The 1,153,433-nt window shown below is 42.4% G+C and overlaps 11 protein-coding genes across 48 annotated transcripts; 6 read left to right on the top strand and 5 right to left on the bottom strand.

Moving 5' to 3' along the window:
* Positions 1–58,299: 58,299 nt before the first annotated feature.
* Positions 58,300–72,452, top strand: LOC140909051 (myb/SANT-like DNA-binding domain-containing protein 7). Of its 5 annotated transcripts, XM_078852197.1 has the most exons (5): positions 58,300–58,727; positions 58,797–59,469; positions 62,865–62,951; positions 70,575–71,150; positions 71,813–72,452. In XM_078852197.1, the coding sequence occupies exons 3-5, from the start codon at positions 62,949–62,951 to the stop codon at positions 71,861–71,863; spliced, it is 630 nt and encodes a 209-aa protein (XP_078708323.1). In that variant the 5' UTR covers positions 58,300–58,727; positions 58,797–59,469; positions 62,865–62,948; the 3' UTR covers positions 71,864–72,452. The 5 variants fall into 5 exon arrangements, with proteins under 5 accessions (XP_078708323.1, XP_078708324.1, XP_078708325.1 ...); XM_078852198.1 differs by lacking the exon at positions 58,797–59,469; XM_078852199.1 differs by having other exon boundaries at positions 58,300–59,469; positions 70,581–71,150.
* Positions 72,453–109,804: 37,352 nt separating this feature from the next.
* On the top strand, positions 109,805–146,502 carry IL20RA (interleukin 20 receptor subunit alpha). 2 transcript variants are annotated; one of them, XM_073335214.2, is made up of 7 exons: positions 109,805–110,123; positions 131,357–131,483; positions 137,035–137,213; positions 137,998–138,173; positions 141,057–141,201; positions 142,069–142,208; positions 145,395–146,502. In XM_073335214.2, the coding sequence occupies exons 1-7, from the start codon at positions 110,039–110,041 to the stop codon at positions 146,331–146,333; spliced, it is 1,791 nt and encodes a 596-aa protein (XP_073191315.1). In that variant the 5' UTR covers positions 109,805–110,038; the 3' UTR covers positions 146,334–146,502. The 2 variants fall into 2 exon arrangements, with proteins under 2 accessions (XP_073191315.1, XP_073191314.1); XM_073335213.2 differs by having other exon boundaries at positions 131,354–131,483.
* A 59,796-nt stretch (positions 146,503–206,298) lies between these two features.
* On the bottom strand, positions 206,299–209,556 carry SLC35D3 (solute carrier family 35 member D3). The gene is made up of 2 exons (XM_073336671.2): positions 209,121–209,556; positions 206,299–207,125 (listed from the first exon to the last, which is right to left on the bottom strand). The coding sequence occupies exons 1-2, from the start codon at positions 209,554–209,556 to the stop codon at positions 206,299–206,301; spliced, it is 1,263 nt and encodes a 420-aa protein (XP_073192772.1).
* Positions 209,557–226,224: 16,668 nt separating this feature from the next.
* PEX7 (peroxisomal biogenesis factor 7) lies at positions 226,225–308,486 on the bottom strand. 3 transcript variants are annotated; one of them, XM_073337424.2, is made up of 10 exons: positions 308,243–308,485; positions 302,832–302,889; positions 300,953–301,103; positions 293,225–293,302; positions 292,385–292,493; positions 280,892–280,998; positions 280,404–280,517; positions 277,739–277,794; positions 248,319–248,418; positions 226,225–228,525 (listed from the first exon to the last, which is right to left on the bottom strand). In XM_073337424.2, the coding sequence occupies exons 1-10, from the start codon at positions 308,376–308,378 to the stop codon at positions 228,457–228,459; spliced, it is 978 nt and encodes a 325-aa protein (XP_073193525.1). In that variant the 5' UTR covers positions 308,379–308,485; the 3' UTR covers positions 226,225–228,456. The 3 variants fall into 3 exon arrangements, with proteins under 3 accessions (XP_073193525.1, XP_073193527.1, XP_073193526.1); XM_073337425.1 differs by lacking the exon at positions 226,225–228,525 and adding an exon at positions 241,286–242,565 and having other exon boundaries at positions 308,243–308,486; XM_073337426.2 differs by lacking the exon at positions 293,225–293,302 and having other exon boundaries at positions 308,243–308,486.
* Positions 308,487–329,718: 21,232 nt separating this feature from the next.
* On the top strand, positions 329,719–486,250 carry MAP3K5 (mitogen-activated protein kinase kinase kinase 5). Of its 4 annotated transcripts, XM_073337410.2 has the most exons (30): positions 329,719–330,863; positions 379,864–380,003; positions 388,592–388,615; positions 405,267–405,460; positions 405,866–406,034; positions 406,895–407,001; positions 412,289–412,459; positions 416,949–417,061; positions 425,066–425,225; positions 427,036–427,189; positions 431,767–431,874; positions 439,318–439,367; positions 450,543–450,638; positions 451,952–452,033; positions 453,822–453,955; positions 457,526–457,653; positions 461,338–461,474; positions 462,415–462,520; positions 463,458–463,615; positions 464,113–464,290; positions 465,203–465,223; positions 467,417–467,594; positions 467,686–467,854; positions 469,997–470,182; positions 473,780–473,885; positions 477,492–477,735; positions 480,455–480,567; positions 482,550–482,662; positions 484,210–484,286; positions 485,519–486,250. In XM_073337410.2, exons 1-30 carry the CDS (start codon positions 330,446–330,448, stop codon positions 485,577–485,579), a joined length of 4,095 nt encoding a protein of 1,364 aa, XP_073193511.1. In that variant the 5' UTR covers positions 329,719–330,445; the 3' UTR covers positions 485,580–486,250. The 4 variants fall into 4 exon arrangements, with proteins under 4 accessions (XP_073193511.1, XP_073193512.1, XP_073193514.1 ...); XM_073337411.2 differs by lacking the exon at positions 388,592–388,615; XM_073337413.2 differs by lacking the exon at positions 412,289–412,459.
* LOC140909050 (uncharacterized) lies at positions 427,040–445,932 on the bottom strand. Of its 2 annotated transcripts, none has more exons than XR_012158060.2 (3): positions 444,874–445,932; positions 443,377–443,566; positions 427,040–428,766 (listed from the first exon to the last, which is right to left on the bottom strand). XR_012158060.2 is itself a non-coding variant. In XM_078852194.1 (3 exons), exons 1-3 carry the CDS (start codon positions 445,388–445,390, stop codon positions 428,723–428,725), a joined length of 690 nt encoding a protein of 229 aa, XP_078708320.1. In that variant the 5' UTR covers positions 445,391–445,932; the 3' UTR covers positions 427,040–428,722. The 2 variants fall into 2 exon arrangements, 1 of the variants encoding a protein (XP_078708320.1); XM_078852194.1 differs by having other exon boundaries at positions 443,438–443,566.
* A 4,893-nt stretch (positions 486,251–491,143) lies between the features above and the next one.
* Positions 491,144–692,283, top strand: MAP7 (microtubule associated protein 7). 8 transcript variants are annotated; one of them, XM_073337417.2, is made up of 18 exons: positions 491,144–491,251; positions 597,864–597,965; positions 604,162–604,239; positions 646,559–646,722; positions 647,925–648,042; positions 652,694–652,804; positions 661,386–661,499; positions 666,127–666,269; positions 668,705–668,799; positions 670,103–670,383; positions 676,324–676,507; positions 677,643–677,838; positions 679,673–679,774; positions 680,086–680,136; positions 680,233–680,290; positions 682,313–682,448; positions 689,219–689,451; positions 691,408–692,282. In XM_073337417.2, exons 1-18 carry the CDS (start codon positions 491,188–491,190, stop codon positions 691,416–691,418), a joined length of 2,241 nt encoding a protein of 746 aa, XP_073193518.1. In that variant the 5' UTR covers positions 491,144–491,187; the 3' UTR covers positions 691,419–692,282. The 8 variants fall into 8 exon arrangements, with proteins under 8 accessions (XP_073193518.1, XP_073193519.1, XP_073193522.1 ...); XM_073337418.2 differs by lacking the exon at positions 491,144–491,251 and adding an exon at positions 493,048–493,086; XM_073337421.2 differs by lacking the exons at positions 491,144–491,251; positions 691,408–692,282 and adding exons at positions 508,523–508,970; positions 685,084–685,215 and having other exon boundaries at positions 689,219–689,301.
* A 5,681-nt stretch (positions 692,284–697,964) lies between these two features.
* Positions 697,965–744,282, bottom strand: LOC140909046 (uncharacterized). Its single transcript, XM_073337409.2, has 14 exons — positions 743,639–744,282; positions 732,725–732,844; positions 731,519–731,638; positions 730,510–730,629; positions 724,868–724,987; positions 723,581–723,663; positions 719,481–719,606; positions 718,173–718,218; positions 712,999–713,129; positions 708,387–708,515; positions 702,959–703,073; positions 701,729–701,863; positions 700,096–700,221; positions 697,965–698,471 (listed from the first exon to the last, which is right to left on the bottom strand). The coding sequence occupies exons 1-14, from the start codon at positions 743,862–743,864 to the stop codon at positions 698,350–698,352; spliced, it is 1,719 nt and encodes a 572-aa protein (XP_073193510.1). The 5' UTR covers positions 743,865–744,282; the 3' UTR covers positions 697,965–698,349.
* Positions 744,283–751,697: 7,415 nt separating this feature from the next.
* Positions 751,698–786,351, top strand: BCLAF1 (BCL2 associated transcription factor 1). 10 transcript variants are annotated; one of them, XR_012158058.2, is made up of 14 exons: positions 752,207–752,312; positions 756,738–756,809; positions 760,623–760,745; positions 761,331–762,236; positions 765,142–765,813; positions 765,938–766,107; positions 768,933–769,038; positions 769,982–770,066; positions 770,694–770,869; positions 772,018–772,198; positions 775,446–775,592; positions 777,631–777,840; positions 778,005–778,092; positions 785,412–786,351. XR_012158058.2 is itself a non-coding variant. In XM_073337408.2 (13 exons), exons 3-13 carry the CDS (start codon positions 760,642–760,644, stop codon positions 778,008–778,010), a joined length of 2,238 nt encoding a protein of 745 aa, XP_073193509.1. In that variant the 5' UTR covers positions 752,203–752,312; positions 756,738–756,809; positions 760,623–760,641; the 3' UTR covers positions 778,011–778,379. The 10 variants fall into 10 exon arrangements, 7 of the variants coding, with proteins under 7 accessions (XP_073193504.1, XP_073193508.1, XP_073193509.1 ...); XR_012158059.2 differs by lacking the exon at positions 785,412–786,351 and adding an exon at positions 778,804–785,405 and having other exon boundaries at positions 777,631–777,730; XR_012158057.2 differs by lacking the exon at positions 785,412–786,351 and adding an exon at positions 778,804–785,405.
* An 8,346-nt stretch (positions 786,352–794,697) lies between these two features.
* MTFR2 (mitochondrial fission regulator 2) lies at positions 794,698–813,282 on the top strand. Of its 5 annotated transcripts, XM_073337396.1 has the most exons (9): positions 794,952–795,039; positions 795,495–795,644; positions 796,421–796,555; positions 796,975–797,079; positions 797,318–797,442; positions 803,101–803,321; positions 804,415–804,721; positions 809,063–809,243; positions 812,394–813,282. In XM_073337396.1, exons 2-9 carry the CDS (start codon positions 795,582–795,584, stop codon positions 812,490–812,492), a joined length of 1,236 nt encoding a protein of 411 aa, XP_073193497.1. In that variant the 5' UTR covers positions 794,952–795,039; positions 795,495–795,581; the 3' UTR covers positions 812,493–813,282. The 5 variants fall into 5 exon arrangements, with proteins under 5 accessions (XP_073193502.1, XP_073193497.1, XP_073193499.1 ...); XM_073337401.1 differs by lacking the exon at positions 795,495–795,644 and having other exon boundaries at positions 794,698–795,039; XM_073337398.2 differs by lacking the exon at positions 794,952–795,039 and having other exon boundaries at positions 795,090–795,644; positions 796,421–796,522.
* A 57,163-nt stretch (positions 813,283–870,445) lies between these two features.
* On the bottom strand, positions 870,446–1,148,871 carry PDE7B (phosphodiesterase 7B). Of its 7 annotated transcripts, none has more exons than XM_073337392.2 (14): positions 1,148,498–1,148,871; positions 1,064,292–1,064,352; positions 1,035,642–1,035,765; positions 928,415–928,498; positions 904,773–904,924; positions 902,928–902,991; positions 900,266–900,361; positions 898,131–898,231; positions 895,928–896,059; positions 884,370–884,461; positions 883,083–883,227; positions 880,843–880,939; positions 879,440–879,520; positions 870,446–876,124 (listed from the first exon to the last, which is right to left on the bottom strand). In XM_073337392.2, the coding sequence occupies exons 3-14, from the start codon at positions 1,035,655–1,035,657 to the stop codon at positions 875,907–875,909; spliced, it is 1,278 nt and encodes a 425-aa protein (XP_073193493.1). In that variant the 5' UTR covers positions 1,035,658–1,035,765; positions 1,064,292–1,064,352; positions 1,148,498–1,148,871; the 3' UTR covers positions 870,446–875,906. The 7 variants fall into 7 exon arrangements, with proteins under 7 accessions (XP_073193493.1, XP_073193494.1, XP_073193491.1 ...); XM_073337393.1 differs by lacking the exon at positions 1,148,498–1,148,871 and adding an exon at positions 1,095,369–1,095,726; XM_073337390.1 differs by lacking the exon at positions 1,035,642–1,035,765.
* Positions 1,148,872–1,153,433: the final 4,562 nt, after the last annotated feature.

Genomic DNA, 1,153,433 nt, shown 5'->3' with positions numbered 1-1,153,433 from the left:
TTTTCCACAGGGGAAGCCCGGTGCTACCTCTGCCAGGCATCGGGACATGTCCGGAGGGACTGCCTCTTAGCCCGGCAAGGAGGGGCACCTGGGATCCCCAAGACCTGGCAGGACGTCGGCCCCGTCATTGCCGATGCCCCTGGCCGCCCAGTACCCGAACCCGCCCCCCCCCCTTCGGACCACCGCTACTCCCGCTCAGGACCAAGGATGCCCAGACGAGCGGGAGAGCCCCGCCCTCGCTGCTGACAATCTAGCGGGGCCTATGGAGGAGGGTGTGGCAGAGATACCACCAGGCATGGGAGAGAGCCTGCCCCAGGGAGAATCCTCCCTCCCTTATGCTGCCCCACCATTCCCCCCCCTCCAAGTCCCTGAGCCATCGCCTTTACCCCCTGACATGACCCCTGCTAACCAGCCCCCAGATGATGCCATGGAGGGCTGGGCCCTAGTCCAGGGGAAGCGAGGCAAGCGGAAGGCTCAAGCTCCGCCTCATCTACCCGAGGTGGAGGCCCCCCGGAAGACCAGGAAGGGGGGCACCGATGCTGAACCTTCTGCTTTGCCCACGAGTGCATCCCATCCACTGGTGTCAGCTGGAAAAGACGTGGCAGCACCGGAGGGTAGTGTCTCCCCTCCACGGGAGACCCTCCCCTCCGAGACCCTCAAGGAAACCCCTTCTGTCCTGACGTTACCCGAAGCCCCCATGAACCCCGAGGCAACCGTTGTGGTGGGTGCCGGTGGGGAGAACCCCAGGGTGGCGGAAAGTGTCCTCTCCTCCATGTTTGAGGAGATCGAGGCCTTAGATCTGACCCCGGTCACCCGGGGGAGGACGACCTTTTGCCAGCAAATCTCGATCTGGGCGACCTCACTCCACCCCTCTTTTCCCCATGCTCCCTCCCCTTAACTGCTGCTTCCGCTCCCACCTCCGAGGAGCCCCTGGACTCCTCCACTGACCCAGCCGCTGATGGCACACCACTGACAACCACCGAACCTGCTCAGGTGACAGCTGGCGCCCCACGGCTGGGACACAAGTCGCCAGGGGCACCCCCTGTTGGTGCGGAGCAATCGACTTCCTTCCCGGGCGGGTGCCCTACAGAAGATAATCCACCTCCTGATGCTGTGGCCGCTAAATCCACCACAGAGCGCGCGCCCAGTGTCACTGAGAGCTCCCTTCCCACCCCCTTAATCCTTGAGCCTGTTCGGGAGGCGCCACCATCCAGCTGCTTGCCTCCCGAAACCCAGAACCTCTCCCCTGCCCCTGCCCCTATCCAATTTACCTCCTGCAATGTCATTGCCACCCCCGGGGCTGTCTCCTTCCCTTTCCCAACTGATGACCCCCAGGGAGCGGCCTTTGTGTTCTCCTGCCCTGACCCATTAGGAGCTGCTATTTTCCCTCCACCGCCCCCTATCGTCCCAGAGCTTAAGGCAGGCCTAGAAGCTCCAGCCCATCAGGCACCCCGTCAGGGGTCTGCACCCTGCTTGTCCGTTTTAGTGGACCACAGGGCTGCACCAAGGGCCCCGCCGGGGAACAACCGGGAATCTGTAACCCCCCCTCCCCCATGAGCTGCAAGGAGAGCTGCGGAAGTTTTTAGAGGATGTCCGTGGCTCCCACAACAAGGTACAACTTGCTCTCCAGCGATAGGGGGACTTTTCTCAAATCCTCCGGGCCACAAGGGCCCTCATGGGGGAAGGTAAAGGGAAGGGGAAGCAGGATGCCGCGGCCTACTGGTGGGTCCGCATCTTCCATGAACAATTACTTACCTACGGGATGGGTCATGGACTGCTGCGTGGACTGCTGCGCAGCCCGCTGGGAGATGCAAGCATCCCTGCCAGTGAGGACTCCCCCGACCCTCCCCAGGACACCTCTCACCAACGCAACGTTGAACACCCGGGGTTGTAGGATGACTCTCCGCAGGTCCCAGGTGCTCTCCTTCCTTCAGGAGGGAGGGTACTCTGTGGTTTTCCTGCAGGAGACCCATATGGACCCGACCGCCAAAGACAGTTGACGGCTGGAGTGGAGGGACATGATCTACTTTAGCCATGCCACAGTTCAACAGTCTGGAGTGGCGGCCCTGTTCTCCCCCGACCTATGGCCCGAGGTGCTAGGGGTTGCCGAGGCCGTGCCGGGTCGCCTGCTGCATCTCCAGGACCGTATGGAGGGGCTCGTGGTTAACCTCGTTAATGTCTATGCCCCGACGTCGGGCCCGGAGCGGCTGCAATTCTACCAGCAAGCGTCCGCCTTCCTCGGCACCTTAGATTCTCACGAGTGCCTGGTCCTGGGAGGGGACTTTAATACCACTCTCAAGGAACAGGACCGCTCGGGGACCGAGCAGAGCCCAGCCGCCGCGGACACCCTCTGGGAGATAGTCGAACTTCACTCCCTAGTGGACATCTGGCGCGACCACCACCCGGATGACACTTCCACATTCACCTTTGTCTGGGTGGAAGCCTATCGGTCGAGCCACTCCCGGTTGGACCGCATTTGTTTATCATGCTTCCATCTCTCACGAGCCCACTCCTCCAGCATTCAGCTGGCCCCATTTTCTGACTATCATCTAGCCATCATGACAGCCTCCCTCTGTGCGGAGAGGCCGGGGCCGGCCTACTGGCATTTTAACAATGACCTGTTGGAGGATGAGGGCTTCGTGACGTCCTTCCGGGAATTCTGGCTGGCCTGGCGAGGGCAGCGGCGTGCCTTTCCCTCGGCGCGGCGATGGTGGGACCTGGGGAAGGTGCGCGCCAGGCTTTTCTGCCGTGACTACACTGGGGCACCAGCCGACGGAGAAATGCGACGATAGAGCAGTTGGAACGGGAGGTCTTAGAGCTAGAGAGGCATCTGGCCGCCAGCCCCGAGGACCCGCTCCTCTGTGGAGCATGCCGGAAGAAGCGGGAGGAGCTCCGGGCCCTCGAGGACCATCGGGCCCGGGCCACCTTTGTTCGATCCCGCATCCGCCTCCTTCAGGAGATGGATTGCGGCTCCCGCTTCTTCTATGCCCTGGAGAAAATGAGGGGGGCCAAGAAACACATCACCTGTCTCCTGGCAGAAGACAGCACCCCCCTCACGGAACCGGTGGGGATGTGCGGGAGGGCCCAAGCCTTCTACACAAGTCTTTTCTCCCCGGATCCGACCGACCCTGGCGCTTGCAGAGTGCTCTGGGAGGAGCTCCCTACGGTCAGCGCGAGCAACCGAGACCAGCTAGTGTTGCCTCTCACTCTGGCCGAGTTCTCGGAAGCCCTCTGTCGTATGCCCATTAATAAGTCTCCAGGCATGGACGGGCTGACCGTGGAGTTCTACCACATGTTTTGGGATGTCCTCGGCCCAGACCTAGTCACCATCTGGGCCGAGTCTCTGCAGAGGGGGGTCCTCCCTCTTTCGTGCAGGTGAGCTGTGCTCACCTTACTGCTGAAGACAGGGGACCTCTGCGATTTACAAAATTGGCGTCCCGTCTCACTCCTTAGCATGGACTACAAAATCGTAGCGAAAGCAATCTCGCTGCGGCTAGGGTCCGTGCTGACGGATGTGATCCACCCAGACCAGACCTACAGCGTCCCAGACCGCAGTATCTTTGATAACCTATTTCTGGTTCAGGACCTTCTGGAACTCGAGCGTAGAGATGGTCTATCGTTCGCCCTCCTGTCCCTAGATCAGGAGAAGGCTTTTGATAGGGTGGACCACGGGAAGTTCCTGAGCACTCTGTGGGCTTCGGACCCCAGTTTGTGGGTTTTCTCCGGGTGCTGTACACTTCCACAGAGTGTCTGGTTAAGCTCAACTGGACCCTGACCGAACCAGTCAACTTTGGGTGAGGAGTACGGCAGGGGTGCCCCCTCTCAGGCCAGCTGTATGCTCTGGCGATTGAGCCCTTCCTCTGTCTCCTCCGCAGGAGGTTGAAAGGGTTGGTACTGCAGGAGCTGGAGCTGCGGTTGGTCCTGTCGGCGTACGCTGATGACGTGCTCCTTGTGGTTCAGGACCCGGGCGACTTGGCGCAGGTGGAGGCTTGCCAGGCCATCTATTCGGCAGCCTCGTCCGCCCGGGTCAACTGGGTCAAGATCTCTGGCTTGGCGGTAGGAGACTGGCGGCAGGCAAGCTCCCTCCCACCCGCGCTTCAGATCGTCTGGTGGAGCGAGGGTCCGCTGCTCTACCTCGGCGTTTACCTTTCTGCCATGCATCCCTCTCCGCCGGAGAACTGGGAAAACTTAGAGGGCGGGGTGATAGAGCAGCTCTGGAAATGGACAGGATTACTCCGATGTCTCTCCCTCTGAGGGAGAGCACTGGTGCTTAATCAACTAGTCCTGTCCATGCTCTGGTACCGGCTCAACACCCTGGTCTCGGCCCCGGGTTTCCTGACCAACCTCCAGACATCGATTCTGGGGTTCTTTTGGTCAGGAATGCACTTTTGGTCAGGGCCCCTGTAGGGGTTCTTCATCTACCCCTGAAGGAAGGAGGACAGGGCCTGAAGTGTCTGCACACTCAGATCCGCGTCTTCCACCTCCAGGCCCTACAGAGGCTCCTTTATGTTGCTGGCAGTTCGGAGTGGAGCATACTGGCGCACGCCATCCTGCACTGCATCCGAGGGCTCCGATATGACCGGCAGCTCTTTTATCTCTGTCCAGGAGGTCTTCCACGAGACCTCTCCAGGCTGCCGGTCTTCTACCAGGACCTCCTCTGGACTTGGAAACTGTTTTTAACAACCAGGTCCATGGCGGCCACTGAGGGGGCAGATCTCCTCGCGGAGCCCCTGCTACACAACCCCCAGCTCCATGTGCAGGTGGCGGAGTCCCGCTTGGTGTACCAGAGCTTGATCCTGGCAGAAGTCACGAGAGTCGGAGACCTCCTGGACTACGACTGGGGAGACTGGCTGGATCCCCTGATGCTCGCTCGGCGCATGGGGCTCTCCAGACCTCATACCTCCCAGCGCGTACTTCAGGAGGTGAAGGCCGCTTTGCCGCCCGCTGCTAGAGCTTACCTCGATCAGGTCCTGCTTGAGGGCACGCCCCGCCCACCCTCTACCCCAGGCCTGCTGGACCTTTTAATTGGATTCCTCCCCCATAGACCCAATCGACCCCCTCACCCCTTTACGGTGAGCCGGCTGCATGAACTGCAGCTGGTATGCTTCCAAACCGCGCCAAGGAAACATCTATACATGCTCGTGCTTCACACCCTTCACACCCTCACCCTAGTGTCCCGCCCCGACAAAAAGTGGCGAGACCTTCTGCCACCTTTGGAGGGTGAGCAGTCCCAGTGGGCCAGCCTATATTCCACCTTGGTTCCGAGGCCCATCGGGGACATCAGTTGGTGGCTCCTTCACGGAGCTGTGAGCACGGGCACGTACTTGGTGTGGTACAACCCCATCCCAGACACTTGTCCCTTTTGCAGTGTGAGGGAAACCCTGGCACACGTATATTTGGAGTGCGCCAGGCTGCAGCCCCTGTTCCGGCTCCTCACAAATCTTTTATTACGTTTTTGGTTGCATTTTTCCCCTCACCTTTTTATTTATGCTCTCCCCATCCATGGCCTCACAAAGTCGCGGGATCTCCTAGTTAACCTCCTCCTGGCCCTGGCTAAAACGGCCGTCTATAAAACCAGAGAGAGGAGGTTGGCCGATGGAGTTTCCTGTGACTGTGGGGCCGTTTTCTGATCCTCGGTCCATTCACGTATCTGGGCGGAGTTCCTCTGGGTGGCGTCCACCAACTCCCTTGATGCTTTTGAGGAGCGGTGGGCACTGTCTGAGGCTCTCTGCTCGGTGTCCCCATCCGGCTCCCTTTGTTTTGACCCTTTGATTGGGGGAGAGAGTAAGGGATCCCAGCCCCAGCCATTGCTGCTGCAGACACCACCACCTTAGAGGGGTCCTTTCACATGTGGGTGCACGTGCCCCTCCCCCGGGTTGTCCATCCCACAGCCTGCCCCTTTTGTTGGGTTTTTTCAGAGGAGGGAATTGTTGGTGACACTCGGACATGGAGCCAGGTAACTCGAGGGGGTGGCAGACCTTGAGAGTCGATGAAGCCCCTTCGCTCTGGACCACCAGGTAACTCAGAAGGGTGGAAGACCACGAGAGTCGAGGAAGCCCCCCGCTCTGGGCCCAGGCAAGCTTGAACACTTCTCTCCCCTGAAGCTAATGAGAAAACAATTGTGATTGGTTGCTGTGTTACACATTGCATATGTTGTTGTTTTGTTTTGTAAGTGTGTTATGCAAATAAAAAAATACCTTTTTTGCTTCAAAAAAAAATTACTCTCCTCTAGCCATCTGGCCCGAACCTGTCACAATATATATCAAACACAGGATCCTTTCTCCAAAGAGCATCCAGTCTTAAAAATTACACTAATAGCTAAAGTGTTCAGGCCTGAGTAGAAATGGAGTAAGGATTTTGGATATGACCCTAATAAGAAGTTGGAAATATCAGGTTCAACAAAATTTACATTTTTCCCTAACATTAAAATCGCATTAGCAGATTTTAGAAATGAAGAGGTTTGGCCAGTAATACTTACACTGTAACCAAGAGTCACTTCCTTAACTATAAAGCAGGTTTATTGAAAGCTGGAACAGTATTTGCAAGGACTTCTTCCAGTCTGAGAATGCCATTATTTATGGTCCCCAGCCCTGTAATGCCCTGTAAAAGGTAAAATTCTCCTTCTATTTGTAATATAAATTTCCTTCCATCTCCACTCTAAAAAGCACTTTTGCTGGGACAGTGTTTGGTAAAATTGCTGGCGGCATATCTCCAACCCCTCCCAAACAATGATAATGATGCAGTCGCATGACGCCCTCTGTGGCAGATGCAGTGAGTCAGGCTCATGCAGGGATATGCACTATGCAGTTCCTGGAACAAACTGAGTGAATCTTGCACACTGCTTTAAGATGTCCCCCGGAAAGTTTTGGTAAAATGCTCATTTACTTAGGGCTTGTCTACACTACAAAATTAATTTGACCTCGAGCTGCTGAATTAATTAAGTTGATTGTGCATGGCCACACCATGCTCATTGTCTCGATGGCATGGTTCCTCACTAACAGCACCTGCATCGATGCACAAAGCAGTGCATTGTGGGTAGCAATCCCAAAGTGCAACTTGACACAGTGTGTTTTGGGAAGTTTGTGCACAGCCTCGTGGGACCAAAACATTGCTGCAGGGGAGAATGGGAACATTGCGTCGGCATCCCATGATGCACTGTGCTCCCTCCCTCACATCAACAACAAACAACCCAGTGGATTTCGCACCTTAAAACCGCCGCGTGTACGCCATAACCCCAGAAGCATGGAGCCTGCTCAGTTGTGCACTCATGCCTTCTCCTGCAGTATTTCCAGCACTGAAGTAGGGTCTGCTGTGTGGAACATCGCAATGTCCTGCAAGCAGCCCTGCTGCAAGCCATTGAAAAAAACAATTCACAGTTGCTGCTGGCAGTCACAGAGCAGCTGCACTCTGAGGGAGGGAGCGCTGTTTCTGGTCCCATGAAACAAGCAGTGACTGGTGGGACTGCATCGTTTTGCGGGTATGGGATGACGAGCAGTGGCTGCAGAACTTTCAAATGTGGAAGGCCACCTTACAGGAACTTTGTGCAGAGCTTTCCCCTGCTCTCTAGTTCCGCAACACAAAAATGAGAGCTGCTCTGACAGTGGAGAAGCGAGTGGCGATCACTATTTGGAAGCTTGCAACGCCAGACAGTTACTGGTCAGTGGGGAATCAACTGTGGGAGCTGCTGTGCTCCAAGTGTGGAAGGCCATTAATCGACTTCTGCTACGAAGGGTAGTGAGTCTAGGACATGTGCAGGACATAGTGGATGGTTTTGGCACGATCGGGTTCCCTAATTGCGGTGGGGTGATAAATGGCACGCATATCCCCAGCTTGGCACCAGACCACCTTTCCAAAGAGTACATAAACCGAAAGGGATACTTTTCAATGATGCTGCAAGTACTGGTGGATCACGGGGCGTTTCACCGACATCAATGTAGGATGGTCGGGAAAGGTTCATGACACACCCATCTTTAGGAACTCGGGTCTGTTCAAAAAGCTGCAATCCAGGACTTTCTTTCCAGACCACAAAATGAACATTGACGACGTTGAAATGTCTACAGTTATCCTGGGGGACCCAGCCTACCCCTTGCTCCCATGGCTCATGAAGCCATACACCGGCCATCTGGACAGCAGTAAGGAGCAGTTCAACTATAGGCTTAACAAGTGCCTTTGGTCTTTTGAAAGGGTGCTGGAGAAGTCTACTAACGAGGTTGGACCTTAGTGAGGAGAACATCCCCATGGTTATAGCTGCCTGCTGTGTGCTCCACAATATCTGTGGAAAAAAAGGGGGGAAATTTTCCACAGGGGTGGGCAGTTGAGACAGATCACATGGCAGCCATTTTTGAGCAGCCAGACACCAGGACAATAAGAAGAGCACAGCAAGGGGCACTGCATATCCGCGAGGCTTTGAAAAGCCGTTTCAGTAATGAGTCACAGTAATGTGACCTGCTTGTCTACATTCTGCTTTCCCAAACCTTCACCTGGCTTGTATCATAGAATCATAGAATATCAGGGTTGGACGGGACCTCAGGAGGCCATCTAGTCCAACACCTTGCTCAAAGCAGGACCAATCCCCAACTAAATCATCCCAGCCAGGGCTTTGTCAAGCCTGACCTTAAAAATATCTAAGGAAGGAGATTCCACCACCTCCCTAGGTAACGCATTCCAGTGTTTCACCATCCTCCTAGTGAAAAAGTTTTTCCTAATATCCAACCTAAACCTCCCCCACTGCAACTTGAGACCATTACTCCTTGTTCTGTCATCAGCTACCACTGAGAACCGTCTAGATCCATGCTCTTTGGAACCCCCTTTCAGGTAGTTGAAAGCAGCTATCAAATCCCTCCTCATTCTTCTTTTCTGCAGACTAAACAATTCCAGTTCCCTCAGCCTCTCCTCATAAGTCATGTCTTCCAGTCCCCTAATCATTTTTGTTGCCCTCCGCTGGACGTTTTCCAATTTTTCCACATCCTTCTTGTAGTGTGGGGCCCAAAACTGGACACAGTACTCCAGATGAGGCCTCACCAATGTCGAATAGAGGGGGACGATCACGTACCTCGATCTGCTGGCAATGCCCCTAAGTATACATCCCAAAATACCATTGGCCTTCTTGGCAACAAGGGCACACTGTTGACTCATATCCAGCTTCTCGTCCTCTGTAACCCCTGGGTCCTTTTCTGCAGAACTGCTGCCGAGCCATTTGGTATCACTGTCCCTGTAAAGCCAACCCCCGACCCAAGCCCACTGCTTCTACTCAATAAAGAACATTTATTTCTCAAATCCATTTACTTTATTTAACAAACATCAGTAAAGAGGGAAAACAGGGGGAAAAAAAGTAACCTTGGGGAAAAGGGCATGTAAAGTTGGAATGGGAGAAACATTTTCAGCTGTGTAACATAACACCCCATTCCAGACCATCAAAGGTCTGTGAATGGCCTCCTTCTGTTCCTTGTACCCTCCCCCTGAACTAAGCGAAAGGGATAATGGACTTTTTGCCCACGCCTCATGGAACGCTTGCGGAAGGGTGATTCTGCACCAGGTGATGCTGGCTGGCTGTCCACCAGGATCTGCAGAGGGACTCTACCCTTCTGCTTCTGTTCCTGCAGTTCAACCAGATGCCTCAACATGTCTGATTGGTCCCTCATAAATCCGAAGCATCTCATCCTGCACCACATGCTCTTGCTCATTGGAAGCTTTCCTGCTGTCCATGTCTAACTTCTCGGACAGTGAAATCCTCCATGCTTTCATCTCTATGTCAGCTGTTACAGAGGCATTCATTATCTCAGTGAACATGTCCTCCCGCGTTCTTTGTCTTCCTTCTATTCAGCAAAAGTCTGCTTTCAGGTGTTGATGACACGCCAAAGAACACATTTCCAGCTGTTAGTCATGGAAAAAAAATAAAGGAGCCATTGTACAGGAATAAAATGTTTTCATAGCAAGGCAGCTTTCATTAAAAAAAAACAAAAAACAAATAAACGTATTACACTAGGTGCAAGCCATAACATAATCAGAATCTGCAACCATTCACTGTGCCATTTTGCTACTTCAGCCATGGTGAGTAGGCCCCCCGGGTCATGGGTGCCCGCACTTTTAATGAAATTTATAGCAGGCTCATGTCAGGAGCAGAGGTAGCTAGTCGAACAATGGCCCTTCCCCATAGCACCATGGGAAGCTGTTTACGAATGGGGTTGGGGGGGAACGTTTTCATTACCAAATTGCAGAATCTCTCATGTGGGCCCCTGTCCCCTATCAGTCAGTTTAAACTACTTGCCAACCCATGCCAAGCACAATAAAGGCATATTAGTGGCCGTGTGGTTTGGTGATCCTGAATGTGTGTGGGTGGAGTGGGTCTACATGCCCTTTTTTTTTCTTGTAAGAGCACTTTTAATGAGAACTTCCCCCATTTCTCCTAGGCGACCCTATGTAATATCAGTCTCCTAAGGGTAACAGAGGCGGAAAGGAAGGAGATGCTGCAAGCAGCTGGGTATAGACATGGTCCTTATGCTGCTATGCTGTGTACCGCAAGGATGCCAGCAGAATTAATTCAGGAGTTGTGTGGGAAAGTGTCCTACCGTGGTGGAAGAAATAAAATGGCCCTGCCCAGAAACCTTCTGCAAAGGATTGCAGAGTACCTCCATGAAAGTTTCCTATAGATATCCATGGAGGATTCCTGGGCTATCCCAGTCCACATAAACAGTCTTTTCCAGGGGCCACCCTCTGTGTAGCTGGAGTGGCCTCTTGTAAGCAGAGAACCACAGCACCTAGCTTTTTCTTCACAGTAAACATGCAATACCATCGAATATGTGTGTGCCTGCTAAAGTTTAACTGGACTTTGATTGTAACTGTATACTCACCAGAGGTAGCTTTCCCAGCATCACGGTAGGCCACCGTGATGTTCTGCTACCCACAGGGCTCCAGGGTTACAAATATTTCCTCAGGGAGAATGGATCCACTGCTTCCCTGTCTCCCATTCTCCTCCTCTCCTTCTCTTCCTCATCCACTTTGTTGTCCCTAGACTCATGCACCTGTGAGGTGTCCATGTTGCTTGTGGGGGTGCTGGTAGGGTCACCCCCAAGAATTTCATGCAGCTCGTTGTGGAACCAGCATGTGTGGGGTTCAGCACCAGAACAACTGTTTGCCTCCCTTGCCTTCTGGTACGCTTGGTGAAGTTCTTTTATTTTCACATGGCACTGCTGTGTGTCCCTCGTGTAGCCCTTCTCCCCCATTCCACGAGCGATCTTTGCACAGATGTCAGTGTTTCTTCTGCTGGATCGTAGCTCTGCCTGCACAGACTCTTCTCCCCGCACAGCGATGAGATCCACCACCTCCTGTGCAGATCAGGCTGGAGCGTGTTTAGGAAGTGTAGTCTCCATGATCAGCTGTGCTCAAGCTGGCATGCTCCCAGTGCTGATCAAACAGGAAATGGGAAATCAAAAATTCCCGGGCTTTAGCAGGGGAGGGGTTGTTTCCTGTGTACCTGGCTGCAGTGCAGCAGAGTTGAGTATGATCTCCAGAGCGGTCACAGATGAGCATTGTGGGACACAACCTGGAGGCTAATTAAGTCAAATTACACAATACTGTGTCTGTACTACCTCACAATCAACCCATGAAAATCAAACTAAGCGCTACATCTCCCACAGAGGAGGATTACAGAAATTGACATTAGAGGCAACTTAGGTGAGTGTAAAGGACCCAGTAGTGTCGACACATACATTAACAGGTCAACTTAAGGCAGCTTCCGTCGGCCTAACTTTTTAGTTTAGGCCAGGCCTCAGTGCCTTATGCCCCTGCATCAAGTCCTTCTGCTTTTGCTCTTCAGGATGATTACCCCAGACTATGGACTGGAAGTACAACTCTTCGTCTTCTTGGCCAGAATTGCAAATTCACTGCAGGGTTAACTGGCTTGTGTGCTGTGGCTGCCCTTTCCTATATGTGGGTGCAGGAAGAATGCCTGCAACGTCAGTGTTTGTGTGGATCCATCTACCGCTATTATGTCTGCACCTGATCTGCTTGCTGCATGGACCCCCTGATTTTGCAATCTTACGTATTTCTACAGCATGAATTACTTCAGTTTCTACCAATTGTTAAAATCTCTACCTCAAAATAATTCTGGGAAAATTTACAAACATCCTCTGTTTCAGAGAACATCAGTGAAATGGCTCCTCATCTCGAGGCATCTAAATGAGGTGTGTGGATGGGATGAGGTAGCATTACAAAAAACTGTTAGCATTGTACCCCCAAGCTACAAGCCTTTTTGGCATAGCTCTTTGCATTTTATGGAATATTCACAGTGTTAGGCATGTCCTGTTTCAAACGTCTTGCCTGACTATTTGTCCAAACCCTTTTAACTCAGCAATGCAACTGAGCATCTTGGTGATGCGAAATAAATATTTTGGCTTTTAGGATTTTATACAAATTGATCTTCATAAGCACTCCTCTAATGTTAAGGACAAAGTCAGGAAAGGAACAATAAAGGATGTGTTACCCTAAGCCCTGGTCTACACTAGGACTTTAGGTCGAATTTAGCAGCATTAAATCGATTTAAACCTGCACCCGTCCACACAATGAAGCCCTTTATTTTGACTTAAAGGGCTCTTAAAATCGATTTCCTTACTCCACCCCTGACAAGTGGATTAGCGCTTAAATCGACGTTGCCGGCTCAAATTTGGGGTACTGTGGACACAATTCGATGGTATTGGCCTCCGGGAGCTATCCCAGAGTGCTCCATTCTGACCGCTCTGGACAGCACTCTCAACTCAGATGCACTGGCCAGGTAGACAGGAAAAGAACCGCGAACTTTTGAATCTCATTTCCTGTTTGGCCAGCGTGGCAAGCTGCAGGTGACCATGCAGAGCTCATCAGCACAGGTGACCATGATGGAGTCCCAGAATCGCAAAAGAGCTCCAGCATGGACCGAACGGGAGGTACGGGATCTGATCGCTGTATGGGGAGAGGAATCCGTGCTATCAGAACTCCATTCCAGTTTTCGAAATGCCAAAACCTTTGTGAAAATCTCCCAGGGCATGAAGGACAGAGGCCATAACAGGGACCCGAAGCAGTGCCGCGTGAAACTGAAGGAGCTGAGGCAAGCCTACCAGAAAACCAGAGAGGCGAACAGCCGCTCTGGGTCAGAGCCCCAAACATGCCGCTTCTATGATGAGCTGCATGCCATTTTAGGGGGTTCAGCCACCACTACCCCAGCCGTGTTGTTTGACTCCTTCAATGGAGATGGAGGCAATACGGAAGTAGGTTTTGGGGACAAAGAAGATGAGGAGGAGGAGGAGGTTGTAGATAGCTCACAGCAAGCAAGCGGAGAAACCGGTTTTCCCGACAGCCAGGAACTGTTTCTCACCCTAGACCTGGAGCCAGTACCCCCCGAACCCACCCAAGGCTGCCTCCTGGACCCAGCAGGCGGAGAAGGGACCTCTGGTGAGTGTACCTTTTAAAATGCTATACATGGTTTAAAAGCAAGCATGTGAAAGGATTACTTTGCCCTGGCATTTGCGGTTCTCCTAGATGTAGTCCTAAAGCCTTTGCAAAAGGTTTCTGGGGAGGGCAGCCTTATTTCGTCCTTCATGGTAGGACACTTTACCACTCCAGGCCAGTAACACGTACTCGGGAATCACTGTAGGACAAAGCATTGCAGTGTATGTTTGCTGGCATTCAACCAAAATCCGTTCTTTATCTCTCTGTGTTATCCTCAGGAGAGTGAGATCTAATTCATGGTCACCTGGTTGAAATAGAGTGCTTTTCTTCAGGGGACACTCAGAGGAGCCCATTCCTGCTGGACTGTTTGCCTGTGGCTAAACAGAAATGTTCCCCGCTGTTAGCCACAGGGAGGGGGGAAGGTTGAGGGGGTAGTCACGCGGTGGGAGGAGGCAAAATGCGACCTTGTAACGAAAGCACATGTGCTATGTATGTAATGTTAACAGCAAGGTTTACCCTGAAAGAGTGTAGCGACTGTTTTATAAAATGTGTCTTTTTAAATACCGCTGTCCCTTTTTTTTTCTCCACCAGCTGCATGTGTTTCAATGATCACAGGATCTTCTCCTTCCCAGAGGCTAGTGAAGCTTAGAAAGAAAAAAAAACGCACTCGCGATGAAATGTTCTCCGAGCTCATGCTGTCCTCCCACACTGACAGAGCACAGACGAATGCGTGGAGGCAAATAATGTCAGAGTGCAGGAAAGCACAAAATGACTGGGAGGAGAGGTGGAGGGCTGAAGAGAGTAAGTGGCGGGCTGAAGAGAGTAAGTGGCGGGCTGAAGACAGGGCTGAAGCTCAAATGTGGTGGCAGCGTGATGAGAGGAGGCAGGATTCAATGCTGAGGCTGCTGCAGGACCAAACCAGTATGCTCCAAACCAGTATGGTTGAGCTGGAGCACAGACTGCCACTGCTGTCCCTCTGTAACCAACCGCCCTCCTCCCCAAGTTCCATAGCCTCCACACCCAGACGCCCAAGAACGCGGTGGGGGGGCCTCCGGCCAACCAGCCACTCCACCACAGAGGATTGCCCAAAAAAAGAAGGCTGTCATTCAATAAATTTTAAAGTTGTAAACTTTTAAAGTGCTGTGCTTAAAGTGCTGTGTGGCATTTTCCTTCCCTCCTCCACCACCCCTCCTGGGCTACCTTGGTAGTCATCTCCCTATTTGTGTGATGAATGAATAACGAATGCATGACTGTGAAGCAGCAATGACTTTATTGCCTCTGCAAGCAATGATTAAAGGGAGGAGGGGAGGGTGGTTAGCTTACAGGGAAGTAGAGTGAACCAAGGGGCGGGGGGTTTCATCAAGGAGAAACAAACAGAACTTTCACACCGTAGCCTGGCCAGTCATGAAACTGGTTTTCAAAGCTTCTCTGATGCGTACCGCGCCCTCCTGTGCTCTTCTAACCGCCCTGGTGTCTGGCTGCGCGTAACCAGCAGCTAGGCGATTTGCCTCAACCTCCCACCCCGCCATAAACGTCTCCCCCTTACTCTCACAGATATTGTGGAGCACACAGCAAGCAGTAATAACATGGGAATATTGGTTTCGCTGAGGTCTAAGCGAGTCAGTAAACTGCGCCAGCGCGCCTTTAAACGTCCAAATGCACATTCTACCACCATTCTGCACTTGCTCAGCCTGTAGTTGAACAGCTCCTGACTACTGTTCAGGCTGCCTGTGTACGGCTTCATGAGCCATGGCATTAAGGGGTAGGCTGGGTCCCCAAGGATACATATAGGCATTTCAACATCCCCAACAGTTATTTTCTGGTCTGGGAATAAAGTCCCTTCCTGCAGCTTTTGAAACAGACCAGAGTTCCTGAAGATGCGAGCGTCATGTACCTTTCCCGGCCATCCCACGTTGATGTTGGTGAAACGTCCCTTGTGATCCACCAGAGCTTGCAGCACTATTGAAAAGTACCCCTTGCGGTTTATGTACTCTCCGGCTTGGTGCTCCGGTGCCAAGATAGGGATATGGGTTCCGTCTATAGCTCCACCACAGTTAGGGAATCCCATTGCAGCAAAGCCATCCACTATGACCTGCACATTTCCCAGGGTCACTACCCTTGATATCAGCAGACCTTTGATTGCGTGAGCTACTTGCATCACAGCAGCCCCCACAGTAGATTTGCCCACTCCAAATTGATTCCCAACTGACCGGTAGCTGTCTGGCATTGCAAGCTTCCACAGGGCTATCGCCACTCGCTTCTCAACTGTGAGGGCTGCTCTCATCTTGGTATTCATGCGCTTCAGGGCAGGGGAAAGCAAGTCACAAAGTTCCATGAAAGTGCCCCTACGCATGCGAAAGTTTCGCAGCCACTGGGAATCGTCCCAGACCTGCAACACTATGCGGTCCCACCAGTCTGTGCTTGTTTCCCGAGCCCAGAATCGGCGTTCCACAGCATGAACCTGCCCCATTAGCACCATGATGCATGCATTGGCAGGGCCCATGCTTTCAGAGAAATCTGTGTCCATGTCCTGATCACTCACGTGACCGCGCTGATGTCGCCTCCTCGCCCGGTATCGCGTTGCCATGTTCTGGTGCTGCATATACTGCTGGATAATGCGTGTGGTGGTTAATGTGCTCCTAATTGCCAAAGTGAGCTGAGCGGCCTCCGTGCTTGCCTTGGTATGGCGTCCGCACAGAAAAAAGGCACGGAACGATTGTCTGCCGTTGCTCTGATGGCGGGAGGGGCGACTGACGACACGGCTTACAGGGTTGGCTTCAGGGAGCTAAAATCAACAAAGGGGGTGTCTTTACATCAAGGAGTATTTCAGGCAGGACTTCACGGAGGGTTCCAATAAGAAATTGTGCACCTAAGTTATCGTTCTTATTGGAACAAGGAGGTTAGCCTGGCCTCTGATTGATACATGGCTAGATTTACCTCGCTGCACCTTCTCTGTGAGTGACTGCAGTGTGACCTAGAGGAATGAGTCCCCTAGACAGGGGAGGAGGCAAATGAGTACAAAACAAATCTGGTCTATTTCTTGTTTTGACCCACTCCATCTATCTTTTACATCTTTGGCTGGCAGCAGACGGTGCAGAAGGACTGCATGCCATCCACATCTCATGGCTGCTCGGCAGAAGATGGTACAGTACGACTGCCAGCAGTCCGTATCGCCTGCCCGCTCACCATAAGACGGTTCAATAGGACTGACTGCAGGACTAAAGAGAATGACCTGGTCAAGTCACTCCAAATTTAGTCCCTGCGCCCATGTCTGCCCAGGCGCTCCCAGCCGACGTGGCCAGGAGCACCTCGGACATGACAATGACGGCTACCAGTCGTACTGTACCGTCTGCTGCCACAAGGCAAGGGGTTGCTGCTACTGTGTAGCAATGCCGTACCGCGTCTGCCAGCACCCAGGAGACATAGGGTGACGGTTACCTGAGCGGGCTCCATGCTTGCCGTGGTATGGCGTCTGCACAGGTAACTCAGGAAAAAAGGCGTGAAACGATTGTCTGCCCTTGCTTTCACGGAGGGAGGGAGGGAACGGGGACCTGACGATATGTACCCAGAACCACCCGCGACAATGTTTTAGCCCCATCAGGCATTGGGATCTCAACCCAGAATTCCAATGGGCAGCGGAGACTGCGGGAACTGTGGGATAGCTACCCACAGTGCAATGCTCCGGAAGTCGACTCTAGCCTCGGTACTGTGGAAGCGCTCCGCCGAGTTAATGCACTTAATGCACTTAGAGCATTTTCTGTGGGGACACACACACTCGAATATATAAAACCGATTTCTAAAAAACCGACTTCTATAAATTCGACCTAATTTCGTAGTGTAGACATACCCTAATACTCATATAGAGTTCAGCAACAGTGCATCTCATCTAATTGTATAAGACAACAACAACTCCTTGTTTTCACGGTCAGCCAGTGCTGTATTATTTAAACAGGGGACTTAAGAATAAGATTCTGAAAAATCTGATAGAGTGACAGCAACAGACCAGATGCTCCAGCTTTATAAATTAAGAGATTATGCAAAGCCAGCTGTACCATATAAATGCTCTGTTTTTATACTCTGCCATGATCCTTAGTATTTATCATATGGTCTAGCATTTGGTCAGTCCTGTCCACACCTCCCATATATCTATTCTTATGAGGTGTGGACTTGGGGTTTATTTACATGCACGACTTTATCTCAGCTGGGAACTGTTTCTATGGTCTCATCTTATGTTGTGAGGTGATACTGTGTTCCATTGCACCACAGCTATCAGTTCATAGAATCATAGAATCATAGAATATCAGGGTTGGAAGGGACCCCAGAAGGTCATCTAGTCCAATCCCCTGCTCAAAGCAGGACCAATTCCCAGTTAAATCATCCCAGCCAGGGCTTTGTCAAGCCTGACCTTAAAAACCTCTAAGGAAGGAGATTCTACCACCTCCCTAGGTAACGCATTCCAGTGTTTCACCACCCTCTTAGTGAAAAAGTTTTTCCTAATATCCAATCTAAACCTTCCCCATTGCAACTTGAGACCATTACTCCTCGTTCTGTCATCTGCTACCATTGAGAACAGTCTAGAGCCATCCTCTTTGGAACCCCCTTTCAGGTAGTTGAAAGCAGCTATCAAATCCCCCCTCATTCTTCTCTTCTGCAGGCTAAACAATCCCAGCTCCCTCAGCCTCTCCTCATAACTCATGTGTTCCAGTCCCCTAATCATTTTTGTTGCCCTACGCTGGACTCTCTCCAATTTATCCACATCCTTCTTGAAGTGTGGGGCCCAAAACTGGACACAGTACTCCAGATGAGGCCTCACCAATGTCGAATAGAGGGGAACGATCACGTCCCTCGATCTGCTCGCTATGCCCCTACTTATACATCCCAAAATGCCATTGGCCTTCTTGGCAACAAGGGCACACTGCTGACTCATATCCAGCTTCTCGTCCACTGTCACCCCTAGGTCCTTTTCCGCAGAACTGCTGCCTAGCCATTCGGTCCCTAGTCTGTAGCTGTGCATTGGGTTCTTCCGTCCTAAGTGCAGGACCCTGCACTTATCCTTATTGAACCTCATCAGATTTCTTTTGGCCCAATCCTCCAATTTGTCTAGGTCTTTCTGTATCCTATCCCTTCCCTCCAGCGTATCTACCACTCCTCCCAGTTTAGTATCATCCGCAAATAAGCTGAGAGTGCAATCTACACCATCCTCCAGATCATTTATGAAGATATTGAACAAAACCGGCCCCAGGACCGACCCTTGGGGTACTCCACTTGATACCGGCTGCCAACTAGATATGGAGCCATTGATCACTACCCGTTGAGCCCGACAATCTAGCCAGCTTTCTACCCACCTTGTAGTGCATTCATCCAGCCCATACTTCCTTAACTTGCTGACAAGAATACTGTGAGAGACTGTGTCAAAAGCTTTGCTAAAGTCAAGAAACAATACATCCACTGCTTTCCCTTCATCCACAGAACCAGTAATCTCATCATAAAAGGCAATTAGATTAGTCAGGCATGACCTTCCCTTGGTGAATCCATGCTGGCTGTTCCTGATCACTTTCCTCTCATGCAAGTGCTTCAGGATTGATTCTTTGAGGACCTGCTCCATGATTTTTCCAGGGACTGAAATGAGGCTGACTGGCCTGTAGTTCCCAGGATCCTCCTTCTTCCTTTTTTTAAAGATTGGCACTACATTAGCCTTTTTCCAATCATCCGGGACTTCCCCGGTTCGCCACGAGTTTTCAAAGATAATGGCCAACGGCTCTGCAATCACAGCCGCCAATTCCTTCAGCACTCTCGGATGCAACTCGTCCGGCCCCATGGACTTGTGCACGTCCAGCTTTTCTAAATAGTCCCTAACCACCTCTATCTCCACAGAGGGCTGGCCATCTCTTCCCCATTTTGTGATGCCCAGCGCAGCAGTCTGGGAGCTGACCTTGTTAGTGAAAACAGAGGCAAAAAAAGCATTGAGTACATTAGCTTTTTCCACATCCTCTGTCACTAGGTTGCCTCCGTCATTCAGTAAGGGGCCCACACATTCCTTGGCTTTCTTCTTGTTGCCAACATACCTGAAGAAACCCTTCTTGTTACTCTTGACATCTCTTGCTAGCTGCAGCTCCAGGTGCGATTTGGCCCTCCTGATATCATTCCTACATGCCCGAGCAATATTTTTATACTCTTCTCTGGTCATGTGTCCAACCTTCCACTTCTTGTAAGCTTCTTTTTTATGTTTAAGATCCACTAGGATTTCACCATTAAGCCAAGCTGGTCGCCTGCCATATTTACTATTCTTTCGACTCATCAGGATGGTTTGTCCCTGTAACCTCAACAGGGATTCCTTGAAATACAGCCAGCTCTCCTGGACTCCTTTCCCCTTCAAGTTAGTCCCCCAGGGGATCCTGGCCATCCGTTCCCTGAGGCAGTCGAAGTCTGCTTTCCTGAAGTCCAGGGTCCGTATCCTGCTGCTTACCTTTCTTCCCTGCGTCAGGATCCTGAACTCAACCAACTCATGGTCACTGCCTCCCAGATTCCCATCCACTTTTGCTTCCCCCACTAATTCTACCTGGTTTGTGAGCAGCAGGTCAAGAAAAGCGCCCCCCCTAGTTGGCTCCTCTAGCACTTGCGCCAGGAAATTGTCCCCTACGCTTTCCAAAAACTTCCTGGATTGTCTATGCGCCGCTGTATTGCTCTCCCAGCAGATATCAGGAAAATTAAAGTCACCCATGAGAATCAGGGCATGCGATCTAGTAGCTTCCGTGAGCTGCCGGAAGAAAGCCTCATCTACCTCATCCCCCTGGTCCGGTGGTCTATAGCAGACTCCCACCACTACATCACTCTTGTTGCACACACTTCTAAACTTAATCCAGAGACACTCAGGTTTTTCTGCAGTTTCGTACCGGAGCTCTGAGCAGTCATATTGCTCCCTTACATACAGGGCTACTCCCCCACCTTTTCTGCCCTGCCTGTCCTTCCTGAACAGTTTATAACCATCCATGACAGTACTCCAGTCATGTGAGTTATCCCACCAAGTCTCTGTTATTCCGATCACGTCATAGTTCTTTGACATCACCAGGACCTCCAGTTCTCCCTGCTTGTTTCCAAGGCTTTGTGCATTTGTATATTAGCACTTGAGATAACCTGTTGATCGCTCCTCATTCCCAGTATGAGGCAGGAGCCCTCCCCTCACAGACATTCCTGCCAGTTCTTTAAAGTTGCACGCAGTCGTTCCATGGAGCAGGAGTTCCATATAGCGGGGCTATTCATTGCAAATAGATGTTTTTCAGTGGGGCTTATTGTTGTCTCATACTATGCTTTGAATAAAGAAATGCAGCTGTCAAAATTGCTTTAAAAAAATGAGAGCCCGAGTTTGCCACAAAGAAAGCAGGATACAAACCAATAATGTTTGTGCACAGATGTCGAGAGACGGGAGTGGAACCTGTATTCATCTTTCAGAAAATTTACAGCATCGGGTGGAATTCATGTTCAGAGATTTTTTGTCATTTGATTCCCCACAGAAGCAGCGTGATAACTTAATTCCACATAGAATTGCAATGTGATGGTACTGATGCTCTGACAGCACAAAGGGGATGTGAATGGGACAGCCCTTTGATGTCTCTTGCTCCACTCAGTCTAGTAGTATTAATAAATATCTACCCCTCCACACCTCTGTTATAACCAGAGACCCAAAAAGGTAATTGGAGCTAGGAGGATCCTCCACAAATCCCCCTTTTAATTCTGCATTGTAAAACTGCACCAGTTCTGCTTCATCTGGAAATGTTTGTAACAAAATATGCCTCAAATTTAACAGGGATGCATTACAATTGGTCAAAATGGGGCTCAGTTACCTCACTTCAAGTTAGGGCCCTGTATCTCCCAAGTAATGGAACTACAGCACCAGGAATCACTTTGAAAGAGACCGAAAACCTTAACCCCAAATGCATTTACATTGTGCCTAGCCCTGAAAGCTTAACATTCTCAGATAGAACATTTAGTATTCTAATGATGGCATCACCAGGTGGCGCTATCATACAGTCCTCCAAGTTCATTTTCTTAGTGTAAGAGCAAGTTCTTAGTCTGGAAGATATGACTGTATAACCGAATACCGTACATCGATCTGGGTATCGTATGAGGGGGCTGCATGTGCACCAGAAGAGTGCTCTCTTACTTAGTCTCTCATTAGAGTCCATTCTTGAGGCAGAGTTGGTCCCTGGGAACTAGGCTGAGTTAGGCTGGTGTTGGGCTGAGATTCCTGCAAGAAGGGATTGCTGGTATCTCTGCTCCAGGACTTGATGTATGTGTATAAATAAAGCAAGTTACACTTAGAACGTACCTAAACATTGTGTCTCCGATTTCTTCTCCACTGGGAAGCCAACGTGTAAGGCCCCCACATGAGTTCAGTGGACTGGCGATGGTGTCAGGAGAAGAAGCAACAATATACTTTATAAAAATCTATTGTATGTGTACACACACACACACACACACACACACCCCTACACCTATTTTCAACTGTGTTTTTTTCTAGAAGCAGAATTTGATTATCCACCAGTTCAACAATAGGTGAAACTGGAAAATTTACCAAATAAGATCCTTATATTACACTGGGGTAAATATGAAGTCTGTAGTAGTTCCTGCACTAAATGGAGAAGTTGACATAAATTCTATTCTAATCACCGAAACATTAACAAAAAGTCAATTTAAACCTGCTATGGACACTCTCAACTATCAGGCAGTTTCATTATGAAACAATGACACCAGGACATCAGTCAAAATGCCCTGTTTTTTACTGCTCACAGTTTGGAACCTGAGAGAGAAGCAAATGTGATTCTCTCACCTTAAATTTTTTGTCATTTTTAAAAATATTATTTTCTTTAAGATGACAAAATAAAAACGTAGAAGTCAATGTATAGTAACCAAACCAAAACAACATAATATGCGGGGCCATATTTAACCTGATGTGGCTTTACTGACTTCAGTAATCCTACAGCAGAGGACTATTTACCGAAAACTGATCTTGCATACTCCATTGTAAATTCAGAATAACGCCAATAAAATCAGCATGAGATCAGAATCAGGTCCTATGTATTGTACCAATAAAGCATGTGATCCTAAATGATCCGCTAATTGATCCTAAATTATCTGTTTATGATCAGCTAAATATACCAAAATGATTTACAAAATAATTTCTCTGCAGGCTTCTCTGTCCATTACATTCTTGGAATCATTTTACAACTTCTGTTGTCTCTGAAATTGCTGATTAAGTTGAATAGCAGCGTGAGCTAGGAAAGTGAAATACTAACATGATGATGCATTATCAGTTGGTATAGTCACCCCATTTTAGGACCTGATCCAAAACCCACTGAAATCAATGCAAAGACTCCCATTAACTTCAGTGGATTTTGATCTAATCTCGTAATACCTAAAGAAAAAAAACAGTTTGCTTAGATTCTAGTATAGTTATTCTTAGGTCTCTACACCTTGATTATATGAATCAGATTTTTTCAGAGTCCTGTCCCAAGGTATCTATCCCTAGGTCACTGAAAAGGAGCTTTAGTACAAAATAATCTGTATTTGTTTTACTTTAAGAAAATATACTATATAATGACAACGGTCCAGATCCTGACCACTGACTTCAGTGGTCCTAATCTAAATTTACACCTGTAGAAGAGAACAGCATCAGGCCCATTCTGGTTAAAGCATGAGTGTGGGAGTAGGAGTTCAGGACTCTGTTCTCAGTACTCTCCCAGCTTGCTGGGTGAGCTTGGACAATCCCACTTAAACACTCTGTACCTCAGTTTCCCTATCTGTAATATGGGGATACTAAATGTACTTTCCTCATCCACAGAGGTGTCTGAGGTTTAATTCATTTATGTTTGTAAACAGCATTGAGCTCCTTGAGCTTAGGTACTATAGAAATGCACAGTACTTCTCATATTACTGTAGCTACTGGTAGTTCTACATAGTGTTTTAACCCTTTGTTAAGACACTATTTTGTAGAATGTTATCCTGGATTTTTTAAGCATCCTTTCATAGATTTCATCTCTCTCTCACTGCCTATCTAGTCTACTATTTAGCAACTGATCCATTCTCCACTGAAGTCAATCAGAATCTTTCAGTTAACTTTAACAGGAGACAAAAAGAAAAGGAGTACTTGTGGCACCTTAGAGACTAACCAATTTATTTGAGCATGAGCTTTCGTGAGCTACAGCTCACTTCATCAGATGTTTACCGTGGAAACTGCAGCAGACTTTATATACACACAGAAATCATGAAACAATACCTCCTCCCACCCCACTGTCCTGCTGGTAATAGCTTATCTAAAGTGATCAACAGGTGGGCCATTTCCAGCACAAATCCAGGTTTTCTCACCCTCCACCCCCCCACACAAATTCACTCTCCTGCTGGTGCTAGCCCATCCAAAGTGACAACTCTTTACATAATCAAGTCGGGCTATTTCCTGCATAGATCAAGGTTTTCTCACATCCCCCCCACCCCCATACACACACAAACAGGAGAGGGATCAGACCCTTAGTCGTAGGAGATTGTATATCATGAAGTTAGCTGCCAGAGGTTAAACACTCTTGAAATTATATCAAATATCAGGGAATAATTTAAAAAAAAAAAACACTTGAAACTCATCAAGAATCCTGGGTTTCCTAGACAAAGGGGGAAGTTTCAACCTATTTTTCCGTTTACAGGTACATCAGAAGTGGTGACGCTGTCTATAAATATTCCAAATGTGAAATTCTACTCCAGGACTCTGCAGACTGTCCTGCGATGGGGTCCTCTAAACCAGTGTTTTTCAAATAGTGGGTCGCGACCCACTACTGGGTCATGGCATGTAAGGCGCTGGGTCGCCTTCCTCTGGTCAGCACCGCCGACCGGGACGTTTAAAGTCCCGTTGGCGGTGCTGCCCAGTGAAGGCAAGCTAGTGCCTACGTTTTCCAATGTCACAGTGCACCTGGGAAATGGGTCTGGCTTCTAGGCAGGGGGCCATGGGGCTCTGCGCGCTGCCCCCACCCCGAGCACTGGCTCCACACTCCCATTGGCCAGGAACCAGCAAATGGGGACTGGAGGTGGTGGAGCCTGTAGACGAGAGTCGCACGCCTCCGCCTAGGAGCCAGACCTGCTGCTGGTCACTTCCGGGGTGCAGCACGGTCTGCAGTGCACCACGGCTGCTCTGCTAACTGGGAGCCACTGGAGGTAAGTCCACGCCTGCACCCCAATCCCCTGTCCCAGCCCCAAACCCCTCCAAACTGGAACCCACCCCTGTACCCCCAACCCCTCATCCCCAGCCCCACCTCAGAGCCTGCACCCCAGCCCAGAGCCCTAACCCCCTCCCTCACCCCAACCCCCTGCCCCAGCCCTGAACCGCCCCAACCCAGAGCCCCTCCTGCATGGACCCCAAACCCCTCATCCCAGCCCAGAGCCTTGACCCCCTCCCGCACCCCAACCACCTGCCCTGAGCCCCCACAAACCCAGAACACCTCATTCCCGGCCCCACCCTGCAGCCCTCACCCCTGCACCTCAACCCTCTGCCCCAGCCTTGAGCCCCTTCCACACTCCAAACCCCTCATCCCCAGCTCCATTGGGTCTCGAGCATCAACAATTTTCTTCAGCTGGGTCCCCAGAAAAAAAAAGTTTGAAAATCACTGCTCTAGACGGCACCTTAGTGGTTTACTTAGTGCAATACAAAGTGTATGTATCCTAAGCAGGTCTGTCAATTTAGCTCGAAATGCCGTTGATGAAAGTAACAAACGCTCTTCCTCCTTGGTGCTTGTTTTTAAAATAAAAGTAAAGGGCGAGATTAAGTGTGAAAGTCCCGAATTCGAATTTCATTGAAAAAAATCACATCTCTTCCTGCATGCACTGGCCTTGTGAGCAGTGAAAATCAGTTTGTGCAACTAAACTAGTGGCTAAAATATAGTTACAATTACAGCAAACCGCTTCAAGCTAAGCTATACAAAGTACTAAGATGTGGGATACCGTAGGGCAGAAGGTGGGTGTCTGCAACTTTTGTGAATGTTTGTGCAGGATGCAGACTGCACCTACAGGGTCTCACTGCTGTTAAAATTTGTGGAAGACACGAAGATTGGCAGAATGGTAAACAATGATAAGGATAGGACAAGATCAGTGAGGTAATGTCTTTTATTGGACCAACTTCTGTTGGTGAAAGAGAGAAGCTTTTGAGCTTACACAGAGCTCTTCTTCAAATCAGGAAAAGGTACTCCCCCAGACCTGAACAGCTCTGCGTAGCTTGAAAGCTTGTTTCTGTCACCAGCAGAAGTTGGTCCAATAAAAGACATCACCTCACCCACCTTATCTCCTGAACATCATGGGACCGACATGGCTACAACAACATTGCAGATAACAAGGGTATGACAGTCATATAGAACAATCTGGAGCGCTTGGTAAACTGGGCCCATTCAAAGCAAATGTGTTTTAATACATTCAAATGCAGTTATACATCTAGGAACAACAACTGCAGGCCAGCTCTATAGAAAGCGCGGGATGTAGCCTGGAAAGCAGTGACTGATTTAGTAGTCATAGTGGATCCCTAAACTCAACATGAGCTCCTACTCCAATGTTGAGGCAAAAAGGACTAAAGCGATCCTTGGATATGTAAACAGGGGAGAAGTGAGTAGGGGTGTGAGTGACATTTTACCTCTAGATATGGCATTGGTGAGACTGATACGAGAATCATGCATCCAGTTTGGTGTCCACATTTTAAAAAGGATGTTGAAAAATTGGCAAGGGAGCAGAAGAGGGACACAAAAATGATTTGAGGGCTGGAGAAAATGGCTTACAGTGAGATCCTTGAAGAGCTCAATCTGTTGAGTTTATCAAGAAGATTTAGAGCGAATTTGATTACAGTGCCTAAGTACCTTCACCAGGAGAAAATACGGGGGGCTAAAGGGCTCTATTAATTGAGCAGAGAAAGGAAAAACAAGAAGCAATGGCTGGAAGATGAAGACAGGCAAATTCTAATTAGAAATTAGGCACAATTTTTAACAGTGAGGGTGGTGAACCATTGGAACAAACTATCAAAGGAAGGAGTGGATCCTCCATCTCTTGATATCTTCAAATCAAGACCAGATGTCTTTCTAGGAGATACACTTTAGCCAAAACACAAGTTATTGGGTTCACTACAATCATATCTGGATGAAATTTAAGGGCCTCTGATATACAGGAGGCCATACTAGATGATCTAATAGTTCCTTCTAGATTTAACCTATTATGAACCTATGAATTATTCCCAAAAGCCAAATTCTGCCATCAGGTAAGAGGTGTGCTGCATAGTAGAATTTGCCTTTAAATTCTCTGCTCCCTACTGAGCACGCTGTGCAAGTCACAAAATGTGTTTCAAATACCACAGGAAACTTAACTCTACTGAAATAGGTTGGATGGAGTAGGGCTTTGACAAAGGGTGGAATGGGAAAAGTGATTAATATTTTGTTAAAAGCAGGGATCATTCTCAGTGAGGATATGCTGCAAAGACATTTATATGAAATTCTAAAGACTCATTTATTGGAACAGTGATCTACTTTTATACTTCCACTCCCCAAAGCTGGGAAACACTCAAGATTGCTAGAAAACCAAACCCCATAAACAATACTTGCAAATCCATGACAAAGTTCAAATGAACATGCAAAGTGCATCTTACATCTGTTTACATCAAGTCATGTGTCCTTCTGGAGGCTCTAAACTCCTGTTGCCTTACTGTGCAGACGGATACAGGCTATGCCCAGGAAGTCCACAAGAAGGAGTTTGGTGATGTGCTAGAGGCAGAGCATAAGATTGGCTGGTAGGTCCATCAAAGATCAAGCTCTCAGGTCAACAGTGCCCACAGGAGCCCCAGCTGCTCACAAATCTATATATAATCTGTAATAGCCTGTAACACCAACAATGGATTGGTTACACAGTCACTCCAGAGCAAGCCACTGTGTTGAAGGAGTTGAGGACTCTTTTTCCCCAGCCCCTTTTATAGTCTCTGTGCCAAACCCATGTACTTAGGCCTGGTCTACACTAGAAAATTAGATGGGTACACCAAAAAAAAATCCACATCCCTAAGTGAAGTAGTTAAGTTGACCTAAGTCCCCCTGTTGATTGTACTAGGTCGACAGAAGAATTACCTACACCAAGGGGAGAATCCCTCCCATCAGCAAGGGTAGTATCTATGCTGAAGAGCTATAGCGGGGCAGCTGTGCAGCTATAAGATCTCCTGTGTAGCCGCTCTCCTGCCAGCAAAATAAAATCACCCCCAACAAGCGGCAGTGGCCTTGTCAACAGGACAGCATCTCCCGGCGACAAAATGCTGTTCACACCGGCGATTTTTGTCGGTAAAACTTCTGTCAGTTGGGGTGTGGTTTTTTCACACCCCTGACTGACAAAAGTTTTACCAACAAAAGTGCAGTATAGAGATAGCCTAAGCTATGTTTGAAACAGAAGATTTCTAGGCACATAGCAAAGGGTATAAAAGACTCCTGGGGTGACTCCATTTCACCTCTTTTCAGCCTGAGACCGTGGGACCCTTGTGCCCCCCTAACTCTGTCCAGCCTGGGCTGTCTCTCAAAATGCCTGGCTAGTGACCAGCAGCAAACCCCTCCAGGCGCTGTGATCACTTAGCATAACCTCATGTGGAGCCCCACACCCAGTTAGATTGCATGAATGCTCCCAGAGCCACTCATGAATCACGCAGAGAAAGGCACCAGCCAAATCCCCCCAGCTCCCAGCACTGTACTTCAGGAATATACCATCTTGCACTGCTCAAGACGAGCAATGCAGACTTATTAATTGGTTCACCACTTCATCAGTGAAAAGTGGATATACACCAGCCTTTGCAAAACCTGAGCAGATTTGCCACACACTTCATACAAACTCACTGGTAAAGATACAGTTAAATTATTGACTACAAAAGATAGATTTTAAGTGATATTAAGTGATAGGCAAAAAGTCAGAGTTAGTTACCAAAAGAAATAAAACATAAGCACACAGTCTAAACTCTCAACCCTATTAGGCTTGACAACACCCAGACTAAGCAGTTTTTCTCACCCCATTGAACATTGCAGTTCATAGTACACAGATTTCACCCTTGAAAACTGGGCCAGTTCCCTCAGCTTAAGTCTTCTCAGTATCCTTGTTGCTTGCAGCATGGGTGGGTGAAAGAGAAAGGCCAAGCATGGGCCCCCTGTGTTCAGTTTTATACCCTCAGTCCACGTGTTTGAACACCAGTCCAGGCATGTCTGGGGGTATTGCTGAGTTGTTGGATCATATTAAAGAAGTTCTGTATTAAAATCACAAATGAGTTTGATTCCCCAGAGTTTAAATTCCAGGGTATTACTAATTAAGAGGTCTCTTGGTTTTTGGTACTGTTTCTCTCCCTCTATGTGTGAAACTTGCAAGCTGCTAACTGTGTTAGTACATTCTAAGACAGAGTCTGTTCTCAAAGCAATTCACAAGAGAGAGAGACTCAAAGCAATACTCTAACAACAGAAACAGCACCCAGAGACTCCCCACCCTTTTGTTGTATTAACCATTGTGATTAAAATAGAGATAGAGGATGTATGTGGATGGATGCTTGGTGTGGATAATAACTGAATGATCAGGGAGGTGCCAGCCTAAGAATCCAGTGTCCATCGGCTGAAGAAGGTGTCAAGTGGAAATAACCAGAGGACCCCACCCGGAGGGCAGACTGGAATCCACCCAACAGCCTCAAGAATGGGAGAACCAAAGAACAAGATAACATCTTGGAGCCGTCAGGAATGTGCTATCTGCTGATTGATTCAGCAACAGCATGATGAAGCAATTCCCATAGACTGGCATAGGAAGAAATTCCTATAAAAATAGACTCTAAAAAGTGAGAACTTTGGGGTCTGATTCTGCAAACCAACTTCCAGGAGCATCAGATGAGCATCTGACAAGGCCCTGCTCCCTCCTCATGTCCAGGCCACCTGGCCAGTGACTTGGCATGAGCAACTCTAAGGCTGGTAACTATGATAACAACCTTGCAGAACCTGTGTGTGTGTGTGTGTGTTTGTATGAATGAATGTGAGAATAAATATGAGATTGAATGGAATGTTATAGCTATAACTAACTGCTTACTATGATTCTTTCTGTATTCACAATAAATGTGGTATTTTGCCTTTTTCCCTTTAATAAGATCCTGCTGGTTTTTATTTTATTGGTACAACATTTTGGTGGAGAATTGCGAAAGGGGGAATATTGGTAAAAAACCTCAGTTATTGTAAATATTGGTGTGCACACCGCCAGCTCTAGTGAGCTAGGCATTTCTATTAGGTTAACCAGACCTGCTGGCCTCTGAGAAGGTAGCAGGGGACCTGCTGGCCTCCGAGAAGGTAGCAGGAAAAACAGATTAAACCAGACCTGCTGGCCTCCGAGAAGGTAGCAGGGGACCTGCTGGCCTCCGAGAAGGTAGTAGGGAAAACAGATTAAACCAGACCTGCTGGCCTCCGAGAAGGTAGCAGGGGACCTGCTGGCCTCCGAGAAGGTAGCAGGAAAAACAGATTAAACCAGACCTGCTGGCCTCCGAGAAGGTAGCAGGGGACCTGCTGGCCTCCGAGAAGGTAGTAGGGAAAACAGATTAAACCAGACCTGCTGGCCTCCGAGAAGGTAGCAGGGGACCTGCTGGCCTCCGAGAAGGTAGCAGGAAAAACAGATTAAACCAGACCTGCTGGCCTCCGAGAAGGTAGCAGGGGACCTGCTGGCCTCCGAGAAGGTAGTAGGGAAAACAGATTAAACTAGACCTGCTGGCCTCCGAGAAGGTAGCAGGGGACCTGCTGGCCTCCGAGAAGGTAGCAGGGAAAACAGATTAAACTAGACCTGCTGGCCTCCGAGAAGGTAGCAGGGAGAAACAGGTTAACCAGACCTGCTGGCCTCCGAGAAGGTAGCAGGGAGAAATAGGTTAACTGGACCTGCTGGCCTCTGGGAAGGTAGCAGGGGACCTGCTGGCCTCCGGGAAGGTAGCAGGGGAAAAACGCATAGATTAAGCTATGATTTCAGAATCTAGGCTGTGTCACTTGCTAAGTAATACCAGCAGTGACAAAGAGATTGAAATATCCATGTTAAGATGTTTAAAAGAAAACAGGGTAAGCCAGTACTAGAGGGAGGAATGGAGTCAGAAGGAACTCCAACCTCACCTTTTGTTAAAGAAATTACACCTTTTAAACAAATCCTTCAAAAATTTGGGCACAGTCCTTGGACTAAACAAGGCCTAGCTGATGTCTGCACTATTTCGGACCTAGAGGATAGATTGGCTCAGTATATCCTCATATACAAACCTTCTAGTGCTGCCAAAAGAGATGCAGCAGCAATTTGGTTGTTGTGGGAGGCATGTAAGGATTCTTCCCTCCGCTTGTCTTCATGTAAAGAGGAAAAGGCACAAATGGAAAAGGGAGCAGACAATTGGAAGGTGCTGGCTACAAATATCCAAAGCCAGCTGAAAATAGTGAAAGAGGCACTCCAGGAATACAAAAAGAGTGAAAAAGTTAACTCTGCAGAGGCTGGAGGGAGGCAGGTAAAGGGGGAGAAGGTCCTATGTACGGCACCCCCAGGCATAATTACAAAGAGAAAAGAGAGTAAAAAAAAAAAAAAAAAAAAAGTTAACTCTGCAGAGGCTGGAGGGAATTAAGCAGTTAAACTTTGTATTTCACCCAAACAACTTTTAACCGAAAATGTTAAAAAGGAAAAGTGTTAGAGCATTCTTGGTTTCTTTGCAGCCATTCTGAAAGAAAAATGGGCCCTTTTCCAAAGGAATGTCCGTAAATTAGCCAGGCAAAAATAAACTATCTGATTAAAACCATTTGACTGGACAATTTAGTCAAATTTGCTAAAAGAACATAAGAGGGTTCTATTGGAACTTAACTGCCTCAAATGTATAAAGGGAATGTAAGATGTAAAAAACAGAGCAGTGTGGAAGGGATGTTAAGGAAAAGAAAATGTGTATGTATCTGTCTGTGTGTGTGTAAATATGTAAAGTTCTAAGGACCAGTTAGTTTTGTTTTTGTTAATGCCACTAAAAATCCATTTGACTCTTTAATTCAAAGTTGCAAAACTGACAGACCTTTTTGCTAGACACAGGTAATTAGTGTTGTTTGGCTTTGGGATTTGGCATTTAACCCTTAAAAGGTAACTCAATGCTTTACAAAATTTAAAATGTTTTTAAGTTGTGGCTGCAGCAGGGCAGTCAAAATCAGGAGAATATAAAAAAAAAAAAATTTGGGATTCTTTTTGTTTGTTTGTTTTTTGTTTGTTTGTTTTTGTAACAAAACAGCAGATGAGAGTTGTAGTAAAAAAAAAAATTAAAAAAAGACAGTGCCTCTCTGAAGCAACAGCAGGGGTGAGGTGCACAAAACAAAAAGAAGCAATGTTAGAAACACTGAGTCTTAAAATGGCTCTGAGTAATCAGACTGTCACTTTGATAAAGGTACATGAAAACTCTGTAAGCAAAAAAAGAAATAGTGACACCTTATGTAAAAATGGATCTGGACAATGTTATAGAAATTAAACTATGGAAGGAATGTGCATTTGCCCCAGAACATGTGCAGGGTATATTGTAGAAGGGGCAAAAGAAATGCAAACATACCATGCTACTTAATTAAAATGCTATTAGGGCTCCAAAGGGAGCCACAATAGGTTGGGTTTTCTTTTTCAGATTGCTGTGTGTTTTGGAAGCAGAAGTTAAAAGTAATCAAAACTCTGGTGAAAGTTGATTGTGTCCCTTTTAAGATAGAGTCTCTGAGCTGCTGATGGCTTTAAATCCAAAAGCAGGAAGTTTCTGTGAAAATGCAAATGACCTAAATGATAAAGGAAGGAAAGAACTAGCAGCACAAAGGAGCTGCAGATAAAGGACATACCTGGTCAGCAAACAAATTGTCTAAATAAAAGGCATGGGATAATAATGATAATAAGTATCCCTGTAACAAAAAATCCTTTAAGGTCGTATGGTAATGATGCTTCTCAGTTATTACCTGTAAATAAAACTTAAAGCTTAACACAGCAGGAAAAACATTATAAACTTGGTCTGCTGTATAAGAAGGAAAACTCAGGGATTTAATGACTAAACAGTGGGATAATTTCCCCATAACCCTTAAAAGATAAAAGCCTTTGAAACCTGGCCTGCCTATAGAACAAAAACAGGAAAATATGGGGGCAATTTCTCTGTTTTGCCTGCAATCAGCAAGGGTATTTGTAAAAGAAATATTTTAAGCAATAATCTGCCACCCCAAAAGGGGTAGAAACATGTTCTTTTTGTCTTTCAGAAAATCAGGAAACGCTGATGCCAGCTGAAAAGCAACCCAATACCATGAATCTACTGTCACAATAGAAATTGTGTTCTGTGTTCTGTGTTCTATGTTTTGTCTTGTGTTTTGTGTTGTTGCTAGCACTGTTGTGTGTTTAAAAAAAAAAAATACTGAAGACCTGCAGGAACTTAAAAATAAATTAAGCTTTCTGTCCCAGCTACAGGACAGCCTGATACAAAAACAAGTACATGCCAATGTAGACTTGGTCCAAATTGGTCTGGGTAACCTAAACGGCCAATGGAATCTTTAGTAATGGCTTAATACTACCACATGGCTTATCCATAAGAAAAAAAAAATATTAGAAATAGGAAACTACACAGCCATAGCTATGGGATGCACTGAAATGCAGATACTTGCACTAGCTACTTTGGAACACAAAATGTTCTGGGTCATATTGGGAAATATTAAGGGTTTGATGCATTTGTTAAAAAAGAAAGAGATCATTGTTTGACACTTATCAATATGAATGGATGCAATATGTTTCCACTATTGTAAACCAGACTTGTTAATGGGAGAAATTGTTGTCAAAATTGCACACCAACAGTCCCTGGAGGCAAAGGTATTGAAGGTTAACCCACTCCCCATATTACACATGGGATCCTTTTGGCTACCCTGGACCTTGAGCCAGTGGGCTGGGGAGGAAGGGAAGCTATTGGACACTAGAGGTTGTACTGAATGGACTCCTCAAAAGTGGGTGTGCCTCACCTTGCCTGTTGCCCCAGAACCTTGTAGTAAAGATACATCACTAGGATCATGTATGTGGCATGAATTGGAATCACAAACTCAAATTGCCTCACAGTACTTTCTCTTGAATAGGCTACATAGAAAGTGACACTGACGATTATAAATCTTAGTGTCAAAAGGGGGATTATGTTGGATCATATTAAAGAAGTTCTGTATTAAAATCACAAATGAGTTTGATTCCCCAGAGTTTAAATTCCAGGGTATTACTAATTAAGAGGTCTCTTGGTTTTTGGTACTGTTTCTCTCCCTCTATGTGTGAAACTTGCAAGCTGCTAACTGTGTTAGTACATTCTAAGACAGAGTCTGTTCTCAAAGCAATTCACAAGAGAGAGAGACTCAAAGCAATACTCTAACAACAGAAACAGCACCCAGAGACTCCCCACCCTTTTGTTGTATTAACCATTGTGATTAAAATAGAGATAGAGGATGTATGTGGATGGATGCTTGGTGTGGATAATAACTGAATGATCAGGGAGGTGCCAGCCTAAGAATCCAGTGTCCATCGGCTGAAGAAGGTGTCAAGTGGAAATAACCAGAGGACCCCACCCGGAGGGCAGACTGGAATCCACCCAACAGCCTCAAGAATGGGAGAACCAAAGAACAAGATAACATCTTGGAGCCGTCAGGAATGTGCTATCTGCTGATTGATTCAGCAACAGCATGATGAAGCAATTCCCATAGACTGGCATAGGAAGAAATTCCTATAAAAATAGACTCTAAAAAGTGAGAACTTTGGGGTCTGATTCTGCAAACCAACTTCCAGGAGCATCAGATGAGCATCTGACAAGGCCCTGCTCCCTCCTCATGTCCAGGCCACCTGGCCAGTGACTTGGCATGAGCAACTCTAAGGCTGGTAACTATGATAACAACCTTGCAGAACCTGTGTGTGTGTGTGTGTGTGTGTGTGTTTGTATGAATGAATGTGAGAATAAATATGAGATTGAATGGAATGTTATAGCTATAACTAACTGCTTACTATGATTCTTTCTGTATTCACAATAAATGTGGTATTTTGCCTTTTTCCCTTTAATAAGATCCTGCTGGTTTTTATTTTATTGGTACAACAGAGTCTCCAGGCAAGGTTGAGCAATTCCCCAGGTGAGACATTGAATTGTAGCTCCCTTGCTGAACAGTGGCTGGTGATGGGTTGTTAGACACCCCACCCAGGTGTTGGTTATTTTCCTTGCTGTTGCCTCTGGGGAGCCAATATCTGGCTGATTTAGCATGTTTTAGTGACAACCATACTGCACAATTCTCATAATGTCATATGCATTAATGATATACATATATGGGTAGAAAAATGACTTTCAGTAAATCATAACCTTTCCCCTGATACCTCAGATGGCCTGCTTTATATGCAAGATCACAATCATATATAGATGAGGAATATGGGGGTTACAGGGTGCTCCCCCAAGGTACAGAATGTCACACTCTGGACTTTAGATTTACAACTAAAAGGAGCGTATAGACTGAGGACCTTCCAATCTTTTGGAAGCTACCAGAGAGACTTTACAAGACAGCAGTATAACCAGTGATGAGCGGTCAAAATCTTAACAATCGGTTCCCTCCTTACCCCACAAGGGGGTCGTGGCCTCCCGCCGCCCCCTAGGACTCCTGCTCCATCCAACCCCCCGCATTGCTTGATGCCCCCCCCGGGACCCCTGCCCCATCCACCCCCCTCCCCTGTCCCCTGACTGCCCCCAGAACCAGGCAGGAGGGTTGTGGGCCACGGTAGTGGGTGCCCACCCCACCCCACCCCTAAGAGCCAGAGGGACCTGCCAGGGGGCGAGGAGGGGAGTCCTGGCGGTGCTTAGCTGGGGCAGCTCCCAGGAAGCATCCGGCAGGTCCCTCTGGCTCTTAGGGGCAGGGTAGCATAGCTAGGGGCAGAGCAGGGCGAGCGGCTGCTCCCCCCACTGATCACATCAAAAATGGCACCTTAGGCACTGACTCTGTGGGTACTCCGGGGCTGGAGCCCCCACGGGGAGAATTTGGTGGGTGCAGAGCCCCCACCGGCAGCTCCCCACCCGGCATCAGCTCACCTCCACTCCGCCTCCTCCCCTGAACGCACTGCCCTGCTCTGCTTCTCCGCCACCCCCCCAGCTTCCTGCGAATCAGCTGTTCACGTGGGAAGCCAGGAGGGCTGAGAAGCAAGCAGCAGCTTTGTGCTCAGGCCCAGGGAGGCAGAGCAGAGGTGAGCTGGGGCGGGGGGGAGGGTGCGAGGAGGGCCACTCGTGCCACAGCAGACAACCCAGGGCGTGCAGGGGAACCACTCCCTGCCCCAGCTCACCTCTGCCTGCCTGGGCCTGAGCACAAAACTACCGCCTGCTTCTACCCCCCTTTCCGCACAAACAGCTGATTTGCGGGAAGCTGGGGGTGCGGAGAAGCAAAGAAGGGCGGTGCGTTCAGGGGAAGAGGAGGAGGTGGAGCAGAAGGGAGCTGGGGCCGGGTGGGGAGCTGCCACCAAATTTTCCCTGTGGGTGCTCCAGCCCCCACGGCATTGGCGTCTAAGGCGCCACTTTTGGCCGGTTGTTAAATTTAAATGTAAAAGCCCTCATGGGACAACCGGTTCTAAAAGGGCTCCTAAATTTAACAACTGGTTCCAGCAAACCGGTACGAACCGGCTCCAGCTCACCACTGAGTATAGCACACCACTTACACCTAATGTAAGAACATTGCAATTATTGTATGTATATGATCTATTAACCATTTTAACTCTTCTTTTCTTTTATTAATAAGCCTTTAGATTTTAGTTACTCAAGGATTGGCAGCACCGTGATTATTGGGTAAGATCCAAGTTATATATTGACCTGACTAAGTGGCTGATCTCTTGAGATTAGAAGGACCCTATATTTTATTAAATTGGTTTCAATAACCACTCATCATTAAATCTGTGTGGGTGGTGAGATAAGGGCTGGAATGCCTCAGGAGACTGCATTGCTGACTTCCTGTTAATCAGTGTAGTGAGTCAGAAGTTTACTTTTGTTATTGGCATGGTATAATCCAATGATAGAATAACCACCAGTGTGGGGTGAGTCTGTCCTATTCCTCAGAAAGTTTGTCCTGAATCTGGCATACTCAGCTGTGACCCTCTGAGGCACGGTGGCAACCATGGATGAGTTATAGGGACATGCTATAACCACCATCACTTGGGAACTACACATCAGTAGCAGGATCTAACGATCAAAGCAGTGCATGTTTTCTGAGGAGGCATCTTTCAAGGGAAACTTAAAATAATACTATTTTGCACCTATATTGTGCATTATATCTTCAAAGTACTGTACAAACATCAATGAAATTCATCTTTACAAGAGCCCTGTGAGGCAGCTAAGTATTAGTTTCATTTTAGAAAGAAAATAACTGGGACCTAGAGAGATTAGGGGCCTACCTATACATTCATAGAGTTGAAGGCCAGAAGGGACTATTGTGATCATCTAGTCTGAATTCCTGCATAACATAGGCCATGGAACCTCACCTAAACTATACCCCATGCTATGATAAAAGTTGTATTTTTAAAAGTGTATTAGCTAACATGTAACTAACATTAAAAATAAAATCTAGTGCAGAAAGAGCAAGTTGTATTTTAACATGTATTCACTGGTTGTGTTGTAGGCCAGGCTCCCCACTAGCGTTCACCTCGACCACCTAATACATGTTACAACACACCTTGCCCTGTCTACACTAGGGTGCTAAAACATGGTAGCTAACACAGTGTAGATGGGTCCTAGGTGACTTGTTCAGGGCCACAGTGTGACTCAGTGGTAGAGCTGGAATTAGAGCTCAAGATGCCGTATCACTTGCACTGGGTCTACACAGCAGCTGGGAATGTGCTTCATAGACTGGGTAAACAGACTCAAACTAGTGCTCTAAAAATAGTGTGGCCACAGCAACATGGGCAGCCACTCGGGCTAGCCACCCAAGTATGTACCCAGGGGTTGGGCAGGTTAGTACTCAGATGGCTAGACCAAGCCATTGCTCATGCTGCTGCGGCCATGCTAATGTTTTTAGCACGCTAGCTCAAGCAGAACAAGCTCATGTATATATCCACACTCGGAAGCATGTTCTCTGACATACTCTCAGTCATGCTCTCTCTCTTATCAGATAGCAAGAAGTAAAAAAACAAAAACAAAGCAGTAGATTTAATTGTATAATCATTTTCAAAGCTCCAGAAGCTTATAAATAACTTGATGGAGGAGGAAAACCAATAAAAATGTTCCTTTCCATTCATTAATACTCTTATGCTCGTGAGAAACACAGGGGCAGAAGCAGAACAAAACTTTCAGTGGTTTATCTCTATTATGAACATGTACCACTTTCAGTCAGGAAAGCCCTTTTAATAGAAAATGAAGGTACTCAAACAAAAACAAATGCCATTGTAGTAAGCTTCCTCTTCTTCCCCCTCAGCTCTCTGCAGAAACAACTTCCTCTTGTATTTAATGTGGATCATGCAGAGTATAACAAACGTACATCTCTCATATATACATCACCATTAATAGTCTCTGTACTCCAGGGGGAACACAGTCAGTTGATGCTTATCAGTTAAACTATACATCATAGATAGATAGATAGATAGATAGATAGATAGATAGATAGATAGATTAACTGATAAGCATCATCTGACTGTGTCCCCCCTGGAGTACAGAGACTATTAATGGTGATGTTGTCCAAAGTATACTAAGTATGCTAAGGGAAACAAGCTGATGACTGTGAACATGGAGAACTCTATGAGATTGTCCATTAAATCTTTACTTTGTAGGCCCTGAGGACCTATATTACAGACAAACTATAATGAAACATGTCCAATTTAATTCCTGGAACAAAGTACTGCATCTCCATTAAAGTAAACATTTTAGACCTAGCCAAACAAAGTGAACCAAGTAAGGAGCAGGTTTCAGAGTAACAGCCGTGTTAGCAGTGTATCACAGGGGACACACCAGGTGAGCAATATCCAAGATGGCCCTCTCAAACAATCAGATGCTGATCAGAATGTGATAAAAGGGAAGGTAGGAAGGGGAAGCACACAATTCTCTGCTTCTAATCTTTGTGTGATAATTTCCATTAGCCTTCATAATAACTAGAGAGGTTAGTATATGGAGTGCAGTTGGTCAAAAAAATTGTGTCAAATCTTTTGTCAAATTGGCTTTTGGATAAAATGAAAATTTTTAAAGAAAATGTTTGCTTCCTTGAAAGTTTTTGATTTTCATCAAAACCCCAAAACCATTATGATTTTCAGATCAACTCCCCAAAAAGGCTACAATCTATGCCTGAAAAACCAAAACGTTTGATTTTTCTAGTATTCAGGTTTTCAGTGAAAAGTCAAAAATTTCTAGAAAAGGAGGAAGTTTTCTTACCATCTCTAAAACAGAATAAGAAAGAAAAATAAAAAAATATCAGAACTCATACTCCAAGCAGCAGATGTGTCTCAGTGTTTGTAATTGAGTGCTCTCTCTTTAAGAGCAAAGAAATCTGGAAACCCTCTCTAGGATACTTCGTATGTCTCCACTGCAGTTGGGAGGTGTGAATGCAGTATGTGCAGCCATTCCCACGCTAGAGCTCACTAAAAATAGCAGTGTAGCGGTGGTGGCATGGACTAGCCGCCAAAGTGACTCTGGGTACCTACTTGGGTGGCTGGCTGGCCCATGCTGCCATGGTTACGCTGTTATTTTTAACAAACTAGCTTGATCAAAGCTAGATCACGTATGTCTTCTTCATGTGCTGCAGTTGCACCTCCTGATTAGAGTGTAAACATACCCACAGAATAAGTAAATGGCCTAAAGTGTACTCCTGAGCGAATTCTGCATCAAAAAAGTACAAATTCTGTGCACAATACTTTAAAATTCTGCATATTTTATTTGTCAAAATAACAATATAATCATGCCAGTTTCAATTATTTGGTAATTTATTTCAAAATATCTGTCAACAAGTATGTCTGTAACAATACAGCCAACAACAAAAAAGATTCAGAAAATGTTTTTTGACTGCTGTGGGCTGCTGTGGCGCCACAGAGACCTCTGGTGTGTGAAAGGCAGAACTGCAGCACTTCTCAGGCAGAATATAGAATCACAGAACATAATCATAGAATATTAGGGTTGGAAGAGACCTCAGGAGGTCATCTAGTCCAATCCCCTCCTCAAAGCAGGACCAACACTGACTAAATCCCAGCCAAGGCTTTGTCAAGCTGGGCCTTAACAACCTCTAAGGATGGTGATTCCACCCTCTCCCTAGGTAACCTATTCCAGTGCTTTACCACCCTCCTCGTGAAATAGTGTTTCCTAATATCCAACCTAGACCTCCTCCACTGCAACTTGAGACCATTGCTTCTTGTTCTGTCATCTGCCACCACTTAGAGCTGCCTAGCTCCATCCTCTTTGGAACCCCCCTTCAGGTAACTGAAGGCTGCTATCAAATCCCCCCTCACTTTTCTCTTCTGCAGACTAAATAATCACAGTTCCCTCAGCCTCTTCTAGTAAGTCATGTGCCCCAGACTCCTAATCATTTTTGTTGCCCTCTGCTGGACTCTCTCCAATTTGTCCACATCCCTTCTGTAGTGGGGGGACCAAAACTGGAAGCAATACTCCAGGTGTGGCCTCACCAGTGCCGAATAGAGGGGAATAATCACTTTCCTCGATCTGCTGGCATTGCTCCTACTAATACAGCCCAATATCCATTAGTCTTCTTGGCAACAGGGGCACACTGTTGACTCATAGCCAGCTTCTCGTCCACTGTAATCCCCAGATCCTTTTCTGCAGAACTGCTACTTAGCCAGTCGGTCCCCAGCCTGTAGCAGTGCATGGGATTCTTCCTTCCTAAGTGCAGAACTCTGCATTTGTCCTTGTTGAACCTCATCAGATTTCTTTTGGCCTAATCCTCCAATTTGTCTAGGTCACTCTAGATCTTAAACCTACCCTCCATCGTATCTACCTCTCCCCCCAGTTTAGTGTCATCCGCCAACTTGCTGAGGGTGCAATTAATCCCATCATCCAGATCATTAATAAAGATGTTGAACAAAACCAGCCCCAGGACCGACCCCTGGGGCACTGGCTGCCAACTAGACATCGAGCTGTTGATCACTACCCATTGAGCCCGACAAACTAGCCAGCTTTCTATCCACCTTATAGTCCATTCATCCAATCCATACTTTAACTTGCTGGCAAGAATACTGTGGGAGACCGTACCAAAAGCTTTGCTAACATCAAGATAGATCACATGTACCACTTTCCCCATATCCACAGAGTCAGTTATCTCATTATAGAAGGCAATCAGGTTGGTCAGGCATGACTTGCCCTTGGTGAATCCATGTTGACTGTTCCTGATCACCTTCCTCTCCTCCAAGTGCTTCAAAATGGATTCCTTGAGGACTTGTTCCATGATTTTGCTGGGGACTGAAGTGAGGCTGACTGCTCTGTAGTTCCCTGGGTTCTCTTTTTTCCCTTTCTTAAATATGGGCACTATACTTGCCTTTTTCCAATCATCCGGGATCCCCCGATCGCCACGAATTTTAAAAGATAATGGCCAATGGCTCTGCAATCACATCAGCCAACTCCCTCAGCACCCTTGGACACATTAGATCTGGACCCATGGACTTGTCCAGCTTTTCTAAATAGTCCTTAACCTGTTCTTTCACCACTGAGGGCTGCTCACCTACTCCCCACACTGTGTTGCCCAGTGCAGCAGTCTGGGAGCTGCCCTTGTCTGTGAAGACCCAGGCAAAAAAAGCATTGAATACTTCAGCTTTTTCCACATCATCTGTTACTATGTTGCCTCCCCCATTCAGTAAGGGTCCCACACTTTCCCTGACCTTCTTCTTGTTGCTAACATACCTGTAGAAACCCTTTTTGTATATATATATTTTCTGTGGGGAATAAAATCTGTGCCGGACATGAATTCTGCATGTGCACAGTAGCACAGAATTCCCGCAGGAGTAAAAGTAAGAGACTTGTAAACACCATAGTAAACAGATCTCAGGCCTAGTAAGGATACCCAGTTTGAAGATACAAGTTGTACCTGATTTTTGGCTCTCTTATGTTATTTTTTTTTTATTTCAATAAACTTGAACTTTTCTTTTGTATCCCTTTACTCAGATTGGCATATTGGGGTTTTGTAGGTGTGAAACGAGAGATTATAGTGGGGTCAGTTGTGCCTGCTGCTGGAATTCTGCTCGTAATCTGGCTTTTCAGAATTTCTTGTAAACATTACATACTTCAGACCCCAAAGCACCAATTCCCGCTACATTGGTTAGTACAAAGCTTTTGTGATATAATCACTAGGGTCCAGTCAAGTTCCATCTTGCCACGAGTGCTAAATTAAATGTTATCTTCAGTCCAAAGTGTGAAATTATCAAACACAATTGACCTCTAAACAGCAGCAAGTGAAAATGTGTTTTATGCTTACAATCCAGTCCAAATGCCATTGCCAAGAAAAAGCCATATCTTTTTGTAAGTTAACACCTGGGTCAAGCAGAAGTAAAGGAGAGTAAAGGAAGAGACTAGAATTCAGATCTGGATTCTATTTCTGGCTCTGCCACTAACTTACAAAATGATGTTGGGTTCATCACTTAATCTCTGCTTAGTTTTCCCCAGCTGTAAAGTGAGTCTCTCAGCAATTATTTAAATGGTAGGTGCTGTATGCAACAATAGCCCAGCTTTCTGAATCACTAAAAAACACAAAATAATGGAAAGGTAGAAGAACAGGCAGACACGCTGGCCAAACAGTAGTAGTAACAGTTAGTGTTACAAACTGTTGGGTATAATACCCAATGCCTTAGGTGATTGAACAACTGCTACATCCTTACAAGAATTCATGATTGTGAGATAGGTGGAGAATTTTTTTCTCTCTCTCTATAGATATAGATACCTCTGTATCTGAGATCCAGTGAGGGAAAGCCCCATTACTGTCGTATGGAAAACATAGTAGATCCAGTAGATTCTACCTATTTGTTAGGGGAAGAGGCTTCATCCCTGCCCTTGGACTGACTATACAAGCGTTAAGGGGGCTACAAACTAGGTACATGATCCCCCAGGTAATTTCCCTCAGGGTGCGGGCATCCTAAGCAGGGACTGAGCAGGCAACAGTCTCTGATGCAGGGGGCATGCTCAGAGTGGTAAAGAGTGAGCCTGAGCCTATGCCTCATCTATACATGAGACAAGGTGGGTGAGGTAATATCTTTTCTTGGACCAACTTCTGTTGGTGGAAGACAAACTTTTGAGATTACACAGTGCTCTTCTTCAAGTCTCTGTAGCTCAAAAGCTTCTCTCTCTCACCAACAGAAGTTGGCCCAATAAAAGATATTACTTCACTGTGAAATACCAGGCTGCTATCAAGGAGCAGTGGGGGGCTGTGTCACCCATGCCCTGCAATCTTTGGTGTCTTACAATGCCTTGCTGCTATAATCTCCAACCTGGACTACTCACAAACAGCTTCCAGCATGCAGGTCACTCCCAGATGTATTTGTGTGTAACTGCCACCTACCAGTCATACCCTTGCTCTCACCAACCTTCATTATGCTTCAGGGGGACCTTCATTATGCTTCAGGAAGATCACGCTGAGTACAGGGGTTCTCCCCTCAATATTTCACACATCCAAACTGAATCTGAACCCAAACATAATGACATGCGCAAGCTCTGATTCCTCGCCCCCCCGCCCAATTAATTTTTCCCAATCTTTTGCAAGGTCCACACGCTGAGGAATTCTTCATTACAGTTGAATGATGAGTTTGTTACAATAATATTTCTAGACTCTGAACCTGTCACAGGATGTGCATGGATACATCACATTCCAAGACTGGAGCCTTAATGAATTTTTTGTTAACCCCATTCTTTATTTCTTTGAAGGAAAAACAATCACAAGAATTTGTTTCAGTGAAAAATTTTCTGTTAGATATTTTTTCCTGATCAGAAATTATTACACTATGTTTCTTTAGAGATGTATGTTTTCACTCAATAGATATGGATATTCCTCCATACATGAGAAAACAAGGCTGCAGACTCTAGTCTGATCCAAACCAATACATCTTGAGGCTTCTGAACAAGTAAATTTAACTACCAAGAGAACAGCCCAGCTAAGCAATATGCAGAATAAGAGTGACACTCTGTGGCAAAACAGTAGTAGTCCAACTTCTTAATCCGTTCTGTTGTACAGCAATGGTATGGTAGTATATTATTTGCGACTTTAATTATTTATTATTATTCATGTGTTAAACACAAATCCAGGGACAAGATTTCAGATCTGTAGTTTAGACTCACTAAGTTGGCCCATATGAGATATTTGGGGGAGAGGGGTATTTTGACTTTAGAATCTCTCTGGGTTGAGGACAGAGGAGGAGAATCCAAGAGCCACAAAGAGAAAGAGCTTGTCTTTTTGTTCCTTCCCGTTTTGAAAAAACTGAAAGTGTTCATAGTCTCCTTGAAGCAAAAAAATATAACTGTGATGATGGCATTTGGAACAACAGATACACTTCAACAGCCCAGAACAACAAAAAAGTCTACATCAATTCCAGCCACAGAAACGCAGAACAGAATATTCTTCTGGCTCTGAGTCAGAAGCTGTAAAACCACAGATGCCATTGTGGAAGAAAACAGTCTTCGCACTGAGTCTGTCAGCAACAAGTCAGAGACAATTTATTCATGCAATTGCAGGGAAGACAACAATTGGACAGAGTGTCTGTCCTTAGGCAAATCTTCAAAGTACAAACAATATAAAGCAATATTTATACCCTTTCGTTACATATAGCTGTGTTCTGTTTATACATTTTTCTTCCCATTATCTTAGTCAACATCGCATTCCATTCTTATCTTAAAAGAAGGTCCTTTGTAGTTTTCCCATCCACCTTGCACAAACCCCGCTTCTACAAATCTCACATTATTAGGGTTAAGGTTGACCTGTTTCTTGCTCTGTCTCTTAACCAAACTAAAAAAAACTACACACAAATCCTCTTTTCCCTTTCACATTTCCACAATCCTTCCAGCACAACTATCCTTTTTAAACTTCCATTTTCATTAAACCTTATATTTCTGACTCCAAATTAAATGGATTAGCCCCATAAGCTTTGGTTGGATGTAATGATAATGCATGGTTAGTATCGACATGGAAGGTATTTTTGTTATTACATTTTTTACAGCAACAACATAATTCTAAACTACACAAAAGCAATAAAAGCATTAACATTCCCATTGTAACAATATGATGAGGTTGTTTTGTGATCTTAATTACATAACACAATACATTATAATTAGTACATAAAGTAGACACTCTATAGGCTGTATGGAAAGCATATTTTTTTAATTTGATATATATTTTGAAGCACATGGATTTGAACTTGCAATTCAGAGATTTTCTGAACCTCTGGTAGAAGGGAGAGTAGGTTTTGGAATTGGTCGGGTATTAAGGTGGTTCAATTAAAAGGTACTTGAAACCTAAGGTCTAATTGTAGGACTCTATCTGTAGGCCAATAAATATGATTTCCCCCCAGCAGTGGTAAGATTAAAATGTATGTCCTGCAAGGTGGTGGTCTTAACATTTACACAGCTATCATTTGCTTGGAAAAGCAGGTGTCCTGTCAGGGTAGTTTCTTCTCCCAACCTTCCCAACAGACGTTGTCAAACAGTGACAACTTCTTCGAGCTTCAACTTTTATACCCACTGAAGCTGTGGGGGCTTTAAAGGCCAAAATGTCCATTGGCTTCCTATTCAAACATCAGGTGTTATTCCAGGAGCACTGACTATGAATTGGCCTAGGCATACCAGGTGGTTTAATTTCCCAAATATCACAGTGAATTATCCAATCCCACATGCATCCTCCCCACGGACCTAGCAGGATTTGGTATGTGGAAGCCCACACCCCTCCAACCGGCCCGTATGCTTGGAAAGAGCACTGTGAGCATCTGCACTTCCACCCTGAAAATCTCCAAGTATGTCTCCATGGCCACAGATCAGATGGCATTCCTGAAGCACTAGTAAGGGCACTGGGCCAAGCCTGATGCTCAAGATCACTCCGAATGGCCATGAGCTGGTCATTCAGAAAAATCCTGAATTTTTGAACATGCCAGATCCCACTGCAATTTCTTTCCTGCCTCAGTGATATTTAATAGGTTTCAGAGTAGCAGCCGTGTTAGTCTGTTTCCACAAAAAGAACAGGAGTACTTGTGGAACCTTAGAGACTAAAAAATTCCTGGGTTAACTGTGCTCTAATAATAAGACCAGTGGCCTTTTCCAGCTGCCCTAACTTATCATGTTGTTGGCCTTTGTAAATGTTCCAAATTGCTGCTGCACTATTGGCACCATCCCACGGGGATCACTAAGGTGTAACGGCTTTGGCCATTGGGTTTCATCAGAGTATATGGTATTGTCTGTATTTGGATGTGTTACAGGGGTGGTAGCGGTAGTGAGGATAATGACAGGGGCAGTGGTCGTGGCAGCAAGGTGCCTTTGGTATTTGTTATCTGAAAGCCAGTTAGGGAGGGCTATACATGCTGAAGGTGCTTGTTCGAAAGCACAGAGCCCAGTTCCTGGAATAAACCCAAACCACCACTTAATACCACAGTCCCAAGCGCGGTCCCCACAAGTTCCTTCCTGCCAGGTTACGATATTCCATCTGTTCCACCAGGGCCAATTCTTAATGTCTTCTGTAGTTAAGAATCCCTGAACTATGTTCCAGTTTCAGTGGAACGAACATACCTTCTTTTTCTTCTTTCCTGGAACAGTCGTGGTTTAGCATCATACAGGGGAGAGATTACCAGTACGTCACCCTGTAATAACTGGGTTCCTTCAGCAGACGGTGAATGTATGGTGGTTCTGTTAGTGGACAAGGGAGAGGTTACTAACACTTCACCTTGTCCTTTTTTCCTGCTGTCCAGAAGGAGGAAAAGAAGTACCATAAGGAGGGACAGGCTGATCAGCAGTCAGAGAGTCATCTCGAGGTGGAGGGGCCTTTTTGCAGTGAGACGCATGGGTCCAGGCAGTTAGTCCTTGGCACCTCACAGTGATATTGGTAGTTTGCAGAATTTGGTAAGTGCCTTTTCAGCACAGAGCCAGAGCAGTCTTCCGCTGATGGACCTTTATGTAGGCCTAGTCTCCTGGTTCTAACGAGTGACAGGGTTGCTCAGGATCCTTGGGTACTGCGTCTTTCACCTGTGAATAAAGAGACCTAACACATTTCATTAGTGCCTGGCAGTACTTGAGCATTGTGTCATTCATCAGATGAATGTCCATCGGGGCTAGGGCCAGCGGAGGCGCTGCCGGAAGTCACACTGAGCGCCCTCTCAGGATCTCATGTGGGCTAAGTTCAGTTTTTCAGTTGGGGGTGGCCCTTATGCTCATTAATGCTAATGGCAGGGCATCTGGCCATTTCAAGTTTGTTTTTGCGCAAATCTTAGCCAGTTTGTTTTTCAGGATCCTATTTTGATGTTCCACTATCCCAGCAGACTGCAGGTGCTGGGGACAGTGGAGGTTGTGTTGGATCTGCAAGGCTGCACATAACTCCTTTACAAGCTCTCCAGTAAAATGAGTACCACGATTACTGTTGATACTCACAGATATGCCAAACCTTGGAATGAAATCCTTAAGCAAAATTTTCACAACTGACTTGGCTTCTGCCCTTCTGCAGGGGAAGGCTTCAACCCAGCTTGAAAAAAATCAACTAATACTAAGACATACACATAGTTACAACATTTAGACATTTGAATAAAATCAGTCTGAATATTTACAAAAGGTCCTCAAGGGGTGCTGCTTTTTTTAGCTTTAACTGCTTTTCCAATATTATGTTGCTGGCAGTATTATTCCAACATTATATTACTGACCCTCCTTCCTCAGTGAGTCTCCAGGGAAGGGAGCTCACTACTGTATGTGGCCAACACTGTTGCAAGCATTGCAAAGCATTTTGGAGAGGGTCAAAGGTGTGTGAGTGGAAAGCGGATGTTTCCTTTACAGGTACAAGAGGCCGGGGGGGGGGGGGGGGGAGGAGGAAGGGGAGGGGAAGAGAAGAAGAAAGGAGCAGAGAACGAATGAATTCAACACTGCAGCTAGCAAGCTCAGTCCGAAGATAAGACGCTGGCTCCCGCCCAAGGACACTACTCAGAGCTAAGATTTGGCTGACAGCCGAGAAAGACTGGGGCTTGAATGTACCCAAAAGAAATCCAGCTGCACAGACCTGCAAAATAGCAAGGCCAGCAGGATGGAGAACAGCAGATCTAAGACTACAAAGATGGAAAACACCAACTACCAAGCAAATGAAAATTAGGTGCATACCAGTCTCGTACCAATCCCCACTTTGCTCACGTGTGCCATTCAGTGGTGCACGTGAGCAAATAGGGCAAGAGCACCTGAGGCACAACCAGGCGGCCATCCGGGGAGCGCCAAAGGTGATCAGGGTGTAAAGTGCACCCAGCAGCACTCCAGGAACATTCTCAGCTTTTGGCGCAGCCTCTGTCATGTATATTAAAACCTTAGTATTTCCTGATAATATCCAAAACACTTTGTATTCCAAGTTGGATAAAGCAAGTATTTGCATTTAGCGCTAACCCTTCCATTTGGTTTTGAGCTAGGCTGTCCTGTAGAAAATTAAACAATTCTGGCCACAAGACAAAACACCACAAGGGCATAGAACACAGAACACAATTTCTATTGTGCCAGTAAATGCATGGTATGTTGGATTGCTCTTTAGCTGGCATTAGCTTTCTCTAATTTTCTGAAAGAAAAATGTTTTTTTTTTACTCTTTCTGGGGCAATCACTTGTTTAAAATATTTCTTTTTTATCGAAATACCCTTGCTGATTGCAGGCAAAACAGAGGAATTACCCCCAAATTACCCTACCAGTGGGCATGCTTGAGAGCTGCCAAACCCTGGTGCCTTGGTCTGCATCAGACACGAGCCAGAGGAGGGTATGCTGCTTTCGGAAGAAATAGCTGAATACACTGCAATGTACGCCAACCTGAATGATCCAGATGATGTATCTTTCCTGGATCTCCCACAGTTCTAGTGTGAAAGCCACATGTGTCACCCATGCCAAAACAGAAGGTCCTTTACAGAAGGATTCAGGAGAACACATACCTGGCTTCTTTTTAATATTTTGACCATTAGGACCAAAGTTCAAATTCCAGTTAAGGTTTTTTATTTTCTGAACTTTCTTACTTCTCAGGCTGATAGCTAGAAAACAAATTATCAATATGATCATTATATTTCTCCAGTATGAATCTGATCAATGGTTGCAGACAAGACTGATCTAAAGCCTCTCTACCTTCAAAGCAAATTACCTTTAAGGCAAATGATAAAACATTCACACTCGTCCATAGATTTATACTACTGATTTTCCCTGTGGCACAAGTTTAGAGAGTCTTTTAATTCCCTTCCCCAGTCACATCCAAACTTACTGGCAGAGACAAGTGATTCACCCCAGCCAGAAGAAACAGTTGACCTATTAATTACATCTTTCTTTTCAAGCACAATTTTTTCCACCAGATTCATCACACAAACTTGAAGAGGACATTATTGCACAATGACTTGTGGCATTACAGATATAACGACCTCCCTCGTGTAGGTCAACAGAAGGGTTTGAACCCAAGACCTTCAGTGTTTGACCACAAATCTTTATCACTTAAGCTAAAGGAATAATTTAAGTACTGCTAGCAGGAATAGTAGACTGTTATCTTCCATGTAGACCGATAACTAGAGGGGGATATGACACGTCTTGTCACTGTGTTACACAAGATCAACCAAACCACCACCTTGTAAAGTAAAACCCCATAAACCCTTTTTATATACTGTTTAAGGCAAAAAGAAAGTAGCCCCATAATACAAAACCGCCACTAATTTCAGTGGGAAGTTCACACATGGAGTAACTGCAGAACTAGGAAGATCCAATCAACCAAAATTTACAATCCAGATGAAATAATCAGATAATTAGACAGATCATAGAGCAGGAAAATGCATAGACTTGGCATACTGATGTTATCTTGTTCCTCTAAATCAGAGGAGGGCAAACTACAGCCCACAGGCCGCATCTGGCCCACGGGACCATCCTGCCTGGCCCCTGAGCTCTCAACTGGGGAGGCTAGACCCCAGCCCCCCCCCCCCGCTGCTCCCCCTCCTCTGCAGTGACGCCACTGATCAGGCAGTGCAGCTTGCACCCCCCACCTCCCAGGCTTTCCAATAAGCCTGTTCTGCTGCTCTGAGTGGCATGGTAAGGGGGCGGTTTGGATGAGGGGCAGGAGGTCCCGGGGGGCATTCAGGGGACAGGGACCAGTTGGATGGGCAGAGGTTTGGGGGCGGGGGGTGGTCAGGAGACAGGGAGCGGGGGGGTTGGATAGGGGGTGGGGTCCTGGTGGGTGCAGTTAGGGAGGGGGTTCCCGGGAGGGGGCGGTCAAGGGACAAGAAGTCGGGGGGGTTGGATGGGTCGGGAGTCCCGGGGGGCCTGTCAGGGGGCAGAGGCGTGGATAGGAGTTGAGTCAGTCAGGGGACGGGGGGGGGAGTTGGATGGAGTGGGGGGTCCTAGGAAGGGGCAGTCAGGGGACAAGGAGTCGGGGGGGGGTTGGATGGGTCAGAGATTCTGAGGGGGGCAGCCATGGGGCGGAAAGTGGGAGGGGGCGGATAGGGGGTGGGGGCCAGGCTGTTTGGGGAGGCACAGCCTTCCCTACCCGGCCCTCCCTACAGTTTCACAACCCCGATGTGGCCCTTGGGCCAAAATGTTTGCCCACCCCTGCTCTAAATATCCTCTGTCTGTTACTAGAACCAGTCCAAATGAGTTACTTGTTATTGTTTTCCTTTCTGAATACATAAATCCTGAAGAGTGAGTAAACAGGAGCAGTTCACTTCCAGTAATTATGCAGGGTCAAATTCCACCCTCATTTTCACCCATGGACCCACACTGGACAAATTTAGCTCTGGTGTAAGTGGGTGTAACTGCTAAAGCCAATTAACCTCATTATACCATGGGCTCTATTTGTCCTACTGATTTTAACACTGTTGCATTTTCTCAGGTACTTCACTATCTTCTCATCCCTAGAAATGACTCCTCCAGCTCAGGTTTAAGCCCTCACTGGTAAGGAAGGTTGCACTGCTGCTGTTTATGCTATGCCTCTTCTGTGGTTAAATGAAAAATGAATGACACTATCCTGGCTGCCGGATCAGTACCTTTCACAAGAACTAAATTCTTTCTCATGCACGTAAAAGCCCGCAACAGCAGCAGCAAAAGCTATCCCTTCCAGTTAAGAAAATACTAACATTTATATCATAGTTGGTAGGCTTCATAGGCGAAATGTTACCTCAAGGGAAATAAGGCAACGCTTCAGCAAGGAAAACGTTAGAAATGGTAAAGGGGTGATAAAAGGAAAGCCCCTTTTCTCAGAAGGTGCAGACTCGACTCCCTCCTGTATCTGTCACCAGTGGATTTAGCTTACAATAAGGGTGTCCCTCCCTCCTTGTGTAATGTAAATAAAATAAAGAGAAGACAAGGTGATATGGTGCAAACAAAGGTAAGTGTATTCAGGGTAAAGGTACAGAAAATTGGGAGCAAGGGGTGAGGGGGAGAAGAAACACAAACCTAACCAAGACAATGAAACAGTGACTGACTTTAGGAGCTTGAAGCTCAAACCCACAAAACCTCCCTTGGTGTTCAGAAAAAAAATAAAATAAATGAAACCCCAATACAGAAACCTCTCCTATCATATTCAGGCACAGTGGATGCTATGCACAGACGCGAGGCCCAGGACCTTCAACTCTCTGGCTGACTGGGCGCCTTCGAGGAGAACCACTGGGGAGTCCTGACAACTGGTGGACTTTGTCGCAGGCGGGGAGACCCTCTGGGATGCTGGACACCAGGAAAGCTACAGGATTCCCTCATAGGTAAGATGGTTTTGCTGTGGCGGGAATGATGATGACAGGCCTCCCCTTCCTCTGTCTCGCTTCGGGATAGACGATGTTCTTCTCTCTAGCTTTGGCGAGTTGGGCAGACCCGACCGTGCACACGCTGCCGCTGGAATGGGCAGCCCCGCGCAGGTGCTGAGCAAGATCTTATATAATCTTTAAGGCGGGGAAAGTTCTGATAGAATAGAGTGTTGGGGGTTGGTTTTGGTGGGAAAAACTGGTTCTGTCCGGTTTGAGCCAGGGGACTCCAGTGTCTAAGCTGTAAACAAATTCGCTTACAAAGATGGAGTCCAGGGGCCACAGATGATATACTCCATATTGGATTTCATTACAGCCAGCGATTTACATAACCTTTATTTTATATACATTATTAAAACAACTAATTAAAACACATTTAAACTATATCAATACAACATTTTTTCTAACAAAGGGCTGATGCTTTCAAAATCAAATGGAAGGAATAATAGCCGAGGTCTGTTGGACCAGCTGAGCTGGACCTAGTGCAAGTCTAGGGGACAGGGCAAAATATTGTATTGGTTTAGTTTAAATCCCTTCCAAAGTGACGTAGTCTAAACCAAAAAAAGTCCTCTTGCACCAGAATAAGTATGTCCATGTGGGAGTTGTACTTGTGTAATTGTATCAGTTTAAGTTCACACAGTAGCTGATGCATCTTTTTGTAACTCCCTAATCCTGGGGGCAGCAGGCACTAGCCCCTAGGCAAGTTAGAGCAGCCTTTCTGTGCCTTGGTTTCCCCATCTGTAAAATGGAGATAATAATTCTAGCCCTGTTTGTGGAGAGCATTGACAAAAAGTGGTGTGGAAGAGCTAAGTACAGTTGTGAACTCACTTGAAACACAAAATTCCCTGGATGGAATGGACAAAACATATAGCTATGTGTTAAAATTGTTGTGCACTGTATAAAAAGGAAAAAGTTTATATATTATATTACAAAAGAGGATGTGAAGCAAGCTTGTGAAAGTCTCAGTCTCCTTCAGAACATAGGTCTGGAGGCTGAGCTACCTTTATGAATTAGGAATAAAACCTATGAACTAGCCACTCCTCCACACAAGGAGGTGACACATGCTACGATAGATGTTACATGAACACACTCTATTTCCCTGATCACAACTGCATCCACCCAAATAGCAAGTACTTGACCGTCAGATTTCATCATTCAGAAAAGCTGAACGAGGCTAAGTCAGGAGGAAGTATCTGTGTCTCCCGCATGTTGTGTTTTGACAGAAGCAGAGAGACTTGCACAAGCCTGCATCTCAGCAACGTCTACAACACATTGCTGTTGTCGCTCTTTATACTCTGCACGCTCATTTAATGATACCCTATGGCCTGTATAATTTTTCTACTGTCTCGGGGAAATATTTAATCCGGGGTGCTGGAACAATTTGTATAGTGGGGGTGCTGAGAGCCACTGAACCAAATTATAAACCCTGTATATGATGGAAACCACTTCAAGGCAGGGGATGCGGCTGCATCCCCACCAACCCTATTCCAGCACCTATGTATTTAATCGTAGGAAAATAAGTTTTCATTTAAAAAAAAAAACCTGCTTTTTGCTGAGATAGAAAATATCAATTTGTTTACACTTCAGAAGGCCAGCAAAAATGGAGTTTTACCAGCAGCATCAATTTTTCACAAAACTGCACTTTTAACCAGTTAATACATGGAGATTCAGACCAGGCTTGCCATACTAGCTTCTGAAAAAAAGAAGTTTACAGGATTTTGTTTAGTTATATTTTTGATATAAACTTTATCCAGAGCTAGACTTTTCCCATGCCACTATGTTCACAGAAAGTGCCTTGAGGAAGCAACATTTTGGCTACTTCTGAACTCCATAATCAAGCTTATCTGGTTTTCTTTTTCACTCTCTTATGGTACAGTATTAATTTCCCCTACATACTGTACAGTTATGACTCTGCTTCTCTCAGTTCTATGCTGTCTACAGAAAAAAGTAATGTGTTCCTTAGTGCAGAATGTTACACAGAAGATACACAATGTGCTCTCTCCTGAAGATTTTACTTTGTTTTCCTGTTCAGTTTTCTTAATCCAATATAAAATACATTGAGACTGGAATTGTTTGTTCCGTCTATATGGAGGAATGTAATATTTTACCAAGGAGGACGTTTATATTATTAAGACTTTGGGCCCAATTTTCAAGGGTATTTAGGCACTTAAAGATGTGCCTATGTACATGGTGAGGTTTTCTAAAGCACCTAAGTAAGTTAGGCTCTTTTGAAAATCCCAGTAGGTGCCTAATTACATCTTTAGGTGCCTAAAAAACCTTGCCCCTCATCACTTTAGCCCGGATCCAAATGTCTAAAACTCTGAATATTATGTGACTTTTTTTGTTGTGCTCTCTTATGTGAGTTCCTTGGAACAATCATCAGCTGGGAGTGATAAAGTTGTTTGTTTAGTTTTATTACAATTGTATCATTTAATAAAATATAGACACCAAAATAATGAAATGATGTACTTAGACAAATGATCCTTGCCCAAAAGCAGCAGCTATCAGGAAACATTTTGAGGATGAGACCCACCAGACTATGGGTACACTTTGCCTACTAGGGAAGTGGCAGAAGTCCTATTGCTTGACAGTGACAAAGCCCTGGAGACTGTTAGGTAGGGGATCAATAATGAAATGGCAGGATGATGGGTTGGAAGGGAATGGGCCAATTTTTCAAAGAGAAAACTCAGGCCCACAAAATACTTCACACATTTTTGTGTACAATTATTGTGATTGCACATGCAAGTCAGGTGACTGTGTATCCAACTATTGACTAGATACCTAACAAGTCCAGGGAGCATGCAGTCACCTGATTTGCACACACAATCATGGTGGCAACACATGCAAATATAGCACAGTTCTGAAACGCATTTTTCCACGTGGATCTTGGGTGTCAGGCCTTGAAAACTGGGCCCAATAGCTCTAGCCTTTTCAATCTCTAATTTCCATGGTTCCATAAAATCTGCACGGTGCCATATGGTTGGCAGGAAGTGGAGATGACAATACTGAAAATGAGTGATTAACTATACTTGGGGCCTGCTCCTGCTTCCATTGAAGACAGCAGGAGAACTCCTATCATTCCTATCTGCTTGGCAACTGCTATTTGTTGGTAGCGTACAACGAGAGGGGAAAGTATGGAAGGCATTGCAACTGTGAGGAGGCTTGAGCTAAGGCAGCTCAGATTGATGTATTAGTTTTGGCTGCTGTTTGAAAAACCATGACAGAATCAACCAACCAAGTATTCTCATATTTCTTAGCATGGCTCGGGATGCTGGCAGTAGAATTCAATACGATTGTAATTTCTGTAGGTAGGCAGATGGTAAGACAACACAGAAAGAATTATAATAATCAGTGTACCATGTTGCTAAGACATGAATTAATGCTTCCAAAGGCATAAAGTCTAGGATTTTATAGAGATTAACTATTTTATGGACCCACACTGCAAACACGTGCTCATCAAAGTTACCAGAACTGCGTCAAGCACTTCGCTGATTTGTATCACCTGACCTTCTGGGCCTGACCTGATAAAGTCACCAACTCAGCTCCCTCTAACAGATTTATTTCAGTATGAAATCCCTCAGAACTAGTGCTTACTAGTCCATGTTTTAAGGGGACCAAAAGTCTTCCAAAAATAGTTAATCATATGGGGTGGGAATTCTGTTTCTTGTGCTGCCCCTTTAAGACTAGATGCAGTGCGGAGGAAAGAAGAGTAATAATTCAGTTCCTTCCAACCTGTCAGCTCACCACAGTTTAGGATGTGAAACAATGCTACAATGGAGCAGGAAAAATGGAGATAGGAAGTAGGCAGCAAGTAGCATCAAGATTATTATTTATTAAGCTCCAACAATAAGTGTCACTGTGTACAAGACCAGAAGAAGAGCTCTGTATAATCTTGAAAGCTTGTCTCTCTCACCAACCAAAGTTGGTCAAATGAAAGATATTACCTCACCCACCATGTCTCTCTACAAGATGTAGACATTCCTTGTCCAAAAGGCTTTACAATCTACACAAACCAGACACAGAACGAGCAAGCACTAGGAAGTCTAGAGGAGGGAATGAGTAAGTTAATTTTATTAGAATTATTATGAGAATTCACATTATCAATAACATTGTATTAGAAGGGCAATGTTAATACCCTGCTGCTTTGGCCTGGCCTTGAAGCATAGTAAAATAGCCTGAAAAGCTGGGAGATAGTGCAGACAACGGCTGTAACATGGATTAACATGGAGTGAAAAACATAGGATGGATAAGAAGACTGGCAGTGGGACACGGACCTTTTTATTTCTGAGATGCTGGTTCAAATTCAGCCCAGGTCCATAATAAACAAAAGTGGTCATGAAATTTGATGACAGTTTGGCCTATGTGAAGAAACAGGGTCTCAAATCCAGCTCCAAAACAAAGAGTGGTCCACAGCACAAAGCCACTTCCGGAGGGGCACCCTTGGTAACCTTATCAGCAATTTCAGCCAGTGGGCTCCACGGCTTCACTCTGTCCTCATCACCTAGAGGTGGTCCCCTCTGGGTAGAACCAAGAGCCAGTGGTGGAAGAGAGTTGGGAAGCTTATGCTCTCACTGCCTGGGGTTCTGTGTACCTTCTCTGTGAATAAATGGAGCACTTTAGTCTCAATCCAGCAACCTTCAAAAGGTGCTGAGCACCCATAAGCATGATTGTCCTCTAAATAGTAGGCTAGTTATTTAGGCATCCAAATAGGGATTTTAGGCACCCATGTTTGACTACGTTGCCTTTAACCTCTGTGTCCAATCCCCATTTTAAAATGTGGTTAAATAAAACACATACATACGTGAAGTTCTTTGAGATTGTGGCATGGAAAGTATCAGTGTTTATTATTTGTATTTAATAATGCAATGTCAGTGTGGTAGTAGTATCAGCGAGGGATTAGGCATCATATATACACAGAACAGCAAGACAATTTCTGTCCCAGAGAGTTTGCATATAAATGTAAAATATTGTGGTTTTCAAGTATTTCTTTTCTAAAAGAAGCCAGTCAGGATGAAATAAAAACCTTAAAGTATCCATGATTAAATCTCTTTAATGATACTAAAAAGAGGTACAAAACCAAGAGCTCATGGAGTTCTAAAGAAGTGACAGCCCATGCCTCACAAGAAAGACTTTCAGAATCATAGATCCCATGAAAAGTCATAGTGAGCTATGGGAGAATTGGAGGAAGCCAGATCTGACAACGGGAGAAAATGAGGAGACACACAGCTGGAATACAATAGAGGAGGAGTTCAGCAAGCCCTGACACTAAATTCATAGACTTTAAGGTGAGAAGGGACTACCGTGATCTAGTCTGCCCTCCTGCATGTTGCAGGCCACAGAACCTCGCCCACTCACTCCTGTAATAGACCCATAACCTCTGGCTGAGTTACTGAGGTCTAAAACTTCAAGTTACAGAGAATCTGCCATTTACACTGATTTAAAGCGGCAAGTGACCCATTCCCCATGCTACAGAGGAAAGCAAAAAAAATCCAGGGTCTCAGCCAACCTGACTCAGGGGAAAATTCCTTCCTGACCCTAAATACGGTGATCAGTTAGACCCTGAGCAGGTGGGCAGCCAGACACCTAGGAAAGAATTATCTGGAGTAACTCAGAGCCCTCCCCATCTAGTGTCCCATTACAGTCCCTGACTCCTAAAGTACATTACAAACTCTAACTGGCAGCGTATGTCCATGACCCTAAAGAGCATCAGAAACATTGTATTAGAATGTAGTGAGAGACTCAAACTGTCTATATGCATACATTTACAGAACATGTGCTGTATTGTAAAGAGAAAATATAAACTGAAAAGCTTGTGAGCTTTTTTCCCCATCCTATGCTGATTTCATGATGCAGGATGTCTCCTCAGAGGCAGGTATAATTCACTTATCTCCAGCCTGCATAACTGTTTGCAGGCAGTCTTGGAAAATATGGCAAGGCCTGATTCCCAAGGCAGTGAGATCATTCATCATCTCCTTTCATTTCTATGTTAGGGTTTAACGCTGCCTTCCACAGTCATTTGTGGTAACTTATTAAGCTCCTGATTTTTGTGTGCACAAAAAACACAAGTTATCTTGGCATTTTCAGTCCTGTACGGTGGCTACTGTAGTTTCCACACATAAGTCCTTGGCTCAGAGACAGGGAAGTATGCTTCAAGATCTGATGACTGTCAAAACTTAAGGTTTTAGTACTTTTTTGTACAAGAAAATTAATGGTAAGCAAATTTCATGCTTCAGGGCATTAAACTGATCAAAAGTAAGTTCAGGAAAGAATTCCCCCTCCCACTATGCACTAGTATTGCACAACTGTCCAAGTCATTTATGGGGACTATTTTGCTTTCCTCTGAAGCATCACATATAGGGTAATGCAGAAGGCAGGCTCCTGGATTTGAACAGCTAATGGCCTAATCTATTATGATAAATCCAACGGAGTAACACTATTAGTTCAGATTAAATAATTCTTTTCTCAAGAGCTCAGGACAATAACCAGAGAAGTGCAAAACTGGTCGATTTACTGGTTTCATGTAAAAGGTCAAACTAAGGAGACAAATCATTGGAGTCTTTTGCCCTAAACATTTAAGGTCTGAGGTAATTTTAAGGCTCAAAAGAAAAGATAGTAACAGATTATTCTTCAGGTAGTTTGTTTTTAAAGTGTGCTTTGACATTGAAAAAATCACTCTGAAAATGGCATAGAGGGGTACAAAGTGCCTTGTTCTTCAATGATTTACTCTGTTTAAGAACAGAAAAACAGGAGTTTGCCTGGAACTGGTAAGTATCCGAGTGTGTGTGTGTTTGCTTGCTGAGGAAGTATCCGAGCGTGTGTTTGCTGGGAGGGCAGTGTGAGAGCCTGAGTGAGTGTCTGATTGGCTGCTAGCCTGCAGGGGGCGGGCATTAGGGTGTCCCTTTGTTTGTGTCAGGGAAGCCTGGCTGTTTAAAAATAGCCAGAGCTTCGCGAACCAGCTGAGTGGCGGGGGACAGCAGAGCAGCTCACAGCAGGAGTTTGCCTGGGAGTTCGCCTGGAGTGAGCCCAGTGAGGCTTACGTCTTGCAAACTGCTCTGAGGAAGCTCATAGTAGGAAGGTGATATGGAAGGGGGGGGTTCAGCTATTGTGACCTGCACTGGATGTGCCATGTTTGTCTTTCTTCCACAGGACAGAAGCGACTTTGTCTGTACAAAGTGCAAGCTGGTCTCCATATTGGAAGAGAAGATTGAAGGTCTGGAGCAACAGATAACAACCCTGCGTTGCATACGAGAAACTGAGGATTTTCTGGACAAAACTCAGGATATGCTTCTAGGGGCACAAAGCTCTAAAGATATAGAGCAGGTTGCACAGAGGAGCCAAGAGGCCAGTGAAGAAGCGTGGCAACATGTGACCTCCAGAAGAGGTAAGCGGAATGTCCGGGTTCCAGTAACACAGACACAGGTAACTAACCGCTTTCATGTTCTCTCCACAGGTACCGTTGCGGAGAGTGGACTAGATGATATGTCTGGGGCGAGAAAGCAGAAGGAGACTCCGCTGGTTGGAAGGCATGAGATGCGATGTCCTGAGGTTGGGGGTTCCACGACCACCACTCCCAAGAGGAGAAGGCGGGTGGTGGTGGTCGGGGACTCTCTCCTCCGGGGGACTGAGTCATCTATCTCCCGTCCTGACTGGGAAAACTGAGAAGTCTGCTGCTTGCCAGGGGCTAGGATTCGCGATGTGACGGAGAGACTGCCGAGACTCATCAAGCCCTCGGATCGCTACCCCTTCCTGCTTCTCCACGTGGGCACCAATGATACTGCCAAGAATGACCTTGAGCAGATCACTGCGGACTACGTGGCTCTGGGAAGAAGGATAAAGGAGTTGGAGACGCAAGTGGTGTTCTCGTCCATCCTTCCCGTGGAAGGAAAAGGCCTGGGTAGGGACCGTCAAATCGTCGAAGTCAACGAATGGCTACGCAGGTGGTGTCGGAGAGAAGGCTTTGGATTCTTTGACCATGGGATGGTGTTCCATGAAGGAGGAGTGCTGGGCAGAGACGGGCTCCATCTTACGAAGAGAGGGAAGAGCATCTTTGCCAGCAGGCTGGCTAACCTAGTGAGGAGGGCTTTAAACTAGGTTCACCGGGGGAAGGAGACCAAAGCCCTGAGGTAAGTGGGAAAGCGGGATACCGGGAGGAAGCACAGGCAGGAATGTCTGTGAGGGGAGGGCTCCTGCCTCATACTGGGAATGAGGGGCGATCAGCAGGTTATCTCAAGTGCTTATATACAAATGCACAAAGCCTTGGAAACAAGCAGGGAGAACTGGAGGTCCTGGTGATGTCAAGGAACTATGACGTGATTGGAATAACAGAGACTTGGTGGGATAACTCACATGACTGGAGTACTGTCATGGATGGTTATAAACTGTTCAGGAAGGACAGGCAGGGCAGAAAAGGTGGGGGAGTAGCACTGTATGTAAGGGAGCAGTATGACTGCTCAGAGCTCTGGTACGAAACTGTAGAAAAACCTGAGTGTCTCTGGATTAAGTTTAGAAGTGTGTGCAACAAGAGTGATGTAGTGGTGCGAGTCTGCTATAGACCACCGGACCAGGGGGATGAGGTAGATGAGGCTTTCTTCCGGCAGCTCACGGAAGCTACTAGATCGCATGCCCTGATTCTCATGGGTGACTTTAATTTTCCTGATATCTGCTGGGAGAGCAATACAGCAGTGCATAGACAATCCAGGAAGTTTTTGGAAAGCGTAGGGGACAATTTCCTGGCGCAAGTGCTAGAGGAGCCAACTAGGGGGGGCGCTTTTCTTGACCTGCTGCTCACAAACCGGGTAGAATTAGTGGGGGAAGCAAAAGTGGATGGGAATCTGGGAGGCAGTGACCATGAGTTGGTTGAGTTCAGGATCCTGACGCAGGGAAGAAAGGTAAGCAGCAGGATACAGACCCTGGACTTCAGGAAAGCAGACTTCGACTCCCTCAGGGAACGGATGGCCAGGATCCCCTGGGGGGACTAACATGAAGGGGAAAGGAGTCCAGGAGAGCTGGCTGTATTTCAAGGAATCCCTGTTGAGGTTACAGGGACAAACCATCACGATGAGTCAAAAGAATAGTAAATATGGCAGGCAACCAGCTTGGCTTAATGGTGAAATCCTAGCGGATCTTAAACATAAAAAAGAAGCTTACAAGAAGTGGAAGGTTGGACATATGACCAGGGAAGAGTATAAAAATATTGCTCGGGCATGTAGGAATGATATCAGGAGGGCCAAATCGCACCTGGAGCTGCAGCTAGCAAGAGATGTCAAGAGTAACAAGAAGGGTTTCTTCAGGTATGTTGGCAACAAGAAGAAAGCCAAGGAAAGTGTGGGCCCCTTACTGAATGAGGGAGGCAACCTAGTGACAGAGGATGTGGAAAAAGCTAATGTACTCAATGCTTTTTTTGCCTCTGTCTTCACTAACAAGGTCAGCTCCCAGACTGCTGCGCTGGGCATCACAAAATGGGGAAGAGATGGCCAGCCCTCTGTGGAGATAGAGGTGGTTAGGGACTATTTAGAAAAGCTGGACGTGCACAAGTCCATGGGGCCGGACGAGTTGCATCCGAGAGTGCTGAAGGAATTGGCGGCTGTGATTGCAGAGCCATTGGCCATTATCTTTGAAAACTCGTGGCGAACGGGGGAAGTCCCGGATGACTGGAAAAAGGCTAATGTAGTGCCAATCTTTAAAAAAGGGGAAGAAGGAGGATCCTGGAAACTACAGGCCAGTCAGCCTCACCTCAGTCCCTGGAAAAATCATGGAGCAGGTCCTCAAAGAATCAATCCTGAAGCACTTGCATGAGAGGAAAGTGATCAGGAACAGCCAGCATAGATTCACCAAGGTCATGCCTGACTAATCTAATCGCCTTCTATGATGAGATTACTGGTTCTGTGGATGAAGGGAAAGCAGTGGATGTATTGTTTCTTGACTTTAGCAAAGCTTTTGACACGGTCTCTCACAGTATTCTTGTCAGCAAGTTAAGGAAGTATGGGCTGGATGAATGCACTATAAGGTGGGTAGAAAGCTGGCTAGATTGTCGGGCTCAACGGGTAGTGATCAATGGCTCCATGTCTAGTTGGCAGCCGGTGTCAAGCGGAGTGCCCCAAGGGTCGGTCCTGGGGCCGGTTTTGTTCAATATCTTCATAAATGATCTGGAGGATGGTGTAGATTGCACTCTCAGCAAATTTGCGGATGATACTAAACTGGGAGGAGTGGTAGATACGCTGGAGGGGAGGGATAGGATACAGAAGGACCTAGACAAATTGGAGGATTGGGCCAAAAGAAATCTGATGAGGTTCAATAAGGATAAGTGCAGGACGGAAGAATCCAATGCACCGCTACAGACTAGGGACCGAATGGCTAGGCAGCAGTTCTGCGGAAAAGGACCTAGGGGTGACAGTGGATGAGAAGCTGGATATGAGTCAGCAGTGTGCCCTTGTTGCCAAGAAGGCCAATGGCATTTTGGGATGTATAAGTAGGGGCATAGCGAGCAGATTGAGGGACGTGATCGTTCCCCTCTATTCGACATTGGTGAGGCCTCATCTGGAGTACTGTGTCCAATTTTGGGCCCCACACTACAAGAAGGATGTGGATAAATTGGAGAGAGTCCAGCGAAGGGCAACAAAAATGATTAGGGGTCTGGAACACATGACTTATGAGGAGAGGCTGAGGGAGCTGGGATTGTTTAGTCTGCAGAAGAGAAGAATGAGGGGGGATTTGATAGCTGCTTTCAACTACCTGAAAGGGGGTTCCAAAGAGGATGGCTCTAGACTGTTCTCAATGGTAGCAGATGACAGAACGAGGAATAATGGTCTCAAGTTGCAGTGGGGGAGGTTTAGATTGGATATTAGGAAAAACTGTTTCACTAAGAGGGTGGTGAAACACTGGAATGCGTTACCTAGGGAGGTGGTAGAATCTCCTTCCTTAGAGGTTTTTAAGGTCAGGCTTGACAAAGCCCTGGCTGGGATGATTTAACTGGGAATTGGTCCTGCTTCGAGCAGGGAGTTGGACTAGATGACCTTCTGGGGTCCCTTCCAACCCTGATATTCTATGATTCTATGATTCTATAAAAATGGGTTTTACTAACTGCCAGCTCCAACATCACATATTCAATCTGAACTGAAGATCAAACTGTGCACTTTCTATCTTACCACATCACCATGAGATACATCTTGTCCTCTGTTGGATTGCACAGGTGAACTTAGGGCAGAATGCAGGCCTGTAATTTGAATGTAGCTAAGAATTCTGTTAAGTGCGTCAGAATACAATCTAATGTACTCATTCAGAAGTAAAAAGTAGTAAACACTTTTGTCCCTTACATAGGCAAGCACGATTCTCAGTGCACATAAGGTACTGATCTGTTGAGCAGGAAGGTGACACTTTTACAGAAATTTTTCAGCACAGAACTGCACTTTAAGGTCTAGGTGATTTTAGTATCATATATACACACACAAGTATTGTCTGCAAACTGAAACACAGACACACAAAAGAGGCCAAACCACCACATCTGAGTTCCTCTCCGCAGGAGAATCTTCTTCTGACAACAAGATAAATGGCCTGGCAGCTGTGTACATTCTCCAGAGCTCCTGCTTGTTTAGTCTCATGATTAATGGTGAGTGCTATACTTAGTCTAATTTATCTCTTGTAAGCCTTTTCATGTTGTTCAGAACCTGAAGTAAAGATTATGTGCAGATGCACCCAGACAATAAAATGATGCCATATTGAACAGGACTATAGTTTACTTTCAAAGTGAGTCCCTAAGAGACTCATTCCTTAGGGATGCAGCATCTCAGTTTACCATGGCTTTAAGTTCCCATTGCACATTCACTGGCAGCCCACAAACAAGTTATAACAGTGCCGTAAAACAGCCACAGTAGAAATGTGAGAGAACAGTGACATGCAGTTGTTAGGTGAATTTGACTACCTTAGAGAGACATAATAAAGGGCAGACAGATGGGACACTGATAGAGAGGAGGGAATTTGGGGCCCAAAATGTTCCTATCCCCTATGAAGACATTTATGAGCAAGGTAAGAGACAGTGCCCTTGACCATGTGGTCACCCTAAATCTTCATAGTGAGCACCTCTCTGTTTCCCCCTGACACACCAGGAAAGCAAAGCTAACTCAACTGGAAATGTGCATGCAGGGGAAGGTCAGAGCATCACAAGACAGGGCTTCTGCCCAGCTTGCTAAGGATTTGCTGCCACTCCCACAGACTCTTTTAGGCAGGTGTATTGTCCAAACCACAAACAAACAAAACAGTTCCTCCACTCACCCATCACAATTTAGGCTCTCACTACCTCCCCTCTCAGGGGACTCTAGCAGCTCTGCTACTCCTTCAGCTTCCTTACAAAACTTACCAACCCACACACAACCAATCCTCCCTCACAGGTGCTCACGCTCTCTGACCTTTTATAGAACCAGGCGCTCTCTTTAAAACCAAATTTGGGTCAGCTGACCAACCACAGGGTGCACTGACCGTACACTCTCTTAAAGGGCTAGTGCCACACAGTGCCACAGAGCATTGGCTAACTTCCTCAAAGATGACAAAGCGGATGGGGCAACTGATGAGCAGGGTCCATGGGGCACTTGGGGAGGTAGAGGGTGGGTGTTCTCTTGGAGGCTTGGGCTCCACACACCTGCAGGGATTGATCTAACACAAACCCTTTTATGGAGACACTGCGGAACCCAGTATGTGTAGAGTCCACATGAACTGAACAACCAAGAGTTTCCTACACTTTCCAAAACAGAATTGGAAGCTTTTCCTGCTTACCCTATGGATCCTCCTTGGATGTCAAAATGCATGACAGCCATCCGATATTTCATTATTGAACAAAATGAAGATTGGTCTGTGAAGAGTGGACACATTTGATGTTAATCCCACACCATATAATGCTCCAGTAAGTTTGACCAGAATTAGGAAAAGGTCCCAAATCAGTTGGTCACCCCCTCAGACCAGCTGGTTTATTAGTCACAAATTAAAGTTAAAAGGGATTCCCAAAAATATAACTCTCAAAATAAAAATAAGTTATTCTTCAGTTAGTCAACCAGTAGATACTGGAAATTACAATTGCCTGCCCATGGCTTCTCGTCAGAGTATTAGAAGAAGCCAATTTGGATCACAAGTTAGTGGTCTACATTCAGGCAATTCCTTGTTTATCATACTACAAACATCATCCCCTAACTGGCTAAGTTAGAACTAAGGCCTGTTATGAGACCTTACCACCAACATACCACCTTACCACCAACATACCACCAACTCACTAGCCAGCCATTAGTTTTGAGACTGACTTCCCTTAAGGATGGACTTTCAATTTCAGCTATGGATGTCCCATTTGTTTGATATTTTATTTTAAATGTAAGCCAGTCTCAAAATGTTATTTCAACACAGTTCTTTGAGTGTGTGATATCTTTTAATGCTACTTTAAGTAGGGAAAATGTTACATACTCTTCTGTTTGTGAAAATTAAGATATTGAATTATAGGCATACACAAAGAATCAAATTTACCTTTGGACTATCTTGAGATTTTGCTTAGCAAATATAAATCAAGGATTTATTTTTTACAGCTAAGATGTAAAACCTTATAAACAAAGCTAAGGCTGATAAATGTAAGCTCTTAACTACAACGCAAGTTATAGTTACCTATAAAGGAAAGCACAGTAAAAGTTATTGCACTGACTGAATTGTTCACACTATAAAGTGTTCACGTTATAGAATAATATCAAGAGTGTCATACAGACATGTAATTTTCATTAATGTACAGAACTGTGGTATTTTTAACACTTGTTTTCCTCAGAAAAGTTAAAAATTTAGGAGTCTGAGTAATAACACTTGTACAATACCAATGTGCTGAGAGGTAGTATCTAGCTTGATATGCTATTATTTTTCAAGAACTACAACTAGTTCTCCATTAGCACAAAATGGCTGGTAAAGACTTGAGTTCAAGAATAAACGATCGTATTGGACTTAAGCAAAGAGGATATAATGTTAGGGCATTTGTTCAGCCAAAAGCTGAGAGGTTTGTTCCCTCATGGACAACCAAAATAGATTAGAAATTTCTCTTTAGTTATTTTTTTAATTATAAATGCAAACTCATCCTTTACTCCTGGGGGAATTCTGCATCACTGTGCATGCCCAGAATTCATGTCCTCCGCAGATTTCTTTGCTTTCCCACAGAAAAATTACTTTCTTACAGGGGAAGCAAAGGGAAGCCACAAGAGCGGTTATGCGCCACTCCCCAGCAGTGCTGGCATGTTGTTTTGGGCGTCTGCATCAGCTGGTAGAGAGGTAAATCACTCTAGAGAGAGGGAGGAAGGCTGGGGACGTCCTGGCCACCATCCTGGAGGCGGGGAGATAGGACTTCCTCTTCCCCTGCAAGGAGCAGCCTGGGCCAGGGCCATGTCAGACCCACCCCAGAAACCTCCACCAGCAGCAAGAAGCTCTGCCCCTATCCACCTCCCCCTCATTTCCTGCCCCCATCACTCCTCAGCCATGTGGGGAGGGATCCCTGTACAGGGAGCTGCTCCCCCATCTGCCCAACCCCCATTCATCTTGACACCCCATACCCATAACCCCCTGCTGAGCCACACACCCCTGCAACCAGAACCCCCCACCAAACCCCCTGCACCCTAACCCCCACCTCACCGACCCTCACCCACTGCATCTGGAGCCCCCTGCACCTAGACCCCCTGCTGAACCCCATCTCCCCTTGCATCTAGACACCCATCCCTGCACCCAGACCATCCCCGCTCAGCCCCCTACATTTGAACCCCCATCCCACGCATTTGGAGTCCCCCTGCACCCAGACCCCACTGCCAAGTCCCACTCCCCTGCATCTGAACCCCCACTGCTGCACCCAGACCACGCCATACTGAGCCGCCTGCACTCAAATCCTCACCCTGATGAGCCCCAGGTCCCCGCACCAGCCTGCTGATCCCCACCACACCCAGACCCCCCTGCCAAGCCCCATCCCCCGACACCCAGCTCTCCCTGCTGAGCCCAACCACCTTCATCGGGACCCCCCTGCAGAGTCCAATTGCCCCTGCACCCGGAGCCCCCTGCATCCAGATCCCCCCTGCATCCAGACCCCACTGAGCCACCCGCACCCAGATTGCCCCACACAGAACCCTCTCACCCCATAGCTGGATCCCCCGCACACTAAGTCCCTCCATACTTGGATCCTGATGGGCTGAGCCTGCCTGCCCACACCAGTGCACCTGGCGCAAAGGGGCAGGGCCCTGGGGTTTTTCTGAGGCAGACCCAGCACTTGCACCATGTCAGGGTCGGGTGCAGCCTCACCTCCAAGGCCCTGTCCCGGGGGGGACTGCAGGGTGATCTCCCACCTCTGTGCAGCCAGTGGCCTGTGCTCCTCCCTGCCATGCTGGCGCCTCCACATTTACTTATTGATAAAAAACATTTGCAGAATCTTTAAATATATTTTAAATATGTATGCCCAATTTTGGTTTTGGTGCAAACCTTTTTGTGTATGCAGAATTCCCTCAGGAGTAGGAATCCTTTAGCCTCTGAAATAAAAGGCTCTGATTCTGCAAACATTTATGCACATGCTTAACTTTACTACCAGAGTAGTCCGATTCAAATCTGCTTGTTGGACTCCCTGGCTTGGCAGGCTGAACCCTTTGTGTGCCTGTTCCCCACCAGGCAGCAAAGAAAAGAAAAGAAAGAAAAAAAACTCCCTGGCTTTGCAGGGCTGCCAAAAGGAAAAATGTGTCCTTTTAAAATCCTGAGGTCTGTGCCTCTGGTTCAAAATGATCCCACCACTCTGTCACCAGGTCAAGTCTCATTCCCCACTCTGGCACTTTGAGTGCAGAAGGTGGGGGCCCGCAAGGACTATAAAAATTAATACAGGCCATTCCAGGCTTGTATTAAACTCCCAAGGTTACAGCTTCTCTCTGACCTTGGATGGGTAGATGCTGCCACCAGTCAAATGCAGAACCCCTTTGAGAGCCCAGGAAGGCGCACTTGGGAATTCCTTCCTGTGGAAGCCCTTTCACCCCTCCTCCAGGGAAGAGCTGAGAAAGAAAAAAAAGGAAAATCAGCTGTTGCCACCAGCTAATTAAACAACATCTGCACAAACCTCTTAAGACACAAAAATCCAATTCTGTTATTTAAAAAAGTAAATTTTATTAATTGAAAAAAAGAAGAAAATATATCTGGGAATTTAGGCTTTTGCTAGATTTAAAAAAAAAAAACCCTACAAGGATTAAGCATCAAGAATAGCTCTCTTGAGGTCCAGCTTAAAGGTTACAAGCAAAACAAAAGCGCTTGGGGTTAGCACAGAGGAATCCACAAGCCATAAAGAAATAAAACGGATAAACCTAATTGCATCTTCCTAGACATTTCCTGATTTACTTACATTTCTGGGGTTTTAGATGAGTCGTTTCTAGGTATGATACCGATGATTTTTCATACCTGACCCAAGCTTCTCACAGCATAATTTTGCCCTGTCCCCGAGAACAGACAGACAGACAGACAAAAGGGGAGTCTTGTTTCAATTTTAAAAAGTTCTAGTCTGGATTTGTGCTGGAAATGGCCCAACTTGATTAACATACACATTGTAAGGAGAGTGATCACTTTAGATAAGCTATTACCAGCAGGAGAGTGGGGTGGGAGGAGGTATTGTTTCATGGTCTCTGTGTATATAATGTCTTCTGCAGTTTCCACAGTATGCATCCGATGAAGTGAGCTGTAGCTCACGAAAGCTTATGCTCAAATAAATTGGTTAGTCTCTAAGGTGCCACAAGTACTCCTTTTCTTTTTGCGAATACAGACTAACACGGCTGTTACTCTGAAACTAGTCTTCCCATTGGCTCTTTTGGCCAGGTGCCCACTCACTTCCCTTTACCTATGCATAGCAGTGAGACTTTTTAACCCTTTACAGGTAGAGCAATTAGAAAACAGCTACCAAGAGGGATTTTATAGCTACTGGATGGCTGGATGTCCATAAAAGGGAGCTCCCTCCCCACTTCTTTTATCACACTCCATCATCAATTTCTCCTCCTAACAGAGACAACACACATAAATCTGAAAACTGGCTAACTCCTCAGGCCAAAAAGGGCAACATTATTTTCAGCTTTCTGGTTACATGCTAAATACACCCATCATGACCCAGGGATAAAGGCTGGTGAGAAGGGGGTAAAAGAAGGTGTATTAATGATTTTTTAATTCAATATCAATATGGTGTATGTGGTCTGTGCAATTTATTCCTAAACTATAGGTTAAGGGAAGGTGGAGAGGAAAGCTTTCTGGGTTGATCAGAATATGGGCATATATAAAGACTATTTTTGCAACAAGGATATGCTCCTGCCTGGAACCTGAGTAATTATGCTTCTCTACTTAATGAAATTTTTAAGTGTTTTTTTTTTCTTTCAAATATTGTAAGACCAAAGCTATTAATTTTAGGGAAATGATTTATTTAAATAAATGCTAAACCGATAATGCTAATAAATTTAAAGTATGTATTACTTGGTGAGTTTAACCACATGCATGTTCTCCCTAGCACAAGTGTTTCTAAAGCACAGAGTCACTGCAGTTGTGTATACTATAATTCTATTATTCCATAAAGCAGACAGAAGAGGGCACTCTGACAGAGGGATAAGCAGCTGCTTTTGTTGAGAGACAAAGCACACCAACACTGCAATCCTTTCCTCCCAAAAGGTGTGAGGGTGGGAAATTTACTTTCACACATGAAAGTAGTCCTGCTAATTACCATGTCTGAGAGTCTGTCTATACTTAAAATAATGCAGTGGTGCAGCTGCAGGGCTTCAGTGAAGACACTATCTATACTAACAGAAGCATAGGTACTACACTTCTTCATGAGGCAGTAGCTAGGTCAACAGGAGAATTCTCCTATCTACCCTGGCGGGGTCAGGTTGGGTTCAAAGCATCACTCAGAGGTGTGGATTTTTCACACCTCTAAGTTACGTAGCTATACCAACCTAATTTCCTAGTCCTCGCTTACAGACAGCCCCCCAACCTAAAGCAACTCACCAGCAACCACACACCACACAACAAAAACACTAAGCCTGGAACCTATCCTTGCAACAAAGCCCGATGCCAACTCTGTCCACATATTTATTCAAGTGACACCATCATAGGACCTAATCACATTAGCCACGCCATCAGGGGCTTATTCACCTGCACATCTACCAATGTGATATATGCCATCATGTGCCACCAATGCCCCTCTGCCATATACATTGGCCAAACCGGACAGTCTCTACGCAAAAGAAAAATGCACACAAATCTGACCTCAGGAATCACAACATTCAAAAACAGGTAGGAGAACACTTCAATCTCTGTGGCCACTCAGTAAAAGATTTAAGGGTGGCAATTTTGCAACAGAAAATCTTCAAACACAGACTCCAACGAGGAACTGCTGAGCTTGAATTAATATGCAAACTAGATACCATTAACTTGGGTTTGAATAGAGACTGGGAGTGGCTGGGTCTTACACATATTGAATCTATTTCCTTAAGTTAAGTATCCTCACACCTTCTTGTCAACTGTCTAAATGGTCCATCTTGATTATCACTACAAAAGTTCTTTTTCTCCTGCTGAGAATAGCTCATCTTAACTACAGGTTTCAGAGGAACAGCCGTGTTAGTCTGTATTCGCAAAAAGAAAAGGAGTACTTGTGGCACCTTAGAGACTAACCAATTTATTTGAGCATGAGCTGTAGCTCACGAAAGCTCATGCTCAAATAAATTGGTTAGTCTCTAAGGTGCCACAAGTACTCCTTTTCATCTTAACTAATTAGCCTCTCACAGTTTGTATGGTAACCTCCAACTTATTTCTATGTATATCTTACTATATGTTCTATTCTATGCATCCAATGAAGTGAACTGTAGCTCACGAAAGCTTATGCTCTAATAAATTTGTTAGCCCTGATCTACACTAGGAGTTGAGGTCTAATTTAGCAGCGTTAAATTGATTTAACCCTGCACCCATCCACACGATGAAACCCTTTTTTCCAATTTAAAGGGCTCTTAAAATCGATTTCTTTACTCCATCCCCGACAAGGGGATTAGCGCTGAAATCAGCCTTGCCAGGTCGAATTTGGGGTACTGTGGATGCAATTAGATGGTATTGGCCTCTGGGAGCTATCCCAGAATGATCCATTGTGACTGCTCTGGACAGCACTCTCAACTCAGATGCATTGGCCAGGTAGACAGGAAAAGGCCTGCGAACTTTTGAATTTCATTTCCTGTTTGGCCAGCTGCAGGTGACCATGCAGAGCTCATCAGCAGAGGTGACCATGGTGGAGTCCCAGAATCGCAAAAGAGCTCCAGCATGGACCGAACGGGAGGTACGGGATCTGATCACTGTATGTGGAGAGGAATCCGTGCTATCAGAACTCCATTCCAGTTTTCGAAATGCCAAAACATTTGTCGAAATCTCCCAGGGCATGAAGGACAGAGGCCATAACAGGGATCCGAAGCAGTGCCGTGTGAAACTTAAGGAGCTGAGGCAAGCCTACCAGAAAACCAGAGAGGCGAACGGCCGCTCCGGGTCAGAGCCCCAAACATGCCGCTTCTATGATGAGCTGCATGCCATTTTAGGGGATTCAGCCACCACTACCCCAACGGTGTTGTTTGACTCCTTCAATGGCGATGGAGGCAACACGGAAGCAGGTTTTGAGGACAAGGAAGCTAGCTCACAGCAAGCAAGCGGAGAAACCGGTTTTCCCGACAGCCAAGAACTGTTTCTCACCCTGGACCTGGAGTCACCCAAGGCTGCCTCCCACCCACCCAAGGCTGCCTCCCGGACCCACCAGGCGGAGAAGGGACCTCTGGTGAGTATACCTTTTAAAATAGTATACATGATTTAAAAGCAAGTGTGTTTAATGATTAATTTGCCCTGGCATTCACAGCCAGTACAGCTACTGGAAAAGTCTGTTAACGTGCCTGGGGATGGAGCAGAAATCCTCCAGGGACATCTCCATCAAGCTCTCCTGGATGCACTCTCAAAGCCTTTGCAAAAGGTTTCTGGGAAGGGCAGCCTTATCCCGTCCACCATGGTAGGACACTTTACCACTCCAGGCCAGTAGCACGTACTCGGGAATCATTGCAGAACAAAGCATTGCAGTGTATGTTTGCTGGTGTTCAAACAACATCCGTTCTTTATCTCTCTGTGTTATCCTCAGGAGAGTGATATCATTCATAGTCACCTGGTTGAAATATGGTGCTTTTCTTAAGGGGACATTCAGAGGTGCCCGTTCCTGCTGGGCTGTTTGCCTGTGCCTGAACAGAAATGTTCCCCACTGTTAGCCACGGGGAGGGGGAAGGGAGGAGGGGTTAGCCACGTGGTGGGGGAAGGCAAAATGTGACCTTGGAACGAAAGCACATGTGCTATGTATGTAATGTTAATAGCAAGGTTTACAGTGAAAGAATGTACCCATTGTTCTATAAAATGTGACTTTTTCAATACCACTGTCCCTTTTTTTTTCTCCACCAGCTGCATGTGTTTCACAGGATCTTCTCCTTCCCAGAGGCTAGCGAGGATTAGAAGGTGAAAAAAACGCACTTGCGATGAAATGTTCTCTGAGCTCATGCTGTCCTCCCACACTGACAGAGCACAGAGGAATGCATGGAGGCAGACAATGTCAGAGTGCAGGAAAGCACAAAATGACCGGGAGGAGAGGTGGCGGGCTGAAGAGAGGGCTGAAGCTGAAAGGTGGCGGCAGCGTGATGAGAGGAGGCAGGATTCAATGCTGAGGCTGCTAGAGGATCGAACTAATATGCTCCAGCATATGGTTGAGCAGCAGGAAAGCCAGCAGGAGCACAGACTGCTACCACAGCCCCTGTGTAACCAACTGCCCTCCTCCCCAAGTTCCATAGCCTCCCCATAGCCTCCCTGACGCCCAAGAATGTGGTGGGGGGCCTCCGGCCACCCGGCCACTCCACCCCAGAGGATTGTCCAAGCAACAGAAGGCTGGCATTAAATAAGTTTTAAACTTTTAAACTTTTAAAGTGCTGTGTGGCCTTGTCCTTCCCTCCTCCACCACCCCTCCCAGTGCTTCCCTCCTCCACCACCCATCCCGGCTACCCTGGCAGTTATCCCCCTATTTCTGTGATGAATTAATAAAGCATTTATGAATGTGAAGCAACAATGACTTTATTGCCTCTGCAAGCGGTGATCGAAGGGAGGAGGGGAGGGTGGTTAGCTTACAGGGAAGTAGAGTGAACCAAGGGGTGGGGGGTTTCATGAAGGAGAAACAAACAGAACTATCACACCGTAGCCTGGCCAGTCATGAAACTGGTTTTCAAAGCTTCTCTGATGCGTACCGCGCCCTCCTGTGCTCTTCTAACCGCCCTGGTGTCTGGCTGTGCGTAACCAGCAGCCAGGCGATTTGCCTCAACCTCCCACCCTGCCATAAACGTCTCCCCCTTACTCTCACAGATATTATGGAGCCACAGCAAGCAGTAATAACAGTGGGAATATTGGTTTCGCTGAGGTCTAAGCGAGTCAGTAAACTGCGCCAGCGCGCCTTTAAACGTCCAAATGCACATTCTACCACCATTCTGCACTTGCTCAGCCTATAGTTGAACAGCTCCTGACTACTGTCCAGGCTGCCTGTGTACGGCTTCATGAGCCATGGCATAAAGGGGTAGGCTGGGTCCCCAAGGATAACTATAGGCATTTCAACATCCCCAATGGTTATTTTCTTATCTGGGAACAAAGTCCCTTCCTGCAGCTTTTGAAAGAGACCAGAGTTCCTGAAGATGCAAGCGTCATGTACCTTTCCCAGCCATCCCACGTTGATGTTGGTGAAATGTCCCTTGTGATCCACCAGTGCTTGCAGCACTATTGAAAAGTACCCCTTGCGGTTTATGTACTCTCTGGCTTGGTGCTCTGGTGCCAAGATAGGGATATGGGATCCGTCTATGGCCCCACCACAGTTAGGGAATCCCATTGCAGCAAAGCCATCCACTATGACCTGCACATTTCCCAGGGTCACTACCCTTGATATTAGCAGATCTTTGATTGTGTTGGCTACTTGCATCACAGCAGCCCCCACAGTAGATTTGCCCACTCCAAATTGATTCCCAACTGACCAGTAGCTGTCTGGCGTTGCAAGCTTCCATAGGGCTGTTGCCACTTGCTTGTGAACTGTGAGGGCTGCTCTCATCTTGGTATTCTTGCACCTCAGGGCAAGGGAAAGCAAGTCACAAAGTTCCATGAAAGTGCCCTTACGCATGCGAAAGTTTCGCAGCCACTAGGAATTGTCCCAGACCTGCAACACTATGCGGTCCCACCAGTCTGTTCTTGTTTCCCAGACCCAGAGTCAGCATTCCACCGCATGAACCTGCCCCATTAGCACCATGATGCCCACATTGCCAGGGCCCGTGCTCTGAGAGAAGTCCATGTCCATGTCCTCATCACTCTTGTCACTGCGCTGACGTCGCCTACTCACCCGGTTTCGCTTTGCCAGGTTCTGGTGCTGCACATACTTTTGGATAATGTGTACGGTGTTTAATGTGCTCCTAATTGCCAAAGTGATCTGAGCGGGCTCCATGCTTGCCGTGGTATGGCGTCTGCACAGAAAAAAGGCACGGAATGATTGTCTGACGTTGCTCTGACGGAGGGAGGGGTGACTGACGACATGGCTTACAGGGTTGGCTTACAGGGAATTAAAATCAACAAAGGGGGTGGCTTTACATCAAGGAGAAATAAAAACAACTGTCACACAGAATGGCCCCCCTCAAGGACTGAACTCAAATCCCTGGGTTTAGCAGGCCAATGCTCAACCCACTGTGCTATCCCTCCCCCCAGTATTTCAGGCAGGACTGAATTGCCATTAAACTTTTCAAGGTGCCCCTGACTGACCTCACCGAAATGATTGTCAGCCATTGATTTCACAGGGGGAGGGAGGGGGGAGCAAATGAATACAAACCAAATCTGGTATATTTCTTGTTTTGATCCACTCCATCTATCTTTTACATCTTTGGCTGGCACCAGATGGTGCAGTAGGACTGCCAGCCACCCTCATCTCCTGCCTGCTCGCCAGAAGACAGTGCAATAGGACTGCTGGCAGGACTAAAGAGAATGACCTGGTCAAGTCACTCCTATTTTAGACCCTGCGCCCATATCTGCCCAGGCGCTCCTGACCGACCTTACCGAGGCGGCCAGGAGCACCTCGTACATGATGACAATGATTATCAGGCCTATTGCACCGTCTGCTGCCACCAGGCAATGGGCTGCTGCTGTGTAGCAATGCAGTACCACGTCTGCCAGCACCCAGGAGACATACGGTGACAGTGAGCTGAGCGGGCTCCATGCTTGCCATGGTATGGTGTCTGCACAGGTAACTCAGGAAAAAAGGCGCAAAACGATTGTCTGCTGTTGCTTTCATGGAGGAAGGGAGGGAGGGCCTGACGACATGTACCCAGAACCACCCGCGACAATGTTTTTGCCCCATTAGGCACTGGGGATCTCAACCCAGAATTCCAATGGGCGGCGGAGACTGCGGGAACTGTGGGATAGCTACCCACAGTGCAATGCTCCGGAAGTCGACTCTAGCCTCGGTACTGTGGAAGCGCTCCGCCGAGTTAATGCACTTAATGCACTTAGAGCATTTTGTGTGGGGGGACACACAATCGACCACATAAAAATGATTTCTAAAAAACCGACTTCTATAAATTCGACCTAATTTCATAGTGTAGACATACCCTAAGTTTCTAAGGTGCCACAAGTACTCCTGTTCTAATTTCCTAGTGTAGTCCAGGCCTGACTTTCATCAAAATCTAATGCAAACACCAGATCATCAATGCTTGTTTCACTGGTGTATTTTTTGGTGCAAGATCATTTTACATTTACAAGATTTATCCCTTTTCCGCCAACTAGTACAAGTAGTTGAGTGATCTTAATGATTTGGGAGCCTAAGTCCCCTTTTCAAAAAGTGATTTAGACACTTAGGAGCCTACATTTCTTTGAAAGTCAATGGGAGTTAGGCACCTAAATACCTTTGCGGTTCTGGGCTTAAGTTACTTTTTAGAATGGTATTTTGGCTTCTAAATACTTACGCCCTTCTGAAAATCTTACCCCTCATCAGCAAACTGCTATAACAGTCTTCATACAGTTTCAGTTATATTCTTTTTGTTACTAAACTGCTGTATAAAGATACTATTCTCTCTTAAATAGATGCCACATATGCCACTCAGAGGTTAAATAGGAGAAAAGCAATTCATTATTTATATGGTGCTAAACTATTTCCATTCTTTTTAATGGATGTTTCAAATGTCTGAAAGGGTTTTTTAGCAGTTTTCAAGATTTTCCTCTGGCCACTATTAAGTATTGTAGCTTAATACTATCTTGGACTGAAAATCAATGTTATTTTTCATTGCGTTCTCAAGGAAAATAATTGATCAAGTGAATATCAACATTTATTTTATAGCTTTCATCCTAAAGGATCCTAAAGAGTTGTACAAACTATGAGTTCTGACAGGCTCTGTGAGAAATCACACAGAAATAGGTGTACATTATGGGGCAACATTTTAAATGGCTGGCCTCTTCCTTTCAGGCACAGTTTGCAGCATGCCAATATTTATGCACACAAAATGGAATGATGAGTGCTTATTTGAGTAGTTACATATCAGTAGCTAATTGCCTTTTCAAAGCTAATTAACTTTTCATTTTTGTAGTTCAACATGGTAGTTCTACATGGCCAAGACTTTCAGAAGTGACTAGTAATTTTGGGTGCCTCCATTTTTGGATAGCTAACTTGAGACACCCAAAAAGGGCCTGATTTTCATAATTTTGGACTCAGCATAACTGAAAATCAGGTTCCTTTAAGGTGTCTCCAGTCGGACCCAAAAATGGAAGCATCCAAAATCATTAGTCACTTTTGAAAATATTGGCCGCAACTGATAAGATCTGTATCTGCAGTTCATTTGCGAGTGCAGACTGTGGCCACAAATAGGGAGACCAGGCCTAAACCCCAATTTAAAATGTACCAATCTGTTACTATTAAAACTAGGAATAACTTGTATAGGGAGTTGTCCATAGGGGCCCTACCTAGGCCTAAGGTCATAGGGTATGTCTACACAGGGGTAAAAACCCCACAGCATGGCCACAGCTGAACCGGATCAGCTGACTCGGGCTAACAGGGCTCAGGATGTGGGGCTAAAATTTGCCGTATAGGTGTTCGGGCCTGGAGTCCAAGCTCTGGGACCCTCCACCCTCACAGAGTTCTAGAGCTCGGGATCCAGCCCAATCCCGAACATCTACCTAGCAATTTTTCAGCCCTGGAGCATGAGCTCCACCAGCTCGACAACTGACCTGCGCCAGCCGTGGGTTTTTTAATCTCTGCATTGACGAAGTCTAAGGCACATAAAATACATGTAACTTCTAGGTCAGTCTGTTGAGTTTGAAAGGCAGCTTCTACACTGTGCTTCTGCTGGTCAGACCTGTTTAAGCTATTTACTATATTCAAATTTATTTTACAAAGTGCTTATCCCATGGCTCTAAGTGCATGTATAGTAACTAAGTATACAATAAGGACAAAAAAATCCACAGAGTCATGGGCTGCTCAGCTGACCTAGCCTCTTTTCATAAAATCGCCCAAGCAAAAATAATTGCTTCACCCAATCCCTCTATCCCTCCAACCACACACAACCCAGCCCCCGGCCACAGCCAGCAAAAAGAAATGCAACTTTCAGTGCATCCTGGAGATCAAAAAATTCAGGCTCTTCCAGACCAAGAGCGGTGATGGGATGGTGGTTGGAGAGATGTTCTGCTGCTGGTAGTGGTGGTTGTTTCTTGTTGGGGATGCGTGTTTTGTTTTGGTTTATTGTTCGTTTGTTTGTTTGGAGGGTTTGTTGTTGGTCTGGTTTCTGAGGACTGGGCAAATCAAATCTCATCAGGGATTGGCAGGTTTGCTCTCCTGAAAGAGGCGCTGAACAGTTCCATCAGTAGTGGGTCTTTATGGGCTTCAACCGTATCACAGGGGGTGACTTGAAGATTTCCCAGGGCTTTCTGCGCTTCACTGAGCATAATGGGCCCAAGCTTAGTCACGGGTGGTGGCATGATGAATCTTTTTCTGTCTGGTTCAAGATTTTCTGTCTCAGTGAATTCACCTTGCATCTGGTGTGGTCAGTGCTTGTTTCAGATATTAGTTTATGCAGTCTACACTGATTAGCCACTAGACTATTCAATATAGCTCTGCAGCTGTGATTTTGCAGCTGGGGAGGATGAAGATGTCATTTTCATTTCCTTTACTGTAGTGGTGTAGTCCTATGAGTGATGCTGGCAGAGAGATTCAAATGAAGTTTCACCACATCTGAAGTTTCACCACATCTGCAGTCCATCAGCGAATCATGATGGTCTGTAAGGGTGAGTGACGGGGGAGAGGGAGAGAAGAGGAGCGAGCAGAGGGCGGGACATTGGGGGAAAGGGGCTCGACAAGGTCGGGGCCTGAGGGGAAGGGGTGGTGCGAGGGCAGGGCCACTGTTCAGGCACTGGTGCTATCCCCCCCCACATACACTTTTAGGGAGCTTCCATCACTCCTGATCCGCTTAGTCAATGTACAGAGAGGGGGCAACTTTGGGCGAAGGCATTAACAGCTCTGATCACCACAGGCTTATAATTCTCCTCCAGCTCATCAGTACAATCCTTAAATTGGGCAGCTCGTTTTTCTAGGGATTACTGAAAGCTTGGTGGATTCACGGCCCAGATCTTCACCTAGATGAGGTGATAATCAGAAGAGGAGAATGTGCTGACCGCAATCTTCATGTGAGGGGGTCTTTGTCCAGCCAGCTGGAAGAAAAGGGGCATTGCCTTTTTAAGAGCTTCTTACAGTAGGTGAGGAGAAGGGGAACATTTACCAGGACAAACAGCAAGGGCAGGAAGTAGTTGGGACCAGGGCAACAGAAGGTCACTGCATTGCCCTTTCTGCTGACTGGAAGACTGCAGGGGTATTTATATCGCATACAGCCTGGAGAAGCCCTCCTTTTCCAGGATTGGGTGGCACCCCCACACCCATGAACTGGGCCAGGTTCCCTTTTGACTCCCTTTGGGCATTAAGTTGCCCTTTTCTTTCGGGGGCTGGGAGGAATTTTTCACTCACTGCTAGATTGGCCAAAGCAGAGTGGGGTTTTCACCTTCCCCACAAGAGGTCTGGGACCCAGCATGGTGGAGTAGGGGGGTTAGCTTATATAATGTTGTAATTTAGTGGGTAGCACTTGTGGCAGATGTCCAGAGCAGGTACACGGTATGGAAGGGATCCAGTTATGGTAAAATGGATTGGAAAAGGATTTAAAAAAAAACATCCCTTATGGGAGTGGAGAAAGGGGGGAGACGAGGCTCCTACATCTCATACAACAGGGAGCTGACCCCCCTCCTTCTCCTAGCCCCCTCTAAAAGAGCTCAGGAAGGTGGTTTTGGGGGTTCTGGTAAAGCAGGAGCTTATCCCTCTCCTTTATTCACCTCTTGCAAAGGAAAGGCAGTAGGGTCCCAATACATTATGTGGAACTGATTAAAGAAGTGATGCTGTACAATTTGTTGTCAGGTACTCCGAGGTATTTTAAGTGAATAAAATTGCAGCCTAATTAAACCACATCCATTGCCTCCTGTCTTTCTTCCAATGTGGACAGACAATGATATGTTGGTATGGCTCCAATGTCCACTTACTGGCTGAACATCAGTGCTGTTAGTGTATCCAGTTACATCTGTGTTGGCCTGAAGAGAGCCTGTGGGCTGCTACACCAGCAAAGTGTCTGTACAAAATCAGATCATGAATGATATTCAGGTGGGGGCCAACCATGCAGTTGTTAGCAAAAGCTTGAAGCTGCTGGGAGTAGAGCATTTTTAGGGAACGCCCATGGCGCAAGGCCCAGCTGTTTACTCAGGCGATAGCTTGATGGCATATTGGTGAAGGTTTATTTTTGTTTATAGCTGAATATGAGGAAGAGATTTTCGTTTGTGTTGATATTGGTCTAATAAATTTATTATTGTTAGAGTTATTTGTTCATTGTATTTATAAAAATATGTACACATGCCACAAGAAAATGCAGGGGACACATTTTAAAATATCTTAGAATAATTCAGCTCTCCTTTTCTTGGGAATACAATGAAAAATAATCTTGGTTCAGTCCATGGTAAGCAATGGCATGGCAGGCTCCTTAGTACCAAAGAGGGGAAAGAAACCATGTACATTCTGTGAAGTAAACTTTCTTAGAAGAGATCTGTTAGTGTGTTTTCTACATTCTAGTCTGAGTTCATATATATAGAAAAATTTTAACATCTGATCCACTTATTCTGCTGTAACTGAAAGTGAAAACAGGACTATGTTTATACCAAATAGCTGGAATTTTATTATTTTAAAGGTTTCAGAGTAGCAGCTGTGTTAGTCTGTATTCGCATCGCTGATGCATCCGATGAAGTGAGCTCTAGCTCACGAAAGCTTATGCTCAAATAAATTGGTTAGTCTCTAAGGTGCCACAAGTACTCCTTTTCTTTTTATGATTTTTAAGATATGTTTCCAACAGATGATAAAAGTGCTTTGGATAAACAAGATGACGACAAAGGGGTTATTGTTAAACTAAATCTAACAGCATTTGAAGAACAACCTTTAAACTCATGACTAGAGAAATCTGAATCATCAATTACATTTCTTGGCCAAGACCAAGAACAATTTTGGTTGGCCCTCTTCAGCTTTCTTTCTGAAATCTCTGAAGGATTCATACTTCGGGAGTGGGTGGAGAAGCTTAATTAAACTTACTGGCATCTGAAATCATATTTTTTCCAGTGTGAAGACCATTGCTGGTCAGAGTCATGTCAGAATGCATCACCTAAAGGAACACTCAAAGTAATATTTTTCCTTTGAATTTTCCTTAGCATATTTTCTTCTTTCCTCAGTGTGGTACTATTGAACTAATCTCATGTTAGCATAAACACTAATGGCAGCAAGGCCAACATGTTCAAGCCATCTCTCTCTCTGTAGGGGACAGCACTAAACGAGGTGACAAACGTCAGTGCTTGTCTGGAAATAAATTCACATTCAACTAATATTCTGCTGCAGTGAGCACTAAGGCCATTTATCCCTTGTCCACTCCAGCAAGATCCAGTAACCTGTGCTTGAAGTTTTTACCTGGTTGGCAAGATAGAGATTTAGTGCCAGAGAACTGGCAAGTTTGCAAAGTACATGAACAAGTAAGCAGTTATCACTGTTATAATAATCTAAAACAAGCCAGTGTGAGAATAAAAGCATTAAGGCCTAACTCTGAATTTGTTCCTTAGGGGTTAAAGGAGAAGGGTGGGCCAACGGGTTTGGGAGCAATATGACATCTGGTTCCAGGACCATCAAAGGCTGGATATCAGAGATGCTGAAGCAGAGGGCAGTCTGTATTGCTCCCACTATGGTTGGTCAGCAAAAAGGTGGTGATGCCATCATTAGATGATGCCAGACAGTCTTATACAAGTCTTGTTCTTCCTAGAAAGGCAGCCAGCCAGTCAGGCAGCGGCACAAACAGCTGCAGCGGCACAGGAGCCAGCAAACAGAGCTGTAAACAGGGGAGTTTGAAAGGGGAGTTTGTATTGCGGCGCTTGTTTGGGGTTTGATTTTGCTGTGGGTGCTGGTGTTTTGGTGTGGTTTGGGTTTCCCAGATGAACAGGATTTAGGTGGGAAGGCTACGACGGATACAGAGGCAGCAGTGGGAGTGACCCATGTAGGGGAAGACACAATGAAGATGACTGGATGTGGAAGCTGTGGTATGTACATGATCCTGGAGGGGGTACCTGGTAAGAGTTTTGTCTGCATGAAGTGCTGTCTGCTAGAGCTGATGGAAGAGAAGATCCGAGGATTGGAGATGGAAAGTCTGGTTGAGTTTAGAAGGGGGTTCGAGCGGATTATGGAGCAAAGACATGAGGTGGCTGAAGGGAATAGCTCAGACTTGCAGAAGAAAGCAGGACTGAAGAACTCTGAGGGGAGACTGCTGGGTGAAGAAAATGGACAGTGGAAGCATGTGACTAAGAGAACCAAGCAGAGGAAAAGACAGGCTAGTGAAGGAGAAATAGAGCTCAAGAACAGGTTTGCAGAGTTGGAAAATGAAGAAGCGGCTCAGCAGGTGGTCACTGAAGGTGGAAGGGCAAGGAAGAAGAGAAGAGTGGCTAGTCCTATAGGAAACAGGGAAGAGTCAATGGACACTACACCAAATATGAACCCCAGGAGGATACAGGATGGGTTGAAGAGGACTACAAGGGAGAACAGGAATGGAAAGAACTTACAGCCAGAGGGAACAGGGGATAGACCGGAGAATCACACCATCACCAGGAAAAGGCAAGTCTACGTGATGGGGGACTCCTTACTGAGAAGAACAGACAGGCCTGAAACCAGAGCTGATCCAGAGAATAGAAGGGTGTGCTGTCTTCCAGGTGCTAAGATATAGGACGTGGACCTGAGGTTGAAGAGGATCCTAAAGGGAGCGGGAAAGACTCCACTGATCATCCTTCATGTGGGAACAAATGATACCGGTGGATTCTCACTGGAACTTATCAAGGGAGACTATGCCAGGCTGGGGAAGACACTTAAGGAAATCGAGGCTCAGGTGATCTTCAGTGCGATTCTGCCTGTTCCTAGAGAAGGGCAACAAAGTTGTGACAAGATTATGACTATCAACAGATGGCTCAAGCAGTGGGTGCTATAAGGAGGGCTTTGGGATGTATGGCCACTGGGAGGCATTCATGCACAGAGGACAGTTCTCTTGGGATGGACTTAATCTGAGTAGGGAAGGAAATAGACTTCTAGGATGGAGGCTGGCACAACTGATTAAGAGAGCTTTAAACTAGGAATTTGGGGGAGATGGTTGGGAGGTGTCCAGGTGATCTCCATGCCAGACTTTAGCATTGAGAGGAAAGAAAACAAAGTAAGAAAGGATACAGCCGTGGGTAGGAGAATGGACATAAGGAGGAAGGGCAGTGTGGATACCAGTCTAATAGGTCATACTGACTGTAGAATGTCCAGGCCTAATCGGGTAAAGAAAGTGAGCGAGGCCAAACAGCAAAAATTAAGATGTTTGTACACCAGTGCGAGAAGCCTAGGTAACAAAATGGAGGAACTAGAGCTACTGGTGCAGGAAGTGAAACCTGGTGTTACAGGGATAACAGAAACATGGTGGAATAGTCGTCATGACTGGACTACAGGTATTGAAGGGTATGTGCTGTTTAGGAAAGACAGAAATAAAGGCAAAGGTGGTGGAGTAGCACTGTATATCAATGAGGAGGTAGAATGTAAAGAAATAAGAAGCGATGGAATGGATAAGACAGAGTCTGTCTGGGCAAAAATCACATTGTGGGAAGAAAACTACTAGAGTCTCCCCTGTGATAGTGCTTGGGGTGTGCTATAGACCGCCGGGGTCTGATATGGATAGAGCCCTCTTTAATATTTTTAATGAGGTAAATACTAATGGAAACTGCGTGATCACGGGAGACTAACTTCCCAGATATAGACTGGAGGACAAGTGCTAGTAATAATAATAGGGCTCAGATTTTCCTAGATGTGATAGCTGATGGATTCCTTCACCAAGTAGTTGCTGAACTGACAGGAGGGGATGCCATTTTAGATTTGGTTTTGGTGAATAGTGAGGACCTCATAGAAGAAATGGTTGTAGGGGACACCCTTGGTTCAAGTGATCATGAGCTAATTCAGTTCAAACTGAACGGAAGGATAAACAAAAATAAATCTGCAACTAGAGTTTTTGATTTCAAAAGGGCTAACTTTCAAAAATTAAGGAAATTAGTTAGGGAAGTGGATTGGACTGAAGAATTTATGGATCTAAAGGCAGAGGAGGCCTGGGATTACTTCAAGTCAAAGCTGCAGAAGCTATCAGAAGCCTGCATCTCAAGAAAGGGGAAAAAATTCATAGGCAGGAGTTGTAGACCAAGCTGGATGAACAAGCATCTCAGAGAGGTGATTAAGAAAAAGCAGAAAGCATACAGAGAGTGGAAGATGGGAGGGATCAGCAAGGAAAGCTACCTTATTGAGGTCAGAACATGTAGGGATAAAGTGAGAGAGGCTAAAAATCAAGTAGAGTTGGACCCTGCAATGGGAATTAAAACCAATAGTAAAAGGTTCTATAGCCATATGAATAAGAAGAAAACAAAGAAAGAAGAAGTGCGACCGCTAAACACTGAGGATGGAGTGGAGGTTAAGGATAATCTAGGCATGGCCCAATATCTAAACAAATACTTTGCCTCAGTCTTTAATGAGGCTAATGAGGATCTTCGGGAAAATGGTAGCATGACAAATGGAAATGAGGATATGGAGGTAGATATTACCATATCTGAGGTAGATCGAAACTCGAACAGCTGAATGGGACTAAATCAGGGGGCCCAGATAATCTTCATCCAAGAATATCAAAGGAATTGGCACATGAAATTGCAAGCCCATTAGCAAGAATTTTTAATGAATCTGTAAACTCAGGGGTTGTACCGTATGACTGGAGAATTGCTAACATAGTTCCTATTTTTAAGAAAGGAAAAAAAAGTGATCCGGGTAACTACAGGCCTGTTAGTTTGACATCTGTAGTATGCAAGGTCTTGGAAAAAATTTTGAAGGAGAAAGTCGTTAAGGACATTGAGGTCAATGGTAAATGGGAGAAAATACCACATGGTTTTACAAAAGGTAGATCGTGCCAAACCAACGTGATCTCCTTCTTTGAGAAAGTAACAGGTTTTTTAGACAAAAGAAACGCAGTGGATCTAATTTACCTAGATTTCAGTAAGGCATTTGATACGGTGCCACATAGGGAATTATTAGTTAAATTGGAAAAGATGGGGATCAATATGAAAATTGAAAGGTGAATAAGGAATTGGTTAAAGGGGAGACTACAGCAGGTCATACTGAAAGGTGAACTGTCAGGCTGGAGAGAGTTTACCAGTGGAGTTCCTCAGGGATCGGTTTTGGGACCAATCTTATTTAATCTTTTTATTACTGATCTCGGCACAAAAAGTGGGAGTGTGCTAATAAAGTTTGCAGATTATACAAAGCTGGGAGGTATTGCCAATTTACAGAAGGACCAGGATATCATAGAAGGATCTGGATGACCTTGTAAACTGGAGTAATAGTAATAGGATGAAATTTAATAGTGAGAAGTGTAAGGTCATGCATTTAGGGATTAATAACAAGAATTTTAGTTATAAGCTGGGGACGCATCAATTAGAAGTAACGGAGGAGGAGAAGGACCTTGGAGTATTGGTTGACCATGGGATGACTATGAGCCGCCAATGTGATATGGCCTTGAAAAAAGCTAATGCGGTCTTAGGATGCATCAGGCGAGGTATTTCCAGTAGAGATAAGGAAGTGTTAGTACTGTTATACAAGGCATTGGTGAGACCTCACCTGGAATACTGTGTGCACTTCTGGTCTCCCATGTTTAAGAAGGATGAATTCAAACTGAAACAGGTACAGAGAAGGGCTACTAGGATGATCCGAGGAATGGAAAACCTGTCTTATGAAAGAGCTTGGCTTGTTTAGCCTAAGCAAAAGAATGTTGAGGGGAGATATGATTGCTCTCTATAAATATATCAGAAGGATAAATACCAGAGAGGGAGAGGAATTATTTAAGCTCAGTACCAATGTGGACACAAGAACAAATGGATATAAACTGGCCATCGGGAATTTTAGACTTGAAATTAGACGAAGGTTTCTAACCATCAGAGGAGTGAAGTTCTGGAATAGCCTTCCAAGGGAAGCAGTGGGGGCAAAAGACCTATCTGGCTTCAAGATTAAACTTGATAAGTTTATGGAGGAGATGGTATGATGGGATAACATGATTTTGGCAATTAATTGATCTCTAACTATTCATGGTAAATAGGCCCAATGGCCTGTGATGGGATGTTAGATGGGGTGGGATCTGAGTTACTACAGAGAATTCTTTCCTGGGTATCTGGCTGGTGAATCTTGCCCACATGCTCAGGGTTCAGCTGATCGCCATATGTGGGGTCGGGAAGGAATTTTCCTCCAGGGCAGATTGGAAGAAGCCCTGGCGGTTTTTCGCCTTCCTCTGTAGCTTGGGGCATCGGTCACTTGCTGGAGGATTATCTGCACCTTGAAGTCTTTAAACCATGATCTGAGGACTTCAGTAGCTCAGACATAGGTGAGAGGTTTATTGCAGGAGTGGGTGGGTGAGATTCTGTGGCCTGCGTTGTGCAGGAGGTCAGACTAGATGATCATAATGGTCCCTTCTGACCTTAATATTTATGAGTCTATGAGTGAGTTTGGGATATGTAGGATATGCAGGATTTTTCCCAGTACGTGCAAAAAAAGAAAGAAAGAAAAAAAGCCCTCTCCACAGTTCTATTTCACAACCAGAAATCTGACATATTGTCAAATTGATTTTCTTTAAGCTCAAAAGAATAATATTAAATAGGTGTTGTCCTATTTGGTTACTTTAAAAAGGTCCAGATTTTGCAGCTGCTTTTTTCTGATTTACAGTATAATACTGCCATTCCTGTGTATATTTTTTTTTAACATTAGGCACTCGATTGCTTCCATGTACTTTTAATTACATTTTTTAAACATTTGCCTAAGAGATGAGTTTTGCAAAGTTGGCTTAGATTTTTGGCATCTCTGAGTTCTCCATTTGCTTCCAAATTCCTGCATTGTGCTAACTTAAACCATCTGGCTGCGTTTGATGCGATTTGGATTGAATCTGAGCATTCCATTTACATTTCTAATATAAAGTGTTTCCAGCAGCATGCATAGGTTTTCATCTTCTGAATGAATCTTTCCATTTATTGAATTTTATCTGGAAGAGAAAAGAGTTATCAACTCTCTTGTAAATTTTTATCTTAATTGCCTGGCATACAAATTTACAGGGAACATGAGGGAAGAGTGAAGTAAAAATAATAAAATTATATCATGCTTTATTCCCTTGGTTATTTTGTCTTCATAATCATTATCTATAATAATATCTGTTCAGTCTTTATAGCTCATGCTTTTTGTTCTTTTTTTTCTTAAGCACATTCCCATAAATAGTGACAAAAATACATTTTCACAATTCTAGTACAAACAGAAGACCAGATCCTGCATACCTTACTCAGGCAGAATTTCCAGTAGTAGTTTTGCCCAAGTCAGAAGTACAGAATTAGAGCATATACACTCTCCCTATATATATACATACTGTACACACGCTGTTCAGTATGAGACAGACAGTTGTAATTCAGTGGCAAAAAACTACTTAAACACTGAGTTATGGTTGTTTGGTGGTATGCTGTCCCCTTGCAGAATTTTTAGCTGAGTAAAACTCAAACTTCTGAAAACCAGGAAATGCAAATTTAACTCTGCCTCTTTCAGCAATACCCCAATACACCCTATTAACACATATACCTTTACCCAGCCAGCCCCACAGTGGCTGAAATGAACAAGCTCTTCACCTCCTTCTACAACCCATTCACTCTCACTCACAAGATTCCAGCTAACACTCTTAAAGGACAAAAAGAAACCCCCCCCAGCAATTAGCATACAGACCCAACTGACATTCCCCCCTATATGAACTGCATCCCACCAGCCCTGCTTCAGCACACCTCTCCAGACCACAGCCATGCCCCTGACTGCACTCCCTCCTCCAACCTAGCCCCCAATTCTATGACTGTATCTAGGCCCCCTCACCGCAAGCAGGAAATGCTGTTACTCCCCCTCTCCTATAACCCGACTCACATGCAGTGCCAATGCCTGTTGCGAAAGACAACTAGGGTTACAGTGGAATAGCATTGGGGTGCAGGAAGGCTGAGGTGCAGGGTGATTGCCAGGGCTGGGAATGCAGGAGGCTGAGGTGCAAAGTGGGAGGGGTGAACTGGCAGAGCAGGGGGGTTGGGGTGAACAGGGGTTGGGATGCAGGATTGGGTGCACTGACAGAGTTGTGGTGTGTAGGTAAGTTGGGGTGCATGGTGGTTGGGGTGCCCTGGCAGACCTGTGGAAGGCAGAAGGGTTGGGGTGCACTGGTGGAGCTGGGGGTGCAGGAAGGTTAGAAAGGCTGGGGTGCAGGGTGGTTTGGGTGCACTGGCAGCAGGGCTTTGGAGCAGAGCCCGGAGCTGGAGTGCAGAGCAGTGGAGCTGCAGGTTTTTGCCTGGAGCTGGAGCGGAGTCAGAGCACAGAAAATCTTGACTGCTCCACTGCTCCAGTTTTTTTTTCATTTTCAATCCAAAATGAATTATATTTAGCAAGCAAGTCCTAAAGGTGCCAAAAAGTTTCAGATTGTATAACAACTGATATTAACATCTACTTTACCACTGTACATAATATGTCACAGTTTTTCTCACTTCAGCCAAAATCACGATTTAATGTACAGATATAAAATTACAAAGTGTTTTGGAGATACGTTTTATTAAAGAATCAGATAATTATCAAAAAGAAAAGGAGTACTTGTGGCACCTTAGAGACTAACAAATTTATTTGAGCATAAGCTTTAATGAGCTACAGCTCACTTCATCGGATGCATTCAGTGGAAAATACAGTGAGGAGATTTATATACACAGAAAACATGAAACAATGGGTGTTACCATACACACTGTAACCAGAATGATCAGGTAAGGTGAGCTATTACCAGCAGGAGAGTCGGGGGGGACCTTCTGTAGTGATAATCAAGGTGGGCCATTTCCAGCAGTTGACAAGAACATCTGAGGAACAGTTGGGGGGGGAGGAAATAAACATGAGGAAGCCCTCTACACCAACATTCCACACAAAGATGGACTACAAGCCATCAGAAAAAGTATCCCCGATAATGTCGTGGCAAACCTGGTGGCTGAACTTTGTGACTTTGTCCTCACCCATAACTATTTCACATTTGGGGACAATGTATACCTTCAAATCAGCAGCACTCTATGGGTACCCGCATGGCCCCACAGTATGCCAACATTTTTATGGCTGACTTAGAACAATGCTTCCTCAGCTCTTGTCCCCTAATGCCCCTACTCTACTTGCGCTACATTGATGGCATCTTCATCATCTGGACCCATGGAAAAGAAGCCCTTGAGGAATTCCACCATGATTTCAACAATTGCCATCCCACCATCAACCTCAGTCTGGACCAATCCACACAAGAGATCCACTTCCTGGACACTACGGTGCTAATAAGCGATGGTCACATAAACACCACCCTATACCGGAAACCTACTGACCGCTATGCCTACTTACATGCCTCCAGCTTTCATCCAGACCACACCACACGATCCATTCTCTACAGCCAAGCTCTACGATACAACTGCTATTGCTCCAACCCCTCAGACAGAGACAAACACCTACAAGATCTCTATCAAGAGTTCTTACAACTACAATACCCATCTGCTGACGTGAAGAAACAGATTGACAGACCCAGAAGTTACCTACTACAGGACAGGCCCAACAAAGAAAATAACAGAAAGCCACTAGTCATCATCTTCAGCCCCCAACTAAAACCTCTCCAACGCATCATCAAGGATCTGCAACCTATCCTGAAGGACGACCCATCATTCTCACAGATCTTGGGAGACAGGCCACTCCTTGCTTACAGACAGCCCCCCAACCTGAAGCAAATACTCACCAGCAACCACACAACAGAACCACTAACCCAGGAACCTATCCTTGCGACAAAGCCCGTTGCTAACTGTGTCCACATATCTATTCAGGGGACACCATCATAGGGCCTAATCACATCGGCCACATTATCAGAGGCTCGTTCACCTGCACATCTACCAATGTGATATATGCCATCATGTGCCAGCAATGCCCCTCTGCCACGTACATTGGTCAAACTGGACAGTCTCTACGTAAAAGAATAAATGGACACAAATCAGACGTCCAGAACTATAACATTCAAAAACCAGTCAGAGAACACTTCAATCTCTTTGGTCACTCGATTACAGACCTAAAAGTGGCAATTCTTCAACAAAAAAAACTTCAAAAACAGACTCCAACAAGAGACTGCTGAATTGGAAATAATTTGCAAACTGGATACAATTAACTTAGGCTTGAATAGAGACTGGGAGTGGATGGGTCATTACACAAAGTAAAACTATTTCCCTTTGTTTATTCACCCCACCCCACCCCACCCCCACTGTTCCTCAGACGTTTTTGTCAACTGCTGGAAATGGCCCACCTTAATTATCACTACAAAAGGTCCTGTCCCCCCATCCCCCTCCCCCCGCTCTCCTGCTGGTAACAGCTCACCTTACCTGATCACTCTGGTTACAGTGTGTATGGTAATACCCATTGTTTCATGTTCTCTGTGTATATAAATCTCCCCACTGTATTTTCCACTGCATGCATCTGATGAAGTGAGCTGTAGCTCACGAAAGCTTATGCTCAAATAAATTTGTTAGTCTCTAAGGTGCCACAAGTACCCCTTTTCTTTTTGTGGATACAGACTAACACAGCTGCTACTCTGAAACCAGATAATTATCAGACATCCGGCAACACTGCAGACTGCTCCCACCCTTGTGTCAAGGTTAGGCAGGTACGTACTCGCGTAGATTAGTTAGATAAGTATGTGTTGATACTTGTTTTGTAAGGGTTCATCAACAAGACGCGCTGAGCACTGCGATTAAGGAAAAGTATGATGAAAGATGCAACATTTAAGATATCACAAACAGGTATATTGCAAAAAAAATAATGTTTTTGTTTATTGATATATTAAGATATCACAAGAAATATTAACCACTTAAGCTCATTTCTCTCATGGGCTCCCGTTACCGGTACATTTGTTCATTTTTACATGCTCCCGTATCACTCTGGCGGACTTATTTTATATGTCATCTGTTCAACGGTCTTTTGGTAGCGTTGTTTGTAATTTTAAATTTACTGAAAAAGTTGTGTGCAGCAGGCATATAAATATACAGTAAACATTTTTGCATAAATTAGAAGTGATTTTTGTGATATATCCAGAGTGATTGGAAAATGTCCAACACAACTTTGGGGGTGAATCCTTGGGTCATTTTAAGAAAAAACATTTCTGTGAACACGTGTCCTAAAAGTCTTCCTAAGGGAGCTACAGTCCCTTCAAGCAGATGATGAAAAGTTAATTTCTGATTAATATCTCAAAAAAGCTTTAATATAAAGTAGTGAAATTATGTCTGTGTCTTAGCGTTAGTATGTGCTACCATCTTACATTATGCAAAATTATTTAAACCATAGGCCTCCCAAACTGGCAGTTGGTCATTTTTATTTCATATTTCAAGAAAGGCTTGTCGTTGACTGCCCCTGGCTACAAGCGGTAATATTATGTTCCATAATAAGTTAATAATTTTTGGTTATTATTTATTATTACGTTTAAAATTTATGGTTCCAAATTTGAAAAATAAGTAAGAAGTAAAATTGTTTATATCATTCTAAGCATCTAAGCAGATTAAAATTTTTAAATAGAATTACTGGAAATGGTAAATTATACAAAATAAATTAAGAGTACTATTTTAATACATGTTTTAGCATTAAATCATATTCCAGGGTCATATCTGTTAAAAAGTCGAAGATTTAAAAAATATTAAATAAAATTGGCCTAGTCCCCCCAGTTCACGACGCCTGTAGTTTAAATAATTTTATTTGAATGATGTTGTATGATAGAACGTTGCAAATAAACTTTAACAGGAAAGCGGATTCAAATTGCAAGCACAGTCCTTTCAGTAAAGAGAGCAAATTTTCGGAAATACATTTTTCCTTCATCAGGCTGGAACCATTATACAAGATAGAACCTGTTATTTGCTCTATCTTGTATAATCTATTCAGGCTGATGAAGCAAAAATATATTTCAGAAAATTTGCTCTCTTTACTAAAAGAACTGTGTTTGCAATTTGAATCCGCTTTCCCATTAAAGTTTATTTTCAACCTTGTAACATGTAGCCTCGTTACTGCCCAACAGTTAATGTTGCAGAACAGCGATACTAACACTACGGCACATACCAAATTTCACTGATATATCTATAATAAAGTGTTTTTGAGATATTAATTAAAAACTTGGAAAATATTTCAAATATTTTTACCACAAAATTTCATAAGAAAAACTAACTTGCAATTTATAAATAAAAATGTATATTAATTATGTATATTAAAAATACTTCTTACTTCATTAAAACTGCAAGAAACATGTTAAAATATTAAAATATACTTTAATAATAATTTTGTGTAAAAAGAAAATGCAATCATTTTTGTCCAGAAAATCCAAAATAAATTCGGAGTACCTTAAGTGGTTAAGTTATCACAAGCAGGTACATTATAAAAAAATGTAATGCTTTTGTTCATTGCTTTTCGAAGATCATAACAAATAACATTTGGATGCGATAGTGGCGCAAGAAGATTTGGCCATGGCTTCAGCAAAAAAATCAAATCTGACCCCCATGATTGATAGCCGATTTATGGAAAAGGATCTCAACGATGTCTTTACTTTTGAATTTGAAAAGCCCAAATTTGGACTTTTGGGAAAAGCAAAGAAGAAATCGGCAACGTGCAAGGTGGAAAAGGAAATGAATGGCGAGCTCAAACCATGTAGCTTCAAGACAAGTGAAGCAAGTGCCGTGAAAAGTTTCAACCTTTGGTGGCATGTAAAAAGTAACCATCCTGAAAACTATGCGGCTCTGGTTACAAAAAAGGACCAGGAAGATGAGGCAAAACAGAAAGCTGACGCTGCTAAATGACGTTCATCTGGCTCTTTGAAAACACCTGGAGAAAAGATTTTTGCAGAGCTTCATCTGAAAAGAAACCCAAAATTGAGCAAACAAAACTTGGCTCATATTTGAAGTCCTCAAAGGTTACAGTCACCATGGATGCCAACACTTTCCGTGAAGGTCTGATGGAAATGGTTTGCTTGAGTTCAACACCGCTCACTACCTTCAGGCTAAAGAACAAAGGATTCCAAAAAATTGCAGGTGAAAAGGGTCTGTAGCTTGGCATTTTGACGGGGCACGATGCGGTTCGTTATTTAGTTGTCAGCACAGCTGAGTCTGGTCGCGAAGAGCTCAAGGAAGCTTTGGAGCAAAAATTGTGCTACCTGAAAATGGATGCGGCAACCCATGGAAACAGAAATTTCCTTGCAATCAATGCTCAGTACTATGATGAAAAAAAGATAAAGCTGTGGTAAAAACCTTGGACAGAATCGACACTGAAGGGCGTCACAATTCTTCATACGTGAAAAGTCAAGTAAAAGCTATTTTAGAAAAATTTGGGATCAGTGAAATGCAAGTGCTGAGCATCTGCATTGACAATGCAGCAAACGTGACATGTGCCGTCAAAAATTTCAGCGAGGATAATTAAACCATTTCTACCTCTGAGAACAGGGATGCGGACAGAACTGAAGCTATTTTGCCTGATGAAGGAACTAAAGGAATGGATGAAATCGAACTCAACTTGGAGGCTGCTGCGCAATGGGTTAATGACCCTAGCCTCATACTTCCAACATGGCTTCATGAGGACAACTCAAAAGTCCAACTGATGAAGCATGGTATTCACACTCTTCAGTTGGCAATCTGGGATGGACTGAACAAAGAGCATGCAAAGAAATTTCTGGCAAAAATTCGACAAGTCGTTGTCAAACTACGAACCCATAGTATTCGAAGTGTTCTGCTTGATCTACATGAGGTAACTCAATCATTGGATACTGTGACTCACTGGGATTCAACATTTGCAATGATTGATTGGCTTCTCGTTTTTCAATCTTACTGTGAACAAGTGGCTGCTGCTGGAACAAGAGAACTCAAGTTAACAAAAGCTGAATGGGACAAACTGAAGAACCTGTGAGACCTCTTGGCAAAGCCAAACCAAACAACCATGAATCTTCAAGCTGTCGATGTAACCCCGGGAGTTTTAATGAAGGAACAGCGAAAACTGTCAAAATTCTTGCAAGAAAATGGTGGACAAATTGCAGAAGGAATTCTATCCTCCATCCAGAAACGTGAAGGGAAGCTTTTTGACAATATTCATTTCCTTGCTGGAGTTTATGTTGACCCACGGTATCGGATTCTTCTTACCTCAAGGGAAATACCAAAGGCAATGGAAGGGCTCCTTGATACTGCTCGACGACTCGAAAAACAAAATCTGTTGCTACATTTGAACTCGGTAAAAGAAGTTGAAGAAAACGAAACACAACAAAAGGAGTCATCAACAATCAAATCGGCGGTTTCAGAAAGTTCACATCCTTCAGAAATAGCAGGCTGTTCTCAAACTTCCATCTCCACTCTGAACTTGTTCGAGCATCCATCCCTGAGACGTCTTCAGCCATCACAGGGAAATGGAGATAATTCAAGCACCAATTCTTCAGGAGATGATGCCTTCGAAAGGAACTGGATAAACAAGAAAGATGCCGGCGAGCTTCTGCGATTCAAAATTGTAATGAAGCATTATTCAAGAGAAACTTTCGGGAAGGCTGTGAGGCAATGGAGTATATTGGTAGGCTAAAAGTTAAGTCTGTATTTGAGGCCATTCACAGCTACCCACACCGCATTCAGGCTGCCTGTAGAATTGCTTCGAGCATGCCAACAACTCAAGCTAGTGTAGAGCAACTGTTTTTGGCTTTAAAGTTAATTTTAAATGATTTGCGGCAGGCTATGAAAGAGGACTTGATTGCTGCAATAATTTTTTACAGAATGAATTATGAATGATTCTAGTTTGTATCATTGTTGATGACATTTAAATTGTTTTAAAAGTCTGAATAAAAATAATGTTTTTTCAAAATTACAGGATGCACTTTTTTATTTAGTTAAAAATTAATTTGAGTCGGAGCGCGGAGTGGAGTCGGAGTGGAGCTGGACCAGTCACTATTAGTGCCGGAGCAGAGCTGGAGCGGAGCAATTCAAAAATTTAATTGCTTTAAACTAGGTTCACCGGGGGAAGGAGACCAAAGCCCTGAGGTAAGTGGGAAAGCGGGATACTGGGAGGAAGCACAGGCAGGAATGTCTGTGAGGGGAGGGCTCCTGCCTCATACTGGGAATGAGGGGCGATCAACAGGTTATCTCAAGTGCTTATATACAAATGCACAAAGCCTTGGAAACAAGCAGGGAGAACTGGAGGTCCTGGTGATGTCAAGGAACTATGACGTGATTCGAATAACAGAGACTTGGTGGGATAACTCACATGACTGGAGTACTGTCATGGATGGTTATAAACTGTTCAGGAAGGACAGGCAGGGCAGAAAAGGTGGGGGAGTAGCACTGTATGTAAGGGAGCAGTATGACTGCTCAGAGCTCCGGAACGAAACTGCAGAAAAACCTGAGTGTCTCTGGATTAAGTTTAGAAGTGTGTGCAACAAGAGTGATGTAGTGGTGGGAGTCTGCTATAGACCACCGGACCAGGGGGATGAGGTAGATGAGGCTTTCTTCCGGCAGCTGACGGAAGCTACTATATCGCATGCCCTGATTCTCATGGGTGACTTTAATTTTCCTGATATCTGCTGGGAGAGCAATACAGCGGTGCATAGACAATCCAGGAAGTTTTTGGAAAGCGTAGGGGACAATTTCCTGGCGCAAGTGCTAGAGGAGCCAACTAGGGGGGGTGCTTTTCTTGACCTGCTGCTCACAAACCGGGTAGAATTAGTGGGGGAAGCAAAAGTGGATGGGAATCTGGGAGGCAGTGACCATGAGTTGGTTGAGTTCAGGATCCTGACGCAGGGAAGAAAGGTAAGCAGCAGGATACGGACCCTGGACTTCAGAAAAGCAGACTTCGACTGCCTCAGGGAACGGATGGCCAGGATCCCCTGGGGGACTAACTTGAAGGGGAAAGGAGTCCAGGAGAGCTGGCTGTATTTCAAGGAATCCCTGTTGAGGTTACAGGGACAAACCATCCCGATGAGTCGAAAGAATAGTAAATATGGCAGGCGACCAGCTTGGCTTAATGGTGAAATCCTAGCGGATCTTAAACATAAAAAAGAAGCTTACAAGAAGTGGAAGGTTGGACATATGGCCAGGGAAGAGTATAAAAATATTGCTTGGGCATGTAGGAATGATATCAGGAGGGCCAAATCGCACCTGGAGCTGCAGCTAGCCAGAGATGTTAAGAGTAACATGAAGGGTTTCTTCAGGTATGTTGGCAACAAGAAGAAAGCCAAGGAAAGTGTGGACCCCTTACTGAATGAGGGAGGCAACCTAGTGACAGAGGATGTGGAAAAAGCTAATGTACTCAATGCTTTTTTTGCCTCTGTTTTCACTAACAAGGTCAGCTCCCAGACTGCTGCGCTGGGCATCACAAAATGGGGAAGAGATGGCCAGCCCTCTGTGGAGATAGAGGTGGTTACGGACTATTTAGAAAAGCTGGACGTGCACAAGTCCATGGGGCCGGACGAGTTGCATCCGAGAGTGCTGAAGGAATTGGCGGCTGTGATTGCAGAGCCATTGGCCATTATCTTTGAAAACTCGTGGCGAACCGGGGAAGTCCCGGATGACTGGAAAAAGGCTAATGTAGTGCCAATCTTTAAAAAAGGGAAGAAGGAGGATCCTGGGAACTACAGGCCAGTCAGCCTCACCTCAGTCCCTGGAAAAACCATGAAGCAGGTCCTCAAAGAATCAATCCTGAAGCACTTGCATGAGAGGAAAGTGATCAGGAACAGCCAGCATGGATTCACCAAGGGAAGGTCATGCCTGACTAATCTAATTGCCTTTTATGATGAGATTACTGGTTCTGTGGATGAAGGGAAAGCAGTGGATGTATTGTTTCTTGACTTTAGCAAAGCTTTTGACACTGTCTCCCACAGTATTCTTGTCAGCAAGTTAAGGAAGTATGGGCTGGATGAATGCACTATAAGGTGGGTAGAAAGCTGGCTAGATTGTCGGGCTCAACGGGTAGTGATCAATGGCTCCATGTCTAGTTGGCAGCCGGTATCAACTGGAGTGCCCCAAGGGTCGGTCCTGGGGCCGGTTTTGTTCAATATCTTCATAAATGATCTGGAGGATGGTGTAGATTGCACTCTCAGCAAATTTGCGGATGATACTAAACTGGGAGGAGTGGTAAATACGCTGGAGGGCAGGGATAGGATACAGAAGGACCTAGACAAATTGGAGGATTGGGCCAAAAGAAATCTGATGAGGTTCAATAAGGATAAGTGCAGGGTCGTGCACTTAGGACGAAAGAACCCAATGCACAGCTACAGACTAGGGACCGAATGGCTAGGCAGCAGTTCTGCGGAAAAGGACCTAGGGCTAACAGTGGACGAGAAGCTGGATATGAGTCAGCAGTGTGCCCTTGTTGCCAAGAAGGCCAATGGCATTTTGGGATGTATAAGTAGGGGCATAGCGAGCAGATCGAGGGACGTGATCGTTCCCCTCTATTCGACATTGGTGAGGCCTCATCTGGAGTACTGTGTCCAGTTTTGGGCCCCACACTACAAGAAGGATGTGGATAAATTGGAGAGAGTCCAGCGAAGGGCAACAAAAATGATTAGGGGTCTAGAACACATTAGTTATGAGGAGAGGCTGAGGGAGCTGGGATTGTTTAGCCTGCAGAAGAGAAGAATGAGGGGGGATTTGATAGCTGCTTTCAACTACCTGAAAGGGGGTTCCAAAGAGGATGGCTCTAGACTGTTCTCAATGGTAGCAGATGACAGAACGAGGAGTAATGGTCTCAAGTTGCAGTGGGGGAGGTTTAGATTGGATATTAGGAAAAACTTTTTCACTAAGAGGGTGGTGAAACACTGGAATGTGTTACCTAGGGAGGTGGTAGAATCTCCTTCCTTAGAGGTTTTTAAGGTCAGGCTTGACAAAGCCCTGGCTGGGATGATTTAACTGGGAATTGGTCCTGCTTCGAGCAGGGGGTTGGACTAGATGACCTTCAGGGGTCCCTTCCAACCCTGATATTCTATGATTCTATGCTCCAAATCCCTGACTGGCAGAGTTGGGGTGCACTGGCAGAGTTGGGGGGGCATGCCTCCCTCACATGAGCCCCCAACGTCTCTTGAATCCCCATACTTCCCTATTTATCCCCCCTCTCCACAACTCCATCCTCTAGCTGTAGCCCCAAGCCCCTCTACGCCTATTCCTTTGCTCTTCCATTTCCTAATACCCTTCCCAGGAAGCATTCCATGCCTAATTTTTTCCCCAGAAAGATTTTGATTACATTTGATTACAGGTTCGTGATATATCTTGACTTTAGCAAAGCTTTTGATGTGGTCTCCCACAGTATTCTTGCAAGAAAGTTAAAGTATGGATTCGATGAATGGACTATAAGGTGGATAGAAAGCTGGCTAGATCATCCGGCTCAACGGGTAGTGATCAATGACTCCATGTCTAGTTGGCAGCCGGTATCAAGCGGAGTGCCCCAGGGGTGGGTCCTGGGTCCAGTTTTGTTCAACATCTTCATTAATGATCTGGATGATAGGATGGATTAGATCCTCAGCAAGTTGGTAGATGACACTAAACTGGTAGATATGCCGGAGGGTAGGGATAGGGTCCAGAGTGACCTAGACAAATTGGAGGATTGGGCCAAAAGAAATCTGATGAGGTTCAACAAGGACAAGTGCAGAGTCCTGCACTTAGGACAGAAGAATCCCATGCACCGCTACAGGCTGGGGACTAACTGGCTAAGCAGCAGTTCTGCACAAAAGGACCTGGGGATTACAGTGGACGAGAAGATGGATATGAGACAGCAGTGTGCCCTTGTTGCCAAGAAGGCTAACGGCATATTGGGCTGAATTAGTAGGAGCATTGCCAGCAGATCGAGGGAAGTGATTACTCCCCTCGATTCGGCAATGATGAGGCCACAACAGGAGTACTGCATACATTTTCTTAAATTCCATTCTCAGTTGGAGCCCCCAAATATTTAGTGGATGCCATGCACTGTTTTGGGTAAAACTCAACAGGTGAGACCATTTTGACGTACATCGCATCAATAGCATGACCTCTAGCTCTGTGCTAGCAAAAAAAAAAAAACAACAAAACCTAGAAACGTTTTGAAAAACAGCATTTTTTTTCAGGGATTATATCTCTAGAACCCTTGGCTCAAATGACTAAAACAGAGCCAATAACTTTCCCCAGCACCCTCCTGAGGCACCAAATTTCAAAGAACGCTAAGTGTGTTGATTTTAGAGGACTTAGGGAACTTAAAACACTGCATTGGCACAGCTGCGCTGCTGTAGCGCTTTAGTGAAGATGCTCCTACACCGATGGGAGAGAGCTCTCCTGTCAGCGTAGTTAATCCACCTCCCCGATAAGCGGTAGCTACATCGACAGGTAAAGCTCTCGACAGGTGAGACCATTTTGACCCACATCACCCCTGAGCAAATTTTCACACCCCCGAGCGACATAGTTATACCAGCATAGGTCTGTAGTGTAGACCTGGCCTTAGAAAGGTCGACCTTGAAATAGATGTTGTGATGCAACCTTAACCACACTATAATATGAAACATGACCTGATTTTGATTGGCTCTTGCACAAGTGGAGGAAGGGTATGAGAAGCTTGCTGCTCTTCCACATTCCTGTGGTCCCAATGCCAGGCCACTCGTTAGCACAATCCTCTGCTCAGAGTGGTAAAGCCCTGGAAGTCACACGCTCCTTAACACCTACCAACAGAACAGACTCACTGGGGAGCAGGCTGTACCATCTGTGGCAGTCCGGCTCTCCACACCCCTTTAGTTAAAGATCCAGTCTAGCCCTTTGTGAATAGGCAGAGAATTAATCTTTCACTTCTTCAGCCACCAATACCAACTGCATGTTATTGGGAAAGATTGAAAACTCTTTCCCACATCTGTTTAATGAAGGCAAAAGAGCACTTGCTAGATACATCTTACAAACACAACAGCAAGAATGGAATGTTAAGCAACAAATCTAGGGCTGGGAGCTACTGAAAAATGACGTATATAATCCTAAACTGTGATTTAATTTCTTCCAGTGTATGAATAACTCCTTCATATTTGTAGCCACTCCCTTGAGAGAACAGGAGAGTTATTCAGCAAATTTAGTGTAAATCATCTTTTAACAGCAACAACTACAGTTATTGGCCAGGTTATGATCTCAGCTCTTTGCTGCTCAATAAATCTGGAGTAAGGCTACAGAAGTCAGTGGAATTACTTCAGGTTTACACTGATGTAAATGAGAAAGGAATCTGGCCCACAATACTTCAATGGGTTCTTCTGTTAGATATCTGTTAATTCCTCTTGCATCATCTCTGAGGTATGTGTGTGTATATATATATTACATTTAATATTACATTTAGTCTCAAGAAAAGAAGATTGAGGGGGGACCTGATAACAGCCTTCAAATATGTTAAGGGCTGTTATAAAGAGGACGGTGATCAATTGATCTCCATGTCCACTGAAAGTAGGACACGAAGTGATAGCTAAATCTGCAGCAAGGCAGATTTAGGTTAGAAAAAATTCAGGGGTTCTCAAACTTCATTGCACCGTGCCCCCATTCTGACAACAAAAATTTCTACACAACCCCAAGACAGGGGACCGAAGCCTGAGCCCACCGAAGCCCCATGTTGGGGGCCAAAGTTTGAGTCCTACCACTCCAGGCGGAGGGTCAAAGCTGAAGCCCAAGGATTTCAGGCCCAGGCAAGGGGGCCTGTAACATGAGCCCCGCCGCCAAGGGGTGAAGCCCTTGAATTTCAGCTTTGGCCCTAGGTGGTGGGGCTCATGCTTCAGTGCCAGGCCCCAGCAAGTCTCAGCCAGCCCTGGCAACCCCATTAAAATGGGGTCCCGACTCAATTTGGGGTCCTGACCCACAGTTTGAGAACCGCTGGGTTAGATATTAGGAAAACTTTCTAACTATAAGGGTAGTCAAGATCTGGAATAGGCTTCGAAGGGAGGTTGTGGAGGTTTTAACAACAGGTTGGATGGTCTAGATTTATTTGGTTCTGCCTCAGCTTAGGTGACTGGACTAGATGACCTCTTGAGGTCCCTTCCAGCCCCACATTTTTATGATTCTATGATTGCAGGCAGGTCAAAGTGTCAATATTTAGTTGAGAGAGGAATTTCCAGAAGCAGGTAAGCAGAACTAAAACACCCCTGGTGAAATCCTGACTCAACGGAAGTAAATGGGCATTTTGCCATTGACTTAAATGGGACCAGAATTTCACCCCTCGTTCCTACAGACTTACCAGCAACTCTGTTTCTCCTGTATACAAAGCTTACACACATTCCACTGATATCCCTGCCAGCTTTAGGAAGTCATAACTGTGAAAATATTTTTCAGCATTTCTTTGTCCATTGCAAGTTTTATCATTATATTCATTTAACCCAAAGTACAAATAAACATATAACCAACAAGTCTATGCTCCCTATAATCTTTCATTCAAATCTCTGGAGAAGATAGTGGTTCTTGCAGCCAGAGTCAATCTTTTCTTTTGTTAGTAAATAAAAATGTCAGCTGAAACTACTGTATTTAAAGAAGTCTGTTTTATGGCGCTTATATTGTCCCCGCAATTATTAAAACAATTCCATTTTATTGTGGTTGTTATTCTTGATGGTGCAGTAGTGCCCAAAATGAGTTTATTAATAAATAACTGCTCAAGAGCTATAAGCCCCTATGTTCCTGTTCTTAACATCACATGAAAAACCTGCTGAGAATGCTAGACTGTAATAGATTTATTTGTAAATATTTACTATTTTAAGCCATCTTCCAAAAATAATGATTTTTTTCCCAGCCCAGGCATTTTAAACATTTCATCTCTCAGTTTGAATGACAATTGTAACACTGGACACAGTGCATACTGACCCGTTATGTCACAGGGGTACAGCGTAAAATTTTCATATGCACCTACGCCTCATTTTAAAAAATGACACAGAATCCTAAGACTCACTGGAAGTCAATGGGACATAGGGGCCTAAGTCACTTTTGAAAATGGGATTTAGGGTCCTAAGACACTTCGGCACTTTTGAAAGTTTTACCCATAGTCTTTTGTAGCCCTGGCCATGTCAGGTGACTGGGGCCAGGAAAAAAAGATTAATCTATTAGTACTACTCCTGTGTGTCTCACCCTTATTACAAAACTAACGTATCAAATCATAGCTGGGTAGGTTATAGGAAATTACTGTTTTATTTGTGACTGCACAGTCTCTGATGAATCTGTCTCCCAATCTAAAAATTTAGCTGAGTTCCTTAATATTTAAAAATGTGGAGATGGACAGACTTTCCCTTTCTTCTGCTGCTCTAATAATTTATATGTGTATTTTACTTTAGGGATGAGCCAAACCAACACACAAACCCCAAATATTGGCAGGGTTTAGATTTCCAGCTCATAACCAACTTTTTGCAGCTTGGGATCATCTCCATTTTATTCCAATTCCCCCTTCCCCAAACTCCAAATTAGTCTAAAATGGGGATTTGTATAATTAACTCCCTTGCAAGAGTAAAACCTGTAGGAGACGACTCAGGGGGAAGAAACTCGTTGAGATTATCCTTCTGGCATTCCCTCAATTCAAAAAGCCTCCAGCATCACTTGTCAGCCACCAGCCACTTGTCAGCCTGGAACCCTCTCAGCCAGAGTGCAGTCTACAGCATGTTGCTCAGTTGGAGGACCTTCTCCTATCCATAAGCAAGGGAGCTACATCATTTCTACAGTTTGCAGGACCTCTTTGTGGCATTTGATACCACTGATCACCAAATACTCCTGTCCTGAAATGGCTCAAGTCCTTCCTCTCAGACTGTACCCAGAGAGTCACAATGAGCAGTTATTCTGCTACAAATCCAACAAGGCTCCCTACCACGTACAGCAAGGTTCATTCCTGTGCTTCATCTCATTCAACGTCTGTGTGAAGGCATGGTGAGGAGCTGGTTAGAAAACATGGTTTTATATGCCAGCAACACACGGATTATCCCCAACTCAACATCTCTTTTAACACAGATAAATACCACTCTCTCCCACCTTCCCCAGTGCCAAGGACAGATCAGCACCTAGATGACAAGCAACTGGCTCAGGCTGAACCCAGGGAGAATGGGGTGATGCTGGTAGGAAAAGGGGAACATTTCAGAGAACTCACCACCTCTGAAACATCCTCCACTACTGAAGGCAATTGCCCATGGAATGTAAAGTCTGTTTGCAGCCTCAATGTCCTTTTGGACTCCTTAGTGCTTTTGGTCCCCAAATAACTATAGCTGCTGAAAATGCCCACTTGCAGCTGGCCTGAAAGCTAAGCCCTCATCCTAACCAGCACTGATTTAGTCACAGCACTCCATGCTTTTGTGACCTGCCTCCTCCAGGCTTAGTTACTGTGATTCATTATACCTAAAAATGAAGCTGCATACTTCCAACTAGAATAAAACACAGCAGCCCATCTACTTAGTAAAAGGAGTGCCTCTGAACACACCACCCAAGTGTTCGTCTCTCTACATTGCCTCCCTCTTTAATACAGAGCCTAATCTTTTAAACATTCAAAGCCCTCCAGGAGATCAGCTCAAGTTACTCAATGGACCAGCTCGCCTGCTATGACTATGACCTCCTTCGACAGCTACATTTCACTAGAACAAAAACTGCTGTCCAATGGGGAGGCATGTGAGAGCTGGAGACTGAACTTTAATGGGTACTGGACCCAGACTATGGAACTCAGACCCACAAGACATGAGACTGATCACATATCTCTAGACAATCAGAACCAAATGCAAAACCCATTTCTTCAGCTTAGTTTTCCCTCAACAGCTCTGCCAGCATGCACACACACAGTCAACCTCACCCCTTTTAACTACCACTTTTTTTAAAAAGAGGAAAAGAAATCAGCTACCTATTCAATTTTTCCCTCCAAGTGGTGAAAGGAGAGTGAGTGAGCTTTTTTTAAACAAATAATTGTTATTGTTACTTTTAATTATGTGGGAATTACTTTTAATTACAGCATTGATGAAGGTGATCTAATTCCTATATAGATAGATAAATAACCTAAACAGCAACCTGGACTCACTTCTTGCACTGAGACATATATAACAGCCACTCCAAAGGCGGGAAAAAACAGATTATGAATACAACATAGCATTCATCATGATACACAAAATAAAACTGAATTACTAAGCAATTTAAATTTAACATAGCATAACTGCACAACCTTTCAACTTGACTGCATTTACTTGCAATCCAAATCAAACAGTTTTTTATCACAATCTGGTGAGGAAGAAAAGAAGCATCTAACTCAGCAGGAATAATGTGACGGTCAGCACAGAGTGATTTGAGAAATAAAGACGTGCTTATCGTGCGAATATAGGAAGGACTATAATGGCGCGGGCCGAGGGACGTACTGGCCGCTGCTTCCAGCAGCTCCCATTGGCCTGGAGCAGCAAACCGCGGCCAGTGGGAGCCGCAATCGGCCGAACCTGCGGACACGGCAGGCAAACAAACCGGCCTGGCCCAGGAGGGGCTTTCCCTGCACAAGTGGCGGAACAAGTTTGGGAACCACTGATCTAGTCTATACTGGTCCATGCAGTTAGATGCATCCACAAATAGCCAATGCTGGACAATTCAGAGGCAGCTATTCAGACATCAGACTATGCCACATTGGGATATACTGGGGTCTAGAGGGGCTAGGCATCCCTCTTAATTAATACGCCAACTAGCATAACTGTAGATGTTTCTGTTTATATATAAATGCCTCATCTTTTTCCAAAGACAACAGTTCTATGTGTTGAGGGCTTCATCTCACTCGATTTTGGTTTTCTGGGCTTCTCTCCACCTCTGCAAGGCAATTGCTTGAATGACTCACTACTCTCCCCTCTCCTCCGCTAAACCATTGGTAGGGTCCTACCAAATTCGCGGCCATGAAAAAGGCATCACAGACTGTGAAATCTGGTCTTTTGTGTGCTTTTACCGTATGCTACATAGATTTCACCAAGGAGACCAGTGTTTCTCAAACTGGGGGTCCTCACCCAAAAGGGAGTTGCAGAGGGTTACAAGGTTATTTTAAGGTGGTTGTGGTATTGCCACCCTTCCTTCTGCACTATCTTCAGAGCTGGGCGGCCAGAGAGCAGCAGCTGTTGGCTGGGCCTCCAGCTCTGAAGCCAGTGCCCCGCCACCCACAGTGCAAAAGTAAGGGTAGAAGTACCGCAACCTCCCGCTACAATAACCTTGCGACTCCTGCCCCCCCCCACGCCTTTTTGGGTCAGGACCCCTACAATTACACCACCACAAAATTTCAGATTAAAATAGCTAAAATCATGAAATTTACGAATTTTAAAACCCTATGACCATAAAATTGACCTTGAATTTGGTAGTGCCCTAGCCATTGGGGTTCCTGCTCGTCACTCACCTGACTCTTGTTCGGAGCGCTACTGTCTGTTTCTGGGATGCGAGGCATTATGCTTCTTTGATCCTAATACAATTAAAAGTGGCGGCACTGCAATTTTTCCATGGTGCATGGAAGCAGCCAAAGCTGTCCACACATCCTAGGATCAATGCAAGCACTCATGGTCTTTATCCTTGGCATTCCTTTCCCAGACAAAGTGCTAGGGCTGGAAGTACAGGTATAAAATAGTTGTTTTTCTTAAGTAGGAAGAAAACGGACCCCTTGTAGTGAGAGGTTGTTGGTTAGTGGCTGGAGCTTCCCAGTGAATGAACCGGAGGAGGAAGATTGGAAAAAATAAAACATTGCTGTCTAGGCAGTTCTTTTATATATATAAGATTAGCACTGATATCAACTCCTCTTGCTGGCTAAATCCTCTCTAGTCTGGACTCCATTTGACTTCCACTGTAGTTCAAATTAACTAACAGAGATTCCCGTAGTGCTTTTTTTTAATGTTGCTACTATCAAGTTCCTGGATTTCAAAATTTGCATAACAGCCATTCTGAGTGGCACTGGCACTTGATTTCATGATAAGGATGAGGAAGGACGAAGGGATTACTTGGAAAAAAAAACATAGCTGAAACATAACATAAAAATCGCCATACTGAGTCAGACCAATGGTCCATCAAGTCCAATATCCTGTCTTCTGATAAAAACAATGAGGAGTCCTTGTGGCACTTTAGAGACTAACAAATGTATTTGGGTATAAGCTTTCGTGGACTAAAACCCACTTCATCAGATGCATCCCCCTTAGTCGTCTCTTTTCCCAGATGAAAAGTCCTCAACTTGTTAATCTCTCCTCATATGGAAGTGGTTCCATACCCCTAATCATTTTTGTGGCCCTTTTCTGAACCTTTTCAGGGTTTTAGAGATGGCACAACCACATCTGCACACAGTATTTAAGATGTGGGCATTCAAGGGATTTATACAGAGGCAATATGATATCTTCTTTCTTATTATCTATCCCTTTCTTAATGGTTCCCAACGTTCTGTTCGCTTTTTTCACTGCCATTGCACATTGAGTGGATGTTTTCAGAGAACTATCCACAATGACTCCAAGATCTCTCTCTTGAGCGCTAACAGCTAATTTAGACCCCATCATTGATCCGACCCTCTTGGCTAATAGCCACTGATGGACCTATCCTCCATATAAAACAGCAGCCAACATAACTGAAGAAAAAGGAAAGGAAAGTCAAATGCAACAGGGAAATCTGCTTTAATGTTCTAAAAAGCTACCTTAATTTCTTTTGCCTCCTGGGAGTAATTGCAAAATGTATAATGTCTCAAGGGGCAATTCTAATAGGGCAGATTGTGTTTTCCCCCTTTCTCTAAGGTAGGGGTGAACAACCTACAGCCCGCGGGCCACATCCGGCCCGCTGCTTCATTTCATCCGGCCTGTGGCAAAAGCGCCAATTCTCCCCTCTGCAGGGGGAAGCTGGGGTTACCAGGCCATTAAAAGTCCAGTTGGCGCCACACAGCTCCCGGAAGTGACCGGCATGTCCCTGCAGCCCCTAGGAGCAGGGGCAGTCAGGGAAGCTCCACGTGCTTCCCCTGTCCCCTGCACCAGCTCCACAGCTCCCATTGTCCAGGAACCGCGGCCCATGGGAGCTGCAGAGGCAGTGCCTGTGGGCACAGGCAGCGTGCACAGTGCAGAGCCCCCCGGCCCCTCCACCTAGGAGCCGGACATGGTGGCTGCTTCTTGGAGCAGCGCAGAGCCAGGGCAGGCAGGGAGCCTGCCTTAGCTCCACTGCGCCGCTGACCAAGAGCTGCCTGAGGTAAGCACGGCCCAGCGGGAGACCACACCCCAAACCCCCTGCCCAGGTCAGAACCCCCTCCCACACCCTAAATCCCTCCCAGACCCCGCACCCTTGCCTGCACCCCAATCTCCTGCCCCAGGTCAGCACCCCCTCCTGCACCCTGAATCCCTCATTTCTGGCCCCACCCTGGAGCCTAGGGAAAGCCCTGGGGCTGTGTGTGGCCCACAACTGATTTTTTCTGTGCATCAGTGGCCCCTGAAAGAATAAAGGTTCCCCACCTCTGCCCTAAAGCATCTGGCATTGACCGTTGTCAGAAGCAGAGACCATTTTTCTATTCTGGTAGGGCAGCTCCTATGTTCTTATGCTAAACTGGTAGTCAGAGTGCGCAAAGTTTGACAGATCACCATTTGATTGTGTGCATATGCACCACACTGTATAGAAAGGAGAGAATAAATGAAAGAAAAATCACAAATGAAATTGCTTTTTATTGGTGTTTTCATCACAATTGTCCTCTCATTTGGGGCTGTGCAGTCAGATAAGTAATTTGACAACAATGAAATTGTCAGCCTTTGAGAAGGGACACATAGTAAGAATACCCAGAGCAAGAAAGGAGACTGTTCATTTTGCATTCAGACAAATGACTAGCTGTGTGATTTGTAGGGGCACCAAGATGCAGACTCCTGGATGAGGGATTCTCAAATGGCAGGGAGTTTCCTCACAGTCCAAACTTTCTGCTCGAGGCAAGATTACAGAGTTTGGCCCTTAAAAGGTGTGAGACCCCAATGTGCGTGCTTGTGTCACTTGTGCCTAAGGCAAGATCTAGATTAACCTTATTATAAGCAGCACAGCCTACTATTAAAGTTGGCTGAAACTTCCCATTAAAAGATTCTGTTTTCAGTTCTTTATATCCTAGCCAAATATTAACTGTTTGGGCTGAAATTTTCCTTGTTGGGTGTCTGCCGGAAGCTGAACTTTTTTGGATTTTAGCCAAAATGACTCAGGCACTTCCAAGAAGAAAGCCAGGGGAAAATATGTTGCTTTTGCTAGAATTTTTTTTAAAAAGGGCTATCTTTTCTTTGACTAGTGCTAGTGCAGGGGTTCTCAAACTGGGGGTCGAGACCACACCGGGGGTCATGAGGTTATTATATTGGGGATCGCAAGCTGTCAGCCTCCACCGCAAACCCCGCTTTTTTAGGTGTTTTTAATTTATAGGGGGGAGGGTCGCACTCAGAGTCTTGCTATGTGAAAGGGGTCACCAGTACAAAAGTCTGAGAACCACTGCTCTAGTGCCCTCATGATTTGGAGATTGGATTTAAATTGTGGCAAGGAAATATCCTTTTGCCATCCATATGAACATCTGCTCAAATCTGGCCATGTTCTAAGTCTTGAAAAACTGCAGTTTGCATGTGCTCAGTACAGGCTTCTTAGATTTTAACAACTAAACTCCCTGAAGACTCCGTCCACTCTGGCCATGCTCCAGCCTGGGGCTCAGCAGGATTTTCCCTGCAATTACAGCTGTGGGCTGCTGTGAGCCATGCCCACTCCAGGTCCAGGAACCTGAATTGTGAGCAGGAAGCGTGTCTCCCATGCTTTCAGTGACACCGCCCCCCTCCCGCCCCCCACACACATATATCCTGGGCCCAGAAAGTATGGAGGAAGAATCTGTCTGATTTAAATGCAAAGAAGACAAGAACCAGATTTGCAAGGGGGTGAAATACCGATTGAGACATGTAAAAGCCTGGGGGTGAAGGAGAAGGAACTGAGACTGGGAGCTGGAGTGAGACTCTGGGACTGGCTGGGCAAGGAGACTAGAAGAAGACAACAGCAGTGCAAAAATCAGATTCAACAGGGAGTTTAGGTAGAGAGATTGGGACTGAGAGCCCACGGGGAATGTGGGTGGGAGAGCAATTGGAGGTTCAATTTGGGGAAAGAGGTAGATTGGTAGAGCCCTGCATGGATACAAATATGTGAATCCGCATCCGAGCCGCAAAAATTGTTTGTGGATATCCACATCCGCGGATGCAGATAGCAGCAGATATTCGTGGATTTGCAGGGCTCTACTTACCATGGCCGGGCTGAGGCTCCCGCTGCTGGAGCCTGGTCGGGGAGAATCACCCGTGGAGAGTTGCGGATCCTCCACCTGCCCTCAGCCGGGCGGGGAGCCTGCAGGCCGGGACACGGCCGGGGGCGGCTTTCTGCTGCCCCCCCCCTACCCCCCCCCCGGCCACACACCACAGGCAGGTGGAGAGACCCAGGCTCCCCACAGCTGCCAATGGCGCTCCCCGACCTGGCTCCGGATATCAGCAGATATAAAGCGGATACCCACTGATTTGCAGCGCTCTATAGGTTGGATGGCACACTGGCAGTGGGGAACTGGGTATGGCTGGGCCAGGAGACTGGGACTGGAAGTGGGGGAGACTGGGATGGGAAGTCTAGCATGGCCAAGAAAGGAGACTGGGATTGTGATGAAAAACCTAAGGAGTGGAGACTGGGACTGGCTAAGTGAGGAAAACGTGCCTAGAATGAATAGCAAGGGATGGGGAAGAGAGAGGACTGAGACAAGGACAGGTTGGAGGGAATGGGCAAAAGAGTGCCCACTAGAGCACACTCCCCTCCAGAACCTGCAACAGAACCAACATTCCCGGCTCTCACCACCCCTCACTGTCAGCAAATAGCTAGAAAACCAACTGGCAAAGTGTCCCATCCCCCTGTAATGCTGGTACACATGGAGGATGACAACACACTGCTTTCAGTTACTCCATTAGCTCAAGTGGCAGTCGTCTGTGCAGTGGATCTAAGGTATGTAACCCTTCTGATGACCCATGTGGGGGGTCAATATGGTGCCATATGATGAATTTTTTTTTCAGATTGCTTTAAAAAAAAACCTAGGAAATTACACTCACAAAAAACTATGTTAAAAGAACATTATTCAGGTTGCATAGGTGGTGGAACTAGGGGTGTACCACACCCCCCTGTCTTGAAGTGGATTCCATTATCTACAGGGTTTACACTTTGGTTCAATGTCTCTGAGCACCCCCACTATAAACATTGTTCCAGGGCCCTGTAAGGTTGAAAAGTCAAACACTCAGAAGTTAGGAAAGGCCAGAATTAAGGTTGCCTGTGGCAAAAAAAATAAAGTAAATAAACGATGAGCGTATAAATATAGGCTACTGTAATGGATACATGTCTCATGTATACACATAGGCTATGATAATGGATAGGCATAATGGATTGAACTGAGATTGCACACGGTTAGGGCTTGATTTTACGACCTTACTATAAGACTCTTTCAAAGTAGCTGGTGTGTGTGTCATTAAACAGTTTGCCCTGTTTGGTCTTCTTAAACAGCACCACCGATTATTGTGAGACCCCCCTCCCCGGCCTCTGATGCCATTTCCTTAACAGCCCCATGGGGTCATCCTGAATTGCGCTTCATCGAGCAGCCCCACCTGGCCAGCCTCATTCAGATCCAAATTCCACCGAGTTTGGCAGCGTCTTTACCGGCCGCGCGCGCTTGCCCCCGCTCGTCTCTCCCGCGGCCCGGCGGGGCAGCCAGCCCCCTTGCTTGCCTGCCCCGCTCCAGCTCTGCGGGGGGCCGGGGCTGCGCGGGGGAGCGAGCAGGAGGCTGGCGCACGGCGGCTCCGCCCCTGCCGCCGAGTGTTGACGGCTCTCCACCTGCACCGAGCAGCAGCGGCGGCGCGCCCGGAGCGGGAGGGACCCAAGGGTTGCCGGGGGAGCTGCAGCCTGGGCTCGCTGCTGAGGCGGCCAGACCTTCCCGCCCGCCCCATGTGCGCCCCCAGGTCCTGGAGGCGGGCGGGAGCACCCTGGCTCCTCATGCTGCAGCTGCTCCTGCCTTCTCCCGGGGCGCAAGGTAGGCTGGAGCCGCTCTTTCCCCCTTCGCTCTCTGCCCCGTTCCCTGGGCACGTGCAGGCTGGGGCCCGGGTGTGCGCGTCTCCCCCTCTCTCCAGGGCTGGGGACCTGAACTCGCTCCTTTTAGGTTTCCGCTCTTGGAGGGTTTTGTCCCGTGGGATCCAATTGCAGCTAAGCACGTTTTAGTGGAGTGGCTCTCCAGATCCCATCTAATTAGTGGCTCCATGAGACCGCCCATATTATCATTATTAGATGAAATCCCCAGATCCAAGAGCTTGATCGTGTAAATGTTTAGGGGTCTGAGTAGCTTTGCTCATGGAAAGCACTTGAGCCAAATGGGCCAGCTCACAAAAGTGAACTTACTGGTTAGGTGTTCACAGGAGTAGCCCCTGTGGTTTCAATCCTGCAGCTGGAACTGTGCAGCAGCAGCAGAGGTCTGTCCATTTGGATTCAGCAGCAGCATCTGGACCCGTGTTTTGCAAGTTGCAGCTTGCTTTCTGTAATGGACATCAATGAATCCAAACACCCTGAACTTTGGGTAGGCTTGGGGACTCAGCCCTGGGTGTTTGAGAGTGTTTGGAATGATGGTTTTGATGCTGTCCATTATACCTATGAGCTTCCTATTTGAAGTTCGTATCCAGGCTTTTATTTCAAACCCTTGTCTGACAATAATGAAGGGGGGGGGGGGAAAGATAGATCACTCACCTAAGCCTCTATTATCTAAAAATAATCATTGGCATAAAGTATAACTTGTTTTTTGGGGGTTTTTTTAGTTTTACAAAAAATTGGAAGTGCCACTAAACCAACAAATAAAGGGACACTTACAGTTTAAATATCATATGTAAACAAATTTCCTTACTAGTGTTACTAATAACACTGTAGACTAAATGTAAAGATTTTTAAACTATAGTACCCTAAGCACTTCTCTGGCTCTTTGTTTACTTTTAGCATACCTTTCATATGAGACAATAAAATAATTTTCTCTTTTGTTTATAGTTAGTTTCACTTTCAGGTTCTCTAGCCTGCAGGATTTCAAATGCTACAGAGGATAGTAGTATTTTAAAAGAACTGTTTTTATTGGATTTTTTTTTAATTTATTGGTTTCAGGTTTGATTAAAAGTGTATGTTTACCAAATGTAAATTTTGAGTCAAAGGTAAGTTCATGGAGCCCCTTTGAAATATTATTTAGAGGGTTTGTGCCCAAAATATTCCAGGTACTTGCCAATCATAGAAGAAGACAGTCGCAAAGAGTATTCACGCTGAATACACAAGAGAGAGATAAAGGGAACGGAGACAACATATAGACAAACTGGTCAGGTCAGTGATAGTTACACACATTAGTTCCCTGTTTTGTTTTAAACTATCCCCAACCCCTTCTTCCCCAAACCATTATTGGTTCCTGACTCAGCTCTCATCTACATTGTGGTGTTATAGAAAACAAACAAACGGTAAAACCCTGGCTAACCTATGCCAGTATTCTCCTGGATCCTCCCTCAACACAGCAACCCCAACCTCTCACCCTGAACCGTTCCCATATCTCCCTGCTGAGAATCACCCTTCTTTTGCCCAAGTCAAGACAGTGAAGGAAGCAATAAGAACCACTTAGATAGAAAATACCTACACGCAGAATTCTTTCTAAGAGTACTGGTGACTTTAGCTTTTTTATTTGCAGGTGATGTTACCTAGGGCATGCCTTGGAGGTGTGATTCCTAGCATGGATTGACAGAGTTGAGCTAGCGTGCTAAAAAAGCAGTGTAGAAGTTGCTGCACTGGTGGCGGCTTGGGCTGGCCACCAGAGCCTGGACTCAGCAGGGGTCAGGCCGGCTTGGACTCAGGCAGTTAGTCCAAGCCGCCACTAATGTAGCAATATCCACACTGCTATGTTTAGCATCCTAGCTCAATCAGAACTAGTGTGAGTCTGTCTGCCCATGATGGGAATCACACCTCTCAGCTGTTGTGCAGACATACCCTGAGTGCCAAGGCCTGTAGTGCATGCTCAGTCCTTACTCAGACTGAGGTCAGTGGGAGCCTTGCCTGTGTAAGGATAGCAGGATTGGGCCCTTAGACTGCACAGTGCTGAGGACCTATGAGAGCCTGATCCTCATCTCGCACTGGTGTACATCTAGAGTAATTCCCGTGAAGTCAGTGAGCTAAATGCTGTGAGAGGGAAATTGGGCCCATGCTACTTAGCATTTTACAGGAATCTTTTTGCACCTCTAAGCTAAAATAGCTCAAAGAATTCTAGATGTTAGGACTGGAAGTGACCCTTTGGAAACCTAGTTCATTTTGCTCCATTTCACTACTGCCAGTCTCCACAACACTAAGGCCCAGATGCTCCAAGGTATTTAGATACCTAATTCCCATTGATTTCCTTGGAAGTTAAGCACCTTTGAGGATCTGGGCCTAAACCCATAAGGGCTTGATTCTGCTCCCATTTCAATCCATAGCCAAACTCCTGTTGGTTCCAAGAGAAACAGAATTGCCCATAAGTATGTTTATCCTGGATGCTTTTGGATATCTGTAGTGATGGTGTCTGTTACCTCTGTTTACAACCTATTTTGTTATAGAATCATAGAACTGGAAGGGACCTCGAGAGGTCATCTAGTCCAGTCCCCTGCATCTATGGTTTTGAAATTCTTTTTTAATAAGAGTTCAGAGTGTGCACTCTATTTGACACAGCTCATTTCCTTTTGGGCAATTAATTGTCTGTACTTCATCAACTTTAATCCATTAACCCTGACATTTCAGTAAATGGAATGCAGGGTCCTCACCCATTTAAATGCATCCATAGGATCTACTTGTCTTCTAGAGACAAGCAGAGAGAGCCCTGGTTTGATTTGGCTCTTCTTAATTGTGGCCTTAATTACCATGCATTGTTTTGATGGCATTATGGCAGCAGGTCTAACTTCCAGTTATTCATGAAATTAGGGCAGTGATGCTGTCAATATAAATCAGTGAGAAATCCCCGGGTATTCAGGAAGATAGTGAATATTGCTCCTGGTCAAAAGCTAGCACAAAAGTCCTGGAACAATTCTTTTATAAAATTGGCATAGAATTGCTTTTTTGATTAATAGAAAATTATTTTTGCTTTTTATTGTTTGAGGAAGGTTTTTTTTAAAAAAAAGTGAAGAGTTTTGTTGGTTGCGGGAAATGGCTCCTCAGTGTTCTCCTCCAGCAGAACACGAGATGAGAACAGCCACTGGCTGAGAGCATGTTGCCCCAAAATTTCATCTTCATTTGCTTTAAGCATGCCCTCAAATGTCCCGTGTGCAGTCAACCACACGAAGGAATAACGGAGAAGCTGTGCATTTAGCTTCAGGGGTAGAGCCATAGCCTCAGTCCTTCCCTACACTCTGGCAGCACAAGACAACTGGAAAGCTATTTTAATTGGCCTCTCTCAACATTACGCTTCTGTAAAGGAATCTCCATGTGGTGTAGAGCCAGCTGAGCTATTCCATCCTCCTCTTAACTCTCAGCAGAGGGGTTGTGCCCACAGCACCTTTCTTGCTGTAGAGAGCCCCTGCTGTCAGACCTGGACAGATGGGCATAATATAGTCCTAAAACTACTTGAGTTGTCCTGAGGGCCTAGTCTGGAACTAGAATAGGCTGGGATTGTTGTTAGAGGCATAAATGTGGTTGAAAGAAAACTTTGCAACTGAGCTGCACAAACTCAGTTCTGGCATGATCCAAGAGCTGTCCCATAATCCCTCTACTTTGGATTTTCTGTTGTTTAACAACCTTCTGTACAACAGAGGAGCAGCAGCATTCAACCTTAATCTGGATTTTAAACTTTCAAATTCACTGATCACCTAGTGTTTTGAGGTAGCGGGGGGTGTTTTTGTGTTTTTGTGGGTTTGGTCTGGGTTTTTAGTGCATGGTTCATATAGTAGTTGGACTGTGCTGTGATATTTTAGACATGTCTGAAATTTTAGACATCCCAGTTCTGAAGTCCCATTATCTGATGATCTGGGCGTGATCTCACAATTATCTGGGTGTGTGTTAAAGGGAGAAATCGCATATGTAATACATTTTAATGCTATGTTAATGAAGGCTTTTTGGCGGAGGGTGAGAAGAGAGATTTGTAAATCCATCTTTAATCTCCTCTTAAAAATCTGTCCTCTGGAAAGAGGAGAATTTAGGACCTTTTCTCCCACTCACTGATTTCATTGTTGTATAGGCAAAAAAAGTCAGGAGAATTTAATAAGTTCTTCTTGACCATGTGAGAGCACTCAGCTCTTTTCATGAACAGCTCTGTAAATCCTCCTACCAACATCTTCCCCACCCCACCCCCCTCCAGAAAAAACCCCAACCCATATTTTTTTCATTATAGGAAACAAAAATTAGAAGGGTTGTATCTTCAAAGTGCAAATTCTTTGATGTATTTATTTATTAGTGCTTAAATAGCACTGTAATTGTGGTTTGGGAATACCAGATGAGACCTTCAAAGGTGCCTTCTCAAAATTCCTTCTGATATTTTGTTTGTAATTAAGGCTCCCAAAGGTGTATGGGCTGCCAAATCTGATTTTATTTTCTTTGTGGTTAATCTGCTGCTTTGTTGCTATCAAGACATGTTCTTCATGATTTGGAAAGTAACCAGAATCTGTTAGCACCAAGAAGCAACCCTAGCCATCTCATTAAGTAAACTTGAGGATATGTTTTCCTTTTACAGTCACGGGAGCATTGAAATACACAAAATAGCACTTTGTAATTGTTGTCTGAGAAATAGAGAAGAGCAAGAGGATAAAGGAGCAGAATATTTATTAGCTAACCTAATACAGTGTCAAATAGAGAATCTCCAATTTAATGCATGCAACATTCATCTAAAAAACAGGCCATTGTGTAGACATACAGTGTATGTGCACAAGTCTTTGCAATCCATTGATAAAAATGGAGTTAACCTCAAAATAGGTGTAAGTCACCTGGGGGCATGGATCAGTGGGTCTTAATGGGTTGAGAGAAGACATGGGTTACCGTAAATTGTGAAAGAATGATTTGTTTGATTTAGGTTTATCATTCAAGGTGGAAAAATTATGTTGATGACTTAAGTGAGATTTTCAGTGGGGAAAACTCAGTAAATTCTAGATTACAGCTTTCACAGCATCAGAAATTTGACCCCTTTCTGGACATATAATATTTTGTATTACTCTTAAGTGTACATAGTTATGTTTGTTTTTATGATTGTGACTTGTGTGGAACTTCATTTTTATTGTTCCTCTACAAGAGACTATTGAAAACTTACAAACTATGTCATTGCTGTTGGAGATTTTGTGACTTTTGGGGAACTCCTCCTAATAATATGTGACCAATGATTAAGAGAGAGAGAAACACCTGTTTTAAGTAAAGATGGGAATCCAAAACAAAGCTCCAGATCCAGACCAAACTGAAGAAGCTCAGATTTGTATCTGGATTTTACACTTCAGTGTATATATTTCTAGATTTAAATAAGCCTTTGTTTGAAGATTCTTGTTTAGAAGATATATAGGTCAGATTCTGTGTTGAACTAGCTGCTCCAGCAATGTAAAGGGGCTTTACCCAATCTGCCTGGCCTGCACAAAGCACTTCCCAACTGATAGAACGGCTCTACCCCAACGCTTCTCCCAGCCCTTAGCGTAGGGGGCATGACCAGAGCACACTGGACTCCTGTTCTTCTCTGCTACCCACAGCTCCTGAGGCTACTCTGACCAGGGGCCACAGGCAAGCCCTTGGATGAACTTGGACTATAAGAAGCACAGAGATGACATAAAGCCCTATTTGCCCCCTCCGTTTTCCACCTCTGTTCCCAGGCTGAGCATAGGAATGGCATAAGAGAGATCAGACTGGTAGAGTGTTACTTTGCTGGGTGTATAGAACCTTGAATCTGCTTATAGCGATCTCTATATTTCAGCTTGAGTACACCGTGAAAATATAGACATCAAGGAATGGGGATCTGAGCATTTAGATAAAAGGAGATCATTTTTCTATTAGATTCTCAGGGGATTCCAAGAACTGTCAGACACTGTGAAGGTAGTAAGTGTTCTTGCCTGTGGTTTGCATAAGACTTAACTGTTCTTATCGTTCACTGTCTCATCTGAAAGTGCAGCAGTATCCTGTTTTTGCAGTGTATAATGTTTGAACTGATGATGTACAGGATGTAGATCAGAAATGTTTAAAAGCGGCTATGCTCTAGGAAGGCGGAGGCACGTGTGGTTGCTCATGGAGGTTTGGACATAAACAGGGGCAGTGAGTTATATGGGCCCGTGGTGCCCATGCTCCAGCAATATTCAGGGCCCGGGGGCCCGGCTCCAGCAATGTTCAGGGCCGGGTCTCTCCCCTCGCCTTGCCTGCCACCCCCGCGCACCTGCCCCGAGCGTCCCTGCCTGCACCCTGGGCATTGGGCAACTACCCCCTGCAGCTCTGCACTGTGCTCCACTCTGCCGGCTCCTGGCATCAACTGCCGCTGCAGGGTCCTAGTGCCCCCCATCCACTAGTGCCAGGGCAGGCTGACCCTACCCCTGCCCTTCTACCTTGGACGGATGGACCCTTCCCTTTTCTGGCAGGACCCTCCACCAGCACAAGGGTCCCCCTGCCCACAGTCACCAGTCCTGCCCCACTCTGGGCAAGGGGCAGCCCCATCCCCAGTGAGGCTACAGTGAGGGGCAGCAGCAGGAGAGGAGGCACACATGTGATGGCAACCCCCCCCCGGCACCCACCACAGGTGGGGCAAGGGGGCTTCCTGGACCTGAGAGGGGCCCTGGGAGCACACGCAGTGACAGTGGTGTGAGGTGAGTGTGCTTCCGGGGGGGGAGAGGGGGTCCCTCCCCCGGACCTCGCTGCTGCCAGCGGGAAGAGGGCTGGGGGGAGTCCTCTGCACCCCAAACTCCTCATCCCTGGCCCCACCCCAGAGCCCACACCCCCAGCCAGAGCCCTCATCCCCCCACACCCCAACCCTCTGCCCCAGCCCTGAGCCCCCTCCTGTACCATGAACCCTTCATCCCCAGCCCCACCTGCAGTCCTCACCCCTGCACCCCAACCCTCTGCCTGAGTCCCTCCTGTGTCCTGAAACCTTCATCACCAGCCCCACCCCAGAGCCCACACATTTTTACATTATTTAAAAAAAATATATTGGCTTACAAGGCAGGTCTGGGGGGGGGGGGGACGTGGATCTATTCTGGGCACCACCAAAAATTATACAAACCTGCCATCCCTGGATAAAAAGGTGGCAGACCAAAGTGGGGATGAAGCTGTTCAACTCTCCAAATTTAATTCAACCTTGGATAGCTTTATAGACAAGACTTGGAAGTATTTCAGGTTTCACCATCCAAGAATCGTAGCCTTTTACTGATCATAGCAAGTGCAGTAGTTAAGGTTTTGTCTGGAAAGTAACTGAAATATGTGTACCCTGCCCTCAGACCACCCCTGGTCAGTGTAAAACATTCTCTCTGGTCCTACTGTATAGATTTATTTTATTAAAGGTATTTTTTTGCTGCTGTTACTCTAGTATCTATATGTAACAGAAGCAGATGGCTAGGCTAAATACCTCCCCGTTTATGATTCCATGTTCAGCAACAGTCACTTAAAACTGTGGCCTAATTAAAAACAGCAGCAGATTATAAAAATAATCATAAAGCACTTTTAATATACAGGAAGACTGCTAAAAACAATGATAGATGTTTAGCTCGTATATGTTCCCTGCAGATGCTGAATTGAGAGTGCTCTGCTCTGCTGGGCTGGATCAGAGGGGGGGAGTTGCTGTCTCCCAGAATAGTATCCTGCCATTTGCAAGCCTAGCTAGAGGCTGGAGATAGATGTTCAAGGAGATTGTTTTGCTGTCTTTCAAGCTGGCATATCAGACTGACCTGATAGTTTTGCTGCCTGCAATAGGTCAGGAGATGGAGAAGCCTTAATTAGGCTTATGGGCCATTTTTGTCTCTTTGGGATTCTAAGCTAGAGAGGAGTATTGAACTGACACCTTGGAGGAGCAGTGAGCCTGGAGAATTGTGTGGGGTGGGGAGCAAGGTCTCACGCACCATCCAGAAGCTTGATCCTAGATCGAGGAACAGGTGGAGATTCAGGCATAGGAGTTTAACTGGATAAATTAACTCTAATTTCACAGGAGCAAAAACTCTAGTCCAGAGAAAGCTTTGTTAATAGGTCACATAATAAGATCAGAAACACCCTTCAGGCAATAAATACAAAGTTATCAATTTTAACTGGACCATTGTTGCTAAATGGATAATAGTGCTCTGCAGTGTGAGCATCATAACCATTCTTTGCTGAGCACATGTGCAAAGAGAGGCTCATTCTAGTGCCCCATATGTATAATTTAGGAGGTGGTCCAGCAGATCCATGTTCAAAAATCAGATTATAACTTTCATGAAGACTCGAACTCTTTGCTCACTAAAAGTGCAAAACACAGGCTAATTCCTGAAGCACACCTTCGTTCCAGCCTTGAGAATTTTGAAAAATATTATTCCAAGTTCAGACATCCTCACACAAAACCTGTTTCCTGGCTGAATCTGTGTTTTTGGTAGCAGATGGTGGTGTCCTGTCCTGGGGCACTGGAAGCTCATGTTTTTGGATGTTGTTAGTGGTGATAAAGGGGCAATGCTAAGTGTAGTTGAGAGAGGTATGAAAAATATTCATAAATGGTTACTTACATGAGGTTGTTTTTTTTCACATTTTGTTATAAATTCAAAATAAACCTTTTTCTGAAAAACTGCTGGTGTATAAAAGACTTTTTTTTTTTTTTTTAGGAATGAGCCATTTTTATTTATCTTTAGGCAAAACTAGTTTTGCCTTTAAAACATACAGAAATTCAGTTTTAGCTCTTTCCATTGCAAAAATAGTCATTTTTGCCAACATTGAATGTGAAACTGCTCAAATCTGAAAAGAGCGTTGTATTTAATATCACACAAACACCCTTTACATTTTACAACAACTAGTCTGAAGCCAGCACTGACTTTCCATCACTTGAATTCAAAATAAAGCAATAGAGACTGACCATAACAACTTTCCCCTTAATTACCGAGTGTGCCTCAAGCAAATGACTTTGCAGGCAGCCTAAGGTTTGGTTGAATCAACCCTGCCGGTGAGTTGGAGCAAACATGACAAGTGCAGTGACAAACAATCAGCTTGTTTCACCCTGTCAGCAAAGTTAGCCAAAAAGAATAGTCATGCCTGGGTTCCAAGATGTCTGCCTCCACCACCGCCTGCCCAGGAGCCAGTCCCAGCAACCCTTCCAGAGGGCTGGATGCATTGGCTTCTTCTCTCCTCTGGCCTGTGGATGACCCCACACTGCCCTGGAGTCTCTCAGCGGCCCCTCAACTAATGCTGCCTTTCCCCAGCATGTCTCTCCATATCTTGGAGCCCTGCTGAAGCAAAGAACTTTGAGCCCTCCTCTGCCTTCTTCCACTTTCTCATCACAAATCCTGTGCTTGTCTTCCCCCTTCTAGGCCTTCTGCCCCATCACACCTTTCCACTCTCTCTCTGATTTCCAACATCTCCTCTCTCCCTTTACACCAACTCTTTTCCTGCTATTGCTTCAGTGCCTCCTCCCGCTGCTCAGTCTTGTCTTCACGTACAGTGCTACAGTAACGGTGCCGCTGCAGCGCTTGGGGGAAGATGCTACTATGCTGATGAGAGAGCTTCTCCCATCTGTAAAAAGAAAAGGAGTACTTGTGGCACCTTAGAGACTAACCAATTTATTTGAGCATCAGCTTTCGTGAGCTACAGCTCACTTCATCGGATGTATGCCGTGGAAACTGCAGCAGACTTTATATATACACAGAGAATATGAAAAAAAAAGTCTGCTGCAGTTTCCACGGCATACATCTGATGAAGTGAGCTGTAGCTCACGAAAGCTCATGCTCAAATAAATTGGTTAGTCTCTAAGGTGCCACAAGTCCTCCTTTTCTTTTTGTGAATACAGACTAACACGCCTGTTACTCTGAAATCTCCCATCTGTGTAGTTAATCCACCTGCCTAAGAGGCAGTAGCTGTGTCGACGGGGAGAAGCTCTCCATTTAACAAAGCGCTGTCTATGCGGGGGAGTTAAGTCAGAATAACTGAATTGCTCAGGGAGATGCGTTTTTCACACCCCTGAGCGACATAGTTATACCAGTATAGGTCTGTAGTGTAGACCTGGCCTCGGTCTTTGGCCTTATAACTCTGCTTTGCTCCCTGCCTTCTCATTTACCAGCCACAGAACTGTAGCAGCACATGAGAGAAGATATAGCTGGGCTACAACCTACATATCATTCTCTTCCTCCCATCCTGTACTGGATTCTTTTGAGAGTGCTGCTTGTAATGCTCCCAATGGTGACGCAAAAGCATGAGAACCAATCTCAGGGCAGACTGATTAAAAAAACAGGGCATAAACCCCTAATTGGTTGTGAGTTGTAAGCTGAGATTTCACCAACCACCTGCAAGCTCTGCAGGCTCTTTAACAGTTTTAACAAGGAGTCACAGGCAGTCCCCTTGGATATTCCGGTCTGTCTCGCCATCCACATGAGCGTATCTCTGTGATAGGATTGCTCCATACAGCAATATTCAGTTTACTCCTGATTCCAAAGGACTAGTCACTTAGCCCAGGTCAATTGCACTTTAGGTCTCATACCAAAGACCACGCTTGTAGCCAATCCTATAATAAGCTATATGAAGATGTATTAAATAGGAAAAGGAAATTAGAGACTGAACCTAGACACACAAATGAGTTACAGTCCTAGGTTTCAAAAGCTACTATATATAGGCTTCTATAATCAGCAAGTGCTGTTTGACCTTTAGGGCTAAGACAGGCTAAGCAGCTGGGTATCTCTTGCTTATGCCTAGAAACACCTTGCCTTCCACCCAGAGTCCAAGCGGTATATAGATCCCTAGTTACTTTTGTATGGGGTTTTATATCCCCCTCCTTCCATGTGCTCTGAGATGTAAACTCAGCTGAGGGAAGGAGTCCACTAGCATGACTCATCTTCACAGGGAGGTGAGCAGAACAATAAGAGTCTGAGTTCTTTTTTTGATGATTCCGCTATCCAGATGTGGAGAGTTTCCAGTTGTAAGATCCAGCCATCACCTGCCTGTTATTGATTGGCCTCCTCTACAATTTATGTAGAAAAGCAGCTCTTCACACTAATTAATGTCCCTCTCCTGTATGGCGATGGATACAGAGGCTCACAATACAATCGCTTAAGTATTACATAACAATATAGAACACAAATATTATGAGTAAGATTAAAGCACGCAATAGAGTCTAAATACTGAACACATCCTTATTCTAATGCCTGTTTTTCTATATTAACCTACAAGTGAGCCAGCCAGATTCCAACTGTGTAGCTGTCACTGTCCAGTTGAGACATGGGAACCTTGGCATGAGCTGGTGCCTGGTCTGGCAGTGCCACATTAGTACATAGAGGAGACCAACTCCACTCCATTGGAAATCGGGTCACTTTTTTAAATGCCTAAACATAGTTTTAGGTGCCATAGCTCAGGGGTTAGCGAATTGGCCTAGTAAACCAAGGATCACAAGTTCAAATCTGCCTGGGTAGCAGTTTCTGTTGTGGTCTGTTGCGCCCCCTGTCAAGTCGTTCATTGGCTACTCTCTCTACTCAGTGGGAGGAGGGGAACAATAACAGAAAATGTGGAAATGGCAGAAGTGCTAAATTAGTTTTGGTTTTCACCAAAAAGGTTAGTAGTGATTGGATGTCTAACAGAGTGAACGCCAGTGAAAATGAGTTAGGATAAGAGGCTAAAATAGGGAGAGAACAAGTTAAAAATTACTTAGACAAGTTAGATGTCTTCAAATCACCAGGGCCTGATGAAATACATCCTCCTAGAATATTTGAGGAGCTGACTGAAGACTTAGCTGACGCATTAGCAATTAATCTTTGAAAAGTTATGGAAGACGGAAGAGATTCCATTGGCCTGGAAAAGAGCAAATATAGTGCCAATCTATAAAAAGGGAAATAAGGACAACCCGGGGAATTAGACTGCTCAGCTTAACTTCAGTACCCAGAAAGATAATGGAGCAAATAATTAAGCAATCAATTTGTAAACACCTAGAAGATAATGAGGTGATAAGTAACAGCATGGATTTGTCAAGAACAAAGTGTGTCAAACCAACCTAATAGCTTTCTTTCATAGGGTAACAAGCCTTGTGGATAGAGGGGGAGCAATAGATGTGGTATATCTTGAATTTACCAAGGATTTTGATACTGTCTCGCATGACCTTCTCATAAACAAACTAGGGGACTGTAACTTCTATGGAGCTACTATAAGGCAGGTGCATAACTGTTTGGAAAACCATTCCCAGAGAGTAGTTATCAGTGGCTCACAGTCAAGCTGGAAGAGCATATGGAGAAGGGTCCTACAAGGATCAATTGCGGGTCCAGTTCTGTTCAATATCTTCATCACTGATTTAGATAATGGCATAGAGAGTACACTCATAAAGTTTGCGGATGATACCAAGCTGGGAGGAGTTGCAAGTACTTTGGAGGAAAGGATTAAAACTCAGAATGATCTGGACAAACTGGAGAAATAGTTTGAAGTAAATAGGATGAAATTCAATAAGGACAAATGCAAAGTACTCCACTTAGGAAGGAACAATCATTTGCCCACATACAAAATGGGAAATGACTGCCTAGGAAGGAGTACTGTAGAGAGGGATCTGAGGGTCCTAGTGAACCACAAGCTAAATATGAGTCAACAGTGAAACACTTGCTAAAAAAAATCATCATTCTGGGATGTATTAGTTAGCAGGTGTGTTGTAAGCAAGACACAAGAAGTAATCCGCTCTACTCTGTGCTGATTAGGCTTCAACTGAAGTATTGAGTCTAGTGCTGGTTGCCACATTTCAGGTAAGATGTGGACAAACTGGAGAAAGTCCAGAGAAGAACAATTATTTAAAGAACTAGAAAACATGACCTGAGGGAAGATTGAAAAAGTTGGGTTTGTTTAGTCTGGAGAAGACTGAGAGGGTACGTGATTACAGTTTTCAAATACATAAAATGTGTCGAGGAGGATGGAGAAAAATTGTTCTTCTTAACCTCTGAGGATAGGACAAGAAGCTTAAATTGCAGCAAGGGCGGTTTACATTGGACATTAGGGAAAACTTCCTAACTGTCAGGGTGGTTAAGCACTGGAATAAATTGCTCAGAGAGGTTGTGGAATCTCAGTCATTGGAGATTTTTAAGAGCAGGTTAGACAAACATCTGTCAAGGCTGGTCTAGATAATACTTAGTCCTGGTATGAGTGCAGGGGACTGGTCTAGATGATCTCTCAAGGTCCCTTCCAGTCCTATGATTCTCTAATACAAACAATAAATTATTTTGTTTTGAAGGCAGAGAAATCTGTAATGGTTCTTAGCTCTTTCAGAAGGCAACTTTCTGACTCCAGACCAGCTTTCAAGAAGGCTTTGGTTCTTGCTGCCATTGGTTGTCACAGGTAATTCAATTTTTGGGGTAGCTTTCAGTGGTGTCCAGGTCAAATTTTCTTTGCTCACATGGAAACAAATGTCTTCTAAATGCCAGTTCTTCAACCTCAGCTTAAAATCTGAATGTCAAACTGATTTTCTCCTGGCTCACACATCAGCAATAATAAATCTGTAATAGGAACTTTATCAATCCTCTTGATGAGGCGCATGCCCAGATAAAATCCCAGAGTCTCTCGTAGCTGTCTTGGCTTTGCAGCACTAATAGGAACAAAAGACACTAAACACTTGCTATTTTTCACTAAAATAAAGACGTGACTCTAACTATGCACGAGGATCTGATCTATTGAACAAGTAACATTTTACCTGATCCCTGTTCTAACCATAACTGCACTATAAAAAGATATGATTCTAGCACAGTGCAGAAATGGTGGTGACCTGTAATTAAAGCTAACCAGCTTTCTAGACCAAACAAAATCTTATATAAAGAAAGGCAACTTCAAATTTATATGCCTGCTCTGCAAACCCTTGCTCATGGGAGTAGTCTCCTAGACTTCAGTGGGTTTGTTTAAGGACTGCACACCTGAGAAAGGGCGGTTTCTGGCTTAGTATCTATATTTTAAATAATTCTGCAGTAGTTTACTCTAAGGTCATTGTTTGACTGTTATTTGATGTGGTTAAATTTATTGGTATTTGTTCTTCCCTTCTAATTCAGTTATGCCTTAGATCAGGGATGGCCAGCCTGTTCAGAAGTTGATATGCAGCTCCTTGTATAGAGACTGACTCCGGGGCTGGAGCTAAAGGCACTTACTGCTCAACCCCTGGCTCTGCCACAGGCCCTGCCCTCACTCGACCCCTTCCCGCCCCCTCCCCTGAGCCTGCTGTGCCCTTGCTCCTCCTGCTTCCCCACCAGAGCCTCCTGCATGCCATGAAACAGCTGATCAGGAAGTGTAGGGAGGGAGCGGGAGGCACTGATTGGTGAGGCTGCCAGTGGGAGGGAGGCGCTGGGAGCAGGGTGGGGGAGCTGATGCGGGGGGCTGCTGACATATTACTCTGGCTGTTTGGCAATATACATTGTAAATTCTGGCTCCTCAGGCTCAGGTTGGCCACCCTGGCCATAGAGTCCTGAAATGTAAGGTATTATTATGATTTAATATTTATATTAGCATTATCCAGAGCTCACCGTCAGGATCAGGGACTGTTGTACTGTACAAACACGGAGACACAGTCTCTACTGCACTGTAGTAGTGGCTGCAAATTTCTTCGTAAGAGAAATACAGAAAGTGGCTTCATTATGATGGGGAGTGATAAAGGTCATTGCAAACATTTCCTATGAAATAGAACATTTTTATGTATGTATTGAATCTTGCCAAGTTGAGTATATGGCTAACTTCTGATCTCGGTTATGCAGGCAACCCCATTGAAATCTGTGGATTTACTCCCGATTCTCACTGGTGTAAATGAGCTCAATGTGTGTGTGTGTGTGTGTGAAGACGGGAACTGAAATAAGCAGCTAGTGAATGAGTTATATATGCTAATTAACTTCAATAGAAATCTTGGAATATAATTGTAAATTAGATTACCATAGGCTTTCCAATAGCACTGTTGTATTAATTTAGATGGCAAATATAGACAGAGCCAAGAACAGGAATAGAAACCAGATCTCCTGAATCCCAATTCAGTTGCATTACCTTAGTGTGTAAGTTAAAGTTACTCTTTCCATCTTACAAGTCAATGGTATAATTCTCATTGACTTCAAGGGGAGAAGGAGTGTGACTTTCTTTAAAGAAAAGCCTTTCTCTTGCAAATTCTGGGGGTTTTGCTCACGGAGATCGCCTGTAGGAGATGAGGTGATGGCTCTGTCTTGAGTACTCCTCACTTCACAGAAACCACATCGGAGGGAAGCAAAACATGAAATGAAACCCCCACCTTGACACTTCATATATTTAAGATATTTTAGTGTAGTAAACAAATACGTGACTCAGATCTGCTGTATAAATATGCTGTGAAAATGTACATACTTTCATGTAGTGATGAACTTTCGAAAGGTTCAGGTAGGCAAATAAAATTCAGATGCTCTACTTCCATAGGTTTTGGTATCACCTGTGTCTGCAACAAGAGCAGATTCTCTCTATCTGGTGCAATTCAATGAGACTTTATTGGCCTGACAAGTATACAAGTGTTGCCAAAATATGCTATTTAAAAGACTAGTTGACCCCTTGGGATATGTCAAAACTTGTTTACAACCCACCTAGAATAGGTCTTAACACCGTGTTTGGAGTTTGATCCCCGGGGTCTGTTTGTCAGTGGCATCCATTCATGATCTGGTGACAGGTTGATTCGCAGTCTGATGCCATGTCTACCGTCTTTCTCCAGGAGTCAGGCAGTTTTTCCTCGTAGCTTTTTAGTGAGAAGTCTCTTCTGACTCCGGGTAATTTGAGAAAATCCCTTTCTTGCTCTTCCTCGTATTTTGAGCATTGGCATGAAAAGTGCCTCTGTCTCTCAATCTGTCCTTTGTTACATAGATTGCACAATCGCTATTTTGTAAGATTGCTCCCAATTTTCAGCTCTTGTTTGTGGTCACTGGTTCTGTTTTTGCTGAGAGTTTGCCTTCGCTTTATACATTTCACTGCAGTGAGGTAGCCTGCTTGTGATGGTTGTGGGCATACGTCTTTAGCAGACTAGTTTATTGCTGGCTTTGTTTTTTCTTTGCAGTGATATGTATATTGGTGTTTTAGATGCAGCTCTCGCATATTAATCATTCTTTCCAGCTTTGTGCAGCTTAGTTGGTTCCCCTGGTCAGGAAGTTTCACCTTTTCATCTGGATATAATTACTGATCCTCTGTAGGGATGTAAAATGTTAAACTGTTAACTAGTAAGCATTAGGCTTAGCGTTAACCAACCTTAACCCCCTAAGCGCAGGGTGTGCGCCACCCCAGCCCCTTCCCCCCACCCTCTGCACTGGGCGACACAGCCCCAGCACCCAGGGGCCCCCCCAACGCTGGGCAGCCCCAGCCCCTCAAGTCCTGGCCGCCCTAGCCCCAGCCACACCAGCACTGAAGAGGAGCAGCCTGCCTGGGCTGGGGCCAAGGGGGAAAGGGCAAGCAGGAAGGGGTTTTGGGGGAGCGTGGGCAGGACCACGCAGGGCTGCTTGGGGAGGCACAGCCTTCCTCAGCCTATTGGACGTGCCACCCATGCCAGCGTGCATTTTGTGCCTCTGACAAGGTGACCTAGGGCAAGTAGCATTTGATCGTTGGAATCTTGTGTGCTGTGGAGCTTCGACATCAGACACCTAACAAGAATGCATCAGAGTGCTGGGAAATGTGAAAGACACAGTAGCACAGCACAGCTAGGGGCAGGTCTACACTTAAAACACTGCAGCGCCACTGTAACATTTCAGTGAAGACACTACTCTGCTAAAGGGAAAGCTTCTCCTGTTGGCATAGTTCATCTGTCTCCATGGGAGGCAGTAGCTATGTTGAGGTGAGAAGCCCTCCCATAGACATAGGGCTGTCTACACCAAAGGCTGGGTCAGTAGAACTGCGTTGCTGAAGGGGTGTAGATTTTTCACACCTTTGAGCGATGTAGTTCTACCCATGTACATTTATAGTGTAGACCTGGCCTATGATGTTATCATGCCTGATGGGCTCCACTATGATCTTCAAAGATAGAGAGAAGCTGGGGACTTTGGGGTTTGAGCACCAGACAGACAATGGAGGGAAGGTGGAGGGTGGAAATGGGCATTTTCAATAAGAGGGTCAGGGCCAATTGTGACTGAGAGCACAGTCACAGAGCAGCAATGCCCCTCTGCCATGTACATTGGCCAAACCGGTCAGTCTCTACGCAAAAGAATAAATGGATACAAATCTGACATCAGGAATCATAACATTCAAAAACCAGTAGGAGAACACTTCAATCTCTCTGGCCACTCAATAACAGACCTCAAAGTGGCAATTCTACAACAAAAAAACTTCAAAAACAAACTCCGACATGAAGCTGCAGAACTGGAATTAATTTGCAAACTAGATACCATCAGATTAGGCCTGAATAAAGACTGGGAGTGGTTGGGTCATTACAAAACCTAAATTTAATTTCCCCAATACTAATTTCTCCCTACTGTTACTCACACCTTTTTGTCAACTGCCTGTAATGGGCCACTCTCTTACCACTTCAAAAGCTATTTCTCCTCCCTTGGTATCCTGCTGTTAATTGATTTATCTCATTAGACTGACCTAACACTTGGTAAAGCAACCCCCATCCTTTCATGTATTTATACCTGCTCCTGTATCTTCTACTTCTGATGAAGTGGGTTCTAGCCCACAAAAGCTTATGCCCAGATAAATTTGTTAGTCTCTAAAGTGCCACAAGGACTCCTCAGTTTTTTTGCTGATACAGACTAACACGGCTACCACTGAGACCTGCGACTGAGAGGTAGATTTTCAATGAGAGTAAGGCACCTAAGTATCTTCGGAAATCTACCTGATGATGATGATTATTTTGTCCAAACCAGGTCATCCCTGATTGTTCTTATTATGCTGGAAGGTGTTAATGGCAACCATCAAGCAGGTCTTTAATCTATAAAATCACAGAGCTGCTTAATACAAGTGGGTATCCTAAGCACCTTTCTTTCAGGCTAAATGGAAGGAGCAATTAATTGCCTCTTTATGTTGTGAGATCACTGGAAACATTAGAAGCAACCACACAAGGCAGTGGGCCACCTGGCAAGGTCTGAGCAAAAGGTAACCCTAGAAGATTAAGAGGGGTTTCTATGGGAGTGGTTGCCTAATAATCCTATAGCTCATGTATCTGTAAGATGTGTGTGAGAGACAAAAAAGCAAGAAGAAGCCAGCAGAAAGCAAGCTAAGCAGTCAGGAGTGTAATACAGGGTTGGCAGCTTTCTAATTGATGACAACAACCATGCCCTGCCCCGCATCTTCCCCTTGAAGCCCTGTTCCTGCCCTGCCTCTTCACCTGAGACCCCGCCCGTGCTCGACCTCTTCCGTCAAGGCCTCGCACCAGCTCACTCCCTCCCTTCCCCCTGTCACTTGCTGCTCTCCCGCTTCCCCATAGCTGGATCCTCTTCACCTCCCTCTCCCCACCCTGCCAGGCTCCCTCTGCTCCAGAGCTGCAACCTGATGCAGAGCCCGCCTGCCTGCCCATGAGATGCAGGTAGGAGGCAGCTCCAGCTGAGCATGGGCTGGTGCAGGTCAGTGACTCGGCACCTCCCACCCTCAATAACCAGACTTTAGGTGTCCAGTCAGTACATCTAACCAGATGCTGCCAGGTCCCCTTTTCGACTAGACTTTCTGGTGAAAATCTGGGCACCTGGCAACCCTAATGTGGCCCTGAGAGGGAGCAGAGAGGCACTGCTTCTTGAGCACAGAAATCACTAGGAAGGCAGACTTGGAAAGAGAGCAAGGAAACTGCCTGCTGTTGGTTTGTCTCTACTGCATTAAGGGTACTTGGCTTTTGTGTACGTTCTTTGTAAATATACAGGATTGCACCAAAGAAATACATAACTCATATCATTAATTTCTCTGCCTAACTGCGACAGTCTTGCAAGGCCCCAAATATTGGCTTACCGCTCAGGCCAAAAAGGGCAACATTAATCAGGAGATTTGTGGAGTGTATTTATAAGCTGAAGTTAAGCACGTAGGTACATACCAGTGTTTTGACTGTATATTACCTTCCAAAAATGTTTATATATATTTTGAAGAATGGAAAATTCAGAGTTAAGATTATATTTCCACCCTAAACCAGAAAGTCTCTTTCAAATAAAAGCAGTAACCTTAACTCTGCTCCAGCAGAATTGCAACAATATAATACTTTCTAAAAATCAATCTGAGAATATTTCCTTCTTTTCATTTTTACAGTTTGGCCTTAGGATATCCTAAGGTGAGAGAAGTCTGTTAAGGGAGCAGTGGTGACATTGATTTGATTTATAGACCAGTGTCACAAGTGTAATTAATGGTTTCAGAGTTACACATCTGGAGAATAAATATTTAAATGATACTGAAATAAACTTCAAATAATTCTTTAAGGCCATTTAAGGCAGTAACAAGATCAGGTTTCACCACAAGGACTAACCCTTCTGTTAGGTTCCTGTTGTTCATTACATTATAATGTTTTACTTCCTCATTCCTCTGGTTCTTTGTTCAGCTAAAGAAGAACTACAACTATATTGCTAGAGGATGAGTTTAGGGGGGCCTTGAAAAGTCCAGAGTGGCCACAGATTCCCTTTTTTTAATTTCCTCTTATGTTCTCATAGCCTCATACTTATGACAAGAGATAATGCAAACAGTTGTGCTGTTGTTCAACTTCAGAAATTTCAGGCCTGATCCTAAGTGTTGCTGAGTGCCCTCAGCTTCCAGTGATGTCAAACAATACTCCTGGCAGGAGGCACATGGGATTGAGTTGTAAGTAAAGGGTGCACGGTTTGGCCCCTGGTTATGATAGCCTTATTAAGGCCCCAATTCAGCAAGGAATGTAAGCATTTGAGCTTTCCCATTGACATGGAAATATGACATAAGTTAGGCACTTAAGTACTTTGCTGAACTGAGGCCCATATTAGACCAAAACTAAATTCCATGTTTAATCCTTTATTTCAAGAACTGGCTCAATGAGTAGTAATTTAGCAGAGTAACACTCCGTAGCTAACATAGGGTTGGGTTCTGATCTCATTTATGTCTGGGTGAATACAGACAGTGACGTCAATGGAGGTATACAGATATACACCTGTGTAAGTAAGATCAGAATCTTGACTGTAACCTCAGGCTGTGTCTACACTACGCAGCTTTTAGCGACACGGCTGTTTAGCTGCTGTTTGTCGGCAGGAGAGCAAAACTTTTGTCATTCGGCTGAGGGGGGGCGGTAAAAACACCTGAAGTTTTGCCACTGAAGTTCCAGTGTAGACAAAGTGTCAGCGAGTAACGTTAAAGGTAATGTCCCATTTTAAACAGTAACGTAACAAAATTATTACTATCACAGCAACTGTACAGAGAAGCCTACTATTCTGGATCACGGCTGTCTCAGTAATAATAATAAGAGATCGTAGTCTACAGCAGTATTATAATAAGGGTATGCAGCAGCATCACTCAACACAATGCTTTTAACCAAGAAAGGCTGCTGTTGCATAGGAATTCTCCACACATGCTTCATGCATAGTTTTGTTTCACAAAAGCAAACAATTAGAGAGAGAAGGTGGGTGAGATAATATATTGTATTGGACCAGCCTCTGTTGAAGAGAGAGATGAGCTTTGGGGTTACACAGAGCTCTTAAAAACACACACACAATATTTTGGGAAATAGCTGACTGCAGATTAAAAAAAGCCTCTCTAACCTGAATTTTTCAATGAGCCAGAATGAGTTGTAACCCATATTTTTAAAAAGGATCCAGGGGGTTTAAAATGGCTCCAGAGGATTACAGAACAGTAAGCCTTCCTGGCAAATAGATTGAAATAATTGCTTCAGGGTTTAAGCCATCTTTTAACTATTAAAGATTAGAGTGAGACCTAATAGGAGAGGCAGGTTATCCCACATGTGCATACTGTGTGGTTCTTACACTTTCCTTTGAATGTCTGGTGCTGTCCACTATCAGAGACAGGATACTGGACTAGGTGGACCTCTTGTGTGATCCAGTAGGGCAATTCCTATGAGACAATGTCAGAAAATAATCCAGGTTTCATGACCAATACAGCTCTGCTTTTTGGCAAGAAAAAAAAAAAGTGTTTCACATTTTAGGGTTTCTTTAAAAAATAAATAAATTTTGCTTTGAAGCAAATGTCTTTTGGGATTCTTAGTGTATATTGTTCCTTTTTAATTTTCTTTTCCAGCAGATCTGTACTGTTCTTTGCCCAGTCCTAGAAATGTCCATTTTGAATCTAAAAACCTGAAGAATATCCTGCACTGGTCACCACCAGAAGAACTAGGAGAGGGAGTACTCTATAAGGTGAAGTATTTGATGTAAGTTTGCTCATTGTCTCTTTCCCCATTCTAGTAGTTTAAGTAAAGGCACCTTTATGCAAAGGCAGGGATGGAAAACTAATTTTGAGAATGAATCAGGGCTTGGAGATGTAAATAAAAATAAATGGTTGAAACTTTTTTTTGTTATTACTTAGTTTAGATGCAGTTAAAGGAAGCGTGAGGACGGAATATGTGAAGGATATAAAATAAGAGCTTATGGGGGCATTGCGGAGATATGAGACGAAGAGAGATTGTGCCATAGAGAGGCTGGCTCCAAATCATAGAAGAACTGTGTAAATTCTTAACACTTGTGCATAGGATGTGATAGTTGATGGAAGGTAGAATATGCCTGTTCTTCAAAATTTTCTAAGGGTCCAAATTTGATCTATACACTTGGAAATTAAAGGTAACTCTATTGAAATTAATGGAATTATGCTGGTGTAAAATCAATATATGTGAGATCAGAATCAGGCTTTTATCTGTGAAGGATTATATCTGACCCAGAAGGAATAAGAATGTTGCTTAGGGCCACAGTCTGGTTACCCTTACCCACCTTAAGAAGCACCGTTACCACTTGTGTATTGAGATACTATTCAATGTGAATGATGGTGGAAGAATTTGGCCCTTGAATAGTATTGATGATGGTCACAGTACTTCTGTCTTAGCCCCTGCTACTAGGTGACTTTACCTGTTCCTTACTGTAATAACTTTGTCATAACATGAAGCCAAATTCAGACCACCTGCAAGTTGCTGTACTTAAGCCTTTTGCTAAAGGCCTCCAGGAGTTGTTCTGGCAACCAGGCATAGGAGAATCCATGCCATGCCCCTTTTCCCTTGGCCTGACTTTCTGTGCTAGCAGGAGGGATAGCATAGGCTCCTTGTCCTAGAGTCACTAAGCCCTGGTCTACACTAGGAGTTGAGGTCGAATTTAGCAGCATTAAATCGATTTAACCGTGCACCTGTCCACACAACGAAGCCCTTTTTTTTAACTTAAAGGGCTCTTAAATCAATTTTCTGACTCCACCCCCGACAAGGGGATTAGCGCTGAAATCAGCTTTGCTGGGTCGAATTTGGGGTACTGTGGATGCAATTAGACGGTATTGGCCTCCGGGAGCTACCCCAGAGTGCTCCATTGTGACCGATCTGGATAGCACTTTCAACTCAGATGCACTGGCCAGGTAGACAGGAAAAGGCCCACGAACTTTTGAATTTCAATTTCCTGTTTGGCCAGCGTGGCAAGCTGCAGGTGAGTGCAGAGCTCATCAGCAGAGGTGACCATGATGGCGTCCCAGAATCACAAAAGAGCTCCAGCATGGACAGAACGGGAGGTACGGGATCTGATCGCTGTATGGGGAGAGGAATCCGTGCTATCAGAACTCCGTTCCAGTTTTCGAAATGCCAAAACATTTGTCAAAATCTCCCAGGGCATGAAGGACAGAGGCCATAACAGGGATCCGAAGCAGTGCCGCGTGAAACTGAAGGAGCTGAGGCAAGCCTATCAGAAAACCAGAGAGGCAAACGGCTGCTCCGGGACAAAGCCCCAAACATGTCACTTCTATGATGAGCTGCATGTCATTTTAGGGGGTTCAGCCACCACTACCCCAGCCGTGTTGTTTGACTCCTTCAATGGAGATGGAGACAACACGGAAGCAGGTTTTGGGGACAAGGAAGATAGCTCACAGCAAGCAAGCGGAGAAACCGGTTTTCCTGACAGCCAGGAACTGTTTCTCGCCCTGGACCTGGAGCCAGTACCCCCCAAACCCACCCAAGGCTCCCTCCCAGACCTGCCAGGTGGAGAAGGGACCTCTGGTGAGTGTACCTTTTTAAAATAGTGTACATGGTTTAAAAGCAAGCATGTTTAATGATTAATTTGCCCTGGCATTTGCGGCTCTCCTGGATGTACTCCCAAAGCCTTTGCAAAAGGTTTCTGGGGACGGCAGCCTTATGCCATCCACCATGGTAGGACACTTTACCACTCCAGGCCAGTAGCACGTACTCGGGAATCATTGTGGAACAAAGCATTGCAGTGTATGTTTGCTGGCATTCAAACAACATCCGTTCTTTATCTCTCTGTGTTATCCTCAGGAGAGTGATATCATTCGTGGTCACCTGGTTGAAATACGGTGCTTTTCGTAAGGGGACATTCAGAGGTGCCCGTTCCTGCTGGGCTGTTTGCCTGTGGCTGAACAGAAATGCTCCCCGCTGTTAGCCACGGGGAGGAAGGAGGGACTAGCCACGTGGTTGGGGGAGGCAAAATGCGACCTTGGAACGAAAGCACATGTGCTGTGTATGTAACGTTAATAGCAAGGTTTACAGTGAAAGAATGTACCCATTGTTCTATAAAATGTGACTTTTTAAATACCACTGTCCCTTTTTTTCCTCCACCAGCTGCATGTGTTTCAAGGATCACAGGATCTTCTCCTTCCCAGAGACTAGCGAAGATTAGAAGGCGAAAAAAAACGCACTCGCGATGAAATGTTCTCTGAGCTCATGGTGTCCTCCCACACTGACCGACCACAGAGGAATGCGTGGAGGCAGACAATGTCAGAGTGCAGGAAAGCACAAAATGACCAGGAGGAGAGGTGGCGGGCTGAAGCTGAAAGGTGGCGGCAGCGTGATGAGAGGAGGCAGGATTCAATGCTGAGGCTGCTGGAGGATCAAACCAATATGCTCCAGCATATGGTTGAGCTGCAGGAAAGGCAGCAGGAACACAGACAGCCGCAACAGCCCGTGTAACCAACCGCCCTCCTCCCCAAGTTCCATAGCCTCCTCACCCAGACGCCAGAGAATTGCCGAAGCAACAGAAGGCTGGCATTCAATAAGTTTTAAACTTTTAAAGTGCTGTGTGACCTTGTCCTTCCCTCCTCCACCACCCCTCCCAGTGCTTCCCTCCTCCACCACCCCTCCTGGGGTGCCTTGGCATTTATCCCCCTATTTGTGTGATGAATGAATAAAGAATGCATGAATATGAAGCAACAATGACTTTATTGCCTCTGCAAGCGATGATCGAAGGGAGGAGGGGAGGGTGGTTAGCTTACAGGGAAGTAGAGTGAACCAAGGGGCGGGGGGGGGGGGTTGCATGAAGGAGAAACAAAGAACTTTCACACTGTAGCCTGGCCAGTCATGAAATTGGTTTTCAAAGCTTCTCTGATGCGCATCGCGCCCTCCTGTGCTCTTCTAATCGCCCTGGTGTCTGGCTGCGCGTAACTAGCAGCCAGGCGATTTGCCTCAACCTCCCACGCCGCCATAAACATCTCCCCCTTACTCTCACGGTTTCGCTTTGCCAGGTTCTGGTGCTGCATATACTTCTGGATAATGTGTGTGGTGTTTAATGTGCTCCTAATTGCTGAAGTGATCTGAGCGGACTCCATGCTTGCTGTGGTATGGCATCTGCCCAGAAAAAAGGCGAGGAACGATTGTCTGCTGTTGCTCTGAAGGAGGGAGGGGCGACTGACAACATGGCTTACAGGGTTGGCTTACAGGGAATTAAAATCAGGAAAGGGGGTGGCTTTAGATCAAGGAGAAATAAAAACAACTGTCACACAGAATGGCCCCCTCAAGGATTGAACTCAAAACCCTGGGTTTAGCAGACCAATGCTCAACACACTAAGCTATCCCTCCCTCTGGTTTTTCAGGCAGGACTGAATCGCCATTAAAGTTTTCAAGGTGCCCCTAACAGACCTCACCGAAATGATTATTGGCCGTTAATTTCATGGAGGGAGGGAGGAACAAATGAATACAAAACAAATCTGGTGTATTTCTTGTTTTGATCCACTCCATCTATCTTTTACATCTTTGGCTGGCAGCAGACAGTGCAGTAGGACTGCTAGCCATCCTCATCTCCTGCCTGCTCACCATAAGATGGTACAATAGGATTGCCTGCAGGACTAAAGAGAATGATCTGGTCGAATCACTCCTAATTTAGTCCCTGCGCCCATGTCTGCCCAGGCGCTCCTGGCCGACCTTACCGAGGCGGCCAGGAGCACCTTGGACACAGTGAGGATGGTTTTCAGGCCTATTGCACCGTCTGCTGCCACAAGGCAATGGGTTGCTGCTGCTTTGTAGCAATGCAGTACCGCGTCTGCCAGTGCCCAGGAGACATACGGTGACAGTGAGCTGAGCGGGCTCCATGCTTGCCATAGTATGACGTCTGCACAGGTAACTCAGGAAAAAAGGCATGAAACGATTGTCTGCCGTTGCTTTCACAGAAGGAGGGAGGGAGGGCCTGACGACATACCCAGAACCACCCGCGATAATGTTTTTTGCCCCATCAGGCATTGGGATCTCAACCCAGAATTCCAGTGGGCAGCAGAGACTGCGGGATAGCTACCCACAGTGCAACACTCCGGAAGTCGACGCTAGCCTCGGTACTGTGGAAGCACTCCACCGAGTTAATGCACTTAGAGCATTTTGTGTGGGGACACACAATCGACTATATAAAAACAATTTCTAAAAACCGACTTCTATAAATTTTGTAGTGTAGACACACCCTTCCGTATTTAGGTGTTGTGATACTCACCAGACTACAGTCATTCTCTCTGTCTCTCTCTCTCTCCGGCCCAATGGCTCTTTAAATACGATTCCAAAGAGGAAGAGCTTCAACAGGAGAGACTTACAGAGATCCCTGTCAGAATATGCCAGAGCTCAGTGGTTAGAGAGATGGGAGACCCAAATTCAAATCCTTTCTCCCCCTCTGCCTGAGGTGGGGAATTGAACCTTACCTGGGTCTCCCACATCCCAGCTGTGTGTACTAACCACTGGGCTAAAAGTTGCAAGGCGGGCACCATAAACTCCTCCAGCAGCCAGATTTTTGAATGGGACCCAATCTGGTAGGCAGCCTCTCAAATGGGCATCTAGATGCCTAGAGGAATGTGATAGTGTGTGTGCTTAAAGGCAAAAACTTAGGTACCCAGGGAACTTTTACCCTGAAAATTGAGGCACTGAGTCAGTTTAGGCACCTACAGGGTTTGGTGGGAGTTTTGTGAATCTTAGCCTAAAACAGACTTTGGCACCTAAATCTGGCATTTAGACACCTAAGTACCTTTTTGAGTCTGGGCCTTTGTAGCTTCAGGATTCCCTCAGTGTAGTGAGATCCTCAAGTGGTTGGCTAAGCCGGGTTTCGGGAACAAAATGGCCCAACCAGACTGACAAACAGGACCCAAGGAGCAGAACTTTGTAGTCCTGTAAACAGATCTCTTTTCTGTGTTTTGCATCCAAACGATAACCCCTTAAAATAGGGATTTTGTCAGGGGAGCAATGACATACCCTTAATTACATCTCTGGAGTATAGTTCATAAGCTAGTGTGTATGTTCACTACTGCTCTCTGTTGGATGCTGGGTAAGCAATTATATTGCACTGATTTATTAAGATGTAAACCCTTAGTAATTACAACCAGCTACTGGGAAATCTCCATACAAGTGGTAGCTGCTGCCTGAGGTTTGGGAGCAGAAGGTTCCGCGTTCTGTTCTTCATGTGTGCAGTTTACCAAGTGACTACTATGTTTCTGGCCATGGTTCTTGTTCAGCTCTCTCTTTTCTCTCTCTCACGCAGATATGGCATAGGTAAATGGATTAAAAAGTCAGAATGCAAGAACATCAGTAGAACATGGTGTGATCTCTCCAATGAAACGTATAACCACGAGGACCAATACTACGCAAGTGTAAAAGCCTTTTTCAATGGCAACTGTTCCAGATGGACAGAAACTGCACGGTTCAATCCTCTCACTGATAGTAAGGAAAGACAATAAAGTCAGGGGTTCATAGCTGTGATTATATCGTGAAACATTTATTAACATTGCGTGCTCGCCGTCAAGCGCAAACGAAGGAAATTTCATAGCATGTCAAAATTGTTTTTGCTATTGGCAGAACTAGTTGGAGTGTATCTGATAAGAATTTGAGTTTCTATGCCAATTGCATATTGAGTATGTTTGGAAATATCTCTGTGTGCTGAATAATAGATGGCCAGTGTTTTCAAGTAGAGTGAAATATTACCATACCTTCAAAGCTTGCAGCAGTGCATGTACGGTTTGGAGAACACCTATTAAGAAGCAGAAATGTTCTGCATCCATAATAATACTTTTCCATTATAGCTCCTACTAACCAGGCAGCAGCCAGAATAATAACGTATAGTGCCATGTTTCTCATCTGTGCCAGACAGCCAATCTGCGTGCTCTCCAGAAATTCCCAGTTATCTAGCTCATTTTAGTAAGCTGAAATCTTATGCACATTGACATAAGTCAAGTCATGTAAATATCAAGGCTTTTTAGTCTGCTAGGCACAAGGATTCCTAACCCAAACTCCCCATCCAGTAGTATCCACACTGTTGATATTAAGGCTTAGTTACTTATCCAGATAACTGTAACTTAGAATAATTCCTTTTATATTAAGTCCCAAAAAATCTATAATGAAACTTATCATCCACTGTTTGGAAAATTTTAATATCATAATAGTCATATCAAATGTATCTTTGCTGTCTGAAATTGCTTTATGTAAGTGTATAAACATATCTTTCCAGCTAAAATTGATCCACCAGCAGTTACTGTGTCTTCCACTGAAAAATCTATATCAATAGTTTTGACTGCTCCTGAGAAATGGAAAAGAACCCCTGAAGAGGAATCTATATCTTTGTATCAAGTCTACTCTGGCCTGCAATATAATGTGTCTGTACTCAACAAAAAAACAAAGAAAAAGGTAAGCTTGAAAAGGCCGTAGAAGAGTACATGTTAAATCTTTTCACATGTTTATGGAACTTGCACTGTAAGTAATAGCATAGCCGGTTTACTTCATTTTGTTACAGGGCTTTTCATTCATCCTCTGTCCTGGTTCTTGTCACACAGCCAGAAAGCGGAAGTCCGAAGTGCAGGCAATGCACTGTTTATGGGGTTAGTTCCAAGCAAACATATCCATAGCTCGACACACCAGCAGAGTCTGTTTCCCAATGGTCTGTTCTCAGCTGTGACGCCGCAGAGCATTTGCCCCATGTCCCCCTTCCCAGCTCTGATGCCTCAGAGTCTTGCTTATGTTCCAGTTCCCCATTCCCACCTCCACCTCCTCCGGAGGCCCAAATATACCTGCAAGGCTAGCCCACAGTCCCACCCCTTTCGTACCCCATGGGAGGGGTAAGGAGTGAGGTTGTGCTTCGGTCAGGGACAGGCATTTCTTTGGTCTTTTAGTATTTTATACCTTCTCTCCCCAAGCCCCCCTTGCCCCTCCCAACTGGTTGCTTGACCTTGCCTTGAGAGAAGAGCCAGGCAGCCTTCCAGTGTATGCTCATGTATTACACTCCCACCATAACACTTTAACTGCTCTATCCCTTATTTCTTCTCATTGTACTAAAAGTCCCATCTGGTTGTGGGAAATACAACACACGGTGTCTTTGTTCTTCACAAATAGTAGTATAAGATATAAGAATATCAAAAAGTCAAACCCAAAATTCTATTTATTTAAATATAATTTTGTACATGCCTGTAAAGGCATGGCACCCACCTCTCATTAGCACCCCTTTCTGGCTAGGTGCATCTGCATTCTTTTAAACCAGTCCCAGTCCTGGTATCGGGCCATACCCCCAGTGCTTCCTCCTCAGAGAGGATTGCTTTTCCCTCTTAATCTGTTCTGGCCCTAGCTTTCCAGATGGGCCTCCTGACAGTTGAGTTCCTTCTGGGGACTTACTGCTGTCCAGTTGTAGGCCTTTCCCCAGAGGCCTATGGGGTGGGGGGACCAGGGCCCACCCACTACTCCAGGTCCCAGCCCAAGGACCCTAAGAATAGCAGCTGTGCACTACCATGTCCCTTTAGCAAAACTGCCTTCAGTTCCTTGGGCCACTTCCCTGCAGTCCCACCCTTCACCAGTGCCTTACCCTTACTCTTCTAAGCTCAGGCCCAGCAGCCAGCCAGCTCTTCCTTGCTCCTCCAGTCCATGCTACCACTGAGCTGTCTGTTGTCCTGCAGTTTCCTTTGACCAGCCAGGAGCACGGTCTACACTCCTCTAACTCCAGCCAGGAACTGTCTTGTCTCTGCCGCTGCAGCTCCTTTTTATAGGGCCCTCCTGAGCCATGATTGGCTGCTTTCCCTGCAGCCACTCTAGCCTGCTTGAAGGACCTCTCCACTGTTCTTTTCCTGGGACGAGTGTGGCGGGACCCTGAGGCCTCCCTCTGGGCCTAGTTTACCCCATCACAATGCCACACATCTGGCTGTAAAACTTATGTGATAAACAACATCCTTTGACCACCACATCTGAACATTGCCCACCAATCCATCTCACCTGATTCAATCTAACATTCCATTTCATGGAGCAGCTTCAATCAGACACATGAGAAAAGAAAAAACAATGACTTGCTATAAAAATATTTCTACCACTCCCCCACCCCCAACATGTACACACACACATACCTCTTCCAAATTACAATGCCATGAAGTGCAGGATAAGCAAATGTAGTCACTGGCAAGGTCCAATTTCTCACAGTTTTGCAGGGCTAGAAACAGGTGCATTATATCATTGGAGAGGAGAGATGCCCAACTTTCAAAGGGGATATATCTAGCTGCAAGCTCTGCAAAGTACCAAAATATTGGCCAATGATGCTATAACAATTTTATATATAGGAAAGTTATTTTTAGATCTCTTTGCCCCTGTTTTAAATGTAATCGCTATTTTTAATTTGCCTCCAAGATCAGGCACCTAGTTTAACAAGCAGAGTTTAACAAACTCTTATTCTAATTTTAAAAAAAGTATTGTAAAACTTGAATACGTGTCTTAAGCAGTCTTCCTGTAACATGTGGCACGTAGAGAATAAAGGGTGTAGTGTGAAGGTTCGATTAATACTCATTTGAGCTGTCCTGCATAATTCACCATACTACTATTACCAATCTACACTCTTTATACTACCCTATCATGACTCTTTATACTACCCTATCAGCTGCGCCGTATTAATATTATGCTGTTTCTTTAAAATGCCTGAAAGCTACAATTATTCCACAGATGAACTATGGAGAGACATTCTTAGCAGCCTTTTTTCCTCTGATGTCAGTTTGCTTTTTTAAAGCAGTGGGACTCCACCAGTGCTGTTCAATAATGGTCTGGCTTTCCAAGCCAATAGAGAAGTGAGAGGGCTTAATTCTGTTCCTATAGGTCAAAGTTAAAACTCTCATTAACTCTGGTAGAAGAAGGGTTGGCCTCAATGAGTTTACCTAACATGAAAACTAAATGTAACTTTATTGGACCTTGTTAGGATGCCCTACAGAAAGATCAATGAGATGTTTCTGGTATATCACGCTATCCATCTGAGTATATGCTAGTAGCGTTCCATTTTCTCTCCTTTCTGTAAAGGGGGAATTGGTCAGTAATGTTACAGAATATTACGTTAAATAGAAGGTAACATGCTCAGATGAGGTAATGTAAAACTAATTCTGTTTTCATTAGTGTTCAGAAAAATGGAATAATTTAAGATTCATGCTCTCGCTCACGGTAATGGTTAGAATAGTGCTCTTTCCAAGTTGTTTTTGTTTGTTTTTAATAAAATCCATCATCTGTGTTTTAGGGTAGGTGCTAAATAAAAGTTACCATGTTCTTTTTTTCTAGTGGGTCTTCTCCATTAAAAACAATACACTGCTTGTGCCCCGGTTGGAATCCAATACAGTTTACTGTGTCAGTGTACAGACATATGTTACAACACCACTTTTGCTCAGTGGATTTTCCAAAGAACATTGCATTGCTACTCTGAAAGGTATGTACAAATCTGCAACATGTGCAGAGAATGAAACTTAGATCAGAGTTTGAAACTATCACAGTTATATGTCTTGTTAAAAAAGGGACAATTCTAAGAATAGGTGCAGGTAAGAACTGCCTAGGGTGCCAAATGAAAGGGGCAGTTCTGATTTTGGAAAGTTTCCCCTTCTCTCTTCCCCCACCAGATTTTGATCTATTGTACTGATGAAGAATCTCCCAAAATGTTTTTCTCTGGCTGCAAAATACACGTGGTCCTACTCACTGGGGCTCACATGAAATAATTTCATCTGTGAACAGGCTGTTCCTCAGGGCATAAAGCTCATCACCTTCTATTCTCTTTTCCCCCGGTAGCCCTATGGTCTTTGTTGCAGTCTAATGGATTCTGGAATACGTTTGTGTGCGTGCACGTTCTCTCTTCCTCCCTCCTTACCCACCCACCTAGTCTTCAAATCCAGAGCATACAGGAATATGCCTAAACCAGTAGCAGCAGGAAACACAGCAAACTGTTCAGCTCTGCTATGTGAAGCTGGGGTCTTTGGGTAAAAAAATGCTTTATCGGAAGAAAAGGGGATCTGTATCTGAGAGAAATCAGAATTAAAACTGTTCTTTCAGTAGGCATTTTTCTCACAGTGAGGGTGAGCTAGTTCCACCAGGTTAACTAGTTCCACCTGCAAAGACAAGTGGAATTATCAAAATTTGGGCTCCGGATCAAATGTCACCATTTTCATCCCCTAGAGATGCCAAAAATCCCTGAATGCATCACACTCACATCATCCATCCAGACAGCAGCTTGACAGGTGCCTGTGACAGCTCATAATATTAAGAAGTAAATTACATAATGCAATAACTTCTGTTTTATTAACAGACCCGACAGTAGAGCAGACTATAACAATCGTATATGGATGTATTCTACCCATCATTTTAACAGGCGTCATTATCTCTATGGCAGGCTATTATGTGCACAGGTATATTCATGTCAGCAAGCAAAAGCATCCGGCTAACCTGGTAAGTGCTCCTCATTACTCACTAAGGCCCCATTCCTGCCATTTACACTGCACCTGTGCAGAGCCCCATTGAATTCACTAAGACTCCATGTGGGCGCTACAGCCTGCCTGCATGCCATATATTGCAGGATCAGTGCCTTAAGTCCCACTCATCTCAAGAAAAGAGCATAAGAACATAAGAATGGCCATACTGGGTCAGACCAAAGGTCCATTCAGCCCAGTATCCTGTCTACCGACAGTGGCCAATGCCAGGTGCCCCGGAGGGAGTGAACTTAATAGGTAATGATCTAGTGATCTCTCTCCTGCCATCCATCTCCACCCTCTGACAAACAGAGGCTAGGGACACCATTCCTTACTCATCCTGGCTAATAGCCAGTAATGGTCTTAACCTCCATGAATTTATCCAGTTCTCTTTTAAACCCTGGTATAGTCCTAGTCGTCACAACCTCCTCAGGCAAGGAGTTCCACAGGTTGACTGTGCGCTGAGTGAAGAAGAACTTCCTTTTATTTGTTTTAAACCTGCTACCCATTCATTTCATTTGGTGGCCCCTAGTTCTTATATTATGGGAACAAGTAAATAATTTTTCCTTATTCATTTTCTCCACACCACTCACGATTTTATATACCTCTATCATATCCCCCCTTAGTCACCTCTTTTCCAAGCTGAAAAGTCCTAGCCTCTTTAATCTCTCCTCATATGGGACCCATTCCAAACCCCTAATCATTTTAGTTGCCCTTTTCTGAACCTTTTCTAATGCCAGTATATCTTTTTTGAGATGAGGAGACCACATTTGTACGCAGTATTCATGTGCTGGTTGTTAATTTTTGTAAATTGTTGTAAATAATTTTTGTAAATAGTTGTAAATTCTTCTGTTTTTCTTATATTAACAGCTGTGCCTGTGTTAGGCATGACTGCCTGGCAGTCTTTCCTAAAAAGGTGCCCAAAGTTACTGAACATCAAAATGGAACTATTCTCTTAGTCTTGGAAAGGGTCATTGCTATAAGCAAGGACTAAGGTGCACTGAGGCAAATGCCATTAGTAAGCTGGCACGATTTCTATATTTACCCAGGGAGCCCTATGGAGAGGATTCAATTAGCAAAAAATTATTAATTGGATTAATTCATCACCAAATAGAGGAGAGAATTAAAAATGGAAAAAGTCAAGACCAAATTAAATAGTGATGCTCTCTTGGACTATTACTAGATATTACTCCAGTTCACTGTTTAATTATGTTTCTGGAGGATTTAGCATGTCTGCACTGGGCAGATTACTTAACTTTCAATTTTAGTGTATTTTAAAAACAGTACAGTCTCAGGTCTGTTTTTGTATGTTATTCTACTAGCATCCAACTGTACTACTAATTAGATAGCCCAAAGATGTATGTAAAAGCATTTACAAGTTTTTCCTCTTTCTTTTTATTATGTTAACAATTTTTTAAAGAAAATATCTTTAAAAGAATAGGGTGGGATGGGAGAGGTTTCATTTTTAATCCCTAAAAGAGTAACTTTGTCTTCTAGATATTGCACAGCAAGTTGCACAAACACTGATGCCCCATCATAAAGAAAATACCTTACTCAGAGTATGTCTACCCTAGAAATGCTATGGCAGCCCAGCTGCAGTAGCACTGTAGTGTAGACACGTACTACAGCGACAGGCGGGTTCTTCCATTGCTCTTCGAGAGATGGTAACTAGGTCAACAGCAGAATTCTTCCATCGACTAGCAGTGTCTACACAGGACTGAGATTGTCTTAACTACACCTCGCAGGGTGGGAAATTTTTCACAGGCCTGAGCCATATAGTTAAGCCAACCTACTTTTGTAGGTTCTCATTTGTGATGTTAATTCGCTCTCTGTGACAGAGGATGGCATGGAGGGTTTGAAGAAGGTAGAGAGAATGATGGGATTAAAGCTGAAAGAAGCCAGCCCATAGCAGGGTTAGTACTGTAGGTGCAGCATTTTACAAGAGTTCTTGCAGTGATTGTGCCTCAGGAGGGTGCAATACTTTCAAAAACCATGGGGCAGTGCAACCATTGTGCTATTTTTGGACCACCACTGTGCCACTCCTTCCGTCTTATATGGAGCCAGCTTCATCTGGGGAGACTGGACCTGGCAGTGTCACTAGCATAGGGCAGCCGTTGCACTCAGGGGAGTTCAGGGTTGCTGCTGTGGCCAGACCGCATGGAGGTACATCTTCTGCATCCTCCCGCTTTTGACATCTGGGTTAAAATCATGACGTAAGTAACAAGTGAAAATTAGTCCATATCCCAACCACCATTTGGCCACATCTGCAAACCTCCTCCCCAGGTTGAGAGTCTCCAGCCATGGGGAGGTGGAATACCCAAGATGTTTCAAGTCAGAACTGAAGAGCATTAGGAGAACTTTCTGAAATAGCTTTCGTGCTACACTACACCTTTCTCAGATTAGTGGTATTAGTCTCTCATTTTACTGAGCATTAAAGCACTACACTTACAATAAAAAAGACAGCTTCATGGTTTCTGGTTTTGGGGTGTTTTTCCCCCGGGTATATTTTATTTACAGTGGCTGCACTTAATGCATTTGAAAGGGTCTGCTGATTGGAGAGAGGCTCTTTGTACTTAAATGAGGATTGCTGGTAGACACCAGTAATCTCTCTCAAACTGGAAGAAACCTAAGTACAGCTATAATTTAACTAGTACTTTGCAATCCTGTAACATTTTCCATTGGAAGATCTTGGATCACCTTGCAAATGCTAATGAGCAAGTTATGACACACACAACTTCTGTGAGGAGTAGGTAACTAGTGATATCCCCATTTTACAAATGGAGAGATGGAGTGCATAGAAGGTGAAGTAACTTGCCCCAGGGTCACAAATGCACTCTGTGGCATAACTGAAAGTAGAACACAAATCTCTGGTCTCTCAGTCCTGTGTTTGAACCCACAACTTCCAATGTGAAGTTAAAACTGATTACTGAATGCACGGTGAACTTTTGCCTTAAGGTAGAAGCTTTCTGAATGATCCTACCAATGGACTTACAGCTCCTCTTGTCACTGCTTAAAGAGAGTGGGCCATTTTACACTTCTCCCTTCCTCTCCTCCTGAACTCTGACCAGATGGGACCTAATTGTACATTTTAAAAGTAGATGCCAAATAAGTTGCAGTTAGATGGTGTCTTTTTTTTTTTTTAAATCAAAATGTCTTTCCGTTACAGGTATTGCACTACACGGATAAACATGATGAAAGGATTTTAATCCCTTCTGAAAAAATAATGGTTAACTGCATCACTATTAATATGATGGGTGAGTACAAGACTTCCCAGGAAACCATTAATTTAATAGGCAGGACCAGCCACAGTTGCAATTCCATTCATGACGAAAGCAGAGTTGATGATAAGCCTCTGAAAAGAGCATTGGAAGTGAAAGACTCGGTTGATACTTCTGAAGATGTGAACATTTTACCTGTCTTGGAGCAATATAGTATATGCCAACATGGATTCCACTATGCTTTGGGTCAAAGGAATGAAGGGGTTGTAGAGTATGAACTTGATGTGAGGCCTGCAGACCTTTTTCCTGTGCAAAACCTAACAGAACGTGGTTTGACAGAGAAGTCTGCACCAAGAGAACTGCTAGATGAGCCACAGATCACTTTGAGGGATTTCACTGACAATAAAATGGGACAGCCATACTGTCCCCAGCTTGATGTGCAGGTTACAGACATGTGTTCGGTGCAGAAACTAAAAGAACTTAATTGGAAGGAGGAGGCTGCTGCATCAGAGGAACTACTAGATGATCCACAGACGGATTTGGGTACTGAAAAAATAGGACAGTCTTACTGTCCCCAGTTAAAAACCATAACACAGAGCCTCCAAGACCAAACTAGGACAACAGAGGTAGAAGAGGAGGATGAACAGACCATATTAGTAGATTGGGATCCTCATATTGGAAGACTTTATATACCTACTTTGTCCAGTTTTGAGAGTGATACACATGAAGAAGTATTTGAGCATGAAGTGTGTGATCAGCCTGCTAAAGAGGGGCTTTTGTCCAAACTCTATGAGAGCCAGGCGTCTGATGAGCCATCAGAAAACCAAGAACCGTATCTCCTGCAATTCAAGGAGCAATGGGGATTGCATGTAAAAATGGAAGACTGAACGGTCTTCCTTCAAGATCTTAAAATGTTAAATGTAAATTGTTGTTTATACCTTCAAAAGGTATTTATTTCATCCAAGTCATGGCTTGATTTAGCCTCAAGGCTGGATTTGTACTGGAATTATCTAATCTCTGCTATGTTGTCATATTTTTGAAGACTTGTATTGTAAAGTGGATGCTCTATAAGGATTATTCTGGTGTCTTCTTTGTGCTATACGCATTTAAAACAAATTATCTGTGCTTGAAAACATTTATTTTTAGAGAATGTTAGGAAGCTTTTCTCACTATGCACTGAATTAAATCATTAAAAAATAGGAAGGAAGCAGAGGAAGAACCTGAGGCATCTTCTGCCACAAGAATTCTAAGGGCCATGTCAGATTTACAGGGTAAAGTTCTTTCACATATTTTGGTAAAATAAGTAGACTTATTTAAAGGCCTAGTCCAGCCCCCATTGAAATCGCTTGAGAGACTGCTGTAGGCTTCCTTGGGAATTGGATCAAGCTTTAATAAACTCATTACAGCCTCTACTGTAAAATCTTACTGAGAGGTGGGGAGAAAAGGCCAATTTTTTGTGGGAATTAACAACTTCCACTGTATATTGTTTTTGAAGAAACGTTATCTACAGTAGTCATTAAATATTATAGAAGCTCTTAGAGGCCCCAAATGAGATTTGGGCCCCATTGCATTAGTGTTGTACTGATACTTAGTAAAAGAGGGTCCGTACACCAAAATGTTTACAATCTAAACCAAGGTGGAAAAACAGAAATATTGTTGCCTGACCACCCACGCCCAATCGCTACACCAATCTCTGTCAATGCAGTAGCAGTAAATTATTGGTGACACTTTTAACATCTTCAAGGAAAGTGCATATATTACCCTTAAACATTCTAATTACCCTAAATCAATCTTATTAAAATAGGCTAGGTGCTTTTATCAAGCCAAAATAATCAGCAACAAAATAAAGACTTTCACGTGAAAGCCTAGTTCCAGCTACAGGGAGTCACTGGAGTTAACTAACTGAATAGGAGCGCCAAGTGAAATGTTGTAAATTAAAAAAATCAGTGCATTCCTCAGACAGATAAGCGGGGAACATTAAATAGGAGTAAGCAGGTGCTGTTGCTTCTGCATTCAGCGTTGGTGAAACCATTTATGGGAATAGTGTCCACTTTTGGCATCCACATTTCAAACTGGATATTGAAAAGTTAGAAAGGGTTAAAAAAGAGGTACAAGAATGATTTCAAGGTCTGGAAAACACACCTTACAATAAAAGACCACATCACCTAACTGGGAATGCATATGCTTAAGTTCATCCCTATTCAGGACAGCACTAAAGCGCATACTGAAGTCCTACTGAATTCAAGGTAAATCTTAAAAGTTAAGCCTGTGCTTATGTACTGTATTGAATAGGGATGTCCTGAATAAGGCCTTGGGCCTTACTGAAGAGAAGGCTAAGGGGTGACTTGATCCTTAAGTACCAACATCTGGAGACGATACCATTATAATAGAGGAGTAGATGAAAGCATAACAAGACCTAGGGCATGTCTCCGCTACAGGTACTTCAGTGGCACAGAGATGGTACTGCAATTATGCCACTGTAATGCCGTAGCGTATACACTTCCAACACTGATGAAAGGGGTTTTTCCGTCTCTGTAGGTAATCCACATTCCCGAGCACCTGTAGCTAGGTTGATGGAAGAATTCTTCTGTTGGCCTAGCTGTGTCTACACTGGGGGTTAGCTCAGCTGAACTACAACTCTCAGGGGAGGGGGAGGGGGAATTTTTCACATTCCCGAGTGACCTAGCTAGGTTGATCTAAATTATAAGTATAGACCAGAGTCCAGTGGCTGGAAGTTGAAGCTAGAAATATTAAAACTGGAATTAGAGTACAATTTTTTTTAACAGCAAGTGTAATTAACAATTGGAACTGCTTACCAATAGCTGTGTAAGATCCTCCATCCCTCAAAGACTAGAAGTTCTAGTAGCATAAATCTGACTTGGGGCAGGCTGTTAATTATTCCCTTGTGAAAGTTACAACCACTCATTCATCAAGGTCAAAGATAGTAGCGACTCTGCCGTCCAATGGCAGCTTGAGAAAGGAATAGTTCACCAGCATGACTCACACAGTGACTTTCACAGTGCCAGAATCAATTCTCATTTACCTTAGTGATTTGTGCAGGTGCCGTCCTTATCAGCGGCAGCACCTGACATAAACAGGCATTATCAGGATTGATTTATAACAAATGCCTCAAAGGGCATTAAGAAATGTTGTGTGCCAGTTGATCAAAAGCAGGTCAGCATGGTGGCAATAGCCTGGCATAATAGCAATGCTGAAAATTACTTGTGGTTTCTTATTTCCCACCTGGCCGCACCTCCATCTAGGAGCCAGAAAAAGGACATGCTGCTGCTTCCAGGAACCACTTGAAGTAAGCGCTGCCCCGGACCCTGCACCCCTGAACCTCTCCCTGTGCCCCAATCCCCTGCCCCAGCCCTGATCCCCCTCCTGCCCTCTGAACCCCTCGATCCCAGCCTGAAGCACCCTCCTGCACCCCAAACCCCTCCCAACCCCAATTTTGTGAGCAATCCTGGGAGATCCTATCAAGATCTTTCACTTCCTGCCTCAGACCCAATTTCTATTCCCAGATGTGGCCCTCAGGCCAAAAAGTTTGTCCACCCCAATATTCCAGACAGGAAAGTGGAGGGCAGGGGAAGGTTGACTGAAGACACATAGGAAATATGGTAAGCGGTGGAGCCAGAATCAACCCCAGATAGTCTGATCCCCAGACCATTGTTATCTTTCTCCTTGCCATTATATTTTATAAAGTTTAAAATTATTTTTAACATATAGAAGGTAATGTTTCTCTTTAATGTATGATAAACTGGGGAATCACTTCTCTTGCTAATAGTGTTTTATTTACCTTTACATTGCAAACACAGTAACCTGAACTTCCATTTGTAATCTTACATATATAGTGTCCCTAAAGCAGTTTTTTTATAATTAAAAGTGAAATTAAAGGCAACGTATTGCAAGCTGATGCAATCTGCTGGCAAGCTGTTCCAGCCCAAACAGCAGAGGGAAATCCCAGATACTTTGCATATTGAAACAGTTGGAGTTTTACCTGTTACAGCCTGGCTTTTCTTTTCCATTATTTTTTTAGAGGCTGATCCAGATTTCTCTTTCACCCTTGGGTGGAGTGTGGGGTTTTTGGATCCAGGTTTTTGACTGAGGCCTATTTCTGTTGGAAAAAATCCTCACTTTTTAAGATGAGGGACGTACCACAGGACTAAAAGCCCAATCATTGTCTCTAAGACCCCGATCCTGCAAAGGGAGCCATGCAGATACACCCTTCTGGCCAATTCTTCGAATGCTGATATTTTCTTATTGCAACAGATGTTTTAACCCTACTGCTTAAGACATCACCCCCAAGTCCAGCTGTGTGGCTTAAGCACTGAATAGTAAAGTTCGCTTCCTTTTGTTGCTGTTTAATTTCAAGGGAGATCCTATCAAGATCTTTCACTTCCTGCCTCAGACCCCAGGCATTGTATCCATGGCCTGTCAGGGAACAGTGGAGTAGAACATGCCTCACCCTGAACTTTCACCAAAAAGGGGTCATGCTCTGTAGTCTCCCTTCGCAGTAGAGAGTGTGAAAAGTGGTCAGAAGCAAAGACCACATCTGCCTCCCCCTGGTTTGTGTGGATGACCATTACAGCACTAGTGTTAGGCAGATGGGTGGGGTATTTCTATGTAGAACAAAGATCTACCTCAAAATGTAGTGAAGGAAAGGGGGACGCCAAAAATTTCAAGAATATGAACAGAATGGTTTCCTAGGGCTTCTATGAAGCTTCATAATGAAATATCAGCTGGGATGTTACTTAGTGGTATCCTCCAATACCTGCTACCCCTTCCAATTGCATATGTGACAAAAAGTTATCCTATCTACCAGGCACAGATTGAGAGGCGATGGGGCAATGTTACTACTAGTTATTTAGGAAGATTGGCATCTTAAGTGCCAGAGATGATGTTAAAATGCCCATCTCGGGAGTGGACAATGAAGGCTCTTTTCTGATGCGACAGTGACATTTCTGATCAAAAGCCAAATATTCCAGGAAATGGAAAACCACAGTAATCACAATCAATTAACTGGATGGTACAGTGTTTTTACTTGCTTTTTACTGCTTATGGTTTTCATCAATAAGATGACAGACCTGTTTCTCATAATTCAGTTAACATTTATCTCCAGGCTTTCTGCTGCAGCACTGACATCAGCGTTCCTGAGAAATTTATTTAAAGAACCAAACATGCAACCTCAGTGACACTTGTTTTGTAAATATAGTGTATTCTCTAACTTCTGATCCCTGAGATACACAGCAGATGGCTCTGTTTCATCCAATTGGATTTGATTACTACTTATTTCTGCATGCTTTTCAGTGGAGTACGTGAAAACCTGCAGAGAGGTAGGAGACAGCTCAACTGTAGCCTAGCCTAACCATAGACTCACCAATACGTACCAAGCATCTCTTGCAGGGACTGGTGCTACAGTAAAATCAAAAGCCACTGAATCTGGGCTAAGCCACTTTTATATGAAAAGTGAGATCAGTTCAACTTGAATTTTCTAAAGGATTTGTTTATTTTATTTTATAAAGTAGCTGTACTTGAGTGGGCTTGCTCCTCAAGTGATCAAATAATTAACCTACTGGCTTAATGGCTGCTAAGCTGCAGAAGATTTATAGCCTTGCATCTCTGAAAGCTAATCCAAATTGACTTGGACAAATGTATCTTCCCTGTTTGATGACCATAGAATGCCCACTGTGCTTTCCAAACCACTTTCCTTTCCATCAGCATCCTACCTGCACCCAGCAAATCCTTACCCATCTGATGGCTGCTCAGTGGATTATGTGAAATGATTTTGTGGCATCAGGCAGGTATTCACATGTACAGGAGTCCATATCCCCAAAATGGTTGGATTCCTTCATCATACCTGGAAAACATGGTTGAGACACATTCATTTTTACAGACCAAAGTAATGAGTGTGGTATAAATGTCAAGGCAAATGGGTGGATTAGGTTCGAGAAGTATGGCTTTGTGTTTGCAGCACAGGACTCGGACTTAAGAGGTCTAGGTTCAGCTCCTGACACAGATTTCCTGTGCTACCTGAAGCAAGTTGCTTAACCTCTCTGTGCCTCCGTTTCCGTTAAGTATTGGGTCTTTCTAAAAATATAGTGCCCAACAGCCCCAGCCAGAATTGGTCTGCATTGTCATAGGTGCTGTGCAAAAACTGAGTTCCTGTCTTGTGCAGGTTACCTTACTATTTATGATATGGTAATGTCTAGAAGCCTGAAGATTATGACCCCATTGTACTAAGCCTCATACAAACATAGTGAGAGATGCTCCTTGTCCCACAACAGCACCTAAACAGGAAGACAAATGAAGGGTGGAAAGGTTTGACAGGCAGAGAGAGGTGATCCGACTTGCCTTAAGTCAGAAAGCAGATAAGTGGGAGAATCCAGGTCTCCGGACTCCCAAATGAGGGCCCTATGTAATAGACAAAACTGTTTCAGTTATTTTAAAAGGGAGGAGGAGGGATAACAGCTTGAAGATTGAAAATACCATGATAGAGGCCAGTGACAGCATAAAGAATTTTGACAGATGGTGGGAATCTTTCCACATAGGGAAAACGGATACCTAAACAAAATGTCACATTTGAAGACAGGCTGTTGACCCTATCCTTGTATTTGTGGTTGTAGCTATAGACCTAGATGGTTGCACCATAGGCTTTTGATGTTTTTAGTGGATGGGAGAAAGAGTGAGTTGAAAACTATGGAATCAAGTGAAGCCAGGTGTTGATGAGAAGAGAGAAATCTTTTTTTGCCCACGCTTGCCACCTTCCCATTTTCTTCATGACTTTCTGGAGCTTGGCATTGCATCTAGTGACTTTATTTGGGTCATTAATTAAAAATTGAATGGGCTCTTGAATGCTGTTGCTGAATCAGCTGGAGAAAATTGTCCTTATTTCTGGAGCCTTCCACAGCACAGCCACTGCTCCTCCTGAGTAGCAAAATCCCATGTGGTTACATCCTGACAACATTAATTATCAGATTAAACTCAAGTACTGTTTAAAATCATTTTAGAACCTTTTTTCTTTACCAGGGAAAGTGTTAGGACTTATTTCAGACATGATATATGTCTCTATCCCCTCCCAAACTACTTTTACCTTAACAAGCATTTATATTTAATGATCTGTGGATTGTTGGCAGACCCACAAGTGATTGATGGCTGTAACTGTTACATCACATTAGTATTTAAGCTATGAATACACAAATGGGCAAGTTAAATGGCCCTTTTTCCCTGTGCCAGCCAGATTACTGCCTGCCTGCGGTTCTAGTCCTTTACAATTAGATACTGACTGTAAAGCTGAGTCATTAACATCAGGGAAGGTCTACCCTTGACTTAGCAGTCCAATGTAGGATGCAGCTTTAACTCCTGGCTTGCCTGTAGGAAAAACACCTATTAGGCTTCTCATTATATCAGGTGCAGGCTAACATTGCAGTCCTTTCATTGTAATGTCCGTGCACTGTAGCAGCCCAGCAGGGGCTGTAGTGTACTAGCACCAAAGCCACTATTTAAGCCAGGGAGACAGTGGAGGCTTCTGCTGCCAAGATACAGGATAACTTCTTCCAAATAACACAAGCAGCCATGGGGACTCCCTTTAATTAATTCTCTGAGCCAAGCCATGGTTGTTCGGCTGCAGGGAGGTGAGCTGCCAAGGACAGCTGAGTTAAACAAGAGTTGGCAAAGTATAAGAATACATGCGTCTTTTACAGAAGCTCAGTGGATGATTGCGTTGGGGAAATGGGACTGTCCCTCACCCTTTTCAGTCCCTTGAAAGGAGTTCAGTTACTGTGTAGTTACTGCATCAGCAAGGGGTCACAAAGGACCCCTGAGAGGGGTGACCAGAGGGCAAGTGTGAAAAATCAGGACAGGGGGTAGAGGGTAATAGGTGCCTATATAAGAAAAAGCCCCCAAAATCGGGACTGTCCCTATAAAATTGGGAGGTCTGGTCACCCTACCCCTGAGCCATGGTGCCAAGCAGTCACTTTCCTATACATGAAACGGAGGATGGTCTGCTGATGGAAACCACAGAAGGCTGACAGTTCACACTGACACCCTATAGATGCAACTGAAACCCACACAGCACAACAAATGATTTTAGTTATATCTAATGCACCTCTTTGGAATTTGAGGGCTGTTACCCAAACAGTGCTGTGTTCCTAGGAGGCAAGAGCAGGTTAAGAGGCAGCTGGCCCGGGCTGGAAATTCCATCTTGGGAAATTTATGACATGCATAAATTGTAAGGCCAGAAGGAATCATTGTCACAATCTGCTCTTGCATAGCACACGCAATAGAATTTCATCCAGTCATTCCTACATCAAATCCAGTCTCTATGGGCCAGAGGACTATCTGCTTCCAAAGCTCAGAAAAATTCCCAGGCCTTCCCGGCAAAATCTAAGCTTTGACAATTGTGATATGCTGGAAAACTCCAGCTCAGCCTTGAGAGAGGGGCCTTGGTTACTCTCATGCCTAGGACTGTGAACTTTGTTCTTACAGACTGTTGTGTGTCTCCTGGAACCAGTGGAATCCATTATTATTTGTGTTGTTTTCATACCATGTTAGATACCTGCCCCAGCAAAGGGGTGACCAAGAATAACAGGGGAACAGGCAAGGATGGGGTACAGTAATAACTTGCTCATATGATGCATTACTGCTTCCCTCCAGCTGGTTCACACTCCTCTGCGTAGCTTAGTTTCCTTCATGCAGCAAGGGGGAGATGCGCACTCAAATCCCATTGTCACCAGAAGCTAAGGGGGAGATTTTCAAAGGCACAGCTGGTCATTAGCCCCCCAAACGCCCACTGACTTCCAATATCATGCTTATTCAGCACCCAGTGCTCCCTCTGTTATGAAGCCTGGAAAGGAGCAAATAGGTGAGAATTTAAGCTAAATTGCTGGGCAGCCTTATGCACTCTTTTTGTTACAGCCAAGCCTCCAGCCTCCGTTGCTGCATTGTCTGTTTGGTTTCAGATTTTCTGCCCCACTCCATCCCCCTGTCACTGCAAATTCTGGTGGGATTTCTCATCTGAGGATTCCCCAAGTGTATAGGAAGCCCCACTGGGTGTAGAGCTGGTGTGGTCTGGGTGGGCAAATATGTCACCCCTCTGTATCCCACAGTATTGGGGCAGAGTGGGATTGCACTTCAGCAAGCCCCAGTTTGGGGGCCATATCCAGTCAATGTAGATTAGAGCAGCACTCAGGCTGACCACGGCTGGGACTCATATAGAACCAGCCTCAGGATCAAGGAGCCTCAACTTTGTGGTTCATTCCCCGTCCCACTGCCCACAATTGCACCAGTGGAACTGGATACATCAGAGAATCCAGACTTTAGTCTCCTACATGAGTTTAAACCTCCGTGACATCATATCAGTAATACAATGGGTCTTCATGGCTAACAGCAGCAGTGGCTTCTTCAGTGTCCCCATCGTGGCGTCTTCTGTGCAAGCGTGGAAGGAGTATCCACTTGCAACATGTTGCTCAAGGGGTGGGAGCTGGCCTTAGAGGTAAACCTTCATAGGGAAACCTTGCAGTCCTTCCTCAGGCAAACTGCCCATTGAATTCAATGAAAATTTTGCCTGCATAAGAGAGCTAGGGGCCCATCTGCCTTCCTGTAGACGAGTATGACCATCAGCGACAAGGTTTCCAAGGGTTGTGTAAGCTGTTCTGCTGCTTATTACAGGGGTCACATAACTAAAGCCTTGTGCAATGCTCTGAAAATGTACCCTTAAGGAAGATATGAGCATAGGGAATCCATTTGCTATTAAAGATGGGAAAACTTATACAACCAGAAGCATGAACCTTCACCCATCCCTCAAACCAAACGCTTCTATAAGTCCAGGACTCCTTTGGTTGCCTACTTCTTCTTCCACCTAGTTCTTCTTTCTCCCCTGTTTTTCAGCTGAGCGCCCACAGCTGTTGTCACTCCATGGGGCTTCCCTAGTAGTGACACCCTACAATTCATAGTGGCTCTGGGAAGTCTCACACTTTGCCAGGCACACGGTGCCTCATGGTCCCCACTCTTTTGAGCATACCAAAGAACAAAGAACATGCTTACAGGATGGGGGAGTCTATCTTGGGAAGCAGTGACTCTGAAAAAGATTTGGGAGTCACGGTGGATAATCAGCTGAACATGAGCTCCTAGTGTGATACTGTGGCCAAAAGAGGCAATGTGATTCTGGGATGCATAAATAGGAATACGAAATAGGAGTAGAAAAGTTATTTTATCTCTGTACTTGGCACTGGTGCAGCCATTGCTGGAATACTGTTCTGGTGTCCACAATTCAAAAAGGGTGTTGATCAATTGGAGAGGGTTCAGAGACGAGCCATGAGAATGATTAAAGGATTAGAAAACATGCATTGTAGTGATTGACTCAAAGACATCAATCTATTTAGCTTAACTAAGGGTATGTCTACACTAAAAACCTATATTAGGTCGACTTACACCCACTGCAGTAATTACTGTGATGGTGCATGTCCACGCTACCCTCCTTGAGTCGGTGATGTGTCCTCACCAGGAGCACTTCCTCCAACCAAAGATGGCAGTGTGGGGAGCTGAGAGCCCGGTCTCTCAACTCCACTGGCAGCTCCCTTCCGGGAGCCTGGCTGCCCCAAAGGCTCCTGGGCTCCCGGAGGGCTGCCCCCCACCTCTGCTCCCTGTTCCCCACAGGGAGTGGGAGAAGCTGTCCAGGGCTTCTTGCCCCTCCTGTTTCCTGCTGGGAGCGGGGGGGAAGTTTCCCGGGGCTTCTCAGCCCCTCACATCCCACCAAGAGCTGGGGGAAGCTGCCTGGGGTGTCTCACCACCAGAGAGCAGGGTCCAGCTGCCCTGGCTGCTAGGCCCCCACTGCCCACTCCCTGCCTGGAGTTGAGCAGCCTTGTCAATTCATGGCCAAACTGTGAAATTGAGAAGGCTGCCCGGCTCCCAGCAGGGAGTGGGCAGGGGGCTGCTGTGGCTTCTCACCTTGGCTCCGAGCTGGAGCGGGGTCCGAAACTGCCCAGGATTCAGCTCCAAGCTGGGAGCAGAGTCTGAAGACCTCCTGGGAGGTGGGGGAAGCTCATGAAGGCTTTCAAGAGAAAACACTTTCCAAAGGATGACTCCTACACATGTTAGGACTCTTTACTCTATTTTCCACCTGGGTTTTGGGCTTGTCAGTTTCCCAGTTTGTTTTCTAACAGGGTGGATTGTTAAATAGAGGGTATGTCACTGAGGGTGAATTCTACCTAGTCTTCTCACTATATTAAGAAAATAATCCTTAACATGGATCTAGCCCTTCTGTAGAATATAGAAAAATATGTGATCATAATAATAGGAGACTACACCTAAGAAGTTTTTGTTAAGAAATACATCTAGTTTATTTAATTGGAGGTGTTGCAGCTACCTGAAGCATTCTTGGCATAGATGCTAAGAATGACTCAAAACCAGAAAACAAATCAACACATGCTACCAATGTGTGCACTAAGTCATTCTGACCATTCTTTAAATAATACTTTATACCTTTCAACAGAGAACCTCATAGCTTTTTGCAAAGGTTAATTAGTCTCACGAACCCCAATGGAGTAGGCAAGTATCTTATTTACTTCTGATCTGTGTGTAAACCTATGTCTGATCTCAAATTATAATTGCTGTCTCTCAGCTAAGTAATGGCTCTGGTATTATTTGTTCAACTAGCTGTTTACTTTAGCTGTGAGCTATTCAACATTGCTAGGTACCCTGGAGCACTGCCCAATGAACTCAACTGAGGGAAGCCTTTGAGAACATGGCAGATGAGAATCCCTAAGAGCAGCTGGACTGACATTAAAATGTAGCAGCATAGAAAGAAAGACGAAAGAGCTGAAGCTGGTATTCAGAAAGGAATGAGGTTGGGGAATGATGTAATAGCACAATGGTAATTTAGCTATAATGCTTATTCATGCAACCACACCTGGGCTGTAAAGAAAGGGCATTCTGGTTACACTTGCACATGCATAGCAAGGGCATGTAACATGGACAGAGAGAGGGTAGATAGCTAAGGAGCTGGAGACGAGACAAAGATTTTTTCTCAGATGTTTTACATTTCAATACTCTGTAACCCAAACTTAGTGCTAGACTACAGATGCTTTCTCTAGTGTTTTGCCTCAAGTGTATTTATCTCTGGGTATCTTTTATCTTATTATTTTCTTTTTAACTGTACCATTGTCCATAAAATATTTCTTTTGTCTTATTAACAATACCCTGACTTGAGGCTCAGGACTGTTGGGACTGTTAGTTGGAGCCTAGTCTTCACTGCACACTTAACTCGGGTTCAATCACCAGTTTTCCTTTCACACGCTCTGCGTTCACACAGCCACATGCTTTTATCTGTGCTGCCCCGTGAGGATCCGCCGTGCCCGGAGGCATGAGGTCAATCCCGAGGTTAGCCTGCCCAGCATGTTTCTGACCTAAGGTAAGTGTCGTGAAAACGAGCAGCAATAGTCAATCACCTGAATTAATATGATGGTCCACCAGTCCTTTCCCACAAGCCCCTTTGCACCCACTCCTGTGTACCACCTTCCCATCTCTCTGTGCTCTGACCCTTCAGTGGAAGTCACTCACCTGCACATGCCTCTGCATAGGGTCCTTAGTTCCACCCTGCTGGTGGTTTCTCCTGCTTCAGTTATCTCCAGTGTTTGCTACAGCAGAAGAATACGTACAGCAGTAATAAGCCCATGTATCAGAGTGCAACCACCAGCTGAAGGATCACACCAGAGTCTTGGTGAAGCTTTGTACAAAACCAGTGACTTTGATTCCTCAAAGAGGAATTTCCAACTACATGATGGTACCTTTCAGCAGCTGCTGGCCGACCACGGGATCAAGCGGACCAGGCAGTGGTACAGGGAGAAGATAAAGGGGCTCAAGGTGAGGTACCAAAAGGCCAAAGATAACCATAAGAAATCTTGCTGGCCTGGCTACCTGTCTGTTTTGTGATGAAATGGAGTGTTTTTTGAGCAATGCTCCAAACACAGAGCCCCGTTCCAGCATGGACTCACCTTTGGAGCCAGGACAGGTGTAAATTCAGAACTTGGATGTCTGTGAAGACACCCACACACACACACCAGACAGACAGCTCAGGCATGGGGGAAGACACCATCCTCAAAAAGGACATCAGCTCCTAGTCATGTCAGGAACTCTTCTTTAATCTGGAACAGCGAGAGCACAGTGGGATTGAGGGGCCCCAAACAGAAGCATTGGGGAGGACACAGCATCTCAGCCAGGTAATGTGGGCACAGCCATCTTTGATATTATTATAAAGCATACCGTGACCTATTTGGATGGGTTTTACATTATAATTCTCAGTGGCACTTAAGTTGAGGGCATATGCTGTGCCGTTACACTGATCCAATTCCCCATACCCTGACCATGCTGCTTTAAATGGCAGACAAGTAGAGGAAAAAAACCCCCTGCAAACTGGCTGCTTACAGTGGCTGAATGCAGTAAAAGAGTTTAAAATGGAAAAGCATTAATCCAAAAGTAAAAACCTTTTTGGTCATAGCCCAGACAAAATGTAACTTGCCATAACATAGTCCTTAGAGGCACTATCCAGCCAAATACCCCTGCTAAGCCCCCCTCCCACTAGTGCAGATGGCAGTTTATTGCTGAGCTTATTTTTGGCCATTCCTGTAAAGTAATAAAATATAGTTTTCACTCGGTAAACGTTCCAGGCAGTCTCTGAGAGTCCTTGGTAAGGCAAGCCTCCCTCTGCCACTGTTGTAACTTGCAGTCCCTCTTCAGTCACTTATCAGTTCTTCTGCCACAAGACACAGTACGATTTCTCTTATATACATGGAAAAGCTCCTTCTGAGGCCTGGAATAACTGGTCCCTCTTCCATTCTGGAATTTGACTATGTAATAGGGTTACAGCAGCCTGGGTTGGGTTCAACATAATCATGATTGCAGCTGTGTCTCCCAGGGCTTGCCCCTACCACATGCCCACAAGCCTTTCCCAAAAAGACATTTTCTGGACAGCTAAAAATAAAATCATCTCACCATTTCTTTTCCTGAGAAAACGCCACAGGCCAAAGTTTGCTGGGCAAAGGAGTCAGCCAAGAGAATGGCATTCTTATGAGACAGTTGCTACTTAATTAGTTGCAGCTGCCAGCAATGAGTATGAAATTATAGGAAGTCATGGGCATTCACCAATGTCTTTTTCCTCTATCTGTCAGGACCAAGTGAGGATGTGTTAGACTGCTCCAGGGATGGGAGGCCAACTAGGAGAGCACTCAATATCATTGGAAGGTCTCCGAATTTGAGGTCAGAATGACAGAGGATAGCAAATGACTTAATCATTGAGGTGCCTATGGACTACTCCATCAGACTAGAAAAGCACATAGAGTGTGAGGAGAAGCAAAGGTAGGAGGAGGAAGAATGTGAGGAGAAACCACTAGCAGAGTATCTATGCTATGATCATGAGACAGGGACGTGATAAACTGTGTTTCACAGGGATATCTTTCAGAAACTTATTCAGGCTCAAGAACCAGAGGGACAAATCGAGGGGGCACATCTGTGCAAACTCTGCAGTAATTTTGGGAATACTTCCAATTTTTACAACAGTGGGGGTCTGCACAGCATTAATTGCCTTGCAAACTTCTATGGCCACTGTGCCAACCATGGATTTGCCTACTCTGAATTGATTACCAACAGATTTGTAAAAGTCTGTTATTGCCAGCTTCCACATGGTGATAGCAATGCGCTTCTGGACCATTGTTGCACCTCATCTGGGTGTTCTGTGCCAAGGGACAGGGTGAGCTCCTCACACAGCTCCAGGAATGTGGCTTTTCTCATTCAAAAGTTCTGGGTCTACTGCTAGTCACCCAATTTCCATCAGGACGTGATCCTACCACTCTGTGCTTGTGGTCCTGGTCCAGAAGCAGCCATCCGTCTGGGTGAGGTCTGCTATGAAAAACAGTGTCAGCTCTGTCATTTGGTTGTTAGACTTCTCTGAAACACCCACCACTGTCTCTTGGTAGCAGCTTCGGCAGAAGTGTGAAAAAGAAACACTTGCTCCATAAAAAGCAGCAGCTGTCGGTCTCGGATATTAGGGTAAGCGGGATCCAGACCTCTGGCACAGAACACCACACCACCACATCCACTTTGGGTCCTGCCAGAAAAAAAAATTCCCAGGGGTAGGCCACATCCATAATCCAGCCACAATCCCCACCATGGCTGTGAGTCACCTTGTTACCACCTGCCTCCAGCACAAGGGAGTTTTGCCTCTACTAGCAGGGTGCTAGCTCCCGAACGCAACCAGCCTGTCAGCCACTCAAGCATTCTCCTCAGGGTTACTATAGCAACCCTGGCCTTCCCTTGCAGGTTGACAACAGATGCACCCAGCCCTGAGTCCCTTGAACATGTCCCACTGTGGTATCCAGCCCCAGCTCACTGCATACTCCAAGAAATCCCAGATCCTCTGTTCCCCAACGAACAGCATACAACAGTTCACCAGTATTACCTTAGTCCACTCCTCCTGTATCACACACAGCACTTGAATTCAAGTATAAAAGAGAATTAATTTAAGGAACAATAGAGATGCAAGTAAAAACCAGTGTGGGAGATGGACACAAATGGTGACACACACCACCACCATAATATGCATTCAAAGCTTAAATTTAACTAACCAGTTGTCCTCCTGTCTGAAGATGTTTATCTGACCCAAAGTTCTCTCCAGTGTTTTCATCCAAGCCTGACTGAGGTCCCTTTTTCACAGATTCAACTGACTTCCTAGGTGAAGGATCTCACCCCCCAAATATACCAGAAAAGCCCTTTGTTGTTCACATCAAGATAATTTTCCTCCCCTGCATCTTACCGCTTCCTGTTACTTTCCTTCTCAAGTCCAGTGCTTAGAATCATAGAATCATAGAATATCAGGGTTGGAAGGGACCCCTGAAGGTCATCTAGTCCAACCCCCTGCTCGAAGCAGGACCAATTCCCAGTTAAATCATCCCAGCCAGGGCTTTGTCAAGCCTGACCTTAAAAACCTCTAAGGAAGGAGATTCTACCACCTCCCTAGGTAACGCATTCCAGTGTTTCACCACCCTCTTAGTGAAAAAGTTTTTCCTAATATCCAATCTAAACCTCCCCCACTGCAACTTGAGACCATTACTCCTCGTTCTGTCATCTGCTACCATTGAGAACAGTCTAGAGCCATCCTCTTTGGAACCCCCTTTCAGGTAGTTGAAAGCAGCTATCAAATCCCCCCTCATTCTTCTCTTCTGCAGACTAAACAATCCCAGCTCCCTCAGCCTCTCCTCATAAGTCATGTGTTCTAGACCCCTAATCATTTTTGTTGCCCTTCGCTGGACTCTCTCCAATTTATCCACATCCTTCTTGTAGTGTGGGGCCCAAAACTGGACACAGTACTCCAGATGAGGCCTCACCAATGTCGAATAGAGGGGAACGATCACGTCCCTCGATCTGCTCGCTATGCCCCTACTTATACATCCCAAAATGCCATTGGCCTTCTTGGCAACAAGGGCACACTGCTGACTCATAGCCAGCTTCTCGTCCACTGTCACCCCTAGGTCCTTTTCCGCAGAACTGCTGCCTAGCCATTCGGTCCCTAGTCTGTAGCGGTGCATTGGATTCTTCCATCCTAAGTGCACGACCCTGCACTTATCCTTATTGAACCTCATCAGATTTCTTTTGGCCCAATCCTCCAATTTGTCTAGGTCCTTCTGTATCCTATCCCTCCCCTCCAGCGTATCTACCACTCCTCCCAGTTTAGTATCATCCGCAAATTTGCTGAGAGTGCAATCCACACCATCCTCCAGATCATTTATGAAGATATTGAACAAAACCGGCCCCAGGACCGACCCTTGGGGCACTCCAGTTGATACCGGCTGCCAACTAGACATGGAGCCATTGATCACTACCCGTTGAGCCCGACAATCTAGCCAGCTTTCTACCCACCTTATAGTGCATTCATCCAGCCCATACTTCCTTAACTTGCTGACAAGAATACTATGGGAGACCGTGTCAAAAGCTTTGCTAAAGTCAAGAAACAATACATCCACTGCTTTCCCTTCATCCACAGAACCAGTAATCTCATCATAAAAGGCAATTAGATTAGTCAGGCATTACCTTCCCTTGGTGAATCCATGCTGGCTGTTCCTGATCACTTTCCTCTCATGCAAGTGCTTCAGGATTGATTCTTTGAGGACCTGCTCCATGATTTTTCCAGGGACTGAGGTGAGGCTGACTGGCCTGTAGTTCCCAGGATCCTCCTTCTTCCTTTTTTAAAGATTGGCACTACATTAGCCTTTTTCCAGTCATCCGGGACTTCCCCCGTTCGCCATGAGTTTTCAAAGATAATGGCCAATGGCTCTGCAATCACAGCCGCCAATTCCTTCAGCACTCTCGGATGCAACTTGTCCGGCCCCATGGACTTGTGCACGTCCAGCTTTTCTAAATAGTCCGTAACCACCTCTATCTCCACAGAGGGCTGGCCATCTCTTCCCCATTTTGTGATGCCCAGCGCAGCAGTCTGGGAGCTGACCTTGTTAGTGAAAACAGAGGCAAAAAAAGCATTGAGTACATTAGCTTTTTCCACATCCTCTGTCACTAGGTTGCCTCCCTCATTCAGTAAGGGGCCCACACTTTCCTTGGCTTTCTTCTTGTTGCCAACATACCTGAAGAAACCCTTCTTGTTACTCTTGACATCTCTTGCTAGCTGCAGCTCCAGGTGCGATTTGGCCCTCCTGATATCATTCCTACATGCCCGAGCAATATTTTTATACTCTTCCCTGGTCATATGTCCAACCTTACACTTCTTGTAAGCTTCTTTTTTATGTTTAAGATCCGCTAGGATTTCACCATTAAGCCAAGCTGGTCGCCTGCCATATTTACTATTCTTTCGACTCATCGGGATGGTTTGTCCCTGTAACCTCAACAGGGATTCCTTGAAATACAGCCAGCTCTCCTGGACTCCTTTCCCCTTCAAGTTAGTCCCCCAGGGGATCCTGGCCATCCGTTCCCTGAGGGAGTCGAAGTCTGCTTTCCTGAAGTCCAGGGTCCGTATCCTGCTGCTTACCTTTCTTCCCTGCGTCAGGATCCTGAACTCAACCAACTCATGGTCACTGCCTCCCAGATTCCCATCCACTTTTGCTTCCCCCACTAATTCTACCCGGTTTGTGAGCAGCAGGTCAAGAAAAGCGCCCCCCCTAGTTGGCTCCTCTAGCACTTGCGCCAGGAAATTGTCCCCTACGCTTTCCAAAAACTTCCTGGATTGTCTATGCACCGCTGTATTGCTCTCCCAGCAGATATCAGGAAAATTAAAGTCACCCATGAGAATCAGGGCATGCGATCTAGTAGCTTCCGTGAGCTGCCAGAAGAAAGCCTCATCTACCTCATCCCCCTGGTCTGGTGGTCTATAGCAGACTCCCACTTCATTAGCATTTGATGCAGAATGCCAATAGATTCCTATTGTATGACATACAATACACAATGGTCCACCCTGGAGCTAAGGGTCTCCAATCTCGCTGCCAAGAGGAGTTGTCTCAAGATACGCTATCTTTGAATGACCTGCCTTTAACCACAGCCCTAGAGAACAATTTTTTTAAGTATATATACATAAGTTTGCACATATTCACCATACATACTGGTTATGACCAGTGTGACACAGACTTTTAGTAGAGACCCTACATGACATTCTTTTGATGAACCCAGGGGACTCCTGTACCACTATACATCCTCGTGCCCTCTTCCCATGGGCATCCAGAGGTTCTTGGGTCACACTGAGCAGACAAGCTGCTCCACAACACCCTATGAACATGAGCACAGAGCGACGCAGAGGGAGTAGTACAATGAATCTCAGGATATATTCCCCATTAGCCGTAGTACCTGTAAGGGACAGATAAGAAGCCAGGGCATGACTGACTTTGTGCTTACTTTGACAATATGGAGGTTGGGCTGCCACACATTGACTAACCTGCAACTGCATCACCTGTGATTAGCATGCAGTGGACACAGAGCCCACAGGCTCATTGGGAAGAGCCTCATGTCTGACTTCAGGGAAAGCAGCATCAAGCTATTAAGTAATAGCTTGAGTGCAAAGCACAAGACATGCAGGAGGCTGTCATTTGCCTCCCTACACGGGATGCTGATTGCTGAAGAAAGGTTGCCAAGGTGATGGGACACTAGATGGGGAGGGCCTGAGTTACTACAGAGAATTCTTTCCCAGATGTCTGGCTGGTGGGTCTCTCTTACATACTCAGGTTGTAACTGATCACCATATTTGGGGTTGGGAAGGAATTTTCCATCACGTCAGATTGGCAGAGATCCTGGGTTTGGGTTTTTGTTTTGTTTTTTTTGCCTTCCTCTGCAGCACAGGGTATGGATCACTTGTAGGTTTGAACTAATGTAAATGACAGATTCTCTGTAATTTGAAGTCTTTAAATCATGATTTGAGGACTTCAGGAACTCAGCCAGAAGTTATGGATCTATTACAGGAGTGAGCAGGCAAGATTCTGTGGCCTGCAACATGCAGGAGCTCAGACTAGATCAGGTTTGGCCAATTGCAGCTCCCACTGGCCACAGTTCACCGTTCCAGGTCAATGGGGGCTGCAGGAAGCAGCGGACAGCACATCCCTCGACCCACGCCGCTTCCTGCAGCCCCCATTGGCCTGGAATGGTGAACCGCGACCAGTGGTAGCTGCAATGGGCTGAACCTGCAGACACTGCAGGTAAACAAACCGTCCCAGCCTGCCAGCAGCTTTCCCTGACCGGCCACGCACCAAAGGTTGCCTGTCCCTGGACTAAATGATCATGATGGTACCGTCTAACCTTAACAACTTTGGTCACAGGCAGAGGTGAGGTCCAAGTGTTCTGAAAAGTTTCAGTCTCGGTCATTGCCATTACTAGCAGTTTGACACTAAGTGACCACATCAGCCTATCGAGACTGGCTTTGGAACCTTGACTTCTTTCTTCTTTGTTGTTGCTCTCTGTGGAAGAGGCCTGGATTTGCTGTCCCTTTCCCTCAGAACTCAAGGGACATTTTAAAACCAATGTAACTGGCAAATGTATTGTTCAGACAGTGTAGTTGTCAGTCTGAGGCCCATAAACAAATGATTTCCCCATGAAGCAAGGAGATTCTTTTCCTCAAGAATCAGGCAGGCACAGACAATACTGAAGAGGTTTATTCACAGCACCGAGAAGACTGATAAACAGCTTCAAAAGTATGGTGGTACAGTGACCAATTATATACCTTTTCTTATCAATCCATTTGCATTTATCTTGTACTTACAGAGACAAACATTGTTTCAGAAAGAGAGAGAACACTTAACATGATAATGACAGGAGCAGAACATACACATAGAAACTATTCTGATTACATTGGTTATCTATGACTACCCTTAAGGCCAAGCGGTGGGTTGGGGGTGAGTGTTCACAGATATCTGGAGAGCTGTGGAGGGTTTGTACTGTTCTTTCTTACTTAGAGGCCGAGTTACTGGGCGGACATCTGACCAGGTAAGTTATCAAGTGTTTACAGCTGCCATTGTCCTTGGGCCTCTGGTATTCCTGCTTGTTAGTTACTGGGTTTCTGCCTCAGCTGCTAACTGAATTTTTAACTCTTGCCTAACACCCCTTTAACAGCATTAGCCACTCCTTTGCAAGGAAGAAGGCTACAAAAAGGGGAAAAGCAGGTATGTGTGATACTTGTTCTTTCATTGCAGTATTATGTGTGTATTTTTTATAACAGGGCCTATCCACTGAGCTTCCAACAGTCCTAAAATTGTGTGTGTGTGTCCCCCTCTCATTCTCACTCATTTCTGTCCTGATACACATGTTCAGAGCTCACAGCTGCAGTGCTCCTACTACAGTGTAACCTCTTCCTTCTGCGGCATCCCCCCAGGGGGAAGAAAAACGTATCTGGAGTTTGGCGAGTCGGTTTTAAAACAATATCCTAATCCCACAGTTTCAGTCTAATTAGCAATATGCTCTCTGCTTGATAAACATTTGAAGAAATGTTGTCACTGGTGAGCTTGGGTGTGTCAATTTTTAGAAGCCTCGTGTTGAGACTCCATAAAGGGGTTGGATTTTCAGAAAGTGCTGAGCACCTGCCCTCAGATGATCAGACTCCTCTAAATTGCCTCTAGTTGGGCATCCAAAAAGTGAGGCACCATCTCCTGCTTTGCATTCTGGCACACAGCAAGTGGGGGAAGGGAGGGCTCTCGGGCAGCAGTGCTATAAACCCCGTAGGGTTAAAGAATGCTACCACCCCATCACTAGCCAAGGAACATGCAACACAGGCAGGGCTTGCAGTGTCACTGGGAGCTGCTGTGGATGTGTAAACCCTCCTCACACACCCACCAGCGTGGTGTGCGGCTTAACGCCACAGTTTTACCCTCTGGGACCTCACATGCTCATTTTTATCATGTGCCTTTTCGCTACTTAAGGAGATACTCTTCCCTTGCTATCTAATTTCTTGTACTCCAGCACAACCACGGCTGTTGATGGTGCGTGTGAATGACCCGGGGACTAATCATGCGCAAGTGAGCCTTTCCTCTCTAGGTGACTTGTTCTAGGCCAACACACATCAGCAATGACTGAAAATGTTTTCCAGCAATGACTTAATTTTAACAAAAAGGGAACTTGTGATTCTTTTCAGTTCCCTTTTAATTTTTCCGGTCAGTGCTTTTTGCTGCGTAAAACCTGCCGACACAAGTAGAAGTGTCTTCAGGAGCTGGGCTGTGCTGCTAGGGAGATGGGAGGGGGCAGGCGTGAGGAAAGATGCCCATGACCCTGAGCTTCTGGTCAGTTCCAGAGTTCCCGTCTTCGAAAATCCAGGGGGGAGTCCATCGATTATAAGGCTAAAAAGAACCATTGTGGCCATCTAGTCCTGATGGCACAGCCACAGAAACTCACCCAGTAACTCTTGCAACAGGCTCCCGATCTTGCTACTGACCTAGAGCTTTTCGAGAATTTTGGGTGCTGGCCCGAGTGTTTGCTCCTCAAGGAAGCAAACCCGACTCCCCCAATGGAAGAATACAGACAACATGCCATGGGCGAGGGGGGCGTGACCTTATTTTTCTCCCTAATTCATTGGCATTCCTGTGGAAGTGGGGGACTGATCTGAGCCAGAGATGGAAAAAACCTTTCTTGCTCCAGTATCTGACTTAATCATGTGAAGAGCTCTCCTGTCTCCCCTTCTCCCTAAGCAGATGAATACCAAGCTTTCTTCCTTTTCTGTGTTGTTGAAGAAAAATATTTGATTCATGTAAAGTCAGAGACAAGTGAAGAAATGTGATATCCACCACTATTCAGAAGACAAAAAGACTGATTCACCACCTGCTGTACGAAGTGAGATGTAACATGCCATCATTCTGTCATCAGGGTAACGTTTCATGCTCACTTTGTGAGCAGTGAAGCCAGGCTGTAGGGGTACAAAATCTATGCCGGGAACTTTCTGAGTCAAGAAGATGATGCTGCCCCCTTGTGGATGTAGCTACTGTGGTGAAGGAAGGGAGAGGGAAAACAGAAGTGAGGGAAGCTTCAGAACAGATATCTCATGACGTGCTTAGGAATATTATGCTTATACAAAGAAATCATTTTGTAACGGTAGCACTTTAATCATGGAGTGAATTGATTGAAGTCAGCCAAGGGATCTCGACATTATGACAGCCTAAAAGAAGAGGTGTTCAGCAGCCTTTAGATAGCCTAACTCTTCTGATAACCGATAGCCAAAACCAGAAAGAAGCAGGAAGATAACCATCCTCGCTGAGCTTTTATTGCTTAGGCCCAAATTTTACTTGATTAGAAATAAATCTGAAAAGTTATTAATATTTATAGTTGTGACACAGCTATGGATTGTAGGTTTGGGGAGATTAATATATAACATCAAATGACAGCTGCAGACGGGAACTTTCATTTAAAAAAAGAAAAGCAGTAGCTCTGTTTCTCACAGAGATAAATCTCAAGTCTAAACTGACCACTACCAACGTCTCTCATTGGGAAGAATCTAGCCTGCAGGTAATCATACAGGCTCTTTGTAATTCCTGATACACTAAAAGTGTTGAGCACCACCACTAGAAACGTCATCAAACGCTTTTATTCCGGACCCTGGAGACCCAGTAGTAGAATATGATGATAAACATTAAGTGTATTAGATTGACTTACTCCAGGGAGCTGCACGGTGGAAGATGGGTTCCTGTTCTGTCCTGCTGCCCACTAGCCCCAGCAGTCCCTCCTGCACACCTCCTAAGGCCTGCCCTGCCTATGGAAGGTCCGAGGGGTGCAGAGTAGGTGTGTTGAGAGGGCGGATTGGAGACAACACTGAACTTGGGACTGGCCTGGGAAAAGGGGAATGGAGGGTGCCAGTTGGGAAGAAGGGAGGAAAGGGGAAGCAGCGAAGGGGTAGAGCATGAGGAAGGGGACTATGAAAGGCAGTAGAAAGGGAAATATTTCGCCCCCTCCTACACACCTTCTGAGGCTCATTATCTTCCCACCTCCCCCATACAGTAATAGGCTCATGACAGCCCAAACCCACCACAATCCTTACTATGCTTGTTGGGAGCTTACCTCCACATCCGCACCTCTCCTCCCCACACACACAGACACCCTACTCAGGCTCTCCCCTCCCTGGTGCATAGTCCTTTATAGCCTTGTTGGAGTGCATTAAAACCATTTCCTATGCACTTGGGAACCTTATTGGGCTTGGCAGAGTCTGAGGGGCCTCAATGAGGAGGGCAGAAGTAGGTACCTTGGCTACCTTATCTGGGAATGTCCTTAGGTTTACAATTTTGGTTTCTTGTACCTTTCTTCTTCATTCCCTGGATTTCTTCTGTTTATTTATTGTGTGTGTTTTAATGGTAACATTCCTGAAAGATAATATACTCCCAGATCACTCACTGTGATGTACCTGCAGCCTTAATGGTGTGTGTGTGTGTGTGTGTGTGTGAGAGAGAGAGAGAGAGCAACAATACATTTCTCTAGTACTGTCCATCCAACAATCACAAATTGCTTTGCAGTCATCAAAGCTTCCAAGGGCTCATTTAATACACCACTGAAATGCAGCCACCTTGGGGATGAAATACTGCAGCTATTGACATACGGTAACACTTAAGGTCAGCAAAGGGAGAAGAAGACTGTATCTAGTTGAAACTACAAAGGAATTTCAGCAGACAGATTCTCAGAATCATCTGATTTGGGATTGGGTGAGGACACCAAGATTAACACTCCTACTCTTGCCAAAAGGCCCAGGGAAGTCTGTAAAGACCATGAGCCCTTAGGACTTCAGTATTACATCTTATTCCAAAAAAACTCACACATCCAGCCACACCCACTCCCCCTCTCCAATTTCTTCACTGTTGACTCAGAGGGAAGAACGTGATCGATTTAACTGAGCATGCAGAAAAGTCTGAGATAGAATCATAGAATATCAGGGTTGGAAGGGACCTCAGGAGGTCATCTAGTCCAACCCCCTCTCAAAGCAGGACCAATCCCCAACTAAATCATCCCAGCCAGGGCTTTGTCAAGCCTGACCTTAAAAATATCTAAGGAAGGAGATTCCACCACCTCCCTAGGTAACACATTCCAGTGTTTCACCACCCTCCTAGTGAAAAAGTTTTTCCTAATATCCAACCTAAACCTCCCCCACTGCAACTTGAGACCATTACTCCTTGTTCTGTCATCAGCTACCACTGAGAACAGTCTAGATCCATCCTCTTTGGAACCCCCTTTCAGGTAGTTGAAAGCAGCTATCAAATCCCCCCTCATTCTTCTCTTCCGCAGACTAAACAATCCCAGTTCCCTCAGCCTCTCCTCATAAGTCATGTGTTCCAGTCCCCTAATCATTTTTGTTGCCCTCCGCTGGACTCTTTCCAATTTTTCCACATCCTTCTTGTAGTGTGGGGCCCAAAACTGGACACAGTACTCCAGATGAGGCCTCACCAATGTCAAATAGAGGGGAACGATCATGTCCTTCGATCTGCTGGCAATGCCCCTACTTATACATCCCAAAATGCCATCGGCCTTCTTGGCAACAAGGGCACACTGTTGACTCATAGCCAGCTTCTCGTCCACTGTAACCCCTAGGTCCTTTTCTGCAGAAGTGCTGCCGAGCCATTCGGTCCCTAGTCTGTAGCGGTGCATGGGGTTCTTCCGTCCTAAGTGCAGGACTCTGCACTTGTCCTTGTTTAACCTCATCAGATTTCTTTTGGCCCAATCCTCTAATTTGTCTAGGTCCCTCTGTATCCTATCGCTACCTTCCAGCGTATCTACCTCTCCTCCCAGTTTAGTGTCATCTGCAAACTTCCTGAGGGTGCAATACACACCATCCTCCAGATCATTTATGAAGATATTGAACAAAACCAGCCCGAGGACCGACTCTTGGGGCACTCCACTTGATACCGGCTGCCAACTAGACATGGAGCCATTGATCACTACCCGTTGAGCCCGACAATCTAGCCAGCTTTCTACCCACTTTATAGTGCATTCATCCAGCCCATACTTCTTTAACTTGCTGGCAAGAATACTGTGGGAGACTGTGTCAAAAGCTTTGCTAAAGTCAAGGAACAACACGTCCACTGCTTTCCCCTCATCCACAGAGCCAGTTGTCTCGTCATAGAAGGCAATTAGATTAGTCAGGCATGAATTGCCCATGGTGAATCCATGCTGACTGTTCCTGATCACTTTCCTCTCCTCTAAGTGCTTCAGAATTGATTCCTTGAGGACCTGCTCCATCATTTTTCCAGGGACTGAGGTGAGGCTGATTGGCCTGTAGTTCCCAGGATCCTCCTTCTTCCCTTTTTTAAAGATGGGCACTACATTAGCCTTTTTCCAGTCATCCAGGACTTCCCTAGATCGCCATGAGTTTTCAAAGATAATGGCCAATGGCTCTGCAATCACATCCGTCAACTCCTTTAGCACTCTCGGATGCAGTGCATCTGGCCCCATGGACTTGTGCTCGTCCAGCTTTTCTAAATAGTCCCGAACCACTTCTTTCTCCACAGAGGGCTGGTCACCTCCTCCCCATGCTGTGCTGCCCAGTGCAGTAGTCTGGGAACTGACCTTGTTCGTGAAGACAGAGGCAAAAAATTGAGTACATTAGCTTTTTCCACATCCTCTGTCACTAGGTTGCCTCCATCATTCAGCAAGGGGCCCACACTTGCCTTGACTTTCTTCTTGTTGCTAACATACCTGAAGAAACCCTTCTTGTTAGTCTTCACATCTCTTGCTAGCTGCAACTCCAGATGTGATTTGGCCTTCCTGATTTCACTCCTGCATCCCCGAGCAATATTTCTATACTCTTCCCTGGTCATTTGTCCAATCTTCCACTTCTTGTAAGCTTCTTTTTTGTGTTCAAGATCAGCAAGGATTTTACTGTTAAGCCAAGCTGGTCGTCTGCCATATTTACTATTCTTTCTACACATCGGGATGGTTTGTCCCTGTAACCGCAATAAGGATTCTTTAAAATACAGCCAGCTCTCCTGGACTCCTTTCCCGCTCATGTTATTCTCCCAGGGGATCCTGCCCATCAGTTCCCTGAGGGAGTCAAAGTCTGCTTTTCTGAAGTCCAGGGTCCGTATTCTGCTGCTCTCCTTTCTTCCCTGCGTCAGGATCCTGAACTCAACCATCTCATGGTCACTGCCTCCCAGGTTCCCATCCACTTTAGCTTCCCCTAATAATTCTTCCCGGTTTGTGAGCAGCAAGTGAAAAAGAGCTGCCCCTAGTTGGTTCCTCCAGCACTTGCACTAGGAAATTGTCCCCTACCCTTTCCAAAAACTTCTTGGATTGTTTGTGCACCGCTGTAGTGCTCTCCCAGCAGATATCAGGGTGATTGAAGTCTCCCATGAGAACCAGGGCCTTCGATCTAGTAACTTCCGTGAGTTGCTGGAAGAAAGCCTCATCCACTTCATCCCCCTGGTCTGGTGGTCTATAGCAGACTCCCACCACGACATCACCCTTGTTACTCACACTGCTAAACTTAATCCAGAGACACTCAGGTTTTTCTGCAGTTTCATACTTGAGCTCTGAGCAGTCATACTGCTCCCTTACATACAGTGCAACTGCCCCACCTTTTCTGCCCTGCCTGTCCTTCCTGAACAGTTTATAACCATCCATGACAGTACTCCAGTCATGTGAGTTATCCCACCAAGTCTCTGTTATTCCAATCACGTCATAATTCCTTGACTGTGCCAGGACTTCCAGTTCTCCCTGCTTGTTTCCCAGGCTTCTTGCATTTGTGTATAGGCACTTGAGATAACCTGCTGTTTGTCCTGCTTTCTCAGTATGAGGCAGGAGCCCTGCCTTCTCGCGCGCTCTGCTCTGCTGTGTGTCACCCAAATGACATATAAGTTGTGCTACAGCTGGCAGCTATTCCAGTAGCTAATCAAATGGGCTTGAGTTGAAATTGCTTCCTGTAATGATTTTTGCTCCTTCGTTCCTCTTGGAAAGGATTCAGGCTACATCTTTGTCTGTGGTAAAGGCCCTCACATCATTTGCTATGAAAGCAGGGAGTGGGAGCTGATTAAATGCCATCCATTTAATGATCACTGTCCCCAACCTAACTCACAAACACCAATTACAGTAACTCCTCGCTTAACGTTGTAGTTATGTTCCTGAAAAATGCGACTTTAAGTGAAACAATGTTAAGCGAATCCAATTTCCCCATAAGAATTAATGTAAATGGGGGGGTTAGGTTCTAGGGAAATTTTTTTCACCAGACAAAAAAACTAGATTTTATATATATATATATATACACACACACACAGAGTATAAGTTTTAACAAACAATTTAATACTGTACACAGCAATGATGGTTGTGAAGCTTGGTTCAAGTGGTGAAGTTAGAGGGTGGAAAAGGGTGGGATATTTCCCAGGGAATGCCTTATTGCTAAATGATGAACTATTATAGGGATAACAGAAAGATGGTGGAATAGTAGTCATGACTGGACTACAGGTATTGAAGGGTAGGTGCTGTTTAGGAAAGACAGAAATAAAGGCAAAGGTGGTGGAGTAGCATTGTATCTCAATGAGGAGGTAGAATGTAAAGAAATAAGAAGCGATGGAATGGATAAGACAGAGTCTGTCTGGGCAAAAATCACATTGTGGGAAGAAAACTGCTAGAGCCTCCCCTGTGATAGTGCTTGGGGTGTGCTATAGACCGCCGGGATCTAGTCTGGATATGGATAGAGCCCTCTTTAGTGTTTTTAATGAAGTAAATACTAATGGAAATCACATGATCATGGGAGACTTTAATTTCCCAGATATAGACTGGAGGACACATGCTAGTAATAATAATAGGGCTCAGATTCTCCAAGATGTGATAGCTGATGGATTCTTTCATCAAGTAGTTGCTGAACTAACAAGAGGGGATGCCATTTTAGATTTGGTTTTGGTGAGTAGTGAGGACCTCCTTGGTTCAAGTGATCATGAGCTAATTCAGTTCAAACTGAACAGAAGGATAATCAAAAATAAATCTGCAACTAGGGTTTTTGATTTCAAAAGGGCTAACTTTCAAAAATTAAGGAAATTAGTCAGGGAAGTGGATTGGACTGAAGAATTTATGGATCTAAAGGCAGAGGAAGCCTGGGATTACTTCAAGTCAAAGCTGCAGAAGCTATCAGAAGCCTGCATCCCTAGAAAGGGGAAAAAATTCATAGGCAGGAGTTGTAGACCAAGCTGGATGAGCAAGCATCTCAGAGAGTGGAAGATGGGAGGGATCAGCAAGGAAAGCTACCTTATTGAGGTCAGAACATGTAGGGATAGAGTGAGAAAGTCTAAAAGTCAAGTAGAGTTGGACCCTGCAAAGGGAATTAAAACCAATAGTAAAAGGTTCTATAGCCATATAAATAAGAAGAAAACAAAGAAACTCGAACAGCTTAATGGGACTAAATCGGGGGCCCCAGATAATCTTCATCCAAGAATATTAAAGGAACTGGCACATGAAATTGCAAGCCCATTAGCAAGAATTTTTAATGAATCTGTAAACTCAGGGGTTGTACTGTATGACCAGAGAATTGCTAACACAGTTCCTATTTTTAAGAAAGGGGAAAAAAGTGATCCGGGTAACTACAGGCTTGTTAGTTTGACATCTGTAGTATGCAAGGTCTTGGAAAAAATTTTGAAGGAGAAAGTCGTTAAGAACATTGAGGTCAATGGTAAATGGGAGAAAATGCCACATGGTTTTACAAAAGGTAGATTGTGCCAAACCAACCTGATCTCCTTCTTTGAGAAAGTAACAGATTTTTTAGACAAAGGAAATGCAGTGGATCTAATTTACCTAGATTTCAGTAAGGCGTTTGAGATGGTGCCGCCTGGGGAATTATTAGTTAAATTGGAAAAGATGGGGATCAATATGAAAATTGAAAGGTGGATAAGAGATTGGGTAAAGGGGAGACTACAGCGGGTCATACTGAAAGGTGAACTGTCAGGCTGGAGGGAGGTTACCAGTGGAATCCCTCAGGGATCGGTTTTGGGACCAATCTTATTTAATCTTTCTATAACTGACCTCAGCACAAAAAGTGGGAGTGTGCTAATAAAGTTTGCAGATGACACAAAGCTGGGAGGTAATGCCAATTTAGAGAAGGAACGGGATATCATACAGGAGGATCTGGATGACCTTGTAAACTGGAGTAATAGTAATAGGATGAAATTTAATAGTGAGAAGTGTAAGGTCATGCATTTAGGGATTAATAACAAGAATTTTAGTTATAAGCTGGGGACGCATCAATTAGAAGTAACGGAGGAGGAGAAGGCCCTCGGAGTATTGGTTGACCATAGGATGACTATGAGCCGCCAATGTGATATGGCTGTGAAAAATGCTAATACGGCCTTGGGATGCATCAGGTGACCCTCCTTCCTTCCCTCCCTCTGTGAAAGCAGCGGCAGACAATCATTTCTTGCCTTTTTTCCTGGGTTACCAGTGCAGATGCCATAGCACGGCAAGCATGGAGCCCACTCAGCCCATCGCTGCTGTTGTGAGCATTGTAAACACCTTGAGCATTATCCTGGAGTATGTGCAGAACCTGGCTAAGAGATGGCAGGACAAGGATGATTGTGAGGAGGACATGGACACAGACGTTCCTGAAAGCATGGGCTGTGGCAATTGGGACATCCTGGTGGCAGTGGGGCTGGTTGATACAGTGGAACGCCGATTCTGGGCCTGGCAAACAAGCACAGACTGGTGGGACCGCATTGTGTTGCAGGTCTGGGATGATTCCCAGTGGCTGCGAAACTTTCGCATGCGTAAGGCCACTTTTCTGAAACTCTGTGAGTTGCTTCCCCCACGCTGAAGTGCAGGAATACCAAGATGAGAGCTGCCCTGACAGTTGAGAAGCGAGTGGTGATAGCTCTGTGAAAGCTTGCAACGCCTGACTACTACCAGTCAGTCAGGAATCAATTTGGAGTGGGCAAATCTACTGTGGGGACTGCTGTGATTCAAGTAGCCAACGCAATCACTGACGTTCTGCTATCAAGGGTAAAAAGAAAAGGAGTACTTGTGGCACCTTAGAGACTAACCAATTTATTTGAGCATAAGCTTTCATGAGCTACAGCTCACTTCATCGGATGTAGCTCACGAAAGCTTATGCTCAGATAAATTGGTTAGTTTCTAAGGTGCCACAAGTACGCCTTTTCTTTTTGTGAATACAGACTAACACGGCTGCTACTCTGAAACCTATCAAGGGTAGTGACTCTGGGAAATGTGCAGGTCATACCGGATGGCTTTGCTGCAATAGGTTTCCTTAACTGTGGTGGGGCGATAGACGGAACACATATCCCTATCTTGGCACCGGACCACCTTGCCAACCAGTACATAAACTACAAGGGGTACTTCTCAATGGTGCTGCAAGCACTGCTGCATCACAAGGGACGTTTCACCGACATTAACGTGGTATGGCCGGGAAAGGTGCATGATGCTCACATCTTTAGGAACTCTGGGCTGTTTGAGCAGCTGCAAGAAGGGACTTACTTCCCAGACCAGAAAATTACCATTGGGGATCTTGAAATGCCAATAGTTATCCTAGGAGACCCCGCCTACCCCTTGCTCCCATGGCTCATGAAGCCATACACAGGCAGCCTGGACAGTAGTAAGGAGCAGTTCAACTGTAGGCTGAGCAAGTGCAGAATGGTGGTAGAATGTGCCTTTGGATGTTTAAAAGCTCGCTGGTGCTGTTTGCTGACTAGGTTAGACCTCAGCGCAACCAACATTCCCATTGGTATTGCTGTGTGCTCCCTAATATCTGTGAGAGTAAGGGGGAGACATTTATGGAGGGAGGTTGCAGCAAATCACCTGGCTGCCAGTTTTGAACAGCCAGACACCAGGGCGATTAGGAGAGCACAGGTAGGCACGCTACTCATAAGAGAGGCTTTAAAAAACAGTTTCATGACTGGGCAGGCTACAGTGTGACAGTTGTGTGTGTTTCTCCTTGCTGCAAACCCGCCCCCTTTGTTGATTTTAATTCCCTGTAAGCCAACCACCCTCCCCTGCTTCGATCACAGCTGGCAAAGGAAATAAAGTCACTAGTGTTTTGAAACCATGAATTCTTTCTTTATTAATTAAAAAAAAAGGGAGATAACTGATAAGGTAGCCCGGGTGGGGTGGGGAAGGGGAGAGGAGGGAAGGACAAGGGCACATTATTTATTGTAGCCACACTACAAATCAAAACTGTCTGAATGACAGCCTTCTATTGCTTGGGCCATCCTCTGGAGTGGAGTGGCTGGGTGCCCGGAGCCTCCGCCTCCCCTTCCCGCGTTCTTGGGCATCTGGGTGAGGAGGATATGGAACTCGGGGATGAGGGCAGGCGGTTGTACAGTGGATGCAGCGGCGGTCTGTGCTCTTGTTGGCTTTCCTGGAGCTCCACCAGATGCCTGAGCATGTCTGTTTGCTCCCCCATTAGCCTCAGTATCGCCTCCTGCCTCTGCTCATCATGGTCACTTAATGCTTTCCTGGCCTCTGCCACTGAATGCCTCCATGCATTCAGCTGTGCCCTATCAGTGTGGGAGGACTGCATGAGCTCATAAAACATGTCATTGCGAGTGCGGGGTTTTTTTGCCTTCTAATCTGCTATAACCTCAGGGATGAAGATGATAGGGGAAGCATAGAAACATTTGCACCTGCGGGGGGATAAAAAGGGAGAATAAAATTTAAGATGATACATTTCTGAGAACAAAAGGGAGTGATTCACAGTGAATCAAGCAATTCACAGCAAACAGCACAGGTGCTTTAGGTACAAGGTTACATTTTGCCTTTTATACTGAGCTCCTGCCAGTATGGTGACACATCACACACGGCTGGGCAACAGAATTTGGTTTCCAGGCAGCCATGGTAAGCCAAAGGGTATGCGGGTTTGGCTTCTAATGCCTTCATAACGTGGGAATGTTTTCAAACAGCAGGGCCCTCCTTTCCCATAGCAAGCAATGCCAGTTGGGTTTGCCATTTAAAAGGAGGGGCTGCAGTTTTCGGGTGGATGGCTAGCACACATCTCCCCCCACCCCTCCGCATGGCTATTTCAGATGATCCCTTCACCCCTCCCACCACCGCGTGGCTATTCTGAGGGATGATCCCTTTTACCCAAGTGCAAACACCCCAGCATGAACGGGATCCTTTTACTGTTCCCTTACAAAAATTCCCCTATTTCAACCAGGTGACCATGAATGATATCACTCTCCTGAGGCTAACACAGAAAGATATAGCACGAATATTGCTTGAATGCGACCAAAACTCAGGACCATTCACTGCCATGCTTTGTGATGCAATGATTCCAGACTACTTGCTACTGGCTTGGCATGGTAAAGTGTCCTATCATGGAGGACGAAATAAGGCAGCACTCCCCAGAAACCTTCTGCAAAGCTTTCAGAGTACCTCCAGGAAAGCTTCATGGAGATGTCCCTGGAGGATTCCCGCTCCATCCCCAGACACATTAACAGACTTTTCCAGTAGCTGTACTGGCTACCAACGCATTCCAAGTCTTCAGGGCAAATCAAACATTAAACACTATTGCTTTTAAACCCTATATTGTAGTAACAACTGTGCACCCACCAGAGGTGCCTTCTCCGGCTTCAGGGTCGGGGATCCCGCCTTGGGAGGGTGTTGGCTCCAGGGTGATGAGAAGGTCCTGGCTGCCAGAGAAAACGGATTCACCGCTTGCCTACTGCGCATTCTCCTCCTCCTCCTCCTCTTCCTCATCCACAAAATCCTCCTCCATGTTGCATGAGACTCCTCGCTTGCAGGTGTCCATGGACAATGGTGGGGTAGTGTAGGGTCCCCCCCTAGAATGCCATGCAGCTGATCATAGAAGCGGCATGTATGGGGCTCTGACCCAGAGTGACCGTTTGCCTCCTTTGTCTTTTGGTAGGCTTGCCTGAGCTCCTTGACTTCCATGAGGCACTGCTGTGTGTCCCTGTTGTAGCCTCTCTCCACCATGGCCTGTGCAATGTTGGCATATATATCAGCATTTCTTCTTTTTGATCAGCATTCTGCCTGCACAGATTCCTCTTTGCATACAACAATCAGATCTAGTGTCTCCCGTTCGCTCCATCCTGGAGCTCGTTTGCGATTCTGGGACTGCATGGTCACCTGTGCTGCTGAGCTCACCACGCTGACCAAACAGGAAATGAAATTCAGAAGTTCCTGGGGCTTTTCCTGTGTACCTGGCTAGTGCATCGGAGTTCAAAATGCTGTCCAAAGTGGTCACATTGGAGTACTCTGGGATAGCTCCCGGAGGCCAATAACATCCGCACTACCCCAAATTCGACCCAGCAAGGTCAATTTTAGCGCTACTTTTGGGGAGAAATACAGAAGTCGATTTTAAGAGCCCTTTAGGTCCACGGAACAGGGTTGCTTGTGTAGACGCATTCATTATAAAATTGACCTAATGCGGCTAAATTTGACCTAACCCTGTAGTGTAGACCAGGTCTGAGTGTGCCTTTCCCTAGATCCCGGCCCCTAGCCCACCACCCTCTCCAATTTCTTCCCTTTTGAGAGAACAATCCTCTGGCCTCCTCTATTCTGATTCTCCATGGTTTGGTGGAGGGGGGTGGAATTTGGCCCATGACTCTTAACCTGACCATGATCATTCAAATACAGCTTAAGTGACTGACTCTAGATCAGTGTTTCTCAATGGCCAATCCGTGGACCAGCGCCGGTCCCTAAGGTCTCCCAGACACAGTTTAGGAAGGCAGCAAGCTTGTCCCTGGTATCAAAAAGGTCAAGAAACACTGCTCTAGACTATCAAAGCCTTTGTCTAATTTTTTTGAATATTTCTATTGGGTTTCTCAACCGTAAAAGATCCCAGTGTTCCCCCTCATTTATTTCATCTCATCAGCTGATGATGTGACTTTTTACATTCAAAGGGGAAAACAAATGACAAGGGGACAGAAGCAGCAGGAGGCATTTGTTCTGTGGCAAAGGGAATAATAAAGGTGCTGTTGCTGCCTAAAAAAAAAATATCACTAGGGAGGTTATAGGACAGCAGGATCCTTGTGAGCTATGTGGGAATGGCCCCTTAAAGATCCAGAGACAGTAGACGTAGGCTACAGACCCACAGGCTGGAATGGATACAGTTATATATATATATAATTACAGAATGTTAAGGAGAAGGAAGATAAGTAAATCTGTTTGCTAACTGCATGACGGTTTTGAACCTTTGCTGTGGTCGTTTTATTCCTTTTCCCCGAGGACCACAAGCCCTTTTCAAAATAAGTGGTTTTTACAGTAACCCAGAAGCTTTGTGTTGAGATAATTCCTTATCCAGCATTTTTCAGGTTTTCCTATGAAACAGACATTCATTCACCTTTTATCAACAGAGATAAATCTTGGACGCTCATTTTGGCTGGTCCTTCCCAGGAAGCACTTGGGAGAAAGATTATTTTTGTTCTCCTGTAGGACCTGAAAATGGTACTAGGATGACATGGTTTCATTTCAGAGTTAGATGGCACAAGATCTAAATACTGCAGACCAAATTCTTCCTCCAGTTATACCTGAGTATGTCCATTGTCTCCAGGATGTAGCTATGGCGATGGAAGTCATATTCCCAGCTCAGACTACTCAGCTAACAGTTTTCACACAAGCACTGTGTCAGCTCATTATTTTCTTCATGATCAGGACTTAGTTCCTGCAGGGCCCCATGAGCTGGCACATCGAATTGCCATTGCATGGAGAAATGCACACCTGCTACAGGTCCACACTGCCTGTCCCTGTGGCTCTCCAGCAGAAGGACACACAGTCCAGTAACAAATCTCTCAAACTGACGGCATAGGGGCTGGCCAATGAAGTAGCATGATGATAAATGCAACCTACACTATTGTGCAAGTGCAAAGGGTTCCTCTTCTGCGCCAAATAACTCTTTGTCATTTCTGCTACTGCTGTGCCACAAAAAAACCACACCAGAGCACTCAAGGGAAAGAAGAGGCAGCAGCAGTCACAATGCATTGACATTTAGCGGTAAGCCAGTCCTCATGGCAATTTTGCCAATGGACCAGGTAAACCAATCTATGGTGTTTGCACCTGTCTGTATTCAATGGGAATGATAGAAAAGGAAGGTTCTGATGACTAGAAGGACCAGCTACAGACAAAGTCATTCAAGATCATGAAATTTTTTTCAGTTTCACTGGGAAAATTTCATGAAGCTATAAGGAGCCTGCTCTTACCCACTTCTAGTCTAATCAGCAGCCCTAGGATCATATGGCACTGACTGCTGGCCTGATCGTCAGACACTCTGACCACACATAATCCTACTGAAACCATTGGGAGCAGCGAGGGCTCAGTACCTTTCGAATCAGGCCATGGGTTTCCAGGGGTAGGGCCACCACACCAGTGCCACAGAACTACAGAAATGTAGGGTCGGAGGGGACCTCAAGGGGTCAACTAGTCCAACCCCCTCATGCTGAGGCAGGATTAAATAGCCTATGGCTTCTCCCAAACCCATTACACCAGAAGCAATGTTAAGGGACACATAGGCCACAGAGACAGTGTGTCTTTACCTACCTGCAGGCACCCTCTGTTGCAGAGGAACCCAGTTATTCAGGATACAGCCAAGAACTTCTCTATCCATTATTTTTTCTTATTAAAAGTCCTAGTGTGCTTTTATGTCCATGCATGTAGCTTCAGCCTAGCAAAGGCAGCAATTTGACTAAAAACAACTAGATGCCTTCCAAAGGAGCAGGAAATCAACTTCAATCATATGTTGCTAATGCAATGCCAAGAGTACAGTCTTGAGAAAATAATTGCACGTGGAAGGGACCATAAATCAAAAGTGCGTCACCACTTACAATTACCTTTATTCAAAGGGAAAAAATGCTTTGGTAAAAAAAATACTAAATAATTATGCTGCTCTAGATATGCCATATTGCTGTACCGTAAGCAGCATTCACCTCAGAACTGTATTGTCAGCTTTATAATTTGCATTAGTGCTCAGAAAGAAGCAAGAGTTTTAGACAATTTGCCTATTGATCGCTCTTTCAAGTATAACATCAAAATGCAATCAGTGTATCAGTCCTTTATATCCTCTTTTTAATGTAATTTTACTTTATTTTATTTTTAGAGCACCGTGCCTCTTGATTCATCGGTAGCTATTATTTCTGGCATGGCCACATTGTTCCAGAAGGCAGAAGAGCCCTGTGGGCTCCCATAAACACCAAGGACATTTCAGCAAGAAGCAGAACGTGAAAGAGCCAAGGCTATAGAAAAGCAAAGATTTGGAGCACAGTGCTGTATGCTTGCCACAATGAAATACATTACAGCAAGTGTCAGGCACATTGAAAAAGCTACTGGCTGTATTACATTTTTCTGAGCCTTTGCTATGCTCATTGCTTTGGAGTGGGAGGGGTGGTTTCACGATAACAAGACAGTGGTGAAATGATGAGTGTAGGTAGCTGGAAAGGAATTTGCTTTCTCAGTTTACTCATTAGTGCGTATGACAGTGCCATTCTGCTGCTGAAACTCTGAGATCTGTGAGGTGAAGCATCTCCTTCCCTCCATTAAACATGGGTCCTATCCGAAACCATGGCTCCAAACACCCTGGACCTCTAAGATAAAGTTCAGATTCAAACTTCGCCACTCAAGCTTAGTTCTTGTTCTCTCGCTGCAGGTACAGGGGAGCTGGAACAATTTTTATAAAGGGGGTGCTGATGATGGAAACCACTTATTTGGTGTTTGGTATTACTACTTCAAGCCAGGGGGTCTGGCAGCACCCACTGTCACTCCTAGTTCCAGCACCACTGTGTGGGCAGCCTCAAATAGAAGGCCAGTTGAGATGAATATGGAGGAGATAGGCTTCTTCTCCATTCTACAGCCACCACTTTATATCCTCGAGTGTCACATTCAGTCAGAGAAAATGAAGACTATGGTGTATGCAGCTCATATCTGTTTTAACTTACTTTCTGGGTACTGCATCTCTGAATGGAGAGACATCCCTTTTCCTGCTGCAGAGGCCATTTTGTGTTTTCAGATACAACCTGTGACAGAAGACACACACACTGTGCTCTCTCATGGAGATCGAGCTAAAGTACTTATATGGCTCCCTTTACTATAGTATTTGAGTATCTCATGACCTTTCATGTATTTATCCATACAACACACCTATGAGGTAAGGCAGTGCTGTTATCTTCATTTCACTGATGGGGCAGTGAGGCCCAGAGAGACTAAGTGACTTGCCCAAGGTCACACAGGAAGTCTGTGGCAGAGCAGAGAGTTGAGCCCAGCTCTCCCAGAACCCAGGCTAGTGTCGGAACCACTGGACCTTCCTGCTTCTCTTTTATTGTTTATTATATCTTGTTTCTTCTTAATAATAAAAGACCTACAGATTGAAAGTATATGGAAGTTAGAGTAGATTACTGTAACACACATTGTTTTGTGTATATTGCCACAGAGCAAAAAGATCCACATGACAATCTGGAGACCAGGAATAACGTGACAGTCCTTCAATCCAAATTAGCACTGTAACCCAGTGATGGCCATCTTCTTGACTGACACTGTGTAAAGGCACAGTTGCCAGGATGTATCGATAACAAAAGAAAACGAGTAAAATAAAACTCGCAAACCACAAAAACAAGTCCTCCCATAGTCATTTCAAATGGTGTTTCTTCAATAAGTTCACAGTCTCAAATCAATAGAACAAATACCGAAAGGGGAAGAAAATTAGTCCTTTCACTGGGAGCATATTGACTAACATAGCATTGGCTCCTACCTGCTTGGTAATTCACCTTGCAATGCCCTCTTCCAGACTTTTCTTACACACATAGATTACCACCACCAATAGAAAAACTCTGATTATTCCCTTGCTCTAGCCAATAGCAGATTTTGGGCCTGACCCTTCCCCCACTTACATGGGTGTAAATCAGGAATAACTCAGTTGAAACCAATAATGGCATTGGTGTAAGTAGGGAAAAAAAATCAGACCCTAAAAACACGGGCATGTATTTCTCATCAGATGTATGCAATACATGCAAGTCAACTTCCAACTTTTTAGTCAGAGCTCATTAATGATTGGGCTACCATGGTTTCAGAGACAAATGCTCAGTTAATATACACTAGTTTACAATGAAGGTACCCAGAAAGGTAATGCCTAAATCTATGTTATACCAAATTGTTACAATGTCCTCTTTCTATATTACATTACCACTGAAATGTCAACCATAATGTCAAAGACAAAAGTACGGAGGCAGAAGCTGCACAGGAGCTGAAGAAAATCAAATGTGCAGACGTACCCAGACACTTTTCAGAAAAATGCTACCTGGGGCTAAGATCATGCATATGAAATTACCCATCGATTGTTTTGGTCAGGCAAAGTTGTGCAGGAATGAAAGTCAAGCTTAACTATGTTACAGACTAATATTTTTCAATGATAATTTGTACTATGCCCACCTTATAACATAAATGAGCTCCCCACTTTTGTCTGTTACAAAAGCAAAACCTGTCAGCATTGGTCTAACTCTGCTCCCACGGAAACTAACTGTAAAATTTTCATTGACTTCAACAGGAGCACTTAGGCCAATGCTGATCACTTCTGAAAATCTCTCCCCAACCCCTACTTTAGAAGAGAAAAGAAAGAGCACATCATGCCCAGCCCAATATGAGCCAGGCTTGCAACAAAGGTGAATGTGAAACAAGAGACCACAGAAAAATTGTAAATTTGATATTTTTCTCCTGACTGTGAAGTCACTTAAAGGCACATGATTTTTTTCCCAAGGGAAGAGTGTTCTTGAAGTGACTAAGATGGTCTCCCCTCCGACACAAACCTATTCGCCTTGTGGTTCGTGGTTCCCAAGTGATTGCTAACGTGAGCATTCCGCTGAAAACAATGGAAGAGCATTTGCTTAAAGATGTAAAGACCTTCCAAGCAGTTATATTGTGGGGGATGTTTCCATAGCTTCTTTATCTCAGTTCTACAGCTGTTAACTTTTGCCATTAGCTCACCTCTGTATAATCAGATATGAAATTGTTAATTTAATGAATGATGCGTAATGTATTTAATGAGAGAGACATTAGTAATGCTCAATAAAACCACATATTAGATGAAGCAATGCAATCTTCTCTTACAGGTTTCTGTACTTCAATTATTTTTATTATGCAATTGGCTTCAGTTTTATTTTCAAGTAGCATTTACAACCTCTCTCATCTCCATGCCAGAACTAAAGTAATATTGGCAACAATAATTGAACAGGTGATTGTGCTGTAGTTGCACACTCAGAGGAGGATCTACAAACAGCCCTTAATTGCTTTTCTGAAGCTTACAAAAGTTTAGGGCTAACTTTGAACATTGGCAAAACAAAAGTTCTCCACCAGCCAGCTCCTGGTCAATCATCAGACCCAGCAAAGAAGATCTACGCTGACAGAGAAGAACTGGCAAATGTAGAATACTTTGCCTATCTTGGCAGCCATCTCACAGAGGGCAGACATAGACGTCGAGATTCAGCACAGAATTCACTGTGTCAGCCTTGCCTTTGGCAGACTGTCTCATGGGGTGTTCAACAATCACAACATCAGAACACACACTAGACTTTTAGTTTACAAAGCGGTGATAATCCCAGCTCTCCTCTATGTCTGTGAGACTTGGGTGACCTATAGAAAACACCTGAAAAACCTGGAACACCTGCACTTTCTTCAGAAGATCCTCAACATAAAGTGGGAGGATCTCATAGTAATGCCAGTGTACTCACAGAACCCAACATCTTCGGTGTCGAGGCCCTGATTATCCAGCACCAGCTGAGGTGGAGTGGGCACTGTGTGCGCATGCCTGATGTACGCTTACCAGAACAACTGCTGTATGTCCAGCTCACCAATGGAGAAAGGAAATGTGGAGGCTGAAAGAAATGCTTTAAAGACACCCCCAGGACAGGGATAACGGGCAAAGTCTCGTCAGAGAGGGAATGTCCCCTTTTGAGGAAAATCACCTTGCCCTGGTTGCAGAAAAACGCCAGAACAGAAAGGAAAGACAACAGTCACGCAGCAATCGTAGCCCAGTGCTGACTTCCAACACCCCCTGCAACATCTGCCAATGAGCCTGTGCCTCAAGGATTGGGCTCCTCAGTCACCAAAGGAGCCATAAAAAATAAAATGTGATGGAACTTAAGGGCCTAACAGCCAGATCCTCAAAGATATTTAGGTACATAACTGCCTTTGAAATGAATGGGGGTTAAGCACCTTTGAGGATCTGAACTATGGCACTTTTGAAAATTGGATTAAGGCCCCATAGTCACTTAGGGGCTTTTGAAAATGTTATATTCTTGTAGTTGGAAGAGAAGCAGAATCCAGATAAAGAGAACCATTCCTTATCTATAGACATGGATCCTTTACATGTACAGCAATGTATTGCAAAATGTTATTGAACCAGGTATTTAAATTCAGATTGTGTTTTATTCTTCACATTAAAACACTAAATATTTAGACATAATTTTAAAATGAACGACTACACTTCAATACTGCACTCTTTAGAGATCAGTTCAACAAAATCTACTTGTGCTTGACTGCTGTCATACAGCTTAGACAGCTGTCATCACTACAACCCCCAGGAGTATCCCGGAATCTGAAGTCACACCTCCCTTTAACCTCTGCACACATACAGAAGTTTACCGGCTATGATGACATATGAACATGCAGTGAAAGGGAGAGCACAATGACATCCCCACACCAGGAAGGACTCTCCCCTCTGCAGCCCGTGGCCCATAAAATAGCACATACAGCATAGCTGTTCATTGCTGTCAGGGCTCAGCTAATGGCCATTTCCAGATTTGGAATGATGATGGTAAGTGGAAGCAGTGGCATATTAGCCATTGGGCCAAAAGGCCTGTGTCCAGGCGCCCTGGCCAACTGCGGGGGTGTGCAGAAAAAATCCGCCAGCTGTGGTGAAAGCCCAGAGCCCCAGCCACAAGGCGGGTGGGGCGGGGAAAGCCCCCACTCCCCAACCCCACTCCTCAGCAGCACCCAACCTGCTCTCTGGTAGAAGTGCCGGGCAGGCGGGGTGGTCCCCCACACAAATGTGGGGAGTGGCAGAGGAAGCCCTGGGACTGGAGGGGCTCTCACTCCCCGCTGTGGCCCCAGGGCCGTGGTGCAAGGACAGAGCTTCGCCAGTCTTGGGGCCGTGGGGGGAGGGACAGAAAGGAATAAAAAGAATTGAGGGACTGCAGTGGGGGTGGGCAGAATGGGGAGGCCCTGGGTGGAACAGGGGTAGGCCCCAGGGAAGGGGCAGAAAGGGGTCAGGCTGTGGGCAGAGCCGCAGGCAGAAGGGGTGGAATGGGAATGGGTCCACAAGCGGAAAGGTTGGGAAGGTGCCCCCCACTTGCTCTGGCCCATGGCCCCAGGAAACCTTAATCCACCTCTGAGTGGAAGTCTTAGGGTAGGTCTACACTGCTACTGCAGATGGGAGCAAGTCTGAGAGCCCAGGTAGACCGACTTGCATTAGCACAGCTCGAGCTAGTATGCTAAAAATAACTGTGTGGACTTTGTGGCTCCGGCAAAGACTTGGGCTAGCCACCTGAGCTCAAACCAAGCGGTCAGGTGGGCTTCGGGTCAGGTGTCTAGCCAAAGTGTCCACCAGACCTGCAACATCCACACTGCTATTTTTACCAGGCTAGCACAAATCTGTTTACACCAATGAATGGCCTGAGCAAGGTCCATTGTTTCTCTGCACGCTTACCTTGGGCGTCTCTCTCGCAGTCAGACATACCAGCAAAGGTAAGGCACAGGGCCTTGTTTGCCTTTGTCTCTGTGAAAAGATTTGAAACATTGGTCATGTTATCAATCAACAAATATCTTGGGCTTGATTCTGCCACCTTTACTCAACAAGTGGTCACACTGAAATCAGTGGGCCTGCTGTCAGAGGGAGGTACTACTCACCATGAAAATTGAGCCCTTTGTAAATAAATGGCTCTTCCTGTGCCACAGAGCGATATCTGGCATTGCAAATAATCATAAGGCTTTGCACTCCGAGGTCTTTTCATGCAATTTTACAAAGGTGAGTAAGACTGGGAAACTGAGGTATAGAGCGGCTAAGTAGCTTGCCCAAGGTCACCCAGTGGGTCAACGGCAGACCCAAGCTGAAAATGAGGTCACCTGAGTCTCAGCCCTATGCTCTATCCACAGGATCATGCATTCAGTAATAGGGCCATTAATTATATGGCCAAATAAGAAAAAAATTTATTCATAGAACCAATGCAGCGTTTGGAATACAACACCTGCCTCAGCACAGATTTCAGCCAAGATGCCTCTACAGACTAAAGCTTGCTGCTCTTATGTGCAGCTGTTGCATGAATGGCTGGGGAGAGGCTAAGGCCTAGTCTACACTACCACTTTACAGCGCTGCAATTTTCTCGCGCAGGGGTGTGAAAAAACACACCCCTGAGCGCAGCAAGTTTCAGCGCCGTAAAGTGGCAGTGTAGACAGTGCACCAGCGCTGGGAGCCGCGCTCTCAGTGCTGGTAGCTACGCCCCTTTTTTACAGCGCTGGTGCCGCGACTACACAACCATGTTAAAGCCCTGCCCCGGCAGCCCTTTGACATTGCTAGTGAAGACATACCCTTAGTTATATGTTACAACAATAACAGTCAGGTTTTGGGTGTTCCCTGGTGGCTGCAGGGTGGAGTTTGGGGTGTCCCACTGAAGGTTAGAGCACCCTTGCTTCATCAAGGGTAGGGGGATTTATTAGAGGGGGGGCAGGGAATGGTGTTATGGACCCAGGATATAAGCGGCCTGGCCTACTAGTCAGGCTAGGGGATGAAGGCAAAGGTCAGCACCAGAGTCAATTGCCAGGGATCAAGCCAGAATCAGAATCAGGAATCGAAGCTGAAGGTCAGAGCCAAGGCTCAAAAGCCAGGGTTGGAGGCAGGACAGGTAACTGATGAATGGAGGTGAGGTAAATATCAAGCGTGGAGTGGAAACATGGTGGAAACAGGAGCAAAGGCAGGAGCAGAGCAGGAATCAGGAACAGGGTTAGGTGCATGAGGCAGGTACATGCAACCATAACAGGAAATCACCTTGCTGCTCAGACAAACTTCTTATGCATCCTTCTGGCTTAAATAGAATGATTGGACCAATCAGTGGAGCCTGGAGATCCTCCAATCAGGGGTCCTGTGGGTGGTGCCTTGGCTGAGGCTATAATCCTATGAACTAGCTCCTGGGCCCCTCACTGGAGGCCAGGCTGTAGCAGCTGTCTGGGGCCTCCTAGACCTGGGTTCAAAACCTAGGATGTCAGAGGTAGAAGGCAATAAAGTAGGTGGTGTGTTCCAGACTCTGCACAGTGTATGTAACCATACTGTAAAGCTCACTGGTGTATATGGTTCTCTAGGGATGTTTTAGTGGAGTATTTTGCTACTTTAAGGATCTATTCTGCCACCACACACATGGCATGGATATATTGATTTTGAGTAGCTACTTATTATTAATATTTATTTTATTTATTATTACTTGTATGACAGTAGTGCCTTGACGCTCCAGCCCTAATGCAAAACACATAACAAAAAGATGGTCACTGCCCTGAAGAGCTTACAGTCGAAGTATGAGGGGCAACAGGGGATACAACAAACACAAGGGAGGAGCACAAGGGAACGGTGAGATGATTAAGATCCATATGATAAGCAGTGGTCACAGCAAACCAGCTGCCTAACCACTGTCAAGTGTTCTGTAGGTATCACAGCAGATGAGGGTCTTAAAGAGGGATTTGAAAGCGCACCATGTGGTGGCTTTGAGGCTTTGCCCTTTTCGATACTATTGAGAGTAATGTTTGTAAACATTTGCTCCTCTATAAGAAGATGGGAATTGTCTATATCAGGTCAATTCCATGCCTGATCTGGTTGGAGCATACTAGTCATTCCCTTAATGAATAATAACTTTTATGCTCCTCTGAGATTCAAGATTAAGCTAACAAAGATCTATGATTTTTCTTTAGGTATATTGCTACTTGGAATTCAAATGAGTGACATTATTAATAAAAGGAGTCTTTCCCTCCCTCAATCTTTTAATTTTCATATGCATGTTTCACTTGTAATAAACAAAACAATCAAATTAATGTTAAACTAATTTATTCAGTTCTTATACTGTTGGACTTTTTCATTAGGGATCATATAGATAGAAAAAAAAGCACATAAAGACATTCTGTGCACCACACCATCTTGAGTTGTAATTCTTCACTATTTTATGTAGTAGATTTCACCTTTAGTGACCCCCATGTGTATCAAGGGATCGTTTGGAAACATGGAACAAATGTTATTTTCCAAAAACCATATGCTCTGATTTTTTTGGAACTTGTTTGCAATGAATAATTGGGCTTTCGGCTGTAAGGATCAGATTGGAAACAATTGCACGGATTTACTTTCATAGAATTATTGAAAGTATAATTCCTCTCCCTTCCGATGTGTATTTGCAAGTGATTTTGTCCTTTCTAGCTTTAAATATCAAAAGCAATTCTTATCATTTTATATGTGTACAGTGCCTAGCACAGTGGGGTCCTGATTCTTGGTTTCTAGGCACAACCTCAATACAAACAAATAATTATCCTAACAGAAGAATATTCAACAGCATAAGATATCTTACTATCAAGTTCTCCCTCGCAGCATACATTTTTTCTTTGTTAATTGCACCCCACTAACCCTACAGTAGTCAGACTGAATTACTGTACTCTCCCATGCTGACATTTAAACTCTTCTTTGATGTTGCCAAAGGACAAGAAAGAATTGAATAACTCCACTATAGGTAAAGAATGTGACAGCTTGCGGGCCAGTTAGTCTGGACCAACTTCTTCCTCTCCATTGACCTTACTGGATTAACATTGGTGTGGCAGCAGAATTTGGCACCTTATTTTTATTTTTCATATTTATTAGAAAGCCCTGATCTCAACAACTTTAGACTCTTATACAATTAATTCAAAGGTATAAATCAATGGATGCAAATCCAAACTATTATTGCCCCTCCTTTTGATTACAACCTAACATCAGCCCTCTGTCACATTATAGCAGAAATTCAGGGCTTCGGCTGGTCATGTTCTAGTGGAAAAGAAAAACAACAACATGGAGACTAGGTATATTCTAGGTGTAACTTTCTTTATTTATACATAAACACCAGTCCAGGAACAGAGATACACACAATCCCTTCTTCAGGAATCTCAGCCCAACACTAATGCCTAGTTCCTAGGAAGCAACTATGCCTGAAGAGTGGATTCTAATCAGAGCCCAAAGCAGAGAACAGACAGTCCTGCCGCTCATACAGCTACCCAGGACCACTTCCTCTGCACAGAACCTTCCATAACAAAAACACAGCATGTATTCCCAAGAGTGACCATTTGCTTGCAAGCTAAAGTGGGGGGAGGAGGGGAGAAAACTGGAAAGACTATGTAGCAGAGCCACCGGGTGAAACCTGCCATAACAATACAATGACTTATTCAACTGAACTAACACGTCTCCCAAAATATAAACTAACAAATAATAACCTCCATCAAGTAAACACGCTAAGGCCCTCAATATACCCAGTCAGAAAAGGCTAGGAAAATAGATTAGCCTCTAAACTGTTGCCCTAAATGTCAGCAATTCCAGAGCCTGTCAGACCAAGGGGAGACCTGAGTTCCAGAGTCAAAGAATCCTCACAGACAACAGCCTGCCGCCAGCTTCAGAACTTGAAGTCAGGGGGCTGTCAGCTCTCACGTTACCACTGGCCGTAACTGCAATGGTGTCACTCAGGGAAACAGGCATTTCTTAGGGCTTGTCTACACCGGCACTTCACAGCGCTGCACCTTTCTCGCTCAGGGGGGTGAAAAAACACCCCCCCAGAAGGCAGCAAGTTTCAGCGCTGTAAAGTGCCGGTGTAGACAGTGCCCCGGCTCTGGGAGCTATGCCCCTCACGGAGGTGATTTTTTTACAGCTCTCTCCCAGCGCTGCACCGCGACCACACGAGACATATTAAAGCGCTTTAGCGTTGCCAGCGTAGACTAGCCCTTAGCTATGCAAGTCTCAGACCACTGGGAACTTTATAAGTCAAATCAATACCTTTAACTCCGCCCAGAAACTTAGCAGCAGCTACTATTTAGATCATTAATAATGTGAATTGCCTACTTTGATCTTAAGGTACTTGGTACAACTGAATCTGTGTCTACACTGCCACTTTCAGTGCTACAATTTTAGTCGGTCAGGGGTGTGAAAAAACACCCCCCTGAGCGACAAAAGTTTTAGTGCTGAAACGCTCCTGGTTATAAAGCTACCACCCCTCATTCGGGGTGGTTATTTTTTATTGCGGGAGAGCTCTTCCCCGACAACAAAGCATGACTACACTGCCCATGTCACAGCGCTGCCGCGGCCGTGTAGGCATATCCTTTCTCTCTCCTGGCAAGATCGAAATGTTGCTTCTCTACATGCAGGGGTGCCATTTAGGGAACTTCTGCCCCTCCAACCCCCCCCCCCCCCCCCGCAGTTTCTGCACACAGCATATCCCCGGGTGGAGCTCTTAGCTGCAGCACATCCTGAATGTGGAATGTTTCAGAGGGGTAGCCGTGTTAGTCTGTATCAGCAAAAACAACAAGGAGTCCTTGTGGCACCTTAGACACATTTATTTGGGCATAGGGCTCGTTCACCTGCACGTCTACCAATGTGATAGATGCCATCATGTGCCAGCAATGCCCCTCTGCCATGTACATTGGCCAAACCGGACAGTCTCTCTACACAAAAGAATAAATGGACACAAATCAGACATCAAGAATTGCAACATTAAAAAACCAATAGGAGAGCACTTCAATCTCCCTGGACACTCAATAAGCCCTGGTCTACAATAGGAGTTCAGGTCGAATTTAGCAGCATTAAATCGATGTAAACCTGCACCCGTCCACACGAAGAAGCCTTTTTTTTTTTTTTTTGACTTAAAGGGCTCTTAAAATCGATTTCCTTAATCCACCTCTGACAAGTGGATTTGCCGGGTCAAATTTGAGGTACTATGGACGCAATTCGACGGTATTGGCCTCCGGGAGCTATCCCAGAGTGCTCTATTGTGACCGCTGTGGACAGCACGCTCAACTCAGATGCACTGGCCAGGTAGACAGGAAAAGGCCAGCGAACTTTTGAATTTCAATTTCCTGTTTGCATGGTCACCTGCAGCTTGCCACGCTGGCCAGAGCTCATCAGCAGAGGTGACCATGCAGAGCTCATCAGCAGAGGTGACCATGATGGAGTCCCAGAATCGTAAAAGAGCTCCAGCATGGACCAAATGGGAGGTACGGGATCTGATCGCTGTATGGGGAGAGGAATCCGTGCAATCAGAACTCCGTTCCAGTTTTCGAAATGCCAAAACATTTGTCAAAATCTCCCAGGACATGAAGGACAGAGGCCATAACAGGGACCTGAAGCAATGCCGCATGAAACCTAAGGAGCTGAGTCAAGCCTACCAGAAAACCAGAGAGGCGAACTGCCGCTCCGGGTCAGAGCCCCAAACATGCCGCTTCTATGATGAGCTGCATGCCATTTTAGGGGGTTCAGCCACCACTACCCCAACCGTGTTGTTTGACTCCTTCAATGGAGATGGAGGCAACACAGAGGCAGGTTTGGGGGACGAGGAAGATGATGATGATGAAGTTGTAGATAGCTCACAGCAAGCAAGTGAAATCGGTTTTCCCAACAGCCAGTAACTGTTTCTCACCCTGTACCTGGAGGCAGTCCCCCCTGGACCCACCCAAGGCTGCCTCCCGGACCCATCAGGCGGAGAAGGGACCTCTGGTGACTGTACCTTTTAAAATACTATCCATGGTTTAAAAGCAAGCATGTTTAATGATTAATTTGCCCTGGCATTTGCAGCTCTCCAGGATGTACTCCCAAAGCCTTTGCAAAAGGTTTCTGGAGAGCGCAGCCTTATTCCACCCACCATGGTAGAACACTTTACCACTCCAGGCCAGTAGCACATTTGGAATCATGATTACCACTCGGGAATCATGGTGGGATAGCCACCCACAGTGCAACGCTCCGGAAGTCGATGGTTGCCTCGGTACTGTGGACACACTCCACCGACTACATGCACTTAGAGCATTTGTGTGGGGACACACACAATCAACTGTATAAAACCGCTTTCTACAAAACCGACTTCTATAAATTCCACCTAATTTCGTAGTGTAGACATACCCTTAGCTAAGTGAGCAGTAGAGACTAAGACTGATAAATGAATGCAGATTCCCATATGTCAATGCAGAACGGTAACTGCTACATCTTCTACCAAGGCATGATTCAGCAGTCTTTCCCTCGTCAGCAAAGCACTTAAGCATATGCTTAACTTTAGCTTGTGCTTAAGCTTCATGTATATCAGTGGGATTTAAGATCAAGCTTAAGTGCCCTGTTGAATGGTGGGGCCGTAGGGAGCGGTTTGCTCGCGAGTATGTGTCTCATGGCCCTCAACTGAATGGAATGTCAGGTGTAGTGATGGGAATGGCTTTTTTAGCACACCAGGCAAAGGTTTGTGTTTTTGCAGCTGAAGGTCAAAAGTCTTACTAACAACGCTGCGTGTATGTAGTTAGCTGATGACTGTGGTATCGCGCTCTCTCTCTCTCTCTCTCTCTGTGTGACTACAATTATTGCAGCTTGTCCACAACACAGAACTACGACAGAATCTGGCATATTTCGGCTTGTTTAAAAGTCTGTCTGCTCAGGGGAATCCAGGGAGTATAGGAACAGATCAGCACTGGCTCTGGTGCTTGAGGGACACGTGCACAGATTTTACCTCATCAATGCTATTGTGTTCTTAAGGAAACTAAGTAGTCATGGGACAAGAGGGAAGGTCCTCTCATAGAGGGTTAAAAGATAGGAAACAAAGGGTAAGAATAAATGGTCAGTTTTCACAATGGAGAGAGAGAAACAGCTGGGGACCCCCAAGGATCTGTACTTGTACAGGTGCTGTTCAGCATATTCACTAATGACCTGGAAAAGGGGGTGAACAGAAAGCTGACAAAGTTTGCAGTTGATTAAAAATTATTCAATATAATTAAATGCAAAGCTGACTGCAAAGCGTTATTGGGATCTCAGAAAACTAGGTGACTGGGCAACAAAATGACAGATGAAATTCAACATTGTTAAGTGCAAAGTAATACACATTAGAAAAAAATAATCTCAACAACAGATATATACTGATGGGGTCTAAATTAGCTGTTACCATTCAAGAAAGAGATCTTGGAGTCACTATGGATAGTTCTCTGAAAACTTCAGCTCAATGTGCAACAGTGGTCAAAATGGCTAACAGAATGTTAGGAAATAGACATATTAGGAAAGGGGTAGAAACTGAGACAGAAAATATATATTATATATAAGACATCATATAAATCCACAGTATGTCCTTGAATACTGAATGCAGTTTTGGTTATCTCAAAAATATATAGTGGAACTGGAAAAGGTTCAGAGAAGGGCAACAAAGATGATCAGGGGTATGGAATGGCTTCCATATGAGGAGAGACTAAACAGCTTAGGGATGTTCATCTTAGAAAAGAGATCATAGAATCATAGAATACCAGGGTTGGAAGGGACCTCAGGAGGTCATCTAGTCCAACCCCCTGCTCAAAGCAGGACCAGTCCCCAACTAAATCATCCCAGCCAGGGCTTTGTCAAGCCCTGACCTTAAAAACCTTTAAGGATGGAGATTCCACCACCTCCCTAGGTAACCCATTCCAGTGCTTCACCACCCTCCTAGTGAAAAAAGTTTTTCCTAATATCCAACCTAAACCTCCCCAATGATTAAGTGTGGGGGGGGGGCATAAGAGAAGTGTTATTTATTCTTTCCCACAATATAAAAAACAGGGGTCACCCAATGAAGTTAATAGGTAGTCCACTGAAGACAAACAAGAGCAAGTACTTTTTCACACAATGCACAGTCACCTGTGGAACTCATTGCCATAGGATATTGTGATGGCTAAAGGTATAATTGAACTCAAAAAGGAACTAGATAAATTGATGGAGGACAGGTCCATCAATGGCTATTAGCTAAGTTAGTCAGGGATACATACAATCCCATGCTTGTGTAACCCTAAACCTTTGCCTGGCAGAAGCTGAAAGGAGAAAACGGGGGGCGGAGCACTCCAATTGCCCTGTTTTTTACACTCCCCCTGAAGTGCTGGTATTGGCCACTGCTGGAGATAGGATACTGAGCTTAATGGACCACTGGTCTGACTCTATAAGAGGCATGTTATGAAAAGAGGCTTTTTTTTTTTTTTAAATCACAGCTCCCTCTCCATTCTTGGGAAAAAAAATCTATTCCATTAATATTTTTTAGAATAAGAGATTTCTTTAAGAAGTAAAATTAAAATCCAATTCCCACAAATGGTATAGTGTTAGCTGAGCTTGCAAAAGAATTTGATGTATGGTATGGATTAGGTTGGTTGCCTCTTTATTTCCAGTGCTTCTGAAGTGGTTGGGGAGCTTGAGATTTAAAGCTAAAGAACATAAAGAATAAGCTCTGTGAAGTTGCTTTACTACTGTTAACCTTAAAACCCCTTTGGATCTCCAGAAATGTAGCCTCACTTTTGAGCTGACTTGACAAATGAATCTGACATTCTTACAGTGCAGCCCTGGAATATTATAAAATGCCAAAAGTTTAATCTCCAGCTAGATAAGGAATAACTAGCTCCGTCCCAGTACATGGAAGACAGTGATGTGCATGCCATATGAATACAGTCTGTTGTGAGAGAGAATTGTACAGCAGCCATTTCTCTACAACCCAGCATGAGGCAGAACCTGCCACCCCTTGTTAAGTGATCTCCTCTCATTCTCTCTTTCTTCATCCTTCCTGACCTCTGTGGTGGTTTTTATGCTGTCAACTATGACATCCTTCCCAATCACCTGGGACAAATTGCTGGAGTCTCAGAGAACTGGCCTTCTTGGTTTTGCTCCCATCTATCAGACTCCTCTTTTTTTTTTTTTTTTTTCCCGCATGCAGCAGAGAGATAGGCTGGTCCAGTGGATAGGGAGCTAGCCCTCAGAGACCTAGGTTGGACTTCCTGTATGACCTCAGGCCAGTGCTTTAGGGATGGAGTTTCAAAGGTTTTTAGGCATCCAAAGATGCAGCTAGGCATCTAGTGGGGGTTACAAAGCTCCTAACCTTCTAGACACGTTTGAAAATCCTACTAGGTGCCTAAAAACCTTTGAAAATCTGGCCTTTAGCCTCTCTGTGCCTCAGTGCCCCATCTGTACAATGGGGATAACATCACTGCTCTATCTCACAGAGGGACTGTGAGGAGAAATAGGTTAAACATTGTGAGGCACTCAGATATTACGGTGATGGGGCCACATGCTAACCCTTCCCTTGGCTTTGGCCTTCTTTTCTTTTCACCTATCCCTTTCAGATCTCCCTGTTTTCTGAACGTAACCTTGACTGTATTTCTTCTGAGTTCCCTATGTTCTGTCTTCAAACCCTCCCACCTCCCAGGATTCCTGTTTTACAGGCTCATTTAATGATTTCCAGATCCTTAAGTTAATTCCCAGCCCTTTCTTACCTTAATCACCCCACCTGTGTTTGTAAGCAAAATACTGACTCCTTGCCCTAGGGGCCGAAACTGGGAGCAGCACCTCTCTTCTGCAGAACTCACATTCCACATTCAGCAAAAACAATGAGGAGTCCTTGTGGCACCTTAGAGACTAACAAATGTATCTGGGCATAAGCTTTCATGGGCTAAAACCCACTTCATCAGATGCATGGAGTGAAAAATACAGTAAGCAGATATATATGGGATAAAAAAATGGGAATTGCCTTACCAAGTGGGGGGTCAGTGCTAACAAGGCCAGTTCAATTAAAGTGGAAGTGGCCTATTCTCAACAGTTTGACAAAAAGGGGTAAATATCAAGAGAGGGAAAATACTTTTGTAGTGTTAACGATGCCAATGCAATCAAGGTGGACATGGCCCATTTCCAACAGTTGAAAAGTAGGTGTGAGTATCAGCAGAGGGAAAATTACTTTTTGTAGTGACCCAGCCACTCCCAGTCTTTATTCAGGCCTAGGTTGATGGTGTCCAGTTTGCAAATTAATTCCAGTTCATTCAGTTAATTCAGTTAATTGCAGTTTCTCACTGAAGTGCTTTTGAAGTTTTTGTTGTTGAAGAACTGCCACTTTTACGTCTGTTAGGGTATGTCTACACTACGAAATTAGGTGGAATTTATAGAAGTCGGTTTTGTAGAAAGCGGTTTTATACAGTTGATTGTGTGTGTCCCCACACAAGTGCTCTGAGTGCATGTAGTCGGCGGAGTGTGTCCACAGTACCGAGGCAACCGTCGACTTCCGGAGTGTTGCACTGTGGGTGGCTATCCCACAGTTCCCGCAATCTCCGCCGCCCATCTGATTTCTGGGTAGAAATCCCAGTGCCTGATGGGACTAAAACATTGTTGCGGGTGGTTCTGGGTACATATCGTCAGGCCCCCGTTCCCTCCCTCCCTCCTTGAAAGCGAGGGCAGACAATCGTTTTGCGCCTTTTTTCTTGAGTTACCTGTGCAGATGCCATACCATGGCAAGCGTGGAGCCCGCTCAGCAAACCGTCACCCTATGTCTCCTGGATGCTGGCAGACATGGTATTGCATTGCTACACAGCAGCAGTTAATTGCCTTTTGGCAGCAGACAGTGAAGTATGACTGGTAACCGTCATCGACGTAGTCCTGGGTGCTCTTCTAATCGGGCTCCTGGGCAAACATGGGAGTGACTCAGCCAGGTCATTTCCCTTTTAAGTTTCATCTCGTGGTGATTAGGTCCTACTAGCAGTGCACTGTCTTTTAACCTCCAGCCAGCAGAAGGTGATGGCCAGCAGTCATACTGAACCATCTTCTGCCGAGCACCCAGGAGATGATGATGGCTAGCGGTCGTACTGCACAGTCTGCTGCCAGCAAGATATATAAAGACAGATGAAGTGGCTCAAAACAAGAAATAGACCAGATTTGTTTTGTATTCATTTTCTCCTCCCTCCCTCCTTCCCTCTGTGAAATCAACGGCCTGCCAAACCTAGTTTTGAGTTCTATCCTTGAGGTTTTGAGTTCTATCCTTGAGGGGGCCATTCAGTTTCTTGCAAAGCCACCCCCTTTGTTGATTTTAATTCCCTGTAAGCCAACCCTGTAAGCCATGTCGTCAGTCGCCCCTCCCTCCGTCAGGGAAACGGCAGACAATCGTTTCGCGCCTTTTTTCTGTGCAGACGCCATACCACAGCAAGCATGGAGCCCGCTCAGATCACTTTGGCAATTAGGAGCACATTAAACACCACACGCATTATCCAGCAGTATATGCAGCACCAGAACCTGGCAAAGCGATACCGGGCGAGTAGATGACGTCAGCACGGTAACATGAGTGATGAGGACATGGACACAGACTTCTCTCAAAGCACGGGCCCTGGCAATGTGAGCATCATGGTGCTAATGGGCCAGGTTCATGCGGTGGAACACCGATTCTGGGCTCGGGAAACAAGCACAGACTGGTGGGACCGCATAGTGTTGCAGGTCTGGGACGATTCCCAGTGGCTGCGAAACTTTCGCATGCGTAAGGGCACTTTTATGGAACTTTGTGACTTGCTTTCCCCTGCCCTGAAGCGCATGAATACCAAGATGAGAGCAGCCCTCACAGTTGAGAAGTGAGTGGCAATAGCCCTGTGGAAGCTTGCAATGCCAGACAGCTATTGGTCAGTCGGGAATCAATTTGGAGTGGGCAAATCTACTGTGGGGGCTGCTGTGACGCAAGTAGCCAACGCAATCAAAGATCTGGTGATCTCAAGGGTAGTGACCCTGGAAATGTGCAGGTCATAGTGGATGGCTTTGCTGCAATGGGCTACTTTTCAATAGTGCTGCAAGCACTGGTGGATCACAAGGGACGTTTCACCAACATCAATGTGGGATGGCCGGGAAAGGTACATGACGCTCGCATCTTCAGGAACTCTGGTCCGTTTCAAAACCTGCAAGAAGGGACTTTATTCCCAGACCAGAAAATAACCACTGGGGATGTTGAAATGCCTATATCTATCCTTGGGGACCCAGCCTACCCCTTAATGCCATGGCTCATGAAGCCGTACACAGGCAGCCTGGACAGTAGTCAGGAGCTGTTCAACTACAGGCTGAGCAAGTACAGAATGGTGGTAGAATGTGCATTTGGACGTTTAAAAGCACACTGGCGCAGTTTACTGACTCGGTTAGACCTCAGCGAAACCAATATTCCCACTGTTATTACTGCTTGCTGTGCGCTCCATAATATCTGTGAGAGTAAGGGGGAGATGTTTATGGAGGGGTGGGAGGTTGAGGCAAATCGTCTGGCTGCTGGTTTCGCACAGCCAAACACCAGGGCGGTTAGAAGAGCATAGGAGGGCGCGGTGCGCATCAGAGAAGCTTTGAAAACCAGTTTCATGACTGGACAGGCTATGGTGTGATAGTTCTGTTTGTTTCTCCATGATGAAACCCACAGCCCCTTGGTTCACTCTAATTCCCTGTAAGCTAACCACCCTTCCCTCCTCCCTTCGATCACCACTTGCAGAAGCAATAAAGTCATTGTTGCTTCTCATTCATGCATTCTTCATTCATTCATCACACAAATAGGGGGATAACTACCAAGGTAGCCTAGGAGGGGTGGTGGAGGAGAGAAGTACCAGGAGGGGTGGTGGAGGAGGGAAGGACAAGGCCACACAGCACTTTAAAAGTTTAAAAGTTTAAAACTTATTGAATGCCAGCCTTCTGTTGCTTGGGCTATCCTCTGGGGTGGAGTGGCCGGGTGGCCAGAGGCCCCCCCCCCCATCACATTCTTGGGCATCTGGGTGAGGAGGGTATGGAACTTGGGGAGGAGGGTGGTTGGTTGCACAGGGGCTGTAGCGGCAGTCTGTGCTCCTGCTGCCTTTCCTGCAGCTCAACCACACGAAGGAGCATATTGGTTTGATCCTCCAGCAGCCTCAGCATTGAATCCTGCCTCCTCTCATCACGCTGCCACCACATTTGAGCTTCAGCCCTCTCTTCAGCCCGCCACTTACTCTCTTTAGCCCACCACCTCTCCTCCAGGTCATATTGAGCTTTCCTGCACTCTGACATTGTCTGCCTCCACGCAGTCGTCTGTGGTATGTCAGTGTGGGAGGACACCATGAGCTCAGAGAACATTTCATCGTGAGTGCGGTTTTTTCGCCTTCTAATCTTCACTAGCCTCTGGAAGGCGAAGATCCTGTGATCATTGAAACACATGCAGCTGGTGGAGAAAAAAAAAGAGGCAGTGGTATTTAAAAAGACACATTTTCTAGAACAATGGTTACACTCTTCCACAGTAAACCTTGCTGTTAACATTACATACACAGCACATGTGCTTTTGTTCCAAGGTCGCATTTTGCCTCCCGCCACCACGTGGCTAGCCCCTCACCCCTCCCACCCCGGCTAACAGCGGGGAACATTTCTGTTCAGCCACAGGCAAACAGCCCAGCAGGAACGGGCACCTCTGCATGTCCCCTTAAGAAAAGCACCCTATTTCAACCAGGTGACCATGAATGATATCACTCTCCTGAGGATAACACAGAGAGATAAAGATGTTGTTTGAATGCCAGCAAACATACACTGCAATGCTTTGTTCTACAATGATTCCCGAGTACGTGCTACTGGCCTGGTGTGGTAAAGTGTCCTACCATGGTGGGTGGAATAAGGCTGCCCTCCCCAGAAACCTTTTGCAAAGGCTTTGGGCGTACATCCTGGAAAGCTGCAAATGCCAGGGCAAATTAATCATTAAACATGCTTGCTTTTAAACCATGGATAGTATTTTAAAAGGTACAGTCACCAGAGGTCCCTTCTCCACCTGATGAGTCCGGGAGGCAGCCTTGGGTGGGTCCGGGGGGGACTGCCTCCAGGTACAGGGTGAGAAACAGTTCCTGGCTGTCGGGAAAACCGGTTTCTCCGCTTGCTTGCTGTGAGCTATCTACAACTTCATCATCTTCCTCATCCCCAAAACCTGCCTCTGTGTTGCCTCCATCTCCATTGAAGGAGTCAAACAACACGGTTGGGGTAGTGGTGGCTGAACCCCCTAAAATGGCATGCAGCTCATCATAGAAGCGGCATGTTTGGGGCTCTGACCCGGAGCGGCCGTTTGCCTCTCTGGTTTTCTGGTAGGCTTGCCTCAGCTCCTTAAATTTCACGCGGCATTGCTTTGGGTCCCTGTTATGGCCTCTGTCCTTCATGTCCTGGGAGATTTTGACAAATGTTTTGGCATTTCGAAAACTGGAACGGAGTTCTGATAGCACGGATTCCTCTCCCCATACAGCGATCAGATCCCGTACCTCCCATTTGGTCCATGCTGGAGCTCTTTTGTGATTCTGGGACTCCATCATGGTCACCTCTGCTGATGAGCTCTGCATGGTCACCTCTGCTGATGAGCTCTGGCCAGCGTGGCAAGCTGCAGGTGACCATGCAAACAGGAAATTGAAATTCAAAAGTTCACGGGCCTTTTCCTGTCTACCTGGCCAGTGCATCTAAGTTGAGAGTGCTGTCCAGAGCGGCCACAATAGAGCACTCTGGGATAGCTCCCGGAGGCCAATACCATCTAATTGCGTCCACAGTACCTCAAATTTGACCCGGCAAGGCCGATTTAAGCGCTAATCCACTTGTCAGAGGTGGATTAAGGAAATCGATTTTAAGACCCCTTTAAGTCGAAAAAAAGGGCTTCATCGTGTGGATGCGTGCAGGTTTACATCAATTAATGCTGCTAAATTTGACCTAAACTCCTAGTGTAGACCAGGGCTAAGAGCCATTGGCATGTGAGCCAGAGGTTGAAGTTGATGGGAGTCCTAAAATTTTAACCTAAAGCTGAATTTCTGCTTTTCTGATCAATTGTGTTCATTTGGTTATGACCTCATGCTCCCAAACCACCACCCCCTGTTTTGTGCACCTGTTGCATGCTCTCTGGCACCTAGAGTGTAAGCTTTCTGGAGCAGAGAGAGCCATCTTTGTTACTTGTCTGTGTAGTGCCAAGCACAATGGGACTCTGCCCTCGACTGGGGTTCCAAGGTACTACCACAATAACAAGTATAATGTCTTATCAAGCCAATTCTTGAATAACTACAGTGCTGGTTTTCAACCACCTTCCTTTTCGTTTACAGCTTCACTGGCACATTGCTCTTACTACAAAGAATTTCCCCCCAAATTGTGTAACTATGGTATATATCTATACAATACAAAATCCTACCCGCGTCTCCACAAGTGGGGAGCAACTACTGCAGAGGAAACAAGAAGTTCTGCTGCTGACAACCTGGCAGAGATCGATCTCTCTTGTATAGGTCTTTTTTTTTTTTTTTTTTTTGCCAATAGCCCAACTCCATGGGGAATCAGTACATTGCCACATGCAGAAGGGTGGGAACAGAGGATCTGCTGTTAAAAGGTTCCTTTAGTCCTTCCTCCCAGCATAGTAGGGGTGAAGTCCTTTTCAGACCTATGTCCTATGTAGTGCCACAAAGATGTCAATGGGGTAGGTCCACTCTGCCATTCCACTAACTTGGGGAGAGGATGATTTCTCCCTTAGGATCTCCCCAGCACTCAGAAGAGATACTTAGACTGGGCACTGGCAACTGGATTTGCCCCAGCATGAAATAGAAGAGCGGGGGAGTAGGAAGAGAAGAAAAACGACAACAACATGCTCATCAATTACAGAAACAAGCGTGCAGTAAGTGAACAGCTTTCCAATGACCTCCAGCAAACTATTGAAGCATGAACATTGCAGCTAACTGATGGGCAAAGTTGATTGCCTGCTCTGCGGTTGCTGAGGCTTCAGATTAAAAACCAGGCAATATGGGGAAACATCAAAGCAATATGGGAAAATATATCTGATGGGGGAGAGAAAGTAAGGAGAATGGAATCTGTGGCTTTGGATTTTTATCATTAAAACTTTAAATTGCCAACAGTTAATTTAAAAGTAAGAGCTGAAAAAAGCTGTGTCTTTCTAGGTACTTAACCCTTTGCCTGCAGCAAACAGAGGTAACTAAATATTTGGTTAGTGGAGGCTATTAAACAATAGCAATAAACAGACCATGAAAGTCGATAGTAGTTTATAAATAAGTGAATACATGTTTAAAGTAGATCTTCTTTCATCCTCATCTGTTTATTTAAAGGCAGTGGTACTTTCCTTCTGGCAATAAAGGCAAAGCCAAGATCAGGTTTCCTATAGTAAAATAAGTTAAAAATATATATCTCAATAAAACAATATTGTCATTTCCACATTTATCTGACATCATTTTTATTTCTTTTTTGAAACAAATAAAATAAAGATGCCAGTCTGGCTTTCCTTGCCTGGTTTCTATTAATTCCTTGCTTTGTAATGCTACAGCAACAATAGTGTTGCTCGTTGGCATATTGACATTAAAATTAATGTTTATTTTGAAAGAAGTCATTATGCACCATTATCACAACTGTGATAACACAAGGAGAATTTATATCTTTTCAGCTTTCTGAATGCACATTTCTGTGCACATTGAAGATGACCAATCAACACCCTAATATAATCAGCACACCAAGTGTACTGCACAAGTCTGATATTCACATCTTTACCACACTAAACCATTTGTTACTTTGGCCTAATGTTAAAGGGTGGAAATAATAGTTAATTCTTCTCACAGGGATGTCATGAGAAAGAAATAATATTTATTAAACATTTTAAAATGAAAATATTCAGGGCTATTATCATGTAACTAACTATTAAATTAATAATAAATAGGATCTAGTCTCATCAATTTTTAATTCTAAATTGATAGCAGATTAACAGTTGTGCTACCAAATCGACCTAGAGATTTGGTCAGGAAAATCACTGGCTAGTGCACCAGATGCTTAAAACTCCAGTTTAGCAGCCACTTGGGAATTCTTGTATTCCTCTGCATACTGCTAATTCTTGTACCAGTGATGTCTGACAGTGCTTACAGTGGTGGTGTAACATGTTGAAGGAAATTTAGAAGTGATACAGGTGCAGGAATTATGAACGTGAACTAAAAACGAGCACCCTGGAACAGCTGCAATAAGAAAACCAGGAGGCTTCTGTAGAGCAGTGCATTTTATTTCCACGTGTCATTCTCCAGATTAATTGAAGTCTTCCGTTAATGCAATTTAACATGCCTCAGCATGAGGCAATATTTTTATTTTATTTTGCAACAGTCTCCTTCATTGGAAAACTCAGTTTTATTTACCAAATCCCCATTTTTAATGCAGGAAATTCTTAAACTTTCAAGATTAGTTATGTACAAGCTACAGTATAACCACATTTTACCGTACAGGCAAATGTACAAAATTGTAACAGCAGCTTTTAACAGTTAAATACGGTTAGAATTCCCATATGTTTCTACTATCGTACTTTAACAATAAGCAGCAAACCATTACATTTCCACCAGGCATGTAGAAAAGGTGGTATTATATGACTGCATAGCTTTCTACAGCATGTTTTCAAATGTGCCAAACAGGTAACAGCGTTATATGCCAGGAAATCTTGGCTGTGATGCAGTCAGTATTTGACCTCACCGGTAGACACAAAATACTGAACACAGAGAGAACAAATTGGCAATAAATGTGGTGTTCAGTGGCCTGCATGGATTACAAAGAAATTTACTATTCTCATGATTTTAATATTAGACCAGCGACCAGTAAGAAAAGCGGATTACATTATTCTAGAATGCATTTTTTAAATTTAATTTACTTTATAACCAATAAATAGAGCGTTTATTTAAAAATACATTAAGAAGGTTGAACAGAAGGTAAACATAATATTTCAGATCACAGTAAATGACTCTCATTACTTCAGTGCAGTTGTACACTAAGTGCAGCATACAGCTCTGTGTGCCACTTCTTCAACAGCTCAGCAATTTTAGGCTCTGTCATACACATCTTTAGCCCCGAACACCATCTTTTCCAAAAATATATTTTAAATGTTATGTTTCCGGATGCTACATTAAAAATGTTATTGCATACTGATCTGTATTTATAAACACACACACACATATATATGGACATAATCTAAAACAAATGAACTGCTCTAGAAACTGATTCTAAAAATATTTACTACTGGTCTTAAGTAGTTCCAATGACGTCACTGAAGGATGCTCCATGGGTCTAATCCAAAATCAAACTTCAATGAGGGGTGATTACAAAGTAGTAAACATTTGTAGGATGATATCCTTATTTTGCTGATCAGAGCTTCTCAGCAGTTCAGGTCTGATCTCACACTGTTGTAAATCAGGAGTAACTCCACTGAAGACAGTGGAATTACATTTAGTGTAAACCAACTTTAAGGCCCGCTCTACACATAGATGGTGTACCAAATTAACTGTTTTGGTTAGGGTTCTGATTTTATACTAGTATAATTAGTGTGGTACAGCTCTTAGCATGGATGCTGTTACACTGTAACAACAGAATAAAGTATAACCACATAAAGATGCTTAAAATATACATCCCATCTCCCTCCTTACACAAGGAACCAAGTAGATCTGTCCTCAACCAGTAATATATTTTAAAAATTCTGCTTTTCAGGGATTTGGTAACTCCTCGTTTTCTATTAAATAATCTTTTTTTATATAATTAGTCCCCCTAACCAACCTCCATACTCCAAGGTAGGCTTCTTTTAATGAGCTCTTGTTAACTTCTTCAGTCCTAGCTTCTTTGTGGACAACGGGCACCTCTGCTGTCTCCACAGTGCTGTCCTTCTGTTCCTCTATACACTGACTGTTCCCAGTTGCTGACTCCTTTACAGCTGTCTCTTCGGTCCCTTTCTCCTTGGACGTCTCCTCCATTACAAATGGTGGTTGGCCTCCAGCATGTCCCTTCTCCTCTTCCTCTCTAGCTTCTTTCTCCAGGTCTTCATAGTTGCTCTGCCGTCTGGTCTCAATGTACTTGACCACACAGTAAATGACAGAGCCCAAGGTGTTGACCACTACACCTGCTATAAATAGCTTTGTGGGTGCCACATCATTGAATGCCACCATCCCCACTGTGATGGTTGCTATGCTCTTCACCACCCCAATGAAGCTCGTGGTCACAGCTGAGTTAATGTAGGTGCAGTGAAGGGTAGTAAAGTTCATGGCACAGCCAAAGAAGACGCAAGCAATAAAGGTGCATGTCATGACAGGGTCCTTCCAGCCTGGGAAAGACCAGACATTGATGGAATCCATGCTGGCAAAGGAGCAGATAATGAGAAAAGGAGTAGCCGAAACAGCAATGACATATTGGGCTGTCAGGGGTCCATAGTCACTATCTGCACTTGTCTTTTGAATGAGCACTAAATATGTAGCATGTACCAACACAGCCAGTGCTCCTGTCACATACCCTACGGGGTCACCAGTCAGGTCACCAGCTCCTGCCAGAAGAGACAGAAAGAAAAATGCATTTACAAGAGAGAGAGAAAGAGAAGAGAAGGAGGGGGGACCATGTTCTTATTTGTGACATTATTTAAGACCAAACAGAGAGACAACATCTGTTTAAACAAATGTTACTGAGTCCTATGATTTCTGATTACTATCCTAAATTACACTATCTTCTGACAAATAGGTAGATAAAAAGACACCATCACATACAAAATCTCTTTCTCTCCCCCTTACTTCAAAGTCATCCCTTTAACTTCTCATTCTCCAGATCCTACCCAGCCAGAGAGTTTTACCTCAGAGCCCGAATTAGTTTGCATCCTCTCTTTTTTTCTGGGGGGGGGGGGGGGGAAGAGGAGGGAGAAGGAAAGGAAAGAAGGAAGAGAAAGGAAACACACAGTTGATATATAATCATAGCAGGAAAATATTTTTGTATTGCTGTCTCTGCCTCAAACTATCCCCAGAGCTCAGTACCAGCCGGGACGTGCCATTTAGCTTTCAGTGTTCAGTCTCCTGATCCTGCCCTTCCCACCTCCCCCCAATAAAGCAGGCAGCTTCTGGCGCTGGAGAAAAGAGCCCAAGGTTTGGTTTCAGTGCAAAATGAACAGTATGTTTTTCATTCCGGTTCCATGAACAATTCATAAATCCGTGTGGTGCCTTGTCCCTAGCAGAGCCAGATTCTGCCTTCAGAACCCACACATGGATGTCACCGTTGCAGTCAATGGGAGTAAAGCGTGAGGATCCGAGGGCAGAGTTTGGCTTTTCCTCTTGATGCCCGGTTACAGCTTCCACCTGCCGCCTCCTTTCCAGATCCCCGGCTTCCCAGCTGGAGCCTCCGAGCTACCCCGGCCTCTCAAGGGGAAGCCAGGCAGCTCCCAAGGGCGCGGAACTCAGTGGGTGGGAGAAGGGACAAGGGTGATCGCCTTCTCAACTCCTATTTCTAGCCCACCAGAATAACCGTGGCACTCCTCGCTGATCCCTGTAGCCCCAGGAAAAGGGAAGAGCTGGAAACCACCCCCTGTTCACAAGACCTGCCCTGCACAAAGGGATCGCTGCTCCCAAGCCACAGAGAGTTGGGAACAATTTAAATAACCTTCTTGCCCCCCAGAATAACAGTCCCGCGTACTGACCTATTCCAAGCCGAGGGAAGGAAGCTCAAAGGGACCGGGAGGAAAGAGGCTGCGAAGGGAAAGGGAGGGATAAGAGGGGCCGATGTGCTGGGGAAGCAGGGATGAGAGATCAGCGCGGAGCCAGTGAGATAAGGGGGTAGGAAGGAGGGGTGGGAACTGAGGGGTGACAAGTCTGAGAGGGGCTAAGGAGCGGCAGGCAGGCAGGGAGGGGGTGAGAGGAGTGGTAGGGTGGGAGTGTGTTGGGGAGGAGGGTCTGCAAGAGGAAGATGAGGATGGGGGATTGGAGAGGTTGGAACAGGGATGGGAGAGAAGATGATGGGGGTTAAGGGATGGGGTGCGGGGTGGCCGCAATGGCAGACGGGAATGGGGTGAAGGTTTGGTGGGGACGGGAGGAGAGGTGAGGAGGGCATGGGGATGAGGTATGAGGGGACAGCAGCGCTGGTGACGGGGCGATGGGCTGAGGGTGGGGGGCGGAGGGAAGGTGGTGGGGGGATGCGGTGGGGGTGGATGGGGTGAGAGGTGAGAGAAGGTGATGGGGTGAGGATGCGAGGGGAGGGATGGGGACAGCAGTGCAGGGCGATGGGCTGAGGGTGGGGGGCGGGAGGGCAGGGGGTGGGGGACGGGGTGGGTGTGGATGGGGTGTTGGGGACAGCTGTACAGGGCGATGGGCTGCGGGTGGGGTGTGGGATGGGGATGGGGGACGGGGGCACGGGGACAGCTGTACAGGGCGATGGGCTGCGGGTGGGGTGTGGGATGGGGATGGGGGACGGGGGCACGGGGACAGCCGCGCAGGGCGATGGGCTGAGGGTGGGGGGCGCAGGAGAGGGACGGTCCGAGGGAGCGGGACGGGGCCGGGCTCACCTGCCAGCGCCGCCCCGCAGGTGGTGATGAGCACGGCGCCCAGCACCCCGGCCGAGGGGCCGCCGTTCTTGAGCACCAGGACGCCCAGCAGCAGGGTGGCCAGGGGCAGGCAGCGCTTGAAGACCACGTACATGGGCAGGCTGAGCCCGCGCAGCGCCCACAGGGTGAGGCTGGACTGCAGCGTGGAGAGCGCGGCCACGGCCGCGAAGGGGCGCGCCAGGCTGAGCCCGAAGGCAGGCAGGGCCACCAGCCCCAGGCGCCGCAGCAGCGCCAGGCTGAGGGCGGCCAGCGCGCTGCTCAGGCACTGCAGCAGCGTGAGGAAGGCGAAGTGGTGGCGGCTGAGGAGGAACTTGAGCAGGATGTTCAGCGAGCCCGAGATCAGCCCGTGGGCCACCGCCACCCCGATGCCCAGCGCGCGGCCCTGGCACAGCCGCATGGCGGCCCGCTCTGCCCCCGCGGCGCCGGGGCTCCGGCAGCAGCCGCCCGCGGGGAGGAGGCTGCGATCCCCGTTACGCCTGGGCGCCGCCGGGTTCCCCGCCGCCGCCGCCGCCGCTCCGCTGCGTGGGTCCCCCGCCTGGGCAAGTGACACTGATCCCAGCGCCGCTCGCTCGCCGCAAAGGGGCAGGAGGGCGGGGGAGGGGCTGACCCGGGGGGGCGGCGGGGGCGGGAGGGGGGGATCCCGTGGAGAATCTCTCCGCGGCCCTTGGAAACCCCCTGGTGCGGAGGAGCCCGAGTCCCTGCTGCCGCGGGCGGGGCGGCGTGGCCGCGCTGCACTCCCCATGACTCTAATTACAGCGGGGTCCTGTCCTTGCCTTTGCTGGTTTTCCTTCCCGGCCGCTTCCTTGGCCCCGGGGATGAGTCAGGGCTGGCCGGGTGGTTTAAAGAAAAGAGCCAGCGCCTCGGAAGGTAAGGGGCTAGCACTCGGCCAGGGGCATGCACCAGCGCTTGCCCCCTCCTCCTTACACTCTCCCACCCAGAGGGGGGCAAGCGAGTGCGGCTCTGACACCTCCTCCCTTTCAACGGGGGCGTGGGATCTAGGGGAACAACGAAATCGCCCAATTTCCTCACCCGCAAACATTCTTTGCCCCCCCCCCAAAGCCCGACCCGCAGGAGGGGCCGCCTGGAATGAATGCAGACCCAACCGCGTCTCCCCTCCCTCTTCAGCAAGGGGCACGGGAAAGGGTGTGTGGGGGGGGGCGCCGGGGGGCGCGGGGCGGCTCCGAAGGAAATGCCAGTCTCGCTCCTGCCTCGACTCAAGCGCCTCCAATTTATATTCCCGCGTAATCGGCACGCAGCCAGCCGGGGGGGACCCGTCGGCAATCAAAGCGCTTCCCGAAGCAGTGATGGTTGTTGACACAAAGTTTCACGTACCCAATAAAACACCGTGAAACGCCACCTCGGGTTTATTTGTTTGTTTTTTCTTTTCTTTTTTTACCCCGCGGCGGTCCGACACGGATCGGAGAGATCCTGCTTCTCTACCAGACCTGAGGGGAAAGTCCTGGCGGGAGGTTTTCGGGCACAGTGCCCGAGCAGACACTGGAAACTGGAAAGAGCAACTGCAGACTGCACAGGGTGGGGATCATCCCCCCGAGCTGTCCGGGAACCGCTACACCCTGTGCAGAGATAACACCCCGCCCCAGCCCCGCGTGGCCGCTTGGTCGCCTCGTTAACTTTATAGTCAAACCATCCCGACCCAAGTGTTAGGGACGCGCAGGAGAAACGGGCGACCTGCCCTCTGTAAAAGCCAAGCAAGCGGAATGAAGGCTTGTTTGTTTTTTTCCTTTTAAAGGCACAGAGGTATTCTAAAATTAGCCAGATCCCAAGCAAACTTTATTAATTTGTCTTGTAAAGGTCGTTGAGTGCTTTTAAAAATCGCGGGAGCGGGTATTCTCTGAAGGAACACGCCACAGGCTAACCTGACAGTCGGACCTTTTAAATCAAACAAAAGGTCAATAAAAGACGCGCAGAATATGTGCACCACATCAACAGGAAGGCACAGACCCGGCAGTAACTTAAGTTTAGTTTCTGTAACTTTCACATATTAAAGATTTAATACAAGGGCATTTCCAACAGTGCATTTTAACCCGCGGACGGTTGAAAATCAGCAGCTGGTTACAACAGAGCATCCGATGAAGTGAGCTGTAGCTCACGAAAGCTCATGCTCAAATAAATTGGTTAGTCTCTAAGGTGCCACAAGTCCTCCTTTTCTTTTTGCGAATACAGACTAACACCGCTGCTACTCTTGAAACAGAGCAGGCGTTTTCTCAGATGATGTTAAATCTAATCCGCTATTGCAATATCACACTGACAATCTAGTTCGGACTGCCCACGGCCTCCATACACTTCAGTACTAAATCAGATTTTTTTTTATGTCACCATCAGCCAAACCATTAACTCAAGCCCCGCAAAAGCAGGCTCGCCGTGCTGCAGGTACGGGCTGGAAGCTGGTTTTTAGAATTCAGGGCATCAACACAGGTTCACCTGCTAGAATGAAAACAGACTACATCGGTGGGAATTAAACGCCTGCCCTTCGACTGTCCAATGGAGCCCAAAGAAAAAGTTCACGCTTAATGATTCTGCTCCAGAGCCCGCTGAAAACAAAGGACCCCCCCATTAACTTCAATGGACTTGGGATCAAACGCATTACGCTCACTCTGTTGATAATCCCCCTCTTCTCTTGACTAGCAGTTTTACATTCCCTAGGAAGAGTCAGCACATCAGATAATCATACCCCTCAAGCTACAATTCCTCCCCCGATTTCCTGCTTCCTGTTCTCTGTTAATTACATTTCTATTGGAAAGATTTATGGTTCAAAAATGGGCAATAAAGGGTTGCCATATGGAGTCCCCTCTAGTATAGCTAGTATACGTGCTGCGAAACTCTATCTCCTGGAAATCATGAAGATAATCTAGTAAGTGACATCTATTGTACAGGGATTTAATCCTTTGGCCACCATCGGTTCTCTGGGATGGATACAGAATATTACAATAAATCATTTTCACGAGACAAGTGATGGATAGTCTCGCTTCAAAAAGAGGGTACTCTCAGAGGTATTTATTGGGAACATTGATGGTTACACAAATTATCCAAAGCCAAGTTTTACAATTTGATGAAAATTCTGGTAGGAGTAAATTAGCCCATCCTTTCTCTTGAATGATTGGAGGGAGTCAAGAAGATTTTCCACAAGGTTTTAAATGTTAATTGAAGTAGAAATAGATCACCTTGAATATGTGGAAAGGTCTAACCTTTTGCCCTTCCCAGCACCCACTTTTTCAATAGTCAGTGGCCTCAGGAAAAGTGATGGAACTTTATAACTTTCAATCTTCAGCATTTGAAAACTATACATGCCCAGGTCTCATTCACTAACAGTAAGAATACACTCTCGCTAGCGGTGTATGGTAAATAAACTTTTATTTTGTATTTTAAACACAGTAATGAGTTTATATTTCCTTTTTGTTTACAAAAAAAGTATGAGAAAGGACAGAATTTGGACAAATAGGGAATGGTGAACTCAGGGCTCTAAGTTTGTCTTCAATTTCATTGTAATGGCTCACTTATTTGTTATATAGCGTGGGCCTGTTCCTGAATTCTTATTGCTTTCGATAGAGGTTGTGTGTGCATAAGAAACACCTCCTAAAGACTTACCATAGCACTTAACAGAAGCTGGGAAATATTGTAGCCACCCTTAAACTCGTTTCAGAGTAGCAGCCGTGTTAGTCTGTATTCGCAAAAAGAACAGGAGGACTTGTGGCACCTTAGAGACTAACACATTTATTTGAGCATGAGCTTTCGTGAGCTACAGCTCACTTCATCGGATGCATTCAATGAAGTGGGCTGTAGCTCAGGAAAGCTTATGCTCAGATAAATGTGTTAGTCTCTAAGGTGCCACAAGTACTTGTCAGGGGGCTTATTCCTTCACCCACTTACTTTCCTGGTCCTTCTCACATGAACAGAGAGCAACAATACCTGAAGTCCAAAGGTGCAAACAATTCGATGTTTATTGGGGTGAGCTTCCAGCAAGCATGATTCTAGTTTCCTTCCTTAGTATCTCCCTTCCCAGCTCTGACACCACACAGCCTTATACCTGAGTCCTTGTTCCCATTCCTGCCCTTAGCCAAACATGATTCCAATTTCCTTATCCCCATTCCCTGTTCCCATTTCCCCCTTTAGCAAAACATGGTTCCTATTTCCCCTACCCACACCCCACCCACTTCCTGATTGACTGCAGACTATATAGTAAAACTTGAATTCTGCTTAGCTGTACCTTAACCAATCATTTTCCTGAAATTTAACTAATCAATCCTAACATATTGTAACATGATTATGTAACCAATTATATCCCACTACCTTAATTAGTTTACACCCAGCAAAATTAATTATACAGCCAACAGGAAAAATCACAGAACCAGACAGAGATTATACAGACAAACAGTTGCAAAGTGGGAATTATAATGACAAAACAATACAGAAGTGAGGATTTCACATCCCAGCTATTGATAAGTGAGTTCTTGCCAGACAGGATGCTATCAAACTAAGTTTCCTTTTACATCTCCTAGGCACTTCCCTTTCTCTGGAGGCAATAGGCATTATCAGGACAGGATTGTATTCCTTACAGCCCAATAGCACTTTCTTTCAATGTGACTAGTTTGGAATGTGAGGATGTGACCGTTCGCTTTCCAGCTTATGGCTGCCTCTGCTGCTTAGCCAAAGGCCTTAGCCTAAGAACAGGGCCTCAGACTGTCACAGTAAGAGAAGGACCTTACACTGGCAGGCAGTGATTTTGATTCTTTCTTTTATACCTCTAGAACTAGCCAAGTGATAAGAATAAACCTACAGACAGGCCTGAATATCTATATCCTAACACTCCACCCCTATTTTTTCTTTTGGGATCCTCCTGCCCAGGTATCCCTGGAAAAGCATAGGACATATGGCGACACATTTCCTGATAGGGCCAGGCATCAAGGTGGAAGGTGTCGATATTCCATTTGTCCCACTGCCCCTTGTGTAGTATAGTGCCCTGCACCTTCTCTTGTATGGGCATACCACACCTATTCCAATTAGTGTTCCAGACTTTCCATTATAGCGGACCCGAGAAGGTTGAGTCCGGGTTGTCTAGTACACTGTAGGGTTTGGAGGGCTTACTACATTACTTATAGGTTATCTCCCTATGCAACGTAATACAAGTACAGTTAATAATACAAAATCCACAGCAACACCTAGTCCTGACCACTGCACTATGGTCCAACATCCGAGACACCCCCAAAACACTGCCTCTCCTCCTTCGACAGGGTCACGATCTTATGTGTCCAGTTGCTGGCAGTTGCAACAAGCTGCCCCTGCAAGTTTTGCTTGCTTTTGTCCATATCATAAGTCCATTGAATGTTCACAGAGAAATGGGATATTGTCCAAGCCAGCTTGACCACTTGGTATGGAATCAGGAAGCATGCCCTGGCTTATTCACAGCAATAAGATTCACAGATCCATTTGTGCACCAAAGTCCAGATAGCAGCATGTAGATGTGTGTAGTTTTGTTATGGGCTGGTGTAATTGTGCCCCCAGTAATATGTACATTCCCAGCAAAACACCTTATACACAGTACACCCAATTGTCTACCCGCTGCATAGGCCATTGATCCTGCTCCTCCATAGTCACAGGAGAGGGGCACATCCAAACATCTTCTATAGATTTACATATTTTACACACCCCTCCATTGATTCCCAGTGAGCTCCTCCCCTTCTCATTATTTCCAAAGGGCTTGTGGGGACCACCTTAGTTGCCATTCCATTTCCAGGTACCACGGTAGCTATTACACAGGTGCTGGCCTCTTAGTTGAGCATTTTGCATTCCCATACACATCTTCCTCCCCAGGGTCAGCCTTTTGAAGCCATCCCCCACGCATGTCATGAGATTTTCTGTTCATTAAAACACAACAATGCTAGCAACAAGACAAACAACACAAAACACAGATCCAGTTATTCTTCCGCTGGTGCCAGCTTGCTTGTAGAGTGTCTGAAAAACAAAAGAAACAATTTCCACCCCCCTGGTGGGGACAGATTATTGCTTAATAATAATACCACTTTCTTTTACAAATTTCCTTGCTAATTGCAGGAAAAACAGAAGAATTACCACTAGCCTTGCAACAAGCTGCCCTTATTTTGTTCTATAGTCAGGCTAGTGAATTATCCCACTTACTGGTCAGTTATGAAATTCATGAGGTGGTGTACCTCAGTTTCCCCTCTTGTGCAACAGACCATGTTTGCAATAGTTTCTCTGCTGTACCGAGCTCTAAGTTTATTCTCAGGTAATAGCGGAGACACAGCTTCAGATTTTAGCACTGTACACACACACACACCCCTTAAGGTTAACCTGTCCCCCTTATTTTCAGGCTTGACTTGTTTTTTCACCTCCCTTTCCTGGAGGGCCATAATCTGAGTCTTCTACTGGCTTGTTTGCTGATCAGATGTATTCATTATTTGCAGCTCCTTTGTGCCCATCAGCTAGGTAATTTGCATTTACACAGAGGCTTACTAGCTTGCTTCTGGATCCAAAGCTGTTAGCAGCTCAGACACTGTCTTAAAAGGGAAACATTTTACTTCCACCAGAGTTCTGATTACTTTCCACTTTCATCTCCTGCTCCAAAACACACACAGATCTGAAAAAGAAAGCACAACCTATTGTGGCCCCTTTTGGAGCCCTAATATGATTTTAATTAAGTACCATGTTTTATTTGCATTTCTTTTACCCCTTCTCCAATATACACTGCACACGTCCTGGGAAAATGCACATTCCTTCCATATAGTTTAACCTCCATAACATTATATTAGCCATATTAATTTTACACAAGGTGTAACTGCCTCCCCCATGCCCACAGAGTTTTCATGCACACCCACCAAAGCAACAATCTGATCCCCCAGAGCCAGCCCAAGGCTCAGTGTTCCCATCATTCCTCCCCTTTTCCTTTTCTTTTACCACACAAAATTCTCTTTTGTCTAACATTTCTTGCACTGTGATTACTCTTTTTTACACAACTGTACCCCAATTACACTTCCATCTTGTACAACTAGACACAACCAGGGGCAGCCAAGTTAAGTTCCAATAGAAACCTCTTACATCCTTTATTGATTTTGATTACATTACCCAAAAGTCAAATAATTTTGATCGGATTCTCTCTCTGCCTGCTGCCTGCAGCAGTCCCTTATAGACCATTTCTGTGGGAAAAGGGCCCATTTCCCCTCAGAAAACTGTAAAGGCTTCTGGGGATAGAAGCCTAGTGGTGGTAGTAGCCACTCCACCTGACCCCCTCGGATAATTTAATTACCAAGCTTCCATCTAATGTGACTGCACAGAGTTGCACATACAGTTACATGTATATAACTGGGTTTTATCATTAAACAAAAACTTCTTTCTTGACATCTCACATAAGTATCCAAAGTACCCTCCATTAAAACTTCAGAAAAAAAAGAGTGTGGAAAGGCAGGTTGCACTTTGAAACTTTTTTTTTCCTTCCCCTTCTTTCTCTCCACTCCCCCAGGACCAAGTCCCAGCTCCAGTCTCTAGTCTGTTAACTCTGCTTTTGACTTTAAACCCTGTTGTGCCAAATCATCTTTAACTACTCCTAAGTTACATCCCTTCAGCAGCCCTTGCTGAAGCAGCACCAAACTTGAAAGATTACTGGCAGCTTCCCATAATGCTGCCCTTACTTCAAACCTCTCACAAGCAGACTGAAGTGCCTCCTTTCCCTGGAAGACATTCAGTCCCCATGGGCAGGGACCTTCTTCCATTACCCACATACCAAGGAGGGTGGGCTCCTCAGCCACCCCCCATCCCTCTGGGTCCCCTAACACTTTCTCCATTTCCTTTTTAATCTCATCCCAGGTTGACCCTTGCACCTGTATGGGCCTTGGTTCTTCCTTATCCATTTATCCAAAAAATCCTTTACCCTGGCTTGCCAGAACCCACAACTACCATCACGAGAGTTCGCGATACCCCCTCCACGCAGCTGCGTGGACTGTTGGGGAGGGGGACTTACAGGCTGCCACTCACCTATCCAATACGATGCATCCGAGTCAGTCACTGGCACCAAGATGTTAGGGGGCTTATTCCTTCACCCACTTACTTCCCTGGTCCTTCTCGCATGAACAGAGAGCAACAATACCCGAAGTCCAAAGGTGCAAACAATTCGATGTTTATTGGGGTGAACTTCCAGCAAGCATGATTCCAGTTTCCTTCCTTAGTATCCTCCTTCCCAGCTCTGACACCACAAAGCCTTACACCTGTGTCCCTGTTCCCATTCCTGCCCTTAGCCAAACATGATTCCAACTTCCTTACTCCCATTCCCTGTTCCTATTTCCTCCTTTAGCAAAACATGATTCCAATTTTCTTACCCCCATTCCCTGTTCCCATCTCCCCCTTTAGCAAAACATGATTCCAATTTTCTTACCCCCATTCCCTGTTCCCATCTCACACACCCACATGCCCACCCCCACCCCCCATTGACTACAGATTATATAGTAAAACTTGAGTTCTGCTTAGCTATACCTTAACCAATCATTTTCCTGAAATTTAACTAACCAATCCTAACATATTGTAACATGATTATGTAACCAATTATATCCCACCACCTCAATTAGTTTACACCTAGCAAAATTAATTATACAGCAGACAGGAACAATCACAGAACCAGACAGAGATTATACAGACAAACAACAGCAAAGTGGGAACTATAATGACAAAACAATACAGAAGTGAGGATTTCACATCCCAGCTATTGATAAGTGAGTTCTTGCCAGACAGGATGCTATCAAACTAAGTTTCCTTTTACATTTTCTAGGCACTTCCCTTTCTCTGGAGGTGATAGGAATACAATCCTGTCCTGATAGTGCCTAACAGCCCAATAGCACCTTATTTCAATGTGACTAGTTTGGAATGTGAGGATGTGACCATTCACTTCCCAGCTTATGGCTGCCTCTGCTGCTTAGCCAAAGGCCTTAGCCTGAGAACAGGGCCTCAGACTGTCACAGTAAGAGAAGGCCCTTACACCAGCAGACAGTGATTTTGATTCTTTCTTTTATACCTCTATCACTAGCCAAGTGATAAGAATACACCTAATTCTTAGAGTATAGGCCTTTACAGACAGGCCTGAATATCTATATCCTAACACTCCACCCCTTTTTTTTTCTTTTGGGATCCTCCTGCCCAGGTATCCCTGGAAAAGCATAGGACATATGGCGACACATTTCCTGATAGGGCCAGGCATCAAGGTGGAAGGTGTCGATATTCCATTTGTCCCACTGCCCCTTGTGTAGTATTGTGCCCTGCACCTTCTCTCATACGGGCATACCACACCTATTCCAATTAGTGTTCCAGACTTCCCATTAGAGTGGGCCTGAGAAGGTTGGGTCCGGGTTGTCTAGTACACTGCAGGGTTTGGAGGGCTTATTACATTCCTAATAGGTTATCTCCCTATGCAACGTAACACAAGTACAGTTAACAATACAAAATCCACAGCAACACCAAGTCCTGACCACTGCAGTATGGTCCAACATCCGAGACACCCCCAAAATACTGCCTCTCCTCCTTCGACAGGGTCACGATCTTGTGTCCAGTTGCTGGCAGTTGCAACAAGCTGCTCCTTCAAGTTTTGTATGCTTTTGTCCATATCACAAGTCCATTGAATGTTCACAGAGAAATGGGATATTGTCCAAACCAGCTTGACCACTTGGTATGGAATCAGGCAGTAAGCCCTGGCTTATTCACAGCAATAAGATTCACAGATCCATTTGTGCACCAAAGTCCATATAGCAGCATGTAGATGGGTATAGTTTGGTTATGGGCTGGTGTAATTGTGCCCCCAGTAATATGTACATTCCCAGCAAAACACCTTATACACAGTACACCCAATTGTCCACCCCTTGCATAGGCCATTGATCCCGCTCCTCTATAGTCGTAGGAGAGGGGCACATCCAAACATCATCTATTAATTTACACTATTTTACACACACCCCCATTGATTTCCAGTGAGCTCCTCCCCTTCTCATTATTTCCATAGGGCTTGTGGGGGCCACCTTAGTTGCCATTCCATTTCCAGGTATCACGGTAGCTATTACACAGGTGCTGGCCTCCTAGTTGAGAATTTGCATTCCCATACACATCTTCCCCCCCAAGGCCAGCCTTTGGAAGCCATCCCCCACCCACATCATGAGGTTTTCTGTTCATTAAAACACAACAATGCTAGCAACAAGACAAACACCACAGACAAACAACACAAAACATAGATCCATGGTATTCTGGGTTATTTTTCCCGCTGGCGCCAGCTTGCTTGTAGAGTGTCTGAAAAACAAAAGAAACAATTTCCTTCCCCATGGTGGGGACAGATTATTGCTTAATAATAATACCACTTTCTTTTACAAATGTCCTTGCTACTTGCAGGAAAAACAGAAGAATTACCTCCAGACTGTCCTTATTTTGTTCTATAGTCAGGCTAGTGAATTACCTCACTCACTGGTCATTTATGAAATTTATGAGATGGTGTACCTCAGTTTCCCCTCAGTTTCCCCTCAGTTTCCCCTCAAACAGACCAAGTTTGCAATAGTTTCTCTGCTGTACCAAGCTTTAAGTTTATTCTCAGGTAATAGCTGAGACACAGCTTCAGATTTTAGCACTGTACACACACACACACACACACACACACACACACACCCCTTAAGGTTAACCTGTCCCCCTTATTTTCAGGCTTGACTTGTTTTTTTCACCTCCCTTTCCTGAAGGGCCATAATCTGAGTCTTCTAGTAGCTTGTTTGCTGACTGGATGTATTCATTATTTGCAGCTCCTTTGTGCCCATCAGCTAGGTAATTTGCATTTACACACAGAGGCTTACTAGCTTGCTTTTGGATCCAAAGCTGTTAGCAGCTCAGACACTGTCTTAAAAGGGAAGCATTTTACTTCCACCAGAGTTCTGATTACTTTCCACTTTCATCTCCTGCTCCAAAACACAGCGATCTGAAAAAGAAAGCACAACCTATTGTGGCTCCTTTTGGAGCCCTATTAGGATTTTAATGAAGTACCATGTTTTATTTGCATTTCTTTTACTCCTTTTCCAATATACACTGCACACGTCCTGGGAAAATGCAAATTCCTTCCATATAGTTTAACCTCCATAACATCATATTAGCCAAATTAATTTTACACAAGGTATAACTGCCTCCCCCATGCCTACAGAGTTTTCATGCAGAACCCACCAAAGCAACAATCTGATCCCCCAGAGCCATCCCAAGGTTCAGTGTTCCCATCATTCCTCCCCTTTTCCTTTTCTTTTACCTGTGCACACATACACACAAAATTCTGTTTTGCCTAACATCCCTTGCACTGTAATTACTCTTTTTACATAACTGTACCCCGATTACACTTCCATCTTGTACAACTAGACACAACCAGGGGCAGCCAAGTTAAGTTCCAAAAGAAACCTCTTCCATCCTTTAGTGATTTTGATTACATTACCCAATAGTCAAATAATTTTGCTCAGATTCTCTCTCTACCTGCTGCCTGCAGCAGTCCCTTATAGACCATTTCTGTGGGAAAAGGGCCCATTTTCCCTCAGAATAGCTATAAAGGCTTCTGGGGACAGAAGCGTAGTGGTGGTAGTAGCCACTCTACCTGACCCCCTTGGATAATTTAATTACCAAGCTTCCATCCAATGTAACTGCACAGAGTTGCACATACAGTTACATGTATATAACTGGGTTTTATCATTAAACAAAAACTTCCTTCTTGACATCTCACATAAGTATCCAAAGTACCCTCCATTAAAACTTCAGAAAAACAAAAGAGTGTGGAAAGGCAGGTTGCACTTTGAAACTTTTATTTTTTTTTTTCCTCCACTCCCCTAGGACCAAGTCTCAGATCCAGTCTCTAAAGGTGGTCTGTTAACTCTGCTTTTGACCTTAAACCCTTTTGTGCCAAATCATCTTTCACTATCCCTAACTAATTTACAACCCTTCAGCAGCCCTTGCTGAAGCAGCACCAAACTTGAAAGATTACTGGCAGCTTCCCATAATGCTGCCCTTACTTCAAACCTCTCAAGCAGACTGAAGTGCCTCTTTTCCCTGGGAGACATTCAGTCCCCATGGGCAGGGACCTTCTTCCCCTACCCATATACCAAGGAGGGTGGGCTCCTCAGCCACCCCCCATACCTCTGGGTCTCCTAACACTTCCTCCATTTCCTTTTTAATCTTATCCCAGGTTGACCCCTGTACCTGGTATGGGCCCTGGTCCTCCCTTATCCATTTATCCAAAAAATCCTTTACCCTGGCTTGCCAGAACCCACAACTACCATCACGAGAGTTCGCGATACCCCCTCCAAGCAGCTGCGCGGACTGTTGGGGAGGGGGACTTACAGGCTGCCACTCACCTATCCAATGCGATGCATCCGAGTCACCGGCACCAAGATGTTAGGGGGCTTATTCCTTCACCCACTTACTTCCCTGGTCCTTCTCGCATGAACAGAGAGCAACAATACCCGAAGTCCAAAGGTGCAAACAATTCGATGTTTATTGGGGTGAACTTCCAGCAAGCATGATTCCAGTTTCCTTCCTTAGTATCCTCCTTCCCAGCTCTGACACCGCAAAGCCTTACACCTGTGTCCCTGTTCCCATTCCTGCCCTTAGCAAAACATGATTCCAATTTTCTTACCCCCATACCCTGTTCCCATCTCACACACCCACATGCCCACCCCCACCCCCCATTGACTACAGATTATATAGTAAAACTTGAGTTCTGCTTAGCTATACCTTAACCAATCATTTTCCTGAAATTTAACTAACCAATCCTAACATATTGTAACATGATTATGTAACCAATTATATCCCACCACCTCAATTAGTTTACACCTAGCAAAATTAATTATACAGCAGACAGGAACAATCACAGAACCAGACAGAGATTATACAGACAAACAACAGCAAAGTGGGAACTATAATGACAAAACAATACAGAAGTGAGGATTTCACATCCCAGCTATTGATAAGTGAGTTCTTGCCAGACAGGATGCTATCAAACTAAGTTTCCTTTTACATTTTCTAGGCACTTCCCTTTCTCTGGAGGTGATAGGAATACAATCCTGTCCTGATAGTGCCTAACAGCCCAATAGCACCTTATTTCAATGTGACTAGTTTGGAATGTGAGGATGTGACCGTTCGCTTCCCAGCTTATGGCTGCCTCTGCTGCTTAGCCAAAGGCCTTAGCCTAAGAACAGGGCCTCAGACTGTCACAGTAAGAGAAGGCCCTTACACCAGCAGACAGTGATTTTGATTCTTTCTTTTATACCTCTATCACTAGCCAAGTGATAAGAATACACCTAATTCTTAGAGTATAGGCCTTTACAGACAGGCCTGAATAGCTATATCCTAACACCATTCCTGCCCTTAGCCAAACATGATTCCAATTTCCTTACCCCCATTCCCTGATTAATATTTCAGAATTAAAATAGGTAACTAGTTAGAATAAAGAAAAGAGAAAACAAGCATAATCATCAAAACCCAATGATGGAGAGAAATTGCAGGAGGGGGAAAACAGGTTACTCTTGCCTTTGAAATAAAGGGTAAAGATGTTTCTTTTCCAACAGGTGTATGTGAACATAAGGAGCAAAAAATGAATTACAACAGCTTTCAAGTGGTTTATTTTTTACAACATACATTTCTGGAAGCTTCAAGTTGAATGCATGTCAAGTGGTCTTCATTCCTGGAAGCTTTGCTTCCACTAGCTCCATCAACCAAGCAATTCTGATATTGGCTCAGTTCCTGATATATGTTAGTGTTTTCTATTCTCTCGTTGCCCCCACCCATGTTGATCTGTCTCTTGTAACTTGCCTCCCCTTCTGTCCCATTTTTATCTATTTTCATTTTTGCCCTTACCCCTTACTTGACTCTGCCAGTTCAGTGGGTGAAATCCTGGCCCCATCCAGGACAAAACTCCCACGGACTTCAACAGGACCAGGTTTTCACCAGTTGAACTCAGCATTGTGTCTTTTCTAGATTATTGCCTTCCTCCATCTCCTTATATTTCTCTTTCCCTGTCTCACCCATCCAGTCCCCTCCAACACCATTTTCTCATGTCTACTGTTTTTCAAATTCTCTCCTTCCCTTCCCTTCCAATTTTACCTCATCTCCCTTCCCCCACTTCTTTCTCCCATCTTTTATCTTCCACCTTGGCCTCTTTCCTCCTCTCTGAATGCTGGTGCTCTGTACATTTTCAACTTTGGTTTGTCCTGTACTCCAAATGATTGTCTGCCATTCTTACCCCTTTAATATCAATATTTGTATTTATAAGAGGCCCCACGGGCATTCATCCTGTTTACTAGATGCAGATTCTGAATATTAAAATACACAACACAATAAAGGACTGCTCATCCACCTTGAGAGACAGAGAGATCCACTTGGCAAAGTGGGGATAATATTACTCTGAATCACCCTTTTCCTGTCCAAAAAGCCTCTGGGAAAAGATGGTTTTGTAGTGTACTTAGAAGATTCAGGCTCTCATGGACCAAGACTAGGGAAGAGTGAGTGTCAAAACCGAAGAGCTTTCAGACAAAATGTTCTGTCGTCAGCAGCTCCTTCCCTTTTATAGCAAAGGTGCTCCAGCTCAAATGTCTTCACTGCTCAATGTCAGCAGCCCAGTATAAAGAGTGGCACAAACTCACAGTTAAACAGGCCAAGATGGGAAAGGATCTCTATATGGGTTAACATGCTGGATTTCATTCAGAAACTTACTAGAAGCCACTGCAGATCTCAGAGCCCTGGTTTATGTGTTCTTGGAATGAAAACCCCATTAAATAAGTAGGCCATGGAATATTGCACCACCTTCAGTTTCCAATGGTCTTATGATGTAGACCCACGTAGAGCACTTTGCAACAATCTAATCCTGAGGTGGCAAACGTGTGGATAATTGTGACAAAGTCTGCATTGGTCCCACTCTTCTCACCAGGTGCAGATGAAAAAAGCACTTTTGTCACAGCCACTTCTAGGGCATACGGGAGTAACCCAGGATTTAAATTGCTGGGGTGTGTCAAAAATGGCTTAGCCAGGGGCGTCAATATCAGATGAGGATGCTTGGTGCCTCAGACAAACAAACTGCAAGTCGGTGGGTAGAGTGGCTTGCTCAAGGCCTCAGAACAAAGAAACTCTCAGTCCCATGCTTAGTCCACAATAGCATGTGCTGCCTCTCAGGGCTTGTCTTCACTGTAAAGTTAACTTTAAGTTATAACTCAGGTGTTGTCCCCAACTCTATCCACATCCACACATAAAATACCCTGAGTGCAGTGTTTTTAACACAGGTTGGCTGGCCAGCTACAGCTCAAGAGAGCACAACTTGTCAGCTAACATGGCCACTCTGCAATGTGGACACAGGGCTAGTGCCATTACAGTGCTGCTAGTCCTCCAGTGCTTCCCAGTAATTCCACCCATATGCCCAGGGGAACACAAATAACTCACTGGAAAAAAATCAGTGTGGCTCAGGTTGCTGCAGTATTAAGTATCATGGGATGTGCCCCCAAAAGTTTTAGTACCACACACAAATAAGTGCAGCGTGTGTGTGGACACAGCAATCTGAGTGTTATTTCTGCAATGAAAATGGTAGAAACCTTTCCCAAAAAGAAAAAAATGTAAAACTGGAAATTAGCCTTGAGAGTGGTAGAGTTCAAGAACCTCCTTACTACCACAGAAGGAAACCTCATTTTATCCCTCACTGTGAAGGGAACGTGTAGGGGAACACCAGAACTGAAGGCCAGCCTATAGTAGTGAACAGTGAGGACACTTGCACTCTTGGCACACGATCGCACAAGCAGAACAGATTGAAAGAGCACTATTTTATCAAAACTAAGTTACATACTGTGACACTGCACCTCATATTCTTCAGAGTGATATTATATGATTAGGGCATAATTATGATACATATTATACAAGATGACTCGTAGGATTGGAAAAGTTATGATCTGCTGAACCTGATTGTCCTATTGGTATGCATGTATTATTTTTGTATCTCAAGTTATGAATATTGACTAGGGAGCTATATTTCAAATGAGCCCATTAGCAAAGACAATGGATTGTGCAATAGCTTAACCTTCCTGTAGGCGTTTTGGCCAGCCTGTAAATAATGGCTGCTATAACACTGCAAGGATGTGCGACCCGGCCACATGATTCTGGACTCCATTTTGGGATGTCAGTATTTTTCCACAAACCAGTCTGGTCAAGTTTTGAAACAAAGGATTCCCATCTATGTATGAAACACCTGGGCATTCCAAGCTGTAAAGCAAGATCCCCTTAAGGATCTGCAGACTGCTCGTATCATTTATCAGAGTGAGAATCTGCTAATTCATATCCAATCTATTTAGTATATTAATCTTAGTGTGTGTTTTTTGTTTATTTGCTAAGTAATCTGCTTTGATCTGTTTGCTATTACTTATCACTTAAAATCTCTCTCTCTTGTAGTTAATAAACTTGTTTTTATTTTAATTTAAACCAGTGAGCTTTGACTGGAGTGCTGGGGAAAAATCTCTGCTTGGTTACCAGAAGTGTGCATTGTTTTCTTCACATTGAGGGAGAGGCAGACTGGGTATTAAACCCATATACTGGACAGATTTCACCAGGGCAGGAAGATTCTGCTCTGGGGTCCCAGCCTCTGAAGCTGGTGGTTAAGAGAGCCTGTGTGTATCTGTGGCTGGTGCATCCCTACCTGTGTGAATGCTGGTGAAAGTGCAGCCTGGAAGGCGCTGCAGCTTGTCACAACAGCACAGTGTGAGAGGGAGCCCAGGCTGGTGGGTCGGGGGGCTCAGTGGTACCCCAGTTCCAGGTGGCACCCTGGGGGGAACCCATCACACAAACAAATAGAAAAAGTTACATAAAAGGTAACAGGGTTTGCAACAATATTGAGGAAAATATGATCTCTACCATTCACCAAAAAGACACTACTCATTATGAGTATGACAAGGTCTTCGTAAGCACACTTTTACTGTATTTGCCTTTCTGATCACTGCTGCTAGAACGTTATTGGTAAAATAAGTACAACAGTCTTTCCAACAATAAACTTACTATTTACCACAGTGTGCCATTGATATTAGAACAATAAATACACTTTTATTTTTAAATTGACAATATTGATGTTGACTCAAGAAAAAGCCTGTGCACCAACAACTAAAAACTGTCCTTAAAAATAGAAAGAATGGATTAAATGTTCAAGACATTTGTACTTAAAGGTCTATTTTGAATATGACTAGTGAAAAATTAGAAGATAGAGCTGTCATCCTTAACAGCAATTTATTTTCCTAAAGTGAACACGTCTAGCAAGGATACCCTGAGAATTACAAATTAGTTAGCACTGCAAAAATGTTTATAACAGCACATTCTTCCCATTTAGAGATTATACGGTAAGGCTAAAAGCCACACTGAGCTTTTGAGTTCACTCATTTTTCAAGAGTAAAATCTTGACTCAGCAGCTCTTAAATGAAAGTTAGACAGTGCACCGGGGGGGCGGAAGGGGGGATAGGGAGGTAGCTAAGGAGAAAGTTTAATTCATTTGTGGGATGTACAGGTGACACACTGAAAGCATCTTTTCATCCTGCTAATGACAACTCAGATGAAAGGCTGAGATTGTTTGTAGCCTCATACTTGGCTTTTCCATGTTTAGCTTTCAAATGCATGTACTATAACAGTATATCTTATCTAATTAAAAATATCCTCCATACTTACACATAATATATACAGATATTCCATGACCTCCACCCACTTGGACACGTTACTTGCATATTAAGCAGAAAAGGGAGATGAAAGGAAAGGACTGTTAAGGTTAAAAATAATCAATTTTAATGCATAGGCGTGGGTTTTATGGCCCATGGTACTAGTAAATGCTATAAGCAGCATAGCTTTATGGTTGTGTCATTTCTTAGCACCTAAAATGAAAAAGCATCATAATGATTTTAAAATCTGTGTCATATTTTATAATACCACACAATCAAAACTTTTGTTTCTAATTCAGCTACAGGGCTTGGTATGCAGGAACAGATCACCTGATTAAAAAAAAGAAAAGAACCATGCAGAATCCAAACATCTCAGAAGTGGAAAAGAATTTAATATTTCACTTTGCCTCCTAATCTAGGCACAGCTCTCTGTGCATGGCTGTCCAGTAGCCCCTGGTTCCTATCTCTAAAATAGGACACATTCCTCCTTTACCTGGAACTCTTAAATAAGATCCAGTTCCTAATCTCTGAATGCTCTCTCCCCACCCCGTATCTTCCAATGCTCCAGCAGATTCAGCACCCTCTGACATTTGGCCATGGCTTAATGCAAATCTCACCAACTCTGGGATACACTACCCAGGAGCATACAACATTTGAGTTCAATAGTAGTTAAGGCCCTGCAAAGATGCTGCCGAAAGTGGGGGGCCCTGTGAAGGAGTCTCTGAAGGTAAAGGGATGTGACAGAGGCAAGGATTATTACAATGTCTGTGCGAGAGCCTCAAAGAAGTTTGGATAAGCATTAAAAAAAAGAATGCTTAATTCTTTTGAGGATTTCCCATCACAATCTGTCTCTATTTTGTGATTTCTGAGCATAATCTAAAACAGAATTTCTTTTGATATGACCCTCCATCAAACATTTTATCTGAAAACACATGGGGAAAAAAAAGACTTAATGGAAATAATCTTTTCTGCCATCATGAAACAGTGAACAAAAAGGTCAAAGGAAGCAGCTTGTTATAATGTATGACATTAACGGTCTATCAACAGCATTCATCATATTACACAAGAAAATAATGTGACACGAATTTGGAGCAAAACGTATCAGTATCAAATCAACTGAGTGACACAAGCCTCAAGTTGATGCTGCATTATTTTACAGTAAACATGCCTCCCCTCTTTTTTTTTAAATCGCGCCAGTATCTCAAAATAAATTGCGATTTGTCTTTATTCTTTATCAGGATTAGGAAATTTGATTCACATCTCCCACTGTTAAGACGTTTACCCATGTAACTCCCCAAAGACAAATCTGCCTGGCTCTGCCCCCAGCAAAATGTCTGCCCCTGCCAGCCTTTGATAACCCAGGCATTATTTTGCTGCCTTAAGCACTGGGTGTACAGTTGAACCATCCTTAATAGGGCTCCCCATATACTTCACTGAAAATGTATCCTCAAATGCATAACATCTTCAGTTAAAACTACAAATTGTATTTAAAAAAGAGACATGAGGATTAAAGCCACATTATTGACACATCTAGTATGAGTTGAGTTTCCTGGGAGCAGAGAAAGCTTCCCGCCAAGTCAGCTCTCTTTCTTCACTGGACAAAGCAGTTATCTCTACACAGGAGCTGCCAGACATGATGGCGTATAGCTCTTCACTAATTCATCCCAAGCGCAGTCTGCCACCTACAAAGCAAACACAGGCCATGTTAGGGTTACTGGGAAAGTCGTTTTGATCACAACAATCAAAAGGATCGCAGCGCTGTGAACAAAAAGAAAACTATGTTTGGGGTTCGGGTTCAGATAATGCCTTCATTTCGGATATGAGTTGTAAAATGCAGTGTGGCTGTCGTCATGTCAGCCCCAGGATATTACGTTCTCAAGGCCATGAAGTTAAGGCAGGTAAAACAGGAGGCAACGTGCTTCAGACTGGTTCCTTCCAGGCAAGGGGGTAATAGGCACTTGTCTCCCTGGCTAGGCATTGTGTGTTGTCCCCTTCACAATATAGGTCTATTTGCATACTGAACCAAAATGCTAATCAAGAGACTGAAATCTTGGAGAGGAAATTTACAGGAAATAAAAAAAGACCAGGAGGGGAGTACCATTTACAAGTAAAGACAATAGATTATTGGCATACATGTGGGGTGGCGGGCAGAGGTATCCTCCTACATCTTTCCACTGAACAGGAAAAAGGACAGCATGGCTCATGAATGGAAGATAACAGCCAAGCCTGGCTGTTCTATGCTGGCAGGACTGTGTGTGAGTTTTTGCTCTAAAAGACATGATAATAACTAGCTAAGTACATCTAGATTCTAGAATGCATGCTAGGTTTTTATTTTGTGTGTAATGTAATCTAATATTTTATATATGTTTCCAATACTTCCACTTGCTTTCACTAGAATTTGTACTCTTTGTCAAAATCAACTTTTGCTTGTTTGCACTATAAGCCAATATGAGTGATGCGCAAAAAGAGAAGTGGTGATTGGGGTATAACTGGTCAGCAGGGTGCACTGTTCCTTTGAGAGTAGTGATCCTGCAAATAATGCACGTGTGTAAAGGACCATGGCCTGGACACTCCAGGGAGATGCTTGGAGGAACTGGGGACTGGAGAATACCTATTGCTAACCTACAGAGGGACAGAAGAGTCTGCGTAGGCCTAAAGAAATCTATTTGTGTTGCCCATGTTCTGGAAAGTCAGGGAGCTGACATATAACAGGCTCAGACAAGGCTTCCCCATGCTAAGGGCAGGTGATAGCGAGGTGCTTCACAACCCTGGGTACCCCGGAAAGTGTCATACTAATTCTGGTTTCATTGCTGTTGGATGAAATGCATGGATATGGGCAGGAGCTTGCAAGGTCATATTTTTCCTATATACCACTTACAGTCCATGGAGTGGGCAGAGATACTTTAGCATAAATAGCCTGGTTCTGAGGGGTGGTAGGGGATGACCCAGGAGATCCATGAAGGCTTGGATTCAGGGCCACTTCCCCTCCCCACAAGGAGCTGGTGTCTCTCTGTCTCTGTCTCTCTCTCTCTCTCTCTCAGGTATGGCCTATATTACTGTGCTATCTCAATACCTCAAAATCTTAAATGTATTTATCCTCACACCACTGTAAGATAGGGAAGTGCTATTACTCCATTTTACAGATGGGGAACAGAGGCAGAAAGACTAAAGCAATTTGCATGAGTTCACGCACAAGTCTGTGGCAGAATGGCAAACAGAAGGTCTCTAGTCTCCCACGGACCAGGGCTAGAGCCCTGACCATTCAATCATCCATCCTTTCCAAGGAGAGCTCCACGTTAACCTGATGGGACTAAGATGTCATCGACACTGACCGCACCTAAACAATAGAGCAGCAGAATCTAAGCTGGTCTGAATTTTTCTAAACAACAAATCCCTAAAATCCCTTTTTGGTGCAGATTTCAGTATCACAATATGAAGGCTGGTATGATTCTACAGCACTGGATAAAATCAGTATTAACAGACAGGAAAAAAAACCTTTCATAAAACCAGATTACAAAATGCTTTAGATCTGATAATGCAGTTAAAGCTTCTCTAACAATGTAACAATACCAGATAATAGATCAACTACTATGTAACAGAATGATATATAATAGGTAGATTGTTACAGAGCAGTGGAGGGACAAAGAAATTAAGGCAAAAGTAAGAGATAAAATGAGATCCGAAGAGGAATAAAATTGACACGGCTGGCCTATGAATACAAGCCACTAAACGAGGGTGAAAGCAACTTTTGAAAAGTATCTTCAAAGGGTCGTGTTCTCTCAGGGATGTCAATGGGAGACACATCAGGACCTATAGAACAGGTACCATTTTGCTATAAATCTAATTCACATTCTTTAATATTAAACTAGAATGAACAGGTGCATACTAGAAATTTAGAAATCAAACTTCATTTTGTATGATATACACTGTAGTGGTCCCATTTTATGGTTACTGCTCATTTGTGGTATTTCCTTAATTGGTTGTAACTGCTTAGTTATTTGAGGTACTTTACACCCTAAAACAGAATGGAACAAAATCTCATGACATTATGTCTGTTCACAATTGTATAAAACGCACAGTATGGCAACTGTATAAAACACACAGTAAGTATTTTTTATCTTTCCCATAGGTATGGGTTGATACTACTACATCGACAATCCTTTCTTTCAAGAGGAAACAAGACATGGAATAGCACCTGAAAAATCCCTGGGAAATCCCCACCTATGATCAACCGAATTAATATCTCACAGCAAGCTCTGAATAAACAGAGTTACAGAATCATTGACTCTAGTGAGAATAAGAATAAACAGAGCCTATACAAAAGGCAGTTTGACAAGGGCCACTTGGGTTAATTCCGCCCGACCGCTAATTTTCTCTGATCATATGTACATGTCGCTAGTTCGGAGAAGGAAAATAAACCTTTAGCAAATCACTCTGGGTCATATCTTCCTGTGCAGTGTGACGTCCATACTTAAAACTCATGTTGGAAATGGTGATGAATAAATTCTATGCAAAGAGCAGGGGTGACTGATTTAAATCAAAGAGACTTAAAATCACTGATTTAAATCAGCTAGCAGAAACCCTTGATTAAAATCCCTAATTTGAATTTTGGTGTGCATTTGTACTTTTCAGTTATTTTCCTCAAAAAAGGTTGATTCTCACTCATTGGTAAGGATTGAAATGCTGATTAAGAATTAAATATAGCCTTTACACTAACTTTGGCGCTTCTTTTTGCTAACTATGAGGACACACTAAATTTATACAGTCAAGCAATTTTAGCTTCACCCATTTATTCAGAGTCAATTTTTACATTTTAATTATGTTAGAAAATGTGGACTAATGCATTTCTTATTTACTAGATGATTATTAAAATTTTTACTCACAATGTGTGTCATAGTATGATGAGTACAGTATGAATATGTACATAGAAATGCAAAAAGAACAAATTTTCAACAAAGGAAAGGTTTATTAAAGTTACACGTCTCAGAGGTCTAAAGCTAATTCAAGAGAGGTCACTGTCCTGCAGAAATTTTTGAATCTTACTTTTGAATCATCATCTTAGGGTTCAAAAAAGAACTTAGGGTTCAAAAAAGAACTAGGTAAGTTCATGGAGGACAGGTCCCTCAACGGATATTAGCTAGGATGGGCAGAAAGGGTGTTCCTAATTTCTGTTTGCCAGAAACTGGGAATGGGCGACAGGGGATGGATCACTTGATGATTACCTGTTCGTTCATTCCCTCTGGGGCACCTGGCAGTGGCCACTGTCAGAACACAGGATACTGGGCTAGATGGACCTTTGGTCTGACCCAGTTTGGATGTTCTTACGTAGAATTTCAATCTGCTAACTCCTAAAATATAACTAGTTTAATAAAAGTCTCAATTCAGTCCAAGAGTGTTTATCTGCCATCAGTAACATACGGGCGAACCTTCTGAGCAAGATTCAAAATGGTAAGTTTTGAGTTAACAACCCAGAACATATGCTTGAGAAAATGCCATTCTGTCCTCTCAAATTAAATATGATAAAGTGCTACAGTCGAAAGTAGATGATGGAAAGTAAGACCTCGGCACAGAAACAAATGATTTCTATATTGTGTAGGTGGAGATGACTATGGAGATTAATTTCAAGAGTGGTGTGGTTTTACTGGATTATTCAATACAAATATGCCAACTAAATGGGTTTCTGTGTTTTTGTAACAACCCGCATTTTATGTAAAGTTTTCCAAGGCTCCACCTTTTAATGAATGAAGAGAGGAAGAACCTTATGAAGTCGAAGTTGTAATTATCCTTTGCTTTGGTAAATTCCAGTCAGAAAAATCAAGAGACAGTTAAACTAAGACATTCTTATTTAATATTTCGGTAGGTTTACAATGAACAACAATGTATAGATGGCATCCCAATCATCCAAGGAATTCTATGTTCGATGGGATTACCTATGTTCCAAAACAGCTGGGTGACTTTCATTAGGATTTTGGTACACAAACTACACCCTTAAAATGTATGCCATAAAAACTACTACAGTTTGAGAGAGTATGTGGTGGCTCTTGTAATCCCAATTCAGCAAGGTACTTAAGCATCTGAATACTTTAAGCACATGAACAGTCTCACTGAAGGCCCTAGTGAGTAACTGTGTGAAGTGTTTTTCTTTATTAATGGTACTAGAATATCTAGTGAGGATGTGAATATACAATGAATTTATTTGTATAAAGCCAATGGCTTTATAACTTAAGTGGGAGGGAAAGCCAACACAATGTAAAATATTTTGTCACAATTGATTTAACAATAATTTTGATCAAGCTTTTAATGCAACATTAACCACAGCTTATGTGTTTGTGCTAACTGAACAGGAATAATTTGGAATATGAGCTCTATCAGATTTGGTGACTGTGTAAGTACCTAGTACACCAGCTAGAGATATCCCAACAATTTTGGAAGTGCTCCAAGTTTTTCTTTCAGTATTTAATTAAAAAAAAAAAAAACCCCGAACCACCGACTTCCTGATATTTTTTATACAAGTTTATCTAATTCTTACTTAGAACAGTATTCAATAGGGTATTCCATAGAACATAATCTTATTGTATACGAAGAGATTATTTGAGCCACTGTTCATAACTGAAAACCCTTCACAAGAAGTTTAAATATAAAGTATTATTCATTTTCATTCCAAAGCTACTGTACAATGTTGCTGAAACAGCTTTGCCTTCAATTCAACAGACCTGGATCAAGTCTGCATATCAGTAGGTAGAGTCTGCAGAATACTCTGATCTTTGGGTGAAAGCTACTATATAAAAGGCAGGGTTTTTTATACTTCCGACCGTTTAAAAAAACCAAATAATTAGCTTTGGGTAGCTATTTTCACTACACTTTCATTAACGTTGTACAGATATGCTGCAGAACACCTGACAAATACACCAATGTTGCTTATGTGCTGGAATATACAGTTCTATTGTATCAATTTTTTTGCCATCACAAATTGTTGAGAGAAATGGAATAATTAAAGGTTAATTGTAAAATAACGATATTCCATGAATACTGATTGCTCAGGGAAGGATGCAGCTGAAAAAGACGCCCCTTCCCCCCCCCCCCCCAAAAGTGCCAATGCTCCCATCTGTTAGCTTACTGTTACAACTACATGACGCAAACACAATCTAACAAAATGGATGCATTTGTTAATGTCTGTGGCACTCTGTACCTCAGAGGAGCATCCTGGAACCCCCATATTCACCACTGTCATATAATTATGACATGTTTTGTACAAAATATAACTTGTGAGGTGTCATTTTAAAAGTCTTGATCCGGTGAACATGAATACCCTGTTGGATTGCATGTGCTATCAGTGTACGTGAAGTTATGAAGTATTGCTATATGTGCTACTGAAATATGCTGTGAGATTGGGAGATGCCCACAGCCAGCCTCTGCAACAAAGGAGGGTCAGACAGTCAGTGCATAAGTGAGTGTACTTTTATTATTGCTGCAGTATAAATATCATGCCAGGTAATTTTCTGGAATAGGCAAATATATTTGCAGCAGATAAATCAAACTGGACATTGCTTTATTCCCCTTCATGTAAAGCCAAAAATATGAATTGTACAGATACAGTCTCAGAAAACTAATTCTTCACTGGAAATTCATAGTTTGACTCATAAAACATGGGATGACTGTTTCACTTTAAAGTGTTTATCCTAGTGTCTGATAGTAATGCTGTTTTCCACCAACTCATTTAATTCCAATATTCTTTTATTTATCACAGCCATTTCAGTTATCCCACTAGCTGATTTATTTCAGGACCTCTGTCTTCTATTCATCACTACAGCCTTGCTTTGCAATAGACGGAGACCTTTTCCAGAACCCTAGGGCAATCCATTCAGCCTAGTGTAATTACCTAGATGACATACTGTCTCTTTACTGTTTAGGATCAAGAAAAGAGGAAAAATCCTTCAAGATAGTGGTTGATTTTTGCGGTACTCTAAGGTGGCACTAAACCCCCAAACCCAATAACCAAGTACTATTTTTCAGAAAATAACTAAAAATTGCAAAAACATAAAGCTCTTACTGAAACTCAGCAAGATATGCATGTATCTAAATAATGACACTGTATTTTCATTAGGCTCCAGAAATTACTTTCTTTACCCTGGCAAAGAAATGTCAATGCCACAGTTGAATAAGTTTCTGAACAACAGTCAGGACGGCAGAAGTGATTTCACTAGATATCCTTCCAGGGTTTCCAGTCAAATCTTAGGTTGACAGGCAATTGTCTCTTATGTGGTGACCACTCACGGGTGGAAATAGCTCCACATTTGTCTCTGCCCTGCTGAGTTTCAATAAGACATAACACAATTCTTCTTTTACAACAGGTTTTAAAAAAAGTTATTGTAGCTTGTCATAAATATAAAGGGAAGGGTAACCACCTTTCTGTATACCGTGCGATGAAATCCCTCCTGGCCAGAGGCAACATCCTGTTACCTGTAAAAGGTTAAGAAGCGCAGCTAACCTGGCTGGCACCTGACCCAAAGGACCAATAAGGGGACAAGATACTTTCAAAATGGGGGGGGGGCGCGCGCGGCGGGAGAGAAGGCTTTTGTTTGTGCTCTTTGTTTAAGTGGTTGTTCTCTCTTGGGACTGAGAGAGGCCAGACAGAAATCCATTTTCTCCAACCCATCCTAATCCAAGTCTCCAATACTGCAACCAGTATACGTAAGCCAGGCAAGGCGGATTAGTTTATCTTTTGTTTTATGTGAATTTTCCCTGTCTTAAGAGGGAGGTTTATTCCTGTTTTCTGTAACTTTAAGGTTTTGCCCAGAGGGGGATCCTCTGTGTTTTGAATCTGAATACCCTGTAAAGTATTTTCCATCCTGATTTTACAGAGGTGATTCTTTTACCTTTTCTTTAATTAAAATTCTTCTTTTAAGAACCTGATTGATTTTTCATTGTTCTTCAGATCCAAGGGTTTGGGTCTGTGTTCACCTGTACAAATTGGTGAGGATTATTATCAAGCCTTCCCCAGGAAAGGGGGTGTAGGGCTTGGGGGGATATTTTGGGAGAAGTAGTCTCCAAGGGGCTCTTTCACTGTTCTTTGTTTAAAACACTTGGTGGTGGCAGCATACTGTTCAAGGACAAGGCAAAGTTTGTACCCTGGGGAAGTTTTTAACCTAAGTTGGTAAGAATAAGCTTAGGAGGTCTTTCATGCGGGTCCCCACAGCAGTCACTTCAACCCTAGAGTTCCGAGTTGGGAAGGAACCCTGACACTCTACACATTTGTCTCTGCCATGCTGAGTTTCAATAAGACATATAACAGTTCTTCTTTTACAATAGGTTTTAAAAAAAGTTATTGTAGCTACATTTTTACTCCTATTTGCAATTCTTTCCCTTCCTCCTCTTCTCAAGGAAACATTTCTTCTTTTTGTGCTTAATTCTATGGGCTACTTATATTATGATGAAACATCTGTAAAGGGTCCTGAGCACTCTTGCGTACACAGGGGATGGAAGTTTGGTGAAGCTAACAAACATGGCTATTAGGCCTGCTACTTATTTTGACAGGTGGCCATTTCTTCTAGCCCATAATCGGACAAGAATGGAAAGGAAATTTTGCCCTCAATTCCTCCCTCCCCCATTCCATTTCTTCAACAATGTGAATCAAGGGGTAGGTAACACTTCTGCCTTCACTCCCATTCCTCTTGACCTTTGGTAAGTCATGGCAGGAAGATCCACTAACATTTTGGGGTGCAACCCAGACCAGTGAAAGGTCATCTCACAACCTGCCCTGTAAGCTTGGGTGCCTTAAATGCTCTGGTGCCCTGGCTCAGAGCCTGGACACCAACAGCCAGCAGACAGGAATGGAGGTTCCTGAATCTGTGTGTGGTGCAGTCCTGGTTCAACACTCTGCCCCTAGCAGCCTGCCTACAACACAACAGCCCCACGCTGGTCTCCACCAGCCTTGGTTACTACTTACAGGGTGACTCCCAACACACTCTTAAGTCCCAAATTTCCCCCAACTGTCTGCCCTGAAGTGTTCAGCCCTCTCCTGGAACACTCAAAGTAGTAATAAGGTTCATTGCTTCTTTAAAGAGACAAAAGCACAGCTTATTACTTTAACTGGAGCTAGCAGTCACTTCAACAGCACTAGGCAGGTTTAGATTAAAAGTAAAACAAACAAAAAGGGGGTTTAAGTGAATTTAAGAACAAGGGATAAAGGCAAATGGTTGTAAGCGAAGTCCCTTGCCATGTGGCACTAACCCCCTCCCCCATGCACTTAACCTGCTGGGTTTGAGGTATGCATCTATTGGTTTAAAATAATAAGGGGTTCCATCTTGGATTAGAAAAGCCCAAGTATTACTGTGACTCTATGTTTGGTCAAGAGGCATCAGAGATGAACTGTAACTGAACCCTACCCTCATGCATAAATTGAGAGGTGCATATTGTAATTTCGTAAAAGAAAAAAATTCATTTGCAAGCATTTTAGTTTGTGTGTCATATTTTTCAAATTACACATTGTTTCTAATTTGTATAATCATTTGTGATGAATACAGAAAAAAAAACTGGCCAGAAGTTCTTACATAGACCTGGATTCAAATTATATACACTGCCCAGAAATAGTAATGTCCCAAACATTGCTAAAGAAATGTATTACTCTCCCAAGAAGGGAAGAGATTTGGAGGGGGCATTGCTCCTGTTTTTCAGACAATTAAAAAGTGTCACAAAGCATGGAGCTGAAAACAGGAACTGACTAGCTTCATGATCAAGCCTCTAGAATGTTATACAAACTGGCTAGGATCTATTTCAAAAGATAGAAGACAGTTGTTTTCTTGATCTGATATGGAATATGTAAAGGGGAGCTGATTCTGTAGACTTGAAACAATCTTCTAAACACAACAGTTAATACACCTTAACGGTGAAGGAAGGATGTGCTGTCTAAATTTGTCTGAGTTGCAGGTCTGAAAGACAAGTCTGGCAGTGAAGTGCAGAGGGCTTTCAAAACTATTTGCAACAATGGATGCACTCTTGCACAGTTAGATAGTTTAAAGAAAAGAATCTTTAAAGAGCTATTTTAAAGAACCCAGGTCCATCCTTTAGTTACGGATAAAATCAATGCAGTGTTGTAGAAAGGTTTAATCCAAACTTTAATTTGCCATTCTATGCTGACATATGACACTCTAAAAGTGGCATTGTGAGGGGTCCGTGTTTATTGTTTCTCAGTGACTCCATATCAAATATATTCAGTTTACAAGCAAAACAACATGCTTCCTAACCCCCAGCCTTGCAATCTCCATCTTTGTATCTAAGAGTCAAGTAAGGTTTCATTTTTTTTTAAATAATCACCAGTAATTAACAGTTGTACAGGTCAAATGTTCTCTTCATGAAACCCTGTTTGTCTTCCATCAAGTTGCACTGATATAACTCATTGGCACTAAGCAAACAGTTTTATTAAAGAATCAGAATCCAGCTCACACTCTGCTGTGTTGGCTCAGCATGGTAAACCAAATTAAAAAGCAGTCAAAGCTTTATAGTCACTAGATCCGATGAGTTTGAACACACAATCAAGGTGAAAAATCTGTTGAATAAGATGGTGATCCGTGCACTTTTCATAACACTTTAAAATCAAAGAGATGGAAATATTTGACTGCTGATATGACAACCCCTTCCAGTATAGTGACATTATAGCTTCCACGGAACTTTATGATGGCTGTAGCAACTATAGCTTTCACAAAACTGAGGTCTAATGTGCTGATATTAACCCTTCCACTTCACAGGTGAAAGACTACCTATACTGGGACAGTTTAAAAATACCAAATGACAAAGGGTGAAATTTAGGCCAGCTCTAGGCCTATGTACCACTTAAGTCTCATTTTAGCAGCCTGGTGTTTGTGTGTGGGGGCAAGTTGCACATAAGGTCTTGTCTTGCAGTGGTTCCTTATGCACAAGGATGAATTTTACCCAAACAAAAGGGATGTTTGTAAAGGCCTACAAAGGGATTCCCCAATAACATTCATAATGACTAAGAAAGCCAGCCAAGAAATCCATACACAAATTGAACAAAAAATGGGATCTTTTTCTCTCAAAAAGAAAAGGAGTACTTGTGGCACCTTAGAGACTAACAAATATATTTGAGCATAAGCTTTCGTGAGCTACAGCTCACTTCATTGGATGCATTCACTGGAAAATACAGTGGGGAGATTTATATACATAGAGAACATGAAACAATGGGTGTTACCATACACACTGTAAGGAGAGTGTGATCACTTAAGGTGAGCTATTACCAGCAGGAGAATGTGTGTGGGGGGCCTTTTGTAGTGATAATCAAGGCGGGCCATTTCCAGCAGTTGACAAGAATGTCTGAGGAATGGGGGGGGGGGGGCGGAGAGGAGTTTTACTTTGTGTAATGACCCATCCACTCCCAGTCTCTATTCAAGCCTAAGTTAATTGTATCCAGTTTGCAAATTAATTCCAATTCAGCAGTCTCTCGTTGGAGTCTGTTTTTGAAGTTTTTTTGTTGAAGAATTGCCACTTTTAGGTCTCTAATTGAGTGACCAGAGAGATTGAATGTTCTCCAACTGGTTTTTGAATGTTATAATTCTTGACGTCTGATTTTTGTCCATTTATTCTTTTACATAGAGACTGCCCAGTTTGGCCAATGTACATGGCAGAGGGGCACTGCTGGCACATGATGGCATATTACACATTGGTGGATGTGCAGGTGAATGAGCCTCTGACAGCGTGGCTGATGTGATTAGGCCCTATGATGGTGTCCCCTGAATAGATATGTGGACACAGTTGGCAATGGGCTTTGTTGCAAGGATAGGTTCCTGGGTTAGTGGTTCTGTTGTGTGGTTGCTGGTATTTGCTTCAGGTTGGGGGGCTGTCTGTAAGCAAGGACTGGCCTGTCTCCCGAGATCTGTGAGAGTGATGGGTTGTTCTTCAGGATAGGTTGTAGATCCTTGATGATGCGTTGGAGAGGTTTTAGTTGGTGGCTGAAGGTGATGGCTAGTGGCGTTCTGTTATTTTCTTTGTTGGGCCTGTCCTGTAGTAGGTGACTTCTGGGTACTCTTCTGGCTCTGTCAATCTGTTTCTTCACTTCAGCAGGTGGGTATTGTAGTTGTAAGAATGCTTGATCAACTTCATGAAAAAACTCGTATAGATACAGAGAGACATCAGTCTCTTGTTCATCTTATTCCCCCCCGCACTCCGTTCCTCAGACATTCTTGTCAACTGCTGGAAATGGCCCACCTTGATTATCACTACAAAAGGTTCCCCCCCAGCTCTCCTGCTGTTAATAGCTCACCTTAAGTGATCACTCTCCTACAGTGTGTATGGTAACACCCATTGTTTCATGTTCTCTATGTATATAAATCTCCCCACTGTATTTTCCACTGAATTCATCTGATGAAGTGAGCTGTAGCTCATGAAAGCTTATGCTCAAATAAATTTGTTAGTCTCTAAGGTGCCACAAGTCCTCCTTTTCTTTTTTCGAATACAGACTAACACGGCTGCTACTCTGAAACTTTTCTCTCAAGGAGTTTCAAACAGTAAAACTTTACCTGGAATGCCTTGAGAGGTTTAAAGAAGTGGCTGAGAAAGGCCATAAGAGGGGGGGAAGATATAATTAGTGAAATGTTTCTAGGGCAGGGGTGGGCACACTACAACCCGGGGGCTACATCCGGCCCTTCAGATGTTTTAATCCGGCCCTCGAGCTTCTGCCGGGGAGCAGGGTCTAGGGGTTTCCCCACCCCGCATGGCTCTCAGAAGCAGCAGTATGTCCGCCTCCAGCTCCTACGTGTAGTGGCAGCCAGGGGGCTCCGCACGCTGCCCCAAGCGCTGCCTCCACAGCTCCGATTGGCCAAGAACAAAGGCTGATGAGAGCTGCAGGATGGCGCCTGCGGATGGGGCACTGCATAGAGGCGCCTGGCCGCACCACTGCGTAGGAGCCGGAGGGGGGAAATGCCGCTGCTTCCGTGAGCTACCTGAGGTAAGCACCGTCCGGAGCCTGTGCCCCTTCCCCCCTCCAGTGCCCCACCCCTTGCCCCAGCCCTGATCCCCCTCCCACACTCCGAACCGCTCAGTCCCATCCTCCTGCACCCCAGAGCCCGCCCTGCCAGCTGCAGCCCTCCCCCCTCCCCCCCCACCTGCAGCCCAACCTCCTGCCCCAGCCCGGAGCCCCCTCCCGTACCCTGAACTCATTTCTGGCCCCACCCCCAAGCCCACACCCCCAGCCAGAGCCCTCACCTCCTCCCGCACCCCAACTCCCAATTTTGTGAGCATTCATGGCCTGCCATACAACTTTCATACCCAGATGTGGCCCTCGGGCCAAAAAGTTCACCCACCCCTGTTCTAGGGGCACGAAAGCTTCAACAGTCATGTGGAACTTCTAAATTCCACAACTTGTATGTGTGCAAAGAAAGAACAAACAAGACACAAAAATACCCCAAACAACAAAAAAAGGAGCAAAGGAAGTTTATGCATCTTCCAGTAAAGTTTCCACAAAATACAATTCCAGCTTTACAACAGTTAGTTACAACAGACTGGGGTGTAAATACAAACAGAACACCTAGTACACCATCTCCACTGAAGACACCGTTTGAATTCATATTTGGTCCTAAAAAACTGAACTTCTTTCTGCAAAGAGCCATTATTCACCCATTCCACAAGTACTGAAACACGTGAATGTGGCTGTTAGCAACCATTCTGAGTGGCTGGTAGGGAGGCCACTTGCAAACAATCCCACTGAAATATCCTTTGGATGGAGGGAGTAACCCATTCAGACAACTTGTACCTACACACGGTCTGGGGGATGGAGGAACGGAAATGCACACCAGGGGAAACCTCTACTCTATGTCATCTATGACACAGTGAGCAAAAAGGTTAGGCTTACAGCGTCCAATGGCCTTTATTTGTTGCCAATGGTGGATACTGACCTAGATTTTGGGGTTGTTCCTCAGTGAAGGTATCAATAAAACTGCATTAATGGTGGAATTTACAGGGACATTGAAATCCTGATAACTATACAGATATGAGGCAATGTTGGAGGGAAACTATTATATGCTCTAATTGCAGACTGTCAGTGCCATCTACGAGAGCAAAGAACTGTATCACCATCACAAACTGCATTACACCCCCGAGAGTAAGCATCATTCAAATATCGTTGCCACTGAAAGACAGACCAAAATAAGCAGGTCTCATTTCATTGTGAAGAGTTGACCATCAAGCTGCATGTGCATCCACAAAAAGTTGCAGGAGTTTAAAAACAAAACAGAGTGGCAATCCTAACAAGCTAAATGGACCCAACCCTCTACAGAAACTGTTTACAGGGACCTTGAAATCCTGATAACTATACAGATATGAGACAATGTTGGAGGGAAACTATTATGTGCTCCTATTGCAGAGGGTCAGTGCCCATTCCTCTTACCGTGCTGCTCCCTTTGCACCCTGCTGTCACATGTCTTTTCCCCTTCATGACTTGGGCCTGCTTGTTTTAACCTGACAATATCACTTCCACGAATGTTCTAATTTGTTCTCTTGATTTTTTTTTAAATTAAATATTGTACCAAAAGTCCCACAAATTAGAAGACATTTACAGAACAATGCAAAATATTATTTGTATAGCACCCTTTATGCAAGAGCCCAGAGCACTTCACAATTTATATGAAAACAATCCCACTGAAATGCAATCCCTTCTCTGGAGAGGAGGGCGGCACCTATGCAACCAGCTGGTGTGTAGTATAGTGCACAACAGCCTGAGGGATGAAGGAAAGAAAATTAACACCAAGAAAAATCGCTACTCTGTGTCACGTGATCAACAGTGTCCGCATTCATCTGAAAGGTCTTCAGACCCAAGCCCAGATTCTTCGCCAGACTTCTGGGCATAATCTACATAGGCTAGCTATGGCTTTTAAGAAGCCACATTCTACCTGGAGCACAGCAGCACTCTGACCATGTATCTCTCAATCTTGATACACTCCCTGTGTCAGGTTTCAGAGTAGCAGCTGTATTAGTCTGTATTCGCAAAAAGAAAAGGAAGACTTGTGGCACCTTAGAGGCTAACAAATTTATTTGAGCATAAGCTTTCGTGAGCTACAGCTCACTTCATCGGATGCATTCATTGGGAAAAAAATAGTGAATGTCAGGTACTGAGTGGGTGGAAGGGAAACCAGATCTATGCCACCTGACATGTGTCGGGGAAATCCACAACTCTGGAAATGCAGCAGCAGCACAAAAGGTCTAGAGAAAATAAGAGAATCTAACTCCCACACCTCTTAGAATTGCACAAATGCATAATTGTCAGTACAAATGGCCACTTGACATTTATCCTTTTGTATATAGAATTACAATAATTATGCAAGCAACCATAATAAACAAGCATGCAAATCAAGTATGCACACTTTGTGCCCTGTTGCATGCAAGCTATTTTAAATTCCAAGCCTGATCATGCATTTAAATAACAAATCAAACTGGAGTATTGTGTTTTTATTCTTCTTCATATTCCTCTTTGTATTCATTTTTAATCCCCAGCTTGTACTTTTCAGCACTGTACATTGTAAACGTCCTGTTCTGATTTGATATGTTGCTGTCACTTATGTTTAATACATTCTTCCTTTAATCAGTGCTTGAAAATGGTTACCACCATTGTTCTTTTAAAAATCACACAGGACTGCAATTTTGAAAACTCAATTGCCGCTTACAGTTCACAGATCCGGTAAAGAGAAGCTGAAGGGATTCCCCACCCTTTTGAAATCCTCATCCTGTTCTCAGACAGCCGCCAAAGAAAGAACCTGCTTTATAGAAAGCATTCATTTACACACTGCACTGGGTGCTCTCTGAGGTGTACAGAGCAGACCTGATAAGTAGGCACAGAAATGAAGAAAGGCTTTCAAACAAAATCCAGGGCTCTCATTTTTCTCATGTTTGCCTTGAGCATTAGGGAACATTAGGCAGCTTTAGAACAACAAAAGTCCACAATTTCATGCAATTTATGATATGCAAAGTAATATTCCTTATTTCTTCATACTCTTGTAGAAATAAGTTCAGTGTCATGACAAGATGAATTGGATGTTCAATGTAGCTGTACTTTTAAACTTTGCTATTTGTGGCTTGTCAAGGTTCCTTCCACACTCTGAACTCTAGGGTACAGATGTGGGGACCCGCATGAAAACGCCCTAAGCTTATTTTTACCAGCTTAGGTTAAAACTTCCCCAAGGTACAAACTATTTTACCTTTTGCCCTTGAACTTTATTGCTGCCACCACCAAGCATCTAACAAATATATAACAGTGAAAGAGCCCGCTTGGAAACATCTTCCCCCCTCAATATCCTCCCCAAACCCTACACCCCCTTTCCTGCGGAAGGCTTGATAAAAATCCTCACCAATTTGCATAGGTGAACACAGACCCAAACCCTTGGATCTTAAGAACAATGAAAAAGCAATCAGGTTCTTAAAAGAAGAATTTTAATTGACGAGAAAGTAAAAAGAATCACCTCTGTAAAATCAGGATGGTAAATACCTTACAGGGTAATCAGATTCAAAACATAGAGAATCCCTCTAGGCAAAACCTTAAGTTACAAAAAGACACAAAAACAGGAATATACATTCCATTCAGCACAGCTTATTTTATCAGCCATTTAAACAAAACAGAAACTAATGCATATCTAGCTAGATTACTTACTAAGTTCTAAGACTCCATTCCTTTTCTGTTCCCAGCAAAAGCATCACACAGACAGAGAGAGCCTTTGTTTCTCCCCCCCTCCAGCTTTGAAAGTATCTTGTCTCCTCATTGGTCATTTTGGTCAGGTGCCAGCAAGGTTATCCTAGCTTCTTAACCCTTTACAGGTGAAAGGGTTTTTCCTCTGGCCAGGAGGGGTTTTAAAGGTGTTTACCCTTCTCTTTATATTTATGACATGGCTATTGTCTAAGTCACACAAATAAGAGCTGATTAAACACTAATTCATGATTGCAACGTCCTGCTCAAATTGCAAAACACGAACTTCTGTTGATTTTCAATCAAGTTGCCCCCTAACAAGTTTTAAGATTACTTCCCTGCTAGCAACAACTACTTCTTTGAAAGGCTTACATAGTGTGAACCTCCTCTGTTAGTTGATATAACCTACCCCAAGCTCAACTGTTCAACTGCCTTGGCACAATCTGCCCCAACAAAATGACATTTGGCACATCCCTTAGCTAGTTCAGATGGGCTCACCACTGTCTTTTTCTTCTGTTTTTGTATAGCACCTTGCACAATGGGATCATGGTTCATCACAAGAGCTCCTAAGAGCTATTACAATACAAAAACCAACCAAAGAAGAAGAGAGGGACCGTATGATATGAGTTGGAACATGATATGGTTGTAGGATGTGCCTTATTTCCATTATGTATAGTACTACTGTTCATTATAGGTGAAATTAACCCCGTGAATGAAGTTCCACTCTAGAAGAGAATGTGCCAGAAGGCCTCCTCTGAAGCCAGACCCATTGAACACTGTATAGACAAACTACACAGCCACTCAATTTGCAACTATGTTTTCTCTGAGCTTTGGAACAGCCGTAGGTGATTCCATGGTGTAGTCTGAATTCAAGTCTAAAGCACGCTTTCCTTTAAGTGGTGTCTAAATACATACCCAGGTGAGCCTCAAAAGAGCCCTAGGCCTATGAGCAGAAAAACTAGGGAAGGGCAGTATTGTATAGGGAAAAGGCCCTATGATAAAAGTCTCTACCCAATCTTTTCGTGGGTTTTTAAACATTTAAAACCATTTGGCCTCAGTGAGGCCAGGTCTACACTACAAACGCACATAGATACATCACTGTCCATGGAAGGGCTTCACCCATCAATACAGCTTCCGCCTCTCGCAGAGGTGGATTAACCATGCTGCCAGAAAACGCTACAGCGGCACAGCTTCTTAATTACAGACCTGCCCTGACACTAGCTGCCCACGCCATGTCACAAGCTGTTCTAGTTGGACAAATGTTTGAACACAGTTTGTAAACAAAAAATAAAAACCGAGTGTAGTCTGAGCCTAATTTGGAATTCTGTTTGTTCATCTTGCATAGTTCTCTCAATTACCCAGGAGCCTCCCCCTACTATGATCTAAAAAAGTTTTTTTGAAGTTAGATGATGTAGGCATCTGTACAGGGTAATAACAGCCCACTGTTTGGTCTAGGATATTTCGGATATTGGGAGAAATGATGTTTATTATATACCAGAATACCATTTCCATTTGATTTGTGCACGGTAGGCAACATGCTGTACCTGCCTCAGCTGTACAGTAAACAGAATCAAGTTTCAATTATTTCAGTATTGAGAGATATCTAAATACAACCTGGGGGCAAAAAATCCAGTCATGTCTGGTTAAATAAACCCTGTATCCTTAATTTTCTGACAAAGCAAACTGATTCATACAATTTGCACTACAGCTCACCCACCCTCTTGGCTTAAACAACTACAACTGTACTAATAGTATTGCTCTTAGATACACATTCCAAATCTTTAAACTATCAAGAAAAGGTTCAAAGTGGAAGTTAGAGAGAGGCAACAGATATTCAAACTGGAAGCCACTGAGATGCTATATGTGTTCATTTCAAAGATTTATTTCAATTACTTCTTAATTATATTTTGACTTCATTATACATATTTCTTTATTTCAGCATTTTTACAGCACTCATTGCTATGATAGCTGGATGTCACACAACAGATTAAAACCAAATACATACAAAGCGTATGAGTCACCTATAAGCCATCACTTCCCTTTTTCTGTTGCACAAACTCAGGAGCAGTTAAATGTAATACCATCTGTATGTATATATTATCCACTGCCAAAGGGTGAGTTTACTCGGCTTTACTCCAGTTCCTAAACTATTACACAGATGTAGACTATCACGTAACCCCAGGACAATCAATACTCAAATGATTAGCCTTGATTTACCAAATCTCATCCCCCAGGACATTAATGTTTCGGATTTCTACAATTAAAATAATGTATTTCGTCTCCTCTAGAGGTGGGCTTAAAGCAAAAGGCAACATCCAAGCATTCTTGAACTTTGGAGAAGTTCATTCCTAGTACTGGATCCATATTTAATGACTGGCCCATCTCTAACCAGGTCTGAACACCCACCTGCTGAAGTGAAGAAACAGATTGACAGAGCCAGAAGAGTACCCAGAAGTTACCTACTACAGGACAGGCCCAACAAAGAAAATAACAGAACGCCACTAGCCATCACCTTCAGCCCCCAACTAAAACCTCTCCAATGCATCATCAAGGATCTACAACCTATCCTGAAGGACGACCCATCACTCTCACAGACCTTGGGAGACAGGCCAGTCCTTGCTTACAGACAGCTCCCCAACCTGAAGCAAATATTCACTAGCAACCACACACCACACAACAGAACCACTAACCCAGGAACCTATCCTTGCAACAAAGCCTGTTGCCAACTGTGTCCACATATCTATTTTGGGGACACCATCATAGGGCCTAATAACATCAGCCACACAATCAGAGGCTCGTTCACCTGCGCATCTACCAATGTGATATATGCCATCATGTGCCAGCAGTGCCCCTCTGCCGTGTACACTGGCCAAACTGGACAGTCTCTACGTAAAAGAATAAATGGACACAAATCAGACGTCAAGAATTATAACATTCAAAAACCAGTCGGAGAACACTTCAATCTCTTTGGTCACTTGATTACAGACCTAAAAGTGGCAATTCTTCAACAAAAAAACTTCAAAAACAGACTCCAACGAGAGACTGCTGAATTGGAATTAATTTGCAAACTGGATACAATTAACTTAGGCTTGAATAGAGACTGGGTGTGGATGGGTCATTACACAAAGTAAAACTATTTCCCCATGTTTATCCCCTCTCCCACCGCTGTTCCTCAGATATTCTTGTCAACTGCTGGAAATGGCCCACCTTGATTACCACTACAAAAGGTTCCCCTGCCCCTGCCCCCTCCCCCCCACTCTCCTGCTGGTAATAGCTCACCTTACCTAATCACTCTCCTTACAGTGTGTATGGTAACACCCATTGTTTCATGTTCTCCTTGTATATAAATCTCCCTACTGTATTTTCCACTGAATGCATCCAATGAAGTGAGCTGTCGCTCACGAAAGCTTATGCTCAAATAAATTTGTTAGTCTCTAAGGTGCCACAAGTCCTCCTTTTCTTTTTGCAGGTCTGAACACTAGATCTGAACTTGGCACCTTCTCTAGTACTCTCGCTCCCAAATCAAAGTAATTTTTGCTTCCACCTGCAATCAATATGGATTTCAACTCTGCCTGCTTTTGCAGCTTCTTCCCAGGCCACCATCTACAGACAAGTAATCATTTCTCAAATAAAAATGGCACTACATGTGTTTTATTTTAACCTGCATTCAGCCAGACCCTTTGCCTGAGGCATTCTACAAACCGATGGCTGCTGCTCATGATGGAGTCTGCAATTCAGCTGTGATTATATTGGCTGTAATAGACAAGTGAAACATAAAATCATCTTATCTGTTACCTGACCATGGTTGTGAAGGCTTAAATCTAGTCCACATGTAAACTCTGTATGATGCTCCACAGTCTCCAGTAAGGGGTTAGGCTTGGAAAAGTCCCAGAATCTACAGAAACAAAAAAACAAACAATGATGGTAACTGAAAGGGCATTTAAAAAATATAATGCAGGATACTGATATGCCTGATGCTGCCAGAACCTTTTAAAAACCAAACCCACCCACTTAAGGAATACAATTAATCCCATTTCTGCAAAACCCTTTGCTGATCTAAGGACTTCATTAAGGAAAACCATCTCCTTTATCCCATTACGGAAACTGAGATAACAGAGCTGGCACCAATGATCTGCACTACAGATAATCTGTAAAAAAGTGGTAGGCTGGCCTTCTTTATTAAGATCCAATTCCTCTTAATATCTGCCAAGTTATATCTATGACACACATTTCAGGGCAACTCAAAAATTTTTTTTTCTGCATTGTCTGATGTGGGGCTGTTTACTGAAAATTACAAATGGCTTATAAATATTGATTGCTCCTGACCTCAGATTTATTTGGGAGCAGACTTCTATAAAACACAATATGCCGTTGCATTTTTCTAATTGATTTATACACTAAAGGGAATGATTTGACTTAATTTTAATTTCACTGATAATTCACTCATCTAAGACTTTTGGGAAAAAATGTAATTCTAAACTCTTCTATTTCTACAGTTTTAACCCCCAGTCACTCCCCAAAACATGGTATGAACCATAATGGATATAATATAAGCATTAAAAATTAGTAATAATAGGCAAAATACAGGAAGCGGGGGTAGGAGGGGAAGTAGTGTCTAATGGGTTACCATAAAGATTGCTACCTGAGATCTGGAAAAATGCATTCAGCATGTTAATGAAATTTTCAGATGACTAAATTGAGAGGAACTCTAAATTATAATGAGGACAGAGAAATAATAAAGCGTCAAACTTCTTTGATTCTGCGGTATTGTCCACAGGAGAAAAATGTGCACCAAAACCCAAGGGCTGCAGGGTTTACTGGGCTATTGTGGTTGGCAGCTAGTGCCAGTCTCTGTACACATTACAGTTTCCCATAGCAGTTTGAGATATTCTTTTGTTTTTCTATAATATGCATGCCACACCCCTGTTCTTTTTTCCAGGTGGACCTGATAATAATGAATGAGAGAAATAATCATCAATGCTAGTTACACAGAAAGGACTGTAGGTTCAGCAGATCAGTTCTGGTAAACAGCAAACAGTGGAGCTAACAGAATTAGTTTGTTTAACCTGCCGGTGTTATTTTCTTAATAAATGAGCAGAGTGGTATCGACACAATGGCTAAGCCATAGCAACAACCCTCTTTACATCTTCCTAGTACAACAGAGGTAATATAAACAGCTCATTTTACAGGGAAATGGAAGCAGAAGAACATATAAGCACAGAATGAACAATTTCACTGTTAAATTTGTCTGTTCAAACAGATAAGGAAGCAAGTCTTGTAGCTTCTAAGAATTAGTGGGGGCCTTCCTTATTGTGTTCATTTTGCATTCTCTTTAAATTTAGTTCAAATTTAAGATTCAGAGGGAGCTGTAGATTTTGTGTGGAAAGAAACTACAAGAAAAACTGACCTGAAAGCCGTTTAAAGTATAATAGGACAGTCTCGTTACTATTACACAAAATTATGTCAGCAAAAGTTCACATATGACATACAATTTCAGAGCCTTATAGTCCAGTGAAAGTTTCATAGAAATTTTTAAGGAAGATATTCTGAACAGACCTACTTGAATATAAATGTATCCTAAACACAAGATTACAGAGAGGATATGAACTTTAGGTGCCTGAGTACTGGACTGAGAGCCATGAACTCCTGAGTTAACCTTGGCTGATAGCAATTTACTGGAGGATAAATGGCAAATAACTCTTCAGCTCCTGTCCTCTGCTGTCCGTGCCTTGTTGTGGCAGGACAGCTTGCATGCTCTAACGATCCCCAGAATCTGTGTCGACGGGGGCTTTTTGCTCCTAGGAGGTTCAACCATGCAGGATTGGTCTGTGCAGGAAGGGCCAGACAAAACAGACATCCTGGTCCTTCAGGTTGGGGGTTAGGCACAGAGCTAACAACCCTGTCCTGTAAAAAACAAAATATATTTTACGGAAACCGCGATGGAGAAATCAACCGTTACTGTGTGTGACGGCCTTCAGGAGCCAATGACCCGTATGACTGCCAGTGGTGAAAGCTGAAAGGAAGCCACTGGCATGAAGACTGAAGTGCTCAACACCAAGACAAAAACCAAACTTGGTTTTTGGAAAGTACGGACAATGTTCAAAACAGGGAAGCTAGCTCAGGTCGCAGCAGAGATGAAATGCTACAGCTTATACATCCTGGGTGTCAATAAGAGCAGATGGACGGGATCAGGAAGATTAACAGCAGCCTCGGGAGAAATTTTGCTATTTTCTGGACGGGATGATGGACAACACCATGAGAGTGTTGCCATCCTTTTGAAGAAGGGAGTGGAGCATTCCCTGCTTGAATGGAAATTCATCATCATCAGACTTATGAGAGCCAGACTGAAAGGGAAACATAATAATATCACCCTGATTCAGTGCTACGCTCCGATAAATGACAGTGATGAAGTAGTAAAGGATAAATTCTACCCTACACTCCAGGTGGAGTTAGAGAGAGTACCACACCACGACTTAACTATTGTCATGGGAGACTTGAATGCCAAGGTCAGTAAGGACAACACAAACAACAACAGACCAATGGGAAGACACGGGTGTGGGACCATGAATGAAAACAGAGAAAGGCTTGTTGACTTCTGCAATATGAATGACCTAGTCAATGGTGGAACCCTATTTGAACATCGTGAAATTCACAAGCTGACATGGTGTTCTCCAAATGGCACAGAGAAGAACCAGATGACCATATCATGATCAATGGCAAATGGTGACGCTCACTGACAGATGTGAAAGTGAGGAGGGGTGCAGATGTTGGCAGTTACCACCACCTTGTGACAGACTCCATCAAGCTAAAACTGAGAAGTGTGGGACCACCAAACAAGGGACATAGACGCTATGATATTGATAAGCTAAAGTCCCTTGAAATACAGAAAGCCTTCATTCTGCAGTTAAAGAACAGGTTTCAAGCACTTGCAGACCTTGATGAAGAGGAGGGAAATGCAGATGAGGAGATCAACAAGAAGTGGGACAAAGGAACAGCAATTTATAAACAGAGCAGTTGTCAGGGTTCCCTCCCCACTCTGAACTCTAGGGTACAGATGTGGGAACCCGCATGAAAGACCCCCTAAGCTTATTTCTACCAGCTTAGGGTAAAACTTCCTGAAGGTACAAATGCTTTGCCCTTGGAGGGTACGCTGCCACCACCAAATGATTTTAACAAAGAATCAGGGAAAGGACCACTTGGAGTTCCTATTCCCCCAAAATATCCCCCCAAGCCCTTACACCCTCTTTCCTGGGGAGGCTTGAGAATAATATCCTAACCAATTGGTTACAAAGTGATCACAGATCCAAACCCCCGGGTCTTAGGACAATAGAGAAATCCGTCAAGCTCTTAAAAGAAACAGAACTTTATTAGAAAGAAAAAAGGTAAAAGAAGCACCTCTGTAAAATTAGAAGGGAAGCTAATCTCACAGGGCATCAGATTTAAAACACAGAGGATTTCCCTCTGGACAAAACCTTTAAAGTTACAAAAAGAAAACAAGGAATACACCTTCCTCTCAGCACAGAGAAAATCACAAGCCAAAACAAAAGTAAACTAACACATTTCCTTGCAAGTACTTACTAATTCTAATGGAACTGGGTTTCTTGATCTCTCTCCAGCAAGCACACAGAACAGACAGACAAAAGCCTTTCCCCACCCCAGATCTGAAAGTATCTTGTTCCCTTATTAGTCCTTTGGGTCAGATGCCAGCCAGGTTACCTGAGCTTCTTAACCCTTTACAGGTAAAAGGATATTGTGCCTCTGGCCAGGAGGGATTTTATAGTACTGTATACAGGAAGATTGTTACTCTTCCCTTTATATTTATGACAGCAGTGAAGCCTGTCTAGGCTACGGGCAGAAGAGAAGGAAGGAGTGGATCACACCCAGAACATGGAACGCCATAGAAACCAGACGAGCCCTGAAGAAAAAAGTTCTAGACACAAAATCCCAGAAGCTAAAGGATGAATACCATAAGCAGTATAGCAAGGCATACCGGGAGGTCAAACACCTTGTGAGAGTGGACAAACAGCATTATACTGATAATCTGGCAACACAAGCAGAGGCTGCAGCTGCTCGTGGTGAACAAGGAACCGTCTACAAAATGACACAGCTTATCAGTGGTAAACGACAGACACCAACAAACTCTCTCATCAGGAACAAACAAGGACACCTACTAACAACCGAAAAAGAACAAAAAATGCACCGGACAGAGCATTTCAAAGAATTGCTGAACAAGGAGTCACCTAAAAAGGAAGTAAACATCCAAGAGGCAGAAGATGATTTTAATATCAACACAGACACCCCAACTAAGGAAGAGATCATTCAAGCCATCAAATCCTTAAAAAATGGGAAAGCTCCTGGCAAGGATAACTTGAATGCAGAATTGTTTAAGGTAAATCATAAATTAGCAGCATCTATCCTGGCCCCTCTATTTCCATCAGTTTGGGAAAGGGAAAAAGTGCCAGATGAGTGGACCAGTGGGGTTATAGTGAAGATACCAAAGAAAGGAACTCTCAGTGATTGTAATAACTGGTGTGGTATCACACTCTTATCTGTGCCAAGCAAAGTGTTGTGTAAGATCATGGTCCAGCATATATCACAGACAGTTGATACTGTTCTCAGAAAAGAACAAGCTGGTTTTTGGAAATGGCATGAATGCACAGACCAGATCTTCACTCTACGAAACATAATAGAACAGTGCTTAGAATGGCAATGGCAACTTTACATAAATTTCATAGACTTTGAGAAGGCTTTTGATAGCATTCACAGGACCAGCCCATGGAGCATTCTGCGGGCATATGGAATTCCTTTCCATATAATCAACGTCATCAAAAGATTCTATTTCAACTTTACATGCAGTGTTGATCACAGCGAACTCAGTTTCGAAGTCAAAATCAGAGTACGTCAGGGTGTGTCATGTCTGCAATCCTCTTCAACATTGCCATCAACTGGGTAATGTGGTGTACAACAGAAGACATGTCAAGAGGCATTAAATGGACACTTTTCTCATCCCTTGAAGATCTGGACTTCGCAAATGATGTCACTCTCCTATCACATATCCAACACCATATACAAGAAAAAACAACTCGACTCAACGCATTCAGCCAGCAAATCGGACTGAAAATCAATCGCAAGAAGACAGATATCATGACCTTTAATATTGCCTCACCATCACCAGTACGGATAGAGGATTATGTTCTCACCAATGTAGAAACATTCACATTCTTGGGCAGCACCATCAGCCAGGACGGTGCAACAAGCCAGGACATCCAGAACAAAATCAGTAAAGCCAGGAACACCTTCAGGAGCGTAAATACAGTCTGGAAATTGTCAAAATACAACACCAAAACCAAACAAGATTTATCAAAGCTGCGCACTTTCAACACTACTTTATAGTGCAGAATGATGGGGAATGAGAAAGTATGACATGTCCAAACTGTTTTCATTCCATACAACCTGCCTCAGAAAAATCCTCCATATCTTTTAGACCAGAACAATCTCAAACCAAGATCTGCTGACACAGTGCAGCCAAGAGGATATGAGCACCATAATTGCCAGGAGGCGCTGGAGATGGATCTGTCATGTGCTTTGGATGGAAACTGATTCCATCACCAGAGTAGCAATAAGATGGACACCTGAAGACAAGTGAAAATGAAGCCGCCTGAAAACAACCAAAGAGCTGTGGAAACCGAGCTGAAAAACCTGGGGCATAGCTGGGGAACCACTGAAAGACTTGCCAGAAACAGACAGGAGTGGAGAAGTTCATCACTGCCCTAAATGCCAGAGGCATAATAGGAACATGATGATGATGAACTCTGCAGCTCAGCTTCCCTCAATTGTAAAAATGGTGGTGATAATAATCATAATACTAATAATACCTACCTCACAGAATTAATTAATGCTTTGAAGGTTTAAAGCATGTTGTGCTATCTATTTTTATTGAGATAACATTTAACTAAGTCACATTCTGACCTTGAATATCTGAGAAAAGACGAAGCCTCAACAATATTTAAAAGCTAAATAAAGTTAAAGTTGTTACATTTTCTTACACAGTAGTGACAGCACCTACAATGATTAAAATTGAAAGAATTTTAAGACCTTGTTTACTTTTCAGTATTTGTGCAGTTGGATTACTTTCTGCACCTCCCTATTCTTAGACAATACATATATTCCAGTCACTGTTACTTTTTCTAATAGTTTCTTATCAGTTACATCTGCGTCTCATGCATTAGCACAATGCTTCAGTATATAGGTTGCAAACACTGCAAGCAGACTATTTTTAAAGGGTTTTTATGAGTATTCATACACAATTAGTAATGAAAAGTTTTCTCCTGCTCTTACCGTTTGTTAAACTTGTCTCTTAACACACCACAATTTCAGGGGTGCTGCAGACATCTCAACACATGAAACATTCCACAAACACACATTCATTTTTCAAGCACCATCACCAGCACAAACTTGCAGCTGCTGGAGCAGCATGCAGGCACCACAGCTAGGGCAGAGGTGGGGGAAGGGTTACAGTACATCCCTCACTGTCCCAGAAAAAGAAAAGTCATTTACCATACATATAGTGACAGGAGTTCCTTGAGATGCATGGTCACCATGGGTATTCACCATGGGTGTGCATGTGCTCTGTGTGCATGGCACGGGAAATTCTTCAATAGCAGTGTCTGCTGGTCCATGCCTATACCCTTCACCTCCTCATGCTCCAAACTGAGGGCATAAGGGGCAGCGTTGACCACCTGCCTCTCCAGTTCCTACTCTACCATGAATCAAATAAATATCCAAAACAGTGGGGAAGGATGGCAGGTCATGAATACCTACAGGGACCACACATGCCAAAGAATTACAGTTACTCTAAAGCAAGTAGCCTGCCTTTCTTCTTGGAGGGCCTGTCCCTCTGTGGGTAATTCCCAAGAAACGGTCATCAAGGAGGTGGGTGTGAGGAAGATCTCTGTACCACAGTTTGCAGGATCTCTGAGCTAAAGGAAGTATCCTTCTCTGAGACTTGAATAAGGGAATATTGCCTGGTAAACATGTGAGCGGAGCCCTAAACTGCAGTTCTACAAATCTACAGAAGTCGGATTCCTTGCAAGGCACTGAGGCAGCCTGAGCCCTGGTAGAGTGAACCCTGATGGACTGAGGAGGAGGCTTCTGCTATCACATAGCAGAGGAGCATGCAACTGGAAAGCCATTTTGAGAGTCCTTGGGAAGACCTAGCTTTTCCTTTCATCCTCTCTGCTATGGAGACAAATAACCTTGGAGACCTTCTAAAGGGCCTTGCCCTGCCTAGGGAAAAATCTAACGCTCTGCATACATCCAGCAGTGGGGTTTCTTGATTTCCCTACTCTTGTGAGGTTTAAGGTAAAAGACAAGCAGGGATACTTTGTTCCTGTAAAAGATTGAATAAGGCAGGTCCACCATAAGAGACCCAAGCTCACATACTCTCCTGGCAGAGGTGATAGCCATGAGGAAGGCTACCTTCATCGATAACTGCAGATGGAGTAGGAGGTCAAGGGCTCAAATAGTGGGTCCATGAGTGTGAACGGCACCAGGTTTAGGTCCCAAGCTCTTGTAGATTTTGATACTGGCAGAAACATTCTGATGATGCCTTTTAAAACTATGCCTATTGTGGTACTGGTGAAAACCGAGCAGTTCTCCACCAGACGAGGGAAGGCATTAATTGTTGCTAAATGTACTCTGCCAACTGATGGACAGTCTGTGATACAAAGAATCCCAGCCTCCTGCAGAAGCAAACAATGCTTCTGGCAACACAGTGAGAAATGCTTTCGGCAACACAGTGAGAAATGCTTTCATTTGGCAGAACAACACTTTCCTGTAGAGGGCTTCCTGCTATTACTACTGAGGGAATTCTGTGTCCCAAAAAAAAAAATTCTGTGCACAGTATTTTAAAAACCTGAAAATTTTATTTGTCATTAAATATACATGGAGGCTCCAGCATGGCAGTGGGGAGCACATGCCAGTGGTTGCATGAGGTGGGAGATCAGCCTGAAGGCCACTCTCCCCATTCCCGGACAGGGACTTAGTGGTGAGGCTGCACCTGACCCTGACACAGCGCAAGGGCTGGGCCTGTCACTCTGCGCCAGGTGTACCAGGTGTGGGACAAACAGGCTCAGCCCGGCAGGATCCAAGCGTGGAGGGATCCAGATGTGGGGTGAGTGTGTTCTCTGTGGGGCAATCTGGGTACAGGTGATTCAGTAGGGGAGCTAGACGCACAGGGGCTTGTTGGAGGGTTCCGGGTGCAGGGGAAATGGGGTCCAGGTGAAGATGATTGAGGCTCAGCAGGGGTGGGTGGTTTATGCCCCAGGCTTTACTCAAAAAAATGAGCAATGTGTTCAGCTGAATTAAGTCAGGTAAAACAGAAATACAGAGCAAGGTCTCTCTGGCCTACAGAAAAAACTGTAGCCTATGCCTGTTAACACTCCTAATTTCTTTATATACACATTACGGAAAGCCTGCTCTACCCTTAATTGAAACAAAATCATTTTCCAAATGCAGACAGGGCCTAAGTGAAAGGTTTAAATTTATCCGTATCACAAATAGATGTAACAGCTACAAAGACAAAAACCCCTAATTTTTTGTTTGTACAAGCAAGTTTGATACACTTTCCACCAGAAAGTGTTATTTCAGATGTTGGTATAGTTCAAAAATAACCTCACTTATAAAATCTTCTCCACTTGTCAGTTTTTAGCTGGCTATTAATAATTAAAATATTTAAGGAAACAGAAGAATATAGAAAATACAAGCAATCTGGATTGTATTTTTCGATAATATTATAGTGGCCATTCACTGAAATTTCATTTTCACAGATGGCTGATGACCCCCTATCTACTTATGAGGTTGAATTACTGAACTATATTATGAGGACTGTCTACAGCCAACATTTTCCAAATTTTAAAGAGATTCCACCTCAGTCACTGTAACAAACTTTATCTCAAAGAATAGCATCATGTGTAGGCAGGAAGCTGTCCATGGAATTTACATCAATTAAGTAAATGTTACATGCGAGTTTGTGTTTTCAAATGTTTACTTCCATACTAAAATATTTGTTTCAAGTCCATGTAGACACAAATGAAAGAACTAAAATATTGTGCACAGATGTGCGCTAACTTTTTAGTAAGTCTAGTGTTTGCAGCATCATCACTTGCAAATATCACCAAAATGACTGTGCATACGCATAACATAGATAAACGATTAGAAAAGAACAGTGAACACGCGTATTATGAATCAACAGAGAGACAGCCATCCACCACCCCATTGCTCATCTAGACAGACAACAATAGGAGGTGGTAAGTGTACTAGTAATTTAAGATTTCTCATGACACCTGCATGTACTTGGCAGCACAGTGTGTCCGTATGTATTTGTGTGTGCACACAATATTCTGCTAAATACATGTAGGTGACACAAGACATCAAAATATAAACTATAACTACTACTGTTACTGTACTTACCACCTCCTATTTTTGTGTGTAAATCATACACAACACTAAATTTAAGCCACAAAATTCAGATTTGGATCAAGGCTTCAGATTAAGCTGTTAGATAAACAAAGGTCAGCTGCAAAGTTCAGATTGAGATCTGAGCTTCATCAGTGTTCTTAGTATTTGGCTGTAAGGGTGTGATTCTTGCCCATCTCTAACACATTCTACATCAAAATTCAACTTTCTTTTCTGGTCCCATAGCTTCTTTCTGATAGATGTCAGAAAAATTCGGCATTAATTAAAGAGGAGTTTCATCACATTTTGAGTCTTTAAACTGCCAGAAACCACACACTGCCCTATATGAAATTTTCCAGGACTCATTGAGATGAACCCATTTATAAACTGTTGTTTCATCAAAATTATCTTTAAAATGTCAGTTGTAGCATTAACCGGAATCAGTATTTTATGTTTTTTTGGCATTATTTTACAATAGCTGCTCCAGCTCCCCAACACATTAGGCACAGACACTGCACACCAGCACCTAACCGGAGGCTTGATAAATTAAAAAAAAAAAGGTATTAAGATGGTATCAGGCCAGCTTTAAGAGTGTATTTATGGATGTATGCCTCTGCTGCAAAGGATTAAATATATCCTACTGAAAGCCCTTTTATTGTGAACATCATCTCTGCAAAGTGTTCCAAGGTAAGCCAATACTACTACAAATTCAGTGGCTTTGAGCACATTAGAAATTTTAACTCAAGAAGTACTGAGAACTTCTGCACTGATTGACTTTAAGAGAAGATCATTAACAGGTTTCATTTCATATATTTAAATGTATTGCATGACTATCTTGAAGTGCTTTACATTCTGGAACAGTCTTCAAAGGGAAGCAGTGGGGGCAAAAAAACTAACTGGCTTCAAGATTGAGCTTGATAAATTTATGGAAGCGATGGTCTGATGAGATTGCCTATAATGGTATATAGCTGATCTGCGACTGCTAGTAGCTAATATCCCCGAAGTCCAGTAACAAGACACTAGATAGGGAGGGCTCTGAGTTACAACAGAGAATTCTTTACTGGTGTCTGGCTACTGGGTCTTGCTGAAATGCTCAGGGTTCAACTGACTGTCATATTTAGGGTTGGGAAGGAATTTCCCCCAGGTCAGATTGGCAGAGATCCTGGGAGGGGGTGGGGTTGCCTTTCTCTGCAGCGCAGGGCACAAGTCACTTGTAGGTTTAAACTAGTGTAAATGGTGGATTCTCTGTAACTTGAAATCTTTCATTCGTGATTTGAGGATCTCAGTAACTCAGCCAGAGGTGACCTATGGATCTATTACAGGAGTGGGTAGGCGAGGTTCTGTGGCCTGCAATGTGCAAGAAGTCAGACCAGATGATCATGATGGTCCCTTCTGGCCTTAAAGTCTATGAATATATGAGTCTAAAATTAATTCCTCCCTCCCCCGCTTTTTTTTCCCCAAGAGAAACTCCTAATCCACTAAAAAGTTTCTCCATTGACCCATGTATCATCCCCTTCGGAAGCCAAAGTGAAAAGGAAGCCCCTGAAGAATGCAGTCTTGATGTCTCGGTTGACCACAACTATTGCAGTATCACAAGGGAGAATCAATTGCCTACCATATGTCTACGCTGCAATTAAAAACCCACAGCTGGCCCAAGCCAGCTGACTCGAGCTGGTGGGGCTCAGGCTAATAGGCTGTATAATTGCAGTGTAGATGTTCAGGCTCGGGTATCTGAGCTCAAACATCTATGTTGCAATTATACAATCCCTTACCCCAAGCGCCACGAGCCTGAGTCAGCTCGCAGGGGCCTGCCACAGGTTTCTAATTGCAGTGTAGACATAATTACGACCTGGCTATTTTAGGATAACTAGAGGATCTAAAAATTACAATCAACAGTTTCATCTGCACCTAGAAATATAAAGGAAGCCAATGTGGATTAGAAAGCCTTCTCTACCTCACAAACTTTGGGTCATCAATAGAGTACAAATTCAGTTGAAAGAAACGTTAGCAACAGTGTATGTAGTAGATTTTAGGGGTTTGCCCACATATAGTAAAACATAAAAATGATGTGTGAACCTTCCTGATTTGAAATATTCGGATTGTTTCAAACCTTCAGATCAAAATTAGTTTGAAAAGATTTTAAAATGGCTCAAAGAGCTAAACTGAAAGATGTGTTCAAATGTAAAAATAAAGTGATTAATGTTTAAACTATTTTTAGAACTTGCAGCACACAGTGACAGGCACACAAAGAAATAAGTCCTAATTATAAGCAATTATTCCCAGTCTACTGCAGTCATCCTGCTCAGATTTCCATTTGTGCTCCCCACCTCTTTTGGCTCCAAGCAGATCAGAATTTTTTTTTGGTAAGAATTGTCCTCTATGAAGCATATTTAAGGAAAACTGTGTTAATAGGTGCAGGGTGCCTTAAGGAAACAGCAGACAGCCTATATGGGGGATGGTAAATCCCTAGGTTCTCCTATGGGGCACAGCTCCCGAAAGTTTTATCAAACTTATTTAATATCCCTTAGGGTGTAAAAGATTTAGAACGTAGAAAGATGTAGAATATTAGAGAAAATACAGACTTGCTTTCCCATGTATGCTTCCTTTAATGATGAGGGTGACATGACTAGCAGACTGGCTGATGGGCTCTCATAACATGTTGGGAGTGAGTAAATTATCGCAAGTTATTAATGATGTTGTTAAATATCACTCTCACTCTGTTCTTTTGGGCAGTCAGAATATAATACTCAAGTTATGCTATTTGACAGGTCACTTTTAAAACAAACAATGAACAGTGTTGTGTTAACTTTATATCTAGCACACTAACACCTGAAGACAATTCTGTGCTCTGTGTTATAGTGCTTAATAATGAATAAAAAGCCACCACCATAACTAGGCACTTATTTGTTAGGGTGACCACACATCCCATTTTGGCCGGAGCAGTCCCCTTTTTAAGCTCTGTCCCAGAATCCTGACTTTTTTGGCAAAACTAGACATTTGTGCAGTGCCAGTGGGTAAATCAGTGGGTGGAGGGGTAGCAGGAGGCTATAGGGCAGTGCCAGTACAGGGCTAGAGGGGAGGGTGCACGGAGCGTCCTCTCTCTGCCCCGTGCAGACGGCATCCAGCCCCGTTCCCATGGAGTGAGCGGGTCCTCCAGCCCCAAAGGGCCCGGCAGCTGTGTTGGGATTAGCTCCCTCTGCAGCTCATGATCTGGAATGCGAGTCTGGCGTGACTGGGAGTTGAGCGGGTGTGGCTGTGGCGAGGTGCGGGCAGGCAGCAAGGAGCCTTGCCAGAGATGCTGCACTGCTCTGCCACGCTCCTGGCGAGGGGTGTCATTTGGAGAAGCCGCCAGCAGAAGCAGCAGCCCATATGTGCAGTGAGGCAGCCGGGCAGGTAAGGTATGGATCTGCCTCTTCTTGGGCATTGGTTGGAACAGACACTGAGTGTGGTGCAGCTCTATCCCCCCACCCCCAGCATCGTAGAGCCGAGCTCACTGGCTGCTCAGGGAAGTGTCTCCTTTTCAGTTTACAGAAATATGATCACCCTATTAGTACAACAGAGTTCGCCAGGAGTATCTTTTTTCACAATGAGCATTTTCCCAATTGTTATAAGAGATATTGTCTGTTAAATGAGGAGGCTTATAAATTCTGAGTGGTGACTGGACTCAGCCAAACTCAAGAATGTAATTAGGAAAAATTACTGCTCTGAAATCACAACCTCTCTTGTCCATTTATGTATATAAAAATACTGTATATATTTTAAGGTAAGTACAAAGTTATTATGAAAATTAGTACTAAACGATATCTGAACCATTAACCTTAAATTAGAACAGCACAAGACAGCTTTACCCCAACTCGTTAGAGGATTATTCATCCTTAATTTGTACTCTCTCCCCCTTCTACAGAAGATATTTTGAAAGACATATGAAAACTCCAAGTCATGACAGATTTAGTTTTACTACACTCTTTATAATGACTAACTTCTCAATACAAAATGTTAGTTTTGCTGAAGTTGACAATTCTTCACATACAAAGATTGAGAATTGTGTTGGGACAGAAACATTTAATGATGAAAAACTCTTGCTTGACACGATTATAAATTCAGAAATATAAGGTAGGCAGGTAGATACATTCCCCTTCCCTCAAAAAATATTAAATAAAAACCTCACACCAGACCAGCGAGTTAGGTACATGTATCATCACTACCTGATGAGCAGTGGAATTAATCACTATAGTAAAGCTCTGTTTGGATCCATATTTCCAATATAATATTCAGACAAACTCAAACAATTAATTTTGCTAAGGGCGCTATCTCCGTATCCGAAGCCTTGGCAACTCTCAAGGACAAATTTTTATCTGATGTACAGAAACACAATTCCATTCCATTTAAATGGACTTGAATCCCCCCATACCAGGTGTCAATGTGGCCTCCAGTTTTTATATTTTAAAAAATACATGCAATGTATTTATTAATATATAACAGACATGCGGCAATTCTCCAAAAAATGCCATATTTTTGGAGTTTAATGTACCCAACCTACATACACCCACATCCTATATTATTTGAAAGCTTATTTACGTATGTTTAGATGAGGTATGATGTGGAGTTGTTAAGTGGTGCCATAAGCTTATAGGCAACATGAAACAATGGCACCCAAAATGAGAAAGTGTCACTTTTTGCACAGTTCCAGAAACACTGCAACATGACTACGACTACAGTTGTTATAGTTTAAGTTAATTTCAACGCCTTAATGCAGTGTTTATTGGTCAAAGCTACTAAACAGCAATGTATTAAAAGATTTTTATTGGTTTTGCATGGGCAAGTTTCTCCCTCCCCAGAAATGAAGTTATTTAGTATGTGGCAAAAATGATGACTATCAATATTTGGCAATATACTAACATGAAATGTTTCGACATTGTATATCTTAATTGTCAAAAGTATCTGACAAACGATAATCGTTTTATATATTTTCAACTGAAATTTGCTGACCAGATCAGTCTTACACTTAAGGTTATGCACCCATAGCAGTAGATTGCATGTCTATAGTTTGTACTGCAGGGTGGATAGATATAAATATATATGAATTTGTAATGTAATTCTTCTCAATTTGTAAGCTTTTGTACATACAGTGTAGCATCTAGTCTGCCTGACAGAAGGTTTTAATTTGTAATTGCCTGTGCATGTAGTACTAGCCTTTGAAATATTCTAGAAACTCGCTTTTTAATTCAGTGACACTTTCGCATAGGTCAGTATTAGTGTTAGAGATGACAGTATGCAGCTTCATATGGTCAATATGCAAAAGCCACGAGAGAAAGAAGTGGCTTAACAATATGTAGTGAAGATAAAGTCCACAAACTAGTCCTTGCCTCTGCACTGAAGATGGATGAACACCACGTTACAGTTCTTACCAACCAATCAATTATATGACAAACCAGTTTGACCCTGAATCACATCCAGAGGTTTTATCAACATATCTACCAGACTGTGTGTAACATCAGTTGTACAAGAGTCTCTACTGAAAACAGCAGATATTGGTGAAGACCAAATGGAGAGATTTGTGAGAGATTTGCTTGCTGATAGGACACATAGCTTCTTCAGCCCAGTTAAGAAATCTGGCATCAGAACACTTGCTGACATGGCCACGAAGATCAAAACTCATTTTGCTAAGAGATCCACAATCACAGCACCTATCAGTCCAGAAATTGTTTTCTACAGAGCCTTATCCTTATCAAGATGTAAAGATGTTTCAGTGGCAACTGTTCTTAGTCACCCAGTAGGATCTGTGCTTATGTCCCTCTTCCATGCTGATGGAATAATAAGAAGAACAGTCAAAACTGAATTAGGGCATCAGCTGGAAGCTCAAGATGAAAGAATCCATGAGCTAAGAGCATGCAACAAAGAAATGACACTGTACATCAGAGATATCATGGCTGTCATACACACAATGCCTGAAGGCAAATTCCACACATTCAGTGAATTGGCTGCTGAGTTCTTGAGGTAGGTCCTAAAGAGATTTGTGAAAGCTAGTTCTGTAATTCAAGTCTTTAACAGATATGGCAAGAGTAATGTAAAAACTTCAGAAATTGTGACCACCAACTCATCCATTTCATACTCACTCATAAGAATTTTACACTCAACGACAAACACTTGGTCTAAAACATGGGAACAGCCAGGGACGCTAGCATGGCTCTACAATATGCCAACCGCTTCTTGAAGAAAATTTTTTGGACAAATGCACCATGAAACCAATTATGTGCCTCAATAATATTTTCATCCTCTGGACAGACGGCTTAAACTCCCTCACAGATTTTCATCTAACTTCAACAACCACCACCTGCCCCATTAAACTTTCTCTCTGGAACACTCGCACATCATCATCAGCTTCCTGAACACCACAATCAACTTCAACAATGAAACCCTACAGACAACCAAATACAAGAAACGCAAGAATCACCACACCTACCTTCATAGATCCAATAATCACTCCAAACACACAATCCAGGAAGTTTTTGGAGAGTGTTGGGGACAACTTCCTGGTGCAAGTGTTGGAGGAACCAACTAGGGGCTGTGCTCCTCTTGACTTGCTACTCACAAAGAGGGAAGAATTGGTACGGGAAGTAGAAATGGGTGGCAACCTGGGCAGCAATGACCAGGAGATGGTTGAGTTCAGGATCCTGACACAAGGAAGAAAGGAGAGCAGCAGAATATGGACCTTGGACTTCAGAAAAGCAGACTTTGACTCCTTCAGGGAACTTATGGGCAGGATCCCCTGGGAGGCTAATATGAGGGGAAAAGTAGTCCAGAAGAGCTGGCTGTATTTCAAAGAAGCCTTATTGAGGGCACAGGAACAAACCATCCAGATGTGCAGAAAGAATAGCAAATATGGCAGGCAACCAGCTTGGCTTAACAGAGAAATCTTCAGTGAGCTTAAACACAAAAAGGAAGCTTACAAGAAGTGGAGACTTGGACAGATGACTAGGGAGGACTATAAAAATATTGCTAGAGCATGCAGGGGTATTATCATGAAGACCAAAACACAATTGGAGTTGCAGCTAGCAAGGGATGTGAAAGGTAACAAGAAGGGTTTCTACAGATATGTTAGCAACAAGAAGGTAGTCAGGGAAAGCGTGGACCCTTACTGAATGGGGGAGGCAACCTAGTGACAGATGATGTGGAAAAAGCTGAAATACTCAATGCTTTTTTTGCCTCAATTGTCACAGACAAGGTCAGCTCCCAGACTGCTGCACTGGGCGGCACAGTATAGGGAGGAGGTGAGCAGCCCTCAGTGGTGAAAGAACAGGTTAAGGACTACTTAGAAAAGCTGGACATGCACAAGTCCATGGGGCCGGATCTAATGCATCCAAGGGTGCTGAGGGAGTTGGCTGATGTGATTGCAGAGCCACTGGCCATTATCTTTGAAAACTCGTTGCGATCAGGGGAGGACCCGGACGACTGGAAAAAGGCAAATATAGTGCCTATCTTTAAAAAAGGGAAGAAAGAGAATCCGGGGAACTACACACAGGTCAGCCTCACCTCTGTCCCTGGAAAAATCACTGAGCAGGTCCTCAAAGAATCCATTTTGAAGCACTTGGAGGAGAGGAAGGTGATCAGGAACAATCAACATGGATTCATCAAGGGCAAGTCATGCCTGACCAACCTGATTGCCCTCTATGATGAGATAACTGGCTCTGTGGATATGGGGAAGTGGTGGACGTAATGTATCTTCACTTTAGCAAAGCTTTTGATACGGTCTCCCACAGTATTCTTGCCAGCAAGTTAAAAAAGTATGGATTGGATGAATGGACTATAAGATGGAAAGAAAGCTGGCTAGATTGTCGGGCTCCACGGGTAGTGATCAACAGCTCAATGTCTAGTTGGCAGCTGGTATCAAGCGGAGTACTCCAGGGGTCAGTCCTGGGGCTGGTTTTGTTCAACATCTTCATTAATGATCTGGATGATGGGATGGACAGCACCCTCAACAAGTTCATAGATGACACTAAGTTAGGGGGAAAGGTAGATATGCTGGAGGGGAGGGATAGGGTCCAGAGTGACCGAGACAAATTGGAGGATTGGTCCAAAAGAAATCTGATGAGGTTCAACAAGGACAAGTGCAGAGTCCTACACTTAGGATGGAAGAATCCCATGTACTACTACAGGATGAGGACCGACTGGCGAAGCAGCAGTTCTGCAGAAAAGGATCTGGGGATTACAGTGGATGAGAAGCTGGATATAAGTCAACAGTGTGCCCTTGTTGCCAAGAAGGCTAACGGCATATTGGGCTGCATTAGTAGGAGCATTGCCAGCAGATCAAGGGAAATGATTATTCCCCTCTATTTGGCACTGGTGAGGCCACATCTGGAGTACTGCATCCAGTTTTGGGCCTCCCACTACAGAAAGCATGTGGACAAATTGGAGAGAGTTCAGCGGAGGGCAATGAAAATGATTAGGGGGCTGGGACACATGACTTACGAGGAGAGGCTGAGGGAACAGGGGTTATTTAGTCTGCAGAAGAGAAGAGTGAGGGGGGATTTGATAGCAGCCTTCAACTACCTGAAGATAGGCTCTAAAGAGGATGGATGTAGGCTATGCTCAGTGGTGGCAGATGACAGAACAAGGAACAATGGTCTCAAGCTGCAATGGGGGAGGTCTAGGATGGATATTAGGAAACACTATTTCACTAGGAGGGTGGTGAAGCACTGGAATGGGTTATCTAGGTAGGTGATGGAATCTCTATCCTTAGAGGTTTTTAAGGCCTGGCTTGACAAAGCCCTGACTGGGATGATTTAGTTGGGGCTGGTCCTGATTGGAACAGGGGGTTGGATCAGATGACCTCGTGAGGTCTCTTCCAGCCCTAATCTTCTATGATTCTATGAAATCTGTTATCTACAGCCAGGCACTCAGATATCATAGAATATGCTCCAACGAGAAAGTCTGGGGTATACAGCTTAACTCATTTAAAAGCCACCTTTGCCAAATAAGGACACTATACCAGAGAAGTAGATTGCATCTATGGGCTACCCAAACACCCCAAGAGAACCTGCTTCAGTACAGAACTCATATGGGGTATCCTCAAACAACTATAATTCACATTCAACGGGGACCTGATATTCATAGAATCATAGAATATCAGGGTTGGAAGGGACCTCAGGAGGTCATCTAGTCCAACCCCCTGCTCAAAGCAGGACCAATCCCCAATTTTTGCCCCAGATCCCTAAATGGTCCCCTCAAGGATTGAACTCACAACCCTGGGTTTAGCAAGGCAATGCTCAAACCACTGAGCTATCCCTCCCCCCAAAGAAAGTTGAAAGAAATCTTTCCTGAACCCCCATTTCTGGCATTCAAACACCCCCCCAACCTCATTATCAGAATCAAGCTCCCCACAGACCAGAACACACCAACTCAAAGCAGCATCAGACCCTGCCAGAACAACAGATGTAAAACCTGCAGACATATCTCCACTGTTACGATTAACACCCTTTATAATACACCTTTCAAGATCCACGGTTCTGCACATGCCTATCACAATATGTGGTGTACTTCATCCAGTGCACTAAATGCTCCAAGAACAACTATGTGGGTGAAACGAGGCAGTCACTAAACTCCCGAATGAACTCACTCAGGAAAATGATAAACAACAAAAACACCCTATCTCCTGTGGGTGAGCACTTTTCACAGAGCGATCACTCTATATCTGACCTATCAGCCCTCATCATCAAAGGAAACCTGCACAACACTTTCAAAAGATGTGCCTGGGAGCTTAAATTTATTACTCTACTAGACACCAAAAAATCACGGAGTGAATAGAGAAACTGGATTTATGGCTTATTACAACAATCTGTAATCCACTAACTCTCTCCTTTTGTTCTATGACTGCAGATGTGTTAACAAGCCACTCTATTTTGAATGGTCCCTTACAATACGTGCTAACTACTAACTCTAAACAATCTGTTCCACCTTGCATTTTGCCAGGATACTGGTAGTTCCTTTACCAGACCTGAAGAGGAGCTCTGTGAGGCTCTAAAGCTTGTCTCTCTCTTACCAACAGTAGTCCAATAAAAGATAAGGAGTACTTGTGGCACCTTAGAGACTAACCAATTTATTTGAGCATGAGCTTTCGTGAGCTACAGCTCACTTCATCAGATGTTTACCGTGGAAACTGCAGCAGACTTTATATACACACAGAAATCATGAAACAATACCTCCTCCCACCCCACTGTCCTGCTGGTAATAGCTTATCTAAAGTGATCAACAGGTGGGCCATTTCCAGCACAAATCCAGGTTTTCTCACCCTCCACCCCCCCACACAAATTCACTCTCCTGCTGGTGCTAGCCCATCCAAAGTGACAACTCTTTACATAATCAAGTCGGGCTATTTCCTGCATAGATCAAGGTTTTCTCACATCCCCCCCACCCCCATACACACACAAACTCACTCTCCTGCTGGTAATAGCTCATCTAAACTGACCATTCTCCAGGTTTAAATCCAAGTTAAACCAGAACATCTGGGGGGGGGGGGGTAGGAAAAAACAAGAGGAAACAGGCTACCTTGCATAATGACTTAGCCACTCCCAGTCTCTATTTAAGCCTAAATTAATAGTATCCAATTTGCAAATGAATTCCAATTCAGCAGTTTCTCGCTGGAGTCTGGATTTGAAGTTTTTTTGTTTTAAGATAGCGACCTTCATGTCTGTGATTGCGTGACCAGAGAGATTGAAGTGTTCTCCGACTGGTTTATGAATGTTATAATTCTTGACATCTGATTTGTGTCCATTTATTCTTTTACGTAGAGACTGTCCAGTTTGACCAATGTACATGGCAGAGGGGCATTGCTGGCACATGATGGCATAGATCACATTGGTGGATGTGCAGGTGAACGAGCCTCTGATAGTGTGGCTGATGTTATTAGGCCCTGTGATGGTGTCCCCTGAATAGATATGTGGGCACAATTGGCAACGGGCTTTGTTGCAAGGATAAGTTCCTGGGTTAGTGGTTCTGTTGTGTGGTATGTGGTTGTTGGTGAGTATTTGCTTCAGGTTGCGGGGCTGTCTGTAGGCAAGGACTGGCCTGTCTCCCAAGACTTGTGAGAGTGTTGGGTCATCCTTTAGGATAGGTTGTAGATCCTTAATAATGCGTTGGAGGGGTTTTAGTTGGGGGCTGAAGGTGACGGCTAGTGGCGTTCTGTTATTTTCTTTGTTAGGCCTGTCCTGTAGTAGGTAACTTCTGGGAACTCTTCTGGCTCTATCAATCTGTTTCTTTACTTCTGCAGGTGGGTATTGTAGTTGTAAGAAAGCTTGACAGAGATCTTGTAGGTGTTTGTCTCTGTCTGAGGGGTTGGAGCAAATGCGGTTGTATCGCAGAGCTTGGCTGTAGACGATGGATCGTGTGGTGTGGTCAGGGTGAAAGCTGGAGGCATGCAGGTAGGAATAGCGGTCAGTAGGTTTACGGTATAGGGTGGTGTTTATGTGGCCATTGTTTATTAGCACTGTAGTGTCCAGGAAGTGGATCTCTTGTGTGGACTGGACCAGGCTGAGGTTGGTGGTGGGATGGAAATTGTTGAAATCATGGTGGAATTCCTCAAGGGCTTCTTTTCCATGGGTCCAGATGATGAAGATGTCATCAATATAGCGCAAGTAGAGTAGGGGCTTTAGGGGACGAGAGCTGAGGGTGAGAAAACCTGGATTTGTGCTGGAAATGGCCCACCTGTTGATCACTTTAGATAAGCTATTACCAGCAGGACAGTGGGGTGGGAGGAGGTATTGTTTCATGATTTCTGTGTGTATATAAAGTCTGCTGCAGTTTCCACGGTAAACATCTGATGAAGTGAGCTGTAGCTCACGAAAGCTCATGCTCAAATAAATTGGTTAGTCTCTAAGGTGCCACAAGTACTCCTTTTCTTTTTGCGAATACAGACTAACACGGCTGTTCCTCTGAAACCTGTCAATAAAAGATAGCACCTTATCCACCTTGTCTTTCTAAAACTGCAGAAAGACAGTGCCCAATAGGATCTAAGGTTGGATATGAGAAATACCAGGTGATTGATGGATCCCATGTGCCTCTACGGAAAGAGTTTGTAAATGAGGCATCTAACAAACAGTCACTTATAAAATTCCTCTGAATATACAGTTCAAAAATGCACCCAAAAGAGTAGGAGTACACCTAATGCAAACATGCCTTGCTGGAGGCTTTCCCAATGGTGAAGTAGCAAAGTTCAACACCAGCAGAGGTGTTGAAGAAGCCCAAAACTCGTACAGTGCTCAAGAGGAAGGAGACACAAGGACTATTCTCCATGCTGTATGTGCCAATATGCCTTTCAGGTCTCTTGGTGTCAATGGAACCATAGTAATTAAGTCACCCGATACAGATGTTTTGGTGCTTCCTGTGCACTATTTTCCACAAATGAAACATGTAGATAACTCATGTGGATTGAAACAAACACCATAACCAGCACAACTGACAAGCGTCGCTTTAGACCTGAGCATGTAATTTGTTACACACACACTCCTGACTTCTGCAACATACTTCCTGCTGAACATGAATCAATAGGATGTGTGTCTGTCACCTCTACTTGGTAGTGGACAAAACAATATATTTAATATTGTCAAAACTAATGGGGCTTGCCACTTCAGAGATCTTGCCAAATTGGGAGAGAATGATGGGCAAGCTGCAATTTCTGCCACAAGGAAGTTGGTAGCAGATGGTGTATGATCAGAGTGAGAAAGAAAAAGGAGACCCACAGAGACCTGAATTGCTTACACCTCAATCTAGCCATCAATGGCATCTGAGCTTCTATAAGATCTTATTTGTACCTGTGCCAGTAGGAAATGCTGTATAATAAACTGTGTCTGTTGTCAGAACAGTCTTCCCTGCACAGAACTATGTACATGCCAAGGCAATAAAGTCTGTGGTAACTCACATTCTCTTGACAGAGATCATAATGATGAACAAGAGGATGATGATGAGGATGATAATGCTGACTAAAAATGTCACCAATGCTATTACATTTCAATGATACTGTACAAATTTATGAGATTTTGTTTTACCCTTTAAATTGTTGTTGTGATTCTTTGAGGTCACAAAGAAATCCAACTTTATGTCCTGAAATAATACACAGTCATTAAACTAACAGAAACAAATGCAAATATTTTCAAGTGAGCATTTTTACATTTTGGCGGTGTCATTGTTTAGCTCTGTTTCTATGGTAATGGCACCACATCATACCTCATTTTAAAGTAGAAATAATAAACTTTCAAATGATATACAATGTACATTAAGTAGAGAGCATACATTAAGTCAACCAAATCGGTGGTAGCTGCTGGTCGCCAACAACAGTTTGGCAAATCATAAATCCATTTTCCCTTGTCTACACCAAAACCACTCTCCCTTACATTTACGGACTAACATAAGAGAGAGGAATACTTTGATGAAGGATAATATCTGCACGTTCTGGCAAATAAAATGACTCCAAGTTTGGGGAGCTTAGTTAATCAGGGATAAGTACAAAGTGTAAAGTAGAAAGAGGGGCAAAAGTCTAGAGGCTGCAAAGATTAAAGTCTTTGGGATTGTGATGGGGTGGACTAGGCCCAGAGGCCCCCTTCCTCGAGGCTGCAGCATCCTACCACACCCATCTCAGGAAAGGAGCAGTAATAGTCCTCCAAGCAGCCTAGAGTGGCTGCAGGGAGCAGCCAATCAGGGGCCAGGAGGGCCATATAAAAGGAGCTGCAGAGCCAGACAGTCAGTTCTTGCTGGAACTAGAGGAGTGCAGCTGGTGCTCCTGGCTGGCCAAAGGGAACTGCATCACCAATGACAATTCAGTGCTGCCAGGGACTGGGGACTCAGATGAGCCCTGAAGTAAGGGTGAAGCTCTGGCCAAGACTGGGGCTGCAGGGAAGTGGCCCAGGGCACTGAAAGCAGTGTAGTTAAAGGGACATGGTGGCATATGGCTACTATTCTTAGGATGGCTGGTACCTAGAGTAGTGGGTTGGCCCAGGTCCCCACAGAGGCCACTGGGGAACTGGCCTACAAAAGGACAGTCATAAACCCCTAGAAGGGGAACTGAACTACTTAGTGGCCCAGCTGGGGCCAGAACAGACCAAGAGGGTGAAACCATTGCCTACAGGGAGAAAACCCTGGGGGTATGGCCTGATACCAGGGCCAGGACTATTTAAAGATCGCAGGCACACCTGACCAGAAGGGGTGTTCATGAGAGGTGGGTCCCACGCTGTTGCAGAGATAAAAAAAAGTAGTTTGGTAAAGTTGGGTCTTTAGAAGCAACAACAGTTAATTCAGGCATCAAGTATAATCTCTAAACTGCAATCACGTAAACAATAAATTTCACATATGTAAAACCAAAACATCAGCAATGTTTCACCCTTAATTATTAGTGCTGGCCAAAAGACAGAATTTCTGTCCCTTTGGAAATCCTATGTTTTTAAAATTTGGTTATGTCCTGCATTGTGATGAAAATTTAGTCTCAGAATTTTTCCACCAAAGGAAATATTCTGAAAATACTTTGTTTCAATCATATCAAAACATCTCATTTAGACTATTATATAATATAAAAGTCTAAGTGGTTTGAAATACAATGTAGTAAAAATGATAAAGTCAAAAGGAAATACTTTGATCTTATCCAAACAAGACGTTTTGATAATTTCCTGTGAAGCTTTTGACTAAATCAATACATTCCCTCAAAGTTCTGATTACATCAAATCAGATTAAACTGATTTTTAAGACCAATTTTGTCCCCTCGTGGTGTCACTAGAGTAAGTCAAAATTGTTTGGGTGCCCTAAAAGTGTATTTTCATATCTTAATGTGTTAGGCTTCTCAAGTTTAACCTTAACTCTGAATTTCCTGGTTTGTAATTCTTACTTTGGGGATAATTATAATATTGCTGTAATATTCTAAATTCCTGATATGTACTCTCTCATCCATCAATCTATCTTAAAATTTTTGTCTTGGGATTTCTGTCTTTTAATTAAAAATGTCATACATAAACACTAAACAAAGGGACTGTTATCATGTGATATTTCTAATTATTTAAATATGTAGCTTTGGCCATAATCACTTATTTTAATTTTTAGGAACAGCTTCACAAGTATGCTCTGGTTATTTTATTCCACCAATGAAGTAGTGCAGGGCAGCCAGAACATAAGACATGTGTTTCCAGTTGCTTTGCATACCACAGAAATACGAAGGAATACACACCCCATTTCCCCCTCCCTCCCCATTGAGAAGCTCTGGGGTTGTTGTTTTTAAGTAAATATTTAGGTTTAATTTCCACTTTTGGTTGTTGTTTTTTGTAACTGAAGGTTTATCTGTCAGTAGAAGCCAGTGCATAAAATCTTTTCCTTCAAAAGAAACTCAAAGAACAACTGCCTTTGACAAGGGCCACCGTCTCCCATTGTTCTCAACAGGCCTGAGGCCATAGGCTGTCCTCACAGTTAAGATGACCACTGCCTCCTATCAGTTCCCAATGGGAGTGCAGCCAGATGCCCTGAGGGAAAATGATAGCCCTCTGTGCTGTCAGGAGGCCCAGAGTGCACTGGGAGAAGCAGGTGAATAGAGGCAATGGCTGATATTACTAAGGGAAGCCCATGGCCTCAGTTCCATCTTGAGCAATAAGACATAGCAAAGTTTTTGAAAGAGGGTAATTCATGTAATTCTCTGAAGATATGTTTCTTCATCAATAGAAGCTGAATTATGAGGGTAACATGAAAAACTTACTGTTAATCCTAAAAATAATTTCTTCAACCATAACCTATTCATAAGATTTGTGATTTTAGCTCAAGGGGAAGTTGGGAGAGTCTGCATGATTCTCTTCAAAATCATTTAGAGGCAAAAGAGGTCATAGGGTGCTGGATTTCTTAATTTTAAAATGGTCTTAACTCCATCAGATTTACTTGTAATGTCTCAAAGTTTATTCTATACTGAACTGGACAAACAGTGGGGTTTTTGATTTGCTGGCAATTTTAAAAAAAACTGAAAAATATATGTTTGGAGGCAAACTGAAAATGATTTTTTTTCAAATTTTTCGGAAAAAATAAATTGAAAAGCATTGCAAATCAGGTCAAATGAAATGCTTAGTTTTACTCTACTCTACATTTTGCACCTGGGGCATTTAAACAAAAAAAAGGAGGACTAGATTCATAAAATTGCTAGAGGAGAAACTGGTGGTGCCGCCACTCTCCTTCTTATAAGCTTTAACCCAGTGGTTAGGATTCTCACCTGGGATGTGGGAGACACAGGTTCAATTCTTCCCTCTGCCTGACAGGGAGAAGGGATTTGAACTTATCTCCCACATTGCAAGAGCTTGCACTGGGCTATGCAATATTCTAGGGCAAGTCTCTCTCTCACTCTCTCCATTTGAAGCTGTTCTGCTTTTTATAGTCATTGGACCAGGGACTCAGATTTGGGTCTCCCACATCCTACGTGATTGCCTTAAACACCAGTCCAGAGAATCATTTTCACTCTTTCTCTGGGCCAAAGACTATCCATAGTAATTCATAATGACAATGGATAGTCATTGGGCCAAGGAAAGAGCGTGAATAACTGTCTAGATTTCCCAGACTAATCCATAGCTCAGTGATTAGGGCACGTTCCTGCAATGCAGGTAGACCCCAAATTCAAATCCTTTCTCCTCATCAGGCATAGGGGAGCAATAAACCCAGGATACCCACGTCGCAATGAGTGCCCTAATAATTGGGCTAGAAGTTATAAGGAAAGCACCACCACCTCCCGCTCCTCCCATTTTGTGACTTCACCCTAAAACATTGAAGTGTTTCAGTAATGTCAAAACCAACCATTTCATATTGACATTACCAAAACATTTCCATTTTTCAGTTCTGTCAAAACTGTTCTGCAAACTGATCGACCAAAACTACTTACTTTGGTCAATAAGCCATTCACCAAAAACAAACTTCACCTAATTCTATACTCAGAGTAAATGCTGTAAGTTTGGAAAGGATGTACTGTATTTTTCTTACATAACATAGAAATCAAATCCCTGCTTTAAGTACAAAACTCATTTCAACTTTAACAATGGAGACAACTAGCACATCCTTAACAAAAGGTCTAAGTTTGGCTACACTGTATTGCTTACTGTTCTTTGTAACAATGGTTCTTTTTAATATGAACTGATATCAGCGTTTTGCACTAACACATTTTTCTATAGAAATGTTTTTAGTTTCTGAACAATGTTGTGGTTTTGGTGTCTATAGTTCTAGTACTTTTTGATTATATGAGTGAGTTCAGTCTAAATCTGTCTCCTGAAGGCAAGCACACTTTCAGATTTTTATTTCAAAATTATAGCATTTGCTACTGTGAGTGCTAGAGTCTAGTTAGAAGAGTTCTCCCCTCCCCAATTATTACATAATTTCAAGGGTTATCAAATTTTCAGCCTTCTGTCCCAGGTGCATTTAGATTGCTGTTAGTGCAAAACAAATACAGAATAAAACACTGAAGCTTTTAGATGACCATTTTCATACATAAAGAAAAATGTGGAAATGATTTTCCATACAAGTTCACAGATACTCTTTTACTCTGCCATTGTGATGGTGAAGTTTTTTGCTCAAATTGAAATTTGGAACTGGTGAAAAAATTCTTATTGACAATACAAGTGTGTAGAATCCTAACTAGAGAACAGATACAGCACTGGCACCAGAAGTTTAAGCTTCCTTACACTAATTGCTAGTATCCCTCAACTTTTTAAGGGGCCACCTTTCCCTTCTGCTGATATTTCCAACAAGCAAGCCTATTAGTTCCAATGAGCATCTGTCCATTAAGAACTGGATAGAAACTGTCAATTGCTTCAGCTGTCAGACAGTAAATATACCTTTCATGAATGCCAACATGACTGGATTCAAACCAGCCACCTAAGAAGTAAAGAACCCTGTGCCTCAGTCTTTTCTCCTAGTTCAGAAATGCTTGCCAGGCAAGTAGAAGTGTTTTATTAATTTGGTCTGAAAGCCTGTTCCTCCAGTGAAGTCTGCTGTTAGCCTAGTTAAAAAGACCTTAACTCATAGAACACCTTATTAATTTTCTAGGTCAAAGCATGCAGTTTTCATCCAATTTGGCATCATATCTTCAAGTCTGTTTCTTTTTCAAGCTCATATATCCCACTCTTTCTGTATTGAATCTTGGTTTTCTCTTGTGTGAGGGATGATTAAATGAATCTATATATTAAGTGATGTTGGTTTTTACTTTGAGTATTTTAAGACAACTTCACCCTACACTTTTCTTTATCCTCTCTTCTCTCTCCTCTCCATACCTTGTGACTATTTTGATATAGGTGTACACTGTAGCTAAGAGGCTTACTGTATTACACTGCCCTACTATTCTGGACCATATATATTTTCCTCCCTTCTCCCATCCTCCTTAACTTCTTCTGTCCTGTCAAAATGATTTAGTAAATGATTATATATTTTGATTTCACAAACCACATATTTTTAATAAAAAATATTATAAAGAAATAAGATAACAGCTTAAAGACCTAAAGAGTATTAAAAATATAAGAAGTCTACATGAAACTGCAGCATTTCCAGTACAGCAGAATGGTCTTGCCATGAAGTTGTTTTGATATTTAATGGATTCTTATGGTACCTGGAAAGCTTCAGCCTCATGATGCAACTTTTCACGATATGTGTCAATGCTGTATCAATACCATTATAGCTAAGAATGGTTGTTGCGAAACAGAGTTGAGTGAGCTGACTATGGCTAATCCTATTATTTAGGAAAACACCACCAGAATGTATAGCACATATAATTTTTTATTTTATTCTGGTTGTTTTTGGGAGGTCTCATATCAGTAACTGGGAGCCCTCGTTCTAGACTACAATGAAAATAGATAACCCAAAGAGCCTGCAACCTAAATTAAAGCATCACTTAATTTTTTAATGATTTTGGAAAATTAGGAATTTGGAAAATTAGAAGTTTTCTACCATGTCATTTTGGGGAGAAGGGGGTTGTGCAGGAGGAGGGGAAGAGATTTAGCTCTAGTAATTAAACATAACATCTTCAATCCGCTTCACATCATAAAAATTAATTACACCTCAAAACACACCCTTGAGAGGTAAATTTAAGTATTTAGTGGGGTATTCCATACTGTAGTATCATAAATTAATATATGTTGTAAAGAGTGAAATCTTAATAGGACACCTCTACAGTCCTCTTATAAAATCAGTTTTATTGATTTAGCCAAGTTATAGTTACTGAAGTTCTACTGTACTGTACAATTCAATAGGTTGAAACCTAAAAATATCATGAAAGTCCAAGGGCCTGTGATGTATCAAAGTTCTTCAGGCATGTACCAAAAAAGAGCATGCAAGAGTGAGCTTCCTCAAATAAAAAAAAAAAGGAGGTGGAGTTTTTCTTCACAACAGGTTTAAATACAAAAAAGTCACAAAAAGATAAGATAAGTTACCCAAATATATTCAATGAAGCGATTGCTGCTACCTTCTTAATAAAAAAGAACACATTACAACTAGACAAAATCCTGTTCAGAATAATGGTAGGAAAACATTCACAAGCAGCATCTGTTAGGGCAGATATTCATAAAGGGCCACTGAAATAATCTTTAAATAGAGAAGAATCCATGCATTTGTAGCCAGTTCATGAAAACAGAAAGCATGAATAATAATCCCAACAGCGAACACTTAAGTGTGCCCAGTTTAGAACATTTTTCTATTGGCATAACAAACACACCCCATACATGAGACAACCAAAAACAGATTCTCTTCCTACTCGTGTGTAATAAAAGACACTGTACCTCACAGTAAAATCATAGGAGCAGGAGGCCAACAAAGTTGCATGAAATGGTGAAAACTGCAAGAAAGGGAAAAAAAGTACTTAAAGCAAAAACCTTAGGTACACATTTACCAACTTTCCAGAAATAATGAAGATAACTTAACTATTAAGACTGCTTAGGAAAGTACCACAACGCACTGTAACAAAGCAGTGTGCTTACTTTAACCACTGAGCTTTAGCAATTATGCTTTAAACAATATGTAATCAGCTACACTCTACTGGTAGGAATCCATTTCATTATAGTGGTTCCCAGCTGCACTACTATGAATTAAGGACCTGACAAGGTTTCCATTAGGTATTTCCTTTGAGATAGTCATATAGCAGGCTGTTAAACTTTACTTTGGGCTGACACTTTGAATGTGCTCTCATGCTATAAAGAATGTTTTAGTAAAGCTGTGTGACCATTTTGGTTTTTCCAGCTCAGTTACAGCGAGACATCCCCAAATTTGTATCATACTTCAGAGGACATACAAGATAGATTTTGCTGGCACCAAAGCCATACTTTGTCCTGAAATTCCTTTATTAAGAAGATTGGAGTGAAGTTTGAAAACTGGCAGTTACACAAAATAGCCTAATAAATTTCCCCACAATGCAGGGCATATTATAGATTAAATTCTGGCACGGACTATGGAGATGAGCACGTCCAAAAAACTGCAACAAAGAGGTAAGAGAAACAGGATAAAAATTGCCCATCGCAGCTCTGGCATCTTAACAGGGAATTTCCTAGGTTTCTAACAAAAATCTCAAATCCTTGAAAGGTAGTACACATACTAATCACTGATGTGCCTGGTAATTTACTTTACCTTTAAAGATTTGTATGTGCGGAATTTCCTTTTCTAAATGGTCCCAAGATCTGCCAAAGAGGAGACCTGGTCCCGCAGGCCTCAGATGCACTACTGAGGGGTGTGGGGATGGAAGAGGGGAAAATGAGTGGAGGTGTAGTCATGGTGTTGGAAGAGGAGACAAAAGCATTCCCTTGATCTGCTAACCACATTTCCTTCTCATCCACCATGGAGGGGTAATCCTGATGCCGTAGATCTCCCTTAATTCTCAAAGGAAAACCTAGAGAGGGAATCCAAGCTCAAGGCTCCCTTCCTGCAGTGGCTAGGAGATGAATGCGGGTGGGACTCCCCATCAACCTCTTCATGTCCACAGGACTGGAGCTCTCCTCTTACCAGCCACAAGAAGGGCTGGAATGTGCAGCTGGCAGGAGACTTAAGGTCAGCAAAGAGGTTGGTCTCTCTCTGCTTTCTGCTGTACCGCAGCCCCAGACAGGGGTGTCCAGCTAATGAAGACTCCCTCCCCATGAGCGTCTCTCCCCCCATCTCCTCCACTGTGAGACTTAGAGTCAAATCAGGGGGAGGCAGAGGGACACTTCAAACCCCAATTCCTACAAGCCAAAATAAGCTAACCAGCCTCCTGACAAGCCCAAACAGGGCTCATCAAGGACAAACACATACTGAAGTTCACGGAGACCTAGAGGTGGCTCCCGAGGAACCTCCTATGACCTGTGAGGTGGGTTAACAAACTCTTAAGGCTCACTGGGGAGTCTTCCCTCATGGAGATCTCAGTTGGGTCACAGAAAACGCAAGGACACCTCCTGCACTCCACCCCCACACCACCCTACAGATTTCCTATAGTCTGCCGGAGTGTTCCTTTCCCATGGGCCTCAGGGAATAGTAAGAGCAGGAGACTTGAAGGCAACAAAAGAGGGGGCTCATTGTCCCCATGATCTCACACATTGTTCCATGTGTGGAGGTGTAGTCATGGTGCTGGAAGCTCTTGAAGAATCAAGAATAACTCAAAGCTGATGAGCCATAGGGCTATTACTATTTAATATCTTAAGAACCTGTCAAAAATCTTGAGAGCTGTGCCCTAGATATCACAAAGCGGGAAGGAAAACAGACTTGAAAATTCTGAACCCCTCTACTTTTAGGGTGCCACAGTTCAGAGCTAATTCACTTCAAACTGGGAGATAGGGGAAGGTTCTACCTCTGCTACAGTTCTAACCCACCAATTTTGAGGCCAATGCCAAGAAAGAGAGGAAAAACTGGGCTTATAATGGAAGCTCGTTTGCAAGCTTAATTTTGTGGTGGCTTTGTTGCCCCTTATTAGTGCCTTTCATCCCTATGGCTCCTCCAGCCCTTTCATATACATGCAAATGCACACTTAGCAAGCTCTAAGCCTTATTCTGCATAAATGCTGCTACCTCTAGAGTGGAAAGAAGCCGCTGTTAAACAGCAAACAGCAATAATATAACACAATTTAAGAAAGGAATGAGGGAGTCTATTGTTTTCAGCTGAAACTACATGAAGAATAAGTTGACCAGGCTTTCTTTAAGTTTTTCATTCTGTGGAGCCCTTTACAATGAAAGATCATCTCTTGAAGCTACACTCATTCACAACACCCCAAAAACTTGTTCTAAATGTCAGAGTGTTGAATGTGTGGACCATTAGGAAGGACTCTGAGAATAACTAGTCTGTGAACTATTAAACAAGCAAAAATCTTGGGTACCTGCTTACTTGCTTCTTTATTTCTAGTTCTTAGTTACATATATACTGTGTGCCTCACTGACACTTTAATAGAAATTGGAGACCACTGACAGGGTAAGAAAGAACTAAACTTACTTTTACTCTCCTTACAGCATAGGTATGGCCAACGAGGTTGAATACCGGCTGCCGTACATTCCTCAAATCCCAACCTTTCAAACTACAGTCAACTGCACCAGTTACCAGCACATTCTGATTAAAAAACAAAAACAAAAAAAAAAACACATGCAGACATATTAGAACAGGGTTACTATTAAACTGCAATGATAAATATACAGCCTATGAGGTTCCCAGTGTACAGTCTAAAAAGACAATGGTAGGTTTCAGAGTAGCAGCCGTGTTAGTCTGTATTCGCAAAAAGAAAAGGAGGACTTGTGGCACCTTAGAGACTAACCAATTTATTTGAGCATAAGCTTTCGTGAGCTACAGCTCACTTCATCGGATGATTGTTACTCGCACATCAGTACAGCTGAAAAGACATTGATGTGGCAGTAAAAGACCTTTACTCTTTAAGAAAAGTAGTTCACTTAGGCATGTTTACTGTAGTTTAGCACAACACATTATACCTCATCATATTTGCACCAGTCACAGCTCAAGATCTCAGCCTGGTGGCCTGGAATCACTACTTTGACTCCTGGTGTCTTCACATCCCAAATTCTTAAAGTCTGATCGCCTGAAACAAAGGCATCATTGATGAGCCAAAGGTAATTGCAGGGAGTTTTCCCATTATAACTCTGAAATACTTCAAAATTACCAGTACAAAAAGTGACATAATTTGCTCGGCCTTCTACAAAAAATCCTGGCATGAATCAGTTACAGTCTAAACAAGAATGACTAATTATACACAAGATTCATTGAGACACACACAAGAAATTATTAGGGTTTTATCATTTAATTAACAAGATAATCAAACCTAACACCTAGCTTTGTTTTTATCACTAGCACCCTCCGTTGCTTTCTCAATTTGAGTAGATTTTGTAAAAAGGGTATGGGGTAAAATTTTCAAAAGGGCCTAAGAGTATGTCTACAGAGATCATGTAACACACGGGGTTCTCACTACATAAGGCAGGATTCACTGAAGATTATGTGATCAAATAGCTCTCGCCCTACTAATTTTACTTGCTGTAGTGGGACACATTTCATTTGGGTTTTAAATATCTCAGTGATACAATAATGGGCTTTCCGCCCCAGAAAAAGCTATTTTATCTTTGAAAGATGTTTTCCATCAGATAATACAGATTTTAAGAGGTAGCTTACATTTTGCAACCCACACTACTTAACAGGACACTTCCCATTTTTGTAAGAGAATCAATCCACAAATACACGTTTTGTTTGGTCCATTACTTTTGTAGTTAATCAAAGAAGCATTTTTAGGACCAAAGACATTTGGAAAACCAGCCCATTGAGCCAACAATAATTTTGACAGAATATAAGCAATGTTCCTGGTGGTAAAAAAAATTATGCCTGACCATATGAAATAGCCATTATTTTTGACCTAGTAATCTGGAGATAACACAGTGCAGCATATACAGCTTTGGTGCCAGCCAGAAACAGTATTATCAATGGATGGCACTACTTCAGAGAGGAAAAATCATACATTATAAAGTGACCTTACTACTGAGCCCTTTGCCCAATGGAAGAGTCAGCACTAAAGCCAAAACTGGCTCCCCGTTTCCCCAGCTCAGTTGCAGGGAGAAGGACTCACAAATAAAACATTACCCTTTAAAAAAAAAACAAAAAAAAACCAACTTGGGCTGATAAACATTTGTAAGATGGACAGAACAGAACAAGGTTAAAGACTGTTTGAAGCATACCAAGTACAATCATATTCATTAAAAGTCATCACTAACTAGCATTCCAATATTAAGCAAACCCAAAGATCCCCAAAAGTTTCCAATAAAAATGCATGCATTCATTCATTCATTCTACTTTTAGTAACAAGTCACCGCTATTAGACAACAGATTTTTGCTGGTCTATTGGGTGGTTATTGAACACAGACTTGTCTGTGTATTCTACTTGATTCACCTTAAACTTTATAAACGTGTTAAAATAAAAAATGAAGATAATTAAACATCCATGCACTCACCCAAAGTTTCCTAAAAAGAGATCCTAAACACAAGTGTAAAATTCATCCCCGTTCATAGAGCTGGCCAATGCCTATATATCACATAAGTCCCACTAAGGGACTAAAGTTTACGTTAGACATAAATGATGCGCTGGCTTTATGCTGGCTTTTTGTCAAAGGCTGGTTTCCACCCAAACCTATAACCCACAGTACATAAAGTTCAGCAAGACAAGAACCAGTTAGTGCACTCAATGCCAGACTGTGCCGAGACAGAATGGTCACAATTCAGCAAGGCTAGATACTTAAGAGATTAAAGAAAATAACTGTCCTGAAGGCAATACAGCTTCAAATTAGTTTTCAAAGAACCAAATACTTCTAGCTGAAAGGTTTTTACTTAAATAATGAAACTGGCTTGGTAAATACTACTGTCAGGAATCTGACCTTACTATAACTGGTCGCTACATAGGAACAAACTGGATAAAAGTGGTTTTAATCCACTGAAGGAAGAAGTTACCAGTAAAAAGCCATAAACACAAATATCCATGTACAGTATCTCAGCAAAACCCAAATAGAATTTAGCATTTACGATGGTGTTGTCCATCCAAAGAACACTACTTAACATGAATTCAGTCTCACAAAACTGCTTAAGGGAGGTAAGTATTATTCTTCTCTTTACAAATGAGGAAACTGAGGCAGAGAGAGGTTAAGATACTTGCTCAAAATCACACAGGAAGCCTAAGGTAGAGCAAAGAGCAGAACCCAAGTGTTCTGACTTTCAAAACAATCCTCCTAGGGATTTTTAAAATGATCATTCAATCAGTTTTATTCAGTCATAATAAATAAATTTAAACAGATGATCCAGCAAAGTATTAATGAAAAATATTAGGATATATATAGCTTTCATTAAGGTTACTCAATAGGGCTATAATATATGCATGAAGCCCATTTTCTATTTGTTTAATTACATTCTAGCAAAGGCTACAATGTAATTAAACAAAACTGACTGCAAGAAATCCATAGTCTCCAATTTAAATTTTTCAGTCTGAGATAAAATGCTTTTCAGGTATGCCAAGAATCTAAGTTAAGCACAAATATAAACACAAATACTGCCACAAAACACGTTGACTGTTTGTATGTTTTTACAAATGGCAGTTACTAGCCAGAAAGAATGGTAAGTATTTGGAGATTGAAAACTTTTAAGAGGGGGGAAAAATAATGTGCATTAATTAGCATGTGTATTTTCTGTACATAGCATGCCTTTAAAAAGAAAAATATGTAATTTGGCATATCAGAGTAGTTTTGATCTTTCTCAAATCTCTTACTGTACACTGTTCCTCTGTGAAAAAAAGTTAATGTATTTTTCTGCTCTACTTTTAAACACCCTTTTAGCTGTTGACAATCTCTACCACAGAATACTTTACTTGAGAATACTTTATAGCCACTAAGTACTGTAGATAATTCTTTATCCTGGTTGGCACACACTATAAATAACGGGCCACATGTTTTTGGTATGGTATTTCCCTGCAGTTTGCAAAATTAGAAGTTCATTTAATCAACCGTACTTAGCACAAGACACAGGAATTGACATGTAGTTAGATAATATTTCATATGAAGATGCCCACCTCGCTTTAACATGTATTTGATTTGACACAAACAAGCAAGCAAAGTATGTATTTTTAATAGCTTGTAGTGCAAGTGGCAATGAGTATTGCACTGAGCATATGCCAAATTATATATTTTTCTTTTTAAAGGCATGCTATGTACAGAAAATACACATGCTAATTAATGCACCTTATTTTTCCCCCTCTTAAAAGTTTTCAATCTCTAAATACTTACCATTCTTTCTGGCTAGTAACTGCCATTTGTAAAAACATACAAACATTCAAGGTGCTTTCTGGCAGCATGTGTGTTTATATTTAGCACATAAAATGCCTATAAATAAGCACAAGTAAAGAAAAAGAGCACTAATTTTATGAGTAGAAGGCAGCCTTTGCAATATAAGCGTATCAAAATATATCTTTTCAGGAACTTATGTCTGCCTCACCTCCCATCACCATGAAAACTTGAGTCACACTTTGGTTTTGTTGGAAACTGGGTAAACCCAAATAGCCTGGAATTTAAATTTGATTGTCCAAGGGTTGTTTTGCCTTGGGGAGCCACTTCTGGGGTGGAAATAAAGCAAAATCTGATTGTTATTACATCTCCTTTCTTGACAGAAACATCTGAAGACTGGAGAATGTGATGGCTTAGCAAGCCAAAATTGGGTCCAGAAACATTCACAGTGTAAACCACGTTAACAGAGAAATTATCTTGCAGATCACTCCCCTCTCATTTATGACCACTTGGGACTTTATCCTCCCCTTTTTGCAACCATAAGATACAACAATTATTTGCATGGAAGTGTCTTTACATATTTTAACTTTTATTGTTAGCTTAGATCGTGGTGGGCAAACTATGGCCCGTGGGCCACATCTGGCCCTCAAGCTCCCATGGGCCATGCGGCTCCCAGAACCAGCAGCTTGTCCCCCCTCTGGCTCCTACACATAGGGGCAGCTGTGGGGCTCCGCATGCTGTCCCCGCACCTCCCATTGGCTGGGAACAGTGGTTAATGGGAGCTGCAGGGGCAGTGCCTGCGTACAGGGCAGCACGCAGCATAGCCGCCTGGCTGCACCTCCGCATAGTAGCCAGAGGGGGTACATGCTGCTGCTTCCGGGAGCCGCTTGATGTAAGCGCTGCCCAAAGCCTGCACCCCTGAACCTCTCAGTCCCAGCCTGGAGCACCCTCCTGTACCCCAAACCCCTCAACCCCAGCCCCACCCTAAAGCCCACACCCCCAGCTGGAGCTCTCATCCCCCGGAATCCCCTCCTGCACCCTGAACTCCTCATATCTGGCCCCACCCTGGAGCCCGCACTCCCAGCCAGAGCCCTCACCCCCTGCCACACCCCAACTCCAATTTCATGAGCATTCATGGCCCGTCATACAATTTCTATACCCTGATGTGGCTCTCGGGCCAAAACGTTTCCCCACCCTGGCTTAGATTCTGAAAAGAAGAAGAGCCCACACCATGTAAAAGTTTGGGAACCTCTGGGTTACACAATCTGGTTAGTAAAAAAATATATTCAAAGACTCTAGGAAGAGATATTAACATTTTCAGAAAAGTAAATCTCAAACACAGACACCCCACCCCTTACTCCTTGGTGACAAGAACAACGCAGTCAGAGATGGCATACAAGGGTAATAGTGCTGTCAATCTCTCATACATAAGTGTGCTGAATACAGGAGTTTACAAAGTATACAGACTGAATTTGTTTGTTCACTTGTAAACCAGAAAAGCTGCAGTTCCAAACCTTCTCTCTCAATGTATGCAAATTTCACAGTAAAGACCACACCCTTCCCATAGCACCAGACCACTTTCCATCCTGCGTTTGCAAAATGACTCCTTGAGGAAAGACTACAATGAATGGAGCTAAAACCCTGATGAATGAGGGAGAATCTTGCAGAGCATACATACTACATGAGACAATCTTTTATTTTCCTTACACTCATGACCTGTTAAAGCTGTAATGAAAACAGTCTGTACTTACCCTACTCATTAAATGTAATGACTGCATTAATTATATATACATGAATGCAGCATTAAAATTGAAGTGGTCGAAGATAAAGGCTAGCTATTATGCTAAGCCCCACTGGGCTTTGTCCAGTACAGCACAGACTCTTCATTTCCAAGTTACCAATGCTGTGCGGTATTGGACACCATCACTGTTATGTAATTAGAAAAAAAAGATACTTGTTAGTTCCTCTTGCTGGCAAATTTAAAGGACAATAAGAATTTGTTGACTCTATAAACGATGATTCTATAGTGAATTAAAAGAACCAGGCACAATCTATTGCTCTGCAGTGGTTGAGGGTCATTGAGCTGAACTGATTTACATTTGGCTATACGCTAATGATGCGTGCATTTGGCACCTTCTTTATGTGCTAGTCATCACTTTGTTCTCCAGGTAGAGAGAGAGAGAGAGACCTTCTGGACAAACGATATAATGAGTCATTAAACCCTTTTAGCCATCAGGCTGTTATTTATGTCATGTCTTTAATCACATTTTCCACATGATTGGTCTTTCGATGTCAGCCAGACATTTATTGGGCCCCTGAGCTGATGCAGCATGTCCACCTGATCTCCCAGCTTATTTTATCAGCTCAAACTGCTATTGACATCAGAATAGAATTTATTTACATACACAGAATTAACAGCTCCTTTTTGTTAATATTTTCAAACAACAACAGGTAAGGGGCAATCAAATAACTAGCTAGAGTAGAAACCATTGCACACGATAATAGCAACACTGTGAAATGCCTCACACATCTTTCAAAATGTGAAATGCAAGTGTATTAGCTACTAAATAAAAGTTAATGTAATTGAAATACCAGTCAGACATACTCCATTCTCCTGTCCACTCCACACCAGTTGAATCTTGCTGCACACGGATATGACTTATTTAATTTGAGGACTTTTAATCAAACTAAATATTTCTCAGGTAGCATTCATTCCTTTTTTCATTTGGCTTACATTTCAGCATGGCAAGGGACCCCCCCTTCTTTCCTTCTGCTCCCCCATTTTCTTAAAAGAAAAATAATACATTGAAAATGAATTTATCATCCCTAGAACCAAGGAACTAACAATATCAGCTTGAGCCAAATATAGAATAATTCAAGCTTTCTCAGGTAGCTGGCAGTGCCTCTCAATATAGACCTGGAACAAAACTCACTGGTCCAGCCTAGGGCCTTTTTTGAGGAGTGAACCTTCCTCCCCACCCCAACAGCAGTCACAAAAAGAAACTAGATAAGAACAAACTTATTTTCACTTTTCCCCCCAAGAGGACTGAAACCAAGAGGAAAAGAAGTGTACAATAGTTGTTCTTCATCTATTTCAATAGGAGTGCCAAATGCTTAACAAAACACTTCAAAGTTAATTAAGTTTGTATCAGGACTAAACTTTTGTCTAAATTGTGGAGTAAGTAAATTGTTAACCACAGAGATCACCATTTTCCTAACAGATAAAAATCAACAGGTGTTGGGACATGAAACAACTAATTTCTGGCTTTAAACTCTGAGACTTCATGGTGTGTGTGACTGCGCATCACTCAAACGATTCATCTAAAGCATTTCAGCACTCTTCTGGTTGAAGCTGAAGAGGGAGGTAGGAGGGGTCCAGAAAATGGGCAGAGGAAGAAGTTCAAGTATTCCCTTCCATCCCAATTCTAGTCAAAATTTCTGTGCGACAAGTTTTCAGGCCAGCACTAGTTCCTAGTGAAAAAGTTTATTGACCTTTTATTTTCTGTTATTAAGTGTAAGGATCCTGAAAATCTAAAATGAGGATCCCCGTCTCCTATTCTCCTCCACCACCACAACTGGAGAAAACCTCATGCCACAGTAGGTGTCAGTTGGCTCCAACAACATCCTCTATCCTGAGTGTAAGGGCAAAATGCCTTTAACCACCCAAAAAGTGAAGTGATCACCTCTCAGTGGTTTGAGCTTTGGCCTGCTAAACCCAGAGTTGTGAGTTCAATCCTTGAGGGGGCCATTTAGGGATATGGGGCAAAAATCGGGGATTGGTCCTGCTTTGAGCAGGGGGTTGGACCAGATGACCTCCTGAGGTCCCTTCCAACCCTGATATTCTATGATTCTATGAAAATGCACTGTCTGAGATGCTTTAGGAAATGCCATTTGGACCTAAGAACAAGAAACCATCAGAGTTGTTCATTTGCTGGACAGAATAGCGATAGATGTGTCATTGCTAACGGCATGAAAAGCTCCATTATATATCTACCATTGTAAAGCCATTTTGTAAAGATTTAAAATAATAAAAAAACTGAAGGATACTTCTCCATATAAAACCCTCTGCTTTTTATTCAAGTTCCTTGATTACGTTAATTTATTCAGTAGAACATATACTTTATTTGGCTATAAAGAGGGAGATATAACAGTATTCTGAGTGCATCAGTTTCTTTCATATGACGACTCTGGGTATGTCTACACTGCAGTTAAAAACCCACAGTTGGCCTGAAACAGACAAGAAATGGACTTTTTTGATTGTCAGAATTTTCAGTCACATTTCAGACTCAGTTGGACCTAAACCAGGTTATTTTTTCCTCAATTTTTCAGAACTGCCAATACAAAAAATCAGTTATTCACCCAGCTCTCGTCCTGACAGCTTTTATGGAAATTACAAAAAGCACCCCACACTTTTTAAGATTAGGAGTTTTCCCAGCCGGCTTTGGCCAAAATTTCACCAATCCCTACGCTACCGTTGAGAGTGTTTTGTGCCAAACGGCTGCATTTCAGTGGTGGTGTGCACAGCGTACAGAGAGCCCAATCCTGTAAAGAGATGCACTGTTGGAAGAGACACAGACAGGTGCTTCCAAGATACGACAGAAGTGGCTCTGCAAACCACCTGGAACCACTCTGCAGGTCATTGCTTAATTATTCAGGGCTGTCAATTAATCGCAGTTAACTCACACGATTAACTGAAAAAATTAATCGCAATTAATCACAGTTTTAATTTCACTGTTAAACAACAGAATACCAATTTAAATGTATTAAATATTTTGGGTGTTTTTCTACATTTTCAAATATAATGATTTCAGTTATAGCACAGAATACAAACTGTACAGTACTCACATTATTTTTATTACAAATATATGCATTGTAAAAATGATAAACAAAAGAAACAGTATTTTTCAGTTCACCTCATACAAGTACCACAGTGCAATCTCTTTATTGTGAAAGAGTAATTTACAAATGTAGATTTTTTTTTTACATAACTGCACTCAAAAATAAAACAATGCAAAACTTTAGAGCCTACAAGTCCACTGAGTCCTACTTTTTGTTTGGACAATCGCTAAGAGAAATAAGATTGTTTACATTTACAGGAGATAATGCTGCCTGCTTCTTATTTACAATGTCAGCTGAAAGTGAGAACAGATGTTTGCATGGCACTTTTGTAGCCAGTGCTGCAAGGTATTTATGTGCCGGATATGCTAAACATTTGCATGGCCCTTCATGCTTTGGCCACCATTACAGAGGACATGCTTCCATGCTGATGATGCTCGTTAAAAAAATGCGTAAATTAAATTTGTGACTGAACTTGTCAGGGGAGAATTGTATGTCTCCTGCTTTAAGCTTTACCCACATTCTGCCATATATTTCATGTTATAGCAGTCTCAGATGATGACCCAGCATGTTGTTTGTTGTCACAGAATCACAGAATATCAGAGTTGGAAGGGACCTCAGGAGGTCATCTAGTCCAACCCCCGGCTCAAAGCAGGACCAATCCCCAATTTTTGCCCCAGATCCCTCAATGGCCCCCTCAAGGATTGAACTCACAACCCTGGATTTAGCAGGCCTATGCTCAAACCACTAAGCTATCCCTGCCCCCCACTTTAAGAATACTTTCACTATAGATTTGACAAAATGCAAAGAAGGTACCAATGTGAGATTTCCCAATGATAGATACAGCACTCGAACCAAGATTTAAGAATCTGAAGTGCCTTCCAAAATCTGAACAGGACAGGGTGTGGAGCATGCTTTCAGAAGTCTTAAGAGAGCAACACCCCGATGCGGAAACTACAGAATCTGAATTGCCAAAAAAGAAAGTCAACCTTCTGCTGGTGGCATCTGACTCAGATGATGAAAATGAACACACGTTGGTCTGCATTGCTTTGGACCATTATCGAGCAGAACCCATCATCACATGGACGCATGTCCTCTAGAATGGTGGTTGAAGCATGAAGGGGCATATTAATCTTTAGCACGTCTGGCACAAATATCTTGCAACACCGGCTACAACAGTGCCATGCGAATGTCTGTTCTCACTTTCAGGGATCACTGTAAACAAGAAGCGGGCAGCATTATCTCCTGCAAATGTAAACAAACTTGTTTGTCTGAGTGATTGGCTGAACAAGAAGTAGGATTAAGTGGACTTATAGGCTGTAAAGTTTTACATGGTTTATTTTAGAATGCAGTTATTTTTTCTACATTTGTAAGTTCAACTTTCATGATAAAGAGATTGCACTACAGTACTTGTATTAAGTGAATTGAAAACTACTATTTCTTTTATTTTTACAGTGCAAATATTTGTAATAAAAAAATAAATATAAAGTGAGCACTGTACACTTTGTATTCTGTGTTGTAACTGAAATCAATATATTTGAAAATGTGGAAAACATCCAAAGATATTTAAATAAACAGTATTCTATTATATTTTAATTGTGCGATTAATCACTATTAATTTTTTTAATCACTTGACAGCCCTCATTATTATGTGCATTAGAACAAATAAGAAACTCACTATCAACAGACAATTCTACTTCCACTGTCCAAGCTGAGTCAAATGGAAATGGCCAGCATGAATGATGAAAAGTAAATCAGATTTTTAGAAAACATTAAAATTTTTATAGTCTGAACTGTTATAAGAAAGATTGTGCATGCATGTGTGTTTTGACTGCATCTCTTGAATTTAAATAATAGAACTGAAGTGACTCATGTTTCGGTCAAAACCAAAACACACTCAGGGCTTGGCTACACTTGTGAGTTACAGCACAATAAAGGAGTCCCGGGTGCACTAGCTCACTACCCGTCCACACTGGTAAGGCACGTAGAGCGCTCTGACTCCACGGCTACAGCCCTGCTGGTACTTCACCTCAGCAAGTGGAATAACGTTTGCTGCGCCCCCGCTGGAGCACCGCGGCGCCAGTGTGAACGAGGTGTTGCATTACTGCGCTCTGATCAGCCTCCGAAAACGTCCCATAATCCCCTGAAGTCAAGTGGCCACTCTTGTCATTGTTTTTGAATCGCTGCAGGAATGCGGATATGCCCTTTGAAAACTCCATTTCTGACAGCTGGCTGCTTATCTGCTCCAAGACAAAGCAAGCCATTAGTGTGGAATGCTATGTGTGAGAGAGAGAGGTGGGTGGGGGGAGGGAGGGAGGGGGTCTGCTGCTGTCTGAATTTACAAGACAACATGCTGACATGCTCTCAGCCCCCCCAAAACCCACTCTCTCTCCCCCCATGTGCACACAACACACTCCCTGTCACACACACACCCCCATTTGAAAACCACATTGCAGTCACTTGCATGCTGGGATAGGTGCCCACAATGCACCACTCCCATTGCTGCTGCAAGTGCCGCAAATGTGGCCACACCAGTGCACTTGAAGCTGCCAGTGTGGACACACTGCAGCGCTTTCCATACTGCGCTCTCCGAAGGCTGGTTTAACTCAAAGTGCTCTACATTTGCAAGCGTAGCCATGCCCTCAGACTTCAACGGGGCAAGACCGTGCCTTTTGAATGGTTCTATCAATGGTCCCACTATGTTTTCCAAGTATTTAGTTGCAGTGAACATATACACTGTAGTCCCAAATCCCTATTCAAATCACTTTGCAGTCCTTCATTTGATCCCAAAGAGACTCAACTCTTTTTTTTTTTTTTTTTAACGTTAGCAGGATCTACAAAACTGGCAGGAGGCAGCAAAGGTAAAGTTGCTGATCTTCTTTCCTGAGGACAGGGCACAGCTATACATATCAGTATATTATACTTTAGGACAAATGGTCTACTGCTACCATGGTTTTGGAGGCAGTCTTTTAAAGATATGTTAGAATACACAAGAAAACATGAAGCACATTTTAGCAGCCAAAAACAAAAAATTATGAATGGGAAGGGGAGTTGTATAAATGCAATAGTGTGAAAAACTGCCTCAGGATCACTGAAGTGAAGTAAGTGCTAGATAAATGCTGATTCCAGTTGAGAAACCAAGAGAAGCAATTTAAGGATCACAACAGAACCTGCAAATCCATTCCATGGCTATGAATTTCTCTCTTCTTCTTCCATTTTAAAAAATATGATACACACCACCATCCGCTGGATGGACAAAGTGAGAAATAATTCAATACAATGCAGGCTCTTTTGATTTGAATGCCATTTTACTATAATATTTACCTGAAGCAGATGCAAAACAGCCTGGGATGTGTGGAGACCATATAGTGCTGTAAATGATGCCTTCATGGCCTTTAAAAGTGCATAATGACCGCCCCACAGTTGGGTCCCACTAAATAAAATGAAAAACAAAAGTCTGCAGGTGGAACATAGCAATACTTAAATCCAATTATTTATTTTGGCCTAAACACAACTTTCCAAGAAGGCTAATTAAAATGTACACTTTTATTCTACTGTGATTTATGTACAATAAAAAGAAGAGGTTTTCATATACGCATTCACAGAGAAACTAAAAAAAATTATGCAAAGAGACCAGAATATCTCAATATTTTTATATTATATAGCTGTCGACATAAATATAATATTTTTTATTGTGTCCATCAAACAGTAACTGGGCACACAACAAAACTGAAAATATTTCAATTACCCTTTGAAATGTGTCTGGTCTTTCTGCCATTTAGATATTTTGGGACTAACGGGCATGCACACTTCTATATTAATTAGAAACAAAAGTATCTAAAACCCCATCTTACAATTAGTTTAGCCCAAAATCTCCCAGGGATTTCTTTGGGAATTATATGTCATGGTGGACTGCAGGATCTTCCCTTTAACATACATCATTGAAAGAACTCGTGTGTTTTGAAAGTATGCAGCTATGAAGGGCAATGCAGCAATCCAAATTAAAAATAAATAAATAAAAAATGATAGCATCAGTTTAAATAAAGAGGAAAGCAGAAGGAACAGAAAACTGCATAAGAGAGGACACTGTTTCTCAACACAAATTAAGAACTGCAAGTTCCAAAACAAATCACAGTGCTGACCTTCTGTAAAAAACAGACGTACCAATTTGGCAGTTTGATCCCATGAACCAGACACCACTAGCTGTTCTCCTCTAGTTTGGCTCCAGTCAACACTGTAAACCTATAAATATTACAACAACTTAGTTTAGAACAGCATAAATCTCCAATTTTGATACTCTGCCGAGCCAGAGTTTCATAAAGTGTACCTGGATTTTTAGTTTGTAACACAATCAGCTGGAAATGTGCACATCTGGCACTAAAGAGCAGTCATGAAGCCACTTAACTGTGCAGAAAATTAAATTTAACATTTCAAACAGTTTTTCTTTAGGAGTTCTGCTTTTTGTCGTATATAGATACCAAACAACTATTCCTTTTAAAACTAGGACTAATGAGGAAACAAGTTTGAGATGTGTTATTTATTTGTTGTGGAAAGATTCATTAGTCACTTCTTAGCATATCTCTACACTGCAATTAAAAACCCACACCTAGCCCATGCCAGCTGACTCAGGCTCGGGCTAAGGGGCTATTTAATTGCAGGAGAGATGTTCCAGCTTGGACTCCAGCCTGGTCTCTGGGACCCTCCTGTGACGCACTCTATATATAAAAAGAAAAGGAGTACTTGTGGCACCTTAAAGACTAACAAATCTATCTGAGCATAAGCTTTCCTGAGCTACAGCTGCATCCGATGAAGTGAGCTGTAGCTCATGAAAGCTTATGCTCAAATAAATTTGTTAGTCTCTAAGAAAAGGAGTACTTGTGGCACCTTAGAGACTAACCAACAAGTATTCCTTTTCTTTTTGCGAATACAGACTAACACGGCTGTTACTCTGAAATTAGTCTCTAAGGTGCCACAAGTACTCCTTTTCTTTTCACGGATACAGACTAACATGGCTGCTACTCTGAACTCTATATATAGAGTGTGAATATAATGTAACTAAAATATGCTTCATGCAAAAGGTCTCTTGTAAAGTATCATTACAGAGCTTATAATCTACTGAGTGTGGTCATCCTATTTGTATAAATGTATCACTCTTGTATCTGAAACTAGAAATATGAAATATAATTCTGAGGGCCTATTGTAGTTATGCAACGTGTGGGCCATTAATGGTGGTTTGGAATCTTGATGGCTCCCATCAACCAGGACAATTGACTGTGGATGGCTCTGTTTGCAGGCAGGTCTTCCTGTGAGTCAGGCTGGGAGGAATGAAGGCTTGGGGTCTCACAGGACATGTGACCATGTCACCTGAACTGGAATCCATCTTTAACCTGGTGCTTTTCCACTGAGAAGGAGGGATGGGAACCCAGAGGGACAAAGGATTCCCGCCTTATGCCAAAGATATATAAGTGGGTGGAACAGAACAAGGGAAGCAGCCATCATGAGGAATCCTCTAGCTACCACCTGAGCTGGAACAAGGGCTGTACCAGGGGAAAGGATGGTGCCCAGACTAGGAAGGTGTCCAGCTCAAGTCTGTGAAAGAAACTTATTGAAACATCTCTAAAGGTGAGATTTTATCTGTATTCAGTTTTTTTACTGTACTAGACTTAGACTGGCGTGTTTTATTTTATTTTGCTTGGTAATTCACTTTGTTCTGTCCGTTACTACTTGGAACCACTTAAATCCTACTTTCGGTATTTAATAAAATCATTTTTTACTTATTAATTAACCCAGAGTATGTATTAATAGTTGGGGGGGGGCAAACAGTTGTGCATATCTCTCTATCAGTGTTATAGAGGGCGAACAATTTATGAGCTTACCCTGTATAAGCTTTATACAGGGTAAAACAGATTTGTTTAGGGTTTAGACCCCATTGGGAGTTGGGCATCTGAGCGTTAAAGACAGGAACACTTCTGTAAGCTGCTTTCAGTTAAGCCTACAGCTGTTAGGGGACATGGTTCGGACTTGGGTCTGGGTTTCCAGCAGGCTAGCGGGTCTGGCTCAAACCAGGCAGGGCACTGAAGTCCTAAGATGTCTGGGAAGGAAAGCAGGGGCAGAAGTAGTCATGGCATATCAGGTGGCACCTCCCAGGGTGGTTCCGTGATCCAACCCGTCACACCTCCCACCTCACAGGGTCCCAGTGCCCGAGCTGGAGCCCAAACTAGAACGTGTACCGCACAATTAAAAGCCCCTTAGCCTGAGCCCAGTCAGCTGGCACAGGCCAGCAATGAGTTTTTAATTGCAGTGTAGACGTACCCTGAAAGAATTCAAAATCTCATTTTTTATTTACACAAAGTGAAACAGAACTTTATAGTTGGCCTGTTTGGACACTTATTGGTATGTTTAATAGAGAAATTTAAAAGCTGAACTCATTACATAGAATTTTATACCTTTGAAACTCTTCTCTCTCATGTTATATAAAACAAACCTACATTAGATGAAAGTTCAAGTTGCAAAGTCGAGCACCCTAAAACCTAGGAAATGCTGCAATTAAGGTTGAACACACAATCTTATAAGGCATGTGCACAAGGCAGGCAAATTAACAGTCTCCTTGCCTAGGCAGTCCCAGTCTTTCCCATCCCTCTGTTCAAGAAAGTCCTGCTCAGCCCCATGCATCCCGCATGGCTTTCCTGTGCCAAGTACAACCCACCTGAAATCAGTGGGTTTGTACTCAGCACAGCTAAGCCATAGTACTGCAGACACAACTAAAAGCAAGAAAATCCCAAATTATAGCCCACTTCTCAACTGTACTCTAATGCCCACACAGCATGTTTCCACAGACAATGGACTCCTCATCACATGGAACTCCTTTCTGCCTCCAACAGATATGGGAATACAGTACACACAACACGTTAATTCCCCTCACATTACTACACAAAACCTTAGTTATGAACTCACAAACACTTAAATGTGCTCATCAACCAGGAGCACTTACTAATGTTGCTGAGACTGTTAAGGTTATAGACTGTGATGATACTACAGATCCCTGTGCCCTTCCACCACAACTCACCCCAATTTGCCAGAGTACTGATGGAAAAGAGAAGGAGGCAGGGATGGGAAAATAAAACAGACCTATGGGGACAGCACTGATACTTTAATTCTCCATTTTGTGAACAAATACCGTACACTAAAGTCATATATAGATAGCTTCCTATCTCCACATTTCTCATCATCATATTTTATACAGAATATTGCCTCCAGTGATGAGATCTGCAGATAGCCCACTACAAGGACACCATTCAAAGCCCAAGTCGCCTCTTCCTTGGCTAAATAAGGATACTTGTTTCCACATCTGATAGCTGAATCTCATAATATCCCACTTTAACCTATACTGAAGTATTAGTATGTGATACTAGCCAAGTTTCATACCAGAAAGAGACAAACTTATCTAAAGTTCATATCCAGGTTCTTAGAGGATAGGTCCATCAATGGCTATTACCTAGGATGGTCAGCGATGCAACCCCACACTCTGGGTGTCCCTAAACCTCTAACTGCCAGAAGCTGGGACTGAACAACAAGGGATAGATCACTTAATAATTGCCCCATTTTGTTCATTCCCTCTGAAGCATCCGGCACCATCAGACGACAAGATATTGGGATAGATGGATCATTAGTCTGACCCAGTATGGCTGTTCATACGTAAAACTACATCCCTAGTCAGCAAACAGTTGACATTTCTTTGGTCATTAGTACCACAACTAATTCCCTTTCACGCTCATTATACATCCACCCACAATATACACATCCAGTTCCTCAATCACACATGCATGCATGTGCGCTAACCCTATGGGTGCTCCAATACCCACCTGCAGCCCCCCCACCCCCGATCAGCTCCTCCCCCTCCCCACAGTGCTTCTCACCTGCCGGCAGGCCCCGCTGATCAGCGCCTCCCCCTCCCTCCCAGTGCCTCCCGCCTACCGCAATCAGCTGTTCCACAGGGTGCGGGAGGCATTGAAGGGGAGGGGGCCAGTATGGGGCAGGAAGAGGTGGGGTGGGGGCGGTGCCTGGGCTGGGTGGGGAACACTCCCTGGCACACAGAATCATGGAACTGGACGTGACTTTGAAAGGTCATCTAGTCCAGTCCCCTGCACTTGTGGCAGGACTAATTATCTAGACCATTCCTGACAGGTGTTTGTCTACTGCTCTTAAAAATCCCCAATGATGGACGTTAGAAAGTCGGCACCTCTGCTCACATGTACAATCATAACTCCATCCTCAGATGAGTTAAAGCAGAAAACATATGGGTAATATATATTTAATCTTGGTGTTAAAGTTGTTCATTTTATGTTGAGTAACTGAATATGCATATTGTAGGGGGCTGTATGCTCGAAGTGAAAGTGAGTTCATTGTCAAGCTAAGAATCGGAGTGCATTTGAATGGTAAGGCATGTGCATAGTGGCTGGTGTGGATGTTAATGTTGCTTAACTGAAGATTTCCTCAATTTTTAGAAATGGTGCTGAAAGGTAACACACTTAGTCAATTACTTTTTTTAATACAGAGATGGACATACGTCAACATTCTGGATTTCCCAGAAGCGAGACAACAGAGTTCCACGCTTAATTCATAGTAGTGCCATTCAAATCATTATTTAAAACTGTGTTATTTAAGAGACTTGACACATTGCTCCCTCTTGTAGCTTTTTCAGCCTGACCCTGCCATTGCAACTAATATTGCTATGTTACCTAGGGAGTCATTCCAGGCTGACAGTTCGAAACACTGTCTTGTCTCCTGCTCTAACCCTCTCTTTTCTACTTCAGTTTGTACTGGACATACTCTGTCAAGCTTAAAACATACATCAACAGGAAATGTACATTGGTATTTCCTGGATGTAAAAACATGTTAGCTCTCCTTGCCATGAAGTGAAATGCAACACTGCTACTGGCTGCTCAATACTGCCCATCATTCATGTCAGTCACATCTTAAACCTGATCTGCAAGCTGATCAAGAGCAGTCAGTGCCAAATGTTTCTTTCATTTTCATCTGAAGTGGCAGATGGTACAATTATGAAATAATCTGCCTATAGTGGAAAATTTCTTCCTAATTCTGGCCACTAATGACTAGTTTATGCTTTTTACACTGTATAGGAAAATTACAATGATCAATACTATTCTTTGCAGAAGACAGCTGCAATGCAATTGGCTATAATTCTTGACAGATAGTTTTTAAGAAGTCACTGGTCAGCAAAATCACTTCAAGTCAATGCCTTTCTTTGAACATCATATTTCTTCAGGTCTGTAAGAAAATAATTCCTCAACTTTATGAGAGCTAACAGGCAATCATTCATTCGTAGGAGTTTCAGCCTTGCAAAAAGAGGTGAACCATACAAGCTAATGATTTCTGCACCTCAGAAAGATTACTCCCAGTTTAGATATATCAGGTATAAATATTTATAAATATATATCAATTTATGTTACTAAATATGAAATAAATTCTGATATTGTAGTATTTTATCTTTAAAAAATTCAATCCAGTCTTAATTTTGTCAATAGATGTAATGTAAGGCTAGTCAGACCAATAAAAAGATCCATGTTAGTCACAATTTTTTCCATTTAAACAGTGGGCCTGAAATCTTGTGCAATTTGGGCCTGTTGTATTAATTCAGCTGGAATATATGGACCCAAAGAGATAAAGGTGTAACATAACCCAGTCACTGCCCAACATTAAACTGTTTTAAACAAGGTTTGGAGTTTCACATGCAGAGACCTCAGCCTGCTTAATCCCCTGGCAAACACATCATTAAAAATCCTTTTAACCTTTTATCAGAGATACAGAAAAGAAGGAAAAAGTTAAAGCATTTGAAATGGAAAGTATTAAATAAGGCTTTCATTTTAACAACATCCACTGTTCCCTTTACTCTATCTGGAGAGAGTTTTTCAAAGGAATACACCCCTTGATTGACAGAATTTTAGATGGTATCAAAGATGGTAACTGTTTTTGGGGAAAAGAGAAGAAGTTACTTGAGATGGCTGGAGCTGTTAAAGTCTGATCCCATTTCATAAGATAACAAAACACACATACACAAAGGGGAAAGACAAAGACAGAAAATGCAGCTTCTGTCTCTGATGTTTTCACTTACAACCTCATTACTGGAAAAAACACAGGTACAGTGTGTTACAGCTACTTCAAGACCTGGCAAACTTGAACAAGTGTTGGGCTGTTTAGGTGATTGCTTTAAATTGCCTCTTTCTGGTCACAGGCTTACAGCAGTGTTGCAAAATATGCTGTCCTGGCTGGCTAAGCAAGACTGTTATTAGAGAGAAGTAAAAAAGCAGAGAGATAGGAAAGAGAAGAAATAAGGTAGGGAAGGAAAAGGACACGAAGTCGCACATCCTAAGTGGTGTTTGGGATTCAGCTGGAGCCAGTAGAGGTGGCAGTGTCATCTGGGCCCCGCTCTTGGCCCAGTCCTATTAGGACTTCTTTCAGGATGAGAATAAAGGTTTGGGGTCCCAGGAAACAGTGGGGTGGCTGCCATGATGGTGAAGTTTGCCCCATCCCCATCTTTCAGTCAGGCAGCACTGCAGTCCATTAGCTCCCCCTACCCCCAAAGTCCCTTTTTCACAAACCTGAAAGGGAGTGATGGTGGAATAGCCCATCCCTTCATTATTTTGTCCATCAATCAGGCCTAATTTCCAATACAGCAATTTTGGTTCACTGATTTCCAGTTCCACACTTTTCTTGTTTACCAAGCATGATCTTAATACAATCCTTGAGTTATATCAGCAGGCCTTTTGTTAGACTGAATTAGTGCACTGTGTCCCGCTTTTGCGCTTTTCCCCATCAACATTTGTTATAGGTCTTATGAATTTTCAGTCACTTTTCAAATATGAGCTTGCAATTAGGGTACATTTGTAGGCCCAGTTAACACAACAGGACTAATTGTGGATCACCTCTTTTGAAGAAGGTCCTTTAGAAAGATTTTCAATTATCTGCCTTTCCCACCCAAGTATGTTATATCACTTTGAACAGGTTCCCTTTAGAAGTCTAGCACTCCTTTCTGCAGGCTGAGTTCACAATGTTACATGACTTTTCCTTCTGACATGCCTCTGCTTCAGGGTTCTGACATGCCGAAGATATACAGGTTACAGTTATTCCACCTATTCCCCATTTTGAGAACCAAATAATTAAAAGAGTAACAGTCAGTCTAAAAACGCAGTGAGGTAAAATATTGTTGAAGGAGATATTTCCATTTTAATAGTTTGTAAAAACAACAGGAATAATTTATATTCACTCTCTGTGGTAAGTAGAGAGGGAGAAAGCGTCCAACTTTAAATAGATGCTACTTCCTCCTTCTTTATAACCTTGAGATGTGTACACACACAAACAAATTCAGGTTAGGCATATTATATGAATAGGTTTAGGATTTCTTTTTATGCTTAAAGGGCACAAATAACTATTCTGAGACTAGGGCCCCACAGATATTTGAAGGCTCTTGCCTTTTCCCACCTTGAATATGAAGAGTCCTGAGAATCTGCATATTGTCTCACTTTACACCCTTCATGGGTATCATTGCTGCAGACACCATCCTTCTAGTTGAGACTTGTCCTGTTCAATACCACATTCTACTGAATGAGTACCCCAACCTAATCTTGGAGCAATCAAGAATAAAGTCTTTGAAGTATTTCTAAAAATATATTAATTTTAGGTGCCCAAATGTCATCTACTATAAACACAATATGTAATTTACCTCATGTTCAACAGTCTTAAAGATGTAAGTTCATGCTATAGCCCCAAGCAAAGAAAAAACATTTTCCAATTGTGATTCTGCAAGTGAGCCCTTTAATAATCCAAGCAGTAAAAAAAGTAGGCCATTAACATTTTTAATTTTGCCTCTTTTACCTCCTGAGTGTGCTCTTTATAGACTTGCAGTGGACCTGTGGGTTTAGCAGTGTCCCAGATCTGCAGAGATCCATCCCCACTAGAAGTGACCAGCACGTGTTCATTGTTCTCACTCCATGTCACATCAAACAGGCCATCATTCCAGTCAAAACTAAACCAGGGCAATCAAGATATTCATCCATGAGAAATGACTGTATAGCTGGTTGGGTTATATTCAAAGATTGATCAATAAGATTTTTAATTTACCACATTCTGAACATACTAATTTTTTGTATGTTTGACTTTCCAAAGAATCTTCTTAGAAGAAATTCTGATGATACCTTGAAAGCTTTAAAAAAATTTATGTTCGAACAGGTCAGCACAAGACAGCCAAAGACCATCACCTTTCCTATAGAGCAGCGGTGGGCAAACTACAGCCTACGGGCCAGATAAGCAGCATGGTAAGGGGGCGGGTGGAAGGGGGGGTTGGATAAGGGGCAGGAGGTCCTCGGGGGCAGTCAGGGGACGGGGGCAGAGGTTGGGGGGGGGGCGAGGGGCGGTCAGGAGACAGGGAGCAGAGGGGGTTGGATAGAGGGTGGGGTCCCGGAGAGGGCGGTTAGGGGACAAGGAGCAGGGGGAGTTGGATACGGAGTGGGGCAGTCAGGGGGCGGGAAGTGGGAGGGAGTGGATAGGGGGTGGGGGCCGGGCTGTTTTGGGAGGCACAGACTTCCCTACCGGGCCCTCCATACCATTTCACAACCCCGATGTGGCCCGAGGGCCAAAAAGTTTGCCCACCCTGATATAGGGACTGAGGTCTGATTTCCATCTCAACCTTCCTGAGCAAATGGGAGCACTATAGAGGTAGTGCCAGCTTGGATATATCATAGAGCTATTATTTATCACTAACTGAGATACCAAAATATCCAAGTCAATCTCTACTTCTATTGCACTGAAGGAAGGGCATGCCACTCATTGATCTACAGTGACCACTCTGGTTGACAGCAAAACATCATTAAGTGATTAGAAGTGTCCCATCCAGTCCTTCTTATCCATAAGGATGCTGATCGTAATTCAGAGCCTCCAGGGTGGGAGTGGTAAACATGGAGCAGACCTCCAAGGTTCTAGCAAAGAAACATAGGGCCTCCCACTACAAACAATGAGGGGATAAAAAGTACTTTCATTACTGAACCACTAATATTCATTTATTACTATAATACTATACCCAGCAGTAGCAGTACAATATTTAACTGCTATAAGTAGCCTGCCATCTAATTAACCAACTGAAAAAATATCTGCTGGTATCTAAGAGTAAGGTAATTTATTATATTTCTATTTAAACTCTCATCTCAGATAAGCTTTATGTTTCAAGTTGTGTCAACACTTCTCTTACGATCAGAACACCACATGTTTTTAGGCGGGGCATTGTTGAGCTGTGAAAGGAGACAGCCCAAAAAGAACTACGAGAGGATTCACCATTCCCCAGAAAAGATCAATAGGGAAATACCTACAAAGTTTAGTTTCCACAGGTCCCGCTTCATTCATTCATTCGAACAAACCCATTCAGTGAAAAGTTTTGGGTCCAAGGAGCAATGCAAGGGCAGCAAGACTCAACATGCAACAATAAGCTAGGGCAGAGACACTGCTTTTAACTTGCACCACTCTGCTGCCCCTAAATGGCTTACTTTAAGGATGGTGTCAACTTTAACTTTAAAAATACCATTTAATATTTTAAGCCAGATAATATAACCAGATCTTTGTACCTAAGTAATGGAAGTGTATATTCAATATATCATACAGCCAATATTTATCACTAACAGAAATACCAAAATATCCAAATCGGTCTCTTTCACTAAAGTTTCTATAACAAATACTTCTTATTAAAAAGTTATAAAGTTGTTACCTTCTGAAAAGACAAATCCCAGCTTCATTTTGTTCCAGCACTGCCAGAGTTCCACAACCTGAAAAAACAAGAACAGCACAATGCAACAGAGCCAATTTTTTTAATCCACTGGAAACTATGATGCACTGTGATAGTTTATACTACAGTGCAAATATGGAAGGCACCTGAATCTGATAGAGGGACCTGCGCAATTAGCTGTGCTTATAAATAGCTTCTTTGGCTATATTTATGCCCTTTTGCTACTTCATCTGTGTCAGTTTTTGATGCTTCTGACAGCAAAATGGAAAAAAGGGACAACTCAGTGCAAATAAAGCATTTTTATATTTTCTTTTGAATAACCTTATGTTGCAAACACACATCAGTATGGGATTATATAGATCCTTTTATAATATACAAGGGATAATACTACAGAAAAATGTGATAAGAATGAAGCTTATTATGGGTGAAATGAGAAATGTAGGAAATTTGATTCTAAGGAAATGGAATTCAGATAAAACCCTCCTATATCAAAGTGAAAAAAAAGTATCATGTTTCTATCTGAATATTATTAAACATGCTGTTCTTACAAGAAAGATGTAAGGCTACAATCCTGTAATAAGCGCAGCACAGGGATCCAACAGAGCTCAACCGTGGGTGCTAGAATGTACCTATGAAGGCAGCTGCTAAGAGTACTATAATGTTTTCATCCAGTTTATTTTGTATATTGTACTACTATTTAATTCTAGTCAGACTCACTCTTGCCTCTGTACAGTCAGTTTTCCTCTGTTTGAGAGGATCTTTCCCACAGCGAGAGAGAAAATATTATGTAAATATAGGACAATCAGATTGGGAAGGAGACTCGGGAAAAATTGGCAGGGAGTCTGGGGTAGATGTAGAATCTGCAATTCACTATCTCATTAAAAAGTAGCAAGTAGCAATATAGATGGCCTTTATGGGAAACAGGAGCAAAAAATAGAGGAAATCAGTAAATGTTTTGGGATATGTTGACAATATGTAAGCAACTTATGAATCCAACAATATATTTGGATTGAACAAAAACTTAACAGTACAGCCTTTGAAGATATAAAAATATATGAGCTAATTTGCTTTAATAAGGTTTACAATAAGACCACCTAACACTCACTTTGCATATCATTTTTCCCTTTATTATATGTGTTATAAACAATAAAACAAAGATAAGCTAAAATCTAATACAACTGTGCTATATCCATAAATTGGAAAAAAATTAGTGGCTTACATTAAGAAAAAAAAAATTGAATACAAAGTCTGGAGGTATTGCACTTACAGGCCAAAAAAGTATTCTGAATACCATGCATTACATACTGTGAAGATTAGACATTATGGGTGGGATCCACAAAGGTACTTAAACACTTAAGTCTCAGGTTAAGATGCCTAAGTCCCAGTTGTGGTTCCACTGCAATGCACAAAACTCCCACTGAGCCCTGTAGGCTCCTAAACTAAGTTGTCTCCTATGTTTTCAAGGTAAAAAAGTTCCCATGTGCCTAAGTTTCTGCCTCTGAGCACGTGCATTGCTGCCTCTCTCCAGGCATCTGGACACTTATCACCTGCCTAAGCTTCACAGTGAATCACAAACCGACGGAAGACATGCATTTGGCCTCCTGTATCATGTATGGGGCCTGATCTGACAAGTGGCCTCTGAGCATGCCTACAAGATTGGAGCCCATTCAAAATATGGCTAGAAGGAGATGGTGCTGGTGCTCACCTTATAACTAGGACCCTACCAAATTCAAGGTCCATTTTTGTCAATTTCAGTCATAGGATTTAAAAAATCACAAATGTCATGATTTCAGCTATTTAAATCTGAAATTTCAGTGTTGTAATTGTAGGGGTCCTGACCCAAAAGGAGTTGGGGAAGTCCACAAGGTTATTGTAGGGGGGGTTGCGGTACTGCTACCCTTACTTCTACGCTGCTGCTAATGGCGGCGCTGCCTTCAGTGCTGGGCAGCTGGAGAGCGGTGGCTGCTGTCTGGAAGCCCAGCTCTGAAGGCAGAGCCACTGCCTGCAGCAGCACAGAAATAAGGATGGCATGGTATGGTATGGCCACCTTTACTTCTGCTCTGCTGCCTGCAGAGCTAGGCCCTCAGCCAGCAGCCACCACTCTCCAGCTGCCCAGCTCTGAAGGCAGCAGCGCAGAAGTAAGGGTGGCATGGTAAGAAAACCTGTGGCACCTTAGAGACTAAATGTTTTGGGGGCATAAGCTTTCTTGTGCTAAAACCCACTTCATCGGATGCATGCAGTGGAAAATACAGTAGGAAGATATATATATAGACAGACAACATGAAAAAATGGGTGTTGCCATACCAACTGTAATGCAACTAATCAGTTAAGGTGGGCTATTATCATAAGGAGAAAAAAAACTTTTCTAGTGATAATCAGGATGGCCCATTTCAAACAGTTGACAAGAAGGTGTGAGTAACAGTAGGGGAATAAAATTAGCGTGGGGAAATAGTTTATACTTTGTGTAATGTCCCACCCACTCCCAGTCTTTATTCAAGCCTAATTTAATGGTGTCCAGTTTGCAAATTAATTCCAATTCTGCAGTTTCTCACTGGAGTCTGCTTTTGAAGTTTTTTTGTTGGAGAACTGCAACTTTTAGGTCTGACATTGAGTGACCAGGGAGGTTGAAGTGTTCTCCGACTGGTTTTTGAATGTTATAATTCTTGATGTCTGATTTGTATCCACCTTTTTTTTTTAAAAAAAAACAAGGTGTCCCTAAGCTGTCTGACTCCATGTGGCAGGTGCCTGTTGATGGATGATATGCAGAAGTAGGCACCTATCACCATGAAAGGAGTGGGACATAGTACACACACCTCTCCTTGGCATTTTCCATTAGCTATTTTAGGCACTTCCCTGCCTAGCATGCTGGCATTGTGGATCATTCTTAGGAGTGTATCTCTCCCCATTCATACACCTAGGCTCCCTATAGAATAATTCTGCTTTACCGATCACAGTGTTGTTCCTATGATTTTCTAAGTGCCTAGAAGTTAGGTGCCATATGCTAAGTGTTACAATGCCTAATGCCCACCATGGATCCATACACACAAAATGATTGCCTAAGAACTGTTCTTCAATCAGCCAGCTAAGGCCAAGTTTTCAAAGTACTTAAACATCTAAACGCCTAGTTAGCAACATAATGTCCAATTTGGATGTACAAATGCCTTAACTGGAGATATGTGAATGTGCAAGAAGGCTTCTGTCACCTTTTTTCACACCAAATCAACTAAAAATAAATTTTACACAACGCTGACATCAAGGCCTCCCCTTTACTACTTTAATAAGTTATTTTCTATTCAAAAGCAGTTCCTCTGATTTGCTAAACATTAGTTGCCACAACATACTTTATTTTAAATATGTATTTTTCTGAGTTTTGTGCATGTTTATTGGAAGCGTTAACGGGCCACCTATCTCCACCCAGCAATGCAGTGTGTATACTTTTTTCCAGTAGTCCATGGTGTTATGCTTGGTTAAATCGAAAAGATCTGCTTTTCTTTTCTCTTAAGCACACTATTTCTCTCCCAGAAGAGAAATTTAATTCCAGCAAGGAAGTTTAGAATTAAAGAGTTAGAGTTTAAGACCAGATCACGAGGTCTGACCTCCTGACCATCTAGCACCCAAACACTAAACACAGCAACTAAAATTAGACCAAACTATTACAGACCATGCGAGACTAAGCTATTATATAGTCTTCCCTTCATTGCTATGCAGTAGTTACATCTCTGTAGCTTCAGCTAATAGTCTTTCTTTCTGCAAGCAAAATATTCCCAGTTATGCTAATTCCATTTAAGTGAAATGGCAAAACATCAAATGACTTCAGGATAGTAGGACTGTGCCCATCAGTCCCTATCCCGTGAAAGAATACCTGCATAACTACCCCATGCATAAGTTGGCCCAGTTATGTGACTAAAGTTATGTGTATCCTTAAGTATTTACAGGCTAGGACTGCAGGCTGGCTTACTGTAGATACAGTACTACAGTACTTTCCTTCTGTATCTAATGGAGGTTATAGGTTAGGTTAATGAAAACAGACAGTTTTATTTTTCTTGTATTTTAACAGTGACATTTTTCTGTACTATATTTGCTGTACAGGAAAACACTAAATGTTGTTTTAAAACTATTTACAAAGTACCCAATTTTATTAGACATTGCAAGTTATCATTTGTAGGACCTTCTTCCCATAAACACCATAACATTTTTAAGGTAGATGAACAGTTAAAGTAATTTAACCGCTAAAAAGGACTGAAAAGCTCAAAAAGGTAATGCCAGCAGATACTTTTGCATGTGTGTGACACGACTTGTACAAGTAGCCCACTGACCTTAATAGGTGTATTCATATAAGCAAGTATAAGCAGGATTAGGACGAAAGTGAAACTATAATTTTTCTTAACATCCTTTCAAAAATCGTAAGTAATAAATTGGTTTTTAAACACTCACTCACTTTCAATAACCTAATGTCTTATTAGCTGAATAAATATTTGTTTGCAATACACAAGTTTAAAGATGACAGTATCCCTTTAACTAGAATTAGAAAACCCCCAAATCAGTAGCAGTCTACATTTTATATGCATTTATAAAATATTTGTAGTCTATATAACCACAGGATTTTCGTTCCTCCAAACACAGCAAAACTGAAAAGTCAGATAGAACACCGAGTGAGAATGGGTGGTAACTCTTCAGCTCAGCACCTTACAGGTCAAAAGGTCCTAGTGCATATTTCATACGCTACCTAGTCTCTCTCATTCCCCCCTCCCGCTCCCCACTGGGGCAAGAGAGAACCCCCCCCCCCCCCCCCACACACACACACAAAGCACAATAATTGACTGGTCTAATCAGTAGCTGCACTCCACAGGCAGCAGCAGCACCGAGGAAGGGGAAAGAAACTTAAAATTCCTTGGGAGTCAAAGTTGCCAAAAGTCTCAAAGCAAGGGGCGGAGACAAACAACACTGTACAGTAACACAGGCCCCAAGTCCAAACACACTTATGCGCATGGAAGTTATCCAGGTGTAGGAAGTATGGTTGCAAAGCCCAGCGCCAGCGCACGCAAGGCATAACGCGGAGCAGATCGTAAAGGGGAGGCAGAGCAGGGGGGAGGAAGAGGCATTCTCACGCTACAGAGCTCGGCAGGGACTGACATTTCCCCAGACCGAGCTCAGGCACCGGGGCCCCACGGGGCTACAGCGGGTGCCAACGCAGGCTCAGGGGGAGGGGGCGCAAGGGTGTCGCAGCTTCCTGGCCGGGGAGCGCGCCGGGGCTGCAGCCCCGCCCCGCAATAAGCGTGGGGGCGGGAGAGGCAGTGAGCCCGGGGGGCGGGGGTGGAGGACAAGGCCCCCAGCAGCTCCCCTCCAAGGAGGGTAACACGTGGCGGGGGGGGGGGACGCGGCCCCTCCCTCACCGGCGATCCCGTAGTACTGCGCGGCGGCGCAGGCCAGGCGCCCGGGCAGGTAGGGCGAGAACTCCACCGCGTAGCCGTGTCGCCCCGGCAGCCGGAAGGCCTGGGCGCGCCGAGCGCCCGCACCGGCCCCGCTCATGGCCGCGGCGCCGGGTGGCCCGGCTGGGAGAAACGGGCCCCCCTCGCTCTAGCCCCACAGCGCGCGCGCGGGCACACACACGTGGGGCCGCTCCGGAAGCGCCCGGCAAAGGGGCGGGGCTCCGCGCGCGGCGCCGCCATCTTGGGTTTGGGCAAGACGCTGCGCAGCTCCTCCAGGGGCAGTGGAGGGACTGTTGTCAGGGGCAACAGGCAGGGCTAAGCCCCGCCCTCGGCCCTCTCTGGGCCCGCGGCCTGGGCTTGGCTTGCCATCCCCTCCCGCGCCTTTTCTGCTCTCGCAACAACATTTGGTAGGGTTGCCAAATCTCCAGGATTGTCCTGGGGTCTCCAGGAATCAAAGATTAATCTTTAATTAAAGATTATGTCATACGATGAAACCTCCGGGAATACTTCCAACCAAAGTTGGCAATCCTGCCATCATCCACCACCTTCACCCACGTTGGCCTCCTGCCTGATGTACAACCGGCTCCCTCACCACCTGCGGTCACAGCCAGGCGGAGGAGTGTGAAGCACAGGCTCACAGGGCGCTCACGGGGTTGCTCTGGTTTTAGGGCCAGTCCTGCAAATACTTAATGCAGCACCACGCTTAACTTATTCATGTGAACAGTCCCACTGACTTCAGTGAGCGCCCCAACCTATTTAGGGGAAGCTCTGTGACCTGTGTTACCCAGGCGGTCACACTAGATGATTTGGCCTTGGAATCTAATATGAATCTACTTCTCCATAAAGTTATGTCAGCTGGTGAAATCAGCCTTGCTTTGTTAACTTCCCTAGGGCTGTGCCAGCATATACCAGCTGAGGAGCTATCTTGTATACAGGCTCTGAGCCTGATAGACATCGTTGAGAGTATGCAGGGTAGTAGTAAATGTTTTCAGAGTCAGGTTCTTTATGTCCCCTGTGGCTGTACACTGTAACATTTTCAGCCCAAGCTGCTGCCAGTGCCACAAGGTCCATGCTGCTATATTTAGCATGCTAGTTTGAGTGGCGCTATTGCGTGAACCTGTCTGCCCACGCGGGGAATCACACCTTTCAGGTGCAGAGCAGATACACCCTCAGAGACTGTTTTGTAACCTCTGAAGTTTGGGAGCTCTGAACCAGGCTCCTGAGGTGAGGACTTTATGAACTCTTTATTGTAGTTGCTCCTGTCCTGAAACCCTATTAAAAGGGGACATGCCACTTAACCATAGTAAGTCAATAGGTTTATCTAACGTGTAAATCAAAACAGAACTTGGTGGGTGTTTTGTCAGGTAGCACCTCCAATGACTGAGAAATACTTACTGAAATTAAAAAAGCATGTGCAGGTTGCGACATTGAGCTTGGAACCAGAACAAAACCATACAAAGGCCCAAGTCAACATTCATTTATTATGCTATAGCAATTTTCACATTACTCTATGGACAGGTTACCACTAGTACATCAAAGAGTTGGAGAAGCTTCATCAACTGATTCTGCATATCCGGTAGAAAGATAAATATAATAAAGATCTGCAAAGAGCTTGCACAACCAGGAAGCAATCATAAAAGGCATATCTTTGCTGCACTAGACATGTCCTCTACCTGGTATGACAATCAGGATTCAGACTCCAAAGGGAGAACAGGGGGTTTGAACCCTAAAGAATACACAGTTGAATCAAATAATTATATACAATGCTATTGTAGTATAAATGTATACAAAGTAAGGTCTTTTATGAAAGCTTTTCATGTTCTGAAGTTTATGATAATGACAAATGTATACATACTGTGGTTATGAATTTATGTATTTGTGTATATATAAAACTGGTCATAATTTATGCTGCAATATTTTCTCAATATGGAGGGAAAGCAATAACAGAAAACGCTGCAATGGCCAAAGTGTTAAATGCCTTTTTTGTTTCACTTTTCACCAAAAAGTTTAGCAGCCATTGCATGACTAACATAGCAAACAGAGTAAATGGGGTAGGTTTTGAGGCTAAAATAGTGAGAATTAAGAATTGGGGTCTGTCCTGGGACTGGTTCTATTCAATATTTTCATAAATGATTTGGATAATGGCATAGAGAATACACTTATAAAGTTTGTTGATGATATCAAACTGGGAGAGTCGCAAGTGCATTGGAGAACAGGATTCAAATTCAAAATCATCTTAACAAATGGGGAAAACGGTCTGAAATACATAGGATGAAATTCAATAAGCACAAATGCAAAACACTACACTTAGGAAGGAGCTGCACAAATACAAAATGGGAAATGATTGTCTAGGAAGGAGTACTGCAGAAAAAGATCTTGGGGATCCCAAACTAAATATGAGTCACCAATATAATACTATTGCAAGAAAAGCAAACATAATTCTGGGATGTATTAAAAGGAGTATTGTAAGCAAGACATGAGAAGTGATTCTTCCACCCTGCTCAGAACTGATATGATCTCATTTGGAGTATTGTGTTCAGTTCTGGGCACCCACACATTGAGAAGGAAACAGACAAACCAGAGAAAGTCCAGAGGAGAGTAACAAAAATGATTAAAGGTCTAGAAAACATGACCTGTGAGGAAAGATTGAAAAAACTGGGTTTGTTTAGTCTGGAGAAGAGAAGATTGAGGGGGGACATGATAACAGTCTTCAAATATATACAAAGTTGGTATAAAGAGGAAAGTGATAAATTGTTGTTCTTATCCACTGATGACAAGAAGTAATGGGCTTAAATTGCAGTAAGGGAGATTTAGGTTAGACATTAGAAAAATCTTCCTAATGTTGCCGGCACCCAGTGCCCAGAGGCTGAACAACAGCTGGAGTGGTTCGTTACCCGGTGTGCTACACCCAATAATCACAACGGGGTGGAGAAGCAGAAAAGTTTATTTGCAGCTGCAAAAAGGTACAGGGAGAATAAAATCTCAAATCCTGCACAACAGAGCAGGAAGTTACACAGGCTTTTATACATCCTTTTTCCCAGCATACTTATCCAATAGCAAGCTGCCCCAAGTATCCATATAGCCAGCCAATCCAGTTCCCAGCTAGTTCCCTGATTCTCTGTATCATTTGTTAAACTATACATAAAGCTGCTTTATTCAGCATTGTTCTTCCATATCTCCCCTGTTTGGCCTTGCTTAGTTTCAGGCAGTCTGACTCTGCAACATACTGTTGCAGATTCTCAGCATAACTGCTGTGTGTGCCTCCAGGCGGGGGGGCCAAGGACACTTGGGCCTAGCACACAGAGCTGCTGCGAGTGCCTCCAGGCAGGAGGGGGGGGGGGCCAAGGACACCGGGGCCTAGTGCGAGGGGGCTTCATCGACACTTATGGTCTTCCATCCCCTCGAGTTACCTAGTGGCCATGCCCCAGTGTTCCCAACACTAACTGTCAGGGTAGTTAAGCACTGGAACAAATTACCTAGGGAGGTTGCAGAATCTCCATCACTGGAGGTTTTTAAGGGGGTAGTATAGATAATACTTAGTCCTCCCTCAATGCAGGGGATTGGACTAGATGACCTATCAAGGACTCTTCTAGTCCTACTTTCTATGAATCTATCATTTAGCTCAGGGGTTCTCAAACTGGGGGTCAGAACCCCTCAGGGGGTCGTGAGCAATGTTCCCTCTAATTTTTGACCGGCCGTGTGTGCAAAAAATTTCTTCTATGCAAAGTTTTGTGCTTCTGTGCAAATTTTTGTGTGCACGTTGTTTCGCCGTGTTTTTAATTTATAAAGAGGGGTCGCACTCAGAGGCTTGCTATGTGAAAGGGGTCACCAGTACAAAACTTTGAGAACCACTGATTTAGCTCCATCTCTCAGCAGGGTGGTGGACAGTCAGGCAGGGAGGGGCTTCTTCCTCAACCAAACAAGATTAGCTCCAAGAACCTAGCATTGTACAACCTAGGAAAAGACAAATGATGGACCATTACAGAATGAGAAGACAAGACATTGAGATATACTGGCTATCTAGTCAAGAGGGAATTTCCCCTGTTCTGAATAACTATGAAACATCATAGTCTGAGAGAAAGAAAAAAAATGACAAATTTTTTAAAAAGAGATGGTGTTTGAAGTGAAATCTATTCAGAAACTGAGGGACAGTATCTAGGCAGGAAGCTCTCTATGAAATGCTCGATTCCCTGCTACAGTTAAGGGGTAGTCTGGGAAACTGTTCAAAGGCAATAGGTAACTTGTGTTAGAAAAGGGATTTTTATCTAATTTGAAAGTTTAAAGCCTGAGATTGTGTCTTATGTTTAGTTTCTGTGTAACTTGTATGTGTTTGCATTCCCTTACTATTTCATCTTTGAATCAGTGTTTGTCTATTAAATAAACTTTTAGTTTATTTTTACCCCAAGTAGGTCTCTGTAGTGCACACTGTGTGGAGCATGAGTAGCAAAGCAGGTTGATGTTTGCAGGACTAGTTTTATGCCTTTGAGGGTGACAAACCAGAGGAGGAAAATCCGAGTATCTAGTAGTTAAGAACTCGGGGTGGATGGATTTGGGGAGACTTGAGACCAGAAGAGATGTTGGTGTCACCCTTCAAAGTGTAACTAGGCTGGTGGAAGCTAGGATGAGAGCTTGTGCTTGTGGGCAGGCTACTGGTGTCAGGGCTCTGAGCCATAGCAGCTCAGCATTAAGGCACCCCAGGTTACAGGCAGACAGCAACAGAACTGTTTATTGGTCTGAGTGATCCCCAAAACATCACACCTAGAGAACGGCCAAAATTTCAAGGAAAATCTTGCAAAGAGAACATTTAATAGGCACGAGATCAAGAGGTAGATAGAGGGGTACAAGAAAATCCTGAAAAAGAACCTCACTTACTGTAACATAGGCTCAAATGTTTTTCTCCCACAGAAAAACCTATGAGAGGAGATTCTGAAGATCCTTGCTGAGATCACCCACATCATCCCATGGGTTCCGCCCATGCATACACAAAAGGTTAAGAGACTTGCCTCCAAACCGGACAGATCCCAGGATCATGTAGGAGGCCAAAGTTATCTCGTGCAAAGCCCCTGTGCCTTCATATTGGCTCTGACTCTCAATGACCCTGGTTCCCTAGTAGTATGGCTAGCAGGGTGTTCCTTTGGTCACAGTAACCACTGAACACAGAGGAAAAAGGCCCTGTGAAAAGATAACGAAGTCTGGGACGATATTATCATTTGTTCTTAATTTTTCTGGGTCTGGAGGGAAAACAATAGGCTTGATGTAAAGCTAATTGAAGTCTATGGAAAGATTCATTGACTTCAATAGGTTTTGGATCAGGCCACTGTTCAGACTCCCCTCGCCTGCCCATGTCTCTCCCTGTCTCCATCCTGACCATAGTTTAAGCCCCAGATCATGCAAAATGGTTTCCACAAAGTCTGCTTGGTGTCACAGGAGTACCCGAGTCCCATTTTCCTGTGAAATGGAAAAGACCAGTGTGCAGATCTAGGTAGCATGATCCAATGGCTGTAGTACAGCAACAAGCAAAATAACTTGGCAAGCCAAAGCAGCTGATGCAGAAAGTTTTAAAGAGACACATATTACTCAACATCAACAACTAAAGCAAAAGGTATTCTTAAACAGAAAGAGGAGATACAAACAAAACTAGTAAACAAACACTACTGCTTTTCCCTCCCCAATCTCTGAAAAGATATGTAAATCAAGAACTGGTTCTTTAGCTATGTAAAAGTCAACAAAAATGTGTGCTTAATTGATCATTTTCAACATGAAGCATAACCATTGACAATTGCATTTTATGTAGAAATATCTAAGACAGATTCAGCAGTGTTTCAACAGTAAAAACAAGCAAAACAACCAACCAACCAAAAAAAATGTTCTCAGAAATGATCAGTAGGTGGCAGACAAGTTCTATCTAAAAATTAAGATTCTACTTTTCCAGGAAAAACTCCTAAGCAACATTGAAAGATTTCCTCATGCTCACAAACACTAAAATGTGTAAATAGCTTGATGATGCCCCATGCTACTTAACACAACCCCACTTCTATAGGTTTATTGCCCAACTATAAAGCATTTAATCCTTAGAAAACTGAATAGCTGCCAGGTTGAGTGCAAGAATGGCAAGTAGGGATCTCTAGTCCAAGGAGTGAATTTGCACCAGCAGGGGATGTGGGGCACTTTGGATTCATCTTCTTTGAACTAGAGCCCCTGCTGTGACCTGCTAGCATTTTTTAATCCAACAGTTGGCTCAGAACTGATGTGGGTTGGCTGGCAGCATATGTCAAGCGAGATCAGAGAGGAAGGTGGGGTTAGGCTGCTGGGTTCAGTTCCCTGTTCCACCACAGACTTCCTGTGTGAGCCTGGACAAGTCACTTAATCTCTCTGGATTTAGGTTCTCCATCTGTTAAATGGGGATAATAGTACTTCCCTACCTCTCAGACGCATTGTGAGGCTAAGTATGTTAAAGATTGTGAGGCGCTCAGCTACTATGATGATCTTTTATTTGCCTTCTAGTTTTTAAGCCTTTAGGATTCACATTGTCCAGCTTTTCTCTGTTTCCTTTACTAGTAGAAACTTAGAAACTTCCGTTTTGTAATTAAAGATGAGGTTCTCATGTAATCGTAAGACTCTGAACAAAGCACCACATATTTTACAGCTTACGATAAAATCACAAGAATTTGCAACACTGGGTCTGGAAGTAACCAGTAGAGAGTGGGAGTGGATAAACAGCTAGCTGGAACTAGGAAGGCAGCAGCAAAAAGTCCTGGGAGAAAGCAAGATAACTACCAGATTAAAAGTGTGAGGGATTAGGATAGAGACTTTTCTGGGGGATTAAAGGTGCATAAAGATGTGAGAAGATGACACGGTTCCTTGTGAGTAGGAAAAAAAGAGGGAGGAATCTGGGAAGGGGTGTGAGACTTACTGTATAAAAGAGGAACAGATGAATAGTGGAGGGCAAGTATATACAATTTAGTGCATACTCCTTAATTCAATTTCCGCTGTCTAATGTAGTGTGCTGGTTAATGATTAATACAACATTAACAGTAGAGCCATTGGTGCCAGGCCAGTTATGGATAAATGACAAGGAATTTTAGATCACTTTCTTTTTTGGTCATGTATATTTAATTTAAATGGTATTATTTCCTGATCTGTTGCACGAATTGCTGATGTTTTCATATGGATATTATTATTTAAAGATTTCAAAGGCTCCATCATGTGTTTATAAATTATTTGGGTAGAAAAGTGATCTTGTTTAAATCTCTCTGAAGAGATTTAAACTCCCTACTGAAGTCTGATGAGCTAGTTTTCCAAATGCCATAACATCACAGTACCCATAGTTGTCATGTTGCTGATTGGCTACATAATCTGAAATGGTTTAGCTGCATCCCTATAGAACACAAAATGACTGGCAGTCTTTCTTTGACCTTTGTTCTGTACTTAAATACTGTTTTGAGTATTTGGCCTAACCCTTTGTTTGGTGTCAAGGCTTGGGAGTTGATGTGATGGGGTGTACTAACCCCACCCTGGGCCAACAGGCCTGACAAATCACTGTGGGCCTGGGAAGCCACGCTCCCCTCTCCCCTGCTGTGCATGCTCCAGGTGGAAGGGATATGGGCATGGGCTGCAGGCTCTTGCAGGTGTGTGTGTGAGAGAGAGAGAGAGAGACAGACTCTGACTCTGACTGACTGACATGCTGTGCTGCTTCTAGTTGGGGAGATGCCTGAGATGAGCGTTGTGTTAGGAAGTGACCCAGGGAATGTATGGGAAGCCAATACCTGAACCTTTAACTGGGAATTTCCTGGCTTCATAGGGCCATGGGTTGGAACCCAGTGGAGAAGAGTAGGCCTTGGTTTCCCTATTTCTTCCTGCTCCCACCTCTGTGTGGCTACTGGGGGCTACAGCCACAGATGGGTTGTTTGCTTTGCCCTGCCCAGAGGGTTAGAGCCCCAACTGCTATTGTTTGCCCCAGCCAAGAGGCTTAGGAGGCATAAACTGAGTATTTGCTGTGCCTTGCCAGGGGTTCTGAGTCCCCCTCATTGAAATTGCCTGATCCAGCAGGGAGTCCTGATGATTGTGTGGTGTACCAACCCTGCATTGGGGTAGTCCCACTTAACACACAATTCTGTTGGCACATTGGATCAATTCTATTGGCACATTCTCATAAAATAATTCCTTCTCCTTTATTGATTATAAGTAGGGTTGGAAGGATTAGATTATTCAATGAATGATGGTAAACATTAATTTCACCACACTCTCATTAACCCATGAAAAAATATTGCCATCAATAATAGAAATTTACAGATAAGCAAAGTAAGAAAAATGATGCTTGAGAATTTATTTGATTTAAAGATATTTACTTTGTATATTTTGACATGTGATGACAACTTTTGTTTTTTTCAGTCATAAAGCTTTATCTCTTTGAATCTCAATATCTACTATCATTAAACAATTATTGTTTGATCCCTGATAGTGTCCTGAAACTGAAAATTTAAACTGATCAAAAATAAAGTTATATTATTGATCTGATTATCTGTCAAAATTATAAATCAATAAAAATCAAATTCTGCCAAGCCCAATTACAAAGGGTATTCCAAGTTTTCCACTGGGAGCTACTGATTGTAGATTTTAGTCTAGAACAATATGACTATATTTTATTTTTATGACCTAAGTGACTATTCTTGTTTAGTTAATTGCCTTTGCTTGTTTGAGACCTGATCCAAAATTCCTTGAGGTAAGACTAGATAAGTCCCTGGGTATATCTTTCAAAACCACCCAGTCTTCCTGATTTCCATATTTGTAAATTCCTGGTTTTTTGTTTAGTTGGACCAGACTGGACTCCACTTTTGCATGCTCCTTTTTGCTGCTTTATGAGAGAAGACTTCGTAATAAAATCTCTAATCCCAAATTTATACAAAATCTTATGTCATCTCATGTTCTAAGACCTTATTTACACTAGAAAGGGTTTGCTAGTATAGCTACACCAGCAAACCCTTCTAGTGGAGATGCAGTTCATACTGGCAAGAGTGTTTTTGCTGGTATGTTCTATAGCAGTTCCCTGAACAAAATAAACTATGATGACTGGCAAAATGACTTTTTTTTTTTTTTTGGCTGATATAAATGTATCTATACTAATGCTTTTGCTGGCATAGCTATGTTGGTTAGGGGTGTGAAACACTGTTTATTTGACTCCTAGCTGATTACCACTGGCTTTGATGGATAAGTCATCTCTGTGGTTTCTGTCATAAGCTTTGTTTGTCATACATCAAATTACATTTCTTTACTGAACTGATAAAATCTGCCTTGACATATGACTTTTTAGATTTTAACGTTATAGAGGTTTAGACATAATTATCATTCTTCATTGGATCAATTCTCAGTTGAAATGCAGGAAGTTTAGGACTCATTATAGAATTTTTACTGAAAAAACATTTTTTAACAATTCTATTATACCAATATTTTAGATTCTAGTTCTTTCAGGGTTATTTTTTTAAAGAAATAACTTGCTATTTTATAATTGTAGTGTTGGGTTTTATAAGTAAAGAAAATTTATATTAATGTGTGCTCTTAAAGGGCTGGTCGAGATACTGTGCTTATTTTGAAAATATCATTCACAAGAAAAATACAGAGAATAATTTGGAAATGTTATTTATTTGCATTACAGTTGCTCCCAAAGGCCACAATCAAGATTAAGGGCCCCACTGTGCCAGGCATTGTACAAACAACAGAACAAAGGCATGGAATCCCTGCCCTGAACATCTTTATCTAACCACTCAATCCTGCTCCCATTAGAGTCAAGATTTTTGCTATTGACTTCAATCAGAGTCGGAGGATTCCCATACTTGGCCAGTGTGAACATATGCAAATTGTCTGGTCCAGATTATATTATTGTTAAGGTATTTAGGGAGCTAACTAACAAGCTTATTGTCCTACTGACAATTATTTTTGAAAAATCAAATAGGTGAAAGACTAGAAAAAAGTAAATAGAGTATCATTTTTTTAAAGTAAAGAAGAATAATTTTGACAAATACCATTCCCTAATCTAGGCCCTGATCAGAAAAGCACATAAACATATGGTTAACTTTAAACACATGATTAGGACCAGTGAAGTCACCTCAAGAAATTCTAACAGATTGAAAATCATGAAAATATAGCTGATTTGTCCTTATTAAATGATATTAATCTAAGTGTTTTAATTACTGTTTCAGTCAATTTAGGATCTGATCCCACTCCAATCAAAGTGAATAGAAATTTTCCCATTGATTCAGTGGGATCTGGATTGGGATCTTGGTATTAATACTAAAATAGTGGGCACAGGTCTATAAAATAGACCAATGAAATAAACATGTATTTTCCTCCTTTCAGTAAATGATTTCCCTTTATATTTGACAAATATGTTTTCACTTGTGATTTTGCATGACAACTCAGTATTTTGTAGAAAAATTGCATTGTTCTTTTTACAGAACTTATTTTTGACTATCACCCAAATCATTAAAATTTTATACTGTAGATTAACTGATATTAACTTTTTTGCTTTATTTGCTCTCCACTTTGTTTTCTTCCCATTTCTTTTACCCTTGTTCTAATGACTGAAGTATCTGCCACGTAAATCTTTGCCAAAAAGGGGTTGACCCACAAAGAGCAAACAGGGTTACCAAAGTATCTTAACTTTCTGGGCTGTTTCTATGTCTCAGTGTTATGTTTTAGAAGTTAACCATTATTTTTCTGCACACACTGCAATATGAAAACTAATTCTATTTCCAAACCATCAAAACCGTGCCTATTGTACTAAGAATCTGCTGCTAGCAGTCATTTCAAGACTAGTTTGCCAACGCCGAGTGCTCAGAAATGTCAGACTGTAAAAAATAAGGTTTCTAATCAATATTATTTTTAAACCCACTATAAACCAGTATAAATTATCTAGTCAGTATGTGCACAAATAGCATAGATAGACCCTATGCTGCAAATGTTAACTTTACTCACACAAATAGTCAGAGGCCTGATCCTGTGCCCACAGAAGTCAATAGTAAGGCACCAATTGACTTTAGTGTACAGTATTAGGTCCCAAATGGGTACAGGTAAGCTCATTCTTAAGTGTTTGCAGGACCGGGGCTATAACTGGCTGAACTTGTGAAGGCCTTACTCTCAACTCTGTGGCATTTCTTTGTCTGTCTAGCTCTGCTTTGATCTGTAGACAATTTCAGAGGTGGTGCTGGAGGCTGTATGGCTGTGCTTAACAGCTGGCAAGGTCTCCCGCAGAATCAATAGGGTTCATCCCTGGAATTGATCAGATGCGGTGTTTGGAAGTTATTGCATTACACACACTGAAATGCCATCAAACTGAGTGCAAGGCTTTTGCATGTTTGGCCAATAACCCAAGATATCTAAATGGAAAATTTATTTTTACTTGCATACACTTGTTTTGTATCAACAATGAAAAACTGCTATAAGTGAAAAGTATAATTACTGGTACTGTTCATGTTTACATTTCGAATCCCATGCACCGCTACAGGCTGGGGACCGACTGACTAAGCAGCAGTTCTGTAGAAAAGGACCGGGGATTACAGTGGATGAGAAGCTGGCTATGAGTCAGCAGTGTGCCCTTGTTGCCAAGAAGGCCAACCGCATATTGGGCTGTATTAGTAGGAGCATTGCCAGCAGATTGAGGGAAGTGATTATTCCCCTCTCTTCGGCACTAATGAGGCCACACCTGGAGTATTGTGTCCAGTTTTGATCCCCCCACTACAGAAGGGATGTGGACAAATTGGAGAGAGTCTAGCGGAAGGTAATGAAAATGATTAGGGGGCTGGGACACATGACTTACTAGGAGAGGCTGAGGGAACTGGGGTTATTTATTCTGCAGAAGAGAAGAGTGAGGGGGGATTTGATAGCAGCCTTCAACTACCTGAAGGGGGGTTCCAAAGAGGATGGAGCTCAGCTGTTCTCAATGGTGGCAGATGACAGAACAAGAAGCAATGGTCTCAAGTTGCAGTGGGGGAGGTCTAGGTTGGATATCAGGAAACACTATTTCACAAGGAGGGTGGTGAAGCACTGGAATGGGTTACCTAGGGAGGTGGTTGCATCTCCATCCTTAGAGGTTTTTAAGGCCCGGCTTGACAAAGCCTTGGCTGGGATGATTTAGTTGGTGTTGGTCCTGCTTTGAGCAGGGGATTGGACTAGATGACCTCCTGAGGTCTCTTCCAACCCTTATATTCTATGTTGTGCATTCAGTGAGAGCAATGAAAGCAGATTAGTTAGTTTCACTTTTTGTTATAGTCAGGTTCAGTGCCTGGTTCTCTTGCACTAGACTCTCTATGCTTCAATGTTTAGAGGTTGTAAACACAGCAGGGAAATGCATATCTCCAAATAAACATGCATTTCTCAAAGAGTTTTTCTTTTATTGAAGCTGTATTTCTATTACCTTCTTGTAGAATGTTTTTTAACCACCAAACCTGTGAGGCCTATATCTATCTGCCTCTTTAAGCAAGTCTTTTAAAAGATTAATATATTTTAAAGCTTGTTTTCATAATTAAAGGAGTACTAGTGGCACCTTAGAGACTAACCAATTTATTTGAGCATAAGCTTTCATGAGCTACAGCTCACTTCATCGGATGCATTCAGTGGAAAATACAGTGAGGAGATTTATATACACACAGAACATGAAAAATGCATGTTATCATACACATTGTAAGGAGAGTGATCACTTAAGATGAGCTATTACCAGCAGGAGAGCGGGGGGTGGGGGTGAAGAAAACCTTTTGTAGTGATAATCAAGGTGGGCCATTGTCAGCAGTTAACAGGAATGTCTGAGGAGCAGTGGGCGGGGGGTGGGGAAATAAACATGGGGAAATAGTTTTACTTTGTGTAATGACACATCCACTCCCAGTTTCTATTCAAGCCTAAGTTAATTGTATCCAGTCTGCAAATTAATTCCAATTCAGCAGTCTCTCGTTGGAGACTTCAAAAACAGACTGGGTGCCGGCAACAGCTTTTGGCGTCCCTGGGTGGGCAACGAGGCTGCTATTTAGCCTTTCCTGGACCCCTCCTGGAGGTCGAGGATTGCGGCGAGAACCGACGCCCAGCGCGCACTGGTGAGTTCATTGGGGGCCTCGGAGGAGACGCAATTTGATCGACCCTGAAGGGCACAACGGTGCAGCGCACTCATAGAGTGGAGAAGCAGCTGCGGGCGACGGTGAGGAACTGGTCCCTTGGATAAGGTAGGAACCTTTTGAAATCCGGATTGTATGCTCTGTTGAAACCTGGGGACGCCCAGAGTTGCCCTGTAGGTATGGGACAGGGACAGAGCTCGGGGGTTAGGGCACAGTGTACGCCCCTAGAATGCATTCTAGCAAACTGGAAGGTATTTGGTGCGGATCTGATGACTGAGAGCCAATTAAAACGATTCTGTACAGTTGACTGGCCTCAATATCAACTAGAGGACCAGGAGTGGTGGCCATCAGAAGGGTCAATTAATTACAACACGATCCTCCAGTTACTCCTGTTCTGTCAGAGAGCAAGGAAATGGAATGAACATATGTATGTGCATTTGTTTCTGGCTTTATGTACTCGTCCAGATATTTTACAGCACTGTAATCTGACTCCGACTGGTTCGGTAGCAGCTAATGTTAGTCCCCAGACCCCCACCCCCACTGTAATGGCAGAGCCGGTGTCCCCTTCGGCCCCTACACCCACACCTTGTAAGTCCCTAATGGTTGGCCTATACCCCTTAATCACCGAAACTAAAGTCGCCCGGTCTGGATCAGACAGGTGTCCGGCCACGACTATGCAGGTTTATACTCATGTGCCCTTTAACCCTGTGGATTTGGCTGCTTTCAAAGCACAGACAGGAGAGTTTTCCACCAACCCAAGCAGGTTTATTTCAGTCTTTGAGGGGTTCCTCAGTAGTCACAAGCCGGACTGGGATGACTGTAACATCCTCCTGCGAACCCTATTGCTGAGGTTGAAAGACAACAGGTTGTGTCCAAAGCAAGGGAGAAGGCGCAGAAACGGTATGACCGGGATCGTATTAATGTCCCTGACCCGGATGCACAAGTCCCCCGAGCAGACCCCAGGTGGGATCCAAATAATCCTGGGGAAATGACCCGCCGTACCTCCTATAAGGAGTTGCTTTTGCATGGACTCCATCACTCGGCTGTCCGACATAATAATTGGGCAAAGCCATATGAAGTAATGCAGGATTTAAAAGAAAGCCCAGGGGCCTTTCTACAGCGTATTCGGGACACAATTCGACAGAACACTAATGCAGACCTCGATGATCAGGCAACTGAGTCAATTATTAAGGGAATTTTTATGAGCAGAGCAGCCCCTGATATTAAAAGGTTACAAAAAAAAGGAGGATTTAATGGGCATGACCATGGCACAAATCTTAGAGACTGCAAACCGAGCTTATAGTCTGAAAGAGACAGAGAAGGAGAGAAAGCAAGTGAGACTGATGGTAACAGCGGTACAGGCCGGCACTAAGAAAAGTGGCCGGGGAGGAAGGGGCCATGGACACGAACGTCCGGGCCCGCAGGAGAGATGACTGGGTCGCAACCAGTGTGCCTTGTGTCGACAAGAGGGACACTGGAAGAATGAGTGCCCAAAGAGGAAAGAAAAGGGGGGTGCCTCTATGATGGTGATGGTGGAGCAGGAATAGGGGTGTCAGGGGAGATGGACCACCCTACCCCCAGAACCCCGAGTAAAGATGCAGGTGGGAAGCTCAGAAATAGATTTTTTAGTGGACTCTGGAGCGGCACGAACTGCCGTAAATCGACCCCTTCAGTTGCCAGTAGCAGATTCCCTTACTGTGGTGGGAGCCACAGGCAGAGACACCAAGTGCCCAGTGTATGCCCCAGCGGAATGCGCTTTGGGAAACAGGACTATATCCCACAAGCTGGTATACCTCCCTGAGTGTCCAACACCTCTGCTGGGATGGGATCTGCTTTGTTGCCTCAGTGCCACCCTGCATTTTACTGAGGATGAAATAACCCTTACCTTACCCCCTGAGAATGCATGGATCATGACCCTTGCAGTTGAGCCCTCAGCTATGCAAGCCCCAGAATGAAGCCCGTGGGAAGACCAGGTGTACCCCCTCGTGTGGGCATCAGGGATCCCAAGAAAGGCCACCCACCAGACCCCCATTACTATTCAGCTCATATCAGGGAAAGGCCCAGTGCAAGTAAAACAGTATCCAATCAAGAGGGAAGCCAGAGAAGGTTTACAGGAAACTATAGATCGATTCCTAATGTATGGTATTCTCCAGGAATGTCAGTCAGCCTGGAACACTCCCGTTCTACCCGTACAGAAGCCTCATGGCACGTATCGGCTGGTACAGGACCTAAGGGCAGTCAATGAACGGGTTAAGACTCTGCACCCTCTTGTCCCTAACCCCTATACCTTATTGGTTTCTATAGGGGGACAGTATACCCATTTTTCAGTTCTCAATCTGAAAGATGCTTTCTTTACCATCCCAGTTGCCACCCCATCACAGGAGATCTTCTTCTTCGAGTGGGAGGACCGAAATAGGGTTAAAAAGCAACTTTAGTGGACAGTGTTGGCCCAGGGATTTAAAAACTCCCCCACCCTCTTTGGCCAGGCTCTGGCCAGGGACCTAGAGGAGTGGGATAATGAGGAGGCCCTCCTTCTGCAGTGTGTAGATGATTTGTTAATTGCCGCTGTGGGCCAAACCCCCTGCCTTAAAGCCAGCGTGAGCCTCCTGAATTTTATTGGACTCCGGGGATATCGGGTAGCACGGAGTAAGGCTCAAATCGCGCTCCCAGAGGTACGGTATCTCGGGTTTCACGTACAGCAAGAGGAGCATCAGCTTTCAAGCAAAAGAAAGGAAGCTATCTGTCAAGTTCCTACCCCAAGTAATCGTAAGCGGCTCAGGGCATTTCTGGGTATGGCAGGCTTTTGCAGGATATGGATCCCAGAGTTTGGACTATGGGCTAAACCCCTGTATGACTGTGTAAAAGGAACAGATCATGACCCCTTCTGTTGGACCCCAGAGGCTGACAGGGCATTTAAAATATTGAAAAGGAAGTTGATGGAAGCCCCAGCTCTGGGCCTGTTGGATCTCTCTAAGCCGTTTCAGTTGTATGTACATGAACGAAGGGGGGTGGCCCTAGGAGTGCTCACACAGCTGTTAGGAGCATGGAGATGTCCCGTGGCTTATTTTTCTAAGCAACTGGATCAGGTTGCAAAGTGTTGGCCGGCATGTTTACGGGCGGTCGCAGCTACTGCCCTAGTGCTTGAGGAAGCTGAGAAGCTAACATTGGGAGGGGTTATGCAAATCTATACTCCCCATATGATCTGAGCCTTATTGGATGCAAAGGGAGGGCTTTGGCTCACCCAGGCTTGGATTGCTCGGTACCAGGCTAAGCTGTTAGAGAACTCTGAAGTCACCTTACAGCCTTGCCCCTCCCTTAACCCAGCCACCCTCTTGCCAGAAACAGAGGAACAGGAACATGACTGTTTAGAGATCATAGATACCCAGTACTCCAGCCGTCTGGATTTAAAGGATGTACCTCTCCCAAATGCAGATTATGAGTGGTACACTGATGGTAGCAGTACTGTAATAGATGGGCAAAGGAGGGCGGGTTATGCTGTTGTGACCCTCCATGACACTGTGGAAGCTAAAGGTTTCCTGCTGGGACCTCTGCCCAGCTTGCCGAACTAATAGCCCTGACCCGTGCACTTGAACTGTCAAAAGGAAAGCGGGTCAACATTTTTACTGATTCAAAGTATGCTTTTGGTGTGCTGCATGCTCATGCTGGCCTATGGAAGCAAAGGGGAATGCTGATAGCCCAAGGCTCCCCAGTCAAGTACGGGCCCCAAATCCTCCGGCTCCTAGATGCCGTACAACTTCCCTTGGAAGTGGCGGTGATACACTGTAAAGCCCATCAAAGGGAAGATCAAGATGTGGCCAGAGGTAACGCCCAGGCAGATAGAGAGGCTAAGCATGCTGCCACCCTGCCATCCCCTCCGACTGAGAATGCCCATATGCATGTCCTTATCCCATCAGTAGGGGAGCTTCCAACGCTCAGTACTCTGGGGAGGAGAGACAGCTAACTGACAAACTCGGTCTCCGGGAAAAGGAGGGATGGCTCCATTCCCCGGAAGGGAAGGTCCTCTTACCAAAGGGCCTGATCCGGCCGGTGCTGCAGAATCTACATCAAACCACTCATGCTGGCAGGGAAGCACTTATCCAGCTAATGGGAAAATACTTTATCACTTCCGGACTCTGACCCCTGGCTGCCCAGGTACAAGCGGACTGCTTAGTCTGCCAAAAGAATAACCCCCGACCGGGACATCCTGTGCCATCAGTTGCCCTAGAACCCACTCCGGGCCCCGGATGAGTGTGGCAAATAGACTTTACTGAGTTTCCCCGGACCCAAGGGTTCAAATATCTCCTCGTCTTAGTGGATCGGTTCAGCGGATGGCCAAAAGCCTTCCCATGCCGTAACTGCACTGCCAGAACAGTGGCCCTTAAGTTTGTTAAGGAGATCGTTCCTCGCTTTGGACTCCCCCTGTGAATGGAATCTGACAACGGGACACACTTCACGTCAAAAATCATCCAAAGCATCTCACATGCCTTACAGATCCCCCGGAAACTCCATACGCCCTGGAGACCGCAAGCCAGTGGGGTAGTGGAGCGTACCAATCAGACCCTTAAACGGCATCTCTCAAAAGTGTGCCAAGAAGCCTCACTGCGATGGCCTGATGCTTTGCCCCTCGTCCTACTCCGTATCCGCGTTCTCCCAAAGGGTAGATTAGGGCTTAGTCCCTTTGAAATTATGTTTGGAAGGGCATGGCCTATGAATGGCACCCCAGTTCTGTCAGGGGAATGGGAGTTGGGTAATGTTTTTTTGTCACAGTATATGTATTCCCTGTCTGCTGTTCTCTTGTCTCTTCACAGGTATACCAAGGATTCCCAGCCTCTCCCCTTGGACTCTCCCGTCCACTCCTTACAGCCCGGTGACTCCGTGCTTGTTCGTACCTGGAAAGAGGAGCCTCTCCAGGAAAAGTGGAAAGGACCCTATACCGTCCTGCTGATCTCCCATACAGCGGCAAAGATCGAGGGACACAAGAACTGGATCCATCACTCTCATCTGAAGGCAGTACCCGCTCCCTCGTCAGCAGAACAGTGGACCGTCCAACCTGCTGACTCCTCATCTAGTGATGATCTCGGGCTAAAGCTACTGTTTAAAAGACACAAATAGCGGGCACCTTAATGCTAAAATGGGCCCACCCAGGTACTAAAAACCCTGGGTTGGGAAGACTCCGGTGATAAATAATTGGGTAACGTTGTTCTCTGTATTGGTATTTCCAAACTGTGCATATCGGGAGCATAACTCCTTTGTTTCGCTTGCGCACCACGTTGCTACTTTAACAAACCAGACTGATTGCTGGGCATGTGCCCCAACTCCACTGTCCCCCAAAACGGGAATGCCCCTTGACATGCTGCCCCTGACCCTAGCAGAATTAGCCGCCACCAAAGAGCAGGAAAGAACGGACTCACCGTTCTGGAACAAGACCTCTTTACAGCAAGCCACCTATCAGGACCAGGAGTATTCAGTTGCAGTACTCACTAAGGGAGTATTATGTTTTACCCAAAACCAATCTGATCACTATGGGCGTCCTGTGGGAAAAAGCTCCTGTGTTATTAGACAGTGGGCTGATGGGTATTGGATAAAGACCAAAAGGGGAGGCCAGCAGTGTGGGTGTAATGGTTCCTCCCCTTTTAGGAAAACTCTTACAAATAATCTTACTACAAAAGAAAGGTTTGGAAATATAACTTGGCGTCCAGTTAATATCTCCAATGTAGCAAGCCAATGGTGGGTTTGTAGTGGTCCCTATGGCGAGTGTAATTTAAATGGCACAATTAGAAACGCTCCCACTTGTACCCAATCAGGAGGATGGGATGCCCCCTTAGGAGCATATGAATTGTTTGAAAAAGCAGCCAAAGCAGCTTTAAATATCCCAGGAATCCCCTTAAGAAACAGTCCTTACTGGGCCCTACAGGGTCACTATTTTGTATGTGGCCGAAAGGCTTACAAGGTGCTGCTAGCCAACTGGACAGGTAGCTGTTTTATATCTCATGGAGTTCCTCATTTGTCGATAACTGCCACACTGCCCAACGGGAAGATTAGAAATGCCTGAGATACCTCTGTTGAGTCATGAGAAAAGTCCCTGCGGCGACTGACTATGGCATTGGAGGGCAATATAAAGAATTCCCTCACAACCTAGAAGCTTTTAGGGTGCTCTGTACTGGGAATAGCGCCACTGTTTACCGGGCCAGCCATGGCATGCATAGGCCGCTATACTGTAAGGCTGCAAATGGTACTTGAGAAAGTGGCCTTAGAGTTAGAGGACTCGGTTAGTGATTTAGGGTCAGCAGTAAAAACATTAAATAAAGAGGTACAGAAGCTCAGGACCTTTTCCCTCCAAAACAGGCTGGCTTTGGACTATCTCTTGGCATCCCAGGGAGGGGTTTGTGCCCTCATCGGGCCCCGATGTTGTGTATATGTAAATGATAGCAATTATGAGATCTATGAAAAGGTGGTACAGGCTGAGGCCCATGCCCGATCCGGAGCACAGGTTGCCTATACTGCCCCAGACAGCGACTGGTTGCAAACCTTGTTTTCAGGCTGGGGTTTGTCGTTTTGGCTTGGTGGTTTATTTAGGCTATTATTGAAACTTCTCTTTCCTGTATTGCTTGTATTAATGGTATTATGCTGTGCAGTGTCATGTGTCAGGGCTCTTTTGCAAAAGTTAATAAGTCATTCTCTTCAGGGCTATCACAAAGTGCTTATGCAAAGTCCTATTGTAAAGAAATAAGTAGCCCAAGTGAGAAAACTCGGAGCCAAGGCTGTTGAGTGTTCTCAAAGGAGAGAGTTGTTGGGGACACTGGGGCACGGCCACTAGGTAACTCGAGGGGATGGAAGACCACGAGTATCGATGAAGCCCCATCGCACTAGGCCCAAGTGTCCTTGGCCCCCCCAGCCTGGAGGCACTCACAGCAGTTATGCTGAGGATCTGCAACAATATGTTGCAGAGTCAGACTGCCTGAAACTAAACAAGGCCAAACAGGGCAGATATGGTTGAACAATGCTGAATAAAGCAGCTTTATGTATGATTTAACAGCTGGTACAGAGAACAAGGGAACTATCTGGTAACTGGATTGGCTGGCTAGATGGATACTTAGGGCAGCTTGCTATTGGATAAGTATGTTGAAGAAAGGATGTATAAAAGCCTGTGTAACTTCCTGCTCTGTGTGCAGGATTTGAGATTCTAATCTCCCTGTACCTTCTTTGAAGCTTCAAATAAACTTTTCTGCTTCTCCACCCCGTTGTGATCATTGGGTGAAGCACACCGGGTAGCCAACCCTCCCCCCCCGCAGCTCTTGCTCGCCTCTGGGACTGGGTGCCGGCAACAGTCCTACCAAATTCACATCTACTTTGGTCAATTTCATGGTCATAGGATTTTAAAAATTGTAAATGTCATGATTTCAGCTCTTTAAATCTGAAATTTCAAGGTGTTTGTAATTATAGGGATCCTGACCCAAAAAGGAGTTCTGGGGGGGGGGGGGTAGTCGCAAGGTTATTGTGTGTGTGGCAGGGGAAGGTGGTGGTGGTGGTCGCGGTACTGCTATCCTTACTTCTGCGCTGCTGCTGGCAGGGGCGCTACCTTTAGAGTTGGGCAGCTGGAGAACGGCGGCTGCTGGCAGGGAGACCAGTTCTGAAGGCAGAGCCAGCAGCAGCGCAGACGTAAGGATGGCGTGGTACGGTATTGCCACCTCTACTTCTGTGCTGCTGTAGAGCTCAGTCAGCAGCTGCCATTTTACGGCCGCCCAGCTCTGACGGCAGCAGTAAGGGCGGCATGGTATGGTATAACCACTGTTACATCTGTGCTGCTGGTGGCAGGGCACTGCCTTTGGAGCTTGGTGTCTGGTCAATAGTTGCCACTCTCCAGCAGCCCAGCTCTGACGGTAGCACAGAAGTAAGGGTGGCAATACCACAACCCCCTCTCAAATAACCTTGCGATCCACCTGCAACTCCCTTTTGAGTCAGGACCCCCAGTTTGAGAAATGCTGGTCTCCACCATGAAATCTGTACAGTATAGGGTAAAAGCACACAAAAGATCAAATTTCACAGAGGCAGACCAGCTTTCACAGTCTGTGATGCGTTTTTCTTGGCTGTGAAGTTGGTAGGTCCCGAGTTACAACCTTTTACTTTTTGAATTTCACCATATACTATTGTTGAATAATTATTGGCTGACACCTACAACTTACATTGATACATATAAAATACACATAGCTAGTATCCACTGAAAGTATTAAAAAAAAAAAAAACCTCAAAGGCAGCCCAGCCAAGATCTGTTGAGGAGCACTGCCCACCGACACCGCCAAACGACCAAGCACAGCATGGAGCAGCAGAGGGCGCTGTGCAGAGAAGAAAGCGAATCGAGCGCTGGTACGAGCCCAAGAAGGAGCCTGCGACGTTACGCAGCGAACCCTGCCTAAAGTTTGGCGCGGCTCTGAGCGCTCAGCGCAGGAATGCGGCTCTTTATAGTCCTGGGCAAGGGGAGGGAATAAGGGAGGAGCCGGGCAGCTCTGGGCTGGCTCCGGTGCGGTTGCTGCTGGCTTTACGGTTCCAGCCATAGCTGGCTCAAGCAGCGATACCAGAAGTGGCTTGTGCGCTGCCGCTGCAGGACGAGCTGATCGGAGCGCCCGGCCCAGCGGCAGGGCAGCCAGTCCGCCGGAGGGAGCCGCGCCGGCGGTGCGAGGCGAAGGAGGAGCGTCTGCCCGGGGAGGAGTGGGCGAAGAAGTGCAGTGACTGCGGGGAGAGGCTGTGCCCCGTGCCCGGCTGCCAGCAGAGCCGCTCGCCAGGTGGTCGCTTCCCTGCAGGTGAAGCCAGCCCAGCCCAGCGCGCGGGGGAAGGGGCGCGCAATGGTGCCCTTGGCAGGCACCGGGCGGGACTGCGCTGCCCTCCCCGCTCAGCGAGACCTCGGCAGCTGCTAAGCGGGGACCGTCTCTGCTTTCCCCGCCCAGCGGCGGGCTGCAGGAGCCTCTGGCGGCGAGGGGCAGGGCGAGCCCGGCGGGCGGCGAAGCATGGCATCTGCTTAGCTCCGGCGAGCGGCACCAGCAGAGCCGGGGACGCGGCGCGGGGCTCCGCAGGGATGAGCGACAGCAGCGAGGGGATCAGCTTCTCGGTGCCCAGCCCGCCGAGCGGCGGCTGCCTGCACCAGGAAGGGCTCGGCGGGGTCAGCCGGAGAGCGCCGGGGGCCGACGGGGGCGCCCGGAGCCTCCTCCCCGCCCCGGCCTCGCCGCCAGCCGGCACCTACTGGAACGAGGACAGCAGCGCTGCCTGCCCCGCGGCGGGGACTGGAGCCCGGGCTAAGGGCGGCGGCACCAGGAGGACCACGGTGACCTACGTGATCAACGAGGAGAGCCAGGGGCTCCTGGTGGCGGCGGAGAGCGGGGCCCTGCAGAGCCTGCGGGAGGCGTGCGAGGCGGTCGGGGCCTCCCTGGAGACCTTGCACTTCGCCAAGCTGGACTTCGGGGAGACCACGGTGCTGGACCGCTTCTACAACGCAGGTGAGCGGCGGCAGCGCCGGCCTCTGCCCCATCGCCTCTCGCTCTTCTTCCTGCCCCTGCCTCGCTCGCTCGCTTCCCCCTTCTCTCTCTGTTGTTCCCCTGGGCAGCAGCCCGCTCGGGGAGCCGCAGCTCTCGCCCCTCAGCCAGAGCGTGGCCCTAGTTCTCTGCCTCCTGTGGGAGCCCAGCCACAGCGTACAGCTCCTCAGGGGAGCCACCGCTCTTTCAAAGAGCTAGGCAGTGGTGGGGTGTTTTTGTCACCTACCTGATTCCCTGTGTTCCTGGGTGTGACGTTGTGGGGTGCAATCCAGACCAGCGAGGGGCTGTGTCACCCCTGCGCTGGGTCTGACCGGAGTTATTAGCTAACACACCACGTGCGGTCCATAGTTTGATCCAACTGGTGTAATGTGTCACTTACTACCTCTAGCACTCATTTCACGTTTTCTTCAGTGGAGTCAACTCACTTCAATGGCATTTGATTGGGATGACCTGCTATACAAACCTTACCACAGAGTAGGCAAAAGACAGACTCCCCACATGTGATTGATAGGGGTAGATGCAGCCCCTTCAGATTGGGGTTACACACTGTGTTTGAGGTTCTATTTCCTGGACCATCCCTCATCCCTGGCCACTGCTGATCTGGTGGCAGGTTGCTATGTAGCACAATGCCATCTCTTCCCCTTCCTCACAGGATCAGGCCCAGTTTTTCCTATCAGATGTTTTCTGTGATTCTTGACAGTTTGAGGAAATACCTTTCTCACACTTCCTGGTCGTTGGGACACTGGAGTGGAAAGTGTGTCACTGTCTCACTCTCTGCCACATTAGCTGGTTAGTGGCTCCTCTCCTTTCAGTCAGTGACCCCCAATTTTCTCCTTTAGTAATTGATTCTGTATTAGGTGAGAGCCTGCCTGAGTTTTGCATACTCCGCTGGGGTGAAGTCAATAGGGCTCTGGATGGGAATAAGGGTCCACTTGATGTAACTATATGATCAGGGCCTTAAGTAGTTTTTTAAATTTTACAAAGCTTTTCTTTCTTGGTGTTTTTATTCTTTTTTTGAGCTATCATGTGGCAGTGTAGTTTAAAACAGATTCCTGGACACGTTTGTGGTTTGTTCCATGTCTTGACAGAGAGATTATCTCTTGGACCACCATCTCTTCCATTGGTGCTTAAATAATATCCCACAGGCAACTACATTGTTTACATGGAAAAAAAATTAGCTAAAATACAATAGTTTCCTTTAATGTGATTTGGGGGAAAAGAAGGAGGAACTAATAATATTAAACTCTCCACAAACCACCAAGTAGTGCTCTTTGCAGCACTGGTTGTTTACAGAGCACATTTTGGGAACCACCAATTTAAAATGTCCATATAGTGTGTTCTGACTGTTTTCCCCGCTACTGTACCAGGTCATACTGGGCCTGATTTTCAAAGATGTGAGCTCTTGCAGTTCCCATTTTCTAAAGCTGGAGCTCAGAACTTTTGAAAATTAGGTCCAGTGTGAATATTTCAACAATTCCTTTGTGTTGACCCAAAATTTGGGATAGTCTTTATATTTGTATGCTTGGAAGTGTATACATTATTTATCAATTGCATAAAATATTCATGACAGATGGGATTAAACAGAACTACGTATGTAGAGTAAAACAGTTGCCAAGAAAGTCTGTGAACTCTGTGCTCTACCATGATTTACATATAGTCACAGTAGCAAATTTGAAACTATTTGACTTGCTGGCAATGTGTACAGTAAACTATCTGCTACAGTCAGTCCGGCTCCACTGGCAAAAAAGATTTGCATATACAAGGCCATCAAGAGCTTCTTGTGGTCAAATAGGTAAGGTAAATAAGGGGGGAATAGCAATGGCTATCAGAGTCCTAAAGACTTTATAGAACCAGAATGATCATATTAAATATTCTTTTCCTCTTATTTTACAAAAGGAGGGAGCAGTCTGACTGCGAGAGAATTTGGAACTAAGTTATGACAACGTCTGTATGTGTTTGGAACACATTAGCTAAAACGTTTACAATAACTTTTTTTTTCTTCTTCTGTTTTTTTTTTTTTTTTTTTTAACCAATGCAGTAACAGCAGGTATCAGTAATCCCCTCTGCTTCTGCAAGTAGAGGTAAGATGATACCTGCATATCCTGGCTGGATGGTGTGCCACTTCCACTGCATGCTCCTTACACATATATGCACATGCACATACATCGGTTCTTTGCAAGCCCCGCCACACAGGTTTTGGTGGGTTGAGGCAGGGCCTGCAGTAACTCGTGTGGCCTCCACTCCATCCTGTGGAACCTGGTCTTGATGGGAGCTCCGAGACCGTGGCAGTTGGCTGCCAGAGGAGTTGTGGTGTCAAATGGCAGCTGGGAGGCAAAAAGGTCCCAAAACCTGTAGTGCCATAGTCTATGTGGAGACCAAAACACCCTGCTACACTGGAGTGGGTAAAACCTTGGAGCTGCCACTCAGTTTCTCAGCATATTCCCTTGTAGGACTATCAATAGATTCCCATATTTATGATTATAGAATGATAAATTCACTTTCCCTTCAGCCTCATGTGCCTGCATCAGGTTTTCAAATTCAGATTGTATTAGGTTTGGCATCAGAATTTCAGGATAGAAACTCTTGTGATGGGAGATCAGACTTGAAAGTGAGCTCCTTTAGTTCTGGCAGTTGGAACTCTGGCATATAATAGCATAATTGCACACTTAGGTAATGCATTTTTTGCTTACTTATTTCAATGGCTTTTGAACAAAGCTGTGTAAATGTAAAAACCTTGCTTTTCTTTCATTGCCATACTTTATATTAATCAAAGTACTGTGAAATGTACCATGTCATTCTGCCTCTGTATGGCAGCAAAAGCCAAATACTGTATTGTCCATAGTGCATGCATCTCTCACCTAATTTATTTTTAGAATATAGCTTAAAAAAAATCTTAGGTTTGCTAACTAATTCAGTTAGTAGATGTCTGCTATCTAGACATAGTTATGAAAGATAGGAATGGGAAACCCCATAAGTGAGGCCCTAGGTAATGCTCTGCTCAGATGCCCATCCTCCCAACCCCATGGAATGATGTGTCTGAACTTTTCTGGAGTACACCATCTTATGTATCAGCCTCGGGATGCAAGGTGTCTGATAATTTGAAGCTGCAACAATCACTAGCTTTTGGGAAGGCTCTTGGGGCTTTTACTTTTCTCACTGAAAATCTCCTAGCTTCTGCCAAGGGAAGGAAATATTTCTGTCATTGTATGCCTCCTTCAGGGCCTCTGGGTTACTGCCAAGGGAGGTGTCTTTACCTTTCTTGACCTTATCTAGCCCTATTACTATGAGACTTCCTTTCTTCCTGAAGAATTCCAGCTGCAGCTTGCTGCTCTTATAGCTTTTCCAATTAGCATGAAATTGACATGATTATTGACAATTTCATTGACTTTTGCATGGTATAGAATAGCAGCCAGGAAACTGACTGGCTTTATTAATTTCACTCTGCTACCCTTTGGCAAAACCAGCAAGGGCACAGGAGCATTCTGTCTGGGGACAGGAAGAGAAGATGTCAACTATTTGACTTGAAAGATTACCTTTGCAACGATAACGGGTAGCAATGTGTTTGCCTTGTACACCGTTGACATTATCTAACTAGTCAACAATTAATGAAGCTTAATTCATTGCAATTACTGAATAGGCCTAAAATTCTGTCAGAATTAAAATGAAAAAGTAACAAAAGGAAGCTGTTGAATAATTCAGGCATGAAATTTAGGTTTAGTGTAAAAGATTTTTTATTAATTCTAGTTGGTCAAATCCTGATTTCACTGAAGTCAACAGGAGTTTTGTTATTGACTTCAGTGGGGCTAGGATTTGGCCCTATACAAATACAAATGTTTTCTTCATTTTTCTCCAGCTTCCAATTTAAATTATATATTTTGGAGAATTAAACATTTCACTGTGTTAAACCTAGTGACAGCAGCATTGAGCTGGTGTGCATGAGAACATAATCAGACTATCTTCATTGTCTGAAAGAAGGGAATAAACATGGAAGGAAGCAATGTAAATAAGGGGAATGAAAGGCAGGAGGACTCAGGACAAAAATGAATTAGACTTAAAATTATGTGATGTTCGTATGGGACTGTGTTCTTTGTATTTAAAGGGATACTATCAACTTCAATTTGGCCTAAAATATAGTAGTGCTTGAAACCTACACCTTGCACCACTATGAATTTGAAAATGAAACCGTTTTAATTGATTTTTTTCATTGTTCAAGCTGAGAAAGGGGCAAAGAGCATACCCACATAGTGACAAGTAAGATGTTTTCAATTCACCCCCTCCCACACTTTTTCATAATCTAAGGTGCTATTGTAATCATAGAATTGTAAGACTGGAAGGGACCTCGAGAGGTCGTCTAGTCCAATCCCCTGTACTCATGGCAGGACTAAGTATTATCTAGACCATCCCTGATAGGGGTTTGTCTAACCTGCTCTTAAAAATCTCCAATGATGGAGATTCCACAACCTTCCTAGGCAATTTATTCCAGTGCTTAACCACCCTGATAGTTAGAAAATTTTTCCTAATGTCCAACCTAAACCACCCTTGCTGCAATTTAAGGCCATTGCTTCTTGTCCTATCCTTAGAGGTTAAGGAGAACAATTTTTCTCCCTCCTCCTTGTAACAATTTTATATATACTTGAAAACTGTTATCATGTCCCCTCTCAGTCTTCTCTTCTCCAGACTAAACAAACCCAATATTTTCAATCTTCCCTCAGAGGTCATTTTTTCTGGACCTTTAATCATTTTTGTTGCTCTTCTCTGGACTTCCTCCAATTTGTCCACATCTTTCCTGAAATGTGGTTCCCAGAACTGGACACAATACTCCTGTTGAAGCCTAATCAGTGTGGAGTAGAGGGAAGAATTACTTCTCACTTCTTGCTTATATACTTCTGCTGATACATCCCAGAATGATGTTTGCTTTTCTTGCAACGGTGTTACACTGGTGACTCAGATTTAGCTTGGGATCCACTATGACCCCAGATCCCTTTCCGTAGTACTCCTTCCTAGGCAGTCATTTTCCATTTTGTATGTGTGCAACTGATTGTTCCTTCCTAAGTGGAGTACTTTGCATTTGTCCTTATTGAATTTCACTCTGTTTACTTCAGACCATTTCTCCAGTTTGTGCAGATAGTTTTGAATTTTAATCCTATCATCCAAAGCACTTGCATCCCCTCCCACTTTGGTATCGTCTGCAAACTTTGAGTGTACTCTCTATGCCATTATCTAAATCATTGATGAAGATATTGAACAGAACCAGGCTCGCTACTGATCCCTGCAGAACCCCATTTGATATGCCCATCCAGCTTGACTGTGAACCACTGATATAAGTGCTCCCAGGGAAGTGTTTTCCAACCATTTATGCACCCACCTTATAGTAGCTCCATCTAGGTTGTGTTTCCTTAGTTTGGTTATATAATGTAGGTTAAGAAACTTGTATGTAATATATGTAAAGAAACTTGCTTACATCATGGTTTTTAATTTTGAGAGAGTCCCTTTAAAATATATAACGTATGAAAATGGTGCAATCTGACAGAGAGGACTGCACAGAAAACAACCTATTGGAGTCAACGGGCCAGTTATGTGAATAAGGAAGAAGTCACCTGTGTCAGTAAGGACTAAGAGCCAGATCCTCAAAGGTATTTAGGTTCCTAACTCCCAATGAAAGTTAATAACTGAATACCTTTGAGGATTTTTGCCTGATTGTCTGAGTAGAGATTTGGAAGATAAGGCCTCTATTCGTTTTGGGGAGTAATACTCCTCACAGATAATGTGCTACATAAAAATCAACTGTAATTTCAAGCAGGAGATTTTATTTAGGGTAACACTGTTTCTTTTTCTTAATGCTTTATCTCGGCCTTTTAGAATAGTTTGAATTTTAAGTGATCTCTGATGTAGTTTCACTTCTGCACTTTCGCTTATCACCCCCCCCTTTGAGAACCTGGAGGAATGTTAAGTAGCATCCAGTGTCAGAAGTAAACACCAGTCATCAGCACTACATGTACAATAGCCCTTTTACTCAGTCTTGTTCTGCCATCTTTGCCTAGCATTCCGCTGAAGTTGGTAAGTGCTGGGACGCTAGCATTGTCTACACCCAACAAGTGAGTTTTAATTGCATATACCTGGAGCACTCAAGCAGTAGTTAACTGGTCTGCTTCAGCATTCCTCCCTACTCAGGCTAAGTTCCTTTTTATTTTAACAGAAGCTGAGTAATGAGTGCCAAATCAGCCTGTAAAATGAGTATTTGGGAACAGTAAGTAGTATTGAGGTTACCATTTTCCTCATATTCCCCCCCCCCCATCAGATTTTAAAGTCAGAAGGGACATTATTATAATCTAGTCTGACCTCCTGCAAAACACAGACATACTGTGATGTGTATTTGAACTAATACCTGGGAGTGAGTAGTTGAAATTATGGATTCAGTTTGTCAAGAAAAACCACAGTCAAACTAGATTAAAGCGGTGTTGCATTACTGTAGTTGAGTTACAGCAAGTTCTCTTCATGCAGCTTAATTGCCAAGCAGTGCAGAAGTACTTCATGAATTAAAAGATGAAGGCATATACAAATAGGAGTAAAATCAACAAACAATAAGATGGAGAAATATCAATATATAAACCAAAAATGCAGTATACCAGCATAAGGTATTCCAAATGTTCCTTTTTAAACTAAAAAGGAAATTTGTAGAAAATGAAATAATTTGTGCATTATATTATAATGGCTAGATCTCAGCACCTGGAGATCCTGTTGACTTTAATGGGATATATGAGTGCTCAGCACATGTCTGAAAATCAGGCCATAAGCAAGTAGACTAGCCTCGGCGTATATCTAGCAGAAGCTCATGTAAATGACTCATTTAGTTTTGCTTTCCTATTTATTTTAGAAGACTAAAAGTTAGGATAGATTGTTTGCTGTGGATTGTTTGTGTGTTTTCTTCATACAGTCGCTTATTATTACACACACTGCATAAGAACAAATGCCTCACAGTCTAGCCGAATGAAGAGCAAAATGTAAACAAAGAGCATACAAAGAAAAACAGATAAAATTCAATAATCTAAGGTATCAGGCCTGCTCCTGTATGCCCTCCATTCATGAAAGTTCCTCAAAGTTGAGGTGAGTTCTGAGTGCAGAGTGCTTGCACAATCAGGCCCATTATTAGTAGCCCAGGTGAGGAAATGTGCGTTGCCTAATGCAGTTTCCTTTACATTGATGGGACAATTCCCTATATTTGTGTTTTAAAATCACTGCAGAGTAGGGCTAAATGTTTACTTGATTAGCAAAATAAGTTGGGTAGATGTGCTAAAAGCAATTCTGTTTTGTTATTACTGGGGCAGAGGAAGGTCTTTCAAAAATGCTTTTATAAAAATACTTTATACTCTAAAGAAAAGTACTATGTACTGTCCTTGGACTGAGATGATGAGAAATCTTAGAGGCCCTTACGCTTCAGGGCACAAGCCAAAAACAAACTGAAGGGGGTTAGGAAGCAACTTCCCTGAGGGACAGGTTTTCCCATTATGGTCCATGATGGGGGTTTCTTCAAATGGGGTTTCTCTAATGACCTGCAATGTAGATGTGGTCCACTTTAGACTATGTTACATATTCTTGACAAGTGCCCGCTGACTTACTTCAACAGTGGGCTACTGGCTCTTCACCTGGCTGATGATGATGCTATCATATGGCTGGGCACACTGCACATACACTTAGAGATGGGGTTTCTTGTACCTTCCTCTGAAAGAATTGGTACTGGCTGCTTTCAGAGTCAGGCTACCTGGACCACTGGCCTAATGCAGTAAGGCAAATGCCTGTGTTCCTATTTCTTCTCTGCCTTGCAAGGTTTTCTGACTACGTTTAACTTATATTAACTTTTTTTGGTGGATGGTAATGTTATTTACATAGGAAATGTAATATCTAGACATCTTCTTTATACCCAATGTTGCAGAAAAATTGATGGAAAATGTGGAGATAAATTATACAGTGACTAGCGCGGGGATTCAATCTGTACACCGTCATTTACTTTAAAAAAAGTCCCCAGACTAAACAATGTGACTGATGTGTATTTTGCACCATGCAAGTATCTCATTGTAACCTTGTGAGTGTATTGCTCTGGAATTTTTTCCTGGCTTCAGCTGCTTATTTTTGAAACTTTTAATGTAATTGCAAATACTATTCTTGTTCTTGGGTCTCTAGTCCTCCTTTTAACCCGAGTAGATTGTATGGCTCAATAATATTCTGCAATAGTGAGTTTAACATGTTAATTAAATAATGATACTTCCAGTGCAAGCTAATCTAATCAGACATACCAATGCTGAGTGAGGGTCAGGGAAGGAATTTCCCATAATGGCAACTAATGAATAAAGCAATTTGAGTTCACTAGCAGCTAGAAAAGTAAAACTGAGTTGGTCTAGTAGCAGTGGTCTTGTAGCTTTTACAGATTTTGGCTGGAAACTTGGTGTCAACTCTGTGGCTTAAAAGCAGTACTGGAATATACTTTACTTGGGGAAATTTGGCATAAAGGAGCAAATCTTCAGAAACTCAGTATAGTCATGTGGTAAAGCTGAATTTGCTTAGAAGATATATAACATCTGTGCAACATTTCCTCTATACCTTGCATAGCTTTCTATGATTGCACAGTGCAAGTCTTTACAAGGACATCAGAGTGAAGAAAATCAGCGCTGATCTAAATTCCTGGGCCGCTTTTCTGGTAGTATTTTGTTTACCTTAGGAGACGCTGAATTCCAGTGATTCCTTCTTTGGCATACTACCGACACTAGAGCTTATCCAGAAAGTTGGCCAATAAAGTGATTTATATCTGAGTTTAAGCTTTCCTGGAATTCTGACACTTAATGACACATGAGCTCTTGCTTTCTGTCCTTGAAATCCAAAGAACTGATGTTCTTAAGAGCTAAATCTAATATTCTTAATTCCTAGCAGTTGACTTAATGTTTTTCTCAGAATAAAAATACATGCTTCCCACAATATTGGCTATTTATAGTAGCAGTAAAACAGCTGAGTTGTAATTACTACCAGTTCTCAAAGTGAGGCAGCATGGCATGGAAGTGAACAATACCCTGCTCACCGTTTAATTCTCTCTACTTCATGATTTTATTTTACTGATGCAAAGTTTCAGACATTTGAAATGCCGCACTCTCCACCTGTGATTATGTAGCATTTGTTGACATTGCTATATTTTAGTATTTGAACATGGTCTTTTCTGCAGCAGATGGAAAAAGGGGGCAGGGGCTGAATCACTACCAATGCTCTGTGGAGTCATGCCAAGACAGGCTATGATAAAATAACAGATCTAGTTACAGGGTCTGTGGTAGAAAGAGCTATCCTGAAGTATTATTATTTTTGCTCATTTTCAGGACTGAGAAGGGCTACCATAAACCACCCCCATCTAGGGTTGCTAATTTTGGTTGGATGTATTCCTGGAGATTTGATCACATAATCTTTAATTCCTGGAGACTTCAGGCCAATCCTGGAGGGTTGGCAACCCTGCCCCCAACCCTTTCCCACTCCTCAGTATCAATGGGACTCATGTTGAGACAGGTTATGCTCAAATAAATTTGTTAGTCTCTAAGGTGCCACAAGTACTCCTGTTCTTTTTGCAGATACAGACTAACACGGCTGCTACTCTGAAACCTGTGCTTCTATAGGGGGTTAGGACCAAGAGATGCTGAGTGACTGAAAGAACTAATAACACTGTTGCTCTGGAGAGTAGAGCTGATGACTTGGGTCATATCCCCACAAAACATTACTGTTGCTGCTGCTAGGTGTCATGGGTACAGGCCAATTACTTGCCTAACTAAGTGGGCTGGTGAAGGTGGGATGGAGCCCAGAGAAGAGAAATGGAGGTCTGAAGAATCACTTCTGGGAGAGATCAGCTCCCAGTTGTAAAAGCCTCTGAACCTCTATGTGTTGAAATGTGAGTCTGAGAGATGAAGACGGACAACGTTTTAGACTGGGATTTCCAGAGAGGGTTAAGGCAATTGGGTGCCCAACTCCAGACTCCATTAGGCCCCTTTAGTTTTAAGATTTAGGCTGGGATTTGCAATCTGTGGACAGTTTAGGATACATCCTAAAGCATAAAATATAGATATTGTCCAAGTGCTTCAGAACAGAATGCCCCATACTTCTGAAAAAGGGGTACTTGTCTGGGTTTAGCTCAGTGTGTTTCAAAGATGGATCTAAAAATACTGTAGGCCCACAGTTTAATTTGCCTGCTCACTGAGAGAGCTGGTCAGGTAACTTGTGAAGAATATTACAAAATGTGGGATTTTCAGAAATTAACTAGTTATTCACAGATAAATCTGCCATTGTTTGACCAGCTCTAATTGTTATAATCAGATGAAGAATGTCCCCCAGGTTCCAAGTGTCCTTTTGCTATATATGCATAACTTACATTAAGGCTACTGGGACTTGCCGGTATGTGTTCTGAAGAGAATATACCCATCTACTTCTGCCACTGCTCTCTGCATGAGCTGGGAAGATGATGGAAGTATGAGGACAGTATAATGTGCAGTGGAGACCTAGGTTCTATTCCTACTTTGCCACTAGCCTGTTGTGTGATCTTGGGCAAGTCGCTTGCCTCCTTTATGCCTCTGTTTCCCTCACCCCATCCCTTTGTTTAGATTGTAAACTTTTAGCACAAAGGGACCTTGATCTTGGTTGGGGTCTCCAAGCACTGCTCTAATAATCATAAAGATGAGTCAGTAAAAGCCTGTTCATGCAATCCTTAGTCAATCAAATCTCCTGTGGATACAACTGAGATCCTTGAGTAAAGTGTATAGATTCAGACTCTAATTGGACCATAGAAGTTGGAGATAGAAAAGGCCAAATCTCGGCGAGTGTGTAAAGTGCAATAGCATAATAGAGTTGACATTTGAGCATGGTGTATGAAATATTTCCCTCCCCTTTATTAATACATTGTTACATACTAAAATGCCAGGAGAAGTGCTGCTCCATGGAACTATTGCTGCCTCTTAAAGTACAGTATAGCCATAAAATTATCAGCATGAGTCTCTAAAGTGTACTTCCCAGAAAACTGGGCAAAGCTAGATGCAACAGTAATTTTTATTTTCAAGAGTAACATAAAATGAACACACTCCCTTCACCCACCCCGCCCCCAACGATTTTGACATTCTACTGTTGCCACTTCTCTAGATGTGACTGGCAAGGGTGTGTGGCAGAGGGAAATGACTCCTGACCTTACTACAGTCATACTGAGACGTTTACTTCATTTTTTAATTTTAAGTTTAAATATGCTTATGAAATATAAAAGCACAATACAAAAGGAGCCTGAATAACTGTAACAAATGATAATAAGACAACAGAATAAAAAAAATTCTATTATAAGAGGAGGGCAGTGTATTCCTATATAGATCTAAAAGGAGCAAATAAGAGACTGAAAAGACCTAATAGATCTTTTAGAATCCTTATCACAGCCAATGCATGACTGTTCTCTGCAATGAGTTCTCCAGTGCACTGTTCTGTTTCAAAGAGTAAAGCTATGGCATACTTTCATGGAATATTATCCTACAGTGTGAGCTCACTGTTAAGAGAACATGTCTTGGCATTGTTAACATTTTATGTGCTTAGTTTCGTTTAATTTCTCTTGGTGCTACCTTCTTCAACCACTCTGAACAATTCCTTTGTTTTTAGAAGTACTTGTTCTTTTTGACAGGTTTCAGAGTAACAGCCGTGTTAGTCTGTATTCACAAAAAGAAAAGGAGTACTTGTGGCACCTTAGAGACTAACCAATTTATTTGAGCATCTGCTTTCGTGAAAGCTCATGCTCAAATAAATTGGTTAGTCTCTAAGGTGCCACAAGTACTCCTTTTCTTCTTGTTCTTTTTATCTACACCATTGAAACAACAGTGTGAAGTGTCCTCTTACTGTAAAGAATCAGAGGACCATCCAGGTGTTTTTTCAGATGACAATAAAGGAGTTCAGTTACATGGCTGGGAATGCTTCCGTGAGCCAACAGATCAGTAAGCACCTGTCACAAGTCCAAAATAATTTGTGTTGAACTGCAGACCAAGTTTGACTAGAGATAAACATTGGTCATTTTACATCACAGTATCTTCATTCGTTCTTCTGTAGACATTAAGGGCATAAAGAACAGGTACTTCTAAAAACAAGTTTATCCCTTGATACAAGCAAGTGTAGCTCTTGTTTAAGTCAGTAAGAGCTGATTATTATTAGCAGATGCAGAGCTATATGCCAGGGTTGTATTCCTGCCCTCCCCACCCTTCAAATCATCCCTTTAAAAAGCAATGGCCAAATTTTTAAAAGATATTTAGGCACCAAAATATATGGCTAGGCACTTAGTGAGATTTTATAAGTATCTTTTGGTGCCTAAATATCTTTTTAAAAAAATCTGGTCCCAAACCCATTCTGGGAGTCACCCTGGAACCTTATTAGGACTGAATTAGCTGATGGCTCTTGAAGATGATGTGTTCTGGCTGAGTGAGCAGTTGGATATTTCTTCACCGCAGAGTTAACCAGGATGCTTATTGGGGCATTGCCCATAACCTGGATCCTAGCCACACACACAAAGCTCATTCACACAAGTTTAGCGGTGCTTTCATCATTGGCTTTCTGGCTTGTCTCGGGCTTAGGCTAAAGCCTGAGTGAGATGTTCACTTGGGCTGGTAATCTGCCCATTTTGCAGTGAAGGCTCAGGATAAATTATATGAGCATTGATAATTCCCCTTGTGTGCCCAGAAGGACAGACAAATCCCCCACAATTCACTGGAATGGAATCATGCAGCAGCTCAGCTTACTTCAGCATGCAGAGCTATGGGCTATGCCCCCAAAAGTCCTAGCAACACATAGAGGTGAGGGCAGCACCAGTGAAGACCCAGTAACTCGAGTGTGGCTTTAAAGTATGGCTTCTCATACTTGAGTGAGGCTAACCCAGGCGCTGATCACTGACATTTAGTCTGCAGTGAAGACAGACCTTTTGCTTACAACTCTCTTTCTCTCCCAAATTCTCACCTCCTTGAATTGATTTTTATGAACAAGTAAAAAATCCTACCCACAGTCATGCTCTTCCTTTGGAAGAGCAGAGAGCAAACAATCTTCTGGATTTTTGTGCTGCGCTATTTTGTGCATCTCTTGGGTTTTCTATAATGCTCACTAGAGTGGTATCTGAGTTCTCCAAACTTCCTGCAGGAACTGTGCAAATGTATTTAATGTTGGATTAGTTTTAACCAAGACACATGTAGACTGATAGTAAACGGCATTCAGGAGTGGGCCCAATGACTTGGCATTTTATGTGTTGAAACCTGGATCTCCATTACCAACAGCAGCCTTTGGTCTCTTGCTCCTTGGAGCTCATGCAGTTTGTGGAGGTGGCGTGCTTGACATGCTTGGCATCCAGGGAGAAGACCAGAAGCTGCTTGTTGCATGGACACTTCTTTGCTAGCCAATCCACAGTTGGAACTAGTAAGTGTTTGCCAGATACCTGGAACGAAGGGCTGGGAAACTTTCCAGGCCTCCCTAGGAATAGCCTTTGGTCAGGTTCAAGCATCATAAGAAAGACCTTTGAATCCCTTTGTGAAGTGCAGTCAAAAGAATTAATGAGGTTTTATTGATCACACTGGGTAAAAATAAATGGCTATCATTGTAAATAATCCAGATAAATGTAACTTCTTTAAAGTTTACATATCTGTGTTCATGAGATCCATTGTATTTTTTGCTTCAGAATCAAACGCTTTGGTGCTTCAGTACTACTACTATTTAATTTGGTATTTGGATAGCTAATCCTGTAACATCCATCTTATTTAAAGCCTTTACAGTAGCCTTGCAAAAATCATAATGAAAATTACTACTCCCAGAACAAAACCTACTTTTCTAGCCTGGGATGATGATGAAGAAAGTACTAAAGGCAAACCAGACCTGTGTGTTTTTTTGGTTTTTTTTTTAAAGTACTTGTGTGATGAGTAGACTATTACAAGGCTGCATTAATGTTTTGCAATGGGAGGACAACATCTCTGTAAGGGGTTGACATGATTGTAAAAGGCTTTCACTTCAACAGCTGCCTGTCACAAGAATACTTTCAGGAATGCAGGAACAGAAAGTGGTGGTGGTGTTTTTTGTTTTTTTTTAAGACGAGGTAGCCTGAAAGGTGAGTGGTTTGGTTGCTTCCATTTCATCATTGCTGTCTGAACTTGTTTTCACTTTGAAAAAGGCAGCATTAAAGTTGAAGAATTTCTGATCACAAATCAGAGAGGGGAGATGGACATATATACACTATAAATATTACTCCTGAGGGAATTCTGTGCCAAAAAGTATAAAATTCTATGCACACAATATTTAAAGTTCTGCATATTTTATTTGTCAATAAATAAATGTGGAGGTTCCAGAATGGCAGGGAGAACACAGGCCACTGGCTGCATGGAGGTGGGAGATCACCCTGCAGCCCTCCCCTGGGACATGGACTTGGTGGTGAGGTTGCACCAGACCCTTACGCAGCGCAAAGGCTAGGTCTGCTCCTTAGAGGTAAATTTTGTTCTTCTTTCCCCTTCCAAGAGTTGAGAGCCCTGGATCCTTAGAGTGTGGGCTTTCTGGCACAGGGACTGCTCCTTCTTATGCATCTGGGAACCATCACAAACAAATGGTAGATGATTATAATTAGGGACCTACAAAATTCATGTCCATGAAAAACGTGTCACGAGCTGTGAAATCTGGTCTCCCTCCATGAAATCTGGTCTTTTATGTGCCTAAATGTAAGGGACTGTTGCCCCCTTACTAACGTTCAGTGGGGGTGTTTTAGTTGCTAGCTCCCAGTACCAAAAAGGGGGAAGGGTCAATGGGGAATCAGGACCCTGAGACTGACAGCCCCCGGGAACAATGGGGAGAGGCCAATGCTCCAGGTCAGCCTGAATGACAGGGCGGGCAGGCTAATCAGGGAGTCAGGAGGCCGAGTTGGAATTGCCTGGGTCAGACAGAGTGGGGCCGAGCTAAGGAGAAAGCAGGGGCCTAAGCTGAGCTGGGGAGCAGAGCTGTGCCAGATCCAGAGAGAGCAGCCCCTGTCCTGGGAGCAGAGCTGCAGCCCCAAAGCCAGGGGCACAGCACAGAGAGAGCAGACCTGTCCTGGGAGCAGAGCTGCAGCAACCAGAGCCAGAGGGGCCAAAGAAGCAGCCCAGGGAGCTGGAGGCAGAGCAGCAGCAGCAGTGCAGACACAGAGTGGTACAGCTGGGGCTGGAGCAGTCCGGAGCTGGGTGTGGTGAGCAGCTGGGGAGAGCGAGGGGGACCCTGGGCAGCAGGCCCAGCACAGGGAGACGCCTCAGCCAAGAGGCTCTGCAGGCCAGGCTTGGATCGTAACCCCGACAGGGTGGGGGTGACACTGGGAAGAAGGGTCCTACCACTTAGAGTCTGAGAGTGTGGGGCCACCACCAGAGCAAGTGTCCAGCCCACAGCATCCCTACAGCACAGCCAGGGCCTGAGAAGAAGGCCTGGGACTTACAAGGAACAGACTGTGAATTGCCCTGACATTCCAGAGACACTGTTTGTGATGTTCCCTGCCACATAGCGGGTTGATGTGTTTCCTTTAACCTTTTCCATTTTTCCTTATTCTTTTTAAAATTAATTGTTGATTAAATAACTTGTATTTGCTTTAACTTGTATGTAATGGGTCAGTGGGTCAGAGGAGTGCCCAGTGCACAGAGAGTACCCCGGAGTGGGGACACCCTAGCCCCTGTCCTAGGTGACCACAGCAGGGTTGGGGGTCGAGCCCCCCAGGAATCCTGGGCCCAGCCTTGTTGGGGTTACGAGGACTCTGCCAGACAGGAGTGTGGAAGGGGAGTCCTCAAGGGCAGGGGGGCCACTGGGTAAAGGAAGTGGGAGCGAGGACTCGGATCCTTTCGCTAGCCCACTTCACCGGGGTAGTGCAGAAGCCAGGGAAGTTCCCCACAATAGCGGGACTATTCCCCCGCTTACATATACTATACAGGTTTCTCAAATTGCGGGTCCCGACCCAAAAGGGAGTTGCAGAGGAGGTTATTTTAGGGGGGGTTATGGTATTGCCACCCTTCTGTGCTGCCTTCAGAGCTGGGCGGCCGCAGAGTGGCAGCTGCTGACTGAGGGCAGCAGTGCAGCAGCGCAGAAGTAGGAGTGGCAACACCATACCATGCCATCCTTACTTCTGTGCTGCTGCTGGCAGTGGCTCTGCCTTCAGAGCTGGGCTCCCAGTCAGCAGTTGCCGCTTTCCGGCCGTCCAGCTTTGAAGGCACCTTCACCACCAGCAGCAGTGCAGAAGTAAGGGTAGCAGTACTGCCACCTCCCCTACAATAATTGTGACCCCCCCCCCCATTTTAATACCTGAAATCGTGAAATTTGCGATTTTTAAAATTCTATGACCGTGAAATTGACCAAAATGGACTCTGAATTTGATAGGGCCCTAATTATAATGCATTGAAACTAGTGTGTGTTGCATTAGTATTGGAGGTAGAATTCAGGGAGCTTGGATGCAGGGATGAAGGAGGGCCACATAGCACAGTTCAATAGGGGTTACTTGTTGGCTGCCATGGATGTGGAACTTGGGGATACAGATAGTGAATCTGTGAATACATGGCTCAGATGGTCGTGTATGTCTGTCTAGGTGGTTATTTTGGCACCCATCACTGTTATGTCTGAGCATAGTGAACACAGTGTTAGTAGAGGCAACTGCAGATCTAAGGCCTTGGTGGTCGCCACAAAACGATCTGCTGCTGCTTTGCAGGAGGAATCTTTCCCCCATAATCTCCCCATTGCAGAGTTCAGTTAGTTGGACTGCATGGCAATGTACAGGATTTGTCCATTAATTTGTAATGTCTGTTATAGACTGTACATTCTCCTTGAGTCTTCACTTTGCGTGGGGAAATGCTGACTCCCTAAATGTAGAATTATTATTAGTTTAAGTTTTCAGTATCTTGCAAAAATGATCTTAAAAACAAATCATCCTTGACTTGCACTCCACTAGACACAACTTAAGTATACATCTGTCCATTCCAATACTCAGAAAGGATTTAGTATTTTTTAGCAGCTATTTAATTTCAGTCTTAGACCATAATGTGGAATATGAAGGAAGGAAGTGGGTGTGTTCTAAAAGAACTGAACAACATTTTAGAGGCTTAATTTGGGCTCAAGTTATTGTCAATAAAACGTTAAATAGCAGAAAAAGAACCTGGGTTCTGTGGTTTCAAGTGTGGGTTTATATATGTTTATTTTGGACAAATCTCATTGCTTATAAAAATGAAAAGCTGCCCAGAATGGGAGACACTGTGGGCAGGTGGTGGTGAAGTGTCTCTGCATAGTCTTTGTGTGATATCTCATAACCCTAAACTGTTCCCCCCCTCTTTCCTACACTTTCACATTTACAGTTCTGAATGGAGACTGGCGCATAATCTTGAAGCACAGTGGTTTATGCATGAATTGTTTTGCACATCAAAATGAATATATATTATGCTCAGTTGTCTGACTTGTGTCAAGCCAAGGTTATATTTCATAATGTAATTACTGAAAAAGATACAGACTTATGTCTGTTCTTTGCTATTAACACCAGAAACCAGGGTATTAATTGTTCTAGTAAAATAACATGTAGAGAATGTCTTTTTCTTAGGACAGTCATGTTCGTTTATCTCTCTTGCTTTGATCAACCCTAAAGCCTAGAAGGTCTTAGAGCCAGATCCTTCTCTCACACAAATTCTAGTTAATAAATTGCAGCCAATGTACCATATGAACTAGCTCACTGAAACTGTTTTGAATGTAAAAATGTTTTTAATGTGCACATATAATAGGGAGGAATGAAAATGTGAGACTGTTAAACCACTGCACTACAGCTAAAGAATCAGCTTGCAGTCTAGACCCTAACAGACTATAATAATGTAAAATCTACCGTTGTTCTAGCTCTAATGAAGTGCTTACCTAAACTACCCATTTGGGCTTGAGTCTTATTGAACAAATACGAAGTCATACAAGGAGGATAAAATAGCACAACCTAATTCATAGGCAATGTTACTCTGACTGTTACCCCTGTAGCAGAGATTTTTACCTGGACAGTTAAATTATTCTGAAAGCTTAGTTTGCCAGATTGGGGAATAAATTGTCTGTGGATTAAAGCTACAGAGCAATATTCAGCATTGATACAATTGGTTGCAACTCTCCTTCAAGACAAAGGAGTTGCCCTTGATTCCACTGACACTGAATTTGGCTCTATTTTACTTAAGAGGAAGATGCACAAATGAGGGATAATTCATAGATTCCAAGGCCAGAAGGGACCACTGTGATCATCTAGTCTGATCTTTTGTAGAACACAGACCATAGAACTTCCCCGAAGTAATTCCTTGAGAATACCTTTTAGAAAAACATCCAGTCTTGATTAAAAATGGTCAGTGATGGAGACACCGCCACAACTCTTTGGTACATTGTTCCAATTGTTAAGTACTCTCACTGTTAAAAATTTTACACCTTATTTGCAGTCTCAATTTGTCTAGCTTCAACTTCCAACCATTGGATCACATTATACTTTTCCCTGTTAGATAGAAGAGCCCATTGTTATATATTTTGTTCCCCATATAGATACTTACAGACTGTAATCAAGTCACCCATAACCTTCTCTTTGTTAAATGAAATAGATTGTGCTCTTTGAGTCTGTTCCCATAAGGTATGTTTTCTAATCCTTTAATCATTTCCTTGGCTCTTCTCTAAACCCTCTCCAATTTATCAATATCTTTCTTGAACTGCAAGCCCCAGAACTGAACATGGTATTCCAGCAGTGGTTGCATCAGTTCCAAATGTAGAGGTGAAATAACCTATAATAATGCCTAGTGTCACCCAGGTTTTTCAGAACCCAAAGCAGTGCTAACTTAACTCTTTCTTTCCAGGGGGTATCAGGAATAAATCAATGGGGACACAGCTAAATAAATGATTGGTACAAACAACAGTTCTTTTACCTAAAATTACTCTTTTTTATTAGGTCTCAAGTGTGCACACGCACACATACTGTAGCAGTAGATTCAGAGCACCCCAAACATTATAGTTACCCAAAGTCTGAGATGGTTTCAAGTAATCAACAACCAGGCTTCTGGGGGCCCTCCTTCCATCCAGCTGCTGGGGAGTGCAGCTGTCATCTCCTTGCCCAAAGGACAGCTCCTTGTCAGCTCCTTCCTCAGACTGCTCCAAAGTGTATACTTTTGCTTAATTTTTTATAGCTAACTTAGGCCTGGTCTACACTTGGCGGGGAGGGGGGAATCGATCTAAGTTATGCAACTTCAGCTACGTGAATAACATACCTGAAGTCGACGTACTTAGATCTACTTACTATGGTGTCTTCACTGTGGTAAGTCGACGGCCGACACTCTCCTGTCGATTCTGCCTGCGCCTCTTGCCCTGGTGGTGTACCGGAGTCGACGGGAGAGCGCTCGGCGGTCGATTTATGGGGTCTAGACTAGACATGATAAATCGACCCCCGCTGAATTGATCGCTGCCCGTCAATCCAGTGGGTAATGTAGACAAGCCCTAAAACAACGCACATAACTCATAGTGACTCCTGGTGGGTCACCATAGTAACCCCAATGGGTCACCATTCTCCTAATTTCAGCAAATTACTCATTATTTCTTATCATCAAAGCATTTCTAGTATTTCTTGTCATAACAACAATAAAACTTATATGTCGGGCACTGAACCAAGGTCGGCTGTCCAAACTTTCCTTCCATTCTCATGGTACATTAACTCTCTGTCCCATCCTCCCATTCTGATTAGCAAAACTGCAGTCCTGCAGCTATTTGGCCTTGTCTCTCAGAGCCTAAGATTATTCCAAGCTATATGGTATTTGGTTTTCAGCTAGCAGTGGCTGGACACACAAAATGGCTGACTGCAGTACTGTCAAATTCTGGGGATAAACTAGCTCTGACACTTTTCATCAATAGATTTCAGAGCCATTTGTAAATTAGGCAAGTATCAGGATCCCTAGATAGGGAAACTGAGGCACAAAGGTTTAAAGTGATTCTCTCATGTTAGCTAATAGTATAGCTGGGAATAGAACCCATGTCTCCTGAATCTCAGTCCAGTGATCTGTCCACTGGGTCACACTTGATCATGGATGTGGGTAGGATATGGTTTATCATCTGCACTATTAAGGTAAATGTGAATGGACATGGTCCTTACTGTTAAACAGGTACAGAAACAATGCACAAAAGCAATAATATCCTATAGAATGGTTAGGCATTAGACTATTGTAAACACTACTAAAATTATTCTAAATTAATTAATATGATAGATTTTGGTTGTCATTTCTGCATACTATACTGCCACTCGTCTCTGAAGATTTGATATGAATGTTTGTGTTGATTGCTATGTAAATAACGAGTAAATACTTTCCTATTTTTTTTTCCTATAGCTTTTGGCCATACAACTGACATTAATGAAAACTAAACCTTCGCTGTCAATGACTACTTGGCAATACCACGGGAAAAGCAAATACATACCTGTTTATCAGGCCTGCTTAAGCTAGTCTTGCCGAGATTAACAGCCTTTACGCCAAGTGTTAACAATTTAGTTCAAATGAGTCATATCCGCTTTCTGTTTTGGGATGCACTAGTGCAATTACCTTTAAGGCTCGGCAGTCAATGTTAGCTTAGTGACACATTGCAGGATACTGACAGCAGTAGCAATTTCAAGCATGTGTTGATCTGGTGTGAGATTTAACCTTGCTTCACTAATTGACAAACATTTCTCAGAAAGCTAATGTTTAAAAAAATAATAAACAAAATCCAGAAAGCTGATGTGGCAACTGAATATCCAGATCTATTTTGTAGAAAACCTAGAGCAAGCAAACTGTTACCAAATTGACTAACAAATTTATTTGAGCAAAAAGAAAAGGAGGACTTGTGGCACCTTAGAGACTAACACATTTATTTGAGCATAAGCATCTGATGAAATGAGCTGTAGCTCACGAAAGCTCATGCGCAAATAAATTGGTTAGTCTCTAAGGTGCCACAAGTACTCCTTTTCTTTTTGCGAATACAGACTAACACGGCTGTTACTCTGAAATTTATTTGAGCATAAGTTTTCGTGAGCTACAGCTCATTTCATCAGATGCTTATGCTCAAATAAATGTGTTAGTCTCTATGGTGCCACAAGTCCTCCTTTTCTTTTTGCAAATACAGACTAACACGGCTGCTACTCTGAAACCTGTTACCAAATTGTTCATATTAATAAGAAAGAGGCAAAAATCCCCCCCCCCCTTTTCTGGCTGTTCCGTAGGCCCTTTGTATGACAGACAAAGCTGTCAGTAAAAGGTGCTGTCTTGTCAGCTGTGCTCCACTTAAGCAAAGTGAGGAGATATGTGTCAGGTTAATGGCCTCTGAAATCTATGGTTTCAGAGTAGCAGCCATGTTAGTCTGTATTCGCAAAAAGAAAAGGAGTACTTGTGGCAACTTAGAGACTAACAAATTTATGAAGTGAGCTGTAGCTCACGAAAGCTTATGCTCATATAAATTTGTTAGTCTCTAAGGTGCCACTAGTACTCCTTTTCTTTTTTCTGAAATCTGTGTGTGTGTCAAGACTTGTAGATAGCCCATAATCATTGATGTAGAGAAATTTGATGAAAATTGCATTTGCTGTGTAAAGGAAAAACAAAAAAGCAACAAAGATGCACTAGCCATTTTTTAAGATGATAGGAGCCGGGAAAGATTTAGCTGTGCTACTTCCATTAAAGCTGCAGTGTTGCCAGCTTTCAAAAACCATTAGTCAGACTGCAACAATGATGAGATTTAAACAAAATTATAAATTTTGCGTTCTTATTTGCCTTCTGGGTTTTTTTTCCCCTTCCCTTTTCTTTGAGTCTTTAGGCATTACATTGCCATGAGTTCATGTTTTCAAGCTTTTCTACAAATGAGGTTAAAGATATACTTCTTTTAAATAGAAGCTGAGATTCTCATGTAATATCCAGGAATTGGGGATTTAAGAAAAATACCAAACATCACGAGAGCTGGCAACACTGAAATCTGAGTTTTGTGTAAAACTTCATGCACCACTCTGACCACAGTGAGGGTTTACCTCTTTTTGTTAAGTTCCTTCTTTTTACAGTAATTTAGTTTTGGCCATTTGAATTTGAAAGAGCTTTTGTCTTTTAACTTGTATGTCATTAGGCAATGTTACTCTTGTCTGTACAGTCTGGTGTCTTGTAGCATGGGGTCCTGAGGCTGACTAGATCCTTTGGGCATTACCACAACAGAAATAAATATTAAGACACAAATAGACCCAAGGATTCTTTCCCCACTCTCTCCCTCACATCATGTGTTTGGCTTAATACTGGTGCTAAGTGATAGGAACAACTTGCTGTATTCTTCTGTCTTCTCTTTATTATTGCTGTTTTTTCCCTTTGAAATAAGGAAATGAATAAGTGAGAGGAGATTACTGCTGTGGATTGTTTTCTGTTTCAGGGTTTGCAGGCAATTAATCATAGTTTGGCTTTTTCTTTTCTAAAGGAACAAAGTACATCTGGGACTAACAATGGGAAATGAGATTTTGAATATAAAGTAAGACCTTTTCAGCAAATAAACTGTGAAATCACCTTGATCACAATTCTGAATTTTTAATATTGTAAAAATATTTGTGTATTCTCCTGGTATATGTTAGTACATATGTACCTTTATTTAGATTAGTACTATATATCTCTGGTACTCCATTTATACTTCATGCAATGTAGCCTGAGTAAAAGGTAAAGTGAGTAAAGAGCAATGTGCACCTCTGGCATTACATATAGATACTCATTTATAATAAGGAATCCACATTCTAGAGACGGTGGATTTATTGCTGTAGTGATAGGGAAAATTCATGCATTATTACTTGGAAACCTGAGAGAATCAAAAGACTTTGTTTTTTCCTTACGGGCTGATTTAGTAAATATCTATCCAAAAGCTACTCTGGCCAAACTTAAAATACAGTGGGAACAAATGCTGCAGGAAGAAACTGAGGAAGATCAGTGAGAAAGCATATCAATTCGTCTCATCAATTTGCCAGAGAAGCAAGATGAAAAGTCTTATAGTGAAGAATTTTATACAAATGTGCATGGGTCTCAGGCCAGACTTTCAACAAAGGATTTCTATGCAATGCCAATTGTTGTAGATGCAGGCAGCAGATCCTCAGCTGGTATAAATTTATTTCAGTAGAGCTACACATGGGCTGAAGATCTGGCACGCTGCCTAGAGGGCGGAAATGCTGTCCATATCTTACAATCAGATAATAAATATAAGGCCAAGTTGTCCTTGATAGAAGTTTTCTCTGTGCCTCTGCCCTGCCACCTGGTCTGCCCCTTCATTTCTTTGACAGTAAAGCTTCAGGAACCATGCTGTCAAGGTGGTCATCCATTGGCAGAAGCCCCGTTTATTTTCATTTGCAGGTCATCTTTAAGACTCAACCGAGGAATGTTGTATTTGAGCTCATCTGAAGATTTTGAAGTAGCTAGAGTTGCGTTTAAGTCCTGCTGTTTGGGAGCTCGTGATCTGTAGAGGAGAAGGAAGACTGAAGACTCCGCAGTCCATAAATCCTAAATAACCAACCAGAGCCAAGAGCTTTAGGAAAGAACTTGCTGAGATGACATGGCAACCTGAAGTCCAGTGAAAACAAGCTCATCCTGACCTCTAGGGGTTATTTAGTTCCATAATCCTAAATACCCCACTAGGAATGCTGTTCCCCAAGCTCCTGGAAGTTTCACTTAGGTTTCCGTCAACTGCTGCATGCTTGTTGAGTAGAGCTGTCTGTGCGTGGGTTGAAGATGGTACAAATCCTGTTGATGCAGCTATTGCCGTCAAAGAACATACACTGAGTGGTTATAACTCCCTAAGAAATTTTATATCTAGCAGTATAGCTAACCTAATAATATATTACCTCTACTCATAGCCTTCTAGCTCCTCTTAATCTTCCAAGTAACAAAAAAATATATTCTGCCTATTTATAGAAGGCATTGTCCTGAATTCATTTTTTTATATGGCAGGTGACATGTGTAACTCAGTTCCCTTTGACACCTTTCTAAATATTGTGGCATTTCTCAGTAGAAAATTATAATTTGACAGCTAAGGCTAGGAAAAACGTGCATGATTCTGTGTGAGAACACCTCAAATAAGTGGACTGATTGAAGCCTAGATTTTTCCAACACAGAGCAAAATAAATCTCTTTATGAGACGATTTGTTTTGAGTGATTTGCCTCCTGCCCTGGAGATAATGTTTCACTGGAACATGCTCCAAGCAGGTTTTGTATATTGATTTGTGTTTCCGAATAATAATAAAAAAGTCTGTTTACATGTTTTAAGGTTAGCTTTCCAACTAAATGCTCTGTTTTCTTGGCATTTTAAATAAAAAAGGTCTTGAGTGTGAAAAGCTTGTTTGCTTTACTTAAAAGCAGTGTCGTGAAATGAATTACTCTAATTCATGAAAGTTCTTCTGATGTATACACATTCTCTTATCCCCAGCACAGATAAGAGTTTTTGGTCTAGTGAAATTGATTCTATTCTAATAGAGGATATTTACTTACACAAAGGGCAGAAGTGGAAAGGAAACTAATTCTTGACAAATGGTTAAGATGAAGGAGTGCTTCCCCATCCATTGTTTCTTTCAAGATTTTGTTTCAACTCCTTATGTATACTTTTCTCTCTAGTTATAAACACGTTCAGGGTGGGACTTTCAAAGGTGCTCTGCATTGGCCTAACTGGTCTTTCTCTGAATAAAATGGGAGTTTTATCATTGACTTCAGTGGGAGCAGTGTTAGGCCAATAGTGAATGCTTTTGAAAATCACACCCTTGAACTATGCAAGTCCTACTGGTATCTTGAAGTCTGCCGTTATACCTTGTTATGTACGTTAGGGAAGTTCTGCAGGTGGTTGTCTCACACCTGGACAAGAATACCTCTAGCATCTTCTTTTAGTCCTTCTGGGTCTTATATTGCAATCCTTTTTCTGACAAAGCCTCCATGAACTTCAGTGGGAGGTTTATATGATTAAGAAGAACTGCAGGTTCAGACTCTGTCACTCTTCTTTCAAAATCATTTAAAATCTTCTGGGTCTTTCAACGTTTAAAACAATTAATTGTCTTCTGGCTAGGGCTAGGTCATCCTCTCCGATTTTTGCTTCCGGACCAACTGTTGTGCCCATAGGCGCTGACTTCTTCTGGTGCCGGTGAGTGCTCGACCCCTCCCGCTGCCCTTCCAACCCCTTCCCCAAAGTCTCTGTCCCCTCCCTGCCCCTATTCGACGCCTTCCCCAAATCCCTGCCCCGGCCCCGCCTCTTCCCCGCCTCCTCCCCTGAGCATGCCATGTTCTCTCTCCTCCCCGCTCCTTCCCAAAGCTTGCTACAGCTGTTTGGCAGTGGTAAGCGCTGGGAGGGAGGAGTGGAGATGTGGTGTGCTGGGAGGAGGCGGAGGAGGTGGTGGAGCGGGGAGCTTGGCTGCTGGTGGGTGCAGAGCACCCACTAATTTTTCCCTGTGGGTGCTCCCACAGAGTCGTCGCCTATGGATGTACCTTATGCAACCATTTTCCTCTTTGTTGGGCTCTGTGGCTGGACTACTTCTCCCATGATACACTGCAGCAGCTCAGAAGGAAGACCATAGTGCATCATAGGAGATGTAGTCCTTCTACACAGCACAACCCATAGAGGGGAATGAAGGCATGATACTATGGTGGTGCAGTTCCACTTGACTCGAAATAAAATATTTTTTTCCTGATAGAAAATTGAATAATTTGAACAAAACTGAAATTTTCTCCTGGCAGATTTTCTTCCTGTTCTGTATAAAAAAATGTGATGGGAGAAATTAGCTTTAATATGTGTGTAGTAATGACAGTGTACCAGTTGCATGATAGAAACACATTGATTTTCAAGATACAGTGTAGCTGATGTAAGTTAATAGCCTGTGAATATCCTGCAATAGGGATCCTGTTCCCAGCTGTAATCATAAATAGGTTCCTGCTGTTCTTGGTTAAAAATAACATTGTTTTCAAAGTTTTTGTACCTGGGGAAAAATATCAGATGTTGGCATAGATTGCATCTTAATACTGTGAAGTCCAAAAATCCACAATATGTTGTTTATTTAAATTTGTTGAAGTAGCTTGATTCAAACTCTCAAAACACTTTACATACAAAATAGAAATATTAAAAGGACAATATCAGATATTATATTACTTAAAAGCTCAATTCAATTTCAATGTTGATAAATGCAAAGTAATGCACATTGCAAAACATAATCCCAACTATACATATAAAATACATATACATATAAAATGATGGGGTCTAAATTACCCGGTACCACTCAAGAAAGAGATCTTGATAGTTCTCTGAAAACATCCACCCAATGTGCAGCGGCAGTCAAAAACGCTAACAGAAGGTTGGGAATCATTAAGAAAGGGATAGATAATAAGACAGAAAATATCATATTGCCTCTATAAATCCGTGGTATGCCCACATCTTGAATACTGCGTGCAGATGTGGTCGCCCCATCTCAAAAAAGATGTATTGAAATTGGAAAAGGTTCAGAAAAGGGCAACAAAAATTATTAGGGATATCGAACAACTTCCATATGAGGAGAGATTAATAAGACTGGGACTTTTCAGATTGGAAAAGAGATGACTAAGAGGGGATATGATTGAGGTCTATAAATCATGGCTGGTGTGGAGAAAGTAAACAGGAAAGTGTTATTTACTCCTCATAACACAAGAACTAGGGGTCACCAAATGAAATTAATAGGCAGCAGGTTTAAAGCAAACAAAAGGAAACTCTTCTTCACACAACACACATTCAACTTGTGGAAATCTTTGCCAGAGGATGTTGTGAATACCAAGACTATAACAGAGTTCAAAAAAGAACTAGATATATTTGTGCAGGATAGGTCCATCGATGGCTGTTAGCCAGGATGGGCAGGGGGATTTGGAGGAATGGGTGGGTGGGAGCATGCAACAAGGCCATAGGGGGCAGGGAGAGAGCACCACCCAGCCCAGCTCTGGCCCCAGTTTCAGCTCCACTCTGCCCCCTGCACCACCTCCAGTTCAGTTCTGCCCTCATTCCCGCTCCACCTGCAGGCCATCTCCCCCTCTAGCCCCAACCCCTTCCCCATACCAAGCTCCTCTGCTGAGCCAAGTGTGCAGTAATGGAGTGCAGTCACAGACAGATTCCATTACTAGTAAGTGGGGGGCGCGGCAGGAAAAGTTTGGGCACGACTGCCCAATAGGAAAAACAAAATTAGGGGTGGACTTTCTCCTGACATCCTTCTTTAAGAAGGCCTGATGGTCTAATGGTCCGTACAGTAATTCAACATTTCATTGTCCAGGATGGGTTTTGGAGTGGATAGTACGTTTTCTTCCATGCCTCTGTCTGCACTCCATGTGCTAAGGTCTATCTATTTGGCCTTAATAGTATGTACGTTCTTAGTAGTCGGGCAGACATTTTATCTGGATTATTTAAAGTTGCATTTGAAACAAAATCCAAAATGGTCACCTGCCACGCACAAAAGCCTGGATGAAAGCTGCTGGCTTGTGACATACAGCAACTCTGGGTTCTAGGATGATGACGTTAATATAAAAAGAAAAGGAGGACTTGTGGCACCTTAGAGACTAACAAATTTATTTGAGTATAAGCTTTCGTGAGCTACAGCTCACTTCATCATGCATCTGATGAAGTGAGCCGTAGTTCACGAAAGCTTATGCTCAAATAAATTTGTTTGTCTCTAAGGTGCCACAAGTCCTCCTTTCTTTTTGCGGACACAGACTAACACGGCTGCTACTCTGAAACCTGTCATTATACTTTAATATATATATATTTTTGATACTCTTGGGAACAGGAAGCCTGTTTCACTAGGATAAGTCCAGGCGCAGTGGGCCTTAATGCACATAGACTGCTTATAAATAAGTTACTTTTTTGAATACCAGAGGGCACTGGGACTGAGGCAGATGAAAGTTACTTGAGCTCTGAAGCAACCCACAGGGAATCCCTAAACATTGTCCCCTAAAATTCACCATCCAACTTCTAGAAACATTGCACCTGACTACTGAAATCCCCAAGATGCTCTCTAGCTTTGTGTCTTCCTCTCTGAATCTGAAAGCCCTGAAAAATCTGAGATCTGCCTCCACACCTTTTAGAAACAAAATGGTTCCTAAGCCTGATGGAATGCAGCAGATGGCTCTGCTACAACAGGTTGCTGCAAATACTTTTGAAATTAAATCTGCAGTTTCCATCCTAAAGACCACCATGACTGAGATTCAGAACACGCTACAAGCTCTACCCAGCCAGAGGAGTGAAGCAGAACACAGAATTTCTGAAGTGAAAGATGATTTCAAAGAGAACAAATTACAGGTTAAGAAGAACTGTAATGATATCAAGACTATTAAGTCCAAGCTAATTGATCTAGAAAGCCACTCAAGACAATGTAACATCAGAACTGTGGGTGTCCCTGAGGGAACAGAGAAAGGTAAATCCTCTAAATTTGTCCCTAAACTGAGAACAAAGTTGTTGCATATGCCAATAGATTTTTGTTTTGATATAGAACAGGTACACTGGGCCCTTGACCCCATGCTAGCTCTGGGAGATTGGACTAGAGTATGGATTGTGAAGTTACTGAAGTTTACCACTAAGGAGTTAGATTTGGTTTTGGTGAGTAGTGAGGACCTCATAGAAGAAATGGTTGTAGGGGACAACCTTGGTTCGAGCGATCATGAGCTAATTCAGTTCAAACTAAATTGAAGGATAAACAAAAATAGATCGGTGACTAGGGTTTTTGATTTCAAAAGGGCTAACTTTAAAAAATTAAGGAAATTAGTTAGGGAAGTGGATTGGACTGAAGAACTTGTGGATCTAAAGGTGGAGGAGACCTGGAATTACTTCAAGTCAAGGTTGCAGAAACTATCAGAAGCCTGCATCCCTAGAAAGGGGAAAAAACTCATAGGCAGGAGTTGTATACCAAACTAGATGAACAAGCATCTCAGAGAGGTGTTTTAAGAAAAAGCAGAAAGCCTACAAGGGGTGGAAGATGGGAGGGATCAGCAGGGAAAGCTACCTTTTTGAGGTCAGGACATGTAGGGATAAAGTGAAAAAGACCAAAAGCCATGTAGAGTTGGACCTTGCAAAGGGAATTAAAACCAATAGTAAAAGGTTCTATAGCCATATAAATAAGAAGAAAACAAAGAAAGAAGAAGTGGGACCGCTAAACACTGAGGATGGAGGGAGTGGAGGTTAAGGATAATTTAGGCATGTCCCAATATCTAAACAAATATTTTGCCTCAGTCTTTAATGAGGCTAATGAGGAGCTTGGGGATAACGGTAGGATGACAAATGGGAATGAGGATATGGAGGTAGATAGTACCACATCCGAGGTAGAAGCCAAACTCAAACAGCTTAATGGGACTAAATGGGACTAAATCAGGGGGCCCAGATAATCTTCATCCAAGAATATTAAAGGAACTGGCACATGAAATTGCAAGTCCGTTAGCAAGAATTTTTAATGAATCTGTAAACTCAGGGGTTGTACCGTATGACTGGAGAATTGCTAACATAGTTCCTATTTTTAAGAAAGGAAAAAAATGTGATCCGGGTAACTACAGGCCTGTTAGTTTGACATCTGTAGTATGCAAGGTCTTGGAAAATTTTTGAAGGAGTAAGTAGTTAAGGACATTGAGGTTGATGGTAATTGGGACAAAATAGAACATGATTTTACAAAAGGTAGATCATGCCAAACCAATCTGATCTCCTTCTTTGAGAAAATAACAGATTTTTTAGACAAAGGAAATGTAGTGGATCCTAATTTACCTTGGTTTCAGTAAGGCATTTGATATGGTTCCACATGGGGAATTATTAGCTAAATTGGAAAAGATGGGGATCGATATGAAAATTGAAAGGCAGATAAGGAACTGGTTAAAGGGGAGACTAGAACGGGTCATACTGAAAGCTGAACTGTCAGGCTGGAAGGAGGTTACTAGTGGAGTTCCTCAGGGATGGGTTTTGGGACCAGTGTTATTTAATCTTTTTATTACTGACCTTGGCACAAAAAGTGGGAGTGTGCTAATAAAGTTTGCAGATGACACGAAGCTGGGAGGTATTGCCAATACAGAGAGGGACCGGGATATCATACAGGAAGATCTGGATGACTTTGTAAACTGGAGTAATAGTAATAGGATGAAATGTAATAATGAAAAGTGCAAGGTTATGCATTTAGGGATTAATAACAAGAATTTTTGTTATAAACTGGGGGCGCATCACTTGGAAGTAACAGAGGAGGAGAAGGACCTCGGGGTATTGGTTGATCACAGGATGACTATGAGCCGCCAATGTGATATGGCTGTGAAAAAAGCTAATGTGGTCTTGGGATGCATCAGGTGAGGTATTTCCAGTAGAGATAAGGAGGTGTTAGTACCATTATACAAGGCACTGGTGAGACCTCATCTGGAATATTGTATGCAGTTCTGGTCTCCCATGTTTAAGAAGGATGAATTCAAACTGGAACAGGTACAGAGAAGGGCTACTAGATGATCCGAGGAATGGAAAACCTATGTTTCTCTTTCTCAGGTTATTCCAGCCTGGAGGAGGAGTTGATGATGGAGTCAAGTATTTCTTTAGCACAGTTCTGTTTGTTTACAAAGAATGTAGGAAGTCCTGTTTCCCTGAACACAGCAGGAATCACATTGCTCCAGGCCACTTAACTGGCTAACCTGCAAGGAACTGATCTGCACAGATGTTTCTAAGGAGCATCCTGATACCTGCTGGGAAAGACTGGCATGCAAGTCTGTTAATTGTTTGCATATGATCTTGTGTTGAGACAGCACTGCAGGCACCATACAGGATATACTGAGTGTTTAATCACTGTTATTGATTTCCGCTTCAGGTGTGGCTGTTTAAACTGTAGTCAGCACTGGAATTGATAAACCACTGCCAGGTTTGTTTGTTTGTTTTTTTAACATATTAAAGAAAAAAAGATAGTGTGGAGCATATTAGACTAAGCAGCAGATTCACCTGACTATGATATAGCCGTGGTAGTGTGTAGAATGGGCTTCCATCTTGAATGGCCCCTTGCAAGTCATCTTCCTTTGGGAAGAGTCAGTATGGGAGGATTTAGAGTTATTTTTGGTCACACTTACTTGTTGCATCTTCTTAAAATGACTGTAAACTCTTCAGGTGAGGGACTGTGTCTTATTCTATGTTTGTACAGTGCCTAGGACAGTGAAGCCCTGATCCCAATTGGGGACCCTGTGCAATATCAGAATGTAAATAACAATAGGTTATGGAATGTTTGTGCCAACTCTTGCTATGATCATCAACATACTGTTAGCTAATACATATAAGTTTAACAATGTACTGTGCTTTCCCCACAATTCTGTTCAGTCATACTATGTGTACTGCAAAACTGAAGTCAGCTTTGGCACTAGCTAATGGAGAACTTGTCAAAGGCAAGATACATTCGTTCTATGTCCTAGTAGCAGTACAGGTGCCTTCATGGGCAACTGTTTTAGAATGTTCTATCCAAAAGAGAGATAAGAAAAGTACAGAACAAAATAACGACTAAGGAACTGTTGTGAGCTGGCAGGTTGGATTTTAGTGACAGAGAGAGAGTTTTGTAACATGTAAAACCATACTAGAAATATAGATGGTTTAAATGCATATTTGCAAAGCATACATTCTGTGTAAGAGATATGCTGATAAGAGTTGCTTCCCAGAAGGAGGGTATGTGTGTCTCCTTTTTGTATTGTACTGCTTTGTCTTTGAACAATAAATTTGGCTACTTTCAGTTATTTGGTCTCTTGTACGTTTTAAAGAACAAACTGCAAGTGCAGTCTAACGACTGGCTACACTTTTTTGTCTGTAATACCAATGTATCTCAATATGCTTGGAAACATGAAACCGGACTTTTTCAAGTAATTGTGCATATCAAGGAAGTAGGGGGTATGTTTGTTTTTTAGGATGTTTTAACAATGTAATGCCCACTATGGTGGCTAAAATAATCAGAAACATTGGAAGTTTGATTTTTTTTTTCTTTTGTCGCACCATAAATTTGTATTTTTCACACAAATAGAAGACTATGGCCAAAATTTTTAAAATTCAAAGCTTAAGTCTATATTCAGGCACCTACATAAGTGGTCTGATTTTCAATGTGCTGAGCACTGAACAGCTCAGGTGGAGTCAAAATCAAGTAACTTATTTAGGTACCTAAATATGGATTTAAGCACTTAACTTTAGACACCTGATTTTGGGGAGGGGGGGTTTGGTTTTGTTTTTTTAAATCTTGGCCTATTCCCTTGCCCTAAAGAGCTCATCCACTAAACTAAGATCTGACATCCACAGGATATGAACAAGCACTGGCAGGTTAGGAGGAGAGTTTATATCCAGAGATGAATGCATTTCTGTGCTGGGTGAAATGATTTATTTATATATTGGGCAGGGGCGAAAGTAACTTAAAGGACCTACCGGTACTCCGGAGTCCTGAGCGGGGGCGTGGCCTCGACCAGGAGAGGCGTGGCCTCAACCGGAAGAGGCGGGGCCTTTAAATACCCAGGCCCTTTAAATCAAGTTTTAAAGGCCCCAGCGCTCTGGCTGTGGCTGGGAGCCTCCGGGCCTTTAAATCACCCCTGGAGCTACCGGGGGCTCTGGCTGCTGCGGGGAGCCCCGGGGGTGCTTTAAAGGGCCCGGGGCTCCCCGCACCAGATGGATCCCCTGGTCCTTTAAATCACCACTGGAGCCCTGCTGCTGCTACCCCAGGGGCTCCGGCAGCGGGGCTTGGGTGGTGCTTTACAGGGCCCGGGGCTCCCCGCAGTGGCTGGAGCCCAGGGCCCTTTAAAGCGCCAGGCTGGGGAAGCTGGTCCGGTCCAGCACGGCGTACTGGCTCTTGCCGGTATGCCGTACCAGACCGTACCAGCTTACTTTCACCTCTGATATTGGGTCAACATGTGGTCTTCAGCCACTACCAGAGTTAGAAGCAAGCAGAGTCACACGACTCGAGCTCCTGGAGAAGTGGTGCTGTTCAGAATCAGTCCCTGACTGAGCTCATGGACAGCTATTATGCTTACACTCTGCATTTGTGTAGAAGATTCCTTGCAACTTCTCTCCCACTACTGTGCACATGCACGAGTCTGAAAGAAATATTGCTCATGGTTTTGTAAAGCATTTGGAAAGCCTTTGGGGTTAAAGGCAGGGATGCAGATGTAAAACGATACTGGTAGGTATAATAAATATTTTGCAAGCAACTTTTCAAGTTTCCATGTTGCATATCTTCTGGATACTGTAAACTAATTTGTTGCTCTCTCCACTTTGTGCTTGCCAATTTTCATTATATTTATAGCTCATTGAGTTTCTTCAACTATAATCTTCAGGGCATTTTTGTATAGGTTGATTATTGCCTGGGGTGAAAGTAAGGCAGTACGGGCCGGTATGGTGTACTGCTAAAAAATGGCTGCCAGTACCAGCCCGTACAGCTGACTTTAAAGCGCTACCATGGCAAATTTGGGCACCCAAGCAAATATTGTCACATGTTGCTCTTCTTTATATGTAGATCTCTTTATATCTAATGAGCTTGATGTCATCCTATTTAATCCCTGAACAAAAACGGCTACATAAGCAAAAAAGAAAAAAACCCACCCTTACTCTGTATAAAAGCAAATTATTGTTCTGGTTTTCCATTAGTTTCCACTGCTGACGTTTATCTTGTCCTAGCTGAGAAATTAGAGCGTGGTGAATGAAAGACAACAGTCATATGTTTAGCACAAGATATATTCAGATGTGTTCATTGCAGATTTATTTTTAATTGCACTTCTGAAGTACACTGATCATAGCCAAAAGATGTGTGTATGTATAATAGAATATAACATGTTACCATGCAGCATTTGTTTAGTAACTTGGACGGGTTCTTCCTTGTACTACTGTATTTAAAAGAAGGAGTGGGAGATGAACTTTGGTCACTTTACATCTCATTAATCACTTTCTCAGCATTTAAAGGCACTGATTATAGCCAAAAGCAAACAGCTCTACACACACCCTTCCTAGTGAACTATTTTATCATATATAAAAAATTTGCAAAGCTCTAAAAGTTTAGATATGTAATTCAGTTGTACACCTCATTAGGGTCCCAACCTTTGTACACTTTTATAGACAGAACTTCACTGATTTTAATAGGACTTTTACCCAAAAAGGCTATGCGGGATTAGTACCTAAACCCTTTAATATTATGGGATCAAATATCCTCACCCTTCAGAAATTGCTGAAATGTGCATTTGCAGAGAATACAGCTAAAGGCCTCCCTTGAACCGTGCCAGTAAATCTTAAGGGTATGTTAAAGGGAGCAGGAATAAACATAATTGCCTTTCTCTTGTCCTCAGTGAAAGAAGTTACTGGAGTGGGAATGAAGCTGACTGCTTCATGCTCTGTAACAGGCACTCTGCAGTCTCCTCTAAGTAGCGCTCCTTGTTCTGATTGACCTTCTATAACATTTAGGAATCAGCAGAATACGGGAGGCAATAGCCCTTTTTCCATCCTCTAATCCCAAGTGAATGGGTCCCTTCCTCAGGCTCTGTTCAAAGATAGCAGAGAACAGTCTGCAAAACTTTACTGACTTCTTGGATTTGAGCCAGTTGAAGACCAGATGTCACAGTCCTTGGCTAATCTCCTAGAATACCTGGGGTTGTAGGCTCCACTTCCCTGGAAGTAGGGGAGTCCCACTGAGCCAATATGCCATGATTTTCTCCTGATCCTAAGGTAGGCCATTCTGAGGCAGGCAAGGTGAGACTCTGACTAAGAATTGGGCAGAGGGCTTCTGCAGGAGCTCAGGGCTGCCAGTGCCCCTGCTCATGGTATACCACTGCATCCCGTTTGTCTCACTGATCTGACACAGTACACTGATCTTGCAGCATTTCCTAGGCAAGAAGGGCCAAGCAGATTGCCTGTAATTCCAGCACATTGATGCTAGTTTCCCAGGGCAACTGGAGCCAGGTGCCCTGCACTGACTGCATAAATAGCAACATTCTGTACTTGCTCTTTGAGTGCTGGTCCCTATGTGTATTCCACTGTGGGTGTGCATGTGCTCCATGTGCCCGGAGTCAGAGAATTCTTACAAGCAATGGCCATTGGTTCACACATGCACCCTTGCTCTCTTTGTGCTTCCAACCGAAGGCATAAAGGGCAGAGTGGACTGACTGCCTTTCTAGTTTTTAAAGCTGCATGGCCTGGGTTAGAACTTCCAATGTCCGGAGCTGCTACTGAGAGCTGCTACTGCTTCATTATTTTTTTATATGTAAATGTTTCAAAGATTGCCTGTAGTGTATCTTGTAAATAGTTTTAATGGCTTTTAGTAAGTTTTTTTTTTTTTTTTTTTAGTAAAGTTTTTGTGGTTAAATAGATTCCCTGCTCCAAGGGAACTGCCTCACCCCAGTGCTCAGTGACAGATATTGGACTATGCCCAGAACTGGGCTTCAAAAACTGTTTCCTCTCCATGCTCCTCAGTCAGTGACGACCATCAGTGCTGCCTGTACTGTCTCACGGAAGTGCATCTTGTGGCTGGGTGCAATATCTGCCGCTTTCACGCTGCTGGAGCTCTGGATCAAAGAGCACCTCATGGAGAAGGTCATGAGGCCGCAGTTAGATCCACGCTAAGGGACCCCCCCTATACACTGGTTTGAATTGACATGGAGTGCACCTCCCACCATTAGGTTTTACTCTGATACAAGGGAATCCATATCCACTGACCCTCTGTTGGGATCTCCCTAGAGGAGATCTAGGATCCAGGACCCAAAACACAAACTCTTGAATATCCTGCAACCTACCAGATCCAGTTGAATAGCACTTTTACTATTGTGGAACCTACTAGAGCAGTCTGGCATACACCCAGCCACATGCACCCCACCCTCAGTTCCGATCTTACTAGTTGTTCAAGCTGACGCAGAGCGTTCTAGACAGCAACATCCCAAATCCACTCATTCTGCCAAGAAGGCTAGATCCCAAATCCACTCATTCTGCCAAGGAGGCTAGACATCTAAACTTGATGTGAAGACCTTTCTTCCCAACTACTAGTCTTCAGTTTAGAACTGTCAAGTGCTGTTAGCTAAGTATGACTACCTGAACTATTCCAAGTTCACAAACTTTATAGACAAACTACCACAGCAAGACAGAGCACAATCCCAGGCTCTTATTGAAAAAGGTAAGCTGGTGGCCAGAACCAAACTTCAATCAGCGGTTGATGTGGTGGACACATCATCAAGATCAATGGCAATAGCCATTGTGATACACTGTGAGTCATGGATACATGCTTCAGGATTTCCCAGGGAGGTCCAGAACACCGTGGAGGACTTGCCCTTCGATGAAACTCATCTTTTCAATGAAAAGACAGATGAGTCCTTACATACTCTAAAGGACTCTAGGGCCACCCCACACTCCTTGGGACTATATATACCTGCTCTGAAGAGGAAATCTCACAGGCAGCCCTACAAACCTAGTCTGGTGACTCATAGTTTTATCATCAGCAGACTTATGGTCCACCTCATAAGAAACAAAGGATGCAAAATTCTCATTTCCCTTCAACTCCTGTGTCAACAAGAGCATCTCAACTGCATTCCCTAGCTAAAAGATATTTTTGACAGGAGTTCAAGAGCTGAAAACCACCAATGATGTCACCACTGTTTGATTCCCACATATTCTTTGAGGGTCATCTAGCAGTCTTTTTTGGCAACTGGAGTGTAATAACAAAGGACAAGTAGGTATTTGACATTCTCCATTTCGGCTCTGCAGTTGAGTTTACTTCCCTACCGTCTCCAAAACCACAATCTCTGTCCCTCTTCAGGACCTTTTCATGAGGGGATTCTCTGACAGGAAGTGGAATCCCTCCTGCAGCAGGGAGCAATAGAACTGGTACCTCTTCAACACCAGAGGCTTTTACTCAATACCCAAAAAGAAAGGTGTTTGGAGACCCATTCTCAAGCTCTGCAATCTCAACCATCCCTGGAAAAGGACGTTTGGTTTACAGCTCTTGATATCCAGAATGGGTATTTTCATTTGGACATTCACTGTGCCGTCAGGTGGCTTCTCAGATTCATAGTGGGCCCCTACCACTTTCAATACAGGGTGCTCCCATTTGACCTTACCACTGACCTCAGGTTCTTTACCAAAGTCATCCAGATAGTAGCAGCTCATTTCAGATGAAGCAGCTTCACCATTTTCACTTATCTCAATGACTTCACTTATCTCAACTTCTCATTGCCAGGACACATCAACAAGTCTACGTGTTGCCCTCATTAATGCTTCAGCTCCTATCCTCTCCAGGAGTCAGTGTGAACTTGGAAGTCTACCCTCAGTCAGACACAAACTATAGTCTTCACAGGAGCGACCTTGGCCTCAGTCACAGCAAGAGCTTATCTATCAGGGGACAGGTTTCGCTCCAAAAACAACCTGATAGACCAGGTTATGTGCAACTCTGCTGCACCAGTCATGACTTGTGTTTTTCTCCAGGGGTTCATGACTTCATGCCCTTATGTAATCCCCTTCGCCAGATGCCACCTTCATTGCCTCCGGTCGTGGCTCCAAATAGTGCATTCACCAAACAAACACAGCTTGAATCCCGCCAGGGTATTGTCATCACTAATGTGGTAGAAAGATCCCCATTGACTATGTGAGGGTGTTCCCTTCCTATCCTCAGCAGACAAGATGATGATTACAGATGCCTTCTTCTTAGGCTGTGGGCCCACATGGACAGCCATATGGCACAGAGCACTTGAATGCCTTGAGAGACCAGGATGCGCATGAATCTTCTGGAACTTTGGGCAGTCCGAGAGGCTTGCAGAGCCTTTCTGTCATTCATCCAGTTTCACCATGTCCTCATAATGTCAAACTACATGACAACTGTCTTTTACATCAACAAACAGGGAGGGAAGAGATCCATCCCCTGTGGGTAGAAGCCGAAACCCTATGGAATTGGTATATCAGGAATCTAATTGCCCTGTCAGCAGCGTACCTTCCAGGAACTCATATTGTGATGGCAGACACCCTCAACAGGCACTTTGCTATCGATCACGAGTGGGAGTTGCACAATTCAGTAGTGAACAGTATTTTTGCTCAATGAGGAACCATCACCTGGGATCTGTTTGCCTCCCAAACAAACAGGAAATGCAATATATACTGTTCCAGAGGAGCCCTAGGCAATGCTGTCCTTCTTTGGTCAGGTTATCTTAGCTATGCCTTTCCTACCTTGGATCTTATGGGAAATTCAAGAGGGCAAGGCAAAAGTCATCCTCATCACCCCCAATTGGCCCAATTAATTTTGGTTCCCATATCTGCTACAAATGTCATCTCATTCACCAATCAGTATACAGTCTTTTCTCGATCTCTTGACCCTGGAGAACGGCAGGATCAAGCCTCTCAACCCTAAAGCACTTCATCTCAGGACTTGGTTTTTGGAAGGGTGTCAAGCCTAGAGTGTTCCTGCTTTGAAGCCTTACAAATCATTCTTAATATTGGAAAAGGATTCTACCAGGAAATGTGACTTTGCCAAGTTTAAGTGTTTTTTCATTTGGGCACAGCAGAAACATGTATTTCCAGAGTCAACAAATATCCCCTTCATTTTGGAATATTTTCTCTCTCTCTCTCTCTCTCTCTCTCTCAAAACAACTGGTGTCTCCCTCAGTTCTGTATGAGTCCACCTGGAAGTAATCTGTGTGTGTGTCCTCTGCAATCAGATGGTTATTCAGTTTTCATTCCCCTGCTGACTTGCAGATTCTTGAAAGGCCTAATCAGAACCTTTTTGCCAGTAAGGAGACCAACTTCTCATGGGGACTTGAACTTTGTACTTTTGGCACTCACTAAGCCCCCTTCAAACCAGTAGCTACATGTTCTGTGTCTCACCTGTTAATGAAAGTTGAATTTCTTTGAGTCATCACCTCAGCCAGAAGGGTAGGTGAACTTGGAGCCCTGGTAGCAGGTATGCCATACACCATAGTCCATAAGGACAAAGTCTTGTTATGTCTCTATCCAAAATTCACCCCTAAGGTAGTTTCAGAATTTCACATAAACCAGGCAATTGACTTCCATGTGTGTTTTTCTGAAACTCCATGCATCTGAGGAGGAGAGGAGACTTCATTCTCTTAGCCAATCAGAAAATCACCTAGACTGTTTCTTGCCGAAGCAGAACAAGTTTGAGGCTGATCTGTATCTTCCTAGAAGATTTTTAAATGGATCTTGGGCTGTATCCTACGTGGCTACCAGTTGTCACAACTTCCTTCCCCTCTTTGGGTAAGGGCGCACTCTACAGTGGCACAAGTGGTCTCAGTGGCATTGCTTCAAGAAGTGCCCCTGCTTGACATTTTGCAGGGCAGCTACGTGGAGTTTGAGCCACATGTATTCAAGACATTATGCTCTGGTCGGAGACTCCTCTTCTGATGCATCCTTTGGGACAGAGGTACAGCTTTGCCGTCTGTATCCTCATTCCCTCCTCCTGCTTGAGTATTGTGTGTTAGTCATCCACAGTAGAATGTACATAGGGACCAGCACTCAAAGAAGAGGAGAAAGTTACTTACCTTTATAGTAACTCGAGGTTCTTTGAGATGCGTGGTCCATATCTGTATTGTACTAACTGCCCTCCTTCCCCTCTGCTTCAGATCTTACCTGGATTTGCAGTAGAGAATGAATTGGAGAGGTGGTCAGTCTGCTCCGCCCTTTACACCCTCTCTTAGAAGCACAAGGAGAGCAAGGGCACATATACAGACTGGCAGACACTGCTTGCAAGAATTCTCCAATTCCAGGCTCATGGAGCGCAAGTGCACCTGCAATGGAATACAGATAGAGGCCGCACATCCTGAAGAACCTCCAGTTACTATTAGGTAAATAACTTTCTCTTGAGAAGAGACATTTATTCAGTTGATACTATTTATAGTGGGGCAGTTTTTTGCCCCGTAACACTGATAGTCTTGCGCCCCCATACCCCCTTCATCTCTTTTGACTGGTGCCTGTTTTTACTTTGCTAACTAGCAAACAATAATATTTAGCTTTTGCATGGCACTTTTACCTGTTGATCTGAAAATACTTTACAAAGGAAGGTAGTATCATTCCCACTTTTTAAAGAAGGGCTACCCTTTATCAATGACCTGTAGCCAGATCAATTTTTTTTTTATCCAGGGAGGATAAAAAAGAGCACAAGAGTGATTATTCCCCTCTCTTCGGAACTGGTGAGGCCATACCTGGAGTATTGTGTCCAGTTTTGGGCCCCCCACTACAGAAGGGATGTGGACAAATTGGAGAGAGTCCAGCAGAGGGTAACGAAAATGATTAGGGGGCTGAGGCACATGACTTACGAGGAGAGACTGAAGGAACTGGGGTTATTTAGTCTGCAGAAGAGAAGAGTGAGGGGGGATTTGATAGCAGCCTTCAACTACCTGAAGGTGGGTTCTAAAGAGGATGGAGCTAGGCTATTCACAGTGGTGGCAGATGACAGAACAAGGAACAATGGTCTCAAGTTGCAATGGGGGAGGTCTAGAATGGATATTAGGAAAAACTATTTCACTGAGAGGGTGGTGAAGCACTGGAATGGGTTATCTAGGTAGGTGATGGAATCTCTATCCTTAGAAGTTTTTAGGGCCCAGCTTGACAAAGCCCTAGCTGGGATGATTTAGTTGTGGTTGGTCCTGCTTTGAGCAGGGGATTAGACTAGATGACCTCCTCAGGTCTCTTCCAACCCTAATCTTCTATGATTCTATAGGGCTTAGATATTGAGAAGGCTTTGTCTTCCATTCATACCACAGGTGAATTTCACCTGTCTATTATGGTTTCTCTCCCCTTAAAGGGGAAATGTGAATATTTTGATAAATGGACTGAAAGGCTGTTTTACTTCACTGCAAATCTGTAAATATTACAGTAACCTTTGCTGAAATGCTGCTTTATAACTTGTAAAGTAATGCTTTCCAGTCAATGGAAGACAGATAAACAGGTTTCCTCCTGCAACAGTACATTAAAGGGATTAATTTCTTCTTTTGATGGCAGTGATAGAATACCATGGTTACAGAGCTATGGCAAATGGGGTTCTGGCATTTTATATACTCATGATCAATATGATCTGTAGGCTCGATCAAATCCTGGTCCCACTGAATTTTTGTCATAAGTTCAGTGGAATCAGATTTGGCCCTTCAAGTATTAGTCTTGCTTTTTTAAATCCCTGTTCGCACACTACGGAAGTGAGAAGGTCTTTATAACGAATTTAGAAATGGATCATTAGATTCACGCCCAATCCCTTCCCGGTTTGAGGAATTTGATCTGTTGATGTCTGTGGAAGAAGATAGGACAGGGTATGTCCCAGCTATTAGATGAATGTTCCTTATCCTGTTGGATGCAGATCTAGGCCCAGCGATCCACCTATTTGTGAGTTCTTGGCAAGATTATTGCAGTTTATATCTAGGAATGAAGCCTGAAAAATCCACTACGAAATACAGCAGTCTGTCTGCTTAGCAACACAAACTGCTGTGAATGCATCCCCTTGTTCTGCACTCCATGTGCTGACTCCTTATTGAATTCAAAGGAAAGTTCAAGGTTTCTATCCTGATATTCAGGAGTTCCAACTACTGGACTAGCTCCATCTACTAGAGAGACCTCCATTCCCTCCTTAACCAAGACCTCTTGTGACAGCTACACTGCAGGAGCCTGTAAAATGGGAGAAAGAAATTCCCGGAAGCTGGATTTAGAATACGGACATACAGTACTCCTGCAAGAGACAGGATTGACCATAGGCCTCGCATTATTCCTAACTAAATACATAGGTCATTTATTTGGCCTAGCTTTCTCCCAATAATTTCTGCGCGCGCACACACACACACACACACACACACAACACAGGTTTCAGAGTAGCAGCCGTGTTAGTCTGTATTCGCAAAAAGAAAAGGAGTACTAGTGGCATCTTAGAGACTAACCAATTTATTTGAGCATAAGCTTTCATGAGCTACAGCTCACTTCATCGGATGCATTCAGTGGAAAATACAGTGAGGAGATTTATATGCACACAGTACATGAAAAAATGGGTGTTATCACTGAAGATGAGCTATTACCAGCAGGGGGGTGGGGGGTGAGAAACCTTTTGTAGTGATAATCAAGGTGGGCCATTTCCAGCAGTTAACAGGAACGTCTGAGGAACCATGGGGGGTGAGGGGGGGGGGGAAATAAACATGGGGAAATAGTAACTAATATAATATCCACTAACCCAGGAACCTATCCTTGCAACAAAGCCCGTTGCCAATTGTGTCCACATATCTATTCAGGGGACACCATCACAGGGCCTAATAACATCAGCCACACTATCAGAGGCTCGTTCACCTGCACATCCACCAATGTGATATATGCCGTCATGTGCCAGCGATGCCCCTCTGCCATGTACATTGGTCAAACTGGACAGTCTCTACGTAAAAGAATAAATGGACACAAATCAGATGTCAAGAATTATAACATTCATAAACCAGTCAGAGAACACTTCAATCTCTCCGGTCACTCGATTACAGACCTAAAGGTTGCAATATTACAACAAAAAGACTTCAAAAACAGACTCCGAGAGACTGCTGAATTGGAATTAATTTGCAAACTGGATACAATTAACTTAGGCTTGAATAGAGACTGGGAGTGGATGGGTCATTACACAAAGTAAAACTATTTCCCCATGTTTATTTCCCCCACCCCACCCCCCACGGTTCCTCAGACGTTCCTGTTAACTGCTGGAAATGGCCCACCTTGATTATCACTACAAAAGGTTTCTCCCCCACCCATCCCCCTGCTCTCCTGATGGTAATAGCTCATCTTCAGTGATCACTCTCCTTACAGTGTGTATGATAACACCCATTTTTTCATGCACTGTGTGTATATAAATCTCCTCACTGTATTTTCCACTGAATGCATCTGATGAAGTGAGCTGTAGCTCATGAAAGCTTATGCTCAGATAAATTGTTTAGTCTCTAAGGTGCCACTAGTACTCCTTTTCTTTTTACACACAACACACATGTTCTCTCTCTCATACACACAAACATAATCCAAGTCTATAAACCTATAACCTAATCCAAACCTATACCCATAAACTAATCAAGCTATTTCTCCTACAGGTTAATCAGGAAGAAAGAGAGTGAGATGGTTGTTTCTGTTTTGAAATACTTGGGAGCCACTCCTATACTGTGGTGATGAGAGCTATATAAGTCCATAGGTATAGATAAGAGAGGATGCTGCCATATATTTTGTGAAATTTACACTCCCATCCACACCTATACCTGCACCTCCTCCTAATGGCCTAGCTTTCTCTGTGTTTATGTATTACACTAATTTGAGAGTGTCAGGAAGAAGACACTGATGGGGTGGCCATGTGACACCAAGAGTAAGGTGGCAGAGTGGGGGCAGTGCAAGGAAAAAGCTTTAGATCCCCTGCAGCAAATCAATGCCAAAGGTTATGGCTTTTCTGTGTTCCTTGCTTGAGGGGATGCAGGGAATGGATTCTCTCCGGAGGGAGGTTTGTTGCTGTTACAAGATAATATTGATACTCTCACATGGCAGAGATAGCATGCTCATAAAATGATATCTCTTTTGCTTATAAATTGCTGCTGTGAAAAATGATAAGCAAGATGAGTTTAATCTCTAATGGGCTGCGTTCTTATACTATGTGTTTTCCCAAGATGGTGAGAACATGAGATTTCAGCAGTGCTCGCAAAGGATGATCTCAAATATCTTTCATATTTTTTGTCTGGTTTTGGCCTGCATGCTTTTAAATTATTTGTTTCTTCTTATCTTATATTATTTCTGTTACTCCCATAAGAGTTTCAAAACCATCTTGTAAAATTCAAGAGTTAAACATAATGGAAAGTTGCTCAAATTCCCCTCTGAGCATCATGACAAGAAAAGTATACCATAGCTTAAAATTGCTCAAGATAAACTCATGTTGTCACAGTTCAGGGCAACTGCTCCTGTATTTCCGCTCCCTGGTCCATCGAGGACACCCACCTTTTAGGCTTCTGGCTCCAACCCATCACCTCTCTTGCGTGGAGATGTACGTCTCACCCTCCTTACTGGGTGTTTTTTCCATGCTACATGGTTCCACTGCAAGTCAGACAGCGCAGAGCAGTCAGCAGCTGCGCTTTGCTCTCTCCAGAGGCTATAAGCAGCGTAATTGCCCACAGTTATAAGGTACACACAGCTCTTTGTAAGCAACCTCTTGTATTCTTTAGGTGAAAGTGTCACAGAGAAAACATATTAAAAACAATAAAAGAAACTACATGCATGCTGAAAAGCTTACCAGATTTCACCTCCAACTCCTGCAGGGGCTCTGATAGGAGTTAGTCCTGCAGACCCATCAAGGGGCTTTTCTGTGATGACAAGTTCATAACGGCCTCAGCTCAGAACTAGCACACAGACTGCACAGATCAGCCTATTTTTTTTATAAGCCTTTGATTTCCTCCCCCCTTCAGGAACATCTAATCATCAGACAGTTTTCAGAGTAGCAGCCGTGGTAGTCTGTATTTGCAAAAAGAAAAGGAATACTAGTGGCACCTTAGAGACTAACCAATTTGTTTGAGCATAAGCTTTCGTGAGCTACAGCTCACTTCATCTTTAATCATCACTTTAATTTTCCTGGTATCTGCTGGGAGAGCAATACAGCGGTGCATAGACAATCCAGGAAGTTTTTGGAAAGCGTAGGGGACAATTTCCTGGCGCAAGTGCTAGAGGAGCCAACTAGGGGGGGGGGCGCTTTTCTTGACCTGCTGCTCACAAACCGGGTAGAATTAGTAGGGGAAGCAAAAGTGGATGGGAATCTGGGAGGCAGTGACCATGAGTTGGTTGAGTTCAGGATCCTGACGCAGGAAAGAAAGGTAAGCAGCAGGATACGGACCCTGGACTTCAGGAAAGCAGACTTCGACTCCCTCAGGGAACGGATGGCCAGGATCCCCTGGGGGACTAACTTGAAGGGGAAAGGAGTCCAGGAGAGCTGGCTGTATTTCAAGGAATCCCTGTTGAGGTTACAGGGACAAACCATCCCGATGAGTCGAAAGAATAGTAAATATGGCAGGCGACCAGCTTGGCTTAATGGTGAAATCCTAGCGGATCTTAAACATAAAAAAGAAGCTTACAAGAAGTGGAAGGTTGGACATATGACCAGGGAAGAGTATAAAAATATTGCTCGGGCATGTAGGAATGATATCAGGAGGGCCAAATTGCACCTGGAGCTGCAGCTAGCAAGAGATGTCAAGAGTAACAAGAAGGGTTTCTTCAGGTATGTTGGCAACAAGAAGAAAGCCAAGGAAAGTGTGGGCCCCTTACTGAATGAGGGAGGCAACCTAGTGACAGAGGATGTGGAAAAAGCTAATGTACTCAATGCTTCTTTTGCCTCTGTTTTCACGAACAAGGTCAGCTCCCAGACTGCTGCGCTGGGCATCACAAAATGGGGAAGAGATGGCCAGCCCTCTGTGGAGATAGAGGTGGTTAGGGACTATTTAGAAAAGCTGGACGTGCACAAGTCCATGGGGCCGGACGAGTTGCATTCGAGAGTGCTGAAGGAATTGGCGGCTGTGATTGCAGAGCCATTGGCCATTATCTTTGAAAACTCGTGGCGAACCGGGGAGGTCCCGGATGACTGGAAAAAGGCTAATGTAGTGCCAATCTTTAAAAAAGGGAAGAAGGAGGATCCTGGGAACTACAGGCCAGTCAGCCTCACCTCAGTCCCTGGAAAAATCATGGAGCAGGTCCTCAAAGAATCAATCCTGAAGCACTTACATGAGAGGAAAGTGATCAGGAACAGCCAGCATGGATTCACCAAGGGAAGGTCATGCCTGACTAACCTAATCGCCTTTTATGATGAGATTACTGGTTCTGTGGATGAAGGGAAAGCAGTGGATGTATTGTTTCTTGACTTTAGCAAAGCTTTTGACACGGTCTCCCACAGTATTCTTGCCAGCAAGTTAAAGAAGTATGGGCTGGATGAATGCACTATAAGGTGGGTAGAAAGCTGGCTAGATTGTCGGGCTCAACAGGTAGTGATCAATGGCTCCATGTCTAGTTGGCAGCCGGTATCAAGTGGAGTGCCCCAAGGGTCGGTCCTGGGGCCGGTTTTGTTCAATATCTTCATAAATGATCTGGAGGATGGTGTGGATTGCACTCTCAGCAAATTTGCGGATGATACTAAACTGGGAGGAGTGGTAGATACGCTGGAGGGGAGGGATAGGATACAGAAGGACCTAGACAAATTGGAGGATTGGGCCAAAAGAAATCTGATGAGGTTCAATAAGGATAAGTGCAGGGTCCTGCACTTAGGACGGAAGAACCCAATGCACAGCTACAGACTAGGGACCGAATGGCTAGGCAGCAGTTCTGCGGAAAAGGACCTAGGGGTGACAGTGGACGAGAAGCTGGATATGAGTCAGCAGTGTGCCCTTGTTGCCAAGAAGGCCAATGGCATTTTGGGATGTATAAGTAGGGGCATAGCGAGCAGATCGAGGGACGTGATCGTTCCCCTCTATTCGACATTGGTGAGGCCTCATCTGGAGTACTGTGTCCAGTTTTGGGCCCCACACTTCAAGAAGGATGTGGATAAATTGGAGAGAGTCCAGCGAAGGGCAACAAAAATGATTAGGGGTCTGGAACACATGACTTATGAGGAGAGGCTGAGGGAGCTGGGATTGTTTAGCCTTCAGAAGAGAAGAATGAGGGGGGATTTGATAGCTGCTTTCAACTACCTGAAAGGGGGTTCCAAAGAGGATGGCTCTAGACTGTTCTCAATGGTAGCAGATGACAGAACGAGGAGTAATGGTCTCAAGTTGCAGGGGGGGAGGTTTAGATTGGATATTAGGAAAAACTTTTTCACTAAGAGGGTGGTGAAACACTGGAATGCGTTGCCTAGGGAGGTGGTAGAATCTCCTTCCTTAGAGGTTTTTAAGGTCAGGCTTGACAAAGCCCTGGCTGGGATGATTTAACTGGGAATTGGTCCTGCTTCGAGCAGGGGGTTGGACTAGATGACCTTCTGGGGTCCCTTCCAACCCTGATATTCTATGATTCTATGATTCATCGGATGCATTTAGTGGAAAATACCTGAATGCATCCGATGAAGTGAGCTGCAGCTCACGTAAGCTTATGCTCAAATAAATTGGTTAGTCTCTAAGGTGCCACTAGTACTCCTTTTCTTTTTTCATAGAATCATAGAATATCAATTCAATGATCCCAGCCCCAAAATGCCAGTGGTTCTCTCCTCAGGGCATAGCTTCAAAAGGTTGTTTTTTTGAATAACAAGTGTAGGGCCTTTGTATTCACCTTCCCCTAGATATTTCCCAGGAATTCCATTTGACATGTTTTGTCCCAAAAGATCATTCTTGTCTAAAATATTGTTCAGTATAGTCCTTTGATCATCCTGGCCCACAATAATACGTAACCTTTTCTTTGAATAAAATCGATTCCAAAGATCCTTAACATAGTGCAATAAGGTTTTTCAAGGGTATTGCAAGAAATTGCCATATGTGTCACGTGAGTAACAATAGTTAAAAAAAATACTTTAAAAGGAGAACTTGCTGCAGTGTAACTTGATTTAAAAAAAACAAAGCATAATCACACAGAGATAAAGTACAGTGGTATTATCATAATACTTATTTGGCTCTTGTTACACTTTCCCCTCTCTCTCTTCTACTCTCTTCTCCCCCTCCCGCCCTTCCCATTTAATGTTACGGTATATATTTGTGTGTGCGAGAGAGGGAGAAAGCGAGAGGTAATATTTGGGTATTACATTTCTGTTCTTCTTTGCTGTAATAGAATATAATTGAAAGAAAATGTAAATAGAGAATTGCTTTCAATCCCATTCACTCAAAGAAAACAAAACATTTGAAGCTTCTAAAAGAAAACCTCTCCCAGGTAATCGTTGAGGTTGAAAGGAAAGCAGATTCTTGATAACAGCCAATAGTTTACATAACCCATCTGACTCCTTTTTTTTCTTTAAAATACATATATTTTGGCTGACTCGAGGAGGAAGTGAGGTTGATGCAAGAGGCAGATGGTGTGTGCGTGAGAAGCAGAGATGAGTCAGTTCTCTTAACATAGTGGATTTTTGACTCCACAAGGGTATTGCAGGAAAAGAGAGCTACAGTTCTTGGTTTAATAAACATCCTCATAAATGTGAGCTGCAATTAATGATTTGTGTGGTTGATTTTTGTTTGGTCATGGCATTGCGAAAAGTTCGGAAAAGTGAAGCTGGGGATGCATCAGCTTAGGCACTTCATTTATTTTTGTGCGCTTGATTTGGGTCACAAGTGCCTGGAAGGACTGCGGCCCGCATTCTACAAGCACTTACCCATGTGTTTTACTTTGTTCATGTGAGCAGAGTTCTGCATGCACAGACCTGTTGGCTGGGTCAAGGTCTATGTTTACATTGTAATTTGTGTTGGGGTACGTAGGGATTTGGGATTCCTCCCTCTTCTTCCATAAATCAAAATAAATATGTATCACTTTGTGTCTCTTGTCTTTTACTTCCTTCTGCACTGAATTTTAAAGGTAGATTGGTCTGTAGAATTTCAAATGTAGAGCTTGTGGGTTTACCTTTTATCATGCAACGAGACTGATACAGTGCAATTTTTTTGTACATCTTTCCCAGAGTAAATACATTTTGTGTATTTTTATGTACAAGTTAAAATATCATTAGTTTTTTCCACAATCCTAAATCATCATGTATAGGATAGGCAAATAGATCATGTGCTCGTGCAAGACTCAAAATGAGCTTTTCCGTTATCTCCTGTTCAGTGACATTCTATCCTTTTCTAGTTAGTGAAATGAAGTTCTGCTTTCTTTAAAAAAAAAAATGCTGTAAAGAGAAACCACTTCCTGCTGGTTATGCACTGAAAATTCAGCTGTGATATCTAAAAAGGGGGAAACCCTCCTGTTCTTTATTTCCGTCTTTAAAATGCAGACTCTGTCAAACAACAACTGGTGGAGGAGAAGAGCTTAGGTACTCCCCTTTCGGAACTGCATGACTTACAGTTATTCTTTTACTGGTTTTTTGCAGATATTGCAGTGGTGGAGATGAGTGATGCTTTCCGTCAGCCTTCCTTGTTCTACCATTTGGGAGTCAGAGAGAGCTTCAGTATGGCCAACAACATTATCCTCTACTGTGATACAAATGCAGACTCCCTGCAGTCGTTGAAGGTAACTCAAGAAAACGTTTAACACTTGCATATCTCTAAACATAGACTCAGATTACTGATGATAATGCAGAGACCATTTAAGAGCTCTGAAAAGAGCTACGCAAATGATTAGAAGTTTGGAAAACAGTGTCAGGCTGAAGAAGCTCAGTCTGTTTAGTTTATCCAAGAAAAGATTAGGAGGTGACTTTATCATGGTCAACAAGTACCTACATGGGGAAGAGATTTCTAATAGTCAGTTACTCTTTAATGTAGTAGAAAAATGCATAACAGTATCCAAAGATTGGAAGCTAAAGCTAGACGAATTTAGACGAAAAATAAAGAGCAGATTTTTAACAGTAAGGGTAATTAACCAATGGAGCAATTTTATCTAGTAATGTGGTAGATTCTCCATCACTTGGAGTCATTAAATCAATTTGGGATGTCCAATTTAGATTATCACAAATTATCGGTTTGATGCAGGGATTACTGGGTGAGGTTCTATGGCCTGCATTTTGGAGGAAGTCAGACTGGATGATCACAGTGGTCCCTTCTGGTCTTAAAGTCTGTGAACCTATGAAGCACATCCTGATTTCCATATTCTATCTTGCCAAACACAGAGTGCAACCGTGTGCACTTTCCTTGTAGATTAAGGAAAACAGCCAATTAAAAAAGTAAAATATCTTTGAGAGTGCAGTGGGTATGTCCACTCTGTATTAGGAAGTCTGGAAACAACATGACAGCTGCCTCCACACAAGTTCTTATAAATTTAAAGATGCAATGTACAGAAAATAAAGGCATTACTTCCATTACTTCACATGAGACATCACCGATAAGCCTGATGCAGAGCTGTTTGGGCAGAGAGTGAAGCTCCAAAAATTTCCCAAAGGCTAATTTAAAAATGGAAATTGAGATTAGTACCTGTCTTTGCAGGCTTGCAGAAGCCTTGGACCCAAGTCAGAGATCATAAGGAAGTGGGTGTAAATTAAACATTGGTAAGCAGGCCTATGAAAGTCTAAGATGGGGCAATTTGCCTGCTGCTGAGCCAGATGAAAAAGCAAATCACAATAGTACAGATTTACCTCTGGACTTGGTCCCAGTGACCAAAGGAAGATTCCTTCCAATGGCCCTTGTTAAGAATGGAAACTTCCAGGCCATGCACACAGTCATTGGAGACCTCTTAGTGCATGTCATATTAACTAGAATTGAGACTTGTAGTGGAAAACCATCGTGTGGTGGACTGACATAGTGAAGTCTTGTTGGATATAACGTCTGAAGCTTGTAGCACTGGACATTATTGCTTGCTATTTGTTACTCTTTCATGTCAGGGACTAATCATTTCCTCTATGTGATGGGACACCCACTGTTCCCATCCTCTATGCTTTGCACAAACAGCTCAGAGATCGTCTCTCATGTAGATACTGTGCATTATTTACAGTATTTCACTCCATCACCTTTTACCTGCTAGTGTAGTCACAGTATTTACCATGTCCTCTAGTTTTACTACCCCGTCTCCAAAGGTCGGGGGAGAAAAGATGTCTCCTTCCAGAGAACTTCCCTTTTGTCAGGCCCTATTAGCCTTTCTCTCTCTTCTGCTTCTCCCCACTTTCACTTCCTTCCTGTGCTCTTTTCTCCAGTCTCCTTGTTAATGGGCTCATTAGCTGCTCAGCTCCAATCTGATATGTAATCAGGAACTCTTCTCCTTAATCAGGTCCTGCTGGGGACCTGATTGGTTAAACAGTGACCGGAGAGTGTTAGTTCAGCTGCTGATTCTCAGCATTCTGTCACACCCTCTAAGGCAAAAATGCCAACAGAGGATGTCAGAGGAAAATGCTCCATATAATACAGGAATTGTTTTCCTACTTTTTGTCAAAAACAAACCAACAAAACCAACCACAGTGTTTTTGTGTAGCAACTTTGCAAGGCATATAAGTAATAAGTAAAAGCTTGAGGGAAATCCAGTTAAATCAGAAACAAACCTAACACTTTATTTGTAAAAAGAAAAGGAGTACTTGTGGCACCTTAGAGACTAACCAATTTATTTGAGCATAAGCTTTCGTGAGCTACAGCTCACTTCATCGGTGCATAAAGTGGAAAATACAGTGAGGAGATTTATATACACAGAGACCATGAAAAAATGGGTGTTTATCATACACATTGTAAGGAGAGTGATCACTTAAGATGAGCTATTAACAGCAGGAGAGTGGGGTGGGGGGAGTGCAAACCTTTTGAAGTGATAATCAAGGTGGGCCATTTCCAGCACATTTCCAGGAGTTAACAAGAATGTCTGAGGAACAGTGTGGGGAGGAATAAACAAGGGGAAATACATTTACTTTGTATAATGACTCAACTACTCCCAGTCTCTATTCAAGCCTAAGTTAATTGTATCCAATTTGCAAATTGGAGTCTGTTTTCAAAGTTTTTTCGTTGAAGAATAGTGCTGTTGGCCAGCACTGGAGATTGACCCGAAGAACTTCTAGAGCTGAAGTCATGAGTCTGTATGGTTTCAGCTAAAAACCAAGTGTTTGAGCTGAGAGCCCTAACAGACTCCCATTCTATGTAAACAGGGCACGCTGGGTTACACTGTTGTTAGTGGACAGTTTTGCTAGTGGATAGTTCTTAACGGTCCATGATAGAGCTGACTTATATGTATGAATCTTGTACACATTTCTACAGCATATGCATGTTTCTGATGGCTGCCCTATGCTCCAGCTTTGTATCCTGATACATAAGCAAGAGAGGAGGGGTGTGGTGTGGTTGGAGAGTGAGACTGGCTCTGGAAGAGCATTCTTCCGCTCAGTCCTGATGGGGGGGAAAACAGTTGCTCCTGTCCAGTTGTAGAAATTACACTCCTGGGGGAATTCTGCACCACTGTGCATGCACAGAATTTATGTTCCCTGCAGAGTTCTTCACTTTCCTGCAGAAAAATGACTTTCTGACAGGGAAGCAAAGGGAAGCCACAAGAGCGGTCATGTGACCCTCCCCAGCAGTAGGTTTCGGGTGCCCAGGGCAGCCAGCAGAGAGGTAAATCACTGTGGGGCAGGGGCCAGGATTGGGGAAGACCCAGTTGGTGGCTCCTACCCTGCGCTGGGCTCAGCTGCTAGTTCTGGCTGGGCTGGGGAGGATGGGATTTCCTCTTCCCCTGCATGGCTTATGGGGCCATGTCAGACCCACCTTCAGCTGTAAGAAGCTCTGCAACCTCCACCCCACCCCCACCGCACTTCCTGCTCTCATCACTCCTCAGCATCAAGAGGAGAGAGCACTGTACAGGGAGCTGCGCCTCCATCTGCCCAAGCCCCGTGCATCCAGACCCCTTCATGCCCAGACTCTCCCCTGAGCCTCCCCCCTCCTCCCACCCAGGACCCACCCCAACAAGCCATCCACACCTGGATCCCCACCCTACCAAGCCAAAACCAGCTGCACCTGGATCCCCACCCCACTGAGTCCCACTCCCCCAACATCTAGACCTCCCCACTGAGCCACCCAGAGCCCCCTGACGAGCTCTATCCCCCTCATACCCAGACCCCCCTGCTAAGCCCCAACCACCTTCACCTGGATCCTGCTGCAGAGTCCCATTACTGTTGCACCCAGAACCCCCCCAACAAGCTCCTGTGCATCCAGATTGCCTCACGCAGAACCCTTTCAACCCACACCTGGATCCCCCCCACTAAGCACCTCCACACTTGAATCCTGCCTTGCTGAGCCTGCCTGCCCACACCTGGTGCACCTGCCATGGAGGGGCAGGGCCCTGGGGTGTTTCTGGGGCAGGCCTAGTTCTTGTGCTATGTCAAGGTTGGGTGCAGCCTCACCGCTGAGTCCATGTCCTGGGTGGGAGCTGCACAGTGATCTCCCACCTCTGTGCAGCCAGTGACCTGTTCTCCCCAATGCCATGCTGGAGCCTCCACATTTATTTGACAAATAAAATTTGCAGAATTTTAAGATATTGTGCACAGAATTTTGAATTTTTTGGCGCAGAATGTAAAGAAGTAAGTACAGTAAAATTACTGAAGAGAAGCATGTGAGGCAGCTGTGGGAAGCAGCATGGGGAGTGGGGCTGCCTTCTGCTCGGGTGTATACTTTTGATTACCATGCAGGCTCAGTTTTCCTTGCTTTTAGCTGGAGTAGTATTTGGTTCTATTTTTGTCAAGTTATTTGCAGTTAGGCCCTACTTCATGAGTTAAGTTTCATATGACTCAGTCTCTTCCCCCTTCTCCCACTACCTTAGCCCGTTGGACTGTTTAGCAGTCTCAGGGTTTTGTCAGTTTGTACACCTCTGTCTGCTCCTGCTGCTCTCATGCAGTCTCTCTCTCTTTGACAGTGCTAAAAAGAAGAGGAAGGGACATCTGGACAACAATTATTTTAGTTTCAGCTTGTGCTCAAAAGGTTGGATGGAATAAAGGAAGACTAGGGAATGCAGTTGGAGAGCTCAGAGGGTTTTGCTTGTCATTTTCTCCCTAAGGAACTGTACCATCAAACAGATTTCTGGAAGCTCTTACACGCACTCTGCGTGACATGCACACAAAAAGAAAACATACCATTGGTTCCAATTTTTGCTAAGATTTTTTGGACAAGACTGGTAGCTTTTTCTTCTCTTTAGAATCCATATTGGTTGACCCAATCATGGTTACAGAGCAGATGTGTTTTGTAGTAATTTCTGTACCCCTGTTAGTAAGTTCATAAGCACTACCCACTCAAAATACTACAGTCTGCTTCCAAAATTTGCATAGTGTTATACTGGAGCCACTTCATATGTATGCCAAAGAAATGGATTTTTTTTTTTTACAATAATAAAGTATGGAAAGGTTAAAAAATAGTAACAAAAAGGATTTTTGCATGAATGCAATTTGTGTGTGCAGGAACAAGGGGAACAAAGTTTTAGCTGAAAATATTCTCCTCCAGTTAACATAAAAGAGAATGAAAACTCTGCTGCTCCACCCTCCAAAACACGTTTTCAGCTCTTTGGATCGTCACTGTAGTACTTGTGAATGTATGTATAACACCTTATTGCTCTTGAGTTTCAATAGGTCTCATTTTACATATTATACATTATGAAACCATAGGTAGTGCTAGTAATTTCTCTAGAAATAGAACCATACAATGATTTGCATGACTCCTTTCATGGTGAAAGTAGTGATGCTAAACTACCATATTCTTCCCTTCAACACACTGCATTACTTCTGTACTACAAATACTGCTTGAACACCCATGCGATTAAAACTTCTGCAGAAATGATCTTACATTAGAATTTTTTAAAATATATATTTATGTTGGCTCCTTACCCACCGTGGACTTCTGCATATGTATAGAAGATATAGTTGGAATAATACTGCCTCTATTGAATCTTCACTGCCACCAGAGTTTTGGAACTACACCAATATTTCATATCCAACCAGTGCAGAACGCCACTGTAAACTTGGACAAGGCTACCCAAACCTCTCACACAGGTCATGTCTGACTACAGGAGTGTGAATAGAAGTACACATCCAAGTGCTCTGCTGTAACTTCCCTGTCTGGACACTGCAGGCATGAACTAAAAGGTTCCTAGCTCTCATTAAAGAGGACTGTGTTAACACAAACTAGGAACCTTGATGTTTATCCCCACAGTGCCCTTATGGGGGGAGATACAGCACAGCATTCTGGTGCACACTGCTGTTTACACCACCATTGTTTGAACTGCGGGACAGAATTTGTGAATTGGATTTGTGAATAAAACTAGCATTTTGAACTTTCTGCTTGTGTTAACCCACTGGACAACACAGCCTTCTTTAAGCTAATTTCTAGCCTGCTTTATTATTAAACATAACAGCTACCTTATTGTTATACTTTCTGTTTGAGCATAGTGTTCTTCTGATTGTCAAAATCACTATTAAAACTACCCAGAAAATGACTTAGTCACTGAGAAGTCAATGTTTATAACCTGTCACGTACTAACAAATTTGTGGCTACCAGAAAGTTTCATAAATGCTCATTTTAATTACAAGTTTTATTTAAATTAAAATATAATTCTCAGTTTATAGATAGTGAGAAATATTTGTCGTCTATGCAAGTTTCAGAGTACGCTGCTGAGGAAGGCTCTGCTTAGGAGCAGCCTCTTTCATGTGAGTTTCTGTGGTTTACCCATATTTCTTTCTTTCTCTTTTCAACACAAGACTGTATTGGTCTGTGCCCTCAAAATAAAAATCTAATGACAAAATACCTATTTGAATTCAATTTTATTACTCCTTTTACTGTGGCCTCATTGTCCACTGTACTGCATAAGTAATCAGTAAGGATGGAAATTTCAAAAGCACTGTAAGGTGTCAGATGCCAAGCTGTTGACTCTCCATGGGAATTGGACACCTAACTCCAGTAGGCACTTTTGAAAACTCCACCCTTCATAGTTTTAAGGGCCTGATCCCACAAGTCTTCCGTGTGCAGGACTCTTATTGAAATCAGCGGGAGCTCAGCATGCATAAGGCTTATAAGACTAGACCACGGGTGTCCAAATTCCCCTCAATGGGCCTGATCCAAAGCCCATGGTAATCAATGGAAAGATTCCCCTTAACTTCAGTGGGTTTTGAATCAGGCCCAATAATGTTAATAGGAATTAGCAAGAGTACAACAAATCTCTTAGCTATTTTAGATCAGGTTCTGGTTTGGTTCCTCTCTCAGAATCTTTGCATTGACTTCAGTAGGCTCTGGTTTAGGCCTCTACGCAGTTACAAAACCTCCTGATAATTGATAACCTCAGTGGCTCGACTAATGGTGGTGGGAGTCTTTAGGTGTATGTGTGGTGCATTTCAAGCCAATAGGTATAAATGAAGGTGTCACCACCAATGACCCATTGCCCTCCCCGCAGCTCCACCACTGCTCAAAACCTAGCTCCACTACTGGGTAACCTATTGAAGTTTTATAACAATACTTAATGATTAATGATTTACTCTAGGTTTATTTGTACTGCTAGGACTTCTCTACATGGTGTATTAGCCCACACCAGTGGGGTGTAAATTCTACTGTGCACTCGTGTGTTGCACACTAAATGGCCCATGTCATCCCTGCTGGAATGCACTAAATCTACCTAGTGCGTGTTAATATAGCGCAGTTTCAAACAGTACTGTGTTAATACGCACTAGTGAGCTTTCAGTGAATGCCAGCAGCGTCCACATGGGTCAGTTAGCCTGCGACGCACTAGAATTTACATCCCTCTGGTGTGGACTAATACATTCTGTAGACAAGCCCTTATGTTTCTTAAGTTGGCTAGATAGGACTTGTTACTGCTTTTTATTTATTTATTTTTAAAAACAAAAAGCAGGGTTTCCTGTAGTGTGCAGGAGAAATCCTGTTCACAATGCAAAGCCCCACTCCCTAGCTACTTTGGTTCCTGGTTTGGTAAACACCTATGGAAGTGCGTATGTGGCTCAGGAGGGATTCCTATGCAGTGAGAGGCGCCCCCCTTGTATTTTCATCAGTCAGCTGTTAAAAGAGGGGTGATGTATGAGCACTTGGTTTTGTATAATTATGGTTTCCTTCCCTCCTTTTCCCCATATTTTTAAATTTGGTATTTTTTAAATTTAAATTTTGAGTATGGGGGTAGGAATTCAGTAACATTTTAAAAATAATTACCCAGATTTTGGGAAAGCCTCCTGCAACTTGCAGCTCAAACAAGTATCAACAAAACACAGTAAATAAAATCCTGCCGTAGGGCAGGTGGGGATAAACTGACAAGTTGGCAGCTGTAAAGTAGTGGGATATACGTGCAGGTAGTCCATTCCTGACTTCAGACCCCATTGTAAATAACTGCCTGAGACGAATCCTTACAACACTAAACATGGCTGCTGTGTAGTTGTTTTATATGTGCAGGCCTGAGATGTAAAGACCATTGGTTTGACACCTGCTCTATTTTTAGTGTGGAGATGAATAAGCTCAGTGCTACCCAGTGAAGCATGTGTAGACTGCTACGCTGGATGGCCATTTGCTAATTCTGCTTCCTCTGGAATGGATACCAAAATTCCTATAGAAGCAGGATCAGGCTTCAAAAGTGGTTTTGCAAGCAGACTATCAATGGGGTGTGCAGGAAGAAGCGCTGAATATAACCATAGTGGGTTACCGTGTCAAAACCATGTCTGCTCCAGGAATTTTTCACACACCCCTTGCCTGAGATATATTAGTACAAATTAAATTTCAAGCCACTCAAGCAGTAAGTGGCCAAACTGGCTCTCAGTTATTCACGCTAATAGTGCAGTTCGGGAATATTGTAAAAATATTTAAAATACCATTTACGCTAGTTTTACAGTCTCTCTTACAGACGGTGTAGAAATGATACCTGTTGAGTATAAATGTCTCACAAATTAGCATGGCATTCATCCTTAGGGCAGGGACAAGGACGACTGGTGTGCACTTTGATGAAGAAAATGTAAGAGAAATTCACAGTTCCGGTGATCTGTTAATATCTAAATACTTAATGTCTCTGCAGAGCCAATGCTTATTATTTACAGCAATTTGACAGAATGAAAATATTCACATCTACCCCCCAGGTCTTCTGTAAATGTTTATTGGTGCCCAACAGTATTAAATACACACATCTTCTAAACGTTGTTCAAGTTCTGTTTTTAATATTCATTTTTATTTTTACAGGAAATTATTTGCCAGAAGAATAATGTAAGTAGGAGTATTTTTAATTTTAAATTAAATTTGGATTTCTGTCCCACTTAACATTACTTATACTGTCCTGTTTCCTGCATGGATCACTTAATATTATCCTCCTGTGTTTCCCATTATAGTTATTTCACATCGCTGTTGAACTACAGTTCTGAATGTTTGCACTCTTAGCAGCAAACTGTACACATCATTTCATAAACCTGTTGCTAGGTAGCATGCTCACCCCATTACCTTTTCTCTACCCTTCAATAGTGTTTTCCTTTCAGTCTCTCCTATTTTTCTTTTACACCCCCTCCCCCCCTTTTCTTTGACACTATGGTTTTGTTCTCTCTTCTCTGTCTCTTCCCTCTAATTTCTTCTTCCTATCTTCTAGCTTTCTTCCCCAGAACTGTTTTAAACACATGCAGTGTTGTCCTCCTGCTTGTAAAAACTGTATGCAGTATGTATATGGTACCGCAAGCATTGTGTGTCTGTCTGTCTCTCTGGCATACATGCATACTCAAACTCACCCAGCTCCCATCCACTTGCTATGCATATTCCTGTGCAGAGGCTGGGACTTCCACTCCCTCTTTTCACAGGAAAGATACGATACAATCAGTGGCAGATTAATGATTTTGCCGCTCCTAGGCCCAGAAATAATTGCCGCCCCCTCCCAGCAGCTCCCTGCTCCAGCTCACCTCTGCTCTGCCTCCTCCCCTGAGCGCGCCACCGGGTCCTGCTTCTCCCTGCTCCCTGCCAGTGCTTGTGCGCGAAACAGCTTCGTGAAGGAGCGGGGAAGGGGGCGAACACGGCGCGCTCAGGCGAGGAGGTGGGGCCAGGGCGGGGATTTGGGGAAGGGGACCAATAGGGACAGGGAGGGGGCGGGGAAGGGGTGGAGTTGGGGTGGGGCCAGGGGCGGAGGGCACAAACTGGCACCGGGGGAAGCAGCCTCTGGCTGCTATTATAAATTTGCTGCCCTAGGCCTAGGTCTTGTTGGCCTAGGCGTTAATACGCCACTGGATACAATTACAGAGCACTTTGCACTGACTGTTGGCTCCTGCTGGCTCCCTGCAACAGCATTGACACTGTCTGGGTCTGCTGCTGCAGAGTAAAAAATTGTCCTCTGCTGCTGTGCATACATCAGCACAGACCTAACAGGCATGGGTGGACCAGGTCTGATCAAACTAATATTACTCAGTACAAATCAGTGAGCAGACTTACTTGCCAGGTGCCATTGGCAGGTGAATAATGCGTGTAGTAGGTGGACAACAGTTAGTATGGGCAACAAGACAGAATGATCATATGCTAATTTTACAATACGAAATTCTTTATATGTTTAAAATTAATTAACAGTTTGATTTGCTGCTGAATGTTTCCAGTGGATCCTTGCATTCCATTGTCATCACTGGAATGTAAATGGATGATAAGTAACGGTGGAGAACTGTCAGTGAAAGGGGTAAATCAGACAGGAAATTTTGGTTAATGAACTGTGTTTTTCTCTGGGTATTTGGGTGCAGTATTAGTTCCCTGAATGGGGAAGGGAAATCTGGTGAGATTGTTCTAGAAACAAGGTGAGGAGGCTGCAGAAGGTTTTACAAAATGAGGGCCTGTGGTATGGATCTCCTGTGACTTCCATTGAAATGACTGGGAATTGAGAGTGCTGGAGATGTGCTGTTCATCTGATATTCTGGCTCTGTGGCTGCCAGCCATTGAAGCTCTATACACTTCTGCAGTTCAGTATCCATTCATTTTTTGGAATTCATAGAAGATTAGGGTTGGAAGAGACCTCAGGAGGTCATCTAGTCCAATCCCCTGTTCAAAGCAGGACCAACACCAACTAAATTGCCCTGTAAATCTTCCTTTCCTTATGTTATAGACAGACTGCCCTGGGAGCCTGAGGGGATAGCCAGGTTTTAGGCCATTAATTTTTATAACAGTGTTGGCATAAAAATATTGTCCAAAACTCTCTTCGTTTATACCCATTCCATCATGTTTACTTGAGCAGGCTTTCTTAGGAATTTGCCAATTTTACCTCAGATGATGGATAAACTCAGTAGTTGCAATCTTCCCTCATATTTTCCTGTATTTACCATAGAAATACTTTTATTTATATCAGTTGCTGACAACTGCAAACACTGAGATAACTTTTTAGATAGCTAAATAAATTTATCTAAGACAAATGGCATGGTTTCTAAGAGGACTTGGAGAAATCAGTGCAGAATTTGGCCCTAAAACTGAACTTAAAGTAGTGGTAGACTTTCTGATCATTTTCTGCTAAGAAATTGAAAAGAATGACAGGTAAAAATTCTTTCTTTTAACTTCTTGTAAAAGTGCTTGTGCAGACATTCTGAGAATTGATGACATAACTGCAACAAAAAGATCCTCCCACATCTTCCAGAGGTAAAAACAGACTAAATGATCATTTAGGCCTTTAAAAATAAGGAAAGGCTTGAGAGCAATGCTACTTCTGCTGTGAATTAGCTTGCAGTACTTACTTTTTGCAAGAATGTTTTTAAAGGCAAACATTTTGGTAAAGGGCTGATTGTCCTTGATATGAAAAGGCAAATGGAGGAAACCCTGCTATCAGGAAATGAGCAGGCAGTATCACATAGAGTAGATTAATGTGGAAACATTGCCTGTTAATATGTTTATACAACAGTTGCTGAGACTCAGTAAGAGGGTTGTTAACTTGACATTACTACTCTGATTAAGAGATTTTCTATTTTACATCTAAATTGGAAGGGAGAATGGTGGACTTATCATCTGGCTTTAAAAAACCCCAGTTTCTATAAATTCTATATAAAATGTGTCCTTAGAGGATTATTGATGTTATCTGGGTGTGCTTAGAAACCTCTTTTTTGTGAGGAAGCAAACCCTAGTGCTTAGAACAGAGGAGAGTGTCAGCAGATCTGGGTTTTCTTCACAACTCCTCCAATGATTTATTATGTGACCTTGACAAGTCACTTGGAGAGGGATTTCCAAAGGGCAATTAGGTGCCCAGCTTCTGTTTACTGTCAGTGGGAGTTAAACACCTAACTCCCATTTGTGTCTTTGAAAATCTTTCCCTTAATTTATTTGTGCCTCCGTTTCCCTGGCTATAAAGTGGGTATAATTCTTGCCTGATAGGGTCTGTGAGGTCTGTTTAATTCAGTGTTTGTACAGTGTTTTGAGACTGAACTAAAAAATAAATTAGAGAAAGGAAAATCAGTGAACATAAGAACAGTCATACAATGCCAGATGCTTCACAGGTAATGAATGGAGCAAGACAATTATTGAGTGATCCATCCCCTGTTGCTACTCCCATTTTCAGAGGCTAGGGCCACCCAGAGCATGAGTTTGCATGCCTGACCATACTGGCTGTTAGCCATTGATGCACCTATCCTCCATGAAGTTATCTAATTCTTTTTTGAACCCAGTTATAGTTTTGGCCTTCACACCATCCCCTGGCATTGAATTCCACAGATTGACTGTGCATTGTGTGATGAAGTACTTCCTTTTGTTTGTTTTAAACCTGCTGGCTATATAGTGAAAAGTAGTATGTCCTTCAGGGAACACTATTATGTCACATGATCTTGTAAGTTGTAGTTCTATAAAAGATCTTCTATTAGGCATTGAATTGAAACATATGAATAGTTATCTGAAAAAATGTTTCCATTCCCTGAAACGCTAGTGAGCGGTGTTTATATAACATACATATATTTCCAACAATCAGGATCCCTTGTCACCAAGGGGTTAAATGAGTTGCAAAATAGGGGTGTGTGTATGTGTGTGTGTCATAAGTAATTGGTGTTTGTTTCTTTTGAACTTTGTCTTCCTACAAAAATTCATTGCCAGCTGTTTTGGTTTTTGTTGCAACATGATATTCTCCTTCAGAGTAATAGCTAATATTATACCGGTAGGTTAAACTACAGCAAAATTTTTGTGGGCAGAGTAGGGGAAGATAACAGCAAACGATCATTTCCTGTTACAATGTGATTTTATAGTAATCCAGTGGATAAAGTCTGAAAACAACAAAAGTATTTATTCTGTGTATTGCAATAACCTTAGAAACATAGGTGGTTTGATGTTTATGCGTTTAAGCATAGTTTTTGAGGTCAAAAAGGTAGCCAGCGGAGCCATTCTAAAAGTTCTTGTGAAAAGGAATGTTATTTTTAAAAAAATATTGGCATAACAGCTGTGTTGTATGGATGCACTTTGCTTATGCTAGCCGGTCAATTTCTATTTAATTCAATCCTCTGTGGCTTACATGTTACTTATTGGGACAAATAGCTGCAGTTCAGGTTAATGGCAATACAAGTGACTTTTCACATATTCCAATTAGAACTGAAATAAAAGTTAATGGGGATGTGATGTGGATGTTTTGAGTCAAACAAAGCTTAAGCTATGTAAATGTTTACTTAGTGGTACAGTATTTCTAAAAATATTACCAGTATTTCCAATATTACCAGTATTACCAAAACTCATGAAATAGCTCCTTGATAAAGAAAAGAATCATTGAGCATCCCATACATTTTAAGCCTCCTCCTTACACTATATTGGAGCAATAAATAATCTCAGCAGTTTCCATAGGTATATGAAAATGGAAAATAATTGGTAGACTGATCACCTCTAAGATCAGTGCAGGATGGAGAGGAGAATAGCGTCTAACACAAAAGGAGGGTAACCACCTCTGCGGCAGTGTTACTCCCTTCTACTGGACCCCGTAAAAGGCAGGTTCAGGGTATCCACATGGGGGAGGGTTAGGGAATAGGAAGGCCAGGGTCGGCTAGAGGGATGTATATTTTTCCCGTCTGGCTCCTGGGAGCTATGAGTGGAAGTGTTATATAGTTTGTGACTGTAATATTTTTCCACAGCTCCTCTCTGACGGCAGAGTCTCCATTTAAGGCTTGTCCTGAGGCATTTCTTAGGAAGCCCTGGCAGTGCTGCTCCAATGGAGCCCTGGCGTGAGGGATCTGGCGTGGGGCATGCCAGAGACCCATTGTGGCTGAGGAGGTTTGGGGCCTCAGGTTGGTGAACCTGACTGTAGAATGGGTTTGGGGGCTGCCCCCATGGTGTCTTCCACACGGTGGCAAGGAAAAACTTCTGTAATCTACACCTATCCCCTGAAACCAGGGGCGACGGTGCACCATTTAAAGTTGTTGAGCCTGCCCCACTCTCATTCACAGCAGCTCCAGTCCTGTGGGGCTGACCTGGCTGCCTGCTCCAGCCTGTTGGCTCTCAGTATAGCATGCAGGCAGGGCTCTCCCCTTGCAACATCCTACCCTGCCCCCTTCTTGACACTGATGCCACTGTATTGCCATCTCTGAGCTGGTCTGGGCTGTGGCAGGCCAAAAAGTGGTTGGCCAAGGCATGGGCAGCCCCCACCAGTTCTGCAACTTATGTCTGACCGAATGATCTTGGAGGGAAGCCTATGAGAGTTAGCTCACAAAGTCAGCCTCCATTACAGTTCCTTGCTGCAGGTTTTCCTGTGAGGCGGGTGGTTTGATGCTGAGGTATCTAAGTAAAGCAGTGGTTCTCAACTGTGGTCCACTGTTTGTTCAGGGAAAGCCCCTGGCGCGCCGGTCTGATTTGTTTTACCTGCCGCGTCCGCAGGTTCGGCCGATCGTGGCTCCCACTGGCAGCGGTTCGCTGCTCCAGGCGAATGGGGCCTGCGGGAAGGGCGGCCAGCACATCCCTCGGCCTGCGCCACTTCCAGCAGCTCCCATTGGCCTGAACCTGCAGACGCGGCAGGTAAACAAACTGGCCCAGCGCGCCAGGGGCTTTCCTTGAACAAACAGTGGATCACAGTTGAGAACCACTGAAGTAAAGGAGTGTTCATGTGGTAGTGCAGATACCACACGGTGCTAACTGTGGATAATTTATTGCATTTTTAATGACAACACACCGTATTATTATGATTATCTTATTTATAATAGACGTGCTACTGTCGTGCCATAGGCCATGATCAATATATTGAGGCCCCATTGTGCTAGGAGAGGCGAGCAGGTGGTCAGTGGTAGCAAGTCCGGTGGTATATAAAATACTATAGCCTCAGTGCTCACTTAATGAGCAACTGTTAAATATTTTTTCTCCTCATTGTTCAATGAATTATTTACTGCACACCACTCTAACTCTGCTCTTACAACAGAGTCATGAATTTCCTCGTGGGCTTTTCTGTGGTGCTTATAACTTTAGCATGTAAGTGATTCAGAAACCTGTGAGATGTGGGAGTGCTGTCATCCCGTGTTACAGATAGGGAGCTGAGCCACAAAGATTAAGGTCAAAAGTATCTGCTGATTTCGGGTGCCCAGTCTGAGACATGTAGGACCTGATTCTTCAGAGTACTTAGCACTTTACATGTTCAGAGCACAGCTCCCGTTGATTTCAGTTGGAGCTGAGAGTGTTCAGCTCTCTGCACATCAAACCCCAGGGTCTCAAATCAGGCATCCAGAAACTGAGGAACACACAATTAGTGACCATCTGTGGAAAGGTTGGTTTAAGTGCCTTGCTTAGCATCACATTGGAACTCTATGGCAGAGGCAGGGGTAGAATCCAGTTCTGCGCCCGGGTGGCATTCAGCTGCCTTACTCATAAGACTGCCCTTTCTCTTCCTGCAATCCTCATCTCATTCACTAAACACCTTCCGTCTTCTGCAACAAATGAGGCAGGAGTCCTAAAGACAACAGTCTCCTTCACTACATAACCCTGATTTCTCCCCAGAGCAGGTCCACACTGTGCAAGTAACTGAACTTGGAGGGAGCATGCTCAGTTGCTCTGTGGGGATGGTGCATGCAGTCTGCTCAGTGCTCGTAGCTGTGAGAGGCTCAACCCTGCTCAGTGGGGATGGAATCTTCTAAGAAGTCTCTCCTGAGCATGAGTGAATTGCGATTTTTTTTCAAAGGCTTATAATTTGGCCAAATGTGGGTGTTTTTTCCCCCACTGGAGCAGCAACAGACACATCCCCAATGAAAGGGCCCACTCCCTACCAAATTTCAAGCCCCTGCTACAAGGTTTGGGGGCACCAGAACATTAACACTTCAAAACAACAGCTTTGCCTTATCCTTGGGGACAACTCAACTGTTAGCTGCGGTTTTCAAAATATCTCTCTCTCTCTCTATCTCAAACAGCTGGGGCTAGATCCCACCCAGGCTGCCCAATTTCATCACAAATGGCTAAAGATGGGCAACGTTATAAACACCTGAAAATAGGATATTGTGACAGGAAGGGTTGGTAACCTAAATAATAGGTAGTGCGACCCGCTCTGTTTGTTTGTTTAATTTTATATATATAATTCAAAAATAAACAAACAGAGTGGGTCGCACTACCTATTATATATATATAAAGAGAGACAGGGCGTGTGTAAGGGAGTGTAAGGGAAGGAAGGGAAAGGTGTAATCTTAGGTAAATACAGTAGGATATTTTTGATTTGTTCCGTAAAGTGAATTTAGATCAGTAAACCTTGCTGACTCTTTCATATTTTGAGTTCATGACCGATTTATCTGTTACCTGGGTTCTCCTTGGAAGAATCTAGGACACTTTTATGAGGAAATCTGTAATGGAGACCATCAAAATCAGAGACCGAGTCCTTCTATACGGACTTGTGGCACACAAAGGCTGAAAAAGACTAAGGGTCTTATTCTTCCCTTAGTCCACATATGAAATGCACAGTGATCATTTCACATGTGATGCAAGGTGAGAATGTACCTTTAAATCTGGACACCGAATGAAAGTGGGACATGATTTATAGGTCATTCCTGATATCTTTAATGTGCCCTGCTCTTTAAGTCTTGGGTCCAATTCTGTCCCCTTTCAAGTCAATAGCGAAGCTCCCATTCGCTTCAGTGGGAGTAGAAACGCCCATACTGTGTATTTGTATTCATTGTAACATCAACACATGGAAAGTTGATTTGATTACTGAAAATTCTCTGGGAAAACAGGTTTAATAACTTGTTTTAGGGTTATGCCATCTGTTACAGACAGCACCATGTGTAGTCAGAGAGCTGCCGTCTTTGACAAATTTACATCAAAAATGCTAAAATAATCATAACTATGCCTCAAGAGAGCCAGCAGGAGAATTGCAGAAAGCTGACGTGAATCATAATGTGAGAACCCATAGGAAGAGTATTTCCTAGCATCAAGACTGTTGGCAACTTTTCCCTCAGATAATGAAAATAAAAAGCTAGATTTGAGGGGTTCTGGCTGTGCTGGTTGGCTGTGCACTAGCAGATTCTCTCAGCCCATAAGGCAAAGGATTGCAATTTAATGAAGACTCCTCCTCCTGTGCAGATTCCCCCTTTCCTCAGGTGGGATCCTGGAGATAGTGATAGTTAGGGGATCCCTATAGAAGTTATGCTGTCAAGAGGATCAGGGACCTAGAGAGGTTGGGAGACACTGGTTGAGGCAACTGCACAGTTGCCTCTTGCCTGGAGTGAATCCTCCTAAATTTGTGGGTTTGTTGGGAGGAACCTCTAACCCCTTCCCTAGAATGTCAATTCCTACACTGACACACAGCATGCTGAATAAACCATTTATTTATTTATTTATTTAGAGCATGGTAGTGCCCACATTGCATGAGGTGCTTTCAATCACATCAGACGACATGATCATCTCTGAATCAGATTGTACCGAGCTTCCATTCCCTCTGTTCAGGAATAACCTGTGTGGAGGATAAAGGGGCTTTATAAATGATGTGAATAACTAAAGGAATGTAGATTTGCTTTCCTACTTCTAATGTTCAGAATGTAATTAAAGTAAATACTAAGAACTTTTATTGTATCTTAAAAGAAACAGAGTAGGGGCTTTTTTTAAATTTTTTTTAAAGGGATGAAAAAGCAAGACAAAAAGGAGTGTTGGATACAGACACTTCTAGCTGTGAGCAACACAAAGTCTTCTGATAGTTTTCATAGTTCTAGGTACTAGGTTTAATCTGAAAAATGCTCAGAGAATAAGCCTTGAAGGTAGTTTAGTAATAGGCAGTGAGCTATTTCAGTGAGTGAAAGGATATTATAAAAATATATCACTTAAAACACTTGTAAAAATGAATCACTTGTTTAGTCACTAGGCAATAAACATTTGCTCACATATTACTGACTCCTCTTAGAGATTCCATTTTCTAATTAATCTGACTGGTTTGATGAAATACACCCTGTTTTACTGCAATATGGATAATCTCTAAATAAGAGGCCTGATTCTGCAAGGTGCTGAAAATTTTGGCCCGAGTCCAGCAAAGCATTTATGCATGTGCATATCTTTGTATGTGTGTAGTCCCACTGACTACACTAATGATGGGATTCTAAAAAGAGCTGATTGGAAAGCTTCCCAGAAGAAGAGCTCTGTGTATGCTCACAAGCTTGTCTCTCTCACCAACAGAAGCTGGTCTAATAAAAGATTTTACCTCACCCACCTTGTCTCTCTGATTGGAAAATGGAGTTTTTGTCCAATTGTATTGTCGGGGTGCCACTTCTACCCACTTTAAAGGCTCCTTTACAATGCCAGAGTGGCAAAGAAGGGGCACTTGTGTAATTGAGAACTGGGCTTTTTGTCGTATTCATGTCAGTAGTGACAAGGCGGGTGACAAGGCAATATCTTTTATTGGACCAACTTCTGTTGGTGATAGAGAGAAGCTTTCAAGCTTACACAGAGCTCTTCTTCAGGTCTAACAATTTTCTGTGTTCTTTGCTTGCTTCTTTCTTGAGGGCCAGAAAGTAAATTTATATTTCATTTCAGGCAGTGCAAGTTGAGCAGTTGCTTTTTTTTTGTTTGTGTTTTAACAGGAAAAAATGTGTGAGACTGTAAGTTTGCTTGCTTTATTATTCCATTCAAAATTATATTCGTGCAAAAAAGTAAATTCAGGATTGGGTTCTCAAGAACTGTTGATCAAAAATGAATGAAAAGCACTCAGATACACTAAAGAAAGAGCAGCTTTCCTGTTTGTAAGGTTATGAAGGGGTTAGTATTCTGTTTCTGGAGGTGATCCAAGAATCATACCAGAATGAGCTTTTGAGTCTTGTGGGTTTCAAAAGCTGAAAAACATCCTTTTCCAATGTTGTTTTTTATTTAAGAACTCCTCTTGACAATGTCCCAGAGCTCTCAAAATCTTCCCCACAAGCTAGTCACAGTTTTGTTTTTTTTTTAATTTTCTGAATAAGCATCAGGAAGTAAAATACCCTAAGAATAAATCGCCAGCCACATAAGCCTTTCTGCTAGTTCTGTCTCCCTAACACTCCTCCTAAGAAAAGACAGTTAATTAGAAGTAGGATGTACCTTCACTTCCTGTGTTGGCTGTAGGCCAGTTGCTGCCTTTCCTTATCCCATAATTGGAGCCGAGGGAGGGAAGATTAACCATTATACCTGGCTAACCTCTTTTCCTCTCTTCATTTGTGCATATGGCGGTTGGGCTAAAGCACCCCACCTTTCCAAGAGGGTACATCCATTAGCATTATGGGTATGTTTGCACTGCAGTCGCTGGGTGCGACTGTAGCTCTTGTACTGGTAGCAGTGAAGCTGCGGCAGCTCAGGCTTCAGCCACCTGAGTAATTATCCAGGATTCCAGTGAAGCTCCACTGCTCCCCGGTACCTGAGTCTAGCTAGATCAACAATGGGTCGGGTACGTCAGCACAAGGTGTAGTCACAACCCATGACTGCAGTGCAGTGTCTTACATTGTTTCTCGCTGGTGAATAAAAGCCATTTTGGCTTCTGCTCGTTGTACTCCTTGGATGCTCCTCAGTGGTGGAGGTAATAGGGGGAATAAGACAGTGATACCCCCCTCCCGTGACCTTTAGGTGTATATGTGATGTCTTATCACCTGACAACAGGGGCTCCTGTCACACAGGGCTGGGTGTGACTCCCTGCTCAAGGCATTTCAGCATGGCACAAGGGATCACATGGCACTGTAGCCCCATGCACAATGCCACTCGCTCAAATTTGGCCTGGCCGCCATTCCGTCATGACAGAGGGGCAGCCAGGCCAACCTGAGTGGCGCTGTGACCCTGTGTGCCAAGTAACAATGGCTAGAGTGGGGAGCTAGCCCATGGGACAGGAACTATTGCTGCTGGGTGAGTGCAGGGCAGGCTTACTGTCTGGCACACTCCTCCCCTTCTCCCTCTACCCCTGAGCCTCCCTTCTGCACTGGTCTGGGATTAGGGTTGTGGTTCCAGGGCAGAAGGTGCTGCTGCAGGTGGTCGGTGTCCTCTCGGTGGGGCAAGGAGGAGGCAGCAGCAGCAGAATGCAGGTACCCCAATAAAGACCCATCACCCTTAGGTTGCAAAACTTTGCTCACCACTGCTGCTGATTAAATATTGTAAGGCCCTGGTCCTGCAATTCACTGTTCACGGGTGTGCCACTGACCTGCTGTGCCTATGCACAGTGAAATGCAGGATCATGACCTAAGCGTTCAGCTAGGGGGTTTGTAGTTGTATGGAGATTTGTAGATTCATCTCATGTAAACCCCTACACATCACATAACCCCTCTCAGGCTCTGAGTTAGGCTCAGAAGTGGAGCTTGGGGCCTTGCACAAGCCATCTGAATTGGGTGCAACTTTCACTAAGTGAATTTAAACTTTGTACTTAGCAAGTCTGAGACTAAAAGTTAAATATTTCCAGACTGCCTAGAAGGTCACTTAGTTTAAGATTGTAAATAAAGGGCAAAAAAGTAGGGAAAAAAAAATCTATTTGCTAAATTTTGTTTTACAGAAGGAACAGAGCTGGATGTTGAGAGTAAGAATAATCATGTGGTTCAGATATTGGATCATAATTCAGGAGAGCTTCTGCCACTGACTTCTTGTGTGACCTTGGGCAAATCACTTTATCGCTCTGTACCTTCATTCTTTGTTGAATAGAGATAATAATCCTAGAAAGCAGTGTGGTCTGGTTGTTAGCCTATTGGTCTGGGAGGACTCCTGGTTCAGCACTGAACTCACCTGTGTATGTCTGTTTCCCCCTCCCCTCTTTTGTCTCTCTGGTCTATTTAGATTGTAAACTGCTTGGGCTAAGGCCTATCTCGGACTGTGTTTGTGCAGTGCCTTGCACAGTATGACCCCAACTGGAAAATACTTAGTACTAATAATAATGTCTACTAAGGCATTGGATACTTTTTCAGCAGCTCAGCCTAGACGGTCAGCCTCTCTCACGGTTTTCTAGAGTCCACCACCATCGTACCATCTGCCTCATGCTATTTCTCAATATAATGGGCTAAATTTTCAAAAATAATTTCCTAAACTGCATTTACAAACCAGAGAGTTTGTGTACACAAAACAGATTTATACAGGTAACACCAACAATTTAATGTTCAGAAACCAGTTTTGCATGCAGAAATACATGTTGTGTACAATTCATATTGCATGTGTGCACATTTGGTTGGTGGGTGTAACTTAGGCTCCTGAGTTTGAAAGTTTTGGGAATCAGAATCATAGAATATCAGGGTTGGAAGGGAACTCAGGAGGTCATCTAGTCCAACACCCTGCTCAAAGCAGGACCAGTCCCCAACTAAATCATCCCAGCCAGGGCTTTGTCAAGCTGGACCTTAAAAATATCTAAGGAAGGAGATTCCACCATCTCCCTAGGCAATGCATTTCAGTGTTTCACCACCCTCCTAGTGAAAAAGTTTTTCCTAATATCCAACCTAAACCTCCCCCACTGCAATTTGAGACCATCACTCCTTGTTCTGTCATCAGCTACCACTGAGAACAATCTAGATCCATCCTCTTTGGAACCCCCTTTCAGGTAGTTGAAAGCAGCTATCAAATCCCCTCTCATTCTTCTCTTCCGCAGACTAAACAATCTCAGTTCCCTCAGCCTCTCCTCATAAGTCATGTGTTCCAGTCCCCTAATCATTTTTGTTGCCCTCTGCTGGACTCTTTCCAATTTTTCCACATCCTTCTTGTAGTGTGGGGCCCAAAACTGGACACAGTACTCCAGGTGAGGCCTCACCAATGTCGAATAGAGGGGAACGATCATGTCCCTCGATCTGCTCGCTATGCCCCTACATATACATCCCAAAATGCCATTGGCCTTCTTGGCAACAAGGGCACACTGACTCATATCCAGCTTCTCGTCCATTGTAACCCGGGGTCCTTTTCTGCAGAACTGCTGCCGAGCCATTCGGTCCCTAGTCTGTAGTGGTGCATTGGATTCTTCCGTCCTAGGTGCAGGACTCTGCACTTGTCCTTGTTGAACCACATCAGATTTCTTTTGGCCCAATCCTCTGATTTGTCTAGGACCCTCTGTATCCTATCCCTACCCTCCAGCGTATCTACCTCTCCTCCCAGTTTAGGGTCATCTGCAAACTTGCTGAGGGTGCAATCCACACCATCCTCCAGATCATTTATGAAGATATTGAACAAAACAGGCCCGAGGACTGACCCTTGGGGCACTCCACTTGATACCGGCTGCCAACTAGACATGGAGCCATTGATCACTACCCGTTGAGCCCGACAATCTAGCCAGCTTTCTATCCACCTTATAGTCCATTCATCCAGCCCATACTTGTTTAATTTGCTGGCAAGAATACTGTGGGAGACAGTGTCAAAAGCTTTGCTAAAGTCAAGGAACACCACATCCACTGCTTTCCCCTCATCCACAGAGCCAGTTGTCTGCTTGTGCCCAGCTTTTATGACGAGATAATATGCTTTTTCGTAAGACTAAATGTATACATCTAGGAACAAACAATATAGGCCAGGATGGGGAGCTTGATCCACCATGACCCCAAATCTTTTTCAGTCACTGCTTCCCAGGATAATCTGCTGAACATCTGCTCCCAGTGCGACACTGTGGCCAAAAGTGCTAATGCAATCCTTGGATGCATAAACAGGGAAATCTTGAGTAGGAGTAGAGCGGTTTTCACCTCTGTATTGGTCACTCATGTGATCATTGCTGGAATAGTGTCCAGTTCTGGTGTCACATTTCAAGAAGGATGTTGATAAATTGGATAGGTTCAGAGAAGAGCCACTAGAAACATTTAAGTATTAGAAAACATGCCTTATACTGTTACTCAAGGAGCTCAATCCTTTTAGCTCAACAAAGAGAAGCTTAAGGGGTGACTTGATTGCAGTCTGTAAGTACCTACATGGGAAACAAATATTTGATAACAAGGTCTTCAATCTAGCAAAGAAAGGCATGACACGATCCAGTGGCTGGAAGTTGAAGCTAGACAAATTGAGACTGGAAATAAAGAGTACATTTTTAACAGAGTAATTTACCATTGGAAGAACGTACCAAGGGTCGGTCATAGTGGATTCTCTATCACTGACAATTTTAAAATCAAGATTGAATATTTTCTAAAAGATCTGCTCTAGGCATGATTTTGAGGAAGTTCCATGGCCTGTGTTCTACAGGAGGTCAGACTAGATGATCACAATGGTCTCTTCTGGGTTTGGAATCTATGAACCCATGAAAATTGAGCTTTCATCATTGTTTTACAGCATGGGGCCCGTTTTGCCAGAGAGGGTATATGTGAGCTGACATCTCCTTTCCTTCCACTGTTGAAGGAGAGTGGGCTGGCCTGTGAGCCACTAAACCTTGGAAAGAATTTGAGGCACAAAATTGCAGGAACCCATGCAGTTTACTTCCTAAAGGTGGCCCTGCTGCTTTGATTTCCAATTCACTAGTTAAAGGAATACAAACTTGGAGTGAAATCCTGGTCCCATTGGAGTCCCTACGTGTTCTTTCAGAAATGCAGACATTCAACATGTTTATCTATGCACACATGTTCCTTTGGTGCATGTGGCATACAGCAGTAGTTCTCAACTGGGGGTCCATGGCTCCCTGGGGGTCTGTGCATGAGCCCTTTCAGGGGGGCCATAGGCCCCATGGCTGAAACCCCTCAGGTACCCTGAGCCCTGGCACCCCTCTCTCCTGGGTCTGAAGCTGGGAGTGACACATGTCTGAAACCAGGAGCCCCGGTGTACCCCCTCCCCCGCACTCTGAAGCTGGAGCGGTGTGGGGCTGAAGCCCTGAGCCCCAGCAATCCTGCTGGCAGAAGCTCTGAGCCCATGGCAAACTTGGGAGGTGGGCACAAGTGTGTTGCTCCATGCAAACTGCAGTGCCTTACCCAGAGTGGGGCAGCTCCACTCCACTCCCCACCTCCTCTCCTCCAGCCCCCCTTAGGCTCTGGCCAGGTCATAGGTGGGAAGCCAGAGCCTGGTAGTGCGCGGCAGCTGCTCCTCTGGCTGGGGTGCCATGGAGCAGACAGCTGTGGCATTAACCCCCACCCCCTGCCATCTGCTGCCGGTGCCTGGGGTTGCGGCTACTCCTCAGCTTACAGCCCCCCTTGACTGCTCATGCAGCCGTTAAGAGCTGCCTGGGCGGGGGGACCTGGCTCCTGGGCCGGCAGAGCTCTTGGGGAGCAGCCACCACAGAGGGAGGCCTCCCAGCACACAGCCTCTAGCTATCCCCTCCCTGCACCCTGAGCTACCTCCTGCCTGTACCCAGCCCCTACCAACCGCTCCTTGCGCCCTGAGCTACCCCCCTGCTCATACATAGCCCCTAGATAGCCCCCCTGCACCCTGAGTGGTTTTCAAACTTTTTGAACTGAGCCCCCCACCTTTGAGTTATAATTTTTGGTTGCGCCCCCTTCCCACAACCCAGACAGGCTGGGTGGCATGCTGAGATGAGTCAGGTGGTGGAGATGGCATGCCCTCCCTGGGCCCCACCATGTGGAATCTGGCCAGAGCCCTGCCAGCCCTTGCCCCCCCAAAATAGAAGTCAAATTATGCCTATGCCCAAGGGTGTCCCCCCCGGCCCGGACCCTGAGTCCCACCCCCTAATGGCTCCTGCTGGGTCCTGGAGGTTTTATAGCATGTTGAGGGGGACCTAGAAAGAAAAAAGTTGAGAACCCCTGGGATACAGTACACACTCTGCATACTGGTATTACTATAAGGAGCCTCCTTCTCAACTTGGAAGGCAAATTTAGACAAGCCTGATGAAAAGTAGCTTTCATCCATAGATATATTTAGATACAGTATGTGGATGCCCATATAGAGCTGCTGTTTCTAGAATGCAATAACTCTTTCTTAAACATGGTATAGATACTTTTTCTGACAACATACATATGCTTATAGGCACTGCTGGCAAATGGGGTTTGCAATGCTGAAGGAAATTTTAATTCTTGATGTTAAAAGCTTAATGTGCTTAACTATTTTAGTAATTTTTCAGTCCACAGGGGGGTTATCTTCACATAATTATCTCAAGATAATGCAAATGACTTACAATGTTCATGGCTTGTAACATCTATGGGGCTGACTTAAACTGTGTACCAAATCCTCAGAGGATTATATTGCTACCCTTTCAATATACATCTTTTTGAAAACAATCCATCTCGCTCTCCACTTTAGAATTAAGCTGACAGTCTGGGATGCATGGGACAGGCTGTCAGGCTACTAAAATAGTTAGAAGCATCTTTCTTTTAAGCTAATATGCTGACTATTGTAGGATGAGAGCAAAGCCCTTAAAATGACCCGTTTTATGAAAACAATTCAGAAGTGAAAAAATATAATTCAGGTGGTCCTCATATTCCAGCTAAAAATTAAACCGCATAATCCTAAACCATTTAGGAGAAATCCTGACCCTGCTGAAGTCAATGGCAGAATTCCCATTGACTTCAGTAGGGCCAGAATTTCACTCTTTGCAATTAACAATTTCTAACTTAAGACCTATAAATGAAACAACTGTCTTAACTATTGCATCTTGTTTTCACAGATGTGCACTGGTAACTACATATTTGTTCCATATATGATAACCCCACATAATAAAGTGTACTGCTGTGATAGCAGTTTTATGAAGGGATTAACAGAGCTAATGCAGCCCAGTTTTGAATTGCTCCTTGGGCCAATATGTTTACCTTTGGTGGATCGCTTCATTCAACTCTTGAAGGTGGCACAGGCCAGTTCAAGGTAAGATCTCCTCTTATATCCTCCAATAAAAAAATACACGTTTTTATGGATGATTTCGATATTGGTGGTAGATTTCCTCAGGGAGAGGTTTCAGAGAAACAGCCGTGTTAGTCTGTATCCGCAAAAAGAAAAGGAGTATTTGTGGCACCTTAGAGACTAACAAATTTTCTTTCAGGGAGATGTGACATCCTACTCCCTCTTTAAAATCCTATAGCATTTTCCATGGAATAATTTGAATTGAATGAAAGTAACTATTTTTTAAAACTATCGTTTTAACTATTTAAAATATTTTATTTATTTGTATTGCATTATAAGTTAGGGCCCCACTGTACTAAGATACTGCACAAACGCATAACATAAGACGGTCCTTGCCCCAAATGTCTAAAACAAGGTGTTTAATTGTAGCCAGTATTTCCGGGAGTCCATTCTTAATGATATCAGGAAGGCCCGCAACCTGTACACAGGCAAAGAGCTAGCTGCAGAACTGGCAAGGATACGACAGCGAGTGGATAATATTGAACTCTTGTCTGCGGACATCGTAATAAATTTGCTGCTGTCCTACAGAGACATTCAGGTATGACCTTGCTGTTCAGAAATACGTTTTCAATTATTTTTCTTCTGCGTTGTAAAAGGCATGGTGTTTTTACAGAGTGTGGTAAGCAACTGGTTCATTAATAAGTGCTTGTTACATGCATTATAGTGCTTGTTACATGCATTATAGACACTATTGAAATTAATGAAACAAAACTGATTTTGACTGATGCTTTGTAGCTTTATTTTGAAGTTAGTGTGTGCATCAACTCACTTGGCAAAGGTTAATAACAGACTGCATGTTGTATTATATATGTTGCTTCTTTACAATTAATTTGTTTGATCATAGGTTAAGGATGGTTTTAAAATTTATATCTGTAGATGAAGTGATACTATCTCTTAAGTTCACGAGCCTCTGTAAAAGCTGGTGTATTAAGACTTTAAAAGATTGAGGGATGAATAATAATTAAATTCAATTATACAGTAACCTGCACTAAGAGCCCCAGGGTACTTAATAATTCAAATAATTAACTGCATAATATGTCTGTCTTAATGTGAAAGGTAATACAGATTCACCCTTTAAAGCCAATTTCACAGCAGTGGGACATAAATGCTAAAAGTTCTAGTTCCAGGGAAGAATATATGAATCTATATTTATGTAGTGCAGCAGAAATGACTGCACTGATTTTCACATTTAGTTTCATATTCCTTTATAATAAGAGGTGGAGTATGATGCCAATCATAACATGAGATTGAAGAAATTGAAATCCATAAAGCCTATTATCAATTCATAATAGATCTCTCTGCATGAAATTCCAAATCCATAACTTACAAGCAGAGTTTATATAGACATTTCTGGGAGCAAGCACTTACAACTTCATTATTCTCCCCTTCTCTTGGAAGGATTATGATTCCATTGTGAAATTGGTGGAAACTTTAGAAAAGCTGCCTACCTTTGACTTGGCCTCCCATCACCATGTGAAGTTTCATTATGCATTTGCACTAAACAGGTAAGAATAATTTCTCTCCTCTGAAATAATAATCTGATTTATTGTGTTACTTCAAACTCTCCACAGAGCATGGTGATCCCATTGTAAGATCCCCTTCTGGAATCTTCTCACACAGGTTTTAGTCCCATGTATTGCACTGAAGCATTTTCAGGACTCTGAATTTCATCCCCAACTAAGTTTCCTTCCCCTTCTGTGCCCTCAAATTCCATTTCACCCTTCCTTCTTCAGTGTGGAAGTTCAGTTTATCTTACCATGTGTGTAAATCAGTATTTAACTTTGCTTTCCACCCCGATTTTGTGCAAACAGAAAATATGAGGTGGGACAAAGGCCAAATAAATGTTCCATAAAATGCATTCAAATTAATAACCAGCCTAATTTTGTCAGGGTGCTGGAGGTACAATATGGCAGCAATCCCACTGGTTTAGACAGCCTTGTGTCTCAATATTATCTATTCCGATGTCAGGGGACAGAAGGATAAGTGATGCTAATGTGGTGCAAAAAGTAAACCCTCCTGTCACCTTAAGCAAAGCAAAAGGACAGAAGATTTAGTTCATTTTAAAAAATGTCTTTTCATCTCCCTCCCATGGTTTGCTAGCACATACATATGCTGGGCTATATATGGCTTTTACAAGTTAAGCAGGAAACTCTGATTTTTTGCATGACAATCCAGAAAAATACTGGCCACTGAACAAGACATTAAAATAGGATTTTCAAAAGAGCTCAGCAAGGAACTCTGCACCCTTGCTCTGCTGTCATTCAGGTCAGTGGGAGTTGTACCATTGACTTCCATGAGAACGGAGTTAGTCAAAAAGCATTCATAGTTGGCCTATCTCACACGAAATATAGAAACTCTCATAACAATAAAGGCTAAGATCAGCCTTTATTATCAGAGATAAAGGAGCTTTGAACACCATGTAAAGAGATTCAGAACTGTCCATCTATTAAAATTATTGTGAGAAGATATTACAGGTGACAAGCTGAAAAATTAGTAACATTCATTTCCTACAAAATGAATTGTTATCTCACATTGTTCAGCCTAAGGAAAAGATCCAGGCTCTTTCTAGCTATCATACAAAAGCGCTATGCGCTACCCCTCTGATAATGGGTGTGCATAGCGCTTTTGTATGATAGCTAGAAAGAGCCTGGATGTGGATACAGAATAACAACCAGAAATCCGGTGGCACCTTAAAGGCTAACAGATTTATTTGGGCATAAGCTTTCGTGGGTAAAAATCCCACTTCTTCAGATGCCTGGAGTGTCATGCCCATGGTGCTTTATAAATAAATAGTAATTTTGACCCCACAGGTAACATTTTCAGAAGCATCTAAGACACTTTTGAATATGGTACTTATGCTCCTAAGTCACTTAGGTGCTTTTGGAAATTTTGTTCTACATTTTGAATACAATCCTCTCAGGCAGACCCTTATGGCCATGCACACTCCATTGACTGTAATGGGACTCCACACAGAATGTTAGGATCTACCTTTGCAGTTCTGATTGCAGGATAGGGCCTTAGAAGGTATCTGACATATAGGCTTTTTGCACAGTAGCTAGAAAGGTGTTCAGATCTAATTTCACCTCTTTTCTTTCTCCAGATTGTAAATTCAACTGTAAATTCAAAATCAGCGGTAGCCATGACTATATCTCACTTTAGTGTGTGTGCTTAAGTCAGTGAGGGTGGTTCTGTTCATGCACAGTGTTAACATTCTCCCTTTTGGGAGATTCATGTTATGAGGTGTTTCTTGTAAGCCTAGTCTGAGTGGTGATTGAGAGAGATTTCTGGATGTGTTACTTAATATTTGTGCAAGTGGCAATGGTGTTGACTGTAGAAGAAACAGCATCCTTCATGTCTAGTCTAGAAATGAGGTGTTAAGTGTTGGTTGCTATTAAGAAGGAGTAGAGCAGCTCTTTGTCAGAATTAGTCAGACACAAACCAGGTTTTTAGGAGGGCGCGGATTGCGGAAGAAAGAACGAAAGGAAAAACACACTGAGACCTCTATCTGAGGAGAGCAATGAAAGCATAAAATGATTCATTTCTCATCACAAAATATTCTTATGGTTGGTTTTGCTCATTGTGCTATGAAGTCCAAGTTATAGGACAGTCAACCAGGTAAGACTAATAGCCAGCCACTGAAATTTAGAGGGGTTATTGTGACAGGGTTGGGATTCACCACTGCAGCACCTCCTGCTGTTCACTCTGGGAATCAGCTCAGTTCATGCAGAGCACCCTCTGCCAGTGGTGTCCAATCCTTCTCTCCCCCTAGATTGGCGTCTCAACCCACATTGCTCCCAGCATCCTCTTCAGGACACTGCCCACCAGCAGTGCCCACTGCGCCGGTCTCACCCGCTTCCAGGGGTTTGATGTTATCAGCAGTCCTTCTCTTTACCCCAGCCACAATGGCCAACCACACCCTAAAGTCTAACCCCTTTTGGCAGGGGTCTGGTGCAGTCCTTGATGGCCACTCCTAACTACCAGATGGAAGTGAAATGAGGGGGACCCAACCCAGGGACCCTTTGGCAGCAGCCTTCCTGCCCTCCTTCTCTCCCTTTGTCCATCTCTCTCCCTGGGCCATTTCCCCTTCAGCCCCTTTGCACCAGCTAGGCCCTTTTTCTCCGGGCCAGCAGGTACCAGGCAGGAGTTCCCTTTTGCTCCCCCCACATGTGCTGCACTGTCCCTGGCGCTAGTCTCCTCATACACAAAACAGACCTTCACCCTCTGAAGGCCTAGAAGAGACTGCCTGCACGCTTCCTGGGCAGCCTTTATATAGGGTCTAGCCTAGCCCTGATTGGCTGGCTGTAATACTGACCCTGATTGGCTCTCTTAACAGGCCCTCCCTGATTGGCTGCTGCCTTGTGCAGCCGCTCTGGCCTGTTGTAGCCCAATCTGGCATGGGGGTGGGGTTATCCAGCCCAGTTCCCACTCTGAGAGTAAACAGTTATAAAACAGAGCTCAGCCAAACACATCCCCCTTTTCTCTTCACACCAGTGGTGATCAAGAGAAGATGGGATGAGGAAGACTCTCAACAATTGGTCAAGTCCTACTGCTGTCTGGTCAAAACAGCAATGGAGACATAGAGGGCCTACAACCATCAGTCAGAGACAGGAGCCTCCAGCTGCTCATCAGCAGTAAGCAGGGATGGGAGAGTCTGCACAACACAAAAAAGGGAAACCAATTGCTGTTCCATCCTGGAACCGCTTATGGAGTTTACAACAGCCATAGAGCTATGACAGTGTACCCAGTCTGGCTGACCCAAATGAAGGGGGAGACAGGTCGGCTGAAATTTGGAATGGGGTGCTTAGGAGGTGGAGCATCTCTGTAGTTCCGGTGCCCAGAACAGAGTTTTTTTATTTGCTTTCTTACCAGGCTGATACAATTGTATAGGTTGGCTGAGTGCAGAGTGGGGTATAGCCTATTGTTCTTGTGTGCTCCAGAAATCTGCTGAAATGCAGTTCATTGTTTTGCAGGTATTTTTTCCTCTTTGATCACTTAGAGATCGCTTTGTTCTGTTTAATTTAAACATATCCTGCTGTGTAGCTTTCTTTTTCAGCCACATTTCATGAGCTCTTTTGAGTACCATGGAGGAAGCAGATTTGGTGTCCAGTGCTATACTAAGTAGCTTGACAGTTGCTTCAAGTCAGTGGTTTGCATTGCAGGGACAATGTGCTTTTTGGCTAGCTCACCTTATCGGGAGTTTGCACAGCTGCTATAGAAAGGGAGCTTGTGTGAAAAATGATTGATGTATTTTTATATTTGTTTTGTTTTTGCAGCTTTAGCTGATGCAGTTTTGAGAAGCCATTCAACACCTGCTTTGGCCTTAAAAAAATAATAGTCCAAGTAATTAGCTTAAAGAGAGAGAAACTTGTTAGTTTTGAACTAATCCAATCCATTTTTAAATTCTGTTCACAAGCCCAAAGTCCTTAGCCCCTAAACTTCTAACATTGAGAAAACAGAGCTCTGTGATATATGTGGCTTTTAAGAAATATCTCTCCGATGTGAGAACAGTATTTTGAAGGTCACTTGCAATAAGTTCTTATCTAGAAATCCAGGCAAAACTTGGGAGCGATGCAGCTTGCATGAATGTGACCTGTTGTACTTGAAAGTCCACAATGCTTTTTTTTTCCTTGGTGTTCTTTGTGGGCCTAATTTCTTACTTGAGCAAAATTCCCATCCTTGTGGTGAAAGTCTTTAAAAAAAAAATTGCATGATTCTTTAGTTAACAGACTGCTGAAGCAGTCTAACTGTTCTGATCTGCACCTGCTTTTCTTCAGACTCAATTGCATTTGTAGTTAAAAGTTAACCTGTGATGTAACTGAAAGTATGATCTGCTTCCCTGTATTGATCTCTTATGTTTGATGCAAATCCCAACCATGCAGATTCAAAGTCAGGATACAATTCACAAATGCAAGAATATTCCCTTATTATATCTCCATTTAAGTAACGTTTGTTTTATGTTGGTCCCAGTCCTGCTCATATTGAAGCCTATGGGATTTTTGCCAGTTGACTTTAATGGAAGCATCATAGAATCATAGAAATGTAGGGCTGGAGGGGACCTCAAGAGGTCGTCATGTCCAGCCCCCTGTACTGAAGCTGGACCCTGTAAACCTAGTCATCTACACAGTTCTCCAAAAAACAAACAAATGGGCAAAACCAAAGAAGACTGAGAATATTCTGTGCTGAGAAATGAACCATTTTGCTATTTCATTGCAGAATTAAGTCTCATTTAAACAAATTATAAAACTTTGATAGTGAAGATTAGTATCCAAATCATGAGTCATCAGGAAGTATCTAATGCTCACAGTATGTTGTGTTCTCATAGGAAATATTTTTCTTGTGGGTTATATTACTCCCTTAGGCCTTTTATTTTTATTTTCCTGGGAATTTGATGTGTTTTGGGAATTCATTTTATGCTCAAAAGATAGAGGGGAAGAGACCTTACAATCCAAATTAAAAATCATTGTTTCCCTCCTAATATATTAAAGAGCATGCACGTGCTTAGTGTTTCTTATCATGCAACCTGAGAACTGCTGCTGGGGTTTTATTTGTTTTGTTTTTTCTCATAAAATAATAGCTGTCTCAAGTGGTATGTTGTTGGAGAGGGTTTATAAAATGGTACAAAAAAGTGGCCCTCCCTAAAGGGGAAAAGGTCCATGGCCTGGTTCTGAGAGATGTTTCACCAGCCAAAAGTGTATGTGCGTATTAATGCAGTGTAAGAAAATCTTGGGAAGTTCTTACCTTCTACTCTAGTGGTTTTAAGTGAAAATATTCATCTATGTATTTTTTTAATAGGCGAAATCTACCTGGAGATAGACAGAAAGCTTTAGAAATTATGATACCCCTGGTACAACATGAAACTCAGGTAGCTTCAGATATGTACTGCCTGGTGGGACGAATCTACAAAGATATGTTTTTGGACTCTGGGTTTACAGACATAGAAAGCAGAGACAATGGGACATCCTGGTAAGTATTCTTGCTCTTTGTGCCTCTTGGGATTAAAAAAAACAAATCTTACTTAAGGCTTAATTTTTCACAAAGAAGGTATTACAGCACTAACCCCAATCATTTACAATTCTAAAATGACCATATTAAAGCTCTTATTCTATCACATGAGCATAGTTTATTCATTGGGGCTGAGTGAGTCCTCTGTCCATAAATCCATCTCCAGGAACTTCTTATAACACTCTTTACCCCTGAGTAGCTTCAAATAGCCCTCACCTTAGGAATTTTCCTTCCTTCCTTCCCCCATGATGTGGAATTTCCCCCGTAAATTGCTGTAATCTGAAGCCCAGGATGGGTAATAGTCCTGTACCAGTGACAGGCTTGAGAGCTGATAATCAGTGGCTCTGTGTTGGTTTAAAAGTGGGAGCTTTATACCACTGGAAAAGGGGATTTTCTTTGCTTTCCAATGGGATGAACTCTGTTTGAATCTACCCCAGGAATGTCCTAAAATACCAGACTGTGATGATTTTTTGTATAGACAAGCTACCTTAGGTCACTTTTAAAGGTGTATTGAAAGTATTAGTTATAATATTCTTCTTCTTCAGAGGCCTGTAAAGTGGGACTCATGATACTAAGGGAATCTAGTTGTTCCAGTGGAAAGAGAGCAAAAATGGTCTCAAAATAATTAAAAACTCTAAATTCAAGAGTGTTTTTTATGATACATAAGTGATAGAATGTGTGTTGGTGTGGTGTAACATAGTATTGGCACTTGACTGGGGTGAACCACTCAACTCATTTGTGACTTCCCTGCTTGTGACTAGCATAGCTGTCCTATGTTCAAGACGACAAAACCTTTACACCATCTGTGTAGTATGCATACACTACACTACATAAAAAGAAATACTACTGATTGTCCTGTGTGTTGTGTGCCTGGACTGTACTGTCTGACTAATTTGGGGACAGGCACTGATTTTTTCTCTGGTTTTGTAGTTTAATACCATACTGAACATACTGAGAGCTCTCACTAAATGAGAATAGATTATTGCTCTGTCTCCCTTATTTTGTCTGTTGAGCTTTTAGTTGCTGAGAGGAGCACACTGAGGTATCAGCCTCAATTGTAGATTATTGCCATCATGGGCTTCTTTCCTTTCAATTACTTCGTAAATGTATACAATGTGTGCTTAGCTTGGGCATGTTCTTTATGTCAGATTTTAGTTCTGGTCCAAAAATCACCAGCTTCCAGTCTTCGCACGTGTGTGTGTGTGTGTGTGTGTGTGTATTTAAGTGAAGTTGAGAATTTAACAGCAAATTTCTTTTTTCTATATTTTCTGTATACTTTTAGTGCAGGGGGCAGTTCATGATAGCAGTATGTTTAAACAAGCTCAGTTTTTAAACGCCTGTAATACATCACAGATATGTGACCACTACTGAATCTTTAAATGACATTGGAAAGTAAGAATACAGCACGTTTTGTCCAGCTCATAACTTTTGATTTTAAAAAAAGTGTCATTCACTAATTCCTCTGAGCCATGGCCATTATGAGATTTTTCAAGATTGTCATTTAAATGCCCCTTTTTTTGTGTGTGAGCTGATGTTTTAAGGTCGATAAAATGATAGACTTGAATATAAAACTGGGCAAAATGATGGGTGAAGTAGCATAAATAATGTTGAGTTCATTGTTAAATTATTTGCTTTTTCCTCGTCATTCATAGCTATGAAGAGAGAAGCAGTGAGAGGCTCAAACATAACTAACCTAATAGGTTCAAACTGTTTTTAATTAATAATAATATTTAATGCTTAAGGAGCTTTTTAATTCCAGATATCTTAAAGTGCTTAATTATGTTGAAGTAAGCATTATTATCCCCATTTTACAGATGGGGAACTGGGACACAGAAGTCAAGTGGTTTCCCCAAGATCACAAAGCAAGTCAGTGGCAAAGCGGATTACCTGCCTGTGCATAAAAGAATATTAAACACTGTCTGACTCTTTGGTTCAGTAGCCCAGGAGGGTCTGTTCTCTAATGCACAGTAGTAGAAATGCTTATGATGTGTCCAGGAAAGAATAGGCAGACTTGTACATTAGTGAGTTCATTAGGGATACCACTGTTACTGTAGCTATAACATTATGTATATTATGACTTATAAACAGAATTTTGTTGTTCTCTCTGTGGGAGGAAAAAATGAAATCATACTGTGCAGGATGCTTGTGTGAAAAGCTCTGTGTGTGTGTGTGTTTGTGTTGATAATCACATGTCCTCTAGTTAAAAGCCAAAGAATCATTTTTACAACCAGCTAGTAGTGTGAAAAATGTTTGGCCTATTCCAGAGAAATAAAGAGGGAAGGAAGTACCCTTTCTTAACATAAAAGATGGAAGGACATAAATCTTTCCTATAAATATGAGAATAGAGAGAGCAGGTTAATTAACTGACTTTTTTTTTTTTGTTGAACTGTTGCATTACTGATATTGTAAATCAGATCCACCAATAAATCAGTCTTTTCAATCCAACTCTTTGCTCTTTTACCTCCCTAATTCAATGTGAGTGCTGTAACATTTTCCTAAAAGTTAGCTTTCATTATCTTGGTGGCATTTGTAATTGCCTCACTTGACGTGGTGTCATAACTTTAGATACAGATTTTTAAAACCTGACCTCCTGCTTTGCACCTAAAGTTTGCAGATGAAAATAAGTGGAGGTGCAACTTTGTGCTCACAATTCTGTGTAGGCACAACCAGTGATATTTAAAGCTTACATACACATAGCAGTTGTACACATTTAACTTAAATCAGCTAAGTTAAACTGGTGCAACTTTTGTGTTTGAGCCATATCTGTTAAAAAAACAGTTATTTCAGTTTAGCTTGCATCTGTAAATTTACCAGTGCAAGCTCCATTGCTATAAGCCAGGTTTAAACCGATGTAAGTGTGTCCCCACACAAATATTATACAGATTATAACTAAACAGTATAAAAAGTTACCTTTAGTTGTATTGATACAACTCTGGGGGTAGACCAGGGCTTGGAGGTCCAACAGGCAGAAACGTTGGTGCATATGACACCATTGATGCCCACAGAATTGACAGAACTAAAAGAGAGACTGGGTGAGGACTTTGTGAAAGGAGCTAGTGTCTGGTTGCCTGATCCACTTTCCTTATGCACATTCCAAAAGCCGCCACCACAGCTGACACTAATTGGCACACATAACAGAGGAAGGACAAAGAATGACAGTACAGTTACAGAAGTGAACTCAGTCATCCTCAGAATTGATCTCTCAGCTGAGGCTAAAACATATTAACAAAGCAGTGTAGTGATATTTTCGCTGTCTGTGGTATGTCTTTCCTGTATATAAATAGAAGACTTCAGTTTTCAGGACTTTTACACCAGCTCCTACCATAAGTACTAACTGCATTTTTTTAAAAAAAGGAGCGGCTATGCTGATTTGGTCCGAACAAGGATCTTCCCTTGCTTCCCTTGTCTTATCCCTTTCCAATCTTTCGGTTGTGGATGGTGGGTGCACCTGTATAGACAGATACTCTGCTTAGATTAATTTACATTTCCTTTGTCTGTGTGCTTCTATCCTGTTAACTGTGTGGATGGCTCTACATTTTAAACAGATGCATAGTAGCTATCTTCATTTTTAAGAACTAAGGGTATACAGGTCAAACTTGGGCATATTTAGACAGTGTTGTGTAGAAGAAATGAAATACTGTTTAGAAGTCCAGAGTTGAAGTTACAAACAGGTTTCTATATATTTGGAACAACAACAACAACAAAAAATGTTGTTCCCCATTTCTCCTAATTATTTCATCAGTATTTTTTTCTCTTTTCCTGTCCATTGCATGATGAAGATAGCACAAAAGATCGGTGGAGAAATAAGGATTCCAAACCTCAAAGCAGCTGTAGCACTAAGCAAAGTAATAGAAAGGCCTGAGTGTGAAATGCTTTATGCAAGCCAAGCTATTCATTCTAGTTAATATGAGTTTGGGGCTGGTGGGAGGATTTTTTTGTTTGTATTTTACTAGAAATAAATTTGCTGGCATATATTTCCTTCCTCATTTCATTCAGCCTCACAGTGCAAAAAGTAAAGACAGGTCAAAGTACAGAGCAAATTAAGTCTTCATCACTCATCTTGACTTTCAGGGTCTGTTTGCTGATCTCATTAGAGTTCTAGGCTGCTTTCTATAAATCAAGCAGCGAGTTCAACAGGCAAAATTCAACAGCTTTTACATTTTAAATACCAGTCTTAAATTTTTTTGGCGGGTGGGGGGAGTGTGTGTGTGTGTGTGTGTGTGTGTCTGAGAGAGAGAGAGAGAGAGAGAAATGGGAGAAGATTATATAAATGTTGGACTCCTAAAAATAAGCAGGGCGCATGAGTGGAGAACAGTATAATATTTTTACTTGCATGGATGGTTCTAATTGTGCAAACAGAAGCTAAGCACTTACAGTACCTAAAAGTATAATGAACTCCTTGTTAGATTGCATTATTTAGAAAGTAAACTTGTGTGTTTGTTTTTTCTAGGTTCAAGAAGGCATTTGAGTCAGAGCCAACATTGCAATCGGGAATTAATTATGCAGTACTCCTACTGGCAGCTGGACACCAGTTTGACACTTCTTTTGAGCTACGGAAAGTTGGTAATTAATAGTTTGCTGATTCACAGGCAAATCAAATCCATGATTCCCCCCCCCCCCTATTATAGGGGAAACAATCTAATGGATGTGTTCAGAGTACTTTGATACTGAGTAATTGAACACTTCAACTGCCTTTCTTATTAAAAAGGTTTGGCATCGAGCCTGCCTGGTGATCCTGAGTTTAGCGCTCTGGTGGAGACCTGGTTCAGTTCTCTGGGCCCTATCTCTTGCTGCCTGGCCAGCAGAGGGTATAGTGGCCTCATCACCTGCTCACTTTGCAGTTGACCTAGGAAAGAATTTGCTAGTCCCTGAAGGGGCATGTTACTACCAGTGTTGGAGGTAAATCACTGTGATACAGGACAGTGGGGGACAATGAACTGAAAGTCATCCTAGCAATGGGGAAAATATACCTTTGACTTCCAGTGGGGTAGGATGGGAGAGAAGAAATTAAATTTCTATTTGCCTTTTGTGCTTTGATTTAGTTGTATATATCACTTTGTTGCCTTATGCTATGATCTTGTAAGATCTAAGGAGATATGCAAAGTCAAGGCTAGCCAATAGTACTTGCATATATATTACAATATAAAAGGAACAGGAGGACTTGTGGCACCTTAGAGACTAACACATTTATTTGAGCATAAGCTTTCATGGGTTACAGCCCTCTTCATCGGATGCATAGAATGGAACGCTTATGCTCAAATAAATTTGTTAGTCTCTAAGGTGCCACAAGTACTCCGGTTCTTTTTGTGGATACAGACTAACATGGCTGTTACTCTGAAACCTATTACAATATAGTTTCTGTAGGTGGCAGTCTTCCCTGTCAATCTGTTTAATCAGAGCTACTTTATCAGGATCTGGATAATAGAAACATCCTATTGGGACATGTGGCCAGGGACTCACTTTCAAATCCATATTAATGGAACACCCTTGACACATCATTCTAGATAATAAGGTTGGTAGAAAGTGACATTAAACAGATTAAACAGATATGAGGGAGACAGTTAAATTGTTCTATATTACTTCTAAAACATATATACATATAAAATTGTTTCACATAACATGGCATTCTATTTTATACATGCATTTAAAGTACCAGTGAAATTTATGCACAGAGAAAAGGATGTTTATACATCTATTATTCAATCTATTGTAAAACTTTTTTTTCCATTTGTACTTCCCAAGACACATGCAAACACATGCAAAAATGCCATTTTTGTTACTAGAGCTATTTCTTTCTCCACAGCATGTTGCTGAATATTGCTGTAGTGAATCAGTATTCCAGCTAGGCATCAGATGGCAGGGATTTCTTATAGATACAACATAAACCCATGAACCTACCCACTTTTGGTCATTACATCTCTGAGTAATTACATTTTCTGAGTTAATTCCACTGTCACAAGAAAGTGCCAACCTGCATAATTGCTGGTTTCAGAGTAACAGCCGTGTTAGTCTGTATTCGCAAAAAGAAAAGGAGTACTTGTGGCACCTTAGAGACTAACCAATTTATTTGAGCATGAGCTTTCGTGAGCTACAGCTCACTTCATCGGATGCATACTGTGGAAACTGCAGCAGACTTTATATATACACAGAGAATATGAAACAATACCCCCTCCCACCCCACTGTCCTGCTGGTAATAGCTTATCTAAAGTGATCATCAGGTGGGCCATTTCCAGCACAAATCCAGGTTTTCTCACCCTCCACCCCCCCACACAAATTCACTCTCCTGCTGGTGATAGCCCATCCAAAGTGACAACTCTTTACACAATGTGCATGATAATCAAGTTGGGCTATTTCCTGCACAAATCCAGGTTTTCTCACATCCCCCCACCCCCATACACACACAAACTCACTCTCCTGCTGGTAATAGCTCATCCAAACTGACCACTCTCCAAGTTTAAATCCAAGTTAAACCAGAACATCTGGCGGGGGGGGAGAAAAAACAAGAGGAAACAGGCTACCTTGCATAATGACTTAGCCACTCCCAGTCTCTATTTAAGCCTAAATTAATAGTATCCAATTTGCAAATGAATTCCAATTCAGCAGTTTCTCACTGGAGTCTGGATTTGAAGTTTTTTTGTTTTAAGATAGCGACCTTCATGTCTGTGATTGCGTGACCAGAGAGATTGAAGTGTTCTCCGACTGGTTTATGAATGTTATAATTCTTGACATCTGATTTGTGTCCATTTATTCTTTTACGTAGAGACTGTCCAGTTTGACCAATGTACATGGCAGAGGGGCATTGCTGGCACATGATGGCATATATCACATTGGTGGATGTGCAGGTGAACGAGCCTCTGATAGTGTGGCTGATGTTATTAGGCCCTGTGATGGTGTCCCCTGAATAGATATGTGGACACAGTTGGCAACGGGCTTTGTTGCAAGGATAAGTTCCTGGGTTAGTGGTTCTGTTGTGTGGTATGTGGTTGTTGGTGAGTATTTGCTTCAGGTTGCGGGGCTGTCTGTAGGCAAGGACTGGCCTGTCTCCCAAGATTTGTGAGAGAGGGGGTATTGTTTCATATTCTCTGTGTATATATAAAGTCTGCTGCAGTTTCCACGGTATGCATCCGATGAAGTGAGCTGTAGCTCACGAAAGCTCATGCTCAAATAAATTGGTAAGTCTCTAAGGTGCCACAAGTACTCCTTTTCTTTTTGCATAATTGCTATTTGCCTATCTAAAAAGCCTTCATTAGTTTCAAGTGGAGGTTACTCTTAATGAGAGCTGTTCAAAAATCTGCCAGTGGAATAGTTTTCTGTCAGAAAAAATGCTGATTTGACCAAATTGAAACATTTTGAATATATTGCACAAATGTTGATGGGACATTGTTGAAATATTTCATTTCAACAAGATCAAATTCTTTTTGGTTTTGAGTGCATTGGACTTTTCTGTTTAAAATTATAATGTAAAAGTCAAAAAAAAGAAAAATGAAATGTTTTGTCCTTACTGAAAATAAATATTTTAGAATATTTCATTTAACAAAAAAATTCCAAGATATTTTGATTTTTCATCTCAATTTGAGTGGGAAATTGTTTTTTGAAAAATTTTGGAACTTTCCATTAGAGGGAAATTCCATTTTTCAGCCACCTCTAGGTGGCCTTGGTCAGACATACTCTGCTGTTCCTCACATAAAGACTAACTTGTACAGGTAGAAGAGTACCCTTTTTAAGAGAGACAACCTCCCTCCAGCTCTGTATCGGCAACAGTAGTATGTTAGAGAAGGGGAGAGTGGGGACAGGGATATTATAGAGACAAGGTGGGTGAGGTAATATCTTTTATCTTCTATATTTTAAAGATATTTTAAAAAGCTATTACCTCACCCATCTTGTCTCTCTAATATCCTGGGACTAAGATGGCTAGAATAACACTGCATACAATATAGAGATATTATGCTGATTTATTTTTAAAGATAATGACATTTTGGAGGGTGGAGAATAGATGGTGATGGCTGTTGCTGTAGGAATGATGATGTGGAGGTTGGATTGTTTTGTGGCATGTGGAAGTTTGAGGTATTGGTTTGGTGTGGTGAACTGTTTAGGGATACCTCAGCTGTTTAGTTTCTTCGGGCATTTTGCCCTCCTGTGACAGTGAGAGCCACTATTAGATTATCACATGTGGTTGTCTCAACTCATGGCTTTCCATACTCTGGTTTAGATTTTGGGTTGGATTTTTTTAATCCAAAGCCTGGATACAATGCCATCGCCTCCTACTCTGAAGTCTGAGTTCTTACGTCCATGACTGCGTGGGAGGCAAAGAAAAAATATTTTGCCTCTGCAGATTTTCACTCAGCAACTCTGTTTTGGGTTGTGGACAGCCTGGTTAATATGAGCTACATTTACTCAGTGCTTTATTTGAGTCTCTCCTATTATAAGGCCATTTCTTGATGCATAGACATTTCCGCTCTAACCAATTGGTTTTGGATCAAACTGCCTGCATTCCAGGGAGTTAGGGCAATATCTCAAAGGCACAAATGCTAGGCCCTATCTTCTTGAGTTTTGGCCAGTGTTGCTCCCTGACTGTGTTTGGAGAACTTCATAGGACAGCCTGACTTTGGATCCTTGATGCTCATGGGTGCTGAAGAACTACACTATCTGCTGGTGAAGTTTGTCACCATCTTCTTTGAAGAGGGCAAGGTGTTCATCACTCTTAAGAAAGCACTTGTTCAGCCTCTGCTCAAAAACTTTGGTTCCGACGGTATTTCCTGTTGCCCACCTGTGTGTATTCTTCCGTGTGTCATTCAGATGATTGAAAATGTTTTGACACATCATCTTCCACAGATCACATCTTCTCTTTTATTCTGTTCTATATAGGTTCAGATGCTGTCCTCATCACTGTAGTATCTGGGCACCTTCCAGTAGCACATTAAGCAATGTGACTAACATCTGTCATGTATTTTTGTTCTCTCATCCTCTCCCCAGTGGGAGAGGTGTGGGCCGTGGAGTATCTTGTTTTGATAGGATTATAGTGTTTTGTTTTAAAATGTACCTGTTGCTATGTATGTATGTTAGAGAAGACAAAGTTCAAGAAATATGATTTCCACTTGAAGCATCTGACTTCCTTGACACTTGTCAGCCAGGCTGGGTACAGCACACAGTCCACTTGTTGCATTGGTCAGTAATCTACTGGAGACCAATAAGATCAGGTGTCCTTGCTGATATTATCAGAGCTCTCAGCTGCCTTCAGTGCCAAAGAAGTGTTAATTTGTCCTCAGACCCTAGCAGGACTGGATTGGCTTCAGATTGTTTTATTCTTTTCTTTTGGAGTGAACCCACAGGAATGATGCTGGGAAATTGTTCTGCCCCAAGAGCTCTTTCATGTGGATGGTCTTTGTTGTCAACCTTTTTATGCATATATGAGACTATTGGGAGAGTTAGTCACAAGATGTGTTGAAGTGCTTTCAGTCTGCTGATGACACCCAAATTTTTGTCTGCAGGCTGTATAGCCCAAAGAATGTCTGTTTCAGTGTCTGGGGGAGATTGGGGCATACATGGGAACAAGTTGATTGAGAATCAGTTCAGATGAGACTGAGATGATGATGGTAGGCTGGGGAAAGAAAGTGGAGGATATAGCAAAATTATATCAGCTATTTTGATGGTGTGTCTTCTGATACCTATTACCAGAATTCACAACTTGGGGATCTGATTACATTGCCAGTTAGTTTTAGTCACTCAAAAAGCTGCAGTGAGCAGAACTGCTTTTTTCCCAATCTGTATTTGATCAGACAGTTGCTTTCTGAAGTTTTCAGTCTATAATTGTGGAAGAATAAGAGTTAATGATGAAATGATCTTGTGGAGAATTTTTGTGAGTCTCTTTCATGCTTGCTATATTTTGATTTGTAGTTATTTAACTGCTTTGAATCACGAAATTTAAAGACTTTTGAGACTAAAACACAAACGTGGTGCTTTGCAAGGATGCTGATAATGATTCTCTGCAAGTTATGTGATTTGCATGCTCAGATGATGCAGCTGTTGCAACTTGTTTAGCCACCTTTGATCGTGCAAAGCAATTCATTTTATTAATGAGAAGACTGCATTCTTTTTCTTATGGATATAGAATCACAGACAAAAACTGAGTATGATAAATATCTTATTTTCCATACAATCTGCAAACAAATTCCTGATATTATAAACATAATTTCTGACATGGCATTAATAGGCTCTACATTTTTGCTGATTAATTTTTAAAGCTAATATCTTTTTAACAATGAACTGTGGAAAATCTGCCTTTTGTACACACGTTGGTAAGCTTCCCTTTCACATAAAGAAAACATTGTCTTGAGTTTGAAAGTTTAGTAAGTGTAAAAGAACATGCACTTGAGTAAAGATGATGAAATCAAAATAATCCCTGCTGTGCAGATAAGAGAAATGATGGAAATAGATAATGGCCCTGAGACTGAAATTCACAGGAATGCAATTATCCTTCATTATTAATTTTTTGTTTACAGAAAATACATATCAATATCACACTGCCATATTTAAGAACATCACTAAAACCCATGCTCTATAAAAGAGAGCACATTATTCTAGTTTGACTGAGGCAAAAGTGTGAGTAAATTCATAAGCTTTCAGCGTGTCTTAAGATAAACAAACTGGAGGACCTTGAAGGAGATCATTTTTTCCCTTTTCAGTGCTATGGAGACAGTCCATAGTTTGGGGCCTGGAACCCATGTGGAACTAATATAGGGCCTGTTTAGATACTCCATACAAGAAAATGTCCCATTTTTAATTAGTTTTCTTGCACAATGAATACTGAATTAGGCCCACAGGATGAAATCAAGAATTTGTCGTATTGTAAGCTCTTTGGGATGGGGCAGTGTGTGTGTGTGCATAGTACCTGTCACAATGGGGCGTGGATTCCTTATTAGGGCCTTGAGGTGCTACTGTAATAGAAATAAATTATAGTGGCAAACAGTATACCAGACCACTATACTGACATAAAAATATCATGCTCCTCTGAAGTAATGGAGGCCCCAAGTTGTATTACAAAGAAAGGGCTTTACAAAATCTATTGTTAATAGAAATATTTTCATTTTAGGGAAAAAAATGTTTTTGGTTTCGATTTAAACATTATCCTGCACTGTGCACTACTCAAACATGGCAACATCTTGTTAGTAAGAGAGTACAAAATCCTAAAGACAGACAGACACTGTGAGTGAAAATTGAGTGTATATTTTTAAAATGTAAAAATATTTATATTGTCTAGGATCAGCGATATGCAAAAAGTAAACAGCATAAGAAATGTAAATTAGATGGACCGTAATATTTGCAGTTTAATAATATAAGTCTTGACAGGTGTATCGCAGGAAGCAGAAACAAAGTTATTTGGAAAGCTTGTGTAGTGGAGTTGAAGAGAGGACAAATTTCAGTATCATTGCAGGATTTCCACCAGAAACATTGAGTCTTTGGAGCAAGGACAGAGAAAGAAGATATGGGTGGGAGAGCAAGGGTTGGAGGAGTGATATAATGGCTCGAGTGCTGGAAAAGGGAGGGAGCACTTGTAGGGGGGAAAGGTGGTCTTAACACAGACAATGGAGTTAGAAGCTTTGTCTTCACTAGGGAAAAAGGTGTGTCCTCACCATGTGTTTTCCTAATACCTAGTAACTAACAGGAGGTAAAATCCAAGTGACAACAAGGCAGTTTGTAGTTTTGACATGAATTAACAGGTCAAAGTAAACCCAAGGCTCTCCCACAATCTCTAGTGTTTGCAGAAGGGGGGCACATAAATACTAATGGATGTCTTTTCTTGGGGTAGGACTCCCTGCCAAACAAAAGATGCTCACTGCAGGAAGAACCCCACTGGATCACCTCTTCACACTGCATGGGACCTTGTCTATAAAGGTAAGTTTGGGGCTTTAAACTTGGGGCTTGTAACTCAAAAAAACATAATAGGTGCAGTTTTTAGCATCTGTTAAGTTTTTAAAGTTACATTATGTATTTTAAGGCCCCAAATTTACCTTTACAGATGAGGTCCATGCAGGGACATAGATGATCCAGCTGCAGCTTTGTCCCTACAGTGTTGTCCTGATCCTTTCCTGAAGGGCCTATAGGAAGGGGAAAAGAGGTACCTTTAGTTCTCATGAAGCTTTGAAGGGTTTAAAAACAATATGGTGCATGTAATTTCCATCTGAATACTCGCAGTGGAAAGTCTAAATTGCTTTTAATAAAGCTCCTTTTAATGATTCCTTTGTTTTACAGATTTTTTTTAATCAGAGTGTAGCCTTAATGTTTAGTAATTTTCCTTTAGTGTTCGAAGGAGCTTGGTCTCTGTGTGTGTGTTCAGGCTGGGGGAGGGGGGAGACAGTAGTTTGTTTAATTGTTTTTCTGTTAATGCCCTTCATTATCAATTTGCTATCCCAAAATGGAAACCTACATAATGTTTAGAGCTTCATTTTATGTATTTGTATTTCTTGACATACAGTAACTTGAGCAGTGAAAAAGTTACAAATCAGATAATTGTTAACCTCTATACTGGCCTGCAAAACCACCTTACCATTAAATTTTATTCACTACAGGGGTAAAGATCAGTAGCCTGCTTGGTAAAAAAGGGAATTTGGAGAAGCTGCAGAGTTATTGGGAAGTCGGATTTTTCTTGGGGGCCAGTGTCCTGGCCAATGACCACCTAAGAGTGATCCAGGCTTCAGAAAAACTATTTAAGCTAAAGGCACCGGCATGGTAAGGGGATGTACAAGATATGATGTTTTGAACACCTCGGTATGTTAAAAAAGATGTTAATTTAGCTATTTGAACTTGTCACACATAGCATTGTATTTCAGTGGTTGTGATCTTTAAGCAAACTTCATACTTACTTCTCTTAATAATTAAAAAAAAGACTCAAAAGGTACTTGGGGGTATCTTTTCCTCTTGTGAAAGCTGTGTGCATGCATCAAGAAGGGAATATAGCATTTTAAAAACTGATGAACGTGCCTTTCTGAGTGTAAGATCAGGTCAGTGTGTAATGTGTTGTGTTTTGTTTTCCTTCACATATTTAAAACCACTTGGCATAAATACATATGCAATGCAAATTAAATCAAGGAATTTCAAGAGTTGAGACAGCTGCAAGATCTAACAATGCTTCCAATTCCCTGGAGAGACTTCTTCCTTCAGCTGATTTCCCCCCCACTCCCAACTCCCTTAATGACTAATTTCTGGAATTATCAAGGTGTCAGAACAGTAAGATTGTACTCAAATTTATCTCAGAGAAATCCTCTCTGTGATTACGAACACATTTAGTTAGGCTGTGTCTTGCCCCTGTACAGGTGGACAGAGGGAGGTAAGATTCACCTTTTCATCATCCTTCCCTTTATGTCCTTGTTCAGGGCCCAGACGCCTTATGGCCCTTTAGCTCAGAGATCACAGTGACTACGTAGGGCTAGCACACTGCTAGTGCAAGCCTGTGCCAGGAGTGGGGAAGGGGTGGAGCTATGCAACACTTTCTATTCCCCACCGCACCACCCAGCATAGCTGCCCAGGTGCAGGCAGAAGCAGGTGCTGCACCCTTCTCAAAGGTGATAAAGTAGGCTTGTTGATACACCTCCTTATCACCCCAACGTGGACTGTCCCTCAAAGGGCCCTTGTATTGCGCCATATGTATCATCATCACAAGCATAAAAACTGCCCTTAAAAGAAAACCAAAGTTCTATAATAGCTCAACGGTGGTGACTTTTTCTTTAAGGTTATGCGATGGGGGCCCATCTTCCTTGGTGTGCATATTCTATTGCTTTAGTGCTTGTAACACAGCTTTGAGTGGGAGTTTTGAGAGAAGGGTCAAAATGGTATATTCAGGTCATTTGTGGATATGGAACCAATTCATTAATCAGTAATGATGTAATCATAAAATCATATTTGTATGTTTTCTATTTAATGGTGAAAGAGACCAGTATTATGTAAGGCTCTGTAAGTATGCCTTAGGAAGCAAAACACAAAAGAGAGAGCCATAGTCTGCAGTTAGAAGAGACATTCTCTATTCGGGCGAGGCTGTTGTCTTTTCCACAATGTTCTTGAACGGCTGCCTGGCAGTGTCATTGTTAATGGGAAGGCCCTGAATCCAGAAGCATCGCATTTTAAACACCTACACTAAATAATCAATCAGTGTAGAGGACATAATGACACGGAAGGTTAATGCAATGAATTTGCACCGGGGTTTCAATTTGAAGTTAGTCACAGTTGACATGAGTTTGATGTGGATTCATCTTAGTCCCAGGGCAGGAGATTTAGCTACATCACAAAACTATCACAGTTCAGGATAACTGACATACTCAGGACATTGCTCAGAATTCAGGAATGTTTCAGATTAATTATGTCACTGCCACAGATATCTGGTTCTAAAACAAGGAAACTATTAATTAAAAGCAATCCTAGATCATCAGAATCTGACTGGCTGTCTTGGCATTGTGATGTTGAATTTTTAAAGATTAAAGATACAAAAATGATTAATTGCAAACTGTATTAAATTTACTGCCTGTATGTGCTTTGCTGTTTGTAGGTACCTCAAGTCTATTGTAGAAACTATTTTGATATATCAGCATTTTAAGAAATTGAATCCAGAACAACATGTTGCCAAACAGGAACTTGTAGACTTTTGGATGGACTTCCTAGTTGAAGCCACAAAGACAGATGTGTCTGTAGTTAGATTTCCAGTAAGTGTGCTTTTTATTAACTCTCTCACTTAACTTCTAATTGTATTAATTTCCTTTTTGTCATATAGCATGGTTAATAAAAATATCACTTGTTCAGAACTTTTCAGGCAACAAACCATGCTCCCAGAAGAAATATATTTGATCTGCGTAGTGCAGTGGTTTTAGTTGACTAAATTCTGTGACAGTGCTTGGTCTGTTTTATAGGAAAATGACAAGGGAAAAGCCAAGATAGAATTTTATAATTCAGGCTATCTATAATGTTCCAGTCTGTGCCAAACGGCAACAGATCAATTAAATTACACATTGAGGAAAGGAGTTTTTCTTTCTCTGTCTTATCAGTTGTTAGCTACACATTGTTAGGCTTAGCATATCTGACTCACAATTTATTTCACTTAATGATGTCCGCTTGTGCACTGTTTTAGGGACCATAAGTGAGCCTAGACAGCTAGTACCATACTGTTTATAGTATTAGACAGTAATCCACAACCATGCTACATTACTTGCATTCAAATATTTCCTAGAAAAATAATTATGAACCCTGCTATAATATATTGCTCAATTGCTTTATGCTGAATGGCTACTTTATGCCCAGCTAGAGGGTGCAGGATATATGCAATAAAAAATGCTCACTACTACTGTTTCCTGTATGCTATGTGTCAGGGAAAAGTTGTATTTTAGACACTTTGATGTGGTCGCTTTTGACAAATACTGCTTTATTATTATTTTTAAATGGCAACCAATGTTGTCACCCAAATTCCTGAGAAGTGGAAATTGGCTGTTTTGTACAGCTCTGCAGGCTGCTGGGGATTGGACACAATGTGTAGGTGGTACAATCAATCCCAGGGAAAACTGCACTGTGTAATGCTCAAGAGCAACTGCTCCAGACAGTAAGTAGTGACAATGCGAGGCTCTGGAGGGAATCCTATTTGGTCTTTTTTCTGCAAGGAAGGGTTGTGACATGGGGAGGTTTGGAGGGAGTTAAAGCAAGAAAATATGCAGATTACTCTGGGCTTCGTAACAGACACCCAGGGGAAACCACATCCCTTTCTTCTTCGTACTTATCACATGACATAATGAAACATTGAAAACAGGATCTGCCTTCCAGAACTGTCTCAGCCAAACTCTCTTATTTTCTTTAAAATTAAAATTGGGAAGATCTGGTCAATAACACAGTACAGCTTAAAGGTGACATGTTGTACCCATACTTGTTCATGTGACTATACTACTGTCACCCAGTAACAGGCCTCTTCTCCCTCACAGTCTGAAAAATGTACATGTACAAGCAAAACAGATTGTGCATTGCATACAGTAGAGAAAGGGCAACAAAAGAGGAGAAATGGAAAGACACTATGGAATTTTTTGTCAAAGCTTTACAAATAAATGGTATTTATAAAAAAAAAGAAAAGAAGAAGAAACGCATCTGTAATGCTGCTTCTATGTAACAGTCTTCAGCACAGATTGCCAATACGGTCTGGATCTAGGGACTTCAGTACCAACGCACCAGCTTCTACCAATTGAACATACAAAGTAACTTCACAACTGGCAGCTGAAGAAATCTGTTATCCTCTGACTTGACACTGAAAGAAGACATGACACACTTTACAAGGATGTTACATATGTAGAAAAATACAGATACTAAAATTCTGCTGCATGCATTTCTTTTCAAACTTAAGGCCCAATTCTGAGATGCTGAAGGCCAGACTTTTATAGGTATTCAGGCGCCTAAAGACGCAGATAGGTGCCTAGTGGGATTTTCAAAAGCACCTAACTTCCATCTGTAGGCGTTGACATACTTTAAAATCTGGCCCTGAGCTACACTTGTCACTATAGCCAGCTGATCTGTGGGCGGTCAGGCCTAGTGGTTGAAATGAGAGTTTACCCTATTGGTTATAACTGGGTACTGGGTGGGCAGAGTCCAAGAATGAGCTGAGGGTCAGTGCTGGAGGGACAGAAGCTGAATGCCAAAGCTGGAGGGTAAATGAGTCATAGGCCAGAGGCGAAACTGAGGATCAGAACTGGAGAGACAGAAGCCAAATGTGAGAGTTGGAGGGTCAACCAGAGTCATAGGCCAGAGGCAGAGCCAGGGAATCGAAGCCCGAAATCAGAAGCTGGAGGGGAACAAGGGCGGGAGCAAACAGGGACTGGAACAAGGGCAGCTGCAGGTGGAGGGGTTGAGCAGCCACTGATGTACCATGGGGGCCAGGCTTATAAGAAGAGCTGCTAAACCATCAGCCAGTCAGGGGTTGTGGCCACTCTGCCAGCTCCATCTGGGCTCATTGGTTGCCTAGTAGCAGTTAGTCTGGGAGCAGGCCAGGAGCTGGTCCTAGCTGGTCTGGACCCTGCCAATCAGCTGAGAGCTATGGAGTGCCAGCAACTGCTATTGACACCTATAGAAGTATATGGAGTGTAGAATTTGAACCATTGGGAATTTCTATTAATTTCTATTTGGGTGGTTTTAATTTTTTTTAAGCAACTAAGAGAATTCTTGATGGTCTCCAAGACCTGGACATGAGAGGGTAATCCGACCCTGACCTCTTCTAGCTCTGCCCCAGAGTTTGTGAATTCTGAGCTGAAGGTTGTGGCTTTTATCTTTGCTTCTCCAGTCTAGTCACACACAGCCCTGTGATATCACTTTATTGCAGACACAGCTTACAAATTCTGTAAATCAGTAAGTTTAATATTTATTTACAAAAGTAGTTTAAAAATTCTTCTTTAAAAGTGAAGTATAGAAATCACTTGCAAAAAAACACACAACATTGACAAATGCTGATCTTAAAGTATGTGGGAAGTGGGTTTGGAGGCAGGTGTTTTAGGTACAAGAATTAATTTATGCTGTTCTCTAACTTGATTTCCTTTCTATTTTAAATAAATTTCAACAGTCTGGGGGGGAATAATTTTATAATATCAATTCAGAATAAATGGAAATGCAGTAACCTTTTTCCCCAATTAAATTTACAGACTGAAACAGAAAACCTTACATGCAGTAAATATAGGCTTAAAGACTTTTGGAGGAGTTTTTTTTCCTGGAAATCAGATTTAAATATAGAATACTATAAAAAGACAATAATACCAGTCTTTACCAAATGTCTACAAATGCTAAACTGTGCTGACTTTTTCCTTTAAGGGCCTGAAGTAAGATGGGTAGGGCCCTACCAAATTCACAATCTATTTGGGTCAATTTCATGGTCACAGGATTTTAAAAAATCGTAAATTTCATGATTTCAGATATTTAAATCTGAAATTTCACAGTGTTGTAACTGTAGGGGTCCTGACCCAACTCTGAAGGCAGCAGCAGCAGAAGTAAGGGTGGCATGGTATGATATTGCCACCCTTACTTCTGCGTTGCTGCTGGTGGGGCGCTACCTTCAGAGCTGGCCACCTGGCCAGCAACTGCCGCTCTTCCAGCCACCCGGCTCTGAAGGCAGCGCAGAAGTAAGGGTTGCAATACTGTGACCTCCTCTCCCCCACAATAACCTTGCGACACCCCAACAACCCTCTTTTGAGTCGGAATCCCCATTTTGAGAAACGCTGGTCTCCATGAAATCTTTATAGGGTAAAAGTACACAAAAAAACCCCAGATTTCATAGAATCATAGAAGATTAGGGTTCGAAGAGACCTCAGGAATTAATTTGTAAACTTGACACCATCAAATTGGGCCTGAATAAAGACTGGGAGTGGCTGGGTCACTGCAAAAAATAATCTAGTCCAGCCTCCTGCTCAAAGCAGGACCAACCCCAACTAAATTATCCCAGCCGTGGCTTTGTCAAGCCAGGCCTTAAAAACCTCTAAGGAGGTTTCATGGGGGGAGACCAGATTTCATGGTCTGTGATGCATTTTTCATGGCTGTGAATTTGCTAGGGTCCTAAAGATGAACCATCAGCTACTTTTGGCTAAGCATTTTTGATGTAGCATGGCATAACAGTATACTAGGTTAGATCAAATCTTGCTGCACTGAATTCTGTCTCTTCTGGATTAATCTTCCAAATTTTGCTCTCACATATCCCAAGAATTGTTTCACAGTCTGTTGCTGTTAGCTTGTGGCCTCTTGGATGCTTTTAGCTCCAATGGAACCATTCCCTTCTGTTCAGTTCTATAGTTACTGCTCACAATGGTCTGACTTAAAAGCAATTCAGTCTAGCTCCAGAGTGAAGAACTTTCTGCTTTCTCTCTGATGAGCTTCCCAACTGCTCCTTTCCCAGCCCAAACTGCAAACAAAGGCACAAGCTGACCTTCTCCCTCTAGAAAGTAAACATTCTCAAATTGCCTCCAATGGGTCCAAAAACCTAACATATTACAGAGGTTGCTCAACACCTGGCAGTAGGAAATGAAGGTACTCAGAACCTTGTTGAATCAGGAGTACCATGTGATTATGTGTGTAGTGGAGAACGGCAAATTATAGAAAAACTAAATTTAAACTAGAATTTCAGACCTTAGGCTAGTGTGATCATTTTACACAGTTTTATCTTTTCCCCTTGTGATTCCTAATGTACTAGGACTTCAGGCATGTTTTCAATTGATCACAGTGCTTTTAAAATTTCATAAACCTTTTAATGACTTTTAATCGCCCTCCCCCCCAGGTTTTAATATTAGAACCAACAAAAATTTACCAGCCTTCATATCTGTCCATCAATAGCGAGGCGGAGGAGAAGACCATATCTATCTGGCATGTCCTACCTGATGACAAGGTAAACCACTGCACTTGTTTTAGGATGAGAAATGTAAATAATGAATCATATCTTATTGGTCTCTGAATCGTGTATGTGACATAAATCCTGTAACTAAAGACTTCTTACAGTTGACTACACAAAATTTGTGGCATATAAGAAATATCTTCATTTACATATATTGTTGGGAATTGCTTATTTTGCAGACAGTGTTTCAGTTTTCCATGATCTCTTTTATGATTTAAAAAAATGTTAAATTTATAATCTTATTTCAGAAGGCTTCATTTAAGTATATAGTGCACAAAGATTCAGAAGCACATTACTGAAAGCTTGGCTTTTAAAATGTGTGTATGACACACCAGTAACATTGTAATATAAATGTATTTGTACAAATGGAACTTTCCTCTGGTTTTTTCCTCTGGTGTTACCCAAATCCATGTTGTAGTTTTGAAATGCGCTTAAAAGAATTTGAACTTTTGAAAGATGTGGTTCTTTCAAATTAGACAGTTTCACCAGAATGGCTTACCTGTGTCATCTTTGAGTACTGGACCCTCAGTAATGCACTGAGAGTATAAAAAATGCCCCTAGCTAGCACTCACTGGTTTATATTGTAGCCTGGTGGAGACACTATAAATAAGATGGCAGAGGAAATAAAGATCATTGTTTTGAGTAGTTGTGCAGGAAGTCAGGAACTTAAAGAGGAAATTGATCAAAGAAAATAGATGTTTAGGAGACTGAGAAGCTGAGAAAACGTGGTTAAAGATGGAAACTTGGAAGCGGAGGTGTGGTTAAGGCAAAGATATTTGGAAGGAGAGTGAGTCTGAAGGGAGCTTTGGAGACATGGAGTGAAGTGTGGCATAGATGGAGGAATTACTGCGTCCAGGAAGGAAACAGTAGAGTGATGGGGGTTGGAGCAGCCAGGAAGTTTTGGAAGCAGCAAGAAAGACAGGAGCCTGGGAGAAGTGGAAAAGGGAGAGGAGAAGAAGGAGGCATAGGGAATGAGTAGGTTCAGGGAGTTGTGGAACCATAAAAATGTTACATATGGTTTCTCAGCTCCCAAGAACCAGCACAGTCGTCATTATTTCTTTTCTAATGACTTTTCTTCAGTTGCAGGGTACGATAGAGGGGAATTGTTTCCTGGAATCAGTCTGTCTTGTGCCTTTTACACTTACAATAGAAATATTTGACATGCTCCTTTCTCGCTATTTTCTATTTCTACTCCACCTTCTTTGAACAATGTACGTGGAACACAATGAGCAACAGCACTTGGGCTTTTTCTGGGGAAAATGGACTGTGGGGAAAAGCGTGTAGGTAATGGCAGTAATAGGACATTCAGAAGACAAATTGAAATGCAGGCTAAACTGTGTCCAGATCAATGAATTCCTGTTTATATGTGTTCAGCTTTGATCAGCATCATTCATGATAGCCTCAGACTATCAAACACATACATACATTGCCTTAGCTGTTGGACACAAACCAAAATATATTTGCCACACATCGTAAATGTTGTCATGTTAGTGCTGCAGAAGAAACCCTGATACCATAAAACATTTGCTCTGGAAGATTGCTAGAGGCTATTTCATATTTGGAATTATCTCACTACCCATAAATGCATGATGCTTAATAATTCACTCCCAAACAATCCACTTCTCTCTGTTTGGTGGCTTATCTCTCATACCATAAATATGAAGCATGATTATTACTCTGAACTCCCCAAATCCTCTCGTCCTTGCTCAAAGATTCTGTAGTGTAATACTAACTGAATGTGCATCATTCATTACTGGATAAAATTTCTTCATAGCCATGTGGTCAACATTTCTTAATTTCTCTAGATATCTTTTTAAACTTTCATGAACCTCAGTCTCTCTCTTTCCTCCCGTACTCGGAATAAAAACAATGAGGAGTCCTTGTGGCACCTTAGAGACTCACAAATGTATTTGGGCATAAGCTTTTGTGTCAACCTGAAGCAAATACTCACCAGCAACTACACACCACACAACAGAAACACTAACCCAGGAACCAATCCCTGCAACAAACCGCATTGCCAATTCTGTCTGCATATCTGTTCAAAGGACACCATCATAGGACCTAACCACATCAGCCACACCATCAGGGGCTTGTTCACTTGCACGTCTACCGATGTGCTATATGCCATCATGTGCCAGCAATGCCCCTCTGCCATGTACATTGGACAAACTGGACAGTCTCTATGCAAATGAACAAATGGACACAAATCAGACATCAAGAATTGTAACATTCAAAAACAGGTAGAAGAGCACTTCAATCTCCCTGGACACTCAATAACCGACTTAAAAGTCACCATTTTTCAACAAAAAAACTTCAAAAACAGACTTCAATGAGAAACTGCAGAACTGGAATTAATTTGCAAACGTGACACCATCAAATTAGGCATGAATAAAGACTGAGCGTGGCTGGGTCACTACAAAAAATAATTTTCCCTCTGTTGATATTCACCCCTTCTTGTCAACTGTTGGAAGTGGGCCACATCCACCCTAACTGAGTTGGCCTCATTAGCACTGACCCCCCACTTGGTAAAGCAACTACCATCTTTTCATGTTCTGTGTATTTATACCTGCCTACTGTATTTTCCACTCCATGCATCTGATGAAGTGGGTTATAGCCCATGAAAGCTTATGCCCAAATACGTTTGTTAGTCTCTAAGGTGCCAAAAGGATTCCCCATAGTTTTTGCTGATACAGAGTAACACGGCTACCCCTCTGAAATCTGTCAGAAGATTAATTCATGTAATTGTAGGTCAAAATATGAGCTCCTTACTCCCATCAGTGAGCAATTAATTAGATTCACTTCAGTCAGTGGAGCTGCCTATAAATATTTCAAGACAAAAATCTAGGATAAGGGAAGACTGGGAGTATCAGTAAGTTAAAGATAAATAACATTGCAAGTATGTTGTAATTGTCCAATGACTAGGCATTACAAACCCAGGAAATTCAGAATGAAGGCTGTACTTAAAAGAAATTTAGTCATGTTAGGAATGGAAATGTACAATTAGGGTGCACAAACAACCTTAACTCTGCCCTGTAGTGACATCATGCAATAACCATTAGATTATGATTAAGAAACAGTGCTTAGTGTTTCGGCCACAGATAAAATGAAACTGATTTTTAAAGATTTTTTCCCTCTATATGAGAAATTTGAAGAGTCTGTGTGATTCCATTATTGAGATTATTTGGGACAAAAGACTAACACATGCTCAATTTCTTAAAGGACCCAGGATTTAAAGGATTTAATTAATTTTTAACTCACGAGTTAATAGATTTACTGGTAAATTCTCAGAAAATTCATTCTGTACTCAAAGAATAAGTGTGTAAGTTTAAGGAGTGTATGGTTTATTTTTCAGACATAAGAGGTTTAATATTTGCTTTAAATGTGAATGGAACTCAACTTCTCAATTTGCAACTGGTAACTACATGGCAAGAAAGAGTCTCACAATCTGGCCCAGTATAAATAAATTGCCCTCTTCCTTTTCCACAGCCATTTTCCAGTGAGTATTTTCTGCTTAACTCAGTTTTAATTAAATGATGAAACTTGCAAAACTTAAAGAAATGAATGGGAAAGTTCTTATAAAAGTCAGGTGGTAGATATGCTTTGTTTCTGCTATAAACACATGTACCATTCCCCTGAATGTACCAATTTGTTTTCTGATAGGTTTTAAAGAAGTGCCACAGTCCTATTTGTCAGTAGGAAAGGCAGTAGCCAAGCTGCCTCGATTTCATGTTGGCTTCTGAATCCAATTTGTGATTTTTTTTACTAACCAAAGAACAGATGCTGGAGTTGGATACCACCCTGATATGTTTACTCAGGTTGTTTAGAAGTTGGCAGAATCATGAGCAACACAGCTTTTCTGTAATTCAGCAGCCTGAGAAAATGATGTGGTAAATGAAAGAGGTTGTATGAATCTGTGAGAGATTACTCTTTCATAAACTGCAAAGCTATAACATATGACTTGGGCTTCTCATGCTTTTTTAATCCTTTCACCCTTCCTGAATGTTTATTTTGGAGTATTCATGGGTAAAAAATGGGGTGAGGACCCATAGCTGGAAGGCATTCAGGGGCAATTGGGAGGTGGATATGGGGAGAGGGGCAGCTGAGGTTGCTGGGATACTCCCCGCTATTGCTGGGGGATAGGGGAAGCAGAGGTTCAGGTGGTACTTTTTCCTCATATAGGGGGGCCAGGAGACCTAATGTGGCAAGAATCCCCATCCCTTTGCTCTGTTCCCTCCTGTAGGTAAAGAAAATGCCCATGTTGGCTCTTCGTCAACTAGCATGGGGGGGGAAGGTGCAATATTAGACAGCAAAGGCTAGTTTAGAAAACTAGAATGATCTAAAATTAGTAGGGCGCACATTCCGTAGATTAAATCTGGCCATCTGCTAGGTCTCAAAACGTAATGGTAAATGAGGACTCATCATTGAATGGGTGTGTTTCTGGTAGGGTCCCTCAGGAATCAGTTGTTGGCCCTAAGCTATTTAACCTTTTTATTAATGACTTGGAAGAAAACATAAAATCATCACTGATAAACTTTTCAGATGACACAGACTGGGGGAGTGGCAAATAATGAAAAGGAGAGGTCACTGATACAGAGTGATCTGGATCACTTGGTAAGCTGAGCTCCAGCAAACAATATGTGTTTTAATAAGGCCTAATGTAAATGTATACATCTAGGAACAAAGAATGTAGGCTATACTAATGTGAGGGGGGACTCTTATCCTGGGAAGCAGTGCCTCTGAAAAAGATTTGGCTTTTGTAGTGGATAATCAGTTGCATATGACCTCCCAGTGTAACACTATGGTCAAAAGGGCTAATGCAATCTGTGGATGCATAAGCAGGGAAATCTCATGTAGGAGTAGAAATGTTATTTTACCTCTGTATTTGGCACTGGTATGACCATTGCTGGAATAGTGTGTCTAGTTTTGGTGTCCACAATTCAAGAAGGATGTTGATAAATTGAAGAAAGCTCAGAGAAGAGCCAGGAGAATGATTAACGGATTAAAAAAACATGCCTTGTACTGATAGATTCAAGAAACTCAATATATTTAGCTTAACAAAGAGAAGGTTAAGAGGTGACTTGATCACTGTCTGAGTACAAATATTTAATAATGGGTTCTTCAGTCTAGCATATAACACGATCCAATAGCTGGAAGTTGAAGACAGACAAATTCAGACAGGAAATAAGGTGATATTTTTAACAGTGAGAATAACTAACCATTGGAAGGATTTACCAAGGGTCATGGTGGACTCTCCCATCACTGACAATTTTTAAATCTAGATCAGATCTTTTTTCTAAAAGGTATGCTCTAGGAATTATTTTGGGGAAATTTTATGACCTGTGTTATACAGGAGGTCAGACAGATGGTCCCTTCTGGCCTGGGAACCTATGAACAGGTAGCCAGCCAGAAGGCAGGAGATCTTGAGCAGAAGGTCAGTCAAAACAAAGTATTTCAGGTATCTCTTAAAAGTTTAAAGCCTTAGAATTCAGCTAAGAATCTCTAAATTACTGTATATACTAGATCATAAACCGGTTCGTTTATAAGCTGACCCCCCCAAGATGGATAAGTAAAAATGGCAAATTTTTATGACCCATTCATAAGCCGACCCTATCATTCAGGGATTGGCAAATTTCGGCTCCTAGCCCATCAGGATAAGCCGCTGTGGGGCCAGGACGGTTGGTTTACCTCAAGCGTCCGCAGGCACGGAAGTAAACCTAAGTAAACAAAATGTCCTAGCCTGCCAGCGGCTTACCCTGACGGGCCAGGAGAGCAACTGGTGGGGAATTTTTTTGGCGGGGAGAAGCTGGGGGTCAGGGGAGTAACCTCTGTGACCACCCCCCACATGACCCCCCCCAACCCAGGACCTCCCCACATGACGCCTCCATGTGTAACCCCTCCCCACCTCTAGCCCGGGACCCCCACACTCTCCCCTTCCCATCTCTTCCCTTCCCACCTTACTTGGTGTGCGCCAGAGGAGGATGTCTCTGGCCTGGCTGGAGCTGCTCCAGCAGGCTGAGTGGCACGGCCCCAGCCTGTCAGCCCCAGAGCTGCAGCTGCTTCGGAGGCTGTGGGGAGAGCAGCGTGTCCAGAAGCAGAGAGACTCTGGCCCCGCCTCTTCCCTTCTGGCTTTGGCTGTGCTGCCTCTCCTTGACCCCTCTGTTGGGGGTGGTGCGGGAAGCTGTGTCCCACCTCTCCCTCTCTCTATACCCATTCATAAGCCGACCCCCTTCTCTGATGCTTCCCTCTTTTACTAAAAAAATTCGGATTACGAACAAGTATATACGGTACTTTAAATGCTCCATTCCACAGTGTGAGCTGAGCCTGTGTTTAGGAGCAATTTGTAGCACAATTGGCATTGTATCAAGCAAGGCTGACCATATTTGAATATCCTCCTTCCCCGTTATTCCAATCAAACATTGCCTTCTCAAGGTTTGTCAAATCACTCAGTACCTTTCCATGATACTGAGACATTTCTACTCCTTCTACATTGAGCATTCATTTTTAGCTATTAAACTAGGTCTGAGCAGAAAAGTTTTGGCGATTTAGATGCATTTCATAAACTGGCAAAATAATCTATTATCGAAAGTTTTTATGAACATTTATGTAGAGGTAACACCTGGCAGCTTTAGTCCCATTGTGTGGCAATGTGCTAAGGAATAAATGAGTCCCTGTGATACAGTTTACCCAATAACTCATTTAATATGAGGACATTCTCACATCATTCATAGCTAGTTCAAATTTGCTACTTTACAACTGCAGGTTACTTTTAAATGAATTTTTTAAATTATTTGAGGTTTGATGTAGGTCTAAAGAAAATACAGTTGTGTGTATTTGGTACATTATATTATGGTATTTTATATTAACATAGCCACCTGTAATAAAATGTGAACAGAAAAGAAAGATGGATTAAGATGATACGGAGGAGGGGGAAATTGATCTGGGAAATGGTGTTATAGATTATCAAGTGCTGTTGGCTCAGCCTCCTTTACAATTCACTGTACAAAATGCAGCAACTCTGGTAATGTGTCTCCCTTCTTTATTTCTTGCTATTCTTGACAGGTGTCATAAGCTGTTCAACTTCATGTCTCTTTTGTCTTTGGGAATTCATTTGGTTGTGACTATGGTTGGCACCAAGGCTTCATTCTAAATCTTGTCTCTCAGCAAGAAATGTTTCTTGGCTTTATTGTTCTAGTTACTAAAATGTGCTCCAGAGCAGTATTTCTATTCGGCAAAGATTGTTTAAAGATGCTATTGGCATTATGCTAAGATGCCACGAAGAATAATTGCTACAGTGTAAAATGCTAATATTTTGAGTAACATTCCTAAATCTTTCAGCCTCTTCATTTACAGGGTAAAAGATAATACATGTTGGATCTTTTATATTAAGGGGAACTTTATTATTATGTTTTATCTTTACATGTTTTCTGTATGTTACAGAAAGGTATTTATGAATGGAACTTCAGTGCTGCTTCTATCAGGGGAGTAAGGTAAGCTTCCTTTATTTCATTATCTTAAACAAACAAAGGTAACTGGATGAGTGGTCTGTTGGGATAGTGCAATGACTTGGATGGAGCATTGCGGACAAAACTTAAGAGAGTTTTGCATCTGCCTGAGACATGGGGATTTCCAACATAACACAAGCCCTGAAATGTCTTCTTGTGATTCTAAAATGACCACCTACAATTAGGGTAACCAGATGTCCCAGTTTTATAGGGACAATCCCAATATTTGGGGCTTTGTCTTATATAGGTGGTTATCCCCCCGCTGTCCCGATTTTTCACACTTGCTGTCTGGCTACCCTACCTGCAATGGCTATCCTACAAAAACAAAATAAAAAAAATTAAAATTGCTAATTTAAAAAAATATTATTTTGCTGACTAAAATAGTGCCATAATTCACATTTAAGTGCAGTTATAAGTAGAATTAAAATAATGGGTTACTTTTAATGTATTATTAATAATAAATAAATTAATAAAATTAATATTTATTTATGTATTTATTTATTATTTGCATTACCATAACACCTAGGAGTTCCTGTCATGCACCAGGACCGCATTGTGTTAGGCTTTCTATAAACACGTAACAAAAAAGATGGTCCCTGACCTTATAGTCAAAGTATAAGACAAGGGATAACAGGTGGATGCAGACAGGGAGAGCAGAAGGAAACAATGAAACTGTGATAGGCTGTAGTCTCCACACACCAGCTGCCTGTCTGTTAAGTTCTTTTGTAGGCATCATGGCATAGTAGAGTTTTGAAGAAGGTTTGAAGGAGGACAATGCAGTAGCTTTGTGAACGTTTATGGGGAGCTCCTCCCAAGCGTGAGGGGCAGCATGGGAGAAAGCACAAAGACGCTTCTTTGAAAATTTAACAAATGGGCAGTGGAGGCTGGTATCTTTAGCTGATAGGACGCAGGAATCAACATCTCCGTAACGAATGAGAGATCATAGGCAGTACGGGGATAGACTATGAAAGGCCTTGCAAGTGAAGACAAGCAGCTTATATTTCATGCAAAAGAGAAGGTGAAACAGTGGAGGGATGCAAAAAGAGGGGTGCCAAGGTCAAAGCAACAGGCTAGGATAGTGATCTTTGCACTTTGAGTGATATCTGTGGGGCAAGATTGCATATGTTAAGGCCAGAGAAAGGATAGTAATCAAAATGTAAGATAATGAGACTGGATGAGAGTTTTAGCTGGATGGATGGAAAGGAAAGGTCATATCTTAGAGATGTGAGGCAGAAAGAATCAGAAAGATTTAGACAGCCTGGATGTGAGGAGTTAAAGAGAGGGCTGAGTCAAAGATGATGCCCAGGTTATAGGTATCAAGCCCCTTTCAGGGCATCCAAAAATAACTAGTTACATTGAAAACTTAGATCATTAAAATGTATAATTTCTTTATGTTGTGATTTTGAAAATTAATTGTTCACCTATATTATTTTTAAAAGATTGTTTTACTGATGTTTACAACTTAAAAAAATTAAATGTATATGATCCGAGGAATGGAAAACCTGTCTTATGAAAGGTTTCAGAGCTTGGCTTGTTTAGCCTAACCAAAAGAAGGCTGAGGGTAGGTATGATTGCTCTCTCTACCTATATCAGAGGGATAAATACCAGGGAGGGGGAGAAATTATTTAAGCTCAGTACTAATGTGGACACAAGAACAAATGGATATAAACTGGCCATCAGGGAGTTTAGACTTGAAATTAGGCAAAGGTTTCTAACCATCAAAGGAGTGAAGTTCTGGAATAGCCTTCCAAGGGGAGCAGTGGGGGCAAAAGACACATCTGGCTTCAAGACTAAGCTTGATAAGTTTATGGGGGGGATGGTATGGTGGGATAGCCTAATTTTGACAATTAATTGATCTTTGAGTATTAGCCGTAAATATGCCCAATGGCCTGTGATGGGATGTTAGATGGGGTGGGATCTGAGTTACTACAGAGAATTCTTTCCTGGGTGTCTGGCTGGTGAGTCTTGCCCACATGCTCAGGGTTTAGCTGATGGCCATATTTGGGGTCGGGAAGGAATTTTCCTGCAGGGCAGATTGACAGAGGCCCTGGGGGTTTTTCGCCTTCCTCGGCAGCGTGGGCACAGGTCACTTGCTGGAGGATTCTCTGCACCTTGAAGTCTTTAAACCATGATTTGAGGACTTCAATAGCTCAGACATAGGTTAGGGGTTTATTACAGGAGTGGGTGGGTGAGATTCTGTGGCCTGCATTGTGCAGGAGGTCAGACTAGACGATCATAATGGTGCCTTCTGACCTTAAAGTCCATGACTCTGACTCATAACAAGAAATCAGGTAAACTCTGTTGCCCTGGAAATGTAAAGAGCCTCGTTCTCATGTGCACTAAGGACTCTTTATTCAACTTTGGATCTTTGCTTCCCCCTGGCATGCCCACATTTTTCTTCAGCATGGTTCCTTAAATAGGGAGCAGGAAATGGCTGGCACAGAAACCAGCTCTGCCAGTTTTGTTGGCTTTACTTCAGCAAAAAGCTCCCTTCTGCATGTGGGATTCTCCGGTGGTCATTCATGTCCAGATTCTGCCCCCTCAGCATCACTGAACTGCTGCAGAATTTGGCCATAGAGTGTACTCGTGTGCATGAAGTTAAACACGTGCAGAACTATTTGAAGGATCCAGGTTTTAATTTGCGCATGTTAATATCTAGGAAAGTACCACTGAACTGCTTTAGATCACTTCCTTATTTTTGTCTTACTTTCTTCCTGTGCATACATGTACCATGGCAATCTGTCACATCCCATTTTCATATTTTTAAGTGTATTTTTTAAAAAAGAAAATAAAATTATCCAACCAGTCCTCTCTTCTAAAAATGACACAAAAATTGTCTGATGTCTCTAATAAATTCTTAAACAGATGGACCTTTTTGCCCTTCCAGCACCTAATAACTCTTTCAGCTATCAACAGACACTAGAGTGACCAGATGACAAGAACAAAATATCGGGACACCTGGGGGGACAGTAACAGGCTCACCCCCTCCCCACCAGGGCCGGCTCTAGATTTTTTGCCACCCCAAGCAAAAAAAAAAAAAAAGCCGGAGTGCCGCCGAAGCAAAATATCAGGACAAATGGCGTCCCAACCGTACATCGGTCAGGATGCGGGACAAACAACTAAATATTGGGACTGTCCTGATTTTATCGGGACATCTGGTCACCCTAACAGACACAGCGGATCAGTTTATTTTAGGGAAAAAACTGCAGTCTGGTTTCAGTTTTTGTTACAATACATTTTCGAACATTTGTAAACTTCTTGCCAAATGGTGGTGGCAGGTTTTTTTGGCACTGCTAAAATATGTATTAGTGTTTGCTAATGTTATTTATATGCCTCCAGTAATGTTGTTATCATTTAAGCCCAGTCTGTTTATTTTGTCAGATGTCCAAGAAAGTCTGGAAAATTTTAAACTGCCTCAACTAGAGCTAAGGTCCGTTTCTGCCACGGCCCTGGCAGAACTCAGACAATCTTCGGTAGCTTGGCTGAGGGGCAGTTGGGCAAAGTCGACGTTTGTTTAATTACAAAGCTAAATAAATCTGTATGCACATCTTGTATAAAAGTATCTGTATATAATCGGCATAGGTGCTGGAACTACGGGTGTTGGCGGTGTGGCAGCACCCCCTGGCTTGAAATGGTTTCCATTATATACAGGGTTAACAGTTTGGTTGTGTGGCTTTCAGCACCCCCACTATACAAATTGTTCCAGCACCTATGATGATCATTACCTTCTCCTTTCAGTTGTTGCTAATCTTGTTAGATTAGAAGCTCTTTGAGTCAGGGGCCATATTTGTGGTACAGCTAGCGCAAAGGGGCTCTTCTCCTGATCCCAACTTCTTTTGTCTCCTTTGAAAATTCTACCCTGGAAATAGAATCCCTTACAGCTCTCTAGGAAACGGAGATTAACAGCTCTAGCAGGGAAGGCCAGGGCTCTCTGTAGTAGTCAAAGGCCCAGAGATCCCAGACTTAAACGGTCACATCATTTTTCTGTCCATACCTCAGTAACTATTTATTGGTGGTACATAACCAGCGCTTTAGCAGGAGTGCTGGGGAGGTACCTCGTACTGAAGCATGACTGATGTTTCCAGTAAGCATGTAGGGAAATGACTGAGGAGACGCTTGCTTTATGTGTTTCGTAGCAGCCAACATAATCAGCCTCTTCTTCTTACGAGTAATAGAGTTCATCCCTTAAAAATTGAGAAGGAATAAAAAAAAATGTATGTAACTTTGTAAACATGGTGCTGAATCACACACTGTACCTTTTGGTAATTGGTTTTGCTTGAGCATAAACTCAATTAGTGGGTTGTGCACTAATAAATTACTCAGCCTGTATCATATATCCTTTTTTACACCACCCACCCCCACACACACACACATTGATTACTGAATTGGGCCAGAAATTACATTCAGTCATCAAAATCCTTTAAAATGTGGCTAGCCCCTCTATGCACTTTGGTTGGTCCAATAAAAGACATTACCTCACCCAGCTTGTCTCTCTATGCATGTTGTGTCAGTTATACCAGTTACCCAAAGAAGCGCTATTCTGCATGTGGCACACAGCTGCATTTTAAATAGCTGAGGTCAATATAAGCTGTAAGAACAAATGCAATACAATAAATGGTTAACATTTACAATAAAAAAAAGAATAACAGCCTCTATTTTATACAGTAAAGATGAGCCCAAGTCACTGAGTGCTCAATTGTGTCTGGGGCACAGTCCTGAGCACCTAGGAGTAGGCCCAGGAGGCAGTGTGCCTTTGAGTGACCGCACTGAGGCACAATTCCTTCCCTATTTCCCCCTGGCTCCAGGTAGGAGAGGGGGATAATTTGCTGCTGCCTTAACCTGACTCAAAGTTTGGACATATATCTGAGTCTGAAAACTCCCAAATTGTAAGGGTGTTTGGATTTCTATTCTGGGTCCTCCTAATATAGATGCAGGCCCATAGGACAGATGTTAGGTATCTGATGAGCATGGCATGAGAACCTGTGTTATCAGCACCCTCCCTATACAAATTGTTCCAGCACCCTGATGAAGCGTGTTCTCGGGCTGCCTCATGATGGAATGACCGCCACTGTCTTCTGTAATGGCTTGGAGATGGACCCATTCACTCTCTGTACTGGTGTTAAGTAGGGCTGTGTTATTGCCTTAACCCTTCTTTCCATCTGTCTTGCATTAATTTTGATTCTTATTTGTGACTGCTTTTCTTCTGGAATTGGGATTGAGTATCACATGGATGGCTAGCTCTTCAACCTGTAGTGTCTTCATTCTACAACTAAAGTCACCAGGACTGTTATTACCAACGTTCAGTATGCTGATGACCATGATATCCTCACGCACACTGAGGCTGACTTGCAATCCACCCTAGATCTCTTCTCAGGCGCCTATCAAAGCTGGGACTTTCCCTCAACATTGGGAAGAATAAGGGTGCTCTAACGGTCTGTCCCAGCACAAGTTGGCCCCCTTCTCCCACAAATTGTTGAGCCAGTACCTTTACCTTGGAGATTGAATATAGGATCCATTGTGCCAGAGTATCCTTTGGAAAGTAGCTCCATCATGTCTTTATTGACAGAGATCTGCGGATGGAAACTAAGATTCTTGTCCACAGTGTAGTAGTCATCCCGACTCTTCTTTATGAGTGCGAGATATGGGTGACCTACCGCAGCCATCTTAAGTGTCTGAAGTGGTTCAAACTGTGCTACCTTAGAAATATTCTCCATATCGGATGGGAAGACTGTCATGCCAATGCCAGCGGTCTCTCTGAAGCTCACATCACCAGTGTTGAGGTGAAGATTATGAAACATCAACTTTGCTGGGCTAGTCATTGTGTGTGGATGGCTGGTACTCCTCTTCTGAAGCAACTCCTCTTTTCTCAACTTAGTCATGATGGTAGGACCTGCAGGGGACAGAGGAAATGCTACAATGCTGAAAGTATATCTTAAGAAGGGAGGCATTGACCCCACAAATTGGGAAGAGCTGTCTGGCAATAGACTGCAATGGCATCCATCATACATCAAGCCTCAGTCCATTTTGAAGAGAATTGCCTTGCTCAAGAGTCTGAGAAATGGCAGAGGGGGAAGGAAAGGTAGAACATCCCCATCCGCAGTTGTGCTCTCTCCAGGCAACCACCTGTCACATGTGAAAATACCTGTAGAGCATGAACTGGACTTCAGTCATCTTAAGTCTCATCAATGACTTTCCCTTGTATCTAGGGATAGCGGCAGCTGACGGACCAGGTTACTAAGCCACCACCTCTCCGTCTGGGGAATTCCGGCATTTCCAAAATTCCAGTGAAATCAGTAAAATCAGAATAATGGCTTTTTTAAAACTTGGGAATTTTGGAGGTAAAATGGGTAAAAACTGAAAACGAAGGCCCTTACTTATTTTTAAAGAATTTTTAAATTTTCTTGTTCTGGTTCAGACCCAGCTCTTGTTTTTACTGATTAAGTTGCTTTGTACTTGGCATCCTATCAATAGAATTTTTAAAAAATTATAGTATTGGAAGTTTTCACTCTTAGCAAATAAGTAAAATCTATTCACTTGAAATTTCTTCTCCACAGTTTCTGCATAATCTACTGATTAACTGCTCTATATGCTATCTCATAAAGAACTATTAATAAGCAACTGTCATGGTGCCTGATCGTGCATCCCCTGTGCATTGACTTCAGTGGGAGTGTTGGGTGCATACAGGATTTAGCTACAGGGCTATAGTAAATGTGCTTGCATGTTTTGTGAGGTAATATCTTTTATTGGACCTCACCTCCCCTACCTAGTCTCTCTCTTATCGTGGGGCCAGCGTGGCTACAGCAACACTGCAAACTTGAATGTTTTGTCAGTTTTGGAACTAAGCACACAAATAATTTCAAAACACCCTGTACTCATTTACAAAGACATTAATATTTCTAAGTATGCCACCCTTGTAGGTGCACCACCTCACTCTAACCCTCCTATCTATCCATACACAAATGGGAAGAGAAGGTTCACTAGTGACCTACACACTGGCTTCTCTGTAGTCTGCAAGAAATTCATTTCACCTGGGTAAAGGCCAAGTAAAATGGTGTTATACAGTTGAATGGACAGGTGTTGGGATGATGAAACCCACACACCAACCTAAGGGTTTGACGAGATGCTACAGTGCAGCCTTCTCCCTGTGGTGCTACTTCAGCATGTAGAGCAGTTGAGGCTCTAGCTCCTCTGCATTGTTGGGGATCCCAATTGCTCCACCCCACTGCAGCTCTCTGTGGCAACCTATGAACAGCTACTGCCATTCACAAGCGTTGCAGAGGACCCGCTGCTCAACTGTCCTCTGCAGCTATAGAGTTCCAAATGGGGGCTTACTGTGGAGTGGGGGGAAAGTATTGCACTGGTCATGTGTACCTGAGCGAATGTCTGTGAAAGCCTTAGTCCAGGATTTTCTGTGCTTTCTAAGTATCAGAGGGGTAGCCGTGTTAGTCTAGATCAGCCATAAAAATGTTGGCATATTGTGGGGCCATGCGGGTGCCCACAGTGGTACCACTAGTCTGGAGGTATATATTGTCACCAAATTTGAAATAATTGTGCGTGAGGATAAAGTTACAGAGCTCAGCAGCCAGTTGTGCTGTGGCATCATCAGGGATACTGTTCCTGACAGCTTGTATTCCATCTGTGTGTGGAATGTTTATTTAGAGAGCCTCTGGAAAACACCATCCTAGCCACCATGGATGTGTCCAGCTTCCATCCCGGACACAGCACACGATCCATTGTCTACAGCCTAGCGCTGAGGTACAACCGCATTTGCTCCAACCCCTCAGACAGAGACCAACACCTACAAGATCTTCAGGCATTCTCAAAACTACGATACCCGCACGAGGAAATAAGGAAATGGATCAACAGAGCCAGACATGTACCAGAAGCCTCCTGCTGCGAGATAAACCCAAGAAAGAAACCAACAGAACTCCACTGGCCATCACATACAGTCCTCAGCTAAAACTTCTCCAACGCATCATCAGTGATCTACAACCCATCCTGGACAATGATCCCGCACTTTCACAGGCCTTGGGAAGCAGGCCAGTCCTCGCCCACAGACAACCCACCAACCTGAAGCATATTCTCACTAGCAACAACACACCACACCATAGTAACTCTAACTCAGGAACCAATCCATGCAACAAACCTTGATGCCAACTCTGCCCTCATATCTAAACCAGCGACACCATCACAGGACCTAACCAGGTCAGCCATACCATCACCGGTTCATTCACCTGCATGTCCACCAATGTAATATACGCCATCATGTGCCAGCAATGCCCCTCTGCTATGTACATTGGCCAAACTGGACAGTCCCTACATAGAAGGATAAAGGGACACAAATCAGATATTAGGAATGGCAATATACAAAAACCTGTAGGAGAACACTTCAATCTCCCTGGACACACAATAGCAGATTTAAAGGTACCCATCCTGCAGCAAAAAAACTTCAGGACCAGACTTCAAAGAGAAACTGCTGCGCTTCAGTTCATTTGCAAATTTGACACCATCAGCTCAGGATTAAACAAAGACTGTGGATGGCTAGCCAACTACAAATGCAGTTTCTCCTCCCTTGGTGTTCACACTTCAACTGCTAGAAGAGGGCCTCGTCCTCCTTGATTGAACTAACCTCATTATCCCTAGCCTGATTCTTGCTTGCATATTTATACCTGCCTCTGGAAATTTCCACTACATGCATCTGACGAAGCGGGTATTCACCCATGAAGCTTATGCTCCAATATGTCTGTTAGTCTATAAGATGCCACAAGACTCTTGTGCTTACTAAGTAGATCTCATGTATAATCAGATTTACTCAGAGTAACAGTTTCTCTACACATCTTCAAGAAATCAAGGCTGAATGAATAGAAGGTTATTGAACCCTTTAATCAGACACTTCTTTCATGTTTCGCACTAACAGGCTGACTCGGATATTTGACTTGTTAGATTTTGTGGTTTATGAAGCATCTCTTATATTAAGTGAACATATGGAAACAGTTCATCAGATTAAAAAATGTGTTACTATCATTTCATTCTTAGTACAAAGGAAAAACATCTGAGTCTATAACTATTGATGTTTCATTTTTGATCTCTACAGGGGAAAGATTCCCCCAAAATTTCTAAATTATCTTAGTTACTGTGCTCTAAGGAAATGTAGCTTATGGTCTAAAGCAGTTAAAATCCATAGAAGTTAAGTGCAGTTCAGGAAGAAATCTTGAAAGAGAACCTTCGAAAATATCTGTATATCCCTAAGCAGATCATCTTTATCCCTCCAGTGGGGCAGTTAAAACAGCCTTAACATCATCCAAAAGAATATACACACTAATTAGGGTCCCAGTTCAGGAAAATACTTAACATGTGGAACCTTAAGCTCATGAGTCATTCCATTAATATCAGTGGGATTTCTCAGATGCTTAAGTTTACCCATGTGCTCAAATGCCCTGCTAAATTGGTGTCAAAATTATAAACTACTTGGGGCAGGGACTGTCTCTTCCTAGATTTGTACATTACCTAGCACTTTTTGGGCTCTACTGCAGTACTAATAACAATACCCACAGACAAACATTCTGATTTATAAAATCATCTTTCCTCCTACTAAGTAGCTTTTGTAAAATGCACATTATTCAAAGAGAATATTTAAGATCCCAAGGTACCCTCAGATCTAAAAGTGACAATGACGGCTTCTACTATATTAGGAGAAGTTGTATGAATCAGAGATTTACAAAGAATTGTTAACTTCAAAACATTTAGTGATGTTTCAAACTTCTGTCTCAGTATTTTTCCTAAAACTAAAGAAAAATATGAGTCAAGTCTGTATGTACTCAGATACTTCCATAACCCCCATCATCACAGTATTTGAGTCCTTTCCTCATATCTTTTGGTGGCCCTAAATTCTCACATTGCAAGAATAAATACTATTCTCGTTTTGTTTCTGTTTGCAGTGGAGTAAGACTATAAGTGAAATCTTGACCGCCCCATTGAAGTCACTGGCAAAATCCACATTGACTTAAGTGGAAGCAGGATTTCACCCAGTATCTTTTAAGAATGAACCAATGAGGGGACTTGTTACATGTGCCTTGGTCTTGCAAATCTTGTATCTTTATTATCCAGTTTTTCTCATAAAATCTTCATCCATCCTCCTTTTCTAATATATTAATTCTACAAAATTCCACTGAATCAAATTTACACTTGAATGTCAGAGTGCAACTCAAGGGCACAAATTACAGAATGAACTGCTTCAAGTAGGATGCTCTTCAAGGAGCTCAGAGAAGGGGAAAATATTTTCAGATGAGTGAACAGCTTTACAAGAGCTCAGTTAACTGGGATTGAGAAAGGATTACTGGACAAGAGGCCCCCCTCCTACCACTTTAGAAATTTCTGTAGTATGAATCCATCCAGTCCTTCTCTATTCCTGCCCTCTCTTTGTTCTGCTGACATAGAAAATAAAAACAAAACTAGATTAGGTGATAAAGAAATGGGGGTGGGTGGGAAAGGGATGCTCATTATTGCACAGGAAGACACTATTTACGGAATACTGTGTTGTACAACACAGAAATATCAATTACAGTAACCACCACAGGAATCTTGCCCATGGTGGGCTGAACTGTGGCTGGTTATAAAAGGAAAAGCCACTACTGTGTTCCAAAAATAAAGGTTCAAGGAGGGGAGGTTTTTAAAAATTCTGTTGCCACTGATGTAGCCCAAGGAGAGTGTGGATGGATGCATGGATGGTAACGAGTCGCAGCAGTGGCTTCAAGGGCAGGCAAGTTTAAATCTTCTCCACTCTCTGATACTGGAAGGGTGATCCACCTGGACAGCGGCAGAGGTGGCTAGAGGGTGAATCAGCTTAAGGGAGTCATTGAAAGACCATTAAACTCAATGGGATTTTTTTCTATTGATATAAATGGATTTTGGATTAGGTCCTTACTCCCATCACTCTTCTGATGCCCTCCTGAGGAGCGTATGCAATGGTGGGGGGCAGTGCAGGGCTCCAAGCAGCAGAGATCGCATTTGAGATGGTGGGCGAGCATGTTAGACTATAACTTCATAATAAAATGATCTATAATGGTATATAACAAGATTTAATCTAGTACTTTCCTACAGTGCCCTGAAGCTTGGGGCCACCAGTTCAGTAACCTGCATTTACTTTGGCTGTTCTTTCAGTATTTCAAAGTTTGAGGAGCGATGCTGTTTTCTTTATGTACTGCATAACTCAGATGACTTTCAAATCTATTTCTGCACAGAATTGCATTGCAAGAGGTATGTATTGGTCACTATTTTGCCAAACAATCTTAACTTAGATGATGATTTCTGAATGCAGACCTGTACTAGACTAGTGTTGCCTACTTTGGGATGGTGCCAGTGAGCTGCTGAGCATCCTCAACTCTCAATACCTAAACGTAAATTATGGGCATTTGAGCATCTCCCGGGAGGTGCTCAGTACTTTAAAGGGTTGGGCCCACACTTACGTTAATGTTTTAAACAAACTTTACGTGTGTATACTATGGTCCAGTCCTATGGGATCTGTTATTCCTGATGTAAATATTTAAAGCTTAATTCATGAGTTAGCCAAGCCCCAGTCCAGCAAAGTACATAAGCATATAAGTAAGCCTATTGAAATCAATGAAGACACTTGTGCTTAAACTTACACGTGCTTATGTGCTTTGCAAGATCAGGGTCTACGGTTGCTTTCCCTGTAGCTATAGTTCCATTTCTGATTACAGAGAAGCACATTATGAGTTCTTTACATTACTGCTAATCCTTCTTGTGTTTAGAATACATGGAGTTGGATTGTGTGTGTACTTCTGAGAGGCACGGCGCTGTGCTCATTGCTGAGGAGCAAGGAGGCTAAGGTGGTTTTAAGGCACCTTTCCACCCTCTCGATTCTGGGCTGCTCCAGGGGCTGGAGTGGACCAGGAGTAATTTAGACAGCTGTGTGGGGGCTGCCTGAGTTACTGTATCTGGCTGCCTATGGACAGCAGCACTGTCCAGAATCTCTGCAGATTACACATTATGGCTCCAGACACCTCACAAACCTGCCCCTAACATGCCCTGTACACTACCTTTGCATGCAAAGGGTCCTCAAAAGACAGTCTGCTGCACCCTTCCCTCAGCAGGAGAATTCTCCTCCTCCTGGGTCCAGGGCTTTTAGAACCTTTCCATTATGCTTGATGCTTCAGTTGCTTTCCTGGCATAAAAAAGGTACAGTTTCCCTGCGGTTTCAAATGAATGCAGTATTCTTCTTCTGTATTTTACACTCTAAACTGCTGTGTAGCATTGCTGTTAAACAATAAATGCCTTGAGACCCTCACCCCTGACTTTTAGATATAATGTTATCTTCTAGACACTTTACATGTATATTTCTCACACACACACCCCTACCTACCTATCTTTAGACATTAACTTTCCACTTCAAGAAGAGCAGTGATTTTTCTCTCCCTCCACCTGATCTCCCTAACTGAGCTGTTCTGGTTTAATATTCTTTACACTTAAAGGTTCTGTTTGATCATTTTTTTCACTTTAGGATTCATTCTCATGTAACTATCTAGTCTTTACCTGGATGTGTTTTACAGGTTTTTTGATATGGTGAATAGTATCACTGAAGATATAGGGAAAAACACAGAGGAAGGGGACTGTGATGGAGATTCTGTAGAGGTAAGGACAACATGTCTCACTTGATATTTTTCAATTTATTGAGAACTTTAGGCCTCTAGGGTAGGATTTTTAATTTAGGAGGAGTTTTACCATTGACTGCAGTGGGATTAATTAGGCCGACACTGAGTGCTTCTTCAAATCTTTCCCCTAACGTTTAGAAACAAAATATTCTTCAAATTTTTTCTCATCTGAGATATAGCACCGCAGGACCCAGTGGCTGGACGTTAAAGCCAGACAAATTCAAATTAGAAATAAGGCACAATTTAATAGCAGGGAAAGTGGGAAATCATTGTAAGAAACTACCAAGGGAAGTGGTAGATTCTTCATCTCTTGATATCTTCAGATCAAGGCTCGATGCCTTTCTGGAAAATATACTTTATCCAAGCAAAGTTATAGGGCTCAATACAGGGGTAATTGGGTTAAAGTATATGGCCTCTGTTATGCAGGAGGTCTGATTAGATGATCTAATAGTCCCACCTGGCCTTAAAAATCTATGCATCTATTAATCTAAACTCAGAAAAAGTGGAACTTTGGTCAGCACAATCTCACCTGACCTCTGTTAATGCACAGTTCTGGCTAATATGGAGAGTCTAAAATAGAGATTCCGCTGTATTTGGAAAACGTGGTTAGATCAGGAGAGCAACTGGTACAACATGAGTTTGTGGCAGCAGTGTCTGTGTTCCATGCAGAAGCTAAAGTTGGTCTTTGAGTGCTGGTCCCCATGTGTATTCCACAAGTGGGTACATATGTGCTTGACATTTGTAGCAAGTAATGTCTGTTGGTCCATGCCTGCAAAGTTGATTCCCTCATGCTCTGATTCCCTCATGCGCATATAAGAGGTTGTGCAGACAGATGTTTCTCCAGTTCCTTCTGACCACTGCATGGTCTGAGTCAATATTCTCTGTATCCAAAGTGATGTTCTTGTAAAAAAACCTGTAAAAATATGAGAGAGAGAGAGAGAGCGCGCGTGTGTGTACATAGTTTTTAGCATTCTCTGTTATAAGTTGGCAAGCATACTTCCCCTGGATGGAGTGAGGGCCCATTCCACCAGAGCACAAGCAACCTCAACAGCGTCTCTTTGACAAGTATGTATACTGGACATTTGTAAGGCTGCTGCCTGGAGCTCTACCCACACCTTTATGAAGCATTAAGCCTTAGTCAGGCTTCTTCTGTAGATGTAGCTGTTGGGACAGCAGTATTAAGGCATCTGTACAAACTGCATCCTCGCATCCTCCTCCTGTTTAAATACTGCTTGTCAATCACCCACATGTGGAACATGCAGAGGGACCAGCGCTCAAAGAAATTGAGATTATTTACCTGTAACTGGAGGTTCTTCAAGATGTATGGTCCCTCTCTGTATTACACTACCTACTCTCCTTCCCCTCTGCTTCAGATCCTCTCTGATTCATGGTAAAAAGAGGAAGTGGAGAGGCATTGGTCCTTGCTGCCTCTTATACCCTCAGATCAGAGCATGAGGGAAGCAACTCCACAGTTGCAGACCTCAACAGCCGCTACTTGCAACAAGTCTCTGATCTCAGGTGCATGGTGCGTATGCATACCCAAGTGTGGAATACAGATAGGGACCACACATCTTGAAGAACCCCCTTTTACAGGTAAGCTCCATTTTTTATTTTGGTGTGCAGTGCCCTCTGTCTGTAGTTAGTTTTTTTTTTTATGATACCCAACAACAGAAGTACATTTATTATAGGAAGAAATATTTACATCGTTATGTTATGCAGGTAAAAAGCCTGGTTCATATCCTTTCATTTCATGTTGTTTGTTTTGCAGTATGACTACGAATATGATGAAAACGGTGAGAGAGTCATTTTGGGGAAAGGAACTTACGGCATAGTTTATGCAGGACGAGATCTGAGCAATCAAGTTAGGATTGCCATTAAAGAAATTCCAGAAAGAGATAGCAGGTACAGTAATTTTGTCTAATCCAAATGCTGTGTTTATATACTTCTGTCCTGAAGTACGATTGGCCACTTTGCTGGTTAATGAAGCCCTTTCCTGAAAAGCTGCTGATAAATTATCCATCTCTCTGGTTTTCCTGTACATTTTCCAGCTCTGTAAGAAACAGTCTCCAAAGCTGTGAAAAACAATGAGTGGTAATAGCAGTTGGGCATGTGGCCATCTCAGAATAAGAGTTGTGGGGAGGAAAGGCACCGCTTGCAGCTCCAATCAGAACTATGTATTATTGGCCTAGTTTAATATGAGGCTAACAAGGGCCTAGATTGTCTCCTGCTGCACAAAAAGATCAGAAGGTTTCCTCCATGGCAAATTTTTGGGATCTCTGGGAGGCTAGGGAGGTCCTGTACCCTGCTGCACCAGCTCTGCCCTTACCCCACCAGTCCCACACCACCAGCTCTGCCCTTACCGCACCACACCACTTACCCCACTGCCCTTACCCACCACTTCTTACCCCACCACTGCACCAGCTCTGCCCTTACCCCACCACTCTTTTGGAGCTGTGCGATCAGGAATCTGTCACCTGCCCATTGAAGTTCCTGAGAGTAAATGGAAAGAAAGTGAATAAGGACTGTGGATGTATTAACTCTCCTGTGTAAGATCTGGGGAGTTGAAGGGAGTATTCCTTGTGTATTCCTTCTTATCCTGACCCAAGTACCTCCCCACCGCATGAACTCTAGACTGTGCTTAGAGGGCTCTGTAGGGACCAGGTAGGGGGAAGAGGATGCTATGGAAGGACCTGACTACACTTCAGCATGGAAGACACCTGTTGATCTCTGGGGCCCTGGTTTGGACTAATAATAGTGTCACATTAACTGCACCTCTCAGACTTTGAGAGGTAACTTCATGACGGTATACAATCTCTTTTCAGGGAGAAAAAAACAAGTATTAAAGGGCTCTTTCATGTACCAGAGAAGAGCATAGCAAGAAGCAGTGTCTGGAAATTTAAATCAAACAAATTAAAATGAGAAATACAGAAATAACAGTGAGGGTGATTAACCATTGGAACAAACTACCAAATAGGGGAAGTTATGGATTCTCCGTCTCTTGATACCTTCTCAGCAAGACTGGATGCCTTTCTAGAGGCTACGCTTTAGCAAAACACAAGTGATTGGGCTCACTTGAGAGGTAACTGCAGGAAATTCATGGCCTGTGGTATTCATGAGGTCAGACTAGATAATCTAATGGTCCCTTCTGGGTTTAAAATCTATTTAAACTTTCTGAAGCCTTTTCCATCAAGGCCATGCAACCTGCCTCTATATCTATACTTTTCAGTATTGCCAGCCCCCTCATAATCTCAAACTCAATAAATTCCCCTGTTAGAGCAGAAGGATGGTCAAGTGGTAAGGGTACTCACTAGCTCAGGACTTCAGTGACCTGAGTTCAAGTCCCCACTCCACTACAGATTTCCTGTCTGACTGTTGACAAATCACTTAGCCTCTGTGTGCCTCAGTTCCCCATCTGTAAAATGGAGATAATAGTTCTTCCCTATCTCATGGGGTGCTGTTCTACATTATGTTGTTACTCTTCATTTTTTGGAACTAGTCATATATATGTTTCTTATATTCCTGATAAAGATGTTGCTGATATTCAGCATCTCATTTGTGCTGGACTCCTCCTAACATTTCCTGATCAGCTCCACCTTCTTAAGTACATCCTGGCATACTGAATGAAGCCAACAACTATAATTAACCACAACAGAACACTCTGATATTAGTTACTTGTAGAGTTCTTTAAGATGTTGAGCCTGAGATGCATTTCAGTTTTTGTTTACACATAATTTGTAGTGAAGCCTACGTAAAAACTGGAATAAACGGTTTGAAAAATACAATTATTACATACCCTCTTTCATTCAGATTCAGTTTGTGCTGTGAAATTTCTTCTGTATTTAAATTGTAAATTACATGCAATGGGTGCCATTTAAAAACTGGATACTTACTATCAAGAATAATTACGTTCATCGTGGTGTTTGCAATATTTTCTATTCTAAGTATGGGAAATTCCACAAATAATGTGGTAAAGATCAGAGCAAGCCTAAATGCTGCCATGCAATAAAAGTCAAATTTTTAATGGAGCCCACTATATTAAATTGTTGAATTATTTAGACTCTTAAAAGTTATATTAATCCCCGGGTTCTGATGTGCTGTTGTGCTCAAGAAATAAGCCATGTATTGCAAATTTGTCTTCTTTAAAAAACAGCATTTTCCCATGTGACCAGAAGGAATCGATATAAGAAGTAACACCCAGACACACCTCATAGTTATGTTAAAAAAATTACCAAAAGCTGTAACTAAAATTGATTTTTCAAAAACTTAATGAAAATGGCAAATCACTCTATCTTAAAGGAGATTGCCAAGGTTGATAGGAACAAAATTAATCCTACCTATAGCAATGATTTTAAAAAATCCTTCTGATCTTGAAAATCTGTCCATCTCTATAAAGCTAGGTGTTGTAACAGACAAAATACCAATTCAGTATTCACAATGTCCACAACTCACGTTTGGGAGAAGATTTTTAAGTGCTCAGTACCCAGAATTTGGGGTCAGATTTTCAGAAAGCCTTAACATCCATTAGGCACCTGAGTAAACTCTAGATTACCAAAAATTCTCAATATTTCAAAAGAGGTCAGTGTCTGACTTGTTGAGCTCTTTTGAAAATCTGGACATATATTTTAATGCCTAATGGAAGTTGGCACTCTTACATACTTTCTCAGCTCCACCAGAGAAAACAGGAAATCAGGCAGACAATCTGATAGGATTGGAAAGTGAGCACTAGCCCTGCCTGAAGGATGACAATTCTGTTTCACAGCAACTTTCAAGGTTTTGAAATTTGTTTTTGTTTTGCATTGGAATGAAAACAAATCGGTTGGAATGTTTTTGTGAAGCAGAATTTTGTCACACAAGCTGTTTTTGGAGGGAAAAGTTCAAATTTTCAGTTCAGGTCTCTGTTTCCCTTGGATGAGAAGTGACCAGTGAATCCTGGACCTCAGAAATCTTCCCAATGAAAATATCATTAAAACTGATATCATTCTGTGAAACATTTTGGCTTTGACAAAATTACATTTTGGTGAGCATGTCCCGACCAGCTCTAGTGCGCACCTCTCTATGAAGAGAATATGCTGTTCCCTGGCTGTGATAAATATCCAGAGCTGACATTTCAAATAAGCCTCCTACTTAGCAAGGTTCTCATCTAAATTAAACTATCAATCTAAGAACATATGCTTGAATTTTTATTGCAGATGGACTAGTTGATATATCTGGGCATTGAGCTTTTTGCCCACCTGCTCATTCTGGCTGACTTAGTTTGGAGTATACTTTCTTTCTCCACAAACTCTGGGTGACTGCCTTTATTGTGCCAATTTATTTTTCAGTATATACAATCATAAGTGTTCTTAGTAACGTGTATTGTAGCATTGTGTACAACATTTCAATGTACATGTTTCACGAGGTCTCGTGAATTTTGATGGACATTGTGGTACAATATCCAGCTTTTTATAAAATGAACATTTCCTTTACTTCCAGGTATTCCCAGCCTTTACATGAAGAAATCGCTCTGCATAAGCACCTCAAGCACAAGAACATTGTGCAGTACTTAGGTTCCCTTAGTGAGAATAGTTTTATTAAGATATTCATGGAACAGGTGCCAGGGGGTAAGTGCTTTTTTTTTTTTACATTTTTAAAATATAAAATTTTAGAATACTGCAACAGTAGAGTAAATGTGTGTGAATAATATTTTAAAAAATGTCCATGGCTATAAGCCACTTCTGTATGGAAATTGCACCAAGGCTAAGTCTGGTAAAGTTGATGGTTTGAACAGACTAGAGAGTTGATTTGTATAGCTAATAGGAAAGGCTAGAATGACCTCACTGCACATTAAGCAGTGCGGGCTGTTGTCTGGCTTGTTGGAAAAAGGTGTCTGCCCCTTTATGGGCTAGAGAGTCAGGAAGTGACTTTGAGGCAGCTGCAGACCAGGTCAGGATGGGCACTCTGACCCATCCCCACCAGGTGACCGGCAGAGAGGAGGGATTATATAGGTCCATGTCCGTGCAGGAAAAGCCAGGATGTATGGGGCCCACGTCTCAGACTTGGGAGCTAACATGTTTTTGGCCGATTTTAAAGGAGGTGTTAGGATATGTCTGGGAACCCTGCTAGGTATGGTGGGGAGGCAGCCAAGCTAATTGCTGGCGCCTGCTTATGGCACGTGTCCAGTGCAGGTACTCCATAGGGAAGGGATACAGTGATCAGATAAAATGGATTGTAAAGGATTTAAAGGTGGTATTTTTTAAAGGAGAGGAAACAGAGATTCAGAGCTCCTATAACCGGTATCTTAGGGAGCCAGCTCCCTCCTCCTTTGTAGGCTCCCCTCCACCCTTGTTCGAGGAGGGGGATGGTGATCTCTCAGCAGTGGGTTGGCTGGGTAAGAGGGAGTGCTGATGGAAGTCCCCGGGTATATATTGAAATGATTATGGAATTACCTACACTATACAATTTTATCTGCTGGGTACTCCCAGACATTTAAGAATAAAGTTGTGGCCTAATTAAACCACATCCAGTGTCTCCTGTGCTTCTTCCAGTATAGATGGGCAATTGTTGCCAAGGTGCCTGGATCCAACTTGGTCAGGGTTCAGAGTAGGGTATGGTTTGGAAACAGCACTTGTTGCTGTGACAGATGACTTCCTCCAGTATACAGACTGGGGAAACAAGTCCTGATAGACTTCTTGAAGCATTCAGCATACTTGATTGCCAAAGAGGCTGTAGGGATGCACTGAAATTACCTAGTATATTTTGAGTCCTTCCTGTTAGGCCTCACCCAGCAGGTTGTGATGGGCAATTATTCTTTCTTTGAATCATCACTTGAGAAATCCCACAGATCAGTTATGCTACCATCTCAGTCATCTGTGTAAAACGATGTGGTTAGCTGGTTTGTTGTCTGAAATGTCAACAATGTGCAGACGATACCCAGTTGTATGCCACCATTGCATGAGATGTAGCCACCACCAACTCAGAGTTTTTCAAATGCCAAGGGGAGATGAAGAATGTAGATGCAGAGCAGCTGCCTGAAACTGAATAGAGGCAAGACAAAAGTGATGCTGGTAGGAAAAAGGAAGTGGTTTGAAGACCTTTCCTCCTCCATAATATCATCTTTGATTGAAGGCATTGCTCATTTTTTAAAGTCAAGGATCTCTTAATTCTCAATGTATGTGGAGATCCTAACTGTCACGGCTGCAAAAAATACACATTTCTATCTGTGGTTAGCTACAAGACTGCACTCCATCGTATTAGGCACAGAGGTGGCTGTAGTAATCCACATATTCATGAACTGTAGGCTCAATTAATTGCAACTTATATCTACGAATGATACCTTACATCTTTCAAAAGCTTCATCTGGTAGAGATTGTAGACGCTTGTCTGCTGAGCAGTACAGATCACTGTGAACAAACTGCCCCAGTGCTCTGCTCCCTACACAGGCTCCTGATTGAATACAAAGTCCAGGTCAAGGTCTCTGTTTTAATACAAGCTCTGCATAATATTGGCCCTAGCTATCTGAGAGAGCACCTCTCCTTCTATGACCATGACTTCCATTAGCAGTTACGTTCCACTGGAAATATGAAACTTTTGGGAAAAGGTGGTGTCATAAATACAAAAGGAAGGGTAACCACCTTTCTGTATACAGTGCTATAAAATCCCTCCTGGCCAGAGGCAAAACCCTTTCACCTGTAAAGGCTTAAGAAGCTAAGGTAACCTTGCTGGCACCTGACCAAAATGACCAATGAGGAGACAAGATACTTTAAAATCTGGAGTGGGGGGGAGGGACACAAAGAGTCTGTCTGGCTGTGTGATGCTTTTGCTGGGACCAGAGTAGGAATGCAGGTCAGAACTCCTGTAAAGAGTTAGTAAGCAATCTAGTTAGATATGCGTTAGATTCTGTTTTGTTTAAATGGCTGATAAAATAAGTTGTGCTGAATGGGATGTATATTCCTGTTTTTGTGTCTTTTTGTAACTTAAGGTTTTGCCTAGAGGGATTCTCTATGTTTTGAATCTGACTACTCTGTAAGGTATTTCCCTTCCTGATTTTACAGAGGTTTTTCTTTTACCTTTTCTTTAATTAAAATTCTCTTTTAAGAACCTGATTGTTTTCATTGTTCTTAAGATCCAAGGGTTTGGGTCTGTGTTCACCTATGCAAATTGGTGAGGATTTTTATCAAGCCCTTCCCAGGAAAGGGGGTGTAGGGCTTGGGGGGATATTTTTGGGGGAAGACGTCTCCAAGTGGGCTTTTTCCTTGTTTTTTGTTTAACACGTTTGGTGGTGGCAGCATAAGGTCCAAGGACAAAAGGTAAAAGTTTGTACCTTGGGGAAGTTTTAACCTAAGCTGGTAAGAATAAGCTTAGGGGGTCTTTCATGCAGGTCCCCACATCTGTACCCTAGAGTTCAGAGTGGGGAAGGAACCTTGACAGGTGGTAAACGGATGGAGGAGATAGAATCTTCATGGAAGCCCAACCTGGACTATGGAATTCACTCCTACATGAAATGAACAGTCAGAACTAAATACAAAATCTATCCCTTGAATTTAGCTTTTCTACAAAATCTCTCCACACATACTTAGAGACACTTCCTTAATGCTTCTTTTCAGTCTGCCTCTCTTCAGGGAGAGAAAGGAGTGTGACTTTGATTAGCAGTATACTAAACAATGTGTTACTTGAAAGATCACATCTTTCCCTAGGCCATATTGCTCCAGCTATGGTTGGCGGAGCTGTTCAAATTGGATTCCTCCTGATTTAACAAAGAAGTGGGAGATTGATTGTAAAGCATTCTACATGAGGGGCCTATAGTTATGGAACAAGCTTCCACACACTCGGTCTGGGAATGTTGACCTGGAAGTGCATACTGCAAGGCCTTTCCTTTCGCCCAGGCATCTGAAGGGTGTAGAGTTTTATGGGATGATGGTTTAGCGGGGGGCGGGGGGAGTGGAGACAGAGTTTTGGTGGGGAAAGTTCACCAACTGTGCTGTGTCAGGGGTTGAGACTTGCTCGGGTTTTTTTCCTGAGAGTTCAGTGCTGGTTTTGAGTTTGTTTGGCATTACTTAAAAGCAACAACACAGAGTATTGTTTAGCCAATGACCATCATGAATGAAAAGAAATACATTTTTTTTTAAAAGTTTGATTATAGATAAATCTAAGAATGTTCTGTGTTATGGAGGATGTCTGCTTTTTAGTAAAGGTGTATTCTGTTCCTATTAGTGTGGTTACATTTACTACTTGACACAAGCTAAGGCCAGAAAGAACAATCTCTGAGCTAAGTTTAATCTGTTTTTTTCCCCAAAAAAAATTTATAGGCAGCCTTTCTGCTCTTCTGCGTTCAAAATGGGGACCACTAAAAGATAATGAACAGACAATTGGTTTTTACACCAAGCAGATTCTTGAAGGATTAAAATACCTCCATGATAATCAGATAGTACATCGAGACATAAAGGTGAGAAGGTGCTATGAATCACAGGCATGGGTTTATTTAACAGGGAAAAGTCATGTTTGTAAAACGGACAATTATGTGGTTTCGCAACACACTCATGAGAGATAGGAAAGAAGGGCTCTATATTCTATTATTACAATTTTACATAGAGACTGAGATGAGCTTCTGCCATCTAAAGAGGCATGCAGAGTTTTAGCTGCAGAACTCCCATATGTTGATGGAAGTTGTGTAACTATGCTCCCATTCAGTATATTTAAAAATCTATTTCTACCAGTAATTCAGTGTCTCCTTTTTTCCCAGCTATCCCTCTGCCCCCAAATGTGTTTTCTAGTGGTTTAGGTTACCTGTATTAACTTGGAGTTTTCCTACTGTTGGAATTCATTTTATATTTCTTTTTAGTAATCATAAAGTTACTTGTGATCATAGTCCATAAAAACCTGTTTTAAAAGTGAAGATAAGATTAAAGTAATATTTTCTGTAATATGGCCCAACTTTGTGGACAATATATTTGGAGTTTCAGGGTAATATCTTAATCAAAAATACACTTTGGAAAGTTGGGAAAGTGTTATAGGGGGTTGGGAGGAAAGAAGGAGCTTCCATAATGAGATTCTTAATACAGACCTGACAATGGGAAATCATTTTTTTTTTTTAAAGTTGGAAGAATCTTTGGTGTTTCTTTCCTCTATCAGTATTCTTTATGGAATTTCTGTAGATGGGGAAGCATACACAAGTGCTGATGTTTCACTTTAGAGAGGGAGCACCTTTAAACTGTTACTGTAGAAGGTAGCAATGATGATTTCCCCCCACACCGTCACCCCCTTAAATATCCCTTTAGAGTAATTATTATGTATAAAAGAATGCGCTTTGAAAATGTGTGCTGCAAGTTGTCTTACATTAACAGTCACTAGAGAAAAATAAGTGGTCTAAATGTTCTGTCCTTCAGGGTGATAATGTGCTTATCAACACATACAGTGGAGTTCTAAAGATTTCAGACTTTGGAACATCAAAGAGACTTGCGGGGATCAATCCGTGTACTGAAACTTTCACTGGTATGTTTCTAGCTTACAGTGTCTTCCAATTTGAAAGCAAAGGAAGAATAGTTATGAATGCAGGGTCAGATCCTGCAGCAGCTTCACATGCAGAACTTCCATGGACTTCAAATCAATGCATATAGTAGCTGGAGGAATGGGCTTATATTACTTGCTTAATCTTAAATTATAAACTTTATTTTAGTAAGTTTAATTGTATGCACTGGTAGAGAGGAATGCCATTGCTGACATTTCTTGAGAGATTCAAATCCTCCTAGGCAAGATAGGCCGCTTTTCCCCAGGTTCCTGACTCTCCTTCTTGTGTACACAGTTTTTAATCTTGCTGCCTCACTGACCCAAAAGTAACTTTTTCCTTTGTTTGCTTAGTCTGCCTAACTCCACCTCAAGAATTTGTCCTTAATTTGATCTTCCTCCTGCTTGAAAACCTAATTCAAACTTATTGCACTCTGGGCATTATATATATAATTAATAATCACTTTTGAACGTGTATATTTCAATTCCCTCTTTCAGTGTTTGCTAAATTCTTGCCCTCTGAATTTGAGAATGCAGAATGCTATGGTTAAATGGCTCTTTCACTCCAAGAAGTAGAATCCTGTTACCTCACTAATCAGTTCCTTTCCATCTCTGAATCCAATTCAGAATTGCCCTCCTAATTTTTCTGTTGGTGTATAATGTGACTATGTGAAAACTGGACCTGATCCAAAGCCCACTGAAGTCCACTGAGTTTCAACACTGACTTCAGTGGACTTCAGATCAGATCTGTAGCAAACATCATTCACTTGTGGCCTTAACTAAAAGTATTCTTTTGAAATCTGTGAGGATAATTTCTTTAAACTATTAACATTACTCCCTGCCCATCCGCATTGTTCCCCCGTCCTTCTTAGCTGCCTACTTCATCATCCGAGTTTTAAATTTAAAAAAGTGTGGTTTTAATCAGGTACCCTTCAGTATATGGCACCAGAAATAATAGACAAAGGGCCACGAGGCTATGGGAAAGCTGCTGACATCTGGTCTTTGGGGTGCACTATCATTGAAATGGCCACAGGGAAGCCTCCATTTTATGAACTGGGAGAGCCACAGGCAGCTATGTTTAAGGTAAGACCTCTTTCTTAGACCGTTCTGTTCAGGTCCATTGTTTTTTGTAAACAAAGGAAATCTTATGACTATTAAAAGACAGAGAGTGGGAGAACAGCAAGGATAAGATAAAGGAAATGCCTCTTTAATGAGCATATTAGAACAAATGTGTTATCTGATGTGATTCAATTGAGGGGGAATGCTGTATTGTTTCGAAGAAGACAAAAATGAAGCAATAAAATGCTGTTCACAAATCTGTAAAAAAAAATTTTATGTCTGTTCCATTTTAACATGGTGAGCCAGTGATCAGTGCATCCTCTTTCTATGAGACCTTCCTTGGGAGCGAGAGAATTTTTCAGATATTCTACTAAAATGCAGGTCATTAATGATGCTTTTGTTTCATGGATTTCAGTAGGTTTTAAGGAAGGGTTTTTAGTAAGTCTCTATCAAAAGCAGATAGCAAAGTGTATGAGAAAAGACTTCTGGTTTCTCTTTGTTTACTCTTTCATCTCTCTCAGGTGGGAATGTTTAAAATACACCCAGAGATCCCTAAATCCATGTCAGCAGAGGCCAAAGCCTTCATACTGCGTTGCTTTGAACCAGACCCTGACAAGCGAACTTTTGCTAATGAACTACTTGTAGATGAGTTTTTAAAGATTTCAAGCAAGAAGAGAAAATCCCAGACAAAACTCTTAGGTAATTTTATCACTGAGATGTATCTGTTAGATTTTACCTCATTAAAGAGACTGTTTCCTATAACCATTGGTCATAACCTCTGAGACTAAAGCAGTGTATCCTCTGTCTTGATGAATATTCAGCAGAATAGGTCTATAACAGGGGACTGGACTAGATGGCCTCTCGAGGTCCCTTCCAGTCCTATGATTCTGTAAGAGCATAATTCTGTTATCACCACTTGTATGGGACTGTTCCAGATAAAGTCTTTTATAGTTTCTGAAACTCCTTAGAAATATTCTAATTTAAAGCATACTTGCACAACCGATTAATCAGCAACATTTGTTGATTACATAGCAAAAATAGTTCAATATAAAAGACTGCAAAATTTGTTGAAAGCTTTGATTTCTATGACAGGCATTAAAACAAACTGAGATTCATTTTTTCTAAGGGTTTTACCATTGCTAGAAATATTAAGATGTTTGAAATTTACTTTAAACTTAAACTGAATAGAAGACTCTTCTTACTTTAGCTATTGTATACAAAGTTATTACACAGATTATACCACTGGTTTTGTTTTTTGTTTTAAATTGTGGAGCACAAGTGGTTTCTTTGACAGCATAAGTGATGTATTTATTTAAATGTGGAAAAAATGCCTGTTGCATTTAAGAAAACATTTTTTATCAAGATACCTAAAATAAAGAAGAAATATTTAGATCACCATGTTAACTTGTTTGGAGAAAAAAAACAAATAAAAATAGATTAAATTCCAATTTCTCTTTTCAATTGAAATCAGAGACTGATTGGATAAATGACAGCCTAGATAGGGTTAGCATGCACAGTACAACTGAGAGGAAAGAATTTATTACCTACACTATATTTACTCAGTTAAATTTACCATATGATGAGTATTTTTGTTTGCTTTTCCTCCCACAGCTCTTTCAGCTAGCTCAAATGGTGAGTTTTAATATTCTAACTTTTTTCCTCAAAACATGTAACTATGCTGATAGAACAAAAATCATTTACTCTGCGATAAATTATCACATCTAAAAACTGCACAGATGAGATAATTGGACACAGTTATCAAACCGAACAGTCTGTCATTCTTAGGAAGCCATAACCTGACCACATAGGTTTAAAATACTGTATATCAGGGGTTCTTAACCTTTTTCTCTCTGAGGCCCCCCCTCGACATGCTATAAAAATTCCAGGGCCCAGCAGGGGCGAATGGGTGTGAGTCTCGGGGCCAGGGCTTGGGGCCTAAGCATAGTTTGACTTCTGTTTAGGGTGGGCAGGGGCCAGTGCGGCTCGAGCCACCTCCGCATGGCAGAGTCCAGGGAGGGAGCGCTACCTCCACCCTTTGACTCATCTCAGCAGGCCACCCGGCCTGTCTGGGTTCAGGTGGGGCGGGCACGCAACCAAAATTACAACTCAAAGGCGTGGGGCTTAGCTCAAAAAGTTTGAAAACAGCTTAGGGTGCAGGGAGGGGGATACTAGGGGCTGTGTATGGACTGGGGTAGCTCAGGGTGTAGGGAGAGGGCTATTAGAGGCTGTATGCCGGGAGGACTCCCCTGCAGTCCCTGTTCCCCAAGGGCTCTGCCAGCCATGGAGCCAGGTCTCCCCACCCAGGCGACTCTTACCAGCTGCGTGAGTGAAGGGGGTTGGGAGCTGAGGAGCAGTTTCAATGTGCGTTACCAGCAGGAGAGGAGGGAACGCTGCTGCTGCCTGTTCCATGGTACCAGCTGCCCTGCACTGCCTGGCTCCCACTTCCCTGGCCAACGGGTGGGGAGAGGAGATGGGGGGAGGTGTGGAGCTGCCCCCAGGACTGCCGTGCTCTTGTGCTGCATTTGGGTGGGGGAGAGGAGGCAATGCCCTACATGCCCCCAACTCTGACCAGGGGCTCAGGGCTTCTGCCCCACGGGGAGCACCAGGGCTCGGGGCTCTGAGCTTCAGCCCCATGTCCCATGCTAGGGAGCAGGGGAGGGCAGTGAGGATCGGGGCTTCAGCCCCAAGGGGGGCGCTGGGGATTGGGGCTTCAGCCCTGCAGCCCTCTTGAAAGGTCTCGCAGACCCCCAGGGGGCTGTAGACTCCCAGTTGAGAACTGCTGTATATAATCAGGTTAGGTTACGGTTTGACAGGGCAGGTGGCTAAAATCTTGCTTATCATGGGCCTTGTTGTTTATAGTAACAGTTCCATTCAAAATGGTGCATGGCACCTGAAACAGCAAGATGTCAGAGGGACATTTGCTTGGAATAGTAGTCTTTGTCTCCATTTTTATTAATTTTTTCAATTACCTAAATTTTGAGATGCCCTATAAGAGTTTGAATAGGGTGACCTGATGCCACGATTTTATAGGGATGGTCCCGATTTTTGGGGCTTTGTCTGATATAGGCACCTATTCCCTCCCAACCCCTGTTCCGATTTTTCACACTTGCTGTCTGGTCAGCCTAAGTTTGAATGAGAATTCAGAACCTTCTTGCTGCAACAGCAAGTGTGCTGTTTATAGAAGAAGCTAACTCAGAGTTAACTTGCATGTATCGCACATTTGTCCAAAAGAATCAGCCCCAGGTTATCTTCCAGATTCACCTAGGGTGAAATTTAGCTTGGTATAGAGGGCTTGTGTGAAGGGCCTAGTACCACTTAAGCTTGAAATTGTTCCCATTGAAGTCAATGGGACTTTTGCCATTGACTTCAAAGAGAGAATGATTGGGCCCCTAATGTAAGGCTTAAATTGTTGCAAGGGTTTGGGGCAGACCCTCTGTGCTGAGATATAATACTCTGAGAGAATGCTTAGAGGCGCTCTGGAATGAATGTATACATAAGCACTGTAGCTCTGGGAGTTTATTATATCTTAACTTTGTAAAGACCATAATGCCCAGTAAGTTGAGATGGTCCCAGGTCTCTAAGAACTGTTCATCTAAAATATGTTGTGACTCCTTCCAGTAGCTGAGAGCTCTTTTCAAGTAACATATGGGGGGAAAAAAGAGCATTTTAAGATATGTGTAACTGAGGTGGGAGGTTGGAGTTTACCTTTTCTGCCTCATCTTAAAAGAATAACTTTCTTTCCAGAATTAAGGTATAGCCATTGTAGCTTAGACCATTTGGGATGGTTTTGAAACACTAATTTTCTGATTGTTCCTTCATGAGTAGAATACCTTCGGAGCATATCTTTGCCTGTTCCTGTTCTGGTAGAAGATACGAGCAGTAGCAGTGAATATGGCTCTGTTTCACCTGACACGGACTTAAAAATTGATCCATTCTCTTTCAAATCAAGAGCCAAATCATGTGGAGAAAAAGATGCAAAAGGAATCCAGTCCCTTTTTCTGAGGTAAAGAGCTATGTTGTCTTTGTGTTGCTTCACGGATTAGGAATGTAGGGTTTTTTTTTTAAATGTTAACTTTCATCATGTAAACTTTCAGCATCCCAGATGAGAATTTTGAGGATCATAGTGCTCCTCCTTCACCTGAAGAGAAAGATTCTGGGTTCTTCATGCTAAAAAAAGACAGTGAGCGAAGAGCCACTCTCTACAGAATATTAACAGAGGACCAAGAGAAGGTGGTGAGGAACTTAATGGAAGCCTTAGCTCAGGTAAAATAACTTGCAGGCAGACAAAAATAGCATGTAATTTTGCAGGTTTCCAGTAAGTGTGTGCATGCATATGGGTAAATATTTATATTAAATCAGGTGTCAGACACAAAATAAGGTTTGACAAACTATAGGTGGCTGATATAATGTAGGACTTGAGAGAGTGCAGTTGTATTGACGATAAAACCATGCACCAAAATTATATTTGTGTTGCGGTACATTTGTATTTTACATTATTCATAACTACTGCCTCTGCGTGCGCACAGATATCAACTGGTTGAACAACGGAAGAAAAAATATGAACATTTTAATGAAATTTCATTTTTGCCAACACTTTTTTTTCTAACAGGACTAATAAAGGATGATGGTTTAATATGTGTAATTATCAGTCTAATCAACTCCAAAAATGTAAGCCAGGGATATTCAAGCTGTGGCTTTAGAGTTACATGGTTCCTTTGCCCAAGTTGGTCTCGTTTCAGACTACAGCAGGTGTGCCAAGTAAAATAGACTAGACACATCCCAGGCCTTTCAAGCTGCTGTGAAAAGGAGCAATTGAGAGAACAAACAGCCCCATCCCTCACAGCAGTTAGGAGTGGAGGTGGAGGGAGGGAGAAGAGAGTGTCAGGTGGAGCTGTAGAAAGCCACAAAATAATAACGCATTACCTCCTGACACTACTCTGGGTGATTCATTCTGATATCAGTGCAGGAGGATGTGAAATAATAAACAATTCTTCATCACACTGCAAATGTTGCGACACTGTAGTCAGATGATGTGCTTTTTGTTGTTGTTTTTGCAGTCTGTAACTGCATTTCATTCTCAACCTGAATATCTTTGCTCTAAATCATGCTTTGTATGTAAAATATGGTCCATGGTATTTAGGTTTTAAAAAAAGATACGTTCAAGAAATTATGGTTCAAATTTAAATGTCTGATTTGCCTGGTAAACCTTTCTAAAGGTACCCAGCACTATTGCTGTGGATAGAAACTGTTGCCATAACAATAGAAAGAGGTTTTCTAGTTCTTGGTAGAATCAGTCATTGAAATAGTGGTAGAGAAGGGTTAAAAACTGGAGGAAGTAAAACAGATGTGCCCAAGAACTTCTATTTGTTTAAGTGCTACTATAACAGATATAACTATCAGTGCATGTGTCAATGGAACAATGTAAATAATGGAAGAGGATGAAACTGAATTATTTATATACAGAGGAATTCCTGAGGCATGACATAGTCATGACAGTAGAGTGGAAAAAATAGCAGGAAGCAAAAAGCAACGTGCTCTTCTGCTTTGGAAACCTGTGTTGGGTATCTTTGCAAATATTTATCTGACTTTAATCAGAATAACTCTCTGTAAGATTGTTCTGTGATAACAGTTTTTCCCCTGGAGTTTATTATAATGACTTGTGATATTTTCATATTTCTTTCCCCACAATTGAAATTCAGATTTAATTTCAGCTGGTATAACTGAAAGCTAAAAGAAAAAACCCTCTGACCCTATACCTAATTGCTTTCTGTAGTATTCTCCAAAAATGACCTTTCAAGCATTTTGGTATATTCTTAGCTGATCTAAACATAAAACAGAGATTTCAGAAATGTGAGCACATATGTGAATGAGACAGATCATTGATTGCATCCACAGTATGTTGATAATAGTCTGTGAAAAATTCAGGCCAGATGTAAATGTAGCTATAGTGTGAAAATGCCCTATTGGGGTGAATCTTCTGCTTGGAGTTAAGCACTCAGGATGAAATTCTCCCCTTACAAAGCCCTCTGCACCAAGGAAGTACCACCTCCTTTAAGGACTTTAACCCCTCCTTTAAGGACTAAATTAGGACTTCACCTTGTAGTGGCCCTCAGCAGAGGATGAATTTCACTCTCTGGACCTAAAAGTTTTAATAACAGTGAAATATGCATTTTCTCCATACATCTTTCTATAATATATTTACTTGCACAAAATAAATGAGTGGCACTGTGCAGCATATACTTTTTGGTAATTAAAGAAATGTCTGTTTTAGAGGTAAATTTTCTGGAATGTAGAGGAGGCAAAGGTAATTTATTGTGCATCAACTCATATTGGTTAAAACCATTAGATGTAAAATTTAAGATATGTGCTTTAGGCTGAATTTCTTCCTTTTTGTTCCTCTAACAGGGAGCTGAAGAACCCAAACTAAAATGGGAGCACATCACAACTCTCGTTGCCAGCCTCAGAGAATTTGTAAGGTCAACTGATCGCAAAATCATTGCGACCACTCTTTCAAAACTGAAACTGGAGTTGGACTTTGACAGTCATGGTATTAGTCAAGTCCAGTTGGTGCTATTTGGTTTTCAAGATGCTGTAAGTAGACACTTCCAGAAGTTTTGCTGTATGAAGTCTCAGTTAAAGGGCCAAATTAAAGACTGGCAAAAGCTGATGAAAATTCATTGACCTCAGTCCAGAGTTACCCAGATGAGAACACTTGAGGGCTCCAATTCTAATAACAACAATTGGAACCTTCCACCCACAGTCAGCTTTTGGCTTGGCTTCCATGTGATCCTTTGGGCAGCAAGTATGTCCTGACCGCAATAGTGATTTCCTGCCCCCCAGATTTATGCGTCCTCACAGATAAACAGCAGGAGGGTCCAGCATGCTTCTGAAGATATTACACCATATTCCTCAAGTAGGAAAGCCTCAAAAATGTAATATTGGGGTTTTTTTTTAATAAATACAAAATTGTGCTGCATGTATACAGATCTCTTGCACTTGACTCTGCTAAGAAATTAATGCATTTAAGAAATCTCAACAAATTAAACCATACCTAGTTTATAATGTTGCCATTGTATTCCTATCCTGATGCAAGTGATCCAGTAGCAAAAATTTTGGCAAATCTGAGTTGTAAACCTTCACCCCAAACTATGAAGAAATGGCTATTTTTTTACACGTCAGTCGCTAATGTAATACTGGCAATCCCCAAAATGATAAATAGGACACAGAAATGGAATCCCTTTAAATAGCCATCTTATTAAAAAGCAAGGTTGCTCTCCCAGAGCCTGCTTTAAGTGTTATTACAAGTTCTCTGCTAACACTTGTTTTAAAGAGGCAAAAGTTATCTTGTATTGTACAGGGATAACTGATACTGGGAGCATTTGTATGTACATTATCTTATTTCCAATTTGAACACCACCTTGCTCATACAATCCTCTGTTCCACCTTGTACTCAGTCCCATAGTAAATTTACCAGATTACCCACATCTTGAATTGAAAGCCCACTGACCTGAGGAAGTTCTTTAAAATCTGTCATTGGGTAAAAGATGATGAGCTGGCCTGCTGAAGAGGCCATACAAAGAAAGTAAACAGAAGGCTTTAAACAAAATAGTCCTGGGATCCTACCAAGAAGAATCCCAGTGAAGAAGCAGGGGCTTATTGGGAATTTCTCTTTCCTGGTGGAGAGTAACAAAGCAGTAGATACACATTCTCCACTGCAACTCTCAGAGGTTGTGGTAGAAGTTCAAATAGAAGCAGCTTTGTATCACCATGCAATTTATTGGTGAAGGCAAATGGCCGAGAATGACTATTTAAAGCAATTGGGATGTTTTGGGAGAAGAATCTGGCTGGCTATGCTATCCCAATCAGAAAGAGTTCTGCAATTTTAGTATCCTGAAAACTGACATTACAGAAAACAGGACATGTGTGTGAGAACAGGGACCATTCTAGAGATATCGGAATGGGTGGCACTTAATGTTTGTACGGTAATTGTCAGTGTTTGTTTCCACACAGAGACTGTTTTGGTAGGAGTTTTTTGTCCCATTATATATCATTCAGTTGCAAGGCAGTCCTCCCAGTGACGATATTTCAGCATCCCAGACACAGGCCTGTCATCTGTCACTTTCTCCTCTTCCAATTGCAATGCTTATTTTAGGACAGGCCTCCTCCATTTCCTGAGAACAGGAAATAGTTAAAACAGGAACTCTTTGAATCCAGCTCCCAGTGTTGTAGGGGATGTAGATAAAGCATTGAAGTCAAAGGGAGCTGTATAGACTCAGACCTCTATCACAGAAAAACAGCTTAAATCGAGATACCAGACTCTTCTCTGATATCAGGATATTACGAAAAATGGGGAAAATTATCTCCTTTATTCTCAGGACTCATGGATAATAATAAGGGCTGATAGTCAGGATATTCTGATCAAAGCACTTGGAAAAAAAGTTTTGTTTTGTATTCTAAAGTGCTCAGTCATACTACTGTGGATGTTTGTGTTCCTTGACAAAGTCACATCATGCCTCTTCAGTGCGGAAAACAGCTTGAACTTTGTGCTCATTAAAGGCTCAATCCTGCAAGGTGCTGAATACTTCCAGGCAGGTGTTGAGCAGCCTCAACTTTCATAATGTCAGTATACCTCTCAGGAGGTGCTCAATACCTTGCCTGACTGGTCTCTGAACCCTGTGGTTGGTCTTTTTGAGCAGTATAGCATTCTTCAGCTTGGTAGCAGTTCTCTTACAACATGACAGAATGCCATCTAGTGGCTGTTGTAATAAAGAAATGAGAATAGATTTTACAGTTGTCTTTGGGCAATAATAGAACACATCTTCATTTGAACTTCTATCCATCCCCAAAAGACATCATCATCTTTGTGACATCACTGTCATTTCCTACAAGAAGATTATGACAACCTTCAGAAGACAGAAATAAGCTGATCCTGTTTTCATGAAGTGCCTTCAAAATAAAATCTGAGGAAAAAGACATAGAAAATATCCTATTAGTCTCTCCAAAGGAAATTTTTCTATGAGGCATTTATGGATCATTATTAGAATGAACTTCTAAATGTAATTTAATTTGTCTTTCTGAAAAGTTTTGAGTCCTCCTGCTCCTTTATATGTCCTACTGCTGTTGGTTTCACCTGTCAGCTTTTCCTGTATAGCCCTGGTGGCCTAGTTTGAGAGCCAGCTTGTGAAACCTAGTGGCTGCTGTTCCTGCCAACTTTGGCTAGGTGTCCTTGTACAGTTTTGAATAATCCACCATCCCATCATACCCTTGCTGTCTCCTTTCTCGGCTCACTTCCAGCCCTGTGTGAGTTTGAAAGGAACAGCCTCAGAAAAATATATTTTGATAAGTTACAGAGAACTAAGAGTGTAGTTGAGAGTGAAGTTTTGGAAGAATACACAGACAGGACAGGACCAGGCCAGTAGATATGGAAGAGGCTATAATTTCATTAGCTACCACCTCTAAATCAGCAGGGATATACTGGGCCAAAAAATAGGAGGAAGGGGGCAATGGAAAGGAATCTAAAATAATCTTTAACTTGTTACAGATATTTTTAAATTTCAGAGAAAACCCACATCCCTTTTTCCTTCCCAAACCAGACTAGAAGCAATGAAAGAATTAGCAAAATTCCATTTAAGTAAACTAGTATTAAATTGCTCCTTTCTTATTCAAGTGGGAAGAGCCTCACACTGTTTTTTGAAGAGGGTGCACCCATCTTTATTTTAAAATAGACAACTGTATTACAGCCTTCCTAACCAAAGCAGTCAAAAATCATGTCATCCCTCCCCCACAAAAAAAATCATAGATTGGCTTAAAAGTCATGAGATTTTTTTTAAAAAAAGGGTTATTTTTATTTGCCCTGTGGTGCTGAAGCATTCAGGGTTCACATTTTTAAGCTTTTCTCCACAACCCTGAGGGCTAAAATCTGACCTTTTCAAAAATGAAGGCTAAGATTCTCATGCCACCATTTGACTCTAGGAACTAAGAGTGTATGAAAAATACAAATGTCACAAGACTTGTGACAATATTGCAAACGTTGGAAACACTGCTATTCTATTTTCTTTTCTAATGACACCATGAAGTTACTTAAAGAAAACTGTTTTTAATGCAGTGTAGCTGAGCTTAATATCCTATTATCAGCTGTGTGCAATTTTGGGGATAAAATGATTTCTGAACTGCATTCTCTGTCATCAGGTCAATAAAGTTTTACGAAATCACAACATCAAGCCGCACTGGATGTTTGCCTTGGACAGCATAATTCGAAAAGCTGTGCAGACTGCTATTACTATTCTGATCCCAGGTGAGTCACTGTGTTACACAGCAAACATTTAATCTCTGATTGCTTAAAATGTTTTTAATCGTGCTGTGATCATGATGCTTCACAGAAACTTTTAAAACTTGCAATGACTTCGTTTTGTCTTTGTTGACATGCATTAGCTGTTTCACAAGCCAAGTATTCACAGGTGAGTTGTCACAGGTATTTTGGAGTGAACCTTTCCAGGATGCATAATATAATAAGTGACGAATGGGTAACCAGTAGTAGACTTACCGGTGCATTTCGAGGGCCAGATTTTTCAGGTACTCCGCATCCACACATGGGATATGAAACAGAGCTCAAAATAGCTCATCACCCAGCATACTTAGCTCTTTTGAATATGTGCTCTGAGGTACAGACTGTTGGCCACCCAAGAAGTGTAACAGTAACTTGTGTGGCTCCAGGGGCCAAAAACTCTCTCTGGGGTAGTAGCCAGATATTCTTCCCTGCTACAGCTAAGAGGCTTCTGTTGTGTGTGAGTTGTCAAGGAGAAGGATTCCATGTTAAAGAAACGCTAACCCATTTGTTTCCAGTCTGCCACACCCACTATGCTGCTTTCCTCCATTGAAAACAATGGAACTTTAGAATGAACCTGCTGCATTCAGCAGTACGGCAGGTGCATTCTTCTTGGGCGTACTAAATTTGCAGCATTCAAGTGGTTAATACAGACTAGCAATTTTTCCTTGCAATTGTATAGGGTATAAATTGCCCTTCTCTAGAGCTAGTCTACAAGGCCTGTGGACTACTTAAATTCTACTTGAGACCTATGGTGTAGGCCATTTTTACAGAGGTAAATTTCACACAAAACAGATATGGTTTTGGGGAGAAACAAAGGTCTGTAGTAATGACAAAGTGACTAGAGAAGTGTGATTGTTTCTTTGAAATGTTTTTTTGCAAGCTTAACTGCCATGCATGGTGCATTTTTCTTGGTATTAATGGTGGGGTTTTCAAAAAGTGCTTTGTGTTGACCTAAATTCTGCTCCCACTGAATTCAATTCCAGTTCACTTCAATGGGAGAAGAGTCGGGCCACCACTCACTGCTTTTGAAAACTCCCATCCTAAAGTCCTAAGCATTTAAGGTCCTTCCTGTTTTGCATAACTATCTTCAGTGTGTATGATAAGTAGGCAGTGAAGAATTTGATTTTTTTAAAATAATTTTGACAGATATATCAATGTTTATTTTTAAGCTTTTTTTTTTTTTTTTTTACATTTTCAGATTTTTTGGGAAATTATGGGGGGGCAGACAATCAGACGTCAGATAATAATTATTTAATGACAGGAGACATTGAGATTTTAAAAGTTAAGCTATTAAAACAGAAATCATCACTATCACATGTGAAAATATACAAAGTAAATATTCTTAACTTAAATTCGCAAGCAGCATTTTTCTTTCTTTGCCTATCAATTTCAATTATTATCTATAGAAATATTTTCTCATCATTTTGTGTGTTGGTGAAATGGATATTTATCGACATTTGCCAGTTAAAATCTATTTTCTAATACCTTGTCAATAAATTGTTTATTTGATACTTCCAAGTTACATTGTATGTCTAATTTTAGTTTTACTAGAGTGCTGAAAATTCCACAGGAGTTTTTATTACTGCTTATTCTTTATTTGTAACCAAAAACTACATACAGGGAGCTATTCGAGGAGGAGTTGTTATTGGATCTTGTTTACAAAACGAATAAATTGTTGTCCTTTAGTGTGGCATAATAGTTTAACTGGAATCCAAACATTTTCACAGGGGAAAAAAAAATCAGTTTGGATTATTGGTGGAGGTTTAGTCTGCTTTCCTCACTTTGGGGCAAATATAGTTTCATTGCCTTTGGAAACTTAGAATGTTGAAATCTACCTAGCTCAGCTGTGGAAGAGCATACTGCAATGTGTGGAAGTGAAGAGCGAGAAAATGGAGGGGATCCTGGGCAAACTCCCCTCTGCTTCTGAGTTTGCCAGCAATTAGGGGGAATGCCGATGAAGTGAGCTGTAGCTCACGAAAGCTTATGCTCAAATAAATTTATGAGTGTCTAAGGTGCTGCAAGTACTCCTTTTCTTTTTGCGAATAGACTAACATGGCTGCTACTCTGAAACCTGAACAAATTAAGAATCAAATGGGAGAATATTCGGGGGAAATAGGCTTAGAGGTAACCAGTCTCAGCTGAAGAAGGAAAGGAAGAATGTGTATCACTAAGTTGATGCAATTTGCAAATTGATGTTACTTTGTTAATATACTGTAGAAGAATATCACAGACCTAATGGAGTACATGTTTTACATAACTGATAAGAATTGGTAGTTAGTGTAACAGAAGGAAAAGGAGGCAGAGTACATTCCCTCTTTATACAACTGACTTCTGACAAGTGAAAATGAACAGTGCTACTCCACTTTTTTAGTAGTATTCTATCATTAGGGGGTAATGATCTTGGTAAGTAAAATAACCCTAATCACAGATAATGCTAAATTTGGAAGAATGGGAACCCTGCCCAGATATAGAATTTATGTTAATTTAAGAGTTTGAAAAATGCAATTCAGGTTAGATATATGAAAAATTATAAGCTGTGGAGAAAAAATAAAGAAGGGAAACGTTTGCTGTATAGAAAGTGCCCCAGTTTAGTGACCAGGAAAGAGATTTGGGGATAATTTTAGAAGAATCACTAACGCCTTCATTCTCATGTGCAGCTGCAGTGAGCATTTACAAGGTGTAAGACTGCATCCATTATATGATGGATATAATGTAAATCCAAGGTGGTGGTAGTGGTATTAATAGGTACTGTTGCTTTAACCTAAAATACTGTGTGCGATAGTGGTCATTAAAAATAAATCTCAAACAGCTATTGCTCTGTTTCAAAACATAAACAGTATAAAAGAGAAGGGGAAAAAGTGGCAAAATATGCTTCATACAAATGGTGACAACCTTTGGAATTAATGTCTGACTTTTATTCTGTCCTGTATTTAACCAGGTCCATTGGCTTTAAAACAAATACTCCACTGTAAATCTGAAAAGCAAAATAAAAAAGATTTGAGCCATATCTTTGAAGCCAACACTTTAGCCAAATTACTTGCCTACAGAATTTTGTTTTAGTCACATTAAAATCCATTACATAGTGTGTTTTGAGGAGTTTTTTAGTTTTAAGGGTCTGATCGAAAGACTATTGAAATTAACAAAAGAGAGACTCCCATTGACTTCAGTATGTTTTGAATGAGGCCTTGTGTGAGAGGAATGCAAGCATGTTATGTCGCAAACTTTGAGCAGGTATTGCACCTTGTTTGCTTTATGTGGCACACACAGTGAATTCTGGGATTTCTGCATGGTTTATGACAAAAATACTAGCGAAGTCTGGAATCCTATGAGTAAGTACAGATTGTTACTGCTTGGAGATTGTAAATGATCATCAGAAGCCAAATAATGTTCAAAATGTACTAAGCCATTGTGGCATTTTTAAGCTGTTTTTAAACCCTTTGGAAACGCAATTACAACCTTTTGCTGCAAATTTTTCAGGCATGGTTGAATGAAAGCTCTAGGATGAGCTATGAGTATTAATTTAAATATGACTTTATTGTTGGGATTATTAATAATAAACATTATTTCTAATAGAACTGAGGCCACACTTTAGTCTTGCATCTGAAAGTGATACAGCAGATCAGGATGACATAGAAGTTGAAGAAGATCATGATGAACAGCCTCAGAATCAAAATATTCAACGGCCTTGCATTGTCATAGAAGATGCTGTAGCTACCTCAGGTGTGAGCACACTCAGTTCTACAGTGTCCCACGATTCCCAGGCTGCTCATAGATCACTGAATGTGCAACTAGGGAGGCTAAAATTAGAGACAAATAGGTAAGTCTAAAGGATTCAAGTGTATTTCTTATGATTGATTGCATTTTCTTTCACTCTTAAAAAGTTTCTCCAAATCTGACAGCTGTGATAATCCATAATACAGTGCATTTCTCATTTAATTGATGATAAACATTAATTTGTAACTCTGAGTTTGGAAAAAATCCACATAATTTATTTCAGGCTTATTCACTTCAGTACACTGCTGACAAAAATGAGTGTAAAGCTTGCTTTCAGGCGAGCTCTGTTTTTAACTGACTATTAAACTTGTTGCCAAGGTTCTGCTATTCTTGCCTTTCATGTTTCATGGTTAAATGACACATTTCATTTTCATAAAAGCAGAACTCATTATTCCTTTCTATAGTTATTTCCAGGGAACAAATCCAAGCTGCTGAACAGGGGCATTGCACAATTAAACAGGGCCCAGTCTTGTCATTTGTCTTGTTTTGCATGCGGAATTCACTACAGCAGGATCGATCACCAGGAGGCTGAATTGTTTGAAAAAAACAAACTTTTCTCTCCGATAGTTGAAGGTGGAGAATAGCAAAGCCTTCTGAAAAAAACAGGCCTGAAAATACAGATTTCCGAACTAATTGAAAAATATGTCTGTACATTTTAAAATGTGTATATACATTGTATCTTGATAGGACAAATCTTGTGGTGCTGAAATATTCTTTATAATCCTTTATACTGATGATTAAATTACAAGTGTTTGGCAATGACACTTCATTTCCAAGCACATTAGAAAACTGAATGTGATTTGGCTTGATTTGAGGTCTTTAGACAAGAGAAGCTTTTTAGTAATTCAGCATCACTTGAATTACCTGTTAGCATTAAAGTGCACTGCATTTTCTTGTTAGGGTGAACGTAGTTTGTGAGTTCTCATATTACAATGTAATATATTCAGCTTGACATAAATAGATAGTTAAGACATATTCTGATTGCCATATATAATACAATGACAATATACGTGAAAAGTCCTCATACAAAAACCTCCGGAATCTCCATTAAGCAAAGGAATTAAAAAGAAACTAGTTAGGCTGGTCACATTTTATTGCCCAAGTTTCTGATGGGGAGTGGCATCCTAACAACATGTTACTATTCAGAATAAAGCTTCATTCCTTTCACTCTAAGAATGGACGAAAGATATACTGTTAAAGTTCTTTGTTTTTTGTTTAAAAAGTAAGTTGTGAGCAATCTGCTACTCCTATATGCAAAACCAAAAACTTTGTCATGATAATTAGATACAAAAATACTACTTTCCATAAGTTATATGGAAAACTTTCCCTAAATAACCAGGATAATTATACTACTTTAAGCTTTGTTAGCATAAGCAGCATATGGCTGTCATTTGCAAGGCAAAAAATTGTAAACTATTTAGATGACCATGGACACATTTATCAGCCCAGATGACTGGGTGAGGAATAAACTATATGTACTGTTAGGAACAAAACAATGGTCCATCTAATCCACTATCCTGTATCTGACAGGGGCCTGCACCGAATGCTTTGGAAGAAGATGTAATACCCCTATAACAGACAATTATACTCTAACATTTCCAAGGGGAAAGTTTGGGGAAAGTGTCTTCCTAACCTCAGGGAGTTAGTGGAGTAGGTTTATGCTCTAAAATATAATGTATATCCTTTGCATCCTATCTATTGTAACTGTGTAGTGTTCAGATGTCTTATTTTTAAAATGTTACTAAGCTCTTTGCTGTAACAATATATTGCCCCAATGAGTTCCACAGATTAACTGTGCCTGGTGTTAATTTCCTTTTATCAGTTTTAACTTTGTTGCCTTTGACTTCCTTTGGATGTCCCTTTATGTTTGTATTATGAGAGAGGTTAAATAGAAGCATTACTTGACCTACTGTATATATTAATTTTACATAATTCATCATGACACCACCTAGTCAATCCTCTCTGAAATAAACAGACTGTATCCTAAACAGTTAAGATTTAGGAGAGGAAACAGGGAAGTTACCACCAGCCCCTTATACCTACTGAGGGCTGGGCACAAAGCCAGTCTGTGGTCTTTGAGTGCAAGCACTGATTTAGGCTAAAATCTACAGCAATGTTGTACTCTTCAAAGAGGGCGGGGGGGACTGCTCCCATTGGAAGGGAACGTGTGCTACACCCTTTCAAGAAGTATAGCTGTGGCCACCCTCCAGCTGCATCTACCTCTAATGCAGTGCTTTCAGGAGCTCCTGCTGGGATAGATATAGCTGCCCTGCGCTTTATGGAGGGTAATGTGCTAAAGACGCAACTTAGCCCTATGTCCATTAACGGTTTTGACCTTTGATCCTCAATGACACTCCTTCCTCCACAGCTGAACACACTACCCAATTGTTTTGTTTAATTTTTTTCTTTAAGAACCAAACTCAGTTAAGTAGGAATGCTGAGTTGCTGAAGCTTCATTGAAAGTTTCTGTGCAGCTCCCATTTGCTATGAATACTTAAAACTAGTTTTGTTGAAAGGTCCCAACTCTAGGAACTAGAACACTGGATGTTTACATTTTTACATGTGTATTAAGTCTTAATTATATGCACTAGTGAAAGCTAGAACAGTCTACCTTTTCATTTAAGATTCCCAAATTAGTTATGAATGTTACTAGCATCAGTATGGTGGATCCTAGTTTTCACTGCTATTAGTAAACTCTTCAGATACTTTCCTGAAAACATAAAATTAAATTTTAAAAATCCATGCTTCTTTTCCCCCTGCAGGCTACTAGAAGAGTTAGTGCAGAAGGAGAGAGAATTTCACACCCTTTTGCAACAAGCTATAGAAGAAAAGGATCAAGAAATCAAAAACCTGAAGCTTAGGTCACAGCAAGTAGGTAAGTGAGTAAGGGTGACCAGATGGAACGGGCAAAATATCGGGACACATGGGGGAACCGCAAAAAAAAAAAAAAAAAAAAAAAAGGCCAGAGCAGCCAAAGCTATAATATCAGGACAAATGGCGTCCTGACTGTGCATCAGTCGGGATGTGGGACAAAGAACTAAAAATCGGGACAGTACCAATTTTATCGGGACGTCTGGTCACCTTAAAGTGAGTAGAGATTTCAAACGAAACTGTTCCACACAGCAGCTACAAAAGAATGCTATGGCAGACAAACTTTTTTATTTCATTGGTCTAGTATCAGTAAAGGTCTTTAACCATATTTCTCCTAGCCAGGACTGTGTAGAAGCAAGCAAGTATACTGTGGAAATAAGTTACTTCATTTGTTTCTATATTCACAGTAAAAGCAAGTGTTGTATAACTCAAAACTTGCTGTTGATCTGTGTTTATACATTACTGGAGTAGACAGGGCTATTCTGTCACACTTGGTTTCTTTAATTTTAAGTGTTTTTTTCTAAACAAGACCAACTTATTTGTACTGTGCATGTGTGTTTACTGAGTTTTAAAAAGTCAAGAGCGATTAATCCACAAGATTTATAAACCTGCTTTAAAGAAAGACTGCTGTGTGGGCTTAAGTGTGTGTGTATGTGTGTGTGTGAGAGAAAGAGAGAGAGAGATTGCTTTCAGTGATTTGCCCTTAGACACACAAGGAACCTATTATCAGCACCAGGTATTAGAGAATTATTTAGCTGAAGAACCTGGGTGTTTTTGGAGCTGAAGGGCCAGAGTTCTAGAATAGCACTGTGCGTGATTTATCTAGTAATTGTGAGTGAAATCCTGCTCACGTTGAAATCAGTGGGAATTTTGCCATTGGCTTCCATGAGGCCAGGATTTCACCTTTTGTTTCTTGACTGCAGCATACGGATTCATTGTTATCATGTTCACTCCCTTGAAGAGGTGCAGCAACCTTACTGGTTGATTCAGAAGCAGTATACATTGACACAAAAGTGAAGAGTCCAGATATTTGTTGTCAAAAAACTATATGTTCCTCACATGGGCACTGAGGAAGAGAACAATAAATGGAAAAAGTAGAGGAGGGCTCAGTAGAGCCCTGTGAGGGCCTTAGAGGCTCATATCCCACTTTCAAGGGAAAAGAGCCATACTTGAGAGAGAGAGAGAGTGACTACTGCAAAAGCTTTAAAAAGCAATTAAACAATAGAAATCGTATTTGTAGCAGGGGTGGAAACCCTTGCATATTTTAGCATGAATACATTTCTATAGCAGAGTGAAAACCCTGGAAAAACAGGGATTATAAAAATAGCACAGGTCCTGGTCCTGAAGCCTTGCTCAGGTAAAATCACATAGAGGGCAATATGAGTCTTGTCTAAGACCTTGACTACACACACCGATTGTACCACTTTACCAATTTAAATTATACAAGGATAGTTATTACAACCCAAGTATAGATGCGATGTATTGGTATAAGAGTGTCTTATACCTTGGGCTTCTGATTTTCAGTTTTAACTAATAATCACTGATAAAACACCCCCAATTAAAAAAAAATAAAAAAGGAAATCCATGTTTCTCCAAGAGACACCAGAAATGGTTGCATGTATCTAAGAAGGGCTTGACTACACATAGCAATAGTATGGACTATGGGGAAGTGATTTCTAAAGAGCACTAATGCGTTGTTCGCTAATTGGTCTGTGTAGACCCTGGTGGTGCGCGTTAGAGGTTCCCTGGTGTGCTTTAACGTAGTGCTGTTTTGAAACAGTACACATTTAAGCGCACTAGGGAATATTACCTGAGTAAATACTGCAGGATTTGATCTGATCTCTATATCCTTCGCTGTAGCGGCACTTGCATGTCACATTTTTGTGGAAAGAGTAGGAAAGGTCACTGAAGACAGTGCTTCTCTGTTTAAAATTGTGAAGAGGACACTTTGAAAAGACCTAACTTTTTTCAAAATATTTGATCTAGATATCCCTGGACTGTCTGTCTGTTACCTTAATCCTTCTGGCACAGGGGTTGAAGACTCTGATCTCATAAACTGGCTGAGAACTAATGGAGCTGATGAAGATACTATAAATAGGGTAGGAAAGATATATTTTCTTAGGTATGTTTGTAATACAGTAGCAGTGCATTTTTCTTGGGCTTAGTGGGGAAAAAAAAACAGCAAAAACCTTGGAATTATTTCTATACCAGCAAAAACCTTGGAATGATTTGTATACCTTTTGGAGGAGATGAGATTGGGCTTGAGGGGCAAAGGAGGGGTGAAGAATAGAAAGACCATTATAAAAAGTCGTCTACTGCTTTTAATTCATGTAGCTAGCTCAGGGGTGGGCAAACTTTTTGGCCCGAGGGCCACATCTGGGAATTGAAATTGTATGGTGGGCCATGAATGCTCAGAAAATTGGGAGGTTGGTGCGAGCTCCAGGGTGGGGCCAGAAATGAGGAGTCCAGGATGCAGGAGGGAGCTCCGGGCTGGGGAATAGGGTGCAGGGGGAGGTGAGGGCTCCAACTGGGGGTGTGGGCTCTGGGGTGGGACTGGAGATGAGGAGTTTGGGGTGCAGGAGGGAGCTTTGGGCTGGGATTGAGGGGTTTGGAGGGAGGAAGGGAGGGGGATCAGGGCTGGGGCAGGGGGTTGGGGCGCGGGGAGAGGCTCAGGGTGCAGGCTCTGGGCGGTGCTTACCTCAGGCTAGATACAATAAAACACATTTTCCAGTTAACTAAAAATATTTTGATTGGCTTCCTAATTCCTAAGCATCTTTGCACCTCTTCCAGCAACTCCTGTTGATTGCAGTGAAGCCTTCTGGTAAACTTCAGGAGGAATGGGGGTTGACTTTGACTAGATACATCAAGATAAAAATTACCTGTGCCTTGTCTCCACTAGGATTTTACATTGAACTAGCTATCTTGATATGAAAACATATACACCTATTTTGTAGTGAAGACAGAGCCTTAGAGATATTGAGCATTCTAGAACTTCAGCTGACTTCAGTTAAGACCCATGGCTGGTTAGCATCTTTTGAGGAGCAGGCCCATGGTTTTCTAAAGTTCATCATACACAAATTGAAGCAACTGAAGTGTAGAGGTCACTTCTGAAAACACAGGCCTTAACTTCTCTGTGTCTTTCTTTCCCCCTCGGTGAAATGGGGTATTTATTATACCAACCTACCTCCCAACTCCCCTATCCCCAGGAGTGTTTAGGATTAATTAATTAAAGTCTGAGGTACTCAGCTATCATAGCGAGCTCTATAGAATCGCCTATTAACAAAACAAGATAAAAATATCTGAACTGCAGAATTAGGACCTATTCAAACATATATACTCTTTGACATGCAAACATACAACATCCCATATAAAGGTGGGGTATTTTCACTGTATTTACAAAACATAAGCTCGACAAAATCTACATATAAACAAAACAGTAGCATTAAAGTCTTTATTGGCAATAAAGTTACCATATTTTGGACCAGTCCTGTATTCCTTCTGCACTCAGAATTTGATTTAAAGGAGTTCTGGGTACACAAGGAATGCAGGATCATGTCCCTGTATTATATATAAATCTTAGAATCAATGGATATATCTGACAAAAGTAGCCGGACTTTCAATTCGGACTTTTTTCCCTCCCCCAAAGTTTTTGGCAGAAGACTACACCTTAATGGATGTTCTCTGCTACGTTACACGAGATGATCTGAAATGCCTGAGACTAAGGTAACACTTCACCTTCTATTTAATCTCACATAGCTGAAATATAGAGGTATTCTGTGTACTGAAACTATAGAAATGGAAAATTGTGAATGGCATTCTTAAGGTGTGAATTTTACTTATGTGAAATGAACACTACGAAATCTAGTTTTCAGGGTTTCTACACACAGAGACACACTGAATATGTACTGATTAAACATTTAAAAAATGTTTTAGTTTGATTTTGTTGTTTGAAATAATTTATTCTTCAAGTTAGCTAAAGCAAAAGACTTGCTTGGAGAGAGGTCCCTTTGGAGTGTTGCGTTATATAAACAATTTTAGACACAGATAATTTAACATTTTGAGAACAATAAACTACAAAATATGTCTGAAAATTATGCAACTGCCACTAAACTGTTACATAATCATAGCAAGTTTGCCCATAGCCACTGAACTGGATTTGAATAGAAGCAATGCATAGAGTTATACCAGGCCTCCCTTGCCCTCAATCATCTTAGCTAGAAATTAAAATATGGACAAATAGTAAGATTTCATACTCTAGTGTTTCATTATATTAATTAGGACAGTATGTAACATTTGCTAGTTATGTTCAAATTAGCTTAGTCTACTTTGAACAAGGAGGGCCTGATTCTCTTCATTTAGTGATTAATCCTACATTAATTTTATCATTGATTTCAATGGGAGGACAGTCATGCCTTTCTACCAATGTCAATAAGGAGTAATTCCACTGACATCAACAGAGATTCACCAGTTTAGCGCTGGCCTGTGATCAGACTCAATCCTTGACTATTTGGATCATATAGAAAAAGTGGATTTAAATTAAAGCTGCCACTTATGGATAATTTTTGGGTGTTAACTTTTAAGTATATTGGATCCAGTTACTAATTCAGCCAAAACTCCCATTCAATTCAGTTGAAATACATATTTGTAGACCATGCTTATGGTCTTATTTAAAGTCCATTGAAGTCAACTGGGAGTCTTTGTATTGACTTCTGTGAGCTTTAGAGAAGTTCTTTTAGTTTGTATTACAACCAAAAATGCTACTCACATTTGTTTTAATTTTGTGTTTTAGTATTTCACATTTGATTTCTCTGAGTTTTTACCATGTTTAATAAGTGCAATCAATGTATTACGACCACTGCATGATGGCTTGAATTGAAGTGTACCTGAATCAGGATACTATGGAAGTGGAGACTAGTTTTTTTAAGCTAAGCATCTTAATGATTTTTCTTTTACAGAGGAGGGATGCTATGTACGCTCTGGAAGGCCATCAGTGACTTTCGAGAGAAACATGCTTGATGCTGGCTAAATCAGTTTCTACTTCTCTGCAGAGATTTAGAGATTTTCTACAGCATAGAGCAGGTTTGCTGTCAGAGAGAGTGTTGCACTTTAATCCAGTATTTGTTTACCAATGTTAAAAACACTGCAGCTCTTGACTGCATTTACACCAACAATCCCTAAGGAGTCTGTAAACACCCTTTTACATTATTTTAGTTTTAAATGATTTTACTTGGAAGCTTTTTTTTTAATCTTAAAATCTGTTGTAGATAAAGTAACCAGGTGGTAATTTTACACAAAACCTATGTAAGATTTCATGTGATTGTGCATCACTGGAACAAAACCAAAATGTGACAACCTTTCAAGTTTATTCTTCTTTGTTATATACCATAATAATCGGTAGTAGAACTTCATAATTTCAATTATCATGTAAAGATTACATTTTTTTTCTTTTAGTGTGCAGAACCTAAAAGTAATTGTTTTTACTTACTGCCCTATATAAATTTTAATATTGTTTATTTTTGGTAACTTAAGTTCCCTGGTCTACAGCACATCTGTTTTCGACTTGTTTATGTACTACTGAACTGTACCAGTTGTATATGCCTGAACCATAGTAATGTTAGCTTGTTCTAAAGCTATCTATTGTGACATACAAACATACATTCTTAAAAATAAAGAATCTAAGAATATAATTTTGATACTTTCCTTATTTAAGAGCTTCTAAAAATAATAGTTCAAAATGTGATCCATGCGGTATAGCGAGGAGTAATGGGAGAAAACTACATGGAAAATTTAGGCTGAATATTAAGAAAACCTTCTCATATTAAAGTGACTTGAAGTTTAGAGTTACTGTGCTTCGGTCTTGGTAAACAATGTATTACAAACTCATTCAGTTTTCCCACATACTAAGTCTAATTTCAGCATCCACATTTTTCCAGGACAGAAAAAACTCTTCACCTAGTGCTCCAGCTGGTTTAATAAACAGCTTGACTAGCTATAGTCTGTAAGAAGTGGACTTTCAGCTTCCTGGTCACAAACTGTTAGTTGTAAAATCATTTGAGGGCATTTATTCTGTTCTGAAAGCCTTTTGATTATGTATCTTTCCCATAAATCATGAAAATGGACAATATTTCTCCACTGACGTTTTGGAACATAGGAATTGCTATAGTGGACCTGACCAGTGGTCCCACTACTCCCAATACTAGATGCTTTTGAGGCTGTTGCTAGAAACCTTACAGTGCACAATTGTGGAATAAGCTGAATAGAAGGGAACTTCACCAAACCCTAAGTAGTTAATGCATGGCTTATGCCTTGACATTTGAAGGCTTAGTGATGGATCACAGATTTTTTTTCAAAGGAAATGGAATAATTTCTCTACTTATTCTAAACATAAAGTAACAAACTGCCTTATAAATATATCAGTGCATATCTGTCTGGACAGCAGCAAACTCATTTCTAGGTTGTCTATGCTGACTGAAAAAAATCAATCAAAGAAGTCCCTCTGCACCACAAAAAGTACATGAAATACTTTATATACAGCAGCATTTTCGTGCCAAAGGGCTTTACAAACATATTTATAAATGTATACATCTGGGGAAACTCAATCCATCACTGAATTGCTGCTATGTTTGGAGCTACACAGTTAATTTTAAGCAGTTTACAATACTACAACAGCAGAAGGCAGAATTAGTTAGAAATTCCAAGTTAAACAGTGCAAAGATCAGTTGCAGAGGATATGTTGTGCAAGGACAAAAGCAACATATATTGTCCCTGAGGGAACTACAACAATTGTTTCTGTGGAAAAGTAAAATTAGGAAAATTTCTTTTTTTCAACTGTCTTAATTTAATTCGCCTGCTGGAAGTAAGATGACAACAATATGGCAATCAATGAATAGCCAGTTCTCCACTGATTATGGTTGGGAAACCTCTGATTTAGACTTTTTTCAGGCAGCGCTGTGTAATTTCATTACCTTATTTCCTTTATCAGTACTTTTAAAACATAGTTTATGGTAATAAACTGGAGGATGAGAAGGGTCCCAACTGGTCTTGGCAGTACATTAGGAGAGAGGTGGTCTCCCTAACAGTTGGGACCTCAAACTGCATGCCCCTCATCCCTGCATGCCCCAGAGAGTATCTTTATAGTAGGCCTTTGCAGTTCACCACAAGAAATATGAGTGAGTACTGGTCACTGCATTTGGGAACAGTACTAATTTACTTGACTGCAGGCCCATATGTTGAGAGTGAACCAGTTAGCCAGGTTCACTACCACTGTACTCTCTGGAGAGAAGAGGAATGCATATAATTATAGCAACTTATTTCCAAAGTTATAGCCCTTGAATGTGTACAACACAACTTTATATTGTAAAGTGTCAGTGTCTTTCATATACACAAGGAATTCTACAAATTCTTAATATAGCATTAAGAAATTCCTAACAAATTTTTGATAATGTTAAATACACATTGGATGAAATCCTGGCTCTGCTGAAGTCAATGGGAGTTTTGCCATTAAACATCAGTGGAGCCAGGATTTGACCCATATTTTCTCTCCAATTGTGATTCAATATTTTTATCTCAACTATCATATATAATGATTAATCTTTTTTCCGGAAGCCAGGATAATATCTGTCCCAATTTGTTGACAGCTGTGTCAACACCCGGTTGTTCCTCTTAACTTAAACTGGAGTCAAAGTACAGTAATGGTTCATAGTCCACTCATTTGAGTCTGTTTCTTTTATTTGAAGCTTCTCATAAGTAGCTTCGCCTTCATATAGTAAAAGGATGAGGAAATTAACAAGTTGTTAGATGAAGATATGAGTAAAGGGCTAGGAGAATTTTGGTACTGATTAAATGACATTTTGCTGTTATGTATGATGGCTCTTTGTTGTGAAGATGATTTATGTTTTTATTTCATCATTTGTGTCAGTGGCAGGAGAACTGTGTGTGCACGTGTGTTTGTGTGCATGTGTGAGAGATTTCTCTCCACTTGAGTAGTAGGGAGAGATCTCTATTCTGGAGATATTACTGTCCCCACTGACAGAGTGGAGAGAGGAAAGTATAAGGACCTTCCATTCCAGGTAGTTGAGCAAAATCTTCCCAGTTTGGGTGTGCTTTGGAATCCCTGACTGCTTCTGCAATCTATGGTGCCTTCTCCTCCCCCGCACATTTACAGCTGTCTAGATCTCTCAGAATGGTACAACACTAAATCTATCCATGCTTTTGTGACCTCCAGATTAAATTATTGCAATCTACTCCTTTAAAAAGGTGTAAGCACTAAGACCTTGTATAGGCTCAGAAGCTAAAACTCTGCATTAAGATTCCTGGTAATTAGGGTGGGATCTATGAAGGGACTTAGGCATTGCAATGCTGAGTGTAGGGTGACTAGATATCCCAATTTTATAGGGACAGCCCCAATATTCGGGACTTTGTTTTATATAGGCGCCTATTTCCCCCCCACACACACACACACACACTTTTTTTCCACACTTGGTATCTGGTCACCCTAGCTGAGTGTCAAGCTCCCTAACTTTCAGGTACCTAGAAAATCACGGGAACAACACTATGATCCACAAAGCCAAGTTAGGCACCTAGCTCCCTATACAATGCATGGGGAGAGATGAAGTGGGCTGTAGCTCACGAAAGCTTATGCTCAAATAAATTTGTTAGTCTCTAAGGTGCCACAAGTACTCCTGTTCTTGTTCCTAAGAATGTGATCTACAAAAGTCAACACAGTAGGCAGCTGTCTGCCTAAGTTAGCCAGTGGGAGATGCTAAGGAGGGGGATGTATACTAAGCACTGCCCCCTATTGGAGACAGACACCTAACTCTGCTTAGGGATCTCACTGAAGGGAACCCACTACCTGGAGTCAGGCAGCTTAGGTTTTTCTTGCGGAACTGAGATAGGTGCAGCGGGGTCACCCACCACTCAGGAAAGGACTCTAACCACTGAGCTATAGGATAGTCTGATGTGGGGCTCTCTCAGGCTATGCTGTTGAAGCTGTTGGGTCGTCCACCTCCCAGGTGGGTGCATTCTCTTCCTCCGCTCCCAACCAAGGACGGTTCCACTGTGGATAAATACTTAGTCATTGTGCCACAGGAGAGACCGAAGAAGCCCCACATCAAAATACCCAGTAGTTTAGTGTTCGAAGCCTCCGCTTGAGAAACAGGATTTGAACCAGGATCTCCCCACATCCCAGGTGAGTGCACTAACCACTGAGCTGAAAGTTACCAGGTGGGTAGGCAGGACCGACTCTAGGCACCAGGAAAGCAAGCTCTCGGAGCTTGGGGTGAAAATTTTTTTGCTTGGGGCAGCAAAAAACCTAGAGCTGGCCCTGTGGGTAAGAGCACCATCAGCACCAGGATTTTGAATGGGACCCATTCCAATAGGTGTGCTCAGAGTGCCTACCCCATCAGGCCCTGCAGGTGGGATAGGTGCCCCAATGCCTATCTTCCCCGGTTTGTGATTCACCCTGGGACTTAGGCAGGAGATAAACATCTGTACACCTAGAGGGAGGTAGCAATGCACATGACCAGAAACAGACATGTAGGTGCTGAGGAAACTTGTACCCTGAAAACTTAGGTGCCAATGTCTACAGCATTCAATGGCAGTTTCGTAGATCACAGTGGAGCCAAAACTGGGACTTAGGTGCCTAAGTCTGAGGTTTAGGCACTTAGCTGTTTGTGGCTCCCACCCTTACTCCCTAGACATGATGCCTCGCCTCCTGAATAAAGTTACCTTCAACCAGATTATAAATCTTTGGGGACTGGAAGAGGTCTGAGAGAGAAGCTCTTGGAAGAGCCACAGCTGGAAAGCAAGCTTAGGATGTGGTTTATATTGTGAATAGGCCAACCCCCCAGGAAGGGACAGAATCTGAAGACACATGTCGATGTGGTCTGTTAAGGACATTCAAGACCACTGGGATGTTACATCTAACTCAAGATGAATACCCAGCTGCTTAGTGGTGTTAAGCAATACTGAGCATGTCACAGTAGTTTTTAGTCAGCTGCATTAACTTCCTAGTCTCTTCTAGGTGCAAGTCAATGTTCTTTCTTTGATCAAGGAACCCGTGTGTGCAGCTTGGGCCCGAGGTCTTAGAAACCACCTCGTACTGCCACGGGACAGCCCCCCGCCCAACCCCATACACGGAACCGAACCAGGCTCAGGAGGCCTTCAGGAAAGAAATGCAAATCACCAGGCACGATCAGCGCAAAGTCTGAATCGGGTCTCCCAAGCCGGCCACTGGATCCTTCCTTCCAGCGACTTCCCTGCCAAGCCCGTGGGCTATGCGCGGAGCCCGCAGCCCCGGGGGGAGGGGGGTGGCGATCACGCGGCCAGCAGTCGTGCCCTAAGAGCGACGCCGGCACCCAGCCCCCCACCGGCCTGGGGGCCGCTCCCCCCTGCAGTAGGGTGGCAGGTCGAGCCCTGCCTAGCCCCTGACCCCACCCGCCCGGGCCTGAGGCGGGCTTGTCCCCAGCGCCCTGCCGCACCTGCCCGCGAGGTGGCGCTGCCGCGGGGCGGCCCCTCCCGCCTGCTGCGTGGCGCGCTCACCTGCAGGCGCCTGAGGCGGCGGCGGCGGCGGCGGCGGCTCCCGCGGGGCGGGGCGGGGCGGGGCGGCTGAGCTCACCGAGGAGACATGGCGGAGGCACAGGCGGCCGGAGGCGGCAGCAGCGGCGATGCTCCCCGCCGGGGCCCTGCAGGTAAGACCCCCCCCCCCCCCAGTAATCCCGGGCGCTGCAGGCGGCGAGCGGAGCCCTGGGCTGGGGCCGGCTGCCGCCTTCCCCGGGAGAGAATCCGGCTGCTCCGCGGGCAGCGAAGGGTCCCTGAAAGCTGCGGCGGGCGGCGCTAGGCTGGGCAGGCGGGGAGAGACGGTGCCTCGGGGCTGCAGCCTCCTCCCGCAGGGCCTGGGGCACGGCCTGGTCTCGGTGTCCGGCGTCGTCGTCGTCCTCCTCCTGCCGCAACAGGTGCGCAGCATGCCCCGCTCGGCCCCCTCCTGCTGCCCCCCGACTTCAGGGGAGGCTTTGTAGCGAGGGTGGGATCCGGCCCCGGGAGGAGGAAGGGTCCCCCGGGCTGGAGGGGGTGGAATCAATCACACCAACCCTTGCAAAACTCCTTAAAAATCTCCCGCCAACAGCCCCCTTTGGGGAGGGGAATCGATCTGATCGCTCCGTGTCTAGGGATCCTAGCCCCGGCAGGGCAGGGCTCATCGCACCAGCGGATGGAAAGACGGACCCACAGCAGCCTGCAATCACCCGCTTGCAGTAATTAGGCAGGATGTTTGTGTAGTTAAGGTGATCATTTCCTGCTTCTCGAGGTCAGGGTCAGACTCTGAGCCAATTTAGACGCACTTGTCCCTCTTTTAATGAAAGTGGCATCAGCTCGTATCACTGCAGTTGGGTGGCAGGTGTTTTTATTCTAGCCCTGTATTTTTAGGGATTCATTGCTCAACTCGAAATGTTCATTGCGGCTTAACTCCCACCTCCTAGCATAGGGCGCTGCAGAGTGTGTGTTTAATTTAAATGGAATACTTTCTGTTCAAAAGTACCTATGTGAATGCAGTGGATGCCATTAAAATTAGAGATTACAATTGGCAGTAGTTAAATTTACTGTGATATTTGCAGCATTTCTCACCCTAAACATATACATGCAATACCACACTAAAGGTATTTCAATGTAGTAAAGTGCCTAGTTGCAATCCTGTTTTTAGAGGTGATTGCTGTACATATACCTGTGTGTATTGTTTAAAGATGCTATTTCTATTGCTAAAATCCAAAACCAGTGTATCTGAAATTTGCAGACCACTGTTCCATAATGTGGATTAATGCCTTTGGGTGTTTTAGAATAAGATAAAACATTTAATATTAAAATATAGCAAATTCCCACAAAAGTTTAGTTAGTTACGGATGCAATAACATAAATACTGCACGTGAGCCCCTAGTGTGATTTGGTAGCTAAGAGAGCTGACATGATCCTTGAATGTGCAACTACAGGAATATTGAGTGGAAATGGGGAAACATGAGTCAGACCATTATTGGAATACTGCATCCATTTTCAGAGTCAACACATTAAGGATGGCCACAAATTGCAAAGGATTCAGCAAAGAGCTACAATATCATTTGAAATGTGAAAAACCTGTCTTACAGTGAGATACTAAAGGTCCTCAGAATATTTAGTTTATCTGGGAGGATTGGAGGGGTTTGAACGCAGTCCTTAAGAACCTACATGTGGAGAAGATTCTGATAGCAGAGGGCTCTTTAATCTATCAGACAAAGGCATAATAAGGTCCAAGGGCTGGAAACTGAAACTGGACAAATTCAGTCTACTCTAGAAATAAGGCTTTTTATTATTATTATTATTATTATTATTTATTATTATTTTTTACTATGAGGGTAATTAACCACTGGAACAACTTACTGAAGGAAGAAGTGATGGTTTTTTCATCAGTTGAATGAAATCTTTAAATCAAGATTGGATGTCTTTCTAAGAGGTGGTCTAGCTCCATCAGAAGTTATGGATTTGATGCAATTATTAGAGGGTGAGGGTCTATGGCCTGTATTATACAGGAGGTCAGACTGCATGATCATATTGGTTCCAATCTGGTCTTAAAAATCTGTGATTAATTAAATGTTGATATTCTTTCCTTAATTTGTCAACTCTATGCTTTGTGCAGAGGGAGGTGGAAAGTTGGCTTTATACTGATTAGGGTATCTCCTGTAAGGAGGTATATCCACCCTAAGAGCATTTAAAAACTGTTCTATTTTGGTTTAGGAGTGAGGAGGACAGGGGAGTTTGGTTTACATAATCAGATCAACTGCTGTTGTTGCTTTAGGCACAGAGGTGGCTTACAATCAGATGCAGGAAAGGGGTTGTCTCTTTGGCATGTTCAGGGTGGTATATATTGAACTGAACTGATTAAATCCTTCCTTATTTTTCCCCCTCCAGACCATGATTCCACTTCTCTCTTACAAAGTTTGTATTCACCTTACCCTTAGGATATGGCTAAGTTTCTCAAATATTGAAGTGAAGGTTTTGCTTAAAACCGTGTACAAATAGGACATACTGTTGCTTGTTGATTGAAATTTTAAACAAATATTTTATGTAATGGTATGGTGACGTGATTGTAAATAAGCAAAGTGGACATACCCATGCAAATATCATTGAGACCTATCCTTTTTCCTTTTGTAAAGGTAATAGGGTGGTGTCTCTGTTTAGAATTTTGGTTTATTATCATAGACTTACAGTCATCACTCTGAAGTTCAGCTTCTGAAAGGGCAAGTATTAGTTAAGGCTTCTGTGTGTAAAAGCAAAAAACGAAACAAAGAAGCAAACAAACATAACCCGATTACCTGTGCTCCACACACACATGCACACACACACGCAGAGAACCCCTCTGGGCAATTTTTTCTTTTTTGAAGAATGAGTTAAAAGAAAATTCTTAATTTTAAAATGAAGTCTAAGGTTGTTGACACAAGATTTTCACTGCATCATTATTGTTGTTAAAACTAATTTTTCCTCTAGGTATTTATGAAAACAAACTTCAGATAAAGTATTTTAAAAATAAACATACATTATGAGTGCAAATTACTTACAGCTTTTAAATGATATTTAAATCATGTGAGTTTGTTCCCCAGGGTATTTCTGATGATTCAATTTACTGTTGTTTCATATTGTATTTTATTTGCATTTTATCCATTTAAACATCATTTATAAATAATAAGCAAATCTTTTTGCTTTCCTTGCTATAAAGGTTGATCCTTAAACTTGCTTGGAGTGTCGAAGTTCATCCACAACTTATTCATGTGTGAAGTGTCTGAGTTAAACTTCAGCAATTAAGCTGTTTATAATCCATGTACGAGTAGGTCCCACTCTTCATGGTATCTGAGTGCTTCCCGAGTATTTAAAAATAATATAATCTCCTTTCCTTCTATCCCAACCCATAGGAAAAATAGCTCTGTTAGTATATAGGGTGTTTTGAGAGAGAGAGAGTGTGTGAGAGAGAAGAATTTATTCAGGGGAAGCGGAGTCAAATAAACTAGTTTTCATTTAGTTTTGAAAGCCAAATTCCATAGTCTACGTCCAGCTCCTGTGACGGTTCTGTCTCTTGTGCTCAAGGGACTCCCCCTATTGCTTGACAGTTTTAATGTTTTGGTAAAAAGTAGTTGTTGTGGAGGGGGGTGCAATCCTCAGGTAGCTAGGGCCAGTCCTGCGGGGTGGGCTTTCAATATCAGGACAGAGACTTTGAAAGGGGTGATGAGATCATAGTGCCCTGTTCTGTTAAGCAGATGGGCTGCTGAACTTTGGGAGCTGTTTCTGGGTGAATGGCTTCGTTCCTAGATATGAATTGCTATAACCGAGCATGAGGTTGAAGATAATATGGCTCACCATGGATGGCCAGGTGTGGGATGGGTAAAATGGGGCACAGTCTTCTGGCCAGTATTAGATAAAATTGTTCATTTGAAAAAAAAAAAATGGTTGCCATCGGTATTTGGGCATATAATACCATTAAGAAATCCAAGAGGAACAGTGCTGCAGACCAGCATATCAGTCCGAGAGGAGAGCCCCTCACTAGTTGGGGGTGTCAAAGATGACATTTTCAGAAGCACCTCCCTCTTCCTGCCAGCAGCCACCTCATTTTTGTCTGGGTTCTGCTTAGCCAGCTGCTATTTAATCAGGTGCTAAATTTTGGCTGCACGTTGATAGAGGCAGGAGAATGGTGCTCCTTATGGCTGAGGCAAATGAGATGCTATTGGAATTATGTTTAAATCTCTGATCTTGCAGTGAAAATGTTTTAGATGTAACTGCTTTATTCTAACGTGTCCTGTCTTCTGTTAAAAACTATAAACTCGTTTTGTTAATTTGGGTAAGTGTTCCTTGCTAGCTTGGTAAAGCAAACCATTTAAATTTTCCCTCTGTTAAGCTTGGTGTGAAGTCTAGTCCGTTGTTTATGCTGTTACAGTGTGAAAAAAATATTGTGATTTAATTTGGTATGATAGTTCAGTTTGAGACTCTTTTAAAACATATATTGTCCTATTATTTTGAGAAAAAAAATCCAGTGGATGTACTCCTAAAATGTACCTGATTTATATATGGTTCCTTCCTAGGCTTCATTTATTTGCTAGTTAAAATATTTTGATAGATAGCTTGTGTTATAACACTCGGATTTGCATTCTATTTTGGGAATCTGATTTTCCCTTCTGTCTGCACAGGTAAATCCTATTTACTGTAATAGGAGATATTCTGCATTGTGGGGAACATTGAACCCCTTAATACATCCTATAGGATTGTGACACTCTCTTCAGGTCACCCAGAATTGTAAGCCAGTGTGTTTGAGTGAGCTTTGCTGGAGATCAAACTGTGTGTCCGCTCCAAGCCACATCACATCTCCAGCAAACTCCTTGAGACCCTGCAAGTCTTAACTTTGCCTTGCATGACAACCAGTGAACCCCAGTTCTGAGTTTGCCAGAGTCCAGACCCTCTCACTGTCCACTCATAAAAAATTATTACGTTTGGTACCTCCAAAGAGATAACCAGCCTGCTGGTTTTGCTGTGGACTCACACTTTACTTCAATATAACAGCCCTGAGATGGTTCTTAGTAAAACAAAGAATAAGTTTATTAATAAAGAACAGATTTTAATGATACTAAGCAAGAGAAAAAGTTACCAACAAAATAAAACATGCTTTCTAGTGTCCTAACCTACCTTCTTTGCCTAAACTGCTTTCTCACTTAAATCAAGCTAGCACGTCTCCAGCCGTTCAGGCAGGAGGATCCAGCATTCACAGATTCAGAGGGTGCTGTCTCCTCTGTCCCCTTAGTGATGGGTCACTAAAATGTATATTTACTCCCCTTATATTTCCCAAAGTCTATTGTCTTTGTCTCAAGAGCCAGGAAGACCTCCTGGGGGCCAGAGTTTGCAGTGTCCCCCGGTGTGCTCACCAAGCTGTTTCTTCAGCTGCTTTTAGCGTGAATGCTTTGTTTATCTTATTTGTAAATGTACTTTCACTGTTTATCAAGTCTGCCCCCCAAACATATTTTAGGAAGATATTTCCAGCACACACGGAGAACTCTTTACACACCATCCATCCATACGTCATACATTGATACTCATGAGCAACATGTCACAATTTTTTTATGCGATACCTTACTCAGTACGCTTTTATACAGTAGTACAATAATATCGTATACAATCAGTTGATTTAATTACTTATTCCTTGGGGTTCAGAGCCCATGTTTTCCCCGTGGGGTGTTTGGATCCTGAATATCACAAGTAGTATAAGAATCTGAATGAAAACTCTTTTTTTGGTGCTAGCTGTTCCTCTCAGTAAAGTATCTCTTGCTCTGTATCCAAGCTTCTCATTATTCCACCACTAGGAGGATCTCATGCACTTTCTCTGTTGAGGGTCTGTAGGAGTCCAGAATATTGGTATGTAATTATTCACAAAAATAACTCAGACAAGGCTTTTTGTGTGTGTGTGTGTTCTTTAATCTTGCACCAGAGGTGTGAAGACTAAACCCAACCCAATAGAGCGAAAGGTTGCTGAAGTGATTTACAAACTTAATCACCAAAAGCAATGCAGCGTGACTATGGTGCCTTTAGTACTAATGTAGGACAGACTTGATACAGCAAAGATATTTTAAACATTGAAACTAACCGGTCATTTGCTATGAAGAGTGATTATGCAGAAGAGATTACACTCATTTTTTTTCTCCCCCGCTCTTTTCAGTTTTGTTAATGTATTTATTTTTAAATGTGTCAACTATATCCCCATTATGAGAGCTTTCTACCATTTTATTTGGGAACTAATTCAAGTTGCTGTCATTTTTCCTTCACCTGAGGCACGGTTTGTTGATTTATCTGTGTAGGGCTTTTTGATTAAGAGTTTTGACTTGAGCTCATTTCTGATCAAAACAGTGGATCAAACTACACCCAATTTTGAAATTCTGGATTTCAGATCTGGCTCCAAACTACTCAGTTGGCCTCATGTTTACAATGGGCTGAACCAAAACTCTAGTTCTGAATACTTTAACATTGAGCTTCAAGTTCATCTGCAATTCACGTGTATTATTTTCTATAACTACTTATGTGACATGGCTTTTTCATAAAATAAATTCTGGATTAAATGTAATAGATTTTTTTAACCTGGATTTAAGGAACCTCTCCCCCCTCCCCTCCTCCCCCTCCCTTTTTTTGGGGGTGGGGGGAGAAGGTGGACAACCCCGTTCATCAGTGTCTTCTCTTGGTCAATAATTGTTAATGCAAGGACCATCCGCTGGGGAAAAGTAAGAGACTATTTTAGGTATATATTGTATAATGCAGGGCATGCTACTACTCATGTTCTCCCTCTTACCACAGTTTTCTTTTAAACTAGGGTTTAAAAGCTCTGCAGTTTTTGAAAAATAATATCTCTGTCAGGTGAGGCATGGACAATTGGTTTGTGTACTTCCTTCCTTCAATGCTAGTATAGAAAGATAACCTTGTTAACATAATTGAAGCTGCATGCACACAGTCTGTATTGAAGAATACCTCCATTTTCAATGTGAAACTATAAATTATTTCTTGAAATAAAAAAATCATAGTTTGCATTAATTTCAGAGTACCTCAGGCAGACATTTTAATATAATTTATATATTTCTGAGCACAGATTGATGGATTATACAAGAAAACAGGAAATGCGTATGAAGGAGTTTAGTTGCTTTAAAGCTGAAAATTATTTGTTGCTGAAAATGTAATTAAATCTGATCATTGTAATAACTGCCTCAATTAAGCAGGCACTACTGATCTTTAAAAAACATATTTTCCTTTCCACTTGAAAAATATAAATGAAAATGAATAAAAAATGCAAGCCTAAGCACGTAGTTAGAGCAGTGGTGGGCAATCTGCAGCCCAGGGGCTGCACGCAGCCTGTCAGTGGCTGTGGTTTGCTGTTTCCGGCCAATGGGAGCTGCGGGCAGCCGTGCCTGTGGACGGTCAGTATAAACACAGTCTCGCGGCCCTCCTGCGGGATTACCCTGACCGGCCGCAGGTTGCCCATCACTGAGTTAGAGCTTAGGTAACAGTACTCCTTGCACACCCTCATCTTCTCCAGGGAAGAGAGATTCTCAGAATCCTTGACCTTTATAAAGCTAGAGAACCAACCTCCTAGGAGAATTTGAAAAAAGAGGTTGCACGCACACACACTATCTGTTTACGGGTGTAAAATGATAGGACCCAAAGATGCATTTGTCAAATTCACTAAGAACTGAATCCCACAAACACATGCCAACTCTAGCAATTTTATTGCAAGTCTTGTGATATTTGGTGTTTTCTTAAAGCCCTCGCTCCTTGAGTCATGTTATTACAGGAGAATCTCAGCTCTCATTAAAAATAAATTAAAAAGTAAGTTTCAAGCCCACATGGTTGTTGGGAAAAGCTTGAAAACATGAATCCTAAAGGCTCCAATACCAGAAGGCAAACAACACAACCCCAAAATGTATTATCTTTAAAGCTAATCTCAGGCTTTTGGGGGGGCCTGGTTTATGTTTTGTGAATGCTCTGGATTGGCAATGCTGGGAATGGTATTCACAGGAGTAGTTCTGTTTTCTATGTGCAGCTATTCACCTGAGTAAAGTTACTGACATGCATAAGTAGTCTCAGGATTGGTGCTTAAGTTTGTTAGCCAAAGTGAGAGCTATGAGTAAAGGAAGAAGTAGTCATCAGCGTTTTACCTCCACGTTTTCTTTTTTTTAAAACCATGTGTCCTATCCCTCTGAGAAATGCTGCCACCTACCCAACAGTTCTAATTGGCTTAAAGGGTTTCTCTCTAATTATTCATGCACTAGGCTAAGTCAACTGCTGAGTTGGTGATAGCAATGAACAGACGGCTAAGTCATTCATAGGATTTCATTTATATGATCTTATCTGTGTGGTAATGTGATGGAGAAACTTTAATTTGATTTTGGCACATTAAGATTCCTTCTGAAGTATGTTCTCATTTCTGTAAAAGGGCTTTGTACACATAGTTGTTTTCAAAGTGTTTTGCATACGTTTAATCCACTACAAAGTAGGTAGGTCAACATTATCCTCCTTTTACAACTGGGGGAACTGGGGTAGAAGAGGTTAATTGTAGTGCCCAAGGTCATGGAGGGAAGTGGTGTTAGTGTCAGGATTAGTAGTGGTAATAATAATTTGCTTTTATTATTTCAGGCTTGCAGCTTCATTCTCAATCCACATGCTAGTGCCTCTTTCTTTACTGAACCAAGACAGCACTCTTTGAAGTCAATAGAAGGACTTCCATTGATGTCAGTGGGAGCTGAATCAGGCCCTGTATGAATAAAAATTATTTGACTGACAGTAATCTTATATATATATTATTGTTAATGTTACACATTGGGGGTTTCATTGATGTTTTTTTAAGTTTGTTTAATCACAGCATTGTATACTATGTGTACTTCAGTTTTAAAAAATGTTTAACTTGATGTACAAAAACAAGGAATAATAATCTAGTACTCAGTGTCCTTGAATTCTCAGAGGGCCCACTGATCAGATTCCTGCTTCTTAAATTCATATATATTTTGCACTGGTGTGTGCATAAGCAGAGTCAGAAGGCGGTATAGAGCTTGGTTTTTTTTCTGTTTTGACCTTTGTTTGTCCATTTGAATTGTGCACTGTGCCAGGTTTAACCCCCTTGAAACAGAATAACCAGTTCTAGACTTCTGGTTTATTATTGGTAGCACCTTTATAATTTTGAAGGTGAAAAGCCTGCCTTGTTATTACTTAGGTTGGAATAGTACCTAAAACCTTCATGGTCCTTGCCTCTAATAATTTACAGCAAGAAACAGATGGGTAAAGTAAAGGAATAAATATACAATCAAACTGATCAGGATGATGATAGTTCTTTATTTTCTTGTATGTAAATATTTACTCAACTGCTAGACCTATTCGTTTAAAAAATAAATATCATTGGCAATATTTTATGTACTGTGGTTCAGGCCTATATGTTGATATTGACAATTTACAGTATAAACTGTATCCAGAGTCTTATTTATGAGACAAGAGATGTTAGGACAAGAAATAAGAATTCATGAATATTATTTCAATCCCAACAAAGAAGAGCTGAGTCTCGTTCTCTTTCTCATTCTAAATTTGCTTTCTAAAGAAACACACTATTTTTCTTTAAAATGTACTATCTCATTATTTGTCCCCCTCTCTGCAAAATACATATTTTAGTGGATGTTAGATCATTTAGTCCAATTTAAATGAATGACAGTGTTCTCTGATTCTTCAGTTAAAATATTCTAATTCAAAGAATGGAGACTTGGTTCACGAAACTGCTGTATTTTCAGGACTTTGACTTTCAGAAGTGAGTTAACTCATTGCTTATTTAAATCTATTCAGAGTACATCTGAACTCTTGTCAGTGGTATTCCCATTAGTCAAAAAGATGGAAGTTTTTTCTTCTCACTCAATAATATTTTATCACCACTGGTTACTGCAAGACAGAATTTCTTGAGTGGAGCAAGGGCATGTGGGTTTAATAGAAAAATACCATTGATTCCTATCAGATATTTATATTTAATACCAAAGTTGTTTAAATGAAGTTAACATTGTTACATATACTGGTGCATCATCATAATTGTTGTTTTATATTACAACAGTGCCTACAGACGCTGATCAGGATGCTAGGCACTTCAAAAACCTATTGTAACACATGGTCCTTTCTTCTGATTTTATGACAATATATAACAACTAGGTTTAATAAGCAAGAGGAAGGGGAGGGAACACAAAAGTAACAATGATAAGATTATGTGATTGTATAGACAACCTAGTGAACAGCTTTATTAAATCAGACTTATCAGTAATATTTTATTGAGATAATGTTCTACTTCTACTATTTCCAATTTATAAAAATATTTTAATTTTTTTAAGTGTCTTCACTATTAAGGCTACTTGTGCTGTGTTGTAGGCTAATGGCATTATGAATAGGAATATAGTGCATCAGTTTGAATTGAGTACGGTTTGTGAATTTGTTACATTAAGTCCTGTCAATACTACACCTTTTAAATGCGTATGTAACAAGTTAGTGACATGGTTGACTGTAAACATGTTTAATGTCAATGTACAACATGGTTAATGCTGTGAGTGAAAATGTTACAGTTGTTTTCCCTTACGGTCAGTCTGTGCTGGCAGATGGTTGTCTTCTTAAAGCAATTTTGGCATATTATTTTTGCAGTGTAAAATGGGGACCCTTAACCATGCCTGTAACTAGTTTGGCTGGTTCTCCTTCACCCCGATTCTCTGTCTTGCTCCCTGTTCTGTCTTGCTGTCTTGCTATCTGTCTGTTTTGGGTGTATGTTTTCTAGGCACTTTATCCCCATTTAAGGCACTATGGGATAGATGTCCAGATTTTCCCAAAAGGGACCACAGAATTCCTTTGTAGGATGCCTTTTATTGGATAGGTGTGGGAATGAAGAGGCGCCCAGAGCCTGGGAATTTCCAGTGATACACTGGATGAGAGGATCTAGATTCCAGTTTTGCCTATGTAGGTGGATGATATTATCTTGTTTTCCGCGTGCTCTGCACTGACTGATAACCCTGCCTTGAGTCTGATGATTTTAAATCAATCCCCAAAGAGAAGGTTTGTAATATTTGTCTGCTTGCTGTATTTTTTTTTTTTTTTTTAAAAAGGCAATACTTTAATTGATTTCATCCTTGGCAACTGACATAAGAAAAGAAGCTCACCAGAGATGACAGCTGTGATATTGATTTGAAAAAGGTATGCCTGTGATAATCTTCTAACGGGGCTCTCACTGAATGGAGGGTGTAGTGGGGCGGATTGGCTGCCCACAGACCCAGATGGGGAAACGCCCCTCATTGAACCCTGGTGGACAGAGCCAGGCCATGCTCAACCCTCCCATGGGAAGTCAGTGGGCGGGACCAGAAGTACAAAAGCTGTGCCGGAGAACTCAGTTGGGAGGCAGCCACCGGTGGAGCCAGACGTCTCCTGTGGGCTCCCAGGCTGGAAGGCCACTGCAGACCCCAAGGGAGCCGAGGACTGGCCAGGACCACTAGGGCCATTTATGGATCCGAGCCTGGAGGAGCTTCAAGCACTGACAGAGGTCTTCTTCCCCGACAACCAGGATGACCCTCTACAGAGCCAGGTACACCCTGAAGGGCAGTTGGAAAGAGGCCCAAGGGTGGCCGACCCCTGTCTGGCTGCAACGCTGACGGCAAGCAAGTCAGCATGTTGCGGTCAGGATCCCCGCTGACCCAGTGGCAGACCGCTCTGCCGCTGCTAGGGCCCTGGGCCAGGACACAGTGGAGTGGGTGGGCCTGTTTCCCTGTCCGTCCCCCCCGCCACCCCAATCCGTGGGTGGCAGTCTCCCCCTCACTTAGGGAAGAAGCCTGCACTTGTCGGCCCTCTGCCAGAGCTAGGAGACCCGACTGTTTGCTGCCCAGCCTGTGTACAGGTCTGAGCCCGAGACTCTTTGCTGCCCCGTCCTGACCGGGGCGGGGACACCGTAACTGTGTGTGGTGTTCGGCCCTGACAACAGGCCTAAGCTCAAGTCTCCCCTGGCCCTGCTGATTCCCCATGTCAGGCGATCCCTGGAAATGTAGTGGGGTGGACTGGCTGCCCACAGACCCGGAGGGGGAGGAGCCACTCCTCTTCCCCCCCACCCTCCGGACTACACTGGGAAAAAATCTGCCCATGCTTATGACCAAGCTCTCTTCCAGTAGAGTCCTCAGAATTCTTCTGTTCATTGAACCAGAAAGACGTTACAAGCAGTTTGCCCTTTTTACCCCTCCCATAGTATTTTTACTCTGTTATAATAAAGTTCTAAAATGTAGTGAGCTTGTGTTCATTTGGTTTGACTGCTCTAAGTTCCAGGCTGATATACATGGGAGGAACATTAAATGCTAAACACACACATCCTTCAGTTAGTCTGTCTTCAAAGTGCTATTGTATCGATATTTTCTCTTTTAAAGAAATTGAATTATTGTAGAAGGGAAATTTATTCCTACAGGGGAATCAGTGATATCTGAGCAGTAGACTGACATGCAGTGGAACTTGTCAAATGTTATGTAATGATGCATTGCAACTTGCTTTAGAGAGGGCACAATCCTACGAACACTTTGCATGCTGCCTGAGCAATTCCTTTGGTGGGATTCTCTTGAAGTGGAAAGGTGCATCTTCACTAGGGAAAAAAAGTTTGTTCTTACTGACACCACACTTGGTAAGGCAACTCCCATCTTTTTATATGATGTGTATTTATACCTCTCTACTGTATTTTCCACTCCATGCATCTGATGAATTGGGTTTTAGCTCATGAAAGCTTATGCCCAAATAAATTTGTAAGGTGCCACAAGGACTCCTCCTTGTTTTTGCTGATACAGACTAACAGGGCTACTACTCTGAAACCTAACATGTTGTAACTAACGAGATGAAATCCTTGTGAAGGCAAGGCAATTGGTAGCTTTCACACACGTTAGTAAGTCAAGTTAGATCAGTGGTTCTCAAACAGGGGTATGTGTACTCAGAGGTCTTCCCGGGGAGGGCGGGGACGGGCATACATCAACGCATCTAGATATTTGGCTAGTTTTACAACAGGCTACAGAAAAAGCACTAGCAAAGTCAGTACAAACTAAAATTTCATACAGACAATGACTTGTTTATACTTTTCTATGTACTATACACTGAAATATAAGTACAATATTTATATTCCAATTGATTTGTTTTATAATTATATGGTAAAAATGAGAAAGGAAGCAATTGTTCAGTAATAGTGTGCTGTGACACTTTTGTATTTTTAATGTCTGATTTTGTAAGCAAGTAATTTAGTTTAACTGACTTGAAACTTGAGGGTACATAAGACAAATCAGACTCCTGAAAGGGATAGAGTAGCCTGGAAAGGTTGAGAGCCACTGAGTTAGACTCTGGTGGAGCCCAGGGCTTACTTAGATTTACTAATTCAGTTGGAAATTACAAAGTACCTTTTTTTCACTCGGATTTTACCTCCATGTTAGTTACAACGTGTTAGCTATCACATGGTAGGAACACAACTTCTTTCCTAGTGAAGACCAGCCATAGGTTCCAAGTGGGCAGATCCCTTTGCAAGGATGGAGCCATAGTTTGTGAACATTTTCAGTGATTCATGTGGTTAGCATGACTGTTCTTGGGTTTTTTTAAACTATAATCTAATTGCTATCTTGTATTTAATTAAAACCCAGTTCTGTGTAGGAAAGGAGACAAGGTGTTTTTATTTTCTCCAGCAAGCACTTTATCTCATACAAGTCTTTAATATTTTTGAATATTATTAATAATCAAAATATGGATCCATTTTCAAATATATGCAGTCTGTTAAATTTCTGTTTTTAAAATTATACCATGTCTTCTCATTGCTCTCACTTTACAATCTCCATTACCTAAAAATGGCTTAAGCGGTTGTTTGGAGAAAATATTTATATTGTCTGTTGTTGACTTAGGTCCCTATCCAGCAATCCATCACACACAAGTTTAACTTGTAGCATGTGAGTAGTACCATTGGAATCAGTCAGATTGCTCGCATGTGTAAAATTAAGCACATGAGTAGCTGATTGCAGGATTGGAACATTAGATATCCAGATGCAAGCCAGTGCAAATTTAAAAAAAAAAAAAGGTATTGAGCCCAGATACATGGAGTTTTATTACAAAAACAACAATTAACACTCCAAGCATATAAGTATTTTCATCTCCTAGTATATCATTTAATTATCCTGTATTCTTTGTGTCACTTGCTTCCTATGGGTGTTGCACATCAAGCAATATATGAGGTAGGCAATTATCAGATTCCACAGGCATAGAATTTTTGCAATCAACAGTAAGTAGGTGTGCTAAGTTATCCATACTTTCTGTCATGTGACGATGTTACTTTCAGCAAAGAATCAGTAAAGAAGCTTCTATATACCCTGGCAAGTCTGAGCTAAAATCTACTGGGCTTACTTATTAGGGATTCTCAGTATTACCATTTTAAAGGAGTCCAATCCATGTTATTAAATGGTCTGTTTTTAAGCAGTCGCAGTACTGTATTTTAATTAAGTGTATTTTATAGCGTTATCAGGAAGAGAAAGGGAAAAGAGCACAAAGTTATTTAGTGTATTTGATTGTACAATACACTTTAATTATTAAAATGTTGTAGTTGGTTATGTTTGTATAACATAAACAAGTGGTCTCTACTTCTAGCCAGAGAATTTTGTTCATTTCTGGATTTATGCATTTAGAGCATTTGCACAATATTTCAGTTTTTAATTATTATTTGCATTACAGTAGCATGTAGAGACTGAAAGTGAGATTGGGACCCCATTGGGCTAGGCATTCCCAAACATGTAGTGACAGACAGTTTTTGCCACAAAGAGTTTTGCTGTGTAAACAGACAAGCAAACAAATGCTGGGAGGGGAAACAGAAGTACAGAGAGATGAGGTAGCCTGCTCATGGTCACACATCTGGTCAGTGGCAGTGTGGAAATAGATCCCAGGTCTCTTGACCTCCCGTCCAGTCCAGTCCTCTCTCCACTAGACCATGTTGCTTCCCCAAATAATGATCATTCTCCTTTAATAACTATTTAAACGCACTTTCATACATATTTAACTCACACGTAAGATGTCCTTCTCAATCCTAAAGCAAGTTATCCTTTCTTTTATCCACCATAGTGGTAACATATAAGAAGTAACAGTGCCAGCTTCCCCATCTGTCATCCCTGAGGGCCAGTCCTCCTGACTGGAGGGGACCACCTGTAAGAATGAAATTGTACTTAAGTCTGTATGGCCCACTCAATCATGGGTGTATTTGCTGAAACTCCTAACAAAGTTTTTTCATTTTTAAATTAATGGTTTAAATAGAACAGGTATTGTAGATGGCGATTTGATAGTTTGTTTTAAAATACCTGCAATATGGAACTGTTAAAAGGAACAGGAGTTTAGTTTTATTAAAATATATATTTGTAAACATGAAAGGAAGGGAAATTATATTAGCCAAACAGTCATGTAGGATAAGCACTTTTCATATGCACTTTAAATTCTTCTGTTTTGGAAACAGAGCCTAGCTACCTGTGAAAACTATGAATGATACACAAGAGGTTAAACACATTCTAATTTATGTGCGTGTGTACCCACAATTACGTACATCTTTGTTGTAGTAAGCATGTACGTGGACAGGGTTTCAGCAACTGAAGCTTATTTCCAGTTTCTCTTTTCCAATACAAAGTAGCAGCCTGAATAAACGCTGGAAGGCAAATTGCTGAGGTAGGAACAACTTGTGTCAGTGTTTTGGTTTTTTTTTAATTCTACATTTGGCCAACACCTTTCAATACAAAGCACCTTCTACCTTATGATTATTCAAATGTCGTCATTCTCTAACTTGCATGGTACACCCAGATAAGCTGGGATATTGCCAAGAGCAAGGGCCCTTGTCAAGAGGAAATACAGGGGTCAGGCAAGCAAGATAGTAGACTTGGCTCAAAGCCTGTGCTTTTGTGACTACCTTACTGTTTCTCTTAGGTACCTTTTTCTCTTGCTTGGATACAGAGCATGAATGCTTTATGACTACCCTTTCTGAGCTCAGTTAATGCTATGCCTCATCATCCCCCAGTTTTTCCCTGCTAAGTGATATGACTAATGTGTGTGAGAACAGAGCTGTCACCTCTTGCTGACCTCCCAAGGCCCTATCATCAGGGAAAATGGCAGACAAGGTATATTATAATGCTATTTCCAGGCAACCAATTTGGATGTGCAGTTTAAAGGTAACTCAAATAACCTTAACTCTGCCCGTTTCTTCACACAACCTATAGATGAGACACCCTTTCACTTGCATATCTCATATTGTCTGCATTGGCAATATGAGCTCCATATTGCTACTGTATTGTCCTCTAATATTTACGCTGCTGTGTATTTGCCATCTACGTATGGCTGGGGGTGGGGGGGAGAACATTTTAGACCAGGTGTATGAAATTTCTGATTCTGAAATTGAATGTGAAAAGAACACCTAGCAACTTCTGAGAGTACAAATAATTTTTTAGGATCTGATTGAAATTTAAAAATTAATAGTATTTGGTGTGGCAATTGTGCTCTTAGCTTGAGGTTGAGAAATGGTGGAAGTGTTAAAGGAGGCTAAACTTACCTGCAAAACCAGCTGTTCAGGGATTTGCATATCACAGCGATCATTGGATTCTGTGCAAAAACAGTTTAAAAAAATTAGAAGATTGCAAAAGTGTGAGCAGGTCCTCCACTGTGGATGGTGAATGAGAATCCAGAATCACTATGTTAACTTTGCCATCATGATGGGGAAAACTTAGCTGGTTATAATTGATTGTAATTTGGCCTTTCTGCAGAAGTGATTGTAGTTCATTAATGATCTCTTTGCTGTAAAACTGACATTTGCAATAGGGAATATTCACTGTACATTCAGCTTAAGCAGCCTTTTCTTTGCTCACATTGTCTGTACAATAAAAATGTGTACACTAGCTTACATTTTCCAAACATGAATAACTCAACACTTGCCAGTAATCCTGGGTGTATGTACTCTTTTATTGCAAAAGGTATGCAATACTTGTGAAGGTGTTAAGTGAAAAACTCATGTCGTTTGAGTTTTGGTTAGGCTGGGGACTGTAAACTTTAATAAACAGAACAGCTGGCAAAATGCAGGCTCATGCCTGCAGCCTTTTAGGCTTCTCTTCGCTCAATACTCATCTGCTTGTGCAAGCAGAACTCCATCCTCCTACCGCCCTGCACAGAGCCAAGGAGCAGCCCAGTTGACTAGGTGGTTACAGTGTAAAGAGCTGTAACCCTTTGCACTAAGCATGCAGGAGCAAGCATTCCGGCAGGCTGCTTTCTGCAGCTGAGGAGACAACATTCATAGACTTCCTTTGATTAGGATATGTCACTGTTGTCAGGGCAACTGTTAACAGTGGCGTATCGTATTTTTTCCTCCTGTGTTGCGTGCTGAATATTTTAGTGTGCAGTAGCTGGAAGAAGCTTGGGAAGAGGTGCTGCTGCAGAAAGGAGAAGCTGTGGGCTGGGATCTGATAGAACAGGTTAAAGCAGCGAAGAGAGGCATCCAAACCAATGTGCCTTTAATTAGGGCTTTTCTCAAAGGTGGGTGAAATTGCAGGCCCTCAGCTGCCAAGTGGATGTTGGTATTTGTCAGCTCTTTACATACTGCTTATCCATAGGGGATCTATTACAAGTGCTCAAATGAACAGGCAGGTCTGCAGCTAGCTGCTACACAGGCGCTGCAGTTTCTTAAATATATATTGTAATAAGCAAGTGGTAGCAGCAATATGCCTGGGGCAGCTACTACTATCCGACAAGAGAGACTGAAGAAGACAAATGCAAGGACAAATCCCCCTGGTTTATTCACCATTAACGAAGAAGATGAGCAGCAAAAGAATGGAAATGCCAGAAGATTGAAAGGTATGCCATAGTGTTCTCTGTAGTACATACTGCGTAGCATACAGTATATTTTGCTAGCTGTACCGCATGCCGTCAGGAGTGGTTGTGACCTATCAGTGCAGTTTGTCAGTGGATGTTTTCATACTATATTCATTTATGTGTAGCACAATATTAATGATAGATATATTTTTAAATGAGCTGGATTACTGGCCTACCAATTTAATTACGACTTCTGTTTTGAAATCTTATTTACTAGAAAAATCTGACTTTTAAAAAGTTATTACTAATCCCATTATCCGATAGAGATTAGGGTCTTGTAGTATAAAGGTATAAAATGAATTGCAATGTACCTTCCCTATACAGACCCGCTGATTTTTTTTTTTCCCCTAATGCTCATATTCTGATGAGATGAATGTCTTTTTAAAACAGGTTGTTGTAGGCTTGCAGAATAATGAGAGAGACTATAGCAGCTAATGTGGAAGGCAGCCTTGCAAAAGACGTATGAAATTTGCTGTACTCTAGTTTTTGTAGAGGTTATGGAATGCCTTATGACAGAGTGCAGAAAAAAGTATATTTGAATATTGTAACTTCTGAGACGTCTACAACCAAAAATGGGGCATCTCCCATCAAAATATATTTGGTAAGAAAAAAGTCCTTGGTGCTGTTTTTATATTTTTTAATAATAGTGGCTGACTATTATAGAGATCTATCAAGCATTTGTAGCCACCATATCCTGCATCACGTAACATCTTCTGCCAGGATTCTTAAGGTTTACATTCTGTTGGTGTAGCAACAATCCTGCATCTTCGAATTGGACTGGAATTTTAAGTTTGCCCCGTCACAATTCTAATTCTCTCTGCCTGTTCAAGGGGTTCCCTCAATACGTGAAAATTCCTTTTCTCTTATGCAGGAAGCAAATAAAGCAATTAGATGCCATGGTTTTGTTTTGGTTTGGTTTTGCTTTTTTTTCTTGCCGAACAAATATCACTTGATAAATATCAGTCACCGTATTTTGAGGGTATCAGATTTTTCCATTCAGCCACACAATTAAAAAGGAGAGCCTGCCAGGCAAATATTTAAATATCAGAGTAGGGTTAGGTTGTTTGGGGATGGACTGTTATTTTCTTGTTCTTGAATGAAATAGCTTGTTGGCTCCTAAAAAGTCCAAGTTTTTAACTGTGTGTTTTATAGTTTTTAATTTTTCTTGAAGACGGTAAAGAACTCACACAGATTTGAGCTTCTCAACAATATAGTATATTGCCAGTCAATGCTAGCACAACAACTGTCAGGGCCTTACAGGTATGTAGTTACTTGCTCAACTGTGTGTATATTTGAACAAGCCCATGTATATATTCCAGATAGGAACACTTTCTCTCCCCCCCCCCCCTTCGGTATTCTAAGAAGCCAGTTTCATTTCTTATACCAGTTGGGAGAGTTTCAGAAGCAATAGACACAAGGCTCTGTAGTATCAGCTTCCGTGTTTGGTTTGTCTGAATAGCACTTTCTAGTTTTTCAAGATAGAGATTCTTGTCTTCTCTTTGTTTACATAGAGCGATGTTTGGTAAGTGTGCCCTTATCCCAAAGCATTTCTATAAGATCTCATTCCATATCTTTTTTTATCAGGATTGATTGCCATTTTTATCTCATTTTCCTCTTCTCTTGTTTTCTCATTCTCCTCCTCCCTCCCTGTCCTTCATTATTTCTCTCAGAAACAGTGGGGTGAAAACGGGCCCTATTCATATCCGCGGCTGCTTGTATCAGCCAGCAGAGGGGGGCAGAAGGATGTTGCAGCTGGCAAGTTCCCACTCCCCAACTTGCTGGAGTAAAAAGCCTATCAGAGTATATCTAAAGTGGGGTCCGTTATATTCCAGTTTTGAGCACAGTAAAATGTAAACAAACAAGTGTGTGTGGCAGAGGGGCATATAGATACAAGTGCATGTGGTCCTCTTCCAGTGGTATAAGATTTATTTTGGCAGCTTACCTGTGAATTTGTTCAGATGCAGTTGGTACATGGTGCGTGATATATGAGAGATTGTTAAAAATATTTTCCAAGAGTAGCTCTTTATAATTGTTTCTCTGAAGACATAAAATGGCCTTTAGTGTTTCTAAAGTATAGTTTACAACTCTGTGCATGTGGGAAGGGGAGGAGTTGGTGGCTGAATCCTTGGTTATATGAAACACAGGCATCCAAGTTTGTGTTCTCCTTCACCTACCTGGTACCAAGCAAGGCCATATCAAAGCTCACTAAAGCAGAAACAAAAGGCACTTGATCAGTCCAGGTATGACTTCCTTTGGTTTTCAGTTACCCATTAATTCTCTGTCACCATTCTCTTAGTGCAGCTTAATCCCAGTTCTCTCCCTGTTTCATCAGCTATGTGCCCAGCATGCTTGTGCAGCTGCTGAGATTTTTGCAGTGCGTAGTAGGTCAATGTCGTCATCTTAATAGGAGATGGGCAAAATAATCTAATAGGTTTTTTCCATCTCTAATTTCTATAATCAGTGGTGGAGATCTCTCGTACAGCACTTCCCGACTCAGGAGGTCACTCATGAATAGGGTGAACAGGTGTCTGGTTTTCGACTGGAACAGCCGGTCAAAAAGGGATGCTGGTGGCTCCAGTGAGCACAGCCGACTGAGCTGTTCAAAGTCCAGTTGTTGGTGCTGCCTGGCTAAGGCAGGCTAGTCTCTACCTGTTCTGACACTGCGCTGTGCTCTGGAAGCAGCCAGCAGGTCTGGCTCCTAGACGTGGGGGCCACGGGGCTCTGTGCGCTGTCCCCACCCCGAGCATTGGCTCTGCTTGAGGGGGGGTGGGGTGCCTGCGGTCAAGAGCAGCGCACAGAGCCGCCTAGGAGCTGGACCTGCTGCTGGCCACTTCCAGGGCTCAGCGCAGTCCTCAGTGCCAGGACAGGCAGGAAGCCTGCCTTAGCACTCCCCCCCATGCCACTGACTGAGGGCTGCCAGAGATAACCCCATGCTCCAATCCCCTGCCCCAGCCCTGAGCCCCACCAAAACCCAGAGCCCCCTCCTGCACCCCAAACCCCTCATCCTGGGCCCCATCCCAGAACATGTACCCCCCATCCCAGAGCACTCACCCACCCTGTTTCCCATCCTCCTGTCCCAGCCCAGAGCCCCTTCCCACACCCTGAACCCCTCATCCCTGGCCCTACCCCAGAGACTGCACCCCCAGCCCAGTGAAAGTGAGTGAGGGTGGGGGAGAGCGAGCCACCGAGGGAGGGGGAAATGTAGTGAGTGGGGGGGCAGGGCCTCAGAGAAGGGACAGGGAAGGGGACAGGGCCTCGGGGAATGGGTAAGGCTAGGGTGTTTGGTTTTGTGCGATTAGAAAGTTGGCAACCCTACTCATGGCCCTGGGTTTTTAAGGAAGCAATGCATTTAAAAACTCAGCAAGGTAAATAAGGGTTTTGTAATATTATATATTTTTAAAATACTTTTGTGTACCATTCAGGACTTCTCAGTAATATTTAGATTTGTTTAGAATATGATCTTGTATGGTAATTGTTACAATCACCTTGGAAAGAATAAATGTTTAATGGAGAATATGAAACAGCTTTTCTCTGTTAGGGTTTCAGTGGGTTGACTTCAAAGGTAACTATTTCCTTTCACTGGTGTCCTTGAGAGTCCTTACTTATTGTAATTTGAAAAGAGGTCTGATAGACCTTGAGTTTGCTCATTCAGTGCAAAGTCACACTGAAAATGTTTAGCATGCAATTTTTAAAATCTAAAGTATGTTGGAAACACGCAAAGTCCATCCAGTCTGTTTCTATTCTTATATTTCATTTAATCTGAATCCATTTATTAAATTTACCTTTTAATGCCCTCCTCCTCTAGAAATACATGTAGGAATCTCTCTTTTAGGAGAAAGAGAAGGTGGCAGTGATTGACTGATAGGTTACTGGTGTTAGCTAATACTTTTCTCTGCCCTTCGCACACTGCCAGCTATCTAATTGCTGGTTAGAAGGATGAGAAAAATGGGTTCTGTCCTCTGGTCCCTCACTGAGAATTTCCTGTGAATCGCATGTGCTGTTTCTGAAGACTGCAGTGACCTTGGCTGGATTATCTTCTGCAGTTTCTTGCCAGTCAAGATTTTTTTCCCCTTTCTTTAGTATATTTGTTGTTGATGTTCTTAATGACTAGTTAATGATCCAGCTACTATAATATGCTCCTTGGAAGCCCTGAACGCTGTGTTTTTTCACAGGAGACTCTCATGTCAGGAAGTAGGACTATAACCCAGAACCGTTCAGACACAGCTTTTCCTTCTTTGATTTTTCTTTTCTTCTGTTGGACTTTGACTGTTTCCTTTGTCTGAAGTTTTCTGTATTTGTGCCCAGGCCGTTAGTTAAACAAAGCTAGTTCTAGTAAGATATAGAAACAAAACCTAAGTGAACTGAAATGCATGTTTAACTGGGGGGGAAGTACTTTTTATTTTAAACTCTGGATTTTCAGTTTGAGCTAAAATGTATTCAAACACAATATAAGAATTAAAGGTGAACTGAATATATAATCGTCTTGCTTTTAAAGAGATGTTTGTACTTAAACACTATATCTGAACAAAGAGTTTGCAATGCTGTCTTTTGTTGTAGTGGCCCTGGTACCCAGGTTCTGTGAAGCTAATCTCAATTTTGTATTAGCTAGGAGTTTCTCAGGTGCTAAATCTTAGGCACTGTTTGCTTTAAAGTGAAGTCTGAACTTGAATTGGTGTCAGCTTCCTACTTCCCACCTTCCTACTGTATCAGCACATATCTAAAATGAATCTTAAACTGGAACCACAGTTTCTTCTTTCCGCTAAGTACGGAACCGTTGTGTCTTCGTTCTCCTAAGTAGCCTTAGAAAATGGTGAACATTAAGCAAGGTGACTCCTGTATGCCCCCTGAAGCGTCCCTTTTGAAGTTGCTTTTAATTTAGTACTTAAATTCCCAAATTGCCCAGCCATTCCTTTGGATAGAATGCAAGCCCTGAAAGGGTTTTAAGTTACAACAACAATTGTGTTACTTTTATTTCAGAACTAGTATTTTGCTGGAAGGTCTGATTGTCATAATGTCTGGATTCACAAGTTTATTATTTGTTTTACTTCTGAAACATACAAGTGAGCTCAGTTGTAGGTTATGACGTCCTGAAAATGCATCCTTTCAGCTAGAGTTCAGAGAAGGTTGCTTAATCCAGGAATCCATACTTCTAATGTGTATTGTGTGGCATTTGTATCAGGCACGCAATGTATACGTACTTACAGTGACGTATTGAGTGCTGACACTGCATGGCCAGCTACCACAGGTATAAATAGCAGTTTAGATGGGGAGGCTCTGCTCAGGGGAGTTGCGTAGACATACACCTGAACCCTATATACCCTACACAGTGCTATCTGCCCCAAGTGATGCCTCCCATGTCTACACTGCTATTTTAAGCAGTGTAGTGTCCCACTGGCAGAGCCTTCCACTGCAGGGTGTAGGTATACATACCCTACCCACCACCACGAGTGTAGATAAGGCCTGAGATTGTAAGCTCTTTGGGCGTGAACTGTCTTTTTGCTCTGTGCTTGTACAGCACCTTGCATGATGGGGTCCTGCTCCATGACTGGGGCTCCTAGGCACTACCCCAATACAAATAATAATACACCTTTTTTTAAGTTTGGTGAATTGCCTGTTTCATTTGCTTATTAATGGCCAAGGAAGAGGAAGCTACTGATAACATACTGGGGGCTTACTGTACAAATAAACTCCTTTCAGAAGAATTTACAGATCTGAAGCGCTTATAGAAGTCTGTCTAATCAAGTTTTTTGTACTGATTATCAATCAGCTTTCCAGAAGTGCTTCTTAGGCTCCAGCTGTATCTTCAAAGAAACCAGATAAAATGGGCACATAACTATTCATATATAGCTTTATAATTCCCCTAAACCACCAAGTCTGTGCATGTCTTGTAGGCTTGCCAACTTTCTAATTGCACAAAACTGAACACCCTGCCCCTTCTCCGAGGACCTGACGCCGCTCACTCCCTCCCCCATCCCTCCATCTCCCCAACCCTTGCTCGCTCACTCATTTTCACTAGGATGGGGCGGGGGTTGAGATGGGGGGTGAGGGTTCCGGCCCGAGGTCCGGGCTCCGGGGTGGGGCCAGAGATGAGGGGTTTGGGGTTCAGGAGGGGGCTCCGGGCTGGGGATTGGGGCTGAGGAGTTTGGAATGTGGGAGGGGGCTCCAGACTGGGGCAGAGGGTTGGATTTGGGAGGGGGTATGGGCTCTGGCTGGGAGTGCAGGCTCTCGGGTAGGGCTGAGGGGTTCGGAGTGCGGGAGGGAGCTCAGGGCTGGGTCAAGGGGGGGGCGGTGCAGGCTCCAGATGGCGCTTACCTCAGCTAGCTCCCAGAAGTGGCCGGTATATCCCTCCAGCTCCTAGGCAGAGGGGCTGGGGCCTCTGTGTGCTGCCCCCGCCCGCAGGTGCCGCCCCCGCAGCTCCCATTAGCCATGGTTCCCAGCCAATGGGAGCTACAGAGCTGGTGCTCAGGGTGGTGTCTGGCCTAAGAATGGGGGCAGTGTGCAGAGCACCCCTGGCAGCCTTTGTGCCTAGGAACCTGAGGGACATGCCAGCCGCACTCTGGCCCACCGGACTTTTAATGGCCCAGTCAGCTGTGCTGACCGGAGTCACCAGGGTCCCTTTTTGACTGGGCCTTCTGGCTGAAAACTGGACTCATGTATAACTAGTATGTCTGGAAAGCCACACGCACACCCTTATTCACATTCCCTCTTTCTCCACTTTACACTGTCTACATATCTGACCATCCTTTTCATGACTTCAATTTAATAAAATATTTGAACAAAAAAAAGCTGTGTCAGAACTAATAACACCTTTTAAGTGCTGTAGCTGGTATGATGTTGCCTTTTGAAACTGGTAATGTTGGTACCATGTACAAAGTTACATCCATATATTTGGCACATGTATCCATGCCGGAAACATACGTTGGTGGCCTTGGGCAATAAACTGGAGTAAGTGATCATCCAAACATCTACCTTGTAATTTTGAAATGCTTATGGTAAACGAATGAAAATACATCTCCATTAAACTAACAATGAAATCCTCCTTCACCTGCTTGATGATTTAAAACTATTAAGGGAAGGTACCTTTTAATATGCTGAGTGAGTAGAGCTGCTCATTCCAAGGCCAGTCAAATGTGCTTTAGGTCTCTGAACAATAACACTGAGTCTCTCAGTTGTCTTGAAAACAAAACAAGAAAAGGGTCATTTTTTCCCTTTGGTGCATGACAGCGATGTCTCTGATGATCACAGAAAGATTTTTGCATCTGGTGCCTAGATGATAATGTTGCTATGTAATGTTTGTGTTTCAGCTGAGGGCTTTATTTTATTCATCCAGAGCGCTCAGGTAGATTTCCTTTAATACAGCTGCTTATACTTCTAGTCTCATTTTTCTGCAGGTGTTAGGGAAAGGGAGGAATCTCTGTTAGACCACTATCAAAATTTCACAACTAACGTTTAATTTCATTGGGTTTTTGTGTGTGCGCATGCACGTGCATCAACCAGTTTGGGGAGGGTGGGGCAGTTTGAAAGAGAAGGGAGTTTAATGCCGTAGAAAGGTGCCAAACTGATCATCCTGGAAAGTGAAATCTAATATCCACAGAAGAGATATAGCATTGGGTCTGGAAATGTGAGCTTATCCCTCACTGCTGAGTTAACGTGCTTCACCTGAACATGTGGTGACAGTTCAGACTTCATGCTGACTGAGACCTTGAATGTTACTGCAACTTCTAACGGTGGTGCTGTATGCAATGGTGATTTTTGGAATATGATCGAAGGCCCCTGGTCTGAGACTTCAGACTCATTTCACACAGGCCATCAAACAACTGTCAAATGCTAAGACACTTGGCTGGTTTGCCAAAGATTATAACACATTGCCTGGCACTCGCACATTTGGTAGCCCTGCTACCCCCACTTCCATGGATTCATATATTCAAAGGCCAGAAGGGACCATTGTGATAATCTTCTCTGACTTCCTGTATAACACAGGCCATAGAACTTCCCCAAAATAATTCCTGTTTGAATTAGAATTTATCTTTTAGAAAAACATCCAATCTTGATTTTAAAATTGCCAGTGATGGTTATGGTGGCTTCTTTGTGCTTTATTTCCAGTTTCTCTAGCTTCAACTTCCAGGCATTGGATCGTGTTATACCTTTCTCTGCTAGACTGAAGAACCTATTATTAAATATTGTACCCCATGTAGGTAATTACAGACTAATCATGTCACGCCTTAACCTTCTCTTTGTTAAACTAAATAGATAGAGCTTCTTGAGTCTATCACTATAAGGCATGTTTTCTAATACTTTAATTGTTCTTATGGCTCTTTTCTGAAACCTCTTCAATTTATAAGCATCCTTCTGGAACTGTGGACACCAGAACTAGGTGCAGTGTTCCATCAGTAGTTACACCAGTGCCAAATACAGAGGTAAAATGATCTCTCTACTCCTACGCCAGATTCCCCTGTTTATGCATCCAAGGATTGCATTAGCCCTTTTGGTGACAGCGTCGCACTGGGAGGTCATGTTCAACTTGCACACATACAAAATGGGAAATGACTGCCTTGGAAGGAGTACTGCGGAAAGGGATCTGGGGGTCATAGTGGATCACAAGCTAAATATGAATAGTCCGTGTAATGCTGTTGCAAAAAAATTAAACATCGTTCTTGGATTTATTAGCAGAAAAATTGTAAGCAAGACACAAGAAGTAATATTTCCACTCTACTCCGCACTGATTAGGCCTCAACTAGAGTATTGTGTCCAGTTCTGGGTGCCACATTTCAGGAAAGTTGTGGACAAATTGGAGAAAATCCAAAGAGCAACAAAAATGATTAAAGGTCTAGAAAACGACCTATGAGGGAAGATTGAAAAAATAGGGTTTGTTTAGTCTGGAGAAGAGAAGACTGAGGGGAGGGGGGGGACATAACTGTTTTCAAGTACATAAAAGGTTGTTACGAGGAGGAGGGAGAAAAAATTGTTAACCTCTGAGGATAGGACAAGAAGCAATGGGCTTAAATTGCAGCAAGGATGGTTTAGGTTGGACAATAGGAACTTTTTGCTAACTATCAGAGTGGTTAAACACTGGAATAAATAGCCTAGGGAGGTTGTGGAATCTCCATCATTGGAGATTTTTAAGAGCAGGCTGGACAAACCGCTGTCAGGGATGGTCTAGATCAGTGCTACTCAAAGTGGTGGCCCGCGGACTGGTGCCAGTCCGTGAGCCATCAGCTGCCAGTCGCCCACATCAGATATCTAGATGATTGCTTCTCAAGCTAATATTTAGTCCTGCTTTGAGTGCAGGGAACTGGACTAGATGACCTCTCGGGGCCTTTCCTATTCTATGATTATCCACTATGACTCCAAAGGCTTTTTCAGAGTCACTGCTTCCCAGAATAGAAACCCCCATCATGTAAGTATGGACTACATTCTTTGTTCCTATAGGGTATAAATTTACTTCATTCATATTAAAAGACATACTGTTTGCTTGTGCTCAGCTAACCAAATGATCCAGATTGCTCTGTTATCAGTGACCTGTCCTCCTCATTATTTACCACACCTCCATTCTTTGTGTCATCTGCAAACATAAAATCGTCAATGATAAAATTTTCTTCCAGGTCATTGATAAAAATGTGTAATAGGGTAGGGCTAGGAACCAGTCCCTGTGAGATTAGTAATACACCCACTCAGAACTGGGATTAATTTGCAAACTGGACACCATCAAATTAGGCTTGAATAAAGACTAGGAGCAGATGGGTCATTACACAAACTAAAAATTATTTCCCATTGCTAATTTTTCCCCCTCCTGTTACTCACACCTTTTTGTCAAGAAATGGGCCATCCTGATTATCACTACAAAAGTTTTTTTTTCTCCTGCTAATAGCCCACCTTAATTGATTAGTCTTGTTGGAGTTGGTATGGTAACCCCCCATCTTTTCATGATCTCTGTATATGTGTGTATAAGCTTTGTTATATAATCTTCCTACTGTATTTTCCACTCCATGCATCTGAAGTGGGTTTTAGCCCACAAAAGCTTATGCCCAAATACATTTGTTAATCTCTAAGGTGCCACAAGTACTCCTTGTTCTTTTTGCTGATACAGATTAACACAGCTACCCCTCTGAAACCACTCGGTGATTCCCCATTTACAATTAGGTTTTAATACCTGTCAGTCAGTTTTTAATCTGTTTATTCAGACAAAGGGGAAAATGAGGGGAAGAGACTAACTCAAATAATTACCCATAGAATATCCTTTAGCCTATGGGGAAGGTGCATTGAGCTGGGATCCAGGAGACCAAGGTTTCAGGGCTCTCATCTTCTACAGTGTGCCGTTATATTTGTGCAATTCACCATCTTTGTTACTGACCAAGGACTTGTTTTCCTACCCAACGAAGCCAAAAATGTCCATTGTTTTATTAGTAAACATTTAAACAAAAATCCAAGAATTATTGAAGAGCTATGGGGCCTAAACTTTCAGGCATAAACAACCTCCAGCTATTTGGGGGTAGGAGGAAGCTTGCTCTTTGAAAAAGCTATTTCAAAACTCAGGTTTCAGAGTAACAGCCGTGTTAGTCTGTATTCGCAAAAAGAAAAGGAGTACTTGTGGCACCTTAGAGACTAACCAATTTATTTGAGCATAAGCTTTCGTGAGCTACAGCTCACTTCATCAGATGCATACCGTGGAAACTGCAGAAGACATTACAATGTGCATGTTAATCAAGTGACCACTCTCCCTACAATGTGCATGATAATCAAGGTGGGCCATTTCCAGCATAAATCCAAGTATAACCAGAATGTCTGGGGAGGGTGGGGAGGTAGGAAAAAACAAGGGGAAATAGCCACTCCCAGTCTCTATTTAAGCCTAAATTAATAGTATCCAATTTGCAAATGAATTCCAATTTAGCAGTTTCTCGCTGGAATCTGGATTTGAAGTTTTTTTTGTTTTAAGATAGCGACCTTCATGTCTGTAATTGCGTGACCAGAGAGATTGAAGTGTTCTCCGACTGGTTTATGAATGTTATAATTCTTGACATCTGATTTGTGTCCATTTATTCTTTAACGTAGAGACTGTCCAGTTTGACCAATGTACATGGCAGAGGGGCATTGCTGGCACATGATGGCATATATCACATTGGTGGATGTGCAGGTGAACGAGCCTCTGATAGTGTGGCTGATGTTATTAGGCCCTGTGATGGTGTCCCCTGAATAGATATGTGGGCACAGTTGGCAACAGGCTTTGTTGCAAGGATAGGTTCCTAGGTTAGTGGTTCTGGTGTGTGGTTGTTGGTGAGTATTTGCTTCAGACTGGGGGGCTGTCTGTAGGTAAGGACTGCCCTGTCTCCCAAGACTTGTGAGAGTGTTGGGTCATCCTTCAGGATAGGTTGTAGATCCTTAATAATGCGTTGGAGGGGTTTTAGTTGGGGGCTGAAGGTGATGGCTAGTGGCGTTCTGTTATTTTCTTTGTTAGGCCTGTCCTGTAGTAGGTGACTTCTGGGTACTCTTCTGGCTCTATCAATCTGTTTCTTCACTTCCGCAGGTGGGTATTGTAGTTGTAAGAATGCTTGATAGAGATCTTGTAGGCGTTTGTCTCTGTCTGAGGGGTTGGAGCAAATGCGGTTGTATCGCAGAGCTTGGCTGTAGACGATGGATCGTGTGGTGCGGTCTGGGTGAAAGCTGGAGGCATGTAGGTAGGAATAGCGGTCAGTAGGTTTCCGGTATAGGGTGGTGTTTATGTGACCATCGTTTATTAGCACTGTAGTGTCCGGGAAGTGGATCTCTTGTGTGGACTGGTCCAGGCTGAGGTTGATGGTGGGATGGAAATTGTTGAAATCATGGTGGAATTCCTCAAGGGCTTCTTTTCCATGGGTCCAGATGATGAAGATGTCATCAATATAGCGCAAGTAGAGTAGGGGCGTTAGGGGACAAGAGCTGAGGAAGCGTTGTTCTAAATCAGCCATAAAAACGTTGGCATACTGTGGGGCCATGCGGGTACCCATAGCAGTGCCGCTGATCTGAAGGTATACATTGTCCCCAAATGTGAAATAGTTATGGGTGAGGACAAAGTCACAAAGTTCAGCCACCAGGTTAGCCGTGACATTATCGGGGATAGTGTTCTTGACGGCTTGTAGTCCATCTTTGTGCGGAATGTTGGTGTAGAGGGCTTCTACATCCATAGTGGTCAGGATGGTGTTATCAAGAAGATCACCGATGGATTGTAGTTTCCTCAGGAAGTCAGTGGTGTCTCAAAGGTAGCTGGGAGTGCTGGTAGCGTAGGGCCTGAGGAGGGAGTCTACATAGCCAGACGATCCTGCTGTCAGGGTGCCAATGCCTGAGATGATGTGGCGTCCAGGATTTCCAGGTTTATGGATCTTAGGTAGTAGGTAGAATATCCCAGGTCGGGGTTCCAGGGGTGTGTCTGTGCGGATTTGTTCTTGTGCTTTTTCAGGAAGTTTCTTGAGCAAATGAGAAACAGATTGATAGAGCCAGAAGAGTTCCCAGAAGTCACCTACTACAGGACAGGCCTAACAAAGAAAATAACAGAACGCCACTAGCCGTCACCTTCAGCCCCCATCTAAAACCCCTCTAACGCATTATTAAGGATCTACAACCTATCCTGAAGGATGACCCAACACTCTCACAAATCTTGGGAGACAGGCCAGTCCTTGCCTACAGACAGCCCCCCAGCCTGAAGCAAATACTCACCAACAACCACATACCACACAACAGAACCACTAACCCGGGAACCTATCTTTGCAACAAAGCCCGTTGCCAACTGTGCCCACATCTATTCAGGGGACACCATCACAGGGCCTAATAACATCAGCCACACTATCAGAGGCTCGTTCACCTGCACATCCACCAATGTGATATATGCCATCATGTGCCAGCAATGCCCCTCTGCCATGTACATTGGTCAAACTGGACAGTCTCTACGTAAAAGAATAAATGGACACAAATCAGATGTCAAGAATTATAACATTCATAAACCAGTCGGAGAACACTTTAATCTCTCTGGTCATGCAATTACAGACATGAAGGTCGCTATCTTAAAACAAAAAAACTTCAAATCCAGACTCCAGCGAGAAACTGCTGAATTGGAATTCATCTGCAAGTTGGATACCATTAATTTAGGCTTAAATAGAGACTGGGAGTGGCTAAGTCATTATGCAAGGTAGCCTATTTCCCCTTGTTTTTTCCTCCCCCACCCCCACCCTCCCCAGACATTCTGGTTAAACTTGGATTTATGCTGGAAATGGCCCACCTTGATTTTCATACACATTGTAAGGAGAGTGGTCACTTTAGATAAGCTATTACCAGCAGGAGAGTGGGGTGGGAGGAGGTATTGTTTCATGGTCTCTGTGTATATAATGTCTTCTGCAGTTTCCACAGTATGCATCCGATGAAGTGAGCTGTAGCTCACGAAAGCTTATGCTCAAATAAATTGGTTAGTCTCGAAGGTGCCACAAGTACTCCCTTTCTTATTTCAAAACTGCCTACCCTGCAGAGTTTCTTCCTCTGAAGCAGCTGCTGTTGGCCACTACGTGAGAGAGTGTAGTGTAAACCACTGTTCTGATCCAGTATGGCAATTCCTAAGTTACTTTATGTTTAAAATAAAAACAAAGAGGTTGCACAAGGTCACTTCAGGCATAGCTGGGCATATAACACAGTTCTTTAGTACAATGGACCAAGTCAAATCCACTCTGGCTTTGAGTGAATGTACTATATCTATGTACTTGGCTATCCTGTCTGAAATCACTGATCCATCCACTATATCACACTGCTCACAACTAGGAAGAGAATCCAAGGGCACCTGGTAACCAGTGTAGTGCTATCTAATGAATAATTGTGTAATCCACTGTCCAAGTGTGTATTGTGTCCTCTATCTAGAGGCTGCTTCATATAGGTGTTAAGCCTGGTCTACGCTTAAGATTTATACTGGCGTTGCTATGTTGGTTAGGGGTGTGAATAAACCACACCATCTAGAGAAACAGCTATGTTGACAAAATCCACACTGTAGATGTAGTTATGCCAGGAGAAAGGCTTTTGACAGCATGTCTAACACGTTTGGGGAGATTGTGCTCCTGCACTGGCAGAAAAACTCCTTCTGTTGACATATGCTGAATCTGCAGTAGGGGAATATGTTGGCATAGGCTCTGTAGTTTAGACATAGCCTTAGTTTTTTACCTCAAGTGGAAGAGTTCTGTGCTGTTGATCTGAAGGCCCTGGGTTCAGACTCTTCTGATTACCCATGTGTGGAAAAATAGTATGTGATCATATAATTAGTGTGTCGTAACGTAAGGGGGCAGAATTGAAGTTGGACAGGTACCTTACTTTTAGTGTGTTGTAACGTAAGGGGGCAGAATTGAAGTTGGACAGGTACCTTACTTTTGGCATTTAACATTTGAGTGCTTTACTTTGCAACACTGATGTTCTTTTAACTTAGTTTTAGGGTTTTTATTTTATTTTAATACATATGTATCCGACCCACTCTTAAGTTAGTGTGAGGATTTGGAATAATTGTAATTACTGAAGTGATTTTATATTGCAAAGCATTGAATTTAGAAGTGAATTTGGATGTTTCAATATTATTTTTATTGTATTTTTATCATTTGTATCTTGGTTAATGGGAGCTGTTCCTTTAAGAACGGAGTAGGACCAGTGTGCTTGTAGAAGATGGAGAATAGAAGATGGGAGATCTTGCCTAAGAGTGAATGACTCTACCTATGTAAATTTCAAAAAGGTGTGAACTTGATTTAATAAACTTCACTTTCAAGAAAGCAAGTGTTTTTCTTAAGGTATGATATCAGCACTTATTGCAAGACTGAATGCCTCAGAACTTTGCTGATGATCTAGAGTCTGCCCTGTGGATCACTTTTGTAATCTTTTGTTGTTTTAAATTATTTTTTTAGAAATTCTAAAGTAGGAAATTAATACTATAGAAAAAGCATTTCTGCTATAGTCCAGTCCACACAAGAGATCCACTTCCTGGACACTACAGTGCTAATAAACAATGGCCACATAAACACCACCCTATACCGTAAACCTACTGACCGCTATTCCTACCTGCATGCCTCCAGCTTTCACCCTGACCACACCACACGATCCATCGTCTACAGCCAAGCTCTGCGATACAACCGCATTTGCTCCAACCCCTCAGACAGAGACAAACACCTACAAGATCTCTGTCAAGCTTTCTTACAACTACAATACCCACCTGCAGAAGTAAAGAAACAGATTGATAGAGCCAGAAGAGTTCCCAGAAGTTACCTACTACAGGACAGGCCTAACAAAGAAAATAACAGAAGGCCACTAGCCGTCACCTTCAGCCCCCAACTAAAACCCCTCCAACGCATTAAGGATCTACAACCTATCCTAAAGGATGACCCAACACTCTCACAAGTCTTGGGAGACAGGGCAGTCCTTGCCTACAGACAGCCCCGCAACCTGAAGCAAATACTCACCAACAACCACATACCACACAACAGAACCACTAACCCAGGAACTTATCCTTGCAACAAAGCCCGTTGCCAATTGTGCCCACATATCTATTCAGGGGACACCATCACAGGGCCTAATAACATCAGCCACACTATCAGAGGCTCGTTCACCTGCACATCCACCAATGTGATCTATGCCATCATGTGCCAGCAATGCCCCTCTGCCATGTACATTGGTCAAACTGGACAGTCTCTACGTAAAAGAATAAATGGACACAAATCAGATGTCAAGAATTATAACATTCATAAACCAGTCGGAGAACACTTCAATCTCTCTGGTCACGCAATCACAGACATGAAGGTCGCTATCTTAAAACAAAAAAACTTCAAATCCAGACTCCAGCGAGAAACTGCTGAATTGGAATTCATTTGCAAATTGGATACTATTAATTTAGGCTTAAATAGAGACTGGGAGTGGCTAAGTCATTATGCAAGGTAGCCTGTTTCCTCTTGTTTTTTCCTACCCCCCCCCCAGATGTTCTGGTTTAACTTGGATTTAAACCTGGAGAATGGTCAGTTTAGATGAGCTATTACCAGCAGGAGAGTGAGTTTGTGTGTGTATGGGGGTGGGGGGGATGTGAGAAAACCTTGATCTATGCAGGAAATAGCCCGACTTGATTATGTAAAGAGTTGTCACTTTAGATGGGCTAGCACCAGCAGGAGAGTGAATTTGTGTGGGGGGGTGGAGGGTGAGAAAACCTGGATTTGTGCTGGAAATGGCCCACCTGTTGATCACTTTAGATAAGCTATTACCAGCAGGACAGTGGGGTGGGAGGAGGTATTGTTTCATGATTTCTGTGTGTATATAAAGTCTGCTGCAGTTTCCACGGTAAACATCTGATGAAGTGAGCTGTAGCTCACGAAAGCTCATGCTCAAATAAATTGGTTAGTCTCTAAGGTGCCACAAGTACTCCTTTTCTTTTTGCTATAGAAATGGCTCCCAAGTGATTTTAAGGTCTTACTACACTATTTTCTTATGTCTCTTGTTTGAGATTTGTCTTTCACAGTAAAAATCAGATGAGTGGTGGGTATTGTAGTCTAGATCCCAAACTATGTCTTTGCTTTCAGAGTAGCTGGTGTTTTTGTAAAATGATCAGCAGTGAAATACCTGCCAGTATTGACACTGAAATTCACTGCAGTAGGTTACAGAATCAACACCCCATTGAGATAAATAGGGGTAGGTTGAATCTCTTAGAGCTTGTCTGCACTACAATACAACCATGTCAGAGAGCCCAGTTATAACACAGTTCTTTTTTGTGGTGTAGACAGGACCTTAACTGTGTTCCATAACTAGGCAAAGTTTTTTACAAAATGGGAGTATATTGTAACTGTGTCCCCTGACATAGTTATATTTGTCGTGGTGTCGGGGCCTCAAAACTATTGTTCTTGTTTGCAGACTCACTCAGGAAGCGCTGCATCGCTTTACATTCAGGCTATCTTCACAACTGGAAGACTGCAAATTTAAAAACAAAAATTGTCTAGAACTTGATGGGATTATTTGAGGAGTGTCAGTCTCCACTCAGTTTTACCTCTGATTGAGAGAAGATAATTATGGGGCCCTATTCTTCCTTGTAAACCAGGAGGATCTATGCAATAAAGTCATTCTTCATTCCACCTTAACACACCTATACGTACACTGCTTACTCAGCTATCCACAAAGTCCCTTTTGTACCTTTTTATTTTTAAATATGATCTCCACCTCACATTTTAGTATAACTTGTTTTTCTGGAATTTTTGAATTAAGAGTTCTAAGTAAAAGGAACCCAGGAACAGTTATTCATGACATTCTCACACATTTCTAAGGGACAATACCTGCAATTCTGAATAATAACTCTTTAATAATACTTTAGTTCAGGGCAATCCAAACTTTCCCCAACTGAAGACCACAGTAGCAGTTTGCCAGGAGAATGAGTGACATACCTATTTTTCATAAAATGGAGCAAATTGCAGCTACCCATTCAGTATGAAGGCATATCCCACAATCTGCTAAAGTTGCAAGCATGCAATAACCTGCTATAATCCAAGCAGCCTTCCACTTGGATCGAGTTAGTTCCCAGCATGTGGTTCTCCGCAGTGTCTGAGAGACAAACCTGTATGTGAAAGATGAGAGAGACCATGGGCTGTGTTTTCGTTGCTCTTTTACTAATTAAAGGTCAGAAATTAAATTAAAGGTTTCTAAGACTCAAGTGTCCACATTTCATCACTCAGTGTGTGTTTACACCACAGCAGGATGTGATTACAGCATGTGTAGACAGCTGTGGCAATGTAGACTTCACCACTAGCTGTATAAACCCACCCGGGATCTGGAGTATGTACTTGGCAGCTATCTCTCCCATGCTGAAGGCTGTGCTCCTGTGGGCTTCCCACTGTTGGTACCTGAGCTAGCTAGATTAAAGCTATCTCCAGTATATCTACACTTGTTACCATCACACCCCTGATTGCAGTATAGACATACTGCAGAGGGCAGATAATTAATCATTCAAAGAACAGGCATTTTTAGCAGTTCTTCAATGGAGATTCTAATTAAACTGCAGTTCATAAGTCCTTGCTCTCTTTACCATGTGATCTCATCATTTTACAGGTTTGGTTATGCAGCAATTGAACATCTGAATGATGTATTAAGAGGTTTATGAAGCAATCCAATGCACAGTAGGTGTAAATTAAACAATCTCTTAACTAAAGTCCATGCAAAATTTTATAAAGTACTATGCAGGAAGTTTGTTTTTTCTTTATGTAGTATTTGTTTTGAAGAGGCACACCAATGATTATAGCTTTACAGCTACTTGTAAACAGCCAACTCATGATTTGGTTGGACTAAGCCAGGGCTCATGTGACTGTGCACCGTATGTACAGAGTTCATTGCAGGTTGGCCAGATCATCAAACTCTGATTCAGAAGACAGAAGTTATTGCAGCTAGTTAGGGAGTCCAGGCCACATCTGCAGAACGCTACACTGTCATGTCAGTGCTGGTGCAGACCTGTAGCTGCCTCAATTTATGCACATATTAGGTATAATTACTCAGTTATTTCAGGCCGTAATAATGCCCTCTACTGCTGCAATGGAATGATGATTCGATAAGATTCTTTCTAAAATAAAAATCTAGCCAGGAAACCTCTTAACAAAACTTCAGGGTAAATCTTTGGTTCCTCCCTTTTATTCTGCGCAAACAAATTTCTTCAAGTAATATCAGTGCTGTTAAAGCCTCCTTATACATTGAACAGCATGAACCTCCGTTCTGCAGCTGTGATAAATGAGTTGAAAACTGTTGGGTCAGTTGTTGTCTTCATGGGAGTGGTAGACAAAAATACTGAATTTGTTTCAAATTTTAATGCTACCCTTTCTCTCTTTTGTTCTGCCTCACCATTGGGGAAAACTGACATCTGCAAAATAGCTACTAATTCAGTTTTTGTAAGTAAAAGTTAATTAAAAGGAACCCTGCCACCTCTCAAGTGCTAATGAACACACAGCTAGGCTGCAGGGAAAGCAGCAGTTTTCCTTTGGAAGGCATAATGGATTTGAGGTCAACCATGGGACTTTATGGGAAACTGTTACTTCCCCTCTGTGTCTGCCCCTGCTTTATCTTCTATTAAGATTATTAAGGAAACTCTACAACCACAGGGGTGAGAACTGAATTTAAAGATGGTTAAATAATAATTATAGTGAATGGCCGTTGTTCAAAGTGGAAAATAGTTAATTGGCAGGGCATTTTGGGGCATGTGTATTTGAGGCCTGTGCTATTAAACAGGCTTATGTGCCTCTTGAAGGAGGAAGTGGACAAGCAATTTGATGAAGTCTGTTATCTTTAAACTGTTTGTAAGTGAAAAATACAAAGCATACAAGATTATGAGAAACTCCTAGCTGGACTTCAACATGTTCGGAGAGTGGGAGGCACAATGCAGATTAAATTAATACTGAGATAAGGGCAGGTAATTGGCAAAAAAAGACCCTCACATCTATGCTTCCTGGGCTCTGAGGTTTGCAGGTGTGGATAGTCTGATGAACTAAAGATTAGCATTAAACCTAATTAACATTTTAAAAAAATACCACCAGCAGAAAAATTTCCCATTGTCTATTAAGGGAGGGAGCAGAGCAACGGAAGTGTATACGACTTTTGAGTGCTGATTAATGGTTTCAGCCTGTTTGCTAGGAATGTGACCGCCAAAACAGTACCAATAGTTCAAACTATCAACTTCATGAAAAAACTTGTACAGATACAGACAGACATCCTCCTCCTTTCCAAATGCAAACAGGTGGACATCATACCAAAAGGACTGAAGGTAAAAAATCCATTACAATCTACATACAACACAGACTATGCTGACAGCTTGTCACATGCTCTCAAAGAAACTGCAGAACCACCTGATCAACATCCTCTACAGCAAATAGGGAAATATTAAGAATGAGCTCTCAAAACTGCATACTCCCATAAAAAACAACCTTCGACACAAACTTCCTCGTGGCTGGACTTTACTAAAACTAAACAAGCCATTTACAACACACACTTTGCTTCTCTACAAAGAAAAAGGACACTAAATTATCTAAACTACTACATGCCACAAGGGGCCACAGCAATGGTTCCCTTAACCCACCGAGCAATATTGTTAATCTATCCAACTATACTCTTAACCCAGCAGAAGAATCTGTCCTATCTCGGGGCCTCTCCTTCTGCCCCTCTGCCCCCACGAACATGATACAGTTCTGTGGTGACCTAGAATCCTATTTGACATCTCTGACTCAAGGAATATGTCCAACACACTTCTGAACATACTAATCCACAGAGAGCTTCCAACCAACACTACAAAAAGAAGGATTCTAGGTGGACTCCTCCTGAAGGTCGAAACAGCAGACTGGACTTCTACATAGAGTGCTTCCGCCGACGTGCACGGGCTGAGATTATGGAAAAGCAGCATCACTTGCCCCATAACCTCAGCCATGCGGAACACAATGCCATCCACAGCCTCAGAAACCACTCTGACATCATAATCAAAAAAGGCTGACAAAGGAGGAGCTGTTGTCATCATGAATAGGTCGGAATATGAACAAGAGGCTGCTCGGCAGCTCTCCAACACCACTTTCTACAGGCCATTACCCTCTGATCCCACTGAGGGTTACCAAAAGAAACTATAGTATTTGCTCAAGAAACTCCCTGAAAAAGCACAAGAACAAATCCGCACAAACACACCCCTGGAGCCCCGACCTGGGGTATTCTATCTGCTACCCAAGATCCATAAACCTGGAAATCCTGGCCGCCACATCATCTCAGGCATTGGCACCCTGACAGCAGGATTGTCTGGCTATGTAGACTCCCTCCTCAGGCCCTACGCTACCAGCACTCCCAGCTACCTTCGAGACGCGACTGACTTCCTGAGGAAACTACAATCCATCAGTGATCTTCCTGAAAACACCATCCTGGCCACTATGGATGTAGAAGCCCTCTACACCAACATTCCACACAACGATGGACTACAAGCCATCAGGAACACTCTCTCCCCAACAATGTCACAGCAAACCTGGTGGCTGAATTTAGTAACTTTGTCCTCAGCCATAACTATTTCACATTTGGGGACAATGTATACCTTCAAATCAGCAGCACTGCTATGGGTACCCGCATGGCCCCACAGTATCTCAACATTTTTATGACTGACTTAAAACAACGCTTCCTCAGCTCTCGTCCCTTAACGCCCCTACTCTACTTGCGCTATATTGATGACATCATCATCATCTGGACCCACGGAAAAGAAGCCCTTGAGGAATTCCACCATGATTTCAACAATTTCCGTCCCACCATCATCCTCAGCCTGGACCAGTCCACACAAGAGATCCGCTTCCTGGACACTACAGTGCTAATAAGCGATGGTCACATAAACATCACCCTATACCGGAAACCTACTGACCGCTATTCCTACCTACATGCCTCCAGCTTTCACCCAGACCACACCACATGATCCATTGTCTACAGCCAAGCTCTACGATACAACCACATTTGCTCCAACCCCTCAGACAGAGACAAACGCCTACAAGATCTCTATCAAGCATTCTTACAACTACAATATCGACCTGCTGAAGTGAAGAAACAGATTGACAGAGCCAGAAGAGTACCCAGAAGTCACCTACTACAGGACAGGCCCAACAAAGAAAATAACAGAACGCCACTAGCAGTCACCTTCAGCCCCAAATTAAAGCCTCTCCAACGCATTATCAAGGATCTACAACCTATCCTGAAGGACAACCCATCACTCTCACAAATCTTGGGAGACAGGCCAGTTCTTGCTTACAGACAGCTCCCCCAAATACTCACCAGCAACCACATACCACACAACAGAACCACTAACCCAGGAACCTATCCTTGCAACAAAGCCTGTTGCCAACTGTGTCCACATATCTATTCAGGGGACACCATCAGAGGGCCTAATCACACTATCAGAGGCTCGTTCATCTGCACATCCACCAATGTGACACATGCCATCTTGTGCCAGCAATGCCCCTCTGCCATGTACATTGGTCAAACTGGACAGTCTCTACGTAAAAGAATAAATGGACACATCGGATGTCATGAATTATAACATTCATAAACCAGTCGGAAAACACTTCAATCTCTCTGCCCACTCGATTTCTGATCTCAAAGTGAATATCCTTCAACAAAAAAACTTCGAAAACAGACTCCAACGAGAGACTGCTGAATTGGAATTTATTTGCAAATTGGATACAATTAACTTAGGCTTGAATAGAGACTGGGAGTGGTTGAGTCGTCATACTAAGTGAAACTAATTTTCCCCTTGTTTATTCCTCTGCCCCCTCCCCCCCCTCCGCCCCCCAGCACTGTTCCTCAGACGTTCTTGTGAACTCCTGGAAATGGCCCACCTTGATGATCACTGGTTTTCTCTTCCTCCACCCCACTCTCCTGCTGGTAATAGCTCATTTTAAGTGATCACTCTCCTTACAATGTATATTTTTTTCATGGTCTGTGTGTATATGCAAGATCTGCTCACTGTACTTTCCACTTTATGCATCCGATGAAGTGAGCTGTAGCTCACAAAAGCTTATGCTCAAATAAATTGGTTAGTCTCTAAGGTGCCACAAGTACTCCTTTTCTTTTTGCGAATACAGACTAACACGGCTGCTACTCTGAAACCAGTTCAAACTGTTGCATCTAATCGGCTGAGGTCTAAATTCCCCCATTTTCTCCCCCTTTAGAATGCTCCTAACACCTTGAAGCATATTAAGCATGCTTGCAGGCTGCATTTTGCATTGCCAAGTTTCAGAAGAATGTCTTTCGCTTTAACTATAACCCCCCTGAAAAAGCAGGGTTTATTGTGGAACGGCTGGCAGAACTTCATTCACACTGATATAGTTCAGTGTAGAAAGCTACTGTCTTTTGCTTCTGAATTCTGCTTCAGGAAGCTTGCCAGAGAGTTTTTGGAAATGCAGGTTTATCCAGTTACCTGCCGTTGACACGTGGAAAAGCAATGCACGTTATGCATAGCTCCATAAACAGATACTGGGTCTATTTGCCTCTCTTTTACAAGTGTATTACATCATTGTTTTCTGTTTGATTTCAGTGATAAAAGTTCTGCCACTGAAATGAGGACAGTGTATGTTATGATATAATTCATTATTCAAATTGTACCTAAACAACATAATACCAAGATGGATTTAATTATAAATTACTAATTTTTACAACAGTTGTGCACAGACCACTTCTTCATATACTGATTACGTAAGCCTCTAATACACTATTTGTGAATCTTATCTGAATCCTGGGGTAGATGCGTGTGTTTGTAGTGTATACATATCTATTTTTATAACACACAGTTCTGTAAACACAGAATATCTGTTTACACATGGGAAGCCCTGCCCAGTTGGACACTCCGATATGCACCTTTAACTTCCTAGACTATTTGTGGAGAGTTTGAAATAGACATCTCTTACCTTGCATAGAAATTACAAGTAAACTTGACACTTGTGTTAAAGTGATGTTGGATGCTGAGATGCCATTGCAGCAAAACAGTAAAGAGGCTACTGGAAAGTCAATTATGTGACTTTCTTGTGTCTCTTACACCTCCAGAGGAAAGGTAACTCCCAATAGTTTATTTGAAAAATGTTAAAGATAGTATGAATATATTCTTTTTAGGTATACAGTCCACTCCAGGAACACCCTGGATAGTGCGATTTTTACTTTGTTCATTCACTTTTTTCTTTTAGCAAAATACATTGCATATTTTCCTTGCTCTGTGTCTTCTTTTGCTGGAGGGAGTGGAAGGAAGAGTAAAGTTTGCAGGAATGCTACTCTGAAATGAAAAGAGAAACAGCCGTGTTAGTCTGTATTCGCAAAAAGAAAAGGAGTACTTGTGGCACCTTAAAGACTAACCAATTTATTTGAGCATAAGCTTTCGTGAGCTACAGCTCACTTCATCGGATGCTTATGCTCAAATAAATTGGTTAGTCTCTAAGGTGCCACAAGTACTCAGTCTCTTTTCATTATCACTGTGTGTTTAGCTGCCAGCAGAACTGCATAATAAAAAAAGGACCGCAATATTCAGCTGCAGAGTGATATACTGTCAGTGAATCCATGCTGCAAACCTACAATCTAATAACACACCGTGTCTGTTTAGTAGGAACTTATAGTTCCCCACCCTATTGTCTTTTCTGAAATCATTCCTCAATATCTTATTTACTTTCTGGAGCAGGGTTATCTTTCACCCACTTATTCTGCAGTTTAAGTAACAAACAAAATGGCCAGTGACCATCTATATGATTTTTCCTCTTCCTCCTCATTCCTATGAGATACAGTGAAACTGAGGACCAACACTTCTAGGCAAACTCAAGTCTCACATGGCCAGTGTAACTGAGGTTTTCAAAGTATCCAAGGTTTCTTGGACAAATATACTCTGACTTTTTTCCTGGTCTCTTGGGTGCTCACTGAAGACGAGTATTTCACTGTATATCTGCTTTTTACTATCCCCATCCTTGCAGATTCTTAGTTCAGTGCACCTGTGCAATGATAGCCCTTCAGTGGCTCATAAAAGGTATTAAGATCCTTGAACAAGCTGACCATTTTCCTCCTCGTTCCTGACAAGGAGGCCAACATCTTCATGATGTATTTGGTATCTTCATAAATTTGGATAATGGTAGAAAATACACCTATAAAGTTTGCAAATGATACCAAGCTGGGAGGTGATGCAAGTACTTTGCAAGACAGGTTTAAATTAAAAATGATCTTGACAAACAGGAGAAATGGTCTGAAATAAATAGGAGGTAATTCAGTGAGGACAAATGCAAAGTACTCCATTTAGGAAGGAACAATCAGTTGCACACATACAAAATGGGAAATGACTGCCGAGGAAGGAGTTCTGCAGAAAAAGATTTGGGGGTTACAGATCTAAATATGAGTCACCAATGTAATACTATTGCAAGAAAAGTGAACATCATTCTGGGATGTATTAGCAGGAATGCTGTAAGCAAGACATTAGAAGTAATTCTTCCACTCTACTCAGCATTGATAAAGCCTCAATTGAAATGTTGTATCCAGTTCTGGGCATCACACATCGGGAAAGATGTGGACAAACTGGAGAAAGTCCAGAGGAGAGCAACAAAAATTATTAAAAATCTAAAAAAATATGACCTATAAGGGAAGATTTGAAAAACTGGGTTGGATTAGTCTGGAGAGGAGAAGACTGAGAGGGGACACGATAGCAGTCTTCAACTACATGACGGCTGTTGTTAAGAGGGGAGATTTATTCTCCTTATCACTGCACAGGACAAGAAGTAATGGGCTTAAATTGCAGCAAGGGCTATGATAGATAAAACTTTCTAACTATCAGGGTAGTTGAATGCTGGAATAAATTGCCTAGAGAGGTTGTGGAATCACTCTCATTGGAGTTTTTTAAGAACATGTTTGACAAACACCTGTCAGGGGTGGTCTAGATTATACTTAGTTCTGCCTCAGTTTGGGGGATTGGACAACAGGCTCTATCAAGGTCCCTTCCAGTACTACATTTCTATAATACTTCTAGTTTCTGTTGACTTAAGGACAGGAAGTCTTAACTTGGCTCATGAATCTAGGCCCCAGCTATGGTTTCACTAAGGTGATTCATGTGCATATTACCTCCACAAACAGCTCCTGTCATGGCCTTACTGCACATAGTTCAGAGGAGTTAGGAGTTAAGAAATCAGATGCTTCCAATTGCCAGCAGTTCCCTTCAATGGTGATTGACAGCATATAGTAGATATTTAAAAATTGCTATTCCATAGTCTCTGGCATTGGAAGACAATATCATCTAAGGTTTTGCAAAGAATATGCTGACCCTAAAATTTAATTCAAGGATAACTACATTAAATGCCAGTAGAAAGTTCTCAGATAATTTCTCTCTGTCAATGAAACTCTTATGAATAAAACAATTTAACTAGACTGGACCAGGAGGAGCAGTACACTCCCACCCTCAGTGGAGTGTACCCACTGATTTCAGTGGGTTTACACTGGAGATTAATTTGGCCTAGCTTGTCTGAGTAAGCAATTAAATTAGTACCTACAAGAAAAAGCCAGTAATCAAATGGTTCTTGTTCCTACGTGATGCTAAAGCCTACTACAAACACAGCTGAATCTAGATCACTGCTTTTTCTTCATTATACCGCTTTTCTGCATTCAGTGATTAGTCTCACTTCACAGACTAAAATGTTATGTGACTTGAATCCATAAGTGTGGCATTTTCCAACAAACCTCCATTATCCACCTCTGCCAGAAGGAGGACAGGAGACATTGGATGTGGTTTAATTAGGCCCCAACTTTATTCTTAAATGTCTGGGAGTACCCAGCAGATAAGTGTATAGCACAGGTAATTCCATAATTATTTTAATAAATACCCGGGGGCCTTCAGTCAGCCTTCCCTGGTCCCCAGCCAACCTGGTGCTGGAACCTCACAAATCCCTCCCCTCAAATGAGGATTAAGGAGGGACTATAAAGGAAGAGGATGGTTCCCTGCCATTCCAGTCATAGGAACTCCCTCTCTCTGCCCCCCCCCCGCCATTTCCTCTCCTTTAGAGGATACCTCCTTTGTATCTTTTACCAATCCATTTTACCTGATCACTGTCCTTTCCCTACAGAGTACCTGCAGCAGACGTTTACATCATAAATTGCGACACCATAGCCTAACTCCTGTTTCTTGTTCTCCCCAGCAAAGTCCCCCCACCAAACCTGCTGTGGGGAAGTTGAACCCCCCTCACCCACTACTTTGCCTTGGCTAATCTGGCAGTAAAGAAAAAATTCCTTCCCAGCCCCTTGAGAAAGGAGCAGCTAGTGCAGTGCCCATAGTGGATTCTGACAAAATCCAGTATTTCACCATTTCTGTGGGTGGGAGTGTGCTGCTCCATCTGGTCCAGGTAAAAGCGATCTTTTCCTGCATCGGCATGGACCTGTATAGTCCTGCACTCTCTTCTGGTCATCTTGGGGAGGATAGCTCAACATCCCCACACTGACCTTCTCCACCACTGCAGTCAAAAATCACTCCCTGGCTCTCTAGCCCTTAAAGAGGCAGACACCTTTTCCAACAAGTCAGATAACTGTCCCCACCACTTAATGTGGGGTGAGGTCATTATCCAAACAGAACAGGGTACAGTCGAGTAAGATGGAGGTGACATGTTGTGGTGGCTAGGTATTGACTCTGATAGCGTGACAGCTAGCTTGCTTCAGTCTTTCCTGAAAATGGTAGCAAAAGAAGGATTAATGTATCAAGCGATGAGGAAAAAAAGTAGAGGTCACAATGCAAAATCAGGAAAGGACACGTTAAAGAATATCTACCAGTGTGTAACTTGAACATACTCAGATCAACACAGCTTGATGTAAGTAACAATATCAAGTTTACCTGACTCTTTTTTTGGACACACATTGGGGCAGAATTAAAAACCCATTGCTGTTGGTTTTTTGAGAACTAATGCAGGAAAGGTGAAATCTCACAGGATTAGAAAAGGAGAAACATATGAAGTATTTTTAAGAAAGGTAGAGGAGAAAACAGAGTATTACAGATCTTTATGTTCAGCTTTTGGTAATAAGACACTGAACAATAGCTTGCAAGTGCCCAGAGAAAATCAAAAATTGTGCTAGAGAGTCAATGTGGGTTTCTCAGAAATTCTCTGACAGGGATAACAAGTGTAGTGAATAAATGTATGTAGTAGGGAGAATCCTGAAGTCCTAACTCAGGAACTTACCATGAGAACGGTCTCTCTCTCAATTTTTTTTTTTACATTCTATAGGTTCCAGAATGTTCATGCTGTAAAAAGGACTTTGTTTTTGACCTAATCTATATGTAGTAATCTGTTAGTGGGTTTTAAAGCATTGTCATAAGTTTTAAAAGAAAATCAAACAATTTCAAAGATTCTATCAGAATACTGTAGGCACATTACTATATGTTGTAAATGCCACTTTTGTCCTGTCCCAATTAGCCCAGAAAGTTGCAAATACGGATTGCAATTCACTGAGAATCTTCCCACAATCTGTTCCATTCACACCAGACATCATAATACATACCACAATGTGGTACACATGGATAGACGGTACAGGGTTTTTAAAAGCAATGGAAGCTGAATCTCTTTTGATTAGACATGTTTCTGCTGTATAAGTTCTTTGGGCTGTTTCTCTTCAGAGCCCAGGGATACCCTAATGCATAGCTTTGTTTTTGTCCATGTGTCAACTGATATGACTCTGCTCATGCTGTTTCCAGAAGCATTTGAAAGTTGGAGCTTGCCTCTGGTGCAGTACTTCCATTCCTATCCTCTGCAGCACAATTAGCTATGCACTCAAGTAGAACAGTGGAAGGCACACATTGCCTTCTGATGCTGCAGAATATTCTCCTTCTTATAGATTTTTCTGTTGCGGACCTAGCCATTATTTTTACATGTTGAAATAAAGGTGTATTGCAAGGTGTCTAAGAGATATCTGCTACTATTTGAGGGGGGAAATGGATAGAGACACCATTTTTCTTTTCAAATGGAACAGACTAGAAAGATTATAAATGAATAAAGGGATTGTTCCTGAAAACGGGCATTTGGCGCGTATGCCAGTTGTTATGGTTAATGGAGAATGCAATTGTTTGCTTCATGTTTGTGTTTGTAACTCTCAAGTACGTACACAGTGTGTACAGTGACATTTCACTTTCTGTAGATAATTACTCTAGATCCTGCTTGTTTTCCATCAAAAAGTCAAGTATTTTCCAACTTAGCAACTAGCATGGTATTCAACTGTAGATTTGTCACTTCCTCAGCCAAATCAACACAGTAGGAAAGGCATGCAGTGGTACCCATAGAAGCCAGCATATTAAACACTTGACCACTCCAGGTCACTGACACTTTGAGAAGTTGATTTCAAAACCTTGTCACAACCTCTTCAGAAGGATTTATTTATTCATTCATTTTTTACAAAGTTTTATGTAAACTTGGTGTGTAATCTGTTATAAATGTATTTCAAAGACAATGGTTTGACTAGCATTGAAGATTTTAAGGTAGCTTATGGAAAGGTTGCAGTTGAAAAGTTTAATTACACTGCCTTCTGAGCTACTGTCAGTGCTTTGCACAATTGTAATCCACTCCTTTATAGTTACAGCTAATGCAAACTATGCACTGCAAGTTTTGGGTCGTAAGAAGAGGTGCTGTACTATAGCGGTACAAATTACAAAAATTAGATTGCTGTACAAAGATGCATGGTAGGTCTTGCTCAAATCCAATACAAAGGCTGGGCCAAAATTGTCTCTATTGTAACTCTTGAGAAGCAAATAAAGGATGGATCTGGATTTCTGCATTTAACCCTAGAGCAATATCCCATTTTTTTGTAATAAATTGAATGCATCCATTACCCTTCTGCTTCAGTGCTTTAACTTTATCCATTGAATTGTGTTTCAACATGAATAATTATTGGGCTTACTGGGGTAACTTGTACTTCAGGGGAAGTGGCCATACAGAATCGCTTTGAAAGAATGAACCAGTCATTCTGGTTTGGAACTTTAAAATGCCCTTGAAAAGGCTGGTTTAGGTTCTATTTGGTCTCTGGATCTGATACCTAAACTTAACTTGAGAACTAATAAATGAGTGTGTATTCATTGATGTGATCTTCAGGCCCTTCTGAAAAGCAATTAGGCACTTTAAAAACAAACTATTTCACGCCGTGGGTGTGTCCAATACATACAGTAGGTTAAAACAAATCCTTCCTGAAAAGTTTATGCTAGAACCTGAGTGTGCAAATTACAGAAAGGAATACCTAAATAGGATACTCCTAAAACCCATTAAATTCTCCTCCTCCGGGTTTGGGCTGGGGCACATTGGCAAGATACCATAGACAGTAGCAGCAGTACAAGCAATGTCTGTTTTATGGATGAAGAGAGGAGAGACACCCTCAGTTTTGAGGGCCTCTGACCTTTCAGGAGAATTGAATTTGCTTTTCTTAATGGAAGAATAAAATAAAGGAGCATCCTATTAAAGAAAAAGGATCAACTTTGTGTCCTATTAGTTAGGTTTTCAAAAATAAATAAATCTAAAATCATTTTTTTTTCTCCACACGTTGTTACTCTATTGAAATGTGCCATTTAAGTAAGCTCACCATAAGAATGTAAGCTGGACTGTCTCTCAAGGAAGTAGTGCGAGTTTGTTTGCCATGTAACTCTTTTAGTTCTCTTTGTATGCCCAGAGAAGAAAGCAGAAGTTGAGACCTGCAGTGGCATTTCTCTGAGGGACTGGATCCAGATTCCCTTAGTTTGTTCCATGTCATTGATGGGGTATGACTATATCAACAGTTTGACTGTGGAGCATCCTGTCACAATGTTTAAACAGAGCAGCCTGGCTCTCAAACTAAATGTGTTTGAGATAAATATTTTGAAATCAATGTATCATGAATGGCAGAGAGAAATATGAAGATAACGGATTGGGAACTTTTAATGTGGCTAACATTGCATCTTACTCCTAAGTAAAAAGCTACTATACAAATGTAATCTATGCATACCCTAAGGAAACTATCTACTACCCTTTATTCACTGCAAAGTGCATTAGGACATTCTTGGCTCACATGAGTATTTTATTTCTGGTTTATTATTAGATTGCTCAATTTCCGAAGTTGTTTGGTTAGTTTTGGATACTCATCTTCCCGTATGTCTTTTAACTCCTTTGATGAGGTGGTTTCATAATGTGTATTTTTGCTTATGCCTTAAAATAGTTTTGCTGTTTGGGGCATTTTAGAAAGAGTTTCAGTGTTGCACCTATTCTGACTGTTGAGCCAAATATCTACTCTACACCTGCTACTCTGTTGTTGATGATTGCCACAGTTTTAATAATAGAAGTATTTATTTGCCTGTTTCTGTGTGTGTTTTTTCTTCATAAAAGGCTTTACTATATTGATTCTCAATCTGTTTATCAAAAAGCTGTTTCCTTAATGAGCTAGTGGCCATGAATTATGCCAAAACTCAAGCCCATGTCTTCCACTTGGCTATAATATCTGAAGCATCTTATCAGTCTAAAAGTAGATGGATACAAATTCATAGATTTCAAGGCTAAGAGGGACCATTGTGATCATCTAGGCCAGAGATGGGCAAACATTTTGGCCCGAGGGTCACATCAGGGTTCCAAAACTGTATGGAGGGCCAGGTAGGGAAGGCTGTACCTCCCCAAACAGCCTGTCCCCTATCCACCCCCTCCCATTTTCCACCCTCTGACTGCCCCCTTCAGAACTCCTGACCCATCCAACCCCCCCTGCTCTTTGTCTCTTGACCGCCCCGACCCCTATCCACACTCCTGCCAGCTCTGCTGGGACTCCCACACCTATCCAACCCTCCTGTTCCCCGTTGTAATAGAGCCGGACTCACCTGGCAGCACCTCCTGCTGGTTGTCCTTGGGAATTAGCTCATCAGCCTCCAGACCGCCCTCTGGTGATCCGCCTGTCACTGGCCCCTGTGTTGCTCCCGGACCCGGTGCCCTTTTGTCTGGAGTGCTGCCCCTCTGACAGCAACCCCTCAGTCTCTAGGTCTCTCCACCCAGGGGAACCCCCCACCCACTATCCCCACTTCACCTTAGTCTTGGCTACTGCCAGTCCTCACTTAGCTCTGCTCGCTGGGCAGATTGCAGTGTATCAGCCACTCATCACAGGTGAAGGGGTTTGGACTTGCTGCCTTTGTCTACCTGTGGGCTGCCCCCTTGCAACCCCAGTACCTAATAGGCCCTAATCTAGGCCTTGCAGCCTGGGGGTTTCCAGGCTGGAGCTCCCCTGGCCTTTCCCCCTCAGCCCTGCTCCAATCTAAGTACTCCCTCAGGTCCCTGCAGCCAGGCCCTTCTCTCTCTGAACACAGAGGGAGACTCTGGCTAAGCTTCAGCCTAGCAGCCCTTTTCTAGGCCCAGCTGTGGCCTGACTGGGGCATGGCCCAGCTGCAGCCATTTCTCCAATCAGCCTAGCTTTTCTTGCCCTCAGCCCTGGCTCTCTCCCAGGGCTGGCTTTTAAGCCCCACAGGGCAGGAGCAGGTAGCCACCCCGCTACACCCATCCTCTGATTTCTCCCCCCCATCCAACTGCCCACTGACTGCTTCCCGGCCCCTTACCATGCCGCTCAGAGCAGCATGTCTGGCAGCCGTGCCACCCGGCCGGAGCCAGACAAGCGGCTGCACTGCCCTGCATGAGTGCACAGCCCAAACTCCGAGAGCGCTGCGCACTCGGTGGCATGGCTGCGGGGGAGGGAGAACAGGAGGGAGAGGCTGGGGGCTAGCCATGGTTTGCCTACTTCTGATCTAGTCTGATTTCCTATATAACACAGACCATAGAACTTCCCCAAAATAATTCCTAGAGCAGATATTTTAGAAAAACATCCAATCTTGATTTAAAATTGAGTGATGGAGAATCCACCATGACCTTTGGTAAGTGGGGTTAATTACCCTCACTGTTAAAAATTTGTACCTTATTTCTAGACTGCATGTGTCCAGCTTCAACTTCCAGTCATGGGATTGTGTCGTCATAGAATTGGAATATTAGGATTGGAAGAGAACTCAGGAGGTCATTTAGTCCAATCCCTTGCTCAAAGCAGGACCAGCACCAACTAAATCACCCCAGCCAAGTCTTTCTCTGCTAGATTGAAGAACACATTATTAAATATTTGTTCCCCAAATAGGTACTCATAGACTGTAATCAAGTCACCCCCTAACCTTCTCTTTGTTCAGCTAAATACGTTGAGCTCCTTGAGTCGATCACTACAAGGCATGTTTTCTAATCCTTTAATCATTCTTGTGGTTCTTCTTTGACCCCTCTCCAGTTTATCAACTTTGTTTCTTGAATTGTGGACACCAGAACTGGACACAGTATTCTAGCATTGGTTGCACCAGTGACAGAGGTAAAATTACTACATTAGCCCTTTTGGCCACAGCATTGCACTGGGAGCTTATGTTCAGCTGATTATCCACCCTCATCCCCGGATTTTCAGAGTCACTGCTTTCCAGGGTAGATACCCCATCCTGAAAGTATGGCCTGCTTTCTTTGTTCCTAGATGTATACATTTACATTTAACTTGTACTGTTTGCCTGCACCCAGCGCACCAAGCAATCCACTGTGTATCAGTGATCTGTCCTGCTTTCATTATTTACCCTTCCCCCAATTTTTGTGTCATCTGCAAACGTTATCATTGATGGTCCTATGTTTTCTTCCAGATCATTAATAAAAACAATAAGTAGTGTAGGTCCAAGAACCTGGTCCCTGCAGGACCTCACTAGAAACACACCCACTCAATGACTATTCTCCATTTACATTTTGAGACCTATCAGCCAGCCTTTAACTCATTTAATATGTGACTAGTTTATTTTATATTGTTCTACTTTTTTTAATCAAAATGTTATGTGGTACCAAGTCAAATGCCTTTCGGAAGTCTAGGTATGTTGCATCGACGCTATTATCTTTATCAACCAAACTTGTAATCTCATCAAAAAAAGATATCAGGTTAGTTTGACAGGATCTATTTTTCATAAACCCATGTTGATTGGCATTAATTATATCATCCTCCTTTAATTCTTCATAACTGAGTCCAGTATCAGGAGCTCCATTATCTTGCCCGGAATTGATGTCAGTGTGACAAGCCTATAATTACACATGTCATCCCATCTACCCTTTTGAAATATTGGCATGACATTAACTTTCTTTCAGTCTTCTGGAACTTCCCTGGTGTTCCAAGTCTCATTGAAAATCAACATTAAGGGTCTTAGATGCAAGTTATCTGTAGCTGCTGATTTAAAAATATTTAGCATCATCCTGAGATATTGGTGGAATGGAATGGAAAGAGTGTTATCATATGATACGACTACATCTGATTTTTTTGCCAAATTCAGAACAGGAATATTTATACAACATTTCTGTCTTTTCTGCACTATTGATAATCCTGCCATTTCTGTTTCTGATTTGTTTCTTTTTGTTCCTAATGCACTTAAACTCCTTATTTTCCTTAACTCTGCTGGCTGGAGATTTCTCCTTGTGTCCCTTTGCTTCTTATCAATTTTCTGCTGTTCCTAGCTTCTGATTTATATTCATTACTATCAACTTCTCCTTTCTTCCATTTGTTATATATTTTTTTAAAATTTTTTGTAGCTGTCTTCACTTCCCCTCTAAACCAGGTCACTTTTTATTTTTGTTTAAACCAATACAGCCTTCTTTCTCATTTATGGGGTTGCGGCTTTTTGGGCATCTAGTAATGGAATCTTAAATAACTCTTAATAATCATTCACATTTTTCTGATTTAAATTCTTCTTCCTAGCTGATTTGGCTCATAATTGTTTTCAGCTTTCTGAAATTGGCCTTTTTAAAGCACCCACTATGCCTATCCATGGTCTGGACTTTATTCTGTTTGCACATTATATATGTGATCAAGTCTTGAGCACTTGTACCAAAGTTACTATAATTTTTAGTTCTGCGATCAGTTCTTCTTTCTGTCCACACAAGGTCTTACAGAATGTAGAATTTCCCCCATGGTAGATGCAACACTTTTTGAATTAGGAAATGGTCACCTATAATAATTAAGAAACTCCAAGGATGTTTTACTACTGACAGAATAAAGGATTTGCAGGATGGGTAAATCAGTTCTGCTGAAAATTGGGCCCTGTTCAAATCATAACCCTTTCCTTGAATGGCAAGTGATATCCTTTAATGGATGAATGCATGCTCTCTTCTTACCTTTCTTCATTTCCCTGATTGCAGATAAGCGACTCCCTTCCTCTCTGTGATCTATAATAGATTTTATGGCATCTTTCTTTCAGTGTCCCAGCAAAATACTCTGTTTCTGGTAGGACCACAGGTGTTTCTTGACTTCCTTATTCTCTGACCACCCTTAAACCACAACTGCCACTCACCACTGTACCTTTTTGAAGGTCCTTGCAGGGTCCAAATGATTCAGCAGTGCCTGTAGAATCCCCAGAATGCTCTTGAATTCATGTGTGCAGTAGGGCTTCTTCTGTCCTAGTGTTTTGTTTGCTAGAGTCAGGAGAAACTAAACGAGTGTCAAAAGAAATGGCAACAGTCCAAAGGCCCAAAAGACACATTTGCAGATGGCTGGACTCCTCAAGACTCTTCAGAATTATGGCAGGGCAAGGATTCCCAAAGAGGGAAGGAGCAGCCTGGGTCACCCACTCAGAAAGGGTGGATAGATGGGGAAGGGTGGGATGGATAGAACTTCAAAAGGTTTGTATACAACTCTTTTCATGGCCTGCCTGATCCCACATCATTTTAACAAGAAGAGATTGGCTGACGAGCTGTAGTTTCACCACCGTAACCTGAGTTTTAGAAGCTCCAAAGGTGGCTCTTCGGAAATTAAAAAAATACCATGCAAATGTTTCATTGCAGTGTTAGGGGGCTGTTCTGTCCATTTCAGTTAAATAACAAGCAAATGCAGCAGTTCCTTAGGCCTCAGTTTCTCTGAGGCCAGTCATTATTTGATTGCTAAGGATGATTTTTTATCATAATGCATGGTTGCTTATACAAACCTCTAACCAACAAGAGGTTGCTTAACAGTGGAAGAGATGACCTTTCTAACAGCCACTTAGCACATGGGCACATTGTTACTTTGTTATACAGATGAACCATAAATCAGGGGAGTCACTCCGTATACCAGTCTCTCCTCTTCCAGTGTCTTATACCCTTTTGTGTGGGAGAGAGGCAAGTCTGTCAGGCACTGGTTGTAGGCAGTCATACCTAGTGGTTGGAGTAGAAGTTGAAGCCAGATCTAGAGTTGGGATTGGGTGGAGGACAGCACTGGAACCAGGATCCAGGTATAGGCTGGGGTTGGAACCAAGATTAGAGTCTGTAGACAAGCCAAATAATTATCGTAGCCAGGGTCCAGGTGCAGGCCATAGATTGAAACCAGGAGGTCAGAGTCTGAGGGTCTGGAGGGAACGGGGTCAGGAAGTGGATGCAGGGCTGGAGCAGATCAGTAACAGGGCTGGAGCAAGGTCAGAATAGGGCAGGGACAGAGCTTAGGCAAAGATGGGACAGCAACAGGGAACTGATCAAGAGCAAGCTGGGAATCGAGAGAATCTGTTACACTGTGAGGCAGTAGGAGGGTTCCTGGCAAGGCAGTGCTGTTGCACAGACTAACTTGCAGTTCTGGTGGGATTGGGGAAATACCAAAGCCTGGAGGTCATCTGACCCATGCTTTGCTCAGGGATAGGCTGCTCTCGCATGCCTGAGGGCTGAGTCACTGCAGGCTCTGTTGGAAAGGTAAGTCAATGCAGCTAAATTGCTGCCGCCCGCCTGAGTGATGACTGACTGTGGCTCTGCTGGAGGGGAAAGTCATGGTAGCTAAGTTTGGCTGTGGGTTTGCCTCACAAAATCATAGATTTATTACAGTGAATAGTTTTCTTGTGCCATATTTTTAATCAAATTATGGTAAGAGATGATGAATGTGGTAATCAGTGGGTATAACTGAAATTCAAAGCCTTGTTAATAACATTTTTGTTATGGTAGAGCCTAGAGGCCAACAAGGTGAGGACCCCATTGTGCCAAAAACTGCACAGAGTTAATGCAAGTCGCTTCCCTAAAGATGACTGAATTCATAATGGTGGAAAAACAACTTATTGAGCACATACACAACTTATCCTTTGGTAAAATGATCCCTTCCCACTGGGCCTGCTTCTACATCCTTCAAAGTCCAGTTACCCTGGTAATATCTTTTTCTAAGGATGGTCTGCCTAGTAAAGATTCTCCGGGGCAACCTTTAAAGTGCTTAAACTTTGAAAAGGGCACGAAGGACATTATTATAATCTAGTTCTCAGACGTCACACTTAGCAGCAAAATGTGTTGTCAGTGTTTAGTTATAATTTGCTTTAATAGTAGCAAAGCTGTCATCTAGATTTTTCTGAGTATTTTACAGTTTTGGACATCATCATACCGTCTCACTCTTCAGTGGCAGGGCTTTAGCCTGCATCCAGGGCTAGCAAATTTATCTCTGCTTCTGAAGAAGCCAGGGCAGATGAAGACCCACTGTTATCAGCTAAGGGCCTGTCTGACACCATGAAATAACATTTGCATTTAAGAACAAAATGTTTCTATTAATTAAGATTTGCAACACCACCACTGTGAGAAAAGCAGTTATTGTTCTCCTTTAATAGATGAGGTAAAGAAAGTACAGAGTTCACACAGTGAATCAGGAGCAAAGCTGGAATAGAATCCAGGAGTCCTGACTTCCACTGCTCTAACCACTAGCTAGCACTGATTTCCTGGGGGAAAATATTACAAATTAACTGTTTTGTTTCATCCTTAATGCATGCTGTTTTGCCACTCCTTTTCTTTTGCCCATCCATTGCCAAGTTATAAAGGGCTTTGCAAAGGAATCTCTGGTAGTGCTAAACAAAATCTTTCAAATGAACAGTTTATTTGCCAAAAAATGCAGTTTCAGTTGATCCAAAATTATTCACATTTATTCAGTTATTCAAATTTCATACACATTTGTTGAATAGTTTTGTCCAAAAACAAGTATTTGGGCTGGATTCCTGAGGAGACTTTTGGCCCCATTTACAAAATGGCTGGAGGAAGCAGTGGTGGCCGTCTCCCATATAACTTTTAGTCCAGTGGTTAGGGCATTCACCTGAGATGTGGAGAATAGATTTGAATTTGAGATTCCCAAATTGCAAGAGAGTGCCCTACCCACGGGAGTTTGGGATATTCTAGGGCAGGTGTCTGTGAATCTCTCACGTTGAAGTAGTTCCACTTAGGATAAGTTGGAGCAGGGACTTGAATTTGGGTGTCCTCCCTGAGTGCTCTGACCATTAGGCTGTGGAGATTGTGATTTGGGTGTGTGGCCATCTTTCCTGCTCAAGCTGTTCTGCTTCATATTAAATACTTGAACAGTCATTGGGCCAGAGTCTTGAAGGGAGTGAAAATGATTGTATAGTCTGGTGGCTAGGGCATGCCCATGGGATGTGACAGACCCAAGTTGAAGTCCCTGTTCCTATGACTATTTAATTACTTACGCACAGTGGAACAGCTTCAAGAGGGGAAAGTGATCTGCCTTGCAATAACCGGAGGCCAGTGGTTTGGGCATGCTTCTGCAGTGTTGGAGACCCAAGTTCCAATACCTACTCCACATCAGGTAGAAGAGGGAATTGAACCTGGGCCTTCCACATCCCAGGTAAGTGCCCTCACTTTGGGGCTAGGGATTACACAGGAGGTGGCACCAACATCACCTTCTCCTCTGATCATTTTGTGAATCTAGCACTTATTTTCTTTGGCTTTTTATTTTAAAAGATGATCAGGAAGAAATCAAAACATTTCATTTCAGATTGAACAAAGTGTTTTGTTTGTTCCAAAACAAAATATATATTTGCTGACTTTCAATTTTGCCAAAATTTTTCAGAATTTTCAATTCGGGTCAAAATGGAATTTTTTTTAAAAATTCAGAACTGCCAGCAAACTGAGAAATCATGTGTTAGCCCAGCTCTAAACTATAGCAATTATGCCATTAAAGTTTGTGTTTCTGAAAAAAATTCTGGAAAATAAAAGTATTTACTGTAACAGAGGAAAGTTAAATATTTTCATTCTTTCTGTGGTTATATACTCAGATGGTCTACTGTTTTCCATTTACATGCCTGAAATGGATTTCCAAGGACACTCAAATCTAGGGTGGAAGTAACTTTTAGCTTGTTGGGACAGGTTTTAGTCTGGCAGGTCTGATCAGTTCTCTTCTGGTTTGTTACTAGATGGCATTTTTTAAAAAAGTATTAATCTTTTACCTCATGAACATATGTACATGATTTATGCTAACTTTGTATATGCAATACAGACTCCAGATTAGTTTAAATGGTATTTTTCCATTTATAGACACAGAAAGGGAAAAGAATAATGCCCCAGTCTGTAAATACTTATGCATGTGTATAAAGTTACTCACATGCTTGTTTACAGGATAGCAACCCAAGTTCCCAAAGACAGCGCCAAAAGAATGTTATTTTTAGTGCTTCTTAATTTATAATGGTGAACTGTAATATGATCAAAACTCCATATCTGGCATATGGGCTTTCCTATACTTACAGTACTTGTTTATGAAAAATGTCTTAATTGCATGGAGTGTTTTAAATGTGTCTTGGAAAGATATGCAGTAATAATTTTTACTAAAACTTTGTTAATCTGCTAAAAACAAAAATTCCATTTTCATATCTTAAATGTAAGGTGCATATCCATGAATTCTTCATCACAGGGTTGTAATCCTTAATTATAAAAATGAAGGCAGGTCAGAGCTATCATGCATGGGCAGCCCAGAGGATAGCACTTTCTGTATGACCTTCGCACAAGAAGTCCTGCTTCTGCCATTAGAGCAGGGGTTCTCAAACTTCATTGCACCACTACCTCCGTTTGACAACAACAATTATTACATGATCCCAGGACGGGGGATCGAAACCCGAGGTTGCATGAGCCCTGATGCCCCAGGCTGGGGGGGCCAAAGCCCAAGCCCCACCACCCCAGGTGGAGGGGAGGGAGCGAAGCCAAAGCCCAAGAGTTTGAGCCCCAGGCAGGGAGCCTGTAACCTGAGCTCCACCACCCAAGGCTGAAGCCTTCAGGCTTTGGCTTTGGCCCCAGGCGGTGGGGCTCGGGCTTCAGCTTTGGCCATGGCTCCAGAAGTCTAAGCCAGCCCTGGCAACCCCATTAAAATGGGATTGCGACCCACTTTGGGGTCCCAACCCACAGTTTGAGAACCGCTGCATGAGAGGATTGCAGGCAGTGTTTGCACCATTAGATGTCAGCATGGAATGTATGAGTTGCTCCTCCTCCTTCCACTGCTGAGACAATTTATGGCAAGTTGTCTTTGGCACGCTCCCTGTTTAGCTTCCCATTTCCGTTTCTTCCACCTCCGCACCTGTATCTCACTGAAGACAGTTGGCCGCAGAATCAGCTCTTTCCTTTGCAATGTGTAATCCCTAGACACATGATGGGGTTGTCAAAAATAAATAAAAACAAAAGTGCCAATTTTATGGTGCCACTTGAATGAGTTCCCTTTCCCTGGCAGACTCTTATATAATTTGCTGTGATGCTGACTGCTCATGTGGAGAGAGCAACAAAGGTCAGCTGAAACCTTGGGCTACAGTGATCCAACCAAGCCATGATCACCAACCAACAGTTGTGTTCTATTATAAATATAGAATGAAAATGAGATATTGCAGAAACCAATGTTTGGGAAAATGCTGACATTTTAAAGGTGGCCAGCATACTTCAGGTGTGTGTGGAAAACGAAGATTGCCCTATGTAATAAAGAAAGGTGCAGAGGGTCTATTTCCACCCATGCCTTCATCAGAGAAAGAAAACGGGAGAATGGAGAACTCTCATGCAATAAAGAAAGAAGGTGATTGATTCTCCACCACCAATTCTGTGTTCTGTATTCCATTGCTCACATCACTGTACATTGAATACATTTCCCAGACCTGAAGATGAGCTCTGTGTAAGCTCAAAAGCTTATCTCTCTCTAACAGAAGTTGGTCCAATAAAAGATATTACCTCACCCACCTTGTCTCTCTCTAATATCCTGGGACCAACATGGCTACGACAATACTGCATATGACTCTCACCTGTCAGCCCTATAAAACAAATTTTACCTGGAACTGAAGTTTTGTTCTTTTTTCTTTCTGCTGTTCCAATTGGAAAGGGTGAAGACACACTGTCAGTCCAAGCCAATCCTTTGCAAATCCAGGGAAATCCATTTTGCGTCAACAAGCTGACACAGGCTGGGATCGCTTTGCCCAGTCTGGTACATCTTCCAGTTGTTAAACCAGTGGTGACTTGGAGGATAATATCCATTGAGATAGCAGTGGCTCAGTATTGTAAGAAAATAATATTCTTTAGCTCCAGTCACACACAAATATTATTGAGAAAAATGAATTTGTCATAGTTCCCTTTCACAAGATTCTTGAACCTCAAGGGATGACCAGAAAATTAAGACAGAAGGCCCTTGAATATCTAACTTGTCACATAATTAAAACTTTACAACTGTCAGGTGCCTCCTACTTCATCAGGTGGTTAATATGTGAATTCATGTCACTTGTCACAGTACTGTAACAATGAGCGTCTTTGGACGCTGGCTTCTAGCTTGTCTTTATCTAAAACCTTTGCATAGAAGTCTTATATAGGACTACACTGCCACTCTGTTTTTCATTAAGTATTTTAATATAGTCCTCCCCTTATTGGCTGCCCCTTCCACACACAGAGCTTTCAGTTCAATTTAAGTCAGCCTCCCATACCTTTCAACCTCAGTTAAATCATTCTTATTCATAAATGGTAGTAAATGCCTTGTGGAAAGAACACCCTCCCGCCAAAAATCTTTTCAATTCTATCCTATGATGAAGGTAAATATCCAGCCCTTTCTCGGAGCCAGGTTGCTCATCTGCATGGCCTAAATCTATGTAGGACAATCTGCGGCAACTACAGCATAGCTGTGTGGCTATTTTTGGCAACATACCTTTTGTCTAGTGGTCTTAGAGCAGTGGGAGGCTGCATATGCTTACTGTGCAGATGCTATTCATGTGGGGTGATTGGAATTATTTAATATAATATATTTGGTAAAATATTAACAAAACATATATACAGATACTTTAAAAACGTATTTGACATGACTTCTTAAATATAAATACAAGCTGATTAATTTTATTTCATGTTTCCTTTTTACTCTCAGTACTTGCATGCTAAATAGGCAGTGCATTAGACAGTAAGTTAGCAAGTTTATTTTCCCTACATGTCAGTGAGACACTAAATTCCTGTTTCAGACTCTTGATGATTTTATATTGCAATATTAATGAGTAAAAATGTGCAACCACTAGTTTTTCTGTATCATGGGACACAGACTGGACTGTCACTTGTATAGCAAGCAGGCTTGAATGCTGAAATGATGATGCTTTTCATTGCCATTTAAAATAAAAATTCTGCATTATACTGATCACTAAGCTCTTCGTTCTGCTACCGTTACTCAAACTGAGTTCGTACTTTGCTCGACAATTAGTTCTATTGAGCTCAATGGGGCTACTTTCAGAGTAAAGTACTAGTCCAGGGGTTGGCAACCTATAGCACGCGTGCCGATTTTTAATGGCACACTGCTCCCTGCCGGGTCCCAGCCGCTAGCCCCGCTCAGCCTGCTGCCGAACCCAGGCCGGGGCCCCAGCAGGCAGCAGCGAGCCATTAAAAATCCTGCCCGCCCCGGCCTGCTCTTCTCCGCCGCTGCCCCCCCCCCCCCCGCTCCCCTACGGGGGCAGGGTGAAAAGCTTGGTTCTGCTGGGCTCTGCTGCAGGGCAGGCAAGCTCCCTTGTCCCCAGCCTCTTCCACCGTGGTTCCTGCCCCTCCTCCTCTCCCTCCCTACTGCCAATCGGCTGATGGCCCTTGTGCTGAAGGGGGAGAAGCGGAGCCACAGAGCGCTCTCTGCTCCGGGGAGGAGACAGAGAAGTGATAGGGATGGGGTTTTGGGGAAGGGGGGTGGAATCGGGGCATATCCCCTCCAGCCCTGTGCCGTGAGCCGCTCTGGGCAAGGGCTGGAAGCACCCCCAGGACCCTAGCTCACACCCCCAGCCCTCTGCCTTACCCCTACACCCCCCCACGCACACCTAGCCCTCTGCCCTGACTCCAGCACCCCCCCACGACCCCAGCCCTGACTCCAGCACCCCCACATACACCCAGTCCCCCACGCCCTGACCCCTGCACCCCTCACATACCCCAGCCTCCTGCCCTGACCCCTGCACCCCCCATACATACCCAGCCGCCCCCACACCGCATGCCCTGACTCCTGCACCCACCTCACGCAGCCCCAACCCCCTGCCCTGACTCTGCACCCCCCACATTCCCACCCTGAGCACCAAACGGGAACTCCTGCACACACCCACATACACACATTCCCTCCTGCACCCCTCACACCAAATGGGAGCTGCCCTGGTAAGCACTGCACACCCAAACCTCCTGCCCCAACCCTGAGCCCCCTTCCTCTTTCTAACTCCTGGCCAGACCCTACACCCCAAGCCCCAGCCTGCTTCTTCACCCCCAGCCCTGTGCTCAGTGCACTCCCATCCTCAGCTCAGTGCAGAGAGAGAGGAAGAGAATGGGCCAGAACCAGGGAGAAAGTAGGTATCCACTCTGTGTGGGCAGGGCCAGGATCCCAGACTGGCAGCGGGCTGAGCGGGTCCAGGAGCTGGCGGACGGAACCCCAGACCGGCAATGGGCTGAGCCGCTCAGCCCACTGCTGGTCTGGGGTCTTGGCCACCGGCCCCGTTCAGCCCACTGCTGGTCTGGGGTTCTGGCTGCCGGCCCCTTGCCAGGCGGGGTCCCAGCCGCAGGCCCCTCTCAGCCTGCTGCCGGCCTAGGTGAAAGGAACCCCAGGCCGGCAGCGGGCTGAGCAGGCCGGCAGCGTGTAATCAGCATTTTAATTTAATTTTAAATGAAGCTTCTTAAACATTTTGAAAACCTTGTTTACTTTACATACAACAATCGTTTAGTTATAGAATACATAGACTTATAGAGAGAGACCTTCTAAAAAACGTTAAAATGTATTACTGGCAGGCGAAGCCTTAAATTAAAGTGAATAAATGAAGACTCAGCACACCACTTCTGAAAGGTTGCTGACCCCTGGACTAGTCAGTTGTTGTAATGTATTGCAGGAAGTGTCCTCATGCCACTTGGAATGGTTATAAATAAAATAATTGTTGCAGCTCAAGAGGACATTTATAAAGTGCAACACTTATAAAGCTCTGCTATTGGAAAGTTGAGACCTAAATGTTATGGCACAATCATCTCAATTTAACAGAATTACATTTGTAAGTTTCGGATCCCTTATAAATTGATAATGGAAACTTTAAAAGAATTGTGTGGTCATTTTTTCTTGAGTGTCGTGAAACTTACCCTTTTTTTAAAAAAAAATATTATTACTTAGACAAAATACAGTGGATAACTTTCTAGGATGGGTTTTTTTGATTTACTTAAGATCCATATTTTTTGTATGTAGTCTTTTTTTAAAGTTAATATTAGCTGTTACTCTAAATTACTAGCACATTTGTATGCATATTATTGGACACAGCAGTGACTTCAGTGATAGCACTGCACTCGCTGAAGAACACACTGTTCCATACTGATCAACCAATCAAAGAATTGAAGAAATACCCACCCAAAATTTTACGGTCCATAGTCCATAGTTACAGGCCATAGTAACATATCAGATATCCAAGAAAATGTTGTGTTCCTTTTAAAAAGCAAGTGTCGAGGTCCACCATTGAAACTAAGGTGCCGTGCTAAATTAAGTAATGCTCTTTGCTTTAAAACTCTTAACATTTTCGGTATTTCAACAAATTAATCTTTTTTCATTATGTAGTTAAAAGTAAAACGCCTCTTTCGTTTTAGTGAGGAATTTGTTCAGGCAAAATTGGAGGCTGTGCTGTGCTCCTTTTCTTTTTGTTGTTTTGAGACAAGTTTGAGCAATTAGACCAAAGCATCTATTATAAAGGGTGTGTTTTGAAATGGGAAGTAGGGCAGTGTGGTAGACAGCTGCCAGTACCAGTAACCAGTTGCTTTGGGCTTAGCTTCTTTAAGCAGCTCAACCTATTGACGTAGTGCTCAGGGAAGTACTCAGCAGACCTCTCCCCCTCCCTATCCTCATTAATAATCTCCTATGCTGTGGATGTGACAAACTCCATTTTGATCGGAAGTTGGGCCTGAAATTGTAGGAGCGAGTCAGATTTGACCTCAAAACTGTATTGTGTTCGGACATATTTTTGCCATTTCTGAAGTTGCACATTCAACTTTACATTTGAGAAAGCCTCTTCATTCCTTTTTGGGTTGCTTAATTGCCAATCGGGTTATATTTTTTTTAGTACAAGGTGAAAACTGAGGAATGTTGAAGTCATGCAGGTATTATAATATGGATTATGCTATGAATTTATGATAGACCCTCTGAAATGCACATGAATACAATACTTGTTGTAATGGAGAAAATAGGTAAGCACCTCATTTTTCATGTTCCTTGAGATATTTCCTTTAAATGTTTTTCTAATTTTAAAGTTTGGAAATGGAAATAGTGTAATCCACATTAAGAAAATGGACAGCTAGCCTCTTTCCCTTGCATACTTGTTTCCTAATCAAGTTTACTGAGATTAATGTAATGCATTAGTTTGGAGTCTAATGTAATGCATCAGTTTGTAGGAGAATGATTTCAAATTACAGTGGTCATCCGTTGATTTGATTTTTCTAAAATACATAACCAAATCACAGGTTTTGTGCTGTCATTGATATGAGACAGCAAGGAGTGATGTTTTGTCTTGTAATTTGAATGGAAAACTTCATTTTAAAAAATTGAATGGTATATTAAACAACTTTAGTAGTTTATCATATTATAATATTTAATGTGCATAACTTTTAAAATAACTTATTTAATACTGAAGTTGTACTTTTATCCTAAAACCTTTTTATTGGCCTAGTCTACTTTTTGCAGTTAAGTGGCCATACCTACAATATGTTCCTAGGGTATCTTCTTGTTCAGAACAACCCAGTAATTTACTTTGAAAAGATCAGACCTAAATTAAAGCAAATTTGGAAAGACTGGTAGATGCAAAGAAAAGCAGAGCATGAGGGGACCTGCTAGGCTATTGTAAAATATTTTATTAAAATACAGACTGGGCTTGGGCTTGCTAACATATCTGATAGATCTGGGGTTAGGATGTAGAACTGTGACGACATCTACATCAAAATGTTTTCTTCTCCTCTATTGCCCTCTAACAGTAATACTGATGAAAGAATGTATAAAATGGTAATTCTTCTCCATTATTTCACTTTAAAAACTAAATGGAGGCCTATGTGTGTATTAGTATAAAAGCTTCACTTTTCTTTCCATTTAGTTTATCCCTTCCTAACTAACCCTCTTCCTCCCCTCTCCCCCCCGCCCCCAATATTGTGGAACTAGCATAACATTTGCTTGCATCACATTGTTCACTCTGCTTCTGTGTTCTTTCCCTCCCATACCTAGTGTCTGCCTTGTCTATTTAGATTGTAAACTCTTTGTGCAGTGCCAAGCACCATGAGGCCCCCACTCTTGGTTGGTCATTACGCACTACCATGATAAACATGATTAATAATGTCTTTTTATAAATAATAGTGCATTTTCAGACTATTTTTCCACCATAATTTGTGTTTAGTGTGCTTAGCAGTAACGTAACCTAACTGGTGTAAAATACTGAATTGATACTAGTTGGCTGTTACATGTAACTTTATGGTTGCTGTTGGCAAGAAAGCATTTTGGATACTGATGTAGTAATAGTAAAGCTTGCCTGCCATGCTGGGGTTGCTCTGAAAGTGTTTTAAAGATAGATGGTTCTTGCTAAAGTAAAAACTGAACTTTAATGCTCCAGATTAATTATTCTGATTTATTCCTTGGAGTTATTTTTTTAAAGTGAGTATCATTAGAAAGGAAACGTAATGCTACTGAAAATAAGGTATGGATATCACCAGTTAGAGGCCATGCTCTTGGTAGTTTGTTTCTTTCCCCACAGCTACAGAAGCCTGCTAATCTAGTCGTGTTCATAGACTGCAAATCATACCAGATTTTGTGTGTGCAGGGCGGGGGAGGGAGGGAATCATTAAGTGAACAAACATCCCCTAGGAAGTAGGCCAAGACCAGCAACCTCATTTTCATTTTTGATTTAATCCAGATTTTCAAATGTGAAAAGCTATTGCATGCATCCACTGTACCACCACTAATGCTGCTTCAGATGAATTCCCTTGCAATATTGATGTCCCAGATAATGCTGTATTATGTTAGCTCCAAAATTCCAAAATAGAAATGGAAGTATACTTTAACACAGTATCATGAAAGGACATGAAATCAGAGACAGTGCCTTTTGGGTACCAGGGCTTCATGGAATTGCAGGAAAACAGGTGATCAGAGAAAACTAGTGGGTGTTTAAGCTGTGACAATTTGCCAATGAAATTTGTTTAACTTCGAATTGAAACACATGGCAATAAAATTAATCCAGATTATGTGGAAGGTCAGTGTGTTTTGGGAGCCAGTTTGTACAAAAGGAAATATGTAAGCACGAGAGGATATTGGTGTTTTGATTGGTTGTGATGGGCTGTAATGAGTATATAACAATCTGAAGGGTTTTGTTATAGTCAATAGCAGCAAGAGAGATCTGAGTGCAAAAGAAATAATGTATCACTTACTCTTAGGGAATGACAGAAACCCGGAAGCCAGTATGATTGACAATTTATGTATGGTGATCAAAATTCTCTACTGGGAGGCAAACAGAGGCTGTGAAAACGAAGGCTGTGTCAAATGACGCAAGAAAAAACAGATTTGGAATGACCTCTATTTTTGTATGCTGCAAGGCAGCCTGTAAATATTGACCAGATATGTGTTTTCCCTAGCCAATTTGTGAGGTATCTGTGTATACATTTTTAATAAAGGCCTGGGGCATGGGTATGTAAGGTATGGTTCAGAGAGGGGTTTCTATAAAACAGAAGAGTCTGCTGCCTTTAGTATTTGCATCATGACCATTCAAAGCTAAGAGGTTATGAAGTGAAGTGTATTCAATAGACAAACGGAGTAGTGTTCAAGAGGTACATGGAAGTAGACCAGATTTTATGAGAATGAGAAAAGCCCATGTAGACAATCATGAGACCAGGGACAAATCATTGACTCTCTGTGTTTCCGTTCCCCATCTGAAAAATGAGGGTGATAACACTTCCTTTCCCCCAACGTATATCCGTCTTGCTTCTTTTCATTCAGAGACCATGGAAAGGGTTTCGTATAAGAAGCTGAATAGAATAGTCAATGTAACTTTGTCACTGTCCAGGGTACTTTCAGGAACGGGATGGTGGAACTTTTTTAATCTGTATATAATAAGAGAATGAAAAAGTACTGGAAAAATATATCTGAAGTGAACTGAAATTGCTCCATTTTTTTTAGGCAGTAAAAGATTTACAATAGTTCTGCAGAAGCAAAAAGAAATGTGCACACTTGTATGTAGTAAACTCCATAAGAACGACCATGCTGGGTCAGATCAGTGGTCCATCTAGCCCAGTATCCTGTCTTTGACAGCAGCCAGTGTGAGACGCTTCAGAGGAAATGAAAAGAACAGGGCTATTTCAAGTGATCCAGCCCCTGATATCCAGTCCCAGCTTCTGGCAGTCAGAGGTTAAGGGACACCAGGAGCATGGGGTTGCATCCCTGACCATCTTGGCTACTAGCCATTGATGGACCTATCCTCCATGAACTAATCTAATTCTTCTTTGAAACCAGTTATAATTTTGGCCTTCACAACAGATAGTTGTTAATAAAGTTGTGGCCTAATTAAACCACATCCAGTGTCTCCTGTCCTCCTTCCAATATAACCAGACAGTTCAGTATTAGATGAGCAGTAACTGCAGAGTTGCATGCATGACATTTTAAGTTGTATTCTATTAGAAACTGTTAGTGTTCTTCTGTTAAAATCAAAGCCTGGAAGTGGATGAGGCTTATCCAGTGACTAGTGAGTGACTAGATTTTTTTAGTTTGGTGGAAGTATTTAGCAAATAGCTACTACTCAGACATGTGATCTACTTTCAGAAGGTTAGAATTTCAGCTTTTTAAAGACCTCAGAGGATGCCCGTGAACACAAAGGATTAAGGGAGTGTATGGCTTTGGCTTTCAAGGTTAGGTAATATTTTAACCATAAGTAGCTGAAAAAGTATTTGAAACCATCCACAACTATTTTTAACTTGTCCAAACCTTTTTTTAAAGCATCAGAATCTATATAAGTTTCTTGAACCAGATGATCGTCATGGGTTAAAATGCCACACTACAATTTGGGTCTTTTCCAAGTGTTGACACCACAGTGCAATGTCATGGAGATGCTTCACTGACTATAGTGGAAGTTAAAAAAAATGCAAGATAAATGTGGGGTCTTGGCCGCAATTATTCTTTCTTCCAATAAAATAGGTTGTAATGTGTAATGCTTGTATGGACAGCTACTGCACTGAGGTGGATGTTCCATTTCTCTGCACAGTCAATGAACTAACTATACTTCATGTATAACCTGTGAACTGCTTTCAGAGAATTTCAGCATGAAAGTCAGTAGCAAGTTCTCACACATTTTTAGCAAATGAAGTGAAGAGAGAAAGATATGGGGGCAAATTCTTTAATCTCCAGTCCTACAAACACTTAAGCAAGTACATACGTGAGGGCAGAATTTGAACTGTGATTTAAAAAAAAAAATCTGTACAGAGAGAGAGGCAGGTAAATATTTTTGTGGGTGGTGTTGGACTCTACTTTGACTTTAAAAAATAATTGAAGTCAACTAGCTCCTTGTATATGCTAATTTGGTGTCTCTAGAGATGGTGACAATGCATTGATGATCTCAGATAACTGGAAATAATTTAATATTTTGGGCATTTAGTAGAGAAAGAACAAATTAATTAAATGGGCTTGTTTCCTGCATTTGTGAGTTTTTTGGGTTTCATTTTAAGATAAAAGGTAAAACCAGAGTAAAGCAGCATAAGTTTAAGAAACAAAAGCAAATTATGGCTGGGAGATTGCGGACAAGTCATAAAACCCTGCAATCTGTGTACAGCTTTTTATCACTCAGCAGGTATGTTTCATCCCGGTGAAATGCAGTGGAGTTAAGTGCGGATGAATTCAGTCCAAGATGACTAAATGCAAGAGTAACCTTCTCTTTCTAGACAGGCGTCTTTCCTGTACTGAGATTTATTAAAATGTAGCAGTTATAAAAGGCTACAATCTGTTCTATGATTATAGATTATCTAGTTTTTGAAGAAAAATTATTTATAATTCAACAGTCACAAGACGACTCAGCAGTTCCGGTATAGTCTCACTGGATACTGCCCATGTGTATTCAGACTGTGCTTTTCTCTAATGCTGGGTCTCTGTCAGAAGACTGGAGCACTTGCAGATATCCACTTCTATGCATCACCATTTTTTCTCATTGCTGTGTCAGTCCTTTATCACCTACAGCTGACAACAGGCTGATGTCTTCATTTCTCAGCACTCAGGTAACACCTTGGTATTTTGGTCTGCTATTTTCCTGCCAGCAGACCTAGGGGGGGTAAAAAGATCTCTTCATACATATTTGTTGTTACGGTCTCTTACAAAATAGATTCCAGTCTTTTCTATGATGACAATAATACATAATAAGCATATACTGCCTCCATGACAAGATGGGGGAAAAGTGCAATTGTTATTGATGAGTTGATTATATATAGGAAGCAGAGGAAGAAATTTTAAGAATACTAAACTAGACTCTTCATTATGAGTCCCAGAAGTCCTTGAAGATTTGGTAGCTCTCACCGTCCGTATCTTCGAGGGCTCTTACTATAAAGCCTGTTTCAATGTTCTTAAAGTTTCTTGCTCCGATGCCTACAAATAATAATTAGAAAATATAGATAGCAAAACATATAAATAGTTTATCACTAACATCTTGCATTTGGTTCATCTCCTCCTTAGAGAGTCACTATATAAATTAAATTATTGTTTGCTATTCTGGAAATATTCCTGCTTCATAGTCAGATCCAATTATGATATCATTGGACATATTAGGGGGAACAGATTCAAAGAGGAGCTCATTTTGAAGATGCTGCTACTACTTCAGAAACTTGGTTTCCATGGACCTTTAGTGGCAGATTATTCTTTATGGCTCTTTAAGCATGTCAACACATGCTAGATTTAACCTTAAAAATTATGGTGATGTGACATGGAATCTGTTTTCTGGTTTTGTTTTCCCCCGCACTACTTTGCCTACCTTACCAAGGAGAGTATGTCCCTTCCTGGCAGCATGCCCATATTTATAGCACTTAAATCAGAGCCCAGATTACAATTCCGGATATTCAGCTCCAGATGATCATTGCACTGAGCTGCTGTGCAAGCAAACAAAGTGTAACACCCATAAAAGTATGTAACAAACAGGGCTTCATGCCGGTGGGACTGCAAATAAACTAATTAATCAGTCAGTAAACTACTTTATTGTCTAACAGAAGGCAAATCTTGGCACTGTCTCAGATACAGGCTATTTATTGGTGGGAACGTGGAGGGATACAGTCTATTGTAGTTGCGCTTATGTCTATAGTTCTGTCCGTGTCTGTCTGCTGTCTCTCATCATCTATCTAATAATTAATAAAAAGTTGTCTTACCCTGCCATCTGAAAGCATCTCTGAATAGTGGGTCTTGAGGACAGATTGGAAGGAGATATTAACATAACTGTTTTTAATTAATCACAGACAATCTTTACAGCACCGTACAAAACATAAATGCAGGTCTTGCCCTGCAGGCCTTACACTCTAATGGTTTGACTAAATCCATGATAGCCAGGATGGAAGCCCACTGGACCACAATAGATTTTAAAGCATATATTTAAGTGTGGTTTCCAAGCTTGGTCATTTAGTACACAGCCAGAATCTCCTGGGATTAATCCCAGTTGTCCCAGAAGAATTCAGTTCCAAGGAGGGGAACTGTACGTTTTTAAGGCTGCACACACAGGGCTTGTCTACGTTTACCACGCTGTAGCAGCATGGCTGGCTGGCTGCCTGCCATAGCACTTTAGTGAAGATGCTACCTGCGCTGACAGGAGAGCTTCTCCAGTGGCCTGGGTACTCCACATCCCCAAGAGGTGTAGCCGTCCCATTGACATAGCACTGTGTAAACTGGGAATTCAGTTGGTATGACAACCCTGAGTGACATACTTCTACTGACATACGTTTGTAGTGTTGACCAGGGCATAGGTTAAGATTTTCAAAAGTGCTCAGAGTTGCCTTAACATAGTATCCACTGATTTCAGTAAGAACAATTGGCTTCTGGGGGGGACCAGAGTTAGGCATTTGCTGAGTGCTTCTGAAAATCCCATCCATATTCGGTTACTGATTTAGGATCATCCACAGTTTAATATTTAAAAAACAAATGAAAGCTTCAATGCAGTTTTAATATCATTTTGCTGCATAAAACTTAGAAATCTCATATTTGAAATGTAATCTCGTAGGAAACTACTTTGGAGGCAGATCGGTTTTATGAATGGGATTGCTGCTGCACTTTATTATATAGCTGGCCTTAGACCCTGCAATGTGCTCAGAGCATCCATGTCAGTAGCTAACAAAAAGATGTGGTCAGTCATCGTCTCCTTGACCAGTCAAACTATAAAACCAGTGAATTGTTGCGGAAGCTTTTAACAAGCACAAAGATAAAGTAGATCACATATTTTCCAACTCTTATGTGAATATAGAGAACTCCTTAAAAACCTGCACTAAAATGTGTACTTTTTTTATTACACCATCAAGCTTGGTGTTGGGGGGGGCCCCCACATGAGGTTTCTTTCACTGCTCCTGGTGCTGAGTTGATGGTTTAGCAACTGTTTCTCAACCAGGCTCCCCGCTCCCCTCTCAATTTGAGCCTGACTGCATATTTTGAAAAGAGCTTTTTCTTGGTTTGAGCTTGGTTCAGTGAACAAGGTGACTATTTGAAAACAGTGGGGTGTAGAGTTGTATGTCTTGTCACCCTTTGCTTTTACCCTGACTGACCTTCAAGCTGTGTAGGAGACAATACTTAGGGTGATTAATTAGTCTTCACTTGTTATTTGGGGTAGCTTGCCTGGCTTAGAGAGAAGGGTGAGAGAGAGAAAAGGAGAAGAGGAATATAAACACAAACATTTTCTAACATTTTGTTTAGAGGGGACAGTGGGATGGATGTCGCCAACCTGGATCAGCTGCTAGGAGACAGTAAGTTTCTGAGTCATGTTCCATTACAAAGCGCAGCATTGTTTTAAAAAAAATCAGCTAGCTGATGGGCTGCCTTTTTAACCAGAGTAGATTTAGAACCTCTCACAGTTGTTTTATGTAGAGAGGGATATGATTGCAATAGAAACAGCTGAGAGAGAGAAAAAGCGTTTGGGATTTTTCACTTTATTATATTCAGAATGTGTTCGTTAACAAATTATGATGTGCAATATTCTTTAATCAGTTTAAGTGTTTAATAAAAATAATAAATACCTAATTCTTTTAATCTATAACGTGCTTTTACAGACAAATATTAACATTGCATTATACATTAAAGCTGTTATCTATTTGACCAGCATTTTATTTACATAAAAAAGAAAAGGTATTTTAAATCATGTATTATTCAAAGTTTAGGGAAATTTTTTTCGAAAAACACTTAAGTAGCGTTTTTCATATCCATCTGTCCTTTGGCCTCAAATAGTTTTTCAGTCTGCCTTTTTGCCAGGAAGAATTCTATTCATTTTGACGATTAGTAGATACATACTAAAACTGTTCTTTAATGTTTAAGGGCCTGGTCCAAAGCCTGTTTTCCTTGTTTTAACCTTCACTTATTCTTCTGGTTTAAAAAGTTGTGTGAAACAGGATATTGGTACAGGGGCACAAAACATTGGTAAACATTAAATTCTACATTATGAATACTGAAAAATGTAAACTATTTTTAACTATCTTCTTCAGTGATTTCTTTTACTGTTTTGCTGTCTGATAGTTTTGCTTCATTGTGGAACTAATACATTTCACTGGTGCAGTTCTGGGCACTTAGTTGCATTAGTACATTGACATGACTTGTGAATATTTTTCCAGTTACGTTGCAGCTAAACTGTGTTACAGTAAAAACATTATCTTTTCACTGAAAACATGTTTACAACAAAAATAACCAGTTCAGTAGTATCATGTGCTATTGTATTTGTGAAGTATATGAGGGCTTGGCTACACAGTGGGCTAATGCACGCTACGGGGTGTGATTTTCAAAGCACGCTCACATGTGCGCTGATTGGTCTGTGTAGACCCTGCTGGTCAGGGCTGGCTCTACCGTTTTTGCCGCCCCAAGCTGCGCGCCGAATTGCCGCCACCGTGAGCAGCTGAAGATAGAGGCTGCACGCCCTAATAGCACACAGACTGCCGCCCCTTGCAGATTGCCACCCCAAGCACCTGCTTGGAACGCCGGTGCCCGAGCCGGCCCTGCTGTTGGTGCACTGTAATGTAGCGCTGTTTGAAACCGTACTAGATTAAAGTGCAATAGGGCACCTGTAGATCCTGCTGGTGTGCACTAAAGGTTCCTTGGTGCACTAAACAAGTTTCAAACAGCACCATATTAAAGCGCACCAGCAGTCTCTACACAGACCAATTAATATGCAACATGTGAGTGTGCTTTGGAAATCGCACCCTTGTAGAGTGCATTACCCCATTGTGTAGACAAGCCCTCAGTCTCTAGCTGGGTTGTGTTTATTGGGATTAAAGGTTTTTGGGTATAACTAAGTTAGTTAACAAGAGGTTCCCAGTATTATCTTTTATCAGAGGGGACCAATGTGATTTTTCTAGTCTGACCTCCTGTATAACACTGGCCATAGGACTATTCAGCAAGCACTAATGCATGTGCTTATCTTTACATTTGAGAGTATGCATGTGTTCCATTGGCTTCAACAGGGCTAAAGTTAAGTATGTTCAAAAGTGCTTGCAGAATTTGGGCCTAAACTGGCACACATACAGTGGAAAGCTTATATAACTGACACATAACAGATTTATTTTCTACATCTCGTCTGTGAAACAGGAATTAATTCAGCAAAGTCTGGTGTCCTGTGTTATGCAGGAGATGAGACTATATGACCACAGTGGTATCTTCTGGCCTCATGTTAAATAGATCTAATCTGTTATGTAAGCTTCCACTGTACATGGGGCATTCCTGTGACAATTTAGGCCGTAGTCCTGCAAGCACTTTTGAATGTGCTTAACTTTATATGTATATTTTTTGGCTTCAGCGAGGATACTACCATGTCAAGTTAAGCATATGCATAAGTGCTTCCAGGATAGAAGCCTGAAATATTACTATAAAGAAGGATAAGTTAACATATTTCATTGGAAACTAAATAGTTTAATTGCATTTGGTTATAGTATAGCAGCATCTAAAAGCGCTGCATGCCGTAGAGGCCTATTGGAGGACGCTGTCCTTGTCCCAGGTTGCTTACTGTTTTGTGTTTCTCACTCATTCCAACTTCTGTTCACACATCTCGGGGGGCGGGGACAATGACAATTTCCAGTGTTAGTCCTAGTATTCCATCTTGGATCATTCCCAAAATGAGCTTGTTTAAATAACTGACTATTATGTAGGGTCTTTGGGATGTTTCCTAGAACTGTCAGTAGCAAGGGAAGAGGCAATTCTTGATTTAGTCCTAAATGAAGCCCAGGATCTGGTCCAAGGGGAACTGTAGCTGAACCGCTCAGTTACAGTGATCATAATATAATTTTAATATCTTTATAGGAGGGATAATATCAGACAAGCCCACCACAGTAACATTTAACTTTTAAAAAGGTAAAGTACACAAACATGATGACACTTGTTAGATGGCAACTAAAAGGAGCTGTCACAAGGGTTAAATGCTTGCAAGCAGCATGGGGATTATTTAAAAACACCATAATAGAGGCTTAGACTAAATGTATACCCCAAATCAGAAAAGACAATAAAAGGACCAAATGAATGCCACCATGGTTGAACAGCAGAGAAACGAAGGCTGTGTGACAAAGTTCCTCCTCTGCCTTGGTGGGTCCTGCGCTTATTGGCGGATTTTCTCACCTCAGAGGTTCACGGCAGCCCTCAGTTTGGCCACTTTCGTGGCTCAAATCTGCCGTTCACTCAGTTAGCCTCATCACTGGCTAGCATGGGGAAAGGAAGAAGAACAATCCCCGCAGTCTCTGCTGATCCACCTAGTGGATCGGGGAACAGGCCAGAGACCTTCCCCTCTGGGGGAACCCACAGTCCAGTTAAACTCCTCTCGTATCAAGTAGGGAGTTGGAGGGATGGGGGGAACCTGGGCCCACCCTCTACTCTGGGTTCCAGCCCAGGGCCCTGTGGATTGCAGCTGTCTACAGTGGCTCCTGTAACAGCTGCGTGACAGCTACAACTCGCTGGGCTACTTCCCCATGGCCTCCTCCCAACACCTTCTTTATTCTCACCACAGGACCTTCCTCCTGATGTCTGATAATGCTTCTACTGGAAGACTGAGAAGTACTACACCTTCTCACTCTCAGCTTCTTGTGCCTCTCGCTCCCAGCTCCTTGCATGCACACCACAAACTGAAGTGAGCTCCTCTTTAAACCCAGGTGCCCTGATTAGCCTGCCTTAATTGATTCTAGCAGTTTCTTGATTGGCTGCAGGTGTTCTAATCAGCCTGTCTTAATTGTTTCCAGATAGTTCCTGATTCTTCTGGAATCTTCCCTGTTACATTACTCAGGGAAAAGGGACCTACTTAACCTGGGGCTAATATAGCTGCCTTTTATCACTCTCCTGTAGCCATCTGGCCTGACCCTATCACAGCTGTTAGAGGCAAAAAGACATCCTTCAAAATTTAGAAGTCAAAACCTACTATGGAAAAAAATCAGAGTCTTCACGCTGAGTTTGTTAGCAACAGGTCAGAGACCATTTATTTTCAAGCAATTGTAGGGGGAGACTACCGTCAGGCAGAGTTTCCCCTGCCCTCAGGTAACCTCCAAAGTACAAGCATTTTAAACCGAGCATTTATACATTAATTACATACAGAGACACAGTAACAGCTGCGTCCTATTTTACATTTTCTTCCCTTTATCTTAGTCAACATTGCATTCCATTCTTATCTCAAGGCAAGGTTAAAGCAGCTTTGTTAGTAATTTCCCACCCGCCTTGCACACACCCCGCTTCTAGAAATCTTGTGTTAAGGTTAGTTAGCTTGTCTCTTGCTCTGTCTCTGAACCAAACTACATGGCTGCACACAAATCCTCTTTTCCTTTTCACACTTCCACGCTACTGAGGATAATAGGAAGGAGCAAAAACTGGCAGATTAAGTGTGAAAGTATAATAAGGCAGGCCATGAAAGAATTTGAGAAGCAGTTTGCTAAAGACGCAAAAACTAACAGTAAAAATTGTAAGTACATCAGAAGCATAAAGCCTGCCAAACAGGCTGTGGGGCCACTGGAGCACTCAGACAAGGCCATTGCAAAGAAGCTAAAGGAATTCTTTGCATCAGTCTTCACTGCAGTGATGTCGGAGAGATACCTGCTTCACTTTTTGGGCCACAGACCTGAAGTACTGTCCCACACTAATGCGTCAATAGAAGAGGTTTTAGAACAAATTGATACATTAAAGAGTAATAAGTCACCAGGACCAGCAGGTATTCACCCAAGAATTCTGAAGGAACTCAAATATGAAATTACAGAACTACTAACTATGGTATGTAACCTATAGGTGAAACAAGTCTCTAAACCAGATGACTGGAAGGTAGCTAATTTAACACCAATTTTTAAAAAAAGCTCCAGAAGTGATCCTGGCAATTACAGGCTGGTGAGCCTAACTTCAGTACTGGGCAAATTGGTAGAAAGTATAGAAAAGAACAGAATTATCAGACACACAGATGAACATGATTTGTTCGGGAAGAGTCCACATGGCTTTTGTTTAAACAAGCATGTGGACAAGAGTGAGCAAGTCAATATAATGTACTTGGACTTCCAGAAAGCCATTGACAAGTTCTCTCACCAAAGACTACTAAGGAAACGAAGCAGTCATGGGATAAGAGGGAAGGTTCACTCATAGATCAGTAACTGGTTAAAAGATTGGAAACAAAGGGTAGGAATAAATGGTCCGTTTTCACAATGAACAGAGGTAAATAACAAAATCTCCCAAGGAGCTGCACTAAGACCTGTGCTGTTCATTAATGATCTGGAAAAGGGAGTGAACAGTGAAGTGGCAAAGTGTTCAGAGAATACAAAATTATTCAAGATAGTGAAGTCCAAAACTGACTGCAAAGAGTTGCAGGGGAATCTCTCAAAACTGGGTGACTGAATTTCATTGCCATTTTGTTGTCTAATATTGATAAATGCAAAGTGATACATGTTAGAAAAAATAATCCCAACTATACATGCAAAATGGGCTCTAAATTAGCTGTTACTACTCAAGAAAGAGATCTTGGAGTAATCATAGTTAGTTCTCTGAAAACATCTGCTCAATGTGCAGCAGCAGTCAAAAAAGTTAACAATGTTAGGAATCATTAAAAAAGGGATAGAAAATAAGACACTGGACAGAGAGAAAGTAGAATGCATCATTTTTATGACCAATAATCTTATCAACAAAGGAAATAATGTTACCTGTACCCCTTCCCCCTCCCAATTTTTTTTGCGAACTAGTGACCTGCTTGTGCAAACTTATTCTGTTTGATTTATTGCAGCAGTAAAAACCAATTCCAAACGTAGTCAACCTAAACCTAATAAACCAGAATAAGGATTAGTTAGCTATTACCTCAGGTATTTTATTTTGCTAATTACTTGCTGTTATCACATTTTTTAAAAGGCACTACAGACAGAGCCACCTAATTGTGATTACACAGGTGTATGAGAATTTCAGTTCACCTTGCCCATAAATAAAGACGTATTGGCAGTTAAATCTAATCTGAAAAAGTATTAGTTTGTCTTTATTAAATAATGAATTTTTGGATCTCAAAAATGAACAGAACTAGTTCAGTGTGGAAAGGTTAAAGACCTTGCTCAGAATGTTCTTTTGTTTATGCTGTTGATTTAGCAGATTAAAGTACTGGATGTAATTTATGCTTGGTTTAATTTCATTGAGAGAGATGGCCACAGTGGGATGGTTTGCCCTGAGTAGAGTGCTGAATTGGGAGGGGAAATGGCAGTGAGTTGGGGACAGTCTGAGCTGTACTGGCTATAAGAAAGGGGATGTAAAAGCCTGTTCGCTGGAGGAGGGTATGGATAGGAACGGAGGTTCAACATAAGGGAAACATTTTTCGGTCCTAGCTTGTGCTAGGACACTCTCAGAAGTGGCCATAAGGAGGAGGGAAGAATCCAATCTGCATTGCTGGTATCATGAGATCAAAGTGGGGCTTCTATTTGGCTTTGAAAAATATATACTTGTATATCAGCATTTTGGTTGAGCTTTGAGTAAAATCTACTATATTCAAAGCCAAATTTCAGTCAACCTTAACTTCAACCAACAGAAATTCCTAGTTGCAATTGCATCCTTCCCAAAAAGACACTTGCAACATTATCATGCATGACTGATTATAGAAATCAATTCATCAGGTTTTTTTTGGATCTACATGTTTGTAGCAGTGTGGCATGTTGAAACCTTGGCAAGCTTCTTCATTTCTTAATGCTTGGAAATTGGGAAAATGTACTGGGCTACCTCCTTGGCTGTGGCTGGGAAATGCAGAACAAAATTGTGGTGAGAGATGCAAATATGGCATAAAGTACATTTCTGTTTCTCCAATCTTAGGACCACTATAGGCAGAGCCACACCACATACAACATGTTAGAGCCCATGGGCTCTTCTAACTTACACAAGCTATTCTTTCTCCAACCATGCCCCTGATGATAGTATTAAGAGGGATGGTGTTGGATTCTCTGTGTTGACTCCATGTCACAAGAAGATCTTCCTTCTACGGAGGTGATTCTCCCAGGGCTGGAAATATCAGCTTTATGGTGAGAGTCTGCTGGTGTATTAGCACAAATCTGCTTTACCCACATTGCATAGAAAGATCTGGTCAGTTAATGATACTTGGCATGCTAAATTCCTACATTCACACAGGTTGTGAGTGTTCCTGAAAAGAGACAGGACTGAGATTGGTAGATTCCTGTATCCTTTCAGGTACCACAATTTTTGCATCCTAATAGATTAAATTATGTACACTTAAAAGGAATAATCGATCTGATTAAATTTCAAGGCTCTATGACTATGCATCAAACTTCATTAGAGTACATTTGCTCATATATCTGTGGAGTCATGCTAACTGACTCAGTTTAGTAATATTTTTAGTTTTTATTTTTATTTTTAGTCACATGTACCAGAATGTGTACTACTATGTTATCAAGTTTACAAGCTCACAGATTTACACACAAGATGTTGATGAAAAGTCTTTTTCTTAAAGAGTTGATAAATATATAGGATTTTTTTAAAGTTTATTTTATATGTTTTCCAAGTTAAATTCTGTTCCTATCTTATCCAGCAATTTTTAAAAACTATTTTTAGGCTATTTTTATGAGGCAAATATCCACAATTCTGTTTCACTATGTAATATGCTTACCGTTCAGTCATGTATTCTTGTTTTTCTTTTGCTTTGTCTTTTTCCTCAGTTAGACATAGTGTTAATGTTTTTCTTGTCAACAATTCTTCATCATCACCACCACCACCACCATGTGGTAGCATCTAGAGTCCCTAAACAAGGATTAGAACCCACAGTGCTAAAGTGTTGTACAAACACAGATGGTCACTACCCTGAGAATCATAGAATCATAGACTTTAAGATCAGAAGGGACCATTATGATCGTCTGACCTCCTGCACAATGCAGGCCATGGAATCTCACCCACCAACTCCTGTAACAAGCCCCTAACTTATGTCTGAGCTACTGAAGTCCTCAAATCGTGGTTTAAAGACTTCAAGGTGCAGAGAAGCCTCCAGCAAGTGACCCGTGCCCCATGCTACAGAGGAAGGCGAAAAACCCCCAGGGCCTCTGCCAATCTGCCCTGCGGAAAAATTCCTTCCCGACCCCAAATATGGCGATCAGCTAAACCCTGAGCATGTGGGCAAGACTCACCAGCCAGACACCCAGGAAAGAATTCTCTGTCATAACTCAGATCCCACCCCATGTAACATCCCATCAGAAGCCATTGGGCATATCTACCGCTAGTAGTTGAAGATCAATTAATTGCCAAAATTAGGCTATCCCATCATATCATCTCCTCCATAAACTTATCAAGCTTTGTCTTGAAGCCAGATATGTCTTTTGCCCCCACTGCTTCCCTTGGAAGGCTGTTCCAGAACTTCACTCCTCTGATGGTTAAAAACTGTCATCTAATTTCAAGTCTAAACTTCCTGATGGCCAGTTTATATCCGTTTGTGTCCACATTGGTACTGAGCTTAAACAGTTCTTCTCCCTTCATGGTATTTATCCCTCTGAAACATTTTACATAATGTTTCTATCCTTTTCGAACAGTGCATTTCACTGTCAGCAAATAATAATAAAATGTATTTTATTTTCTTAAGAGCCACCATTTTTCTTCCCCAGTCTGACTTGATGTTCCCCAGATGAAAGTGTTATTCTACAATACGAGGTGGTACAAAATTTTTTCGTGTCCTTTAGTCTCTTGACATGTTATGCTTGTAGTTCACTATTTATCACAGGCAGTGTTGGAATCGGACCTTCCGTTCAAATCACTACATCAAGCAGGGTGGTCTCCAATTTTCTATTTTACTTTGACAGCTACAATCAATTCCTTAAACTACATCAACCACATCTTACCTAGTTCTCAGCAGGGACCATGATGAATATTGTAGTTTCCCTTTTTGACTTCTTCCTAGCATGGTAATTTTTCAGTGATGTTACACTGAGAGGTCCCAGCTGTGTTAGTTGCATCACATGATGATATATATCAATCTTTCCCTTTCCAAACCTTGCAGAAAAAGCTATCCAAGATTCCTTTTTTAACCTACCCAAAATAACATTTATCCTTTTTAAAAAAATCCAGCAAATTCATGTGGTGGTGGTCAGAGTTCATGGGCAGTATCTCTACATATCTTGGTTCCAATTCTTTCCTCAATTATACCTGCTAGTGGAGTTATTCTGGATTATTGATGATATAATGGAGAATTTGACACCTTGAGTCTGTTGGCATCAGCATAGTCCTGTTCTCTTTCTGCCTTACTAACTTGTAGCAGATTTCTCCTCCTTCTCATATTATGAAAAATAGGGCTGCTTGGAAGTGTTGTAAACCCAGGAAACAATTAGATAACTTCTAACTGATGAATAGCCTATAGCTCTCCCTATAGTTAAGGTTGCCCATCACTTTCTATTATAAGATCATGTTTTCGGTTGCCTATCACTTTGCCAAACTTTAGCCATTTGGGCTGAAATATTAAATGCTTGATTCTGAATTTTTTTAAGCAACATGAACTAAAGGTATTGCTACCTGTGCCACCCATAATAAATTAGTGTATTACAGATTAATAGTTACCAGTTTTCTAGAATAGACTTTTCTTCTGTAGAAACAGAACAATCACTAAAGCACAGTTTAAGCTTCAAATCATTATCCCCATCTCAGTACTATCATGAGGATTCTGATGTTAAGCGTAGAGGAATTAAGAGAAAAGAGGACTTCCTCTCCCACACTGCCAAAGATCAAAATAATGTCCGTGGTCTGTGATTTAAACAAACAAGGGTTGGAGGCAGCCAACAACACAGGCCTACAGAGAAAAGCTAGTTCTTTTTGAAATGATGGTCCCTACGTGTAATTCCACGTGTGGGTACACATATGCATGTGCACCATGCAGCTGAGTCCAGAAATTTTTAGTAAGTAGTGTTCATTGATCCACACATCCACAGATGTTCTCCTTGTGCTCCAAACTGAGAGTGTAAAGGGCAATGTGAACGACACCTCTCCAATTTCTTCTTACCACTACCTGGCCTGAGTCAGAATCCTCCGTGTCTGCATAATTTTTCCTTTAGTGTGAACCTGTGAATATAATTTGTAAATACTTTTTAATAGTTTAATATTTTAATGCTTTTAGTGTTTTGTAGTTAGTTTCGTTCTCCCTGCCCCAGGGAGCTCCTCCCTCTGAAGAGGGACTATGCAAGATTTCTGGGGTTCAAGAACTGTCTCCTGCCCCCATTACTTCTCCATCAGAGATGACCACCACCACTATCTTCATTGCTTTGGGAAATCTCATATTGCCATCAAGTGCACCATCTACCGTTCCTACCTTCCCTGAACTCATGAGGAAGCACATCATCTGTGGAAGCATCTCATAGAGCAGGTCATGAGATCCCCTTCAGATTCAGACTGGAGAGATGCCCTCTGTACAATGGCCCTCAGATGGTGAGCAGCACCCCTCCAAGGATGAGATCCAGAATAGAGACAAAAACTCTTAAGCCTAAGAGACTCTCTCATGAGAGAGTAGGGGACATGAACATAGGTATAAGGACAGATCTGCCTCTAAGAGACAGCATCCCTCCCCATCTTGGTCGAAGTTGACTCTTATGGGGATCCAGTACTACTGTATTACATTCATTTCAATCCAAATACAATAAAACATTGTGGAAAAGTACCTGATTTTTGCATAGCCAATGACCACTTTGTTCCAAATTAATAATTATTTTAAAATTTCTTTATAGGCAGTTTTAATAAGTAAAGGTACTAGTCCAGATTAAAACACATTGGATTTAAAAATTGAGGTGTGTGTGGTTAAAACATTGTAAAAAGAGTAATTTTTTCTCAATTTAAACTCAATTAAAACTTTCCTGAATTTTTGATTTAATATTAAAGAAAAAAATCAATTTGTAGCTGAGTTTGTATATGACTTTCAACTGCATTAGCACTTAGACACTTACATCATAAATTGCTAAAAGTAAATATTTATGTTCTAAATATTGACATAATAACCTTTATTGGTAATAAAGGACATGCAATAATCACAAAAAGGCCTTAAAGATTGAAAAGTGAAACAATACATATAAGGACTTCTAGTCATGTTCTTTGCTTTGTCCAACATACAGCCTGATCATTGCACATGGTAGATCTCTAGCAGATGGGCAAGTTAAACAACCAAATACGTTGATGATAATTGACTATTCTTAATTGCACCATCTTTGGTGTAATGACAGACCCACACTACTTCTTCATCATCATCATCACATTACCACTGATATGATGGAAAATAGTGTCAAAGAATAATATATGTTGATATGTATATAGACATATTGCTCTCTTGATAACTAAATGTTGGGGTTTTGTTTTCTGTATCAGTTCAATCTTGCATTTATTACTTCTCCAGAAAAAGTACTTTTGAGGCTTATCAAATACTAGGTACTGCTGGATCTTCCAAAACTGATTGTGTAGCAATGGAACCTATTAAAGTACCAGCTTGTAAATCAGAGGCAAGAGGTTTCCGTGGAGACTGGGGGGAAAAGAAAGCAAAATCAGCCCCTCCTTAGGGCCAGAGCTGCAAATTATGACAGTCAGACAATTTAATTACCAAGATAGCTAACCAATAAATGCTTGGAAAAATAGACACACATATGCCCAAGGAACTAAATGAAACGTGCATGGACTTAGAATGATTATGTGCTCATTATGCATAAAGGAACTTTACTGATGTTAGGATTCTCATGGCAAATGTTTGTGTGCTGCAGAGTTAAATTACATTCATAATACTAGAATAAAGTGCTTATTGCTACACATGGGGATTGCAAGGAGAAGCAAAGTCGTTTTTAAAAACCCTGCACAAATATTTCCATTTGTCTTTTTTTTCTTTTTTTGACGGTATAAAATATAGATTCACTTTATCGAATGTGGTATAAAACATATGGCTTTCTTTCCAGATATTGAAATTGGAAAAAGAATATACTATAATGTCATTAATATACCTGAAGTCATGAATCATTCCTATAACAAATGAGTGAAAGGGAGAAAATCTGTTTTTTGTGCTTTCAATATTTGTAGAATATTCTTAGAAGTAAATGGAGATATATAAATAAATGTACTGTATATACTGTGTGAATGTGTGTGTAATTACAAAAATGAAAGGCGTTATGCTTGCAAAGTTATTCACTCAAAGTTAGGAAATGCTATAATTACGGTTGTCTGTGCAACCTTAATTCATTCCCTTTGTGCACATGCACTATGATACAGGCATTACATTATCACATACTGTTTTCTCCAAAGCACTCGTTCCTGTGTTCCATTAACAATAAAGTTGACTTTAATAGGACCTTGTGAAAGGACCTTAGGATTTGCCCCGTTATCTTTTTGTCTCACTTTAGGCCCTTCTCCTGCAAACTCTAAAGCATATGTTTAACTTCGGTCATGTGCTGCTTTAAAAATATCCATCATTGAGTGTGAAGGGCTGGGACAAACCTGCCTAGACATACAGTGTATTGTAGCCATGTTGGTCTAAGGATATTAGAAAAACAATGTGGGTAAGGTAATATCTTTTATTGAACCAGCTTCTGTTGATGAGAAGGACACGTTTTTGAGCCTACGGAGCTCTTCTTCAGGTCTGGGAAAGGTACTATGAATCTCATAGCTAAATACAAGATACATTCACCTTGGATAGTCCCTTAGATTAATATGTGCTAACCACTCATGCCTAATTGATCTGTTTGATCTTGTATTTAACTGTGACACTCTTGGTACCTTTCCCAGATCTAAAGAAGAGCTCTGTGTAAGCTCGACAGCTTGTGTCTCTCACCAGCAGAAGTTGGTCCAATAAAAGATATTACCTCACCCACCTTGTCTCTCTAGATTTGATCATGGTGATTTTAGGGAGAATAAATGTATTTTGTTTTCATCCAGTGGTTTAAGCAGTGTATCCCTCTCCAGCTGTAATCATTGGAGTGATTTTTTTAGGTGGGGCAGAATATTATTACCTGATTTAAAATTTTCCAAGGATGTTGCACTTAGTATCCCTGTTCTGGTGAAAAGGAGATTCAATCCACCATACCAGTAGAGACACTTATTCTTTGCCAGAACAGGAAAAGTTTGTGCAATATTCTTTTTTTTTTTTTGTTAAGGTACAGTAAATGAGAATTACTAGGTTCAACAAAGGTAGTTTGTTTATTTATTTGGAAATGTGTTGAGTAATGGTCAAGGTTGGATGTCCAAGAAAGACGAAAGCAGCAGCAGCATTTGTCTGTTGTCCAAAAATCTAATTCATTTCCACCCCCGCAACATTGCATTATAGGTGATAGTTCTAACATAAGATTTTATGGTCACAGATAGTTTAGCCATTTTGAATTACATCAGGCTAAACTTGACGCAACTTGTCAGTGGTTTAAATGTATTTTAACCCAGATTTTTTGGTGCTCTATGATAATTATTAGTTAACTTGAAAATGATCAGTAAATAATTAACCTTGAAAAGCTATTTGTAAAAACTTCACATAAAATTCAGTGGTCAGAATTATGCCATTAAAGATAATCTTTGGAACAGGAAAAGTAATATGTTTCTGCTTACTGCAATATGTGTTGTCCATGTTTAATTTCTCTAAGAGTCCATTTTAGTAGTGATTGGATTTCAATTCTGTTGTTTCATTGGGATAACAGCTGATCAGCTATCTCTAGTGGTTCAGATAATTCCCAGGTCCATAGTTATTAAAATCTGTCGCTCTCTGGTGGCCTACATGAAATTAGCTTGCACTGGTTCCTAGTGCACAGTTGTCGACCTTCACTAAAACCAATACTGTAACCGGCAACCTCATTTGTATTCAAAAACAGACCAGAACTGAACTAACCTCTAGCCTTACAAGTGTTTTCTCCAAATGTGGGTTGGGGCACAAAGGTGGAATGGTGTAGGGATGTGTGACACAGAGGCCCATTTGTGGTTTACAATACTGTGTCCATAGCTCTTATCAGGCCTGATATCCTCACATACTGGTGTCACGATATTTATTTAAAAGATGACCTCTGATATTTCATTTGAAATTGAATAACACACTGGTCATTAATGTCACTGAGATGTTTATAACAACTCTCTAGGTGGAATTATGGATACTCGCTGATATGTAAACAGACAAAGGTGACAAAACAGGTTTCTTCTGTATAAAAGGTGAAGAAAATATGGTGGCAGATGTCCTGTCTGCTAAAGAGAACTCTGACCTACTACCTACGGTTCAGCCAGTGGCTAACCCTCGTGCAACTTTGTAAAGGGAGAGATGTGACGCTAACAGCATCCCAGTGCCAGAGGGCCAGGGGGTGGTTGGTATCAGGTAATGAATTTCAGCTGGCTTTCCCAATTCACTGTACCTCAACTCACTGTCGTTATAATCTGTATCTGAAAGGTGTCATGTAATATGTCACTGAAAGCTAATAACTCACTAATCATTAATATTCTTGCCTGATGCATGTATATATGCGGTCTGTATTAAGAGTTATGGATATATGTTGGAATGATGACTAAAACGTGTTTAAGCCAGGCATATCAACGGAGCTGGTAAACGGGTCTGTCCTAGATAAAGTAATGTGTATTTGCTTCTCTGACCAGTCCAATCATCAGGCAAGACAAATAAAGGTCTATTTAAATTTTTGCTTGATAGCTTTGTTTACTTAACAAGCAGGGAAGGAGACAACTTCTAACACGGAAGAGAAATTTTATCTGGGCTATCAAGGTAGGAGGTCTGAACCTCAAATGACAAGTAATTGAATCAACTGATTGTATACAATAATGCTGTTTACAAAAGTGTATCAAGGTCTTTTATGAAAGCAGGTGACACCCTGGTGATGAATATCATTGTGAATTATAAAAAAAAGAGGAGGACTTGTGGCACCTTAGAGACTAACAAATTTATTTGAGCATAAGCTTTCGTGAGCTACAGCTCACTTCATCGGACGCATTCAGTGGAAAATATTGTGGGGAGATTTATATACACAGAACATGAAACAATGGGTGTTACCATACACACTGTAAGGAGAGTGATCAGGTAAGGTGAGCTGTTACCAGCAGGAGGGGGGGAGGAACCTTTTGTAGTGATAATCAAGGTGGGCCGTTTCCAGCAGTCGACAAGAACATCTGAGGAACAGCGGGGGGCGTGGAATAAACTTGGGGAAATAGTTTTACTTTGTGTAATAACCCATCCACTCCCAATCTTTATTCAAGCCCAAGTTAATTGTATCCAGTTTGCAAATTAATTCCAATTCAGCAGTTTCTCGTTGGAGTCTGTTTTTGAAGTTTTTTTTGTTGAAGAATTGCCACTTTTAGGTCTGTAATCAAGTGACCAGAGAGATTGAAGTGTTCTCCGACCGGTTTATGAATGTTATAATTCTTGACATCTGATTTGTGTCCATTTATTCTTTTACGTAGAGACTGTCCAGTTTGACCAATGTACATGGCAGAGGGGCATTGCTGGCAAATGATGGCACATTGGTAGATGTGCAGGTGAACGAGCCTCTGATAGTGTGGCTGATGTGATTAGGCCCTATGATGGTGTCCCCTAAATAGATATGTGGACACAGTTGGCAATGGTCTTTGTTGCAAGGATAGGTTCCTGGGTTAGTGGTTCTGTTGTGTGGTGTGTGGTTGCTGGTGAGTTTTTGCTTCAGGTTGGGGGGCTGTTTGTAAGCAAGGCCTGGCCTGTCTCCCAGGATCTGTGAGAGTGATGGGTCATCCTTCAGGATAGGTTGTAGATCTCTGATGATGTGTTTGAGAGGTTTTAGTTGGGGGCTGAAGGTGATGGCTAGTGGTGTTCTGTTGTAAGCATTAACACTATAGCAGGAATTGTGGATACACATTAATATTAGATTTTATAGTCTGTGACTAAACAAAGGGAGAACCAGGTCTCCCTCAGACAGGAGGAAACATAGGAGCTATCTACCTGTTTCCAAAGAAATTAAGCAAGGTTTGACCAAAACCAATGGAAACCCCATTTACACAGAAATCAGCAGGAGAACGGGAAGACCACAGGACAGGAAGAACAGCAAGAGGTGAAAAAGATGGGCCTTTCAACCCTCAGGGGCAGGCTGAAGTCTCTGAGAACTGAATATAGGTGAGAAATCTGCTTAGGCAAAGATCTTTCACCAAAGAAAGACCAGGGAAGCCAGCATCTTGTACTTCTGTGGAAGGTCTTGACTGAGGAAAAGTCAGTCATGGCTGGGAAAAAGGAAGATTGGTGAGAGAAACCATCTTGAACAAAGCCTGTACCTTACTAGATTAAATTTTAGACTTTTAGATGCATTTTCACTTTTATTTCCTTGTAACCATCTCTACTTTTATTTCTTGTACTTGGCATCACTTAACCTGTGTCCTATTGTTAATAGATTTCTTTTATTTTTACCCCTATAAACCAACTTAGTGCTGTGTTTGAAGGTAAGGGTGTATTTATCCCAGTTAAGTTAGTAAGTTGTAATGTGCTTTTGTCTCTTTAAAGGAGCAACTAACCTTATTATTTCCTTTAGTGGTTCAGGTGAGGGCTGAACATTGCAGAGCACACAGTTTCGGGGGGGGCGAATTCAGGACTTGGCAGTGTGCTGGGGTCAACTTGCTGGTTGTAACTAAGGCTGGTGGAAGCCAAAGTGGGGCTGTAGACAGGCTGCTGGAGTCAGAGCTGCTGAACCAGGGCTTTGTAGCACATAGACATTCAGGATGTGACCTCCATGCTGGCTGTGAGCATCCCAGGCTGGGAGCTTCAGAAGTAAAGCATCGTAAGGCACCCACTGCTACAGGGCAGGGTATGACATAACCCCTCAGTGATCTGGATTGCAACCTCAAACCCTGTGAGAGGAGGCTTGCAGTAATTTTGCCCCCTTCAGGACCTTAGATAGCATATTACTTAATAAACCTGTTTTGTGGACTGCTTCATTTGTCCAGTTCTGTCAGTCTTCACCAGCACTATAGTTATGGCCTTGTTTTATTTATTTTAATGCAGTATTATACCTAATCATCAAGGTCCGGGTTATGCCATCCTTCCTCATGCCTGGTAGTACCTTACTTCTTGAGTAGTCACACTTACTCTGTAAGTAGCCCCAGGTGAAGTAAGATACTACTCAGTGTGAGTAAGGATGGCAGAATCTGGCCCTAAATAAATAAAAGGCAGGGATTTTTCCACTTCCTTGCAATGCTTACCCAGCAGGATCAGTTCAACAAAGGAAGACTTTATCCAGGAAATGAAGCATCAAGTGCTTCACTCGGACCTATAGACTTCAATTAAATAACACATGACTGTATTATTTTACTTTAAAAATACAGTTGACTGGTAACAGCTGTATTAGCCTTATGCCTCTTTAAATGTAACAGTTTTCTCCTGGTAAAAGTTTATTTTTGATAGTGAAGGGAATGGTTTAGGATGAGTCATGTAACAACATATATTTTCATTCCATAAATCAGTGTTTCAACATGGATTTCTGTATATGATTGTTGGAAACATTCCTTTTGCTCCAGTCTTTCTGAATGTATGCATTTCATGCCACATTAAATGCTTATCTGAAGCTTAAGGTGATAGGGCATATCTTTTATGTATAGGACAGGAGAAGAATCAGAAAATGGAACTTTGTACTGGCTCAAAGTGGCTACAGCATCCATTCCATTGAACTTTCATTACAAAGAAGAGTGCAGATCTAGCAGAAAATCTTGCCTGAGGAAGAGAAGAGCCTATACTGGACTAATTAAAGTGGTGGCCTGAACATTTACATCCAAGAATGTAGTTCCTAAATGTCAGCTTACCATTTTACATTTAACTATTTCAGAGTAAAAGCTTCCATTGATAAAAATGGGCTATAGGAACTAACCTCCATTTTTCTTAACCCCTTTCCACTGTATGTACTTGAAAGAGCTTGTTGCTATAGAGTGGCTATCACATTATCCATGGCTTCATAGATTTAAAGGCCTGCAGGGACCATGGTGATCACATCTAGTTTGGCCTCCTGCCTAAAATAGGGCATAGAATTTCACCCGCTAATTCCTGCAGTGGAGGGAATTACTCTTCCTCACTACGTAAGTGATCATTATTGAGTCCAGTAACTTGTGGTTAAATTGGATCATATGTTTTAGAAAGCCATCTTAGACTCCAAGTGACAATGAAGTCACTACTTCCCTTAGTAAGATGATTCCAGGTATTTCACTGTTAAAAAGTTGCATCTTATTTCCATAAATCTTTGCAGCATGTAAAATGTATGACCTTATTTTTAAATACTAAAAGTCATCTATTTTATATTTACAGCTGTTTCTAAGTGTGGACAAATCCTGCCACCCTGACCCCTGTTTTTTAATAACCAATCCTCTTATGAGTCACATAACACTGGGTTTAAAAGTGTTCTTGCTATTACATAGCCACAGTTATTAAGAATTATGCCTGGGTTTTTTGCTTTTAGAGGGAAAAAAAGGGGCGGGGGGAAGGAGAGAGATGAGAAGTAGCATAACCTAAACATGAGACCCTGGACTGGTAGCCTCAGTTTTATTACAGGCTTTGCCACTGTCTTGCTCAATGACCTTGGACAGCCTCTCTGTGCTTCTGTTTCTCCTGTCTTTTATGTCTTAGCTATTTAGAATGCAGATTTTCAAGGCAGGAACAGCCTTTCACTCAGTGTGTTTGGAGGGAGAGTGGTGGGGGAGGGAAAGAGGAACTTGATCTTGGTTGAGGCCTTTAGGTGCTACAAATCCTTAATAGTAGTAAAATAATTATTTGATTTGGGTTAGATTTTTGCATTTAATGTGGGGTGGTTGTTTTTTGTTAGTTTTTAAGTAAAGTGATATTTGGAGCTATTACTTTAACAGAGCAGTTTATCAAACAATGTGCACAGATGCTTCCTTGCCTTGAAAATTCATAAATGTTAAAGAATGGCAGCTGCAGCATGAGTTCATCTTGAATGTAATCTGTTCCCTAAAAGCCATTTCCACCATTATTATAATCTAACCAAACCTTAATATAACCCAATAAAACTGTTCCAGCAGCAAGCTAGCACTCAAGAGTAGCCCTACATTTACCAACCATTGTGCACACAATGCAAAGAAGAAGAAATAAATTTTTTTTATAATTTTATGTGTTAAATGCCAACAATGTGCTTCCAACAGTGTGAAGCTATTAAAGGGGAATTATAAATGGGGAGTTAATCATGTCCTTGGAATTGAAAATACGGTAGTGTTCACAAATCCATGTGCTCTGTAAACAGTTTTTGCCCTTGAAGTGTTATCCAGTCCAGAACGGTCTCCATATTTGGTAGCCCTCAGAAGCTCCACACAGAAGCAAAATTTGCTCCTTGCTCTGAAAAGTAATTCCCACCTTCCCCTCTATTCCTACACTCCTCCCTTTTCTCTTCCCCATCTCCCTGCAAACAAACATGCACAAAAAAACTTTATAGAAGCTGTGGAATGTCTCTGTAGGCAACAAGTACTGCCCTTTTCCTAAAGGGGGCCTAGCTGACTGTCCAATGCCTGATTACTATATGTATGGTTGACGGGAACATTTCAGAATAGCAGTGTATATGATCACAGCAACCAAAAGGTATGGTGGTTGACTTGGGTTGTGCGAAGGGATTAATTTTTGCAAGATGGAAAAGCATTTCTGTCCCACCTCTTTTAAAAGACTGCTGTGTTGTCACAGTGAAAATTTCCTCATTATGGGCCGGAGCCATAGCTTCACTGAAGTCACTACAGATATGCCCATTTTGTCATCAGTAGGCTTTGGATAAAGGCTTGTAAGATTAATGTGGAAACTGAACAATTTTAAGGGCTATAGAAAGAACGTCTCTTATCTAAAGGAATACTCAATAAGCAAGTGAGAAGTATGACATTATCACAATTCAGGGCACCTGCACGTGTATTCCTCTTCTGTGGTCCACAAAGGGCACTCACTGTAGGCTCCCAGATCTTCAGACCCGGGCCTTTCTCCCTTCTGCCTAGAGTGTTACCGCTACACAGCTCCTGGCCTACACTGTAATACCCCCAGCAAGCTGGACTGTCTAAACAGGCCAGCATCTGCACTTTTATTTTTCTCTAAAGGCTATGAAGAGCTGTAATTGACCACTATTAAACTTACCACACAGTCCTTGCTAAGCAAGCACACTTATTCTTAAGATGAAAGCATTACAGAGAAAACGTTAAAAATAATGAAATAACCTACACACAGTCTAATAAGCTTACCAGATCACGCCCCAAGTCCAACAAAGGCTTTGATATAAGATAGTCCTTCAAATCCCACAAAGGACTTTTTCCGTGGTTACCAGTTCATAACAGCCATAGCTCAGAATGGATCAATCTTTCCTCTATACAGCATGGACCTTTGATCCTGACACTCTGGGAACAAGTAGTCATATGACAATGGTCCTCTCTTCAGGACATAGTTTCAAAAGGCTGGGTTTTTCCATAGCCAGAGGAGGAGAATTTGTATTCACCTTCTCCAAGAGATTCCCACTTGACATTGTTTGTCCCAAAAGTCCCTTCTTGTCTGCCACGTTATTCAGTATAGTCCTTTGAAGTTCATGGCACTCCCCAGAGTTCACATAACCCCTCCCAAGAGAGGCCCAGAGTAATACATAACCTTTATATTAGGGCTGTTAAACTATTAAAAAAAACTAATCGTGATTAATTGCACTGTTAAACAATAATAGAATACCATTTATTTAAATATTTTTGGATGTTTTCTACATATTCAAACATGTTGATCTCAATTGTAACAGAATACAAAGTGTACAGTGCTCACTTTATATTTTTATTACAAATATTTGCACTGTAAAAAACAGAAGAAATAGTATTTTTCAATTTACCAGAATACAAGTTCTGTAGCACAATCTCTTTGTCATGAAAATTGAACTTACAAATGTAGAATTGTTTACAAAAAATAACTGCAATCAAAAATAAAATAATGTAAAACTTTAGCACCTACCAGTCCACTCAGTCCTATTTCTTGTTCAGCCAATCGCTCAGGCAAACAAGTTTGTTTACATTTGCAGGAAATAATGCTGCCTGCTTCTTGTTTACAATGTCACCTGACAATGAGAACAGGTGTTCTCATGGCACTGTTGTAGCCTGTGTCACAAGATATTTACATGCCAGATGTGCTAAAGTTTATATGTCCCTTCATTCTTCAATTACCCTTCCATAGGACATGCGTCCAAGCTGATGACGGGTTCTGCTCGATAACAATCCAAAGCAGTGCAGACCAATGTATGTTCATTTTCATCATCTGAGTCAGATGCCACCAGCAGAAGGTTGATTTCTTTTTTGGTGGTTCAGATTCTGTCATTTCTGCATCACAGTGTTGGTCTTTTAAGACTTCTGAAAGCATGCTCCAGACTTTGTCCCTCTCAGATTTTGGAAAACACTTCAGATTCTTAAACCTTGGGTCGAGTGCTGTAGCTATCTTTAGAAATCTCACATTGGTACCTTCTTTGCATGTTGTCAAATCTGCAGCGGAAGCGTTCTTAAAATGAACGACATGTTCTGTTCTCTGGAATGGTAGCCAAAGCATGAAGGGGCATACTAACGTTTAGCATATCCGGCACGTAAATACCTTGCAATGCCAGCTACAAAAATGCCATGTGAACGCCTGTTCTCACTTTCTGCTGACAGTGTAAATAAGAAGTGGGCAGCATTATCTCCCGTAAATGTAAACAAACATGTTTCTCGTAGCGATTGGCTGAACGAGAAGTAGTACTGAGTGGAATTGTAGGCTCTAAAGTTTTGCATTGTTTTGTTTTTGAGTGCAGGTATGTAACAAAAAAAAAATCTACATTTGAAAGTTACACTTTCACGAGAAAGAGATTGCACTCCAGTACTTGTATGAGGTGAACTGAAAAATACTGTTTCTTTTGTTTATCATTTTACTGTGCAAATATTTGTAATAAAAAATAATATAAAGTGAGCACTGTATGCTTTGTATTCTGTGTTTTAATTGAAATCAATATATTTGAAAATGTAGAAAAACATCCACAAATATTTAATAAGTTTCTGTTGGTATTCTGTTTAACAATGCGATTAATCATGATTAACTGCAGTTTTAATTTTTTTAATCGTGACTAATTTTTTTAGTTAATCGCATGAGCTAACTGCGATTGACAGCCCTACTTTATATTTAATATATTGCACTTCAAAATACTTAAACTTAATTTAGTAAGGTTTTTCAAGGATGTTACAGAAAATTACCATATATCACAGAGAACATTAGGGATGTGATGTAGAGGGGAGGGGGAAGATACTGTAATAATTCAGGACTCTGGCTTTTGTAGATTTCTTTCCACAGGCTTTACTCAAGTCCATTGTTATTAGTGCTTCCAAACCAAGTAGGGTGAAGAAGGCTGTGAACATTGGCTCTGAAACAGACCAATCTCTGAGAAAAGACTGAACTGCTAGATAAGTCCCACCTCTCTCCACCTAAACGAATTCTCTACCTCCAGCGAGGCATTATGGAGCTGCTTCTAGGGGGTATAAATAGGGCCCTACCAAGTTCACGGCCATAGAAAATGCGTCACACACTGTGAAATCTGGTCATTTGTGTGCTTTTGCCCTGTACTATAAATATTTCAAGGGGGAGACCAGCGCTTCTTAAATTGGGGGTCCTGACCCAAAAGGGAGTTGCAGGGGAGTCGCAAGGTTATTTTAGAAGGCTCGCAGTATTGCCACCCTTACTTCTGCACTGCCTTCAGGACTGGGTGGCTGGAGAGTGGCAGCTGTTAGCCGAGCGCCCAGCTCTGAAGTGCCCCACCAGAAGCAGCGCAGAAGGCTGGCAATACCATACCATGTCACCCTTACTTCTGCACTGCTGCCTTCAGAGCTGGGTAGCCAGAGAGTGGTGGCTGCTGACTGAGGGCCCAGCTCTGCAGGAAGCAGCATAGAAGTAAGGGTGGAAATACCATACCATGCCATCCTTCTGCGCTGCTGCTGGCAGTGGCTCTGCCTTCAGAGCGGGGTGCCTGGCCAGCAGCCGCCTCTCTCCAGCTGCCAGAGGCAGTAGGTTTGTATAATTTTTGGTGGTGCCCAGAATAGGTCCAAGTCCCACCCTGCTGTCCCCCCCCGCCTACCTTGTAAGCCAATATACAGTAACTCCTCACTTAAAGTCATCCTGGTTAACGTTGTTTTGTTGTTACGTTGCTGATCAATTAAAGCAGTGGCTCTCAAACTTTTTTTTTCCGCGGACCACTTGAAAATTGCTGTGTGTCTTGGCGGACCACTTAATGACCTTTCCAAATGTTGTTTGTACCGTTAGCTAACTATTGTAAAGCACTTTGGATAAAAGTGCTATATAAAAAAACCCCTTAATAATAAACTTTTTTTGTTCTACACATAAAAGCACACAACTCATATTTTAATATCAGTAGTCTTAACTTTTCTAATGCTATGGAAGTGCCCTCTCTCCCCCACTGCAGCAGCCCCCAAGCTGGGGCTGGGAAGGAGGGGGAGGGTCTCTCCCCTGCTGCAGCAGCCCCGAAGCTGGGACTGGGAAGAAGTGGGGTTCTTTCCTTCTCTCCCCCACCACAGCAGCCCCTGAGCTTGGGCTGGAAAGGGGGTGGGGGTCTCTCCCCTGCCACAGCAGCCACAGAGCTGAAGCTGGGAAGGAAGGGGCTTTCTCCCCAGCAGCCGCAGCTCTGGAGCCTCTTTCTCTGGCTGCCGTAGCTCTGCGGGTCCCAAATTCCCCCTCACCCCCTCTTCTCACACCATTGCCCCCTCCCACCTACCCCCTATTCCCCCCCAAGGCCACCACATCACCTTACATGTGCAAATTCTCCAGGGTCCAGGCACGTAATTAGTGGAGCCACACCTGCGCGGCTCCACTAATTAGGTGGGTGGCCCTTCATTCTTTCATGTGCGGCCGCCCAGGTGTGCACCTTAGAGGGAACTATCCGCGGACCACCTGAAGGGAGCTCGCTGATCACTGGTGGTCCATGGACCACAGTTTGGGAATCTCCGAATTAGAGAACATGCTTGTTTAAAGTTGCACTGTGCTCCCTTATAGTGGTGGTAGGCAGCCACCTGCTTTGTCCACTGCTTGCAGAAAATGCAGCCCGTTGGAGCGCTAGTGGTGGGGGCTTGGAACCAGGTTGGGCCGACAGCCCACCTATCAGCTCCCCTAAGTTCCCTGTGCGGCTGCTGCCCAGCAGACTATCAATTGTTGGGCAGTTTAGGTATCCCTCCCACCACTGCCATGTGCTGCTCCTGCCCTCTGCCTTGGAGTTGCTCCCATGAACCTCCTGCTTGCTGTGCAGGGTGGGGTGAAGGGGTGCTGATGTCAGGGTGTCCCCCTCCCCTGTTCCTGCCCCCCATCACCACAGAGTGCGAGGGATACAACAGGGCTCAGAATGGAGGGATCTTGCTGGCAGTAGCTGCTGTCTCAAAGTCTCTCTCTCACACCCAGGGTTTGTCTCTGTCTCTCTCTGCCCATGCTGCCTTTTAGAATATGAGGCTGCGTTAACAACGTGTTAACCCTGGAGGGCTCAGCCGAGTGCTAGTTCATCATTTAGCAGTAAGGCATTCCCTGGGAAATATCCCACCCTCTGACTTCACCACCTCAACCAAGCTTCACAATCTTCATTGCTGTGTACAGTATTAAATTGTTTGTTTAAAACTTAGTGTGTGTGTATGTATGTGTGTGTATATAATATATATATATATGCCTTTTGTCTGACAAAGAAAAAATTCCCTGGAACCGAACTCCACCCTAATTCTTATGGGGAAATTGGATTCGCTTAACATTGTTTCACTTAAAGTAGCATTTTTCAGGAACATAACTACAACCTTAAGCAAGGAGTTACTGTATATTTTTTAAAATAATGTAAAAATGTGAGGACTCTGGGGTGGGGCTGGTGATGAGGGGTTTGGGGTGTGGGAGGGGCTCAGGCAGAAGCCTGGGGTGCAGGGGTGAGGGCTGTGGATGAGGGGTTTGGGGTGTGGGAGGGGGCTCAGGGCTAGGGCAGAGGGTTGGGGTGTGGGCTCTGGGGTGGGGCTGGGGATGAGGGATTTGGAGTGTGGGAGGGGCTTGGGTCTGGGGCAGAGGGTTGGGGTGCAGGGGGTGAGGGCTCTGGCCGGGGTTGCGGGCTCTGGGGTGGGACAGGGCTGGGGATGAGAAGTTTGGGGTGCAAACTCCCAGCTCTTTCCCCGCAAGCACTTGTGAGCTCCGGGGGAGGGCCTCCCCCATTTCCCCTCTGCGCCACACTCACCTCACACCACTGTTACTGCACGTGCTCCTATGGCTCCTCTCAGGTACAGGAAGTCCCCTTGCCTCCCCTCTGGTGGGTGCTGTGGGGAGGGGAGGGGGGCTGCCATCACATGTGCACCTTCTCCCCTGTTGCTGCCCCTCACTATAGCCTTGCTGGGGGTGGGTCTGCCCCTTGTCCAGCATGGGGCAGGAGCGGTGACTGCGGGCAGGGGGGGCCCCTGTGCTGGTGGATGGTCCCACTGGAAAATGAAAGGGTCTGAGGGGGAAGGGTAGGCTCAGGGTCAGTGTGCCCTGGCAGTAGTGGATGGGGGGCACTAGGACCCTGCGGTGGCAGTTGATGCAGAGAGGCTCTGCGCTGGGGCAACAATTGGGGGCCGGTGGACATGCGGGGGAGGCGCATGGGGGTGGCAGGCGGGGCCGGAGGAGAGACCTGGCCCCGAATATTGCTGGAGCCAGGCCCCCGGGCCCTGAATATTGCTGGAGCATGGGCACCACAGGCCCATACAACTTGCTGCCCAGCCAGCTGCCTAGCTCTGAAGGCAGCACCTCTGCCAGCAGCAGCACAGAAGTAAGCACAGCAGTACCGCAACCCCCCTACAATAACCTTGCGACCTGCCCTCAACTCCTTTTTGGGTCAGGATCCCTACAATTACAACACCGTGAAATTTCAGATTTAAGTAGCTGAAATCATGAAATTTATGATTTTTAAAATGCTATGGCTATGAAATCAACCAAAATGGACCATGAATTTGGTAGGGCCCTAGGTATAAATAAACTCACTGACTTCCAATTTTTATAATTCCCCATCCTCAGTCCATCAGACTATCTTCTGTTCAAGTAGCAAATCAGACAGGAGTGCCTAAAGGTTCCAGGACTGGAGTAAATGTCCCCCTCTGTACAGCTGTACTGGATGGAGTTTAAAAATGAACTCCAGGGTTAGGAAAAGGGAATGTTCTGAAAGTTTGGATCTGGATCCAAACTTAGTCTTGCCAATAGGTGGAACTTCATTTCCACTTCTGGAACAGAAAACAGTCAAAAAAGCTTTGCACTACCTTTGGGCTTAATTAGTTTAGAGGGCAAATTTGGATAATGTCAAATGGAAGGACCATGAACAAATAAGGTAAACTTGCAACTCATGAAATTAATGAATAAGGTAGACAATTGTCTGCTTACCAGCAAGCTCAGCAGCTGAACTGTCTGAGTTTAAAGCACAAGGAAAGCATGAAGTGCTATTTCAGTGATGAGATTTTTGTGGAAATGTCAGGGCAGATTCTATCCATGAACTGACTTGTATAGCTAGAAGAAAAGGAGTCCTCAGAAAGATGGAGGGACCAAGCTAGAATCTTCCATCTTGCAGAACATTCTTCTCAGAATAATGGCCCATTTTCTTCAGGCTGCTGACCAAATGGCCCTTTTTCAGTGGATCTTATAGCACAAAGGCCACAGACTTTTGCTGTGTCCTGGATAAGCTTGTTGTGCGACAGGTGAGTCTCTTAGGAATCTCCAAATTAATTATTGGCATACTATTCAATTTTTAGCATCTGCTACCAAACCTATTTAGTGCCAGCCCATGTCCATTTTTGTTGTATTTCAAAAAAAAAAGGAGACACTTTTGAGTGAATTTACATTTTCAAATGTCATCTTTTGTTGTTCTTACAGAGCTTGCTATACTAAATTGGACCATTAGTTTGTAAATTCAGCATTTTTGCTTTACAAGGCAGCGAAATAACCTATGCTGGTCCTAGTTAATTTTGCAATGCTGTACATATTTGGTTTCTCCCGTGACTCGTTCTGGTGACTTTTTCTGCATTGTACCCTGTAGTAAACATGGGGACACTGCGTGTAAAGTAGCAGTTTCTGAATTAGACTGAACTGCTCGATGTAGCAACCTCAACAAGTAAAGAATCTGAAAAAGTATAAGAATTGGAAGTTGGGGGGTGGGGAGGGGTATGGATTACAACTGCTAGTTGTTCTGAATTTCCCAGTACCACACTGTTACCTCTTCTGTGCCTGGGTGCTACTTTGGCTCTGTGATATCACCTTACTGCAGTTGCCACCTCTGATACTAGTTCCTTGTTCTTCTCTGATAATGGGATCATTGATGGGAAAGAGCTACTTGGCAGGGTGAGGGACTAACTGACAAATGGTGATGACAATATTGCTGGAAGAAAATTTTTTTCTATTATAATCTTTTCCATGCGAGAGAGGAAGCAGGTTCCGGCTGGGGGTGTGGACTCTGAGAGGCGGGTGGGCTCTGGGGTACAGCCGGGATGAGGGGTTTGGGGTGCAGGAGGGGACTCCAGGCTGGGGCAGGAGGTTGGGGTGCAGGAGGGGGTGTGGGCTCCAGGAGGGCGTTTGAGGGGGTTTGGGCTGTGGGCTCCGGATGGGTGACGCTTACCTCAGGCCGCTCCTGGAAGTGACCGGCATATCTGGCTCCTAGGCGGAGGGGCCAGAGGTGTCTGCACACTGCCCGCTCGCGCAGGCACTGACCGGAGTCGCCAGGGTCCCTTTTCAACCAGGCACTCAGGTCAAAAACCTGCGCCTGGCAACCCTAGGAGAGTTTGGAAGAGGACACTTTCTCCTCTTCTGCTCAATACCTATTTTATCCAGTAAAGAAACTAACTTGTCAAACACCTACAGATATTTGGATGCCTCCAGTTTACCAGCATGTGTATCTTCTCCTGTCACTAAACAGCCTCTGAGTACTTTAGCATCTGTTTTTTGGGTTTGGTTTTGTTTGTTTTTCTTGTTGGGAAGTGGACAGAAATTTACTACAGCTACTTGAGACAAAAGATTTTAACCGCAGCTGAGGGAAATGGAATGAGTAGTGTTACATTGGTTACTTAAGAAACATGATAAATTGACTAATAAATAATGAATTGAAGTAATAAAACATTATTTTTAGAAGTCTGTCAAGTTTTTCCACAGACTCTTTATTTAATCTGATACTTGTTAGATATTACCCCATGGTTATTTACACTATCTAAATAGATACATAAATTAAAATGCTTTTTAATTTAGCTTTGCCAATTGCTGCTCATTTAGGTTCAATGCGTACATGTAAATTCCCAAAGGCAATCTTAAAACCTGGAATTTTAAAGCCAAAATGATTTAAATAAGAGCAAAAATTACTTAAATAAATCAACAGCACAAACAGAATTCCCTACCGTATATTTGCAACAGATACGGCTTTTGTGCTGTTTTTCCTATCCTTAAGCAGGTAATGATAGGTTGTAAGGATATTAAAAATGCAAAGAGAGAGTTTAGCAGATCAGCAGGTTAAGTGTATTTTCTGTGCGTTTGCTACATCTCATTTTGCCGAGTTAGAGTCTTGCCATTGCTAATTTGGAGTTGTGTGTACATGGCAACCTCTACATACTAGGGAAATTGTGTGAGATGCAAAGGAAAAAGAAGCTGTGTGCAAAGTGCAGACTATGTGCAGAGGGAAAGTATTTGGCTTATTTATGGAATTCATGTTTCTTGCAGCGACTGCAGATTATTCCACAGGTTTGAAGTAGCATTGTCAAAGCTCATTTGTCCAATTGTGCAGTGTATCCATAACACGCAAGCTAGGGACTGCAGATCCTTGCAGTAGACCTAGTGGTGACTTGGGATGGCACTCTGAAGAATATTAAATGCAAATAACATTAAGGATGTCACTTAAACCCAAAAATTAATGAGATGCAGAGTACAGGTCTTCCCAGCTGATTCATTGTCTGGATATGTGATTTCCCGTGGATTTCAGACCCAATCAAAGAGGCTATGTTACTGGACTGCTTTAGGTAGGGTCTTTTGTCTAAATTTGTTGTTAAAATATATTTTAAAATTAGTGTTTTTATGAATGCACAGTGTGGCTTAGCTCTGCTACTGGCCTGCTGCATGACCTTGGGCAAGTCCTTCCTCTTTCTGTGACTCACATTCCCCATCTGTAAAACAGGGATAATGACACTGGCCTCCTTTTGTAGAGCACTTGCAGATCTCTGGGTGAGAAGCACTCTATAAGAGCTAGGTGGTATTATTATTATTATTATTGTTTTATTGGAAGCTGTTTGAAACAAGCTCCAACCTAGATTCTGCAAAGAGTGAAGACCTAAGCACATGCATAACTTTACCCACATGGGTAGCCATGTTAAAATCAGTGGAAATACTCATGTGGGTAAAGTTATGCATGTATTTAAGTCTTTGCAGGACAGGGACAAGATACGGTTTGACATTCTTTTTTATGCTTCCTTTAAGGGGACAGACATTGGGAAACCTCGCTCTGTGTAAAGAGAAACTGCAGGATGTAGAACAAGGCAAGAAGTCCACGGTGGGAAGCTAATTTGAGGAGGGTTGCATGAAGGGATCTTCTTTATGGAGAGGTGCTGGGAGTCAGGCAGGGACCTGTTTGTTTGACGGGGGAACAAAGCTCCATTGGGAGCTAGATGTGAAGTCTTTGTCAAGCAGGGAAGCTGTAAAAATCAGGGAGAGAAAATGTTGGCAGAAATTGATCTTCAGTGTGTTATACACTGACTTTGTGTGACCTTGGGCAAGTCACCACATCTCACTGGGCCTCAGTTCCCTACCTGTACAATGGGGATAATAGCACTCCCCTCCCTCAGTGGATATGTTGAGGATAAACACATTAAAAATTGTGAGGTACTACAGTGATGGAGGCAAAATTAATACCTCCACTAGTAGATAGTTCCCCAATTTAAAAAAATTCTGTTTAGTCTACACATAGCTCTCTTGGTTTCCAGAGTGCTTTAGGTTGTGAATCACTCAAGGTCAGTGGCAGAGCAGGTGTTAGAGCTGCTGCAGGGTGGCTGGCCCCAGTAAATTAAGTAGGTCTGGCACCCCTGTGCCAGAGCAGGTACTCCCAGTTAGGAGTATGGAGCAGCACCTGAGGGCTATAAAGTGTTAGAGAGAGTCCGGGTATTGGAAAGATTTGGTGAATCAGAGCTGACTGAGTAGGAGTCGGGCAGGAGAGAGCTGCCAAAGACTGCATGTTTGGGACCTGAGAGAAAGCTGAAGGCAGGAGAATAGCAGGAGGGGTTTGCTGGCTGGCATCCCAAGCCAGAGAGAACCAGGGCTGAAGGCAGGAGGAACAGCAGAGGGAGATGCCTGCTGGTTCTAAGCTGGAGCGCCAGAGTCATGGGCTGAAGGAGCTTACTTGCTGCCATCTCCAGGGCCAGGGAGCTGGACCCAGAACCATGAGGGGGATCAGGGATGAATTAGGAGTGCTCCCCTGGTAAAGATGATCTCCCAGCAGAGACGCTGTGGGGTTTCCTGCTCGGAAGAGCAGAGTTACACTCCAGAAGGATAGGCTGAGTTCGTTGCCATGGGACAGGGGAGGACTGCTAGAGAGTCTTGATGTAGTTGCAAGTACTTGTGTGTGGTATGTGGGGCATTGTGGGGTGAGATTTCAGGTGAGCTCACTGACTATTTCCACTGGGGTGAGAAATGAACTATATATTTTGAGACTTTGGTTTTGGACCATTTGCACAATGTTATATAATAAACCAGCTCCAAGGAAGGTATTGTGTCAAATGAATCTGAAATGGAGTTACTGGGGACTCTGAAAGGGGAAACTGAGGCAGGTGTGCCTGTCACGCTGCTGTCTGCCACAGGAGGTCATTCCTTCAGTATTGCTCTATGATGAGAACTCAGAATTTTCTGGCTCCTGAGCCCACGTTCAGTTATTAGACCATGCTGCAACCAATACAGTCATATGCTTTAGATTTGGAAACAGAGCTGTCTGGTTGTCTAGATAGTCCATTTATGGTATAAAGTAATCTATCTCATATGACATACTACTAACAGTGGCTATTTCCATAATGTCACTGCCTATTCTTACTTCATGTATTGTACCGTTAAAATTCACACTTGTGGTATCCGGTTAATTTCAGCATCACTTTGTGCAGTAAAATGACTATGAATTGAAACCTCTTCCCACAAACACTGTCCTAGTATAGAAAATACAGCACCAGTGTTGCTGTTTGTACACAATATCTTATTACAAGTAAAGCTGGGTAAATAAATAACTGATTTTTTAATTTATTTTTTTGCTACATTGAATAATAGATCAACAAATAAATAAAATGTACTTTGAATTTGAAACAAAGTAAAGAAAATTTGAATTTCTTGGCAAAATAACAAGCTAAAATTGTTTGGGATGGAATGACGCCATTTGTTTAACCCAAAGCAATTTTTTGATGCTTTTTCTTTTATTAGGAAATTTCAAAAATGAAAGTGAGAATGGTTCATGCACATATGAAAATTTGCCTGGCTCTGATTATAATTATGCTATCTATACTATGCAGTCACAATTAAATCATTGATTTAGAATTAACAAGATGTTTCATAGGTGTGCAATGCAGTGTGGGGAGAAAAAAGTGCAAATGCACTGTTAAAGATGTGCAAACAACAGCTGAGTAAAATCAATTTGAAAAAAAAAAAACTAACACCACAAAAATAAAGAACCTAAAAAGTTTCAGATTGAGCCTGTGAACTACATCAATCTTATGAACACATGCATGTGTTTAACATAATTCACATGAATGAATAGGAACATAGGACTGGCAGGGACTTCTTGGGTCATTGAGTTCAGTCCCCTGCTATCGCAACCCTATCATATAATCCTGTTCATAAATTTATCAAGCTCCGTTTTACACCTAGTTAAGTTTCTTGCCCCCACAGTTCCTATTGAGAGGCTGTTCCAGAGCCTCGCCCCTCTGATGGTTAGAAACCTTCTAATTTCCAGCCTGAATTTGTTCCTAGCCAGTTTATACCAATTTGTTCTTATGCCAACATTGTCCTTTAGCTTAAATAGCTCTTCTCCCTCCTGGTGTTTACTCCCCTGGTGTATTTACACAGAGTAATGATATCACCTTTCCGCCTTAGTTTTGCTAGATTAAACAAGACAAGCTCTTTTAGTCTCCTTGTAAAATAGTGTTTGTTCCCCTGATCAGCTGAGTAGTCCTTCTCTGCACCTGTTCCCATTTGAATTTATTTTTTGAACGTGGGTGACCAGAACTGTACACACTATTCCAGTTGAGGCCTTACTAGGGTCTTGTACAATGGTATTAATACATACTTCCCAATATCTACTGGATGCCCGTCTCACTGAAGTCAATGGAACTACTCACATGAGTAAAGTTAACCATGTACATAGCTGTTTGCAGGATCGGGACCTAAAACACTCAACATTGCCAAAAGGAAATAGTAAACCACTTCCCAAAGATTACTTCGCATGACAGAGTTTCAGTACATCGCCGATATAAATTAAAAAAGGAGATTAGTTAACAGGCAAACTTCAGTCTTGAGAGACCATGGGTATGCACCCCTGAGAGGTAAAGAATGTACTCAGTTGGTTTTATGGCAGCCGCGAATGTGGCTGAAGAAACCCACCAACTCGAGAGAGACAGTCCCTGCTGTAGCTGTCACACTTAAAGGTGATGGTTTGACCCTTTGGGCTCCGTCCTCTGTGAGCTCTTTTCTCCTCTGCTAAGCTGGATGGCTTCCTCTTGTAACTCCGGAGACCTGTGTTGAGCTCCTGTTTCCAAAGGCTGTGGTCTTGAATGTGATCTTCCCATTTGTCCACATCCATGTCCATTTCTTCTCACTTGCACACATCCTTGAAATGCAATTTTGGGCATCCTTCACCATAGGGGATGTCCCTTGGGATGTGCCCATCATTCATTCCACACACATGCCCAACCCAGCAGAGGTGTCTCTGTCTGAGGAGTGTTTGCATGCTGAGTATGCTGGCCTTCTTGAGCACTTCAATGTTGGTGACTCTGTCCCTCCAGGAGATACCAAAGATTCACTGAAAGCTGTTGAGCCTCTTTTCCTGCTATGTCTCTCTCCCATGCAAAAGTGTGCTGATAACACACACATGGTACACACAGTTCTCTGTGTGTTCTGTCAGTTTGTTGTTTTTGCCAAACCCTCTTCAGTCTAGACATTGTTGTGGTGGCTTTTCCAGGGCGGATGTTGAGTTGTTTAAAGTGAAAGGTTGACTGCGATAGTGGACCCCAGGTATGTGAACTCATTCACCACTTCAAGTTCATAGTTGTTCTTGATGGAAAGTGCTTCCTCAACTCCTTGGCACATTATGTTAGTCTTTTTTAGGCTTATAGTAAGCCTGAAGTCTTGGCAGGCTTTGGTAAAACTGTCCATTAGGCTTTGAAGATGAACTTCTGTGTGGGTCATCAGTGACGCAGCAGTGAAAAAAGGAGATTATAACTAAAGTAACAAAAATATACAGCGTGTTTCAAATGCACTGTTTTGAAAATGGTATGTTTAGAGGCTAAGTGCTCACGAAGTTGTATTATTTTTCTGTTGTATTTTTTCAAAGGTGGTTGTGCATATAAGGGCTAGGCAAAAAGCATCTGAAATTCTATAACATAATTTTTATTGCTTAGTACAGTGGACAAACCCTTTTGCTAAGTTCCCATCCAATATGACATTAAAATAGCAAGATATTGAACTCTCAGAGCAGCCTTTGCAATGGAAATGTTAACAGGTCTTGACCTCCATTGTGCTGCTTTTTAGCAGTGGAGTAATTTATTGTGGATAGAGCCAGCCCCAGCCAGGTGCTACAAGGATGACTTCCCTTGACTTTTGGGTATGTCTACACTACAGCTGGGAGCATGCCTCTCAGTAGAGGTAGACAGACTTGCACTAGCTCGCTAAAAATAGTGTGGATGTTGTGGTATGGGTGATAGCACAGGCTAGCCATCTGAGCATAGACCCAGGTGGTCAGGTGGGCTTGTACTTGTGGCCACCCATGCCACAACATTCTTACTGCTACTTTTAGCATGCTAGTGCATGTCTGTCCACCTTACTGGGAGGCATGCTCCCAGGTGCTGTGTAGACAATACCCTTGGTGGCTCCATGGTTAATGCTTATTAGAGCTGGTCAAAAAATGCCAATTATTATTTTGTAAGACATGTTTTTAAAAAATTCCAAAACGTCTCACACAATTTCTTTCCAAAAAGCAAAAAAATGTTTGATTGTCAAAAAACACTCTCAGGAAAACTCCTGGCTTTTGAAAACTGATGTTTTTAATGGAAAATTTTCAGTTTCCATTTTTTCATCAGAAGCCCAGATGTAGATGCTGTATAGCACCTTAGTCACGCTCCTTTCTATTTTACCCACCCTAAACTATGACTGATGAAATAAAGCACTTCATGCAGGATCAGTAAAGAGCTTAATAGCAAAGCTTTATTGTTAATCCTTCCAGATCGTGCTTAAATGATTTTATTTTTTCCCAAGGAGCATATATAGAGTCTTCAAGCAAACAATACTAGGAAATCCCTTGGGGCCTCCTGAAAGTTTTTTAATTATGTTTTCAATACCATCTCTCTGATTACCTGGGACTTAAAAGCTTCACTTAGCAAAGTGAACCTAATGGAGCAATACTTGTTAGCGTTGAAAGCTATGGCAATCAAATTTCTCCAGCTCTCATTTCTAATGAGATTTTCAGTTAAACAATTTAGATTTTTAAAAGTATATTGGTTTTGCTACAAATCTCCCTTTTCCTTTGAGTCAGAATTTGTTCGAACCATTGGAAATAATTCTAAAAACCCTTCCACAAAGTTTGACCATCATTCTAATTTTCCCAGGTTGTTTGGCTTTAGGAAATTGTACTCATCCATACAGTAGAAGAGTATACCTCAGAGGCAAACCATTAGCTGAGAGAGACATGAAATCTGACTGGCTGGCTTTGTTTTCATCAAATATAAACAGAGTAAGGTTACTATTTTGATTTATGCCTAAGATTAAATACACTTGAAAGTGAAGCTTTCCATTTTTTCTTTCTCAGTAGGAGTAAAGGAGTTTGTCGAGCCCAGAAGCATCTCTTTCTGGACCCACAAAGGGCCAATGTCTATTGAAATCAATGAGACGCTTTTTCTACTGACTTCAGCAGGCTTTCAATCAAGCCCTAAATTGTCATCTGAACCTATAGCAGAGGTTTATGGTGTGCTCGTAAAATATAAACAGTCTTTGAAGTGTTGTTAATGTTTTGTGCAGTAAATGTAGGAAGCTGGGACTTGCTTTTGACTCTTAGCAATATAAATTCCTCTTTACTTCAGTGCACAGAATGTTATAATAGGTGATACATAAATTGGAGTCACGGCTGGGCAAAAATTTTCAGACAAATAGTTTATTTGCCAAAAATAAATGCAGTTTCAGTCGACCCAAAACCACGTGCAAATTTGACCCAATTAATTTCAACTGGGAAAATGGTTTTCAGGGCCAGCTTCAGAAAAAAGTGTGTTTGTGGTAGATACACAAATGTTTGCTCCCCCGTTACAACATTTAGCCCAATAATTAGGGCACTTACATGGGTATAGGAGCCCCAGGTTTGAGTTCTTACTCTATAGCAGAGACTTGAACTCAGATCTGCCCCCTCCTTATGTGAGCATCCTAACTGCCAGCCTCTAGGCTGTTCTGTGGTGTGGGTTCTTTCAATTCTCCTGGTGAAGCTGTTCCACTTTGTACGAATACAGAACTAGTCATTGGGTCAAAGAGAGAGTGAGAATGACTCAGTAGCCTGGTGATTAAGGCACTCAACTGGGAAGTAGGACATATGGTGTTAAATCCCTCCTCTGAAACAGGCAGGGATGAGAGAGTCCCTCTTTTCTGAACCTGACCAGACTTTTCCAATTTGCTGACATATATTCTGAACGTTTTTGGAACCGAACCAAATGTTTGTTCTGATTTTCCAGTTTGCCGGCTGAACCAAAAAATCAGTTATTTGCCCAGCTCTAGCTGGAGTGTTTGTGCTACTCCTAAATCACTGGGCAGCCTCAGTCTGTTGTTGCTTGTGCTGCTTTACTGCTGTTAGCCCTGATTAAGAGCCCAATCCAGCTCCTTCTGAAGGAAATGGAACAGGTGTTTGAAGGCTGATGAATTTGGGGATATGTGGCTGGTTTTGGAAGCAGTGGTCTCATATGCTGGTCAGAGGTAATGGCTCAACATGGATTTAAGCATCGCTGAGAGGATAGGAGAAAAAAATGAGCCTTTAGTAGTATAGCATAGACAATTCAGAGACAGGATTAAAGGGAGCACTGTAGAGGGGGAATTTTGTTATACATCTTTCTTCAACCTAAATGTGGAGTTGCATGGCTAGATAATCATGCATGCTGTTGAAATTTTATGGGGAAATTTGGAAGGACCATTTGTCTACCCCAAATGTTATAGGATACTTTTTCTAAAATAACAGGCATGCCCAGAGTTGTTAATTAAATGCTATATAACATTAATAACTTACAGTGTAATAGAGAGAGACTGTTTTCTAATAGCATGGTTAATTAAGTAATCTCTTTCCCTTCTCTTTTTAGCATCCGAAGACACTAAAGTACAAGACGAGAAAGCTGCTTCTTCCAGCCATCCCACTTCTGCTGCTTCAAGGCAAAGCCCCAACAACTCTGCAGCTAAAGCAGGTACGCCATTACACACTTCTTACCACCACTACTTGTTTGCCTAGACTACAGAAAAGCTGTTATTTTTGTAGAACCTTTAAAAAAACCTCTTATATTTCATCTGCTGCTACTTCAGTTGAAAATAATTATGAATGATTATTCCTATTCAGCTGTGCTGATTATGCACAAAGAATTAAAAAAGCTTTTTTAATTTTGTTCTGAAAAATGGAAAAAAAGTCATCTCTCTTTCTGTGCTTACACCAGAAAAAGCATATGAAATCAGTGGGCTACCATGGGGTAGTTTCATACCCTTGCTTGCTACAATTTAAATAGTTGTGTAGACAAGCCTTTAGTTCCTAAATGGAAGGAGTCAGGTCTCAGTGCATGAGGTGCAACCTTAAAGCCAGCAAGGCTGCATCTGCACTACTAAAATTAGTACCCATGTTTCAGAATGGTGCCACTTTCCCCTGCTAAGACAAGTGTAGACAAGGCTCATATGCGTTTTCATTCCATGGTTATAACAATGCCAGAGTCCAGTCGTAAGCAGTCGTTCACACTGAGTGAGTGGAGTTCCTGCCCCACCCCAAACAAAACCCAGCTCCTAAAGCTTGGTTCTCCACTCAGTCCCAGGGGCAAAGTGGAGATGGAGTTGTTTCTGAGTTTCTAGGCTCCATGCGCATTAGAGCTTTAAAAGAGCACCTGTAACCTACGCCACTAGAATAAAGTCCCTCGGGGACCTTGCACCAGTGGCCGACTGGGCATAGCAGCACTTCACGGCTCACCAAGTGCTCCCTCCCTCTTCTTATACCAAGCCATAACTACGTAAATGCTATACAAAAAACAAAACAAAAAAGAGAGTGCTACCGTGTAGTGTCCAGAATGAGTCTCAGCTATGTATTAGTATCAAACGTTCCTTTTTTTAAATTATATTTTATTTTATCTCTTAAGGTTGAATTCACTGGTACATTTTGTGTATTTTGTAGAACTCTGGAGTAGCACAAAATCGCTGCAGTGTAGTGGCCAGTTACACCAGGTTTACAGTTGTTTTGCATCAGTGAAACAGTGCAAACCAGTCAGAGTTTACTAGTGAATCTGGCCCTTAACTTGCAATTGGTTTCTTGATTTAGCTGATACAGTTGTTTTTACCACTGTTATGAAAACATACTCAAAGCTTTTTCATGACATGGTAGTAAAAATGCCCCAGTCCTGTCCTGAACAAAGCTTACTCTGTGAGTGGGTGAAGTGGCGATGGTGGTGGTGTTTTTATGGTATAATTATTTTTGTAAAAAATACACATGCACACTTACTAAGTAATCTTCCAGGATGTGAAACTGGAACTTGACTGTCATAGCTGAAAGGAAGCAGATCTATTTTTTTTTAAGTTATCTAAAAGGGTTTGAGGCAGACGAGAAGAGGACAGTGCAAGGATTAGGGAGATAGAGTGAATGTAGATGAGAGGGAAGGCTCTTCCTTTGAATAGCACTGGTGGCCAACACACAGTCCTCCTTTCCCATGGGCCGCCCACACATACCAGCTTCCCCCTATCCTGTCCACTTCCTCATTCTCTCCCAATGACCTCCCTCACTGTCCACCTCAGGTCTCCCAACACCACAAAGCAGTACCATGAGAGTCAAGAGGAGAAGGGAAGGGGTTGTGTGTGAGGAGAGCTTGTGGGTCTTGAGTGAAGATGAGCATGAAGAAAGGAGCATTATCTGTGATGTCACAATGGCCCCAGTTAAGAGTGGCCTGAGCTACTGAAGCTGGCCCATAGTCTATGAAGTAATCTTAATAATTAGATATAATAATCAGTAACTTAGCATAACTATAACCTAATTTCTTCAAAAGTAACCTATGCAGAAAACTTCAATTAATATTCATTATATGGAAAGTTTGAAGAGTCTCTATTATTCCATTGCTAAGATAGTTGGAGGCAAAAAAGGTTGATACTTTGTGCTAAATTTCTTAAGGGATCCATTTTAATTATAAGTCCTAAACTAATTTCATAGATTTACTGGTAAATTCTCAGAAAATTTATTCATTCTGTACTCAAAAAGGAAGCACTCAAAAGCAAACTTTTATGGAGAATTCACTGTATTTTCATGGGAGTTGCATCCCTGCTTTAAGTTATAAATTAAACTTTAGCTATGGAACCATGAGCAGTGCCTCCCTGTTAACTTCAGAGCACTCCTGTCAGACAGGTAAAACATTGAGCATTGGTATATTATGCCCTGAAACTCTGTTAGGTATAATTATCTCAATAATATAATGAAATGGGGAGCTGAGCATAATGAATACAAAAACATTGCAGTATGACCACTCAGCAGCTTCCACACCAATGGCCTGATCCTGCAACGTGCTTCAGCACCTTCTACAAGAAGCTGTGCACCCTCAGCTCCCACTTCAGTGAATGAGAGCTAGGGGAACCCTGCATCAGCGGCCCCTAGCAGCCCATCTTCCATCTCGCTGCGGGAGAACCCCGAGCATGTGACCGTGATAAATAAGATTAAGGCTGAGTTATGTTACTCTGAACATACAGACTGGCATTTTTACACTTCTCTAAAGTGCCAGTCCCTCTGGGACCCAGACATGCGTGTATTGAACTGAGAGACCCTGTCTAAATGTGCAAAGAGATGAGAGACAAAAGGGGTGGCAGTGCCCTGTGGAACTTTTCTATCTAACCACATATTTTAAAATTATATACTCAAGTGTCAACTGATCAGTGGGATCCAGAGTGCTATTGTTGGCATTTGGGCACGAGGCCAAACAATGAAGGGTTGATTTCCAGACCTAGTGGAGACATATAATTAACCTAGTAGGATTTGCTTCATTACCCCTGTCTATTCCAACCACCAACAGAGCAGAGGCAGGTGTGATATTTGGTTTGCCACTAATCCCTGAGCTCTCATACCCAAAATTTTGCCAAAATTTACTACTACTTACACACACCCAAAAAATACAATGGAGAACAACCCATGTTAGAATACAGGCGCACCCCCTGCACAATTTGGGACATGCTGAATTCCATGAGGCTTTTTGAGCATTTCTGTCAGGATTGTTAAATGTGCAGTGTAGCAAGAAGAATTGAGTTCTTTATATTGAATGGCAGAGAGCACTTTTTTTTATTCAAGCCGCTGCTCATTATTGGCCAGTCTCTAGAAAAGACTTTCACAATTCATCTTTCCTTATAATCTTTGTTCCTTTCAGAGGAATCCTTCTCCTTCTCTCCTATGTAAACATCTGACAAAAGGTAGAAAAGAACCAGGTAGGGAATAGTGTATTCTGAAAGAAGCAGCATGTACTCTAGAAGATGATCCTGATGTCCCCGATTGCTTACCACCAAGTTGACAGAATGCTGAAGTTGCTGAAAACAAACTCTTTCCTGGGGGAATTCATATTTATTGCACAATGATCCAAATGTCTACAGCCTACTCGACTTGGAAAGATCCATAAACTGTCCTCTCTGGGCCAGTCACAAGAATTGAGGGGTTTGTTGGCATTCCAGAAGGCTGTGTTAACCCATATCTAGCCCCTGTATGCTAAAAAGAATGGACAAGAGCCATTTTTCTTAAATCAATCCAAATTCTGAATATCTACCATGCATGGGAGCCAGAATCAAAACTGGCATAAAACAGCATAGCTACATAGTCTTCAGTAATCTAGGCCAATATACAATAGTTAAGAATCTGGCCTGGTGAGTTTAGGTAACAAATTACCTGTATCCTTGTTAATGGCTTTTCACTTCACTTTAGTAATGTTAACCTAATTTTCAGCTTGTAGCCCAGTTAATAAATTTATGTTTCATTCTACCAACATTGAATGTGATTTGCCACTGGTATTCTAGTCTTACATTAGTGTAACTCATTGAATCAGGACTGTAATCTCTAACCACTAATCAGATTGGTATTACATCATCAGATCATTGTTCACTGATAACATTTTTAAAATAATTAAACTTAAGCTAGGGAGCAACAATTTATTCATCCAAGATGGCAAGGATCTGTCATTCTAGTGCACCAGCATCAAGTCAGATGATTATATCTAAATTATTTATTTACTGTAAGTCATAAATCAGTTTTTAAACATCTCAACTTCACTCCAACATTTATTTTCCACAAATATGTTAGTTTTGCCTCAACTTTATTCAGTGAAAGTGTTATTTTCTATTGGACCATAGCTTTGGATATTATAAAACCAGATTTTCAAAGTAAGGTGCAGTCATATGCAGACATTAGCAAGCACAGACTTACTTATGCGCACACATCCTTGATATGATTGTGTATATCAAGTATATGTGAACTCACGTTGCATAACTGAATGTATAAATTGAGTGCCACTTGCTTTACTTGAAAATTGGTGCGTTTGAGATTCTAAAAGCACAACAGTGTCTGTATTAATAGTTACCTTGCTTACATTATTATTTAGATTCCAGTCACATCCAGAGTGTACTAGTCTCTTTTCATGATGAAGACGCAGTCCCAGCCCCATTCTTTTTGTTTTAATATGAAAACTATAAAAACTAATTCTTCCCAGTATCAAAATAACACTGACTGTTTATTATACCCAGAAATCTTTTCTATCATTCTGTTTTTCTGTTGTTGTTTTGTTTTTTTTAGTAAACTTTTCAGTACTTGTGAGGAGTGTCAAATTAACAACCCTGAAGACCGAACTCATTTATCTAAAGAACAAATAAAGAATAGGTAGTGGCAAAGCAAGTTGTCCCACCTCTCCCCTGACAAAGCACCCTCAGTGGGCGGTCCAGCTGCTGTGGGAATGGGGCTCAGTGGGGAGGGGATCCGGGTGCAGATGGCTTGTTGGGGTGGTCCAGGTGCAGAGGAAGTGGGGCTCATCAGGGTGGTTCTGAATGTGGGGGGTGAGGCTCGGCGGGAGGGCCTGGGTATGAGGGGTTCTGGATGCATGGGGGTTGGGCAGATGGTGGAGCAGCTCCTTGTACAGGGATCCCTCCCCCTGCAGCTGATGAGTGATGAGTGCAGAAAGCGGGTGGAGGAGGTTTGCAGAGCTTCCTGCAGTGGGGGAGGGTGGAACTGGGCATGGGTCTGACCCAGCCCCAGGTGCAATGCAGGGGAAGAGGAAGTCCCGTCCTCCCCAGCTCAGCTGTGACTATCAGCTGAGCCCGGCACAGGGTATGAGCCACAAGCCAGGTCTTTCCCAGTCCTGCTCCTTGCCCCACAGTAATTTACCTCTCTGCCAGCTGCCCTGGGCACCCAAAACATACTGCTGGGGAGGGTTGCATGACCGCTCTTGTGGCTTCCCTTTGCTTCCCTGTCAGAAAGTCATTTTTCTGTGAGGAAGCAAAGAAATCTGTGGGGGACATAAATTCCGCGCATTACTTTGTCAAGATCTGACTTGGTTTTTCACGTACTGCACTTCTCAACAGTCCTCAAAGAAATGGCTTTTTCAAAGCTATTACCATTTCATGGTCTATGTACTGCACAGTGAGCATACTCTGTGGTTATGTATCAAGGAGGGGTTTCAGTGTCTTATCGGAAATTACAATGCAACATCAATGAGATATTACACTATTGCCCTGTCAGCTTCAGCAAAAAAAAAAATCAAAATACATGATGTATGATTGGTTTTTACTTTTCTAACATAGAACAGATCGCTTATAGGCCAATGTAGGCATTGATTCAGGAAAGCATTTAAGTTTGTGTTTATTTTTAAGCATGCTATGATATTACTTATGTGGTTAAAGTTAAGCTCTGATGAATCTGCCATCATTTTTTAAAATTTCAGAAATGTCCCTATTACTTAACAGCATCTTACTGTATTTCATCTTTGAGATAAGTTGATTGTTTTTTTCCCCCAAACTGTACCCACACAAAAAAAGAACCAAAGTTGACTCCAAAGTGATTTTTAAAGTCTCTAAGTTATAAAGATTTTAAAAATATATCTAGCTTTGTTGTAGCAAGAACAGGCAACCTTGCTAGAGGGATCAGAGTTGCCACTTTACCCTAGATTTTTCAGTGAGCATTTATGTTGGTTCTTTTCACCTTGGTATAATTAGAATGGGTTCACACTTATACTAAATAGATAGTCTTCATTTAATGTGAGGAATTTTTGGAGACACTGGATTTTATGTTTGAGACTGCCATTATAGCTTCCATTATAGGTAGTGGTTGCTGTTCTAGTAAACTTGCATTTTCTAAAATAAGATCTTAATCTCTCTTTCTGATTTTTTGTTTATTTGTTGTTGCAGACCATCCACCTGTACTAAAAGTTGATGACAGACAACGGCTTGCACGGATACGGAGAGAGGAACGGGAAAAGCAGTTAGGTGAGACATATAACGTTATTTAGCAGCTATAATTTTCAGGATTGTACTTTTTGGGTAGAAGTACCTAATAGTATAATATGCTTATCCCTAGCAGCATAAGGAAAAATCATGTAATTAAATATGCAGTATTGTTCTTTTAGACATCTCATTACATCTTGAGGGTAGACCTGGTGTTCATGCATATTCTGGTATTTTACTGGTCCTATTACATTACATTACTGGTCCTATTACATGTGTCTTAAAGCTCTTTACAGTATTGAACTAAATGGGCCAAATTCTGCTCTCATTTACATCAGAATAAGTGAAAATAGCTCCACCGATTTCTTCTGTGGAGGTTCTCCAGACTTAGAGCAGAATTTTTCCTAATACATTGAACACAATCCTGTGTTGTACATAAAACATGATAGCAAATTATATCAATGTATAGATTGAATTTTAGATTTGTTTTTTATTTTTATTTTTACTTGATCAGATTCTTTTTTTCTGCTTAGTGTATTGATTGCATCTGTTCATGCCATTAAAGTAATAGTGTGTGCATACACAGTACTCATAACCAGACTATCCAGATAAATATTTACACCAAGGTTAATTGACGAGCAGCTATTTTTTATCTAGATGTAGGATAACAAAACAAATTACAGGCTATAATCTTTGTATTTTTCTTACACACGATTTCTAATAATAAATCACACTTTTTTTTTTAAATCATTCCTTATTTCTTTTAGGGTAAAGTCACACCACTGAAGTCATCAAAATGGAGCTTAAGTCATGCACAGGCCTTGTGCTGGTGTGAATTTCACCCACTGCATATTGGCCCAAATTCGGCTCTCATTTAGAACACTAATCTTGATGGTGTTACTCCATATTTACACTAGTGTAAATGAGAGCTGAATTTGGCCCATTCATATACCATAAAGGTAAAAAGATTAACAAAGGTTTGTATGGCTAATAACAGTTGCGTGTACTGACCCATTTTTTAAAGCAGCCTGTTGTCAGTGTTCTCAGTGGACAATTTTTCCTGTATGTTTCTGCATTTCATGTTTTTTCTCTGCTAAATGAAACTGAGTGATAGCTGTGAAATTTAAAAGTTTAGAAAAAAATAAGAATAAATTTTTAGGTCCATGCAAAAGTGGCAAAATGTTTTGCCATTTCATTCCAGAGAATTTTGCACTCCACAAAAAGGAGTTGCTTGTCTTTTTCATTTATGCGTAGGAAAAAAAAGTGAGAAGCCAATTCAAATTCAAATGTGATGGTCGTGAATTCTTGAATGGCAGCGTGTCATTCGTTTTCTGGGGGTTTTGGTGTAATGTCTGAAAACTTAGGTCTCTGGTATGTTCATGTCAGGGTAAATAGATAAACTAGTTACACACCACACACTCCATTGTCTGAGGCATCAAATGCAGGTACAAGAGACAGTTATTCATCCATTGCATTGCAACTGCATCTGTGCAGCAGATTAAATGCAGTCTGTGCTTTTTTGGAAATTGCACATATGTAGTCTGGTACCCTGCTGACCTCTGACATGCTCCCTTTTTTGTAAAAAAGCCTTGATCTGGAGCAGCACTGAGCATCCACAGCTCCCATTACCTTCACAGACGCTCAGGAGTTACAGATGCTCAGGACTGGGCCTAGCAAATGAAAATCCAAATGAAATCAAGAGCCAGGATTTTTCTCAGCTTAGCGTTGGACAAAAGGGGACTGCAGGGAGCTATGTTGCAATTTAGGCCAGGCAGGGGACACACAAAAAAACCCTTCATAGCAAACACCAGTTTACAGCAGAGTCAAAAAAACGTACAGAGTTTAGCCAGGAAAGGATATACTCAATTCTGCGCACACAGCCTCTGCAGCAGTAGCAGGTAGAGCAGGCACACAGTAAGGGTATGTGTCCACTTAGAGCTAGAAATGGTAGACGCGCCCTACGATGCAAGGTTTCATCTCCAAACAGTACCCTACTGTTAATGTAAGCACTGCTGAATGTGACCTATTTGTTTTACCCAGACAGTCACATGACTGGAGCTGTGTAAATAAGCCCACTCCCTCCAGGCTGCTGCCATAGGATATCATGCCATCAGTGATGAGAATTACACAGTAAAAGACAAAGGGAACAATAGCTACAATCTCAGCATCTGAAGCAACAGTTTGTTGGTGCTTCTCTGCCTGCTGAACATTGAAGGTGTTTCCCCTGATGCAGTGTTAGGACCAGGTGGATCACCTTAACGTGTTAGCTGCCTTCTGTTCACTGATTTGGGGTTTCTTCCTGTTTCTCTCTTTTATGGAGAGACTTCCTAGAAGCATGCCCATCTATATCCAGGAGAATTTACACATCAAGAGTTTGGCAATAGTCTCATCCTCACTGTGGTCAAATGTCACCTCAGCATCTGGCTAAGCAATGCATTCCTAGTTACTTGGTCCTTGTTGTTGGTTACATTTGGTAAATTAAACCTAAATTACTCTGCAGCCGCTCTTGAAGGTCTGCAGGCAGAACCATAAGGTTGGTAGATGGCCAGTGTGCAGGATGCTGGGGTATGTCCATGGGGCTTGGCTCCCTGGTTCCAGCTGCTGACACTTCATAACTATGTTTCTACTGGAGAAATATATTTTACTTTTGTGAATATAGAACCACAACTGCTGTTGCTCTTGCTGGTCCTCTCTATGTTGTGAGATATGCCTTCGGTGACACAAACAGAGCATGAAAATTCTGGTCTGCCTCTGTGTACTATTGAATATACCCTTTATAAAACGACACACTAAATCAGAATATGCCATCTTTTCAGTAGCTAAAGGGGGTGGGGAAAAGAGTTTTGTGTGTCAGTGGCCTTTAGCTGACTTTGAGCACTGCTCATTTGAATGCAAAGACCTTGATTTTTTGCTTAGTAAGAGGGACGGAAAACATAATTCTATAATCCTTTCAGAATTTAATTAGAGTAACTCTCCTTCTTTTAAACTAGTAAGCATAATTGCAACTGTTCATTTTGGCCAGTAAACCTAACTTCAGTACCGGGAAGATTGGTTGAAACTATAGCAAAGAACAAAATTATTAGACAAAGATAAACATGATCTGTTGGGGAAGAGTCAACTCAGCTTTTATAAAAGGAAATCATGCCTTACCAAATTCAATTAGAATTCTTTGAGGGAATCAACAGACATATAGTGTATTCGGATTTTCAGAAAGCCTTTGACTAGGTCCCTCATCAAAGGCTGTTAAGCACACTAAGCAGTTATGGGATGAGAGGGAAAGTCGTTTTATGGATCAGTGACTGGTTAAGAGAGAGGAAACAGAGTAGGAATAAACAAACAGTTTTCACAATGGAGAGAGGTAAATAACAGGGTCCCATAACGTTCCGTACTGGGACCAGTGCTGTTCAACATATTAATAAATGATCTAGAAAAAGGGGTGAACAGTGAGGTGACAAAATTTGCAGGTGATACACAATTTCTTAAAATAGTTAAGTCCAAAGATGACTCTGGAGATTTACAAAGGGATCTCGCTAAACTGGGTGACTGGGCAACAAAATGGCAGATGAAATGCAATATTGATATGTGCAAAGTAATGCATATTGGAAAACATAATCCCAACTATACATGCAAAATGATGGGTTCTAAATTAGCTGTTACCACTCAAGAGAGAGATCTTGGAGTCATCGTGGCTAGTTCTCTGAAAACATCCACTCAATGTGCAGCAGCAGTTAAAAGAGCTAACAGAATGTTAGGAACTATTAGGAAAGAGATAATAAAACAGAAAATATCATAGCTGCTATATAAATCCATTACACGCCCACACCTGGAATACTTGCAGGCAGTTCTGGTTGCTCCATCTCAAAAAAAAAAAAAAATTAGAATTGGAAAAGTTACAGAGAGGGGTAATGAACATGATTAGGGGTATGGAACAGCTTTAATCAGAGGAGCGATTAAAAGGAGTGGGGCTGTTCAGCTTAATAAAGAGATGACTAAGGGGGGATATGATAGAGGTCTATAAAATCATGACTGATGTGGAGAAAGTAAATAAGGAAGTGTTATTTACTACTTCTCATAACACAAGAACTAGGAGTCACCTGGTTAAATTAATAGACAGCAGGCTTTAAACAAACAAAATGAAATACTTCTTCACACCACACATGTGGATCTTGTTGCCATGGGATGTTGTGAAGACCGACATTATAAATGGGTTCAAAAATAATTAGATAAGTTCATGGAGGATAGGTCCATCAATGGCTATTAGCTAAAATGTTCAGGGATGCAGCCCCATGCTCCGTATGTCCCTAAACCTCCAACTTCCAGAAGCATCTGGCTCTGGCCACTATCAGAGAGAGGATACTGGGCTAGTTGGATCATTGATGTGAGCCAGTATGGCCAAGCTTCTGTTCTTAAGTTATGGCATACAGAATGACGGCAAAATAAAAAAGGAACAAAGACAAAGGAAGAAAGCAAGAACAATTAGATGGATCCATCTCTAGTTGGCTTAAACGTGTCTCCTCAGCAACACAGGCTACTTCAAGCCCATCAGAATTTCAAATCAAGTTCAAGGTCTTGGTTCTTACCTTCAAGGTGCTCCAGGCCTTGAGCTCAAGATATCCAAAATACTGCCTAAAGCTCTGAGATATGAAGACCATGGTGGATAACTATGCTCCCCTGGCACATGGGAACTCTGTACAATAAGGGTTAAACTCGTCTGTGCAGGAAACAGAACTTTCTCGGGGCCAATCCGAGATTGTGGAATGAACTCCCACAGGAACTAAGGACCTTCACAAACCTCACCACCTTCTGGCCTAAGCGCAAGACACATTTCTGTAACCTTGCTTTCTATAATATAAATACATAGCAACACATGTATTAAACAACCCTAGCAGACAAGACACTCCACTGCACACTTTTCTCCCTCCGGACAGAGGAGGAGAGAACAAAACATGACAGATGTTAGTCACATTGCTTAATGCACTTCTGGAAGGTGTATACTACAGTGATGAGTATGGTGTAAGAACCTATTTGGGATAGAATAGTCATCTGTCAAGCTTCTACATTCTCCATTCAGCTCCTATTTTTGGATTTCTGTCTAGGCAATCGCTCTCAGAGGTGTTGACATAACAACAGAGTGTTCGTTCTTTCCTCAATAACAATGCCAGCCTGTAAAGGTTTTTCTTTCATAAGAAAAGTCAAAATCCAGTCTATACATCCTGGGCCACAATACTGATTTCTTTTGTCAAGAGGGAAGTTAGAGACAGGCCCCCAGCTTAGGAAGAAACTCAAGAAAAGAAACAGGAGAAGAACAAGTTGTAAGAGAGTTTCTGTGGAGTATTAAAACAGTGTATATGTTTCAAAAATATTCAGTTGCTTGTACAGTTTAAAGAACATCACAGCCTTGTTTTGATACAGTCAGGGATAAATTGCCATTCAAGATAACATCAAAACTACTTTCAAAGTTATTTTGGATTGTAAAATTTTAGCCTCGCATTTTGGTAATACAATGAATCTTTTCCCCTTCCTCTGCTTAACATAACATTGACCTATCTGTTTTCATCATGGCTGATTATCAAATATGGCAAGGGCTCATTTAGAATCTCAAAAACTGGAACTAGAAATCCGTTCCCAGGCTGCACAATTGAGAGGATTAATTAGGCAGTAGCTTAGACAAACTCTAAGTCTGATTCTCCTCTGAGCCTGGTGTAAATTAAGAGTACCTGCATTGAAATCACCCGAGTAAAATTGGGGTAAGAGGAAAATCAGGTCCTATGGCACATACAACAGAACAAATTCTTTCTGACGGCTGTTCCTGTATTATAATGATCAACTAATATTAATGTGAGGCTTAATTAGAATTTCAAACACTGGAAAAGAAAACACTTTAGTCTGTACAAAAGCATTGAGAATCTCAAAAACTGGGGGAAGGGGGAACACATGCTGGTCCAGATCATCAGCTGACAAAGTCATTTGTTGTTTTTCTTGCTCCCCTAATAATTTTCAGAATGGTCTTTCCAGCAAATCAGAGTGGGCCGGCCCAAAAGGAGTACCCCTAAATGTGCTCAGGTCCATTCCTCTGGCTCCTATCCCTTTCTTCTCTTGTGTGTTTTTCTGTCTCTGGCCTTTTCAGTTTGCTTTGCTGCTGCTGTGACTGGTAAATATCCACTTGTAGGGCCTAAAGGTGTGCATGCAAGTGAGCTGCCCCAAGGGCAGAGTATGAGCTTTTGGCCTCATGCTGGTGCTGGAGCCAAGATGTGCTGCAGCCTGTCAAGAAAACAGTAAAAGTTTAAAAAAAAAAAAAAAAGGTTCTTGCCAACTCATGCTTTTATTGCGTGTCTCACAATATCTTGTACTCTTCTTAAAGCTCTCCTATAAGAGGAGAATCTCAGCTTTCGTTTAAAATAAAAAGTGTTTCTAGCTCTTTTGGTTACAGAGAAAAGCCTAAAAATGTACCCCAAGGTCATGCTGAAGGCTCAAACACCAGAAGGCAAATAAAAACACCCATTTTATTGTTATTTTAACAACGTTAGGATTTTTAAGCCATTCATCATTTTTGGGGCCTGACTCGTGGTTTTTGAATGCTTGGGGTTGGCAGTATTGGAACATTACACAAAGTGTTGCTATTTTTGTTGTTTTGCATGGATTATGATTGTAATTGTTGGGCAAGGCACATATAGGCATTATATAGGCTTCTTTTTGTGTTCTTATGTCAAATCAAAATAAATCAGTGCACAAAGTAAACTGAAGAAAGATTGCATTTCTCTACTCTTTGTTATAGTAATCTTTACGTGTTGCTTGTAACAATAGTAGGTACAGATTTTCAGATAGAAATATGATTTTTCAAGTTGACAGTGTTCCTTTAAGAGACCTCAAAATGCTGTATATTTGCTGGATTATGCAAGACTTGTCTTTCTGAGATGGAAGTGTCTTCTGCACTCTGGTTATATCCTGAAGATTTTCCTTTTTACAGAATTCCACCTGAATTTTCAAAGCCCAATATTATGGCCAAGGACCTTTCAGTTAAGGAGGATGGAATGGGACTTTTAGCAGCAGTGCCATTCATCAATCAGCTATCAAGGCGCACATAGAAAGTGACATGAAATGCTCTCTACCACTCTATATAGCCATCAATTTCCTAGGCCTGCACCAGTCGGGACAGAGACACAACTCAAGAGAGTGTGAGTGTGTGTATGTGTGTGTGTGAGAGAAATATACAAAATTACTGCAGCTTACTCTGGTTAGCTGTTGTATTCCAATCCTATGGGAGAGTCAACTGGGTTCTGCCTGCCTTATGTATCATGGACAGGATCACTAAATTACAGATTCAAGGCCAAATTCTGCCCTCATTCACACCTAAGTGATTGTATTTACCTCTGCATAGAACGCAATGGGATTTGCACAAATGTAACAGAGGGCAGAATTATTTATTTATGGTGAGGATGCACAAACCAGACAGAAAACTGACTGACTCTCAGTTCCCAGATCGAGTCTGCAGTTGTGGCAGTTGGAAATCCCATCTTTTACACTTGCAAGATGAGCAAAATTCATCTGGAAGTCATTAAGTCACAATCATTATGAAAGCCCAGCCATGACATCATTTTTTATATACATGCAATGTTCAGAGTAGAACTGCACTTTCAGCACCTATATTATGTGATATAGAGCTGATCCTAACTTTTCAAACTCTGAACAAAGCATGCATTTTCATCGGTTTGATTCTAGGTATCCAGCAGAAGGCCCTAGAAGAGCCTCAGGTTGACCTAATGCCGTTCTGGTCACTAAATTTTAGAAATATGGGTCAAACGCACACTCCTTCATGTTGCTGAAGGTAGAAGAAAAGCCTGGCTTTCCCAAACAGAATCCATGTATCAGCTGCTGTGAATTGCTTTTTACATGTTCTACTCAACTTTTCCAAAAGCACTTTAAATGCCAAAGAAATGCTTTGTGCACTTGGCATCTGAAAAGAGTCCAGTGTGACTCCACAACGTCACCAAATAATGTAGCGTTTCAACAGAAACGCTATAGTTAAGCATGTGCAAGCACTTGCATTCTCGGCCTATATATTAAGATGAAAAATACTCCTTCCAGGCTGCAAATTGGAAGGAAAAAGAACAAGAAAACATTCAATGAAAGTGAAAGACAACAGGGTTGAAACCAATAAAAACAAATATTTTATTACACTAAGCATAAATCAGCATGTGGAACATGTAAGATAGTACTGAGGACAAAAAATTCATAGGATTCAAATCACGCTGAGTGTTTAAATGGGTGTTGAGAACATCCACACTTTGGATGAGAATCTAAAAAATAAAACACCTGTAAATCCTCCTGCATCTGATCATAAACTAATTGCTAATTTAGGGGAAAAAAACTTATGGGCAGCTTGTTCTATAATTGCGCACTATAATACTTCTTGATCTTTTTCTGAATAACTGAGAGAGTCAGGATACTGGACCAAATGGAAGATTGGCTAGATACACTATGGTAATTCCTTGTTCTTAGATTCTTGTCAATTAAGGACTCTTTTTTTTTTTTTTTAGATGACTGCTTTCATGCTGTACAAGCTGGAGTTTCCGAGTAAGGTGGAGTTTTTTTGGTCTGCCCTAGGGGGAGTGAGTAACAGTAATAGTCCAGCCTGGCTTTGACAAAAAAGTTAAGCCAACTGTGATTTTGCTGATGTTTATGTTACGCAAGAGGGTGGTCCTTTTGGATCCTGCCAAATTCTGGTGGATACACTAGGCTTTCAAGAACTCTTTGTTCTATTGCAAGTGTTCCAAGTGCTTGGATGCTGGAGTGATTATCGTCATGTAATTGCTTAGATAGATGTTGTCAGTCAGAATCTGACTGAGTATAGATGACTGAGGAGAACAAAGGTCTGTAGTTTCACTAGACTGTGAGCATGTTAGTTTTGCAGCTTGACTGTCTTTCTCCTTCTAGCATTCTGGATCCAGGAGTAGAGCTGATCCAAAATTTTCCAGTGAAATACTGGTTTGATGAGCCTGAAATGTTCGACCCATGGGAACCCTGCAGGGATTCCTGATGAGCTCCTGGAGACCTCATTGATTCCATAGTCCACAATTCTGGGGCAGACCCGCAATGCCTGGGCTTGCAGGGTTTCCAGACACCCTGCTGTGGAGCTAGGAACCTGGCAGTCCAGACAGCTCAAGGGGATCCAGCTCTGGCTATGGCTCTCTGGACTTCCAGGCATTCAGCTCTGTGACAGGAAGTTGGGAAGTCTTAGGAGCCCTGACTCTAGGTGTGGCCTGGCTCCACAGCTGTGAGCCTAGAAGCCGTGAGAACCCTGGCTTCAGGTGATGTTCTCATGGCTTCCAGGCTCATAGCTGCAGAGCTGGGAAACACCATGTGGTGGTGTTTCAGAATTGAGTTTTTTTCATGTTTTCTGTTTTGGTTTGAACTAAACTGAATTTTTTCTTCAGATGCTTTGGTTCAGGTCCCCCCCCCCAAAGCCTCTGCTTCTGCTTGGAGGAAAATCTAGACAGACACTAGATTTGTGACATCTCCTAAACCTACTCATACACTGGTCACCAGATTGTGTGTGTGCCTGGGTAAGTGGCTGGGGACGGAAGACAATCTGTGTGTTTGTCATCCATGAGATTTCTATCTCTGCAATTTATTTGCATGGGGGCAGGGATGTGAATCCCATCCCTCCTATTTTTTCCAGAATGGGGCACAAGCAGGTGTTTTCCTCTACTGTTTCTGAACTCTGGCTTCCCAGCTGCTGACAAATGAACATGTGTTCCTGAAATGACATTTTAAATTACTTTGTGTTGAGGAATGTTTCATTTTGAATGTGACATACAACAATGCTTTTTTGATGTGGCATTTTATAGATTGATGTGGAATTGCTTCATTCCCAAATGAAGAGCCCAATAATGTATAAGTGTATTGTGTATTCTTTCATGAAACATTTTTTTGAGTTTACAAGTAAATTGGAAGAGGCATTTTGCTTTCTTCTGTATGTGTGTCCATCAATATTATTATTTAGAAGCTGCCTGTTGAACCACATTCAAACAGTCTTTGAATGTTGATATTTGTGTGTTACATTACAACAAACCAATAACTTCTGTCCTAGCAAACAGGCTGCATTTCTCAATGCAAAACCTAGATGAGCTGTTATTTGTATCCTATGAACCCGAGCAGAGAGATGTCTAACTTCTCTCCTATTGGAAGTTGCATAATGTTTTATGTAACATGTTTAGCTCTTCTGCAAACTGGAATTGAGATTTTATTAATACCATGGCATTATGCTCCATTGTATTATTGTTGCTGAAGAAAAGAAAAACAAAACCTTTTTCCTAGAGCTAAAAGTTTAAATTAATTTTAGAAAGTCTCTGTAGATTCAGTCCCTGTAGCTTTCAGTGGTTTTTAAAGTGGAATTTAGAACTTTCTGCCACAAGGTAAATTATTTCCTAGTTTAATAAGCCAAGGAACAATATTAGACGTTTGTATATGATTTATCAATTGCCTTTATATTTTTAGCAACTTGAATTACAGGAGGTCACCTTCAATCAGTCTTCTAATGAGAACTAATCTAACTTGTTCACTCTCCTCTGCTAAGATTAAGTGAGGTATCAGTTTAGCATCTTAAATGTTCTTTATCAGGGGATAATATCCGGTCCTTTCAGTCGGATTTAAGGCTCTAATAAGTCTTTTCTATCTCTGAGTCTCAAGCATTTTGGTAGTTCTGTACTGTACCTTATTGTGACAACTATAGTCTTCCTTGAGGTATAATGCCCAGCTCTATATGTGCTACTGCAATCAGAATGAAAGTCTGACAGTCCTTTAGGTAACAAACACCACCCCTTTTTGGTTAGTAATTGTGTTATTTTATGTACTTAACGCAATGCAGTGTACCCAATAAAAGTACTCTGTTTATCTTCTTAAACCGCATATAAGAAAAAAATTAAATTTGATCATATCTGACCTTTGGGGCAGGGATTATTTTATTTTACTGTCAGTGCCGCCCAGGGGATTCAGGGGCCCCCCTTCAGCAATTTCGGGGGCTCCTTCTATAAGAAAATTAGTTTTGCTGCCCCAAGCAGCGAAGAAAAAATAAAAGAAAAACCCAAGTTGTGCCACCGAAGAAAGAAGAGGACAATTTGCCGCCAAATTGCCACAGAAGACTGAAGCAGAGCGATTGAGCTGCTGCTGAAGTGCCATCAACGAGGAAGAGAGGGACTGAAAGACCCGCCGCCGAATTGCCACCGAAATTGCCCCCACCCTGTCTGCGGGGCCTGGGCCAAATTGCCCCACTTGCCTGCCCTTCTGCGCGGCCCCGCTTACTGTCTGTAAAACCTCTAGCATACATTTGGCATAACCACAAATATCTGTCTTCCTGCTACTCCTTGATGGTCAGATCATGGTATCTGTTCACATGGATCCACCCGCTAGCATTGTGCTGAGTTCAGTGAGAGTTCTGCATGTGACACAAATGCATGATGTAGCCTTTCATTGTTTAGAGTTGGGCAGTTTCTTTCTAACATGTTGAAAGCATACTAGAGCACAGGCATGTGGTCTCAGCTAATCACTACAGCAGGGAAAAGTATGAAACAAAACATCCAACATGCCAGGCTGATTCAAAGAAAGAAAATCATGGATAAAAGTATGAATGCTTTGGGGTTTTTTTACATGTGACTTGGTATATTGTGTCACTTTGTATTTTTGCCACACTATCACTTTTAGACTGGTACTCTCTCTTCATGCAGGCAGATGTAAAATAATTGTAAAATCTCCATGCTGCACTTTCTTTATCCTCTCTCTCTTACTCCCACTGTCATTTTGGCAGGCTTCATCTTGCATCACTTGTAGATTGTGTATAGACTTTAAAGCTTTCATTTGGGATGATCTTTGCTGCAGAGACCCGTTGGTGCCAACTGGCAAAGGGTTCGCTACTCTGCATCAGCAGCTCCTGACAAACTCACTACACCTAACACACCACTGTCGTAGTATTTATACACAAATAGTGTCTTGTAAGGTATCAAATGAAAGCTGGTGTCATGACGGTCATTAATATCATTGTGAAATGTATGTTCTGATTATATTTAAAAAGTTGTGTTTATAGTGAAAACACATCCTGAGAGTCTGTATCAAGATATGAGTCACCAGCAGAGGCAGGTTTTCTCTCAGACCAAGGGTGTTTGTCCATTGAGCTGACTGACTTGTAAATTAAGTATTGTATTGTTTCACAATGGGCTGCCATCACCAATCTGAGCTAAATGCACATGTAAACAGGAAGAGAACAGCAGAGGGAAAAAGAGCTATATTTGGGGGTACTCTTCAGAGGTTTATTGGACTATAACCATGTCATCCTGCACCCCAGAAAGTAATCAGGTAGTGCAATTATATTCATGAAAACAGGATCCCAAGTGGGCCTGGCTACAAATACTTTGAGGAAGCTTTAGGTGAGAAACTGCTTTGGACACGTATTTTAGCCTGTTACATTTAGCCTCTAAGAAACACGTTATACTTTGGTTTTATATGTAATCATTTGTTTCCATTCTCCTGACTCAGTATCTCTTGGATCTTAACCTTTGATGATAAACATATGATTGTTTTCCTATATCTCCTGTGGCAAATTGCCGGCACTACTTCAATGGGTCTCGTGCTTTCTCTTCTTGGGGAGGGTTCAGGGCAACGTTTCTCGCCCTTGAACTGGGGTATTAACTGCCCAACTAGTGTCCTAGAGGAGGGGAGTGGAGAGGGAGGGACCTGGGCCCGCCCTCTACTCCAGGTCCCAGCCCAGGGGCCCTAGGGATAGCGGTAAACCACTTGAATTAGCGGTTCCTTCCCCTGGGCTACTTCCCTCTCCTGCCCTTCAGGTTGTGGGGCTTCCTGACCTCCCTCTGCACAAACCAGGTATCCATTTACCTAGGGTCTTGGTGGTCTTAGCCCACCGCAGCACTTCTCCAAACTCTCCTCTGCTTCCCTCCAAACTGCTCTCTACTCCAACACCAATCCACTCTGCTTCAACTCCTTCCCTTGTCTGATTGAAGCAGGGGGCGGTTTCAGGTGCTCTAATTGGCTTCTGGTGCTTTAATTAATCTATAGCAAACTTTCTTCCCTCTACAGGGAATAAGGCTCCCTTCTAACACTCTCCTGCTGCCCTCTGGCAATGCTGTATCACATGTCCCCTCCTGCTTCCCTTTCCTCCCCCCCGCTCAACACCATGGGGTTGGGCTACTTGGGACGAGAGGCAGTGCTGTCGTGATAGGCCATCAGCGTTGATGTGTTGGCTTCTGGCCCTATGCTGTTCCCAGAAATGGAAGGGCTGCAGGGATAGGAACCACCTAGTCACTCTGGCATTCTTCTCCTTGTTTCTGTGCACCCACTGGAGTGGGGTGTGGTCTGTCACGAGGGTAAACCGCCGCCCCAGTAGGTAGTAGCGGAGAGTCTCCATAGCCCATTTTACTGCCAGACATTCCTTTTCAACGACGGCATACTTTTGTTCCCTGAGGAGGAGTTTCCGGCTGAGGTACAAGATCGGGTGTTCCTCCTCCCCTACCATCTGTGAAAGAACAGCTCCTAGCCCTACTTCTGAGGCATCTCTTTGTAGGATGAATTCCTTCTTGAAGTCTGGAGCTATGAGTACTGGATGGCAGCAAAGGGCTGTCCTTAAATCTGCAAATGCTCCTTCTGCCACATCAGTCCACTTTACTATCTCGGGTCCTCAAGCCTTTATCAAATCCGTCAATGGCCCTGCTCTTGTGGCGAATTGAGGGATGAATCTCCGATAGTATCCTACTATCCCTAGAAATGCTTTGCCTGCTTTTTGCAGACTGGTCGAGGCCAACCTTGTATTGCATCCACTTTGTTCCATTGGGGTTTCACCAAACCTCTCCCTACTACATACCCGAGGTATCTGGCCTCAGCTAGTCCTATCACACATTTGAGAGGGTTGGCAGTGAGGCCGGCCTTCCGCAGGGCATCTAACACCACTTCTACTTTTCCGAGGAGCATTTCCCAGTCAGGGCTATGGATGACTGTTGTCTAGATAGGCGGCGGCATAATTGGCATGGGGTCGCAGCAATTTGTCCATAAATCGTTGGAATGTTGCAGGGGCCTGTATTGGAACAAGCCATCGGGTGTAGAGAAGGTAGTCTTTTCCTTGGCATTCTCGGCCACGGGAATTTGCCAATATCCTTTGGTCAGGTCTAGAGTGGTTAGGTATCAGGCCTTGCCTAACTGATCAACTAGCTCGTCAATGCATGGTATCAGATAGGCATCAAATTGGGATACTTCATTCAACTTCCGGAATTCGTTGCAAAACCTCAGGGTGCCGTCAGGCTTGGGGGCTAGGACGATAGGGCTGGACCACTGGCTGTGGGATTCTTCAATAACCCCAAGTTCCAGCATCATCTTCACTTCTGTCCTAATTTCTTCCCTTTTAGCTTCTGGTATTCGGTATGGTCTTGTCGTCACCCTTACTCTGGGACTGGTGACAATATGATGTTGGACCAGTGTCGTACGGCCCGGCCTTGTACAGAACACGTCCTGGTTCCATTGGATCATATCAGATGACCTCTGTTAGTTGTTCTGGAGTTAACTCAGAAGGTATCTTCACCTGCCCCATGGGTCGTCTGTTTGGGGTGGAGCTCCCCGAATGACCAGGCACATCTCTCGGTCACGCTAGGGCTTCAGTAAGTTGATGTGGTAAATTTGCTCTGGTCTTTGGCTGTTTGGTTGTCTGACCTTATAGTCCACCTCCCCAATGGCTTCCACTATCTCATATGGTCCATGCCAGCTGGCTAGGAGTTTGCTTTCTGCTGTCGGTACTAGCACCATTACCCGTTGGCCCAGCTGGAATCTCCGTACTTTCGCCCGAAGGTTGTAATATGTCCGCCGGGCCTCTTGTGCTTTTTCCAAATGTTCTCGTACTATAGGGGCTACTCGAGTTATTCGCTCTCTCATCTGTGTCACGTGCTCAATGACATTCTTTCCTGCGTTGGGTTGTTCTTCCCAATTTTCCTTGGCAATATCTAATATTCCACGTGGGTGGCATTCATATAGTAGTTCAAAGGGAGAGAAACCAGTGGACGCCTGGGGGAATTCCCGTATAGCAAACATTAGATACAGTAGAAGGGTATCCCAGTCTTTTCCATCCTGTGCTACCACCTTTCTGATCATACTTTTAAGGGTATGGTTAAACCACTCGACCAGTCCATCTGTTTGTGGATGGTAGACTGAGGTCTGTATGGCCTGGATGCGGAGTAGGGTACATAAGTCTTTGATTAATTTTGACATGAATGGGGTTCCTTGGTCTGTCAGGATCTCCTTTGGGATGCCCACTCTGGCAAAAACCTGGACTAGTTCTTTTGCTATTGCCTTGGATGTAGGGTTTCTTAAAGGAATGGCTTCTGGATACCGTGTGGCGTAGTCAAAGATGACTAGTATGTTTTGGTGGCCCCGTGCCGATCTTTCCAATGGGCCCACTATGTCCATTGCTATCCTCTCGAAAGGGGCTTCAATAATAGGCAAAGGTACTAATAGGGCCTGCAAGTGAGGTCGGGAGCTATGCAACTGGCATTCAGGGCAGGAGGCACAATAGTACTGGACCTCTGCACATATTCCTGGCCAATGAAACTGTCTTAGGGCTCTTTCCAGTGTCTTGTCTACTCCTAGATGTCCCACAAATAGATGACTGTGAGCTAACTCTAGTACTGCCCTTGTGTGTTTCCGTGGGACAAAGAGTTGCTTTACTTCTTTCCCTCGTATTTGCACTATCCTGCACAACAGATCACATGTGAGCACATAATATGGCCTTGGGCCTTTCCTTCCACGGATACACCATTTACTTCCACTACCTCCTGGCTTCAGATGCTTTAATTGGCTAAAGGTGCTTTAATTAATCTATAGCAAACTTTCTTCCCTCTACAGGGAATAAGGCTCCCTTCTAACACTCTCCTGCTGCCCTCTGGCCATGCTGTATCACATTCCATACTGTGGTGTTATAAAGAACCTGATTCTGAGATGTACCAATCAAGCTGTGTGTGTAGTGTTCCCTTGGGAATAGTGTGGTTGTTACTATGAGTGTCCTGTGACAAGGGCTGGGCTGTAGTGTTCCCTTGGGAATAGTGTGGTTGTTACTATGAGTGTCCTGTGACAAGGGCTGGGCAGTACAGAGGGATGTTTCAGCGCATTTCAGGGACTGGGATACATCAAGTATTAACCTGCCAGGCAAAGTAAGGGCTGGTAGAGGACAGAGCATCCTTAGGCATATGCAGCATACACACCCCTGGGTCTTAGTGTCCACCCAGCTGCCTCTTCCTATCCCTGTTCTGAAGTTTCCTGCAGGCTCCCACCAAAGCTGGCTGCTGCAGCCTGGTGAGCCCTCCTCTGGAGGGGATCTAGTATTTAAAAGTGAAAGTCCTTCCAGCCTGCCAGACCTATTAGAACAACATTGAAACTGCTAAAGAGACATTCAAGGGGTAATGAAGCCATTTAACAGGCATTTGCCAACCTCCAGATATATACTGTCAGTTTCTGAATTTACTGACAAAAACAATTGTCCATTACTGTAATATTTACTCAGAACACTACAAGACCTTAGTTTAAAATTTGCTTTAAAAATATTTCATTAGTGTGTTGCTAAAGATTATAAAATCACATTTCTAAAAAATCCTTGCATAGATTTTTAGATGCACAATCTGAGTATTCATCTTTAGCCTTAAATGCTTGGATCTTCAGACATACAGTTTTTTAAATAAGTCCTTCAAAAGACCACCTTTGCCTAAAATACACATGCAAGCCCGGGCTGCCATCAGGCATAGGGGCACAGGTTTAATAATACTGCATAGAGCCCCATAAATCCTAAGGACGGCCCTGCCAGAGGAGATTGTAGGGTTGGCTAACAGATTAGTGTCAGGGAATTGACACCCAGTTTAGCACCAGGAAGTCTCTCTCTCACTGAGCCGGGGAATAACAGCTCTGGGCACTCCAACAAAGTGTTACATGATCTCATATTTTTGCTCACTTTATAAATAATCATCTTGGTTCGCTCTATCATATGCTGTGTCTTTTCTGCTTTTTAGTAAATATTTTCATTTTGCGATGTTTCGGCCAGCATTTTTCCACACTCCACATTTATGCAATTAATATAATTGAACTTTTATAAAACAGAACGTTGTTTCTAACCAATTGATAGGAACAGTGCCACTGTCCATTGGATGAGTGTGCGTTTTTCTTTAAAATATGCCTAAATACTGTGTGTGTGTGTGTGTGTGTGTGTGTGTGAACTTGATATAACACTCACATGTGATTATGCAGATTTAAGATCTTTAAGAATATTTTGTGAGTTTGGGTTATTTGGGAAAATAATACATTAGTGGAACATAATCTACTCAGATTTGGCCCCAAATTTCTGACAGTTGGTTTTAAACAAAAATAATTCTCCTCTTGTTAGTGTCTACAATCCAAATGTTGCTATATTGAGCATATGGAAATGAAATGGATTATAAACAAAAGTGACAAAGTGGGTGAGAGTAATGTCTTTTATTAGACCAACTTTTTTTGGTGAGACAGACAAGCTTTCGAGCTTATGCCGAACTCTTTTTCAAGTCTCTCACCAACACAAGTTGGTCCAGTAAAAGGTATTACCTCTAATACCTTGAGACCAGAACGGCTATAACACTGCATATAAACAAAAATGAAATTGAACATCAGTGTCCAAACTGAAAGTGAAGTGGATTTTTAAGTCTTTCTATTATAATCATCTCAGGTGGTGCTATAGCACAGGTAAAGAAAGTTCTTTAAAATGATTTTAACTTGTCAGTATTCCTTTAATATTTCTTTTCATCCAAGGGCAAACAGAATCCTACATCTCTCCATATTTTGACTGCACTAATCCTGGGTCGGTACTAATCCCATTTTATCACAACTATTTTCCTTTCAACCAGGGGCCACTAAAGTGGACTCTCTTCTGGTCCCATCAGCAAAAGCTAGCATAATTATTATTTTATTTGAATTAATTTTGTGGTGAAATGATAAACAAGAGAAACATTTCTAAGTATTTATTTGAGCATGAGTTCTCTGTGTATATAATGTCTTCTGCAGTTTCCACAGTATGCATCCGATGAAGTGAGCTGTAGCTCACGAAAGCTCATGCTCAAATAAATTGGTTAGTCTCTAAGGTGCCACAAGTACTCTTTTTCTTTTTGCGAATACAGACTAACACGGCTATTACTCTGAAACATTTCTAAGTATGCTTTCTAGAGTACATGTCTAAGTTTCAAATCAGTTGGTGCCATTAAAACCTGGACACTGTATTGCTTACAGCTCATAAATGTATTGCAGTATGTATTGCATTTCTTATTCTTAATGTGGGGAATACCAGAAACACCACTGGCAAGGTAAATATTGTGTTGCCATAACAATAATATCTTAATTATACCCTCTGTAGTACAGATACAGGGGTAAGATTTTTTTGAGCTGGTTGAGCAGTGGTGATTACTGTTTTGGTACAATAAAAAGGGAGGATTAAGAACTGAGCAGATGTGGTATTCTTTCAGTAAGACTGTACAAAATTAAACCCATCCCCAACCTTCATCTCCCTTGTACTACTTATGATCCAGATCCTTCACTGTAGCCATGAAGTACCTGGTGCTCCTGAGGAGGTGGAGCACAAAGCCATCTTTGCATTCCCCTAATCATGGGGCTGCCTTAGCACTAGGCCAGTCTCTGGCATAAACAAAAGCATCCTGAATGCTACCCTTATTCATGCCAGCTACCAACAGCCCCCAAGCTCTGGCCATCCCTCCTGTGCCAGAACCTGGACTGAGGGTTTGGTATAGGATCTAGATTAGCCTGCTCCACCAAAGGATCCTGCTACATAGGTGCCAGAAGATTGTGAGCGAGCATCTTTTTTGTTTTGTATTTGTACAGTGCCTAGCAAAATAGGGCTCTGTCCATGACTGTGACTCCTAGGCACAACCACAATGCAAATGATAAATGATGATGACAATCTGCCAATTGTAGAGCAGCACTGTGATGGGAGGTGGGTGCAAAATGCTGCAGTATACTGCAGGGTCTGGACCATTATTTCTTCTGTGTATACTAAGGTGTAAACTGCAAAGAGGAATGAAAAGTGGGTTAAGCTTGGAAATATATGCCTCCACTAGCAAGCCTCTGTTAATAGCTTTTACTTTTTAAAAATTAGCATTCCATTTGGGAATTCCTCCTGACATGTCCTACTTCACTGAAACTTCTAAAAATGTGCCGTTCTCCAACATCACTAAAATCAGAAGCCTCGTTGAAACCAGGGATCAGTGACATTGGAGAACCATTCATTCTGGGTGATGGTCAGAGGAGCAGGAAGTGCCAGGAGGATTTCTGAGAAAAAAATTTTGTTTTAAAACGAGTTTAAATATTTCTGGGATGTGTGTCCCCCACAGCCTGGTTAGTGGGGAGCTTTCAGCATATGCATCTGGCATTAAATCAGCTGTAACTACAACTTTGAAATTTACCTTTCAATCAGTCAGCCAGCCATTTTGATGGCTCATGAAATTTACCAATTTTTAGCCACAGTTAAAGAAACAGTGATGCATTTTATTGCTAATGTCACAGAAAGGTGATCAGCATCTAGGAGACAAAGAATGCAGATTTGTGACAGCTGAGTTAAGGTGAAATTCTGTGAAGAGGAGAAGGCTTTTGGTGGTGTCAATTCTGTAAAGTCAGAATCGATAGAAAACTAGAAAAATACTGAATGCTAGAGAATCTCCACTCAAATAATCTGCTCATCTAAGATGGCCACCACAGCAGGAAATATTGGAAAAGACCGCAGTAGTTTGGCCTGCCTCTGCATCGGTGGCAAACCAAGAGCCAGACATGTCAGATGGGAGGCAGCAGGCCCCCCTCTGTTTGTGCCAGAACAATCAGAAAAGAAGCTGGGACGAAGTGGGTGGTGGGGACCTGAGAAGCTCAGAGGACAGTGGAGACTGGTTTTTGTTTCCTATTGCTTCCTTCCCGCAGTTTATGGACAACAAGAAGCTATGAGCCCTCATATGCCCACTCCTCTTCTACACCCACCCTGCCCCCAATGCCCCTGCTGAGTATATGCACACTCTGTTGTCTGTGTGCATCTTTCCAAACAGCAGGTGAGCAAAACATTAACAGAAACCAACAGTTTAAAATAAAAAACTGTGCAGGTGACTCAGCAGTTAGTTAACTTCACCAAAATGAAATTAGGTCACACTGGTAGAACAGGAGGACTTGTGGCACCTTAGAAACTAACACATTTATTTGAGCATAAGCTTTCGTGGGCTACAGCTCACTTCATCGGATGCATAGAATGGAACATATAGTAAGAAGATATATAGATATATATACAGAGAAGCTGGAAGTAGCCATACCAACTGTAAGAGGATAACTAATTAAGATGAGCTATTATGAGCAGGAGAAAAAAACTTTTGTAGTGATAATCAAGATGGCCCATTTAGACAGTTGACAAGAAGGTGTGAGGATACGTAACGTGGGTAAATAGATTCAATATGTGTAATGACCCAGCCACTCCCAGTCTCTATTCAAACCCAAGTTAATGGTATCTAGTTTGCATATTAATTCAAGCTCAGCAGTTTCTTGTTGGAGTCTGTGTTTGAAGCTTTTCTGTTGCAAAATTGCCACCCTTAAGTCTTTTACTGAGTGGCCAGAGAGGTTGAAGTGTTTTCATAGATTCATAGATTCATAGATATTTAGGCCAGAAGGGACCATTATGATCATCTAGTCTGACCTCCTGCACAATGCAGGCCACAGAATTTCACCCACCACTCCTAAAAAAGACCTCACACCTATATCTGTGCTATTGAAGTCCTCAAATTGTAGTTTGAAGACCTCAAGGAACAGAGAATCCTCCAGCAAGTGACCCGTGCCCCATGCTACAGAGGAAGGCGAAAAACCTCCAGGGCCTTCCAATCTGCCCTGGAGGAAAATTCCTTCCCGACCCCAAATATGGCGATCAGCTAAACCCTGAGCATATGGGCAAGATTCATCAGCCAGATACTACAGAAAATTCTTTCCCGGGTAACTTGGATCTTACCCCATCTAAAAACCCATCACAGGCCATTGGGCCTATTTACCATGAATATTTAATTACCAAAACCATGTTATCCCATCATACCATCTCCTCCATAAACTTATCGAGTTTAATCTTAAAGCAAGATAGATCTTTTGCCCCCACTACTTCCCTCGGAAGGCTATTCCAAAACTTCACTCCTCTGATGGTTAGAAACCTTCGTCTAATTTCTAATCTAAATTTCCTAGTGGCCAGTTTATATCCATTTGTTCTTGTGTCCACATTGGTACTGAGTTTAAATAATTCCTCTCCCTCTCTGGTATTTATCCCTCTGATATATTTATAGAGAGCAATCATATCTCCCCTCAACCTTCTTTTAGTTAGGCTAAACAAGCCAAGCTCCCTAAGTCTCCTTTCATAAGACAAGTTTTCCATTCCTCGGATCATCCTAGTAGCCCTTCTCTGTACCTGTTCCAGTTTGAATTCATCCTTCTTAAACATGGGAGACCAGAACTGCACACAGTATTCCAGGTGAGGTCTCACCAGTGCCTTATATAACGGTACTAAAACCTCCTTATCCCTACTGGAAATACCTCTCCTGATGCATCCCAAGACGACATTAGCTTTTTTCACAGCCATATCACATTGGCAGCTCATAGTCATCCTATGATCAACCAATACTCCAAGGTCCTTTTCCTCCTCCGTTACTTCTAGTTGATGTGTCCCTAGCTTATAACTAAAATTCTTGTTATTAATCCCTAAATGCATGACCTTACACTTCTCACTATTAAATTTCATCCTATTCCTATTACTCCAGTTTACAAGGTCATCCAGATCCTCCTGTAGGGTATCCCTGTCCTTCTCTAAATTAGCAATACCTCCCAGCTTTGTATCATCTGCAAACTTTATTAGCACACTCCCACTTTTTGTGCCCAGGTCAGTAATAAAAAGATTAAATAAGATTGGTCCCAAAACTGATCCTTGAGGAACTCCACTGGTAACCTCCCTCCAACTTGACAGTTCACCTTTCAGTAGGACCCGTTGTAGTCTCCCCTTTAACCAATTCCCTATCCACCTTTCAATTTTCCTATTGATGCCCATCTTATCCAATTTAACTAATAATTCCCCATGTGGCACAGTATCAAACGCCTTACTAAAATCTAAGTAAATTAGATCCACTGCGTTTCCTTTATCTAAAAAATCTGTTACTCTCTCAAAGAAGGAGATCAGGTTGGTTTGGCACGATCTACCTTTTGTAAAACCATGTTGTATTTTGTCCCATTTACCATTGACTTCAATGTCCTTAACTACCTTCTCCTTCAAAATTTTTTCCAAGACCTTGCATACTACAGATGTCAAACTAACAGGCCTATAATTACTTGGATCACTTTTTTTCCCTTTCTTAAAAATAGGAACTATGTTAGCAATTCTCCAATCATACGGTACAACCCCTGAGTTTACAGATTCATTAAAAATTCTTGCTAATGGGCTTGCAATTTCTTGTGCCAATTCTTTTAATATTCTTGGATGAAGATTATCTGGGCCCCCCGATTTAGTCCCATTAAGCTGTTTGAGTTTCGCTTCTACCTCAGATATGGTGATGTCTACCTCCATATCCTCATTCCCATTTATCATGCTACCATTATCCCTAAGATCCTCTTTAGTCTTATTAAAGACTGAGGCAAAGTATTTGTTTAGATATTGGGCCATGCCTAGATTATCCTTGACCTCCACTCCATCCTCAGTTTTTAGCGGTCCCACTTCTTCTTTCTTTGTTTTCTTCCTATTTATATGACTATAGAACCTTTTACTATTGGTTTTAATTCCCTTTGCAAGGTCCAACTCTACTTGACTTTTAGCCTGTCTCACTTTATCCCTACATATTCTGACCTCAATAAGGTAGCTTTCCTTACTGATCCCTCCCTTCTTCCACTCCCTATATGCTTTCTGCTTTTTCTTAATTACCTCTCTAAGATGCTTGCTCATCCAGCTTGGTCTACAACTCCTGCCTATGAATTTTTTCCCCTTTCTTGGGATGCAGGCTTCCGATAGCTTCTGCAGCTTTAATTTAAAATAATCCCAGGCCTCCTCTACCTTTAAACCCATAAATTCTTCAGTCCAATCCACTTCCCTAACTAATTTCCTTAATTTTTGAAAGTCAGCCCTTTTGAAATCAAAAACCCTAGTTGCAGATTTATTTTTGTTAATCCTTCCATTCAGTTTGAACTGAATTAGCTCATGATCACTTGAGCCAAGATTATCCCCTACAACCATTTCTTCTATGAGGTCCTCATTACTCACCAAGACCAAATCTAAAATGGCATCCCCTCTAGTCGGTTCAGCAACTACTTGCTGAAGGAATCCATCAGCTATCGCATCTAGGAAAATCTGAGCCCTATTATTATTACTAGCACTCATCCTCCAGTCTATATCTGGGAAGTTAAAGTCTCCCATGATCACACAGTTTCCATTAGTATTTACTTTATTAAAAACATTAAAAAGGGCTCTATCCATATCCAAATTAGATCCCGGCGGTCTATAGCACACCCCAAGCACTATCCCAGGGGAGGCTCTAATAGTTTTCTTCCCCAATTTAATTGTTACCCAGACAGACTCAGTCATATCCATTTCATCTCCTACCGGTTTTTGAATGTTATGATTCCTGATGTCGGATTTTTGTCCATTTATTCTTTTGCATAGAGACTGTCCGGTTTGGCCAATGTACATGGCAGAGCGGCATTGCTGGCACATGATGGCATGTATCACATTGGTAGATGTGCAGGTGAACAAGCCCCCGATGGGATGGATAATGTGATTAGGTCCTATGATGGTGTCACTGGAATAAATATGTGGACAGAGTTGGCATCGGGCTTTGTTGCAAGGATAGGTTCCTGGGTTAGTGTTTTTGTTGTGTGGTTGCTGGAGAGTATTTGCTTCAGGTTGGGGGGCTGTCTGTAAGCGAGGACTGGTCTGTCTTCCAAGATCTGTGAGAGTGAGGGATCATTTTTCAGGACAGGTTGTAAATCTTTGATGATGCACTAAAGGGGTTTTAATTGGGGGCTGAAGGTGACAGCTAGTGGCATTCTGTTATTTTCTTTGTTGGGCCTGTCCTGTAGTAGGTGATTTCTGGGTACTCTTCTAGCTCTGTCAATCTGTTCTTTCAGTTCAGCAAGTGGGTATTGTAGTTTTAAGAAAGCTTGATAGAGATCTTGTAGGTGTTTGTCTCTGTCTGAGGGTTGGAGCAAATGCGGTTGTATCTTAGAGCTTGGCTGTAGATGATGGATCGTGTGGTGTGTCCTGGATGGAAGCTGGAGGCATGTAGACACGTATAGCAGTCAGTAGGTTTCCGGAATAGGGTGATGGTTATGTGACCATCGCTAATTAGCACAGTAGTGTCCAGGAAATGGACAGCTTGTGTGGATTGGTCTAGGTTGATGGTGGGATGGAAACTGTTGAAATCATGGTGGAATTCCTCAAGGGCTTCTTTTCCATGGGTCCAGACATTGAAGAGGTCATCAATGTAGCGCAAGTAGAGTAGGGGCATTAGGGGACGAGAGCTGAGGAAGCGTTGTTCTAAGTCAGCCATAAAAATGTTGGCAAACTGTGGGGCCATGCGGGTACCCATAGCCGTGCCGCTGACTTGAAGGTATATATTCTCCCCAAATGTGAAATAGTTGTGGGTGAGGACAAAGTCACAAAGTTCAGCCACCAGGTTTGCCGTGACATTATCGGGGATACTGTTCCTGATATCTTGTAGTCCATCCTTGTGTGGAATATTGGTGTAGTGGGCTTCTACATCCATAGTGGCCAGGATGGTGTTTTCAGGAAGATCACCGATGGATTGTAGTTTCCTCAGGAAGTCAGTGGTGTCTTGAAGACAGCTGGGAGTGCTGGTAGCGTAGGGCTTAAGGAGAGAGTCCACATAGCCAGACAATCCTGCTGTCAGGGTGCCAATGCCGGAGATGATGGGGCGTCCAGGATTTCCAGGTTTATGGATCTTGGGTAGCAAATAGAACCCCAACCAGGGGTATTCTAGGCATGTGTCTGCACAGATCTGTTCCTGTGCTTTTTCAGGGAGTTTCTTGAGCAGATGGTGTAGTTTCTTTTGGTAATCCTCAGTGAGATTAGAGGATAATGGCCTGTAGAATGTGGAATTAGAGAGCTGCCTAGCAGCCTCTTGTTCATATTCCAACTTATTCATGACGACGACAGCACCTCCTTTGTCCACCTTTTTGATTATGATGTCAGAGTTGTTTCTTAGGCTGTGGATGGCATTGTGTTCAGCACGGCTGAGGTTATAGGGCAAGTGATGCTGCTTTTCCACAATTTCAGCCCGTGCACATTGACGGAAGCAGTCTACGTAGAAGTCCTGTCTGTTTCGACCTTCAGGAGGGGTCCACCCAGAATCCTTCTTTTTGTAGTGTTGGTAGGAAGGATTCTGTGGGTTAGTATGTTGTTCAGAGGTGTGTGGAAATATTCTTTGAGTCAGAGACATTGAAAGTCGGATTCTAGGTCACCACAGAACTGTATCATGTTTGTGGGCATGGAGGGACAAAAGGAGATAGGACAGACTCTTCTGCTTGGCTAAGAGGATAGCTGGAAATATTAACAGTATTGTTGGGTGGGTTAAGAGAACTACTGTTGTGGCTCCTTGTGGCATGTAGTAGTTTAGATAGTTTAATGTCCTTTTTCCTTTGTAGAGAAGCAAAGTTTGTGTTGTAAATGGCTTGTCTAGTTTTTGTAAAATCTATCCATGAGGAAGTTTGTGTGGAAGGTTGTTTGTTTGAGTATCCAGTTTTGAGAGCTCATTCTTAATCTTTCCCTGTTTGCTATATAGGATGTTGATCAGGTGGTTTCACAGTCAGCGTAGCCTGTGTGATATGTAGATTTACCTTTAGTCCTTTGGGTATGATATCCATCTCTTTGCATTTGGAAGGGAAGATGATGTCTGTCTGTATCTGTACGAGTTTTTTCATGAAGTTGATGGATTACCACTCCATACAGCTAAATTCAGTGCCTTGCATAATGACAGGTTTCAGAGTAGCAGCCCTATTAGTCTGTATCCGTAAAAAGAACAGGAATACTTTTGGCACCTTAGAGACTAACAAATTTGTTAGAGCATAAGCTTTCGTGGGCTACGGCCTACTTCATCGAATGCATAGAATGGAACATATAGTAAGAAGAGAGAGATATATACAGAGAAGGTGGAAGTTACCATACAAACTGTAAGAGGCTAACTAATTAAGATGAGCTATTATGAGCAGGAGAAAAAAACTTTTTTGTAGTGATAATCAAGATGGCCCATTTAGCCAGTTGACAAGAAGGTGTGACGATACTTAACTTAATATGTGTAATGACCCAGCCACTCCCAGTCTCTATTCAAACCCAAGTTAATGGTATCTAGTTTGCATATTAATTCAAGCTCACTTTGTTTCTTTGTAGAACTGACTCATTTCAAACTGACAGTATCCCTTTAAGACCAACATGTTGACTTACACAGTTTTTCTTCATTCCATTATGCTATAACTACAGAACAAAACACCACAAATGTGTGAGTTTCTGGGATTTGTCATTTTCCATCACAGCCTTAATGCTGTGTCCACATACTTTTTATATTTGATGGGTCATTTTAGGGGGGCTTTGAGGGGTGACACTACTTCCACCAAATTTAAATACACTAAAATTCAGCTAGTTAAACTACAAAACATCCTTATGAATCCTAAAAAAGGGCAGGTGAAAACATTAGAGACATTGTTCTCCTGTGAATATGATAACTTGTATTTGCCAAGTTAGTGTTTGTCAATATTGGAGGAGAGAAGGGTTAGGAGGAAGAATAATGGTCCAATTGTGTTCCTGGGTATAGTCTAGTATAGTTATACTGGTTTGCACCCAGGCAATATCTTTTAATAACTTGCTCAACCTTTGAGTCATGCTTTTATGCTCTTACCTTGCAGCCTTGTATCATATGACTTGGTCATTGTACCTTATCCCTTAGTTTGGCACAGTCTTTAATGCAGGTTTGTTTGTTTTTTCCCTCTGGATTCAACATAAAATATTCCACGGCTATTTTTTCAACATATAAGCATTGTTTGATGGAATCAGGATCATGAAACTTTCTTTGAAGGGGACCAATACATTTGTGACATAATCCCATACATTGCCAATCAAAGTCTAAATATAATTGATGAGTAAATGGCTCTAATTCTTACACTAGAGTGCAAACTGTGCACTTCTACACAGGGAGCTATGGAAAGAAGTTTGTGAGAAGTCCTTGTGTGAAATGAGAAAAAAGGAAAATCAAATTTTAATTGAGTTTTGAAATGTTAATACTTTTTCATCCCTTGAAATATGAATATGTATCTCTGTATGTGTTTCTAGATCAGTATTTCTTTGCATGGCGGAGAAGGGGAAGGAGTATATATTTAATTTTAGCTGAGATGCAGAAAATTTAGCCTCAGATTCTTGTAAAAAATTTCCTTTACACATCCAGGAAGGAGTGAAAGCAGTTGAGACAATGTTATTCTGGTTCTAATGAGAGTTAATTTAGGAACAATCACTGCTAAAGGATTGATGGGTTTATTTAGAAGTAGGGATAGATTGAGCCTGTTATGGAAAAAAGTATGGGTATATGCAAACATGGGGATAATTGTTTTCGAAGAGTAATTTAATGTAAATTACAAAACCTAGCACTTACGCCCACAATTGACAAGATAAATCAGCTCTCAAGCCAAACATACAATCAGCAAACTTCCTATTAAAATGAAGAAGCTATTTGTTTTGTGAGGATTTGGGGGTTTTGTGGTTAATGGAAAGAGGTGGCTTTTTAATTGTTGGTTTAAAAGGTTGTTTTTGTCCACTTCAGTTGTAATATTCCGTCTATTATTCTGAACTCTCATTTTTTTGTGCCTTCAAGCCCTACTCTCATAACCTATCATCCAGGGGTGGCCAAACTTACTGGCCCTTTGAGCCGCATATGACAATCTTCAGAAGTTCAAGAGCTGGGATGCGCCTGGCAGGGCTCTTGGCTTCAGCCCGGTGGAGAGGGGGGTCTTGGAGCTTCAATCCTGTGGGAGGCACTTGCCGGGGCTTCGGATTTTAGTCCCGTGGACCGTGCCTGCCCGGGCTCAGGGCTTTAGCCCTGTGTGGAGGGTGTCTCGGGGCTTCAGCACCACTGGAGGCACCTGCCTGGGCTTGGGGCTTCATCCCCGCTCCTGCTGAAGCCCTGAGCCCCGGCATGTAATGCAGCGAGGCCAGCACGTAACAACATAAGAATGGCCATACTGGGTCAGACCAAAGGTCCATCCAGCCCAGTATCCTGTCTGCCAACAGTGGCCAATGCCAGGTGCCCCAGAGGGAGTGAACCTAACAGGTAATGATCAAGTGATCTCTCTCCTGCCATCCATCTCCACCCTCTGACAAACAGAGGCTGGGGAGACCATTCCTTACCCATCCTGGCTAATAACCATTAATGGACTTAACCTCTGTGAATTTATCTAGTTATCTTTTAAACCCTCTTATAGTCCTAGCCTTCACAACCTCCTCAGGCAAGGAGTTCCACAGGTTGATCATGTGCTAACTTTGTGAAGAAGAACTTCCTTTTATTTGTTTTAAACCTGCTGCCCATTAATTTCATTTGGTAGCCCCTAGTTCTTCTATTATGGGAACAAGTAAATAACTTTTCCTTATTCACTTTCTCCACACCACTCATGATTTTATATACCTCTATCGTATTCCCCCTTAGTCTCCTCTTTTCCAAGCTGAAAAGTCCTAGTGTCTTTAATCTCTCCTCATATGGGACCAGTTCCAAACCCCTAATCATTTTAGTTGCCCTTCTCTGAACCTTTTCTAATGCCAGTATATCTTTTTTGAGATGAGGAGACCACATCTGTATGCAGTATTCAAGATGTGGGTGTACCATGGATTTATATAACGGCAATAAGATATTCTCCGTCTTATTCTCGATCCCTTTTTTGATGATTCCTAACATCCTGTTCGTTTTTTTGACTGCCGCTGCACACTGTGTGGACGTCTTCAGAGAACTATCCATGATGACTCCAAGATCTCTTTCCTGATTAGTTGTAGCTAAATTAGCCCCCATCATATTGTATGTATATATTATTTTTTCCAATGTACATTACTTTACATTTATCCACATTAAATTTCATTTGCCATTTGTTGCCCAATCACTTAGTTTTGGAGATCTTTTTGAAGTTCTTCACAGTCTGCTTTGGTCTTAACTATCTTGAGCAGTTTAGTATCGTCTGCAAACTTTGCCACCTCACTGTTTGCCCCTTTCTCCAGATCATTTATGAATAAGTTGAACATGGTGCCACCAGGCCCCCTCCCTGCACAGCAGCTGCTGGAGCTGGCAAGCTGGGAACGGCGACTGTGAGGAGAGGCAGCAGCAAACAGCTGGGAGCTGCAGGGGGAGCCGCTGCTTTTGCTGCTGCCTCTCCCCATGGAGCTAAAGCAGCAGCCCCTCCCTGCAGCTCCAGCTGTTTGCCATTACCTCTCCATGCACAGGTAACACCTGGGAGCTGCAGGAAGGGGCCGCTGAGGGGAACAGGGGCATGTGCCTGGTGGGGACATGACTCAAGCTGTTGGGGTGGGCGAACCTTTCAGTTGTGCCCCCTTCACTCTCAGCAGCCACCAGTTGTCTCTGGCAGAAGCCCCTAGGCCCCTCTCCTCCCACCCCACTGTAGGGCAGAAGTTCCAAATTCCCCTCCCCAGTCTGCTAGGTGGAGAACGCAGGGGGAGGGTGTGGGGGGCTCCACGAGCCTCGCTTTCACTGTAAAAGAGCCACATGTGGCTTATGAGCTGTGGTTGGGCCACCCCTGCTATAATAAGTTGCTGCTAATGTATGTTTCTTTCATTTGGCAGCTTTTCAGCCCTGGGAATCCTTTTAAAAATTATCATGACCTTTATGAGTTTTGTTGCATCTTCTAAGGATTTACATATTCTTTTGCTTAAATGCTCTATCCCTAGGGGCAGAGGCAAGTGATAGTGTTGCTAGCAAGACGAATGGGAATTCTCAGTGTCCACCCAGCAGTGGTTGGAAAGTGTATATGGTAGTGGAGGCTTTACCCCAAGACTTCAGCAGAAATTTTTTTTCAGCCTCTGGCTCCCAGAAAACAAATCTTAAAAGTTCAAATACATCATTTCCCTTGCTCTCCCTACAGGTCACAGCTGGCCAGAGCCTGCACCTGTTTTCTTACTACAACCTCCATAAACAAAGTATCCTCAGACAGTCTACTTATCTGCCTAAAATTGCACAGGGGAAGGACTACTCCTGCTTCACTCTAAAAGGACAAATATCCATCATTTTCTGCCTCTCTGAAGTATTTTTTCTCCTCTTCACAAAAACTACATTTCTTTAGTTTAATATGTACTTTAGTGGGAACATCTAGGTAAACCTGTCCAAGGACAAACTTCTTCCTTCTCCCATGATCCTCAATTTTTCTGTGAATGTGATCCTGAAGGGATAAACATACAAGACACACAGGATAACCCAGACTACTGCCACTATGACCATTATGATCTTCTAGTCTGATTTCCTGCATAACACACTCAAGAAGCTCACCCAGTAATTCCTGTGTCTAACCCATAACTTCTGTTTAGCTGTAATATCACTGAGTGGATCTTCTAAGCACTACTGCAATAGAAATGAGACCTACAAATAGGGGAGACAGTGGAAGTCTGAAGTGAAGGGTAGCAGCTTCACTAGAAGTAATGGGTTAGAAGAAGTGATTTACAGACTGAGGACATAAATGGAACATTGCATTCCCGTTATTACAGGACAGCATTAAAAACAACAAATTTAGGCCAGGAGAAGACAAAAGTAGCATTGAAATAGCAAAAATGACTCTTAAAATTGCACGGTGGTGGTCCCTGCTAACGTGTCTCAATGATTTCCAGTTAAGACGTGTTTAGTTTAAAGTAAAAAGATTTTTCTGTCAGTCCTACAAACTCAAAATGACTTCCAAGGGTCAAGGCAAGTTACTTCTTTCTTGTGTGTCCTCCCTAGTAACAACAGTTATGCAGGCCCAATTGTGCCCTTAGTGACACCTGTGCAACCCCACAATTTCCAAATTATGCCCATAATGACACCTATGTATCCCCATTGCCTTCAGTGGGTTTGCAGCAGTGTACACAATTTAATAATTATTCTGTTGTTGAGTCTAGTTTGCTGTCTCTTAACTGTCAAGTATTGGGGTAGCCTTGTTAGTCTGTATCCACAAAAACAATAAGGAGTCTGGTGGCACCTTAAAGACTAACCGATTTATTTGGGCATAAGCTTCTGTGGGTAAAAAAACCCCACTTCTTCAGATGCAGCTGTGACTCAACAGTTAAGAGATGTTTCAGAGTAACAGCTGTGTTAGTCTGTATTCTCAAAAAGAAAAGGAGTACTTGTGGCACCTTAGAGACTAACCAATTTATCTGAGCATAAGCTTTCGTGAGCTACAGCTCACTTCATCGGATGCATACTGTGGAAAATACAGAAAATGTTTTTATACACACAGACCATGAAAAAATGGGTGTTGATCACTACAAAAGGTTTTCCTTCCCCCCCCAACCCCACTCTCCTGCTGGTAATAGCTTATCTAAAGTGACCACTCTCCTTACAATGTGTATGATAATTAAGGTGGGCCATTTCCAGCACAAATCCAGGGTTTAACAAGAACGTCTGAGGAACAGTGGGGGAGGGAAGGAATAAACAAGGGGAAATAGGTTACTTTTTACAATGAATCAACCATTCCCAGTCTCTATTCAAGTCTCTAAGTTAATTGTATCCAATCTGCAAATTAATTCCAATTCAGCAATCTCTCTTTGGAGTCTGTTTCTGAAGTTTTTCTGTTGTAATATCGCAACTTTCATGTCTGTAATCGCGTGACCAGGGAGATTGAAGTGTTCTCCGACTGGTTTCTGAAGGTTATAATTCTTGACATCTGATTTGTGTCCATTTATTCTTTTACGTAGAGACTGTCCAGTTTGACCAATATACAAGGCAAAGGGGCATTGCTGGCACATGATGGCATATATCACATTGGCAGAAACCTGGTGGCTGAACTTTGTGACTTTGTCCTTACCCATAACTATTTTACATTTGGGGACAATGTATACCTTCAAATCAGCGGCACTGCTATGGGTACCCGCATGGCCCCACAGTATGCCAACGTTTTTATGGCTGACTTAGAACAACGCTTCCTTAGCTCTCATCCCCTAACACCCTTACTCTACTTGCGCTATATTGATGACATCTTCATCATCTGGACCCATGGAAAAGAAGCTCTTGAGGAATTTCACCATGATTTCAACAATTTCCATCCCACCATCAACCTCAGCCTGGTCCAATCCACACAAGAGATCCACTTCCTGGACACTACAGTGCTAATAAACGATGGTCACATAAACACCACCCTATACCGGAAACCTACTGACCGCTATTCCTACCTACATGCCTCCAGCTTTCACCCTGACCACACCACACGATCCATTGTCCACAGCCAAGCTCTAAGATACAACCGCATTTGCTCCAACCCCTCAGACAGAAACAAACACCTACAAGATCTCTATCAAGCATTCTTACAACTACAATACCCACCTGCGGAAGTGAAGAAACAGATTGATAGAGCCAGAAGAGTTCCCAGAAGTCACCTACTACAGGACAGGCCTAACAAAGAAAATAACAGAATGCCACTAGCCGTCACCTTCAGCCCCCAACTAAAACGCCTCCAACGCATTACCAAGGATCTACAACCTATCCTGAAGGACGACCCAACACTCTCACAAGTCTTGGGAGACAGGCCAGTCCTTGCTTACAGACAGCCCCCCAGCCTGAAGCAAATACTCACCAGCAACCACACACCACACAACAGAACCACTAACCCAGGAACCTATCCTTGCAACAAAGTCCGTTGCCAACTGTGCCCACATATCTATTCAGGGGACACCATCATAGGGCCTAATAACATCAGCCACACTATCAGAGGCTCGTTCACCTGCACATCTGCCAATGTGATATATGCCATCATGTGCCAGCAATGCCCTTTGCCTTGTATATTGGTCAAACTGGACAGTCTCTACGTAAAAGAATAAATGGACACAAATCAGATGTTAAGAATTATAACATTCATAAACCAGTCAGAGAACACTTCGATCTCCCTGGTCATGCGATTACAGACATGAAAGTTGCGATATTACAACAGAAAAACTTTAGAAACAGACTCCAAAGAGAGATTGCTGAATTGGAATTAATTTGCAAATTGGATACAATTAACTTAGGCTTGAATAGAGACTGGGAATGGTTGATTCATTATAAAAAGTAACCTATTTCCCCTTGTTTATTTCTTCCTTTTCCCCCCCGCCCCCACTGTTCCTCAGACGTTCTTGTTAAACCCTGGATTTGTGCTGGAAATGGCCCACCTAGATTATCATACACATTATAAGGAGAGTGATCACTTTAGATAAGCTATTGCCAGCAGGAGAGTAGGGTGGGGGGGAGAGAAAACCTTTTGTAGTGATAAACACCCATTTTTTGTGGTCTGTGTGTGTAAAAACATCTTCTATATTTTCCACAGTATGCATCCGATGAAGTGAGCTGTAGCTCACGAAAGCTTATGCTCAAATAAATTGGCTAGTCTCTAAGGTGCCACAAGTCCTCCTTTTCAGTTAAGAGATGCAACTCTTAACTGTGTTGGCTTTTCACTGTTAACAAATAAAAACAGAAATACTTAGATTTGTCAATAAAATAAGCCAGTATGACTCTGAATCCACAAAAGATCCAACTTAGTGAGTAATATGATAGTGTTTTTCACGGGTGTTGGAACAATTTGTGCAGTGGGGGTGCTGAGAGCCATTGAACCAAACTGTAAACCCTGTATATGATGGAAACCACTTCAAGCCAGGGAGTGCAGCAGCACCCTACTTCCAGCACTTATGCTGTTTTTGCATGATCAATTTTCAGAGTAAAATCACGCTAAGCTAGAAGTAGGTGGCAGAGTATGGCTTAGAAGAGAGGGCAGTAGGCGTTGACAGAGGTGTGGACTACAAGTACTGAAATGTAGTCCAAAGCAGAATTGTACAGTGCTTTGAAGATCAGGAACGGAAATTAAACATGATAGAGAAAAGGAAAGGGAGCCATGAAAGAGCTTGGAATAGGTGATCACAAGAGTCATCTGTAAAAGGTCAGAGAATCCAGGATAACCATCTTAATTGTTCTGTAATACTTCTTGTGGACATGGCTTCAGGGTCTAATGAGCCATTCAGGACTCTGTCCACTTATCTATCCAGACAAGTTTCAGTATAGCAGCCGTGTTAGTCTGTTTTCGCAAAAAGAAAAGGAGGACTTGTGGCACCTTAGAGACTAACAAATTTATTTGAGCATAAGCTTTCGTGAGCTACAGCTCACTTCATCGCATGTGTCATAAATATAAAGGGACTGGGAGCTGTTAATTATCTCATAGCATTCCCCACCTCCAACCGAAAGCCTAAGGTGTACCATATTAATTCTCTAAAGCCCTTTTATTCCAGAGAATTAAAGGTTTGACAGTTTACAGCCCAGGGAGGAGACGACGCTGAGTGGCCTGAAGGTGTTTACTACGAAGGGAAATGTGCTGGTGGTGTGGAAGAGGTGAACCTCTCCATGACCCTTGGGCGTATGCAGCGACAGCAGATCCAGGAGCTGTGCACTAGCTACGCGCCAACGTTCTCAGCCACCCCAGGACTGACTGAACGGGCATACCACTCCATTGACACAGGTAATGCTCACCCAATTAGGGTCCAACCTTACCGGGTGTCTCCTCAAGCTAAAACTGCTATAGAATGGGAGATCCAGGATATGTTACAGATGGGTGTAATCCGCCCCTCTGAAAGTGCTTGGGCATCTCCAGTGGTTCTAGTTCCCAAACCAGATGGGGAAATACGTTTTTGCGTGGACTACCGTAAGCTAAATGCTGTAACTCGCCCAGACAACTATCCCATGCCACGCACAGATGAACTATTAGAGAAACTGGGACGGGCCCAGTTCATCTCTACCTTGGACTTAACCAAGGGGTACTGGCAGGTACCGCTAGATGAATCTGCCAAGGAAAGGTCAGCCTTCATCACACATCTCGGGCTGTATGAATTTAATGTACTCCCTTTCGGGCTGCGAAATGCACCCGCCACTTTCCAAAGACTTGTAGATGGTCTCCTAGCGGGATTAGGAGAATATGCAGTCGCCTACCTTGACGACGTGGCCATATTTTCGGATTCCTGGGCAGACCACCTGGAACATCTACAAAAAGTCCTTGAGCGCATAAGGGAGGCAGGACTAACTGTTAAGGCTAAGAAGTGTCAAATAGGCCTAAACAGAGTGACTTACCTTGGACACCAGGTGGGTCAAGGAACTATCAGCCCCCTACAGGCCAAAGTGGATGCTATCCAAAAGTGTCCTGTCCCAAAGTCAAAGAAACAGGTTCAATCCTTCTTAGGCTTGGCTGGTTATTACAGACGATTTGTACCGCACTACAGCCAAATCGCTGCCCCACTGACAGACCTAACCAAAAAGAAACAGCCAAATGCTGTTCAGTGGACCGGAAAGTGTCAGAAGGCCTTTAACAAGCTTAAAGCGACACTCATGTCTGACCCTGTACTAAGGGCCCCAGACTTTGACAAACCGTTCCTAGTAACCACAGATGCATCCGAGCGTGGTGTGGGAGCAGTTTTAATGCAGAAAGGACCTGATCAAGAATTCCACCCTGTAGTGTCTCTCAGCAAAAAACTGTCTGAGAGGGAAAGCAACTGGTCAGTCACTGAAAAAGAATGTTACGCCATTGTCTATGCTCTGGAAAAGCTACGCCCATATGTTTGGGGACTGCGTTTCCACCTGCAAACCGACCATGCTGCACTGAAGTGGCTTCACACCGTCAAGGAAACTAACAAAAAACTTCTTCGGTGGAGTTTAGCTCTCCAAGATTTTGATTTCGACATCCAACACATCTCAGGAGCTTCTAACAAAGTGGCTGATGCACTCTCCCGTGAAAGTTTCCCAGAATCAACTGGTTAAAATCGTCCTTGAGATGTGGAAAATATTGTTAGTCTTTATGTACTTGGTAGTATATTTAGAGATGCCTGTGTCTTATTAACTCTGTTTTCCTAGAGCTCCAGGAAGAAATCCCAGCCAGTGTTTCACCCTAGCTGAGATTTGGGGGGCGTGTCATAAATATAAAGGGAAGGGTAAACCCCTTTGAAATCCCTCCTGGTCAGGGGAAAGCTCCTCTCACCTGTAAAGGGTTAAGAAGCTAAAGGTAACCTCGCTGGCACCTGACCAAAATGACCAATGAGGAGACAAGATATTTTCAAAAGCTGGGAGGAGGGAGAGAAACAAAGGGTCTGTCTGTCTGTAGTCGTCTTGGCCAGGGACAGAACAGGAATGGAGTCTTAGAACTTTTAGTAAGTAATCTAGCTAGGTATGTGTTAGATTATGATTTCTTTAAATGTCTGAGAAAAGAATTGTGCTGAATAGAATAACTATTTCTGTCTGTGTATCTTTTTTGTAACTTAAGGTTTTGCCTAGAGGGGTTCTCTATGTTTTTGAATCTAATTACCCTGTAAGATATCTACCATCCTGATTTTACAGGGGGAATTTCTTTATTTCTATTTACTTCTATTTTTTATTAAAAGTCTTCTTGTAAAACACTGAATGCTTTTTCATTGTTCTCAGATCCAAGGGTTTGGGTCTGTGGTCACCTATGCAAATTGGTGAGGCTTTTTATCCAACATTTCCCAGGAAAGGGGGAGTGCAAGTGTTGGGAGGATTGTTCATTGTTCTTAAGATCCAAGGGTCTGGGTCTGTAGTCACCTAGGCAAATTGGTGAGGCTTTTTACCAAACCTTGTCCAGGAAGTGGGGTGCAAGGTTTTGGGAAGTATTTTGGGGGAAAGGATGCGTCCAAACAGCTCTTCCCCAGTAACCAGTATTAGTTTGGTGGTGGTAGCGGCCAGTCCAAGGATAACGGGTGTAATATTTTGTACCTTGGGGAAGTTTTGACCTAAGCTGGTAAAGATAAGCTTAGGAGGTTTTTCATGCAGGTCCCCACATCTGTACCCTAAAGTTCAGAGTGGGGGAGGAACCTTGACAGCATGCATTCAGTGGAAAATACAGACTAACGGCTGCTACTCTGAAACCTGTCATTATGCAAGGCACTGAATTTAGCAGTATGGAGTGGAAATCTATCAACTTCATGAAAAAACTCGTACAGATAAAGACAGACATCATCTTCCTCTCCAAATGCAAACAGATGGACATCATACCAAAAGGACTGAAAGTAAAAAATCCATTACAATCTACATACCACACAGACTATGCTGACAGCATTCTTAAAACTACAATACCCACTTGCTGAAGTGAAAGAACAGATTGACAGAGCCAGAAGAGTACCCAGAAGTCACCTACTACAGGACAGGCCCAACAAAGAAAATAACAGAACGCCACTAGCCATCACCTTCAGCCCCCAACTAAAACCTCTCCAACGCATCATCAAGGATCTACAGCCGATCCTGAAGGATGACCCATCACTCTCGCAGATCTTGGGAGATAGGCCACGCCTTGCTTACAGACAGCCCTCCAACCTGAAGCAAATACTCACCAGCAACTACACACCACACAACAGAACCACTAACCCAGGAACCTATCCTTGCAACAAAGCCCATTGCCAACTGTGTCCACATATCTATTCAGGGGACACCATCATAGGGCCTAATCACATCAGCCACGCTGTCAGAGGCTCGTTCACCTGCACATCTGCCAATGTGATATATGCCATCATGTGCCAGCAATGCCCCTCTGCCATGTACATTGGTCAAACTGGACAGTCTCTACATAAAAGAATAAATGGACACAAATCAGACTTCAAGAATTATAACATTCAAAAACCAGTCGGAGAACACTTCAGTCTCTCTGGTCACTCGATTAGAGACCCAAAAGTGACAATTCTTCAACAAAAAGACTTCAAAAACAGACTCCAACAAGAGACTGCTGAATTGGAATTAATTTGCAAACTGGATACAATTAATTTAGGCTTGAATAGAGACTGGAAGTGGATGAGTCATTACACAAAGTAAAACTATTTCCCCATGTTTATTCCCCCCCCCCCCCCACACACACACACACTGTTCCTCAGACGTTCTTGTCAACTGCTGGAAATGGCCCACCTTGATTATCACTACAAAAGGTTTTCTCCCCACTCCCCCTTCCCCCCACCCCGCTCTCCTGCTGGTATTAGCTCATCTTAAGTGATCACTAAATTGGTTAGTCTCTAAGGTGCCACAAGTGCTCATTTTCTTTTTGTGAATACAGACTAACACGGCTGCTACTCTGAAACCTCTCCTTACAGTGTGTATGGTAACACCCATTGTTCCATGTTCTCTGTGTATATAAATCTCCCCACTGTATTTTCCACTGAATGCATCCTATGAAGTGAGCTGTATCTCACAAAAGCTTATGCTCAAATAAATTTGTTAGTCTCTGAGGTGCCACAAGTCCTCCTTTTCTATCCAGACAAGACATTCTTCATCATGGCCTGTTATAGAGTCATAGATATTTAGGTCAGAAGGGACCATTATGATCATCTAGTCTGACCTCCTGCACAATGCAGGCCACAGAATTTCACCCACCACTCCTAAAAAAGACCTCACACCTATATCTGTGCTATTGAAGTCCTCAAATTGTAGTTTGAAGACCTCAAGGAGCAGAGAATCCTCCAGCAAGTGACCCGTGCCCCATGCTACAGAGGAAGGCGAAAAACCTCCAGGGCCTTCCAATCTGCCCTGGAGGAAAATTCCTTCCCGACCCCAAATATGGCGATCAGCTAAACCCTGAGCATATGGGCAAGATTCATCAGCCTTGTCAGTACAAACAGATGAAACTCTCTCTTAGGTGGTCCTTTGCTGATCTCAGTGAATATCAGTGCTGAAGTCAACCAGCAAAGACTGCTGTTCATCTTGGGGGAAGAAAGGGGGGCTGGAGTATTTGCTGTATTTTTTGTCTCTCTATTTCAGAATCAGATTTTTTTTCTTGTTTTGGAGGGATTTTTTTTTCCAGAAAAGTTTAGACAAATGCCTTCACACAGTGTCCCACGAGTGTCTTGTTTTAGCCTACTGGAAGGACTGTTTTCTTTCCCAGATGCTGTCCCACTATCAAGATTATTTGAAATAGGTCAGTTTGTAAGAATTAAAGATTTTATCTCCAACCTATTGACGTGCACTTAGATATTACAGAGATTGGCCCTATATATATATATATACACCACAGATAGTTAAACTCAGAGACAAAATGTGGCTTCATGTCTTAGACTCTTGTTAGAATCTGTTCATGAGACCCTCCAACCTATGAAGAAACTACATATAGGTGGCTAAACCCACATATCTCAAAAATGTGCCAGATTAAATGTACTCATTACAATAGCAACTGTTTCCTCTGTGTTAAGAGGCAATGTATTCCTAGGTCTATTTTTGCATACATTCTGTTATGTCCCAAGACTTCAATAAAGATAATTAAGCTTGTTGGTCTGTGGGTTATCCACTCTTGCTACTCTGTTACTCAACTGCTTCTTTCAAGCCAGAGATCCAAGCTCGTGCAGAAAAAGAATACATTTTTATGTCCAGCGCATTTATGTTCTGCTGAGTCTTGTATGCTATTTTGCCTCTACAGGTGTTTGATTTTTTTTTAACCTGTTGATATCTACATTAACCACATAGCTGTAGAGTTTATTGTCGATGAAATTTTCCCAGCTAAATGTCTTTGCGCAATTTCTATTCTTGCCTTGCTATGTTTTTGTCCTCATCCTTGCAGTAGAATGATCTGATTGCTTGTGACAGGTTGAGCAAATATCATTCCTATTCAAAACAGTCCCTGCTATTTTGCATATACAGTGAGATTATATACACCTCTACCCCAATATAATGCAGTCCTCAGGAGACAAAAAATCTTATCGTGTTATAGGTGAAATCGTGTTATATCGAACTCGCTTTGGCCTCGAGCATTTCCATTATTAATAGTCACTTCCTGCCCCGACTGACCCCTCAGAACCCCCGACCTATCCACCCCCCCTTCCTTGTCCCCTGACTTTCCCCTCCAGATACCCCTGCCCCTAACTACCCCTCCCAAGACCCCACTCCCTATCTAAGCCCCCCTGCTCCTTGTCCCCTGACCGCCCCCTCCAGAGACGCCTCCATCCCTATCCACACCCCTGCCCCCTGACAGGCCCCCCAGGACTCCCACGCCCTATCCAACACCCCGAGACCCCTCGGCTCTGGCCCAGCACCCTTAACATGCCGCTCAGAGCAACGTATCGGAGACAGACACGTTGATACACTGATCTGCCGGACCACGCAGCCCCACCCCCCAGAGCGCTGCTTTACTGCATTCTATCCAAATTCGTGTTCTATCAGGTCGCGTTCGATTGGGGTAGAGGTGTATTTAAAAGATGGTGCCACCCATTTTTTTCTGCAGTGTTTGAAAAGCTGATATGGAAAGAAGCTGTTTTCATCAGGTAGAGACTCCAGGACTGAAATGTACTTAAACAATATATTCATTAGCTGTAGATCTTGAGTGGGAGGGAGAATACATGTGTGCATACACACAAAGTTTAGAATGCAAGCATGATTTGTTGTTGGCAGTTCTCCGGAAAACTCAACAGGGAGATGATGGTGAGGAGCAAAAGTAATAGAATTATCATAACAATCAAAAGTCACAGCTGTTGTTTTGAACTTGTAAATAGTTTTTATTTTTCCTTTTGGTATACATTTGTAACTAACAAAAATAATAAGGTATGCGCTGTGTTACCATCCTGGGACAAACTTTTGCACAGACAGTTTTAGTTACATTTAAAAATTGCCTTTTCTAATCTAGAAGGAGAGCCTCCTGACCCCCTGGGAAATTAAAGCTCTTTCTGACAGCTCAATGGGTTGGTCCTCTATGTTGCCTCAGTGTAATAAATGAGCCCCTACTCTTTATCAGCCTGCCACACAATTTTCAATAACATTTGTTGCAGTATTACCTTCATGTATACACACATACACATACATGCTCATCAATATGCAGAAAGTTCTGAAATTGTCAAATGTCATGGATCTTTAAAAAAATAAACAAATGGAAATCCTGGGATCTGTAACTTCCATGACAGCTGTAGGAAAAGTTTATTCTTATCAGATTGTAACAGTTTAAAGCAGACCCCATTTTGGACCTACATTCTGGACGGGACATATATAAACAGTCAATTGTGCAGAGTTAAGTTCAACTCCATGACACATTTGGGTCAGTTAACACTTCTGAAACAAGGTGTTGGGGACTTTTCAAAACCAGTGATATGTAGCTAGTTAAGGCATGCTCACCTTAGTTCCTGATTCTCCCGTGGCTAATTTGTTACCTCATAGAATAACAGATAGCTGCTGACTTAGATCTGGTCAATAAGGGCCAGTCCAGCTCCCACTGAAGTCAGTTGGAATTAGATGAGGTCCTAAGACTGCGATGCCTACCACTTTTATTATACTGGAGTACTGTATTGACCCTCCTGTTATACTGCAGGTAGATAAACAGTGGGCAGGTGATCGGGGTTAATATTCTTTTAGAATTGAATGAATGCAGAAAAGTATCATGTATGATTATCCAGTTGAATCTCACACCTTCATTATATATTGCCAGTGGGAATCATGAGTAGAGTTGTTGGAAATACTAACTATGAAATCTGAAACCACACTAAATTAGCCTGGTTTCAGAATTTATTGAAACACAGAACTCAGTCCACGTTTGTCACATGTTTAAATTGCATGAATTTTGCTTCTCACATCTAGAGTGATCTGTAGTTTTGCATGGAACCTATGTCAAATTTAGCTTTGTTGTGAAGTGTTATCATCTCAGGCTTTTAGATAAACAAAGGCCTGTTGCTTTTACAGTTTCACTTTTGAAATTTAATGCAACTGAGCATAGCTTTTTTTGTCTGCTGTGAGGCCCAGTATATGAAACAGTAATGGGGATTGTCTCTAAGTGTGGGACACAATATAAATATTAGTTCCAGAGTTTTAAAGTGGCCTGGAATCATTTGCATGAGTCAGATTTTCTGAGACCTTAGTTTCATTATTTCCAATTCTGATGTTGATATTATACAGTAATTGAAGTATGAGCACACAGGTTAGTGTGCAACCTAGGTAAATGTACTGTGAGGACATAATAAAGCTTGGTTGGGACATACATATGATTTTAAACAACAAGTTGGTAAGTGCAATCAATAATGAGCAGCCTAGGCTGTGTGTTACTATTCTAAACGGTAGAGTATATTTACATTTTATGTCTACTTTTCTTTTAGCTGCAAGAGAATCAGTCTGGTTAGAAAAAGAAGAGAGGGCACGGCAGCATTATGAAAAACACCTGGAGGAACGCAAAAAGAAGTTAGAAGAACAGAGGCTAAAAGAAGAGAGAAGGCGAGCTGCAGTAGAGGAAAAACGAAAGCAGAGAATAGAAGAGGACAAGGTAAGAGGGCATTCCATACAGTCTTTCAGGCAACTTACTCTCCACTAAATGGTGTAGCAACAAATTGACCAATATGTCATTTAAAAATTAGCAGTAGGGTTGGAACGTGAGTCAAGGTTAATGTGGGGTACGTTGCAAAAGAAAGGCTTTTTTAACTTTTTTTTTTTAAGCTGTGTCTGCACTGATACAACTTTTTATTGGTTCCTCTACAAAACTGATCTCCGCAGTCCAATAATATGTGTGTTTTAAAATACGTCTCTGGCAAGGTACAGCAGAGCCCAAACTGACCTGAAAATCAAAATTTAAAACCCTGTAGAAAAATGAATTTTGTGGTACCTGTAATATTGATAGTAGGTTGCTAGTGATTCAGTGTGACCATAGTTAAATACTAAGCGTCTAATTCAGAAACTGTCAGGAATGTGAGAGAGTACAGTAAGTGTAGATTTAATAATAAATTTATTTCTGCTTAACTGCATGGTGAATGAGCTGGTAGCTACTTGCTGTGTGACCCGTGAGCAAGTCAGCTCACCTCTCTGCTTTCCCTCCCACCTTTTGCTTGTCTTGTCCATGTAGAGTATGTCTACTGCAATCAGAAGTGTGATTACAGCTCATATAGGTGTTCATGGGCTAGCTTTTATCTAGCTAGAATGACTAAAGAAAGCAGAGAAGATGCGATAGCATGGGCTGTACAAACGAGCCCAAAGCCCTGGGTTGCTTGACAACACTGGGGTACATGCCATTGCCTCTTCACTGCTATTTTTAGCTGCGTGATCTAGACTACAGCTAGTGGAAGTATGCCTACCTGAGCAACAACCAAATCTCCGGTTGCAGCATAGACATCCACTTAGATTGTAGGAAATTCAGGACAGGGACTCTCTCTCAAGTACAGTGCCTAGCACGAGAGGACACCAGTTTTAGTTAGGAGCTACTGTAATATAAATAATATGTGCATTGTTACTGGTCTTAAGCAGACCTCCTATTTTCACAGTTACATTTTTGTAATTACCATAAAGCTCTGCTTTGACATTAGCTCAGTTCTTTGAATGGAATTCTCACGAAGCACTGCCTATCAATTTGCATTTGACTCCAAGATGACTGGTACATTTTGTCCAGGGGGAAGACAGCGTGCACAGTGATGGAAATGTTCATTAAAGACCCAGCAGCATCCAAACATATTCATACATTCTTCTGTTGTACTGCAGGAACGACATGAAGCTGTTGTACGCCGTACAATCGAGAGGAGCCAGAAGCCCAAACAAAAGCAAAGCAGGTGGTCCTGGGGAGGACCTCTTCAAAGAAGCAGCAGCATTAATAATACAGGTAAAGGGGGAGATCCAGTTTCTCATCCAAGCTCCTGGTCTGTATGATATACTTTGTTCCCATAAAGAAGGTAGTGCATTGTTAATTAATTCAAGTTCTTTATTCATGATCCTAGCATTGTTTCGAAGACTGGCATGTTTTTTTAACACTCTGCTTGGCTAAGAGGGAGCGAGGGGAAATTCAGCTCAAGCTTAAACCTCATTGAGCAATTGACTAACCCTGTAATTCCATCTATATCTAAAACTGCTCACTTCTGCTGCTTTGCTAGTGTTTGTGTGCTCTTACGTGTGTGTGCATGCGCTGTGTCACTAATCAGCCACAAGTTACTGTATGGAAGTGTCGGGTACCAGAGGACAGCAAGAGAAAATTATTTTAAGGATTTCTGGTGGAAATTATAAAATACGAATTTTAAGCTAAAAGATACAAATAGGAAGGGAAAATGTTCTTTGAAACCTGCTGTATTATATTTAGTACCTTAGTTGGCAAAACACATAAAATTTGGTGGATATTTTCTCCACTTTCTTCAGGAGAAATTGGAAGTGGGCAAAACGTAAAGTGTAACAAGTTATAGGTTGTCAAGTATCAGGGGGTAGCTGTGTTGAAGATCTATCCCATAACTGTCTTCTCTAACTGAACCTGCATTTACTGATTTAATAATGTGTATGTACCCTGTTAAGGTATGCCTCAAACTGAAGAAGAGAATTCAGATGTGTCCTTGATGGATTCTTGCACCAGAAAATGGTGTATATATATATTAGAAATCTATTCTCCCTTTAATGCATACACTTTAATAAGTATTGCATTCTTTTATCTCGAAGGAAATAATGTGCTTACCAATCTGGTCACCAAATAAGGACAAGAAATAGTCGTATTACATCTATTTTATTGTACTGTAAAATTTATTGAACAGTTATTTTTCCATAAAATGTTCCACTTCTTGCTTTGCTTATCTTTGTATAACTCATTTGCTTTTTATTTTGCTTTATTTTGAAAAATCATTTGTCTTGCATTCTGTCCCTAGGTTATTTTGTTGAATCATCATTCACCTTTCTCGATTTAGCAGGCCTGGAGCACCACGTCAGATCTCTGGGTGGTGCTAGAAAACCCGGTACATAAATCACTGTGGTTTGTTGATTCCTCCACATGTAGCTAGCTCCTCATGAAATAGGACTAGTAACTACTTGATGACCTCTAAACCAACATCACTTAAAGACAGTGCATGCTTAACATCATACTACATAGGTTAGAACAGTTCTTACCCCCCAGTGTTTTTTTAAGTATAGAGAAGTATTACTGGCTGACTTAAAGGATTTGGCACAATTTACTAAACTACTGTACACAGTGTACTGTATACTGTATCATGTTGGTTTGGGTTACAAAGAATATTAACCAATTAAAAATGATCTTCTGAAATTCAATGAGATCTAATTTGAGTACATATTTTGGGCGGTATTTTGGCTTTCTTTTACTTTTTGCATACTGTATGTGAAAGATATTTATTTATATTTATTCTGCACCTCTTCTCAGCAGCAGGTCAGTTGCATTGGCTGCTATTTTGCTCAAATAACGTTTTAAAACATGGTACCACAACTCTAGCCAATAAATGGTGCTTGGCCTATTCTATGTTGGCAGGTTTTGTATACAACTGTCATTCACACAGAATTCTTCCAAGTGAATGGCATCCATTGAAGAATAGTCTTCATGAACTGCATGGATTTATGAGGGCTGGATGGCAGGACTGATTTAAGAGAGACTTTCTCGAGTAGATGCTTTTTCTGCTGTTGTTTCTCAACTCCAAAATGCTGCTTATGCTTGCTTTATACATCCTGTGTGGCAGCTACATGTGTACACTGTTGGTGGAATAACATACACTGTGTTCTCACATGACCAGAACAAGATATTAGGTCTTAGTTCTCCACCGTACCCACACATAGAGATTGCTATTGGAGAACTGCCAAGGAACATAGGAATTGCCATACTAGGTCAGACGCAACACCCATTAAGTCCAGTATCCTGTCTCCAATACTGACTAGCAACAAATGCTTTGGAGGAGGGTGCAAAAAACTGCACAGTAGGCAGATGTGGGGTAATCTGACCCCCATGAATGTTTCATCCTATTCCCAGTAGTTAGAGAGCGTCTTAAACTCTGAAACGAGAGGTTTTTATCTTTGCCAATACTCTCAGCACTAACAATTCTAACTCTGGATATTTTTGTTATCCATGTGAACATCCAGTCCCTTTTTGAATCCTGCTGAGATTAGATAAAGCAAAAGAGAAAACCAATTGCTCTGTGGCAGTGGATGAAAAATCAAATTTAAAAAATCCTTTCCCATTTCATCCCCAAGGCCTGTCCTGTATACTCCACCACTGGTATGGGGAACTCTTCCATTAATGGCTAGTGGAGATTTTCATGCAAAACCAGTTTGTCCACAACAACTATATTTACATATATGTAGGTGGTAACATGCGTATCGAATGTTGATGTGCTCAGTATAATGAAAGCATTACTCAAGTGTAGATAATCTCTGAGAAAATGTCATCTTCAATATTGTCAAGGTTATTTAGACATATAGATCTTGATTCAGCAAAGCAGTTAAGGACAGGTTAAACTCCCATTGACTTCAACTGGAAATCATTATGTGCTAAGGCCTGGATTTTTAAAGGTATTTAGGCATTACTACATTCAGCATTGCAACACCTAGCTGATTTTGGAGCCTAAGTCTCATTTTCAGAAGGGATTTAGGGTTCGTGAGGTAATATCTTTTATTGGAGCAACTTTTGTTGGTGAGAGAAACAAGCTGTCAAGCTCCACAGAGCTCTTTCTCAGGTACTGTGTAGCTCGAAAGCTTCTCTCTCACCAACACAACTTGGCCCAATAAAAGATATTACCTCCCCCACCTTGTCTCTCTAGTATCCTGAAACTGACATGGCTACAACAACATTTCGTTGCCTGTCAATGGGATTTTGGTTCCTAAGTGCCTAAATCCCTTTTGAAAATGAGACCTAGGCTCTTGAATTGGGTAGGTATTGCAACACTGAGTGCAGCAATGCCTAAATACCTTTAAAATCTGGGTCTAAGTGGTTTGCAGCCTAATGATGAACTCATAGGCACTGAGTTTCTAATCTGCCAGGAGGTGCTCCCCCCAGCTAGGCACAGGCCCTGCCCCCACTCCACCCCTTCTCCCAAGGCCCCACCCCCGCTGCGCCCCCCCCTTCCTGCCTCTTCCCGCCCAGTTCTGCCCCCCTGAGCGCGCTGTGCCCTCACTCTTCCTTACTTCCTCCCCCCAGCACCTCCTGATGTTGCAAAACAGCTGATCTGTGGCAGGCAGTAGATGTGGGATGGAGGTGGAGGCGCTGATTGACAGGCCTGCTAGTGAGCAGGAGGCACTGCAGGGAGGGAGAGGCACTGATCAGGGGGCTGCCGGTGGGTGCTCAGCACCCACCATTTTTTCCCCGTGGGTGCTCCAGCCTATGGATGCCTATGGATGAACTTAAATACATGCTTAAAGTGCTTTGGTGAATTGGGGCCATAAGTCTAAGCAAGAGCAGAACTGAGTTTCTGTTCTTCTTGTGAGTAATTGTCAGTTTCCCTATCTTGGAAGAGATTTAATTTATGCATTCATTTTTTGCCAAAATATTTTGGAGCAGAGAATACCTATATATTGCTTTTTTTGTCCTAGTTCCTAATTTTCTTCTGCTGTTGCCAACCTCTTTGGATTGTGTACAATCACTTTTTCAGTACTCTTGAAATATCGATCACATTCTTAGCAGGATGGGAATGCTGATTTTGCATGATTTGAACAGGAGGGTGATGTAGTGTGATGCTGCATTCTGAAAGCCACAAAGCATAAAGAAAGGCAAAATAAAGCCCTTGGTGTCATAGACAAAGCATGTAAAGTACAAATATTTTTTTAGTCTCCTACACAGCATTTATTTTCTTTGTCTGTTAAATCACATGCAGTTTGGGACTGACTAGCTTTGTCTTTGTACAGTGTAGGTGGAAAAATCACTTTCTCTGATATGGAGTATACTACCTATACAGAACACTTTGGCTTTTAGCCTTATCTTTGAATTCCTCTTGTGCCCATTCTCATTTGTCTTGTGTGCTAGCTTTCTTCCTCCTCTACTTTATCTTCTATTTTTATATGTTCTGGATATTGATCTCCTGGTTCACAACAGTACCTTGCTGAATATCATCTGTGATTCAACTGATGCTAAGGACTTTCTTGCTTTATAACAAGGTCTTGAAAAGGTGGACCAGAGCATTAAACATGATGCAGATTCCCTGTAATTTTCCATTTCATCTGAGCCTAGAGCAAAACCTATCTGCAAGTGCAGTGAAGTGAACATTAAAATCTCATCTTGTTTGTTAGCTGCCCATTCAGATCTTCCATTTGAAACCTTGGATCACAGCTTGATTGAATGAAAAATATCCAGGATATCAGTTTATTTACCTGCAATTTAAATTAAATAGTCTTGTGCCAAGTCTTTAAGTCATCTGTAAAATGTCCACTGAGAAGTCCTTTCTATTTTTAAAGTTTTAGTGATAGAGCAGAAATTCTCTAGTCCTATATTTTCCTCCCATTAGTGTACTAGGAAGTTCCATTATTGCATGTGGGCTGTCAATTAGCATTATCTCCGTTTGTTTTAGATCCAGACAGGCGGTCTGTTTCAACAATGAACCTCTCGAAACATGTTGATCCAGTCATTAACAAGCGGCTCTCCTCCTCATCTGCAACATTACTAAATTCTCCAGACAGAGGTACAGTTGAAAGAAAGAGAAAGAGAGAGAGAAAAGTGCTCTTTATTGATTCATTGTTTTTAACAATCTCTGCAGATACAGTAAGCATTTGTAGTCATTTTCTGCACTCTAAATAGGAATGAAAAGACTTCAAATGGTTGAAAGAAGTAAATGAACATTCTCTTTGCAAGAAGAACTATATTTTTAAAAGATCAGAACTTGCCTGAATGGTTTCATTTAGCAAGTGTTAAAAGCCGTGCTTCTGTCTGATTTTTAGTAAATGAGTGGCAGCTACAGAAACAACACATCTCTCCATAGCGCATGTAACCGTTTTATTTTTATACATTTATTTACGTTGAGTCATGCTGCCCTTTTTTGCTTTTCATTTGTACTTTGGTTCCAATTCTTGAACTTCTGGAAACACGTTTCACAAAGCTTTTAAGTAGTTAGTACATTCATATTGCTGATTTATTTTAAATTTAACTAAGCAGCTGGATATTGCTCATATAATGTCTGTTTATTGATTTTCTATGTTTCTTTAGATTTAGAAGGTTGCTCTGTTGGAAGAAATGCCTTGATATTTTCAGATCTGCAAACGAGATTAACAATCAGATTTTTAATCAACAGCACAACATGCAATATTAAATTGTGAGAATTTGTAAGACAAAGTTCATCTTAAATGAGTTTTATAAAATAAGTTATTTTGACAACTTTGTGTGAAAAGAAATGGACCAAGCTTTTTGACAAAATGTTCTATAAGGGATCATTTCCCTTTCCCAGCAAAGGACAATGTCCTGCATTGCATCCCAAATTTGAATTTCTGTATATGAGCATGGAAAATATACAATATATTACTTATAGAATACAGTTTTAGTTATATTTTTAGTTATATCGTGAAACTAATTGGAAAGCCTCATTATCTGTATCTTTTTAACACAATGTCCTGCAATGAGTGCATGTTTGTACGCATGTCTCTGTATATAATGTCTGTTTGTTTCTATATGTATAATATTACACACCATATTGATAAGATTTGAGGAATCTTACGCAATAAACTCTTTCTTGTGGGTTGGGTTGCTCATTTGTGGGGAGGGAGAAACTATGTAACTCCAGAACTATAGTTTCTTCCAACAGCTATTGATACCCAGTCAATATTAATTTCATTATCCTTTCAGATTTTTTTGCATTTACTGTTGCCGTTCTTTACAAGTGATGGCTCTGTTTTGTAGGGTGGTGTTGAGGGGTTATGACAAAACAGTGGCGGTAGTGGAATGTGCGTGATAATTATGTGGAATACTGCCCGCTGCACCTGTGGTCACAACCGATTGTATTGGTTTGTGGATAATGTAGAGCATGTTCATTTCAGTCATCTCTCTACTTTTCGACTTGGTCTTAATGTTTTAAAAAGATTGAAAAGGTTAATAAATTATTTTCATCGGTGGTTTTATATACAGTGCCACTAATAGGCTGGATAACAAGGCCACAGGACTTAACTGGGCAGAGATGTAGTACTTTTGCAAAAGTTAGGACTAAGCTATATTATCCTCATTAATAAATTGTTAAAATAAAGGAAACAAGACTCTTGAAAAAGTGAGTTTTCACAAGACTATCCAGACTTCTGATTGAGGTTTGTACAGTCCTTTGAGAATACAAAGAACTGTACATAGTAGCTGCCATAACCCCCTCCCCGCAGCGTTTACCAACAGCTCCCACCTGGTATTATCTCAGACACAACTGTTTCCTGTACTAAGTATAAGGCAATACTGCTGTATCTCTGATACCATTGTGTGTTGTTGGCAAGCTGCTGGTAAATGTTGACTTTCCATTTGGAACCAGTACAAGTGCCAAGTATTACTGTAACTTCAGGATTTTCTTAAGGCACATGGTTTTTAGGTTTCATATGTGTTTTTCAATGAACCTGTGATCAGCAGGTGCCCTTATAGATCTGTTTGTATGTTGTTGCATGCCTATAGTATACAGTATATTACCCCAGTGTGGAGACTTTTCACCTAATAAATCTTCCAGGCAAGAAGGTGTAGTGCTTCAAGACTCAGGTGTGAATACTAGACTCCTTGGAATCATAGATTCAAATCTCTTCAGGGCTGACAAAGCCTTTCATCCTATCAGGCTAGTCTAATAAGTACCATCCTGTGCCGTTTATTGTATAGGGTCTTCTGGCTAAGCGAGGCAGTGTTTGCTTTGCGTGAACACTAAAAGAGCCATAGCAGTTTTCATTAACATAGAGCTTAGCCCTTGTGCCCTTCGCCAACACTTATGGATGTGCTCAGAGGACAGGGCAACACTGGTGTCCTGTATAAGGCTCTTTAAATCTGTTTTTGAAAAGAGTTAGTGCATGTTCCACTAATGCCTGCTAGCAGGTACACAGGGCATTGACTCCACCCTAACCTAGCTGAACCCCTAACTGTAGAGTCACGGAGTTCTTAAAAGAACTGTGCTGTGCAAGAGAAAGAAGAGGCTCCTTCATCATCTTCCTCAGTGCACTCAGGCAGATTTTGCCCTTATCCTGAGCACAATGCCTGGAACTGGAGTACGATGAATTTATCGTAGGTGGCTTATATCTGCCACCAAGGACATGACTTCTGTTAAGTAGTGTCTTTTAAATGGTTGAAGAACAGGGGACTTTTCAGTTCATACTAAGAAAAAAGGTTTTCATTAATGGACATTTAACTTTGCCCATGAGACTTTTTTAAATAATGTATTAATTCCCTTTTAAGTTCAGCGTTATTGTGCAGTTTTTTATTACAGTTTTAAAACTGTTCGGGCAGCTAAAATGGGTTTCAAACTTTACTTTCTTGTTTGTTATAAAGGTTCAGCTGTTTAAATCCTGGTAACTAAACATGAATAATTAACATAATTCAGGTTTCAGAGTAACAGCCGTGTTAGTCTGTATTCGCAAAAAGAAAAGGAGTACTTGTGGCACCTTAGAGACTAACCAATTTATTTGAGCATGAGCTTTCGTGAGCTACAGCTCACTTCATCGGATGCATACCGTGGAAACTGCAGCAGACTTTATATACACACAGAGAATATGAAACAATACCTCCTCCCACCCCACTGTCCTGCTGGTAATAGCTTATCTAAAGTGATCATCAGGTTGGGCCATTTCCAGCACAAATCCAGGTTTTCTCACCCTCCACCCCCCCACACACAAATTCACTCTCCTGCTGGTGATAGCCCATCCAAAGTGACAACTCTTTACACAATGTGCATGTGGATGAGCTATTACCAGCAGGAGAGTGAGTTTGTGTGTGTGGTTTTTGGGAGGGGGGTGAGGGGGTGAGAGAACCTGGATTTGTGCAGGAAATGGCCCAACTTGATTATCATGCACATTGTGTAAAGAGTTGTCACTTTGGATGGGCTATCACCAGCAGGAGAGTGAATTTGTGTGTGTGGGGGAGGGGGGGTGGAGGGTGAGAAAACCTGGATTTGTGCTGGAAATGGCCCAACCTGATGATCACTTTAGATAAGCTGTTACCAGCAGGACAGTGGGGTGGGAGGAGGTATTGTTTCATATTCTCTGTGTGTATATAAAGTCTGCTGCAGTTTCCACGGTATGCATCCGATGAAGTGAGCTGTAGCTCACGAAAGCTCATGCTCAAATAAATTGGTTAGTCTCTAAGGTAACATAATTCAGACAAGGGAGTTGATACCAGAGACATTTAAGAAAATTAGATAGTGTTCTTCAAGGAAAACTTCATTAACTGGATGTTATTTTACGTCCTGTAGAAGTTACACAGAAGTTTTAAAGGCCATCCTCTCTGAAATTGTTTTTCTTCAAAATAAAAAGAACCCAATGTGTACAGGGTGGATTGATTTAAATAAAGGTGATTTAAACCACCAAGTGGAAAACCTCAATTTAAATAATCAATTTTAATTAGCATTTTCCATTTGTACTTCAGTTATTTTCTAAAGAAAGATGCATTCTCATTGGCTGATGTAACCATTAAAACATGTTAATTTACAAGTAATAGAGTCTTTACACTAAATTTGATACCAGAGATGCTTAAGAAAATTATTTTTTGCTACCGAGAAGGGTACACTCTAACTATATACATTTATTTAAGCAATAATATAGCTTAATAGTTTGATTCTTATTAATTGTACGTTTTTGGTAGGTTGATGAATGGTGAATGATATAAATTTACTGTATAATTAATTTTTGCACATGATTTCTGTCAAGCCGCATTAGGATGTTAACTAGAATTACATTAAACACACAAAACAGCGTATCACATTTATTTTTATTAAAAGAACATTACATGTTTTGGATACATAAACTTCTCTAATCAAAACATGTTTCATATTTACAACTAAATGATTTATTAAACTGAGGGATTAACTAATTGTTTCAGGTTACCCTGGGAAAATTTGTAAATGTGCCTAAGTGAAAGTGACTGGAGCTTAAGTTCCAACTTGCCTGACTGTCTTGAAAATGAGAAAACAGTCTCCCAAGTCACTTGGGCTGAGCTACTGTGCCATATTTATAAAGCTTGATTTCAATAATTAGATGTTTTCTCCCTGATTCAGACTTTGTATGAAGAAAAGCAGACTTTAACTCAAATTTTTGATAGAGGCTCACAGATTCTGCATATTTATACTTGATTTAAATATTTTAAAAGATTGTAAGTTCAGGCCTTAACATATTTTGTATCAAGTTCAGATTTCATTTTAAACGGTTTATTTTTAAATGAAAAACATATTAAAATTTAAATAAAATTAAAAAATAATTTAAATCAAAACATTGGATTTAAATTAAAAAATCCACTCTTTAATTTTTTTTTAATAGATTTTGATCCACTGTGAACATGTATTTGTCTTAAAAATCATGAGATTTAAAAAATGTCTCATGATGCTGTGGGGCCTGACTTCTGCTTTTTTTGAACGTTTGGGCTTGGCAGTACAGGTCATCAGTTTTTCAGTAAAAGAAGTGGAAGAATTGAAAAGGTTTATGCTTTCAAACTTCATCTTGGATACTCCCCCAATGAAGAGGCCTCTCTTCTTTGTTTTCTTTGCCCCCCAAATAATTGTTTTGAAAGTCTTGAAATAAAAAAGTTGCTTATGCTTTGTGCAAGAGGTGGCTAACCTTTGACACACCCCTCCCCCAGGATGCATTGGCAACTTGCCAGGAAACCAAAGACCATACCTGGTTTTGCATAAAATTGAGTTGATTACATCTGCCCTCTCTTCTAATTTGGAGGTGCAACCTGTGTAGATTACAGGTCTGAACAGTTAAAATGCCTGGTATTGTACTTCTTAGCATATGCGCAAAGTGCCTCACGTGGCATGTGACTAGGATTCATCACTGAATTTGGTCTGCTGGTTGGATCATTAGCTTCCCCAGCTTGGGCCGGGTACTGATCGGGAGTGCACTGCAATGTGAACACTGATCCATTCCCCTGCGGTATTGTACTGCATGCTAGGACCTGTAGTATCCAGGACCACATCTCTGCATTAAAGAAGAAGGTAGCTGTAGCCTTCTTTTTGCAGCTCCATGAGCCACATTAGATCCAGAGGCCACAGTTTAGTTGGCCACTCCAGCTAAACTTTTTAAACTAATGGCCATTAGAACATATATTAAAGGTGGAATATGGCTTTTGTAGAAGCTGTGAATATAAATAATTTCAATGTGAGATTAACCTAGGCTGCAAAATTCCAGAGAGTGTTAATGCAGGTTTCTGGTTTATACCTGTTGGAGAGATTTGGAGGAGGTTTCAGAACCAAGGTCCAATTTTTAAATATGCACACAATTTAAATAGAAAAAAATGCCAATCTGGTTTGCTCGGACTTTTTTAATGCTATCAGAAGCTCAGTTTATGTTAAATGGGATCTTGAGACTTAATTTATCTAGATTTCAGAGTATGAAGTGAGCTGTAGCTCACGAAAACTCATGCTCAAATAAATTGGTTAGTCTCTAAGGTGCCACAAGTACTCCTTTTCTTTTTGCGAATTTATCTAGAGAAACTCTGCAAAGCACTGGCAGAAATGGTTGGTTCACTTCTTCCTAGTCCCTGCTTGTGACCAGGTTAAAATTACTCCTCTTTTAAAACTTTATCACAAAGATGTTAATGAAAGGGTAGCATGGCAGTAGATTGCAAATATTCTTCCTTTCTGCTTGTTTTGGTGTTGAAAGTTCATAGTTGTTGCTTGCCTTTCAAGCAGGTCCATTGTAGCTAATTACCCAGTAAATGGATGGAACTATTGGGGTTTTTTCCTATGATGGTACAGCCAGTGTGTGTTTGATTTATAATTTTGGCGGTAAACACAGATGATACTTGGTTCCTTTGTGCAGAAACTTGTTCTGAAATGCGTTTGTGGGAGTGGGGGTCTATATTCTCTGGTTGATTAGGGGATGAGAGAGATCTACATGCAGCTCCCTTCTGCACTGATGGGAGAATAAATCTGCGGGTCTCCACGTATCAGAAGACTTTGATTACAACATGGCCTTAGGAGTGAGTGGGCATGTTACGAGTTATTTGTCAATATGTGTGTAGCAGGGCTGCCTTACCTGGTCTGGGCTCAGGCTAGCCACTGCCTCAGTTCCATGGGCCCATCCCCTCCCCAGCACCTCCACATGTGCAAGCATTCTGGCCTGTCTCCCCAGCCCAGGGAGGAATGATCCTCTGCCGCAAATCTTTCAAGCCCTTCCTGCAGGACACAGTTTTTGTTAATTCAAACAAAAGTCAACAAAGTACCACAAAACTCCCTACCAAAGCAGGCTGTGAGGATCCAGAGGCCTTTTACTCTGCTCCAGGGCTACCCTACAAGCGCCAACCTCCTTCCCACAGCCCCATCAACTGAATCTTCTCAGCCTTTTTATTGGGAACACCTGAGCCCTTCCCGGATGGGTCTGCTGATGAAATAGGGCTGGCTAGTCCCAGACTCCCTGGCCTATAAAAGGGGCAGACCACTCTGTTAGTGTGTGCATGTGCTTTTCATTATGGATTCTTAGGTCCCAATCCTACAAAAGTTTACCACTGAGTGTAATGTTTGTGTGTGTATAACCCTGTTGCAATCAACAGGACTACACATGGTAGTAGTAAGTACTGTACTTGAAAGTAAGTGTTCATCAGGAGTAGGTCCTGATTTTGTGTCTAGTACTTGTTCTTCTGACCATGTGAGTGCCCTTTGCATTGACATAATAGTGTGGGATTTTGCTCTGATTTCATTATGATGACAATATTTCTCTAGTCTCAACCTTTAACCTCCCTCAAACTTTGTACTTTGCTAGCATGCAGTTAATCAAACTCAATTTCTAAAGATTAAGAGACAGTAAACAAATCCATGGGTTTGCACAGTAGCTAAAATAATGGACACACTGAACATACAGACAGAGGGGAAACAAAATGATTTTCTGCCCTTCAGTTTAACAATTATGTTCTATGGTTTATTCCTCATTGTCGAGATGCAAGCTTAATGATAACTAGTGTACGTTAATGGAGGCCTCTTTAGAGTATTTTGTTCTTTGTGTAATCTGTGCAAGCCTGGAAATAGTTCCATTAATTGAAAAGAGCTTTTGCGGTAGTTCATTATGTAAGGGCGCTTATGCAGACAGCCTGCTGTTTTTGTGAGACCTATGTTTCTATAGTGGTGCCACTTTTGTGTTAGCAGAATTCAGGAGAGCAGCTTTGGATATCAAAAATCAGTGCTTGAGGGCAGCTGAGGAAATTAAACTCTCGTAGGATAATACTTATTATTAAGATCAGCCCCTCTTTTCATGGGACCCGGAGCAAAGTGGATTAAGAGCAGTTCAGGGTTTTAATTAATAATGTTGACCCTCTACATTTAAAAAAACACCTTGGCCTCCAGTGTAAGTCTGGCAATTGGTTTCCATTTTAGAGACCAGGCCTAATGAATTCAAGTTGCAATCTTGCTTGCTACCCCTAAAACCAAATTATGGTGAATGGATGTTTAGGTGCAATAAAACCTGACATTGCTTGCAGTGTTAAGATGATTATGAATTATTTATCAGTAGTCTCCAGTGTATATGTAATGAATTCTGATGTGCCCATCACTGCAATATCTGGTCTCTGTATACATAATTAAGGGAAATGTGGTCCCATTTGAGAGTGGACCGAAGAGATTTTTGTGAAATGCTAGGGGCCTAACCAGAAAATCCTTTTGTAAGGATTATGACAGTATTCTCTCTGTGCTAGCTAGCAAACGGCACATTTTTTTCTAATATGATTGACGGGCTTCTCTTTTTTTTTTTTTTTTTTTTTAGTGTATATGTAATTGCTCCTGTCTAGAAAAGAATGGGAACAAAAAACACGTGTTAAAATCTATGTACAGTAGCTGGGGTTAGGAACAAAATATTAGGACTTGGTAGAAGTTTAGCATATTATGTGAGCAAAATAGTGGAAAAGAAGTGCAAAGAGAGTAAATGTTTAAAATTTAAGGATAGAGGCAGTAAATTGGGTTATGACTAAAATATATGCGTGACCTATGTGCTCTTAATCTCTGAATCATAATTTGAAGATGCCCCTGTATGGCTGGGTGCAGTATTTTGAGGCATCTTCTGCAACGTATGGTGATTTGTAGGAAGTGTCTGATCTAACATCTTGCTTCTATGGTGCATATTCAGCTCGCCGTCTAAATCTCAGTCCATTGGAGAAGAGCATTGTTAGCAGACTGCTGATGCCCACACATTCATTCCTGGCCAGAAGTAAAAGCACAGCTGCCTTGTCTGGAGATGCAGGTAAACCTAAAAGAGTGGACGCCTAATGTTTTATTACAGCTGTTCCTTTCAAAAATTCTTTTATTTACATTTCTCCAGTAGCACTCCAGGTTTGCATAGAGTGAGCTAGAATGGCTCCTACAAAAGCATAGAAGTTCTTGGTATGCCTTTCTTTTTCTCTCCCTCTCTCTTTATCTTAATCTAGTTTTAGTATCTTTACCAGTGCAACAAAGAAAACGCTCATAGGGCAGCAAGCAGCACATCATAGTCCACTATAGTATTAGGACCCAATGCAGCAAACATGATAGCCCGCTGTATGTTGCTAGAGCTGCTGTGTACTGCCCCTGCTACAAAAAAAGCATTCCGTACCATTGTATTATTTTTCCAATATAGAGCATATTACCCATTTTAAAAAAAATAATGTGGACTTGATTTTTTCAAACTATTTGCTTTATTTTGTGTTTTAAAGAAGAAAGACTCAATTAACTCTTTTATTGTGAAGTTAATATTCATCAAGAAATTCAGCTGGTTATAGTTAACTTATTTTCTAATGTTAAATTGTTCTGTTTCTCAAGTTTGGTCCCCCGTTTCAGTGAACTACTAGTATGAGTAAAGTTAAGCACCTGTGTAAGTGTTTCCAGAAGTTCCACCAACCACAAAACAACTCTTTGTTATTCCACAGAGGGGCAGAAAATAACATAGAGAATATGGTAATGTCTTTCTGAGGTAGCTTGAAAACTATTCAAAACTAAAGAGAATGTCACGGGCATGTTTAAAACAGGATGTATTACGATGGACAAGAAGCAGGTCATTCTCTGATGTATTATAGGGAAGAAGTAGTTGCACTATTTATAGATTGTAGAGATATTTTGTGACCACGCTATGGAAGTTTAATACATTGGTAACATACTGTTGCACCTCTTGAATGTTTAGGTCCAGACAGGTTTTCTTAGCCTTCTCCAATAAACATGCCTTTATTTGAAATAAAGGATATTGAAGGTAAGGGGGAATACGAGTTTTGCAAGACTATTTTTCAAAGATGCTTTAACTGAAGAATTCTCATTTTTAATTAGTCTGCAGTACAGTTCCATGGGGATAGCTTTGGGGAGGGGGGGAAGGTGGGTAATATTCTACAGACAGAACAATTAGCCATTGTGGGTCCTTTCCAGGGGCATCATGTCTTTAACAGCAAAGGCTGGTAAAGTTAGTACTGAATCTCATGAAATTCTATGTAGCAGGTAGGAAATTGGAAATGCAGCTAGTGCTTACAGTGATGACAGGAGAAAGCAAGGCTCTTAACTTTGCAAGCAATTACTCTACTAGAGCAGACGTGAAAAATTTTCAGTCTCATGCTAAGTAATAAATTGTAAGCTGAATGGAATATTGGCAGATATTTTAAGCAACATGAGTGGTTAATACACCAGGGTATTCAGGGTAGTTCTCTAGTAATGCCCTCTCTGTGCTAATTGGAACTGTACCACCCATTTTTAACAAAAAAAAAGTCTGTATGCCCATTGTTTTCCAATTTTGCCCAATTATAGCAGTAACTGCATTATCTGAGTGCTGGGCATTTCCTGGAGATTAATGATCATCTGGTGTTAATGGCCCAGGACTGTGCCCTGAGCCATAAACTCATCCCAGCCTGTCATTAATCCCCAGGAAATTACCCTGCTCCTTCATCATTATTACTTAAAGATGAACTTCAGAGCAAACATTAAAACCAAGTTAAATATGAATTTCTCTTACTAAGTAAGCTATTGAGAACACTGAGCACAGAAGTAAGTTTTAACTAATCCTCTAAAAAAAAATTCTATCAAGTAATCTTAGTACATCTTGATTCACTGAAGATACCCCATAAAGCATCATTCAGTTCCATCACAAATAAAATGACGTGCTCGACTTCTAATATTTATGATGTCACTGTCTAGGATAGCTTCAGAGAATCAGGAAGTTCCAAGAGGATTGATTCAAAGAGAGGGAAATATATATATATTTTTAAAAGTTAGTTAAAACTTATTTCTGTGCTGATGCCCCCTGTACCTCATGAGGGGATATTCAGCAAAGAAATTTGTGAAAAACTCCATTTCATGCTTGCTCTTCACTTTCTGGTGATGATCTCCTTTTAATATTTCATGAAACATGCTCATCTTAAGTGATAAAGCAAACACGTGCCCTTGCCATAGCTTTGAAGTGAGGTTAATTTCTTTATTAATGAAGTTAATTTAGTCTTCATTCCAGAAAAAGGTGTATAACTAGCTCTGCTACATCAATGGACCTTTATTAGAACAGCAGTGTGCATTTTTGTGGAAATATAATGTACATGGAAATACTCTTTCTCTCTCTCTCTCTCTCTCTCAGAGAGAGAGAGAGAGAGAACCTGGTAGAGAAATTTTTCCTAGGGAAAATGAGGCTACTGGTTTTTATATAAATAATGTAAAGGAAAAGGTACTGTGCAGAACCTGTACATTCTGTCTCTTCTATTGAGTAACATGCTGACTAACAAGTATTCTCACTATATTGTAAATGACCATGAGAGGAGAAACAGGAAAGGCACCTAAATAATTACACAGTTTGACCCTGTTTTCACTGTGAACTAAACCACACTGCCAAGAGAATAAGAACAGAACGAAGTCTGAGAATACTCTCTGACCAGCATTTCTGATTGCTACAAGAAGTACTTTTTTGATTCACTTTGTACCACTAAAATTCTCTTTGCATGTGTACCCTAAATATCACAAATCTAATAATCTACCATGCCCATATAATAGTCTTTGTCCTCTACAAACAGCTAAGGAGAGTTGCCGTCCCAGACACTGACTTCACTAGTTTCTGCCAAGTTGATTATGATGGTTATAATGTGCTTATTATTATAATGGGGAAAATTTAGGGGTTGTGGATTATTAAAAATGTCTTTAGACTGGCTGTTTATCTTAAAGTGTATTGATGATGATAGCAGTTTTTGAATGAGGAGTACAGACACATATTTCTTACAGAAGGAACTCTTTAAAGTGCAGTGGCTACTACAAATTGCAAACATGTATGTTTTATGCTATTTGTAAATGTTTTGCAGTGTTGATATTTTTATGTACTATGGCAGGGGTGGCCAAACAGTGGCTCACAAGCCGTATACGACTTTTTTACAGTTAAACTGAGGCTCGCGGAGCTCCACCTACCAGATTGGGGGTTGGGGGGAGGAGTTCGGGACTTCTGCCCTAGAGCGGGGTGGTGGGACTCGGGGATTCTGCCAGAGATGACTGGTGCCTGCTGATGGGGGGTGGGGAGACACACAGTTTAAAGGTTTGTCCCCTCCAAAAGCTTGAGTCCTGCCCCCCGCTTACCCTCAGCAGCCCCTCCCTGCAGCTCCCAGGTCTTAACACCACTTGGAGAGGTCATGGCAAATAGCTGGGAGCTGCAGGGAGGGGCCGCAGCAGCAAAAGCAATGGCTCTCCCTACAGCTCCCAGCTGTTTACCGCTGCCTTTCCCCACAGCTGGCCACAGCTCCCAACTTGCTGGTTCCAACAGCTGCCATGCAGGGAGGGGGCCCGGCTGCACTATGTGACCGAGCAGGGCTGGCAAACACTGGCAAAAATTGAGGGGGGATGTGACCCCATGTGCCCCCCCCATACATTGCTTCTGGCTTCTGCCCAGCAGGGACGGGGGGTGTCTCGAGACATCAGCCCTCCGGGGCACACCTGCCAGGGCTCCTGGTTTCAGCAGGAGCAGGGCTGAAGCCCTGAGCCCTGGCAGGCCCACCCAGCTCTTGAACTTCTGAAGATTGTCATATGCGGCTCGGAGGGCCAGTAGGTTAGGCCACCCCTGTACTATGGCATATCCATTTGAATGATAGCATAAAATGCATGTATATTTTTATATTACAAATCTGTTCTGATTGAATGGTACAGCAAAACAATGTATTCTGGGTAGGGTAGAAGAAGCATGCATTTATTCGGTGTCTGTTTATTTCTGAAATCTTGTAAGTTTCACCAACGGATCACAAGCTCACAAGTTATCCTTAACATATGATGTGACTTTGTCAATTTGATGTGAAGGAATGTAATTATTTTGCTAGACTGTTGAATTATATTCTCTCTGTAGATGATGAGGTGTTTTGGTCTTTGTATGTATCTCTCTCTTTCAACTTCCCCTTCCTGCCCCAACTAGTTCCTGAAAACCTAATTTTAGTCAGATTTTTGCCTAGGTTTTTTTTTCAGATTAAAATGCATGTCAATGAATGTACTAAGCTAATCAATTTCAGATCAGTAATTTTGTGTTTGTTGCTTTACCAAAACCATCACTTTAAAAATAAAAGGCAATATCACTGTCTGATGTCCATTTGGTTTTGGACACTTTCTCATCTTTGATAAATAAGAAAATTGATAAAATCTGGGATAATTTTTAACTTTCAATTTAAAAGGTATATGAATTACAATTAGAAATGTACCAGTAGCTATTTGGGGCTAACTGGAATGAGTATCAAGTGATGCTTCTGGTTTAACTTCTAAAAGTGTTGTTTATGTATTAATACCTTCTTCCTTTTCTCTCTCTGTCTCATTCTCTCTTGTTCCTGTTTCCTGCTGTTGGCTTTCCTTTGTCACTCCTCCAATGCTGTTCTATTTTAAAAAAATAAATGAAAACAACCCACACATAGTTATCCCCATTTGTCCTCGTTCAGCGTCTTGCAGCCCCATCAGCCCTCTGTCCTACAAGGCCATGAACTGTAGAAATCCAGCAGACCAAACAAAATTCTTTGTCACAACAACTGGACGTAGGAGGACCACACAGTCAGCAGGGGTAAGCATGCTAATTGTATGTAGTCTAGCAGCTGTAGCAGAACTATGTGACATGAATACACATTAGAACATAAGAAAAAGAGACTTGGATGGTTTAGGAGAATGGTAATGGAGTCTTTCACTTCTGGGTCACCAGTTAACATCATGCTAGTTGGTAACAATTATTTAACTGTAGCTTTGTGGCTTTTGTGAATTCAGTTGTTTGCAGTTCAGTTTCCTAAAGGGCAAACATCAAACTCCCAATCAGCACCATTGCTACTGACATTCTTCTTGTGTGGTATGCAGTGTTGTTGTAGCCATGTTGGTCCCAAGATATTAGAGATACAAGGTAGGTGAGGTAGTATCTGTTACTGGACCAACTTCTGGTGATGAGAGAGACAAGCTTTCAAGCTACACAGAGCTCTCACTAACAGAGGTTGGTCCCATAAAAGATATTACCTCACCCATCTTTTTCTCTCTAATTATTCTTGAGGGTAGTCTTAGCTAAGAGTAATGCAAGACAGAGAGACTGTGAACTACTCTCTTCGCCTTCGAGATGGTCCCTTTAGATCATGGTTATGGCACATTACCAGGACTGTGAAGCTTTCATTGCTGCTGCTCTGTGCTAAATTTGTCATGTGAATAGAGTATTTCAGTCTCCAAAGTTATCAGTCTGGCACTTTTTGTTGGGTTTTTCATTACAATTTTAATTAAAAAAGAAAGGTTGACATAGTTGTTTGGTGAAGAAGGCCATTTATTATTCGCAAAAGTAGCCTACTGAGCAGTTATTCCTACTATGACAGGTTTCAGAGTAGCAGCCGTGTTAGTCTGTATTCACAAAAAGAAAAGGAGTACTTGTGGCACCTTAGAGACTAACCAATTTATTTGAGCATAAGCTTTCGTGAGCTACAGCTCACTTCATCGGATGCATTCAGTGGATGCATTCCCACTATGCTGTCTATGTAATGGAGAAGCTGATAGCTGTGGTCAGATTTATTTTTAAATATGTTTAGAAAGAACATGTGGGGTTTTTTTAATTGACTGAGAATAACAGATCTACTGAGTCTCTTTCCATCTTCAATACTGCTGGTGTCGCTCTGACATACATAGTTAGACATTTCACTAATGATCCAAATCCTGCATTTTTTGTGCACCCAACAATTAATGGGCTAGGTGCTCAAAAGTTGTAAATCACCATAACTCCATGGCAGTCAAGGGAGGTATGCCGATTTACACCACCTGAACATCTATCCATTGATTTTTTTTTTAAGGCAAGTTGTCACTGGGCAAAGTATTTTCACCTGGGTCCATCACTTGCTAACATTTTTAAAAAATTACCTTTCCACTAAAACCTTGTTAACGCTAAGCTTAACTGCCCAAAGAATTTCAGGATTTATGGAGGTCAATAGGAAAAAAATAAAGGGATTGCACAAGAGATTCCTGTTTCTTCAACTTTCTTTTCCCATATTTTATAAAATCAGTTTAAGCTAATGGCTGAGATAAACACTATAGACAGCTTTTAACTAATCAAATTCCAGATCAGCAATATGTAGTGCCTTCCCCTCTGCCAGTGCTGTGCTTGATAGATTATGCTGCTCCATGAATGACAGGATGCTATCTGAGAAAAACATTTGATAGACATCCATGCACCAATCTTGTTTCCTCTACAAATTGCCAGCTATAGTTTGAATTCAATATCCCTGAAAGCTGAGGGTTTCTTATATTTAAAGGTGCTCTGACAAGTACATATGGCCCCAAATTTTGATCTACTTTAAAACTGTTATAATCTAATAGGAAATATGTTCTGAGCTCTGATAGAGATATTTTAAAAATTGCTATTGTGAGATAAGAAATTAAAAAGAAGAAAGAAAATAACTATTCTGGATAAGATTGAGCAGTGTGTGCTTTTTGGCTGCCAAGCCAGCCAGCAGAGAAGAGAAGGAGAAGAACCATATTTCAGGCCTGTGATGGCAGCTGTGGTGCTGGCAGATAAACAAGGAAACAAAATAAATAGAGCCATGTACACTTGAGCTCCATAAACAGCTTGTCAGGAAAGGGGGATGGGAACTTGCTGTTTGCCAGCTGAAGAAATATAACATTTGTGGTGAATGAAGTGTTAATTTCAAGAATCTCCACAGGTATTGCAAACAGTGGAGAGAAGGACTTTAAAAAAGGATAATTATCTGCCTGTGTGAACTTAAGACTTTGAAAAGTCTCCCGAAGCATCTTAGGATAGCACAGAGTGACTAATATGCATGCATACTGTTAAATGCTCATTTCCTGGCACAGAACATCATTACATTTGTTACAGGAGTCCCTGTTAGTGCACTTACCAACCAGGCTGCAAAATGTGCTGAGACAGCACTGATTTCTCATTTTCCTATGCTGAATGTGTAGTCCTTTGCCCATGTGAATTACTCATGCAATATGATATTCTGTTTATTTGTTGATCCTCAGACTGACAAAAAAGAAAAGGACCCCTCCTTCAGCGTAAAGAGACTTCACTCTCCTTCCAATCCCAAAACTAGATCACTAGCTCTCTCCCCAGTTTGGTAAGTGAAGTACAGACGCTGGGTTTCAGCTATATTAAGCTTTACATGTTATGCTCATTAAGTGACTCAGCAACAGAAAACACCTATTAAAATGGCAATTAAAAGAAGCTATAATCAGCAATGACCGCATCGCACCCTATGTTGGGGGAGGGGGGGCATTGTCTGGCTTGCTGGGGAAAGGGGTATACTGCTGTAATGGGGCAGGAGGTAGTGTGGCATGGACACTGTTTCAGAAGTAGAGCAGGACAATGTGGCGATGCTGACTCCTCCCCCAGGAACTGGAAGGGCTGGGGAGTTGATAAAGGGCAAGCCTGGTGGGAGAAACACCCTTTCCCCAAGACCAGGCGGAGCAGCGCCCACCCTCCTACGCTTGGAAGTGGCAAAATACCAGGTTTGGTCAGGATCCGTGGAGGGCAATCGCACTAGTCGCTCCTTTTTGGTGGGGCTGGGAAGGAATCTTTCCCTCACCATCAGATTGGCCAAGGTGGGGCGGTTTGCCTTCCCTACAGCAGTTTCAGGGAGGGCTTTGTTATGGTGAGTAGGGAAGGGAGTTAGGCCATGATGCTGCAACTCATTATGTAAGTGTGGGGTGGATGACCACTGCAGATACTCCATAGGGAAGGGAGACAGTGACCAGATAAATGGCTTAGTAAAAGATTTAAAGGAGGTGTTTGTTAAAGGAACAGAACAGGGGGCGTTCGAGACGCCTATGACTGGCACAGCCAGGAGCTAATCCTCCCCATCCTTTATAGTCCACTTTAACCCTCATTTAAGGAGGGGAATGGTAAGTGATTGGGGACCAGGATGGAAAGAGGGAGTGGGGGTACTAAAGGAAGCTCCCCAGGCAGATATTGAAATGATCATGGAGTTACCTGCACTGTACACTTTTATCTGCCAGGAACTCCTAGACATCTAATAATAAAATTGCACCCTGGTTAAACCATATCCAGTGTCTCCTATTCTAGTTCTGGTATAGCCAGACAATGAACAAATCTTTAAAAAGGAAAGCGTCCAGTGGTCAGGGATGGGGAGAAAGGAAGATTATATCCCGTCAGTGCCCTTCTCACAGGTGTGTATTGAGGATTAATTAGTTAATGTTTATAAAGAGTTTTGAAGATTAAGTTCTGTATAACAGCTAAATATTATTATTCTGTCTCAACACGTTTCAGATTTCCTGTTGGTTGGGAGGGAGATCTCGAAGTAGTGATTGTTTGTTTTTGAGCTATTACAGCTTTTATCTATCGAGGGAATAGAAAGGTGCCCAACGTATTGCCATCATTCTGTTTTCTTTGTGGTTGAACAGGCATGCATCCAAGTCCTTGCCTTTTTTGCCTGGCACCCCCAAAGAGAGAACTTCCTCACCTAGCTCTTCCAAAGTGACCTCCACTCAGACGCGCCCTCCCTCCCCTGGCAATATCCGCCCAATCAAAAAAGAGCTGAAACCAGATAGTCTGAGAAAAGGACCAGAAAAGGAGCCTGAGAAGGCAGCTGAGGAACATACAGAAGAGGGTAAAGCAATTTCAGCAGGTGCTGGAGAATCCGCAATCGGGGAAGGTCTCCCTGTCAAACTAGAACCGGCTCAAGGTAAGGCTCAGGGATGTTTTTGAGTCCTTCTCTTTTCCTCTTCCCTTCCCACCCAGTTTATTGCATCTTTATCAGTCAACGGTACTTCTCCTTCAATAACTGGTCTGAACAGTCCTTCAAAAATTTCTTAGAACCCGTGATACATTATTGGGTTGATTCTTTACATGGCTTAGCACAACTTACACCTCAAACATGTGATTCATGGTTGACTCTCACATCCTCATGCAACGGCTTTTCCAAGCTCTGTGACAATGGAACAAGTGTTGCGTGCCATTAATGTTAGAGAGAGTGTCGCATGAAACCATCTCCTGAAGTAACCCAGGCAACAGGAATGTCCAGGTCTGCTAGTGGCTTTTTATTATTTCCCTATTGGAAATTCAGTGTCATGCAAAGATGCATTGCCCAAGGCAGGAAAATGAAATCATAAGGTTACCCAGCCTTTCATTTTTAATGGTAAGGAATTTGCTGGTCTCTGTAGTATTTTACTGCTGCAGATACAGTTCTATCCAGGTGCAGCAAGACACAACCAAAAATATGTAGGTAGCTATTCAAGTGACAGATACAAATGCATAAGAAAAACAAGATAAATAATGTTTTCTCCTTTGACCAGTGGGAGAAGCTGGTGTTCTGTTTCTGCTTACTGTTTTAAGGGACCATAGTTCTGAATGCTGAAATCTTTCTCAGAAAGCCAGCATAAAACCAGAGGGTAAGCTACATTATATCTCAATGATATAGGGCCTGGCTGATGAATGAACAGAAGCAAAGATGCCAACTGTGTTAATTAAACTAGATCTGTACCAATTTAGCCATGCTGGTACGACATGCCCATGGGAGATAAAAGCAGAATAAAGTAGAGGTAATGGAATACAAAGGAAAACCTAGGTGGGGAACAAGAAGGAACAAGCAATATAACATGGAATACATACTCCTGGGGGAATTATGCGCCAAAAAATTAAAAATTCTGCGCACAATATTTTCAAATTCTGCATATTTTATTTGTCAAAATAACACAATATAATCACACCAGTTTCAGTTATTTTTTATCATTTATTTAAAAATACCTATCAGCAAGTATGTCTCTAACAATATAGACAACAAAAAAGATTCAGAAAATGTTTTTGACAAATAGATTCCTTACTAGGCATATTAATATGGAACTCTGACTAATAATTCATTTAAACTAAAACACAGAACCGTATTTCCTGCACCCCCCAGAAGCAGTGCAAAGGCTGGGGGGAGTCAGGGGTAACAGAGGAGCTGAGGGAGAGGGAAATAATTGCTGGGAAGGAGCCTGGGTGTGAACTTGGAGGGTTGTTGGTATGGGTGGGAAAAGTATGGAACAGGTTTTTGTGGGGGGCGGAGAAGGACTGTTAGGGAGCTTCCCCCATGCAGACCCTGGCTGACTCCTAGCCTCTCCCATTCAATCAGGCCCGTGTCCCTCCACCCCCACTCAGACACCCATTCCCCCATCCCCATGTGGCCCTGCACCCCCACCCTGTCCCCATGTGTCTGAGTGCCCCCACTCTGACATCCTCTGTCCCTATGTAGCTCTGCACCCCTTCCCCCATCACCATGTGGCCCTGCACCTCCCTCCCCATTGTGGCCCTGCACCTCCACTCCTATTCAGCCCCTGCCCCAGTCTGTTCCCCCCCCGACTAGCCCTTATGAGCCCTTGTCTGACCCCCCCGCCCCCATCATCCCACGCTATCTGTCTCCCCATAGCCCCATCTCCTGATCTGGTCCGCTGCAAAGAAGGCTCTGCGGGGTCTTTCTCTTCTATAGCTGGCTGGGAGCTGCTGCTGTGTTCTAGTGCCATAGTGCCCTCTGGTGGGCAAAAGGCAGAACTGCAGCAACTTTTCAGCAGAAGCTTTTTTCTGTGCAAAAAAATTAAAAATATGCATGGCTCATTAATAATGTGTGTGCGCAGTGGTGCAGAATTCCCCCAGGAGTAAATACAGCAAGGGATTGCACAACCATTAGTGAGGCAGAGAGGAAAGAGATAGAATGAGATGAGAGGTTGCTGCTGCTTTTCAGAAAAGAAAAGGGGAGGCAAAGAAGAGGAGAGGTGAAAAGAATAAAAAAGAGAAAATTGAGAAGAAAAAATAATATGGAGATGGAATGTGTGAATCCATGATAATTAAATGGTGAATGGGCCAAAGGAAGAAAATACACACAGCCCTTTTATGATAGTAAATTGTATTTAGGAACAAATAATTTTTTGATTCCCCTGATACATATTTGATATCCTTGTCCATTCTAGGAACAGGGATGGAATGGTTGTTATGATCACTGATATTCCTGTTCTTTGTTACTCTGGATTCTGCATTAACATAGTCAAAGAAATCGACAAGATGGGAGGGGAGAGAATGGTACAATTTCATCAAAGTGCAGCCAAAACTCAGATCCCTAGGTGATTTGGAGGCAGGTCCATTGAAAAATGTATTAAACATTAGCAACCCTACACGGACCCCTTCACATGCAGCTGGCGTCTACTATTCCTTTAAGATAGGAGCTGGTCCTTATCTTTTGTTGCTATAATTAATAGGTAGCCCCTAGAGCTCCAGTTTTGTCTAGGATCCCATTATTCTAGGCACTCTACAGACACATAACAGAAAGACAGTCCCTGTCCCACAGAGCCTATGATCTAAGCATAAAACAAAAGACAACAAATGGATACAATGGACTGTTGGAACGATGAGACAATGCTGGTCAGTATGATTAGCAGCTGATGTGCTGAGACTGTTCCTGATGTGTTAAGTTTTTTGTAGGCATCATAGCAAAGGAGGATTTGAAGAAGGATCATGACTGAGTTTTGCAGACATTTACGGGGCACATGAGAGAAAGCATGAAGGTGCTTGTTTGGAAACTCAACAAGTTGGTCATGGAGGCTGATGTCCTTCGCAGAGTGGAGGCAGGACTCAATATCTTGATTACATCTGAGATAATAAGTAGGGTGGGAATAGACCATGAAGGACCTTGAAGGTGAAGACAAATAGTTTGTGTTTGGTGCAGTGGAGAGAAGGGGAGCAGTGAAGAGAAGGGTAGCAGTGGATGTAAGTGGGGTAAGATTAACTTTGTCAGGGCCAGAGAAGAGGATGCTATAGTAATTGAGATGCAAGATGATGAAATCCTGGATAAGGATTTTAGCTATGTAGGTGGAGAACAAGGCCCCTATATTAGAGAGATTATGCAGGAAGAATCACCAGATTTTGGACACACTTGGATGTGAGGAATTAGAGACGGCCAAGTATAACATGATGCTCATGTTATGGGCCTGCGTGATGGTGCAGTGGTGGTGGTAGTGGCCATGGTGAGTGGTAGAGGAGGGAAGGAAGAAGAGCTTAAGCGGAATGATTAAGAGCTCTTCTAAGCTACTGGGCCACTCACCAGCCAGTACGTCAAACAAAGCTTCCAAAAGTACTCTCTTCAGGGGTCCCTCTCTTGTGGGGGGTTTAGTTCTCAGAACCAAAACAGTACAACATAAATCAAACAGATAGATAGACCAGGTCCTTCTGCCTGGCTCCTTTCCTGGCCCTTGTCCAGACTCTGTCTGTCTGTCTCTGAATGAGCTGCTTGCTGGCCTTTTATCTAAGGAGTACCTGATCCCTGAACTCAAAGCTATCACTTGGGAGGTAGCGAATTAATCACAAGTGAGGCTATGCCCAACTCCCTTAAGGAGCTGTCCTGTGCTGTTTTGGCCATGTTGAGTTTAAGCTGGACACCCACAAGGAGATGCCAGAAACACAGGTAAAGAATTTAATTTGGACAGGAGGAGAAGGGTCCAGAATGGAGAGAGAGGTCTGTGAGTTGTCAGCATAGAAATGGTAGCTGAATTTGTGTTTGCCCAGGAGATTACCCAGAGGGAAAGTGCAGAGGGAGAAGAGAAGGGGAGCAAGGACAGCTCTGTGGAACCCCAGCTGAAAGCAGGAGTGGGCATAAGGAGGATCCTCTTAATGAGAAGCTGAAGAAGTGATTAGAGAGGTTGCAGGAGATCTGAAAGCCTGTCACGGGCTCACCTCAGCCAGTGGAGCATCTTGCAAAGTGAGCTCACCTAATCCTGCATTGGTCAAATTAATGTTCCACTCAGGATGATCCACAGGGGCCTTACACTCCACAAAGTAAACAAAAGCCTTCGATTGACTTAAGCCAAAGGTTACAGTCAGAATTAGGCTCTGACCAGGCCTGGCTTCTTGGATTAAGACTGAGGAAAGACCCTTCCTTGGCTGCCCCAGAACTGGCCTTTTTTATCTGGTCTGCTGGCACTGATTGGCCTCTGCCTGCCTGGCCCTTCAAGCTGCTAAAGGGCCAAGTCTCACTAATTCCACCAGCAGCTGATTCTGAGAGGCTGCTCTAGGCAACCCGTGGAGGTCTGGGCTCACTGCCCTTCTCTTGTTACAGACAGCTTCCTGGGGCAGGGTGCTCCAAGGCAGTGGGGTCTCTGGCAGCAGGCAGGGAATGCCGAGTTCAACCCATCACAGAGCCTTTCGTTTTTTCATTTACAATGCATCAGTGACATTTAGGAGGAATCAGGCAACAATTCATCACCCCGCAAATCCTACAGCTGGCTGTAGTTTTTCACATCATTGTCAGTCTAACTATCTCCCTATACATGTCGCCGGCACTGCCAGAAGCATTGCTGCTTGTCTGGGTGCACTTCCTTCAGTTTGGCTAACATATTGATAGCAGCACCCTGAATAATGTGTGCCTGGCCTCTAGAGGAAAAAGTTCAATTCATTTTCTCTATTGTTTGTGGGGGAAATGACAGGTATTCAGAAGCCAGGCAGCCGAACAGAAATGTTAACTAATATTTTATTTAAGAAAAAGTACACTCCAGTAATAAATGTTATATGAAACAAACCAGAACTGTCAGCTCTGTCACTGGTTATGTTATAGGACCTTGCTGTGTCAGGGTTGCCCCTGCAAATTGTCCTGTGAAAACTATATTCAAGATCAGACTCAATTGCAGCTTTCAGATTGAGGCAGGGTGCACCTAACAAGCATGACATTGTGTTTTGAGGAAGGAGGAAATGGCTTGTATATGCAACTGGCCATAGGTGGACAGTTGACATCAAGGCAGATACTCACTCAACATTTTTGGAATGAGCAAAGGAGTAATTAGAATGGGGAACTGGGAGACTCCTGGGTTCTACTCCCCGCTCTGTCACTTTCACACTGTGTGAACTTGCTCAAGAGACTTGGTGTACCCATCTGTAAAGTGTGTGTAAGATCTGCCATACAGTGTTTTGAGGATTAGTTACTTGATTGTCAAATTCTTTAAGATTTTAGGGTGAAATGTGCTAAGCATGTCCCAAGTAATCTTTATGTGGGTAACAGCTGAATAACTGCCAAACCAATGCGGATCGCTGTGCTAACGGGGGCTTTCACAAGACCTCCTTAATTGGAGGGCACTTTCAGAAATGAAGGGCCTGATGGCATTAGCAGAACCCTGGCTCAGGCTCCTGAGGCCAGACAGTTGGCCAGAAGCGAGGACACAGTAATGCAAACTGCCCACAGCCCCTGCACTGCAGCCAGTACACGTACAAAAATGGGAGAGACCAACCCAAGCAGGGTCAGGCCATCTAGGAAATGGGCTGATTCAGCAACTCTCCTAGGCTTTTTCCAACATCAGAGCTCCTGTTGTCCCCCAGTCTGAGTTGAAAGCTGCTCTCTTCCCTGGCAGAATTCCACCTGAAAAGCAACTGCTCCTGTGGGTGCACGGGGGCAAAATCCCCTCCGAAGGAATCTGAACCTCAGGAGCTAATGATTTCCCCTTCTTCTAATGTATCCCTATAGGCCTGAAAATATTTTATAATCAAAGCTCCAGTACTTCCAATTGTATTTCCCATCCTCCTAGAGAGGTTTATTCAATTACACACTGTTGAGGGTCGTTATTTTTGACACCACATTATATGGATGAATTTCCCTTTCTGCCTGTTTCAGTAACTGCTCCAGCTTTGCCCCCCACTCCACCAGCAACTTCACCATCCCCTGTTTCTAGCAAGGCTTCGGCAGGTACTACTGACCCAGAAGAAGCAACAAGACTGCTTACTGAAAAGAGGCGGCTGGCCCGCGAGCAGCGAGAACGGGAGGAGCAAGAAAGGAAGGAGAGGGAAGAGACTGAAAGGTGACACCCAGATCTGCTCAGTGGAGAGGATACAGTTTAGCATCTTTGTGTCATTTTGGTAGCTACCATAGTGTTTAATATGGAGGGTTCAGAACCAATCCCTAAGGAAAAGAAGCATGAAAATCCAAACTGAAGGAATAATTGTGTCTTGTCAGGATTTGTTTACACAAGTCAAACAAGCTGAAAAATAATGAGACTAAAAATCTGAAAAACTTCTTAGCACGTGTCCCATCTGTTCATATGTGCATTTAGTGCTTTAAACAGAGAGAATGAAGGATGGAGCAAATCACTGTATCTCCAACTGAAATCAGTAAAGCTGTGATGATTTGCACCAGCTGAGGATCCTGCTCATGGCTATCTTCATCCTCATGGCTATGATAATCATGGGTGGTGCATATAAGAGGCTTGGGGAGGCTCCTGCTCAGCCTTTTCCCCTGAGGCCTTGCCCTTGCTCTGCCTCTTCCTGCCCGTGCTCTGCTTTTTCCCCCGAGGCCCCGCCCTCACTTCGCTGCTCCCTCCTCCAAGGCCTCCTGCCCGCCACTCGCTCCTATTCACCCCCTCCCCCACTTAAGGCAGGAAAAAGTGATGGGCCCTGGCCCCTCCCTCTTCTGGTACCCCTTAGCTGAGTTGCTCTGGCATCAGCACACACAGCCTCTCATTGGCTGGTCCAGCTGTGGGACGACTCCTCCCCATGGCCATGGCCCCATCACTTTTCATGGTAAGGGATGAGCAGTGGGAGGAGGAAGAGGCTGAGCTGGGGGTGGGGGTGGGGGCGGGGGCGGGCCCCCCCGCAGTTCTAGGGAGCTTCCAGTGCTCACATAAGCCTCCCCAAATGAAAGTGTCAGACGCTGTGGGTTTTCATGGAGAGTGTTTTTAGATTTCCAATAACTGTGGTTTATAGGCCTTTCCCTTTTCTCATTTAATACCAAGGCTCTCCAGTAGTTCTGGACGTAAATGATGCATGTCTCACTCTCTTTTGCCTTCTCTCACCAACTGAATCACCACTTCGGGCACTAAAGCTCACCTCTGTTATATGTCACTCTGAGTCAGAAATCTCATTGTTCTTCTGTCCGGTGCTGCTGTTGCCATAGCCCAGAATCGCCCACACTCTTACCCTTGTGTTTCGTGGTCACAGGCTAAAGAAGGAGGCATTATCGCAGAAGATAGCTGAAGAGAGAGCTCGCCGGGAGGAGGAGGAGGCTCGCAGGCAAGAGGCGGAGAGGAAGCGAAGGGAGAGAGAGCAGGAGCAAGAAAAGGAAGAAGAGCTACGCCGGCAGGCAGAAGAAAGAGACCAGAAAGAGAAGGAGGAGTTGGAGCGCATTCAGAAACAAGTATGCTTCTCCATGGAGTTTTCATACCAGGCTGTGTGTTGGTGATTTGAGTTAATAATCTCATGGGCAGCTCTAGATTTCCTTTTGGATGTGCAGAGTATATTACAAATTTAAGTGACTTATGCACTGACTCTTGCATTCATAGATGGGTACAGAATAGCTGGGATGTATTTCTCTCAGAGGAAAAATCTAGCTGCGGGTGGATCTTTTTCTGTAGGACTTTTGTTTTGTTTTTAATTTACAATTAGCCCCTTGATATTATGGGCCAAATTCTCAAGTCATGTGACTCCCTTGAATTCAGTGGAGTTATACCAGAGGAGAATTTGAGCCCTACAGTTTTAACCTGCTAGATGCCAAGGTAACTTTACTATTCAGAGTTAAAAGAAAAGGAGTACTTGTGGCACCTTAGAGACTAACCAATTTATTTGAGCATGAGCTTTCGTGAGCTACAGCTGTAGCTCACGAAAGCTCATGCTCAAATAAATTGGTTAGTCTCTAAGGTGCCACAAGTACTCCTTTTCTTTTTGCGAATACAGACTAACACGGCTGTTCCTCTGAAACCTATTCAGAGTTAGTTCGGGACGCCTATAAGAGAGAAGCTGAGGACTTAGCATAAGAAAGGAAATCCAAAACTCCTGAATTCTAATCCTTACTCTGATACTACCTGTTTGGGGCTCATGGTTTAGGAACAGATGTTGATACTCTTACTTATGTTGAATAGCACCATGCCCCTCGAGTAGTGTTATTGAAAGCAGTGAGACTGCTCAAGAAGGAAGGTACCACTCAAGGTAAGAGTATCACAATTGGGTATTTGAGCTTTCTGCCTCAGTTTCCCATCTGTAGAATGGAGATGATAATGCTGCTTTCCCAGCTGCAGTAGGGCTGCTGTGAGATTAAATTATTTAATATATGCAAAGCACTTAGATTCCTCTTCTATCTACATACTTATTTAACCCTCATTACCATGTGGGTGCCTCAGAAACATTAATGATTTTATCCTCTCAACAAATATGTAAATTTAGTCTGACTAGAATACACACAAACACACATTATTTATATATATATATAAACACACACAGAGACACACAGTTATTTAAAGGATCGTATTAATGTAATTAAATTTATAAACTAATTAAGACATTTACCTGAAATTTTTCAGAAAATGTATTCTGCACTCTGAGTACATGCTGTAAATTGAGGCATATACTCTATAATATTCATATATAAAACAGGATGAAACCTTCTTAAGTGCAAATCTCAATGCATCCTTATCTAGGGAACTATTATCGTGCCTCCAATAATGCAAGACAATCTTATCTTATAGAGAAAGCCCTTCAACAGTACCTCCCAAGGGAGCCTTACATTTAATTAAAAAACAGGAAGTGTGCATATGGCTGTTTGTCATTGCTTTTGTTAAGCAAGGACAATGTCTGGAGAATAGGAGGGAATTCTGCTGCTTTCTTTTGACTCTATCGAAACCATTCATCAGCACAGTGCATTAGTCTCATGAACACTTTTGCTAGCTGCTAGGTTAGGAAATGCATTTTCATTAGTCATCTTCTGTGTATTCATGCATGCATCATAAAACAGACACAGAACCAAACAAGATTACCAGCTTTTTAATTTACATAAAATTAAGAGAAGAAAGGGGAACACAGACGTTAATTAAGAAACCTGCATTTCAGTCTGAAAATTCTGTTGATGACATAACCCCAAAAGTTCCTTGTCAGACTGTTGTAAATTAAAATGTCATACAAAGATAGGCAGATGCCGGTGCGGATCAGCCATTACATTGTGAATAAGTCCCTATTTCTGTTCCTTTCCCATTACTCAGAAAGAAGAAGAAGCTCGCCTGAGTGAAGAGGCAGAGCGGATTCGGTTAGAGCGTGAAAAGCGTTTCCAAAGAGAAGAACAAGAGCGCTTAGAAAGGAAGAAGGTAATCGAATGCATGCAGGGAACCTCGGTACTGTATATCTTAGCAGTTTGTTTATTTGCATGTGCACTGTAGAAAGACATATATAGTTATTGCAAATGTTGCTTCAGGAATTCACTAAAGGTCGGATCCATGCCTAGTGAAGTGAATGGAAAGATTCTCATTGATTTTATGGGATTTAGATCAAGTCCCAAGAGGGGTTTTTTTCTTCAATAAATCCCAATTTTAATATATTACCAAAGATTATGGGTTTTAAGGTGATTTTTTTAATCAATGTCGATAAACATTTTCTTTCTTTGTAACTTTCGTTGTAGCGACTTGAGGAGATCATGAAAAGAACTAGGCGCACAGAAGTTGTTGACAAGGTATATGCTACATTTCATCATCCGTATAAACAGCTGGGCATATGTTTCCCTTTTCTCCAGTGCTGCTTTTAATTTACAAAACTGTTTCCTTTATAGAAATCTAATGAACAGCAAAATGGAGAGCTATCGAAGGCAAATGTTACTGGAGAAACAGGTATGCCATTTGACTTTGCTCATAGCCCAGAATGAGAACAAATACATAGCCAAATAAATTGAGGTTGATAGGATTTTGGAATTTTGCAATCTAAGCTAACTGAAATCAATGTCAAGAACACAAGGGACACACTCAGTTTTTGAGTAGATTTTAATTATTTAAAATTTCTAAATGAGAAATTTCTAAGATTATTTTTTTAATGTTACCACTGTGAATATTTCCTTTAGAACTGTGTAGCTCAGTGCTTTGCAAGAAAATGTCTGTTCTATCGTCGCTTGTGAGAATGTTCTTTAGAGTGAAAATGAACAAGTTAATTATGATGGTTATATCAAGTTTGACAGTGCTGATTCTACCATTTTACTAGAGTAGTATTACAGCTATAAAAACCGGTTCTCTCAGGGGTTTTCCTCTTAATCCCTATTTGTAGGATTTTATTTTATCTCAGTCATTAAAACAAATTTGCTCAAGGCTGAAATTTTATATTAGTCATAATGCTTAATAGTACTTGTCACTTATATATAACTTAATAGAGCTGAATAAATAATAGTTAATATCGGGTATTACTAGATATAAAATATCCAAAAGTCATCACCTGAGCCTATTTAATTTATTGATTTAGAGCCTATTTGTGACCAATCCCCTCCACCCTCTCTGCCACTGCACAGGGCTTATCCATATTGTGAGTCGGAGTGCAGGGAGAAAAGGGGCTACTCATGCAATATTCAAGGGCTCTGTTTTCTCCTCCTCTCCACACATATGCATCAGCTAGTGAAGTTGGCTGGGGAGCATTCAGCATCTGATGCAGCATATGACCCCTCCCTTCCCACCATGCAAAGCTGGACCTCCTGAGGAATGTTGACTCTGAGCAGTGTCCCTGAGTAACAATTCCTTGGGGAGTTGCTCTGACACAGGCCTGAGAGTAAACACGCAGTCTAGTCAATAATAAAGAGTAGGTTAATATTTGTAAAGCACACTGTAAAGATCTGCATATGGAAGGCTCTCCCTTAGAGCCAAGTATAATTATTATTAATAAAAATAATAGAGACTTAGGCCCAAATTCCTGAAGGCATTTAGGCATTGCTGCGCTCAGCAGCACAATGCCGAACTGATTGAGGAGTCTCAATCTCCTTTTCAAATGGAATCTAGGCACTTAAGAGTCTAAAATCCTATCGACTGACCTCAAGTGATGAGCCCTCCAGGTCAGGAGCGGAGGCACACTGGTAGAACAATGTGGAGAAGCTTACATTGCCTGCTTTTGGATAAGTTTAGGACTCTCAGATAAACTCCTTTCAGTAGCAGTAACCTATTAGGTTTGGATACAGTGAGGGGGGCACTATTTCTTAATTTCTGAGGGTTTTTTAGCACGTTTTACTAAGCAAAATGAAAATCACATATATTTATACAATATTACATCTTAAGTCAACGGAAGCCAGAGTTAAGACTGAAAGTTTATCCTTAACTCTCAAAAACTTGCTCTTGGGTTTTACAATCCTTGGTAAGATTATGCGCAGCTGCAGGATCATGGCAGTACCTAGAAGACATGAACTATGTCCCTAATTGCCCCACCACCTAAATATAAACCAAAAGTTGTAGTTTCTGCTTTTGTAGATTGCAGGCGGGGTAATTACATATGTCATCCTGTTCGTGTGTGTCTGTGGAGTGAAGAATGAAAACGTCACTCTCTCTACATGGAAATAAGTTTATGTACAGCATTTACATAGATTCCAAGACTAGGAGGGACCATTGTGATCATCTAGTCTGACCTCCTGCATAACACAGGCCAAAAGTTGAAATTTACTGCTGTTCAAAAGAAATACATTTCACATTGGAATTTTGTTTATTCATTTGTGACTGAGTTATAGTAAATTGTTAAGGTGGAACCCAAACTTGATATATGTATTATTACTGATCGAAGTGTTCTTGACTGTACAGGATTTAGGGGTTATTTATCCTATTCTCTGGGCAGACTGTCTTTCTTTAAATTTCTGTGGACTTTTTTTTTTATTTTCTCCTTTCTTCTAGCAACCAGTCCCACATCTCCCTTAGAATCTGTTATGGCATCTCAGCTTCAACGTGTGACAGAATCGCCACACAATGGGGAATCGGTAACGCACTCTCAGATAATCATTTCACATCAACCTACAGTAAATATGGACAGGTGAGAATAGTCACAAGGATTATAAAAATTTTAGAGGATGAGGGATGTTAAAATAACAGTTCATTTATTCCATTTATTTAATGAAGTAAATTAAAGCTAAACATTGTTCTTTTCTCCACTGTTTTTTGTTTTTTCTCGCCAATGCTCTGAAAAGGAAGTTTGAATATATTTCACTTAGAAGTGACCTATTTTTATCTGGTTGTAGTGATGAAATTTGTAAAACCATAGCACTCTTACTCTTCACATAATTATTTGAAAATAAATTTGCTGTTTGCCAGCAAATACTGTAGATGTTAACTCTCAAGGGGGAAGGACAATTTTTCTTTGTTCTTGTCCAAGAATTGAAATATTATTGGCTATGCACACCTGTTACACCAGCATTAGTTTTCCTGCATGCAGTATGGGGTGCTTTGCCGCTTTGCTTTTAGGTTAGTGAGGTTGTCTTTGTACTCTTCAGAGTGTAAACAAATATTGATCACTTGACAAGTTACTTGATACAAGTTAGAGAATTATCCTGTGTTGATTAAAAGCATCCATTCCCTGTAAAGGTAGTTTTGGAAGCCAGGCATTTGACTTCGCAGGTCCCTGTAGCCATGGGGCAAGTTGTGCACATTTTGAAAAATTCTGCTGAAATGCTTGAAAACATTTGTATTTAGTCAAGTAAAGGCTGGTGTCCTATGGGGTTGAGCTGTCAGTTTTTTTCAGTTTCAGTATTTGCTTCTCTCACATTGCATTGCAGAAAACCCAATTTCCACATTGTGAGTTCATGTTTTATGCAGCTAGAGCCAAAATATGAATGAAAAATCTGGCAAGCAGACTTTAATGGGCAGTATGCTCTGCGGTAAGATTGGCCCTAATTAAAGGAGGAAATCTCAATATCGCTACATGCCTGAGGGATTCTTCACCTCCTGTCGTACTGACAAGGATGCCCCTCCTGAGAGAAGCTCTTTTAGTGACACTGAACGTTGAACTGTGTTAGATGAACTGCATAAAGCCGTTTCATAATTGTGTAAGGCAGCTATTAAATTCTAATTATTTCTCGATCTTAAATGCACCTTGATGTTTGCAATATAATATGTGCCTCTCTAATCATTGCTGTCATGTAGCATCATATTTAGAGTAGAAAGAACCTCTGAGCAGCCGAGGTAAGGAATGAATAAACATCACGCAGCTGCGACAACAAAACCAGAAAGAATATATTACTCTGTATAGAGAAAGATAGCAGCTTGGGCTGAGTGACTCTGGACATTTACTAAATGTCTGCACTGCACAAGCAAGATTTGGTGTTTGCCGAAATGGTCTTGCACTTGGTTTGAAGGGGGTTGATATGATGGCCCAAATTCTCTTCTCTTGGCAAAACCTGAGCAAGTGGCTTTGCACTGGGGAATTTCCTGAAGGGTTCCTAGGGGATGGAATCATTCTCTCGGCCCATGGAGCAACAATGAGGATGCTTCTCAGCGGCTAATATAGCTCTTGGCCTCCCCGGCTGCCTCCCCTTCCCAGCAAGAGGTTCAGAGTTTAACTGGTGGCTCATCTGCACAGTTGTGCATCCACTGACCACAACTCCCCTGGTTCATTCCCAATATACCCTTTCATGCTCTGCTTAGTGGTGCTTAAACCTCAAGTTCAGCACATCCTGTCTCTCCCCATTCAGTGCCTCCTGTATTAATTGTTCTGCCTTTTGGGTCAGTGCCCCAAGGAGGGACTCGGGAATGGGATTTGGCCTTTATAAATGGAATGGTTTTAAATATTAGTAGAGGTTTGGGTTCCTGGGTACTGAGCTGTGGAAGTTTTACAGTTTGCCATTAGAGCCCAGGTCAAGAATCATGGAGCATTTGTGGGGCAGAGTAGGTAGGAGGGATAAGTTGGTTGATCTTCCCTTCTGATCTGTGCCCTTCTCCACCCACTTGCAGGAGCACCCAACTTACTCAGGCTCTGTGCTGGGACCAAGACGCCAGTGAAATCCCTGCTTCCATGTTAATAGATACAAACTAATAGCAAATTAAAGGAATACTAGCAGAGGAATTCAGTTGACTTCAATACTTTTTTTTTTTTTTGGTCTCTTTTAATTAACTGCTGATCTTGTTATCCTGCTAGGACTTCATTATCTCTGGAAGATCGATAGTCTTTATAAGCCCTAAGAAAACTCTAAGGTGTGATGTGGCTTGATTATACTGTGTATTAATTAGTCAGTCAGTAATTATTACTTCCTAATAGATAATAGCTCTAATTTATACATTAATAAACACTGTAATAGTTTTGTTTTTTGGAAGGAGAGAGATAGTGGGACTCATGTAATCACATTTAGGGTCCAGCTTTTGAAAGTGGACTCAAGCTGATCTCTCCAATCACATCTAATAACTGCTACCTAGATATCTACACGCCCAAATGCTGCCTATGGACATTAAACTGAGTTCTGTTGCATCCAGCTTTTGAAAGCACTTTTAAGGGCCTGATTATGCCACCCTTACTCAGGTTGACTATCCCGTTAGGGCTTCACTGAGTAATAAGGTGATATTCAGCATAAAGGAACCTGGCCTCATATTTGACTTATCATTTGTATTGTTTGTGTAAAGAGCTGCATAGTTACAAATCATTCACTCAAATAAATATAATTTTACTCTTTCTCATCTAGAAATGGTATGCTGGGCAGACTGCAGATTTTAAAATGGCATATGCAAGTGGAAATCTTCCACTTATGTCAGAAAGCATCCCAGAATTAAGAAGAAAAACTGTAGTTCATGCAGATGTTGAAGCACCATTAATGGCAGGTTAATTAAATCTTTAATCAGGGGTTTTTATCTACCTTTGATTCATTTTTTTTAAATGAATCAGACTGCGTATTGTTGAACTGGGAAGATAGATTTAAAACTGTGGTTTGAAATATAATAGAAGGCAAAAAAAAAGTTTCAGACTCCTCATCAAAATGCAAGAAGGTTCCAAAATATATTCCCCGCCCCCAGGGTTTCCAAATTTGTGGCACCAAAACTTGCTGCTTTTTCCCCTTAATTCACTGAACTGTATCCATAAACAATATCATAACATCACAGAAATTGAACATATATAACTCCTGTGTGGTTACCTATTCCATCTCCCTGCCAGGGAAAGATTGTTGCCTACAATACATTTTCTAGTTCTTTACCCAAATTATGTCCTATCTGCCCCTTACTTTGGGAGAATATTTTACTGCCTGATGAATTATGCTGTTCAGCCGTTTCTTTTTTTTTAACTATCATATCAGTACTCCTGCTTCCACCGTCGTGTACCACCCTCGCAGGTCATTGCACTGGGCCAGTGCTTTGTTCTCACCATGTTAAGTCCAAGACAATCTCAAAAAAGGCACTACTAGGGACCAGTGACAGTAGGAAAGTACAGTCTTGTGAACCGCCTGAGCTGAAAAAGAATGCCGCTGGGTTTCCAGAACTTATACAGTATTCATTTCTCAGTCTGGCATGCTGTGGTATATCACCCTTTAAAACCCCTTAACTCTGATGACTGTCTTGCCTTCCCCACATCTCCACCTCTTCATTACTGACATGGTATGAGAGCCTGCTATCTCAGGAAATGGTAGAGCTAGAGCTAATGCTTTATCCAAAAACCTGGAGTCTGGCATCCAAGAAAGCATTAATCTCTATTTCTGATGGCGCTGCAGAAATAATGTTAATAAATCAAGCTACAGTCATTATTTAAGGTCTAGTATCTCCTAAGATCCAAGTGCAGCCAGGTGTAGAAATATTTGGACAGATCACTACAAATGCTTTAAGGACCAGTAAACTTCTTGAGGCACTGATCCTAGATGAGTGATGATAATTAAATCCTAAGTAATTCCACTTCATTCATGTTTACTTCTTTCATTAACTTTAAAATATCTATCAAGTCCAACCATAAGACCTTAATTATCACTTAGCCAAGCAATATATATTTTATAGTAGCTCTTTTAATCTATCCTAAGTCAGACCTTCCATCACCCAATCAGCATTGTTGCTCTTCTCTGAACTTCCTCCAGTTTGTCTCCCTGGTACTGAAGTGTCCAGATCTAATGCAGTTTTGCTTTCTGAAGTGCTCCATCCATAATTGTGCCACTACGAATTTTTTTGCTTTTCACTTAAAATAATTGTGAAGAATTAAATACCTCCTGAGAGATTTAGTAAAGTAAAGGCCTAATGTAGATTTCCAGAGGCAGGGTGTTATTTTGCAGTGACACTATCAGTGTCACTGCAGTTTTTATCGGTTTGCTTTGCGTTCCTATCAATTTCTCTGTGCATATTTACAACAACAAAAAGAATGAGTTTTTTCAAGTGCTCTCCATGTTATCCTAACTCTGCTCCCATTCAAGTCATTCACAGTTAATGGGAGAAGAGTTAAGACCACAATTAAGCACAATACCTAACTCTTTTATAGTACTTTACAAATGAGGTCAGTATCATTATCCTGATTTTCCAGATGGGGAAACTGAGGCATGGCGAAAGAAAGTGACTTTCCCAAGGTCTTCCAGCCAGCCATCGGCAAAACCAGGAATAGAACCCAGGTTTGCTGTCCAGTGTTCTATCCAATAGGCTACACTCCATCTCATTTAAAAATCCCACCTACCATGCCAACAAAGTGAGGAATGGGGTGGTCTACTCAGAGGATGGCTGGTTTGTGGCTGCGGCACTGGCCTGGCTCTCAAGACATCTGGGCTCAAATCCCTGATGTCCAGACTTCCTGTGTAATCCTAGTTAAATCACATAATCTCTCTGCCTCAGTTCCTCATGTATAGGATGGCGATGATGAGGATACTTCACTTTTTTATGGGGATGCTGTGATAAATTCATTGATGTTTGGGAGGTGCTGAACACCACAGAAAAACCAATAAATAAAAAATGAACCATGTGCCAAGTGGAAGTTCATAAAAAGACTCTCAAACCTATAATCAACAGAAAACTTGGGCTGTAGTACTGAACCAACTGCTCAGACATGGCCTGAGACAATTGATAAGCCCTGTTAGACCTGGATGGAGTAAAAGAAATTCCAGAGATGTCTGACCGTGACATACAAATCTGGGCACTCTCAGCTGAGGTATTCCCGCTGATCTCAACAGCTGTGGTATGGTCCAAATAGAGAGGAGGTGCCTTAGGATGCCAGGACCTAAATTATTAAGGGTTTTATTATTAAGCTATACATCACTGTAAGTTTACATGATGTTTTATGGATAAATAAAGATTAATGCCTGTGCCCCAAGGAGCTTAAAATTTAAGCCCCAGTGCTGCCATTTGCCCAGTGAATAACATCATAATCCTCCTACATGGACTGAGGGACCACTCAGTGCAAATGAGGGCGGCAGACTCAGATGTTAAAACAAAACATAATGCAGGATGGTGACAGACACTGGGGTGTGTTAAGCAGGAGAGAAGTTACAGAAACAAGATAACATGGAGGCTTAGGGGAATGATTCATCATGGTTCATCAGGGATTTTTGTTATTTTTAATACATTTACTTAGAGGGCAATATTAGGGTTGATTAGCCTCATAGAAGAGGCATATTTTACAGGGGGACTTGGAGAAGGAGAGGGCAGACACAGTCAAGAAGGGGGTTCCAGACATATGGGGAAGCAAGAAAGAAGGCCCAGATCTGAGTGAAAGACACTGAGGATGTTGGTATTGGCTTGGGCAGAGTGAATGGGGAGAAGGGCAGAGGGGCTGGATGGGGCAAAGATAGGCAGGGCCTGGAAGGTAAGGAGTAGGAGCTTGAAGATGATGATGAATCTGAAGGAGTACTGGATGGTCAAAGCAGCAGACACAATAAATGAGAGTCACATCTGGATGAACTGGGAGCAGATGTCGGGTAGATCAGAAAGAGAAGATTGCAGTAGGACAAGAGCAAAGCCTGCAAAATTAGGGAATGACAACACATACTCAGATTCTGCAGATCTTGCAAAGGAAAGTACTTGACATTATGAAGAGGGAAGGCTCTTGCAGTCTTAGAGAATGCCAGTCTCAAGATATTTGAGAAGTAAAGAGCAGAGAAAGGTAACAGATAAATACCTTAGAAGTACTAAAAGTTGGTAAATAAATAGGGTTGTACTACCATTTTTTCTCTTCAGTTTCTTTTTTGTGTGGGTCACTTGCTGTAGCCATGATATGTCCATTGATACTATGATGCAGCAGATTATGGCATACTTATGAGTAATACAAGGGTATAACATCACCGAGCTTAATGGGTACGAGGCCTATTCTGAAATAGGACACTTACTGAACAAAATTAGAATGCAGATTATCACTAGATATGGTTTATGCAACCTGATGTCTAGCTCTGCAATTAATGTTTAGTATAGTATACAATAAATCACTGTAGATGAATGCAGACTTCTCTTTTACTTATAATGTTGCTTTTACTTAATGCATTTCTTTCCAAGTGATTATTTTGGTTCCGACAGATCAACAGGAACATGTACACGTAAGTGTCATCCATCTTCAAGTGGTGGGTATGGCAGACAGTGGAGAGTCATTTTCTAAATTTGGATCTGGCCCTAAGACTTTTCCTAAACAAAATTCTTAGTTCTTAGGGAGAAAAGAAATGTGGATTTCTAATAAGGGTGAAGGCAAATGCTGAGCTCACTTGTTCACTGCTACCCCAAATACTGTACACACTGAATAATACCACAGTCTATGAAAACAAACTGTCATTAATATGTCTGGATTGCTTAGTTTCAGCTCTTGACCAGCTGTGTCCCGGTACGCTGATAACGTACATTATTTGTAAGATATTTACTGATATTTTTTGCTTCCAGTAATCTCAACCCTGGAAGGGAACCCAATGAAAATGGAGTGTCTATGCAGAATGACAACTTTGAAGAGCTCATACACTTACCCATTGGATCTAAACCATCCACACTGGATGCCTTGAACAATGATGGAAGCAATAGCCCTGAAATTCCTTTGAATCCAATTTTAGCCTTTGAAGATAAGGGGACTCTGGGGCCATTGCCTCAGGTAGATAGTGTTCAAACGCATCAAACAGCAGGTAGGTTTGCTTTGGACCATTAGAATCTGGAACATTTTGTAAACGAGAGAGACCATAGAGTCCCTAATTGATGTACATAACCAGATGGTTAATTTAAGCAGTTTAGATTGTAAGATATTTGGGGCAGAGAGCATGTCTTACTATGTGTTTGCAAAGCCATGTATACTTGCATAGTGCTATGTTGAACCATTATTCTTAACCTAACATCAGGGGAAATAAGGGGTTCCTAGTAAATCTTTGCTTCGTCCGTATAGGGGTGTGAATAACAGATATTTTGGTTCACTGGCAATTCTGGAAAAAAAAATGGTTTCAAGTTGTCATGGATCCACAGGTCCATTGCTCTTGAATAGCTCTGGAACTGTCCCTGGGAGGACCCTTCATTGTGTCAGCCCCCTTAGGGTCTCACACTCACTAGGGTAAGCCACTTGCGTTCACTGCCTCCTGGGACCGAGCCTCGGTGCTTTCCGCACCCCTGCTTCACACTGTAAGCTCCCTCCAGTGAGTCCACCTGAGTTGGACACCTGAGAGAGAAACTTGTACACCCAAAGGGAGCAATGCACCCCCAACTCCCTTAAATGGGAGTGACTCTTTAGTCAGCACTGTAAAAGCAGAAGGGTTTATTAGAGCTCTGGAACACCAAGTAGGAAGTCTTTAGTTAACATAGAGAACAGAAAGTTACAGCCTGGTCCATCTGGGACAGTCCGGAGCCTTCTGACCCCTTCTTTGTCCCAGTCCAGAAGCTTCTCCTGTTTTCAGCAGCACACACTTAACAACCCCACCTGGCCCCTCGTCACTTCTTTGTCCTTGTTCCTGGGCAAATATTGTCACCTTGCCCCCCTTCTTAGCCCTTTGTTCTCCAGCTGGTCACACCCAGCTGGCTTCCTGCAGAGGGTGGGCCATCCATGGTCGTTAGTTGCTAGGTGCCAAATGTCTGGGTAATTGGAGTGGCTGTTGTCTTCTCAGACTGTCCGTGGGCATGAGGGCCCAGATCCCAGGCAGCCAGGTCAGTCACACCTGGATCTCTGCAAAGAGTAAACAACCTTTCCCCACCCCCTCACCTAGTTAAACATGCACCACACAAGGGAAACTGAGGCACACACCATATTCATACAAAATATGATATATTCTCATTCCGTCACACAGGTTCAACAAAACGTTTTGTTTTAACAAAATTGAAATGTTTTGTTCCAACAAATCAAAATGTTACATTTTGATATTGACCATTTTAAAATGCTTTGGATTATATTTTAATAAAAGTAAAGGAAATTTAGAAACAAAAAGTTGTTTTGACCAAAACAAATCAAAACATTTCAATTTGTTCAGATTTTTGCTCTTTTTAACTGAAACAATTCAGCGTAACACACAAATTCACAAAAATATTTGTGTTGCCGAAGGCTAAAATCTGCATGTTTTTGCCGTGAAACGTTTCAAATGAAAAATTTCACCCAGTTCCGCTCATGAGGATGTTTTATAAATGTTTGCACAATGCGCTTCGGAACCGGAGAGCCTTGCTGTGCCATAATTAGTTGCCACTGTCTTAGCAGCTTCTGAACCAGCAATATGTTCCAGCTATCCAAATGGAAAGTTGTACCCCTCTTGAGGGGTTCTCTCTGTGGCATGGGGAAATGGTTACTGCCTTACATATGAGAGTACTGAATACCGTTCCCTAATAGAGCCTCCTGGTCATCGCGTTAGCTCTGACGTTGATACTGAAGGCTTGGCTGCAGCAGCTGTCGCTGTAGATCTCTGTACAGAAGCAGACTAGAATTTTGTATATGTTGGGTATGAACTGAATAATCATCACAAGCTAAATCAGCTGCCTGCATTATTTCCTCCTTCCATGTATAGAAAATTTGAGCAGAAGGATCAGCCAATGAAAGTGCTATTTAAATCCGCTTTTTAGACAAAAATTATTTCCATCTGCTAATCTGTCCTTTTTACTGCCTTTCATTATAGAAGTTATCTGACCGTCTCTTCTGAAGAGCCAAAGATGAAGTAAGCATCTCCGCTGCCTATGGAGTTCCTTCCATACTATGAAGGAGTGTTTTATTTTCTCTCTCCAGTTTTCTACAAAATTTGTGGGTATCTTTTTTGAAAAGACCTTAGTAAAACCAGCAGAAGAAGTGATGGAGAATAGACATGGATTATCTTTCTAATAGTTTTCACCACTAGAAAATCATGCTTCATGTGCATTAGTTAAAATCGCTTTTTTCTGACAAGCTCCTTTTCGCAAATCAATATTTTCTGCATTCTTCAAGGCAAAAGGCACTGGACTCCTACAGTAATGAGCTGATTGGGGTAAAGGGCCTCACTTTTTTTTTGAAGATGGGTGGTTGCTTTTAAAATTGGCGACTAATCTTCTACGTTTTATGGATCTAATACTTGAAAAATAAACATCTCCTTGCTCTACAAGTAGGGCTAATGGGAGGTTTCATTTAAACCTGTTGGTTTAAATATTATTGCAGAGAACTCTAATTATGGGGGCAAAATATAGGCTTCTGTATCAGGTTCTTGTAAATGTAACTTCTACATGGACATTCTGTAAATTCAAATGTCACTACGATCTTCTTGCATTTTCTTTAAAAACACAAAGCGGAACAGGGTTTAAAATGTGAAAATTTGAAAGCGCTATTTTTTCATGGACAAGACAAAAACCTGTTGTTCTCCTAGATAATGTATTTATGAATTTTGTTCAGTACAAAAATAAATCATTTAATGGAATAAATTAGAAAAATGTGGTAAAACAATATTGCAAACTTGATTTTGTTCGTTGAATTCATGTCCATGGTAGGATAAAAGGTACACATGTAGACGCACAGAAAAATCCCCCCCCCCCCTTTTTTTTTTTTTTTTTAGTCCTGTAAATTGCTGCTGTTCCCAGTAATGGAGGGATCTTTCTTTGTCTTATCAGATTGTGACACTCTGTGAACTTAAATATTGATTTGGGGGTAAGAAAGGGAGGGGTGTTTTGGGGGGCTCATTTCAGAACAAATGGAAAATGATGCATGTTTGTACTTTTTATTTGTTTAATGTTCATTTTTTAAAATGCAGTACACTTTATTACCAGATAATGACTTGAATGTTGTTATTCCTCTTTAGTCCACTGACATCTATTTTTCACTTTCAGCATTCCACACTTGTCACTTTTTTGCTGCTACCAAGCTTGACTGAAAAATTTTGTACTTTTTGCTTTTATAAACAGTGCTCTTAATGACAGAAATTACTACTTAAGTGCTGTGCGTGAGAGATGTTACCGGGGCACTGATTGAAATCAATGGGACAGATCTTCCCATTGGGCAAATTGAGGTCCAGGGAGCTATAACATTTTACACCTGCTGGAGATCTGCCCCAATGAGGTTCCTTTGATTAACTCCTTTGGGCACTGCATCAGGCCCATAATGAGCAACACTGCAGCAAGTTTGTTATCAAAGGGAAGCTCAGTTTAAGGTAAGACCTGAAAGAATTCTATGAAGAGTGTTTTGAAGCGTTGACTTTCCACAGCTACAGGGTGCGTGTCTTCTCAAAAAGGAGATTGGATAAATCTACTGGTAATTCATAAGATGATACTTCATCTCTCCGATTATATGGGCGGGAAAGCCATTCAGTCAGAATGTTTTAGAAATAGTTCGTGATTTAGTGAAATGAACTGGGTTCGTTTTCAGCTTTCTTTACAGTTCTCCATGTACATAACCATTATATTTTAAAATATGTCCAAAATATGTAGGTGTTATTTCTTTTAATCTATATAGTATCTAAGACCAAATAAAATTTGTTTGGAATATTTGTACTTTTATATTTTGGTTATCTTGTTACATTAGTTTTATCTAGGGAGCAGTTTACGCTTGAAAATTGTTCTAGTTACTCTTCACTTATTTGTGACTGTTTGGTTTTCTCTCATCTGTTTATTAGGCAAGTAGCACAGGATCATTTATAAGTAGGGATGGACCAAGGAGTTGCTATTTGGATCTAGATTCAAATTATGTTTAAAACAGGGATTGGATTAGGATTCAAGTTTGATGGCCTTGAGATCACATGAATAGTACTCACGAGATTTCAGACCAAAAACTCTGATATAGCATTGAAATCAATAAGATTTAAGAACATGCTTAAAGTTAAGCCGTTCTTAAGTACTTTGCCAAACTGGAACTATAATGAAAAGAGTTCTCACGAAATGTATTCAATGTCTAAACCAGAACTAGAAAAAAAGCCCCTTTTTGCTGTAGGGTCTGACCTGGAACCAAAACTATAAGGGTAGATTCAGATCTGGGCATTTGGATCAGAATAACTGACAAAAAAAATTCATCGGGTTTGAGATTTGAAGTCCTGGTTTTGACCCACCTTCATCTGAAGACAGAAGATTTTAAATGGAGGAAAAAATCAGTCTTCTTTAAAATATTGTTTTTTGTTACTAGACCATAGTATCAAATGTAGGTGGGCATGGGGTATAATGGTGTCAGCTTTGTAGACCGTTACTGTAACATTTTTAACCATCTGCACAGTCGAGGCTGTTTGACTATTCCAGGATGGTAGAATTAGGAGTTGTAAAAGTCTTACTTACATTAAAATAATAACAAGCATTATGAAGTGGAGAGTCATAAATTTTCATATTGTTGGGAACTGAAAATATTCACCTCATCGCCTCAGTCAGTAGTTCATAGTGCCACAATCAAGTGCTCTGTAGCAAATTTGTCCATGACATTAAGCACTGCATCACAAATACAGATTTAGTCATTAAGTTTCAGTTTCTTACATTCTTTTCTCTTCACTTTTTTATCTCATTCCTAACAGGAAATGCCCTATTTTACTTCTTGCCAAAGTCTTAAACATTGTTTCCAGTTTGGTAAAATTCCCAATAAAATAGAAAAATACTGGTTTAGGCTTCCAAGTAAGGCTGTGGAATCTCTCATCAGAGGGTTTTTAAGAACAGGTTAGACAAACATCTGTCAGGGATGGTCTTGATATACTTGGTCCTGCCTCAGCATGGGAGACTGGACTAGATGCCCTCTCGAGGTTGCTTCCAGCCCTACATTTCTGTGATTTTATGAAAAACAGATTCTAATTTTATCACAAGTTTGCAAAGTGAACTGTATTTAGGCTTGGAAGGATTAGATTTTTATTGGTAATTGTTAGTAAATGTCGATTTCACCGTATGCAGTGTTGTTGTAGTTGTGTTGCTCCCGGGATATTCGAAAGACAAGGTTGGGGAAGGAATATCTTTTATTGGACCAGCTTCTGCTGGTGAGAGAGACCAACTTTCCAGCTTACACAGAGCTCTTCTTCAGGTCTGGGAAATGTACTTAGAGTGTCACAGCTAAATACAGGGTGGAACAAATTTTTTAGCATAAATAGTTAACATACATTTCAAGGAACCATTCAAGGTGAAATGGCCCATTAACACTCCTCTAGTAATAGGGAGGAAAGGAAGGGGAGGGCTGTTAGTGAGTTATAGATTGGATTTATGGCTTATTACAACAGTGTCTCTATTCAGTCCATGATTTTTAGTATCTAGCAAAGTTATGAATTTAAGCTCCCAGGCTGGTCTTTTGAAAAAGTGTTGTGCAGTTTTCCTTTGAGGAGGAGGAGGACTGATTGGTCAGATATCGAGGGATTGCTTTGTGGAGAAAATGTTGCCGCACAGGAGGTAGGGTGTTTTTGTCTTTTATCATTTTCCTGCGTGAGTTCATTCGAGAGCATCGTGATTGTCTGGTTTCACCCACATAGTTGTTGTTGTTGGAGCGTTTAATGCACTGCATGAGGTACACCACGTGTTGTGATAGGCATGTCTTTGGACCCATGGATCTTGAAAGGTGTGTTGCGGGGAATGTTAATCATTGTGGCAGTGGAGATACGTCTGCAGGTTTTGCATTTGTTGTTCTGGCTGGGTCTGGTGCTGCGTTGAGTTGGTGTGTCTTGGTCTGTGGGGAGTTTGCTTCTGATGATGTGTTTGGAGAGGTTGGGGATTGTATGAAGGCCAGAAGATGGAGTTTGAAGATACCCTCTATGGATTCCTGTGTGCTAAGCAACAACTAGGGGTGTGCTGTCAGAGGAGGGTTTATTTCTGTATTGAAGTAGGTTCTCTTGGTGTATTGGGGTGGCCCATTCCATGATGCGATCTACTTCTCTGGTGGAGTGTTCCTGTTTGGTGAAGGAGGTGTTAAGGTGTATATCCCGGACTTTCTCCTCAGAGCACATTCTGTGATATCTGAGTGCCTGGCTGTAGAAAACAGATTTTTTGGTATTTTTGGGGTGGTTACTGGATCTGTGAGGGCAGATATAGTGATGCATGGGTTTCTTGTATACAGCTGTATGGAGGGTTTCATCGTTGAAGCTGATTGTGGTGTCCAAGAAGTTGATGCTAGTGTAGGAGCGTTCCAGAGAGAGTTTAATGGACGGGTGGTGGTGGTTGAAGGTGTGGTGAGGAGTGGAGTTTGGAATACTAAAGTTGTAGTAATAGTCACAGGGAAGAAGTCATATGATGGGTGGGGCAACTCATCCCAGTATTGGTGCTAGGGTCATCAGAGAGACTGAAGGGAGGTAGCTTGTACTTCCCCTACTTAGGGGGGCTTCTGGATCTGCTTCAGCTCCTGGTACAAGTTTGGCCAGCACTCTGAGGTGCTTTAAGCCATACCTCCACTGCCATATACTCCGTGAGCTGTGTGGCAGTGGAGAATCGCTAGGGAACAGGGACTGCACCAGGCACACCTACTCCCACCCCAGGTCCCTGCAGAACACCCCCAAAGCATATAGTGATAGGCACACCCAAGCATCCCGCTGGAGTATCCCACCCCTTTTCCACTGGACACTCACAGAATTCACAGATCCACTGTTCCCAAAGGATAGTACACCCCAGCATACCAGTTTTGTCTTTGGATCACCGTTCTCCTTAAAACATAGCACTTAGATATGTTTATAATGAAAACAAGTGTATTTATTTAACAAAGCATAGAGATTCTTTACAAGATTGCACTTGTACGTACACACACACACACACAGATAGATAAATATAAAAAGTGTGTGTGTGTGTATGTATATGTGTGTGTGTGTGTGTATACATATATAAAAATCCCAAATGAAGGAGAAACTTTCCAGCGTTCATGGTAAGAAACTTTGCTGAACACATGTGGGAGCAGATGCTCAGCAGAACAGTGGCACAGAACTCTTACATCACTCCATCCAGTATAGTTATTCCCACATCTTAAACAGTTAAAAAGCTCTGGTACCATTTAGGCTTTTTTAAATCTCTGGGTATGCATACCTGCTGAGAGGTGGTCCAAACAGGTGCTGGGATATACTACAGTCCTTGTAAAGATTGCATCTGATGACATTTGTTGTGAAATTTATAATTGCAGCCTCAAAGCCTAGAGGAAGAGGGTGTTTTCTCCAAAATTCTACTTCAACTAAGAACGTTCAAAATGTTGGAGTGACAATTTTGGAATTGTGGTTTTGTTACCCAAAGCATGCCATGGAAAATTGACTTGTGCATGTTCTCTGATTGTAAAATGAAAGTTGCATAATCCAACTGAACCATCCTTAACAAAATAGCATGAAGCCTGGCCATTCTATTGTACTAATTCTCCAATATAATGCCATAAAAATTAGCAGTGATTCAGTTGAACACTCACCACTAAATGTAACATTGATTATAAACCTGATACCAACTCTCTGTATATTTCAGTTTGTCTAGTAAATGCTCAGCTGATTTACAGTCACTAATTTTATGACATGCTTAAGCATGGACATATTTGTAAAACTCCAGACTTTACTTAACCACTCAGGTACAAATTCTGCCTTCAGGTAATCAAATGCAACCCACAAAGACTTATGTGGGATTTATATACAGTTACATGAAGGCAAAATTTAGCCTTAAATCATAGCAGTTAACTAACACAATACAACTTGAATTCTGTCATCAATCTCCAATGGTTTTTTATAAGCACTCCATGCCCCATTCTTAAAAAAAATTAACAACACTCACACACAAATACAGCAATGCTTTTGGTGCCTTAAATAGACTAGCTTGTGCATGTTACATTTTCCTAAAAAAGCACTATTTAGACATGCTACAAGGTGGGGGTTTTGTTTATTTGTTTTGCGGGGGTTTTTAGGAAGGGGAGACAATATGTCCATGTTAACTGTTATATTTCAAACACAATTTATACAATGGGCATGATTGTTATTTACCCTATGGCCCTTTACCCTGACATTGTAGTATGAAAGTGTGGTAGTTTGGATGACACCCAACCCCAGTGAGTTCATTACTCTATTTATTACTAATTACTATAATTTTCTTCCTCGGAGTTCACTGTTCTTCACTAGTGAACATGTTGCCCTTTACATCTTTCATATTCTAATTCCAGTGCTCTTTCTCTTTAGTTAGGTAGCTCCAGGCACTTTAGTGATATGGGTACTATGAAATAATGAATACAGACACTGAATAGTAATAGAATATTGTTAATATCAAAGAGCATAGCATAGTTTGCATATAAAATGTGTGTTTGGAGGAATGTGTGTTTAATAAAACCTGGTTTTTACATAAATAAAATCTCTCACACACAGTGCTTACTGTGTGTTCAAAAAGATACATGCAAAGTTTAGCTAGTATTGGGTATTTTATCAGCCATGTACATGGTAGGAATGTAGGTGTAGCCATTAAACATTTTGATAGAGTAAGTTGACATGTTTTTTTCAAACCTTTTTCTAGACCGTACTGATTTCCATTATCAAAACATTAAGGCCGTATAAAGTACATGATTCCACCGGGTCATTATGTGTTAGGTGGAACTGCAAGTGGTAGAAAATATTGGCTATGAGAAGTAATAACAAAAAAAAAAAGTTACCCTTTCCGAGGGATGAGGCTGCAGGCTAGGATAGCATTTCATGAGGTGAGTAAATAAAATGTTAACTGCCTTTGCGGCTGATAACCATCTTAAGGAGCTCCTGAGTTTCTTCTGTCTGTTGACGGATTTGCTCAAGATGCTCTATCAATTGACTCTGGCTGAATGCAGATGAAAATTCTGGATCTGAGAACAGAGGAAAACCAGGGTATGATTGTGCAGCCCACATAACTGAAGTGGTCTATCCACACACACACTCTTCCCTTAAAATTTCTTTAGAAATTAATTTTTTTTTTGTTTGCACACTGGATAGAAAGGTACGCAGTTGAGTTATTATTCATGATACAAATGCACTATAGTTTCCCTTAAAATCCATCCTATGTAAACAATATCTCCTTACCACACAAGGGAGAATGATGACTCTATCTTTAGCCATCTGAGCACTGGGCCTTCTGCATCAGTGGAAAGTAGCACACAAACCTTCCCACAAAGGTGAGGAGCTGAGTCCAGTGTTGAATACAGCCTCCCACATAACAGCAAAGAAGGAAACAACTAGGCTGCTGAACTGGCTGACAGTTCCTATTGTTTTGTTTTTTACTATTTTGGAAGCAATTCTTTCAACTTCTTTCTACTTCCCCATCCCCCCAAAATACTATAAAAATGTTAAGGGGCTCAGTCAAAACTAGTAGCCCTAATTTATGAGATCTACTAGTTTTAGTCTGGTTTGGTAGGCATTCCTGATCAGACATTTGAGAACAGAACAGTGGTACCTTTCAGCAGTCTACATGCCAAGTATTTTAGGCCCATCCGCCTGGAAAAATGTCCATAAATAAAAAAGCAAAATGGTGGTAAAGACCATTATTCATTCTCTCAGCTCTTGTGCTAAGGCTAATAATTTACTGCGAATGAGTGAAAATGTAATGAACAAGCACTAACCAGGAGGTTATTGGGTGTGTTCTTTGTCCATTTTGACATTTTTCTAAGACAAAGAGCAAGTCCTGTTCCATCTGGGCAAATATCCATACACAGAGTTTCTATTTCCCATTGACTGGCTATACTGTCCCAATAAAGCCTATTCCATTTTCAAAAAGTAAAATGGCACCAGTTTGCCTTTATTTTAGAAAAATCATTTTGGTAAGTGTGTCTTAAAAGAGCCAAGGTAATTGCTACCCATGAGGCTACTCTCTCTCTCTCTGATTCAGTGAATAGAGCTAATCCCCAGTAGGCAGTAGCACTGTCAGTTACACTTACTGTAAGCAATGCTTTTTTACCAGGCAGTGACTGTATTACTTTGATATGAGTGGACTGGGCAGAATTCAATTTTTATTTCTTGGTTATTTTGACAGGTAATATCAATTTTTTTAAATGATTGATTTATAGTTTGTTGTGCAAAATTCTGGGGTTTAGACATTTTATTTTTATTGATTTCAATGTTTACGGTTGCAGGAAATGATGGAGGAGGGTCAGATAGTTATTATTTAATGACAGTCACTGTTGAGATTCAAAACGTTAAAACTTTATAATAGTTAAAACACAAATTGTCAATATCACATGTCAAAATATACAAAGTAAATTTCCTTAAATCAAACTCCAATAATTTCTCAAACAGCATTTATCTTTCTTTGCTTATCTGTAAATTATGATTATTATCTCTGCTAATAATTTTTTCATTGGTTTGTGTGTGCACAGCAAAATCAACATTTACTGATAAAAATCTAATCCTTCCAAGCCTGGATATGAGCAGTTAGGATTGAGCTGTGCCTTGCAGTCTAGGTACTGGTAGTGAGCACTGTTGAATCAAGGGACATACCTTCTAGTAGTTTGCCCAGTGTAGAAATTCCCAGCTGCTGAAAGCGAATCTCTTGGTGGTTGAGAAAATTCATGAGGTAGCGTTGGACTTCCTCCATGTGGCATTTCAGCAGAGACCTCACTTTATCTACATCAATGGGGGTAGGGTGAGAGAGGCAGAAACAACTTAAAGTGAACACTTATTTGTTATGGGTTTCATAAGGCAACATTTTTAATCAAATGAGGAATTTGATACTATTTCAAAATGTGTGTTGACTCAGCTATTTCCTCTCCCTTTCCCAACTACACATTGTGTTCCAATTTTAATGGATAATAAAATAACTGTTATAAACCCATTAGTGTCAATAATGTAGTTAAAATTGTATGCAAGGTTTCAACTGACCCAGCTGCTGCCCTAGGAGCCTGATATACGGTACTTGTAGAGTGTACTTCTCAAACTATTGATCAGCCTTTCACACTCTCACCTAGTCTGTAAATATTTCAAAAGCTCCGTGCATGGTTAGTGCTTGCAGACAGCATTTGTTTCTCTGGATAAGATTCTTCTTTAGTGTAAGATGTTTGATGTGGGGATTGAGGTAGGTTTGAATTTTTTCCCTTGCTAGAAACTTTCATTCCAGACTCTAATATCTGTCAGGTCAGAGTGGGAGAGAATTTGGAATTTAACTACCCCTTTCATTGGAGAGAGGTGTCGAATAAGATTGAATATTTTTGCTCCATTTCTGTTGTTTATATAATATATATAAATCCTATTTTGGAAGTTGAAAAGATCTAAATTTTATGGAGCAAGTACATTGGACACACAGGTATCTATTCTCTGCAGATAATGCAATGCTCTTTTCATTATCCGTCACTGTAATTCAGAGATCACTGGCTAAATTCTCAGAGGTCTGCTTTCTTGAGTGTTCCAGTTAAGTTTTATTCCAGAACTAAGGTAATTTTGTTGGCTCAAGAAGGCTCTGTTGGTCAGTGGATGGAGTTAAGTTAAACTTCTTGAGCCAAATCCTTTCTGACGCAACTACTTTGTAATAAAGTATTCAGTCTCTGCTACCTATTCTCAGCCATATTATATGGACTAAAGTACTTGGTAGGTGGGCAGGGAGAAAGAAGACTGATGATATTTCCTGTCTGGAATATGTTCAAAATTATTTCCTTCCCCCCCCCCCCCAAGTGAGAAATGCCATACACCATCCCATCCTCTTGCCCATCTTGCTTCAGAATAATCACTGCAGAATGTGCAAGACCAACTAGCAGCTGGTTGTAGTGGTTAGAGCAGGAGACTAAGCACCAGAGCCTCTGCTAGTGTAAATTGGTCTGGTTCCATGGAATCAGTACCTGGAGTTCTATTACTGCCTCTGCCATGAATTTACTATTTGACCACAGCTAAATCAATCTCTCAGAGCCCAAGTTTCTCCTTCTATAAAATGGGGGCAGTAATGCTTACCTAGCTCACCAAGGTATTTTGAGGCTCAACAGTATTTGTGAAGCGTTTTGACATCAAATGAAGTGTGCTATGAAAATGTTAATGATTATTTAGTGACTGAAGGCCAAACCCTTTTTGAAAAGACAGTCGACATTTCACTTTACACAATATAAATGTGTCAGAAATTTAATTAAACTCTATGCATAACATTTACCGTGACATATCATGTGTCGGACAACGGAGGCAGCTTGAAATGATGGCTCTGTATGTTCCCGTTGCCCAGCCAGTCTCACTAGGCGCTTTATCAGGGGTCCATTCATCCATTCTAGCAAGTGTAATGTGGCACCTTCTGGGAGACAGGAAGCAACAAAAAGGCTACATAAAGACATGCAAGTAAGCTGTAAAAAAAAAACAACAACAAAAAAAATAAAACCCAGGGCTTTAGAAATGCATCATCCAGAAGGCCAAAAGCCAGACTGTCTGTCTAAACAGGACAGCCCAACGCCCTTTGCACAGCTGGAGGACCAGAATGAATGCATGCAGTACTTTTGAAAAGCATCTTCTGGGACCTAGTACCCACATCCTCAGGCTGTGAATTCAGTGAAAATTTGGCCTATAGAAAGGCTGATAATTTTCATAATGTGATTCGTCTGTTCAGCACACATACTATTTTATGTGAAACAAAGCCATTTGGCATGGTTGTCTCAACCTGCCCAGTCAACACTGGATAAGTGTCCACCTCACAAAACTAACCGCCACCAATCACCAGCCTTGCTGGTAGTCACAGCTGGGAGGCAAAAACACTGAATGGTCATGAGACTGAAATACCCTCCCAACCCAAAGGTGCTCATTCCGGGTCATGGTTGTGGCCTTTTGAGGGCAGTGTGGGAAAGCATGTACTGCTCCTCTCGCACCCACCGCTGCCCTCCTGAGGGTAAAGGGAGGGTTTTCATCTCCAGGACAGTCCGTCTGGAACCTCTAACCAATACAAAAGCCACATGCAAAAATTAAAAAAACAAAAGCAAAGTCGCTTTGCTTTTTAGCTGTTTCTGCTTTCTAAATTGGTCTTTGGTGCTATAAAATTAATTATCTGAAATAAATGGAAATATACGTCAGGGTCACAACCAGTGGAATCAGTGTCATTACAATTAAACAGATAAGCCAGCTACACGAGCAATATTAGACAAAGTGAATTTTGAACAGAGCAGTTTTTAAAAGCTGAAACAGTTCAAAAGACAAGAATTCAAACAGTAGGGCCTATTTCTCCCACAAGTGGGATCAGTATACACTCACTGAAGTTAATAGCAAAACTATCCCATTGACTTTATTGGGAGCAAAAATGGCTCCCTCTGTGTGTGTGCACTCGCACATCTCTGTTTAGCAACAATGAGAGATGAGTGTACCCTGTGAGATCATGCTGCTTGCTATGGGATTGCTCCCTTACCATGCTTTGCCAGCTCAGCAAGAGAACATGTCACGTAATTAAGAGATTCTTCTTGAATTTCGGTAGACAGGATAGCCTGGAGGAGTCCTTCCACACATGGACTTTCAATGATTCTCTATGAGGAGAAAGAGATGATATTTAGCTCTTTTATAGTGCTTTGTAACTTCCAAGGACTTCACAAACATGAACTAATTCACAGAATGCTGAGGACAAAATGGGTCAATACTAACCATTGCTACCTGCTTACCCATAATAGACAAGATGCATTGTGCTGGTGGGAGAGAGGTCAAGCTTGACGCTCATCTTGGATTTTCTGGGACCATGCTGATTTCAACAGAGCTGTCACACAAGCTCTGTCTATGGGATGGTCACAGGACCTCAGATCACTTATAAAGCCAAAAAAACTTCATGTTGTGAGTCATTGTGTCAGGATGTGTTTTATTGCAAGGTCATTGTGTGCTGATGTTTTGATGTGGACCAAAAAGTCACCACTGGATAAGTGTCCACCTCAATTCAATATATTGAATCACCATATGCCATGCAACACAGAAGCTTATTATTTTTCTTGTAATTACCTCCACATTTTTGACAACTTTCTGGCATTCAAATGCTCAGATCTATACAAGATATTTTAGGTGTGGTCTTACCAGAGCCAAACAGCAAGGGAATGTTACTTCTCTGGAGTGTGACATGATGGTTCTCCATATGCAGCCAAACCTTGCAATGTCATATCGCATTGTGAATTGCTTAAACATATTTTTATGCATCTATTTCCTTTAAGGTGCAGTGTGGGAAAAATAGCTTTTAAAAAAATTAACACATTTATCCAGCGAGCCATAACTACCTCCAGGGTGTCAGCCATAACTACCTCCAGGGTGTCATGGCCCTTGGGGCTTAGGAGGATTTAGGACACCCTGTTGCAGAGAACTGTGTGTATCCAAGGGAAAACAATTAGTAAATGTGCCACAGGATGCTAATGCTATTGTGATGTTTTAGGCCATTAGGACTAGACTTCAGTGCATACACAGTAACACTAGCATCCTATGAAACTTTTTAAGTTCTTCCTTGGATACAAGTTCTTCTAAACCCAAGAACCATGAAACCCACTCTCTGCCATAATTTTCTCACTGGAAGAAAAACCCATTGGCATGGCTAGGCCACAAGGACAGGTTCAGACCTCTGGAAGAGGTTTGAGGAACCATCATTCCAACCTTCAGATCCTGGTCAGATCTGGTGGATCCTACAGGGTGGAGCTCCTGATGTGCAAATGGGCAGGAGTTCCTTCTTTCAGCAGTGTGAAGGTAACAAGAGAATAGTTGGATTCCTCGCTTTACCTAAAACAATGATAGCGGGGAGAGTTGTGATGGCTTGGTATCTGTCTGTAATAACGTGTGACCTCCAATTGACAGCATAACCATCGTGAAATATGTGACCTACATTTTGAGCATGTCAGTGTAGTTTTCCCAGTTTGGACTTTGGTAAGTGCCTAACTGGAGCTTTACAGCATATGAATTAGTCACACAATAGAGAACACAGAAATCTTAACTAAGGGCAGGATCTGCTTCAGCTTCCCTCTCTCCCATCATGGACCACTGCCAGACAACAGAAGGACTGCAGGAGAGGCCTACCCAGCTGACACACTGGCTGGCCTAGGACTCACAAATAGCTGCGAGCACAGACTCAGGGGAGAGCAGGTATGGGCTTTTTGTTATTTTTCAGTAAGATCTGTAACTCCTGTGTGCTTCAAGGATAAAAAGTAACTGTGATTTTAGGAACTCCCCTGCAAAGCCTGTGTTCCTTACTCTGCCCTGTAGTTCCTGGGAAGTTAAACTATAAACTGTGGTGCACTTGGCAAGGTAGAACTATAGGGGACATGAGTAAGTGACTGGGGAAGTCTCACCACTGGTTTCAGCACCTAGAGCGGTTGGACTGTGCAGTCCCACCTCCCAAGGAAAGGTGACAGCGAGTCTACGTTGTGGAGTGTACCTTAGCAACCTAGACCTAGCAACAGTGTCTGGACTGTGCCCAAACCCTGCTGGCTTGGTAGCTGATGGGATCCAAAGGTTGGTTCCATTCCAGACTGGTGACCATGCACTAAAAAGGGATTCAGCCAGGTCTGTAACAAGAGTTATCACCTAATCAGGAACTCATAAAAAGGGCAGGCACCCTTTCAGGCAGAAGGACAACTCTTCTGCAGAGTGCAGGAAAAGGCTTTCCAGGGGGAGCTTTCTACAGCTCAGTCAGGAAAAAGGGTTATTCCTAGGCAAAGCAAATGTATATTTAGTCTTTGAACATAAGTTTTTGTATAAATTGTTTCCTGGTTGCCCATAGGGTGAGGGGGACCAGGTTAATCAAAACTGCTGCTTTTCAAGTTCAGCCATAATACATAAAGGGGGCTTTTTTTTGTTTGTTTTTGTGACAAAGACCTTTAACTGGTTTGGGGGCAATTCCTCGGGGTGGACAATGGGGCCTTGACACACTACTGTTAAGGTCAATGGGGTTACACGTGCATTGGGGCAGAAGACTAACACTTCAGTCTACATGGCAGACATTTGTTTAAGGTGAACTGCAAAGCTTTTATAAAATTAAATGTGCCCTCTATTCATCAGATAACAAATGCTTTGACTCAAAATTATATAAACACATCTCTTTCTAATGTGCAACCTTTGAAAATGAGGATCTTCCTTTACTCTTCCTCCAGGGCTTCAGTTCAGGGGCATATATTTGTCTTATATATTTGGCATATATGGGTGATAGCACAACTACCAAGAACAGCTGTGGTTTTGATGATTTGTAACTTCAGTGCTTGTTGCACACACTATGATCTACTAGACTCTAGTCTGGCAGAGTTCATCATACGGAAACTGATTTTCATAATGTGCGGTTGGGGGAAATTCCCTTTTCGGCCCTAACTTGTGATCAGTTTTCTGCCTTGAACCATGAGGCTTGTGAAACCTTATAATTTTTGCCAGATACTGTATCTGAAGAGGCTGTTATTAGACATTCAGATTTCTAATCTGTTTTAATCTTGCTAAGATATTTGTCCCAATGTTCAGCAACAGTGAGTTCCATAGGTTTGTATCAAAGTCTTTCTTTCACATGTATCTTCCAATTTAAAAGAGTGCTCTCTCATGATATGGAAGACAGGAAAGAGGAATGCAAGACTAGTTTTCTCTATGTATAATAAAATACATTTTTATTTTATTTTATATTGCAGAGTTTGTCTCATAAGATGTATCCCATGCTCTACTCTATAAAGTTAAATGAAGAATGAAAGCAGCGGAAAGGAGAAGTTAAGATGAAGGAAAGGAAGGTTTCCAGGTTTGAAGTGAGATGAGGCAGTGAGGCAGGAAAATGTGCCCAAAGTTGAGAGCTGCAGAGAAGAAGGCTCTTGCACCAGAACTGATCAGATTATGTGCACAGACAGAAAGAAAGCTAGTGCAGCACAACTGGAGGAAGGAGGACGGGCAGAAAGAGTAAAGCAGGGACAGAGAGCTCTTTCAAAAATGAGAAAAAAATTGAACTGGATCAAATGCGAAGCCAGTGGAGTTGTTTGAGGATGTGTCCAATGTGATTGTATTTCCTTGTAAAAGTAGGAAGGTGGCCAGAGAGAACTGAGTCTCAATAGTAAAGGGGTGAGAAAATGAATGCATGGATGAGGATTTCATCAGAGCTGGAGATGCATCAGCCAATGCAGATGGTTATAGGCAACTTGGCAGTTATAAGTAACACATTACTTTATATACCTCTTCTTTTCATTTGAATAGTCAGTGCTAGTCTCTTTTTAATCTCAGGCTTTTAAATCTCTCCTCAGATGGATGCCAACACCCCAAACCTGTGCTTCTAATCTTCAGTGGCTCGTCTCTTTAGCTATCAAGAAACAGCCTGGCTTACGAGTATGAAGCCGTGGAATTTGAAGGGGCATGTGGGATTTGCTATATGTTAATTTATACGGCGTAATTAGAAGACTGATTGGAATGTGGTGCTATAGGCTCTTCCAATCAGAAGAGTACAAATTACACTTACCTACTTGAAAGTAATAGATACAGAGTAACTCCAAAATTATATGTATTGAAGCATCCTTCATCTCATGGGAAGGGATGAGTGGTGTTAGAAGAGTGGTGCAAAAGCTTTGCAAAGCACTGAAGGTCCCAGGAAGAGAGCATGACATCCTGTGCTAGCTTTGTTTCTGAATTTCCTCAATCATTGGCCTAGGAGAACTACAAAGTCTGGCTTTGTGTAGGCTTTTCGGCCAGGAAGGAGGATTTAGGAAAGTTTCTGGAAGGAAAAAAGCAGGAGTTTGGGAAGGGGTTGAGGGGTGCAAGGCGCCATAGGTGCTAGAACTAGTGGTGCTGCGGGGGCGGCAGCACCCGCTGGCTTGAAGTGGATGGCATTATATACAGGGTTTACAGTTTGGTTCAATAGCTCTCAGTACCCCCGCTATACAAATTGTTCCAGCACCCTGCAAGGCTCTGTTTTCTTTTCTATAGGGTTTGTGTACTTTTTTGGCCTGGCAGCAAGGCAGTGGATGAATGGAATGCTGGGATTATATTATCCAAACATGGGGAAATCAGATAAATGTTGGACCCGACAAATATTTAGCCACAGACATCCACTGTAAAAAGGAAGGATTGTTTTGTGGTTAATCCACTGGACTAGGATTTGGAAGATGAGGATTCAATTCTCACTCAGCCTCAGACCTTCTGGGTGACTTTGGCAAGTCACTCAATCTCTCTGTGTCTGAAACCTCCCTGCTATACATATCCCTAGACCGGTGATACTCAGACTGAGGCTCGTGAGCCGCAAGTGGCTCTTTAATGTGTCTCCTGAGACTCTTTGCAGTACATGATCTTGAAACACTGTGTGATTTAATTATTAAGCAATCAGGCTGGTTTTACTATGTTATTAACCAATTCAAGTTGACAAAACAGTACTTGGTCAGTTATTTTGCTGTGAGAATAATGTGTTTACATATATATTATTCTTACAGCAAAATGACTGACGTGTGTGTGTGTGTGTGTGTATATATCTTTTGGGTAATGTTGATCACTAATTTGGCTCCTAAATCACTGAGGTCTGAGTATCACTGCCGTAGATGAAAAATGTAGCTATTAAAACCGTGAGACACTATCACTGGCCTGTATGACAAGTTAAATGTTTCTTTTATTCCACAACATTTAATACTGTATAACAAAGGAAACAGAGATAAAAGACACGACTTTTAATGTAGAGCATCAGATCCTACCCACTTGTACACTCCTGGGAATGTTGCCTCTAACTTCGGTGGGAACAGGAGCAGGCCCAGAGTGTAAGACCTTTTTTGCCTATGATTTTAAAAGCCATTCTTTGGTGTGAGTAACTCTTATCTGATAATGCTAGAAGTGCAGCCTACCAGTGTGTAATTCTGCAAAGAAAAACTGCTACTCACCTGTACGTTTTTGCAAAAGCTCAAATTTTTGATGATACAGGCAGTGTGACCAACGATCCCTGGGACTGTTTGGTGAGTTAACAATAGCATCCCCAGGTTCTGCAGCACCTCTCCATGCATTAAAGCATCCTGCAAAGAGCAACAAGCTATTCAATCACTGCTGATAATAACAGTGCTAAAGCATGTGATGTGACTCCATTTTATGTCATGGGTAGGACTACCCCAGCTCAGCTTTCAACTGTTTTAAACTAGCTGTTTGGTAGCTGCAGTTTGGTGCTGTAGTTCTCAAATTGTGGTCCACTGACCATTCCCGTTACACAGAAAACATGCTGGTAGTCTGCGGAGAGTGGATGATCCAATGGTACTGGCTGATACTCCTCATTTCCAGCTGACAAATCCCATCAAATATTTAAAAATATTACTGTGCCAGCCAAGCAATAGCTGTAGTAACCAAAGGGAGACATGTGATTGTGAATGAGAAGGGCAGTGCTCTGGGTAATGGTGAACGGAAGAGGTAGGTCATTCAGCAATCTTTACATTAGATAGATATGGTCAACTTGATTTGTTTTAAACAGACTAATTTTTTTAATCAGTTTGTGATCAGGCACTTTTAAAAATCACATTCCTGAAATTCCTTTAAGACCACGCTTTTCAAAATGCTATGTTGGTTTCTCTGCTCTCCTATTGATATTTAAAGGCCTTTCAGAAAGCTTACCACTTGCTGAACTTCCAGGCTTCTCTAATGCCAGTGGAATCGGATCCTAGCTCCAAGTTTGGAACTGTTGGCCACCAAGTCTCCCTCGTATTAATATAAACTTATTGTTTTTCAGTAAGATGAACTGGGGGGTGGGGGGAGGACCTCTCACACTGACTTAATCGCCTTTGGCTCAGACCCATAGTTGCAAGCAATACCTAAGATCATATTGTAGCTAAAAGGTTCGCAAAGAAAACGTTTCTCTGTTCTTTCAGTCTGTTTGCTTTGGGGATTTGACCGTACTTTGTGTAGAGTCAGTAATGTACTTCTTTATTCATACTGTTTAGAAACTGAGGCTTGCTAGTAAGGATGTACTAAATCTTTAACCCTGCATACATACTGAGATGAAAGACATTACTCTGGAGTTTTGGAATGTCAGGCTCATTGAAGCAGCATCAAAGTTAGATGTCTTTAAAAATCAGTTTAAAATGCATTTTTCCTGATTTGTAGGTTGTTACAAAAAGGGTATTTTATTTTCACTTAATATTGGCTGACATCTTCAAATGCATCCATTCCAAACACAGTCACAAGGTGAAATGCTGAAGCAAAACATGAAAGAAGACAAATCCAAAGTACAGCATGATGGTTAAACTTGGGGAACAAAGTATGACTTAGCGAGCTCAGATGTCTAAATGTTAGGTTTCAGTTAGGGTGTGGTGTGTACAGATATATGCTCCTGAATTTCTCTTGCGATGTTTTTCTCTCCCTTCATAGACACAACTCACCTAATCTTACCTAGCTAGAATGTGCTCAATTAACTGTAAAGACCATTTTGGATACTATTTAAGTTTGACTCTCTCTCTTTTTTTCTTTTTTTTTTTTAACTTATGTAACTCCTATTGACTTCAGTAGAGCTACTCCCAACTTGCATCAGCAGGGGAGGCAGCTCGGGCCTTTTAATTGAGCGCAGACCAAAAACAAACTCTTACAGTACATGATGGCTCCACTGCCAATCTTTCTCATACATGTAGGATATACATTTGATCACTATCCCATCTGTTGGCAGGTGTTAGAACACTAAATTCTGATGGGCCTGCAGGATTTTGCAATTATATGTGTGAGATCCAGATTTCATTCCAAGTTCATTATTGTGATCCCCTGTTCAGTGAGGGAGAGCCACAGAGGCAGCATTCTCAGTAGAAGATGGGTAAACAGATTCAGATGAGTACTGGCCAAACTTCTTCCCCAGACTCAAACAGCTGGAACTGAAAAAAGATCCTAATCCACACTGGTCAGGGAAACCATTCTGGCAGCAACTGTTTTTATCATTTTAATACCTGGCCTTTGTAAAGCACTCTGAGATCCTCTAGTGAAATATGCTAGCGAGGATAAATATTATTCCCATTTTACAGATGGTGAAACTGAGATGCAGAGAAGCAAAGTTACTTTGTGTCCTAGAACAAGTTAGTCAGTGGCAGAACCGTGACTAGAACCCATGTTTTCTGAGCCCTGATCCCTTGCTCTAACAAGCATGGCTTCACTTCGTGCTGAAAAGGCCCTTTATTATAACACCCAACCTCTTTCTTAGGGCTTTGGGATTGGATTGCCCTTGATGGAACTGAACAGAATTCTCTTTGCAGTGGGGAAGCTAATACAGTGTTATGTTGAATGCTCACCGTGAGTCAATGCAATGGCCAAGCTGGTGAATCACAGAGAGGCTTTCTGTTAAGGAATGAAGGCTCCATGAAACATTCCATCTGATTAAATCCACGGTAACTAAAGGGCAGATGAATTTTACCCTATTGTATATTGGCTGGTATTTATAATGACTCAAGCATTACTTCATTTACTTGTAAATGTTAGCTTTGTTCTGTGGTTTGTTTTCCTACTGCTGTTCCCAGGGAACAGTCCCTCTAATTCACTCAGAATTCAGACCAGGCCAGAGCAGGACACCTTGAAAAGAGCTGAAAAATAGGCTAGAAAGGGTGAGGGGGGGGGGGGGGAGGGAAACAAGGGACAATGGATAAGAACCTTGTCTAGATACTCAGAGTTGAATCTCACAATGCAGCAACATTTAACAGTCAGTGACAGTGATGTTTGCTCACTAAAATAAATTTCAAAATGCAAACACTTCTCACCAGAGAATATACCCTTGAGATGACATTTCACTTCCAAGTGTCCTATTGCAGACCCACATATTACCCTTCCCCGGCTAGATGGTTTGACTGTTTCATTGTCGATGTAATCATTTTGAACCTCTGGTCATGTTGGATACTCCAGCTGTGCACAGACAGGATGTGCCTTTCAGGTGACTGGGGGTTTGATTGAAATACTTGACACACACACACATTTTAGAAGCCATGAAGGGGATAGGTTGTATGCATAGCTTGCAGGGGGGAGGGAGGGAGAAGGTTGAACTGCAAGAGGTACTTTCTTGGAAAATGAACAGCTTTATTATTGAGGTAATATTCTGACCTGATTCCTCACATTGAGTAACACTTTAGTAACCCCATTGACTTCACTGATTTAAGTTGTAAATTCTTTGGGGCAGGGACTGACTTTTCATTCTGTGCATACAGGGTCTCGCACAATGGGGCCCAGATCCATGACTGGGACCCCTAGTGCAAATGCAATTCAAATAAATAATATGCATAATGTCTTTGAAAGGCATCATGCCTCCAGGCACTTCTGCTTGGGCAGTGCACCTCCTCTCCTTTCCCAGCACACTACTGAGTTGTAGGAGGCATAATTTTAACTGTTCAAGATCAATTGATATACAAAGTACCAGGTCTGCAGTTCCCAGTGGGAGTTTCAAGCCAGCATGAATTTCTTTCAGTAATCAGCCACTAAAAGCCCCCGAAACAAGCCTTGGGTAGTCAGATTATTTTGTCACTACTGTAAAAAGCTACATCATATGATAGGCTTTCACTTTTTTTCTTGACATCCTTAAATGCTAACTGATTTAAGAGGTTGTTAGCTGAAAAATCCTATTTTAAAATTTCCTTACTCAAATTACTAGCGATACAGTCAGCTATTGTAATGGAAATTATTGTAGAGATGTTGTTTTTCACTATCTTATACTTTGTTTACTTTTGCATTTCTTTCTACATGGACAAAGAAAATACCATGGTCAGCGTTTTGTTTTGCTTGTTTTTATAATCTACTTCTAATCAGTTTTGCTTTCAGATTCTCAGGCATTAGCAATAACATTTCACTGTTTGCGGTACTGTTTACCTTGAACAAAATAGCCAAATCCTAACTAATGGTTTGTCCACAAAGGGACAATTAAAGCATCTTAAACCCCAGTGTGGATGCTCTCATTCAGAAGTAAAGTGGCCCTGTTTGCTTTAGCTTAGTGCTTCTTCAAAAGAGATTAATTCATTTGAACTTTCCTGAGTGTCCCTGTGTAGACAAGCCCGAACAAAATTACTATGCCAAGCCCTGAAGATAAGAAGTAGCTTTCTTTCTCTGACCTGATGGTCTCTGTCTCTCAGCATATTATTCTTGTGTCCTGCCATTCATCCTCCCTCCTGAAAAACCCCTTAGCCCGAAGTCACTAGCCCTGCAATGCTTGGAGTGTAGTGGTCAGTAGAGCGTGGGCTGGTGTGGGTGACCTTCTGCTTATACAGCTGCTCTTCAACACAGAGGACTAAACTCAATGTCCGCTTGGTCCCTTTAAACCCACACAATCCCGATATTAAATAACTGTCCAGTTGCAGTTGCGGTAGCTAACCCTTGATCCCTTTGGGAAGGCCCTTTCTGCTTTTCTATGGAGATTTGCAAATTGAGTATTTATATCAGTAATTCATTATATGCAACATTAACATTGTTGCCATAGCATTACTTAGTTAGGAGTATTAAAGGTTTTATCCCAGACAGCGGTAAGAACCCCCGCTATTCAGCAACCATCATCCTTACCTGGTTGGCCGGGTGTTGGGATAATATCCAGAGGAGTGCAATAGAAGCTTGTTGAACATCTGAATTGCTAGATGCAAGGAGAGAGAGCAGCTTGGGAAGGATGTCCATTACGATGTCAGCCTGAATGTTCACTGTTTGGAAGAATGACAAAGCCGCTCAATGGGGGGTAAAATGTTGTTAGAAGGTGTATGGCACAATTATGGTGCTGTCTTCATGAATGTTAGACTGACTTATGGCTGAATGGTGATATATATATCCCTGTCCAGGCAGGGCCAAATTGTGTTTTACCACGTTATAAAAATCATGCTTTATCTATTCTGTTTCCCTCTACCAACACTGTGTCTGGAGGAGTAGTATGGACCCAGATTTGAATATAGCTTTGAAAGCACTTTGGCCTTGTTTGTATTGGTCAACCAAACCATGTTTGAAATTAGTTTAGCTGGAATGAGTTAAAGTTCATGAGGACTGTGTGTAGGGTGTATGTATGGCGAGACAGAGCCTATCTAAACAATTTTTCCATTGCTTTAGCGCTGCTTGCCACTGCTGGAATGGTACAAAGGGATGGAATGAGACAAGGTTTTGATTCTTTGGAAGAACACTTCCCGTTTTGTAATTTTAAATCAATAAATAAACCATCTGTTTGAAGATGCTTGTCAAGGACAGGCCTAGTTTCTGTCCCAAAGCATCCAAAATGATATTTCTTTTCCTCCTTTGAAAGGAAGCCAAGAAACTGCTCCAATTTGGTCTTCAGTCTTGTAAAATAACTGAAGAACATCTCTTCCCAAGAGAGAAAATTTGGGAGATGTGGTCAAGTGACTTTAGACAAATTGACAGAGAAGGGAAAGGGCTCATTTGTCATACCACAAACACACACACAACTTGGCAGTCCTGGAGTAACAAACTTGAAGGCAGGCTGGGAGCCATGGGAGCAAAATGAGTGGATCAGAGAGGAGAGCACTTACAATTAGTTCCCTACCGACTGAACTAAATTGCACAGTACTAAATAAGAAGTACTAGTGAAGTACTTGCTTTAGATTTACAGTTCAGAGGAGATACAGAAGAAACTGCTCATGAGAATTGCCCTAAAATATTTGTAAAACCAAACTAAAATGACACCTGTTTATGATTTAAAAATCTAACGTGGCAGAATGAAGAAGAGAAGACCCTGAATACATTTCAAAGATCTAGGGCATCACTGGTGCAGGAACAGTAATCGCACTAGGGATGTTTGAGTGAGGGATGGGAATAGGTGGCATTTCAAAAAGGAGGAGGATGAAAACAATTGTGATCTACTAGATACATGTACAACTGGTCTTATACCTCTGCACTATCACAGACCAATGCTTATTTTTAGACAGCTAGTTACAGTGATCAACTGTTGCAGAGAAATTTATAATTAAAAAGTACACTTACATAATGGAAATCACTTCATAAACTATATACAGTGTAACGGCCATCATAGACAGTGGGGTGGGAATAGGTATTGTTTCATATTCTCTGTGTATATATAAAGCCTGCTGCAGTTTCCACGATATGCATCTGAGGAAGTGAGCTGTAGCTCACGAAAGCTTATGCTCTAATAAATTGGTTAGTCTCTAAGGTGCCACAAGTCCTCCTTTTCTTCATAGAAATACAGCCGCTTTCCTGTCATAGATTCCCAACTATTTCTTTAGGGAAAGATTAGTGGAAATTGTCACTGCATCCTTCATTGGCCAACTCTCTTGTGGCTTGTTCTGCCACAAAAACAGAAAGCAATGTGCAAATGTTACAGGGTTTGGAAGTAAAACTCCTGATAACCCTGGTAGGGATAGTTCTGTTCTGTTTAGGTTCTTGTACTTCACTCATCATCACTGGTATCTGTTTTGTACTAGTACTTTTCTGGCACTGTGGGTATTCTCCAGACAGCCAGCAGATGGAGTCAGAGCCTCTACTGAAGCCATAAAGGACAGTTACACTTTTGGACTAGTGCAAGCAGTGCAAAAGGCTCATGAGCTCTTAGTATGTTCATTCCATATGTGAAGAAGCCCATCTAGACTTTCTAGACACAGGCTTGCTCTAGAGGACACTGCTGCACAGCAGGGTGTGAGGCTTCCCTTCCTCTTCTTCCAGCCCAAATGTGTATTTTAAAAACATATATCGTACCTGTAAATAGGGCTTGAATGGCAAATATGTAGGGCTAAATTATGCTTCATGAAAGGCAAAGCCGTGCTCAGGAGGAGGTGGCAGTGGCACACTACCTAAGCTGCAATCTCAAGAGACATTCTAAGAACATAAGAGCGGCCATACTGGGTCAGACCAAAGGTCCATCTAGCCCAGTATTCTGTTTTCCGACAGCGGCAAATGCCAGGTGCCCCAGAGGGAATAGAACAGGTAATCATCAAGTGATCCATCCCCTGTTGCCCATTCCCAGCTTCTGGCAAACAGAGGTTAGGAACACCATCCCTGCCCATCCTGGCTAATAGCCGCTGATTGATCTATCCTCCATCCACTTATCCAGTTCTTTTTTGAACCCTGTTATAGTCACAACATCCTCTGGCAAAGAGTTCCACAGGTTGACTGTGCATTTTGTGAAGAAATACTTCCTTTTGTATGTTTTAAACTTTCTGCCTATTAATTTCATTTGGTGACCCCTAGTTCTTGTGTTAGGAGAAAAAATAAATAACGCTTCCTTATTTACTTTCTCCACACCAGTCATGATTTTATAGGCCTCTATCATATCCCCCCTTAGTTGTCTTTTTTCCAAGCTGAAAGGTCCCAGTCTTATTAATCTTTCCTCATAAGCAAGCTGATCTATACCCCTAATCATTTTTGTTGCCCTTTTCTGAACCTTTTCCAATTCCAGTATATCTTTTTGGAGATGGGATGACCACATCTGCATGAAGTATTCAAAATGTGGGAGTACCATGGATTTATAGCGGCAATATGATATTCTCTGTCTTATCTTTCCCTTACTGAATGATTCCCAACCTTCCATTTCCTTTTTTGACTGCCGCTGCACAGTGAGTGGATGTTTTCAGAGAACTATCCACAGTGACTCCAACATCTCTTTCTTGAGTGGTAACAGCTAATTTAGACTGCATCTTTTATATGTATAGTTGGGATTGTTTTCCAGTGTGCATTTGTAGCGAGGCGGTGTGGTTCCCCGCCACCCCAGAGAGGGACGAGCCCCTCTGGACACCAGAGTGGGCAGGGCAAGAAAGCTCTGAGCCTGCCCCCCACAGAGGGTCAGGCACAGGACAGCAAGTAGAAAAGGAGGGGGGCGAGAGCTCACTTGGAGAGCAGACGCCTCCCGGCTACCTACAGCGGACCCGAGGACTGGCCTGACATGCTGACGCTGAGCAGAGCCCAGAGGAGCTGCCCAGCCTGCCCCTCACCAGTTACCCAGAGCAGCCCATGGTGTTTGTCCCCGCAGAGGACACCATCTGGACCCAGGTACCTCTAGAGGGGGAGTTCAGAAGTAGCCCAGGGACAGCTGACCCTAGTCTGGCTGCAGCACGGTCAGAGCCTATGTCAGTGAGTTGTGGTCAGGATCCCCACGGACTCAGCAGAAGGCCTTCTGCCGCCGATAGGGCCCCGGCCTGGGACGCGGTGGAGTTGGTGGGCCTGCGTCCCCCCTGCCACCCAGCTTTTGGGTGGCAGTCTCCCCCTCTCCCAGGCCCCTATGAGCCGAGGGCCTAGGCTGGTTGTTTACCTCCCTTTGTTCAGCCTCTGCCTGAGGGCCTAAGCCATTGACTCTCTGTTGCCCCACCCTGACCCCGGGCCTGAGCCTGCTAATTGTATAAACTGTTGCTCAGTCCCTGCCTGAGGACCTGAGCCCTTGACTCTCTATTTCCCGCCAACCAGGGGCCAGGTGAGAATAACTGTCTGTGTTTGCCTTTGTTGCTGCTGCGGTGAGAGACTCCCATGGCCTGGCTAGTCTCCTGTCAGCAACGGGAAGGAAGTAGCAAGGCGGAGTGGTTCCCCAGCATCCCGGAGAGGGACGAGCTCCAGCCAAACCCCTCTACAGCATTACTTTGCATTTATCAACATTGAATTTCATCTGCCATTTGGTTGCTCAGTCACTCAGTTTTATGAGATCCCTTTGTAACTCTTCGTAGTCTGCTTTGGACTTAACTATCTTGAGTAGTTTTGTATCATCTGCACATTTTTCCACCTCACTGTTTATCCCTTTTTCCAGATCATTTATGACTATGTTGAATAGGACTGTACAGAGCCCTGGGGGACACCACTATTGACCTCTCTCCATTCTGAAAACTGACCATTTATTCCTACCATTTGTTTCCTATCTTTTAACCGGTTACTGATCCATAAGAGGACCTTCCCTTTTATTCCATGACAACTTATTTTGCTTAAGAGTCTTTGGTGAGGGACCTTGTCAAAGGCTTTCTAAAAATCTAAGTACACCATATCCACTGGATCCCTCTTGTCCACATGCTTGTTGTCCCCCTCAAAGAATTCAAGTAGATTGGTGACGCATGATTTCCCTTTACAAAAACCAGGTTCATTCTTCCCCCCCAAAATCATGTTCATCTATGTGTCTGACAATTCTGTTCTTTACTATAGTTTCAACCAGTTTGCCCGGTCTCAGGGGACTGCAATCACAAGGTGTGATTGCAGCTCGGGTAGCATGGGAATCAGAGAAGTGAAGCCACAGCAAGATGTCCTTCAGCAAGTCCTAGCCCCACAAGTAATTACTCAGGGTTCCAGGTAGGCTTGTACAGCCTTGGCCAAAGCATGTACTGCCTTGGCTACACTGCTCTGGGACCCAGGTATGTGTACTCCAGTCTATGCGTGCCCTTATTCAGACTCAATGCTTTGTGTGTGCTGGTAGGAGCATAACTAGCAGTGGGACTTGCTACACTTGAAAAAGCTGAAGGTACTGATCTGTTGCTAGTTAAACAGGGATCTTTCTCTCTCTATCCACACCTTGGCCAGATATTTCATCTCCAGGCCTGTGAGCACTGAAGTCAGGGTTAGCTAGCACAACCCCACAAACTATAGGTTTCTCCTAGACAGGTGTGCTGGAGGGGAGGGGGCTCCCTTTGCCCTGTACTTCACCCAGTTAGGGCATCCATAACTGGGTTCCTAACAAGCAGGAATTTCCCCAACCCCAGAGGGAGGGAGGGAGGGAGAGGGAAAAAAAGAAAAGTGTTTTTCCCAAACACATTACTCACCACTTGTGGCCAAGTTCCTCAGACAAACACATGCCTGTCTTGAAACCTGGTTGTACCAATAAAAAGAAAAAAGTGAGCACTCCAGTAACTGATTCTGTTGGTTAAAATAAACCAATAAACACTGTCTACAAAGTGTTTATTCTGGGGTTTCTTTTCCAAAAACAGTTGCTGAAGGCCAGTACATACAGTTATGAATTAACACCAGCTTCATTTCCCACCACACAGACCTGTTGATCAGTACCCATTCATGTCGACCAGGTTAGCGTCACGTGGATTTCCACATGCTGCCCAGAATCTAACAGTACATTCTCAGTGTTGATCTATCTCAGGAATGTCAAATGAACTGAAAAGACGGGGTGATGGAACAATTTGTATAGTGCAGGTGCTGAGAACCATTGAAGCAAAGTGAAGGATTCAGAGTAACAGCCGTGTTACAAAGTGCAAACCCTTTATATGATGGAAACAACTTAAAGTCACAGGGTGTGGCAGCACCCCCCTCCCCCAGTCCCAGCACCTAGATATATAGATATGAATGCACAGGATTTATTCGCTTTGCTTTTTCTCTGTATTCCACTGAAATAAATCAATATTCTTCTGGTATAAGAAAGTAAGATGTTTCCAAGTAATCACCAGCGACATGAACATTGTGGTAGCTGGACTGGGATAGATGTCAAAGGTGAGATGGGATAAAAGGCAAAGCTGACTTAGAGCTATTGTCTTATGTCCCTTATATGCCTTCTGCTAATTTTCAGTGCCCTACCAATGTATTTTATAAATCCTGAGAATTGCCAGCCTAGAACCTTGAAACACTCTGGGAACCCAGAGTGGCAGAGGCTTGGATTCCTCTCACAGAAGTCCTAGTGCGTGTCCAGGAAGGAGTGCTGACTATGGTCTGTGACAGCCTGTAACTCTTATAATGAGCAAAACCAAATCTCTGAAGGTGAACACTCCTGAAGTTTGGGAACACCTGGCTCCAGATCTGAACTCTGCAGCTCAGGCCCGACTCTTTGTTTCCATCTTCAAAGCAAAGTGCTATCAATAATTGTAACTTTGCCGGAAATGTGATAAAATTCTCACATCTAGTAAAGTGCCTCAGTTGCATGCTATGGGATCTATAGTAGTAAAGTGCAGTTTCAAAGCCTCCCCTGCGTTTGCCTGGGGCTCCCTAATTACAATGTAAAGCAATCTAGTTGCATCATAGCTTCTTCACGCTGAGTGTAACATACAGAATTAAAGAAACCTCAGGAAAATGATCAGCAAATCTGCTGTACAATAACACACCTCCCTTCCATATCTTTTTCACTTTACCTTGTCCACAGATGAAGACAGGAGAGAAATGAGTGTCCGCAGAAGGAATCTGTCCCCAACTCGCAACATGGCTTCATGGTGCTGAGAGTTGGCTGCCACATTGCTTAGAGCAGCACAACTATAATACTGATGAGAACAGAGAAGGGGGTGGAGAGAAGATGTCACTGTGGCAGTGTTTGTTCAATACAGTGAAAATCAACAGGAGAAAGGCTTAGATTTTTATTTGACAAAAGTGTGTACTTTTCAACTTCAAGGTGTTTTACAAACATTGATTAAACCCCAAAACACCTTTCTGAGGTAGGTAGGTAGGTATTAATACTCACATCTAGCTGACTGGGGGAATGGAGAGAAACTGAGTCCGAGATTGTGATGTGCCCAAAGCCACAAAGGAAGTTGGTGGCAGTGCTGGGATAAGAATGCAAAAGCTCGTGGCTTCTAATTTCATGTGCAGGACACACGTCTCTTTGTTTTCAAGAAACAAAGTGTACAGAAAGTCAGAAAGTGAGCTTAATGTCCTTTGGGGCAGATATTGTGGAAAGCATTCATGAGACAAAAATTCCTCTGTCCATTCTATTACAGCTTACTCTAAGCGGGGCACTTTTTTTCTGGCCACACCCCTGGCGTCTGAGCCTAGTTAACAGCCCTAAGCAAGACCATAAAGGTACAAGATATAATCTAGATTTAATCAGGGAAGAAATATTTTGTCAGAACCCACAAATATAGTCTCATAATGGCCCCCCTTCTACTGGCAAATCTCAGCATTCGGGGTGTCAAAAAGGGTAGTTCAGGCACTTCCCAGTCCAGAATGACACACACACAAGTTCTGCTTGAGCTAGTGTGCTAAAATTAGCAAAGTGGTCATGGCAGCATGAGCAGCTGCTAGTTAGTTTGTTTCCTGCTAGACATGATGGAACGTATTTATATAGCATCCACCATACAAGACCCTCAACAGTCCTTACAAACAAAACTAGGAATAGAGCCGAAACCTCCTAACTCCCAGTTCTTTGCTTTAACATGTACGCTATGCTTCCTTGAAGAAATATTCATCTGAGACTAAAGACATTAGCAATTACTTATATGAGAAATTAGAGTTTGAGAGGCTAGCAGTACCTATGTTAAGTAGACATAAAGAACAGGGATGAAGAGCTTGGAAGAGGCATGTCTCGGAGCTTTGTTGCAACATATAAAAGTTTGCCTCACCCCCATATGAGACTGTATTTGGCAGGCATCTGGAAAATTCCAGGAATCATGCATTCTACATTCGATAGAACTGTTCATGGGGCGAGGCTATACCAGTCTGCACTCCTCTTTGAAGATACTCACTTGTTTTGTTTTATTAGCTTTGAATGATTGTGCTGACATGTCAAGAGAGATCAGTGGGATCACACCCAGGAGAAAAGCATTCCCCCTGCCAAAGGCATCAATGCCATTACTGAAGGCAGTCATCTTGCACTGACTGACTAGACAGGTACAGCCACATTCAGCAAAGCAAAAAATAACCATATTCAAGCCAAATGATGCAGTATGTTCTACTGCCCCAAAGTGAGTTTATCATAGAGACTCTCCCTGAAGGAATGGCAAAAATATTTTGTCTGTCACTAGTGTCCATGGACCAGATTAATCTCTCGTGTAATTTGTACAGCCTCTAAAGAGTTGTAGAAGGGATAAATGTGGCCCAAACTGTTTGTATAATGTAAAAAGGGAGGTGCAGAGAAATTCTCTCCCAGGAGAAATTAATGCATGTTGGCAGAGCAACCTGTTGTGGTTTTTCTTTTTCTTTCGCTTGTTTTGTTGGTTGTTTCCACTTCGTGATCAGGAAAAAAATCTTCTACCATAATGTTTGGGTCTTAAAAGGGCTCCATCTTGTCTTTCAAATACCTCCTTGAGCGTAAGGAAATTTAAGGGCAGTAATACTGCTGAGGGGGTTACAGAAGGGCAACCTCACCATATCCAACCTTTGATGCTCCAAAACAGATTCCTGACACGTGACATTGGGGAGATGGGGTATTAATGCTCAGACTGTATTTCCCAATAGCTGGGACCAATTATGTGATCAGAAGGTCTGAACTGACATTCCATGACTGGAAGACAGAAGCTTGTGGAAGGCACTGGCTTATATTATATTGACTGCCGCCCTTCTGTTCAAGCCTCCTGATGTTGAGAATACGTTGCCAAAGCAAAATGACTGGCAAATGAGTACAGCATCAGTTATGAGCAAAATCCCTTCAAGGAATACCATGGCTGGCCTCCCTTTCTCCAAGAGGGCTTCCATATGCTAGCAAATTAAACCAAGTGCTATCATTTGTCCTGCTACATTTTTATTTTTAGCACTGGTAGGAGCTAATTTGATAGAATTACTAGTAAGTGGATGAAGGATGCATGCCTTAGATGTAATATGTTTAGATTTTAGTAAGATATTGAAATAGCAACTCACACAATATTAATTCAAATTGGCTTGTGGACTGAAAACAATGTGCAGAATCTTAAACTCAAGTCCTTGTACACACCAGGAAATTGCACCATTGCTCAAAGTAGAATTCTGAAACTGTATTGAAAACAATGTTTTTGGAGCTATTTTACTACTTGAACTATTTTCGTTTCCTGTCCACGGAGACTTAGTATAGAAGAAAATTGTCTGTGATAGTTCCACTTCCTAGTGCAGGGATAGATAACAATAAACATTGGTCTGTCTAATTTAGGAAGGAGTAAGAGACACATTACTGAAATAAGCAGATGCCAAGGAGGACAAAAAATAATACAAATGGGCCCTGACAATGGGCCATACAAGTGTGGCTTGAATTTACCTTGGCCCCTCTCCTCCTACCCTACATCCTTTCCTACATCAAGCATAGATCAGTCAGAAGGGAGACTCTCTCCCAGTATGCACTACAGAGGATGGTATATAACCATTTGCAGATATTGGAAGGGTGTAATCACCAAGGCTTATTTAGTGAGATACAGGAAGGTATAATTTGGAGTAATGGGATAAAATAGAGAAAGGGAATAATTAAGATGCGTATCAGGAAAAACCTGTGAATCTGGATGTTTGTGGAAAGTAGTTGTAGAGGTCCCAACTCTTGGGATATCTAGAACAGCACTGGATGAAATACTAAAAAAAATATGTAAGAGACCAGGAGACAGACTGGATGATGTAACAGGTCCTATCCATCTTTAATGTCCATGATTCTGGTTGTTGGCTTTCTCCAGATTATTTTAATACAAAGCTCTCTTCATAGGTGTGCATAATCATGAGATGCTCATGTACATCACCCATTGTGTGCAGGCAGGGCAACCCCCCATTGTGGACTATGCACTCCACACACACAACCAACTTCAAGAATATTTTTAAAATTACACATCTAAAATATTGGAAAACTTTAAAAGGCAAAATAAAAATATGGAGGTACAAGTAAAGAGAGCCAGGCTTAACTGTAACTGGTCTGATGTATGTCCTCAAAGGTATAGCTAATACCTACAAAAAAAACTGACAACTGACAGGCAGCTGGTATTCTGATACCTTTGGTTATCTTACTGACCTGTATGGTCTCATTGTTTTCTTGTGCTCCCCCTGTCTGTTGTACCACCCTATTGTCTCTTGTGTTATACTTAGATGATAAACTAATTGAGTTTTTACACAGTGCCTAGCACAATGGAGCCCTGGTCCATGATTGGAGTTCTTAAGTGCCACTTAATATAATAATAAAAAATTAATAATTAACATAATAATTAATGATCCCCCACTAACTTTTTCTGTTGCAAAAGGATAACAGGAAACATGAAATCTATGATTCTGCTAGAGAGAAGACTTGTATCTTCACAACAGCTTTGTGTGTATTTTCATATTCGCTTTCTCCTATCATAGCTGGACCTATGTTGCATGCCCAAAGCAGTGTTTATACAACTATTCAGCATTTCACTATGACACCATTACTTATTGGTTCACTGAAGTAAAAACAAAACAAAGTCAAAAGCCCCTTGCGTCTCTTATTTCTCCTTCCTTTCCTCTACGCCCAGAACCCTGAATTCTAATAGTTATGCTTGCTCCTAGATTGTATAATTTGCTTTTATTATTTAAAAGTTCTGGCTTGTTTTAACTATACCTGTACTTCTGAGTCAGGAGACTCTAACATCAGTATGAGGACAGGGAGGGCTCCTTCCCTGCACAGGACTTGCTGGATCCGCTCTGCAAGGTGAGAAAAAGGGCAAATTTTAGTATGTGAAAGGGAGCAAAAGGATCACCCCCTCCCCAGCATACAATCAAATGGATGCACCATCGTGAACCCTTTCTGAGAAAAAGGCACCACTGGGCAGTGCTGAGTGATTTAGGTTCATCCAGATTTACCCCAATGAGAGTAACTTGCAATTAACACTCCAAATAAGACAAAGTCTGTATGGGAGCTAGTGCAGAACAGCAGTGGAAAATCATTTTAGCCATAATGACCTGAAAGCCACCTGAGCAGGCTTTTCCTCTTTTTTTTGTTTTATTTTAAGTTAAAGATTAAAATTGCTAGAAGTGCTAAGCAAAGATCAGACCTACTGGTATAAGCCATTTCTGTCTATTTCATATAAAACATCTTTTTAAACAATATTTTGAAAATGTGCAATTGTAACAGTCAACAGGCAAAGTTCTCACCCTCCCCCAGTACCTCATCTAAAGGGGACAGATCAGCCACAGTAGTAGTATTTTGGTGCATGGGCTTGACCTCTGACATAATGTTTTCCCATTGTTTTTGTTTGAGAATTAATGAACAATAATATTGCCTTTTAACATAGAGGGACAAATCATGCTCCCACTGAAGTTCATGGGAATAATCCCATGAAACAGGATCAGGCCCATAATGTTTATCCTAATGTATACACCTGCAACACCAGGTTTGGGATACACAATAAAACCTAAACCGTGATTCACCATTATCAAGTAATCTTCCATTTTAAGAGATTACCTCGAATCACCCTGAAGTGTCCTGAGTACAGTTCTCCTTTACTAGAATGGTCACTTCTTTTAAACAACTGATTTTTGTCAGTTTCCTGAGTGGTGACTTAATAGATTGCACTCAGATTCAACTGTGTTGATAATCAAGGCCTTGCTAATTACAACCTATTAACAGGTGGGTCTGTATTAGCTGCCAGAGTCCAAGCTTTTTGAATTTAGAGACTCAGCCAAGGTCATCATCATGAATACAATTTACCAAGAAAATGACACATGTGATCAGGATTCCAAAGTTATCCCATCTTATCCCTCATGAAATTAGGTCGTTTCTAGGTTGTTTTGTTTTTTTAACACTGAAAACACGTCCATTTATTGTCGTGTCCCCACACTCAGTTTCCATTAGCTACAGGACAGTTGTTTTTGCCAATTTGTAGATAGATCATTAACCTGAAAGTACCTGATCGTGTGAGGTTGAGAATAGCTCCAACTGCATTTTGTTGGACTCTAGGATCATAGGAGTTGGCAAGTGCCAGCAAGGGTATAACTCCCGCTGAGCCGATGGCCTCTCGGTTGGACTCTGGGGAAAACATACCATGAGAGAGAAATAAGAAGAGTGTCTTTTCAGTCTGTCTTCACATTAATCTAATAAACCCTGAAAAGGAAGTCTAAAACTAGCTTTATTTGGGATTTTTATCTGAATTTTTACTATTTGTCAAAGTCCTTTAGTATCCTCTGACTGAATCCCATGAGCTCAAAAAGAGAGATGCTAACTGCAGATATTTTAAATGTCTCAAATTTACCTTATAATCCTGATGTGCTCTAACAAGGTATTCATGATCTTGTAAGTATTATATTAGCAAACAAACCTTTATTCTGTTTGTAGGTAGGATTTCATTAATTTATCAGGATAAACACAGTGAACCAAATTCTGTCTTTGGATTATCTGTGCCACCCCAGTGCTTAAGGTTAAGATTTTGTCACAGATAGGTTGTGGGCAATAAACAAAAATCCACTGAAATCTGCAACCTGTCTGTGACTTTTACTAAAAATAATGGGGGAAGGGCTGACAGGGGATGCCTGAAGTGCAAGGGAGGGGCAATGAGAGCCTGAGCCTTGCTGGGGGGCAGGAGACGGGGGCGGGAAGGGGTCCAGCACCTGCCACCCTAGGGGACTCGGAGCTCCAGGGTACTTCACCTGCGGGGACTTGGACTTACAAGTCTCCCCACTGCCTGCAGCAGCAGACGGCTGTGGGGTCCCTGCTGCTCACTCTCTTGGAGCTCCAGGGCTGGCAGCTTGGAGCTGTGGGGGCCCCCTGCTGCCTGTGGCAACTGACAGTTGACAGCTCCAGCCCCACCACCACGGGGCTAAGGCAGAAAATGTCACAGAAGTCTGTGGAAGTCACAGAATCCATTACTTCAGTGACCTCTGTGACATAATCTAATCCTTACCAATGATGTATAAGGGCGTGAGAACAGAATTTAGCCCCATCAGTGGAATTAAGTAAGGTAACCCTGTTTCACTGTACTTATATTTAGCAGTCTGTAAAATAAGTTCTTGACCTACCAGGAGTACGGCGAGGCTTTAAAAAAGGATTGTACAATACTTTTAGGTCCTTGGATGAAAAACACTATAAACGTTTGAGAGAGACAAAGTAGGTGACGTAATATCTTTTATTGAACTAACTTCTGCTGGTGAAAGACACAAGCTTTTGAGCTTCACAGAGCTCTTCTTCAGGTCTGTGGAGCTCAAAGTCTTGTCTTTTTCACCAACAGAAGTTGGTCCAGTAAAATATATTACCTCACACAGTTTGTCTCTCTCATATCCTGGGACCAACATGGCTACAACACTCTAAAAGTGAAAGGCATTTATTACTAGTTTATAAAAATTCTACTTTGATGGCTATGTCTTATGGTATATTTAATCAATTCATATTCATACACTAAATATTTTGGGCCTTGTACAATGTTTCCTCAACCCAGTCTTGAGAGAATAATCACTTTCCTTTGCTGTAATGCCTATAAAAATCTTGATAAGTTAGGCCACTGTTGTGCTGAGACTATTGCCTATCATACTGACCAATGTTGTTCCATTGTTACTTGTACTCCCCCCATCAGTCTACATTCATCTGCTGTCTCTTATCTTATACTTAGATTGCATTCTCATTGGGAGAGGGACAATCTTTTTATTCTGTTTGAACAGCTCCAATCACACTGGTCCTTGTCCATGACTAGGGCTCCTAGGCACTACCACAATACAAATTATATGTAATAATAATAACCCAAGGTGTAACTTAATTAGAAAATTTGGCTGTCTGGAACTAGATAGCCCAAAGTAAATCCTCATGGAGGAAGGGGCAAGAAAGTTAGGTGAGAAGCTGTTCTTTGAATTGCTTTGGACATGGCCTGCAGAAGGCTAGATATTAGTTTGTTACGAGGTCAACTCTTTATGTCCCATTTCACCCAAAGGCTTAAGAGGCCAAAAATACTTTTACAGTATGATGTGCATATGCTTTTTCTGCACTTCAATCAGTAGAAGCAAAATTTCTTTTCTGTAGCTTTACCTGATGACAAATAGTGTGGCATGATATATGCTCTAATTAGTTCAGCAAAAGAAAGATTTAAACAGATTAGGAATTTTGAAACTACCTCCTCCTCCATTCTTTCACACACTACAGTGTGAGCTGTGTCTATCAATGTGGGAAGGAAATTCATGTCTGGACAAGGTAATTTTATAAAATCTTTTTCTCTTTTCTTCCCTCCTTGGGAAATTTTTCAAATCAAACCTCCTTGCTGGGAGGCATTAATACTGTATCAGATTCACAATGCACAGTTAAAACTTTGTCTCTTTAAAGCTTTGTTAAAGCTTTGTCCTTTTAAAACTCTTTGTTTCTTGATTTGAAAGGGCCTCAAATCCGTGATGGCTCAGTGGCTGAGTGTTCAATGTTCTTGGCCAGTGCTTGGACCCTCGATCACTCAGGCTGTTTTAGTTATCATTTAGACAGAAGAGGAGTAGCATGAGGAAATTAATCTAGAAGTCTCCCACCTGGCTGAGAATGATTGGTGTGTTATCTCTCGTAATGGGAAGCTAGAAAGACCATAGCAAATACCTATGATATAATTACCCCATAACCAAGAAAGCCGTGTTTTCTTTTTCCCTAGGGTCATTCACTAAGTTCTTCCACTGAACTGATGCTGTGCAGTCTTGGGTGAAGATTATAACTGTAAGCTTGCTGGATGCATTTTTATATAATTCATTTTCCTCACTCTTCTCCTCTCCCCACTCCAGTGCTGGTATCACTCATGCATTGTAGCTGATCTCTAGCTAAGTGGCTAATCTTATCATAGGGATGGACAGAGATATGCATCCCACTGAGAGAGAATTAATTTTTTATTCTAATCTCCATAAGAGCTGCAGCTGAATAGACTGTTTTTATTCTGGACCACCTGCTTACCAGAGTAATGTCAGTCCCTTTATTGCTACCGTTGCTCAGGCCCCACTTACTGTGCTTTTAAAAAGGGACTAAGTATCCGGATGTTTCTTCAAGTCAGTGTTGAAGACTTAATAGCTTCCTCCAGTTAGCTTCCTGGATTTAAAGAACTCTTCTTGCAACCTACATCTCTTAGTTCCAGTTTGTCAATATAAACCATTTCTGTGCACTTGAAAATTCTCTTGGCACTACAATTCCTAGAGATGTGTGCACACAATTATTGACAACAAAGAAAGAGAGAGACTCTGTAAAATTGGATTTATCATCAAAACCATTTTTATACCTGGCTCTCCTTTGTAAAGAAAACATGTGAGATGTTCACCTTACTCAGTCTAACATGAATGCTCAGGTCTCCCTCAATTGTTGCTGTGAACATTCAGTTCACATTCTCTCTGCTCTGCATTACCTGTGCCTATTGTTTATGCTAGAGTTACTGTTGGCTGTTTTACCTTCACTTAGTACAGTGCATCTCGTTCTATCCCTTTTGCTTGCTTTGGCAATATTCCTGTGTTTTCATACACCCCTTTTGGTTCTTGAACTGTGATTCCTTTGAACCTATAGTCAGATCCTATTACTACTTCCAGGCTTCCTTCTAACTAAGATTTCTGTGTTAATAACGCTCATTGACTTCATAGGCTTACACCAGAGACGAATTTGGACCAATAACTTGAGACCCCAGAGGCGGGGGGAAGGGATGCGGGCGGGTTGGGATGGGGAGGGATGCAGTGAGGGGATGGGAGTACAGCCCGATTCCCAACACTCGGAGACGGGGATACACATACCTCGAACTCCTGGGTGCTGGCGATGGGGCAACTGACAGACTGTGGTTTGCTGCAGGGCACGTGCCACAGCTCGAGCCCAGACCCACGAGGAGCGCGAGGAGAAGAGGGCCAGGCAACAGCGGAAGATGTGCACGCCACATGACCCCTCAACATCCGCCTGCTGAGTGCTTGTAAGTCATGCTCATGCTAGTTTCTCCCCTGCCCTGACCCAGCCAATGGGAGCTGCACCTGTGGGCGGGGGGTGGGGCAGCACGTGGATCCCCCTGGCTGCCCCTAAGGCTAGGAGCCATACATGCCAGCTGTTTCCCAACCAGGGAGCTGCACGGCAGCTAGCAGGGAGCCTGCCAGCCCCACTGTGTGGTGTGGCACCACCCCCAAGTGGACAGTCAACAGCCTGGTCAGCGGTGCTGACTGGAGCCGCCAGGATCCCTTTTTGATTGGGCATTCTGGTCCAAAACCGGACACGTGGTCACCCTAGACCCCGGCCCTGGAGCTACTGTGGCCAGGGAAAGACTCTCCCCTGGCCCCGGGCTGCTGTGGCAAGAGAGGGCTGGGGGCAGTTCTCTCTCCCTGCCGCAGCCCCATGGCAGCCTGCACCACTCCAGAACCGCAGCCCCACTCCAGAACCGCACCCCCAGCCAGAGCCCTCAACCCCCACACCCAAATCCTCTGCCCCAGCCCAGAGCTCCCTCCTGCCCCCCCAAATCTCTCATCCCCGGCCCCTCCTCAGAGCCGCACCCCCAGCCAGAGCCCTCAACCCCTACACCAAAATCCTCTGCCCCAGCCCTGAGCCCCCTCCTATGCTCCGAACCCCTTGGCCCCACCCCCACCACACATGACCTCCATATTGGTGCACATAACAAAATTCATTCCACACATGGACATAAAAAATTAGTCACTTTGTTGCCAACCCTTTTGCAATCTAGTTCTCCATCCTTGCCATTTTTTTTTTTACCCCTGGTTAGTAATCTTGTGCCATATTATGCTGTCACTTGAATCAATGGAGAGTTCTAGCTCAAAGGTGAAGTAATGTCCAGGATTGATTACTCCAAGCCACTGACTGTTAAGATGGCTGGGGGCGGGAAACAACGACAACAACAACCTGGAGCATCTGCAGAGGACTTCAAATTTGGCTTCAGAGGGTGTTATGTATACACTTTCATTCAGAAATCCTATGCTGACCTTGGAAAGAACTGACCTTTTGCTCTCTTTCTTCTTAATGGATTTCATTTCTGCTTATGTTCCTGGCCATTCTATAAGCTGGCAATTGTTGGATATCTCAGCTTCCTTAGGTATCATCTGCTGTCATATTTATAGACAGCTTCACTTTCCTTCATTGCTTGGGAGCTTATTGCCAGATGAGGGAGGGTGCACTACAGTTCTTAAACTCAGAATCCTTAGATTTAGAATTTAGTAATTTTTTAAAATTTTAAATGATTCTCTTAAAGATTGAATGAGCTCCATGCTAATTTTATTTTAGGATTGTAGAGCACAGTAAGTGTCTTATATGAAGAGCTTTATTCAAAGGGAAATGACTGTATGAGTTTTTCTCAGATAGACCCTTTAAGATCTTGAACTAGTTAGAACTAGGTTGTATTCTAGGTACTGAGTTCTTATACCACCCACATCACCATAGTCTCTGAGCAACTTCCAGAAGTGCACTAACTTTGGATGTCAAATGGATTAACTTTATCATGGGTGAATAGTGAAACTTCCAGATGCATCATGTGACTACTCTACTTACAAGTGGTTATTTCACATGCAGGTGTTGTGACATATGAATTGAATTTGTTCATTACAGCAAATAAAGGAAAAAGACATTGTACTGACCTGAGACAGCCAAAGTCATTATGCAGGCACAGGAGTTGCACTGGACAGTGGAGTCCCCTGACTCGAGCAGCTCCAGAATTGGCTCAAGTAAACCCATTTGGACAACTAGTTCTTTGTTTACTATTCAGAGACAAATAAAATGGTGACTAGCTAACACATCCTTTATAGGTGCAAAAATTATATCTTCTCTTGGATTCCTTTGGAGTCTGTATATTATTTTATGCAAAATGAATTTAGCATTGAAACAGATTGGAATTTATTGCACCAAAATGCACATGGATATAATGTTTTATTTGAGAGTTCAGGTGATCAATTTTTTTAGATTTCTTTACTACTGTATAACTGTATATAAACCTGGCTCTGTATTATTCTGTAAAGTGACTTCAGATATATGAAAAATTGTAAGAGATCCTTGTTATAGATTCTATCTGAGGCCCATAATTTTTATTATTCATACGCAAATAGTGACACTCCATAACTTACAGCAAGTCACCAGAGATAAGGGGCTAGATTCATACTAGCTTGATGCTGGCTTCTGCTGGTGCAGGGTAATGTAATGGAACGTCTACACTGGTATGGCTCCAAGGGAGGGCAGCAGTGGTAGCACTGCCTGTCTCACCATGTAGATGAAATTCCTGCCCTGCTAACCCATCGAGTGTAGTGAGCTTTACTGGTGTAGGGCAATGTCATCTATAACTCCCTGGTCCAGCCGGAGTGAAGCTAGTCCTGTTTTATAAAGAAATAAGTGAATCTTTCAAAAAATAAATCTCCTTTTTCACCCAAAGCAGAAAATAAGATCCAGCTAGCTGTAACAGAAAAAATAAGCATTATTTAAAAGTCAGACTTTGATTCTAAGACTGTATTTGTTGCTGAAAAGACAGCTGCAGTGTTCTCACTCAGGCATGATGAAAGCCGAGTGTGAGTACTGGTACTCTAAACATAAATTGGGTCTTGGTGAACAGAGAAATCTGTTTCCACCAAGAGCAGAGATCGTTTGATATTTACTCACTGTTTCCTTCCAGCAAAAAATTTACGAGGGACAAGGAAGACGTCTGCTGAACCTCCAAGTCACTGGACTGCAGTAAAGCATAATAGGGTTCCAGATGCTCAGCAGGCAGCTGGGTGTTTACTGTAGAAATGAGGAAATAATGAACAAGTCTCTCCACTTTGTCATTTCTTCATGTACCTTCAGGCTGAGGTGCTACCACAGTCAAACATTGTGCATTTATATTCCAGTGTCATTAAGGAGATCAGGCCAAGCTGCTCACTAGCACTTTTAATAATCAGATATTTTAGAAAGATTATTGGCCAAACATGGGGAAGGAGGGGAGAAACAGAAATTACTGTTAATGTCTAGCTACCAAACGAGTGTCTCTGCCCCATATCAGATCCTAGTTTGGATGACTATGTGTGCTTTTCAGCCGTAAGAAACATATACTGTAAAGACATCAGGCCAAACTCTCTACTGATGTAACTTTATTGGATCAAGGGAGTTGCACGTGTGTAGCCACGGGGAGAATTTGACCCATTTTCTGATGTACAAACTGTTGAATACTCATCTTATAGAAAAAGTATTTACTCACTCTTCCTCTCCACTGTCCCTACTTTGTCTGTTACCTCTCAACTCAAAATCCTGAATCCTTTCACATAAAGTCTGATGTGAGAAACCTCAATATCCAACTTCGAGCTGGACGGTCTCTGCTGGACAGTTGTGTGCTGATTCCTGCTCATGGACCATCTCAAAAACTTCCATCAAAGAGCTATTGCAAATGCCTTGTTCCTGAATCTTCACTACCATCTGGCCTCTAGGTTGTCATCTCCTGGGGTTCCACAGTATAGCCCTAATAGGACACTTCCTCTGCTTGCTCCCACGATAGCCTATGCTGTGTAACTTATGGGGAGTTCAGAGTACGTCCAATTCAAATGTAATGCGCATATCCTATAAAGGCTGTGTTGAAATTCTACAGAATTGTCATAGTTATAAAGGTGACTTTATGTCTCTGGTAGGCACCAGTATCATCTGCCTATAATAAAACCAGATGTCACTTGTTCTACAAGTGACTCTGCACATATGAAACTATGACAGCACTTCCTTTGCAACAAGAGATTGAAAAAAGATCTTAAATTCATAAAAGAGCTTAACAGTTTCGGAAAAAACTTGTTATTTAGTTATATTTATAAAAATCTTCAAATGCACCGGAAGGAGCTTACTTACAGTGCTGACTCATATGCAAGTAATATAGAGCAGCAGACTGCTGTAAATCAGGGTTTTCTGAAAATGCTAAGGTCCTCAGAGCTTCCAGGGAGTCCTTTCCAAATGGTGACATTTCAAAACCTGCGGAACGTACAATGACAGCACAGATTTAGTTAATCCTGAAAAGGTTTTGTGTATGAGGAGTTCAGAATTCCCAGGGATTAAAAGCAGCTGGCAACCCAAAACACAAACATATGGACTAGCATATTGGAATGGTCTACAGCAAGTCTACTCTGATATCACATCTCCAACAGTGGCTAGTATCAAATGCTTTAGAAGAAGGTTTGATAAACCGCGTAGTGGATGACCTGGAATAATCTGCTCTAGAAGCTTCTTCCAATTAGTGGTTGGAAGCAAGACCATTTATATCCCTTATACATCTTTTATCATCTAATGTAAATGTGGATGTTCTTGTTATAAACGCTTTTTTGAATCTACTATACCCCTGGTTAAATGATATCTTGTGATCATAGGTTCTGGAGCTTATGTATATGTTGTATGAAAGTATTTCCTTTTCTTGGTTTTAAATGTATTTTCATTGTGTCCTGTTAGTATTATGAAAAAGGGGCTATTGAAATGAAGAAATGAGCTGTAATAGGACTTGCCTCACACTCAACTTCCACCAGCCATCAAATAGGATGGTTGCCCTTAAATATAAAATTAGTGTTCTACAATTACCACCTCAAATACTGCAATATCATAATTAATGCAAACTGTAATGGTTTTGCACCATTCTTGCAAAATACTATAGTACATTTTTATAAGGCTGGAGTGGAGTGGAATGGAGAGTAAAAAAGTGCCCAGCAATAAAAACTGCTGAAAAGAAAATACATTTCTAAAAAGTTCATTCTTAGTTCGTGGAAACCACTGCCTCAGGATATAGTTTTAGCCAAGAGGTTAGCACAGTGCAATAAAGGATTAAGTATTTATATGGATTACAGAACCATCTATTTTAGGTAGGCTAGAAGGGATATAAACTCTAATGCTTCAGTACATAAACCAACCACTTATTCAAGTCATTAGAAGCTGTTGACACTTCAAGTGTACAAAACTCCTACCTTCCGGATTAAGTAACTGGGCCTCAGACAAGCATTGATTATTATTAATTTTGGTTATTAATGAGCAACCATTATACAAGGAAAAATTAGCCAATATTTGTCGATTAAAAAAAACTTTTAAAGATTAAATTCTGCTGCTGGAAAGTTGAGTGGCTGAATCTCCCAGTTGTCTATGTATCGCTGGATAGGAGAATGCCCTTAATACACATCTTGCTATGCTGCACGGGCTAATGAATGAGTTTCATAACTTCATTATCAAATGTGAAGTCTGTACTCGGGTCCAAATTCTGCTTTCAAATACGGACTCACGGATCTCAGTGGGATTTGTAATAGGACATGTGAGACAGAATTTGGCCCTCAGTTTTTATTCAGTCCATGAAGTCAAAACTCCCATTTCTTTGGGAGTTTTGCCCGATTAGAATCTGAAGACTGAATCACCCCCTCTTGAGGTAGAACCTACAAGAGAGAGCCAAGGAAGGAGGAAAACTGCAAGGTTTCCCCTGTGGAATTTCCTCACGTCATTCTGTGAGGACAGCAAGATTTAGCCACAGCATAAACCACAGTTCTACTCGAACAGGTTGGCTCTTGGGAATTCATCAAAGCTGCAGAGGTATTGTGCCTCCACAGCAGCTCTAGGCCCCCTGCAGCTCTGCCCTGGCTGCCTAGCATCAAAGAAGCTGCACTGCTAAGGACTCCTCAGCAGGTGCCTGCCCCTAGGTCTCCACTTCAAGGATCCCATCACAGAGGAAGAGGCTTCTCAAGAAAGGTAATATAACTGCTTCTGAGAATATTGAATTTTCTCCTATGTTTCTACTGGGTGCTGAGAAACTCCAGCCTACCCACTTCTCCCTACCACCTCCCAACCCTCATTCTCTGCACCTAACACACCAATGGATCCTAGGACCTGAAGACAGTCCTCTGTGACATCTAGGGGAGGTGGAAAGAATACTGCTGCAGAAATAGGTGTCCCTTCTTCTGCATGTGAAGGAGGAAATCCATGCCCAGAGGGGCCCCTCTACCCAAAGATACTATCATGCTGTGAATAAAGACTTAGAATTTGACCCATAGTTAATGTTCAACCATTAGTGAACTGCATCATCAGGATGGGCCCACCTGAAGGTATGTAGAATGTGATACTAATTAAGACTAGCATTATCTGAAGCAAATTCATGCATGTTCCAGATAAGTAGTATTGCAACAAATAATCTGAAAGATTTTTCCGTGGTTGATCATCCCAGACAAGGTTATCCCTGTCACACAAAAAACAACACCTCTACTGGCCCCTCTGTCAAGGTGTATTTATGTTGCAAAAGAAAAGAGTAGAGATAGTAGCATTTTGTGCCTTGCTAGGTGCACATTAATGGAAATAGAAGGCTCATATTTTGTATAGCCACTTTGGGACGAAGGATATAATAAAAGCACTGTACAGAATTAAGCAACAGCACAGAGAAGGGTTGGGGCAAAGGGAGAAAGACATGTTTTTATCTTGGATTTTTAAAGAATGAGAATTAACCAAGTGGACAGGTACAGGAAGGTTTTCCTTGATTGCAGGAATTGAAAAGTAAAATGTTCTCACATCATTGGTGGTGTAACTATATAGAGAGACAGAGAGGAGGCCTCTGCTAGAGGAACAGAGGGATCTGGGAGCAGAGATGAGAGCTAATCTATGAAATACAGAAAAGCCATAAGGACTTTTATACATTTTGGTAATTTTGAACTGATGAATAGGAATCCAGTGAAGCTGTATAAGAATGATGTGGTCACACATTTTTGTACACATGAGAAGTCACACAACTGAATTCTACATATGCTGGCCTATGGAGGGATGAGCCTTCACCTGGACAGGCATAAAGAAGGGAGTTGCAATAATTATGGTAGAAAGAAAATGCTGCCAATAAAGCTGTATATTATTAATATGGATGATAGTTAAGAAAGAAAGAAATATGATGACCAATGGGAAGAAGACAGAAAGAGCACCTAACCAAGAATTTAATCCCGTGGGATTCTACAGAGGCAGGGAGTTGACCCAGGGAAGAGCCATCAGTTTTGTAGAACTGGAATTAAGACAGGAGGAACTAGAGATGTCTGTGCTGGTTTGTAAATGGAATGGACCACAGAGTTCAGCTCAAACAAAAAAGAAAAGTCTTCCTAAGCAGGTCATTAACTACATGAAGAAAGTGGTTTCCATGTTATGACAAGAGTGAAAGTATAAAAGCCACCAATTGCAGCTAACATGAAACAGCATCAGCTATCCTCTCTCCACATCCAATTTCATAGCACAAAAGTAGTGAAATGAAACCTTTCCTATCAATTCACAGGCTAGCATCTACAAACAGTGGCTACAGGATAGAGAGCTGAAATAGGACTTGAGAGACCTGGGTTCACATCCTAGCTTCTCCAGTAGACTCCTGGGCACTTTAGGCAAGTCACTCTTATCCCTGTACGTCAGTTTCCCTATTTGTATAATGGAGGGAATGGTACTTTATAGAGCATGTTAAGATCTGAAGATGGAAAACCGTCTTATAGCTCTCATAATAATATATAATCTAGTTTTCTATGGATGTTCCCCTTTTCTTCTCTAAACTAAGAAAATTCAGAATAAACTATTTTTAAACATAAAGTCACTAGGAGCCACAAAATGTAAAGTTAAGAAAATGCAAAATTTGCATACCAGTATTCAAAAAAGTATGTAATAATTTAGCTGCTAAACTCCAATGCTAATTACTGGGTATAATGTGGCTAAAGTATCAGATACATTTTCAGTGGACGGGGCAGTGGAAGTAATGGGAGAAGTGGCAGAAGCATGATGCACGCTGGTTATTCTGCACTGCTGGAGAGCATTGATACTTAGGATATGTCTACACTACGAAATTAGGTCAATTTTATAGAAGTCGATCTTTAGAAATTGATTTTATACAGTCTATTGTGTATGTCCCCACTAAGCGCAGTAGGTCGGCAGAGTGCGTCCTCAATACCATGGCTAGCATCAACTCACGGAGCAGTGCACTGTGGATAGCTATCCCACAGTTCCTGCAGCCTCTGCTGCCCATTGGAATTCTGGGTTAAGCTCTCAGTGCCTGATGGGGCAAAAACATTGTCATGGGTGGTTTTGAGTACATGTCGTCAGTCTCCCCTCCCTCCATGAAAGCAACTGCAGACACTCATTTCATGCCTTTTTTCCTGGGTTACCCATGCCATAGCAGACGCCATAGCAAGGCAAGCATGGAGCCCACTCAGCTCACTGCTGCTGTTGTGAGCATTGTAAACACCTTGCGCATTATCCTGCAGTATGTGCAGAAGTGGGCTAAGACGCCAACATGAGGACGATTGTGAGGAGGATATGGACACACACATTCCTGAAAGCATGGGCTGTGACATCATGGCGGCAGTGGGGCTGGTTGATACAGTGGAACGCTGATTCTAGGCCCAGCAAACAAGCACAGACTGGTGGGACCACATAGTGTTGCAGGTCTGGGATGATTCCCAGTGGCTGCAAAACTTTCACATGTGTAAAGCCACTTTCCTTGAACTTTGTGAGTTGCTTTCCCCCACCCTGAAGCGCAGGAATACCAAGATGAGAGCTGCCCTGACACTTGAGAAGCAAGTGGCAATAGCCACTGTGGAAGCTTGCAACGCCAGACTGCTACCGGTCAGTCGGGAACCAGTTTGGAGTGGGCAAATCTACTGTGGGGACTGTTGTGATCCAAGTAGCCAATGCAATCACTGACATTCTGCTATCAAGGGTAGTGACTCTGGAAAATGTGCAGGTCATAGTGGATGGCTTTGCTGCAATGGAGTTCCCTAACTGTGGTGGGGTGATCTACAGAATGCATATCCCTATCTTGGCACCGGACCATCTTGCCAACCAGTACGTAAACCGCAAGGGGTACTTCTCAATGGTGCTGAAAGCCCTGGTGGATCACAAGGGATGTTTCACCGACATCAGCGTGGGATGTCTGGGAAAGGTGCATGACGCTCGCATCTTTAGGAACTCTGGGCTGTTCAAGCAGCTGCAAGAAGGGACTTATTTCCCAGACCAGAAAATTACCACTGGGGATGTTGAAATGCCAATAGTTATTCTTGGGGACCCAGCCTACCCCTTGCTCCCATGGCTCATGAAGCCGTATACAGGCAGCCTGGACAGTAGTAAGGAGCAGTTCAACTGTAGGCTGGGCAAGTGCAGAATGGTGGTAGAATGTGCCTTTGGACGTTTAAAACCTCGCTGGCACTGTTTGCTGACTAGGTTAGACCTCAGCGCAACCAACATTCCCATTGTTACTGCTGCTTGTTGTGTGCTCCATAATATATGTGAGAGTAAGGGGGAGACATTTATGGTGGGGTGGGAGGTTGCAAATCGCCTGGCGGCCGATTTTGAGCAGCTAGACACCAGGGTGATTAGAAGAGCACAGCTAGGCACGCTGCGCATCAGAGAGGCTTTGAAAACCAGTTTCATGACTGGCCAGGCTACGGTGTGACAGTTGTGTGTGTTTCTCCTTGCTGCAAACCCGCCTCCTATTTTTATTTTAATTCCCTGTGAGTCAACCACCCTCCCCCCTTCAGTCACAGCTGGCAAAGAAAATAAAGTAACTATTGTTTTGAAACCATGCATTCTTTCTTTATTAATTAAAAAAAAAAAGGTGAGATAACTGACAAGGTAGCCCGGATGGTATGGTGTGGGGGAGGAGGGAAGGACAAGGGCACATTGCTTATTGTAGCCACACTACAAATCAAAACTGTTTGAATGACAGCCTTCTGTTGCTTGGGACATCCTTTGGAGTGGAGTGGCTGGTGCCCGGAGCCTCCCCGACACATTCTTGGGCGTCTGGGTGAGGAGGATATGGAACTTGGAGAGGAGGGCAGGCGGTTATACAATGGATGCAGCAGGGGGTCTGTGCTCTTGTTGGCTTTCCTGCAGCTCTACCAGATGCCTCATCATGTCCGTTTGCTCCCCCATTAGCCTCAGCATCACCTCCTGCCTCTGCTTATTGCGGTCACTTAATGCTTTCCTGACCTCTGCCACTGAATGCCTCCATGCGTTAAGCTGTGCCCTATCAGTGCGGGAGGACTCCATGAGCTCGGAAAACATGTCAGCATGAGTGTGGTTTTTTTGCCTTCTAATCTGCTATAACCTCAGGGACGAAGATGATAGGGGGAGCATAGAAACATTTGCACCTGCGGGGGGATAAAAAGGGAGAGTAAAATTTAAGATGATACATTTCTGAGAACAAAAGGGAGACTTTTTCACAGTGAATCAAGCAATTCACAGCAGACAGCACATGTGCTTTAGGTACAAGGTCACATTTTGCCTTTTATATTGAGCGCCTGCCGGTATGGTGACACATCACACATGCTGGGCAACAGAATTCAGTTTCCAGGCAGCCATGGTAAGCCAAAGGGAATGTGGGGTTGGCTTCTTACCCTTTCATAACATGTGGGAATGGTTTCAAACTGCAGCGCCCTCCTTTTCCATAGCAAGCGATGCTGGTTGGGTTTCACATTTAAAAGGAGTGGCTGCGGCTTTCAGGTGGATGTGCAGCACACACCTCACCCCATCCCACCGTGTGACTATTCTCTGGGATGATCCATTTTAGCCAAACGCAAACAGCCCAGCATGAACAGGGTCCTTTTACTATTCCTTTACAAAAATTCCCCTATTTCAACCAGGTGACTATGAATTATATCCTCTCCTGAGGCTAACACAGAAAGATATAGACCGAATGTTGCTTTAATGCGACCAAAACCCAGGACCATTCGCTGCCATGCTTTGTAATGCAATGATCCCAGACTACTTGCTACTGGCTTGGCGTGGTAAAGTGTCCTCCTATGAAGGATGAAATAAGGCAGCCCTCTGCAGAAACCTTCTGCAAAGTAGAGTACCTCCAGGAGCTTCATGGAGATGTCCCCGGAGGATTCCCGCTCCATCCCCAGACACGTTAACAGAGTTTTCCGGTAGCTGTACTGGCCGCGAATGTATCCCAAGTCTTCAGGGCAAATCAAACATTAAACACGATTGCTTTTAAACCCTGTACTGTAGTTACAAATGTGCACCCACCAGAGGTGCCTTCTCCGGCTTCAGGGTCGGGGATCTCGCCTTGGGAGGGTATTGGCTCCAGGGTGATGAAAAGGTCCTGGCTGCTGGGGAGAAAGGATTCACCGCTTGCCTGCTGCACAATCTTCTCCTCCTCTATCTCATCCACAAAATCCTCCTCCGTGTTGCATGAGACTCCCCCCTTGCAGGTGTCCACGGACAGTGGTGGGGTAGTAGTAGGGTCCCCCCCTAGAATGCTGTGCAGCTGATCATAGAAGTGGCATGTATGGGGCTGTGACCCAAAGCGACCATTTGCCTCCTTTGTCTTTTGGTAGGCTTGCCTGAGCTCCTTAACTTTCACGTGGCACTGCTGTGTCTCTCTGTTGTAGCCTCTCTCTACCATGCGCTGTGCGATTTTGGCATGTGTATATATATTAGCATTTCTTCTTTTTGATCGGAGTTTGGCCTGCAAAGATTTTTCTTCCCATTCAGCAATCAAATCTAGTGTCTCCGTTTCGGTCCATGCTGGAGCTTGTTTGCGATTCTGGGGGGACTGCATGGTCACCTGTACTGCTGAGCTCGCCACGCTGACCAAACAGGAAATGAAATTCAAAATTTCCCAGGGCTTTTCCTGTGTACCTGGCTAGTGCATCAGAGTTCAAAGTGCTGTCCAGAGCAGTCACATTGGAGCACTCTGGGATAGCTCCCAGAGGCCAATACTGTCGAATTGTGTCTGCACCACCCCAAATTCGACCCAGCACGGTCAATTTTAGCGCGACTCCCCTCGCCGGGGCAGAGTACAGAAGTCGATTTTAAGAGCCCTTTAGGTCGACAGAACGGGGTTGGTTGTGTAGGCGCATTCATTTTAAAATCAACCTAACTCAGCTAAATTCAACCTAACCCCTTAGTGTAGACCCAGGCTTAGTATGCTGCTGTAGCTTACGTTAAGGACTGCTCCAATCCTCAACTCCCTCCAAAAAAAACAGTAGACACTGGTAACGTGAGCCACCTTTGCCCCTTCTCAACTCAGCTACAGTCCACAATCAAGGCTGCTACTTCTCTGGACCATCACAGATGGCCCAGTCACTACTTGTGACTCTCAGTAAGAATAAAAAAGAAACAAGAAGCAACAACGCTCACCTGATGCAAATCAAAGTTATTTGCATGGTGGCCTTTGTAGAGAAACAAGTCATCACAGATATGTGCAGTCATATTACAGATACAGTATTTGAATATCAGTTGGACCATATTTGTGGCTGCTTTTCTGCTCGAATAGCTAATTAAGGACAGTGTTAAGAATCATGAGCCTTTCTAGCTGCTGGCTCAAACAAAGGTGTTGCAATAATCTTTGTTTGTGGTGTTAGTCCATTGCTGAAGCAAAGATAGCATCTTTCAAACAAGGGATTAATATACGGCACCAAAAAGAACAAGGGAGTGTTGTTATAGTCACAGCAGTTAATGCAAATTTCATAATAAATCATCCTTTGTCTTTTAGCTTTTTGAGCTGAAATATTCTATGCTTGGTCTATTCCTAAAGATGATTTAGTAGGAGACTTCAGTAGAAAATAACCCTGACAATAATAGCAACCTCTAACTTTAGGTGATTTATGTATTTTCTCAAAAATAATCTATCCAATCTCTCTCAATATTTTTATTCCCTTAAGAGCTGGTTGGTCTTTTGAAAGAAAGCAGTATCCCAGCTGACTTTGTTGTTCAAAAAATACAGGACTTTATGCCTCCCTAATCACTGGCTGAGACCATTTATACTCTATGAGCCTAGCTGTGCTCTCAGATATGCTAGTTTCATTCTGATGTATATAAATGGGTATTTGACTCTATAAAATCTTAGTGAAATAACTAGTGGGAAATAGCATGCATGTTAAAAGCGTTCAAGTCACCTTTATCATAAGCTTATTTTCTATCACTTCCTAACACATATAGAGGCACAATAATGCACTGTACTGATGAATTTCTCACTCTGTTTCCCATCCCCGCATACTCTGTGATGTCGCACTCTGCTGGAACACATTCCAGGCGTTGTGAGTAAGCAGGAGTATGGCTAATGGGTCCACAAAGGGTTAAGATCCCACCAGCTAAATCCCCAGTGCAGATGGGGCACAGTAGTCTGTGGACACTACTGCAACCAATAGATTGCAGTAGCTGCTGCTGCAGGCTGACTGCACAGATAGCCTACACTTTCCCTCTCATTTTGGGGTCAGGAGAGGCCTTTCCATGTAAAGACTGTATACCTAAAGTTTTAGACAAGGAACTGGGATCACCCATATTTTGGGGGTTCTAACACTATTTTCCTTTTCTGTGACAAATGGAATGTCATGATAAATCTCAAGCAGTTTGGTACTGCTAAAGAAGACCAGTAATAGACATTATTTTATTAATGATTGATAAGAAGCTGTACTTGCATCCTTCTCTTCTCTCTTTGTGTCCACATTGGCCAGGAGATTTTAAAAAGTGCAGTGAATTTTTGAAAATGTGGACAGATAGGCAATGCATCGCCCCAGGAACCATTCCCACTATATATATAGCTGCTATTGTCTATGAGTAACCCTACCTTATTTCTGTATTAGGTGCATTGACATAAAAATACAAAGAGAGGTTTGGATCCTTTGGATCCTTGCCTTCCCCTCAACATTTATCTCATAAAGATTGGATGATCCCTGCAGTCTTTCTTGCATTCAATACTGCTTGTCTTCATATTGAGCATATATGCCTATTGTCTCAACAAAACAGCCTCCTCCTTTTATCCCCGTCTATCAAGATGAGTGGAAACTATGCTTTGTGGGCCTGATCCCATTCGGTGCAGAGGGCCCTCAAGTTCCACTGAAAGTTGAGCCACTTCAACACCACACACAAAGTGTCCTCCCAGAATCAGGCTGCATTTATGTTGTTTCGTAGGAGCACAACAAGCTCAGAAACAAATTCAGGGCAGAGGGGTAGGAATGAATATATTCTGATAAAGGATAATTCTTATAAGAATATTTCAGTGCACAAATCCAACTCCTGTACATAAAAACACAGAGACCCTCATTGAGATGACTAGCTGGTAAATGAATAAATCAGATAAAGTATGTGATGACAAAGATTATGTGGTAAGCATATGAGAAAATTAACGTGAATCTAACTGAATACAGTGGATCTGTTAAATGAATATATTCTGTGAGTACGAATGCAGTACAGTTTTATCTAACGCTAGCATCCTCTAAAATCCTGTCACATACATAGACTTAATTTGTAGTTGTGTGATCAAACAACTGGATCATTCTGTTTCCAGCACTGTAACTCCAATAAATGGGAAGGGGAGACAAGGCAAAGATTCAGATCCCTCCCACTAACCAGATAAACTTTAGTCTTAATTTCTAGAAGACTTTGAATTATGAAATATGTTTTCTGTGTACAAATCAGGTTATGCATTTGTAGGGTGATCAGATGTCCTGACTTTATAGGGACAGTGCTGATTTTTGGGTCTTTTTCTTATATAGACTCGTATTACCCCCCCCCCCCCACTCCCGTCCCGATTTTTCACATTTGCTGTCTGGTCACCCTATGCATTTGTAGCTCTGTCACAGTGGAAAGTTATTGATCATTTTGATGCAGCTCTTTATTATGCTACTTGAACCCTCAGTTTCCCAAATATAGCAGGAAAAGCACTGTAGCTTTATCCCTGTACCACAGCACTGAACTGCACAAACCCAAGTTGGAACAAACAGCAGTTTCATCAGTAGTCCATTGTCATTATGTAGAAAAAAATCACCCCAAATAACTGCCCCTCACCTGTTTCAATGTGCTGTAGAAATTCTTGCACCATCTCCTTTTCGTGTGGCTGAAGGACAGGTTTGTATAGCTGTCTGGCTTCAGAGCTCTTTCGTTTTAGGCAGGAGCATTCACTTATCAGAATCAAATATTCCTTAATGTTCTGTATCAGACTTGAGGACATCCTCTTCACAAGGGACACAAAGTCCTGAAGCAACTTCACACAGTTTTCACACAGTTGAGCCATTTTTACTTTACTTGTTCTGATCCAACACAAAGTCACAGAGAAAAAGGGAGAGATATGGAAAGAGTAGCTTTTTCACACCTTCACCACTTTTTGCATTAAATTGTTGCTTCTGTGTTGGTGTGTGTTACAGATCTTGATTTACCCAACACTGTCATAACACTCTAGAGCCACTGCAAAACTGCTAAGTTATTTCCTATGTGCAAACAAACTGCATGGTACAACAAAACTTAACTGTCAACAGTATGCTCCTTGTGAGGTCTGTAAGATGTTAGTTTAAAGGCTGGAACAGATCCGCGTACAAATCACTGTTTCTCTGCATTAGTTGAAGAAAAATAAAGCGATCACACAAAACTGTTCCATAAATAACAAATGAAATTTATTGAAACAACTATCAAAGTCTTCACAACTCAGAGACCAGTGAAAGCCTCTGGAATAATGGACAAAGAAGGCTGTGGTTATGTAAAGTGACATCACAGTTGAAGGCAAGGCACCACCTTCTCCACATCTCTTTTGCCAATAGGAAAGGTATACCAATAAAAAAAATCAACAAACAGGTTTTTCCAGTTTCTACTGAAGTTTAGACAGGAACAAAGGCACCATCTGGCTAGGCAGATAGTTCATAACTGCTTCAAATAAAATGTCCATGAAGAATGAAAAAACTGAGAAAATGTGTAAATACAAATATCAGAAGTGTACTTAGAATTATATTTTATATTCTGACAAACAAAATCTGGGAAAAGATATGTGGAAAAATAGACTATATGTAAATCAAAAGTGATCAAGCCTCATCCTGAGGGGAAGTCCAATTCCCCTTGTTAAAATTAACTACTTTATTTATTTCTCTGTGCAGGAAGAGAGAACGGTTAGGCAGGAGAGTGCTTCCCCCCTCCTCTATATTCCTTTATGCAATTTCATTGCTCTAGGTGCAAGTGCCTTCTCCTCTACAGATACATTTTTATGAAAGACACCATTCAAAATAAGGTATGATATTTTAAATATTCCAGAGGCTTCCTGTAAAATCGGAGCTGATTCTAGACCTCTTTGTTAGGCAATGAATTTGTGCTGGTGTGCTGAGTGGTCACTTAAGCCAGGCTTCCTATATCAATGTATTTAATAGATCTGTCATGGATACATATACCACTTCATTTGAAGCATTTGCTTGTAAGCTTTAAAGACTCGTTTTTATACTTAGGGTAGGAGTTTAAAAAATTCCTAAGTCACCTAGGAGCACAAATCACACTGACTTTCAATAGAACTTGTGCTCCTAAATCTCTTGCTTTTGGAAATCCCTCTCTGTCTATTATGCTTAACTCTCTATCAACAGTATCTCACAGTTTTTATTTGGATATTTAGGGATATAGCTATTTGGGTGATATTTAGATCCCTAAAAATGTATACCATTCAGTCCAACTCAACAGCTACACATGGTTCCCTATATCCCCAATAGATGTGGGCCTCTCTGTACCTTTTAGTTAGCCTTTATGAGGAAGACTTTTAAAGGCAGTGTATCTCCTTGCTATTCAATCCAGTGATGTCTTCTGGCTACTTCCTGCAAGATGTTCAAGGACTGTCCAGCTGGCCCATTCTCTTCATTACTGTTTCTTAGGGGATGGGGAAGCAGGGTTAGGAATGTCTGCCTGCTCCCTTCTCACGTCTGCCAAATCCACCTTGTAAGGATCTTCTAGGAGATAGGCCAGCTGCCGAGTCACATATTCTGCAGCAACAGAACCCAGAGACTCACTGCTATGTTCTGCTGCTACCACCACTGGCCCTTCAAACTTTGCAGTTAGGATGGATGTCCAAGACAGCAATGTGCGGTGGTATAAAAAACCCCCTCAGAATCCATCAACTTCCGCTTTTGTATCTAATTCAACCCTGGTGAACAGATGTGCCAAGTTTCACTCATGTAGGATTAGTTTTAAGGTCATTTTTAAAGTGTCTACGTGAAAAAAGCAGCAGGATTTTAAAGAGATACAATAATGTATTAATTAATAATATTTGCTTTTCTATAACACCTTCCATCTGAAGATTTCAAAGTGGTTTACAGAGAGATAAGGTAGGTGAGGTAATATCTTTTATTGGACCAACTTCTGCTTGTGGAAGGTACAAGCTTTTGAGCTACACAGAGTTCTTCTTCAGGTCTGGGGAAGGAAATCAGGGTGTCTGACCTAAATACAAGTTGGGACACAGATTGTTAAGCATAACGGGTAATACATGTTGTAGGAGGCCAGCTGAAAAGAAGTGGACAATTACAGATTGGATTGTTATGCATAAGGGGGTTGAAGTGGGCAATTAAGGGTAGCAGGCAGTCTGATGCATTACAAATTGTAATGAGCCATAAAACAAGAGTCCCTATTAAGTCAATGGTGATTGGAGTATAGCAAAGTTATGAATTTAAGTTCCCAGACTCACCCTTTGAAGGTGTTATGAGGATTTCTTTGAAGATGACTATTGAAAGTGCAAATATGAAGTGATCACTTTGTGAGAAATGTTCACCCATGGGTGATATGTTGGTTTTGGTTTTTTTTTTGGTCTTTTATCATTTTCTGTGAGAGTTCATTCGAAAGCGTAGTGATTGTCTGATTTCACTCAAATAGTTGTTATTGGGGCATTGGATGCACTGGATGAGGTACATGATATTGTGACAGGCATATGTGGGACCCATGAATCTTAAAAGGTGTGCTGTGGCTGGTGCTGATCATCACAGCAATGGAGATATGTCTGCAGGTTTTGCATCCATTGTTCTGGCAGGGTCTGATGCCGGTTTGAGTTGGTGGGTCCTGGTCTGTGGGGAGCTTGCTTCTGATGATGAGCTTGGCAAGGTTGCTGTTGTTTAGGCCAGAAGAGAGTGTTCAGGAAAGATTACTTTCAGGTCGGGTCCCCATCAAATATGGGCTGTAATCGTTTTAAGATGCCTTGTATGGATTCCAGTGTGGGCTCAGAGGTTTTTTGTTTCGTTTCTTTCCCTGTATTGAAGCAGATTCTCCAGGGTATTTGGGTTGCTCATTCCATGGTGAAATCTACTTTTTTTATGAAGTGTCCTTGTTTAGTAAAAGCAATTTTAACTGTGTTTAGGTGTGTATCCCGGACTTTCTCTTTGGAGGAAATTCTGTGGTTTCTGAAGACCTGGCTGCAGATAACAACAGATTTTTTGGTGTGTCTGGGAGGGATCTGTGGAGGTAAGGGTGAGCTTGTATATACAGTAACTCTTCACTTAAAGTCGTCCGGGTTAACGTTGTTTTGTTGTTACGTCACTGATCTATTGGAGAACATACTCATTTAAAGATGCACAATGTTTACTTATAACGTTGTTTAGCCTTGGGGACTTCGAACTAGGGTGGGCCGGCAGCCCCCCTATCAGCTCCTCTCCACCCCCCCCCACACACCTCCTGCTCGCCGGTGGCCCTGTGGATCAGCAGGTCCTCCCTCCTTCCCTCCCCATGCCTCCTGCCCGCAGCAATCAGCTGTTTTGTAGTGTTCACGAGGCTCTTGGGGGGGGCAGAGGGGGAAGCTCTGGGGGGTGTGGGAGGAGGGAGGATGTAGCGCACTGCCCCCCGCGCCTCCCACCTGCAGCAATCAGCTGTTTCGTGGCATTCAGGAGGCTGGGGGAGAGGAGCAAGGATGTGGTGCACTCGGGAGGAGGAGGTGGAACAGGGGCAGGAAGAGGCGAGGCAGGGTCTTGGGGGAAGGGGTGGAGTGGGGGCGGGCCTGGGGCAGAGCTGGGGGTTGAGCATCCCCAGCACTTTGGAAAGAACAGCAAGAGGAGCAGCTGGACGATCCATCCTCTTTCATCCTCTGACTCCACCACCTCAACCAAGCTTCACAGTCATCATTGCTGAGTACAGTATTAAATTGTTTGTTTAAAATGGTTTAAAACTTATACTGTATATGTATATAATGTCTTTTGTCTGGCAAAAAAAATTCTCTGGAACCTAACTCCCCCTTTTACATTATTTCTTATGGGGAAATTGGATTTGCTTAACATCATTATGCTTAAAGTCACATTTTTCAAGAACGTAACTACAACATTAAGCAAGGAGTTACTGTAGTCTTTTGTAGGATTCCATTGTTGAAGCTAATTGTGGTGTCCAGGAAGTTGATGCGGTGAGAGAGTTTGATGGATGGGTGGTGGTGGTTGAAGTTGTGGTGGAAATCTATGAGGGAGTTTAGGTTGTTTGACCTAGGGATGAAAACATAATTGATGTATCTCAGGTCTATCACTGGTTTTGTGGTGCATTTTTTCAGAAATTCTTCCCTGAGGTGGCCCATGAAGAGGCTGGCATATTGGGGAGAGATCCTAGTAACTATGGCTGTTTCCATGGTTTGGACAAAATGTTTGTTGTTAAATGTGAAGTTGTGGGTGAGGATGAAATGGATGAGTTTGGCAATGATTTTGGGTGGATTTCTGAACACTGTACATTACCTTATAGGTATTTGAGGCAGGCAGCAATGCCAACATGGTGAGTGACGGTGTATAGGGAGGTGACATCCATGGTGGCAAAGATGGTCTTCTGTAGGGGAGGTTGTGGAGTTTCTGGAGGAAGTCAGTAGTGCTTTGGAGAAAGCTGGTCCTTTGTGTGGATTGAGGATGGTTTCCTGACATTTCTTCAGACATGAGGGGTCTGCCTGGGTTCCCTGGTTTGTGTATCTTGGGAAGGGGGGAATTTAGGGAAGTAGAATGTACTTACCCAAACCCAACCAGAATAACAGGGCTAATATATCTATTCTGTGAAAGTGCCAACAGCTCTTTAATTCCATATATATATATATATAAAATAAAAGAGACAAGATCCTCTACCTGCATAGTTTCCACTAGAAGCAGGACGAGGTATTCACTGAGAGCTGACTTAGATGAAAGAGTGCCATCTACTGAATCATCATCTTTATTTCTTTCCCTATAATTTGTCCAATCCATAGATTGACACAGCCTAATACTACTAGGTTTGTGAGACTAAACACAATCATAACGTGAAATGACATAGCTGGAAGAACAACCAGTCGGAGAACACTTCAATCTCTTTGGTCACTCAATTACAGACCTAAAAGTGGCAATTCTTCAACAAAAAAACTTCAAAAACAGACTCCAACGATAGACTGCTGAATTGGAATGAATTTGAAAACTGGATACAATTAACTTAGGCTTGAATAAAGACTGGGAGTGGATGTGTCATTACACAAAGTAAAACTATTTCCCCATATTTATTCCCCCTCCCCCACTGTTCCTCAGACATTCTTGTCAAATGCTGGAAATGGCCCACCTTGATTATCACTACAAAAGGTACCCCCCTATCCCCTCCCCCCCCGTAATAGCTCACCTTACCTGATCACTCTCATTACAGTGTGTATGGTAACACCCATTGTTTCATGTTCTCTGTGTATATAAATCTCCCCACTGTATTTTCCACTGAATGTATCCAATGAAGTGAGCTGTAGCTCATGAAAGCTTATGCTCAAATGAATTTGTTAGTCTCTAAGGTGCCATGAGTAATCCTTTCCTTTTTGCAGATACAGACTAACACAGCTGCTACTCTGATAGCTGGAAGGGTTAATCTCAGGCTTTTGTACAGAAGAGCTAAACCTTAACACAGCTCAGATTCAAATTTTGCTATCACTTATGATGGAGTAAACTTGGAGTAACTCCACTGATTTCAATGGAGTTGCTCCAACTTTACACTGGTATCAATGAGAAAAACTCAATCCCTGTGCCCTGAAATCTCTTTGGGAGTGGGACTACATCATCACATTGTAATGTTGCAATGCACCATGCCATGCCAACACTGCTCTTAGACCTCAGAAGGGTCTTGACCATAGATCCTCAGAAACTCACCTTTAGAAATGTGAATATGTGAAGGAGCTCAGCTAACACATAAAACAGTGGTTCTCAAACTTTTGTACTGGTGACCCCTTTCACATAGCAAGCCTGAGTGCAACCCCCTTATAAATTAAAAACATTTTAAAATATATTTAACACCATTATAAATGCTGTAGGCAAAGTGGGGTTTGGGGTGGAGGCTGACAGCTCGCAACCCCTCATGTAATAACCTCACAACCCCCTGAGGGGTCCCGACCCCCAGTTTGAGAACCCCTGACATAGAATATTCCTTCAGTCTGAACAACTGTTCTTCTGTGCACCAAGAACTTAGATGAGACCATGATGACGGAATCCATTTAAAACAGAACCTGCAAGAAGGCCACAGAGCGAAGACAGAAGATTCTTTTTAATGGCCTGAGTTAGTGCAGAAAAAAGGGCGAGGGAACTTTTTCCTGTGGAGAGGAATCAAAGATCAGAAGTAAGGGGCAAAAGTAAAAACCCATCAAATTAGTGTTATGCAGAAGTAAAGAAACAGATTGATAGAGCCAGAAGAGTTCCCAGAAGTTACCTACTACAGGACAGGCCTAACAAAGAAAATAACAGAACGCCACTAGCCGTCACCTTCAGCCCCCAACTAAAACCCCTCCAACGCATTATTAAGGATCTACAACCTATCCTAAAGGATGACCCAACACTCTCACAAGTCTTGGGAGACAGGCCAGTCCTTGCCTACAGACAGCCCCGCAACCTGAAGCAAATACTCACCAACAACCACATACCACACAACAGAACCACTAACCCAGGAACTTATCCTTGCAACAAAGCCCGTTGCCAATTGTGCCCACATATCTATTCAGGGGACACCATCACAGGGCCTAATAACATCAGCCACACTATCAGAGGCTCGTTCACCTGCACATCCACCAATGTGATCTATGCCATCATGTGCCAGCAATGCCCCTCTGCCATGTACATTGGTCAAACTGGACAGTCTCTACGTAAAAGAATAAATGGACAGAAATCAGATGTCAAGAATTATAACATTCATAAACCAGTCGGAGAACACTTCAATCTCTCTGGTCACACAATCACAGACATGAAGGTCGCTATCTTAAAACAAAAAAACTTCAAATCCAGACTCCAGCGAGAAACTGCTGAATTGGAATTCATTTGCAAATTGGATACTATTAATTTAGGCTTAAATAGAGACTGGGAGTGGCTAAGTCATTATGCAAGGTAGCCTGTTTCCTCTTGTTTTTTCCTACCCCCCCCCCCCCAGATGTTCTGGTTTAACTTGGATTTAAACCTGGAGAATGGTCAGTTTAGATGAGCTATTACCAGCAGGAGAGTGAGTTTGTGTGTGTATGGGGGTGGGGGGATGTGAGAAAACCTTGATCTATGCAGGAAATAGCCCAACTTGATTATGTAAAGAGTTGTCACTTTGGATGGGCTAGCACCAGCAGGAGAGTGAATTTGTGTGGGGGGGTGGAGGGTGAGAAAACCTGGATTTGTGCTGGAAATGGCCCACCTGTTGATCACTTTAGATAAGCTATTACCAGCAGGACAGTGGGGTGGGAGGAGGTATTGTTTCATGATTTCTGTGTGTATATAAAGTCTGCTGCAGTTTCCACGGTAAACATCTGATGAAGTGAGCTGTAGCTCACGAAAGCTCATGCTCAAATAAATTGGTTAGTCTCTAAGGTGCCACAAGTACTCCTTTTCTTTTTGCGAATACAGACTAACACGGCTGTTCCTCTGAAACCTGTTATTTTATTATGTACTCAACTTTGTGGCATATGAATGCACTACCTACATTCAAGTATCACAATGAGCAGCCACAGTTCATGTTTTTTGCAGTGGCAGTGCTGCAACCCTTAAGGTGAATTCCCTCCTGCTCCCTCTTCTCACATATTATATTGCTGTACTGCAACAAAGCAATATGCAAACATCTGCTGCAAAAGCTACTGCAGTAAAGCGCCGTTGTTAAGAGATCTCGTTCCGTCCCGTAGAAAAGACTGATCGGATCAGAGAGTGCTCCTATCTGGCTCTGCTCAGCTTTACACAGAGCGAGAGAGCGCACCTTTGCACAGCTTCCTGTGGATGGGCGCAACCTTTCCCCTACAGGTAACTAACTCTCCTAGGGGTGGGGGCCCTTCCCCCTGCAGGTCACCCTACGCGGGAGGGAGACAGGATGCTGCAGGAGGAGTCCTTCCCCCGCAGTTACACTCAGCTAGGAGGTGCCATGGAGGGAGCGCGGCCCGTTCTGGGGGCCTCAGTGCAGGTCGCTCCGCGTGGGGCGGGACCCGGGCCCATTCCTTTCTGGTCGCTCACTTTCTTAGGATACGAACGCAGGCTCCCGGGTGTCATGTGACTGAGTTTACCGTCACCTGATTAATCCGGAAGCAGCGGCCTCCATCTTTGCTGTGGGCAGAGACCCGACGCCAACACAGCAGTGCTGATGAGTGCGCGACTTTACGAAGCTCAGAGCGGAAGTGACGTGTCCTAGTCTCGCGCTGCCGTAGTCCTCCTCTCTCTTTTCTCTATGGTTTTCCCTCCCAGTCTCTTCCTCACGGCGACGGGAAATGGCCGCCGAGCTGCGATAAGGGAGCGGGGCAGCTGGGAGCGCCGCCCGCCAGGTGAGGGCAGAGGGCGGGCTCGGCTACGCAGGCGGCAGGGAGGGAACGGAGGGAACTGGGAGCCGCGAGGACCCGCCAACGCGCTGGCGGCCCCGCGCGCAGTGTCTGGCGGGTTTGTGTTTCCGCTCCGCGCGGCCAGGCCGCGGGGAGCGGCGGGGAGAAACTACGGGGGCGCCAGACCCTCCCCCCACGGGGAGCGCGCGCGGGCGCGCGCGGCCCGGGGCTGCCGCGGGCTCCTGGAGCTGCGGTGCCTTTGGCGAGGGGCCGCCCCGCCTCCAGCAGTGGGCCGGCGGCCTGCGCCAGGCCCGGCGGGAAGCGCAGGGGAGCGGGCGGCGGGGGCGTTATCGCCTGGCAAGCCCCGTGCTCCTCGCCGGCGCCTGTCGGGAGCCGTGCCCAGTTCAGCGGGAGCAGCGCTGTGAGCGGGCGGGGAAGCCGTTCAGCCCGGCCAGGCGGGCACTGCCGCGGGGGGAGGCTGCTCCGCGCTCGGCGCCTTTATCGTCCCCTTTTCCTTTTTAAAACTTGCATTTTTCTGTTTCCTCCGCTTTGTGAAAGAGCGACCCGAGCCGGGGGACCTGCGCTCTTAAGCGCGGGTGCCACAAATGCAGGGAGCGCCCAAGCTGAAAAGGGAGGTTTCAGTCATGTCCTTAGTCTTTGTTCACTCGGTGAACACTCGCCTTCCTTCTAATGGAGCAGCAGTTAGGTGCTTGTTTACTTAATGCACCAGCAGCATTTGTGAAGTCAGTACAACTCGGATAGCCGATTGGAGATTTAGAAGCAAAACTTTTAGCCCAACTCTTCCTTCTTTAAAGGAGTAGTTACTTTCTACTATAGAAAGAGCATAAAGTGGCTGTTTTTATGTTTTAAGGCAGTAGTTTTCAACTTGGGGTCTACCAGATGGCCTAAGATTTCCAAAGGATCTGCAGCTCCATTTGAAATTTTTTAGGGCTCTGCACATGAAGAAAGGTTGAAAATCACTGTTCTAAGAGGATGGTAGTGATTGCTCTGAAAAATAAACACACAGTTCAGACCACCACCAGCTCAAAATTATTGTGTGAGATTTGCTGCTTAAAATACCTACATTACCATCGGATGTAATTTATGTGCTGGCAGGATTCCTCGAAACGTTATGGTGATGACTTGTAATTGCATGTTAAATAAATATAGGCTTCTCTTTATATTTCTACTTGTGTGCAATAATGTCTGTAGTGTATTGATTGCTGGCAGAATAAAGAAATCTTGTTACTACCAACATGACATCTAGTAACTTAAATGTACAAATATTTTTAAAATATCTTCTCATTTCTCTCTAAGGAAATAATGATTCAAATCAAATAGTTCTGGAGAAAGTCAATTTTATTATTTCACTGTCTCACTTTAATTTCCATATCTCAGTATTTCTTAGATGGACATGTTTTGTCTGTACAGCATAGAGACAATCATTTTCATTTTACTCCTGGGGGAATTCTGCACAAGAAATGGAGAATTCTGCATATAATATTTAAAAATTCTACATATTTTATTTGTCAAAATGACACTATAAATACTCCACTTTCAATTATTTTGGTAATTTATTTCAGAATACCTGTCAACAAGTATATCTGAAACAATACAATTAACAAAAAAGATTTAGGAAATGTTTTTGACTAAAAGATTCCTTACTAGGCATATTAACACTAGAATACAGAAACGTATTTCGCATACCCCTCAGAAGCAGTGCAAAAGCTTGGTGGGAGTCTGGTAACGGAGGAGCCGAGGGAGAGGGAAGTAATTGCTGGGAAGGAGCCTGGGTGTGAGCCTGGAGTGTTGTTGGGTGTGGATGGGAGAAATATGGAACAGATTTTTTGGGGGGGGGCGTGGATTGTTGGGGAGCCTTCCCCATGCAGACCCAGGCTGACCCCTAGCCTCTCCCCTTCAGTCAGGCACATCTGCCCCTGTTCCTATGTGTGTCTGCATCCCTCCTCCCCCCCCATCCTCATGGGTCCCTGCACCCCTGTCCCCATGCACTGTCTCCCCCTGTCCCCATGGGTCCATGCATCCACTAAGCTCTCCCACCGTCCCCCCATTCTCATGTGGCCATGCATCCCCACTCCTTTCAGCCCCTGCTCCAGTCTGTTCCCCGCCCCAGCCCTTCTGAATCCCAGTCTGTGACCCCCCCGCTCTGTCCATCCCCCCTCACCTGGCTCTGCAGACATGTTGCTGTGAAAAAAGCAGCCTCTGCTCTCTCCCTATCAGCTGCTGACTATAAGTATAAGTAAGGGCATAGCGAGCAGATCGAGGGACGTGATCGTTCCCCTCTATTCGACATTGGTGAGGCCTCATCTGGAGTACTGTGTCCAGTTTTGGGCCCCACACTACAAGAAGGATGTGGATAAATTGGAGAGAGTCCAGCGAAGGGCAACAAAAATGATTAGGGGTCTGGAACACATGACTTATGAGGAGAGGCTGAGGGAGCTGGGATTGTTTAGCCTGCAGAAGAGAAGAATGAGGGGGGATTTGATAGCTGCTTTCAACTACCTGAAAGGGGGTTCCAAAGAGGATGGCTCTAGACTGTTCTCAATGGTAGCAGATGACAGAACGAGAAGTAATGGTCTCAAGTTGCAGTGGGGGAGGTTTAGATTGGATATTAGGAAAAACTTTTTCACTAAGAGGGTGGTGAAACACTGGAATGCGTTACCTAGGGAGGTGGTAGAATTTCCTTCCTTAGAGGTTTTTAAGGTCAGGCTTGACAAAGCCCTGGCTGGGATGATTTAACTGGGAATTGGTCCTGCTTTGAGCAAGGGGTTGGACTAGATGACCTTCTGGGGTCCCTTCCAACCCTGAGATTCTATGACTGCTATGTATCCGGGTAGCCGTGTTAGTCTGTTTCCACAAAAACAACAAGGAGTCTGGTGGCACCTTAAAGACTAACAGATCGGTTAGTCTTTAAGGTGCCACTTGACTCTTTGGCTGCTGTGGTGAGCCAGCTGCCCTCTGTTCTGGTGCCACAGCAGCCCCTGGTGGCAAAGGGCATAATTGCAGTTCCTATCTGACAAGGTATTTTCTGTGGAGAAAAAAAATCCGCGGGGACATGAATTCTGTATGTATGCAGTGGCACAGCATCCTCCAGGAGTATTAACCGTCAGATAGCTCTGAAAACGTGTGTATGCAAGAGTAATCTCACAATGTTGAAAAATCTGAAAATATACACACAGTTGCAAGTTGAGGTACAGTGGTTCTCAAACTTTTGTATTGGTGACCCCTTTTGCAACCCCCTTTATAAATTAAAAACACATTTTAAAATATTTAACACTATTATAAATGCTGGAGGCAAAGCAGAGTTTGGGGGTGGAGGCTGACAGCTCGTGACCCACATGTAATAATCTTACGACCCCCCTGAGGGGTTGTGACTCCCAGTTTTAGAATCCCTGAGGTATAATCTCTGTCCATTGAGAAAGTAGCAAATGCATCATCATCAAATCTTTTCACTTTATTGTGTCCAAAAGCAACAAATGGGTGTGTGTAATTTCATATATCATAGTGAAAACAGAACGTGTAACTCTTCTACAGGCTTGCCTGCACATGGAGTTAGTCAGTCAGAATCTGACTTTTGCAAGAAGTGTCTAACTACTTTTGGAAAACAGCTGTATCTGAATAGGTCCATGTGTAGACACTGATTTGTGTGCCTTTTTTCCAAATTATTAAATAATGTTGGGATGCAGAAGCATTTATGCATCAATCCTACTTAACGTTGAAGTCCTGTGGAAAAATTCCTATTTAGTTGAGTTGGAATAGGAGTGAGCCCTTAATTTACATATAGCTGTGAGGTACTGAGATACCTTGGTGCTGTGGGTTGTAAAAATAACTAAATTGAGATCAAGTTCATTTACTCTGAGATGCCAGATACTGACTAAAACGTGATTCTGTTTCTACAAACCCAAATCTTTGTGTAGAATTTTTCTGTGCTGGACGCTTTGTACAGATCATGGAATGCTGAATTCTGGTGCAGTGTTTTCCTAATATGCTCTTTGACATTCTGATTCCGTCTGTGTAAAAACAAAATTCTTTAGACAATGAAACATGGTAGGTAGCAGATTAATTACTGTCCATATCTTTTATGCTCCCATAAGACTATAAAAGAAAACTTTATGAGAAAATATTAGGGATTTAAATGCCTGTACATGTTTTTGGACATTTCTGCATCCATACGTATCTAATATAGCCATATATATGTCTAAAAGTTTTATTAGGTGTTGCATAGAGACCTCCTTATAAAGTTTTCATTGATGTCATTTAAAAAGAGGATTCCAGTTAGACCCTGTATACATAGCATTTTCCTCAGAGATATTTTTGAACACATATTATGTTAAACAAAATTGTGCCTCATTCACATAAAACTTTTTAGGAAACTGAATAAGCATATCATTCAAAATCATTTTTGTTTTACAGGAATTAATATTTCTGAGAGCACATTTTCAGAATTTTAAAATCACTTCATTGATTAACATCTAGAGGCCTAAGGTAAGATTAACATTTGGTTTATTTCTGTCACTTTTATATTTCTAGTCTGATCTGAACCTGGCTATTTAAAACATGTAAATTGAATGGTTTAATCCTCCAGAGACTACAGTATTTGTGAATGTATGGCTAAAATGTTTAGTTCTAAAATTTCAGTATTCAATATGTTTTGCATCTAGTAAAATGTTCTGTGTGTGTGATGTCCAGTTGAGAATATGCCTAGTCCTAGAATGTAGTTTGTAAATGTATAATCAATAATGCTAAATAGTCACAGTGAAAATTTATGAACAGATTATTTCCATTTTAAGGATGCAATCACATTCTATTATGAATTCTATTTTTAATCTCTTATTAGTCGGGCTGGAAAAATTGATTTGACTTGAAAATTGCTAGGCTTACCAGAAAACTAAGGAGATTTTTTCTGTAAACTTTGAAGAAAATTAGTAAATCTGGTCATAAAATGTACTACTATGTAACTTTCCGTGTAGCCTGTGAAAGAATTTTCAGTGAGATTTAACTATAGTATTGAAGAAAATTGGTTGCAATTAAGCAGTTTGATTAAAAAAAAAAGTAACAGCGTTAGAGTATGGCTATAAGTGCTACAGTGGCATAGCTGCTATACTGCGGCTATGCTGCTGCAGTGTAGACACTTCCTACATTGAGAAAATGTTTTTTTTAATCGATGTAGTGAAACCACCTCACCAAGAGGTAGTAGCTAAGTCAAAGGAAGTATTGTGTTGATCTAGCTGCATCTACAGTGGATGATAGGTCGTCCTAACTACATTGCACAGAGTGTGAAATTTTTCACAGCCTTGAGTGAAGTAGCTAGGTCGATGTAATTTTTAAGTGTAGACCAGGCCTATGTATGAGTAGTTTAATCATAGATGGCTGGCAGTAGCTTAGAGAGAACATATGAGACCTACATTTCATCTGGGTAAACACATTTTCCCGAAGCTCAAGTAATAGAGGACTGCCTTTTTGGAGTTAAAAGACTAACGTTCTGGCTTTTGCAAGTTTATGTTTTATCTAGTTCTATGCACAATTGTTTTGTAGCCTTGGATTTATTTCAGAATGGTAATTGGGTGTTTTTCTGCAAATTACAAAGAAAACTCATCAACCTGTGTTTAAATCACAAAGTTATCCTGAATGTAGAGCCACTTAATAGCAGTTCTTTATTTATAGTGGAACCGTGATAGCCTTATGTTCACTCGCCTTATAATTTAAAAAAAATTCTAATGTGGCATGAAAGTTTTGTTATGGATGCTTCTGAAAGCATGCAATATGTTTGAGTCCAGTTAGCTTAAAAAACACTTGATTGGAAAACTTCAAACTTACATAGTGTTACATGCCAATTTTTAAAAAAATGTTAAGAGCTTGCATTGCATAAAGTGTATACTGGGCTAAGAGAAATAGAATAGAAATGGAATACCCTGTGGATTGTGCCTACTCTCTTTAGAGCAGTTCAAGGCAGGGGGAGCTGCAGACTTGAACAAACCTAAGAAGCTCCAGAGCTCTGTAGTGCAGTGTAAGGAACTGGAAATCAGAACCCCTGTGGAGCTGCTAAACTCTACACTGACCATGTTTTTGGTTTTTCTGTTAACTAACAAGAAGCTGTGAACTTTAAAGTTGCTGGTTTTTATATATATGCACTCACACACACAGCATTAGAGTAGAAAATTAAATATTAAGGGAAGGTATGTATACATTTAAATATGCTTATAGTTCATAATCTTTTAAATATACATGTGTAAAATGTCTCAGTAAAATGTAAGAGATTGCATAAACTGAGTAAAAAGAAAAGGAGTACTTGTGGTACCTTAGAGACTAACAAATTTATTTGAGCACATGTACTTTTAGCTTATGCTTAAATAAATTTGTTAGTCTCTAAGGTGCCACAAGTACTCCTTTTCTTTTTGTGGATACAGACTAACATGGCTGCTACTCTGAAACCTGTCATAAACTGAGTGTTTTTGTGTGTATATATATATACACACACACTTATAACAGTTCACTTTTATACTGTTATGTGCTTAGGTTTCTTTAATTGGTAAAGATCCTTGTGGAGAGCGAGCAGGATGTATATGCACAGTAGCAACTTTGTTAAAGTTCACGAAGTTTTTGTCTTTTATTTTTATATATCTATATATAAATGGGTGTGTGACTGACTCCAACATCTGAAAAATATACATAGGTGCATGACAGAATATCCTTGTTTTATTGCACTTGTATTGCCAATAATAGATAAAGGTTCGCTTTAGGCTTTTACAAAAGGGTTATATAAAGTGTCAGTATCGATACATTTTATCCCTTTGCTTTAACTTATTTTAAATCATTGTTAGCACTGCTGATTTTGGACTCTGAGGCACTGAAAACCAGAAGCTCCAAACTACTTGCCAGGAGTTTCAATTCAAGTCAGCACTCAGCTGACGCTTTCTCTCAAATGAATACAGTTCAAGTTGAGTTATGTTCAAAGGAAAATGATATTGAAACAAAGTTATTCTGTTTTTAACAGAACATAAGGAAATTTGAAATGCTAAACCGGAAAGAACTAAGTTGTGTGTGGGTTTTTTTCCCTATGGCTGATGTTTTTTTAAGATTATATCTAGCCAGGATCGTTAATTTACACAGCTAATAGTCAGTTGCAAATTGTTTAGTTATACCCTAGGTATCTTTATTCAGTTAGTTGCTGTAGTCTTAAGAAACTTAAAGCCCATAACAATTTTCATATTAATTTGTAAGAAAATTTTAAAAAATGAATCTTTAAAAAATATTCTTGATTGGAGGAAATGTGATTGAGGCTATGTAGCTTTAGTCCACATGAATGAAGGGTAATACACACAGCTTAAAATTATTCTTTCTCTTAAACAGAATGCTGGGTGTTTCTTCATGTCTTTTTTTTTTAAGGGTCAGCACATATCAGGTTGTGCAGCTCTGGAGAGAGCTGTAAGTTTTGGGTGCAAAGCTTGCTTTTGTGCTTCCAGCGGTTAGTAATATTTTTTTAAAGGCACATATTGTATAGATTAAAAAAAAAAGATATTTTACTTAAACTGGCAGCTTTGGTGCAAATTCTCATCTGTGTTTGAAGCCTTAGAAGTAGCTCAGACTCATACTGTGAACTGAAGAAAGAAGGTAGTTTTTCTTTAATGCTACTTCTCCCATATAAATTATCGTTTCCATTCAGTGGTGAATAGATTTAAAAAAAAATCTTTAATCTGATTTCACACTTCTGAATTATTTTAAAGTTTTCACATGGAGAATTTTGAATTGCTCAGGATGAAGACAACTTGTTTAAAAGTGAGATGAAAGGGAAATTGTCAAAATTGCATTAAATTGGCCTACGGTTTACATTCAGTGCTTGATTGCAGGTACAAAACACCTTCCAAGCTGCTACTACATGTCACTTGTCCAAAGCTGGAAAAACATGTTGACCAGAAAACCTCCCCTTCCTTATCAAATCTTTGAGTGCTTGCTGAGGGGAGAATTCTTTTTCACCCTGGTCTCTTTCTCCTCCCGCCAAAAGCTCTTCCATCCAAATAGTTAGGACACACGAGATCTGGGGTAGTGGCTTGACAGCATCGGTAATTTAAAGAATCCAGATGGTCTAGTCAGTCTTCGATGTAATCTTTTTCATCCCCAAAGTGCTAAAGTGGTATTTACTTTTATATAGTTAGATTTTTTTTTCTAGTCAAAAATATTTTATTCTCTTTCTATTAAGAGCCTGATTCACGATATAACAGTAAGATTCACTAATCAGGGCTACATGAAATCTAAATGTTTTCCCTTTCACTTTTTTTCACTGTTCTTCCTTTTGATTAGAAGCAATCCACTGAAGAAAATGGGTCGATCTAATTCTAGATCTCATTCTTCAAGATCAAAGTCCAGATCTCAGTCCACTTCTAGGTCAAGGTCCAGATCACATTCTAGAAAAAAGAGATACAGGTAAATTGATGGTACTTTAATTTATAGTTCTTTGGGCTAATTTGATTTAATGTTGTGGTGTTTAGTTGCTCTTTTCTTTAATATCTCCTCCACTTACATGTGGTCTTCAACAAAAGTGAATTTGGGACCTTAGTTCATCTTATTTGAGTTCAGCTTAGTTTTAATTCATCTTAGATGAACTAGATGTTAGTATTGTTGCTTTAATCATTTAGTGCCTCACTTAGTTTACCCTTGAACTTCTTCAAGGTGTACAACAAGATTGTAATTATGCTTCCTGACTTTTTTTTTTCTTTACGTGGTATTTCATTTGTGTGGTCCTGTTCCTGATGGCTTGTCACTCTTACATATAGCTTTTCAAATCACAAGTAACTTGTAGTACTGACTTAATTTGCAGCATCAAACTGCTGGTCTTTTTATTTGATAGTTTATTCATAACATAGTCAATAAAGATGAATTATAGAGTTAATTTCTCATGTACTTTTAGTGTATTACCAACAAATTGCATTTGACATCGGGTTTTAGTATATTTATTTATCTTAAAGGATTTTTGAATTGTCATGTACTAACTTTTTCTTTTAATTTTAGTTCTAGGTCTCGGTCTAGGACCTATTCACGATCTCGCAGTAGGGATCGTGTTTATTCTAGAGATTATCGCAGAGATTACAGAAATAATAGAGGAATGAGACGCCCCTATGGTTACAGAGGAAGAGGTAGAGGGTATTATCAAGGAGGAGGTGGTAGATATCATCGTGGAGGTTACAGACCCGTCTGGAATCGAAGACACTCCCGAAGCCCTAGGCGGGGTCGTTCACGTTCCAGAAGTCCAAAGCGAAGGTCTGTGTCTTCCCAGAGGTCCAGGAGCAGATCTCGTCGATCTTACAGATCTTCCAGGTCTCCAAGGTCCTCTTCATCTCGTTCTTCATCCCCATACAGCAAATCTCCTGTCTCTTCCAAAAGACGTGGGTCTCTGGAAAAGCAGGCTAAGAAAACTGAGGGAGCTCCTTTGCAAGATAGCCCTTTAAAAAGTAAATCACAGGATGAACAGAAAGATACATTTGAACATGACCCATCTGAGTCCCTTGACGACTTTAACAAATCATCAGCAGCTTCTGGTGACATTTGGCCTGGCCTTTCAGCATATGATAACAGTCCAAGGTCACCCCATAGTCCTTCTATTGCCTCCCCACCCAGTCAGAGTTCATCTTGCTCTGATGCCCCCTTGCTCAGCACAGTCCACTCAGCTAAAAACACACCTCAACATTCACATTCCATTCAACATAGCCCTGAGAGGTCTGGCTCTGGTTCCCTTGGAAATGGTTCCAGTCGCTACAGTCCTTCTCAGAACAGCCCATTGCATCACATCCCTTCAAGGAGAAGCCCTGGAAAGACAATCCCTTCACAGAGTGCTCCACGTGAGGAGGCTCGAATGCGCTCATTTTATCCCGAAGTTGGGGAACAGGAAACTGCAAAGGGTGGAAAGTTTCTAAAAAGGTAAGAACTATACCTGTAAAAGTTTTGTTGAATCCTAAAATGTCCCTGTTTATTCTGTTGAACTTCATTTATTGAACCTATAAGCCTCCTGAACTGCCGCATGGAACAGCCTTGACTACTTACTAATTTCAGTGTAGTTATGCTTAAGCTTAACACATGAAGAGCTTTCCTTTTTATTATACTTTAAATTCTTGGTTTAGCTGTATCCTTGTGGAACAGTTAGTTGTCCCTTTCCTTTACAGTGTATTTTTATATGTTCTGTTCACTAGTAGTATCTATAATGGCTTCATAAGAAAACATTAAATGGGAAGGGTGTAGTATATACCAGGTGTCTTCTGATTTTTATTTGCTAAAAAGAAAATTCTGTTCAGACTGACCTTTCATATCTCATAGAATGAAACTGTCCATTCCGCCCCCTCCCAGAAAATGGTTTTAAGTCTGTGTATGAGTTATGAGGAGTCCAGATCTTGGACTGGTTGGTTGAACTGAACTATGTCTACATGGAGGAAGGACTACATTAAAACAGAATGTATTTACATATTTTCCAGCTGACATCAGATGTTTAGGCATATATTTATAAAGTTGACACTTGAGATTTTTTTGATTATCAAATGTTCAATTTCAGAGTTAGAACTCTGAATAAAAATAAAGCTGTAGAAATCTTACTGAAAATGGACTGTTAACTTTTTGTCTGATTTCTTATAAAAATGGATTGAAAAATGAAGCAATCTGGCTTCTGTCCATGCTGTTTATGGAACTGAAATTAAATTGTTCCATCACTGAATTGCTATTCATAAATGTACTTATAAAGGCACCAGGATTCAGATTTTCCCATAAGTAAATACATTGCTGCCAGTGAGTATATTGGAAACTACTAGCATGAAAATACTGTATTGAGATAGTGCGAGCTGAATGAAATAAACATTAATTTTTAAATGCATTCAGCAATGTTAAAGGAGTTAGGCTAGGTCTACACTTAAACTGCTACAGTGGCACAGCTGCAGTGCTGCACTGTAGACACTCTATTTATGCCAAAGGGAGGGGTTCTCCCATTAGCGAAGATAATCCACCTCCCTGAGGCTATATCTACACTGAAGATGCTACAACAGCAGCACTGCAGTTGTACCATTGTAGCATTTTCAGTATGGTCACTACTTATGCTGCCAGGAGGGGTTCTCCTCTCAGTGTAGGTAATCCATCTCCCCGAGAGGGAGGTGGTAGGTGGATGGAAGAATTATTTTGTTGACCTTGCACTGTCAACATCAGGGGTTAGGTCAACCTAGCTACGTCTCTTGGGTTGTGGATTTTTCACGCCCCTGAGAGATGTAGCTATGGTAGTGTAAATTCCCAGCGTAGACCAAGGATTGAAAAGCCAGTTTACATAGTTGTTCACAGTATTCCTGAAGTCTTAAGCCTTCTCTGCACTACAAAGTTTTGTTGGCAAAAGTTATGCCGCTGTAATTAAACCACTGTTGCATGTCCACACTAGCTCCTTGTGTCGGCAGAGTGCATCCACACTAACAGCTCTTGCATCGACACAGAGAGCAGTGCACTGTGGTCGCTATCCCACTGTGCAACTGGCTGCAAGGTGCTTTGGGAAGGGTTTTCAATTCCTCATGGGGCAGGTACAGTGTCACATGATGCAGGTTTCTAAATCCTATCATTCCAGGGGCATCCTAATAGATTGTCCACCGCTTTTTCAACTGAAGAGTGGGGGTGGGTGGGAAGGGAGGGAGAGGAGAGTGGTGTGTCTGGGGCTGGAGAGACAGCAGGCTGACAGCCTATCCTGAGGCAGGGGGAGGGGAACAGCCCCCCATCTCTGCTTGGCACAGCAGTCTCTCCTGAAGCAGCCCGCTCTGCCTGCTTACAGTTCTGTGATTCCTTCTAAGAGTTCTACAGCCTCCTGAGCAGCTCTCCGAGGAATGTCAAAGCAGCACAGCAATTCTTCTCCCCCACCCCTCCTGCAGCAGCAGTCTGCCTGCCCCTGTGTTCCTAGTGCAGGGCAAAACAGGAGCATTCCATGTTAATGATTTGCTCTTTGTTCCCCAAACAGAGCAGTACACCCAGGTGTCAGATACTTCCTGGAGCTTTGAAAGGGGAGGGGCGCATGCCTGCAGAACAGCAGAAGTCAAAACAGGGAGCAGAGCGCTCATGACAGGCTTTGTGGGATACTGGTGGAAGCTAGTTATGTTGACAAAACAAACTGCAATGTCTACACTGTCCCTTTGTCGCTTTAACTTTGCTACAAAAAGTTTTATGCCCCTTGTTGAGATGGTTTTATTTTGCCGCCAAAAGTAGCTTTGTAGTGTGTACGCCTCCCCTGTTTTGTTGGCAAAAGACCGCTTTTGCCAACAAAACTTTGTACTGTAGACAAGGCCTTACCGTGACTAATGACTTATGCCAATACAGAATTGTGGATTTCTGTTACAAGCACAGCAAGATTTTGAAAATGGTTTTTCATTTTTGTTTTTTTAATGGTACCCTTTTACTTTTGTTGAAAGAATTGTCCCTGAAATGTCAGGATTCAAGAGTAAAATGCAAACTGAAATACTAAACTTTCTATGATTCTCCTACAGACAAAATGACAGGCATAAAAGTGTTCGAAGCTGGGCACCAAATTAAAATGCCCCAAACCACTAGTTTTAAAAATTCCAGTTGTCAATTTCTAGGAATTTATATAGAAATCGATTTTCATATATATTTTTTTCCAAAGGATAGCACATAAGTGGCTGTGGATGTAATAATAATGCTGTGCAAAAAAGTATATGCTGAACAGTTGAACTACTCAGTGGAATTTGTTTTTATGTTGGTGATTTTGTGATACTGAGGTGACTCAGAAGTGAAATGCAAATGAACTGGAATGAATGCAATCCAGAGTTACCATCCTCTTCTTTGCTATCCACAGGTACACAGATGAAGAGTCTAGAGTATACCTGCTTGATAGGGGTAATACCAGGGAGAAAGAGGCCCAGAAGGAGAGAGGATCAGAAAAAGGGAGGACAGAGGGAGAAAGGGAATGGGAGGATCAGGAAGCTTTAGATTATTTCATTGGTAAGGATGCTGGGAAGCAAAAGTTTAGTGACTCTGAAGGGGAGGAGACAGAGGAGACAGAGGATTATGGACAGTTCAGAAAATCTGTCCTCGCAGATCAGGGTAAAAATTTTGCTACTGCATCTCACCGGAATGCTGAGGAGGAAGGAACCAAATACAAATCTAAAATTTCAATGAAGGGCAATAGAGAGAGTGATGGATTTAGAGAAGACAAGAGTTATAAACTTAAAGAGACTGGCTATGTAGTGGAAAGGCCTAGTGCAACAAAAGATAAGCACAAGGAAGACGACAAAAGTTCTGAGAGAATAATGGTGAAGAAAGAAACTCAGTCACCTGAGCAGGTAAAGTCTGAAAAGCTCAAAGAACTCTTTGATTACAGTCCCCCTCTACACAAGAATCTGGATGCGAGAGAAAAATCCACCTTCCGAGAGGAGAGCCCACTTAGGATCAAAATGATAGCCAGTGACTCCCATCGTCCTGAAGTTAAGCTCAAAATGGCACCGGTACCTCTTGATGATTCCAATAGGTAAATTATCCCAATTTACAGTACAGAGTTTACCAGAGTTCCTCACCCACGTACAGAGTTTACCGAGACATTATTTAAACCACTGGTTTCTTTTGTCTCTCTTTTTCTTGTTGATGCATTTTAGACCAGCTTCCTTGACTAAAGACAGGCTGCTTGCTAGTACGCTTGTCCATTCTGTCAAGAAGGAGCAAGAGTTCCGATCCATCTTTGACCACATTAAGTTGCCACAGGCCAGCAAAAGCACGTCAGAGTCATTTATTCAGCACATTGTGTCTTTGGTTCATCATGTCAAAGGTATGTACTCAGTTTACCACAGCAAATACCAGTATCAGCATTTAGAAAAATGGTCAATTACAGATAAACCTGCTTAATGTCACTAGTGAAGAGACAACTCAATTCTCCGTTTCTTCATACTGATTTATTCACATTTTTTTTTGCCTTTTGAGAAGAGCTCATCTTAAAATAACCCCCAAAAAGACTGCACAGCTAGTCCCAGAAAACTATAGCAGTAATACCAATTTTGTATATTTTGATAAACTGTATTATACAGTGAAATAAGCTGTGGACAATTTGTGAATTTTTGCACTCAAGTTTAAATGTTCTGTATTTAATAAACTGTATATTGGCCAATGTTTAGATTTCTTTGAGGTTGCTAATTCTCATGTTTAGTGATTGTGATTTCTGTTGGCAAATTACTCTATATAATGTGAAAATTCCATAGAATCCTTTGACTGGGACGTCCCAGTATCACTCTTCAGAAAATATTTTTTTAAAGAATGAAAAGAATAAAAACTATATGCAATAAATATACAAAAATAAAAGTAATGAAATTTCATCTTGTTTTCATTCTTTATTTGGCAGTTTATGTGACACCGGAGCATAAAATTTCATACTTGGCCACTTGGCACTGTCCAAATTCATCCCTCTTAAATGAATTATTTACTAATTCTTTTCTGATTGAGCAACAGTTATTACCATTCATTATCATTAGGCTAAATCAGTTCATTGGGAAGCATCCCAGTAAAGAGGGATGATTTCCTATGTCACGATTAAGCATAAAATACTCTGCAGGCTCATTAGTCAGAGACTCAGTATTGTCTGAAGGAGTACAGTCCTTTTGTCTGACGTGTGAGGACATTTACAGAGTTTCTGAAATGAGCACCAACTTTTTTTGTTAGCAAAGCACTTCTTATTTGTTGCCAAACATATGTCGTCTTCGTCATCTTGCTTAATGAACTAATAAAGACAATAGACCTTGATGATGAAAATTGTTGGTGTTTCACAACAGAAGAGGGAATTGAGTTTCTTAAATTTCCTAGACTAAGAGCCACCTGATCAGATGACCAATTTTAATTTAACCGTAGTTATGCATTCATTATTAAGATACTTTAGATGTGCTAAATTGATGTGCTGAACATCCAAAAAAGTGCTACATAATAAATAGCTAGAGGGGCCAAGGCTTGGTACTTTTCTGAAATTTGAGTTGGTTGCAAACTAAGTATTTTTGCAAAGAGGATTTGTAGAGCAGTTACAAAGGTTGTTTAATAAAATAATCCTTTGCTAATTACTAGCTGACTACATATTGACATTTGAAACCAAAGTATCTGTTCTCTTTTTGATATGTCAGGGATTTAGAGCTTGATCCTACACTGAAGTCAGTGGCAAAGCTCCCATTGACCTACATGGTGCAGAACTGGGGCCTAAAGGGGGCATTGTTTCTAAATCTCTTGCATGTTGATGAATGAATAGATGACTTAAACTGTCTCTGTAAATGTGATAGGTGGAGTTTAACATCTGGCTGGGAAATGTAACTGTTTATCAACCAGTCTGTGGCCAAGTTATTTGATGTGTGTATACCATATTTTGTTTCTAAAACTTGTAGCCTTTCTGCACACTTCAAAATTACTTTTTTGTGATCAGATTTTAGTAACTTTTCTTTTTTTTAAAGAACTGAAGTTTTGATTCATTATTGGTGTGATGCAACTGGTCTGAACAGCTCTTTATTAATATAGAGCTGAAAATGCCCAGTGATGTTTTCTTTTTCATTGTAACTAGGTCCTGGAATGTGTTTTGAAATGGCAAAATCCATGTTACAAAAGTAAAATAGCTGTTGAAAGATACAGATGCAAAAACAGGCAAAGTTGAACCTTCTGTCTTCCTGGCAAAAATGGCATAAAAAATGAGTTGCTAGCTCAAATTCCTGGGTTTGATGGAATTATGATTGAGGCACTACCCTTGTAGTGGCCGTTTCAAGTTTTAATGATTGGTTATGAGACATGTGCTGGATGTTGGGCGGTAAGTTGATACAGATGTATGTTGACCTGTTAAGCAGATAGCTTGCTTCGTATATAACATTTCATAGTTGATGACTTTATATGTCTTTCTATTTTATATTTAAACATATTTGTTGAGCTGGTCTTTAAAAATTCAGTGTTGCTATTACGAATTTTAACTGTCTCAAAAGCCAAAAGAAAATTTGTTTGTTAGAAAAGCTGTCAGGTTTGCCAAGATGCCAGATGCTTAAATGAATATATTCAGCTGTAGGGCTGTTAATTGACTTCGATAATTTTATCATCTCTGTTTCTAAAGGAAAAGTTGTATTCTTTTAAGAAATACCTTACGTTTAATAAGTCTACATGTAATTCTTGATGCATAAATTGTTTAAATGTTCTGTCAAAACTAATTGTGTTCAGTTAAAAATTTAAATTTATTTGGAAATTCTTTGTTCCCTGCAAATACTGACTCAAAATAACTTCATCTGCTCCTCTGGGCAAAGTGTAAAGAAGGAAACCTAAACAGCTGCTCCTTTTCCTCCGTCAGAGGAAAATGTGTCAGTGAAAAGGGAAGAGTCTGACTCTAATGAGTTTGTGGTACTTGAATTAGTTCTAGTACTAGCAGGGCATACCTGTGAGGAAGCTTGCAGTGGTGTTGTGTGCTGCTATTATCTGCTCGTTGAGGCTACAAGAAGGGTAAGAGTGGGAAAAATCCTCTAACGGATTTGCCTCTTCTGATAAATTTTTTTTTTTTTTGCCTGCTATGTACCTTTCTGTCACGAATGGAAATACTTATGTAGGTGAAATTTAACTAACTAGAGAGAATTTTTCCTCTGTAACCAACAGAACAATACTTCAAGTCAGCTGGAATGACCCTAAATGAGAGGTTCACTGCATATCAAAAAGCTACTGAAGAACATTGCACCCGGCAAAAGAGCCCAGAAATACACAGGTATATGCCAGTTGCATTACTAGATGCTGCTTATGTCAGTGAAATAACAAATTATATTTCTTATAAGAACCCCTACATGCTTTTCTAATTACCTCTGAATTCTTCACCTGAGAGAGGCATGAACTGGTCTGAGCACAGGACTAGGAGCCTGGAACTCTGGATTCTAATCCCAACTCCAGCTGTATATGTGGCTTTGTGGCAAGTCTTTTTGTCTGCCTCAGTATCTCTTTTGGGCTATACTTACCTGCCTCCCATGCAGTATTGAGCCTTAAGTAGTTTGAAGATGGAAAAACACCACTTGCGTGCTTATTATTCTCATATGTGAGCTAGTTCATATTATGACTTCATCATTAACATTTGAACTGCATTAATAATTTACAGCAGTTTGAAAATAAAAATCTGAGCTGCATTAGTGCCTGAAAGGTAAGCAAAGGTAGGGCATATGTATATGATTGCTAACCATTGGAATTAGTTATAAAAGGCTGCATACCTTATTTTGAGTATATGTTACATGTCTGAGGTTAAATATACTGTCTCTATAGTCAATATTCTGCATCAAAGAAATACTTTTGAACTATTTTTTTATTTTCTACTTTTAAAAGGATGTTATTAACTGCTGTTTAGCGTAAGGTAGTTTTAACGAGTTGATCACTTTTACAGAGCTCTTGAAATACATAACCCATTAAGGCTTTTACATCTTTAAAAATAGGGGAAAAGCAAAATGTCATAATTGCATATGTTATTGGGCAAAACCAGATTTTTAATTATCTGAATAGGTTTAAAGGGATTATAGGGAACTAATACTGTAAATAAAAAGATCATGCTACTGAAAAATAGAGTAGTTCTTGATTTCTTCGTTTTCTCAGACGTCCAAAAGAAACACAGGAAGCCATAAATGATCCCCTGAATCTATGGCTAGACACTTTTTTTATTTTACATTTAGGAGGATTGACATCTCTCCAACTGCCCTGAGGAAGCATACCCGTTTAGCAGGTGAAGAGAGAGTCTTTAAAGAAGAAAGTCAAAAAGTAGGTTCTGAGTTAATATTAAATTGATATTCTAGATTTAGTAAAATAATGTGTATTTCCTTTTGAGTCTAAACTTCAAGGTGGAGTATTTTTCTTTTGATTTGTATTTATAGCCCAAAGAGTATTTGGAACTAGACTATTTCTCATCTCTGGCCTTGGACAAAATATGTTAGATTCCTTCCAGTTTTCCTGATTTTGTAGCACTTAGCCGATCCAAGGACTAGAAATCAAGAAAACAGCTCATTTGCAGATGTTGTAGCTGAATTAATCAGATGCAGTTTATGCTGTCCTAATAACATAGTTCTTCAGAATAAGTTGTACTAAATATTAATCTACCCACACAAACCTGACAGTTCGCTTGTAAAAATAGATCTCCCTGGTGATTTGGTGGAACATCTTCTCGGAAGCTAAATTCCTAGATAGTTTTAAAAAATCATCAGGCATAGACATAAAAGTCAAACAACTTTCTGTCATTAAAAATCAACTAAATGTTCTGAAGAATGTTGAAACTAGGCAAACTATTATTTCTTTAGAAATTTGGAGATAGAGTAAACGGGAGACCAACTTCTATCTCTTCTGGATTTTTCCATTTTAAAATGCTGTTCCTGAAATCTGTTCCTTTCACAGGGAGATAAAAAATTAAGATGCGATTCTGCTGATCTTCGGCACGACATTGACCGTCGTAGAAAAGAGCGAAGTAAAGAACGAGGGGACTCTAAAGGTTCCAGGGAAAGCAGTGGATCAAGAAAGCAGGAGAAAACTCCAAAAGATTACAAGGATTACAAACCTTACAAAGATGACAGGTAAATACTTGAACTTTCTAAGTAGGTTTTTTAGTTTCTAATTAGCCTTTTGTAATTGTAAGCTTAATTGCTTTCAATTTTCACTGTGTAATGGAACATTTAAATTTAAACAATTAAAATTATTTGTTTTACAGCAAAAATGTATTATCTGTCTTTTACACGGCTTATGGTGGATGAGGACAAAAACTTTGGAATAGCAAGCTAACACTGAAAAAAAAATGACAAATTAATCTGTCCTATTATCCAGGCTACATCAGGAGGTTGGACTTCAATGCAGTACATTTCTGTAAACAGTTTGTGTAAGAACTTTGGTTCGTTATGCTTGATTCCGCACTTTTTCAACTCATAACACCCAGAGTATGAGGAGAATTACTGATATCTAGGTTTAACATGGGTGAGAAGGGAGACGTATTTATTTTTCTAAAGCCAGTGGGCTGTTTTTAAGGAACAATGTTAGTTTTTAATAGTTATGTTTCAGTGGATACTTTATAGCTGTGGTAAGAGATATTTCAGGTATGACCTATTGGGTGTTGTATTAAAATCTTGTAAATTGTGTCAAAACACTGCCAATATGGGGTTACTGAATACAGAGTCTTGCATTAGGTTTTTTTTTTTTCTGTCTTGCTTTACACTGGGTATATGATGGATTTTACTTGTGCTTCATTTTTCCCATTTACTTTCTGCCTCTGGTATCCACACTGTCATCCACTGGCTAGTTTTATACTGGTATCCACATAGGGATGCCCAAAATATATCTGCTATTTTCAACAATATGTGGAAACTCAATTAACTTAAAATTTATAACTTTTGCTCTAAGGGTTTTCCTCCCTTCTTCTTTCACTTTTGCTACCCCCAAAATGGCAGTTAAATAGGCCACTCTTCGTTGAATCAAAAACCAGAGAAGTAATTTTGCAGTCTACTGGTTTCCAACTAATTAGCAATAGTATTTGCACAATATATTTTAAAGATATGGAAGGAGGATGAAAAGTGAAATGATACTCCACCTTAAAATCTGAAGTACATATTTTATGGATGATTTATAACCTGAGGGGGAAGTAGCTTTTACATAAACAGAGACCTCCTTTAGTGTAGCATGCTACAGGGTATCTATTTTTAAAACAGCACAAAGTATGTTTTTTATTTTTCAGTAAACAAAAAAGAGAGCAAGACCGTTCTCGATCTTCCTCATCTTCATCCCCGTCTTCTGCCTCATCCAGTTCACGAGAAGAAAAAGATGGCAAGAAAGAAAGAGATGAAGAGTTCAAAACCCACCATGAGCAGAAAGAATATTCAGGTTTTACAGGAGTCAGCAGGCCGAGAGGCACCTTTGTAAGTCTTTCTCTGCTCCCTCCAAAACTATTGTTACCTTAAAGCAGTGTTAGGTAATTTGCATGACTCTAGGATCCATTTTCAAAATATTAAGATGTGCAGTGTTTTATTTTAGAAGTATCATGTTGAAACATGCAAACTATTGTGTGCTGTTCAGAATTGCTTGGATCTAAATGTGTTTATTCAAACCAGCTAAAAATGAAAAAAGGTAACTAACAATAGTTTAACAAGCTGACGTGTCTAATAGGGTAGTACTTCTTTTGGTTAATTATTCAGAATAACAAGTTTCAAACACTTTCATATTATGGACCACAGCAGAAGTGAGAAACCTTTTTTCTAGACAACTCTCCTTCCAAGACTTCCCTCACAGCAACAATAGCAATGGATTACAGAGAAGAGTCTTATCAGGACAGTAGCAGAGACAAGAAAAAACCCCAAATCCTTGTTAATGCTAGGGGTGTGGCTGCTTAGTTATTTCTTGCTACTTTGTATCTGTGCAGTTGGTTTCTTTTACTTGGGGCAGGATTTTAAATGTACTAATATCAATTTATTAAGACTATATTTTGCTATTTGTTGCCTGTAATCCCCAGTGCTTCCAGTTTTTCCAGGTCACTTTGCAGTTTGGTTCTGCCCATCTGTGTTTGCTACCCCTTCCATTTTGTTGTTGTTCACAAACTCGTGCATGGCTGAATTTATACCCCTGACGGAGCCTTGAAGCAGCTGTGCTGGGGAAAGCAGGGCTGCTTGCTTTTGTTTGTTAGTGTTTCTCTGAATGTCCTGGACTGGACTACAGGCAGCAGCAAAGCTAACTGGTTGAAGGCTGGAAGGTGGTTAGCATTGTGATTTGGAAATGTGTTGACCAAAGTCCACAGACAGTGGTTTTAAAATTCACTACTCAATAAAATGATGTAAACAGCATGTTAATGTAGTTCATTGATCCTAAACTGAAAAATGTGCAAACACCAGTGAGGACCAAGAAACAGTAAAAAAGACCTCTAGAAATTAGGAACATAGGCAGGAAGTAACCGTTAGGAGCTATAGCTTTGAACATTGCAAGCTACGTCTTGAAAAATTCCAAACATACAGATTCTTTGGGAGGGAGTAACTAAACTATCCTGATGACTCCTTCATGTAACCTGTGAGACTGAATCAGTTATGCTGAAAGAGACAATAGATTAGACATAAACAAGCAATGTTATATGACTACAAAAATGGCCAGTGCAACTTTCAGCTGCATATAAAATGGCATCAAAGTGGGTTGCTAATATGCCTTCTCTATACAACTGTGGTGTGCTGCACATGCAACACTATTCAGTTCTAGGCACCTCCTGGTTCAAAAGAGAACAATAAAAATATTCACAGGGTTGATTTTATAAGGAAAGATTAAAAAAATTAAATATGTATAGTTCTGCTACAAAATGACTAAAAGGGACATAAGTCAACAAGTACGTGGATGGTGTAATCTCCAAGGGCAAAGAGGAGTTCAGCATGATACATAGGTATATAGCTAGGAATAATGGGATAAAATTGAAAGGGAAAATTAGGGCTGAAAATCAGTAAACTCTTCCACAGTCTAATATCTTACTAACAGGAAGAGTTTCCTAATAAAACTTGTAGATGCTTCAGGGCTTGCTAATCTTAAAACTAAATTGGACAAATGTACTGGAAGAAACATTGCAGCATATGTAATTTAGGTAGGGAGATGTGCTGGTAATTGAATGGGTCTCTGACATGCCTGATTTCTGATGGTTGTATAGTAACAACTTGCAGGATGCTTTAAATGAGAAATAATGGCACTCCTTACTGATTTACCCTTTTAGACAGTAGTATTTATATATAGGCTTATTGACCAACCCAAGACTATTGTGACAAGAGATATCTAGACAGGCCTGACAGATTAGCTTGCACCTTCTGTCTACAATCATAAACTAGATCGTATCATTTTTTACCAGTACAGGTAAAGTGAAATGTCTTTGTCCTCTAGTTTAGTAGGCTATTCCAGGTCATGGTTTTTATTTTGGATAAAAAAAACTTTTTAATTTGCAACCAAATCTTCCCTTTTGTGTTCAGGGCTATTATGGTATAGCCTGGCTGGCTGGCTGGCCATAAAGGAGTAGATTTGCTTAGGTGCAAACTCAAAGATGCCTATGCAACAAAAACCATGACTGAGATTTCCACTAGCAGGTTGCAGTATATATTTACAAAATGAGAGAGAGACACACATTTTATATAATGTAAACCCATAAACATAATGAAAGCATTCATATCTGCTCGTCTGTCAGAGTGAATAGCCTGCAGCCACATTTTCTGATCTTACTTTTACAGTCCCTTAAAGGTTCTTCATACGAGCTCTTCCCAGACTAAAAAGGGAGCTGTCTTTATGCTAAAAGTCTCCCCCTCTTTTTCTGTCATGCCCTGAAACAGGTAGGCCCACAACAGTAGCATGATTTTGGGCTATATTACCTAGACTGCCTTGTAATGTAGGATTACTAAAATAGCCACCATAGCCCAACTCATATGATTGATGGAATATCAGCCTCTGGAATTAGCTGACTTGGGCTTTGATCTTAGCAACCTTCTGTTTCCCAAATGCTATTTTCTCCTCCACAGTGATAGTGTCCCCTGTCATACTGTAATTTTTCAATGAAGAGGAATCAGAGGATATCAGAGGCCAAAGTATTTCCTAAATTTATGCATTTACTCATATATATATATATATATATATTCCAGATTACCTTTCTAAAAACCCCCACTTCTGTTTCTGTTCAGTCATCTTTAATATTATATATTCAACACTTTCCAAATTATCATTTTCAAAAGTCTCCTTTTTAGTTTGTTGCTTTCAGTGTCTTGATAAGTCTTGTGAATCCTCACCTGGTCTGTTTAGTCTAATTCTATTCAGAGATAATTAGTATTAAATTGTCCATGTCTCATGTTCTTTTCTGCACTCCTCCCCTCTTTTTGGTCAATCAGTTCCCTCAATTTCACATTATGGGTAAACATACTAAAAATCCCCTAAACATATTTGAATGCACTTCAGCTGAATAGAGAGGATTGTTAGCTCAAAGTGAACACTTAGTACATTAGACTTAAAGTATTTACATGTGAAGTCTTAAACTGCTGTTTTATGTTTATGTATTAAGGAAAGAATACAGAAATAACATTTTGGTTAATACAGTTGAACTTGAATATTTGCTTTGTGACTATATGCATATTGATTAAATACATAAACATTTTGGTTAATCAGTTTCGAATTAGGGGCAGAGGAAGAGCCAGAGGAGTTTTTGCTGGAACAAATATTGGTCCCAGCAACTCAAATGCTACTTTTCAAAAGAGACCGAAGGAAGAGGAGTGGGATCCTGAATATACCCCAAAAAGCAAGAAATACTTCTTGGTGGGTGATGGAAAACTTATATATAATGCATGCATCTTTTATCAAAGCATATTTTATAACTGATGTTAAAGAGGCGGTGTCTATGTGCATGCTGCTTCTGTGCTGGTGGCTGTCAATGACTGGTGGCTGTCAATGACTGGTGGCTGTCAATGACTTTAAAGTCAATGACTTTAGCATATTATTACTGTGAGAGCATCAGGGTCCTAGTTGGCCCAGTACCTGCTTCCCTTCTATCCCTCTGCAGCAGAATGGTGGGCAACAGTAGCAGGTCACTTCAGAGAGGACATCCCCCACCATGCCTGCTTTTTTCCCATATTTAGGGTGGCAAATGAGGAAGAGTGACAACCTACCACGCCCAGCCTAAAATGTTAAAGCAAACACACCCAGACCTCCCAAACCAACTCGAGTGTTTTTTCCCCCCCAGTGGATTTAAAGCAGACACTGATGCTTGGTGCCTCAGCTGTGCCTGAGAGTCCTGCAAAAGTGGTGTGGCATGAGTAGATGGCAGCATACAATATGGCGGGGGGGTGGGGGAGGCGGCGCGGCACACATGGATTGTAGTGAGATGCATTAAAATACTCTGACATCTGTTAAATATTACTTTCCCATACTGGTATCAAAAGAAGGGTAGTTAAGATCATTGACCAAGATATTTCTTACTTAACTTGTTGAATATGCAGCCTCTCTTCTGCTTGTGCTGCTTAATCTCTCTTTATTAAGTGGATTTTCAAATGATAATAAAATACTAATGGTAAAAATTACAAGTCCATTTCTGATAAACTTTCTACATTTGTATAGTGATATCTGAACTTTAGTCAGTAAATTACTATAGAGTAATAAAAAGTTTTATACGGGAATATCTCCACCAATAATTCTGGAAGGAATTTTAATGGGCTTAGGCAAGAGGAACTTTGGTGTTGTTTCTTCACTGCACTCTTTTGGGGTCCCTTAGAATACTTTAGCTTTGTTTCTTCCTCATAGAAGGGATTAACAGTTTTTATATATGAAACCTAGGGCCTCTGCTCTTATCTCATACAAGTAAACCTGAATATCCCCACCTCCCAAAAAATCCAAATCTGTTTTTGACATTTGAACGTGGTCTCCTATCCAAAACTTGATTACAAAACATTAATTTTTTATTAAGGTTCAGAAGACTTATACAATTTGGATTTACCTGTAAGCCTTATTTTCTAGTCAAGCACTAATGGAAGATGTCTTGTCATCCTCAGTAGTAGCACTAAATTCCGAGGGTTAAGCACTTTTTCAAATAATGTTACAAATACTGAATGGGGGAAAACTGCATTATTAAAATCACATCACAATGTGATATTACTATACAATGAGGTAGGTTCTCAGAGTGCTACATTTGTTATCACTTTTGCTTAAAAGAAACCACTTCGGCCTTTCTAGAATATGAAATAAGATTTTTGTGATATTAAAATAAAATTAGTAAAACTAAAAGTTTGTAGTAAGAGAGAGGCTAGAGGAATTTGCCTATTAATTAGTAGTCAGCTTCTGCTTTTCATTTGTGTGGAAGCTATTGAGCCACCCCTCTCTCTTTTGCATACTGCCACCAGCAGCAGGATCTATCAGGTAGCATGTGAAAGGCAGTACTTCCAACCGTCGCAGAAGATTGTGAAAATAGAGTGGCATGGTTAAAGCTGGTAAATTTCATTAAATAACTGGTTTATTGCCCATCTTTTAAGTGGAGGTTTTGAGTCGTCCCACATAGGTCAAGACCTCTTAGATATGATTCTTCACAAATAAATGAAGACTTGGTAATTTCTAAAACTGTATTTCAAATGTTTGTTTACAGTATGAGGACAAACCTTATCAATTATAAAATATAGGTTAAACGGTGGGTGTAAACTACTAGAATATTCCCTGGAAAACCTCTTGTACAGATTCTATATAAAACACACTTGATAGTGCATTGAATTTAAGGTGCCTACATGTTATGGTAATAGGTGCATTACAAATGTCTAAGAACGTTGTTCATTTAACTCATCCTTGTTCTGTTTGACCTATGTTACCATAGCATGATGACAGAGATGATGGTGTGGATTATTGGGCCAAAAGAGGAAGAGGCCGTGGCACTTTCCAGCGTGGCAGAGGGCGGTTTAACTTCAAAAAATCAGGTAGCAGTCCAAAGTGGACACATGACAAATACCAAGGGGATGGGCTTGTGGAAGATGAAGAAGAAACAATGGAAAATAATGAAGAAAAGGACAGACGCAAAGAAGAAAAGGTAGAAAATTCTGGCTTGTCGGTGAATTGAAGAACAGATTTCCTTCCTCACCATACCCTAAGTGATAAAATTGACAAAATAGTTTTCATTTAAAAATTATTTTCATGCATCTGCGGTAATGGACAAATGGGGGCAACTCATCCTTATTTTCTTTATTTCTACAGGAGTAATGTGAAGAAAAATTCCAGCTGAAAAAGCAGCCCTTGCACCACCCACACAGCATTTTTAATATTTTTTTGTCGTCAAATGAATGTAAGCATTTTACTTAAATTTTACTGTTTAAAAGTAGTTTAGAGGGATTGTTTTTTGTTTTAAGCCTTTAGAGATCTTGATATAGTAAACTGTATGTTGACGATCGTACAGGTAGAAAGTAAAATGATATTTGTAATTATCAACTTTTAAGAACTTTTACTGTCTGTTATATACAATGTAATTCTGCTCTGTCCAAAAGATACAGTCAAGTGCAACTCAAAAGTTTTGATTCTCCCCTGACGCTGTGTTTTATTCTGAAGTAAACTTATAGCTCTGCATACCTGAAATCTTGGAAGAGCATTTTTTAAAAAAAAAGTTAGTACTACTCAGTCTCAATCACAATGGAATTAGTGTTTTTCTTAGACGGAATGAACCAGAGCAAAGTCTGTTGTGTTTTGCCACCCATCCAAAAGTAGTGTTAAAAGATTGCTGCCTTAAGCCAGTCTTTTTTATAAAAGCACTTTTCACAGTGAACAGACTGAAATGAAATGTATTTGAAAATAGTCTTCTAGCTTGCTACAGCAGTCCTAACCATAGCTTGATGGGAACTGTAGTACAAGACTAATGCAGATGACTTTCTGTTTTAATAACTGCAGAAAACTTGCTGTGGATCATATTTGAGAGCTAAAGTATTTCAGTATCCCTTAAAATGAATGTGGATGGAGATGTATACAAACATGTATTAACATTGTCATACATTCACATTTCTAGACCACCCCCACGATGGGAGCTCTCTTCTGAACAGATCTAAATATGACAAGTATAGCTGTAGCATAACAGGTGCTACGTTTCTCCGTCCATATACCGCTACTGGGGAAATGCCTCAACTGTTTGTGCAACAGCCCAAAAAGTAGCTTGACTTCTATACACTGTAACCGGAAGATTTGTCCTACATTCCAAATGCATGTTCCATTTTTGCATATGACAGAACAAGGTAAACCACTAGTGGGAAAAGAGTTACTTTTAAGAAAATCTGTTTAGTATATTTCAGACTTTGCATGCATAATGTATGAAGTCTTCTGAATGGAGCACTAGTTGCTAGCTTAAAACTTTTCAAGCACAGTGAATAACACAAAATGACACTCTCAAGACTACGTTTTGAAGAGTTTTAATTGGTGACTTGTGGGTTACCAATAGAAAGTTTTAGTCAAAAAGTTTGTGGCATTATTAATCCAGCTGCCCTATGTGTCAGTCTTTGTTCCAGTTCATAAAACTGCCTTTTCAATTTCTTTACATGGGCTTTCCTCTTCAGGTAAATATTCTGATAAGTGTGAATTCTCTATTAAGTTTACAGTCTTATATGGAATAAAAATCTAAAAGTTTTTAAAAGGATGAAATGTTAGAATTTGTGCCTTACTGCTCTAAACATCTTACAGAAACTTGAACATTTTAATGTAAGCTGAAACAGGTTAAAGATACCAGTGATAAGTTCTAAAACACATCAACGTTTGAAAAACACACTGAGGCACTAAACTTCAAATTGAAGCTAACTTGCTATTAGATTTTAAGATCATTAACAAGTTAAAACTGTAAGAGCTTTTTCATTTAATTCTCTAAAGTTGAGACTTACCTCCTTTCCAGCCTTGCATATAATCACTTGAGCTTCTAGCTCTTTTGTCGCAGCAAAAGCAAAAGCTAAGGATTAAAAAAAGGTTATGCAATTTTAAAAATAATCTTATTACTACTAGATTGAGGATGCAAGTTCAAAATGCTGTGTTTGTGTGCATTTTGTTAAAGCAAAGCAAGTTGTAACGCTGAAATGTAAAAGTGGAACTAGCAGTAAAGTATTAAATGGAGGCTTTCAAACCATTTCAGCTATGTTGTTTATAACATAGCCTGCTTAATTCCATAAATACCGGGCTTGAAAAGTTTCCTGCAAACCTACAAACCAGAAGTAAAATGATGGTCAAAAGAAGGATAGCTCAGTGGTTTGAGCATTGGCCTGCGAAACCCAGGGTTGTGAGTTCAATCCTTGAGGGGACTATTTAGGGATTTGGGGCAAAACTTGGGGATTGGTCCTGCTTTGAGCAGGGGGTTGGACTAGATGACCTCCTGAGGTCCCTTCCAATCCTGATATTCTATGAAGGCTTGTAAAAGCTTTATTTGTATCAAGGCTCACCCATTTCTAGGATAATATAGTAGCACACACTTAGGACTTGGCTACACTTGCAAGTTAGAGCGCATTAAAGCAGCCCTGGGCGCCCTTACTCCTGAGGTGTCCACGCTGGCAAGGCATGCAGAGTGCCTGGACTCTGCAGCTGGAGCACTCCTGGTAATCCACCTCCACGAGAAGCATAAAGCTTGCTGCGCCCTGGCTGAAACGAGATGTTGCATTACTATGCTGTGATTGGCCTCCAGAAACGTCCCATAATCCTTTGAAGTCAAGTGGCCACTCTTCTCATTGTTTTGAAATTGGCCGCAGGAATGCGGATATAGACAAATTAGAGGATTGGGCCAAAAGAAATATGATAAGGTTCAACAAGGACAAGTGCAGCATGCACTGCTATAGACTAGGGACCGAGTGGCTAGGCAGCAGTTCTGCAGAAAAGGACCTAGGGGTTACAGTGGACAAGAAGCTGGCTATGAGTCAGCAGTGTGCCCCTGTTGCCAAGAAGGCTAACGGCATTTTGGGCTGTATAAGTAGGAGCATTGCCAGCAGATCGAGGGACGTGATCATTCCCCTCTATTTGACACTGGTGAGGCCTCATCTGGAGTACTGTGTCCAGTTTTGGGCCCCATGCTACAAGGAGGATGTGGAAAAATTGGAAAGAGACCAGCAGAGGGCAACAAAAATGATTAGGGAGCTGGAGCACATGACTTATGAGGAGAGGCTGAGGGAACTGGGGTTATTTTGTCTGCAGAGAGAAGAATGAGGGGGTATTTGATAGCTGCTTTCAACTACCTGAAAGGGGATTCCAAAGGGGATGGATCTAGATTGTTCTCAGTGGTGGCAGATGACAGAACAAGGAACAATGGTCTCAAGTTGCAGTGGGGGTGGTTTAGGTTGGATGTTAGGAAAAACTTTTTCGCTAGGAGGGTGGTAAAGCACTGGAATGGGTTACCTAGGCAGGTGGTGGAATCTCCTTCCTTAGAGGTTTTTAAGGTCAGGCTTGACAAAGCCCTGGCTGGGATGATTTAGTTGGGGATTGGTCCTGCTTTGAGCAGGGGGTTGGACTAGATGACCTCCTGAGGTCCCTTCCAACCCTGAGATTCTATGATACCCCTTTCAAAGCTCCATTTGTCACAGCCTACATGCTGGTCTGCTCCGGGACAAAGCAAACCATTAGTGTGGAATGCTGCTGTTGTGAGGGGATTAGGGGGGGTCTGTTGCTGTCTGAACTTACAAGACAGCATGCTGACATGCTCTCAGCCCCCAAAACACAGTCTCTCCCCCAACATACATACAACACACTCCCTGTCACGCTTCACCCCACCACCACCCATTTGAAAAGCACATTGCAGCTGCTTTCACACTGGGATAGCTACCACAATGCACCACTCTTTGTGGCGTTGCAAAGCTGCTAATGTGGCCATGCCAGCCAGCATGCTTGCAGCTGACAGTGTAACACATGGCAGCATTTTCCCTGTAGTCTCCGAAGGCTGGTTTAATTCCCAGCGCTGTACATCTGCAAGTGTAGCCAAGCCCTAAGTAATATAGAAGTCTGTTTATATAAGTGTTTTAAGTGATGTGGAAGCCAGTAGTATCTGGAGAGTTTCATAGTAGGATGTATAAGATCTACACCAACTTAAAGATGTTAGAGCTAGTGTGAAATACAGATCTCAGTACTGTAGTATGGGCGGGGTGCACTATGTCTCAGCATAGAATCTAGTTGGCTAATTTATTAAGCAAACCTTCCATCTGAAAAGGACAATACCCTCTCTTCTTACAAACCCAGTTGTGTGGATGTTTATGGTCCAACTTTTTTTGCTTAATTCCCTTCTTAGTGGGACTTATTTTTATTGCTAAGAATCTCCTGTTAAAACTATAATAAGAATATTAAGTGTAATGGAGACAGGGAGGTAAGTCTGAAAACAATGGATCATGTTATAATGTCATTTATTTATGTGTCACATGTAATGTTTCATAAGCAGTGTAGTTCTAGGTGGCTTAATGAAATTTCATAACCAGAAACAACAAGCACCAAATGCTACAGAACTCTGGCCCACCATCAAGTGCCCAGTATGAGCATCCCTGCTCTAGAGTAATGAGCATCTTCAGTTTTCCTTCTGCTCAGAAAGCTAGGAGTAAAATTGCATATTTAACTTGGTCATTTTCCCACCCCCACATTCATAATCTAGGACTTATTTGTTTAAATGCAAAGATGGTTGGTAGCTAAGACATTAAATACAGGATATATTTCAATAGGAAATTCTACCATGAAAAGTGTGTGCACAGGGAAGCTATATAGTAAGTTGATTAACATGAAGGCATTTCTTTTGCAATTGGAGCCTAGAAAAGAACTTGTTCAGAAACAGATAAATGTAAGTGATCAAACAAGACGCTTAAGCTGTCTAATACGACTTCTCGAACTGAAATTACATATAAATAGCACTATTTCTGAAGATTCTATCAAGTTAATGCTGTCATACTGTACTTCACTCTGCCCTGGAATATCATACCCTCTTTCTAAAAGAAACTATAGGAACACCACATACTGCTTATTACACATGTTCTTGCAACAGTCCGCTCCCCACAAGATGATCTCTGCTCCATTTGTCACCTTATTGGCAACAATGGTAATAAGAGCATAGATACTACATATCTAATTTTGCTAATGTAAATAGGGAGAGTTGAGGGAGGGGAAAGGATGGCTCTGCTTCACAGGTCTTGGTAAAAAGGTTAAACTTTCAATTTGTTTACATCTTTTTGAAGGGAAGTAGTGGAATGAGTGTTATAGTTCAGTAAATATTTGAATCATTAGCGTAACTAAAAGATTGGGCATTCTACTCCATTAGTGCTCTGGTAATTTGTAGAAATTTCAGACAAACCTTACCTCTGTTACAAGATCTGATTTTACTCTGACTTCAGAGACGACTGAAATGTAAAACTGATTTACTCCTCTGACTTTCAACAAAACTTCTTCACACAGACTTCTGGTATGCTAAAGTAGAGGGAATGAGAGGAGTAATGGAAAAACAACAATCAAACTGAGTTCAGTATTCAGAAACTAGTATCCCAGAGTTCACCCTGATAATTAACAATTAATGTGAATCTAAAACTCAAAGAAGGCAGCTAGAAACAAGTCAGTGGGGGTAGACTTGGACTTGTACTATAAGAAAACTGAATACTTGTATTGTAACAAATCTAAGTAATTTGATCCAACAGCCTAGTTGTTAGGCACTTGATAGTATTTGAATTTCAGTTGGGTCATCTAGGCACTACTGTTAAGTGGGCTGCTTGCTGCCTTATATCCATAGCATGAGAATGTCTGCCTAAAGGGATTTATGAACTTAAATAGATCAGATCGGAGAAAGCATTATCTCCGTTTTACAGAAAGGAAACTGGCACAGTGACTTGCCCAAGGTTGCAAAGTAAGTCGGTGCAAAGTTAGGAATTGAATTCAGATCTTCTGAATCCCTGTCTATTATCATAACATCCTTCCTCTATTTGGACCAGCCTGAGAGTTAGATAACAGAAGCCTACTGCCCTTGCGTATGTGAATGGAGCTGCCCACTACCAGTCTGAAGAAAGTATTTCTGGATTACAGAATAGATAGGAAGTGGCAAATTATTCTGTGACCTGACCTCTCTAGAAACTTTTTAAATGGACATTCTCCTAGAGATTTCAGTTGCAGATTCCCTTGGAGAACCCACATGAGAAATTACACAATTAAAATTAGGAATGGTGATATAAAGACAATTATTTGAGCTTGCATAAAAGGCACTGAATAAAGCTTAAATTCCTATCACATTATCTAGTCCTTCATGAAGAGTAATGGTCTTTGCATTCTTGTTGGAACTGTTAAGTTGTGCTTTGAACTTTTTATTGGATACTTCTGGAGTACCTGTTTGGCTGATACGAGGAGTATTCAGTGCATTTTGTATTTGTCTTCAACTTCTAGAAAGAGAATCATTGGGATCACATCTACAGGAAAAGTAGTAAGAATTATCTAGTTTCTTTCCTACTAGAGCCTTTTTGTTGCTACATTGAATTTTGAATTAAGGTAGACCAGTCTGGATGAGTTAGTGGTGGACAACACTGACACAACAGTTTAATAAAGCCAGAATTGCTTCCTCTCCTATAACACCACAGAGAGGCTATTCTATTGAGGAGACATCTGGGGTATTTTTTCCCATTCCAGACTTAGAGGCAGGATCTTGCAAATTTTCTCTCCAGGAACCAACTCCAAGATCCTTTCAGTGTTTATTTTGCATTCAGCTCCCCAATCTTCTTGGGGGGTGGAAAGTAAAATGGACAGTACTATGCAGCTCTTTTGCTTACTGGAAACTTCAATTCTTTCTGCTCTGTAAACTCCAGCTGCTTTGGGAATTGCCCCTGCCCCAAACCCCACCCCAAATAGCTCGGGGAGGCCTGAGCCATAAACTGCTCTGCTGCTACTACCCCCTTTAACCATTATTGGTGGCTTGCTAGCTTTGATTTGCCACATCCCAAAGCGGCTTTTCAAATGCTGCCAACAGTTGAACTGCAGGCTGCAGTAGGCTTCAGCCTCCCTTGCGTACTGCCACGTTTGGAAACATCTCCCATCTTAACTATGGTGCCCACAGCTTAGCTAGTACAGTTTTTGGTCAGAATTCTTTATTTGGGTCTGGGTCTTGTCTTCTAGAAGCAGTGATGTCTTGTCATCTTTAGCAGAAGAGGGAGATGCCGTCGTCCCTCTTTTGCTCTTTACTTCAGTGTATGGAGACTGCTGAAGCTACATTCAGCTTCAGATGTAATGTCTCTGCTTCCACCTCATATAGAAACTGCATGCTCCATCTGAGGCTAGTTTTCAATTCCCTTTCTGGCTCTTCTTCCCATCCTGGATAAAAGGGAGGAGGATTTTCTGTTCAATTGGATCTCCCCAGCCTGCTGAATAAGAGAGAAGAAAATCTCTCCTGGATGTAGCGTTGACCAGAATAGCAATGGATGATGGTTTTTGGGCATAGGTTGCTTCTAAGGCCCTGCACTCCTGTCTGAACCCAGGAAGAAATCATGCTCAATACTCTGTTCTCTTCCACTTAGCTTCAAGATCAAAGTGTCTTTGAATGAAACCAAGTAAACTGATTTTCTGAACTTTTATATGGGTGTGTATTATCTTACTGCTACTTTGTTTACTTTAAAAGGACTCTTTTCTTCTGTCCCTCCAATCATTTCCTAGCACATTCTTCAGTTTTAGGCATATGAAGACAACCTCATACGATGCTGGAGACTACTAAACACCAGTCTGCAATATTGATCACCAGCTTCCTCATTCATTACAGGTCAGATGACTCAGCTCATGAATTCAATACTTTGAAGATTGAAAATAATGAAATAGCTAATCTTATATACAAACATGCTGAGATGCCCTGCCCACCTTCCAGAAGTGTCTAAATTCTCTTGCTTGATAAGTCCATCCACATTTAACATCCAGTCCCTTTTGCTAGCCACATCCTCACTCATACAGTTTTAATCCTTCCACATCCTAACTCTCTAACTTATTCCCTAATAGGCATAAGAACCTTGATGTTAATTTCCTTTTAACTTCTTAAAGTTTTCATTCACAAATTGAAACTAGGGCCTGGTGTATTTCAAGTATTAAAACTTACACTTTGTTCTTTAAAATACATGAGTAAGTTTAAAATGCTAGAACTTGAAAGAATGCCATAGATTTTTTTTTTAATTGTATTAATCCTGGTCATAGCTTAGAAGTTGCAAACTCAGACCTTTTACCTTTCTTCAAGTTCTCCAACCTTTCAGTCATGCCACAGTTGTTTGTTCTACAGTAGAACCCCATGTTACGAACACCTGGGGAATGTAGGTTGTTCGTAACTCTGAACAAAAAAACTTTCAAAAGTTTACAACTGAACATTGACTTAATTCATCTTTGAAACTTTACTATGCAGAAGTAAAATTATGCTTTCCCTTTTTTAGTAGTTTACATTTAACACAGTACTGTACTTTATTTGCCTTTTTTTTTTGGTCTCTGCTGTTGTCTGATTGTGTACTTCCAGTTCCCATGAGGTGTGTGGTTGACTGGTTAGTTGTAACTCTTATGTTCATAACTCTGAGGTCCTATGTAATTGCATAATTGGAAGAACTCTCTGAAAGAAAATAAAGTGCCTGCAAAATTGATGGAAAATATTTTGAATGCTAACAGTTTGCAAACAAAGGCTTTTACTTAAGACTGGCAATGTGGACAATGCAGAATTTCTTTATACCTTAAAATTTGAAATTCATCTTGTTACAGGAGTCAGATTGCAGAAATAAAGTTCTGCTACTTTGACTAACTGACCAATAACACTTATGCAGCAGGGTGACATTTGTTTAATAGTAATTTATTAAATTAACTCATATTAATGGTCCATGCAAAAGGTTAAGTGATGCAAGAATGACTGGGTGGGAAGGTTCCATGCTATCACTGGTAGAGAAATTTCTGGACCTCATGGGTGTCTCCTCTTTCTCCAGTCATTCATGCTAGCATATAACAAGTAAGCATCTGATGATGTGCAGAAGAAAGAGACCTGCCTTATCCAGATCCAAGTTTAAATGACAGGCTCGCAGAATCATTGACCTAATATATACTGCAGTAGGTATGAGAACATGGACTTCAAAATCAGCCCCAGGAAATAGTGGTTGATTTGTTCCCCTACCCCACTTCTTCCATACACAAATAGAGATGAAAGACTATAAAATGAGAAACAAGATGATGAGAATGAAGCATATAAGCATAATGTAGGGACTATCTCCCGTTGCTGTATTAGTTCCTTATTACATTCTTGTTAAAACACCAGATCAAAACAAACCCCACAAATTGAAGCCTCCCTGCTGAGCTCCTGAATACACTTAAACCTGTAAGATTTTAAAAAGGCAATTTATGTGCTAGTGACAAGAATATTTCATCTCTCATCCAAGATCTTCATTATGCATCACAAATTAAAGGGGATTAATCCTGTCTAAGAAAACAAAGTGTTACATGGCCTCATAAATCACTAAGAAAGCTGAGAAGTTCTCAAACAAGTGATTCTTCCTATATAACCTTCCACATCTTCTCCAAGCCATAAATAGGAAACTGTTTCTAGGTTATACTCTCCAAGTAACATTGGTGGCAGTAGGTGCTACGTATTGCTCCATCAGGGCACATAATTGGAAGCAGAAAGGTAGTATGGTAAGGAAATAAGTGAGCATTGAAAGGACTGCACTAGGAATGAAGAATATTTTCACAAAGTGGTACACAAGTTACATGCTGTAGTACCATCAACGATGCACACAATCTCAGCAAAATCATACTGTCTTCATCAAAAACGAACATGTAGTAACAGCTAACGCCAGTTTTAATTAGCTGTGGATTATCTGTTTTGGTGAATAGCTGACTTTTTTTTTTTTAAAGTGACATTAAAATTGTATGACATGTTTACTTAGTGTGACACCTAAAATGACTACAAATCTGAAAAAAATACATAGCATGCTCCATCCGAGAACATGGAGCAAGCATTTTTTACAGATTAATACAGATTCATTTATTTGCATCTGGGCAAAATAAAGCACCTCCCCTAAACATACTGGACTTCCACAGCAACAGTTCTGCTACATCTTTTAAACAAAGTCAGGGAAATTTACAGTAGTTAAGTGTTCAGCTACCAATTCACTAAATACTGTCATTTGATTGTAACTCGGAGGTGGGCAAACTACAGCTCGTAGGCCACATCCGGCCTGCTGGACTGTTCTGCCTGGCCCCTGAGCTCCGGGCTGGGGAGGCTAGCCCCTGGCCCCTCCCCTGCTGGTCCCACCTCCCCCACAGCTACACTGCTGCGTGGGCAGTGTTCTGGGCGGCAGGCTGTGCACTGATGCAGGGCAGTGCAGCAGCGTGTCTGGCTCTGGCCTGGCGGCGTGGCTGCCAGTCATGCTGCTCTGAGAGGCATGGTAAGGGGGCCGGGGCCTAGGGGAGTTGGATAAGGGGCTGGGGGGTCTTGGGTGGCAGTCAGGAGACCCAAGAGGAGAAGGCGGGTGGTGGTGGTCGGGGACTCTCTCCTCCGGGGGACTGAGTCATCTATCTGCTGCCCTGACCGGGAAAACCGAGAAGTCTGCTGCTTGCCAGGGGCTAAGATTCGCGACGTGACGGAGAGACTGCCGAGACTCATCAAGCCCTCGGATCGCTACCCCTTCCTGCTTCTCCACGTGGGCACCAATGATACTGCCAAGAATGACCTTGAGCGGATCACTGTGGACTATGTGGCTCTAGGAAGAAGGATAAAGGAGTTGGAGGCGCAAGTGGTGTTCTCGTCCATCCTCCCTGTGGAAGGAAAAGGCCTAGGTAGGGACCGTCGAATCATGGAAGTCAACGAATGGCTACGCAGGTGGTGTCGGAGAGAAGGCTTTGGATTCTTTGACCATGGGATGGTGTTCCATGAAGGAGGAGTGCTGGGCAGAGACGGGCTCCATCTTACGAAGAGAGGGAAGAGCATCTTTGCCAGCAGGCTGGCTAACCTAGTGAGAAGGGCTTTAAACTAGGTTCACCGGGGGAAGGAGACCAAAGCCCTGAGGTAAGTGGGAAAGCGGGATACCGGGAGGATACACAGGCAGGAATGTCTGTGAGGGGAGGGCTTCTGCCTCATACTGGGAATGAGGGGCGATCAACAGGTTATCTCAAGTGCTTATATACAAATGCACAAAGCCTTGGAAACAAGCAGGGAGAACTGGAGGTCCTGGTGATGTCAAGGAACTATGACGTGATCGGAATAACAGAGACTTGGTGGGATAACTCACATGACTGGAGTACTGTCATGGGGCAGGGATAGCTCAGTGGTTTGAGCATTGGCCTGCTAAACCCAGGGTTGTGAGTTCAATCCTTGAGGGGGCCATTTAGAGATCTGGGCCAAAAACTGGGGATTGGTCCTGCTTTGAGCAGGGGGTTGGACTAGATGACCTCCTGAGGTCCCTTCCAACCCTGATATTCTATGATTCTATGATTCTCCATGGTTATAAACTGTTCAGGAAGGACAGGCAGGGCAGAAAAGGTGGGGGAGTAGCACTGTATGTAAGGGAGCAGTATGACTGCTCAGAGCTCCGGTACGAAACTGCAGAAAAACCTGAGTGTCTCTGGATTAAGTTTAGAAGTGTGTGCAACAAAAGTGATGTAGTGGTGGGAGTCTGCTATAGACCACCGGACCAGGGGGATGAGGTAGATGAGGCTTTCTTCCGGCAGCTCACGGAAGCTACTAGATCGCATGCCCTGATTCTCATGGGTGACTTTAATTTTCCTGATATCTGCTGGGAGAGCAATACAGCGGTGCATAGACAATCCAGGAAGTTTTTGGAAAGCGTAGGGGACAATTTCCTGGCGCAAGTGCTAGAGGAGCCAACTGGGGGGGCGCTTTTCTTGACCTGCTGCTCACAAACCGGGAAGAATTAGTGGGGGAAGCAAAAGTGGATGGGAATCTGGGAGGCAGTGACCATGAGTTGGTTGAGTTCAGGATCCTGACGCAGGGAAGAAAGGTAAGCAGCAGGATACGGACCCTGGACTTCAGGAAAGCAGACTTCGACTCCCTCAGGGAACGGATGGCCAGGATCCCCTGGGGGACTAACTTGAAGGGGAAAGGAGTCCAGGAGAGCTGGCTGTATTTCAAGGAATCCCTGTTGAGGTTACAGGGACAAACCATCCCAATGAGTCGAAAGAATAGTAAATATGGCAGGCGACCAGCTTGGCTTAATGGTGAAATCCTAGCGGATCTTAAACATAAAAAAGAAGCTTACAAGAAGTGGAAGGTTGGACTTATGACCAGGGAAGAGTATAAAAATATTGCTCGGGCATGTAGGAATGATATCAGGAGGGCCAAATCGCACCTGGAGCTGCGGCTAGCCAGAGATGTTAAGAGTAACAAGAAGGGTTTCTTCAGGTATGTTGGCAACAAGAAGAAAGCCAAGGAAAGTGTGGGCCCCTTACTGAATGAGGGAGGCAACCTAGTGACAGAGGATGTGGAAAAAGCTAATGTACTCAATGATTTTTTTGCCTCTGTTTTCACTAACAAGGTCAGCTCCCAGACTGCTGCGCTGGGCATCACAAAATGGGGAAGAGACGGCCAGCCCTCTGTGGAGATAGAGGTGGTTAGGGACTATTTAGAAAAGCTGGACGTGCACAAGTCCATGGGGCCGGAAGAGTTGCATCCGAGAGTGCTGAAGGAATTGGCGGCTGTGATTGCAGAGCCATTGGCCATTATCTTTGAAAACTCGTGGCGAACTGGGAAGGTCCCGGATGACTGGAAAAAGGCTAATGTAGTGCCAATCTTTAAAAAAGGGAAGGAGGAGGATCCTGGGAACTACAGGCCAGTCAGCCTCACCTCAGTCCCTGGAAAAATCATGGAGCAGGTCATCAAAGAATCAATCCTGAAGCACTTGCATGAGAGGAAAGTGATCAGGAACAGCCAGCATGGATTCACCAAGGGAAGGTCATGCCTGACTAATCTAATCGCCTTTTATGATGAGATTACTGGTTCTGTGGATGAAGGGAAAGCAGTGGATGTATTGTTTCTTGACTTTAGCAAAGCTTTTGACACGGTCTCCCACAGTATTCTTGTCAGCAAGTTAAAGAAGTATGGGCTGGATGAATGCACTATAAGGTGGGTAGAAAGCTGGCTAGATTGTCGGGCTCAATGGGTAGTGATCAATGGCTCCATGTCTAGTTGGCAGTCGGTATCAAGTGGAGTGCCCCAAGGGTCGGTCCTGGGGCCGGTTTTGTTCAATATCCTCATAAATGATCTGGAGGATGGTGTGGATTGCACTCTCAGCAAATTTGCAGATGATACTAAACTGGGAGGAGTGGTAGATACGCTGGAGGGGAGGGATAGGATTCAGAAGGACCTAGACAAATTGGAGGATTGGGCCAAAAGAAATCTGATGAGGTTCAATAAGGATAAGTGCAGGGTCCTGCACTTAGGACGGAAGAACCCAATGCACAGCTACAGACTAGGGACCGAATGGCTAGGCAGCAGTTATGCGGAAAAGGACCTAGGGGTGACAGTGGACGAGAAGCTGGCTATGAGTCAGCAGTGTGCCCTTGTTGCCAAGAAGGCCAATGGCATTTTGGGATGTATAAGTAGGGGCATAGCGAGCAGATCGAGGGACGTGATCGTTCCCCTCTATTCGACATTGGTGAGGCCTCATCTGGAGTACTGTGTCCAGTTTTGGGCCCCACACTACAAGAAGGATGTGGATAAATTGGAGAGAGTCCAGCAAAGGGCAACAAAAATGATTAGGGGTCTGGAACAGATGACTTATGAGGAGAGGCTGAGGAAGCTGGGATTGTTTAGCCTGCAGAAGAGAAGAATGAGGGGGGATTTGATAGCTGCTTTCAACTACCTGAGAGGGGGTTCCAAAGAGGATGGCTCTAGACTGTTCTCAATGGTAGCAGATGACAGAACGAGGAGTAATGGTCTCAAGTTGCAGTGGGGGAGGTTTAGATTGGATATTAGGAAAAACTTTTTCACTAAGAGGGTGGTGAAACACTGGAATGCGTTACCTAGGGAGGTGGTGGAATCTCCTTCCTTAGAGGTTTTTAAGGTCAGGCTTGACAAAGCCCTGGCTGGGATGATTTAACTGGGAATTGGTCCTGCTTCGAGCAGGGGGTTGGACTAGATGACCTTCTGGGGTCCCTTCCAACCCTGAGATTCTATGACAGGGAGCAGGGGGCAGTTGGATGGGGGGGTGGAGTCCCAGGGGGGCAGTTAGGGGGTGTGGGTAGAGCAGTTGGGACAGGGAGCAGAGGGGGTTTGGATAGGGGGTTGGATGGGTCAGGGGTTCTGATGGGGACAGTCATGGGGTGGGAAGTGGGAGGGGTCGGATAGGGGGCTGGGGTCAGGCTGTTTGGGGAGGTGCAGCTTTCCCTACTGGCCCTCCATACAGTTTTGCACCCCAATGTGGCCCTCGGGCCAAAGTTTGCTCACCCCTGTTGTAACTGAATATACAAAGTTGAAATTTTTACAAAGAAAGCAATTACTTGAAGAGCTAAATGCAGAACTTGTATGTTTGGATGGCCCAGGAACATGATGAGGCCAGAAAGGCATCCTTTTTCTTTCATAATCACTTTTCTGTTTTGTGGGGTTGAGTAGGGCAACCCCTACTAAATCCTACAAGTGTCCATTCTTGTACTGCTGTAGCTACGAAAAGAGACTAGGGTGTTACGCTGCCTCCATTGTAATGGAAATAAATTAAAATGTCACCTACCACTGCAAACAAAAGAGACAGTTCCTAATGCTTTTTGACAAGTATGTAATGATATGAGAAATTGTCCTAATACACACTTAAAATGTTCTTGCTTGTTATGTACTGTGAAGCAGTTACCATAATCTAGATTTAGGAACTGAAAAATTTCATAAGAGTGTGATAGAGCATGACAAAAAAAATCAATACTCGCCATTCTGGCTCTGTTTTTAATAAAGGAATATTCAAAGGGACTGGTCCACTTAGCCCAGTGGTCCCCAATCTTTTGCTATTTGCAGAAGACTGGTGGGCACTGGACACCACAGTGCTGAAATGCAGGCATTTCTCTGGCGGCCGCACTCGGCGGCATTTTGGTGGCACGGTGTCCTGCGGGGGCACAAAAATGCCCCGGTGGACACCATGGTGCCCACCAGCACCGCATTGGGGACCACTGACTTAGCCTTAACTGGAAAGGGAGTCTGCATGGTAAAATGGGGGAAAACTGCAGTTCTTTTGTACAATGCATTTTACTCTGAGCAGATACCAATGAACAAAAACCTATTAAAGGCCATGCTTTTTAGCTGGGTAGGGCACAGTATCAATGGATCCATTTGGGACTGGAGCCTATGCTGGAATAGGTAGTAGCTGAGTCAGGGTGACCAGACAGCAAGTGTGAAAAATCAGAACAGGGGGTGGGGGAATAATAGGTGCCTATATAAAACAAAGCCCCAAATATCTGGATTGTAAAATCGGGACATCTGGTCATCTTAAATTGAGTAGGGGTTTTGGGGAGTCAGTCACTTTTGCAAGCTACTGTCTTGATTTTGCAAATGGATCTGCTCATAAAGAACCCTGCATCCAATTAACAGATCCAGTTGCTGAATCAGGATCATACATTGTACAATTGGCAACATGCCTTTAGAAAAGAAAAGTGTGGGTGTGGAATTGTATGAGATTTGGTAAACCAACTTCTTTCAATTTACTTCATGGAGCTAGACACACAAAGATTATTATTTCTGGAATTGTAGAGGACAGGAAGAAGGGATCCTACTCATTTCCCCCACCCTCACTAATATGAACTCAAAGGGACATCAGTTTGAAAGTTAGTTTTTAGAAATGAGATAAAAGTAGTTTCAGGTACTGCCCAACTTCAAACCCCTGCCTCACCCATCCTTTCTCCTAAGATTGGCTGTTTCCTAAGCCAATGATGTGATTGTATTTTTCTCTCCTGGGCTGCTGTATGAAGTGCTAACACGCCAGGAATCGGGGACTCTGACTATACAAAAGAAACACTGAACTTTTCTATACACGAAGTGCCAGGAAATGCACAAAGCCAACTGCAGAAGTTATGCATTTAAATGCCAGCTCCAGTAACGTGATTTGTCACTCTGGGAGGCAAAGGCATTCCGGACAGACAGGATTCAGTTCCCGCTCCCCTTTTAATACAGGTGGACTGAAAGTGGCTCACACACGCAGGTGCCAGGTTCCGATGAAGTGATCTGTATGTAGCTCACGAAAGCTGATGCTCAAATACATTGGTTAGTCTCGAAGGTGCCACAAGTACTCCTGTTCTTCTTGCGAATACAGACTAACCGGGCTGCTACTCTGAAACCTGTTCCTGACTTTGGCCTTGACAACTCCCCCTCCCCCCGCCTGGCCCACAGCCCCTAGCACAAGGCGGCACAGGACACCGTCCCGCGGCGAGCAGGGGCTGCCAGGGCAGGCTCGCTGAGCGCGGCGGAACCTGACACGTGGCAGCGGGGCGGACGCAGGAGCCGCTGCCCACCCCGAGGAAGAACGTATCGCGTTCGGCAGAGGCAGAAGAGCCCCCAGCCTCTGCGAGCGGAACACCCCCCCCCCGCTCCCCCGCCCCGCGCTTTCCTATTGGTTCAGCCGTCGAATCCTCGTTTTCCGCCACGCCCCTAGTCCGTGGTGGGTCGATTTGTGCGTCACGCCCCCATCCGCTCTACCCAATCGGCTTTGCGAGGCGCTAGTTTTGATTTGATTTCGCCGCGGTGCAGCGCCGGGGTGAGGAAGGGGCGGGGGCCCGGGAAGGACCCCTTGAGGCCCGGAGGAGCGCGAGAGGAGGGGGAGGGGTCGCACACGTCGCGTCACGCGGCCACCGTCAAGCCCGCTCGCGGGGGGCGCGCGCTGTCCCCGTTGAAGGGGGCGGGGGCGGGGGCGGGGGCGGCCGGGGGGGGGGCGGGACGCGTTACGCTGGGTTGGGGGTTATTTAGGGTCCCTGGGTCAGAGCTGATGGGCCGGGCTGTCTGACGTGTCGGCCTTGCGCGCCTCGGCGGGCTTGCCGCTCTGGGGCGGGGCCGGGCTCGTTCGGGCAGGGGGCCGTGGCGCCGCGGCGCCGCCCTGTTACCCCCGCTCGCAAGCCTCGGCTGGACGGCCTCGGCAACCCGCCCCAAGCTGGGCCGCAAGCCTTGCAGCCCGTTCCGACAGCCGGGCTAGTCCACCCCGCCTGGCACCGGCGGGCCTACAGCGCGACCTGGCAGCCCGGGGGCGGAGGGCCTGGTGTGGCGGAGCTGTCGTGTTGCCAGTGGGGGATTTATTGGGGTGCCTCATTCACAACGCTGCGAAGCGCCCCCGGACAGAATCAAGGCGTGAGCGCTTCCTGTTCTTCGCTCGTAAACAAACAAGCGCGGGCGGGGGGAGGGGCGGGGGGCTTTCATGAATTCAGCAGACGTAAGCACGTTTCACAGCACTTCTGAGTAGCTTTTCCAGGACCAATATTTCCCATTTCTTAAAACAAAAACAAAAAAAGTTGATAAATCGTTAGAAGAGAGACGTCCTCCAATTGCATCTAAAACAATGGGATGTTCTTTATTTTTCAAATATTGCTGATTTTAAACAAGATCCAGGACTAAGATCAGTGGGTCTCCAGTGATGGCCGCGTATGTAGGGGTCTAGCATTTGATGTTCTGGCTTCTCAGCTGCCATGGGGCTTGAATCTGTTCTCCCTGTGGTCAATGGCCATAGAAGTGAACCCTTAGTGTGTGGAGAAGTTTGAGCAGGAGTTTGTCTTTTGTCTTGAAGTGATGCTCTTTTCTATTTGCAGCTGTAGAAAGGGTAACTTGAACTTTTCTGGGATATATGTGAAACTAATGTTTATAACCAGCTTTTGAATTCTGGGACTGTTCTATAAATGGCTCTACTGCTGAATCTCATAAGGCAACTGCTAGAATACTTTGGTGTACCAGCTGATCAGGTAAACTGATATTACTAGTGATCTATTGGTTTGCTGCTCAAGTTCATGGTTGTATGGTAAGCATGAATGAGGGTAGGTGAGTGCGTGTGTTGTTTTAAGAGATTTCTGTCAGTGTGTGCAGGTGGTGAATGAAGGATGTGTGCTGCAGTAAAAGGGTTATATGTGCTTGGGGTTATTGCATCATTTATATACATACCAGTAACCCTATGTGGACATTGCACTGTAGTGGTATAATTATTCTGTTAAACTTCTTTCGGTAGACAAGCTGAAAGGCCCATCTGATGATTTTACTTGTTACATTTTGCCTTCATCTATTAACTAGCATGTCAGACTTCCAAATAGTAATTAATTCAATGCTTCATAGACCCTGATCACAGGAGGTGCTGAGCACATACAGTTTTTATGGATTTCAGTAGAAATTATAGGGCCTCACCATCTGTGGATCAGGACCATAATCCTTAGAAAACCTAATGTGTCAGACTGTTATGCAACTCTTTTTGGTGTGTACTAGATTGAGAATGTCCAGCACTAATTGTAGCGCCACAAGTTTTAACCTCAAAGAATTTACGTATGCTCAGCATTTCTCAGATCCATGTGCAAACTTAATGTGGTAGTAAAAATGCCACCACTTGTTCTACACCACTGTTGCTACTGGTGGAACTGCACTAGTGCTAGACCAACTGTAGGAAAAGTACTAGTGTAGACAAGGTTACACTGACTAACCTTTGTTTTTGTTTAAAGGTCTTTGGTTTGACAGTAGCTTTTTCCTTTGGCAGTTTATAACAAGGTGGGAAGCTCATATAGACCATAGCAGCATTGGCCGTATGATTGAAACATGTCTTCCTTCAACCCGCTTCTCAAGAAGGCACTTTCTTCAGGTATATGCTGTCATAAGGAAATGTCAGGTGAAGGTATCTTAAATCTTTTTTTTATGATTTCCCCAACCATTTTTGCTCACAGTGGTTTGTGTATCCAGATACAGGCTACATTGGCTCATTTGTTCTGGGTGGAGCCTTTGTTCTCCAACAGACCTTCTAGATACCCTCCTGTCTAGGAGGTGTAGTTAGTTTCATCCTCTATTGGTCTTCATGTAGAGTGTCCTGGCATATCTCCACATACATCACAGAAACTTGAAAACTGGTCCTGGAAGAGAAATCCTCCTGAGGTCGTTTCTGAATCCTAGCTCCATTAGGATAGCAAACATTTTTGTAGACCAATCTAAGTATGTAACTGTCAGGTCACGTATGGTATGATCTCTTAATGATTTTGAAAAACATAAATTTTTGTATCATTGAGTTAAAACCCAGATTTCTTTTGTTTATCTCTTTAGATTATATCAGCTTGGCAAAGTAAGGAATATGGATCTACCCGAAGCATTGTTCGTAGACTTGGGACAGTTCTTGCTTTAGAACCTTGTCCAAGACCTCACTTTCAGGTGAGTGGATTATTGCTACTCTTAACATTTCATTATTTAAGCAAGAAGTCTCACGTTAAATTTAACAATGGCTTTCCTAATCTTTTTTATCTTTCATGACTATGGTAATGCTGCATCTTTTCTGTTCAATGTCTTTCACTTATCTAATACTGAGTCCCTCGTATTTGAGGAAGTTTTATTGTTAAACCGAAATTCTTTACTTTGCAGAGGCCTGACTTTTTTCTTGCTTTCTTTTTAGATGGTCCAAGACCTGAATTCTTTGGATTATGATGAACAAAGTACAACTCCAAGCTCTGTAGTTCCATCTCTTGGTGATATTTTAAGGGTGGTAAATGATGAGGGAGAAACTTTTGCTAGATTTAGGCAAGTAAAGGCTCTGTTTTTATTTTGATAGGAATGACTCAGGTCCTGTAGCCTATGATACTGGCAATTGTCTAAACCTTTCTGGGCCCTAGCAAAATTGACACTTTAGAAGTTAGCTCTTCCTCTTGATTTTTTTTCCCAGCAATTCTTGTCTATGCTTTAGCTAATATTATATAGCATACACATAGAGTGGAGGATTCCCACACTTTGAGCTCCTTCTTCCCTGTTGTTGTACAGTACCAGGAATGTTGCTGGCATTTGCACATGGTGCTTTCATTCACAAAGCGTTTGGGGGTGGGGTGAATGTTGGTGGAATCTAATCCTAACACTCTCCTCTAACCTCTTATTGTTGGGTAATAAACTCTATCCCCTTTTTGCAGATGAGAACATTGGGGCAGAAATATTAAAGGGTCCCTGTTATCTCAAAATCAGTTTTGTTAAATTGTTACCCACTGCTGTTACAAGTAAACCTCTAAGACAGAGGTGGGCAAACTATGTCCCGCGGGCCACATCCGGCTCACAGGACCCTCCTGCCTGGCCCAGGAGGCTAGCCCCTGGCCCCTCCCCCACAGCCTCAGCTCACTGTGCTTCATGGTAAGGGGGCAGGGAGTAGGGCGGGTTGGATAGAGAGCAGGGGAGTTTAGGGTGGTGGTCAGGAGGTGTGGGGGGGGTGGATAGGGGTCGGGGCAGTCAGAGGGTAGGGAACGGGGGTTGAATGGGGGCAGTCAGGAAGGAGATGGGAGGGGGTTGGATGGGGCGGTGTGGGGGCAGTCGGGCAGGGTTTCTGGGGGCAATCGGGATAGAGAGAAGGGGTGGTTGGATGGGGCAGGGGTCCCGGAAGGGCGGGGGCAGCTGTCAAGGGGCAAGAAAGGTGGCGGGGGGGCAGGTGGGGGTATACAATTTTCAAAACCCGATGCGGCCCTCAGGCCAAAAAGTTTGCCCTTCCCTGCTCTAAGAATACCATAAATGAAAGAAAAGTTTTACCTGTTTTAAAAGTTTGTTTGCCTTGGGTATAGGCTGTTTCACCATTTCTTCTTTCATTTAATTTTTTCTGCTTTCATGCAGTGCGAAGGGAGTATAATTAATGAAATAAGAAAATGTAATTTGTAAAACAACAACATATTGTTGCGGAACTTGGACAGGCATAGCACATGAAGTTACTTTTAACTTAAAAAAAATTAATAGACACAAAGTTGACTATGTATGTCCCTTTTAAATGACTTTTACCCAAAGTCACAGAGGAAGTGGATATTTCAGAGCTAGAGCTTGGTTGTTTATGCTGCTTAATGTGCTCAGACGACTAACCCACAGCTCAGTTAACATTTGGTATTTTTATTGGATATTGCAAATCTAGTTTTTATATTGCATGGGTTTGTCGTCTTTTGATCTTGTCTGTTGGTGTGAAACTACAAGAAGAAGTAGGGAGATCAGAATTGGCTGGTACGTTTTTGCTTTTTTTGGGTTAGAAGGAATATTGCAATTCTAGTCTCCTGTCTCTCTCAAGCTGTTAGTGATGTCACGTTGCTGCTTTACTACGAAAACTGAGAGAATTGCACAAAAATTCCATTGGCCATTATCTTGGCTATTATCTTTGAAAACTCGTGGCGAACGGGAGAAGTCCCAGATGACTGGAAAAAGGCTAATGTAGTGCCAATCTTTAAAAAAGGGAAGAAGGAGGATCCTGGGAACTACAGGCCAGTCAGCCTCACCTCAGTCCCCGGAAAAATCATGGAGCAGGTCCTCAAGGAATCAATCCTGAAGCACTTGCATGAGAGGAAAGTGATCAGGAACAGTCAGCATGGATTCACCAAGGGAAGGTCATGCCTGACTAATCTAATCGCCTTTTATGATGAGATTACTGGTTCTGTGGATGAAGGGAAAGCAGTGGATGTATTGTTTCTTGACTTCAGCAGAGCTTTTGACACGGTCTCCCATAGTATTCTTGTCAGCAAGTTAAAGAAGTATGGGCTGGATGAAAGCACTATAAGGTGGGTAGAAAGTTGGCTAGATTGTCGGGCTCAACGGGTAGTGATCAATGGCTCCATGTCTAGTTGGCAGCCGGTGTCAAGTGGAGTGCCCCAGGGGTCGGTCCTGGGGCCGGTTTTGTTCAATATCTTCATAAATGATCTGGAGGATGGTGTGGATTGCACTCTCAGCAAATTTGCGGATGATACTAAACTGGGAGGAGTGGTAGATACGCTGGAGGGCAGGGATAGGATACAGAGGGCCCTAGACAAATTGGAGGATTGGGCCAAAAGAAATCTGATGAGGTTCAATAAGGATAAGTGCAGGACGGAAGAATCCAATGCACCGCTACAGACTAGGGACAGAATAGCTAGGCAGCAGTTCTGCGGAAAAGGACCTAGGGGTGACAGTGGACGAGAAGCTGGATATGAGTCAGCAGTGTGCCCTTGTTGCCAAGAAGGCCAATGGCATTTTGGGATGTATAAGTAGGGGCATAGCGAGCAGATCGAGGGACGTGATCGTTCCCCTCTATTCGACATTAGTGAGGCCTCATCTGGAGTACTGTGTCCAGTTTTGGGCCCCACACTACAAGAAGGATGTGGATAAATTGGAGAGAGTCCAGCGAAGGGCAACAAAAATGATTAGGGGTCTGGAATGCATGAGTTATGAGGAGAGGCTGAGGGAACTGGGATTGTTTAGTCTGCAGAAGAGAAGAATGAGGGGGGATTTGATAGCTGCTTTCAACTACCTGAGAGGTGGTTCCAGAGAGGATGGTTCTATACTATTCTCAGTGGTAGAAGATGACAGGATAAGGAGTAATGGTCTCAAGTTGCAGTGGGGGAGGTTTAGGTTGGATATTAGGAAAAACTTTTCCACTAGGAGGGTGGTGAAACACTGGAATGCGTTACCTAGGGAGGTGGTAGAATCTCCTTCCTTAGAAGTTTTTAAGGTCAGGCTTGACAAAGCCCTGGCTGGGATGATTGAATTGGGGATTGGCCCTGCTTTGAGCAGGGGGTTGGAGTAGATGACCTCCTGAGGTCCCTTCCAACCCTGATATTCTATGATAAGTGTAGATCCTTGATGATGCGTTGGAGAGGTTTTAGTTGGGGGTTGAAGGTGATGGCTAGTGGCGTTCTGTCATTTTCTTTGTTGGGCCTGTCCTGTAGTAGGTGACTTCTGGGTACTCTTCTGGCTCTGTCAGTCTGTTTCTTCACTTCAGCAGGTGGGTATTGTAGTTGTAAGAGTGCTTGATAGAGATCTTGTAGGTGCTTCTCTGTCTGAAGGGTTGGAGCAAATGCGGTTGTATCGTAGAGCTTGGCTGTAGACAATTGATCATGTGGTGTAGTCTGGGTGAAATCTGGAGGCATGTAGGTAGGAATAGCGGTCAGTAGGTTTCCGGTATAGGGTGGTGTTTATGTGACCGTCGCTTATTAGCACCATAGTGTCCAGGAAGTGGATCTCTTGTGTGGACTGGTCCAGGCTGAGGTTGATGGTGGGATGGAAATTGTTGAAATCATGGTGGAATTCCTCAAGGGCTTCTTTTCCATGGGTCCAGATGATGAAGATGTCATCAACGAAGCGCAAGTAGAGTAGAGGCATTAGGGGACGAGAGCTGAGGAAGCGTTGTTCTAAGTCAGCCATAAAAATGTTGGCATACTGTGGGGCCATGCGGGTACCCATAGCAGTGCCGCTGATCTGAAGGTATACATTGTCCCCAACCGTGAAGTAGTTATGGGTGAGGACAAAGTCACAAAGTTCAGCCACCAGGTTAGCTGTGACATTATCGGGGATACTGTTACTGACGGCTTGTAGTCCATCTTTGTGTGGAATGTTGGTGTAGAGGGCTTCTACATCCATAGTGGCTAGGATGGTATTTTCAGGAAGATCACCGAAGAATTGTAGTTTGCTCAGGAAGTCAGTGGTGTCTCGATAGCTGGGAGTGCTGGTAGCGTAGGGCCTGAGGATGGCGTCTACATAGCCAGACAATCCTGCTGCCAGGGTGCCAATGCCTGAGATGATGTGGCGTCCAGGATTTCCAGGTTTATGGATCTTGGGTAGCAGATAGAATACCCCAGGTCGGGGTTTTATGGGTGTGTCTGTGTGGATTTGTTCTTGTGCTTTTTCAGGGAGTTTCTTGAGCAAATGCTGTAGTTTCTTTTGGTAATCCTCAGTGGGATCAGAGGGTAATGGTTTGTAGAAAGTGGTGTTGGAGAGCTGCCTAGCAGCCTCTTGTTCATATTCCGACCTATTCATGATGATGACAGCACCTCCTTTGTCCGCCTTTTTGATTATGATGTCAGAGTTGTTTCTGAGGCTGTGGATGGCATTGTGTTCTGCACGGCTGAGGTTACGGGGCAAGTGATGCTGCTTTTCCACAATTTCAGCCCGTGCACATTGGCTGAAGACTGGGAGTGGATAGGTCATTACACAAAGTAAAACTATTTCCTCATGTTTATCCCCCCCTTTCCACCCCCCACTGTTCCTCAGATGTTCTTGTCAACTGCTGGAAATGGCCCACCTTGATTATCACTACAAAAGGTACCCCACCCCCGCTCTCCTGCTTGTAATAGCTCACCTTAAGTGATCAGTCTGGTTACTGGTACTTCTCTATGTATATAAATCTCCCCACTGTATTTTCCACTGAATGCATCCAATGAAGTGAGCTACAGCTCACTTCAGCTTATGTTCAAATAAATGTGTTAGTCTCTAAGGTGCCACAAGTACTCCTTTTCTTCCTGCACTTATAGTTTCCCCATTCTAATTACAAGATGAACTCCAGCTCTAGGTCCATGGAATACTTGAAGGGAGCATGCATTGTAATCCAAATTAACTTCTCCTTGTGGGGTAATCTGGAGAGCAAGAGGAAACTGTGGGTAGGCCCTGGTAGGGCAGGGAGACAGAAGACAAAATGTTACGTGCCTGCCTAAAGCAAAATGATGAATCCCATGGTATCTTGTGAAAAATGCAGATTCCTTGGCTGGAAAACCCCTTGGGCCCTGATTGAGATGAATGAAGCAGGTCACACTGTTTTAAGTTTTGTTTCAGGCTCTACTCAAGCAGGTGACACACTATCAGTTGATACACGTTTAATGTTTTCTAGTTATCTGCCATAAGGGCTACAATGTGCGTTTAGTATTCCCCCCAGTGCAGCTGTCTTGTCCCTGAACCCACATGCTGCTTCTGGGGCTACTAACACTCTTGGGAGTCCTCGCTGGGTGTGTCTCATCTTCTACACCCATTTCTCTTCCTTATTCATGCATCTAAATTTATAGCTGCCCTCTTCCTGATTGTATCTAGGCAGAAAGTGCTCTTTGTTACCTCTTTTTACAACTCAATCATTTAGCATAACCATTGTGTAATGGTCAATCTCTGCTGCTGAGTAAATTGCCCAAGTATTCTAAAAAGTGCGTTTTCAAGGGGTTTTTCTTGATAACCTTTTAAAAAAAATTTAATTCTTAAAAATGCAACATTTAGTGCTTATAAAACAATGTAATGCAAAATGTCTTGTGAAAGAGATGAAGTTCTGAAACATTAAAGCCTAATGTCATTGTCAATGGTGTTTCATAACTTCAATTTCTTGTGCCAGTAACTAAAAAAATGCATTTTTAATCTAATCCTTTCCCCTGTGGGGGGCATGAAACTGTTACTATTCAGTTGAAACTTTTAAAAAGTTTTATATTTTAATTTTTTTAGGGCTGAATCAAGGGGAAAGGAAATAATTACAGTTGACCATGATGTATCTCCAGCTATAGTTTCCTTGCCAGCTGTTCTAAAAAGTAGAGCAGAAAAAGAAAATCTTGTGAATGAAGAAGCAATTAAAAAAATTTCTGCACTTGAAAATGAGTTAACTCTTCTTCGTGCCCAGATTGCTGCAATTGTTGCAGTGCAAGGATCAAGAAATAGCAATCAATCAGGTAAGCTTGTTTCTATTTAAACTACAGTCTTTAAACTTTGAGCTTCCTTTGTTTTATGCCCATACTTATCCCGTGATTAACTTTTTATCTAAATTTATGTGAATTAAGTGAAAAGTATTTTGAATGCAGGATTGTTTTTTCTTATATTTATAAATTAATTTTTTTTTCACTCTCCTCACATTCCGTACAGTTCATCACCTTCAAGTTGGAGTTGATTTAAATCATCTGTTTTTCTGGTGAAGCCCACAATAGTGTGTATCATTCTGCACTGTCACATGAGAGAGTGCCTGGGCCACCAATTCGATAGCCTCACCCTTTATATTATAAGGGTGAGCAAGGAGCAATCCTATATTTAGCCTGCCTAACACTCTGCATTATAAAAGATTCATCTGATCTTTTTTGCTCTAACATCTGAATTGTTTGTAGCAAGTCTTTTATAATGTGTCGGGGAAAAGCCCTTGGGCTAGAGGGTTTTTCTTGGTCTTGTGGAATTCTGTATAGGTTTAGCTGAGTTATAAACTGTTAATTACCATTTCCCTTGTACTTAATAAAATTTTAGGTATGCTGCCAAAATAATTGAACAAAACATTCTAAAGAGCTGGACCCATGTCTCAAGAGCAACACGCTCTGCACTGGGTATGCCTAGGAGCTACTGCACCAATGAGAATGGTGCGGGTGGAGGGAGAGACCGGTTGGGGCTTGTTTGTATGCATTATGATATTGTTTTTAATTACATGGTCACACTTAACTTTTCCCCAACAGGACCCCTGCCTCATTCAGTGCACAGGCTGGATGTACAAATGGACATTAAGGTTAAGAATTAAGGTTGCATAGACATCTTAAATCTAGCATTTTCTAAGTCTTGATTGCTTGATTTTGAAACCTAAATAACTTTCGCTTAACCGTTCTTTTTATGTAATTATTTCTGGTAGCACCATGTTGTGCTAGGTGTTTGACATTTTAAGAAAAAACAGATTAGGATCTTGCAGTATAACTCAGACACCCTGGACTTGGCTTGATCTTCTCAAAATTTCACAGATTAGTAACTCATTCTCTGAATTAAAAATATACTACTACTTATTTTCTTTGATAGGTTCAGATGTCTTGAATTCATTTGGCATTCCAAGTGGTTCTTTCCCAGTGCCAGCAATGACTTCTACTCCATTGTTCACCGCACCAGATCACTTCGTAATTCCTCCACCTCCCCCACTTCCCTCCATAGCACCATCTGGCTTTGATGCCAGTAATTCAGCAGTTGAACTTATTAAACAACGTCGTGCTGCAAGTAAGACCAGCTCAACAACTGTTGACAAAGGTGAACACCAGAAGACAAAGGATGTTCTTAGTATGATGGATGTTTTGAAGGATATAAACAAAATTCGACTGCGAACTATTGAGAAGTAAGTTGATTTAAATGACATATTTTTGGTTTACTCTTAAATACACAACACTACAGTATTTAGGGAGCAGCAGATAATGCTGGGGTGAAAACTTGTTTAATGGACAGGTGCTCCTGACAACTACCTGAGGTGATAGAATCGCAGGACTGAAAGGGTCCTCGAGAGGTCTTTCTAGTCCAGTTCCCTGCACTCAAGGCAGGGCTAAGCATTATCTGACTGTCCCTGACAGGTATTTGTCTAACCTACTCTTAAAAATCTCCAATGACAGAGATTCCACAACCTCCCTAGGCAATTTATTTTAGTGCTTAACTATCCTGACAGGAAGTTTTTCCTAATGTCCAATGTAAGCTGCCCTTGCTGCAATTTAATCCTATTGCTTCTTATCCTATCCTCAGAGATTAAGGAGAACAATTTTTCTCCCTCCTCCTTGTAACAACTTTTTATGTACTTGAAAACTGTTATCCTATTCCCTTTCTGCCTTCTTTTCTCCAGACTAACAAACCCATTTTTTTCCAATCTTGCCTCATAAGTCATTTTCTAGACCCTTAATCATTTTTGTTGCTCTTCTCTGGTTTCTCCAGTTTGTCCACATCTTTCCTGAAATGTGGTGCCCAGAACAGGACACACTACTCCAGTTGAGGCCTAATCAGCAAGGAGTAGAGTGAAAGAATTACTTTTCATCTTGCTTACAGCACTCCTGCTAATATATCCCGGAATAATGTTTGCTTTTTTTGCAACAGTGTTACGTTGTTGACTCATATTTAGTTTGTGATCCATTCTGACCTCCAGATCCCTTTCTGCAGTACTCCTCCTTAGGCAGTCATTTCCCATTTTGTATATATGCAGCTGATTGTTCTTTCCTAAGTGGAGTACTTTGCATTTGTCCTTATTGAATTTTATCCTGTTTACTTCAGACCATTTCTCTAGTTTGTCCAGATCATTTTGAATTTTAATCTTATCCTCCAAAGCACTTGCATCCGCTCCCAGCTTTGTATTGTCTGCAAATTTTAAGTGTACTCTCTATGCCACTATCTAAATCATTGATGAAGATATTGAACAGAACCGGACCCAGAACCGATCCCTGTGGGACCCCACTTCATATACCCTTCCAGTTTGACTGTGAACCAGTGATGATTACTCACTGGGAACAGTTTTCCAACCAATTATGCACTCACCTTATAGTAGCTTCATCTAGGTTGTATTTCCCTAGTTTGAGAAGGTCATGCAAGACAGTATCAAAAGCCTTATTAAAGTCAAGGTATACCACATCTACTGCTTCTCCCCTACCCACAAGGCTTGTTAGGCAAGTAGTTTGTCATTTAACACTTTCCTAAGGGTACATCTACACAGCAAAACTCCCCTCCCCCCACATGGGCAGTGAGTCTCACACCTGGGGTCAACTGACTCAGACTTGCACTATGGGGCTAAAAATAGCAGTGTAGATGTTCCTGCTCAGGCTCTGAGACCCACCTGCCTTGCCGGTCTCAGGGACTTGGTTCCAGCCTGAGTGGGAATGTCTGCTCTATTTATAGCCCTTTAGCACAAGCCCCACGATCCTGCCCCAGTTGACCTGGGCTCTGACACACTGCTGCTGTTTAGGTTTTTTTGGTCATGTATATGTACCCTGAGAGATTTTGAGCAGGCAGTTTTTCCCTTAGAGTGCTGTATCTTCACTGCCTAGAGTACCAAGTGAAAATGCACTACATACAAAAGCAAAGCATTCTCTAATTTAAAACTGTAGTCTCCTGCATAGGTCAGTCAATCTTTTGTCTCCTGTTTGTTTTTTTTGATTGGGGCTATTTGGAGTTCACTTACAAAATCAGCTAAATGTGCAGGAAAACAGATCTGAACAAACAAACTTTTGAGTTCATTGTAAAAGGACAACTCCTTGGGGAAATATTGGAAAACTAACAGTGCATCCAAAATACACTATTTCTAACTTTGAAGTCTTCAAAAATATATAATGCATGTGTATATTTTAACTGAAGATTTTACTGAACCTAGACCCAAGTCCTTTAGTTTGGTACAAATAATTTTTAATATTTACATGGTTTTGGTCAAAAAGCTAAACTTATGTGATTACAAAACCTATGATTATTAAATATTTGTGTGACTGATATCCTGTGTTCAGAGCCAAAAAGCTCTTTTAGATGTGATACACAGGAAACTAAATAAACACATTTACTGAACTGGAATAAAAATATACTCTAAGGAAGTAGGATAATGTCTGTTTAGAGATCACTGTTGAGGAAAACAATTTAGTGTATATATAAGAACAGAGGGTGAAATCCTGGCCCCAATTAAGTCAGTGAGTGTTATCAATTGGGCCAGGATTTCACCAAGCATATTGTGCACAATAACTGGCACAATTGTGGGCAGATTTTATAGTATAGCAGATTTTAATAAGGCTTTACGTGCCTTCAGTATGTGATTTCACCACATAAGTACTAGGGCCCAGATTCAAAAAGGTGCTTAGACTCCTATAGAGGCAGTTAGAAGCCTATGCCCAACATTTCACCACCGCGAACGTTCTCAAAACTACTGCTCAGTTGCTGCCTAACCCTGTAGGGCACCTAAATCCCTGAAGGACCTAAGTTTCTGTTGATAGGTGTGCTCAAACTGCCTAAGCTCTGACACTGCTCTGCATCAACTGAGCTTCTGAGAGCCCTCTTGCACACTGAACCCCAGTAGGATTCTCATATTAGGTGTCCATCTCCCTCCTCCCCCCCCCCGCCCGCCGAATCTATCTCACCTGGAGGGCCTGACCTGGTAGGTGTGCAATGAGCACACCTAACCCACACAAAAGGCAGTCGGGGCAAGCAGGTCAGGAATTTTTGTGCCTGGCTGACTGATTCAGAATTCCCGGTGGTTCGGGTACTCACCTGGGATGTGACCATACTGGGTTCAAGTCCCTGGTCCAAGTCAGGCAGAGCGGGGATTTGAGCTTGGGTTTCCAGTATACAAGGTGATTTCCCTAACCACTGATCTTTTGGCTGTGTTGGGGGGTGGGGAGAATCTCTCTGATATTTCACAAGAAAGGGTTGACCTCATACAAGAGCCTAACTCCAAGAGAGGGTTCACGACTGAGAATCCCAAGCAGAGATTGATGCCTGCCTTTGGCCAGTCACTCTGGCATGTGAGGCCCAGATCAATGAGGGTTAGACTCCTAATTCCCTTTGTGCATCTGGGCCCAAAGCCCCATTACTTTCCTTCACATTTCACTCCTGACTAGCTTAGGCATCTCCCTGCTCAGCTTGCTGGCTTCTGAGAATCCCTTTCTTACTATCTAACTCTCCTATACAATGCATGGGGATCCTGGTGCCTAACTTGAGGCTGTAAATTCCACTGGGTGGCAGGATGCCTAGAAGTTAGGCATGTCTAAAGTCCCTTTCTAGTTCCAAATGCTATAAATTAAACTTTCAATTCCATTTGCAAACCTACAAACTATATCCACAATCTTTGAGCACGAACTTGTGGGCAGAGCTGAGGTACTCTGAAAAATCAGGGCTTACTTACTCAGTGCTTTGGATTCATAAATAATGCATGACTGGCTTTCAAATAGATATTTTAATAGTATTTCTAACTTCGCATTTGGAAGTTCAGGTACACACTTGAGAACAAAACCAGCCACTGATGCATCTGTGCCAATTTAGCATCCTGGTTGTGGATATTTTGTTGAAGTGTCCTTGTTTGCAAATGGGATCTTGTGTGGTCAACTGGATGAACATGTATATTTGCAAGTTTAATTTTTTACTGAAGTCTTGCATCAGACCATATTACTTTATTATTGTAAAGTCTTTTGAGAATCTTTACAGCTTTTTGTTGATCTTTGAGAACTCATGAAGATCCAGTGTTTTAACTGAAAACAAATAGGGACAGTAGAGTACTTTAGGAGCATTAAATTAACTTTTTTTCCCAGATTCATAGATTCTAAGGCCAGAAGGGGTCATTGTGACGGACCGTATTTGATACGGCAGTATCTGGTAGTACAATGAGACCTCTTTTTAAAATTTATATTTTTATAGGCCTGCCACAATATTCTAATACCTAGAATAAGGAAATATCAGAGGTATTATGAACAACTTAAGTATTTGCTGTGACTGTAGGCAGGGGATTTTTCTTACTATTGTCGCATTTACTTTTATTCTTGTTTGGTCATGGTGAGCCATTTCAGAATACAGTTAGCAATATTACTTGCTAAATTATGTTTCTGTAACCTGAATGGCATGTGAAGCTGGTCTAGGGTGTAGACTGTAGAGCATACTAGGATAATGTAGTTACTCTCCAGGACCAGCATTAAGTTTTCATGGACTGGACACAGTTTGTCTTTGCTCTTTGTAGGTCACCTGGCGGTACACCTCTTCCTAAGACAAGAAAAAGGCGGAGTTCACAGTGGGATCCAGCAGCTCTAATAGCTCAGGCTCTAAAACAGAAATTTGCACATCAAAATGGCAATGATTCATTGGACAAAGAAAACAGATCTTGTGACACCTCCCCATTTTCCAGTCCAGAAGCCCCTTTGGTAAGCTCTTATTTACGCTCTGACTCCCCAAAAAACCCAAACAAAAATCCCTCATCATACTTTCCATCACCTACACATGAGTATTAGGCTATCAGGGAATGTTGGTGGTCTTGAGACTCTGGAATCATGGAAAACCAGTGAGTGAGTGGCATGGCTTGTTGGTGGAATTAACTATCATGGAACACTGAAGAGAAGAGAGTGGAACTGTGAACTGATAGCGGCTTAGTTTGTTAAAATCTTAAAATTTGTGGAAAATGGGCAGAACATCTGATAATGTGACTAGAGGAAAGCTTGACTAGCTCTTATTTTTTCAGTCCTCGGTGTTGATTTCACAAGTGCCTGTTTTTTATTCTTAGTGTAAAACTGAAAACTGAAATCAATACTGTGAAAGCTGGTTGGTTACCAAACATGTAAATTTGTGACTCAACATATCTATCCTCAAAGGAAGTGGTAGAAATCAAGTGACTAACTTGACGGAAGTAATGAAAACAGAGTTCCTTTTAATCATAGAATATCAGGGTTGGAAGGGACCTCAGGAGGTCATCTAGTCCAACCCCCAACTATAAAGTTAAATATACTCATTGTCAAGTGGCAAGATAGAGAAGACTCATGTTCTGATAAAAAAAAATGCAGTTAATCTTTTTCTGTGAGATCTTCGGACAGTTTTATTCAGTGGCACTGTTGCTCTTGAAGTAGAAGAGTAGATTACATCAGTCTGATCATGCAAGTGAGATGTTAACAATGGTATCATAATTGAACATAGCAGCAATGATGATTTGATTACTTCACAACTTTCCAGCATCTGCTTCGTTCAAGAGCAATTTCTGTTAGTCTTTAACACTCCCCAAAAGGCAAAGATCACCTTCAAATTGTTTATGGCAAAGTCTAGAACTTGATAAGAAAGTTGTAGCTGCATTGTGCTGTCAGAATTACCTTTTATCTAGCACAAAAGGAACACCTGATATAACCAACTGAAGTTCTTTGCCTTGAATGTACTCTTCTGGACTGATTTAAGTTTCTATGTATGCTGCTCGATCAGAGGTGGGCAAACTAGGGCCCGCGGGCCACATCCGGCCCGCAGGACCATCCTGCCCCGAGCTCCGGCCAGGGAGGCTAGCCCCCAGACCCTCCCCCACTGTCCCCTCTCCCCCGCAGCCTGAGCGCGCCGTGCTGCCAGCACTCTGGCCCGCCGCTCTTGCCGGGCAGCACAGCAGCGTGGCTGGGTCCAGCATGGTAAGGGGGTGGGGAGTGGGGGGTCCCAGGGTGGCAGTCGGGGGGCAGGGAGCAGGGGGCTGTTGGATGGGTCAGGGGTTCGGGGGGGGCAGTCGGGGAGTGGTGGGGGTTGGATGGGTCAGGGGTTCTGGGAGGGCAGTCGGGGCAAAGGGCGGTTGGATGGGACATAGGTTTTGCGGGGGGGCAGTTAGGGGATGGGGAACGGGGAGTTGGATAGGGTGTGCGAGCCCCAGGGGGCCTATCAAGGGTCGGGGCACCCCTGTACTAGATGCTCCAAAGTGAGAGAGAGAGAATACAAGAGCTAAAAGAATCAACACTTCTATTAGAACAAGATGATTGATCAAACATGAGAAATGACCTGATAATGACCACAAGCATGCATGTATTGAAAGTGGTCCTCATTAGCAATACTGATTTTTTTCATCTTTAAAAACCAAGAATGCAGAGAGATGTCTGACAAACCTATGTCATTTGCTCAAAAAATAAAAATATAGTGAAAAATTAGAGAATGTCTTGGGTATAATCATTCTTAACATCCTGGGCGGAGAGAGAGAGAGAGAGAGACACGCACACGCACACACAGGCCCCTCCATGCTGGGTAAAGGCTCTACAGTGGTGTAAAAAGTCATTATTCTCCTGCCACAGGAACTATGGAAGATGGCCATAAGCCTTACCATAGGACCCTTGGTAAGTACTGGCAATAGGAACTGTGTTGTAGGTAGGAGGGTTGTGTTGTGATGCACAGATTCTGAGCAATATTTCTGCCCATAAAGCAGCCTGCAAAGGCTAACGTAACTTAGCCAAGCCCATAGGGAACTGTGTGTTATGTCACAGCCTGTCTAGCCACTGGAGTAGGTCAGGATTAGGAGGGCACAAAAGTGTTTTAAAGCGAGTGTAATTCCTCTACCACCTACTGCCCTCTTTCTCTTGGCCTGCAAATTCTGTGCAGTGCCTCTTAGAGGTGCATTACAGAATCTCACCTTTGATGTATTGGTGTTCAGCAACCTTATTTTAAATCTGATATTTTTCAAAATAACAGTTCCAAAGCATGTTGTGGAACATCAGAAATTCTGTTTCAGCCACCATCATATTCATGTTTGGTTGACTCAGTGAAGCTAAGAATTCTCGGGAAGACTGTCTTCTACCATAAAAGTGTGTGTTTGAAATTTGCACTGAACATGAGGAAAATTCAATATCAAAATAGTCTGCATTTTACACAACTGTACAGCTAAGTGTTAAATTTATAAAACACAATTGAACAAGATTAGAGATACAATGGTTGCAGTCTCAGTAAAAACGTAGGATAATAAAAGAAACACTGGAACTACACAGACAAAATCTGCATTATATTTCTTAGATACTACAGATCCCTTCCATTAAGTAATCAACATGATTGATCCCAAATACAAAAGTCATAGAACTGGTTGATCCTAGAACAGGTTGTGTAAAATTGTTGGAAAACTGAAAGTAAATTAAGGGAAGACTGTTGAACTCAATTTGTCAACTTTTAAGACCTGTTGTCCAGCCAGGTTGTCCATCAACTGCTTGTGTGTGAGGGGGCACACATCTGCGTTGGTCTATTGCTGCTGAAAAGGCAAATAAGTTGTTGAGTTACAGAAGCAATAGTAGGCCTTTTTATTTAGACTGGGGACTTCAAGATTTTTGATTTTAACAATGTGAATGTTCTTTTGTGTTTTGAGTAAATACTTACACATATGAAAGGGATTGTTCATGTACATTGTTTCAACTTCACAAAACATTTATGGGTTTCATTTTTCCCAGGCTGGGGAAAACTGCAACAGCCCTTCCAGCCTGCAGTATCTTTTTGCTGAAAATTTTATTCTTTCCCTGTTGAGTATTCTTAGGCATTTTATAGAATTAAAGATTATTTGATTTTTTTTTTTTTTCTTTTTTTAGGTTGGCCGTCCCATTTTGAAGCCAAACTCAAAGAACAAACTTATAAAAGCTGAGGAAGTAACACAGGTATCAACAGGGAAAGCAAGGGTACATATTTAACTGGTGGTGCCATGTGGAAAAACCCAACAACTTGCATGCTTATGAGCGGCAGGACTACTTCTGGAATAATTTCATAAAATGTGTACGCTGGGATGTCCTACTCCCATGCCCCAGGAGCTATGGTTTATAAAACTACCTCTTTTGATTTGAGTGTTCCAACAGTCAAGCTTGTCAGTGTGTTATCTGCTTATAAAAAATACTTGATTGGCATTTATTACTGTGTAGCTGCAGACAAGAATGTCTGAAGCTAAGTTTTTAGATACTCTGAATGGGAAGCAGATTATATAAAAAAGACTGCATGTTTCTCAGTGTGGAGGCTGAAGTATATATGGGAGCGTGGAAACAAAATATTAATAGCTCAGGAAATTAAGTTTTAAGTCAAGCAGGTGTATAATATGTAATCAATATTAATAGTCCCTCACTGAGAGGGTAGTACGTCTCCCTGACCGTCACTATAGCTTCCTAAAGCAACTCACTATTCCATGTGCAAACAATCTCCTAACTTATTCTGGATCAACAGAGAAGGCCTGCTTACTATGTAGTGATGATACTTGCCTTGTTTTAATTAAGTCGGATATGAGCTGTGTGTTAACTACCTGCAATGAGAAAAATTTGTGTTCTGTGGCAAAAAAGGCTCTGGAGAGACTTCTGCTTGCACAAGCATAATCTAAATTCATTATGGAAATAAACGTTCATTGGCTATGGTGTCTTTCCCTTTTGCTTCCAGATTTTGGGTCAACATTTTGTTGTTTTGTACATAGTTTATAAAATAAATTTCCCTTTTATGTCATTGATGGTGTTATCCTGTACATTATTTGCAAATTCATTGTTTTGGGGTTTTTTTTCCTTGTGTTGCCACAGTTTTTAAAAGATTTGGTCAACTTTATTAAATCAAGCATGCCCTCTAATAGACAACGAAAAGAGGAAAAGTAGATCTAAAATATAATCTCTCTCTCCTACCAGAATATTGGGGGAGGGAACCTTTTAGTCATAAATTCAATAAGGTATGCTTGAAATTTATAAAATGGGAGAGGTTCTTCAAGTTTTTTGTTTGCAGATATGCCAGTACCAGTCTTCAGTGCCTAAGTGGACTGAGTCCCACTTGAAGCGGGGTGAAGCACAGAAACTGCCTTACTAGCCTGTGTGGGGTGAGCAGACCTCTGGCTCATTGTTAGAAGAGGCAGGAGGCCCATAAATCTTACATTTCTTTGATCTTTCAATTTCTGAGGAAGAGGGTCAATGTTGTGAGTTGCCAATAGAGCAGAGCTCAGATCTAGTCTGCCTTGATGTGGAAGTGGTACCAGTCTTTAGCACAGAGTTCTTAGCCAGTGCCAAGCTGTTTGGAAGACTAAGAATGTCTGTCTGACTGAAGGCATGGCAGACTTTCTTGGTACCAGTAACAGGCATCTTTGAGATAGAGTCTGTACTTATAGTGGCATTGAAGGAGTGGAATCTCTGGGAGGGGAGAGTCCTCAGTCAGACTCTTTCAAAATCCAGTGTTCCCCTTGTGGAGTGTTAGCCTACTGCTTATCTTTGGAGTGGTGTGTTCTGGTGTAGATGGACAAGTATACAGAGAAGTACTCCAGAATGTGGCTCTCTTTCAAAGAGAAGACTCTGACTGGGTACATCAGTGAAAAGAAACAAGTCCATCACATGACCGACAAATTTAAAGCAGGAATGTTTAGGTTCAGCCATTAGGTGGGAAGGCACCTCCGCTCCAAATGGCAATTAAAAGGAAAGATTTTAAAGAGAAAATAATTAAAGAACTGAAAATCTCAAACTTTATAATTAAACTAAACTAAAGATTACAAATTAATTTGATGAAAAAATACTATGGAATGCAGGCAGACCACCAGTTTCATCTCACTGCCATCCCAATAGGAGGAAGCTTAGAGGCAGTCAAGATCACTCTGTCCTATATGTCCTTGGGCAGTGGAGGAGGAGGAGTAGAACATAAGGACATGCAGGGAACAGGCATAGTCCCAATGGATTCTGCTGCTTTGTTGTGTTGGGCTTTCCGTGGCACAGCCTGTAGTAGCCCCTTTAGGGGATAAAAGCTTGTAACTGTCTATACTGTCAAAAGGTTGATGTCATCCTCTGAACTTTGCTAAGAAAGAGACAGCCCTACTCACAGATTTAGTGGTTTCCCATACCTGCGCCTTCCTAAGCCCTAAAAGATTTCAGGGCTACACCAAGATCACTGGTTTATACATACGGCCCTACCAAATTCATGGTTCATTTTCATAAATTTCAGTCATAGCATTTTAAAAATCTGAAATTTCAGTGTTGTAACAAAACATGAATATGTATTTTAAAACTGCAAAATATAAACACTTAAAGCCCTTGACACTCAGCATTACTCAAACTGGGGGTCCTGACCCAATAAGGGGTTGCAAGGCTATTGTAGGGGGATCACGGTATTGCCACCCTTCCTTCTATGCTCCCTTCAGAGCAGGGTGGTTGGAGAGCAGCAGTTGCTGGCTGTCCAGCTCTGAAGGCAGCACTATGTATTTTTGTATACTTACACTATAAGGTACACAAAAGACCAGATTTCACTGTCCATGCTGCATTTTTCATGGCTGTGAATTTGGTAGGGCCCTAGTTATACACCTGCTACCAATATAAAACCTCCGTATAGTTCAGAGAGTGAGTCTGACCTATTGGCAGAATAGACTGTTATAAGCCTTTATTCCCAGAAGGGATGCCATAGGCTGTGCCTTGGACAACACAGCACAATGAAGCCCTGTTTACATCACTGCTTCAGACAGAAATTCCACCTATTAGCCACAGCGCTTTGCTGACAACATTTTTAAGAGACAGTCCAGTATTTCCTGCAGGACAGCCCATCTTCTACTACCACTGTACATTATACTCCAAACCGCAGGTTTGATATTGAAGTCAAGAGCCATGTACCAATCCCTCTAAAATATCCTCATTCTTTGAGTACTGCACATGTGGATTCCACTCATGCTGTGTGGGTGGCCCATTGCAGTAGTTTAGAACTTTTAGTAGTAATGTCCAGCAGGAGTCATGTGCATTCTTCATGGCCTCAGGCTCCCTCTTCTGAGGGCATAAAAAGTGAAGCATCCCCAACTGCCACTTTCAGACCATCTAGGCAGAACAGTTTGAACAGCATTAATGTCCCTTTGTTTTTGTTACATAGTGATTAGGCTAGTCCTTAATTTATAGTTAGAACAGGGGTGGGCAAACTATGGCCCGCAGGCTGGATCTGGCCCATCAGGGCTTTGGATCTGGCCTGCGGGATTGCCCACTGTGGTGCCGCAGGCCCCCCGCTGCTCTCAGAAGCGGCCGGCACCATGTCCCTGGGGCCCTGGGGGCAACAGAGGGCTCTGTGCATTGCCCTTGCCTCCAGGCACCACCCCCCACAGCTCCCATTGGCTGGGAATGGGGAACCGCAGCCTGTGGGAGCTTTTGTGGGAGGTACCTGGAGGCATGGCAAAGGCAGTATGCGGAATCCTGTGCACCCCCCCCCCTCCACCCGGGTCCGCGCAGAGACGTGGTTCTGGCCGCTTCCTGGAGCAGTGCGGTGTGGGGCCAGGGCAGGCAGGCAGGGGGCCTGCCCTGGCCCCAGTGCATGCTGCTGACACCCGGAGCCACTTTAGGTAAGCGGTGCTGGGCCGGAACCTGCACCCCGAACCCCTCCTGCTCCCAACTCCCTGCCCTAAGCCACCTGCCTGCACCTCACACCCCAACCTCCTGCCCTGAGGCCCTGAATCCCCATGCACCCCAACCCCCTTTCCTGAGCCCCCTTATGCACCCCTCCACTGCCCCAATCCCTTGCCCTGAGCCTGTTCCTGCATACCTCACCATCTCCCACACTCCATCCCGCACCCAACCCCCTGCCCCAGCCCTGCATACAATTTCCCCACCCAGATGTGGCCTTCAGCCCAAAAAACTTGCCCACACCTGAATTAGAACATAAGAACGGCCAAACTGCGTCAGACCAAAGTTCCATCAAGCCCAGTATCCTGTCCTCTGACAGTGGCCGATGGCCGGTGCCCCAAAGGGAATGAACAGATAGAGCATGGATCACTCGATGATAACCTGTTACCCAATCCCAGCTTCTGGCAAACAGACTAGGGACAGCCATTGATGGACTTATCTTCCATGAATCTATCTAGCTCCCTTTTGAATCCCATTATAGTATTGGCCTTCACAACACCCTCTGGCAAGGAGTTCCAGAAGTTGACAGTGCGTGCGTTGCATGAAAAAATACTTTCTTGTGTTTGTTTTAAACCTACCTATTAATTTCATTTGGTGGCTCCTTGTTCTTGTATGATGAGAAGGAGTAAATAACACTTCCTTATTTACTTTCTTTATACAGTACCACTCATGATTTTATAGACCTCTATCGTATCCCCCCTTAGTCACCTCTTTTCCAAGCTGAAAAGTCAGTCTTATTAATCTCTCCGCATAGGGAAGCTGTTCTATACCCCTAATCATTTTTGTTGCCCTTTTCTGAACCTTTTCCAGTTCCAATATATCTTTTTTTGAGATGGGGCAACTGCATGCAGTATTCAAGATGTGGGCATACCATGGATTTATATAGAGGAAAGATGATATTTTGTCTTATCTATCCCTTTCTTGATGATTCCCAACATTCTGTTTGCTTTTTTGACTGCTGCTGCACATTGAGTGGATAATTTCAGAGAATTATCCACAATGACTCCAAGATCTTTCTTGAGTGGTAACAGCTAATTTAGACCTCATCATTGTATATGAATAGTTAGGATTATGTTTTCCAGTGTGCATTACTTTGCATTTATCAACATGAAATTTCATCTTGTTGGGAACACTGGGGCATGGCCACTAGGTAACTCGAGGGGATGAAAAACCACGAGTGTTAATGAAGCCCCCTCGCACTAGGCCCCGGTGTTTTTGCCCCCCCCCCTCCTGCCTGGAGGCACTTGCAGCAGCTCTGCGTGCTAGGCCCAAGTGTTCTTGGCCCCCCCCGCCTGGAGGCACACACAGCAGTTATGCTAAAAATTTGCAACAATATGTTGCAAAGTTAAACTGCCTAAAACTAAGCAAGGCTAAACAAAAAAAATATAAAAAAGCAATGCTAAATAAAGCAGCTTTATGTATAGTTTAATAAATAATATAAAAAATTAAAAAACTAGCTAAAAATTGAATTAGCTGGCTATATAAATATTTAAAGCAGCTTGCTATTAAATAAATATGCTAAAAAATATATATATATATAAAAGCCTGTGTAACTTCCTGCTCTGTTGTACAGGATTTGAAATTCAAATCTCCCTGTACCTTTTTAAAGCTTCAAATAAACTTTTCTGCTTCTCCACCCTGTTGTAATTATTGGGTGTAGCACACCGGGTAACGAACCAACTCAAGCTGTTGTTCAGCCTCTCGGCACTGGGTGCCGGTAACAGCTTTTGGCGTCCCTGGGTGGGCGACGAGGCTGCAATTTAGCCTTGCCCGGACCCCTCCTGGAGGTCAAGGATTGCGGCGAGAACCGACGCCCAGCGCACACCGGTGAGTTCATCGGGGGCCTCGGAGGAGACGCGATTTGATCGACCACAGAGGGCACAACGGTGCAACGCACTCATATAGTGGAGAAGCTGTTGTGGACGGCGGTGAAGAACCGGTCCCTTAGACGTGGGGGAGCAGCAGCTGCAGGATGGCGGTGAAGAACCGGTCCCTTGGACAAGGTAGGAACCTTTTAAAATCCGGATTATATGCTCTGTTGGAACCTGGGGACGCCCAGAGTTACCCTGTAGGTATGGTACAGGGACAGAGCTCAGAGGTTAGGGCACGGTGTACGCCCCTAGAGTGCATTCTAGCAAACTGGAAGGTATTTGGTGCGGATCCAATAACTAAGAGCCAATTAAAATGATTCTGTACAGTTGACTGGCCTCAATATCAACTAGAGGACCAGGAGTGGTGGCCACCAGGAGGGTCAATTAATTACAACACGATCCTTCAGTTACTCCTGTTCTGTCAGAGAACAAGGAAATGGAATGAACATATGTATGCACATTTGTTTCTGACTTTATGTACTCGACCAGATATTTTACAGCGCTGTAATCTGACTCCAACTGGTTTGGTAGCAGCTAATGTTAGTCCCCAGACCCCCACCCCCACTGTAATGGCAGAGCCGGTGTCCCCTTCGGCCCCTACACCCACACCTTGTAAGTCCCCAGTGGTTGGCCTATACCCCTTAATCACCGAAACTAAAGTCGCCCGGTCTGGATCAGACAGGCGTCCTGCCACAACTATGCAGGTTTATACTCATGTGCCCTTTAATCCTGTGGATTTGGCTGCTTTCAAAGCACAGGCAGGAGAGTTTTCCACCAACCCAAGCAGGTTTATATCAGTCTTCGAGGGGTGCCTCAGCAGTCACAAGCCGGACTGGAATGATTGTAACGTCCTCCTGCGAACCCTATTGTCTGAGGTTGAAAGACAACAGGTTGTGTCCAAGGCAAGGGAGGAGGCACAGAGACGGTACGACCGGAATCGTATTAATGTCCCTGACCCGAATGCACAAGTCCCCCAAGCAGACCCCAGGTGGGATCCAAATGATCATGGGGATATGACCCGCCTTACCTCCTATAAGGAGTTGCTTTTACATGGACTCCGTCACTCGGCTGTCCGACATAATAATTGGGCAAAGCCATATGAAGTAATGCAGGATTTAAAAGAAAGCCCAGGGGCCTTTCTACAGCGTATTCGGGACACCATTCGACAGAACACTAATGCAGACCCCGATGATCAGGCAACTGAGTCAATTATTAAGGGAATTTTTACGAGCAGAGCAGCCCCTAATATTAAAAAAAAATTACAAAAAAAGAAGGATTTAATGGGTATGACCATGGCACAAATTTTAGAAACTGCAAACCGAGCTTATAGTCTAAAAAAAACAAACAAAAAAAAAAGCAAGTAAAATTAATGGTAACAGCGGTATAGGCCGGCACTAAGAGAAGTGGCCGGGGAGGAAGGGGCCGTGGACGCGACCGTCCGGGCCTGCAGGAGAGACGACTGGGTCGCAACCAGTGTGCCCTGTGTCGACAGGAGGGACACTAAAAAAATGAGTGCCCAAAAAGGAAAGAAAAGGAGGGTGCCCCTATGATGGCAATGGTGGAGCAGGAATAGGGGTGTCAGGGGAGACGGACCACCCTACCCCCGGAACCCCGAGTAAAGATGCGGGTAAAAAGCTCAGAAATAGATTTTTTAGTGGACTCTGGAGCGGCCCGAACTGCCGTAAATCAGCCTCTTCAGTTGCCAGTAGCAGATTCCCTTACTGTGGTGGAAGCCACAGGCAGGGACACCAAGTGCCCAGTGTATGCCCCAGCGGAATGTGCTTTGGGAGACAGGACTATATCCCACAAGCTGGTATACCTCCCTGAGTGTCCAACACCTCTGCTGGGACGGGATCTACTTTGTCGCCTCGGTGCCACCCTGCATTTTACTGAGAACGAAATAACCCTTACCTTACCCCCTGAGAATGCCTGGATCATGACCCTTGCAGTTGAGCCCTCAGCCATGCAAGCCCCAGAATGGAGTCCGTGGGAAGACCAGGTGTACCCCCTCGTGTGGGCATCAGGGATTCCAGGAAAGGCCACCCAGCAGACCCCTATTACTATTCAGCTCATACCAGGGAAAGGCCCAGTGCAAGTAAAACAGTATCCAATCAAGAGGGAAGCCAGAGAAGGTTTACAGGAAACTATAGATCAATTCCTAATATATGGTATTCTCCGGGAATGTCAGTCAGCCTGGAACACTCCCATTCTACCCGTACAGAAGCCTCATGGCACGTATCGGCTGGTACAGGACCTAAGGGCAGTCAATGAACGGGTTAAGACTCTCCACCCTCTTGTCCCTAACCCGTACACCTTATTGGCTTCTATAGGGGGACAGTATACCCATTTTTCAGTCCTTGATCTGAAAGATGCTTTCTTTACCATCCCAGTTGCCACCCCATCACAGGAGATCTTCTCCTTCGAGTGGGAGGACCAAAAAAGGGTTAAAAAGCAACTTTGCTGGACAGTGTTGGCCCAGGGATTTAAAAACTCTCCCACCCTTTTTGGCCAGGCTCTGGCCAGGGACCTACAGGAGTGGGATAATGAGGAGGCTCTCCTTCTGCAGTATGTAGATGATTTGTTAATTGCCACTGTGGGCCAAAAACCCTGCCTTAAAGCCACCGTGAGCCTCCTGAATTTTATTGGACTCCGGGGATATCGTGTAGCACGGAGTAAGGCTCAAATTGCCCTCCCAGAGGTACGGTACCTCGGGTTTCACATACGGCAAGGGGAGCGTCAGCTTTCAAGCGAAAGAAAGGAAGCTATCTGTCAAGTTCCTACCCCAAGTAACCGTAAGCGGCTCAGGGCATTTCTGGGTATGGCAGGCTTTTGCAGGATATGGATCCCAGAGTTTGGACTGTGGGCTAAACCCCTGTACGACTGTGTAAAAGGAGCAAATCATGACCCCTTCTATTGGACCCCAGAGGCTGACAGGGCATTTAAAATCCTAAAAAAAAAAATTAATGAAAGCCCCGGCTCTGGGCCTGCCAGATCTCTCTAAGCCGTTTCAGTTGTATGTACATGAACGAAGTCGGGTGGCCCTAGGAGTGCTTACACAGCTGTTAGGAGCATGGAAGCGTCCTGTAGCTTATTTTTCTAAGCAATTGAATCAGGTTGCAAAGGGTTGGCCGGCATGTTTACGGGCGGTCGCAGCTACTGCCCTATTGCTTGAGGAAGCCGAGAAGCTAACATTGGGAGGGGTTATGCAAATCTATACTCCCCATATGGTCCGAGCCTTATTGGATGCAAAGGGAGGGCTTTGGCTCACCCAGGCTTGGATTGCTCGGTACCAGGCTAAGCTGTTAGAGAACTCTGAAGTCACCCTACAGCCTTGCCCCTCCCTTAACCCAGCCACTCTCTTGCCAGAAACAGAGGAACAAAAACATGACTGTTTAAAAATCATAAATGTCCAGTACTCCAGCCATCCGGATTTAAAAAATGTACCTCTCCCAAATGCAAATTATAAGTGGTACACTAATAGTAGCAGTACTGTAATAAATGGGCAAAGGAGGGCGGGTTATGCTGTTGTGACCCTCCATGACACTGTGGAAGCTGAAGGTTTGCCTGCTGGGACCTCTGCCCAGCTTGCCGAACTAATAGCCCTGACCCGTGCACTTGAACTGTCAAAAGGAAAGCGGGTCAACATTTTTACTAATTCAAAGTATGCTTTTGGTGTGCTGCATGCTCATGCTGGCCTATAAAAGCAAAGGGGAATGCTAACAGCCCAAGGCTCCCCAGTCAAGTACGGGCCCCAAATCCTCTGGCTCCTAGAAGCCATACAACTCCCCTCGGAAGTGGCGGTGGTACACTGTAAAGCCCATCAAAGGAAGAATCAAGATGTGGCCAGAGGTAACGCCCGGGCAGATAGAGAGGCTAAGCATGCTGCCACCCTGCCATCCCCTCAGGCTAAAAACGCCCATATGCATGCCCTTATCCCATCAGTAGGGGAGCTTCCAACCCCTCAGTACTCTGGAGAGGAGATACAGCTAACTGACAAACTCAGTCTCCGGGAAAAGGAGGGATGGCTCCATTCCCCAGAAGGGAAGGTCCTCTTACCAAAGGGCCTAATCCGGCCAGTGCTGCAGAAACTACATCAAACCACTCATGCTGGCAGGGAAGCACTTATCCAGCTAATGGGAAAATACTTTATCACTTCCGGACTCCGACCCCTGGCTGCCCAGGTACAAGCGGACTGCTTAGTCTGCCAAAAGAATAACCCCCGACCGGGACATCCTGTGCCATCAGTTGCCCTAGAACCCACTCCGGGCCCCGGACGAGTGTGGCAAATAGACTTTACTGAGTTTCCCCAGACCCAAGGGTTCAAATATCTCCTTGTTATAGTGGATCGGTTCAGCGGATGGCCAGAAGCCTTCCCATGCCGTAATTGCACTGCCAGAACAGTGGCCCTTAAGTTTGTTAAGGAGATCATTCCTCGCTTTGGACTCCCCCTGTGGATGGAATCTGACAATGGGACACACTTCACGTCAAAAATCATTCAAAGCATCTCACATGCCTTACAAATCCCCTGGAAACTCCATACGCCCTGGAGACCGCAAGCCAGTGGGGTAGTGGAGCGTACCAATCAGACCCTTAAACGGCATCTCTCAAAAGTGTGCCAAGAAGCCTCACTGCGATGGCCTGATGCTTTGCCCCTCATCCTACTCCGTATCCGCGTTCTCCCAAAGGGTAGATTAGGGCTCAGTCCCTTTAAAATTATGTTTGGAAGGGCATGGCCCATGAATGGCACCCCAGTTCTGTCAGGGGAATAAAAGTTAGGTAATGTTTTTTTGTCACAGTATATGTGTTCCCTGTCTGCTGTTCTCTTGTCTCTTCACAGGTATACCAAGGATTCCCAGCCTCTCCCCTTGGACTCTCCCGTTCACTCCTTACAGCCCGGTGACTCTGTGCTTGTTCGCACCTGGAAAGACGAGCCTCTCCAGGAAAAGTGGAAAGGACCCTATACTGTCCTGCTGATTTCCCATACAGCGGCAAAAATCAAAAAACACAAAAACTGGATCCATCACTCTCGTCTGAAGGCAGTACCTACCCCCTCGTCAGCAGAACAGTGGACCGTCCAACCTGCTGACTCCTCATCTAGTGACAATCTCGGGCTAAAACTACTGTTTAAAAAACACAAATAGCGGGCACCTTAATGCTAAAATGGGCCCACCCAGGTACTGGAGACCCTGGGTTAAAAAAACTCTGGTAATAATTAATTAGGTAACATTGTTATTCTTTGTATTGGTATTTCCAAATTGTGCATATCGGGAGCATAACTCCTTTGTTTTGCTTGCGCACCATGTTGCTACTTTAACAAACCAGACTAATTGCTGGGTGTGTGCTCCAACTCCACTATCACCCAAAACGGGAATGCCCCTTAACATGCTGCCCTTGACCCTAGCAGAATTAGCCACCACCAAAGAGCAGGAAAGAACGAACTCACCATTCTAAAACAAGACCTCTTTACAGCAAGCCACCTATCAGGACCAGAAGTATTCAATTGCAGTACTCACTAAGGAAGTGTTATGTTTTACCCGAAACCAATCTGATCCCTATGAGCATCCTGTGGAAAAGAGCTCCTGTGTTATTACACAGTGGGCTAATGGGTATTAAATAAAAACCAACAGGGGAGGCCAACAGTGTGGGTGTAATGGTTCCTCCCCTTTTAAAAAAACACTTACAAATAATCTTACCACAAAAAAGGGGTTTAAAAATATAACTTGCCGTCCAGTTAATATCTCCAATGTAGCAAGCCAATGGTGGGTTTGTAATAGTCCCTATGGCAAGTGTAATTTAAACGGCACAATTAAAAATGCCCCCACTTGTACCCAATCAAAAAAATAAAATGCCCCCCTAGGGGCATATAAACTGTTTGGAAAAGCAGCCTTAAATATCCCAGGAATCCCCTTAAAAAACAGTCCTTACTGGGCCCTACAGGGTCACTATTTTGTATGTGGCCAAAAGGCTTACAAGGTGCTGCCAGCCAACTGGACAGGTAGCTGTTATATAGCTCATGGAGTTCCTCATCTTTCCATAACTGCCACACTGCCCAAAGGAAAGATTAGAAATGCCCAAAACACCTCTGTTAAGTCACAAAAAAAGACCCTGCGGCGACTGACTAAAGCATTAAAAAGCAATATAAAAAATCCCCTCACAACCAAGAAGCTGGTAGGGTGCTCTGTACTGGGAATAGCGCCACTGTTTACCGGGCCAGCCCTGGCATGCATAGGCCGCTATACTGTAAGGCTGCAAATGGTACTTGAGAAAGTGGCCTTAGAGTTAGAGGACTCGGTTAGTAATTTAGGGTCAGCAGTAAAAACATTAAATAAAAAAATACAGCAGCTCAGGACGTTTTCCCTCCAAAACAGGCTGGCTTTAAACTATCTCTTGGCATCCCAAGGAGGGGTTTGTGCCCTCATCGGGCCCCGATGTTGTGTATATGTAAATAATAGCAGTTATAAAATCTATAAAAAGGAAGTACAGGCTAAGGCCCATGCCCGAGCCGGAGCACAGGTTGCCTATACTGCCCCAGAGAACAATTGGTTGCAAACCTTGTTTTCAGGCTGGGGTTTGTCGTCTTGGCTTGGTGGTTTATTTAGCCTGCTATTGAAATTTCTCTTTCCTGTACTGCTTGTATTACTGGTATTATGCTGTGCGGTATCGTGTGTCAGGGCCCTTTTGCAAAAGTTAATAAGTCATTCTCTTCAGGGCTATCACAAAATGCTTATGCAAAGTCATATTGTAAAAAAATAAGTAGCCCAAATAAAAAAACTCAGAGCCAAGGCTGTTAAGTGTTCTCAAAGGGGGGAGTTGTTGGGAACACTGGGGCATGGCCACTAGGTAACTCGAGGGGATGAAAAACCACGAGTGTCAATGAAGCCCCCTCGCACTAGGCCCCGGTGTCCTTGCCCCCCCCCCTCCTGCCTGGAGGCACTCGCAGCAGCTCTGCGTGCTAGGCCCAAGTGTCCTTGGCCCCCCCGCCTGGAGGCACACACAGCAGTTATGCTAAAAATCTGCAACAATATGTTGCAAAGTCAAACTGCCTAAAACTAAGCAAGGCCAAACAAAAAAAATATAAAAAAGCAATGCTAAATAAAGCAGCTTTATGTATAGTTTAACAAATAATACAAAAAATCAAAAAACTAGCTAAAAACTGAATTAGCTGGCTATATAAATACTTAAAGCAGCTTGCTATTAAATAAATATGCAAAAAATATATATATATATATAAAAGCCTGTGTAACTTCCTGCTCTGTTGTACAGGATTTGAAATTCAAATCTCCCTGTACCTTTTTAAAGCTTCAAATAAACTTTTCTGCTTCTCCACCCCGTTGTAATTATTGGGTGTAGCACACCGGGTAACAAACCAACTCAAGCTGTTGTTCAGCCTCTCGGCACTGGGTGCCGTTAACAATCTGCCCTTTTGTTGCCCAGTCACCCAGTTTTGTGAGATCCTTTTGCAGCTCTTCACAGTCTGCCTGGGACTTAACTATCTTGAGTAGTTTTGTATCATCTGCAAATTTTGCCACCTCACTGTTTACCCCTTTTTCCAGATAGTTTATGAATATGTTAAATAGGACTGGGCCCAGTACAGATCCCTGGAGGACACCACTATTTACCTCTCTCCATTCTGAAAAGAGACCATTTATTCATACCCTTTATTTCCTATCTTTCAACCAGTTACTAATCCATGAGAGAACCTTCCCTCTTATCCCATGACTGCTTATTTTGCTTAAGAGCCTTTGGTGAGGGACCTTGTCAAAGACTTTCTGAAAATCTAAATAAACTGTGTCCACTGGATCTCCTTTGTCCGCATGCTTGTTGACCCCCTCAAAGAATTCCAGTAGATTGGTGAGGCATGATTTCCCTTTACAAAAACCATGTTGGCTATTTCCTAACAAATTATGTTCATCTAGGTGTCTGACAATTTTGTTCTTTATGGTAGTTTCAACCAATTTGCCCGGTATTGAAATGAGGCTTACTGGCCTGTAGTTGCCAGGGTCACCTCTGGAGCCCTTTTTTAAAAATTGGCATCACGTTCACTATCCTCTAGTCATTTGGTACAGAAGCTGATTTAAATGATAGGTTACAGATGACAATTAGCAATCCTGCAATTTCACATTTGAGTTCCTTCAGAACTCTTGGGTGAATACCATCAGGTCCTGGAGACTTACTACTGTTTAATTTATCAATTTGTTCCAAAACCACCTCTAATTACACCTCAGTGTGGGACAGTTCCTCAGATCTGTCACCCAAAAAGAATCTCCCTCATCCTCCACAGTGAAGACCGATGCAAAGAATTCATTTAGTTTCTCCGCAATGGCCCTATCGTCTTTGAGTGCTCCTTTAGCATCTTGATCGTCCAGTGGCCCCGCGGGTTGTTTAGCAGGCTTTCTGCTTCTGATGTATTTTAAAAAAAAATTGCTATTACTTTTGGAGTCTTTGGCTAGCTATTCTTCAAATTCTTTTTTGGTCTTTCTAATATTTTTACACCTCAAAATTATATTTTTACACTTTATTGTAGCTTTAGTGTTTTGTTGCTGTTAGTGTAACCTTTTTTTTTTTTTTTTTTTTTTTTGTTAAAAGGTAACTAAAACCAGAAAATTTTAAATTGTAGCAGAACCAAGATCCCCAGACTTTAAATTATGCCTCTCTTATGGGTGGGGTAGAGGGGGAAGGAGGGAAGACTATTCTCTAAATGGACTCTCATGACAAATGTCTTTAGTGGCTGGGTGAAGAACACGTTGTGGCAAAGTGTGTGATTTTTGGTAAATATTTTAAGTGCACACAAAAGGAGAAACACTGCAGGTTAAAGCTTTTTCTTATGGAAAATAAGTCTATGATGGCTCTGTCAGATCCTGAATGAAGACAAAGCTCAGGGAGTTCTTCACTGCAAACTCAACCTGCCAGTGCTGCAGTGCCTAGGGCTGTGACTCTGAGCTCAACAAGAACTCTCAAATGCTTTCAGTGCAGACAGGGACCCCTGTTGTCTGGGAAGTGAGAGACATGGACTCTGTAGCATCACTCACTAAATCCAGTGACTGGAGGCAGAAGAGCTTTCTCAAAAGAATCAATGAAGCCACACAGAAAAACTTTATGCCAGAGCCTTCAGTGCCACTTTGATATAAAGAACAGAGAGATGAGCATACTATGTCTGTGGGAAATTACCAGCACCATCTACCTCTGCATCAGTACATCAATCACAGTCTGCCCCAGTCCTATATTTGTTGAAACCTTGTGGTTGAAACATCTCTCCTAGCAGTGGCTATTAAGTAGAAGAGGCTACAGATCCATCATCACAGATGTCCTTTGATTAGTATTTCACAGCTCCAAAAGGCTCGTTTGTATCCTCCCTGAAACTTCAGAGCCTGCGTTTCCATTATTAGAGACTTCTAGTTCTGTACCATCAAAATCTCTTCAAAAAAGTATAACATTGTATAAGGGGACATGCTGGATACATTGTATATGAGAGGGCATGCCAAAACATGTTACAAAGTATCTGAGGGAGCACATGTAGGGACAGTTAGCTTTTGAATGGAGAAGCAATTAAGATAGAGCCAGCAGGTCTAAGAAGCAGGCATCAGAATGGAAGGTGTGAAGGGCAATTAATTAAGTTAACTGGAAGCTGTTAAAGGAGATTGTTAAGGGTGGCAGGTAATTGAAGATACGTGACTGGTCTCAGGGATCTCGAAGGGTGGTGACTAAAATCTTTTTCTTCTTTTGTCTGTAACTTCTCTGTAACTTGTTCTCCAAAAACTGTATAAATTAAGAGACACAAGCCCCACTCGGGGGGCTCACTTCTAAATGTATTAGCAGAGCAGCTTTGCTAATAAAACAGAGTGGTCTGATAAATTGTGAGTCTGAGTCAAACTTTTACAATTTGGACATCCCACCGAGATGGCAAGCAACTTCACTGAGGCTGTGTGATCCCTGACTGCCTTGCAGGACGATCGTGGCAGCTGGCGCCTGGACGCTTAGTCCAAGCGATCCTCCACAAGACAGAAAGGTACACAGCAGCAGCGCAGTCTAAGCCATTGAACTTGTTGGTTCCCACTCTGTTCGGGTAGGGGTCCTTGGATCCAGCTTCTGGAATCAGACGTCTCAGGTAATTATTATTTTTGTGCTTTAACCGGTTTGAGGACTGTCTTGTCTTTGTGTCTATCAGTCTTCCCCGTGGTGCGTGTGTGAATCTGGGAGCCATCTCTGTCCGGAGACTGGCTGACCAAGAGATCCCCATCCCCACGGTCTGAATAAGTGGAATCTGCACAGCTGCAGCCGCACCACGCCTCGGGTATAACCCCTGGTGTGAAAGCAAGGGCAGTTGAGGCAGTAGCCTGTGGGCTCCTTTCTGTGTGTTGCACCGGGTACCGCTCTGCTGAGCCCGAATTTCCTTCTTGTGTGAGTGCTGTGTGAAGTCCTCCTGGATGGGTAATCAGAAGTCTAAGGTAGAACAGTTCCCTAAGAGAACTCCAGCTTATTTTATGTATTTTAGGAGGGTCTGGATTCTTGTAGGTTTCTTGAAAAATGGTCCAAATTAGCTCTAGAGAACCCCAAATTACAGTGGCCACTGTTAGGTTCTTGGGACAAGAATCGAGTGGACACTTTAAAAAGCAAACTCGTCCTCCCAAAAACCAAATTGGAGAGAGGAGAAGTAGACTGCTTCATACAGTGGTGGGAAGAGGCAAATCGTAGATGGACTGAGTCAAAACTCACCTCTCTTAAAAATTCTATCAAAAAACTAACAGTTCTATTGGATGCAGTCTCTCCCACCACTAGTCTGAGCAATCCCAGTCCTGTGCAATGATCCGGATCAAACCCGACCCCCACCATACTCCTGCGCAAATAAGAAATCAGAAAAGGAAAAATCCTCAGTGACTACAGATAATAAAAGTGAAGAAGATACCCTCATTGGCCTCGCAGCTCTGCAAAATATTATGAAGAAGAAATCCAAAGCAGACTGCAAAGATTTTCTTGACATCTCTTCTTGGAAAAGAGAACCTGATGGGAGGTTAATGAGAGACTCTGATCAAACTGTTGTGGCACCCTTATGAGTGCTTAAGATGGGAGAAAGTGAGTCCATATGGGATTATAAGCCCTGGACTCGTACGGAACTTTTATCTATAGTTAAAAGTTTTCCCAAACCACAGGAAAACTGTGTCAAATTTGCTGAGGAGTTTCTGTTAATCTGTGAAACCTATGAACCCTCTGAGACAGATCTCCTCCAACTGTGTAAATTGTTAGCTCCTGCCAGTTATTATGAAAAATGGTTGGCTGCCACAGACTGGCCAGCTGAGGCACGCCACTCAACCACAAAAAGTACTGGCCCAGATTCGGCATACAGAGACTGGTGTATGGCTCTTTGGAAGCGCCTGCATCAAGCCATTCCCAAAGTGTGGTCTCCTAAAACAAACTGGACAGCAATATGTTGCTGTAAGCAAGGGCAAGGAGAAAGCCCAGGCGACTATAGGTCTCGGCTAACTGATATTTTCCTACAACATTCAGGAATACAAGAGCCCGATGTAAATGGGCAGGGGGCCTTGGCACACGTATTTGTTGATGGTCTTCTCCCTGCCACAGGCAGCATGTTAAAACGAATAAGTGTGGGATGGGAGACTGAAACCATGGACAAATTGCTGGCAGTAGCAGAGCATTGCCACCGCACTTTAAAAGGAAAGGAGGAACAGTCCTCCCAAAAGTTAATGGCTCTGCAGATACAGCATTATTCAGGACTAAGCAGACCACACCGGGGACAGGGACGGGGTTGCGGAAGGGGGCAGGGGGCTGGATTAACTGGGGTTTGTAACTACTGTAAACAGCCTGGACACTGGAAAAAAGAGTGTCCAAGACGACCTAATAATTGTATGGGAAATCAAGTGAACCCCCCGCTGGTTCCTCCAGCTGATCCCCAACCCTATTTTTCACCCCAACAATGACGGGATGCTGGGGAACCTCACAAAGTTTTAGCTCCCTTATTACCTCTGTCCCCTATTGGAGAATGTGTCCTGACTGTAAATGATCTCTCTCTCCCTTTCCTTGTTGATACTGGAGCTTCTCTTTCTACAATCCGCACCACTGACTTGCCTGAGGTTCCCCGATCTGGAAAATCTGTGTCTGCTGTTGGCATTACAGGGATCCCTACCTCTTTTCCCCTCTCAAAACCTTTGTCTGTTCAGGTTGGTCCCCTCTCTGAGGAGCATGCATTCCTCCTCTCTGATTCCACCCCTGCAAACCTTCTGGGACAGGACTTGCTATGCAAACTGGGCTGTTCTATTTACTGCTCCCCAGATGGTGTCTATCTGCAAATCCCTCAGTCTTCCTTATGTGATTCTGTAGCCTCCCTTCTATCTGAAACTTCTCTCTCCACTCCGGTCCCTTGCTGTCCCTTAACTCCGTCCCTAGAGCACCTAATCTCTCAGGTTCCTTCCTCCCTATGGCCATCTCACCCATCTGAAGTGGGCCCATTAAATACTGACCCAATTCGGATTACTGTAGACAATTCCAAACCTCTGCCTCGCCTGTCTCAGTATCCTTTGAATCCTGAGGCAGAGGCTGGGATTGCTCCAGTTATATCTGCATTAAAAGAACAAGGAATTATTGTCCCTTGTTCCAGCCCCTGTAACACCCCTATCCTCCCAGTTCAAAAGGCTGAGGGCAAATCGTGGCGATTTGTTCAAGACCTTCGAGCTATTAACTGTATTGTCATACCTTCTTTTCCAGTGGTTCCTAACCCTGCTACAATACTAGCGTCTATTCCTCCAAATGCAACCCACTTTACTGTTGTAGATTTGTGCTCCGCTTTCTTCTCTGTCCCAGTTCACTCTGAATCCCAGTATCTCTTTGCCTTCTCCTACAAGGGTCAGCAATATACATGGACTACCGTTCCCCAGGGGTATACAGAGAGTCCATCTTATTTTTCTCAAGCCCTAGCCAGGGATCTCGCTGATCTGGTTTTCCCATCAGGATCCACGCTGATCCAATATGTGGACGACTTACTCCTGTGCTCCCCCTCTCTGTCTGCCTCAGAAACTGATTCACTAACACTTCTCACAGCTTTAGCAAACAAGGGTCATAAGGCTTCTCGCACAAAATTGCAGCTCTGCCAAACCTCTGTCACATACCTAGGCTTCCTTCTCTCCCAGGGCTCCCGTACACTCTCTCCAGCCCGGGTACAAGCCATCCTTAGCTTTCCCCAGCCTTGCTCTCCACGCCAGGTCAGAAAATTCTTAGGCATGACAGAGTTCTGTAGGCAATGGATTCCCCAATATGCTTCTCTGGCTAAACCACTCCAAGAACTCACTTGATCCTCTGTACCTAACCCCATGCCATGGCCACTTGAAGCAAATGCTGCTTTCATCTCCCTTAAGCAGAATTTAGCCTCTGCCCCTGCCTTAGGGTTACCTAACTCTGACAAGCCTTTTACCTTTTTCTGTCACGAACAATCTGCTTGTGCCCTCGGGGTTCTTACTCAGGAGCACGGTGACAGAAATTGCCCTGTGGCTTATTTTTCTGCAACCTTGGACCCTGTAGCCCAGGGTTTACCCCCTTGCCTACGCGCTGTAGCTGCTGCAGTGCGCCTGGTCGAGATGTCTGAGTCCCTTGTCCTCCGCTCTCCTCTCACTCTCATGGTTCCCCATTCTGTGGAAACTCTCCTTCTGCAACGCAACACTGCTCACCTCTCCTCTGCTCGCCTCACTAGGTATGAACTTTTGCTGCTTTCAGCCTCACATATCACTATTAAGCGCTGCTCCCGGTTAAACCCTGCTACCCTCCTTCCTTTACCTAGTGATGGTGAACCCCATGACTGCCTTGGAACTGTCTCCGCTATCACTGTCCCATGCCCCGACCTTTCAGATGTACTTCTCCCTAACTCTGACCTGGTATTATTCACTGATGGGTCCTGTTATAGAAATGACCAAGGCCACCTTCTTGCAGGGTACGCTGTGGTCTCTCTCTCTGAGACCATAGAAGCTGCGCCCTTACCCTCTGTGACCTCTGCCCAGGTGGCTGAACTGATTGCTCTAACCCGTGCCTGCTTTCTAGCCGAGGGGCTCTCTGCCACTATTTTTACTGATTCTCGGTATGCCTTTGGGGTTGTGCATGACTTTGGCACCCTCTGGCAGGCTCGAGGTTTTCTTACCTCTGCTGGTACTCCTATCAAGAATGGCCCCTACATTGCCGCCCTCCTGTATGCAGTTTTACTACCATCTGCCTTGGCAATTGTTAAGTGTACTGGCCACTCAGCGGCAGACACCGAGGTGGCAAAAGGTAATGCACTTGCTAATGCTGCTGCAAAACATGCCGCCACTATAAAACCTTCACCAGAAGCGTTTCTTGGTTCCCTCTCTGTCTCTGTAACGCCACCATCCCTGTCTCATCTCGCTCAGCTTCAGGATTCTTCCCCAGAAACAGAGAAAGACTCCTGGAGTGCTTTGGGTTGCTCTTTGCATTCTGATTCCCTTTGGCAATCGCCCACCGGTACCTTTGTAGCCCCCCTCTCACTCTACCCGTCTCTAGCTGCCCTGCTACATGGTGTTTCGCATGTCGGCAAGGAGGGGATGGTCTCTGCTATGAGTAAGGCAGGGTGGTGGGCTCCCCATTTCAGCTCCTTTGCAACCCGCCACTGTGCCGCTTGTGTTACTTGTCAAAGCCACAATGTAGGCAAATCTGTAAAAGTAACACAAGGGTTCCGGGGTTTGCCTCAAGCACCTTTCCTACACTGGCAACTTGATTTTGTACAAATGCCAAAGTGTCAGAAATATGAATTCATTTTAGTTATGTCTGTTTTCGGGTTGGATTGAAGCCTTTCCCTGTCGCAAAGCTGATTCATTGTCCGTTGCAAAATGTCTGTTAAACCACATTATCCCTACCAAGGGAATTCCTGCCACTTTGTCTAGTGACCGGGGAACACATTTTACTGGAAAAATTGTTCAACATCTAAACCAGGTATTACATGTCACCCACCTGTTGCACTGCCCTTACCATCCACAGAGTGCAGGGGCAGTTGAAAGGCGAAATGGTGTGCTTAAAAATAAGCTGGCAAAAATCTGTAGTTCCACAGGGTTAAACTGGCCAGCTGCTTTACCACTGGCCCTTATGGAAATTCGGTCATCCCCATCCCAGAGACACAAATTGAGTCCATTTGAAATCATCATGGGATGCCCTATGTGAACAATGGCTACTATTACCCCAGCCCCAGACCTAAACCTAACTCTCAGCATGCTCCTCCAGTACTGCAAAGGGTTAATGCAAGCTGTGAGCTCCTTCCATTCACAGGTGCGAGCAGCTTGGCCGACAGAACCCACCTCTGCTGCCTGTCACACTCTTGAGCCTGGTGATTGGGTCTACCTGCGGCACCACCTTTGGAAGCACGTCACCTCTGCTGCCTGTCACACTCTTGAGCCTGGTGATTGGGTCTACCTGCGGCACCACCTTTGGAAGCATGTCGGTGGAAGGGTCCATACCAGGTACTGCTCACCACCCAGACAGCAGTGAAATTATCCGGCATCGCTGCATGGATCCACGCCTCACAGTGTAAGCCAGCGCCACCTCAAGGGGACCAAGCACCTCTGCAAGACCACGCCGAACCAGCTTCAACCCCAGAAGACAGAGGAACAGCCTGCAATACCTTACAATCTGCGCTCTCGTAAGGGTTGCCAGAAGCAGAAGGTAAGCAGACAGCAGGACCCAACAAACAAGAAGCAGTAGTGAGCCTAGTGCCTGCTGCCTGGTGGACGTAAAACCGTGACTGCGGTTCCCTCGAAAGGGGTTGTCGGAACCAGAAAGGGTCCTGCTTCCAACATGTGTCCTTTGAGAAGCTTAATCCTCAGCTACTGTGTCCTGAGGGTCTGGGGAATCCAGAGTGACAGTGACAATTGTTTCATCCAACAACAGGTGCAGATAGCCCAGATCCTGAATATTTCTAATTGCTGGGTCTGCAGCCACATCCCAGCTCACTCACAAGCTAGTATCCCAACCATGGCAATCCCCTTGAATTCCTCAGAACTTGCTGGAGAACCCTATCCACTTAAAAGGACATGGAAGGAAAATGACACTTGGGGGCTGGGAAAAACATATGTTCCTAAACTTATAAGTGTGGTGAAAGGAAAGGGCCACTGGTGCTGGGTGTGTAATGGGACAGGGCTGAATCTAGGGAGGAGCAGCTGTCTCCAATACATCGTGTCCCATGGTGTATGGGACTATTCAAACAAGGTTGGAGAATGGCGAACCGGGTATGGAAAGATAAACTTCCTCTCAACCTGGGATCAAACCAAAGATTCAATCTCTTGCTCCCCCTACAGCCTCCCTGAGAAAAACAGCACCATCTACAAATGTCATGTGAATGCTACCTCTTCTCCCAGTGAAAATCATCCTGTGCCCTTTGGGGGATACTATTCCTCCTTCGTAAATTCTTACATGTCAAAGGGTTGCAGTCAACCCTTCCCAGCTTTAATGGGACATCATTGGGTTTGTGGGGAAAATGCTTACGCTGTGTTACCAGCAAATTGGTCAGGTATCTGTTATCCTGCTCAGCTTTTCCCACAATTCCGGGTGCTTCAATCCCTCCCATGAAATCGCCTCCGTAATTTCAGGCGGAAAAGGAGGAACTTGCCAGATGCTAAGTGGTATGTGGATAACATAAGCCCCCTAACTTGGGAAGAAGCTGTTAGCATTTCTTTAGTCCCAGTAGGGGGGGTAATCCACCATGCAAAAAGGCTTTTAAGGTTACAAGCGGTGGTTGAGATCATGGCCAATGAAACAGGAGAGAGCTTAAAAGCTCTAGCCAAAGAAGCAGGAGCGGTCTGACAAGTGGCCCTCCAAAACTGTCGGGCATTAGATATAATACTGGCAGCCAAAGGAGGGACCTGTGCTCTAATTGGAACAGAATGCTGTGTATACATACCTGATAATACTAATGAGGTAATAAATCGTGCTAGCCATCTGGAGCAAATTGCATACCTTCCCCACGAAGAACCAAGTTCCTTGTGGAAATGGATAAGTAACTTATTCAATTTCTCTAGTCTGGGAAACTGGTTGTTTCAAGGAATCCTGACTATCCTATTTGGAATTCTAATAATCTTTGTGTGTTTTCAGTTGATTTCTTTGGGCCAAAAGAAATCTGATGAGGTTCAATAAGGATAAGTGCAGTGTCCTGCACTTAGGATGGAAGAATCCAATGCACCGCTACAGACTAGGGACCGAATGGCTAGGCAGCAGTTCTGCGGAAAAGGACCTAGGGGTGACAGTGGACGAGAAGCTGGATATGAGTCAGCAGTGTGCCCTTGTTGCCAAGAAGGCCAATGGCATTTTGGGATGTATAAGTAGGGGCATAGCGAGCAGATTGAGGGACGTGATCGTTCCCCTCTATTCGACATTGGTGAGGCCTCATCTGGAGTACTGTGTCCAGTTTTGGGCCCCACACTACAAGAAGGATGTGGATAAATTGGAGAGAGTCCAGCGAAGGGCAACAAAAATGATTAGGGGTCTAGAACACATGACTTATGAGGAGAGGCTGAGGGAGCTGGGATTGTTTAGCCTGCAGAAGAGAAGAATGAGGGGGGATTTGATAGCTGCTTTCAACTACCTGAAAGGGGGTTCCAAAGAGGATGGCTCTAGACTGTTCTCAATGGTAGCGGATGACAGAACGAGGAGTAATGGTCTCAAGTTGCAGTGGGGGAGGTTTAGATTGGATATTAGGAAAAACTTTTTCACTAAGAGGGTGGTGAAACACTGGAATGCGTTACCTAGGGAGGTGGTAGAATCTCCTTCCTTAGAAGTTTTTAAGGTCAGGCTTGACAAAGCCCTGGCTGGGATGATTTAACTGGGAATTGGTCCTGCTTCGAGCAGGGGGTTGGACTAGATGACCTTCAGGGGTCCCTTCCAACCCTGATATTCTATGATTCTGTGATTTCTTGTTGTATCCAAAACTGCACAAGACACACCATCCATCAGGTTACCCCTAACCAGAGTGCTAATCTAACGTTGTTAAATGTCACCAGTGAAAGTAATGAAAAAGAACGACTGATGTATGGAATCCAGTAAGTCATTGGTCATGGGCATAGCCTTGACCAAAAGGGGGGATTGTGGAAGTATAACATTGTATAAGTATAACGTTGTATAAGGGGACATGCTGGATAAATTGTATATGAGAGGGCATGCCAAAACATGTTACAAAGTATCTGAGGGAAGCACGCGTAGGGACAGTTAGCTTTTGAATGGAGAAGCAATTAAGATAGAGCCAGCACGTCTAAGAAGCAGGCATCACAATGGAAGGTGTGAAGGGCAATTAGTTAAGTTAACTGGAAGCTGTTAAAGGAGATTGTTAAGGGTGGCAGGTAATTGAAGATACGTGACTGTCTCAGGGACCTCGAAGGGTGGTGACTAAAATCTTTTTCTTCTTTTGTCTGTAACTTCTTCTCCAAAAAACTGTATAAATTAAGAGACACAAGCCCCACTCAGGGGGCTCACTTCTAAATGTATTAGCAGAGCAGCTTTGCTAATAAAACAGAGTGGTCTGATAAATGGTGAGTCTGAGTCAAACTTTGACATAACCTATAATGAAGGTTCTCTTCATCAACATGACAGTGGGACTGAGTATAGAAGCCATACTCTAGTTTTAAAGTCTTCAATTATTACCTCATCAATGGAGGGGTTTGTCTTCTGACTCTTCTTCAAATTCCATACCACTACCTAAGAGGAGAGCAAATCAGCAAAAAAAAAAAAAAAAATCAGAAGGCAGTGCACAAGAACCTCATTCTATTTGCTTCCCCCCAGATTAGGTGTATGTGTCTTATCCATTTGTTCTGAAGCTTAGTCATGGTCTTAATACCCATAGTTTTCAGGACAAGTTCACCCACATTTTATGTGGAATCCTTGTATATCACCTACCCTTAGTTCTCACATCACAGGTCTCATCATTCTTGTTTGGGTTATGGCAACAACGAACATCAGAACTCTAGTGATGAGGAGGCACCAGTTCATCAAGAAGATTAGTCTAGACCTCCATGTTCTTATCCCTCACTTGCTGAGGCTGTTTCATCTACTATACCTGTGAGAATGCACAATTTTAAAGTCTTTCAAGAACTGTTGAAGCCCATGGCACAAATGCTGGAAGTCCCATTGGAAATGGTACAGGAGATGGCACATAAGCTTTCATATATTTACAGTTGGCATCCCAGAATAATCGTTTTATCTATAAATAAGTGAACTTCAGATTTGGCAAAGGATCTTTGGGCTACTCCTGCCTCGGTTTTAGCTATTTCAGAATGTGCAGATTGTAAATGTCAGATATCCTCCAAAGTTTGAGTATCTTTATACTCCTCTGATTCTATCTTCACTTGTTATTGCTGCAAATGAAAACTATCAAGACGAATAGGAAAGTCAACTCCCAAAGAGAGAATCAAAGAGACTAGACATCTTTGGGAGAAAAATGTATTTATTCGTCAGCCTAATTATGTAGCATGCTATCTAAATATGATTTCCTTCAGTGGGACAGACTGTCTAGCTTTAGGAACAAGTTACCTTTAGAATTTAAAGATTAATTTAGATCAATCTGTGAATGTCTGTTAATTGCTAAAGCCTCACTTCAGGCTGCACTGCAATGGCTATAGCTGTTGAGACCTGCATCAGGGTTCCCTAGGAAGTACAGACAACCACTGAAGATTCATCATTTGATGGGCAGAATTTATTTAGTGCTAAAATGGATGAGTCTTCATTCATTGAAAGACTCAATATTTACTTGCAGATTACTAGTCTTACATATTCCTGCTTTTGAAAGGAAGCAGTCTTGCCCCCATTCTTCTTCCTTGAGATATAGGAGTAGTACACTTTCCTCATATTTTCATCAGCAGAGGTCTTCTGATCAAGCCAAGACTAGATTGAGTTACCAAAAGAAGAGATCAGCTCTATAATCCTTTTTGGTAACCTTGCAATCAGGACAGACGGGGACATCAGCTCTGAGAGAGGATCTTGGACTAATCTACAAGGATCTATACCCTTATGTCCCTCTCTCTGGATATCATCTGTCCTTTTTTCAGGAGGCTTGGATAGCATTCACCATAGATCAATGGGTATTTCAAATCATCAAGGATGGTTACACTTTTCAGTTTAACTGTCTCTTCTACCCTTACCCCTTCCTGTTATCTCGTCAGGGACCATTTTCAGGAGAGTGCTATGCATCGAGAGAATGGCCTAATCAATATAGGAGCAATAGAACCTCAAGAATTTGTAGGAAAGGGCTTCTTTGTCACTTTGTTTCCTCATATTGAAGAAAAAAAATGAGATTGGTGTCTAATGCTAGATCTCAGGATTCTAAACAAATATTTGCTGCATGCCAAATTTCATATGAGACCTCGTGCTTAGATTATTCCTGCTCTAGATCCCATGAAATAGCTCATTATCCTCAATTTACAGAACACTTATTTTCATGTGTTGATTCTTACCATACACAAGAGGTAGCTTTAGGTAACTATTACCAGTACTTCCCAGAGTACTTTCATCAGTCCCAACAGTATTTACCAAATGCCTATTTGTAGTAGTAGCCCATCTCCACCGACAGGAGTTACACATTTACCCCTTATCTCAATGACTGGGCTATACAGGGAAAATCATGGGAACAGGCGTCCATGGTAGTAAGGAAGGCTGCCTTCATGCCTAGGTTTGAGGAGTCATTTAGAAAAGAAAAAAAGCAAATTGGTTCCATCCAAATTGGCAGAATTTTGAGGTGCTCTATTAGACTCATTAGCAGCAAGAACACTTTTTCCCTTTGGATAGTTTTAAAATAGGACAGCTAATACTCCATCTTCATGAATGCCCTCAGACATCTGTCAGGATGTTTCAAATTTTTAGGCCATAGGGCGCCATCTATTTTTGTGAATCCATTCACCAGACTACACCTCAAACCTTTTCAAAATTGAATCAGATTATTCTACAAACCAAAAATTCATGCCATGCCATTGAGAGTGACAGTTCTGAATGAGATTCTGTCCTCTGTAGAATGATTGAGAAAATTTATTTGCAGCAATTCTGTTTGCTTCTCTGATACTGTCCAGAACTCTGATAATAGATGCATCCAAGAAGGGTTGGGGAGCTCATATAGATCATATTCACAAACATGGCCTCTGGTGCAATCAGAAATCCATTACACATAAATGTGTTGGTATTAAAATTGGTACGACTAGCTTGCAAGACATTTCTATCACTAATCAAGCTGCCTGGACTTCAGCTCATACACTCGTGGAATGTTATTAAGTGACTGCTTCCGGATCCGATGCCAATTTCGGAAGCACAGTTCTACAGTCTCTTTTCAAATAACTCCTAGCTCCCACCTCCATGGAAAATAATTGCTGGCTAATCATCTTGAGTGGAACCTGCATGTGCAGTACTCAAAGAAAGAACTTACCTATCTTACAGTAACTGTGTTTCTTTGAGATGTCTGCACATATGGATCCCATTACTTGCTCTCCTTCCCCGCAGCTTGGAGTCTCATGAATTCTGGGTGGTGAAAGAACTAAGTGAGAGTTGGGGTTGCTGTGCTTTTAATCCATCTAGAGAAGAGGAGCATGAGGTCATGAGCAAATGCATGACTCCCACTGGACAGTACTAGTGAAAATGTTTCATATTACTGCATTGGTGCACTACATATCATTGGTGGGATCCACATGTGCAGACATCTCAAAGAACCACAGTTACTGTAAGGTAAGTGTGAGACACTATACCACATGTTCACCACTTATATGTGCTTATAATATATTTTGTACAAATTATGCCTTCTGAGGTATCATTTGAAAACTCAATCTCCTGAATATTATCCCATTGAAATGGGTGTTTCAACATTATCTGTGAAGTTACTAGTTTCTACGCACCGGTGAGTCTCGCCCTGCTACACACCCTGTAAGTAATTTACGAGTGGCTAGCTAGTAGCACTCAGTACTGTGTAGCTGGGAGCAAGTTACATGCTGAAGGCTGTGTGGGAGCAGAACCTGGTGAGGTGGTTGTTAACCAGCAAAGCTGTATAAGAGGCACCCCAGGCTGGAGAATTAAGGGGGCACTGCGTTCCAATAGTGGGTGATTGTACCCTGTGGAATGTCAGTCAGTAACTATTCTTTACCCCAGTTTTGTTTGCTGCCTTTCCCATCTTCTTCAGGCAAGGGTTGCCATTATTTCCAGAGTCTCAGACCAATGGATACTGAAAACTGTTACCAAAGGGTACTCCATAAAATCCCTGTCTCTCTTGAGGGATGTGAGAAACACCGGGGTGGGGGAAGGGGAGAAATGTGAATTCCTTTCAACTAGGAGCCATACATATACCACCAGAGGAGTTCAGAGGGAAAGACACATACTCCTGCTTCTGCCTTATCCCTAGAAGAAATGGCTCCCAGAAGAAGGATGTCCAATCCTGGACCTTAGGCAAGTAAACAAATGTATAAATGCCAATTCAAATTGAGAACGGTGATGCTAGTTTTCCTCATCCCCTGTTTGGAAGCTCAGGATTACTTTGCTGACACTCTTAACCTGAGAGTAGCTAATACAGGATACTTTTCCTACCTTTCGGCCTGTTAACAAAACAGCCCTGACTGTTAACAAAATATTTGGCAGTAGCGGCAGCCCGTGTGAAATGACAAGGAATACATGTTTACCCATACTTGGATGAGTGACTTCTGAGAGGGAAATCCTCACAGGAATTATCGAGCACCCTATTCAGTCCTCAACCTGTTCTACTTCTAGGACAGAGTGAATTACAAGTCATTCCTACTCAGTCCATAGAATTTTTAGAGACTCTTCTAGATTCCAAATGGGCAAAGCTTACTTAAATATATAAACTACTCTCCTTTTCAGGCATGTACAGTTGCTCATGATACTAAAAGATTCTGGCTTTATAGGAGAGATCTTAAATTATATTAGTACATAACTAAAATATTCTCTTCATTGTGGTATAATGGTTTTATTGACACTCATTTAGAATAGCTTACATAATTCACTCATTGTTTTGCCACTTAATTAAACTCTCCCAGTTTTTCCTGGTAAAACCTTTTATACCACTTCACCATCATACATTAATTATCTGACTTTAAAATCAATTATAAAAATAACCCAATATGCAAAAGCAATCAACTTCAGGTTGAACCTCTTACCCGCTGTGCTGTGCAGTCTTTGAAGAGAAGCTTTGATCTAAGTCGCATTAAATTTGAAGACAAAGTGCTGCTTTATAGGCTTGGTATGCTTTTTTAAACAGTTTAATTTTGATATGTCTTCTGACAACTAAAAATGAGTAAGACTGGCTTTGGTGAATTACACCAAGGAATACTGAGGTGTGTATATTGTTCTGTTTGGCATGCTTGCTCCTCCACCACTATCACTGCTTGTGCTCTCTACTTTGGCTTCCCCTACTAGCTAGTGACCAATTCTTTCCTCCTCCTTATCCGGTCGGTAATATTCTTGTGAGCAGGCACTATAAGCATTGGCTGGTGCTGCCCTCAACAAAACGTCTAGCTCTGATGTTGGCAAAGCTGAATCCCTACTCTGGCACTTTAAGGGCCCGCAATGATTTTAAAAATTAATATTTGCCACTCCAGGCTTATATTACACTCCCAAGGTTACAGCTTTTTTCTGACTTTGGCTTGGTAAACGCTGCCACCACCCAAATGCAAAAAAACCCCTTGAACCCAGGAAGGAGCACTCGAGAATTCCTCCCTGTGGGGTACCCTCAAGCCCTTTCACCCCCCCCTCAGTGGAAGAGCTGAGAAAGAAAACAAAGGAAATTAGCTGTTGCCACCAGCTAATTAAACAACATATGCACAAACCTTTCAGGAACACACAAATCCAATCCTGTTCTTTAAAAAGGTAAAATTTATTAAAAACAAAAAGAAAGGAAATTCATTTAGAACTTAGACTTTTTGCTAGATCTTAAAAGAAACAATTACAAAAATTAAGCATCAAGATAACTCTCTTGAGGTTCAGCTTAAAGGTTACAAGCAAAACAAAAGCATCTGGAGTTAGTACAGAGGAGTCCATTAGCCATAAGAAATAACCCCAGTCATATCTTTCTAAACATTTCTGATCTACTTACACATTTAGAGTTTCAAATAAGTAGGGTTTAGGTTTGATTTGATGTTTTTTCATACTTGATTTTAAAGCTGCTTGCTGCATTGCTGCTCTGTGTCTCCACTCTTTCCTCAGAGAACCACCACACACAGACAAAGGGAAGTTTTTTTCCCTATTTTAAAAAGTTCTAGCCCTTCCATTGGCTCTTCTGGTCAGGTGCCTACTCCTTTTCCTTTACCTGGGGAACTCTGTTAACCCTTTACAGGTAAAGCAAGCAGAGAACAGCCACCAAGAGGGACTTCATAGCTTGCTGGCTAGCTGGGTGTCCATAAAAGGGAGCTCCACCCGCCCCCATTCTATCACAGATGTGCTATCCAAGACCCTTTCAGAGTTCCAATGAAGCAATCTCTCGGCATTGGCTTCCCTGACTCATAAGGGGCAGTTGCAAGGATTACCTATTGACATAGGCAACGTACTGAAACACTTGTTCTCATGATTTCACTTAATTAGATAATTAATTTGATCTCTGCATAGTTGGTGTTTTGAAGTGCAGTTATTGCCCCTTGTCCAATTCACTGTTTGCAGCTTGGATTTTTTATTTATTTATTTATTTATTTTTTGTTGTTGTTGCTTTCAGACAATGTTTTGAAAATGTCTGCCTACAGCTGATGACACCTGAAGGACATGTGGAGTGGTACCCTCAGGTTTGGGAATGTATTTTTCAGTGTTTGTCTGTTTCATTGTAATTTAACATAATTAAACTTTGGACCAACTTCTTTCAAGTATACCAAAGAGTTTCTCAGTCATCTTATTGTGCATAATCATAGTGTTACCATAGACATCAGAATAGTGACATAGACATCAAAAGCAATAAGTGTCAATATTATACAATATTTACTTAGTCTTTATATTGCAATTGTACCTACTGTGCTAGTACTTTCCACCTATGAAAACACAGTTCCTTTCCCAAAGAATGTACAATCTGAAGAGACAAATGACTTATGAAAGGGTATATGTGGTGTGGTGAATATAATCAAATTATTTGCAGTTTTTAAATTTACATGCTAGGTGAAACCCATTACTGATTAAGTTGCTTCACTACTATGATGGATTACTTGCAGGGGTGTTGGGAGAGGTTATTATTTAACTACCCTCTTGTTTTAAGGGGGAAGCAAACAAAATAAGTTCAACTTGCATGTTTTACAAGCACCACAGGTTTCCTTAGCAGAGCTTACAAGTGCTTTCTTTCAGACCTATGCTGAGACTAAGAAAAGTTCTGTTAGCACCAGATTGAAGCACTTGGGGGAGAAGTGGGTGATCAGGAACAGTCAACATGGATTCATTCACCAAGTTCAAGTCATGCCTGACCAACCTGATTGCCTTCTACGATGAGATAACTGGCTCTGTGGATATGGGGAAAGCGGTGGATGTGCTATATCTTGACTTTAGCAAAGCTTTTGATACGGGTCTCACAAGTGTTCTTGCCAGCAAGTTAAAAAAGTATGGATTGGATGAATGGACTATAAGGTGGATAGAAAGCTAGCTAGATTGTCGGGCTCAACGGGTAGTGATCAATGGCTTGATGTCTAGTTGGCAGCCGGTATCAAGTGGAGTGTTCCAGGGGTTGGTCTTGTTCAACATCTTTATTAATGATCAGGATGATGGGATTAATTGCACCCTCAGTAAGTTTGCAGATGACACTAAGCTGTGGGGGAGAGGTAGATATGCTGGAGGGTAGGGATAGGGTCCAGAGTGACCTAGACAAATTGGAGGATTGGGCCAAAAGAAATCTGATGAGGTTCAACAGGGACATATGCAGAGTCCTGCACTTAGGAAGGAAGAATCCCATGCACCGCTACAGGCTAGGGACTGACTAGCTAAGCAGCAGTTCTGCAGAAAAGGACCTGGGAATTACAGTGGACGAGAAGCTGGCTATGAGTCAGCAGTGTGCCCTTGTTGCCAAGAAGGCCAATGGCATATTGGGCTGTATTAGTAGGAGCATTGCCAGCAGATTGAGGGAAGCAATTATTCCCCTCTATTTGGCACTGGTGAGGCCACAGCTGGAGTACTGCATCCAGTTTTTGGCCCCACACTACAGAAGGGATGTGGACAAATTGGAAAGAGTCCAGCGGAGGGCAATGAAAACGATTAGGGGGCTGGAGCACATGACTTACGAGGAGAGGCTAAGGGAACTGGAGTTATTTAGTCTACAGAAGAGAAGAGTGAGGGAAGATTTGATAGCAGCCTTCAACTACCTGAAGGGGGGGTTCCAAAGAGGATGGAGCTAAGCTGTTCTCAGCGGTGGCAGATGACAGAACAAGAAGCAATGGTCTCAAGTTGCAGTGGGGGAGATCTAGGTTGGATATCAGGAAACACTATTTCACTAGGAGGGTGGTGAAGCACTGGAATAGGTTACCTGGGGAGGTGGTGGAATTTCCATCCTTAGAGGTTTTTAAGGCCTGGCTTTACAAAGCCCTGGCTGGGATGATTTAGTGGGTGTTGGTCCTGCTTTGAGCAGGGGATTGGACTAGATGACCTCCTGAGGTCTCATCCAACCCTAATATTCTGTGATTAAGGAGCTAAGAGAGATGCTGTATTTATAAGCATTACCACCCAGGCTCTACACTTTAAAATTTTCACTGATATAGTTGTGCAGGTAAAAGCCCTATTGCAGGTGTAGTTGCAAAGATACAACTGTGTTTATACTGATTCAGCATAAGCTATAATGGTATAAATTATACCAGTTTAAGCACCTACATAACTATATCCACTTTAGAGGATTTTGCTGGTATAGCTCCTAGTTTAAAGTCTGTCATGTTTCATCACCTCCTGCTGTAGCAGCATAGCTTGGTGAGTAGCTGCACAATAAACTAGCTGCATGTATACATCATTCAGCAGAAAATATCAGTCCTTTCTTCTTGTCTGCAAGTGTGTGAGAGAGGGGCCCTTGGCAGTAGAACTAGTGTTGTTCTGCTGGGCAAAGGGAAACAGAATTTGTCATCCCGTAAAGTGTGGAGTATAGGGATTTTCTCTTGGTATTGGGAGGTAGGGTAGTAGCAAGCCAGAGAAAGGGGTAAGGCTGGATGATCCACTGAACAGATCTTCACTCTTCCTCCCAGTATGCCCCCTAGAGAGGGAATGTGATGGTTGCTACAACCATTATGCCTCTGTTGAACCATTGACCTCTCTGGAACACTTTCACTCCTTTTGTGGCCATGCACAAGAAAGAAGAAGGGAACTGATCCTCCCACTGTGGATTTCTCAGTATCCAACTGAAGTACTTGGCTGGGCACCCGAGTTGCCCTTAAATACACAAACAGTAGAACTTTCTACTACATATGTTCAGTTCTGCATTTCAAAAGGGAATGAAGTAAGCAATAACTACTAATATACCAAGTTCGAAAGTTCAACCATATTTTTAGTCAGCATCCCAAATTGAAAAGGTGTGAGTTTCTTACTAAGAGTACAATATATATTTTAACCTTCATGATCCCAGAAAACACTTGGGAATTTTTCTCATGCTTTCAAATACAAAATAACTCTTATGGGACAGCACAAGCATGACAAACTTCAGCCCAAAAGATGAGTATTTAGATTGCTTTTGCAGAGACGGTCTGCTGATCCATTACTGTGGATTTTACTCTTGTATGGAGCTCCTAGGAGGCAGAACCAGACCTGTCACTCTGGACAGGCTGGGAGTGGCTACACACCTGAAGAACCAGCCCATTTGTTCTGCCTCCTGCCGCTGATCTACCAGACCAACCCTGCAGAGCAATTTAAAAAAAAAAAATCACATCAGCAGCCTTTCTGCTGCTACCTCCTCATTTACTAGAGCCATGCTGGTATGGTCAGTCTCTATTGCTCGCTGTCTCCCTCAAATATAGAAAATCCCTTGAATTGGCAGTCAGTTTGAGAAAGTGTTTGTTACTAGCAGCTGTCATGGCAGATGCTTACTAGCACTCCTTTGGAAGAGCTAAGAATTACAGGAGGGAGTATTACCCAGTAAGGGGCAGAAAAAATAGCTCAAGGCACAAGAGACAGAGGAGATACCACAGGAAAACCTCTGCCTCCTTTAAGCTTCAAGCAAGCATGATTATGCTGAACTGGCTGGGTTTTCAGTGGTGTCTCGGCTTCTAGCTTGCCTTGTTTGACAGGTCTGTCTCTGTCTCCAGGGAGATGAAAGCGGGGGAAAAATATATCTGTAGACTTTCCTGTTAGAAGAAAAGTTGGGGTGATTAAAGAAAAATTTTCCAATTTAGATCCAGGGATTTAGATTGGAAAGAGTTTTGCCTCTTTAATTATGGTGGATATGACAGCTGCCAAAAACTACTGTAGTATGGAGAGGAAAATCTGCCTTCATTTTCATAATTGCTTCAATTGTTGCAGTATTGAACCAAAATTGCTATAAATTACCATAAAGAAAGGCAAAGAACCAAAGATGTATGGGAGAGAGATTGTAAAGACAGGGAGGAACGTATAAAATACAGGCATTTAGAGAGAGAGAGTAGCTCAGGGTATGTGAAAAGAGCTATGTATGGATTAAAGTGTGTTTGTGTATATATATAAACAATTCTGTTTGTAAATCTTCTAGGAGATGTTTCTTGCACTTGTGGTTGTCAAATTGAGTGACAAATTAAATGTGAAGGGCACAATCTGGCAGTGTCAAAAAAAAAAAAAAGATTTCTGCTCCTAGTGCTTATGAACTGTTCGGTGGTTTCTACACAGCATATGTTGTGCTGGGTATTTTAGTTTCAGGCTGTTTAGGCTGCAAGCGTTTAAAAAGAATGCTTGATTGCCTTGTAGTTAAGGGAGGGGGAATGACTGTTCTTCCACTGGTGCCATAACACACCAATATATTTAGTCCATTCTTTCATTTAATAAATAATCCAGACAATTAAATATTTGTGCTTCAGAAACATATTACTTTCCTCATTCAGCATAAACTTTAAACCAGTTGCTGAATTATTTCATATTTAGTATAGGCTTTTTTTATTTGCTTCTCTCATCTATAATATTTTGCATAGGATTCAACCTATCAAAAGTAAATTTGAATAATTTAGAAGGCTCCATAATCCCAAATTTTAAATTTGAGCACTGAAATTAGGGCACTCACATCCCCATCTGGTGTTCATATTGACACATAGGCACCTAAAAGATAGCTGAACATTCAAATGCTGCCTGTCACCAAAGCATAAACTAAAGACTCTTAGATACATTTTGGGTAACCCCTAAAAGTGCAGATTGTTATGGCTAGCATGGATTTCCTCTTGTTCAATGTCAGAGTTAAATGATTTGTCCTTACTTTGAATCTGGTGGTGAATTTGGTTTTACATCATTATTTCTTTGCTCTGTTTTATCTGTTTGTGGTCAGCAGTTTTTTTGCTTACATTATATAAATGTTCATATTTAATTTGTATTAGTCAGTGATGGCACGTGGCTCTCATTTTGATGTACAGGATTTCCTCCAGCAGCAGTTTTCCCTCTTCTATGGGAGCGGATTTTCCCGCCCTTGCTTTCGGAAATGCAGAGAGTGGCTTTGTCCCTTCGTGCCAGCTATGTTAGTAATTCTGCTTACATTTCTAGTCAGGCCAACTGCCCCTTCAAGAAAGCTCAGAAGAACTTCAAAAAATAATGAATTATGTTTGTGGGTCAGGTCACTGAATGTACTGATCATCTAGTCGCCAAATGTTGCCTTTGAATAAAGCAAATTCTGCAGTGTGGGAGAAAACTGATGTGTATATTCAACACAGTTTTGTACGTGAATTGCATAAACTTAACCACAAGAGAGCAGTGTGATACCAGATTGGTATCAAAAGTAGTTTTTGCTTTTATAACAGTAGGTCTCTTCTCTTAATAGCAAAACCTTTATCCTTCTGTTTTGTCTTTTAGCGGTATTCCCGATAGCACATCGCATGCTAAAGTTCTCTAGAGATGCATGCTTATGGCTTTAAACAAACAGTGCTGATGGTGAACCATGTTTATGTGTGTTGAGATTAGTAAGAAGTAAATTTAAGGCTAAATTATCCTCTCTGAACTACACAGCAGATCTACTGTTTTGCTCTATATGTGTTTAGAACCCACACTGCCACCAACCAGTACAGTCTGTGCATGGAGACAGCAGAATAGATATTGAGATTCCCATGCAGAGTTGAAGGAGAGAATTTAGGAGCCCAAAGTGAATTGCCTTACAGTAGAACTTCAATGAAAAAATATGGATTCATTAAATGCTAACATCAAAGTTTCTCACTGCCTAAAACTGCTCCAACCTTCAAAAAACAAATGAAAATCATAACTAGTAATTTCAGTTTGAGTGTATATTCATTTTGAAACCACACACAGTATTCTGGTTTCTAATATGAGAGAAACTATTAGCTAATAGAAAAGGAGTACTTGTGGCACCTTAGAGACTAACCAATTTTAAATTTCATGCAGTTGATAGATTTCCATTCCATATGGCTAAATGCAGTGCCTTGCATAATGACAGGTTTCAGAGTAACAGCCGTGTTAGTCTGTATTCGCAATACAGTTTTGCGAATACAGACTAACACGGCTGTTACTCTATTAGCTAATGTTTTTGCCTTATTTGATTTTAAAAATGTTTGTCTTTAGAAAATCAGCTAAACAGTTTTGGTACAATAATTCACATTTATTTGAGTTCAAATCCTGATCCTGCAAATATGCACTTGTGTAGCTTTATGTATGCGAATAGTCTTACTGAAGTCACTCTTCATGCATATCAGCAGTGACTTCTTCAGGACTACTCACATGCACTTGCTTAGCTTTGTATGTGTCTGCAGAATTGGGCCCCTGTTCATGTTTCTGCTGATAGAAGTCTAATTGTAATATATAATAAGAATGCAATAAGCACCCTGCAGCTACTGTCAAAGTAGGAAAAGGGTGTGTGGATTTGTTTTCAATTTAGTATCTGATATGTGTTTGGCAGATGGGTTTTTGGTCCTTTGTAATTGCACTGTATAACCACCTCTACAATATGAACTTTTTTTAGATGAAGGTAAAAACAATCCTAAATAAATACTAATTTGTATTATTGAAATTATGGAGAAAAGGTCACACAGTGTTGCACTCCAAATGTATTTGCAGCTTTCCAAACATCCTTCAATGTATGCTAAATATGAGCTTTTTAAATGTTAGGTTAAAATGAACAGAATTGTAAACCAGGAAAAGTCAAGCCCTGCATGCCAAAAACTCATTTCTTGTTGTAATACATACTTATTTAATCCCTCTCTACACAGTCTTTTACTTTTAATGTATCCTCCTCTTTTGTTGTCTTTTGTTCACTAGCTGTTTGCTGTGCTTCAGTATTCAGTTTGTGAGAAGACTACATCTAGGGAGTCCTGGGAGTCCTTGATAGAGCAGTATCTTGGTGAAGTAAACTACTTCAGGGTAATGCTTAGTTCCTCCATAATTTACACTCCAGGGGGTTTGACTGTTCAGATATATGTAGACACTCTGTGTGGATGTGTTCCGTAGCCCCCTCTAAAACAACTTGCCTATCTAGCCTTCAGAGATTTTAGGAACTTTCAGGAAAAAAAAAATCAAGAAGAATCTGCTAATATGTATGCTTTAAAAAGAAATACTATCTAGACAAAAATCACATATAATTCTGCCCTCAGTAATGTCCCTGCTTCCCCATTGACTTCAGTGGAGTTACTGGAGGCTAACTGAGGGTAATATTTGGCTGCATGCATGTTGAATAAAGAAATGCCCCTTACCTGTGCTATCATCTTGGATTATTAAAATGGTAAACTTTAAATCTAACTTTTTGCCATTTGTGCTGTCTCTTTCTATTTTGCATTTTCTTCTGCAGGGATAATGAAACTGCACTAGTCAATTTCACATTAGTTTCTAGTCAGATTTGCTTTCTAGTTCTTATGCAGGAACAAGGCCGCTGTGTTTTGAGCACACCACTTCAGAGGAATGTATAAGAGACCATATCTCTCTGGCCATATTCAACATTGGAGTTATAGGCACCGCTGTAAGGCTGCTGAGCAGAAAACAATCCACGGATTCACTGCAGGAGACTAGACTGAAAAATTTTCCCTGCTGAGTGGGGCTGCAGGCGTATCTGTTTCATTAATTGGCAGGCTCTTCATCCTCTGTGCACTTCCAGGAAGGTGAGATTTCACTGCATTTCGCTGCTCTTGTAGGGTGTGGTCTAGAGGAAGGGAAAGGAAAGAGCTCGTTCAGAGCAGTTTCCAGTTTTGATTAAGTAAAGGCATGCCTGTGTGGTTCCTCATAACTTTAGCCAGCTGCTGTAGTGAAGATGTAGCCATCTTGGGCACCAGCTGCCAGTACCAAGTGGAGGAGGAAGAGAAGTGAGACTGGCTCCTGTCACTTCATCCCAGCTTCATTGTGCCCCAGTTCTTGTTGCTGCATCTGAATCCTGCTGTCTGTGTCATACTGTGGTGTAAATATTTGTCTAGCTTTCATGGCTAGGTGGGCTTCCAAAGTGCCCCATATGCATCCAAAATGCATCATAGAGAGTGGCCATATCTACAACACTGATTCTTGGTTATATGCATTTTCTTTGTTCCTGGGAGCAATATGTTATGTTGTATGTGCACATTATTACGTGTGTTTGGTCATCCTAGTCTTTCTCTTGTGTAACTTTTTCTGTGGGGTTCACTCCTTTGGCAAATAAAATCAGATGTGACTTGTAACAAAAGTGTGAAACAATGTGATGAGCCAGTTCATTTTTTCTTTTTTAATTGTACTTTTTCCTGGAGCCTATTGCTCGCCAGGGCGTCTCTCTGGATAAGAGATCAAGCAAGGTGTGTGTTTGTTTGTTTGTTTGAGGTAGGAGGTGTCTCCACAGCATCACCCAAAGGAAAGGCACCTAAAAGTCATTGTTTAGTACTGATCAAAATGTCTAATACAGAGGTTAGATTTCTAGTCATATGAAGTGGTGTTTTAATAGGCTTTACAAAACCTAAAGCTGGGGGGCTTCAACAACAAGGGCTGCTCCTCTAATATTTGATCTCCATCCTTGCACACCACATGTTAGTTTATAGAACTTCTGTGCCTGCTTTTATATTTTCACTACATTTGTTCTTTCATCTATACTGTCCGCATATGCGTGAGTTATAGTAACATTTAGCTTTTTATACTTCTATGTAATGGTTTTTTTGTAAACCGGTAGGAGTGGATTTCAGAGACTCAGTTCCTCTTTCACAGTAGTGTTGTAGACTTGAGGGTTTCAAGTGTACATGGCCTGTTTAGATGGCATAATGACGCTGATTTATGCAAAATGATTATGCTATAATTGCTTCATAATCTCTTTTCTACTACGAGATCAGAATGTTGGCACTGGGTTAGACTGAGATTAAAAATAAAAGAATGGAAAAGCTATATACGGCACAGTAGTAAGAAGTATTTTGCGATTAAGGTTCTCATACTTTTTGTTAGTGAGCAGGGCTGCCACCAGGAGAATAGAATATGAAAGCAATCTCAGGTCCGGGGAGGGGTTTTGGGTGCAGGAAGCTTGGTGGGAGGCTGAAGCACCCAGCTGCTCTCCTGCTTGGTCAGCCCAGACTGAGCTGAGTTGCTCCCTTTTGAACTCTCCCTCCACTGGGAGCATGCCCAGCAAGGGCAAGAGGGTGTGGCTTCCTGTGTCCAGAACAACTTCTTAACCCTCGCCTCACCAATGTGGGGTTGGTATAGCCTGTCATAGATGCACAGGCCAAATGCTTTGTATGTTTAGGAGAGGGACGTTTTCCCTCTAAATTTTCTATTTCATCAACTTTTACCACACAAGCAAAGAGAAGATTAAAATAGACTCCAGGCAATTTTACTGCAGGAAGGCGCTGACAGAGAAACTATCGGGAATGGCACAGAATGCAGCTGGTTCTTGGAGGTCTGCTTTGGCTCTGAGTGATTCAGCCAGGAAGAACAGTTCCTCTTTAGTGCCCAGTGCTACAGGATCTGAGAAAAGTAAGAACCCAAAGGAGAAGAAATCTGCTGTGGTGTTGGCCTCTGTTTCCAGAGCCAATCTGATTCAAAAGGACTCCATTATGGTGCCGAACATGAATGTCCGGTCTTTGTTGGTATTGGCAAAAAGCTAATCCACGCACAAGTTACTCAACTAGATGGACAAGTTGGCTACAAGTTCTCAAGGCGGGGTCAGGAGATGCTCCTCTTAGGATCTGATAGGGCTGGCTCCAGATGAGCCAAGACCAAAAGTGGGAGCTAAGGAACTGAACATGGAAACTGATAGTCAATAACTGGTACCAGCACGACCCTGCAACAGATAACAGTTAAGACAACAATTCATTGTTCAGATTAATCTCCAGTTCCTTTAATAGCTGAGCCAAAAATTTCTTCTGAGCAGGTATTGGATGTTTTGTTACAACTGATCAGACTAACTGCTTCTCCAAGAGTCACCAGAGAGCTAGAAGAAATCAGGATCTCTATTACTTCCTCCACCTAAGATCCCTTCCTCTCCTTCCCTCTTCACAAACCCCCTTAATGTCTCCTATTGTATCCAAACAACAAAGGGATTGGTATCAGAAAAGAGATATGGATTGAAGACTGGATCCAGTGAAAGAATATTGTAGATAATCGATCCAGCAGGTCTGAATGAGACTATGCACAAAGATATTTCCAATGGATCTGTCAATGGGTTTTTGTCCTGCTTGACAAGTACCCCCTTGGGTTAGATGGTCCCACTGGCCATCTTCTGCATCTTATCAAGAGGGGCCTATGTGTAAGTGTACACGTTCACCAGTACAGTACCAAGAGCACATACAATTGTCAGTCTGAAGGATATGGATCCGACAATGCAACTACTTCTGGATAAGTCAGCTATGGAACTAAGAGAGCTATTGTCCAAGGAGCAATTATTGGAGCTGAGAGAGTCTTATCTAGATTCTGGGGATATGCCTTCTCCAGATGAAAACATGGTGGATATTTCAAACTGTTGCTGTAGCATGTCATGCATTAACATTGCAAATGACAAAGACAATAGATATTCTCTCAGTTTTTGTTGGGGTGGGGGGGGTTGTCCCATCCTATTTTTGACATTTTGGGGACAGCTATTAGGCAAAAAGTGGTGCTTCCTTTGTTGGAGGGGTTGTTTCAGCCAGCAAAAGAAGCCTGGAATACTCCCTCATCTGCTCAGGCTCTATTAAGAAAAAACAAACAAACAAGCAGCAGATAAATTATACCAATTCCCTCAGGAAGGGCTTGCTATGTTTTGTACCAACCCATCTCCTAGTTCATTGGTGGTTGAGGTAGCACTTCAAAGACTGAAAATTGCCCAGATCCAATTCCATTGGATAAAGAGGGGAAGAGATTGGATGTATTTGGAAGAAAAAATATTTTTTCAGATACATTAACCGTGCATATATCTAATTATGAATCTGTCAGGGCCTAGGTATCAATATTATCTTTGGGGTAAATGTCCTCGTTACTTAATGCTCTTCCAGATCTGCAGCATATAAGGTTAACAAATGCTATTTTAACAGAGGGACAGAATGTTGCTAAGCAACAGTTGAGATTGGCATTTGACTCTTCAGGTACTTCAGCAAGGGCAATAGCTTTGGATGTTGCATTAAGACAGGTGGTTAAAATCAGTGTGACTGCCTCAGGAGACAAAGATGAGGATTGAAGATCTTTTGAAGGAGAAGGTCTGTTTAGTGTACAGACTGATGAGGTGCTAGAAAAAAATGAAAAATGTAAGCTCTACAGCTAGAGATTTAGGTTGCTCTAATACATTGATGAAATGATATTCAGCTCCACTGTATGGATACCAAAGGCAACACCCACCTTCTTCATCTTCATCATTTCCTTACAATTATAAGAGAAGGACCTATCATTATCAGACTAAACATTATAACACCCAGCATCAGCAACAACAGAGGAAGAGATCATGCAACTCTCATAATAATAGAGGGAAAGGATCCACTTCTTAAATTTCTGTGATTTTTGCAAGATCTCAGATCTGATATAAGAACATGGACCTTCAAACCAGTCCAGCTGGATATTGTTTATCCACAGTTTGGAGACCTTTTGTCCTACTTTTATCACCAATGGGAGTTGTTAACATCAGACAGGTGGATCCTGGAAGCTATTGCATGCGCTTACAAAATCCTACATGTTTCATCTCTGGTCATGGATCAAAGTCAACTTGTTAAGGAAACTCAAATTGTTAAGGAAAGAGGTTCAACCTCTACTGCAGTTAGGAGCAATAGTGATGGTACTGTGATATCGGAGAGAAGAGGGGTTTTTACTGGCATTATTTTCTAATGTCAAAAAGAGATGGGGGGCTTTGCCCTGTTTTGGATTTAAGGAAATTAAACACGCACAAATTTCGTTTCTGCATGTTGTCTCTAACTTGAATAATCCCTTCTCTTTTCCTTCAAGATTGGTTTGTAGCTCTCCGTTTAAATGATGCATATTTCAATAATGCTATGTTATCAGAAATTCCTGCATTTCATGGTAGGAGAGGACCATTTTCAGTACAAGGTTCTCATTTTTGAGTTGTCCACAGCAGCCAGGATGCTTACAAAGTACCAGTCTATAGTGGCAGCATACCTAAGAAAGCAAGGGAAGTATGTGTACCCATACCTGGGTGACTACTTAATAAAAGTATTGTCCAAGAAGGACATCCTATTACACATAAAACAAATATGTTCCCTCTTTGCCAGTTTGGGATTACAAATAAATTGGGAAAAGTCATTCCTAAACCCAGCTCTGAGGGTCATCTTGCCAAAGTCAAATTAAGTATGGTCCTTATCAAGACCCTTTCTCCCAGTCGGGGGGAGGAGAGATGAAAATATAAATGTATATGTATCTCCTTCTCCAATTACTGCAACAATCAATTCTCTTTTTTTCACTGGTTGCTATGGCTGTTTAGCATCAACCACCACAGTGACACCATAAGCTCCTCTTTACATGAGAGATCTTCAGCACTGGCTAGTGATAAATTACAAAACAGTCTCAGATAGCATGCATTGCAAAATAGTAATGGCACAGCAGGTATTAATATCATTAGCGCAGAGGTCCCTGAACTGTGGGGTGTGCCCCCCTAGGGGGGCACGGAGGAACATTTTAGGGGAGGGTGCGATGGGCCTGGACTAGCCCCCATGGGGGGCAGAGAGGGAGCACCACCCACCCCTGCCCTGCCCTGCCCCGCCCCACACTCAGCTTTGCTCTGTCCCAGCCCTGGCCCCGTCCCCCCTCCCCACGCCTGGCCCCATCCCTAGCCTTGGCGCAGCTTTGCACTTGGCCACGGGGTCTAGCTGCTGGCCCCTGCTGTGGTCCTGCCCCCCCACTCAGCCTTGGCCCCCTTACTTCTGTCCACATCCCCCCCTTGCCCCGGGAGCTGTGGCCCACTTCTGGCCTGACTCTGGGTGTGTGTGTGGATAGGGATATCGGGGGTTGTGACCTGAAAAGTTTGGGGACCGCTGCACTAGTGAGGTGAACAAACATTCAAAATGTAATGAAAGGTACACTTTTCAGTCCCCATCTGCCATCAGTAATCCTTACAGCTGATGCATCTCGGCTGGGATGGGAAGCTCATCTGAACAATGATTTGTTAGTCAAAGCTTATTGTTCAACAGAAAAGAGCCTACTATGTTAGAGCTGAGAGCAGTCATAGTAGCTCTAAAGTTCCTCAGGTCAAACACAAGGTAGTTCAAGTAGTTACAGACAATATGCCACTGCTATTTTAACAAGCAAGTGGGGGCCTCATTCCATAAAGTTATGCATGCAGGCAAAGAAGCTTTGGAAGTGGAGTATAGAACACAATGTTCACTGAATAGCAATTCTTGTAATGCGGGAACAAAACACCCTTGCGGATCATCTGAGCGTGTCAGATGCATGTGTGGTCTTTGTAATAACAGACCTATTCAGTTTATGGGGGAATCTGATAATCCTGTTTGCATCCAGAAGCAACAGGAAGTGTCAGAAATTTTGCTCGAGAGCAGGCAGAGACAGGGAATCAATATCAGAGGCCTTTCTAGTACACTTGGGTCAGGGCTTAATCTATGCATTTCCCCTCATTCAGAGAGGGATAAACAAGATAAGACAAGACAAGGGCAGTGTGATTTTAATAGTGCCAGCATGGCCCAGACCACAGTGATGTCCAGATTTAATTCACTGTCAAGAGGACTAATGGAGCCTCTCACCAGTACCGAACTTGTCACAACAAACTGGGTTGGTTTACCATTCGGACCTTCAGTCTCTTCATTTAACAGCATGGGGTACAGAACTTGGGGATGGCTAGTAAAAAGGTCTTCATTAGAGGAAGATGTATACTGTTACATTCCAGAAAAGAGTCCACATAGAAATGCTATAATCATAAATGGAAAAAGGTTTTTCTTTTGGATTTCTATGTATGATATAGATCCATATGCAGCACCAGTTAATTATATATTAGAATATTTGTAATATCTTAAAAATAAAGCAACTCTTTACTAAAACACCTATTTGTAAATAGTTTATTTTTCTTAGCTTACTAGTTAGTTAAAGTTCATAGTATAGTTACTATAGTGTGTGTGTTTCAGAGTAACAGCCGTGTTAGTCTGTATTCGCAAAAAGGAAAGGAGTACTTGTGGCACCTTAGAGACTAACCAATTTATTTGAGCATAAGCTTTTGTGAGCTACAGCTCACTTCATCGGATGCATACTGTGGAAAGTGTAGAAGATCTTTTTATATAAACACAAAGCATGAAAAAATACCTCCTCCCACCCCACTCTCCTGCTGGTAATAGCTTATTTAAAGTGATCACTCTCCTTACAATGTGTATGATAATCAAGTTGGGCCATTTCCAGCACAAATCCAGGTTTTCTCACTCCCCCCCCCCCGTGTCTGTCCCCGGTTGGGGAATCCCTCCCTGGGTCAGGGACTATGCCTTGAGTCCTGGGTTTCACGAATTGCATCTCTTGCCCTCTCTCCTTCTCCATCAGTGATAAACATCAGGACTGTCTCTAGTGTCTTGGTGTGGTGCATATTTCTGCAAAGTGCAGTATTTGTCGCTCATTCTCACCCAGAACTCAAGATGCCTGTGAGCTTTGCCTGAGAAAGCACCTGATGGATAAGTCTTTGAGGCACCTCTCTGATCCAGGCCTGTGTGTCAGTCTCAACTAATGAGCAGTGCCCCTCCAAGCATGTGCCTAGGAGCAGAGTCTCCAGTACCTAAGCCCAAAGACTCTTCTCTTAGGGCTTCCCATGAGGGTAGAGGGCACTCTCATGGGCATAAGGACAGATCCCCAATGAGGATGGTGTATAAGGGACGCACTCCCTCCCTGAGCCTGTCCAGGTTGGGTGAGACTTTTTGCATGGAACCTAAAGAACCGACTCCACTAAAACCCCCCAGATTGGAGGCTGAAGGACATAAAGAGAAAGATCCGCTGGTTCCATCAGTCACCCCGGTACCGAAGCATGAGGACCAACATTTGCCAATTCCTTGTTCAAGTGCTGGTCCGGACTTATTGTCGGCACTGGCTTTTTTTTCCCGAGGACCACTCTACTTCTGTGGATGCACTGGGTCCATCAGACTTGACTGCTGGAACCCCTCGGATACTGGGGCATATAGAGACTTGCATAACACTGGAGGATATATTCGTCCCTTATCCACAGTCTCCACTTCTCTCTTGAGGGATATTATTACACCAGAGGAGGAGTCTACATTGGTGTCCCAGGAGCTGTCTCACCTCCAACTGTCTGGCCGGAGTGCTTCAATATTGATGGCCCTGCCATCACAAGTGGAGCAATTTTCAGGATCAGATGAGTCAGATGGGTTAGCAGCTTTGGTATCTCCATGGAGACAGTTGAGCCCTGACGGACATTTATGGAGTCATGTTCGCTATTCCTCCAGGTACAACCTCCCCAGGGACTGTAGGTACCAATTTCCTGGGGGTCCTCCACAACTGATCATCCCCTCCTTCTGGCCTTATTGGAGTCTGTGGTATCCTTATGGCAGGCATAGGGTCCTTCTCAAGAATTGTATTGCTCCTCTCCCTCCTGCCAACCACAGGAAGAGGTTGACCTGCATCTGCAGGTACGAATGGTTCTGACAGGTGTCTCTTCAGCATCTCCAGATGAAGTGGGCACTCCTTCCTCTCTGTCTCCACTGGATGACCATAGTGCAGTGGTGGACAACATGTGGCTCACGGGCTGCACGCAGCCCGTCAGGATAATCCACTGGTGGGCCACGGGACAGTTTGTTTACATTGACCATCCACAGGCACGGCTGCCTGCAGCTCTCAGTGACTGTGGTTTGCCATTCCCGGCCAATGGGAGCTACTGCAAAGAGTTGCCAATGCCCTCCAGCTCCCATTGGAGGAAGTCCAAGATGGATATCTTGCAACCTCAAGGACCGAGTGAGGTGGCCCTCCCAGTGAATGAGGACATCCTAAAACTGGCCAGAGTGGTTAGGCACATTTCAGCATCCGGTGCCCTTACCCTGAAGAGGGCTGAGAGGAGCTTTTTTTTGTTCCCACAAAGGGAGCTGCATTTTTGTTCTTCCACCCTGCTCCCAACTCACTGGTGGTAGAGGCAGCTATAGAAAGGGCTCTGTTACACTATCAAAGGACCACCCAAGCAGACAAGGGATCTAAGAGGCTGGACCTCCTGGAGAGGAAGATCTTTTCCACTGGAGGCCTGTAATTTCATGTCTCCCTAACTACCAGACTCTATTTGTGAAATACAACTTGAATAACTATTCCAGGCTTGCAAGCTTCCCACCTTCATAGACAAGCTCCCCACAGAGGATAGAGCCTAATTTCAGTCTTTTATAGATGAGGAAAACATATAGTTATAGTGGCAAAACAGTTCACCAGGTCGCAGTGGATGCAATGGATACACCTTCCAGAAGTCTGGCCACTGCCTTAGTCATGAGGAGGGATTCTTGGCTGAGGGAACTCCAGCCCCCAAGAGGAAACAGTAGACACGATATTATAGACCAAGGCCACCCCCTCCTCATGCACCTATTACTAGTGCCCAACTGAGCATCTGTGAAAATGCCAGAGGATTCAAAGGCTTCACTTCTCAGCCCCCTCTATCGCCATGGTCCCTATTCATTCCCATCCACCTGCTAAGAGCCCCTATTGACATACTGGTCAAGACCCGCCTACTACTTCTGATGCTACCCACCTATTCCCCCATCATTTTTGGGGGCAATTTGACACAACTGGTGGATGATCACAACAGATAGTTGTATCTTGGAGATTATCCATCTGGGATACTCCATACAGTTCCTCTCCTACACTGTTCATACACCCCCTTCCTATTGCATTTGGGGACCATTCTCATGAAGTGATTCTTCAACAGGAAGCAGAATCCCTTTTATGCTGAGAATCAATAAAACATACCCCACCTCAGTATCATGGGTGTGAGCTCTACTCCCTGTATTTCCTGATTCCCAAAAAAGACGGAGGGTAGACTCCCGTTCTGGACCTTCAGAAACTCAACGTCTTTATTTGAAAGGTGAAATTCTGGATGATTATGTTGGCATCGATCATTGCCTCCCTTAAGGAGGAGATGTGGTTCGTGGCTCTCAACATGAGTATCGCGTATTTCCATATAGACATTTATCCCTCACACAGGAAATGTCTGCATTTTATGGTAGGCCAGGAACATTTCCAGTTTTAAATCCTCCCCTTTGGGGTAGATAAGGCATCCAGAATATTCACAAAATTTTTCTCTGTGGCAGCAGCCCACATGAGAGGCCAGGGCTACACAGTTTTCCCATACCTGGAAGAATGATTCCTGGTAGGTCACTCATATCAGGTGGTCAGCTCGGTGACAAAGTTTCTCATACAGTTTCTGGCAGCCCTAGGATTTGCATAAACAGAGAAATGTCTGTTTTATCACCCCCAAGGACGATAAACTTTATAGCAGAGCTGTTGGACTCTGTTTCCGTGGGCGCAATCCTCCACACAGACAGATTTTGTATAATGAGCAACCTAGTTTCACACATTGCCCACAGGGTGAGAACTACACCACGCCGGTGTCAGGCCATGTGGCTGCATACACCTATGTGAGACCTTGCACCAGGCTTCAATTTTTGATAACTGCAAACATGGTTCCACTCGATCTATCGACTTTAAGCTTTATACAGGATAAAATGGATTTATTTAGGGTTTTGACCCCATTGGGAGCTGGGCATCTGAGTGTTGGAGACAGGAAAACTTCTTAAGCTGTTTTCAGTTAAGCCTGCAGCTTTTAGTGAACGTGGTTCAGACCTGGGTCTGGGTTTGTGACAGGCAAGCGTGTCTGGCTCAAACCAGGCAGGGTTCTGTAGTCCCAAGGTGGCAGGGAAAACAGGTTAGAAGTAGTCTCAGCACATCAGTTGGCAGTTCCCAAGGGGTTTTCTGTGATCCAACTTATCACAAGTTTATTTTCTGTAAAATTTTGAAATCAATTATTCATTTTCAAATTTATTTTACCCTATGGTTTACCTTTACCCAGGGTTGGACATGTTGATATTAATGACTTATCTGTGGCCTAGAAATATTTCCTCTTTGCACCAAGGAACAAATGCTGTTGAATGGGTTCAAACTCTTCTTAGCTGACAGTTGAAGAGCTTTAAGAGAACTCCATGTCACCAAGGGTCTTACAGTAAAATTTATATCTGTAGATGTACTAAACTAGCCCAAATATAACTTCTACATTATTACATAGATTGACCCCGACAGCAGTGTAACACACTTATTGGAAAAACTCTGTGCTGTCAAGTAGCTTGAGAGATGTGAACTACTTTTTAAATTATTATTAAGGATGCTGGTGTTCCAATCAGGAAGAAGAAAGGACTGTAGTTAATCTTGGGATGGTGAAGAAATGAACAATTGCCAAAAGAAAAAGAGTAAGATATATATTTTGTTTTTAAGTTGATATTATTACAATGTTGTTAACTCTTCCAAGAAGCTAAAGAAATTAAAATATTTACTTATGTGACAATATGCATCAGCAGTTGCATCTTCAATGCTTGTTGATTTTTTTCAGGATCCCTATGAATTTTTCTTCATCTTCATCTGTGATAAAATATTCATGCCATTTGAAAGCTTCATTAGATTACTTAGACAGTAATCTGTGTTGGGTAGGGAGCATCTTCTTCTGTTTGTACAGCATCTCCTGTGGGGTCCTGGTCTGTGACTGGAGTACCAAAGCCCTACCACAATACAAATAATAAATAGAGTCTGTTTTCTTCATGTTTCTATGCTGTGATTTTTTTTCCTTCTGGACCATGCCTAGAAAGCCTATAGCATTCTGAATGCATTACAGGTTAAGGCCTTGAGCCTGCAAATGTGTATGCTTAATTTTAAGTGCATGCATCAGTGTATGCAGGATTGCAACCTCAGGGTGTCTCTCCCTTAAGAGCATCAGCTGGAGTCACGCTACCCAGGAGACATGGGCAGGTATATTTTAGCACCACTAGTGGGATGGTAGGCATGTGTTTGGAAAACAAAGGATCTGATTCTGGTCTGTGTTCCTATAATATGGATGTAACTCCACTGATGCTATAAGTGACAGGGGGCTAGATTCCTGTTCGATCCCATGTGGGGAGAGAGAGTGGCAATGACAGAATGACTACAGGGAGAGTCAGGACTGCATGAATATTTCAGTGAGTGAATTTTTGAAAAATATGAACTGTTTAAACTTTAAATGTTTAAAAACTTGAAAAATGTGGGATTTAAACCATAAGCTGTTAAATAGTTACTTTTAGAAAAGTGTAATTGTTAGGGCTGTTGCTGCTGTAAGAGCAGTTTGTAAAAGAAAATGTCTTTTGAGTTGTGACTCTTCCATGTGATGAGCTGATGTCTTTGTGTAATGGATTGAAACGAAGTGAATGGGAGGGGCAATGTCTCTGTTATTTATGCTGGGAAGGTATAAATATGAAGCTATTAGAGGCCCACTCTTGGGCTGAGAAGTAAAGCCAGCGTAACAGTGAGCACAGGGGAATTATGATTATGGGAGTTCAGTACTGAAGGGTGGAGACCAGTGCTTTTCAAGCTATCTGATGTGTGGGACCGGCAATTTTTTTTTCCAATGTGCACGCAGACCGGCAGCTGATGGCTTGCAGACCGGGACCAGTCCGCGGACCACCACTTTGAGTAGCACTGGTGTAGACTACTCCGTTACTCGGACTAAAGTAAAGAAAATCAGCTAACTGTAAACACCTGCTGTTCTTCTTATAGTGGTTGCAGATATGTATTCCTCTCAGGTGTGTATGCGCCCGGCACACTGAAGCTGGAGAGCTTTCCCTAGCAATACCCATAAGAGAACTGCTCACAACCTGTGGCCTAGCCCCTCTCCTAGCTATTTAATGGCCGTGCCACCCAACTCCCCTCAGTTTCATAGATTCATAGATATTAAGGTCAGAAGGGACCATTATGATAATCTAGTCTGACCTCCTGCACTATGCAGGCCACAGAATCTCACCCACCCACTCCTGCAATAAACCTCTCACCTATGTCTGAGCTACTGAAGTCCTCAAATCATGGTTTAAAGGCTCAATGTGCAGAGAATCCTCCAGCAAGTTCGTTCTCACTCCCTGTGGCTAGAGTCAGAGCATTCTGTATGGTGATTTACCTCACGCTTCTATATCAGTCTTCTGAGATTTTATTGTATATAGTTAGTTAGTTAGTATAGTCTAATTAGTACCCGTAGGTTAGTTTGTAATAGTTAGCTAGCTAGGATAATTACTGTGATGTCCTCACCAGGGTTTAAGCATTGTTCATCGTGTTGGGTGGCTATCCCCAGTAGTGACACCCACACTGGGTTTGTTGTATGTGGGGGAAGGGCTCATTAAAGAAAGGTGCTCCGTCTGCCACATTCTTCAATAAAAGAATGCAGGTGGTGAGGGACTTTTGTTTAAAACAGCATCTCCTGAAGCAGGCCATGAGGCACTCTTTGGCACCATGGACCTCCATGGATCAATGGGTCCCACAGCTTCCTCAGAGAATCACATGATGTTGTTCCATCCTCAAGGTCTGATACTTCCCTTAAGAGGAAGAGGAATCATTCTTCTTCCTCTGGTCCTCCAAAGAAGGGGTCCCATAAGACAAACAGATCATTCCAGGACTCGGATAGACTCCTCTTTGGCTTCTAAGGGGAGTCCTGAATGGCACCATGATTCCTCCAGTACACAGGATGCAGTTGGGCCATCTAACTGCTCCTTGGTACTGCACCACGATCAGTTGGATTCTCTACTGTGGACTCTGGTAATGGCCATGGGCATCTGCTGAGTCTCGTACCTACGACATTGGTGCTGCCATCAGACCTGATCTGTCTGTCTGTCCCTGATTCCCCAGTAGTTCAGGGGCATTCAGAGGCTGCTTCTGTTGTGCCCTTGACACCATCTGGTCTCCTCAGCATTGTATTCTGCACAATCTTGGACTCAGAGAATTGCGGCCAATATCCTTTGAAGTACCAAGTAACTCTGGTGCAGATTCTGTTTTCTGCATCAACGATGTCTTTACTACAAACTCCTTCATCAGGTTCGGTACTGATCTTGGCTCTGGCACTATCGTTTGGCTCTGGTACAGACTGGAAGTGTGATGGCTCTCTGGTACTGAAGGTATCGATTACTTGTTTGTCCTCTGCACCGATTCCATCTCCATATTGGGTTTCGGATGAGACTGATTGTTTTCTCTGTCAGGGATGGTTCCTCCACTTCCATCAGATGACTTCAGGTCTTGTCAAGATCGAGTTCAGGGACATCTTCATTTTTTTCCCCTTGCTTTTGAAACACCGCTCTCGGAAATCTTTGAGACCAATGAGAGGCTTCTGGATACAAACCAGATCCTCCATCACTAACAACAAGCAAGCAGCCATTTTGATTTTCAGGTCCTTGTGACATCTGAGCCCCCATCTCCTCAATTTGGAGACAGGCTGTCTTGCTTTTATGATGTTTGGGATAGAGAAACCACAGATAAATGGGTCCTAATGGCATAACCCAATCTTATAGTGCTTCAATTCCTAGGCAATCCCTCTTCTCCACTCCCTACCCCATCCTACTTCAGGGACCCCTCTCACAAGCCACTGTTCCTTCAGCAGGTTCAGACTTTGTGAGCTTCAGGAGCTATAGAGGAGGTCCTCCAGTAGCTTCTAGGAACAGGATTCTATTCCCAGTATTTCCTGGTCCCCAAGTCCAAAGGAGGGGTGAGACCTATCCTCTGTCTCCGCAGCCTCAACAAATACATCAGATACGTGAGATTCTGTATGGTTACCTAGGGAACTATTCTTTCTGTGTTAAATCATGACTGATTCTTCATCAAGTAGTGTTCCTATGGCTGGTCCACTTGAGGTACATGTACACCCTATGCACCTTTATTAGCAGCATCTGGAGGGCCTGTGCATGCTGTGTTGATATCCTCCTGCCCCTCACTGAGGCTATATGAGGCTGCACAGGCAAATCACCCTCAGTTCCTTCTCAACCACCCTAGTCTGAGATGGAGTGTAGCATGTCCACCTTGAGTGGGCCTTACCTAATTGCTCTTGCTTAGTTAAGTTTTATTAGTTCATTTAATTTTTACTTTTGACAATTATTTTATTAGTTTCCTCCCTCATGGGAGGCCTTCCTCCCTGTGAGGGGCATGCCCGGTTCACTGGGTGTTAAAGGCTACCTCACTTGCCAAGAGGCCATCCCGGTCAGCAACAGACGCTCTAAGCATGTTCACTACCTAAGCAGAAGTGACACTTCTAAGGGAAAGTTATACATCCCTCAGAAGTGTAACTTCTATTTAGCTCTTAAATCTAGGGCAAGAAAGAACCGGCAAATCGACATGCGACCTCAGACTACCTCATCCTCATCATCTGACGAGGTGGTAATGCCTCCTCTTCCACTGGTCCTCTAAGGGGTCAATATACTACAATTTGCCACTTCAAATGGAATTACCAACATAGTTCACAGCATTGGATTAGTTTTGATTAAAGAAATAAAATAAGTTTATTTAGCTACAAAAAGAGAGGTTTTAAGTGAATACAAGAAATGAGTAATTAAAGATAAAACACTTTATAAACTTCACCTTAAACCAGGTCTAGTTTGTTAAGTTCTTTCCACAGGTTCCCAGTATCATTGTTGACCAAGTTTCAGGTCAGGATCTGTTCACAAAGTCCATAGGCTGTTTCTTTGGTGGTCTTAGGTGGAAAAGAGAGAGTGTTAAGGAGAGAACTTGTGGTATTTTGCTCCTCACTTTTATAGTTCAGTCACACTTTGAAATGCATTTTCCTGAGAAATGCATTACTGATCAGGGTATCTGAAGTTACAGGCACCAGGATGGGTTTAGTGACTCTATTATCCTTGGCAATCTAAAATAGTAAACACACTTCAGTCATGACTTCAGCTTATATTCATAACTTTACATATAATATTGTTACATACATTTCACCATGATGTTATCAACCAACAAGTTCTTAGTTTTAAAATGATACCTTACAAGGCATATTTTGTACAAAGTTATTACAATAGTGTGGAGGGTGTGAATATAGGGGTGCATTCTGTCACATCATGTCTTCCAATACCTGGACGATTGGTTAGTGAGAGGCAAGTCCATGGAACAAGTTCTGTTTCATGTCCAGTTCCCACTTCAGGCAACTGAAGCGCAGCTTTAACAAAGTGGTGAAGCTAACATTAATACCAACTCCAAAAACCCAGGTTCATTGGGGCCCTAATAGATTCTACAAGTTCAAGAGCCTTTGTGTAAAATGAATGATTTCAAGCAATTTGTCTCTTGTATCTGACACTACAAGCTGAACCTTCAACTACGGGCCAGATATGCCTAAAATAACTAAGTCATGTGCTGCATGCACTTACATAGTCCAGCATGCAAGACTGCACCTTCACCCTCTTCAAATATGGTTGACATTGGTCTGTCGGTTGAGTTGTCAATCATTGAACAGGCTTGTCAGAGTGCCTCCAGAGAACATGGACTCCCTATAGTGGACAGTTCAGAGCAATGTATGCCAGATTGTTTCGTTTGCTCATCCTCCACTGACCAGGATTGCAATCACTACTGGCTCCTGAATATTGAAAATTCAAGGCTTGTGGTCAGAACAGGAAGATTCCCTCCATGTTAATGTCCTAGAGTTTTGAGACATTTACAATGCCTGCCTGTGATTCACATAAGGGGCAAAACAGTTCATATACTCCCTGAAATTACCACCATGGCGTATTATGTGAACAAGCATGGAGAAATTCACTCCAACTAGGTTTGTCAGGAGGCAATAAATCTCTGGCAGTTCTGCATCAAGGACAGTATCATTCCTACAGCTGTTCACTTAACTGGGGTCCAGAATCACATGGCAGATTACTTCAACAGGAATATCTCCCAGTATCACAAATGGTCTCTGAAGTCCAGAGTGCCGAGTCCCATCTTCGCAAAATGGGGCATTCTGACTATTAGCCTGTGTGCAACAAGAAACAACAGGATGTGCCATCAGTTTTGCTCATGAGCAGGTCTCAGGCCAGGCTCCTTAATCAACACCTTCCACCTCAGCTGGGGATTAGCTCTTCTGTATGCCCTCTCCTGAACCCAGTCATCCCACAGGTCATTCTGAAGCTGAAATTGGATCATGCCAGACTGATTCTCATCACACCAGCTTGGCTGAGACAATGCTAGTTCTGCAACCTACTCAGTCTGTCGGTTTAACCTCCCACATCTCTTCCTCTTTATCCCGATCTACTGACTCAACACCAGAGTCGAGTTTTGCATCCAGCATTCAGCACTCTGCATTGTGGCATGGATGCTGCATGGCTAGATGAGGAAGAGGAACCAAGTTCAGAAGTTGTTCAAGTGTTGCTTAATAGTAGGAAGCCCTCTACTAAGGCAACTTTTTTTGCCAAGTGGAAGCAATTTTCTTCAGTGTGGTCGCTAGCTTGGGGAATTCAGCCAATGCTGGCCTGCATTCAAGATATTTTGGAGTGCCTGTTATATGTTGTATTCTCGTCTCTCACTCAGTTCACTGAGAGTTCACTTAGCAGCTCAGCATTTCATCTGCTCATCCAAGATCAGTTTTCTTGATCTCCATGATAGTGAGCTCTCTAAAAGAGTATTCATTTCATCTCCATGTACCTGTGAAAGAGCCAGTTCCCCTCTAGGACCTTAACACTGTCTTAGGTGCCCTTATGGGACCTTCATTTGAGACCCTGGCAACCTTTTCTCTGTGCCAGAATACAGCCGCCTTTGTTGCTACAACAGCTGCAAGGAGAGTAGGCGAGCTGCAGGCCTTAACGGCAGAGCCTCCGTTCATGCCGTTTTTCAAAGACAAAGTGGCTCTATGGCCATATCCAATTTTTTTATTTTTTGGTCAAAAGTGCTTTCACAGTTTCATTTTAATCAAATGATTTACTCACCAGTTTTCTTTTCTAAACCACGCTCAAATCTGGATGAACAGTGACTTCACACATTGAATGTGAGATGGTGCTTTGCAATTTACCTGGAGAGTACTATGGCTTTTTGTGCATCACCTCGTCTGATTTCTCCTATGCAAATTGAATGAAGGGTCAGAAGGGTCTTTGTACAAATGATTTCCAGGGCGGCTATCTTTTTGCATTACATCAGCAAATAACATAGCTCAGTTCATATCTCTACAGAGATGGTGGAGTCATTCAACGCAGGCCCAAGTGACATTGATAGCATTCCTCAGTAATGTTTCCATATTGGACATTTGTGGGGCTGCTACCTAGTCTTCTATACATTCTTTTACCAAGCACTAAGCGGTTACTACTGTGACTAGTGTAGTAAACTCTGAGCCCCACCTCTTACAAGTACTGCTTGTGAGTCACCTGAGTGGAATACACTTCTGCAACCATTTGAACAAGAAAAGATGGTTACTGACCTGTAGTGTAACTGTTGTTCTTCGAGATGTGGGTGCAGATGTGTATCCATGACCCACCCTCCATCCCCTCTGCATTAGTATCTACTCTTGATCCTCATAACGAATGAATTGAGGGGTGGTGGGGTGGTGCTGCCTTTTAATAGTCAAGGGAGGGCTTGGGGCCACAAGGCCCAAGCACCACCCCTACAGGTACTGCTAGGCAAAGTTCTCCAGCTTTGGTGCACTGGGTACATGCACTTGAGCGGAATAGACGCCTGCACCCACATTTCAAAGAACAACAGTTACAAAATAGGTAAGCAACTGTCTTTTAAAGTTTATTAACATTATATCATTTGTGTTCAATGTTTATAGCTACACAGCTGCCAGGGTTCACTTACATTTGGGTCCTTCCTACTATTAAGCAACTAGATTGTTCAGATTTATTTGCTATGTTAACATATTTTTGCATACTTCCAACACTTTCATTTCATTGGACCCCGAGGTACCCATTTATTACTGATCAGGGTATCTGATGTTACAGGGACCAGCATGGCTTTAGTAACTCAATTGTCCTTGTATCTGTATTGGGAAAAGACAACTATGTATTTTGCTCAACATTAGCCATTGCATACACAGCCTGTTAGCAGTATTGCCACCTTATTAATGCTGGAGGAGAAGTGGGAGTCAAAAAGATGGACCCTGACCCACTTAGACAGTCTCTGTGTTAGGATGACAAGACAGGATTTTTTAAACGAGAGACGTGCTCAGTAAGAGGACTGCTTTTTCCAAAGTTATATTGAGATAAAAACATTATATATTTGGCTTGTAGGGATGGGTCTGCTGGAAAGGGTATATGGACACAGGGCAATAATATGTGATGAGAGTTCAAGTTTGTGTTTTCAGTTGTTGAGAGTGGTTCTTAAGGTGTTTATCTCTTCTCCTTCAGTGGTATGTTGTTTAAGGCATGACTGAATGTTACGAGAGTGTATTCTATATTACTTTGTTTGCTTCTATTATGAGAGTTATGCACTGTTTCTATTGTTAGAAGGGCATGTTAGTGTAGGTATTAAGTACAAAGGAATATGTTTAATACATCAGTGAAATGTAAAAAAGAAGTTTATTGCTACTTTATGGAGTGAGGGATGAAATACTGCATTCCTGAGCTTATGTTCTGTTTAAACTTACAGATCATTATGTAAATACTAGGAACTGAAACAGCCAGCTGATTATACAGAGCTGTATTTTTGCTTTAACTCCTTCTTAGACTTCCGGTTGCCACAATTCTTGCTCCCTTTCTTCACCCCAGTCCCTTCCCAAGCTCTTGAGTTGAAGTACTGGAGATATTTTTAACATAATTGAATTGAATAACATAATTAAAGGCCATTGACCATTAAAGCAAGTTACATGTTAGTACAGGTAACTTCCAGGAGCAGTGGAGATCTCCTTAGTCTTTTGTCAGTGGTTTTGCTCTCTTAAAACACACACTCCTATCCACCCACCCCCAAAAAACAAATTTCAGCAAAATAATCCTTGGTGTCATTTTCAGTTTTTTTTCATGTCATATTCCCAACATTCATTTTTCTATAAAGACTGAACTTAATCAAATATACTTACTGTGAAATACCTGAAAGAGCCTGGTTTGTTGTCTTTATGTATCTTTTACTGAATCTGGTCCCAGACCTACTCTAGCATATAGTACTCATGATCTGGCAACTTGATTGATATTTGGCCTTGGGTTACCAGAAATAAATTATGATTTGTCCTAAGCCTTAAAGCTTGCCTCAAGATATCAAACTGGGTCTATTGTAGAAAGGGGAGTAGGACTTTAGTTCAGACCTCCTTGTCCTCCCGCAATCTGTATTTTATTTGCACACATGCAGCTATTAGCTAGTTATACAAGTACAAACTGAAAGCACCAGTGAACATTTACTGATGTATTTTAAGAATCTGTGAAATGTCAAAAGCCTGTGCAACAGGAACTACCCATACATGTTAGTGACACATTTCCTTACAATAGGAAGATAAGAATTGCCTACTGGATCAGCCCAGTAGTCCAGCTAGGCAGGTAGCTTCTTTCTGACAGTGTGTAGCCTCAGTTGCTTCAGAGGAAAGTGCAAGAAACTCCACAGTAGGTAGATGTGACCTAATCTGCACCCTAATTTTAGACTGTAATGGTTAAAGATTGGCTTAAGCATGAGGGTTTTCCCCTCCCTTCCAAAGCTCTCATTTTATTACTATCTGTTGTAACTCTGGACATTTAGCCCTGTTTGAACATCCACATATTACATCTTTAGGACAAAAACACAGAAACAATTGACTACATTTTTCTCTGGTGCATTACAGTTAAGTACATGGAGTCACTGTAGGGATGAATTTGGGCCACTGTGTTTCCCATAAACAATATACAGGTAAATTGGTAGCTTAGTGGCTGGGGGTGGTCCAGGAGGTTGGGGGGGAGGGAGAGGAAGAATTCTGACTGCCTTGTCAAGTCAGAAAATTTTAGCAAGTGTTAAGCAAATGTTTCACAGACAACTGTTTCTTCTACCAATAAACTTCAGCTCCATGTCATTCTGTGATTCTTTTTATTGTCATCCTTTGACATGATGAATACTTACAGCAGTATGTAAAACAAAAAAGATACAGTTAAATCTCTCGTTTAATTCTTGGCATCACTGCATAGCAGTCACAGAATTTTCACACAATCTGTTACTTCCTTTCAGCTTGTTACACATGATGTGCACATACACAGACACGAGCAGAATCCTAGTCCAACTGAAGTCACTGGAAGCTGATTTCACTGGCACCAGGATTTAGCTCATATAGTTGTATTAGGTATCTGTATGGCTGTGTAATACATTTTACAATAAACATGACATGTCTATACAATTTTGTGTTCAAAGATTAACAGAATATACTGTACATCCGTGTCAAACTTTTTATGCTCTGCATGTAAAAGTTTGTGTACCTAAAATATAGGATGGATTATAGCAATAAATGATTGTTTGCACCAACAGGAAAGTACACATTCTTGCAGTACAGCTTGCCTCTTTTTTAATTATTTTTTCATTTTTGTATTTGCATGCTTGGTTATTTCAGATTTAATCTTCTATTGTAAAAACAAAATTAACATCAGACTAACCTTTATGCATAATTACCAATGAATTACAAGTACTGATCTTCTGTGGCACAAGTCAGGCAAAAGGGACCATCTTATATTCAGTTCAGTGACACAGACTGTCTCTCAGCAGGGACTAAATTGTGGTTGGAATGCGGCCTGACTGGCCTGATGAAAGTCAGCCCTGCTACAGCTTGTGGGGTGGTCTGGGATAGCTGCTCCCACTACAGCTGTTTGGCTTTTTTCTTGGTTTTGGCTGACTTAGACGGTGGAGTCTACTAACGCTGAGGGCTAGTGAAGTGTCTGAGATGCAGTGTGAAGGATGGTCCACTTCATTTGGTGCACATGGAATTTCTTTCATACAGCCTTACAAGATAGGCTGACTGAACTGCATAAGTTAAAACAATCATAGAGAGAAAAGAGGGGCTAGTAGGCCATCTATTCCACTATAGGCCCCTTTTTGGTTGGTTTGACCCTTGCTCGGTAATTGTTTTGGGTAGGTGGTGTTTGAAGAACAATATGCAGTACAGTCCTAGCTGGTTTAACGTACAGTCGGTCACTTCTCCTTTTGTTGTGCTGCATGAGAAGGCTGACCAATCTTGCTGTGTTTCGGGGCTTGCGAAGCTTATGCTATAGCCTTTTCAATGCGCATCTGTAGGCTGCCTCCTTCAGCTAAATCATGTTTTATCTGAAGCCTTGAGGTGCTCCACAATCCACAGTAAGTTCGAAGGCAAGCCAGCGCCTGTCATTTTTGTCCAGTCACCAACTCTGCTGACATGAATTCTAAATCTACTCTCTTTCTTCAACCATGTTGTGCATAGTGGCCTACAAGATTGTGTTTTGCTAATGAGTCCTTTGGCTGCTACTGTAACTCATCTACTTTTCTTACATTTGTTTTGTCTAAAATATGAAGTATGTCTTGGGCTAAAACAGTGACCTGCCATGATGTCTCTCTCTCTCTCTCTCTCTCTCTCTCGCATGTTTACTTCTGTATTGCTTTCATTAGTGGTCTAAATGCTGATCCTCTGCTTCTATTTAAGGCTCTGATACAGCAAAAAACATCTTAATCAATCAAGGCTAATAGTCTAATTAAACTATTTCCCTTGCTTTAATTAATTTTTAATTACAGCATTCACATCTATGGCAGTACATAATCTTTCCATTAAGAAAACAAATTTGGGTTTTAACCAAGATAAGTGATCTATATTTTTTGTGTAGCAGTATGTTTGAGAGCTCTTTTAAGGATGTGCTTCTAAAAAGTGAACCCAACTGGAAAACTCTTGAACTTGAGCTGTGCAGCCCCAATAGGCCCTCTTAGAAGAAGTAAGAATTAATTTACATAGGTCTTCTATAAAGTGTCAAATGCAGCTAATGGGACAAAAGTCCATATCCTCCTCTTCTGTGCAAATGTTTTATTTTTCCCTACCTCTTCATTCTATTGCCCCATTCCCAGCCTGGAGTTTTACAAGTATTTCTGTGCTCCAAACAAGACAATATACAACACAAGAATCAACAGTGTATATTTAGTTGCTGGTGGTGTTGAACTGAGTGCATCAAATGCAGTCAGACATCTTCCATGGGGAAAATAAATGGTGGAACTCACCCAGAATTCCTGCTTTACAGCACAGAACCCAAAACTGTCTGGGTGGCAGGCACCTGCTCCCAGGGCTCACTTCACAGCCCTCTTTTGATGTGAACTGGTCTCAAGCACCTGAGGCAAATTGGCTTAGATAGACCATGGCTAGTATAATTCCTTTGATTTACATGTCATTTAGGTAGGTGCTGAAGCCAGCCTGAATTCCTTTCAAGTATTGTTTCAACTAGTACAAGTTATTGTTTGCAACTTTGCAGGTGTGTGCATTTCAGTTTCATGAAAAATTTTTAAGAGCAGCTTTTTTAGTTTAGAGTAGTTAGGAACTTTAACTTTATAAGGGTTGACATGAATACCAGATTTTAGGTGCTAATAATAAAAGTCCAGATTGTATTGTGGACGTCATAGCAGACCTCTGAGTGTGCAAAGATCTGCCCCTGGATCTATTTTCTACAAACTCCTCAGAACAGCAAATTAAAGTATGAAATGCCACAATGATCTGACTATCTCTACTAGCATGTAGCAACAGAAACAGCTGGCAACATACAATACTGAATAGACTTGTTTCATTCAAAGGCTATAGAACAGCTTACAAAAAAATTCTTCCAAGCTAACTGGAGAGAGGTTTACATTTATAATTAAAAACAAACAAAAGGGATGGGGCATTATCTTTCCCACTTCTGGAGATACTTAAAAAGCCTGCCCATCTTCTAAAGTGCTGTTTATCCTTCAAGGGCTTTGTGTTATGAGTAACACATGTCCTGACTTATTCTAAACCTGTGGAGTATCAGGAGGAAAAATAGGTCCCTAAAAGAATGCAGCAGTACAAACAATAGAAGGGGCATTTATTTCGATCACAGATGATGCAATGGTTGAAAAGGCAACAACTGTGTTTTGGAAGGGAACATACTCTTGTTCCACTACTTAAGCAGTGGTTTCTCCCTCCCTGAATTGCAGGCACTGTTAGTAAGATCAGATAGCAAACTGCAATGTGATGTGTGTCCTGCTTGGAAGGCTTGAGGAAGAAAAATGTTCTCATTGTCCATTATCTACTGCCACACAATATAAAATGATAGGAGAGGACCAAGCTATCTGGCCCAACATGCTCCATCTTTCCAGTGTTATCTAAATTTCAACTTTGTGCTTCACTATATGCTTCAGTCCCTTTCTCCACCAATTGATTCTACACATGTATTACTCATTACATGCATATCCTTCTTTACTAAAACTCAGATTATGCCCTTAATTGATTGGATCTCTTATGGGTATGAAAATTTTACCCCTAACAACATCATTTATCCTTTTTATAATTAAAATATCCCTTATTACCTTTCACTTTTACACCAAGAGTAAACCTATCATTTTCAAACGTTCTCTATAAATTTAACATTAACTGGGTTGGCCTATGTTGCTCTCTCTCCAAGACAATCATGTCACACAATACAATTGTACTACTATGGACCCTGAAATGGAGGACCACTTTCTAAGAGAAAACTCTTTAAATAAGTGACACAATTTTGAGTAGAAAAAATAGTTATGTCACAGCATTGTACTTGCTATCAGAGTAACACACTACAAACACACACTTGACTAACGGGAGTTAGTGCCCCAGGTTGAAGTCTCATCTGACTGGAGGAACTTAAGGAACAGGTTCCAATGAATGTCCCAACAGAGGATATTTATGGGATAGGCTACAATGCATAACTTTCAAAAATACTGGAAGTGAGAAGGGGAAGTGCCCGTATAACTACTGCCAGTAATAGTTAATCACGACTTAAAATAGGTTGTAGCCAATCTAGTAAACTCATTAAGTGAGATTTAAAAATAATAAAAGATGGGAAAGAAAGTATTTTTATTAAGATGGGGGAAAATACCTAAAAACTTATCTAAAGACTAAAAAATAAATAAAAAATGACATTACAGTTCTGCATCATTTGAGAAAGCAAATGGAATCTAGAACTGCCAGAATGCCTGGATCAAAACCAGCATCCAACCCTCACTTGGGTGTGTCTGGCATTGTGGGCTACTCTGCTACTTAATAAAAATAAAAACTCATGACTCCATGTTTACCAGTTTGAACTGTAAAATAGATTGCTGTGGTTTAAAAAAAAAATATCTTCAGGCTTTGTGAAGCATCTGATTAGACTGAGCGTGCACTATGCCATGGATTAAACAATATGAGTTCATATGGAATGCATGTGAAGTTTCCAGAAAGTGCCCTGACAGATTTCATTCTTTTATGACCTCTGCTGGAAGGCTGAAAATGGAAAGAGAGAGTTCAGATGCTATGATTTGGACAGCTAGCAGTGAAGGATGCTAAAAGTTAAGGCCTTTATCTGCAAACAATAGTGTATTAATAAACTCTATACCATATTTACAAATGCTTTCTCTTGTATTAAAACTAACAGTATTCTGTTCACAGTGCCATTGTTTATACAGGTAGCAATCCCATAATACTTCAGTATTTTGGCATGGGAATCAGTAGCGCTTTGTATTTACAGAAAATGTACACATGGATACAAACATGTCATTGAAACAGAGTCATCAAAAAGATAGATCTGGTAATGTTGCAAAGATTTAGACTGTATAACACCTTCCCTTTCATTTGCCAGGGACTGCAGTTCCCTACAGTGAGAAGATGTCCATCTCTTATCTAAAGTGGCATAAAAATGATTAACCAAATGAGCCTTGTCCCGCTTGAGTTGTATGTACATAGAGTAACCTCGGTCCAAGGTTTCTAGATCTGTTGTCTAGTGCACAGAATACAAAAGTTAAAAAGGTTTTTTAATTATTTTAATTATTAAAATAATGAGATTCTCTTCTCTGTGCACTCTCACTCAGCCAATATCCTCTGAGTTCTGAAGATGCTGGTGGTTTAATGCGCAGTCCAGCTGCCAGACTTAAAACTGTGCATGGTGCTGTGGGCCTATATACAGCTACCTGTCACAATATGAGCCAGGGTGAATGAAATATGTTGGCATCCCCCATGCTTTCTCTTTAATCCTCCCCATTAGTTGGTAGCCACTTAGTGGCCCAACTTCATCACTACTGAACGGAGTTCCTTATTCAAGCAGTTAACAATCAGAAGTGATGAATGGCTTCAGATATATGTAGAAGGATAAGGAAGAGGAGGGAGTGAATTCAAAGGAGCTCAGATTTGAAACCCAGAAGTAGGGTGGGTTTATTCATGAGGACCCTTATAGTTTCTGTTTCCCTTTTTCTTCCCTTTCCACATTGCTGATGATGGCCTTGCAGGTCCTTACGATTTGGCTTACTGTTGTGACTAACAAAGAAGAGACAGCAGTACTATAAGGAAGAGTTAAAACTGGCACTATGGGATGTCACCTTCATTTAAAGTCTGCTCTTCATTTTCAGTCACTTGACCTGAGTGGTCATTGCTCCTGCAACTGCTGTGTTGCTTGTGGAGCAAACTCCTCCACTTGGCCTTGTTCCTCCTGAGATGGCTTAGCATATTTTCAGATAGGGGAGTATCTCCTGTAAACTTGGCCCATTCCTCAAAGAGTGGCTCTACGATGTAGGTCATGAAACCTGGGGAAACACGAGACAAGACATGTAAGGAGCAGTATCATTCACCAAATGCCTTTCCCTGCAGTTTGGGTGGTTAAAGGGCAGTGAACAAAGTCACAGAACCCCAGAGACAAATAACAAATCAGCCACTAACTCAGACCCTTAAACTGAGGATTGTGGAATATGTATCCTCTAGGACCATTGCAAACTCAGATTGGCTGGCTCTGTCTGTATAATAATTGAAACATGTATAAGACAACACCCTTTTTAGGCAACCTCCTGTCCTGAAATCTCTCTCAAATATTCTCACACTTACTGTGCACAATTCTACTCTACCTATATTCGACTTCTTTTAAGCAGCTGATTTTTATCCTTACCTTGAATGGTTGCTCAAGATAGGTTTCACTGAATGTGTATTTGAGTATACCATGTGAATCAGGACTTTTATGGTCTGGTTCTGAGCTGTACATTAATGGAGTTATTTACAAAGCTTAGTCCAAGTGCAAATCCTTGAGTCGGAAATGAACTTATGCTCTTATTTGGAAAGAGCTGCAGCAGCACAATTAACGTTTTGGGTTTTGGTTCTGTTTAGTCAGAGGCTTTTGCAACATAGAATGGATTAAAAGGTCACAGAGTGGGCCTTTTGTGTATGGCAGTGTGCATACCCGGATCGTGGGCTAGAGCCATATGTTGGCCTATAACGTGGAAATGATCTAGTATCTCTGAATGTTGGGAAGGTATCACTTTTCTAAGCCATGGCTAGAGAGAGGGATTTTATCATCCACCTCACTTTTCACCCTGCAGCAGCTATGGTGGCAAAAGTGCGCACAGGGAGAGTGAATATTTTAATTACATCTCTAACTGAGGAGGATTTAATACTTTTTTTAATATGACCAAAATCACTTTAGATAGAAGAGAAAACAAATGAAGGCCGTGACTGCAGTTTGATCTCAGAAGTAGGCTGTTAAACTAAAGTTCTGCTTTCAGTTTCTCCTGAAGCTAGTGCACTGGTTGTGTAATAATGCAGCATTGGAGATGTTTATAAATTTGCACTGCTGACCGGGAAACCCACTGCAGATTAAAAGAATTTTGTAAATAAATGAACGAATACAATGCAAACATAACGCATCATAAAATGTGCTGTGTTCATCAGACATATGCAAAAAGAAAAGGAGGACTTGTGGCACCTTAGCGACTAACCAATTTATTTGAGCAAAAGCTTTTGTGAGCTACAGCTCTGTAGTTTACTTTTACAAAATAAAACATTTACTACAATTCAGAAGTATTACACATATCACCAATCAAGTCTTAATATTCTAATGCACTATAGCACTTTCCTGTTCGTCTTAGCTGAGAAACAAGGTGAAACAACCATATTGTGTGAAGTAGTGCTGATAAGAGATGTTCTGCTGTATTTTAAAAAGATATCAATATATCTTTTTTGTTTTTCTATTATATTTACTCATTTTCACAGTAAGTGACATTCTGGAATATTAATTTATATATAATTCAGTAAACTATGTGATTATGTATACTTTTGAGCTCCTTGCTTATATATTTCTGCCAGTACTGTATTCCTTCCCTCATTTATCTTCACAAACTTAATCTGAGAAGAAATCGGAGCCTCTTAAAAAAAGGCTCTAACTTTCACTGAAATAAGAAAAATAAAGGTAGTTAGCACCTGGCATCTAATGACCCAAAAGGGCTTTAGAGACTTACTACTCCTCATAACACACACATGAATAGTTATGGTTATCCCTGCCTTACAAATAGGGAAACTGAGGCCCAAGGAGGCCAAAGGTCGGAAAAGGAGCGGGTCAAATCTAGAATTAGAACCTGGGTTTTCTGACTCCCGGTTCTTTGCTTTCTAGCATCTGGTGGCTTTCTCAGAGGTTTGCCTCTCACACATTTGATAAGCAAGAACCACCCTAAGGAAAAAGTGAAGCAATGTTTTGGACAAGCAAACCTATAGGCCTGAATGTTGCCATTTAGATATAATCCCAATCTCATGAAGGTGATAACTCCTGATACGTACATTGGGAAAGGGCTGGTACAACTAAAATCATTGCTGGGTGTCGGTGTCTGCTGGAACCAATGGTGCTATTAGGTGTACGGTCCGAACCCAATGTGAAGAGCTGAATGTCCCTTGGTCTTTCTAGTATTGCCTTATTTAACCATTGCTAACCTAATTATTTGTACTCCCTATGGGAATCTCACAGTCTAGAAAGGTCTGTTGCAACTTCACTCTTTGTGAAATCTGTTACTAATGCTGCTGCTCTGTAGGAAAAGATTATTCCAAAGCAATGTTTCATATCAGCTAAGAGGAACTTGATCTCAGTGGTAGAGTGAATCAGAATTGCCCAACTCAAAGCAATAACAAAGGGAGATTCAAAACCACCAGTTATTTACTATCATGTTTTTAAACTTGTTTCCATCTCGTGTGTTCCATGGCTTGGAGAAGGAGCAAACACATTTTAAATAACACAGTTCTTCAATGGTGAATGTTTGGCACAGTATCTGAAAGGTTACTCAACTGCTCAGTCATGCACATTGTCTGAAACGAGGTGCATTTTGAAAACAATGAGTAAAAATAAACCATTGGGCTTCTGGGGTGGTCTACAAACAGTGCACTAGAGCCTGAGCTTAACCTTCAGCCCACTTTCTGGGATGGGAGGGCTGTGGAGGCCGCAAATTCAGTTTTTGTGGCGTAGGGAAAGCCTGCTCGTCTTGGCGGAGCATGGTTGTAGTGTGAGAACTTGGAGGAAGAAGGAAAGGGGGGAAATTAGGGCTCTAGAGAACTCACGGAAAACAATGAATGATTCATTCAGAGTTCTTGAGAAACCATCTTCCACTGGCTCACTAACTAGATTACATGCCCATTACAGCATGAGTACTGGATTATGGAGTATTTAGAGGGAATTTTTCTGGGAGGTCAGAATGGGAAGCAGGGATTGAGTTAGTCTGACTGGGAGGCTCTAAATAGGTAAAAGGTTTCATGAAATTCTTTACTTCACTCAGGACTATCACAGCAAACAAGTGGCATATTCCACTAAGTGGGATCATGCTGCAACTGTCTGAACTTCTCTTTGAGGATCATTCATCCTCGCGTGCTGCCACTGTGTCACTCCTCTGCTTGTTTACATTACGGCTGCACTCAGCCTTGCTCTTGGTTCATCTGGCTTGGTTGGCAAATGGTTTTTATTTTCATCCCCTGTAACTCCTGGACTTATTGAAGTTTTTGGTATAAAACTACACATCTATTTTCTACTTAGCTTGTGTTTCACCTTTGGGGTGGAGGGGGGAGGAGAAAGACAAAAGAATGAAAGTTAAGCTCACCAATTTGTATACTTGGTATGGAGTCCTTCTGCTGATTACAAAGAGGGCTTATTTCCAATTCAAATTTTTGTTCCAGATCACCTACCAAAAAGAAAGGAGAACAACATTTTTGCCACTTGGCAATATTGAATATGATCCTTTATTCCTTATAGTATGGATGGAACAGCAAATCCTAGGAGAACTGAAATCTGCATTAACCCTTACATTTCATCACCATTTGATGCCCCGATGGACATCACCAATTTAAAGATAGACTGCAAGGCTCAACATGATCATAAATGATCCGCATAGAAATCTGCAGTTAGAAATCTGAGGCAGGGCCTGTTACACATGCCTAAACAAATAAAACCAACAATTTAAGATGTCACCGGAAATGACTGTAAACAGGATGATCCTCTGGTTCATAGAAATCAGAGCTGAATGTATCTCCTTCCATAACCTGCCAAGGCAGCTGTACTTTCTGGGACAACACAGCTAAGAAAACCCAGGATGAAGTATATGAGAGGTGGGCATTTTTACCACTATGTGGCTAATTTGGTGTGAAACTGCCTATAAAGGCCAGCTATTGCTGACAACCATGCTCAGTTCTGGTTTAAATTTGTAGTGTGGACATGAAATTCAGTATTCCAGAGCATTACACTTGCTCTTCTACCATCTTCTCCCCTTCCTTTAGGCTCTATTACTACTACTAAAAAAGGATTTAACAGTGATTAAATTCCACTACATCCTCACTGTGTTGTAGCACAATCTGGCCTGGCCTGTGCAGATGGAGCCAAATGGATGTCGTTACCATGTTAAAAACCATGTTTAGCTTTGCTGTCAGTAGGGGTTAGAAAATGTTTACAGTTAGACCCCCTAGATTGCGTTACAACTTGGCTTAGTGGCGAGCATGTTTGGACTGTGTCTAATTTCCCTACAACTGTGGAGGAGAAGGAAAGAGCAAGTGTAACACTCTAAGGGTAGGAATTGTAGTTATATTTTGGAAAGCAAAGGAAAACAAGTGATGGCCGTGTAATTTCTGAGCAGTACATACCCATGAGGGTTTCAGCTCAGAGCGGATAACAATGACCAGGTGGCATCTGAAGAAGATGTAGATTTTATACAGTTAATTAAAGGTTCAAGGCAAAGCAGAACCACCCTGACACCGTCTTACAGGGGCAATCGGATCAAAGAAATACCCGCCACTCTTCTATTTCATTTCCTCCTCTTGCCCCTCTTTACCAACCACTTGCAAAATAAGGGCACATTTCTGCTTGTCATCATATTTTTGGACAATTTCAGGGGAGAATTGAGTAGTTGATTGTAGAGCAAACGCCACTGGAGATTAGCCAATTTCTCTCTTGTCACATTAAGTGCCTTAAAGAACAAAGTGAAAGGAGAATTCAGTATATCAGAGGGCTGACCTTGTCGGTAGAATTCCTCACAGACCCTTTCACTCCACTGCTTGCTCATCTCCCAGAGCCGGCAAGGATTGCAAATGTCAGCACACTTCAGCGCTATCTGAAAGTAGAGGAGGAGAGTGGTAGGGAGAAGAAATTATTAGCTAGCAATCGTTCAGCAGTGAATTTATTGCACTCTGAGGTGCCGTAAAACTGCTGGGTCCTGCAAGCTTGCTGCCAAGATGGATTCAAGAATACATTATAGAAACTGAGCCCTGCCCAAATGTGCCACTTCAGGAAACAGCACTTATTCAAGCCTGTAACAAAACCTTCATTCAGAGCCTCATTTTATAGTAGCGAGAATGAGAGAAGCACCACATTCCAAGTGTGCAGAACCTCTTGGATAGGACTGGTGGTGGGCAAGCCAACAAAAGCTTCAGGCTGACTCCTGATGCCTGCCTGCCTTGGCATCCATCAATGAGGAGAAGGAAATGGAGAGCCAAGCCAGTGTGAAACTATTTGGGCATCACTTCTTTATGGTCTCAGTGATTGACCTTACATATCACTTTGATAATGCTTGGGTTTGATACGTGTATACAGTCAGCTCAGAGGGGTCAGCCGTGTTTTTGTTTACTGAGCTAAGTATAGGACCTTCTGGTTTGCCCCTGACATGTTATCAATTTGCTAGCAGTTGAAAGTGCTTTGCTGAGGTAGAGCTGGGGTAGGACTGGCAAGGGAAGGAAGTATAATCAAGTAATTGCTGCTTCTTCAGAAGAGTAAGATATGCAATAATCTGCCTGTCTTGCCTCCTTGAAACAAAATGTCTTTTGTGTGCTTTCTTCCTGGACAAAGCACATCTAGTTGATGGGTTTATTATTAGACTTCATGATAGGGCAAAATGCTGGTGCAGATGCCAAAGGCATAGGGATTGCAGATCTCACCTATGGTAAGAGTCATTACCTACTTTCTAGAAAATAAACCGAGGTGGAGAAAGGGTGCAATTTATTTTGTAGGCACCATGGGCTCTAGTCATTTAGGCATGGGACTAGAAATCAAGAGACCTACATTCTAATTCTGGCTGGACACTAATTAGCTTTGTGACCATAAGAAAATCACGTATGTTCTCTGAGCTTCAGTTTCCTCATCTGTAAAATGGGTATAAAGAAATAAACTACTAAAGTATGTTTTAAAAGGAATATTAAGGCCAGTCAGTTTAATCCAATGGACCTTGAGGAATGGGTAGCACCCCTTCCCCAATTGCCAAGTATGAGTTTTCACAGAGCAGTTGTTTTTCATGATTTCTCCACTGGAACCCATGCTGCAGTCTGCACCATCATTTTGCCCCATCTGTCATGAAGCATGGTTACAAACCCATTGCCTAAATGTAGTGGTCGATGAAGAAACCAGGCCTAAGACATTTTGTTCAAGGAGGCAAGACAGGCAAACTAGTACATATTACTCTTCTGAAGGAGTAGTTACCTGAATATCATTCCTTCCCCCACCCGACCCCAGCAGTACCTCAGCAAAGCATTTTAAGATGGCAGCAATTAGAGTTTGTTTTTAACTGATGATAATTACTTGAGATGTTTTGTATGATAAAAGCTATTTATGAGCAGGCAGCTTTGTGTGGTGCTATTTCTACAGATACAGATACATTTCTACAGATACATGCAGCATACAGCTACCTTTAAGTTAATAGTGAAGGTGATGGAATGGGTGTAAATTTGTTCTGAAGATACCATTAACTACCGCAGTATAGCTAGAAGAAGCAATTTGAGACCATCTGATTTTAAATTAATTTGGTTCTTTCATTATCTGGGGAAGAACGGCCATGGCAGTGGTGACCTCTATGCAGATGGAGATTAGGAGCATCAATGAAGTGATCACTGCTCGGGCACCTACTGCCAACTCCTCTGTGAAAATGCATTGTCAGTGGCTGGAGTAAGAGACTGAGCCTCCTACCCTCTGCTGAAGCAGCAGTTGCCATGACAGGGGAAATAGTCAAGGGGGGGGGAGAGAGACATGGCAAGAGACAAAGTGGCCTGCAACTCAAAAGGTGAATAATAGTTGATCCTTTGCTGCATCTGCTATATTCAGATTATAACATAACACCTGGTACCTGGGAAAGTATTGGAGATATGATTTTGCTGGCTTTGAAACACGTTAGGTGACAGCACCAAAACAATTAAGATGGCGGGTGATGGGTACCCTGAGGCTGAGCTAACATACATACACTATTCCTTTAAGGGGGAAAAAAAAAGTACCTGAAGCATAAAATGTCTGTCTGGTGCATCCTCCAATCTCAGATCCTTATTTTCCAGGTGAGCTTTCAACCGGGTCAAAAACTCATTCTGTCTATTGATGTCTGTTGCCAAGATGAGGGAGCCCAGTTGCTGTTCGATATCCTGGCTGTAGGCAAGAAAAATGAGCCTTTTTGAACATGGGATTGTTGAATATCAATGGTTTTAAACCACTTCATAGCCTGTCTCCTTCTAAGTATTATGTGATGACTCCAGCTAGCAGAGGGAGTCCACTTCATTGTTCTCCATTGGGATAGCTTGCAGGAGACCGGCAATTTAGCTGGTTATGGGATGTATGTGGAATAGGAAGTGTGGCAGAATAATCATGTGGGCGTAAATTGCCCCGGGAGCTTCCATAAGGTATTGTGAAGAATGAAAACGAAACAGCAGGATGTGTTATTGGGTGAACATAAAAGGCATCTAGAAGAATCAAAGTCACAGGGTTTTAGATTGGCAGCCGAACAAACGCCAAGGCATTGTACATTATTTCTTTAAAGAAGGACTGAGAAGAAGGGGATTGGATGATTTAGAAAATTACTAATGGGATAGAAAACCTGTCCTTTCTATATAATCTGTTTGCCTTCTTCCCAAGTCACCAGTGGTTAAAACGTAACACTGGAGAGCTGCTTGGTAGTTCGTGTGAAAAATTTGTCTCCATCCATTTCCCAAGGATCAACACTGTGCACAGGTACACACAAACAACTGCAGCAACAACCAACACGCTACCGTCAGCTCTGCCTACATTCAGTCTCTGTTCTTTCTGCTGACTTTGCTATCTCCCTCTGCTCAGAGAGAAAGTCAGATTTGAAGCACATTCTTCTGGTAGTGTGGGAGACACCGAGGGCATATCTACATGACCGATGTCTTCTGTCTCCCACCATTGTTAACACTAACTCTGCGTAGGTTTAATTGATATGGTGTAAAAAAACAAACAAACAAAAACAATGGGTGGCCATCGGTGCCTTCTCAGCATTGGGACTCCTAACAATGCTAATATTGGTGCAGCTGAGCAAGTATTAGCAAGAGTGACAAATTTTTAGGTACTATTACTTGTGATGCCCCAGCCCAGGTGCATCCCACACTATCAGGCCAATGTGCTTTATATCACCTTCAGGAGTGGGTGAGAGACTAGCTCAGCCTACAATCAGCCTTTGGCCCCTCTGCTTCTGGTTTTTAGTCAAGCAATGAAATAGGCTATTGGTTTGTTTTCCCATGGAATTTATCAGCATGTTTCACATGGGTGGCACTTACGTCATTTCCTTTGGTAGATGGGCAAGGAGCCTTGATTCTCGAAGCATGCCTATTGTGGATCTCCAGTGATGATTTTCTAACACAGACACATTCTGAGGAGGAAGAAGGTAAGTAAATAAAAAGACATAGCAGATAGATTTCTTACATTTAACAGAGATGCATAAGATTTGCCAGACCTTGTAAGTGATCCATCTAATCAGGTTTCCTGCCACTACCAGTGGACAACACCTGATACTGCAGCCAAAGCCCCAAATCCCGTGAAGTGCCTAGCTAACTTAAATTCTATAGGTATGCCAAGCCTCAGGCAATCAGGTCATGCCAGGAGTCAGAGGTGTTCCTGCTGGTGAGTACCTCAAACACACTATTATTTTTGAGACCTTGGAGCACTAAGGGAACTCTTAAAAAATTCACACCACCATTTGTTTATTAAATAGTTGCAAACAAATTCATTTTTACAGTGTTTTAATAACGTCATAAGTGATGCATCTGTCCCTTCTATTTTTGTTCCTTTGTTCCCTTTTTTGTTCAGTTTCCATCTTTTCTCTTCTGTTTCTCCCCTGCTCTCTTTTTTCTCTCTTTTTCATTCCAGAAGTTGCGTCCCTTTCCAATTTCCTTCCTTCTTTTACATCTTTGCCTCTCTATGGCCATCATGGTACGCTGCACCTATTAGCCTGTTCTGCTTAGAACTTGCTCTTCTTTCCTAGTATCTTGTTCTGCTCAGACCATTCATGGTAACATGTTTATTATTACTGCTGGTAATGACTTCTGGACCTCTCCACTATTAATCTCTCTCCATTCTGGGGAACAATCAGTCACCATTATTACTTTCCTATTGCTTAACCAGTTTAGAATCTGCCCTGATAAGACTTGCTCCATACTTAGTTGTTTTCCTACAGAGTCTCCAAGAATGTAACCAATTAAAAGCTTTTAGAAAATCTATCTAAATGATTCCGACTGTATCACCTTCATCTATTACCGTTTACTTCTTAGAGGCTCTTATTTCCCTTACAGAAGCCAGGTTGCTTTTGACACGGTCTGGTAACATTGTCTTTTACTATTATTTATTTGTATTACCATAATGCCTAAGAACCCTTGTCATGGGCCAGAACCTAATTGTGATAGATGCTGTACAAACACAGAACAAAAAAGGTATTCCCTGCCTCAAACAGTTTACAGTCTAAGTCTAAGACCAGAGCCCAACAGATGGGTACAGACAGACCAGCTGGGGAGTACAGGGAAACAATGAGACAATGTTGTCTAAATAGATAAGACAGACACAGGATGGGGGAATTGTGAAAACAAACAAGCAGCATGAACAATGTGATGGCAACAAAAGATCACCTTAGTGCCCCGATTTTGTTTGGTTTTGTTTTTTTGGGAGGGTTTAGTTAGGGGATCAGCTAAATAGAAAGAAAAGGGAAAAGTGTGGGAGGGATGGGGCAGGAGAGGAGAGCGTAGAAGGAGCAGGTGTAGAGTGAAGCTGAAATGAAGAGATTGTGAGGAGGAGCCGGGAGGGTTGGAGCAAACAGTCAATCAGCACAGGGCAGAGAAAGTCAGAGAACATTCTGCAGTTTCAGATGGAGCGTCCAAAGGTCCCTGTTTTGTCTGCTTCTGGTCCTATTGGCTGGGGTCTCTGGCTGGCTGCTCTATATTAAATATATTACTTTATCCTCAGACTTTCAGTCAGCTTTCCTGGAGAGCACCAGATCAGTAATTCCTGGGATCTCCGGCTAGTGACTCAGTCAGTCATGGAAGGCTATGGTGGAATTAACACAATGCCCTTGGGGTCATTTAGATAAGAGAGAATTCAGACATCTTTTGGGGTGGGTTTTTAAGCTGACAGTGAGAAATAAGGAGTCAGATGGAGATGAAGCATAACTGAAACTATTTGTTTACAGCTCCAGAGAGGTGGTTATAGGAATGTGTTTTTAGAGACCTGAAATTCTAAGAATGCACACTTCCTGGAAGAAAGCGTGGAATTCTAGCATGCAGGTCTCCTACAGAAAGCATTGGGAGGGAACATGTGCCAAAGCATAAACCAAAGATGTGTGAGAAGGATCACACCTGGATGGATAAGGCACACATGGAAGAAATAAGGAGGTAATTTCAGGGCAAATTTGTTTTTTCAAGTTTCTGGTATTTAAGCTACTGTTCTTCCTTTCTTATGCAGTGCTCCTGGGGATGCTTATTTACACATCTTTAGCTCATTCCTTTGACTTTTCTGTCAGTGTGTATAAATGAATTACACACATATGGGACAGTGTTCAATGAGTGAACAGCCATTCAATGTTTTGTTTTATTCTCATTGTTCCATGCGTGACTCTAGATCTTAATTACTGTACAGTACTCAAATCCTGCTCTAAAGACAATTATTAATTTAGTCATGGACTTTTCTCTGGTGCTCCTCAATATAGTATCTGAGTGCTTCCAAAAATATTTATTTATTTATTTCCACAACATTCCTGTCAGACGAGGAGGTGGTATTATCACCATTTTACAGATGGGGAACTGGAGTACAGAGAGATTAAAGCTAAAAATATTCATTCATTTTGGGTTCTCAATTTGAGAAGTTGAGGACCTGATTTTTCCCTGTACTTGGCATTATATAACCTGTTATATGTTCAAAGCATAGCTCTTGTGAGTGCTCAGTATTTCTGTAAAACATACCCCAGGGTTTGAAATTGGGTACCCAGTAAATTAGGAACACATAATTAGTGACCACCTGTACAAAGTTTGGTTAGGTGATTTGCCCACCACCCCACAGGTACTCTGTGGCAGAGGCAGGGATATAATCCAGATCCCCAGGGCAGCACTCAACTGCTTTAAGCATGAGACCAGTCTTTCTCTTCCTGCAATCCCCTTCCTCATTCACTACACACCTTCCAACTTCTGCAACAACTGAGGCAGATAAAAGACCTACAGGCAAAAGTCTTAATCTGATCTCAATCTTCACCTCCATCCCAATGGCTCTCAGCCCCTTCTCCACATTCCTCATTGACTTCCCACACCTTGTTTTCCTGCTCAGCAAGTCCCAGTCTCCCCACCTGCCTATTTCCAGTCCCAGTCTGCCAATCATATCAGCTTCATCTCCCAGCCAAGCAGGCTCCCTGTTGCAGTCTACTCCTTCTGCCACCTCCATCAAGGTTCCATGTGCACCAATCTAATTTACTGATGTGCGTGGCTCTTCGTGTGTGAAATTCATTTCAAACACACAAAGGTAGAGGTACTGTAGAGGGGAAGTGCAAAGTCCACTCCCCAAGCTCAGAGGCAGGGTGCAGGTCTGCAGTGCAGCTCCCAGCAGCTATTACTGCATCCTATGAGCTGGAATAGCATCCCTTGCACCTCCCCATGGCTTGTGTGTGTGTGGGAGGGGGGCAATAGGGCCATTTTAGATCCCCTGGCCCAGGTGCATTGCTGCCCTCTGCAGCACATAGGGTATAAATACCTTTCCGTGTAGCTTGCATTCCACAAACCTCTGTGGAACATTACTGGGGGGCGGGTGAGAAGGGTCTTTGCACAAGCCCTCCAAGGTGAATTGCAGCCAAGATGCCCAATGTGTCCTGGATTTATAACATGAAGATGCAAAGATCCTAATCCCATAATATTCCTAACACAGCACACTCAAACAGTGTCTAATGAGACGCCTATATACACTGCATACTGTGTAGCACGCAAGGTTGTAACTGGTGCCCCAACAAAATGGTGGGGCTGGGGCTTGCAGTTAGATAATAACCACCAAACATTGTGGCTCTGGCGGGAAGGGATATGTTGTCCTCTCAGCAGGGAGAGAAGAGAAAAGGGAAAGCATCTGTACATTACACAGTGCCACCCAATTTCTGCATTCAGTGCAGGCTTTGGGTGGTGAGCAGTAAGTAAGGCCTGGGGTCGCCCTTGGAAGTCGGTTCAATTTCTGTCTGTGGTAGCCAAATGATGAAGATAAAAAGAAATATTGAACATTTACTGAATCCTGTGTACAGAGTGACACAGGAGTGCTGTGGGACATATAAGGCAGATAGTCCTTGTTTTTAAATGGCTTGCCATTTTGACAAATGTGCTGCTCCACCCCTGCTGGTGTGACCTTGCACACATGGTTCATGAGTAGAGCTCCGTGTCTGTCACAGAGGTCACAGATTCTGTGACTTTCCGTGACCTCTGTGACTACTGCAGTGGCCAATGTGGCTGACCCCAAGGCTGCTCCGGGGCCAGCTGCTCAGGTGGCCCCAGGGACAGCCACACTGGAGTGGCCCTGGGGCCAGCCGCACAGGCCTCTAGTCGGGCAGCCTGGGCAGCTGGCTGCCGAGCAGTGGGTGCTGTGGTGGTCACTGCCCTCCCCTGAGCAGTGCCTCTGCGCCCCCCCAAAACAGCACCCCCCGGCCCTCTCCTGAGCATCAGCCCCTCACCTCCCCCAAAACAGTGCCCCCCCCAGCCCTCCCTTGAGCAGTAGCCCCTCACCCCCCCTCAAAAGCAGCACCCCCCGGTCCCCACCAAGCAGCAGCCCCTGCCCCCCCCACCCCAGCAACTGTCCCGGGGGCAAGCAGCTGCTGCTCGGCGGCCCCTGCCAGCAAGCCCAGGGCTGGGGATGGTGCTGCACTGGACCCCCCCCACACACAAGCAGCGGTCCTGGGGGCCACTGGAGCAGTCACAGCTCGGTGGTCCCCACCAGCAGTCCTGGGGCAGCCCCCAGGAGCTGGTGTCCTGCGGGCCTGCCCCCCCCGTCCCCCAAACAGTTGCTCCCTGGCTCCCTTGAACAGCGTCCCACCCCCTCTGAGCAGTGGCTCATGGCCGCCTCCCCAGCAACGATCCAGGGGCGGGCTGGCTGGAGTAGCCTATACTTGGCGACCCCCGGCAGCAGTCCCAGGGTGGCCCCCGGCAGCTGGTGCTGCGCTGGCCCCAGCTCCCAGGTCCTTCCCTGACCAGCAGCCCCAGGGCCCCTCCCCAGCAGCAGTGCCGGGGGTAGGGGGCACGTGAAGCAGCCAGAGCTTGGCGGTTCTCTGCAGTGGTTCCCAGGGTGGCCGGTGGCCCCTGGCAGCTGGTGCTGCACTGGCCCAGGCCCCCACCCCCAAGCAATAGCACCCTTGAACAGCGCCCCCTGGCCTCCTAAGCAGCGGTCCCTGTTCCCCTCCCCAGCAGCAGTCCCAGGGCTGGCTGGAGTAGCCGGTGCTTGGTGGCCCCTGGCAGCGGTCCTGGGGAAGCTCCTGGCAGCTAGTGCTGCACTGGCCCTGCCCCTCCCCCAAACAGCAGCCCCCCCCACCTCCCTCAAGCAGCAGCCCCTGGCCCTCTCCTGAGCAGTGGCCACTGCCCCCACATCCAGCAGCAGTCCCGGGGTAGCTGATGCTCATTAGCCCCTAGTTGTGGTTCCAGGATGTCCCCCGGCAGCTGGTGCCGTGCTGGCCCTACCCCCATGCCCAAGCAGCAGTTCTCCCGCCTCCCCCACCCCAGCAGCCTCCCACCTTCCACCTCAGCAGCGGTCCCCGGAGCAGCTGCTAGTTGGCAGCTCCCAGCAGCGGTTCCAGGGCAGCTCCTGATAGCTGGGCTGCGTTGGCCCCACCCCCCGAGCAGCAGCCCCCACGGTCCCCCCCCCAGTAGTGCTCCTGGGGGTGGCTGGAGCAGCCGCTGCTCAGTGGTCCCTGGCAGTTGGGGCCATTGGGCCCCCCGAGCAGTGGCTTCCCTGCCCCCCCAAGATTTAGTTGGGGTAGTTATAGGATAGGTCATGGGCCAGGAATTTTTATTTATTGCCCATCACATTTTCATGACGTTTACTAAAAATACTCATGACTAAATCATAGACATACTCATGAGGTCACACTGGGGGGAGGGGGTGGCAAGCTCTTAAAAATAGCATCCTCCATGTGTTCAAGGTCACACCTGTGGGGGCAGGGTCATGCAGGCAGGTCCATACCATTTTTGGAAGTACTGGACTGTCTGGTATTCTGGGGATGCATGAGCAGTCACCCTAATTCTATGAGATAATACAACAATGCTGTGATGGCAGCAGCTCCTGCTCACTTGCCGCCAGGCATCCCCCACAAGATTCACACCTCAGTAACAGAGGCTGATGAGCTTGGGAAGGGCTGGGGTCCATTCATTAAGGAACTGCTGTGGTTTCTGTAGGGGCAGGCATGGGAGAGATAAGAGAGGCATCACAAAGAGAAAAGTGACAAGGGTGAAGACTAACGGTAGGTGCCACAAAGGACTGCAGGGAGGAAGAACCATGAGGAATCACACAGGGAGAAGGCAGATGGACCACAAGAGAGTGCATGGAGGAGGGTGGGACCACAGGGATCATGTGGAAGAGAAAGAGATGGGACCACAAGGGATTGCATGGTGGAAGGAGACCACAAGGGATCACATGCATATAGAGGAAGGAGCACAAAGGATTGTGTGGAGGAGAAAGAGATGGGAGCATGAAGGCCTGTGTGGAGAAGGAGAGACCATGAGGGATTGTGAGGTAGTGGAGGAGGAATCCCATGGAAGAGGAAGGATCACAAGGGGTTGTACGGAAGAGGAGGAGGTCGGACCACAAAGGAGCACATGGGGGAGGAGAATGGGACCATGAGGGATGTTGCAGAAGAGGACAAGGTGGGCCCACAAGAGATTGCATGGAGGAGGAGGAGGGACCATGAGGGATTGGGGTGCATGGTGGAGGAGGAAACAACCTTACGGGGGATTGTGCAGATGAGGAGGAAGGACCACAAGTGAGTGCATGGACGAGGTGATGGGACCATGAGGGATTGCATGGAGGAGGGATCATCAGAGAGCGTGTGGTGAGAGAGGAGGAGGAGGGACCATAAGGCCTATGAAACCTTCATTGTACCCTCTTGTGCTTATGCATTATGAAACAGTCTTAATGGCATGATCACGTACTAATTTTCAGTGTCCAGAACAGATGGTGCTTACTTACTGAGCAGCTATCTTCTCATTGTTCAATGTGTGGCCACAGGCCTTATTTATTGCACACTATTCACACCCTGCTCTGAACACAGAATTATTAATCTCCTCATGGGCTATTTGACAGTGCTCATCACTGAAGTACCCAAGTGCTTCATAAATATTCATGAATTTATCTTCACAACACTCCTGTGAAATGAGGCGGGTGATATAATCTGCAATTTAAAGATGAGGAGCTGAAACCCCAGCAACAGCCTTCCAAATTTCAAGTCTTTGCTGCAAAGCATAAAGGCACAAGAACTTCTCTATTACATGGTGTAAGTTGTTTTTTTAAACTAAGGGTAAAGCAATGTATTTTTCTTCAATCTCATTCTCAGAAATAGCTGAGCTGTTTTAGCCGAAACTTTAAATAAAAAATAAGAATTTAAAAATATTAGTCTGAGACAGACACCTGACATGGAAAATTTCAGTCCAATCAAAGTTATAAGCTATTAAAGCTGGTCTTATAATGGAAAGTGTCAGGCAACCTTTAATCAATATCGCTAACAGCTCCTCCTATAATTCATATTTTCTTTCAATCTGTCCTTGTTACCTTTGATTTTTCGTGCGGAGGAAATATAGAAACTGGAATAAGTGACCAAAGTCTGATGTACATGCAGAATCATACAACAAATAGTGTGTTAGCTCTTTGACGCAGGCACTGTCCCTGAGTATGTGTTTGCACATAGCCATATGGCTAGCACATGGAGTCCTGAATAGGCACTGTCACAGTATAAACATTAAAATAACGAAAGTGACATCAAGATGCTTCCAATCTGCCCTCAACATCCAGACCTATCATAAGATGGTGGATGGTGATAGTATAAACTGTAACAATTCTTCTCAGAACTCTTATGATCAAGAAGTCCTGTTGCTGAGGAGACGTCTGTGAAATGCTTATTGCATTCTACAAGTTCTATTATACTGTTTCTTTGACACACCATTTATTAGTAACTAGCAACCAAAGTGGAAAGAAGAAAGTGGGGTAGATCACGTTACTGCAGACCTGAGAGTAGAGAGGGAAATATATGGGAAAACAGGTCCAGCTAGATGCTCACATTATCTATTTTTCTCTTATTTCTTTCACATTTTCTGAATTTACATTCTCACAGTTTTAGTAAAACAAAAAAAAGAGAAGTGATACGATGAATTAGATTTTTCTATATATTCAGGAAAGAGATGGGATTTGATTAATTCATGTCAGAAAGTACTCTGAGATACGCTGAGGAAAGCTGCTATAGAAGTGCAAGATATGATAATTACTTCGTTCCTACTAGAAGAAAAAAAGTTTGAGTGTTTTCAGTTCTGTACATTTCTGCTCATGCATGGGCAGCGGGTATAATTGGCCGGGGAGGCTGCTGAATGCCTGGACAATGGTGGACCCACCTGCGCTCTGCCTCTTCTGCTCCCTACTCTGCCCCTTCCCAGAGGCCCCCACTGCCTGCCTGCCGTGTCCCTCCACTCCATCCCGCTTCTCGCCGCATTCCTCTTCTCCTCCACCCCTCCCTCTCCCCACAAGACCTCCCCCTGACTGCTGCTTGCTGCCTCCCTCCTCACCCCCCTGCCCCCGTGGGGGAGAGGGGTGGAGGAGAGGAGAGACATGGGCAAGGGGGAGCGGTGGGCGGAGAAGACCTCACGGGGAGAAGGGGTGGAGGAGAGGAGGGACCTTGTGGGGGAGTGGGGAGAAGAAGAGAGACATGGTGAGAACGGTGGCAGATGGTCCCAGTGAGGAGGGAGCTGAGCTGAGCCGGGGAGGGGTGGGGCCAGAGGTAGAGTGCGGGCTGGGCCACAGGTGGAAGAGGCAGGACAGGGAGTTTGAAGCTTCCCCTAGGGGAAGCTTCACCCACTGCCCTTCATGGTCTGGTATTATACAGCAAGATTGCATAAAAGCTCTCAGTCTCTCTTCACCCCTTCCCTCCCCCATATTTTAAGTTCACTCTGGACAACTAAAGAAAGATCAGGTTAACGAGTGACAGCTGAGCATGAAGCCATACATCTCTAACATTAAGTGTGAGCAGCGAGAAACCACACAGCTGCTGCTAGCAATTAGAGTGGTCAGCTTTCCTCCAAGGACCCCTCTGCTAACTTATTACAGCTAATTGCCTTAGCCTGTGGGGATATAAACCAAACAGGGAGAGGACTAGGAGGTGGTGGGTTAATGTCAATTGCAAACTGGTGTGTTTAACAATTAACTCCTAATCTAGAGGAAGCTTAACCCTTTATTTGAACCCCTACATTACACAGACATATTTATGGCTGGCTGTAGGAAGCTTTCATTATGTTTAGGGCCTAAAACTCATGAAACAGATTGTTACAGTTCCCATACTGGGTAGCCCATCATAATGAGATTATTAGGGGCCAAAATTATATTGTTCCTTAGACAGTCACAAAAGAAGTGGAAGAGAATGTTCTCAAAGAAGGTGGTGGCAGTCATGAGAAGGCCATTGCTGTTTCTGATGGTCAAACCTCAGAAGATTCAGTGATGTAAATAAATTCCCCAAATCTGGGTGCTTCTCTGAGCCACCCACATCTCTCAACCACAAAACCAGGCTATGAATGACATGAGAATGGGCTTCCCTTTGAGAAGGCTCCTATTTCTGGCTGGAACCCAATAGTGCAGAGGTAAATCAAAACCTAACAGGAAGTGAGGAAGACTGGACATTAAGTAGACTGTTGAAAGAAAAAAGATAATTTTCTGTTGTCAGAACTTAGGGTTTGTATGAGATGGATCTCCCCCATTTCTCTTTCCATCGATTCTAACCCTGCCTTCCACAGCTACTTGGCTCCCCTCCTCCCCCTCCAATCCAATTGCCCTGACATTTAGAGGAGACTGGACCAAAAAAATGCAGGCAGAACCTAGCTGTGGCTGCTGTTTGGGTATAACTTGTCATAAACTGATTCAGCAAGTTAAGCCAGTCACAAAGTCATAGCTATGCGGGCATCACTTTGTCCTGGCCTTGGCTCACATGGCCCTGTCTGTTCCTTTATCTCAGGGTAGAAGGACAGTTGAACTGTTACACAATCACCATCTTATCTGTAAAACCACAAGTCTGTATGCGGGTGGGGGAAGGGTGGGTGGGGAGGAAGAGAGAATCTTCCTCTCTCTAAGTACTCAGCAAATTATTAAATCAGGACTGTGCAGTAATCATGCTCAGTATATTCAGAAAGACACATGGCCTTTAGCAACCCCTCTCCTCATTATTCTAAAATGCATAAGGTTTAAAGAATTCTATCACTAATACACCAGATTTTTTTTTTGGACAGGTCCAAGTTCACCGTCTGAGTTTTGAACGCCAGGGATCATGGTCAGTACACACATTTTTGTGTTTCTTGGACGTGAAAAGCCCCAAAGCCAGTTCCCTGACCCTAACTCTACTTATGCCTGCTGGGAGTCAGGATTTTCCAATGCCACATGCTACTGCAGCTGACTACAGGGTACACAGACTTTCTGCTTCTAAGACCTGGTCTACACTGGGCAGGGCGGGAGGGGGATCGATTTAAGTTATGCAACTTCAGCTATGCAAATAACTTAGCTGAAGTTGACGTACTTAGATCGACTTACTGTGGTGTCTCCACCATGGTGAGTCGACTGCTGCCACCCCCCCATTGACTCTGCCTACGCCTCTCACGGCGCTGGAGTACCGGAGTCGACGGGAGAGCACTCGGGGGTCGATTTATCGCTTCTAGACTAGACGCGATAAATCGATCCCTGCTGGATCGATCGCTGCCCGCCGATCCGGCGGGCGGTGAAGACATACCCTAAAAAGTTAAGTACAGTAGCCAAAGTGGACATATAAAACACACATGTAAACATACATGGAGTTATATGTGCATGAATAATATGGATATTACATATTGTATATATGGATTATATACATAGATATATGCACATAAATAATATGGATTTACAACTTAATTAGTTTTAAGAGAGAGCTGGACAAATTTATGAGTAGGACTGTATGACAAAGTTGCCTGTGGTGTTGGTGGGCAGTGCTCAGCAGCCACAGGAGTCCCTTCTGGTTTATATCTTAGGTTCCTAAAATCTCATGCTTCAGGGCTTCACCTGGTCTTCCGCAAGGGTCAGGAAGGGATTCTCTCTCTTCCCACTCCTCCCACCCCCCACTGTATTCTGAGTTTGTTTGGTTTTGGTCTCCTTCCTCTGAAGGAATGGCCATGTCTGGAGATGGAAGGGGTGGGCCAAGGCTTTAGGTGGCACCAAGCACTCTCTCTCTCTCTCTGGTACCTGGCTGGCTGGTTCTTGCTCACATGCTCAGGGTCTAACTGATCGCCATATGTGGGGTTGGAAAGGAATTTTTAGAAGACTGTTGATTTTAAGCCACAAATCCATACAATCTTACCCCAGCCCACCCACTCAGAAATCTTCCCAGCCTTGCTGCCTTTTCAGCACTAATACTGTCCTGAACAGAAATTTGTATTTGCACCCTATTGCTCAGTTGCAGTGGTAGTTTTGCGATGCAAACAAATGTGTACTGAGGATCTATGCTGAAATTGCCAAACTTGTAACATTTGTGATTTAGCTAGACTTGAAACCACAGCCTCAACCTGAAAATGCATTGCAGCAATGCCCTGAGTCCATCTTAAACCCCCCACCCCCACAAGCACAGTCTCACCTGGTATAAGCTGGCAAGGTGGTGGTTGGTTTTGATCAAAAATTGTTGATTGACCCCTGGATGGTCTACATCGTGAGCTGCAGCAGCGAGCAGTCCAAGCATAATGTCCAGAGGGGTGAGGAAGTTGGCAAGCTGGACCACACAAAATGGACCACAACATTAGCACAAACAGGCAAACAATTCTTTTAGCAAGAAAATCAAAGCAACTCCCACATCATGTAATTGTTTGGTTTTATAGTTCAATTTACAATGCTATCATCTGAGATAACTATTTATACACAGCCATCCACAGGTATGGGTCATTACACAGTTTGTATCTATCAAAACTATCAGGCTGTAATGCAGTGGTGCAAGTAAGCCAGTACAGTCAGGTACGCCGTACCATTAAGATATTTATTGCCAATATACCGTACTGGAAAGACACATTCGGTATCTGCTGAACACTGCAGGGCTCTCCTGGGAACTGCAGTGGTGAAAGGAGCAGAACATGGGGCCGCTGGACGAGCCCATGCCAGCAGCGCCTCTGCAGCGGCTGTACCACCCCCAGCCCTTCCACGCAGCTGTCTCTCCTGTCTGGGATCTGTACAGCCTCGCTGGAGGCCAGAGCTGGGGGCGGGGCTGGAGAGAGTACAGCTGTGCCGGAGGAGCTGCCGGCATGAGGCTGCCCGGTGGCCCCATGATCTTCTCCTTTCACTGCCGAGGTTCCCAGGAGAGCCCCATGGTTCAGTGGATACCGATTTCTATCTGTGGATATCCGCATCCACAGGTATACATTTGTATCCGCACACGGCTCTAGTCACGGAACAGTTTTTGTGAGGGGGGGGTCGGGGTCGGGCTGGCAACTGGTGGGAGGGACACAAAGGATCAAGTGACCCTTCCCAGGCTCAAGTGCCCCCGCCGGCCCGGGTGGAGAGAGGAAGGGGCGGGGCCAGAGCCGGAAGGCCAGAACCTCTCCGCTTCCAGCTACACTGCCTGGGACACTGCCCGGTGCAGCACAGCAGCTGCCTGGGAGAGCCAGGCACCCTCCCAGGCAGCTGCTGTGCTGCACCAGGCAGCATCCGGGCGTGACTCCAGGACCTGGTTGCCAGGAAGAACAGCTGAATGCCAGGGGGAGCCGGCGCAGCGGCAGGACAGAGCCCCCCCAATAGTGTGGGATGGAGTTGGGGGCGGGGGGCGGAGGAGTCACATGGGGGGTCACGTGGGGAGGTCACGTTTCCCCCCCCCTTTAGCTGGTGCTCCCCTTTGTGTCCCTCCCATGAGTCGATGTACTGGTAAAAGAGTTCAAATCTACTTGGTTATATGCTGACTCCTTATTATAATAGTTTTTATGTTAGTATGAGCAGTTAACAGGTTAAAAAAACCAGGGTAGCTTCTACAAAAATTCTGATATTTAGTCTCAAAGATCCAGTTTAGAAACAGATAAAACTGCCAGTGTAACATACTGTATAACATCAACTCTGCCATCGAGAACTACTTGAAAAGGTTAGTGAAAACACTACTAGTAAAGCGCTGTATTATCAGTGTACAAAGGCCAAAGTTTTCAAAGTTGTCTGCTTAATGTTAGGCATCTCAATCCAGATTCAGACACCTAAATAATAGACCTGATTTAGTTGTCTAACTTCACACACCCAAGTTTGAAAATGTTGGCCACAATCCTTTCTGAAATACCTTTCATGTCATTTAGAAGCAGAGTGGAAGATCATTCTCGTTATGATTTGGAACAAGCTCCCAAGCCTTTCTGTTGCTGAGTGCCAGTTATTTATTACTAATATGATGATAAACGTGCTCTGATTTGAATAAGGTGCCCTGCAATGAGAAACAAATGTGCCCTGTAGATTCCAGATGTCAGCTATCCTGTGCATTTAGAGGCAGCATGGTCTTGTGGTTAGACTAGAGGACTGTGACTCATGAAACATAGGGCCTGATTCCACTCTCACTTATACCTGGGTAACACTCCATTGACTTCAACAGAATTGCCCTTTGTTTACACCAATTCAAGTGAGATCAGAATCAGGCAGCTGGATTCTGTTTCTGATTTTGCTACTGAGTAGCTGCGTAAGCTTGAGTCATGGTGAGTTTAAGTGGCTTAACTATTTTCCCCATCTACAAAATAGCTATTTTATCTATCTTGGTACAATGATTTGAAACTCCTATTTGACAAGCTCTGTCAGTGCAAAGTCCTATTGTTTTCATTTGTTATTACCTTGGGCTCCTTTAGATAGCAGTGCATAGCTTGAGTGACATCAGCAGCGTGGACCGCGTTGTGGTATGGGTTTTGGCTGTGATAATCTTCTTGAACCATAACTAGAAAGCAAAACAGGGAAAAGATTATCTGTCTCAACACCATGATCACTCTTGGAAACTGGGTTAAAACAAGAGTTGGGGTTATGCTCAGGGGTCTGGGGATTTTCTTCAAATGTCTACATCTTGCCTGGCTTAGCACTCTTACCAAGATGCCTTTGGAGGAAAAAAAATTGCTTGAAAGGATTTGTGAGGCCCTAGAGGATTCTGGGCTAGTTCATAAATCAAGCTTTTCTTGCCTTAGTGAAGTCTCTCATTTAGAAGTAAAATAAGGGTGGGAGCAAGGGAGGCAAAATTATACACAGTAGAGTGTAATTATTTTAGGCCGCTGTGGTATGTGAGTAATATGTCATTAAGGCAGTACCTATTTCACAGTGGAGGCGGGAGGTTGGGTCGGTCGATGGGGTGGAGGGAGTTGTTGATTGATTATCCATGGACAAAGGTGTGCTCATGTCCTTTAGGCAGGGCCTCAGAAATACAGTATTTTGGTAATCCAAGTGGAAATTCCTGGAATATTTTTAGTCATCTCTATCCTTGCATTTTAAAATCCCAGTCCCTCTTGTTTTAGCAATTCCAGCACTAGAAACTAACTTTCCACCTGGAAGATTGAGATCTGACTTTACAGCCTTCTCTCAGCTCCTGTTGGCACAAGAAATCACTGAGATTTGCTCCTGAAATTTGGTTGTGCCATGTGGTAGCACATTTCAACACCAGGCAATCCACTGTGCCATCTCAGGGCAAAGTGACATTGTATATGCAAAGGCTGTATTATAACATTGTCCAAATCACCCTCCTCTCTGAGGACGATGTCCTATTAAGCTGGGAGTGGGATCAGAAGCAAAATTCCAGTGGCATTGACTCACTGCTATTGAATGGCTTTCCTGGCAACTCGGGTCTCCAAAATGTATCAGGGAGATAAGGAAATCTCTAGCATGAGACTTCCCTAGCTATTAATTGCCAGAAGGATTGAATGCACATTGTACTGACTGGGACAGAGACACCTCATGTGAGGCTAAGAACTGAGTATGTATATGTGGCACAAAAGAGAATCACTCACTGGTAATTCCTTCTGGCATAGGGCTTTTGTTGTAATTATTGGTTTTGGTCTTTTATACAAGTTGCTAGAGACAATTACTGCTGTGTATATACTATTTCAGTACGGTTTTTTTATAGCTAGCACTGCATGACTATATATCAAATATACACATCTGAAGGTGTTGATGATAATTCTTTAAGCCATGTATAATTTCAGATTGAGTGATCTGAGAGGCTGCTTCTTACCCTGTACAGTCAGTGGTGGCAGTTAAATAGGTCGAGGTACTTTGGTGTTTGTGGTACCCTTCTGACTGTTGCAGAGTTTACACTTTCCAGGAGCGGCAGCTGCGCTCTCTCACTGGCAGGACACTACCTTTGAAACTCTGACAGGACACGATTAATGGACTTACTTATCTTTTGGCTTTCTTTCTTTGGTACCCTGACAACATGGGGGCTAATATTTCTGTTGGCAGTGGCAGCAGCAGCCGCGGCTTTCATCATCAGTGCTATCCAGTGTAGACAGCTTGATATAATTTGTTAAATTTTGTAAATAGGCTCTTAGCTGCTCTATAAATCACTAAAACAACAACACTGCACTACAGTTCCATTTCCACTGAGATGTATTTGGATTGATTCTACTGTGTGTGTGTGTGTGGGGTTCTGTCTGTGTGGGCCTACCCAGTCTGTGTGTGGCTCAGTATAAGGTGGTTGATTTTTTTAAAAATCAGTAGTTCAGTTTTATCTGCGCTGATGAAAGACTGGTTTAGAGACCAATCCAAAGTCCACTGAAGTCTCACCATTGACTTCAATTGGTCTGAGACTTTATTGCTTGTATAGTAAAGTTAGTGTATTTTACAGAAATGTTAACATTTGCAAGAATATATATATAATATCGCAAATGTCAGCAATATTATAAAATATAATTGAAGCAAGACAGCGCCATGTTTGCATCCTACCTAAGCTGTAAAATGCCTTGACGATAAAGTTGAAGAAAGGACTTACCTAAAAACCTATGTAATGTAACCATGTCTAACTGGAAGTGGTGAATAAGCCCATGCACATTGAAGAGGTGGCACAGCAATGTTACCAGGCTGTTTCCTGAAAATATAGAACACTTGTTATCTTATTTTAACAGTGGATAAATAATGCAGTGACAACCATGCACAAACAAGATCTTGCTTATTTTCTAATGGTCTGAACTGATTCAATCTCGAGAGCTGTTCCTTCCAACACTTATGCTACGGCTGTCAATTTTGGTTGGACGTATTCCTGGAGGTTTCATCACATGACCTAATCTTTAATTCTTGGAGACTCTAGGGCAATGCTGGAGGGTTGGCAACCCTAATTTTTGCACATAACTTTACTCCCATGCACAAAGTTACTTATTCATCACAATGTATTTGCAAGATCAGAATTTGGTCCTGTATGGACAATGTCAGTGGAATTCACCTTTGAGATATTCTCTCTTATGTGTAGTTTATATTGTACTGGAAATCACTTTCCTATTTCTGCATTATACCTGTAATGAATTCACAAAGCAATGCCCAGAAGAGACCTACTAGGAAGGAAACCTCTCAGTATGAGCACAACTGTGAACTTCACAAACAAGGGCCACTTCAGGAGTCTATGCCGATAATGAGGTTGATGGTTTTAGCACTTGAACATAGCACAATGTTCCCAGTGAACTATATCTAGGGCTTCTATTGCTCAGGGTTTATTAATTTCATTTTCCAAAATGTTAGTAACTTTTGAGTTCTATATAAATGTCCAAAAAACAGGGTTTTTCAGGGCTCTCTTTGTATATACATGTAGTACTGTTTCAAACAGCACTACATTAAAGCACACCTTTAGTGCAAACCAGCAGGGTTTACATGGACCAATTAATGCACGTTAGTGTGCTTTAGAAATCACATCCCCATATCCAGTTTACTGTTCCATGTAGACAAGCCCTTAGATACAAGCCAGGGAGCCTATATAAACACACTGCCCTGGAAAAGGAGTGAAATCAATATGATTACTTAGTAACCATTTCTGGTGTTTCTCCAGTGCTTATTTGATAAACATCAAGTTCATTTTTTTTAAATTGCAAGTGTTTTATTGTTATTTACCAGTTAAAACCTAAAATGAGAAGCCCTAATTATAGTGTCAGTTCATCTCAATTACTTAAGTACATGGCCAAAGCTAATTAGTATTAAAAGCCAAACAAATTACAGAGAAGTCAGCAGTTTACAATTAGTTGAACTTTTTTATTTCCTAAATGAATGTACAAACATATGAATAATCCATGCATCCAGTTCAGCACATTGCTGTAATTGGATCTGACAGTAACAATGCAATCTTATGCAGCGAAAATGAGTTTCAACCTAGCAAGGACTCAATCCCCCCATAAATTCACACTAACTTCAGTAAGAGTTCAGTACAGGTTATAATGGCAGAATTGAGCCCTACATTGGTATTCATCTTGGCAAGCTATTTAGGAAGAGTATGTGTAATTCTATAATAATCCATTTGCAATGTTCATGGAACTGAATGAAAATTTAAATTATACAGAAGTACAGCGATATAAGGAAAGGTTTAAAGAGAGTCTTTTCTCACTGTTTGTGATTCAGGATTGAAGGATAATGAATGTATGAAAAGGAAACAGATTTTAGTCAAAAGGACAGAAAGACATTTTCTTGATCCTTCAGCTATAGTGCTATACGATGGTAGCACGGGAAGATAATGCAGTATATTCAATGTAATTTCAGCAAGTCAGCAGAATTACATTTTTGCTTTCTTTGTCATTTACACACCTTTCCTCATAATTTCTACTGCCAGAGGGCTAATAAGTAATCCTCTGAATCAGTGAATCCCAACTTTTTTCATACTTCGGCTCTGCCTCTACTCCCAATCTACTTAGCATCTAATAGGGAAGACCCTCCCATTTAGCAGTGTGGAAGGGATAGAGTGGTCATACCTCCCCCTTCCCCACCAGGCTCTGAATCCCTCCTCTACTCTTAACTGACCTGTGCTACTTCATTGTCTAGATTTGTGTGTGGTTGTGTGTATAGAATCAAATATAGACATTAGCACACATTTTACTGGCAATTCATAATTATGGCATTACTGAATGAGAGAAGAATTAATATCCTATCCTGACAAATAATATAAATAAAACATAAGTCAGACCAAAACCATTTTATATTAATAAAAATTCATGGCTGATGGAGTCTGGCCCTGAAGTTCGTGCAGCTGATCATGGGAGGATCATCCCAGTGTAGGTGGGCTATATAGGGCCAGTGCACATTATAATGATCTGAAATGAACAACAGATTTTTTTAAAGCACTTGTGCATTTTTCACAGTGGAACATGCCATTTAAAAAAAAACAAGTAAGTAATTACCATTTTACAATACATAAATAAAAGGTGGCCATGACAAATATGAAAAAATTAAATTTATAGATATGGGATACATTTAAATATAACACAATTATGAATGTTCTGAAAATGTTTAATGGTGTGATCTTGTAAGGAGCTGAGCACCCTACAATTCCCATTTAAATGTATGTAAATACAAGAAAAGTCTAGCAAAATAATTAAGAATTCCTAGAATAATTGTATGAGATGGATTGTAGGACAACAAATATTTGGGTTTTTTGTTGTTGTTACTTTTTTATGACTTACCATTTGTCAAACGGTCAAACAAGAAAATGTCAAAATCCCACATTCCCACTTTGGATAGCATGTGCTGAAAATGCAAACATGAAAAGCAAAATGACTTATGTCAGACTGTGAAGCTGAGGCAGGAAAAATGTGAAAAATCAAAGAAAACATTTTGCCATTTTGCACAGGTCCATTGCTGTACAACTTTTTGCAGCCTTCCTTTATTGCCCCAAATTAGCTCTGAATTTTTCAAAGTGACTCATTTTGATGGGGCTGGACTCGCTCCTGTGGCACCTCCTGCTGGTCATCCAGGGACTTAGCATTTCCAGCCTCTGCACCACCCTCTGCAGGCCAGTGTCCTGCTTGCCGCTGGGTTCCGAGTCCCTTCCAGACCCCAGTGCCCCTTTCAAGCTGGGGTGCTGCCCCCTAGCAGTACCCCCACAGATCTGGGTCTCCCCCCACCAGGGGACCTCCAACCTCTATCCCCACCTCACATCAGTCTTTGGCTACTGCCAGTCACCATCTAGCGCCTACTTCCTGGGGCAGACTGCAGTATAATTGCCACTCATCATCAGCAAGGAGGGTCTGGACCTGCTACTTCTGCACCCCCAGTACCCTTTTCCTAGGCCTTCATCAAGGTCTGCAGCCTGGGGGTTTCTCAGGCCAGAGCTCCCCAGCTCCGCTCCGCTCCGCTCCGCTCCACTGATCGATACCCTGCTCAGCTCCAGCAGTCAGGCCCCTCCCTCTCAACATCTAGAGAGAGGCTCTTTCCTCCTGGCCCACAGCCCTCTTATAAAGGCCAGCTAGGGCGTGACCACAGCTGTGGCTGTTTCCCCAGTCAGCAGAGGCTTGCTGCTTTCTCTAGCAGCAGCCCTCTCCCAGCCTCAGCCCTCTCTCAGGGCTGATTTCAAGCCCTTCAGGGCAGAAGCTGATGACCACCCTGCTATACTCATACAATGTGAGTTCTCCTGAGGACTTGATTCTTGCATTTTGTCTTAGTTCCTTAGAAGAGATATGCCCTCTTAAAAATTTAGCTGTACTATCCAGACAAGCAAACACAGGAATAACCTTTAATATCATGCTGTATGCAGTCTCGGAGAGGAGTCCAGCAGTACCACCCACCATGTACAGCTTTACACACTTGAGTAGGTGCATTCAGGTTTTTGAACCTGGATCAGCTGCATGACCTAATATGAAAATTCTATGTTGTCATGCTATTCCTGCAGCACCTAACACTATCCAGATTCCCAAGTGGGGGCCACAATTTGTGACCCTTTCTTGCACTGAGCAACGCTTACTCATGTGAGTAATCTTAATGACATCAATAGGACCAATCATTTGGGTAAATGCTAATCAGTGTGAGTAAGGGTTGAAGAATCAGGTAATTGTATTTTGCATACTAGGAGTTCTCTTTTCAAGTAGCATTCTTCACTTTCTAGCCTAAACTGTCCTGTAGTGTTACTGTGAACTGTTAAATAATTGTTGCAGAGGTGGCTGCATTTCCTTGGTGGATGAAATTAATCCTATATATAGTTTTATATCCGCTTACATTTGTAACTCACTTAGGGATCCTTCAGGCATACAAATATATGTTCATCACTTAACAATTCCAGATTGTAATTTGGGCTGGCTAAGTTTGAACTTTGGCATCCGGTCTAAACATTTCCTTGTCACTCTGATGCTCATTCCTTAATGCTATGAGCATAAAACCCATGGGAAAGTGTAGTACATTTGTTGGGGGGTGAAATTAGAGTGGGTAATTTTAGCCAGTTCATCCACCCATTTGTTTTTCAGAAAAGCAAGTTATAAAATGATGTTCTTCAACAAGATATTTTCAAGGATTGGGGATTTGGAGATGTCTCTTACCCTTGCTTGTCCAAGGTAGTCTTCATCCAGTAAGTACAGAGAGGCTTGTGGTACAATTCCACGCAACAGCCTGGATGCATGGAAATATCTCTGAAAGCTTAACAGTCTTTTCACCTTTTTCTTGGTGCCAATTTCCCCTGAGTGTGTTGTATCTGTGGAAAGTAATTAGTACAAAAACCATCATGCTGGAGCTCAAGGACAACTTTCCCTACTGTTTAAAAAAAAAACATTGAAAATTTCATAATTTTGTAAGTCTTCTCTGAAACTCGCAAGAAACCACAATACTCTTAATGCTGCATTCTTTGCTGTTCAGATTCAGGAATAAAATCTGTCTCTTAGGAGTGTGTGTGCACAAGTTATACTTTAGCTTTAGAAGTCACGGTGTATAGGTGTATTACAGAGATGAATTATGGTGCAATGGTTAAGCTACTAGCTTAGAAGACCTGAGTTCAAGGCCCTGCTCTATCATAGGCTTCCTGTATGACCTTTAGCAAGTCACTTAGTCTCTCTGTGCCTCAGTTCCCTACCCCATAGAGGTGTTGCGAGAATAAGCACATTAAAGAATAGGAGTACTGTTCAGATACAACAATAAGGGGGCTCACATAAATACCCCATGTGAATAGTAATGTGTCCTACTGGCAAAACTTGTGTAAGGATTAAGAGAAATACTTAAATTTGACTTTCACTGCTCTTTTGGAAGGTGAATAAGTCCAAACTAAGTACATATGAGAGGGATTTGCTGTGCTGAAGTTGAAATAATCCTCAGTAAGGATCTTCTGAGGTTTCAACTTTCTGAATGATGCCTTATGGTGTTTAATGGAGAGGCTAACATGCACTTGTTTTACCAGTTTAGGTCAGACGGGATTTAGACTGTAAGCTCTTCAGGGCAGGGACTGACTTTTTGTTCTGTGTTTGTACAGCGCTTAGCACAGCAGTCCATGGTCCATGACTGGGGCTCCTAGGTGTGATGATAATGCAAATACACAACAAATACATAAATATAGCAACAAGCTCTTTTGAAGTAAGGACTTTTTTTCCACCTGCTGATATACTTCACTGATGTACAACAAGTGACAGGTCCAGGAGTCACTTTGGGATTCCTGTTTGCTAGTAAAAGGCTGTACACATCCAGGAGATAAAATAGTTGGTTATTCCAGTTCTAAGTATTCTTTGCTCATATTACTTAACAGTTATATTGGGACAATATTATTATACACTGAAAGACCCACAAAAAGCTTTTTTAGGTCCAGGGTTATTTGACGTAGAATTGTCATCTTTGGGTAGGTTAAATCTTTTCATTATATGAGTTGCATTGTCCTGGAATAATTGTACCAGCACTGTTAGTGCCATGTTCTTTAGATAGATGGATAGTTCCAAAACAGATAAGGCACGCAATCAACAAAAACCTGACCAACTTTTTTGATGCTGCAAGGTAAACTTCAGGAAATCAGACAAAATGAAACTCCCAGCTTTTGTTAATCATTCATGCTTCTATATCCCTTTGGATTACAATGAAAATATACTTTGCATTCTGAATTTGGAAATGTGACAATCAGACCCTCTGGTCTACTCGATCTCTTTCCGAACAGAACTGAAGCCAGTATGTGTTGAACTCAGAAGTTAAAAGATCTAGATATTAAGTTTCTAAATGAACTTTTCTGGCTGTAGCATGTTTGTAGTTCTCTTTCCCCCACATTTGTTGGGAAACCTTGTGCACCCAATTTGGGATCTAATGTTGGATCAATCTAATACTGACTGACACTGTTTTCTTCAATGAGAGAGACAAAGTGGGTGAGATAATATCTTTTATTGGACCAGCTTCTATTGGTGAAAGAGCCAGGCTTTTGAACTAAAGAAGAGCTCTGTGGAGTTCAAGAGCATGTCTTTTTCATCAACAGAAATTGGTCCAGTAAAAGATATTAACTCATCCACCTTGTCTCTCTCAGATCCTGCGACCAACACAGCTGCAACAACACTGTCCTCTTTAATGACATCTTCCTTGGATTTTATGTAATGTTGTGTGTGGTTTTAAAAAAAAATAAATTCTTCTCTTTCCCATGTGGGTAGTGAATGAGTGTGTATAGTGCTCTTAGATGGTAAACAGTAAGTGAACCAGAGCCATTAGACTCTATGCCATCCCCATGGTAAGATGAGTTGCCCTGGAGTGTCCATTGTGAATCATCATCAGAATTCAGTTCTCATGGTCTGGAACAAGATTGCATGCTCTTCATTATATGCACCCGGAAATTGGCGCTTATAAAAGTTCAGCACGGCTTCTTAATGAGTTTCCAAGTTGTGATGTTTATTTTTTTGTGTGCAGCCTCTGCAATACAATCTGCTGGAGATCACTGTGATAATAAATTATCAGAAAACACAAAACTTCACTAGCAGCCTAAACCCACCTAAGGATACATTTTCAGTGCACAAAATCTAGTGCATGACCCATTTTGAAAAAAAAAAACAAAACGGTAAAATTGGCTGCCTACTCTGTCATATTGTTTGGTGTTTCCCCATACCCAATCCCTGTGCAGTGATGCTAAGAAGTTAAATTTAGAATAAAAAAAAAAACAGAACTGATGCCAGGGAACATTTAAAAGGGAACATACTTTATTCAAGTTGTACAGTAGTCATATGCTCTCTTTAGTGAATACCAGAATGATTTTGCTTCCCTAGAATTTCCTATATGGATGAATTTGACAAGGAAAATGAAATTGTTTTCATAAGGAAGAGACTTAGTTTGGCATTTATTTTACCCTAGTATTGTTAGGAGTAACAGCTAAGTTTACTATTAGAGAAATTAAAGTTGTTTAATTTGTGTATTTAACAGCACTTCATGTGTAGTCAGTTTCAATGTTCCCTCTGTAGTCACTGTAAGTTGAGAGGCCAAAGGAAAATATAGGGCAGTGGTTAGAGGCAGGTGGGGGTAAGCATGTTTTTTTTTTTTTTTAAAAGATGGGGTTTACAGGGGATTGGCTGAAAATGGAGAGTTCTTTTTAGGGCATGCCTATCATTATTTGAGATGAGCAATTCCACTGTACATCACTGAATTTGTTATGTAGAGAAGATTTTAGAAAACATGCATGTGGTGAGGGCATCTCTTGCCATTTTGTGCTATCTGTGCTGAGCATTGGTTCTTCTGTGAAATTTGACCTTTTCATGCTTATGAATATTAAAAATATGTATCTAAAACACTTTCCTGGCACTTTTTAGAGAGGTCTTTATAATATTCTAAAATTAGTATCTAAAGTCTGTATTGGCACTGCGAAGAAACAGACACATTTCACAGGTTTGTGTTGGCTTAAATGTCAGGAATGGTGTTAAAAATTTACATTTTGGGAGTTTTCTGGGTGGAGTTTCCTCCTCATGTGATCCAATAGCCACCAAACCTCAGGGCTACTGAAGGGCACAAAATGAGCAAACAAAGATAATATATATTTTGCTGAGGACATTGAGTATGAGTTACAGAATCCCTAAGTCACACCATTCCATTGCACAGGAGATTGTTCTAGTAGAGAGAAGTAGATATGGAGAGTGTGTGTGTCTAGCTGCATCACAGCAGCAACGGATTTGATTTGAGGGAGTACATTATTCCTTGGATTGGCAGTAGAAACTGAGGCTATGTCTACAACATAGGTAATTATAGCACACAAAAAACACTAGACTGGAGCAGTGTGAATCATGAAATGTTTTCTTAATACCCAGGACAATTTCATTCAAATTCACTGTCACTTGTGAGCCATATTATGGCATGTGTAGAACATTCATGGCTTTCAATAGGAGTTTCAAGAAAACACTGGGGGCAGTTTGCATCCCTTAGACAGCGCTTGCCTTTCTGCTCCAGAACTATATTCTATCACAGTGAATTTTGGGAAAATTTATCCACAATAACCCATGAATCCCATCTGAAGGTATTTGCATTCTAATAAGGGGGAATCTGTAATATTCGTAATGTGTGCTAGGAGCTGAATTTTCAAAAGTGGGTTCTTAACATGAAGTCCAAGACCTACATTTGGATGCTCGCATATAGGCATGAGCTGAGTATCCAAGATTTGAACATTCTTGTAAAGGGCTTACATTTTGGGCTCCTTGCTTTATCTGTAATGTCAGTGGCATTTTCTCTTTCTCCCCTCTTCACTTCTAAGCCAAAAAGAAATCTAATGAAACTGAGGGACAAAATGATGCTTAAATAACACAACGAGCTTGATTTTAAAACAGCAAAAGTGAAGGAGTTTAGATTTAAGGCAAAAATTCTGTCTTCAACTCACCAATAGTGCAAATAACTATGACCTGTCTTATGTGCCCCAATAACCAGACTGAGTTAAGGATGATGGTTTTACATTAGTTAATGAAGGTTATACGGAATATACATTTTTTTGTTTTCATTTGGGTGCAAGGACTTGGAATAGATCACAGGAGGATTTTGAAACACAATGGGCTATTGATACCTGCTTGTACTTAGAATAAAATGAGTTATGATACACAGAGAACTCAGTTCATAAGGTATCTACGCAGGTTTCTTTTCTCTGCAACCATAGGACTATGGGCATTTGTCTGTAGAATGAGCAGCTGATTTGAAAAAAAGAAAAATATTGACATTATGTGGCTGCAAAGGGACATGTAGGAGAGGATTTGACAAGTATGTGCAGGTTTGAAATGAAACTGAAATATGGGCAGGAATGTCTTTTTATACTTATAAAATATCACCTGGGACTTTGTTATGCTCTTGATTTAATAATTCTAGCACCTTATGGATATTTTTATGCTTATCCACAAAAGCAGCACATGTATGACTCTAAGGGGTGCACATCCACACTGTATTGAAGTTTTGCCCGGCACATTAGGTGAGGAATCCTTTTGCTGCAGATGGAGCACAATTATTGTGTAAACACACACATTCACTCCCTATGAAGCTGCAACATTTACCCTGGTTCTTCAGCTCCAAAAACACAGGCTACTTATGCTAAAGGAGATTTCCGTTAGCTGACAGTGCTAGTAGGTCCTTTATCCATTCTGTTTGGCAGCTGTTAGAGGGCAACATCATACATAAATACAGTACATACAAAGCCAATACCTGACTGTAGGATACTGGTTGACACTTGAATACTGCATGTGCCCCTCAGGAGGTTAATAAGCCATGAGGAACTGCTTGTATCCTTCTCTCTCAAAACAAAGTGCCACTGGCAACACAGAGGAGAAGGGAGTAACACGCATCAGCTCTCCCCGTACGTGGCCTATCACTCCCTCCGAAAACTGTTATCTCAATTAAATGAGATTTCCTGAATTGGGAGCTCCTTACCTACCATCTTTCTCTGTTTTGCAGTGCTGAGGTAGCATATGGGCGTGTGCACTAAGTGTATAAAGGCAATATGGAGGTGGTATTAACAAAGGGAAGAGGCAGTGCAAGTTAACACCAAAAAATGATTGTGTAAATCAATATTACACAAAGACAAATTAACCTCCACACCAGACATTGACTTTTCTACAGTCTTAGTACCATTTTTTTAAATGAACAGATTTTGTTTATGCATTCAAACCACCTCTGAGTTTTCTTTGGTGATATCTTCTTTCTGGCTTGCACAGCACTTGAGTGTATAATGAGGAGAGATTATTTGCCTCCTTTCCTGGAGGGAAAGTGGGTTTGTTAATTTTCAAATAACTAATTGACTCAGAAACAATGTTCTACTCATTTTCCTCAAGGATGCTCTAGGAAAGTGCCTAACATCTATAAATCAGGTCTACTAAACACACCTTTGACTCATATACAGCTTTTATCCCTGGTTTCTTGCAGCATGCCCTTGGCCATGTTATGCTTATCCTCTGTTATGCAAATCAGGGCCTGCAAAAGCAGGGAAAGAGGAGTTGGTGGAATAGAGAAAATGGTTGCAGGAGGCATTTCTGGAGGCATGGCAGGAGGGAGAGAGGTGATAGCTGGTGAACTAAGGAGACACTTTATCCCTATAGATTCTGGAGGTAACATCCTGCAGTGGTGGCCCCTGTGACAACTGATTGAAGTGCATTTGAGTGTGGACTCCAGGTGCGTTTAATTGGCTAAGGGGGAACAATCAGTATTTACTCCAGTTAATTTCTCCAGCATCGATAAAGCCTCTGTCAATTCATACCAAACGTTTAGCTTAGATTTACATCACCCTTACTACAGTCTTGTCTTTGTTTAGTGTACTGTGCCAAAATTCTCACCTTCCAAAGTTCTCCCATAGTATAAACAGGAGCATACGTGGAAGTGCTAACAGTAGATAAATTGCTGTGTATTCTTATTACCTGTGTCCAAGGGTGCAGCATGGATTTTTCACACTACTTAAAAGACACCTGTAGTTTTTTAAGGATAAGTGAACAGGCTCAGTTAAAATAAGATGTAATCCAAAACTTGATTTTAAACCTATTGCAAGCTTTTGAGAAAGTGTTCTGTCTGTCTTTTTCTTGTACCTCTGCACTTCCTGGTTCAAGATCAGAGTAGAATTATCAAAGTTCTGAAGAAAGGCTGCTCTCCTGGAATTTCTGGCGTGACAGAAATCAGGAAGCTTCAGAAAACATTTTAAGACAACTTGTTACTTGCAAAGTTTCCACTCCAGCTTGGCAGACCTCAGAACATTCAGATAAACATCCCAATTGGACCTCTGACCCTTTTAAGGTCTGTCTGTTGCTATTTTGGAAAACACATAATTGAGGTTTGGTTTAAAAATAATCAGATTGATTTTCATTCTAAATATGGTTGAAACCTTGCCCTGGTGCTGATAACAATGTTACCAGTTTGATCAGAGTGATATTTTATAAGTTAAGAAAATTGCTGATATTACCTGCCATGAATATACTATGATCATAAAAATTAAATATTAGACAGGAGAACACTACACACTGCAGCAGAACACATTAAATAAGTGCTGTATTGGTATCTTGTAGATTTCAATATCTTTGGAAATCCACATGAGACTTTCCTGCCTTTTGCATTTAATTCAGAATCCAGAGCTACCAGTAATAAACTCTTTGCTTTCAACTATATACTATACCAAAACATTTCTCATTAACAATTATAAAAGTCTTTTGGGGGAGAACATCCCCAGATCCTTTTTGAAATGCTTGACATGTTAACTATGTACAGGCGCCCTCCAACTTACGGAATCATTCCGTTCCGGAAAGCCTTGCGTAACTTGAATTCTGAGTAAGTCGGAAATGTATACCTGTATATTACGCAAAAATTTCAAAAATCCTATTTCTGGCTTACGGAACTTTTTCTGTAAGTGCGAATTTGCGTAAGTTGGGTCTTGCGTAACCCTGGGAGCATCTGTACTGTCTTTCTGGAGATTCTCTAAAACAGTGGTATAGCATAATAGTCTTTGGGGCAGAGACTCTCATTTGTGACATCTTTTGTAGTCTGCCTAGCAAAATGGGGCCACCTGGTTGTGACTATGTCAATATGTTAAATAACATTCAAAATATTATATTACCATAGTTGAGTTACAACTGATGAAATAATTACCAGCAAATAATTTAGTCAATGCATTTGGCCCCCTCTTTGGATTGTTGAATGTTCATGCACAGGTCACATTGTCCTGAAACTCACTTGTTGAGTAAATTTGAACCAATCTTTTTGTTTTTTCTCTCTGGATTGATTGTGAACAGATCACTGTCTGGGGTGGGCAAATACGGCCTGCGGGCCATTTTAAGCTGGCCCTCAAGCTCCTGCTGGTGAGTGGGGTCTAGGGCTTGCCAGTGCTTCAGCCAGGGAGCAGGGTTGGGGGCCGCTCCACACAGCTCCTGGAAGCCACAACATGGCCCCGCTCCAGCTCCTACCTGCTCCAATGGCCCAGCTCCTATGGCGCCCTCTGGCGCGCCAATGGGAGCTGCGGGGGCAGTGCCTGTGGATGGGGCAGCATGCAGAACCGCCTGGCTGCACCTCTGTGTAGGAGCCGGAGAAGGGACATGCTGCTGCTTCCGGGAGTCACTTGAGGTAAACACTGCCCAGAGCCTGCAGCGCTGAGCCTCTCCCCACACCCCAACCCCCTGCCCGAGCCCTGATCCCCCTCCCACCTTCTGAACCCCTCGATCCCAGCCTGGAGCACCCTCCTGCACCCCAAACCCCTCATCTCCAGCCCCACCCCAGAGCCCACACCCCCAGCCAGAGCCCTCACCACCCCCTGAACCCCACTCCTCCACCCCAGCTTGGAGCTCCCTCCTGCACCCATAACTCCTCATTTCTGGCCCCACCGTGGAGCCTGCACCCCCAAACAGAGCCCTCACCCCTTCCCACACCCCAACCCCAATTTTGTGAGCATTGATGGCCCGCCATACAATTTCTATTCCCAGATGTTTGCCCACCCCTGGTCTATGCTCAAAGTTTGAGGGGTGCTTATTAGTTGTGATTGGCCATGTAAGTCACATCCGTTTTTTCTGTTCTTTGATTGGATGAGCATAACTCCTACAATCTAGAGGAGGACATGAAGAAATCATCAGGGCTCTGAACCTGTCAGAGAGAGGTAGATGATGAGCAGATCTGCTGAATTTTAGAAAATCTGAAATATTTTCCTTTTTGGGCCATACAGGACATGATGCCCTTGATATCAGTCTTTGAAAAATTAGGGTACTGCACCTTTATTGGCTGGATGCAGAGTTTAACTTATATTTTTTTAATTATAGCACACAAAGCAACTGCTTGTGAACATAGGGTACTACCTGCAAAGGAGATGCTCATCTCCTTGTCTGGCTAATTTAATTGCTACTGTGCCAATGTTTTTGTGACAGGTTTTGGAATGCTGTCCCCTTATTGTGCCAAGTGGTGTCTCCTCCCAGATACATCATCTCATGTTAGGTGACAGTGGCTTGAAACAGCTCAACTTCCAACTCATCATGTTCCCATGCAATCCTTGACACTCCTGAAAAACACTAACTATACTGGACTTCCCCCAAAATATATTTTCTCTGGGATATCTGAAATGGGATCACAGAACTGAAGAATAGCAATGGAGGTTTTAAAAGAATCCAAAGTCCTGCAGAAGAGTGGGTTGCAAATACATGTTGAAGGAAAGAAATGTATGAAGTCACAGAAATCCAAGAGGGAGTAGATTAAATCCAAATTTAAGGCAAAACTAGGTTTGTTTCTCTTGATGCTTTTCAGCCGTCATGGGGAACTTGACTTGGCTAGTTATTAAAGCCCTCTTCAGGCAAACAGTAGGTGTGAGGTCTTTGATTCAGTTGCCTGTATGTTATTTGGAGAGGGTGTTATGCGTGCTGTAACATGCATTTTCAACCAGTGTTGTATTTTTTTCATATGAAATCTTCACTTCACTGCTTCAGTCTTGTCTGTAGGATAGGATACTCAGGATCTTTATTTTAAAGCTGCAAGTTAATATGATCTACAGCTGATTGCAACTTGTGTGACAGGAAATGGTTTTCCCCTTCCCCCTTTGAGGAAAAATCCACATACCCTGTAATAACAGCTAACACAGCTTTCATTTATCATGTTAATGATCCCTTCTCCCGGTTCTTTAAGTAATTAGGAAAGTGTCCTCAATGTTATCATCAAAACACCCTTTCCCTTCTTTATCAAGTAACAGAAGGTCAGGTGACAAAACAAACAATTCCTCATTTGGAAACTCCTGTATTAAAAGGACACTATCGGGTGACATAAACCCAGGATTTATGTTAAAAAAAAAATTACAACTCTATATAGTGGTATAAACATTTGCATGGATTTTTTTAAAAATTGCAGCAAAAACAGTCCGTGTTTAGTTTTAAACATTCCCCTGCAATGTTCATAAAACAAATTGCAGCTTTTTACTAGTGCATGAAAATATATAAACGCTCTCTGGCTTTCATTTTCTAAGCTTAAGGAAGTGCAAAAACTAAACAAACAGCATAAATGACAGTAAGCGGAATTTACTTTTCAATCCACATCCACCTTGTCATTAATAATGTAGGGAAGAACATTTTTTTAATAGGATTGTTCTTAAAACTTGTCTGTTCCTTTAAAGAGAGTGGAGAGAGAAACACACAGATATTCTGTGCTTAGAGTGGAGCTTTAGTAGAAAACAGAACTGTCCGTGCTGAGACAACATTACAGAATCCTAATTCCCCTTTCATGAATAGGAGGCTCAAAGCAAGTCCATAGATGAATTTTAGGTTTTGGGGTTATTCTTGCTATCCACAGCAGGGAGGGGCCAAACCAATTTGGAAGCTAAGTGTCATTTCCAGTTGGAGGTATCTCTGTGCTGGGGCATAAGGTAAGTATTTTGTAGTGATATGGTGAAACTCAAAAGTTTGGCTCTTTTGTTTTAATAAGCATTCAGAGTGTTGGATGCTTATCTGAACCTCTTTAATCTGGGTAGTCCAATAAGTCCTTGAAACTTCTTCACAAGACTTTTAGCACTTCCTAGTTTCATCTGGGACAGAAATACCATGAGACTGGCCTCTCTTATGGAATTTCAGCACTTCCATTTCTTGTCCCAGCCAAAGGCAACAAAATAAAAAGTTAACCAAACTTTTTTAAACCTCAAAAATTTTGGGTTCAGATCACGTAGATCTGAACGTAGAGGTTTGGGTGAAGATTGTGATTCGATTTTATTTTTTCTGGAGATGGGCCCTAACCAAAAGCCTTGGAATTGTTCAAAATCCAAACCTGGGGCTGTATCTGAATTTTGCAAATTCTTTTTATTGTGGGACAAACTAAAATTACAGATTCAAACATCTCCAAATGTTGGGTGTTTGAGATCTAGATCCAGAGTTTGTCCATAGGAGTCCATATCTTATTTTACCAAACCTGATACTTTGCATTTCTAGATCACCTTTCATATAAGAATCTAAAAGTACTTTGGAAATATTCATTAAGCCTTAAATATTGACTGCAAGGTAGGTAAAGTAAACCTCGTCAAATGCCTCAAAGGCATCATTTTACATAGAGGCAAACTGAGCTACAGAAAGAAAAAGAGTCTTTGTGGCACCTTAGGGTATGTCTACACTACGAAATCAGGTCGAATTTATAGAAGTCGGTTTTTTAGAAATCGGTTTTATATATTCGAGTGTGTGTGTCCCCACGGAAAATGCTCTAAGTGCATTAAGTGCATTAACTCGGCGGAGTGCTTCCACAGTACCGAGGCTAGCGTCAACTTCCAGAGTGTTGCACTGTGGGTAGCTATCCCAGAGTTCCCACAGTCTCCGCTGCCCACTGGAATTCTGGGTTGAGATCCCAGTGCCTGATGGGGCTAAAACATTGTCGCGGGTGGTTCTGGGTACATATCGTCAGGCCCCCGTTCCCTTCCTCCCTCTGTGAAAGCAAGGGCAGACAATCGTTTCGCGCCTTTTTTCCTGAATTACCTGTGCAGACGCCATACCACGGCAAGCATGGAGCCCGCTCAGGTAACCGTCACCCTATGTCTCCTGGGTGCTGGCAGACGTGGTACTGCATTGCTACACAGTAGCAGCAACCCATTGCCTTGTGGCAGCAGACGGTACAGTACGACTGGTAGCCGTCCTTGTCATGTCCGAGGTGCTCCTGGCCACGTCGGCCAGGAGTGCCTGGGCAGACATGGGCGCAGGGACTAAATTTGGAGTGACTCGACCAGGTCATTCTCTTTAGTCCTGCAGTCAGTCCTATTGAACCGTCTTATGGTGAGCAGGCAGGTGATACGGATTGCTAGTAGTCCTATTGCATCATCTTCTGCTGGGCAGCCATGAGATGTGGATGGCATGCAGTCCTTCTGCACCGTCTGCTGCCAGCCAAAGATGTAAAAGATAGATGGAGTGGATCAAAACAAGAAATAGACCAGATTTGTTTTGTACTCATTTGCTTCTCCCCCGTCCCCTGTCTAGGGGACTCATTCCTCTAGGTCACGCTGCAGTCACTCTCAGAGAAGGTGCAGCAAGGTAAATCTAGCCATGTATCAATCAGAGGCCAGACTAACCTCATTGTTCCAATAAGAACAATAACTTAGGTGCACTATTTCTTATTGGAACCCTCCGTGAAGTCCTGCCTGAAATACTCCTTGACGTAAAGCCACCCCCTTTGTTGATTTTAGCTCCCTGAAGCCAACCCTGTAAGCCATGTCGTCGGTCGCCCCTCCCTCCGTCAGAGCAACGGCAGACAATCGTTCCGCGCCTTTTTTCTGTGTGGACGCCATACCAAGGCAAGCATGGAGGCCGCTCAGCTCACTTTGGCAATTAGGAGCACATTAAACACCACACGCATTATCCAGCAGTATATGCAGCACCAGAACCTGGCAAAGCGATACCGGGCGAGGAGGCGACGTCAGCGCGGTCACGTGAGTGATCAGGACATGGACACTGATTTCTCTGAAAGCATGGGCCTGCCAATGCATGCATCATGGTGCTAATGGGGCAGGTTCATGCTGTGGTACGCCGATTCTGGGCTCGGGAAACAAGCACAGACTGGTGGGACCGCATAGTGTTGCAGGTCTGGGACGATTCCCAGTGGCTGCGAAACTTTCGCATGCATAAGGGCACTTTCATGGAACTTTGTGACTTGCTTTCCCCTGCCCTGAAGCGCATGAATACCAACATGAGAGCAGCCCTCACAGTTGAGAAGCGAGTGGTGATAGCCCTGTGGAAGCTTGCAACGCCAGACAGCGACCGGTCAGTTGGGAATCAATTTGGAGTGGGCAAATCTACTGTTGGAGCTGCTGTAACGCAAGTAGCCCACGCAATCAAAGATCTGCTGATATCAAGGGTAATGACCCTGGGAAATGTGCAGGTCATAGTGGATAGCTTTGCTGCAATGGGATTCCCTAACTGTGGTGGGGCTATAGACGGAACCCATATCCCTATCTTGGCACCGGAGCACCAAGCCGGCGAGTACATAAACCGCAAGGGGTACTTTTCAATAGTGCTGCAAGCTCTGGTGGATCACAAGGGACGTTTCAGCAACATCAACGTGGGATGGCCGGGAAAGGTACATGACGCTCGCATCTTCAGGAACTCTGGTCTGTTTCAAAAGCTGCAGGAAGGGACTTTATTCCCAGACCAGAAAATAACTGTTGGGGATGTTGAAATGCCTATATGTATCCTTGGGGACCCAGCCTACCCCTTAATGCCATGGCTCATGAAGCCGTACACAGGCAGCCTGGACAGTAGTCAGGAGCTGTTCAACTACAGGCTGAGCAAGTGCAGAATGGTGGTAGAATGTGCATTTGGACGTTTAAAGGCGCGCTGGCGCAGTTTACTGACTCACTTAGACCTCAGCGAAACCAATATTCGCACCGTTATTACTGCTTGCTGTGTGCTCCACAATATCTGTCAGAGTAAGGGGGAGACGTTTATGGCAGGGTGGGAGGTTGAGACAAATCGCCTGGCTGCTGGTTACGCGCAGCCAGACACCAGGGCAGTTAGAAGAGCACAGGAGGGCGCGGTACGCATCAGAGAAGCTTTGAAAACTAGTTTCATGACTGGCCAGGCTACGGTGTGAAAGTTCTCTTTGTTTCTCCTTGATGAAATCCCCCACCCCTTGGTTCACTCTACTTCCCTGTAAGCTAACCACCCTTCCCTCATCCCTTTAATCATTGCTTGCAGAGGCAAAAAAGTCATTGTTGCTTCACATTCATGTATTCTTTATTCATTCATCACACAAATAGGGGGATGAATAACAAGATAGCCCAGGAGGGGTGGTGGAGGAGGGAAGGAAAATGCCACACAGCACTTTAAGCACAGCACTTTAAAAGTTTACAACTTTAAAATTTATTGAATGCCAGCCTTCTTTTTTTTGGGCAATCCTCTGTGGCGGAGTGGCTGGTTGGCCGGTGGCCCCCCCACCGCATTCTTGGGCGTCTGTGTGTGGAGGCTATGGAACTTGGGGAGGAGGGCAGTTGGTTACACAGGGGCTGTAGTGGCAGTCTGTGCTCCAGCTGCCTTTGCTGCAGCTCAACCATACACTGGAGCATACTGGTTTGGTCCTCCAGCAGCCTCAGCATTGAATCCTGCCTCCTCTCATCACGCTGCCGCCGCATTTGAGCTTCAGCCCTGTCTTCAGCCTGCCACTTACTCTCTTCAGCCCGCCACCTCTCCTCCCAGTCATTTTGTGCTTTTCTGCACTCTGACATTATTTGCCTCCACGCATTCGTCTGTGCTCTCAGTGTGGCAGGACAGCATGAGCTCAGAGAACATTTCATCACGAGTGCGTTTTTTTTTCTTTCTAATCTTCACTAGCCTCTGGGAAGGAGAAGATCCTGTGATCATTGAAACACATGCAGCTGGTGGAGAAAAAAAAAGGGACAGCGGTATTTAAAAAGACACATTTTATAAAACAGTGGCTACACTCTTTCAGCAAGTAAACCTTGCTGTTAACATTACATACATAGCACATGTGCTTTCGTTACAAGGTCGCATTTTGCCTCCCCCTACTGCGTGGCTACCCTCTCAACCCTCCCCCCTCCCCATGGCTAACAGCTGGGAACATTTCTGTTCAGCCACAGGTAAACAGCCCAGCAGGAACGGGCTCCTCTGAGTGTCCCCTGAAGAAAAGCACCCTATTTCAACCAGGTGACCATGAATGATATCTCAATCTCCTGAGGATAACACAGAGAGATAAAGAACGGATGTTTGAATGCCAGCAAACATACACTGCAATGCTTTGTTGTACAATGATTCCCAAGTACGTGTTACTGGCCTGGAGTGGTAAAGTGTCCTACCATGGAGGATGCAATAAGGCTGCCCTCCCCAGAAACCTTTTGCAAAGGCTTTGGGAGTACATCCAGGAGAGCCGCGAATGCCAGGGCAAAGTAATCCTTTCACATGCTTGCTTTTAAACCATGTATAGTATTTTAAAAGGTACACTCACCGGAGGTCCCTTCTCCGCCTGCTGGGTCCAGAAAGCAGCCTTGGGTGGGTTCGGGGGGTACTGGCTCCAGGTACAGGGTGAGAAACAGTTCCTGGCTGTCGGGAAAACTGGTTTCTCCGCTTGCTTGCTGTGAGCTATCTATAACCTCCTCCTCATCATCATCTTCTTCTTCGTCCCCAAAACCTGCTTCCGTGTTGCCTCCATCTCCATTGAAGGAGTCAAACAACACGGCTGGGGTAGTGGTGGCTGAACCCCCTAAAATGGCATGCAGCTCATCATAGAAGCGGCATGTTTGGGGCTCTGACCCGGAGTGGCCGTTCGCCTCTCTGGTTTTCTGGTAGGCTTGCCTCAGCTCCTTAAGTTTCACATGGCACTGCTTCGGGTCCCTGTTATGGCCTCTGTCCTTCATGCTCTGGGAGATTTTCACAAATGTTTTGGCATTTCGAAAACTGGAACGGAGTTCTGATAGCACGGATTCCTCTCCCCATACAGCGATCAGATCCCGTACCTCCCGTTCAGTCCATGCTGGAGCTCTTTTGCGATTCTGGGACTCCATCATAGTCACCTCTGCTGATGAGCTCTGCATGGTCACCTGCAGCTTGCCACTCTAGCCAGACAGGAAATGAGATTAAAAAGTACGCGGTTCTTTTCCTGTCTACCTGGCCAGTGCATCTGAGTTGAGAATGCTGTCCAGAGCGGTCACAATGGAGCACTCTGGGATAGCTCCCGGAGGCCAATACCGTCAAATTGTGTCCACAGTACCCCAAATTCGACCCGGCAAGGCCGATTTAAGCGCTAATCCACTTGTCAGGGGTGGAGTAAGGAAATCAATTTTAAGAGCCCTTTAAGTCGAAATAAAGGGCTTCATCGTGTGGACGGGGGCAGGTTTACATTGATTTAACGCTGCTAAATTCGACCTAAAGTCCTAGTGTAGACCAGGGCTTAGAGACAAACAAATTTATTTCAGCATAAGCTTTCGTGAGCTACAGCTCACTTAAAGTGAGCTGTAGCTCACGAAAGCTTATGCTCGTGAGCTGTAGCTCACGAAAGCTTATGCTTAAATAAATTTGTTAGTCTCGAAGGTGCCACAAGTACTCCTTTTCTTTTTGTGAATACTGACTAACATGGCTGCTACTCTGAAACCTGAGCTACAGAAAGGTTATTAGATGCCTAATGTCACACAGCATGTCAGTGTCCAAGCCAGAGAAAGAACCCAACAGCCCTGAGTATCTTTTGACGATAGTAGGTGCTCCAAGTTAGTTCTGTTCACTGATTAAGGTAAGTAAAGCCCTTCTTGTTAAATGAAACTTCCTTTGTTTGCACATTAATGTCAAGATCTCAGGTTGGTGAATACACAGCACAAAGCAGGTGCTATAATATGTGAAGCGACTCCCAGCAAGTGCTATTTAGACCTTGCAGATGCTTTCTTTCTAATCTGGCTATTTTAGCGATGCAAGGAATTTACTCTTGTTCTTAATTAATGCCATCAAGAAATGTACCATATCAGTCACCGACACAGCACATCATGGGATAATGAAACCTATTTTAATCACCACATCAGAGTCACTGGAAGGAACTGGTTCAGTGACTTACTGAGCAATTTAATCAATCAGAAAATTAAATAATTGCTGCCTTACTACTAAAGTCCTTTATTTCTGAAACCCAAACTAGGCTCCTCTAAAAGGAAAATCAGTTTAAGTTAATTTTCACTGCAGAAGTGTATAAAGCTCCAAATGCTTACAAGACACAATATTCAGATTATCTACTCTTCTGTGGCTGCTTGGCGGTAATACAGTAGCTTGTAAAAAGCAAAATGGCCTCTAATTGCCTTTGTGAAATTAGCCTGAGTTAATTTCAGATACGGGCCTAACCTGCAAAGTTCACAGAGAAACTTTCTTAAAATGTGTGGGGTTTTGGTTGGGACCTAACTCTAGCGCATTTACACATTTGATTTTGCTGTTCCACAGTATTTCAACACTGCTCCAGTCTATTCTTTTACTTCTGTGGAGTTTTTGGGAAAATTATGTTTCTACAGTTTTACTTTCAACTCCTGTCTTTCTTACTTACTCATCTAGGATGAAAAAAGAAAACAACAGTGACATTCTCTCTCTCACTCACCATTCCATTTTAGGGTATGGTTTGATTGTAATTTATTTCAAGGGGAAACTCCTTCCCCAATTCTCTTATGAACCTCCCTTAAATAGAGCCATGCAGAACTCACTGGCTTCTGTTTATATGACTTTAGCAAACCAAAATCTCTGGGTTTTGATCACAGGCCCCCAGAATAATATTCAGGTTGCCCAGGCTACTCATGCAAGGTGTTCTGGAGCATCCCTCAGTCCAGTTAGCCAGCAGGAGCAGGCAGCCTTCCTGTCTCACTAATGCAGGATGGGAAAGTGGATGGCCTGCTTTGCCTCATAGGAAACCTGAAATGAATGTGGGGACTGCAAAGCCACCAGACCCTCCTCACCCCCAATAGTGATGATATGAGAGAAAGTTGCTACTCAGTGCCACATGAAAGTCTTGGGTCGAAAATCGTTGTTGCCTACACTATTGCATAGAGATTCAGGTGGTGCCATAAGCCCTTGCAAGTTGTTGGGACCCAGTAGTTTAAGACAAGGACATATATGTAGCTATGCTAGAGCACAGGAGCACACTAGCTGATGGCATGGGATCACCTGATCAACTACTGGGTCATCATTTAGGTTAAATTTTGTCCTCCACAAATCAACTTTTAAAGCTAAAGGTCACTGGCCCAGCTACAGTTCAAGAAAAGCATAAGGCTATATACATTTGTGAGGGCAGAAATTACAAGAGGAACTGTGACGTTGTCTAATTAAAATTTAACCATGCAAATCATTATTGCTACCACTGTTATATAATTGCAACAAATCTTATACAAAGTGTAATGCGTGGCCAGAAAGGGTTAAACTGTTTGCAGGCTAACTAACCCAAAGCCCACCTTTAAAGACATGTTAGAAAGTATGTGAATAGTAATTAGGGCCATTCGATGCTAGATTGGCTAGAACTTTGAAATGCAAACCTGTATTGGTAGAAAATTAAAGGTGATACTAATTGTATGGGTTTAATTATAGTTGGTTAAATGTTCACCATGTAAACAGACAATTCCTGTCTGTCACTATAGCTGATGATTCAGAGATCAAAAGAGAATATTAACATTTAGATTAATCTTAGGTGCAATAATGTCATTGTCTATGTGTCTCTCTAAAGTTTGTGATGAACTGCTTCATGGATAAATTACCTTATGTTAATCCATGTAGTTAATTACGGGTGAAGTTTAAGAAACAGAAGGTTACATCAAAAGCCTATTGTTCACCCAGGACTGTACGGTCAAGTGGCTGCTAGAAAACTGTAAAAAGAGACCATTGGGTCCTGATCCTTTTTTATCTCAGATCTGCCTGAGGTTTCATGCAGAGGAAGCCAAAGCCATAAGGACGGAGTCCAGTTCTGACTGGACTACCCTGAAATATAAACATTGGACTATAACCTATGAACTATTGCTGAAATAACTCTTTGCAACTACAAAGGTCACCCTCTCTGCTATGAATCTGAATCTCAAGACTGTATTCATGTCTGTATGTACAGTAATCTTTTAACCAATGCTCTCTATCTTTTCTTTTTCAATAGATTTTAGTTTAGTTAATAAGAATTGGCTGTAAGCAGGTATTTGGGTAAGATCTGGAATATTCATTAACGTGGGAAGTAATGTGTCTGATCCTTTGGGATTGGTAGAACTTTTTTATATGATGAATAAGATTTTCAGTGATCCTCATCATATTTGAATTGGGTGTCTGGGTGGAAGCCTGAGGCTGGGTTATTTTAGAAGGAACTATGTTGTTGGCTTCTGGGTAACCAGTGAGGTATTATAGAGGCTGTTTTGTGCTGGCTTGGTAAATCTAAATATTGGAATATCCACCAGTGTTGGGGATTGTCTGCCCCATTCTTTGCAGTTCACCCTAGTTGAGTGACCTCAGTTGGCTCCCCTGGGACTCTGGTCACAGGAACACTAAAGCCTTACCTCTCCGCCAGCTGGGCGCACGAGAGAAAATGTGCATGCACAATCCTGGCCCCAAGTTACACACACCAAATGTCTCTCTGATATAGCGGGACAGTGGAAGAATGTTTAGACATCATCACAGACATCAGCTCACAACAGGAAGCTAACTGTAATCCAGTTGGTTTGAGTTCTACCCTATCAGATCTGTTTTCAGAATCGATGCAATTTCTTTTTCCAGCAGGATTTTACTACACCTTTAACCATACATTAACTTTGGTGCCAGAATCCAAAGAAGCCAAAAGACACAGACAGCCTTGATGCTAACCCATGCTGGCCATGATGGAAAGAAAATCCACCCAAGTGACTAATCTATAAACATAAAGGCTATATTTGAGTAATATTGTCTTATGTTAAATAGCAGTGTCCTGAAATATTTGTTTTAAGAATGTACACATCTTTTTTTAATAATAAACTTTAATTTTTCTCTCTCTCTTCTTTTGTGAGATGGGGGTGTAATATTATTTAGGGTTGCTAGATGGTGCTGTGTAGCTCGAGTCTAAGTTTTGTTTATCTGAATTTGTAGAAGTTAGATCATGGAGAAAGGATTGTGATAATGTGTCTTTCTGGTTATTGAATATATTTCTAGTAAAGTCTGTTCTGCCTTAATCTCTCACTTAGTGCAAGTATTACTTTAGATGTAGCGCTGCTGCCTATTGGTTATACCTACATAAGAAAACATTTCTTGGTGCCAAATCCTTTCAGTAGTATTAATCCTGGCACTTTATGTAGTAGTATCACAAGATTATTCTGTTTACACTGCTTGTTCTCCTTTAAGAGGAAGTTCTTTTAACCAATGTTCCCGCTGTACTTATACTATATGTTAAATACACAGGCCCCATTTAGTGAGCATGGGTGAGGCCAAAATAAAAGCTTATGTACATCCCAGGCACAGATGCGTGCACAGCGAGTGAGACAGGCTCAGTGCACTCTTCATTTGCAACATCAGTGGTCTAGTGTTGAGATTTCACCTTATTTTGGATTTAAACATTAAAAAATTATCGTCAGTCCCTTAGACTATAACAGTGAATACGTAAAAATCTGATTTTGGTTCCCTCCATATTTTCAAGACTGCTACCTTTTCCCATTCACGGAGGTCAAACAGAGATTTTTTTTTTCAGTCTAAAATAGATCTACACTACAAACAAACAAAAAAGTGTGTGCTTAACTCAGGTTAACTAACCTGCTTTAGCTGTCTCGGGTTAAAACAGCAGTGAAGACATGGCAATTCAGGCCCGTACCAGCTCAAGTTAGGGTCCATATGGGAACATGGCGATGAACTCAAGCTGCAAACCCGAGTTAAAAAACTGAGTTGCCATGTCTTCACTGCTATTTTAACCCGAGACAGCGAATGCGGTTAGCTAATCTGAGTTAAGACCACACCTTTGCAGTGTAGACATACCCAATAACTAATTTGAGATTAAAGAGAAACAACAAAGAAAGAACAAGTTAAAGTCGCCATGAGAGAGAACACCCTGACTTGCTCTGTAACATTTAGCATCTGAAATGAAACAAAAATGACTGCTGCTATATAACCTAGCAGGGCAACTCCTCTGAATTTGAAGATGCAACATACAGAAAGACACCTCTTTTTTAAATTACATAGGGTAGCCACATGTGCTAGAAAAGTCAAGCTGAGCTCCTTATTCCTTGAGCCATCGCAACAATGCTGTTCTCTGTGGTGACCCCCTCCCTTGGTGCATGCTGGACCTTCCTGGACTGGAAGAGTGAATCATCAGGATTTAGTTGAAGGACCCCCACCCTGGCAAGAAAACCTACCTTCAACAGAAAAGTTCAAAAAGACAATTTGAAAAGTTTTTTTTTTGGGGGGGGGGAGGGCAGGAGAGTTTCATGGGACTACTAAATAAAGAAATAAAATTGAAAACAAAAATGAAATACTTCAGGCAGAGTCAAATGTGAACGTTTATTCACTTCTGTCACTGCATGAATGAAAGCTGGGACAATGGAATTTGCTCAGCAGCTGGTGTTCTTGTAAACTGGTTTATAACCAAGGCCAGGTGAACTGGGTCTGATTAAACAAGTTTCAGCTGAGAATTCTGAGAAATAAGTTTGGGGCTCTGTGACGTTATTGACATAATCTGGGACTGTATAGATCATCATTGCAATCAAGGTCCTGTAGTGGCACCAAATCTTATATAAAGGGGGTCAAATGAGGTGTCTAAGACAAGGTTATGGTTTGCTGATTATGATTATGCTGTCTATATGTGTGTATCATTTTGTAGTTGAAGTTATGAATATTGGCTCTATACTGTCTGTATTTCAAATTTATGCTATGCTTCTGGGTGACACCCCAGACAAGTTGGTGTCAGCTCTGCCTAGCCTGCTTGATGGCCCATTAAGGACCATCAGTTATACAACTGACCCATTGAGAGAAGGCAGACATGCCTTGCGCCTCAGCAAGGCATGCAGGGACATGCTTATGGACAGAACTCTGAGGTTTTTCCAGGCCATGTGATGGACAGCTTCTCTTTGGGACAAAGAAAGAAAGATCACATGGCAAGAGAATATAAAAAGCTGCTGCAGGTCCTCCATCTGATCTTCAATCCGGCTTCTTACCTCTGGAGGGACTTTGCTACACTGAAGCTCTGAACAAAGGACTGAATGACCCACCCCACCTGTGGATGTACTCCAGAGACTTGATTTGAACCTGCAGTTTATTCTATCACTGCTACAAGCCTGAACCAAGAACTTTGCCATTACTGTATGTAATTGATTCCATTTAACCAATTCTAGCTCTCATCTATATTTCTTTCCTTTTATGAATAAACCTTTAGATTTTAGATTCTAAAGGATTGGCAACAGTGTGATTTGTGGGTAAGATCTGATTTGTATATTGACCTGGGTCTGGGGCTTGATCCTTTGGGATCAAGAGAACCTTTTTTCTTTTACTGGGGTACTGGTTTTCATAACCATTTATCCCCATAATGAGTGGCACTGGTGGAGATACTGGGAAACTGGAGTTTCTAAGAGAATTGCTTGTGTTACTTGTGGTTAGCCAGTGCGGCGAGACCAAAATCTGCTCTGTTTGGCTGATTTGGTTTGCCTTAGAGGTGGAAAAACCCCAGCCTTGGGCTGTAACTGCCCTGCTTTAAGCAATTTGTCCTGAAATGGCACTCTCAGTTGGGTCCCGCCAGAACCAGCATCGTTACAGACTCTTGAACATACTTTTCAAAAAAATGTAAGTACCTCTCCCTCCCTCCCAAGTGCCCTTTTTTACCCCTATTTTTTGCTCTTCCTTGCCTTGTGAGTACAGCTAAGTTTCTAACTCATTCCTACAGCTGGATTTCTAACTCTGTCTGTTCTTTCCCAGTACTTTGCTACTCCCCAGACCTGATTCAAGTTCTCTTCCACTACAGAGCCCATCTCTTTAATGATATTGCAAGGGTCTCATATCCTCTGGTTGGTCTGGGCAACTTTCTGGATTTGTCTCATCTCCTATGTCTCCCTAGTTCAGAGTTACACCCAACATTCTGATGGACTTCTGACCTCAGCACTACCTCTAGTCTACAAGATTTGGCAGCAGTTGGTCTGAGCTAACTGTGGAGGCAGCAGAAAATAGATAATGATTCCAAAACTAAAATCTTTACCAGACTGTAGCAGCATTGCCAGCTTCCATAAGTGCCAGCACATCAGAGGTCTGAGTTTTCCCCTCTTCCTACTTTCCTTCTTCTCTTCCTGAACTTGTTCCAGGCCCACCTATTTTCAACCCTCCCATTCCTCAGATCCTAGGAGTTCTGGGAAGCAGTTAAGCAAACAGGGTTTAAAGTTTAGTTTTGATAAGTGCTTTTTAATGAAAAATGTAATCACCAGAAGATTAAAACTTAAATCACTAAGCCACTGTTGGAGATCGAGTCTATTCTGATGAAGGCTGTTAACAAGTGTTGTTTCAAAAGGTAAAATTCAAATGACCTGTGCTATACATAAGATTTATGCCAAGCCCTGCTTGTGTCTGAATGTCAGAGTTGTGTTGTATTCTGTTTGAATACAAAGACCAAAGAATTGAGTGAAATTTGTATCTTTATTCATCTTTGCACACTGGGTAACTGGGGTGAAATAACTGGGCATTTCCCAGGAATATCTCTAAAGGAGAGAAGACAGAAAAAGCCCTCTTGTAGTTTGGATAAATGGAGAGAGGTCAGGTGAAAAAGAACAGGGGCTTTTTTTAGCTGTGTCCTTCATTATTCACAACAATGCTAGATTAATAACTTTAATAAAAATGAAGTTATAGCTATTTTTTGACAGATACTCACTATAGGCCTGATCTAAAATCCAAGTCAATGGGAAGACTCCATTGGGTTTTGCACTGGGCTCTGACTGTTCGCAAAATTAATGTCACTGTAACCCACTGCTCAGTGTATGTTATGCTTCCCCAAAACCAGAAAGGGTGAGAGGCTGTTAAAGCTCTCAGATGGTCAGTCTGGATCTTTAGGTGCTTTTAACTCTGGAAGTCCCCAGTTCAATCCCTGGGGTTGGCCACGATGGCAGCTGTCACACCACTATTAAAGTGCGAATTTATCTGACCAACGGTAAGCAGTATGGACAGTGGTCATTAGTCAAAACATTTCATGCTCAAACTGGGTGGGAACAACAGTATTATGGTACATTCCCCATTGAGCGAACGAGGAAAGCCGGTCATTGAATGTGGTGCAATGATCCTTGGGTCATAGACTTTTAATAACTATTTTGGTTTTTAAATTTCCTTTACAAATCCATTCCCAGTGGGAATTTAGTTGAGGGAGGGGTTGCACTTACTGTTGAGAAGACGGAAGTCTATGAACGGATAGGAACCACGGCGCTCAGAGAGAACCCCTGTCTGACCTCTCACCCGTGCATCTCCTGCAAAACACAACCCCCCACAGATGTTAGAAGGGGTGTCCACCCTTTTGTCTTGTGTAATATTAGCCAACCAAATTGATAGCATCACAATCCTCTGTCAGGAAAGCCACGCTTCAAATACCATTTCACATGGCTTCCTCGTAGAGCTAGGTAGTGCAGTACAACTCAATCCTCTGATATGATTGGAATATAGCAGAAAAGATGTAGCCATCCTACTGAACAGCTGCTTATCCAGTGAATAGACTCACATCACTTCAGGAGCATTGCAGAAATCTAGTTTCTTATCCCAGCTATACCAATAGGCTTATAATTGTTATTTCACTGCTGACAGGGTGCTCAGTGTTGTACATGACTCACAGAACAGAGTGTGCTGCCTTAAAGACTTTACAGTCTAAACCACACAGACACAGGGAGACAGATGCTGCCACCTTTACCAGGATTACCAACCCCCTATGTTCAAAAATCATTCATCAGCCCTCCAAATATAATGAAACTGGTTTAAAAATCATGATATTAAAAAAAAAATGATTCTTTTCCTTTCCCTTTGTGTTTTTGAGCCTTTAGGGTGCACTCAGGTGATGTTTTCAAGCTTTTCTCTGCAACAATGGAAGTTCGAAATGTTCATTTAAAAAAAGTAAGCTGTCATTCTCAAAAAAAAAAAAATAGAATGACTCCAGGAGCTGAGGCTTTAAGGAAAAAAACTAAATACCATCAGGTTTGGAATAAGATAGTGAGACTAGGCAACACTGCTTTATTCACATTGACAAGTAACTTATTATTTCCTCAAGCTGCACCACTGAAATTAATGAGACTACTTGAAAAGTAAAGTACCATTAAGGTTAGGTAGGAGTGGCCAAATCTGTCCTGGAATTGGCAGTTGGACATAGCTAAATTCCAAGCAGTCTCCCTCTGAGTTTTTTAGTTTTCTATGAAGATTACTGAGGGCTATCAGGTAACTCTAAAAAGAATTGGCCTGCCCGCTCCTAAAGTAACTGTACTAACATATAACATTTTTTAAAATCTCTGATTGTGAAAACACTTAGTCTTTTTGATACCTGTTAATTAAGTACAAGTGCATTCAGTGGAAGTGCTGAGGAATGGCGAGAAGTCTATCAAGAAGCCAGGTGTAGGTAGCAGACATACATCCCAGCAAAAAATGTTTAATTCCCTGGGGATAAGCATTGTTTATTGCAAACTGCCAGGTTGTGGTGGTGGTGGTTTGTTTTTAACTCTTTGTCAGGCCTATCATCAATTCACTGCACCTCTACATCTAACAGCACCTGCTGAGCTAGTGATCAAATTGTGTATAGTGATGTGTCTACCTGCTGGAGATTTTGAGCATGCAGCCGTTGGAGGGGAATGGATTGGTCTGTGTTAGTCCAAATTTCATATTGCTGCCTGTGCCCCTCCAGTTCTTTAATCAGGAGTGCTAGCAGACCTGAGTTTCACATGGAGGAAGAGCAGTGATGCTGCAAAATGCATTTGCTAGCTCTCTTGTGTAAGCTTCCAGCTATTTGCCTTCAAGCTGAAAATAAAGCGAAGCAATTGTTCTTCAATTAATACAATTAGTTGGGTTTCATTGCAATCACCTTTTTGTAGCGAAAGGAAGGATCCTGTGAAAACAGGACAGGAAATTTTGACAGCTTAGAGTCAGATCACTGTTCCATCTTCATTGTGTTTCAAAGGGAAACAAACAAGGTGAGGGGAAATAAAAAGAGTTGTTTCTCTTTTATTTTTTGAGGCTGAAGACATAAGCTAGCACACAGGAATGTTCACTGTTACAAACAGAAAAAGCTGCATCTTTGTCAGACCCAAAGTCTGGCGGCAGCACTGGGCTCTCCAGGGGAGACATTTCCTGAATGAATCTTCTGCCCACTTGGCATCTTACTTTGTCTCTTTTTAATAAAAAAACAAAAAACCTGTGCTAGGTAACAGGAGTGTGTGGCTTATTACATAACTGTCAGTAAGGGTGGAGATGCTGGCAGTGCAGACAACTTACAGCTGCTGCTGGAACATCAGCTGCATGACAAGAACCAAAATCTGGTTGCAGTCATGGTGTCAAGGTCCTTTCAAAGTGGGGAGATGGGACAAGAGAAGAATTAAGCAGCTATTACTGAGCTGCTGCTGCGAATGCAGTAAATAAGCAGGAGAAACATTCCTTTTCCAAAAAGAAAAGGAGTACTTGTGGCACCTTAGAGACTAACCAATTTATTTGAGCATGAGCTTTCGTGAGCTACAGCTCACTTCATCGGATGCATACCGTGGAAACTGCAGAAGACATTATGTACACACAGAGACCATGAAACAATACCTCCTCCCACCCCACTCTCCTGCTGGTAATAGCTTATCTAAAGTGATCATCAAGTTGGGCCATTTCCAGCACAAATCCAGGTTTTCTCACCCTCCGTTGCATTTATTATTTAGTCTATTTAATACACGGCTCCATCTGATACTTCACGGATGACAACAATTCACAGGATGCTAAAAGTGTGCACCCAATGCAGCATTTCTACAATGGTCGTCTGAAAACTTCCAGTCTTTAAAATACTATTTTACTAAAACTTCAGGTTTTGTACTGCAGCCCATCACTATAGCATCTTGGCAGCTTCCCCTCTGCACACTGTTCTCCGCCCTCAAACGAGCACCTCCTGCCAGCTGCCAAACAGCTGTGGCTGATGGGTGCTAAGCACCCCCTATTTTTTTTTCTGGGGGGTGCTTGAGCCCCGGAGCACCCATGGAGTTGGCACCCTATGGTTTGTATTGATGTATTTATTGTTTCTTGCATACTTGGGTTTTATACTCCTTGCTTGCAGTGGTAGCATTATTCATTTTCCCAAAGGGCATCCCCTGGATCTCACTCCAGGGAGGCGTCACCTTGGCACCACAAGAAGGAACCCAGGATCCAACCCCTGCAAAAAGAGGGGAGAAGCCACTCCAAGTACCAGAGAGGATGCTTGAACCACACCTTGGGGGAAGGGCTACAATTGCTATCCCCACTTTGTAGCAGGGGAGTGGAGGCAACAGAAATAGTCACTTGCAGAATACTGCACAGCAAATCAGTGTCAGAGTGAGAAAACTAGACCCCATTTCAGTGAGCTATCCACTGGACCACGCGGTCTCCAAACCTTAACAATGGGCTAGAAATAGGTCACCAGGCTACTCAGCTGTTTGAGGCTGCAGTGTATCACAGTACTGGCAACCATTTTCTTTTGTAAGGACTATTTTACTGCTGTTGCCCCTGATGATGGTCACCATATGCACACACAGAGAACATACATTATGGATGGTCATACAATATATGTTTCTATTATTCTCACACAACTCATAGTCAAACAGCCAACATTTACCACACAGTGCTATTTAAGCAACTGTTTTGCTCGATATGTCAAGCTGGAAATCTAAGGTAGTCTAGATACCGTTGTATGGTAAATGGTGAGCACTTTCTCTGAGAGAATATAAATTCATGTGTGCATGGCTATAAAATACAAAAAGCGTGGAGAGAGGAAAGGAGTGAATGACAACAGGGGTAACTGAGCTGGAAGGCTTGTCCAAGCCCCCTTTTCATATGGAGAAATGGAGGGTTCTGACTTAGGCACCTGTCGGCAAGAGCCATCAATACGTCTCAGCCAATAGTTTTTGTGGGTAAAATGAAAGAGCTATAAACCTCAATCACTGGCATCACAGGAGCCTAACAGAAAAATATTGAACAAAAGCAGCAGAAGAGCCTTGGGAAAATAGTTCCAAGGACAACACGGGCTTGTATAAAAATATTATACCAACGTGAGCAAACAACAGACAAGAAATCATCCTTGAGAATCTTTGTCTAAAGGAAGTAGCAGATGCGACTCCACCAAATAACCTGCTTCAGTTATGGCACAACCAGGGCTTGAAAAATTTACCAGGGACTTGTTAGCTGGAGAGCTAAGTAGGCCCACTAGCTAGAGATGAATATGAAAGATTGGGAGGTAAGGGAGAGGAAGAGGAGCGACAATGAGGTCCAGAGGCAATGCTCTGGAGTGCTTTCCCTTCCTCAGCCACTAAGAAGAGGGACAGTGTTGGGAGTTGTACTAGGCTACTTCCCCTACACCTGGCTTAGAATCTCCACCTTTTATATCATCCTCTGGCTGGGAAATTTGAGGCTTCACCTTTTGCCAGCTGCTGCAAAGAGCTTGTCTGTCTCTTCCCCCCCCACCTGCAGAAACACTTACATATCATAGGAGGGGAGAAGATGTATGTGTGTGTGTCTCTGTTACTCTACCCTTACTTCTGCCTCTCTTTTGGGTGGTCCTTGGTATTTTATAATTCCAGTTCCGGCACCTCTGCTAGGGCTCAGAGCCTGCCCAAGCAGCAGAATTGTGAAACTGACATGATCTTGCATGTTTCACGGCTGCTTACAGAGTTCTGAACAGCAAGTGTGACAGGCCTGAGCCTTATCATTCTGCTGCCACTCAGCAAAGCTGTGAACAGTAAAAGAGGCTGTAGAACTCTGCAGACTTAACGCACCTTTGCAGTGGTTTACATTCTGTTCACATTCTGAAGGTTTTTATTGCAACAACAAGGACTAGGAACTTCCTACTTGGGGGGGGGGGGGGGATGGGTTGCAATCAGATGTATTCTGTGGATTTTATGCCTGCCTCAAAGTACCCACCCTGACCACTGTTGGAGGCAGGATGCTAAACTAGGTGACCTGGCTCAGTATGTGTTCCTAAAAATGTAGAAGTTATTTAGCCTTAGATGATAGGCATTCTGCCACCAGAGTAATGTGGAATCGCTAGCGTCACTGCTGTTGTAATCCAGTGGAGCCTGACGGGAGGATGCAAAATTTAGAAATTTTCTCACACATGAATTTAAATCTAGCAAAAATGTTCAGGTCTAAAAAAGTCTAAATGTCAAAAGCTGAAATAATAGTAATAACAACAGTTACACTGCGCTTGTAGCAACGTGTAGTGGGTTGTGTTACCATGGTAACTTTGCAGATAATGTCTTCCTGCCATAGCAAAGAATTCTAAACTGCACCCTTAAGAGAAGCCCATTATTAATTAGTTAAATGCTGCTTCTTGACATCTACTCACTTACCTTTATAAAGCCCACTGATGAAACAAATAATGTGCACAATTTTTTTTTATTTTTTAAAAACGCATAGCACTGTACATTTTTCAAAGTGATGCGCAAACAGTTCACAAACCATTCAGTTTAGGTGGTTAAATATAATTGGCCTTGTGATGATTTGGCAGACCTGTCTATGTACAATTTTTGGATTCTGTTTGATATTATGAACTCTCTATGTTTATAGCCTCATGGTGGTCTTTCCTGTATTATTGCATCATACTCGTGTTAAGGAGTGGGGGACTGGTGCCTAAATGTCTGTCTCTGAATGGGGTAATCATTAAGGATCATCAGCAACTGAATATGCCTTACCCCACAGTGGTTCTCAAACTGTGGGTTGCGACCCCCAAAGTGGGTCACGACCCCATTTTAATTAGGTTGCCAGGGCCCATGTTAGACCCACTGGGGCTCGGGGCTGAAGCCAAAGCCTGCACCCCCCCGCCTGGGACTGAAACTGAAGTCCAAGGGCTTGAGCCTGGGGCAGCAGGCCTCTGCTTCCCCTCCCCTCAACCAGAGCTGTGAGGCTCGGGCTCCGGCCCCCTTCTGCCTGGGGTAATGTAGTAATTTTTGGTGCAATGAAGTTTGAGAACTGTGGAACAATGGAGTGGCTGCAACGCAGGTAAAGTCAGTTCGCTGCAGAGGTGTAGACAATGGCAAAAACAGAGGAGGAGGCATAAAGAACCAGATTGTTTATGGTTTAAAAAACACAGAGACAAGGAGTGTGGGGGGGAGGGGTGTAAAAAAAAAAAAAAGGAAGGAAGTTTGGGACAGGAGTGAGAGGAGACTCCATGAGCTGGAGAAGGGAGGTCCTGGAGAGGAGACCTGGAATCCTGACAGGAGACTGACCAAATCCCAAAAGAATACTTAAGAGTGGTGGTGAAACTAAGACAGGGAATTACATACAGATATTTCATATTTTGCATGAAGCTGTATATCTCTTGCACTGTCTAAAGAGTGATGGGTTTAGCAATCCCTCTGCAAGGTCTGTGTCTTACGTGTTTCAACTATCATACATCCCTGAAAGGTTAAACTATAAACCAAAGTACCCATAATGTTGGAGCTCTAGGGAGGATGTGCTTAAACTACTTAGGAGCTTTGTGGGGTTTAGGGCAGCTGGGCTGCAGGGTCCCATTCCCTAGGAATTGTACCAGATGACAGTCTATGTTCAGGAAGTATGCTTGAATCCAAAGAAAGAGACAGTGTCTGGAACCCACTCAGACCCAGGGGAGCTTAAAAGCACACTGATCCAGCATGTGGGTCCAAATACAGCAGCCCGATAAACACCCAACAAGGGAGAGCTATACCGGGCCTGTGGAACCCCCAGTTTGCATATGGAGAAGTATATGATTTGTCCAAGACCACATCGTGTATCAGTGGCAGAACCACAGAGTAGAAATTAGGAGTTCTGGATTCTGACCTTATTCTCAGTGCATTTGGCTTCACTGCTTCTCTTACGAGCGCCTTACGATTCATAGATTCCAAGGTCATATGGGACCACTGCGAACATCTAGTCCAGGGATTCTCATACTTTTTTTTGCTGGGACCTCTTTTGAAAATATTTCAGGCTGTGACGACCCCCCTCAAAAAGCGACCCCCCCCATATGATGCCACCCTTACTTCTGTGCTGCTGCTGGCATCGGTGCGGCCTTCAGAGCTGGCACCCAGCCAGCAGCTGCCACTCTCATGATCTTCCCCTTTACAATAGTCTTGTTACCCCCTTTTGGGTTGGGATCCCCAGTTTGAGAAATGCTGAATTCTAGTCTGACCTCTTGTGTGACACAGAGAACAGAATTTTCCCAAAATGATTCCTAGTGCATATCTTGTAGAGAAACATACAATCTTGATTTAAAAATTGTCAGTGATGGAAAATCTACCATGAACCTTGGTAAATTGTTCCAGTGGTTAAAACCATCACCCACATTTATATTAGGACTCAAAAATTATCAGAACTATAACTTCTTATCTTAACTGGCAATTGTCATTCATTCTGCTAATGGGTCAACTTGTACAGCTTCAGTTCAATTAAGAATCTGAGCATCTAAACCTTTATGTAAACCACCCAAAACTCTTGGGCCTGATTCTACTCTCACATGGGATTATAAGGTTTCAGACTAACAACCGTGTTAGTCTGTATTCACAAAAAGAAAAGGAGTACTTGTGGCACCTTAGCGACTAACCAATTTATTTGAGCATAAGCTTTCGTGAGCTACAGCTCACTTCATCAGATCCATACTGGGGAAAGTGTAGAAGATCTTTTTATACACACAAAGCATGAAAAAATATCTCCTCCCACCCCACTCTCCTGCTGGTAATAGCTTATCTAAAGTGATCACTCTCCTTACAATGTGTATGATAATCAAGTTGGGCCATTTCCAGCACAAATCCAGGTTTTCTCACCCCCCGCACACAAACCCACTCTCCTGCTGGTAATAGCTTATCTAAAGTGACCACTCTCCTTACAATGTGTATGATAATCAAGATGGGCCATTTCCAGCACAAATCCAGGGTTTAACAAGAACGTCTGGGGAGGGAGGGGGTAGGAAAAAACAAGGGGAAATAAAGGTGGGTAATAAACGATGCTAATAAACGATGGTCACATAAACACCACCCTATACCGGAAACCTACTGACCGCTATTCCTACCAACATGCCTCCAGCTTTCACCCTGACCACACCACACGATCCATCGTCTACAGCCAAGCTCTGCGATACAACCGCATTTGCTCCAACCCCTCAGACAGAGACAAACACCTACAAGATCTCCATCAAGCACTCTTACAACTACAATACCCACCTGTGGAAATGAAGAAACAGATCGATAGAGCCAGAAGAGTTCCCAGAAGTCACCTACTACAGGACAGGCCTAACAAAGAAAATAACAGAACGCCACTAGCCATCACCTTCAGCCCCCAACTAAAACCCCTCCAACGCATTATTAAGGATCTACAACCTATCCTGAAGGATGACCCATCACTCTCACAAATCTTGGGAGACAGCCCCCCAACCTGAAGCAAATACTCACCAGCAATCACATACCACACAACAGAACCACTAACCCAGGAACCTATCCTTGCAACAAAGCCCGTTGCCAACTGTGCTCACATATCTATTCAGGAGACACCATCACAGGGCCTAATAACATCAGCCACACTATCAGAGGCTCGTTCACCTGCACATCCACCAATGTGATATATGCCATCATGTGCCAGCAATGCCCCTCTGCGATGTACATTGGTCAAACTGGACAGTCTCTACGTAAAAGAATAAATGGACACAAATCAGATGTCAAGAATTATAACATTCATAAACCAGTTGGAGAACACTTCAATCTCTCTGGTCACGCGATTACAGACATGAAAGTTGCTATATTACAACAAAAAAACTTCAAATCCAGACTCCAGCGAGAAACTGTTGAATTGGAATTCATTTGCAAATTGTATACAATTAACTTAGGCTTGAATAGAGACTGGGAGTGGCTAAGTCATTATGCAAGGTAACCTATTTCCCCTTTATTTTTCCTACCCTCCCCCCTCAGACGTTCTTGTTTTTCCTGGATTTGTGGTGGAAATGGCCCACCTTGATTATCATACACATTGTAAGGAGAGTGGTCACTTTAGATAAGCTATTACCAGCAGGAGAGTGGGGTGGGAGGAGGTATTTTTTCATGCTTTGTGTGTATAAAAAGATCTTCTACACTTTCCACAGTATGCATCCGATGAAATGAGCTGTAGCTCACGAAAGCTTATGCTCAAATTAATTGGTTAGTTTCTAAGGTGCCACAAGTACTCCTTTTCTTTATGGGATTATAAATGTCCGTTGTCTATGGTACCTGGATTTTGTTGTAATTAAAAATGATCAAATCTCCATAAAAATATAATCATGTTTCTTCAACTCCCACTGCTCTTTTTCTTGGCACTGCATAGGACACGCACACAAAAGATTGCCCCCCAGAGCAGATATTCCTGGCACTAGGGACCTGAAGCACATTATTTTATGGTGCTTCATGAATGAAAAAAAGCAGGAGGCGGAAGCAGCGTTCAAACACTCTACAGCTCTTTACTACTTTTCTCAAGTAACATGTAGAATCCATAGGCAAGGGATCCAAAAGGAGGAGAGCTAACTGGGTAGAACCTGGCAATGCTCCACCTCCTGTTGTAACAATTTCAGTCCCTTATGCTGATATTCTTGCGAAGGAAGTGCACATTTGGACAGGCTCCCCACAGTTATTTGTAGCTCTATGTGATGATGAAATGATGTTCTTTCATGACACTTCCATATTTCCTGGTTTTGGCTGAGCCATCACTACCTCTTTCAGAGTTCTGGTCCTTCTGCTTATCACAGACAAAATCAAAGCATGTTGACTTACCTCCTTTATATATAAGGTAAATCTCTACACAGTTTGATAGATATCTATAGTAGCTAGTGCTGGTCAAAAATATTAAAAATACATTGAAAGTTACTGAATTTTATTTGTTTACTGAAAACTGGATTTTTGGTAAATGAAAAATGTCTATAACCATTTCAGTGACATTTTCAATAAACGTTTTGATGAGAAATGTCTCAAATTTTTGTGAATAATATTTAGGACTAGTCAGCAGTTTTTCATATTTTTTTAACAAGATTTTTTTTGACCAAAAAAAAAAAAGTTACGTTCCAAATATTCTGACCAGCTCTAACATTAACCATGCTTTCACTGATGAAGGTAAGGAAGAAATTTTCTCTGTGGCCAGGCTATTCCATAAAGGCCTTGTGTAGAGTTGCTGAAGCAGCTGGTACTGGCCACCGTTGCACAGAGGACACAGACTAGATCGATCGCTTGTCTTGGCCCACTCTGGGCAATTCGTCTATCCAAACGTGTTTAGAGTATCAGAAACAGGTTCTTTTGGAGGCATGAGTGAAAGTTTTTGTTGTGTCTAGTTTTATCCAAAGAGTTCGTCTAGCCCTACTGCCTGTGCCCCAATAGCCATTGCTAGATATGTTAATAGATATACTCATGACTGATACTCTGGAAATACTTGCTGTTTCAAAGTGCAGCGAAATTATAGCTTAGCTTCTCTTTTTATTATTTGCTCATACTTGAGAGATGAACATGAGCTGACTCAAAGGGAAATAACTAGTTACAAATTTCACTAATTAGAATAATGTTGATAAACAAATATAATGAGGTACTTGCAGTTGGCAAAGAGTCCCATTTCCCTAGAATTTTGTCCTGCGTTTCCTTTCGGTTGAGATGGCATTCAGAACACTCATATGCCAAGTAGCAGCAGGAACAGCTGCCTTCTGGACAGACTTCCCAAGCAGATGTGTTGGCAACAGTGAGCCCATCAAGTGCTTAAGCGGCTGCCACGTGGTCTCTGATTAGCTTGTTCTCTTGAATATCAATTTATTTCTCAGCCTCTTATTCCAGAAACTGCTCAAAACTGATATTTAAAAGCAAGGAACAAACAAGATGTGCATGAAGTGTTAGGCATAGGTCAAGATCTCTCCCAATTGTAACACATGTCCTTCTCACCACACTTTCTTTACTATCATCCCTTACCATGGTATGTCTAATTTAGATCTTGGTTGCACCATCTCAACACAGTTATGAATAGGGAGAAAGTGTGGGGCCATAGCATCCCAAGGGAAGTGAGCAAGCTGCTCTCCTGTTCCCTTCTCTGTGGGTTAATATTCAGCCCCTAGTGTACATGAAGGGAGCTGGGGGAGGGCAAAGGCTTCTTGTCCCTGCCTCATCAACACCATGACCTTGCATGAGAACCAGAGGCAGTTTGGCCTTCAGATTGCAAACTCCTCTGGATAGGACATGCTCATGTTTACATGTCTATTAAGTGCCATGCATGCCTACGGAACTACATAAATAACAGCCAAAAATTCAAATTGGGGGCCTAAAGTTAGGTCTCATAATCCTTAGGCACCTAATCAAAAGTAGCCTTATTTTTCCCCACAATGTGCTCATCACCTACAACTCTCATTGATGTCATATGCTCAACTGCCCTACTGTAAATCACCGTGGTATCACAATTAGAGCTAGGCAAAATTTTTCAGCTAAAATGTTTTTCCAGAGAAAAATGCAGATTTGGCGACATTTTTGTGAATTTTTCTTTGTTTTGCAGAATTCTTTTGGCTGGAGGGGCGGGAAGAACCATAAAGAAAAAATTACAAAAAGCATTTTTGTTCTGATATTTTCAAAATGTAACGTTTTTATTTTTTGTTTTGGCACTTCCTTCAAATGTATGTTTTAAACAATGAAAATACATTTAAAAACTACTCAAAATGAGACAAAATGTTTTATTTTGAGTTGAATGAAAGGGAAATTTTGTTTGACACAAAATGAAATGTTTTTCAACCTTATGATTCGCTAAAAATTTTGAAAAAATTCATTTTCTGTTCAACTAAAAAAGATTTTTTAACCCTGATATGACCAAGAATCCAGAAAATCCAACATTCACCCAGCTGTAATCACAATGAACTTGCTAGAAAGCGTCTTTCCCCCTAGGCACCATACATACACTGACTGAGCGCTGCATCTGGAGAACGTAATGTGGGCGTCAATATCAAAAAGTGCCCTGTGCATGATCATGAACAAAAGAAGGTTGACACTGACAGAAGTGCTTAAAGGAGAGAGAGGCAGGAGTCAGATGAGAGAAGCCAGAGAAGGACAGAGATTCCTTGGAATAGAGGAAGAAGGGTTGGTGCCTTTGGAGCAATGAGACATATGAGAGAAAGTGTGCAGAAATAATGAGTGTCTGCTTGCTACAGAACTGTAAATGGACAGTAGTATGAAACAAACACATTGCTACTGTGATATTTCACCTAACAATTGCAGATAGATGTGAACTAGAGCTCGAGAACAAAACCCCACTGACTGGGAGTTCAAACCCAGATCAGAATTCTGCAATTGAGGCCCATTTCTGGTATTAACTTTGCCAACACTCATATACTTTGTCAGTGTCAAGAATGCTATTGAAAAGAGAGAGAGAGCGAGAGAGGGAGAGGGAGAGAGATACACAAACACCTCCTAGCCTCCAGGAGAAGAGCAAGAAAGCTTTAAAGGGAAAGCACAATTATTATTGGCAGTTTAAGCCTGAACTTCACCTCCCTCTGCAACTGCAGGCTGATGTTCCCAGACCTCCAGCAATTGCTAAAGTCTTCTAGGAAAAAGAGGCAAGTTAGCATCTGATATTTCTAATATAACAAATAAGCAGAAAAAATAGGAGGGGAGAGAAGAGCAGGGAAAAAACAAACAAACAAAAAACCCCACCCTGAAACTTGCATTTTTATACGTCCTAGAAGAACAATAAAGGATATAAACAATTTTTTTTATTTTGTTTTTCCTCTACATTTTACCTTTATTATAGCTCCCTACAGCACCCAAAGAGCTCTGATTTAGATATTCATTAAATAGACCCTTATCTGTATGATCCAACTCCCCAGTTTCCTCTTCAAATAATATTTTGAAGCAGAAAGAGCGAGACTGGATTTCAATCTTTGTTTTTCACAAACCTCTGTAAATTCCAAAAGAGAATAGCTTCAGGACAGGCCTTTTTTCATGTATGTGTGAAGACAGCACATAAAAAAAGCATTTCCTGACTCACTGTACCCTTGTGCAATCCATACCAAGCAGAGAACTTTTTTTTTTTTTTTAAACTTTTTTCTTTCAGAATTGCAAGTCATAATAAGGAAAAGCTGTGGGGTTATTGTTTTGAAGAAAAAAGACAAGTTAGCTAGAATAAATCCTCAATAAAGTTTAAAGTTATAAGCAACAACAGCAGTTGCTGTTTTTCTAGAGACTTCCTTAACCCTCCTCTAGTATATCTAACAATTACCCATGAGATTTCTATGAGCATGCTAAAAATGAGCTGTAATGGTGGGACGCCAAATACTTATACATGGTAGTCTGGAATGAACTTCGGTTAGGTCAACCAGCTTGAATTTACAATTCTTAAGTAGAGATGTGTGAAACTCAAGAGGGTCTGAATAGAATTGGGTGGTGAATGGTTTTCCTGGTCTGTGAAAATTTGCTAGATTTAGAAAAGTTTTCCCAGCCCGTATCAGGACAAAATGTTCATGAACTGAAAATCCAAAAGAGTTTTCTATTGAGGTCAATAGAAATATTTTGTTTCAATTTTGATCATTTTTTTAAAAAAATGAAATCTATAATTAGCTTAACTTTTGAAATTAAAAGTGACTGCACTAGAAAACTAGAAATTTGACAAGTTTGAAACTTTTTCCAAAAACATTTCAAGTTGAGAAATTTGTCAAAAAGCGACACGTTTCAGTTTCAATGATTTGGCCTTTTCTGGTGAGAAAATGTTTAATCAAAAAAATTCCTGACTAGCTCTAGTTTTGAGTTTAGAATCCTCATCTTAAAGAAGGTTCAGATATCTGGAAGTTAGGATGCTTTTCTAAAACTTATCCAAAACCTCCTGACTCTGAAAAACTGGCCTGGAAATCTTGTGTGAACAGCCTCGCTTTCATGCTATTTGGCCAGTTCTAACTGAGACTGGGAATAATTTATCCAAACACTTCAGAATTTCAAAAAAGTTTAATTTGAATTTGGTTCTAAAACCGGGTGGAAATCCAGGAGATTTCTGAGAACCAAGTCATCCTTCCTTTTACTCAATCAGTATTTTAACTTTCTCATACCACTGCAGAACCCCATCGAAAATCATCCTCAGTTTTGAAATAGACTGAAATTTTGGACCCAGATTCTAATCAAAGATGCACATTATCTCATAACTGAGACAATCTCTATTGTGCATAGCATGATCCTGCTCAAGTTGAAATCTTTGAGGACAAGTGTAGCAAAATACCAGAACATAGCGCATCATGTAATTGAAATTCAAATGTTGATGTTATCTCAAGCACATGGGGGAAATATCAATTAAAGTTCTACTTTAATGCATAACATCCTCAATGGAGGATTTCCATACTCTCATCAAAAAACTTCCTACTCTGCCTCCTCTTAAGGCTTATCAGCAATCTCCCTTGGCTGGGGAGGTCTGGATGGTTCTCTCTTTGGTCTGGCAGGGCCACTCCTCTCTCAAAGAAAGGAGTTGCAGTCTGACACAAGGAACACCTCCCTGCACAGGGACTGAAGTCTGGTCACTTGCATGGCACTTCCATTATACTTAACAACTTATACTTGGGATCTGTTACTTTAGCATAACATTTTATAGTCTCTCTCCTTGCAAAATAAGGTTAGTGAAATCCAGATTCTTTTCTTTTACATAGACCTCAGAGGTCATGCAGCAACTTGAAAGGAGGAGATATGCTACAGAAATCATAGATGCACTCCTTCTCTACATTCTTCCTCATCTGGGGTTAAATTGGGGTGCTTCAAATTTAGGAGGGAAAAGATAGTGGATCACATTCACCACTGGCATAAATTGATGACTCCACTAAAATCATTTATTGTATTTTGGCAAGCTTGGGTTCACAATTATTTATAGGATATCACGTTTTAGCAAGGTGTCCATACCAGCTACAGGTTTAGGGATGTTGATTTGAACAAAACTTTGTTTTATTTCCAAAATTATTCACAGTTTATGCAAGGAGTAGAAGTGCTTTTCACCAGCTGGACTTTCTGAACATTGCATGGAACAAAGTTGTCGCTGTCTAAAAAATTCCAGATCTGTTGCAAACAAACCAAAGTATCTATCTGGTTTCCTTAATTGGATACCCTCCACACTAATTAGTACTGTTTGTTTACACTGTATGACCTGAGCTATTTGAAATGACTTGTCCAAATCTTTAGGGTTCTAGTTGTAGAGGAGAATATTCAAATATATATACTAATAATCTCCATACTGCCCCTTCAATCTAACTCTGACATAAAGTAAGTAATAACTTTTCTGTGGCTGTTTGTTTTGTGTTTCCTCAAAATAAATCAGCTAAACAAGCCCCTCACCCTCTCCGAGATCCTTAAAAATATTTTAGCAAAGAACTAAAAGATCCACCCACCCAGTCCTTTTTTATTCCAGTAAGAACAAACTACTTTTCAGTAGACATATCCAGTCAAGTTACTATTATTTCAGAACTCAATCTGAATCCTTCCCACACTGGCAGACATCACTTTGAGCACACAAAAAATCTTCAGTTCAATTTGAAATTCCTACTGTAATATCGTGTCTATTAGTCTTTTACTGTCAATTTTCTAGATGTTTTTTGCAGTTTTGTTTTTCGTGAGTTTGATCTTCAGACATAAATTACGGTCATTTATTAGCTCCTCTATATGTTCTAATGTCCTGAAATTAGAACATACATTATTTCAGAAAATACATTACAATACCCGTCCTCCTCTTCTTCTTACATTACACCCAGACTTGGCCAGCCTTGGGTTGTGCATGTTTGAATATGAAAGTGGGTTAGGGCTCAGGCACTAATGCTTTCTTCCTCCCTCTGAGTGCCTCTGTATGTTCTAATGTTCTGAAATACAGGGTCATACAATCTACTGGTGTAAATTGGTGCAGCTTTATTGGAGCCAAGCCTGTTTACACCAAAAGAGAATTTGGCCCAGTGTTACTAATTCATTCTACACTTTAATTCTAGAAGTAATTTTAAAGGATAGTGGGAAGACTAATACATACATTGACAGCTGAACATTGTTACATGATTTTAAGGATTTAAACAATCTGTCACGCTCAGCCAAGAATTGGCTTGCTTTAGCAATGCTATGCATGGAGAATCTATTGCTGTGCCTGTGGTGAACTCTATAGCCACCTACAATTAAGGATGGGTTTCTTTGTATATGGGAGATAGCACCTTATAAGGAGCAATATATTGATTTAATGAATCTTAGTCAATTCATCAAGATATCTGTGAAAACTTCCTATAAATCAAATAATTAAATGTAGGAGACAATTGAATAGCCCTAAGTTCAGTAGCATAAGCTTACTAGCATCAATTTTTCTCATTCTCTTTTTATATCTTTTTTCCTTTCTGCTATTCATCATTCCCCTTCACTGCCTTTTGGAACTGAATGTTATCATTTCAAGGTTAAAGAACAGTATGGAACTGATAGCAGATATAGGCACACTCAATGTGAATGTATATGTGTATGACAACTAATAAGCATAGAGCATAGTTCCTGATTAGGAGGAAGTCCTACTTAATCATCAATCATGGGAGCAGAAAGTGCCAGTGAGTTTGTTTTGTAATGTTCTTTTTATTGGAGATTGTCACCTACCACCTCACACTGGAACCCATATGGGGTATCATCAAACATTTACTTGATGATGATTTACTTGATGATGATTTGCCCATACTTGATGGGGACCATATCCTGAAAGAAGTCTTTCCTGAACCCCCTCTTCCAGCCTTCAAACAACTGCCAACCTCATCATCAGAAGGAAGCCACCCCCACCCCTCCCCGATCAGGACACACCAACCCAATCAGCACCAGACCCGGCCAGAACAAAAGATGCAAAACCTACAGACATATCTCCACTACTATGATGATCAATACCCCCCACAACACACTTTTCAAGATTCATGTGGTGTACCTCATCCAGTGCACTAAATGCCCCAGTAATGTGGGTGAAACAAGACAATCACTATACTCTCAAATGAACTCACACAGAAAAAATGATAAAAGACAAAAACTCCTTAGCCCGTGGGTGAACACGTTTTATAAAGTGATCACTCCATATCTGACCTCTCAGTCCTCATCCTCAAAGGATTCCTGCACAACACTTTCAAAGGATGAGACTGGAAACTTAAATTTATAACTTTGCTAGACACTAAAAATCATGGACTTCATGCAAACACTGGAGTTATGGCTTATTACAATAATCTGTAACTCACTAACCCTCTTGTTTTGTCTTATGACTGCAGAGGTGTTAACAGGCCACTTCACCTTAAATGGTCCCTTATAATGTGTGTTAACTACTTATGCTAAACAATCTGTTCCACTTTGTATTTAGCTGAGACATTCTGAGTATCTTTCTTAGACCTGAAGAAGAGCTCTGTGTAAGCTCGAAATCTGATCTCTTTCACCAGCAGAAGAGCCACCTTGTCTCTCTAATATCCTGGGACCAACTCAGCTACAGCAACACTGCAAACAACATACGGCAGTCATGCCAGGCAGCAAGGACATTTTGGCAGAACACAACATTTATCAGGGAGTCAGTCAAAGATACATTGAAAATTGATATAAAATTTGCCTTTTTTGAGGTCTGAGAAAACCCAGGCACCTTTTCACTCCCTCTCTTGCTCATTTCCTCACATCTCTTGGTGCTTCCTGGTGCTGTCAGGGCCCAGAAATGAAATTCCCTGAGAAAAGCCACTCATTACATGTCCAGCTATATCAGAGATAGGATGGGCCAGAAATCTCACGAGAGAACCTGTTTTCCAGTTTGCTGAACCACTAGGTTCAGAAAGTTCATCTCAAGAGTCTGGATACTTCTCTAAATCTTATGTGCTTATCTGTCCAGACTGCTTTGCAGGTTCTGTCTTTACTAATTACTGGCACACGTTTCACACTGAAATTTGGCTACATGTTCTCTGAGTCAATAAACATTTTTTCCTGGATGCATGATGTGCTAGGCCTTAAACAAACCGCAGGTGGCTGGCTGGTTGTGTTCCAGCTCCCAGCCCCTGTTGCTCTCTAATTATCCTCATTTTATGTATATTTTGATTTTGTAGTGTCTTTCCCACAGTCCTGCTCTATGCACCTCATTATGCTGCCAGACACAAACAAGTCCTAACCTACTATCTGAGTCGTATTTCTTGTCTCATATAGTAGACAAGAGACATATTTCTTGTCTCTTGTCCACATGCTTCCCATGTCAAAAAGTAACGGAAATGTTACCAAAGAGACAAAGTCTTGAGAAATAGTTTCTCTGATCAGCACATCAGCCAAGATCCACTATACACTGTTGCAGAAAAAATCCAAATCCCTCTTCACCTCCCCCATTCAAATTACCTGACCCTGAATCATACTTTGTTACTGGAGTAACTTTGCTTGGCAGATTTGTGCTAGTAATCATGCTTGAAAAATAAATCCCAGGTTCTTTCAGTGCCTTTTGTGTCTATGTCATCTTTCAGGTAAGGTACCACTGTATGGCACTATGCCATACTTTGGCCCTCCGAATACTTCTCCATGGGTTTTGAAATGATTAGCCTGCAGTGGCCTGCTGAGCACATAATGCATGCAGGGGCTTAAGACTTTGTATAAGAATTTAAAGTGTTCAGATAGGATGATGACAAAAAATAATCTTTCTTGCTTCATAGTATTTTTAAATTTAAATAAAATCTATGGGCCAGATCTTCCGCTGATGTAAATCCATGTAGCTCCAACTCAATGGAGCTCATCAGCTGAGGATCTGACCCTATATATTTAATAAGAACAGATTTAAAATTTTTATTAAAGCTAATGTTAAAAAAAATTATATACATATTTAATTATTTTAAACCACTAACTCACCACCCCCCCACCGTCCCCCAAGTAGCTTGAACTGAACCTCAGTATGCGGGGGAAGTAGGGGAGAAAAAAGAAAAGCTTGTACTTGCAAGATTTCCACCTCAGTTTTTCAGACTCAGGAGATTTGCCAAATTTGGGCCAGCTTCAGATAATCATTTGAACCCTTGTGGATGTTTATCCAAATCCCAGTCACCAAACCACTTGAGGTTCACTCATCACTAGATTTCCTCAACACTCATCAGAATAAAGAGTGTTCAGAAGAATGCCAAAAGGGAAAGAAAACTCAGCACTTGATGAGACAAGTTAACCTTACTAAATAGTACAGGGTGAGATTTTCAAAGCAATCTAAAGTTCTAAAATCCCCTAGATTATTAGTTGATATTTTCTAAGCAATAAACTGGTCAAAATGTTTTCTGAGTAAGGGTTTTTTTCATGAAAAGTGCAGATTTGATTATACTGAATTTTCCTGTGGAAAAATTGCCTTTTTTGTCAAACTTCTTGTTTTTTAGTGAGATTCTAAAATGAAAAACGTTGACAAAATTGTTTGAAATTTAAGTAAGGAAAAGTGAATAAAAACTCTCTCTCTTTTAAAACCTTTATTCACTGGAAAAAGATGGATTTTTTTTTTGAGAAAGTGAAGGGAAACGTATATAAGATGCAATCCTGCTAAGACTACTACGTGTGCTCAGCTTTACTACAGTGAGTAGTAGTTTTACTGATTTCTACTGAGTGGGATCAAAATTAAACAAAAACAATTGAAACATAGTCTGTCAAAACCTGAAAATTTTCATGTGAAAATTTGAACAAAATGAAAATCTTGTTTTTATAAAAAAATAAAGTTAATACTAGTAAAAAATAATAATAAGTGTATTTAATAATAAATAAGTAATGTCAACCAGCTATTTTAAATAGTACTGCTCGCCTTCAAAGCCCTTTTCAAATAGCATGGGCTAGATTGTGGCTGGAACCTTCACAGTTGCATATGCGGCAGGAACTGGAACTAAATTTCACTCTCTCCCAGTTAACTCATGCAAGGGCTGAGTACAATCTTCCTTTTGACGTTAATCCCATCAAATGGGGTCCACCCTATGGCCATGTCTATGCTAGCAATCTTACAGCGGCACAGCTGTACTGATACAGCTATGCTGCTGCAAGCTTGCTCGTGTCGTTGCTCTATGCCAATGGGAGAGAGCTTTCCTGTCAACATAATGAAACCACCTAAAAGCGTGGTGATAGCTGTGTTGGCGGGAGAGCATCTCCTGCCGCCATAATGCTGTGCACATGAGCGCTTATGTCTGCGAAACTTATGTAGCTTGGAGCGTGTGTTTTTTTCAACCCCGGAACGACATAAGTTTTGCTGACATAAAGGGTAGTGTACAAATGGCCTATGAGTCCTCTCCCTGGAAAGTGCTCTGTTCCATGCATATCCTCTGTCATACCAAATGCTAACATGTCTTTCTTTAGGACATCCCGCCGCTTCTTCTAGGTCAGCCACTGTCTTTTTTCCTTCAGTCTTCATCTGTTGGAGTCTCCTACCACAAAGTTGTCAGGATTGCCCTTTAAATGACCAACACATCTGAGTCTGCACTCCCTCATTTTTTCATTTATGTTACACTGAGCATGTCTCTACTATACAGATTCCTTATGTGGTCTTTCCTGTTTACGCCACTCATCCATCTCAACATTCACATATCTGTGGAAAAAGATCATTTGCTTATGTTTCCTCTTTCTTGCCCAACACTCAGAGCCATACATGAAATCTGGATGGACCGCTGTTTTACAGGCTTTCCCTTTTAATCTTATTGGTATGTTCCTGTCACATACTACACCACTTATCTCTGTGCATTTCTGCCAGACACTTACAATCCTAACTCTAATTTCATCCTCCATTTCCCCGGATTCTGGAACCCAGATACTTTGAATTTTCAGTATTGTCTGCCCATCAAGTTGCAAGGATAATTCTTCAGTGTTCACATTATTGAAATCACATACCTTATATCCTGTTTTTCCTCTGCTTATGTTAAGCCCATCTCTCTCCAACACATTTCTCCATTTATCAGATATTCTATCTTTCTGCTCACTGTATAGAATGATGAGCACAATCTGCTCTTCACTATTTCTCACAATATCCCCATGTAATTGTAAAATAAATATTATACCTATTTCACAAATGGGTAAACAGATGCAAGAAAGTAAAGAAGACTTGTTTTAGGGGAGTCAGTGTGAGAATGGGATTAGGCCTCAGGAGTTCTTGGATCCTAGATGTATACTTAGACCACTGGATTATACCACAACATAGCTCAGTAGCTCTCCATCATATTTCACTGTGGTCTAGAGCCATGATCCCCAACCTTTCTGTTGCAACAGCATATTCATGTTCCCAGAAGAGTGTGGTGGGTGCCGGACGACCAGCCGCCGAAATGCCACCGAGAAGTGGCATCATTGAGAAGTGCCACCGCCGAAATGCCACCGAGAAGCAGCAGGATTTTGGCGGTGACGCTTCCTGACATTGCCGCTTCTGAGCGGCATTTCGGTGGCTGGTTGTCCAGCAACCACGCTCCTCAGCGGCAGGTTGTCCAGCAGAAGCACTCTCATCAGTAGGCGGGTGCACATAAATGCCCCTGCGGGTGTCATGGTGCCCGCGGGCACCGTGTTGGGGACCACTGGTCTAGAGGAAGAACTGGCAAGTGGTTAATGCACAAAACTGACACTCACATGTGGGTTCTATTCCTCACTAGGGAATCTTGAAAGCAAGAGAATATTTAAGTGACTTGTCCATTTCCCCATCTGTCAATTATGGGCACTGATCAGACATGCCAAACCCATGAAAAAAATATAGAAATTGCACTTGTTTTTGGCTTAATTTGCTTGTGAGTTGCTTGTTGGCTAGTTTTTGGCTTGTTGCTTCTTTTTTTTTATCGCCTCCTGGCAAGCAAGAGCCAGGGGCACAAGCAGGGGGGAAGAGAGTCAGGGGTGCACAGCGGGCCCACCACAGTCCCAGACTGCACACTGGGGGGAATCTAGTCACATAGAGTGTTGGGGTTCTTTGGGATTGGCTTATTTTGGCCTTGTTTTGAAATGGGATTAGCTTAATTTTTGGCTTATTGTGAAAGTCGGGGTGCTTATTTACCGTGTGAAAGTTGGCAACTGTGGCACTGATACCTTGAAACGGTGTAAAAAGCTTTAAGATCTTTGTATGAATGTTGTTTCAGAACTGGAAAGTATTATGTATTATTGGTGAGTCCACTGTCTCTTCTTTACAGCGGGTGCTCCTCAAGGAACTGGTATATTGCATTGTGTAACAGAAAGAGAAGATAACAGTGATCACAATGACATTTGCATTTGGGCTATTCTTACAGGACTAAGAAAAGAAGACGAGCAGAAAGCAACATGTACAGTATGGGCCCTACATGGCCTCTTAAAATTGCAACAGACCCAGGTAGCAGGTTTCCAGTTTAGAAGGCTGTATGACTGAAAATCCTCTCTCCCTCTCCCTCTCCCTCTCTCTCTCTCTCACACACACACACACACAGAGCTGGGTTATAAAAGCTGCAGTGAAGATCATTGTTATAAAAGCCAAAAAAAGACCCAAAAGAAAACCAAAACCAAAAATCACCCCTTTGCCTGGAACATGATGTTCTTGAATGTGTCACAGCTAATGTGACATCTTTAAAACATCTGATTTGTTATGTACAAAAGAAGAGATGTAATGACTGTTGCACAGCTATACAGTAGGTCCAACATCCTCCCTCCTTTGTGTGAAACTCTGTTACAGGGGCTTTGGCGAACACTTCATAAATGTTCTCCATTAGTAATAATTTACATGACATTACAGCTGTCACTGAATGTCAGGATAATTTCCCTATCCCTCCCCTCTTTTTCTTTTAATATTTTGAACAATTCCAGTTTAAAGCAGCACCTACTGTGTGTTCTTGCTAGAGAGATTGCTGAGGAGAGAAAAATACAAAGGACAGGAGCCAGTAAGTTGAAAGCATCTCATCACTGCAGAATTGATATTAATCAGACCTATCTTTGAAGACCTTGGCTTTTGAGTTTTGTCTTTGCCTTCACACTAAGAAGAAAAGACTGTGAGGAGCAAAGAAGTCCATTATCCATTTTGATAATGGCAGAGGACTGGGTGGGACAGGAGGGACTCCAGGTAGAAAATGAGTAATGTAGTGCTTTATTCATGCAGTTTCTGTGCCTCTTTTTAAAGCATTCATCTTTATTTCCATCCAATGCACCTCTCTAGATCACCAGCCTTAAAGTCTGCAGGGCCTCAAGCTGCCAAAAGTGAAAAGGGCCATGAGCTGCCTCCAACTTCCAGGCCCAAGCCCAGAGGAGGAAACAGGCTGGAATTGAAAATTGCCTCCCTGACCAGGCCTTCTGTCAGAGGAGTGAATTAAACTACTCCCTGAAACAGTGAGTTGGCATGGCATCATGGGACTAGTTTTGTGTATGTGAGGCTGCCCTTTAGTGGCTGGCCCAAAGAGATGATATTGTACCGAATACATTGCTAGTTAAAGGAACTCTCTTTTAGCTTAAGGAGTAGAGGGTTACATTTTGGAAACTGCAGTGCTCAGGATTCTAGTCCCAGCTTCTCAGAGGTATGTGTGATTTATGCAATAATGGTATTGGCTGCTTAGAGCACATACATTTGTTACAACCCTCATGACAAGACCTGAAAGCAAGGAATGCCCACTTATTTAAACTATCAAGACAAATTAGGAAGTGCATCTCTGGGTGATCAGTGTACAGTCAGAGGCAGATTAAGGATTTGTGGGGCCCTAGGCCAGAGCAAGTGGGGGCCCCTCCTCACCCTTTCCGCATGCAGTCACCCCCCTCCCCCAGCACTCCTGCCCGGCAGCGGGGTCAGGGCGTGGGGCCTTCCTCTGCCTGACCTGTGCTCCTGCCGGGCAGAGTGGGTCATGGAGCAGGGGTGTCCATTTTTCTGGGGGCCACCCAATTGGCAGGGACCCATGGGTACAGGCCCCGTTGGCCAGTGGCTAATCCTCCACTGTGTACAGTAATGAAAGAGGCCCAAGTGATTTCAGGCACCTATAACGTGCACTGATTTCCTAGAAATGCACTTCCTGGAATGTTCATATCCTACCATGAAACAGAATCTAGAAAGGGTAAAAAACAGAGCTGTGCATTTATTGAATATTATTGACAAGTACAGGCGAGATCATCACTGACTTCCAATCAGCAAGTTTCACTGCTGTCAAAAATTCTAAAACCATCACAGAATAAGAGCACTTTTAGGCCCTGCTTCCACTGGGAAATTGGCTAATCTTGAAAACAGTTTCAGGTAAAAAGATTATACTAGCCACTGCAGTGCAATCAGGCCACTGTTTTTAAGGCTGCTTCATAAAAACAGCTTTAGATTATGGCCAGGTTTTTTGTATAGATGGGTTCTTAATTTACACTTGCTAAAGGTTATTTAGGGACTCATGATTGAAAGGACAAAAGAACCAACAAAGCACTGAGATCTCTAGCATTTGCCCAAACCAATTATGTTTGCAAGCAAGATGGATTATTCAAAGTCAAACTACAAGTCCCAGCGATTATCATTCTAGTGCTAATCTGTTTTGCCTAAAAGAGTAGTTAAGAATAAATTTGCTGGTTTGAGTCTAATTCCCAGTGGCTAACTGGTCACAACACAACAAATAAAAAACAAACAAACTCCACTATCATTGAAATTACTTGGCCACCTTGTTGGCAGGTTTAGCAGGGAGTTCGAGGTCTGAATGAGCCTGGAGAATGAACAACGCTTTCTTCTCTAGGGACTGCACCTTTAGATCAGGTGGAGGTACATTGATGGGACAGTATGAGGAGAGCCTCGCTGTACCTATTCTGTGGCTAAAAGTGGACTTACTGTGAAGACTGTAACTTTCCAGTACCTTCTGCAAGCACTAAATCACCCAGCTTTTAAAAAGTTTTTTTTTAAATAGTAAAGATAGCACAAGTGAAATTAATGTGACAGTTGGTATGGAGGCTTCAAACTGCGTCAATCGCACTGCATTCACTGCCTCCCCTAACAACCAATGTGCATGAGAAAGTGTTCCAATACTGTTCTGTGTAAGGGAGACACTTAGAGAGAAAAGTGGAGGTATGGAACTGTTTTATGTTGTAGTTCTTCTCAAACTGTCTTTGTAAAATCTGTAGCAGATGTAATGTTTCTCAGTGCTTTAGCATGGAAGGAGGACATGCTTTATCCAGACCCCCGGGAGAAGTCCAAAATCATGATGTGACATTTAAATTCACTAGCTACTGAGGGATGACATCAAAATCATGCTTTGACTGTCAATAGCTGTTGCATAAGGGTTTAAGAAATAGTCAGGAATAATAGAAATCAGTGAGAAGTCTCAACTGATATTTTCTAGTCTACTTTTCCCTATTCTTGTATTTCAGAATGGAAGGGAAGGGCATTTTAAAATATTTCATATTTGATTCAAATAATATGTCCCTCAACCAAGTCACACAGCAAATTTACAAACAACTGCAAAACATACCATAAAAATCCAATGGTATGACATCCCTTTAAACATCACAATTATCTTAATCTTTAAGGGCCGAATCCTGAAGTCCTTGCTCTGTCTTTCCCATTGAGATAAATGGAATTTTTGACCAATTAGGATTTGGCCCTAAAACTCATCATAAATGTCTGGAGTAGCTAAACTATTTAAATCTATTTCAAATTTGCTACCTTATTCCCATAGACTATCCTTGTAAATGAATCATTAGGATGCAACACCACTGGACTAGCGTATATAATGGATGACTGACAGAGAACTGATTGCAGAAGTTGGCATTTAAGTGATCATTACTGGGCTCTAAAGTTAACCCCTTGCCTTAAAAATTAAGATAAAGTTGCACCTTTCTTCCTACTATTTCTGTATGGTGGGCTGTGGAATCAAGAGAACAGTGCATGTAGCATGCATTGTGAATGCGTTCTGAACAATAAGAAGGGACAAAAACTTGGATTAAGGAGGAGTCTATGGAAATTTGCAAGATACCAGTACCATAAATCTCTGGAATTCATCCCATTCAATTCTATAACAAGTTTTCAACATAGATAAGGTCCCGTTCTAACTTCTGTGGGGATTGAAGATTTGGTTAAATGTTTTAGAATGTTATCTGACATGAAATTGACCTGACTGAAAGGCTCTGGTTGAAACAATACCTAGGAAAAATGATAGCTAGATCCTTTCCCATCAGCTTTTAACAGGAATTTATTTTTTACATGGTACCCAAGAACCAGAGCTCTTTGACTGCTTGTTCATGCCACCACACTGTGTATATCCGGACTCTTCCATTCTTAACTCAGGAAAACCATAATATAATAAAAGTGTTTTTTCATTGCAAAACTATGTATAAGCTTCAGTAATTAAACTAAAGCCATAGTAACCAAACAAATACCAACACCACACAACTACACTTTGTGAAGTAAAAACTAGGAAATTGGTTGTAACCACAGGAACCATATAATACTGTGGTCTAATTCGTTGAGTTACGTAGTCTGATGCCAGTATCTGCATATTTACTAACCTGTAGTTTTACTGTAAATCAGTAGCTATATTTCAGCCTGAGTTATGAGAGACTACAGAATACCAGACTATCACGAATGTGTGCAACCAAAAAGTGAAGAGGAATTTTACTTTGTGAAATTTTATGGCCTATGTTACATAGGAGGTCAGACTAGATGATCATTATGATCCCTTGTATCCTTAAAATATATGAATGAGCTAAAACTGATAGGTGAATTTCAGAAAGCTTGCATGCTTCTCCAAACTCAGCCAAATCATGGCGCTGTGAAATCAGTCTCAAGCACAGGACTTGGTGGTAATGGGGTACTTCAAATATCCAGACTTCTGTTGGGAAAATAACACAGTAGGGCACAGATTATTCAACAAGTTCTTTGAATGTTTTGGAGACAATTGTTTATTTCAGAAGGTGGAGAAAGCTACTAGGGGAGAGGCTGTTCTAGATTTGATTTTGACAAATAGGGAGGAGCTGGTTGAGAATTTGAAAGTGGAAGGCAGCTTGGGTGAAAGTGATCATGAAATCATAGAGTTCATGATTCTAAGGAATGGTAGGAGAGAGAACAGCACAGGAAAGATAATGAATTTCAAGAAAGCAGACTTTAGCAAACTCAGGGAGTTAGACTTACTTCTCATGGGATCTTAAGGGGAAAAACAGTTCAAAAGAATTGGTAGTTTTTCAAGGAGATATTATTAAGGGCACAAGATCAAACAATTCCACTGTATAGGAATGATAGGAAGTATGGCAAGAGACCACCCTGGCTTAACCAGGAGATCCTCAATGATCTGAAACTCAAAAAAAAAACCAAACAAAAAACCCCTACAAAAACTGGAAACTAGGTCAAATTACAAAGGATGAATATAAACAAACAGCACAATCATGTATGGATAAAATTAGAAAGGCAAAGGCACAAAACAAGATTAAATTAGCTAGAGACATAAAAAGTAACAAGAAAACATTCTACAAATACATTAGAAGCAAGAGGAAGACCAAGGACAGGATAGGCCCGTTACTCAATGAAGAGGAGGGGGGAAACAATAACAGAAAATGTGGAAATGGCAGAAATGCTAAATGACTTTTTTGTTTCAATTTTCACCAAAAAGTTTAGTAGCGATAGGATGTCTAACATAGTGAATGCCAGTGAAAATGAGGTAGATGTTTTCAAGTCACCAAGGCCTGATGAAATACATCCTAGAATACTCAAGGAGCTGAATGAGGACATATCTGAGCCACTAGCCATTATCTTCAAAAAATCATGGACACGAGAGAGATTGCAGAGGACTGGAAAAGGGCAAGTATAAAGGCCAATCTATAAAAAGGGGAATAAGGACAATGTAGGGAATTACAGACCAGTTGACTTAATATCAGTATCTGGAAAGATAATGGAGCAAATCATTAAACAATCAATTTGCAAACACCTAGAAAATAATAAGGTGATAAGTAACTGCATGGATTTGTCAAGAACAAATTGTGTCAAACCAACCTAACAGCTTTCTTTCACAGGGTAACAAGCCTTGTGGATGGGACAGCGTGGGGAGGGAGTTGTAGATGTGGTATATCTTGACTTCAGTAAAGCTTTCGATACTGCCTGGCATGACCTTCTAATAAACAAACTAGGGAAATACAACCTAGATGGAGCTACTACAAGGTGGGTGCATAACTGGTTGGAAAATTATTCCCAGAGAGTAGTTATCAGTGATTCACAGTTAAGCTGGAAGGGCATATCAAGTGGGGTCCTGTAGGGATCAGTTCTGGGTCCGGTTCTGTTCAATATCTTCATCAATGATTTAGATAACGGCATAGAGAGTACACTTATAAAGTTTGCAGACGATACCAAGCTGGGACGGGTTACAAGTGCTTTGGGGATAGGATTAAAATTCAAAATGTTCTGGACAACTTGGAGAAATGGTCTGAAGCAAATAGGATAAAATTCAATAAGGACAAATGCAAAGTACTCCACTTAGGAAGAAACAATCACTTACACACATACAAAACGGTAAATGACTGCCTAGGAAGGAGTATTGCAGAGAGGGATCTGGGGGTCACAGTGGATCACAAGCTAAACATGAGTCAACAGTGTTACACTGTTGCAAAAAAAGTGAACATCGTGGGATGTATTAGTCGGAGTGTTGTAAACAAGACATAAGAAGTAATTCTTCTGCTCTACTCCACGCTGATAAGGCCTCAACTGGAGTATTGTGTTGAGTTCTGGGCACCACATTTCAGGAAAAATTGGAGAAAGTCCAGAGGAGAGAAACAATAATGATTAAAGATCTAGAAAACATGACCTCTGAGGGGAGACTGAAAAAACTGGGTTTGTTTAGTCTGGAAAAGTGAAGACTGAGTAGGCACATGACAACAGTTTTCAAGTACACAAAAGGTTGTTACAAGTAGGAAGTAGAAAAATTGTTGTCCTTAACTTCTGAGGCTAGGACAAGAAGCTATGGGCTTAAATTGCAGCAAGGGTGGTTTAGGCTGGATATTAGAAAAAATTTCCTGTCAGGGTAGTTAAGCACTGGAATAAATTGCCTAGGGAGGTTATGGAATCTCCGCCATTGGAGGTTTTTAAGAGCAGGTTAGACAAACACCTGTCAGGGATGGTATAGATAATACTTAGTCCTGCCATGAGTGCAGGGGACTGGACTAGATGATCTCTTGAGGTCCCTTCCAGTCCTACGATTCTATGTGAGATTTCTAGTACTTCCAGTTTCTGGGTCAGTCCAGTGACAGACAAGGCTCACTTCAACGATAATGGGGCAATCAGCAGCAGCAAGAGAGAGAGAGAGAGAGAGAGAGAATAAAAGACCAAGGCTGATGTTTCAGATGTTTTTCCATTTTTGTTTTGATTTGAGTTGATGTGTTTTGCAATGGCTAACTAGAGAGATCTGTGATCAGTTACCCGTCAATGAATTTTCATATATATTTGAAGTTCTGCTTGTTTGGTTCATGTAGTGCCAGAACCTTGCTTTCATAGGTGGAAGTATGGTTTTGCTTTTGTTTTTAATTTCCTGCCCTGGAAGGCAAAATTTGAGTCTCTGTGAAAGGCAAGAGGAATAATTAATCCACTGCTGGCTGGATCAGGAATCCTGTGAGAATGGGCTGTCTTGTGACATTTAAGTTATTTTGCTCCGGGTTCTTAAGTCTGGAACTTAAATAGATTCTCAAATAATTAAATAAACTCACTATCTTCAGGTCAGAAAGAAAACTACTCTTTTATTAAGACACTTTTCTACAGAGTCCACAGGCTTAAAATCGCTGCTGTCATTCCATAATATTGAAGGCAGACTTAAGGCGACCATTCATTTTGATTGAAATTCACTCTCATAGAGAGGGACCACACAAAGGACAGACCATGTACCACTTAACACCTACTTAAGAACTCAAGATAGTGTTGAATTAGTTCTTGTGCACAGGCCTTTGTGAAGCCATTCTGCACAGGGGCTAAATTTCAACCCAACAAATGCACAGGGGACTTGGTCAAAACCAGGAGTTGCAAGGAAATGAAAAACTGTTAACTTTTTTTTCAAACCTCAAAAACAAAACAAAAAATAACCTTGAGTTCAGTCTGAAATATTGTACTTTGGTCTAAGGCTTGGGCTTGTTCTTAATTTTATTTAAACCAGCTCAACTAGTTGTAATTTTAATTCTTTATCTCTAAAAGTCAGATTTTCCTTTATGAAGTCTAGTTCCAGCAAGCAGCAGATTTCTCTGGAATCCCCAACCATCCCTCACTAAAAAGTATTCTGTTCAGATATGTGATCTTAAAAAAACGAATATATGATTTTTCTAGAAATGGGTTAGAACTAAAACACTATCGCTGAACACTTCTAGACTGTGGGAGTGCTTGAAATGCAAACATGCATTTGGATCTGGATTTTGCAAATGACCCTCTATCATTAAAATGGGCTAAATCAAATTCCTGGATCTGAACTTACCTGGACTTTTTTGAAATGCTGAACAAAGTTAGTTGCCAAAATAGCACAGTTCTAATATATCATCACTGTACTACTCTTATCAACTGTTATCACTAGCATCTTTATTTTGCATTAGATTGTGCCTTCAATGATATTGATAGTTTCTGCAAACAATAGTCCTTGAAATGTACCTAAGGGAATTCATGACAGTATTTCAACTCATGGATATTTTTATATTGTGATTGCTCCCTTCTCCCCTGGAATCAAAGATTAGTACAACTGATTAAAGAAAGAGGCAAGATTTATTTCAAAGGCTGATCAGTAGGAGTTATGATGAAGATAGCTTGAAATTGTTATGCCTTTGATTTTTGTGAATTGCATCTTTATGTTTCTAAGACTTCTGCCTCTCTGTGGAAACAGCAGCCATATTATTCTCAGCATTGCTGCGGCCTGTAGAGGTGAATATGCAGTGTTCTCTCCCTCCCAGAGACTTTATTTTTGTTCTTTCTTGTTATTTACCTTCATCTAAAATACATCATTTGTTCTTTGTGAGTGGAAACATAACAGTGCTGGAAATCTATATGTAGCTACAAGCGCCCAGGATATTCTTCTAAATCTTTGAGGCTAAACGGCAAGAAGTCCAGTTACAGTTGAAAGAAAAGTGCTCTAGCTGTGGATATGCTCTAATGTGTGATTGAAAGGAAAGCTCTTTTATCTCTTGCCAATTGAACGTTCTTTAAGTACTTGACTTTGTGACCCAAGAACCTCCCAATGCCAACTGACAAGGGGTAACAGAAGGGTACAGGAAGAGTCTGATTCCCACATGTACATTCTGGTTCACCAAAGAATGTCATGTGAGGTCTCAAATGAAAGCTGGTGTCATACTGGTTATTGATATCATTATCAGATATGTCCAGATACTAAGGAGTTATGTGTATACACTAAAAATGTGTTCTTAGAGTCTATATCAAGATATAAGTCACCAGCAGAGGTAAAAAAAACAAACAGGTTTTCGGTCAGACAAGAGATGTTTAGTCATCCCTCTCTCTCTGGTGGGAGGCAAATTACGTGTTGTAAGCTAATGCAATGGATATCCATTTACATACAAAGTCAAAGCTTAATAAAGAGATGTGAAGTCAACAGGGAAGCAGCACCCAGGAAAAACAAGCCACGGGTGGTTGTCCTGATTGTGAACAAGTGCAGTGAACTTTTGGGGGTATATCTGGAAGGCAAAGAAGACACCACTTATCCTGCACATAGCAAGTAAATGGATAGGACAGTGGCATTCATGGAAACAAGATCACAAGCAGCCTTGGTTGAAAATGTTGACTTTGGGTGACATAAAACGTCTTTAGACAGATTAGCCTGTTAGTTTAGTCTCTAAAAAAGCTTTAGTTTAGTCTCTAAAAAAAGTTATGATTTAGTTTTATATGTAACCATTTGTTTCCAACATCCTTCCTCACTATCACTTGAACCCTGAATCTTTAACAATAAACTTATTCTTGTTTTCACTATAAATATAGTGAAGGGCTGTGATATTAAGGAAAGTGCTGGTCCTGAGCTGAATCTTGCAAGCTGGTGTGTACTCTGTTCCTCTGGGGACAGCAGACTTGGTAAATCTGTGAATAGCCAGTGACAGGTGCTGGGTATCTCAGGGGACTGCATCATAAAGAGACTTGGGGACTGGGGCGCACCTATTGTAAACCTGCAAGGCAAAGTAAGGGCAGGTATACCCTAGAGGAGTGTGCTTGAGCAGCTAGAAGGCTGGTGGTGTTAGGGAGCTGACACCCAGCTACACACAAGCAAGACTCACTCACGCTGGAGGCAGGGGGTAACAAGGTGACTCAAGGTTCTGGGTAACCCCAGAACCATCACAGCCTCCAGTCTCTCTTCTGCTCATCATCTGCCTTTGGTGTGTACACACACACACACACACACAGAGTTACAAATGTGGTGTGTTGGACACCTTGTTACTAAATAAACAGCACAAAATAGCAACGCCTTCCTATTCTGGCATACAAATTGTAAGTCCCAGTGGAACGACTGCAATAGAAATTGTGATAGGTAGTGAGAGGAATGATAATCAGAAGGACTGTTCCCAGCTAATAGCTCAGGATCTTAATCAGATTAATCATCACTGCTCTCCTCCCTCTGCCTTTCAGGCTGGATCGAATGCAGGTTTTCTGTGCGGATGGCAAAAGAACAATTCATGGATGATTAAAAGCTCTCAGAGCCTACACTCTGCCTCTACTGAAGCAGAAGGGAGATGCTGGATAAGTACACCAGATTTGTGATTACAAATAGCATCAGATTTTCTCATTTTCTTGAAACTTTCATTTTTTTGTAATCTTCTTGTCAAAAGTTGTTTATTTCACATACATGCATTGCTGAACATAACCTTGCTAATCTGCCACTGCCACCCTCTTCTTTGTGTCAGATAAGAAGCACAAGACAATTTTCTTTCCCCATTTCTGTATAAATGGTTCGTGTGACTGATGTGAACTTTTCACTTATGGGATTCCTTATTTGTGTCCAGAATAGCCTAGTAGATACAACAAAAGCACTTTTCAAAAGGGTAGCTGTGTTAGTCTGTATCAGCAAAACCAATGATGAGTCCTTGTGTCACCTTAGAGACTAACAAATTTATTTTGGCATAAGCTTTTGTGGGCTAAAACCCACTTAATCAGATGCATGGAGTGGAAAATACAGTAGGCAGGTATAAATACACAGCATATGAAAAGATGGGAGTTGCCTTACTGAGTGGGGGTCAGTGCTAACAAGGCCAATTCAATTAGGGTGGATGTGGGCCATTTCCAACAGTTGACAAGAAGGGATGAATATCAACAGAGGGAAAATTATTTTTTGTAGTGACCCAGCCACTCCCAGTCTTTATTCAGGCCTAATTTGATGGTGTCACATTTGCAAATTAATTCCAGTTCTGCAGTTTCTCATTGAAGTCTGTTTCTGAAGTTTTTTTGTTGAAGAATTGCCACTTTTAAGTCTGTTATTGAGTGTCCAGGGAGATTGAAGTGCTCGCCTACTGGTTTTTGAATGTTACAATTCTTGATGTCTGATTTGTGTATTCGTTTGCGTAGATACTGTCTGGTTTAGCCAATGTACATGGCAGAGGGGCATTGCTGGCACATAACGGCATATATCATATTGGTAGATGTGCAGGTGAACGAGCCCCTGATGGTGTGGTCGATGTGGTTAGGTCCTATGATGGTGTCCCTTGAATAGATATGCAGACAGAGTTGGCAACGTGGTTTGTTGCAGGGATTGGTTCCTGGGTTAGTGTTTCTGTTGTGTGGCATGTAGTTGCTGCTCTTAAAACTACAATACCCACCTGGGGAACTGAAGAAACAGGTTGACAGAGCCAGAAGGGTACCCAGAAGTCACCTACTATAGGACAGGCCCAACAAAGAAAGTAACAGAATGTCACTAGCCATCACCTACAGCCCCCAACTAAAACCTCTCCAGCGCATCATCAAGAATCTACAACCTATCCTGGAGGACAATCCCTCACTCTCATAGACCTTGGAAGACAGGCCAGTCCTCGCTTACAGACAGCCCCCAAACCTGAAGCAAATACACACATCACACAACAGAAACACTAACCCAGGAACCCTCTGCCATGTACATTGGACAAACCGGACAGTCTCTATGCAAATGAATAAATGGACACAAATCAGATATCAAGAATTGCCACAAGAATTGCCTCGTTGTTTTAACAAAAACACTGAAAACCATGGTGCACAACATATATAAACTGACTGATTCTCCCAACCAAAGCAGTGTTCACCACACTGAGCCTCTGCTTGTGTGAAAGGCCACTCTTGCTAGTGAATGAATTTCAGACTGCTAAACAAATAGGTTGGTACCCAGCATATCTGTTCTTCAGAGAGCTTTTTGTTTGACACATTTCACTGTATAGAGAATCATATAATAAGGTGTAACAGATTGTGTCTCCCAAATCCAAGTCCACTTCCAGGCTTTATATATTATGTAGGGTCTGATGAGACTTCACAATTTGAACTCGTTACTTCCTTTCTGAAACTGAGAATCAACTGAATCCCATGCAATCAACAAGAGGCGTTATTGATCTGAGCTGTGAATAACCATCTTGCTCAGGAACGAAGTGGATTAGAGATGCCGGCAATTGTCGGTCCTACCAGGCTGAAAAGAGGCATGTGAAAAATAGCTGTGAATAAATGGTTGAAAATGTTGTTTTTAACATTTTAGGCATCTGGCTTGTTCAGCGATGGCCTGAATCCGAGCTCCAACAGAGAGAGGAGGTGGCTTTTTTTGGGCAATGCAATGGCAGGGTTGGTTCAAGTTTAGCTCTATCCTGTTCTGCAGCTCCACTGCTATTTTAGGGCTGGGGCTTTAGACTCATCCTCAGCAGGAATCGTCATCTGTGCCAAATCATGCTGACTTGTGTTGCTTTTGAGACAATTGACAAATATCCACTAAGGAAGAGACTCAGACCGTCAAAACCATTAACAAAAGTTCAAGAGCCACAGTGCATGTTTGGGTAGAAGGTGGGTGCGAGGAGGGAGAGAGAGAAACAGCACAAAAGGAGCACAGCAGGAGTCCCTGTAGAGAGAATGCCCTCAGCCTTCTGCAGGGGAATGCACGCTAGGGTACAGCACGCACTTCCCCCCCTCCCTTCTTTCACACTGTACCAGCTCAGCTCTCTCACCTGGTGTGCAGCGTGGCAGGTATTAGCAGTAATCCTAGATGTGTGCAATCTTTGCTCACTGCGCTGGGGTTGGGGCTGCCTGTGCAGAAGGATACAGGGTAGGGGAGGTGTCTTTCAACTTCTCCTCCTTGCAAACTCATGCAGGCCCAGGCACAGTCTGTTGCTAGGTCAACAGAAGTGACAGACTTGAGACATAAATTAACTTATTGTGGTATCTAGCTGCTGAGGTTGGATTTTCACCAAGCACGTTCTTCGCCCTCTTGCCAGTCAGTCATTCAGGCCAATTTCTGTTCTCCGTTACACTGGTGTAAAATATGATCTAATTCCATTGAGTATAGGATAGTTCAAATTCACACCAGGGCAGAAAAATTTGGTCTTCAGACTTTCCATTTCATAACTTTTCCAGCCAGCGCTGATTCTCTGACTGCACACTTGCATTGGAATAGATATCTCTCGGATCCCACATACAATTTATTTTTGTGCACTGTGACAAAATATATAACCTTGAGAGCCTCACAAAGTCTGCATTTCAAAGGCATTTCGTAACTGTTTACCTCTTGGAGTGAACAGTTAGTACTGTATGTGCAAGATCCACTAGAACTGTTGCTCTTCTCAAAGTTCTTAGGAGGTTTCCCCATCAGATTCCCATTTCCTCAGGAAAAAAAAAAGTAATATTTTTTACTCACTTAATTAAAAGATGATTGTTACCAGATTTTTTAAAAAAAAGATCTTCCCTTTTCTTTTACTCCTGAAGGGCAGTTTACGTTCCTGCTTATTTCAAAGGAATGTTTGCAATTTTGTGGTATTATGCAAACCCCAATTAGCGATCCACAAGGTGTTTTGGAAAACAGTGCCTAATGTGTTACAGACGGTTGGTGGCTGACTTCCAGCAGCCTGAAAAAATGCCTGTCTTGAAAGAAAGTTTGGGAATTAAATCACTTCAATTTTACCGGGAAATGCTGATAGAAATAATTCCTCCAACAGTTAAAAAATCTTTTTAATTCTATTAGATGTTGGGTTATGTTCTCTTACACATACATATGGCAGCTGAGTAGGTCTTGTTTCCTTTAGTCTTTTCTTAAGACTAAATCTTATAGATACTTAATGGTGAGTGAAGTGCTTATTATCAGAAATAGTCTCACTGACTAGAAAACCATTTCAAAATATGTCATTGACTACATTTATTTGGATTTGTACAGCAAACTCATTGGGACAGGGACCATATTTTTGTTTTATTTGTACAGCACTTAGCATAGTCTTGATCTTGGTCCATGACTGGGTTTCCTAGGTGCTACTAAAATACCAATAAGTACTAAATAATAAATAATAATAATACTTTTAAAATGACACTCCTAAAATTCAGCCAGACTATTTAGTCTATTCCCTCGCCAACCCTCCCCTCTCAAACAATTCACCAGTAGGACATGCTTTAATCTAAAAAAGAAGATACTAGTTCCAGTCAGTACTAAAAAGCAGCTGCCCTTACTGATGTTAAAAATAAAGTAAAACAGAATATTTCAACTGTTATATTATGTTGTATTATGACATGGCAGTGGTGGTAGTAGTACATGTATTTACTTTTATATATTTTATACTCCTAATAAAAGATCCTCCCTCCAAAATAAATAAAATAAAATCCTACCATCCATTATTTTCACTTTATTGCTAATCACATCATAGCTAACTCTAGTCACTATCTCCAGCCAGTCGTTAGAGAAATATATTTCATTGCAGAATAAGTTCTTGACTCAAACAAGTGTGTCAGAAAAATGCTTGCTGGACCGTCAGAGTGTGAACCCTTTTCCTATTAGGGCACTCCTTTTCCAGTAAAAAAAGGGTGACTTTCAGAGGGCTTGGCAAGGTTGACTCAAGCAAATAGGGAGATCTCTGCGAAGCCAATTGCTGGGGTCCTCTGTGGCTGCAGGCATGGCAGTATAATCTGACCTGGAGGCTCAAACTTTCTGAGGATCCTATTCTCTCTCTGATATATTTTAAACCTCCTCAGGTCTTTCTTCCTTTTTCCACTAATCTCTAATAGTCCCTCAGCTCCCCACGACACTCCATTAGGCCTTGCTGGCTCATTTCATCTGTCTGACCCACTTCTCTCCCTCTCAATCTTGCTAACAGGAAGTTGAACAGAGTTGGATTTACTGCAGGGTGTTGAAAAGGGAAGAAGACACCACCTTGCTGGCATATGAGTAGAGTGAGAAAAAGGTGGAAGGTGACTTTACCTAATCCAAACTTCAGAGGCTCTGATTTGTGTCAGAGAAAGGATGAAGGGACCAGAGACTACAAGGTGCTTATTTTTCTGAACCCAGTTCTTCAGTGTGAGCATAGATTCTGCCTCTTAACTCTGCATTGTTGAATTGTAGATCAATAATCCAGATTTGCTCATAATTAGTATCTGATTAGTTGAATCAGGCATGTGTGTGGACATATGGATAGGAGTTTTGAGAGAAGGAGCCAGTCAGAGCACACAGATTTATACTAATCAAGAAGAGTTTAGGAATGAGAGGAGGGAGGATACATTTCTTCACCATAATAACAACAACTTGGCAGTGTTTTTTTCCAGTTTAGTAATACTCATATTCTGGGTCAAGAATCTCGGAGGTCACAGAAACACATTAGCCTCAGAGTTTATGTAGACCAGGATATTGAATCTACCTCAACACAGGGAACAACCATCCAGTTAAGTATTGTTTCTTCAGCAACATGATTAGGTGTTTTGTGTGTGTGTGTGTGTGTGTGTGTGTGTGTGTATTTTTTAGGTAACTAATCTTAATATTTTCTGGTAACATTGTCATTTCATTCCTGGCTTTGCTGTAATATTTTCAGAAGGGAATTAAAACTAACACAGAAAATAAAACAACCTCTTTGTTTTGCAGCTATAAAACAGTAATGAAGAAATTCTGGAGGAGGAGTCACTGTTACAGCTGAGCGCCTCTGAACCACAAGGTTGGCTTTATGATTTGTAGGGCCTCATGCTGCCAAATTTGGGTCAGATGGGGAGTTTTTTCCCTTCTGGTTCAATTAGCAGAGTGGGAGATTGGGCAGGTCTGTGGGTTGCTGACTCAGTAAATGACTATGGGGCCCCACACAGTTTCTTGTCTTGGCTGTACCATAGGCTAGTGCTGCTAACTCACCATCATTTTCAATATCTTATAGATGCTTCCAAGCTGCCACTTAACTTCCATTACAAAAACGGTCTTTTTAGTGCAGGGGAAGATACATATTTGTGCTGCCGGAAAGAGAGGCTGCATTCTACAGTACTGTATTACTTGTGTCAGCTGAGTGGAACGGGTCATAAGAGACTACTTGGGAAATTCTGCTCTCACTTACACCAGCGTACACTGGGAGTCTCTCCACTGAGTTCAGTGACTCTGGATTTACACTATCGTAACTGACAGCAGAATCTGGCTGTACGCCTTCCGATTACGCTCCAACCAATCAGAATGCTCTCTAAATCCACAGTTTTAAATTAGAAATTGACAGATGTGATTTTACCCTCTTTCCTGTCAAGTTATAACGCAGTGCGAGAAGCTGCTACTTGGAGCCTAAATAAAGTGTATTTAGGCCTGGGCTCCATTTCAAATTCCTGTTGGCTCTTGGAAAGGTGCCACTGTAGCACAAATCTCTGCTGCCTAAAGCTGGCTGAATTCTGCTGCACAGAGAGGAGGTCTACATCTGCAGAGAAAGTAAGAATGTGCCTTTTGATTCCATGTTCACTGACCTGACTAAGTATAATTATATTACAGATCTATTCAGGAGCTTGAGCCAGGAGCATAGGTCTGCTTTCAATCTGTGCATCTTCCCCCAGCCCAGGAAACCAAACACTGTACCACACAGTGAGATGGCTGTAGCGGACCACCGCTGATCCGATGCACAGATCACCTGTGACACGTCAACTCTGTGAGCTCCAAACATCATCACAGAGGTTGCTCATGCATAATTCATGCTTCCTTAAAGTGGTGTATTATATCTTGATGGCTGACTCTATAAGCTCATTTCTGATCTGCTGCACATCAGTGTCTAACAGCTTTAAACTCTAGCCAACTACCTCCTTGTGTCAGTCCCTAAATTACATTGAAAATCTTAGTATTTCTTTCCCCCCTGCTTTTGGAAATTCATCCAAACTGGCACTAGCTAATAAGCAAATGGATAAGGCACAGTTCCCCCCCACTCCTCCCCGTCTTCTTTAACAAACTAGCAAAGAAAGCACACTACACAGGTTTCCTCCCCGCCCTCGCCGTTCCTGGATATGTTTTCCAGCAATGGAGACTGCCTGTTGAAAGTAAGGTCTTTTGGCATGAGCTAGTAGGTTACACTTTTGGAATCTGCCACTGATGATTTAGAATAATCACAGACTGTGGCTTAGCCAGCATGACTTTATGCCTTTCTCATCTGGCCATGTCTCCAGGTGTGGCACTCTACACTGAATTAACACGAGGGCAGGAAGATGTCACTGGTCTGATTTCTAAATGGAACCTAGTGGGAACCTTTGCTCATAATTTCTCGCTAATTTCTCAGTTTATAGAAACATCTGTAACCAAAGAAAATGATATCTCCCCCCGATTCCAGTGTAACTTCTGCCTTGGCTGCTTTCCATCCTTCATTATTATCAAACACAAAATCTGCAAAGAACACAGCTTCTACCTCCCATTCTTGGTAAAAACAACCAAAAAACAAACCCTGCTTCCTAAAGGCCAGGAACCCCCTTCTTTTGCATACTGATGTCTTCGGCAAAACAATCACTCTCCAGTCTCTTGATCTTACTTTTATTTTAGATTCCTGAGGGCAGGGACCTTGGCCCTGATTCTCCTCACTCATTAGTTTTACATTGGCCTAACTCGGTGGTTAACAATCTTTTCCATACAGTGACCCAAGTACAGGAAAAAAACAAACAAACAAACTTTGAGACTGCCTCCTTCCATCTAGCCATAAACAAAAGAAGGCCACTGCAACCCTGAGATTGAGAACCTACAGGGGTGCTGGAACAATTTGTATAGTGTGGGGTGCTGAGAGCCATTTAACCAAACTGAAAACCTGAACATAATGGAAACCCCATTGCAAGCCAGGGTTTGCGGCCGGATCCTGAGCACTCCTAGTTCCAGGACCTATGAGAAACTATGCTGTAATTTGACTGGCTTCAGTAGCATTCCTCCTGATTTTTATTGGACTCAAGCCCAGCACGTTAATGAGATTTGCTGGCAAAGTCCTGTACACACCTATGACACTACATAAATAATAGTGATTAAAAATCCTTCCCTTTGTCATTTCAGTCTTGTTTACTTTCCCTGGCTCCTCTTCTCTCTTCTGTTTGGGTAACTTGCTGTTGGCCATCTTTAACTAATTCTGAAGCTGTCTTTCCATTGTTGTTATAATTTCTCATGGATTCGTTTTGATTTCTCCTCAATTTTTTTTTTTTGGTAAACCCATCTGTCTGGCATTCATATTTTCTTGTACTTCTGTCTTTTTACTTTCTTACTGCTTCCTATTTGTTGATCTCTGTTCCTTCCACTTCTGCCTCTGTGTGTGGCTCAAACATGCCTGTGTGTTTTTCATCCTTATTGGACCCAGACTGAGTAAAACAGCTTAGGGCACATACAAAGGATTTTTTCCTCTCTGCTTACCCAGAAGAGGCTGAGGACCTTGTTCTGAAAAATTGTTTCCATGGGAAGTTTGACATGGTTTTTCAGCAGTTGTATTAAGGTAGAGGAGACTGTAACACATTCAAAGCGCTCGGAAACTGCTCCCACTAGCTCTGCCAGAGGAAGGCTCTCTTTTGGGTCACCTGACAGGAGGTAGAGGGGGGGCTGTTGCCTATAGGCAATTGGTTCCCAAACTGGGGGGGCACGCCCCCCCCAGGGAGGCGTGAAGAAATTCCAAGGGGGGGTGTGAGGCTGGGGATGCTAGCTCCCCCGGCCCTTCCCCTCCTGTCCACCCTCCCCTGCAGGCACGCCTCCCCGCAGGGAGCACAGCTTGCACCCGCCCACCTCCCAGGCTTTCCAATAAGCCAGTCCTGCAGCTCTGAGTGGCCTGGTAAGGGGGCGGGGAGTGGTGGAAGGGTGGTTTGGATAAGGGGCAGGAGGTTCTGGGGGGGCAGTCAGGGGACAAGGAGCAGCTGGATGGGGTGGAGGTTCTGGGGGGGTGGTCAGGAGTCAGGGAGCGGGGGGGGTTGGATAGGGGATGGGGTCCTGGGAGGGGACGGTCCGGGGACAAGGAGCAGGGGGGGTTGGATAGGGAGTGGGGCTCCAGGGGGGCGGTTGGGGTGAGGGGGTGCTGGGAGGGGGCGGTCAGGGGACAAGGATCGGGGGGTTGGATGATGATAAAGGAGAGGTGGGGGACATGAGGGTTTCTTGAAAATTAAAAAGGGGGCGTGATGCCAAAAAGTTTGGGAACCACTGCTATAGGCCATGAGGATGCTGGCTTAAACATTGGCTCCAGTAATGATGCACACTCATGTCCAGCTACTTAACTCCACTCTAGTGTCATAGCATCAGTTGGCAGATCCAACAGGGTTCATACCAGAGCTCCCAGGAAAGCCAAGGAATTTAGTTTCTTTTCCACATAGTGTCCTATGAATTCTCTCAGGCAGTGAAATTGGGTACAGAGCCTATTGGGCAAACAAGAGTATTATGCAGGGTGTGTTTTATGTTCCAAAACATAAAGCTGTTTATTTTCTTGTTATATTAATTAGCCTATTTATCGACACTGATCATAGCCTCTACAGAAGTCCACTGCAAGACTTACCTATCGATAGGCTGTCACTTACCATTGGTACAGATAGTTGCTACTATCACTGTTATTAATTATTTGTATTACTGTAGCTCCTAGGAGCCCTAATCATGGGCAAGAACCCCATTGTGCTAGGCAGCGTAGAAACAGAGAACAAAAAAGAGATCCTTGTCCCAAGGAGTTTATAATCTAAGGGGTTGTCTTCACTACCAGCTAAATCAGTGCTGCAGTGATGGATGCAGCGGGCATCGATTTAGTGTGTCTGATGAAGATATGGATAAGTCGATGGGAAAGTGCTCTCCTGTCAGTTTCAGAACTCCACCTCCCCAAGAGGCAGAAGGTAAGTTGATGGGAGAATGTCTCCCATCGACATAGCGTGGTGTAGACACCACTGTAAATTGATCTAAGCTACGTCAACTTAAGTTACATATCTTACGTAACTGAAGTAATGTAACTTAGATCGACTTACCTTGTTAGTTGAGACCAGCCCTCAGTATAAGACAAGAGACAACAGATGGGTACAGACACAAAGGTGGAGGAGTACAATGAAACAATATTGGTTAGCTTGATAAGCAGTGGTCTCAACACATCAGCTGCCGAGCCATTGTCAAATGTTTTGAGGCATTACAGGAAAGGAGAGTTTTAAGGACAATGAGATAGCTTTGCAGATATTATGGGGTGCTCCTCTCAAGCATGAGGGGCAGCATATGAAAAAACACAATGGTGCTTGTTTGAAAATTGAACAAGCGGGTGATTGAGGCTGACATCATGGGCTGAATGGAGGCATGAGTCGACACTGATAATAAATGAGAGATGATAGGCAGGTTGAAGATAGGCTGTGAAGGGCCTTGAAAGAGAAGACAAGTACTTATGTGTTTCATGCAATAGAGAAGGGGGAACCTGTGGAGGGATACAAAGAGAGGGGTGATGTGATCAAAGTGGCAGGCTAGGAAAATGATCTTTGCAGGAGAATTCTGAGCAGGCCAAGGGTGGATGTGTCAAGCCAGACAGAAGGATGTTGCAGTAACTGAGCTGATGAAAGCCTGGATGAGTGTTTTAGCTGCATGGATGGATAGGAAAGGCCATATCTTAAAAATGTTCTGCAGAAAAAATCTGCGAGACTGAGACATAGCCTGGACGTGAGGACCTGGAGAGAAGTCTGAGTCAAAGATGGCACCCAGGTTATGACCTAAGTGACAGGCAAAATGTTGGTGGTGTCCACAGTGATCGAGAAAGGAGGCAGTGGGAAGGTTTTTTTGTGGGAGGGGAAGCAGATTAGGAGCTTGGTTTTAGCCATGTTGAGCTTGAATTGAAGGCTAGACATTGATGAGATGATGTCAGAGAGCCAGGCCAAAATTATAGTTTGGACAGAATCAGATAGGTCTGGAGTAGAGAGGTAGATCTGTGAATTGTCAGCATAGAGATGGTAGTTGAATTTTCAGATGAGCTTATCTAGAGATGAAGTGTAGAGATGAAAAGAGATGGGGACCCGGGACAGAGCCTTATGGAATCCCCACAGAAAGTTGGAGGGCAGAAAAGGAGAATCCTCCAAAGGACATGCTGAAGGAATGATTAGGGTGGTAGGAGGAGAACTAGGAGAGGACAGAATCACAGAAGTCAAGGGAAGACAAGATTCCAAGAAGAAGAGCACAGTTGATGGTGCCAAGGTAGCTGAAAGGTCAAGGAGGATGACGATGGAGTACTGGTCCTGAGCTTTGGCTAGGAAGAGGTCATTAGAGACTTAAACCATTAGAGAGTGGTTTAAGTGGTGTGCAAGTGGCAAAAGATGGATTGGAATGGGGCTAGGATGGAGTTGGAGGAGAAGACCTTCAGACAGTGTTTGCATGATCAATGAGTTTAGAGATGAAAGGGAGACGGCAGATAGGGCAGTAGCTGGAGAGGTCAAGGGAGGGCTTTTTAAGATGGGAGAGACTAAAACATGCTTGCACTGCTAGAGGAAGAGTCAGAGAAGAGTGAGAGGCTAAGGAGACAAGAAAGGGAGGGAATGAGAGTGGGGGAAAGGGAGATCAAGTGATCGGCTGGAATGGGATCACTAAAGAAAGTCGAGGGGGAGAGGAGGGCAACAAATGAAAAACGTCTGTGACCAGAAAGGAGGAGGAGGAGAGAGTTGCAGGAGGTGAAGGGATGGTAAGCCAAGGAAAGAGGGAAGATCACATTGTATTTAATTAGTTTTCTCCTGGAAGAAATTGGTGAGTTCTTGTGCAGAGAGAGAAGTGGGGGCAGGAGGAGAGGAAGATTTGAGGAGTGAATCAAAAGTGGCAAAAAAATCAGCTGGGATTGCAGGTGTGGGATTCGATTAAGTTGAAGAATGACAGTTGTCTAGCTCAGAAGATGGCAGAACTGAAAGAGGACAGAATGGAGAAAGTCATGGGATTTCCAGAGATGCTTCACAGTGTGAGAGCAGGAACAGAGGAAGTGGATGTTGTGGGTGAGTCAGGGCTGCGGGTTGTCAGGACAGACCTTGCTGTGGGAGAGAGGGGAAAAAGAGTCAAGGGTGGAGGAGAGTGAAGCATAGAGAGAATCAACAACCATATCAATGGAGGAAGGGGAAAAGAGGGCAGGGAGGAGTGGGCTAAGAGCAGACGAGAAGTCATCAATGCTGATATCTGGAAGTCACGGAAAGGCTAAGCGACAGGGCATGAGGAGTGTGGAGGCTGATGGGTGATGCTGAAAGAGACCAGGTGATGGTCAGAGAGGGATAACACAGCAACAGGGATGAGAGAGAGAGCCGTGCATGGTGAAGACTAAGTCAAGTGTATGGCACTTTTGGTGAATGGGAGAGTTGGACCAGGGCTGCAGATCAAGTGAAGAGGTGTTGGTGAGGAAATATACAGGTCTGGGGGGGTGTCAAATGGACCATCAGCATAGAAGTTGAAGTCACAAAGGATGTGGGAACTTGTGAGGAGAAGAAGGGACAAAATAGGGCATTTGACCAGCAGAATCTTTAGTTTCAGAAAGTTTGGATCTGGATTCAGATGTAGCTCATCTATTTGTGATATTGCCCTTAACTCATGTTGTTAATAAGGTCATATGCAAACAATTTTCTGTATGTATGGCCGGATAACTAAGTAAGGTGTGCTTTATTTTGTTTTATTTTATTTTTCAGTGTTACAGTATTTAGCCCCAACATGAAGCACATGATCTCCCAGCCCTCTGCTCTAGGTAAAGCCAGACATCAGCACATTTTTAGCTACAGAGAACGTCAGAAATGTTAGTAACTGTCTCATGAGGTCTGTGTCACAGCCTCAGTCAAGGGGCATGAACATTTAATTAGGAAATTAATATTTTTCATTGTTGTTATCACAATTGCCGCACATAATAAGCAAAACCTATTTAACTTTTAACCTGCTGCTTTTCCAGCCATTGGGCATGTACCTATGATAGCGCACTTAAAAAACAACAAGTGACTCATTCAACTTCTATTCTAAGAGAGCGTTTAGGGGAGTGTACAAAGTCTTTCTAATTACTAGTCATAACTTTACTCTCCACTCAGTTGATTATTTCAAATAATTTAAAAAAATCATGCTTCATAACTATGCACATTTTATCAGAAGATCTCAAAGCAGTTCACAAGGATGGATAAGTATTTTAATTTCCATTTTATGATCAGAAACCTGACACTGAAAGATTAAGACTCACCCAATTCAGCAAGGTACTTAAGCACATGCCTGACTTTAAGAACATGAGTAGCCAGACTGAAATCAATTAGGGTATGTCTACACTACGAAATTAGGTTGAATTTATAGAAGTCGGTTTTGTAGAAAGTGTTTTTATACAGTCGATTGTGTGTGTCCCCACACAAATGCTCTAAGTGCATGTAGTCGGCAGAGTGTGTCCACAGTACTGAGGCAACCATCGACTTCCGGAGCGTTGCACTGTGGGTAGCTATACCACAGTTCCCACAGTCTCCGCAGCCCATTTGAATTCTGGGTAGAAATCCCAGTGCCTGATGGGGCTAAAACATTGTCGCGGGTGGTTCTGGGTACATATCATCAGGCCCCCCTTCCCTCCCTCCTTCCGTGCAAGCAAGGGCAGACAATCATTTTGCGCCTTTTTTCTTGAGTTACCTGTGCAGACACCATACCATGGCAAGCATGGAGCCCGCTCAGCTAACCGTAACCGTATGTCTCCTGGGAGCTGGCAGATGCGGTACTGCATTGCTACACAGCAGCAGTTTATTGCCTTTTGGCAGCAGACAGTGCAGTATGACTGGTAGCCGTCGTCGACATAGTCCTGGATGCTCTTTTAACCGACCTTGATGAGGTCAGGGGCACCTGGGCAAACATGGGAGTGACTCATCCAGGTCATTTCCCTTTTAAGTTTTGTCTCATGGCGATTGAGTCCTACCAGCAGTCTTTTAATCAGCAGCCAGTGGAAGATGATGGCCAGCAGTCATACTGCACCATCTTCTGCCGAGCACCCAGGAGATGACGATGGCTAGCGGTCGTACTGCACAGTCTGCTGCCAGCAAGATGTATAAAGATAGATGAAGTGGTTCAAAACAAGAAATAGACCAGATTTGTTTTGTATTCATTTTCTCCTCCCTCCCTCCATGAAATCAACGGCCTGCTAAACCCAGTTTTTAGTTCTATCCTTGAGGGGGCCATTCAGTTTCTTGCAAAGCCACCCCCTTTGTTGATTTTAATTCCCTGTAAGCCAACCCTGTAAGCCATGTCATCAGTCGCCCCTCCCTCCGTCAGGGCAACGGCAGACAATCGTTCCGCGCCTTTTTTCTGTGCAGACGCCATACCACGGCAAGCATGGAGCCCACTCAGATCACTTTGGTAATTAGGAGCACATTAAACACCACACGCATTATCCAGCAGTATATGCAGCACCAGAACCTGGCAAAGCGAAACCGGGCGAGTAGGCGACGTCAGCGCGGTGACGAGAGTGATGAGGACATGGACACAGACTTCTCTCAAAGCACGGGCCCTGGCAATGTGGGCATCATGGCGCTAATGGGCCAGGTTCATGCGGTGGAACGCTGATTCTGGGCTCGGGAAACAAGCACAGACTGGTGGGACCGCATAGTGTTGCAGGTCTGGGACAATTCCCAGTGGTTGTGAAACTTTTGCATGCGTAAGGGCACTTTCATGGAACTTTGTGACTTGCTTTCCCCTGCCTTGAGGCGCAAGAATACCAAGATGTGAGCAGCCCTCACAGTTGAGAAGCGAGTGGCAATAACCCTGTGGAAGCTTGCAACGCCAGACAGTGACCGGTCAGTTGGGAATCAATTTGGAGTGGGCAAATCTACTGTGGGGGCTTCTGTGATGCAAGTAGCCAATGCAATCAAAGATCTGCTGATATCAAGGGTAGTGACCCTGGGAAATGTGTAGGTCATAGTGGATGGCTTTGCTGCAATGGGATTCCCTAACTCTGGTGGGCCCATAGACGGAACCCATATCCCTATCTTGGCACCGGAGCACCAAGCCGGAGAGTACATAAACGGCAAGGGGTACTTTTCAATAGTGCTGCAAGCACTGGTGGATCACAAGGGACATTTCACTAACATCAACGTGGGATGGCCAGAAAAGGTACATGACGCTCGCATCTTCAGGAACTCTGGTCTGTTTCAAAAGCTGCAGGAAGGGACTTTATTCCCAGATAAGAAAATAACTGTTGGGGATGTTGAAATGCCTATAGTTATCCTTGGGGACCCAGCCTACCCCTTAATGCCATGGCTCATGAAGCCGTACACAGGCAGTCTGGACAGTAGTCAGGAGCTGTTCAACTACAGGCTGAGCAACTGCAGAATGGTGGTAGAATGTGCATTTGGACATTTAAAAGCGCGCTGGTGCAGTTTACTGACTCAGTTAGACCTCAGCGAAACCAATATTGCCACTGTTATTACTGCTTGCTGTGCGCTCCACAATATCTGTGAGAGTAAGGGGGAGACGTTTATGACGGGGTGAGAGGTTGAGACAAATCGCCTGGCTGCTGGTTACGCACAGCCAGACACCAGGGCGGTTAGAAGAGCACAGGAGGGCACGGTGTGCATCAGAGAAACTTTGAAAACCAATTTCATGACCGGACAGGCTACGGTGTGAAAGTTCTGTTTGTTTCTCCTTGATGAAACCCCCCACCCCTTGGTTCACTCTACTTCCCTGTAAGCTAACCACCCTCCTCTCCTCCCTTCGATCATCACTTACAGAGACAATAAAGTCATTGTTGCTTCACATTCATGCATTCTTTATTAATTCATCACACAAATAGGGGGATAACTAGCAAGGTAGCCCAGGAGGGGTGGTGGAGGAGGGAAGGAGAAGGCCGCACAGCACTTTAAAAATTTAAAACTTTAAAACTTATTGAATGCCAGCCTTCTGTTGCTTGGGCAATCCTCTGGGGTGGAGTGGCTGGAGGCCCCCCCACCGCGTTCTTGGGCGTCTGGGTGAGGAGGCTATGGAACTTGGGGAGGAGGGCAGTTGGTTACACAGGGGCTGTAGCAGCAGTCTGTACTCCTGCTGCCTTTCCTGCAGCTCAACCATACACTGGATCATATTGGTTTGATCCTCCAGCAGCCTCAGCATTGAATCCTGCCTCCTCTCATCACGCTGCCGCCACCTTTCAGCTTCAGCCCTCTCTTCAGACTGCCACTTACTCTCTTCAGCCCGCCACCTCTCCTCCTGGTCATTTTGTGCTTTCCTGCACTCTGACATTGTCTGCCTCCACGCATTCGTCTGTGCTCTGTCAGTGTGTGAGGACAGCATGAGCTCAGAGAACATTTCATCGCGAGTGCGGTTTTTTTCGCCTTCTAATCTTCGCTAGCCTCTGGGAAGGAGAAGATCCTGTGATCCTTGAAACACATGCAGCTGGTGGAGTAAAAAAAGGGACAGTGGTATTTAGAAAGACACATTTTATAGAACAATGGGTACACTCTTTCACGGTAAACCTTGCTGTTCACATTACATACATAGCACATGTGCTTTTGTTCCAAGGTCGCATTTTGCCTCCCCCCAGCGCGTGGCTAGCCCCCTCCCCTTCCCCTTCCCCGTGGCTAACAGCGGGGAACTCTTCTGTTCAGCCACAGGCAAACAGCCCAGCAGGAACGGGCACCTCTGAATGTCCCTTTAAGAAAAGCACCCTATTTCAACCAGGTGACCATGAATTATATCACTCTCCTGAGGATAACACAGAGAGATAAAGAACGGATGTTGTTTGAACGCCAGCAAACATACACTGCAATGCTTTGTTCTACAATGATTCCCGAGTACGTGCTCCTGGCCTGGAGTGGTAAAGTGTCCTACCATGGTGGATGGAATAAGGCTGCCCTCCCAGAAACCTTTTGCAAAGGCTTTGGGAGTACATCCAGGAGAGCCGCAAATGCCAGGGCAAATTAATCATTAAACATGCTTGCTTTTAAACCATGTATAGTATTTTAAAAGGTACACTCACCAGAGGTCCCTTCTCTGCCTGGCAGGTCCGGGAGGCAGCCTTGGTTGGGTTTGGGGGGCACTGCCTCCAGGTCCAGGGTGAGAAACAGTTCTTGGCTGTCGGGAAAACCAGTTTCTCCACTTGCTTGCTGTGAGCTATCTTCCTCGTCCCCAAAACCTGCTTCCATGTTGCCTCCATCTCCATTGAAGGAGTCAAACAACACGGCTGGCGTAGTGGTGGCTGAGTGGCATGCAGCTCATCATAGAAGCGGCATGTTTGGGGCTCTGACCCGGAGCAGCTGTTCGCCTTTCTGGTAGGCTTGCCTCAGCTCCTTAAGTTTCACACAGCACTGCTTCGGGTCCCTGTTACGGCCTCTGTCCTTCATGCCCTGGGAGATTTTGACAAATGTTTTGGCATTTCGAAAACTGAAATGTAGTTCTGATAGCACAGATTCCTCTCCCCACACAGCGATCAGATCCCGTACCTCCCGTTCAGTCCATGCTGGAGCTCTTTTGTGATTCTGGGACTCCATCATGGTCACCTCTGCTGATGAGCTCTGCATGGTCACCTGCAGCTAGCCACGTGGCCAAACAGGAAATTGAAATTCAAAAGTTCGCGGGCCTTTTTCTGTCTACCTGGCCAGTACATCTGAGTTAAGAGTGCTGTCCAGAGCGGTCACAATGGAGCACTCTGGGATAGCTCACGGAGGTCAATACCGTCTAATTATGTCCACAGTACCCCAAATTTGACCCAACAAGGCCGATTTCAGCACTAATCCCCTTGTTGGAGGTGGAGTAAGGAAATCGATTTTAAGAGCCCTTTAAATCGAAAAAAAGGGCTTCGTCGTGTGGACGGGTGCAGGGTTAAATCAATTTAACGCTGCTTAAATCGACCTCAACTCCTAGTGTAGACCCGGGCTTAGAGACTCATCTGCTATTGACCTTGCTAAAACAGGGTCTAAATGAATTGCCCAAGGTCAGGGCACTGTTCCATGACACAGCTTGGTAGAGAACCTTGATCTCAAATCTCCCAATCTCATGCTTTAACCAGAGAACTATCCTCCTTATTAAAAATAAGGATTAGGAGAAAAATTAAATGCCGAAAATCCCTAGCAGAAGGTGGGGTTTAGATAATCTAAAAGATCACACCTTCCACAAGCAACTTCAGACTTTCTTCTGTTCCACCCCTTATTCATGGAATGCCTTCTCGGAACTAATCCGTAAAGTCTATCTGTCAAATCCCTTCTTAAGACTCACATCTACCATGAACCTAGAGTAAACTGCTGACTGACCTTGGATAGGCTGACAGCCAACAGGGATTACTGGTCTCATTGATATTCCTGTTTATCTATTTTTTAAAAAAATCTCTACTTGAACCCTGCTAATTGTAAACACTTGTCTATGTGACTGCATGCTCCTGTTACTGCTCCCCCCTCCTGTTTTCAACACCCCGCCCCCCATGATTTTTTCTCTCATTGGTTGTATCTTTTCTTTAATTAGTAAACGCTTCAAGGCAGAGACTCTCTCCAGTTTTGTGTTTGAAAACAGCGGCCCTGATCTTGGCTGAGACCTTTAGGTGCTACTGTAGTACACACAATTACCATACCCGGATGTTCCACATGTTATTTTGATTGCTTATTGAAAGCACACCCACCCTATGATTCCCCTCCTCCAGTCCCATAGACACCCAAACTAACTAGACCCCTTTCCTCCCGACTTGGCAGTAAGGCACAAAGCTGGAAAGAAGAGAGATCAAATGAAACCCTTTGGAGGGAATCTTTAAAGTTTTATAGCATGATGGCCAGTCAATTCATAATTGTACAGTGCTCTGCCTGTCTGTGTCACCATGCCCTTGATTCAAGGCTGTAATTTCAGTTCCCAATAAATGGCCAAAGTTATTGGACATGAGTGGAGTGGGATAGGGCACAACAATATAAACGTACAAGCACAGTTACTGCTGCCTCATTCTGACGTTGGCAAGAAAGGGGGAATGAGAGCAATATAAAAAAACTGAACGATGTGGCACGTCGTTGTCTTTTCTTGTCTCCTTACCACTCCTCTCTCTTCTTTGCTGCTCTGCTTTCTGCTTCTTTCCCTTCTCTCACCTCCTCTTCAGTGCTCTAGCCTTGATTTACAGGTCCTGGGATGACAACACACAAGCAAAATTTCCCCACTCTCCATGCTGATAGGATTAAAGGCAGACCAGTGAGGGCTTGCCACCAGAGACTAGAACAAACCTTTTTTCTCCTCACAAACCCAAGGTAGGGTGGATAAGAGACCATCTCACCTTCATTTTTTTCAAAATGTTCCATTTAAAACAATGTATTAACATGACAAAAAAGAAACCCACCGAAGGCTGAACACACTCACATTTTATTCCAAGCATCCCCTGCCTGAAACACAGTTAAGGGCCCTGACTGCTCCTGATTCTCACCCAACTTAAAACCAGTTCCCCAAGCTTTTCAGGTCATTGGGCTCCCTCCCCAAAGCACCAGCATTCTTCTACTGCCCCCTTCATTCTGTCTGTGGTTCTCTCTCCCCTCTCCCAATGTCTCCTCCACCTCTCTTTCCACATCACTTTCCCTGGGAACACCACACATACTTTCCTACCTCTTCTTCCCTTCTAATTCTTTTAAGTTCCCTACTCTTTCCATCCCAGATTCCTCCAATCTATTTCTTCCCTTTCTCTCCCAGACTTCCCCATCTCTCTCTCCTTTGATCTGCCACAAGTTCATTTTCTTCTCTTTCCTCCTGAGTTACGCTCTCATATTACCTCTCTAGTCCCATATTTCTCTTTCCTGCTCTTAAGTCACTCTCTCTCTTCCCTCCACTGCTGACCCTTTCTATTTCTTATTTTTCCCCCTTCTGAATCCCCTTTGCTCTTTTCCCTGATGGCTTGTCTACATAGCAAGTTTGTGTGTGGTAAGCCAGGGTGTGAATCTACAGCGTGCTAGCTTGTCAACAGCAATATGTCATAGCGCGTTACGGATTTTTCACCTATTTTCCATCCCAAGGTCTCCCTTTCCTTCTTCTCTACTTCCCAGGATCCCCTTATCATCTCATTGTCCCGCCCTCAGGGGACGTGGGGGTCCTGTTTGGAGCTGGCTGGCCATTTCTCAGAGAAGTTGGGTTTCTTTTAGACCAGACACAGTTGCCTCCGGTGCTGCCCTGTGCTCCAGTGTCTAATTTAACCCTCTCCGGCCACTGGCCTGCACTCTCACAGAGCATGGGTTTCTGCGCTACACCTTCTTTGGGGTGCCCCTAAAGCCGGAGCTAGAGCCTGACACGGTCTAACCAGGACCTGTAGTCATATTGGGCCTGAGACCTACCTTCGTGATAGTCCCCCCACCTTACGGACTTCTTCCCCCTCCCCACAGTCTTTTCTTCCGTAGTTTACCAGCATACTCATTACAAATGCAGCGTGCCTCTCCCACATGAAACTGAACTGGCATTTTTGGAAGGCTCCCTAGCTACTGACATTATTGCATCCGACCATCCTAGTTGCTTTATTCAAGGGCAGCATTAGTCCCCAAGTGAGAACAGTACGTAACATACGTTTCCCCACTGCCTGTAGAAAGAAGAGAAAGAATGGAGCAAAATATTCAAGCAGTACAGTACAAAAAACCCAGCAATCTCTCTCGCAATTCTCTCCTTCCCTGGCTCAATACACTTGAGTCACTGTCAATGAGCTTTGATTTTATCCTGAACAATTTTGTAAGGAAAGCTGAGTGAAGCAGTTTGGGGGGGAATCTCTGACCCAAACCTCCATTCAAGACTCCAAAATGGATCAGATCTGAGCCTTTTCTGAAGTTAGTAAATGTTCTCTTAACTCTCTCATCCCCTTTGCATGTCTCAGTCCCATTTGGGACCAGAAATGGAATTACTAAAATATTGTGAAAGCGGCTGTTCCTGCAGTATTTCTAGCCTGACTGGAAGCAGGAAATACAAAAAATCTTGCACGAAAACCTATAATTATAAGATTTCCAGCTTAAGTTTTGAACACACAGGCTATTTGGGAAAGATTTGGATAAGCAAAGTTGTGAACTCACAAGCTGTTTGGATAAGCACCTCGGGGCTTCTCTGCACTGAATCTCCAAAACATGAAGGTCCAAACAACCCCCAAAGGGCCAAATTCTGCAGTTGTTAATTGAACAAACCCACCATCGAAGTCAATGGGAGTTTTTATTGATTAAGGATTGCAGAATTTGGTCCATATATATTCCAGATGGACTAAATGATTTGACACTTCAGGCCTTTTTTTTCCTGTCAAAAATTCAGAGGGCTCGAAATAATGCACTCTACTCTACTAAATACCTGAGGTTTTCAGGTATTTATCCTAGCTACTACAGAACACTTCTTATTTGGAATGTCTCTGTAACATATACCTTTTTGAGTGAAAAAAACTTTTGAGCATTTTGAGTCATATACAATAAGTTCCTGCAGACTAGAAAGTGATGATGTATCACAGGTTCACACAAGAGTAAGGGTCAAATAACACTGTGAAGTATCTTCTCAATCTGAGTTATTTGGAATATTTTGTTTCTCGGCTCTCTGAGCTAGCCAGACTCCCAAAGGCATCCAGAGACTCTAAAGAACACTTAATCAGCTCAGAATGAAGGTATACATTCCATGTTCACAGGGTACTGGCAGAGTTCTCCAGAACACATCTCTCTATTGTAAACTGTACCTGTTTGTGTCCAGCTCTCACACAGATGTGAGCAAAGGGCAGCTGGGGATACAAGTCTTCCCTCCCCATGACATGTGCCCCCCATGCAAGGGCCAGGGACAGCTGGAGAGCAGAGATTTCAGAGTTCAGACACCACTCCCTCACTCTTAGGAGTGGAGACGGAAACATTCTGCACCCTCCTAAAGGAAAGGTCCAAAGCTCTGCATGCCTGAGGTCTCTGGGAGGAATCACGCCAGCCTCTTCAGAAGCTCCCCAGGACAGGAGGAATGGCTTCATCAGCACAGCGCTGCAGAGTGGGTGGTAACCGCACAAATAAGCACTTTGAGCCTGATCCAAATCCCATTGAAGTTAATGGTAAGACTATCACTGACTTCAGGGGGATTTGGATCAGGCTTGTAATGTCTTGGTTTGTGAATAGTTTCTGTACAACAGAGCTTAAAGGAATCCTGGCAACTTCTAATAACTAATTTCAAAAATTCTGTTTTCTGACAGAACACTCTTTAAATGGCATGTCCTGAAATTACACTAAAATAATCTTTAGAAATTGCTAAGGGTTCTTCCGCTCCTTTGCCGATGCCTAGAAGTATCTTTTGGCCAGGCCTGGCAGCAACACCACTAAACATACCCTTGTCCTCCCTCCCTTTTCCCTCTGTTCACACTCCTTGTTCCTGCTGTTATTGGCAAACATCCTCTCGTACAGTATGCATTTGTGTCCAGGACAGGATAGAGCCAGGGGAGTTCTGTCTCATGTTTTCACAAGATGCTGTAAAGTGTAATTGGCCATCTACAAAACAGTGGAAGTGTCTCAACACAAGGTGTTGTCACAACCAGAAGGTTAACAGAGAGAGAGATTTCCCTCCTCGGTTCACTTTCAAATACAGTAATCTTAGGGATATCTTAAAAGTTGAGATGCGTTATCCAAACAGATTGTGTCTGAAAACTGAGGCCTGGATTCAGCAAAGTATTTAAACATGTGCTTAGCCTTAATTTAACTGAGGCAGGCATGACTTCTTTGCTGAAAGGGGATGGGATCACTCACGTGTTTAAAGTTAAACACATGCATAAACGCTTTGCTGAATTGGAGCCTTAGGCTGGAAAGCTCACAAGAGACTTTCTTGTTGGGTTTTAGAGATTTGTCCTGGCCAGATTGCAGGAACAAAGTTGTTCCCATATTATGATGAGTGTCTAGGTGCATGAATATGGTAAATAATGAAAGAAAATGAACTTGAAGTCAACTGAAATTTTTCAAAAATCCCAAAGAGATTTGAATTAGAGATGAAAGCATGAGACATTCTTATTTGAGCCTGTTCACCCATACATAAAAATTCCTCCTTAAACTTGATCATCTTGTACAAAGTCAATAGTTTGGGTGTGCTGATGTGGTACTCATGGATGACCTAGTTTGAAAGACTTCAGGAGATTGAAAGAGTGAGAGGAATGGACTACAATAAAAGGGAAAAGTTAATATTCAGGGATATAATTTTCTTGTGGCATCTTGAAAGTAAAGTACACACTTTCCAAAATGTCAGCAAGAGAAGATTCTGTAGCTTATAGCCCCTCGTGCAAGAAGCTTCAAAAGCATATTTTTGCCGGCTCTTAAACCAGTTCGTCAATTTTGCCTCATACCTTTTTAAGCACATGTTGTAATGCACTCTTTATTCAGCATTTACAAATAAAAAAATCAAGAAGTGAAATGGCACATCAGCAAGTCCATCCCAAGCAATATGCTTTGCTTTTGTAGCTCTCCCACCAAATAAATGATGGCTCAGAGAGAATGGAGACATCTATAGCTGGGCACACCTATAACTCAGCAATCACTCATCCTGCTGGTAACCTAAATTTTCACACAATTCATATTGGTAAATAAATTAAAATTTTAAGGAAAGGTGAAGGAAAAGGGGTAAATTATGGGTATAAACAATCCAACTTTGTCAGCAGCTTGGAAACAAAACTAGGAAGAACAGCTGGCTTATAATGAAATGAAGTAGCTTTTCCTTTTGAAAAAGAATAAGAAACAATGGGTCAGATCAGCATAGCTACATTACGGGTAATGACCTCACCACACATTAAGCAGTGGGGACCATTGTCCGGCTTGTTGGAAAAGGCATCTGCCCCTTTAAGAGCTAGAGAGTCAGAGAGTGACTTTCTGTTGCAGCTGTGGTCAGTGGCATACCCACCCAGGTGACCCGAAGAGAGGGGGGACTATATAGGTCCATGCTGGTGCAAGAAATGCTCTCTTTTACCTGCACCAGGCAGAGCAGCACCCACCCTACCATCCATGGAAGTGGTGAAATACCGGGTTTTGTCAGGGTCTGCTGTTGGCACTGCACTAGTTGCTTCTTTCTCAGGGGCTGGGAAGGAAATTTTCCCCTCACTGCCAGATTGGCCAAGGTGAAGTGGGTTTTTTTTCCAGCTTCCCCACAGCAGTTCATGGAGGTTTTGCTGGTGAGAACATGAACTGGGAGTTACCTATGATGTCGCAACTCGTTATGTAAACATGGGGCAGATGTCCAGTGCAGGTACTCCATAGGCAAGGGGTACAGTGATCAGATAAAATGGATTGGTAAAAGTTTCAAGGAGGTATTCTCTAAAGGAGCAAAAACAAAAGGGGACTCAGGGCTCCTACAACTGGTACGGCAGGGAGCCAACACGAGCCCCCTTTACAGCCCCCCTTAACCCTCATTCAAGGGGTGAGGTCCCAGCAGTGGGTTGGCTGGGAACCAGGGTGGGTAAGAGAGAGTGCTGTCGGACCCAGGTATATATTGAATGGATTATGGAATTACCTGGCCTACGTAATTTTATCTGCCAGGTACTCCCAGACATTTAAGAATAAAGTTGTGGTCTAATTAAACCACATCCAGTGTCTCCTGTGTTTCTTCCAGCATAGGCAGACAATGGAGCTCCACAAAGTTAAACGATACAAGGATCTGGCCTATTAATATTTAGATTATTCTTTAAACAGGTGCTCTGAGTTGACATATTAAATTCGCTGTCACTTCTTTGTTTTTTGGGGTTTTCTTTTAGTACACTGAGGCATTAACTCCCAGGCCTTGGCCAAAATCCAGCTTGGATAATTACATTCTGTCTACCTAAATACATCCTGGAGTTTCAACTGTATACTATATTCATCTTCTCTTCCTTTCCTCTATTGTGTGTGTGCACTGTTAAACAGCTGCCCAAAGAGCTTTTCCAAACACTCCTGCAAACAAAATTCAGTTTGCACAAATGTTCATGGGAATGCAAACAAAAATTGGATGCCAGCATGACTAAACTGAAAAGCCATTCAGAATTTGTGAAAATATTTGCATATAATTTCCCTCCACTATTTGCTCAGTTCTAGTTCTTACTTTCCTAATCTCCCTTTTAAATCAATAGAAGTTTTGCCTGAGTAAGGACTGAATCTGAGGACTGAGTAAAAAGTGAATAGAGGCTTTTGGATTTGGCCTGTATCTTTAAATCATTTAAATCACCTATATACTGTAAAAATGCACATTGCATGTGAATCTTCCTCATTGTTTTTAATAAACTTTTATACAGTGCGGTAACTTTACTAGTATGTAGAAAGAAATATTCCATGCCTCCAAAGTGTTGGTAATTCCACCACAGTAAATGATCATATTAACTGAATGTAGTTTCATGGCCAGAACTCAAGTTAAATGCCCTTAGCTAGCCTTGATTCAAGCAAACTAATTTTCTTTGTCCCCAGTAAATGTAACACATTTGGCAAGTTTCAATGTTCCCTGATTTGTTCAGAAATAAATGTAGTAAGCAGCCTTCCTGCCTGCGGTGCATAGCTCAGTGTTGCACAACTGAAGCTGTTTTCAGTCCAAGGAAAAGTGTAAGGAACTCAACAAATGCTGAGACAAAACATTGGAACTATCTACTATGTTGTAGGTACATGTAAGGGGGAATTAAAGGGTCTGATCTAGTAAGGTGCTGAGCACACTCAATTCCTGTTGACTTCAATGGGGGTGCTCAGCATCTGACTGGTTCAAACTGCAAAATTAGCATAGCCGTGCCCCCAAAGTGTAGGGAGGGTCTCCTCTCAATGACTAATGATTGTAATGGCACTCAAAAGGTATATCAAGATCCCTGACCTGGTAAGATTACAAACAGATTTTGGACATGATTGAACAAGAAAGTAACAACATGGTGAGGTTGGAAGGATGGACAGGACAATATTGCACAGCACGGTGGGGCAAAAATGTTTGGTTCTGATGAAATAAATGGACAAAAGCAATAAGCAGAATGCTAGTTAACATGTTTCTTTCGCTTCAAAGAAGAAGTTGGTCATCAAGCGGGATTTAAAAGAGGAGGGGCTAGTGGCTTTGTGGACTAGCTCAGGAAGGACCTTCCATGCAGAGAAGTCAGCATAGAAGGAAAAGCTGACACATCTGTGGGAAAAGTGGACAAGTGGTTTGCTGAGGCTGGCATCACTGGCAGAGCAGAGACAGTTGAGGGTGGGGGGAATGTGATAAGAGAAAAGCAGGGGAAGAGTTATTTAGGGCCCGAAGGGCAATGACATTAAATATGAAAGTGATTCAGTGAAGAAGGAGGAGACAGTGGATTCAAAGAGGGAGGCCATGGGCAAACCAATGAGAAGCAGAAATTATCTTAGTTGCAGGATTTGGCATGGACCAGAAGCAGACGTTGTGGGTGTCTCTAATTACTGTTCTCCCTCTTTAAATGAGGCAGACTCATGAGGCAGATAATGATGAACATTATGCATGTGTGACTCAGGGCCTACATTTCTGAGAGGACAGTTGCCGTGAGAAGGAGAAATAGGAAGGGAGGTGAGAAAGCTTTCAAAAATCATTTCAGAATCGCATGAACACTGGTGTCTGGAGGGCCCTGAAGAATTTAAGTATTGTAGCAGTCTCCCCTCAGGAGATGTCATGTGTGTGCGCGTGTGTCCGTGTGAGTGATAGGGCTTGTCTACAGAGTGGGGTAATGTGCTGTACAGGGGTGTGATTTATAAATCAATTAAAGTGCAGCATGTAAATGAGGTCTGTGTAGACCAGGCTGGTGAGCACTGAATACTTCCTAATATGCTTTAACATAATGTTGTTTGAAACTATGTTAAAACGCACTAGGGAACATTTAGTGCACACAAACTGGATCTCCACAGACCAATTAATGTGCAACCCATTAGTGTACTTTAGAAACCATACCCCCAAAGTGCTCATTACTCAACCATATAAACAAGCCCAGAGAGAGAGCGACCCCAGAGAAGAAAGGATAGTTACGCAGAACATTAAAGCGAGGGTGGGAGAAAATGAGAACAGTTCAAAACTGGGTAATGCAGCCTTCTTCTATAGACTAAAAAACTTAAACTGTGTTCAAACTGTGCTGGGTAGGGAAGGGTCTGTCTCAATCATGGTGCCAGATAGAGCTAATTGAGTTATTCAGTCCAAATAATGAACTGATCACATTCTGGCATTTTTCTTCCAAAAATTATTTGCAAATATATGTTCTTATTATTTGATCCACTGCAAACACTGTGAATAACGATTAATTCTACCATTTTCCCTCCTCCCCATCCTCAAATTAATTGCATTTCATTATTCCACCATCTCTAGTTCTTAATTTTGTTTAGCATATTGGTAGAGAGATAATGTAGATGTGCTAACCTGCTTTTACCACAGTTAGTGAGACACTCATCTCCAAAAATCATATGGGGTTTAGGTCTGTGCTAGTGGGGACAGGGATTTGGATGAAAAAATTACTAAGCAACAACTGGCAAGGGGCAGGGAGGGAAAGCAAGGTCTGCAGACATAGCAGATATCATTGCAGTGCCTCTTAAAGCTGGCAAGAGCATGCTAATGATCTGATTTTCAAAATTCGCGAAGGAAAATCTCACCAGAGATTTTGCCGATTAATCTTCTCGATACAATTATGTAATGTGTAGCAAACACTGTAATGGGGGGGCAGGGGAGAAGAGGATCCAGATCCTGCATATTCCTTGATTGCTATGGAGGGCCCTAAGAGCTGTAGGACTCAGAGGAGTGTCTCTTGTTAGGGGGCCCAGGATTTAAGGTCTAGGAGTCTAGTCTGATCACTCAGGCTTAGTTGCGGGAGGTTGTGTTCAGCCCACGTTAAGTGAGGAACCGCCACAATACAATCTTTAAAATACAGCAGAAATCCTGACAACTTCCTGTTCCCTCCAAAATGTCCCAACGTTTTATCTTATTTTTGTTCAAGTTTCTCTTAGTTCACCTCATAAGCTATGATAAGAAAATACAACCTCAGATAACGTGATGTAGGATGAGTAACCATGAGGACAGGTCAGAATTTAAATGAGAACACCCTTAATTTGGCAAGTGCTATGAAGCGGAGTATCCAACAGCTGACACGTTTTTGCCGCGTCTGTCGAGCTATCAGATGACTCCCCCCACCCCCCCTGCCAGAAATAATGGTTCTCTATGTGAGGCAAAAAGCAAGCCAGGCGTGTACCATGGTGCCTCACCATCCATTCTGGCACTAGTTGCTTTTTCAAGAATAAGTTGCGCTAGTGCTTCACGCCACTGATGATTCCAAATGACTGTGGGGAAGGATGGGGAGGCAGAGAAGGTAAGGGAGGCAGATGCTTTTTGAGTTAGTGTTTAGATCCCCTCTAACTGGACAGACTTTTCCTGGCTTCCCCACATACAGTCCCGAATGGAGGAATCCACTGTTGAACAAAATGGGAAACCACCATGACAATTGCTGTGGGGAGGGGGAAAAAAAAAGAACCAACCTCCCAAGTCAACTTCATCACGTGGGGGATTGATTTGTAAACTGTTTCAAGTTATGGAGTCATATTGTTCTCTCAGTGATGTAAATCAACTGAGTTCAGGAGTTAGTCTGGATTTACACTGGGGTAACACAGTAGAATTGGCACCATAAGGCCAGATTTCACAGGATATTAGTAATATCTATTTGAGTCAATGGGAATTACTCACATCCTGCTGGTAGAAGCATCAGGGTCCATGAATATTATAATCTTTCTTTATATTTTTAAAATTTTGTTACATTTCTCTTACTGTCCTCCCACAACCCACTATTCTCCACCTGCTCTTAAACGTACACCCAGAGATGCCTCCAGAAGTCTGAGGGTGAACCTTGCTCATTAAATAAATGACAGTTGCACTGAACGTGATGTGATTATATTTTCTCCCTAGGTGGCTTTTTTGAATATTTCCAGCACTACTCGCATGAAAAATGTGGATGAATCATCAGTTCATTTCTCTTTGACCAAAATCCATTCTTCTGAGCATTCAGTTCCCAGTTTCCACGCAAACATCACAATCCCATCAGTTTGCTCCATTGCCTTCCCATCTCATTTTTACACACTTAATGCAGCATCAAGACTCTTCCTTTACCCAGCTCAACCTTTGTAGAAAGACTTCTTCTAATTTACCAGTCACAGGTGGTTCCCACTCAGGGAAGAAGGAAGGTTTTATATTTTCTCTGGAGTTGACAGACTTTTCTCTCCCTCACCACTTCCAGAATGAAAATGAGCTAAGCACTTTTTGTATTATATAGTTTTTTAACAGGAATATTTAAGGATGAGACACAGACGATTGGCTACATCTGCCTTGCCCAGTCATTCCCCAGCTCATTAGCATGTCACATACCCTGCCCTGTACTACTCAAGTAATCCATATTGTGTGATAAACTCTTTATAATGGATTCTGGAATATTCACAGCATACTTACTCCACATACAGGATGGTTTCTCATGAAGTGCTAATATTTATGCTTATTGTTTACATTATGGTAGCACCTAAGGCTTCTGATTGCAACGGGGGTGCCATTATTGTGCTAGGCACTGTATTTACATGTCCCTGCCCCGAAGAGTTCATAATTTAAATAGATTGTAACACAAGAACGGAGAAAGGAAGTGTTATTAATCCCATTTTGCAGATGAGAAACCAAGGCACAGAGGGCCTCATCTGAAGTCTACTGAAGCCAATGCGAGTCTTCCCCTTGACTTTGAAGTAACTGAGGTTATTCATGTGGTTAACGTTGTGCACCTACTTACAAACCTTACTGAACTGATTTCAATGAGGGTTGGGCACCTAGGTACTTTTGAAAATTCTATTAGGTGCCTACCTGAATCTAGAGGTGCCTAAATACCTTTAAAAATCCGGCCCCAACTGACATGTCCAAGATCATCCAGGCAGTCTGTGGCAGAGCTGGCCATGGGACCCAGCTCTCCTGAGGCACAGATCAAAGCCTTCACCATAGCCTTCCTTTCTGGATTTTAATTTTTGTGACCACACAGAAGAAATACTGTGGTATTCTCAAAAAGTGGACCTGGCTCCTAGACCCTCTACAAACACAATCAAACTGGGACTTTAGAATTCCTGATGGCACTATTACATTTTTCAATAAGGTGGCTGTGCTCAAAACCTATGTTAAATACATATATATTTTTAGGGCAGCTTTGCAAAGCTGTCATACAAATTGATCAGCCAGGCACAAATCCTACTCGCCTGCTGTTTACCATCAGGGTGGACGGTGAAAATAACCCTGTTATTTCACTTGCCTGTCATGAAACAGGTACTCCCCCGAGCGAGTGGGTGCAGACTGCTGTACAGGATTTCAATACATTAGTATGTCAGTCACAACCCTTAAGTTCCAGAGCTCCACACTTCTCCTCTCAGCCACTGCCTTTCCCTGTACACATGCACACACACAGTTTAGGTGCTTGAGTCCCACTTTATGAAACCAGCAGCTTGCATGATTAGATGAGATTACACCTTTTACAGAACATATTAAATGTACCTGATAAACTGCCCAGAGCATCTTCATTTTCCAAAATCCCTCTTTGCTTGGTCCCTCGCAGTTCACTTTTGGATTTCCAAATGAGCTTTACCATCCTGATCATCTCAGGCAACTCACAGGCTAGGATCCCCGGCTGGTAGCTGGGCAGGCTGCCCATGGGAAAGGGCATCGGCTCTTCCCCTGTCCTCCACCGCCTGCCCAGCTCTGTTGAATTAAAAAACCTGTCTAGTACAGGCATCCTGTCCTTTGCTCTCCAGAAAGGGCTGCTCCTGCTATTGGACTAGGGACATACTTCACAGCCAGACACAAATGAAAACAATCAAAATGGGCCCCCACAACTAAGGGAAAGGCTTCTGCAGCCTCACTGCCTCTTGACAAACACGGTGGAGAGACGTGCTTTCCAAGGGTTCCCACTGGTGAGTGAGCTGAAGCAGTTACTGTACTTCTTCCTCCTCAGAGATTAAGAAATAGATGCTTTTTTTTTTTCACTCTCCCTCTGTCTCAGGCTCCAAGTTACAACACTTAATTAATCCCAGGCTACAGCTGGAACATCAGCCAAAAAAAAAAAAAAAAAAGTGTGTGTGGGAGAGAAGCCAGTGAGGTATTTTCTTTTCCTCCCTCTTTCTCTTATTCTTTTGTTTGCTTGCTTGTTTGTTTGTTTTCAGGAATTGTCACCCTACTGCAAGATGTTGGAATTTGCAGTGAAGAAACACTTTCATCTATGGGTTTGTTATCAGGAGCTATCAGGTAAACAGGTGCTGATTTATTAAAGAGAAGAGCTTCACCAAATCATGCCCTGCAGCCTAAGGCAGCCCTCAGTAAACAGAGAGAAGCTTGAGTAGCCCAGCAGAACCAGTTCACAGCTGCCTCTCGCTGGCTAGACTGGCAGAAGTCCATCCCTCCCTTCCACTAATGACCGCATTATGATGAAGATATTAAGAAGGCTGTTTGAATTTATCTACACAGTAATGCAATTAAACAGGCTTCCTGCCCACCCACCTCCGTCTTCTTCCTCCTCTCTGTCATTTGGTTCTCAGCAAACCCAAAGGGAGTTTTGGCCTATTAGTCAAATCCCTTTGTAACCTTAGCTGCCCTTCAGCTGCAAGGGAAATAACATTGATTCACATTCCAAAGCTAACTGTGAAAGAAATGAATCAGGAAAGCAGTAAGATCTGCATTCACAAGTCTGGTGCTGTTGTGTAATCTTAACAAACTGCTCTAGTTTTAAATTCCATTTCTGAAGAAAAATAATCATAAAAACAAAAGAAAGAAATCCCAGGGCTTGACTGGCAAGGGAAATTAAGTTGTTGAAATTCCACTTTTCCATGGGCGGTCCCACTGTGGACTTATTATTTTGGCTGCTAGGTGCAAAGCTCCACCTGACTGAAAGATAAGTTCATGCAAGGACACTAACTGGTGGCTATCACTGATTGTACACAGAAGACAATTATTATCACCAACCTTTAAAGACAAGACAAAAGATGCCTGGTGTCTGCTCTGAACAGTTCCGTCACACACAGAAATGTGGTGGGGTATTGTAGCCGTAGCACTTTCACCAGCAAATGGGGTTACTGGGACGTTTTTAAACATGTCTGAGCATTGTTTGTTAGACAGATGTTAGAACAATCTCTTTTTCTCCCTTTTGTTTCACATCCCCATGTAGCAGGACCCTTTATTTTGTCTGGCATTTTCATTGTTCTGATACAGTCTGCACTCTTAATCTATATTCCTTTTAGTGCTGGGTTATCATTCAGCCTTGACGCTTGTTTAGGGGTGCAGGAAGGAACTGATGTAGTGGGGGCACCTTACAATACCATCTACTTTTTTGTTTTGGATAAAACCACAGAAAGTTCACTTAATGGGAATTTTAATATGCATTTTAATTTTTCCTCATATTCATAGATAATAGACTTACTTTTTCCTGGTTAAATTCAGTGTCCCGTTTCTTTTACAGATGGGAAAATAAACTGGCAAACAAACAGGATCTTCCTTCATCAGGAAGGAGGGGGAAGAAGATCCAAGTGAATGGATTGAAAGTTAACATCCTTAAGTATAAAAAACAGAATGCACAAGTTTTTCCTTGTTATGCCAACATCAGCAGGAGCAGCATGATATTTCCACTGTTCTAGCATCCTTTGCCATGTTTACCTTACTGTTCCCACTTCAGACTAGGGACAGCAAGGTTCTTCAAAAATATGGTTATTTTTAATGTGGGTCGTGGTGCTGTATTATTAGCATATTTGTTGAATATGATCTAACTAGTTAGTGCTTTCAGGTGACCCTGGTTTGAAAAAAGTGAAGTGCTCCCTAAGTGTTATACCATTGTTGTTGTAATGTTATTTTGCAGGAGCACTTAGCATCAGGATATCCTGACCCTTGGAACAAAGGGGTTAAGAACAAAGAAAACAAATAGATGTAATACACCACAAGCCCTGACACATTCATAGAACACAGGGCTGCACTTCCATGACAAGGACGAGTGTTATTGTTTTATCCCAACTTGATATAATTTCAATAGCTTTATTTTGATTGTTTCATGTTGTTTTTCTATTATTGGAGCAAGTCACTGAAGCTTCTTAAAGGAACAATGTTTCTGTTAAGGAGGAGTGAACTGGCTTAACTAAAGTAAGAAATGACCCAGACCTTTGCCCAATGTGCAAATTAAACCCAGGCTGATTTTTTTTAAAAAAATTGTAAGATAAAAAAAATATTCAGTTAACTTTTTTCCCAATTATTTATTTTTCTTTTTTGTTCACCTCTGCACTTCCTGGTCCCAGCTGGAACAAGAAGCAGAAGTGCCAAAATACTGTGAAAGAAAGACTGTCCTTGTGGTATTTCCAGCTTGGTGGGAAACAGAAAGTACCAGAAATCAAGAAAGCTGGTTCTCAGATGTCCAGCCCAATATTTGTGGACCAAAAAAGTCTGGATAGCTTTAGATAAGCATGAACATTTAGGTGCTTAAACAAACCACACATCCAAACTGAGCCACCAAACTTTCTGTGGTCTGCCTATCACTGCTTTCTTTCAGCTCTTTGTTAGTCTTCTAGTTTTTCAAAAGCTGGTCTTGCTTTTTGCATCCTCAAAATTGGGGCTTACAAATTTGTGTCTGCACTGCAGGTAGGGTTATTTGGGCAGCTGTGTACCTAATTTGTGAATGGAATCAAGTAGATAGAATTCAAATGATCTTCACTGTTTTTGTAGTTATTTGCACCTGAAATTTTTCAGATGGGAAGAGGAGGCCTAGTGAAAACCAGGCTGAAAATCTGACCTGTTGTCATGCCAACTACTTTATTTTAAAAGTATATATAATAGCTCTAACACTCACAAGACATACCTTTCCTAGGGAAACGAAGGCACGTAAAACCTGCTGATCTTCACAGAATGTAGTTCTTTCTGATCAGTTTGAGGGTCACCATTTAGATTCATAAAAATAATGCACTTTTTGAAGGTCTTTGCTTTGCCTGAATTAAGATAGCTGGGAATTAATACTGGCAAGTCAGGCCAAAATCAGTAGTTCAACAGCTAACACTGACAAAGCTACTGGACAAGCTGCATCTTCCTGGTTGTTCTGATTAGAACTGGCAAAAACCTTTGACCAAGACTCTTTTTGACAAAAATACAGATTTGGTGACACTGAAACACTTTGCGAATTTGTGTCAATTTTACTGATTTGTTTTGGTCAAAAAACCCTAAACAAATTGTAAAAAAAATTGAAATGTTTCATTTTGTTAGTTATGAAAGGAAATGTTTCTGTTTGAACTGACTTTTCATTTCAAAATTTCCTTTAATGTTATTTAAAAATGTTAACAAATGCCCAAAATTGAAACAAAATGTTTTGTTTAACCTGAAAGTTTTTATTTCAGAACCGCCAGTGAACCAAAAAATACTCAGCTTTAGTCCTGCCAGTACCACAAATGAATATTAACATAAAAGACTGAAACAGTCTTGGAACACAAGTGTGTTTGATGGAAAACTTCTTGTATCCTGTTTGCGAACTTCACCTTGAGAACATACATTTTACAGAATGATAGGTGTAGGTTTTCATTGGACAGGTGCCTCAAAATTAACTAGAATCCAGAGTTTATTCATCCTACTTGACAAAAGATTTTGGTTGTGGCTGGCTGACATTTCTTTTGGCTTCTTCATCCTAAGAAAGGGGATTGCTTGATCAGAGCGGCTGAAGAGGAATGTTTATAATGAGATAATGTTCTTCCAAACCCATGAACCATCAAAAAATCTCCTTCAGCACTAGCTTGCGAGGTTTTATGCCAGGGGATCACGTCCTCAACTGGTGTCAATTGTCATAGGTCCATTGATTTCAATTGAGATATGATGATTTTCACAAGTTGGGGGGGCTGACCCCAAGACAGCGTTTTTCACCCCACTCAGGAAAAATGAGCATCACAAATGCACAATGAATGCAAAACACAGAGAAACATGCCCAACCCTTTGTTACTGAACTTTTAAAAAAATCACTGAACAAGCTCAGCTCACCTAAAACTTCCCTGCTTCCATATCAGTACAGGCCAGATTTTAAACAAACCATGGAATAAAGATGGGTCATTTGCTGTTGCTACTAAATGTACTACTTTATGGCTCTGAGTAAAGGAAGGTTAAGCAATTACAATATAAATGTAATAACTTTGGCCCCAACTCCTCTTAAGCAGCAACCAGGTGAAATGAGTCAGTTCTGAAAACCTGACAAGGCAGTGTACATTTTCACAGATAGGCATGAGAATTGAAAAAGGCTTGAGGAAAAGAAGAGGGAGGTGGGGAAACAGGGAAGGGAATAAGTGGACAGATTCATAGCTTGTGTTTCGCAATTGGAATCTCTTAAAAAGTTTTACTTGTTTGCTTATTCCTTTTAAGCTATGAAGTAAGGGCAGCAGCAGAACTGCACGCCAGATGGTACAGGAAGTGCCTCGTGTGTATCTTTCCAGTCTATTGCAGCCTGCATGGGCTTCATTAACCCAGTGCTCTGGTTTTCATTGCAAGTTTCTCTCTCCCCTTTTTTCTCTTCTGTCCTTCAAAGGGGGGGGGGGGGGCAAAGGAAAGAATGAAGCCAGGGTTTGAACTGGCATAGAATTTCTCTCTTGGCTCTCAGCTGTCATGGCCAGTGCCAAATCTACTGTCTCCAGCAGCTCTCCCACAACAAATCAGTCCAGGCGCACAAAAGCTGTAAAATAATGTTGAATAAAGATCCTTGATTCCCCCCTCCCCCCTCCACCCCAGCCTCGTTCCCCAGAGATGACCTCCTCCTGCTCTCCAGTACCGTAAGTGATAGTGGAACCTCCAATCTGCAGCTTTGCTGAAGGCTTCCTTAGCATTCAGCTATCTTTGGCCATTTGTGTCAATAGAGCAAAAGGAGAAGTCCAATAGCCTTACTCCTGTTCTTTCTTTCCAGCAGCTGCTGCTTGGAAAGGGGAACTCCTTCCTTGGTGTATACATGTAAAAAAAACAAAATCCAGATTGATTAGGATTGGAAGTGACCTCCAGTTGGTCATCTAATCCAGTGGTTCTCAAGCAGGGGTATGTGTACTCCTGGGGGTATACAGCAGTCTTCTGGGGGTACTTCAACTCATCTAGATATCTGCCTAGTTTTATTACAGGCTACATAAAAAGCACAAGTGAAGTCAGTACAAATTAAAATGCCATATAGACAACGACTCGTTTATACGGCTCAATATGCTATACACTGAAATGTAAGTACAATATTTATATTGCAATTTATTTATTTTATAAGTATATGGTACAAATGAGAATGTAAGCAATATTTCAGTAAGAGTGTGTTGTGACACTTTTGTATTTTTATGTCCGATTTTTTAAGCAAGTAGTTTTTAATTGAGGTGAAACATGGGGTTACAGAAGAGAAATCAGACTCCTGAAAAGGGTATAGTCGTCTGGAAAGGTTGAGAGCCACCTCACTACACTTTGGCAGATTTAGTTATTCTTAAACGTTCCCAAACAGATGTCTTGACACAGCTAATAATTTTTATTATCTGTTTACACAGTAAATGATATTTTAAACATGTAAAAAAACCCAGACAGCCAAGGTTTTCAAAAGTGACTTGTGATTTCAGGTGCCCAAATTTTTGGAGGTCCAACTTGAGACACCTTAAAAGGAGCCTGATTTTCAGAAAGTACTTAGTGCCCATCCTCTGAAAATCAGGCCCCTTTAAAGTATCTCACGTTGGGCCCCCAAAATGGAGTCACCCCAAATCACTAGTCACTTTTAAAAATATTGCCCTTGTCCCTGCCTTGAGGATCCCTAATTCATGAAGATGCAATAAATGGGATAGGTTTCAGAGGAACAGCCGTGTTAGTCTGTATTCGCAAAAAGAAAAGGAGTACTTGTGGCACCTTAGAGACTAACCAATAATCATCCAACGTCAAGAATGAGTGGAGACAGCATGTGTGTGTGGCACTGACTGTAGAAAGCTACATGGAACTGGGTCTTAAGGGAAGAAGAGGGATCTGCAGGTGGAGGAAAGCACTTGGCATATGTGATGAGAGAAAGTTCCGAGTGTGTGCTGTGGCTTGAAAAGAAAGAGAAGAAACCAAAAATGGGAGCGGGTAAAGTATGCACATAGGAGAGAAGAGTGACATATAGATGATGTGTGGAAGATCAAAGAAGAAATGTAGGCAGGCAGACTTGTGCACAGCCTTGAAGGTGCGGTTCCACAATCACCTTTGACAGTTTGTTCCATTGACTTAACAACTTATGTTGCTTTTCCTAGTATTTAACTTACAATTTTCCTGCTACAGTTTAAGCACATTACTTCTTATCTAGCCTTACCGACTAATAAGAATAACTGCTCCTAGTCCTCTCTACTGTTATTTCTTGATTATTTATGAACACCTCTTTACTTATAGGTTCACAGAATTTAAAGCCAGAAGGGACCATTGGATCATCTAGTCTGATCTGTATTTCACAGGCCATTACATTTCATCCAGATATCCATATTAAGCCCAGTAACTTGAGTTAGACTAAAGCTGTTCAGTCCTCAGGAGACTAAGCTATTGTGTGCCACAGGCAGGGAACAGGAGAGACCGAGGTGCCACTTATTTGTGGACAGCTATTATGTGCCTGTTCTAGACTGAACATGCCCATCTCTGTTACCTTTACCTTAGGGCATCCCATTTTTTCCAGTGCTCCAGTTGTTTTTATTGCTTTCCCCATCCAATGTGTATGTCCAGTTTTTTCCCCAAATATGGGATGTCACCATTTGTGGCAATTGCACTTTTATTTCCCCCTCATGGTCCAGCATGGGCACTCACTCTAGGCTCCTGGTTCCTCAGCCATCACCTCTCTTGGGCAGAGACCCACATCTTTCCCTCCTGACCTGGGGTATTTTCAGGCTGCACAATTCCCTATCTACACTGTGAATTCCCCAGCAATGAAGACTGCCTCAACAGGCATACTGTGCTTTTCTTCCTCAGAGGCTCTAAATAGTGAAATTTTCATGGTTAAGTTATCACATAGTTCTTCCTATGCAAGCACAGGTATTCTTAAGGTAAAACCATTACAGAGAAAACATATTAAAAAAACCTTACACACATACTAGTAAGCTTACCAGAGATCAGCCCAACTTCAACAAGAGCTCTGGCAGGTGAACAGTCCTTCAAATCTCACAAACCCCTATGGATACAAGTTAATAACTCATAGATTCATAGACACTAAGGACAGAAGGTACAATTATGGTCATCTAGTCTGACCTCCTGCACAACAGAGGCCACAGGATCTCACCCACCCACTCCTGCGAAAAACCTCTCACTTATGTGTGGGCTATTGAAGTCCTCAAATCGTGGTTTAAAGACTTCAAGGAGCAGAGAATCCTCCAGCAAGTGACCCTTGCCCCATGCTACAGAGGAAGGTGAAAAATTGCCAGGGCCTCTTCCAATCTGCTCTGGAGGAAAATTCCTTCCCGACCCCAAATATGGCGATCAGCTAAACCCTGAGCATATGTAGAAAGAATAGTAAATATGGCAGGCGACCAGCTTGGCTTAACAGTGAAATCCTTGCTGATCTTGAACACAAAAAAGAAGCTTACAAGAAGTGGAAGACTGGACAAATGACCAGGGAAGAGTATAGAAATATTGCTCGGGGATGCAGGAGTGAAATCAGGAAGGCCAAATCACACCTGGAGTTGCAGCTAGCAAGAGATGTGAAGAGTAACAAGAAGGGTTTCTTCAGGTATGTTAGCAACAAGAAGAAAGTCAAGGAAAGTGTGGGCCCCTTACTGAATGATGGAGGCAACCTAGTAACAGAGGATGTGGAAAAAGCTAATGTACTCAATGCTTTTTTTGCCTCTGTCTTCACGAACAAGGTCAGCTCCCAGATTACTGCACTGGGCAGCACAGCATGGGGAGGAGGTGACCAGCCCTCTGTGGAGAAAGAAGTGGTTCGGGACTATTTAGAAAAGCTGGACGAGCACAAGTCCATGGGGCCAGATGCACTGCATCCGAGAGTGCTAAAGGAGTTGGTGGATGTGATTGCAGAGCCATTGGCCATTATCTTTGAAAACTCATGGCGATCCGGGAAAGTCCCGGACGACTGGAAAAAGGCTAATGTAGTGCCCATCTTTAAAAAAGGGAAGAAGGAGGATCCTGGGAACTACAGGCCAGTCAGCCTCACCTCAGCCCCTGGAAAAATCATGGAGCAGGTCCTCAAGGAATCAATTCTGAAGCACTTAGAGGAGAGGAAAGTGATCAGGAACAGTCAGCATGGATTCACCACGGGCAAGTCATGCCTGACTAATCTAATTGCCTTCTATGACGAGATAACTGGCTCTGTGGATGAGGGGAAAGCGGTGGACGTGTTGTTCCTTGACTTTAGTAAAGCTTTAGACACGGGCTCCCACAGTATTCTTGCCAGCAAGTTAAGGAAGTATGGGCTGGATGAATGGACTATAAGGTGGATAGAAAGCTGGCTAGATTGTTGGGCTCAACGGGTATTGATCAATGGCTCCATGTCTAGTTGGCAGCCGGTATCAAGTGGAGTGCCCCAAGGGTCGGTCCTCAGGCTGGTTTTGTTCAATATCTTCATAAATGATCTGGAGGATGGTGTGGATTGCACCCTCAGCAAGTTTGCAGATGACACTAAACTGGGAGGAGAGGTAGATACACTGGAGGGTAGGGATAGGATACAGAGGGATCTAGACGAATTAGAGTATTGGGCCAAAAGAAATCTGATGAGGTTCAACAAGGACAAGTGCAGAGTCCTGCATTTAGGACGGAAGAACCCCATGCACCGCTACAGACTAGGGACCGAATGGCTCGGCAGCACTTCTGCAGAAAAGGACCTAGGGGTTACAGTGGACGAGAAGCTGGATATGAGTCAACAGTGTGCCCTTGTTGCCAAGAAGGTCAATGGCATTTTGGGATGTATACGTAGGGGCATTGCCAGCAGATCGAGAGACGTGATCGTTCCCCTCTATTTGACATTGGTGAGGCCTCATCTGGAGTACTATGTCCAGTTTTGGGCCCCACACTACAAGAAGGATGTGGAAAAATTGGAAAGAGTCCAACGGAGGGCAACAAAAATGATTAGGGGACTGGAACACATGACTTATGAGGAGAGGCTGAGGGAACTGGGATTGTTTAGTCTGCGGAAGAGAAGAATGAGGGGGGATTTGATAGCTGCTTTCAACTACCTGAAAGGGTGTTCCAAAGAGGATGGATCTAGACTGTTCTCAGTGGTAGCTGATGACAGAACAAGGAGTAATGGTCTCAAGTTGCAATGGGGGAAGTTTAGGTTGGATATTAGGAAAAACCTTTTCACTAGCAGGGTGGTGAAACACTAGAATGTGTTACCTAGGGAGGTGGTGGAATCTCCTACCTTAGATATTTTTAAGGTCAGGCTTGACAAAGCCCTGGCTGGGATGATTTAGTTGGGGATTGGTCCTGCTTTGAGCAGGGGGATGGACTAGATGACCTCCTGAGGTCCCTTCCAACCCTGATATTCTATGATTTTATTTTATGATTCTATGATATGGGCAAGATTTACCAGCCAGATACTACAGAAAATTCTTTCCTGGGTAACTCAGATCCCACTCCATCTAACATCCCATCACAGGCCATTAGGCCTATTTACCATGAATATTTAAAGATCAATTAATTACCAAAATCATGTTGTTATCCCATTATGCCATCTCCTCCATAAACTTTAGGTTCGGAACAAGAATACTCATGAATCTGTCAGTTAGTCCTTTGTGTCCTTTGGACCTTTTGATCCTGGGAAAAGGCAATTTGTAGATAAAAGTCCTCTCCCCAGGCTGAAGCTTCAAAAGACCAGGTGTTGAGGTGAGCATTTGCATTCTCCTCCTCCCAAATATTTCCTAGAAAACCTGCTCAACTAACTGTACATTCTTGTCTTAGCCCATTGTCTACAAGAGTCCTTTGAAAATTATAGCACTTCCCAAGTTTCACATTAGGTCAAGTCTTCTAGTTATATACAATCCCACAATAACACTTAAACATTTGCATTTTTAATACAATGAGTTCCTAAGATTATTAAACTTAATTCAATAAGATTTAACTTAAGTCTGAGGTTTGACCATGATATTGCAGGAAATTGCCATGCTTGTCACTTGGGACTCAGAACTGAACTCAGTTTTCCAAGTGAGGCCCAACTGGAATCCGGAGGTTGCTCCTACTCTCAATGGTTATGATTTTTTGTGCTCCATGCCACTGACATGAATTAAATCATTGTTTTTTGCAGTGTTGTAGCTGTGTTGGTCCTCGGATATCAGACAGATAAGGTGGGTGAAGGAATATCTTTTATTGGTCCAACTTCTGTTGGTGAGAGACAAGCTTTCTAGCTCACACAGAGCTGAAGACCTGAAGAAGAGCTCTGTGTAAATGTGAAAGCTTGGTTCTTCAACAGAAGTTGGTCCAATAAAAGCTATTACCTCACCTATCTTGTCTCTCTATGAATTAAAGCACGGTAACTGGGAAGCTCCAGAGGAAGTTTTAGGAAAGAAAACCTCAGATATTAAAATGAAACTTGACTTCAGACACACTTAAAGAAATCCCCCTTTCCTAATTATAAATGTAAGCAAGAATAAAACCAGATAGAGAAAATGATATATATGAGCTCCTAAGATATTTAAACTTAATTCAATAAGATTTAACTTATATAAATATTAGGGTTGTCAAACGATTAAAAAAATTAATTGTAATTAATTGCAGTTTTAATCACACTGTTAAACAATAATAGAATACCATTTATTTAAATATTTTGGATGTTTTCTACATTTTCAAATATATCGATTACAATTACAACACAATACCAAGTGTACAGTGCTCACTTTATATTATTTTTGATTACAAATATTTGCACCATAAAAAAGATAAACAAAAGAAAATATTTCAGTTCACCTCATACAACTACTATTTATGCAATCCCTTTATTGTGAAAGTGCAATTTACAAATGTAGATTTTTTTAAAATATAACTACACTCAAAAATAAAACAACATAAAACTTTAGAGCAGTGTTTCTCAAACTTTTTGTGCTGGGACCCCATTTTGGACTTTAAAATATTGGGAGTCCCCACTAGAAAAAACTGTGATCCCCTACCTTCAGCCCCATGGGGTTTGGGGCATCAGCACCCCTTGGGGTGGGGTGCTCTGGCCTTCAGCCCCCCATGGGATCCTGGCCTTCAGCTCCCCCACCGCCTCTGGAGCTCTGGGCTTCAGCCCCACTCAGGTCTCCAGCCTTCAGCCCTCCTCAGGGTGCAGGGCTCCAGCTTTAAGCTCCCCTTGGGTCTCCAGGCTTCAGCTCCCCTGCCACCCTCGGAGCTCTGGGGCTCAGGGCTCCAGCCCCCTGCTGCCTCTGGAGTGGGATTAGTGTGTTAAAAATTAATGTGTTAATCATGCTGTGAATTAATCCTTAATTGACAGTTTTAGTGCAAAGTGAAAGGTCATGGGGATTTATCAGTTGAAAGTGACAGAGGAGGATTAAGACTTGAGTGTTGATGACTATGAGCTCCCAATGTGATGTGGCTGTGAAAAAGGCTAATTCAATCCTAGGATGCATCAGGTGAGGTATTTCCAGTAGAGACGGGGAAGTGTTATTATCATTGTACAAGACACAGGTGAGACCTCATCTGGAATACTAGGCCCTGGTCTACACTAGGACTTTAGGTCAAATTTAGCAGCATTAAATCGATGTAAACCTGCACCCATCCACACGATGAAGCCCTTTTTTTCGACTTAAAGGGCTCTTAAAATCGATTTCCTTACTCCACCCCTGACAAGTGGATTAGCGCTTAAATCGGCCTTGCCGGGTAGAATTTGGTGTACTGTGGACACAGTTCGACGGTATTGGCCTCCGGGAGCTATCCCAGAGTGCTCCATTGTGATTGCTCTGGACAGCACTCTCAACTCAGATGCACTGGCCAGGTAGTCAGGAAAAGAACCGCGAACTTTTGAATCTCATTTCCGGAGACTGCGGGAACTGTGGGATAGCTACCCACAGTGCAACACTCCGGAAGTCGACGCTAGCCTCGGTACTGTGGAAGCACTCCGCCGAGTTAATGCACTTAATGCACTTAGAGCATTTTCTGTGGGGACACACACACTCGAATATATAAAAACGATTTCTAAAAAAATGACTTCTATAAATTCGACCTAATTTCGTAGTGTAGACATACCCTAGGTGCAATTCTGGTCCTCCATGTTTAACAAAGATGATTTCAAACTGGAACAGGTTCAGAGAAGGGCTGCTAGGATGATCAGAGTAATGGAGAAACTGCCTTACAAGAGGAGACTTCAGGATCTTGGCTTGTTTAGCCTAACAAAACGAAGGCTGAGGGGAAGTATGATTGCTCTCTATAAATACATCAGAGGGATAAACATCAGGGAGAGAGAGGTGCTATTTAAATTAAGGGCCAGTGGTAGTACAAGAACAAATGGATATAAACTGGCCATCAATAAGTTTAGGCTTGAAGTTAGATGAAAGTTTCTAACCATCAAAGAAGTGAAGTTCTACAACAGCCTTCCAAGGGGAATAGTGGGGGCAAAAAAAAAAAAAAAAACTTGTTTCAAGATTGAACTTGATAAGTAGGGCTGTCAAGCAATTAAAAAAGTTAGTTGCACTTAATCACAGTTTTGATCGCACTGGATAAAAAGAAGGTTATATGTAGCGATTGCAAGGCTAAGTTCCAATACCATTAAAGTACTCCAAGTCTGCAGTACCACCTACATGCTAAACGTGCTTTCACCTCCAGTTCTTGTGCTACAGATAATCCACCGACAGCAAATGAATCCCGCCAGCTGTGACAGAGTATGGTTACAGAGTTTCAGGATCGCTACAAGCCCATGGATCAAACAAAGTACAACAGCTTAACCAATGCTATTGCAAAGTGGATAGCTATGGACTGCACAGCACTCAACATTGTAAACAACAGAGGGCTAAGAGATGTTATTCAAATTGTATCTTCCAATCAGTCATACATCTTGCCCTCCTGAGGAACCACTGCATCATGAATACATGACCTATATCACAACAAGAAGACTACAAAGTTGGAGCTTCTGAAAAAATGCACTAGCTGTTGCTTGGATTGGTGATCACTGGACATCCTTGAGCAATCAGCTATGTTGGAGTCACGGCACACCTGATTGATGCTGCATGGACACTGCAGTCATCTGCTTTAACAGTAATGCATACTGAAGAGAGATATTATGCTCAAACACGTGTAGAGCATTTCTTGGATGTTGTGAAAGAACAGAATATTCAAGAAAAGGTAGCAACAATTAGTCCTAACTGCAATCAAAACTGCAATTAATTGTAATTAATTTGTTCTGAGTCAATCGCCGAGTTAACTGCAATTAATTGACAGCCCTAATACATCTATATCTATATAGCTATATGTTGATCTATCTATAGATAGATATAGGTACACACACACACACAGAGATATGCACAAGGGAAACGGAGGCAAACAAATCCATTTTTAAATACATTTTCCCTCCAACGTGCGTTATGTATATACCCAAATTCAACCACTCCACCTTGTGCTGCAACTGAGCCAGATTTCACAACCTAAATAGAGTTAGGCTTGGTTAGTACTTGGACGGAGGACCTCCAAGAAACAACCATCTATCCATATTTGGGGCACAGGGTTATGTTTTAATCAGTCTTTGAATGCACGTTCAGCTGGTGGAACATCTTGTAACTGCCACAGTCAAGACCAGTGAGATGTACCTCTACTAAGAATAATGGGATTCACTGTCTGTTATTACCTTTTTCTGGATGCAGCACCACTTAATAGAGGTGGTCATCTAAAGTGAACACCATACTGTGGGATGTCCAAAATCTAGCCAGAGGAGACAGACCATATTGTTCTAAGGGTTCAGGGTGCAACTCCACATGAACAGGGACTTTTCCATTGACTTCAATGGGCACTGGACCTGGCTCCTGCGGAGAATGTTTTTGGAATGGAGGAGAGAAGATTATTTGAGTTCAAGAGGGTGAGGAGCTGAGTCTCTTGCTTCACTACCCACAGAGGTTGCATATTTGATGATTAACAATTTGTACTACTAACAAAACAAAAATGCCTGTGGTAAAGGAATAAACAGAGCTTCCGAACAAATTGGAAACAGTGAAGTTATGTAATTTTTCCATTGCCTGCTTTGGAAAATTAAGAAAAATTCAGCATGCTGACTTTGGTGCTTAGATTTTCCCACAGTAGGTGGGGAAACTATATGCACATGGAAAGGAAATGGCAGAGACAACAGGTAAGAAAGTCTTAGGTTTAAAAAAAAGGCCCACGCAGAAGCAATCTGCTACTGCACACCTTCACCTATGCTGATTTTCTCCTGAAGAAGAGATGAGAAGGGAGCTACCTTCAGTATATTTAATTCAATCACACAGTGTATACTCATTACCCTGTAGGGACTCCACTAGATTAGCCCCTTACTTCCTTTGGGGTCCTTGATTCCCTACATATAATACTAGACTGTGAACTTAGTACAAAGTAAAAATAATGTAAGAGATTTACCTAGTGTCATTTATCTTGAAAGATTCCGGAGAAACACTTCCTTATCCCGATGAAATGCTGCAATCACAGTAATTGCTGGAGCAGATCTACAGCAAATGTTTTATAAGGCTCTGTGGTTTAGGGTAGGAAGTGAAGTACACTCTATCTAACTGAAAATGCAGGGAGAATTCAGGTAGGCAGAATATGATTACCCATACTAAAGTATAGTTTGAACTCCCATCCCTGCCGCATCTTACAGGGTGCATTTCCTGTTAGTGAGTGTGTAACAAAGAGAGGGAACGAGAGCGAGAGAGAGACAAAACAGCTGAAAGGCAGGGCTTGCTCAACTCACAATTCATCAAGGCACATGAACACATACTTAATTTTAAGCGTAAACCACAAGCTTACATTGCAGTATGTGACTTATTTCTCCAGGAGAAAAGATGAGAAGCAATGGGAATGAGACATAGATCTAAGCTGGTGTGACATACTGTACCTCTTGCACACTATTGTAATAATCTTTTACAAGACACCTCTCTCCTCCTTGCTCTCGCTCTGTCCATCAATACATGGCACCAGAAGGAACAAAGGAAGCAGCCATTACACAGAAGAAGGGGTCCTGGCCTAAGAAATTTGGCCAGTAAAACTATTCAGAACATGTGCTGACAAAAGCTTTGCACTGAATTTAACATAGATTGTTAAGTTAGGCACTAGTTGTGTTTTATCTTTATTTTTCTTGTAACCATTTCTGACTTTTATGCCACATTACTTGTATTCACCTAAAATCTCTCTCTTTGTAGTTAATAAATTTGTTTTATTATTTTATCTAAACCAGTGTCTTAGAATTGAAGTGTTTGTGAAACTCTGTTTGAGTTAACAAGATTTGTGTATATAATTTCTATCAGTAAAATGACAAACATTATATGTCCTTGAATTGTCCAGGAGAGTGCTGGGCAGTGCAAGACATACATTTCTGGAGAAAAATCTGGGACTGGGAGTGTGCTGGGATCACCCTGTTGTATAATTTAGGCTGGTAAAAGCCTGCGTGTGAATAGCAGGTTGCAAGTGCACACAGACATAATTGGGAGTGATTTACATGTGAGAAGCTGATTGTGAATAGTCCAGGAATGGAAGCAACAACAGCAAAGCAATGTAAAGGGCACCTCCAGGTTAGAGGGCAGGGGTGACAGCTACTCACTAGTCTAGATTGTATCCTGGATATGACATAGTTGGAGACTCTGTGTCTTTGCACACATGCAGAGAGCAGGGCAGGGTAACTCAGAATCAGAAACTTCCAGAACATGTAGGAGTTACCAGACTTGCTCAGTGACTGTTCTGAGGCTGCACAGGAAGTTTTCATTGTGGGCAACCCACATGGCAGGTCATAGCCTAGTTACCTGCTGACTGCTGAGCCAATCAGAGAGCAAGGGGGGAAGAGGGGAAGGGTATAGATGCAGGAGTTAAAACAGCTCTGTGGACTCAGTGGCTAATTATAGAGTCATATAATCTTAGGACTGAGGGATCTTCAGAGGTTTTCTAGTCTAGTCCCTTGCACTCAAGCAGGACTATGTATTAGCTAGACCATTCCTGACAAGTGTTTGTCTAATCTGCTCTTAAAAATCTCCAATGACGGAGATTCCACAACCTTCCTAGGCAAGTTATTCCAGTGTTTAGCCATCCTGACAGTTAAGAAGTTTTTCCTAAAGTCAAATCTAAACCACCCTTGCTGCAATTTAATCCCTACCCTATCCTCAGAGGTTAATGAGAAGAATTTTTCTCTCTCCTCCTTCTAACAACATTTTATGTACTTGAAAACTGTTATCATGTCTCTGCTCAGTCTTCTCTTCTCCAGACTAAACAAACCCAGTTTTTTCAATCTTTCATCATAGGTCATGTTTTTTGACCTTTAATCATTTTTGTTACTCTTCTCTGGACTTTTTCCAATTTGTCCACATCTTTCCTGAAATGAGGTGCCCAGAACTGGACACAATACTCCAGTTGATGCCTAATCAGTGCACAGTAGAGTGGAAGAATACATCCCAGAATGGTGTTTGCTTTTTTTGAAACACTTGTAACACTGTTGACTCATATTTAGCTTGTGATCCACTATGACCCACAAATCCCTTTCTGCAGTACTCCTTTCTATGCAGTCATTCCCCATTTTGTATGTGTGCAACTGATTGTTCCTCCTAAGTGGAGTAGTTTTCATTTGTCTTTATTGAATTTCATCCTATTGACTTCAGACCATTTCTCCAGTTTGCCCAGATCATTTTGAATTTTAATCCTATCCTCCAAAGCACTTGCAACCTCTCCCAGCTTGATATTATCCACAAACTTTATGAGTGAACTCTCTATGCCATTATCTAAATCATTGACGAAGATATTGAACAGAAGGGGACCCAGAACTGATCTCTACAGGACCCCACTTGATATGCCCTTCCAGCTTGACTGTGAACAACTGATAACTACTGACTGGGAACGGTTTTCCAACCAGTTCATGCACCCACCTTACAGTAGCTCCATCTAGGTTGGAATTCTTGTTTGTTTATGAGACGGTCATGCGAGACAGTATCAAAAGCCTTAGTAAACTCAAGATATACCACATTTACCACTTCCCCCCATCCACAAGGCTTGTTACTCTGTGAAAGAAAGCTATTAGGTCGGTTTGACACCATTTGTTCTTGACAAATCCATGCTGACTGTTACTTATCACCTTATTAGCTTCTAGGTGTTTGCAAATTGATTGCTTACTTATTTGCTCCATTATCTTTCCAGGTGCTGAAGTTATGCTGACTGGTCTGTAATTCACTGGGTTGTCCTTCTTTCTCTTTTTATAGATTGGCACTATATATGCCCTTTTCCGGTCCTCTGGAATCTCTCCCATTTTCCATGACTTTTCATGTGGCTCAGATATCTCCTCATTCAGCTCCTTGAGTATTCTAGGTTGTATTTTGTCAGGCCCTGGTAACTTGAAGACATCTAAGCTGTTTAAGTAATTTTAACTTGTTCTTTCCCTATTTTATTCTCTGATCCTACCTCACTTTCACTGGCATTCACTCTGTTAGATGTCCAATCACTATTAATCTTTTTGGTGAAAACAGAAACAAAAAAGTCATTTAGCACTTTTGCCATTTCCACATTTTCTGTTATTGTTTGTCCCCCCTCATTGAGTAACCAGGACTAAGAGATGTGTCTGCTGTGAGCGCTGGGTCCCAATCCCTGTACCATACTGGATAGAGCTCAGTGCTATTGTAGCTTTATTTACTATGGAAGCATTCCACTATGATAGTGTTTGGTCCACTGCAGTGTGTTTTATGGACCTAGAAGGAAACCTGGGAGGAGCATTTGTCATTTCTATTGGCTACAGAGTCTGTGGAAATTACATTTAGCTACCAGCTAATTGCTGTAAATGGAGATTCTGCCTCAGCTACAGAGAAAGAATGGGGCAGCACTTAGGGACATGGGGGTTTGTGAATTCTTGCCTGACTTAGCTGAGCTGAAGGGGAGAAGATGATTCCTATAAAGTGAGAGCGTATAGGGTAAGTCTATGCTGCAATAAAAAAGCCATGGAGCCGAGCTTCAGGCAATAGATTCAGGCTCGAGGGGCTCAGGCTGTGGAGCTAAAAATAGCAGTGTAGATGTTCAGACTTTGAGACCCATTCCAGGATCTCAGAGCCTGGGCTGCTGCCCAAGCCTGAAAGTTTACAATGCATTTTTTAGCCCCACAGCCCAAGCCTGAATTAGCTGACCCAGGCCAGCCACGGCTGTGCCACAGATCTTTTATTGCAGTGTAAACGTACAGAGATCCAGGAAGCTGATATTTATATGCTGGTCCCAATCACTGTGCCACTTTGGATACAAGCTGCAGATTTCTGTTTCACCAGCAATTGAGAGGACTAGCCAGCTGTTAATCCGAGGGCTGGAATGCTCCTAGCTGTGGGGCCCCAGGTTGTTTGTTTGCTGACCAGATTCTGCAGTGTTTGGAAAAGAACTGAGCTGCTGCCATTCTTCTCAAGCTCTAAGCAGCCCAGGTGACACACCCTGTGGCCACACTATAATGACTAAGAAATCATTTCTGAGAGAAGATCAGAAGGGAGTGTGTTCTGATGTGTGCACTAAGGTATAGAAAATGTTACCTTGAAACCTTACATTTGACAGTTTTTACTAGAAACAAAAGGGGAAAAGTCTGTATAAGGAACACCATCGAATTGCTTTTGTTTAAAAGTTATACAGATTATTCCAAATACTATTTACATTATTTTATACTATTCAATGTGTTTTGTGTGAATTAAATGTTTGTTTTACTAAGAAAGTGCATGATGGTCTCTCTTTGAAATGGACTGGGGACTAACATCTATTTTTCACGGTTTTACAAACAAGAACCCTGAGGTTTAACTCTGTGTAATGCTTTCTGAAAAGCCAGAACCCGACCTGCGCTTTAGCGAAGAGTTAAGCTGAGGTGCAGGAAGAAGGGGAGTGATTGCACTGCACCTTAAGCGGAGGGAGTGGGGGCGTTGTCTGGCTTGCTGGGGGAAGGAGTATATTGCTGTAAGGGTAGGGTTGAGAGAGAGTTGGAGTGGGAGTTTTTCGCCTTCCCCACAGCAGGTTCAGGAGGGGTTATGTTATGATGAGCAGAGAAGCGAGTTAAGCGATGATGTCGCAGCTCATTATGCCAATATGAGGTGGATGTCCAGTGCAGGTACGCCATAGGAAAGGGAGACAGTTACCAGATAAATGGCTTGGTAAAGGAATTAAAGGAGGTGTTAGTTAAATGAGTGAAATGGGGTGGGGAGGGAGTCCAGGGCTCCTATGACTGGCATGGTAGGGAGCCAATCCCTTTCCTTTATAGCTCACCTTAACCTTCATTCACGGAGAGGGATGATCAGGTTCCAATGGGTTGGCTGGGGACTAGGATGGAAAAAGGAGAGGCAGGAAGAAGCCCCTGGCTAGATATTGAAATGATCATGGAGTTACCTGTTCTGTACATCTTTATCTGCCAGGTAATCCCAGACATCTAATAATAAAGTTGCATCCTGGTTAAACCATATCCAGTGTCTCCTGTCCTTTGTTCAGTATAGCCAGGCAATGTATAGTTACACAGCATTTTGCCTCAGCATCCCCCATCTCTGTTATATAAGCATACGAATAATCTTATTGAAGTGAATTTGATTACTAATGGGCTTAAAATTAGGCAAATGGTTAAATACCTTGCTGAATGAGGGTCAAAATGTTTAACAATTATGGAGGCAAAACTGACAGACGTGAATTATGGCACTCCAAATGTGTTTCCTGTTTCAGCTGCTACTTACCCTGATCAGTAGGTGGTAGTGGCTGATTTGCCTAGAGCAAGTATCTGCTGCTAGCTCCATCCCGGGCACTCCTGGCACACGGAAAGGAGTCTGCAAATGTTCATTTATCTTTTCCACATTTTTAAAACAAGAAAAATAATGGGAAGAGTCTAAAATTGTTTCCATCACCTTCTAGAACTTTGGGTGACCTGAACATATTTGGTGCCATCGGCAGTAGTAAGTCTGAGTAATGCCGGTGACCAAAAAATGGGCCGAAGATGCCCTTAGGATTACATAACTTCTGTAGCAGACAGCGTGGAGATTGGCTGTAAACTCCGAAAGCTCTTTTACTTATTTCCTTCAGGACGATAAACAGTGTGCCTCTAGAATGTTGGCAAATTAGGTGATCTCTGGCTTAACATTCTTTCCTAGAAAGCAAAGTACAGCAACAGTAAATGGGGCATGAATACTGTAATAACTGCAGGGAAGCTCATTCGCTTGGAAATGAGATAACATCAGATGTTACAAAGAGCTGATGACTTAATCTTTCTTTTCACCTTTGAAAACAAGACAAAATAACCCTGTCCCTTGAATAAAAGCATTGTTGAAAATGAAATGCCTTTCTTTGTCATTACAGCTGAACATTTTTCCTATGTTTTTAAATATTTAGAATGTTGCACTTCCTAAATTTGCAGAGTATCTGCTCACTGTCTGGAATTTATCTTTACTGACTTTACCAATTTAGGGTGAAATTCAACCCCATACAAAGCCCATTTATGCCAAATTTGAGAATTTAGATGGGTCTTTGGTGACAGACAGGCCTCATGCTGGCCCTCTGCACAAGGACAGTTTTCTCCCAAAGAGAAAAAAATGAATGAATTTCTGTTTGCTATGCAGGAGCCAATACAGCTATAGTAGACTGAACTGGATTCTATTCAGCAAAACTGTCAGACAAATTCAAATTTCTGAATCTTTAGTATTGGTGTTGAAGTAAAAAGCAGGGAGAACCCAGCTTGACTTTCAGATCCCAGATCGAGTTTCCAGGGTTGGCAGTTAGATTTGTACAGTGAACACAATGAAGATGAACAATATCATTATCTATGGTACTTTGTAGTACCAATGTTTGTCATTTTCAGTCTACAACCACACTTGATGCGTCTCCATTCCATCTGCACATATGCTCGCTGATAATGCAATGTCACCATGTCAGCGAGAGGTCCCATAACACTGTCTCACACAAGGCATATATGGCTGCTTACCCCAGTTTCCTCCCTGCATGACAGTAATGTGCGTAATTTGCTGCTGGGATGGACCAGAGCTGCATCTAGGAAACCGTGGGAAAGTGCTAACAATGATGCACAAACATGCTTGTGGTTAAACTAAGCTTCCCCTGAGCTAGATTCTCAGGACTGAAGAACTGGGCTGTATCTACAATGAACATTTTCTTAGCATTTCTTACCATTGCTTTAGTTCCAGGGCAGTTCTTCTGGTGTTAGCAACAATGACAACATTAGTGTAGACAAATTACCCTGCTGAAAGCAACTGTAAACAATACGGTGATAACAATGCAAGCAGGTGCTGGTGCCTTGTCTACAGTAGAGCTCCCACCATTGCCACCACTGGGGGGAGTAGTACTGATGGTAATGCTACAGAAAGAAATGGTAAGAAAAAGCTCAGCGACAGTATAGAAAGGTCCTTGAAGAACACTGATCTACAACTGGTTAATGGCATCCTCTACATTTGCAGATGGAAAGAAATCTTCTGGAAAAATGTTTCTCTCAGAGTTATTTGGACAGACTGCTCTCAGTAACAGAGTTCCAGCTGCAGTGTGCTTTCCAAGACACCCTGACAATATGTAAAACAATAAATGTTTTCCGATGTTTTTCAAGTTCTCAATTCTCAAGGGTTCACTCCACACAATTACACATCATTGTTCAGAACACTGCAGAGTGCATGATAGAAATATATTTATATTCTAAAATACACATATATTTAAAATCTTCCCCGACTGAACAAATAGCAATATCAAAAGCTTTACTAAAAGACATATCATAAAGGCTCTGTTTACACTATGAGGTATGGGTGTGATTCCCAGCTTGTGTCGACACACTCATGCTAGCTCTCACATGAGTTAGCATGCTGAAAATAGTAGTGGAGCTGCAGTAGAAAAGGCAGTGGCAGTAAAGTGCTAGCCACCCTGAGTACAAACCCGGCTGAACATTGTGGGTATGAACTCAGGGCTGCTAGCGTGTGCTGTCACTGCCCTGTTCATGCTACTGTAGCTACAATTCTATTTTTAGCATGCTAGCTCAGACGACAGCTAGCACAAGTATGTCTATGTGAGATGGGAACTGTACCCCTAGCTTGTAGTGCAGCCACAGCTTTAATTATTTTTGTTATTGGGGTTTGTAAATACTATACTGGATGCACACAGACATTTCTTTCCTTACAGTATCCACAAGGCAAAATATTCATGTTGTTTACACGTAGGTAGACTTGGCAGAATTCAAATTTTTAAAATAATTTTGATGGATAACATTGATTATTTTAAAGCATTTTTTCCTATTTACATTTTTATATTAACCATGGTTTTAAACATTTTAAAAATTATCACTTTTACAGTTGCATGAAAGTATGAGGGAATCAGACAATTGTTTAATAACAGCAGACATTGATATTCAAAACGTTAAACCTTTATAAGGATTAAAAAGAAAAATTGTCAACATCACCTACAAACTCTAAATCAACTTTAAATCAAACTCCAGTAAATTCTCAAACAGCATTTTGTTTATTTTGCCTAGCTGTAAATTTTGATGATCATCAATGGAAATATTTTTCATAAGTTGTGTGTGTTTGATGAAACTGACGTTTATCGACATTTACCAATACAAATCTAATCCTTCCAAGCCTACACACAAGACATCCAAAAGGTGCTTCCCTCCATCAGTATTGAAGTTGTCCCATGACCTCAGAACTTTTAAAAAGGAAAATCCAGGGAAGTTTCTCTGCCCTCTTAAATTATCTGTTCAATAACTCCACAGTCCCAGGGAATGTATTTTCCTCTCTATACATTTTTCTGTGGCCTGCATTATAATGTACTAAACTGATTACAGCACATCAGTATTTATGTATTTCCACAGTTTTAAGACTTTTGGGTAACTCCTTCCACATACAAAGACCCTCTAGTAACTTCACAAATAAATTGTTCTGACTCATAATACTTTAATCTTACCTTGGATGTGGGGAGCCAGGGTGAGTGATCTCATAAGTAAGAATGATTTCAAACCCAGGCACCAGGATTCCTCTTCTTTTGACTTGGCCAAGTCTTAATACTCAGTGGCTACCTTATATATTGTCATTTATCATCAGAGGCACAGACATGACCTCTGCATAATACAATGGGCAGGGGACTGGTGCCAAAACATAGTGTGATACCTGCTTGTCACATGGATGCACCAGAGGTTGCAAAGCCTTTTAGGGGTTTGTCCTCTAGGATCCTCTTTTTACTGTCTTTATAAAAATTCATCTTGTCATTTCAGTCAAGGTTGGCTTAGATATGATTCTTCCACTATTCATCTTTGCCAGGCTGGTGATCAGCCAGAGGGGATTGTTTGTTAGCAATAAAAGGCACTCCCTTCCTGAGGACGAAGTGGTCAGGGGCAAATCACTCCTAGCCTCTGCCAGCCATAGCTAAGTAGTGAAGGACTCAGTTCAGGAACCCGATTCAGATTCCCAGCATGGTTGTGCTGCCTCTATGTAGATAGGTACTGGCCAAGATAACACCACTTCTGATGCCTAATCAGATCATGCTCAGGGAAATGGAGATCATTCTCATTTGCCAAGGGGCAAGGCAAGGAAACTTCAGTGCTCAAAGGATGGGACTTCTGGGGACAAAATCTCATGAAACTTTAATATTCACCGTGTGCATGGCACTGTGTTGTGAGGACTAATTCATTAATATTTGTCTAGTGCTTTGAGATCTGCCAATGGAAGGTGCTATTGAAGTGCACATTACTGTTTTCTAGAATCACAGAAATCAGAGTCAGAAGAAGGTCTTCTATCCCATCCTCTTGCCAATGCTAGTTTGTGTCTTACGGAATATTCTAATGTGTATTCTCCAGTGCAAATTCAAATGACTCAAGTGGTGGAGTTTCCACAACTTTTATTGGGAGCTGATTCTGCTCTCTAATAGCTGTCCCTACACAGGCTTCAGTTAAACCCATTGCCATGATGTTATTTTAACACAGATTTTTTTTGTCATTTTAAAAAAGCATAGTATCAGTTTTCAAGTTATACCAGATGAGACTGGTTTCAAACACAGTTAACTTTGTTTTTTCAGAATGAGAAAGAAATCTTCCAAATATTGCCAAATTCAATTGGAACATTTGCACAGGAAACAATTTAGTAGGGTTAGCATGCAAGGAGTGATATAACTTTTACCAGATTGTGTGACTAGTGAGAAAACATCAAATATTAGAAGGGCTTCACCCTGTTATGCTACTAGTTTCCTATGCCAATGAATTGGAAAATTAATTGCACCTCCTTTGCTGACATATGTCATTTACATCAGTTGATTTTTTTTAAAAACTACATCCCAGGTTTTTAATTGTACCTGCAGCTGATGTGTAACTCCAGTGGGAGCTGCATGCATGTCTCTGAGGACAGAATGTGACCCTGGGTGTGTACTTACTGGTTAGTCTCATTTTGGCATGAATATACATTTCCCTCTTCTCGTTACAGCTTAAACAGTAATGTATGCCAATCTATGGCTGCCTGCTAGTTCCACTTCTCTATTGCGAATTGACTAGTCTCTTTTAATAAACATCATTCTAAGTTCAATTGCTGACATAAATACAGTTGCTGACATAAGAAAAATATTAACTAGAGCAGTTAGAAAAAAACAAACCCTGGAATTTCTATTCCCCCGGAAATGCCAATATTTCAAAATTTGTTTGGGTTCAGAATCAGAACAAAAAAAAGCCAAAATTTCCATAGAATGAAACTTCTAAACATTTTATATGCAGAATGATTTAATCGTTTTGTCTCAACTGTGTTGAATCAATTCATTTTGACAGTATCACAATGTTTATTTGGCTAAGGTAAATATGTCTAATGTTACAATGTGATAATATAAAATATAAAATATTAAATATAGTTTGTATAATAGTAAATATAATGTATAAGTATTGATTAATATCTTAATATAAAATAAAAGTAGAAACATAAGAACGGCTACACTGGGTCAGACCAAAGGTCCATCCAGCCCAGCATCCTGTGTATCGACTGTAGACAATTACAGGTGCCCCAGAGGGAGTGAACCTAACAGGTAATGATAAAGTGATCTCTCTCCTGCCATCCATTTCCACTCTCTGACAAACAGAGGCCAGGATGGTAAAGTCAAAATGAAATTGAAATGGTGAAGTCAAAACGAAATGTTTTACCCCATTGAAATGAAATGTTTCAACATTAGTGAAACGAAGTGAAAAAGTCAACATGATGCATTTTGACTTTTTCCCATCAAAAGCTTCATCAAAATGTTTCAATTTTGACAAAACTGCATGTTCTGATGGAAATTTTTCTATCTAAATGTTTTTTAACTAGGTATATAACATTTACATTTTTCAAACATTTTGCTTTTGACATTATGAAGCAGCAGAAACCACCACTGAGCAATCTGGGTGTGTGCACGTGCTTATATATATGCACGCATAGATTGTAAGTTTGTGTTCTTGCAGGTGTGTTGTACATGGCATAGATCAGAGAGCAGTAGGGCAATCCCCATAACAGTCTCAAATAACTTTCCACCAACCCTCGTGAGAGACAGCCTTAGTAGCACTGCAATTCATTCCCCTTTACTGAGGCAGAAGACCAAAGGAATGTGATGGACTGTGGTAAGAGGAACTGACAGGGAGTTCCTTCTTCAGCCAATAGTAAATTACAGAGAGACCAAAGAGACAGAATGAAAGGTGAAAGAGCACTAAATACAGTCAGTGATGCACTAGCATTTGCCACAGTTCCTTTTTTTTTTTTTAATGAAAGAGATAATAAAAGAGTCAGCCACTTACTAGGCATTTATTAATTGAACATCAAGACCTGTGTTTAATTATGCCACATACATAGTTTACTTTAGCATAACTTAGCACTGGTGGCTAACAAAAATTGCAATTTGACATGGGTCTAGGGAAGACTCTGTTACATTGTTTCTTCATAAGATGAAAAAGAGTGACTAATTTTGTACCTGAGATTTTGAAGTCTTATAGACAAATAAAAATTTTATTCAGCATACACATCACATTAAGGTTATCGTTTTGTATGCAGCACCAAACAAAATGCAGTTTTCTTACTTGCCTATTTTAAAAAAATTGTCTGATAAATGCAAATATATTTCAATTAGGGAGAGGCAAATCAATTTGGATAAAATTAATACTAATATTAGAGTAGTGCCTGAAGATCTCAAGTACGTCAGACCCTGATTGCACTAGCTATTGTACTGGCAGTTCCTGCAGCAAAGAGTTTTCAATCTTAAATACAAGATTCATTAGGTGGGTATAAAACAAAAAGGGAGGCACGGGAGGGAAAACTAGGTGGTAACAACAAAAGCATGTTTTGCACAGACAAACTGCACTAAGCAGCAGTAAACTGTTCAGCCACTGCCTAGGTGGAACTGATCATATTGTTGGCCAAATCTCAAACTTAACCAAATTATTTATTTATTTTGATGTTCAAAATGTTCCACTACTTTTTATAATAAATAAACTGTAGACTGCTGTGCTCCTCAGTTTCTACTGGGACCAGAAGTGGAAGGACCAAAATACTGAGGAAAAAGCTGCCCTTGTGCTGTTTCCAGTTAGGCAGAAGCCAGGAAATCTCATGAGAAAGATTCTGGCCTGAGGTTTCCAGTCTGATTTCCAAGCCAAAGGTGTTGGATAAATTGAAATAAGCATTCAGAATTCTGGATGCTTATGTGAATGGAACTGAATTACCAAAGCTTCTGAGGTTTGCCCCTCACCAGATGTAATGCATCATCAATACTAAAAGTATATATGTGATAAAAAAAGACAGACATTAAACCTCTGCAAAATAATATTTTGTAGTAGCTGTTCTAACACATAGAACTTAGTAAATTTCAGTTGTATGTGTTTTACCACCTTTCATAATATCCATGCTTTCCAGGATGGGTGTTCACTTTATTCATTGTGTTCATTTCCCTCTCCTCTCCTTTATGATTTTCATAGAGATAGTACAAAGGACAGTGAATTATGCATTAGATTAGGCTCTTACTGCTATGGCGTCTTTAGCACAGGATGACCCCAAATGTGCTGAAAAGTAGTGCTGTATTTTTACATATAATTCCTATTATTTTTTATGTGGTGTTGATGCTGGCACGACTTGACTTGTTTGATTTGGAAAAGCCTGAGAACTTTGATCAATGCAAATTTATTATAATACAAATTATTATTATTGTGGATTATTAGTAGGAAAGTAATCCAAGCCACAATGATAGTTACCCAAGGTCACTACCATATAAATGGTGGCTCCTTGGTGGTTTATGTGAATGGAGTTGGTGGTCTCAGTCCTGTTCCACATGGACAGGGTCCACAACAGGAACACCATCATAACAACTAGAATGCTTGCTGGCAGACTAGAATAGGAATGAAGTTGATGATCAAGATTAATAACTGCCTCAGAGAGGAAGAATGGTCTCATAGTTCTGGCATTAGACAGAGATCAGGGTGCAGTTCCCTGCTCCACCTCGTACTTCGTGTGTGACCATAAGCAAGTCACTTAGCTTCTTTCTGTCTCAGTTCCCCTAGGTAAAATGGGGATAAAAGCACTTCCCTATCTCACAAGGGTGATGGGAGGATAGATGCACTGAAGATTGTGTGGTGCTCAGATAGTATGGTAATGGAGGCCACCCAACTGCCTTAGATAGATGCTTTAGTCTGTATTTTCAAAAGGATGGACCCAGTGATTATCCCTGGCTATTATGATTTATAACTACTCTCTTGCCTCAAATGGTTCAGGTGTCATTGGCAGGACAGTACAAATGTTTAAAATGTATGAAGTTTTTCAGGGGAGCAGGAGGGAAAATACATTCAATCACTTCACATTTTTCACTGGTTGCAAGACAAGTTAACTATCATTGGCAGCCCTGTATTACCCCCATCAAAGCTTGTGTGACCTCAAGCCACCTCAAGTCCGCAGGACTCAATTAGTTCTCTCTTTGAGCTAAATCCAGACAGGTGCTGAGTCCCTGTGAATGCCACAGAAGTCAATGGGAGTTGCAAGTTTTCAAAAGGCACTAGCATGTCCCTGGATTTGGCTCCTTTTATTTAACAATAATAAATAACATCTTGCATGCATATATGTAGTTTCTTTTATTCTGACAAAGTTCTTCACAGATTTTTACATCTGGTATACAGGAACCATGCCCTTCACCCATTACTGAAAAGTGACCAGCACTGAGATGGAACATAGCCATTGAAAAGCATGCAGCATGACTACAGTATGGTTTGGGCAGGATGTGTATATAGCAGTAGCATACGCAATTAAATACCAAGGGAAATTTTACAGTAGACTGAATGTAGTAGTCCAAACTACAATTTGGCCAGGACACTGGTGCTAAGAACCCAATCCTTAACAAAGGTGTTGTGGGTTCTTTAATGATCACAAGCAGTCAGGTCCTCAGTTCTTCCTCTGACCTATTTCATTTAAGAAATCATTTCCCTTCATTTAACACAGGGAATGTTGTCTTCATCTTTAACTTTAACCCTGCTGTTAGTGGTGGACCTGCTATTGCAGAAGACAAAAGTAGTGCATTTCCAAGCAGCTCAATATCGGCTTCACAAATTCCAAGGTTCTGGGACAGCTTGGAGATGGGGGCATGGTATCAAGATGACACACGTGCTACCTTGCAAGAAAAGAAATGGATATACTACACCAGAAACTGCTTTATCTTTCCCCTCACTATTTGCAACAGGTACTATGGCATTGAAATGATCTGCAAGCAAATCACTTTTTATCCTGCTGGCTACAAAACAGGTGCTGTTCACATTGATGCTGTCCGGGTTATGTGGTTTGTTACGTGTTAAGATGTATGGTACTTCAGGGAGCAATTACGACTAAAACATTTTTTTCACATGAACTGAGCTGAGAAACTGAAAAGGCAACAGGACACAAATGCAGTCATTTTATTAATTCATTCCAGATATGTGGTGTCCAGTAGGGGGTGAGGAAAAGACAAAAGATAGGGCTTTCTTCCCATTTCAGAGCAAGAGCAGCTGGCTTGCTTGGACAGTCGCAGTTAATAAAGTCCCAAAGAGCTGTCCTCAGCCTGTTAACTATAAAGTCTATATGTATTTCCCATAGAGTACTTTCCAATGTGTCTTTTTCCACCCTGCAGCAGACATTTATTTCCATTTTTAAAAAATTGGTTGCTTACATGAGAAAAAAATCCAAATATTCCATTTTAAAAATATGGATATTAAGTCCTTCTCCTTCTGTGAATCAGTAGATGTTAGAACACAGGCCTACATTTTCAAAAATGACTGCTGATTTTGGCTACCTCAGCTTTTGGGAACCCAATGTGAGACAATTTAGAGGGGTCTGATTTTCAGAATGCAATGAACAGCTGAAAATGAAGGGTGTTCTGAAAATGAAGGATGTTGCCTTTAAGATGTCTCCTGCTGGTCACCCAAAATCACAGCCTGAGGTTTTAACTTTTGTTGGAAAAGATTTAAGAGCTAAGTAAAAGAGAGCCACATTTCTTAGCTGGGATCATCCACACCATATCATGGATTTTTTTTTCACACATTTGGTTGGGTACATCCATTTTAGCAAGATTTATATAAGTTTTGTTCTTTATCTCTGCTGTACTGTACATAAGTCTTGTTATATAATACAGTCGTGTTCCACCCACTTATTGCTGCTTAATATGCATTACATTATCTTTTAAAAAACCCAGACCTCCATTTAAGTGTATTTAATGCTCATATATATATATTATATATATATAAAAGCCAAGACATTCAGAATTCAGGCTGAAATTTTGGGGCAATGCTCTGGATAAGCCTTCCTTCCTTCCCCCCCAAAACTAAATGTCCTTTGTTTGTTTTTGTAACTTGAATGTTCGGAGGGAGTAGTTATAATGTGTGGTTTTCAGAAATTCCCTAATCATTCAATGCTCTTTAGCTGCTGCTTTCATCACCGTTATTATGGCCCATGGGCAGAGCTAGTCCTAAAGATTTTCAGAGGATGAGTGAAAAATGCCAGCAGACACCAGATCCCCCAAGTACACATGATCCATTCAGGTCCCCGTCAGTATTTTTTCCCCAACCACAATGGGTATGTCTACACAGCAATCAGGAACCTGTGGCAGTGAGTCTCAGAGCCCAGGTCAACAGACTTGGGCTTGTACTATTGTGCAGTGTAGATGTTTGGGCTCGGGCTGTGAAATCTAGGAGAGGGGGTGGGCTTCAGAGCCCGTGCCCAAATGTCTACACAGCTGTTTTCAACACTGCCGCATGCGCCCAAGTCTGTAGACCTGGGCTTTGAAACTCGCTGCTGCAGCGCTTCCTGTGTAGTCATACTCTAAGAGACCACCAGCCTAAGTCAGGTAGCACCCCCTTGCTCCACCATGTGCTGTCCATGAAGAATGAGAACTTACTGTTCTCAGTGTCATGCAGCATGGCTTTGGTCCCAGCCATTCCACTTTGCCTGGAGCTGGGTGCCCCCCCCACCCAACTGTCCACTGTCCTCCATCTACCCTACCCCGACTATGGCTTCTCCCGGCTCTCAAAGGCCTCTGCCTCTTCCTCCTCCCCTTTCTTTTCTTGTCTCTCCCCCAATATGGGTCTCCTACCTGCAACCCCTTCTTCAATGAACCCAATAGGAGGTTACAGTCAAGGCCTCAGAATACAGAGAGTCTTTAGTTCTTCCATAAGATTGTATCAGTTCTTGTCTCAAGTCACTGCAGTGCCAGATCACATATGCCATGAATTCTGCTTGCAAAAAATTATAACAAAACATTAATGAAGCAACCTGGTCCTTCTGTGCACTAGAATGATTTTCAGCTTAATATAACAGCCTTTTAAAAACTTGTTTCCCTCCCCACCATTCACTGGTTTCATGTACAAGTCACCAACAATCTTCCTTGAGGGGAAAAAAAGGCCTATTTAAGCACAGATTTTGAAGCATCTTTTAGTGAAGGAGGAAAGTGATGAGCAACCAAAACAGATGAGACAAAACTGTGGTGACAAGTAGGATGTACCACACTCATGTGATGTGAAGAGACCTCAGATGCTCTGCTAGGAAGATCGAACTGAGAGGACTGAACTTCAAAGATTGAACTGATAGGATTTTACCGCTGAGTTGCCAGATAGCAATGCTCTGAATTATATAACACCTGAATGACACCCTCATTCTGTGAAAATCTTTTCACACTTATGGATGAATAGACAGTCCTATGACCCATTACTTTCAAAACTTCACCTGCTGATCTAGGACTGAGATTGTCAGGTGAGTTTGAGACTCAAACAAATATTTTTCAGTCTGAGTTAGAGCCCCCAACTTTCAAGGGTTTTATAATGAAAACGCAAATAAATAAACAAATAAATAAAAAAGACATTTTGAGGGAAATAGTGCAGACACTGCAAGAAACAATAGGGAAGAAGTATTGCATTTTAAAAAATCATTTGGGAAGCAGAACATCAGTTTCTGTTGTTACATACAGCGGCTTCTAGTCTCTCTCTTCTCATAACAATAAAGTGAAACAGGGAAGCCAAGTTTCTGTACTTAAATGAGCTCACTGCTTTGTGCCAGGGTTATTTTTCTACTTTTTAGAACAGAAGGGTTAAAAATCAAAACTCTTCTACAGACATGGGAATATTCTTTATCTGGAAAGATATAAGCATGTATTGTCCTCAGAACTCACATGCATCCATAGTAACAAGTAAGGTTTCTGTTCCATGAGTCTGGTAAACTACTGACATCTAACTGGTAATAAAGGAAAGAAAGCCCTGGTTCATGATGACTCCACTTCCTACTCACACACATACCTCCTCCTCAAGTCTAGAATTTCTTTTACAAACACTTCATTTACCAAAAGAATTATCCACTTCAATATCTAATGGGTGCCTTACCTCTGCTGCATCTTTCATGTCCTTTACATTTCAGGCCCTATTGTTTCATCTTTGGTGCAGTGCAGCAGAAAGAGAAGAGTTAGTTTATGTATCATACTGTCAAAACAGGAAAAAATTGTGCAAAAATCTCCTCCAGACAGACATCACAGCTCTGGTGTGCACTGCTCATGTGCAAAGGAGGTCTGTTTAAAAAGGAATAAATGGCATGGCAATTGTGTCACTGTGACTGTCTACACTATTATGGTCACCACTTTTACAAGACTATGATAAATTTTGTACAAAGTATGCCTTGTGAGGTATTATTTGAAAACTCAACCTGCTGAACATTATTGTCATAGTAAAATATGTGTACCAACATTGAATGTAAAGTTTCTAGTGTATAACATTACTGTAACATGCTCCAAGTTTAGGAAAAGCAGGCCCAAACCAGTTTCTCGGGAACAAACAACAGGCCAACACCCAGTCAGGTGTTAAAGAGCTTAAGTGGCAATTCTGCGGCAGGGGGAAAGGAGTAAACAAGAAATTTACATTTCATCACAGGGACTGCTCAAACCTCACATCTATGGGAGACTGCTTGTTGCCTGCACCCCAACTGGGAGTAATCCTCAAAGATGGAAGAGTGGTACAAGAATGAAAGACAGTGGCCTCCAATTCACCCCTCTCTCCCCCCATCTCTGCTCATGGCAGCTACGATGCTCGAAAGACAAAGAAACCTCATCACTGAACTCAGAAAGGGGTGGTCCTAGCTGGAAGGTTTTTCAGCTAGTACAGACTGCAGTAGCATTTGGTGAGCTAAAACCTTTTGTTTTTAAGTTCCTTTAGCTTGTTAAGTCCTAGCTTGTGTTTTACTTTTCTTTTCTTTTTGTAACTAATCCTTTTATGCATCATCACTTGTAATCACTTAAAATCTATCTTTCTGCAGTTAATAAACCTATCTTTTTGTTTTATCTTAATCAGTGTGTTTGGATTGAAGTGTGCAGGCTACTCTATTTGGGATAACAAGGCAGAGGCACTATCATTTTCCTTTGATGAAACGACAGACTTTCTATCACCTTGAACTGTTCAGAAGGGTACTGAGCAGTACAAGGTTTCAGAGTAGCAGCCGTGTTAGTCTGTATCTGCAAAAAGAATGAGGAGGACTTGTGGCACCTTAGAGACTAACAAATTTATTTGAGCGTAAGCTTTCGTGAGCTACAGCTCACTTCATTGGATGCATACAGTGGAAAATACAGTGGGGAGATTTATATACACAGAGAACATGAAACAATGGGTGTTACCATACACACTGTAACGAGAGTGATCAGGTAAGGTGAGCTATTACCAGCAGGAGGGGGGGGGAAGAAGGGGGAACCTTTTGTAGTGATAATCAAGGCGGGCCATTTCCAGCAGTTGACAAGAACATCTGAGGAACAGCAGGGGGGAGGGGGGATAAACATGGGGAAATAGTTTTACTTTGTGTAATGACCCATCCACTCCCAGTCTTTATTCAAGCCTAAATTAATTGTATCCAGTTTGCAAATTAATTCCAATTCAGCAGTCTCTCGTTGGAGTCTGTTTTTGAAGTGTTTTTGTTGAAGAATTGCCACTTTTAGGTCTGTGATGGAGTGACCAAAGAGATTGAAGTGTTCTCCGACTGGTTTTTGAATGTTATAATTCTTGACGTCTGATTTGTGTCCATTTATTCTTTTACGTAGAGACTGTCCAGTTTGGCCAATGTACATGGCAGAGGGGCACTGCTGGCACATGATGGCATATATCACATTGGTAGATGTGCAGGTGAACGAGCCTCTGATAGTGTGGCTGATGTGATTAGGCCCTATGATGGTGTCCCCTGAATAGATATGTGGACACAGTTGACAATGGGCTTTCTTGCAAGGGTACGTTCGTGGGTTAGTGGTTCTGTTGTGTGGTGTGTGGTTGCTGGTGAGTATTTGCTTCAGGTTGGGGGGGCTGTCTGTAAGCAAGGACTGGCCTGTCTCCCAAGATCTGTGAGAGTGATGGGTCATCCTCCAGGATAGGTTGTAGATCCTTGATGATGCGTTGGAGAGGTTTTAGTTGGGGGCTGAAGGTGATGGCTAGTGGCATTCTGTTATTTTCTTTGTTGGGCCTGCAATCTCTTTGGTCACTCGATCACAGACCTAAAAGTGGCAATTCTTCAACAAAAAAACTTCAAAAACAGACTCCAACGAGAGACTGCTGAATTGGAATTAATTTGCAAACTGGATACAATTAACTTAGGCTTGAATAAAGACTGGGAGTGGATGTGTCATTACACAAAGTAAAACTATTTCCCCTGGTTTATTTCCCCGCCTACTCTTCTTGTCAACTGCTGGAAATGGCCCATCCTGATTATCACTACAAAAGGTCCTGCCCCCCCACTCTCCTGCTGGTAATAGCTCACCTTTTCTGATCACTCTTGTTACAGTGTGTATGGTAACACCAATTGTTTCATGTTCTCTGCGTATATAAAATATCCCCACTGTATTTTCCACTGTATGCATCCGATGAAGTGAGCTGTAGCTCACGAAAGCTTATGCTCAAATAAATTTGTTAGTCTCTAAGGTGCCACAAGTACTCCTTTTCTTTGAGCAGTACAAGACTCTCATGTCTAGGAGACAAGGCTGGGACCAGGAATTTGCGGGTGTCACCCTGTATGTAATTCATGAGTGACTGCTCAGAGCGCTCCCAGCTAAGTACATGAGCAAATTTACATGCTGAAGGCTGTGTGAATAAGTCAGGAGTGGATGTTCTGACAGCAAAGCAGTGTCAGAGGCATCCCAGGCTAGAGAATTAAGGGGACACAGTTGTTCAACTGTCCAGATTGTACCCTGGGGAATGTCACAGTCACATTGTGCTTGACTCCTCCAGCCAACTCTTCCACTACACTCTAAAACAAATACATCTTTCATCTGTGTTTATTTTCTTTTCCCAAAATCCCTTTTGTGACTGAGACTCATCAAGAAAATTAGCCTTGTAACTCCTGTGTAACAGAGGGCAGGAAAAGGGGAGATTTTTGCTCAGCCAATAGAAGCTGAATGTTACATGATTTTTGTCCTTCAATTTTCTCATCCGCTCATGTTTCAAAGCTAAACCACACAGGTTGGTGTACCTGTAGATTTGTGCCCCCTGAGAGGAAGCATCCTGTAACATAATGCTGTAAACTACTAAGCAAAAAGTTGAATAAGATGTTGTGTATATTTTATCCACAGTAAACCATGGCCGTGTTCTGCCAGCCACTTACTCATCAGGCTTCACAGCATCCATCTACTCTTAACTTCCAACCACATAATACAGCTATGTCTTGCTTTTCAACCTTTTAGTCAGCTTTTTAAAAAAGGATGGATACTCGTGTGAAGTGAATTGGTAGCCTCAGTCCAGTTCTTAGCAATTAGGTGTCCACATCACAGAACGGCCATACTGAATGTTAGCAGTTCGCACCCTTCCTGGCACTCCCTGTGCGACACTCAGCTGAGGCAGTATAAGGAAGGCTGTACTGTATTTCTACTCCTGCCTATGATTTGCCTTTATAGTGGACAGAAAACTTCAATTGCCAGAGCTGTCAATCCAGCACTAGATTTGAATGACCATTTAATTTATTTATTTAATAAAATGGATGGGCAGTTTTATGGCCACGAGTGGCCTTTGTCGTTACTCATGCTGAAAGGAGAGTAAACAAACCCCATGCTTTAGGTCTTAAACTGGTCTCCCGCAGAGATTACAGAGAATTTTTTTCTCTTCTCTGGAGCATTCCATAACTGGCTGTGTGTATTGCAGGGGAGAAGAAATTACCTTCATCAAGAACATTTAGCATTGACTACTGCCAAAGACAGGATACTGGATCTAATGAACCAATGATCTGATCCAGTAAGGCAAATACTCTCTTTTAAGTTCTTTTTTATGCACCTTGTGTTGCAATTTATGCTTTCATCCTCCTATCTTCTCCTGTCAGACAACTTTGCTAAGAACTGCAATCTGCTTTAACTTTATAAATAAATGGCTTCTTCATTTAGGTTCCCATTACAAGGTGGTAGGGGCTCTAAACTTCCTGGTACCTTGAAGAATTATCTAGAATTTACTGCAATAATTACTATAGGAACGTGCAGGATTTTCCGACCACAACATCTCCTACCCCAAAGCCAATTCTTTAAAATAGAGGCATGGCTAAGAAACAAACAAGATGGTGGCTTTATTTTACTTTCTCCAAAAGTGGGTGGGAGGAAAAATGAAGAAGATAGAGGACCAACCCAGCTCTAATTCACAGAACTAAGCCCTAAGTATAAATACCCATCTGTGGAGACAGCTTTGAAAAGCATATGAAAGAAGATGGATTCCAGGACACACAGAGCACCCTCGGGGCGAGAAAAATCTAATAACAAAATCCAGTGTCCTCAGTATGCATAACAAGTCAAAAAAGCGTCTCATGATATTATTGGGGAGGAGGAGAGGTTAAGGCTAATAAAGTCCTCACCAATAAATTAAAAAAAGAGAAGGAAAAGAGTTATATACAGGCAGTAAACATGAAGGGGACACACACCCCCCTTCAAATTTAAGATCGGAGAGACTGTTGAAGAACTCAAGAGGTTTTTATACAAATCTTTATGCCTCCAACTATAACAAGCTAATGGAGAAAATAATTAACTATATTAATGAGGTTAACATGTCCAGGTTAACTTAGGACGAGTTGATAGACTTAGAAAGACCAACAGAGGAAGGGGAGGTCATAGACATGATTAAATCAATAGCAACCAAAAAAATCCTCAGGAGCAAATGGGTTCTCAGTATAGATGATGACATCAGATCTCAATCACTTTGGAACAATGGAAAAATATCTGGAGGAAGGCCAAAGCCTCATCTGTTTGTGTAGCCGCTAAGGATGAAGCAGATTTTATAATGTACGATTACCATTTTTGGAATTTGAATAAAATAAGGGCACAGATACCATAAGAGGTCTGGGTCTCGTAAAGGTAAAAAATGCAGGTTATGAATAAGATTTGTTATGACTTGTATGGAAAGTTTGTGTATAATAATAATCACAAAATAAAAAGTTTTTATATATATGATAGGGTAAAACACCCAGGAAAAGGTTAAGGTCTGCCTGTCTGTCACATGACTCAGCAGCAGATTGAAGGAAGGGATGTCAAGTGTCCTTTTTCTGGGGCAGAGAGAGACTAGGGGAAAGGCCTCTGGGCACTGCTGCCTGCTTTAGTTAGGGGAATCAGTTTGTTTGGTTTACTTCAAGAGTTTTTGTGTTTGAATAATAAATTGTGCTCTGAGGCACAGGCCTGAAATAGACTTGGGCATGGCATTGGCTCTTCCTGAAGTGGTGAGTGAGACAGATGGAAATAGTAAGATAGTGGCTACCTACCTACCTACCTGTATGCATTGCTATAGAAGAACAGACAAATGATACACTTTGTGGAGTCTCCTGAAATTGACTGAAGCTAATGCCTGATTCTTCAGAGGAAAATGCAAAGCCTCTATGATACTTCTATTTGTGCAATACTTGATTAATGTGTGTGAAGAAAAACTTGCTTCCAGTCCAGTTAACAGGGATAGATTAAGACTAAATGGCGCCCAGCTCAACCAAAATTTCAGGTCTTAAAATAACCTTATTTTCCCCTTCACAATGACAGACTTTCTTCCTTAACCTCACACGTGACATACTTTCCTGAATATCTACTTCCTGTGATTGACTCCTGTGGGTTTCCCAGAGCTACCCACACTGTGGTAGGGAATCTAGGCAGCTCCTTCTCCACATCCCTGCTTGTTCGTGGGTGAACAGAGTGTTGGAAATGTCTGCTTGTGATCTCTCACAAAGGTCATAAAATGCCACTGAGTCTTTGAGATGAGAGATCACTAATCAGCTCCCTGTGCCTTATTCAGGGAGGAGGACCTGAGTGTTGACCAGTTTACTCAACACTGAGGCACGCACACACACACACTGGGTGGCAGATTCTTGAAGGAGGATTCTACATTCCCAAATTTGGAGACACCCTATCAATTTAGGTCCCAGATTTTGGTGCTTCACAAACTCTGTTATTTTGGAAAATTCCACCCAAAGTGGTATAGGAGCACTTAAATTTCTTAGGTGCTTTTGAAAATCCCATCCTCTATCCTAATCTGACATCACCAGCCACTGACTCGCTAATGCTCTAAAGCAGTGCTTCTCAAGCTATCTGATGTGGGGGACTGGCAATTTTTTTTTCCAATGTGCACGCAGACCAGCAGTTGATGGCTTGTGGACTGGCACCGGTCCGCGGACCACCACTTTGAGTAGCACTGCTCTAAAGCATGATGAGTGGTAGTGTAACGGGTAAGGTGCTGAATGTGTCAAGAATGATGGCCTGCAGTAGATCCAGTCTCCAGGCAACCTAATGAGTACTGTATAGCTGGCCTGTCGTAGGCTGCCTGATTGCCTGGTTGGAAAACCAGCAGACCAACTTTAGGGGCAGCAGCGATTTACTGGCTGTTCAAAGCATTTGCCCATGGCTGCAATAACTCCTATGCATGTCTGTTCCCAGCCTTGCTCTCACCTTGGACCTAGGCCTGCTCCTGCCTTGCCTCACTCCAGGAAACCTCATCCTGACCCTCAGTTCTGATTTCTGACTCTAGCTCTGACCCTGGGCTCTGATTCCTAGCTACCGATTCCTGCTCTGACCACTAGACCGGACTGCCCACGTCCCACTCACTAACAGTCTGAGTGGCCCCAAAGACAAACAAACAATCAGAAAAGTAGAGTTGCTACAGTGAGCACAAATCCCAATATCTCTGTGACAAATAGTGGGAGCCCTTCAGACCTGTACACCCCCACCCTGCTTCCTATCCCCATTGCTCTCCAGCCACAGGGGGAGGCATCACCGTACAGGGAGTAGGCATGGACCTTCCTGCAGCTGGGGGAGGTTTCCGGAGGTGGGTCTGATCCGACCATGGGAGCAGCCCCTGCAAGAGAAGAGAAAGTCCCATCTCTCTCCAACCCAGCCCAGACTAATAGCAGAAGCCCAGCCTTTATAGTGGCTGGTATATAGTGGTATGAGCATAGTTTGGGCAGGGGTGGGTCGGTGTTGCCCCCTCAAACTGCAAGCCTTGGGGAGGTGTGCAGTGGCTCCAGCAGGGGCTGCACTTCGTAGCAGGAGAGCCAATTACTGATATCAGGTCCCCCACTGTGAAGCGCAGCCCCTGCTAGCACTGCTCTGTGGCTGCCTGAGGCTTGCAGTTTGGAGGGGCAACACCAACCCCTACCCCCCAAACTATGCCCATGTTAAAAAGTCGGGGGCATGGCTTCCAGCTCCCCTGGTTTTGGCACCACTGCCCCCCCCATTTCTATAAAGGTTCCTGTGCCCTCACCCCCCAGCTCTGCCCCTCCCTGGCTCTGGGCACAATGCTTGGGGGTTAAAGGGGCCTTGGGTTGGCTGTGTGTGTGTGTGTGTGGGGGGGATGGGGACCACAGCGCCCCCTGACCATAGCGCCCTGGGCAGTCACCCACCCATAAGGCCAGCCCTGCCTCCCCTCAAAGTAATAACCTCCCCCATACCATCTGACCCTCACATCTGAGCAACCTGCTGTTCTCTGGCTGCCCAGCTCTGAAAGCAGCACCTCCATCAGCAGCCCAGTTCCTCTGCACAATGGATGTTCACTTGAGGGGATTCACCTTAGCATCCATCCCGATTTACCCAGATCCCACTAAGCCATTTAAGATTGAGGCTGACACCTCAAATTTTGTATAGGTGCATTATTTTCTCAACATGTGGACCCCTGCATCCAACTCAACCCATGCCTTCTATTCTTGGAAAATGACTGGTAGAAAAAAATTACGATACTTTGGACAAGGAGCAATGCCTAACAAGACAGCTTTCAAGGAACACTGCCACCTCCTAGCTACTGCCTCCTGCTCTAACTACTAGGCATGACCATCCACATCCTGGTCACTGACAGAGACAATTATATGGATTATTTCTCCTCTTCCTGCAGCCTGTTGTAAGTAAAGGCCAGAGCTCAGTCTATTCAGGACAAAGATTTTATATCATACAGAGTTACACTCCTGCCCTCAATTATAAGACTTGCCAGTGATTGAGTATCAGAGCTGAAGTAAACTATGAATAGTGTAAAGGATGGCACTGGCTACCGCTGCCCTCTACTGGGCACAGTTAGAACTGCACAACTCCATGCCATTGGATCTGCACTGCTCTCAGAAAGAAAAGGAGGACTTGTGGCACCTTAGAGACTAACCAATTTATTTGAGCATGAGCTTTCGTGAGCTGAGCTGTAGCTCACGAAAGCTCATGCTCAAATAAATTGGTTAGTCTCTAACATGCCACAAGTACTCCTTTTCTTTTTGCGAATACAGACTAACACGGCTGTTACTCTGAAACATCTCCTTACAATGTATATGATAATCAAGGTGGGCCATTGCCAGCACAAATCCAGGGTTTAACAAGAACGTCGTTTAACAAGAAGGGGAAATAGGTTACCCTTGTTTTTTCCTCCCCCCCCCTCTTCCTCAGACGTTCCTGTTAAACCCTGGATTTATGCTGGAAATGGCCCACGTTGATTATCATACACATTGTAAGGAGAGTGATCACTTTAGATAAGCTATTACCAGCAGGAGAGTGGGTGGGGGAAGAGAAAACCTTTTGAAGTGATAAACACCCTTTTTTTCATGGTCTGTGTGTATAAAAATATCCTCATTGCATTTTCCACTTTTATGCATCCGATGAAGTGAGCTGTAGCTCACAAAAGCTTATGCTCAGATAAATTGGTTAGTCTCTAAGGTGCCACAAGTCCTCCTTTTCTTTTTGCGAATACAGACTAACACGGCTGCTACTCTGAAAACTGCTCTCAGAGATTTCCCCTTTGCTCAAATGGCTGTTAGAGTAGGAGGATCTGAATTTTATCTCCACCATTGCCATGAAATTCCAAGCATCCAAGATCTGCAGCATAGTCATTCAGTGGTCACAGATCTGTAAAATTAAAAGCTGAGTAGCTGTCTTAAAAAAAATGTAATAGGACATCTTGAATGATTAACAGAATGGGTGGTAGGAAAAAATTAACTAAAGCAGCAAATATATAGAGAAGAAATTGTTAATGCTACATATTGGAAACAGAAGCTCAAAGAATAGCTTGTTTGCAGTGTAAGTTACTGATTTTGTTCCAGACTGCTGTTCAGTCCAATAATTACAAGGTGCTAAGATAAAAACCCGGCACATCAAAATGGATCCTGTGTTGTACATGTTGGAATCAATAACTCCTTGGCATTAGTTAGTTAGCCCTAAGTCCCATGGACAAGAAGGAGAGAAAACTGTAATTGGAATCATATGTTTTACCATAAAATGCTCTTTAATGATGGATTAGAAAGTAATACTAATTGAACTTAGTTACAATATCTACTTTGCTACACCCAGAATGGATTTTGTTAATTTATCAGGCAGAAATGTTTAAAAAAAAAAAAAAAAAAAAAGCACGATCTCATCACTAAAGGTAGTGATGCTGGAGTATTCCCCAAACAGAAGTAGGCATTTAATTTATTTATTATATATTTATTTATAAAACAGGAGTCATTATTTGGTGATTTGCATTTAAAATTATATCTAAATCTGGTTTAGGTTTGGGGTTATTTCTTAAAATTTAGCTCCTATTAGAAAGAAAAAAATGATTTTCCTAGCCTTTTGCCAAAGCAAAGAGACTTTTTGGGATCCTGATTACTAAACTTGAATTAATGATTCTAAAGTGCTTTGATGATGATAAGCACTATATCATTGCTATGCATTGATATTATAGATAAGATATATAATCTTCTTTATTTCTTTATTGAGTCTGAGTTCATGGCACAGAATGTCCTGGTGCCAGTGAGATCTCACTGCTGCCGACCACTCATGGGAACAGCAAAACACAATACCAAGAGGATTCTCCTCCAGGATACAACACAGTGTTTGATGGGGTCATTTAATGTTTTATTTTGATTTTTACTCTTAACAATTTTTAAATGACACTTTTTAGATCCCTCTTCTCTCATCCATTGAAGCCTCCCCACTCCCACACTTTGGTATTTCCCACACGCAAGGGCCCTTGCAAATGGACTACCTCATATGTATTTAGCCGGTACACAATTTTTTATACTTTTCAAAACATTGCACACAAACATTAATCAATCATTCCAACACTCTGGGTTATCTCTGTTTCCGAAATGGGGAAACCAAGGCATAGACTAAGGTCCTGAAACACATTAGTAAGAATAAAAAAAAAAAAGGTAGGATTAGAACTCAGGTCTATGCTGAGACCAGATCTCCACTCTGCCTACCCAACAGTTAGACAATGAAATGACCAAAGACAGTCTCCACCCCTTCACAAAGCCCTGTATTCCCCTGCCCTTCTTAATCCTACCTCGCCTTGTACTAGGCCTCATTTCATCACAACAGCCCTCCATTTAAAATAGCTGGTTGGCACTCCCTTCCAGACTCCAGGTTACTCCTACTCAGAGATCACTACAGAAGTTGAGAACTGACGGTCCCAATTCCCTCCCCCACCCTTCTGGCAGAGGAAGCAAGAAATGCAGTGTGGAAATGATCTTTCAGTAATATGGAGTTTCAAGTGAAAATACATGATGCTGTAACTTTTTTGTTTACTTTAATTTTACACTTTTTGGGTTTTTTTAAACTATCTTCAAAGCCAGTTATTTTCAGTTTTAAACAGGCTTTGGGTAAAACACTGTGATATAATTGGCTTCTTTGCCTTTTCCTGGCAGTTGCTCAACTGTCTGTGAACTGAATGTAATGCAGGAATTAGAGGGATCTCCACTGAACAAGGATTGTTTGTTATTAGTTTGTGCATACTTTTTTTTTTTTTTAATAGGCTGAACTATAGCCCAAGTGCCTTCAAAACCTCAGTGGAATTACACTGACTGCATCAGTACATAGTGACTAAAGAAAACAGAGACAGATAATTATATATTCTAATGCTGCTTGTTTCTTTAGTAGATTCACTTTTTAGTTGTTCCATAATATTGACCGTTACACTTCTCAGACAGCCAGAGATGATTTCAACTGACTTGACTATGACATTTACTTTCTGGGAGATTTTAAATCTCTTTTCACAGAAGCTTCCATTAGACACACACTGTGCCACCGTAGGACAGCTGTTACGAAGACAGAGAGAAATGCAGACCAGAGACACTTTTATCAAAACAAAGGAACCTTCCTTTATAAGCTAGACTAGCTAAAGGTGAATAGAAAGCTAAATAAGTACCCACACGGCATCAAATCCCTGACTGGGATAGTGGTATGACTGACAGGTGGATGTGCTAGCATTTGGCAACACAGTCACCATCATGACAGGTGGATCAAAGTTCAATGTTTTCCCTTCCAGAACTGAAAAACAAAAGCTTTTGTTGCAGTATGGTACTAACCGTTCTTCCAGAAGATGTTCCACAGAATCATCAATGAGCACAAGGAGTTTGATGTCTTGTCTCACAGCTGGCTCCTCTGATAGCATATTGCTCCCTAATACCATGTAGGGTGACCAGATGTCCCAATTTTATAGAGACAGTCCCGATTTTTGGGTCTTGTTCTTATATAGGCTCCTATTATCCCCACCTCCCCCATGTCCCAATTTTTCACATTTGTTGTCTGGTCACCCTAATACCATGCTACAGCGCTGGTTTAGTACTGAGTCAGGGAAACTAGAGCCACTTATTGAATCATCTACAGCACTCCTTTAATACCTCTTACATCCATGTGACAAAGCTCTGTCCTACTTTGCCTATAAGATCTAATAGGATCACAGCACAAGGGGGTATCATGGCACTCTCGGTAAATGTCTTACTCACTAAGGCTGGTAGAAAATTTTCCCTCGAAACTCTTTTATGATGGAAAATTGAGTTTTCAACTAAACATTCCTTTTTTAAAAACAAAAAAGGGCTGTTTTCTGTAGAAAATTTGGATTTTGCCCAAAAACAACAAACACTCAAAAATGAAAAAAAAAAATCTGAAAACAAAAAATTGATTCTGAAATGCTGCCGCAGTGTTTCATGGGAGCTTTAGTTTGGCTACCTCATGATCCCATTTTCTAGGCCAAGTTCGCCAACTGAGTTACATCTCTCAGGATGCACCTTGGCCAGGAACTCCCATGATGCATTGCAGTGGCTCATCAAGAGGGGAGATCATGGTACATCATGGGAGATGGAGTCCAGCCCAGGAGTCCAGCCCACAGAGCAGAATGGGGACAGGCAGAACCAGAACGACTGCTCATGGGGCACGTCAGCAAAATTTCCAGATTGAAACTTTTGGTTTCCAGCAAAAAAAACTTCAGGCAGAAATTTCTGGATTTCAGCCAAAAGTTTTCATTTTTTGTTTTTTTCCTTGAAAAATTATTTGAATGCAAAATGTTGATGAAAAAAAATTTTAGTCAAAAATTTCTGAAGCAAATTTTGCACCCATCCCCCCTTCCCTCAACAAGCTCTAATACTCACCAGTTACAAAAAACATACAGGCATATATTAAAGCTTCCCTCCAGATGAATCATAATTGGTCCTGTTCATATGTAGCCATCTGGGTGGTATGAACGGAAATATACATATTCCCACAAGCATTCACCTGTGTGTCAGTGTACAAAATTGTAGAGTAACAGGGGTTAAAAGGGACACTGTCAGATTAAATTTGGCATAACAGTTAAGTTTTGTAAAAGCAAACTTCTGCAAAACCCAAAGTCAATAGAAATGTTTCCATTAAAAAAAAATCCAATAGAAACATGTTATTTTAACAAATAAACATTCCCCTACAGTGTTTTAAACCGAGACTTCTAACACTGCAGCATTTTGCTAATGCATGAGAACTTAAAGGCAAAACTGAACAGAAACTGACTATAAACAAAAGGGAAATTCACTGGCTCGCATGCACTGCTCAGACAGAGAAATGCAGATAGTACTCTAGCAGGAAAAGGAATATCAAGTAAATTCACTTTTTCAAAATTCTTTTCATTTTGATATCTAAGGAATCACAAAAAGCACAGATAAGGATTAATATAATCTGAAACAGAGTTTATCCCAGAGTGCCCCTTTAAAAAGAATTAAAGTAATTATAAAATGGCTATTATTTGTTTCATGCAGTATTGTTGTAGCTGTGTCGATTGCAGGATATTAGAGAGACCAGATAAGTGAGAGAACATTTTTTATTGGTCTGATCCAGCTTCTGTCAGTAAGCAAGACAAGCTTTTGAGCTCACATAGAGCTCTTCCTCTGGCCTGGGAAACTTAATCAGAGTGTCACAGCTAATATAGAGGGGTGGGGACAGACGGTAGCTATGGCTCCCACTCCCTCCAGAACTCCTTGCCGGGAAGGAGCGTGCCTGCAGATGTTCTCCCCCAGCAGCTCCAGAGATATTGTGCCTCCTGCTGGAGTAGGGCAGCTCTGCACTCTTTCCCCAGGTTGGGTCTGGGCGTAACCTGACTCTAATTTGTTACCTAGTACACAGTTATAGCTCGAAACAAGAAGCTATTGCCCTCGAGTCTTTATCCAAAATACTATCCAGATGGATTGAGTATTTTATATTTTTGGCCAGTGACAACTCATTTTCTCTGATTTAGCCCCATTCACAGCTAAAAAGCCACTTAAATACTTTATTGTTTTCTACAACTGCAATATGAGTGCCTCAAGAATTTGTATCATCCCTTAAGAACTTTTTTCTCCATCCGAGTCCTTTTATAATAACCTATTGAAGATCCCCTCCCCACAGAGTGAGTGTGCACTGTATGTTCCTATCTATCAATCTATAACAATAATAAGGGTTGGGTGTGCAGAAGAGACTAATCCTTCAGTTCCTTTCCATGCAACAAAGTTTCATCAGGGGGTTGGATGTCTCAGTGGGATGAGACTTTGAGCCTTTCTCACACAGAGGTTCGCTGCTCTTCATATCTGGCCAGGATGGTAGTGAATGAAATTAAAAGGCCTATGTGAGATGAATCTGTAATCTGAGTGCTGTTCTTACTGTACTAGTCTTACTTACCCCTAGTCAAGCATCCACACCACATAGCCCCCAGGACAAATTGTGACTCTTGTGGAGAGCTTCAGAAAGAAGACCAAAAAGCAGATGGGCACAGAGACTGAGTTGCTTAATTATTCCTAGAGGGGAACCTTTTTATGTCCAGGAAGAAGCACAGCGGCCACACAGCATAGAAGGTTGTGTTGCTAAAGCCAATCCTGTGACTGTTCTGTGGATGGAGGACTTGGGTCTTCAGAGCTGTCAGTCCAACACCTTTCTAAATTTATTATTGGAAATTCACTTCAATTAAAACAAACAACAATAAAATAAAAAACCACAACTAGGAAATATTAACGGGAAAAAAAAGATGTGCGGTGTTTCTGTTGCAAAAACAACCCCCCACCCTTTCCCATCCTTCTGCAATGTGCCAAGAACCTTTCTAACTCACATCTGCCTTTGGTTTCCTCTCTGTTTATTCAGTCACTAACTATCAGGAGACCTCTTGTTTTGTTTCAATGAGCTGAACAATTTTAAGCAACTGTGGTAGCTAAGATGGCTTAGACCAAACACAGATCCCTTTATGTCACAAAGAAATTGGATTGAATTAAAATAAAAATTTCCCGACAACAGCAACATTTTCTCTCCAAACTGTTCTGAGAATTATTATATGATGATTTCCCCCCACCTAATAGACAATACACAGACTTCAAAGGGCTTGGAGTTTGTTTTCATACAATCAACAGTAAATGAGATTAGACATGTTGATTTATGCTGCCACAATTCCTTTTTTTTTTTTGAAAGAAAATGAAAATATGTTAATTAAAATCAGATGAGCTTGAATTCTTCTGGCTCCTAAAATAATAAAATGGATGACTGAATAGTGTGCCTGTCTAAAAAATCCTCTGGGGGAAATCCGCCATGACAGTAAGTGCCCCTGCATCTCACAAGTGGTCATACGTGCTACTTTTCTTTATTACCCCTATTAAACCAATGGAGCCACAGCCACCATACTACTCCCTGATGATGGCAAGGCTTCAACAGCTGAGCATCTCTCACTCATTTTCTCTCCACCAGAGCTCTGACAGTGCCTGCCACTGATACTGCACCATGTGCTAAAAGAACACTGGACTAATTATTTCCCCGTTTCTGGTTCCCTTCAAGTACCTACACCTCCTCCTCCTTCTTCTTCTTTCCTCTTTCTCTAGAACAGCCATGTGGTCTTTTTAACTGCACGTCCAGAATGGTTGGAAGTGTTAAGAGTTGGCAACTCTACTGGAGCTTTCCAAAGCAATATGAAATAATGCCAGCATAATAATGGTTTATTGTATAGCAGGTACTGACTGGAGACTCTGTACTTGAAGTTCTGGAAACCAAAGGGGGAAAAAAAGTCACTAGAGAATCTTGGCAAGGGAGTCAGCACAGATGGGGGTAACATTTCAGGCTTTGCCTACAAACACAGTGACCTATCTCTTGATCCACAGGGCTCTTTGGATGATTAATGAGCCAGAGTAAATTCTGAAACTGGATTAGATGCCAATGAACTTTGATTAGCTCTTTATTACCAAGGAGCTGTTTTTGAAAGATTTGTGAGTGACTGGGAGGGGGCGGGGGAGAAGTTTAAAATAAAAGAGTGTTTTGTTATTAGTGGTGTATTTTGTGTGTGCGTTTTGGTTTTTTGCACTTAGAAATAGTTTCTTCAACATGAATTTAAATATGGAGTTTGCTGTGTGGCTTACACAAGGAATTACATCAAGAGCAACAACATTCTTGCCAAATCTTCAAAAGTTAATATTTCCTTGTGAGTCACAGAGCACACAGATTCTCATTTCCCAGATACCTTTGCCTGAAATTGACATTCAGGGTGAGTATTTAAATCTAGAAAAGAAGTGTTGGTTCATTTTTAAACCTCTCTCTATATGTTTAGAATGTCCACTTTCTTCTCCACAGCTCTTAAGAGTTTGAATACATCAACAAACCTTTCTTTAATGCAAATGTGGATTTAGACAGAAATGCAGAAAGTTAGATAAATGCCAGATTGATGGCAGTTGGGTGCGTGTGTGACTGTATTTTGGGTATGAGTGGACACACTATTTACAATGATTCACCATGTAGGGATAATGATACTTACCCACTTTGTAAAATCCTGTGAGAGCAAAGGATGAAAAATGCTATATAAATATGAGTGAATTGGGATTTATAGGGATTACCCCAGGATGAAGCACCACATTTTGGTCTGTGCTACCCTGTCCCATGGGTTTACAGGACTTCTTTCCTAGGACCCTGAAATCATAAATGAAGTCCAGAGAGCAAGATTACACAGGTCTATGGCATGACTTAGAACAGAACGTGGCTTAACTACAAGTTCATCTTTCCTCCTTTGCAAAAAACTTGGCTGAATAGTGGGAAGATTTATATGCTACTTTTTAAAATGTGTCAGTAATAATTTCATGTGGGATTTTACACACAACGATAGCAACAGTCAAATCTGGGTTTTGTTCTTATGGAGGATAAAGGTGAAAAGCAGACAAGATTTTTTTTAACCTAATGCCATTGCTAAAACTTACAAGCACTACAAAAGTTACTTCCAACTAAAATCTCCCTTTTTGTTGCCATAGTAATATGTTTTGTTACATAAGTACCCTCCACTCTACGATCCAGGGAAACTAGAATATTAGATTAACCGTGTGCTGTATATGCAAAAATACAAAGCAGGCATTTTTTTTTACCTATCACCACACCTACTGAATATTATTAGTTCATTTGGATTAAATGATAAACTACGTATCTTACTATAATATTGAAAATGTGTGCTTGAGATGAAATTCTGGTCCTGGAGTCAAAGGGAATTTTGCCATTAACTCCATAAGAGTCAGGATTTCATCCTTGGGGTTTAAACATTATTTGTCTTTTTACAGAACCTGCCTTCATTTTTGGATACAAGACAGAACTGGGGCTACTGCCCTGATAACTTGTAGATGTTGATGCCATGCATCCAGGCAGCAAACAGTGCCTATAAAAATGCATGCTGGGAATCTCCCTGATTCAAACTGTGGTGGGCCAGGATCCATCCACTAGCCGCGGGACAGGAGAGGATCACAAATCTGCTGACTCACAGTTCTGAGTGGGATCAGTGTGGAGGCAGTTGAATAGCAGAGCAGCTCATAGGATGGGGCCACCATTTTGTAATTTCTCTCTCCCCTCTTTGCCAGGAGAGATGATTGTGGAGGCCCTCTCGAAGCTCCACAGTAAAGGCTATGCTGAGATTTGCACTTAAAACAGAATGAAAATCCATTTATTTTGCATGTTAATGTCTGAATTTAGTCTCCATATTGTAACATTTCAGAGGACAGGAAAGATTTCCCCCAGAACCCTGCATGCCCATTATGCTGTTCTGCACCCAACAAATGCCCTTGTATTTCCCTCACAGTTCTTCTACCCGCCTCACCCCTCTCCACAGACCCCTACTCTGTTCCAAGTGTAGATTCAGGAGGTATGGACAATCTGAGCTGGCCAGGTGAGGTGACCAGAGTGGAGACTGGTGCTCTGTGAGGGGGATTGGAGAGACTAGGCTGTGCAGGGGAAAAGCATGTTAATTGATACTTATTAAAAACATAGGAAATTCCCTTACATATAAAAATAACATAGTTAACTTAAATACAAAGTTGCTCAACTTAATTTTCTGTTAACCCAAATATTAATAACCCAGAAAAAATAATCACTGGTAAGCCAAATTTCGCATCGACACCAAACTCATCTCATGACTTACCACCCAAATATCCTGCTCAGCCCTGCAACAGAACACCCTTTCAGTTTCAACATGTACCCATGCATACCGCACACATCCAGTTCCTCACAATCACCCTCAGATGCACAACCTGGATTCAGACATCATGCTTTTTCATATACAAACAACACATTTCTCAGCCAGCTTCCTAGAGGAAGAGAAAATTTGTGTCTTTGGTGGGTTGATGGTATTTTGTGGTTCTATGAGATTTTGAGCAAGATAGCCTGAAACCAGCTCCAGAGAAGAAGGATCTAAAATAAGGGGCCAGAATGTAAACAGGAGCTTGGAGTCCTGTGCACGATATAACATGACATTTTGACAGCCAGATGTTTTCAGCATTCTTTTGGTTTATTAATTTGTGTAGTCTGGGTAGTGGCAGATGTGGGAAATATATTAAGAACTCTCTCTTGAATTGTTTGTAAAGATGATGACAGACTAGGGTGACCAGATATTATCTGGACCATCCCGATATTAAGGGCTTTGTCTTAGACAGGCAACTATACCTCCCCATCACTCAACCTCCCCAGAAAGTGTCCCGATTTTTCATACTTGCTGTCTGGTCATCCTATGACACACCCTTAACAAGGGTCCCAGCAGGAGAGTGGGGGCAAAAAAACCCAACCTTAATTAGTTTTAAGAGAGAGCCGGACAAATTTATGAGTGGAATTGTATGAGGGGATTGCTTGTGATGGGGTGGACAGGGCTCAACAGCCCATGAGCTCATTTTGTATGTTCTATCTGGCCTAGGAAGGAATCCCCACCCCCCACCCCTGCAGTGTATTTGTTTTGTTTTTTATTCCCTTCCTCTGAAGTCTAGTCTCCGTGGGCTGCAATACTTTGGTCTAATTTTGGTTGTTGCGTTTAGTGTGTGGGTGCTGGGTGGTGTTGGTGGCCTGTCATATACAGGAGGGCAGACTAGATGATCTGGTGCTCCCTCCTGGCTTTAAACTCTATGACTCTAAAGGAAAATTGAGATCCAGAAATACTAATTATTTCTTTGTTAAAATCAGGTTTTCAGAGTTTTAGCATCCAGGGTGATCAAAAATCCACAACTTTCTCAGTCCCTTGGCCAAGAAACTGTTCATTTGGACCATCTGAGGGCTCAATCCTCCAAAGTTTTGAACACTCCAACCTTGATCTAGAAAAGCTATTAACTAAACTTCAATGGGATTACTCATATACTTAAAGTTAAGCATCTCTTTAAATGCTTCAGTGGATTAGGGGCCATGGTAATCAATTGCCTTGCAAGTTCAAGCACTGAAAAAGTAGTGAAAATTGAGCACTGGTACTCAGAGTTGCTTGTGAAACCAAACTTTCCCTGATTTCATTAGCATTTGTTTAATGCATTCATTACTTCCCAGACCATGTGGAAGAAGGTAGTTACTGTTTAAATTTACCAGCTTTTCACATGTAGTAGAAAAGCTGAGGAAAATTAGGAGCAAAATTGATTGGGAGGAAAATGTAGACATAAATATGTGAATAAAAACTCTTTAAGAAGAGTTTATTAGACAGCCACAATGTTACAAAATCCACCATCAAGAAAGATGACAACTTTGGCTAAAAGTCCATCCTGGTTCAGTGGTGAAGTGTAGGCACCAATTAGAAATAGAAAAGTAACATATAAAAACTCATAAAAAGGGGAATAGTAATAAAGTTGAAGTTATGAAGTCTAGAAAATTGACAAGGGAAGCTAAAAACATCAGGGAACTATCCATGGCTGGTAGGGGAAGGAATTTTTGAAAGTATATTAGTAACAAAAAAAATACTAGCAATGGTATAGGAATCCTAATATTATTAAATGGTGATGGTAAAGCTGTTAAAGATACAGAAAAGACAGTAGTGTTCAAGAATATTTCTGTTCTGTATTTGAAAAGAAACATGATGAAGTATTCATATCACATAAGGATGATGACATACTTTTCAGTCCATTAGTAACCAAAGGAGGATGGTTTCAGAGGAACAGCCGTGTTAGTCTGTATTCGCAAAAAGAAAAGGAGGACTTGTGGCACCTTAGAGACTAACCAATTTATTTGAGCATGAGCTTTCGTGAGCTACAGCTCACTTCATCAGATGTTTACCGTGGAAACTGCAGCAGACTTTATATACACACAGAAATCATGAAACAATACCTCCTCCCACCCCACTGTCCTGCTGGTAATAGCTTATCTAAAGTGATCAACAGGTGGGCCATTTCCAGCACAAATCCAGGTTTTCTCACCCTCCACCCCCCCACACAAATTCACTCTCCTGCTGGTGCTAGCCCATCCAAAGTGACAACTCTTTACATAATCAAGTCGGGCTATTTCCTGCATAGATCAAGGTTTTCTCACATCCCCCCCACCCCCATACACACACAAACTCACTCTCCTGCTGGTAATAGCTCATCTAAACTGACCATTCTCCAGGTTTAAATCCAAGTTAAACCAGAACATCTGGGGGGGGGGGGGGGGTAGGAAAAAACAAGAGGAAACAGGCTACCTTGCATAATGACTTAGCCACTCCCAGTCTCTATTTAAGCCTAAATTAATAGTATCCAATTTGCAAATGAATTCCAATTCAGCAGTTTCTCGCTGGAGTCTGGATTTGAAGTTTTTTTGTTTTAAGATAGCGACCTTCATGTCTGTGATTGCGTGACCAGAGAGATTGAAGTGTTCTCCGACTGGTTTATGAATGTTATAATTCTTGACATCTGATTTGTGTCCATTTATTCTTTTACGTAGAGACTGTCCAGTTTGACCAATGTACATGGCAGAGGGGCATTGCTGGCACATGATGGCATAGATCACATTGGTGGATGTGCAGGTGAACGAGCCTCTGATAGTGTGGCTGATGTTATTAGGCCCTGTGATGGTGTCCCCTGAATAGATATGTGGGCACAATTGGCAACGGGCTTTGTTGCAAGGATAACATTCATAAATTATAACATTCATAAACCAGTCGGAGAACACTTCAATCTCTCTGGTCACGCAATCACAGACATGAAGGTCGCTATCTTAAAACAAAAAAACTTCAAATCCAGACTCCAGCGAGAAACTGCTGAATTGGAATTCATTTGCAAATTGGATACTATTAATTTAGGCTTAAATAGAGACTGGGAGTGGCTAAGTCATTATGCAAGGTAGCCTGTTTCCTCTTGTTTTTTCCTACCCCCCCCCCAGATGTTCTGGTTTAACTTGGATTTAAACCTGGAGAATGGTCAGTTTAGATGAGCTATTACCAGCAGGAGAGTGAGTTTGTGTGTGTATGGGGGTGGGGGGGATGTGAGAAAACCTTGATCTATGCAGGAAATAGCCCGACTTGATTATGTAAAGAGTTGTCACTTTGGATGGGCTAGCACCAGCAGGAGAGTGAATTTGTGTGGGGGGGTGGAGGGTGAGAAAACCTGGATTTGTGCTGGAAATGGCCCACCTGTTGATCACTTTAGATAAGCTATTACCAGCAGGACAGTGGGGTGGGAGGAGGTATTGTTTCATGATTTCTGTGTGTATATAAAGTCTGCTGCAGTTTCCACGGTAAACATCTGATGAAGTGAGCTGTAGCTCACGAAAGCTCATGCTCAAATAAATTGGTTAGTCTCTAAGGTGCCACAAGTCCTCCTTTTCTTTTTGCAAAGGAGGATGTTAAACAACAGCTACTAAGGATAAATATTTTTAAAACCACAGATCTAGACAACTTGCACCTACAAGTCCTAAAAGAATTGGCTGAGGAGATCTCTAGCCCACTGATGTTAATTTTTAATAAATATTGGAATATTGGGAAACTTCCACAGACTGCCAGTATTCAAAAAGAGCAAGCAGGATGACCCAGGAACTACAGGCTGATTAGCCTCACATTAAGCCCTGGCAAAACAATGAAAAAATGTATAGAGGGTTCAACTGATAAAGAACTAAAGGATGGGAATATAATTAATGTCACTGAACATGGCCGTATGGAGAACAGGTCTTGTCAGATAAACCTGATTTCATTCTTTGATGCCTTTATCAACTTTGGTTGATAAAGGTAATTGCATAGATGTAATATATTTAGATTTTGTAAGGCATTTGAGGTAATACTGCTTGAGATTCTGATTAAAAATAGCACTATTCTGATTAAAAAAAATCAATAAAGCACACATTAGATAGATTAAGAACTGGCTAACTGACAGATCTCATAAATTAGTCATCACTGGGGAATAATCATCAAATGGGAGTGTTTCTAGTGGGGTTGCACAGGGATTGGTACGAGGTCCAATGCTATTCAACATTTTCTGCAGTGATCTGAAACCAAATATAAAATTACTGCTTCTAAAATTTGTGGGTGATTCAAAGATTGGTGGAGTGGTAAATAATGGTGATGACAGGGTAGTCATACAGAGCAACCTGCATCACATGGTAAGGTGGGCCCATTCAAACAAAATGAATGTTAAGACAGCCAAATGCAAAGTCATACACCTAGGACTGCAGGCCTATCAAGTACCATGGGTCTCAAACCCAGGCCCATAGGGTAGCTAACCAGGAGCCTCACCCTCTGTGCCACCAACCTACGAGAACTGATAAAGAAACTGCTACTAATAGCTCACTTACCTGAAGGTACACCTGCTAAGTCAGCAAGGTCAGATGACTAACAGCAGACTGATAACTGGACACCACCAGGTATAAAGCTTCATGTTCCTGTCCTATCACTTTTCTAAGCAACTAGTTGCTAGCTTTGTTGCTGCTCAGACCTCTGAGACCAAGTCTCTGCCTCCTCACCTGGTTCCTTGTCCTTGGAACCATACCTCCTCCGTGACAGCAAGCCCTGCTCCTGGTTCCCACTTCCTCACCCTGACACTACTTGCTGACTCTGGCTTTGAATCTTGGCATGATGTCTGTCTCTGGCTTACCCCAAGGCATGATTTCTGACTCTGACTTAAGTTTTGACCCTGGGCATGCCCCCAGCCTTGACTCTATTCCTGGCTCCAACTACTAGGTTAGACAGCCCATGTTATGAGCTCTGACAACTTGCTCAAATCAACCTCTCTCTCCTCCAGGACTTGTTGTTGAACCCCTGGATTGAATATGGACACTACTGGGGCTCTTGCCCTGCTGTCACTGTGGTGCCTGTGAGTTCGCAGAAGCAGATCGCTGCTCTCCAGGCAGAACCCAGCAACTGACGGACCAAGTATGACAACTGCAGACGGGCAAGAATTTCTAGTGGGCTCAAGCTATAGCACTCGGAGCGGCTGCTGGTAACTGCTTGGCTTCTCTTATGACACCAGCTCATGTGATAGGCCCCGGAGTTCCTTTGCTGGAGTAATATGATGACACCTGTAGTAAGTTCTGCAGGTTCATTACCCAGTGCAGACTTCTGTTCATGCTCCAGCCCCAAGAGTACCTCACAGATCAAGGTGGGGCTAGTACAGACTCTGCTTACCAGGGAGGCCCTGGCAAGGGCCTCTCCCTTTTTAGAACAGAATCACCCGGTACTGTCCAACTGGGACTTATTCTCCAAAATGTTTGCCACTATTTTCGATGACCCTCACAAAACCTGCACAGCAGAGAGTGTTTTAGGAAAGCTTCGGCTTCCTATTTTACCCAGTTCAGACATTTGGCCATAGTGGTATGGAATGATGCCATACTTCTCCATCAGTTTTGGCTCAGCCTCTGCAAAGAACTGAAAGATGAGCTAGCATGGGTGGACTCCTGCTCCGTTCTCTTACCAGTTTAGGGCCTTCATGGATCTATGCATCTGGATAGACACCAACTGCATGAATGGCAACTGGAATGTAGGAGGAGCCCAGCTGCCTTCCAAGGCTCAGTCTTCATGCCCAAGTGAGCTTGGCCTCAATCAAGTCCATACCAACTGACACAGAATGGTTCAGGTGAACAAGAGCATAGAAGATGGGAGAACATCCACTTCCACGATAAGGAGCAGGGCATGCAGTATTCAAGTGTCCTGTCAAAACCCCTGCTAACCTGATGACAGGGAAGAAACTAACCCCTCACCCATTTGGTGATCCGAGCATGAGTGCCACTAGGGAGAAGCCCTGAGCTAAACCAGGAATGCCTCATCTAGTTCCACTTCTACCAATTCCCCTGCAACTGCCAAACCTGTAGGTTGAGCAAGGCTTTCCCATACAATAGGCCTTGATTATTCGGGAGTGGGGGACCACTTTATGGATTTTTCTGTGGCCTGGGTCCTCGGTCTTCCAGTACAATCTAAGGTTACCCTGCACTTGGTAGAAACAATAGATGGGTCTTCACTGGCATCAGATCTAGCTACTCAGGAGACAGTACCCCTAGAAGTGGTGATTGGGGAGCACGGGGAAGTCCTACCATTTAACCTTATTTCCTTCCTGCATTCCACCCTAATTTTAGGAGCACCTTGGCTCATCCCTCATGATCCCCATATTCTATGGTCTCAATTTGCCATTGCCTTCCTTTCGAGCTTCTGTAGGGAGAATTGCTTCTCATTCAAGAACTCAGAAACCTAGAAACCAGGCCGGGGGGATCCACTCCAGTAACGCAGACATTCCCCTGCACAGTGGAAATCCTGTCAGACCTAGAGAAATAAATTCCATACAATAGCTGTCTTCCTGTGAAATACCAAGACTACCACAATGTCTTAAAAAAATGGAACACAGACTTGTCATCCCATCCCACCATGTTTATGATTACCCCACTGAACTTCAGCTTGGAGCCAAGGTTCTGTTCAGACATATACATTCTATGTCTGAAACAGAGCTAGCCGTGCTAAAGGAGTACCTCCAGGAAAGCCAATTGAAAGGTTTTAGCTGCCACTCTCTCTCCTGGATGTGCCCGAATACTCTTTGTGAAAAAGAAAGACTGCCCTCTGACACTCTGCATACACTACAGGGCACTGAACAAAATAACTATGCAATCGGGACCTCTTAACATTAATCCCTGAGCTCCTGAACCAAGTACATTTGGCTTGGGTGTCCACCAAACTTGACTTTATGGGAGCATATAATCTAGTTTGAATCAGTGTGAAGGATGAATGGAAGATGGCATTCAGAATGAGGTATGGACACCAAAAATATTTGGTAATGCTCTTTGGTCTCATGAGTGCTCCTGTCACTTTCCAGGACCTGATCATCAACATATTTCAAGATATCCAAGACCAGTCTGTGACAGCACATCTAGATGATATCTTAGTCTATTCCAATAGTCGAGCAAGCTACAACCATCGCGTCCATGAAGTTCTCACAGATTGTGCCAGCCTGGGTTATATGCAAAACTGGAAAAGTACGTATTTTACCAATCATCTGTTGAATTTTTGGGGTTCATCCTCTTATTAGAAGGTTTATTCCAAACTTCTGAAAGGTCATCCCCTATTAATGCCATCCTTTGTAAACCTGCAAGGTTTCATGGGTCACTGGAAGCCTGCTTGGCTTTTGAATGCCTGAAGATAGCTTTTATATCTACCCTGGTGCTGGTCCACTCTGATCCTGACCAAGCCTTTGTTTGTGATGCTGATGTATGCAAAAGATATATAAGGGGGTAGAACAGAATAAAGGGGGTTGCAATCATGAGAAATCCCCTAGCTACCACTTGAGCCGGAACAAGGACATGGCAATGCTACCTTGAGGGGACCAAACATAGATCCAAGTCTGAACCACGTCCCCCACAAGCTGCAGCCTTAACTGAAAACAGCGTAAGAAGTGCTCCTGTCTCCAGCACTCAGATACCCAACTCCCACTGGGGTCCAAACCCCAAATAAATCCATTTTACCCTGTATAAAGCTTATACAGGGTGAACTCATAAATTGTTCGCCCTTTATAACACTGATATAACTCCCTTTATAACTGTTTGCCCCCCCCCCAGGTATTAATACATATTCTGGGTTAATTAATAAGTAAAAAGTGATTTTATTAAAACAAAATGACAGAACAAAATGAACAAAATTAATTACCAAGCAAAATAAAATAAAACATGCAAGTCTAAGCCTAATACGGTAAGAAAATGATTACAGATAAAATCTCACCCGCAGAGATGTTTTAATAAGTTTCTTTCACAGACTGGACACCTTCCTAGTCTGGGCACTATGCACATGTCTCCCAACTGTGGAAACTACTGCAAACTTTCTAGTTCCACATCTTCCGCCTTCATGACCTCCCCTACCATTTTAAGACAGACCATGCCTCCCAGTTCTTATCCAGGTTCTATAAGGAGGTGTTTCACCTCCTAGATGTCCAGCCTCATGCATCAACTGCACATCACCCTTAGATGGTGTGATGTTGCACTCTATATGATTTTATGAAAATATGCTAATGAGTATGAATATAATGTAACTGGAATATGCTTCATGCAAAAGGTCTCTTGTAAGGTATCATTACAAAGCTTATAATCTACTGTGTGGTCATCCTATTTGTATAAATGTATCACTCTTGTATCTGAAACTAGAAATATGAAATATAACTCTGAGGTCCTATTCTAGTTATGCAACGTGTGAGCCATTAATGGTGGTTTGGAATCTTGATGGCTCCCATTAACAGGACAATTGTCTGTAGATGGCTCTGTTTTACTTGTAAGTTTTTCCGTGTATGTGTGTGCTGGCAAGTGGGTAATAGAGATCTCTGCATTGCATTGAACATGCAGAGTCTTTGTGTGTGTTCCCCATTACTTGTGCTCTTCCCTTCCTGACATGCCCATTTCTCTCCTGCACTGAGTTCTGACGCAGGAAACAATCTTGCCCTTTATAAACAATACGCTGGTCCAACACTGTATTGGAAGACCCTGAGATTCCAAGCCGCCTACATTCTGAGCATGGCATGGAAACTAAAAGTGACAAACTGGTGGGCATGGGAACTCTAAAGAATGTTCTTTGTCAAGGGGTTTTACAGAGTACACATTCCACCATTGTGCCACTTAGCCCTTCTGTTTTCATTTTATGCCAATCAAAACAGGACCTCTTTTGTCTTTAGTAACATGAGGCTTGTGCCCAAACCTGTAGAGAGAAGATAAACATCTAACAGTTTCTCCAACAGGATGTGTTTAATTGTGTCTAGACAAAGGAAACAAAAAAAAAAAGACAAAATGAACTGAAAATTCTGATACCTCTATTTGCATTTAAACACCCTCCTCTCCCCTAAGAGATTCTATTTACTGTACTGATCTATGCTAATTACTAATTTAAATAAGCATTCATCAAATGTTATATTAGATATTAGTCTGGCAGAATATGTCCAAAGATAACAACTTCTTTATTCTGACTATTTGGACCTGTACATCAGATAAGGCAAAAAATCTCCGGCTTTCCCCTTATGGTGATCTTTTAGAAGACTTTGAATGGGTGAAATGACTGAATGCCAAAATATGCATATATCTATATAAATATACATGCCAACCTTACCAGTTTGGGGGAGACCTATGAAAAAGTGTTTTGTGCTTTTCCCCAAATGTAACAGAAATGATAAAGGCTGAAATATTCACAATTAAAGAGTTACTACTGCACATGTCCCCGGTCTAAATTCCCATACAGATTGAAGCCTATTATCTGCATGTGGTCTGTACTAACAGATAATAGCATCATAGAAATGTAAGGCTGGAAGGGACCTTGAGATGTCATTGAGTCCAGCCCTAGGTGGTAAGGCAGGACAAAAAAAACCTAGAGCATCCCTGGCAGGTGTTTGTCCAACCCGTTCTTAAAACATCCAGTGATGGAGATTTCACAACCTCTCTTGAAAGCCCATTCCAGAATTTAGCTATCCTTATAGTTAGAAAGTATTTCCTAATCTCTAACCTAAATCTCTTTTGGTGCAAATCAAATGTGGTTTGTTGTTTAAATACATAAAATCCCATTGTCACAATCCACTATAAGAGTTATAGGGGAAATCTGTCGTGTTTATATTGCATAGATCCTTAAGTATGAATTGACACTATAAACCTTATTGGTCTATCATATCAATGATCCATGGATTAGAGGTCTCATACAGCATGAGATGACAGAAAAGATAGAACTGTAATGCCCTTTCATGCAAATAATAATAATAATGGATTAAGCACCACTGAGATCACAATACTGTAGTTCCAAGGAAGTTATTTCAATGTAAATGCCATTATCATCCAATGCCAGTTTAAAAAAATATTTAAAATAAAATAGATTAAGCACTAAAATCTGCATTGAAATAATGACGAGGATTTGAATTTATCCCAGATACCAAAACATTCAAAATTTACGATTTCTTAGTATCCTTAACACAAATTATTGTATGAAGGCACTGAATGGGTTAGTGAACAAAGTGAGGTTTTCTTTCCATAAAATATATTCTTATCTCTATGTACCAAGATTTAAATGTGTAAAAAATGAGGATATGCTGTACTCTTATATGGTTAGGCTGACCATATTTCCCAACAGGGAAAACTGGACACTGCCTGGGACTAGCCCAAGGCGCCCCTACCTCCCCACACGGGCTGGACCAAACCCTCCCCCCCGGTGGGGCTGGCCCCAGCCGCTCACCCCCCCACCTACATGGGGCCAGCCCACACTCACCCCCCTGGGCCCATGCGGGGCCAGCCTGAGCTGCTCGGTCCATCCTCACACTGCCGGTGCAGGGATGACCTAGCCCATGCCACTCACCCAAGACCCCCCTCCCTCACATTCCTTTGTGCCCCACTAGGGGTTGCACCCCACTTTTTTTTCAAAACTGGGCATTTGTCCCATTTGCTCTTGCCAGCCAATCATCAGTTGGCAAGAGCAAACAGGACAAATGCCTAGTTTTGCCAAAAAAGGTCAGAACAGCCAGGACAGGGCTTAAAAAACAGACTGTCCCAGTCAAAACGGGACATATGGTCACCCTATATATGGGGCAATTCATCAGGATTAACATTAAATTACAAATATTAATGTTTTATATAACACCTTTCATCCCAAAGGATCCCAAAAAGACACACTGGGCCAAGTTCACTGCAAGTGTAGGCGGATATAGCTCCAGTGCCCAGCATCTCTGCACACAACCCTGGATACCATTTGGAGAAAATGTAGGTACTAGATTATATATTGCTACCCTGAGTGCAAATACTCCAGATGAATTGCAATATCATGAAACTAACAAGGCAGTGCTGCAACAGACACAGACCCTAATGTGTCAGAAGGGGGCAGGTACAGAAAACTAGCCTCCCACTGCCCGTTTGGGTTCCTTGAAAGCAGAGGAAGAAGTCCACAGTTCCAAACCTCAGTGTTATGGAACTGAAAGAGAGTTTCTAGTGTCTCTCTTCCTCCTTTCACATCACCTTTGTCAGGGAGAGACAGTCTATAAAATGCATAATTTACAGTGAAGAGCAAAATCTTAGTACAAGACTTTGAGACCCTTCTTGTCGAATGATGCTGTATTTTGAGATGTCAGGCCCACAGAAAACAGAGAGAAGAAGAGGAGGGTGTGTTGATGGATCACCCTAAAGCTGGCTTTATAACATTTGTGTGTATAGCTCATGCACAGAGTGCAGTATGCCCTTAGACCAACAATACTGCTTCAATAAAGAGATCAATGACTTTATAGCCTATGTATTCTTTGAAATTTACTGAAACATTCACTGTATCATGCACTGTAACAGTGATTCTGTGCTGAAAGAAGTCTTGTGGGAACTCCCTGCAGTGTCAAGAGGATAATTATTATTTAGTATGAAAGTAAACAAGAGTGTTTTGAGCTTTCATATTTATTCCTAGGGATCCTCATTATCTCCAAAACTGTTCACACATTGAATTGCATAATATCAGATAGAATTTTAGAATAACAACGATTATTTTATGTCTGAAAAATGGTCTATATCTGAATTACATTGTTGGGGCTGATTTTGTTTCAAATGTTCAGGTATTTTGGGTAACGGAAGACTTACTGGTATCAGTGAAGAAAGGGCAAGTGCCATGCTATAGCACAGCCTGTATGGTAGGGGTGTTCCTCTGCCATTAGTAATAAGGAAAAGGGGCTCCCAATACACTGATGCGATAGGAGGAATAATAATACTGGAATTTAGAAAACAGCATCTGAGTAGAGGAATGCAAAGGTGCTAATAGCAGCGACAGTGAGACTTTCCAGTCTAAAAGCTTGATCCTGCCGTCATTGAAGAAGGCCACGAGACTTACACAATGGTTTCTGAGGCGCAGGATCAGGCCTTAACGCTTGATACTAATTTCCTAGAGGTGTGTAACAAAAATAACTATTAAACAAAATCCTTAAATTTAATGGTGATCCAATGGTGCTTCCTGACTGGAAGTTATAAGTACATAGGGGATTCAGGATATGATTATTATCAACTGAACAACGTACACCCTCAACTTGTTACAGAAAAATGTGTTCTCCTTCTGGTAACCTTACATTTCACTTGGCTACCATAAGTCCCTCTAGTTTAACTACTGCCCTTAAAACTCCCAAGGCCAGATCCTCAGCTGGTGTATATTGGTTCCACCAAAATCAGTGAAGCTATGAAAGTTTATGCTAGGTGAGGATCTGGCCTGATTCATATGTCCAAAACAAACATGATTGTTTTAATATTTGACCATCCCCTTCCCCATTACCTCATTTAAGCCCAGTCCTCTTAGAATATTCCTTTGTTCTTTAAGGGAAGCATATTTTCTCTTACATGCAAAGTTTATTTAAACTGTCATTCCACCTAACCACAGATATTAAATACGGAGTGAGGAGGGTCAGAAGCAAAGATGGCTATATTTGTTAAGCAACTCTGTACGTGGAGCTCACTATAGCCAGCCAGAGTGCAAGATTTGTATAACCTCCATAGTTAAGAAAAGTCCTGTGTTCTGATTGGCTGATGGCTATTAGCCAATCAGAGTACAGAGAGTTGCATGCTTTACATTGTATTGTATAAAGAACGTACTCAGTTACAAACCATATGTCAAGTATTAGTCAAAGAAATTTGGGGGATGAGATTTCTTGGATGGATCTTTTCAGATCCTTTATAATTTCCCTAAAAGATTTATTTTTTATTTTTGAGCTGTAAGTCTGAACTTTTAAGAACTGTTTTTAACCTATTACAGTTAGATATATAGCAGTGCTTATTCAAGAAAACCTCTTGTCAAATCCAGCAGTCCTTATTCAAGAAAACCTATTGACTCAAAACCTAATTAACTCAAAACAAGAAACAAACTTAAAACTAGCTTTTATAAGCTTTTTAAAAAAATTGAGTTACCTTTATTATTTTATAGTCTATTTTACATTAATCCATTTTATTTTGTGCACACTTCCAGATTCCAGCATTACCTATCCATTGTGTACAGTGACATATTTGGCATAAATAATTTCCTCTCCACTGTTTTTTCTCACACACTGTCAGGGTTCCTTCCCCACTCTGAACTCTAGGGTACAGATGTGGGGACCTGCATGAAACCCCCCCAAGCTTATTTTTACCAGCTTAGGTTAAAACTTCCCCAAGGTACAAACTATTTTACCTTTTGCCCTTGAACTTTATTGCTGCCACCACCAAGCGTCCAACAAATATATAACAGGGAAAGAGCCCGCTTGGAAACGTCTCTCCCCCCAAAATCCTCCCAAACCCTACACCCCCTTTCCTGGGGAAGGCTTGATAAAAATCCTCACCAGTTTGCATCGGTGAACACAGACCCAAACCCTTGGATCTTAAGAACAATGAAAAAGCAATCAGGTTCTTAAAAGAAGAATTTTAATTGAAGAAAAAGTAAAAGAATCACCTCTGTAAAATCAGGATGGTAAATACCTTACAGGGTAATCAGATTCAAAACATAGAGAATCCCTCTAGGCAAACCCTTAAGTTACAAAAAGACAGAAAAACAGGAATATACATTCCATTCAGCACAACTTATTTTATCAGCCATTTAAACAAAACAGAATCCAACGTATAGCGAGCTAGATTACTTACTAAGTTCTAAGACTCCATTCTTTTTCTGTTCCTGGCAAAAAACAACACACAGACAGAGCGAACCTTTGTTTCTCCCCCGCTCCAGCTTTGAAAGTATCTTGTCTCCTCATTGGTCATTTTGGTCAGGTGCCAGCGAGGTTATCCTAGCTTCTTAACCCTTTACAGGTGAAAGGGTTTTTCCTCTGGCCAGGAGGGATTTTAAAGGTGTTTACCCTTCCCTTTATATTTATGACACACACTATTTTGAAATCAATAATAGTATAATTTAATATATACTTGTGAGTAAGCTAATGGCTGTTTGTAAGCCTATGTGAAATGATTTGGGGGTTCTCAGTACATTTTCTGTGGACTGGTATTCACACTACACAGGTCCTGATCCAGTACATATTGAAGCCAGTGGAAAAACTACCACTGACCTGAAAGGGTTTGGGATCAGGCCTAAACCACTGTTGTCAACATTATCAGTTGCTTAAGCAAATAGACCAATGATTCAAAGAGACTGAAAAACAAACTAACCTTTTCACCCCTACATTTGGTCCTTCCAGTTCAGGGTAGAGATACCTGGGAATAGTGTGGGGGAAGTGTGTATTGCTCTTGCCATGCTGTGTCTCCTTGTGTACAGAGGAGATCAGTCTTTGGGGCTGGCAATGTGGCAACTTCCTGAGTGTTACGGGCCTCATCTAAAGCCACTGAAATACTCTCACTGATTTCTATTGGGGGTGAACGACAGGCTTCTCTCTGAGGATTTCAAGCTACATTTAACCCCTTTTCCTCTCCGTTCCAAAATCCTGAAAATCACCACTTCTCTAACCTCCAGCCCCTGAATCCCCCCATCTCTCCCTCCCCCAGTCTAATGATACTTATTTTCTGTCTCCCTGACTTTTCCACTCTTCTCCTTTTTTCCATCCCTGAAGTTCAGCCATCTTTCTTGGGCCTGCAAAATCCCCTTATCTGCCCCTTTTTTTCAGCCCATCATGTGCACTCCTTTTCCTCCCCCTGCTTCTCCCTACAACCTCTCCGCTGTGTAATCTCTGCTCTCTCCTCCTTGAGACCCCCCCCATCTGAAGTTGTCTGATACAGACGTTGTGAATCAGTAGTTTCTTTCCCCTACTGTTCTCTAGATGAATCATAGAATATCAGGGTTGGAAGGGACCTCAGGAGGTCATCTAGTCCAACCCCCTGCTCGAAGCAGGACCAATCCCCAACTAAATCATCCCAGCCAGGGCTTTGTCAAGCCTGACCTTAAAAACTTCTAAGGAAGGAGATTCCACCACCTCCCTAGGTAACTCATTCCAGTGTTTCACCACCCTCCTAGTGAAAAAGTTTTTCCTGATATCCAACCTAAACCGCCCCCACTGCAACTTGAGACCATTACTCCTGGTTCTGTCATCTGCTACCACTGAGAACAGTCTAGATCCATCCTCTTTGGAACCCCCTTTCAGGTAGTTGAAAGCAGCTATCAAATCCCCCCTCGTTCTTCTCTTCCGCAGACTAAACAATCCCAGTTCCCTCAGCCTCTCCTCATAAGTCATGTGTTCCAGTCCCCTAATCATTTTTGTTGCCCTCCGCTGGACTCTTTCCAATTTTTCCACATCCTTCTTGTAGTGTGGGGCCCAAAACTGGACATAGTACTCCAGATGAGGCCTCACCAATGTCAAATAGAGGGGAACGGTCACATCCCTCGATCTGCTGGCAATGCCCCTACTTATACACCCCAAAATGCCATTGGCCTTCTTGGCAACAAGGGCACACTGTTGACTCATATCCAGCTTCTCGTCCACTGTAACCCCTAGGTCCTTTTCCGCAGAACTGCTGCCAAGCCATTTGGTCCCTAGTCTATAGCGGTGCATGGGATTCTTCCGTCCTAAGTGCAGGACTCTGCACTTGTCCTTGTTGAACCTCATCAGATTTCTTTTGGCCCAATCCTCTAATTTGTCTAGGTCCCTCTGTATCCTATCCCTACCCTCCAGCATATCTACCTCTCCTCCCAGTTTAGTGTCATCTGCAAACTTGCTGAGGGTGCAATCCACACCATCCTCCAGATCATTTATGAAGATATTGAACAAAACCGGCCTGAGGACTGACCCTTGGGACACTCCACTTGATACCGGCTGCCAACTAGACATGGAGCCATTGATCTATACCCATTGAGCCCGACAATCTAGCCAGCTTTCTATCCACCTTATAGTCCATTCATCCAGCCCATACTTCTTTAACTTGCTGGCAAGAATACTGTGGGAGACCATGTCAAAAGCTTTGCTCAAGTCAAGGAACAACACATCCACTGCTTTCCCCTCATCCACAGAGCCAGTTATCTCGTCATAGAAGGCAATTAGATTAGTCAGGCATGACTTGCCCTTGGTGAATCCATGCTGACTGTTCCTGATCACTTTCCTCTCCTCTAAATGCTTCAGAATTGATTCCTTGTGGATCTGCTCCATGATTTTTCCAAGGACTGAGGTGAAGCTGACTGGCCTGTAGTTCCCAGGATCCTCCTTCTTCCCTTTTTTATGATGTTGCATTCTCACAGAGCAGGGAGTCTGTGAGAACTGCAAGGTTGTGCTGGGAAGTGGCCTGGACAGCAGCTGTGAGATGACCTCTATCAAAGGAAGGATGGGCCAATGATTAGGGCACTAGCCTGAGACTCCAGAAGACAATTCAATCCCCTGCTCTGCCACAAATGTCTTGTATGACTTTGGGCAAGTCACTCAGGGCCAGATTTTTAAAGATATTTTGGCATCTAATGCCCACTGGAGTTTAAATACCTTTAAAAGTCTGACCCGGTAGGATTCACAGGTGGGATTTACACTGAGCATTGCAGCGCCTAATTTTTAAGTGCCCTGCCACCAAGTGGCATTCACAACCCTGAGTTAGGTGCCTAGGCTCCCTATACAATGCACTGGCAGAATCTGGCACCTAAAAAGGGATTCATTGCAGCCAGTACACTGAGCAGGTAGTTGCCTAAGCTCGCTCGTAGGAAATGCTGAGGAGAGGGGTGAAGTCAAAGCCCTGCCCCTCAAAGGGAGTTAAGTACCTAGCTCTGCTTGGGATTCACAGCTGTTAAGTCTCACCTGGAGTTAGGAACCTAAGCCAGGTCAGTCCTTTTTCAAGAGAAACCAAGAAAAAGGAGGCCCTCTTATGCTCTATAGCCCAGTGGTCAGAGCACTCATGCAGGATGTGAGAGACCCAATTTCAAACCTTTATGCTGCCTGATCTGGAGAAAGGATTTAAACCCATGTCTCCAGGGGTGAGTATCTTAACCACTGGGCTTGGGGGTGTTCTAGGGTGAGGCTTTTTACTGGTCAATGGAGCAAGGTCTTAAACTTGGGTCTCTCACCCAAGGGTGAGTGCCCTTACTGCTGGGCTATAGAATAAATCTTTCTCTAACCCAATGACCATGTAAGTATTTTATACAATGTGGAACGCTTCAAAAGGAGAGATAGCCACCCCAGGATACCCTGTAGCCCACGTGGAAGGTGAGAGACCAGGGTTCAAACGCCTGCTCTACATGAGGCATAGTGGGGATTTGAACTTAGGTCTTAAACATCCTGGGTGAGTGTGCTAACCACTAGCTAAAGCAGGGGGAAAGTAGGTACGACCCCAACCTCCTCATCCATAGAATCATAGACTTTAAGGTCAGAAGGGACCATTATGATCGTCTAGTCTGACCTCCTGCACAATGCAGGCCACAGAATCTCACTCACCCACTCCTGTAACAAACTTCTAACCTACGTCTGAGCTACTGAAGTCCTCAAATCGTGGTTTAAAGACTTCGAGGTGCAGAGAATCCAGATGTGGTTTGCCCAGGCACTGATGCAGTAGATGTGCTCTAAAGTGGGATTTGGGCACAACTACTGGTTCAGGCCTCACAGTTAAGATAGGCAGGGGAACGTCTATTTTGTGAATCCTGCTGGGGCTTAAGTGTGAGTAAGGCATCAAGCTGCTCAGTGGTGTCAGGATTGGGGTGGCTGTGCACATGCCCACTGGCAGAAATTTTGGAGCCTAGGGGACTTTAAGAGTGGAAACTTAGATGCCTACAGGGTTAGATGGCAGCTGACAGGGTGGTTTGAGTTCTCCTTGTGAATTCCACCTGCTGTGCCTCAGTTCCCTATCTGTAAGATGGGGACAACAGCACTTCCCTACTTCACAGGGGTGTTGTGAGGATAAGTGCTTAAAAATTACGGGGCCCAGTTACTACAGTAATGGGGGCCATATAAGTACCTTAGACATAGAGAAATGTTGACAAGATATACCGGCAAGAGTCCTCAGAGCTTACAGGCAACTAAACAGGATTTATGACACAATGTGGAAAATCTGTACTGTTCTGGCAAAATTGGAACTGTTATCAAGTGAACAAGAGAGCTCCACCATGAAAAATGTGGTATATGGTGATTTGGAGATCCATGCAGACTTAATTGTCAAAATACTGCAAGACTGTATATTAAGTGCAGGGGTTTAGGACTATTGGCCTCTCATACCCTTTACACAGATAGAAAGATACTGTGCTCCATTCACACCAGCGACTGCCATCAAGGGGAATTGCACATACATACTTATGGCTTTTAGTTCAAATATGAATACTGATGGGGGAAATTTAACCCTCACTATAGAGAGTGTGCTGCTATTTTCAATTATGGTATCAGTGGCTAATTCCTTTTGCACATGTCTGACACTAAAAGGACTGAAATACCTAAGCAGATTTTGAAAAAGGTCAGAAAGGAAAGCACTATGCAGAAGTCTGCATCTTTTAAAACAGCAAAACTTGCCTTTTGAAGATTTTTTTTGTATTTTATCTTTAGTTGGGCCTTTGCTATGAATTGGCTTTAACTTTCTTATTGTTGTAAGGAGGACTGGGAAAAGGCGTGCATGTCCTGGAAAGGGCATAAATAAAGTTTGTGAATCACTCAGATACTACGGTAATAAGGGTCATATAAATACCAAAGATAGGTAGATATGACATTTTCAAGAACAATATCTATTTTTCCACTTTAATTCAATTGAATTTTCTTTTAACACACCTGTTCAAAAAGAAATACTCTTGGGCCTGCTGGGTTGTGTTGCGTATGCAGATATGTAACTCTGAGAGGTTGCTGGAACACAGTGTATCTGCAGGGGTATGGAAATTCTACTCTAGTCTATTATCTGTTTTTCAAGTGCTGACACTGACATTTTTGCTAAAAGGTGATAATATACCAGCAAGATATTGTTTGTTTATCAGTATGTTTTGCTTTGTTTTTTTAAGTGACTCCTCAGTGTACAAATAAATTTCAACCTGCTTGTTTCACACTGAAATATTTCTTCAGCTTTAGAAGGAGGGAGCAATTTGCTCCTGTTCCTGTTATCCAGGAAATAGCCAGGGACTTCCACCATAATGTATACAGGGCTAAATTATTCCATCCACTATATATCTATTTAACCCTGTTGATATTAGTGGGTTAACAGGGGCATAACTGAGGGCACATTTTTCTAATGTAAGTTGCTTGTGTTGACAGTTGCTGCTGCCAGGACCTGTGTCCTATTACTGAAGCACTGGGAAGACTTTATTAGGAGATTCTGCCTTCTGCTTGTTTACTGTCTGTCACTTACAGGTTGGGGAAGGTCAGCTAGAGATTTTTCCAGAAGAGATGTGAATTCCTCTTGCTAAAATAGTGTGGTGCTGGAGTTAAAGTTAATAAGAGTCAAACACAAGCCTAATGGCTAGTACATGAAAAGTGCTTATGTGGTTTCCCCCCACTGTTATAAATTCAGCCCAAGCTGGAATAATGAGTTTTTCCTCATTTTCTATAGACTTGGTCCTTGCAGACATAACCTGAGGAATACTTACTTGTAATAACAGCAGTTTCCTCACAAAAAGCCACTTAGAATTCATCCAAGAAAAGAACTAGGGTGACCAGATGTCCTGATTTTATAGGGACAGTCCTGATTTTTGGGTCTTTTTCTTATATAGGCTCCTATTACCCCCCACCCCCTTCATGATTTTTCACATTTGCTGTCTGGTCACTCTAAAAAGAGCAGCACAAAAAGAAAGAAAACTTGCCCTAGCAAACTACTAAACATAAAATCGTTGCTTTAGGGCCACACACTCCCTCCCTTCATTCCACCAGAGAGGGGTGCCTGGCTCCTCAAAAGAAGGGTGTTGTTTCAGAGGTATGCGTCTCCTATTTATTACCTGTGGATATCCGTGTTAAAAAAACATCAGTATTTGGCCCTATATGAAATGAGTTTCATGGATTCAGCTATGTCCTTAGTGGCTCTTTGCCCACAGCAGAAAAGCCACCACACGTTTGAACACAGTTGGCAGTTTCAGCCCATTATTGAAATAGAAAGTGTTTCGCAAGCCAAGACTGGGGTATTGGCAGAGCTGCATATGATAGGCTTTTACTTACATAAGCATCACACACTCACACATAGATTTTTTCCCCTTTAAAATTTATGAATTATTGAGATGTTTGACTCCTTTGTGTCCCTGTAAATAATTTTTCCACCCCTAAAGGAAAAACAGACATTAAAAATAGCTAAGCAAATATGTCCACTTTGCTTTGAAGTGGAGTGGAAAGTAGAAAGATGTAGCTAATCTAATACTTCTACACTGGTCAAAGGTTGCAGGGTTGCAGAGCATCCTGAAGGCCTTATTGGTATTTTTCTTTAAAGCCGTAGGGACCTGATCCTGTATTCCTTGTGTACCCAAAATTCTCACTGAATTCAATGGGAATGCATAAGGAATGTGGGATAAGGCCTTGAATAGCAAACCATATAGTCCATTTAGACTCTGATCTTGCAAAGGCTTACACATGAGCTTAACTTTATGCCCCATGAGCAGTCCAACTATGTCCAGTGGGCATAAGTCTTTGCAATATTTGGCCTTATTGTGTTTAAAAACAACAAACAAACAAACCCCTCCATGGCTACCTAGGACTTCATGGTTGCCACGGTGCTGCACACCATGATTACCCAGGACTTCACAGAGTTAGGTAATCAGGTAGGACCCGTATCCATCAACTCCAAAAGCACAGAACTCTACCTTGTTAGTAATATTGGGCCTATGACACAGATAAGCAGTATTGATTGCATCTACCAGACAACACTAGTGTGAACTTGCTCTCTTTCTTTCTCTCTTGTGCACATGCGCACACAATACTTTCTCTTTATCCAGTTCTTAGGAGTATGTTCAGAACTAATTTAAAAAATATATCCCACACTTTCCCCCCATTTTTATACAATAACTGAATGGAGATGGCATTTTTACTGGTACTGTACTTTGTACCAGGAGACACAGTCTGATGGTGTCAATTAGGTCACAGGGAAGGTAGCTGCCCTTCAGTTGTATGGGAAAGCAGGAGACTTCCAAAATATTTCTATATTTTTAAAAAGATATCACAAATATGTTCATGAAAACACTTGTGTAACAAATAGACTTAACTCCAAACTCTTCCAGTTTCCTCTTCCTAAATGCTTTCAAACTGTAGCTGCATTCCTTGTGGACTAACCTACTGTATATTATCCTACTACCAAAAATGGAAGTGTATTATTCATTCTTCTTTTTTAAAATGTAAGGCTCTAAAAAATCCCTGATCATGATTTATGCTTCCATATGAGTAACTAGAGGTAATGATTAGAATAGCTTTCATGCTGTATTGAAGTTTTCCTTTAAAAACTGCTTTGTGTGCATGCTCTTCGTTTGTTCCCCATATTGTTAAAGGGAGAGGAGGGTAAGGCTCACTTTATTTCAGCCCTGGCACGATAGTCATAAGAACTTAGAGCTCAATCCTGCAGTCCTTACTCAAGGAAATGACCCATTTATTTCATATTTTCTCTGAGCAAAGGCTGTTTTTAGGTCTTTTTTCCTCTTATATAAATATTTTATGATTTTTCTTTGTACCCTGTAATAATAATAAGGCTGTTAATTTATTTTTCAGAAATAGCATTGCAAATCAAACAAGCTAATATAACAAACAACTACAGAACACATTGATACATAGCAGTATATTTCTGTTTTGTTTCCAGAGAATATACAATTTTGCAATTTAAACATTTTACAAATAATGGGAAAGATCCTCATAATTTCAATGGATCAAGTCATGCTGATTGACATCAGCTAAACATCTGGTTCCATATTTAGGGACTTATGTATGCATGATATAATTTTTAAATGTACTACTGCATTTTATAAAAAGTTTTCTAAACATATAGAAGTGCCACTTTATACTGCAGGTACCAGGCTTGCAAAAATTCACATTTTAAATCAATGCTGTTAAAAAGCAAATTTGATTTTAGGTTCAGACCTTGTACAACAGGTTTCATTTTTTCAGGAGGAATTCTGAATCTGTGTATATCACAGTTCATAACTGAAATGCAGTTATGTTCTAGTCAAATAGGCATTATTTTGAGAAAGTTTTATGCTCTGTGTTATGCAGGAGAGCAGACTAGATGATCACAGTGGTCCCTTCTGGCCTTATAATTCATGAATCTATGAATCTACACAGCCATAATTTCAGTTGTGTTGATAGGCACCTCTAGAATTATACTCTTTTTTAGTAAGTAAAAAGCTCACAATTGAGAATATACAGGCTACATGTAAAGGAAATTATTTCCTCCTGTCTATATTGTGGAACATTTGCTGCAATACTGGAATGGCTGTGATAGTAGTGAAAGTTCTGGGAAGGTTTAGAATCAACTAAACCTACTTTAGATTTTTTTAAAAGGAAAAACTAAGGGAAACTCTTGGAATAACATTTTCCTCCCCTCCAACGAACTCTTCAAGTTTTCTTGGAATATGAACACATCATAATTATGGGACAGATTTTAGTACTCTTACAATGCCTAAGTCAATGGGACTACTAGAGGAGAAAGGTTTTCTACTTATCATAAGGGTATCAGAATCTGACCCTATAATATTAATAATGTTTGAATGCCAATGCCATGCATCAAAATTGTAACATGAACTGTGTATTCTATACAGTTCTGGCAGATTTGGAAATCCTGAGCATGCTTATATAAGCAAGGGCTTTTCAATCAATATTAAAATGAGCTTAATTATCTCTCTTCTGATATGTGGTTTATTAAATTGAAGATCCAGTTTCTGCTCTCAGTTAAACCAGTATAAATCCAGAATAATTCCATTGACTTCAAAGGAGTTACTCTGGATTTATGGCAGTATAACAAAGCACAATTTAACCCAAAGTGTGTTGAGATTTTTCACACAAGTACTCTTGCCTGCTTAGTTACAAAACAGTCAAAAATGTCCCTCCAGTAAAACAGGAATTTGAAAGGATCTGCAAATAATTATCAGAACCAGTTGTCAGAAATCACTTAGTCAACAATACAATATAAATGAAACAGAAGAATCATTTTAATTAGGTCGTTTACACATGTATTTGGTATATAAGAACATCTCGTTGTAATTCATACTAGTTTCACCCCAGCTAATTATACTTTATAGGCTGAATTCAGCCTAATTTAGAAGAGAAGCACCAGATGAAACAGCATATACTTCCGTACACCAAAGCTCATATCAGAAGAGGAAAGACTCTTACCTAGCATGCAAACACATTTGGCATTCTGATCAGGACTATCAAATGAGATTTCTCCACACCTCTGAAAGAGAAAGAGGGACATATTTAATGTGAGACCCTGTGACAGCGTTCCTAAAATTTGTATATCTGTGTTCTCTGTTGCCTTTATTTCCCTCAGCACTGGTAAGATACAGAGATGCATAATCCAAGGGCAGATGGCATGGTCAGAAGACTTTCTGGTAGCCCAAATTTTAGGATGAGAAAACAACAATTTGCTTATATTGAGTAAGGATGGGTAATTCATACACCTCATTCTTTTGCTGTGAGCACAGTATTAACTGCATATTTGCAGGGAAGACCAAGAGTGGAACTGGGTAGAAAATACCTTAGTTAGTTCAAGGTATTTTAATTTCAAGTCATGGTATGAAATGTAGATGGGAAACGTGGTGAACTGGCACTCATGGAGCTCTTAACTGGAGTCTCATCCTAAAAGGCACTAAGCATAAGATTTTGCAGGTCCACTCCCACCCACCAACACTGTCACAAAGCCAGAAGGATATGGGTATGGGATGGTGCAAAAAAAAAAAAAAAAAACAGTGTAAAAAATCAGTGCCTTCCCTGCTGTGCACAAAGACGTAACTGAGAAAGTGACTTAGCACCTCATTTCTTGGTAAGGCATGAGTCAGGTGAGGAAACTTCAACTGCCTTGGATAAATATTGATACTTTTCTGCATCTCCAATTTTAACCCATTGTATAGTGTACTTAAAATTGATTAAGGGACAGGAGAACTCTAGCTATAAAAGGTTTCAGAGTAACAGCCGTGTTAGTCTGTATTTGCAAAAAGAAAAGGAGTACTTGTGGCACCTTAGAGACTAACCAATTTATTTGAGCATAAGCTTTCGTGAGCTACAGCTCACTTCCGATGAAGTGAGCTGTAGTTCACAAAAGCTTATGCTCAAATAAATTGGTTAGTCTCTAAGGTGCCACAAATACTCCTTTTCTTCTAGCTATAAAAGAATTTTTCAGACCGTGTCAAAGCCTCTTCAAAAAGAATACACTGGGGGATAGAATATAAGATGGATAATTTTAAACAAGAGATAGAAACAGTTTCTAAAGAGACCACAGGCTCTGTACCTGCTAGTAAAAAATACAGGACTTCTTTAGTTGTGTTGAACATAAGCTCCAAACAAAGGAACATCTCTAATAAATAGTTTGTTATCATACATTCATTTGTTTATATTCTGAGAAACCAAGAATACTTTTCTATCTCTAAGACTAACATCTATGGGTAAAGAATATGTTTGTAAAACACAATTAAATTATAGCACTATGTATGTGAGTTTTATTATTAATGAATAATCTACATAGATACATAGTTTTCATGGCACATGTTGCATGTAATATGGTTTATATTTTTAAGAATATTTCACTCACTCTCTTATCTAGGAGGAAATTGGTTTTCATATTCATGAGAGCATAATTTATAGAAGTTTATGTGAAAAAAGACAAATTTTTGTCCTATGACTACAGGGCTGTTAATGGGCCACTTTACATTGAATGGTCCATTAGGATATGTGCTAACTACTTATGCCTACACTATAAATTTATATCAACATAACTACGTTGCTCAGGGGGTGTGAAAAATCCACACCCTGAGCAACGCAGTTATACCGACCTAACCTCCTGGTTTACAAGCAGGAGGGCTTCTCCCGTTGACAAAGCTACTGCTTCTCATGGAGGTGGATTAACTATGTCAAAGCACTATAGCAGTTCAGCTGTAGTGTTTTAAGTTTCAGAGTAACAGCCGTGTTAGTCTGTATTCGCAAAAAGAAAAGGAGTACTTGTGGCACCTTAGAGACTAACCAATTTATTTGAGCATAAGTGAGCTGTAGCTCACGAAAGCTTATGCTCAAATAAATTGGTTAGTCTCTAAAGTGCCACAAGTACTCCTAGTGTTTTAAGTATAGATCTGTCCTGAATACCTTTCCCAGAGGTGAAGAAGAGCTCTGTGTAGCTCAAAAGCTTGGATCTCTCTCATCAGCAGAAGTGGTCCAATAATAGATATTACCTCACCCACCTTATCTCTCTAAATTTTCAAGTAGTGATTTAAAGCAAAGTACATTTTCTTACATATTTTTATATAAATAAGGATAGTTTACGTCCTCCCTTAACCTAATAGTTATATATTATCTATAATATGCCTTACAAAGTTTATAACAATTTATCAATCATAGAATCATAGAATATCAGGGTTGGAAGGTTTCAGAGTAACAGCCGTGTTAGTCTGTATTCGCAAAAAGAAAAGGAGTACTTGTGGCACCTTAGAGACTAACCAATTTATTTGAGCATAAGCTTTCGTCCTCATAACAACTCTTGTTAAAAATGTGAGGATTGTTAGCCCTATTTTTCATATCAGAAAACCAAATCATAAGATTTATGCAATTTATATAAGGCCATAGAGGAAAACAGTATCAGAATCAGGAATGCCTGGTCTTGTTCAGAGACAATTGCAATATGCTCTCTGGTCCTTTGCATAGATAACCTTGTCATTTTAAATTCAAACTGGTAAAAGTTTATAGTGCTGCGAATACACTGGTGCATCTTATGAGTTTGATTCAAATCAATGGAAAGACTCCCATCAATGTCAATGGTGATTGGATTGGGCCCTTATAAATAAATAGGTGTAATTTTAAGTCACTCAACTCCAAGTCTGTGGCGATAGTTGTAACTATGAGCAAAATTAAGAATTAAACCATAAGCCGGTGTCAAATACTATAGAAACAATAGTGCACATTGTAACCCCATTCACCATATTTTGTTATTCTGAATATTTTATACTCTGTAGTGCCAATGCTCCTGGGAGCAGAGCACATCTTATATAGTAAAGCAAAAGTCCACATTACTGAGCAGTTTTGGCTAGCCCCTCAAAGTATCTCTTCTCCTTCTGCTTTCTTTCCAGTTTAATTTCCTTTAACCTTTTCAGTACCTGTACCATTTTCTCTTGTGTAAAGTGAAGTGATTAGTACCTTCCCTTTCAAGTACATTTTATTGTTTCATAGTCAGTGACAGTTATAGCAAGAATCCAAAACATCAGGTAAAAAGTAAACAAGGCTGAAGATGATACAGAACAACAGCATCCTAATTAGACTAAACATTTGGGACCTGCCATTTTTACACTCTCCTTCACTTCCCCCACACCAAAATAAATAAATAAATAAACAAACAAGCAAACAAAAGCCCCACTCCCATACACAACCACTTCATATATCAGTGCATCTAAAAAGAGCAACCTGATACCCTATATTAACCCTCCCTAGCATCCAGCCCTGTTCTCCCGAAAGATTTCAAAAGACAGCACCAGTATTTCAAAGTAAATTATAAGAAAGCTTCCCCACCAGTTCATCCACAGCAGACTCAGAAATTTTCTTTCTGTTCTTTATGGGAAAAAATAATCTTCCAATTCCTTCTTTTCGCTGTAAGATCAGAACGTTTATTCATATGCAGGCAGTGGCATTGGAACAATTTTTATAGTAGGGGTACTGAAAGCCATTGAACAAAACTGTAAACCAGGTATATGATGGAAACCACTTCAAGCCGGGGGGTGCTACCGGACCCCCAGCATCCCTAGTTCCAGCATCACTCTATGCAGCAATTTAACAAAGTGCAGCAGAGCTAAATGGAACTGTAATGGGGTGCACTCACCTCTTGCGAGTGTCCCCTGCCTCAGAGCTTGTGCCTGCTCGCTCTCTCTCTCTCTCTCGGTTTGTGATGGGTCTTTGGTGACTCAGCCCTCCAGCCAAGTCACACACAGTCTGTCTGTGTGATAAAGCAAAGCAAACCCCTTCTGGGGTATAAATCCAACAGGGGGCCTATTTCAGCACCCTCTGTAAGATCCTTCAATCTGCAGCCCTATCCTGGGGCTCACTCTTCAATCAGTTCAGCATGTCCTATCACAGTACCCCAGTCCAAGCGCTCTCTCAGCCCCTTCTAGGTTCCCTCGAATTAGCCCTGCTCTTTAAGCAGTCCCAGGCCTGATGTGGGGCCACACACCCCAAGGCTCCCTCCCTGGAGATTTCATGTTTCTGGGCCTTTCTGGCCCCAGTTCTTCAGCTGGGCCACTAAAAAAGTTCAGGCCACTTTCCCAGTGGCTGGTGGGGAGGAGGGACCTGGGCTCGCCCTCTACTTCAGATCCCATCCCAGGGACCCTATAAATAGCAGCCAACCACCACATCCCTTTAAATACATTACATTGCTGCTACGATTCCCTGGGCCACTTCCCCATGGTTCCAGCACATTCTTTACCCTTACCTTAGGGCCTTGTACTGGTGGAATCCCAGCAGCCATCCCAGAGCACTATCCACTCTCCTCCAGCTCTAGCAAGGAACTGATCTCACTGTGGCCTAATTGGCTGCTTCCCATACAGCCGCTCTGGGTAGCTTGGGGGTACATCTACAGTACGAAATTATTTCAAAATTATTCGATTTGAATTTTCGGAAGCAATTTTATACATTCGGTCTTGTGTGTCCCCACTAAAGCGCATGATTTCGGCGGAGTGCGTCCACAGTACCGAGACATCCAATGTCGGAGCAGTGCACTGTGGGTAGCTATCCCACAGTTCCCACAGTCCCCACCGCCCATTGGAATTCTGGGTTAAGCTCCCAGTGCATGATGAGGCAAAAACATTCTCGTGAGTGTTTCTGGCTGTGTGTCGTCAGTCGCTCCTCCCACCGTGAAAACTACGGCAGACAATTCTTTCACGCCTTTTTGGCATGCAGATGCCATACTGCTTTCAGGAGACGGTGCAGTACAGTGCACCACTTCTCTCCTGGTACTATGAATCCACCTCGCATTTCCTCTCGTCTTTCTATGTAATCTCTATAAGTGTCTACTCTTTCTCTTCCTCATCAACCGCTTCCGCTGCCAACTCTGCTCGGCCATCGTGAACCGAGCAACACAGCTTCTGCCACCAACGCTGCTCTCCCGCTCTTGCCACACTCCTGAGCTTCTCCATGTTGCCTGTCCTGGGCTTCTGCCTCCATGAAAGCTACAGAAGACAACCATTTTCCGCCTTTTTTTGGCTATCGTGAACTGAACAGCTGCCGCTCTGCTCTCCTACATTTCATGCCCTTTTTCCAGGATTACCCATGCAGGCGCAATAGCGTGGCAAGCATGGAGCCCGCTCAGATCTCCGCTGCAGTTTTGACCACTGTAAAATACTTCACGCATTATCCAGCAGTATGTGCAGTACCTGCAAAACCGGGCGAGGAAGTGATGACAACGCGATTACGATAGTAATGAGGAGATGGACACAGACATTCCTAGAAGCATGGCATGTAGCGATTGGGAGATAATGGTGGCGCTGGGCCAGGTTCATGCCGTGGAACGCCGATTCTGGGCCTGGGAAACAAGCACAGACTAGTGGGACCGCACAGTGTTGCAGGTATGGGATGATTCCCAGTGGCTGCGTAACTTTCGTATGCGTAGGACCACTTTCATGGAACTTTGTGACTTGCTGTCCCCTGCCCTGAAGTGCAAAGACACCAAAATGAGAGCAGCCCTCACAGTTGAGAAGCAAGTGGCCATAGCCCTGTAGAAGCTTGCAACACCCGACAGCTACCGGTCAGTCGGGAATCAGTTTGGAGTGGGCAAATCTACTGTGGGAGCTGCTGTGCTGCAAGTAGCCAACGCAATCATTGACCAGCTGCTACCAAGGGTAGTGACTTTGGGAAATGTGCAGACCATTGTGGATGGCTTTAATGCACTCAGGTTCCCTAACTGCAGCGGGGTGATAGATGGAACGCATATCCCTATCTTGGCCCCGAATCACCGGGGCGGACAGTATGTAAACCGCAAGGGGTACTTTTCCATGGTGCTGCAAGCTCTGGTGGATAACAAGGGTCGTTTCACCGACATCAACGTGGGATGGCTGGGAAAGGTGCATGACGCTCGCATCTTCAGGAACTCTGGTCTGTTTGAACAGCTGCAGGAAGGGACTTACTTCCCAGACCAGAAAATTACTGTTGGGGATGTTGAAATGCTTATAGTTTTCCTCGGGAACCCAGCCTACCCCTTAATGCCATGGCTCATGAAGCCGTACACAGGCACCCTAGCAGTTCAACTATAGGCTGAGCAAGTGCAGAATGGTGGTAGAATGTGCTTTTGGACTTTTGAAAGCTCGCTGGCATATTTTAATGACTCAGTTAGATCTCAGCACAACCAATATTCCAATTGTAATTGCTGCTTCTTGTGTGTGCCACAATATCTGTGAGATTAAGGGGGAGACGTTTGTGGTGGGGTGGGAGGTTGAGGCAACTCGCCTGGTGGCCAATTTCACACAGCCAGACAACAGGGCTATTAGAAGAGCCCAGCAGGGTGTGCTGCGCATCAGAGAAGCTTTGAAAGCCAGTTTCATGACTGGCCAGGGTACGGTGTGACAGTTGTGTTTGTTTCTCTTGAAGTTACCTGCCCCCTACATATATGAAAGGAAATAAAGTCACAACTGTTTAAAAACCATTCTTTATTATTTGTTGCACAATACATTGAGAGAAATCAGAAGGTAGACCGGAGGGGTAGGGGGGTGGAGGGGGTGGAGGAGGAAGAAAGGACAAGTCCAGAAACCAAATCAAAATTTCAGATATACCAGCTTTCTGCTGCTTGTGCAATCCTCTGGGGTTGAGTGTGTGGGTCCCTGTAGCCTCCCCTGCCGTGTTCTTGGGCTTCTGGGTGAGGAGGCTATGGAACTTGGGGAGGAGGGAGGGCAGTTATACAGGGGCTGCAGTGGCAGTCTGTGGTCTTGCTGCCTTTCCCGCATTAGATCCACCATACAGTGGAGCATGTCAGTTTGCTCCCCCATGAGCTTGACCATAGCATCCTGCCTGCTCTCATCACGTGCGTCCCTCCTCTCTTCGTGTTCATTTAACGCTTTATGGGACTCCACAATTGTTTGCCTCCACGTATTCAGCTGTTCCCTATTAGTGTGGGAGGACTGCATAAGTTCGGCGAACATGTTGTCCTGAGTTCGATTTTTCCACCTTCTTATCTGGACCAGCCTCTGGGACGAAGTAGACAGGGGCAGCGTTGAAACATTTGCACCTGCGGGAGGAGAAAAAGGGAGGGTAGTATTTTAAAAGATACATTTTAGAGAACAAAGGGGACACACTTTCTCAGTGAAACAGGCAATTCATAGTACACAGCACATGTTCTTTCTGTACAAGGTCGCATTTTGCCTCTTATTCTGAAGTGCCTGCCACTTTGGTGTGAGTAAGCCATCACATGCGGCCGGGCAACAGAATTCAGCTTGCCGGCAGCCATGGTAAGCCCTAGGGGCACGCGGGGTTCTGCTTCTTCCGCATTCATTTCAATGCTTTCAAACTGCCAGGCCCCCTTTCCCATAGCAAGCAATGCCTGGTGGGTTTGCCATAGAAAAGGAGGGCCTGTGGGCTCTCTGGGATGATTGCTTCACACAACGCCCCTCAACACCCACCCCCACTGTGTGGCTTTGATAAGGCTCTGAGCAGGGATGAGTCCTTTAAACTAAACGCGAACAGCCCAGTGCAGCTGGGTTTCCCCCCCCATCCCCATCCCCATCCCCATCCCCACCCCCCGGCTCCAATCAGGCTCTCACTCACCAGAAGTGCCTTCTCCAGGGTCATGGTCCGGGAGCCCACACTGGGAGTGGGAGGAGGCTATTGGGTCCAGCGTTTAGTTCCTGGCTAGGGGGGAAAACAGATTCCCCACTTGCCGCCTGTGCACTGTCCTCCTCCTCCTCCTCTCTTCCTCTTTGTCCACCAATAACTCCTCCTCCTCACTCCTTGCAACTCCCTGCTTGCAGGTGTCCATGGACAGCGGTGGGGTAGTGGTGGCATTACCCCCATAATTGCATTGCAGCTCATGGTAGAAGCGGCATGTATGGGGCTGTGACCCAGAGCGCCCGTTCGCCTCCCTGGCTTTTTGGTACATTTGGCTGAGCTCCTTGATTTTTGTAGGACTCTGCTCTGTGTCCTTGGAGTAGCATCTTTCCGTCGTGGCCCTGGAGACTTTAGCGTACGTATTTGCGTTTCTTTTTTTGGAACATAGTTCTGCCATAACAGATTCATCTCTCTAACATGCGATGAGATCCAGTACCTCCATAGAACCATAGAATATCAGGGTTCGAAGGGACCTCAGGAGTCTAGTCCAACCCCTGCTCAAAGCAGGACCAATCCCCAATTTTTGCCCCCGATCCCTAAATGGCCCCCTCAAGGATTGAACTCACAACCCTGGGTTTAGCAGGCCAATTCTCAAACCACTGAGCTATCCCTCTCCCCCAAATAGAAGGTTTCTAACCATCATAATATCAGGGTTAGAAGGGACCTCAGGAGGTCATCCAGTCCAACCCCCTGCTCAAAGCTGGACCAATCCCCAATTTTTGGCCCAGATCCCTAAGTGACCTCCTCAAGAATTGAACTCACAGCCCTGGGTTTAGCAAGCCAATGCTCAAACCACTGAGCTATCCCTCCCCTCTCATGGATCTTCATTTAGGTAAACAGAGCTGACAAGCTAACAAATGTGGGAGGAAACAGCTTTGAGCAAGGAAGTGAAACATTATCTGGGCTATAAAGACAGTGAGCTGAACCTCTAGTGAGAAGCAATTGAATCAATTGATTGTGTACCATATTAGGGTATTCTAAAACTGACAGACCCCGGCTGTCGGGATCGAACCTGGGACCTCTGGAGCTTAGTGCATGAGCCTCTACTGCATGAGCTAAAAGCCAACTCTCTTTCAGACCATGCTGGAGTTCATCTGCGAATCCGGGACTGCATGGTCTCTTGTGATGGTGGACTGTGCTGATGGTGACCAAGCAGGAAATGAAATTCAAAAGTTCCCGGGGCTTTTACTGCCTATCTGGCTAGTGAATCGGAGTTGAGAGTGTTGTCCAGAGCGGTCACAAGGGAGCATTCTGGGATAGCTCCCAGAGACCAATAACGTCGAATTGCGTCCACAGTACCTGTAACCCGGAACTGCGATCTCAATTTTAGCGCTACTCCACTTGCTGAGGTAGAGTACAGAAATCGGATTAAAGAGCCCTTTAAATCGAAAAAACCGGTTTGGTCATGTGGACGGAATCAGTTTTATTTCGAATTAACTCAGCTAATTCTGAAATAACCGCGTACTGTAGACCAGGCCTTGGAGGATCTCTCTAATGTCCTTTTCTGGGGCAGGGTGTGGCAGGGCCACAAGGCCTCCAGCAGGGGGGGCTCAAGGCCTAGTCCACCCTGTAACAGGATCATATCCACATCCCCCTAAAATATTCAAGCTCCTGTCCTCTCCCATATCTCATTTACATTTTCCACTTGTGACCCACAGGAAGACATGTCTGGCCAAATTAGGCCAAATGTAAATTTGCTGCTTTACCATAGTCAATGGAATCACAACAGGGCTGATTTAAGGCTTGGCTACATGGAGAAAGTGAGTGGAATAGCTATTCTGGAATAGCTCCTTGTGTGGATATTCTGTTCGGGAACAAATGCGTTTATATTCCAGAATAATTACTCCACTTTGAAAGTGCACTAGTTATTCCCAAATAAAGATACTTTTATTTGAAAAGAGAGTGTCTACTGTCCACATGGAACACTATTCTGGAATAGTTTATTCCGCATTAGTTATTCTGGGCAATTTCCCCGTGTACACAAATCCGGAGGCCAATTTTGTTTGAAAAAGTCAACTAAATCCTTTATTTACAAAATTTTAAGTTGCTGAGGCAATAATGTTGCTAAATTCACTAGCATTTTACCTTGGTTAGCCTTTCTAGCTTGAACTTCCCCACATCATTTGATACTCATTATAAATCAAACTCTCTTTTCTAACCAATAAGGGACATTAGTACTACATGTCTCATATCCGTTGGGAAAACTGCCAAAAGTAATTAATTCCTTTCTCATCTATTTTTGCCATGGGGTTACCAAAAGTTGTTTACTATCCTAATGGATTTGCTTTTTTTTTTTTTCTACTGCTGGTGGAAAAGTCGCATGTTGTGTATCTTCTATGGAATGAGAAACTTTCTCTCTGAAATCCTTTTGTGTTGACTTGTAGTTCACCTTGTCTGTTGTGCATGAATAGATCATATATATTTATTCAGACTTGCTCTGCACATCAGGTTTTTTAGGTGCATTACTGAAGTTAAAAGCATAAGCAGCAATTAAAAACATAATGAAAGAGGATTAAATACAAATCTCGCTCCTCAAAACTTTCCCAACATAAGTAATATCATAATTAGATGGAGCTTGCTCTGGGGTTGGGAAAGACTATTATTGTATATAACTGTTACAGGGTGTCCTGCAATAGGATTTTGTATGGAGGTGTGGAGTTACTCTGCTGATTCACTCTAACAGACTGGGCGAGTCTTATTTGAACTAATTCAAGCAGACAAATAGGAGAATAGACAGGATGTCCTGCAGGAGAAGCCTTGAAAATAAGCCAGTCTGGGAGAAAATTTGGGCAACGGTCTATGTTGAACTGTTTAAAAGTACTGACTTACACAAGGTAGACCTGATCAAAAATTGGAATTTCTATCCATGGATGGGCTGCCCAGCCAGACTACAACTCCCGTGATGATGCACTCTGGTCATGTCACTTATGTTGCACCATGGCAGTTAATCTAGAGGGGAATCTGCACCGCTACAGACTAGGGACCGAATGGCTAGGCAGCAGCTCTGCAGAAAAGGACCTAGGGGTTACAGTGGACGAGAAGCTGGATATGAGTCAACAGTGTGCTCTCATTGCCAAAAAGGCTAATGGCATTTTGGGCTGTATAAGTACGGGCATTGCCAGCAGATCAAGGGATGTGATCGTTCCCCTCTATTTGACATTGGTGAGGCCTCATCTGGAGTACTGTGTCCAGTTTTGGGCCCCACACTACAAGAAGGATGTGCAAAAATTGGAAAGTGTCCAGCAGAGGGCAACAAAAATGATTAGGGGACTGGAACACATGATTTATGAGGAGAGCCTGAGGGAACTGGGATTGTTTAGTCTGCAGAAGAGAAGAATGAGAGGGGATTTGATAGCTGCTTTGATACCTGAAAGGGGGTTCCAAAGAGGATGGATCTAGACTGTTCTCAGCAGTAGCAGATGACAGAACAAGAAGTAATGATCTCAAGTTGCAGTGGGGGAGGGTTAGGTTGGCTATTAGGAAAAACTTTTTCACTAGGAGGGTGGTGAAACACTGGAATGCGTGACCTAGGGAGGTGGTGGGATTTCCTTCCTTTGAGGTTTTTAAGGTCAGGCTTGACAAAGCCCTGGCTGTGATGATTTAATTGGGGATTGGTCCTGCTCTGAGCAGGGGGTTGGACTAGGTGACCTCCTGAGGTCCCTTCCAACCCTGATATTCTATGATTCTATGAATGGGGGCATGTGGCACCCCACTACAATTCTCATGAGGCACCACAGCAGTGTAAGTGGACACAAATTAATGTTGAACTGACCCAAAATTAAATATTTTGATTCAGTTCAACAACCTAAAATGTTATTTGGGTGAACTTGACCTGAAATGAAGTATTTTGTTTTGATTTTCCTTTTGGAAAATTGAAAAAATTTAAGCGAAGTTGAAAATTTTCATTTTGGGGGAAGCTGCTCTTTTCCGTCCAAAAACATTCTGACACAATTTCATGACCAGCGATGTCCCCCTTGGGACATTTTTATTTAAGTTCTGTTTCTGGAGACAGAGGGTGAAATCTTGACCCCATTTAACTCAGTGAGGGCATGCCTACAAGTACAGAGTTGGAGCGGTGCAGCTGCACTGCTGCAGTTCATCTGGTGAAGATGCTCTATGCCAATGGAGGAGAGCTCTCCCATCAGCATTGTAAAACCATCTCCACAATCAGCAGAAGCCATGTCAGCTGGAGAAGCTCTCCCACAGACATAGTGTTGTTCATATGAGCACCTATGTCCATGTAACTTATGTTGCTCAGAGGGGTGGTTTATTCATACCCCTGAGCGACATAAATTATGCTGACTTAGACTGTAGTGTAGACATAGGCTGAGAGTATTGCCATTAACTACACTGTAGCCAGGATTTCACAAAAGACTATACACAAATCACAGGAAAGGGATGAGTTTTGGACAGCACCTCAGTCAAGCAACCGCATGGAGACTCGATGTATTCACAAGCATATATGAAAAGTACTGGACAATATCCTTGGCATTAAAGTCAGTGGAATTACCTCAGTTTACACAAGTTAAAGATCAGGCCAAAACCCAGTGGAAATCGTATTGTCTGAGAATTTCTGCTTACATTTTTTTCTAAGCCTCTCAGACGCTACTGTTATGTTCCATACATATTGAGATAAGCAACATATATATATATTTAGGAGGTGTGTCCTCAGTAAGCTAAGCTTACTCAATATTTTCCAAGAATTCATTCGATTTTTCTTGACACTTTACTGAGGCAATACATTCTGCTGCTTGCAAGAGCAGAGGGAAATGGATAATGCAGAACAACATTATTTGGTTAAAAAGCTTAACTTTTTTATTCATTTCCCCATTTCACCATACTGCATATGCTTTCGCATTCTGACAGATTTATGGATAAAAATGCAGAATTTAATGCATTTTGATGCCAAAATAGACAGAAAGCTTCTGTGCTCCTATGGAAAACTATGGGGGGAATGGGACTGTCTCTGAAGCAATAAATGCTTCTTTTTTTTTTCTCTCTTTTACAGTGGTTGTTTCTAATTTAAACTTTCCTGGCATTTTGCAGGCAATAAAAAAAGTGGAAAACCAAAGATTTCCCCATTTTAAAATGTACAGCGCTAATCCTCTCCATTATAGAAATGCTCTACTTTATTTATATATAAATACTTATATAGGCACTAGCAGTTAAGCCATCTGTGAGGCTCTGTCAGTGTGGTAAAACAGCTACCTGCATAAAAGGAGGTTGGAACTTTTCATTTGCTTTAAAAACAGCTGGCATTTTGTATAAATATATGAAAATAAAGGTTATAGCAAGGGTCAGAGTTAGTGGTCCTCTGGCACAGGCTCTCTTCAGTTATGTTCCTAAAACTGCCTGAAAATAGGAGGTTGCATGATATTCTTAGGTTTAAGTGATGAGCAAAAAAGCAAGCAAGACGTGAGTCAACATCAGTGCTGAGAAAATATAGGAACATAGGAATTGCCGTAATTGTCAACCCTTTGGTCCAGCTAGTCCTGAATTCTGTTTCTGCCAGTGGCCAGATGCTTCTGAGGATGATGCAAGAAACCCTGAAGATATGGGGTAATCTTCCCCCTGTGAAAGTCTAATCCTAATCCCTAACAAATAAGAGATTGGTTTAAGGCCTGAAGCACAAGGTTTTATATCCCTTCCAATACAATAATCAGTGTTTATTTAAACTGTTTCTGTTCTTATCCATATAAATGTCAACAAATCCTTTCTGAATTTTGCTAAATTCTTAGCCTCAATGATATCCAGTGGCAGTGAATCCCGCAGTCTAATTATGCATTGTGTGAAAAAGTATGTCCTTTTATCAGTTTTGAATTTGACACCTTTCAGCTTCAGATTGCAATGCCCAGAGAAGGGAACAAGGCCCAGCCCCCCAGGAACTAGGTGTGACGGGTTCGGTCAGAGACCCCCTTGGGACGGTCACCTGATGTGCTAGAATTACCTCTGAGCCTGTTTTCCCTGCCAGCTTGGGACTCCAGAACCCCTGCCTTGTTGAGCCAGACCCACTAGCTTGCTGCAACACAGACCCAGGTCTGGTCCATGCCCCCAAAGCTGCAGACTTTAACCAAAAATTGCTCAGCAGGTCACCACTCTCCAGCACCCAGACACCCAGCTCCCAATGGGATCCAAACCCCAAATAAATCTGTTTTACTCTGTATAAAGTTTATACAGGGTAAACACATAAATTGTCCACCCTCTATAACACTAATAGAGAGATATGCGCAGCTGTTTGCTCCCCCAGGTATTAATCACTTACTCTGGGTCTACTAATAAACAAAAGTGATTTTATTAAGTATAAAAAGTAGGATTTAAGTGGTTTCAAGTAATAACAGACAGAACAAAGTAAGTCACCAAGCAAAATAAAGCAAAAAACATGCAAGTCAAAGTCTAATACAGTACATCAACAAAACTGTTCACAGGTATAATCTCACCCTCAGAGATGCTCCAATAAGCTTCTTTCACAGACTAGACTCCTTCCTAGTCTGGGCCCAATCCTTTCCTCAGTACAATTCTTGTTAGTTCCAGCTCATGTGGTAACTAGGGGATTTCTCATGACTGGCCGCCCCCTTTATTCTGTTCCACCCCCTTTTATAGCTTTGGCCCAAGGCGGGAATCTTTTGTCTCTGTGGGTCCCCACTCCTCCTTCTAAATGGGAAAGTACCAGATTTAAGCTGGATTTCAGCATCATGTGACATGGCCACCTGTCCGGTGAGACCCCCAGACTCCATTCGTCCTGGGCTAGCTTACACGAACACAGGAAGGCTTTCAAGTAAACAGAGCCATTTACAACCAATTGTCCTAGTCAATGGGAGCCATCAAGATTCTGAACCGCCATCAGTGGCCCACACTTTGCATAATTACAATAGGACCCCAGAGTTATACTTTTTTTCTAGCTTCAGATACAAGAATGATACATACATAAAAACAGGAAGAATATATTCAGTAGGTTGTAACTTTTGTTATGATACCATACAAGAGACCTTTTCCATAAAGCATATTTCAGTTACATCATGTTTACACTCATAAGCATATTTCCATAAAACATATGGAGTGCAATGTCACACCAGGAAACACTCCTGTGGGGTGACCTCACGTCCCCAGGCCATGCCACCGCACCAGGCTGGTAGGGCAAGCCACCTACAGCCTTCTCATACAGAAGTCACGGACAGAGAAGTCATAGACAAATGGACAAGTCATGGTATCTATGATATTTTTGCCATGAAGACAAACCTATAGCCCTACACATTACCAACATGGGAATCACTAATGCCTCATGAGAAAGGTCATAGGTCAAATCTTAGACATTACTGGAAATTGAGGCCAGATTCAGCAAACCATCCCTATCAGCAAAGCCCTCAAGCATACTATTTGTTATTACTAAGGCAAATATTGCAGAATCAAGCAAATTACCATCATACCAAATTTTAGTGTATGGGCTTTCTATTTTCCCTATTTGACATCAGCATGATGCATAGTTATTCAATCAAACGTCAGGTGGCACATTAGCATTGAATTCTTTAATGATATAGCATCTTCTGGAGCTCAGTTGCTATAGAGTAGCAGGGCTGTGCTTGGGCAAATTTTATTTGAAATTATGTTTCCTTTTCCTAGCTTCCTTTGTGAAAGGGCAGGTTTCACTCTGATCCAAGCAGTTAAATGCATTAGTCTAACAACAGTTCAGGATTCTGTCAATCTCCAGCAAAAACCTGGCTCTGCAGTTGGTTCTGGTATTTACCGTGCTGCAGACCCTCAGCCAGTCAAAACAGAAGACACAACCAAATGAGTAATTACACTAAATTGACCAAAAATTCCCAAGAAAACCATTGTTGCCAGAAGTCAGCAACTACTCTGTGGGCTAACTATCCTGAGGTGAACCTTAAGGAAGTTCATTCCCTCACAAACCTGTGATTTACTATGGTTAGGAGTTGTTTGAAATGGATTAATGTTGTTGGAAAATGGACATAGCAACTTAACAGCTTTGTTTTCTTCTTCAGTCAAGGAAAAAATGTTAGCTTAACAGTGTGTGTGACTTCATTATATAGGTACCAGCAGAATTGACACCACTGAGGATCTGTCAGTGTTTCAGTATAAATTCCCTATTTTTAGATGTTTATAGGTTGGGCGCTACGAAACGTGGACTACAAAAGTCTCAGCCATTTTTATTTTTAATAAAGTAATCTGTCACAGTGAGGTGTGCATTAGCAGGCTATTAGGGCACACCTTTCAGGTATGTCGTGGTTGCCTTCAGTCATCCAAGAAGCACACCAATAGCCCAGTGTGCTGGCATGAAACCCCATCATAGGCTGGAAAGGGATTAATAGTCAATTATGGCACTGGTGCAACAGATGTACTTAATTAGTTGCTTTTCAACCAGAGGGGTGTGACTGGGAGGTATCAGGTGACAACTTAATGGATACCTGGGCCCCATCAACAGGCAGAACCACAGGGAACAGAAGGACTTCTGTCAGGGAGCCTGAGCCTCAGAGAGACTCTTTCTGAGGGGTGCATGCTAAATGCTGGAGCAGAGGGAGAAGCTGAGTTGTAGCTGAAGGAGGCAACTTAAAATGGAGAGGCTCTGATTATTCATTTGAGCTTTTGTTCTCTTGAAAGGGGTTAGACTTTAGTTAGATGCTTCTCAGGGGGAGGGCCGAACTGCACCCAGAGACGGATAATCTCCAAGCAGCACCAGAGTCACAGATTCCTGCAACATCGTGCCCTGACACAAGGGGACACACTAATGGCAACTGTGTGAATCACCGCCTAGAAGTGCACACCCCAGCAGTGGTGCACTGATATTAAAGTATGGTTCAACTTTAAAATTAATTGTAAAAAATGTAAAATGTCTGTGTATTATGTAATGTATCCGTCCTCCACAAAAAATAGTTCTTAACAGAAGGAAAATAGAAAACAGTAGGGAAAAATTGCAAACACCTTTTCTCTACTATTTGTTTAAAACTTTTTAAAGGCTATTTGGTTTTAAACAGTAGCCTGGTGAACTACATGACTACTTGCCCTCCTTCTAAGTCCTACAAGTACCTCTGTCCCTTTTAGGTATATTTTGAGGAAAGTGGCTAATCACAACTCTCATTTTCTACTGAAAGGAACTAAATATATAAAAATATTTTGAAATATAAGTCTTCAGTTCAACTTGATCAGACTAAAGCCCATCAGTAATAGCAAACCTTTGGAAAGTGGTCTGCATGATTTAGTCGCATATACTGTGAAAACACACCTCTTATGTCAAGGCTCAATTTTTTCCCCTCTGGCACTAGGGAGGTCTGGAGTAAATGAGTCCTACTCTGGAGTTTTAATTCTTACACTTGTTTACTTACAATATTTACAGGGTAGGCCCTAGGGTTGGCTCCAGAGGTTTCTTTAAACAAAGAAAAAAATACATTTTCTAACTCCCAGTGCTATTGTCTTAACTATTGTCTTTTCTTATGCTGCCTTTCAATCATCAGCCATCCTCTCTAACCCACCCTGGGACCAAATACACTGAGAACTATGGTGGTCCTCCCCAAACCGAAATAAACACAAGATTTCCCTCAGAGAAAAAATAGCTCTTTACCTAGGAGAAGCCTTTTCCCTTTACTGTACACAACCCTTCTGCACCCTGCTTCCTATCCCTTCTCTCCCACGAGAAGAGGTTTTTAAAGATCACATAATCGGTGTCCATAATTAACTTGAGGTAACCTCTTTTCACAGTTCATAGGAAAAAGAGCTTTATCCATTCTATGACTGAAATACCTGCCTTTAACCATCCTTTCAGAACTGTCAGGTCTGATTTTGTCACAATACTTATTTAATGTCAGATACATCTTGGCGAAGCATGTGAGAGCAGCCTCCAATATTTTATACTACAACATGTCCCACCAGTATATCTGATTGTTATTGTGGTGTTTACTATATGAATACAAGTGGTTAATCATGAAGGGGTTAGCTGCATGTATGCCAGAAGGGAGACAAAGACCTGATATGGAAACCCTTGATGGGCACACACTGGAAACACTCAATGGACAATGCTGGAGCCATTTGCTGTGATGTGCTGACTAGCCACCTCCTCCCACATTTGCTAACAGGTTTCTCCAGAAATGTCTCAACACTTTGAATAAGGAGGGAGATCAAAGCCTCATGAAGGTTAAAAGACAAAAACACTCTCTTGAGGAGAAAGGGGAAACTAAAGCAGGAGATTGCTGGGGAGCAGTCTGACACCCAGATTCTACAAGCTGAGGTGTCTGGGATAAGATAGGGCTACCTAGAACTATAGGTAAGATAGATACGCATGTAGACCCTTTGAGTTTAAAAACCCTCTACTCTGGGTTATGCTTTGTTCCAGCTGTTATGATTAAACAACAGTTTGTTTTGAAAAGGCTGTTCTGGGTCACAGCTCCCAAAAGAAAGACTTGCAGGACCCAAACCTAGAGAGGCCTACTGAATCATCACAGTTGGTACCCAGGGGACCCAGTCTCAGTATGGGAGAATGATGGGATTCCAGGCCAGGACAGCTGAAGGCACAAGACCTAGTAGGTGAAGGGTACACTCAATGAGACCAGACGAGGTGACAGAGAAGCAGCTAGTTCTGAACTGTGTCAGATCAATACTGTGTGATCAGTACTTGTATTCCATCCACTCGTGACTTGATCAAGCAGTTCTGAAGCTGCAATATGAACATAAGAAACTTTGGGTGGGATTTTCAAAAAGCAGTAACATGGCACTATGGGATAACCCGGAGCATTAATTTTGCTCTGTGGTGCCTATTGAAGAACAGAGGCATGGAGTGCGGCATATAGAAGTACATTTTTACAAATGAAGAGCAGAAGACAGAGTGCAGGGAAACCTGATCCAGCATTAATGAAAGCACTGCTTCATGGCCATCAAGTGACTCCTATCTAGTAGCAGAAAAGGACTAAAACAGTACTACATAACTAAGTGCCTCATTAACATGATAATCTCACTTAAGTCCATGCTTCCTTGTATTTTTTTCCATTGGATATGATTCTGGTTGTACCTCTCAGACATCTTTGGGTCATTTGCTTTATGCTCTAATTTTACAGCTACTGTGCTAGAGCCCATAACCAGCAAAAGCTCAATGCACTGTATACAGTAGTGTCCACAGTATCTACAAATCTTCTGTACAAACACCATGATTCAAAGTTTTTTGTGGGCACCTATCCAGCAAGTGACCAAATGGATGTTTACACAGTACAAAGGAGGATTTATAATGGACTTCTAGCACCTTGACACAGAGATGCTCCTGTACACAAAACTATCAATTAAATGTCTATTGATATTTGTACAGGTTTTTTTTAAAATGTAACTCAAGCCATGGAACTAAGTAACCTCAGTGCAAGCGAAAATAACTTCCAAAACGTCAGTGTAACATGCACATTACTAGTTCCTACAAGCAAAGCTGCTGAACCCACAAAACAGCAAGCACTGTTTTACAGGAAAAAGAGCTGCTTTTTCTCCAAACGTGATGTCAAACAGTTGAGTGTATTCCAACTATCAAAAAGTTATTACAGTTACATCCTACCCCTGTCAGTGCATGTAATTCCCACTGACATCAGCTTTACATGCAGATCACAAGGACAGTAGGGTCTATAATAATAACTTTGTCTGCATGGAAGATTAAAGTTGCACAGAGCACCCCTGAAACTTCTTCAGAATTTCAAACCCCCTTGACCCACAAACATGGCTGGTGTTTTGTTATTTACCACCAGGACCAGATGCCACAGCGCTTGGCACTATATAAATATTTAAAATAGAAGTTCATGTCTTTTGCTGTGTAGTTGTGGTTTCCAAGGTTACTGCTTCTTGATGCAGTGCTAGAAGTGTGAATTTTTGCGCACTGAAACTAATTCCCAGAGTACAGAGTCTCTTCTGGAGTCTTTGTTTTCTTTTAGCAATATTTTTGCATGCGTGAAAGTGCTGGTTTGAAACAGGCATATCATTGGCAATCATTGCACAAAGCTTCTCTTGCTAGCTCTTCTCCATACTGATGTAACATCACCTCTGTTATTCTGGAGTCTAGTCGAGATCAATTGTGCCCAGCTGTGAGGTGGACATTGTAATAGGAAAATGGCAGAAGAAAGCTGGTGCAAATGATTCTCTTCTTTGTGGTGAAACATATTGGGTGAAATTCATTTCTAGTTGACTCAGAGAATGAATTTTTTCACGCAGCTTCCTGTTCCTGTTCTCATGCTGGCATATGGCCTTCCTAAGTGATGACTGCTGTGATTCCATACACAAAGAGCAAGCATATCACTTCATGGCTTATTTTCGATTATGGCAAACAATAAGAATGAACAAAAGTAAAGGCTCTACGGGAACAAAATGGCTCCTGAGTCTGCACACAGATGGTGTCTTGGAAATTTAAGTGACCACTCCACATGTCACAATTTCATAACTATCCACAACCCTCAATGTTGTGAGATGGACAGAGATACACACAGGTCAATAAGGAAATCAGGAAACTCATTTCCCCTTGAAACCCAGATAAGCATTTGAACCTTTCAAGAGGTAAAGTCTACTGTATTAAACTAGTGCACTCCTCCCCATGCCAATACACACCCTCCTAAGGAAGTTTTCAACTCAAAGCAGTGGTTAGGCATTTTAGCTCTGAACAGCAAGACTCATATTTCTTGCAACAGAATAAAAGAGGATCACATAACTCATACTTTCACTAGCTGCTTAGATACATTCACTTACAGCATTCCAGAAAGGTACATTTTTGTGACAAGCAGAAAACATATTCATTTCAGAGAGTCTTTCTCCACTAAACCAAGGTCCCTTGCAATCGTAGGTGTTAAATATATAAAATGGGAAACACTGTGCTTTCAGCATTACCAGGTCAAAAGAACACACATGATATTCTTGAGGATGAAAATGGAGGTCACGAAAGGACTTAAATGGATATAGTTCCCTCTCTTGGGCTGGATCTGTCTTCAGGACAAATCCCCTTGAAGAGATATGTCTCATATACAGCATTGTAAACATGGAGTAAAGTATTTTGCAAAAGAGGCAACGATCCCAGCTACTCCGTGTTCAACTTGTTATTGTCATTCCAGGAAACAAATATCAGAACTTACTTCTTTTATAGAAAATAAAAATGTTAAACAGTTGTTGTTGTCATGGGAATAATCTTAAATTGCCTTTTGGCCCTTTGCTGCTCATACCTTTCATTGCTAGTTGCCAAAGTCAACATGTTGAACATTTTTATGATGCAATTTCTTTCATACACCCCCATACCAGCCTGAACAAAAATAGACAATGTCTTAGATTTTTAATATTAACCAGTTTTGTACTCCTTAATATCCTTGGTATTCTATTCTGTTCTATCTTATGCCCCCCTCATCAAAGTCTTCCAGTACAGCATTAAATAATATGACTAACAACTATCATGTATGATTCATTCTCTCTTATCCTTTCCCAAGGGGAGAACTGTGTGTGCAATGTTGCATTTGTTTTGATTGGGTTTTATTTTGGGGTTGGTTGGTTGGTTTGTTTGTTTGTTTTGGTCAAATGTACACTCTGCTATGTGTTTATATTGGAGAAGGTAAGGTTGAAGAAGTGTATCTTGCATTTGGAGCAGAAGATGATGAGGTTTCTGCTAGTCCTTAGTTCCTGTGGGAGCTCATTCCACAGTCTTGGACTCTCCCTGAAAAAGCTCTGTCTCTATACAGATAAACTTTAATAGTTTGTGGGACCAACACACATTCCAGGGGTATCCCATATTCAGTGTAATGTAATTTTGCCTACAAAGTACTGACAGTCTAATGGAAATTTGGCACTTCAAATGTGACCACTCACAGCTACAGCAGAGGGAAGCTACAAAGATTTAAAGAGTGTTTGGGGTAGGATGGAGGGGGGAATTGGATGGCTCAGGAGCGCAACAATGAAACCATGGGGCATGTGACCTCTCAGACAATGGTTTGAATCTTGCGCAGGTTGGTAATGACTAAAAGTAATTAGCATCTGTTAGATGTTTGGTAGCCAATGTAAAACTGAGTTTGGTGGTCTCAATCCAGTGGATAGATGTGCACAACACAAACACCATCACTACAGTTGGCACTAATTGTCAGCCTTGCTCGCAACCTCAATAGGACTGACAAAGGAAACTGACTGCCCTCTCATCTCTAAAAATGGTCCATCCAAAACAAGTTAGGTCATATTGCTATGGTAGTGTGGGAAGATTTGTACTACTACTTCCGATGACATATCATATCAGTGTGGCCCCTTTTAACAGCACAACATTCGTTACATTTTTATAAGGGGAAAAAACCCTACGTTTTTGCTTTAGCTATGACCTAGTTCTTAGGGCTTTCAGGCCACTGGGAAGATTACTAAGTGCATTTTCTAGTAATCTGTAATGCTATAAATTAGTATCAGCACATGATTAGTCTTTAAACGCAAAAAGCAAAAGGTCTGAATGACTTCCCAGGATTTCCTCATCTGTTTAAAGAACTAAAAACAATAGAGAAAATAAGAATGGCCAAGTTCCTCCATTACTAATCTTTTATTTGGTTAATTAATTGTGATATATAACAACATGTACATATTGGTTCAGAACCTGTAGCAGAGTAATGAGACTACTTCTGCTCCTACCTTTTTCAGTCTGCTTCTCCAGGACGAGGATTGGGGGGTCTAAAGTGTTAGGATACAGATTGTTTGTATTGCAGTGACCAGGAGAGAAGAGCAGAACCACTGTTAAATTATATGTCAGGAACTGAACGCAGCTCCAGCAGTTCTTTTTTAATCCATGCATTAAATAATGGCAAACAAACTGCAGATTTTACAGTCACTTCTCACAGATGAACCCCACTTTAAAAGCTGTTGGCTTTCTATCCCACACCTTAAGATACACATGAGCCAGGTGCTAAGATGGACATATTGTCTTGTATTTCCATATTTTTTGCATGTGTGGAGTATGCACAATTAAGAGCTTTACAACAATAATTTAAAACTTTGCCTAAATAACTTTCCTGCCAATCCACTAAACTTCTTCTCAGCCAATATCAAATGAGTTGAGCTTTGCAGAATGGGAAGAGTAGGTCTTCAGTATATACAGTCCAGAAGGGGCCCATTCACTTGTTACATGTTTCCAATTCATAGTCTAGCTGAAAATTGTATTCTGTGCAACAAAATTTTTCAATGAAAATGAGCTTAGTTCCAACTGGAAGGAATGTAAATCATAAGCTGCTACATAAATAGCTCTGAAAGTTGGATCTGGGTCTAAGCTTTTGTGGCTCAGGCCCAACTCTACATTCAACACATTTTTATCCTTCATGCTATGACATTGCTCATGTGCTAATACATGCATTGCTATGCTAACTTACTGATTGAGGTACCTAGAACAGAACTTTAATGTTGTAAAAGGACAGCTAATAAAAACAATGTTACAAGGGGACTCCCAAGTCTATCAGCTTGCGTTGTCGAAGAGGCTGAGTGTGTCAGTAATAATAATTTGCTGTTAGCACCTTTTGATTTATCTGTTTTAAAGATTTTTACAACTATTTTCCAACAATAAATACCCTTAGAGATAGGATAAGAATCATTATTGAACACTAGAAGAGGGAAAATGGAGGCCCAGACAGTTTACATGAATCTGCACAAGGGCACACAATTCAGTGGGAGAACTGGCAATAAAACCCCTGAATCCTCACCTCCAATCCTGTGCACAGTCTACCCAACCTTAAGATTTTGTCATGGTTATTTTTAGTAAATGGCATGGACAGGTCGCAGGCAATAAACAAGAATTCGTGGACCCCTGCAACCTGCCTGTGACTTTTACCAAAAATAATGGGGGGCGGGGGGCTGATGGGTGAATGACTGAAGCCCGAGCCTTGTGGCAGCTCGGGAGACACTCCAGGGCCCTCATTGTCTGCAGCAACTTAGGGGGGCTCCAGGGCCCCCACTAGCTGACAGTTCCGGCCCTGCCACCCCAGGGCCTGCAGCTGAAGCAGAAAATGTCACGGAGGTCTCTGAAAGTCACGGAATCCATGACTTCTGTGACAAAATCTTATCCATAACTATACCATATTATTAGCACGACTTATTTATTTACCTGGGTGCTCACAATGTGCTCCTTGATGAGCAAATATAGGCACTCACCCTGAAAGCTACTGAGCGCTCTCAACTCTCATTAAAAGCAATGAGACTAGAGGACACCCTAGCACATCACACGACCGAGACAAAAAACCCCAGCCAGAGAGACGAATTTTGAGTAAGTGATGCATTTTTTGAGAGGTCACACACTATGTTTAACTAGAGATCATGATCAGGGTCCCACTGAAAAACTTGTACTCCTCAGGCACTTAAGGATTGTTGAAAAAACTAACCTAAGGATCCAGTTCTGCCTTCCTGTATGCATATGCAACCTTCTGGTGAGCATGTTACAGGTCTCCCTGTGTCCAGTCTTGCACAGTACATGGCCTAGTCTTCCTCTAATATAGTCACATGTCTGATTTGAAGCTAATGGGAACTACACTTCAAAAACTCCTTTTGAAGACTCCTTGAAAATGTAGCATGTAAATGTGTTCCCTGATACTTAAGTCCACTTTAGAGTGAGACATTTAAAAAAAAAAAAAGGACTCTACGTTTAAAAATCAATGGCCGAACAAAAACCCACTAAAAGTCAGAAACCTCTAAGTAAGACTATCCTTCCCATCTGGATGTAATGCAATCCAGTGACAGGATACCAAGGTTATGGTTTGGGTTTATAATGTGTTTCTTAGTGTTTTATGTGGTATTTCACAACCCATTGGGGCCTCCTTTTTCTTTCTTTCTTTTTTTTTTTTTAATATATTAGGAAACATCAACTGCAGTATTAAATTCACTACATGGGAAAACAGCTTGCTCAGAATCTAACTCCTGCACCATAGGAACTTGACTCTCTGGGTAGCTTGGATCTCAGGCATTTACAGAAGCAACCACAGATAGGGGAAAATAGGATTTCATATAGTTTCTGCCAAATGTAGTTAAAACCCAGGTCTCCATTCATTAATATTATATGTCCCCAACCTGCTCTTCCAAACCGCTCTACAATAACACACACATTCAGACATTTGGGTGGGGATGGTTCTTGAAATGTCTGCAATGAAGTAATTTAGTAAAGGTTGCCATGCTATCCTTTACTAGCCTATGAGGTTACCCACACTCTACTGGAGAGGAGGCTAATGAGCTTTTATGGGCTCAGCAAGCACTAACCAGACACAACTGTAAGGCTTGCTCTGCCTGGAGGAAGGAAGCTTAAAAAGAGAAAGGCTGCTGCTGGAATGGGTGTTGACCAGGGGGAAGACTGCTGTGCTTGGCTACTAGGATAGATCAGCACAGAGAAAGACAGCTGTAGACCCTACTGCCCCTGACACAACACCGTATGGAGCAGGTATAAAGTGGGGGTTATCAAAAGGAGGGGCTGAAGGCAGACCCTAAGCTTGATCAAGAACACCAAAGCCTGTAGATAAGCTGAATCCCCAAAGGGGTGACCACAAGACTGTTTAAGGGTCTGACTAGCTTTGTCTTTTTCTTTTAATCAGATTCTTCCTTTCCCAGGCAAGGAAGAGGGAAAGGAACCTTTTTTCATTTGGTTTGTTTGGAGAATCCCTTGTCTGCTAGAAGCAGGGGAAGGACTCTGTTAGCAGCCCAAATTGTGGTCTGGTGGGGACTCAAGGGCCATCAGCCACCACAGAGATCCTTTGCATCCAGCTCGTACAGGTAAACATTCACCATACATATTTCTTGCACCTGTAAATATGGCATGTGCTAGTTTGCATGTTATCATCATGAGACACAGTGGTTTTCCAACAGTTTCACTTTGTGGACTACTTTATAAGAGAGATTCTTTTGAGGCCACTTCCTCTCCCCATGCTTCAATCCCACAATGTCTGGCCTGCAACTGTGTTTCTGTCTGCAGACCGTGAGGGAATCAGGAAACCTTGGAGCTGATTACAAAGTGTTTTATTTTCTGGATGAAATAATGGATTCTGGATAGTCCAACCCAGTGTTAGAAGACTTGTTTAATCCTGTGGTGTCTTTGCAAACCCATTAATGTCACCATCATAGGACTCTATGATGTGTTAAGGCGCTGACTTTCAATCAGAGCCAGAATTAAATGTCCTTCTGCTTCTCCTTCAACCATTGTACTCAGCTAGTGCAGGGAATTTCAAAACAGTAATGGTCTATAATCTCAGTGAGAAGTAAAGGATGTAGAATTTCCAGTCTTTTGATATTTAAAATCAGAAGCTTGCTGTTTTGTTTCTACTTTTTAATTGGTTTTAAAAAATAATCAAAACAATACATAAAAATATTTTTAAAACTTGTTCCTGAACGCTTCATACAAGATAAATAAAAAATACCACAACCTTGTCTAGCTATTGACATTCTCTGCAAGTGTCCAGGAACTGACCTACAGAAGACATAAGTGTCCCCACTTATGACCTTACTATATGACATATAACTCTAGCATAGTTAAAGGGGAAGACAAAGGTGAGCAAAAATTACTTTAGGAAAAAAAACCTTACAAGAGAGAGAGAGCCTGGATAACATGCTGTATGTCATTTGGAATCCAAGGTTGCCAGCAATCTGTGCCAAAGACACTAAACACTGAGAAAACTCAAGGCTCCTTTCATAATGAAGATTAATTATTAAAAAGTTCTCAACCATTCATGGCAGGACCAGGCGCAGAATTGTAGTCGCCAGGGTACATGGCCAAGGCTGCTCACATCCGTCTTTGGAATGTTGTCAACCTGTAGCAACCTGTGTCTCAAGTCTGACACCTTAGGGCCTGCCTTCCAAAGAAATTCAGGGGAGAACAAAAAGCTGTCACTCAGCAAAATGAAGCTAACTGTCCTACCTCACCCCCCACAGAGAAAACAATCAAAGAGCCGAATAACCTTCACAGTCAAAGCACTGGAACATTTGGAAACTGTCTGAAAAACTTGATCTCATAAAACACAACAAAAACTTCCTTCCCAAACTGAAAAGAAATAGTCTGTGTACCCAGAAAGGAATACCACACCTGGATCATTAAATACCAATGGGCTAAGAAGGATGTGGAAAAATTGGAAAGAGTCCAGTGAAGGGCAACAAAAATTAGCAGGCTGGAGCACATGATTTATGAGGAGACGCTGAGGAAACTGAGATTATTTAGTCTGCAGAAGAGAAGAATGAGGGGGGATTTGATAGCAACTTTCAACTACCTGAGAGGGGGTTCCAATGAGGATGGAGCTAGTCAGCGGTACTAGATGACAGAATGTCGAGTAATGGTCTCAAGTTGCAGTGTGGGAGGTTTAGGTTGGATATTAGGAAAAACCGTTTCACCAGGAGGGTGGTGAAGCACTGGAATGGATTACCTAGGGTGGTGGTGGAATCTCCTTCCTTAGAGGTTTTTAAGGCCAGGTTTGACAAAGCCCTGGCTGGGATGATTTAATTGGGGATTGGTCCTGCTTCAAGCAGGGGGTTGGACTAGATGACCTCCTGAGGTCCCTTCCAACCCTGATATTCTATGATTCTATGTTTCTAGGACACTTGCATTCTCAGTTACTTTGACTTTCTTCCAAGCTAGGAAGGGCTACCATATTACCATACACTTCTATACTGCAAGTTATCAAAATGATACCAAAATGCTTTGCAAACTTTAAAGGATATAGATGAATGAGGGCACCTGCGCAAATACATATGCACATACACAGTACAGAACTTGTTTCACAGTCAGGACAACTAGGTTTTAATCTCAAGTCTGAAACTGACTTTGAGCTTAGCCAGCCAGCTAACGTCTCTGAGCCTCATTTTCCACATTTATAAAAGGGGAAGGGGGTAGGAAAGGGGAAGGGGGTAGGAATTATTTAGTTACCTCAAAGGAGTGTTATGAAGTCCAACTTAATACTGTTTGTAAGACACTACATAGCAAGTGCAAAATATTAAGGCCAGACAAAGGCAGAGGTGGTAATAGAATGGACAGGTCCTGTTACCAACTCTGTGTTGATGCTTCATGTGGTCTCTCGGAGGAGGTTCAGGAGGAGGATTTAAGTTTCTTTACATGCTTAGATCTTCTCAGTTGTCTAGCTATTCATGATGGATTCAAATTGCTGTCTTTTGAATGCACACTGCATCCAGAACCACTTAAAGTGCACCTAGCCCATCTGCCTTATGATCACCACATATAAGTTAATGTTTTCTACTGCATGTATGTCATGGTGTGTGGCTAATAAGTCTCTACTCAGAAACAGGGGATTGAATTTTCCCTTCAGGAAGAGACTAACCGTGGACAACTTCAGCCCCAAAGAAGACTTTGGAAATGTAAGTTTTGTGAAACATTGTTTATCATGGGAAATTATTTAAACCTTAGCTAAAGCAGTCTCACCTGGTAAGCATTAGAATGACATTTACACACAAGTGTGCAAGTATTCCCTTTACCAAACTCTAGAATAAAAGGCAGGTACCTTAGTATAAAAATGCATGGTAATAGTTTAATAGTACATGATTGATAGACAGCTTTGTAAAGCCTTAAAGGAGCATTATAGTCCGCTGACCAAATACTTCTGTCCGACAACCCTAAGAGAGGCTAAGGAGAGGAATCTATGCCTATGAGGCAAAGAACACTGTGTTTCTCCCATGGGAGTAGCAGCAGTGGGTAGCAGGAAGGACTGTCTCCCCTCCCCCCACCCAGTGACCTTAACCATGCCCTCCAAAAACTAATTTAAAAATCTCTTCCAGTTTAGGACTCCATCCCAGCCTCCCTCCCTCCACAGCCGATGCTCAAGGGAGATACAAGGGCAGGATCCTTAGAGAGTGGCTTGGGAGAAGTAATGCAGAGAGCTCACTTGTAGTTCCTTGGCTCCTAGTGTACAGCAGTTGTACAATTACTCTCTGCATACTTTTCCTTGCCATACACATTTGTCCCAACTTCAGAATCAGTGAGGCTAGTGGGAGGCTGAAATCTCTGGCAGCTAAGGGGCTACACACTCTTTACTGCTCTAGAAACAGGACATGGGATCAAATCCTGTTTAAATATATATGATCCAGAAAGGGAGAAAAAAACAGATTCATTAATACTCGAGTCACACTGTTGGCCTGTTTCAGAGTAGCAGCCGTGTTAGTCTGTATCCACAAAAAGAAAAGGAGTACTTGTGGCACCTTAGAGACTAACAAATTTATTTGAGCATAAGCTTTTGTGAGCTACAGCTCACTTAGCCTGTGTAATTTCTTGTTATACACGCTAATAAAACAGGATTTATATACTCTGAAATCAGTAGGCATGGCAAGACGATTCTCTAGGAGGTGGCTGAATCCTATTGTGTGAAATCTTTGTACCATGTTCATTGGCATAGACTCAAGCATCCTGAAGTGGCTTGAACTGGTAGGTCAAAGAGAGAGGTAGTTTACAGCCAAGTTCTGAGAGGGAATTAAGTGTAAAATTATACAGCATGATATATTCTGGGCTGATTGGGAAACCTCCCTGCATTGTCAAATGCTGCAACCGAGAAGGATATAGGATTCCCTGGAGAGTTTAGGATTGCTCCAATTGCAGATTATAGAAACACTGCAAGAAAGAGAGGCCAGATTCATCCTGGGTGTAATTCCTCTGAAATCAACAGAGTTGCACCAGGCCTGAATTTGACTTGATTTTAGACATGGACACAGACTTGGTATATGTATATAACACTTGGTTAACTTAGAGTTAAGGCTGTTAGACCTCATAGCCCACCAGTGCAAACTCTAAAATGCAACGAAATAAGCAATTATGTTATTCAACAGCCTATGTACATTTCCCCTGATCAGTTCTCCTTTTTCAGTTTAATTACCTCTGCTCCATTGTCCATATCCCAGCATTCTCCTGAACACCCTTCTGGGACCCTTGAACTGTGAGCATGTTTACTAGTTACAGAGTTAATGGTTTTTGATAATACAAGGGTGGTGTGGCATTCAACAACTAGACATTATGTAGTTCTGTACATGGTTTAATATTGTATAAATGAAAGTTTGGGTCACACTGCAAATAGTGGTAGCAAGAAGTTTTTCTATAATGTTTAGAAAAAGTTATGTGCCTGGGTGATCTTTGTTAATTATTATTCTAAATCTGGCAGTAATTCTTATATAGGAGTTACACACAGAGACAGATTTCAACAATGTATGTTTGTGTGTTCTATCTATGGTCAGAATTCCAGGTGCCCACAGATTGTTCACAACAAGGATATAAATATGCGGGATGGGGGAAGGAAAGTAGTTAACCTTGAAAAGAGGAACTGGTAGATGGTGTGTAAATGAGGTGTTGAATGAGTTAAACAAGAAAATAAACAGTTTTCTTTAGTCTTTAGGATGTAGTCTATCAAACTTGGGCACTCTTTATTACTACTTTATACTAATTTTATGACTTTAATGGAGTTGCACTTATGTAAACCTGATTTATAGCAGAAGAGAATCAAGTCCCTTAACTCTAAGCTAATGAAGTTTTTTGTGTGGGAATTTCCTAGACTTTTAAATTAGTAATATATAGTTAAATACAATCAAAATGTTTTGTTCTGATTTTGCCTTTTAAAATGTTATATTACATTATTTATAATTTAAAAATAAAATTTGAAACAAAATTTTGAAATGAGAGAAAAAAATCAGAACATTCTGAATGGAATTTTTTTTTACAGTACTGAAATGCTTCATTTTGATTTGTGTTTCCAACACAAAACACATTCCCACAGCAAGTTTTGATTTAAACAAAATAGCATTTTTCAACACAAACACATTCTGTTGGAAAATTTTTGGCCAGCTCTAATAACAATATTTAAAACCTAAATGTATAAGGAAGTAGAGATACATCCCACTCCCCAGCATGCTTCTTCTTAGAGCATGCACAACATGCCTCAGGTAGCACATGACCAGGATTCATCACCGAATTTGATCCACGGGTTGGATCATTAGCTACTCCGGCTTGGGCCAGGTACCGACAGGGAGTGTGATGTGAACTCTGTGGACGTGGTTGGAATCAGGGCATGGGGATATCCTTTATACCCTCCCCCCTACTGAGCCCATTCAGTCAAATATTGATAGCTATGTTTGTAACTATCAGCACTGATAGTGTTCAGAAATTTTGAAAATCAGGTCACTTATTTAGGGTGCCCAAACATAGACTTAGTAGCCCATCGTGAGGCACCCATTTTGAAATTCTTGATCTTGACTAATATAATTATTCAGTACACATCATTGTAAATATCTATCTGACAAAAGAATCAGAGCTTTCTTTCTAGCATATTGAAATGTTTAGAAATATTTTTCTGCAATAATGATTCCCCCTGGAAAGGTTCAAATGGGAAAATGGAAGCTAGTGTTCCATGCAAAGCTGTCTGCTTAGTAATTCACATCTTAATGCATTTGTATGCACACCACAGAAGGTCAAAAATAAACATAACTTACTTTACTTGATCCAAGTTGTGTCAAGTGTTTTTGATTTTCACTAAGTGATTGGGGATGGAGGGTGTTTTTTGGCTTGGATGGCCCTCTTTAGCATTCTCAAACCATGAGACTTGCCAGACCTTTATTGCCTGCTGTTACCTGTCCTGATGGTACCTATGAGTAATAGAAAATAATGCTCTTTTCATGTGAAAGTCTGTCCACTTATTATACCCACCAGGGTTTAGACTGAAAACTTTGGCCCTGAACTGGCCAAATCATTCAACTGGAAAAAGGAGCTAATTTAAAAAAAAAAACAAAAAAACCTCTTATAGTTATTTTTAAAGAATACTTTCCAGAAAGAAATCAAACCATTTGTTTCTTTGCACCATTCCCAGGTGATGTGGAAAGAAACAAAGGGTTTGCGTGCTGTAGGGCAAAAAGCATTACAATGTAAACCGTGCATCACCCAGAGAATGTAAAGTATATGGCGGGTTGTGGAGAAAATAAAATAAACACCTTCGGGAGGGGGAAAAAGCTGTTTTAAATATTTATCTTTAAAAAAAGATTTTTACCACATACACAAAGGATTGGCGTTGGCTATTCAGTGTCTAATTTTGAGCTGAGTTTTCATTATCTAACTGCTAGATCCTACTGTTTCTATAAAAAGAAAAGGAGTACTTGTGGCACCTTAGAGACTAACCAATTTATTTGAGCATAAGCTTTCGTGAGCTACAGCTCACTTCATCAGATGCATACTGTGGAAAATACAGAAGATGTTTTTATACACACAGACCATGAAAAAATGGGTGTTTATCACTACAAAAGGTTTTCTCTCCCCCCACCCCACTCTCCTGCTGGTAATAGCTTATCTAAAGTGATCACTCTCTTTACAGTGTGTATGATAATCAAGATGGGCCACTTCCAGCACGAATCCAGGGTTTAACAAGAACATCTGAGGAACGGGGGAGGGGGGGGAGCGGGGGAGGAATAAACAAGGGGAAATAGGTTACTTTTTATAATTAATGAACCATTCCCAGTCTCTATTCAAGCCTAAGTTAATTGTATCCAATTTGCAAATTACTTCCAATTCAGCAGTCTCTCATTGGAGTCTGTTTTCGAAGTTTTTTTGTTGAAGGATAGTCACTTTGAGATCAGAAATCGAGTGACCAGAGAGACTGAAGTGTTCTCCGACTGGTTTATGAATGTTATAATTCTTGACATCTGATTTGTGTCCATTTATTCTTTTACGCAGAGACTGTCCAGTTTGCCCAATGTACATGGCAGAGGGGCATTGCTGGCACATATCACATTGGTAGATGTGCAGGTGAACGAGCCTCTGATAGTGTGGCTGATGTTATTAGGCCCTGTGACAGTGTCCCCTGAATAGATATGTGGGCACAGTTGGCAACGGGCTTTGTTGCAAGGATAGGTTCCTGGGTTAGTGTTCTGTTGTGTGGTTGCTGGTGAGTATTTGCTTCAGGTTGGGGGGCTGTCTGTAGGCAAGGACTGGCCTGTCTCCCAAGATTTGTGAGAGTGTTGGGTCGTCCTTCAGAATAGATTGTAGATCCTTGATAATGCGTTGGAGGGGTTTTGGTTGGGGGCTGAAGGTGACAGCTAGTGGTGATTATAAAAGGTAACCTATTTCCCCTTGTTTATTCCTCCCACGCCCCCCCACTGTTCCTCAGATGTTCTTGTTAAACCCTGGATTTGTGCTGGAAATGGCCCACCTTGATTATCATACACATTGTAAGGAGAGTGATCACTTTAGATAAGCTATTACCAGCAGGAGAGTGGGGTGGGGGGAGAGAAAACCTTTTGTAGTAATAAACACCCATTTTTTCATGGTCTGTGTGTATAAAAACATCTTCTGTATTTTCCACAGTATGCATCCGATGAAGTGAGCTATAGCTCACGAAAGCTGATACTCAAATAAATTGGTTAGTCTCTAAGGTGCCACAAGTACTCCTTTGCTTTTTGAGAATACAGACTAACAGGGCTGTTACTCTGAAACCTGTGATTACTGTTTATATGTGGCTCTCACTCCGTCTCAGTGCCCATTCAAGTATTTAGCCTCTGATCTTTTCTTCCTCAGTTAAGTAACAATGGTAGTGCTTAGACCCCCAAAGATTTGGGAATATTGGAGTGCATGCCTTCTCACCAGGCTCTTCACCAACCACACTGAAATCTCTGGAGAATTAGCAGCTCTCATGAATAATATGTGCATAAAGACAGCCCGTTAGCAGCAATGTTGCTGAACCACTTGTGGGAAATGCTTCAGGTGATGATTCAGTGTGGCAGAATGATAGGTAGTTTAGGGACAGTAGGCAAGGGTCATGGGTATTTAAAGACCCTACACACTTACTTATTAATCATGTGTGATTACACTTTTGCAACTCATGGACATGCAGTTCCTGCAAGCAGCAGAATCTCTTTGGGACCATATTTTTACAAAAATAAATAACTGATAACAATGGTGACTATTAAGTCTCTTTCTGTTGTTCTTTGAAAGGATGCTCTAAGGACCTGTGACACTTTCTTCAATAAAATGTTCTTGCTAAAGCATTGTTTCACATATATTTTCCTAAACTGTGATATACAAACCTTCTGCAATAAAGCATCAATTTTTGCAAAGCATATTGCAGCAAACAGACACAGAGGACTTCACGCTTGTTACACTGTTGCATGCAGTAGCAATAGGGAACTTCACAGTACCAGTGGGACAGAATTCCAATCCCGCTGGGAAAGCTAAAGCTCCTCTCACTAAAGGAGAATCTGTGCTCGGAGCCTTCTAGCTAAGATATATATACAGCCCCCATCACTGTGGTATCTGAGCACCTCACACTTGTTTTGTAATACATTTACACGCACAACACTACTGTGAGGTACGGAATTATCATCATCACTCCATTCTACGGGCTGGGAACTGAAGCACAGAGAGACTTGCCCAAGGAAACACAGGAAGTTTGTGAAAGAGAAGAGAATTGAATCCAGGTCTCCCCAGTTGCAGGCTGGTCCTCCAATCCATGGGTCATCCCTCCTCTCTGTTTTGAGCCTATGAAAAAATTCAGCCATTCTGGTTGTATCGAGTAGAGAGCAGTGGTAAACAAACATACTTGCCAGTTCATTACAATAGTATTAATGCGCCATTCTGTCTTCCAGTAACCTTCTGCTTCATTGATTCATCTCTCCAAAACTCAGCGAAAAACACGTGTTTTATATGCATCCTTAGTTGCTCTTTCCCTTTGCTGTTGTTTAATTCTCAGTGTGCAATTTAACTGTGTAAAGCAGCTGAGGATGTGTTTGTATGACAGATGCTTCAGAAAATAAAGCCACACTGTACTTTTGTTTGCAGCTAACAGGTTGGGAGTTATTGCAATGCCAAAGACACACATATGTTGAGATAAACGACAAAGAGTTTGCAGGCTTTTGCTATCCCAGCCTCAGGCGCCAGCTTCCTCCTTTCCCCAGGATGCTCAACCCCCGCTCAGCCTCAGGGCTTACCCCTACTCCATCCATATCCTGCCTCTTCCTGCCCCTGCTCCACCCCCTTCCCTGAGTGCATCCCATCCCCACTTCTCCCCCTTCCCCCCAGCACCTCCTGCATACCGTGGAACAGCTGAGCGTGGCAGGCAGGAGGTGCTGTGAGGGAGGAGCAGGAGTTGATCGGCGAGTGGGGGGGGGCGAAGCTGGCTGCCAGTGGGTGCTAAGCACCCACTAATTTTTTTACGTGGGTGCTCCAGCCCTAGGAGTCCGCACCTGTTATTCCAGCAACTAAAGTTAATGCTTTCATTTCCATACTCTGTTTGCCAGAGCTGTAGCTAGGCATTTTAGTGTCTGGGGCGAGCAAGCATATTTGCACCTCCCTAGGGGTGATGCATGGGGGAGGCATGTGGGGTGACATGCCCGCCCCCCTGATTTCTAACTTCCACTTGAAAACCACAGAGGTTTTCAAACTGTGAGGGTGCATCCCCCAGTTTAAAAACTACTGCCTCCTGCCTGGAGCCGGTGGATTGGAAGTTGGTGGGAGCTGCTCAGGCCCCTGGCTCTCCATGCTGGCTGGCTGCCTGGCAGTCCTCCCTGCCTTGCTCCCCGAGCTGGGCCACCTATGCACAGCCAAGCATTCCTCAGGCAGGGTGGGCAGCACAGCTCTGAGCTGCACCCCTGTGCACTTTTGCTACTCCCCTGGAGGAGCATGGTGCCATCTGGCAATGCCCCCTAGAGCTGGCCCCTGCCTATGGAGCTCGGCTACCAGCAGCAGAGCCAGGAGCACCAGAGCAATGGCGAGCAAGAGCTTTGGGGAGCATCTCATGGCAGCCGGCCTCTGCGGAGAGGGGCTGGCTCCAGGGGGTGCCACTGGCCAGTACTGGACTCCTTTGGGGGAGCAGTTCAGAACTGTTTAGCCCGCCCTGCCTGGGGAGCGCTTGGCCATGCAGAGGTGGCAGCCTGGCCCGGGGAGTAGGGTAGGGAAGGCTGGCAGACTGGGAGCCAGGGCACTGGCTAGCTATCTGCTGGCTTCTGGCAGGAGGTGTCAGTTTTCAAACTGTGGGGCAGTTTGAAAAGCTCTGTCCTAAATGGAAGGCAGAAATCTGGGGGCGGAGGGGGGGATGGCACACATGACGACCCCACATGACCATCCCACCCCCCACATGCCGCCCCATTTTCTGCCCCTGCAGCTTTGCCCCCTGGGCAGCTGCCCCACTCGCCCCACCCTAGTTATGGCCCTACTGTTGCCCCATGGCACCCCCATGGCAGTGCACTATAAGCAACTGAAGTGATTTATTGGTCTAAAGAAAATAAAAACAAGACCACTTTACCCAGCTGTGTTCCAGAACATGGCGTCATTCTGCGGTGCTCATGCCTTGGCCAGAGACTGAAGCCGTAGACAAGCAGGGGCTAGCTGAAAGAAACTTATATTTAAATGAGTCATGGATGTGGGAAGGGGACTGTAGGGTTTTTTTTTTATTATTCAAGTTTGATGAGAAGCAAGATGTAGTTAGAGCCACAGCTTCCTGCTCTGAACTCAATTTATTTAAGACAATTCCTCTGAGCTTTTCTTTACGATTCCCCAACCACTCCCATGCTCTTCCTGTGATCCACTCAGCAACTCTTACAATAGAGCTTAATAATAGATAAAGTAGTCACACTGGCCACTTATAATAATGTTTTCTTTTTGAAAATCTCTGTCTTGTGGTCACTGGCACCACAGCATTGTTTATCAGAACATAAAGTTCAATAGAAATCCCACAGCGACGTCATGCCATCAGGCACTTGCTGCTGAAAGGCTCTTATTGCGGCTTTCTGGGATGCATTCAGGCTGTTGTGGATGGTTTCCTTAAGAGGAAACAATGAGAGGGATGCTCACTTCAAGGACATACTGCATGCTTGAGCAGGTGAGCATTTTTTAAAGGACTAGAAAATAATCCTTTATAGTGATAGACTCAAGGAGCTCATGCTAGTTAGGTTAACAAAGAGAAAGAAGGCAGCCTGTAAGTACATAATTGGGGAACAAAATTCACTGATGGGCTCTTCCATCTAGCAGATAAAGGTATAATATGATTCAAGGGCTGGAAGTTGAAGCAAGATAAATTCAGACTGGAAATAAAGTATACAAGTTTAACAGTTGGGGTAATTCACCACTGGAACAATTGGATTTCCCATCACTGGCAATTTTTAAATCAAGATTGGATGTTTTTTTAAAAGATCTGCTCTAGGAATTATTTGGGGAAGTTCCATGGCCTGTGTTGCACAGGAGGTTGGACTAGACGATCACAATGGTCCCTTCTGACCTTAGAATCTAAGACTAATCTATTCATTCAATAGGAAGCAAGTTGTCGCAAAGGAACCTCAACTGCCTACAGCATAAGGTGGTCTTCTAATCTCTTCTATGGTGACAATACAAGTAGATGTGAGTGTATTTCACCGGGAAAGGGGAAAGGAGTAGCTTAATTTGCTCCAATGCGAAAGGGTTGAGAAGGGGGATGTGAGGCCAGAGGAAGGCTGGGACGGACACCGCCAGGGTGCTGGAACAATGTGTATAGTGGGAGTACTGAGAGCCATTGAACCAAATTGTAAACCCCTTATATTATGGAAACCACTTCAAGTTCAGGGGGTGCTGCAGCACCCGCCATACCTCTAGTTCTAGCACCTATGGACAGTGCAGATTTAGGCTATGTGTACAGCGCAGTCTTCTTTTGGCAGCATGTAGAGTAGGTACAAGGGTAGTCCCTGTGCGCTGTAAGGCCAGCACTGCGCTTGCTCAGAACTCCTGACACCCTAATGAGTCAGCTAGGCTGCATAACCAAAAGTGGTATGTAGTATAGATGTCTTACTGTTCCTCTGCTGTCATCAAATAGTTGCAAAACCCACTGGCAAAGTGTGTCTCATGCCCCTCCACTGGCTGGTATGTATAGAGGATAACAGCCTACTACTGCTATCAGTTACCCTATTAGATCAAATGTCAGAGGTCTGTGCTTTGAATCTGAAGGTTCTAACTGTTGATGACCCATATGGATGTCAATATGATTCCACACAATGAAGCCTGGTTTTTTTAGCTGGCTTTTTAAAAAATAAAAATACATTAAAAAAACTACACTAAAAATGTTCATAACATAGTATGTGATCATGTAATTCAAGACTAGCATAATGCACAGGCACTAGCTGGCAGATTAAGATTTCAAAGGCAATCCAATTCTGTTATTTCCTAATATTTGATTTGTTGACTTTGTATCTTTAATGTTCTTGTAACAATATTTTTAAAAAAATCTATTATATATACAGGATGCAAAATTCAGTGAGCAAGAAAAAAATCAAAACAGAGCTATATATCACTACTGTATTCAGAAAGGCAATCACAACATGAAGCAGAGTTGTGATAAGGCCATAGTATGAAATTAACTATATAAAAGGCAGTGCTGTATTGAAAGACTTGTCAGAAGCAGATAGGAGTGGAGGCGCTTCATCACTGCCCTAAACATTAGAGGAGTAATGAGAACATGATGATGTGTATAATGATGAGGGCAGGAAGCGTCTCTTGGAGTCAGGGCTGTGGGGTTTTACTTCTGGCTCTGCATTGATTTTGTGATTGTGGGCAAATCACTTCACTTCGCTGTGTTTGATATTACTCAGCTGTCAAATGGGGACAATAAACCTCTCTTCCTCATGGTGAGACTTAATTCATTATATGGAAACGCTGAGATCCTTTGATGAATGATACTATGTATAAGTGCAAAGTATATTATTAGTTTGACTAAGAGCAAGGGATTCCAGTTACTGCAGACCAATGAAATATTGCACAGAGGAACTGCGTGCCATACTGGACCAACTAGAAAGACAACATGCATCATATTATATGAAAAGAAAGGAATTACTAGATCCTCTATCACACGTATGTCTTTTGGCACACCCTTGTATTAACACCCTATACACTATTGTAATAATCTTTGTACAAAATATGCCTTATGAGGCATCATTTGAAAACTAATAACTCTCTGGTCAATAACATCATGGTGAAGTGTACATAGCAACATTATGTGTAAAGTTACGAACTGCCCCTGAGTGCAGGGGACTGGACTAGATGACCGCCGAGGTCCCTTCCAGTCCTATGATTCTATGATATTGGTGGCACATGTTCAAACCCATGTAGCCCCGATTAGGCAGAACTGGTTAAGCAGGTCTTAAACAAAGGAATGTGTGTTTACCTCAATTTACATATAATTGTGAACAGACCCTCATACAGCAAGAAAGGGGAAGACAGGATCCAAGGAAAACATGCATTGCAGCAAGTAGGAGTGAGAAGAAACAGCATGGGACTTCTACTCTATCAGAACCATGTCTCCTCTACTGTTTGAATAAACTTTGCTTTGCTTTATGGAAATGGATCTCAAAGAGGAACTGGACTATAAAAGTGAAGGGCAAAACCACCCCAAATTCTCTCTTTCTATCCATCTCTCTCTTCACCTAAGATGACAAAAGAAACAGCTGTTGGGAGCAGATACTGGCCTGAGAGTTTTGTCAGCAAAGTTTCTAGAAAGATGTGGTAAGGGACTTAAACATGTGGTTCAAGGTGAAGTTTAGAAAGCATTTTTATCTTTATTTTTCTTGTAAACTTTTCTGACTTTGATGTCTCAATACTTGTACTCATTTAAAATCTCTCTTTATAGTTAAATACACTTGTTTTATTCTTTTCTTACAACTAATCCAGTATTGTGAATTTTTGGGTATCTCCATTTAAGGTAGCAGACTGTTGATCCCTTTAGAGTGGCAAAAAACCTCATATACCAAAACTGCCCAGGAGAGGGCAGGACAGTTTTTTTGAGGAAAATCCAGGACAGCGAGTGTGTTGGGGTCACCCTACAAATAGTAACCAAGGCTGCTGGAAGCCAGGCTGTGGCCGGTGTTTGCTGACAGGCTGCTTGGGTCAGAGCTGCTGAGCCAGGGCTGTGGCTATATACAGTCACTCAGGCTGTGACCTGCATGCTGTTTGTGAGGAACTCAGGTTGGGACCTATAGCAACAAAGTGCTGTGAGACATCCCAGGTTGCAGGACAAGTGGTGACACAGACCCTCACTGGTCTGTATTGCATCCCAGAATGTCCTACTCTCCAACCTACTACTTGCCATTGGCATTCCCTGGATACCTTTGGCATTCCTTGGACTATTCAGCAGAGAGTTTTCTATGAAGGGAATCCAAATTCTCCCACCACATGCTTCCCAAACAGCAGAAATTTTAAGGGATCCCAGATTCACTTCCTGGGCTACTCAGAGTCCTAAAATCATTCTTAGCAGATTATCAAGTGCTCAGCTGTTTTTATGTTAAATTTGGTTTGTGATTGAAGCCATGAACCGATATCTTATTTCTAATGCTGGAGCCAATGCCCCAAATCAGAACATTGGATCTGGATCCAGACTTCTTTCCTCTATAATACACCTACCTACGATCCTGGATCCTAACACTCCTGAACATGATTGTTTGAAATCCAATCTCTAGTGCAAAAGTTCTCAAATGATGGGGTGTTCATATCTGGCCCATTACAGAAAGGGTCAAGCTCTAAATTTTGATCAAACCTGGGTTTTTATTTGGTACCCACCAGCAGTCTGTCTCCCCTATTATTTCCCTAATGAATATAACAGAAACCAGAAGGACTAAGGAGACTGAGAAAGGGTTTGATAGTTTCTTTCTAAGTGAAGGCACAAACAAAGCTTTTAGTCTCACTCCCCCCAAGCAAAATTGTCAGTTGAAGCTGGCATGAGAATCTTCCATAGCTGAAATGTAACACAGGCAGGAAGGTTTTCTAGAGGAGGAGATTTTATCCTCAGAATGTTGGCAGAAGAATTCTGCTAGGAAGCTATTTCTGACACCCTTACAACAAACACTGTTACGAAACTTGCCCTATAAGAATAACTCCCATATCCAGTTGACCTTTGAGTTTTCTATAGTTCCAATGTTTTATTATTGCAGTCTGACAGAGATCTAATCTTTGGCGTGTTGAGAATTGACAGACATTGCTCTTTCAGCCATAAAATGCATCCGTCATAAGTGTTTGCAAAAGAAAATGTAAAATCTGCCAATAAAAAAATCCATATTTAAACATACTAGGCCAATACATAAAAATAATGTAGTTTCAGCATAGACTATTCAGTGTCAAATAGAATTTATTACAGTATAAGATTTCAAATCTGATATATTCATTTTCCTTGGCTACGAACCTTGAAATATAGTACTAGACTATTTTCTTCTTGCTATAACAGAAACAGAACACATTAGTATGCCAGCGATCTCCTGTTTCCACCTTAAACAAACAACACAGTGGGGGTGTGGCAAGTGTACAGTACTCACATTTCATACATGGGAACTGATTGTTTACTGTAAAGTGTAACCTCTTTGAAAAAAGAAAATATTGATGCATATCCTCTGATTAACTCATGCACATACAGATTAGAGCTTGTAATGGTGCCTGCAAAGAGGACATTATCTGCACAGAGAAAAGGAGTACTTGTGGCACCTTAGAGACTAACAAATTTATTTGAGCACAAGCTTTCGTGAGCTACAGCTCACTTCATCGGATGAATCCGATGAAGTGAGCTGTAACTCATGCAAGCTTATGCTCAAATAAATTGGTTAGTCTCTAAGGTGCCACAAGTACTCCTTTTTCTTTTTGGGAATACAGACTAACACGGCTGCTACTCTGAAACCTTTCATTATCTGCACAGAACACGTTAAATACGTATGAAAATTAATGAAGTTTTTTAAAAATGTAAGATTTCTCTTAGATCTCTCAACATGCCCAAGTCCAAATATAGGGCAAAGATCAAACATGAGGCACACAATAAAATTAGTAGAACAATAAATGTGAAATGTATAGTTAATTCCTTTAAAATTGTCTAAAATGGAGAGATGGAAAGGACCTGTTATGTCACTTAGTTCATCTTCCCATTAATGCTGGACGGTTCACTACAATATACATTCCAGTGAATTGTTCAGTCCAGCTTTAAATGTCTCCAGTGATGGGGTTTCCATCACTTCCCTTTGGCGAGTATGCTAAAACAGCTGCCACTAACAATAATTTGTGTAATTTCAGCATGGCTGATGTCAATGTTTTTTCAGCAAAATGAGAGAGCCAATAATAGATGTGTTGGGTAGAAGCAAGTTTGCATGGAACATTTCGCAAATGGAGGTAGTGTCAAAAGATCTGCCTGCGTCTGCACACAATACGCTACGTGAAAGCTTACTTGGAGATACTTACCGTATATTATTAGGTATAACTCCTTGTAAGAGGCATAAAATGGTGCTTATTCTATCCTCACTCACCCACAAACATTTATTTTATGTAATGGCATCACTGCAAGTGAAACACCGTGAGAAGCTGCATCGGCACTGAATACCCAGTAGCAGGAGAAACTGGCTGAGAGCAAGAAACTCTTGTTTACAAAAGCTAAGTTAAGAAAAGTAAGTAAGACAGTGGGAAAAAATTATCTGCAGTCAAAAGAACTGTGCAATGGAACAGATGAAGGTAATTGACAGCACCATCACTGTAGATGTCCAAGGACAGATTAGTTAACAGGGAACGACACACATGGCTGGCCTATTAAAGGGTGAATGACCCAAGTAGTCTTGTCGAGGCCTTACTACTCACTGTAAATATATATGAATCTGGGAACACATGTTGTGCTGACTATCACTACAGCTTAAATCTTATCTAGGCAAAACAAGGAATTTCTGAGCCGGTAATGATATAAAATATATTCTACAAATCACCATTGGGAGACTGTATGCAAAGTGTATTTTCTTCTCTTATAAAATATGTGGCGGGGGCAGGAAGAGGAATGAAACAATTAGAGCACTCATGCAAAACAGCAGGATTCTTCTATTATGTAAATCTGGAAAATAGCAAAATGACCCTAGCTAACATCACACCGGAAAATGACGGATACACATTGCATCTGCTGATCACACAATCAAGCCATTCTGTAAAAAAAAAAGAGGGCAAATTTTCATGACCACATTTGCATACAATTATATGCTTGCCCATTCCCCATACCCATATTCCATGCTCTCACAGATCCGTGCCTCGTTTCCATAGAGCTGCAATAAGCAGCTTGCATTACTGGAGTGAGTTCAGGTACGCTGACATTTTGCACATCTACAGTGTATCAGAAGGCAAACATAATAGGTAAATAAATAAATTAGGAACTCTCTTAAAGAAACACAAACAAGATAAAAAACTCAAGTAAAATTCTGTTCTTTAGTTATATTGCTTCAATAATTGTGATTATTAAAACAAAATGCGTTTTACAAATATAATTTATTGTTGTTAAAACAATTAACTTTGTGTACCACACTCAGACAGTGAAACATCTGTAAACCAGTTAGTTTATGTTTCTATTTTGGGTCATTTTTACTTTCCAGTTCTGCTGCAGTAGCACAATGTTGTTTGCATTTCAAACACTGAATTTTTTTAAAATGAAACGATCTTATACAATGTAATGCAAATATTTCAAGGTGGTATCTGTATAACAAAAACAAGTAAACAGTTTTTACACAGCCTGATTTTTGGCCTATCTTAGTAACTTCTAGTGGTTGTCGAAGTGTTGAGGTTTTGCTCCCCACATAAAAATTATAAAGGAAACAAACAGGTTTAATCTCATTCAAAATTTTTCACTTGCTCTTGCGACAAGTTCAAAATGAATTTCATTTTGAAAAATTGTTTCATTTTTAAAAAAGTGCTTTTGGCATTTTGGCATGGCATTTTAAAAATATATACTTCACCCTTTTTCAATTGAAAACAATAGTTTCAAGGAAGTGTTACTTTCACTCGTTTTTAAAACACTTTTCTCCACCATTTTGCAGAGGGGAAAAAATAAATAACTGAGAGACAGTTGTTTTAGTTAGTTTTTCCTCACTTTCTCTAACTTTTAAAAAACTTTTCCTACCCATTTCCAGAAGGAAAAAAAGAGGTGGGGAGAGAAACAAGTAAGTATTTTTTAAAGGAAGTCAGATTATTCCCACTACTTCAAGTTTCGAAAGAAAAATTGTTGAATTTTTTTTTTTTTACAAAAATGTATTTGCCAAAACCCCATTTTTTTGATGAAAAACTTTTTCCAGAAAAAAATGTTGACCATCCCTAGTAATATCCCTTTACAGTAGACTCTTGTGTGTTCTCCTTTTCTCATTTGGAAATAATAGTTATACTTTATTTCTAGCCTAGTTCTCTGACATATCCTTAGCACAATGTTTTTAAATCCTGCAGTGAAAGAGTGATTTAGTTATTGGAGTGTATCGACATAGGCAATGGTGGAGTCTACCAGCCATATTCAGATCATTCGTAAGTTCCTTGGATTTGCATCCATTTATAAAAAGTCTAAATTTAACAGCACAATAAGTGCTCCTATTGGCTAGAATAATCTGATTTCAAGTAACGGTGACAGTTTTCCTTGAGTTTTGTATCTGGACAAATAGCTCAGAGCAGTGTTGTGAGCAGGGCCGGCCCACAACAATCTGGCACCTGAGGCGAGGAGCTCAAATGATGCTCCCATGCCCCCTTGCCTGGGCCAAAACTTTGAAAGGTCCTAATTCTGCCTTCTTCCTGTTCTACTCCTCTCACGGTACTGCTCTGCCACCTACCCCAAGAAAGGAGAACTAACAACTTAAAATGCCTTGTTCAAAAATTTTAAGTAACACTTAACTTTTCAAACGCCTGAACAGCAAATGTAATTTTTCTTGTCTGCATAGTAAACACTGGCATTTTTATCTGTTTGAATAATCAAAGTGATGGTTTCCGTGCCTTCTTGGTTGCAAAGATTTGAACTGCTTACTGCTGAAGGTCCACAGTCTGGGCCAGCTCATGCTCTACTGAGATAGTTGCAAGGCTGACCAGACTCTCCCGTGTCATTGTGGAGCACAGATGTGTTTTTATTAACTTCAGCTTGGAGACGCTGCGTTCTCCACTGGCAACTGTTACAGGATGTGTTAGAAGTATGCACAGAGCAACAAAAGCATTTGGAAAGAGGGTGGTCATGTTATTTGTGCACATATGTTTTTCAGAACAGCCTTTGGAGTTGATCCTGCTGAAATGTACCTTGAAAGGGCTTTCAGTTCATCACCTAAATCATTCGCATCAATATCGTGCATGTCATCGTGTGTCAACACTGTCTCTAGTGCCCTGCATTGCTGGTGTAGGTCTTCTTCAGGTATAGTGAGGAGTTTTGGAATATCATACAACATCACAAATATACTGCTGTGTTCCTTGAGCTGCTTGAAACGTTCTGTAGGTAAGACTGTAGGTATGACTTTGCTTTGTCCAGTTGTTCCATTGCTCCAGATATATCAAGGTCAACACTTTGGAGTCTCTTGTTTACAACATTTATTTCAAACAGTATGTCATGCCACAACACTAAGCCACACAGGAATTTGAAGTTATGTATGTTTCCAGTGATTCCATTTCCCTCTACCACTGTTCTCCCACGAACAGTTCCTGTCATAGCATTATCCTCCATAATGGCAACTATGGCATCATCTATCTTCCCAATTTGGTGTTTGATAGGCTTTATCGCCTCCACTCGACTTTCCCATCATGTAGCACTCAGTGGTTTCAGTGTCAGAGAGGATGTTCCCAGATGTTGCTTCAAAATTTGCCATCAATGAGTTGATGCAGAGAAAAAGACATAGATGTTTTGAATTACATTAAAAAATTCAGCAGCCTCACTAGAAGCTGATGCTGCATTACTGACCATCAAGTTCAATGAATGAGAGCTGCATGGGACAAAAAAAGCTCAAGGGTTTAACTCTCGGATCCGTGTCTGCACTCCTCTGTTCTTTCCTCTCATGTTGGCACCATTATCGTAGCCCTGACCTCTCATGTCACCTATCACAACTCCCATATCCTCCAGCTTTTTAAGAAGCACATTTGTCATATCAGCTCCTGTAGTATCATCAATGTCAATAAATTCTAGAAAATGCTCTCTGACAGTCACCATTGCAGGGACATTTTCACTAGGTTCTGTTGTTGTTACAAAACGCATCATTAAAGTCATTTGTTCCATATGGCTGATGTCAGGTGTGCAGTCCAGAATAACAGAGTAATATCTTGTTGACTTCAGATCTGCCACAATCTTCTGTTTGACTTTTGTTGCCAGTAACTGTTTGATCTCATTTTGAATTGTTTTTCCAAGGTAGTGGTGTGTGTACATTTCTTGGGCGGTGACTCTTCTTAGATGCTCCTGGAGTACAGCATCAAACTCAGCCAGCAGCTCCACAATTGTAAGGAAGTTTCCACTGTTTGGCACATACAGCTGATCTGAAGTGCCACGCAGTGCTAGGTTTTGGGTAGCAAGCATTCTCACAATGGCAATGAGCCTTTTCAGAACATTTTGCCAGTAAAGAGACTCTGATGCAATCTTCCCTTCATGCTGATCATCTATGGTGGCCTTTAACCTTAGTCTCATCTCAAGCTCTTTCCACCTATGGAATGCTCTCTGGTGAAATGCTGCCTTCTCATGATATGCCAGATTTCTAGCCAGATTTTTCCAGGCCTTTGTTCCTGTAGAACCCAATGTGGCTGGAACATTAGACTGGAAGAGTTTCCAACAAAAACAATATGCAGCATTCTGGGTTTTTGAGTACATAAGCCATGGCCTCTCCACTTTGTCACCATTGGGAATTGCATGCCAGTAATGTGTTGGATGGAAACTTCTATTTTCATTGTCTTTGGGGGAACATGAAGTTTTTCACTTGCTATGGCCCATGCAGTACCAGGAAGTCCCTCAGGCTATTGCTCAAGTGGGTCCACAGTCCTGGATCATCTAGACTTAAGGAACTAAACTCAGCAGCAGCTGTTTCTTGCGCCTCCACCACTCTCTTCTCTGCTCTACACTTTTCTTCAGGAATGTGCATGGTTACATCCATTTGAGATGGAGATATGGATGCTGCAGTAGCTGCCAGGTCTGACTAACTGGAAGATCAGGCGTCTCCTCACCACTCACATCCCCACTGGGGCCGGAAGGCTCGCCGTGAACATTTGTGTCTGTGTATCTCAGGAGAGATTTATCTTCCTGCTTAAATAGAAAATCTTCCTTTGCTTGCTTTCTTTTTCTGAATGCTGCCCCAGAGGGGCATTTTCTTCTTTCACTCATGACTGCTGTTCTGTGCCAGCTATAATGGCTCTCAACACCCAATTGAAGGGGACAAATAAGCAGGCTGGTAGCAGGGCCTGAATGAGGGAAGATATCAGCATTTTAAGGGCCTAACTGGCTCCTACTACTTCAGTTGACTACCTGTTCTCCTCAGGTGGGTTCAGGGAAGCAGCAGGAAACAGGAAGCTCCCTGAGAAGCTGGTGTTAATCAGTCCAGGCTCCTGGGGGTGCTAGAGAGGTACATAAGAGGCTCCTCCTCCTCCTCTCTCTCCCTGCAGGTCCTGCTGCTTTCTGTTATTCCCTCTCACTTTTTCTCCTGCCTGCCTGTTATGTCTCGTGCCCTCCTTCCTCCAGCACAGCACTCCACCATCTCTGTGCATCTAGAGCAGAGAGAATACATATGCACCAGCAGCAGACACAATTTTCCACACTCTGGGTCCTAGTGGTGCTCCCTCCCCACATAATCTGGCACCTGAGACAGCCGCCTCAGTTCGCCTCATGGTAAGGCCAGCCCTGGTTGTGAGCTGCTTCAAAGGAGCAGAGCTGAAAGCAGAGCTGGTTGGAAAAATGGGCTTATTTTTCAGCAGAACATGTAGGCTATTTGTTTAAAAACAAAACAAAAAAAAATTCTGTTAAAATGTTTTGACAGTTTTCTGATGAAAAATCAGATTTTTAGAGGAAAACAGACACTTTCTATGAAAATATTCATGTAAAAAAATCCAACAAAAAAACAAAAATAATTTTCCATTGAAATATGAGTTGACTGGAAACTTCTGACCAGCCCTAGCTGGCAGTTGCTAGCAAACACCAAGTCTCAAGCTTATGAGACTGCTATATGTCTCTCAAACTCCTTTAACATTTCTTTTTGTATTAAATCAAATTTAATCATGTTATTAGAGACATACAAGTGGGTATTTTGTGGTTATCTAATACATGCCAGCCATAGTCATTTCAAAGAATATTTTGGACTAAATGACGACCAGGTGTCAATTATACTGTACGTTCTTTCTTTTGTTTTGTATATCTTTACTCTGTTTGTCCAGCACCTAGCAAAGTGGGAGCCCAATACTGCTTGGGGTATTTAGGTACACCTGCAATGTAACCTAAATAAAATAAATTGAAGTCAAATGGAGTTGCTCTCACTTGCCCCACCCAGGTCTAAATTTGGACTTTGCTTTGTTCCAGTTTTCACCTACATTGTAAATGCAGAGTATGCAAAAGAGAAGCTCAGTTTTTAAGAGTTTGCTATTTTAATAATACAGCAACTAACTTGGTACTGGAGAGAAGAACAACGTTAATTTCTTGAGGGTAAAAGCAATTTAAAATGATCAGTCTTTAAGTACCAATGATTTCCAGATTCCTTTATTCCTTTGCATTATGAAAGGGTTTTCCCCTCCCCACTTTATTCTCAGATCTCCTGTTTTACATTCCCGAATCAATATCTTGTCCTATAGTACAGAAAGTTTAACAGAGAACTGTTGCCTGTGTGCCTCTGTATAACCGCTTGCTACATATGAAATTCCTTTCTCTCATCCTCCCTTATTGTAAGGAGAAGTTTGGATCCAAATAGTCAAAAAGGATGACTGACCCAGGCTATAGCTGGAGAAGGTCTCAGCTGCAGCAGCAAAACCCAGGGCAGGAAAATCCTGGCTTTGATAATATGTCAACTGCTCACAGGCAGAGACTTGTCGAGTAGTCACACGGTACCACCTTATTTTCCTGAGTTGCTACTAAGACTCCATAACAGAACTGCAGGACTGGTTAATGGGAAGATCAGGGACCTTCCTATATACTAACACACACTGGGCAAAATTTTGCCTGCAGTCACAGGGTTTGACTGAGGACAGACTGTAGCCAACAATGTTGTTGTTTTAAGTATGGGATTGGTGCAAACTACAAGCTGCAGATATGAATCTGGGATTTTCCAATGTTTAGGACTGTTCTGGGGTATTGGTTCAAACCTGTCTCTATGTCTGAAGTTACACACCAATATATCTCTGGGTCACATTCTATCTCTAGTTACAGCCATGCAACCCCACTAAACTGAATGGAGTCACATCAGTTTAAAATGAGGACAAAATAGCTGGGGTGTACAAAAATGCAGCTTAGGTTGGGGCACCCACATCACTCAGTATTCTTATCTTTGGAATATTAGAAGGTCACCCGCATAAGTCCATAAAGGATGGATTCCACATTTTAGTACTGGAGCACAGTTTGGCCATGGGAATCTACTTCACCTATATTTTCAGACTAGAACTATGAAGGAAACAGAGCTTTAGCCTTCCTTCTCTTCCTCGTAATATGTTGCCCAAAGCTAATATATTTGAGATTGCCTACAAAGCATAGGGCCAGATTCTACACTTTGGCAATTCCTTTACTTACAGTGGGATTGCAAGGATGCAACAGAGGGCAGAGTTTGGCCATTAAAATATTAACTGTGGGGCAGCCATTTTAGAGAGAAAAGTCTAACGAAAGAGTTGGGATGGTTGATGTGCCTGATATTAATCTATACTGCTTGCCAAATATTGCTGTAGTTTCTTAGGTAAAAGTCCACAATTTTGTTATACAAGGTTCCTTCCCATGTACATTAATAAACTGGCTTTTCTGTGGTATACATTCTCATGGAAGAAGATAAAATGAACAACCAACTGCAAGTCTCAGGTGCAGAGGACAGGGTCTGGATAACAGTCAGTCTTTTTGGTCTTTATCTTTTATGGTAGCAGAACTAAAAATACGTGCAATATGATGCAGACCTTCTGAAACTAAAGTGTTCAATAAATGCTCTATTTTTATTTTTTACTGGGGGTGGTGTTTAAATGTGATTTATACATTGTGAAACAATATGCAGCACCCTGAGCTCCTGTGTTTCTCCAGGACATATAATTCAGCTGGATGGTGTCATCTGTGCCAGTGTCAACATGGAGAAGACAATCATAGCAGAGATTCTGAAAAAGACTAATATAGGCCAAGCAGGAGTTCACCCCTAGGGAACTCACAAGGGAGAGGATGCAAACTGGTAGAATAGGAGTTAATGGAGAGACCCATAACAGGAGTCAATTGCGTCAATACCATAATGTCAGTTAATTCTTATGGGAAAAGATGACGGAAACAGCTATCTCAAGCTGCAGTAGGCAGAGTAGTACAAGACTCCAGGAAATCAGAAGAGAAAGCAAAGATGCTTGACAAGTAAAAACTGAAAAACTGTAGTAAGATGCACTATAAGAGGTGAAGAGATGGAAGAAATGTGAAAAAGAGTTAGCAAGAAAATAATCCCAGAAAAGTATTGCCAACCAAATAGAAGCAGTTGTGATGAAGGTTTTTATGGTACAATGGCTGCAGAAATTGATTGATATTGCAGAGATAAAGCTAGCTAACACAGTCAGAAGAAAATGAAATAGTAGAAGGAACATGCATTGACTACAGCAAAACAGATAAAGCTGGTATTTGACACAGCAAATGAGAACTGAAGAAAAGGTCACTTGGGTGAATTGGAGAATGCTGCAGAAGTTTCAGTAAATGCTAAATAAAAGGAGCTAAAAGAGAAGGCACTTCTCACAAGAGAATTGGAACTAATAAAAGAGGAACTCCCTGTACTTCTCAAAAAACTCAATGGTAGCCTGTACTCAGTGGAACACAGAAAAACATGATGAGGCTATTCAGAAGCATAACAAAACAAAACTATAGTGTAGCCACATAACTAGGGCCCTACCAAATTCATGGCCATGAAAAATGCATCTCAGACTGTGAAATCTGGTCTTTTCTGTGCTTTTCCCCTATACTATACAGATTTCCCAGAGACCCGTGTTTCTCAAATTGGGCATCCTGACCCAAAAAGGAATTGGGGGGGGGGTCACAAGGTTATTTTAGGGGTGTTCCGGTATTGCCACCCTTACTTCTGCGCTGCTGCCTGGAGAGCTGGGTGGCCAGAGAATGGTGGCTGCTGACTGAGGGCCCAGCTCTTCAGGCAGCAGCGCAGAAGTAAGGGTGGCCATACCATATACCATGCCACCCTTACTTCTGTATTGCTGCTGGTACTGCTGCTGGCTCTGCCTTCAGAGCTGGGCTCCTGGCCAGCAGCCACCACTCTCCAGCTTCCCAGCTCTGAAGGCAGCGCCACTGCCAGCAGCAGCGCAGAAGTAAGGGTAGCAGTACCGCAACCCCCCCCTACAATAACCTTATGATATCCCCATAATTCCTTTTTGGGTCAGGAACCCTACAATTACAACACCATGAAATTTCAGATTTAAATAGCTGAAATCATGACATTTACGATTTTTTAAATCCTTTGACTGTGAAATTGACCACAATGGACCATGATTTTGGTAGGGCCCTACGCATAAATACAGACCTTGGGAAACTGACAGAATAAAACGGGAAAAGGAAAGATACAGAATATTTGTGAAAGTAAGAAAAATCAGGTCTGTAAAGAAAACTTAAAAAATGTAGGGGCTCAGGTGGATGATACAATTATAAAAAATACTACCATGGACATAAACCTTGTGTTGTATTTCTTCATGGACTACTCTACCTAGGGACCCCTCTGACTTTGATCACTATAGCCTGGGTGTGTCTTAGTTACTTAAAAAGAGACCCCACAACAATAATCTCTCTCTCTACCTTTTCAGACAGTCTACAAAGAACACAGTTTATGGGATTTTTGCTAGGTTTGGGTAAAAAATGCAATATTATTAGTTATGTGAATAATTTAAAATATCCAAGTATTTTTGTTCCAAAATGGAATGAAATGTCAAGATTTTGAAATTTCCACAGAACAAAAAATTCCAACTGTTTTGAAATGAAATGCATTTAAAAATTAACATTTTGGAGGTGAAATGAACAAAATTTCAAATGTAATCTAGTGGCGCTGGGGTACTGGGTCTGTCCTGGGACAGATATATCGGGGGACGGAGGGGCAGTTGTGTCTCCTGACATGGTTCAGAGGGTATTTGCATGGAATGTTCCATTGCCAACAGTCTGAGCTTTATCTTCCTGTTCTTCCCAGCCCTGGATTTAAGGGCTAAGCAAAAGGAGCATTTCTGGGAGATGCGGGACTCTTCCAGGCAACAGATGCACTTGGAGTGTCTGTCACTCAATGGTACAGCCTCACAGCAGGAGAGGCAGCATTTGAATCCTGCCAAACCGGCATATCCCACTAGGAGAGAACAGGTGTCCCAGGGAGAAAGAGAGGGAAAACAGTCCTCTCATCTTAATTAAGTAACTATGCTAACACTAACAACAACCATAAACTAAATAACTTTGATAGAAAAAGGGGTAAAGAGAAAGGCTGAGTACGCTTTAGAAGGACTTGCTAGTACTCCATCTCTGGCCCAGGTGATAGAGAATGAATTGAGGGTGGTTTGCCCGTGCCCCCCGCATAGCCTCAGTGTCTGCCACGAGGAGGCATCGGGCAGATGTGCAGATCAAATGGGCACTACCAAATATAAATCTCCGATCAAGAGCTTAGGAGGGGCATGCACACCTGAAATGGAGCATCCATAGGGACACTACTTCAAGAAGTGGCTTCAGAGCTTCAACAGTCTAAGGACACTGGTGGCTGAGAGTTGTGCTCTGTCATCTGGGAACATTTATCTGAATATGGCTTCCTACACTCATTGCAAGCGGAATGTTGGAGGTGGCAGGTTCACATATTACCAGGGAGTAGGAGTCATTGAGCATCTGGAGGGGTTCAGTATTTAAGGGGGAAATGAGTGCAGAGAGTGGCACATTAAGGTGATGTGTTCACACTAACCCATGTCACTAAGCATTGAGGCTGCTGTCTTTTAATTAGTTGGGAGATTTTTCGAAGTGCATAGTTTCATTCCTAGAGTTGCAATAATCTTGGCAGGAGGTCATCATGAATACATGGCTCACCATTGATGACCAGGTCCGTTCCTTGACAGGACAGGGTGCAAAGACAGAGGTGACTTTCTTTGTAATAACCAAAGAAACACTTGAATGCAGATGCCTACTCTCTTACATTTGCATTCCCTTCACCCTGTGAAGAAAGTATCAGAAATCCTGAAAGGTTTAATAAAAGTAAGAATTTAGAATATCTTTCAGCTTAAGAGAAAAAGATGCAAGTAAGAAAACTGATGAAGGGTTTGATGATTAATCAATGACTAATGAAGTTGAAGATTCGATCTAGGAATCATGCTATATTGCTCAAGAGCTACCCTTTTGTAATCAGGAGGAAAATATTAATGACTGGAATGTAATCTTAATCTGTACACTCCACTTTAGATCTTAATACTGTACACTCCACTTTATTATTCAGAGACTTAACTCCTTTTAAAAAGTGTGGGAGGCTCCAGAGCCCTACAGAGTGATGTAGAGCTCTTCTGCTGATTCATCCTGATGTCAGGTTCTAGGACCCTACAGAGAGGTGCAGGGTTCTTCTAAAATTAGGTGGTAGGATCTTATATAAAGATGCAGAATTATTTTTGCTAAATCATGCTGGCAGGTGGATACTATTAACTCCAATCCATGATGTAAATAGGTATTGGAGCTTCTAAACCCTAGGACAAGTCAAGCTCCAGAGAACATTTTAATTTAACAATAAAGAAACTCCAGGAAGGAGATAAAATTGGACCATATCCTGTGTGTATGCTTTGAGTAAGGTGAAATGGCCTCCTGCTTACAATCATGTATATACAATAAGGAAGTTGTATTTCTTTTTTAAATCATCATTTTCTTCTGAACCCCACTTTGACATGAACAGTGAAACATATGGACACTGGGATGGTTCAAATACTTAATGTTAAAATGCAAACTGAGTAAATTTTTTCTTTTTCGAGAAAACATCTGAAATGTCACTCAGCAAGAGAGCTCAAATGAGGAATAAAAGTAATAGGAAATGTTCATGTGGATTCAAAATACTTCATTCCAATCTCGGGAATTTATGTACTTTAAGAGAACTATACCTAACGTAGACAAATGTTTTGTTAAACCACTGATGTTTGGATTCTACTAAAAGGTAATCTTTGGCACTTTCAGATTGCAAAGCAATGAAATGAGTATCGAATAGAACTGGATTAAAAAAGACTAAATAAGAGACATCAGAAGTTAACCAGCACAACATGAGACACATGATGTATTCTGGGAATCATTCTAAAAGCATTTTGCCTTTCTCATGAGAGCATAAGCGCTAATTACAGCCCCTCTGCTGTTCTTCACCCTGAAAAGACAACAAATTCTGCTGGCCAACCAGCCTCCAAAACTCAAGTGAATCTTTTGTAGCCCCAAGAAATCCAGACAGGAAATCCCTGCACTGTGTAAATATATCTCTCCCAAATTACAACAGTTCACTGAAATGACGATTTTGTATATTGCAAACGATCACCTGTGATTTAGCATTCTTGATTTAAATGCATCTGAAAATGTAGGAAAATAGTTCAGAATGCCAATTTTAATCATATATCTCATTGCATAACCTATTAAAATGAGTGACTGTGAAAATGTATTCTGTATGTGATGAACTACTGGTCCCTCGTGAAGAAATCAATAGTGATTGTTAAAGTCTACAATTTCAGAACAATGTTTGCCACAGCTCAACCACAGCAGAGGAAAAATGAGAGTGGTTTCCAGGGATTCCAAAGAGAAAGTTTCATGCTTAAACACTAACACTGAAAGAACTTTTAACAGCAAATTATACTGTTTCATGTTTGTTTTCTGTAGGCAGGGAATGTAACAAATTTAGATGGAAGTAAATCAAAATTCATATTCATATCACGTAATCAGTTGTTTCATATACTTTTATCAGCTCTTCTTCACACCAACCTAACTTATCCTAATCCTTTAAATCTCTATGTGTAATTATTTGCTTCTTTAACTTTCCAAACCAAAAACTGCTTAGTTTTATTAGTATTTCAATGCTCAACAGAAAACAGTTCCAAATTTGGGCCTACCTTAAAACTGATTAAAATATATTTATTTAGATTTATACAAAAAATTAAAACAGACATTGATCCAAGTTACAAAATACAATTTAAATGCCCACAGAAAACCAAACTCCCCTTCAACCCAAGTGTCTGATTTATCCAAAAATCTGATTTCCCCCATCTCTGAAACAGCCCACATCAATAGATATTTCAGCAACACCTCATGATCAAAAGCTATCCAAGAATGCTAACAAATCTAACAATATCAGAACAGAAACTTGATCTTCACATATTACTCAGAGGAGATGTCTATCAATGCAACCAAGTACAGTTTCAGTGCCAAATAGGAGTGCAAAAATTCTGCATCCCATCATATTTGGCTCAAGACTTCTGCCTCTGGCACATTAGTTATATTCCCTCCTGCTTCACTAGTCACAGGCCATCAGTAAACCACGGTGAGCTGCAAGGATGAAACCAGCAAAGAGGATCTTTCTGGCCTTCATGCCAACATACTCTCCAGGGGAGGATATTGGAAGAGTATTGAAGTAAGGAAAGATTGCGCCACAACCAGAATTTTTTTAAATAGAGAGCCTATTTGAATTGATGCTGCAGTGGTGTCTGGGATGCAATCTTGTCTAAGGAGCAGGGTCAGGCTCCTATCCTGAAACAATGCTACTGGCTCATGACGAGTAATGGGGAGGGGAGCAGAGTGGTAGCACCACTCACAGTTGTCTCCTGTTGGCCTTGTGTGGAGAAGTGCAGCATACAGTTCTGAGAGGTACTTGTCAAGCCCTTCAGGCTTTTGGCCAAAAGTGGTGAGTACCCATTATAAAGAAAAGGTATTGGTTACAGGCAAACCAAATAGGGGCTATTGTGAGGGAGTGAGGATGTCCTAGCTTGATGGAAACAGTCACACAGCAAATGGCAGTTCTGTTTCTCTGGGGCTGTGATAGGGGTAAGGGAACAGAATTGCCTCAATTCCAGCAGTTGCTAAAAGTTATTTAAAAAACAAAAAACAACAACCCTCCTACACTTGTTCCAATAAAATATGCTCCTGACTGTAGTGAAATGAGATACTGCTCCTTCGCAGAAGAATTTTCTTCTATTTCTCTGGTTGGTTTAAAAGTGAATGATAGACTTATTGTATGCGGCAGAATGAATTTCATATTTCCTTGCAGCCCATTCTACATATCTAGCATTTCCTTTGGTATTTCTCTTCCCAGACAAACAAAAATCACCACAGGCCTAGACATACCTTATTAGCAGTCTCCATCTCTCATTTAGCTAGGTAGTAAAGCTGCACTAGCTAACTTTGCATTCCTGCCTTCAAGAGCCCTGTCTCTTCAGTCTGTCACACACACTTAAGATGGCACTATGTCCTTGGGCAGACAAGAGCAAAGTACCTGTAATGTATATTTAAAAGTGCCAGTCACATTGATTGACATGATGGGCTGTCAGCCAAGCTGAGCTGCATCTTTGAAGCTGCGTACATTTCATTCTGTCTGTTTTATCTACAAATACCACTGCGCATGAATCATTTACATTCACCAGAGTACTGCAAATCATTAGCAACAATATCAGATCTGCCACTTTGAACTGGCTGAGTTCATAAAGCCATCCACAGTCTGAATCCACAATGGACATTGTTTAGAGGCTGCCGCACAGCATATGTAAAATCAGAACGGTCTAAGGATGAAATGTTTTCTCTGGTGCCCCCAGGAGCATTCCCTGCCGCTCAAACATTCTATGGAGTTTCATTATTTATTCCGAAATTTCACACTAGTAGCTCTCTTTGGTGAATATGCTCCTATCACTGAAGCTGTTTATACAAAATGTTAGGAGCAGAGTCTGCTAACAAATATTGTGTTCACTTTCCCCTCTCTGCAACAGCAAAAACCTTTCACATTCAAAGGGAACAATCTTATTTTTTCTAGCCAAAACAAAATCCTGGTATCCCATGAGACAAATGATCGTGCATTGGATACAGGCGCCAACTACCAGCCCTGGAGCACCCACGGGGAAAAATTGGTGAGTGCTCTGCACCCACCAGCAGCTCTCCGACTCCCTTCCCGCCCCAGCTCACCTCTGCCTCCGCTCCATCTCCGCCTCCTCCCCTGAGCGTGCCGCCGTGTCCTGCTTCTCCCCCCTCCCTCCTCGCTGCGAAACAGCTGTTTTGCACAGCAAGCACTGGGTGGGATGGGGGAGGAAGGGGAACCCAGCACACTCAGAGAAGAGGCGAGGCAGGGATTTAGGGAGGGGTCCAATAGGGTCAGGGAGGGGGTGGAGTCAGGGCGGAGCCAGGGGGGTGCAAGCACCCACTGGAGCCAAGGAAAGTTGGCGCCTGTGGCATTGGATGTATTAGCACACTACCAGTAATGAGTACCATACCTAGACACAACCAACAGTCAAACCATTGTTTGGAGTCATTACATATTTAGACACCAGGGATGGATGAAACATTTCAAATAAAATAACTTCACCCTAAACTCAAACTGAATCAGACCAGATCCATTTCTGAAATTTAAAAAGCTTGGCTAACTCTTGTTCTCTAACTATATTTCCTTTCTGTGTGCCTTTGCAGTGTTTGGGCTGATTTGGATGGGGAAGTGTTTTCACTCTCACTGTTTTCAATAATGTCTTGGATAATGGAATGGAGAGTATGCATATAAAATCTGCAGATGACACCAAGCTGGGAGAGGTTGCAAGCCGTTTGGAGGACAGGATTAGAATTCAAAATGACTTTGACAAATTGGAGAATTAGTCTGAATTCATCAAGATGAAATTCAATAAAGAAAAGCACAAAGGGAAAATCAAATACACAACTACAAAATGGGGAATAACTGGCTAGACAGTAGTACTGCAGAAAAGGATTTGGAGTTTATAGTGGACACAAACTAAATATGAGTCAACAATATGATGCTGCTGTGAAAAAAGACTAATATTCTGGGGTGTATTAACAGGAGTGGCATATGTAAGACATGAGAAGTAATTCTCCCACTCTACTTGGTACTGGTGAGATCTCAGCTGGAGTACTGTGGCCAGTTCTGGGCACCCCACTTGAGGAAAGATGTGGAGAAATTGGAGAGAGAGAGTCTAGAGGACAGCAACAAAAATGATACAAGGTTTAGAAAACCTAACCTGTGAGGAAATATTAAAAAAAAAAACTGGGCATGTTTAGACTTGACTAACGAAGACTGAGGGAGGACCTGATAAAAGTCTTCAAATATGCTAAGGGCTGTTACAAAGACAACAGTGATCAATTGTTCTCCATGTCCACAGAAGGGAGGACAAGAAGGAATGAACTTAATCTACAGTCAGGGAGATTTAGATGAGATATTAGGAAATACTTTCTAACTCTAAGGTTAGTTATGCTCTGGAACAGTCTTCCAAAGGAGGCTGTAGAATTTCCAGCACTGGCGGTTTTTAAAAACAGGTTGGACAAATACCTGTCCGAGATGGTCTAGGTAGATTTAGTCCTGCCATAGCGCAGGGGGCTGGACTAACTTCTCGAGGTCCCTTCCAGCCCTACATTTCTATGATTCTATGACAAAATAGGAAGCACTATAAAAATCATTAGAATTCTATGCCCCTGAGAAATTTCTAGACTAATTTTTCAGATCCCAGGAGCTCCAGATAGAAGTGGGAAGTTCAAATAAGGACCCAGACTTTTGGGTTCTTGACAAAACTCAATCTCCAAACATTTCACCATTCTCTAACACAAAATTTGTTTATGCCAATATACTAACGTATGGCTATGGTTCTTTCTCTCTCTCACACACACACATACAAAGAGGACCAATTGTGATATCAAATTCCTGCTCCAATTAGTGCATGTCACTGATCTATACAATAAGGCCATGATTCTGCAATGAAAACACATAGACCCCTAACGATTTCAACATGGTCACATCCAGATGTGAGTGTCTGCTTGTATGCTTCTCTTTGTACAAATGGGGCCAAAATCTGTAATGTGTCTGTGCAACTTTTGCTCCTCTCTTAACTTTACTGCTTTAAAGTGTATACTCCATACTTCACAGTGAGTTCTTAGACTAACTTTTCCCCACAGATTAAAGGGAAAAGTACATCTGGTATGTGCGCATTGCATGTGTCCTTCTCAATATGTTCCTAATGGCACTGGCGTGGGATGCAAAAAAAGGAATTTCCCCTTCTAGCAGCAGCCAGGGCAGCAGCAATGGGTGAACCCACAACATTAACAGAAGAATCTGGAATTGTTATTATAGGTCTAGTATGAAATTTGGGTTGTCATTTTCCATGCCAGGAGTCTGCTCAGGTTGAATGTTTTTGGAAAATTTTAGCCAACAGTTCAACTTTTTCAGAGAACAAAGCTAGTGAAAAATATGTTGTTTTGCCCTCTGTGAAAAATTCTTGTGATCTTTTCTTAGACCTGCTCTAGTACCCGTATAGTTTGGAGCAGGGTCTTAATCTAGAAATCTTCCTATAAATGCAAGCTATATCCCAAATGTATTGAAAAATCATGCACCAAATGTATGTAACACCAAATTAGACTAATCCCAGTAACACCCCAGCTATCAAATACACTTGGGCACTGTTGTTCATGTACTGTGGGAGTGTCCATGCTTGCAGAAATACTGAGCTTCACTGATAAATTGTCATGTTGACAGATATAACAAAAAATAAATTGGCACCAGCTCCCAAACTGTAGTACTAGATACAATAGTGACGTGTGCAATCTACAAAGCTGAACAGAACAGCATGAGTCATATAACAGTGCTCTGTAAGACAACTTTGATTGTAAACGCACATTGTGTTATTAGCTCCCAAAGTGAATCTGTGGTGGATTAAAAATTCAGTAGGAAAAAATATATACTGTCAATTAAAATATTAAGTCTGCTTTTTTTCTAACGGCTAAACAAGTACTACAAAAAGAAAGTCGCTCATTGGTTCCATCTACTGCCAGTGTCACAAATAACAATATTTTTTCTATTTTTAGTAAGTTGCCCACTGCCAGCAGGTGGCAAAGAAGTGACAAATTTAATTCAAAGCCCAGTGGCCATATCCTTCCATGAGAACTATGAAGTGGATGTGAGTTAAACAGTCAATTTATTACGTGGATATGTGGTTTCTCTGAGATGCTTCCATGAAGTTGTATTTTTAGCTTACTGTACTACCAATATAGAGTTTGCCATGACAGAACATGCCAAAATGAGACATCCTGATCATCGGTGCAAGGTTTTTTGGAGTATTGTGCCCAATACAGACCCAGATTGTTGAACCTGTTATTCACAATGGTGACAGGTTTCTACCTGAGTAGTCTTACTGAAGTCATCGCATCTACTCAGGTGAATAGTGCTCACCAAGGTGAGTAAGGGTTACCAACCCAGTCCTTAGCCCAGAGAGGAGAAAAGCTATATACTTATTGCAGGGCTGTCAGTTAGAAAATCTCTTTTTAATTTCGAACTAAACAAATGTGACATGGAGACATTGAGAAAATCTATATGGAGCCCCACATTTCAATATGTACCAATTAGAACTGCATGTTACAAAGTATGCAGGGATGTACACAATAATCTCCTTTAAAGGTCCCTTCCTTTTTGCAGATTGAGACTTTTTCTTGAAAGATTTCACATGGCAGCCACTGCATGCTTCACCAGGACACTTTGGGAGTCCAGTGTAGACCACCGGCGAACATAGCTGTGTTCAACAATTCCGCTGGCTCCTGAGCTTTCGGGTAAAATCCTGGCTCTACTGAAGTCAATGGGAGTTTTGCCAATTTACTTCAGTGCGTCCAGGGTTTCACCCTGGGTGTATTAATTAAAGACTCCCAGTAACCTTGGACTCAGCATGTGCTGCACAGGATTGAGTTCTGAACATTCACAGAAACACATGGCAAGTCTTTATGGCTGAAACGTCTCTTCGTCTCCCCTCTTATAAATAGGAAAGTCATGAGGCCCAAAAGTTAGTGCTCCACAACTTGACACGTCTCAAGCTAGTTTCTTTTATCTGATCCTCATCTTCACATCATTCATGTAGAATGTTGATAGACTATTCAAAACATTATAGCAAATTAATGAGCTTCCCGTTTTATGTACTGAGAGGAAATGGGATATTGGCTTTTTCCAGGCTTCCTTCACAAATGGAGATTTATTTGAGCCTTTTGCCTCATTTATGGTAAACCTTGTTTTTCGTTTGTTTTGGTTAAGGCTCCTGGAGGTCTTCTTGGCTGGGATGCTATGAATTAAAAGTTATTAGTTATAAAAACAAATTGCAGCACAATGGCATTAGAGCAGAGCCCATGCAGCTGACATCCCTCCATCTCTCTTTTATACAACTCCTTGCCTCTAATACAGGCTATTAATCAAAAGGTTCAAAGATATGCTCTGACGTGACTAGATCCAGCAAATGGAGGCAGCATACATGTTCCAAAAATTAAAGTAATAAAAGTAAATGATATGTAGTTCACGGTGAGGCCTCCCTGTGGATTTCACTGTCTTTGGAAGATGGACAAGCTAGCAACCTTTGGGCACATGCATGTGTACACACACACACACACACACACAAATGAAGGTCTAAAAATTACCTTAAATAGGAAGGTTTAAAACTTTATAATGAAAGGAGCTTCTACATTGCTAGGTTTGCAACATTTTATGCTCCAAAATTGTAGCATTTATGGTGTTGGTTCCATTGGGCCCTAACAAAATTAGTAGATAAAACACATAACAAACCTTTGCCACTGGTACAGAATTTGATCCAACTAGCAAAGGCGATTACACGCCACATATCTTTAAACAACATGAGCAAGCCTTAAATGATCTGCATTGCTTTCCTGAGCACCAGGGCTATGAATTTCTGCATCTATTTGGCACCATTGGTCAGTAATCAATTTGCTCATTCCCTCCTATAGCAAAGATTTTAATAAGGAAATATTCTTCATATTCCCTCCCTACATGATGCTATTGGCTCTTACTGTTAAAACTGATGTCTGCTGGCAGCCATATCCTTTCTGCAAGGCTTGGTAGTCCACCAACACTCTGCATACAGTAACTACAATTCATAGTTTGGATTGCAAATAAACTATTAGTCTTTAATGTTCTCAGTGAAACGGCTGTCATTAAGAATTAGCCTTAACAAATTCCCCATTAAAAAGGTCTGTGCACACTGTATGAAATTAAACCAAAGGAAGACTCAAAGATGGCCTCACCACACAATTGATCACAGAGTGTGAGTGCTGCAAAGAGCTACTCCTAATGGAGGGACAGAGCAGAATCTCATCTTCTCCTCAAAAAGAGACGATGTTTTTCATCCTTCTTTTTTCTTTGAAGTGAGTACAAGGAACATTTTTAAACCATTCATGGCTAGGCTGCGTGACACTGTGTAATTAAATCAGTTACTTCCAAATTAACTGATTATGCTTAATGTAAGATACTGTGGAACCATCAACTTGTGCAATGGCTAACCAGTGTGATCTTGACCATGTGATCTTATTTTCATCACCCTTGTCTCCCCCACACACACAAACACACACACACACTTTTGTTTGCCACAGTAGCTTGTTGTTTCAAACTGAATGACCATGAACCATATCTTCCTCTATGTTTGTATTGCACCTAGCATAATGTGGCCTGCGCCAGGGTGGGACAGGTAGGTGCTATGGAAACACAAATAGATAAATAGTTTTAAGAAGAGTAAGACCACAGGAAAATAAACAATTATATTTTGGTTGCATGAAATGTTCCCTCGTCTTTTATACAGGTCCACTTTTAGTTTTGTTTTATTAAGGAAAGCGAGCACTTCTTATGAAACCCTAAAATAGTTTAGAGTTGGATCACAAAGATCATTCAGTATACCATAGGAAAATATGATTTGTCACAACAGATCAGACCATCGGTCTACAAACTAGCTGACTATATGACTTACACCGTTGGAGTTTTACCAAATAAAATAGGAGTAGAACTGGTTTATTTGACAAATATTGCCCCAGGAATAGATTGATGTAAGCAGTGTTAAAGAGAGGAAGCTTACAAGAAAAGCCATACCAAATTAGAGATCCATCAGGTCAGGTATCTTAGTTGCCGCAATAGACAATACTGGATGATTCACGTGCAGGTGAAAAGCCCCCACGTGTGTACTTACCTGTTTGTGCCATACATGGGGGTGTTAGTGCTAGAGGTGGGGAATTTCTTCTTGACCTTGGAGAAAACCAACTTACACCCTCAAACATGACTTAGTACTCTTACCTTCTGCACATATTGCAAATATACTACACCTTCCTATCCACCCAGCCCCATAACCAATACAAATCAAGAATGTATTTTAATACCCGAGAAATAATAATACTCAGAATTTATATCCTTCAGTGTGAGTTGTTAGGCCCATGCTCCAACCACAGGACCACGGAATTAATCTCTGTAGTTAATTCACAGAAGGATGAACACATTTTCCTGACATTACAAGATCATGAAGGAAGGGCAGCAAGATCAAAACACTCTAAACCGAACTCAAATACCACAGAGGGAAGCAGCATGGGATTAAAAGATGGTCTCACTCCTTTAGCAAGCTGCTTACAAAAGGTGACATTTGCCCACCTGACATTTGTATTGAATTAGCAGAAACAAAATTCACTAATTTAAAATGGAAGATGCTAATCTGACAGGATCATAACATATAAGTAAAATACAAATGCACCAAGACAATGGGGAAACAGCTGATTTGCTAACATTTTAATATTCTGTTCATTAAATCAAAACTTGAAAGTCGTTACCTTTCAGCTTCCTAAGAGCCGCACTGGAAAATGCTGTAATACATCAGTGATTTTTTTATTGTATTATTGCATTGCTGTCCGGTGATACTAGCTATTACAAGGATTCTGATGATTTCATTCACATGAATAATTCCCATTTGTATTCTAAATTACTTCTCTACTGTAGGTAATAAACCCTTTTAGAAAGTTAATAAAAAGATTTTTTGAGAGGTTATGAATGGCTAGGCCATCTAATCGTGGAGCCTTGACATGAATGTGATTCTTCAAAATTATAGTATTTTTACCACTTTGCTGTAAATCGCTCCTCTTTTCCCAGATGTTTTTAAAAACCTTGTAAAGCTCCCTTCTTTAGGGGACAGATCTGGTTTCTGGCTTTCCACAGAGAAATGATAGAGAGATACTACAATGTCTTTGCAGGCTCAAACAGGTTTCTGTAAAAAAATTTCTGCTCAGTCATATTTTCCATTCTGTAGTTGGTACACGTTTTCATAATCTATTCCAGTATATCCATCTATTAAAATTAAGAAAACTTTTTAATTTAAAACAAAGAGGAGGAAGACCCTGCTGAACCAGGTTCAGAGTAGTGTGTGGTATTATGGTTAATTAGACAGACACTGAGATTAACTAGCCAAATTCTTCCATGTTTGCACCAAGATTACGTGAGATCAAAATCTGGCCTCACATCTTCACTTTTTAACTTTTTCAATAGCTGCCACTGGAACTTGATTTATTAGTTCCTTCCTGCTTCCTCGTTTTTAGCAAATGCTAATCTTCCAAACACGCAGCAGATAAGGGCTGCAACTGTCCACTCTAATTTACTACTACAGACCCAACCCCAAACTCTGTAGTTAGGCAAAACTCAGTCAGTGAAGTTAAAAAAAGGGCCCTTCCCAATAATGGTACATGCTGGTATAAAAGGAGAACCAGTGACATGGACAGTAGAGACATGGTCAGGTTCCCAGGGATCATAAAGGATGCCTGATATAGGTCTTTAGAAATATTCAACTGCAAGAGTCCCTAGAAGATCGCCATTAGAAAAATCTATCAGCAAGTTTTCTGGAATTAGAGGGCAGCCATTCTGTTATTCTACGCAGTGTAAACTCTACATGAAACTGATAGTGGCTCAGATGGCTGTGATTAGAGCTTAGCTACCAGTACAGAAGTGTGGAAAATAAATAAGTTAGCATAGTGGCAGACATGTTTCAGCAGCCCACAGATGGGTGAATAAATGCCTCTTGCTCCCTGACAAAATACTTCTACTCCAAGGATATCAAACCTCACTATGCAAAGGCTACTGCTTTTTCTGCAGCCAGTATAGAGAGAGAGAATAGCTTCCAGGGTGATTACAGGTTCATCAAAACACTCAGGATGGGGAGAGCACGGAAAATGTAGACCAGCACACATCAAGAACCAATCTGAGGGAGTAGATCACATCTTGGCATTGAGGTATCCAATTTGAAGCTGCATCTTTCTTCAAGAGTGCCCGCAGCATGCAAGTAATGGTGGCACATACTGGTATAACACAAACATAGTATTTTGCATGCCCACAAGGTGTCAGGATAAACTGAGATGTGAGGAAAATGAAGGATTGGATGGACATTGCAGAGGCTGGAGATCCAAAGCAGACACTTTAGTCTAAGCCAACAAATTTGATTTTGCTGACCCCACATTGGTATCTGGATTCTTTCAAGGTAGTTTGGTGCTGAGTGAATAGAACTTGCTGAAAATAACTCGGAGCAGAAATGAAGCAAAAGGTCAAACACTTAAAGTGAAAGCCACCTTGTGAAGATTTAGCATGAATGTAGGAAGACTGCAGCTAGGTTTTGGTAGGCGTATTTGTATTCCTAGGTGAGATCCAGCTTCCACCTACCCTGATAATTGCAAAGCCAATTCTCTAGCAGTAGATACAAGCTATTTATTTGGTACAAAAGCTTCAGCTGCTGATAGACAAATGCATATTTAAAATTTCTCCTGATTACTTCAGCATCATTATGATGTTGGTGCTCTAGAGAGAGGCCTGAACTGGCTCAGTGATGCTTAATTCCTGAAGATGGCATACTTTTGCCAAGACTTGCTGTTGCAAGGGGAGTGGACTATGTTTTAAATGTTGCATGACTGCTATGCTAGACTGACTGATCTGTGGGGGCATATCAAAATGCAAGATACCAGTCGAAGAGAGCAAGAAAAAGACAGGCCCCCGAAAAAGTCAATCTGTCGGATGCTTGGTTCTTGAAATTGGAAATTCAGTAGTGAAATGAGTTAATTCCCAGAATGTTATCATCCATAGAAGTTACAGAGATGCTAACTACATGGATGATCTTTTTGTACGCAGTCACAGTTATTGATTTCTTATAAGCTGTTATCTTTGAGGACTACAGAGACATCTGAACTTGCTCATCACTGAACTGCTCCTATGTATAAGGCTCCAGACACATGAGTAAATATGTAGCTACATTTCTAGATCGATTGTGAAAGTATTTATAACATCTATTATCCACAGGAAATGTGTGATGAAAATGTATGGAAGTATTACTGCTACAGCACAATAGATTATTTGCATCAATAATTCACAAAACTGGAATATATGTCAATGTTCCAGACACTGAAGTGTAATTGGGGCTTCAATGGGTAGACATCACCTATACTGATTTGAGATAGATATAATATGGTCTTTACTCACTGCTCTAAACTGGCTCTGGGCACATTTTGAGTTTTACCAGTTCAGTTTCAGTTGCAACCAGGCTTCATTTATTCTATTCATGTTCTTCCACCACCCTCACTGCCATGGTGTCTAAAATGCTACCAGCAGCTCACCAAACAACATGGCTGTGACATCTGTTGTATGGGGTTCGTTCTTTCTTTTATTCACCAGTGGGGAGAATTGCGTGTGCAGTGGTTTTTTATATTTAATTTTAAATGTATACTCTCCTAGGGGTTTATATTAGAGAAAGTAACATTGCAGAAGCTGGTGAGCTGTGTAAACATCCCTAGTTCCTGAGGGAGTTCACGCCATAGTCTGGGACTGGCCCCTGAGAAAGCTCTGTCTCCTGCACAGACAAGCGTTACCCTTACTGTAGAGAGTTCCATTGTGCGTAAGTAGAGAAGTTGTCAGTCACAGTCTTAATCTGAAAGCTTTAGATGGTGTTTTAGATATGCTGCTCCCAGGACATTGAGCTACTTGAGACACTGCACCTGACACAACATAGAGAACATAACGTAGAGAGCAGAGGACAAGTTTGATGTACTTGCAGTAGTTTGAGTTGCTGAGGGAGACATGCTAATTAAGCATGTTTAGATCTTCAGTAATTTGACACAAATTTTAAATAGTATGATTTGTTCTGTATCACCTCTCTCTCTCTCTCTCTCATATTACATATATTATGTAAAATCAATTTTATAGGTAATATTGGTTCAGGGCTTGATTCACTCCTTGCTTCTGACAACGCATATCACAGCACAGGGCCTTGAGTGGTGGAAAAAATTCCCTGAGGGAGATTACAGTGGTTTAACACTGCTATGGTTTAACACAACCCCTGCTATGAAGTCAGTTCAGCTCAAGAAACGGGAGGTGCTAGCCAGGAAGGAGGCATAGCCAGTGCAGACATTGGATTAGCTGATTTAGCACATAACCTGGTAGCCTCTGCTGCTGGGTTTGCTATAAAGGCCCTTGCTCCCAGTTAAAACTGCCTTACCTGGTGGAACAGGCAGGAGAAGGCCATCCCCTTATCCCTTTGGGTTCAGCAGGCCCTGCCAGTGCTGGGATGGAATTTGCACTCTCTCTGCCTGTGGCAGGGAAACTGAGTCCATTGTTTTTATTATGTTCAGAAGATCAAATAGATCCTTGAAGTCATTCTACTTGTCCTCCATTTGTGAACAATTTTCACAATTCACTGAGGGACAATTTAATTTTTGAAGACAACCTATTCCTTTTATGGAATAACCAAATTTCCAGAGTCATTCTATCTGTCATCTAGACATCAATTCCCAACATTGTATATCCAAGTTTTCAGGCAGGCCATTTTGGGGCCTAAACAGTTACATTTGCAAGCACAAAATAAGGTAACTAAGTATCGTATTTACATAACTACCATTTCCTCTCTGAATTCAGAAATTCTGGGGTGCAAAAATAATGGAATTCTTCAAATTGAATTCTCCAGTTCTTAGTAATTCGGTGTGGGAAAACAGAGAAGCCATTTTTGAAAATTTGGCCTTATATGCCCTTGGGCTTGGCCATTCCTGAAATTCACACAACAGCCCAAACACAAGCTGTAATGGTCATGTATAAGTTACATTCTCCACACTTTCCTTTGGCCTCAGTCCACCAGGGATGGACATCTTAAATTACTAAGAATCTGTAACCCAATACAATATAGCAAAGACAACATTTCCAAACTCCATGAATGTCACAAATCAGATAATTAAAATGGAGCAATAGCCTCAAACTACCTCTTAACTCAATACAATTTATAGTTTCACTTGATATGAGCATGAGTCTGATTTTGTTCCCAAAATGTCTGAGACGACCTCTGCTTGCACTTCTCGCTCTTCCATTGGGTTATCAAACCCCTCCAAAAATGTTCTTGCTGATTCATGATGCCAGAGCAAACAAACTTTCTTCTCATGTCTGACCTATGCTGTGTCTGAGGATAGTAAAGCTGCCTCCTGTAATGCTCTTTTTAAAAATTAGGAAGACTGGGGTAGTTGAAGTGTCCCAGGTTTGGAAAATTATATATTTTCTTTCCTTTGAAGAATACTTCTCCACTTTTCCTAACTAGTTACCAGTACAATTCTTTCTTTATCTCTGATGACAGAAATTCTTGAAGTATAGTTCCCCTTAAATTCCTTTTATTATGGTTTCTACTTCCCATTGTGCTCTCCACATAAACTGTGTTAATCTTCCCCATTTAGTATCAACAGTTCTGGGATACGCTTGTCAAAGAAAGAAAAGGAGTACTTGTGGCACCTTAGAGACTAACAGAGTCTAAGGTGCCACAAGTACTCCTTTTCTTTTTGCGGATACAGACTAACACGGCTGCTACTCTGAACCTTGTCAAAGAAAGTATTAGAGTTGGCTCTGTCCCCTCTATCTCTCTCCAGAAGCCTGAAGCTGAATAGCTCCTGACTCTTTACTCAATTTTTCACTATCTTCAGGGGGAAGACTGGTCCAATGGACGGAGACATGGTTCTGGATCCCAGCCCTGGCACTGATACCTTGGGGAAGCTACTTACCCTTTTTGTACTTATTTCCCCATCTCTAAAGTGTGATTCGTTACATTTGTAAAGTACTATGAGTCCATCAAGTGAAAAATGCTAAGTATTATTATGCAGCAATTTATTGTCTCATGTATGTGTTGGCCATTAAAATAGGCCCTTAATGTTAATTCTTCTTAAATTTCATTTTCTCCCCACATCTTTTAGAATTCACATTGTCAGTTTCTAGGGTAAATACCTTGCAAGTCAGTTGATCACATTTTTGATCAATACTGGGGACTACCATTAATCTCCTGTAGTACAGCTAGTACTGTGTCAGGCTGGCAAAAGAGCAGCTGGCTTTTGCGGTGAGTCATATATGCATGTGCTGTCTACGACAGCTGCTGGGAAGTCTGAGGCTTAACTATGAAGTACACCAACTTATATTTTATGCAGGCATTCTGATTTGGAGGAGGAGGAAACAAACAAACAAACAAACAAACAGACAAAGCCAATAAACGAAAAACTGGAAGCCATTAGAAAAGCCCAGCAGCTTCTCTGAAAACAATCTGGCAGCCTGAAGAGGAGGAGAGAAAACATGGTTTTGACACGAACCCAATAACCTGAGAAAAATTAATAGGTGCTGGCCTTTAGCAGACGGTTTTATGGTACATAACAATGGTGCATGCAGAGTGGTTACCTCTTGATGTTTCTGCCAGCCCCTCCAAAACCGAGCAGAATATTTGCAGAAGACTGCATCTCCTAGTGCAGTGGGAAATAGCTACTAGATTTTGTTATCATATAAAATGTAACAATTTGACTTTTTCTATAAAAGACCAACAAAAATGTAAGGCTAATTTTTTTTTAAAAGTCAAGAATTTGGGGTGCCTCTGTTCTTTGTTGGCCAATTTTATACATTCAACATCTGATTTTCAAAAAATGGTGAATATCCCACAATGCAAATAGAAAACAGTGGGAGATGCTGGTACTCTGAAAAGTCAAGCCTAAATTGTCTCAGATTGAGCTCCAAAAAACAGAGGCACCCAAAATGGGTGGACCCTTTTGAAAATGTTGGTGTTTGTCCTTAAAAGAACCAAAAGCCTTCAAAATATCATGTGAAGAAAAATAAGAGCTGAAGTAGTACAATTCAACACTGGGAGCCAGACATTTCTATTTCTATATATCTATCACCAAAAAATAGTTATGGTCAAGTTTGGATTTTTAAAAATCAATCTTCTCCTCATTGGCTGAGACCTTATCTGAATTTCAGACCAACTAGGTATTTTATAGCCTTTTAAAATAGTCTTCTGGACACAGTAGTCACTTCCTGATCTGAATTGTGTGGTGGTGGTGTTGTTGTATGTTGTTAAGTAGCTGCTGTGTTCCTCACCAGAGATGGTTGCTCCTCTGTAGAGAATTGTTGTATAGAAACACATACTGTATATTGTATTGTGTGTATATATACACATAAAACACATTATTGTGGATAAAAACTATGATTATTTGGATTTTTTAAAAGTGTGTAAGGGTTTTAAAAGATCACAATGGCTGCATTATGCAGGCCATCTTTCACAAGTACCAATAAAACCATATTACACTACCCTAAAGTCTATTCATGCCACATATATTTTACAGAAAAACTGTTTTGGAAAGTGTTCTTATTTTTAAATTCTAAACATCTTTTTCATATCCTTCCACCTTTGAAGCCAGACTCCCTTAGAACAATGATTTCCACTGCCCAGGATTCTGACAGAAAGGAAACAACTCTTACATTTTAGAAAGCTGCAAAAATTTCCTATAATTCCTTAATCATAGTTATTAATGTCACAATATTAAAGAGCTATGACTTCATACATCTATCTGGACTAGAAATAAATATCATGCCCCTTTTAAATGACTGACTTTCTAATAGGATAAAACTCCGATTTCTAATCCAGAGGGGCTAGCGGGAAATTGGGAGGAATTTATGAGGAAGAAGCAGAAAAAGGAGGAAGAGCTCCACTCTAACAAACCACTTGCACACGCACTGAGTTGTTTACTCTGAAACCTAATGGAGACATTTTAAACGGCAATATTGTTAACTATATCACTGCTGATTATTTTAGCAGAAACAACTAGTGAATGGGCTCCTGACACATTCTCAAACTGTTTCCCATAACTCCCCTGTTGTCAAAAACCCAAACTATCTCCTACCCAACTACCAAAAGTGCCAGCTTCCTTCCTCAATGTCAACAATCCAGTTACTTGTGGTCAGTACAAAAATCTGGGGCACACTGGGGGAGACAACATAATATATATTGATTTTAATGTCAAAATAAACTCCACAAGAGAGACTGTGCTGACTGCGACAGTCACATTTGATTTATTAAGAGCCTCTATTTAAAAAATTTCAGTGAAGCTGTCACAGAATTTTCAGTCTGCTCTAGCAGAGTGACACAGAATCAGAAACTTCTCCATAGAAGTCAGGTCCAGTTTGCCACAGAGCCTTGGTAATGACAGGTTTCAGAGTAGCAGCCGTGTTAGTCTGTATCCGCAAAAAGAAAAGGAGTAATTGTGGCACCTTAGAGACTAAATAAATTTGTTAGTCTCTAAGGTGCCACAAGTACTCCTTTTCTTTTGGGGGATAATGGTGTTTTTGAAATTAATTGCCACTTGGTATCTTTGCAACACAAACAAGAGCTGCATGTTTTGTTCAAAGGCATTAGATCTGCTTGTGTGGAACTTACTAAAGTGTAAAACAATTTAGGTAATGAAGAAAGTTGTTAACATCACATTGCAACTAATTTTCTGTCTACTTCTATGAGAAACAGCATTAGCTCCCATGCCAAAACCTATAAATCAGTGTGGTGAAAAGGTAATTTTTAGACAAGTGTTCTAGCCAGAAAAAAAAGGCATGGGGGTAGGGGAGGTAGAGTCAGAAAGGAGAAATTTACGTTTAAATACAATCGTTTAAAAGATGTCTGTAAGATTTCAGTAGCTCAAACACTTCTGAAGGTTTCCCACAGAGTCTGAGGTGAAGGGGGTCAATTGTGAAAGCACTATCAAGAGATGACAATTACAGAATAGGGGTTTTTCACTGGTTTCTCTGCTAGCTGTTTCTTGCATGTTAAAAGTACAAGAAGTTGTTATTTTGGGTTGGTTTGGTTTGTTGTGAATTATTTTTCATCATTTATCACAAAGTAATCATAATACTCACAGAGGAGTAACACTAATTTTATAATTTATGGTCCACTGTGTTAGGATATTTGATAGCTTTGCTAACTATTACTAATATTATTATTATTATTATTAGGAGAAAATATTTTCTTTAAAAATATATATATTAGCTAACAAGTGATAGTATATTTTAAAATCCCAGTATAGACAAGGCAAGTTGCAGTTTTCACACTTTAACTGGTCAAGGTGAATTATAGGTTCCCCCACTAGAGCTTACCTTAAGCAGCTGACGTGTTAAAACTACAATTTGCCCTATCTATGCTAGAATTTAAAAATATGCTAGCTATCATCCTTTAAAAAAGGAAGGGCTCTGCTATCCCGTCTATTTCCTGGTGTGAACAAGCCTTTAAAGGCTAGGTTTTGTGGGAAAGGGTGGGAGGAGAAAGAGTCCACCTTTGGTTGGTGGTAAAGCCTTTTTTAAAACAGTGGTTTCCCTCAGAGATGACAAAACTGCAACCACTGCAAAGAAATCTAAACTCAAAGAAACAAGCTGGTAAAAGCAATCTAGAGTCAGAATTTCTCAAAAGGAATATCTATGCTTAAAAAAAGAAATCCATTGTAGAACTGTAAGTTATTAAAATAAAACTTTTACCTTTATTTTTATTTTCAAGAGAAAAAACAAAGTACTGTTCAATAACAGAGGAGCTGGGAGCTCTGCAGTCCACAAAATCTGATGCTCTCTTCTAAACCACAGTGTTTTGTGGCATAAGGGACCAATGAAACCTATATAATCCTCCAGTTCAGGCTCTGCAGAAGCAAAGATCTATACTGAATTTTCAAATTCTCAGATGAAACTTTCAAGGCCAGATTTTCAGCATCCACAATTGGGCCTAGATTTTCAAAAGAGCTCAGCTCCCCCTTTAGGCACACAGATGAAGTGGCCAGATTGTCAAAAGTGTTCTGTACCCCGCAGCTCCCATAAGCTCAATGAGAACTGTTGGGGGCTGAGCCCTTTTGAAAATCAGTCTCTCCATACAAATGCCTACAGCACAGTTCATCTCTTTGGAAAGCCTGATCACCTATTCAGGTGCCTAGCAGGGAGCTGTTAGATGCTGCTGAGCTTTTTAAAAAAATCTGTCCCTGAAAGTTTAAAAACAAAAAAAGATGGTGCTAAGCTATACAATGGGCCAGATTCTCTGGTGAATCTCATCAATAAAAATCCAGAATAACTCGATTTAAAATCTTTAGTGGATTTACTCTAGATTACACTAGTGTAAATGATAGCAAAATCTGGCTCATTGTCCTATCTTCAGAGTTAATAGATTAGTATCACACCTTTAAAGGGTTTAGACTGACAACTGTTAAACTGTGAAAACATCAAAATATACCTTATTGAAAAGGACGTACAGTAAGGCAAATGCAACATTCAATAATGTACCATGTCGGTGTATATACATTATATATTCCATCCAAGAAAATGTTAAAAGAACGTTAAGGATGCTAAGTCAATCTGTCAAAAGTTAGGAAATGCCTAAACTATAGGCGGTGCTATCAGCTCTGACATTAATATATAGAGTAAATCCTGAGCAATATACAATTAACACATAATGTACTATATGTATACACTATGTCACACCATTATGTGTAATTGTCTGATGCACTGGATTTCCTGTATCTTCCCATTAAAGAAGGTAGATATCTGAGATAAAATGCTGTAGTCATATTCTATGAACAGTGTTCTCCTTTAGGGTCCAGAACATTTTTGGGCCTGTAATAAATGAGGGGGGTGGGGGGTAGCCAAGCAGAGAACAGACACCAAGAGGGATTTTACAGCTAACTGGCTGGCTGGGTGTTCATAAACAGGGACTACCACCCTTCATTTATTACAGGGCCTAAACAAGGTGACCATTTTCCTTTCATCCATTTGCTTTTTAAAGCATAAAACAGCTACATCGGTAAACTGTTAACATTATGTAAAAGAAAAAAGAAAAGAAAAGAAAGAATCAGCTTCCTTTTCCAAAAGTGCACAGAACATTTTTGCAGAAGCTAGCACATCTGGGGCTATATTACTGAAAATCACAGCTTCACAATAAATACCATATGAAATAACATATTCTGGTGACAACCACTTTCTTTGCGGGGGAGTGAAGGGGATGTTTAAAGAGTGGGGGAAGAGATAGGAGTGTGTCACAGATTCCGTGGAGCCATCAAGAAGCCAGATGGTACAGCAACACTGATGAAGTTGTTGAAAATACTGTATGAAACAGACACTGTTAAAGGTCAGTGAGCCCAAAATTTGATATAGCTAGCAAGGACGAGGAGTGGTTTGTAAAGTCAATGAGCCAGATCCTCCACTTATGGAAACTGGCACAGTTCTATTAACCTCAGTGGATCCTGTGACACAGAAGTCCATTGGTGGTTCACTACTCTGTGTCAGTAACTCATGTCAGGACTCAATACCCTGAAAGGTGACATGTAAGGTACTGTACACACACTGGTTCCAAAAATCATTTCATAGTGGATGTACGGGTTGTGTACAAACAGTTATAGATATGTGCTAGAATTGTGTTCCTAACATGTATTTGGAAAGTAGAGCCTAAGCCATGCCTGGGCCAGACAAAGAAATGTGATTCCACCTGCTTGAACGTGTGTCTCTGATGTAAATTAGGCAAGTAGTACCAAAGACAAAGAAAAGCACATTTACATGCAACATAAACAAAGCCATTAGGAGAGCACGTGGGTCAAGATGACCACTTAATCTTCCCACGGGATGGAGGATGCACCGCCAGGAAGCCTGCCTGCTGCTTGTAACAGGGTCAGTGAACACTGGGAGATATAAGCAGAAACAGAAAGCCATGATGGTAGCCATGACTTGGATGATTAAAGGGGCCAAAGCTCTTAAAAATCACAGAACGCTGGAGCGTTCAATCAAGGGGTTGAAGTCACTGGAAACTGTGTTTAGATGAGAAATCTGCTTAGGCAAAGATTGTAACTGGCTGAAATTAAGTTTTAGTCTTAGAAGCGTATTTTTACTTTTGTTTGCTTGTAACCTTTTCTATCTTTATTCCTTATACTTGGTATCACTTACTCCTATGTCCTTTTGTTAAATAAACTGGTTTTACTTTTACTATAAACCACCAGTTCAGTGCACGGATTGAAATAAGAGTGTTTGTCAAACCCCAGTTCTATTAATGAGCTGCAGTGTATTGTCTCTTTAAAGGAGCAACAAACTTGGTAACTTCTCTAAGTGCTCAGTGAGAGGCCTGGGCACTGCAGGGAGACAGTCTGGGGAAAATTTGGGACTGGAGGGTATAGGGGTCACCATGTAAAAAGTAACTGGACAGTGGAAGCCAGTATGTGACCCACATGCTTGTCAGCCGGCTGTTTGTGTCAGCTGGCTGTGAGTCACAGCAGCAGAGCATTTGAGGTACCCAGAGTTGCAGGGCGGGTTGTGACACAACCCCTTACTGGTCTGGGTTGCACCCAAAAGTGTCACAGAGCCATATCCGTTTACACCTTCGGAGAATCTGAACCATTGTGATTCTTAATGTTTCATTATTCTTTTAAATGCTTCAGTTCTCTTCTTTACAAAACAGGTCAGCAGCTCTATAGTAACAAAGCAACTGTGCACACGAGAAAAATGTTTGGTAAAGAAATACATTTCACTTTCATGTTTCCAAGCATTTATTACGGACATCTTCTATTTTAAGATTTTTTTGAAAAAATCATGGAATCTTAGAATTCAGCAATGGAAAAAGACATTAAGTCATAGAACCCCTCCCTCTTTCAGTGCACAACTACAGTATATTTTAATCTACTTTGTCTAATCCAGTTTTAAATGACCATTTAAAAAGCACTGTGATTACTCAGAGGACAATAACGAGGGACAAGAAAAAGGATTTTAATCACAGCTCCCCCTCCATGGCTTGGGTAAACAATGCTCCTTCACCATATCTCCCCACTTCTCGTTGGCTGCTGTCTTGCCAGCTCTTTCATCTTATTCAATCAGCTTTTGTCACTGTTTGAGGGAAAGTTTTATTGGCTTTCATATAGTCATCTGATTACCATATAACAAGAACTAGAAGCTGTCAGATTATTTAAATGTATGGTAGAGGTTCTGTCACCCCTTGAACATTATTATTAATAGAAGCTCAGATATTATAGCAATGAGTGAAACAGAAATGCCTATGAATGAACAACACAGAGTCAAGGCTTGACCCAGGGTCCGAAGCAGGATGGGGCATGATAGCCTCTTTTCAACACCTATTATTTACCAGTTATCTCAAAACCAAGAGCATGCCAGGTGACTCACAGAACACAGAGCAGACATAGGCCCTCTCCAAGAGAGCCAGTGCTAGCTCGCTGGGGGCCCTATGCAGGAATATTTTTGCTCCTCCCATACTAAAACAGGCAAGTTCTTATAATAAGCAAATAGCAGGCCCCCTTGAGTTGCTCAGGACCCCAACAATTGCTTTGTCTGCTTACGCTTAGCGCTGGATTTGCTCTCCAAGGTGATGTTATGCATCCCTTTCTCATCTCCCTACCAGTCCAGGCCCCATAGAGTCCCCCATCTCCCACAGCTACCCCCATACTTAATATGCTTTCATTCCAGCCTGGCTATCTCATAGATTTAGACTGGAGTGGAAGAGCTGGCTTTGCACTACGGAGATTAAAAGAAAAACAAAAACCAGCCAATCAGATGGTGCCTATGTTCAATGGCATGGGCCAGGCTCCTAGATGCAGAGGCACCTGTGGCTGCTTCCTGAGTCTCTGGTAGATCCTGAAGCTCTTCCTCTGTGGAAAATAGGGAGGGGACCCTGTTCCCTGGGGTCTAGCTCTGTAATGAAGCCAGGAGACCAAAACCCTCTGCATGGGAGGAAGGTGTTTGGAAGGGTAGGGATCTTAGGTAAATATGCTTCCAACAGCATCACACAAACAACCTTCTGGGATCCCATCCCTCTTTCAATGGGTTGGGCCCTCAGAGACTAATGAGGCCCTTGCCGTCTCTTATTTGAAAATTTTAAAAAAACGAAAACCCTAAATAACCCCTGTAGAGGTACTGCATTCAGGGGGCTGTGGAATGAATAAAGTAACAAATACTAGAGTAGGGCCCCCCTCTTTTAGAAAACGGAGAGTTCCTTGGGGATGGGGCAGAGGGAACAATGGTGATTACCGGAGATCCAGTGTTATCTCCAAACTGTCCTGCAGCCAAAGCCAAGGTATCTTTATTATACTGTTACAGGAGTACATTCTTATGAGGTACTCCGGGACGCTGGCCATTCAGCCAGAGGGAATCTGCCTTACACTCCCCTCTTAGAAAGGCAATGGCTATCAGCAATATCTCCTCCTTGAAATCTAGCAGGGGTGGAATCACTGACTCAGCCCTGGGCAGTGACAAGAACTTAGACAGATATATAAATGCTTAACAGATGCTCCTCCCTCAAAGTGTGTTTATGCTTCCAAGAGGAAGAACACTATGGAGACTGCTTTGACCCACTGAGTTTTACTGGAGACTCTCTGCTTGGTCTCACCTAAGAGGATTAACAGACACCAAGTGAAGTTTGATTAATTTGTTATTAATAGGGCTGTCAAGCAATTAAAAAAATTAATTGCAATTAATCGCACTGTTAAACAATAGGATACCATTTATTTAAATATTTTTGGATGTTTTCTCCATTTTCAAATATATTGGTTTCAATTACAACACAGAATACAAAGTGTAGAGTGCTCATTTTATATTTATTTTTGATTACAAATATTTGCACTGTAAAAAAGAAATAGTATTTTTCAATTCACCTAATATAAGTACTGTAGTGCAATCTTTTTATCATGCAAGTTGAACTTACATACGTAGAATTATGTACAAAAATAACTGCATTCAAAAGTAAAACGATGTAAAACTTTAGAGCTTACGAGTCCACTCAGTCCTACTTCTTGTGCAGCCAATCACTCAGTCAAACAAATTTGTTTACATGTGCAGGAGATAATGCTGTCTGCTTCTTGTTTACAATGTCACCTGAAAGTGTGAAGAGGTGTTCTCAAGGAACTGCTGCAGCTGGCGTCACAAGGTATTTATAAGCCACATGTGCTAAAGATTCATATGTCCCTTCATACTTCATCCACCATTCCGGGGGACATGCTGTCCATGCTGATAAATTCTGCTCACTAACAATCCAAAGCAGTGCGGACCAACACATGTTCATTTTCATAATCTGAGTCAGATGCCACCAGTAGAAGGTTGATTTTCTTTTTTGGAGGTTTGGGTTCTGTAGTTTCTGCATTGGAGTATTGCTGAAGCATGAAGGGGCATACAATGTTTAGCATATCTGGTATGTAAATACCTTGCAATGCCGGCTACAAAAATCCCATGCAAATGTCTGTTCTCATTTTCTGATGACATTGTAAGCAAGAAGTGGACAGAATAATCTCCTGTAAATGTAAATAAACTTATTTGTTTTAGCGACTGGCTGAACAAGAAGTAGGACTGAATGGACTTGTAGGATCTGAAGTTTTACACTGTTTTGTTTTTGAGTGCAGTTATATGACAAAAAAAATCTACATTTGTAAGTTACAAGTACTGTAGTGCAAACTTTGTCATGAAAGTGTATGCCGCAAACTGAAAAAATACTATTTCTTTTGTTTATCAATTTTATAGTGCAAATATTTGTAATAAAAAATAATATACACTTTGTTTTCAATTACAACACAGAATACAATATATATGAAAATGTAGAAAAACATCCAAAATATTTAATAAATTTCAATTGGTATTCTATTGTTTAACAGTGGGATTCAAACTGCGATGAATCACAATTAATTTTTGAGTTAATTACATGAGTTAACTGCAATTAATTGACAGCCCAAGTTATTTTGGATATTATGTGTCCAGTAGTATTGTTATGACTAATATAAATTTACTAACTAAATAGACAATAGCACCTTAGCTCTCTCCTTTTAAATATTGGTTTCCTATTCCTAACATAAGAACCTACTTAAAGAACAAGGGGGAAAAAAGCTGCTAGTTTTTGCCAGATAAGAAATAGACGATGAAATGTGAATTTACTTACCTCTGTGCAAGCAACAGAGCCCCCGCTATCCCTTTAATTAGGAGAGACCATCCACTTTGTTTATCTGCCTAAGCAACCTGGTTGTCTAATCTGAGTGGATGTCACCCACCTGCAAACCTCTCTGTTCAGAATGCCATATTGCAGTAGTGCTAAGTGCACTCGTGTTTTGTACGTAAACAAGCTAAGCCCTGCATCCTCATCAATCCTTACTCAGGCAAAACTCCCACTGGGAGGAAGGATGGAATAAGACCTGACTCAGAGCACTGACTCCTTTGATGAGTTTATTATAATCAGTTCAAGACTATGTAATAAAACATGACATGAAGAGATTATTCATATCCTGACAAAAAATATTCTGTTCAAAAGGGGATTTCTCAACCCCAGTGTCTAAGGACAGCATCTCTCATGTTATATAGTACATGAAATAGCACCACCAGATCATTTGGTCACTGGTTTTTGAGGACTGTCACTGGTTTTTCACACTACCATTTTGAAACATGAGCCTGACTTCAGTGGAATTCACTCCCTTACACTATTTGGCTTGGTGTGTTTACTTCACAATGTCAATATATCAGCTATAAGTCATTCAGGATACAGAACAGCTGCTCACTTGCAAGCCCTAAACTCTGAACCCCAACAATCCACCTGCTGAATCTACAGCCAGCTTCATGAAAGAGATGGACAAAATATAGGTTTGGGGAGTTTAATATGTTTTTTGATTTGGGCTTTTGGGTGCTACTGGACTACAAAGAGTAAGACAAAATAAAATTGAACAATGTTGCAAACAATTTACAGCATGACCAAAAAAAAAGGACATCCGAACAAAACAATTTTAAAGGAAACTGGCCTTGTTTGTGATTCAGATAGAATCAACAGTTCATAAATATTGTATCATAAATTAGGGCACTCTGTCAGGAGACCTGAGTTTTACCTTTTAATCTACCACTGATGCACTGTGGAACAAGGGGCAAAATTTTCAGTGCCAAACTAATAAAAATGGCCTCTAGCTTTTGGTGCCTCAGTTTTTGGCAGTCCACCCTTAGATGCTTAGATACAAAGTATCTCAAGGTAGGCACAGAAAAAACAACAACAACCAGGCACTAAAAGTTTGAGGCCACCTTCCAAAATTTGGGCCTAAGTGCCTCTGTTTCTCAGTTCTACCATGTATAATGTGGGGGTAAAATGCTTACTCAGCTTCATGAAACACTTTGAAATCTATGGATAAAAAGCACTGCGTCCCTGCTCAGTATCATTAATATCACATCCTATCTAAATTACCAATTTACTTTTCTTTGAATCAGCTGAATAAAATTCCCAGAGCTAAGAAGCAATTTTATAGAATGCTGAAGCTTTAAGCTTGCTTAGGGTTGACAAATCCGTAACGTTGCTTGTCCTCATGATGATTCAACACTATTAATTATCAAATAAAGTCATGTTATTTGAGCTAAGTATTATGCTAACAGACAGATTTTCAACAGCATGGACCAAATTCAACCCCTGAACCAAATTCATCTAATTCCCTGAGCATAATGCTCAACATTTACTGCCTCATAGGAGTACGAACTGCCTCAGGCAGTGGTTCTCAAACTTGTTCCGCCGCTTGTGCAAGGAAAGCCCCTGCCGGGCCGGGCCGGTTTGTTTACCTGCCGTGTCCACAGGTTCGGCCAATCGTGGCTCCCACTGGCCGCAGTTTGTTGCTCCAGGCCAATGGGAGCTGCTGGAAGTGGTGCAGGCCGAGGGCACAAGCGGCGGAACAAGTTTGGGAACCACTGGCCTAGGGAGGTCATGAAAGCTACTTCACTGGATGTTTTCAAAAGGAGGCTGGATAGCCATCTGTCTTGAATGGTTTAGACACAATGAATCCTGCATCTTGGCAGGAGGTTAGACTAGATGATGCTTGTGGTCCCTTCAGAATCACACGGTTCTATGATCCTGTGACACCAATCCAGAGAATGAAGTGATAGCCTATAAGCACAGTTTGTGGAGTAAAACCACACACACAGTATTTCAGAATCCACTTTTTGCATGCTTAGAGGAGAACTGTCACCCCTTTGACAGGTTTAAAATATTTCCCATCAAATTATTTATCACCTCTGAATTAAAAAGGGAAAACAAAAGCTTTAGCACTAGAAGTATGAGCTTTGTTTCATATCACTGCCCTTTATGAACCTAAAGTTTTCTGGTATGTCTCCTGGTGTGATAGGTAGGATTAGGCTCAGCTTGGTTACGATTCTGTTCTGTAGCAGAGAGTTGGCTGAAGCTAGTTGGCCTAACCATAGTCTACTATGGTAGACCCCTCCTGGCCTTGGAGTGTGGGGGACAGCAATTCCCCCCCCCCCCCACGGGGGGACTGGAAAGTGGAAAGAAAGATCTTATCATGCCCACATAAAATAACTCATTTTGTTCTAAAACATGTTTGGGACCTCAATTCCCCCATCTCAGATGGCAATCATGTGGAGGACTGCAGAAACGTCCATGGAAAAAACAAGGGAAGAAAAAGGAACCTGGATAAACAGTGAGTTACTCAGAGACCTCTTTTACATGAGGTCCCTGCTTATCAACCCCAAGTGGCTCAGCATCAAGCCCTCATTTTCCCCTGAGCACAACCATGCTCAGGATCTACTGGCCAGGTGCACAGCCTGCTTACAAGGCAATCTTATGGGTCTTATAAGCAGGTCTCAGGTTTTGACCCAGTGACAGTAATGATGTGGTTAATATCTGGTACATCTGTTCTACAATTCTAGCTGTATAGGAAATTATGAGTCCAGAGAGAGTTTTCCAAGTTAGACTCAAAATGACAGGATAACTGTACTCAAATATCAGGAAAGATCAATTTTCAAATTGTTTATTCTTACAGTATTTTTTAAACATTAGTAGAAGAACCTAGGGGTAGGGAAAGGGAACCACACACTGTTAAATGCCTCCTTTATAGTTCATAACTGAGATGAAGATACTGGAAAGTCAGTTTGCTTAAATAATCTAGCCAAAGCTATGGTAAGGGCAAATCAAGGTCTGTGCTTCACAAGAGAAAGGCATCTAAGTTTGGGGGTATTAGGGGAGGAAGCAGCTGCCATCATACAGTATATTTTATATGCCGTCACGTTTACAGGATTCAAAATTTCACATTGTAGCACTGATCTTTGACACATTGGATCAAATTCAGTCTTGATGTACTCAGCCCCAACTCTACTGAAATCACTGCAGTCACACCAGTGCTAATCTGACCCAACCTAGTCAACTAACCTCATAATAATTATTTGCCTTTCCTTTGATTTAAAACTTTTTAGAGCTCACTCCCTTCTTGGGACTCGTTCACTGGGGCAACATGCCTGCATCATGCGAAAGTTTAGCTTTGAGTCTTCATCTTGCTTTTGCTGCTATATGCAGAATGCTCAGAGGAAGCACCTTAACCAAACTAGGCCATGATTGACAAGGTTCGGTGATAGACTGTGGTCTGTTTGTGTGAAATGCACTTGACCTGCTTTGTCATTAGCCCTACCTCGTGTACAGTGCCACAAAACGCTGTGGTAGTTAACACTTCTTCATAAACTAAAATTAAGACCTGCTGGAAAAGTCTTATAAAATGAAGCAAGTAATTTACCGTATTTATAAAATTATTACGAACGGATGCATTGCATATGGCTTTTTCATGTAGTTTAGAAAACTGAGACTTTTCTATTTCTTATAGAATTCTCAGACTCTCCCCTTCCACCCACTCCCTCTTAACCAATCAGTTTAATTCTATAATATACATTTTACACTTTGCCAGCCTCCCTCTCCCCCAGTATTACCCTGGAGAAACAGTCCTTTGGCTTTCTGAAGCTAGCTGACATTTTCATGTAAAAGTCTTTGGGGTGGTGGAAGAGTAACAGTTCATCTAGCTGTATAGATGATAATAATAACTAATAAATTGGTTAGTCTCTAAGGTGCCACAAGTACTCCTTTTCTTCTAGCTGTATAGGAAACTCTTGACTTTTGGTGGCTGGTTGATATGGAAAAAAGGATGCTTTGGCATCTCAAAAGTGATGTGGCATTAAAGAGTTTATTAATGACAGCCCTCTTTGTTCCTGCAGCCACCAGTGAAGATACAGCAAAGGAAATGGAGGAGCTGCAGTTATGCATTTGCAATACACAAAGTCCTTGTTTTCCCACTAGGCACTGCAGAATAGCAATTGTCCATTCACAGCACATAGCACATCCTCTGCATTTCAGAGCTAATATTTTTGCAGTCCTTAAGCTGGTGCATTTGAGACTAGCACAGTTAATTTTTTTCTTAGTCCTCTGAAGTGCACTACATGAGCTACTAGTGCTCAGTTGATGTTTCTGGTTATATGACCTGACTATAAAAGATATACTTTTTGAGAAATTAAGAAAAAGCTTTTGTATACACAGTAACATTGTCAAAGTGGCTCATATGATCTTCCATTCCATAACTTGAGAAAACCTGAAGATTGCTACCAATCACCTGACAAAAGCATATACATTTACTCTGCATTTTAATTTAATTAGCAACAGAAATTGGCTGTTTGGATAGGATTTTTTTTTTTTTTAAACGCACAAGAGCTCCTTGGTTAAGTGGCTCCTCCTCTTGCATGCTAGAATCACACTCCTGAAAACAATGTTAGTTTTATGTTAGCTGTTGCTCTCGTTTCCTGCAGCACATACCGTTCACTGTAATACTGCAATAGTCATTCAAGTTTGACCACAGGCTGCCCAAAGATTAATTGAACCTATAAGTCATTAAGTAGCCATCAGGTTGCGTTAGTTCAGTTTCTAATTAAATTTCCACTTCTCTAGCTAGCTGGCAACAGCGATCTGAAAAGTGGCGATGACAGAACACAAGCAATTTCCCCTGCCCCCATTTTTGCATGTAAGTTAAAGCAGGAGCTTCGTTTCCACTTGTGACTTTTAAATCCAGAGCAAGTAAAGCATCCTAAGCATGTAGTAATAAAATGAAGTGGAACATGTACTCCCAAAGAATATATACTTCACTGCTCTATTTTTTTGTCCCCAATCCCCCCTCTCTCTCTGCTCGCGTCTCAAGCCAACTCGAAAACACCCTCAAGGGACAGGACTGAGTCCTCTTTTTCACACCCCTTCCCCCCCCCCCATCCAACGAAGTGAACCAACTGCAAGGTCTTTGCTCATGCCATTGAAATGTTAGGACTGAGGACAGCATACAGGAAAAGCAATCTCACTTTCCTCAGTGGGCTCATAAAGTGCCACAATGACAGAACCTCTCTTTCCTTTTCTTTTGCCCTCAAAGGGTTAAATTAACACAAGTTAAAACGTCCCGCTGCCTTGAAGAAAAAGGGAGGAAATTCAAAAGCCGGTTGCTGCAGTAACAATCACTAATAATAATAAAAAAAAAACAAAACCCAAACCATTTTCTCCAAATAAAAGTATTATCTCCCCCCCCCCCCCACTTTGCACTTTTAGTTCCTCCTTAAAAAAAAAAAAACCATGCTGCCTCTTTTAGATTTGCCGTACATACCTCAACCATTAAACAAGACATTTAACCATAGTGGCAGTTCTGTGACCTTTGAATGCCGTGAAATCTCTAAGCGGTGCGGCTCGTTCATGAAGACTTGTACCGCAGAATCCAGCAACTGCATCCAGGATTAGGGATAGCATTAAGTAACAACAGCAACTAAAGAGGGGGGCGGGGGGGGGGCGGGAAACCCAAACAAACCCAAGAAGCCAAAAGGCTCCGCGACTCGCTGCTACAAGAGTGCACTTTTCTCCCAGGCAAGTGCTGGGACAGAGCGGAGCCCGCTGCCCGTCTGACTGACCGCGTTAGCAGGCAGAAGGCCGTGCGCGGCTGGGAGGTGCTGTCAACTGCCACAAGCAAGGCAAGGCAGACCAATCGGCGGCAGCACTGTCAGCTCGCTGGAGGGGAGCCGTTTCTGTTTATGTTTCCTCATTTCCAGAGTGACGTCAAAGGGTTTAGTTTTTCCCCTGCATGTGCTATTCATTTTAAAGGACTACTATGGGAAGAATGTGGCAGTGACCGAGGCAGGCTACCCCACTCAAAAGACACCAGAGCCTCACTTTATCAGTCCTGGATCTCGCTTGGAAATTCTTTGCAGTCAGATGTACCGGAAAGATCCAAACTATCCAGGCAAAACAGGGAAAGAGCCATGTAGATAGGGATATATTTATGTGCCCTTAAATGAACTTAAGACATTTCATAGTGGAAGAGGGTCCCTAGCAGGGTCTCAGATGGAGCATTGGGCCCGATTCTGCCCTCACACGGATTTAAATCAGGAGTGGCTTCATTAAAATCAATGGCATTAGACCAGTGTAAAACTGGAGAGAGAGAGAGAGCAGAATCATAATCATAATCAAAGTATTGCTGCTCTAGGCAACCGTCTGCTCTACCAGTAAATTAGAGCCCAGTCAGCTCTCTCCTGTGAGGGCGGCTGTACACCAACACATCTATTCACAGCCATATTAAGCCACATTACAACACTGCTTCAGAACATTCATAACATGGCATCTTATTTTATTTCATACCAAAGGCCAGTGCTATAAAGCAGAGGACTGTGCTGAAGCCTTGCTCCCTATTACTGCAGCCTCTGTGATCAGATAATTGATCAAAATGGGAGCTGGGCCACTCAGGCAGAAGGCAAGGGCAGATAATCGGCATCAAGATCAATTAACAGGGGCAACAGAGCATTAGAAACAGATCCCATTAACAACAAAAATTTAGTCATTTTCATCTTCTTATTTCTGCTTATTTTTTCAAATAGGAAAGCTTGTTCTTCTGTGTATGGCATAGCCCTATTAACACCCCCCTCTCCTCCCCCGCCCAAGCATGCTTGTTTTTACATTGAGTTCTAAAGTAAATGTAGTGTTTGTGAAAGACTCTGGACTGATAGCCCTGGAGAATGAGATCAACCAATGATCCACAGAACAGGTATAGCAGGGGTATCAGTAGCACAAGCTTCTTCACAGCATCCCACTGATGGCCTTCAAGCTTGCTGTTAATATTACAGTAGCACTCAGAGGTCCCCAGTCAAAATCAGGAGTCCCACTGCACTAAGCATTACACACAATCATAGGAAGACATGCGGTCTCTGCCCTAAAGAAATGAGAAGGCAGTTCAACATCTAAACATTTTTTTCCCTCTGCTAAAAGTGTTGGTTAGACTGTCCCTTGTGCTTGTGAGGGTTTGGTATTTTTTTGGTGACCTAGACATTTCAAGGGGAAGGGGATTAATGCCCAACAGCACGTTACTGATGGTTACGGTTCTTACTCACTCCACAGGTGGACTGAATTCAGTGTAGTAAGTAGAGATGGAAAGCTCTGTAGCCCGATAATAATCCTGTGAACTATCTAGCTCAAGGGTTCTCAAACCAGGGGTTGGGACCCCTCAGGGGGTCGCGAGGTTATTACCTGGTTGGCTGTCAGCCTTCACCCCAAATTTCGCTTTGCCTCCAGCATTTATAATGGTGTTAAATATATAAAAATGTGTTTTTAATTTATAAGGGCGGGTTGCACTCAGAGGCTTGCTATGTGAAAGGGGTCACCAGTACAAAAGTTTGAGAACCACTGAGTAGCTCCTCCGTACAACAAGCTGTTATACCCTCATGCTGGTTTAAATCAGGAGTGGCTTCACTGAAAGCCCATGGCATTAGATTCACAAGGCACAATTGCTTAAATTGTTCGTTGCAATTCAGGATTTAAGGCGAACAAACCCTTTCTTTGAATGAATGATTGAAACAATATTCTTGTGTGCATCTTCTCACCAACAATATTGTTACATTAGAAGGGAGAACATCACAGGAGCTAACCCAATCTGTCAAGCGTGAAGCTGTAGCTACCAACTGAACATAGTCTTTGTGGGCTTGTTTCTAGTCAGGAGGTTTTCATAGGACATGTTACTCTTTCCTGCATAATATTTTGAATTCTTTGCCAGGCTTACTCCCACTGAGATTACAGCATATAATTCCTTTGGATAAGTGTTTTACCTTGAGCATTCTGGGGCTAGAACATGCATTCTTTTATATTGCTTATTTCATGGGAATCAGTCCCGCTCTTCCGTTCTCACTGGTAAAGCAGGTCTTGCTTCGGAAGTTCTTCATGGGCAATAGACTTTTGATTTTTCTTTTATAGATTTTCATTTTGGGGAACAGATGCTACAGCCTGTGTAAAACACTAGCACAACAAGCACCCCAGGATGGCACAGTCTCCAACACCCGCAGGTGCTTTCTCTTAGCAACTCTGGAGTTTAATTCCCACATTCAATAAAAAACTTTTTAATTTTTTTTTAATCCCGCCCCCCCACCACCCGATTTCAGAGCACTGATATGGAGGATCTGAGTGTTGTCTCACTTCAGCACAGCCAAGTTATGAGGATTGGGGCGCATCTTTCTTCTGAGCAGAGACAGTTTGAGGAGGAAAACTGTTTTAGGGAACAGAGGTTCTGTGAGTCTTTTATGCAGAGCCAGCTGTGGAGGGGAGGAGTTGAGGGGCAAGGGGGCAAATCCTGGTGCGTGTGTAAGTACCTGTCCCAACCCACAACACTCCAAAACTAGAACTGTGGGCTGGGGAGGGAAGTTAGTGAAATACTGCACAGAACATCAAGAAGTTATACCTACGGGAGAGCAATTTATTGTTATTGTGCATAATTTGAAGTGTGGGTGGGATCCCTTTGATCATAGCCAGTCTGGGGTGCACTAGGTTGTGGGGGACATACCCACTACTGTTTGCAAGTCATTTAGTCTGACTGGCACATCACAAGCCACTAAACTCCACCCAATTACCCCTGCACTGAGCGCAATAACCTGGGCTAGACTTAAGTATTACAGCCTTCCAGAGACTAAACTGCTGTGTGCCACTGGCAAAGAATAGGAGAGTCCAAGATGCACAAATGCCTCAGGTCTCTGAAATGGCAGGGAACTGATTTGCTGACCCCCTTTGTCATGAGGGGGACTTGCCATAGGCACTAGAGTGTTGGTGCTAAGTCCACACCTCAAGTAGGGCTGGTAGAGAGGGACAGAGAATTCACAGCACATAGAGGGAGACAAAATCATGCCCTCTGATAACTGAATTACCAACACAATGTATTTTTACTTCAGCTAGTTTGGGAGCATTGAAAATCTCCCAATTCAATTTTTTAAAGTAAAGATGAACTTTTAAAGTCCCCTCTGAAGTGCTATGACCATGGTGAAGGGAGACAAGAAGGAGGTTTCTCCTTGAAGTGCTGGCATTTGAGAAGCTTTTTAAATTTTTTTTTTTAAAAATTATCCCACCATTTGAAGGTGTCCCACAAACAGAGTGAAATCTCTTTTAAGTGGTCTCCAAAGGGACCAGCAAACCTTCTTATTTACTAGAGGTGGCCTAATGTAAATGTTGGACCATGTGATTATCATTATCTCTAAGGGGATAGAGCCAGATCCTCAGCTGGTGTAAACAGGTGTAGCATTATTGAAGCTGATTGAATTCATATACATTTACATACATAAAAAGTGTCCATTCTGGGCTCTGTGTACTTTGACAGTTATTACAACCACAGTTCTTCCAAAAATAACAGAACAGCAGTAAATTCCATCCCAGATTAAAAACACCTAGAACAGAATAATCCCCCACTCTCAGCCACCCCTGTCACATAGATTGAAAGAGAGCATTGGATTTAATTTTAAAAAACACAACACGCACCAGAAAGAAAATCTGAATGAAAGAAACTCAGGTTAAGGGAAACAGTTAAAAAAATTAAAAAGATAAGCAAGAATTAAAGATGTATGAAAAAAGAAGACAGGCAAGAACTGAAGCACAAAGGAAATGGGTAAGGGTTTTGGTTTTTTTTTTTTTAAATAAAGTCTTTCCTTCACACCACACACTTGTCAGGGGTCCGGAATGCAAGCTCTTTTGGGAGGGTACCTGGTAGCATTATGTAAATAATAAATTTAATCTCTGCAGTTACATTTCAAACTCTGGATCATCCCAACATTTAGACTCATTTAAAAAATAATTAATAAACAATTCTAAATTAGTTCCCAGTCCTGCAATGGACTTCACATGCGTGGAATCTGTTACAGGATTAGGGCATTAAATCCTTACCATTTGGAGCAGAGACCTTTGTTCCACTATGTGTGCAGACAGCGCATAGAGACCCCAGTCAGGGACCAGTGCTAGACCCTACCTTAATACAGATAGTACATCTTAATAATATGCAGCATATGTGAAACTTCCAAATTTAAATGCTCAGAAATTTTAAGGCTACTCAATCAGTTTTCTTCAAACTTGGTTTATTCCTTAGATCTCAACAAAACCTTCAAAACAAACCAAGTTGAACCTTGTAAATTCAGCAGTTTGAGTCAAACCACAGGGGTAAAAGTTGAATTACCTCAAACTCAAAAACGATTCCTCTGATGTTGCTCCAGATTACCAACAAAATTAATGATTGAGTAGAGACCAGAACTGGG

The sequence above is a fragment of the Lepidochelys kempii genome, chromosome 3 (assembly GCF_965140285.1).
Source record: "Lepidochelys kempii isolate rLepKem1 chromosome 3, rLepKem1.hap1, whole genome shotgun sequence".
Taxonomy (NCBI): Eukaryota; Metazoa; Chordata; order Testudines; family Cheloniidae; genus Lepidochelys; species Lepidochelys kempii.
The sequence above is the reverse complement of the archived record's forward strand: the minus strand, read 5'-3'. Positions and strand labels throughout refer to the sequence as shown.

Bases quoted from the DNA above. Each gene is read 5' to 3' on its own strand.
- LOC140909051 (XM_078852195.1), top strand. From the start codon at position 65,591: ATGTTGTTTTGGGCGTCTGCATCAGCTGGTAGAGAG. The intron at 65,627-70,574 runs GTAAATCACTCT...CTGTTTGGCCAG, and splicing joins CTGCATCAGCTGGTAGAGAG to CTGCAGGTGACCATGCAGAG. The intron at 71,151-71,812 runs GTGAGTATACCT...TTTCTCCACCAG, and splicing joins AGGCGGAGAAGGGACCTCTG to CTGCATGTGTTTCACAGGAT.
- IL20RA (XM_073335213.2), top strand. From the start codon at position 110,039: ATGTGCGCCCCCAGGTCCTGGAGGCGGGCGGGAGCACCCTGGCTCCTC. The intron at 141,202-142,068 runs GTATGTACAAAT...TTTTATTAACAG, and splicing joins TTGCATTGCTACTCTGAAAG to ACCCGACAGTAGAGCAGACT. The intron at 142,209-145,394 runs GTAAGTGCTCCT...TTTCCGTTACAG, and splicing joins AAAAGCATCCGGCTAACCTG to GTATTGCACTACACGGATAA.
- SLC35D3 (XM_073336671.2), bottom strand. From the start codon at position 209,556: ATGCGGCTGTGCCAGGGCCGCGCGCTGGGCATCGGGGTGGCGGTGGCC. The intron at 207,126-209,120 runs GTGAGCCCGGCC...CTCTTCTGGCAG, and splicing joins CTGCGGGGCGGCGCTGGCAG to GAGCTGGTGACCTGACTGGT.
- PEX7 (XM_073337424.2), bottom strand. From the start codon at position 308,378: ATGAGCGGGGCCGGTGCGGGCGCTCGGCGCGCCCAGGCCTTCCGGCTG. The intron at 301,104-302,831 runs GTAACAACTTTA...GCCCTGGTTTAG, and splicing joins GGGATTTGTCTTTTCAGAAG to TTTTGACTGGAATGATGGCC. The intron at 277,795-280,403 runs GTAAGTTTAGTT...CCTTTCTTGCAG, and splicing joins ATGCTGTAAGGAGAGTAAAA to TTTTCACCATTTCATGCAAC.
- MAP3K5 (XM_073337410.2), top strand. From the start codon at position 330,446: ATGAGCGACAGCAGCGAGGGGATCAGCTTCTCGGTGCCCAGCCCGCCG. The intron at 431,875-439,317 runs GTAAACCACTGC...TGTATGTTACAG, and splicing joins ATGTCCTACCTGATGACAAG to AAAGGTATTTATGAATGGAA. The intron at 477,736-480,454 runs GTAAGTCTAAAG...TTCCCCCTGCAG, and splicing joins CTAAAATTAGAGACAAATAG to GCTACTAGAAGAGTTAGTGC.
- LOC140909050 (XM_078852194.1), bottom strand. From the start codon at position 445,390: ATGTATGATGGATGCCATTGCAGTCTATTGCCAGACAGCTCTTCCCAA. The intron at 443,567-444,873 runs GTAAAGGTACTG...TCAATTTTTAAG, and splicing joins TCCTATATTCAATCTCCAAG to GGATGAACTCTATTACTCGT. The intron at 428,767-443,437 runs GTACCTCCCCAG...GTCTTCTTTCAG, and splicing joins CAGTCATGCTTCAGTACGAG to TGTCAAGTCAGAGGATAACA.
- MAP7 (XM_073337415.2), top strand. From the start codon at position 508,838: ATGCCTGGGGCAGCTACTACTATCCGACAAGAGAGACTGAAGAAGACA. The intron at 676,508-677,642 runs GTGACACCCAGA...TCGTGGTCACAG, and splicing joins GAGAGGGAAGAGACTGAAAG to GCTAAAGAAGGAGGCATTAT. The intron at 682,449-689,218 runs GTGAGAATAGTC...TTTTGCTTCCAG, and splicing joins CCTACAGTAAATATGGACAG to TAATCTCAACCCTGGAAGGG.
- LOC140909046 (XM_073337409.2), bottom strand. From the start codon at position 743,864: ATGGCTCAACTGTGTGAAAACTGTGTGAAGTTGCTTCAGGACTTTGTG. The intron at 723,664-724,867 runs GTACTTTCAGGT...CTCACCTTGCAG, and splicing joins TCTCAACCTCACACGATCAG to AGCGGATCCAGCAAGTCCTG. The intron at 708,516-712,998 runs GTAAGGATGATG...TGCTCTTTGCAG, and splicing joins CCCAACACCCGGCCAACCAG to GATGCTTTAATGCATGGAGA.
- BCLAF1 (XM_073337403.2), top strand. From the start codon at position 760,642: ATGGGTCGATCTAATTCTAGATCTCATTCTTCAAGATCAAAGTCCAGA. The intron at 762,237-765,141 runs GTAAGAACTATA...TGCTATCCACAG, and splicing joins GGTGGAAAGTTTCTAAAAAG to GTACACAGATGAAGAGTCTA. The intron at 770,067-770,693 runs GTAGGTTCTGAG...TTCCTTTCACAG, and splicing joins TTAAAGAAGAAAGTCAAAAA to GGAGATAAAAAATTAAGATG.
- MTFR2 (XM_073337396.1), top strand. From the start codon at position 795,582: ATGGCTCTACTGCTGAATCTCATAAGGCAACTGCTAGAATACTTTGGT. The intron at 796,556-796,974 runs GTATCTTAAATC...TTATCTCTTTAG, and splicing joins TAAGGAAATGTCAGGTGAAG to ATTATATCAGCTTGGCAAAG. The intron at 809,244-812,393 runs GTAAGCTCTTAT...TTCTTTTTTTAG, and splicing joins CCAGTCCAGAAGCCCCTTTG to GTTGGCCGTCCCATTTTGAA.
- PDE7B (XM_073337389.2), bottom strand. From the start codon at position 991,009: ATGCCTGTACTAGACAGGTTTTTTAATTCAACAGAGCTGGGCAGGCGG. The intron at 902,992-904,772 runs GTAAGAGACATC...TTGCATTTTCAG, and splicing joins ACTACCTTGGACAAGCAAGG to CACATGCTATCCAAAGTGGG. The intron at 896,060-898,130 runs GTAATAACAAAT...TGTGTGGTCCAG, and splicing joins GCTATCTAAAGGAGCCCAAG to CTTGCCAACTTCCTCACCCC.